This window comes from Camelus bactrianus, chromosome 25 (assembly GCF_048773025.1).
Source record: "Camelus bactrianus isolate YW-2024 breed Bactrian camel chromosome 25, ASM4877302v1, whole genome shotgun sequence".
Taxonomy (NCBI): Eukaryota; Metazoa; Chordata; class Mammalia; order Artiodactyla; family Camelidae; genus Camelus; species Camelus bactrianus.
Window position 1 is genome coordinate 10,649,302 of NC_133563.1, and position 1,086,620 is coordinate 11,735,921.

Consider the following 1,086,620-nt stretch of genomic DNA (forward strand, 5'->3'; position numbering starts at 1 on the left):
AGGTTGTATCACCCACCTTTTACAAGAAGGGGACATTACTGTGGCTGGCACAGAGTAAACCCTCATTGTATGTAGCTACTGTTTTAAATCATCGCTGTTACTTTTATGAAAAACTTCCATAGGAGATGGTCTGGACACTTTCAGACTGTTACTTGGGCCTTGGAAAACAGATTCAGTTGTGGCAGACAGAGACAGTGAGGAGGCAAAGAGCCGTCCTACATGAACCCAAGGCTCAGGGAAGGAAACTATAAGGGGTATGTGGGTAATGAGGAGTAAACTAGCTTGTCTGAATTGAAGAGTTTGTAAGAGGCATATTTGAAGCCATGCCTGAAAGGGCAACTTTGGGTCTAATTTTGGAGCCTTGCTAGACCAGGGAGTTTGGACACAAATATAAAGGCAGTGGGAACTCACTGAAGGTTTCTGACCAGAGAGGTGGTCTGGGGTATGTAGGAAGGCTTGGGGACAGGGCAGCTGGGAGCATGGAAGGGAGTGTGTTTTAGTGATATTGCAGCATTCCCGGTTTAAAGTGATAAAGTCAGAGCCTGAACCAGGGTGGAGGCTGTAAGAACAGAAAGGAAGGGGTATATGTGAGACAAGTTATGCAAGAGGATTTGTTAGGACTGGGAGCCAGGTGAAAATTATGAGGAAAATGGAGAAAATCCAAGAGGAACTCAAGGTATTCATCTTGATAGAATAATAGTTTCATTTTCAGAAAAAGAAGATGGTTTTCAGATGTAAATTGGTGGGTCTGACTTTGAACACATTGCTTTTGATTGGAGTGAAACATCTAGGTGAAACCGTCCACTAAGCAGTTGCAAGTGCGGGATGAGTAAATAGCTTCAACTCTAGTTGAATGGAAGAAACAGAGAATGGAGAGTTCATTCTTTGGAAAACCCACCCTTTGTGGGTAGAGGAAGATGGAGAGGGAGGGCAGGTTGGAAATGCAGGAAGAAAAGTGACATAAAAAGCAAGTGTCTGGTAAACCAAGAGAGGAGACAGGTTGAAGCAAGGGGGTGGGAGGTGGTCAAAAAGGGAGAGGACAGTGGTGACCACCAGACATTTGTGGGGGCCAGTCACCTTCTCCTGACCTTCTTGCTTCTGGATGGCACATAAGAAGGTTATTGGGGCCTAGGGAAAAGAGGGTAGATCCATGTAGTAGAGATGGTGGGTCTTGCATTTATATTTTTATTCACATCCCAACACATAAATCTCAATCATGGCCAGTAGCACCATCCTGGAATGCAGCAAGTCTATCATTTTGCTTTTTCATGTCATTGTCAACATCATCGTGAACTGACACTTACTGAGTATCAGGGAGGATGCTTTGGCAGCAAAGGAAACACAGATTCAAACCGGTATTAACAATAAATTAGAAGTCCTGAGACAGAGTGAACATTGCAGTTGGTTGATTAGCAGCTCAACAAAGTAATTAAGGACCTAGGTTTGTTTTTGTTTTTTTGTTTTTTTTCTTTTCCTGGCTGTCCCCAATGGGAGCTTCTTCCTCAGGGAAGTAACAAGAGGGCTGCAGCAGTTCCAGAGGTCACAACAGAAGTACATAGAACTATTTGGAGAAAAAGAGAGACTACCTTTTCCTGTTGCTTTCTCCCAAGAGTGAGGAAGAGAGGCCTTGCAGCAGACTTACCCTCATGCCTCGCTGGCCAGAATTAGGTCACCTGCAGATACGTGATGCAATCCCTGGGGAGGGAAATGGCATTGCCTTCAGAAGAATCAGACCCATTTCTCACAATATCCTTTGAAATATTTGGCTATACGGATGGGTCCCTAAACAAAATGACTCTGTTTGAAAGGAAGAAGGAGGAAATGGACCTGGGTGGCCACTCTTAAATGGAGGGTACATTATCAGCCCTCCAATGGAGGGTTATAAGAAATGTTTACTTGGGGTCCCTATCTGAATGGGCCTTTTAATCCAGTTGATGGTAGACACACCAAAAAAATGACTACAGAGTTTTTAGTACAGTGTTGGACATACAATAGGCACCTAAAAAATATTTTTTGGATAAATGAATAGGTACTGGCACACCTTAAATGCTCAATGAATAATATAGCCATGCCTTGGAGATTCAGAAGAAGGACTGCTAACAAGTTCTAGATCAATGATTTATCAAATTTCAGGTGGTTCTACTAAAATGCAGATACCAAGCCCACAACTCTGGAATTCAGATTCAATGTTTTTCATGGGCTCCAGTTACCTGCATTTTTAACAAGAATCCTAAGGGTTTCCAGCACAAGCTCCACTGGGTTTAGGGAGTGTAACTGGTTGAGGAAGGTAGATAAATTTTTTTTTAAGTCATTTAATGAATCATCAAATTAAAGAACTAGGTGTGGAGAGTATAGCTCAGAGGTAGAGCACATGCCTAGCATGCATGAGGTCCTGGGTTCAATCCCCAGCACTTTCATTAAAATAAATAAATAAACCTAATTCTCCCCCTGCCCCCCCACCAAAAGAACTGGCAATTTACCTTCTGATACTTCTGGTTGCTAGGATCTGTAGTCCTTATCAGAGAACCACATGTAAGAAAAAGAAACTCATTGCGCACCATTTCCCTTTGTTGACTGATGAAGGAGAGGTGAATTATGTCTTAATTAAACAGTGTTTCCAAGTTTGAATTTATTTATTTATTTCAGAATACGATCATGTAAAATTATCGGGTTGCTTTCTAATAATGAATGGAAAACCTCTGCCCATATTTATCCTTCCACAACACCAATTTTTCCACCCTGGATTTCTTTACGACTTATTGTCCCCAGCAAACGTATAGGTGTAGGGAGACTATTATATCCTCCTTGATCGTAAAATTTATGTTTATTGAAAAAAAGCCTTAGTTTTCTACAGCTCTTATTTAACTGTCTAAAGAAATTCCAACCAGCAAGTTCACTCACAGTTGCTTTCATGTTGCCAATGTCATTCTCATTTATATCACATTAGTGTTTATCTCCCTTTCTTAATTCTTCCTTTTACTTCTGGGTTGCAGTCGCTCCCATTGCTTGGGGTATGTATGTGTGTGTGTATGTATTTCATTTTCTCAATGAATGCACTAGTACTGATACACCACTTTAGACTGGATACATGTAAAGCCTACTTGGAGAGCTTATATAACAATCATAATGATAATAAAAATTATATAGCAAGTCTGACTTCAAAACACTCTCACTCTCATTATCTCAAACCTCAAAACTTATGAGATGCCACAATGAATATCACTCAGCAAGTTAGGAACTTGGTATCTTCCCTGGATCGTACAGCTGATGGAGTTGGGGGGATTTTTTTTTCCTTTGGTATCCCGTGGTGGATTTGATAGTATCATAGAAACTGGATTTAATTTTATAGGGTTTTTTAAACCTGAAAGATCACCTCATATGCCCTTATGCAATATTAGCTATATCTAGGTGCTCTGAAAGTGAATCGATACCGTGGGGGAATTATTAACATCAGGGACTGTTTTGGTGCAATCTTTGGCAATACTTTAACTTTTAAACGTGAAAGTTTAAAATTTTTTAAGTGTGTGTGTGTATTTGTGTCAGTACAAAATAGGTTATGATCATTCACTTGGTTCTTTAGGCACTGCTTCTGTTCAGCTTCTGTGACAGTTTTTTCCTGGAGTCTCAGGGCTCTGTTTCTGTCTATGAGACCAACCCATAGGGAGCAGAGATGCGAGGCCCTCCAGCTCACCACGCTGAGATTCATGACCACTAACCGGTTACCATTCTAGTAATTCGGCTATAGCCTTTTTGAGATCAATCCCCTTCCTTGTATTTCAATTCTATTCATAAAAGAGCATGATCATTGTAGCTAGCATTTTGTGGGGAGTCACTGGGAGCCAGATGCTTGCTTAAATGCATTATCTCATTTCATTCTCCTAATAAGCCCATTGTGGGGTTTATGGATGAGAAAACTGGGAATCAAACACAGTTGCAAGTGGCAGAGCCAGATTCAATTTACTCGTTGCTTCAAGTCCCTGTCTAATATCCTGTCCCTCTAAGAACATGATTTACAGCCTTCCCTTCCTCCAGCCCATGCTCACCCCTCATATCACAAAACTTTCATGGCCCCAGGGAATCAGTTATGCCAAGGATATTCCATCAGATATTAATTTATATTAAATGCATTATGTCTCCCCACCCCCAATAAAATGATATTATGATATTAATTATACTTTCCAAAGTTCATCCCCATGCTGTTGGAGGATTCCTACTTTGGAAACCAGGTCCCATATCATGCATTCCTTTGGGGACTGTATTTTCAGGACTAAAACTCCACTGCAGAACTCCAGGCCAAAGCAAGGGTCCTTCCAAAGGCTCATGGGCCTCATGGGATGTCTGCCGGGACTGCCTGTCATTGCTCTACTGAGGTGGCTTATTGCACGTTCCAGTCCTCCTTGTGCACCCTGGTGACCACATGGCAGTGATACCTGCCTCCTCCAGACACCAGGTTTCATCAATGGGCCTAGAATTCTCTCACACCTTGCAGGTGGCTCTTACCTGTCCAACTCTCCCCACACTCCCCTTTCTCTCCCCTTCACCCCAAGGATTGCTTTACCCCCATGGGCCTGTAGAGCGTGTTCCCTCCCCCTTCAATTAATAGGCAAAGACTGACTGATATGACCAAGTTCTCTGCAGATACCAGCCTGACCTCTTACGTCAAATTTATCCTCCACAATCATTAAAATAAATTATTAGCCCATTTCAGTTCAGTTCAATATATATTTATCAAACGGGAACTTGTCCCATGTCTTCAAGGTGTTGAATTGGTGGAGGGAGAGGGATTTTGTCAAAAATGTGAGGGGTTTGGCATTTTACCCATTTGCAAGCTAACAAGTTAGTCTGCCATATTTTAATGGATGCTCATATAAGACACAAATCTCATGGGTCAGTGAAAAAGGACTTTATGATTCCTCACATGGTAAGCAACATGAGCATAACCATATTTACATCAGGTCTCCTTGCCTCTGAGCCCCACAGGGTTGATGTGGACAGACCCAGCTGGATGCCTGGACACAGTGGCATCACAGGAGAGGATCCTGAACTTAGGGAACCCACGTCTTTCAGACTAGACCACACAGAAGCTCACCTAGACAAATGCACAGTACTAATACAAGATGATGACACTCGTGGAAACTCAGTGGAGGGATCCTGGGAATTCCCTGCTATCTTCACAACCTTTCTGTAAAACTAAAACTATTCCAAAATGAATATTTGGTTTTAAAAAAGTGCTTACTTGACTTTTGCTCTGGAGGGAGATACTATCCTTACCTTTCAACATTGTTTGTCATGTAAACATCCTTGAAAAGAGAATCCAGAACAACAGCAGAAATGCAAGAAACCCATGAAGCCTTGTCTCCCAGCAATAGCCACCCCTGGTTTCTACACTCTCTCACCTTCTGGTGAATTTCCCTGTAAATGTGCCACTCCAGGGGCTACTCTGATTAATCTAACTGACAGAGACTGGGGCCAAATCTGTTCAATTTGTTTCATACAGTAACTTACGAAGGCTATTCTGAACAGGACTCTAGCAGCAGGAGGAGGCCAGCCTGCAGCAAGGACCTCAGCTATGCCCCCCAGGGTCTCAGAATCAACCCACTGAGCAAATCCAGGGTCCAACGTAAGAAGAGTCCTGGGGCTCTCTCTTTAAGCTTCTCTATTGATCTTTCCCCTTAGCCTGAGGCATTAATGGAGGCCCAGCATGATTTATTAGCAATCCTACAGACTCTGCTTTGACCCACAAGGAAGAAGTTTAAACCAATTCTACCATCTATGATATCCCTGGCCAGTCATTTGAGGCTGACCTGAATGCTTTCCAGAGCCAAGGTGGTGTCCTTGATCACTTTAGCTAAGGTCAGGGACAAATTTTGTACTGTTTTGTTTGTTCTTTCTTTTTGATTGGACGGCTTCCATTGGAGCAATAACTGGCCGCAGATTATGCATAAATAATGAGTCAGTTATCCCTTGGGAAGCTCTTCCAGGTAATCAAAGGAAGCTTTATTTCAGGCCCATATTTGAGAGCTATGTGATCTACTAGTGGCATTTCATTAAACACTTGAAGGTCTCTTACAATCACCTGTAAGGTGCAGGTCACCATGTTTTAGGGAGTAAGTTGAGACAATGCTTGGCTACCATGTAAGCAGTACAGTCCTGGGAGCGCATGTGGTAGCCCCGGAAAGAAAGAGTTACAACTGCTGGCGCCTCTCAAGTGAGACCTGTGCTGTTCAAGAGTCACACGTGGGCAGTATCCACAACACGGCCTCTCCAGCAGACATTAAATCTCAGGGGTCTCAGGTTGCTTTGAATGAGCAAGTCTAGTCCTTGTTAATGGAGAAGCTGCCTGAGGGCAGTCAGACTAAACTCTCCTGTTTGTCCATGTAACGAGGCAGGTGGCATTTATCTATCCCAAGGAATGACTGAGCAAAGGCTGTAGGAATGGGGGTGGGAAGACATCCAGAGGTGTAGACAGGGCTTCTGTGTCAGAGGTGCAGGAGGTGGGGACGTCCCTTGCTATTTAAGAGTGACGTCTTGTTTAGGTTAAGGGGAATGGGGATCAAACCTCAAACCGTGCTCAGAGCCATCTGGCAGGGGATGGCAGACCCAGAGATGAGTTAAAACAAGATACATGCCACAGTATAGGAGAATCACGCTAAGATGCTTTCCTTCCTGAGGAAGGCTCCAGGGGTAATTCCGAAGGACAAAGGTCCTTAAGGTCCTTCCTTCCCGACCCCTGCTGAGGTCTAAGGCATTACCTGCTCAGGTGGTGGGTTGTTCTCCCTCTATCATCATGAATTCAGTGTTTCCCATTCCAGTAGCTATACCTTCACCTTTTCCCAACCATTCCCTACTCTCACCCAGACCTTTCCTCTGGAAGAGTCATGCACGAGAGACAAGGCATTTTATAAACTTACAGTGACTCATCATGTCCCCACTTTGGCCCACACAGGCCACTGTAGGGAGTCTTGGTGAGTCGAGTACTCAACCAAGTGGTTATTATCCTTGTGATCTCCATACCTGTTCTTTACCAGGCGGCAGGACCTTCTGCCTGCCCAGGACAAATATGAGTGCCGGTCATTATAAGGGGCAGGCTTGAGGCTGATTGCCAGAAAGGAGAGAGTTAGTAGCGTAGCAACTACAGCCTCATTTGGAGTTTTTAAGACTGCATAGCCTGCAACCGTCTCTCCAGTTTTCTTCATGAACAGGCAGTAAAGCGGAGGAACAACTGTTGCTCAGCTGACCGTTCACAATCTAGTCCACAGCTGACTCCCAGGGATCATACAATTTAGCTTACGATCAATTTCGGACTTCTTGCAAATTCCATTAAATGATCTATGAGATGCTCATCCTTTCTCTTCCAGAAAACTCTCTGACGTATCCTATCCTTGTCATCAACACTATCAGGGACTGGAAAGGGTTTAGATTTTACCCATCAAGTTAGCCTGGTCCATCACAGTTTCATAGATTCTGGTAGCAGACACAAGACCTCTGGGTCAGAGGCAGAAGACTTTTACTCACAGCACAGCAAGCAGCCTGAGCAGCAGCATCTCTGAGTCAATTCCCCTTTGCCCTATTCCCGCAGCAGGACCTGGATGGGCCCAGATGGAGGCAGGGACACAGTCTATTTCATTACTGGAGAATTACCTTGAGTTCAGGGAACCCACGTCTTTCATACTGCACAGTAAATGTGGCTGCCTAGTGCTACAGAAGGAGACATTTCTATCTTTCAATGAAGTTTGCTATACAAACATCTTTGAAAATGTAGTTTCTGGGTCTGGGAAAAAGGCAATCAGTGCCTTTACTCATAAGACATGCAGAAATGTGAGAGCAATCCATGAAGAATTGTTTCCCTACAGGAGTCACATAAATAAATACATTCAATAAAATTATAAAGGCTGAGATAGAAAGGTTCAAAGGGCACTTAACGTGTTCATTATTTCCATTGATAATTTTTTAAACATAGTCTCTCCTCAGTAAATCAGTCGCCCTATGTATTATTAACTATTTTGAAAGATATATGCTTGTAGATTGAGGAATTAGGTGTAAAAATAGACTAATGAGAAGATGTTTATAAATTATTAAATACATCAGTTTAGGGGGCATGTTTTTTGATTCTCCCTCCTTAATTGCTTGATTATAACTACTGAATACTAACTTCCTGTGCTGTTACTTTTAGGCTGATAGTATAAATTAAATGAAACTTAAATAGATTTAGTCCATAGGCAACTACTTAGTATAGAACAGTAGTTGTTCAAAATCTTTCCCATTTTGTTATTTAAAGCTGGATTGTGAAAATTAGAAAATAGTAAAAAAAAAAAAAAAAAAAAAAAAAAAAAAAAACCCAAAACAAAAAAGGAGCAAAATCTTGAAATGAAGATGAGAGGGCAGAACTACTTTAAAAAATAATTTATTTTCTTCCTCCCCTAACCATTTCCCACTCCCAAGAACGTTTCATAACATTTCCAAAGAGATAATGACAAAGATGATAATTTTATTAATTCAGGGATCAAGATTACAGGAAACAGACAAAAAGAACCAACAGGCTTAATTACTCAGATAACCTCTTCCCTTTCTCTCTGTCACATAATGTTTAAAAATCTGGCCTTCCCTTTAGTTGTTAAATCTATTTAGTTATCACCTATTGCATGCTTAATCTGCACAAGGCACATTTAAGACTCTTCAGTAAAATGTGGTCTTGGTAAAGTTGATAAAAGGTAAATGAAATTAGCTAAATGCTGTAAGGGTGCCATGGAAATTCAGAGCGCAAAAGGAGTGTGGGGAGGAGACAGTGCAAAGGGAGGCTTTATGCGGCAGAGGTTCAGAGCATGGACCCAGGAGCCACACAGCCTGAGTTCAGAACTCAGATCTGCCGCTTACTAACTGGTCAAGAATCACCCTGTGCCTCAGTTCCCTCATATGTCAAATGGGGATAATATAATACACATTTCAGAGATGGCTGTTGTGAGGATTAAATGTAAAGCACACGCACTCACACAGAACAGGGCTGGACTCAAAGCTACGTGCTGTTGAAGTCCAGCTGCTGTTGTTGTTATATATGATTCTGGGGGTCAGAAAGGCTTCGGAGATGGGGAGGCATTAGTGGTGGCCCTGCTCAACAGCAGGGGATGGCATGGAGACAGTGGAGACACCTCATAGCTGACAGCCCAACTGGGGGTCCAGGAGGACGGATGTTCTCGACTCCTGCTCTGGGGAAGTTAGACACAGATCCTCTCAACCTGCTGCCCTGAGCCTGTCACAGAAGTTGTATACACGCATGCATTTGAATAGAAATAGTTGGGGCGGGGGTAGGGTATAGCTCAAGTGGTAGAGCGCATGCTTAGTGTGCACAAAGTCCTTTCAATCCCCAGTACCTTCTCCAAAAAAACATAAACAAATAAGTAAAACCTAATTACCTCCCCCACAAAAAAATTTAAAAATTTGAATAGAAATACTATTTTTGGTTGTTTATTTGTTTGTTTGTTTTTGTTTTATGGTGATTGAATGCCAACCAAAGGCACCAAACTTTATTCTTGTTAAATTTAAATTTTTCAAGGAAATATTATTTTCTTTGTACAGTACGCTTTGAAAGCCATTATTTCCTTATTAGTAACCTAAGTCATATAAGCTAATTGAATGACACTTGCATGGTGTAATACAAAAAAAAAAGACAGGAGCAAAAACCATCTATAATCAAAAAATACTGTGTTATTTCAGTTTTTTTATAGGTACATATAGACATGCAGGCACAAGCATATATTTTAAAAAGAATTACATTGTATCTAGGGTTTTATGACCTTCTTTAATTCTCCTATAGCTTTAACATATTCCTTTACCTACAAGTGTTTTTGTGTCACATATTCAAGATAGGAATAGTATTTCATTGCATATTTTATTTTTTATTTTCCCATTCCTCCTGAATAGAATATTCTTGAAGGACATATCCAGGTGATTTTCCCTGAGTCATGAAATAGTGGATGATGTTTATTTTCTTCTTTCTGCTTATCCATGCTTTCTACTTATTAATTATAAATAATTAATATGTATTAATTGTTATAACAGGAATAAATGAAAACATGTTTTAAAAAGCTGTGATTCATTCAATACTTGGCATTTCTTGATAAAATATTTTTCCACTTCTATTCTTCCCAGGCAAGGAGCATGATACGTAGAAATATGTGATGGTGACAAGTCAGGAATTCACTATGAGGCTGGCATACAGGAGCCAATCTCTAAGCTAGTGAGTGAGCCTAGCTGACATCTTAAAGTAGCAGTGTGACCATAATTTATTACATAATTCCATATAATTCTTACAACAATAGAGGTAGATAATGTCTCAATTTCACAGATTAAAAAACTGACAGTATGCTATGTTGTTAATCAAGGACTGGGACTCAGAACATCACGAGTCCAGTAGTAGGTTTCTCAGCCTCAGCCCTATTGATATTTTGGATCAGATAATTCTTCGTTGTGGGGCTGTCCTGTGCATTACAGGATGTTTAGCAGCATTCCTGATTTCTACTCTGAATTCACTAGAGGCCAGTAGCATCTCTCTCCCCGCAGGTTGTGACAAGCAGAAATGTCTCCAGACATTGCCAAATATCCTCTGGTTGAGAACCACTGGTCTAGTGTATTCTATTCATTAACCCTGAACATTAAACTCTAAAAATTCCAGATAGAAACCTCAAATCACTTTCAACACTTCACCATCACAGGGTGCTTAGTTCTTCAACTAAACATTTAATATTGTTGATGAATGAAAACAGACATTATGATGTAATGAACATATTTTGCATAAATATTTTCCTGCCTTTTCCATTATTTCTACCCTAATGTGGAATGGATCAGAATGGAAGAGAATTTTAAGGCTTCTCATCCATACTGTCAAATTACTGACCATAAAAGTTGTACCAATTGACATTTCCAATAGCGATGTGAGAAACTATCTTATCACACCTTTACCAGCATTAGCTATGATGTATTTCTATCCTTGCTAATATGGGTTTTATTTTGTATATTATTTACATATTTTAATAAATATGTACATTTATGTTATCTTTTTTATATTTTTGAACATTAGTAAGAGTCAACATTTCCCCATATGTTTTGGCCAGTGGTATGTCTTTTTTTTCTGTTGTTTGTCCTTTTGGCTTATTTGTGTGTTGTGGTCTTAGTATTGTTCTTATTGTCTGTGCTCTTCATATAATGTAAACTGGAGAGCATATTTCTACCAAAAAGATAGCTCATATAAAGCATTTGAGTTCATTAAAGGTTTGGACAGACAGCAAAAGATTTACATCATAGCAATTGAGGCGATTTCAAACAGCGTTATAAACACTCTTTATCATATTGCTTTCTTTCCTTACTCTCTATGCCTGATGCTTCCTCAAATGCCTTCATCCCCTACACCCCTCCATTTTTTTGTTCCTTTCCAATCTCTATTGGAAGCTAGTTTAGTTATGTCTTTGGTTTCTTTGTCTCCATTTACCCAAGCTCTCAGTTTATCTTCCACTCCACTAGCTTATCAAAATATTTTCATAAACAAGGACATTTCTTTTTCTAAAGTACCAACTTTCTAAAGTACCAATATTTTTAATATTGAGGGGGTGAAACATGACTTTGATTCCTATTGTGCTATTGGTTTAAAAATTAAAACCGGATGAGAATTCAGCTACAGGGCCACACACAAGCATAAAGAAACCCAAAGGTTTCAAATGTAGACCCTAATATTGCACTGGCCAAAGCAGTTGTCCCTAGCCTTCTGTATTTACATTTTAATTAATTAAAGTGAAATAAATTTTAAAATTCAGTTCTTCAGTCACACTAGCCATATTTCGAGTTCTCAGTAGCCACATAACTCTAGTGGATACCATATGCACAACACAGAATAACATTTCCGCCACTGAAGAAAGTTTTATTGGACGGTACAGGTCTAACAAAATATTGCCTCTGGGCCAACTTCTGATGCCAGATAAAGCCTTTGGAATTCCTGACAGGTTTCCAAAACTGTGTTATGGAATTGGTTGCTGGAATTGCCTGAGCTTCATCCAAAATCGGTGAAAAGCAGCAGGTTGGGGATAGTTTGGTTGGTTGTTACTTTCTGTCTAATGTATTACTAAGGCTCTAAGAAATTCTGTGGTGAATTTCTGCAGAGACACAACAGCAGAAAAGGTATAACAGAGGTCTGAAAACCTGAATCCTATAATATATAGTAATAATGGCAGCCATTTACTGGCTGTTTCCTGTCTGCCAGGCCAGGCACTGTGCCAAATGTACATTTCATTAATCCTCACAATACCCCTATGAGGTATGTATTCTTACCATGCTTTTACAGGTGAAGAAGCTGAACTACTGAGCCGGGAGGTTACCCAGCTAGTCAGCAGTGGAGCCAAGATTTAAAACCAGGTATATACTTTCCCTTGTGCTAAGCAGTTCTGTGACTTATGGCTCTTCACCTTCCTCAAGTGTAAATCTAAAAGGACTGAATTAGAAACTCACAAAGTTCTCTACCGCTTCTAAAACTATACTACCTCTAGAATAAAACCATCTACCCTTCCAAGCCAATGAATTATGCAGGGCTCACAAGAACGGCTTGCTACCTTCCCCTCTCCCCGAAAGTATTTGCTGTCTCCTGTCCATGTCTTTGCCGTAAAACCGTCCGTGGTCCCATTATCTACTGTGATTTCAACTATATGTGATGTTTACCACACGCCCCACATACCCCTGAACTAGATAAGCTCTCTCGTGGCAAGGAGTGATTCACTCCGGTAGACGATCCTAAAAACATTATTAGCACAATGACGAGCGCACAGTAAATGCTCCATGAACACGTATGGAATTAACTTGAAATGGACAGGAAGGAAAATGTGTATCAGCGGCTGAAGCCAACTCTTAAGTAATATTACTCAGAAAACGGGGCTTTCCGAAGAAAGCCCGGAGTGAAGAAACCTGTTTAGGGGCTAGAGACAAAGATTCGGACCCGCAGAAACCTGAAATGGGGTAACCTTAGGGACTGTGGCAGTGAAATTCACAGGCGGCGGACAAGACTCCGCCAGGACGCCGGGAGCAGCGGAAGCCCCACCCACCCCGGAACAGCGGCCGCCTGCCCCGTCTCCCGGGTCTCCTTGGCTCCTCCGGAGCCTCCCAGCCCCGCCCCTCCTCGGCGAGCTTGCCGCGGCGGCTGCGCAGTGGCGCGCACGGAGGCGGAGCGGCGCGGGCCGCGGTCAGCTGACTGCTCCGGTGGGCACGTGACTCGCTCCGTGGGCGCTGGGGTCGAGGAAGCCGTGAGGCCGGAGCTTAGGTCGGGGAAAGATGGAGCGCTGAGCCGTTAACGTCTGCCAAGCTGTCCGCTTCCGTACCTGTTACTGCTGCCACTTCCTCGTTTGACATTTCCCTGGGTCAGTGAGCGATGGCTACCCCCATAGGGAGTCCCGGCCAGGCCGAAGCTTGCGCTGTGGTCGCCGCCTGGGAGGGATGGGGGCGGGCGCGGGGGCCGAGGCTGTGGCGTTGGAGCCGAGTGGGTGGCTATGTCTGGTTTCTCCGCTCCCGTTCGTCGCTACCTTAGGCCTAGGTTCTGTCTTGGGAGGAGGGAAAAGAAAGGGTCCTAAGGGAACTCTGGCAGAGGCAGAAAAAACACTGCGGGTCTAGGACATTTCTCCTTGGGTTGGGGTAGGGGGTCACAGCAAATCCCCGCTCCCTTGATTGAGGGGGATGAACGGTGACAAAGTGGCCCAGATGAGGATCTGGGGTGGTGGTGGGGTGTGTGTGTGTGAGGTCACAGCGAGCGCGAGGGCCTCTGCTGGGTGTACGCACTTGCGAGTGGAGGATGACAGTTTAATGGGTCGAGGAGCCCCTCACAGAGGACGCAGGGTCCTTGTGGGCAGGGGAAAAAAACAAGAATCCAGAGAGCTCAAACCATTTTTTATTACGATGGGGGAGTGTAGGCAAGAAATCTCTGAAAAGGAACTTGAGGGGAGAGTCACACGGACAAATTGAATCACCTGAGAAACAGAAGTAAGAAGCCTATATTCTTTTCAGAGGAAAAATCTGGTATGTTAAGAAAAAATCAAGTATTTCAGTGAGAGCTCAGTACCATAGGACTGCTCTGGGAGTGGAAGAGTCAGATGTAAAGAGTTGAGCCTTAGGAGTTCGGACAAATGTTGGGGAGATAAGCCACACACACGCGACACATTGCAGCACTAAGTTTGTGTGTGATTGTCAAAAAGAATACTAAGGGCTTCAGAACTGTGGAGCAGGGACAGATGTATGAACTGGCATTATAAAGAAATACCCTGGGAAACATAACTGGAGCTGGGTCTTGGCAAGCCGCTGGGATTTGAACAGGTGGGGAAAAGTGAGGGAGAACTTTCTAGGCAGGGAAGGCCACAGGATTGGAAGGCCTGAAGATGAGGGAAAAGAATGCGTCTAGTGGAGCCAAAAGTCCAGGTTTGCGGTGGTTTTTAATTGCAGAGAAGTGGGAAATAAAGTTGGGGTCATGTAATAAAGAGTTTTGAATGCTATTCATGTACTTATTCATTCAACTAATATATGTTGAGTTATACACCAGGTACAAGGTGCTAGGGTCTTTGCCCTCATAGAGTTTACAGTCAAGCAGAGGAGATGGATGTTAATAATCATGCAAGTGTGAAATGTACTTTGAAAGAATGATAGTGGTGTGAAAGAGTTGATAAAGGATATATGGTCCTTATAGAAGGTTCAAAGGTGGCTTTTTGGAAAATATGACTTTCCAGCTGACATCTGAAAAGAGGCTGAAAAAGATGTGAAGGTGTAAATGAAAACATTCCAGGCTGAGGGAACAACATATATCCATGTCCTGGGATGTGAAGAGGACTAAAGCTTTTGAGAAGTTGTGGGAGGATAGCATGGCTGAGTCGGAAGGGAGTGAGGGAGAGAGGCAGGTGGGGGAAGGCTGGGGTCAGGGCCAGCCGAGCTTTGATCCTGAAAGCAGAGGGAAGCCAGTGAAAATGATAGGCAGCAAAGGGAGTCAGATGCGGGTTTTGAAAAGAAATTTTTGCTGAGAATGTAGAGGGTGCAAAAGTGAATGAGGGGAAGACCACCTCAGGAGGACATTGTTGTAATCCCGCCAAGATCTGTCAAAGCAATGTAAACTTCCCTGTAAAAAGTGGGGAGCCACTGAAGGATTTGAAGGCAGGGTGCCTTATCTCTCCGCTGTGGAATTAAGGAGAATGTTGAACTGTACTCACCTTTAGAGGGGCTAAGGAGTTGGGGCAGGAAAGATTGATTAGATTCTGCTTGCACCATTCACTGAGGGTGGTTTTAACTATCTCCTGTGCAGTCCTGAAATTTGAGGGGAGGCTGGAGCATTTGGGGGTTGATGGGAGACTCCTTTACAAAAACCTGTTTTGGCCTTCCAGACTCACCCTTTGGTAATGTCATCTACTCCAGAATAATTTTTATTGAACAATAGACATAGGGGCTACCTTTCGTGTTTATTTTGTTCTCCCAGGTCTTTGAGAGAAAGTAGATAAAATGCCATTCGTTGTATCAGTAGGGACCTGTCTAGACCCTTGGACCTAGAGACAAAGTGATTTGTCCAAGTCTGGCGTAACTTCCACCATCTTCTGACTGCTGATTACCTGCCCAATGCGTAGCACAGTCCCAGCTAGAGAGAAGTGTGAGTTTCTCCTAGCGCACTGTAATCTTGGATTCAGCACTTCTGGTGAACTTTTTTGAGTAGGACAGCTCCAAAGGGATTTGGCAGTGGTGGTCAGTGCTTTAAAAACTGCTTTTCTGTTAGTCTGAGTGAAGCTGTTCCATTTACAGTTCAGCTGGAGGAGATAATGAGCTACAAGGTGGGCATAAAGCGCTGAGGGTGTCAATCACGGTTCTTTGGCAACAAGTACATCTCAAACTGTGCCTAAGACAAGCCTCAGGTTTGTGTCTCAGAACTCCCGAATCTTTTTCTCTTTTGGTGTATCTTGCAGAAACTAGATAAAATCTAAGGAAACAGTACTCGGGATCTGACAAAAGTAAATGCTGAGAGCTAGGTGGTTAGTGTAATTCTGCTTCTAAAACTGGGCAGGAAGTCCTCGTTTTCATTTTTTGGCATATTAGTCTTAGGAGCCACACTTACATTTGTTTTTATAATCTAAAAAGAAACCTTTGGGTTTCAAAAATCTGATTCTGTAATTATTTCCACAACTTGTGAAATAACTGCATCCACCAAAGAGCAAAACTGGAATGCCAACACAAGCCTTTGCCGAAGGGTCTCCTTGGGGTCCACCAGTCCGCAAGTGGACAGTCTTCCTTTTTTAAACTTGAGTCTGCTTGGGGCTAGCTATGGTTCTGACCAAGTACTTCCTAGTTAAATTTTGTGCTTGTACATACTCTGGTCTATCTGACCAAGTAAACCTTTTTAGATGTGAAATTTTATACCATTTTAATTACAAATTAATTCATGATTGGTTCTCATGTCATCAGTGTTTTTAAGACATAGTAGAAAACCACTAGCTTCATGCCCTTGGAAAGATAGCTCAGGCAATGAACCAGGGCAGTCTAAAATTTCTTGTTAACGTTAGTGATCCTTGGAAGTAGAAATTGCAAACTATATTCTTGATAACAAAGGAGAATTCTGTTTCACATGTGTAGTAAATCTGCTGTACATTTACTGAGTTCACTGCCAGGCAGGCAGTGAAGGAGAGGTGCTTTGGTTATATAGAATAGAAAATGGAGCATTAGCTCTGTATCTAAAATGAGGTGTGTGTTTATTTGAAAATAGAATTCTAGGTAAATGCAGAAATGTTTTTTTATAGAAAGAGATTGATATGTCTTGAGATGTTTTAAGCAAGCTATCAATGAATAGGAAGTTATTCATAAGTTAAGCTAGTTAACAGGTGGATTGACTTTACCGTGAAAGATTTTCTTTATGAACCAACCTGTAGTTCAGTGTTTCTCTCTGGGTGCTGTTGGCATTTTGGACAGGACTGTCCCTTGTTTGGCTCCCATTTGTTGAGTGCTGGTAGTGGCCTCCACACTGGAAATGCTGTAAAGCTCCCAGACATTTCCAAACTCCTCCTGGAGGAGAGAAGAGGTACCATTTGGTTGTAAAACACCCCATGTGGTGCCCATCCTTTATTTATTGTACACATACCTAAGGGCTTGTTAGCGGCAGGCCCACTCCTGGATGTTGGGGATATAGAGGTTAAGAGTAGTATTTTAATAAACTAGCATGTAAAATGTAGATAGTCCCTAGTTCTATGACCTTGGGGAAGTAATTTCATTACCTCGTCTCTTATCTGCAAGTGTGGGTGGCAGTAACATCTTTGAAGGAATCAAGTACCAAATTACTAGCACATTGAAGTGCTTATCACATAGCATGTTCAGTAAATGGTTGTCATTACCAGGAAACAGGATCTCATGCTTACTTGAGTGACGAATTGGGGAAAACGAACTTGTTTTAAAGTCTTTGGCTTGTTGAATTTCAGGCTAGAATACGCTGTGTTAGAGAGATCAGCACCTTCTACTGGACCGTGGTGTTGTGGTCCAGACACATAAAATACCAGAGGAAAAGGGAAGTAACCTTTCAGGAGCCATGAGTGTAGATTCAGGGGGTTCCCTGACATGGGATGAATTGTTTGCTCCTTGGGTCCGTGTTGGGTTGCCTGTGGCAGAGAGGAAGGGCCTGGGAGCTCAGAAAGTTCTGATGATTCCTCAGTAATAGGTGTACAGTGCCCTCCTGGCTGTGTCTGCCAGTTCAGCTAGTTTACCAGAAATTGCAAGAGATTAAGAAAAAAAAAACATATTATTATGTGTTGTTAACCTCCCTAACATGTTTCTGTTTTTATGATAGGCATCTGTGCAAAAGTAAGGCTTGGCTTTTACAAATTTATTTCTAGCCAACTGGAAAGTAAAAACAAGGCAGTTGTTTATAAAATGCATCCTTTTAAAGGTTAAGTTGTCTCATATTTAATTATGTTTATGGCTTGAAATTCAAGTAATCCTTAGTAGGGTTGTTGAGCACTTATACATACTGTTTCAGTTAAAAACAAAACAACACAAAAGTTAAGGTTTATTTAAATAAGTTATAGGTCCTGATCATTGTAAAATTTCATTCCGTGTGAATCACGAAAGTCTTCATTGAAAGGTAAAATCCCCCATTGTTATTGGAAACCTTTAAACAAGTTTCATTGTGAGCAAGCGCCTCTTACAATCCCCTTAATTAAGAGGCTGGTGTTTTGAAGGCTGGAATTTTAACAGTCAGAGAGGAAATTTACTTTTTATTTTGTGGGGTGTTAAACATTTCTAGGGGGAAGGATGTGGCAGCTTTTTAAGATGAATGGATTGTGGCAAATTTTTTTTTAACAGTACCGATCAGTTGTGTTAAAAGTTGGTGCGCCACAACTGGAAGGTTGTGTGGTGGTTCACGGATCTCTGAGGTGTGGCTTCTTGCACTTGTTGAAATGAGCCACTATAGTAAACAGCTTGGTATTCTCAGGGACTCAAAGGGAGGTTGTTTTGCATGTAGACTACTTTCAGTTTTCATTGTGAAATTTAATTTACTGTGAAAGGTGGTTGCATTTCAGAGGTCAAAGTATTGGTTTCTTGAAAGCATTAAAAGCCGATCAGTGCTGGAACTTCCTGGGGTGCTGTGCTCTTGTGTGGTTACCCCCCTCTTGGGTTAGGCTCATACCTCTATTCGCAAAAGAAATGCTAGTAGCTGTCTGTTTGGATTCATTATCCCCACCTCTTGTGTTTTTGTGGTAATTTTTGCTTTACTGTTTCTATTTTACATTCATATCACTTGTAGTGGGAAGATAATTCATAGTCTTCAAATTCGCAGGAGTGGGTGATACAGTAAATGAAACAAACAGCCTCAGAGCTTTGGATCCAGGATTTCCTTCTCTCCTTTCCTTCCTTCCATTTTGACCAAGAGTTGTTACTGCTTAAAAAAAAAAAAAAAAAAACTTACTGCAGTCAGATGAGATAGAAGTGTTTAAAATTTTGAATAAGTTTTTCTCTTACGCCTCCAGTCAAGTTCTGACTTGACTTTTTTGAATCTTGTCATGTGCATTGTTTCTCCCCCACCTCTTCCTGCACTTACAGACCTATCTGCTTACAGAGACCTGCACACACACACACAGTTGTAAGCTCCTTCAAGACAGGGAGTACATTTTATTTGTTTTTCTTCTCTACCACAGTTCTGGGAATTTAAGCACCAAAAACATTTGGTGAGATGAATGAGATGACCCTAAATTGAAAGCAATTACAGTCAAACCAGAGCTATATAGGGGGGAGGCTCATAAAATAGATGTCTGCATGAATGCAGTCAATTACATGGGTTTAAATGGACATACAGTTTGAGGGAGAAGTAGTCTGGGATTATATTGATGGATTTGGTGCATGGTTGGACTTAGTTGGGAAAATCTTTTTGTTATGGGAGGTTTGAGTTGGTTTAAATAGGAAGAGAAGTTGATTTGTGCAAAATGGCTTGTTGGAGCAGAGGCAAGTAGGAAAGAGAGGTGAAGGCAGGCCTGAGGTAAAGATGGATAAAGAGGTCCGAGAGATTGTGAGGATAAGGCAGAAAAACTCAGACAAAGGACAGTGGTAGTGATGACAGTGTAGAAAGGGAGATTTGAGTTTTATTTCCAAGAAAGAACCAGGACTAGGGGCATGTTTTTGTGAGTTACTCAGCCTTCTATCACCTAGAGCAGTTTTTTGAGAGCTGGAAAAATTTTTCAAGTTTTGGGAATGAATCAGGACTCTACACTGTGGTCACAAAACCACCTACTATTTGTATGTAGGGCATTTAAAATTCTCTATATTCTGTCCTTCATAAATGAAATAAAATTATTCGTTTCTTGAGCAAAGCAATAGTTTACCCAGATTTTGTTTTGTTCCGTACTTGATTTCATATATTATATTGCTTTTTACTTTTTAAGTTTGTAAACTGCCATAGAAAGGATGCAAAAACTTGCAGAAATCATTCCTGCATTATAGAACCAACAAGTGTGATTCTTGATAATGATGATATGACATCTGGCCATCTTATTAAAGAATATCTGCCATTTCTTGTAACATTTACCATATAACTCACTGTATAGTCACTGTGTAACTCACTGTATAATCATGGAAATGCCTGCTTTACTGCAGTGATTCTGAAACCTGACTTACTTGAGGGACTTAAGAAGAAAGAAGAAAAAACAAAAGTCCTGGGCCTTACCTAATATAGATTTATGGAATATAAGAGCTAAAAAGGATTCTGGATATGATAATCAAATCCTCTTTTTTTTTACAAATGAAGAAACTTACGCAGACAGTGGTGTGCGGAACTGGGATTGGGTTCCAGGTCCTCGCGTTCTCAGCGCAGCGTCTGGCCACTCACTGCACTGTGCTCCCTGAGGCTGGCGTTGGGGTTTTCTCTGGCTGTAGCTCCCAGTGAGAGGAAAAGGCTGTTTACTAACCTCGATCTCATGCTGCAGACACAGCTACGACTTACCAGCTTTGCCTTTCTCTTTTGTATTTATATCCAAGGTTCTTTGTTACCATGCCATTTAACTGTCTCTAAACTTCTCAATGTTTTAAAGTGTGAGGATACTGCCCTACTTTTTTATTTTTTCAGTATGTGTGGGTTTTGGGGGCATTTACATGTAGTAATTCATCATTAAAAATTCAGGAAACAGGAATATGTAGAAAGAATGAAAACATCTATAAGCCACTCCCAAGAGATGATAGTTCTCTAAAATAATTTAATGTTTATGCCTGTATCTTCTCTGAGTTGGAATAGCTGTGTCAAAGGGTGTGTCCATTTTCATGACTTTTGATAAATATTGACAAACTGCTTTCTAGAAATTGTCCCTTTTTTTAAAAAGTTACGAAACTCTTTTGGGTTCTGTGTGATATATAATTATTTTAGATTGAGGAAATATTAATGATGGCAAGTTGTTATATCTTTATTAATGCATTTAAATGAATTTGTATTTTATCAATTATGATAGCATGCTATACATTTTCAAATTAATGACACATACATGAATGTGTGGGACATTTATTCAAGCTACATCCCTCTTTTTTTTTTTTTAAACAAAAATGAGCATTTACCCCCTTATTACCAAAGCAAGTGTGCTCCATTCTTTACACACATAGTGTTACTACCGTTTTTCAGCCTGACTTGTTACATTTCTCATGTTCATTGTTGTTAGTCCTGTTTCCTATTAAATGTTAAAACATGGGGCTGAGCAAAGCTGGGAGGTTGTGGCGGAATCTCTCTACATAGAAACAAATAGAGCAATTAGATAGCAAAAGCAAAAACCCAGAAACAAGACATACAACAAAACTAGAGGAGACTTCAGTTTCTGGCCCCTGTGGAATAACTGGTACCATACTTGCTTTCCCACCATAAACAGCTAGAAAACTGGATGAAATGTATGAAAAAACTGCTTCCAGTTATGGGACAACAGAGGTAGCACAAGAACTGAGAGACAGTTCACAAATGAAGTGAGCTCTCCAGTCCCTCTGGGTTTCTGGTTTAGGAAGAGGAAACCAAGCAGAGCGGGTTGGTCTTGCTAAGTTGAGGAGACTGGAGTTGGGGAAGGCTTATCTGGCTAGATTTGCAGGTCAGATTGGCAGAGAGAATGGAGCTAGACAGAAGACCCACATCTGTGTAGGAAGGTCAGTAAAGAATGACTAGAGAGCTGTAATCTGAACAGTTGCCAAAGCTCATGGGGCTGGAAGGCATATGAATACCTTACTGAGTCCCCGGGCCATTCTGTAGACTCCCCAGAAGGCCAGATCTTAGCAGTAGAGCTAAATTAGCCCCAGAGTAAAGCTTTGTACCTAGCCTGACAAAGTATAAAAACAAGCCCTGAATGAAACATGCAGAACCTCAGGTAACTTAACTGACTGTCAGAACAGAACACAACATTCTTAAAAGCAAGCCAACAAAATCCAGTGATCAACAGTTGAACATTGTGAATCATAAGTATGCTCAGTGATTTAGCAGAAAACATGAACATAATGAGGAAAGAGAATTTTTCAAAGATGGAACTTATAAAGCTGAAAAATACATTTAAAGTGACAGATTCACTTCATGAAGTGGATAGCAGATTACCTTACAGAAAAGGTCAGTCAGAAGCTGTAGCAAGAAAGTATCCAAACTGAAGCACAGAGGAAAAAACAATTGAAAAAAAAACAAATGAATGGAAGCCCAGTGACCTGAGGGACAGTATCAGATGGTTTAACACACATGCCATTTTTATCTCAGAAAAATGGAGATAGACGCAGGAAAATTTTTGAAGAAAATGATGAATTTTTTCCAAATTTGTTGAATACTATAAACGCAAATTCAAGAAGCTCTGAACTCCAAGCCAGATAAATCCTTGTGACCCTGGGGTTAGGCACACTTTTCTTATGTTGCAGACAAATCACATAAAAGAAATAGATAAGTTGGACATCAGAATTGAAAACATCTATTCAAAAGCACCATTAAAAAAAAGTCAAGACACAGAAGATATGTTAAAAAATATATATATATACACACACACACACCTCAAATTGCATTAAGATCATACAAAAAATTCCTACAACTCCGTAAGGTCAGCTCAGTTTTTAAAAGGGCACAAGATCTGAATAAAAATTGTACAAAAGATTTGCATAGAAACTTCACAAAAGAAGATATACAAATGGCTGATAAGAACGTGAAAAGATCCTGAACTATGTTAGTCATGGAAAGTGAGAGACCTCTGCAATCCACTGGAATGGCAAAAATAAAAAGGTTGTCAGCATTAAGTGTTGGTGGAGACAGCTGGAACTCAAGTATCTTGCTAATGAGAATATAAAATATACTTACTTTGGAAAACAGTTCGGCAGCTTCTTTTTTTTTTTTTTTTCTTTTTTTCTTCTTTTTTTGGCAGCTTCTTATAAAGTTAAATATATGCTAATCATTCAACTCAGAAAGTCCACTTTTAGATGTTTATCTAAGAAATGAACATGTATTTTCACAAAAGCCTTGTAGAGGAATGTTCGTAGCACCTTTGTTGTTAATGGCCTCGAACCAGTAACAATTCAAATTTCCATCACCAGGTGAATGGATAAGCAAACCATAGTGCATTCATGTAGTGGAACACTAAGCAATAAAATAGAATGAACTGCTACTGATTCACACAACAGGGACAGATGTCAGAGACATGCTGGGCAAAAGTAGCCAGTTACAAAACAGTGCACGATGTATGCTTCCACATGAAATTGTAGATCAGGCCAAATTAATCCATAGTGTGACAGGAAGCAGAGCAGCCTCTGTCCAGGGCTGGCAGTGGTAGGGATGGACTGGGACTGGGTGTGAGGGAAGGCTCTGGGATGACAGAGATGTTCTTAATCTTGCTTTTGGTGGTATTTACATGGCTGTGTGTGTTTGTCAGAAACACATCAAACTTTACTCTTGTAATGGGTGCATTTTGTTGTATATAAATTATGTATCAATAGATTAATGTTTTAAAAAATACAGAAATGAAGGGAGCTAACTAATTATAAACCAGGTTCTTGAACTTTATTGTCTTATTTAAGTTAATTAATCCTCACATTTATTCATTCAAGAATATTCGACAGATATTTTTTGAGGTTTTACAGATGCCAGGTACTGAGGATACAGTTGTGAGCAAAAACTGTCACGGTTTCCATTTACCCTAGTGGGCAGTTTGTTTGGTAGAAAGATATAAATGAAAAGCGTTCCTCAGGGCAATACTGAAAAGAAGGTGCTATGAGAGCTTAGAAGACATTCATCCTTAGCATGTAATATATGTACTCATTTGATATATGACATGATACATATTATATGTGTCTCATGGAATATGTGAAGCATTTTCTGTGCCTTGGCCTCTTCGTTTGTAACTGCTGCCCATCTGATAGGGTTGTTTTGAAGTACTAAGTGAGTTAATACACGTGAAGTGTTTTGCCTGGTGCTGGTAGGTAGGAAGTGCCCGGTAAGTACTGGTTGCTGTCTTGATGCCATTTGACAATTCTCATTAGCACGGGGTGCTAACTGTGCTGACTCGGGGCACTGGAGTAGCACCAGTTATGGGGGGAGGGATTATGAGTTTGGAAATGTTGGGGTTTGTTTTGAGACATCCAGGTGGAGATGTCTTGTAGTCAGTTGTGGAGACTTGCTGGGTACAGCTCTAGAAGCGGCAGAGGGGCGCGGGCTGGAGATAAAATTTGAGAGGGGGTTTGGCATGTAGACTGGAATCTCCTTGAGTGCAAATAAGATCATCAAGAGAGAAACTATACACAGCGTCTAACAGAGGGGCTTAAACGTAGATCTGAGTCTTGAGGAATGACTTTTTAATAATTTTCTCTTTTGTTTAACACATGATTTGCCTATATTTATGCCTGACTTCCATATACAAGATGAAACAAAGGGAAGTAATTAGGAATAAAAACAAGTCAGTCGAAGCAGTTGGAGGAGGAGGTGGTGTCCAGACTCTTGGTGAGATAACCAGTGGACACCAATTTTCACTCTGTTTCTGTGCGGCTCATAGAGAAAGGGAAATGTGTTTAGCAACATGGATTTCATCTTTGACCAATAAAAGCATATATATTCACCTGCAAAGATAAATTTTGTTTGGAACTGAGCTTAAATTGTTCTTAAATTTAAAGGAGAAATTTTTTTATGTCAGTTATATAAGTGACAGGATAACAATGGAGATTGCTTAAATACAGAGCAAACAGGGATTTTGCAAAAAACTTATTGATGTTCTCCTCATGGGCGGTTCTCACATTTATCCTTAGATACTTAAAGAGCTTGTCTCTTCATCAGGCTCCTCGCATGGTTGGTTTGCTCTGACCAGAGGGTAGAAGAACAAAGGCCACGGCATCACCTGAAGTACGGGTGTGTTCTCCCTCAATCCCTCTCTTTTATATTTTTGATTATATTCACCCTTAAAATAACGAAAGACAAGGGCTTAGTAATCTGCAACTATACCAATTTTTAACTTACAAACTACTCTAAAATTAGGATTTGTTTTCTGAAAGACTCTAAATTAAAAAAAAAATTTTAAATCATGATTTAAATATTTTTCTTGTCCTTATTTTTTTCTCTTATCAGGCTTTTTGATTGGTTCAGAGTCACTGTTATATTTATCTTTCATTTATTCATAAAACAAGCACTTATTAAGTCCCTGCTGTTGGCAGGAATTATGTGTGCTGGTTTGTCAGGCATGGGAAAAGAAGATAAAATTCTGGCCCTTCAGGATTTCCCAGTCACGTGGAGAGGAAAACATGCTATGAAAAAAGGAGGGAGTAGTGTGATAGTACATAGGAATGACATTTACGGGGTATTAAGTAAATGGTAATTCCCATCTAGGATGCTGGGAACAGCCTTTGCGGGCAGGATGGGTTGGGGCAGCAGCTAATACGGTCATCCCCAGGAAGGGAGGCTGAACAAGGAGGAGAGGATATGGCTACATCATTTTGTTCATTCCTTCCAACAGCTCTGGGAGAGATGTATAGTGTTCCATTTTACAGATGAGGAAACTGGTAAGGGGGTTGAGTCTGGCTTTTAACTCGTTTGAGACTCCAGAGTTTGCACTCTTCCATCTGTGATCTCTAATGAATCTTTAAAAAATTTTGCTTTTCTATTTGGAGGAGTCGTTTTTCCTTCTAGGAGATATGATAGCTTGGGATGCTGGGTAATGCTATCTTAGAAATTGTCATGATCCAGGATGAAAAGAAAAGGAAAAGCAGCTTAGATCTCTTAATCTAGCAGAATTCACTGGGCCTACACGGTGTTCTGAGCCTGGAATAAACCTAGGGTGAAAGGGTTTAAGGTTCCACATGGCTCTCCCTCCAAATAGGAAAGCCGAGGTGGGCTCAGATATAGAACGGTTTCTTCTCCTAGTGTGACACAATGGAAAGGACATGGCCTTACAGTCAGGTAGCAAGCTTTCAGCAGCATCTGCCCATTGGTAGTGTAGTACCCACATTACTACCTCCCCGAGCATTCCTACCTAGCCACAGACTTCCGTGAGAACTAAGTAAGGGTGTATAGCACAGTACCAAAAGGGGAAAACACCTTTACCTTCTCATCCCTAAGCAGGCTCTAGAGAGGGCTCTAGGGAAAAGATGAAATTAGAGGATTTTCTATAATTTTCCTAGACATTTCTGGACTCCAGTTTTATTAAGAATTATGACATTCTTTCATCTGATCTGAATAAAACCTCCTTAAAGTAGGGTAGGGCAGGTATTTACGGATAAGAAAATGGGATCCTCTTTCTTATTTCCTGGAATCCTTTGGAAACCTGTTGGCTGAAAAAGATTTTCTAGAACTCTGAATGGTATGATAGTGACATCTACTGTAATAGCTCATATTACCACAGTCGTTGAAGAAGCTGCAGTTTCGATAATTGAACAATATTGCCAGGAAGACTTTAACAATTGATTTCATCACGTGCCACTTTGGGGGAGAGGAGGTGTAAAACTGTTATCAAATATGCTTTGTTTAATAGAACCACTTGTATAATTGTAATAAACCTCAATCCAAAAACTATCATCACTTAGAAGATCTAGGTTTTTTTTTTTAAACAATTGAAGTACAGTCAATTATAGTGTGTCAATCTCTGGTGTATAGCACAATGTCCCAGTCATGCATATGCATGTATTCATTTTCATATTTTTTTCCATTAGAGGTTATTGCAAGATATTGAACATAGTTCCCTGTGCTATATAGAAAAAACTTTTTTAAATCTGTTTTTATATATAGTGGCTAACATTGGTAAATCTCAAACTCCTAAAGATCTAGTTTATTAAAAGAGGTTCAAAGATGTTACTGGATTCTCTAATCAATTTAACTGAGACTTTAGTTCAAGGTAATCCTGTGATTGGTGTTTGGGTTAAAAAAGCTATATTTGATAAGTGCAAGAATATTAGATGGAGGAGACCAGAGATAGGGAGGCAGCCAAGGCCAAAGTGGCCAAAGGACAAAGGCAGGTGACAGGAACAGGGAATGACAGGAAAGCAGGAGACAGACCCACAACATTTCATCAGGAATTTAACTTAAAAAGCAAGTTCCTGAGATAGATTGTGGGGCTAGTGCAGATGTAGCCCAGGTTTTTAGCTTTGCAGTGTTACATGGTTAGAATTGTTGAATATGTTGACCCTAAAATACTTCTTTTAAAAAAAATTCCAAAACCTCAGAAAGGTTTGTGTTCAATATATTATGCTGGGTCATAAGAGGATATAAACAGATTAGACAGCATTTCTACTGAAGTTAACACAGAAAAGTTGTGCTTGGAGGATTAATTTGGTGGCTAGACTTCTATAATTCTCTGGATATTCCATTTGAAAGTTCACTAAAATACTTTTTACAAATTTACTGAGCGTTCTGCTTTAATTTATCATGAATTAATTACATTCTTATAACTGTTTTTAAAATATTTAATTTTGAAATATTTTAAGTATACAGAAAAAGTTCAGATATTTTAGATTAACAGATATCCATGTACCCACTACTCAGGTTTAATAGATATTAACATTTTGCCATATTTGTCCTGATAACTTTTTAAAGAAATAAAATTAATTGAAAAGAAATAAAATCACAGCAAAAACCCTACTCCTATACATTTTCCCCCCTGTAACTGTATGTGTACTTATGAACAGTGTATTTACCAGGATGTGAGAACTTAAATCAGAACTGCTTTGGAGAAAGTTCGGTAGTACTCAGTAGCATTAGCAACGGTCTTTGTCATTTATCTTATGACACATAACAAACCATCCCAAAATTTAGAGGCTTAAAACAGTGAGTTCTTATTTCTCCTGATTCTCTGGGTTGTCTCACCTGTGCTTATTGAGTGGCAGCATTCAGCTGGGGCGTTGGCTGGACAGGAAGTTTTAAGATGGCCTCACATGTTGGGCAGTTTATGCTGGTGGTCAGCTGCAGTGTTGTTGTTTCTCTGCCGTGTCGTCTCTTATCTTCCACTAGGTTAGACTGGCCTCCCTCCGTAGTGGTCTGAGGGCAGCCATCCAAGAATCAGAAGTGAAAGTTGCAAGGTCTTCTGAGGCCTGGACCCTGAACTTGAATAGTATGACTTCCACACATTTTGTTGGTCAAAGCAACTCACAAGGCCAGATTCACAGTGAGAGGAAATAGACTCCATGTTTTGATGGGAGGAGTGGCAGTCACATTGCCAAGAGCATGGAAAGACATGTTGCCTCCGAAGATAGTCTACCACATTGTCATACTTTTCAGTTCAGCGATCTTATTCCTCACTGTCCTGGAGAGACTCACAAAAACAGACATGTACAAAGTTGTTCACTGCAGAATTGTTTAAAACAGAAAAAAAAAAAAAAAAAAGTAAAGCAGTGTAACTATCCTTCCAGAGGAAAATGGTTAATAAATTTTAGTTCATTCATAAAATGCCGTATAACAAAATGAATGAACTACATCTATATAAATCACCATGAATAATTCTAAGAATAGGTTGAGTGAAAAAACCAGGTTGGAAAAAGAATATGGGTAGAAGGATATTTACATAAAAACTTTAACATTTGCAGTTTCTTAAGTAGGCTAGTGAGGATTTTGTTCTCAAATCAAAGATTATCTTTGGATGGCCTCCTTAGAACTTGATGCTCTGAATGTCTTATTGTCTGGGCTCACCATCATTAGCAAGCCTGGGTTTAGTTTGTTGGCCACTTGAGAGCGAGTAGCTCTCAATGCAACTTTATCAGTAATAACGAAAAAGTCATCTTAGAGTATAATTCTTGAGATACTTGTTTAGTATCAGCATCTATATTTATACCAGTTTAACCTGAGTTTGTTTTTTATCTGTAAATGGGGAGGAGGATATGTATCTCATTGGAGTGTTGGGAAGATGGATGGAGATGATAATGTATAAAACATTTAGAGCAGTACCTAATATCTGGTAGAAACAGAAACAGAAGTTAGGAAAAAATAACAAGTATATAGAATGACATCTATGTTCAGTTTACCTTCAATTGTGTAATGACTGGGTAGGATTGCTTTAATTACAATGGGCTTCTGAAATTATGAAAGTCCACTGTGACTAACTATAATACTTCAAAGGAAATTTAAATTTACAAAGTTCTTTCAGATTCATTATTTGATTTTATTATCAAGACAAATTTATAAGTTATCTTCTATCTAAGATAGACTCCAAGTTTAAGGAAGGGTTAGATTAGCAATGGTAGTAGAAAGTTTATGGTGGTTCTAATGAAAACATATTAGAGTGGAAATAATGATGCTGTAATATATTCATTTTTATGAATTCCTTTGTGTTTGTGTGCTTTACCTACTTAGATTCTGAATAGGTTTGACTTAGGACTTCTTTTCCCCACTTTGGTGTGTGTGTCAGAGAGGGAGGGAGGGAAAAGGGGAGAGGAGAAAAATTGTAGAAGAGGGTTGGTTGTGTCTTGATGGAGTTTGGGAAAGGGACACGCACAGCCTCTCTCTCTCTCAGGTCTAATAGTGTTGTATTATGCACCCCTCCCCTCAAAAATAAATGTCACATTTTTAATACAAAGCTTATTGACAAGATTTTTGGGGGGAGAGGTAAATGTATGTGTTTGATGGCTGCTGAGTATATGCTAGGGATTGAGGAGATTCCCTTAGATTGAATATGGATTAAAATTAACCACCAATTTGGCTAACCTTACAGGATTTGCTAAGCCTGATGTGACAAATTTATTTAGTGGCTACTATTCAATTAATTCTTTCTCAGAAGTAAGTTATGCGTGTTTTTTAATTTCCTGTTTTGGCTTTATGTTTTACAAACTTAAGATAAACATAAATTTGTGATTTCCTTTGTGGAATGAAACTATTGGTGGCTTGTATTTTGGGTAGTCTCACTTTTTTTTTAATTGAAGTAGTCAGTTTACAGTGTTGTGTCAATGTCTGGTGTACAGCACATTGCTTCAGTCATACAGGAACATGGCATATATTCAGTTTCATATTTTTCACCATCAGCTACTACAAGGTATTCAGTATAGTTCCCTGTGCTATACAGTTTCATTTCTTGAATAATTCCTGTTTTAGAATGTATTAGGTCTTTATCATCTCTTTTTACTAGTATCATAAATAAGTCGCCATTTATGTGGGTTTACTTCCAGGTAAGTAAACTCGACTTTGCTTGGGATCATATGTCAGTGTTGAATCAGTTTTGAAACAGGTTATACTTATCACTTATCCTGTGACTCTGAAATAATTTAGAAACAGATGATATTAAATACATTTTGTTTTACCTTTCAGAGTATTTCTTGATTTTGGAAGAAATATCTGATAACCAACATGACTGAGTTCTGGCTTATATCAGCTCCTGGGGAGAAAACATGTCAGCAAACGTGGGAGAAGTTGCATGCGGCAACTACAAAGAACAATAATCTTGCTGTTACCTCCAAGTTTAACATTCCTGACTTAAAGGTAAAACTGTACTGTGCAGAATAGTTCATCATGAAGGGGTGGATGATTGTCTCTGCTTACTTTTGGTGGAGATGATATGTCCAGGTTCCTTCAAAAGAAAACTCTCATCTCTTGACATTGGCATAATTTTAAATCTGTCTTGTTCTTTCTAATATTCAGATTTTAGATAATGAAGAAATAGAGATTTTAGAAGTGAAGTAACATTTTTCCTAAACTTTTGTGTTTCTGTAAATTATGATTTAAATTTTAATGAGATCTTATGAAAATAGTTGATATATTACTTTCACAAATATGGTTTTCAGAAGTAAAAAAATCTTAGGACTATATATTCCTAAATATCACAGTGAATCCATTTTTCTGTTATTAAATTTATGTAATACTGATGTTGTAAATGTTTTACCGTTGTACCTCTTTAATTATACTGGGCAAATCTAACCTAGTTATTTAATCTAGTTTATCCATTTAACTTTTATTAAACATCAGTAACCTGGCAGCCTCTAAGAGAAGCAGACTGCCGGTGATGAGTTGAGTGAACTTTTGTAAAGAATGGAAAAGAACATGATGTTTATATCCTGCTGGTTAACCAAATGAGTTGGTTATACATAGCACTTATTTAAGAAATACTTAGTTACTGGTTCTTAATATTTGGGGAATTATGAATTCTTTGATACACTGATATAGACTGTGGAACTTCTTCCAGAACTTGCTCATTTAGACACATATAGTTTTGCATGCAGACTCAATTACAGACCCTCTGATGCACGGTCACGGACCCCCGCTTTAAGAGCTGCTGTCATAAACCATGACTTCACATGGTCCACCATCACTGGGCAGCGCAAGCAGAGGCACAGACTTGTCATTGTGGAATCTTCACGTCTGAGTTGGTGGTTATGCCCATGAATTAGAGGATTATCTTGTACATATAAATAGCTTTGAAATGTCTAGCAGACATTTTTTAACCACATGCATATTATTAACGAAAATATGGAGAACTCTAGATCTGTGGGCCCTTCAAATCAAGATGTTGTAGTATCTTGTTTAATTTTTTTTTTAAAGGATGAAACTTAGGTAATAAAGTGTTGTATTTCCCTTTTAGGTTGGCACGCTAGATGTCTTGGTTGGCTTGTCAGATGAACTGGCTAAACTGGATGCATTTGTAGAAGGGTAATGTATTTATATGCATGGACTAGAGCAAACGAGAGTGTCGGGCTACCTGGACATTGGGTTTACTATCACATGAATACCCTGCTTATTGGCATGGTTTTAGAAAACAGTGGCTTTTTTTCTTTGTAAATCAACTTTATGAAGATACAATTTACATGCATACACCTGTTTGAAGTGTGAAAATGGTGATTCTTTTTAATATCATTTTTATTGAGAGATAATTTACATACCATTGCAATTCACCTACTTTAAGTGTACAGTTCAGTGATTTTACATATATTCACAGTTGTGCAGCCATCGCCACAATAAATTCTAGTACGTTTTCACCCCCTGCCCCATAACTACCCTGTTTCCATTAGCTGTTATTCCCTACCCCTCAGTGCCCACTAATCTACTTTCTGACACTATAGATTTGCTTATTCTGGACATTTCATATAAGTGGAATCATACAATATGTGGCCTCTCGTGACTGGCTTCTTTTCCTTAGCTTACTGTTTTTGAGGTTTATCTGTGTTAAAGCATATATCAACATTTAATTTCTTTTTATTACCGAGTAATACTACCTTGTGTAGATAAACCACATTTTATTAATTCATTCATCAGTTGATAGACATTTTGGTTATTTCTACTTTCTGGCTAATCTGAGTAATGCTGCTGTGGGTATTTGTGTACAGGCTTTTGTATACGCTTACGTTTTCATTTCTCTTGGGTATGTACCTAGGCATGGAATTGCTAGGTCATATGGTAACTGTATTTTTAACATTTTGTGGAACTGCCAGACTGTTTTCCAAAGTGGCTACATCATTTCACAGTCTCACCAACAGTGTGTGAAGGTTCTAATTTCTCCACATTCTTGACAACACTTAATTACTATCCATCTTTTTGATTACAGCCATCTTAGTGGATGTTAAGTAGTACTTCATTGTGTTTTTGATTTGCATTTCCCTGATGGATAATGTGTTAAGCATCTTTTCATGTGTTTGTTGGCCATTTGTGTTTCTTGGGACAAGTATATATTTGAATCCTTTGCCCATTTTTTAAATTCCCTTATTTATCTTTTGAGTATTGACTTGTAAGAGTTCTTTTTATATTCTAGGTAAAACTCCACTGTCAGATATGACTTGGAAACATTTTCTTCCATTCTGTGGGTTTTCTTCACTTTCTAGATAGTGTCCTTGAGGCACAAAATACTTGATTTTGATATCCAGTTTATCTATTTTTTGTTGCTTGTATTTTTGATATCATATCTAAGAAACTATCACCCAATTCAAGGTCACATGGTTTTATGTCTATATTCAAAGAGTTTTATAATTTTACATTTAGGTCTGTGATCCATTTTGACTTAATTTTTGTGTGTGGTATGAGGTAGGAAGTGCATCTTCATTCTTTTGCATGTTGATATCTAGTTTTCTAACATCATTTGTTGAAAAGACTATTCTTTCTCCATTGAGTTGTCCTGACACCCTTGCAAAAATTGGTTGAACATAAGTGTAAGGGTTTATTTCTGGACTCTCAGTTGTGTTCAGTATTCCTATCCTTATGCCAGTACCACATTGCCTTGCTTATTGTAGTTTTGTAATTAAGTTTTGGAATCAGGAAGTATGAGTTCTCCAACTGACTTTTTCTTTTTCAAGATTATTTTGGCTGTTCTGATTCCTTTTATTTCCATATGAATTTTAGGAACGTCATGTCAAATTTCTGCAGAAAGTCAGCTGGAATTTTGATAGGGATTGTATTGAATCTGTACATAATTTGGGGGAGTATTGCCATCTTAGCATAGTAAGTAAGTCTTAGCATAGTAAGTCATCCCATGAACATGGGATGTTACACCATTTATTTGCAGATGTATTTGGTGATGCTTTTGTCTTCAAAATTCAGTTATATTAGAAGAGTTTTTCTAAACTACAGGTTTAGTCACTTTTGAAATTCAGTTACTGTGTGTTTTAGCTGAAGATGGATATGGGATTCCTAATAACTTCCTGCATTTTGATTAACTGACAAAATCAGTCTACGATCCCTTTGAGTCTTGGAATACAGAGCTTTTTAAATACTTAGGGCTTAGATAAATAGGTGTAATTTGTAAAATACAGAATTTTGGAGAACCTTAGAAATGTACATTTGATTGAAGCTTTAAGGGAACACACTTGAATAGAGGGGAACTTACTCTTTCTTTTTTTTTTTTAAGTTTTTTTTTTTGAAGTATAGTTGGTTTATAATGTGTTAATTTCTGGTACACAGCATAGTGATTCAGTTATACATATATATATTCTTTTTCATATTTGTTTCCTTATAGGCTATTACAGAGTGAAACTTATTCTTGAAATCTGTGCAGATAGGTTTTCCTGTTTATGCTGTTACACTTTTCTGAACTATTAGAACCACCATGATGCTCTGGTAATAGAGGCTGATGTGTTGCAGAGAGATATTTTAACGTAATGACATGTAGTAAATAAATAGACCTAAAGATGTATTTATCAGGCAGAAAGGCCAGTTAGGAGCCAGTGTTACAGTAGATTAGGCAAGAGATATTAAAAATCTCAACTAAGGCCAGGTGCTAGGCAATAAAAATGGAAAAGAGAGGATGAAAGAAGAGGTAACAGATTGCTGTTAGGGTTAAGCATCCCATGCATTCATATAAAGCAGATATGAACACAATTATTGATACTCTCAAAAAACTGATGGTAAGAATTGTCTCTTGAGTTCTTGATTATAGCTTTTTAATTAAGAAAAGAATTTGAGGAAACTTTCCCTAGTTGCCATCCCCAAGGTGATTGCCTTCCCTGCAGTCCCACCTACCTCATTACAGTTTTAAGTCATGACAACGAAAGTGACATTGAGAAGGGAAGTTCCTGAAAATATAATTATTAACACTTGGATCCTTATTAATCACCTCAGTGGCTTTCTAGGTCTTTTCCTTAAATTGTCAATGGGATGTCCTGAATATAGTTTAAAGTTTGTGCACATTTTTTTTTAGGGAAGTAGTCTGAAAAATATTTAGGGCAAATGTACTTCATTTGGTCAGAAGAGTTGCAAGTTACCATGCAGTTTTTCCGCTATTTTGCACTGTTATGCAATCTTGTCTTTATCAGTCTTCCCGAAAGATATGAGGAATCTAAAAGCCACGTGGTTTTAAGGTCTTTAAGGTTAGACCTTGGTAGTAATGCTAGATGCTAGCTTACTGACTTAAATGTTTCAGTTTTTAAGTCTGAACATTGTGGTATGTGGAATAAAGTATAGTTTATACTTTTTCAGTAATCTAGTCGTTAAGAGTAGATTTTTTTTTTTAAGGTGACTTTGTGTCATAGCTACTTTTATAGAGATATGTAGGGAGATTGTCAAATTCTGAGTTATGCGATGTTAAGTTAATACATTTGGCACAGCCATTCTACACTCCAAACTGTTTCTGTGGAAACATGCCCATCTTTGAAGGTTCCTAGCAAATGGTTCTGTTTACAGGATGCTTGTCAAGTTATATGGGAATTATAGTTTGTCATATTTGAAGGAATGGGTGAATTTTGGAGACACAGCCAAGTGTGTGTACAAAGCCCAGGTTAAACATGTTGAAGACATAAGGCTTACATCATTTTTTCTGAATCTCTTCCACTTTCGTAGGTTTGAGGTCATTCAGCGTAGGATTGTCATTCAGATTTTGCCCTTTTGTTGCTTCTTTCTGGCCCTTGCTGTTTCATCTTGCAGAAGTTTCTTAATTTGTCTTCCAGTTTACACTCCCTGCCATTGAGTACAAAGTCATCAGAGTAATTGTCCCAAGTCCTGTTTTGACCATATAACACCTCTCCCCAAAGGCTGACATCAGAGACAGTCTGGCCCCCATCTGCCTTCCCAGCCCAACCTCCCTTTCCCCTCAGCACCACACTCCAGGCAGTCTGGACCCCTCATCGTTCTTTGCTCTTCTGCCTCTCCAGATCTTGACTCATATGATGCCCTCTGGCAAGAATATACTGTCTTCCCATCTCATCAGCCTTTTAAAACCATTCCTATCCTTCATTGCCCTGCTCATGACCCATTCTACTTCTTTGATTATAGTAGCTGCAAGTGATCTCTTTTTCCTTTATGCGTCTCTGGCTGTAACCGGGTCATCTCAGCTGGCACTTACTACAGATTGCTTTGTATTTAGTCATCTGTATTTTTTGGTATCTCTCCATTTCAGTTTTAAGCAATGTGAATCTAGAGAGTTTTCTCGTGTATGCTTTTGTATCCTACCCACAGCCTAGAGGCAGAAATGGGATGGGGGAAAGAACACCGCACTCCAAAGTCAAGACACCATGTTTCTAGTAACAGCTCTGCCATGAACTGGTTTTGTGACTTTTGTGACTAAGTCACTTATTCTCTCTATACCTGGCTGTCTTTATTTGTAAGGTGAAGGGCTTGACAAGGTGATATCCTGGTGCCTCAGTAGTTTTGATGCTGTGGCTTCCTCTCTGGTATTGTTCCTCTCAAATAGTAGATGCTCAGTAAATTGTTAAAGAGTAAATAATGTAGGAGCACATTCTTTATCACTCTGTTGCTTGTGTTCTGTTGCCTCTGGGATCCCCCCCTTCGTCCTGAGCAGACTGGTGACACGCATGTAACTAACGCCTGCTGCCCCCTTCGTTCTCAGCCCTTGCAGCACAGTCAGATCTGTTGCCCATTTTTCAGCTTATTCTCACTAATTTTCCGCTACTTTTTTTCTTTGTTTGTTTATAAAGTCTTATTGTAAGGAAATCCTATTAAAAAGTTCTAAACTTTCTTTTTTGCCATTAGAAACAATAGTGATAAAAAGTTTTAAAGCTCCTGTTTTTCAAACTCTGATCACAACATTTTGTGAAAAATTTCTAAGATTTGTTTTTTTTCTTCAACCATAGAGCCTACAATGGAATACTGACTAAAATTTTAATAGTCACAACTTTCCACTACTTTCTTTCCAAACTTAATAAACGTACTGCATGTAGTAGTCTCCTTAAAACTACAGTTGTTCAGTTGAGTTTTATATGTAACAAAATCTTGGTCCATTTTGTCCTTAAAATATTATTTTAGAAGTTAAGACCCATTTGTTCTTTATTATATAGATAGTGTAATAGGCACATAGAGTGAAATTCATGTCTTTGTGTAGTATAGTCATTGTATAGCATGGATTTTAGGTTGTTTTCCTGAAAATGATTGATTTTCTTTTTTTCTTCCAAGGGTGGTTAAGAAAGTGGCTCAGTATATGGCTGATGTATTGGAGGACAGTAAAGATAAAGTTCAGGAGAATCTGTTGGCCAATGGAGGTAAGCTAATGCTTTATGATTTGATGTTGACTTCTATAAAGTAAATGACTTTAAAAAGATCTGTAGATAAGGATATTAAATACAATTTAAAAAAACCATTAAAATATAATTATTACTGAATTTAGTGATACTGCTGGTTACAACCTGTTCCCTGAAACACAACCTCTCATAAGACAGTCCTACGTAATATAATACAGCTTATGATATGGATCCTTCCAAAAGCAGTATTATAAAGCTTTATCTTAGTTCTTTCTGAGATGTATTTGTCAGCTCGGATTTGCTTGTATGTTTCCAAGTTATATGTCTCAGCATTGTTCCAGTTGAACACTTGCTGTCTTCTCTAGGTTTTCGTATTTAATGCATCCAACTGCTAAAGCCTTAGAATAGAAATTATTTGTTTTATTGCAGAGTAATGCCTCCTTGTCTCCAGTTTGAATATGGCTCTTTTTTTTTTTTTTACTTTAATCCATAGAATAGCCTACTACTGAACTGTCTTAGAAACTAGTATTTGCGTAAAGTTTGCTCTGTGTAATAATGGCTTTATAAAGGTGGTTGCTACCTCATTGTCATTTGTACTTGGATTTGTTGTTTTCTTAGGAAATAGCACTTTAGCATTTGCTTCATTTTAAATTAGGCAGATCTTTATTGATATGTCACTATAATAAGAAACAACCCTTTCCTTTTTTGTCCTGGTAAAGGTGACTGATGTGACTTGGTTAAATGAACATTTGTTTAGTAGAGCCCTGGGGAGTCATGGGATGGTGAGCCAGGGTCAACAAAAGACCAAAAGGGAGAGTGAAGTAGGGAAGTTTATTACTCACGTGTCCTAGAGGAAGGGCGGGGGGCATGCGAGGAGGTCAAGGCAGGGAACAGGCAGAGGGAGCTGCGGGACCTGGGGCAGGTGCCTTTATTGGGGTCCATGGGTTGGGTGCTCTGGGGATCGCAAGCCAAGTCCAGATTGGTCGATTTGAACCCAAAAGCAGGGTTTTGGTAAACTTCGAGGGGGTCTTATCTAAAGGGTACACTAGAAAGAGGCCCTGGGTGGCAGGGAGAGTGCTTATCGCAGGGTCAGTATCAGGGAAGTCATGTCAGGAATTTACATTTACTTGTGACTTCAGGCTGTTATTGACGGCTGTTTACTAGAGTAATTTCTGGGCCCCTGCGGTCTACTTGACCACACAGAATGGGTGCCGAAGCAGCGGTATGGAGTAGCTAGTTTGGCTAAAGTCTTGGTGGTTACTGTATTTTAAATCTAGTGTTTCTCTAATCTCATTTCTTCTGCTTGCAAATAATAGATGCCAAATAAGTGCTCAGTAAAATTAAAAAAAACTTTAATAATTTATTTTTGCTCTTTGTTATAATAGTGATCCTGACCTGTTTACTGTTTCTGTTAATGAGTGTTTGGGGCAGAAGGACAGAAGTTAGATGTGCTCATTTTAGGTGCCATTACTGATCTCTAGGCACCTGATGAACTAGGGCAGTCAGTCTCGTAGGTGGAATGTGGGTTGACAGTCTAGGGGATGTTGCGTCCAACACTGCTTTTGGAAATACTATGTATGTTGTTGACTCATTGGTATTATGTAGGGAGAAGCTGAGGAGAGAAGATACTTTGTTGTGCATTACTTTGGCCGGTTAGCCATAACTGACATGTGATTTCCTGGATCTTGATCCCATCAGCCTTGCGTGATCTCGGCTACCAGACATTCAGGGAATTAGTTGTTGAGTGTCTCTTCGGCTCTGCATTTTTAATTTTTTTCATTTGAAAGTGAAAAGGTCTGTGTTTTGAAAATTATTGAAATACAGACTCCTAGAAACAATCATCATATGGTTTTAGCAGACAAGTTCATTTTCAGTTTGTTTGGCTAAGTGGCAAAGAAAGAACATATTTTTGTCAAATTCTGCTTTTTGAGGAGACAATTTGAGGTAGTTTCTTAATCTTTGTGTCTCTTCCTCCTACATAATGAGGTACCATGGGTATGTACATATTCCATTTATTAAGTCATCAAATTAGAAGGAGCATTTTAATGTATATTAAATTTTGAGTAAGGAGAAGAGATCCAATCAGAGTACAAGGTAGAAATTCTGATTAATCCATGTTACTTAGTATTGGTAACCAGAACTCTTCAGAAAGGATGACATCTTTATTGATTTTCTCAATGCCAATTTCGGGATTAAAATCTATTACTGTGTAGCATACTAAAAAATTCTATTGCTTCTCAGTAATTAATTTATTCCCTTATTTCAGTCGACTTGGTTACTTATATAACAAGGTTTCAGTGGGACATGGCTAAATATCCAATCAAGCAGTCCCTGAAAAACATTTCTGAAATAATTGCCAAGGTAAGATAAAAAATGACACAGGTAGGACTCATTGATTTATAATGTCTTTATTTATTTTAGAAGTATTTAGCTATGAAAAACTCTAATTTAGGCTTTGACAAAGCAACTTAATTATATATGACTGACAAAAACAGGAGGAGGTACCTTTACTATAATTTTACTAAAAAAGAAAGATGTCAGAGAAGAATAACACTTTTATGTGTACCTTATCCAAGTTGTGTAGTTTACTTATTTAGGAGGTTATGTTAAATGTTGCATTAACAATGTTTGCGTAAGAAAAGTAACTTTAGAATTCCATAATTATTTATATAAATTTTAAGGGTAACTGAGATAATATGTAGAAAATTGGAATCCATTAGAGATTTATGAATCATTCAGATATGTGATAATGGCCACTGAAGGATTTTAATGTACAGTATTAATCCAGATTAAAATTTATGGGTTCTCTGACACCTTTTGACATTCAGTATTGATCCTCTACCCAGAGAAAATCCCCGTATTCTTGTACCACTTGATTTTATGTGCAGTTTCAGGGAGTCCACAGGTGTTAAAACCTGTACGTGAACTCACTGAGTTAAGAGCTCCTTCTGTATTATATTGTGAAGTCTTTGAGCTTGAGAGAAAATGTAAAGGTCTGACCTGAAAGTATAATGAGGCAAGTAAACAAGGACTTATTAATTGTTTGCCAACATTTTTATGAGCTGACTGGGATCAAAAGTATCATTTAAATCATTTGGACAGACTTTCCTTGGCTCCCAGTGACTTTATTTGTACTTTGTGCTCTGTAGTTAAATGTAAGTGAATATAGACTATCAAGGATTTTAACTCAAGTCATTATAAAATTTAATGAAAATGAGTAGTTAGATAATATAAAGTGGTACTCTTACTATGACTGAGCCTTATTTTCTTTTGATCCTTATCAAGGACTTGGTCATCTTCTTGATACTTTTATATATGAGGGGAAACAGGCTCAGAGAGGTGAAGTGACTTACCCCAGTGTCACACAGCTAATAATGATAAAGATGAGTTGAAATTATTTCTTCAAATATTAAATCTACTGCTATGTGTTTTCTCCCTAAGTTGTTGGTAGTTTTAAACATCTTTTTGAAAAATCGGCTTTTGTAACATTTATAAATAAATTCAAATACAATTTTAATTTCATTGCAAAAATATTTTGTGTAAGAATAGTGGTGTTGTGAATAGCAAAACTTTATGTGATTTAGTTCCTTTTGGAAATTAATCCTTCAGATTTGTGAATCAAGGCCTTTTAATTAGTAATCTTTATACCCAGTGGCCTAGGTTCCGTTTACATGGTTTAAGAAGTAATATAGTAACAGTAATTAAGATACATGTTGACTAAAATATTATCTTTAGTAGAAAAGACTCATATGAAAATTACCATGGTTATTAAAAATGAAGTGGGTTGTTTTACATTTAATGAGGTTGTGCTTTTAAAATAATAGAATATTCTTACATTAGGAACTAGTGGTGGTTTTTTTTTTTTGATTTAATGTTTTAGTATAGCTACTTTAATTGTATTAGTAGAGACAGGTTTGGGAAAAATTTCCATATTTTTCTTCTTTTTCTTTGAAGGGAGTGACTCAGATTGACAATGACCTGAAGTCTCGAGCATCCGCATATAACAACCTGAAAGGGAATCTTCAGAATTTGGAACGAAAGAATGCGTAAGCATGTCAAGTACATGTAAATATTGAGAATTGGGGAAGCACTCTAGCATACACTGAATAGACTATTGTTGAGGGTTAGTAAGTTCCAGTTTTGTGCTGTTTCTATGATGAAAATGGTGTTTTTTTCACTTCATGCAGAAAAGCTCATTAATTCAGGCCATTCAAAACAAATGGTAGGCTGATTTATTATACTCATTTCATACATAATACTTGTGAGTTCGGTTCTGGTTTATCCCTTTGTCTGATTTTTCACTGATAAAATTATCTAAAATTAATTGTTTTAAATCAAATCATAGTTTAGTTACACAGCAATTATCTGCTGCTTAAAAGAATTCTATAGAGAAGAATCCTTTTATAATACTCACTCTTTAATTTGTTTGTTTTCCAAGTTTAGATTTCTTCCATATTGGGTTTTCTTAAAGCAGAACACTCTTGTTTTGGTCAATCTCGCTGCAGTGCGACTGCTGCAAGTGTAGCTTTAAGCGCTTAACTATTCAAGTTATGTGTTCATTTCCCAGAGGGAAAGTTGGTTGGGTACCATCAGTGGTGCAAACAAGGCGAGTCATTTTCGTTATGAAATGTGCTAGGAGACCAAATAAAGACTGCTTTGAAAGAGTTGATTATTGGGTTAACTAACCAAAATTGCTACCCAGGGGGAGAGGGAGGAAAAATCAAAGGTTGTGCTTAGATGATACGATTTCATAATTATGGTGAAGTAGACTTTAATTGATATCTAATGGGTAACACTTTCCCGGTCAAGATATTATACATGTAATCAAGAGTCGAGCTGAGTTACAATAATTAAAGCAAACACAAAGGGAGACACTAGAGGCAAATTTTGATAAATGTTGAAATTTCTTTGGTTTTCGGGGTGGGAAATATACAGCTGAATTTTGACTTCTTATAAAAATGTTAACTCAGACTAACCCTTCTCTTGAGATGTATATATAATATATGTGAATATAATTAGCCTGCTGTTTCTTTTCTTGTGTTGTGGAAGCACATAATTATTGGCCTAATGATTTTTTTCTAATTCCTCAGAGGAAGTTTGCTAACTAGAAGTCTAGCAGAAATCGTGAAGAAGGATGACTTTGTTCTTGATTCAGAGTATCTCGTCACATTACTGGTCGTAGTTCCCAAGTATGTCTTTTTATTGCAAAAGGTTACTTGTTAAAATACAAGAAAAAATGTTGGTTAGTGATACTATAACTTGAAGTATTCCATAAAAGCCAAGTGTAAAGGGAATATCACCTTGACATTCATTCTGTCAACCAGCATGTGGCACACACAGTAGAATTTAGCTCATAACCTGGTAATGGAGATATCAATTATAAACTGAGATTCTAAATCAAATTTAGCAGCTTAGTAGAGTTGGCCCATTAGAAAATTAAATAATGCTAAGTTATTGGAGTTTTTTAAAATACTGATGTTTAGATCTTTCAAAATAGGAAATTCTTTGTTTTTGTTTTTCTACAAAGTCTGATTGGTCAGGATGCATTTAGCCCTCTAAGAAGCAAAGAATGGATTAGATCAAAGGCAGGCGTATTTTTTCTGTTAAGGGATGGGTAGTAAGAACTTTACCCTTTGCAAGCCACATGGTCTCTGTTACAACTACTCAGCTCTGCCACGTCCACTTTGGTTGTAGCTGAAAGCAGCCATGCATAGTGTGGCTGTGAATGGATGTGGCTGTGTCTCAGCAAAGCTTTCTTTACAAAAACAAGTGTGGGCATAGTTTGCTGGATTAGATAACCCTTTGCAATCTCCTTTAGATTAGGCCTTCTGTCTTAATTAACATTTTAAAAGAATATTTAATATTTTTGGTGGTAATGGGGTAGTTAGGTTAATTAATTAATTACTTATGGAGGTACTAGGGATTGAACCCAGGACCTTGTGCACGTGAGGCATGCACTCTACCACTGAGCTACACCCTCCCCCCTTAATTAACATTTGATCATAGCTAATCTTGGTAAAATGAAATTTTTGGAAGATTGGAACTCTGTGTGTGTGTGTGTGTGTGTGTGTGTGTATGAAACACTATTAATGGTTTCACTTCTGAACACTGTCACTATCTCACTGTCAGGGAATCTTCGGGAGATCCAAACAGAGGTGGGAGATCTGGGGACTCTTGAGAGCTTTTTTCATGAAATCTTCCTCTGCTGTGCTCTCCTTTTTTTTTCTGGTTAGAAAACTGGAAATAACTGGAAAATGATGCCTCCTGAAAAGGGGCGGGAAAGCCCTTCCATTGGATTTACAGTGGCTGCAGTGTTATCTGACTTCTGCTTCCCCGCCCTCACTGCAGAGTAGTAGAACACTGATTATTTCTAGTAAATTTTTATGTATCTGTGTTCTTATACTATGCAAGAAAATAACCTTTGCCCAGATAAAAGATTGGTCTCATTCAGCGTTTATTTAAAGTTTGTGTTTCAGACTAGAAGTTCTCATAGTTTTCTGTACCCTGTAATTGAAACGTAAGACCTAGGATGCCTTGCATAATGAATTACTCAGTATCCTGGCTACAGATACCACAATTCTTTATTTTACATTGCAGCCATAATTCTCTCTCTCCACACCCCCAAAAGCCAGTGGTCTCTAGAGAAGGTTGTTGCACAACATGCTGTGGGAGCATGGTTTACTGTCTGTCACTTTGTGATGCAATACTTCCTAGTACTGTGTGCTTTGGGTAAATATGGTTTTATCCAGCCTTTCATAACGGCTGCTGAAGAAATGTTAGTGATTTCAGCATGGCTCCTCTCCCTCCCTCCCTCTCCCCCTCGCCCCTTCCCTCTCCTTCTCTCCCTGTCTCACCTTCTCCGTCTCCCCCCACTTCTCTCTCCACTGCCCCCTGCTTTCTCTCTCTCCCCCTTCTCTCTTTCTCTGTCTCCCCGCTTCTCTTTCTTTTCTCCTTTCTTCTATATCAACCCTAAAGTTTAACAGTAATTTGGAATCTACACTTTGTTTTACTTCCTTTCCAAAACTAAGTTCAAAGCTACGCCTCTGTTGCAAGAGTTAACTGAATGTAAGAGGGTGGTGAACTGTATTTCCTGCTTCACCACTCAGTGTATTTGAAATTCATTCTCAGAAGGAAACTTGAATTTTTTTGTTTAAATAGATTTGAGGTATACTTGCTATAGTTGAATTCCCTATTCATCTCATAATTTTTTTCTCTTTCTGAATTTGGCAGGAAGTAGGGCTAGTTTCTCTTTTCCAGGACTTAATTGTGTCTTTTCTGCAGGTTGAACCACAACGACTGGATTAAGCAGTATGAAACACTAGCTGAAATGGTAGTTCCAAGGTCTAGCAAGTAAGTAGGAGCCTTTTTAAGGCCCATTTCTTTCCTAGAATTCCTTTGATAGTTTGGATGTTGGATTAGGAAGTATCTTTATCTTTGCATTATGGTAAATTTACACTTTTAGAACCATCTTTTTCTCCTTATATGTAAGTGAGTTATAGTAACTCTGGTTATTATAATTTTAGACCTGGAAGGGACTTTGCACGGTCTGATTGACCCACTCATGTTTACAGATGTAGAAGTTTGAGGTCACAGAGGTAGTAAAGTGGTTTGCCCGGAGTCACACATCCATTAGTGGCAGAGCTAGAATTAGAGCCCAGGTCTCTGGTGTGATACTTTTTCTGCTGTCCTACCTTCTGAAAATTCTTCATTCAGTATTTATTGTATACCTACTGTGTGTCTATAATTCCTCATTTATCTTGCAAAGGAATTAAACCAAAAACGGCTGCTAGGGTACTGTGTTGATCTGCAGATATTTACTGTCCCTTTCCAATGAGCATAGATTCTACCTCATCTGTACTTGCCTTTAAAATATTTTTATTAAGCATTTTTAAACTTAGGAATTAATAGTAATTGTCTAAGTTGGTATCTACAACCGTTCTGTGAAGTAGTTTGGGTTGTTGAACTTATTCTCGTAGATGAAGAAGTAAAAATGCCGAAGAGTTGAATCATTGTCTAAAGCATACAGCTTGCAGAGTGTCCCCAGTGGCAAAGGTGGGACCAACACTCAGGTCTTTTTAACTCCTGCACTCTTGGCACTACATAGCACGTCACTTTTTCCTGTATTCTGCCATTCCATGTGAAGTGTTTTTTGGGAACATATGAAGTACAGTGTCTTTGCACCCCCAGAGAAGTTTTTTGTATGTATATCCCTCAAGAGGCAGTGACAGAAAGGTACAGGAGGTAGTAAAGAAGAGGTGCTAGTAAGGCCAGGCCCATGAAATATTTTCTTTTCCAGTTTCATTGTGTCATATGGGAGGTAGCTTAGTATAATGGAAAGAGTCCTGGACCCAGGGATCTGAGTTCTATTGCTGGTTCTGCTACCAACTTGCTGTGTGACCTGGGGTAAGTCTTTTAACTTCTCTGGGCCTCGTTTGCTTTGTAAAGTGAGCATCGCACCTTCCCTGTACACATTATGAGGTTCTTCTACGGCTTGATAAGATACATAAAATACAAAGTAATATGATTATTGTCATTTCACAGTGTTGATTTTTGAGAACTAAACCACAAACCTGTGGTCGTGATTTTTTTTCCCATTTGTGGGGAGTACCTTCCATCCACACCGGCCTTTCACGTGGCAAACTGAAGACTGAGGTTGTGTCCTGATACTGGCTGTCCACCGAAGCTGTTTATCTTGACAGATAGCACCTTCTTAGACATTTGTGCTCTGGAAGGAGTTAGAGCCACAGAGGTTGACTTTGTCTGGTGGCAGGGGGAGGAGGAGAGAAAGGCCCCGATGTGCACAGAATGTCCTTGGCTTGTGGGGCACCGAGCCTGAGTCCCGGGGAGCGGTGTGTAGGCTGAGAAAGTAGGCCCATGTTGATGCTGGAAGAAGGACTTTAGAAATGTTACTTCAGAGATTTACATCTTTTGAAAATCACTTCAGTAGTTTAAAGGAAAAAAAGTCAGGCCCTACAGTTGAGCACAGGCAGTACCTGTTTTCTGAATGACTCCTAAGTGCTCACTGACCACCTGAGAGCCCCCAGTCTCTCCTCACTCAGGGAAAACATCTGCTCACTTAGCTGTCAGTTCCAAAGACACCTGGAACCACTGACCTGAAAAGTTGTTTAAATATAGTCATTGAGAACAGAGCAGGAGCCCATCTGAAGAGGATGGTTCGTTCATGTGGGGCAGACAGGTTTTTGTGGGTTAGTCTGGAATTTTGTACACAGTTTGGGAAAGATCTCTGTGACTTGTTGCTGGATTTTTCACTTAGCACAATAACTGGCATTTTTGAGTGATTACCGTGTGCTAATCGTTACTCTAAGTGCTTTATTTTAAAGTCATTTATAAGTAGTAATACTGTCACCTGTTGCTTTTTGGCACAATGTTGAGTGGTTACTCTTGGAAGCAGTGAAGATGAATGTGGAATTTTGAGGTAGAAGAATAGATTGAAAAATGTCATTTCAAAACTGAAGGAAATAATTTCATTAAAAAGACGCAAAATCTGGCTGTTTGCAATGTATTCCACGTAAGTCTTGGAAGATTGGACGATGTGAAATACTGCCATCAGTGGGTGGTTAAGCGCAGGGGTGTGTGTAAACACCAGGTCAGAATTAACGGCCAAGGAAGTGCAGGCTGGGCTGCTGCTCCACTTCCGTGTTGGAAAAACTTGTACTTTTCACTTGTACTTTCAGAATATCACTTTGCTTTTTGTCTGTCTGCTTTTGTTTGAGATATTCTGATTGGGTAAGATTGGAAAAGTCTGGTTGACTTCCTCCTCTTCTCTGTTGTTGGAGACAGCACCACACTCACCGGTGCTGTCAGGCAGCAGAGGATCCTAGTGAGGAGGGCCTAGAAAAAAGACACTAGGCATTGTGCAGAGAAGAGTTTCTTTTGTGTTTTGAAGCAGGGGTTGCAAAGATAACTTTCATGAAGAAAAGCGGGGAAAGATGCCTTGGCAATGAAACAGGTTGGTGGACTGGGGAGCAGAGCAGACAGCAGGTCTGAGTCTTAGGAGAGACCTAAGAAGTCAGAGCAGCAGGAAGAACTGGAAAGCCCCAGAAGCACTGCCACTCACGTGGGTGACTGAAAATGCCAGGAGACATCTGAAAAACCTGGACTTTCAGTTTTTTCTCAGCCTGGTTACACCAGTGAGAAGACAGTGTTACTGCTTCTGCATAACAGTAGAACTAAATGAAGAAAGTGAGTTTGGGCCATTTATTTGAACCCAGTAGATCTTCTGCACATCAGGTTAAAGTAAACTAAGTTCGCTTTCAGGCTCAGTTCCTAGCCAGCATCATATCTGGGGAGAGTTCAAATCCATGTTGTTTCTTTACCTTGGTCTCATATGTCACTTAAGGTCACCGCTGGTTTTGCCTTGGCTTGAAATCCATCCAACTTTGGCTTCTCATCTCCCCCATACCTGCAGCTCAGAGACCATCACCTCCATTGGATTTCTGCTGGCTGTTCCTTTGGCCTCACCCTCGACCTCTAGATAAGGCTTTACTTCTGGAATCTTAAATCTGTAACCCAACTCTTAAACCAGAGCCTTCTTTCCATCTTTTTCACTGTCATGGAGCCTGCCCTTTGACCTTGTCCACATCTCTGGTCCCCACCCCTTTGTTTGCATGGACATTGTTGGTGCCTCCTCTTCTGCTGAGCAGGGGTCTAGTCAGCACTTGAGCCATTCTCTTACCAGTGCCATCGTCTCCGGACCCTGTGGCCTTCTGCACCTCGAATTAATCTTTGATGCAGTCTCTTGGCTTCCATGCTTGAATTGCTTGAGTAGATGTAGAGAATCTGGTAGCCCTGAATATTGGCCAGTCTGGATAAGGCTCTTCTGTCTCAGCAGGACAGTCCCTTCTTCTGTCATCACTGTTACAGCCACACTCATGGCTCTGACCTCTGCCTGGAGCTTTGGGACGCCTTAATCTCCGGTGCTTCAGACCCTCATGCCTGGGTTCCTCCTGGACCACTCGTGTGTCTGTGCCCCAGGTGACTACCAATATGGCACGATCGCCCCAGTCTCAGCCTCAGACTGCCCGTCCGCCTTGCGTATGGCGGCGGTATCTGCCCAGGGATGCAGACCGGAAGCGTGGGACTCTTACCTCTCCCTCATCCCTCCATCTAATCAGGCGTACCAGTTCTACTTTCCATAGGATTTTTGAACTATATGAAATTGCTACTTTGTAGGTCAAAAATGGTCAGGTAACAATTTCACATGGTTCAAACCTACTTAAAACGTGCCACACACATGCCTACTGCTGCTACTTCAATTTAGAACCCTGTCTGTTGTCTGGACCATTGTAATTGCCATTAGCTAGTCTTCAGTATTTTCTTCCTCTCATCAGTGCTCTGCATTGCTGCCATTTTCATCTTTGTGGTCTACGGAGCTTGTTACTGCCCCCCCCCAAGCCCTTGTACCCTGTGTTCCAGCTCCACTTACTAATGGCAGCTCCCCAGACGCACTGTGCTGTTCCACACCTGGGTGCATTTGCTTATGGGGTTCTGCTTGGAATCTTCTCTACTTTGCCTGTCTTTCAAAGTTCCACTGTGCTGGGACCTAAGTCTCTACATGACAGATAGGATGGGAGGGTAGGTTAGGTAGGCATTACATACTTACTGTCAAGCATCAAATGCTTTTGAAATGGCCTTCAAAACAGCAAAGTACTGTGTAAGTTTAAAAGATGAACATGATAGTGGTGGAGTATTGTTAGGGTCTGAGATAGCCTTTCAAGTTGGACTTGGCTTTGTTTTGATCCCAGTTTGCACACTGCTGAGTCAATCCTGGCAAACCTGAAGATCATTAAAGGTTTTTTATTAAGTTCTGTCCACTTGGTAGTTGCCTTGCTCTTGATCTGATAGGCACTGGGAGTAAGAGCTAAGAGTAGTAGTTTTGAGAGGGAACAAGTTGAAAGGAGGTTTTAAACATTCTGAGTCCAAAGTAGCTGCCTTTCTCTCTGTATCAGTAAGTATGTTGTCAGTGCTCCCACAGGCATCCTGGTCATACTGTGCAGAGGTCACCAGCCAAGAGCCAGGTGGCTCCAAACTGACTACACTTCAGTTTAGAAAAAAAAAGGCCAGGTGGCTTCAGTCCTCAAAGCCATTCTGCCACTATGCATTGTAGTTGCCTCCTGAATTTACTTAACTAACTAGGCATTTCTTAGGCTGCCTGGAAAAATTAAGCTTTTTTTTTTTTCTTCTCCGTATTTAGTAAAGGATCTTTGAATTCCACAAGCACTCCCTCAATTTTATTAAACTTATTTTTTTTTAATTTCAGAAGTACCACATTGTAAATAAAAACTAAACAGTAAAAGTAAATCCAACACATGAAAGATAGGAAGAAGAGACCCCACTCTGAGTGATGTCCTCCCACCCCAAGAGCATCATCACCACTGAACAACTCAGTGTGTAGCTGCGTAGACCTTGCATGTGGGATTCTACATAATAAGTAGCCAAATTAGGATTGTACTATATGTAAACTATACGATTTGCCTTTCCAAACAGTGGACTTTCCCCCAGGGTTTACCAGTTAATAATGACGGTTAAACTTTCCTGACAGTGCTGTCGGGAACGTCTATCCAGTGCCGTCCATGAAAGCCGGGACTGGGCAGAAGTTCTGACCTCACTGGGATCTTCTAAAGCCTGAAAGGAAGCCCTGAGATGCACAAAAATGTGTTGTCAGAGGCTGTTTAGACAATTGGTTTGTCACTTTTTGACTTAGGGTGTGATGGGAGAAAAGGGAAGATTAGAGGTGGGAGGTCCTGGCAATGCAGAGGTGGGGGCAGGACCCCCAGAGCTGGACTGGGGAGGGGAAGAGAGAATTGGGTTTCCAGAAGAGAAGAGGCCGCGTGGTGAGGAAACAAGGAGATTCTGGAAACCAACCAGCTACTGGACAGTTTTTCCTGCTGGCCTCGCGCTGATACAGATTGAAAAGTATGACTTTTAGAGTTTGGATACTTTACTTGAATTAATGTTTAATTTTGTAGGTTAGGAAGAAATACAGTAGGGAGCCATTAAGGCACTGTAAATAAAAAACATCAAGTGTCTTTGGGGTTTGCAGCAGTACCGATAAATAGCACTGAGGTGGTTTGGGAAGGGCTGTCCTACCCATTTGTTCCTCTCCGTCCCCCTCCCTTGTTTCAGATTTCTGCCTTCAGTATGAAAGAGAGCAGTAAATATAAAGCTTTAAAATGGACTTTGTGTGTTTTTCTGTAGTGTTCTCTCAGAGGACCAAGACAGTTACCTATGTAATGTCACCTTGTTTAGGAAGGCAGTTGATGACTTCAGACACAAAGCCAGGGAAAACAAGTAAGATTATTATTTTTTTTTTTTTAATTTATTAGAGCACCTGTACACAGTATGGACAATTTTGATTTTTCCCCCTCAAATTTAGATTCATCGTCCGTGACTTCCAGTATAATGAAGAGGAGATGAAGGCAGATAAAGAAGAAATGAACAGGCTTTCTACTGACAAAAAAAAGCAGTTTGTATGTATTCTTAATATTTAGTATTACCAATTTGAAGCAGAAGAAAAAGTGGTATTGCTTTTCTTTGATTCAAAAGAAAAACTTTTATGATTTCACTTTTAAGACATTTGATTTTAGTTATTTTTTTCTATTAAATAATCAAAATGAATTTTCTCTAAACAAGCTGAAAATTGTTATCTTAAAATACGTGCCGTAAAATTAATCCCTCTAAGTCCGTATCAGAAGTTAATTTGAAATGCAGTGCTTTGGTTAATGCCCCTGTAGTGAGGGGTCACTTTAGTTAAGTAGTAGTTCTCTCTTTTCATTAAAAATTTTCTTGAGGCAGATTTTTTTAATGCTGCAATCTTTTACTGGAGGAATTTGTATTAAACTTTTGGAGAATCAGAATGTTCCAGGCAAAATGGGGAACAAGGATGGAATTGTGAGTGAAAGATGGTGTTGACTTTGTGGCCACCTTCAAGTGCAGGATTATTGTGAAGAGTAGCAACCTGTGTGGAAGGGGAAGCATGACGAGTGAAAATGTATTTCTCTTGTAATGCGAGAAGAAATAAAGGCACGTTCCTTTTAAAATTATTTCCAAGTATTTTATAAACCATGTCATCTCAGTTGGGAGAAACTAACCCTAACCAAGTAATTTCCAGAAAGAGTTTTGGGAAGGTCCAAAAACTCTTTCCAAGAACAAATATTATAGCCAAAGACTTTCACTTTGTTGTCCTTTTTGCATAATTTGATTGTTACATCCAAATGAGCCCAGTATTGTTCTTCAAATTAGCTGAACTCATCATGTATATCTTTTAAGTATAGAGAGGACAGTAATAAGCTATTTGAAATTTCTTTACTTCTTTTTTTTTTTTTTTTTTTTTAATGGAAGAACTGGGGATTGAACCCAGGACCTTGTGCATGCATGCACTCCACCACTGAGCTATATACCCTCTACCCCGAAGTTTGTTTCTTTAAAGTATTTTTGTTTAGTGCTGGAAATCATACTGAAATATCATACTAATATTAATCATACTTAATATTTTAATTTCAAAAACATACTGTGTAATAGTCTCATTAGAAATATAGAATGTGATGAAGAGGTTTTAAGGGTCTAGATCAACCCCCTCATTTTACAGATGAGAAAACTAAGACCTTGGGTTGTTAAGTGACTTAGTACATGGTTATTTATCTTTGTTCCTGAGAAGTTGTTTGTAACTTGAATTCTGTTTTAACTGTATAAAACGTTTTACAGTATTGGATAGTAAATTTAGATTTTTATATTTTGGTTTTTCAAACTTACGGAAGGACACATCCATATTCTATATCAGTTTAAATGACTTTCATTAAAATATATGCCTTTTTCTGTGTAGTGGATAGATTCAATGGATTTTTGTGTCTACCAAGGTTACAGAGTAGTGGCTAATTAAAGGTAAAGCATCCAAGATCATGAAAAAAACGGAACATTTTTAAAGTGAATTATAATATGGTTTAATTCCCTTATAGGTTCTTACTGGATAGTCACTCTTAAAAATACTTGGTTTATCTAATTTCTGACTGCCATTTTCAAGACCAAATTTGTGGTGATCTTTCTTTCTGTAGGGACCACTTGTACGATGGCTGAAAGTGAATTTCAGTGAGGCGTTTATTGCGTGGATTCACGTGAAAGCATTGAGGGTTTTTGTCGAGTCTGTTTTGAGGTAAAAGAAGTTAATTGAGAAACTTGGAACTGAAGAATTCCTAGATCCCCTTACGTTGGACGTCTTTATTATAACTCATAGTCTAGTTAATAGGAAACTGATTTGGAGAAACCAAAGGGCCAGTCATGAGGGAGATTGTCAGCTCCATCCTGCTTACTACATGTGTGTTAGTCATGGGCCTTAATGTCTGGTTTGGAAAAGAGATCGTGCTGCTGTACCCTGATTCTTTTCCTATTATGTACTTAAGTTACACGTAGATTTTAAAAAATTGCCAGTGTTTGTTTAAAAGAAGATCTTTCAGATATTATACATGTAGTTTGATACATCATATACCAGTGCCTTATTTGAAGTCCTTGTTTCATATTAACCTAAAATATTTTATTATTTTGAGATACTTAAAATCTCAATTACCTTGTGATCCTATGTACATGTTGCTCATATTAGAAATAGTTCAAAATTCTTATCTGCAGCCATGCTTACTATTTATAGATTTCTTTGAATTTTCATAGTAGGTATGGGTAATCTCATGTTGTTTATTATGAAAACATCCATGGTCGGCCCTCCATATTCTCGGGTTCCGAATGAATCCGTGGATTCAACCAAACACAGAAAAATGTTAAAAAAAAAAAAGAAAGCAAAAATTTAATTTGCGCATTGACGACTATTTACATAGTATTTGCATTTTATTTACAAGTGGGTACATGGCGTTTACATTGTATTAGGTATTATAAGTAATCTAGAGGTGATTTAAAGCATATAGGAAGGTGTGTGTGTAAGTTATCTGCAAATACTACACCATTTTATATAAGAGACTTGAGCATCCATGGATTTTGGTATCCACAGAGGTCCTGGAAGCCAACTCCCTGCAGATACCAAGGGGCACTGTACTAAGCTTATGTATTATCACCGTCTGCTGAGGGTATTCATAGATTACCTTAAATACTGAAGAGTAATTAAAAGTAATTCCTAGTAAACAGTTGACTCTCATTTTAAGGAAAAATTTCTAATGGACAGTGAAGACCAGAGAAGGTTTGAGTTTCTATTGAACGTGTAAACATGGTTGTTAAAATGAGGTACCCTCTTCCCATTAACCATGATTAAAGAAGAATATGAGAAGATTTGCTTTAAAAAGAAGATCTGCATATGACGGCTTGTGTTGCAAACTGTATTTCTGCTTCCCTGTAAGGTATGGCTTGCCAGTGAACTTCCAAGCAATGCTTCTTCAGCCCAATAAGAAAACAATGAAGAAACTACGAGAAGTATTATATGAATTGTATAAACATCTGGACAGCAGTGCAGCGGCTATTATTGATGTGAGTGCTTGCTGGGCGGCCTGGCTGACTAGGGACTGGAATGAATTTCAGAAAAAATATTGGAAGAAGATAGATAAAAAAGGGATAGTAAATGTTACATTGTTTATCTTTTTGAAGTTACTTTGAGAGTCTCAATTTGTTAGTAATTAACTCTCCTGATAGCAGAGCAAGTGATTGACCTTGCTTACCCCTCGTTGTACTGTTGGGTAGAACAGTGCTTTGCTTCTTGGTGTTTCCGAAAGCCAGTCATCATCTTGCTGTGGATGAGATGTTTATAACTGCAGAAACACAGAAACAACCAGTGATACTAGTGGTTTACAAAAGTTATAAATTGCAGAGAGGGAGAGAAAATAAGTAGTTATTTTAACTTTATTTGGTGGAAGTATCGGCGTCATTAGATGAGCATTTTAAAGGGAACTATCATTTCTCTAAATGGTATGTGTTTATATCTTCTTTTTAAACAGAAAGGTATAAACAGTGTCTATGTGTTTTGTTGCTGCTGTTTTAAATCGTAGCAGGCTTTTATTTTATATGTTTGATTTCAAATATCTTGCTGATTTTTTTTTCCTCTTTAGTTGAGGCTGGCAGTATTTCACAGGTGCATTAGTTAGAACCCATGAAAACAGGTTTTTTTGGTAGAAGAAAATGCAGGAAATGGCTCTCCATTTTCATGGAATTGTTGATAGTATATGAAGTCTTAACTATTTGATGCATAATTTCCTACCAGGAAATTCTTATAACACGCATATATAATAAGTGATACAGTTAGCATCACACTTGGTTTATTTTTATCCAACATTTTATAAGCCAGGTGTCTCATAAACTCAAGACTCCAAGTCTGAGATTAAAGAAGCAGTTTTACACAGTATACATAAGAAAGGGTGGTGGGTCATGGTTGAACACATACAGGCTTTGAAGTCAGAGAGCACTTGAATCTGGCTCTACAGCTCACTCACTCATGTTTTCCTAGGGCAGGTCAGCCTTTCTGAGATTTTTCCTCATTTGCAAAATAGAAATAACAATGCCAGACTCAGATTAAGTTAGCATAACTGTATAAACTTAGCCCAGAGTAGGTGTTTGTTAGGGAGGTGCAGACGTGCCTCGTCTTACCATGCTTTTTGCTTTATTGCGCTTTGCAGATACTGCACTTCTTACAAATTGAAGGTTTGTGGCAACCTTGAGTTGTCACATGATGGTTTGCATTTTTTAGCAATAAAGTATTTTTTTATTAAGGGACGTACACTGTTCTTTAAGACATAATGCTATTGCACGCTTAGGCTGCAGTATGCTTGTAAACGTAACTTGTACATGCACTGGGGAACCAAAAAATTCATGGAACTCACCTCATGGCAACAAGTGCTTTATTGCGGTGGCCTGGAGCAGAACCCACGATACCTCCAAGCTTTGCCTGTAAATGGTAATGCTTTTTTTTTTCTCTTTCTTTCTTTTTTAAAATTTCTTTAAATACTTAGTTGAATAATCATCTGATTTTTCTACAGGCTCCTATGGATATTCCAGGCTTAAACTTGAGTCAGCAGGAATACTACCCCTATGTGTACTACAAGATCGATTGCAACTTGCTGGAATTCAAGTAAAATGAGCCCCCCAGACAGCCCTGCCCGCGTGTCGGTGTCCGTGTTTGCTACCCGACGTAGGCTGCAGTACGGCTGTACTTTTAACCCTCTCCCTTTTGCTTGCTTCTCACCCCCTTTCCCAGGCGCTTTCTCCCATAGTGGTCCATTTCTCAACGTTTTCTTTTTAAAGGAAACTATATGTCTTGTTTTCTTTTTATTGATCAGGTCTGTAAATGTGTACTGAAAAAAAAATCAGAGTTTATTTATAAACAGAATAGTTTATTTAAAGAAAAACTCTTTCCTCACTGACCTTGTGGTATGCATTAATTCCATTTGTTACTATCGTGACAAAAGCCTTGTTTACAAGGGAATGGTGTAAACAGTTATACCATTTTGTTCACTGTATTTAGTAGACATAACTGTTCAATAGTTATTGAATCGTGATGTAAAAAAAATGTGACAATATTCAGGTTATGTGCTTTCTGAATGTTTCAAACTACAATCTGTCAGCACTGTTGACACCCACAGGAGAGAATAAAATTACCTGTGCAAAAGGTGGATCATGGTGTGTGTAACTTCTGATGATCACAGTTGAGTTTAAGAGCTTAATAAATGGGATCGTAGCTACCTCCCTGTGCAGCTTTCAGGATGTTGTTACATACCGAGGGGTGACCGTCTGTGTCTGACTGGTGTGATAATTTAAGTGTGCTAGATTTGGGTCAGAGTACAAATGTGAAGATTATTTTTGAACATGTGATGGGTATTTACATTTGGACACTAGACTTTCAGTTCTCTCAATTAGGAAGTGGGACCAGTTTTGAATAAAATATAGTAGAACTCTGCAGTTTAGTCATTTGTTTTGTCTAAGTCTTTATTTTACATGTTTTCTTTTTAAGATTGTTGATTTTGCCTTCATCTTGACATTGATGTCATTTTTGATTGTAGTCTGTTTGTTTTTGGGTGGGGGGAGGACATTAGGTTTACTTACTTTTTTTAATGGAGGTACTGGGGATTGAACCCAGGACCTCATACATGCTGAGCACACACATTACCATGAGCTACACCCTACTCCCAATATAGTTTGAAAAGAGGCATTGCTAGCCTTAAAAATCTCTGAAATGACACTTAGTGTGGCATCCTGAGTGAGATTATTTTAAAAGAGGGTTTTGTGGCAGTGCTCCCCTTCCTGTGCCCTCACAGGCTTGTAAATGGGAGAAAGAACTTAACATTTTATTTTAAGAGCATTTCTAAAAAGTGTTCTATTCCATCTAGAAAATTAGCTCCCCAAATCCTTTTTATTATAAAATTATATATTGTTATTTCAAAAGTAATTGTTAACTTCAAACAAGTCCAGACTTCTATGACATAAAACATGGGAGACTCCCCCTCCTGCCCCCTGAATTTCTTCTTCACAAGGACGTTTACGTATTCTTTTAGGCCTGTCTGTACGTCCCTGCAACGTGTACATCATACACACAGTTCGCCTTTAAGTAAAAGAAGGGCCATACTACACATAATCGGTCACTTGCTTTTCTGCTCACTAGTGTAGCCGGGATGTCTTTTCACTGAATCTAGAGCTACCTCGTTCTTTAAACTAGCTGTGTGGTATTCCATCGTGTGTTTGTGCCGCAGTGTAGCTGACTGGATGGATAGTCAGCTTTTTTTAGTTCCCCCTCTCCCCCTAACCCCCTGCTCTTACAAGCCCTGGTACACATATCTTTGTTTACTTGTAGTAGGATTTCTGTAAGAGAGCTCCTGGAGTTAGGGTTGGTAGGTGGTAGGTCCTCAGGTATGTATATTTGAAATTTTGACACACAACTGCCAAGTTACCTGCCGTAATTCTAAATTCAAGACACGTTTGGAATGCAGATTTTATTTTCTGTTTCCCTTTGGATAAGAGGAAGCTGAAAAGTTTTGGTTTCGATGTTAGAAAACTCTGGTTCTGCCGCCTTTTTCAAGTGTTCTTTGAGTCTTAGTATTTGTGAAATGGGTATAAGCTCTGTCATGGGGGATGTGTGTGGATGATTAAAGTAAACGATTGGTAGGCCCAGATGATGACTTTAAGTTTGTCTTCGACTTTAGTCTTGTTCAGATACGAGCAGGTAGGGACTGTGTCAAGTTTAAAATCCCGGGGTATGTTTGAAACTGCAGGACTTCGTAGTTCCTCGCCCGGCTGCGCGGTGGCTGAGAGCCTAGCTGTGCAGCCAGCCGCCAGCCCTGCTACCCACTGGCCCTGAGCTCTGCGCCCGCGCCCTCCTTGGCGGGGTGGGCGTATGTAGAGCGACCCCCTCTGGTGGGCCGTTGTGCTGAGTGAACGCGACCCCACAGGTGCATCCAGTCCTCAGACTGGTGCCTGGTTATTGAGAGCCTGACTCGCGGATGTGCAGCCCTGGAAGAGCGTCTGGAGCTCCTCTTCCGCTTGTGTGCAACCTGGGAATCTCAAGATACGAGCCACTGTGGAGTCTGAAGGTTAGAAAGAAGCGGTGGGGTGAGGAGTAGTTTGTGTCTGCAGCGTGATGTTGAAGCCGCTTGAGCGCGCCTGAGCTGCCGTCCGCGTTGCAGGCGGCTGCCCTGCCCGGGAGGGGCTGTTCTGCCTGCCCGCCTCGCCCCGCCTGCTCAGGAGCCTGCTGGCTCTCATCTGGGACAGCGCTCTGGTGACTGGGGGCCATTAAACATCTACCCACTGTCTCTCACACCCCTTAGTCCTCCCTTCCCCGTGTTGTGGGTGCTGGGAGGACTGGCAGTAGAGGCGTAGGGTCAAAGAAGTTAAGTGATTTCTTTGCTAAAAATTCTTAAAGTCTGAGTCAGAGTTAGAATTTGAATCTAAGATTTCCAGATGCTGGGCTCTTTCCTTCCTGTCCTGCCCCCTGCCTCTGAGTATTGTACAAATGAACCAAACACACTTCTTAACCTCAGTCCAAGATGGACAGTGATACAGGAAAGGCATGAAGGGTCAGTCATCTGATGTTAAACTGTAATTGTGACGAGTGACTGTGTGTCTAGCTATCACGTGCTAATTTCTATAGCCTAACTTACTCAGCATGGAAGGCTTTCCTACCTGCTGAAATTGCTCTGAAGCAGACACTGTGTTCTAGGTGGAGCACATGCCATACAGCTTTTTGCATGAGCACGTATCAAGTAGTACCTTTAAAGTAATACTTTGTATGTAGCAAATACTCAGCAGATGTGAACTTCTTTTTGCTCCCACTTCAAGACCAGATAGTCCCAAATGTTGGAAATAAAATACAAGAAACTGACCTAGACATGAAGTCATTCTTCTTCATTCTTGGCTGCTTTTTTTGAAGAAGAGGAAGATGAAATCAAAGTAACATATGCACAAGGTTAAAAACCATATACACAAACACTGGAATAGCTTATAAAGAACACTTCACTGGCCTTTAGGAGAAAATGTGGTTATTGTTTTCTGTTAGCATCAGTAAAAGATGATTTGTCCTGGAAAGTCTGTAACAGTATTGTATTCTAGAGGAAACATGTTGAAAATTTTCCTAATTTAGTTCTTGTCTCTAAATTAAAGTTTACCCATTTCAGTAATGTAAACTTATTTATGGTTTTTATTTTTTCTAGCATAATACCCTTAGATTAATATATGAATGTAATTCTGGCTTTTTTAAAAAAAAAAAGGAATATGACATATCAGAATTATTTTATTTACCGGTACATGTACCCTTAGAATATTCTTAGATCCAAGCCCAGTGACTTCTGAGAGAAAAAGGAAAAAGAATGAAGCCATGAAAGTGTTAGCAGTAGACAATACCCCCTGGATTGTTTAGCTAGAGAAAAAAATGAAACTGAGGAGAAATAGGACAACACCCTTCGTATGAAGAATGGCCAAAATAACACAAAAAGAAAAACGTTTACAATGAAGCAGAAGGCGGTCAGCAAACACAGGACATTTCCTGAATTGAAATTGATTGTATCCACAGTGGTCCTTTACTTGCAGAATTTAATTAAAATGTAGATTCATTGCTAAACTCTGTAGAGATGTGGTTTACAGTCTTGAGTAGATCCAAGGAATGAATAATGTACAAAAACAAACACCCGAGAGGCTCAGGGGCTGGTGGCCAGCCAGCTGCAGTCTGAGACTGCCTTTTTAAAGACTCTTCTTCTGAACCCCCATATGGGTTGTTGACTTTGAGTTTGCAAGCTTTTTAAGGTCTCATTCAAATGGTGATTCTTTTCCATTTCACACTGGCCACACTTACTAGAATCATCATGGATAAATCAGCTTTTCCTACCCTGTTAACGCAGAGAAGCATTCTGCACTGTTAATCGGGAGGACCAGAAAGTTCTTCCTTGTTTGAAGCTATAAACAATGTAGGTGTTTTTCACCTTTGCAAGGCCATAGAGTATCAAGTTGAAATTTATAAAAACCTAAAATGATCCAGGTTACATTTTTCTTTTAATTGAAACCCACTTCGGGTATGATTGATCACTGCTTAGAAAGTGTGAAAGAACAACCAAAGCAGAGTTTCAAAGAATGGTTTGTATGAGGGGGGAAAAAAGATACTAAGATAAAAGTGAAAAAAGAAGTTGTATGCAGCAACGATTATTACTGATATTAGACCAAAGAGGGAACAAACTATATGTATACTACCTTGAACTTGAGAGTAGGTTTTTGGGTTTTGGGGGGTTTTTGTTTGTTTTCTTTTTTTGTTTTTAACCAGGGGATGAACAGAAACTCTCCAGAATATCAACTCCAGAGAGCAGTTCTCATGTATTTCACTCTTTCCTGGGTATGTAGATGACCTCATTGAATGGTTCTGTGACAAATCATTCTTAATTATCTTTTTCACCAACTCAACTTGCCAGATTTTATAATTAACTATAGAGATACATACTTAGGCTGATTCTCAGAGTAATTACAGGTCAGTACAGGTTTTAATGTGTTACAGAAGCATAAAGTAACTTGTTTTTTAAAATAAAAATTGTGACCACACAGTTACTTTATTTTACCACAAGAGGGCACTCTGGTGCCATTGAAAAGCAAACGGTTTCTTCCCCTCGTGCCCTCTCATGGTTGGTAACGAAGTAAACAATTTAAGAGAAGCCCATTCTGATTTGTAATATTTTGTTACAAATATTTAAATGTTTATTAATGTAAAGGTCTCAGAAATGTTAGACACTCTTTTGTGACTTAATCCAGTCTCATGTGCTCGTGTGTGTGTGTGTGTGTGTGTGTGTGTGTGTGTGTGTATGTAGAATCCAAACACCTTTCAGGTGACTGGCACCAACCAGTGACAAAAATTTTCACCAAAAATAAAATGAGAAAAGTAAGGATATGTGTATATCTATGCATATATGTCAGTGCATGCATAATCACTTATTCAGCAAGTAGTTATTGAGCAGATACTATGAACCAAGCATTGTTCTAGGTACTGGGGATATGATGCTGGGCAGGAAAAAGGCGCAGTGCCCGCCGTGATGGGCTTTTCAGTCTGGTAATCTGGGACAGCCTTACTTGACAAAATATAAACTTGGCATCCCGAGATTAGAAAAAGTATTTTACTGATCTGTGAAATCTGAAGTCTGAAAACATACCTAAGGGTATCTGTCCAGAAAAAAGCCATTAAGTCAATGGGTGCAGAATAGACCCACATTTTTCCAGATCTGACCACAGATGGTCTGATTCAGCACTGTCCAAGAGATTTTTCTGTGATGATGGGCATTCTGTATCTGTGCCGCCCAGTGTGTTAGGTAGCCCTTGCCACATGTGGCTGTAGGTCACTTGAAATTTGGCTCTTGTGACTTGAGGAGCTGCATTTTTAATCTCATTTAACTTTAATTAATGTGGATAGTGACCTGTGGCTACTATACTGAACAGTGTGGATCTGGTTGGTCACATTGGAGCAATGAGTTGTTTTGCCCTTGAGTTTCCAATATGCCCCATACCCTTTGGTTCCCTTTTGTTAACTCGAAGAGCCAGCCCAGCTTCTATTCACATTGTTTGCCAGGTTTCATTTCCCAGGAGAGGGCAGGATTGCTTTGTGAATCATTGTTGATGAGCTTCAGAAGCATTGCTACACATACCGCCTTCTCTTTGATCACAGAAGACAACTATGTATACTTTGTGCCTTTATGTGCATGAGGGTAAACTGGTTGCAATATTGAAAGACTGAAAGCTGTTTCTATTGGGAAATATTGAATCAGCAGAATTGAAAACAGAGCTGTGTGGTTCTAATGGGAATGTAATTTCTTCTGTCACTCAGTGCTCACTCAGTGTTCATTGTGTGCAGGACGGTCATCATGCCAGGCTCTGTAGGGAGACATCAAAGAGACGCTCAGCACATGTTCTTGAATGGCATTATTTGTCTCTATTGACTCTTTTAGGAATTTAAGAGGTTCATAAAATAGTGAACAGTTCAAGTCCCCAGCAAGAAGTCTAGCAGTTTACTGGGTGGCCTTGGAAAGAGGCAAGTTGTGGATCAAAGGTTTGGCGCCTTATGCTCAGGTGGTTTTCATCAGTGATGTGTTGGTATGGATCTTGCCTCTTTCTTAAGCCCAGGGGCACCACTTGGCCGGACAACTGGCCAAGGGAGGCAGGAATGCTATCCAAACCCAAGCTCTTCTCCCGCCTTGTGCTCCCACTTCTGCTCTCTGCTCCTTGTCTCTTTTACCCTGTGCTGGGAAACAAGCTGCTGGACAACAAGCAGCTAGAAAATAAGCCACTCCTAAATTTCCATGAGCTTATAATATTATATTCACACTTGCTTGCTTAAAATGCACATGCTTGATTTGTTTTAACGTTTTGCGCAGTAAATGACCTATAGCACGTATTATGCTAAAGAAAATTTGTGGTGAGCAGCCTGACATTGACCATAAGGGCACGAAGGAGAGCAGATATTTCCTTAGGGTGAAACAATGGACGGTGGAAAGCCAGATCATCCATTAACAGAACTTTGTTCTGGCATGAAAGCATGCTGTTGAACCCAGGGGAGGTACTTGCTATCTTGAGATGTCCCAGAGGCAAGGACAGGATAGACTCAGAAATTTTGCATACCCCCAGGAGGGTGATTGTTCCTGGAAGGGATGGGCCTGAAATTAATCAGTTAACCCGCAAGCAGAACTTAGTGCTTTATCCCGTGGAATATCTAAAGCCCCACCTCTCTGATCACATTTTTTTCTGAACTGTATACTTCTAATAAATATGATGTCGACCAGGCTTTTGGGGCTCTAGATCCAAGAGATCTTGAGTCCCCTGTCCCATCTTTGCTCTTTACTTTGTCTCTTTGTTTATTAAGTCTTGCGTTGCCCTTCGCCAGACACAATCCCGAGCTGTGCTGGACGCAGCAACCCTGTGCATCCAGGCACCCCAGCTTTCCAGAGCTTCTGCCCTGTCCCCAGCCCTGCTCACCCTCAGTTCACCCAATCACCGCTGCCAGAGGGCTGTCAGCTCACTGCTCACAGACCCTGAAGAAGAGGTCGCTTACCCACAGAATAACATCCCTTTGTGTAAATTGGGACTTTTCCCTTCTTTTTAATTTAGCTTCTCTGTGTTTTCGGAAAGCAGAATATTGTTTAATGTTTGTTTCTTAATTGGACCAGAGTCTCTTTGGTGGGGAATTTAGACGGTGGGTGCTGGGAGGAATGTTCCAGGGGTCTGCTGTCTCTGCTGGCCCCTCAGAGCTGCCCGCGTCTGCTACGTTCAGATCTGACTGTCTCCTCGCTTGATCTTGGGCAGCCTGACGTCCTGGGGTCTGAGGAAGAGGGATAATTATTATAACATTTTTGGATTATGGTGAGGATTAAACTTCATAGTATGTACCAATGTCCTAGCAAGATACATGACACAGAGGAGGGGTTCCATGTGTTAACTGCTACTTTTATTGTTGGTGTTATCCTTTTTCATACTACTTGGTTTTTGGTGGTTTTTTTTTTTTTTTTTTTTTTTTTTTTTTTTTTTTTTTTGCTTTTTGCCTTTTATATCTTATGTGAATTGAAATCAGTTTCTCTTTAGCCCACCATGATCATATGACCAGCAATTCCACTCCAACATACAAATCCAAGAGAATTGAAAACATACATCCTCACAGAAATGTGTACATGTGGGTTCATAGCAGCATTATTTCTAATAGCCAAAAAGTGGTCACAACCCAAGTACCCATCAACTTATGATGGATGAGTGGATAAACAAATTGTGTGTGTGTGTGTGTGTGTGTGTGTGTATTTTTATTCACCCAGGGGAATATTATTCAGCCATGAAAAGGAATGAAGATCCAATCCATGTCACAACATGAGTGAACTTTAAAAACATGTTAAGTGAAAGCCAGACACAAATGGTCATATATTCTTTGATTCCATTATTTGAAATGTCAGTTTTAGGCAAATCCAAAGATACAGAAAGATTCATGGTTGGCAGGGACTAGGGAGAGGGAGGGTTTGGGAGTAACTGCTGATGGGTAGAGTTACTTTTTGGGTGATGAAATGTTCTGAGATTAGATAATGGTGATGGATGTACAATTTTGTGAATACACCAAAAACTACTGAATTGTATGTTTTAAAACCATGAATTTGATGTATGTATTATTTCTCAATTTTAAAAACCTGCCAGGAATATCTCAAATTTTCTACAAATTCTCTCAGTTCTTTGCTCATATGTTTATATCAATGTAGTTTTAAAAAATTAATTTGAATTCCCTTTTATAAAAGATGTGGAGTGCTGCACTTTAGGGTTTCCCTCCTTTCAGTACTCTTGGGGTTTATTCCAAGATTTCATAGCTTCATTTTCTGTCAGTTTCTTTTTATCTCTTGTGTTTTCCTTTCTTCCACTGATCATCCCAGTTGGACTCAACTGCAGCTGCGTCAGACCCCTCCTCCACTTCCGGGGCTGCCTCACGTCTGTTTCCGGGAACTCCGATGTCACGGGTCATCATGTGAGCAGCCGCACCCCTTCCCAGCGGTCTCTCAGGACAAGATGCACTGTGGGAGGCTTTACTGGTCTGATGATCTCTCTCTGTTGCTTTAGTGTCTGTGTCACAGCTCGTCCGGGTAAGAGAATCCTCAGTTCATTCATTCACTCAACAGCCATTCACTGAGGGCGCCCAGTACGAGTTCCTTGAGGGGGGAATCCCTGTTCCCGGAGCAAGTATCATTAGTTGCTGAATACCTGGGTGCTGGGGCAAGAGCCGTTGAATGAGAAGAAGGACCTGCCAGCCTGGAGCTGACCTGCTAGTGGAGAGGCAACAGACATCAAAACAAGACCTTTCACCTCTGACCTGGAGGTGACAGAGGGACCTGGGCTGGCAAGGGGTGAGGAGAGCTGCTTGAGACGGGGTGGTGAGTTGCCCTAGAAGATGCCAGCCATGTGAAGGACCAGAGGAAGAACATTCCTGGCTGAAGAAACAGCAGATGCAAAGGCCCCGTGACAGGAAGCGAGCTCAGAGGGTTTGAATAGCAGAAGGTCAGCGTGGCTTCTAGCCAAGAGCTTAGCGGGTGAGGGGATGTAGAAAATGAAGCAACTGTACGTGAGGCAGGGTCTTACAGACCATGGTGGAGAACTTAGATTTGGATCTAGTAACAAACAGAACCCACTGTAGGGCTAATTCACATTTTTCACGAATCTCCCAGCAGTGGTCTTCCTCATGTGTTTGTACCTAATTTCTTACACCATGTTTGGCATATTCATAGTCAGCACTGGCTTCAGTGGATGGATTTATTGAGAACATTCTGTGCCAGGAAGTGCGCCAGGCCCTGCACCCGAAAGCTGTCTACCTTGCCCCTCTTTAAGAGGGCTCTGCAAACATGCTCATGCTCTCTGGCAAACGCCCGGAAAGATCCAGGCAGAACTTAGTCATTTGTAAACTCCATGACTAATTTCTCTTGTGGCTCCCATGATTTCTTCGAAATTCTAGTCATCTCGTGTTTATAAAATTAGTTGGCATTTTAATTCATATTTGAGACATAACCAGCTGACTCTGCAGCCCTTTGACAACACCAACATTGGACAACAGGGGCTTGGGGCCTGGTTTCCGTCTCATTTTCTCAATGTGTCTGTCTCTTCCACCTTCCTTACAGGGGACAGTTGTCTTTGTTTCTAGTTGTTACAGCCTTTTGCTGGGAGACAAGAGGCTATGATCTCTGCTCATTAACTTAATAGAAAAAGTATAAATCTATCCTATAAACCATTGATGCTCTAACCTCCCTCTTGCCTCTGCTTAAGTCATTTGGCTCAGCTGTATTAGTTCCTATCATTCTTTCAGGGGAAATACTGCAGCTTTGAGAGGTGTGACCATCAGAATCTATGAATTGATGGCTTGACATGTGTTAGTGCTGGAATGCGGCCTGACTAATTAGGTACTTAAGTTAAAAGGAAGTGTCAACTTTTCCACAAAGCTTTACAGATTTCCATTGGCTGCTAGCCCTTGCATCAGAATTTCTTTTCTAAAATAAATAATTTGGAAGGCTCTTATCTTTACAGTCAGACACACAGCTTCAGTTCCTCCTGCCTGGGAAAGTTAACTCTCCAGTTCAGTCTCCAAAAACTCATCAAACCCCTCATTAAGATTGTAAGGCCACAGTAACATTGATTAGATGCCTCTTTTTTTTTTTTTTTTTTTTTTAATGCCATTGTTTATCTTTCTTGCCTTATTTTGTTTGGTCACAATCCTTTAACATTCTGGTTCCCTTTTAGCTGTTTCACCTTGGTAATTCTTCTGTTTATTCTTTCTTCCTTTTTTTCTCACTTCATTTCAGAACTCCTTTCCAATGAACCTGCTTTTTCTCGTGTGAGGATTGCAGTTTGCAGGTTGAAAGGCTTTCTTGCCTGAAACTTTGTGATGCTCCGTGGTTATTTCAAATCCTCTCTGAAGCTGAGGGGAATGGGTGGTAAAATCATGCAGTTAGACAGTGGATTCATTGGGATTCTTCAGAGAAACAGAACTAATAGGACACACACACTATATGAGGAGATTTATTATAATGAATTGGCTCACACAATTATGGAGGCTGGAAAGTCCAAAATCTTCAGAGCTGATGTCCTAGTTTGATTCCAAAGGCCAGAAGCTGCTTTAGAATGAGGAAGAGCTCATGTCCCAGCTGGAATGCCATCAGGCGGGGGAATTCTCTTACTTGTGGGAGATCAGCCTTTCGTTTTCTTCAGGTCTTCAACTGATTGGATGAGGCCAACCCACATTGGGAGGGCAGTCTGCTTTACTCAGGTCCACCTATTTAAATTTAAACTCATCCAAATACGCCCTCACAGAAACACTCAGAATAATGTTTGACCAACTATCTGGGCACCCGGTGGTCCAGTCAAGATGACACACAAAATTAACCCATCATAGGCAGCTCTTGCTTTCTCAGTAACCACACAGTCCTGGGCTCAGGGTTATTTGTTGTTTGATATGTACAGAAGTTGAACCAAAATAAGAAGGACTGGAATCTCAGTTCAGAGCTAGGATCTTATTTGTAAGTTTTACACCCCTGGTTTCACAGCTTGGTTGTGTAACCTTCCCCATGTTTTGTTCATGCTCTTTTTACTGGCATCTGCCTCCCGTTCCCCACAGGAATTGTTCCATATCTTTCCATCTTCCAAGGTCCCTTCCCAGCTCCTGCCCCTTTGATTTCTGCTGAACATCTGGCCTCTTCTTCCACAGGTGGGAGAAACTGAGACTCAGAGTGTAGTAAATTTTGCCTAAGGCCACACAGCCATTGAGTGGTCAAACAGGGATTTAATTTGAAGCGATGGGGCTTGTTAGTCCTGAGAGCTTACTGGGTGCTAGGCACCCTCTGTTTTCCCAGCATCTCCAGTCTACGCTCTGCCTCTGTCCTTCCCATTTCTAGAAAGGTATGTCATGTTCCAGCCAGTGTTTCCGTGCCTCTCTCCACGCAACGCTGGCTCCCATCTCACCGTCTAGTCACAGGCCTTTGGCACTTATTTTCTCCTCTTTCTTGTTTATTTTTCCCCTTTATATTTGTGTTATAGAAACACAATTCTGTTCTTTCATCCTCAAAATGCTCCCTTGACTCTATGTTCCTCCAGATAGAGCTACTATAGATCCCTCATTTTCCTCCTCTTCTTCTTTTTTTTCTTTTTAACTCTAGATCTGCTCATCCATGAAAAAATTATTCTTGGCAAAGTCATGGAAAGCATCCTGTTTCATCAAACAGAGTGGCTGCTCTGCTTGATTCCATAGCATTTCTCACCACTGACCACTGCTTCCTCCAGGAACTCTTGTTTCTTTTCTTGCACTGCTTTCCTCCATTTTCTGTCCAACCCTTGCCTCAGTGGTTCCCATACTTGGCTGTGCATCTGAATCACTTGGAGGGCTTGTTAGATGGCAGGTTGTTGGCCCCACCCCAGAGCTTCTGACTCAGCAGGTCTAGGGTGGGGCCCAAGGTTTCACATCTGGTGGAAATCCAGGTGGTGCCAATGGGTTCCACTTAGTGATGGATTCCAGGTGATGCATGTGGTCTGCTGCAGGCACCACACTTTGACGCTGACATTGCTGGCTTTTCAGAATGTTCTCTTTTTGTGAGCTCTCCTTAGTGTCATTCTGTCTACCTCATGGATTCTGGTATCATCTATTTTCTGAAATTCTGCCTCTCATTTCCACACCTCTCCACTCTGTCAGGTGGATGTGCTTTGAGGTGGTTGTGTTTCTTGTAAGGGGCACGTTCAGCATTTGGGATGTAGCAGTTCTCTGTTGAGCCCTGTGCTTTGAAGGATGTTTGGTCCTGCCTAGCCACCAGAATAACCAAAGCAAACACCCCTGCCCCCTTATTTCCAAATGCCCGTGGGGTGTGTTGCTGTCCCTGGTTGAGAAGCACTAGATACCCCCCATCCTGCGCCTCCTGTATCCTAGCACCCACCTAGTCAGTCAGGCAGAGACCTCTCCCTTCTACCTCAACCCTCCTCACTTTTCATTGCTCACCAAATTTCACCCATTTATTTCCAAAATAGCACTTAATTCTGTTCCATCCTCTGCATTTCACATAGTGTAGTTAAAAGCACAGGTTTTGAAGTCTGGCACCTCTACAGGAGTTCAAATTAAAATTTCACTTTGACCGCTTAGTAGCTGTGTGACCTTAGGCAAGCTAACTAACCTCTCTGAGCCTCCATTTCTCTGATCTGTAGAAAGGTCACCCGCTCCTTCACAGGGTTATTCTGAAGATAAGCAGTGAGAAATGCTGAGTTCTTTTCTCTAACAGAGACCGGGCACTCAGCAAAAAACAGCTGTCTCTAATGGGCCTGATCATTTCTACCTCAGATCGCTGCAGCTGCTCCCTTCCTGCCTCCGATCTCCGTGCCCCAGCCTTTGCTTGTACTGCTGTGGAAGTAGCTCCTAAAAGGTTTTAAAACGCAGAGGTCACTCTCTGCACCTACAGTTAACCTCGACTCCAAAGCTCTTTGGAAATATGATTCCAACCTAATTTTCCAGCCCTCCTCGTGTCTGTCTGTCAACCCGCCAGCTCTGCTCACCCACCTCCCGCAGCCTGCCGGGGCCAGCGCATGCGCACAACACACAGGCTCTGCGGCGCTCTGTGAATCCACTGTCCCCACCCGCCTCACATCTCCCCTGCTCCCCGCTGCCCAGGAAGTGCCTGTCCTTCTGGGCCCGCTCCTGCCCCTTTCCCTCCCTCTTCGGAGTCTTTTCTGTATCTGCTTCCCTTCGCCTTGGGCTCCCACCGTGCGATGTGTGCGCCTCTGTTTTGGCTTGTGTGTTGTTTTCAGCGGATTTCCGCTTTCTCCTTCCTTCTCCGAGCGAAGTGGTGGAGAGGCCTCGGGCTCCGGGGTGACACACGTCCTGGGCTGCATCCCTCGACTCAGCCACTCCAGGCATGTGGTGTTGGCACGCAGCCCCTTTGTTCACTAGCTGCATGGGTTCTCCCATTCCCCTCCCTGACCAGCCAGATTCCATCATTAAAGCACCTGATAACAGTTCCCGGTAGAGACTAGGTTGGCAAAGCGCCACGGGGTGCTCTCCACCTCCCGCAGACATTTCCCCTTTGAGAGGCACTGGCCAGGCCATACCTATGAGTCTTCCGTTGCTGCCTAACCTGATTACCACAAACTCAGTGGCTTCGACAACTCGTTTATCGTCTTACAGTTTGGTAGGTCAGGGTCTGGCGCCAGTGAAATCAACGTGTCAGCAGGGCTGCGTTCCTTTCTGGAGGCTCTAGGGTACTATCTGTTTCCTTGCTCAATTGGGTTGTTGTCAGAATTTGGTTCTGTGGGGTTGTAAGACTCAGATCCCCAATTCCTTGCTGGCCGTTGGCTTGGGGCCATTCTTGGCAACTTGCAGGCTCTCTCTGGTCCTTGCACGTGACTCCCTAGAGCACAGAACCAGCCACGGGGACTCAAATCCTTCTCACCCTGCAGCTCTGATCCACCCTCTGCTCCCTCTTCCATTTACAAGGACCCTTGTGATTATATCGGAATCCAGGATAATCTTCCTACCTCAAGATCCATAACCTTAAGTACATCTGTAACATCCCTTTTGCTAGGTAAAGTAACATATTCTCAGGTTCCAGGCACTATGGTGTGGGTATCTTTGAGGAGCCCTTAATTCTACCTGCCACACCTGTCATTTCTCTAAGCTTTCTGAAATATCTCTATGAACATTATTCCCTTCCTTGACTAACTCATGGTCATTTTCTCCCAAAGAATCCTTTATTTCTGTAATACCAGACAGCTCTTGTGTGTGGTGAGTGAGGTGGTTATCGGTTGTTTTTGGCTGGTCCTCCTTCCTTGGGTGATGGCACCCTGACTTCCCTTGGGGGGAACTGTCTGGCCCTCATTCTCAGTGTAGTTTACGCGATGCTGACCCAGCTGGTCAGCTCAGGGGTGGGCCCTGACCCAGCCTTGAACAGCACAGCTTAAAAGTGATTGGGCCAAGGATGGGGACCTGACCCACGCCAGGCCAATGAGACACAGTCCTGGGATTTTTGCTGGCCTTTCCCCTTCCAATGGGACAGATAACTGGATAAAATGTCAGCCCAGAGGTGGAGGTGGTTATCTTGACATCACCAAGGTGGAAGAGGACCTGCCAGAGAATGAGGCCAACTCATATCAAAGTAGACCTCAGAAATGGAAACTAATAGTTTCCTCCTTACCTAGTTTGAGCCTCTGGATTCAGAACTGCCTGAGGCCTGGTGTGCACCGGGTGTTTTAAGTTCTATGAGCCAACAGATTCCCTTTTTTGCCTTAGCAGGGTTAAGTCAGGTTTGTGATGGCCATGTATCCTGACTAAAGCAGTGAGTGAAGGTGGAATTAAAGGACTTATATGTTCAGATGTTGTGGCTCTATCTTCCCCATGTCCGCCGAGATTTTGTTGAGTGACCTTATATTATTTGTGGTGCTTGTTCTTATTTCTCTGGAGTTTCTCTGAGGATCAACAGCTCCTACAACTTAGTGGAAGCACCTCTCTTTAGTTTCATCTGGTTTCAGTTGTAGGTCATTCATTTTAAAATTTTTTAATTAATAATTCTCTGCCAAGCTGCAGTAAGGGGATGTGTCTGCTTCAGCAAGACAATGAATGCTGGTACCCATGAAGCAGGGCAGAGTTCTGAGGGGCTACCCCACCCAGCAAGAAGGGAGAGGAGTCCTGCCCACTCCCCCTTCGGCCTGGTCCTGAGGCAGTCTGCCAACAGATGCAAGGACACGGGGTCCAAAGAGAAGTGTGCATCCGGGGAACCCCCCACGTTCGAGGAAAGCCAGCAGGGTGGACAGGAGGCACCAAACTCGACCAACAAAAAAACTGACGTGGGAGAAAACATGAACCAATAGATAAACAGAGCAAGACTTGTTAATAAATCTAAGAGGCCACCACCTCATACTTATAGGCAAAAGCTAGGTACCATGGGGACTGTTGAACATTAAGAAGTGATTGCTTTCTAAGAAATGATTTACTCCCAGTCTAATTTAACATTTCAACAAATGCTCCAAAACCATGCGAAAATAATGTGCTAAGCACGGTGGTCTGCACACTCTCAATAAATGTTAGTTGTTATTCAAAGCTATTATTCAAACAAAAAAAAAGCAAGTGGAAGAATGATATTATGACACGTGACTATATTATTAAAACAGAGAAACCTGACTTTCTTCCAACTTTCTATATAGACCTACGTGTGGGTAAATGCCTAGGAAGGGCCTAGAAAGAGAGGCCCAGGGTGGGGAGTGAGGAGGGGTCTGCAAGGATTTTCACTTCAGCTGTATGATGTATGATTTTTTACAGTTGACCATATTCAAGTCCAGTATTATTTACAGTTGACTATATTCAAGTGCAGTATTAGTCTTTTAATTAAAATTTGTTTAAGTAAATAAAATCCCACAAAAGCCTACTATTACAGGATAGTCTGTAATGGATTCAGTTTTATCCTCTCAGCACCAGTATAAGTGGCTTTTGAAACATCTTTTGTGTTAATCCTTGTTAATTTATAATTACCATGTAAGTCAGTGTTTTTAAGATGCAGGGTAAAATCCATGAGGGCTGTGAAACCAGTGTGGGGGGTTTCAATCAGCACTATGTTAAAAAGAAAAAAAGACGGAAAGAAAGGAGGGAAGGAAGGAGGGAAGGAAGGAGAGACAACAGCAGAGCAGAATAAAATAAAATATATAGAATAAAATAAAATAAATCTGTGTCCTTCACAAGTTGTAAGGATAAATGTTACTTTGTGAAGCTTTGTATGGCTTACTTGAGGAGGGGAGAAATTAGGCTTATTTATTTATTTAATGGAGGTTCTGGGAATTGAACCCAGGACCTCATGCATGCTGAGCACACACTCTACCACTGAGCTATACCCTCCACCCACTACTTTGTGAAACTTTGTGATGTGAAATGTATTTCTTGCTGTGGCTTATGACCCAAAAAATTTGAAAAAAGAAGAAAAAAAACAACACTAACTCATTTTCTTCCTGACTTTGTGAGGCTGCTCAACAAGACATTTTTTTTCTTTTGTGTATTTGCAATATATATTACCTTCAATAATTAAACATTGAAGGAAAAAAGCCAAACACTGCAAATTTATTCTTGCCATTTTCTTAATAAGTTCACGTTTCAAAAGCAGAACCAAAAGAGGTTGTAAGTATTGATGTAGGAATTTAGTCTGCTCCTCGTATGCGCTCATTAACACAGTCACAGAATCTCTCCAAGGAAGGTTCAGGAGGTTTCTTCTGGGTTCCAAAGTGCATCATTCCTTTGTAACTTAATGTGGGAACTAGCAGCAACTCAATGACCCGGCAAGAACTTCTTCTAGCCTGGATTTCCTATTGCAAAATATCAGAGAGAGTGACACTTAGAATCATGAGTATTTTAGATTTGTTAATAGGGGATCAAGAAGTCATACCATAGAGATGGGAAAATTCAGCAGGTGAACTTACTGAAGTCGTGTGCCCCAGATGGGCATACAATTTGCTGTGCAACACTGTAGTTACACTTACCTGTGTAAACCTCATAAATTGTATTAATCACGCAGAATGTGTTTGACGAGAGAGTTTCTGAGCTGAACACACATGACACACATTTAAACAAAGAGACTTAGCCGTCCCTTCTCTTGCTCTTCTCCTGCTCCCAGCCGGCCCTCATCCCTCATTTTCCCTCGAAGCTGAGAGCGGATGACGCGTCTGCTGCAGTGCAGGGCCCGTGGCTGGGCCCTGGATGAGCCCCAGTTTGAGGGAGTGAATGAGGCACTAACAAGATCTTGTTCCAGTAAGTCTGAAGCCGGATTTAGTTACCTGTCATCTCTGTTTTCCACAAAAGAGAACAGCTTAAATAATTTAAAATCCTAAGAAACTGTGTTATTTTTATAACACATGACACTGTGTGTGTACGTACTTGTGATTATTTTTTAATGTCCTGTTTGATACTGTTTTCACTCATTTTCTGCAGTCTTATTTAGTGTGCTTAATTATCTGTTCTTTGTCTTACTGCGAGTGTTTGGGCTATTTCCTTTTGATAGAAAAGGAACTGGAACTAAATATAGATGATCATGTTATTCAAACCTATTTTTACTCATGAAAGTGGAGCTCCTGTTGTTTGGCTTTTTTTTTTTTAACATTTTTTATTGATTTATAATCATTTTACAATGTTGTGTCAAATTCCAGTGTTCAGCACAATTTTTCAATCATTCATGGACATATACACACTCATTGGCACATTTTTTTCTCTGTGAGTTATCATAACATTTTGTGTATATTTCCCTGTGCTATACAGTGTAATCTTGTTTATCTATTCTACAATTTTGAAATCCCAGTCTATCCCTTCCCACCCTCCACCCCCCTGGTAACCACAAGTCTGTATTCTCTGTCTGTGAGTCTATTTCTGTCCTGTATTTACACTTTGTTTTTGTTTGTTTGTTTGTTTTTGTTTTTAGATTCCACATATGAGTGATCTCATATGGTATTTTTCTTTCTCTTTCTGGCTTACTTCACTTAGAATGACATTCTCCAGGAGCATCCATGTTGCTGCAAATGGCGTTATGTTGTCGGTTTTTATGGCTGAGTAGTATTCCATTGTATAAATATACCACATCTTCTTTATCCAGTCACCCATTGATGGACATTTAGGCTGTTTCCATGTTTTGGCTATTGTAAATAGTGCTGCTATGAACATTAGGGTGCAGGTGCCATCCTGAAGTAGATTTCCTTCTGGATACAAGCCCAGGAGTGGGATTCCTGGGTCATATGGTAAGTCTATTCCTAGTCTTTTGAGGAATCTCCACACTGTTTTCCATAGTGGCTGCACCAAACTGCATTCCCACCAGCAGTGTAGGAGGGTTCCCCTTTCTCCACAGCCTCTCCAGCATTTGTCATTTGTGTGTTTGGCTTTAAGAAACAGTAAGTCCTAACGAGAAAAGCCACAGCCAGTCCTGCCTTATTTACTACTGAAGTAAACCCCACCCACCAGCGTACTCAGAATCACGTTCTATTTCCCGTCCATTCCTTGGTGTAGTCTACTTTTGGGGAAAACCTCCATTTTGGGGTAAAGTGGACAAGCTACAGTCAATAGAATGAAACAAGATTATTTTCTCACACTACACACAAAAATAAATTCAGAATGGGTTAAAGGCTTAAATCTAAGACCTGAAGCCATAAAACCTCCAGAAGACACAGGCAGTACGCTCTTTGACAATGGTCCTAGTAATATTTTTTTAGATCTATCTCCTCAAGCAAAGGCAACAAAAGCAAAAATAAACAAATGGGACTACATCAAACTAACAAGCTTTTGCACAAAGAAGGAAACTATCAACAAAACGAAAAGGCAGCCTACTGAATGAGAGAAGATATTTGCAATAAGGGGTTAATATACAAAATACACAAAGAGCTCATACGACTCAATATCAACAAAACAAACAACCCAATTAAAAATGGGGAGGGGGGAGGTTGTAGCTCAAGTGGTAGAGCACATGCTTAGCATGCATGGGGTCCTGGGTTTAATCCCCAGTACCTCCTCTAAAAATAAAGAAATAAACCTAATTACCTCCCCCTAACAACAACAAAATTACAAAAAAAATGGGGAGAAGATCTTAATAGATATTTTTCGAAAGAAGACTTACAGATGGCCAACAGGCACCTGAAAAGATGCTCAACATCACTAATCATCAGGGAAATGCAAATGGAAAGCACAATGAGATACCATGTCGCACCTGTCAGAACAGCTACTATGAAAAAAGACAACACGTAAGTTTTAATGAGAAGGTGGAGAAAAGGAAACTCATGCCCTGTTGGTGGGAATGTAAACTGGTACAGCCAACATGGAACACAGTACAGGGATTTCTCAAAAAAATTAAAAATATAACTACTATATGATTCAGCAATCCAGCAATTCTACTCCTGGGTATTTATCCAAAGAAAACTAAACACTAATTAGAAAAGATATATGCACCACTGTGTTCATTGCAGCATAGCCAAGATATGGAAGCAACTTCAGTATCAATAGATGGATGGATTAAGAAGGTATGATTTATACACACATGCACACACACAATGGGATAGTACCCAGCCATAAAAAGAATGAAATCTTGCCATTTGTGACAACGTGGGCTGGACCTAGACAGTGTTATGCTGACTGAAATAAGTCAGGCAGAGAAAGACAAATTGTGTATGATCTCACCTACATATGGAATCTGAAAAACAAAACAAATGGAAAAACATAACAAAACAGAAACAGAGTCATAGATACAGAAAACAAACAGGTGGTTATCAGAGGGGAGGAGGAGGCGTGAAATAGATGAGGGACACTAAGAGGTACAAACTTCTAGTTGCAAAATAAAAATACTCAATTTTGGATTCACACTTCTCATGGTATTTTGCTGGTAATCATTCTTACGGCAGGGCCTGAAGTGGCTAAAAGCCTTTGATGTGCTGGTATGACTGGGGCTGGGGAAGCCCCTGTGTCCGGGCTTGAAGGGGTAGCAAGGAGTTGAATCCTGAGAAAATACTCCCCTTAGCCCTCAGGTACAAGTGTGGAACGTTCCCCTCCCCCAAGGCCATCACTTCTCTAGGTGTCTAGGGACCTCCTTTCCTTGAAGAGACTTTATACCTGTCCTGGGACATTAAAGTGTAAATCAGAAAGGGACCGAGTCTTGGGCACAGACAGGGGCCGCTTGTCTAATGGTGGGGTAGAGGATGGCTAATGGATGACAGCTGGTATTGAGAGTTTGTGGCTCACATTGTTGGCTGTCTCTCCACAGCGCAGTCCAGATTCCTTTTCCCTTCATACCCTGTTGGAAGGACTCATCTCCAACAAGAGAGACTGCATATACCAGATATCCCCAGCCTCCACAGCAGCTAGGGGAGGGAAGGAGATGTAAAGAGAAGACTGCTTAAACGTGTCTAGGAAAGAGTTTCCTCCCTGCTAAAAAGAAATATGCACAAGAAGAGCTCTTCTTCCCCATCTCCTTTCATTCTTCTTTGGATGCAGTTACGTGAGGATGTGATGTCTGGAGCCGTGGTAGCCATACTGCCTCCATGAGTCGACAATCCCAGTCCTCTGAGATGGCAGAAGAGACAACCTGGGTCCTTGATGACATTAAACTGCCAAACGAACCTTAAGGCTTCTTTATTAAGATGCCATATAAAACTATTAGGTGTCTCTGTTCTTAAGCTATTTTTAGACAGATGTGTTACTTGCAACTTAAAGTGCTATAACAAGAAGTCAGTGGGAGAACCCTTAGGCCCTGCTGGAGGTTGCTGCCCCCTGGGGTGGAGGCTGAGGATGCTGACTTAACTCCTGAGCCAGAGGCTCTCTCAGGTATAAGGCCCCTTATCTTGGGCTCTGCTGACTTCTCCCTGCCCCCACCCCATTCCTACTGTCCTCCTAGTCTCTGCCCTCAACAGCCTGAAAAATCTTTTTCTGGTCTGAAGGTATAAATATCTGATCCACATTCATCATGATTTTTCTGTGCTCTGAATTTTCTCAGGGCCTAGGCTTTTAAAACTAAAAACAGACTCCTTTTTATCTCCTTCTGCCATGTATTTTTTAATGTACAAAATAGCCTAGATGCTTAAATGGGGAGAAATCCAAGAGGATGTATATGTGTGGCAGTGGAGGGTAGAGGTGGGGTGGGGGAAGGCGGCCGCTTAGGTGAGGGACGCTGACTATGATCTAGAAAACTGAGGCTCAGAGAAGGCAAGTAGGACCTCAGGACCACTGTTGGGGACGGACACTAGGCATTGAAGGGGGAAAAATGTGGGGGATGCTGGAGTTCTGAAGTGGAAGACCAGCCTAATTGCTGTGAAACAGCAACATCTCAGAGCACATGGGGGGGTGGGGTTCAATTCCAGAGATGTTCCAGAAAAGAGAAAGCTCTCCTTTCCTTCCTCCTCTTACTTGGCATGCTTCCTTACAGGACCTGGAAGGATTTCAGACTCTGTCCATCCTGGGGCCTGAGACAGAACTGAAGAGTCATCATTGGTAATGTGCTTGGAACTGTGCCTGGTGCGGAGTGAGCGCTGTATACGTGTCTGTCTGCCTGCCTTTGTTAGGCTATTACCGTAGTTCCCCGATGACCACGCAGATGGCCCTGGGCTTTTCATCTGAGGAGCCGCTCGGCAGCAGTGGGAGTGCGGGTCTGAATTCTGTGCAGATGGTGCGTCTCCACTCCAGCCGCTGCCAACCTCACATGACTGGATCCCTGCGCTGCCTGTTGTAGAACTTACTTTCTAAACTGTAGGAGGCTGAGGCTCCCAGGCTCCAGCCCTTCCTCAGAGTAGGGCAGAGTGGGGACAATGAGGTGTCTGCCGTGGGTATCCCCACAGCAAAGAGCATCCAAGACCCCTCCTGGACAGAGGTGCAGAAGGAGGGTTTCGGCTCTTTGGGAAAAAGTGAGGAGGATGGAGGCTCTTATCTGGGGAGGAGGCTCTAGAATACTGAGGAAGCTTCAAGAAATCCCAGCTTACTGCACTTTTGGAGAGCACACCTGCCACTATGAAGAGGGCTGGTTTTCTCATGTTCCAGCTGTGTGGGACCTAGAACTCCTCCTAGAAGGTTCCTAGGAGTCTGAGTTAGGGCTTCCCTGACAGTAGGGGGCTCCAGTTACCCATATGATAAGTGTAAATTAAATGTTTCATTATAGGAGATTTGTTTTGGTAGCATTATTGGAAGTAGAGTTTAAGATATATGCTTAAGTATCTTTTACAAAGGATATCTTAAAGGATTGTCATTATAAAAAGTGCTTGGAAAAAAACAGCCACTACTTAGAAAAAAATAACCCCTACTTAGAGTATCCAGTATCTATCAGATATGCAGAATGAGATAATTATTGAACATTTATAATATCATTACTATCAATATTTATAGAAGGTTTAATAAATGTCTGTGCCTAGTGATTTACATTCATTATCTCATTCAATCTTCATAACAACCCTGTGATAATCATAACCGTAAGTAACTAGAGATGGAGTCATGGTCCCCTGCCCAAAGTCACACAGGGCTCTTCTCCAAGCCTGCCTTGGCCCCAGAGCTGTGTTCTTAGAACCATTAGAAATTACTATCAAGAATCATCCTTTTCCTTGTGAATAGTCAGTCACAAGTATTCTGGAAACCACTCAAGGCTGCTATGGGAAGTCTCTTGTTTTGGACTTGGAGGGGCCAGGAGAGAATATTTATCATAGTCTGGTGTAGAAAGAAAAACAGAGAATGATCTCATTTGTTTTGAAATCTAAAACCAAACTGTCAGGTGTTCGAATCATTTTAGCCAAAGCGGATTTTTGTCTCTGTTCATTTGGCCCCTGCAAGTGCATTTTGCGGTGTCCGTGTTTTCAGACCCAAAGATCCCTTTTCCTGCCTTGTTGATTCAGGATTAGACCAGGAGGTGGGAAACCTGGATTCCAGCCCAGGCTGCTCTCTGGCTCCTGGAATATTCGTTTTCCTGTGAGTTAAAGTCGGGGTATAGCATCACCCCATTCAGAGCTCAGGTTGGCACGTCAAGGGCTGCACAGACACGCAGCATCATTGTTGTCAGGAAGATGCAGAGGGGAAGTCTAGGCACTTGATAGAGAGTAGTTGTGCGCAAGATCCACGCAGCTTCCTTTTGAGGGGGACCAAGTGAGGGAACATGCATGCTTCTGAGCGTATAAAGCTCTGCAGAGGTATTATTTTTGAGACTGATGCAAAATCCCAGGCAGTGACGTTCTGGTGACTCAGCCCAGTGGGTGGAAGTGATTTTAAATAATGACAGTATCAGCCGTCTTCCTCCTCCCACGGTGTCACACGCAGCACCACAAACTCGCTGGCCCTGCACCCACTGAGTCACCTACTCTTGTCGGCCCCGACATGCACGAATGACACACGGAGGTCACAGTGCAGCCCTCTGAGCCAAGGGGGTAAAACCACACATCTGCCAAGCAGTGTCCTTCCTTCTCTTCCCCAGAAACCAAGCTCGGATAAACAAGGGTGAGAAAAGGTCACCTTGTACATCCCCCAACTTTAAATAGTCCTTTCAGAGTGAAGAGAGGTGTAATTATCACTGCCACCATCAGGGAAGAGGACACTTGAGTTAATTAGAAAGGGAAGCCGCCCAATTTCAGTTAAAAACATTTAGAAATGGGTAGCATTTTAGAGAGAAGGAAACTGCAGTGACTGGATCGGGCAGCTTACAGGTGTCTCTTTTCAGACAGAACAATAAGGAATCAGCTCAGGAAGAGGGTGCAGGCTGTGGCTGGGTTTGGAGCTAGTCAGTTTCTCTGTGACCAGCGCGGAGACTGACTCACGGAACCGGATCAGTGCCAGGTGAGTCCTGTGTCTCCTTTGCCCTTGGTGCCTCCAGAGCTGAGGGGCCAATCAGGGACTTTGCTGGGGCTTCTGAAGGACTGCAGGGACCCTTGAGGTAGGGTGGGAGGACAGAGGAGGGTAGTTTCTTAGAGGCAGTGACCTCAAGAATAAAAATAAATTGAAGCTGGGAAGGATGGTGTTGAAAGAGAATTGAACGCTGAACACAGAGGCCATGGCTGAGCCTTGGGTTCCATCCCTTGCCTTACTCATCCCAAACCCTGAGGCTCCAGACTGGGAGATGGGACCAAAATTGATTTATTTTATGTGCATGATTTTAAGGAACATCTGCTGTGTACTGTCAGTGTAAGCAAGCAGGACCCTGTGGGGCCTTCCTGGGAGAGACCCCCCCCAACCCACGTCCTCTGCTGTAGCTCCTCTCTGAAGCACCCAGATAAGGATCTTATGCATGTTTCCTGAGTTTTTCAGAGGCTAAAAAGCATCACCAAATGGAAGCAATTAACTACTTGATGACCATGAGCACGTAGCCCCCAGGCCTTCTGGCGCCTAAGGATTGATCACCATCAACCAATTAGAATTGTTCACAGCCGATCACTTATCTGGGCTGCCCCTCCCTCACCTGGCCTTTAAAAAGGCTCAGCTGAAACCCTTCAAGGAGTTCAGGGGCTTGAGGGCACGAGCTACCGCATTCTCCTTGCTTCCCCCTTGCAATAAATTTTTCTCAGCTCCAAACTCCCATGTTTTGGTTTGCTCAGCCTCACTGTGCGTCAGGCACATGAACTTGCGTTCGGTAACATCAGGACAAATGCAGATTAAAAACAAGAGGGTCAATCCTCCCTGTTGAAAATAAAGGAAGTTTTCTCTTTCCTCCTTTTCCTTCGAGCGCTGACTTGAGAAAACTTGTCATTGTAGGCACCTTCTCCCTTCTTTTGAAGACTAGCTTGGCATTTTTGTCTGTTTTATGACCCAGGAATGTATTCCTCAGGGACCTGGGAGCTATCTCTTTGAAATGTGAACACACAGGAGATGGGCCCTGGTCTACCAGCTTAGGTGGGAGACTAAGAGCTGATCTGTCAAGAAGCAGAAGTTAGTTTTTCCTCTGGATAAAGTCAATTACCTGACACAGCCACCCCAATTACCGCGTAGAGTTAGAATGAACTGTGTGTGACCAGTGGTGCATCAAGCCTCTTACTTGAGGACAAGTGAAGGTTTATCCTGAGAACATGTATGTCATGGTTGTCGCTGTGGCTCCGTAAAAGGCGGGGGTGGGGGTCCTTCTGTCTCTGTAATTCTTAGCGGATTCCCTGTGCTGTGCATCACATTCTGGTTTAATGCTTGTGCAATAACAAAACTGATTTTGTTCTCTACTCCCTTTGTGGAGAGAATTTGGGGTTGGGAGAAGATTTTGTTTTTAGTTATATTTCCCCAACAGTACCCACCACATATCTGTTCTGTGCCCGACAACCTGCACTCAGTCCATATTTGTAAGTACAGCATTCACCACCTTAGCTTTTTATAGCTAAACTTCTCTCAAAAGACCCAGACATTTTCCGATAAGTGATCTTAAAGTTCAGTGAAGTAAGGATCAGATATTTCTACTCTCATTTTGTGGTGGTTCCAGAAGGTACAGGGCTTGTCCAAGAGCATGCAGACTGGAGGAAAGCAAGGGACTGTTAAATCCCTGTGCTCCAGGACGCTCCGCACCTGCTGCCAGGTCACCCGTCCCACACAAACCCACATCACTGGGATTTTCACTGTATTACACTATTATAATTTCTTTTCTAATCACTTGCAATATTCAGATTTCCCCCAAATTCCTGGTTGTGGTCTGCTTTATCACATGTGATGAATTCTTAAAGATGCAGCTTGGTCCATTTCTAGGTATGTGTGTGAGAGAAATGAGCATATTTCCATGACATGACTTGTACATTAATGCTCATAGCAGGTTTATTCATAATTGCCAAAACGTGGAGACAACTCAAACACCTATCAACAGGTGAGCAGATAAACTAATTGTGATCTATCCATACAGAGGGTTGCTTCTCGGCCATTAGATGATATCAACTACTAACGCAATAACGTTAGTGAGTCTCAAAGACGTTGCACTGAGCTACAGAACCCGACATAAAAGAGTGGGCACTGCATGATTCCACTTAGATGAAGTTCTATAATAAGCCAAACTAATCTGTAGTGATGAACAGCAGCTGAGTGGTTACAGGGGGAGGGGGAGAGGTTGACTGCAAAGCATGAGGGGACTTTGGGGGCCGGGGTGGAAATGTTCTCTGTCTTGGTTAAGATGGAGATTGCACAGGTGTATCCATTTATGGAAACTCAGGCTGTATACATAAAATGGGTGTAGCTAATTGCATCTATTTTATACTTCAGTAAAGTTTATTCACAAAATCTTTTTTTTCTTTATGCACAAAATTTGAAACTAAAAAAGCAGTTTGCTTTCTCAGCCAAGGTGGCCTGGTTCCTATGATGATGAGAGTGTGGCTCTTCCGCAGAGCCCTGTGGGTACGTCACAGGCTCAGAAGGGCATTAAATTTACCCTAGTCCCCTCCTCATCTCTGAGAAGAAGTAAACAGGGGCCTGGCTCGTAATAACACGCAGCTGGGAGTGGTGTGTTCCAGCGTTTTTCTCTGGGGAAAGCCTGCCCTGTCAGAAGAATAAAGTGCGGCCCACAGCTGGCAGGGCTGGTGATGAATCATGATTTTATAGGCACGAAAGCTCTGTGATTCACACGTGTCAAAGTTGATACGAAGATTAAAGGCTCCCTTCGCCAAGGAGGGGGAATAGAAACCTCTCTCTTTAAACATTACACTTCTTTAAATTAAAGAAGTCACTTCAGCTCCTCCCCAATTATTCATTTGGGAGAAATACCTGTCAGGTTTTATATTTGGTTGAGCCAAATCCTTCCTCAGAACAAGGCAGTGTAGGGTGTAGGAAGATCGCCTAACTCTTGTCAGGGTTCACTTAATGTGGAGAGGAAATCCCCTTTCCATTGTCACGTGAGCCATGGCTCCTGCTGGGTGAGGGCAGGGACATGGCCCTTCTCTGACTGGGTACCACCCCCAGTTATGGGGCAGGCAGAGATGGGCCTGAATTGTAACTCAGTGTTTAAAACTAGACATCGTTAAGCCAGCAGAGGTCTGAATGGGATCCTAGAGAGATTTTTAGAGAAGCCTTTGTACATTCACCAGATTTCCATCTGTCTTTAGTGTGGGCTTCATGAAGGCGTGGGAGAAAGCGACAGAGCAGAGATTTGAGCGATGCGTCTGGAAGCCAAGGAACACCAAGGATTTCTGGCTGACACCAAGAGCCAGGAGGGAGGACCCTGAGCATCAGAACCAACCAACTCTGCCAGCACCTGACTGCAGACTCCTAGCCTCCAGAACTGTGGGAGAGTACATTTCAGCTGTTCTAGCATCAGTTTGTGGTCCTCAGTTCTGGTAGCCCTAGGAAGCCAATACAGCAGCCCTAGCAGCAAGCTCCCCAACACAGGAGCCTGGTGTGTCTGAAGAAAGGCTGGAAGGCCGATGCGGCTGGAGGTGCTGAGGGGGAGAGGGCCTCCACGGTGCCCTGTGGCTGGGCTGCGGGCTGCAGGGACCAGCGTGCCGGCGATGCCCCCAGCTAGCCGTGGGGGGATGCTTCCGGCCCCGTGCTGGCCTGTGCCACGGGAGGAGGGTTCACACTGCGTCCCGGGAGCTGGATTCAGCCTTCACTCCATCTGCTTGTGGCTGTGTAACTCACATTTCCACTTTCCTTGTCTGTAACACAGGAGGATGCTCATGGGAACAACTCTGGGGGTGCTAGCAAGGAGCAGAGGAAACTGAAAGCCTGCTACGAGGCCCATGTACCAGGGTGTTAGATGCAACAGAGTTTCAGCAGAGACCCCCCACCCCCCACCACTGAAGGGAAAGAAAAACAGCACGCTGCTTAGCTATGCAGGCCCCACCAAGAGATGATGAAATCAGTGTGGAGGACGCAGAGGTGAGCCCCTCACCTGCCTGGGGCTACATAAGACGAGGCTGGGGGACCCAGCAAGAGACAGGCAGAGAGGAGCAATGTAGAGCTGTGGGGGCATGAGGCAGCTGCTGCTCCACTCACCTGCCAACAGTCCCCACCCCCGTCCCCACAATGAGCCTAGTGAAACTCTGAGTCTTCATGACAGCCACAGAGAGCTCGACAGGTGCCCTCTGGAGTTGGAGGGACAAAGGAGCTGATACTCGAGCCACATTTCAAGCCATAAAGGCAGAGCCTACTTGGAGTGGCCTACGGTGGCAGGGCGAGGAGAGGGGTGCGTGGCAGTGAGGCGCCCTCAGGACCGCAGGGCCCAGGAGGGCCTCCCTATGGAGGCAGGAGGACCACAGAAGAGCTGGTGCTGAGTTATCTCGAAAGGGATTCTGTCCCGAAGTACCACCTGCAAGGGGCAATGTGACCCCAACAGACGCCAGGCTCAAGGTGGCGTGGACGCCAGAAGTCAGGGATGGGAGCCGTTATAAGTGGGCAGCTTGAGTAGCACCTGCTCTTATATTTCCACAGAGGGATCTGCAGAAGCTCCCTGGAGGAGAGAGTAAGCTTTTGGGCGGGCCACACCCAGGCACTGCTTCCAGAAACCTGCGCTGATCGGGGACTCTCCTGGAGTTCCCTGTGCTCCCTCCCTGCTCCAAGTCTGCAGGGGCCCAAAGAGGCTCTGAGCAAGGTGAGGAACTGGGGAGAAGTCCACCATGCTCCTCCTCCCTTACTGTGTTTCTTTGTCTGAGTCAGGCCTGAGTTGTAAAATTGGATGTAGGATTAGAGCTTTGAGGTGGACTGAACCGGACTCTCCAATACCCGAGAAAGGAGACTATTCATCAACAAATAGAATGATTGGAAAAGCTATGGGACTTTTCTTGGAATTCATCCAGGGACAGGGAACAACCACGTGACAGCAGCTGCTTAGAGAAGCAGTGATCAGAAAGAATCAAGATGTATTTCTGTTTGTACCATGCTGAGTCTTACTCTAAAAAAGAGCTTAGAGGAATGTTAACCTTAGCACCTCCTTTCCGGAAAATAAAATGATCAACAGAGCCCATTCTCTTTATTGTAGCCAAACATTCACATATGGGACATGTTTCAGACAATTATTAAATATGGGGTGCTAGAAACCATTGTTCTTTTTCATTAATTTTATTTAGATTAGACCCTGACTTAGGAATAGGAACAGCCCAGGGTCTCAGATTTCAAAGCCATGAATTTCAAGGACTAAGACTGGAAAACCTGGTCCCCAGGAGGTCTGCAGGGGTGAGCCAGTGGGGGTAGCACCTGAGGCCCCTCCTGGGTCTGGGGGCTAGAGAGGGGAGGGTCGCAGCTGCAGGTTTCCACAGCCCCCTTCCTCAACTGTCCCCCTCCTTTGAATTCCTTTGACAATACCCCAGTCACTGATTTGGCACTTATATCCTGTCACCTGTATGCGGTGCATTGATTTTTACTGTATAAATACTAACCATAAACTCCTTCAAGGTAGGAGTCTTGCTCTGAACATTTTGTCCCCATTTTATCAATTGCTCCAAATAAGGCGGGCCAGGTAAGGTGCTGGAGCTGGATATGGGAATAGGAGGCCTGGTCCACCTTCCAGGAGTTCACAGTTGGCCAGGAGAGGTCGGTAAGCCAACAGGAAATTCTGGCTGCATTTGCTCTGCGCTGTGCACTGAGGGTTTGGCGCCGTCTCGTGTCCATCCTCCCCCACATTTTCTCTTGGAAACCTTCCCGTACCTGATAGGCTGTCTCCTCTCAACTTCAGAGGTGGCACCTGTGGCCTGGGCCTCAGGGATTGGCAATCCTGCACTCATTTCCTCATTCACAGTGGGTGGACATGTGACCGTGGAGATGGCCAGCTGAGGGAGCCTTGTGCCTGCTTTCCTGCTGACCTTGAATGCAGGGCGGGTGCGGCAGGAGCTGCTACAGTCGGCTCGCCTCCAGCGCCCGGGTCTGTAAACTCCCCTCAGGTGCTAGTCTGGGCTGAGTTGTCTACCAGCCAATGGAAGATACAGAGGTCTCATGAGGGGTATGGTGGGATCACATATAATTACATGTCACAAGTGTGTGTGTGGGTGTGGGTGTGGGTGTGGGTGTGTGGTGTGTCTGATGGCTTCTAGGAGGATGGGACACCTAAGCCAAATCTTGAAGGACGAGCAGGAGTTAACCAGAGCTGCTCCAGGCAGAGAGTGGCAGGTCTGCACTTGCATCCTGACATCAAAGTAGGTGAAATTCCAGAAGCCTTTAGGATCTCTGCACTCCCTTCCACTGCTTCCCCAAACATCTGAGGGAAAACACTTCCAGGAGTTGCTACTACATAGATGTGCAGAGAGAAAACTGACTAAGATTCCTGAGGACAAAATCAATCCACTTTCTGCATTGCTGGTTTTTTTCCTGAGCCTTTACTATGTTATGGTGCATCCAACAACAATGCTTTTCCGCAGAGCACAAATTATACTCTCTCTTGAAAAGCTTTGTAAAGTTTATGAAGTGCACTTCTCCCCGAGGGTACTAAATCACTCGGCAACGCTCACATCCTGCCATCCTGGGTCTAACTGGCTACACTGTCATAAAACCCAAACTGTATGGTATCAAAGACAATATAAACACACTCTGTTGGGCAAATAATAGCATGATGGATTACTGCAGACTTATCAATAGTTCCTGCATATTTCAGCCTTCTCCGTTTGGCTCTCACCCAGTGATATTCTGTAGTTCACTGGACTACAGTACAGATGGCCTGGATCGGAGCAATGTGTGACGAGGGTGTATGCATGTTGGAAACCTCCAAGAGCTGAGGCCATTTTTATTAATGATGCCATGGGCATTTGCAAAGACCTGGATGGACAGGCAGTGGCAGGAACAGGGAACTGGGATTTCATCCTCAAGGTAATAGGAAGCCTCTGGAGGCTTTTAATCTGGGGGTGGGATGGGAGGCGCCGACTTTAACCAGGTATATTTTAGAAAGCTCATGCTCCGGAGAGAGGATTTGAAGTGAGGGTTGTTACCGGAGACAAACCAGTCAGGAAGCTATTTCAGTAAGGGGGGAGGAATCATTTAGGGTCTGAACTTTGGGAATGCAGCGGCCGTGGGAATGGAAGGAAGGTATGGAGAGAAACATTTAGGAGGTAGCACTGATGATGGACTTGGCTCTGCAGCAGCTGTGGGGGTGGGAAGCGGAAGCGGGGGGGTGAGAAGATGACGCATGACTTCTGGCCTATTCAACAGAGTGAACAGCTGTGGCCCTGCAGTTCCCAGACAGCTGCCCAGTGGGAGCCATGAGGAATAGAGCTCAGTTTGCATCCTGGCTGTCAACTGCTTAGTACAATGGCCTTGTGCAAGTAAGGTCACACCTTTGAGCCTTGGTTTCTTCACCAATGAAATGGAACGATACTGTCTTGCCAGTATAAAGTGACTGGCACATGACTGGTGCTTAGGAAGTGGGAGCGACTGCTACTGAGAGAGAGAACATGGGTGGAGAAGCCACTGGAGGAGAAAGACAGTGAGTTTCACTTTAGAAACGTAGCACTGGAGTTGACGTGGGCAGCTACGTGGGAGCATCCAGAAGGTGGTAGATACACAGGTATGGAGCTCAAGAGAGAGGTCTGGGTTGGAGAGAGAAATTGGGGAGCATCGAGCTTATGGAATTAGACCAAGGGAAGGAAGCAAATGAGAATAACCAGAGAGCATATGGAGGGGGAGAAATTGCCTGAGACCCTCGAAGTGAAGGGAAGGAGAGCCAGCAAAAAGCCTTGTGATGAGAAACCAGGAGGCAAACTGGAGTCAGAAGACCTGGGTTTGAGTCTCAGCTCCATTGTTTACTGGCTGTGTGATCCTGGGCAATCTATGTAAACTTTCTAAGCCTCAATTTTCTCATCTGTAAAATGGGAATGCTATTAATAATGCCTACTTCAGAAGACTTTGGTGAGTTAAGGTTTGTAAAATTGTTTTTTTGAGCTGAAAGTTTTCTATGTGATCATTTTGTAAGCAAGCAGGACCCTGTGGGGTCCTCCTGGGACAGACCCCTACCCCATACCTCTGCTGTAGCTCCTCTCTGAAGTACCCAGATAATAGTATCTCATGCATATTTCCTGAGTTTTTAGATGCTAAAACCACTACCAAATGGAAGCAATTAACTACTTGATGGCCATGAGCACATAACCCCCAGACCTTCTGGCGCCTAAGTATTGATCATCATCAACTAATCAGAATTGTGCACAGCTGATTGCATACCCTAGGATGCCCCTCCCTCACCTGGCCTTTAAAATACTCAGCTGAGATTCCTCAGGGAGTTTGGGTTTTTTTTGGGGGGGGGGCACAAGCCACACGTTTTCCTTACTTGGCTCTGCAATAAACATTTCTCTGCCCCAAACTCCCACATTTGGGGTTTTGTTTTGTTTTGTTTTGTTTTGTTTTTGGCCTCACTGTGCATTGGGCACATGAACTTGTATTTGGTAACAATTTTTTCCCCTGGCAGTCTGAGTGAACCTGGGCCTAAAAACAAGGTAACTTCAAGACAGACTCAGATGGACTCTGTGACTCTTGCCTCACCTGCTTGGTGAAATTGCAGCCCAACTTTGATTGGCTATTGTCGTCATGGCCAGTTTTCCCACATGGCGTTTTCCATTTGCTTGTTAGCCTCTCCCATATTCCTTAAGCTACACAACTTCAAAGCAGCACTTTTGTTTGCATTTTTGCTCTTTTTTTTTTGGGTCCAATACTCCCTAGGATAAGGGCCATGGCGAATTGGGCCAGGTAAATTAGAATCAGTCTCTGCTGTCCCCCAAAGTAGCTCTTCTATTTGAAATGGGCTCATGGTCTTTGGATCCAGCTTATGCCTGACTCTTCCTTGAAAGTGAGTTCTTCATGCTCCTCCTTGGTTCCCCCTGCAAAGAGTCTCCTGACAGCCCACCCCATGGGTTCCCTAAGCACTTCTAAGTTCCTGGTGAACACAGTCTACATTAAACTATGATGACATTAGTAATTACTATGACCCTCACTTCCCATCCTCTTCAATCACAGTATTTTGTGCGTTGTAGTCCCTGAAATGTGATCAGGATTCCAGCCCAGCAGTGTTTCCAGGGCTCAGGGGCTGGACAGACTAGGGCCGTGCTGTGTTCTGATGGGAGGCCGACAGCACCCAAGCCAAGTCGGTCCCTATGTCTTGCTGGCACTAGGGGGTGCTATCTTGTTTGGCTCTTTTGTCAGTTTTGCTTTAGCCTTTGAATGCGTGGGCCTGCTGCGTTCACATCTTGAGTGGACAAGAAAAGCGACATGAATACGATTGTGGAAGGGCAAGCCGGGTCTGTGTGACCAGCTGTCTGGTTTTCCCTCCGTGGGGAGCGTTAGTGCCGATTCCCAGGCTCAACCTCCAGAGCCCAGGCTGGAAGGCAACCGAGAACGTGCATTTTAGTAAGCACTCAGGTGACAGTGGTACAGTTGTTCCAAAAGCCAGACTTGGGGAAGCAACAAATAGATTTTTAAATCATCTTTTCTTTCAGATGTGTCTGCTGACGCTCACTCATGGTGGCGTTACTCCCCTGGGCCGCTGATCTCTGAGTGGGTGCTCACATTTGTTAGAGCTTCACCTGTGGAGATCTTCCAGGCTCAAACTGGGAGTGCACTCTTCAGGGAAGATTTGCATCTGCTTCTGCCAAGAGCCACGGGAACTTGGAACTTGGAACTTCCTAGACCTCTTCCAGGATTCTGGCTTAATGGAAGGGTTTAAGTTTCGGCTCCCCACTCCTTGCTGCTGGCCCAAGGGTTGGTGTCTGGATCGCCACACTGCTGCCATCATTTGCTCTCAGGCAGTTCTGTTCCTCTTGGCTTGAACTTCTGTTTATAGTTTACAACTTTCTGCATAAGCCACTGTCATCTCCTGCCTTGGCTATTGCAGCAGTGTCCAAACTGGTCTCCCTGCTTTTTCCTTGGCTCTCTAAAATCTGTCCCCAAAACAGGTAATCTTTTAAAGACCAAAGATTATTCTCTCTTCTGATAAAAATACTTTCCATTGCTCTTAAAATTAAATCTAAACTTGTTACCATGGTCTACAGCAGACACCACAACTTTTCTACTGGGCACCCTGGTTATTCCCTTGGGGGCCACCACTTCTGGGTACCAAGTATCCCGCCAGGACGTAGAGCCCTAGAGATGCCAAGGCACATGTATCTCCTATTTATGTGTGTGCCTAGGAGGAAACTTATGCCCTAACACCAAAATGTTTTGAGTGTCACTATTTTTCAGTCTCCTTTCTCTGGGATTTGGGCACAGGTTCACAGAGGAGAGGATTTTGGGAGACTGGGGGTATCAGTAGGGAAGGAGGTGTGTCTGAATAATAGCACTGCGCGGCACTGAGAACCATCCTTCTGACTGACAGCAGAGACCTCGCTTTTGAAGCAAGCTTGCTTTCCCCAAATCTTCCTCCCAAGAGGCTTCTCAATCTCTCAAGCAAATAGAGCCAACCTGATCCTATGTCCAGATAGGTTTAGATATATTTGAACAATCTGAGTTTTAACCTGTTCCCTGCTACTGTCACCTACTTTAAAAAAAATTCTATAATTAACCCTGCCCCCACCCCAATGTTTTCCCCCAAATTGTCTGCACACGTTTTCCAGGGACCAAAAGAGATACATTGTTCTTCCTGTATGGGGCTTATTAGTAGGTGCATTAAAAAAAAAAACAATCCTTAAGTTCTTTTCTTATTTGAGATGCTTTGGTAAGAATGAAACTACCTGCTCTCTGACGGGTGGGACAGCAGCAGTTCTCTGAGATTCGTAAGTGAGTTGCTTGCTGGTAGCCGAGAACCTGAAATTCACATCAGTTAATTCAACCTTATGAAAGAATCTATCAGGAGGTAAAATCAATAATGCAGATAATTCAAACGTTCTACCAGCCCACACGTAATTTTTACTAGCTTATTTCTCCCCAGCACTGCCTTTGCAACATAGATAATAAAATCAAATCCTGGCTCTCGTATTCATGGCTTGTTCCTGGATTTGGTCATATGGTTGTTTATGAGGGAGTTCTAAACTGGGGAGGGAGTATTTTTCACCCTCTTCCCAGCAACTGTTCTATTTTTCTCAGTTCTAAATAGGATTCCTCACAGCATAGATGCTGCTTGGAACTGGAAATCTTCTCTCAAGGCCTTTATTAATCTTCATTTTCCTCCCATGAACAATAGGAGAGCATGCTTATCTTTCCCGTAGAGGGTTTGCCCTTGGAGAAGCCCTCGTGGGCTCTCCCCCCAGGGCCACGACAGGTGCAGCTACTTAGACGTTTGCAGGTAGCCAGCCCAGGGGGACAGCTGTCAAATGGGAGATCAGCATTGCGATCAATGCGTGGACTTTGGTGTCATACGGACCTAGGTTTAAATCATGGCTTTGGTGTTAGGGTTGACACTGGATAAGTCACCTGCCCTCCCAAGGTCTCAGTGCTCTCATTATGACAATGGGGCTTTTAATGGCACCTACCTCTTAGTGTTACTGCGAGGAGTAAATGAGCTAATCCATGTTCAAAGTGCTGTTTGTACAGAGACTGGGACATGTAAGTGCTCGGTCAGTGTTGGCTATTATTAGTCCCAGGAGCTGGGTAGAGGGCTGCTGCCTCCCTGAGTGTGGCTGCTCCAGCATGCAAGCCGTCTGTGTGCACCAAAGGGCCATTTGATCCACTGTCTACCAGAAAGGTGTCCTTGCAGGGATGGACACGGTCCAGCGGGCCTGGTTGGTTCCATGGTCTACTCTGGGTGTGAAACACAGCTGCATCAGGGCAGAAACCTGGTCCTGTCTGTGAGCTGTCTGCCTCTCTGGCCAGAGGCAGAGACACAAAGGGAGAGGGGCCACTATACATCTGGAGCTCCACTGGGGGTTAACTTAGCTTGTCCCCATTCTTTGTCTTGCTCCGAGGATGCCAGGGCTTTAAAGACATTATGAGAGAGCAGGTGCGGGCAGCCCAGCAACGTCAGAAGCAGGACACAAAGAAGACTCAGCTGTCCCCATCAGTTAAGGAATAACAATGACAATAAAACATTTTTAAAGATTAAAATCATAGCTAGCATCTATTGACTTGCCATGTGCTAGGACTTGTGTTCAGAACTTTCCACGCACCATGCCCTCTTCCCAGCAACACTGTGAGCAGGTACCATGCTTATTTCCATGTCACAGATGAGACCGAGGCACAGAAAGGAGCCTATGGCTCAGAGTCAGTGTCAGAGCCAGGTTTGTTTGAGGGGGAAAATGCAAAAAACTTTCTAAATCCTTGGTTTAATTACCCCCAAATACAGGCAGAGTTGGATGAACCCGCCTTACCAGCAGTGTTCCCTGGGCTTCATGCATGTGGATAACTTCTGCCTTCAGAATGCTAGGAGTGGCGGTTTGGGGATGGGGGCTGCCTCGCCTTCTTTCCCATCAGCTTGTGAGCTGCCGGCTCTCTGGGGAAGCAGCACTTTGACCAGATTGTTACAAATGAAAGACCTGATTGTCTGCCCTGCTCTTTTTTTTTTTTTTTCCCTCTGTTCTATTTACTTTAATCAGGAAGTCATGTTTTTCATTTAGGAGAAGGCAATCACTTTTGTTGATGAAAGACTAGTGGAAAGCAAACTGACCCACATTAAGGTTAAGGGAACAGGATTGAGAGATGGCCTGGCTTGCCAGGGCCTCACCCCTCCCTTCTCTATCCATACTTAATCTGACGAAGGCATCAGTCACAACAGCAGCCACCAAAATGGCATTGACAGTGTAAGTGACTGTGGTCCTTTCCCCTCACCTGGGAAATGATGAGAGAAAGTCACCATCTTCTACTCAGCCATAAAAAATAATAAAATAATGTCATTTGCAGCCGCATGGGTAGACCTGGAGATCGTCATACTGAGTGAAGTAAGCCAGAAAGATATATAAACCCGTATTTACAGCTATACTTTGAGCAACTAGAAAAGAAACTAGTATTCAATGGATGTTCAATAAATGTTGAAAGAAAAATACCATATGATACCACTTATGTGGAATCTAAAAAATGATACAAATGAACTTATTTACAAAACAGAAACAGACTCACAGACAGAAAACAAACTTATGGTTACTGGGGGAGAATGGGAGTGGAGGGATTAATTGGGAGTTCGAGATTTGCAGATACAAACTACTGTATATAAAATAGATAAACAACAAGGTCCTACTGTTTAGCACAGGGAATTATATTCAATACCTTGTAATGGGCTATAATGAAAAAGAATATAAAAAGGAATATATATATATATATCTGAATCACTACACTGCACACCAGAAATTAACACAACATTGTAAATCGACTATATTTCAATAAAAAAATGCCGCCATCTGTTGCCCTGGGCTTGCTGTGCTGTGATCTAACTTTATACATAAGCCTAGTTAACAGCCTGCCCCAACCTAAGGAGCAGTATAACAGATACGAAAATCAATTTGTATTTTTATAGATGCCTGGGAGTCATGTTTATTTGCTTTGACTGAATAGGCAAGAATCTCTTCGCAAAGGGAAATGAGTAAGCTATACCACATCTCTTTAATCATTGGAAATCCAGGTTAACTGTCCTATAATTAAGCAAACAGCAAACGAAAATTGTCTGAGAGTGCTCTCTTCTCTCAGAGAAAGAATCTCAATTATCTGGCCTACATTGTGCTATGTGAACATTTCTGAGTACCTTCAAGAGCCCCAAGAAACAAGTTGCCTCCAATGCTCCAGGCCGTGGTCAGAGATGAGAACATTCTGCTCTACATCTTGAGCTTTTCCTTAGAAACCCAAGCCCCGTACTCTGGGCTCCTGGCATCGGGCACTAGCAACCTTTGGCCAGAAGCATCAGCCAAAATTTATTCCCTCTATTTCAGTTCTTCTCTTTTCATCAGATTATATTCTTACAGTGCCTGCCGCATCTCAAACCACTTCAGATTCACCTACTGTCAAAATCCTCATGGGTTCAAGGTGAAGGCACAATCAGAACTGATGCCCGGGAATGGGACCACTGGCCTTAATAACACAATGGAAGGCACTATCCAAACCCATAGAAAATCGCTCTTTCTCCAAACACAGGAAGAAGTTACAGTCTGTCCTTCCTTTGTTCTAAAGAGAAGTAAGACTCCATGTGTATGGATGGAATGATCCAGGCTCTAATTTTTCTCTTCCTGACATTTAGAGTAACCTTTGCAGATTACTCAACCTTTCCGCAGTCTAGGAGAAGAGGAAGTGCGGAGGACCGTATTGCTAACTCACCCCGTACAAGGCTTGAAGACAAAGATAACATGCCATAGGACATTAATCCATGCACTGAGATAGATTCTGAAGACCCTGAAAGAACTTGCTGAATTTCTTTAGAATTAACCCAAAGGAGCAGACCTCTCTTCTCATGAGAATTGTTTGATTTAAAGATTATTGGAGGGAGAATTTATAGTGTTTCATTTGTATTTAAATTTCATTTCCTATATAAATGTTTTGTGGTAGCATATTCATTTACTTTCTTTTCTTTCTTTTTTTTTTTCAAAATTTTCTCTCACTTTTTTTTTTTCTAACCTCTTCAACCAAGTCAAAAACTCATTTCTCCTTTCGCCATTTTAATATTTCAGTTTCCCTTTCTTGCTTCCACTCTGGTTGTCATGCTTACCCCATCTGTATGCATCACCTGGATGCCAAGGGCATCGTACATTTCTCCTGGGCATGGAGTCATTCTTCAAAGGCAAGAGATGCACAAATGCGCCCGTGTCAAAGGACACTTGCTGACTTTTTTACCCAGATGCCGGGAATGGAATCAGATTTTGTGCTTGGGGTTGCTAACCTTGAGCTCTCTTCCTTTATGACAAAAATTACAATTTGTAGAATAATAAGGACGTGTCAACTAGCCAAGACTGGGGACTGGGAGGGGGTGCTCAGTGGAAACTGCCTTAAAATCCTCCCGAGGGAGAGCATGAGGCTACAGTTCTGGTTTGCTCCACTGAATCCAGAGCAGTGGGGTAGTTGCAGAGGGTTGGCATTCAGGACAAAAGAGATTTACCTGGGGTCTGCACCCTGTTGGCCAGAAATAATTGCTGCTATTGCTCTTCATTGGTATTACTTTTTCACTTGGAAAATTGGAACTTATAACTTAGTGAATCTATCTTTACTCATTTTCAGATGACTGATCCTAGTGGTAGGTTTGGGGGCCCTGTGCTTCTATTCTGTCCTGGACACTGACTGCCTCACTGAAGGTCTCCTTTCCCCAGCTCACCATAGCTGGGCAGAACCCCTGCTATGCTGATAATAAGACCTGGAGGTGGAATGGCTTTGGGTTCAAGCACTGCTCTAGTTTCCATAGAAATGAGCCAGGGGTGGTACCCACTACAAGGGGTCTTAAAGCCACAGATACTTTAAGAATCCCACCATGTAACAAATACCACTCAGCAGTAGTTTTTAAAGGCATAATCGACTTTATTGCTTTGGATAGCTTTGGCTAAGGCTTTCCAATTTTCTACTGCAACCCTACCCCCTCTTTAAAATAATTCACTTTTTTGTTGTTGTTGCTTTTAAACTTGATGGAAAAAAATGACCAATTCATGCCAGTTGAGTTATAGATTCTGAGCAGATGGTTTACCATAATTTATTACAGTTGTAATACGTAAATATTTACATTTAATTTGTTACACTTATTCTTAAAGTTTTGGGAGAAAATTCAGTACTAACTAGAAAAGTGTAATTAAAAGAGCACAGAGCCAGTAGAGGCTCCGAGCTCACGTTGAAACTTCAGCTCTGCCAGAGATAGCACCTTCTTCTGTGACTTTGGGTGATTCCATAAACCTCTCTGAGATATGATTTCCTGGTTGGTAAAATCGAAGTACTGGATCAGCTGATCTCTGAGTTTTTCTGGGTTCAAAATTTCTCTGAATTTATGGTACTATGTAATAGCCAGAAAGAGTCCATGAAAAAATAGATTAGCTGCTCTGTCAATAATGATATGTAGGGATGATGTAAGTTTTATTTGCAAGAAGGTTGATAGTAGTCACATCATAAAGGAAGGAAAAGAAAACAGACTACCATTTACCAGATTTCTGTTATGTGCTAAGCAAATTCACAGGCATTCTCTCTCCTGAAAACCCATCATTTCAGAGATTTTCTCTTAAGGGAGACAGATGCCATTGTTGCCCCTTTTCCCTAAAGGCAGTGTTGGCTAATATTGATGGAGTGCTTTCTACATGCCAGGCACTCTGCCAAGCCTTGACACATACTCACGTAATTAATCATCCCCATTCAGATGAGGAAACTGTGGCACAGTAGGTACTAACTTGCCCAAGGCCATCCAGCTGGTAAGTGGCAGAATCAAGATCCACTCAGAGAGTTGGACTCTAGAATCTATATTCTTAACCACATCCCCATATTGCCCCTTGTCATTCATTTATTAAGAAGCTCTTTGATGAGCACTGCCTGTATGAAGGCATTGAATTGTTCCTTCTTAAAAAGTCCAAGCTAAATGAGACAATGTCCTGGTCCTGGAGAAGCTTAACAAATACATGGTAGATGTTCAGAAATGTGTGTGCAATGAGTGACTACACTCAACCCAAGCTATTCAGCCCACCAAAAAAATGATTAGAACTGATGAATGAATTCAGTAAAGTTGCAGGATATGAAATTAATATGCAAAAATCTGTTGCATTTCTGTTCATTAAAAATGAACTTTCAGAAAGAGAAATTAGGAAAACAATCCCATTTACAATTGCATCAAAGAGAACAAAATGCCTTGGAATGATTCTAACCAAAGAGGTAAAAGACTTGTACTTGGACAACTGTAAGACATTTATGAAAGACACTGAAGATGACACAAACAAATGGAAAGATATACCATGCTCATGGTTTCGAAAGAATTAGTATTGTTAAAATAATCATATTCCCCAAGGCAATCTACAGATTCAATGCAATCTCTATCAGAATATCAATGACATTTTTCACAGAACTAGAACAAATAATTCTAAAATTTGTATGGAAACACAAAAGACCCCAATACCAAAACAATCTTGAGAAAGAACAAAACTGGAAGTATCCAATGCCCTGATTTCAAACTATACTACAAAGCTACAGTCATCAAAACAGTATGGTACTAACACAAAACAGACACATAGAGCACTGGAATAGAATGGAGGGCACAGAAATAAACCCATGCACTTATGGTCAATCTATTACAAAGAAGCCAGGAATATACAATGAAGAAAAGACAGTCTCTTCAATAAACGGTATTGGGAAAACTGGACAGCTGCATGCAAAAGAATGAAACTAGACTAATTTCTTACACCATATACAAAAATAAACTCAAAATGGATTAAAGATTAAAGACACAGTTAAAAAAAAAAGATTAAAGACACAGTGAATGAAACTATCAACAAAATGAAAAAGCAACCTTCTGAATGGGAGAAGATATTTGCAAATGATTTATCCAATAAGGGGTTAATATACAAAAATGCAAAGAACTCATACAGCTTAACATAAAGAAGAAAATCCAATTTAAAAAATGGGCAGAGGACCTGCATAGACATTTTTCCGAAGAAGACACACAGATGGCTAAAAGACACATGAAAAGATGCTGAACATCACTAATTATCAGGGGAATGAAAATCAAAATCACCATGAGATATCACCTCACACCTGCCAGAATAGCTATCATCAAAAAGACAACAAATAGCAAGTGTTGATGAGGATGTGGAGAAAAGGGAACCCTCATGCACTGTTGATGGGAATGTAAAGTGGTGCAGCCACTATGGAAACCAGTATGGAGGTTTTTCAGGAAAAAATCAAAACTAGAACTACCATGTGATGCAGCAATTTCACTTCTGGGTGTTTACCCAAAGAAAACAGGAACACTAATTTGAAAAGATATACGCATGACAGTGTTCACTGCAGCATTATTTACAATAGCCATGATATAGAAGCAGTGTAAGTGTCCATTACAGATGAATGGATAAAGACAGTGTGGTACACAGTCAATGGAATATTACCCAACCATTAAAAAATGGAATCTTGCCATTTTGGACAACGTGGATGGATCTAGAGACTACTGGGATAAGAGAAATACGTCGAACAGAGTAAGACAAATACTGATTGATCTCACTTGTATAAAACCCAAAACAAACAAAACAAAACAAACAAAAAAACCAGACTCAGATGCAGAGAACAAAAGGTTGGTTGCCAGAGGGGAGGAAAGTGGGAAGGTGAGTGAGATAGGTGAAGGGGATTAAGAGTTACAAACCTTCAGTTATATAATAAATAAGCCACAGGGATGTAATATACAGCATAAGGAATATGGTCAATAATATTGTAATAACTTTGTATGGGGACAGATGGTTACTAGACTTACTGTGGTGATTATTTCATAATGTATGCCAATGCCAAATCACTATGAACTAGCATAATATTGTACACCATCTGTATTTCAATTATATACATCTATATGTGTTGAGTGAGTGGAAAAAATACTTATTCAACACCATGACATTCCGGCAGAACTTGGTCACAGAGGATTTATTTTCCCAACCCTTCTTTCTTAGCTGTCTCTTTAAGGCAGTTTCCTTTTTTTACCACATGTTCTGGCTCCTTTGGGACAAGTAAATTCGTTGCCTCACCCAAGTCTGAGCTCTAAGAGTTGAGTGTGCACCAGGGAATGAAATGCTGACAGCTGGATGGTGGACCCCGAGAATGTCAGGGCTGCCCTTGAGCTTGGAAGGAAGCCAGCCATGCCTCCCAGCCCCATCCATAGAGGATGTTCCAGGTGCTCTGCGGTTCCTTATCCTCGTTTGTTTTCTTGAGAACAGTTTGAAGTCACAGAACTGGAAAGGGTGTTAGTGACAGAGTATAGCCTCACTCTATTATGGCCCTACTCCCTGCTCCAACTAGGACAGGAACGGGCTCTGACTGCTCCCTGATTCTTAGCGGCAATACCTTATTCCCAGTTTCCAGGTTGTCACCAGGTCCACAGCTTTTGAAACAGGAGGCCAGAAAGCTTAGGATCCCTTCATAAGTCCCCAGGATGGATGAATGGAACGAAGGAGGAAGGCAGGATGGATGAAGAGATGAAATAAGGGGGCTGAAGGAGTAGATGGATGCGCAAGGGCCTGGGAGCGATGACCCTGGCCCTCGGGGTTGATCCCCTCGTGGGCCCCCGCCCTCCCCGCTCCCAGGCCGCTGCTCCTGCGCCCCTCGGCCGGCTGGGGCGAACCGAGGGAGGGTGCGGGGAGCGTTTGACTTGGGGCGGGGTAAGGGGAGCGGCGAAGGCGAGGGGAGGTGGGGAAGGAGATTGGGGAAGGGGAGGGCCTTGGAGGCGGAGAGGAGGGGCGCGTGGGGAGAGGGCGCGGCGGAAGGGGTGGCGGGCGCCGCGGGAGCTGGGCGCCTGGCCGCGGCGCGGGCGGCGGGCGCGGGGACGCGATGCCGCCGCTGCCGCCTCCTCGCCGGCCCGGGCTGCGCCGCCGCGGCTGAGCCGCCGCCGCCGCCGCCGGAGCTGCGAGCCGAGCGGCCGCCCCGCGCTCCCGCAGCGCGGGAGGATGGGCTGCGGCGGGAGCCGGGCGGATGCCATCGAGCCCCGCTACTACGAGAGCTGGACCCGGGAGACGGAGTCCACCTGGCTCACCTACACCGACTCGGATGCGCCGCCCAGCAACGCCGCCCCGGACAGCAGCCCCGAGGCGGGCGGCCTGCACGCGGGTGAGTGCGCCCGGCCCCGGCAGACCCCCGGCGCTGTGAGGCGGGGGCACAGGAGGGGGAAACGGGAGGGGCGCGGGACGCCAGGGGCAGCCCAGCCCCCCCAGAGAATTCGGTGCTGAATGGTCGGGGTCGGGGGAGGTGGAAGACAGGCAGACGGGACCTGCCTGCTGACGGACAGACGGACTGACGGACCCAGGCCCAGGGAGCGGGGCCAACCTGAGACCTTTACAGAAGGCTGAGCTAATCCCCGAGCCTCGGGGAAGCTCGCACCTCTTGGCCTCCCCCGGTGCCTGCTCACTGGTCAGGGACGCGTTGGGTGGGAGCACTGCCCGCCCGGCCCGCGCGCCTGTCCCGCAGCCCACCCACGCCTCCCGCCCGCTTGGAGTCGCCGCAGCCCGGTTTTGGCCCATTCCCTCTTCTGGCCGCCTGTGCACCCAGCCGGTCACTCCATCCACTGGCCACCTGGCTCCTCTCTCCCTTGATTTATAGACTGACCCAGATTGCCTGGGTGGAGTCTTCCTTCTCGCTCCCCCCTTTTCCTCGTCTCGGGCTTTGAAATCCATAATCCTAGTATTCAGGGCAAAATGTATGCCGGCCGCCTCATCCCTAGTTTTGCGTTTAAGCTTACTTTTCAAGCAGTTGCTTCTTAGTAGGGACTCCCCTCGCTACCCTATGATTCCTCGATGCTTTATACGAGGCAGGGCATGAAAGTGGATTACAACTACACATTAGATACTCTTACCATCCCCTCTCTGACAGAAATCTGATAGAAAAATATGCAAAGAACTTTCTGGTCCGTTTTCAGTTCAGTCACAAATTAGATTTTTTTTTTAAAAGCAGACACTAATAATTGTAGGGTAGAGATGAAACTAGACTGTTGCCACAGACTGACCTTTAATCATAAACGTGTTGGTGACGTAAAAAGGAAGAAAAAACTTCACTCCTTATTACATGGATGTTATCAAAGCCAGATCAATATTTGGGTAAGAATATTTTAACTGCTTCCTGACCTCTCTATGTTACTGGCATTTGAATACTGACATCTAAAATAGCAAATGAGGTTAATTTGAAGCATAACATATAAGGAGGGGAAAAGGAATGTCAACTACCTTAAAAGATCAGTCATCTGAAATCTGTGCTTCATAAGTAAGAGCTGCCACTTTAATCCTGAGACTCGGTCTCCATCTTTTAGGACCAAGCTGGCTCCTTTTTCACATGAACTGTGTGATTTTTTTTTAAAGTGAGAACTGTCAGTGAAACTGTGCAGGGCATAACACTACACTACATTTGTCTGATTTTTCTGACTTAAGATAGCAATCATAGTGGCTAATGGTATTGCTGATGCAACACCAGCGAGTTTCCAAAAGATGTGTTGGCTGAATTCAGTGTCAGAATGAGGATAAGACGTGAGCCTTCAAAAGCAACCTGGTAAATGTTAGATGAAACAGCATTTCCCGGGGAGGTGTGGTGCTTCTCAGTAGAGACTCAAAAGACCAGAGCTGTACTCCAAGGAAATAAGGTTAAAAAGGTCCAGTGTGAAAAAGAACAAAGTACAGCTTCAGAGAATGGTTGCCTTGGTGACTGGAAATGTATGTGTGTTTGTGTGTATGTGTGTGTGTGTGTATGGTGTGAGTTATTATGGGATGGCTACATATGTACATATTTGTTTCCAATGCTTATTCCTTTATTACTCTGCCATCCTGAGTCATTTCCCATCATGCATCATGAGATCTGGTTCCTGCAACAGGTGGGGTCTAGGACAAGCATGCTCACTCATGGGGCCCTGCCAGTCAGGTGGTCCTGAAGACCTGAATCACTCACAGGAAGGGCTCAGCTCCAGTCCTGGAACAGCACCCTAAAATTGGCAAGACTCTTAGGTGGGCAGGATCATTTCAGTTCCCTAGAGCCTTCCATTAGCCTCAGTGGAGAGGAACATTTCTGAAGATCAAGATGGAATCAAGCCTCCCCTGAAAGTGCATTGGCATTCCCTTTAGAGCCTTTAGAAAAATGGCTTGATTCCTGTGGATTTTTCAGACTAGCAACTGGTTGTCCTTAGTCAGAGTGGGTCATCTGTCAGAGCTACACATCTGGATTTCAGCTGCCCTGGGGGATTAGCCAGAGTTCTTTATTTTTCTTCTCCTCCCTGCTCCCCTGGCCTCATCCATCTTCTGTCAGTGCTCCACCTGTGAATTCAGTTCCAGGCTTCTGGGGGACACCCACCAGCCCACAGTGACTGTGTCATGGGAGGAAGCCAGAATGCCACTTTTCCTGTTTCCATCAGTCCTTTTCTGATGGGGGACAAAAGGGAAAGCTGGATTTTGGAGAATCCAGATTGTAAAACCAACAATAATGGCTTTGTCCCTAGAATTCTAGAGCTGGAGCAGGTCTCTGGAGGTCATCTGTCAGGGCCCATGGGATTCAAGTAAATTGCCCCAGTCTGCACCACACAGCCTCCCAAGCCCTTCAGTCTTACCTCCAGCTCCCTCCGGCCTCCAGAATCCCTTCTTTCTGGGCCCCTGGTCACTCTCCTTTAGTGTCAAATTGAAGCCACCCCAAATCAGGAGCTCTGAGGGCAGAGAGAGGACTAATTCATCTTCATATCTTTTGCTCAGCAGAGCGTGGAGCCTGCGGTTAGGATTTTAGGTTTTCTGAATGGGTAGGCACTCCAGCTAACCCTGCCCTCACCCTGTCAGCTCTTCCTCGATTCCCTGCCCCCCACCCCCCGTGCCCTGCCTTGCATCCCTTGCTGCTGACATTTTTCCCACTTGCATAAATTTAACCTAGATTCTTCCAAGTGCCTTTCTGATCCCACAGTTTTTTTTTAAAAGTGCCCCCAACTTTACCCTACCCTATTGAAACCCCAGCTCAAAGATTCCATTTCTTCTGTGGCCCCTCCAACCTCAACTCCACACCCATATCTACCAGAAAGCCCCATTTAAGCATGTCTGCTTGTAAATCTCATTTCCATTTCTTAGTCCAACCCAGAGTGACACCTCACAGATGTTCAGTAAGTGTTTATTGAATGAATTCTGCATTTCTCAGCAGGAAGGGGGCCAGTCCCATAAAGGGAAGACTTTCTTGCCTCCTTCTCCTTAAAGAGTGACTCCAAGCCTTTCATTGCTGTGCCTGGGGAGCCTCCACTTGCCAAAAGAATTCAATTAAGTTTTAGATTCAGCTATTAGGGAGGCTGGAATTAAAGACTTAACCAAAGCCACAGGATCTGATATCCATGGCTTCCCTGTGTCATTGAAGCCTGTCTTTCTGTCACAGGAGGAATTTTAATTCATCTGGCATGATTTAGTTCTTATAAAATCAGTTTGCTGGATTGATTGTTACCTCTGTTGTCTGAAGGAGGTCTCCCATGGAGAGAGGGGGTCTCTGAGGTTGCTATGCTCCAGCCAAGCTCAGCCATTCCATATATGAATCACTTCCCAACATCCCCTCAATTTAATCACAAGTCCCTTGAGTCAGATCCTTAAATATCCCTTTTTGGACTGTTAGTTTTTTCCTAATGTCTCTAGAGAATAAAACATTTTGAATTTCTCTAAAATGCTTCTACTTTATAGTTTTAAATCACTATAATAATTGCTTTAGTGAATGCGAGATGGCAGATTGCAGAATTAGACTTGCAGCAAAATGATTTATCTAAATCAATTGAAATAAGTCACATGAAATGAAGAGCACTTAATATTACCATTAGCTAACATATATTGATATCTTACCAAGGGCCAGGCGAAGTACTCAATGGCACTTGATGTAAATCATCTCGTTTAATCTTCAAGGGGGAATGAGGCAGACCGTCACCGCCCTCTTACAAGTGAGGGAGTGAGGCTTAGAGTGTGCAGTAACTTTTCCTAGTCTAAGACTAGAATCCAGTTCTTTCTGAATCCAAAGCCCCCACTCCTAAATCCTGCCTTCCTGATGAATGGGGGATCAACTATAGAGTCCCAGTTGATGGGACTCAAAGTCTGGTCTGATCTTTTGATAGTGTGGTGTGGTCTCAGCACAGTTTTTCTGTGCAGCATCCCTGAGGGTGGGAGATCTCGTCCCTAGGGAAGAAGTTCTCCCCATACCTTTGTGGAGCAGTTTTCCTTGTAAGAAACTCTACCTGCTGCCTTGTGATTTCCACCTGGCCTCGCACAGATGGTTCCTTCAGTGTCTGAGGACTGCCGTTGCATCTCCTCTCACCATTGGTCCCCTAGACCAGCACGTACAATTCCTGCCATCATTTCTCAGACATCTGTGGGCCTGACCGTACTCCTGCAAACACACCACTTGGTTTCTCGAAGTCCATCTTGATACAGGGGACCTATGATGACCTCCGAGCTGCTGATGTTAGCCGACCAGCATAGGAAATGTGAGGTCTGTTATGCTGTGGGCGCTGACCCTCTCTGGGCGCAGGTAAAACCAGGTGAGAATTTGTATTTTTTTTTGCTGTTGTTGTTGCCATATTACCTTGAGGACTCACATGACACTTGTGGTGACTTAAAACCCTTAGATCTTCCTTTCTAGTCACATTTAAGTCACATTCTGTGGCATCAGGGACATTGTCTGGATTTCAGCCTCTATACCCAGCATCTGAAACAGTGACTAGAATCTCGGTGGCATTCAATAAATGTTTGTGGAATGAGTGAGTCCTCATGAATCCTACATTTGTGCTATTGATTTCCATAACACGAGTGAGGGATTTTTGTATTTTTTTCTTGTTAAAACGAATCTTGGTTTCAGTTCAATATTTAAACTTGCTGACCCCGACTCATTTAGATAGTGCCGTGAAGACAGTAGTCTAGGCCTGTTTCCCGATGTCGACAGTCTAAAGATGAAGGACACTCGTTCACTCGTTTGTTCATTCAATACAGAGCCAGCATGAAGATGAGTAAGAGAGGTTCCTTGACCTCAAGAAGTTACTAATATAGGGGAGACAGGCATAAAGGTGGACACACTTCAGGTCAGCATGGTCCACCCTGGAACAGCATGAGGGAAAGGCGCCGGGGGAGGGCAGAGGACTGAGGAGTTCATTTTGCCTGGGGAGGGGCCGGTGTGTACAGACCCCTGCAGGAGGCCTCCCCGCAGGAAGGAGCCCTCACAGCCCCATTATCCTGACTCCCCCCGCTCAGAGAGTGAGGGCACCGTGGAGAGCCCACATGGGGCTTCCCGGTGGATAAGCCTCCCTCAGTCCCCCAGCTCCCTCTGTAGACCTGTTACCACTGATGGTTATATTTTGGCCTAACGCCCGCCCCCTCGGGACGACAGGCTCTGACAGTTAGGTCAGGGGTCACTCCCCTCGCCATTGAATCCCTGTGCCCAGTGCTGGGCCTGGCAACGGGAGGACCTCAGATAATGTCTTGTGAGTGAACACATCTCCTAAAACTTCCCTGTGTCCACTTCCTTCTTCCTCTAGTCCCCAGGGTGATGTTTTCTTTCCTCAAAAGTCCCAACTGCTCTTCCTTTTTGGGCTCTTGTCTACCTGATGGGAAACATCCCCACCCCTCTGTGTCTCCTTTGCCAAACACAAGCCCCTTTGTTATAAGGGTTATTTTGCAAAAATCGTGACCAAAAAAAGGGTGGCAATAAACCTAGGCAGTTCGTAAAGCTCTGGGAAGTCGCATGTTCCCATGGCCCTCATCCCCTGGGCACAGTCGCCCAGCCTGCCCCAGGCTCTCCAGGCACTTTGTCCAGCCCAGTGAGAGCACCGGCCAAACTGCGCTGCCGAGGCGTGGTCACGCCCGTCTCTCGGGTTAGCCTGACTGGCGTTTGCGTGCCTGGCATCTACCAGGCGGGTGTTGAATGACTGTAAAAATGCATGGATGGAGGAATGACCCTGCTGTGCAAGTGCAGCTTTGTCTGTCTGTCTCGTACCTGCTTTCCTGAGTCCTGTCTTAAGTGATACTGTCTTGGACTTCAGTCCAGTGAACTATGTCTTCATTGGACACTAGATAAAGTTCTTCTGACTCTGATCAGAGATGAATTTCAGGCCTCAGGCTTGGGCCCCAGTGGGAGAAAGATAGTCCCCTTTCAGTCAGCAAGGAGTCTTTTCCTGGCTTTTCCTGCGCTCACCAACCCGCAGCCCCTGGAGGTCCTGCCTTCTCCCTGGGATCTGTGCGCCTCTGAGCCCCAGCACCTTCCTGCAGGTAAGAACATTCTGTCCTAGTGAAGTGGGAGCCTGACCCGTTGTTCCTGGCCCGCAGTGCCCGGGCTTCCATCCCGGGAGCCCTTCAGTGTCAGGTCCATGGCTTCTAGCCCCTGTCAGAAGATCATTTGTCTCCTGTTGTAAAATCCTGTCCCTGCCAAGACTCCTTCAGAGGTTCTGTAGCCGGTCTGGGTGCCACCCTGGCTTCCATCTGTAGGGGAGCCTGGGGGGTGGGGGTGTGGTCTGAGCCACACTGTGATTTAGCCCCTTCCAGCTTAGCTACCAGCGGCCTTCCTTTCCTCATGTGCACCCCCTACCCTGCCCCTACCCAGTCACCTCCTTCTCTCCAGAGATAAAGCTCTTTCAGAATGTTGCTGTAGGCTGACCTGTGTCCTGCCATACTTGTCTGTTGAAGTCCTAACCCCCAGTACATCAGAATGTGACCTTCTTTGGAGATAGGGTCCTTGTAGAGGTGATCAAGTAAAATGAGGTCGTTATGGTTGGCTCTCATCCAGTGTGACTGCTGACTGGTATAGAAAGGAAATGTAAACACACAGACAGACAGACAGACACTCAGGGAGAATGCCATGTGATGATGATCGGAAGGCCAAGGAAGGCCAGAGATGACCAGGCAACCCTCAGAAGCTGGATTCTCCCTCCCAGCCCTCAGAAGGCTCCGACCCCACCAACACGTGGATCTCAGTCTTCTAGCCTCCAGAACAGGGAGGCAGTATATTTCTGTGAAGCCCTGCAGTTTGCAGTACTTTGTTACAGCAGGCATAGAAAACTAGTAAAAATGTATTTATGAGCATGAACACTGAAACAATGAGAGAGGATTTCCGTGGTCACCACCTCACACTTCCTTTTGAGATCAAGTCTATTTCCTTGTCATTTACGTTCAAGTAGCATTTATTGAGCACCTAGTAGAGGTGAGAATTTTTCTTTTGGACATTAGTTTACATAACTCTCTAAAATAACTTCATAAATCATTGCTATCACCGTTTACCGGATAAGGAAACTGAGGTCCAGTGAGATTAAGAGATTAAGCGGGGTCACCAAGCCAGGACGTGGAAGCACCTGGGGCAGCATTCAGGTCTGTTGTTTCTAAATCCAGGGCAGTGCTAATGTCTAAGCACAAATTTAGTGTCCTCCTCCACCCCATCTGCCTTTGGCTTTTTTGAAAATCTGAACCACTTGGAGTGGGAGCCTCCCGGCAGTGTTCTCAAGGCTGAGGACGTGAATCCTTGAGGAGACACCTGCAGCCCAGTGGCACTAACACCACCCCCTGCCTGTGCTGAGCGCCCCGAGCGGAGCTGCAGGGATGCTCAGATTACCTGCATCCCACTCACCTTGTGGCCTCATTAAAGATGAACAGTCTCTGGGCAGAATAATATTTTTCCCTGATTTCAGATGCAACAACTGTTCCTTAAAAAAATTTAGAAAGTGCAGAGAAGCACATGGAAGGAAACAATGCCTCTGTCACCTTTAGGTTCCATCCTTCAGGTCCTGTATCCGGGTGTATACGCTGCACGTTGCATCGTCTGTGGGAGCTGTGATTAAAGTTTTAGGGACGTGGAAAAAAATCCTTCAAATTGCATGGTAGCTCAAAGGCCAAGAAAAAAATTTTTTGTTTCTCTTTGTGTTCAGGGAACTATTTAGAGGTGGTGGCAGCCCCAGTCTAGTTTGAATGAGGGCAGAGCAGAGGGCAAAGGCCATGGCTAAGTGAAGGAGTTTTTCTCCCGTTTTTCCTTTCAATACTAAGCAAATGTGGTTGAATTCAGCAAAATTACGTACTCAGCTAATGCGTGTGAATCCATTGTGTGTGATGGTGCGTGGGACCCTCCATGTCCCCCTCCCACCTCTCTTCTAGTGCCCCCCCCGCCATTTGGCTCAGACTCAGGATTCTGTTTTATATTCTGCCCAGCCGTTTTTTGGGATTTACAGCCGCTTTATGAATGTAGAAACATGGTGTGTGTGTGGACTCGCTCTCTGTCTGAGTCTCAAATGCCCGTGAGGTTGTGCAGGTTGGTGGCCCCGTGTTCGGTTGGTTCCGCGCCACACACTGCCAGCCCAGGGTCCCTGGGTCAGGTGGGATAGGGAAACGGTGTCTGCCTTCATCCCGCCATGTGGCTTCTGTGTAATGAAGCAAAGCCAGAAGCCTGAGTAGATTTTCCTTTCCTTTTTTTAATTTCATCTATTTATTTATTTAGTTGCGGGGGGGTGGTAATTAGGTTTACTGATTGATTGATTTAAATGGAGGTACTGGGGATTGAACCCAGGACCTTGTGCGTGCTAAGCATGCGTTCTTCTGCCACTTGAGCTATACCGTCCTGCCGTGAGTAGATTTTTCTGAGTCTAGCTCCATCTGCTTTACAAACAGTGCCAATTTCTCCCAGGTTCTGGGATTAAGTTGTCTATTAGTCTTCACTCTGAGTAATGTTGTGATTCTTGGTCTTTTTCTGTCTTCGTGAGCATTTTAGTGGGCAGCTGGGCAGGGCTGAGTTCTCCCAGCCAGATGCCCTTCAGCCTGGAAGTTCAACCCAGAGCCCCTTTACCTTCTCCTCTAAGTCACTGCACCAGCCTGTGGGACACACCACACCCACGGAACCACCCCGCCAGATCTGGTCTCTGTTTACAATCTCCTTCTCCCGTGACCATGTCCTCCAGTGCCTGGACCTCTCTCTTCACCAACCTCATTGTCTTCCGTGCTATCTTGCTTGGAGACAGGACAGTTCAGTGGTTAAGGAATTGGACTTTAACAACAGACATTTCCCAGCTGTGTCACCTTGAGCACGTTTCTTAGCTCTTCTGGGTTTCAGTTTTCGACATTGTAGGATGGGAATTGTTGCAGAATTAATGTTCTCACAAATATAAAGGGTGTAGTGTTTCAATGCTTCCCCTCCAAGCACCCAGGATCCCCTCACCTCCTCCATCTTGTCCTGGGCCCATCTCAAACCCAGGGTCACTGCTCCCCTGTGCTCCTCACATCCCTGTTTCTGAGCTGCCTAGCATTGCTGTTGAGAGTCATGCGTGTGAGTGATTGCGCCCGATAGCCTAGGACCTCGTGCCTAGAACCTCAGTGTTCTTAGCACTTCTCGGCAGTTCTGTTAATCCCTTATTAATGTGCTGTGACAGTCCCCATGTGATACTCCCGACACTGTCCTATTCTTGCCCTCTGAATACGAAAAAATTTGAAGACTTGCTGTGAAGTCTCCCATCTCTCCCTCTAATCACCTGTTGTACATCCTTCTTGTCACCTCAGCATTTGAAAAAACATCTCTAGCCATTGGCTCTCCTCAGATCTGCCTGTTTGGAGTCTAGGTGCACTGAAGAGGTTGTTCTTTGTTGTAACTGTGGGCGAGGCCATCACAGACGGTTCCATTTATTTTCTGCACTTAACAAAAAGTCTGGAGGTCAGCAGCTGCACTGCTCAAGGCTGCTACCGGGAACCTGGGCTCTTTGAGTTTATTGCTTCGCCATCCTTGGTGTGTGGATTTCATCCTCACAGTGGCAAGATGCTGTAGGCATGTTACTTTAGACAGGAAGAAGTGGGAAGGGTAGAAAGAAGCATTCTACCTCTCTCTCTCTTTCTCTCTCTCTTTTTTTTAAATCTGTAAAATGATAGCTTTCCCAAAACCCATTAAGCTTTGCTTGAGTCTCATTGCACAGAACCATGGTACATGGCCATCCCTGTTACAAGAGCCTAGGAAATCAAGACTTTTAGTTGGGCTCATGACAGCCTAAAAGTAGTGAGTCCTTTTGGCAAAGAAAAAAAGGGGAGAACAGATATTGGGAAGGCTGCAAGCAGGTAACTGTACCTTTCATCCTAAGGCTGTGTCAGAGAAGCGGGAACATTAGCATGAGCCAGGGGGAAGCAGGAAAGGAGGTAGAGAGGTGAGGAGCGGAAGGTCAGCCAGAAACCAAGACAACGTAATTACTAGTATTAAGATTTTGCTACAATAATCATATATAATAGTAATTATTGTGTTTTTCACATTCCCCTGTGTCAAATGAATTCATAAAGGTGGATATTTGTTGAAAAAGTTACACGTGCCAATACTGAACTAATTTTAGAAATAAGGCAACAATAGCCCAAACTGAAATCTTTTAAAATGGCCTTCTGGCATCAGACATTGTTTTGTGTACACACAGTCCACACAGTCCACAGTGGTGGACATTCCTTTGTTTTCTGCTTCATTTTCCTGCAGAGCTAATGCCAGCCAGAAACTGATGTGCCTGTGATCTTCTGTGGCTCCAATTTCCGATTAGCGGGAACATTTGTGGAGGTCCCCGTGGGGTCCCACTCACGCTCAGACTGGGGGCTTCTGCTGGAGAAGCAGGAGACAGCCAGCTGGCTGATTGAAAGACTTGACATTATTTCCTGTGAAAGTTAAAAAAAAAAACCCAACAACAACACAGCCTGCTACTGTCTGTAGAGCTGGTGTACTTCAGGGCACGAGGAAATCGAAAGGACTTGTAGAAAACAGCAGGGCTGTTTGAGAAACCGGTCGTCATAACAACAGGGCACAGCGGCGACTGTGAGGGAAGCAGGGATGCCGCGCACCCTTCACAAGAGGGGGATTCAGGTTTAAACACCTCCATCAACAACAGTCCCATTTGACAATGAGGCTCCACCAAATTATTGCCTCCAGCAATCACTTTTCAAGGACAGGCTTCATAGCAGCCAGGCTCAGATTTGCTTGCTGGGGAGATAAGTGGAATGTGTGCAAACACAAACGAACCCATTCTCTGCCTCATGAGCGCAGCTTCTGTTATCTGCGTGTGTTCAGTACCCAATCCTCTTATCCCCATTTTACAGATTGGGATAGTCAGCAAGGTGGGGTGCCTTGCCCAAGTGCTGCACATCAGATTCTCTTGGGGAACCTAAAATGAAGTCCTCACCCTAACCCTGGGGCTTCAGATATGGTAGGGTGGGGTGGGGCCCGTGCTGAGTGGCATTCCCTTTGTCTGGAGTGGGGCAAAGATTCTGCATTTCTGACTAGCTCCCAAGTGGTGCTTGGACTCTCACAGAGAAAGGAGGTCTTTGATCAGAGGTTGGCAAACCTTTAATGGAAAGCACCAGATGGTAAACACATCAGGCTACATGGGCCACATGACCTCTGTTGCCACTACTCGACTTGGCTATGTTTAGCACCAAAGCAGCCACAGGAAAAGATACAGAGGTGAGCGGGTATGGCTGCGTGCTCACTCCTGTCCTAGGAGATTCTGAGGCTCAGCCAGGTTTAAGAGCCATTGTCTTTATCCCCAAGGCGGGGTGGAAGAGAGAAAGGGACAGGTTTGCTGTCACTAGTCCGAGCCCTCAAGCACACCTCTACCTAGCTCAGCACAAATGAGCCCTCAATGTCAGTGCAATGAACAAGTAAATAGGATTAGTGCATTTTTCACCTTGAAGGCAGTTTTTAAAGGTTATTAAGGTGTCTCTGATACCATTAGGTCATCAAGGCATTGTATATCTTACTATGCAAATCTTACTCCTGAGTTGAGTAGGGTTTGGGAAGAAACCTGTGTCATGGCATCACCCAGAGTAAGTTTGGGGCTCTGGGTCTCTCAGGTGCTCTCCCTGCCTAGGGCCCCCAGGAATGTCGGGATCCTCTGTCCCTTCATCACATCACGGGTCGCTGTTGATTCAAAGCCACGAGGCGGCTGCTGTGGCCTGGAATGCTTTTCCCAGCTGCACTCGGGCTCCCCCGCCTCCACGCCACCGCCCTGCACTTCTTCCATGGTGTGGAGCTGCAGGGAGGTGAGAGGAGTAATCAGGCATCTCCAGTGTCTCTCCGAGCTCTGTTCACCTTTCTTTAATGCCCAGTTACTGCCATGGGCTGTAAGGCCCGAGCTGGGGTGTTTCAAAAGTCGCCTCACGTCTGGTTGGCGGTGAGTCTGGGCAGCTGATGAATGGATTGCTGTTATGATGTTTACTTTTCTGAATCAGGTGTTCCTTTTAGAGACGGGGGCTTCGAGCCATGACGTAAGGCTTCAGAAAACATCCAGTGAACCTAGTTACAAAAGGCACCATTTAAATAGAAGCTGCCCCAAATGTTAACAAAGGGGCCCAGGGAGAGTGTGCCTGTGCCCTTAGTTTTTTTTCTTTTGCACATGAATTCGAAGTTCAAACACTGATTGTTCTTGGAATCCCCAAATCCCATAGCCATAAGCAAAAACTCAGTGGGAAATGTAATAAAAACACAAATGAGAAGGCAATTTAAACATGTTTGCGCGCACACACACACACACACACAAACACGCACACACCCCAGAGATTACATCTACAACTGGAGATACCAACTAGTTGCAACTGGGCAAAACAATTCTGGAACCCCTTCATTGTAGCCGCAGGCATTTTTAACATAGCATTTCAATTTTTATAAAAGTGTAAAACCTTAAGGTTAACTATACAAATGAACACACATTATTTCAAATATACATATATATACATTGGGGGAATGGTATCATGAACCCCTAGGTACCCATCATCCAGCTTCAACGATTATCTACACACAGCAGGACTTGTCTCATCTCTACATCCATCCGCCTTCACCCACTGGATTATTTTGAAGCAAGTTCCAGAAGTCATGTAACTTCATCCATAAATACTTTAGTGTGGATCGCTAAAAGCTAAGGACTCTTTTTAAAAAGATGTAAGATTGAATCACATGAAACTCATTTTTGTAGGTTGAAATGGTGTAATAGCAGCAATTCTGTATGTTTCAGCCTAACCAAAATACCATCAGTGTACCTCAAAGGTAATGAAAATTCCTCTCACATAACCAAAATTCAATCATTGTCCAAATTTCACCAATGGTCTCATGTTCTTTTCTGTGATTGGTTTGAATTAGGATACAATGTCCACACATTGTATGTGATTGATATTTATCTGGTTATCTCTCAATTTGGTGATACTAAGATTGGCTGAGACAATCCCATCATCCATTGTAATAATATTATCATCCTCATCAGATTTTAGTCATTGATAATCAATGTCGACATCAGTTATTTCATTAGGAATTGCAAAGTGGTGATATTCTAACATTTCTTCAAAATGTATTAGACATTCTATAAAGAATGACTATTCCTTATTGCCCATTTGGTTTCCCTGAAAAGGCAGAGTAAATGTTATCCCACTTCTTTCCCTTAATTATCAGCTTTCAGTTTGTATCCTCGTTGCCTCCAAAGGTGGAAATAACATTATTAGTGCCTGGATTTTAGAGTGTTTGATGAGTTTTAATTCTTTGCACTTACTGCAATTATTATTTTATGTGTGTGTACTTAAGCTGTCCCACCCTTGACAAGTGGGAGCCTCTCAGTTTGGTTTCTTTTTACACAACTTCAATCATCTTTGATAGCCCTTCCTTTCTGGTATTTGATTTTTTTTTTCTAGGTTTATCTTACATTTTTCTGTGCTAGACTTTGAATTAGCCATTCCCCTAAGGAGTCCTGGTTCCAGCGCCTGGGTGCTCATTGCTATTGGATTGGTTATTGTTTATAGACCTTTTCAGCAGACAGAGGTAGAAGTTATTTATTTTCTTTTTTAAAGCGACAGTATATTTGTGTTGATATTATAGATTTAGATTTTTCAATTGTAGGGCTTTCCCATAATTTTTTGATTTTATATTTGTTCATTTTTTAGAATCTGAAAATCTTGGTTCCTAACAACATTGTAAATGCTTATTTGCTTTTTATATATCTAACAATATGTTATTGAAACTATTTTCAGATTTTTATGGGGGTTTTTGTCCTTAGGGTATATCACAGTAGAAATGTACAGTTAGATTGCTGTTTTAAAGTCACTTGAAATAATTCCTTGGTGGATGGTTAAGCTATCAACTTGCTATATAGGTAGGTTCATTTGTTTCATTTTTGTGGCAAAACTGTTGTTTTTTAAAATTTCAGTGTAATTTTGTTTTATTATTTAGGTAAAAAATTTACAGAGGTCCAATGACAAATCTACAAAACAAGCTACATTTAAGAAGTCTAACTTTCATCTATTTCCTCTACTCTGTTCCCTTTGTCCTCCTGTAGTTTTGGTTATCTTTTCATTAAAAATTTTGTAAAATAAACACACATACCACACACACTTACACAATTCTCTCCATTTTAAAGATAAAAGATAGTGTACTGTACCTCTGTTATGTACCTTGGCCTTTTCGCTTAACAATATATTCCAGAGATCACTTCAAAGGAGTATAAAGGTAAATTTCTCATTCTTTTTTTTATAACTACGTAGTGCTCAATTGTGTGGGTAGGTCATAGTTTATTAAACCAGTCTCCCACTCACGGCCATTGGGTTGATACCAAACTTTTGCTGTACAAACAGTCTTGTCCATGTGTTTTGTCATTTTGCCAGTGTACCTTCAGGTAGATTCCTAAAAGTGGGACGGCAGGCTGCAGGCTGAATGCAAACAGGTATTGCCAAATTCCCCTCCCTAGGACGTGCACCGTTTTGCATTCCCACCAGCAGTGTTTGAGAGTGCCTGTTGTCCCCTAGCCTTGCCAACAGAGAATGTTGTCCAAATCAGGGAGTTTTGTCACTTTAATGGGTAAGAGATTGTCACCTAGTTTTAATGTGCCTCTCTGTGAGTGAGGTTGCTGTCTTTTCATATGATTATGGACAAATTGCCTTTTTGCCAGATGCATACAATCTGTTTATATCTCTAGGCCTATTCTTTTGACCATATTCAGTAGTAGCAAATCTAAAGTCTTCATCCTTTGAGGATGACGGAGGTACTCTGAAGAGCAAGAAGTCCCTGAAGTTATTTAGTAGATAAAATTGTGGGGGTTTTGCTGTCAGATGGAGCAGCTGGGGCTCGCTGGGCACCTCTCTGTCTTAGTGCAGGCCCGGGGCGTCTCCATATGCTCTTTCTGCATGGGCTAGCTTGGGCTTCCTCACAGCCTGGTGGCCTCGGGCAGTTGGACTGTTTATGTAACTACTGCCAGTTCCAGAACATGTCCCAGCTAAAAAGGCAGAAGCTGTATTACCTCTTGTGACCTAGCTTTGGAAGTCATGGTGTCACTTCTGCTTACAAGTGAGTCACGAGTCTGCCCAGGTTCAAAGGGAGGGAATTAGATTCCACCCCTTGATGAAAGAATGGCAGAGTTCTAGAAGACTGTGGCAGTTTTAAGAACTGCGAAGTGTCTGAGATTTTACCTGACAAGTTAGCCTGTGACAGTGTCTTGGACGCTGGAAAGACATGAGTCTCCTGGGTCAGAAACAAAGGACTTGGTCACGAGGGCACAGCAAGCCCCATGACAGTCAGCATTTGCATCAACTCCCCTTTTCCCCAAGTCTCACAGAGGTGACGCAGATGGGCCCAGGTGGGTTCCTGCACATGGGCTAGATTGGGTTACAGATTTCTGTGCCTGCTTTTCTCACCAAGGGTGGTATAAATGCACCGTCAATGCTCCTTGCCCTTGACCTCTCTGCAGCTTTCAGCACTGCGTTGTTCTGGCTAATCTCCTCTGCCCACGCCCTCCCCTACTTTGGAAATCAACCTTCTCCTTCAGTTGCACCGCTCCCACCACGGATGAATTTCTCTTCTACCTCTGATTACGTCTTCTCTGCCTCATTCTCCCTTTTGGCTCCTCTTTCCTGGTTCCCCGACCCCCACCCTGGGTGTGTGACTCTCCATGTCCTTCCCCAGCTCTCTTTCCTCACTCGGCATGCTCTCTCCTGCAGAAATCACCCACATTTCCAACTGCTAGCAAGACAGCCGGCTGCTGTCCCCCAGGTGCCTCAAATTCAGTTTCCCCCAAACCAGACTAACCTCTCCATCCACATACCTGTGCCTCCTAATGTGAGTTCCCTCTTGGTTCACCACAGTCATCCTCTGGTTGTCTGGGTGCTAGACTTTAATGTTATTTTTGTTTTACTCCTATCTTTCTTTCTGCACATTTAATGGGTAACCAAATCCCACAGACTGTCTTCTATAATGAATAGTTTTTCTCAGGTCTCAGGACCAGTGCCCAAGTTCAGGCCCCTCTCAGGCTCACCTGTGAATAGCCTCACGTCACCCTTCCTATGTGTCACATCTTGATGGCAAGACAGGTGTCCCTCTCCTCTCTCACTGCCCTGTGCTTGTCTTTCCCCAAAACCACTAGCTGGATTTCTCAGCTAGTGAACAACCTTATTCCTTCCCTCCCTTCCTTTCCACAAATGTGCTTCAGCACCCACTGTGGGCTGCCGGGAGGCACCGTGGTAGACACTGTAGCAGTGAATGAGACCAACAAGGCTCTGCTCTTGGAGCGGACGTTTGGGTTGGGGGTGATGGTGACAGGCAGAGAAATAAATAACCAAGGCAATTTCAGATATCTGTAATCACCATGAAAAACACCAAGGTAATGAAAGAGATGGAGATGGGGAGGGAGTGGGGGCCAAGAGATTGGGTGGTGAGGGAAGGTCTCTTAAGGAAGTGGTATGTGAGTTAGACTGTGAGTGGAAAGCAGGGCTGGCCTTGTGAACGTTAGGGACCAGACTGCTCCTGGAGAGCCACCAGAAAGTGCAAAAGCCCTCAGGTTGGAATGAGCCTGATGTGATGGAGGCACAGAATGAGGCCAAAGTGATTGGAGGGAACTGAGAGAGAGGAATGTAGCCAGAGAGGCTGTGTGTAGGGGATGGAATATGCATCGCCCTGTGAGTGATGGGCAGGAGTGTGGGCCTCGTTCCAGCAGCGGAGAGAAGCAGGGCTGGGATTAGCTGTCCCCATGGAGGCTCTGAGCCTCTCCTTCCTGACCTTCCCTTTCTTGAGTCATTCCTCACACTCCTGCCAGAGTCTTTCTGGAGCATGGATGTGGTTCTGTCACTAGGGCCCCAAAATGTTTCATGACCCCTGTTTCCTATGTGGTATATGATGAAAATTTCAACATGGCCTTCCAGACCCTTGGCCCTCGGCTTGAACCTTCTGCCCCTACCATCTCCACACTCTTGAGTCCTCACTGCTTCCTAGCCCTGCCCTCACCTTTCCTCTCTATGTGTTTAGTCTTGCTTCCTCAGATGGGACATTGTACCTTCACACTTGCTCATCACACAGATCTAACCCTGAAGCCATGCCCACTGCAGAACTCCCCTAGATTCTCCCCATGGAACCAACCTCTGTGGCCGCATTTCCCTATTCTACTTTTTTTCTTCTAACCATGATTTCCACTGCTCTCTGGTCAACCAACGGGATGCATGGGCACGGGTCCACCCTCCTGCAGGAATGAGGGCTCCCTGGGGGGCAGAAATTGTGTCCTGCTCATTGTCTGTCCCCTGTGAAGCCTTGCATGAAATAGAAGCCCCAGTAGTGTTTTCTGAGATTGACAAGATAGGCACACACCTGCTTCGTTATCCCATCTTGCATTTGAAGAAGATGATGGGCTGTTCCTTGGCTATCACACGGTGGGGTTTCGGGCCTGGCTCTGTGGGCATTTAGCTGTGTGGTTGCACAGTGACGTAACTGCGTGCTCCAATGACCAAATGACTGCTTTGCTGCATGACGACACTGCTGCATGGCTGACCATGTGGCTTCCCGGCCATGTGGTTCCATTGCTTTGACAAAAAAACTTCCCTTTACTTTTCTGTGAGTTGCATCAAGATTTCTACCAGCATTCTGAGGTTGGTTGTGTTTTCCATAAGGAAGCCATTCGCATTTGGGGTGGGGCTGCGGCATGCATTCATAAACATTAAGCAACCCTTGACCCTGCCACCAAACTGCAATGTGGCTCTTGTCATCAAGACAACCAAAAATGTCCCTGTGCCCTTCCGTACTCCCCTCCCCACCTGTTAAGATCCCTAGATCATGAGCACAGGGGAGTAAGGTGAAGGGAAAGTTACAAAGAAATTGTGCTCATCAGACGAAGCCAATAGCTGAAAAGGATCCAAATAATTGTCAAGTACAAACCCTGAAGTTTTCATGAGCTGATCAAGACCTGCGGGCTTAAGGGCCTGGGCTGAACTCCCACAGCTTGTCAGCCACAGAACCCACACTGGAATGCATTTTTAAAAAATCTGGGATCTGTAATATAGGGATTCACTTGTTTTTATATAACAAATACTTGTATATTTTATTTTGGGCCAGACACTGTTCTAGCCACATAACCAAACTCATTGAGTATTTGCAGCAACCCTGTGAGGTCAGGTTACAGCCACTTTGCAGATGTGGCCACACAGCACTTACTTTCTTTACGCCATGTAGTTGTTTTTTGTTTTTTGGGTTTTTTTCGATAGTACGGTGCAACCCCTGGAATGTTGTGGGGCAGATCAGATGGTGTTGAGGACTCAGCTCTCAGTCGTGCACAATACATGCTGGCCGTCGTTCATCGTGACTGTGACTGTGTCCCCATGCTCCTCCCAGTGTCCTTCCTTTCTTCTAGGTGGTTCAGCTCCTCCCAGATGTCCTAGGTCTGTCATCTGAGTTGTCTTTCCCTGACAGGACACACCTCATGGGCACAGGATACGGACCTGTCCTGGGAGAGGTCATCTTTGCACAGTTCCTCTAGGGACCTGGAATTGAAACTCTCGCCACTCTGGGTCCTGCTTAATTCTTAGAATCCACTTGCACCTGAAACTACAGAAGCGCTTATTTCTGTGTCTCTGCTCCAGGAACACTGTGGGGCTCCCCTGTGGTTGATTTTGTTCCCAAGACTGGGAGAACCGAGAGGGGAGGGAGGCAGATAAAAAAGGAGGCTGAAACTAAATATTCATCATTGAAGAGGGAGCCCTGCTTTCCCAGACTGCTTTTTTCAGGCCTCAGGAAAACTCTCTTTGTTGCCAGGGACTTCGTGAATCAGGGCTTTTTTGAGATGGAGACGTGTGGGTGGGGAAGGGGAGCCCCTGAAGGCAGACACTGAGTTTGGGATGGGCGAGGACACTAGTATGGGGATTCTCCCCTAGCCAGCATGTTGGGAGGGGGAGATAGTGATTTCCTGGTATCCAGAAAGACCTCGTTTTATTTTTTAAAACTTCAGAGTGGTTAAATAAATGTGTTTGAATGTGTCTCTGGGCTTTTGAATTTGTTCAAACCCAGTGAACACATTAACCATTAATGAGGTGCTTGTGCCTCTTTGAAAGCCTGGTAATAATCCCCTTAAAAGAAAATCATATCTATTTAATCTCTTTCTCTCTGTGTAATGCTAAATACAGCATCTAAACTGGATTTATACCCTACAATGCCCAGGGTGGCTTAGCTTGCCGAGGCCTCAGGACACGTTAGGATGCTTTAAATCCAAATGGACTCTGAAAATACATGTCTTACAGGTTAATTCTAATGATTGGTTCATAAGACAAATCAAGAATCTAATTCTGGATGGAATGTAATCCTTTTGCCTCTGTGAGCCACTTAACGCTGCTATTGGGCCTCAAATGATGCCATGAGTATTTATTAATTTTGTTACCTAAGTTTTAAATTTTTTTGGTGTGGGTTTTGCTATTGGAATGATAGAGAAATAGAAGTTCTTGAAGGGCTTGAGACTAAGGCAGACCAAATATTGAAATCTTCCCAGTCAACGAAGCGTCCACACTTTTTACCCTAAAAAATGAATGAATTTGTTTTTTCAGCAGTTACTTAGGGGAGCACTGACAGGGTGCTAGACACAGTCCTTGGCATTTAGGATGGACCTGTGAAGAGCCCTTGTGGAGTTTACATGATCCTTTGTATGAAATTTGTCATCCTTCTGCATCCCTCCCCTCCCCACCTTGCCCCCATCTCCTGCATGTCCGTTAGCTGAGTGGCAACATGCCAAGCTAAAAGCCAAGATTCTGTTACTAAGGCTAAAGCAGAGGGTTAACATTAGATGGCAGCTAGCAGTCTGGCCACAGTCCCCCCCCCCCAATTTTTTCAGATCATTTTGAAAATAGGGGAACCATTGCTGAAGGAGGCTCCCAACTTCCATCTCCATACATGGAATTATACAGGACGGAGCCTGTAGGATGTGGCAGACCCACTTTACCTTCCTCATTTACTCATCATACCCTCCTTCTCTTAAATAGTTAAACGCCCAGAGACTTTTCTTTCTCTTTGCTTTGGCTCAGCTGTGTCTTTCTCAAGGCTAAGCTGCAGAGACACCTTCCTCTGTCCTCACCTTCCCTCTGTTTCCACAACTCCCAGTTTACTCATTTTCCCTCTGTTATAACTTTCCAATAGTGTGAACTCCAACAAGAGGCAAGGTTGAGCATGAATGAAAGCAAAAATTTAAAAATTAAAAATGTATGCAGATCGAATGGCCACAAGACGATTTTTGTGTTCTCGCTTATTTATGTTCTAATTTCAGGATTGTTTTGTCATTTCTGAAGAATATCCTTTCGGCGGTGATTTCTGGCCTGATTCCTCTCTTTCCTAGTTACACTGGGGAAAGGAATTCATTCATCAATCTCTTAACTTATAAGGGTCTCATAAGTCACCCTTCCCAGGCAGATGGGCTTCAGCAACTTAAAAGTGGTACCTTGAAACCTTTCGATTTAATCATAGTTCTAGGAAGGGAGTTAAATACTGAGTTAAGGTTAGCTTCTTTGAATGCCAGGAGACTGCCTTTGGGTGGCCCTTGTCTGGCCTGGCCCCAGTTGTCAGCAGTGTATCTGGAGCAAAGAGAGCAAACCCAAGAGGCTTTTGAGATGAGGCATTGGTGGAGAAGGCCTGCTCTGCCACAGCCGAACTGCACTGGTGAGCATCACTTATTCACTGAAATAAACTTACTCTGTACCAGGTCCCTGCTTTACATATATCATCCTCTCAAATACTATTCTTGTTTTGTAGGTGAGGAAATCAAGGCTCAGAGTTCGAAAGGAGCTTCTCCAAGGTCCATGGCTGGTAGAGCCAGATTCAAACCAAGCTTTCCTTACTCCAGAACCCTTCCCTATGGCCATGGGGTCCTAAACTTTTAGAATTCATGGGCCAGTAACTTTGTTTAAATTTGTGTAAAATTAAAAAGAAAATAAGTGTGAGTGTGCATACATGCTAATACAGAGTTGCTAATTTTTTATTATGTCATCAGGGCATGAAAAAGGCCTGTCATTTATTATTACTACCATTTAATTGGATAGAATATTTCTGTCTCTCTCACACACACACACACACATGAAAAACCATTTCTAAATTAATTCAATGAGTATTTACTGAGCAGCTATTATGTGCCAGGCACTGTTCTAGGCACCAAAGAATATTATTGACAAAATAAAATTTCCACCCTCATGCTTAAATCCTGAGATTTGATGGATTAGAAAAATAATAAGGAAAGTGCATGGCATGTTAGAAATGAATGCTATAGGGAGAAAATAAGGCAGGAAAGAGGGATGTGAGTATGTGGGGGAGGAAGCCCCGGCTGAGGAAGGAGAGGGAACACACCCGTCTTGCTAAGAAGGGACGTGGACAGTCCCAGCACCCGCACACACCTGCTACACGACTGCATCTTTCTCATCGTACAGGACAGCGGGGAACTCGTCCCTGTGACCCAGCACTGGAAACCTCTGCCTGGTGTTAGCCTAGCTCTGTAGAAGTTGAGACAGGAGGGGCTGGTGAGGATGGTTCAGTCTCTGCTTTCCATTGGTTTCCTCTCAGCCTTTCCCCCCTGAGGGCTTTCAATTCCTAGGCTGCTGATTGGCTGGGGTTTTATCTGGCCCAAGCCACGATCCAGGAAGTTTTCATTATGCCTCAGTGTAAACCAGTATTTCAGAGGAAGCACTTGCTTTTTGAGGGTGAAGCTCTGGGGCCGTGCCCGCCTGCCTGCCCTGTACCCCCCCCCCTTGCTCGGCTTGCTGACTGAGTTTGGGGGGAGGAGCGCTGGTTTCTTTTCCCCATGTGTGTGCCAAGGAGTATATCGAAGTGTATTTCTCAAAATGTTAAAAGCTTAATTCTCATGCAAATGATGAGCAGGTCTCACTATCTATTTAACTCATTAATAAGGATCACAGCAGGGTGGTAAAGCCAGGCCAAAAGAGAATATGAGGGTGTGGTTATTAAAGGGGCTGCAGGAATCCTTGTGGTGTTGGAGCTGTTGTGTATCTGGACTGTGGTGATGGCTACAGGAACCTACGCGTGTGTGAAACCGGACAGGACTAAATACAAATACACAAAGGACAATAAGTAACGCTGGAGAAATTTCAGTAAGATGGATGGATCATGCTCATGTCAACACCCTGGATGGTAAGTAAGCAGTGGAAAGAAGGAAAGCAGAAATAACGTTACTAAATTAAATACAAAACTTGTTATATCCTATAGGGCAAAAAAGAAAAAAAAAGGTAGGATGTAGTTTGGGGGTTATTCTCTCTAGTAAATGGAAAAGAAACTCATCATACATTATCAGCTCCCAGAACTGTAAAATATTTGGGTCATAGCAAAATGTGTGAACAAAGTTGCAGACTCCAGAACAGGCCCTTCTGACCTCAGCACTATTGCTGTCCTGGGGCCTGGAACGTTCTTTGCTGCGAGAAGCCATCCCGGGCATTGTAGGATGTTTAGCAGCATCTCTGGCCTCCCCCGATTAGATGCCAGGAACCGTCTCCCTGTCAACAACCAGAAATGTCCCCAGATGTCTGTAGGGGGTGATGTCACCCGTTAAGGACCACTGTGCTAGGCTCTCGGGCCCACAGAGCCTGAAGACCTTAAGGTGAGCTTGCTGGGAAGTGCTCCTGGCATGATATGAATCGTCTCTTCCCAGCTTTCGGATAATTGTTCTTCACACATAAAACCACCAATTACAGGGTCACTGTGCTGGACACATGTGCACTGAGCTTTACCAGGAGTCACAGATGTTTAGCAGAACAGGCCCCTTAGACATTGCTTCGGCCTGGTCCAACCGCCTCATTTTCCAGCTGAGGGTTGTGAGGGGAGATGGTGTCTCTGAAGCAGACAGCTGGTTCCCGGCAGGGTGTGTCCGGTTAAGCGCTCTCTTGTTCTGAAATGGGTTTGAGGCAGTCAGTCTGGAGTCATTACAACTTTGTGAGCATCAGCTACATGCCAGGTACTGTGCTAGGCTCCAGGCTTTGACCGTGACCGACACTAGGTTCTGTTCTTGAGGTACTGAAGGTTTTAGTGGGTGGATGAGGCTGTGGGCAGATGACTACTGTGCGATGATTCAGTGGTGAGAGCTGGAAATGGTACGGAGGAGGTAATAGAAGGTCATGGTGGCCTTAGAATCTCAGGGCTTCGGGAAGTCGGATGAGGACTAGAATTCCCAGTTCCTGATCAAAGAGAGGTGGTTGTTCCCCCTGCACTAGCCCTAAGTTGTTGCTCCTAGCCAGAGGGGATGTGAGGCCCAGAAATGACTGCCCACAGGGCAGGCCCAGCCAGCTCCTGGGATTACTGGCAGCCCGGGAAATAATGATGCAGAAGTGGGGAGCTGTGAAGAACACAGGGGAGAAACGAGCAGATTTCTAGCTAAGAGATAAGGCCAAAGATAGGACAGGTGGGCCAGTGGGAGGAATGCAGTTCCCAGTTGGAAAACGGAAGACAGCTGGAGCCTAAGGAAGAGGAAGCAGCAGTGTTCAGAGCCCAGTGGTGTCAGTGGCTTCTTGTTACTAGTCATCACGGGTCCTCAGGGAGCTGACTGCACAGGAACCTGAATCTGGGTCTTCCAGGTTGGCTGGACCAGGGCTCCTGTGCTTGGTCACGGGGAGGAAATGACCTTTGGAACTGGAATTTGGATGCTAACCTCCAAAAAACTTGGCAGAGTCCACGCCAGGCTGGCACAGGAGCTGCTTCCAAGATATTTTAGATGCAGAGCGTCAACCTCACCCACAGTAGCAGTTCAAGGAAGGAGGCTTCCAACTTCAGCATCCTTCAAGCCCCTCCCCCTTCCTCGTGATTCACTGCAGGATCCAGGGAGACGTACACTGGAAAATACGGACCAGAGGGAGAGCCTCCCTGGCCTGGGTGTCAGGAGGCCTGTTTCCCTGCAGCAGGTGGACCATTCAGGCTTCAGGAGAGCTGCCCCAGAGTTGCTAGCAGTGGTCAGTTCTTTTCTCACACAGAGGCTGGGATGAGTAACTCACCAGCCCCATCACCCCTGCTCCATACAGACCCACTAACCTAGGCGTATAATTGCTCAGATTGGTCCCAGGCATAGAAGTCATGGTTGTGTCACTGGAATACCTAAATTTTCAGAGCACTATTAGGTACTAACTGAATTCCCATGCGTGGTCTCTGAAAGCGGGATGGGAAGAATCCCATGATGCCAAGTGTATTAGTTTCCTGTTGCTGATGTAACAAATCACCACAAATGTAGCGGCTTAAACAACACAATTTATTACCTTCCAGTCTGCAGCCTGAAACAGTGTCATTGGGCTAAAGCATGGGTGGCGCTCCTCCCTGGTTGCTGTAGGAGAGAATGAATTTCCTTGCCCTGTCCAGCTTCTAGAAGCTGCCACATTTCTTGATTTATGGCCTCTTCCTCCATATTCAAAGCTGGCCAGTGAAGTCTCATCTCGGGGCCTTCCTTCTGCAGCCACGTCACCTTTGATTCTTACTTTTCTCCCTCCCTCTTCTGCTTTTAAGGACTCCTGTGATTATACTGGATAATCCAGGATAATCTATTTTCAAGTCAGCTTAAAATAGCAACCTTGATTGGAATTAGCAACCTTACTTCCTTCTGCAGCCTTAATTCCCCTTTGCCATGTAACCTAACACAGTCACAGGTTCTGGGGATGAAGAGTAGACAGTTGTTGGGGGGCACATTATTTTGCCTGCCATACCATGTCCCCAGACATTATCTGGGTGGTCAAAACCTAGAGAGCCACAGAGGAAGGGATCTGCCATTGTTTGAGTGCCCGCTGTGTGCCAGGCAGTAAACCAGGTGCTTTAGAGCTGACCTCAGTCTCCCAACCTTCAAGCCGTAATTTACTAGTGAGAAAATGCTGGCTCCCAGAGGCTTAGTCACATCGCTGGTGACTGTGGAATTCTGTCTGTCTGTCCTCCAGTCCGTGCTGCCATCTGCTACCCTTTGCTCCTCCCAAATAGGCCTAGAGGCTTCAGCATGTATATGAGCATATGTCAGTATACGTGGGGGTGGGGGGACAAAAACACAGTAAGAGGTCACCTTCTGAACTTGAAGCCAAGGAGAATCGACTTAAAACAGATGAGAGCGGCAACCAGACGCGGTGACTCATCCAGTGAATTGTGACTGTTCAGCTGCTGACAGCAGGAGGCCAGCAGGGGGCAGGCTCGGGCGACCCATCCGGACTAAAGCACAGAGAGCTGTCATTACTCGGTTGATTTATAACTTGCCTGATGTAGGGCTACCTCTAGCATCCAATCAAAGCAGGATCTGAGTCATAAGAATGTCTCAGGTTTTTTTATCCAGCCCTCTGTAATGGGAGGGCACAGGTGTCATGAGAGAGTAATCTTCCTGTCCCAGGCTTCACCCCTCCAACGCCTGGCTGGAATAGCCTCGGAAACGTCTAATTCTTTGTGCTCTGATTCTGTACTCACCAAGCACTTCGGCCTGATTTGATCTTTTATAGCTGATTGGCTCTCCTGCAAAACCACGATTTAAATCGTCGGCCAGGCCCTGATTACTACTGCAAGTCGATCATTTGACTCCATCTCGGGTGGCCTCTTCTCTCATCCCTGTCATTAATCCCTCCAAACCTTCACCACCCCGCAGCCCCCGTGTCCGTCACAGGCGCCTGCCTCTCAGGGAAGCAGTGCACGTCGTACTTCTGCTGAGAAGTGGACCAGTGAAATTCTTCACATTGTCTTCTCCCAACTTTTCTGGTTTTTTTCCCTCTGTTTTCAGCTTCTGGGTTGTTGTTTTTCTCATTTCTGCTGTTTTCTCCCATTCTAGTTTGGAATTTTCACCTTCTCTTTCTGTTTCAGTAGTTATCCTAAAGCTGTAGCATACATACTTAATTTGTCAAAATCTGAAGTTTATCAATAACTTTCCTTGTTCCCATGTTAGCTTAATTCCTTCCTATAAAAAAAGACACTGGTGCTTGAGAGTGACACATGGGGTTCTGTCCCAGGCCTCAAAATTAAGTGATTCCTAGGAGACTGTGACCAAAGACACCTCCCTGAGAGATCTGGGGAGACTGGAGGGACCGGATTGTGAACTGGAGTCTGTTGATACTATGCATCTTTCCTCTCCCAAGCTGGGCCTTTGGAAATAAGATTCAGTCCCTGTCAGCACCTCTGATTTCTGCTAAGTCTTTGATCTCTTTGATTACTAAGTGTGTTAGTTTTCTGGGGCTGCTATAATGAAGTGCCATGGATTGGATGGCTTACAACAACAGGAACTGTATTGGCTCAGGTAACAGACAGGCTGAGGGTAGGACTGCCTTGGGGTGAGGCTGGGTTCAAGGTTCACATGATGTCAGGGACCTCATATCTCCCTTTCTATCTCTCAAGCCCCTTCTTCTGTGAGGGCTCTATTCACAGAGAGGGTCTGCCCTCGCAGTGGCCAGACCACTGCCACAGCCCCGCCTCACATCTCCCAGAATCATGTCCAATGGGAAAGAGAGAGCCTCTTTTCCAGGAGCTTCTGCAGGGGTCCCAAGAGTTACTGACTTGGGTCATGTGATGCCCCAAGCCAATCACATGGTCCTGGAGAATGCAGAGTGGTGACTGGCTCTGCTCTTGGTCACATGCTCTAACTCAGATCACCTGCTCTGAAAGTGGGAGGATGAGGTTACTCAGGAAAAGGTATTCCAATGGTGGGGGACAAGCCCGCTGCAGTGGTTTGGAATCTTAGGTTCTATCAAAGGGGCTGTGGGGTTATTAAATAGATCAGGGAGAGAATCTCTAATGAAGAATATATCCTTCAAAAATGAGAAAAGATCGATAATTTTATGCTTAAGCAAATCGGACTGCACAGTATGGGGAATATAGGTCTGGAAAGGTGCAAGGAGCTCTAAAGCAACCTCTGATAGAAAGCAAATATCGCCTGCATGTTCCTCCAGCTCTACCTCTATAGGCCCACAATCTGTGAACACTTTGTCAGATATTTGCTTGATAATATGCCAAGATATATTCAACTGTGATGAGCACTTATATTTTTCTATATCTTAATGTATTCACGTTTTAGATTTTTTCCCCTAAAATTGCTTGTGAAATCTCACATCTTTATTTTAATAGGCAGCTTTCTAAAACAACAATTAATGATTGTCTTTGAAAAGTCAAAATGTGGCAATTGAAGTACTTTTAATTTCCATTAGATTTTAAAGTGCATTTCTTCAATTTCATATCCAAGTGCCATTTTTAAACATGCTATTTATTTATTTATTTATTTATTTATTTTTTTTTTATTTATTGAGTTTCATGGTTTTATTAACACAAGTACAATGTTCATGAGCTGTCTATTCGTTTTCTTCACTGCACAGCCTGGCATTGGGATTGGTGACTCTAGGGGCCAGCTGGGCTGCTGTCTCCACAGTGGCTTTGCAGTTCTTGGAGGAGACACTGTGAGCAATCTCAGCACAGTAAGATTTGTTGCACATCAGCAGCACTTTGAGCTCCTTGACATTGTGGACCAGGAACTTGTGGAAGCTGCTGGGCAGCACGTGCTTTGTTTTCTTGATGCTCCCGTAGCCGATGCTGGGCATCAAGATCTGACCCTTGAACCTCCTGCGCACCCTGTGGTCAGTGCCTCTGGGTTTCCGCCACTTCCGCTTAATTTTGACATACTGGTCTGACTGGTGCCGGATGAGCTTCTTGGTCCTCTTTTTGACGATCCTGGGCTTCACGAGGGGTCTGAGGGCAGCCATGATGCCGACTAGGAGATGGCTGCCACCTCCGTACGTAGCACTGAGAAAGAGAGCTTTAAGCATGCCTTTTAAATGAAAATCAGTTTTTAAGAAAAAAGTGCCTTTGTACCTGACTCAGTATAGTAGGGAGGCTTAAAATAAAGCAAAGAGTTCAGTGCCTGACATGTAATGGGCTCTCTATAAACAGAAATACCCTTCTGCTACTTTTTAGGACCATTTGAAAACTCTGATGAAGAAAAGAAATGGAATATATCAACTATAGTTTGTAGAGATGATGATGTTTTCCAAAAGGTTATAAGACTTAAACCTAAGTTATAGTTTCACTTTAAATATAATATCTAATTTTTAAGACAGTATTTATTTATTTATTTGCAGTCAGTGATCACTGATTAATTTATCCATAAAGATCAATTTTTATTTTATTTGTTTCATTTTTGAAGGGGAGGATAAAATATATAATTTAATAATTAAAAATGAATTAGAGAACAAATTGCATGAGGATTTAAGAAAAACATAGTGTTTTTCTTAAAATGAGAGGGAAAATGTAAATGCCAAAGCTCCCTTGAGATCTTTCTTTTTCTTAGGTTAGGGGAGGTAGCTGGGCAATTTGAGAGACTTTGTTTCCCAGGGAACAGCGGAGAGAAAACCTCAGCAGTTGGAGTTAGCAGGGAATCACCTGGTGCAGAACTGTGGGAGGCTGACAGACAGACGTGGACGTTGTTGAGCAAGCCCTGGTCGGCGGCGCCCTCACCAGGCTGGAAAGGTGAAGGAGGAGGAAGAGCGCCGCAGGTAAGAGATCACCCTGAGCAGCATCACCGAGGTGGGCGTGAGCCTGGCACCTACGGAGAACACAGGGGAACATAAGGACATCCGCCTGCCTGGAGGGCGAGGCATGTGGTGAGAGCGAAGCCGCATAACGACAGCAAGCCCACACGACTGATCGCGCTCTTGAGCGCCAAGCAGAGGTGTCTGGGTCTGACGCCGTGTGGTGTGAGGAAGAACACCAGGCTTTAGGGAGATTCGTCTTCCTGTCATGATGTGGATGTTCCGGACAGAGGAGAGGGACTGGACTCGAGGAGGCCAGCTTTCAGCCACTGCAGTAATCTATAGAGGGGAGGTGAACAGGACCTCTCCACGGGGAGCATAAAAGGAGAGCCAAGAACTACTGGGGAAGACGTATAAAAGGAAGAAATGATAGAGCTTAGTGTCAGACTTGATTATAGGGAAAGAAGGAAAAGAGAAAGGAAATAACTCACAAGTTTTTAAGACGAGAAGCTAGAAAATTCATAGCACAGCTGACATACATGAGAGAGGCAGGAAGGGAACATGATAAGCTCCGTCTGGACAAGCTGAGTCTGACGTGACCTGAGGGACTTCCGTGTGGGAAGGCTGGGCTGCAGCTGGTCCTGCAGGACTGTGGGCATCTCTGCCTGAATCTCTCCCTCTCTTCTCCTCTATCTCTTAAATCCATCATGTTCAACCCACCCCACCCCCCTGTCAGAGCTGAGGTCCTCATGCCCTCTTGCCTCCAGAGAACATAACAGTCCTAACCAGTTTTCCTCCCTCTAGTCTCATCCTCTTTGATCTGTCATCTTTCATGTCTTTGAACTTTTCCTCATGTTTCCACTCTGCCCATCATTTTGTTTTCCAGATTACTAATTCAGTATATATATCTAGGGACATTATAAAGTGTTGCAGTGGCTTATGAATGGAACTCCCTTTGCTCATCTCTAAGAAAAGCAAGTAAAGGATTTAGATGACTTTCTAATAACTTATGAGTGTTGAATGTTCTTTCCTTCAGTCTAATGTTCATTCTGAGCCTGGGCCACAAAGATGACTGGATTTACAAGGACTGCAGTGATTTCTGTTTCTGACTCTCTCACTGAATGTGAGTACCTGTGGGGTGAAGACTGTAACTAGGTCCCTGAGAGTCCCCAGAGGCTGGTGAAATGTCTGGCATGCTAGTACTTGTTGGGATGAACTGATAAGAGCAGAGAGCTGGGATCAGATGTGAGTGAAATGAGTGAAGATGGATGTAGTCTCTGAGAGAGGAATATATTAGAGCAAAGAGTGGGGATTTTTAGAGTGATGTGTGAGCTACCCTCAGTGATCAGTGATGTGTGAGCCACCCTGTGCTAATTTTTTGGACAGAACCTACAAAGCCATCAGTCAGTGGTGTGGGGTCTAAGCAAGCCAGTGCCCATTCCATCTAAGTCCCTGCATGACCTTGGGTTCATGAAGTTTTCCACAGGGCCACCTACCTTCTTGTGTGTCCCTAAGGTTTGATCCAGATATTTTGAGTGGGAAACTTGAAGAAAAATCAGTTTTGCTATTGTTTCACAATGAAGAAAATCCCTAAAAGGGATTTTGATTTTTCTCAGGCTTTGTATTCCCTGGTTCTAACTCAGCAGAACCTGTTTCAAAACAGGATCCATGCATTGGGGATGGAATCAGGTCACACAAACAGCTTATGCACTTTACAGATAATGCTGTCCAAACTCTTCCATTGGAAAAGCCACCTCCTTCTGTAAATATCGAGAACGGTACTATGATTTAAAGCAAAGCCAGCTGCACCTTCTCCTGGAACCTTGCAGGAACTTGTTGAAGGTGGGGAGCTTGAACTTGGCTTCTCAGAAGAAAAAACTAAGCTTAAACCTGCTTTTAAAGCTATCCTGCTTGGAAAGCTCAGAGACAAGAACAGGGGATGTAAGAGCCAATTACGGCATTTCAGAAATGAAAAATCAAGTCAGCCCAACTGGAGTTATTTCAGCTTCTGATAGAAAATGCATGGTATCTCTGTCTCACGGGTTCGCTACAGAGGGATTCTGGATCTCATCAACTACTTCAACACTCAGAGTGAGCTGTGTAGTGAGTGGGCTGTCAGGCTTAATCAGTCCATTCCGACTGTATCCTTTTTGTCCTTTTGAAATCGTTACTGAAAACCTTCTCTAGATCGTGGTTACAGATGATTATCCTAATTAATTTACTATTGTTTTCATTTTCCCCCTCTTTCTATCTAAATATTCCATTGCACTTGTCAGGTGTGTCTTTTGGCAAAAGCTTACTTTCTAAAGTGGCGTAATTACCAGTCGCAGCCTTCCGTGAGTGGTTCCAATTTGGTGAGTCCAGCTGGGAAGATAATCATCTCAAAAATGCCTTCAGTGAGCTAAGGGAGACTCTAGAAGGAAGCAGAGCCCTGAGGCAAGGCTCTCCTTCTTGGACTCCCTGCCTCCAGGTTTGAGCCCTTCAGATGGCTCCTCCACACTGGCTCTGCTGCCCTCTGGACACCATCCAGACACCTTAACAGGGTACATGTGGCTGCCCATGACTTGGCCTCTGCCTCTCTTTGGCCTGTTTTGTACCTTTCCACCAACAAGGCCTCTTGGACAGCTTTTGTCCCTGCATCCCAAATATCTCTGCCAAAGGACAAGGAGTGAGTCTCTCCTCCACTGCTGCCTCCCCAGCCCTAGAGCAGAGCCTGGCACATGGGAGAAGTGCAGGAAATAGTCATGAACCACCGTCCCCTGGTCTGTTTTTCTCGGGCTCTGTTGGTTTCTCTTCAGTACAAGAAAGGCCCCCAGCTGGCCAAGCTCCTTCTGAAGAGGGTGAGGCCCAGTGAGGGCTGTGAATACTGTTTTATCCTTTATCCCTGTCACACGTGTTGCATATCAGATAAATGCAGTAAAGAGACCCTAATGTAACAGCCGTCTGCTCTGTAACCTGGGGCTCCTGCGTCAGCTCAGCCTTTGTCCCTTTGATGGGCCTCCGGGGTCCCTTAGTCTCTGGGTCTTCCGCCCTTTAGGGGTTGCTACGCCCTGACTGGATCTGGGACAGAGTCGTGGACTTGGCAGAGTTGGTCTTGATGATTCTCTCCTGTCCCCAGCTCTTTCCTGCATCTCTTTCACCCACCATTACCCCAGCAACTCTTCACTCTCAAGAAAGCATCTGTAGTCTGCATCTTGTGCCTGGGGCTGGGAAGTCGAGAAATCAGCCCTGACTGTGTGCCAGGCCCGGAGCCGGGCTCCCATACTCTTCTCCCTTCTGAGCACCCATCTTTGGTGCACATATCATCATTCCCATTCTTGACCCAAGGAAACCGAGGCCAGGGGATGCTGAGTAGTGGGCAACGACAGACAGTAGATGGGAACAAGGCATCCTTGGGGTCACAGATCTGAGTGCTGTCTTTGTTCCGCCATTGGCTGGTTGTCTTTGAGCAAGTTACTTGGCCTCTCTGAGGCAGCGTCCTGGTCTATAAAATGGGAGTAATCATATCAGAGAGTTTGATACTTGGTAGACTAACAAAAAAAAAAAAAAAAAAAGAGGTGAATGTTAAAATTGAGTCACTTCAGAATGGTCACACAGCTTGTAAGGGGCACAGCTGGGATTTGGACCCAGGCCTGACTGGTTGGAGAGGCAGTGCCACCCTACTGCGGCACGGTCCTCCTGGACACACAGCCAGCAGGCCGCTGGTGATGCTTGCTGAGTGAACAGGAATTGAAGTCATTCAGCTCACAGACACTTAGGCCCCAAGAGGTTCAGTCTCAAAATGGAGGCAGCTTCAGAGACATGGAATGAAGGGAAAAAAGCAGTTCAAATCCTGCTCTGTCTCAGAAAAGAAGTATCACAAAAGAAGAAATTTTTTATTTTTTCCAGCTTTACTGAGGTGTAATTTTAAATAAAATTGTAAGGTACTTAAAGTGTGAACATGACTTGATACATGTGTACATCGTGAAAGAATTCTCTCCATCAAATCAATTGACACACATCCATCCCTGGGCTTCTCCTCTCTTAGCAAGTTTCAGTTACGCAGTGTAGTGTTATCAGTCACAGTCATCGTTATCCATTAGATCCTCAGACCTTACTCATCTTACAACTCCAAGTTTGTACCCTTTAACCAACCTCTCCCGAGTTCCCCCACCCTCGGCCCCTGGCAACTACTTTTCTCCTCTCTATTCCCATGAGTTTAACTTTTTGTTGGTGTTGGTGTTGTTAAGATTCCACGTATGACTGAAACCATGCAGTATTTGTCTCTGGCTGGCCGGCTTATTTCACTTAGCGTGATGCCCTCAGATTCGTCCACGTTGTCTCAAATGGCAGGATTTTGGAAGGAGTTTACTCTTGATGCATAACAAAACCTCTCTGAAATCTTCTGACTCAGACTTTTTTACAAACCAGGCAGTAGCTCCCCATCTCCTAGTCTCTCTCCTTCTTCTTCCCATCCTTGACACCACTTTTCTGCTTCCTGCCCCTTCTCCACCTAAACTCTAATAAAAAGTCAGCGTAATGTCTCTCTGTTCTTTGACTTCCTTTCCACCAGTTAATTACCTGGATTTTTCAACTCAGAAGTAAGCCAGGAGGTCATTCTAGCATATATGAATCCTCTCTGCTTTTAAAAGATTGGGAAAGGTAGAGAGAGGTGAATTTAAGTTACCATGTTCTCTCTCCTGGAACTCGCTTAAACCTTACTGGTAATCGTAGTGTAAAATATACTGTCCCCCGGGGAAGGAATTGCAAGCATCAGTGGAAAAGAGGGAGGGCTTTGAAGGCTGGGGGTTCTTCTTCTACACAAAGTTAGCCCTGGAGACCTTCCAGCCTAGAATCAAAGGCCAGGGTCATGCCCTTGGCACCTTCCCAGGGCCCCACCATCTAAGCTCCCCTTCCTGGCAGCCGTCAGCCATCTGTAGAGAGAGGAAAGGAAAGCCCAGCATGACTCACCTCTCGCCTGTGCCGTTGCCAGCCCCTCGGTAGCACTGCCCAGCCCTGTCACCAGCCCTTCCTGGATTTGGGTACAGAGTGACCTTAATGAGCTAAGGTTGTTGGAGAACTGCTTTTGCCCGAGGGTGTGACATTCATGATGAGGGGAAGCCATCCTTCCTTCCTTCAGCAGGAGCCCCAGAGGGCAAATGGAATCTGGGGAGACCTACAAACTGCCTTTGCGTTTGCACTCAGCCCCAAATCCTGGAAAGATGTCAGCCTTGATTGGGAGCCCCCGGGAGTCACAGGAACCTGAAGTGTGGTGCGGGGTGTGTGGCCGGCAGGGCTGCTTACACTGTTTCTGTGAGCTCTTTCCTTCACTCCCTGATACCTCCAGTGATCGGAACAGCTGGTACGGTGCATGTTTGCACTTGCTTCCTTTGGAATTTCAGCTGCTTGGTACATCAAGGGAGAAAACACTGAACACATGGAGGTCTGTATGGCAGCTCCGTCCTGAACGATGATCCTAGCTCTGGCAACCTGCTCAGCGGCCCAAGACTCTTCCAACAAACACTTCTTGAATGCTGATATATGCCAGGCGTGGTAATGAACAAGACAGGCATGGTCCTTGGCTTCATGGAGCAGCCAGACTAGTAGGGCAGGCAGTCCCAGAACAGAAAATTCCAACAGTGATGAACGCTCCAAAGAAGTACAAGGTGCTGTGGGAGGGGACCAGGGGAACCTAACCCTGTGTGAGGGAGGAGTCTGGGAAGGCCCCCTATGGACGTCATGCTTAGGTTGACACAGAGAAATCAGCCAGGCCGAGGGAAGAGCTTTGTGGATAGATGGGACAGCGTGTACAGGCAGTGAGGTGCCTTTTACATCCAGTAAGACAAGAACATAGAGCAAAGAGCCTTGCGGGCATGCAGGGATCGGGGACTTTATCCTAAAGGCATTGAGAAGTCCACGAAGGGTGGGCCGGGATCAGATTCATAGCTCTAAAATATTGTTCTGCTCTATTTGGTACCTTGTAATAGCCTATAATGAAAATGAATATGAAAAGGGATATATATACATATATATCACTGTGCTGTACACTGGAAATTAACACATTGTAAACCAACTCTACTTCAATTAAAAACAAAGAATATAGATACACAGATGGATAGATGGATAGATAGTTCTGGCCGCCCAGTGGAGAATAGAATCTACAAGCCACCATGCCATCCCTTCTCCTCTTCGTTTGGCAGCCTCTCTCTGCCCCCTTGATTGGATCACTAGATGCCTGCAACATCCTGGCCTTGTGAGCATCCCTGGAATTATTTTCCATCCCAGAGAAAGTTGTCATGATCCTGCCTGGGGTAGAGATTGTCCAAGGCCAGCTGGCTGCACCCCTGAAACGGGAGCTGATGTGTGGCTTCTCAGTGTTGGGGAGAGAAGCTGAATCCTCGGTGGGAAACCCAGAGGGCTGAGCACCCAGCAGGACAGTCTTAGGGGTCCGAGGGGTAGGAAAGGCATGAAGCTAGTTTAATTAGATATACCCGTCTTCTCTCTGTCTGCGCTTCACTGTGACCTGCTTGATTCTGCTGCAAGTTACTTGGATTCCGAGGTATTCCAAAGACCTGCTCTTCCCTGAAGGAGTAAGACATTTGAGCTGTGGGTTACCTCCAAAACAACAAAAAGCCTTCCACTTATTTTGATGGCACCGTACATCTCCTTGCTGTTGCCTAGCCCTGAAAAGGGAGAACATGTTTCGCTGTCGATTTTTTTTAATGATGCGAGTAAACACAAATGCATGTGAAATCAAAGGTTTTAGAGTCTGACAGACGTAGGGTGGAAGCCTGGCTGTGGCACAGGCTGTAGGACCTCAGGCAGGTTACTTAACCTTCTTGAACTTCTGTTTCCTATTCTGAAAGAAAAAAAAAAAAAAAAAGAGGGAGGTTGTAACACCTACGTGGAAGGTTGATGTGACAATGAAGTGAGTTGGGAACCCAATTCCAACTCCATGCTCTTTGCTACCAGTCATTTCAGGAGCCTTTCCATCTTTATTTCTTTAGCTCTGAGTGTGGGGCTGGCACTCAGTGGGAGCCCACAAATGTGCTCATGTCATTTCTTCTGTTACCCTTCCTGCCAAAGCCACCCAGTCTTTCTTTTTAAACATTGCTCAGGAATCCTCTCCCCAGTGAGGACTAACCATGTCTGAACTCAGTCACATAAGTAATCCCCAGGTTCTTACCAACAGCTGTAATTTGCTCCATGCACATTTACTGTTAGGGTGCCTCAGTGAATTGTCTGGCTGCCTTCAGAGAGGCAGACGTTGCATCTTTTGATTTTAAAGTGGTTGCACTGTCTTTGTAGAATAGGCTAACAGCAATGCGGTAATTCCTGTGTGTCATGCTTGGTCTTGGTTGTATTTGGTTACTATAATCTAATAACTAAAAATTAAATAGCCAGATATTCTGGGTGGGGGGCAAAGCCATTACTAATGAGAAAAGGCAGAATATGACATAGCTCTATTGTTTAAAATTGTTTTTATTTCACAAGTAATAGATTTACAAAGTAGAAATGTTATAGATAAGACCCCATTAACCACCCTCTGATCATGGTCCCCTGTCTTTTCCCTAGGGACATTGTTATCAGTTTGTTGGGTGTATACGCACACACACACGTATACATATACATACATAAAGATATATATACACATACATATGTGTATCATTATGCAAAAAATACAGCAATAAAAATATAGTATATAATATAGTTTTTTCTTTCCTACACAAAAGCTATCATTCTTACACATTTATCTTCTGCTTGCTTTATTCCACTCATTATCATGTATTGAACCTCTATTTATATAAATCTTTCTACTTTTACATTATTGTATAGAATTCCATAATACAGTACAGGTAAAACAGTTAATTTAGCCAGCTGATGAATGGCTACGTTAATTTATTTTTCACTATTACAGGGATGCAAAGAATGCTGTCAACTGGCCTCTGGGCGATGGGGGGTGGTTTTCTACAGGAGATACTGGGGACTGAAATTGCTGTGTCATAATGTACACATGTTTTAAACTTGCATAGATTCTGCCAACTTTCCCAAAATAGATAGTTCTGTTTGCACCCCCACCAGCAATATACAAGAGAACCCATTCACTGAACCCCTTTCGACATTTAGGATTATCAGACTTCTTAACTTTTGCCACTCTGATGGGTCAGAAATGACACCTTGCTATTTAAATTTTGCACAGCTCTATTTTCCAGTAATTCTTAAATAAACGATTACGTTCCTAATTAAATTACAGAAGCAGGAAGGATTCAGTCAGGCAAGTGTTTTATATCCCCTAGTGACAGCCCAGTGCTAGTAGGCACAGGGGAGGCACTCACAGATGCTATGGGATTGACTGATGGCTTTGGATGATTCTAAATTTTCAAGAATTAAAACAATTCAGTTGACCTAAATCTCCAAATTCTGATTGGCCCCAGTATACTTCTTATATCTAGTAAGGATATGTCCCCTAATTTCTAATGTGCATCTGAGAACAATTTAGTACCAGCTACAGCTGGCCTGGAAAGAGCCTGCTGAAGAAGCTGGTTGCGCTAAACTCAGAAACTGTCCAGGAGCTTTAAAAAAAAAAACAGGAAACAAGCTGCCACTTCCTAAAAGAGTGAAGCACCCTGAAAGTGACTGAACCAAGGCAAAAAGAAGACAGGGAGAAGATTGCATTGGAAGACTGTTTCCCTGAGGTCCGATTTCACTGACTAAGCAAGAGTCAAGGGCAGGCCGTGAGACTAGCGTGGGGCTGGCACCTTTCAGCCGTGTGAGGCGTAACCCCTGGGGTGTTTCTAAATCCCTGGCTGATTAGATCTGCAGACTTTGTGGAAAGAAGCCAGGCCACAAGAAGGATATCTTGTCTGGACATATAAGGAAGTGGGGGAAGAATACAAGATCAAAGTAAGCCTTCCCAGTCAAGCTCACTTACCGAGAAATGGGGCCGTGATGGGCAGGGCCTTGGCCAAGGAAGGCCCCGGCCACCGGAGGGGCCTCCTCCTCCCACCCGACTCCTGGGGCTTTCTTCCCAGGGTCAGCATGTCACCTTCAGAGAGTATTCTGTGGTGAGGGCGCCGCTGGCCAGGGTGCCTGGGGCTGCTTAGGTAAACAATTTCCTGGAGAGGCAGTTTCAACCCCATTAAGAAGGTGGGAGCCAGACTGGGCCAGGGGATGAGGAAGAGGTATGATTTGTTGTCTTCCAAATGTCCTCTGCCTTGCCTCGCCCTCTGTCTCTCAGGGAGAATTGTGTTAACACTAGTTCAGGTTCTTATCTTCCTTCTCCCACCAGTGGGAATTCAACTTTTCCTCCATCTCCGCATCCTCTCTGGTGTGGAACTGGGGAGACTGGGAGAGGCAGGAAGAAAAGGAAGGTAGGTGGAGGGGAGGACTTAGCTGAGAGACTGCAACCCTACTAGAGTACAAGCACCCAGCATAGTGCCTGGCACATAGTAGGCAGTGAATAAATATTTTTCAAATGACTGGCTAATTGAAAGACTGATGATAAAAGCAATATTGCATACCTTAGAAATAGTAAGATTTTTTAAAATTAAAGTGTAGTCAGTTTACAATTTCTGGTGTACAGCATAACGTTTCAGTCATACATACACAGACATATATTCCTTTTCATATTCTTTTTTATTATAGCTTACTACAAAATATTGAATACAGTTTCCTATGCTATACAGTAGGATCTTGTTATTTATCTATTTTATATATAGTAGTGTGTATCTGCAAATCCCAAACTCCCAATTTATCCCTTCCCTCCCACAACCCCTGCTGGTGACCGGGTGAAGTTTGTTTTCTATGTCTGAGTCTGTTTTGAAACAGTAAGTTCTGTGATGGGAGAGAGCTAAGTTTTGATTACAGAGTCGAGGCAGCTGCACTGTGATTAGCCCAGAGATGAGGCATGAACCCGCCCTGGAGAACCTTCTGTGTGATGATCCCGGAGCAGAGGTGGAGGCTTCAAGGAAGGGAAGTGCCACGGAGGGGATGGAAGCAGGAGAGGGAAGGGTAACACTGACAGATTCTAAGGGAATCAGTAGGGAGAAGAAAAGGGAGATTTTGAGTTTTCCTTTTGGCTGCCTCCCAGTTCCTTGGCTAGTTTGTTGTCTCCTAGTGTCTCTGGGGAGAGAAGAATTCAGGCCTGATTTCACCAAGGACAGATGGGACTCTCCTAGCTTCTTCTCATGGTCCTTTCCATTCCAGCTGTTGCTCTCAGCCTCTTTCTTGCACGTGGCTGGGGACCGTGGGGAAGCCTTTTCTACCACCAACCCCCATGGCCAAGGGCAGATGTGACAGGCCTGTGACTCATCTCCAGTGCCCTCCTCGTCAGGACCCAGGGCCTTTGGGGACTGTGAGGCTAGGCCTGCAGTTGTCCTTAGAGACTTTAAGTCCCTTGGTCAGTCTCTCTCCTCGACTATTACTGTGCAAATCCAAATGTGCTTCATTTTCTCTAGACAATGGAACATTCCAAAATGTGTTGCTCACCATTTTTAAGATTACAGCTTTATTGAGCTATAATTCATGTACCATACAATTGACCTATCTAAAGTGTATAATTAAACAGTTTTTAGTATATTCTTAGAGTTGTGGAATCATCCCCACAATCAATTTTAGAACATTTTCATCATCTTAAAAAGAAACCCCACATCTATTGACAGTCACTCTTCATTCCCCAACCCCCGTGCACCCCAGCTCCAGGCAACCACTAATGTCCTTTTCTGTCTATGGATTAGCCTCTTTCTGAACATTTCATATAAATGGAATAATACAATATTTTACATGACCTTCTGTAACTGGCATTTTTCACTTAGTATAGTGTTTTCAGGGTTTACCAGTGTTGCAGCAGGCATCAGCATTTCACTTTGCTGCCAAGTAACAGTCTATTGTAGGTATATACTGTATTTTATTTATCCATCCATCAGTCAGTGGATATTTAGGATCCTTCTACTTTTTGGCTATTATGAACAATGCTGCTGTGAACATTCATGTACAAGTCTTTGTGTGGACATAGGTTTCCATTTCTCTTAGGTACATATGGAGGAGTGGAATTTCTGGGTCATATGGTAACTGTGTCTAACCTTTGGGGGATCTGCCAGACTGATTTCTAAAGTGGCTGCCCCATTTTACATTCCCACTGGCAGTGTATGGAGGGTTCCAAATTCTCCACATCTTTGTCAACTCTTGTTACCTGTCTCTTTTTATAGCCATTCTAGTGAATGAAAAGTGATAATCTCATTCTGGTTTTGATTTGTATTTTCCTAGTAGTGATGTTGAATACCTTTTTATTTACTTATTTACCATTTGCATATCTCTTGGGGAAAAATATCTATTCAGCTTCTTTGCCCAGGCTTTAATTGGGTTCTTTGTCTTTTTATTATTGAATTGTATGGGTTTTGGGGAATAAGAATCCCTTACTGGATGTATAATTTGCAAAGATGTTCTCCTGTTCTGTGAATTGTCTTCTCACTTTATTTATGGTGTCCTTTGAAGCACAAAAGTTTTAAATTTTGATGATCTGCAATTTACCTACTTTCTGTTCTTGTTGCTTGTGCTTTTGGCATCATTTTTAAGAAACCATTGCCTAATCCAAGGTTGTGAAGACTTAACACCTATGTTTTCTTTTCAGTGTTTTATAGTTTAAGCAATTACATTTAGATCTTTGATCCACTTTGGGTTAATTTTTGTATATGGTATGAGGTAGGGGTCCAATTTCATTCTTTGGCATGTAAATATCCAGTTGTCCCACATATTTGGAAAAAACAATTCTTTCTCCCATTGAAATATCTTGGCACCATTGCCCAAAATCAATTGACAGTAAATGTAAGGGTTACCATTTTTAAGGATTTTCTTACATTAGCCATCCCAAAGGTCACATTGTGTATTCAAAAATTACTCATCAGATTGAAGAAATGACAGACACCTTCCCATTCTAGCTCATTTTGAAAGATGAAGAAACAAATTCTCAGTAGGTGGCTGGGTAGTTGCAGTTTATTAAATTTATAACTCAGTTCAAACAAAATTATCATCAGCCATGTGTTCAGAACCTGAGCCCAGACAGTGCTTGATGAGCCAGAATCTTATCTGATGTGACTTTAAGAGATTCTTCCCAAACAGACTGCTAATGACTCCTACTTTGGTCTTCAGTCATTGAGGTCATTGGCTTGCAGGTGGCTTCAATGACTTTGAACAGACTCTGTGATCACCTTCACCAAGGGTTAAGGAGGAATTGCCCCTTGTCCTACTCTCCCCATGGCTTCTGGCTGTCATTTTTAACTTCCACGCTCTGCCCCTCTCCCAGCTCCATTTCCAAAATAGCAAGAAACTGGCAAGAAGGCATTGGTTGCAATTTATCATCAAGCTTTGGACTCAGCTGTTTCCCATCTTTTGGCAAAGTCAGTGATTGGCTTGTCTTCTGTGTGGAATGAAAATTTTCTGAAGGGTGTCCAAAAAAGACCTGCCCTAGGGGCACACAAATGTCCCTCAAGTTACTACTACAGAATTCACTATGGAAAGAAATAGACGGGCATTTTTCGGGCAACCTTCAAAATGAGTATGAGTGTCGGTCTCTGTGTTGGGAGCTTCAAAGTGTAGTCTTTAGAATTCCCTGTCTCAGAGTCCCTGGAGGTGGGGTGGGATGGAAAGAACTTGTTAAAATGCATATTCCTTGGCCCCTACTGAATCAGAAGTTCTGGGGATTGGGTATAAGGATCTGTATTTTAACAGGTGGGTCTTGTGCCCACTAAAATTTGAGAATTGCGTACTTGGGAGTTTTTCCTCAAAGGAAATGTGAATACTTGCTGAGACCACAGACTTTGGAAATACACAGAACATGGGTTCAACTTCAGTTTCTTCTCCTGTAAAATAAGTCTCTTACTCACGGCCCGGGCTTGAGAGGAGTTGCATGGAGTAGAGATGCAGATGGCGCTCAGGGTCTAGTACATGCAGCTTTCACAACAAAGTCCCGCCAGTCTGGAGCACTTGGCGCCCAGTAGGATTGCCAGATAAAATTCAGGACACCCAATTAAGCTTAAATTTCAGAAAAACAACAATAATTTTTTAGTATGGTGTGGCAGCAATGCTGAGGCGAGTTTCCAGGGTCCAGGGGTTGGTGGGTCAGGTTCCATAGAAGGATCTGGGGCATTGTTCCTTAATTGATAGCTTCTGTGCCTCAGCCTCCAGCCCTCCCAGATATTCTGTGAGCTTCTCAGATCATCTAAATGAATCACTTTTCTACTTTAATTCACTGGCGTCAATTTTTGTTGCTTGCAGCTATGAACTCTGACTGATACAGCATCGGTAACTCCCTACTCAACAACTTAACATCTGTTCTCTCTTCCCACCACTCCTCTGCACTCTCCTTGAAGTCATCAGAAACCTCTTGGTTCTGTACCCTTTTCTGGGGGAGGAGTGTAGAGAGGACACAGTGCACCCATGGCAACCCTGCTGGGAGGGAGCTAGAGAAATAAAGACCCGACCTCAGCATGCTACTGCAGAGCACCCCCCGGCAATAGCTAGTGATGCCCCTGGGCAAACCCAACTAGAGGCCAGTGGGCAAGGGAGTTGGTGGACATGGTGCGGCCAAGCCAGTGTCCTGGGACACAGAGTGGGGTGAAGAGAAGGGGAGAGTGAGCGTGGAGGGGCAGAAGGAATATCTCCAGCATGCAAGGAATATGCTGTCTTAGGTTTGGTTCTCTAGAAGCAGAGCCTGAATGGGGATTTTGTGCAGGTGACTCCTGGAGACACTCAGAGGAGGAGAATGGAGTGAGGGAAGCAGGATGGGCCAAGAGAAGGAGTTGGGCAGAGATGTAGTTTCAGGATCGGTCTAGCCCCAGCCTGATCTTGTGAGTTACTTTGGAGAAATGTTGCTTTGTAGACATTGTCCTGCTCCGAGGCAAGGGGTCAGGGCTGTTGTATACACACCCCTCTCCCACACCCCCCACCCTCCCACACTTTTAGTCAATCGTTGGCCATGGGCTGTACCTGGCCTCTCCCAGTGAGGGGACCTCCTTTGGCCAAGGGCAAGTCTTAGGAGAAGGGGACAATCATGAGCCATTAGCCACCAGCATCTACCACAATTAGGGGATGGATGGGTGTAGGGTCGGGTAGGTGGACCTGGGCAGGCACCAAGAGCATCTTCCAGAAAGATGTCACCTCCTTGTTAACCAGGGATATCTCTGCATGATGATATAAGAACTAGTTTTCCTCTGTGGTCCAGCAACGTCAGATTGCTGTAGACATTTCCAAATGCTTGTGTTCAGTTCTTATATTTATCCCACAGCAGACCAGTAACAGCAGTTTGGTCCCTGGACCACAAGGAGAAGCTCTGTTTTAGACTCTTCTGTGGGAGAAATTTAGGAGCTCTGTGTCATGAAGCGCAAGCAGATACCAAATGTTATAGCAGAAGATGCTGCTGTCACCCCTCTTACTCAGGGTTTTAGGAGCTCTGTGCCGGAAACTGGGGACAAAGACCAGATACATCTTTCTTTTTGTATCACCATGTCCTACCCTCACAGACTGCTCCACCGTTGCTGGCTGGCTTCAGCCGGTGGAGGAGTAGAATGACCAGCCTACCTGGCCGCCCCCGGCTTCCCCGTGGTTATCACAGAGCCTCTGCCGGCCTTTGTCTCCCACTTGGCACTCCCGTCGTGCTCCCCGGGCCACCTTTTACCTTCAGTCAGATACTCTTTATCCATGAACTCCTCGCTATAGTCTTCCTCTCGCTTTTCAATGAGGCCATATTTAAACTTCATTCTATCATTTCTTTGGTATTTGTTATGGGAGTAACACATGCTCAGTCCAACACCTTAAAATGGAATTATGTAAAAAACGATGTATAGCCTTCAAACCAGTAATCTCACTTCTAGGAATTTATCCTAAGGGAGTAATAAAGAATAAAGCTTTAACCCCAAGGGGCTTCATCACAGTAACATTTGTTATGAAAAAGTAACAAAGAACCAGTTGGAGGTGATTAGTTAAATAGATGGTGACACATCTATACAATGACAAAGTGTGTGAAAAGTAATATGGCAGAATATCTAATGGCATGGACAGTGTCACTGATGTATTAATAAGTAAAAATTTTAGGTTACAAAATTACTTTACAGTCTCATTTTTGTAAAAAACAAACAAACAAAAAACCAACCCATGCATGTTTGTATAGAAAACGGTAGCTCTGCATGGTGGGATTCTGGGTGACTTTTATTTCTTCTTTTTTGCTGTCTTTCCCTCACAGTCTTGGGGATTGTTTGCAGCAACTGCCACATGCAAGACTCTAGTGCCATCCTCTGCTTCCCTCCCCTAGGTGTGCTGGAAGATGGATTGTCCTCCAGTGGTGTGTCCCGATCTGCAGCCCCAGGTGGAATGCCTAACGCAGAGAAGAAGATGAGCTGTGGGACCCAGTGCCCGAATCCTCAGAGCCTCAGCTCAGGCCCCCTGACCCAGAAACAGAATGGCCTCCGGACCACCGAGGTAGGTCACAGAACAGACTTGGGATGGGAGAAAGGAGGAGAGGCTTGCTTCAGGGCAGAGCCAAGCTGAGACGGTACCCAGGGAAAGCACAGGGAAGGAGCCAGCTCACCTTGCCAAAGGAAGTCCTCCACCCACCCTGTGAAAAGTGTCGCAAAGAAAATAGCAAGACCCACCCCCCAACCCCCGCCTTGAGTGTTGCTGTGTTTTGTTGAATTAGCGGAAACAGGTCCTAGATATCTGCGCTGTAAAGGAAGCGTGTGTTTGTTTAAATACAGCTTTGTTCAAGGATCTGCTTTTCTGTTGCAGTTCTCATCTTGGTAGTGAGGACGATACTGGTTACAGGAACCAGGCTCTGGCCAGCAGTCGGCCAGGTCAGGGGTTGGCAGGGAAGGGGAGAGAAGGGCATATGTAGTACGCGTCCTACCTCACACCCTCCGACCGACCGTGGCTGTGGGAGGGTCCCCAGGAGGGCTCTGGTTGCAGAACGTGGTGACAGCATCACCCCTGCACCGTTGCTTTTGGAGATGAGGCAGGGCTGCGGAGCCCCTGGACCTTAGCTGGCAGCCCTCCCAGTTCTTCCTTCTCTCTCAGAGCTGTTGTTGGGAAGCGCTCCTCTTGCTGCCCTGGCTCCCCCCGTGGGGACATTCTTCCCTCTCACTTCCTCATTTTCCCCGTGCTTCCCACCCCTCCCCTCCCCCGCCCCTCCCCCTCTTCTCCCTCGCTTCCCCCTACCCCTACCATCAAAGCCCACTGCGGACCTGCTTACCAGCACTCCAAACCCATCTTTCCCCTCTCCTCTGTCAGTGTTTACTGGTCCCGTCCCTCAGGCCAACACTGTTTTCTGAAAATCCAACTGGGTTATCCAATGATGGAATTCTTCACCACATCAGTGAGTTACCTATCTAAGCTTTGGTCAGAAAACCTCTTGCAAATTCAGCTCTAATGCTCATGAACTAAGTGGCCTTGCAGGAATCACTCAATCTCTCAGAGTCTCGGGTTCCTTATCCACACAGTGGAAATAAGACCAAAATGAGAGAACAGTTGGTTCTTTGTAAACTGAGAAGTGCTGTGAGAAAGGCGGTGAGGATTCACAGGGGTGGGTAGGCACACGGCACCGTAACCCAAATAAAGGAAAAAGGTGGTTTTTCAGACACATAGAAGGTCACGCGTGGAAGGTAGATATGAGGGCAGTGGTGGCCTCCTGGGGTCCTGTATTGCCTGCTTTGTCTGTGCATAAGCTGTTAGCTCGGAGCCTTCGAGAGGCCTAAGCACCACTGCCATCTCCCAAGACAGCCTGGACCCCACAGAACTACGCTCAGAAGCTTGGTCACTGCTCTAGTGCAGGCCTGGACTTTTGTTCCCAGCCTCCTCCCCACACTTGTGTCCTGACCCTCTGAGTCAGGTTGTGCCATGGGAAGAGGGAAGCAGCTTTTCTTGGTGTGTGTGTACTTTCCCACCTCACTGCCATCATCCATCACTTTAAAATTGTGTTTTGCAATTTGCGGAGTGCTTTTAGGTGTACTGGCTCTTTCAGTTTTCCCAGGAGCATTGGAAAGTAAGCACCATTCCATTTTTATAGACAAGGAAACTGAGATTCACTTAACAGATGACCTGAACAGGTCATGTAAGTGCCAGAGTTGGGTGTTGGTAATTTTAATTTGAAACAGCTGACTATTAGAAAAGTGGTGCATAGAGACCTTAGAGAATGTTTTTGTTGACAAATGATGTATTAGTCAGCTATGGCCACAATAATGCTCCATAACAAAGCAAATCAACTTTCAGTGGCTTAAAACAACAATCTTTTTTTTTCTTACGATCAGCTGCAACTTGAATGGCTAGACCTGACTTTAGGCTCCAGCTCCAGGTCTAGCTCAGTCTGTTCCATGTATATTATTCTGAGAATCAGGCTAAAAGAGCAGTAGTAGCTCCCTGAGGTATATTCTCAGCTATGGCAGAAACCCAACAGTGCAAAACCAAACTTCTCAAATATATCTCATGCTTCTGCTCACACCATACTGTCCAACCTCTAACTGGCCAAAGGAAGTCCTGGACAAGTCTAACATCAACAGGGAAGAAAGTGTACTCTGTCCCCAGTGGGGAGACAGCAAAGGATTAGGGGCAATAGTGCAATCTACCACATATAACACACTTATAGAAAAGTGTACACGTCAGTTATAAGTTCAATTAATTTTTAAAAGGTGACACATCCACATAACCATCTTTCATGTGGAGACACAGGACATCATCACTATTCCAAAAATGCCCCCGTGCCCTTCACCGTGGTGCCTGGGATGTGTCAGTCATCATCCGCACCCTCTCCTGCCCACAACATTACCATTCTTCTGATATCTGGCGTCATAGACCAGCTTTGTTTATTTTTGACTTTTATGAATGGAATCTACAATTTGTGCTCTTTTGTGTCTGGCTCCTTCTGTGCAACAGTCTCCTAGTGAGAATCATCTGTGTTGTTGTGAGGTGCAGAAATGCCCTCATTTTCCTTGTTATGTATATTCCACTAAATGGAAACACCGCAATTTAACCATTGTACTGGAGGGAAATTTGGGTGGTTTCCAGTTTGGAGCTGTTGTGAACCACACAGCTGTTACCATTCTTGTGCATGCCCTTTGGTGGACATCCACCTCTTTGGGGTGTGTATCCAGGAGCAGAATTCCTGACTCATAGAATGGGGATGTATCTGACTCTAAGAGATAGTGACAAACAGTTTTCCAAAGTGGTTATATCACCTTACACGCTAACCAGCAGCAGTTGAGTTCCAGTTACGAACCTTAGGAATTTAAGGCCAGTGAGTTGTGCTTGGTCCTGTGTTTCTTAGACCCGTGAGAGCAGCCTTCTAGGTGTGGCAGAGGGTGCTAAGCACTTGGTTATCTTGCCTCACTTGACTCTCACAATGACTCCGCAAAGCTGGCACTGCGGTCTCCAGCTCACAGATGAGAATGGAGGCTCAGAGGCAGCTCAGGACAGCCCTGCCCACGCCACACACGCATGCGCTGCAGGAGCTCGTGTGGTAGTTCAGATAGGGCCAGGTGCTGCCAGCCCACCCGGCGCTCCAGCCGCAGAGAAAATTGTGTCACAGGGGAGTGAGGACCACACACTCCTGACCAGCACAGCCCCGGGGGCAGATGGCTCACACTGATAAGCTGTCCACACAACTTCTGTTTCACAATTCAATGAACAATAGCTGTATTGTCAGTATTTCCAAAATAAGATCAGGGAGCAGATAGCTTCAGTTTTTAGTGTTCAGGCAGTTGCCGAAGTGCATCAGTGTTCTTCGTGTCCCGAGACCTCACCAGCCACCAGGTGCTCTGACTTCCTCAAAGACTAAGGTTTTCTACCTAAGGGGTCTGCTTACAAGTCTACCTCTGATTGAAGCTCTGTTAGCGGAGCTATCTCAGACCAACACCGCTCTCAGCTGCCTAGGATCTGCCTAAAGAAAATAATTTTCTTTCTTTTCTGGCTCAGGCTGTATCCATTTGCCTCTTCCGGTCTTCCTTTGCTCCCCTAAGATGACCTATTCCCACTTCCCAGAGTTGTCCTGGACGTCATTGGGCCACTGGCTGATGATTCTTGGGCACTTTCGAAAAGTTTTCCTTCTCCAGAAGAACCCGTTCATGAAGCTCATGTCCTCATGCACGTGTCTACGCGGTGTTCCCATCAGATTTACAAACCAAGGTTGTGTGTTAAAGGCAGTCCTCGCTAGGCCTGGAAAGTTTCCTCATCAGTTCCTGTAAGCACTCTGTGGGTTCATTCATCTAATGTTCATTCACTGAGCCCCGTCTGGGTACCAGGCATGGGTGTGATGCCAACGATCCGGGAGTGGAAAAGGCACGCATGCCCTTTGCTCTGAAACAGCTGCCAATTTTAATGGCACTGCATGTGGGGGTTCCGATAATACAGAATAAACGAACAAGTCTTCTAGACTTGAAATGGTGCTGTGAAGGAAATAAAAGGCCACCAGTTGGGGATAGCAACTACTCTATTTAGCATAGGTGCGACCCCACAGTTCATCGCTTTCTGAAGAGCGATGAGGGGCCGCTGATGGTGTGGAAGCCTGTGAGCAACAGCATCTCGTGAGCTGATCCCTGCTCTGCTCCAGGGCCCACCGAGCAAACCACATCTTCCTTCTTTCAGTTCTCTCTGGCTCCTGTCTCATGCCAGGTGTTAATAGGTGCTAACTGGCAGAAAGAATGTGATAAAAATGATCTTTCACAAATTGGAACTGACTGTCTCGGTGGGGAGCTCTTCCTCTATTAAACCTCGATTTCTTCCAGTCGCTTGGGACCTGTCTGACTGCACAGCATCTGATAAATCATCTGCTGTCTCCTTCCCCTAGCCCCTTCCCTGAGCTCGACAGACAACGCGAGGGGAAGCTCTGTAGCTGCTGCTTCTCTCCTGCTGATTAATTGCTGAGGAACTCCGGGCCGCCTCCAGACACTTCCTCTCCAACCTGGAAGTGCCATTCCTTCAGGCTGAGGACCTTTGTTTTTCTCCCCCAGAAGTACCTCCTCAAGTATTCAGCTCAGGGAGAAGCATGGATGGGGCTGCAGCTCTGGGAGACAGAGCTGAGTCTGTGGCGGGCCTCCGGGTGAGCCTTCACATCTTCCAAAGCTGCATCTTTCCCAGTTGCTTTATTGTTCTTGGCAAAGTGGCTGTGCCAAAGAAATCAGCCAATACCTGGACTGATTCTCATCTAGGTAGCCTCCTCCTTCTGCTCTCGTTCCCCCCTCCCTGCTGTGTCTAGCTGTCGGCAAGGCTTAGTGCAGTCCAGGAGAGATAGGTGAAGCCTCAGAGGTGTGAAAATGGCCAGAGAGGGAGACCTGATCCCGAAAGGAGGATGGGACCAGCCCAGAATTTCTCCTGAATGGTGGTAATATCGAGATCCACGAAGAGAGTTTGGAAAGTCAATGTGAGTTTCTTCTAGAAGAACAAAAACATGACAATAAAAGGAAAGATAACAGGAGAAACCATTGGGGACAACCAGACAGGGAGGGCTGTTAGAAGGAGACTTTGATTCATATTCCAGTTTGAGCCGGGGTGGAGGTGGGGGTGGGAAGCAATGTAGCAGCACAGGGACGTGGAGAGAGAGAGAGAGAGAGAGAGAGAGTGTGTGTGTGTGTGTGTGTGTGTGTGTGGTGATTTCCACAGTGCATCGTACATCAGCTGCTACCTTATGTAGATGAAGAATTGCAAGACTCACTGTTCGTCTCAGGGTCTGCAGAAAGATCAATTCGATTAGAAGACTCTCAGGGTAGAGACTTCCTTCTTGTTCTTTATATTCTTCCCTTGCCCCCTGAGCCCACTTCAGGGATGGGCACCTGCTGTGTACTGACTAATCGTGGACTGAATGAGATCGCCAGGACTTCATCAAGATAAGAGTGGTTTCCCACGGCTCCACTCCCTGCTCTGTCCCCTGCTCCAGTGCACCTTCGTATGCTTAATGGCTGTTCTGTGGGAGCCCAGTTGCTTTTCTGAAGCAGGTTCTACTGCCCTCCCAGTGTCTGATCTTTCTGAGGTTTAAGCTGAAAAAGCAACAACTCCTTTTGACACCTGATACCTGATAAATAAAACCCCCTAGGCTGAGTTAGCACAGGGCTGTGGTCTGCACAGGATCTGCTTTAGGCCTGGGGAGCGCTTGGGAGTTTTGCTTGAGGCAGGGTCTGACCTCTTTCTTCGGAGGCTAGCATCCTGGCCCCTGGTGGAGATGCTAAGATCAGATGTTTCCTGGGTGACCTCTCTTTAATGCCAGTGAAGCAGCCGCAAATAAATTCATGGAATTTGGGAACAGCTAGAGGGTTGGTATTGTCTGCCTCCCTTTAATGGAACTTAACTGAATAGAGGAAAAGTGTCTTGAGTTGCAGCTGACAAGGCTCAGGCTTTCATCTTTTGGGAAGGAGGAGAGGAAGGAACTAACATTTTCAAAGCATCTGTTGTGAGCCAGACACACTGTATATATGGCATCGTCTTTAACCCTCACAACTCTAAGCGCTTAGTAGCATCATTCCCCACCTGGGAAGACAGGCCTGGGAAGGTTAGGTATTTGGCCAGGGTGGCACTGGGAGTAGTGATTTGGCCGTGCTGGAGTCTGAAGCCAGGTCTGTCGGCCTCTGAACCCCATGATCTTTCTCCCCATTACCTGAAACGAAATGGTGGAGAATTTAGAGTGAATGCTGGCAATTGCGGGAGGCTGGGTGTGAGATTAAAGCCTACATCCAGCCTCCCACCGTCTTTAGTTCAATTCACCGCCTATATTGACTTTGACCTTGGGCATATTGCTTTAGCCCAAGCAACTTCAGCTGCCTCATTGGGAAAAATGAACACAGCTACGTTCCAGGCCGTCCCTCGGGGGTGGTGCAAGAGCAATCAATACTGAACATAACTGAAATTCTGTAGGAAAGTTCTAGAACGTTTAGGCAGGGCAATGCAAGCAGGTTCTCTTCCCAGCGTTTTTGTTTTTCTCTTTCTTTCTGAAGATGTGTCTTCACACATGTGTTCCTCATCAAATTATTTGTCGGATGTCTATTATGTGATAGGCACTTGGCTAGACTCTGGGGATACTGTAGTGAATCCACCCACTGGGTCTCTACCTTCTTGAATCTTATAATCTGATAAGAATGCAAAAAAAAAAAAAAAGCTAGTTAACAAGCAAATAAACATATCATCTAAACCCCAGTTAAAGGCTAGGAAGTGCAGAGCGTGGGGGAGGGAATAAGATGGCCCCATGCTGGGTCTGCTTAGAAAGTCCCTACAATGCTCCTAAGAAGTGATTAGCCATGGTTACCTCTGGAGAGAGCACAGCGTGGCCAGAGCATGGGAGCAAGTGTCCACTTTTCACCGTTCCTCTCTCTCCTCTTTGAATTTCTTTTCCCATAATTATGGATCCTTTTTTATCGTTAAAAAATACTAGTTATACAGCAAATCGGTGTCTGATAAATCATGAACTTAGTAAGCCTTGTTTTCCTTCGTTGTCTGCAAGGAACCATGAAAAGGCTCATACAGCCCCATGAAAGGTGTATTTGTGGAGTCAAAGTCAAGCAGAGAACATCGCTGTTTCCATCTAGGGGGAAGTGAGAAAAGGCCAAGTAACCTTAGCAGCCCTCCTTCCGCAGGAATGAGCTGGGTCGTTGACTTCTAGACCTCGAGAGAAATGCATCCATCTGCCGGGAAGTTACCACAGTCAGCCTGGTTTCCCTGGAGAAATGGCAGACGGTACATTACTTTTAATTAAAGAGGCAAGTATCAAGAAGACTAAAATCTATGATTCTAAACCTGCAGAAATTAACACAAGGCAAGAGAAGAATAGAAAAGCTGTAAAACTGGGTGAGAAACAAGCATGTGGCTCATGAACAAGAGTCAGTGGTGATAAAATTCACAAAACAAGAATCTTGGAAGCGGAGGAAGGATGGAATCAGCAGGCATCTGTGAAAAGAAAAGGTGCCAATAGGTTTCTCTCATCATTGAGTCGGGAACCGTAAGATTTTTTTTTTTTGAAGCCAGTAATTGCAATAGGGACGTGTTTTCTTTTCCTGTCTTTAAACAAAGAGGGTTGGATGTCAAATCGAAAGGTTTGGCTGTATATATCTATGTATAACTGAACCACTATGCTGTACACTAGAAACTGACACAACGTTGTAAATCAACTATAATCCAATGTTAAAAAAAAAAAAAAAGCTTTAGCTGGCTGGAAACCATGTCAGAGGGAAAATAGCTATCTATGTTGTACAAAGTGTCACAATCCCAGAGGTACAGTGGTATAATTGTTCCGTGTATCTGTATAGCTCTTTTCTCATAGGCAGGCAAAGCTACTGTCTTTCTTTCTTTTTTTTTTTTTTTTTTGCCGAGGGGAGAGCAATCCTTTGTTACTGAGATTGAAATCTAGTGGCGTCTACAGTAACCAATGGATTGGTAAGGGCAAGTCAAAGAAGTTCTAAGAGAGGCAGCCCTCACTCTCCTGAGGGGCAGAGACAGGGCCAGTGGGTCAAGCTGCAGGAAGTGGGGGATGCCAGGTCGTGCGTGGTCAGGGGCTGGCTCCGGACCGGCTGCAGCATCTCTCAGCCTCGGGCCTGGCTGTGGGAGCCCCAGCTCCCCATGCTCTGAATCATGAGGAACAGCCACTGCCTCCCCTCCAAAGGTCTGATGACAAGGACACGCGTCAGGCTGGTGGCCGTGAACCCCGTCTTCAGCTCAGTGAAGGTCTGGCTGTGCGTCTCGATGCAGTGGAGGTCGGTGTCTAGGTGGCCAAAGATGAACTGCTCCTGCTCCTCTTCTGTGTAAAATTCTAAAGGAAAGTTAAAGTTTTCAGGAAAGACCCACCATGACTTGATCTCCATGTCCTGAACCCCTCCTGCCTGACGCTGAGCAGGGGCAAGTTCAAGCAACTTCTCAGAATAGGGCTTAGAAGAAATCCCAAAGCTACTTATTTCTTGAAACTTCTAGAAAAAATATCTGGCACTGTGGTTCTCTTTCTCATTTTCTTTCTCCCTCTCGGTTGAACTTCAAATCTGAGGTTTCCAAGTTGTACCTAGATTTCAGCGACGACTAACCGCGCCACTGTAAAAGGGGTGGGGACCTCTCTGATGTCGCAAGCTTCTCTTCTATAAAACGCTTCCGAGTCACTGCATGGTTGTTCTAGTTGTTTAAGTTGCCAAATTAAATATGGTGTGATTATTTGAAAGTGAATTTGTTTATGGCTAGGACCCTTCTGTGCCCATCATTAGGATACAGAGCTCCAGTTTGTTCTCTGTCCAAATGTGGAACTTAGAGTTATGGTTATTGTTGGTATTTAGAAATAATCATAGCAATCATTATAGTTTCATTAGAATAAGAGAGTTTTCATTTGAAATTTGATCTGTTTGACTGACATCATTCTGCAAATAGAATTAATGTCAAAATCTATATAATTGGGGTGAGTAGCTGTCCTGGTTTGCAGAGGCCTGAGGTGGTTCCCAGAATGTGGGACTTTCAGTTTGAAAATGGAAAGGTCGTGGGCCAACCAGGAGAAGCTGATCACCCTATTAATGCTCAGTGATGTGCTTGATTCTCTCCAAAAAAACCCACTAAGAATTAGGCGTTATTTTCCCCATTTCAGGTAAGGGAACCGAGATTCAGAGGCTGAAGCAATGTCCCGTAAAGCACTGTGGTGGGTCTAGGTCTGTCTGTTCCCAAAGCTTGTCCTCTGAACATCTCCACTGTCAGGCTTTTGATACACAGGTTTAAGAAATTGCCCCTCTGTACTTGAGATGCAAACCATACATATTCTGTGGCTATTCTGGGAATGACTATTTTGTGGCCTTTGATTCTTAAACAGGCTGGAAAATTAAGAATCATCCGACTATTGAAGGTTTGCTTAGATCTTTCAGCTTGGGAAGGCAGGCTGAAACATTGAGCAGAGCACTTTCTGTGTAGAATCTTTAATAACTTTTTGTGAAATCCTGCCAGTGACTCTAAAGAAAAGCAGTTACGCCATTGGGAACGTTTACGTTTCCATTCTGGAAAGCTCTCTTACTGCCCACCAGTTTGAGAGGAATGCTGCCCTCACCTTGGCTCATTTTAAATACAGCCTCTGTGTTACCATTCCATGTCTCAGTCCTCTAAGCTTTTCTGCAATAACACCTGAAATGGCAATCAAATGGATTTAGCCTCAAAATTGCCACACTTTTCTTTAGGAAACAGAATTGGTTGTGGGACTTTATGAATTCTCTGCTTTGAGGGGAAAGCAAACCCATAAAAGTCACTGCTAGCCCAGTGCCAGTTCCGGCTTGGAGGAGCTGAGTGTACGACTGAGTCCTCAGGCAGCACCGACTACTGATTGTTAAAGCAAGGATGCGCTCACACATGTGGTGTGCTTATTCGTTCATTCATCCATTTATTCAACGGAAGTTAAATTGAGGGCCCGCTATGTCTCAGACTGTGCTAGGCACTGGGAACTTGAAGAGGAAAACAATGAACTCCTGTCTCATGAAATCAATAGATAAGACTAAAGTTGCATACAATCAAAATGATCCTTAAGCATCAAATTACCCATTGAGTATTATCTGAGGTCAGGTTCCCTGGAAGCAGAGACTGAGATGAGGATTCTTGTGCAAGTAAGTGACTGAAAGAGTAGTCTTGGGAGGAACCTGTACAGTAGTAGGGGATGCAGGATTGGGCCAGAGGACTGAGTTCAGCAAATACGTGAGCTCAGCTGAACACTGTAGTGCAGCCTCAGCCTGACCCCACAGGGAGCTCTGGGATGTGCAGGGCATCATAGATTTACACCCCTGAAGGCAGAAGGGCCAGCCTTTTATATTCCCAACCATCGGCATTGGCTTTGGGCTGTCTCTAGGAAGTAGGGTGTGCCCGCTTTTGTATTTCTGGGTGAGATGGCTTCAGTCAGATGAGGGCAGTTCTCAAAAGAAGGGTGCAGCTGTGAGTGGTTAGCAGCCAAAACCCAAAGCAGCTAATGGATGGATGCACCAGCCAAGTAAAGAGAATCGGAGAGGGGCATCACCAGCAGCTACTACACAGGGTGTAGGTGACATGTTAGAAAATGCATATCATTTGTCAGTAAATACACCAGAGCAATTAATCTTTCTCCAGTGGTGCAACAGTCCAGCATTTCCTGGGATGCACTACTGACGAAGTAGATGGCTTGTGTTCAGGGACCATGTTGTATGAAAAATATGTATCTATCAACCCTAGACTCTCACCCAGCATGGGGAGATGCTCCCACAACTTGAGTGACTATTTTCCAGGAAGCAGTTGTCATTATATGGGATGTCATTATACGGGATGTTCATTGAGAAGTGCTCTGTCCACACTCGTGGGAGAGGGGCTGGAAGCAGGAGTGGGCAGAGGGAGAAGTGGAGCAACAGTGCAGGCCTGACCTCAGCCTGCGCTGCACCCACCCCAGGGGGAGCTCTGAAGCGTCATTTGGCAGCGCTTTACCAAGGCTTTCTATGCACTAGGTTGACGTTAGAGACTCAGCAGAGCAGCCTATGAGGAGTATATGGGCTTGGGTCTTTGTGGGTCATTCTTCTTGCTTCTGGGTGTGTGTGCATGTGCATGTAACAATCTCAAGAGATTACTGCAAATATGAGAGCCTTTGGGTTATTTCCTAGTAACTTGATTCACCGTGTTAAACTTTTTAACAGGCTAAAAGAGATACTAAGCGAACGTCTGCAAAGGAAGTCACCATTAATGTCCCAGACAGCATCCGACAGGTGGACCGAAGTCGAAGAATCACAAAGAACTGTGTCAACTAGCAGAGTGCAATTGAAAGGCAGATGGGCTTCGCTGGTGCCCTTCACATCCTGGATCCATCGAGGAACCTTGAAGAAGTGGGTGACCGTGGTCGCACTGGCCACTGCTGAGTGCCTTGGGAGACTCTCACCCGGCAGCCACCCGCTGCCAGAGCTGTTGGGATGTTCTCAGCCTCCTATCATGTAAATGTATAGGGTAGTAAACTGCAGATGTGCGTTCGTTAGGTTTGCCTCTTGCAACTCCTGCAGTGTGGTCTGATGGAAAGGTGGTGAGCTAAAGCCACAGGCCAGTTTAGGAAACAGGGAGGCAGAAGCGGTGGTTCCTGGCTGAAGGAGAGTCGGTTCTGAGCTCTCCCGGCTGCAGTGGTGTGCCCTGTCAGGAAGCTTATCCTTTCATTCTTCCTTTCAAATACCGCCATCAAAGCTTACCATGTTCACTTAAAAGCTGGCTCTCACCCAACTCTAAGCCCATACAAATGTTTCCTGTGTGAGAAGTCAAGAAACAGGAAAACTCTGTTATTCTTGTTTCCTTAGCTCAGTCTGAGACAGATTCAGATCCAATTTTACACAGACTAACCCCACCAACACCCAGGGCATGTCCCAGGGAGGCCTCTGTGATGCAGTCACACCATTTCTCATCTCCCTTCAGTGTCCCCCATGCAGGCACCCTCGTCAGCCTCTGAACCGTAATATCACAGTCATGCTCAGTGCGTCCCATCTCCAGGCTCAGCAGACATTGCATTTTTCCAGCTTTCCACTTCCCTCTGCTTGTGTTCATGAGCGGTTTTTCTCTCCAATCAGGTCATTTGCAATTGTTAGTCAGAAGCCAGACACTGCTCACAAGAGGGAGGAAATCCGAACACGTCAGCTTCCCTTGGCCTCTCAGCACACGGCCCCAGGACTGTGTCATTTTGGTATCTAAAAGGAATCATTTTAGAAAGTCAGTACCTGGTCGGTGTGTGGTCACACTGACTTTAGATCGACATGCTCTGTGTTAGAAATCAGGTAGCTGATACAACACTGTAAAATGATTATAAATCAATAAAAAATGTTTTTTTAAAAAAAGAAATCAGGTAGCTGAGGCAGAAAAAAAATTTTTTTGATAGAAATAAAATTTTCTAGCATTTCTTTAAACATGTTAAGTTGGAAGTATTTTCCTCCAAAGTAATGTAGCATGATTTTTAAAGGACTGTTAATATGCCTGGGACTGGGAAAGGTAGGACTAAAGTTGTACCAAATGACACCAATAAACTTCATGTTTAACAGAAATAGGCAGCCTGATGGTGTGTGTTTATCTAACATGGTCCAGAGAATTGACACCAGCGGGTTAAAGATTCAGATACTCAGCCTCCTTACCTGCCAACTCTGTTATTTCTCAGACACAAGTGGGCAATGTCCTTCCTTCCTTCCTTCCTTCCTTCCTTCCTTCCTTCCTTCCTTCCGTTGATTGTATATTTATTCATTAAACATTAAATGCCAACCCTGTGTCAGGTACCATGCGGATGCTGAGAGGTTTGGAGTCTGGCCAGTCATGACTGTATATCCTGACTCTGACAGTGAACTTCATAACCAGGAGAGTGGCTTAGATGCAGTGAGAATCGGTCTGCAATGTAATCTCACTTTTATATTCAGGATAGATTTCTTCCCCAAACTCCAGATCTGGGCATTCTCCTAATCACTGTACAAGCCTTTACCAACCACAAAACTACAGTTTTCTCAAACCTTTATCATTTTGTGATTCTCTGAGAAAGGGCTTTTCGGGAATTTCATGTTCCAAAACTTAAATAAAATAAAATAAAGCAAAGCCTGTGGCTCCCATGTCCCCTCTGGCATTACTCAGCAGGAGCCACCAACTGCCAAAGGCTGGCATTGATCCTGCAGGTTCAAGGGCTCGCTGTCCCAGGGCACGTGCACTGTGCTTTTGTGCTAGTGCTCCTTCACCAGTCACTGTGCTGCCAGCCACGGGCTAAGCCTCATTTCTCTTTACAACCTTGTGTTTGCGTCACTTAACCGCTGCACGTTGTTTGGAATTTATCAACTTGAGAGTGTGTCTCTGCTTTATATAGAAACAGTTTCTCACTTCTGGAGGAGAAGGGAATGCAGGGCATGTATGATCTTCCCCTCTCCAGAACAATCTGGATTTCACCAAGACCGGAAGTCAAACCGTGTTACTAGAAATTCACCTGGCAACTTTTTCATGTGTGTATGATACAGAAACTGATTCTTACTGTCCTCCTAGCGGAATGCTTCCTATTGCAAAGTTTGTGTCAATAAAGTCATGAATTTCAAACATATGGACAGTTACAGAGAATCTTTACTGGACCCTTAAATTTGTACGTAGAGCTGCTTAGATTTTTTTTTCTTTTTAAACAAAGGGCTTTTACATAATCCTCCAAAAGCCTTGTGAAATAGGCAAGAACACTATTAGCCCCCATTTACAGATTAAAAAGTAGTTATGGTCCATTCAACCAGTAAATGGCAGAGCAGGGACTCAAGCGAGGGAAGTTTACCTGCAAATCCAGTGCTTGTTGATCGTATCATGAGGCCTTTCCCAGCAGGAATGTCTAGCATGGCTGGGTGACTCATTTGAAGGGGAATTGTCACAGAGCTGAGATTAAGCTGATCCCAAGTCTAAGAGGGTGACAGCAGTGATAAGAGCTCCCCAAACAGGAGAGGGCTGGTGGGGTCCCGGGGAGTTTGGGTCTGGCCAAGATCCCTTATCCCTCCAGAGATGGTGACTGACCTAGTGTGAGAGGGCATCTTGGGAGAAGGAAAGAGGAGAGACTTCATGATTCAGAGAAAATTGAAATTGCACCCCCTCAGAAGAGCACCTAAAGGTGACAGAAGCCATGGCAGCCAATGCCTGAGCCCTCTCTGGGAGCACAGGCAAAGGACTGTACCTTCTCATCCATTCCCAGCTGCCACCTCCCCTGTGCTCCCACTGCCCCCTCACCCCTACCCGCCCAGGCCACCCGAACACACTCCTCACACTCCTTGTCTAAGCCCTGCTAACTGTGTATGACCCCCACTTACCCTACTCACTGGTTGCCCCACATGCCACAGAAATGTATCCCATCCACATTTGCTCCCCTAAGCAGGGTTTGCAAAACTGGCAGCTCTGCTGAACCAGATGGCAGGTGTGCTTTGTTTGGTTGTTATGGTGTTAAAACTTGAGAATTCCACAGAAAAAGTCAGCTCCGGCAGAGACTTCTAGGTTCAAACTCCAGTATCCATTCTCTTCTTCCTTAATTGGGTGCACCCCAACTCAGAATAAAGATTATAATTTCTAGCTTCCTTCAAAGTTAGGAGTAGCTACATGATTAAGTTCCGGCCAATAAAATGAATGAGTGAGGCATAGAAGCTTCCAGGAAATCTCTTTACAAAAGATCAGGCCCTTTCCCCCATTTTCTCCTCCTGCTTCCTGGAATGAGGAGGTAATGGCTAGAGTCACAGCAGTCCCCAGGGTCATGAGGCGAACTTGGGAATGGAAGACATGCTATACTGACAGCAAGTTAGAAGAAGCCTGGGTCCCTGATTCCATTGAGCCTCCATGAGCCCAGGACTGTACAGTCCAGACAACTTTGTGAGAGAGAGAAATATACTTGTACCTTTTTCAGGTCATTACTCACAGCCAAACTTAATTCTAATTGATACACAAACTTTCTAACTTCTTTCGAAAACTTGGAAGATCTTTCACCCCTGGGCCCTTGTTGTCACATACAGTCAGCTGGAGCTGATAAGGCTGTGTTAGCTGAAGCAGGGGAGTCTCTAGGCTGTGAGGGCCCCCACTACTCATTGTGGCTAACACATGGCAGCCTCACAGTTTGTGTTACCTGAGAAGCCCTGAGACATTTGTTTGCAACCCCTGCTCTAAATTGTGTTCCCAATATATTGTTTTCATGTTCTTTTCAGGAGTTATCAAAATATAGAAGGTCCTTTTAGTCCATCCCACCCTTCTGGGAAGTCAATCTCAGGAGAACGTTTTGAGTAGGCAAATTACAGACATGATTTAATGTTCAAAATTCTGTATTCACTTCTTTCATTTACTCTATATGGATTTCTCAAGAGGCTTCAATGTGTCAGAAGGTGGGATAGAATGAGGAATAAAATAGACTTGGCTCCTGCCCCCGTGGAACTGGCATTTTAGTGGAGGAAACAGACAATCACAACATGAAGAAATAAACTACCACGAGAGTTTAAGTTGGTAATGAATGCTGAAAAGAGTGTCAGCAGGAGAACAGGTTGGAGAGAGGCAGGAATGGAAGCAGGAGAGCATTTAGGAGGCCACTGCAGTTGCCCCGGGGAGAGATGTTAGTGGGAGCGAAGAGAGAAATGGTTGTGAAGATGGACGTAAGTGGGTGGATGCCGAGTACATTTTGGAAATAGAAACATTAAGATTTGCTCATGGATTGGTTGTAGGAAATGAAGGGAAGAGAGAAATCAGTGTGACTCCTAAGTTTTGGGTTTGATCACCGGAGCTCTTAGTAAGACATATAAGACCAGGTGAGAAAAGCTGTTTGGGTTTTTAGCGGGGCGGAGGCCGGGGTCGGGGACGAGCTGGGTGGTTTGCTCAGCTGGGCTGTATTTCCCAGTCTCCCTCACTGTGAGTTCCTAAACTACTTCAGCAATATTTAATTCTTCAGTGACTTCAGTTGTTCCCTAAAGCCACCACCCATGGAAGACCAGGAAAACCAGCCTCAGAAGGATGGGTCCTCCATCGTCTTGGGAAGATGGAACAATAAGAAGATTGTGACACAATCAGACAGTAGGTCACCCAGACTTTAACCTATCAGAGAGCTAAGTCTGGGCACTTACTGCCAACTTGAGCTTTGCAGTTTTAATTTCTTAGCTAGGCCTTCTTCAGGTAGAACATCCATGTTAAAAGGAAAAGGGGTAAATAATATTGCCCTTTCTGATCCAAAAAGCCTTTTCCAAAACATTGCCATGTGCCGGAGAGATGGCTAAAAATGTATTCGCCTTTTCAGATGGTAACCAAAGTCCATGGGAAGAAATAAAGAGCATAGGAGGTGGTAAACGTGGGGTAATATTAAAAACTCCTTAAATACAAAAAAAGAAAAGAAAAGAAAATGTGTTCGCCTTTTTTATTTTATTTCATTATTCAGAGAATATCTCCTTCTGTTCTAACAAATAAAGCAGCCACAGGGCTGCCTAGGGAACAAGGAGTTGCAGCCAGACAGCCAGGAAAAGCAGAGAATGTGCAACTGAGCAGGACCCTATGGGGCTTGCCTGGGACAGACCTGTCCCCGTTTCCTCTGCGGTAGCTCCTCTCTGAAGTACCCAGATAGAAGGATCTGATGCACGTTGCCTGAGTTGTTTTACAAATGCTAAGACCCCCAGCAAATGGAAGAAATTAAGTACTTGATGATCATGAGCATGTGGCACCCACCCCCTCCACTGGTGCCTAAGGATTGATAATGTTAACCCTTGTGACACCGTCCTGCTACCTCACCATCAACCAATCAGAGAATTGAGCATGAGCGGAAGATCACACACTCCAGGACACCCCTTCCTCACTTGGTATTTAGAAATGCTTTGCCAAAACTCATCTGGGAGTTCGGGTGTTTTAAGTGCTGGCTGTCCTGAGCTCCTGCGATAAACCCTGCACTTTCCTTCACCACAACCCAGTAACAGTAGATTGGCTTTCGTTTACTGCGCTCAGGCAAGGGGACCCAAGTTTGGTTCGGTAACAAACATAGGCTTCAGGTGCAAGGGACAGTTCCTAGCCTGGCATCCAACAGCTTTGTGCCCCGGGACAAATGGGGGAGCCTCACCTTTTTGAGGGTGTGTTGTGAGGATTAAGTGAGATAACAAATGTAGGTAACATGCTGTGTGCCACGTAATAATAGTGCTCGGCATTTCATGCACACAATTTGTAATCAATAAAGCAGTCCTGCCAGGTGAGCCTTGTCAGCCCCCTTCACAGATAAAAAGGGAGACGAGACGGCCAAAGGCCACATGGCTCCTAACAGCAGAGCTGCAATTTGAAACTGTGCCAGCCTGTCTATGAGAACTTGTGCTCTGTCCGCTGCACCACGAGTAAGTACTCAGGACATGTTAATTTCCTTCCTGTAATGACAGATGGTAAGTGACTTCACACTTCACCTTTTTATAGCAAAGGTGTCTCAGCACCTCCAAGTTGTCTGCACTTGCGCCAGGATCAATGACAGCACCCTAGATACAAATCTGCAAAATTTCCTGCTTGTTTCTTTTAACCTTTTTTCTTAGCAGTAGCCGTCTTTTGAGTTGTGCCACGATATTAAAATTCCTCTGAAGGTAATCCAAATACATTTGGGGGTCTTTCTAAAGCATTGCAAACCTAAGTAGCTCTATCATGGTAATCACTCCTTCTTCTTTGTTCCAGAATAGGAAAATGAGGGCCTGGGCTAGCTGAGTCCCCAAGAAGAAAGGACATGCCACTGAAGAGGGCAGCACTGTGCCTTGTAGAAAGGAATGAAATAGAATTATTTTCTATTTAAAACAAATATTTAGGAGGTAGAAAGAATTATGATTGCCTAGCACAATGATTTGAATATGGGTGCACATTGGCATCACTGGCGGAGGTTTGAGAATTATTCATGCTGGGTCCCGACCCCAGAGGTTCTGGTTTAATTGGTCTAGGGCGCAAACTGGTTATCAAGACAGTTCAAAACTCCCAGGAGGGCTCTGATGTGCAGCTAGGGTTGAGAACCACTGCCTTAAAGGATCACAGACAGAATTATTGTCTCCCAAACTCTGAGAGGGTCTTCAATCAGACTCCCTGGGTTTGGATCCCAGGTTTACCACTTCCTAGGTCTGTGACCTTGGGTAAGTCATTTACCCTCTTCATGTTCCTGTTTGCCTGATTATAAAATAGGGCTCAGAGCAGAGTATCTCACGGAAGAGGGAGGACTTAGTCAGGATGTCTATGAAGCCCTTAGCATAGTGCCTAGCACATGAGGATAAACACAAAGATGTTTATTGTTGAGCTGGGTTTTAGGAGCTCTGTGCCAGGAACAGGGATGAAAGACCAAATATATGTTGTTATGAGTCACAATATCACTTGTCAATACCTGACATTTAAATTCATGGGGCTGGATGAGCTCACGTAGGGAAGACAATGTACAAAGACAAGCCCTTCCCTTCATTTCAGGTATGAGAAACCTACGCTGGGAAAAGCTGTGTCCCATATTTTGACAGCCAATCAGCAATAGAATCAGGATTAGAATCTAAGTCGAATTCCCAGATTGGTTGACACTGAAGGATTCCAGGATGCAGGATTTTCAAGGCTAAAACCACAAGGTCGCAGGCAGCCCGGGACAAGGTGGTCCGCATATTCCTAGACCATGGATCTTCTGGAGAATTTCTCCCTTGGTGATGGCAGGTGAGACAGAAGTGATGGCAGTCGGCAACTTTGTTTATTCTTAACTTCAAAGGAAGATTGTTTTCATTCTGTTCATTTTTTTTTTAATGTCAGTGAAATATTCTGTCTATTTTGAAGATTTAGCTTCTCCTGAGAGGAAGTTAGAGAGACGTAATTACCATGCTTTCCTGCTCCTCCTGAATCTTTCTGATGGTACCACGTGGTGCCTCAAGACAAGGCTGAAATCTAAGCTGGTGAGAGAGGAACAAAGAGTAAACATCCCCACACAGAGCTCAGCCTCTCCCCAACTCTGTTGCTCCTCCTGACCGGCTACTGCTTTCGACTCTTCTGCTGAAACTGCTGTCACACATTCTCTCTCCCATCCTTTTGTCTTTCTCTTTCCCTTCCTCATACCACTTCCTACTTCCATAAATTTGTCCTCGTCAGTGTGCTGACCCTTCACCAAACTGCTGGAAACAAACTCTGGAGTCACTGTTGACAATTTCCTCTCCCTCTGTTATCGAATTCAGCTTCATATTCTTCCCAGCTCTCTCACCTCTGTCTTTTCTATTCAAGCCTCAGAGCCACCTCCTTAGCCCCAGGCCACCAAATCTGGATTTCTGCACAAATCTCCTTACCTCTCAGCCTCCCACTTTTCCACTAATCCTTGTCCACCCTGGTGACAAAATTATCTTTCAACACTGCAAATCTGATCATAGCACTTGCCCTCATGACTTAGACTCTGATAAGACTGGCTGACTAAATATTTGTTTCAACATCTGGCTCTTTGTATCATCTTCATTCAGATCAGAAAATCTTACTGCATTTTCTCACTGAGCAAGTGGGAGGTGAGCTTATGATTGAGATGCTTTATTTGTGGGAGTGACTCAGTGAATGAATATAGAGGACACACCCCTCATTTCCTCTCAGCTGGCATCCCCGGCTTCAGTCTCTCTCACTCCAGTCTGGCTTCCCTTGCTACCCAGAGCATGTCCCGAGGGAGTGGCTGGGGTGTGGTGGGAGGACCGAGCAGACCTTGGTAGAATTCCGCATCGGCCACTTTCAATCCATTTGACCGTGGGCAAGTCACTTAATCTGTCTGAGGCTCATTTGCCCTGCTCTAAGTTTTCAGTAGCTCTCATTGCCCAGCTGAAGAACCAGTTTCTCAGTCCGGCTGGTTTTCAGAGTCCTCCCTATCTCTGCAGCTCTGACCAACTTGCAGATTTTTTGTGCTTCCAACCTTTGCAGCCCTCTGAATGTCTATCACGCTTCTGCATTTGGCATAAATCCCTGGAGCATCCTCTCCGCTGCTGTTGGAATCTTATTCACCCTGTGAGGTTCAATTCCAGCGCTGCCTCATTTTTCAATGGAGAGGTCTTAATCCCCTTAAACAAATGTAATCTCTCCTTCCCCTCGAATGTCTCACCTTTATCTCTATAGCTTCTGGCACCAGTCTACCCATGTTATAAGATGTTCTTGTGCTTATCTGTGAAGTGATTCGAGTTCTTATTTTACTGTAAGGGACTTAGCTCCAGAGTATTCTATACATGGCACCATACTATAGGATCCATATTTTACATTTAATATCTAACAAAATTCTTCTGAGATGTTTTTAGACACCATAAATTATTTGGATCTTCTGTTCCATGTAATTTTAATTTGCTTGTTCTCCCATGGTGGCTGTCAGTAGGAAGTTTACAGGTTTAAAGAACAAAGCAATATTTGAAAATACCGAATGGAAGAAGAAAATGTTCATTCTTTCATTCTGGCAAATGGTAATTTATCCAAGATACTCCACTAGTCCCTATTCCTCTAAACTTCTTTTTTTTTTTTTTTCTTTTTTAATGGAGGTCCAGGGGATTGAACCCAGGACCTTGTGCATGCTAAGCACACACTCTACCCCTGAGCTATTTCCCTCCCCACTAAACTCCTTTTTTGTCCATGTAAGTGGAAATAGCCCTGAAATTGCTCACTAACTGTCTTGAAATGAAAGCTGTGAAGAGGAAGACGCTGCCACGCAGGCCATCAGGAAACAACAAAAGCCCTGCTGGCAAGAACATGACTCATGCTCCTTGTTACTTACATCTTTGAGGGCTCAATGTGACCTTCTCTGGCGATAAGCTCGAGATGCCGGAAAAACCCCTGGACAGGCAGAAGGCAGTAGGAACAAGGAATTCAAATGGCAGAGGAGTGGGGAACAATGGGTCTGGGGAAAGAAGTGGAAAGAAAGAGAATGATCCCATGCTTGAGATAAATCAGGTCAGTTTCCTCACCTGTGAAATGAGAATAATAATAGTGCAAATCTGTATCACAGATCTGATGTGAGGGTGAAATGCTGGTGCTGGACACTCCAAGTAAGCTATTGATGTTTAAAATGTGAGAAAAAAATGCATATTTAGAACTGATGACATATGGTCTGCAAAGGACTTAGAACAGTGTCTGGTGCATCGCATGTGCTGATTAAGCCTCAGCCATTATCAGTGTCATCGCCTTCCTCCTCTGCATCACACTGGCCTGGATTTCATGACCTATGACAGCGTTTAGTCCCAAATTAAGCTATTCTTGTGATACTTTTCCTTTTTTCCTCTCTAATTGCCAATGAATTTCTCCTAATATGTATTCTGTTTATCCCAATATTTCCCAAAATGACTCAAAAAAGTGTTCATCAGGTCACTGTGACCATGAGACAATATTGGACTCATGGTAAATACTCAATATATGTTTGTTGGCTAATATTTCAAAAGCTTTCCCTATATACAGTTACTGTATTTTTTGACCCAAAATTCAAGATTCATCATAGTATCCATGGTCTGACAATGAGAGAAATTTAGAATTGACATTTCCCCAAATCATCCTGACTACATACTGTGCAAGGGATATTTATTGGACTGGACCAAGCTTTGTCATCCAAATTGCTTCCTAATCAAATTCTGGCCTAGGAACCCCATAGCGTGCCTCTATTTAAAGATGGATGAGTCTCCTCTTGGAGGGAGCCCTGCCAGGTTCCTTGTTTGTACAACAGGATGCCAGCTTTCCTCCTGCTTGTCTACTTCCTAGAGCATCTGCTTTCAAACAGCATCTCTATCTGTTAGTATTCCAGAGCTTTATAGGAGTAGATGGTGTTGGTCTGATCTTATATTTTTAATTAAGTGCCCCTGAAAAAAGTGATGGTCACTGGTCACTTGGTTGGAAATGTGTTCTTCAGTCTTCTCAGTATTCTGATTGCTACAGTTGTATCACACTGAATCCAAGGCTATATATAAATATTAATAACTGATATTTATTGAGCACTAAATAGTGCCAAGAACTATGTAAGCACTCTACACTCATTATATCACAGAACTCTCAAAAGAATTCTTCGAGGGAGAGTCTCTTATTATTCCCCTCTGGCTGACACTGGATTGACTACTCAAAAGTAATTTACATCCCTTTCCTCCTTCATGACAGAAATGCTGATGTGAGGATGAGGGTACAGCAGCCATTTTGCAAGCATGAGGCAACAGGCATGAAGACAGAGGACTTCATGTTAAGGATGTCAAGGCAGAAAGACAGAGTGAGCCTGAACCCGGACATTTGTTAATAGTTTCACTGGCTCTTGGATAGCCCTATCCCGGACTTGTTGTATCAGAAAAATAAACCCCCAGTAACTCTGACAGATTTTTTTGTTCCTTTAGCCAAACATATCTCTAATTAATGCACTTCCTTTTATAAATGAGGAAACTAAAGCTCAGTCAGTTTGGGTAACTTTTTCAAAGTCATGCAACCACGAGCTGTCAACGACAGGATTTGTCCCCAGATCTGCCCAACACCAACGCACATGCTCTTAATCACACAAGCAGCTGCCCTTTCACCATTATACTTCCATCCGTTTACCATGCATGGCTCATTCTTTCCAATGTGTCACACAACTTGGAGATTATTCTCAGGTGAATCTCAGGAGAAAAGCTTCCATGGTAAAATAAGAGTCACTGCATTATGCAGGCTTTTTCTTTTTCTTTTTCTTTTTCTTTTTCTTTCCTTCTTTCTGTTTTTTCTCTTTCTTTCTTTCTTTTTTTTTTGAGAACCACATCTGTACATCAAAGTCCCCAAGAAATCCTGCAGCAAAGAAATCTGCTCGACTTTTGTTAACTCAGTGCTTCCCCAACTTATTTGAGCTTGGAACACATTTCTTTTTCTTTTAAGTGACACTCCTGTTAATATCCTCAAAACATTGGTTCCTAGCATACCAATTTGGGAGGTCATTCATGAAATTCTAATTCTTATTTCCTCAGCTTTGGCTTAAAATTAAAAAGTGAGTCGCAAACAATTTGCTACTTTGTGAATATTGTTCAGGATTTTGTTCACCATGCAACTCAGGGCCCCTTATAAAGTCCCAAAAGATAAATTTCTCTGAGAATTTGTCTCTAGGACAAAATATGCACCTCCTGAGGAAGCTGTCTGCTTCCTTTTTTCTAATAATGAGAATTATGTGACTTACTGCGCCTTCTCTTTTGCTTTGGCTCTCTGGAAGCTCAAAGACAAATGGGACAATTGCTGGTTCAGGGTCCTGGGTTTTATGTATTTATGTTTTCCTTTATCTGATTTTGATTTTCCTTTTTATTTCCCTTGGTCTTGATTCTGTATTTGAATCTTATTTGTATTATTGTATATGTCCTTGTGAGTGATGTCATATTCTTTGTGGAGTGGGGTGGAGTATAAAATAGTTAAACAAAAATAAAGACTGTCCTGAAAATATATGTCATACAGGCTTCCTTGTCCACATGGTCGTGCTGGTGGTGGCTGATCAAAGAATCAAGTTAATATATGTAAATTGATACTATAAAACTTGAAGTTATGTCTTATAAATACCTAATGAAAGGAGGGGGAGTAGATCTTCAAAGAGGGAATATATTCTTGGCTGTGAAACATAAATACCTTTCCTTTTATTTGATTAGGTTCTGATACAAATTGAATATTTATTGGAATTAATTCTACTTCTCTAGATTGCCGAGCTAAATCAATGTCCATTCCATCAACTTCAGTAACCAAATTAATCACTGCCTTGCACAGAAATGAAATTAGGAATGACAGGCATGCCCTGAGATACATATCTATTTCAGGAAACTTAATTTAGTTAACCATGGTTGAATAACCACTACTTCCTTAAGAAGGAATAGAATTTGCTCCAATGGTCAACACAGAGGAGCTGTAGTTTATTCATGAGGTTGATGACTTGCGCTGTTCATCAAAGGACCAACCTGACAAGCCTCAGATCAATAAGGAAACGTTACCTAAGGGCTTATTGTGAAATTCGGTAGGAGACACAAAGAAATATGATACAGATGTTGACTCCTCAATTGCTGAGGGGAGAACTCTCAGATGTTGAGTAACAGTTGGGAGTGATCATTCAGAATATGTTACCAATAGCCACTGTTTTCAGACAAACTCCTGAAGATCTGCTATCAGATATCGTCAAGTTTATTGGTGACTTTTCATTTCTCTGTATGGCTTCTCTCAGATCTGTAAAGCTCTCAATTCTAGGTTTTAATCTGAGACATGGTCACTGTTCGGATAAATTTCACGTGTTATGATAATAACATTATGAAATAGTAACGTTTGCTTTTTGCTCTCTTCTCCTTTGGGCTGCAAGACGTCCTCCTCATGGCTTTCAGAAAAGGGTCATCACAATATAAATGCAAAGAAACCAGAGGAGCTTTTGAGTTTCAATGGAGACCTTTGAAATGCATGACAGAGAAAAGGGTTTTCAAGAAGAAACACCAACCCTCTTGTTAGAGTTAGTTAAGCTGCATAACACAGAAAATGAAAAGGCTTAAATACTGAAGTTTCTTTCTTATAAAGGAAGTCTGTGAAGGTAGAGCTCGTATGGTCATCAGATCCTCAGACTTCATCTTCGTTTCAGCTCCCTCCTAGTCCTAGTTCCTTGCAGTTGCAAGATTACCTCCTGGTACAAGATGGTTGTTAAAGCTCCAACCATTATATCCACATCTGGGGAAACAGAAACTAGGGAAAGGGAAATAGGACCTAGAGAAAGGCAACTTCCCTAAGTAAGTGAGCTGACTTCCCACTGAGTCAGCTCCCTTACATAGCCATCTCAGTCCCACACACTTTTGCTTATATTTCATTTGTCAGAATTTAGTCACATGGCCATGCATAGCTGCAAGGGAGCCTGGAAATATAAACTTTCATAGGGCACAAAACTGACCTACATAAAATCAACACTGTTACTAAAGTAGAAAGGGAGAATGGATATAAGGTTATAAATAGCTGTTTCTGCCACTTTCCTGAAGAACTCAAGGTATAAAGTGGAAACCATAAATATAAACAGAGAATAGGCCTTGATTATGCAAGAGCAAGTTTTCTCACCCCAGATGAGCTAAAAATCCTTTGGACTGGGTGATGAGGGGAGGAGCAGAAAGGAAGTAAGGAGGAGAAAACAAAGGCTGTGGGTCCCTGAGCAGGTTCCCATACCCTAAGATGCATCACCAGATCCTCCAGGGAAAATTCAGATAGGTGGGGGGGTCCCAAAGCAGGGGTTCTGTGCCTTGCTCCCTGGTGAAGACCTGGGAGGTGACAAGTCTCACAGAATTGCCCCAGGCCTGAGTGGTGAGATGTCCATAACAGAAACAGCAGCCTGTCGTGTCTAGCAATGACACAGCTGTGTGAGATTGCCTATGACCCTAGAGGAGCATGGAAGAGCCTCCAAAATGTCAGTCCCCAAGCCTTTCCTATTCCATTATCAGGGGCTCAAAAGTAGCTGAGAGAGGCCCGCAGGCCTAATGATGCTTTGAGATTGAGATGGTAGGGATACAGGGTGACCTTCCTGGACCAGCTACCAGAGAACAGATGGAGAACCCAGATGTCCTAGCAATTTCCTGCAGTGATGATGTACATCTCTATAGATGCTGACAGGGACAGATGCCTCCCTCTCCTCCAACACTGTGGCTCTGTGAAAGCTCCCTGGAATTTACCATAATCCAGGGAATGGGATGGTGGGGAAAACGCTGAAATGACGGAGGGAAAAACCTGCTCTGAATGAGAAAACTCTGATTTGACTGCATTTTCTCTAAAATGACGAGGATTATATTCTGCTAAAACTTTGAAGTTCAGTTATAGAAAAAGAATTTATACAACTGAATGTAAGACTTGTGAAAATTTATCTGCAACACGTGCTGTCTCAGTTTTTGCCATATCTTCCTCTCGGAAGTCATTCAGCTCAGAATTTTGGCACCTTCTTTGTTCAATGGTGTATGAAAAGTAGTGACAAATGAGCCTTTTGCGGTTTCAACCAAAGTTATTTTGAGTGAGCAGAATCTCGCTGTCACATTGCTTCAATAACATTGTGCCTCGTATCTGTGATTTACAAACATCCTCCCCCTTCCCCACCTACACGCAGCTCCACAGACGGCCTGAGATGTGTTTCTCAAACCTGAGCTGCATCTAAGGTGACCAGTTTGTCCTGGCTTGCCCAGGGCTCTTCAAGTTTTAGCAATGGAAGCCCTGTATCCCAGGAATCCTTTCAACAGTCCCGGGCAAACCAGGACGGTTGGTCACCCTTGCATCAGCAGCACCTGGAGGACTTGTTAAGCAAGGTTCCTGGGCTACCCCAGAGCTTCTAATTCAGTAGGGATGGGGGTGGAGGCCCAAGATTTTGCATCTGTAACAAGCTTCCAGGGATCTGATGCCACAGGTCTGTGGACCATGTTGTATTACCTAAGAGACAGGTCAGTATTTCCCCATCGTTAACATAACAAAGAATTGCCATTGATTCATATATTTAATCAATGACAAATTCAAGGAAAAGCTTTGACCAACATCTTCACTTTTTCTCCTTTTCTTTTACAGCAGTTCCCTGACCAGGTCAGCTCTGAACTAGAGCTCATTGCTGAGAGCCTAGCCTAGAACCTGCCCCTCCAGCCCTTCAGAAGTTCTATAATCACCTAATGTTTTATTATAAGCACCTTATTTTTAATGTTAAATCCCTTTCTGCTAAAACCAGTGAAACAGTGTTCTGTTATTTGTAACTGAATTCTGACTGATAAATCCTAGGACACCAGATCACCGGGTTTGAGAAATAGTAACGGAAGAGGGGAAAGAAGTCTGTGTACATCTCAGGGACCGGGAGAAAAGGAAAAGCAGAGATTTCCCATGAGTGCAAAGGCCTGTCCAGGCAAAGATGTCCCTGCACACACTGACCATTAATGAGCAAAACACTTATAAACTCAGCTATAAAAAGCCATATCAATACATTCCTGAGTAATGACTACAGTCAGCAGAGAAATGACATCATCCTCCTCTCAGTCAGAATAAGAAGCCTGCCTCTGACTCTGCACACAACAAAAGCAAACCCCTTGATGCTCATGGTGATTTTTCTGTGGTCTAACCAGCCTCCCCCAGTACAATATCTTGCCCTAAAAGATTACAGATCTAAACACTAGCCATGGTACAATTACCCAAGCCCCGTGAATGTTGCTAGAAGCAGAGACCCAGGTCCTGCCATACTAAGACATTTAAGCACAATTAGAAGAAAGGCGTCTTCACATTCCCGTGTGTTGTCAAAGGAATTGACTCCAAAGCCATTCCTTTTGAATTTTTATTTAAGCCTTAAATAATTCATCATGCAAGAAAGAAAGGGAAAGAGATGGCCAATATCCTCTCAACTAGCAGGTCACTAATATGCCAAATCAAGCATGGAGGGAGGAAAGTAAACCATGAAATCTCAATGTAGACAGTCCTTGATATCAATTCCAACATGCCAATTAAATTCTTGAAATTGGATTATGCATGTGTGAGGAACCAGTGTTGGATATTAAAGTTATTGTTTCTCCTGATGAAGCAGCACTTGTGCTAAGACTCAGCAAGTTGGTCAGCACTCCCGGATAGCCCATCGGTCAGCAGTGGCACTGACACACACAGGGAAGTACTACACATTATTTTTTTTATTTTATTATTTTAAAATTTTATTTTATTTCCCAGCTTTATTGAGACATCATTGACATATAACATTATGTAAGTTTAAGGTGTACAACGTGATAATTTGATATATATTGCAAAGTGATTACCACAACAGGGTTAGTAAACATCTCCATCACCTCATGTAATTACCATTGTGTATGCGTGTGTGTGTGTGGTGAGAACATTGAAGATCTACTCTCATAGCAACTTTCAAGTTTATAATACAATATTGTTAACTCGAGGCACCATGCTGTACATTAGATCCTGGAAGCTACTTTCATTAGCCTGATTCTCATGCCATTTGTAAGCACCCGATACTGCCAGCTTCCAATCATTTTAAAAAATCTTTTCTGACTTGCAGAAAAAGTGCCATTTACCCTCTTTATGTAAACTTGATCACTATTCTGTAAGGTCCCATTCCTATAAGACCAAAGAATCAGCATAATCCTTTTTTAATCCTCTCAAAACTCGACTTCTTATCCCAAGAGAAACTTTTCACCCATAGGTCTATATACAAGGTATAAAATCATCATATGTTGCAGTTTTTACATGTTTACTTCAGCTTTTCTCTCCTTCTGTACTTCAATAAACTTCCTATAATATTATTTCTTAATAGAGGTGCTGGAAATTGAACCCAGGACCTCATGCATGCTAAGCATGTGCTCTACCACTGAGCTATTTCCTTCCCCAACTTCCTATAATAATTTTACCCATTCATTGGAAGGAACTTTATATACAACAACCCTTCGAGTTAAGGGGGAAGAGAAAAAGGGTGGTCAAGGATGTGATGACTTGTTTCTACTTTTGAACATCTCTGATCCGTCCTCAACACAGCAGCAGGGCCTTTGCAAAATTTAAAGCTGATCATGTCTCTCCCACTCAGAATCTCTCAGTGGTTTCCCATTGCACTCAATGAAAACAAACCCCTTTACGTGGCATATAACAGACCTCTTGTCTACAGTATGTAAGTTAACACAAAACTCTTACACTGTGCTGCCACAGAGCAAGTGCCCAGTACACCTTAGCTGTCCTTCCTGTTCCTCCTCACCCTCTGCCTCCTCCTCACTCTCACATGACAAGGCTTTCTGTGTTCTGTTCCTTGCCTCAGCCTTCACTCTCAGCTGCCTTCTCCCTCCTTCATATGCTCCAACCACATTGATCATCTTTCGGATCCTTGACCACATGGAGCTTTTTCCCATTTCAGAACCTTCCCCCAAACTGCTCTCTCTCTTTCTCCCAGGTGGTTCCTTCTAGTCGTTTAGGCTTAACTGGCTCCTCCTCAGAAAAGCTTCTTTTTCTGCTTGATCTCAATTGGCCCCCGTGTTATTCTCCCAGCGCACCAGGTTCTTTTCTTTCCTAATCACAATTTGTAATTGATTCTTACTTGTTTTAACATCTTTAGTGTCTCTCTCTCTCCCATTAGCCTTTAAACTCCGTTACAAAAGGCAACATCAGCTTTGTTCGTCATTATATGTAGCATATAATGTTTGGTACATAGAGGAAACTCAATTCATATTGAAGGAGAAAAAGAAACTGAGGCGCACCTTGCTCCAAATTGTTTTGAGTAACGGGGGAAGAGGTTGTGTGAAATGATGCGGCATAATGAACAGCTGGTTCTGCCTCATTTATGGCATGTAAATTCTTCCTGAGAGAGTCGTTTAGTTATCCTCTGGAATTTGAAACACTCATGAGACAATTTTGCTGACGTGTGATGAGTTTACCTTCAGTATACGCTGTATCTTTAATCAATAAATACTCAGCAATACTTCTGGGCTCGGGTATGCACTGTGTATTAACTGCACAACTTCAAAATACCCAACATGGTGCTTCCCCAAGGGCTGTATTTTCTCTCAGGTGCCTTTATGGCTCTGGGCTTGTTATCCATGTGAAATAGAAAGTGGTCCGTTTCCAAAACAGGAGGAGGTGTCCTCTGCAAAGCAAGCTCACCGGGAAGAAAGCAATTAAGTATTAAAGGGATAAGGGAAAATTATGGGGAAAAAAAAAATCTGTTGATTCCAAATCAGCTATTGTCAGTCTTAAAGTAAGTAACATCTTGTTATAGATTGTTTGTATCACTCCCCAAATTCATAGGTTGAAGCCCTAACTCCCAATGTGATGATATTTGGAGATGGGGGCCTTTGGGAAGTAAGTAAGGTTGTACAAGGTCATGAGGCTGGGGCCCTTCATGATGGGATTAGTGCCCTTATAACTTATAAGAGGAGACATGAGAGAGCTTCTTTTCTCTCTCACTTTCCCTCTCCAAGCACGTGCACTGGGAAAAGGCCATGGGAACACACAGTGAGAAGATGGCTGGCTGTAAGCCAGGAAGAGCCCTCTTAGCAGAAAGTGAATGAGTCAGCACCATGATCTTGAACTTCCCAGCCTCCAGACTGTGAGGTATGAACTTCTGTTGTTTACGCTACCTTGTCTATGGTATTGAGTTACAGCAGGCTGAGCTAACTAATACACATCTCAGGTTATAAGAGTAACTACCCACAGACCAAAGGCTCTTTGCTTAACTTATTTTATATCCCCAATAGTGGGAAATCCTTAAATACCAAATTGAGTTTTAACTTTTCTAAGTGTTTCCTTGGAATTTTCTAAGAGAAACTCAGGTCAATTGCAGTTTATGCATCACTGGATTTCTGTTAAGATTTATGACATATTAAGCCTGAGCTAATCAGGCTGGGAAGGGCAGCAGTGGGGCCCAGGAGGAAGCATGAGGAATGGGAAAGAAGGAGGGAAAAAGAACTCCTGTCTCTTCATCCACAAAATAATACTTGTTTGGCCCACATCACAGAGCTCTTGCAGGGATCAAAGGCTCTATGTCTAAGCAAGTGCTTTGTATTCACAGTACACCATATAAACGGAAAGAATCATTAATGTTTAATGAGCCAGGGGCACAGTTCACTAAATTATTAGTGGTCTGATTACTGTTCAGTTCAGTACATGTAAGATCATGCCCAACTTTTCCAAAGAAAATCTGGGTCTTTGAAAGATCGGTATGTCTTATAGATTAAAAATGCAGTCATTAACTGGCAGAAATTATCCTGCTACTGTAACTAAATGATATGTCAATAAAAATCTAAAGCACATAATAAAATTTTCTCAGTATGTTGACAGAATTTGAGACAGAATTGAGACTAGGATAAAAAAGCACTTTGTTAACTGGAAAATGTCACCTAGGTATTAGTTATTATTAATTGAACTAAAAGAGTTTTATTCATTTTGCTGTTTTTTTTTTTTAAGTTTGTGTTGAAAAATGTCAACCAATTTCCGGTTCAGTCCCATGACAGTATTTATTGGTGCCATCTGCTGGAAGTTCCTAAAAAACTGATGAGGTTAAGATAAACCAAATGATAAACAGCACAGTACATTTTAAGTACATGCATTCCTCACATATTAAAATTAATGTAGGTTAAGTTCCTGGCATGCATTTCCTGTTTTCAAATTTGCTATGGAGAATATTTTGATGTTGAGTAAATGAATACGTTTCATCAATTGTAGCACTGATTCACTGCTTCATTCGTTCAACCATTATTTTGAGCTCCAGCTGTCTGCCAGGCCCAGCGATAAGAACTAGGGATGCAGGGAGGTTTATGCAACTGCCCCTGTTCGCAAGGGGTGAGGTCCTCCGTTGAGTCAGGGGCATGACTGACCCACAGGCAACTGAATGTAACACCTGTGGATAACAAAGACTCCCTGGGGAAAGCTGAGGAGGGGCCCTCCCTAAGCCTGGAGGTGATGGCTTTTTCCACAGAAAATCCACTATCTTTGCATGGGTGGAAGAGAATGAAGAATTGCAGAACAAAAAATCAAACTGGAGAAAGTGAAGCCCTCAGGCAAGCAGAGGTAGAAATAAATAAAAACCCAAGCTTACTCCAAGCCTGTGACGCATCACAGGTGCCAAGTGGTCTCCATGAACGTTGAGTTCGATTTAAATTCGTCTAGCCTTTTGTTTATTAAATGCACCATGGATTTCAATGTAGAATGTATACACTTTGCAGACTAATTATCATAAAACCTCAGCATAATTTGCCCTACAATGAATTCAGACATAGCACAACTCTACGAGCTCTCATTCTCCTCAGCAGGCTCCCTCCAATCAGCTCATTACTCCCAAGAGAATGCAGTCCTGCAATTTAAATGACAAGTGTTTGGACCCCACTCATGGGACATTAGGGGGATTTACAGGTATGGGTAATAAAAGTTGTCTTTAGACCCGTGGTACTCATTCAGTGTGCATCAAAATCACCTACAAGGCTTCCTTTTTTTGTGTGTGTGAATTGTGGTTTTATTAAGTCAGTCTGCTATGACTGCTCCGTATCATGTTTGTCTGTGGGAGCCAATGCAGTTGTGTGTTCGGTTAAATTCCTTCTGTAATTTTTAAAAATTTTGGTTTTTTTACTGTAGTTGATTTACAATGTTGTGTTAGTTTCTGGTGTACAGCTAAGTGATTCAGTTATACATGTGTATTCTTATTCATATTCTTTCCCATTATGGCTTATTATGGGATACTGAATATAATTCCCTGGGCTATACAGTAGGTCCTTGTTGTTTATCCATTTTATACATATATGTTTGTATCTGCTAATCCCAAGCTCCTAATTTATCTCTCCCCCACCCCCTCCCCTTTTGATAACCGAAAATTTATTTTCTGTGTTTGAGAGTATGTTTCTGTTTTATAAATAAGTTCATCTGTATCATTTACTTAGACTTCACTTATAAGTGATATCAAACGATATTTGTCTTTCTCTGTCTGACTTCACTTAATATGATAATCTCTAGGTTCATCCATGTTGCTGCAAATGGCATTATTTCATTCTTTGTTATGGCTGAGTAGTATTCCATTGTATATATATACCACAACTTCTTTATCCAGTCATCTGTCGATAAACATTTAGGTGGCTTCCATGTCTTGGCGATTGTAAACAGTGCTGCTATGAACTTTAGGGTGCATGTATCTTTCTGAATTATAGTTTTCTCTGGATATATGTCCAGAAAGCGGGATTGGTGGATCATATGGCAACTCTATTTTTAGATTTTTAAGGAACCTCCATACTGTTTTCCATAGTGGCTGCACCAATTTACATTCTCGGGGGCTTCTTAAAACTCCGATTTGCTGGGCCCCACCCTCAGATCTTCTCCTTCAGGAGGTCCTGAGTGGGCATAACAATTTGCATTTCTAACAAGTTACCCATTGATGCTGATACTGCTGATCCAGGGACCGCTCTTTGAAAACTACTGCTTTAAGACTATGATACTATCAATTTAAAAGAAATGAAAGCAAAGCATTCATCAGGTTTTAAAAACATTTAAAAAGATAACGTGTAACAATTTGTTCTAATTTAAAAAGCAGAGCAGTGCACATTGAAAAAATTGAAAAATAGATAATTATAGAGAAGAAAATATAAATCACTTAAAATCTCAAACTCAGAAATAACCCCTGTAAACATTTGGTATCTTTCCTTCCATATTTCTTTTGATATGTGTGTGTATGTGCACACGTGCAAATGATTGAAACCATTCTTCAGATACAATGTTGTATCTGATTTTTTTCTTTTGATATTCTATTTGATCATTTTTCATATTATTTAAAAATTTGCTCACACAGGATATGTTCATTATCAGGTTATTTCTGTGAGCAACTGGGGAGTAAACCCACCAGTTATATCGCTATTTCACTGAGGAAATGGTCCACCAAGCTCCTTACTCCATTATTTTGGAAGTGCTGCCTCAACCTTTTTAGTTTTTTTGTCCCTGATCAACAGTTGGAGGGAGGGGGTAAGATGCAAGAAGTCTATGGAGAGATGGTAGTCCAATTTATCTCCTAATGTTTCTTTTAGCTATAACTCTGTGAATATATTAGCTGAACATTTCCCTTCTTTTCCATGTTATTCTTTGTCTCTTTGTCTAGGAAGAGATTTACTCTTTCTCATCTTCTTATAGTATATATAGATCGTTTGGTTTTTTTTACTTGATTGACTTAATTATCATATGCTATAGAAGTTCACAATTATGTCAAAATAATGTTTGTTGGACTTGACACAGTGATAGAAGTTTTCTTGCTTTTTACTGTTTTGTTCCCAGGGTGATTTTCTGGTGCCACCATGACATGTTCTGAGGCCATACCCATGACACCTTAGTACAACTGTGTGTTTATGTCTAACTTTTCCTTATCATAGTCTTAAAGATAAGAAAGATTTGTAAATTTTTTTAATAGTTCTAATGCAATGCTTAATTTATTACAAAATATATTATTTTGTGCCCAAACTAGCTCTCTTTCCCACAATCTCTTCTGTTCTTTTGGTGGATTGGATAAGCAGACTATCATCTGCATGCTTATTTTTTGCACAAAAGACATTGATATGGCCCGTATATTGTTGACTGCTTAGAGAACAGTATTCCAGTTGAGAATAACAGGAAGGTCACAAGACATAACCATCCTGGCAAGGGCACTGAAGAAGCATCTTATCTGGGTTCAAGTCAGAAACAGTGCTAATGGGAAACACCTGGGAGGGAAAAAAATTCTATCATGAAGGTAAAAAAAAAAAAAAAATTTTTTAAATATATACACACACACACACATATTTTTTCTCAGATACACTGTTAAAAATGGTACATTTCTTAGGTAACTTACAAGGGAGCCCTTTGAGTGTTGACCCCTAAATGGAACTTAACAACAGCAAGATTAGGCTGCGTGTGGGCTACTATTAATGTCACATGATGAGCACGTCCACATCACTTAAAACAGTTGAAGTCATGTATTGCTCTGAATTTTTCCTGTGGATACGCTCTTAACACTAGTGGGAGCTCTTTACATTAAGTAAAAAAAAAAAAAAAAAAAAAAAAAAATCCCAAGGCTCACAGTTCTGCCATCCTCTCCCTCTCAGCTCAGAGCTAGTCCTCATGTCTGGGAGAGTTATCCTGAAGGACATCATTTGCCAAGACGAGGATCGATTTTTTTTTTTTTTTAAAGCATTCTAAAGCGCTAGAACATGGAGGTCAATAATTTGCTACAATCTTGCTTTCTAACTCTGAACAGTATTTAAGCCAGTGATGGGAAATTAGCCCCACATCATTAGTTGGTGCTGTCTTTCAGGTTTATTTCCACATTGGTTATGCATACGAGGCTGTCACTTGAAGAAAGTCAGAAGAAAGCACAAGAAAAGATGCAATGAAAAGGCAAACAGTTGTTTTCTTACACTTTAGAGGACACAGAAAAGAAAATGGAAGAGAGCTTATTAAGCAATTACCTTGCTATTTACTGCTTTGCAAAACAGACTCTATCTAGTTGCCTGTCCCTTAAGTTTCAGCTGCTGCGATGCCCTGTATTTGATTTAGCACCATATGAAACTCCTGGCATGATGCCTGGACAAAAGAGGGCAATTTCTCTCTCTAACTTGGGCTTTCCAGACCATGATACTTGATTATCAACCACAGTGTGGCCTGGCACATTTGTGGGTGGCTGAAACTCACAATACAGAATTATTTAATCTTGGAAGAGCTCTGAATTTCCGTTCTCTTGCACTCTCTATAGTCATCCCAATACTCCTACATAATTCTGTTTCTGATAAACAGAGTAGGAGAACTTAGAGGAAGTGAAGCACAGGCAAGTAGAGCTGTAAGCTCTCCTGGGGGCCACAGAACCCATCCCCTCCCTTACATATTGAGGTGTAGACCCAAGAGCTAGAGTGACTTGACCCAAGTTTTCTTCTGATTCTTTCCAAGACACCTTGCTGCATGTCATGACAATACATTGAATAAAATTCATAGCTTCCATTTGGTGGAGAGTGGGCAGTGGAGGAACACCACACATCATGCTAAGGGTTTTACCTATATTCTCTCATATAATCCTCCTACTAAATCTATGAACTATTATTATTCTCATTCTGTAGACTATAAACTGAGGCTCTGACAGTTTAACAGATTAGTAAATGGCCAAGGCAGGATTTAAAGCCAGATATGTCTGACTGGGAGGGCCATTTATTCAAACTGCTTACACCATGTTCAATTTTCTGTGTAGAATATAACTCATTTTAAAGAAAGAAATTGCCAAGACCTGGAGAATAATTTGAGACTCCAGGAAACAGTGAGATCCCAGGAAACATATCCAGGGCTGGAAGCATCCCTTAATAATGTTAATAGCAATAGTCACAGCTACCATTAACCTACTGAAGGCCTGGCACGCCATCATATTTGTTATTGCATTTAATTATCACAGCCGCTTTGTGAGGTAGGGATATTATATACCCAAGTTTCAGATGAGGAAACAGAATTAGAGAAATTAAGTAACTTTTCCAAGTCACACAATTGGCAAGTGGTAAAACGAGATTTTGCGTTAAATATGAGTGCTTTGAAACACCATGCTCTTTCTCCTCTTAAGATGAGTGCCTGGCCCATGGAATCTGTTTAATAAATAACTGAATGCGTGAATAAATGAAGGGAAAAAAATGAATGAATGGGGACGGGAACGGAGTGTGTACCTGTTATATAATGCCCGAGTAGGCCTTGATTAGAATCTGTTGAAAATAAATGAGTAATAAATAATGCTTTGTTTTGCTCCAAAAGTTAGAACTGGGACAAACCAGTGGAAATTGCAGACTTCCTGCGGCTTCCTGTACAGGAATCTGGCTTCAGAAAGTTCACTGGCTGGATGACCTTCAATTCTATGATTCAAAGATTCTATGAGCGTCAGTGTCTCTGCTGAGACACAGTAATGAAGAACATTCCAGCAGTGAGAGCTGCCTGGTAGAGCAGTGACCTGCCCGTCTTTGAAGGTGTTCCAGCTACATGACCACCTGCTGGAAGTGCTATGGAAGAAATTATTAAATTGGGTCATATAGGAGATTATTTGCAAAAATGGCTGCAGTGACCCCTTCCCGTTTTCCATTCCCGTTTGCAAGATGACGCTGAAGCTCCTCTACCAAGAGCTGGCACCCAGCCCTTGAATCTGGGTTGGCCTCGTGACTCACTTTATCAAACAGAATGCAACAGAAGCAATGTCATGCCAGTTCTGATTCTAGATCTCAAAAGGTCTTGCGCAGTTTCACTCTCCTTTTAGAAATTTCTGAGACCCCTATGAACAAGCCCTAGCTGGACCAGCCTGCTGGAGAAAGCCAGAACACATGGAGAAGAGATGTACCACAGCAAATAGCCAGGCAACCTCAGGACCAGAGCCAGCTCGCTGACCTGTAGCTGAATACAGGTGCATGAGAGAGCTTAGCTGAGACCTGAACCTCCCAGCTAATCTGTAAATTTATAGGTAATAGTAAACTGTTGCGGTGTGATTCTCAGAAGCACCTCCTGAGATGAAGGGAGGAGACAGGGAATGCCTGATGTCCCAATCAGAACAGGTCGTGCCCCCATCATTCTCCCGTATTCTGGAAGTCCTCCAGGAACTTTCTTCACTGGACTTAGCAGCCAGCATTAATTAGGCATCTTACTACTTGCCAGGCAATAGTTCTAATGCTTTATGTAAATTAATTCTTAAGCCTCAAAGCAACTAGTAAGAAATGTAGTATTATTATTGGACTGGTTTGGCAGATACAGAAACCATGCCAGAGGACTGAAGGCACTTACTTAAGGTGCAGAGTTAGTAAACATCCAGCCCAGCTTTTGAACTCAAAGTCAAAAGGGACAACATTAGCTGTAGTCACACTACACTGCCTCTTGCTATCTGACGTAAAGGGGAAAATTGTCTGCAGGGACTACATATATCTTCACACAACCTGGTGGTTATAAATATTCCCCCAGTGCCTCTCACCAGGCTCTCTTTACAGAGCCTGGGATGTCACCAAATACCTCATTCATTTTCCAGGCTTCTTCCACTTCAGTTGTTTTGTTCTTCTCATTTCTAAAGAATTTTAACGTTATACTTAAAGTTTAGAACCATGATCAGGAGAAATGTTTAAGAAGACTCACTACCCAAAGCATGGGAGTGGTTAGAAAGAACGCTCCTTTTCTAAAAGAGAATTTTCCAGTATGAGAGTTTCCATTCTACTGAGAAATGAAAATGTACATAAATTAGGTTTAGAAAAATGCATGATATAGGCTTATGCAAAAGCCTTCCTTAAGCAGGAATCAAATGCTAAGCAAAATGATAAAAACAGACCTAATAATCATGCTTAATGTCTAAGATGTGTCAGGATTTTTCCTCCCTGATACAGTTCCCCTGCAGCTCATGATAGGTACAAAATGTCTCAGATCACTGTTTTTCTTGTTGAATATGGACTGCCAACATGTCAGCCTTAGGTAAAACAGTCCAACAGGAAAAAAGCCAAGGAATGTATCCATTCCAACATTTTCTGCAGTCTGGGAGTATATAGCTCTCTGGAAGAACTCCAATTGCCAAACTGGATAAAACATGACCAAAATACACTCCTTTCTAGAAATTTCCTCTGCCTTGTGTTAATAGAGCAAAAGGTATCATTCATTTCGTTCCCAGTGTGTGTGTGTTGTAGACACCTCTTGCAGGAGAGTGGGTATCCCCTACCACCTCCCATCCACTCCCGCTGCTGGGGGTTTGACCCTTTAGGCAGAGTAATGTGAATGCCTTTATACCTGCATGCAGACTTTCCTTTTATTTTACCCATTTGTCTAACTAATATATGTAACCTCAGCTCCTTCTTGCCTGTGGCTTTTTAAGGCCCAGAGAGAGACTCCTAACTTCACTAGCCCCTTTAGACTAATCATCACCAGGCTCTCAAAAGCAAGATGCCATTCTTCTGGAAAATGTTCATGTAACACTTTTTCTTTTCTTCTTTTTAATAGACTTTATATTTCAGAATGGCTTTAGGTTCATAGCAAAATAGAGGAGGAAGTACAGAAAGTTCCCATCTATTCCCTGCCCTCACATACCCGCAGCCTCCTTCACCACCAACATCCCTACCAGAGCGGTATAGTTTGTTGCAACTGATGACCCTACATTGACTTCATTATCACTCAGAGACCATGCTTTACCTTCGGGACCATTCTTGGCAGTGTACGTTCTATGAGTTTTGACAGATGTATAATGGTGTGTATCCACCATTACAGTATCATACAGAGTAGTTTCACTGCCCTAAAAACCCTCTGTGCTCTGTCTATTCATCCTTCCCTCCCCACTAATCCCTGGAAACCTCTGATCTTTTATTGTCTCCTTAGTTTTGCCTTTTCTGGAATGTCACATAGTTGGAATCATACTATAGTCTGTAGCTTTTTCAGATTGGCTTCTCCTCAGTTAGTAATATGTATTTAAGATTCCTCCATGTCTTTTCATGGCTTGATAGTTCATTTCTTTTTAGTACTGAATACTATTCCGTTGTCTGGATGTATCACAGTTTATTTGTCCATTCACCTACTGTCTCAGCTTCAGCTGCTATAACGAAACACCATAAACTTGATGGATTAAACAACAGACGTTTATTTCTCACAGTTCTGGAGGCTGAGAAGTGCAAGATCCAGGTGACAGTGGGCTCAGTTCTTCGTGAGGGCCCTCTTCCTGGCTTGCAAATAGCTGCCTTCTGGCTGTATCCTTACATGGTGGAAAAAGAAAGCTCTGCCGTCTCTTCCTTTTCTCATAAGGACACTAATTCCATCACGGGGGCTCTACCTTCATGTCTTCATCTAAATCTAATTTCCTCTCAAAGAACCCACCTCCTAGTAACATCACATTAGCGGTTAGGGCTTCAACATATGAATTTGATGGGAAGAGGGGGACACAAACATTCAGTCCATAACACTACGAAGGACATCTTGGTTGATTCCAAGCTTTGGCTATTACAAATAAGACTGCTATAAACATTGGACTGTAGGCTTTTGCATGTACATAATTTTTCAACTTATTTAAGTAAATAGGAGGGAGTATGACTGCTGAGTCGTAGGGTAGTACGGTAAGAATATGTATAGTTTTGTAATAAACTGCCCCGTTGTCTTCTGGAATAGCTGTACCATCTTGCATTCCCACTGGCAACTGAATGAGAATTCCTGTTGTTCCACATCCTTGCCAGCATTTGGTATTGTCAGTGTTTTAGATTTTGGCCATTCTAATAAATATATGGTGGTATCTCATCATTGTTTTCAGTATTGTGTTTTTATTTATTTTTTTCTCCTTTTCTGTTGTACATATACTACATTGCAAGGTTCTCTTATTTTCCTTCAAAATGTTTTTGTAAAAGTAATAAATGCTGTATAAAAATTCCCCTTTGCACATCAGCCTTTGCCTTAGACTCTCCTTATTCCAGCCAGCCACAAGGGACCCAAAATCAACAGTTTCTTATACCTCCTTGGAAATATCTCTTCTCTCCATCTCTATCCCTCCCACCATATCCTGGTCTCACCCAAGTCAAGATTAGACCTGGCAATTTGGTTTTGTTTTTAAACAATTAAATTTACTTAGGAAAACATTCTGTAACTTTCATGTTTATCTTATGATTACAGTAAGCCCAGAGAATTGTGTTTACAGTCTCTGCTGTCTCTGGTTGTTGAACAGCCCATGTAATTCTCTTATTGTCACTTTTGCTATAATAGATTTATTCATTAAATTTAAATACAGTATTTATTTAATCCAGAGTTTTTACTAAAATGGAAGTCTTTTATTCATGAAATTCCTGTTTAAATCATCTCTTTTTTAAATAAAATACTATCCTTAAGATCATAATCCATTACACTTGAGCAAAAGTAGTTATTTAAGTAAAAGTATGTTTTAAAATTAAAAATGAAAGTGATCATTCAAAACTGTATTTTAAAAGGGGTCGTAATCAACCCAAGTTTTTACTGTGGTTTTAGTTGTTCATAAGTAGGGTTATTTGGAGGCTGAGTCCAACTTGAGTGTGGATTCAACTTTCAGATAAGGCAGTGTGGGAAAGGAATCCAGCCAGGGGAGAGGAAAGTAAAGAAACCTCCCTGGATGGGAAGAAATTCTGCATCATTAATGGAGAAGGTGAAGGGTCAGGCCAAGCAACATTGGAGAAGAATTTCCTTTTCCCATGAACTGCCCCTTTGGCAGCAAGGGCCTCTAGACTAGACGGGTTTGAAGATTTCTGTGGCAAGAGTGGGCATGTCCGTGTACTGCTCGGTGCTCCATTTCCCCTCAAAGAAACAAATAAATAAATGTTTCAAGTGTTACCAAAGTTACACAAACAAAAGTTAAGCAATTCTACAAGGTTTACTACTAATAAGAACACAGGCTGGTAGCCTCACCTCCCATCATCCGCCCGCCCCCAGAGGAAATCAGCTTAACCCTTTTCGTTGTTATTACCTGCCTCAAAGTCCACAGAGTTACTCCATTTCCCTGTTCTCCACTAAACTCTTTTCCTTCCTTCAAAAGAAGTGAATTTTGACTAAGGTTCTGGACACTTACACAATTTTAGGGACTCTTTTTAAGAGAAAGAAGGTCAGATTTCAAATACAAAGTTAAATGGAGCTTTGGAAGGGTCCCCAAGGCTTAAGCATCATTAGCTCCATGGTAACCCTGCCTCTGCCTTGGAGTGAACACATACAAGCTCTATTGTGTTAAATTATCCTGTCTCCCAATCCACATACCATGTCTGGAACACCAAATAACTCAATCTTTTTACGTTCACATTGCTTCCAAAAGCCCACCTCTTCTATAAAAATCTTTCCTATTGAACAGCAAAAATCGTAGTATTTCTTTAACTCCACTTTCTCTAAAATTTAATTTCATATTTTTCTTCACTTATCACCCCATAACACATCCTTATGCCATTTGCTTTTAAGGCAACTCTAGAAAAATGACATATAGTCAGCAGCAGCCCATGGTGCATATTTAGGTATAAAGTTGGCCTTGCATATCAAAGGACATTAATTTAGTAATTATTTAAATCACTAAATTTGAGGCAGAACCCCTTTTCTAGGTGCTAAAAAGCTTTAGGGAAAATTCCATTTCTAATATTTGACTTAATATAGATGCTTTGCTAGATTAAGGGATAAAATATTAAATATTAAGGATGACCAGGGAGTAGGTAGTGAAGCCACTAAAAACAAATCCACGTAGGGTAAAGTCACAGGCACACAATGTAACTCAAAGCACTAGTAGAGCTGAAGCTGTTTTTCTTTAGCATTATGTGTCTCTCTGCTTGCAAATGACAATAGCAGAGCTCCACAGAGGCAATCTTATGCATCAAACTGTCATGAAAATATGTGGCTCTCTGCTGCAGTGTCATGTTACCACTGAAATTTTTATTTTCCAGTAATACTAGAGGTAGTAATTAGAAGGTGTATTATTTCTGGCCAGCCGTGTTGGACACAATCACAGCAAACGGTCAATCGTTGTGCTACAAATACTGCTGTGATTAGCTTTTAAAGCAGGGCGCGGCAGGCAACGCACTTCAAGTGAAAGCTTTTAAATAAAGGTTATCCTCAGTGTTGGTGTTGTGTTCGTAGACTCCCCTGAATTAAGTCCACCAGCCGTCAAATTCACACAAGTCACTTGGAAGGACTGGAGCCCTGGGGAGAGCTTTCAAGGGCAAGGCCAAGAAAAGTCTGGGAGGGAACCTCAGGAGGGGAGGAGCCCATGCAGCCCAAGTTCCCGTCTTCCTTTGTTCTCTTTTATTTATGCCTCTGCTCAGCCCAGACTCCTCCAGTGGGGGTCCCCCTCCTGCTGTTTGCTACCCAACCCCCTAATGCCTGGGCATCAGGTAAGTGGTCCCAAGCAGGCCTATCTACAAGTCTGCAGGCCCCAGGTAAGAGTACCAAGGAGGGCACCATCCTCTACACTTACATAGTTAAAAGTCATCAATCAGACTAACAAACTGTCAAGTAAAATATGTCCAGTCTTCCTACTTTATCCTAAGATAAAAAAAATTTTTTAATGTATAAAGCTATATTTTAACAAGTATGAGCAAACTATCAGTTTTTAAATAAAATTAAATAAAAATTTAATTATTATTGTGTGTGTGTGCATAGCCTGGTGATGGGCTGGAGATGTTTGGATAAGTAATAAAATAAAAACTCATACAACTTACTCCATGAAATGTCTTATCTCCCCTTTGTTTTGGCAAAAGCACTTAAGGATGTTGTTGTTTTTTTGTTACCTTTTTTTACTGAGTTATAGTCATTTTACAATGTTGTCTCAAGTTCCAGTGTAGAGCACAGTTTTTCAGTTATACATGAACTTACACATACTCATTGTCACATTTTTTTCTCTGTGAGCTACCACACGATCTTGTATATATTTCCCTGTGCTATACAGTATAATCTTGTTTATCTATTCTGCATACGCCTGTTAGTATCTACAAATTTTGAAATCCCAGTCTGCCCCTTCCCACCCCCAACCACAAGTTTATATTCTATGTCTATGAGTCTGTTTCTGTTTTGTATTTATGTTCCTTTTATTTATTTATTTATTTATTTTAGATTCCACATATGAGCGATCTCATATGGTATTTTTCTTTCTCTTTCCGGCTTACTTCAGTTAGAATGACATTCTCCAGGGACATCCATGTTGCTGCAAATGGCACTATGTTGTCGTTTTTATGGCTGAATAGTATTCCATTGTATAAATATACCACACCTTCTTTATCCAGTCATATGTTGATGAACATTTAGGCTGTTTCCATGTTTTGGCTATTGTAAATAGTGCTGCTATAAACATTGGGGTGCAGGTGTCTTTTTGAAGTAGGGAAAACTATAAACCATTGATGAAGGAAGTTAAAGAAGACTTTAAAAAAAAAAAAATGGAAAGATATCCCATGCTCCTGGATTGGAAGAATCAATATTGTTAAAGTGGTCATATTGCCCAAGGCAATCTATAGATTCAATGCAATTCCTATCAAATTACCCAGGACATACTTCACAGAGCTAGAACAAATTATAATAAAATTTACATGGAACCACAAAAGACTTAGAATTGCCAAAGCATTACTGAAGAAAAAGAAAGAGGCTGGAGGAACAACTCTCCCAGATTTCAGACAATATTATAGAGCTACAGTAATCAAGACAGCATGGTATTGGTACAAAAACAGACATATGGACCAAAGGAACAGAATAGAGAGCCCAGAAATGAACCCACAAACTTTTGGTCAACTAATCTTCGACAAAGGAGGCAAGAATATACAATGGAATAGACAGTCTCTTCAGCAAATGGTGTTGGGAAAACTGGACAGCAGCATGTAAATCAATGAAGCTAGACTACTCCCTTACACCATACACAAAAATAAACTCAAAATGGATCAAAGACTTAAACATAAGACAAGATACAATAAACCTCCTAGAGGAAAATATAGGCAAAACATTATCTGACATACATCTCAAAAATGTTCTCCTAGGGCAGTCTACCCAAGCAATAGAAATAAAAGCAAGAATAAACAAATGGGACCTAATGAAACTTACAAGCTTCTGCACAGCAAAAGAAACTATAAGTAAAACAAAAAGACAACCTACGGAATGGGAGAAAATTTTTGCAAACGATGAAACCTACAAAGGCTTGATCTCCAGAATATAAGCAGCTCATACGACTTAATAAGAAACAAACAAACCACCCAATCCAAAAATGGGCAGAAGACCTAAACAAGCAATTCTCCAAGGAAGAAATACACATGATCAATAGGCACATGAAAAAATGCTCAATATCACTAATTATCAGAGAAGCAAATCAAAAGTGTGATGAGGTATCACCTCACACCAGTTGGAATGGCCATCATTCAAAAGTCCACAAATGACAAATGCTGGAGAGGCTGTGGAGAAAAGGGAACCCTCCTACACTGCTGGTGGGTATGCAGTTTGGTGCAGTCACTGTGGAAAACAGTATGGAGATTCCTCAAAAGACTAGGAATAGACTTAGCATATGACCCAGTAATCCTGCTCCTGGGCATATATCCAGAAGGATGCTGTTATAATCAAGATTTTCATATAATCCATATTCTATTAACAATAATGTCAAATTACATAATTTGAGTTGTTGTAGCTCTTGGAATTTTTAAACTTAATTTCAACTTGGGGAAACTTTATTCTGCTACAGCAGTAGCAGCTGGAATTGTCAATCAAATTCTTAAAACAATACTTATTTTAGAAAACGAATTGGCGTTTCTGGTCTGGCATGTAAAGAGGATAGAAGCCATCACTCTGACCTAACAAGTAAAAGGCTGAACATAAACTGAAAATCAACAACTCTTCTTAGATCTGTCAGAAAATTGAGGTCACAAAGCAAAATCTGCTCCTCAAGTTAGAGAAACAAACATTCATAGAGAATCACACCTTACTGGAGTAGAAACCCATGAGCAGAAACCACCAGGGGAACCACTGTAGGGTATGAAAACCTGAAGTGTAATAGACAAAATACCAGAGACTTAGTGCAGACAACTCTGAGAGTTAAAAACTCCATGCGGACCAAGTCTTGGGGGGATCCCCACACTTTTGTGGGTTTTATCTCCTGAAGCCCTACCAGATTCTTACAGTGGCTATTGAAGAAAAATCCCCTTGTGATTCTTGAAGGGGGAAAAAAAAGGAACAATTTTGAAATATGCCTGAGTATTCTGTTCTTAACAAGGCCTGCCATCTAGAGAAATTATCTTACCAGAGCCTAACCTAGCAAAGCCTAATTGACCTGGGGAAGAGAAATACCTACCCCCAGCCCACTCCAGACACACTATCCCACCTAATGGGGATATAAACTGAGGAGGCTTGAAGTTCACAGCCCAAGGCTACACAGGCTCACTAAGAGACTGAGACCTAATCATACGTCTATAGGATGCTTCCCACCCCACCCCCATCTTAGCATCACATCAGTAAAGCCTCATTTACTGAAGTTTCTTTTACCTGGTATCATGTCTGGCTTTCAACAAAAAGTTACAAGGCATATTATAAAGCAGAAAACACAATTTGAAGAAACAGAGCAAGCATCAGAACCAAAGTTAGATATCGTAGGAATGCTGGAATTATCAGACCAGAAATTTAAATTAACTATGATTAATATGCTAAGGGCTCTAAATGAAAAAGTAGATAAACTGCAAGAACAGATGAGTAATGTAAGCAGATAAATGGGAATTCTACAAAAGAATTACAAAGAAATGCTAAAGATAAAAAGCAGTGTAACGGAAATGAGGACTGCCTTTGATGGGTTCATTAGTAGACTAGACACAATTGAGGAAAGAACCTCTGAGCTTAAGGACATGTCAGTGCAAAATTCCACAACTGAAAGGTAAAGAGAGACAAAAATGCAATAGAATTTCCAGGAACTCTGGGACAACTACAAAAGCTTAACATATGTGTAATGGGAATACCAGAGGACAACAAAGAGAGAAAGGAACAGAAGAAATATTTGAAGAAATAAAGACTGAGACTCTACCCCAAATTAATGTCAGACACCAAACCACAGATACAAGCAGCTCAGAGAACATTAAGTGGGGTAAATGCCAGGAAACCAGACCAAACAGAACAAAAACTATACCTGGGCATGTCAAATGTATACTGCAGAATCTTGAAAGAAGCCGGGTTGGGGAACTTACTTATGGAGGAGTAAAGACAAGAATTGTATTCTACTGCTCCTCAGAAATCATGCAAGCAAGAAGAGAGTGGAGTAAAATATTTTAAGTGTTAAAGAGAAAAATCCCATGAACTAGAATTCTGTATCCTGCAAAATTATCCTTCAAAACTTAAGGAAGAATAAGATTTCTCAGCCAAACACTGAGGGAATTTGCTACCTTGCAAGAAATGTCAAAATAAATTCTTCAGAGAAAAGAAAAATTATATAGGTCAGAAACTTGATGTAATAAAGAAAGGAAAAGGAACAAGTAAAGGCAAAACTAAAACTTTTATTTTTCTTATTCTCAATTGATCTAAGACATAACAGTTCATTCAAAACAGTAATAGCAACTGCATATTCGAAGATTATAGCTTATGTAAAAGTGAAATAGATAACAGTAATGATACAAAGGATGGGAGGGAGGAATTAAGAATGCTTTGTTATTATAAGGCACTTGCACAACTCCTGAAGTAGTATAGTGTTATTTGAAAGTATACTTGGATTCATTGTAAATATATATATTGCAAACTCTAGGGCAACTACTAAAAAAAAAAAAGTTAAAAAAAGAAGTATAATTGATATGCTAGGAAAGGAGAGGAAATAGAATCATACAAAATGCTCAATTAAAACCACAAAAGGCAAGCGGAAGACAAAAATAGCAACAAAGACCAAGGGCAATGAATAGAAAACAGTATTAAATGTAGTAGATATTAGTCTAAGTATGTCAATAATCACTTTAAACATCACTGGTACAAATAGAGTAGTCAAAAACTTACTTCCCCACAGAAACCTGCCCTTAGATGTTTATAACAGTTTAATTCATGATAGCTATAACTTGAAATCAGTCAAGATGTCCTTCAGTAGGTGAATAGATAAATAAACATGGTACATCCAGACAATGGAATATCATTTATCACTAAAAAGAAATCAGCCATCAAGCCATGAGAAGACATAGAGGAATATTACTAAGTGAGAGGCCCGTCTGAAAAGGCTACATACTTTGGGAAAGACAGTGCATGATATTCTGGAAAAGACGAAACTTGGCGACAGTAAAAAGAGCTGGTATTTGCCAAGCGTTAAGAGGAAGGAGGACTGAATAGGCAGAGCACCTGAGCTGTTGTGTGGCACAGCAGGTACTAAACTAGGTAGACTTCTAAAGCAGCTGAACTTTCTATTACGGTTCTGCATCAATAAAACCAGTAAAACCATAGGACCTGCCAGAGCTGGACTCCCATTGCCACCTGTGTGCCTCAGGTTGGTGATAAGACTCCTTGAATTAATAAAAAGGATTTTATCTTAGGACAGACACCCTGAAAGTTACCCACTTTCCAACTAAGGTCACTTGGGCAATTGACGTTACAGAGCAAACTGGCCCCGTTAGAAAAATTCTTGGCTCCTGAAATTCGAAATGAATTAGGTTCTTTTAAAGGAAGCTTTATTTGGGTATCAGCAAGAGCTTCAAAAAGTCCTTCTAGTTTGAACCCCGCTGGACGGCACGTGAGAGACGGCAAGGTGGAGCGGGCTTCCCCGCCCGACAGCCGGACCAGGCACGGCGACACCGTTCACCCCAGCCCGCCAGAGCCACGCCCGGCCGGCTCAGTGCGGGCGGGGCCGGGCGGAGAGCCAGGCCCGCCGCCGCGTCCGCCGCGGCCGCCGCCGCGCGAGCCGGGACCTGCCCGCCCCACCTGGCGGCGCAGTCTCGCGGGATTCCTCAGCTTCGCTCCCGTGCGGCCCCGGAGGTGGCTCGAGTCCGGGACTCTCCCCGGCGCCGTCTCCAGTCGCAGGGGTACGGTGGGCTGGACCGGGTCGGGGAGGAAGGGCTGCCTTCCACCGCCGCCCGAGGTGAGGCTCCTCGGGCCCCGGCTGGACGGGCGGCGCGGCCGGGCTGGCCCAGGGGCGAGCGGGCGGGCCTCGAGGGTCGCGGGGCGGGCGGGCGCGGGGCGCGCTCCCGGAGCCGCAGGTGCGGGGAAAGCGGCGGCGGGACGGTCCACATTCGCCAAAGTTTCCGCGGAAGTTGGGGCGAGTTCCTGAAAGGCGAGGCCGGGTTCTCGCGGGGCCAGGGGCGCTGCTGCCCGGCGCTGGGCCTGGGGCAGGTGCCCGGGGGTGGGGCGAGTCCCTCTGCCGGGCGCTGGAAGCCGCTCACCGGTGTGTGTTGCGGGGATGGAGTGGGGGCGGGGGGTGCAGTTCATTCGCGGCTTGGGGCCCACAGCCTTCCTCCCGGGACAACTTTGCTCCCTTTCCTTTTCGGTGGGATCACTACTCCCTCCAGCCCTTGAACACTAGTTTGGCTCCTCCGCAGTAGGAATCCCGACGTCTCCCTCTAGTTGGCCTTTCTAAAAACATGAAAGTAGATCCCTAGAAGTGTGCCACAAAAACTGGCCCTTTAGGGTCTTTAAAGAATTTAAGAACTCATTAGGTCTTAAGAAATTTCCTCGGGACTCGATTTTCTTAGGCATAATAAGATGCCCAACAGTGGCTCTCAGATTTTACGGTTTATTAATCCTTTTTAACTTGTTTCCACTCCCACCATTGCTTTTTTCTCTGTCTCACTCATTCAGTCCCCTCTTTTATCCTGTGTTCCTTACAGCACAGACCTCCTGTCATCCATTCCCTAGAGATGAGACTTCCTCAGCAAATGATAGATTCTGTGCCAGGGCAGGTGGAAGAATAGATAGGATGAAAGTCCGTCCTTTTTCCCGTGTTAGTTACCTCCGTGAAAATGTTAGCTCTGCACTTGGACGTCGCGTTTGAGTCTATGACAAATGTTGCTGATACACTCTTTTGTTTGTTTTTACAGTAATTGACCCAGAACTCATTTTCAGGAAAAGCGCTTCCTTCGGAATGGTAAAAATAATTAAATGAGGAATTTGAACGTTTATCTTTGGATGGAAATCGGTGAATGAAAAGAGTGATTAATTCAAGCCGTGTGGTAAATTAGGAATTTGAAGAAAATGGAAATGTTTACGTTTTTGTGGACATGTATTTTTCTACCCCTCGTAAGAGGGCACAGTCTTTTCACCTGTGAACCAATTACTGTTCCCAGATGTATGAAAATGGCCTACAACATGACATTTTTCCCTAATCTGATGGGTCATTATGATCAGAGAACTGCTGCTTTGGAAATGGAGGTGAGTTATTTTTCATACCTAATGGAAAAATAGTTTATGCTCTGATCTGGAACAAACTGTAAATGCAACTTTTTTTTTTTAACACAGTAAAGGATTTCTTCAAGTTGTGTACGAGTTCTCTTTTGAATAAATCCTTTTGAAAATTAATTCTCCTTACTAACTTATGTTTTGTGTATGTTTATCGCCCTGTTTAGTAGACTTGCTGAAGATTGGGTTCATTTTATATGAAGTATAGTTATGAATGATTTTGAAATATCTTGCACCTGGCAAATATTTTACTTTCCTGAGTCAATTATGGTAGTTCCCCTAGGTATGTGTGTTCTAAATTTTTCCTAATTCATTAAGTATATAATCTATATTGCCTGATCTAAAAGTGCTTGGACTACATATATTTTCATAAATAGTTTTTAATGTTCACTTGGCCCTGATTTTCTGAAGCAAATCAATGACGAAGATTTTGGGGCTGTAGATAGTGTTCTGCTAAAAAGTGACTTTTTTTTAAAGCTTAGTGCTTAAGTATTCTTTGTTTGAAAGAAACCACACATCAGGGGAGGAGCAGAGTGACACTAAAGATTGCCTCGGGTGCCTCAGTTACCTGCCTCTGGTTTAGAGATACGCAGATTGCTAGGGAGGTGTGGGAAGAGTTACCTGTAGAGACAGGAACCTATCCTCTCCTACAGATCTGTTAGGTTGATAAAAGTTCATGGAAGAAAGAAAACAAATGTTTTCGTAGTTTTTCTCCAGAAAAACTAAAGATGGCAAAGGCTTTTACTTCTGAGATTCTTGCTTAGAGTTGAAACCCCTGCAATTTTAATATAGACACTGCTTTAAAAACTGACCAGACTTGATTTTGCAGCTTCAAAAGTCTTCCACTGTTGTTTAGTTGAATACCTGTCCAGCTACCTCATTGTAGACTCATGTCTAAAATAGGAGGGCTTTTAAATATTAAGTAGAAGTACTTAAAAAAGATACTACAAATTATTATTGTAATCTTTCAGTGGTTTTGCAAACCAGTACAGGATAGCATTTTGAACACTGAGCAGATGATGCAGTGAGACTTCATTGGTTAATCAGAACCATTTTGATGGTTTAGTCTGATTAAATAAAGTATGTAGTAGGAGTAACTTCAAGGGATAATTATAACATTCACTCACATCTTCCCTGATGATATATGTTTTATAACTCATGTCTTATAGAGTTATTAAATTTAAAAAATCCAGGTTCCTTTGTGTATAGTGGCATACAATTTAAGTTTGAATACTAACATTGACCTTATAAATTCAGATTATGAGTTCCTTATCATGCAGTATCATTATAAAGACAGGGAGAGATCCATCCCTGCTGTTAAATACTGTAATTATAAGATGGTAAGAACTAGTTTTTATTCCATATGTCTTTTTAAAACCGGCTGTTTTTTTATCAAAAACAGATGTTTTTTACCTAGCTTCTTTCATAGGTAGTTTGGTCTCTGGATATTATCGAGAAGGCATTTTTGTTCTTTCCTCCTTTATTTGATTGCTTACATTACCAATCTCTTCATTATATAATCTTCCTTGTATGCTAAACTTAGTCTTTACTGTTACATTTTACTCTATGAATCACACATCAGTCGGGTTAAGGATATAAAAGAAAGCCTTCAAGCAGTCGTTTAATACCAGCATTAACCTAAGTCTACAAAAGAAGAGAGGAAATGGAAAGACAAAATAATATTAACCTAAGTCAGACTTTAAATCCCTATAGATTATTTTTTTGTCCATGGTATTATGCTTTTCCTTTGCCCCTTAGCCAGCGGCATTCTCTTTTAGTTCCTGTGTGGAATGTCCAAAATCCTATAGTTTGAGAGTTGTCAGAATAAGAGAATTTTAAAATTTAAATAAAACGAGTAAGATTAAAAAGGAAACCAATTTTATTGACATATACTACTATTTATAGCCCATGTTAAGAACTCTTGAATCTGTTACTATGTAGGTAAAGAAACTGACACGCAGTGAAGTTGTAATTTGTCCAAGATCTGAGCACTATAATCTGACATAGTAGTCTCTGTCAGCATGGACCACAATGTCATCTTTAACTGTTTTTGTGGGGTTTTTTCACACAGGACCTCACTGGATAAAAAAGAAAATTATTTCCTAAGATTAGAATGTGATGTGTTAATTTCAATATCTGCTACTTCGTAAACTTCATTTTGATAAAAATTAAACTGGGAGAGATTTTTTAACGTCAAATCAGCTCTTTCTCTTTCTCATCTGTGCCTTGAATACAAAGTCTTGTCAGAATTTTTAGATTAAAAAAAAAAGATTTCAAAAACCCCCAAAAACAATGAAAAAAATAATTTTTAGATCAGAAATAAAATCCTTTGGCTTCAGTCTCTCCCCTCTGGTGATGTCAAAGTGATTTTATTAAAATGCAAATCCATGCAGTCCACTTGGGGTTAAAATTCTTCACCATTTCCCTAAAGCTGGAAAAATAGAGACCTGACTAGAGTGACACCCAAGGGTCTTTATGAGACCCTGCTTCCTGTCCATCTCATCCCTTCCCATATTACACACTCTGCTTTGGCCAAAGTGACCTGTTTGTAGAACTCAAATCCATTTTACTCTCTCACTTCTGTGCCTTTGCACATTCTGTATCCACTGCCTCTTGGGCTCCGTCTACCCTTCACCTGCTCAGTTTCTTCAGGTCTCAGTTAAAGCAGTAACTCTGTGTAGTGAGGCCTTCCGTTCACCTTTCTCCCAAGCATATTTAGTCAGCTCACTCTCTGCACTCTGATCATACATGTATATACAACTGTTCTTATACCTCTCATGCCGTATTGCAGTTATTTGCATGGCTCTCTCACTGCTTTGCGAGCTTGTTGAGAGTATGGACGTGTGTTGATTTCTGTCTCTAATGCCTAGTACAGCACCTCTGAGCATGCTAGGTGTTCAATAAAGGCTAAATAAAGGAAAAGGAGGTGCTTCCTATTCTAATAAATCAGTAAGAGAATTTTCCCTCCAAATCTTTACTTTCTACCTCTATCTTCTTCAGGCTGTAAGTGAAAGACACTAGTATTTTTAGGTAATTTTCATTTTGTCTGCTTTTGATCTGCCTGAGCCTAGTTCTAATACAATATATCAGTGGACATCCTCTATGTTCTTCCCCAAATTAGCTTGACATATGTTTGTTTTGAATTTATTTAAAGAATTTGGTTTTTAACCATTTATATTTATTTATATGAAGTTAAAGGAATTAATCTTTTGATTGGACTATGGTATTATAAACTATCTGTGTCAGATTTCTTTTCAAACATTGTACTTTAGTACTTATGTCTATAGTCAGTCAAGTACTAAATTATAACTGATATACCTTGGCTTTAAATTTTTTAAAAAGTGTTTTATAGCTTCTATAAAGAACTGATTGCTATGTAAGTTTATTTTTTTTTAACTTTTTTTATTGAGTTATAGTCATTTTACAATGTTGTGTCAAGATTGCTATGTAAGTTTGAAAAGCTAAAGATCTAATCTGTTCTTAGAAACAATAGTACATATATGAAAACTAAAAAAAGCACAGTATACTGTTTATATGTATTTACATGCAATATAATGTGTATGTGCAGTCAAACTGTAATAATTCTACATAATAAAATTGGGGGGAAAAAAAGAACTGATTGAGTTTTACACCTCCAACTCAACTGCCTTTGGTTCCTGCTGCTCCCTGTTGAATTTCCAATATTCACTGTGAATTAATGCTAGGATGAGGGGCTGAAGAATTATGGATGATTATGGCTACCAACTGTGCCTTCCTAGCCACTAAGAATTCTGTGTAAGTCAAGGGATCCATCTCCCTCCTGTTTTATGCCTTTGTTTTCATTTTGTGTGATGGCTATCCTGTTTTATAGAATTTATACCATTTGTGGCCATTGCTGATCTGTGATTATATGAGATGGTTTGGAGCAGTGGTTCTTAAAGTTTAGTTCATAGAACAGCAGCTTTTTAGCTTGTTAGAAGTGCAGGTTCATGGACCCCCATCCCAACCTACTGAATCGTGATCTGTGAAAGCAGAGCCCACAAAACTTGGTTTAACAAGCTGTCCAGGTATTTCTAATGGGCATTCAGGTTTGAGACCCAATGATTTGGAGCAGGGAACACAAACTTTTTCTGTAAAGGGCTAAATAATAAGTATTTTTGGCTTTGCAAACCATACAGTCTCTGTCACAGCTATTCAGCTCTTCATTTGTAGCAAAAAAGCAGCCATAGACAATATGTGAACAAATGAGTGTGGATGTGTTTCAGTAAAACTTTACTTACAAAAGCAGTGCATCATTTTTAGCCCATTTTTGCCCCCTGGTTTAAAGTACTTGAAAGTGTTCTTAAGGATTACACACATACAGCATGTAATAAATAATCATTATTGTGCATTCTTATTAACATGTTACCTGTGTTATATGGTATTTACTTTCTACATAAAGTTTTTTCAGTCAGATTGATCACAAACCAGAGGATCTGACTGAAATCTCTTAGTCCTTTAGTTTTGTTTCAGAAATTGCTTGAAATAAGGGACTTTGAATTTTTCCTTATTTTATTATCTGCAGCTGAAGTCATTTGTGTTACAAAGAGTTAATTTACATTTCTGAATAGTAACTTGGCTTTGTAGTGAAAAGGATGTTGTACAATCTGACTCTCCCAAGTGGAAAAACAAATGGCTACTGGTTTTCCATTGTGTTGCTTTTTTGTTTCATATCTAAAGCATTGTTTCTCAAATTGTGAGGTTGATGTCCCTTGAGAGACTGATTTCATCCAGAAAGAGCTGCAACTCATCTAGGGAAAATGGAAACCGGAATACTGTATTTTTCTTTTTGAATTGCCTTCGTTAAGGTCTAGGCAAAAGCTAAGTCATGTATTGTGTTTGGAACAGCATGTGGTTGTTCCACTTTTGAACAGTCTAAAGGGAAGTAAGCCAAAAAAAAAAAAAAAACCTTTCCTTTCCACCTGTTCATATGCACTGCTGAAATGTCTCTATTCAATTAAAAATAAAGGGACGGATAAAAAACTATAAAAACAAACTTTTAAGAAAAATTTCTGTTTCTGTGGACAGTGGTTTTTAAACATATTCAACTGCTTTTATGTGAGTCTTGTAGACCCCTTCCATTCCTCCTTATTCTCTGCTCTTCTACCCCATACAGAAGGAAAAGAAATGTTTAGTGTGACTAACCGCTTTACTTTTTCAGGGAAGACTTTCTGAAAATAGGTGTAACTGTTCTGAAAGTAAGCTATTGAGTCATTTAAAATGAAATAGATATGGAAAAGTGTTCCAAATCAGTTGTGGTGTGTATAGTGGCTACTGTTGGGTTTTAAAGGTATAAATTTACCTTCCTTTCTGACATTGTACTGCAGGAGTAGGGGAAGTACTTTGTCTACTTCTGAGTCTGCAGGATCAGGGTTAGACCTGCATGTGAACAGAGGACAGTATTTTTCCTGGATGTCTCTGCTCATAGGCACAAGGTTCCTAGGGCCATTCCTTGATATTCCACAGACTAGGATATTATAGTTGTGCCTTCAGGAGAGCCTGTCCACAAAGGGACGTGGTTCTTTTAGATCATGAGGTGACTGTTGTTATGATTGTCTCCTTTCCTTGAGAATGTGGCATGTAGCTAATTAAATTTTATTCCTCTCTTTTGTATATTTGTCATGTATTCATTCATTAATGCTTGGTGAATGTGTACCTGAATGTGGGCTGTGTGAGCCCTTCTGTTGTGACGGGGCTGACTAGTTGGGCACCCTGATAGGTAGGGCTGGTCCCTGGCCCTGCTGGCTGCAAGTCCCTGCCTTGCATGGTGGCTGCCAGCAGTAGTGGTCAGCCCTGGCCACTAACAGGCTAGAGGGAAGACTCCAAAATGGCCCTTACCAGCACCAGTGTCCTCCCGGTAGAATGAGCTCCCCAAGATGGCTGCCACCAGTGTCTGTTTCCTCTGGGGGAGTCCCAGTTGCCTACTGCCTCTCTGGGAGGCTCTCCACGATCAGCAAGTGGGTCTGACCCAGTCAGATTACTGCCTCTGCACTGGGACTTGGAGCATGTGAAGCTTTGCACATTCCCATTAAGAGCAGAGTGTCTGTTTCCTGCAGCCTTCCAGCTCTGATCTTCAAAGCTACACATTCTGGGGGCTCTTCTTCCCAGAGCAGGACCCCCGGTGCTGGGGGCCTGATGTAGGGCCCTGACCCCCCACTCCTTGGGGAGGACCTCTGCAGTTGTGGTTAGCCTTCTGTTTGTGGTTTGCCCACCCTAGGGGATGAGTTTTGACTATACTGCATCACTTCTTCTCCTACCCATCTCATTGTGGTTCCTTCTTATTCCTCTAGTTGTGGAAAATCTTTTCTGCTAGTCTGCGGGTCATGTTCATCGACAGTTGCTCTGTAAATAGTTGTAATTTTGGTGTGCCTGTGGGGAGAGGTGAGCTCAGGTTCTTCCTACTCCACCATCTTGGCTGCACTCTCTAAGTTACAAGTTTTCAATTAAAAAATTGACTCTTCATTGGACTCTTCTTTTGCAGTGCCAACCACTTACTGCATATATTTGTCTAATTTCCAAGGGAAAGCTCTTTTGGAGAAATAGTTTAAAATTTGTAATGCTTGCCTGTAAGAACTGCTTAACAAATAACGAGTTTTCCACTATGAAAATAATGCAAATTCCTGTTTTTTATTCTCTTATATTCCAGGCTCTACTTTGCATTTTTTTTAAAGAAATTGACTTGCCTGAGATTGATCACATTCATGATAATAAGTGGCAAAGTTTGAGATTTACAAATGTTAGCCACTGTATATTAAAATAGATTTAAAAAAACCTTTCTTCTGTACAGCACGGGGAACTATGTTCAATATCTTGTAAAAACCTTTAATGGAAAAATATGAAAATGAATATATGTATGTATATACATGACTGAGATGTTGTGCCATACACCAGAGATTGACACATTGTAATTGACTGTACTTCAATTTAAAAAAGTAGAATTTACTCAAGACCCTTGTTACCACTTTGATAGCATTTGCTCTGTGACGTGTAAGCATTTAAGGACCCCTTTAGATCTTTAGTGAGTCTGTTGGCTAGCTAAGGTCCACCACTATTTTTTTTTCAGTTATTTTTAAACTTCTTCACTTTTGTTAGGTTTTCATTACTATCTTGTACGTACATTTCATTCTACCTCTAGAAGTTGGCATTCTTTTTGGTACCATTTTAAAGTAAGAAATAAAGCTCTTAGCACTTAGTGAGAGTTACTGTGTACCATGAGTAGGAAGTGCAGATCCCAAGCTGAGAGTCGGAGGTTTTACAGTCACGTGGCCTTGGTCACTAGTAAAGAGGCTTGCTTCCATGTACCAGGGGGATCCTGGTTCATGCTTCAGAAAAGTGACATGTGTTTATATAACCTGCATCTTTAGTCCTGAGGGAAGCAAGGTACAGACAAGACTGCCACAAGACCATTCTGCTTAGACTTAGCTTATCTATCTTTTAAAAATCAAAATATCTTTCTTCTTTTGATTCCTCTCTGTTGTAATTCTAACCTGGAGTTTCTCTTCAGAATCTTACAGCACCACCAACCCCAGGTGTGTGCTGTGGCTCCTTCCATTATCATGTCATTATAGCGTGGGGAGCTAGCTGGTGTGACTGAAGGAGAAGGTGTCATGCGGCAGAGGTAGGCATTCCGGGAGTGTGAGCAGTGTGCTGGTGCTGCCGTCCCATGCCTTTATGTTCTCCTCTGGCCACTTGAAGAGGCAATGCTGTTGGCTGCACCTGATGTCATAGGTAGGTGACTTAGATAATAGCCAGTTCATGGGAGGCCTCGGGTTGATTACCTCTAGATGTCCCATGGTTGTATCCAGTGTCTACCAGAAACCATTAGGGAAATCAAGGTGGAGGATCCCTTTTACTTACCCAGGGTTAATCTCCTCATTGGCATAGATCTGTGGCCTCCCAGCTTTATGCCCTAAATATGATGGGCCAGTGTGATGTCCTGTGAAACAGTGATATGCTTAGAGTCTCTGGTCAAATGGAATTGAGGCACAGCGCTGAACAGCTGATGTTACTCTAAGGCTTCTCGCCCTTTGGTGTGGTTCCAAATTGTCCGAAGGACTTATTAAAACACAGATCACTGACCCCACCTCCAGAATTCCTGAATCAGTAGGGCTAGGGTGGGATGGGGCATTTGCATTTCTAACAAGTCTCCAGGGGCTGCTGCTACTGCTGCTGCTGCTGCTCTGGGGACCTCTCTTGGAGAATGACTGCTCTGCAGCAAGTTGATGAAGATGTGTTGCCCTCCTTGCTAGGTGAAAGTGAATTCCTCTGGGGGTGTGGGGAGCACTGGCCAGATGAGAGCTGCACATGAGTTGCCAGGGCTGTACTGACTTGCTGCAGTAAAGAGACCACATCTGGAAAACTACCTTAGCCATTTGATTAAGGTTGCTTAAGACAGTGTATTAATAACATACCCAGTTGTATTGGAGAGTTAAAAATGGACAGGTGCTGAGAATTACTACCCTGAATATGTTTTTCAGTGGTGCCACTCATCTCTGAAAGTCCCATGCTCTGTAGTATTGCTTTTGCTCTTCTGTCATGGAAGAGGGAGACCTGTAATGTTTGGCCCCTTCTACCAGAAAAATGCTATCCAGGAAGCCAGTATGGTGATTGTGCTGTTGTGAAATAGAGCTACTTGAAGTACATACACATGGACTTGGGAAATCACAGTGGGTGGGTTTGAGGTCTGTTAGTTTGCATCCTCCTCTGGAGTTGCCCCAGTTTAATCTGAAACTGGCCTCCATCCCCAGGGCAGGGAGAGACCGAAGAAAGAGGCAGACCACTGCAGATTGGTAGGGAGCAGATTTAATAAGCAAAAATCTTACGTGCGAGGCTTGTCTTGGGTGGCCAGAAAATGAGTAGATCTCCACACCCACCCACCAGTATCTTAAAAGTTTATATTGAGGCCTTAACTGGGATCAGTCACACATACCGTCCAGATGGTCTCAGCACCATTTTACTAACTCAAGGCTGAGTCCTCGGGCAGCTTCTAGTGCTGGGAAGGCCAGTGGAACACACTATGCAAGGACAAGGGAGGGGATGACCCCAGTCAGGGTCCAGCTCATGGGCCAGCTGACGGTCACATCCTCTCAATTATTTCCTCCAACAGGGTCCCAGCAAGCCCCTGTCAAAAGCCCATTTGTCGTCTGATCTCCAAAAGCCCAGCCTCTGAAGCTGGCACGTTGAATCCAGAGTACATTCACATAAGTGTGTCTTAGCCCTGTGTAAAATTTCGTTCTTTCCTCCATAATCCAGCACCTTCAAGCCAATATAAGTGAATACAGTCTCACAAGTTATGTATAATCCTTTTTTTTTTTCTCAGATTTAATTTTGACTTGACCCTCCCAGGGCATGCTGGGGTAGAACTCTTATTTGTAGATTGAGCCATTGAAGAGTGGAGAGGATGGGGTGTGAGGCTGCTTACTTTCATTTTACAAAGTAAATATTTCAGATGCGTGCCTCAGTGGACAAGGGATGATGGTTGGCTCTGAGGGCTGTGGGTGCAGAGCCCTGTGTGTGGGGAGGATCTCCACTTCAGATCTCAGGGTCCCACTGCTTCCTTATCACAGATCACTAGATCTCTTATATGAAAGGAAAGCACCTTTAACTGATCTAATTTGGCAACCTGCAGGATCAAACTATGCATTTGATTTTCAACTTCTTAAGCCATAAATCCTTCTGTTTCACTCCACACCTTGAGCCAAGAATTCAGGGGTGCCAGTTTGTTACTCTCTTCCTAAGCCAAACAGTGCCACCGGAAGCACTCATTCAGCCCATGGTCCCTGAGTACATAGCACTCTTCTTCCCCTTCTCTGCTTCTCTGGCAGCCTCAGCCTTGTCTTCACTGCGCACGTCAGTCTGAGTTCTTTGAATCTAAGTGATTATAAAGATAACACAATTAGTTGTTTACTACTATATACCATGGGCTGCCAGATTTCCATCTTCAGATGCTGACAGAATGTTCACTTGCTTTTGGCCCCAATTAAGCTAGAAAACCTGTTGTAGAGTTCCTCTCACTTCACTGAGGTCACTTACAACCCACTCTTTATAATTGCTGTGCTGGTAGGTCTTCTTGGTTGCAAACAATAGAAACCAACTTTGACTAACTGTAGCAGAAAATGGATGGACATTGCATAGTTTATCGAATCACTGGAGAGGCTGGAGAACCAGGGAGGCGCAAAGGGAACCAGGATGCAGCTAAGATCATGCCACAAGATCAGTCTGTCACCTATGCCACCAGTATTAGACACTTCCTGAGTCATTGTCCCTGGACATTTATTTTGGCACTATGGGCATTATTCTTCCCACTGCAGTTGCCTCAGATAATCTGACTATTCTTTTATACAACCCTCTCCTTAAGAATCTCAATACCTGGAGCATCCAGTTGGCCAAGCTTAGATTATATGCCTGTGTTTTTGTTGTCAGGTTGCATCCCTGCATCCATCCTGAAGCTTCTGTAGCATCTCACCTACTTAGGGATTCCCCAAAATAGGACTACTGGGCAGATGGAAATGATAAATGTACACTCCAGAGCTCAGTGAGAGACAGAGTTAGTTACCTACCAAGGGGAAAACACCATTGTAGCAACCACAGTTGCTTTGGAATTTATGTCCAGCTCTGCTGTTCAAGTCTTTGTTACTCTTTTCATAAATTTTCGAGCCACAAAGTGTCCTTAGAGACCATCCAGTAGTTCATCATATTGATTTAACTGATGGATGCTCTGAGACTCAGAGACAGAAAATTATCTGCCGAAGGTGATACTGTAGTTAGTGGCAGAGCTGGAACCAGAATTACAACGCTGGCATTATTTCCAGCAAAGGATCATATACAATACTCCATGGATTTTGGTTCTCATTGTCTGTTTATCATAGTTTGGCTCTGGCTCAGAATGGACGTATGCTTTGCCTTCTTAATTGCCCTCTTCTTCCTCATCCCCACTGGTACTAATAGTAATGCCACAGGGTTCCTGCCGGGAACTGACCATTTTCTTAAAGGTGCCTACCTTTTATTTCTCTGAGTGTTAAAAGAATAAACAGCAGGACTATTTTAATTATTACTGAATGCTAGAATTTCAAAAGCAGTGTTGATATTTTATGCCATGGTTAGTTATTGGGTGAGTTTCTGAGCCTTCTTGAGAATGAAATCTGAAAAAGCGAAATTCATGCATGAAACCATGAAGGCTCTGGGTTACTGAGAGACTTGAGTGAAGGAGGTGTGTCACTCTGGGAGAGAAGGAACTGAAAGAAGAGCCTAGGAAATTTGAATCTTTGCTCAGTTCACGGGTTTACAGAGCACTTGCCATGCTAAGTATTAGTGTAATAATATGATGATATTCTGAGTATAAGATTAAGGACACATGAAATGTCACAATGAGTCAAGTTAGTAGTCTGTCCATCTCATGATTTGGTTTCTGAAAATGGTACCCAGGACATTGTGTGGAAGAACATAAAAGATTCCTATCAAGAATTTTATTTAAAAGATTAGGGAAATATGCTCATTCTGCTTTTTCAACTATTTGCAATGAGTTCAGTAACAGGCTGACTACCCAGTATTTAGAGTATTTGTCCTAAAATTACTTGTTCCAGAATTACCTGCCTCAGGGGGTACATATAACATCTGGAATGTGATAAACATAGTTTAAAGTCTTCTCGTCTTTGATTAATGTGTCCTGTGAACATTTGTTGAGTTTTATTTCAGGTAGAAGATTCCCAATCCTCTTTTGATAGCCTTTCCCCCCTTCATCCCTGTGGGCATTCTTGCCTGTTTTGTGCTTTGGGGAAGGGTAATTGTCAGGGAGAATTGCGTGGCAGCTTAGTGTCAGGGTTACAGAGGACATATCTGGAGTCCTGTGGGCCCAGGTTCCTATCCTGATTGCCACTTGCTACTTATGTGACCCTGTAAAAGGTGCTTTTAGAGCCTCAGTGTCCTTGCCTGCCAAGTGGAGATAACATCTCTCTTACAGGATTGTAGTAAAAAGAACTAGTATATGGAAAAAGCACAGTGCCTAGTTTATGTTAAGTGCTGAATAAATCAAAGCTCTCATCTATTGTCTGTAGCTATAGCATTGGTAAACATAGCATTAGCTCAGGAATAGGAACACTTAAATTCTAATTCAAACTAGATTTGGGGATTTCAATAACAATTTCAATAAGAATTTGGATTCCATTTTCTCACTTGTAATCTGAGGGTTTGGATTAGGTCAGTGGTTTTCAAACTGTGATCTCTGGAGGTGCTTTGAGGTCACTGGTGGGGAAGGGAAACAGTGAGAGGTGTCTCAGAGGGAGGGCTTCCTGTTCAGCCAGAGCGACTGTGCTTCTGTTTATTTGATATATCAGGATTCTTTGTAACCTTTTACTCAAAGAAGCTGTTCCTTGGCAGAACACACAAACACACACACACACACACACACACACACACTCACTCACTCACACATCCTTTTTTAAAATAACAGACTTAAAAGTCTACTCAGGTCCCATCCAAGTCTAAAATTCTTTATGTCTATTAGTTCACAATGGAACTTGAACATTAGTGGCCCACATGGATCTGAGCCGAAGACAGTTTGTCCTGTACATTAAAGTAGAAAAGTTGTAAATTTAGAGATTTCACATCCAAATCCAGATGCTATTTTCTTATGAGAAATTGAAATACCTAATGGCTCTGTGCTCGCATTCCCAAATCGCAGTCCACTAGTGTTGAGTAGCAGCCGCTTGCCAGCTACTGCCGCCTTGTACCCCTTTGCATGTACCTGCCTGGCCACTGAAGGTATTTGAGTTTTCAGCGTCTGATTTGCCCCTACAGATGGCATGAATATCAACATTATTGAATTAACCAAATGTTGGCACTCTAGAAGAATTAAAGAGAATGTGATTTACCATGTTTGGCCCATAAGAAAATTGTTTTAATATAGCAAAAAATTACCCTTCCCCAAAGCACAAGACAGGCAAGAATGCCCACTGGGATGAGGGGGGAAGAGGCTTTCAAAAGAGGATTGGGAATCGTCTACATGAAATATACATGGAATGTTGAGAGGCAGAGGCCAGGTTGGTGGCAGTGGAGAAAGAGAAAGAGTGGTAGGAAATGAAACTGGAGACATAGCAAAGGGCCAGGAAACTTAAGGCCTTATAGGACTTGGTAAGGAGACTGAAATTTTTTTCTATTGGGTTTTTTTTTTTTTTGAAGTGTAATCAGTTTACAATGTTGTGTAAATTTCTGGTGTATAGCACAATGTCCCAGTCATACATATACACACATATATTCCTTTTCATATTCTCTTTCATGGTAGGTTACTAGAAGACATTGAATATAGTTGCCTGTGCTATACAGTGTAAACTTGTTGTTTATTTCTATTGGGGTCTTTTGAATAAGGACAGACTTACATTTTAAAGAGTCACGGTGGTGGGAGTATGGATTGGTACGGAAAGTGACTGCAAGATTAGCAAGAGTGGTGAGTAGTGAGACCTGGTAGGAGCCGCTTTCACTAAGTCTAGGTGAAAGATGTACTGGCTTAGAAGCAATAACTTAGTAACAGTGGGAAATGGTCACATTTAAAACGTATTTTGAAGGGAGAGCCAATAGGATTTGCTGCTGGGCTGGATATAGGGTGAGAGAAAGAGAGGAGTAGAGGATGAATCTGTAGATTCTTGGCCCGGGTAACATGGTGAGTGGTGGCACCACCGTACTGAGATCTGGGACACTAAGGGAGTGTTTGGGGGACAGAGTGCAGTGGGTTTGAGTTGTGTTTTGCACATGTTGGGTTTGAGACACATGTTGACAGCCAAGTGGAGTTGTCCAAGAGACAGATGGTCATTCAAGTCTAGGGTTCATTGGAGAGAGGGAGGCCGGAAGTAAATTTGTGAGTCATTCACGTATAGTTGATATTTGTTTAATACCGTGGTTCTGGATGAGTTTCTCCTGAGGAGTGGGTGTATACATAAGAAGGTCTGAGGATTGAGCCTTGGAGCTCTTCAGTGTTTAGAATTGGGAAATGAAAGAAATCAGAAAAGGAACAGACAGTGAGATTGGTAGAAATTCGGGAAAATTCATATTCTAGAAGCCACCTGAAAAAAGCGTCTTAGGAAGAGGGCACGGTCCACTGTGTCGAATGTTGTCCAGAGTTGAGTAGGATGAGGACTTAGAATTGACCATTGGATTTGACAATGTGAAGTTTATTGGCAACTCTGATAAGCAGTTTCATTGAAGGGTGGAGACAAAACCTGATTGCTCAGTAAACTGAACAAAACCATCAACTGAGAAGATGAGGTGTGGAATTGGGGGTTTGAAAAAAGAGGAGAGTGTGAGAAAGATCTCTGCAAAAGAGAGCTAATTGACTGAAGTTTTTGCTCAGGACTGTTTTAGTAGCAGAATTGCAATATGCTGTTAACCTTTTCAGTTTGGAAACTAGCACCCTAGTTTTTGTTCTAAGAAATGTTGTTAATTTCTTTATTTGATTATCACCCCCACTCCCACCTCCCCAGTTTCTTTCTGGAAGTCCTTCAGTCAGGAGCTGGACTCTGGGACTGACCCTGTCCATCTCTTCCTTCAGCTTTATCTTCCTATCCTTCTATAGAGTTGTTTATTTTAGCTATCTTACTATTTTTAATTTTCCATAGAATCTTATTTTTTTAATGGATGCAGTAGCTTCTCATTTAAGTTATTAAAGTTTTTGTTCGTTTTGTGATTTGTTCTGATTTCTTCTATTTCCTGCATAGTCTGTTTTCTCCAAGTTTCCTTTCATCTGCTTGCTTATTTTGATCTCTGTCTTTCGTGATGCTTTCTTCAAATGCCCAGTGATCCTTGGCTGCCCATTTATATTTGCGTGGGACACTGAAAAGCTCTGTGTGCATGAATGGGGCTGGTGGGCTTCATAGTAAGGTGAGCTCAAGGTCAACTTGCTTTTTCATTGTCAACGAGTAGAGGTCTTTTCTCCAAGAATGTGGAGTTTTGTTCAGAGATTGGGGATGGTGGGTATATGCCTGTTTGCCAACCTTTTGAGAACAAAGCAGGGAAAGAAGGTGAGTGCTTCCTGTTTCTGTAGGTGGACTGTTTATTCAGCCTCCCTCTCTTCACTTTGCATTGTACTTCTGCCCTGCTCTGTGCTGATACGTAAGTGCAGAACATCTCTCCTGGAAACAAGCCTGGTAGAAAGAATACATGGTCATCTGACTGCCTGGGGTCGGGGTGGGGGGCTGACATAGTAAGGAACTAATTTGTAAACATTCCTCCAATTTTAGTTTTTTATGCCACTCGGTGCTTCAAAGAACTGAGACTCAGATTCTTTAAGGCAAATCAGCTCATTCTCAGGTGAACTGCTCTGCACCTACTTTGCCCTGTTAAGTCACTTATCACTCCTCTAATAGCTTTCTGTTGCTCAGTTTTAGCTTTCGTTTTTGTCATTTTGTTTCACTTGTTCTTTGGAAAACTCAGGTATGCAAATGTAGTCTCTCCTGTTCACTTACTGGTGGATTATTACCTTTTCCCCCTTTATTGTCATGTTAATAAGGAAGCAAAGAGGAAGGAAAGGAGATAAACTTATGTGGTCAACTACCCTGTTTTTCTGGAACCTATCCACACTCTATAAAGGGTAATCATCACAATAACTAACATTTATTGAGTACTTAGCTATGTGCCAGACACTGTTCAAAATGCTTTACATTTATTAACTTACCATTCATAATGATCTTGTGAGACAGGTACTTTTATTATTACCATTTTATGGATGAAAAAACTAAGACACCAAGAATTTAAGTAACTTGCGAGAGTTATAAAGCCAGTAAGTGTGGAGCTTGCATTCAGACTCAGCTGTCAGACTGTAGAGATACCTGCTTAAAATTCTCCCATAATAGCCCATTCCTTTTTTTGAGATCCAAGCAATTTAGCATATCATTCGTGCTCTCCATGATCAGGTCCAGTGAATCTCTCCAGTCTCATCTCTCTCCACTGTCCTTGACGTCACCTCTTGGACCTTACATTCTAGTCAGACTGAACTTCTTGCCCTAAATGCACCATGTTCTCATGATCCTCATGCCTTTATCATGCTGTTCCACCCCAGACATTCTTTTATTTCTCCAGAATGCTCAGGATAGTGTTATTTCAGCATATACTTATGAATTGACTATTTGTGTAACCTGTTTCACCTAGCAGTCAACTCATGCTTTTGATTTGACATAGCGCGCCTTCTTGAAAAATGCATAATTGAATAAAATAATATTCCATTGTATATGAACGGTTTTGGGGCTAACTGAACAAAATTATCTCCTCAAAATTTGTATTGAACATGATATTTAAAGATGCTTTTGGAGTATAAGTGAAAAAGTATACACTTCAAACAGTAAATGATTTCATTCATTTGTTATGTCAGAATGTTTTCTAACCTATCTTGCTGTTTTTCTTAATAGCTTTTTCTTCCTCTTGCAAATCTGGAATGTTCCCCAAATGTTGAAACTTTCCTTTGCAAAGCTTTTGTACCAACCTGCACAGACCAAATTGATGTGGTTCCACCCTGTCGTAAATTCTGTGAGAAAGTATATTCTGATTGCAAAAAATTAATGGATACTTTTGAGATCCAATGGCCTGAGGAACTTGAATGTGACAGGTAAATTATGTTTTCAACTGAAGCTACTATAATATTTTAATATTGATGTTAGTTTTCCAGAATGTTAATGACAGGCTTTCGTTATTTAATTCAATAGATGTTTATTGCTCACTTAATATACGTTAAGCACTTAATATAGATCAACACTGTATACAATGGTGAGCAAAACCAGACTTGGTTCTTGTTCTCAGGAAGCTTACAGTGGGGTGGAAGGAACAGAGAGTAATCAAATAGTCACAAAAATGAACGCAAAATTACTACCGTGCTAACACAACAAAAGAGAGCATGTAATTCTATGAGAATGTGTGATGGTACCTTTGCCTTAAACTGGGGGGAAATGGACCTTATTATCAATTCACTGACCTTTTTGCACATTAGTCTTAGTTAATTACTTTTATCTCCTATCCTTTAGGTGTTGGGAGCTTGTGACTTGAAATAGCCTACTGATATAATGATACCTCATATAATAAATCTGGGAAGGAAAGTGGCTTCCTTCTTGTTTTTTTGTCTGTAGACCTTTGTGGAACTCACACACTTTTGGTAGCTGCATAATCACTTTCCAGAACAACATAGAAATCACTTAAAATTATTAATTGATTAATTGTCTTCCAAGTAAGGAAGTTTTCATGTTCACTTGTCTGATATTTAATATGTATGTTAGTGTGTTGGGGCCTCATTAACAATTACAAGTTTTTAGTCAACTTCAAATCTTTCTACCTAAATCTAACCTGTCATCTGTTTAAGTTGTATGTCTTCCCATCAGTTATGAATGCATAACAAAATATTTTATAGTTGGAAAGCATAGCATTAAAATAGTGACTCAATAAAAATGTTGACTTTGTGTTTTTAATTTTTAAAATCTTTACAGATTACAATACTGTGATGAGACTGTTCCTGAGATTTTTGATCCACACACAGAGTTTCTTGATCCTCAGAAGGAAACAGAACAAGTCCAAAGAGACATTGGATTTTGGTGTCCAAGGCATCTTAAGACTTCTGGGGGACAAGGCTATAAGTTCCTGGGAATTGAGCAGTGTGCACCTCCATGCCCCAACATGTATTTTAAAAGTGATGAGCTAGAGTTTGCAAAAAGCTTTATTGGAATAGTTTCAATATTTTGTCTTTGTGCAACTCTGTTCACATTCCTTACTTTTTTAATTGATGTGAGAAGATTCAGATACCCAGAGAGACCAATTATATATTACTCCGTCTGTTACAGCATTGTATCTCTTATGTACTTCATAGGATTCCTCCTAGGCAACAGCACAGCCTGCAATAAGGCAGATGAGAAGCTAGAACTTGGTAACACAGTTGTTCTAGGCTCTCAAAATAAGGCTTGCACCATTTTGTTTATGTTTTTGTATTTTTTCACAATGGCTGGCACTGTGTGGTGGGTGATTCTTACCATTACTTGGTTCTTAGCTGCTGGGAGAAAATGGAGTTGTGAAGCCATTGAGCAAAAAGCAGTGTGGTTTCACGCTGTTGCGTGGGGAATACCAGGTTTTCTGACCATTATGCTTCTTGCCATGAACAAAGTTGAAGGGGACAATATCAGTGGAGTGTGCTTTGTCGGCCTTTATGACCTGGATGCTTCTCGCTACTTTGTGCTCTTGCCACTGTGTCTTTGTGTGTTTGTCGGGCTGTCTCTTCTTTTAGCTGGCATTATTTCTTTAAATCATGTTCGACAAGTTATACAACATGATGGCCGGAACCAAGAGAAACTAAAGAAATTTATGATTCGAATTGGAGTCTTTAGTGGCCTGTATCTTGTGCCATTGGTGACGCTTCTTGGATGTTACGTCTATGAGCAAGTGAACAGGATTACCTGGGAGATAACGTGGGTCTCTGACCATTGTCGTCAGTACCATATCCCATGTCCCTATCAGGTAAAATCTATCATTTGTATTATTTCACTATTTAATTTTAACAAAGAAAATGTTCCCTGGAATTATCTTTGAAATAGTCATGAACATGAAATCAGATTTCAATCAGAAAATCCGACAGTCAGAGGGAATTGTTCCCTGCGGTAGTTGAAACTGCTGGGGTAAGTGTCTCAAGAGTTCTTTCCTTGAGTTTTAGCTTCAGTTAAAATAGTAAAGTGCCTCCTTTAGCTATTCTTTCAAAAATTAAGTTGGATTGCAAAGGCTGATTAATAGTGATGAAAACAGGGTCAGAAGAACAGGTCTTGTCATAGGGAGAAAAAGAGAACTTCTGAGCTGGGAGTTGTTTTTAATTCGTTAGTAGGGGAAACCCTTATTTGAATACATTTAATCTGATCATATCATCTTTTGTTTTGCATGAATATGCTTATAAAAACAGAGCTTAGTTTTTGCCTAAACCATCCTGTCATTTCTTATGAAAAAAGCACAATTGAAACAAAAGATGTTTCATGTTTCTGATGCTTCTGATTGGATAAAGGTGGTAGTCTTAAGATTAAAAAAATAAATGTCTGAAAACAGAAAATCTCTTAAAGCATTTTTGCTGAGGTTTTTAAATAGATTTTATATGTTTTTCTTGAATATTTATGTATGATATTAACTAATTATATTGAATGTGAGTGCTGTCATCACGGTGTATCAAATCAAGCAATGTGTGAGCTGAGTTATTTTACATACTAATTTATATTCTAGAAAGTTACTACGTTATAACACAGTGGAATGTATTTTACATACTGATGTGTGGGGATAATGGTTTTACTTGCCTTACATCCTGTCCACAGTCCAATATCCATCGTCTGTTTTCACTATATACCTAATGAAGGAGCTGTCTTAAAGTAATCCTGCTATATAAATGTGTCCTAGATTCCTCAGTATTTTTGGCAAACTAGGGAGGAAAATCAACTATTATATACTGCTAAAAAGTTTAAGGTATGTGATTTTTTTAGGATTATGTTTCATATATAGAAAGAAACCATATTAGAAGATAAAATAAGGAAATTCTAATCTTAAAGTGGGGAAGGACTTTATGATATAAAATTCAGAAAGAAAAGAAAATATATAAAAGGAAAGTTGCTAAATCTGACATAGGAAAAGAAAATTTTTTTTTTCAGATTCTGCATGGCAAAAAATAACCCCACCATAAATAAATTCAGGAGACCAACTGGGAAAATTTATTAACATATCACATTATAGTTAAAGGGCTAATTTCCTTATTTATTTATAAAGAGTTCCTATAGATCAATAAGAAAAAAACCCCAACAATCTGATATAAAAATGAGAAAAGAATAATATGTAGAGGGGTCACAGAAAAGGAAATTAAAAAGCTACTCTTAAACATATGAAAAATGTTGTAAGAAATTACAAATTAAAATTATAATAAAGTTGTATTTCAGTTTATGACATGGCAAACATCTAAAAGTGTTATAACCACTGTATTGATGAAACTGACAAAATACATGTTCTATACTTTGCTGTTCAGTTAGTTCAACCTTTTGTAGAAAGCATTTTGATACTATCTATTATTTAAAATGCACATACTCTTTAATCCTCCCTTTCTGGTAATTTATCAACAGATCAGCTCACAGATGTGGGAAATTACATACACAAAGATAGTTGCTACAACGTTATTTGTAATGGCAATAGGTTGGAAATCACCTAAATATCTGTCAATAGAGGTAGCTGGATAAATTATGGTTCATCCACACAATGGAACAGCCTTTAAAAAGTATGAGGTGCTCTACTTATATTGATAAAGAATGGTGTCCAAGAAATATTAGTAAGTGCAAAAAGCAAGATATAGTGCAGAATATATAGTATTTTGACACTTGTCTGACATTTAAAAAATATTTGAAAGTTGATGCTTGAAAGAAAAGTATGATTTAAATTTTACAAAATTTCCACATTTTTACATTTTAGTGATACTTATTTTGCTCTAACCAAGGTTTTTTTTTGTATTTTTTTATTGAAGTATAATCAGTTTACAATGCTGTGTCAGTTTGTTTACAGCATTATATTTTAGTCATACATGAACATACATATATTTGTTTTCATATTCTTTTTCATCATAAGTGACTACAAGATTTTGAACATAGTTCCCTGTGTATACAGTATAAACTTGTTTATCTATTTTATATATATATTGATTAGTATCTGCAAATCTCAAACTCCCATTTTATCCCTTCCCACCCCCTTATCCAAGTTTTTATAACATAAACATCAGCAATGCATAAAGACTCTAAAATAGTATGTTGTTATAATAAATTTAAATGTATTTTTTGTAGATTATAGTGAAGGAAAATAGATAAATATTGAGAGGCAAATATTTTGGCAATTATAAGAGGCTGCTGTACTTAGAGGGAAAAAATGCCAGATATCAAGCCAAGATGTAAGACTTCCTTCCTAAATATATTTAATAAGTGTTTTTATTTCTAACTATATATTTTGATAAAAGTTCTTTGTTCGTAACTTCTGTAAAGAATGTATTACACTTAAAGCACTATTCATTATGTTACATCAAACATTTTACAATAAAACAGACTAAAGATTTATACTTTTTGTTCAGGTTTTACATTGACTGTATAGACCTCTCTCAACTTTAAATGTATCACTGACATTTTTATTATTTATTATTTTTAGGCAAAAACAGAAACTCGACCAGAATTGGCTTTGTTTATGATAAAATACCTGATGACATTAATTGTTGGCATCTCTGCCGTCTTCTGGGTTGGAAGCAAAAAGACGTGCACAGAGTGGGCTGGGTTTTTTAAACGAAATCGCAAGAAAGAGTAAGAATCTATTGAATTATCTGACATGGTTTTAAAATTAATAGATCAAATATCAAGAAACTATTCAAATCATTGTACTAGAGTTTCATTATGTCAGTTTCAAGTTTGGAAATCTTTTTCATCGAGAGAGATACTTTATTTTAGCATGTTATAATAGTCTGACATACACTATTCTATTGAAATACGAATGAAAGATTTGTAAAATGTGCATTTTGTTTCCATGGCCTATAACATATCCAATATGATTACTGGATTTATTGGATTTATTATTTTGGGTGCAGCATTTTTAATAATTTTATCCTTTTTTATCAATGATAAAGGATGAAATGGGTCAAATATATGTAAAGAAATCTATAGAGTGTGATTCAAATGTGATGTGTCATCATTATCTTTAAGTTTTAGCACATATAGTGCTGACTTTACATGTCACTATTTGCCCTAAGATAGTAAAAATCCAAACTCACGGAATATTCTGTAACAATATAGTAGATTTACATTGATGAATAAACAGTTTATTTTAGTTATTTATATCCATTATATATTGGGTACTATCAACAATGTATCATAGAATTTTTTAAAGTGTTCCCAGTTGGTTTGATTAATGAACTTTTTTGTGGTAAAAATTTTAGGACTATAGACCTTTTCACAAATAAGTTTTTGAAGTCAGAAGAATTGGACTTTAACTGGACTTTAATTTTTTGAACTATTAGTATATGTCTAGTCCATATTTATATACCCACACTAATTTCAGAATAACTTGTTACAACTTTAATGTTAGAAAGAAAACAAATTTGAACAAAGACCATTAATTATATTCTATGTTCTTTCTTTCTGATTTACTTTCATATTCGATATATTTATATGAGAAACATATAGATAGTCCCCTACTCTATGCTGGTTTGAATTTTCTTGCCCTCATCCTTTCATTTTGCCTATTTAATTTCTTACCGGTCTTTTATTTATCCTGACAAGAGCAGTTAACAGTGTATGCACAAAAGATTTCACTTCGTAGCAATCTACCTATATCTCATAGTATTTATAATTCCAGAATTTATAAACAATGTAAATTATATAGGATCTAACTTTAACATATAAGGATTTTTGGCACAAGACCTATGATATACTTTATAGATTCTGTTACAACACTCAACATTTATCAAGTAAATTCTCTTCTTGGATTTTCTTACAGTCCAATCAGTGAAAGTCGAAGAGTACTACAGGAGTCATGTGAGTTTTTCTTAAAGCACAATTCTAAAGTTAAACACAAAAAGAAGCACCACAAACCAAGTTCACATAAGCTGAAGGTCATTTCCAAATCCATGGGAACCAGCACGGGAGCTACAGCCAATCACGGCACTTCTGCAGTAGCAATCACTAACCATGACTACTTAGGACAAGAAACTTTGACAGAAATACAAACCTCACCAGAAACATCAGTGAGAGAGGTGAGAGCAGACGGAGCCAGCACCCCCAAATTAAGGGAACAGGACCGTGAGGAACCTGCCTCCCCTGCAGCATCCAGCTCCAGACCATGTGGGGAGCAGACCGACAGGAAGGGCCGGGCAGGCAACGTGAGCGATCAGAGCAGTGTGTCTGGAAGCGCGCGGAGTGAGGGAAGGTGAGCTGTGACTTTGTTACCTACGGTCGTGACTGTTTTGAATACTGCATTATACATTTTTAATTAAAGCATAACATATCTGGAAAAAAAGCATTCTTTGAGGTGACATGTCTGTTTACTTAATCCAGGCAAGTTTGGATTTAAGAAGTTTGGGTTCAGCCTATAAATGCTGTTTCCTAGTTTAAATCTTAGCTTTGAGAAGAGCCTTTAATGTATATTGTTCAAACAGACAAGTAATGTTCATTTCTATGGTAATTGTTAACAGTTGCATGTATATTTAGGTAAATGTTTGAGATTCATGTGAAATACAGGCTAGTAAGTTTCAATGAGTACTACGTTATAGTACTAAAAGGTATTTGTCATTTTATATGAAGATGATTTTATTTTCTGAACAGGAAAGGATATTGACATCATTTTAAATGAATTTTTCCGAATGGTCATGGGTGAGCCACACACAGGTAAACATCAAATTAGCCAGAATGTTGACCATTAACTACACTAAGGTCTCAAGCTTGTCTTACCTACCCTCCTGAGCTAGGCCAAATGTACCTTCTCTGTGTTCCTCCAGCAGCTTTTGCATACTGGATTATGTATGATTAGATACATGCCTTTATCCTCCACCAGATTTTTAAAACTCCTCAAAGGCAAAGCTGACGTCATTCTCATCTTTGTGTTTCCAACCTCTTATACAGACAGTGTCTGATCCATGGTGGGAAATCAATAAAAGATTTGCTAAACTGAGGGCAGGAATCCTGTCTTATTCCCCACGAGAGACCATGCTCAGCCCATACATGGGTGGTGCTTGATGAAGTTTCTAAAGTTAGCAAAAATTGTATTTGGAAATAAATTATTTGTAGTTTGAGATGTTAGTGTATACCTAAAGAGTTTCTGTTAATTATTTTCTAATAAAGGTGGCTACTGGTTGGGAGTAAAACTCATGGAAAGAGAATAGCAGTTATAAGGACGTCTGGTGTCATATTTGTGCTTTGGTGTATATGTCGCTCAGCTTTTGTTCTTTTACCTAGGCTAACTCCGAAGAGTCATGTCTTGGAAACTGGCCCGGTACAGAGCAACAGCTTGCAGGTCCCCAGCCCTTCAGAGCCGGGCAGTCTCAAAGGCTCCACGTCACTGCTTGTTCACTCAGCTTCAGGAGTTAGAAAAGAGCGGGGCACTGGCTGTCACTCAGATACCTGAAAACCAGGTTATCGCGTTACTAAGAAGCGGATTCGGGTTACACTGGAGGTGACAGTAAGTACACTGTCTTATAAGAATCACTGTTACATTCTTCTTTTGCATTTAAAGCCACGTTACCTACTGTTACACTGGAACAATAGATTCTGAGAATATGATTCATTTCACGTGAAGGTTAATGACAACACTGGACCCAAAGAACAGAAATGTGCAGGTTAATAATATTTTTTAAGTTGTGTGGAAGGAGGGAATATTAGAGGAATCTTCCTTTTCTATTTATGAAGATTCTACTCTTGTTAAAAGTATTTTAAGATCTTATGTACTATGCTATTTCACTTTTATGGTATAAAAAATCAAGATTTTTCTTTGCTGAAGTATTTAAAACTTATCTTTTATCTTTGTTATATATTTGAAAAGTTTATATACATTTGAACTTTTTTTTAGAAATCCTGGAATGTCTATTCAAGTATTTTTATTATGTTATTGCAATACCTTACTTTAGCACTATTTTGGTAGCTTTTACACTGAATCTCTATGAAAAAATAGTATTCTTTTAAAGTACAAAAAATAGTTGATACACCAAAAGGCATTATAATGGCAATTCATCTAAAAAAAAATCCACTGACTCTACCTTATCATCTTCAATGTTTGAATTTTATGAAGTCTAGTGTTTTAGGAATTTCACTGATTTATTATGCAACTGAAATAAGGTCCTTACTGAGTGTCTGATGTTGATGATATTGTGCTGCTTGTGGATCCTTCTGATTTTTTAAATAAAATGTCCTGAAGGATTAGTAGATGAAATGTTACTCTTTTATAAATTAAGCCAAGTGCAATTAATTTCCTTTTTTTAATATAGCGTGACCACCCAAGATTGTATTCGTACAACCATTTACAGTTGCTTATAGTTTTGTTTTAGCTGTTGGTGGTTAACATTTGGAACACTACAGACTTTGCATTTGTGCAGTGTCTTTCTCCGACATCATGTAGAATTCATTTCTGCAGTATCTTTCTCCGACATCGTGTAGAATTCATTTCTGTAGAATTCATTTCATAAATAGGATTTTGATGAACATTCAAAAGTGCATGAGCAGTGTTAGTGCCAAGCAAACGGGAAAAAAAATACAGTCCTGATAAACAGAATAAAATGTATTTCATAAACATACTTTGAAACATTAAAGAATTTTGTTAGTTTTGTTTCCAGTGAATATTATTCCTTGAACAAGGTTTTCTTACGCTTTTCATTTTTTCCCTACTTAGCATTCTGTTAAAGCATAAAAGGAAAATCATCATGTACTGTATGAAAAACATTGTAAATATGAACTTTTCCACATTGTTAAACTTTGTATACAAAAATTTTGTTTTGTGTGATCTTTTCAGTAATAAAAATTTTTTATGTATACAAGATTGTAGAGTATTCTGTGGTTACACACAGTGGTCCTGGCCCAGGAAGTGGTATAATTTTTCAGATCAGTAGCTCCATGACTAATAAGCCAGAAGCTTCTTTTTAACTGGAGAAGGAGAAGATGAGACTTGTGTTATTTTTCCTTTGTCACAATTTCTTCCCAAAGTATAAATTATAAAGCTATATTTGCCATCACTTTTTAAAGCCAATTGGAGACCTGGGATATTGGGTGAAGCAAAAGGAACCCAGGACCCTGCTTTTCCCCCTGACAGTGGGAAATTTTAAAAAATCATCCTCAGAATATTAGAAAAACCTAATACGATCATGTGAAATTGCCCCGTTAAGATCTGGGATAAGAGAAATCCACACTGCCAAGCCCAGCATTTGGAGCTGCTTTTGACCAGGGAGTATTTGATGATTTGGAAAAGCTGGCTGAGACGTTGAACCATGCTATTCACGGCCTCAAGGTCTGGAAGACAAGGGGAAGGCAGTCAGGCACATCACACTAAGAACTGTGACCTCAGAGGGATGTATCCTAGGAGTAAGATGAACTGCAAGGAAAGCAACCCTGCTTTGTTATCTGGATGGACTAGAAAAGTCTCTTAACACTGGAATTAGAATAAGGTAGTTCTGGCACCAGGCAGAAGCAAATGAAAATCTCTGGAGGAAGAAAATGTCATTTTACATACTCTATGAATACTTTTTCAAATGCAGTGTTCTATCATATAATCAAACATAGTCAGGTATGCAAAAAGACAATACATGAACAACAATCAGCACAAGCATCAGACCAGAGAAGAAGATCCAGAGAATGCCTGAAATACCAGGCATAGATTTATTAAACTTGTGTAACTTAAAAAGATCAACAAGGAAAACAATAATGAGATATCTCTCCACACCTGTTAGAATGGTTAAACTCCAAGAAGCCTACAATATCAATTTCTGGTGAGGATTTAGAGCAACAGAAACTCATTCATTGTTGATGGGAATGCAAAATGTTACAGCCACTTTGCATACAGTTGGGTGTTTTCTTACACAGCTAAATGTGGTCTTACCATATGATCTAGCAATCACACTCCTAGATATTTATCCAACTGACTAGATAGATAGACAGACAGGCCACCCTTGAGGCAGAGTGTGAAACTCTCCATCCTTCAGTCTGGACAGCACATAGTGACATCCTCCCAAAGAATACAGCATGGAACAGGCTGGGGAAAGAGTAACTGTTACAGTGGAGAAACTTAAACGCTATGTCTGCCTGGTGAAGGTCAACATCACATGATAAGTCATGTTGAGAGTATGTTTCCTTCATATGATGTGCTGAAAATGACACTTGACCTCTGTGATCTTCCTCCCCAAAATCTATAACTTAAGTCTAGTCATGACTTGTCCAGTCACACAAATCTCAACAGATGGACATTTTACAAAATGCCTGACCTGTCTTCTCAGAACTATCAAGATCATCAAAAACAAAGTCTGAGAAACAGTTACCGCCAAGAGGAGCCTAAGGAGACATGATAACTAAATGTAACATGGTGTCCCAAAAAAGAAAAATTACATTAGATAAAAACTAATGAAATCTGAATAAAGCATAGGTGGTAGTTTAGTCATTCAACTCAGTGGGATGTTCTTGCATTATGTATGTGACAAGTTCCTTCCTTCTGCTTGCTTTTTTTCACTGGAATTTCTTTTCATCAGATGCTGGACAACCAGGATAGATCCTCCAGTTTTCTTTTCTTCTTCTTGTGTTCATCTCTGAATTTTTGTTCTCTTTCTAAGAAAATTTCTCAAACTTACCTTCTAAATTTCTACTGAATTTTTATTTGGGCTATCACTTTTTAATTTCACAGATCATTTTTATCTCTGTTCTTTTTAAATACTATCTTCCTGTTTTTAATGACTCTTACATATATTGGAAGATACATAATTTACTTTTTTAAGGTCATGTAGAAAATATAGTATTGTTGAATATTTATTTTGTAACATGACTTTATTAAAGTCCCTTAGTCCCTAATAATTTTGTAGTTGATTCTTCCTGGATTCTCTAGGTGGATGATCTTTTTATCTCAAATGATAATTTCGTTTCTTGTCTATTAGCTAGAGCTTGAAGCCAGTAATTATTAGTAGTGGTAGCAGCAGGTGTTCTTGTCTTGTTTATTCTAATGACAGTGCCTATAGCACTCCATAACTAAGGACAATGTTGGCATGTGATATAAGATAGATATTTTTTTAATAAGTTAATAAAGAATTCTGTTCTATTTAACAAATTTTTTAAAAAAATTAGCAGTTGGTGTTTAATTTTATCAAATGCCTTTTTTCTCTCAGTGTTAGTCAAGGCGGGCTAACGCCTGGAGCAGACTGCCCTCAAAATCCTAGTAGCTTAAGAAAATGTAATCACTCACGCAGCAGATGCGGGTGTTCTTGAGGTGGCCTTCCAAGTGATGATTCGAGGACTCACCACTTCCATCTTGTGACCCTGCCATCTGTTAGGGCTTCAGATTCTTCCGCAGGCTTCTCTGTGCCCAGCCAGCAGGTGGAGGCAGAGAGAGAGAGAGAGAACTGAACTGAAAAAAAAAAAAAAGAGTCAAGAAGGAATTGGCTCACATCACTTCCAGCTACATTCCATTTGACAGAACTCAGGCCCAGATCCAGACCTAACTGCAGGGGAGGTTGAGAAATGTGGTCCAGGTGTGTGCCTGGGAGGGGGAAGAAACAGGCCTAGTGAGCAATGTGAGGGAGTCAGTACTTTTCCTAATATAATGTCATCCTTTCATTCTTTGAATAACTTGAACTGATCATGGTTTATCATTTAATTTACTCCTGGATTTGATTTGTTAGTGACTTATTTAGCATAAAAATTTTCATCTACATCCAGCTATATTCTAAATGAGGTGTCAACCATGGGCATAATATTTGTAATCAGTAAGCTTGGATTTTTTAAGTATTCATTTTTAATAGGAAACTTCAAAATCATCATCTAATTCGACAGAAAATAGTTTCTCTTTTTCATGGGAGCAGGGTCTTAGGTGCAAAAAGAGCCTGCTGTTTCAGAGGTGGTGACATTAATTTTTATAAGAATTTGCATAGTATTTTTTTAACCAAGAAAGTTGACCTAAATTACATAATATATTTACATTTACAATAACAAGGTTGGCATGAGCGACACACAGCTAAACTCAGCAGCAGCGAAGATGTGATAAAGCAGCACTTCACTTTGAAAGTCAGCCACAAATCCTCAGCAGAACTTTATGGAATGCCATCTTTCAAAAAGACTCACTACCCCATTGGGATCCATCACTGCTAGGCTATTCATGGTACTGAAGGAATCTTTCCTAGACTTTCCTCGAAAAAGTAGACCAAAAACAGCTTGTAATTGCCACCCATCATCAAAATCACAGTTTTAGTGCTTCCATACTTCTCAGAAGTGTACCACTGCTGGGCGTTTCCAGTTACTACTGCTGGAAAGTTTGAATATTGCCAAGGCAGTTAAACACTGGTACTCTCAGGAAATGAAAGATATAATTTTTAATAACCACAGGAGCCCTGCTGTTACTTTTCTGCATGGAAAGCATAATCTTCAATACCTTACTGCTCACAAGTCAAAGACAAAATTCCAGATGCTGAAGGTTTTAACAGTGGCCGCTGGGATCTATCACGTGCAGAAGAATTACGCTTTCACTAACTCACAGTGGCAATGAGTCAACAAAGAGCAAAGAGAAGAAAAGATTAAAAGGCTAATCCAAAATTGTCAAAAAGACACTGGGACTTAGGACTAAACGGTAGTCAAAGTGGCAAGTAAAGTTGTTACACACATAACCAGAGGAGCGGAAACCACCGGGAGCAATATGAGAGAAAGATGGTGAAAGGAGAAGGCAGGACCAGAAGTGGTGAACACTAGTTAGAAATGAAAATAAATGCAAAATGATTGCTAAAATGAATACATTTTAGCAGCCAGATCTGAGGTTTTTCTTTTCCATCCCAAGAAGAAAAAAAAAGGGGGGGAAACCAGGAAAGATTTCTAAGAATAGGTTTTCTAATTCTTCATCACAAAAGGAGGGGATGAGGAGGGTGAGTCTACTTAAGTTTTGATAGAAGCATCCTAGAGAATATTTTTCAAATAAACCATCTTTCAAATGCATGCCATAGTTCATTTTCATTTAGAGTGGTCCCATTTTAAATATGTTCTACTTATTTGGCTTCATTTTTGCTGGGTTTAACATAACTAAGAGCGAAGAGTCTATTAAACCTTACATTTAATACCTATGCTTATAAATACACCATTACCTATTATTACCTTTAGAATATGTTGAGAAAAGAGGCACAAAATCAACAGAGATTAAGAAAAACTTTTTCCTAAACTCAAAAGGAAAATACCTTAATATCTTCTGCATCTTATTTTTCAGAATGCAGACCAAAGCAAAACTGTCCAGTTTGTTTCCTTGGGGTTCTATTCTAGGATCTAATTACTTTCACGGTCAGAAAATATATGTCTGAAAATACAGACTCCAGACTTTATCTGGACAAAGTCACCAGTAAAGTACAAGGTCCCCTAGTGGTTCCAGTCCTTCCGAATGGCCAGTCCAGTACCCCCATTAAAACATTCATAAAACAGGAACCTCCTGAGCCTGTAAACCAAGCTGACCACTGGCAAAACCCCTTGCTGGTATTTTCAGCCTCTTAGCTGCCACCTCTGTTGGTGCAGAGTCCAAGTGGAGAAGAATGACACCTGTGTTTCTAGAGCTGACCTTCTTGGCAGGCTGTGGGCAAATAAAAAGTACAGTAAAACAAAACAGGAGGACTGTTGTTTCCTCGACTGACAGTCATCACTGCCTGTTTGTCGCTGGTTCTGAGACTCCAGGTAGGGCTTTCCAGGCCAGTCCTGCAGGTCCGAAGATTTTTATGAAAACGAAGAGCAGGAGAGGGGCGTGCAGCACATCCCAAACCGGAGGAGGTTGCCTCGGGGACCTGGGAGGCAGGGCAGGGTCTGGCTACACTGGACATCCTGAAGAGACTGAAGACCACAAAAAATCCTGTTCTCTCCACTCAGCAAGTGCACAGTGTGATGGGAGAGGCTGACTCCACATACGCAAGAGGTAAGTAAGAACATCTAAAGAATCAGCAGCTAAAAGGTATGAAATCTAAATGCACTGACATGGAAGCCTTCCAAAACATTGTTCAGCACTAAAAAGCAAGGGGTGAGTGCTCATTTCAGCAGCACATACTATTTTTAGTGGTAAAACTATACTTACAGGATAACACCATGTCTGTAAACAACCACTGCCCCACGGAACGGTCTATATGTTTCCTGCTGTTACATCAACATGTGCGTAAATACACGAGGGTACCAGGTATGTGAACAGCCGCCACCTCACAGAATAATGCTGTGCGTTTTCTCTAGTTACATAAGCAGGGACTCTGGAAAATGTAGTAATGTGGGTTATCTCTGTGGAAGGGATCGGCATTGTAGGCTACGATCAAAGCACACCTGAGCCTGATCTGTAATGTTTACATTTTTGTAGGGAGGATCTATGAATATATCACATGGTATAATTAAGAATCAAGTTTTTAATAGGAGATCTACTAGGCACATATCTAGGTAATGGTGACACAGTAGGTCCAACCACATCTGCCCACGAGAATCCTTGCGTCACTGATGGGCACACCTGCAGTCCAGGGAGGGGCATCCCACACCACTGAGACCCAGGAAGGATCATCCAGTTCAATCTCCCTTCCCTTCCTCCCTCGGTGCTTCTCTGTCCTCTGTCTCTTTAGTTGGCAGTCACCACATGGGCTTTGGGGACGTCCATGCTTCAGTCCTTTCCCCAAACTCTACTCCCACCCCCACAAATAAAGCCTAGGCAGGCTGACTTGATCCCCCGCTGGGAGACAGGGGATACCAGAGGGCCAGGCCCCGCAGGGTGTGATATGGGGGGACACAAGGAAAGGAAGAGAGGCTACAGGAGGCTGAACCCGGCCGAACACCCATGACAGCAAACCCTTCCTATCCACCCCCACCCAACTGCTGCCGCACACAGACCACCACCACCTCAAGTGCCCAGCAGCGGGTAATTCAACATACAATTTGCTTCTATCAGTTTCAGGTTGAGAAGCTGGTCAAAAGTGAATGCCTGACTGTGGGATCTGCGGGTCAGGGAGAGGCTAAAGGTTCCATGACTTTCTGAAGAAGGCAGACGCCCGCTCTTCTCCAGAGACTCCCCGCATGGATTCACCCATACCCCTTAGAGCCATGCAGTGGGCCCAGGCTCCTGAGTTCCAGGGCTGAGGGATCAGGGCCCATGGTTCTGGGAAGGAAGTGGGCTGTTTCTGGCTTGCTCTGTCCCAGCAGCCACAGCTGCGTCCTCTTGGGACCACTCAGTTCTGATCAGCAGTTCCCAACCGGCTGGGTAGTTCCAAACAGGCTGGGCTGTGAAGGGAATACGTTTCTCGTCTGCACCTGCCTGCCGCCCTAACTGCTAAGAGATTAGGTCTTAATTTTAGCAATTGACCTGGTCCTTTTGCCACAGACCAGGTGAGTTGACTTTTCCTCTTAACATGTTTGCCAGGTTCAAAAATAACATTCGTAATCCCCTGACACTTATACCAAAGTTATTTTCAATCAAGAGGACAAAATGTGCCAATAGGAATGCTATAGACATCAGCCAAAGATGAGGCCCAGCTGTGGCCTGGGAGACGCCCAGAGCCTCCCACTGCTGGACCTGCTCTAGAAAACAGCCAAGAGGAAAAAGTAAGTTTTTTTTTTTTTTTGCAAGATTACATACACACTTGCGACCTGAATTCAGGGATGCTCAATAGCTATTTTCTTTGTATATTTTGGGTCGGTTTTATGGTTTCTTCAGAATGGGAGGCTAGGGTCTGTGTTCAATTATGTCACCATCCGGGAGGTGGGGGTGAGGTCCCAAAGTCAGCCATTGTCTGTACCCTAGGCTGCAGGCAAGGTCTTCATGGGATGGAACTCGAAACACACAGGAATTAACATTATGTGTCTCACACAAAGAACAGGGGTCCGTGACATCAATACAACTTTATTTTTTGAAATATTTTTCTAAGACATTAATCCCAAATCACTTTGGATTTGGAAACAAACAGGGCCATTTCCTGGTTATAAAAGCCTATTTACAAAGGCAAACCAAAGGAAGCCCTTGGCATTTTACGTTTTAAAATTGATCAATTTTTAAAAATTGAAGCATAGTTGATTTACAATGTTGTGTTAGTTTCTGGTGTACAGCAAAGTGATTTGGTTATACATAAATATATTCTTTTTCATATTCTTTTCCATTATGGTTTATTACAGGGTATTGAATATAGTTTCCTGTGATGTACAGTAGGACCTTGCTGTTTATCTATTTTGTTTATAGTAGTTTGTATATGCTAATCCCAAACTTTATCCCTCCCCCTCTCTTTCCCCTTTGGTAACCGTAAGTTTGTTTTCTATGTCTGTGAGTCTGTTTCTGTTTTGTAAATAAGTTCATTTGTGTCATTTTTTTAAGATTCCACATATAAGTGATATCATATGATACTTGTCTTTGACTTCACTTAGTATGATAATGTGTACGTCCATCCATTTTGCTGCAAATGGCGTTATTTCATTCTTTTTATAGCTGAGTAGTATTCCGTTGTATAAATATACAACAACTTCTTTATTCACTCATCTGTCAGTGGACATTTAGGTTGCTTCTATGTCTTGGCTGTTGTAAATAGTGCTGCTATTTAAAGGGGTACATTGGGGTGCATGTATCTTTTCAAATTAGAGTCTTCTCTGGATATATGCCTAGGAGTGGGATTGCTGGATCATAAGGTAAGTCTATTTTTAGTTTTTTAAGGAACCCCCATACTGTTTTCCATAGCGGCTGCACCAATTTACATTCCCACAACGGTGTAGGAGGGTTCCCTTTTCCCCACACCGTCTCCAACATTTATTGTTTGTGGACTTTTGAATGATGGCCATTCTGACTGGTGTGAGGTGATACCTCACTGTAGTTTTGATTTACATTTCTCTGATAATTAGTGATATTAAGCATCCTTTCATTGGCCATCTGTATGTCTTCATTGGAGAAATGTTTGTTTAGGATTTCTGCCTTTTTTTTTAATTGGGTTGCTTTTTTGTTGTTGTTGTTATTAAGCTGTATGAGCTTTTGTATATTCTAGAAATTAAGCCCTTATCAGTTGCATCATTTGTGAATACTTTCTCCCAGTCCATAGGTTGTCTTTTCATTTTGTTTATGGTTTCCTTTGTTGTGCAAAACCTTCTAAGTTTAATTAGGTCCCATTTGTTTATTTTTGCTTTTATTTCTATTGCCATGGGAAACTGACCTAGGAAAACATTGCCACGATTTATGTCAGAGAATGTTTTGCCTATGTTCTCTTCTGGGAGAGTTATGGTGTCCTGTCTTATGTTTAAGTCTTTAAGCCACTTTGAATTTATTCTTGTGCATGGTGTGAGGGAGTGTTCCAACTCCATTGATTTACATGCAGCTGTCCAGCTTTCCCAACACCATTTGCTGAAGAGACTGTCTTTTTTCCATTGCATATTCTTGCCTTCTTTGTCAAAGATCAATTGATTGTTGGTGTGTGGGTTTATTTCTGGGCTCTCAATTCTGTTCCATTGATCCATGTCTGTTTTTGTGATAATACCATGCTGTTTTGATTACTATAGTTCTGTTGTATTGTCTGAAGTCAGGTAGAATTATGTCTCCAGCTTCATTCTTTTTCTTCAGTATTGCTTTGGCAATTCTGGGTCTTTTGTGCTTCCATGTAAATGTTAGGGTTATGTGTTCTAGTTCTGTGAAAAATGTCCTGGGTAATTAGATAAAGATTGCCTTAAATCTGTAGATTGCTTGGGTAGTATGGCCATTTTAACAATATTAATTCTTCCAATCCAAAAGCATGGGATATCTTTCCATTTCTTTAAATCATCTTTAATTTCCTTTATCAATGTTTTATAGTTCTCAGTGTATAAGTCTTTCACCTCCTTGGTTAGGTTTATTCCTACATATTTTATCTTTTTGATGTGATTTTAAAAGAGGTTTTTTTTTTTTTTTACTTTCCTTTTCTGATATTTCATAGCTAGTGTAAAGAAATGCAACAGATTTCTGTATGTTAATCTTATAACCTGCTAATTTGCTGTATTTGTTTATCAGCTCTGGTAGTTTTTTTGTGGAGTCTTTAGGGTTTTCTATATGTAGTGTCATGTCATCTGCATATAGTGACAATTTTACCTCTTCCCTTCCAATTTGAATCCCTTTTATTTCTTTTTCTTGTCTGATTGCTATGGCTGGGACTTTCAATACTATGGTGAATAGAAGTGGCGACAGTGGGCATCCTTATCTTGTTCTAGATTTTAGCAGGAAGGCTTTCAACTGTTCACTGTTGAGTGTTACTTTGGCTGTGGGTTTGTCATAAATAGCTTTTACCATATTGAGATATGTCTCCTCTATACCCACTTTGGAAAGAGTTTTTATCATGAATGGATGTTGAATTTTATCAAATGCTTTTTCTGCATCTGTTGAGATGATCATGTGGTTTTTGTCCTTTCTTGTGTTGATATGGTGTATCACGTAGGTTGATTTGCATATGTTGAACCATAAAATTGATAAACATTAAACATGTGTGGGGTTTTTGCAGAGGGCTGGGGGGAGTGGGTGTAAGGCTCTGGAACTCCACTTAGGAACCACTAAGAAAACCCCACATCAGGCGTCCATCATGCACACTCAGGCAAATGAGTCCATTTTGCAAGCTCCAGTTTTCCTTTGGGTGACCTGTTCTGAGGTCTACACTTTGGAGAATCAGGAGGCAAGGAGCACAGGCAAGCCCATGCAGCTCTCACAATAAGCCCCACACTCCAGTAGCAGGTTTAATGTCAACAAAAGTAAGGTTTTTATCTTCACCTGTCTGACTTCTGTGTCAATCTCTCAATTGCTTTCAGACATAAATGCCATTTATTAGAGACCCTCAAACACAAAAATTTAGCACACAGTCTCAAAAATTAGGAAGGTAAAACTTAACAGGGAATCACTCAGACAATCCATAGAGTTTTTGGTAAATCAAATGGAAAAAGATAGGTTTTGCTTTGTTGAAACCCTGTGTTGCTAAGCACAGCTGGTTGGGTAAAAGTAAAAATTGAAAAACTCACATACTTCAACAAATGGTGCTGGGACAGCTGGACGTCCACATCTTAAAAAAAAAAAAAAAAAAGAACTTACACCCTTCATAAAAATTAACTCAAAATGGATCATAGACCTAAATGTAAAAACACAAAATTATAAAAAGTCCTAGAAGATAACATAGGAGAAAACCTAGATGACCTTGGGTTTGGAGATAATTTCTTAGATATAACACTAAAGGCATGATCCGTGAAAGAAATAACTGATAAACTGGATATTATTACAATTCAAACCTTCAGCTCTGTGGAAGAGTCAAGAGAATCAGAAGACAAGCCACAGACTGGGAGAAAATATTTGCAAAAGATACGTCTAATAAAAGACTTCTCTGAAATCTACAAAGAACTCTTAAATTTGAAATAAGGAAATAAGTAAGCTGATTTTAAAATGGGCAAAAGACCTTAATAGACACCTCCCCAACCCTCCTACACTGCTGGTGGGAATGCAGTTTGGTGCAGCCACTATGGAAAACAGTGTGGAGATTCCTCAAAAGACTAGGAATAGACTTACCATATGACCCAGGAATCCCACTCCTGGGCTTGTATCCAGAAGGAAATCTACTTCAGGATGGCACCTGCACCCCAATGTTCATAGCAGCACTATTTACAATAGCCAAAACATGGAAACAGCCTAAATGTCCATCAACAGGTGACTGGATAAAGAAGATGTGGTATATTTATACAATGGAATACTACTCAGCTATAAAAACCGACAACATAACGCCATTTGCAGCAACATGGATGCTCCTGGAGAATGTCATTCTAAGTGAAGTAAGCCAGAAAGAGAAAGAAAAATACCATATGAGATCGCTTATATGTGGAATCTAAAAACAAAAACAAACAAAAACAAAGCGTAAATACAGGACAGAAATAGACTCACAGACAGAGAATACAGACTTGTGGTTACCAGGGGGGTGGAGGGTGGGAAGGGATAGACTGGGATTTCAAAATTGTAGAATAGATAAACAAGATTACACTGTATAGCACAGGGAAATATACACAAAATGTTATGATAACTCACAGAGAAAAAAATGTGACAATGAGTGTGTATATGTCCATGAATGACTGAAAAATTGTGCTGAACACTGGAATTTGACACAACATTGTAAAATGATTATAAATCAATAAAAAATGTTAAAAAAAAAAATAGACACCTCCCCAAAGAAGATACACAGATGGCAAGTGAGCCATCGGATTCTACCAAGAGCAAAAAGGTCTAGGGATGTGGCATGACTGACGGGTCCTGGCTCCTCACCCACCCCACGCAGTCAGATCAGCTGCAAAGAAGAAAGGAGCTGAAATTCCTGAGACCTGAACTGGTTCCTAATTTTCAGATGGGGAAGATTTGAAGGTTTTAAAGGAGCAAATCTTCAAAAGGGCATTGCTTAGGTAGGAAAGAGTTCTAAGTGGCTAAGTGAGGGGATGAGGCAGCACGAGGGCCAGAAGTAGCCACTTCACCACGAGCTCCCCTTGGCTCTCCTGCATCATGGGAGGGATCTAGAAATGTCCAAGTGCTCCCAGTAATAACAGCAAATAATATTAACTGTCCCGGGTGCTAGGGATATAATGAGGAACACGGGACAAGCCCCTGCTTTCATGGAGCCGGTATCCCAGGGGCTGTCAGACTATCAGCAAGTAACTGAATAAGCAAACAAGAGAAATTCAGACAGGGATAAGCACTATACTAGACTAATATTCAATGATATTAATCAAAGCTTCATTTATAACAGAAACTTAAGTGTCTGCAAATATGTGACTGGTTATATAATTTATTCCATTTAATGGAATGCTGTGAAAATATTATAAGGAACAAGGAGGAATTATAAATATTCATAGGGAAAGAGGTCCGGGAAGGATCATTAGTGAAAAAAGCAGGTTATAGAAAATATGTTCCAATGTATATGTTTTTTCAACACCACCAAGCAATTAATTCCATTCTGACACCATCTACCTGGAGATGGAAACAAGGGTTCATCCCAGAAGGCTGCCTCCCACCTTCAGATGCCAATCAGAAGTCCAGGTTGTCACCTGTGCTTCTGACCCACCGCCTATAGATTAGAGGTTTCCATAATCCCTTCCTCAGTTCCAACTGATTTGCCGAAATGGCTCAAAGAACTCAGATATACATTTACTTACATGTACAATAACATGAATGTAATCATTTATATTACTATAAAGGATATTATAAAGGATGCAGGTGGACAGCCAGGTGAAGAGGTACACAGGGCGAGTTAGGTGGGAAGGGGAGTAGAGCTTCCATACTTTCTGAGCAACCACTCTTCCAGCATCTCCATGTGTTCACCAACCCAGAAGCTCTCCAAACCCCATCCTTTTGGGTTTTTATGAAGGTTTCATTATGTAGTCACAAGTGATTAAATCATTGGCCATTGGCAACTGATTCACCTTCAGCCCCTCTCCCCTCCTCAGAGGTTGGTGGGTAGGACAGAAAGTTCCAACCCTCTAATCTTGTGGTTGGTTCTCTTGGCAACCTGCCCCCATCCTCCGGTGCTTTCTAAAAGTCACCTCACTAACATAAACTCATGTATGGTTGAAGGGGTTTGTTATGAATATCAAGACACATCTATTGCTCTTATCACTTTGGAAAATTCAAGGGTTTTGGGAGATCTGTGCCAGAAATGGGGACAAAGACCAAATATATTTCTAAGTCATAATATGTATGTATACAGTCCTCCTAGTAGTTTATATTCACATACTGTCGTGTGTGTATGTTTAATGACTAGTAGAAGTAGGGCAGCAGGTGGGACACCCCTGTGGGTAAGGGTGGGGGCTCTCTGACCACTCAGCCAGCCCCTCAGTCCACAAAGGTTTCCACACCTAAGGGCTCCTGGGAGCACTGGGACTGAGTGGAGAAAGGCCCGAGGTCTGCAGCAAGGTGCTGGCAGTGCTGGGCTGGCACGGAGGGCTGCCCCAGCCTCACGCTGGGTCCATCCCCGGCTCCCCGACTGCTTCCCCTACTGGGGTGCATCCCTGTTCTCCACTCCACACCCAGACTGGACATCCTGTGGTCACTACATCTGTCCCTCACACATGTGGCCCCTGCCCTGTGTCCACCCGAGACACCCACCGCAGAGCAAGGACTCAGCCAGAGCCATGACGAGGTCTCCAAGGTAGCTGGGATGGCAAACCCTACCCACCACCCAGACAGCAGCAGCTGTCACCCTGTGGTTGTAGAGAAGAAAAATACAATTATTATTTTAGAGGAGTGACGCTACGGTAAGGGCTAATAGCAGGGAAGCCTTTCACTTTCTGCTTTAGACCCTGTATTGTTTGATTTCACAATGAGCATATGCTCTTCCCCACCCACCTGCAAAAGCGAAGGGTGGAGGGGAGGACCAGCGCTCACAGAGTAAGAAGGTACAGCCTGTTTTGCTAACTTCTACTACTTGTTTAGTTTGTCATTTCAGGTAAATAAATGTATATTGCAGTTCAAGATGCATATCCATATGACGATAAGCAGCTTTATGAATCTTATTATCTTCATTATTCTAGAATGTTCAAAATTATTGCTCACCAAATAGTTCTTTTTTCAATTTTGTAAAAGACACAATATGCTCTGTCTACATGCGTAAAAATTTCCTACGTGACATGTAAATTTTCATTCATTCCACTTATAATATTAATGCATAAAATATATAGTTGGTTTTATTTCCTACCGTAACTTAGTTTGGAAATTGACTCTGATAAGTGATCTGTGTCTCTAGATAGAGAGCTTAGAAATAATTGACACATTTTAGTCCTATACTGAACTCCAAGTTAAATATTTCAAGATGGCTTTGGTCAGTCAAGCCTGACGCCTGGTATGCAGACATGAGCAAATCACTAAGAAAAACAATTAAAATCCTGACTTTGGAGATGCCGCTTGGAGACCGGCATATCTGTTGAATGTATTAGCAATGACTCATAACCACATGATTAAATATACTGAGGAATTAAATATTTAGCTCATAATTCTGGGTGTGCTGTGGTCTAGGATTACTGTAACGCCAACAGAAAATTGGAATTGAATTAGATCTACTGGACTTGACTCCTAACTTCAAGGCCAGGAGTTTGCTAATAAAGCACCCTGTTGGGCTGAGGCCGGAGGGGAAACTCCCTGTGCCTCTGCCTTCTGTTTTCCAGGACTCTGTCAGGCCGGAGGGGGAACTTTGCTTTGCAGCAGCCCATAGTGTAACTTGGAATCTTGCTCCTGATGCAAAATCCAAAAATCACAGAACAAAAGGAGTAGTGGTGACAGGTTATAAGGGGAGAGAAATTTGTCCTTTCTCATCTTCTTAAGGAATCCCCTGGAGTCCCATGGGCAGTCCAGCTTGCATTTGGACCCCTCCACCAGTAGAAGCAGCTCGCTGGCACACAGTCATCCTCTCTCAGCACATTCCTGGCCCTGGGAGTCACCCCTCTGCAGTGGGAGCACCCCAGAGCTCCAGCCCCCAGGCCAAACCCTGCTCTCTGGAAAAGAGCTGATACACTCACTCATCCTAAAGTGTAAATGCTGATGGGGTGTGATCATCTCTGATAAACGGATAAACAAACTATGGAGTTTTGCTAGGTGATAAAAAGAGACAAACTCCTGATATTCACAATCATAGATGGATCTCAAAAACATTATGCTGAGCAAGGCAGCCAGACCCACGAGTACACACAGAATACATCATCTGAGGGGGGTGGGTTTGAGGCTGGACTTGCTAAGGGGTCAAAGGTTGTACTACAGGCATTTCTAGCATCTCTCGGTAGAATGTGCAGGCATTATGTCCTCTACTCAGGCTTCATCCAAAGTTCTGAGGCAAAGGAAACAGGCATCTTTAACAACCTGTTATACATATCTGTGTCCTCAGCTGGAAGCTGTTGGTTACTCAACATTCATTCCTGCATCCAGTTTCATTATAGAACCCCGATTTACTTACATAGCCATTCTACTCTACATGGAGATTCTCTTTGATTTGCTGAAGTCTGTTGTGGTTATCACCTTCCCCTGGTTAAAGATTATTTCAGGGTTGAGTGTGTGACCCCCTTCTGGCCAATGAGATGTAAAAGGGCTGAGGGCTACCAGGAAAGGTTCTCTTCCTCCTAAAAAGGAGATCCCACAAGAGATGGCCCTCTTATTCCTCTAGACATTGTTGCATCCAGCAGGAACAGTTGGACCAGCTATCTCCCCAGGGGAGATGACGACATGAGGACAAAGCCAAAGCCCTAAGATTGGCAGGACAAAAAGATGGAAAAAATCTGAATCCTTGATGATGTGGTTGAGTCACATGGAACAACCCACAGCTCTGAACTTCATGTTAAGAGAAAAACATTTCCTTATTGTTTCAGCCACACAATTTTCTGTTACTTGCTGCTGAAAGCATCTTAACTGATACAAGAATCAGCTCCTTGGGGTGATAAATAGTCCCCAACAAAGAGTGTCTGTCACATGAAAGATGCTCAATAAATGTTTATTGAAATATTATAAGAATGTATATATCAGACCTCTGATGACCTCAACTAGAGTTACATCACTCCACCCGATAAGACTGAATTTGAGCTTGTTTATACTGCAAACTGCCTTGCAAAGTAAGAGGACATGATAGGGTTTAGGTGGACTGAGGACATCTGGGAATCAGTGATGGTCAGGAGTCAGCAGGGAATGCAACAGTAACCATCTGGCTGCGGAAGTGTCATTTATGCCTGAGGGGACTTCAGCCTTCAGTATGAAATCCTTGAAAATTCTGCTATAAACATGAGGGAATGATGTCAGAGCAGAAGAATAAATGAAAAGCTGAAAGCTTTTCCCAGTCTGAGTTCTGGTGAGGACAAATGAAACAGATACAAAGCCTTTAGAAGAAAGGTTTAAAACCTGTGGTTGTGCCCTGAGTTCATGTGCTTTTTCATACTTAGAAATGTCACTCCATACAAACCTGCTTTGCATATTGCTATAGCCAAAGTGATTTTTACAATGGGGGAAAAATGGCCATTCTAGGAAGTCTTTGTTCAAAACAATGACCCAGAGACATGACTTCATGAGGACCTGAGTCAACACTGTACTATTCTACCCAATTATACCCAACTTTTTTTAAAAAACAGACTTTTTAGAGCAGTTTTAAGTTCACAGCAAAGTTGAATGGAAGGTACAGAGGTTTCCCAGATGCCCACTGCCCCATACATGCATAGGCTTCCATTAACACCATCACTCACCAGAGTGGTACATTTGTCACAACTGATCAATGTCCTCCTCCATGTCATCCTCCATGTCTTGAAGGTTCCTCCATGTCCTCCCTATAAGTGGAGAAAACTTATCACAAGGACTCACACTTTCTTCTCTGGTGTGGAAATAAAGACCACATCAGTGGAAAAAAAGACTAGTGTGAAAACAACCAACCAGTGAGCTGAAGTTTAATCATGATTATTATAATGGAGGCATGATAGTGATCATTAATAGCAACTTGGAAACCAATGCCTAATAACTGAGTTTCTACTGGTGGACCAATCCTTCAGGAACCTGAAGACTATGATGAGCCTAGGGAAAAATATGAGCATCAGGAGAGAGTCTAAGTCTCATCTGAGGAATTATCCAGAGATAACAAAACGCCTGTGGAAGACTGGTTGACCAGAAAATCTTAGCTTGTCAGTGACATTGTCCAGACTTACACAGGCTCTTTGGAAAGTGGGGCCCTGCCAATGATCACCCTAGGAGGAAAAAGCACATTCCATTGAGATTAGAACTCCTGGGGCAGCAGGAAGCAACCATTACAGACAAGACACTGAGTAAGCAGAAAAATTTGTGCAAGCTTCTTGGACCTTGCATAAAACACTCATAAAAATGGATCATCTCAGGAACATTCCATGGCAACCACATTGAGATGGTGCTACTTCCCTAAAAATAGAGCTGGTTCTCTAATGAGCCTTTGTACACTGGAAAAATTACTGGTATAAGAAGAGAGTAGGTATCACGGAGTAATATCTACGAACAGAACTTGATGGTACATCCTTTGGATTTAGGGCTTTGCTTCCTCTGGTGCTTTATTCTAAGTCTCTCACCTGGAAATCTCCCATTTCCAAAAAAATCCAGAACTGAAATAACTGATGGTAGATGGGGTAAATAAACCAAGGACTTCCCTGAGGTTGACAGTAATGGGGAAATGGTAAGGCTATCACTGTGAGGATTTTATTATTTTTTTCTGTTCTATTCTACTTTATTTTGTGGCAGACATTCTCAGTCGCCTACCCAATAGTCAACCAACTATGCCTGCCACTTGCCCTCTTTCTGCCTTGCTAATAGAACCCAAGTGTCGCTCACTGTCCTCCAAGAAGCCTTGTCTCTCAGGGAAGGTGCAGTCTCCTTCTAGCCCCATGGAGCTAACATCTCTTGCCAAAGAGATGTGTTTTAGGCAATAAGCATGTGAGGTGATCCTGGCCACTGACACTGGAAGGAAGTCTGCAGGGAGGACTCAGAAAAGAATTCTCTCACTCTTGAAAGGGGACACACAACAGGGTCATGTCTCTTTTCTGTCCCTGGAAGAAAGCTAATCTATATTTATTTATTCAATTAATCAATTTTTATTGCCCAGCACGTGTCCTGAAATCCAAAGGCTACCTGCCTTTGAACTGGAAATGAATGGCTTTTCAAATGCAGGCGAGTTTCAAAAACACATCCTGATAAAGTCCTGTACTTTAAAAACAGGGTGGAAAAGTAAGGGAAATAGCAGACCAGAAGAAGTAAGGGCTGGGTCCCTGGCTAGACAGCTCTGAACGCCTGGTGGTGAGCTCAGGGAGGCAGGGGGGAGGAATGCACACTGTGGACAAAGGCTAAAGGCAAGGACATAGGAAGGAGAAGAACAGCACCAGGGTTCCAAGAAAATCAACCAACTCCAAAGCCCGGCGGTCACCAAAGACTCAGAGCAGGATGTAGTGCCACTGTCCTGGACGCCATCCAAGAATCTGGGAAGACCAACAGGTGCTTGAACCGAGTGAGACTTCTAATGCCACACTAAGAATGTCAGCTCTCTGCTGTGATTTTAACTTCCCCACTGCACAGGCATGTGTGTGCTTGCCCCTGTGCGGGCTTACAAGGGAGACTTGAGTCCGACCCTGCCGGGTGGGTCCTGATGACAGCACAGACAAGGTTCTGCTCCTCTTGCAGGGCCCTGTCCTCGAATGCCCCCTCATTCTCTGGCCTCTTCTTTCAGGCTCTTTCCTGCTTCTGCCCACCCCATAAATAATCTGTTCTCAAAGTGTGGTCCGGGAACCCTTGGGCATCCCTGAGACACTTTTAGAGAAAATGTGACATTAAAACTATTATTTTAGTTTTAGTTTATTAGTTTTAGTTTTAGTACATGTATCTGTATGTATATGTTTAACTGAATCACTATGCTATAACCAGAAAGTAACACAACATTGTAAATCAACTATACTTCACTTTTAAAGAGTGAAAAACTACTATTTTCATAATAACAATAAGAGATCATTTGCCTTTTTCACTCTCAATCTCTCACACATGCACAGTGTAGTTTTTAAGAGGCTGTATGGCATGTGATATGGCAACAGATTGAATTTAGAAGCAGATATGAGAATCCAGCTGCAAAATGATCTGGAAAAATGCAAAATAATGACACTCTCCTCATTAATTTTTTTTGGTTTTAGAAAATATAGCAATTATTAATTAAAATGTGTTATTTATTCTAATGTACAATGGGTTGATTATTGCTATTTTAAAATGAATTAATAAAAATATTTTTTTAAACGTTTCAAATTCAATATCTAACACGTGGTGCCTGGACCAGCAGCCTCAGAGCTTGTTAGAAATGCAGGTTCTCAGGCCCCTCCCCAGACCCACTGGCTCAGAATCTCTTGAGTCCAGTAGACCACGGCTCCTCTCCCCTTTTTGTGACAACCCTTCAGATTTTTGCATCTTGTTTCCTCTTAGCTGCCAAGCTCCAATTTTTCAACTGTTCGTTCTTTGTGAGGGTTTCTGAATCCCCTAACAATCATGCTCACTGCACCTAACATTCCTGTGCTGTATTTGCCAACGCGTCTCTTAAAACATGTTGCCTGGAAGAGAACACATATTCCAGCAAGTTCTTCACCATGCAAGACAGTGTATGTCTGTCAATGCATTTATTTCTTATAGTGGTAATGATGCCACTAAGATTACTTTGGATTATAGTAGCCACAGCATCCTGGCCTTGGTAATTGTGAGATAGGAAGCCACATAATTATAGTCAGAGCAGAAATGCAGGGCTTCGCCTTTGTCTACGTGCATGAATGTGGGCTGGGAAGTCAAGGTGACTAGGAAACAGCCCAGGAATCTAACGTTCCAAACATAACCTTGACATGTCATCAGCCATTTAAGAAAGGGTTACCAAGAAGCAGAAGCTCCTGGAGACACACTAAGCAGATGCTGAGGATGTGATCTCATTCTTAGAAGAATTCCACCTAAACAAAAGGGGAAGAAAGGACTAGGATACGAGGACAAATTTCCTGTGATGCCCAAGCAAGCAATCACTTAAAAATTAAGGTCCATTAAGTTACCTAATGAAGAGATTTCACAATGGAACCATGAAGGGTGGAGGGTCAAGCTCCAGGGTGTTTCTTATCATCCCTGGTATAGAAGTCACACACAACTAGTGGCAGCATCTAATCGAATTTAACATCCAAAAGAAAATTTGCATGTGGTTGGGGTCAGTAGATGTTTATATCTGTTTAATGAATAAGTGAGGCTTTTTATTTTCTCTCCTTATTCAATTTCAGGTGACTTTTTTTTTCTGTATAACAATTCTTTGGTTTTCATTTAAGAAGTGGTTAATTCAATATCTGCCCTGACCTCCCCCCCCATCACCCCCCAGACCTATCCTCCCTCATCTTTTTCTCAGAAACTGCTGCCAAGCAGACCATTCCCATCTGGCTTTGGTGCAGGCAGCTTGAGCTAGCTCTTCCAGCTTTGGGTCACCTACAAATTCCAAAGCATGCTTTCTATAGAATCCATAAATAAATTGGGCGGGTGGTGGGGACAGCATCCATAAAAACAGGAATTATTAATCTAGCCAAGAGTTAGAAGGAAAAGTGGTATGAAGATGTTTCTGATCATACTGATCATTCTGGTGATTCTGAGAATACTGCCAAAATATCTAACAGCATTGCCAAAGGGTTGTTTTTAAGTCATCACAAGGAAGGTGGGAAGGGAGTTTGCCGAGACTTAATTTTAATTTTCTATACAGTGGGTAGCAAGTCTTATAACTGGTAACTTCTATGCCATTATTGACAATGAATTATTAACTTCTGTTTTTCCTTTGGACACTTACCCACTTCATGTTTCGGATCCAAACCTCTTGATCTCTTTCTCTCTCCTGTCAAATCCCATTTTGTCACTGTTCAACATTCTCTATTGGACAGTTTGGGGAGAGGTAAAAATGCATTCAGCTTACTTTGTCATTTGATAAAAACTGATGGGTGAGGGAGGAGATTAATATTACCGGCTTGCTTCAATTTCAGTTGCAACGGTCTGACTTCATATCAACAAAGCAATCACATCTATAATTGTCACGGGGAACTGGAGAAAGAAATAACCAGAAACTATGGGTTAGCTCATGGGTTTGGAGATCTGTGGAGGGAGACAGGAGACCTGGATGTATTTTGTAAACCTAAATGTTTTAAAATGTAATTCCAAATATCCTGCTTACTTTGGCTTTCTTTTATCATAAAACAGGCAGTTCTTTGTGCCTTGAAAGAGACACACAGGCTGCAAGGAGTCATCTGAACTGCCCAGAAATGTCTTTAATCTTGACCATTTTCAACACAGATCTCCACAGTGAAGAATTTTCAGAGGAATTCTTACAATGCAGAGTCTGTTCCTAGAGGATGCTGATTTCAAAACCTCTGTACACAGGGCATACTGAGGAGAGGAAGAAAGTGCACAGCTTTGGGTTGCTTAAGAAAAAGGAGGAAAACTGACGGGAAATGAAAGACTACCCAAGTAGAAAGCACGTAGCAGGCTGTGACTCAGAATAAATGAAATGTACCTCTTTCCGGTCTAACCCAGACCAGTGCTTGCCCTCAAGCACTGCAAAGGATGCTAGCTCCCAGTTGTATAAATGTGCACAAATGAAACAGGACGCATGTAGAATGTCCTCACCACCATAGCAGGCAAGGGACTGTTACTAATCTTTCATCATTGATTTAGGTTCTATAATTTTCCATCAACTTTCATTCTTTTAGAACTATAAAAATTCCAATCACTCGTGAGCAGGTAAGGGTAACGGATGTTGAATGCCTAGCAGAGCAGGATATGGGTAGATTAACCATTTAATACCGGCCTGAACAGTCTGGTAATCTGGGAATTTAGGGATGCAGATGAAGCCACTACATTGTGGGATGTTACTGCTGACTGTGTGTGCTTGTGCGAACATGAGCCGTGGAAGGAGGAATTCGGCGCCCCCCTTTCGGGACTTACCACTGCTGTCTGCCCTCAGTGCCATTCTCCATGCTTCTCCTTGCCCTGCTCCATATCCCGGGAGGCTGACCTCTGCAGGCTGTTCCAGGCTCCTGTTTCCCAGGCTCTTATCATTAATACCACTCTTTTTTCTCTAACTGGATTTGGTCAATCAGAGATTGGAGGGTGGGTAGAAGCCAGGATATTGCTCATCTTCCTTCTCCAACCACGGCTTCATCTCTTTCTTAGCTCCAGCTTTCAGTGAACAAGCCCCACGTGATTCCAGCTTTGACAGGTCACCTATGTCTCTCCAGCTGTGGGGTGGTAGCTGCTTCCAGCTATGGCCAAACGGGTTGCTTTACTGTCCCCTGTTGAGCTTCTAGCCTTTGTGGTCAATTTGTTACACAGTAATACAACAATAATACAACCAGTGGGGAGGTGTAGATTCTATTTGCAATGGCAGCAAAATACATAATAGCCACAATGTAAGACCTATATAAAGAAAAATTTTACCTATGCATGAAAGACGATTTGGAAAATTGGGGAGCTATATTATGTATCTCAGTGGGAAGATTAAGTGTTTTATTTTTAAATCTTTTTTTGGGGAGAGGGATTAATTAGGTGTACTTATTTATTTATTTAAATGGCCATAGGGGGGATTGAACCCAGGACCTCATGTGTGCTAAGCACAAGCTCTACCACTGAGTTATATCCGCCCCCCCAAGATTAAATGTTTTAAAGATGTCACTCCTAAAGGAGTTTTTATAACAGATAAGAAATGCATTAATAGCTCATAGGAAAAAAAAGTTAAATATTTGAACAGAAAATATGTAACACATTTGGAAATCTTCAGGAAAGATCACTCTGGAAATAGCACTGAGGACTCCAAACTAATCTGTACTCCCCAACTGGAACTAAAATCTATAATGGTAGAATGGGTCTAAGTTTTAAACTGAGAAAACTCAAATTCCAGAGGCGGTAGGATAAATGACTGCAAACCCACAGAGGTGTAGCAGTAAGCAGAGAGACAGCCAAGTTAATCCAACCCTTGGAAGGAGTACTTTTACGGAAATGTTAGGATCTGGGAGACAGGGTATGTGAAAGCCCTCTGTGTGCTGTGAAGCACTTACACATTATTATATATTATCTTTCAAATGTAGATAATGATACCTAGTTTATTTATCTTACAGTGTAATTTAATTAGTTATGTGAATGTGTAGTTTAAAATACATGGATGTTGACACAGGATTAGCTAATTACTGAAACCCCAACCTGACCCCAGATTTAGAGAAAGGGGCCATCCGAAGTCACTGATGGGTGATATAGCAGCAGCAGTTACAGCAGCAGGAACTGTGTTTGGATAGAAGACAGACTGGCTGGTGGTGCCCCCCCCCCCAGCCTGTAGCCTGCTGCCACCACAGTGCTTTGGCTACATAAGGGCATCAGCTGGGACCTGGCTTAGCTCTACACAGGATGGGTTTTATGGATGAACAACTTGTGTGGCTGCACTTAGAAGGGTCCCACGCTTGATGTATTGCTTTGTTGACACTGTCTTGAAATTCTTAGTAATTTTTTAACAGAGGACCCTGCATTTTTATGCTGCAGTGGCATATTATGCAGCCAGTCCTGGCTTTAGAGCACACTTGGAGCTTTGCTTTTTCTGACAAACAGGAATGGAATTTACCTATGGTGAGGCACTGGCCCAGGAGTAAGGATTCCTAGAACTGTCCTGAACTGCTCCCCTGCCAGACTGTTCCTTCATTTTAATGTCCATCTGTTGGGCTCACTACAACTTCCCAGAACCAGGCCGATTGGTAAAGAGAACCCCGCTGAGCTGAATTTGACCTTAGCAGTATTGCCATTCTGTCAGCAACCTCCATGTTGTTTCAGAAGTGGCAAGACCTCTGTCCTGCCTGATTCCAGCCCGTGGTGTATAAAGGAGCTCCTGGTCCAACCTGACCCTAGCTGGTGAGTGGCCTGCGCCCCTGAGGGCACTTTCTTCCAGAATGGACAAAAGAGGACAGAGGGGGTTAGAAAAAGATAATTATCAGTCAGAGGTCAAGAGTTATTACTCAAAGGTGGACTTTTACCACTGAATATGGCTTAACCTCCCTGAGTCTCAGTTTCCCCGTCTGTGAATGGGGCAAGCAGAGGAGGTATCAATTTGCGTAGGATTACCGAGGGGACAGAGAGTATGCGTAAAAGACGGCTTGCTTCCTGGTCCTTTGTTAGCTCTCATTATGAAGCTTGGGTTCTTAATCATCTGGGTCACGGGCCCCTGGGAGAACCTGATGATATCTGTGGTTCCTTCCCATCCCCTTCTATCCCCTACAAAAAGTCATCTTCCAAAACACAGCTTGCCAACGGTGCCAGGGTTTGACCCAGGTGTGCCTGGACCCAGGTGAAGGCACGTGCCTCTACAATGTTCGCTTAGGCGGTGCGGTCTCCACTCCGTCCTTATAGCCTCCACCTGTGGTTTGCTGAGCATCGCCACCCGCGAGGCAGAGGATCCAAGAGGTCTGCCCGTTCCCGCGAGGGTCCCTGCGGGCAGAGCGGCGGCGCGGGAGGGGGCGGGCCCGGCCGTCGGCCCGCCCCACGTCCGGCTCGGGGTGGGGGCTCCGACCTATTACGGGATGGAAACCCCGGTGTTGGGGGGCGGGAGGGAGGGAAGCGCGCGGGTGAAAGGCGCATTGATGCAGCTTTCGGCGGCCTCGGAGGGCGGCGGGGCCAGACTCTGATCACGTCCCGGTTCCCTGGTCTCATTCTCCTCCTCTCCTGCTTCACGAGTCCCGGGGCCGCCGCGCGCCATGCGTCCCCAGGGCCCCGCCGCCGCCTCCCGACTGCGGCTCCTCGGCCTCCTGCTGCTCCTGCTGCTGCAGCCGCAGGCGCCGTCGAGCGCCTCCGAGACCCCGAAGGGGAAGCAAAAGGCGCTGCTGCGGCCGAGGGAGGTGGTGGACCTGGTGAGTTCGGGGGAGGGGACGAAGCCGCGGGCCACACCGGGACGGCGTCCGTCCAGCTGGTGCCTGGGGTAGGAGGGGTGAGGAATGGGGGTGGGAGGTGTCTGTACAGCTGGGTGTATGTCTTGCGTGCCTCTGGGGAGTCCTGCTTTGTCTGAGTCTACCGATTAGAAAGGACCTGGCCTCTGCATGGAGTGGAGTCCTGAAACTCGCAGAGGAGACTAAAATGAGACGGCCATCGTGGAGCAAAGAGGCGCCGGGGTTGGGTGGGATGCCCCGAAGTACAGGGAATCGCCTAATAATTTCTGGTCTCCCTCCCCCGCCCCACCTCGCCCCCGAGCATGGAGAGGGTTAGCGCGGCAATGAGTAGAATGAGGAGCTTAGGCTAGAACTTGAGCCTGGGAGCTGCCTGGGAGACCCTGGACTCGCTGATCCCCTGTGGGCCTGGGCCAGGGACGCGCAACGTGTCCTTTGTTGGGGCTGGTGGCCACGTCTGCCAGCAAGAGCGAATAACAACTCCCACCCAGCATCCGTCCAACTCTGTAACTTGAAGACTGTGAGTCATGTTGGGTCATCTTCCTAGGGAGCATGGGCTGCAATTTTCTTTGCTGGACGACCACAGCCGGGCCAGGAGCGGTTCAGAGGGTTTAGAACCAGAAGAGGAAATGAAGGGAGCCAGCACTAACCCACCAAGGACCCATTTCATTGTTCTATTTAGACAGACGGGCAGTCAGTCCTTCTGGACACCCCGAGTCTTCAGTCTGTGGTCACCAGGTAGGAACATCACAGCCAAACTAAGGGGGAAGACAGTTTCCAATAGAGCAAATAAATAGCCCAAGTGCTTTCTGAGGGGTTAATCTATGGGAAGTCTGTTTGCTTAAAGCTCTTTCCTTCTAAAAGTCAACAAACTCAGTGGAGGACAGAGCAGTTCTCTGCTGTGGCAAGAGTGATCCTTTCAAAACTACTGAATTCCTTGGCATATAATAAACTTCAATCCTTAAGCCAATCTTATTTGTAGACAAATAGGGGTTACAGGCATTGCAGGACATGGGGAGGGGGTATTTTTTGATTAAAAATTTGTTTCATGTTTGTTAAGCTTCTCTTGTAAACTGAGCTGATAAATCAAGCTCCCTGGCAGCTAGTTCTAAGCCAGATTCAAAAACTCTGGAAAAAAATTCCTGCAGTTTTACACTGTACTTTTTGGTGATGTGCTATGTAATTTCATTCCACATAGCAGACTATGTGTTCAGGGCTACAGTTCTATTTTGAGTGTCTAAATTGTTTAAAACTGTACCAAATGAATGTGGTTGATGTGCAGTCTGCATTTTATAAATCTGTAGTTATGCTACACAAAATACCCCTTTGCCCTATAAAGCTACCAATTTTTTCCTTTCCCTCCAAGGATTTACAGTACCTGTGGTTTCCCACAACTCTAGCCCGACTTGGAAAAGTTTATTGTGCAGCCAGGCTCAGGTGCATCCTGTAGATTGGATTTGGTTTTGCTGGGGGAAAAGAATCCACTCAGTCATTAAAGGTTTCAACAGATTCTATAAAGCAACTTCTTTGTACAGGATCTTTCAAAGCCATCCTTTCAAGCGCACAGCAAGCTCTGCCTCCTGGTGGCCAGTGAAAGAAACGGGTTCATTTCACAGCCGTTTATGAAACCTCCACCTGTCACTAATCATGTTAGCATTTTAAAGTGAAAGAAGACAGATGTGATACCTCTGGGACCAAATTCACTAAGATTATGTGAATAGCAGTTTTTAGATAAAGAGGTGAATAAGACTTCTCAGCCATGGCACTATTGACATTTGGGTCTAGATGATTCTTTGTTATGGGGACTGTGCTGTGCACCCCACCCCTCCAAGAAAAACAGAGAGAATCCTAGCACTTCAGAGTTTGATAGGTTATTGCCACCCTATTGAAGACTAATGGTCACCTGCAATGAGGTCATTTTCTCCTTCTCCTTGGCCGGGACAGATGGGTTGGGTTGGAAACTAGTGTTATCCTAATGACACTTCCTCCACATAAAAATGGGGAGGAGAAGCAGATGTGTGTATCTGACTTAGAGATATTGCCAGTGTAGGACCACTATTGACTGTTAAGGTTTTATTTTATAGTTATATCTCTAGGAATTTATCTTAGGGAAATAATTCAAAAGAAGAAAAAAGCTATATGGATAAGGATTTTCATTATAATAATATTCATAGTAGAAAAAAATAGAATTGACAATCCCCAAGTAGTGCAATGTTTGCATAATACTGTGAAAGTATGATGCTGAAGTCCACATCCTTTACAACATCTAGGGTTAGAAGAAAAAAGCCATATATCAAATTATGTCCACCTTGGAATACAGCCATTTAAAAGTTATATATGCTTTTAATGAGCAGTAGAAGAAAGCAGGCAAATGAAAAAAATTTTTTAATTGAAGTGTAGTTCATTTATAATGTGTTAGTCTTTGGTGTACAGCATAGTGATTCAGTTACACATACATATATATTCCTTTTCATATTGTTTTTCATTATAGACTATTATAAGGTATTGAATATAGTTCCCTATGCTGTACAGTATAAATTTGTTGTTTATCTATCCTACATATAGTCATTAGCATCTGCAGATCCCAAACTCTCAATTTATCCCTCCCCCCACCTTTCCCCCTATAACCATAAGATTGTTTGCTATGTCGGTGAGTAAATTTCTGTTTTGTAAATAAGTTTGTGCTATTTTTTTTAGATTCCACATATAAGTGATACCATATGGTATTTTTCTCTTTCTAACTTACTTCACTTAATATGATTATCTCTAGGTCCATCCATGTTGCTGCAAATGGCATTATTTCATTCTTTTTATGGCTGACTAGTATTCCATTATATATACATATGCACATCTTTCCAATCATCTGTTAATGGACATTTAAAGGTTAGAAAACATTATGTATTTGATGAGTGTGTATGTGTGTGTGTATGTGTGTAAAGTGTATAAAAAGTATAGGAAAGAAATATTTTAGAAATAACTTTAAAATCAGTTCTCTGTAATAACTCATCTAGAACATGGGCAAGTGGTCTGTAGGGATTCTTGAATCCAAGCACTCAAAATAAGTGTATTTCTAATCAGGCTGAGTCTTTGAATCTTAAGTGGTGAGAGTTTTTCCCCCTTTCTTTTTTCCTCTGCAGTATAATGGGATGTGCTTACAAGGGCCCGCAGGGGTGCCTGGGCGAGATGGAAGCCCTGGGGCCAACGGCATTCCTGGTACCCCTGGGATCCCAGGTCGGGATGGATTCAAAGGAGAAAAGGGGGAATGCCTGAGGGAAATCTTTGAGGAGTCCTGGACGCCTAACTACAAGCAGTGCTCATGGAGTTCACTGAATTATGGCATAGATCTTGGAAAAATTGCGGTAAGTAAAGTTCAAATTATTTTAAAGTTGAGGCAAACTTTAAGGGTTGAGGGGATAAGTGTTAATTTTAGGTGACGTTTTATTTTATTTTTACTGGAAGACTTAAAAAAATTAAGTGATGGGTACCATGTGACTTTTAACTTAGAATGAATGAAAAAAAATTGGTGATGTTTCAGAATTAATTTTATGAAGTTATTTCTAAGACAAATAAGTCACCATTTTATTTTAACCCTAATAATATTTAAAATAGTCAAATGCAAACAAGAAGAGCGAGCATAGGTATGTGTGTTAGACAGTAAGCAACTTTCCAATATTGTCCTAAAGTGAGTTTAAATTTAAATTAGTCTAAGAAATTCTGTTGTGGCTCCAGACATAAAAGTGGAAAGAAGTCTCCAAGAAACGACCACACGATAGGATAGAAATTATCTAGAAGTGGGAATTCCACCGGTATTTGTCCTTATTCTGAGTAGCAGGCACAGCTTGAAATTGCTAAGCTTAAGAGAAATAGAACGGACCAGAAATATACTACAGTGACCATTTAAAATTATTGCAGTTTTTAGGGAGAAGAATCATTCAAAATAGTCTGTCTGGCAATGCATTTGGATTGGTAATTCAGTCACTTTGATAAGTGTTTGGTTCCAGAGTAACTGGCAAGTCCATTGGGATGGCTGAGAGTTGAAGTTGGTGCTATTTCTAAGCCTCTTTCTCCTTTTGTTGACCAGCTCTATACATGGTTCCATTTCCACAGTATATCATTCCTTAATATTAACCACTACGACCACCAGGCAAATAGAAGATGTTTTATTTTCATAAAACTTAAGGTTCTAAGTAGCAATCTGTGTGTTATCCCTATTCCTCATCTCAGCTCTTAATGTCGGTTCTATTATCTACAAAAATGTTTGTGACAGTCTTGATTTGATTTCTATGTGATAGAATTTCCATATAGGCTCCATAGTTTGGTGACTGTGACCAGTTTTATTTTGATATGTGATTCCTTTTTTTTTTTTTTTTTTTTTTTTGATATGTGATTTCTTAGAATTCTGTTAAAATGTTGCCTCCTTTAAACACCATTAACAGACTGGCTGCTTATTTATAGTTCATCAAAAGTTGCTGAGTTCTACAAACTTTCCCTGTGGACTCTGAATTATTAATATGTTTTCAAGTTCCTCTTAGTAGTGGTCAGAATGGGTCTGGGAGCTTTCTGCAGGTAAAAGATAGTGGACCATGAGCCAAAAGACAGACAAACTTTGCAAAGACCAATTAGAGGGGAAAAAAAAAAAGGCTGAGTCTTAGCATTGTGTCACATAGGTAACGACTAAAAACCCCATCTACGCTTTATTCAGGATACTGTTTGCTTTTGCTTCAAAAGATACAAATCAGAGCAGGGGCAGAGGGCATGCCTAGCATGTGTGAGGTTCCCAGTACCTCCATTAAAATAAATAAATCTAATTACCCCCCCCAAATAAATTAAATTAAAAAAATTTAAACATACAAAAAAAAAAGATACGAGTCAGAGTAATCTATCTAGGTAGTGCTAGTCTAGACTGTAAGTTCCATGAGGGCAGGGATTCTGTTTTGTCTACTGCTGTATCTATAGCATTCAGCACATAGGAAATATTTTTGGAATTTAAAAAAAAAGTAAATATATAGATTGGTTTGGTCTAAAATACTGAAGACTGGCTGTTTTGGGTAAAACTGAAAGTTACCCTCAAGAGGTGAATAATTCTAAGAAAGCCGTAATTCCGTTTTCTTAAGAGTTTCTAATATCAGAGCCTCTTAACCCATCTTGCAGAGAACCGCTTTCCCTCTGTAAAAGCTAAGTTTTTTTTTTTTAATGCAGTTTGGGGAAAAGGATAGTTAAATAAAATTCACATTACAATTTGAAAGCACCTTTTTAATTAAAATTGAAAATGCTAATTAAGCCCTGCTTCTGTGTTTGTGATAGGAGTGTACATTCACAAAGATGCGTTCGAACAGTGCCCTAAGAGTTTTGTTCAGTGGCTCACTCCGGTTAAAATGCAGAAGTGCATGCTGTCAGCGTTGGTATTTCACGTTCAATGGAGCTGAATGTTCAGGACCTCTTCCTATTGAAGCCATAATTTATTTGGACCAAGGAAGCCCTGAAATGAATTCAACAATTAACATTCATCGTACTTCCTCTGGTACGTAGAAGAGTGACATTGCAGAATGTGCCTCATCTTTAGAAACTAAAGATGAGTTTCGAGTCCACTGTAATTTTGGGTCGTAGCAAGTTTTCTGTGCATAATTCTCCCTCTGGGTTGCACTTTAGAATTTCCTATAGACCTTTTTTAAAAATATATGGGTGCCTGGGTCTCAACTCCGACCAACTGAATCAGAATCTCTGATTAAGGGCTGTATTTTTTTTTTATCTCAAGGTTGAAAATCAGAGTTAGATGAAATGGCAGAATAGCTAATAATGCCACTGAACAGTGGTTTCCAATCTTGGCTATACCTCGTGTCCAACTGGGGAACTTTAAAAAAAAAATCGCCGTGTCTGTGTACCACTCCTCCACTGGCTGTGACTTAATGCATCTGCTTGCACCCTAGGCAGTGGGACTTCCAGTGTCTCTCCTGGTTATTCTAATATTCAGCCAAGGTTGAGAACCACTAGTTTAGATTGACAAGGAGGCTGATTTCTCTATCTTGTTCTTTAAAAAGGTAGATACAGTCTGGTGCATTTGTAAAAGAGAACATTTCTATATTGTTCCTGCATTCTCTGTTTGCTTCTACCTAGTCTGAGAAAACAGACATTCAGTTAAACCAATGGTCACTTAAGCTGTTTAAAAAAAAAAAACAAAACCCGAACTATTGTTTGTTTTGTTATAGTTTAAGTTTCATTTAAAAAGTTTAGAAACTACCAAAAAGTAGCAGGAGGGGAAAGTACCTATTACTGCCATCACCCAGACGCTGCTGTCAACATCTGACTCCCAGCCACTTTGCTTTCTTGAGTTGCTGTGGGTGGCACCCATGACAGCGTGTGCCAGGAGAATCAAAGGTGTATATATCACTAGCTTCGTTTCCCTGATTTCTCGAAGCAATTTCTCACTAATCTTGTACTTAAAAATGGCAGAAGAAAGAGATTCCCTCACTGCTAACCAGAAGTATTTCAGCATTCTTAGAGATCTAAGTCAGAAACTGATCCCAGAAATTAATATAGTACATTTACCCCTAAGGAATCAAGGGCATCCTGTCCATTTTCTTCCTCAAATCCCCACAATACCCTCAAGACATAAAGAAGATATTTTAACCCCCTCTCTTTGCACCAATTTACATTCCCACTGACAGTGTGGGAGGGTTCCCATTTCTCCACAGCCTCTCCAGCATTTGTCATTTGTAGACTTTTTGATGATGGCCATTCTGACTGGTGTGAGGTGATACCTTGTTGTAGTAGTTTTGATTTGCATAATCAATGACGTTGAGCATCTTTTTGTGTGCCTATTGGCCATCAGAGGATGAATTTAAGCCTAGGCTGTGCCTTTGGGAGTTTGACAGACATTTGAATGTCATCTTGTTACCTGGGTCTAGGAGGAAAACAGGTTGAGAACCCCTAATCTAACATATTTTAGGTGCTGAATAAGCTGCAAGACTACTCTATACCTGCAAAAATTTTCATTCATTCATTCAAAAAACATTATTTCATTTGTTAAAGGCTGTGAGGTGACCGTTGACTCTCCCCTTGTGAGGCTGATGCTAGACCCAAGCTTGTCCGACCTCCTGTGGAATGAAGTGACCACATTTCTAGGCCATGGATGTCAAGACCTTGGAGGAACACAAGGGTTTCCAGGCATTCTCACCTAGTGTTGTATTAAGAGTTCTAGATTAAATGATATTGTGGGCACACACTGCTTAGTTCTCCCAACTTTGGAAGGAGCCTGAACCAGAGACTGGTCCCTGGATTTGGAGGGATGTGCCTTCCATTCACTGATGTCACAGCTGGTGAAAGCAGATTGCTTCAGGCTTACATCCCTGGGCTCAGCTGGAATGCACTCACCTCAACCAGATAGGAAAACTAACCAGACCCATTTTCTTAAAGAATCTGCCAACCTGAGGTTCCTTTTCACCCTGATACAGATGCCAACGGGGTCATACCTTTTGCCTGTTAAAATGAACACCAGGGGAATTTTTTTTAATGTTGGAGAAGAGCCTTGATAAGACAGAATGCAAGTTTTATGTATTAGTATGTGAAAGTCCAGGACCTGTGAAAAGGCATGTATTTATGAAGCATAAAAACACAACGGAAAAACAGGATTTAGTTAGTTTTTTGTTTTTTCACCATGAGGAAATTCTGTGTAAAATAAGATTCCCAGATTGAAGGACTGGTATAATGGTTATGCTAGAATTACTATTTAATATTATGAAAGTCTTTTCTTCTACTTGAATACCATCAAGTATACAGGTAAGTGCTGGAAAGTGCCTTCTTTTAAAAAAAGACTTAAATATCACATCAATGTCTTGGCTTTTAAAAGTGTAGGCTTCCTTTGTTTAGTCAAATAAATTGCTTTTTTTGTTTTAGGTCATCTTTGTAAGTAAACCAATTCTGGCTTTATGGTTGAAACCTCTAAGAAAATTGCCTGTGAAGCTTATATCATAGAATGGATGTGTGTACATCTTTTAAAACTATTTGTGTGCTAAGAAGAAGAGAACTTATGAGTCTCTTATTAAGTAGTAGAATTTTAAATTCACTGTACATTAAATAAATTTAATCTAGCTTGCTAAAGTAATACATTTGAGTTTAAGGTTTTTGCTTTTTGTTCTAAAGAGAGATGTAACTTTTACCTTTGTTTTGCAGTGGAAGGACTTTGTGAAGGAATTGGTGCTGGGCTAGTGGATGTTGCTATCTGGGTTGGAACGTGTTCAGATTACCCGAAAGGAGATGCCTCTACTGGGTGGAATTCAGTGTCTCGCATCATTATCGAAGAACTACCAAAATAAATTCTTTCATTTTTATTCCCTACCTCTTTTTTATCATACCTTCAACTGGTTCATTTTAGCAACACCTTATGTAATTTGTAGGTGTACATCTGAATGAAAAAACAAATGAAACGTGTTTACAGACCAACGTGTGATTTCACACTGTTTATAGATCCAGTATTATTCATTTTCCTTCAATCAAGAATGGTTTCAGGATTTTGTAGTTGATTAGAATACTTTCTTCATATTCCCATCCCCTGAACTTATAATTTGGAATGTCATTGTGGTCTTCATTTTTTTTTTTCCTATTCTCATAGCATATAGCACTTTTTAAAATATGAAAGCTACCAGACGTTGTACAAGTTGTAAATGTTCAGAATTGTTTTATATCTGTGAAATAAAACTAATTTCAAACAACTTTAATATCTTTAACATAATTGCCTCTGAAATGAGAGTTTCTGGTCCTTTATATCTGAAAAGTTGAGCATAAACCTGATTTTGTATTTATTTCATAATCATATTTTAAATTTAGTACACATATAGTACTGTTCCATATCTTGAGGGATTCAAAGAGAAAAGGTGTTTATATGTCAGGAAATACACTAGCACTTTAGAAATTGTATCTTTTTTTAACAAAGAGTTAAAAAGACGTGAACACTGGCCTCAAATTGTTTACCATTCGGTAGGGAGGATAAGTATACACAGAAATAGCATAAATCAAAGATTAATACGTTGTTTGCAAAAAAAAAGTCATTGAAGGGAGGGTGTAATTCAAGGAAAGACCTGTCACTTCTGGCTGAGGTGATTAGAAAGAATTCATGATGAAGAAAGTACAGGTGTAAGGCTGATAAGTAAATCCTGGGCTTGAATTGAAGTGTCAGTATGAACTCATAAGTTACGTTATCTTAAATCAAGCCACAAAACAGTAACAACAGACTCTCCTAGCTTTGTTTACTGAAAAGACCTAGAAACAGTGACCAATTTATTAATGCCCAGATTGTGATGTCTGTATATCCTTTGCTACTAAAAGGAACTAAGGCTTCTTGAAGAAATGGGTGATTTCAGCTCTGGGGCAGGAAATGTACGCTATGACCCTGGAACATCTTGGCAACTATGAAAGACAACTCAACAGGATCCAAGAGCCAGCTTGAATTGGTTCCCGCTGGCAAAGGTGTTACAGTTTAAGCATCAATAAAGATAATAACTGGAATGGTTTGAAACATCAGATATGTTTAAATGCATGAATTCATAATAATATTAAAGCAAAATTCATTAGATTTGGGATTCATTAGATATGGGAGAATTCCCATACAGATTTGGGATTGCTGTGTTGTCATTTTCACTTGTCTCCAGGTATTTTCTTATTTCCACTTTGATTTCTTCAATGACCCATTGGTTATTTTGTAGCACATAGTTTAGCTTCCAGGTGTGTAGTTTTGGCAGTTTTTCCCTTGATTTCTAGTCTCATAGCGTTGTGGTCAGAAAAGATGCTTGATAGGATTTTTGGTTAGGCCATTCAAGATGGCTGTTCTGCTCAATGTACATCCCCTGCTCAACCAGTCCGTGCTTCACTCACATGACTACCCAATCCTCTTAATCATAGGGCTTAATTAGTAACTACCTACGTACTTGCCCCCGGTCCAGCTGCTGGTTTCCTGGGTAATTGATGAGCCAATCTGACGTCAATTCCCCCTATAAATAGTAGCCTCCTCCCCGCTCAGCAAAGACTGTTGCCGTGTCTGCCTCCTGGCTGCTGCGCATGGTGGGTATTGCTCCAGGACCTTGCTTCAGCTGTGCAATATCCCCTGTCCAATAAAACTTTGGCCTCTCTGGGCTCCTTCAGTCTTGAAGCTGGGCACCTATAAGGCTTACAGGCATGCGGGATGTAGCCCAATAAATGAGCCAGCCCAAGGCTGAGGAGACCCCCGGGAGCGCAGAGATGTGGGGAAATGAGGGGGGACAAAAGGTTGTGGGGGTGATCCTGAGGTGCTCGTCCATTAGAATTTGGGGGTCCCTGAGGCAGCTGTCTGCCATGAAAGGTGTCTTTCTCTTCCATTATGTTACCCTGTTAACTTCAGTGTCCTTCCAGCTTAAAAGTAGCAGCCCTGTGCTCCTGGCTCATCTGATTGCATGAGGATGGCTGGTGAATACAGACAAAATGCAAGGACCTGGATTATCTGCAAAATGCAAGCATACCCCCAGGCCACCACCACCCTGAACAATTACAGACACGGGCTTTAGGGGTCCTAACTCAGGGACAGGCTGGTGAATTGGACGTGGCCAGCTACCCAGAAGGATTTGGTTGGGGCCCATGGCAACAGCAAAATAATGAGTACCCTTGGGCTTCTGGTCCCAGCTATGGAAGGGGGCAAAGCAACGATGCAGTGTGATGAAACAGCAGCTCTAAGCGGTCTACAATGCATTACAACAGGTAAGGGACATCACAGAAGGCCTGCCCGAGTTGTCGAGCAAAGCAGAAAACCACTATTGGGGTCTAGAACAGCTGTGTGCCATGTAAAGACCCCCTCCCCCATAGACATCGATGGTGACCAAGGAGTCTACTTTATCAGTCACGAAGTTCAGGAATGAACCAATCAAAAATGACATATGTTGGCCCTTCACCTGCCTTGCAGCCCCACTGCTGCCGGGCTAGGAGTGGACCCCTTCACAATCGAGATGGAAAGCTCGTGCTCTCAACACATGGACGTATCCCAGGAGCAGTCGCCCCAGTGCCGACACCATGTTAACCCAGAGGCAGCTACTCAACACCCTCTGAGTTCAACTGCTAACCACCGAAGGACCATTGCCAACTACCGGTCAGGACACTAAGTCATCTTTGTCCTTGTCATAGGATCTGCCCCCAGAGGAACATATTATAAATAGCCCTGGGCCTGGCAGGTAAGTCCTCGGTGGTTTGGGTTTGCTGCCATGTGGGATACAGGATTAGAAAGGGACCTAGAAATTTCACCTGTCTTCTACCCGGCCCCACTTAAGACTGTTACTAATCCAGGCCCGCTGCTGGAGAAAGGCAGCATTGTATTAATCCTGCGGGCTGTTATACCTCTTCTCCCGTATTTGGCACCGGCTATGGGGACTGAGGATGGACAGGGGTCATGATGTTGCCGGCCAGGACAAAACCCACAGGTGGGGGTGGTATTATCTCAGAATGCTGTTACTGCTTGTTGCTGGATGGTCCTGATCTTGCTGCTATTGTGCCTGTGAAGTATCTTAGACTTCATCCCTAGTCTGAGCGAAGAGAATCTGTTCTCGGACTAAGCACCAACAGTGGCCTCACTGCGAAATGAGCTTGATTGCAGGGTCTATGGCGAAATGCCATTGTCACCCTCCTCTGGACTTCCATGAAAAATTTACTCAATAAGCACCTGGCTCCAAAGTTTGCCCACTTCTTGGACCCTTGCATTTGGTATTTGGTTGTAGTATGTCTCCATGCACCGTCCCGGGGGATATCACGGAAGAGGGGTGGGCCAAGACTAGAAGGGTCGCGCAGGGTATGTAGGGGTGGAGTGTAAGACTAGGCCATTCAAGATGGCCATTCTCGTGCTCTCTCTACTCAACCAGTCCCTGCTTCACTCACATGACTACCCAGTCCTCTTAATTATAGGGCTTAATTAGTAACTGCCTGCGGTGCTTGCCCCCTGGCCTAGCCGCTGGTTTCCCTGGTAACTGATGAGCCAACCTGACGTCAATTCTCCCTATAAATGGTAGCCTCCTTCTCTCCTGAGTAGCGAAGACTGCTGCCATGTCCTGCCTGCTGTTTGCCACATGCTGCTCCAGGACCTTGCTTCAGCTGTGTAAGATAACCTGTCCAATAAATTTCTGATGTCTCTGCAGCCGTCTCCAGGCCGTCCTCCATCCTGAGGCTGGGCAATTATGAGGCTTGCAGGCCTGCAGGGTGCAGCCCAACATGATTTCCATCTTCCACTTACTGAGACTTGTATTGTCTATCTCTGGAGAGTAGAACTTTTGCTTTTAAAAGACTTGCCTGATTAGGTTGGACCCACCCAGGATAATCTCCTTAGGTTGTAGTCAACTGACTAGAGACCCTAATTACACCTGCAAAATTCCTTTTGCCACATTGTTACATAATCATGGAGGTGATATCCAGTTGTATTTACAGGTTCCTACAAAGCTCAAAAGAAAATTATGCTAGGGGCTTCCACTGGAGGGCAGGATTCATGGAGGGGTCCATGTTAGAATTCTGCCCATCACAGAATGCCACCTGATCTTCTTGCACTTTTCACACCGCTGAACAAACAGATGGAAAACAGGAAGCTAACCTATTGGTGTAACGATCCCAATTACCAAAGGAAATTGGTTGCAGTTGTAATGGAATCAAGGAGGACTCTATCTGGAACCTAGGAGACTATCTGAGGTTCCTCTCAGTACTTCTGTGCCAACAGTAAAGAGTAATGGAAAGCTACAAGAACCAGAAAAGGGCAGGCCAACTGAGGATTCAGACCCTTTGGAAAGGAAAGATTGGATCACTCTACCAGGTAAAGAATCCAGAGCCGTGGGTTCTGGCTGTGGGCAAGGAAAATAGGGAATGGGTGGGTGAAGGTGAAAGCTACAGATATCAACTATGACCTCATGAAGAATTATGGAAACAGGACTGTTGTCGGTTTGCATATTTTGTTACATGCATATGTTTACTTATATATTCTAACCCTTTTCTTCTCTTTCACATTTCTATTTGATATAAAAGTCGGTGGGATTCAACTTTACAATGTAGACTTTAGTTAACAAAATATTCAGTGGGACCAATGCTGAATTTGAAGAGTCATTAATATAGCCAGCGACGGATTCAGTGACTGTTGGGGCTTTGTGCCTTCTCTGGGGGAAGGGCAAGAACTTACCAGAAGGCTAGCTGTTTCTCACTAGAATAAGATACCTTTCTTTGTTTTGCAGGCATTGAAATGTTTGTAGATTGGTGCATATGAAAGCTGTGTAGTCAAAGGCGTCGACTGAGACAGTTAATAATTTATTGCTTTCCAGTTCCAAATTCATCCTCCAGAGGCACACCCAGAATGCACAGTCCTTCCCCTGCCTTGTGGCCTCAGCCAAGCAGGCTCGGTGATCACCTTGCTGCAGTCTTGCAGGGACTCTGGGGAGAGGGACACCACATGCTCCTGGCCCCATGCTGTAGCTGTCTCTCCCTCCCTCCCTCCCCTTGTCCCCACACACATGCTTTTAAGCACGACCACCCACCAGTCTGACTCCCCTGCCCCTACAGGGTTGTTCCTGAGGTCTTTCAAAGGTGGACAGTGTCTGCTCTTGGCTTTGCACCTGCGGAAACATCCCAGCTTCCTCAGAAACCTGCTCACCAGCCCTGGCTGGCCTGTGTCCCAGGTGATCATTTCCTGTTGATCGGACGATTCTAAACCCAGTTCTGGCACAGGCAACCCAGCAAACTTTCTCACGCTCCAGTGGTGGCCAGCAACCACAGCTTCTCCAGCAAGGTATGAATGCTGAGGGGGCGCTGGGACCCTCCTCCAAGCTCACCTTTCCTCCAGTACTCTTCCCTCAGCCCTGGGGTACTGTTCAGAGTTCTCTTAAAATGCAGTCTTCCCTCAGTGTCAGCAAGGGATTGGTTTAAAGCCTCCTCTTGCCCCCGCCTCACCCCGCACCCCAACCTTGGCCTCCTTCGGATACCAAAACCCACAGATGCTGAAGTCTCTTATATAAAATGGGGTAGTGCATACAGTCTGCCCTCAGCACCCCCACATTCAGTACCTGACGATTCTGCATCTGAGGAGTCGACCCTCTGCAATTCGACTTGCGGTGGGTTGAATCTGGGGACGTGGAACCCGCAGATACAGAGGGCCAACTGTATTTATTTCACTCTATTATTATAGCTTAACAATTCTTTTAAGCTTCTCCTGGTTAAATTCCCATGTGTTCTGTCTCCTGGTTGGACCTACATTGATAGAGGTGTGATTGTGTAACAGCGTTTGGGCCTCGGACGAGCATGAGTAGCACTTTTCTCTTTGGGAATAAGCTGCTCACAGAAAGCACTCACTGAGCCCCGTTTCTCCCTGCAAGGAGATGCAGGTTGTACAAGGACAGGCTGTACAGCAGTCTTGGTCCAGCACTGTCTGTGGCTGGATGGGTGTGTCTGCGTGATTATATCTGTATGTTATGGGGCTTTTAAAGAAGCACTCTTTTACACAAATAGAATTCTCATTCTCTAATTTCAGCCACATTCCTAATCAAGATAATATTTCATGCTCTACTTAACTTATCTATTTATAGACAGACCTGGGTGGGAAAGATGTTAACATGAAGCCCTTAACAGAAGACGCTTGTTGCCTTTTCTTTTGATGTGTTGAATTGGTTTTGCCACTTTCTACGCTTGTTCTATTCAAGGCTAATGCCATAATTTATGTTGAAATTTTTATTAATTTAAACCAACAATCCTGCAATATTTAAGTTCTTCATACATTTTCTGACAACTTTCAAATCATCCAACTTTTATAGAGTTGGGCCTTCTAGTATAAGCAGATCTTATTTTTCTAAGTTTACTGGTTAATCTTCTATGCTTTTCATGATGAGTGGAATAACCCAAGTTATTTAATATTTATAAAAAAGTTTTTCTGTAAAACTAAACATTTTAAAGAAACTACACAACATATGTAAGGGTCCCACAGTGCTCACTGTTCATAAAGATGACACCAATGTCCATGGAAGAGTCCGCCAGCATCCTGGGCTGATGGGAGAGTAACAGGTAGGATTTGGGGTCTGTCACAGATTCTGTAAACTTCATACAGGAAGTTTTCAGATGCAGCAAGTAACAGAAAACCCAACTGACAATGGTTTAAATAGTGAACCAGTGAACTTCCTTTAAAACTACAGAGATACATGTTGCTAGGGGTCAGACTAGAATCTCACACAATGTGACTTAAGACCTAGTTTCTTTCTTTTAATCTTCTTATTGTCATCTCCTTGGTGTTGAGTCATTTTTGAACAAATTCACCCCTAATCCCATTCATGATCCTAATTGGGTTTGAGAAACTTGGAGAATTATGTTCCTTTTTTCTGACACAACACAGAATCCATGTCATATGTTCAGAAAAGTGTCTCAGAGTCACTCTGATGGAACCAGCTTACGTGACTATGCCAATTCCAAAACATTCACCATGAATGGAGACAGCACATTCAGACTGGCTCTGCTCATCAGGGCCTTCCTCTGGGGCAGGGGTGGCCCATTCTATCTAAATCACAAAGGTGGGAACGGAGGGGAGGAGTGGGCTTTGGAAGGAAATTCACATGCCAAGAAAATAGACGCTGGGCAGCCATGTAACAGTTATTCATCAGGTATTTCCAGAGTCTGTTTCCTTTAAATAACCCAAAACTTCACGTATTTTCTGCATGTTACCTAACATATTTTTAGAAAACAAATATAAAGGTTAAACGAATCATTTCATGTTATTTTACTTCTATAAGTAGTTTTATAATCACTGAAGAGACCTTGCTGTGAAAGTGGTAATAATTTTATCTAGAGGATTTTATATTTACTAAAGTGTCCACATTCAGGAGAAAATCCTCACTCTGATGCCTCATGAGCTCAGACTTTTGCTATCCGTTCTTTAGTGCGGTGCTTAAAAAAAACAAGGCTTTCTAAACTTGCCAGATCACAAGAGCACATACTAGAGCAGGACGGTCTTCTCAGAAAGCAGGGCTCCCTCCTCCCTCTGGGATCCCATTCTGCCATCCGTTCATTCTCTGGCTGGGGGCTCCCGCAAGCTTTTTCTTTTCTTCTTGGCCTGCATCTTATCTTCAAGGATGCTCCCTATAATCATGTTCTAATTCTCTCTTTGTCAACTTCCCTCACTCCCACTCCTTCCCAGACTGCCTGTACTCTTTTGCAGCTAAAGTTCCTTACCTTTCCTTTATCTGCTGAAATCCAAGACAGAGCCAATGGTGAAATGGATACTTGCAGTTTGCCCCTCCTGCTTAGCTGCTTATGGTCTTCGGCTTCTACAGTTTGTTTTTTGTACTTTTTTTAAATTGAAGTGTAGTCAGTTTACAATGCTGTGTCAACTTCTGGCGAACAGCACAGTGCTTCAGTCATACATGAACATACATATATTTGTTTTCATATTATTTTTCACCGTAAGCTATGGCCTCTACACTTTCAATCTGCCTGAAGTTCCCATAGCATTAATCTTCATCCTACTGACATATTTACATGGTTGATAGACTCCTCTTTTCCTTTAATCCTCGTATCTGATTGGTCTTCCACTTGTTACGGAAATGACAGGCCAGCCAAGAAACAAGCACCACTCGGAGGGTTGGAGTACTCAGATGTATTACGCCGGCGGGCTCAGAGGGGCTTCTGCTCCGAAGCTCTGAGCACTTCCAAGCGTGCGCATGAGGTTTTATAGGGTAAAGTATACAAGCTTGGGGTATTCAGCCAATAGGCATGGAACAGCTTTAGCAGCATCATTATCACAAAAGTGGGGGCAGGGAGGCAGCAAACCAACATTCCAAAGCCAGATATATCTCTTTGAAAATCCAGCTGGCTAGCAAAAAACATGAACAGCAAACCAACGCTAATTAACTTAGATTTACGAGTTAGTCCAGCAGAACTCAGACCAGTATTCCAATACTTAGATTTGTGAGTTATCTTGTTAGCCCAGCCCGGCTTTTCCTTCACACACTGTCACTCCTAAGATGTAGCCATGTCTTCTCCATTCTATTAATTTCTCTCACTGTTCTTTTATGCAACAAATAAAACCCAAACACATTTAGTCAGGTTCTGAAAGTCCTCATCTTGTTCCAATCTTTCAGCTTCTTCCATTATCACAATGACAACTCACTGCTCAAGACACTTCACCTGTGTTTTCTTTTTCCCATGGTTCCCTCAAGGTTCTCTTAGAAATCTCTTCCTTCCAGGCTCAGTTTGAATATTTTCTCTCCATGAACCCTGCTCTAGCTCCCTTCAAACTGTAAACGACCTCCAACTCCACTGACCGGGTCCATGCTCTATCACCAGCTCTTGACTAGACATTTGTCAAAGCTTTCTAACTAGTAACTCTGCTTCTTGCCCAAACGCTACTTGTTTCTCCAGGCAACCACTAGAATGATCTCTCATACAACCTTAACCCCTCACCATGGCCTATAAGATCTGACTGCTGCTAATAAGAACTTTACTTGAAATAATCCATTTAATCCTATGAAATACGTACTTTTAATGTCCTCATTTGCCATAGATGCTGGTGACCACCCACACAGATCCCTTTCACAGGGCTGGTGCACCCAGAGCCCAGCTGCTGCAGGTGTTGGCTAACAGCTCACAATTCCGCCTTACTTGGAGGACTGCCCTTGGCTGAGAAGAGGCACGCAGCCACCCCTCCAACACTCCTCCCCACACCACAGGTAGTCAATGACTGCCTGATATGCGGACATGATAGCCCATCCCTTCCCCTCCGGGCAGGACAGCCTCTGGGGTCCAATCACTACAGGTTGAGGCTGAACTTCCAAAACCTCTTCTTCCCCTGCCAAGCGGTGTTTTCTTTACTCCCTTACAGATTTCTCCTAAGAACACTTCCATAAATACTTGCCCAAGAATTCCCAGCTCAGGCCTGGCTACAAAGGAACTGATTGTACAGAGGAAACTTGAGCAAAGAGAGGTAGAGTGATTTGCCTAATGTCAGGCAGAAAAACGGGAAAGCTGAACTTTGAAGCCGGACAGTCTGGCTCCCCAGCCTGCACTCTTCCCCACCATAGTGTAAGGACCACTTCTCCAGCCTCCCTTCTGGCTACTCATCCTCTCTGGCCAAGTTAATTTCTGCCTCAGGGACTTTCAACTCCCTATTCTCTCTGCCTAGGAAGCATTTCCTCTGAAATAAAATTCGTATTTTATAGCAAGACAAGAAAAACGTGAACAAATATGTATTTTTCTCTGCCCTTTGGTCTCCTCTCTCCCTTTCTGTGCATTGTGTATCCACACCATGCACTAACTAAACTGCCCCCATCAGCAGGAAGACCTGCTCGCCCATAAAAAGCAACAATCTTGTAGCATCAACAAGATGACTCCTTCAAAGACAACACTTCTTTTTGATATAAGGGGCCTCAATGATGTTTAGATCTGAGTTGTGTAAACTGTCAATAATACATCATTTAACGTACAGCCCTCTGTCTCAAAACACTTATGTAACTATGCCTTGACTTCTAATGGGCGGAATAGTTCTCAGAGCTTTCTGAGATGCTCTTTCCGGGTTATAATCCTCAAATCTGGCTCAAATAAAATTTTCCATTTCTTTCTTAGATCGACTGATTAATTTTTCGTTGACATATGCTTGGTGTAGTCAGCAGGACATCAGAGACACCAGCCAGAGGACAGCGGGAGTCTACCTGGAACCAGCGCTCGGTACCAGCATGGGCCCATTGAACCCCACTGGCTTCTCAGTATTTCTCACGTGTTCCAGTGAGTTCTCCTGATACTGGATCTCATTGGGTGGTGATCTGAAAAATGTTATTCAAGCTGGTTTTCACACAAGACTTGGTGTTTTAAGGGGCATGAGTGCATTTCCTAGGCCAAGACCTAGGGGGTCTGGGCGAGAGGCCCAGGGAAACATAGGTGGCTGGGTTTTTGTTACATTTGGCTTGAATTAGAAAAAAAATAATAAATTGACATATGGTCTGAACAAAACTTTTGCTAGTGAAATGAAAGACAACTTCTCATCTCTGAAGAATAAAGGGACATATTGCTCTTTCGGGTACAAGTCATCCTCAACTGAGGACCTCACAGAAGTGTCTGAGGATCAGTCCCACAGAGGAACACACCACGACCATCAAGTAAGTACTGCTCGTCCAGGGAGCGCAACAGAGGCTGATCACCTAGCGCTCTGAGCACCCATGATGATTGTAGGCCGTCACGGGGAGAAACCAAGCCACGTAAAGGAAGTCAAACCGACCTAAGGGTAACTAACTCCTTGGGGAGCTAGACTCAGAAGCAGCACACGTGCAATCCACCACACTGTCTTCAGAAAGTTGTTCAGATCATCTTGTTGTGGACCACAACGGAGCGACTGGTTGGTGACATGGTGACTCGCGGATTGCTAAAAGACTTTACCAGAGTTTAAGTATGGGAATAGAAAGGAGTTTATCAGGGTGCTCTGTCATAGGCAACAGTGGGCCACACAGATGAGAGATGTGTCTGGGAGCTCCGAGGGCCGGTTGTTGGGCTGTTTCATAAGGTCAAGTCACAAAGTGCCTGATTGACTTGTGCACAAGTCTCTGATTGGTTGTAGGTGAGGTAAGAGGTTTAGGGTTGGTGAAGGGTGGTGGGGTTTGACTCTGTTAAGGTAGGCATTACCTGAGGCTATTAATTTGTTGGGGAAAACACGCCCAGTAAATAATGTCAGACATCTGAGAGCCCAGGAATGGGGGTCTTTGGACATCAGTTGGCCTAGTTGGCCCAACATATCTCATATCTGAATTAAGCAACAAAATTAATACTGGGAAATTGTGCCTCAAAGGCCAATCATCTCCCATGCAAACAGCCACCTATGGGAATACCAGCTGGGTTTATATATGCTTGCCAAGTACTCAATTGGGAACTAAGGGAAATCGGGCCCTGAAACGCAAGCTGGGGTTCTTTCAACACTCCAAAAAACTTTGAGCATGCAGTTAAAACCAGCAGTCTTCTGGATCTGTGCCTGCTGCGTTTACTGGAAACAACAGTGGTGTTTCTCTCTTAGAATTCTAAGATTAGATTAGTAGGGGAAAATATTTATAGGGCCAGCTCCATGGATCCTTTGGAGAAACATCTGAATTGTTAGAGAGCTCTCATCTTAAACTATTGTACCTATTTTAATTGGTATGCAGAAGCCCAAAAAGGCTTCAAAATTCCAAAATAGCCTCATTGAAAGATTTTCTGTAGGAGGCTAATGAAAGATTAATGCTATAAAAGGTACATAAAACTTATAACTACTACTCCCCTCTATCTTTCTTTGAGTACTCATTCTAGTAATTTTCTGAATTGCCTTTCTACTCTGAAGACAGTATTAGATGGTTACCTTTAGAAATGGGACCACTTAAAGCAAGTAGGCAAGCCTTTTCAGATCAAAGACTGAACTGATGGCTGTTAAAAAATTTCTTAAAACCCAGGGAAGACCCTCAAAAATATTCACAAATGGATTATCAAAATGGGAAGCCAAAGATCTGACTAAACTAACCATGACTGGTATTTGGAGCCTGATAGGAATTTTGCGGGGGCAGGGGGAGCCTCTCCCTTAAGCTAAATGAAGGAAAGTAAAACATTTTAATATAGGTGAATGGCTGTGTCAGTCCTTTGATTTCACTGAGGTGGCCACCTAATTCTTCGAGGAAAACACCTAGTTTTACAAATCTAATCTTTACAGGACCAGAGGTGTGGCGCCAGAAATAATCTGAAACCCACCAATCCTTTTATCGCTCACAAAACATCCCCTATTTATCTTAAGAGACTTATAAGTACTGAGGAAAAAAATACTGTTTTCTGGCCTTAAGGAGACAGTCATCCTAGGAAGAACCTGCCTTTCTCCTCCAATGTCTTTGTGATGCAAATATTCTACCTGGTTTTCCCAAAAAAGCTCCTTATCTCTGCCATCTTTTTAAAATGCAAATTTTGGGAAAGGGGGTAGCAGGTAGGTAATTTGGAACTTGTCAAGGACAAATAGAAGTCTTGTGTCTTTTCCATAAATATTAGTAGAAAGGGTTTAGCCATTTAGACAGGTGACCTTGATTTGTTCCATCTCCCAGAGACCTAATTTGAATCCAACTTCTTTTGTAACTGATGGATTCTCATTGTTGTACCTGATTCATGGCTGAAATTTTGAAATGGGAACTATGGGGTCTGAGTTTGTATTTGTACCTATGTGTGTTGTAGATGTGGCATTGCCAAAATTTTGTAGAAGAGCTCTATTTAATTGGCTTAAAGGAAGTTAAGCACTTATATAAACACTCAGAAATATGAAAGAAACTGGCCAGAATGAACTTCGGGTTCATGGGATCTGGGAAATGTAAAATAGTATTCGTATCTGGTTAGCTTAAGCTTGTTGGCTTGATTAATATAGACATGTCTTCAGAGTCATCAATATTAAGTATAATACTTTTATTTGTACCTAGGTTTACTAGAACTCATATACGACCTTATTGTTACTGCTACAAAATCTGTCAGCAAGAAAAATAACAATATGATGAAAGTTTTAAGTAAATAAAAGAGAGGTAAGTGAGATAAGTGCTTTGGGTAAACTCTTTAGAAATAACTGTGTTTTAGGAATGTCTGCTTTAAGCAGAGTCTCTCTAGATTTTGGTAACTTGATAAGTTAAATTACGAGAATTCCTTCACTGTCTGGGTCATTTTGATGCAGGAAAAATTAATGTGGGGCAAGAGGAGGGCCGTTTCCCAGGTCTTGGTCCCTGGGATGTGCCCCGCCAAGTGTAGGTCCTTGGCTTCATGCAGGAAAGAATTTAAGAGTGTGAGCCACAAGTGAGTAAAGGTAGATTTATTTAGAGAGATACACACTCCACAGAGTGCAGGCTGTTTCAGAAGGCAAGAGAAAGGCCACGAGGTGAGGGGGTTGGGTGCTCAGGTTAAAGTAAAAGTAGATACACACTCCATAGACAGAATGTGGGCCATCTCAGAAGGGAGAGAAGCCACAAGGTGTGTGGGTTGTTAGTTTTTATGGGCTCTGTAGCTTCATATGATAACAAGTGGGAGGATTATTCTAATTACTTTGGGGAAGGGACTGGGATTCCCAGGAATTGGGCCATTGCCCACTTTTTGACCTTTTATGGTTGGCCTAGAAGCTGTCATGGTACCTGTTGGAGTGTCACTTACCACGCTAATGTTACAATGAGCATTTAATGAAACTCAAGGTCTACTAGAAGTCAAACCTCTTGCCAAATTGAGCCTCAAGGCCTAATGGGAGTTGAACAATCTTTCACCATTTTGGTGTTAATTTCTGTCATTCCTTGAATGGCTGTGCCTTGCCCCTTTCCCTCCTGTCTCAATTTCAACTAAAATAAAATACTGGACCATTGCTGGGCAAGTCTAAGTTTACCTACTTTTGTAGTCTTATGAGAAACTAAAGGTGTTTGGGTTTATTAGACATGTATCTTGTACCACGTCAAGGAAAGAAATTCTATGAGAAGGTGTAGGTATCTAGAGGTTATAAAATACATTCATAAGTGCCAACCTGGAAATGCTGGCCTGACAGCTAACAAGTATTTGCTTCTTGGTTTTTGCTAGAGGTTAAGGTTTTAAGGTTAAGAATTGTAAGGGAAACGTTTCAATATGCAAGGAAAGTAGGATGGGCGTTTTCAGCAAAGAACATAAGAGGAATGGAAATGCATGTATTTTGTTAAAAAGCAGTGGCTTTGTCCTAGAGTTAGCTGTTTCTGAATTAATACATAAAGTTGTGGAAGGTTTGTGAAAAAGAAACAGAGTTTTGTGCACGGTCAGAACTGGCTAAGATTAAACTCAATTAAGAAAATAAATTTTAAAGGTAAAGTGGTACAAAACCTGAATTTGGTTCTCTAAGAGGGCAAAGTTTTCTTAAAATATTGAACTGCTTTTGGTAATAGATTGTGAGTTTCTTTGTGTTTAAGTGATCTGTTTAAAGCCAGTGAGATCTTTTTTCTGTCAAAACATTCATGATCAACAGGGGGAAACTGGGAAATAAAGTTCATATTTTATGACAACAATTTAAATATAAATTTTCCTCTGTCCTCTGGCCGCCTCTCTACCCGCTACTCTGGATTGTATATGAGATGTATACATATATAATATGTATATTATGCATTGACCAAACCTCCCCCATTGGCAGAATTCCTGTTCAGCCATAAAGAGCAACAATCTCCTAGCATCAACAAGACAGCTCCTTTTTAAAAGATAACAGACCTTCTTGATCTTGAAGGGGCCACGATGATGCTTAGATCTAGATTGTGTAAACTGTCAATAACATGTCACTTAATGTACAGCCCTCTGTAGCAAAACACTTATTACAATCCTCAAATCTGGCTCAAATAAAAATTTCCATTTCTTTCTTAGATTGGCTGATTAATTTTTCATCAACATATGCTTGGCGTAGTCAGCAGGACATCAGAGACACCAGCCAGAGGACACCTGGAGTCTACCTGGAACTGGCACTTGGAACCAGCATGGGCCCACTGAGCCCCACTGGCTTCTCAGGATTCCTCAGGTGCGATACCTCAGAGCGGCTCACTTCCTCACTTATGTCAATGTTTCAGATCCTACCTCTGCAAAGAGACGTTTCCTGACCCCTATGTCCTGACCTAACATAGCAACACTATTCTCCTCTCTGTAAGTTTATTTATAGCATTTAATACCTCAAATTATATTGTGTATATTTATATATTTTTTTCTGGCATACTAAAATGAGAATTCCGTTAGGGCAGGAATGTTGTCTGGCTCATTTCCTGCTACAGCCTCAGTGCTTGGTAACATACACGGCACAGAGCAGGAAGGAGCACTGTACATGCTCAATGAGTGGAATGAGTTCTCTCTCCCCTCTTCTCAGAACTCTTACAGGGCTTGTAGAAATCTTCTTGCATGCTCTTAATCTAGAACTATAGTTATTTCATGCCTATTCTGCAAGTCTGAGGGCAGGAATTATGCTTTACTAATTTGGGGGTACACAGGCATTCAAATAATGGCACTACCTCTAAAACTCCAAATATCAATTGCAGCTTGTCTTTCCATACAGCGACAACTATCAGGATTTCATATAAATCACAGTATGATCCAGCAGTAGGAAAAAAAACACATCACATTTAAAACGCATTACTCTGGGGCAGGATGTAGCTCAGTGGTAGAGTGCGTGCCTGGCATGCATGAGGTCCTGGGTTCAATCCCTAGCACTTCCATTATAATAAATAAATAATTACCCCCCCCCAAAACCCACGCATTCCTCTGCATGTTATAAGAGATACATTAAATACAATTAGGTACTTAATTCATCTTTATTTTTAAAACAAAGCCATTTTCAAAATATAAAAAATAGACCTCTTTTCAAAGAACCATTTAAATATGGCTTTGAAAACTATAATATTTTATTTATAACAAATAGATGGTAGTGCAAAAAGCATTCATAGATGTTTATGGTAAATAAAAATACTAGTATTCTGGCATCCTTTTGGGGCAGGCCTTTATAGTCATAGAAATTTACAATAACTGATAAATGTAAAATTGATAATGGCCTTTTAATTTGTATTTAAACCTGAATTTGAGCAACCAATGTGATTGGTCATTTATTTGGGATCTGGACCCATATATCTGAAATCTGAGTAAGAAGCTAAAGCTTCTCATTTCCATACAGTATGTCAACAAACATATCCCAATCATTCCAGTATCTGTATAAGGTGATCTATTAAGCAACTCCAGTAAGTTGATTTACAGCCAAATAAGCTAAATAAAAGCTGACACAGGCTGGCTCCTAGTTCAGATTTTATACATATAAAAGACACTAAGTACCCATGCCAAAAAATAATAATGGAACCCAGGATTACATTTTAAATTACAAAAGAGCCTCTGGGGAAAAAAATTAGTGGATGGAATAACAACAGATATCAGATATTTCTCAAATTAAGAGAAGTACATAACTTTTCAAATTTCTCTAGTTCATGCCAACTGAATGAACTAAAGCCTTTTATAATGGAGTTTTTTCTCACCAAAATTTCCAAATTCTAAAATGGTCAGGATTTGGGCAACATCTTTTTCAGCAAATCCTTAAAGTTTAATTTATCCTTGAATCAGCAATGACATCTTTAAGAAGCCATTTTCTTGCTATTGCACAGAGGTTGATTTTAAAGCCAATCCAGGCAAATGAGTTCAGAAAAAGCACATTCTTCTAATCCACTTAGCAAACGCTGCCAATCGGATTGTACTTGGACAGTGAAATGGAGAAAATTTGCGAAACTCTCCGCTTGGTGTCAGTTTCAACTGTTGTGTTGCTGGCAACCATTCCAGACAGAGGTAGCCAAGTCCCATGTGTACGGGGAAGGCAAGAGCAGAAAAACACTGAAGACTCAGCGGTTCTGTGACTGCTAATGATTATAAACCGAGTTCGATTACGAGCCATGTTGCTGTTGAGTATTCTTCTGAAGGTTTTATATCTCAAATACAAAAGAAGCATGTTGCTGTCTTGGGCAAATGTACTGGAATTATCTTCTTTTAGCTTACATTTTCTTTTCTCTAAGGCCAAGTAAAAAATGTGAGACATTTTCATATACCACAAAGGTAATACAGCAGGCTGGAGTCACTCTAATCAGATTGGGGGCAATCCCTTTGTAAAATCCACCGATGCTTTCTTTCCTTTAGAGGGAAAAAAAAAATAGATTTATACTTAATTTCCTACAGAGCTAGCCTGAAGACACAAAAATTTGACAGGGCATGGAGCCAGCATTCAAATCGCACTGGGAGTAAAGTCCATGTTTTCAATGTCTGGAAGTAATGTAGTTTATGAGCTATTTGTAGGGCTTAGTATATTCCTTTTGTGAACTGAGGAAGACACGGCAAGGACACCTCAAAACTGAACTGAAAAGTGCTTTAATCATAACCATCTTTCAAACGCCTGTAAATGGGTGAACAGGCAGGAATGTTAACTGATGCAGGCATTAAATAGCTCATCGCTTACATAAATGCCAGACAACACTAAATACATACTGGAATAAAATAAAAATAAAACTATTTCCTTAATGCCTAGAATTCAATATGGCCTTGAAACTTTTCACTGAGGTCCTCAAATATTTACTGAATTGAACTGAATTTAAAATTTTAAATATTCTGCTCTGACCTTTTAGAATTAAAAAGAAACATGGGGTTGTCTACCTGTAACAGTTCAAACATTCCCATGCTGAAGAACAAACATCTCTTCCACACAAGGAAAACAAAGTGTTTGCAAAAGTTATGGTGCCGGTAGCCGGTGTGGAGCCTTCTTAATTGTATTAAACTAGGTTTTAATGACTTCCTGTATTCAATGCCATTCAAATATTTTTTAACACCTAAATTTTAATTCATTTGTCAAAGCACTTTCACAGATGTCACCTGAATTTTATAACAACTCTGTCAACCTAGATATTCAAATTCTACAAATGAAGAAGTTAGTTCTTGTGGCTCTCCATGCAGTAAATGGGGAAAACGGGCCAACTCCATGCTTTCACCCCCGCACAGTGGTCTTTGCTAGAAGACTAAGGTCAACTGGACAGTTTAAGATGTGCAGAGTCCCCCCTAAGAGCCATTTTGCTGTGCCACATGCTCTTACCTCCACGTCTTTGTGATCACATCCAGGACCCCACTGTAAGACATGTGCTGATCCTGCAGGCGAGCCCTCACAACTTGGTATGGGTACGTTGCTGCCACAGCAAATATCTTGGAGAGTGCTGCAACTGATATATACTCCACTGTGCTCTAAAGGACAACACAGAACATTTGTTTTCCTTTAGAGAGGAGTTCTCTAAAAATATAGAAGTAAAAACTACACAGAAGTAAAAATTACACATGAAAACAAACACTTAAGTGGATCTGTAAGCGAAAAATACCGTTTCCTGTCTTAACACAAGCTCTGGCTAATTAAGAGGTTCTATTTTTAACATCTGTGTGTCATTAGCCTAGAAGATTGTTATAAATTAGTGGCAGAGTCAGTACTCATGATCCTAGCCACACTTATCAAAGTACATGTGACAAAATTTCCATCTACTAAATGCCCATAAATGTAAACGATACCATTTTTTTTCAAGAATCATCTTACCAGCTGAGCTTCTGGTAATCTATTGATATGTTGGTTGTATTTCAACTTCAACAGCTCATATGCCATAAACTGAAGGGCACCATGCGATGTTCCAAACAGTCCAGGAACAAATCCCTATAAAGGAACAATTGAAGAGGGAAAAAAAGGCTAAACCAAGCAAGTTCCCAAGGGACCAGAGCTTCCAGGGAGGTGAGTAAGGAATGGATGACCTCAATGTGTGACTTAGTGAAATGGTTACTCAACAAAGTTTTAGTCCTTCCCACACCCACCAGTGTATCACAATGATACCTCTCACCATAATGAGGATAAGAGTTTAAAGTATAATTTCAATACAGATTTCAGTTTTCATTAAATTGTTTCTTGCTTAAGTTTGGCTTCTTTCTAGGACTGACTATGGTTCATTCAAAACTAAGACAACAGAGCCAAGACAAAGTACAACTGTCAGCTATTAAAAGTATACTGAGAATAATTCATTACCTTATACAATCCACGCACACCTTCATACTTGTATATTTTCACAAGTGTATCAAACATTCCTTTATACTGCCGCTGGGAGGCGTTAACAACACCATCATACTGTAACATGAGGCGAGTTTTTGTTACCCATAATGGGTTGGTAATGCAGAGGGTCATGGCTCCTGAAATCAGATTTAAATATTACTCAGCATATAGGTACTTTCTCACTTCTGACAATATGAGTTAAGAACAGTGCACTCACACAAGAAATGGGGGTGCCCAACAGTGAGATGTGTTCACTGAGGCACAGATCTAGGGTTAACGGTGACAGTTTCTTGGTGGTCTTAAAAAGTTCCCCCTGAGGTTAGTGAAAAGTAAACTAAAAAGGAGATGGACCTCAAAGTGAGAACACCTTCCCTTTGAGGTGTGAGGACAGCAAAGGTGTCCTGGTTCCTACACAAAGTGACCTGCTGTGCAGAAGTCCTGACGCAGGCTCTGATAAGGAGACACAGACACTTAGGAGGACCCAGTACAACCCCAGAGGGGTTGAAGATTAGGGGAAAAGGACCAGGAATCCAGCACCTCGGTAACTGTGGCGTCTACATGTATATCCACCCCAACTTTATCACAATCTTCCTCAAATCCATTCAAAGTAGCCACTACACCTCAAAAATAGTATCTGCATTCTTTACAGGAAGTGGTGATTTTTGTAAAAACAAACAAAAAGCCATCTGAGTAAGTTTCTCATTTGCCGAGTCTCCTAAGTACTCCTTTTATTCAACAAATATTTATTAGGTCCTGCTGTGAGTCAGGTCTCTGCCAGCAGCAGGGTATTCAAAAATGAGTAAGATAATTCTTGCTTTAAAAAGCAATCAGCAAACATTTAGAAACCAAGGCAGAGCAAGGTATCAGAGTAGGAGCTATGAAGACTTATGAGCCCTACTTTTTTTTTTTTCTTCTGAATATTATACATACATAGGCAATTACACAAGGCTACTAAATTGCTTAATTCGAAAATGGAAATCATACTTTAATTGAAGAAATACTACACTGTATCATCTTAAAATTAGCAAGTCATAACTTTTCTAAATGTTACACCCTTTGTGATAAGTAAAACTCTTGAAATCCAAAATAATCCATCAGAATATCTGCTTTCTAAGAAATTTCATGTGATAACTGATTAATATAGTCAGATGAGCATATTTAAATTCTGGTATTCACAGAAAAAAGGCAAATAAAATTTTAAAAAAGGGAAAATCCAGTTGGAAGTTGATGTTTGACGTTTCACACTGCCTTACCAGCTTCAGCAGCGGAGATGAGGTATTCTGTGGCCTCTAACCGTTCAGCTCTTCCTTCTGTCTTATATGATTTGATGGCATTGTAACTAAAAGAATTAAACACGAGCAGCTGAGTAATTTTTGAACATGTGTCATAAAGTAGTAAAGTCTGCTTTAAAGTAACAACAACAATATCCCAAAAGTAGAAGTCAATGTATAATGCAACTACAAAATGAGACCTTTTTCAAATAATGGATTTGCTGGAAATTATTACTGCAAGAATATACCACCGCTCCCCACAAATGTATAAGGCTGGCAATACATATGTAAAATCACATGCTCAACCATTAATGAAAACAGCAGACAGAACAACTGGAAGGGGGAGGGTCTAGGGAAGGTGCAACAACTGAGCAGACAAGGCAGGAACAAAAAAGGGGCAGCCAACGAACACGGGCTGAGCACCTGTGTTCACGTACTGCGGGTGGCGATTCTGATAGTAAAATATTCCATGGATCCTTCCTAACAGATTAACAAGGATCACAGCGGTGCACAACATATAACAAAAGACAACACACAGTACCATAAGAGATTCAGGAGCTATTCCAGAGATCACAGAGGGCTTTGTGCAGGAGACAGCGTTGAGCTGGGAGTGGAGAGACAGGCGCAGTTTCAACAGGGAAATGTGAGAGTGAGCAGAAGTCACAGGGGTGGATGGGAACACAGGGCAAATTGAGTGAGCCACACGTGAGTGGCACACTGACATTTACACTTTACTTGGCATACTTGGCAGAAAATAGAGAGGCATAAAATGTTTCCGAATGAGGGAGTTAAATCAGCCTATTTTCTATAACTCTTAATTTCCACTTTCCTCTGAGAAGAAGACTTAAACTAAACAAATCTTTCCAAATGTTACTAATCTATTCTAACATAAAACAAGTGCACTGTTTTATTATAACTTCAAGACATAAACCTATATGGCTTGCCCTTAGAAACTCTCTTTAAAGAATCCACACAATTCTGAAACTATTAAATTTTATACATGCAGTTTCATCTAAGTATGTCTTAAAACTGAAAGTAGGAAAAATACTTAAATACTGAGGCTGATTTTTATTTTGCTTTCACTTAATATTTTAAGATTGGTCTGGACACTGGCATAAAATTATAAGCAATCAAGTAAAATATAGGACACCAGGTATTGATGTTTTCCTCAAAATGCCACGTTTCAAAAACAAAGTCTCCCCATTCACAGGTTCAGTTTGAAATCTCAGAGGCAAGCCCAGGACAGCACACGCTCCTCCACTGCTGTGCGGCGATGCTTTGTTTCCAGGCTCCCAGACACTCAGTGACTTGAATGTGGCTGCCATAGGTGCTTTCTGTGGCTTCAGCAAGTATGCAATAGTAGTTATTGCAGATGGTGAGGACACCTGACAGGTGAAGGAGTAAGGAAATGAACCAGCTAGGAAGGTGAAGGAGCAGGTCAGACACGAGGTAAGAAAGGAACATGCTTCAGACTCTCTCAGCCACGCGCTGGCTTTGGCTTTCCGTTCCCGCTAGGGAGCTCCCGGGTGCGTGTTCTTATGAGGACTCCAAGGTCTGTCCTCTTTTGCTTTTCCAACTTCATTATGAATCAAATGTATTTCTGTGAGATGAATTCAGCTCATCCGAGAAGTAGCTTCTGGAAGACTGTTTTTCCATCTCACCCTTTCACCTTCTTCCTATTAAGAACTTTTTTCCAGACCAAATGCCTCTGAAAATAGCTTACAGAGAATGAGACTAATAAGCCACTTTGCTCTTTCTGAAACCCTTCTAATTCAGAGAAAACTGAGTAAATGATTCATCTTGCTTCATCAACTGAGTTTTAAAAAATCATTGAAAATAAAAATTCCTTTTTATTTACTACTGTAAAATCTCCCAGATCTACTCACAAGAAAAAGTAGAGTCCCCAGGATAAACCTGCTCCCCACACATTTGGGGTTACTCCTTGGTAAAGTCCCCGTAGTCCATCAAGTTTCCAAATGGTAGTCAAGCAATGCAAAATTCCTTTGTATTTCGGTCTCAGTTCCAATCCGTCACTCACTGCGGTAAAGGATACACAGAGTTACATGGGAGCAAAATTCGAGCTCTGAATTACATATAAAATAGGTATCACACAGTCATATAAAGGAGGTAAATTCAGAAGAAAAAATCCTTTTTTGTAGATAAAATTATTTTCCAGGACGTAATATTTTTTAGTTAATACATTCATGAATTTATCCAAGTTTTAAGTGCTTAGTATGCCCTTGTAAAATCTTGGGACAAGATGTGAGAAGTGACAAGGAAGAAAATGTAGAGAATGGGATAAACTTTTTTCTGGAAATTCTCTTGCCAACATGCCCCCCAACACCCCCCAACCCCTAAATCAGAATAGAAAGTAGAAAAAGTATCCTTCCCATCCACTGTTCTGTTACTCTCACAGGTTCTAAATTTATTAAAACATGGCAGAGTAAGGCAAAAATAAGTGATACTATATACATTTTGTGTCTCTTAAACAAGGAGAATTCAAGTCTGTTTTGAAGCTTAAAAGATAATACTTATTTTAAGTAACTTCTATTTCATGAAAGACTCCTCCACAAACAAGAGATTGAAAAAAAATTTGTAGTATAGAGCTAATATATCTAATACACAAAAAGTATTCACAAACCCATAAGAAAATGACAATCCCTAAAAAACATTATGGGAAAGTTACATAAATGTCAATTCACAGGAAATTACACATAGTCCAATGGAACAGAACAGAGAGCCCAGAAATAAGCCCACCCACTTATGGTCGATTAATCTGCGACAAAGGAAGCAAGAACGTACAATGGAGAAAAGACAGTCTCTTCAACAACTGTGCTGGGAAAACTGGAGAGCTATGTGTAAAAGAATGAAATCAGAACATTCTCTAACACCAGATACAAAAATAAACCCAAAATGGATTAAAGGCCTAAATGTAAGACCAGATATCATAAAACTCCAAAAGGAAAACATAGGCAGAACACTCTGACATAAATAGTAGCAAAATTTTTTGAATCTATCTCCTAAAACAAAGGAAATAAAAGCAAAATAAACACGTGGGACCTAATGAAACTTAAAAGCTTCTGCACAGCAGAGGAAACCATTGACAAAACAGAGAGACAACTTACTGAATGGGAGACAATATTTGCAAATGATATAACCTATAGGGGGTTACTATCCAACATATATGAACAGCTACTACAAGTCAACATCCAAAAGCAAACAATCCATGCGTGGGGGCTGGGTGCTGAAATGTGGGCTTCAGCAGACAAACCCAGGGCAAGGACTGTGGTTGGCTGTGCAGAGACAGCCCAAAGGGACTGGAGTGTGGTCCTGGCCACAATCAAGGATGTGCGCAGGACGGAGCCTGGGCTTCTTAGCCCCATTGTTAATGTGCACCCAAAGGGAGGGGCGGGGCCTGGCCACAGAGGCCTCATTCTCAGTGGGTTCACAGCGGGCACGGCTCATCCTCTGGAGGGTCCATCAACAGAGGAAAGGATAAAGATGACATGATATATACAAAAGGAATGAAATTTTCCCATTTGCAGCAACATGGATGGACCTGGAAGGTATAATGCTAAGTGAAATAAGACAAATACTGTATGATATCACTTATATGTGGAATCTAAAAAATACAACGAACTAGTGAATGTAGTAAGACATAGACTCAAAGATATAGAGAACAAATTAGTGGTTACCAGTGAGGCGAGGGAAGGGGGGAGGAGCACCATAGGAGTAGGGGATTAAGAGGTACGAACTATCAGGTATAAAACAAGCTACAAGGATATATTATACAACATGGGGAAAATAGCAGATATTTTAAGTATAAACCTCTAAAAATTGTAAATCACTAGACTGTACATCTGTAATGTATAATATTGTATATTTAGTATACATGAATACATGAATAAAAAAAGAAGCATTGACAAGATCGGGAGCATTCAGGGTGGTATGGCCGTAGACCAAAAAAAGAAGCATTGAAAAGGTTTTCAACCTAACCAATAAAACACAAATTAGATTAAAAAAGCTTTTTTTTTTTTGGCTTCCAGACTGAAAACAATTTTAAGATTTGTTAATGCCCACTGTTGGTGAGGGTGCAGGGAAACAGGCACTTTCATGTCCTTTTTGAGAGCTGTTTAGTAAGAGTATCCAATAAAAATTTAAATGCAATTATTCTTTGACCTAGCAGTTCCATTTCTAAAAATATATCCTATGGAATTACTAGCCCAAATCTACAAAGATACACATAGAAGGATGTTCACTGTAGCATCCTGTGTGACAGCAAAAGTGAAAGTAAGAAATTTCAATATCCACCAATAGGAAAATATTTAAATAAATGATGAGACATCTATACTGTGGACTACTCAAAGTATTTAGAAAGATTGAGACAGGTAGCAAGATACCTGATTATGTTAAAATAATTAGCTTACTTAAAAACCACCCTTGTCAACTATACACATGTACTTTTACATGTGTTTAGGTATGGCTGTAAAAGGAACAGATGGGAACACTCATAAGGTTGATAGTAGCCATCTGCAGGGAACAAGACAAGACTGGCTGTGAACAGTTGTAGGGGGACAATGATAGAGACAATTCAACAATACAAATCAGATGATATAAAAAGTAAACAAAGATGCCATTGACCTTTTGTAATAAAATAAAACAAAGTAGCCCAAGGGAAAATTAAAGAAATTTTTTTCTCTGTCATCCTTCATTCAAGAACATTTTCAGATGCTTTATATCTGCAACTGAAATACAGTACTTTTAAAACCTTTTCCAAAAAAACCTTTTCCATGTAATAAATATTAAACTAGCATACAATCATTAAAAATGGCTTTTTAAAAAGCAAAACATGTATGCTGTAGAAAATTTACAAAACATAAAAAGGCATAAAAAATAAAAATCACTGTCAATGCCACCACTCAGAGATGACTACCCTATTGTGGTTATTTCCCCCCTTTCTTGTGGACGTAAATGCCAGTTCTCTTATCTCTAGACCAGATCTTTTTGCTGATCTTCAGATCTACATAGATAAATACAAGGAACAAAAGTTGCAGCTTGAACATATCCAAAACTGAACTAGTTTTCTCCAACCCTTTTGAAGCTGCTCTTACTCTACTGTTTGGTATGGCTCAATAAACAACACTCCCATCTACACAGATGCTCAAGTCGGAAACTTGGGGACCATCCATGAACACTCCTCCCTTCATAACCTCTTAACAAGGTTAAGAAGTCCTATTGATTCTGTATCACAAGTCTCTCTGGATCCATCCACATCTCTCAGTTCACAGTGCCATCACCTTCCTTCAGGACACCAACACTTCTCAACTAGTGACGGGAATTTAAATTAGCCTTCTTATCTCTAGTTCTGCTGCCCTGCCTCTGTTAACTGCACTAGAGGCTGAGTAACCTTTCTAGAAACAGGCATTTCAACAAGTCATTCATCTACTTAGAACAATTCTATACCCTAAACCATAAAGAAAGACCATATTCCTTAACATAGTACATGAGAGCCTTCAGCACTCTCTTCTGCCATGAGCCCCAGTCTCCTCTTTCTCTCCCCGAATTCTATGATGCTGCCTTATGGAACTTACTGCATAGTGCCTGGCTCACTGAAGTCTACACTTCAGAATATTTGATAAAAATTGCTAGAATGTTATACAATTTTCAGTTCTTACCTAGTCTCTGACCTTAGAACTTTGGCAGAGGCTATGCTGTCTGCTATGAACACTCCCCTTACCTATTCCTTCACACAGCTAACTTTGATTCTTTTTTCGGGTCTCAGTTTAATAATCATTTCCTTTGGGGATCCTTTCCTATCTTCTAGATGAGGTCAAGTTTCTCTGCTCCCTTGGCATACCATACTTCCCCTACCATAATAAAACATTCTTCACTGCAATTAGCAGATCCTTGTTCAATTATCCTGGCTTCCCAGTAGGAAAGATGCTCTGTGAGGGCAAAGACTACTACTTCTTCATTGCAGCATGTCTACTCCTGTCACAGTGCCTTGTACATTGGAGGCTCTCAATTTATATGTGTTCAATTAATATAGCCTGAATATTGTTTCCAGGTCTAGTGTCCTTTCCAGGTCTAGTGTCCACCCCTCTCTACCATGTTCTGCCCCAGAAGCCTGATCTTGCCTTCCAGCTTCTAGCTGAGTTGCGCTAGTGGGGAGCCCTGGCAGATCAGAGGGATGGAAGAGAGCAGATGCAGGTATTTATTCTTCCAAGGGTTGCCTTGGGCAGGCTGCATGCCTTTAGGAAGGTCACAGCTCCTTTCAAGGTGGCTCTCTCTCAGGGACTGTTTCCCCTTGTCCTTTCGCCCTTCAGGTTCAACAGCACAAACTGTTTCTAGCTCCAGAATACATTATTCCTTGTGGTTTTCCTATAATCTGCTCACATCTTTGTATACAGTCCTTTTAAGCAACCCCGTGCCCCAGAACTATCCTATTTTGAATATGCCTTCTGTATTCCACAGGGAAATGAACTGAAAGAGAATGCCAAATTTATAATCTAGATTTTTAAATAAAATTGATATATTATAAAATAAGATTTCCAAGATTCAAAAAAAATTACCAAAAACTTTGAATAAGATGGTTTTGCCTCTCAGAGAAATCCCATCATTTGTACTATTCCTCTAGTTGACATGTGAATTGTTTTTTCTTTTTCTTTTGCTATTATTAAAAGGTCTTTAAAGTTATTCTGTTCAACAATTTGTAGAAATTATATCTTTAGAAGGGGAATTAGATGGGGTCAAAGGGTATAAATTTAAGGTTACAAATACATACTGAAACTGCCCTCCAGAAAGTTTATACAAATTTACATACACAGGCACGCCCAGCTCACTGTCCCCTTGGCACCACCTTACTGTGCATACTGGTGCCTGGCAAAGAACAACTGACTTGTTTACTAATGCCTGGCAAAGGGGGAAAAGTCAATTTCTTTCATCATTAACCTGACAATGTTACACCACAAAATGAGATTAAAGTGCACGAGGCTTTCTTTGTTAGAAGACCTGGGTTTGGTAACTAACTTCCCTAAATAACTATTTGGTCTTTTCTTTCTGAGCTTTAGCAACCTCTCTTATCAAAAGCAAGTAGCAGAGTGGCTCTCAAGAAACGTTTTGCCCTGTACTTTGTAATCTTTCTGATGCTTTCCTTGGATTTTGTGTCTCTCATTCATCTGCATAAATTTCTTCTAGGTAAATTTTTCTTTCAATAATAAGTTCACAACACAAGTTCTCTCTTCAAGTTAAAAATCAGAACAAATCATAAAACACCACCTTTGCTCTGCATACGTATGAACCATTGATTTTTCAATTGTTTTGAGAAGTCACTTTATCCCAGGAGTATTAAGTGTCTCAGAAATAGGCAACAACATTCCATACCTTGTATTTCCTCAATACTATGATCTTACCTGCTTTATCATATAGTTTGGATCAAGTCTTTAATTTTGAAAAATATTCATTTGCTCACAGGTAAGTATTTTGTAAAATAAACAAATAAATAAATGATATATTGACTCCTTATCATTGCCAGGCAAAGTAGAAATATAAATATCAGTAGGAAACATACCCTGAACTTGAGGAAGATACAATCTTCAAAGCAAAAAGGACAGCAATCTCATTACAAAGTTATGAGCAATGTGGGAAATGTACGAAGTGCTGTGGGAATACAGAGGAAACACGACCACCGCTGGTAAAGGAGGAACTGGGAGGTGTGGTCAGGTGACAGAGAAAGAGAGGAGACACTAGGGTGGAGCCTTGAAGATTGATCAGAAGCTTGTCTTCAGAAAGATGAGAGAATGGTTTATCTCTGGACAAATGGAACAGCTGCTGCAAATACATGAAGCACCACAGCACCTGGCAGTGTTTGGGAGAACACTGGGGATGTGGTAGAGCTGAAGTGTATGGCTGGTAGAGGGAAGGGATGGTAAGATATTAGCCTATAAGGGGCAAGGGCTTGTAATGGACTGAATTTTGCCCCATCCCCCAACCCTGCCCAAATGCATAGGCTGAAGCCCTAACCCCCAATGTGACTGTATTTAGAGACAGGACCTTTAAGGAGGTAATTACAATTAAATGGGGTCATAAAGGTGGAGCTCTAATTCAATAGGACTGGCATCCTATTATAAACAGGAAGGAAGACAAACCAGGAGAGCACATGCAGAAGAAGGCCATGTGAGGACACTTCTGAGAAGGCAGTCATCTGTAAGCAAGGAGGAAGGCCTCTCCTAGAAACCAACCCTGCTGGTCCTTTGGACTTCCACCCCCAGAACTGTGAGAAAATCAACTTCTGTTGTTCAAGCCATGCTGTCTTTGGTATTTTGTTATGGTAGCCCTAGCAGACTAAGACAGACCTAATTGCAAAGGTTCTTGAAAAATCACAAATGAGAATTTGACTCTGACCTCAAAATTCCAATTTCTCAAACTTAGGCCTAAGTGTGCCTAAGATAATCAAATACGTGTTTATAAAGGATACCCTGGCAGCCCAAGGAGAATGAATGTTCAGGTGAAAAACCTGGAAGCAAGAAAACAAGTTAAGAGACCACTGCAAAGTTAGTGAGATGAAGAGAAGACATGGAAACAGCCTAAATGTCCATCAACAGGTGACTGGATAAAGAAGATGTGGTATATTTATACAATGGAATACTACTCAGCCATAAAAACCGACAACATAATGCCATTTGCAGCAACATGGATGCTCCTGGAGAATGTCATTCTAAGTGAAGTAAGCCAGAAAGAGAAAGAAAAATACCATATGAGACCGCTCATATGTGGAATCTAAAAAACAAAAACAAAAAGAAACAAACAAACAAAAACAAAGCGTAAATACAGGACAGAAATAGACTCACAGACAGAGAACACAGACTTGTGGTTACCAGGGGGGTGGAGGGTGGGAAGGGATAGACTGGGATTTCAAAATTGTAGAATAGATAAACAAGATTACACTGTATAGCACAGGGAAATATACACAAAATGTTACGATAACTCACAGAGAAAAAAATGTGCCAATGAGTGTGTATATGTCCATGAATGACTGAAAAATTGTGCTGAACACTGGAATTTGACACATTGTAAGATGATTATAAATCAATAAAAAATGTTAAAAAAAATTAAAAAAACAAAAAACAGATGCCTGGATAAAGAAGTTGTGGTATATTTATACAATGGAATACTATCCAGCCATTAAAAATGACAACATAATGCCATTTGCAGCAACATGGATGTCCCTGGGAAATGTCATTCTAAGTGAAGTAAGCCAGAAAGAGAAAGAAAAATGTCATATGATATTGCTCATATGTGGAATCTAAAAAAAAAAAAAAAAAAAAAAGACAACTTAAATGTAAAACAGAAACAGACTCATAGATATAAAATACAATCTTGTGGTTGCCAGGGGGGAGGAGGGTGGGAAGGGACAGGCTGGGAGTTCAAAATTTGTAGATACTGACAGGTATATACAGAATAGATAAACAAGTTTATACTATACAGCACAGGGAAATATATACAAGATCTTGTGGTAGCTCATGGTGAAAAAGAATTTGTCAATGAATATATGTGTGTTCATGTATGACTGAAAAATTGTGTTCTACACTGTAAATTGACAAAACATTGTAAATTGACTATAACTCAATAAAATAAAATTTTTTAAAAAAGAGAGAATCTGAACTAGGGCCTCCCTAATGTCAAATTAAAATTGCTGTATGAACAAAACACAGTGATATTTTTGACCTAAATGGCCTTAAAATTATCTTGAAAATACTTGCCACCAAAGAATTAGTATGTGTATCTAAGTATCCCCTGCATAACTGTTACAATGGCCTATGACAACTAAAAGATGCCAACAGACACAACTGGAAGATAGAAAAGTTTGGTGTGCATGAGGGAGCCGAGACAGGGGCACTAATTTTTATTTCATTTTTGAGGAAAGACAACAAAGACTTTACAAAATTAACATTACTACCCTATTACAACCTGTTTAATTGGTTTGGTATTAGTTTACCCCTCCTGTCCCATGTCACACTGAAGAGTTCGTCCTTCTTTATAAAACCAGTCCCCTCTACCTGTACTCTATGCCAGCATTTCTAAACCTGCAGATGGCTCAAGAAATTGACTCAACACATCATTAAAAAAAAAAAACAAAAAACCCAACAACAGATTGGAATAGAAGAAAACATAAATGACATCACAGGTAGTAAGGCTAAGCATTGCTGTAAGAAACTTGTTTCAGTAATATGTGTAGGTGCATGCTTGCACCAGATGGCAAAGATAAAATTTATTTTCTACTGAGGGTTGTGGTCAAAAAAGTTTGAGAGAGACAGCTCTAGATTCTGTTCTCTCAGAACTGCTTGGAAACCTCTCTCATTATCTTTCTGTCTCCATCTCCTATCTCTTCCTTGCCTTTACTTCTTTTCCATCAAAATATAAACACTCAAGTGTCTCCTGAGTGTCTCTCTCTGATCCCTGTGCCTCCCTGTCAGTTAAGCTTCTGGAAGAGTTAACTACAATCTCAGCAGGGGCTTTCTTACCCCCACTGCTTCCCAATCCACTGCAAGCTGGTTTGGGCCTCCACCTGTTCCTGCAGGTGCTTTAGTTAAAGCCCTCCACGCGCATTCTGAGATTCCCCTCTTCTAACCCATGAGCAGCACCTCACTTATTCACCTCCTAAAACACACGTCTTTGGGCTAGTTTCACTCCAGTCTCTTGATTTTCCTCTTACTTCTTTGGCCACTAAATTTCCTTTGCAGCCTCCTTCTCTTCTGCCCATCCTTTAAATGCTGATCTTTAGGCAGTCTTTCCACTCAACAAGGGTAGTTCTCTCAGTCACTGAGTAGCTTCAGTTTCCATCGCTGTGCTATGGTTTTTACATCTCTAGCCCTGATCTCATTCCTAATATCCAGATCTGGCTTCCATTTTTACACAGTATAAAAGAGGTGTCAGTCTGTAAGCTTAATTTTCTGGAATCATTTTCATTTCATTTCAACCTCTAACATTTTACCCTTTAGCTGTACCAAACTACCCAATTATGGTTTCAAACTAACAGCATATGCAATGGAATCAGACTTCCTGGGTTTGAATTCCTTATTCCAACATTTACTGTGTGACCCTGAGTAAGTTACTAGATTTTTCTGTGCCTGAGTTTTCTCATCCACAAAATGGGAAGAACAACAGAACCTACCTCTAAAAATTACACAGAATTAAGTGAGTTAATACAGATAAAGCTCTTAAAAGCATGCCTAGCACATAGCATGCACTTAGTATCAGTTTATTTATGCTACTGGGTCTTGCAATACCATATACATACAAAATTTGACAGTGCAATTCTTGTCACTGGGCTCTACCTTTTGGTTCCTTGATTAACTTACAGATTATTAGGATTTCAGGTTATTTTAGAAAATTACTATTTTTACACCCAATTCACATTCTTCTTTGCTGGGCCTCCCTCTCATCATTTTCGATGATTTAAAATGCTGCCTTTAAGTTAGAAGGGGCCTCAATGATCACCTCACTTGATGGTTCCACCCAATACAAGAGTATCTTCTATGTCATCCAACTGTTGAACCCCTGCCAGTCATTACCAGTTTCATTTCTGAGTGCCACCACTTTGCCAGACCAAAATCTGCCTCCCTGTAATTTCCACGATCCCTCAGTCTCTGTCTGCCCTTCAGATCACCCGCAACGAGGCAGCTCCCTTTCTCATACTGCAGTTCTTTAAATACCATAAGTGCTTCCCACCCACTAAGGTAAACTAGTTCCTCCAGTCATTTCTTACATTAAATGATTTCTAATCCTTCTACTACTTTGGACACCTCTGAGTTCCAATTTGCACCTGAACTCATTGAAATATTCCAGGTTTGGCTTAATGGTCAAGACTAATACCTCCATCACTAGGTTATTATAATTTTATTAAAAGGGTTTAATTTTATAAAAGCATAAAACTACAGCATTAGTGTGGTAGCTCACAGCGAAAAAAAAAACATGACAATGAATATGTTAGTGTATAACTTAAAAATTGTGCTCTACATTGGAATTTGACACAACATTGTAAAATGACTATAACTCGATAAAAAAAAGTTGAAAAAAAGAAACTACAGCATTAATGTTGGTGGTCGATTGACTATTTTGATTTCAGTTATTCATCTTCCTAAATTTTCTTCTCTTCCACCACCATTTCCCAGCCACACTGTGGGCTTTGGTATTACAAAGTCCTGCCTTCAACTACTAGATCTTTAATTTTGTCCTCTTATCCTATGTCGGTCACCTTATCCATCACTTCAGCCCTACTGGTCTCCCAATAGTCTCTCTGTTTCATCAATATTACCAATATTCTCAGGTCCAAAGAATTCCTTCTCCTCAGGCACAGTCAAACTCACTGGACCAACCACACTATTCCTCACTGATCATTTCAACTGTCACCTCTTCTGCTCCTACATAAAATGCTGCAGAAGAGAAGTACCAAGTCATACAGGCCTGCACCTGCAGCCCAAAATTCTTTTCACATTCAAGCCACAGTACACAGGAATTTCTCAAGGTACTGGGGTGAGTGGTTAAGTGCCAGAGGGTACTTCAGTTAGACTGCCTGGATTCAAATCCCAGATCTATCTTTAAAAACTTGTAACTTGGGCAAGTTAGTCAACTTCGATTAACCTCACCTATATAACGGGGAAAATAAATTCACAGGGTTGTTCAGAGCAGTAAATGATATAATGTAAGTTAAGTTCTCAGTTCACTGCCTTGTGCCTAATAAACGCTCAATGAATGTTCTTCGTTGTCATAATTATTTGTGCATGCACTATAAACTCCATGGAAATTATATGCCTTTGTGGGTTTTCTTCTAGGGAGAACACTCCACAATGCTCACTGATTTTCGATGGTTTCTTGCCTCCTCTCGACCTGTCAAAATTTTAGACCTTCTTTGGAGAATCTCAAGATGTAATGAAATTTTACACATACAGATATATATGGCCATCACCAATCTATTATTTTCTTAACAGTCTACTTCTACTCACATTTTGCTATTTGGATTTATTCCATTTGGTCCTTAATTTTAATGTTGTCTACAATACTCTTAATTTGACTAAGTCTCAAGCCTACAATTAAACTATTAAATTCCCTCAGGGCAAAAACTTCATTCAGGTGCTACTGAATCCCACACAGCAGCCGACAAATGTTAAAAGAATGTATCCTAGGTAAATAGAATAATCTAACTTAAGATAAGCCACTTCTGCAGATCTAATTGTCAAGGCAGAACTTGTAGAAATAAGAGAACTGAAATCCAAGAAAAGTTTCCAAATTAAGCTACTAAAGACCTTTGAAGCTATCTTATCCAGAATTTAACATAGAGTTTAACTTCTAAAGTACTTTATTAATTTCAATACACTTAATTCACATAACTCAACGCACTTAATTCAATAAAGCTAAATTAAAAAAACAATAGTGTTTGGATTCCAGCTACCTATTCCTTCACAGGACTTTGTACCACACTGTAAATGCCAAAAGCAAATTTTCAAAAGAATTCCATCCCAACCTCATTCCTAACCGTCTGCCGAGGATTATGCCCTACTCCAAGCACTTGCATTTTCCTCTCAGCCCTAAGGCCAAACAAGTGGCAACCTACCCTAAGATTTCAAAGTACAGGTTTCCACCGCTATCCGAAAGTAAAGCATGAAAGCTTTAGTAAGCCAAAACTGCATAAAGCGAAGAAGCAATTACCTTAGCACGCACCTTGCTAACGGATGCACAAAATAAATCCAGATAAAGCACAGATGCTCACAGACACAGTTCAAAGCTATGGCGGCTTGATGCTGAGATGCTGAGTGTAGTTCCCAGGAAAGGAGCTGGTGTTGCCACTCTCGCTGCTGGTGGTACATGCTGCCTCTACAAGGGCTTGCTGCAAAACAAATGCTGAAGCTATTTTCGCCTTTTTTTCCGTAATAGCGAAAACCCTCTTCGGATTTCTTTCGGATTTGGGGGTTAGCGGAGAACAGGTACTGATATGTCTTTCGTAAAAGCGAAGTGGTGTAAAGCGAACTTTCGAAAAGCGGGGGATACCTGTACCTCCAGGGCTGAATGATTTGCACGTGTTAGGGTTAAACCTTAAAACGTGATGACCCCCTTCTTATTGTATAACCCAAGCTTTGAGTCCCACATTCTACACCAATGAGGATTTTTCTCAGATTTTTCACCCTTGTTCCCTGACTCTTAGTATTGGGGAAAGAGGACAACGGCGGCCAGACCCCTTCACCAGACTTGCCTTCCTCAAATCTGGCCCCAGGTGAGCCCGGACAGACAGCATCTTCCTCAACCCTCGCCTCGCCTACAGTATGGAAGAGGCAGAGAAAACCAAGGCCTCCTTGTACGTTTGTATCACTCAGTTCTGGGGGACAACTACGAGAAGCCCAGGGATCTGAATGGTTTCTTACCGGCGAAGCGGATCTTTACGAGGTCGAGCGGGTGCAGCGCGAGGTTGGAAAGGACCCCGCCGCTCACGCCCGCCACCAGATTCTCGTACCGGACGTGGCGGAACATCGTGGTCCACGCCGACGACCCGGACGCCGGCTGGCCCTGGCCCGTCATAAGCTCAGGGCCGGCTGATGCCGCGGAGGTGGGACGAGATGCAGTTGCCGCCACCGTGGCGACGGTCGCCCACTTCCGGGACTCACGCGTGGACTCAGCTGCGGGGGCCACGGGAACGAAGGCTAGACCCTGGTGCAGACAAGATGTGAAAGGTGCGGTGCAAGCCCCGCCAGCAGAGAACGCGAAGGGTGCCGGGCCCCACCTCCAAGGTCCCGCCCCGTCCGGCCCGCCTCGCCTCCCCTCGCCCACCTCCACGGCTGGCTAAGGACGAAGGGCGCGGATAAGAGAGCACAGCTGAATCACCGCCCCCGGCCAACCTTTGTCCGAGAACTACGGAGCGCCGCAAGGCCCAAACAAACCCCCTGGTTTCCACTCCATTGAAGTCACATGACAGGAAGTAGTCTCCAAGAAGCGGAAGTAGTCTGGAAGAAGCGGAAGCGGAGGAGGCCGCGGTAACCAGTACCTGGAAGGAAAGGCTCGTGGAGTCGGGGAAGGCTAGCGGCAAGATGAAGGTGAAGATGCTAAGCCGGAACCCGGACAACTACGTCCGTGAAACCAAATTGGACTTACAGAGAGGTGAGACAAGTTAGTAGGGAGTCCGCCAGCCTTGGGTCTGGCTTTGGCTTCCACCGAGTAAAGCTGGTGGGAGACTGGCGTTCCAATTTCGTTCTTTTCCTGTTGCCTTTCTCCTAGTTACTTTATGCAGATAAAACGCTTTGGTACTGGGCAGCAGAAAACTTGTCTTCAAGTCCTTTTCTTAATAACTTTCTCTAGTGGTAAGTGGGAAAGTTAGTTATGTTGGGAAATGTTTCCGTCTCCCCTCTTCCAGCTGCGGCTCTCTGTTCTCAGGTTCCTGGTGGAGTAAAGTGAAACTTGAATGAGCCACATTTGTGTACGGAAGGATTTAACATTTAAGCAGACTTCTTTAAACCTTTCCTGCTGCTCTGAGTTTTCGCCGCTTTACTGCTTAAAATTACATGCTTCTGGTTGTAGTAAGAGACAAAGGTGGAATAAAGCCATCACTTTTCTCTTTAAAACTCTTGTGGAGAAGTTTGATGGGGAATGGCTAAAGTGAAATAGATGAGCTTTATTTATCTGTGCTGGTCTGTTCCCCCATGAACATGCTGACTACTTATGAATTATAGCTCATAATATCTAAATGACAAGGAGCCAACCACGTGTGAACATACTATTCTAAGTAAAGAGAATAGCAGGTGCAAAAGTTTTAAGACAGGAATAAACTTAAGGCGTAAGAGAAGGCCCATGTCTTCGGAGTTTGAGTAAGGGATGAGCCATAGAAGGTGAGGGTGGACCAATATTTCACTATGACTGAGTAGTAGAGGTTATCAGTATATATATATGAGCAGTGCTATAAAGTAAATATGTGGTCTCTGTTCACAAGATGTTTACAGGGTAAGTAACCAAACAGCAATGTTTTTAAAATGCAAATCAGGATATACCACTTGGATTTGACCTGATCCCTTGAACTTGGTTCAATTTTCCTCTCTAGTTTCACCAGTGACTACTTTTCCCAAAAGTAGCTTACATTTACTCTTGTTAATCTGAGTACATTTCAGACATTCTATTTCAGGCGTCCTGTGGCAAACACTCTTACCAAGTTTCTATCCTTTCTCTGGGAAGTTTTCTCTAAACAATAGTCTTTCCAAACTTATCCACTGCAGATCCTCCTCCCAGTCCTCCCCCTCCCCGTCCTGGTCTGGTACACATTTTTTTTAAATTTTGTTTTTTATTGAATTGTAGTTGATTTACAGTGTTAGTTTCAGGTGTACAGCAAAGCAATTCAGTTATAAATATACATACATACATATATATTTTTTCAGATTCTTTTCCACTATGTTATTAAAAGAAATTGAATATAGTTCCCTGTCCTATACAGTAGGTCCTTGTTGTTTATCTGTTTCATATATAGTAATGTGTATCTGTTAATCCCAAACTCATAATTTATCCCTCCCCTGCCCTTTCCCCTCTGGTAACCATAGTTTGTTGTCTATGTCTGTGAGTCTATTTTTGGTTTGTAGATAAGATTTGTATCATCTTTTTTTTTTTTAGATTCCACATAAAAGCGAAATCATATTTGTCTTTCTTTGTCTTACTTCACTTAATATAATAATCTTTAGGTCTGTCCTTGTTGCTGCTACTGGCATTATTTCATTCGTTTTTATGGCTGTGTAATTTTCCATTGTGTATATATACCACATCTTTATCCAGTCACTGGTAGACATTTAAGCACCCTCTTTCTATGCTTCTGTCACATATTTTTGTACAAATGTCGAATATCGGGGTGTTTATTACATTGTCTCATTATTGTGACTATCAGTCTTTGCCTTCAGATTGAGCTTGCAGAAAGTGGCCAAATCGTACTCGTTTCTCTATCTCCTGTGTTTGGACGGCATGTGGCACCTAGCCATTGCTTTAGTAGTGTCTGAATGAAGGACTGAGTGACTGGCTGGTGATAGAATCTCAAGGTTAGGAGGTTATTAGTAACCTGATATTCTTATTAAGGGGCTTATTTTCTATAACGTTTTTCTGTTTCTTTATACTTTCTGGATGGAAGTGTTAATGGATAGCAAAATGGAAAATAGAGGAATTGGAGCTCTGTGAAACCTAAAATAAGGAAGATGTTTCTCTTTCTTTATTCTTATCATCTTTCCTTGTAAATTTTGTACAGTTTTCAGATAATTATTTGAGTATTCTGACTCATTGTCGTCAGGTGGGCATCAGGGAATCTGTATTTTTAAAACTACTTTGGTAATACTGCTAAAGCTGGTTAACCTACAGATAAATGAGAATAACTTACATAAACACATGTCATGAGTTTATTAGCTATGGTATCCTCAGTGCTTGTAGCATGTGGTAGGTGTTCCATAGATATATTTATTGAATGTTTATTGTTGGCTGAATGTATGAATTTAGAGGTGGGCATGATCATGGTGATTTGAAAACTTTATAGAAGATAGGAGATTTTAGCTGAATATTTTTAAAGGATGTGTAGGGTTTAGAAAGATTAGTGTGAAAGTTGGAGTACATTCTTGGTGGAAGAAATGGCTTCTGCAAAGAACCAAGAGTAGGAAAGTGTGAGACAGCTTTAGGTGACAATGAATAAACCAGTTTGTCTGGAGCTGAGTTTTGGTAAGCACTTGAAGCCAACGAGGTGGGTTGGAATCAGAATGTGGAAGACTAGAGAGGAGCTTGCAGTTCATTCCATTGGTCCATGGTCTCTAACTAAAATGGATATACTGGGCTACCCGTTTTGGGATGGAAAAAAAGACTTCAGTTTCTGTTTCTTATATAAGAAAAGAAATTAATCTTTATTTACATAATACTTGCACTGACCCGGACATCCTCATTTCAGCTAATGTTGAATAGTCACATGCTGTATGTGGTACTTCAAGGATCCCAGGGAGAGACCGGCGGGTTGACAAAAGTTTGCTTGCTTCTGCACTCAGAATATTGTGGCGTATTACCATTTATATTTATTGGGAGATTATATTATTTTAAATAATAGAATCTTAATAATTACTTGTAAAGTGATGGGGAGGACCATGAAAATATTTTTCTCCTACAGAGGTTTTTTGGTTATATTATGGAAACCTCATAGAAGAGTTGTGGAACATAATGATGGATTAAACGTTTTTTTTTAATTTGCAGAGCTTTTCTATGGCTATGCATATGAAGTAGGAGTTTTTATTTATTTATTAAAAATAAACATACAACCTGCTACTTAAAGGTCCATTTTGTTGAGTGAGAAAGTGATTGCTTTTCAAAAAATCTCATGCAATGGAGAGATCATTTTGAAAATGCTATGTTTGGAAATGTTTCCATCATTTAAAAGATTTCACGCTGAAAATGACGACAGTATCTGTCACCTGTAAAAATTTATTTTTGCTTGCACAAGAAAATTGACAAAGAATGATCTACTTTGTTGAATTTTTTTGACTGTTAAAATTATTAAACTGCCTTAGTTGTAGGAACAGCTATTGACATCAGAGTAAATGGAAATTTTCTAGACATACTTAAGAAGTAACCTTTACAAAACTGGTGGTTGGGACTGAAAGTTAAACTTAACTAATTAAACGTAGCCAACTATGGACATCTTCTTTTTGAAACTGCTTGTCTTTGTGAAGTACAGGCAGTCTGTACTGCACCATCTTTACTGAACCAGTCTTCTCTTTGACAGGTTCACAAATTACTGAAGTCACATGTTACCAAAAAACTGGGCAGAGCAAAGAGTTGGTTCTGGATCCTATGGTCTCTGATAACATGGTACCATACAAAAGGGAGTTCTGCCTAATCATTTTCAACTGGGTAGCCACTAAAACCAAACTTTGAAAAAAACTGATGTTAAAGCCTTTGAATCACTCTATCGTAGTGTTAAATGGAAATTAAAAAAAAAAAAAACCCAGCATCTTTAATCATTTGCTTTCATTAAGTAAATATGTATGTTGAAGGCGGGGAGACTTTCTCTAAAACTCTGCTACTAATGGGACATACAATCAAAAGAGCTTGAAGACTACCACTATAGGGAGCCTTTGAAAGTTTTTGAGCGTGGGAATAACATGTAAAAAGCTGTGCTTTAGGATGATAAATCTCATTATAGTGTAAACTGCACCAAATAGAGTAAGGATGTTATGATCCCTGAGCCTAAGTATATAGTAATAAGGGCCCAAACTAAGTTACTGGAGGTAGGAAAAGAAAGGGAAGAATAAATAAGAAATACTTCAGAGAGAATATAAGTAGGACTTTTAGTTTGGTTATTGAGGAATGTGGAAAATGGAATACATAAAAATGGCCATCATTTGAACTTCATTGAATTTTGGGTGAAATACCATTAGTGGAGTCAGAAAAAGGAGATACATTTACTTTTTGAAATTAAAGGGTTTTTTAAGACACGTGGGTTTAGAATTATTTCCTAAGCATGACTATTAACTGAGACCACATGTTTGGCGGCATAACATCATAGACAAGAAAATGGATTCTGGAGCCAGAATGCCTTGGTTTCCTTCATAGCCCCATCATTTCATATGCACAGTGTGCCACTGTGCCTCGGTTTCCCCATCTGTAAAGTGGAAGATAGTAATAGAACTTAAGCCATAGGGTGTTATGGAGATTAAATGAGTTAATGTAAAGTGTTTGGAGCAGTTTCTGGTACATAGTAAACTGTTTTTTTTTAAGTTGTAAAATGGAAAGTGCTCAGTAAATAGTAACTAAAATCACAATCGCAACATTGTGTGCTGAGCAGTACAATAATTAGCACTGAAGATTAATAGCGTTCTCTGCCCAATAAGGAGCTTAGAGTTCAATAGGGCAAATATTTATCATGCACTTGTTTTGTGCCAGGCCCTGTGCTGGACATAAAGAGTACAATGAAGAACATGGGGGGAGTCCTGCCCACGAAATCTTACAGCTCAGTTGAAGAGTGTAGTAGGACATAAAAAAAAGGAAAAGTTGTGTGTGTGTGTATAGTGCTTAATTATTTTGCAGGGTGTATGCATTCCATGACTTTCTGATAATTTTGGAAAGGTTTCTGGGCAAAGGGTCTTCAGCTTGTGTATTCTTCACAGTGCTAGATGTAGACCAGTGTCCCTAATCAAGGCCTACTGAGTAACAAATTGAATGATTAGCTGAGGAAGACCATAGGAGATATTAAGTGTGAATTATTTTATTAAGAGGAGTCATTCTTATTTCAGTTCCAAGGAACTATGATCCTACCTTACACCCTTTTGAGGTCCCACGAGAATACGTGAGAGCTTTAAATGCTACCAAACTGGAACGGGTATTTGCAAAGCCATTCCTTGCTTCCCTGGATGGTCACCGAGATGGAGTCAATTGCTTGGCAAAGCATCCGAAGAGCCTGGCTACTGTCCTTTCTGGGGCTTGTGATGGAGAGGCAAGTGTCACTCTAAACATTGATATTTTAAACTAAAAATAGTTAAATATTACAAATGTTCTTCCTTTAGTTTTGAGTTACTGTGGGTTTTAATTGGTTTGATTTCATTTTTCTATGTGCTGTTTTCTTTTAATTTCAAGACTAAATTCTATCTGAATTGGAAACTTCAGTAGTTCTTATCCAAACCTAAGATATTAAAAATGTAATAGCTTAAGGCTCAATTTGACAGTGAGTAACAAGGCACATTTACAATAAAGATAATTTATGAGTTTTTCCCCACAGAGTATGTTATTAACGATTTACTACTTAATTTACTTCTTAAAATTTTTTAAAAATTACTTATTTCCCACTCTGACAAAGAAAGCTTTGAAACACTTTAAACTAGAATCAATAGTATTTAATAGTTTGAAGTTTCTGCTTGTTGATACATGTATCCATATGCATTGCACTATTTTAATTTAGAGGATTTTATTTTTAGCCGTCCAGTGGAATGATTTGTAGCCTTTTCAGTGTTGAATTTATTTTTCGTGGAATGTAATACTCCTGTGCCTGAACATTTTCTGTTTATAGTTCACCGAAATTTCCTGATATGCTTCATCATAGGTTAGAATTTGGAACTTGACTAAACGAAAATGTATTCGTACGATACAAGCGCATGAAGGTTTTGTACGAGGAATATGCACTCGCTTTTGTGGGACTTCCTTTTTTACTGTAAGTATGATACGATTGAGTCATTAACTCTTTTCAACATGTATAAGGCCAATCCAGTTGAATATTTTCTGAGTTGATTTATTTGGTCCAAGGCCATTTGGTGTTTCACAATGCAGCTGAACTTATTAAAGCCTATGAAAGTACTAGTTTTCTTTACGTAATCCAACCTTTCCCGTACTTTGTAATTTCTTTATACATAATTACTTAACGTATTATTGCACTAACTGAGAAGTGGCATTAAAACAAGATGAGGCTAGAAAGGTAGTTTGGTTTAATCTGGAGGATTTTCAGTGCTAGGAATGAGTAATTTGTAATTCGTTTGTTGTTAATAGTAAATCATTGAAGGATTTGTGGGTATATGTGTGGTAAAATATGCATAACATAAAATTTACCATTCTCACCATTTTTAAGTGTACATTTTAGTGGCATTAAGTACATTCACATCAGTGTGCAGCCATCACCGCTGTCCATCTCCAGAGCTTTTTCATCTTCCCAAACTGAAACTCTACTCTTCTCTCATCCCTATACCCCTGCCCCCACCCAGTGGTAATCACTGTCCTGCTTCTGTCTCTGTGTTTGACTATTTTAGGTACCTCATATAAGTGGGATCATAATATTTGCCCTTTTGTGTCTGGTTTATTTCACTTAGCATTATATTCTCAAGGCTCAACCATGTTGTAGCATGTGTCAGAATTTCCTTTTTAAGGTTGAATAACATTCTACTGTATGTATATACAACATTTTATTGATCTATTCATCCATCAGTGGACGTTTGGGTTGTTTCTACCTTTTGGCTTTTGTGACTAAAGCTACTATGAACATTGGTGAACAGAAATATCTGTTCAAGTTCATCGAAAGTTTTTTAATAGGGGATTGACAGAACCTAAGCTGTGCTTTGAGATGATAAATTTGACAGCACTAAGTGATCAGTTTGGAGGCTGTTAATAATCTGTATAAGCAATAAGAAGAGTCAGTGCTGAGGACTGAAAACAGCTGAAAGTAGTTGTTAGGCTAAGAAACATTTTAGAGATTTGACAGGCTTGGCAGCTGAGGAGTACCTGGGAAGATGGCGGTTTCTATTACAGAAATCGGGAAGTCAGGATTATCAGCAGGTTTAGCAGAGGGAGAGTGGAAATGGGAAGGATACAGTGTGATGAGCTGGACTGCCAACGGAGTGTTCAAGTGTAGATGCCTACCAGACCTTTACAGATGCAGATCTGGAGCTCACAAGGGAAGGCAGAGCTAAACTTGGCATCATCAGTACAGAAGTAATGATTGAAGCCGGTGTGGCATCGTAGGGGTGGAGGGGAGGAGAGAATGTAGAAATATACAGATGTCAGGAAACAGCCTTGGGAAATGCCCATCTATCAAGTGGGAAACTCAGGGAGCAGCTAGAGAATTAGAATAGCCTGTGAATGAGCTTAATGACCCAGGAGGAAAGGATAGGTGGTTGTATGAACAAAGGATGATGAAAATGAAGACAGCAAAATATTCTAGGAATGCAGACCTGTGAAAAATGGGAAGTTAAAGTCCTTTAATTCTCTTTCAGTTCTAACACTGTTAGCGGTTTGGTGTATATCTTTTCAAATGTTTTAACCTATATATACAACATTTGTGTACACATGCACACTAACCAACCATGTAAATCTTCCTTATTCTTTATTCAGTGGTTTTTTTTTTTTTTTTTAAAGAACAAATTGAGTAGCATGCTGGGTGCAAAAGCCAGATTGCAAGGGAATAATAAAGGGAAGAGATGACTTCTGGGAAATCTGATAGCTGCCTTTAAATATTTGAAAGGTTGTCCTGTGAAAGAGAAAATGGACTTACTTGTTGTTCCATATTGATACATGAGGAGTAGGTGTTAATGTTAAAAGATTTGGTTTCGATGCAGAGAAAAACTTAACTTGCTGTCAAAAGCCAAGAGAGACTACTTTGTGAGGTATTCCATTGTTTTTTGCTAGAGGGGTGCAGACAAGCTTCATGACCCTGTATGCTGTGTATTGTAGAAGAAAGTGGGTGGGAAGTTGGAGCAGACTGCATCTAAACTTCTTCCAGCTGGTTATTCTTCTGATTATATTGATTAGTTAAGTATCCTAGCCAGAGGATTAACTGTTTTGGGTCTTTTTTTTTTTTTTAATGCTGAAATGAATAAAGGCTGAAAATGTTTCAAATTTACTATTCATTTCTCCCTTCAGATATTTTTAAGTAATGCTTGCTTGGTTAGAGATGAGACACTTGTGGAAACTACTTGGCATAATTTCAGCACTTAATATTTCAAAAAATGTTTAATATACAACGTTGCAAAAGATAAAACTTTTATTACATAGATTTCATAGTATCTGCAGTAACCCAGTTTGTGGTACTGGCAGGTCCTTCTCCACCTTACTCAGCCTAGGGATGAGATGTTCTAGCCAGGCTCATATTCTAGTTTGGCTCCTCTTTTCTACAAAACTGTAAAATTTCTCAGAATTGATGGTCTGCTAAGGGTTGCATTCAATAGACTGTTTAGAGTAGCTTAGTCATTTACTGAACTTCCTAAGTTTAGTCTTGAGCTTGAAGACATAGTTTATCAGAAGCTTGATTGAAATAAACAGCCTTCAGGGAAGTCATGTTCAATGACAGTTCATCTTGTCTTCCATAAATGCTGAAATATTGCATTGGGTCAAAGATCAGCTGAGACTTCAGTACCTAGATCACATCTTCCTGGCTCCCAGTAGAATTGATTTTCCAGAATTGAGGTTTGGTATGATGCCAGTAGCTAAGATTCAGAGTTGTTAATAAGATATAGCCCTATTAAAGTACTTTCTATTATAAGGATATTGTTAATAAATGTTCCATTTATTAGTATCCTCCACAAAAGAAATTCTTGTCTGACTGTAGCACCTAAACTTCTCTCCCAATCCCTTACCTATTCTGATATCATGAGTATTGTGAATTATTTTGCAGGAAGGGTATCCCCTTTTTAAATTTGCTGTAAGAAAGAAGCTAAATTCACACTCATCCCATGGATGAATATATATCCTTGTTAATATTTTTATTTTAAAAGTAGGTGTATATTTGTATATAATACAGAGATGTAAAAACAGAAAATTAATGCACCCTGAAATTCTGCTTTCAATTAAAGCTAGCAGTTTGGTATATATACAGTTGTTCAGCAACACTATATGATTATTTTATGTTTTTAACACCAGACCAGGTTATATTATACATTTTGTTTTGCACCTTATTTTACCTAGTAAATCTTTTTCCTTCCAGCACTATATAAGTTTAAGGTGTACAGCATGGTGACTTGCCTTACATATATCATGATATAATTACCACAATAAGTTTAGTGAGCATCCATCATCTTGTATAGGTACAAAAGAAATAGAAAAAAAATTTTTTCCTTGCGATGAGAACTCTTAGGATTTACTTTTCTAACAACTTTCATGTGTAACATACAGCAATGTTAATTATATTTATCATGTACGTTATATCCCTAGTACTTATTCATCTTTGTACCTTTTTGCTGCCTTCACCCAGTTCTCCCTCCCCCAAACCCCTGCTTCTGGTAACCACAAATTTGAACTCTTTTTCTATGAGTTTGTTTTTGAGCTATAATTGACCTACAGCACCATGTTAATTCCTGTTGCACAGCATAGTGACTCCATATTTCTATGCATTTCAAAATAGCCACCACAATAAATCTAGTTAAGACATGTCACCATACAAAGATATTACATAATTATTGACTGTATTCCCCACAGTGTACATTTCATACCCATGACTCATTTATTTTGCAGCTGGAGGTTTGTACCTCTTAATCTCCCTCACCTATTTCTCATTCCCTCACCCACTCTCCTCTCTGGCAACCACATGTTTCTTCTCTGTATCTATAACTCTTTGTTTTTTTAATACCTGTTCATTTGTTGTTTTTTGTTTTTAGATTCTACATATAGGTGAAATCATACAGTATTTGTCTTTCTCTGTCTGAATTTTTCACTTAACATAATACCCCTTAGGTCCATCCATGTTGTTACAAATGGCAAGATTTCATTCTTTTTTGTGGCTGAGTAATAATTCCATTGTGTATATATACCACATTTTTAAGAAATCCATTCATCTATTGATGGGCACTTAGGCTGCTTCCATATCTTGGCTATTGTAAATAATGCTTCAGTGGACATAGGGGTGCATATATCTTTTCTAATTAGTGTTTCGTTTTCTTCAAATACCCAGAAATGGAATTGCTGAATCATATGGTAGTTGTATTTTGAATTTTTCGAGGACTCTCCATACTGTTTTCCATAGCAGCTGCACTGGTTTACATTCCCACCAATGAATGGTGCATGAGGGTTCTCCTTTCTCCACATCTTCACCAGCACTTGTTATTTGTTGACTTTTTTGATCATATCCATTCTGACAGATGTGAGGTGATAATCCTATTGTAGTTTTGATTTGCATTTCCCTGATGATTAGTGGTGTTGAACATCTTTTCATGTGCCTGATGGCCATCTGTGTGTCATCTTTGAAAAAATAATCTCTTCAGATCCTCTGCCCATTTTTAATTGGGTTGTTTGTTTTTTTGATGTTCAGTTATATGAGTTCTTTGTGTTTTTGAGATACTAATCCCTTATCCGATACATTGTTTGCAGATATCTTCTCCCATTCAGTAGGTGGCCTTTTCATTTTGTTGATAGTTTTTTTTGCTATGCAAAAGTTTTTTAGTTTTTTGTAGTCTCAGTTGTTTCCCTTGCCTGAGGAGACATATCCAAAAACGTATTACTAAAACCTATGTATACCCAATATCTTGAACGTATCTGCCACATACCCAGGTTGTTGCCTTGCCTTGATTTGGGCTAAGGTGTCAGCAGTTTTGCCCACCGTTGCTTTCACCACCTGTGTAACTGTCAGCTCAGTGAAAAGGCAAACAATGCCTTTACTAACATTATGAAAATAATTTTAACCTTGTGGACTCCTGAAAAATTCTCAGGATCCTTCAGAGGTCTGCAGTTTCACAGTTTGAAAACCCCTGACTTTATCGTTTCTGGAGTTTTGTATCATGCAAAGAAGGGCTTTATCCATGCAAAGATTATAAAAATACCTTCTCTCTAGTGTTTTTTTTGTTTCATTTTTTACATTTAAAATTATCTGGAATTTTGTTTTTATGTCAGGTGTCGGATTGGTTCATAGTTTTTGAATGACCAGTGTGATACCACAGTACCATTTTTGTAATTCATTTTTCTCCCTACTTTGAAATGCCATCTTTATTATTGTATGCATTTTTGCCATATTTATGACCTAACGTTTTTCCTACCCTTATTCTTCTTTCACTGTACTCATACTTTATTTTTAATTTTATTTACTTATGTATTTGTCATAAATCTTTAGTATAATAAGGTGGGATATAAATACATCTCTGAATTCGGTTCTGGAAGAAAATGGTATGTGTTATTTTTTAAACTGGAGATAATTTATAATTTGATGTATGTGTTGGCAAGTTTACAGTTTATAACTGTTGTTCATTATCATCTTCATCATAAATATTTCTAGGTTGGTGATGACAAAACTGTGAAGCAGTGGAAAATGGATGGACCAGGGTATGGAGAAGAGGATGAGCCATTGCATACAATATTAGGAAAGGTACAAAAATAAATTGACCCATATTTTTCCTATTAAAATTCTTCTCTTTTACTTAAAAGTATTTTATAATTTTAATTTCCAAAAGAAAGATATAAATAAGAAATCATAGACTTTAGGTTGCAATAATTGACCTATTTTAAGCAGTATTTAATACAACTAAGGTCCTCTACAGCTAAAGAATTTGAACAGTTCTTCAGTGTTCATTGTAGTAGGGTTTGATTTCTGTTTTTTGCTAGAGGATGCAATGAAAATTTCCTATAGGCCAGGGGAGGAAATCCATAAGGTAAAAGGTCAGGAAAAAAAAGGCATCAGCTTCTATTTGATTTATGTCATTATAGATCTTACACAAAGGTCAGAATTTCTTACTTGAAAGAATTGTTTAGGAAATGAAAAAATAGATGCTTTTTTGTATAAGTATTATTTACATTTCTTATAACATCATTCTACAAATCAGATGGTATGGTTATGTTGTAGCTTAAGTGATAGCTTAATAATTCAGATCACTAGGCCTACCCATGTTTTATAATGCTTACGTTTTGATACTAAGTGAAATTGTAAAATTAGAATTAACCTTTAAATATATGCATTTTTAAAATCACTTTGTCATTTTGGTATTATGGTTAGTATATATATAGGTTCTGTTTTTCAGGTTTCAGGAACTTCTAAATGTTCTTTTTTTTAAATGGGGTCCAGCCCATGATTGGGGCCTTGCTGAGTTCTATTGAGTTGACCTAAATGCTCTTAGAGGGACATGGGGAGTGGGATATGAGTATGAGATGGAAATAATTTACAGATGGTAAAAAACTAGTAAGTCCTAAAGCAAAATTGGTTTCATTCTTACAAAATGTCTTTTCTGTAGGAGTTCCAAAGATTTTTGAAATATTTATACCATCTCTGTGGTATTGGGGATTAATTCTTACTGTGGAGAAGTTTGTAGGACTTGCCTTCATGAATAGAAAGTAATTCAAAACCTACAGGTGCTGATAAGAGTTCTTAGAAGCTTTGAAGTATTGGCTAAATGGTTACCTTTAATTTGCTTTGCAAGTGTTTTCTACCATATAGCACAGAGGCAGGCTTTAATCTGACCCTGAAGAGATCAGTCACATAGTTTAAGTGAGTAATATCAAACTTACGGGGTTTTATTGTTTTTAATAATATTAGCATCCACGCTTGCCAATTTTATTTCCTCCTCTAAATTTTAATCCAGTTGTTAGTATCCATGTTTCTGTCCTGGGATCAGTACTTCATGTGTTAAATGTGGAACTAAGTGTTTTTAGAAACTACCTTTGTATTTGATTAGTTGGTTCCAAGATCCTTCAGTTCCCAGTGATGATTTTTTTTTCCAATGATGATTTAAAAATTACTTCATTGATATGTATTCATACTTAATTAAATAGATCTCATGTTAACATTTTTCTTTATCCCCAGAATGTGTGATAAGAAATGTCACTACTTATGGTAGTTTTCTTCTTTAAGGGCTTCAAAGAAATTTCTTTGTGAGCAGGAATTTTCTTAAACAAATGAGTGAAGGGAAATATATTTTAAATATTTTTCTGTAGATGTGAAGTATTAATGAAAAGACTCATCTAATAGCTTTAATAACCTCTTTGCTTTTAAAGACAGTATATACAGGAATTGATCATCACTGGAAGGAACCTGTTTTTGCCACATGTGGACAGCAAGTAGACATTTGGGATGAACAAAGAACTAATCCTATATGTTCAATGACCTGGGGATTTGACAGTATAAGCAGTGTTAAATTTAACCCAATCGAGGTAAAGTTCCTTTTCGAAATATGTTCTGTTTATTGTTTCCTTGTGATCTAATCATTTCATCTCTATTTAGGAAATTTTAAATGTGTGATACAAGAATTTTCTTAATTTTTATTGTGTTCTGGCATTTGGTCAATTCTCCAGATTATACCTGAATTCTGATACCTTCTTTGATCAGAACTTGACACGATTGCCTGCAGTTGACTCCCTGACAGCAGTGTAAGCACTTTAGAGGAGGGTGTGTGCGTGTGCTCGTGGGGTTAGAATCCAAGCACATACTGTCTGTGAAACTTCAGTTTCACTTGTGCCTTCAGCACTCATTTTCCACAGATTACATCTTTGCATCTTGAGGAAAATGGTAATTTTTCTTAACTTTCTAGGAGGTCTGAAGGAATGTTGACCATTGTTTTCACTAATTATTTGTAAGTGACAGGGCACCAGTACTTCATAATGATGTGCACGGTTATTACTGTACTACATGATAATTAGTTACAGTTACATTTTTCTTTGCTCCGAAGTCTGACTTGTGATTCCTAGTTCCTTCCAGGTCTAAAGGAAGAGTTGGAGATTAGCCTACTTGTTGTTTATTCAGGTCTGACTTTGGGAAAGGAGGCTTCCCTGAAAGCTAAGTTAGCCCTTGGACACCAGAGCGTTCCTCAACTTTTTCTGAATACATAACAGTTGAACTCACTGTCCAGAAGACTGGGTAGAGATGCCCTTTCCTGCAGAAAGAGAAGGAAATCACTGCATGTATATGCTGATTTTAGAAATTATCAGGGGATTATTTTGTTAGTGGGTATCAGAGAAAACTCTGATGTGCAAGGTTTACACTCTCAGAGACCCTGACTGATAAAAGAAGGGGAAAAACGTTAAGTCAAAGTAGTAGGCCATAAGACTGTATAATGTGTTAGAATGTGAAGTGCTGTAGTGGGAGGTGAACTTGGCCTTGAGGTCAGAGGATACTCTTCCTGCCCCAGCATACACCCATATACACAGTTCTGGGAGGGGCTTTAGGTCTAGAGCAGGAGTAGGCAAACTCGTCTGTGAACCCACTGCCTGTTTTGGTAAAAAAAAAAAAAAAAAAAAAAAAAAAAAAAAAAAAAAAATTTAAGCTTTACTGGAATACAGCCTCTTGCTTATACATTGTTTGTAACTGTGTTTGCACTGCAGAAACCGTATGGCCCACGGAGTTTAAAATACGTCCTCTCTGGCTCTTTACAGGAAAAGTTAGTGATCGCTGGTTCAGAGTATCCGTCCCTACTACGTCTTCCCCAGGCCCTCCTCTGTCTCCCTTTCCTGGAGTCCCCTTGGTGGTAGAAGTGAGACATGGCACGAAGGGGCAAGCCACCTTTGCTGAGCCAGGCCAGGGTGACGCTGGGCAGAAGCAGTCTACAAACACAAGCGATGTGTGGGAACATTTTGTGTCCTACTTGCTGTGGAGCTAAGCTGGGACTGTATTTTCTGCCAGTGTGCCTTTGTGTGACCTTATACAAGTCACAATGTTTCTCTTACGTGTTTCTTTATTTTTAAGATGAGATTAATTATATCTTCCAGTGCACTTCATAGGTTTGTTGTAAGTGTAAAATGTGCTAAATATGTGAATATTTTTAAAAGGTGCTACCCAAATTTAAGGTGGTGGTGTTACTACTGTTTTAAAAAAAATGAAGGAGCAGACATATTGATTCCTGTTTCTCTAAAGGGTAAACAGGATCTTTTACTTGTCTGTTCTGGTGAACACCTGTGTCAGAGGAGCTGACGGCCAATCCTAAAATCATAATAAATTATTAGTGATGACCTAGCAACCATGTTTTTCAGGTTTGCCTGCGTAAAAACTCTTGTTTGTTCAGCTGTATGTGTATGTGTGTGTGTTTTATTAACCTTATGAACTGGCTTAGTGGTAAAAGCAAATGGTGTGCATGTCTTTTATCCTATTTTATACTTAATGGAAAGGGTATGTTGCTGAGAACAAATGAAGTGTATTTGTCTCCTCTAATCATTAATAATTAATTTTCTGTTAAAATATTGAAGCCTAGAATTCTGATAAAGCCAAAAGTTTATGCTGAGCATTGGTACGTTTTACAGTAAAAAAGTCAATTTTCCGTCTAGATAGAATTTTTTGCTTTGTTCAAATTAAAGCCTTTACTTTCAGAAATAGAACCTGGTCAGACCTTGAAGTGACATAATGAGAAACCAAGGAAGGTTGAGAGGAGTCACTAACTAAAGGGGAAGTCTCAGGGAGGAAGTGGCTTAAAAGGGGGGGGGGGTTGTTTGGAGAGGACTGAGAAGAGATCATGATGGTAGCATTGGCCTTATGCGTTTTATTTGAACTATATACGCTCATGTGGTAGGAGTTAGCAGACCATACAGCTGTTTAGTAAATAACTCTTCTTGTTCCTCCTGCACTTGCAGTAGGAATAATAGTAGGCAGAAGCCAGGAGTTGTGAGTGTCAGGAGCCATGAGTGAGGAGGAAGGGCACTACAAGGGGTGGAATTTGTGGCTCTGCCGGTAGTTGAAGGGCTTATTTTCACTTAACGCCAAGGATTGTGTAAGCACTTTGCACACTTATAACTGACTAACAAATAAATATTTGAAATATCTTGAAACAGTTAGACAAAGGGCAGGCCTGGTTTATACAGAGAGTTAATAAACATAAGGAAATGTTTAACTGCTTAATAAAGCAATAATTTATACAGTTGGCCCTCCATATCTGCAGGTTTTACATCTGTGGATACAGAGGATCAACAGTAAGGGACTTGAGCATCCATGATTCTGGTATTCATGGGTGGTCTTGGAACCAATCCCCAACAGAAACCAGAAGATGACTATACATAGGAAATATTGGCATACAAATAATAACTTTTAAATGACACTACCCAGTGCTGCCTGGTTGCAGTAAAATTGATATATTTCCACATTGCAATGTATATTGGTACAACTTTTTGGGAAACAATTAGCCCTAAATGTCAAATGCCATAAAATTTTCATACTTTTTGATTCAGTAATGCCACTACTAAAATTGTATACTTAGAAAAAGAAGAGCTGAATGTACGAAAATGTTCATTGAAGTGTTATTTAGAATACTGAAGAGTAAGAAACAGATCTAAGTTGAAGAATGGACAAGTAAAGTACATTCTATTGTAAAATAGAGTACAGAATTATCTGTACACTATCATGGGCATCTAAAATACATTCATGAGGATTTAACAATGAAAATATTTGCTGTAGGTTACTGAGATTATGAGGGAGTCATTGTACCCTCTTAAAATGGACTTGTTATAACTTTGCATCTTAAATACAAACATTAAAGCTAAATAAATCATTTGTTCAGTGAATGGACATGGTTTGCTGCCAAGCCTGGCTTTTAACTGTTGATTGTTACACTTATTTTTAGACATTTCTCTTGGGAAGTTGTGCTTCTGACAGGAATATAGTACTGTATGATATGAGGCAGGCTACTCCTCTGGAAAAGGTGAGTTTCAAAATGTCTTCTGCTTTACCAAAATGTCAATGCATTCCCCTTAAATGGAGTGACTGAAATTATAGAGCAAATGTTTTTTCAGAAGTAAAAAGAAAATCTTTTTAATAGAGATGTTTTTAGAACCCAAAATGGTCATAATGGCATTCTCAATTCCCTGTTGCTTTTTAGAGATCCTTAAATTTCCACAAAGTACTGTTTCCTAGTCTTCTTTGTGTCTTCCATAATGCCAGCAAATTTTTGGCATCTAGTTCGTACTTACTGAATTGGAAATTCTTAAAGTATTGCATCAAAAAAAAAAAGTATTGCATCCTGTTTTATCAGACCTCGTGATTATCATATGACACAGACAGTATTTTATTCCAGAAAGTTTTGCAACTAGTTCACATAACCACCTTTGTTTAGTTACACACTGATGGGTACTGGTTTGACGTTTTATTTAGACAAGCTCTATCCTCTTCAAGGTGTCAGATTTCCCAACAGTTCTAAAGCAGTTATTCCAGGATTTAGATATCAAAGTGAAAACAACCTTATGCTGATTCTAAAGAGGGAGAGAAATATTGTTGGTAAAGAGAGGAGTGCTATCATAAGTAAAAGGATATAAACTTGATTTCAAGCGTTAGAATTGAGAGAACAAGAAAAGCTAGACATCATTTATGTACCATGGGTTTATTGTCATAGTCCACATGTCAAAGAAATGCTCTTAATAATTTTGTTGTTCCTAAATAATTTTAGAACATGTAATAAATTTAGAAATATTAGAAGTAGAGTATATTCATTGAAGTTTGAACTAAATAAATACGATAACCTTTCCAAAATACCACTCTAATCATTTCACTCATTCTTGTGATATATTGGGAGGATCCTACATGAACTTTGGTGTTATCCTTTAAGCAGGTGACTTAATCTGTGTTTCTCCTGTGAAATGATGATATTAATAACTACCCTGTAGCACAGTGGTGAGAATAAAACATGATACTGGAAGCATTGAGCAGAAGTACTGGTTTCATAAATGGTTTCTGCCCCCTTCAACCCTTCATTCTCAGTTGTTAATGACGCTTCATTACTGTAAGGTTGAAGAAAAGAACTGTAGCCTGGTTCTCAGGGGCCTCCAAAATCTGATCCAAAATTGTCTTCCATCTCTTCATTTGTTTCAGTCAGTAAGGGAACCTTTAAATAGGGTTTGTCACATGTGTCACCTTGATGGAGGCAGACATGCTATTTTCTATTACTTCTGTGTTCTAGCTGCTAGGCTATCGATGTTTCTTCATCTTTTCTCTCCTAAATGTAGTAGAGCTCAGACGGGGGTTGTACTCCTCTACCAAGTATAGTTTTAGCAGTGGGGGGTGGGGCATTTTAGAGACTGCTTCTAGCATGAAAGAGCAGGCCCCGAGAGGCTGAACATCCTGCAGTGGATAATCACACACAACAGATTACTCTGCCCAAAACGTTCCTGTTGAGAGACACTGTAGTATATGTATATGTGCTGCCGAGGTGAGCACGAGAGACACTACAATGCACTTGTCCTTCACAGGTCAGCTCAAATGATGCTTATCTTTTGAAACCTTTTTTCTCCACTTTAATCCTAAGTTCACCATTAATGTTGCCCCTGATTTGGTATTTAATCATTTACTGCTTCGTTGTTTATATTTTAACTTTTCTTGTGTATGTCTCATTTTCCTGACTAAACTTTTTGAGGTCAAGGGCCCATTTATTAAATGTTTTTATGTTTTTCAATATTTACCACTTTGCCTATGTATTCAGGAAACAATTATTGATTTTATTTCCCTATTATACTGAGTCAAGTACTGTGCACATAATAGGTGTTTACTAAAATATTTGCTTAAATCAGTGAAAAAAGAAGGAAAGAAAATGAGTTGGGAATTTATTCATTTTAGAGGGAAATAATTTCATAGTGATGGGTTAGTATATGCTTCCTTTCTCAGGTCATCTTAGATATGAGAACAAATACAATTTGCTGGAACCCTATGGAAGCTTTCATTTTTACTGCAGCAAATGAAGATTACAAGTAAGTTTCCCTTTGGTTAAAACTTACTTATTTCTATCAGAAATGACTCAATTGTTTAAGTCTTTTTATTGAAATACGTTTTCGTAGGTAGTATTCCTTCCTATACATCAGAAAATTGTTTTGCTGAAAAAGAATGTTTCCCAAATTGGAGAAGTGCTTCTTAAAAAGTTTCCTCAGTTTTCAAAATGATATAGACCAGGGACAGTAAACTATGATCTGTGGATCAAATCCTGTCTGCTGCTTGTTTTTGTAAAGTTATATTGGAATATAACCACATTTATTTATTGACTGTGGCTGCATTTGTGCTATAATGTTGAGTTGAGTGGTTGCAACAGAGACCATATGACTCACAAAGCCAAAAATGTGTATTATTTGGCCCTTTACGGAAAAAATTGACTGATCTCTGACGTAGACCATATAAATAATGACTGAATCATACGAATTTTAATAGAACTAAAAATATCTGTCTATAAAATGTGTAACTCTTCAGATAGTTGATAACTCAGTGTGGTTATGTTAGCAGCTACCAGTATTACTTCAGTGAGATGAAAGTTAAAGTATAGTTTCAATCTTTACCTTAATGTTTGTAGATACAGGATTCTGTGACTCCATGTAAAGGTGACTGAGCAGCCTTATGTTCTTGACCTAGATGGAATTTTATGATTTCTTATATATTGCCTTAAAACTTGTTGAAGCATTTCACATTAGCTCACTTATCTTCTCAGTGTTCCTATAGGATGGAAAGGACATGTAATCACCTTTTTACAGATGAGGCTATTAATGTAGGGAGTTTAATCTCCTAATGAGGAAAGGGATCTTATTCATCTTTTTTTTTTTTATCCAAACCATTTATTATAGTGCTATACATGTGATGGATTTTTTTTTTCATTTTTTAAAATTTTTACTCAAACTGCAAGTGGTTGTTAAAATGGGAAATGAAAAGAGAGAAATAGTCAAATGTAAATTATACTTTGAGTGTTTACCTGAGCAACATGTGATGGATTTTTAACATGTGTTTTTTGGAAAAGGTGGAAGTTTATCATTGGATTGAATTTTAGATCTTCTGTATTTAAGTTCTGTGTTCTTTCCACTATTGTTACTTATGAAAGCATAAATTAGCTCAGAAATAGGATTCATTACATGATGCTGTACTGGTACCAATAAAAACATCTGTTATGACTTTTCTGCACTAAAAAGTTCAGTTGGACTCTCATTAACTAAGAATAGTAAACCGCATTAATTGAAGCCCTTTTAGCCTTTATTGATATTTGAAATTAACTGACCGTGTCCCAGTTAATAGGCAATAAAAAATGTCCTGCCGACTAACCTTATTAAGGTTTCTAAAGTTTGTTCCAGTTAGCTATTTTGGCTAGATATCCTTTTTCAGAGTATCTTCGGCATTTCTCATTTTTTGCCTTAGGAGGAATCATACATGACACCTGAAACAAAAAGCACATCCCTTTAAGAAGTGACTGTTAGAGAACCATAATTGCTCTCACTTGAAATTGATCTTGCTCTAATGTTCTTTTTCTATTTTTTATTTCTTCTCTTGCCCTTTAAATAATCTAATCATTCTGCTTTAGAAACCTAAGTTCAAGTCTACACCTAACCAGTAACTGCTATAGACACTGGACAAGTCATGTAAACTAGGTCTATACCATGGTTTCATCATTGATAAGACAACAGGATTGGAATAGACTATTCCTGAAGTATCCTGTGACTTGAACTTTGTTTACATAAACATCTTGCATCCAAATGGGTTGATTAAGCTCTTAACCTTTTTCTCATGTAGAAATTTAAACAGTTTACTAAAAATCCCACAAAATTTGCTAAAACAAACCAAAGAAACAAACCTAGTTGAGAACCACTGCTCTAGATAGAGAATATAAAGCAGTTGTCAACTCAGTAATTTAACCGCAAGGATCAGTGTGACCTTAACTGGCAATCCTGTGTAATGTTGGAAGATTTTTCTGTTTTTAAATCATATCTTTTGAAACATTCAATTTTTAATTTTTTAATCTTATTACTTTTGGGGGGTTTGTGGTTTTTTGTGGGAGAGGGAGGTAATTAGGTTTATTTTTTAATTTATTTTAATGGAGGTACTGGGGATTGAACCCAAGTCTCCATGCGTGCTAAAGCACACACTGTACTACTGAGCTATACCCTCCCTCTGTTGGAAGATTTTAAAAAGAGAACAGTGACTTGTCTGTTGATAAGAATTTCATGGTGTTTGGGAATTTTTATCATTATCAATGACTTTTCATTGTAATGGTATTAAAAAAAAATACTCTTTTTGAAGTGTTAGGTTTTTAAAAAAATTTTTATTTTGAAATAATTTTAGGCTTACTGAAACTTTACAAAAATAGTACCTGTCAAGCCAGTTTCCCCTCATGTTAATGTTTTACATAACCATAGTTCAATTAGGAAAACCAGGAGATTAATATTGATACAATACCATTAACTAAACTACAGACTTTATCCCATCATAGTCTTAGCACTAATGTCCTTTTACTGTTCTAGGAGCCAACACAGGAACCCACATTGCATTTCATTGTCACGTTTCCTTGGTCTGCTCAATTTATGACTGTTCCTCAATCTTCCTTTGTTTTTCATGACCTTAGTACTTTTGAGAAGGACTTGGCAGTTATTTTGGAGACTGCCCTTAATTTGAGATTAACTGGTGTTCTCTCGTTATTAGATTGAGATTTTTGGCAAGAATACCACAAAATTGATGTGCCTTTCTTGGTGCATCAGATCAGGGGTGCATGATATCAACATGTCTTATTACTGGTGATATTAACCTTCATCCCTTAGTTAAAGTGGTGTCTGCCAGTTTTCTTCACTATAAAGTTACTATTTTTTCCTTTTGTAATTAATACATATCTTTGGCAAGATACTTAGAAATTATATGGGTATCCTCTTTCTCCTCAAACTTTTACTCACAAATCTTAGCATCAAGAAGTATTTTGATGTTAGGGATTTGGCCACAGTAATGCTGTAGTACTACTGTCCATTGTCCATGTTGGTTCATTTGGAGCACTATTCTTTTAGCTGTCCGTTAAGAGTTTTTAAACCTTGAAAACCATAGTCATTGTTTTTACCAGTGGTGCACAAAGTTAGTTTTTTAACTTAGGTATACCCTTTGAAAAGCCATGCTCACTCATGTATCACTGATAGGAATATAAATTAATGCAACTTTGTTGGACATGATTTGTCAACTCAAAAGCCTTGAAAATGCTCATGCCTTTGGATTTAATAAATCTACTTGTAGAAATCTGTTCATATTTAATTAAATCTGTCCCATTTGATTAAAGATTAAATGTCAAAATTAAAATATTGGAATTTTATTTAAGAATTACTTACAATAATAAAATACTGGAAGCTTTTTATTAATAAAGAAATTGATTTAAACAAACTAAATTATTTTAATTCATATTTGCATATGAAACCATTAAAATATTTTCAAAGATTATTTAATGGATTAAAATGCTCATATGCTACATGGAATACCAGAATACAGTTTTATACAGTACTATTTTTATTGAAAGTACATAATTAAATAGCATAGTGAAAAGATTAGAAATAATTACACTGTGTTAACTGATTTTCTCTAGGTAAGTTTTGTACTCTGTACTTTTTTGAAGTTTGCACATTTTCTACAATGAGATTTATGTTTATAAGGATGAAAGTGTGTACGTGTAATCTTAAGGAATAAATAAACTCTTGATATTTTTCACTGTCCCTTACCTGCTGTGTGAAGAACTGAGCTGTTTACTTAGATGTGCCTTATTTAGCTAACAGTCTTATTTTCTCTAATATCTCTTAGTGCTCCATATCCTTCTTTGTAGAAATTTGTTTCAAATAATTAAAAATCCTCTTACAGCCTCTATACTTTTGACATGCGTGCACTGGACACTCCTGTAATGGTCCACATGGATCACGTATCTGCGGTGCTTGATGTGGATTACTCCCCCACTGGGAAAGAGTTTGTGTCTGCTAGTTTTGATAAATCTATTCGAATCTTTCCTGTGGACAAAAGTAGAAGCAGGTATGTCACTACCAGTAAACATTTCTTTTTGTTTCATTTTTTTTTCCTCATCTTGGTCATCATTTATCTTTTTTTGAAAAGTTGTTTGATTGTGTGTATATGATGGGGCTCATACCCAGGTATTGTGACTTAGGGCACCAACTTCCTCTGCTTCATCTGTGGGTGAAACGTCAGCCTACTGGGCAGTTTCTTCATTGAATAGGATGTTATCTTTATGCTAGCAAATAATTGTCATCATCACTGTGTATGTGATTAAAAAGGTGCTTGAATTTGAATCAAAGCCATAATGACTTGAGTGTGCTAGTGACTTTGATTTTCATTCCATCATCTCTGTTGTAGAATTCCTGGGTTTGGTTCCTATATGGCTGTGGCAACTAACTTGATACTCTCCAGACTGTCAGGAATGGTTTGGTAGGATTGTTCAGTCAGGCCCAAGACAAGGCTCATAGTTTCCATTCTTCTCACCTCTCTGGAAAATATTAAGAATGAATAGGATGTGGCCCTTCTTCATTTCTTGGCACTGGCACCTCCAAAGGTAGTAAGTAGGACAGTTTTTTTCTAACATGATGCATAAGCAGACATAAAGAATGGGAAAAAAACAAAGAGTGAAAGGAATGGGTTTAGGCACCTGTGATCCCAAGGGCCCAGCAGCTAAGTTCAAGCTGCATTATTCAAAAGCCAATGTGGGCAATTAAATGCAAGTCTAGTTAAAAACTCAAACTGTTCCAAAATTTGTATGAAGTGAAAAGTTCTTATACCCCGTTTCCAGGGAATTGTCCCTTGATGTCATTTGGAGATTTTGTAATCACAGTCTTAATATGTGTTACTTCCTTTTGGGTTTAGATATAAATGATATTCCCTGACCTTTGCCTTCATCTGCATGAAAGCTGCTTCTAGTTTGTTTCTGTGGTCTGCTCTGGTTTCCTATCTTTACAAACATCAAGTAACACAGGCAGTGCTTTGAATGATCTGTATTATAAAATATTTCCTTTGAAAGACCTTGAAGTATTTAAAGTGTATTTTTAAAGTAAATTTTGAGTAGGTTTTCAAAAACTAGAGTTAAGTCAGTATTTGAAAGTACGCTTCTGTTGGGATTTCATTGAATATTTACTTAGCAAACAAGTAAATCAGTTGCATTCACATGGAACAATTCATTTATCTTGACTATGTATATGAAGAATTTTAAGTTTTTAAATGTATATGTCTCCAAATAGTATAGCTTATAATGAACTTTGTATATCTGTTATAAGTGCAAGCATACACATATCTAGAAGTTAAGAACTCTATGTAGTTTACCATTAAGGAGGATTCTAAGTTGATTAAATGACTAACCATTGGATTTGTCTGGTCTAATACATGAATAGGTTATTTTTAATGGTTACCAAAGCCTAATTAAGTACAAATGGCCAATAGGCACATGAAAAAATGATCAATATCACTAAATATCAGAGACATGCAAATCAAAACTATAATGAGGTATCATCTCACACCAGTCAGAATGGCCATCATTCAAAAGTGCACAAATGATAAATGCTGGAGAGGGTGTGAAGAAAAGGGAACCCTCCTGCACTGCTGGTGGGAATATAGTGCAGTGCAGCCATTATGGAAAACAGTATGGAGATTCTTCAAAAAACTAAAAATAGACTTAGCATATGATCTAGCATTCCCACTTCTGGGCATATCCAGAGGGAACTCTGATTCAAAAAGATACACACACCCCAGTGTTCATAGCAGCACTATATATGATAGTCAAGACATGGAAGCAACCTAAATGTCCATCTACAGATGACTGGATAAAGAAGTTGTGGTATATTTATACAGTGGAATACTACTCAGCCATAAAAAAGAATAAAATGCCATTCACCGCAACATGAATGGACCTAGATATTGTCATTCTAAGTGAAGTAAGCCAGAAAGAGAAAAAGAAAAAAAAAAAAAAAACAAGAACACTATGAACTCATCTACAGAACAGAATAAGACTGACAGACATAGTAAACGATCTTTTGGTTACCAGGGAAAGGGGGTAGGAAGGGATAAATTTGAGTTTGAGATTTACTAATGTTAGCCACTATATATAAAAATAGATTTTAAAAAAGTTTCTTTTGTGTAGCACAGGGAAGTATGTTCAATATCTTGTAATAACCTTTAATGAAAAAGACTATGAAATTGAATGTATGTATATATATGCATGACTGGGACATTGAGCTGTACACCAAAATTGACACATTGTAACTGACTGTTCTTCAATTTTAAAAAGAAAACCAAACCAAAAAATTACTTAATATTTAAATTCAGTTCACTTCTGTGTAAAAAAAAAGGCATCTTAAATAGGTAGAGATTGTAAGAATTGAGTCTTGTAAAAAGTAGAGCACTGAGAGAAGAAAATGCAGTCTGTCTCATCTGCTTTTCTTTTTAACAGGATGTTCTTTCTAACCATCCTCCCTGTTTTAGAAATGTTTATTTTGGTTTATCTACATGTTCATTCAAGAGCTCAAAATGTATCTGTTAGAAAGGAAGAAACAGACTAGTGAGTGTACTTCTGAGATATTTTTATAGATGGGAATTATTTGATTTCATCATCATGTATGGGTTTTCTTTTACTGTGCAGAGTTTACTGAGCATGTTTCCATTCTCTCAAGTAGTCTGCATTTTGAATCACTTAATCCAGATATGGAAATTTTACTTCTCTAGAAATGCCATCTTTTTATTTTTTCTGACCTTGTCTTTTACTTACTTTTTATTGCTCTACTTAACACTTCCTAATATAGTATCTTCTGTGAATTCACTTAGCATGTTTCCCAGCCTTTCCAAATAGGTGAGATTTGACATCCCCATTTTTTAAATGATTCTTACCTCAACTCATCAGACACTTCTGTAGCCCTCCCTTTCTTTTTGCATATGTAAATCATCAACTCTCACTTCAGTTAAGGTTTTTAATTTGACCAAAACAGAAATCAGACATTAGGATCAACATATAAGGATGTACTCTTTGAATGCCATTGCATTTATTTTCCAGTAAAATGAAACTTAAAAAAAAAGTGTGGTTGACCTGAATTGATTTGGGAGTGGTGGGGGGAGAGACTTATTAAAAGCAACCTGTCTTATTATTATAAAATTACTCCAGCTTCAGTATAATCTTACTTGTATTATATACCTTCAGTTATCTTGTGAACTTTTCTGGACATCTAGTTTTGCTTAGTTTGTTTATACTTATTTTTCTTATTGGATTATAACTTCTCTGAGGGCAGAAATTTTTTTTTTAATTCCCCAGCACTTAGCATAGAACCTTGTTAGTTTGGTTCAAAAAAATACATTTAAATGAGTTTTAATTTCTCTTTGGTCTCTTAGGACTCAGAAGTGTTAACCTGATACTTAATAGGCAGTGGTTAAAGAAAATTGATACCAAAATCCTAAGAATTTTAACTTAACCCCTCTTCTATAGGGAAGTCTATCACACAAAGAGAATGCAACATGTTATCTGTGTAAAATGGACTTCTGACAGCAAGTACATTATGTGTGGATCTGATGAAATGAACATTCGTCTGTGGAAAGCTAATGCTTCAGAAAAATTGGGTGTGGTAAGGGACCCCATTTTCATTCATTGTCATAAAGCTAGTTTCTAATTTTATTCAGTATCATATTTAAAGAGAATTTACTTGAAGTGCTTTAGTTGTGATTAAAAAAAAGCTAGCAACAAAACAGACAAGATTGTATTGAAATTTACTTTTTTCATGTCAAAGGCACCTTCAGAGGCCTTTGTTAATTCAGATGTTTGATCATATTCAAGCTTTCTTGTTTCTTTGTGTTTTTCTTTAGGTAGGGAGAGAAGATGTAGGGATTAGAAGCTTAGACCTTAGAACACCTGCTTCTTCTGTTAAAGGAATAGTAATCAGGCAAATCAAAGGCTGCAAGTCCCTGTGAGGTATTTTAATATCAAAGGCACAGTGAAACACTTAACTTTAAAAAGAATACATAGCTTCAGACTAAAAAAGTTTCAATGAAAATATAACAGATATTAATTGGCTAGCTAACTCTGTGTTGTGAATTATGGATAATTTTTTTTGTTCTTAATGTTTTTCTAAATGTCTCATGATTCTGATAAGAAACATAGAGTGTTTATATTTGAAACAATTTTAAGTTTAAGAAGGAAGAGTTAAGTGTGGGTTGTATTCTGTTTAGCCCTAGTAGAAAAGTCAAGGTATGATAAGTGGTAATTACAGATAACTTTATTTTAGGTTTAATAATCAGTAAGTATTGCACTGTGCCTAGGTTTCAGTTCATCATTAAATGTTCCCCTAAATCAGACCATCCTTAACAATTATTAAACAGAGACTGTTTATTACGGCATCAAACACTTTTTCTTTTTGTTTCAGTAGTTATTTTTACAGGAAAAAAAAATTCTGAGTGATTCATTTAGGTGCTTTTTCTCTATATTATTTATGCCTAGGGTAGGTCCACACTCAGTGGTCTACACAGCTCAACCCTCAGCACTGTTCTTTTTCACTTGGTGGCTCCCATCCACATTGTAGCCATGCAACCTAAAAGGAAATTCAGTGCTCACAGACCTGGTATCACTAACATAACCTTGTGAAGGGTACAGTTACGCTAGCAATTTTGGTTGCATGTCATAAAAGTTTAGTATTGAGGGAGAAAACTTTGCTTCCTAACTTTGCTATCCTGAAGCAAGACAAAGAAAACACCATTCATTAAACTATCAAAATGCATTTTCAGCTTACATCACGAGAAAAAGCAGCCACAGATTATAACCAGAAGTTAAAGGAGAAATTTCAGCATCATCCTCATATAAAACGTATCTCTCGTCACCGACATCTACCAAAATCTATCTACAGCCAGATTCAGGAACAGCGCATCATGAAAGAAGCTCGACGACGAAAGTACGTTTTGGAGCATTTGACTCTCTCTCAGTACCTTTTTCTAACTTTCCCCTGGTGTCTCACCGAAAACAAACAGAAAACCTGCCTTTCAAGGGAATAGTTTATGTTGTACATTGGAGGTGTTTTTGAATACTTCTCTGGTCTTTTTTCTTTTTCCTGATAAAAGGGGAGCGATGGTCATCTCACATGGTGAGAATTTTCATTACCTGTTTTTGACAATATGTTAAAAGGGCAAACAATGAAAATAACTTACATTAAATAAGAAAATGTTTCTGCTCATACTGATAAACATTAAGTGGGTAATATTTTTTTAATGAGTTCTAATGTAGCTGGAATTAAGAGGTATTATCTTTTTTCCAAGTTAAAAACTGCAAAGAACACCTCTTCTCATATGCTTTATCATAACATTTGGAATGTACCATTTTGGCACTGGGGCAGAGCTTTCCGTAACCACCTCTGTTTCCCCTGTGGAATATTCTTCTCTTTGCAGTCCTTAAATTTATGTAAAGTATTATAGAAATTCTAAGAGTTTTGTTTTTTTTTTTTTAGTTAGACTATACAAATTATTATTATTTTGTTGTGTTTGGGTAGATGTTGGAGTTGAGCCACTTTTAAATATTTTAATATCTACAGCAGGTTTTTAAACCTAGTAAAGAATACTGATATGTAAATAAGCAATTTAAAAAGTTAACAAAAGTTGATTTCTAGCTACTTTTTACCTAACCTCATTGTGAAAAGTTTTTTCAGTAGGTGGTTTTCCAGTGGAAAAAAATGCTTTTGTGATTTTTCTGAGTTAAGATGATTTGTCATAAACTTGCTTACACTTTGTATATTTTGTTTTATTTCTAGGGAACTGAATCGTATCAAACATAGCAAGCCCGGGTCTGTCCAGATTGTGTCAGAGAAGAAGAAGCACATAGTGGCCGTTGTGAAATAAGATTTGGTGTTCTGCCGATGCCGGTGTATAATTATTTGTTCTGTTTTGGTTTGTGAACTCTACAAGGAAAAGGACAGCTCTAGTGTGACAAGTCTAGTTGTGTGCATAGAGCGTGATCGTTGCGCATTTTCGCTGTCCTGAACACTGTGGCCTGGTTGATAAGACTATCCAACATCTTATTCGTGATCTTCTTCCTTGCATCATTGGAGGATACAGTATTTACAAACCAACTTATTTTTTGCTGTTAGAAATTGCAGGTATACTTTGGCTTTGATCTGTTATTTTAGATGCTCTACATTTGAATTTACATTTAAGACCAAACCTCTCTTTTGTTACCTTTAATATTACTTTGGATAATTATTGCAGTGATTCTTCCTAGGATTCCATAAAACATGTAGAAGAATTATGTCAACTTTTTTGATTGAATTTACTTTCTGTGCTTTATATTTGGCTTTTTGAGACTTTAAAGATGACCAGCCTACATTTATATACTTTATAAAGAGTAATAATTATAACTTATGGTCAGGTCAAGATAATAAAACACCCTTTTTTTCAGCCTTGTGACTTTGATCCAGTTCTGCTAAATAAATTCTCTTTAATCTCACTAAATCATAAATAGGACATAAGGTGGGTTTTTGTTTTTGTTTTTAATCATCAGCTATATGTACAAAAAAAGGAATACATACATTTGTAGTAAAAAGTATTAAAAATGCACAGGGATGATAAAGATCAAAATCTGGAGAGCAGGAGGAGGATACACTCAGGGTGGGATACACGGGAGATTTCAACTCTTTTGATAAGATTTATTTCTTAAGCTGTGTGTTCATTCTGTTATTTTTTTTTATGCTTTCTTGGTTATCTTAAATACTTCATCATATTTTTCTCAAGGCTGAGGAAAGATCAACCATCTACCCTTTAATCCTTATGATCTATTGTAGGCTTCAAGTTACTTGATTGACAAGGTGACCCAAGTTCTCTTGTGCATCTGTACTGTTACTAGTTTGGGTGCGGTTTCAAAGAAAATATGCAAACACTGATCCATAAACATGAGCTTCTGTGTCATTTTGATTCCATCAAGAAGCAGGTGCCTACAGATTAGATGTGTTGTAAGAGATTTATTGGAGGGAACTGTCTTTGAAGGATAAAGAGGAGGGAGCAGGAGGAGGCAGAGAGAGCCCTCTGTCTGGACTCTAGGCTTGACTCCTGTGGCAGGAGGGCGGGAAGGAAGGCAGACTGGGTTGGAAGAGCCTCAGACTGCAGTGGTGTTCCTAAAAAGGCTGGGCCAGGCAGATGGGGTGTCCTTGAGTCAAAGTTCTTTGTTGGAGGAGTCCCATATTGTGCAAGGACAGGCTGGCACTAGTACCCTGTGTTCAGTCAGTGGCAGAGAACAGCCCTGGGGAAGCCTGGCATTGCAGCAAAGGTGGCAGTGAGTCCAGAGGTGTGGTGGCGAGGACCCCTCAGCTGGGACTCAGCTGTGCTTCCTGCAGCCAGTTCTCTTGAAGGAATTCTGAACAGAGCTTTCTGTAGCTGCACCTCCTGCGCCGCACAGATCCACTTCTTGCAGGATCAGAGAGCAACTCCATGATTTCCGTGTACCTCTCTTAAGGAGTTGAATTAGATCATCAGTATCCCCTGTCACTGAAGGGCCACAACTAGTATTTGTCCTCTCTGTCTTCCATCATCCATTTTAAAAGTTCCTCATCCACAGCTATCATTTTAGCAGGTTTTTGGTGGCTTACCTAGTGCTGTGACCTGAACCTTTATTCTTAAAGGGTCCAAACCTTTGATGATCATATCTTTATCGGGCTGGGGTTGCTATACATATCCATTTACAGTTGCAGTGGAGCAAGGGAATACAAATAGGCACCAAATGGGTGGCTTGTGTTCTGCACTTATTTCTCCCATTCATCCACTCCTGCTGATCAAAGTCAGTAAACCCTGCCAGGAGGGTGACTGGTCTTCCAGCCTGCTGGTCCCTGGACATAAGTCCAAATTACCTTGGTGACAGTCATGGCATGTAGTTCAGTAGGACTTTTTCTGTGTACCCTAGTAAGAGTATGCCCCCTTTGGTAACCAACACTTCCAGCCCTGCAGAGCCCAGAGGTTTAGGAATGGAAAGCAGAGTCCTCCATTGGGTCACTGGAAGTGATGGTAGTTGAAGCCTCTCCTCTCTTCTTGCAATTCATTGCATATACTGCAGCCTGAAGGATGGTACCTCATCCTTTCAGCATCTTGCTTCTGAGTTGGTACTTACGCTGTGTCTTTAGTGGCCATTCCAGTGATCTGTAGGACTGCGTATGTATGGATTGCATTTATGTGGATCAGTGGATCCTACAGTTGGGCCCACTCACCTCCTTTGCTGAAGTAGGTCCCCTGGATGAAAACTGTTGAGTGGGATTCATGCCTGTGAATTAGGCATTGTTAATTGGGCATCTGTTAATGCCCAAATAGTGGTGCTGGCTCAGGTTTCGTAGTCGTGGTATCCGAGGATATCAGAATAGGTATCCCTGTGAAGATGAATTACTGGCCTTCCAAGTTGATACCAAGTGGCTTCTTGCTCTCTTAAAGAACTAGTGCCATATTGGGTGCGCAGCATTAGTCTCTGTTGCTGACAGGTTGGACAGTCAAACACAATAGCCACATCATCTTTGGTAATTGGGACTTCATCTGTTGGGCCATTCACAGCCTCTGTCTTTGCCACAAGCCATTATATACATGTGCTCATTGTGTCTCTTCCAGGCTGGCCAGTGTCAATTGATGGAATCATTTTATCTGCTTGGTTGTTCAGTGCCTCTTCTGTGGTAGATGTTTTCTGGTGGACTTTAACATGCTATATAAAAATATTTAATCTTTCTGCCCACTTCTTCATGCCCATCCACAGATCTATACCCCAAACCTTGTCTCTGATCTTCTAGCCCATATCCTTCCAGGAGAGCTAGCCATGCACCACTGCCCAGGAATCTCACCTAAGGCCATTTCTTTGTAAAATGATGACCAGGTACCTTGCTCTACCTGTTGGGAAGATCTACCTATTGGGAAGATTTTCCCTCACTACTGTTTTTCAAGGCCCGCCCCTTATATGTCTATAACGCAGCCATGGTCCATTTGTGTCTCACACCCATAATTCTGAGCCAGGCCAACCCATTGCTAAACTAATCTTCAGCATTATCCTTCTTCATCTGGTTGTACCTCACCTCCTGTACGGCTGTAGGTACATGGTGGGAAGAATGGCACTCATGCAACTGTGATTGGTGACACATAGGTCTGTGCTACCTACTCATACTTGGACCCTTTGGTCCTGCCTGGGCTCAATCACATGTGCCATTTTTGTCTTCTGACAGACTGCTGCTAAGTTCATACAACTTTTTGTCTTGGTGGGTCTGATTAAACTCATAATGGGCAGTTCTGGACACTTGGCTACTTGGTGCTTTTGGTCAAGCATGCTGAGTTTACCAGAACTCAGCTACGTTTTAGGAGCTATTTCTCGAAAGGTTTAATTGGCTGCTGATGGCATGGCTTTGCTCTAGAATCCTAGAGCCTTGTGTTGTGAGTCTCCCACTGGGGCTTGCCCTAAACTCCACACTGCATCTTTACCCACCAATGATGCTTCCTACACCAGAGGTCTAACTGGGTCTTGTGGCCCAAGTTTCAGGGCTGCTTGTGCCACAGCCTAGACCTGCTGCAGCACTATTTCCTGCTCTGGGCCCCACGCGAAGCTGGTAGCCTCCCATATTACCCAACTTATGAGCATAAATATTCCTAGATGTGGGATATGCACAACTCAAAGGGGTTTACCAGGCACAGCGCTTCCTTCCCATGCAATATTTTGGAAGCGATAAAGCATGGCATGCCCCTGATAGCTGGGCCTCTAAGAAGTCACTGATGTGGCAGCCTGCTGAAATTTCATAGGATTAACTTCTCACCCTCTTGACTGCATGTGTCTTACCAAGGCTTCCGGTGTACTAGCCACCTCCTGCTTGTCCTGTCCAGTCAGCAGGATGTCGTCAATGGAATGAGTAAATGTAATGTTCTATAGGATGTTTAGTCAGTTCAGAGCTCTTCGGAGTATGAGAGTGCAGGAGAGTTAACAGCCCAAGGGCAAAATTAAATGACTATTATTCATTCCATGAGAATGTGAACTGTTGCAGATCCTCTTTTTTAATGGGAATAGAAATGCATTTTCCAGATCAATAACTACATATCATGTACCTGAGGCCTAGCAACATGCCTGCTTTAGCAGCAATACTATGTCCAGCACGGCAGTTGTAATCAGGGCCACTGCTTTCGACTGCTTGCATGGACATGACAGTGGTTCTCCAGAATCCATCTGGTTTGTGCAGATGTCAGACGGCAAATTAAGCGGAGATATGAAAGAGACCACATCTGTTCCCCTCCGTCATCTTTTAGGTTCTTAATGGTGGCACTAACCTTCTCTATCCTACGCACCCCCAATGAAATACTGTTTTTGATTTACTATCTTGGTTGTGGGGATGAGGTAGGATTCAAGAAGTTTTTACTTGCTTTTTTTCCTCATTATCAGAGTTCTTATCCTACAGGTCAAGGATCCAATATGGTGGTTGCTCCAACTATATTATTCCCAATTATGCACTTGGGAACTGAGGAAACGACAACTGGGTAAGTCCATGGAACCAGTGGACCTACTGTAAGTTAGACTTTAGATAGATCTCCACTTATTAAATGGTCCCCATGAGCTGCCATTCTACCAGGGTTATGATGATTCTTCAGGTCTTTGGAAATCAGACCTGGGATCCCATAGTCCTTGCAATATTTGGGTATTCCCGTTTTCCCAGTCATAGTTACTTGAGTAAATGGCCATAGGTCCTTTCGAGGAACCATTGTTGCCTATTCTTGCTGTGGTTTTGCAAGGTCGTTCCTCCTAGGGACCCAGCCAGTGGTTCTTCAGTCAGTGGTTCCAGATGTGAAAATTGGCTCAGGTCTGGTAAAACAGCAAAAGCTTGTGCTTTTTATTGTGACTACACTTGGCCCTTTGCTCCTCCAGTCTTGCCTTATTCTAGTTATAGATGTCAAGGAGTACCCTCTTAGATGCCCATTTGTTTTGCCTCAGGGACACCATACTTAAACTGTTTTCACAACTCCCTGCAGATTAAGGCTGTTTGGGTGTCCCTCAACCTTGCTGATCATTATGGACTCCTGGCTTCTAATGGTGAAGCACCATCACCTGCCCTCCATTAGTGGTAAAATGTTTGTGGGTGAAGGCATGATCACCGTGGACTTTAGTGAGCACAGCTCTGGCCTGCAGAGAACCAGCACTGAAATTTGGGGTGAATGTGTTCTCCCACGAGCACATTCCTGTTGACCTCGGTGAATGGTGTGTCTTCTAGGCTTTCCCATGGAACATAATTGGGTCGTCTTCTGGCCTAATATAATATACCCATCCAGCAGGCCAACTTCCTTCAGCTCTTTATTTCTTCCTTTATAGGCTACCAAAGCAGCATAGGGGTTTCCATTTTGCTCAATATTGGCTATCACTTTCTCTAGGATCCTAAGAGCCAGCTTCGTTTGCCCCACCCTCTGGGTCCTTGCCAGAGTGCTAAATCCCATGAAGTAAGAAGGTGTCCCTTTTCTTCCTTTTTCAGTGCTACATTCCTGCCCCCTTGATCAAGCACCCTCAAAATCCAGTCCCAGCAGCACTCCCTGGACTCCTGCCAGTACACGCTATCTAATTCTCTCGGCTCCTCTGGGGTGTAATCTCTTCCCTCTCTTGTCAAGCCCAACATATCCTCAGTCTGGAAGTGCTGGAATTTAACTTCAGTTATTGGGCTGGCAGCCTGGAGTGTAGGTGTGGAGAGCTCCATACGTGTAGCCTTGCAGGGGAGAGGCCTCTGCGGTGTCTTCCCACGTGGGAGAAGCGCTAGCTTTTATGAGGAAGGTGGACCACCTCTCCAAGCTCTAGGGGCTCAGGGAGGTTGACATTGCCCAAAGCCTTGGAACATCCTTGGAGATCTCCCACCTCGTATTTCAGAATTCTGTGTTTTCCCTACCAGAGCCCTGTCCTCAGCATAACAGACCCACATTGGCTGAGTACTTACATGTCTCTCCAACTCTCATTATCAAATCCTACTTCTGCTCCTCGGCTTTGTCTGTACTTTCACTGCAGGAGCTGAGGGCCTCTTTGTAAGCTAGCAAAGAATCTGGTTTTCAGCTCTCACATTTAATTGTCAGTAGCCCTCGTTATTACTCTGCAGGGCACCCATTCAACTTAATAACCCGTGACTCTGCTATTTTTAGAGACTTTGTACCCCTCCTATCTTTCAGATGCTTGAATCATCACACCTGCAAGGGTAGTTTCCTCCATCAGGATATTTTTCTAGGTCATCACCACTGAAACCTTCAGCAATTGGGCCACTCAGGATAGTTTTTATCAGCCAGGCAGTGAGTGAGACTATTCCCAAACTCCATCTTACTGCCTGTTTTCTCTAACCACTCCCAGTACTGCCTGGGTCTGTTCAGGTTCTCAGAGAACAGACTCCAATAAGGGTTAGACAGGCAAGAGATTGATTGGAAGGAATTGTCTGTGAAGAGTAAGGGGGAGGGAGCAGGAGTAGGCAGCGAGAGCCTTCCACAGGCTGGACACCTGTGACGGGAGATGGAAAGGAGGACTGGGTAGGGAGAGAGTCAGACTGCAGTGCAGTTCTAGGAAAGCTTTAGCCAAGCCAGTGAGGAGTCTCTGAGCCCAAGTTGCCTGTTAGAGAAGTCCTGAGTGTCACAGGTGGGAACAGCTGAGGAAGGTGTAGGCTTGGGAGCCTGGTGATGGATCCTGGGAGTTTGCAGCTGGGGTTCTTAGCCATCTTTGCTCCCCACTGCCAGTTGTCTTGAAAGAGATCTGAATGGCACATTTCTGTGGCTGCCACGGCCACCCACTTTCATACTCATTGTCATTGTGATTTCATACCGATCTGTATTCCTGTATAGGAAATCTCAGATCATTTGTTAAGTGCATAGTAATTTTTTTAATTACTCTGAAATTAATGTTAGTGAAAGTGCAATTCATTTCAAAGTGCTATTTAAATATTGGTCTTAAGTGCCTTTCACATAAGTGATATTAACTTTTAATATTGGTCTTCAGTGATATTAACTGTCATGGGATTAGAATGCCCATGGGAGAGAAAGGAGCCATGCGCAACAACACTTAGCACTTGGCACACAGTGGGTACTTACTAAATGTTTGTTGACATAAAATAAAACCCAGACTTGTGTTCCCAGTGGAATATTTGCTGATGACTTAAGTTATATATTTTCATGACTTAACCCTTTCCCCCTAATTCCTTTGTCCTCCATAAATAAGCCTGGGAATGCAGAATGTCCCTATTTAAGGAGAATACTGCCTTGAAATGTATTTTGTCCTGAAATACTAAAAAATATATTGTCCACATGGATGAATAAAAAACATGTGGCTCAATTTTTCAATGATTCTAATATCAAAAAATGTATTATAATACATTAAAGGATACAATAAAAAGTTGATTAAATTCAAGCCATTGAACCATGCATCCTAACTAGTTAAATTCATTTTCATGAAAATAGTCAAGCTATTTCTTGTGGCCCATATGACACCTCAGTTTGAATAAGTTAATTGAAATAATTAAAAATATATCCACATTAAAAATGCAATCAAATATTTAAAGTTAGGCCAGACAGATGTTAACAAAATTCCTTTCTGATGTTACTGTTCTGTTGAAGAGTAGTCACTGTAACTGATACAGGACCCAGCCATGATTCTTGAGGGGTGGAGGATGAGAGTGCATGTATCATCAGGTCATGTAGCTAAGAAACAAAAGCCCCAGTTTTCCCCTTTGCTTGATTTCTTTTTAGCCATGATATATTTTTTCTTTAATTTTACAAAGCATAGAGGAGGACCATAGATCTTTTTGCTCCATTGAAAGGGGTAGGCAAGGGTTTTCAAAAGTGGAAAAATACTGGTACAGGGTTCTGGACTATTCACAAACCATCTGACCACTTCTGAAATTTTCCACATTAGCCATCATTCTTATTTTTACTGGAGGGGAGTGTAGAGGCAAATGAAGGAGGGTGAATGGTCACAGAGCTTATTCTCAAGGATGACAGAGTTCACAACTTGGCGTCAAGGAGAAATGTCAATAAAATGAGTTAGTTAAGTGTATTGCCAGCACTCAAGGCCTGGCAGGTTCACTCGGGATTGGGGCAGACGGAACACTCGCAGAGCCGTTGGTACCTCTGACGTGCCTTTATTACGGAGGAGCACACAGGTTTCAAAGGCGACGGCGACGGCGGCGGCGGCAAGTCCTGTCCGCCTTATATATCAAGGCAAACGAGGCCAGCAACCGGCCAACTATGACCTATGGGCTAACCTTTGCACTTGCGCGGTGCAAGTCATGCTTATATAAGGATACATGGGTACTGCGCATGCGGGATAATATAGCTGAGTCACTGGGCACCAGACGTCCGGCGAGGAAGCCTAACTCCATTTTCCCTACACTAGGATAAGCTTTAAAAACAAAAAGTATGAAATAATTATGTGTGTGTGTGTGTGTGTGTGTGTGTGTGTGTGTATTTCTTGGTACATATATTGCAATTAGGAAGGGTTAGAACTGAAATGAGTCATTCCTCTAGCACTGAAACAAGAGTTCAATTAAAAAAAAAACTTTTTTCCTCAAAAATGTTACGAGTCTGGATTCACAGCTCCCAGTTACCTGGGAGCAAGGCTTTTTACCTTTAGCCCTGTAATTCTCAACAGGGGGCAGCTGTGTTGCCCTGGGGACATTTGACAACATCTGGAGACATTTTTTATTGTTACAGTGGGGTAGTGGTGGTGAGTAGAAGCCTGTGGTGAGTAGAAGCCTGGGAGGCACACTGCTAACATCCCACAACACACAGGACAGCACCCCCACTGGGAAGAATTATCCTGTGCAAAATCTCAACAGTGCCTTTGTTGAGACACACTGCTTTAGTCAAATTCAGACAAGCTGCTACAAAAATTGCAACAGGGATCCTTCTTTTTTTTTTTAAAACCAAAATTCAAAACTGCAAATTTTTAACACTTTATAATTTATTAAGAAAACAAGAGGGTAGGTATACCTCAGTGGTAAAGCATGTGCTTAGCATGCATGAGGTCCTGGGTTCAATTCTCCATAAAAGAAAAAGAAAATAAAAGGAAGAGAAAAAAAAAAGATACTATGCAGGAAAGATGTTTCATCACCTAGCAATGTCTTATCCTTACAGACAAGAGTGAACTTAACAGGAAAGCGCATCCTTTACTTACAGCCGCCTCCGAGTAACCAGTTGCAGCCACTGAGGCCAACTTACAAGTGATTTACAAAGCTGAGTAGAATGGAAGTTTACTTAACTTTTTTTCCCCCTTTCTCTTTTACCAATTGACTCTGTTCTTTCTCTTTTACTATTTTTCCTGCTTATATTTTGGCTGATCTAAAATCTGGCTGCACCTTAGCCCAGTGAACATCGATGTATATACCACCTAAAAACACCCATAGTATGGTGTTTGCCCAGCATCTTGTCGGGGCACTGGGAACTACTGATTAGAAGAGAGGTACCACCTGCTGAGTCACTGGCAGGACCTCCTGCTCCAGCCGGTGGTTTCCATAGTGATGTCTCAGTGAATTGTGCTCAACAGTGCCAGACTCATTAAAGACCTGAGCAATTTCCTGTAATTCGAGCTTTTAACTAACCTAGAAATGGAAACATGACTTTGACCATTTTGAAATGTAACTTTACCAGTCAAAATCTTTTGGAATAAAATGCACAGATATGTTTAAAGAAGTGAAGTTATTATGGTAGAACTCTGAGGGAAATAATAAGAATGGTGGTGTTATGTAAGGGGTGCTTAAGGAGACAGAAATGTTAGTAAATACAAAGGATTTACAGTAGCTCCTCAGGAAAGAAAAGTTGCATCAAATGCCTTGTTGAGTCTTGCCACTTGGTCACTGCCAGGACACTTATCTCTGATAGAATCAGAGGAAGCAGATTGTTACTCAATTTTTTTTTTTTTTAATGATCCCCACTCATCTTATTTTCAAAAAAAAAAAAAAGGGAAAAGAATAATCAGTTTCTCCCACCTGCCACCTGTTTAGCGATGTGGACTGAGAACTGTCTTTTTGTTTTTTCCTTCTTTCCTTCCTTCTTCCTCTCTTCCACCTCCTCCTCCTTCTTCATTTCCTTCTCCATGTTTACAATTACAAGATAGATAGGGAGATTTTTTGTAACTGGTGTGACATCTACATACTAGGGAGACTTAAGGACTCGTCAGAGGCAAAAAGGGATGATCAGGAAATCTAGAGAACATTCATAGTCAGTTTGGTTGTTTGAGCAATGAATCCAAAATCGGTTGCTACCCAGTGAACATTGGTGATCATACAGGGCCTTAAAGCTCCATATTAAAAGGTACTAAATAAGGATTTGATTATTCGGTGAAGGAAATTCAAAAACGTATGATAGATCAGTGTTATCCAGGTGGTGGTGGTTTTGTTTTGTTTTGGGTATTATAACGTTCATAATAAACATTAAGTTTACTTTGATCCTGTCCCTTAAAGCTATTGAATAGCTAGGGTTAAACCAGGGCCAAGAACTCTTTGAATAAATGAATGAATGAACATTCTTTCATTTGGTAAACATTTAAGTCCCAGCAGTGGGAGTGTGTATGTTTAAGTTAGCCTCTGCTTGGGTCTCTTCACCAGCACTGAAGCTCTTGTCCCCAAGTGAACTCATTATTTTGTTCCAACTCCCAAATTTCATCTCCTTTTTTATCCCCTATTTGTGAATGAGAAATCACCCACGGAGATACCCCAGACAGGCAGTGAGGTGCAAGGAAGCAAATTTTATCGTTAATAATAATTATAATGGTAACAACAGCTGCTTGTGTTTACGGAACACTCACAACACTGCAAATGCTTTGCATGCACTTAATTTACTTTCAGTGCTCTTAAGAACCACAAAACGAAGGCCCTTTTATAATCCATGTTTAGTCTCTGTACTCTGCAGTCAATGTATAAAAGATTCTAAAGGGAGCTAAAAGGAGATGGACTTAAAAACAAGTCACTGCAGGACATTATGATGCCTTAGCAGGGTACTACGGAACTCGAGAGGAAAAGCCTAACTTACTGCTGGGGAGAGGAAGCCCTCCAGAGGTGAAGGACGCCTACCCAATGCTGCTGCCGGTTCCTGCGTGTTGCCTGGGTGAGGACAGAGACAGCAGGGCTGTTTTCAAAATCCATCTGTGATTCCTCAGTCAGGTATGTCTCAGTTAATGAAAGAAACTGTTATATGGATGATATATGACCTTGAACTGATTACCATTGGTCGAGTAATATATTTTGAGCTTACAATCTCCGGAGAGATAAGGAGTTTGGGGATAGGCATTTCACTAGGTACTAACGATTAAGGGATCAGAAAGCGTGCGTACACACACACACACACTCACTCACTATACGTATACATATAGGGGTCTTAGGGCATGGGGCAGAAAGGGGAAGTGGTGGTGTAGGGAAAAATGGAGTCACTCAGCTTCCCTCACTGGACATCCTGCCCAGCGACTCAGCTGGACTATCCCGCATGCACAGTACCCACGTACTGCTATATAAGCGTGACCTGCACCACGCAAGCGCACTGGTTAGCTCCCATCATAGTTGGCTAGATGCCCGCTTTGTTTGCTTTGATAGATAAGGCTGGCGGGACTTTCCGCTGCCCCTGCGCCATTAAGCCTGTGTACTCCTCCGCAATAAAGGCATGTTAGAGATACCTAGGGTGATCTTCCTTCTGCCGGAATCCGTGAGCCTGCCAGGCCTGGAGCGCTTGCAGTACAGGTAGGTAAAGATAAATGTAGGCGTGAGCAGCGGCGGCGCTGAGCCAGGGCAGGGCGTGCTGCAGGTCTCCATGACAAGGTCCCCCAGCAGCAACTGAACTGGGCTGCCAGCAGGTGTGTGTACACGTGACCACGTGTACATGCAGGAGCGGGAGAAGGCTGGCCCGCAGCAAAGAGGGAGGACATCTTTATGCCCGTAATTCACCCGAAGGAGGGAGTCCATTTTACTTCTAGGGCCAACTTTAAAATAGGCCTGAATGATTCTCCAGTTCCTCCTCTCCTGCTATATACAACATCTCTTTACTGCAAACTAAACACAAAGATTAAAAATACAGTGATTGGTTAATACATTGACTTAAACACACTGTAGTTTTGTTGAAGACTGAGGGTCATTTTGTTACAAGGAACAGGATTTTTCCCCAAGGCAGTTCAAGAAATTTGTGGGGAGGAATCTCACAGAAACCTGCAGACAGGAACCCCAGTACAGCTGACCCAGCATCCAGGGCTCTGGAGCTGGTCAGTGGAAACGAGACCTTCTGCATCTGCTCTGTGTGTTCTCTACCAGCTGCCTTCTTCTCACTTGTCATTTTTACTGTTCTGTACCTTCAGCGCTTCGTGCCCACAAATGGCTGCCCCAGCCTGACTCAGCATGGCTTTTCCGTTCAGGTAACCCATCAGTTGGCTCCTTACCTCTTTCAATTTCAGTTCCCGAGAGAGGAGAACCCCTTGGCTGGGACCACTTACTTGGGGGCAGAGTCCTTTGTGTCGGAGTCATGTCTGAAGCCCTGGTTAGCAGATCTGTCCTTGACCACTGGCATTGCATGGGCTAGAGGTGGGATGTCTTCAGAATGAGTTCTCAGTGTGCAAGCCCCTCACATGCTTAATATGGTTCATTTAATCATAAAAATAAACAGCAATCGGTATTTTACAATCATATCCGAATAAACCATATCAGTATTTTGATATGAATGGGGAGGTAAAGAAAATACTGTGGGTGTCCATAGTAGGGAACAGGTCACTCCTGAGCTGATAGAAGGGCACAGAAAGAAGGGACTGATGTCAACCCTAACTCGTTCTGACGGCCTCTGCTTTCCTAGCTCCTCAACTCCAGGTCTTCTGGTGCTTGCCCCAAATACATCCCAGGCCCAGTCTTGCCTCTCTTGCTACTAACCGAGGTAGAAAGTGTAAGGGGGCCTTGGAATTCAGTTAGACCCCCTAGAGCCTCCGTGTCTCCCTGGGTCTGGGTGTAGATCCCAATCCTGCTTTCTGCAAGTGGCTCCACCCCGAGCTCTGGTGGTGAGCAGTGCCATGGACCTCTAACTAGTTCCTATCAAACTGGCTTTCCCTGTGGCCAGATCCTGCTGGCTGGGCTCTGCTTACTGGTGTAATGGACACTTTGGTAGGTGTCTTGTCTGGCTCCTAAACCACCACTCAGAAACCCTCCCTCTGTGCTCTGACCCACTGCTGATGAGCCCCTGAATTCTTCTTGGGCTTGCTAAACCACAGCCCCTCTGAGAGCACCGCAGTAACCAGCAACAGCCCAGCTGACCGTCCTCCTCACGACTGAGGTGCCAGCATGCCTTGACCCAAGAAAAGCAAACTTTGCAGACTTCATCATTACCTCAAAGTGAATTTTGTCTTCACCTTAGCCAGGATTAAATAGAAACTCTACAGAGGTGTTGTCCTGCTAACACATTCAGAAAGTCTTGCTTTGCATGATTTATGAAGCTTTTTGTTGGCCTCAACACCTTGAACTTCCTCATGAAGAAATTTATAATCCCCAAGGATTCCTTAATCAAAACATCACAACGTTCGATTTGTGAAAAAGTTCCTTTGAACAATTAGAATTGGTAGGAAATTTAAGCCCAAATATTGACTGTGGAATGATGGTAATACATGTTCCTCAAAGCTGCTGTTCTCAATATCTGTAATTTTAATTAAAAAATTCATTTGGACTTACATGTATTATCATGTACATAGAATCCAAAATATGAAAATTTCAAGCTCAAATGTAACAACTAACTAGAACAAATATATTTGAGTCTAGTTTCAATTCTATAAGGAAATAGGTCAGAAATTAATTTATAAAAAGCAATCTTGTTAATTAGATTCTTTCCAGGTGAAATGTGAGGCTTTGAATACCATTATCCATTCTGATTTGTAATTAATGGACTCAATTTCTATTGTAACAAAGAAATTTCCTATTCATCCGTCAGGGACTTTCAAATCACTATCTTTCATTTTGTGAGGAAAAAAAATGAAGTATTTCCTAGAGGAAATATATATTTAAAAATAATTTTACTAATCATATGTTACTTAAATTGAAGTAAATAAGGTAGAGGAGATTAATTAACTTCAAATCTGTTTATATTTGATAATAACCACATAGGCCTATACATGTGATTATACTTATATAAACACTTAGCCTCTCTGAGACTCAGTCATGTCGTATGTAAAATGGGTATAGAAGATGGGTATCCTGACACCTTCACAGATCTGAGGGCTTCTAGTGAGATAGTGCCACACCTAGGCAAATGGCAATCTTGACAAAGATGTGTGTTTCAGGATCTAAGAATCAAAGTCAAAGGTAGACCTGGGTGGTGGTTGTTATTTGAGTCAGCCAATGGAGCTAACCCTTGGGCAGAGTTTCTTTGCTGCCCTTACAAATATTTTTGAAATTCCTGGCTGAAATTCTACCCTTTCATTAAAATAACACTTCAGTAAATGATCAGAAGCAGGGTGCAGTGGACATTTGTCCTCTTTATGGCTGCCCAGTATCTCCTTTGATGGAATCCACTCTGCGTGATTACTGGAAATGATGGAGCCAGGAGTTCTCTCTCCCCATTCCCTAATGGGAAAAGCCAATTGGATACTCCTGCCCGTACTTTGAATCTGGGAGTAGTGAAGCTGTTGTACAGGGGCAGTTTTGATCCATGCATGGAGGTGCGTGCGGCAGCAGCCGAGAGCAGAAATGCCCGTCATGTCTACTGAGACATCACAAGCGGACCATTCTTGCCGTGGGACTTTGGCCTGGTTCCTGCTCCCTCACCTTCCCTGGCTCCTATCAAATTTCCAGCCTTGGAGTCTAGCCTTCCTATCCAATCTGTGATTGATCCTCTATCTTTCCAACAAATTCCTTTTCTGCTGAAGTTAGCAATAGTCAGTTTCTGTTTGTTTTCATGAATAAGCATATAGCTCTTAGCCAATTCATTAAGAAATTACTTTCTGGTAGTTCCATTAGAACAGAATCTAATTTATTAGCTTTTCTTCAGTAAATTGTGCCTTTCAGAGAATTAATTTTCTTTAAAAAGCAGTTGAGTGGGAACCCTACAAAGAACGGTAAGCCCTGTGTTGATTTGGATGGCTTGCGTGTGAACAGCCTCTTCTTTTGGTTTCAGTGGGGACTTTTTTTCTCCTGTAGGGGTTATATCTTTCTCTTCCTCTTTTCCTTTGTGACTCTGTCTTGCTTTTTTCAAGACCATGTTTTCTCATCTCTCAATGCCTGCTCTACCCCTACATTCCTGCCATGGATCCACTGATTAGCCCAGTTGGTCAAGAGAGATTCCAGAGGGAGAAGGAGCACAAGGGAAGAAAATCTGTGGTCAGCATCTGGGAAGGGGAGGTGGGGCAGGAAGGAAAGCCCATCACATTTCTACTTTAATAAACTTCACTCTTCTACATCCCTGGGCAGTTTTGACTTTCCACTCTTCGGTAGAGAAATGAGAAAAGGCTAAGGGTAGAAGATGAAGGAAGACCGGGTTGCCACAACTCCTATCCTCAGCCTCTTATTTCCAACTCAATTGCCAGGACCTTTGTATTGTTTATTATTGGTTGATTTCTCAGCACATAAACAGAATCTATCCTATCACAAATGCTTGACTGAGTTTGTTGAGTAAATGTGATAGTGCTCTTCAACACGATTTAGACAGACTCTTATTCTAGCTATATTAAGGCTTAAAATAAATTTTTAAGAGTTGGTTTGGGAACTCATTCACAATTTGTAACTTGTTCTGTTAGAAAGTATATTCCAAGAGTCAGATAGTGGCCTTACAAATAAGCTTTTATAAGGCAATTTCAGGTAGACTAGAGACTGCCCTTCTGGTGCTAATGTTGGCAGTGATGACTTAGTAAGTGAAGAGACTTCAGCTCAAAGTTGACTTGTTGATAAAGAAAATATTAACAGGATCTCAGGACCTGAATTGGCTAATAGCTTTTCTCCATTTAAAAATACCTGCTCAAATTCTATCTTCATCAGTAAATCTGCACCAGATAGCTAAAGTGAATTTTAGCAAAATATTTAAGAAGTGTTTTTGAAAGTGCCAAAGAAACTCCAGGAGCCTCTCCACCCACGACCACCCACACTCCTCCTCCCACCGTCATCCTTCGCATCCAGTCCCTGCCTTCTCCTGCAGCTGCCATTCCATCAACCTGCGTCCAGCTTCCAGCTTCTTCTATCTGCCCTGCAACATACTAGCATTGCTCCACTAATTAGTTTGGTAATTACTCAGACACTAGGTTTCTACCTTTGGATGTCCTTGGCTCTTCCTTGTCTTTCCATTAGTGATTAAGTCCTAAATACCTTCTAATTATCTTTAAGCCTTCCTTCTATTCTTCATCCCCACTGTCAACAGCCCAACCCAGCCCTTCATCAAACTTCAAAGTACAGCAGTGTCTTCCTCGTAGGTCTTTTGACATAAATTTCTCCCTTTCTTAGTTTGTTCTCTACTGTTTGGCCAACATAATCTTTTTAAAAAGCAGATTTCACCATGACTCTCTCTGTTTCAAAGCCTTTCAATAGCTGACTATTGTCATTAGAATAGAGTCCAAGGTTCTCAGCATGGTCCACTCCTCAGCCAACATCACACCTCTCCATTTTGTGCCGCACTCCTCCTCCGTCTCCGCATTCAGCCAACTGGACTTCTCTCAGTGCTTTGATCACACCGTGCTTTCTCCTGCTTCAAGACATCTCCAAACTGTTCCTTCTGCCCTCAGAGCTTGTCCCAGATTCTTCAGATTTTCTCAAGCATCATTTTCTCAGAGAAAACTTTCTTGACCCCCAGGGCGAGAAGTTCCCTCTTTACATAATCCCTGACCGCTCCTCTGACTGAGAGCTCTAAGGGGACATGGACCATGCCTGTCTTACCCTCAGCTGCATTGTCAGCTCCTGACCTCTCTGCTTTGTCACATCCCTCAAAACCTCCCTTTTCCCTTTATCCTGAGTAGGTGTTCTTTCTTTCACTCTATTCTCATTTCAAACTCTCTCTTAGTAAAATGTATCCAACAGCTATTGACAGACCTGAGAGTCAGTGAAGGGAGGTCCCTAATCAGCCTGTTCCAGCAAGTGATTTTAGAGAGAAAGGATGGTCCAGGAGTCAGATTGGACCATCAAATCCTTACTTTGTCAATCACAAGGAGTATAAGCTTCGGTAAATCACTCAGCCTCAAGCCTTGACTGAGTTTCTTCATCTGTAAAGTGGTAGGGATGTTGTTACAAGAAATAAATGAAGTAACATCTGTCAGACAGTTGGTGCCTGGTATATAACACGTGCTATGCAAGTATTGGCTATTTAGCACTTCTTAAACACAGACTGGGCACTGCATTAGACTAACAGAGTTAACCCTGTGAGGTCAGGGTTAATGTTGGTCTTGTTTACTTTGGTTTGCCCAGTGACTAGCACAGGATCTAGCACTAAGCAGTTATCCATTAAATATTTATAGCAGGAAATTAAGGACGACCGAGTGAACGATTATCCTTTGTTAGACATCATCATAGTGGAGAATAGTAGAGAAGGTGCCAAACTTTTACTGAGCAAGTTCCACCAACCTCCTCTCCATGTCTGAAAATGGTGGTAATATCTCCGTCACAGGCCTGTTGTGAGACTTCAGTGACAATAAAGTATGTAAAATACTCAAACCAGGGCCCAGGACACTTGGCTTGCCAGTTATGGGCTAGCTTATTATTCTTCAAGTTTGGAAGCTCATAGGTCTCTTTGTTTCTCTGGGTTCCAATATTAGATTCTCACTTCCGCGTCTTTGGCTGTTCTTCATTGTGGCATTTGTGACAAGATGATTTTTTGTCTTCTCAACCTCTGATTGTTGTTATAAAATCTCTGTGAAAGGTCAGCAAACTCTTCTGCCTTCGGTGTTAGCCAGCTCTTTCCCTGTCTGGAGCTTTCTCCATCCTTACGGATATTGGGAAGATAAATGGAAATGATTAGGGTGTACTTTCCAAATATAAAACATTGTACTGTAGGAGTTTGCCAAAGGGAATTAATATAACCAGATATCTGTACAAGAACTTTATGAAGACCCTGTGTATCTCGCAGCCTTAATATCTAAGACTGGAGATACGATAGAGATCTGTAAATAGCATGTAAAAGCAAATTTATTAAAGTCTGGGACAACTGCATTAGCCAGCTGTACACAGCGTGTTCTTTCTTCAGATGCTAAGATAAGTGAAAAAAATAGTTGCCATAGAGATAGTTAAACTATGCCCTTTGGCTAGCAGATTAGAAGTCCATTTCAACCTAAGAGAAGAGAATGTATTTTGCCTTTAAGTGATATTTACAGATTACTTCCATCACAGTTGCAACCCAAGTTATCAAATCTCAAATGCTAAACCTATAAACATTGCACTTTATGAAGACTTTTGTTCTTTTGATAAAATTTATTTTAACATTTACGTGCAAATCTTAAAAACTGCTATCTTTTTGCCTTGGGAAATGTATTTTTAAATTTCCTCCCCCTAAGATATTATAAAAATCTTCCTTGAAATCTATCCTACCACACAGTTGGCTTCATTTTCGTTAAAGCTCATATTTATTTTTGATTTATTTGTCAGAGGCAATATGTAGGATCACAAAGGATGCACCAGCACAGGAAATGGTTATGAAACATTGAAAACCCACTTAATAATAACGCATAGTAATCACTTAGCAGAAAGATTTGTGGGTGGTAATATTCAGATCTTTATGGAGTCATTCAATCTGTTCTTCAGAATTAGGAAAGTAATTACAAATCCATAGCTGGGAAAATCTGTCAGTTGATGTAAGCATTTGCTGCAGGGAGAAAATTTGTGAAGGTTAAGCTTATTTTGCCTGGTTGGGTAAGATAGGTTCTGTGGATAACAAAGAGGAAGGTGGATTTTTTTTTTTCTAAGTTGAATGAATTTTATGTCCTTGTAAATCTGACCACTTTTCCCTGAAATGTTGCTGCATAAGTCCATTTTTTCAGGTATGATAACTTAAAAGAGATTTGTATTCCCTAGAGAAATAATCATTTCCCTCTTTTTCTGGCATTGGGTATTCAGTCACAACCTTCCTTTGCCCAGGCCAGGGTTTAGATAATTACTTCCTTCCCCTATGCTGGTGATGACTCTTCATAATCTGTGTGTGTGTGTGGTGTGTGTATGTAGGTGTATGTGTTTAATTGGGCATTTACAGAGAGGAAGAATAGTAGAGACAAAATACTTTGCTAAAATATCCTGAACGCCTGACCAGGACCCCTTAAAGTTCTAAATTTGGGTGAGTAAATTGTCATGTAGCTTGTTTCTCATCTTCTCCTCATCTCCAACCTCCATTGTCTTTCTCTTAAATGTAGGAAAACCAACGAAACAGAAACAGACTCACAGACATAGTAAATAATCTTATGGTTACTGGGGGAAAGGGGGTGGGAAGGGATAAATTTGGGAGCTTGAGATTTGCAAAGGTTAACCACTATATAAAAAATAGATTAAAAAAACCAAATTTCTTCTGTATAACAAATTTCTGTATATTCAATATCTTGTAGTAACCTTTTATGAAAAAATAAATGTAAATATATGCATGACTGGGACATTATGCTGTATACCAGAAATTGACACATTGTAACTGACTATACTTCAATTTTTAAAAAATGTAGGAAAGCCAAATGGGTCAGTATGCATGAAGATCTTTTAGGACTTGAGAAGGAAGGCCACAAGCCATTTGAGGTAGAATATCAGTTTTCTTTTTTTCTGAAATGAAGTGAAAACTTAAGCAACTTCATACTTCCTGGGCTAAGAAAGCTGAAAAAGGAGTCATTCATTGTCCATGTTTTTGTTTATTAGTCATAAAATCAGTTATTTTATTTCTCCATCTAAGAATCTCTTTAATATTATTCAAGGAAAAGTGTGGCCAGCAGTGAAATTTGAACAACTTAAAACCCATTCCCTATTCTCTTCTCCATTCCCAACCCTCCACTAGAGAGGTTAGAAATGCTAACTGTTTTCTTTCTGCCTGCCTGATGGTGACTAGCGGCCATATGCCCTGTTCTGGCCAATGTGCCATAAAAAAATGATGAAGTCCACCGTGAGGCTTCCAGGAAAGCTTTTCTTTCCTGATAAAGGGACAGTGGTGGTTGGTGCCACCATCTTCCTCCCTGCACCACCCCCACTTTCTTTTCGCCTCAAATATGAACGTGATACCCAGTACAGTGGTGGCCACACTGTGACCATGAATCCAGAGTATGAGGCCAAGTGTGATGGAATGGAAAGACGGAAAAGTCCAGGGTCTCTGATGACATCATTCTGCAAGAGATCCAACTTCCTGTCTTCTGTCTTCTAATTCTATGAGACAAATAAATCCCTACTGGCTTTTAAGCCACTGTTAGTTTGATTTTCTGAATACTTACAGCCAAGAAAGCATCCTAACTGATACAAGACGTGGTTTGAGTTTCAGTCTAATCACCCCTCACCCTACCCCAAACGATAAATTAATATTTTCCACTTTATTTCTTTTCTATTTTGGGAGAGTGTTCCATCTGTGATAATTGTTATAAGGTTTTTTTCAGTAAGTTAACTGGACTTTTCCAAAGATTGGAAGAGAAGTGGTAGTTTGGTGTTGTGAAAACATTAGTATGTTATCAAGATGTGCGTGTAATGCAGTCCAAGAATCATCCTTTTAACCAGTTTGGGAAATGAGGCCAGTTATAGGAAGGAGCAAATTTAAATTTAATCCCTCTTAATCAGAGGTGCAGGTGGCTCATACCAGGGCATTTTTTTTGTGTGTAAGTTAATGAAACTGTCTTCCATAGATTAGAAAGCACTTTTTCCCTGTAAGGATTTTTAGTTTTTCTGCCCCGATTCTGCATCCCTGGGAAGAGAACCTGCTCTCTTGGCAGACTCCTCTGTTGTTAGTAGAATGATGTACCACTCTCCTAAAGCACACTTCTCTTGTTGACTCGCCCGGTCCTAATTAGCACTGCATAGAATGGTAGGTGTACTTCTATAGTTTCTAAGCTGTCAGCTGCGATGCCACGTATCTGTCAGCTTCATCATCTAACACTATCAAGTTCCCAGGATCTCCTCACCACTTCAGATAGCCAGTCATGTTCAAATTAATGTCACTTGTTCTGAACCAGTTCTCCGTCAGTTATGGAGAAACAAAGCTAAATAATTTATACTGCTGTTTTAACTTTGAGCATACACACTCATAAAAAGGATTCCCCTGAAAAGATAGTCTTTTATGATTCTTTGGAAAATTATTTCAATTCAGTGGGCTATATACTTTATCAAAAATCATGGATATAGCGATGTTGCCTTCTGTTGATTCTGGCTTCAGATTTGCAAGTCAGATCATTAAGTAACAATTATCAACTGCTTTGTGTTAAATTGAGGTTATATTTGCATAACATAAAAGAAAACCGTTTGAAGTGTACAATTCAGTGGCATTTAGTATATTCACAATGTTACCACCACCACCTGTATCAAATTCCAAAATATTTTCATCACCCTGAGAGAAAACTCCATACCCTCTAAGCAGTCCACTCACTATTAGCTCCCTTCAGTCTGGGGCAAACACCAATCTGCTTTCTCCTTTATGGATTTACCTATTCTGGGCATTTCAAATAAATGGAATCATACAATATGTGACCTTTTGTGTCTGGCTTCTTTCATTTAGCATCATGTTTTTGGGGTTTATCTACATCATAGCATGTATCAATACTTTATTTCTTTTATGGCTGAATAACCTTTCATGGTATTCATATGCTACTTTTTTTTATCTTTTTATAAATTCATGAGCATGTGGGTTGTTTCCACCTTTGGACTATTGTGAATAGTACTACTGTCAACATTTATGTATGAATATTTGAGTACCTGTTTTGTTTTTTTGTTTTTTGTTTTTTGTTTTGATGGCTGCTTGGAGTTTATTTTCTACTTGGTGCAAGGCACAGGGTTATGAGGTGTCAGGAAGGCTCTCATGTGGCTTGGATAATAAAGAGTGGGGTTCTCTCAACTTTCTTTTTGGTGTTTTGCTGTTCTGATATTAAAGAACCCAACTGTTTCTGCTGGCTGTAGCCTGCTTAGTCTTGGAGAGGGGAGGGGAAGGGAGAGGGGGCTCTTATAAGCCTAGTGCCTTGGAAGAAAGCCTGGCAGCCGGCGGTGGCCACTCAGGACAGGGGCCTGGAGCTGGTTTTGCCAGGCTGGCCACCAGGCTGCTTCTTCCCCATGGTCACCAGGTCTCAGATGATTGTGCTGGTGGAGGTCTGGGGCAATTCCGAGGGCTCTGGGGTTAAGTACCTGTTTTAAATTCTTTTGACTACAGTGGATCTGCTTGGTCATATGATAATTTTATGTCAACCATTTTGAGGAACCACCACACTATTTTCCACAGCAGCTGCACCATTTTAGTTACCCACCAGATAGGTACAGGAGTTCCAATTTGTTCGTATCCTCACCAACACTTGTTTTCCTTTTTTTTTTTTTTTAATTATAGCCACGCTAGTGGATATAAAGTGTCATCTCATTGTGGTTTTGACTTGCATTTCCCTAATGATTTAATGATGTTAAGCATCTTTTCATGAGTTTATAGGCTATTTGCATATCTTCTTTGGAGAAAAGTCTATACAGATCTTCCTCGCCTTATGGTGGGGTTATTTCCCAATAAACTCATCATAAAGTGAAAATATCCTAAATCAAAAGTGTATTTAATATCCTAATCTACTGAGCTATAGCTTAGCCTAGCCTACCTTAAACACGCTCAGAACACTTATATTGACTTACGATTGGGCAAAATCATCTAACACAAACCCAATTTTATAATAAACCGTTAAATAGCTCATGTAACTTACTGAATACTGTACTGAAGGTGAAAAACAAAATAGTTTTATGGGTACAGAATGGTTGTAAGCTTATAGGTTGCTTATCCTCAAGATCTCGTGGTGGACTGGGAGCTGCCTAACACCATGAGAATATCTCACCGCATACTGCTAGCCCCATGGAAAAGCTTAAAATTCGAAATCTGAAGTATGGTTTCTGTTGAATGTGTATCATAAAGTTGAAACATCGTAACTCAATCATTGTAAGTCAGTGACCATCTGAACAAGCTCTTTGCCCATTTTTTAATTGGGTTATTTATTTTTCTGTTGTTGAGTCATTTATTTTTCTGTTGTTGAGTCTTTAGATATTCTGAGTACAAGCTCCCTTTTGGATATGTGATTTGCAAATTTTTTCTCCAGTTCTGTGGGTTGCCTTTTCAACTTTTTGACAAGGTCCTTTGGTGCACAAAAGTTTTAAATTTTGATAAGGTCCATCTTATTTATTTTTTCTTCTATTTCTCGTGCTTTTGGTGTCATACCTAAGAAGCCATTGCCAAGCCCAGGTCATGAAGATTTACCACTGTGTTTTCTTCTAAGACTTTTATAGCACTAACTACTTTTGTGAAGTTAACACAGCATGACTGCTGAAAAGAAAAGGAAAAAGAAATGAAGTTTATATACTAACATGCTCCAGACAGAGCTTATCTAACAATAAGGACTTTTTGTTTTCAGTGCTGTATAGTTAGAAATTGGCCCTGAATTCTGCTACCTAGTTACCTAGACATCACCTTGTCCTCTTAGCGTCTCATTAACAGAGGCTGCTGAGCTAAGTGAGAAAAAGGCAACTTAACAAGAAGGGCAGCATAGCCCATGGAAGACAAGAAGATGGTTTGGTGGCAAGAGGCCAAGCTTCTCACTAAATGGACGCTTAGAACACAAACCAATCTTCGCAATGTTTCAAAATACTCTACCTACCACATAAACTCATTTCATTTCTTAAAGTGCTCCATTAGTGAATATGTGCCTTTGACTATCAAGGCAGAGCCTCCACTAGTAAGATGTTAGACATAGCTCTGAGGTGAGTAGTGGGATCCCCTCCAAATGCTATCCAACAAGCAGAGTCAGCTTTTGGAAAACTAGACAAGAGATTAAGCTTGTCTTTGGTATCTGTTTACCTACTTCGGTTTCCAAGAAAGATAGGACAGCCTTCAGACCAACCTGGCCTCAAATATGAATGATTTCCTTAGTAGAGTCTCCATAGATGTTTAGTCTTGCAGGTGGAGAAAATTTTTTTTTTAACTGCTTAAAAAAATTGTTCCAATTTAGGGAGAACTCAGTCATTCTAATTTAACTCACAGGAGGCTGCTTTATAGGTTTGGATGCCAATTTCAGAATTTACAGAATTAATATCTACCCCGATGCCAACATTGGCTGTTTGCTTCAACTTCTCTCTCTTAGTGGTAAATCCAATTGGGAGACAAATTGTTGGTGCTACATTTTGGTAGAAACTCAAGAAGTGTGCAGTGCGTCTAGGTGATATGGCTCTTTACCTGCTCCTTGTAGTATGAGGGGACTTGCATATAAATGTTGGTTGATTTTCTCCAAAGAGGGTCTGTCTTTCAACAGATACACTGTATATTCCCATCTACAGCTTTTCTCTCTGGTGGATTGTAGCCTGAATAAAAGCATATTCAGAGTATCCATGAGCAATCACTCTATCTGCCACTCTCGTACTGCTCCTTCCATACCAGGGAAGAGGCTGCTCTTCTATTAATCTAAAGCCCTCTTACAAATGGCCACCCCTGGCTCACACGTGGAGGAATCCAGTGGTTTCAATAACTTAAAAAGTCTCTGAGCCACCCAAGTAGGAGGAAATTAATAATGCTTTTTCCTCCTTTTTTTTTTTTTTTTCTCTCAATAGGCAAAGAGCCTGAAGAAAAAGTCAATCCTAAGCGCAGTTAGCCTTTCCTTTCTTACACAACAGACCACATTACTATAGACAAACATCCTAGGGTTTCCCTGGATGGAATCTGTGTATCACCAGCAGTACACAGATTGATTTCAGCTATTACACAGATGAAGAACTTCTATTTTTAAGATTATACACTTATGGCAAAGTGGGTTAGAAAAAGATTAACTGGCTTATTGAACTCATGGGGTCATAGAAACTATCGCTTGGGATGAAGCTAAAGCATGAAAAATTTTTAATTAACTGTTTTAAATAATTATATTAAACAGAGTTTAAGTGGCATGAGGATATGGCAAACATGATGAACGCAATGCCCAAAGACCAAAATTTGGAGAACATTGCATTTATTTCTTATATTAAGTAACAAAGTTGTAGCAGCATTTATGCACTATGTCTTGATAGCTGATTTAATGTATCCAACTAATCATATGTTATTCCCTATCTTCTACTTTGGATATAAACGCTCACCCCTCAACTGCTTGACATTACAAAGTAAACTCCATTTGGAAAAAAAAAATGCTTACTATGGCAAGCTCTACATGGGACATTCTCTCCCAATTTCCCTCTTCATTCAGGCATTGAGATTCAGCAGTTATCTATAAATGCACTCCCTTGTGATTATGCCTCAGCCTAACTTTCTCTTATCAGCAGGTCAGCCTTGCTTTTCTCCTACTCTTTCTTTCTGTTCACCCTCTCCTGAGCTGCCTCTCTCTTGAAACTTCCATTTAGCAATTTATTTTCCTATCTGGCACTAAATGTACATTATTTTCCTTGTCCATGACATTCTTATCCACTCCTCTTCCTAGTCCTTTCTACCTCCTGCAAAACTGGGTGAAAATAATAACAGCAAAGATAGTTAGATGTAATTACTGGCTATTTTTATAAAATGCAGTGTAGCTTGCCCCTGCTCTAGTCTAGTATATTCTAACTAAGTAATTGACATTGGTCCTCTGAAGTCAAAGTGTCCTTCCATCTGGGGATGCTGGGTAAAACTAAATCAGCTTGCTCTCTGGCCTTCCTTTTCTTCGGTCTCAGGCAGACTTCCAATCCTCCTGTTATTCAGCACAACAAGAATATGAGGGATTTAACAATAACACTGAATAGGCTACAGCTTTTTTGAGAAACGCAGTGACTTTCTTAATTGGACTAAGAGACAATGGCTCCATTTGGGACATGTTTATAAACAACTGAAAGTGAGTCATTTTTGCAGTTACAGTCTTAATCCAATTTTTTTTTTTTTTTTTTTTTTTTTAGTTCAAATATCAGAAGCTAAACTTCCCTTGACCTCATCCCCAAATTTAGAATTTATGTTCTATCTGGAGCCTTACTGAATTACTACACTCTCCCAGGCGGTTCCTCAGCATCTCTGTATCAAGCTCCTAGTCTATGCCCTACGATAGGGCCTTCCTGTCTTCTTCAGCTGCCCGAATGTAAAGCAATCTTGGCTAACAAGGTTTTCAGTGATTAAATGCGAGACTGAAAACAGATTACCCTTCCCCAGTGAATGTGTGGATTTAAGGGAATAGTACTCTTGTGCATACGGAAGCAAGAACAACTGAAATGTAAATGGGCTTTATGTTGTGTCAAGAGGGATAGGATGAAAGTTCTGGAAGTCCTGGAGGTATAACTGTGAGAGGAAAAGATGGATAAAATGAAAGGTACAAGTTGCTTAAAGAGACACTTGGGGAAAGTTCCAGAAGTACGGGAAACTAGAGCAGGGATAGGATGCTGGGAGAGTCGGGTGGGAGAAATACATTAGCTTTATACAGATAAGTTATCTAGAAAAGGCTTGGAAAGAGGAAGCAGCAGTTTAAATCACTGCACCTGAACAGGCCGAAGGGCTCCTGAGATTAGAAACTAGATAAAGAGATTTAGGGCGGAATCTAAAGAGAACTGCTCAAGCGCGATCTGGAAGTTTCAGAGAGAAAGCTGTTTTCAACTGGGACCAAGGGCAGGACCTAGTGGCTAGAACTGAACTGAATCACCAACTGACCCAGCAGTGAATTCTAAGTAACAGTCTGTTAAAATTGGGTTTTGTGAGTTAAGAAGCATCAAACTGGTTTAAGTAGCCAGACTGTACCCCTGTCACTCTGGATAATTTGTATCCTGAAATCTTCTCACTGCAGAACAAAGACATGATGAAATCAAAGTGACTGCCTGGGCCGAGATAATAAGAACCAGAAAGAAGGAGAAATTAGAGTCCAAATAAATAAATAAGTAAAAGGAAAAGCCACAATCTGTATGACAAGTGGTGAGATGCAAATTTACCAGTCACAGGATTCTAGGAAGAAACTCTCTGGGGCTTATTCTGATATATATTTTGTCCCAAGATAGAGAAAGGATTATTTCGGGGTATGAGATCTTTCTAGTACCCTACAAATCATGCCGTGTCTAGTCCTGAGAATGAACTGAAGTGAGTCAAATATACTTTCCCCCCCAAAGCACACCGAAATCCAGTGTGTGTAACTGAAGCTTAAGTGAAAAACTTCTAGATATATTTTTCTTCAAATCAAATTTTCCTTATGTCTGAGGTTAAACCAAAGAAACATATGTCCCAATTCTTTATTCTCGATCTTTCTACCACAATTGCTCCATACTTCCCAGAGGTATGGTTCATGTTACCATTTAGGTTTGGTGAGTAACGGTATGTTTTTGATTGCCTGTGATTCAAGTTACTTTTAAATTGTTTTATTGGGGGTGTGATTAAACACTTTTCTTAGAGCTCATCTTCCCCAAAGACCAAGTCTATTTTAAAATAGGGTTTTTGTATGCTTGTTTTTAAAACAAAGCTGCGAATTGAATCCAATAGTTAATATAGGCAGCTCAAAATTTTGATTTTAGAATGTGGGAAAGATTTGGAAGTTTATTACAATGAAGTGACTTAGGTGGCTGAATCAGCTCTCTAAGCGAACAAAAGAAAACAGGGCACATGTCATGTGCTATCTCAGAAATGGGAGACCCGTACCCGTGTCAGGTGTCAGGAAAGGATGGCATCTGGCTCAGAGACAGTCATCGACCAGATAAGGCAAACCTGGGGATACTCTCCTGGGCTCTTATTCAGTGCCCTGCCCCCATGCACCTGCAGTGGGATAAAAGCCCAGGGAGCAGTCAGACAAGGGAGACAGAGGTGGTCCATATTACAGGTAATAAGATAAGAATTTCATAAACATACACTTGGCAAAAAAAGTGTAGGCAGAATTTGACCTTGGCACATATCAGCCTGAGGGAGCGGGAATCGAGGGTGGGTAAGGGTGATGGATAAGGCTTTTTTTGAGAACAGCCACATCCAAAACCTGCCATACTTTGTCTTTTGCCTCTACCGTTTCTCAGTCTGGAGCTCACACTGCTTCCTCTACATCCTCCCATCATGGTATTAACAACTGCCAAGTCTTTTGTTGGAAAAAGCCACACTATAGGTGGTGCTGAAAACCCTTCCTCGCCAAGGCAAACTGAGCATCCATGTGCTCCTCCTGCCTCCTCCAATTTCCTTCTCAGACACGAGCACACGTGTGTGCATGATATTCAAGTTGTTTGTAGTCCTCTGTGACTTTTTTCCCCACCAAGGTGTTGCTGATGTTCATCTGTCAGTGTTCCCTGTCCCTGTAGCCTGGCCCTGCACAGACAGTATGCACTCTCCACTAAGCGTGTATTGAGCCCCTAATATACAGTCAGTGGATATCCGTGGAGAAGAACCTGCCGGCGGGTGCTATCCTCCCCTGTGTCTGCAGCTTCCAAGAGTTCTGAACTCTCACTAGCCCACACTCACACTAGCAATTCATTAAAAAATTAGTTGTAGTCTTTTTACCTGCTTGTGTGGCACCTGGAGTTTCTTCCTCCTGAGCTCTGCCACAAGCAAGCCACGTTCACCTCCTCTCTCTTCCTGGAAGTTTCTTTTTTGGGTTTCAGTGTACTTTTTTGCCCTGTGATACCAGCTATTTGATGAGTTTAAGAAAAGGTATGATTATGTTGATTATCCTGTTTTTTCTGTTTATTCGGGTGCAAACAATATTCTTTCCAGCTCTGTCCATCCTAGATGGAAGTGGAATTATGTTTACTTTTAAATATAGTTGATTTGGGTGAATGGTAGCATAAGCATGCAGATATTTCTAAGAAGTAGTGAGACACAACACATGAAAATTCAGGGGTTACCTGTAGATGTGGTCATCAACACTGAGAGAATAGATGATATTTTAGGGAAAGAATAAACTAGGGGAAAAGAGAGCTAGTGGTTGAAGACACAGAATGAAATCATTGAACTTATGTAAAAAGGATAATGTTTGTGTGTGTGTGTTTGAGGGGCAGTGGATGGTTGAACAAAATAATAATTATAAATATAGTCTGTTGTCATTCCTGTTTTATATCTGATTTCCTGCTATCTGTGCCTTTTAGTTAAGCAGAACTGTTCCTAGAAAATCAACTGAAAGTTTTTCCTCTCTTCTTTCTCAGCTAATTAATATAGATACACCCTGGCTTTATCAGCGAAGAAAGAAATCACTATTTCTTTTATTTTTTTTCCTTCAAATTTCTTTAATTATTTAAAATGGTGCTGCTCCAAATAGCTAATGACTAACAAAAAAAACAAATGGTGATTCATTCATTTCCTCACCAGAGCCACATCTCAGCCTGAGGGCTCATGATGGCAACAGCATGAGGTTAATTCTGGAATCACAGGCTGCTTGCTCGAGAATTGTTAGTTTCACTGCTCATCGCTTCTGGGTGGGGAGCTCCCACTGATGGCATACACAGAATGACAGATGAGAATTAGGCCTTCCGTTTGGGAGTTAGGTATTTTGAACAAAATTAAGAATGATGTAGGTAGAGTGGATTAGCTTGAAATGATACCACCTGCCTCGACAAAGCCCTTAAAGTACACACACATACACACACACACCAGATAACAAAGCCAGTATCCACCCTCCAGAACAAGGTAAGTCACCAAACATCTGCAGTGTCCTACTAGTTTTCCAGCAATAGCAGCGTAGTATGGTAATTAAAGTAATTAAATCTCTGGACTCTGAATTTAAATATCTGCTGCACCACCCGCTAGCTCTGTAACCTTGAAAAGTTACTGGATCTCCCCAAGTTTCTGTTTCCTGTAATGTTATATAGGGGTTAATAAGCATACCAAACATGTGTCGAGTAGATGCTATGCACGGCATGTTTATTCCCTTACATATTTTTATTTTGGGCATGCATAGAATTCTTTATTTAGACAATAAAGTATATGGAAGTATTTATTTTTGATTTAACAAATTGGAAGAAGGGTCAGAAGAAAGTATTCAGACTGAAGCCTCAAAAGGGATGGAAAAGACAGAAAAGAGAGTAAAAGATAAATGGGACTCAGTGAATAGATTTAATGCATGAAGCTGGAGTCCCGGGAGATGAGACAGAGGAGGGAGAAGCTTATTATCGCCAGGCCCTGCTCTAAGCACTTTGCAGGTATAACTTCTCCAGACCTCATAAAAACTCGATGATTTAGTCCTCTTCCTGCCACATTCATTTTGCAGGTGAGAAAACCGAGGCACTAAATTAGGTAACTTGCCCAGGGCACTTTAGCTCCTAAGTAGTGGAGCTGAGATGTAGCCTAGCTTCCCAGTCCACCTTCTAAACCAGTCCAAATCTGAGGACATTGCACAGATTAACTCATGAAATGCTCACCAAGCCCCCTGTCAGATAAGGACTATCGTTATCCTCATTCTATGGGTAAGAGAGGTTAGGTAATCTGCCCAAGATACACAGTGGCTAATGACGGGGCCAGGATGCAATCCCAGGCAAGTCTAGCTCTAAAGTCCACAGTCAGAATCGTCATGTGGTATCTCTTCTCAGTAACAGTACCTAGGCCAAAACGTTCTTGTGAGAATTAAAGGGAATACGGTATTTTAAGCCCATTGCCTGGCACACACTCCGATCGTATGCCTACTACCAGTACTTCTTCTGCTTCTACTACTACTACTATTACTGGTTATCCTTTGATGGCTTGTAGCATGAGGGACAATTGCAGTGAGGCAGGAGTAGCAGGAATGTATAGGGCAGTACCTGAAATATGACCCCCTTGCTCTCTTGTCCTCTCTTCCTAAGCTCTTTTCTGGAGAATCTTTATATCCCTGTTCATTTACCTCCAGGGCCTATCTGCAAGATAGCAGGTGACTGAATACCAGAAAAGATGTAGGAAAAGAGAAAGGACCATAAATCTTTTTCTGGGGGTTTTAAAATTGGATAGAATTCCAGTGTGTCTTAATGGATGGCAAGCTAATGCGGAGTACCACATCTCACTTCCCAAGTGATGGCAAGGCATTTTAAACAGTAGGGGATTTTGTTTAATCTTTACTCTGTGCCAAGTACTTTTCTAAGTGCATGTAGGTTAATTTATATATTCCTCAGAAGAGCCTTGTGAGGTGAGTGCTACTATACAGTCCATTTTATGGGTGAGGAAACGGAGGCCCAGTTCCCAAGGCCACACAGCCAGAAAATGGTAGAGCTGGGATTCAAACTCAGTTTCGCCCCAGAATCCAAGCTCTTATGTTCTTCTCACATTGATACTAGATTTAACACTCTTCCCACATTATTGACTGCTGATATATCTTATAAAGGAGACAAAAGATTAAGTATATAATTTAAAATACAAAGTAGGCATTTTTTAATGAAGTTGTTTTGGAGTCTTCCCAAATTAAGGATGCCTCCTACCTCTCTGCATCAAATTGCACTTTGGTTCTTTTACCTGTAATGCTTTCAACCCTTCACCCAAGTGAGGTTCTTGATAAAATGTCCTGGATTCATTTGGTAGGGTTTGCTTGGCAATGGGGTAAACAAAGGTGTCTTCTTGTGTCCATAGCCAAGGCCTATGGAGATAGTTAATAGGAGGAGGTACTGGGTGTTGTTCCCTTCTGCCTTTTATTACTTTTCCTAGGGTAGAAATTGTTGACACTAGTAACCAGTGACAACCTCTTTTCACCTTATTTGGGCTCCTAAGAGATCAATTTCTCCTAATATATTTATAAAGAAATATGCAATGTAATACATATATTATATGTTGTTCTATGGATGTATATTCCATATGTAATATGTGATTATTTTGAATATAAAATATGTATCTATATTTATCTCAAAAGACCAAGCAAGCCAGCTTTGTAAACAAAGGAGATTTAGGGAATTTGTAGGTCTTACGTGTTTTCCTTCTCAGTGCAGAAATACAGCTTATTCTTTTTTTAGAAGGAGCACAGAAAAATGTATTGTACCTTGCTAAATAGCTGTAGACAATAGTCATGGTCTGATAATCCCATCTGCTTCCCATGAGAAGAACAAAGTTCCGTGAATGGCATTTGCCCCCTCCTGGAAGAGATTTTCCTGAGGGTTTTGCATAACCACATGTTTTGCTTGTTGACTGCTTGGTGGTATTGGATTGAACAATCTATGCTGATGTGTAACACACTGATTAATGTATTTTCCAAAGTCATGGTCAGCTTGGAATATTTCTATAGATTAGATCTTACTATATAATCTATAAATATAAATATTTATAATATTTTGTAGTATTTTTAGAGATAATTAGTGAAGGATTTGAAAAATTGAGACAGGAAGTATAATGTTAAAACTTTCTCTTTGGATAATTTATTACTAATGTGATTATTAATAATAATAATTATTACTAATTAGTAATGTGAATTATTACTAACAGGAATTTGTTAATACTACCCTGATGCTAACAGTAAATTCTTCGGTGGTAAGGTTTTTATTTGGTTTCCATAATGAGCCTAATATAGTAACTTAGATGTACTAGATACTTAATTTATATTTCTTGAACGTGTGACTGATTAAATAAATATAAAGATAGATAATAGATAGGTAGATCCTATTGGTTCTGTTTGTCTGGAGAACCCTGACTGATACATGCTGTGGGCAACAATGGTGGGCCAGTGACTCAGGTTGATAAAAGAATTTACCGGAGGCCAAGGAAAGTTTAAGAACAAAGAAAAAGTTTAATAGTTACGCTGCTACAGACAACAGGGGGCCACAAAGATGAGAAGTGCCTGCCTGAGCACCGAGGGTGGGCATGCAGGGTCTTTTACTGGGGGAAGGGACTCTGCACACGAGTAGGGGCTGCATGATCAATTTGTGCACAGGTACCTGATTGGTTGTAAGATCTGTCAGGGACTACTCTGAACAATAGGTTTTCCGACTTTAATGAAGGCAGGATGTGAGGCCTGTTGCCTAGGGTACTGTGAGACAGGCTATCTTCTGGGGCGATGAGCCCAGCAGAAATGCAGGTATGCAGTGGGGTCCTGCAGTAGGGAGTGGGGATGTCAGTAGGCTCCCGGCACACAGAGAGCCCAGGGATGGGGGTTTATGACTCTAAAGGGTGCCAGCTGGCTCCACAGTACAGACCCTCATCCTCAGAGTCTCAGGTGGCACCTGCATCTCAACAGCAGGAAGCAGGAAGGCCAGTAGGAAGAGGAGCCAAGAGCAAGCTCCAGTCTCTCTTAAGAGAAGTTCCCAGCAGCTGCCACAGAACGTTCCCACTTACATTCCATTAGCCAGAGCCTCACCACACAGGCCACATGAACTATAAATGGGGCTGGAAAATGTTGTCTTTGTCCTGGGTAGGGCTATATGCTTAGCTGAAAGTTCTAATACCAGTTAAGCAAGGAAAATGGATGTTGGGAACATCTAGCAATCTCTGCCAGTCTTGAAAACGGCACCTTCAAAGTCATTTCAATTAAAACATTCAATTAATTAAAATTTTTGTTTTCTATGATAATTTTGAAACTTAACTCTCATGTATGATGTAACTCAACTGTATAAAATAATTTGCTTAGAGTGGAAAACCACTTGGTAAACACATTTTCACCATTACATTACTTTAATTTTCTTCTACTATACAAGAATGAGAACCCTAACCATACCTTTTATTACAAAACTATCTTCCCTCCAAGCAATTTAAATAGAAGTACAAAATATTGTTTTTTTAAAAAATACAGTAAAAAATTTTCCCAGAATATAATCCAAAGTCACCAAATTATAACTTTAAGTCTCGTTTGTTTAACGCTGAAATTGTTTGAGAAATAGAATATGTTGCAAGTAGAATAGAAAAAAAAATCAAGTGAATTTTGTCAGCTGAAAAAATAAAAGCACAGGCTGCAGGTTGAGAATTATATTTTATTTGGAGGACTTGCTGAGGACATAAGTGGTCGAGGCAGCCTCTCAGGTAGCCCGGCAGGAAGGCTCTGAAGAGGTGAGGGCAGAGCCAGCATGTATTGGAGTTTTTGCAAAACAAAACAAAACAAAACAGGTAGTCGGAACATCAAAAGATTACTGTTAGTTAAAGAAAACCAGACATCTCAAGTTAATGAATTTAGTACTTTTCTATGTCTGGGAAAATGCAAGAGTCTGGGTTCACTGAAATCATTCCTTTGATATGCACCTTAAGTATCTAGGGCCAGGATCCTTTTTTTCTCCATCCTGAATCCCCTTGGGGTGCACAGTCAAGGTGGCTGAGTGGCTCATGGCTTAATGGCTGCAACATCCTTTGTTTACTGATAGGTCAGGTGACATTCTTCATCCACAATTTCACTTCCAAAAATTCATGATATTAGAAAGATAATACTGAACGAAAAAGACTGCAAACCGTATCAGTAAACAAAGAATGCTGAAGCCATCAAGTCATCAGCCGCTGCCACCAACCCCCAGTGAAGACAAGCCTGCAGCCCAGCCTCTGCAGCCACTCACAATGGTGCCCTCTGAGGGGACTCAGAATAAGAAAGGACAGGATACTGGCCCTAGATGGCTAGGTGCTTGTCAAAGGAATGAATTCAATGAGCCCAAATGTTTGCTTCCTCCCCTACATAGAAAAGCACTAAATGCTTTAATTTGAGATGCCTGTTTTTCTTTAGATAACAAGTAATCTTTAAAAGTACCAACTACCTGGTCTTTGTTGTAAAGCTCCTATATATCCTGGCTCCTCCTCTACCTCTTCAGAGCAGTCCTTCAGAGCGATCTGAGAGGCTGTCATCCCAGCTCCAGTCCTCTCGCCAAGTAAAACATAACTCAGTTTTTAGGTTGTGCATTTATTTTAGTTGACAATATGCATAGGGGTTAGAGGAAAGGGAGGGATAAATAGAGCTTAGAGAATTTTTAGGACAGTGAAACTATTCTGTGTGATATTATAATGATGGATACTTGTCATTATACATTTGTCAAAACCCATACAATGTACAACACCAAGAGAGAATCCTAATGTAAATGATAGACCTCGGGTGATAATGATGTGTCAGGGTAGGGTCATCAGCTATAAGAAATATACCACTCTTTGGGGTGTGGATAATGGGGGAGGTTATATGTGTGTGGGAACAAAGGGTATGATATGAGAAACTTCTGTACTTTCTGCCCAGTGTTGCTGTGAACCTAATACTCTTCTAAAAATAATTTCTATTTTTAAAAAGTTGTATATAGTGTCCAGTCAATTTTTGTGAGTCAAATAATATTTTTTCATTCATTTAACAAATATGTATTGCTCTCCTACTATGTCCTAATTATGGCAGAAGATACAAGCATCTTTGGGGACTTTTAGAAACACCTAGGAAAAATCTGTTGGAAGATGAGACTTCCCGGGATGAAGTAGATTGAAGACTCAGGTATTATGATCTAGAAACTGAAGGGACACACTAGTACTGGAAGATAGGAAAGATCAGGGTCATCTTTTATTTTAAAATATTTAAAAAATCAAAAAAATTTTTAAAGATGAAATTTGACTTCCATCAAAGTAATTTTAAAAAGCTAAATAATACTGAATTCATAGGTGAGAGGCTAAATTATTGTAACAAAGATAACCCTGAATACAATGATTCAGATAAAATATAAATTTATTTTCCTCTCATTTAATAGGCCAGGAGAGTGGGTGGCTTTGCGCCAAAGGGTCATCTAGGGACCCTTCTACCACGTTACTCCCAAATCTTCTAAGGTGTTTTTCTTTTCTGCCTGGTTGAAACGCTCACCATCAATAAACCCATGTTCCAGCCTAAAGGGAGAGGAAAAGCCGAAACGAAGACCAAGCAGCTTTCTTTTATGGACATAAATTGGAAGGAGGGACATCTCTTTCACGTCCCACTGGCCACTTTAGCTGAAAGGGGAGCTAGGAAGCAGTCTTTAACTGAACAGCCACATGCTCAGAAGAATTTCAGGAGGTTATATTGTTGCCGGAGATTCGGTTCTTGTCTCATGGCAGAAAGAATTCAGAGACCAAGAAAATCAAGTGAGGATTTATTAAACCATAGCTAGTATGTTCTCAAGGCAAGAGTTGGTAGGCGCAGGTGAGCAGCTGCGCTGTTTCCTTGGCAAGCTGGTTATATATAGTGTAAAAATGAATGTGTGGAATATTCACTGGAGAGGGAGGAGTTTGGGGTCGAATTCCCTGATTTTCATTCCGGCCCCACCTTCCTGAGGGGAGGAGGGATTTTTGTCCTTATTTAGTCTTAATTGGAAGTGCCATGGCATCAGTGCAGAATGGGTGCTTCTAATTTGCAAGACTAATTTTATTGTAATAAAGGCATAATGAGCGAAAGGTTGCATTTGGATGCTGGAGATTCCTGTTTTTCCCACTTTTCTTTGCCTGCCTCCAGGATGCTTGTCACCCCAAAATGTGTGATTTCTTTTCATTCCGGAGGTTCCTGCTTTTCTCTGTCTGCCCAAGGACCCCTGTTGTTCACAAGATGTATAGTTTCTTGCCATTTGGCCCATGCCCACCCCCTGTCCTTTCTCTGCTCACATCTAGCTCTCTGTTTACTCCAACACTGTAACCAAAAGAAAAAGGAGAAGAATGAATATTGGGGACAATTGTAGTCTCTGGCTCAGGTACTGGAGGCTTTCCTCCAAGGCCGATGATTCTTGGCTATCCATTCCCATTTAAGAGTGAGGCACTAAGGACCTGATTTGAAGATTGATTTGTGGTTGTGAGCAGTATTTGGGGGGAAATTAAGCTTCACTGTTGGGTCATTTGATGGAGAGTTTTTCCCTTGTATGTGTGAAATTCCTAAATGTCAGTATTTGCAGGGCTTTTCTCCGAGACTGTTCAGTGTTTCCAGAGAATAGTCTTTCAGTTCTGCCTAAGGACAGGTGTACTAGTTTCCTTAGGGCTGTGGAACAAACTAGCACAAACTGGGGACTTAAAACAATAGAAATCTGTTCTCTCACAGTTCGGGAGGCTGGATGTCTGAAATAAAGGTGTCATCAGGGCCATGCTTTGAAGGCTCTAGGGAAAACTCCTTCCTTGTCTCTTCTTGTTTTTAAATAAGCTTTTTTTCCCTATCAAAGTAATTTAAAAATCTAAATAGTACCGAATTAGTAGGACGAAGGCTAAACTGTTGTAACAAAGATACCCCTAAATACAATGGCTCAAGTATTAGCCGTTGTATTTGATGGTTGTCAGAGCAATCCTTGATTGCTTCTGATGGCTCCTGGCAATCCTTGGGGTTCTTTGGTTTGTAGCTGTGTCACTCCAGTCTCTACCTCCATCTTCATCTGGGCTTCTGTCCATGTGTCCTGGTGTGCCCCCTCCTCTTACAAGAACATGAATCATTGGATTTAGAGCCCAGTCTCTCCCAATATGGTGTCTTCTTAACTTAATTACTCTGCAAAGATCCTATTTCCAAATAAGCTCATGTTCCAAGGGTCTGGGCAGACAAAAATTTTTGGAGGATACTTTTCAATTAACTACAACAGGTATTTGGTGTCTGTTGTCCTAGAACTGTTGCCGGTAGATGCAACCGGTGTTCCAGGTTCTTGTCCCGTCCCAGAAAGAATTCAGAGACAAGACATAGTGGTTAAGAAAAGTAAAGTGGAGATCTATTAAAGGATGGATAGTACACTCAAGGGGAGAGCGGGCAGGCTTAGGTGAGGGGCTGCCCTGTGTTTCTTTGACAGGTTAGTTACACAGGGTGTAAAAATGAACGGGTAGACTGTTCATTGAGGAGGGAAGGGCTTTGGGTCATATTTTCTGATTATCATCCCAACTCCACCTTCCCAAAGGGAGGAGGGAATTTTGTCCTTATTTAGTCTGGATCAGAAGTGTCATGGCGTTGGTGCGTGATGGGTACTTCTGATCTGCAAGGCTAATTTTATTGAAATGAGGGCATAATGAGCAAAAGGTTACATTCGGACACTGGAAATTCCTGCCTTTTCTCACCTTTCTTTGTTGGTCTCCAGGCCAAAAGATCTGGCCCGTTATCAGCCCAAAGTTTCCTTCTTTTCTTTCTCTGCCCAGGGTCCCCTGGTGCTTACATGATGTATGTTTTCCTGCATTTGGCCTGTGCCCCTCCTTTCTGCCCAATTCCTGCCATTTGGTCTGTGTCCCCCTTTCTCTGCTCATATCTAGCTGTCTGCCTGCTCTAACAGAACCAGGGCAGGAGGTGGTGGTGGTGGTGGGGTGTCCCTTAGATTTGCTTAAACTCTCTGTCAGCCCTTTGTCTTCCTACTTGACCCTCAAGCCTGGACAAAAGTCAGAGCCTCTTTGATCCAGGGTCCCCATTAATGGCATCTTTATGAAAGTGTTTGGGAATATGGTCGGGGTGGAGGATAGGGGGTAGTGGGTGTGGAGTCATAAATTACATGGGGTTGGAAAGGGAACCGAGGGAGTGTCATCATTCTCTGTTCAGGTTTTTCAACCACTCCTTTCAGCCCCAAACCTTACCTCGCATTTGCTGTATCTTGGACCTTCAAGTTGGACACTTTCCGTGGTTCTAGGGTTGAATCTGCTTCATTCTCTTTAATATTCTTCCTTCTTACACCCCACCTGACACCCCACCCTCAGCAAACACTTGAATTTTGGCCTAATCCACTTTGCTTGGTCTGTTGCTACTTCTTCATCCTTCTCCATGATTAGGCAGATGTTCAAATTTTATCAAAAGGTACAAGAAAAATTGAGTTTGTGTGGGCTCCTGAGAATCACATGAGATACTGTGTCTGAAAGCACTAGGCATATAATTGTCATGTAGTAAGAATCTGAAAGTTATTACTTGAATCTGAATTTCCTAAAAAAGGGGTGTTTGCAGAGCAAATGATCATGCCATAATTTATCTTTTCTGTATATCTGTATATTCCTATGTTGAATTTGCATCAGGCAGGCTAATATTTAAAAATCCTCCTCTTTCATTTAGAAATACTCTCTTAAAAAAGATGTTTTAATGTGTGTTAAGGAATCTTCAATCTTGAATAATAGGGCCAAAAATCTTTTATATTTTTTATTTTTTTTAAAAGAAATGTTTATTTTTAATGTGACATTTGATAAATGTAACAAATTGGAAAAATATATTTCCTGGAGATTTTCATATGCAAATACAGCATTAAAAAGTTATTCAATATATTTAAGGTTCTTAAGGATTCAACAAATTTGTATGTCCAGTTAATATAGTTATATAAAATGTACTAATATTTTGAAGACAATAATACTTCAATTTAAAACTTTTATTTGAAAATGAATTAATTAAACTCTGAGACTATATTGTTTAAGAAAGAAATATTTTAATAGCAGTGTTTTTTTGAAACTTTCTCATCAAATTCTCAGCTTTACTGAAGATAATATGTTGGTATGTTATTAAAGAAAAAAATTGCTTCATATAAATGTCAGTTTGGTCTTTAATTAGGAAAACGTTGTTTATTTGGACACTTCTTTTTCCTCTATTGTACATAAGGATTTTAACATTTCTATTCACAATCTTTCTTTAAAGAGAAGTTTTAGAAGAAGTATTTGAGTTATGGAGTATAATTCTTCTCATTCCCACTCCCTCTCTCTGCTTCGGCCAGATAACACTCGTATTCAACCATATGATATAAATCTCTCTCAAACAACTTTGAGCTTTTATGGGTTCATTAATCCTATATATCGGGGCTGTGGGTTTCACCTGACGGCAGCAAGGACAGACTAGCAGTTGTAGGGGAATAGCTCCACTCTGGGGCTTGGCAACCTTGCCTGCATCCACAGGGGCCACATAGGCTAGATGGAACCTCAGCTGACCCGGCAGAAGGCTTGCGATTTTCCCAGAACGCGGGAGCATGAGGGGCTTGTGAGTTGTTGCTATGTGGACACTTCCTACTCGCCCCCCTACCTACCAGGGAGAGTGTGGTGAAACAGTTTCCCATCACCTCCTGGACTCTGATGAAGTACAAGGCTTTCTGCCTTGCCCCTCCCCCTATTTAGGGCACAGCTATGGCCTATAAAACTGCTTAACTGCAGGGTGGCATTGGCTTCTCAGCAACAGGGTGTCCCATCATTTGTGTGGCAGTCATCTGGCCTCTAATGTTCTGGTGTTGCGGTGAACAAGGTCCACAGGGAGCTGGCGCCTTAGGATGCTCTTCTTTTTGCTGTCTGTGTAAGTCATAAACTGTCTGAATCTCAAAAGGGACTTGTTTATTTTCTGTCGAAGTTAGTCAGATCTTGCCTTGTGCTCGACAATAATAAAATAGTTAATAGCAAAGTTCATTAGCGCACAAACACACACACACACACATATATACATCTTACATACGTCAGGGAAAGATGGATTATTCAATGAATCATTTTTGGGACAACTGGCTGTTTTGGAAAAAATATGTATCTTGACTTCATTTTTCATAATGCCTCCCTCCCCAGTTTAGATAGATAAAATAGTTAAGAAAGGAAGAAAACCATGATGATGCCAATGAGAATATGGATAAATTTTTGAAAATACTTTTGAAGATGAGAAGGCCTTAATTATGGTACAAAATGCAGACTTTACAGAGCAAAAGGATGATGAAAAAGTTGCCAACATAACAAACTGAAACATTAACATGAGAAAAATACACCATAAAAATGGTCAAAAGGAAAAAGGCAAACTGGAAAATATACTCTCAACACGAATGACAGCAAAAGTCCAATTCCCATCATATGCAAGAAAGTTTGGAAATTAGTAAGAAAAAGACAAAGAAGGAGAAGCAAAGACATTTTGCAGTAACTCTCCACAAATGGCCAATAAACATCTGTCATTTGTAATTAGAGAAATGAACATTAAAATAGCAGGAAGATACTATTTTTCATCTATCGGACTGGCAAAGATTAAAGAGGGCTGTTGTAACCAGTGCTGCAGAGGGAGCAGGGAAGCAAGCACTCCTGCACCGTTGGTGGGAGCATAAGTCTGTGGAAATTTTGTGAGTGGACAGCACTTGGCAATTATTTAAAAATTTAACATGTCTGCCGTTTGACCTAGAAATTTCTCTTCTAGGATATACTTTCAGGAGTACACAAAAATGTGCAAAAAGGATGTTTACTGTAGCATTGTTTGTAATAGCAAGAGAACTGGAAATAACTTTAACGCCCATCAATAGGGATTTATTCAATAAACTGTGGAGCTCTGATATAAATGGAAAACTATGCAAAATATCAAGAATGATGGACCCCTACAGTACTAATATGGAAAGGGCTCCAAAATATATCTTTAAATGAAAATGCAAGTTGGCAGGACGGTATGTAAATTATGATCTCATTTACCTTAAGTAGATATTGTATATGCACAGAAAATTTCTGAATGATTTTGGAAGAAACTATTAGTAATGGTTACCTCAACAGAGTGGCACTGGGGATAGGGTGGCTGGGGAGAAAGAGGAAAACTTCTGAATTATTTGTTGCCATGAGTATAATTAATTTTTAAGAACTATTTAATATAAATAGTAAAAACTTACACTATATAAATACTGTATAAATTTCTGAATTTGTACAAATTCCTAAAGATTTTTGCTAAATCATAATCTTTAAATTTAAATTTCAGTTTTTCTGTGACTCAAAGCATTAAGAATAAACAAAGTCTCAGATCGTTGTATACCCTATTGGAGAAAAAAAGGAGTTAAAAACATGGCCTGTGTCCTCAAGTAGCTTACAATCACTGAAAAAAGAAATATTTCTTTCTAAAAATTTTTTAAATTGAAGTATAGTCAATTTATAATGTGTTAATTTCTGAGGTATACAGCATGGTGATTCAGTTATAAGTATATATATTCCTTTTCATATTTTTTTCCTTATAGGACATTACAAGGTATTGAATATAGTTCCCTGTGCTACACAGTAGGACCTTGTTAAAGAGGTATTTCTTATTTGCACTAACTCTAAGGACAGAATCATTTCAAAAATAGGATGCATCTGTGTTGTAAGAGCTAGAGTAACTGAAAAAGCCGCATTCTGGCAGTGGGATTTGAACTGAATTTTGAAAATGAGACAATTTAGTGGAGAGGTCCGCAGCAAGGTCGTTTCAGCAATATACTGGCACTTGCACAGGCAGTAAAGCAGGGATGTGCTTGGCATTGTGGGGGAAGTGCCTGGATAGATGTCCCTGTCTGAGATGAGTCTACATTTTAGGCAGCACTGGGGAGTAAGATTTATACAAGTAGGGTGAATTTGGATTGTGGAGGGCTCTTATTTCTCAGAAAGAGAAGCTTGGCCTGGATACTCTAGGCAATGTAGATTCTTGAAAGGATGAGTAGAGACATGATGAAAATAATTATTAGGACTATTAATCTGCTAGCCTTATACCAGAAAGATTGCAGTAGGGTGAAGTGGCAGTGGAGAAGGAAAGAGAAAATTGAAACCAGGGAGAAGGGTATAGCTCAGTGGTAGAGCACAGGCTTAGTGTGCACGAGGTCCTGGGGTCAGTCCCCAAACCTTCATTAAAAAATAAATAAATAAACCTAATTACCCCCCAAAAAATTTTTTAAAAAGTGAAAGTAGAGAAAATGGTTAAAATAGAAGGATTTAGTGATAGCACAGATATAGGAGACTTAGTGGAGGAGTCAAAGGTAGTTCTCATTTTTTTGAGCCTACAAGCTTAGAAAAATTGATTAAAAAATGTTCAAGGTGACACTGTTAATTGACTGATGTAAGGAGAATCATATTTCTCCATCCTTTATGTACCTCCTGGGTAAGATCTCTGCCCTTCAAATTCAGAAACATTTCAAATATAAATATAAATATAAATATAAATATAAAATACATAATATATAACCAGGAACATTTAAAGGTTTTTCCTCACCTACTTCTGTCATTTTTTTCCATTTATATTTGGTGAAGACCCAACCTACAACTTCCCCGACCTCAATGCTATTTCTCTTTTATTTTTAACTCCTCTAAACTCAATTCCAACTGAATTTTTATATCTTTTTCAATCTCTCAGTATGATTTCAACTCTGTTAAATCTCATACTCCCAATTATTGAGTACTTGAAGCCATTTGGGGCTTATCTTTGTACCAGCCTAGCACAGCATCGTGTGGAATAGAGGTCATCATCAGGCGCCACGGGGATCTAGAGTTAAATGGATGATGATGGTTCTAGTCAAAGATGTCCTCATGTCTTTAGCCTTGTTTTGCTGAGATTTTCCTCACCATTTTTGCTACCTCCTTCCTTTAGGGAAATTACATGAGTTAACATTCTTAAGAATGATCTTATAAACTTTGTAAAAATATTATATGCTGTGTTATATGCAACACTCTTATAAAAGCTAAGACACAAAACCTGAAGTTCACTCAGGGACAATTCTGGAAGGAAAATCTCTAGAAGGAGAGGTCAAGTAAATGACCCTAATTATTTCACCTCCAAATTCTGGTCCAAATGTGAACAATATTCCCTTCCTTCATTCTTAGGGCAGAAGAAGTATGCAGTCATTTTGAAAACTTTCTTAAATATTAAGATAGAACAAAAAATTAAAGAAAATAGCCCCCAACATGCAGCCGAAGCATAAAAGATACATTTTTGATTATGATGTAATTATAACCATACAGCAACCTTAAAGGATTAGATCAATTTTGCAAGAAGAGTTTCCTTTCTTTTAATCTCTCTGTCACTATATGACAGGGTATCTCATCTACCATCACAAGAGAGCTGTTTTCCTGACATACTGATTCATTTTTGGACTAAGATTTAGGAGACTGGTTAAACCTCACATGGTTCAGGTTTCTAGCCTGAGGTATATATCTTATCTATAGTAGATTATAGAAATTATTGGAATTCACACAATATCTAAACCTTTCTGGCGAAGGTTTAGATCTGCCAACTTCTTGAGCATTCTGTGAGGAAGTAATCTAAAGGGTTGTCATCATCATTATCATCATAACAAAATGACTTTAATCATGTCACTATAATAGATACACAGTAACAAGAGTAGTCCCTTTATAAAAACACATGGGAATGACAAAGGAAAAAATGTTAGCAATCCTGTAGCAGAAAATTATGACTTCCTACACTCAGAGAAAAGAGTTTGATCATTTTTCTTCTTTTTCTAAAAAAAGTAAATTATTATTAAAAGGTAAATTAAAACTAAAATGAGGATGAGCTAGAATTGAAAATGTGAAGTGATGTTTCGTTACTAACAAGATATATTTAATTTTCTTTAATAATTATGTTAATAATAAAGGCTAAAAGCCAAAGGGGAAAAAATCCTCAGTATTTTAAATGAAGAAAATCACATTTCTGTGCTTAGATGGTTTTCTTTCAAGTGTCAGAGTTTTAGAGTTAAAACACTGCCTGTCAATTTTTGGTTTATTAGCAGGGCTTATTGATTTTTCACTAGATTCAGTAAATATTCAGTGGTATAGAAGGCACTATGCTAGAGGACAGGTGCATAAAAAGAATAAGGCCCTTCACATACCTTCGGGAATTCAAAATCCAGTGGGGAAGACAGATCAATTATTAGAACCATTACCTAAAAATGCATTTTTTTAAGGTTTGAGAAAGAGAAACTGCAGTAGTTATTTGCATTCTTACTGTTTATTGAAACTGTTTTTAGAAAAGAGCTTTTTCATAACATGTTAATAATTCTCACCTCTATACTTTGCTGTGTTGCTCTGGTGAATTTAACTGTATAAAGAGCCTTCATTTCACTTAGCATTATTAGGAATATATTTAATAGAGAGGAAGAAAGCATTAGGTGAGTGGTAATTATCTCAATTTATAAATAAAAGATTGCATCATAATTAGACAGCTAGATTTGCTTTCTTTTGAAGTGCAATGATTCATGGAGAATTTGCCTTAATATTTCAGATCAGTCATATTTAAATTAAAAATATGAATTAAAAATTAAAATGCCAAGCAACAGCAAATCTACAAGCAATGGTTGTATTGTGAAACCTTTATTATTAGAGTCATATTAGATACCCAAATTTCAAGTCATAACATTTCAGTAAAATACATAAGTGTGGTTTCCATTAAGAAAACATTTTGTATAGAAAGAGCAAAATATTTTTATACAAAGTAGTGAGTCTGTCATCACTTCCATTTGCAAAGGATAAAGGCTGTCAATAATAAGTCCTGTTTGCAAGAGAATCTTGGATTCTAATAGTTAGGGAAGCAATAAAGAGGTCAAGGGAACAGTTACAAAATAAATGAATAGAATATGTTTTCCCAGATGCCACGTGAGGAGAAACACTTTGCAAGACCCAAAGGAAATAAGAAGCTTAAATTGAGATTGTCAAGGCTAAGAAAGCCACTTGTGGAGGCATAAATATAATCATCAAACACAGCTATTAGAAAATCATATTGGCCTCAAATGTGAAAATAGAAATGGGATTCTGTGGGCTCCTATTTTGGGAAGTGAAACGGCCTGAATTTTTTCACCCAGGGATCCATTACTAAGTTGTTCCTCTCTCTCAAGAACAGTTCTAAGAGCTGCGATACTCTTTTCTACCCACCCCACTTCTTTCAACCACTTAGTTCCACTTTCCAAATATATAGCACTGAATCCACCTTTCAACTATTTTATTCTTCACTAAGTGCTCTCTGTATGTGTTTAGTGCTGAATAGGAATAAAATGTCCTTGACTTTAAGGAATTTATAATCTACTTAGGAAGGCAAGACATATACAGAGAACAAAGCAAGTCAAGACAGCGTTTTATAGAAACTAAAATGGTCAGAGACAGTTTTTTATTGGGCCTTAGGGATGGTGGAGAGGACATTCTTGGCTCTATAACCAATATTCATGATTGGTTTTTCCATTATTAACAGCATTCAGACTTTAACTTACAGTACAGTATAGTGATTCAGCTGTACATATATACTCTTTTTCATTATAGGTTATTACAAGCTATTGAATATAGTAGTTCCCTGTGCTATACAGTGGGACTTCGTTGTTTGTTTATTTTGTATATAGTAGTTAGTATCTGCTAATCCCAAACTCCTAATTTATCCTTCTACATCCCTCTTTCCCCTTTGGTAACCATAAGTTTGTTTTCAATGTCTGTGAGTCTGTTTCTGTTTTGTAAGTAAGTTCATTTGTGTCACTTTTTTAGATTCCACATATAAGTGATATCATATGATAGCTGTTTTTCTCTGCCTGACTACTTCACCTAGTATGATAATCTCTAGGTCCATCCGTGTTGCTGCAAATGATATTATTTCACTCTTCTTTATGACTGAGTAATCCAATTGTATATATATACCACAACTTCTTTACTCACCCATCTGTTGATGGACATTTAGGTTGTTTCCATGTCTTGGCTATTATAAATAGTGCTACTATGAATATTGATATGCATGAATCTTTTTGAATTAGAGTTTCCTCCAAATATATGCCCAGTATTGGGATTCCTGGATCATGTGATAAGTCAGTATTTAATTTTTTAAGAAATCTCAATACCATTTTCTGTAATGGCTGCACCAAACTACATGCCCACCAGTAGTGTAGGAGAGTTCCTTTTTCTCCATACCCTCTCTAGCATTTATTGCTTGTGCATGTTTTAATGATGGCCATTCTGACTACTATGAAGTGACACCTTATTGTAGTTTTAATTTGCATTTCTCAGCTAGTTAGCAATATGGAACATCTTTTCATGTGCCTATTGGCCATATGTATGTCTTCATTGGAGAAATGTCTGTTTAGGTCTTTTGCCCATTTTTTTTCTTTCTGTTATTGAGTTGTATGAGCTGTTTGTATATTCTGGAAATTAAGCCCTTGTCAGTTGCATGGTTTGCAAATATTTTCTCCCAATCTGTAGGTTGTCTTTTTGTTTTGTTTGTGGTTTCCTTTGTTGTGAAAAGGGAGATACAGTTTTAGATATTAGTTTCATTGAGATAGAGGTTGAAACTATAATTTTGTTGTTAAACATAAAGTGAGAGTAAAACAGTATGGGCAATATTATTATTATTTTTTGATCTCCTGCATCCATCTGGGGCCCTTTTAGTTACTTGAAAAAATTTTAGGAAAATAAACTTTCAGGTATTTTGAAAAAATCTTTTGAAATGCTTCTACGGGATTTGAATAAAAATCTTCCAATCAATAAGATAAGCAATAATATGCTTGAGGTTGTACCTTATCATGGTCATCAATTCAATACACATTTGTGTATTAGAAACTCTATTTATAAGGTAATTAATTTCTATGTGTATATATTTTAACAGTAGTGTGGCCAAAGTCCTTGTATTTTACTTTTGCTACTGCTTCCATTTTATGAAAGATTCTCATCTATAATTTTAAAGTCTGAATGTATATCCCAATCATCCTTATATCATCAATTCTTTTTGAGCTTATTTCCCCCCACTTTTTGTGGCTGCAGTAAAAAGAAAAAGTTACCTTCATGTCACCATTTTCTTCCTTACACTTTCTCTAATGTGATTTTTCTCTGTGAATCTGAACCATCATTTTCTTTAACATTTTACAGTATATTTTCTTTTCAAGAAAAAAAAATGACTTGGAATGTAAAGATTTTAGCATTAAGTTGAAATGAAGACTAAAGGATAGTGAACATTCTTTTTCTGCTGACAAGTAAATATTATGGTTATTTCCCCAACATCTATTTCAGCCTTCCCCTTTATGTGGCAACCATGTGGCTTGGGTGGGGTAAGGCTAGTGGGTAATCCCATCCTCTTGCTACAATGATGGATTTAAGTTAGTCAGATCTAAGTCATCAGAGGGTAGACTGCTCTGGCCACAGGGATGAATGGGAAGTGCTCTAATCAGTGCAGTTTTGAACGTCTGTTGAATGGTATGAGAGCAGACTAGCTCAGATATGGAAAGACCCTGATTGTTTCTGTCAGCCATATTATGTCAGTGAAAGTAATCATTGTTAAAATAAAGTCAGCACCATGGACAGTGAAGTACAGATCTAGAATGGAACTGAGTCCTTGATAAAACATAGCTAGACTGCTAGACTAATCAATTATGAAACCTTATCCACTTCTGGATTTTCTAGTAAAATGAGCCAATAAATTTCCTTATTGTTTGTCAGTTTGTGTTGATTTTTTTTGTGTGTGTACATCACTGACAGCATCCCAAGAGGTAAGGCATTCTTCCTCTATTGGTAAGTTTACTGTTGTTATGGGGAAAAGTCCTGTAATAGACTCTATCTTTAAACCTCTGTACTCAATGTTTTGTTCTTGACTAAACTACTCATAACAATTGCCCAAGGGTTTAAAATTGAGCCTTATTTATTCATTGCTTACGTATGGGGAATAATGTGTCTGTTGTCATTCTCACGGACTTACTTACTTACAAATGAGCTCATTTTCTCAAGGGTGTTATGATCTTGAGACGTCTTCTGGGATTTCCAAACCTTGGTGTTGTTTCTCAAAGGAAAATGATGTTTTTGAGTTAGCCAAGATCTCCTCATCTTCAGTATGGTTTTCATATGTTCTCATTTTTTGAAAGTTTTTTTTAAATTAAAGTATAGTCAATTGAAAATGTGTTAGTTTCCAGTATACAGCATAGTTGATTCAATTATACATATATGTATATGCCTTTTCATATTCTTTTTTATTATAGGTTATTACAAGATATTGAATATAGTTTCCTGTGCTAAAAGTAGGACCTTGTTGTTCAAACATTCTCATTTCTTAATTCCTTGTCTGATTAAAAAAAGTACTAAACTATCTTACAGGAAGGAAAGGATACATTCTAAAAGAAATAAACAAACAAACAAAAGACAATGGGATTTTTTTCATAATGTTGACTCCTTGCAATAAAGATGCCTAGCTGATCCTCTGTTAGTGCTGTCCAATAGAAATTTCTTCTAAGATGAAAATGTTGTATAACTGGAACTGTGCAAAATAATAGTAGCCATTAGCCACCTATAGCTATTGAACACTTGAAATGTGACTAATGTAACTGAGGACTTGAATTTTCAACATTACTTAATTTTAAGTAATATAATAATAAATCAAGTTAAATTTGAATAGTCATATGTGGCTATGTGGCCATGGCTAGTTGCTACCATATTGGACAACACAGGTCTAGATCAACCTTAGGCTATTATAGGGTTAACTAGAAAAATAGCAAAAGATTGTTGAAGGCAAACAAGTGTACTTTTACAGTCTTTTCTTATCTTTGAGATGCAGTTCAACATTGATTTAATGAGATTTTATTCATTTAAATCAAATTAAGTGAGACTACTGGATTCTCGTGTGGACTCTTCTCCCTCCCTCACCCATCACAGCTGATTGGTCACTAAGTCCTATTCTTTCTACATCTTAAGAATGTCTTAAAGATATGCCCTCCTTTCCATCTCCATTACCACTGTTCAGGTCCTATCTGACCTGTATTATTTTAATAGCATCCCAATTTTTCTCTTTACTACCACTCTTGCTTCTCTCCATTTCACTTCCTACCTGTTCATAGAGTAACCTTTCCTAAAAACAATCTCACCATATTAAGGGAGCAGGACCTTGGGGCCTCTCTAACCCCTACCTCTTGTTCATAGAAAAGCTGAAGTCTCCCAGGCCTCCTTGAGTCACAGAAGAGCAGGCTCAAGCAGCTGATGAGGACAAGCCTGCAGGCACTAGGGGGATGGCTGTGACTCTGACCACCTGTCTCAATGATTAACTGAGATTGTTCCTTCATTTCCCTTTAAAACTTTCATGACCAAACAAAATATCTGGAGATGTTTTTGCGGGGAGGGTGGAATGGATGCTGGGTCCATCAGATTTCAGCCACTCTAGTTAAAAGCAATTTTCCTTTTTGTTACCAAGGCTGTTGCCCCCAGGATCATACCTCTGCCCCTTCCTTAACTAGAAACCAATTACTTTTATCTAAGTCTCTGGAGGCAGCTGCAGAGAAGAAACAAGAACTGGTTAGAACCAAGAGAGTCCAAGATGATGGAAGATTTGACTTCCAGTGGACCTTGAGCCTCATTATACACTCACTGTAATATATTAACATGCTAAGCGCCATGACGGTTGATGATTGCCATGACAACAACTGGAAAAGCCCATAAGAGGATTGAAAAGCTCGAACAAAGACTGATTGGCTCCATCACACCCAGAAGGAGGACGTGATGGCAGAAACTGCCAATAAAAGTCCACATGGCCTTACCTGGCCTTACCTGTGGCCAGAGCTGTCTCTACTGGCCAGCTTGCTCTAGCGCCTTTGCCTTGCTGGAGTAGTTCTTCCCTTCTACCTGCTAGACCCCGTTCATTCTATTTCCCCTTATGAGCAATAAAACAGAGGTAAACTTCATCCCTCTGCCTCTGCTGGGCAAATTCTTTCACAGCTGGTGGCAAGGACCCACACTTTGGTGGGCTTCCTAATTTAGGGGTTCTTACATCCACTAGCAGTATCACTTCTCTGCTTTAGAGTACACTTCACGTTCAAAATGTAGTCCATGGGCCAGCAATGTAGGAGGCATCCCTTGGAGCTTATTAGAAATGCAGAATTTCAGTCTCCACCCCAAACTAATTGAATCAGAATCTGCATTTTAATAAAATCTACAAAGGTGATTTTATGCTCATTCAAGTTTGAGAAGCACGGTTGCAGGATGAAGTTCAAACTCCTCAGCATATCTTAGAGGTCCTGGTCCAGCTCAGTTTCCAGTGTCATCTCCAGCAACTAATTCCTTCCCAATCTCTTAAAACCCATATTCAAAGTAGTACAAATAAGTTGCAGTTCTGGGTATTCATCTTTGTTGCTCCGTCTAAAACAAAAAACCCTTTTTTTCATAGTCTTCAATATCCATTTGAAAATTTTCTTTCTATGGTTTCTCACAAGAGTTAGGTATATCTTCTTTGTACTCCACAGAATTTTATAGATAATCTTTTTACAGCATGTACCACAATGGGTTATGAGTTTTTGTGTGTCTCTCATACAACATTGTGAACTTTTTGAGGTAGATGTAATTTTTTATGCAGTTATGCTATTCTTGATGGTTCCCAATACATGCTTGCTGTTTGAATGATATATTTCAGAATTATTAGATAATGGTAGTATTTCATAGAATTCACTACGTTTGAAAGGTAGAAAGAATTTTATTGATCGCCTTCTAGAGGATTTTTATTTTACAAGAGGAAAACTGAGACCCCCAGACTTGAATGACTTTCCCCCAGTTATTGGCATGGTGATAATTTCTCTGTATATACTAGGTACCCCATAAAATATCCACTCAATAAATATCGAAACTTATTTTTCTCTCTCTGTGTTTCAGATGAACTAAATTTCCCTTGACTTAGTAAAGACTAATAAATTTGGATTATTCTCGATCTCTTCTGCTAATCTTTTTTCACCTTTCCCTTGTGGGAAATGACAGGGCTCTTTTCTATCTGCCTTTCAGTTTGGTGTTATATGACGCTAATCAGAAAGATAGTGAAGTAATTAGGGATGCAGTACCATCAGTACACAGCTGATAGTAAGCTTTGCATCTCCTTTCATCAGATCTAGGATGCGGTTTCTTGAATTTCACAGTGTCTGGCAGAGTAAAGGACATGGAGGAAAGCAGTTGGATCCGACACCATCTAGATAAGACCAAAGCACTCCTCGTAGGCAGAGGGAGACATTTGAAGTATACAGCAACCAGTTCATGTTGCGAAAGATAAACCCAGCCTTTGTCTCTGAAATCCACAATATTGTGGGAAATCTTGGGTTGCAGGCTATTCCTAAGTGATGAATTTTGGCCAGACTTCCTACATGCTTTCAAATAAAAACTATTATCTTCTCTTCTAGTTGGGAAGCTTCGTATAACTTTATCTCCTTGCACTGTATTTCAGCATGTTGATGACTCCTGCATGAATTATTATGCTTGTCTTACAAATCCTAGGCAGTTTGATTCATTTTGCCATGACTCCTTGTTAGAAGATGTGCTTTGCTTTCCTGGCATTCCTTTTAGCTATTTCTGGATTCTTGGTGGGGTAAAAATCCTATCCTTGGGGAGAATATAATCTAATCGGAGTGACTGACTTTTTAAAAAATTTACTCTATTTCAACCAAATTTATTAAATGTCTAGCATATAGTATGGTAATTGTAGGATGGTTATGCCATTTCCTCTTGGAAATACTGTTTGAATTTTATAGAAGTCTCTACACCCATTACATACTGTGCATCTGAGCCTAATTCATATTACACTAAATATAGCATGACCATAAAATTTGAGGTTCAAACTAGCATACTTTGAAAGGAGTTTCAGCTAATAATTACACTTGATCAACATATTAAACAAGGACTGTCCTGGGCAAACTGGAACATATGGTCACGTAAACTAAACATTAGTTCCTGTTATATACTTTTTTTTTTTTTTTTTTTGCATTTTAAGTATTACAGTTATTAGGGAGCAGGTTGGGTTAAATAAAACTTTTTATGATGCCTATTTTATGCCAGATACCATAATAAAGTATACTCAGATTTTAATCAGGGAAAGCGACTATATGCATATAACCACATTAAACAATTGTGTATAGTGGCAGGAATTCTGGACAGGGAGCCAGGAGATCTAGATTGAAAATTTGCCTTGAAATTCAATCTCTTCCTTTGGTCAAATCACTTAACATCTCAGGCTTTCTTACTTGTAAAATGGAATGATATTTATTCTTTGTAGGATGATGGTGTGAGAGGGTGGTAAAAAAAACATGTGAAAGCAGCTAACAGTATCGGTCAAATAATAAGTACTTGATAAAGGGTGATCTGATTTTGTTGATTTTCTAGTTTAATGAAAAGCAGCCAGAGTAGAAGTTAAAGACTCTTACTTTCTTTCTAAAAACTTTTATTGTGAAGAATTTTTTACTATCTTCCATGGCCAATTTTGCCCTGTTTATGCCCCCATCCATATTATTTTGAAGCAAATCTCAGATATCATATAATTTCATCTATAGCGATGTATATAGTGTGTATCTATAGGTATGTATTTATTGAGTATGTATCACTAAGGATTCTTTACTTTTTTTTTTTTTTTTTTTGTACCGGGAGTGGGGTAGGATTCTTTACGTTTTGATCATCATCACCATATCATTCATTATTAACCTAAAATAGCAAGTAATAATTCCCTATTATCATCAAGTAGCTAGTTACTGTCCAAATTTCCAGTTATCTTATAAAAGTTTTTTCTACTCTTTTTTTTTTTTTTTTTAAGTCAAGGTCCAAATGAAGTCCACGAAGCCTTGCACTTGGCTGATGTCTTTTAAATTTCATTTAAAGTATAGATACCCCTTCCATCTGTTTAAAATTTTTTCTTTACCACGTATTTGCTGAAAAAATTGGGTTTTGTTTTGGAGAATGTTCTGTAAGTGTTCCACAGATTGCAATCCTGTGATGCAGTTTAATCATGGAATAAATTTTATTTGGTTTTAATATAAGTCTTTTTCAAATGAGCTCTGTCATTAAATGCACCTTTGTATATCTTGTATGGTATCTCATGAATCGGGTCCACTTACAAGTTTCACAGATTACTATGGAGTTCCTACAATCCGCCTGAGTGGGATAGAAGCTCTGTGTTTAAGAGAGTAGAGTCTGGAATTGAGACAGACTCAATTGTAAATTCTGCTTCCACCACTCCCCAGTTGTCTAAAGTAAGCCTCACTTTTTAGATTTCTAAAATGGGGTTAATATCTCAGTGGGTCATTGTTAGGATTAGATTACCAAAATGTTTAGCGTGCTATCTGACATACAGGATGGCTCTTAAGTGTTATTAATATTTTTTACAATGACAGTAAAATTTGGTCATGAATTTACACTGAAGTTGGGGAAATGAGACAGACACAAAAAATTAAGTAAGTATAAATAAGTATAGTCAAAGTGCTCATGGAAAGTGAGACTTGAAATGGAACCCGATGGAGGAATAGCTCAGAGAAGGGATTCACTCACTTTTATTATATACCTGCCACTCCGCTTGATACTGTAAGCCCACTTGCTCAAACCTCACAACCACACGATGAGACATTTCTCACCAGGTCATGGGTGAGAAGAGTGAAGCTCCAAGGGGCTCACTATTTTGCTCCAGGTCAACAGTTAGTGGGGGAACTATGCTTCATTTTAATATATTCCTTGGTCCTCAGTATTTCCTATAAGTTGATAGGTAGAACTAGAAGTAGGACAAATTCATGTTGTAAATTCAGGTTCGATTTTTTTTTTTTTTTTTTGGCAAGACAACTTCACAGGTTGTATAGTTTTTCCATCAGGAAGCACATAATGCCTGGCTGGTTGTCTTCTATGTTAGCAGCTGTTGTTATTTAATTCATATTTAATGCTTAGATCTATTTGTTCATTAAGGGCTTTATATTTATTTCTGATCTCATAAAATTCACTTATTTTTTTTTACTTCGGTATCAGAATTGTAATTAGGATAGAGATGTAATTAATAAGATATTTATATCAGTTATGCCTGTATATCCCAGCCTCCAATATTGTCCTATTTCACTTTAAAGATATGCTCATTGATTGCTAGGCAGGAATGAAAATAGAAACAACTTTATAATGCTATAAATGAAAGATGATTAGAATATGATTCTCCTGGATCTTTTAAATATAAATGGCTTGCTCTATGGGTTTTATGACATAATAATTAAGAAATAACCTCCTATATTGCTAGATACACAAAAAGTAATTAATAAAGCTTATCTACACTAACATCCACTAAATTTTTCATTACATCTTGGTTTCAAATCCCAATAATTAAACTGTACTAATCTCCAGTTTCTTTTCTAGGAACAAACAATGTATTTTTTCTGTGATGCTGTGCTTATTTGTTATCACTGATACAATACTGCTATTTTGATTTAGAATGACAGCATGGTCCTATAGCCAAAACTAAGCACTTTGAGTTACTTTTCCAAATAATGCTGATTAACTTTTGATGAAGCAGTCATACTCTTCCACCCAGCTCCTAGTCAAGAAATAACATGTTGTCATCTGACAACTGGCAAAGATTAACAGTCAGCTGTGGCCACTGCACTAACTGACTCACCAGGGGATTTAAACCATGACTTTGGCCTCATTACCATGTTGTTATAATCTACTTGGCAAAATAGCCAGAAAAATAAATTCTGAAGGCCAGAAGTAAAAAATTCTGCTATTTGCATCCCCAAACCTAAACCATGGCACATCTGTGTCCTTTCAGTAATTCTACTAGCAGGGGTTTTGGATATGGATGAGGAACTAAAGGTAGGGTATTCTCCTGAAAATCAAAGCTGATCATGTCAGTTCTCTGGCTAAAGAAACCTCCACTGCCTGTCTAATGACTATAGGACAAGTTCAAATTCTTCAGCAGAGCAAATAAGGTTGTAGCATAATCTTGCCACAGCTTATTTTCCCAGCTTTATCTCTTGCTGCCACCCCCTGCCTCCCTGTCTTTATACTCTAGTAACAGTGATCTTTCTCATTATTTTGTGACTGTTCATGTAATTGTGCATGTATTTATTGAGCCTTTATAATATATGAGACAGTCTGATAGGCCCTGGGGAAACTGGAGTGAAAGACATATTCCTTGCCCTTTAAGAATTCATGGTTTAGTTGAGGAGACAGACAGGGAAATAAATAGCTCCAACACTGTGTGACAAATGCTATCTGAGAGCAAGGTCTGTACAGTGCTAAGAGAGCCTGGGGCAAACAGGTGGAAGAAGGAGAGAGGGATGAGCACAGGGTGGAGAAGACAAAGAAGTGAACTGATGGAGAGGAAGGTTATGGGAGAGGGAGTGGAGGGCTGTCCAAGCTGAGGGAATAGAAAGTCACAGAGCCAAGAAACTTTAGACATTCAGTAAAGTAAGGTCGGTTGTCATAGCTGAAGAGGGGTGTGTATAGGTAGGCTGAGTTGGAGATAAGGCTACAGAGGTAGGCAGGAGCTGAGTCCTAAAGGAAACTATTTATACCTTGACAAAGAGTTTAGATCTTCTCTGTACTTGTGTTTCCTTCTTTTGAGGCAGCTTTTTCCCTTTCTCTCATCCAGCTTAAACCAATGATGACAAATTCTCTCCCCAGAAATTCATTCAACAAGTATTGGTTGGAATACCTACTATGTGCCATGTACTGTTCTAGATGCTTGGGATACATTAGTAAAAATCCTGCTCTGTCCATGTGCTTATATTCTAGTGAGAGAAGCTGATGATTAATGATAAACATTCTAAGTTGGGATATTACTCAACTTGGAGTAAAAGTAAAGTTGTTAGAGCGCGGCAAGTGGTAAGGAAGAAAGAAAAAGCAGAGTAAAGTAAAGGAGATTGGAGTGACCGGGCAATGGGTGGGGAAGGCTGACATATTAAATAGGATGGGTAATGAAGCAGAAATTTGAAGGAGGAGTCAGCCAAGTGAATATCTTGGTGAACAGTGTTCTGGGCAGGAGCAGCTAAAGGAAAGCCTACAAGAAAGGTCAGAGGTCAGAGAGGTCATGTGGGACCTGGAGGCCATTTAAGGAGTTTAGCTCTGAGTCCAGTGGGGAGCCATCACAGGATTTTGACCAATGGAGTGAAAAGATCTGTTTTAGGAGCCTTTCTCTTTATGCTGCGTTGAGAAAAGACCGACCATAGAGCTACAAGGATAGAAACAGGGAGATCTGTTAGGAGAAACTGTAGAAGTGCTAACCATCTCTGTATGTTTGTGTGCAGCAGGACAGCTGCGATGATTCTCGGCTTTGCGAAGCAGCCAGATATCTTAGCAGAGTACTGAGTCCTCAGAAGATCCCAGTGATGTGATTCTTTTAGTCTTTGATTTTAGTTTAGATATGCCTCCTATAACTTTATTTAGTAGATTACAAGTAGTTAGCCCTTATGTGTAAAAATGAAAATCCACAGACTTACAGGCTTCACAGACTTATGTTCCTATAGGAGCTGAAGAAAGGACTTGCATTTTGGAGTTAGTCTGTGGCCTAGTAAGACCTTGAGAATTCAATCATGAACATGGCTAGTTACTTCTAAAGGTAAATAAGAACAATGCATTTTCAGCTCAACTTCAAATGTGTTCATTTATTTGAGGGACATTCCCAAGTAAAACATAATGCCACACAGGATATAGTGAGATGTGATAAACATTTTAGGTAAAATACTAAACCATAAATAACAAAACAGAACATTTCTAAGATCCATATTTGTAGTAAGATCAAAGGATAGAGATCTTTGGAAGGTATTTTTACTTTCAGTTCCCACATAGCAATCTTACCTTAAATTGGGTTTACTATTTTGCAAAGTAGCCCACTTCAAATTCTATATTCTCTAAGTTATTTAAATACTGTGACGGATTTTTATTTTGAAAAGGTATATGAATCAGGGTGGAAGATGATTTAAAGATACTTCCACTGCTAAGGATCCCCTTAATAGGAAGAACACATATAGTCGTTTATAGTAAAGAAATGTAAAAAGGCAATAGTAAACTCATTCACTTCTGCTTCATTCATTCCTGTAAGAAGTCAGGTGTCCCAGTGATACCAACTTATGCACACTGAATTTCATATGCTGGCACTGTCTCCAGGCAGGTGAGAGGTAGTGTGGGTGCTAGGAGACACAGCCACAGGCACCCAGTATGCTTTGTGACTGGCAGAAAATAGCGCGTGGCCCAGGGTATGACTCTACTGTAAAGGAAGCCCAAATTGTCCAATCTGGACAACCTCTTTGAAGTTCATATTTTTATGGACTCAAGACAACTAAACTATTTTAGCCTCAGGGAAGTTTGTTTCTGCTTGGATTTATGGTTGGCTGGGGACTGGAGGTGGAGCTACTTCTTCAAATCTGGCTTAGAAATAGTTGAATAAGGCAGAGTGTTCCACCCATTCTTTTTGTTTTTAGTTTGGCTCTTCTCTCTTTTAAAGGAGATTTTAGTGTATTTGAGTGGCAATTAGGGGGACCTAGGCTAAAGTCACAGATATATAACATATTTACTGGTACCTGTCATTGCATATGAGTGGAAAGGAAAGTGTGGATGTTAATTAAAAACTTAACATTTCAATTTTAGGTAAAAAAAAATTCAGTCTCTCTAGAAGTGTTCTTTTTGTTTTCCACTTCCCAGTTTCTCCTCCATTATCTTTTTTGTAATACACATTGTGTAGTTCCCAGCTTTCGCTATGTATTAGTCACTTGGGGGAATTTTCAAAATATACCCATGACCAGGGTCCTAACCCCGGAGACTGATTCATTTGGTCTACAGTTAGATTCAGGTGGTATTTTTAAAAAGTGATCCAGGTAATTTTAATGTGTAGCCGGGGTAAAAACCACCATCGTTTAAAATTGGAGTGAAAACATCTCGGTTCTATTGCAGTGCTGCCACTTACTAGCTGGCTGATGTCAGTCCTCTGTTTTCCAGAGGATGATGAGGTTGGATTAGAGACTTGTAAAAATTCCCTAACTCTGTAACAAAATTACATAAATTGAGAGTCATATCTCATCAAACTAGCTGCAAAGAGATGAAAACTGATTTATTTGGAGTGTGAGTTTGATTTGGAGCAGGTGAGTAATAAAAATAAATAAGTAAATAAATAAGAGCGCTTAAGTAAACCTTTCCCTCTTCCCAATTACAAGGCACAGGAGAAAAGAAACGTAAGAAATCAAAGCATAGAAATCACAAGAGACTTCAGGGCTGCTTTGTCTATCCCCAGCTCTCTTGAACTGGGAGCTAGTCAGATGGTACCTGGGGAACAGAGGGAGGAGGGAGAGAGTTTATTACACACCAAGAAGATAAATATAATACAAACCCCAAAGGACCTACACTACTCATCAGACCATAATCCGGCCTGTACTAAACAGAGCAAGTGTGGAAGGCGGGGTAGGGATGTGTACAAACATGTAGGTACACGAACACACTCACACACACACACACACACGCGCGCGCGCCCCAACTCTGCCATCCACTGCATTTGCAAGAGCATGCAGAAGAGGGGGTGATCCCCGGAGACCCGCCCCTTGGCCTCAACTCTATCCTTTTACTGCCGGCTCCCACCTAGAGGTTTATCAGGGTGAGGCTCAGCCCCACCAACAGCACAAGGCAGCAGACGGTGCCATGCTCCAGGAGTTGGTTTTCCATCCACCTTCGACCTCTTTTCTCTTACCCATACCTGTGCTTCGAAAACCGGACTCTGATACTAACCCAATCCCCTCGCTTCTCTGCAAGTTCTCTCTAGACTAAGCCCACCAAAAAGAACCTAATAGACGGAAGCCCTAAGTACAATCACCAGCTCATCCTCACTCTCCGGAAAATCCTTAGTCCTTTCACCCTCATCCTCACACCCTCTAGTCTCCTCCTCATCCTCACACCTCTCCCAGACAAACCCAAACTTCCCCAAGCTCAAGTCCCCACTCCTCCAGGCTCTCCCTCAGCTTATTGCCTCTCAGAGCATTCTTTGCTACCAGTCCTCAGTTTCCCTGAATTTTGTAATCCTCCTACCCAGCGCCGGTCCCAGGTCCTCGACATCACCTGTCTTCCCCACTTGCTCATACTTCCCTCTCCCTCCCCTCAGGTAACTCCTAGTTCCCACACCCCCAATCCAGGGGAACTCCCCCCCACCCCCACCACGTTTACGCGCTCTCTCCTTCCCAGACTCCGCCCACAACAGCTTCGGAGCCCCTCCACGCAGCTCAGTCTTTCACCTCCCGCCCGACACCCTGCGTACCCTCGCACACACTGTTCCCTCCTATCCAAAACTCTGGGAGCCCTCACTCCCCGAACACACCCGATCTCCGAACCTCTTCCCCGCCCACCCCCGCCTCCAGCCCCGGAGCTCCTAGTCCTTTACCTCCAGACTTGACCCCCATCTACCTCGGCTCATACTCTTCCCCCACTCCCGACTCCTAGGGCGCTCGCTCACACGCTCACATTCTCCATACCCCCGCCCTTGAAACTCTCCCCCCCGAGTCTGCCCGGCTCACACTCTTACCCCACCCTCTCCCTGCCCCGCTCTAGTCCACAGGTCGCGCACGGGAGGGGTGACCGCCGCCCGCGGGGCGTCCGCCGTGCCCCGGCCCCGGCGGCTGGGAGGTGACGCGGCCCCCGCGGGAGGAGCCCGGGAGGCGGAGGGGCGGAGGAGGCGCGGGCGGCGGCACCGAGCGTCGGCGGCAGCAGCAGCGGCGTAAGGAGCGGGCCTTTGGCGCCGACTCCACGGACCTAAGGGGCGGCGGCGGCTGAGAGACCCCGAGCGGGCGCGTGATGAGGGAGCACCCCTGCCCGACCCTGCTGCGCGTCAGAGCTCGACTGGATCCGGGCGTTGGCAGCTACGGGGCCCTGGCCCCGGGACTCACCGCCTCTAGCCCTAGTCATCGCTTCGCCGCTTTCGCTTCCCGGTTCTAGCCCGGAGGGGTCCCCTGCCCTGCGGCCCTCTCCCCGTCGTTTCTGGAGGGGGTCCTCCCTTCGCGGAGCCCGCAGCCCTGTGACGCGTCAGCCGGCGGGACGGCTGAGCTCCTTCTCTGGGAAATTAGCCCCTGCTTCCTCACTCCCCTCCCTGCTCCCGCCTCGGCGCCCCTCCGACTCGCGGGACGGTGCCTCGGCGCTCGGAGCCAGTTCCCGGGACTTCCCTGGGGGGCTGGGTCTCAGCCACCCCTTTCTTCCCCCGGGCGGCACGCGCGCCCCCCCGCCCCCCGCCGCGGTCGGACACACTGGCGCCCCGGCCCGCGCGCCGCCCTCCCGCCCGCTCCTTCCAGTCACCCCACCCTTAGCCGTCCCCGCCACCTTACTCTACCACCCTCCCCCGTGGCTTCGCGCACTCCGCGTCCCAGCCCAGCCTCCCGCTTCTCTCTCCCCCAAACCGCTCACTTGCCAGCCCTTTGCCCCCGGGAAGAAGAAACATTTCCCGGAGCGCACTCCTCAGCCCTCCCTTCCCCCCGCGCTCGCCCTCCCCTCCCCCTCGCTCTTTTTATCTTGGGGGAGGGGGGCTGTCGCCTCGGATTGAAGGCCATTGATTTGTATGTATTTGTCCCAGCGCCGGAGGCTGCCCCAGCTGCCCGCGCGGGTGCCTCCGCCGCCGCCGCCGCCAGTGGAGTTGCCTCCCTGCTTCACTAGGGTGGTTAGGCTCCACCAAACATGTCGGCTCCTGTCGGGCCGCGGGGCCGCCCGGCTCCCACCCCGGTGGCCTCTCAGCCGCCTCTGCAGCCAGAGATGCCCGACCTTAGCCACCTCACGGAGGAGGAGAGGAAAATCATCCTGGCCGTCATGGACCGGCAGAAGAAAGAAGAGGAGAAGGAGCAGTCGGTGCTCAAGTAAGAACCTGGCTCCATCTTCCCGCCTCCCTCCCTCCCTGTCCTCCGCCCCCTCGGCTGCTGTCCTACGGCCGCCTGCGCGCCTCGGATCGCCGCCCTCCCTCCCGGCGGCTGCGCCTGGGCCACGAGGGCTGCAGCCGGCGTGGGCCGCCGGGGCTGCTTTCCGGGTGTCAGAGCGCGGGGGTGTGTGTCGGGGAGGGAGGGTGCCGAGGCCGGCTGAGGTGAGGGTGACGAGCCTTTGGGCGTTGTAATTTTCCCGGGCGTCCTTCCGGCTTTCCCCGCGGGCCATTTCGGCTCCCGGGCCCTGGCGGGGCTGGGGCTGCACCCAGGCTCGGCGCGTTCCTTGTCCCTTCTCCCTTCCCGCCGCCCCCGTGCGGAGGCGGTGACTGGGGCAAGGAATCCAATATGGCCGTGCACAGGTGCTCCCCAGCCGGGACCGGGCAAAGGCGCGGCGGCCGGGAATGATGGCACCGCCGCGGGTCCCTGGTCCGCGCCTCCTCAGGGCGGCTCCGCCCCCACCGCTGAGAAGAGCAGAGATGCCCATGGTTGCCGCGGGCAGGAGGGCGGCGTGCGGGCTAAGGGCCTAAGCTCTATAGCATCTCGGGTGGGTGTGCGGCCGCCGCCATCTTCCAGCCCCTCCCCCTCGGAGTGTTCTAACACCCTGCACTCTGCTGCTCTTCCTGTTTGCAACTAGTAAATCCGTTTAATCCTTGAAGAGACTCCAGTCCCTCCTATTCAGTTTGGGATGCTTCCCACCTTGTGAGCGTATACTATTCGTGCTCATAGTCTAGGCAGCCAAAATTTTGCTCAGGGTGGGAGGGTGAAAGCAGCACCCAGGCGTCGGTTTAGCGGCTATGTAACTTCAGCACCAGGGAACTGTCCAGACAGATGTCTGTAGCTTTGACTCCTTTTCTTGTTAGTCTAGCAAAGAAATTTGTTTCTGCAGGTTTGCTTTTAAATGTTTTATGGTTATTTGATTGCTAAGTTACCATGTGAAAGGGATTGTGCAGAAGATGTGTAACCGTTTTAATGTTTTTCCAACTCAACTCTCCTTTTTGCTGAAAATGCATTATTCACTAAGAGATTAACTTGTTCAGTTTATATGCCAAAGGTGCTACAGATCTTTTGCAGGTTATCAAATATACTTTCCCCATATTCTCCACAGAAGCACACAATTGAAAGTGTAGAATTCCTCTAGGAATTAACTAACACACTGACCTCTAGTCATTTAAATTTTAAAAACAGGTTGTTGAATTCAGTACTCTTCAGCACTTTACAAAGAAACAATTCTCTGTCTATACATCCATATTTCCATATTTTAATGAAAAATACTACTTTAAATAATATGATAACAAACATATCAAATATCTTTACATATCCAAGAAAAATGCTAGTTCTAGAAAAATATTGAAGGACTAAGAGCAAATGTCTTCCTAACATATTCACTGAAATAAAGAATTACTTCTTCAAAGCTAATTTCTGGGTTTGAATACTTGTTTGGGAATGTGATTTATTAGTAGGCTTGGGAAATAAAAAAATGTTAAGAGATTTAAGTTGCTTATTTCAACTAATGGAAGAATAAAACATTATTTTTAAAAGCTTTTTGAGCATACTCCTGACTTTGCTTAACTTTACTATATATTACTAATAATGCCAAGCTTCTGATGACTTAGTTTACTATTTAGATATATGAATCTTTATTTTTTTACTATAATTGCTATAAAATAAGTATTACCAAAATGATGCTCAAATTAAATGTAGTTGTATTTCTTTTACCCACGTATTTAAATGTAGAATTTTTTTTTAATGGTATGCTAAATCATATTTATTGGCTAGTTCACTATTGTTCCATAGTACTTTAGAGTACTGAATTAAGAATTACTCAAAATGAACAGTATGTTATGTTTGGAAAATGTGAAAGGGTTTTTCAGGGAAGTACATGTGAATATATCACATTTCTCTGTAAACTTGCATACTCTGCAAATGCATATAATGCTTGTGCATTCATATTTGCACAGTGTAGGTATAAACAAACACTCTCTAAACATTTATTCATGTCTATGAAGTTACATTGATGAAAAATCTATTCATACTTATTTAAAATATATGTTTGCATTTTTACCTAACTTAATCTTGGAAGGGGTCATATCTCAAAATGGGTCCACATGGTTGCAGAATTATTTTTGTATTCATTTTAACAGGAAGTTATTTGGAGGTTAAAGCACAACATATTGAAACTTTAATTTTTAATGTTCTTTAAAAATGCATTTGGCCTTTGTAATAAAATAAGAGTAGGCAAGGAAAATGAAGAAAAAATAGACTTTATAATAGAATTATAATAATGAGACAAGTTGGTTTGAAGAATTTGACAATTTATTAAGTAATATAGTATCAATATTAGGTATTCAGTTAAAATGCTATGTATAAGAAAAAATGATAATATTCTTCAATGATTACTATTTCCTATTAAGTTTTAGGGGCTATTTACCTGATTATGACTATACTTTGTTTCTTTTCAGTGATGTCCATTTAATTGCATGTTAACATTTATTCTGAGAGAAGGTCACGGGCAGAGAGAAATAAACTGAAATTCAAATTCATACCTGCTGCCTTTTAACAACTATGTTAAAAAATAAGTTTGCTGTGTGAAAAATTGAAATTATTAGATGAAAATATTTTTGCATGATCTGTGAGTTTCAATATTCATAGTAAATATTCATACAAAGTGTAGTGTGCATACCCAAGAGCATCATAAAATGATGTATTGGAATACAGGAAGAAAATAAATAAAACTTACATTTACATTTATATTTTTACTTAAAAAAGAAATTAAGCTTTACTAATACTTAATATGTAGATTGACAATATAAAAATACACATAATTTATAAATAAATATTTATATTAAAAAGTTCATGCCTGAGATATTTTTAGTGAGAGAGGTAAGCAATAAAAATTGATGGAGACCACTACAGTAATCTCTCTTTTTAGGAGCCTGAATAATTAAAGAATTATTTATATTTATTCATTAGCAATTTTTTCATTTGATCATTAGCAATTTCTTCAAAGCCTAGCTGAATATCCACATACTCTGGAAGTCTTTGATCACCATCAAATAATACCATTTTACATGTGACTGAGATATTAGGATTTTGGAAGCATTTTTATATCTTGATAGATCCATCAGTAGATCAGTAATTACCTTTTTTATCCTTACATGAATTCCTTAAACAGTTTTACTTTGGATATCTCAATCTATCAGTAGTCTTTAATATCCTTTTACTGATTAATGTTTTTAAGCCTTGTCTTTCAAGACTAAACTTTTAGAGGGCTAGAATAAAAATGTACCCTTCTTTAGGTTTGTGTTTTGCAGCATCCTTAACAACCCAAACATAGTAGGTACCTAGTAAACAATGTTGATTTAATTTGTAGTAATGTTAATGAGGTTGTTTACCAATCTTGTTGGGAAAATGAAACATTTTTTGAAAAAAGTGCATGATTTATTAAAAGTTTATATTTTCCAGTGAGTTTTTGTTGTTTTTTGTTTGTTTTTGATGTGATGTTGTGAAAAAAATGTATGAGGAAAGTAAACCCATTGAGATCAATAGAAAAGCATTCATTCAGTAAATATTTATTGAATTTCTACTACTGCATATCATAGTCTTTTAGATGAGGTGGTTTCGCAACAAATTAGAAATTATGTGTTTCTTGACATGTAAATTATCTTTTCATTCTTAGTTTAGATTTTTATGTTAATATCAAAGGGATAATTTGCTCCCCCAGTAAAAGAACATGATAAGTAAAAATTTCCACGATAGATCAAGGTAATAGCTTATATTTGAAACATAGGTGTAATTTAGCTTATATTGAAAACATAGGTAAGCAGTTCTAATTTTTTAATAATTCAATTTTAAAGGTACTTTCCCAAATCAACTTATAAACTTCTTTAATAGGTAATATATATATATGGTACAAAATTTCTTAGTTACCTGTATGCCCTAGCTAGAGGCAACTGCTGTTGCCAGCTATTGTATACTCTTTCAGAAATAAGGGTAGTTATGTGTGTATATCAAATTTTGTGTGTCTGTGTATGTATGTATGTGTGTGCACACATATATGGGTGTATATATGTAAACATAAAAAACACAAATTTGTCCTGCAGTTTACTTTTTTTTTCCCAATAGAGATAAGTGTTTAATGATTTAAATGTCTAAAATGTTTTCATAATAATGTGCTACAACCTGTTATACTCCCTGCTGGTCAGATAATCCTGGCAACTGCAATTTACTTTTTAGGAGATCAGTTCCACACCTGTGAATATCTAACTGCTTAATTCATTTTAATGGCTGCATAATATCCCATTTTATGAATGTTCTGTACTTTAACTAGTACCATACTTTTTTAGGTATTTAAGTTGATTCTAATTATTTGCCATTAGAAATAATGCTGTGATAAATATCTTTGTACAGATATTATTTCCTACATGTGTGAATATATCTCTGAAATAAATTCCTAGAAATGGAATTGTTTGATCAAAAGGTCACAAAATGTACCTTTATATTTTTTATAACTATGTAAAATAAAAAGTTTAAATTTTAATAAATACTGCCACATTTACTTTCATAGAAAAAATATGCATTAAGTGACATGTACTAGGGAGATTTTCACACAACATCGCTAACTCAGTATGTGATAGTCTGCCAGAATTTTGGTGAAAAGTATACTACTCTAGATTTAATTGCAGTTTTCTTATTATCAGTGAGGTTTAGAGCCTTTTACATTTGTTTAGAGCCTTCTGTATTTCTTTTCTGTTGGTCATTTTTAGTGATTTGTAGAAGCTCTTTATTTCTCATCTGTTTTATGACTGTTTATGACTTTTTTTTTTTTTTACTAGTCAGGGTTAAAAAATACTAAAAATTTTAATTTTATTTTATGACTTTTGAGTTTGTGATATGCTCAGAATGATCTTCCTCATTGTAATATTTAAAAGACTACCATATTTTTTTCCTATAGCTAAGTGAAATTTTAAGAGTGTGGCATGTCAGATAAATGATGCAATTTAATCATGAAGACTTTTAAATAAAAATCATTATTATATGTGTAAATAATCACAGTCATTGTCAAAACTTGAAAATCTATAGGTTTTAGGGATTCAAAATGTATTCTAAAAAATTGGCATTTTATGAGAAAATACCAAATAAATTCTTTATATATATTCTATATTTTAAAGTAACTAAGACAGTTAAATAATATCTTCTTGTTGATAGTACATATTGATAAAAAATTTATTGTACAGTGTGATAAAGAGAGAGGTAGTGGAGGCAAGTGTGATGGGTCAGATGGATTTTGACTTGAAACCTCACTTTACTAATTAATAACTGTAAGGTCTTGCTTACATTATTAAGCTCTCTGAGCCAGTGTTTCCTCATCGGTATTATCTGAGTAATTAATACCTATCTTGAAGGATTGCTGTAATCAATATAGACTATTTAAGTGTCCTGGCACAAGTAGGTGTGCAATAAGTAGTTGTTATTAACTGATTATAGATAAGAGAAGAGTCTCCAGACCTTAATATTATAGCATTCATTGGTGAAATCTCCCCACCTTTTTTTTCTTTTTTAAGAGATTCTTTTTCCTGTCTACTGGGAAGTCAAAATACACCCAGAGGACTTTTGGGTGACTTCATTATTTGTCTAAAAGACCAGGGATGAGGAGAGGGAAAGTGACTAATTAGAAGCAGTTTCCTCAGAAAAAACCATTATTAGGGAGTCTGATAACTTAAGATACAGCAGTGAAGATAATACTGACACCATGTTATTGGTTATTGGCAAGATACTGATTGTCCTAGGTGAATGTGAGGGAACCAATTTGTGGAAATTACTTTGTGATTGTTCTTAAGTTTGCTTGAATCAATTTTTCACTCTATTAGTAAATTAATATATGAATTTACTTTTTTGTCTTATTCATGTTATATATGAGAACACAGAGAATCTTACCAGGTTAATCTAATTCTGAAGCATGGTTATTAGAGCTTAGAGTGCTTGTCTCCTTTTCTTTGCCTTTCAGATACACACAATTTTTGTATGCCTGCCTCTTTCTCATCCTTCTGGCCTTAGTTTCAAATTTGTCTCCTTAGAGCGCTCTTTCCTGACCATGCTTTCTTAAGTAGGTTCTCTCCTTTATTCTTTATCACATCTTTAATATTTCTCCAATTAAGCTTATGAAAATTTACAAGTTCTTTGTTTATAGGCTGTCTGCCCTGTTAGATTATAAACTCCCAGAGAGCAGACACCATGTTTGTCTTGTTTACCATTTCATCCTCAGCTTCTAATCTAACACAACGCCTTGTACATTGTAATACTCAAAAATATTAGCTGGGTGAAAGAATGAAACATTGGGAATTAAATACTCATTTAGAAATTAAATGTTCATTTAGATATTGCTTGCTTTCAAGGTAAAATTTGATAATCTGAAAGAAAAAGGTTTTAGGTAGCAGTGCCCATTTTTGGTAATTCAGGATAATTTCAAAATATACATCCAATTTTGCTTACTTTATTAGAAGCAAACTTGTAGTATTTTTGTATTATGGAAGCTCATCTTTCTTTTGGACTAAGAATATATCTTTTCTGACTAGAAACCAGAAGAATATTGTTATATATCATTTTTCCATCTAAGGAATATTACAAATTAAGGAACATTTTGCTTTAAAAATTATTACTTTACTTTTAAAGTATTTGCCAACTTCCAATATGTTTAACTGAGCTGAATGGTAAGGAATGTACAGAATGTGTTGGTTAGAAATAATTCATTTCCTCCAGGAGCAAGCAGTCTAAGGCCAACCATAATTACATGAATACATAAAAATGTAAAGTGTCATGAAAAAACACTGTAAAGGTGTTTTTAGTACATTATACCCATAGTAAAAATATGTTAAACTAATCTAATGAGTAGTTTACTGTCTTTTTGATATCATTTGAGGGTGTCAGATGGTTTATTCTTTCAAAATCTCTAGAAATTTCACTCCTAGACATTAAAGGTACTAGAGATTAGAGATACTTTTGTATTCTCTAGCCATTTAACGAAATGCAGGTATCTCTGGGTGTTAAAACACTTTTAACCATTATCAGCTAACTCTTAAGGAACTCACTAAAGAATCAGGGTAAACCACAATTAAAATACTGCACAATAAGTTCTGGGAGACCACTGCGCACAGTGTATCATGGATCTGTTCATACAAGAGGAGCATCTAGGCTGAGTCTCAAAGGCTTAGTAAATGTTAGCTGGGAGAGGTAGAGGAAGATACTTTGAACAAAAATACTAAAACTCCTACATGTCTCTCCCCTCAATCTTTGCCTTTCATATATGTAAAAGAGTCAGGGAATGTTCCAGAAATTTACTTGAAGTGGTGCAGAAGGTCTGGAGCATAAGATTCAAAAGGAAGTGAGTTGATAGAGGAGACTGGAGGGATGGCAAGGGTCAGAGTTTAAAGATTTTTTTGTCCTCTTCTTTCAATTTGGATTTAATCCTGAAGGCAGTAGGGAGTCCAAGAGGGATTTGAAGCTGTGCCGCAATATAATCAGACTTTTGTTGCAAAACAAAAACAAAAACAAAAACAAAAACACCCACTCTTACAAGTATAATGGGTTGATGAGAACATGTCATGCTAGAGACAAGGTTAGTAGTTGGGAGACTCTTACAGTAATCCAGGGGAAAAATGATGAAGATGTGAGATAAAGCAATTATGGTGAAGGTGAAGAGGCAGATAGATTTTGAAAAATTTAGGAGCCAAATGGTCAGGATTTGACAACTGTGTGTAAAGGGTAAAGTTATCTCTTATGATGCCTGGCTTGCAGCTGACTGCTATATATAATATATATTTGTCTATTGTATCTCCTCATCTCATTGATGGTCAGTGCTTTGAACCTGTCTAGTTTCAGGACCAGTGTTCTCTTGAGATGGTGATGGGAAGCGACTTTTACTGTTTTATTCTAAAGTGTTTTTACCATGAATATGAGTACTAGAAGTGAATGCAACTTGGAATATAGTGGGGATAGGATGGGAAATAATAGAGCAGTAATAAAAAAGGCAAAAAGGGAGGAAAAAAAGGTAAAGAAAAAGAGGAGAATGAGGTCAGGACTATTTGAATGCATTCATAATTGGAAGGAACCCTACTAAATATCTTAGCTTATAAAACTTTTTTCTATTAACACCATGTAATCTTTTCAAAACTCCAGATCTGTCTTTTATTGAATATTCCTTGCTCCCTTTGACAATTTAGTCTCAGTGAATTTCTCACCATCTGGTTTTTTTTTTTCCATTCTTTGGGTGTTTTTAACTATGACACAATCTTTATTGTGTATTTTAGATTTAACAGGACAAATTTCTTTCTTTCTTTTTTTTAATATGTATTCCCACATCACTTCTAAGGGAATTTTGGAAATGTGAGTGTATTTTAGGAAAATTTAGAGAGGAGATTAGCCATGGAAATGACACACTGCAGTTGATAAAGATTCTGTTCCTCTTTGTATGAAGTTACTGAATTATTGCAGAATTTCAAAAAGTGTTTTATTATAAAAGAGATAAATTTTGTTTGATTTTGTGATGGGAAGTTCTAGAAATAGGATTAGACGTTGGGTTATAGAAAGAGAAAATTATCAGGAAGTGTCTTTTCCGTCTGCTTGGTGACAATTGGGCTGTACGATTTGTTGTTGAAGGTTCATATTCTGTGTATTAACAGAGATAACTTGCTGTGGAAGCTGACATAGCATATAGACTTAACGATGAGACAGAAAAATTCACAATGCTAAGGATCCATTTCAGAACAAATTGAAACCTCAAGTTAAAAGTTTTTCAGGTTAAAGTCTGATGTTTAAACTTCATCTCCAAACTAAAGGTTAGAAAGATTTACAGAACTGGGAGGTAAGTTTTATAAGATCAGAGAGAGATATAATTGAATATTGTTGAATTTTATCACCACACATTACATATTTTTCCATTTACCCCTTCAGATCTACTCCATTTTTTCCCCACTTTGCTGTGTAATGTAGGAGGCTGACCTCTATGGATTGCACCAGGCTCCCTTATTCTCCGATCTCCATTTGGATTCTGTTGATGTGAGACATTGGCAGATTGGATGGAAGGAGAATGAGGCCAGATTTTATGTTCCCAGGCTTCCTCCATACCAGGCCTTTGCAGTAGCTGTGTCTTTCTGCTGAAATCAGCAGTTCCATCTGGTGGCCCTCCTAGTATAGCTATTTTATTCTGGTTCTGGAAATTGCTTTCCACTGTTGCTAGCCCCCATCCCTTTAATCCTGCCCACACCTTTATAAAACAGTCCTTTTATTAAGCTCTCCTTAGTTACTCAGTTTGAACATGTCATCTGTTTCCTGCCAGGACCCAGACTGACACACTGTAGATCAGTAAAAATTTATTGGGATTATGAGTGTGAATGGATCATGACTTCAGGTATTCACAACCACTTCCTTCTATATAACCATAGTAACCTTTTAATGAACCCCTCTATATGTCACATGCTTTAAGTCTTTGATTATGCACATGTTGTTACTCTTTCCGTGACATGCTATTTTGGGCCCTGCTCCATTGCTGCGAAGAGATACATCTCTTTGATGCATTTCCACCAGTTGGGTGTCTCTCCTTTCAATTTCTATAGCATTTTTTATATAATTATTTTATAATGTTTCTGATATTCAATCTTAGTTAACTAATCTCTATGTTCTTCTTAGTATAACTGGTTTCTTTGACGTCATAGACTAAGTTTTAATCATCTTTTTATGCCCAGGGCAGTATCAGGCACAGAGTTGTCAGTGAATAAACATTTGTTAATAAAACTTGGTAGTCATGGGAGTCATTCTAATTTCCTCCCTTTGCTCAGCCCTCAAATATAATCAGTTATTAAATCCTGTCATTATTATCTCCCAGGTATCTTTGAAATGTCTCTTTCTCTCCATCTTCATCATCATTGCATTGTTTCATGTCTTTATTACATTTTCCTTAATTATTCAGTTCTAAACAGAGATGTTTGCTTCAGGCTTACCTTCTCAAATCCAGCCTCTATAATATTACAGCACTGTAGCACACACATCTATTTTAGTGTGCTTAGTATTCAGTGCCTCCCCAGTGCATTTACAATACAGTCCAAACGTGTAGGTATGTCATAGGAGTCCCTTTGTGATGTTTTATCCCTTGTAATATCCTGCTAGTCTTTCATGAGCACTGCCTGTTTTGATTGTATCAAACTATTTGAAATGAGTTCTTTTTTTTTTTTTTTCCTTCCCATCTTCTGTCTGTAGTTTAGTGTATACTGTTCTCTTTTACCTAGAAAGCCCTAACCATGTTTCTCTGCCTAAGTCCTACTAGTTCTTAACTGAGATTCATCTCAGATTTCCAACCTTTTGGAAACTGCATTAGGTGACTCTCCTTTGTGCTCTCATAACTCTTACTATATACCTCTATTATAATTTTTACTGTGTTAATACATTAATATTGAATACTTACTGTGCTATTACTATGCTATCTTATATATGCATTATCTGATTCAGCCCCTACAACAACCTTATGAGGTAGTTATTATTTTTCCCAGTTTTATAAGTGAAAAGAATTAACTCAAGTTTCGTGCTCAAAGTTTTCAGCAGGGAACCAGGATTTAAACCCAAGCAGTTATATTCCAGAATTTGCACTCTTAATAACCACACTTTATTATGTTACAGTTGTTGACTTCTTCTTTTCTAACAGATTGTAGAGAAAGGACAGTGTTCCCAGTGGGTGGTCCATTGTAAGTGAAGATAAATGGCATGTTTGTTAAATAAATAAATTACCTAAAAGAGGAATGCATTGATAACTGTAGAGAACATCAATCCAGTTTATCTTTAATAAATACTTTTATGAATCCCCAGTATTTTAATACCTGTTGAAAGGGCATTGCTACTTTATTTAATGAAGTGAGACCCAGGTCTTCCAAGGTTATAAATAGTATCCCTTGTATTAGTTTTCTACTGCTAACGAACTTAGTAGCTTAAAACAACTCAAATTTATTATCTTAATGATTCTGTAGGTCAGAAGTCTGACATGGATCTCACTGGACTAAAATAAAAAGAACTGGCTGTTTCTTTCTGGAAGCTAGAGAGGGGATATTTTCTTGCTCATGATGGCATCTCCCTGCCCTACCTCTGTCACTGCATTTCTCTCTGCCCACAATTGGGAAAGATTTTTCTCTTTTAAGGATTCATATGATTAGATTGGGCCCACCCAGATATTCCAGAATAATCTTTCCATCTTAATCACATCTGTAAAATCCCTTTGACCAGGTAAGGATACATAATATTCATGTTCTTGGGATTAGAATGGGAACATCTTTAGGGGGCCATTATTCTCCCTACATTTCTTTAGTGAGCGCACTAGACATAAGTTTGGGTATATGTTTTTTATAAATTAGGCATTGAGCTACTTTTATTTTTAAAAATATATTTTGTATTCAGAGACACAAATTCTAGAATGACTTTTCTGAAATAATATTTTACAATGTACTTTTCCTTAGGTTTATAATACTTTATTGCCCTCAAATTGCTGCCAATATGCTCTTCACTTTTCATTTACTTAACAGTTTCTTCTTGAATTAAAATATTGTTCTAACTGGAAATGAGGTTGGGAGGTTGGGGGCAGACAGTGAGAACTGTTCTGAGCTCTGCACATAGAGAATACTTCAGTACTCTTCCTAAGTAGTCATTTTAGTTAATAATTGGATATATTTTTATAGATTGTGGAAAAATAATTTTGCCATATGGCTAACATAGTGAAGAGTTATTGAAACCTTTCTAAGTGCAGTATTTTCATTATCTGATGGTCATTTTTCAAAATGCAGTATAAACTTTATATTGTAGTATGAGTAAAGATTTGGATTTAATCTTTTGACAAGAATATAGTTTTTCTTGGCATGTTTGGTTGAAAAGCCATTTCTTACCCCACAATAAGTGTGCTTTCCTATATTATTTTTCTTAGCCAAGAAGTCTAATTTAATAAAAAGACATAGTATGTATTATGAGTTAAATTTTATGCCAGTGGTTAAAATATAATAAACTATTTTAACTTTGGTATGTAAAACATTAAAGAAGCTATGAAATATCTAGAAAAAGAAAACCAAGGTCGTCCTTCAAAACTACTAATACAAATTCATGTTGTGTTGTGTATAGTTTTATACATTGGAGTAGACTAGATCTCAGCGTCTAATCAGAGACAGAAACTACAATAGTAATTTGAACAGGGAAATTTTAATAAAAAGTGTTACCTGTAGCAGAAAGCGGCCATCTCTTTTAGGGCTGAGGCTGAGTACCCAAGGAAGGAACGAACTTGGAAGAGGCCCTTTCCCCCATGGCTAAGGCTGAAATTCAGCCCTTGTTGGAGGGTTTGGCAGTGTCCTGTTGAGCTGCCACAGGCTGGGGCAGGCAAGCAGGAACTCACTTTTGAGGGTGTCTGTGGGGCTTGCTGAGAGGCTGGCTGGAGTGCTCAGGAAACTCCCTGGGGAGCCCCCTATTGGGATGTCTGCGAGACTTGTTGGGATACTGCCTGCTGGGATGCTGTTGAAATTTCTGGAAAGATGCCTACTGGGGTGCTAGTGAAATGTGCTAGGAGGGTGAGTGCCACTGGGTATCCTGGCAGCCAAGCATCCCAGAGAAAACCACAAAACACCCAGAACCAGAAAGAGAAGACCCTTCTTGCTTTTGCTCCAGCTCCTTCTACTGATAAAGCTTAACATTGTGCCAACTGTTAAAGGAGAAATGGTTACAGAGTCCAGATCCAGTATCACCAAGCAGGACAGAGAGGGTGCATTTGGAGCTGAGAGGCAGTACATTTATAAATTTATAGTAGGCTATGCTATCCCCAAATATCAGTAGCTTAAAACAACATAGGTTTATTTCCTTCCCATGCTATGTCTTTTTTCTGGGTCACTTGGGATCTTTACTCCATGTCATCCTCATTCTGGAACATAGGCTGTTGGAGAAGCTGTCTGGAACTCTGAGAGCAGATGAAGAGAGAGACTGGTGAATCGAAGTTGTCTCTTGAAGTTTCCTCTCAGAAATACGTATATGACTTCTGCTTAGTTTTCATTGGCCATAGCAAGTTACATGATCATGCCTAACTCAGGATAGAAAAGAGCAGTCCTAACATGGATAGAGGGAGAATCAGAAATATTTATTGAAAAATAGCACTACCACAAGATTGACAGGGCTGGTACTAGAAAATTTGTCAATCCCTAGGATAATTATTTATAATTCTCTCTTTAAAAACTGTTTTGTTGGTTTGTGTTTTTTATGAATTTTAGTGAAAAGTAGTGTATCAACATAAAAATTGATGGTGCTCTTGACTTCTAGGTCAATGATCTCAAATCCAACAGTAAACTTTTTCATTTGTATAAAACAATGAGGCTGAAAATATTTAAGCAGCAGGAAATATGTATTTTTGAAGGTTAGATACAGATTTTAATTTTTAATTTTGCATTAAAAATTTTATATTAACTTATGCTTACATGATACTACATAAAATATAAAATGTCTTTATGCAGAAAAAGGTTTTTTCATTTATGGTCAGTCTTGGATAAGGGATAAAATCAAGATTTATGTATCCAGATTAGAGTCCTGGCTCTGTCATTTACAGGCTGTGTTATCTTTGAAGTCACTCAAACTCCCTAAACTCTGTAAATGGAGATTGAAAACAGATCCAAAATCCCTGAACTGAAACTCGTAGTGCCAGATGTGTTTTAGAATTCAGGTGTTTTGGATTTTAGAAATGTAAAGTGCATATACCATGTAAATATGTAACTCTTAGTGGAGTCAGGACAGCAGCCCCTAAGCAAACATATTTATATTTCTCCAGTGAAACTTATGAATATTTAAAAGTGTGTTAAATAAAGACAATATATAGCCTCATGCTAATTCAAATCAGGAATTGTGGCTTACAAAAAAGTTCTGTTTTCAGAGCTTTTGGATTTTGGAATCATGCGTAAAGAATTAGATGTCTGTGTTATCTTTGTGTAGGGTTAGTGACACTGTAAATGACAGTGCCTGTGAGCTGTAAAGTGCTGTAACATGTTAATTTCATAATCACAGTGGCCATTGATGTTATCATTATTACCAGCCATTTAAAATAATATTTAAAGGAAAGAATTGGAACTAGATTTTGCTGCTGTAAGCTCACTTAAATAGATTAATATGGGGATCTTTATTGATCCCAGATCACTTGAATTTTTATTTAAAGTGATTTAGATGGTATTGTTGCCAGAAAGAGCTTTATACCTGAAAAATATGATCACGTAACTCTTCTGCTTAAAATTTCGGTGTGTTCCCAATAGTGGCTGCATGTAGCCTTTAACTGGAGTTCCTTCTCTGAACCACTGAACACACAGAATGATGAGTAATTATTTTCTTACTTCTCCCTGGCATGGGTATGTAACTAGTGCCATTCTAGATGCATAAGACATAAGTTAATGTATTACATACAGTGGATACTTTAGGACTTTAGAGCTTAATTCTCTTCCAGATCTCTGGTTGACAAAGGCTGGTAAAAGTATACAATTCTTAGCATGGCAGACAAGGCTTATCGCGATCTATTCCTTGTTTTATTATTTGCAGTCTTGTTTTCTCTGCTTCTACTATGTGTATTTGCTAAATAGTTACACTCCTTTACTTAGTGCTTCCTAAGCTTTTTTCATGTCATGCCACACATAGAAAATGATAATAGAGGTGTCTGTCATATTGGGGCAAACTGGAAAAGAGATGTGGGGGAGTCTGTATGGGACTTTGTGAAAAAACAAATCACATTTTCTATTATACAATTATAAGTAAAACAAAATGCATGATATTATGGAAGACAGTACATGTTGAATTATAAAAACTTTCAGATAACATCTTTTCAAAATCTAAAATGAGAAACTTAGCTGGCTTTATGAACATAACTTTAAAAATCAAGTTTATTTACTTATTTTTGAAACAGATACACATAATTCCTAATCAAGACTGTTTAGTGATGATTTCTTCAAATTCTTATTGGCCACCATTGACAAGAAATTCTATACAAATAGTTGGTAGCAAATTGAAGGATGTAACTTCTTTCTTTTTCTTTGATTGATAGAAACTCCTTTTATGCTATTAGGCAGAATTTTGAGAGTTTATCCTCTTAAAATTTTTGATGGTGGTAACGTTCTTCAACTGCTCTTCCTTTCCTTTCATTGACAAATGTAGTATTGAAATTTCTTCTGATAGTGTGAATGGATTTCAAACCAAGTGAACTTATAAAAAATACCAAATATTTTAAAATGTTGACATTCTTGAAGCATATACAGTATTAACCTTGATTAGGACTCATTGTATAAAATTGACTATCACTGATGAGTCATTTTAGCATTTTTGTGAAGCTGAGCTATTGCTTTGAATCTATGAACTTTGTTATACTTACTATTATACTTTTGTACGGTTTGTGGAATTTTTGATTAAGTTCATTCAGAGGTTTGAAACTGTCAGTTAAGTTGGTCATTTTTTAATAAGCCATTTTTTGAAGCCAATTATCAACCTTCAACAAACCTGTAAAGCAAGAATCACAATGTCAATGCTTATTTTTAAGTCATAGTCTTTAAAATGAAAGCTTTTCCTTCGCATAGACAGCACACCTAGGTGTGGAACAGCAGAGTAGAATTTTGAACTCATTTCTCGTGTAAAGCCAAAAGTAGTTGGTATTGTAGCAGCTTGGGATTGATTAGATTCTTTATTTTGAAAACTTTATTTAACATAGAATTCATGTTTACCAGTTTTTCCATTCAAGAGCCTCTCTGGGAATAAAATATTGTGTTACTTGAACTTCAGGTTTTTCAGAATAAACCCTGGTTGTAGAACCTTTATACTTTCTTATCATTATAAATTTATACAGTATTTCTATAATATTATTTCAAAATCTTAATGTACAGATTTGAATATTTAATTTTTTGGCTTCTTTGTAGGACAGATAATTTATCTTTAGTCACTTTTCTTCAGGGACTGTAATGTCAGTTATTAACTAGATTACTGTGGATTCATTAATCTGTGATGAAAACTTTAGTTAATAATCTTTTTGATTACAGTTGTCTGTATCCTCTTACATGCCATCAATACAGTTACTAATCATATTGTTGAAAGTGTCAATTATTCTTTGTCTCTTTTTCCCCCCTTTTCTGGTTTATTGATTTAAAATATAGCTTTGGCACTTTCCAGGCAGATTGGGAAATAAACAGTTCTGCGGTTATGCTTTGCTTGTTATTTTTCACTTGCAGACACTTTAAAGGGTTAAAATCTTTTGTGGTAAAGTGCTGGCATTGTTTACTTTGGCCCCACTGCTTTGTGGAACTTTTTCATACAAATAGACATTTAGTTTATGAAAGTGAAGAATTACCAGGGCACTGGGATTTCAGATCCTTGTTATATTGCTTAACTAGTTATTTAAACTTTTACTTCTAAAATTAAATTTTTGAAAAATTCACAATTACATTCATGCTTGATTAAAAGTATTTTTTAAAAAATTCTGCAGTCCTCTTTGTTGAATTTATTTATGTTAAACTATTTTTATTTTTAAAATTAAAATAATGCACTATGAAATTGTCCTGAATGAGTCTCTTGCTAATTAACATCAAAAGCCAATAACAAAGAAAAAAAAGAAGAAGGAAAGAAGGAAGGACAAACACAAAAATTGACAAAATAATTTATGTTCTAATAGGGACATCTAATGTGAGAAAGTGGTGAGGCTGAGGAGGACAATGAAGCAGTCACACTTGCTTTATATGTTAGAAAAATGTGAAAATAAGAGCAAACTAAGTTTAAAAAAAAGTATTTTTAATGTGTTTATAAAATAAAGAACTTCACTGATAATAACTCCAACGTGGCTTGAGATGACCTAGTGGGAAAGCTGAGGGGAGGTGCTACATGGGGCTGCTTTTACAAAACCATGCATACTCTGTACTCCATAAAAGAATTTAGAAAATATAAGTATTCTCTTGTACATATATAAGTTTGCTTGTAAGATTTTTCACTATAATACACAGTATAGAAAACCAAAGATAAAGATTGTTTTGGGCTTGGGTACTGTTGACTGAAAAAAACTGCACAACCTAAAAGTTAAGAATTATGTTTTACTTGGCAGACTTACTTAGAACTCAAGCCTGGGAAGGCAGCTTCTCAGGTAGCTCTAAGGGACAGCTCCAAAGAAGTAAGGAAGGAGCCAGGATATATAGGAGCTTTTGTAACAAAAACCAGGTAGTCAGAACATCAAAAGATTACTGTTAATTAAAGAAAACCTGACATCTCTAGATAATGAATTTAGTACTTTTTTATGTATGGGAAGATGCAAGAGTTCTGGGCTCACTGAACTCATTCCTTTGATATGCACCTTACCTGTCTTTTCTCCATCCTGAATCCCCTCAGAGGGCACAGTCTGGGGTGGCTGCAGTGGCGGGTGGCTGCAGTGGCTAATGGCTTGATGGCTGCAACAGCCTTAGTTTACTGATATGGGAGGCAACATTTTTTTTTTCTCTTTTCACAGTATTTCTTCGTTCTTCTTTTAAATAAATGTGTTTTGAGTATCTGCCATATACCAACTACTTTACTCGTTTAAGAAACAGGAATAGGACAAGGTCAGCAGTAGAGTTCATGCTTAGCAGGCAGGAGATACTGGGTTCAGTCCCAGTACCTCCACTAAAAAGAACAAAAAGAAAAGAAAGGAATAGGACATATTCTGTACGCTTTAAGTGCTCCTAACCTAATCAGCCAGAGTCACATAAGTAATAAATAATTAAGAAACATGATAAATGCTTTAAAATAGTTATATGCTAATTGTTGAGCTAAATAAGAGAGAGGGATGAGTATATGAATATGGAGGATTTAGGGGGAAGACTTTATAACCACAGGTATATTCAAATTGGTTTTGTAGCCAAATTATAATTCAGTATGTGGAGAAGGGCATTCTAGATATGTGCAGAGTATGGATTGTGAAAGAACATAATATGTTTGGAGAATGGCTGGTATTCCTGTACTGGTAGGTGCATGGAAAATGGGATGGAGTGATGGAAGCTTGTTGGCAGGGGTCAATTGTAAGTAAGGGCCTTGTACGAAGGACTGGTATTCACCTGATATGCACCAGTTTAATAACAGAGATACTAGTTATTAAAATATTGAATCACTTTCATGCAGATTGGTAACTTTTGTTGAGAGAATGTTACCTAATGATTTTGTCCAGTGCAACCTGGATTACATGTCCTAGTAACCTTGTTGGTGTGGATTAATGTGGTCCTTGGAGGGCACGAAGTAGCTGGAGCTGGAGCATCAGTGCCTGACTGATACTTCAGAGTGTCCTGTCGTTGGAGCCAATGGAGCAGGCTGCAGTGCAGGTAGTTTCCTTGGCACCATTTTTTGGGGGATGTCATGAGACACTGGGGTTTCATGCATTGTGGGAAATGTTAGCATCTGTATGCTATGTGACAATGACATGCAGGCAGCATGCCCAGCTGCCTTACAGCTGTAACAGAGTGCTGCTGGGTACCAGGGACTAATGAATGTCATTTTAATGAGAAAGATGTTGGGAAAAGCTTGGTATAGTTGTAAATATTAAATCGTGGCCCCATTAAAGAGATTAAATTAACACTTTCTAAAGCTTAACAGATGATTTGGAAATTGTTAAAATGATTATATGTGTAGTTTATGCTACAACTATTAATACAGTAGTCAGTCTCCTTCTATCATCAGGGAATATGTTCCACAACCCCTGTGGATGCTTGAACCTGTGGATAGTACTGAGCCCTGTGTATACTATGTTTTTTCCTACGTATACATACCTATGATAGGGTTTAATTTATAAATTAGGCACAGTAAGAGATTAACAACGACTAATAATGAAATAGAACAGTTATAACAACATACTGTAATAAAAGTAACGTGAATGTGCTCTCTCTCAAAATATCTCATTGTACAAATTTAATGCTTCTATCTTGTCACGCTTAGTGGCCATAACTTTTGCAGTTTGAGATGCATTAGCAAAACTAGCACAAATTTCTTTCCTTCTTCACAATTTCACAGATAGAAAATTTGATCTTTTAGTAGATCTTAGTAACCTCAGCATATGATTTTTTTTTCTTTTATTATTAAGGTGAGAACTTTAACTTTTCACTTAAAGAAAGCATTTTATGGCTTCTTTTTGTCATCTCCGAATTACCAGGATCACTACTCTTGGGCTCTGGGGCCATTAGGTAAAACTAGGATTATCTGAACAGAAACACTGTGATACTGTGAGAGTTGATCTGATAACCAGGAAGGCTACTTAGTGACAAATAGGCAGGATACGCCGGGTAAAGGGATGATTCACCTCCCGGGCAGGACAGAGCAGGATAGTTTGAGATTTCATTACACAGTTCAGAATGACGTGAAATTTAAAATTTAGGAATTGTTTATTTCTGGAATAAACATTTTCCACTTAATATTTTCGGACTGCTGTTGACCGCATCTGCAATAAACAAAACCACGGATAAGGAGGGACTACTGTACACAGTCAACAGATTTCTTTATCTCTACATCTATAGTTTATTTGGAAAAAAGAAAGAAGTTTATTTTTGATGTTAATTTATGTATTGATTTGTGTATTAATTTTATATGGTTGTATCAGTTGTTAAATATTTAGAACCACCTGTGCTTTATGCCATGTTAAGAAATTTGAATTTATCTCACTCGCATGTTTGATTGCAGTGAAAGATTTTGAACTAAGAGCATGGTAAGGCCTGTATGTCCATACATTCCATTGATTTAGTGTCAGAAAGTCTAACTGTATAAAAATTCTCACTGGTGTATTTCCATCGATTTTTGCCACTGTCTTGTATTCTGGGATCTTGTGTTTCTATCCTGGATTTGTCCTCTATATAGCTTCAGAGTACCGTCTTAAAAATCAAATTTAAATCATTCATTTTCTAGTTTAAAAACCTCTTTAGGCTTCCTATTGCTTTGGATAAAATTCAGACTCCTTACTTTTGCATACAAGATCCTTCACAATCTCTCCCCAACCCATTTTTCCAGCTTCATTGTCACCTCTCCTGTTCATAGATCTTTTCTTTTAGTTGTAATGATTTTCACTGTTCCTGGAGCACTGAAGTAGGGAAAGGGGGGACCCTCTTATAAAGGAGATGTGTATAGAATAAATAATTTACTGACTTAATATATTATGTATACTATATATCTTGAATATTTGAGATTGGGACCAAATCAGTGGTGCTTTCATTTAAAAAGTTATTCTGAGATCATCTTTTGAAGAGACTCAGATTCTGTTAAGGGCATAAAACTCATTACTCATTTTCTTCAACTTCAATAGGAAATCTTATGGAATTGTTTTGGAACACACGCTTCCAATCTGCCACCAGATTTTGCAGCAGGAATTTACATAACCATGCCATAGCTCAAACTGTCTCACAATTTACCATATGTTTCAATATTTCCAATGTTTTCAAACACTCTCCTCTTTCCCACCCTTTCCAGTTCACATTTCTCAGCTCTGTCCTGGCTTTTACACCATAGTTCTTATTCATTTTTATTATTCATGAATAATCTCTGTTACAGCCTTTCAGTTTAGACTTACTTCTCTACTGGTTATCTTTCCTGGACCCTTTTCTAGACTTAATAGAAGCAGTGCTTTATTCTCAGTTTAGAACTCCTGATTCCTGGTCTAGGTTTGGCCGTCTAATCTTTGCTGCTTGTCTGTTTGGCTATGCTACTTGTCTTTGACCTCTGTTAAAGTAATTAGAGTCAGAAACATGATTTAGAGTTCGGCTGGTTCCTGTAACAGTGTAAGATAGGAGTTCTAGTACAATTTTCCCTCTTGTGAATCCTGTCTTTGGTGAGAATTTAGGGGAATTTATATAGTCTAAGTCAGTTCAGATAGCTGATATAAGTAGCTGGACCTTTATGATTACAAATGTTGATTTTTCTGCTTATTTTCCTCCTAATTCTGTTTCTTTAGTTGGCTTCAACGAGTCAAGACAGTGCAGTGTGTGTAAGCAGTGTAAAGGGAAGGCTTTGGCGTTCGTCGACTGGGTCGTATCCTAGTTTACCTGTTACTAGTTGCGTGACCTTGTGCAAGTTACTTAATCTCTTGGACTCTGTTGCTTTAAGTATAAACTGAGGACAGTAACACCTGTTTCATAGGGTTGTGGTGAGTTGCAGGTATAGTGCACCTGGCACGCAGAAGATTTGTGATAAATATTAACAGGAAAAATAGGCACTATGCATTTTAGGTTACTTTTTCTGCTGCTAGTCTTGTGCTTGCTCTCCCTATATGAAGTTAGGTTCACTTGTTTATATGAAGGTCAGACTTAAGGTTAGAAGATGAGACTAGAGTGAGAGGGAGTGAGAAAAACATAGGTGAAGTTTATCTGGGTATTTGTCCTTGATCATTTTCTTCATTAAAGGATTTTGTAGATTGTTGAATATAGAAAATTACTCTTGAGTCTGAAAGATGGTTTTTAAAAATTTTTTAAATAAACAACATGTTCACAATAGTTAATCAGAATCTCAGCTTTGCTCTACTCTTTGCCGTTAGTAACCTGACAATTGTATTTTAAAGTCTTTTTATAACTTTTAAACAGTTGTTAAACTATTTTTTTGTTAAACTATTTTAAATAATTGTTTTTTTAAGTCTGCAAATAGCTAAGCCCTGCTAATGAACTTAACATGTAGTTTGACAAGTGTGTATTTCAAGATTGTTCATAACTTTTTCAAATTGATCCAAATAGTAGTGTTCCTAAATTTGTATTGTCTTAGGTATTGAAATCACCATCTTTCAGATACATTCACCTAGAGAACTGATTATATTATATAGAAAGAAAAATTTAAAGATTTATTTTATCTCAATTTTTATTATAAAACATAATAGTAACAATAATAGACATTTAAAAAAAGACAAAATTCTGTACGTCCTCAGTACCCTACACAACTGTTCATTTTTACATATTCCTTTATAGCTTTTCAAAATCTATATGCATCGTATACTTTACATGTATGCAATTATGGTGTATGTACAGTTTTATATTCTGTTTAGTACTTTCTTATAAAATGCTTTTTACTTAATAGGATATCTTATGTGTTTCTTCCAGGAAACCGTCTACTTCACCACTTGTCACATGCCAGGCATATTCAATTAAATGGATTTCTCTCTTGTTGTTTTTAATACCTGCAGAACATTTCATTGCAATTACAACAAAAAAGTTCAATATTCCACTATTCATTTTTGCTGTATGCTTTCCCTTTATCTCTGCCTTAGTGTCAAGCCAAATGTAGGACACAACTCTATTTCCTGGATTCTAAAATTTTACTCGTATTAAGCAGCTGTGTTCATAGCTTTTTTTTCTGGAGATTTAGGGATACTGATGGTGAGGTTTCCACACAGTGGCTAATTCAAAGTTAAATTAGACTTTCCCATTCTTAAAACATCTCTGAGCCTTTCTACCTCTTTGGGTTCCGTTTTATGACCATACTGTTAGCTCTGCCTTCTTTTGCTTTCCCTTTCTTTTTTCCTCCATTCCTCCCCACTCTCCAATTTTCTATTAATTTTTATACATATCAGGTTAGCTTTGTTTTTGTTTTTTTCTTTCAACCTATTCCCTTAAAGTTCCCCTTCTATGGTGAAGTAGCATATCCAAGTATTTCCCTAAATGTACATAGCTTATTCGTAAAAAAAAAAAAAATCTCCAGTATCATTTGGCAAAATTAATTTTCTCTGTTCTGTTGCAAACTTTTTTTTAACATTTTTTATTGATTTATAATCATTTTACAATGTTGTGTCAAATTCCAGTGTAGAGCACAATTTTTCAGTTATACATGAACATACATATATTCATTGTCACATTTTTTTCTCTGTGAGCTACCATAAGATCTTGTATATATTTCCGTGTGCTATACAGTATAATCTTGTTTTTCTATTCTACATTTTGAAATCCCAGTCTATCCCTCCCCACCCCCCCACAAACATTTTTCCATAAATTGTTGTTCAGTTGTTTTTGGTTGGTCTTCAGGGGATTCCTTCAGACTATACGTTCACTTGGGCCTGAATAATATTAAAATGGGGGTAAAAGTTTTACTGCATTTAGTTAAGGGAACTTTAAGGAACACTAGGTGAATTATAATTAAATTTCACCAATATATTCCTTAGGTTTATGTGGAGCAGAGTGATAACTTTGATTAATATATCCTCTGAGGACATTGCTCCTTTATAACAGCCTTAGTAAAACAGAAAAAACAAAAACAAAAACAACAAAAAAAAAACACCACCTCGTTAGTCTTGTGAAACAAGATTGTTGTGATTCTGGTGGCCTGAAGACCATGTTTCTAATGACAGTGCAGTTTCTATTTATCTGGTGATAAATAGAAGTTTGATGATAAAGAGGACTGGGCTATGGTAAAATAGGGAACTTGTTGGAACTTATCTTGTGTTCTTCCTAATCTTCCCGTTTGATACTTTTCTCCCCTTTGCGTATGACTTTGGGCATCTACTGCTGCCTTACTCTTTCATCTTCTCAGTCTCTACCACTTAGAAAAAAAGTAGTCAATCATTTATATTTTCTCTAATGGCAAATAATAACAAAATAACCTTAAAATTTTGAAATGGCTAATAATAAAGATATAACTTTAAGCAGACATTTATTTATGGGTTAAGCCAGTTATTGATAAGTTATGTTTATGAGAAGACTGAGGGCAAGAATTGTGTATGGTGTATCGCTCTGTTCCTTTTTGAGATTAGCACAGTACCTGACACATAGTAAGTGTTCAGTAACAAGTCAATGAAGGAATTAAAGACACCTTGTTTAAAGAGTTTCAAGGTACTGATAGAAGATATGAAGGAGTACAGTGTCAGGGAATTTTAGAATAGTATTAGAAATACTCTAAAATCTGACCCTGAAGGTAAACCTGAATTATGTTTATGTAGCCAGAAATGAGAATGTGGGAGTGTGTGTGAGAGAGAGAGAAGAGAAAAGAGAGAGAGAGGCAGAGACAGAGACAGAGAGAGACTTACATGGATACGGGGGAAGCACATGAGAAATAGTTTACTCTTCACCATAGAGGAGTAAGTGTGTGTGTCTGGAATCTTCAGTTTCCATTCTGTGTTAATGGACTCCCTGCCAAACTGTGCGGGTTCTGTCTTTAATTTTGGATTGAGCATCAACTCGCTTACCACCTATTATTTGCCTAGAAAAGATGTGATGGATTTTGATTTTAGCCAGTTTTCTGACCAAAGAGGGAGGACAGGAGTCAAGAAAGTATGTGGGGAACATAGGGTGCATAGAAGGGTCTTGCCCAGTGACTGAAGGGGATTTTGTGCATGCATGTGTATGTGTGTATGATTAGGATTGGTTCATTCTGTGATCATTGGTTATTTTCCTTATCTCTGTGTTGAATAAGGAAACTAGATAAGTTAGCATGGATCAGTAGGAAAGAGCTAGATTAGGCAGAGATGACATGGCAATGAGTTCAGTTTTATTCTAAACAGAATGACAGTTTAAGTGGGCAGAGTTGAGTGGTATGATATGGGAGGAAGTGGTGGAGAGTGTTTTAGAGTGGGAAAGTGAAGTAGCAGGTTTCTCCCTCAAACAAGAGTTCAGTTTTGAACAAATGTGAAGTTTGGTTGTGATCCCAAGTGATTTTTTTTTTCAACTTTCCAGATGAGTTAAAATATCTTGACATTGTCTTACCGCTATCTTCTCAAATATGTGCTAGGTTTTTCTTGTTTATTATGCAATAATGATAATGCATTTGAAATGATACATGAACAATAACCTAAAGCTATGAATTATACTTTCTATTTTAATTAAAATTGTTACTTGCCTTGAGTCTTTTGGGCTAAGATGATGTTGCCACTCAAATGGTGAATTGTGGTGGTGTTTACAGAAAATATTTTCTAGGTATTGACAATTGTAATTATAATAATAATTTTAATAAAGTTATACTTTCTGAGGAAATTATTGTTTTTGTACTTGTATTGCTGATTATTTAAATTGAAAGTATTCCAACCTTTTGACCTGATTGCCATTATAAGAAATAATGACATAGGTACTATTGATTATACTTAAGAAATAAGTCAAGAAGAAAGAAAAAAGGAAAAGAAGAGACAGGATAGAGAAACAGAGTGAATGAACAAAAAAGAGGAAGAGTGGACAAAAGAAATTCAAAAAATGGAGAAATAGAAAAAGAAGAGGCCCATACCACTGAAAGTGGTGCAACTAGGAAAACAAAAGCCACTCTAAATATTTCAGGCGAAGTTTAATATAAGGGATTACCAAAAGTTTTGGTAGGGTTGAAGAAGCACAACGTGGATGATGAATTTACCAAAAGATCAGCAGCTGCAGGAAGCCAACACCATTCCTAGGGCTAGGAGAGAAAAACCAAAAGTGGTGTTAGAGCCCCATGTATGCTGTGGTGTTAGGATTGTTGGAATACCACTCTGCCCTTGGAGCTGCTGCAGCTTTGCAGGAATCCCAGGAACCTGTGCTTGTAATGATGCAGAAACCTGTATAGTCTTGTTGGTGATGCTGGACTCACCGCAGAGGATGCTGGAGCCTGCAGTCACTCACTGCTACCCCTGCCAGAACTGCATTTCTATTGCAGTAGCCAGTATTTGCATGATAGTTATCTGGTGCTTTTACTGCTGCTGGAGCCAGAGCCCATGACCAAACGTTGCTGAGAATCTTGGAATATTGCTGCTGCCTCTATGGGAATTAGAAACAGAAGGAAGAAAGTAAAATGGTTTATTTTCTCCTGCCATCTAGTTTTCATCTGTGTTTCCCAGTGGCAGAACTTAATTGGAAACCAGCTATCCAGGGAGTATGAGATATGTGGTCTACAGTCTTCTAGCCCCTTGAAGTATAGGGGGCATGGAAGTGCAGGAATGGAGCTGAGAGCCAAGAAAGAACCGGTACAGAAAGAAGTGATAAAATATGGATTCTTGAATCATAATAGAGAAAAGAAGCATTTTTGCAACTTTTCTGAGTAATGTCAAGACCCTTTCTGTATTTTTTCCTGGCTGAAAGAAATGATTAATTTATAGGGACTGATAGAAAACCTTTAAAAATAAAGTAGTTTTCCACTGAAGTATCAGTTAGGGCATTTTAGTTTTTCAAGAACAAAAAATGGACCGTGGTTAATTTAAGAAGAAAATAAATTTATTGTAAGGGTATAGACTACCCTTCAGAAAGGTGGCGTATCTTGTTCCTGCAAAAGAGAAATTGGAGTTGCTATGGATCTGGATAGAAACTAATGGATGGCTTGTTCAAGGTGCTACTTGCTGTTTGTATGGATCAGTTTCACCATTTTTTGCTTATGGTTCATATTGTCAGTAGAGAGGCAGTCTGGTCTACCTTTGTTTAGCTGTCCACCCTTGGTCAGAGGAGGATATTGTACCTTAATTGACAAGCTACATCAAGATTATTCAATAGCTGAGAACTAGTTTGTTAAAGGAATCTTGAGGTTTTAGAGGGGAATGGACACTAGGTAGGCAAAACCACAGGATACCTATTAACTGAGCCTTGTTTTGGATTAGTGGTAGGTGGCTCAAGAACATAGTCAAAAGTTAATATATAATAGGCACTCTAATCTCTTTTTATAATATATTTGAGGAAGTTGTCATTATTATCCTCATTTTACAGATGAGAGAAATTGAGAGGTGCACTTCTGGTGATGGTGGATTAGGCAATTTGGACTAACTCTCCCACTGAGAACATCTAGAAAAGCTGGATCAAATATAAAAAATCATCTGTTTGAAGGTATAAGAGAGCTAACACATCAGTGAAGACTATGGGGACAAGATCCTGGAGAAGAAGAAAATCCAAAGAGGTGAGCGGGGCATGTAAGGCTTTTTTCCCTTAGGAGAAACTTATGTTCCTAGTAGAGGTAGCTGAACATCTGAGAAGCTAAGAAGAGCTTTTGACACACTCATGGGGTGGAGCTAAGGGAGCAACAGTTGGAGTTTAGGGTCCATTAAGAGGGGAAATTTCCTGCTAAATCCTCCATGCTTTGATTTGGGACCCTCAGGGGCTATGCCTTAGGAGTAAAGGAGAAGTAGAACCATCCGTATCTTGATTAGATTAAGGATTCCCAGGATTGTTAATGACTGTAGCCACTTGTTAAAACAAAGTAAATCCTCTCTGGAGCAAGATAACATCATCCTAGGCCTCAAATAATTTCTGTAGTTTTTACAGAAAATGTTGTGCATGCACACAAAAATAACCAGGTACACAGGAGACAAGATCATATGTCTTAAACTAAAAGAAACAAAGACCATAGCAACAGACTCACAAGGGATTCAAATAATGGAGTTCTCAGACACTCAATAGATCAAGCAAAATTAGTAACAATATATAATATGTGAACAAAATGATTAATGTGCTATACCTTGTGATATATTAGAGCATTTTACCCAACAACTACAGAATACATACTCTTTTCAAGTACACATCAAATACCAATGTTAACTATATCCTGGATCATAAAGCAATTCCCAATAAAAATCAGACAATTGAAATAATATAAAGTATGTTCTCTGACTACAGTGCTGGAAGTCAACAACAAAAAAGATAATTAGAAAATACCTGTATATTTAGAAATCAATAAATCCACTTCCAAAGTCTCCAAAGATTAAAGAAGAAATCAAAGGAAACATTGAAAAATACTTCACCTGAATGATAATGAAAACACAACTTGTCAAAATTTGTATGATTCAGTGAAGGTCCTTTGAAGATAATTAATAGCTTTAAGGGCATATATCATAAAAGAAGAATGGGTAAACATTTATGATCTAAGCATTTATCTTAAAAAAGTAAGAATAGAATCCCTAGCAAATTAAGCCCAAGGAAAGCAGAATGAGGTAAATAATAAAGACAAGAGAGAAATTATTGAAAGGAAAGGTAAACCTAAATAGAAAAGATCAACAAAGATTAATGTAAGTGGTAAACACCTGATATCACTGTTAAAAGAAAGTAAAGAGAGAGAAGGCAGAACCGACTAATACCAGGAAGGAAAAAGAGTGCATCACTATGGACCCTACAGACATCAAGAAGTAATTAAAAGATATTATTATCAAGCTTATGACAGTACAGTTAAAATTAATTGATACGGACAAATTCCTAGAAAAATACAATTTAATGTAAAATTACTACAAGAAGAAATAGAAAACTTGAAGTATCCTGTAACTGTCTATGAAGTTGAATCTGTAATTTAAGGACTTTTTCACAAGGAAAACTTCAAGACCAGATGGCTTACTTGATGTATAAGAAGGGAATAATAACTTATCTTAAACTCAGAGAATAGAAAACATGAGAATAATTAAAAATTCATTTTATGAGGTCAGCAAAACTTTGATATCAAAACCTGACATTGTTATAAAGGAATATTACAGGTCAAAATTTTCTCAGGAATGTAGATGCAAAAATCATTAAAAAATAGAAATCTGTCAAGAAATATAAAAGATAATGGAATATGAATAAATTATGTATATTCTGGGAATGTAAAGTTGAAAATCAATATGATTCACAACATTAGCAGAATAAAGGAGAAAAACCTGTGATAATGTCATTAGATACAGAAAATATATTTGATAAAATAAATTATCCATCTTTGATAAAAAGTCTTAGCAAATTAGGAATTGACAGTAACATATAGGAACATTATTAATCTGATAAAAATATTACAAAGGCTGTACAGTAGATATCCTACTTATGTTAATATGTTGGAACATTGTCTTTGAGATAGGGAATGTAAAAAGGATGCCCACTCTCACCACTTCTGAGTCCTAACCAGTACAATAAGGTAAGAAAAAGAAATGCATTGTACTGGGACTGGGAAGGGAAAAAAAAAATTATTATTTGCAGATGTTGTTATGGAGAGAATTAAAAAAAAAAAACAGCTATAGGTATACTTTTAGAATTAATAAGGACTTTAGCAAGATTTCTGGATACAAAGATAATATACGGGAATCAAGTATACTTCTATATAAAAACAGCCCCAGAAGATAAATCTAAAATATGATTTATATTGAATAACTAGAAATAAATCCAAGGAAAGATAACGTAAGGCCTTCACTATGAAACATTCTTTAGAGAAATTAAATAAGATTAAATAATGTTGGTAGTTTGGAAGACTCAATGTTACTGAAATGTTAATCCTCTCCAAATTGATCTATTTTAGTGCAACCCCAAAGAAAATTACAGCAGTTTATTTTTAAAGTAAACTGATAGGCAAATTCTAAAATTTATATGGAAATGCCAAGGACCAAGAATAGTCAAAGACACTCTGTTAGAAGAACAAAGTGAAAGCAATTGCTCTACCAGATATTAAGAATTGTTATAATTCTACCATAAATAAGACTTTGAGTTAATGGTGCAAAGGTTTGAGAAGTATATCAATGTAATAAAATAGAGAATCCAGAAACAAAACCATAGATGTATGAACACTTGGATTTATGACTGAAAAGCACAGGAAAGCAGGGAGAGATTGTCTTTTCAATAAATGGCTCAATGTCAATTGTGACATGCTGGTGGAAAAAAATTTATATTTTCCTCCCACCTTATGCTATACCAAAATATCAATCACACATCTAAAAGTGAAAGCAAAATAATAAAGTTCTTAAAAGATAATTTAGGAAAATAATCTTCATAACTTTGGGATGGGGAAAGAATTCTTAATAGGAGAAAACAGTAACCATATAGCAAATGATGGGGTAAATTGTATTACATTGAAAAGAAAAAAACCTATGTATATGGGTGACTGAAACATTATGCAGTACACCAGAAAATGATGCAACATTGTAAACTGACTATACTTCAATTAAAGAAAAGAACCTCTATTCGTCAAAAAATACCACTGAGAGAATACAAAGCAAGTCCTAGAGCAGAAGGCATTTGAAAATTCGGGTGAAAAATCACAACATGACTGGAAATAGTCATCGTATCTTTTAAACGTAGATACAGTACACATTATATCAGATACTTTGTTTACTGACCTATTTCTTATATTCTTTAGTACAATTGCTCAAATGAGATCTTGGGAAATTATTTTTTGCTGGTAAAGGATCTAATTTATTTAAATATTATATTAAATAACAATATTTAGTCCAAGGGGACTGTGCGTTTTTCTGTTTTCTAATTATGACTCTACAATAAAATGATCTGTATGCGTCTGTCTCTTCACTAGACTCTGAGCTACTTAAGATACTTGCTCTGTTTTATTTACTAAATAGTTTGAACTCATTATTGTTTGATAGATAAATGAATAATACTGATTTAGGTTGGTAATGATACCACTAGTGGCAGACTATAATCATGATTATTATAATGTTACAAAAGAGAAATTCAGGGCCATTTCTGATTAGCGAAACTCAATATACTCATATACTGAGGTCAGTTTTTAAACTTTTATATAGAAATAGTGAAGAGTTTACACAATCTCCTTTGAGAATTATGATTGTAAATAAAGAATAGAAGTGAGCAGTGTGCTACAAATCAGGTCATCTGGGCTCTGGTCTTACCTCTTCTATCCATTAGTTCTGTGGCCTTTAAGTTTCATAACCTTCATTTGTAAGTTCAGATTTTTTTCTGTGGTTTTTTCCCCTTCACTTTTAATGTGCTATTCTATTATTAAAAATAATTGTTGCATTATGAAGCAAGTGAATTTTACTTTAGATTTTTCATGATTATTGAAATATAAAAATTTTAAGAGTTTGAAAAGTACATGTGCATTTTATGCTAATTATTGTAACATTCTCTGTTCTATGGTTATGGCTTTATAATTGTTCTCCACTACACAAGATAAATTTAGAATCAATACTTAATGCCATTTAAAATTATTTAAAATCTAAGCGAAAAAATTGGTCATGCTTTGAACAGAACATCTGCTATAATGTTGATTGGCTTTGTTGAATTCAGGTAAACAGGTTTTCGAAGCAAAACTGCTATGGAATATGTCTTCTGCCATCTATTAATTTGGCCTTTAATAAGTTATTTACCCTGAGGCACTGTAATTTAAGGTAATAGTATCTACCTAGGTCTGGGAGAATTAAGTGCTAAAACATATGAAGTGCCAAATACAGTGCATAGCCATAGTATTTGCAGTTAATAATTATTTGTTTTATCTTCTGTTTTCTCTTTAACAATGTCCCAGGAGCTCCTTACCTGAGGCCACATAAAGACAAGAGAAATATTTAGAATGACATACTATGCAATGTTTAATAATTAACTAAGGTTAATTTAGGCATAAATATATACAGTAGAGCACAGTAATATGCAGATATAAGTACTGTGTACTTCTAGTGTTAATTTCCAGTTATTCCTCATAAAGTTATGGTGAAATGTTCAGCCAGGTGAGGCTGACGGAAATTGCTCTGTTATGGTCCCAGTCAGATCATCTTTCTTCATTTTTTGGCTCTTTATTGTCCACAAATATGACTCTCTGTTTCATTCAAATTACATTATAGAATTATAACTCATTATGTCTAAAATGTGGTCCTAGGAGTGAAGGAAAAAGTTTTCTAGGGTGTTCTGATTTTTAAATCTCTCGCTCCATTGATGGGTTTTGGCTAAGGGTTAGCAAATTACTGCCTATCAGCCAAAACTGCTCCACTCTTACTTTGTATGACCTGTGAGTTAGGAATGGTTTTCACATTTTAAAGTGTTTTTTTAAGAAATCAAAAGAATATTTTATGATTTATGAAAATCGTATGGAATTCAAATTCCAGTGTATGTAAATGAAGTTCCATTGGACCACAGTGATACTCATTTGTCTGTCTTGTTTATGGCTGTTTTTTGCACTATAGTGTCAAAGTTAAGTAGTTTGGACAGTGACTGTGTCATGCTCTCTTTGCTTTGCTTGTTCCACTCCACACTGCAGTGATGCAGTTAAAACTCAACAGCATTTTGAGTGCCATATGTACTGGTGTACTGTGACATTCAGTTCACTGTTTTTTACCTACCAGTGAGTGCATATCCATCATGTCAAAATAAAAAGAGAAGAAAAAAGTGGACTTCAAATGCTGTACTTTTAAAGCATAGTATGGTGTGGATTATTTTGTCACCAAATTAGATGACAAAGCATTGTGTTTATTATATATTGGTGCTGTAGTTGTGCTAAAAGAATGGACTTCAAATGCTGTACTTTTAAAGCATAGTAGGGTGTGGATTATTTTGTCAACAAATTAGATGACAAAGCATTGTGTTTATTATATATTGGTGCTGTAGTTGTGCTATGAGAATACAATATATGTTGACATTACCATACTAAGAACCATCACAATATTCCCATCTAGGGAAAATGAATGAGTCTTCAATCAAAGATTAAATTTCTGAGTGGCTCATTTGTTAGCTAGTCCATTTACCATGGTGAGTTAACTAAATCACATTTGATTGCAGCAGCTGAAAAAAATGTGTCCAGGGAAAATAAACTTGTTTAACACTGTTAACCCTTCCCATGAGAACAGCTTCTCAAAGAGTTGAGGACCTTAGGAGCAACATCTCATGGTCAGTTAAAAAACAAGGCAAATGATTCTGAGTGGTTTTTCTTGGCTTTTGCCAAGTTGACAGGTGTTATTGATACTGCTCTGTTGTCTGTTTGAAAAGTTAGTACTGTTTGAAGTAACTGAAGAATAAGCCTATATGAATAGTCAATGTGGAAAAACAAGAGGCAAGAACATTTTCAAAGAATTTGAGAAAACACTAATATAGTATGACATGAACTGTAATCTGCTAAGATGTGTTAAAAATGATTATGATAAAAAAATACGTATAGTGTAGGAAAATGCTAAGTTAGACACATTTACAAAGACTCTGAAAATAAAAGATGTAGAAAGCCTGTGGTCATTTGTTGTGTTATTTATGAGTAGGTATTTTGCAGAAAATATTTGACCCATCATGGATTATTGAATCAGTAGTGTTAACAGTAAACTTCACTCCCTCTTGTGGACTTAACCATTAGTTCTGTGCGTTTTTGTCAGAAATGGAAACTGAATATTACAACTTGCTCTATCACATAGAGGTTTAATGGCTTAGAAGTGATAAAATTTTATTACAGTTGTTTTTTTTTTTTAGCTCAAGACTCATATTTGAACTGTTTCTGCATGAGAAAAACATCCTTAACCACTCTTACTGAACATTGAATGGCTTTGGAATTTTGCTTTTGCTGCAAAATTGAGAAAGTTTATGAGTTTAAACTATAATTACAAGGCAAAACTGTTTATATGTGAAACATATACTGTGGTAAAGTCATTTCAGTGACAGCTAATCTTTATCACAAATAATTTCAGCTGCTTTATATGCTTCTTATGCTGTCAGAAGTGAAAACAAATAGCATGCTCTCCATTCCCACACAAATTTTTGGTGAATCTATTTTCTCAGCTCAAACTGTGGTTCCAAAAGCATTTTTCAGACTTTGATGCAAGTGCAAAAAATTTACACATTTAAAGCTTCGTTTAACTATGCAACTGAAGAGCTACCACTCAGCCTTAATCTGCAATATAATGACATGCTAAATGGCAAATATCAGGAGACAAATCTAATTCAATTCTCTAAGTGTCCTCTTAGTGATGAATCTAGTCAATTAAAATCATATTTTCATGGATCGATATCAGTAGTTGATATTTCTTATCTGGGTGAAAAGACATTTTTAAGATAAAATATATAAAATTATATTATAGATCAGCATTACCAGAACATTTGCAGTTGATTTGGATGATTTGAAGTACTAACTTTGAATCCCAACTAAGTAAATTGTTATTCCCCCATCAAGGAATTTCATATATTCTCATTAATAGACCTAGATTATTGTGCCCACTTATTTGAATTTTGTCAATAAGAATTTTGCGGAAATATGTTTACTCTCTTGTTATATTAGTAGTACATAGTATCCCCAATTTTGCCTTTTGACCCCAAAGCCTAAAATATTTGCTATCTTGCCCCTTAAAGAAAAAGTTTGCTGATCTTTGATTTAGGCCAATAAATAACAGTAGGTATGAATCTAAAATCTGTACATTGTGCTGGCTTTCTTCTTTGAGTAATAAAGAGGAATCTTAGGCTTGAAATATCCAGTTTACTATTGCCTCTTTCCAGCTGAAAGGATTTTTTTGAGGAGCCTTTGAATATAAAGTGTTATTTACAACTTCAGAATATAATTATATATGGTTGGTCTCAACATTATCATGTCCTTTTTTTGCATCCTTTACAAAGTGTGAACTAGCCAGAAACAATTGTAAACGGTGGAAAGAACTAGAACAACTAACTTCATCATCATCTCTGAATTTCAGAGCTGCTTTCTCCCAGTGAAATTTTATCCTAGCGTTGTGAGAATTAGCTCTGTAGAGATTAGGCTAGTAGGAGTAGAGTAGGTGTGGAGGGGTAGGGGGCGTCTTCCTTCCTTGCTGTACAGCCTATCAATTCAGCCTTAATTACTTCTAAATAGTCTTATCAATGAGCTGGACTGCTGGAAAAGCCTTATCTACACCCATATTCTAAACTTTTGATATTAGAAACTACCAAGAGCCTTGTTCATAAATGTGATTATTCATTTCATAAGTGGCACATCAATTTTAAGTACATCTCCAGGATTTTAATATTATAATGTTGAACCCCATCACTGAGGTGATCACAGCCAAAAGAACTGCTTTGAATACCCGTGGAGCTTTGCCAGAATTCTGCATTAGCTTTTGACTAGCTTCCAGGAGCCAGTGGTGAACCTTGGCCATATGGTCTGCTTCTGCACTTTCAGTTCTTGCCAAATGGTGAGGCAAAAATTTGGTGCATTTTGATTGATGATAAGGTTAGCAAAGGGTGATGAGTTAGGCTTTTAGGTAGCCAAATGTGACAGTATGCGTAGGGTTCAACTTTGACAGTCTTCTGAATACTATAAGCTTAGAGGGAAGGAGAGAATGTGAAAAGGCATAAGGAGCAAAGTTCAGGAAGGGACTAAAATTTATAGAGCAGCAGACATTGTGCTGGTTGCTTTACATGTATTGTTTTATTAAATTACAGCAAAAAATCTGGGAGTAAGGTCCTACCGTGCTTATTTTATAGATGAAGCTCATACTGGGAGAGTCAGGACTTGATAAAAAATGTTAAAGGTCAGGTAAGCCGAAAAAAACTTCCCTAACAAATAGTATGGCATTTTTAGCATGGTTTCCTACTCTTCGTTTCATTGCAACCTTATAGTGTTCAGTTATAGTTTAGTTTTTGTGGGTAGGCCTAGGAACCTTAAGATAATTCTATGGGAATATGCATTCTAGGTTACAAACAGTTTAAGAAAGATAATTTTGGAGTATAATGTATTTGAAAGTTGGAGACAGTCTGCACAAAAGGAGTTCGGATCAGTGGTATAGGAAGTTCAAATCAAGATAAAAATCTTACCTTAAACTGTTGGTGAGAATAAAATGGAAAATAAATAAATAAATAAATAAATAAATAAATAAATAAATAAATAAATAAATAAATAAAGCAAGCAAGCAAGCAAGCAAGCAAGCAAGCAAGCACCTAATGTATTGCTTGCTTCAGTAATTGCTAGTAGATTCTGAAAAAATGATAGCTCCTTTCTCTCTTCCTTTCACCCATAATACTGATCCTTAATGATTACCACCGGTACTTACTATAATCTCCATTCTTGCCCCTGACTAGGACAGAACTACCTTATCTTAACACCAGGATGCTAGACTATGTTGTCAAGGGCCTTTCAAGGCTCTTAATTGCCAGCTTCAAATGATCCATTCACTTTGAATAGATTGTTAACTCATGATAGCATTATATCCTTGTCTTTCTTGGCATTTTGAGCAAAAGGTCCATGACTGTTCCTTCTGGTTTTTTATTCTTCTCCACCTTTAGGCAAAATAAAGAGTAAACATAGTTGTATATTGGTGTTAGACATTGTGATATTTTAAAATATCACGGTTTATATATCACTTAACAAATACTTATCACCTATTATGTTCTAGGCATTGTTCTAGAACTATGGGACACTGCAATGGATGAAATGATCAAATAAACCCATTGGTAATTTCTACCCTTATGGAGTTTACATTCTGTATTAGTGTTATTTCCTTAAGTAATGACTGTAACAGTCTTCTGACTCTATACAGTTTTGCTTTTTTCAACACTTCCAGTTATAATTCACATCTAACAGGCTGCAGTTTTGAAAGTGTACATAAATCAAGCACAACAAAATAGCTTTGTATGTGTTTTGTATTTATGTATTTTAGAAACAGTACTGACAGTGGATATTCTGTACTTTAGTTCTAACTCTTTTCTAACTAAATGTGTAGCTGGGGCAGGTTATATGAACTCCTCCAAACATGTGTACAGTTGTATTGTCTCTAAGATTCCTTTAATTCTAAAACGTTTCTGTGATTCTAAGGCTTTAAAAAAGGTATATAAAGGGTAATGAACTTCTCTTTAGAATATGTTACTGTCCTAATGATACTGTCATCTCATTGAAGATCCAGGATTCAAGCTTTACTCTTTATAAGTTGAAATTATGTCCCCTACACCAGCTACACTAAATGAGAAGCAAGGAGAATAGGCAAGAAGGCTACTGATAAACTAAAATTTTTCCACTTTTGTAGTTTCTATACCTCAGCATTTCTGCTCAAAATTTCCCATCCTGGTTATGGGTAAAGATTTACCCAAAAATATGATATGGGACATTCTCTTTTATGATAAATACCCAACAACATCAATATTGGTTAAGTAGATACAGTAAAAGCATGTAGAACAAAAGATGATTTTTGGTAGAAAAAGCGCAATTTTAAAATGACCCTGGATTCTTTAGCTTTTAAAGAAACCTTTAAAAGGTTTTGAGAAATCTTTCTCTTTTGCTGGCCATTATTGCATGTTTTCAAGAATAGATGAGGAGTGTGAATAGAAATTAAGAAAAACCAACCCTACATCACATAGCACAATGCTAAGTATGTACAAGATACTCGATGAATACTTGATGATATTGATTCATTAGGTTGTCAAGAACTGTGAAAGGTCTGAGATTTTACTCTACTTACAAGTTAGCCTGCCACAGTTTCATGGATGCTGGTAGAAGATATGAGACCCTGGGTCAGAGAGGGAGGACAGTTTATTATTTACAGCAATAGCAGTAGCCAGAGCATGATCATTTGTGCCAATCTCTAAACTCTTATTCCCACAGGGTGACATGAAATGGGCCAGATTATACCTGTACGTGCAGTGGATTGAATTATAGGAGAGGAATTCTGAGCCTAAAAATCTTTTATAATGTGCAGTAAGCATGTCTATCCTTTGCTCTGGAAGGAGATGTTGTCTTTTTCTTCCAAGGCTGTAACCATATCTGCCCTTGACTTTGGAGGCAGACCCTATCTTCCAGGTCTGATTTCTATGCAGCCTCCTTGAGAAGGTAGTACAAAAGAATAAGAAGTCATTGCCTCTGCTCATAGGACAGGATGAAATGGAGAATTGTCTCCCAGCATAGATTATTTACTGCAATTATTGTTCTATTAAAGGATGAAAAGGCAAGTTTAGATTTCATCTTCTCTATCCACTAAAATACTGAAAACTGATAAAAATGACTTTTGTATAAAAATCTTCAGAAAAGTGTACACTCTGAAAGTGGTATTTAAGTAAATTCTTTAATGTTGCTGAATACACAGATCAAACATTTGACTATATTTACTCTTTGAATCAAGGGACATGGGAAGGTAGCTTACATGATAATTCAAGTGGTTTACATGTAAACTAATGAGGCTGTCTAGGGATTTAGAGAGTGTTCAGAAATGCAAACGGTACAATGATGAAATTTAAGATGTTTTAAATTAAAAAAATAAGTTTACTTCAAGACTTTCACTCACTGTTTCAAATACTTTAATGAAGTGAAACCCCAGATACCATGTCCTTTTGAGGTTCTGTTAACAAATACAGATATACTCTTTAAGTAGGAATTGGTTAGCAACTTGACTAGTAATACTTGCAAACAAACCAATAAACAAACAACAATGACAAAAATCCCTGCACACCAAAGACCAATGAAAATAAACTAACAACCAAAAAATTACTATCTGTTTCTTTAAATTCTTAAATGTGCTTTGGAATTTGTTTGACAAAGTTAGGTTGGTTTTAAAATTTAGCACAGTGACTCAGTTGCAGCTGCTCCAAATAATTGGTCATGAGCTTTTTATACTATGTGGCTTAATTTAACAGAGTACAGCTTCCTGCCGTTTTCTTCCTTTCTGTGATCAAGGATCTGAAATATACACATCTTAAGGGATTGTATCAGTTGTTCATATTTAAGGAAAACAATCTAGTATAGACTTTAAGAGCAATTTTTATACTTTTTATTATAGATACTTTCATCTGGGTAGATAAAAATAATAGGAATTCCAAATGGTTATATATCTAAAAAATAAGAAACTCATGCTCATAGTATCAATTTAGAAAATTCAGGCATATAAAGAAATACTCCTTACACTTAGAGGTAGCCACTTAAATATTTGGAATATGACCCAATCACTATGTCTTGACACCTGATTTATTACTTTTATAATAATTAAAACTATTTATATTTATAAGGTGGAAGTCAAGAAACACACAAGCCCTGATCCATTGAGAACCATTTCCCTTTAAAAAAAAAATACACTTCCTTACTCACTTTAGTAACAACAACAATACAATCACAGCAATAAAACAAAAGGGTATGCCCCTAACATATCTTGACTTAATAAATATTAGCTACTTGACAACCATAGAAATGAATTAGCACCTATCTGACTGGGTTACTTAAGATCTTTGTATAGGCAAGTGTTTTTCCCTGGACTGTTTTTGTGTCCTCAAAGCTCAGTTTATACTGTGGCACTGCAATGTCTAAATCTGTTGCACATTCTTGGTCCTAGTTCTCCTGTATAGAGGGGGAACATAACATTTGTAACACATGCACTAAAGTTAATCTCTTTGTTCAGCTCTTATCTCATGTGTGTTTATTTGCAATATGATTATTGAACTATATATGAAATAGATAAACAACAAGGTCCTACTGTATAGCACGGGGAACAATATTCAATACCTTGTAATAGCCTATAATGAAACAGTACGAAAAAGAATTATATATATCTACAACTGAATCACTATGATGTACTCCGGAAATGAATACAACATGGTAAATTGACTATACTTCAATAAAGAAAGAAATATGACGATACGGAAAAGTGAATGACTTTTAATAAACAGATCAGATCCTCTACCTTTGAATGAATATTTCTATAAAGTAGTCACCTTGGGAGACTATGGGTTTATTCCAACTTTTCTGTCATTACTGTTTACATATTTAAGGGGTTAGACATGGCCATCTTTTGTAAGAGTGAAAACAAGAGAAAGAGTGAAAGAGATGAAAGAGCAAGAGTGACGGTGAGAGAGACCCAATGTTATTGACATAGTTTTATCTTCATATTTTCAGCTACTCCTTTAGAGAAACCTCATATTGGGGACTCTGGCTGGCTCCTATTTGTACTCTCAACTGAGACTTGAGGGACATAGAGGCTAAGTACATGTGTGTGTACAGAAGCTCACTATCTCTGACTAACATTTACACCTAGCATAAGAATGCGTAGCATCAGTGCACGGATTAGGGGCAGAATAATCTAGGTATATTTTCACAAAGCTACCTTCCAGCAACTTTTTAGTTCCAGTGGTTTTCTGGCAGGGAGGAGGTAATTAGGTTTATTTATTTGATTATTTTTAGAGGAGGTACTGGGGCTTGAACCCAGGACCTCATGCATGCCAAGCCTGAGCTCTACTGCTTGAGCTATCTCCCCCTAGTTCCAGTGGTTTTTGTTAGAATGTAGAGATGCTAAAGAGAAGGAGGGAGAAGGAAATCTTGGTTCTGATTTTGTGATGTTGTTTAGTTTTTCAGGAAATATTTTGACCCTATATAACTGTATTAATCTGATTGCTTAACTCTAAAAAACAGAAAATTGAGAAGACTGAAATGTAGAATTTTACTAAGGGTGAAAAAAGGTCAAGACTAGTGCTGTAGTCTTTTAGAGTGCTGGAAAGCAGAAAGAGGGCTCTCTCTCCCACTTCTTTCAGGGATACTCTCAAACTTCTATTACTCTCTTTAAACTTTCACCTCCTTTCTCATACTCTTCATTCTCAGTTGATGGCCTGACTTACTACTTCATTGGGAAAGTAGAGTCTGTAACATATGAACTCTCATTTTTATATGTTCTACTTAATACTTGCTTGTATGTATTTACCTGTATCTATATTTTGTAGTGAAAATTTGTCGGTTTCTTCCCCCGGGATTCATTCCTATTCCAACTTCTAACAGTATCCTATATTTCCTAGTCTTACAGTTTAGGTGGTAATTCCTCTGGAACAAGATATAGGCAATGTTCAACAGCAACGGTGATCTTGCTCTATGTCCTTTCCCATGTCCTTGTTCTATATGTTGTTTTCATTATTCCTACTTTATACTAACCCTTCATTTCTTGGCTAATTCTTACTCAGTTCTGTCTCTCTGCTTCTCCCTCTCCAGGTTTATTGAAATATAATTCACATATACAATTTAATTGTAATCACTTTCACATTTAATATTTTTTAGTATATTTGCAGGGTTGAGCCATTGCTATGATCTAATTGTAGAACATTTTTGTTCCTCTGTACCCATTAACACTTATTCATCCCTTCCCCCATCCTAAGCAATCATAATCTACTTCTTATCTCTGTGGATTTGCCTATTCTGGAATTTCATATAAATAGGATCATACAATATGTTGTCTTTGTGACTGGTTTATTTCACTTAGTATAGTATTTTCAATAGTCATCCATATTGTAACATGTATCAGTACATCTTTTTTAAAATTAGGGTAAGGTGCACATAACATAAAATTTACTGTTTTAATCATTTTAAAGTATACAATTCAGTGGCATGTAGTGCATTCACAATATTGTGCAACTGTCATGACTATCTAGTTTCAGAACATTTTCATCACCTAAAAAAGAAACTTGGTACCTATTAAAGTCACTTCCCATCACTTCCGCCTCCAGCCTCTAATTTGGCAGCCACTAATTTGGCAACTGCTAATCTGCTGTTTACCTCTTTGGGTTTGCCTGTTCTGGGTATTTCATATAAAATGAATCATACAATATGAAGTTTTTTGTGTTTGGTTTCTTTTATTTGGTAATGTTTTCAAGGTTTATCTATTCACAACATTTATATTACTTCATTTTTTTAAATGACAGAGTAATAGTTTAGTTAATGGATATACTAAATTTTGTTACCCATTTGCATTCTGTTGATTCTTATTTTGTGGTTGGTTTTATTCCTTTGATAACTATGTAAGTTTAAAAAGCTAGGGCTCTAATCTGTTCTTAGAAATAATGATCAGTACATACATGTAAACTAAAAAATGTGAATTACATTGTATATATGTGTTTACATGCAATATAATATGTATGTGCAGTCAAACTAATAATTCTACCTAATAAAACTGAGACAGGAAAAAAACACTGTAACAGGACATTAATAGAAATAGGTTATTAATTATAAGATTTGGCCAACATTCTATTTTTATTCATACTGTGATTTCTAGACATAAGATGTTATAATAGCCAGTACTTTTTTCTTTGAATTAAAGAACTTAAATTAGCTTCAGGAAAAAAAAATATTGGAAGTCCTGTAGGTTACTGGATCCAGGGGTTCAAAGGATGTCTTTAGGGCTCTTTTCTCCTCTATTGTCTTGGTTCTGCTTCTTTTTCTTTGTTGGCATCAAGAAATTTTTTTCTATCTCCTTCACAACTGACAAAGATAGGCTGCTGGCATATTTAGGCCACATTGTCCAAATTTAGCAATCTTACCATATATTTATAACACCGATAACAAAAGCAATAACAGTAATAATAGTAATGGTATTAATAGTTAGTATTAAAATTTATTTAATGCTTTTTATATTCCAGTTATTATGCTGAGTTCTTTATGTGTTTTATAGTATTTAATCTTCATAATAGCTCTGTGAGGGAGGGGTTATTAGTAGCTACATTTTAAAGATGAGGAAACTAAGAGATAGATGAATGCAGTAACTTGCTTAGTCATTCAGCTAGTTAGTGATAGAGCCATGAAATCCAGGCACACTCTGTGTGCTTACCACTATGTTTACCACAGTAGTCTGCCCAGTGTCAATTCAGGCAAGAACTCTTACTGTCTTTGCTTCTGTAACATGCCAATTCTCAGACCAGTTACTCTCTGCAAAGAAATAATGATCCCGTGTTTACTCAGATCTGAGTTACCTACCTGGCCTCATTGACAGCCTTACTAGAACCACATAGTATGGGAAAGAGTGATTCCCTAAGGAAAGTGATCTGGGGCATATAAAAAAACACATATGTCCACTAAACAAACATTTTATTAACCATGCTACTTAGCAACAGGGAGTTCCATATTGAATAAACATTGAAAGCTCAGTTGCAACAGTCAGAGGCCAACAGTATTGTCTGTTTTGATTAGACTTCTTAAATGTGTTGTGTTTTTTTAAGTGAGAACATTTGCTAGTAGTACATTGTTTGGCTAAATTATGGGAATCTTAGACTAGTGGACTTTTAAAAACTAATCACTTCACAATTTCAAAACACTTTAAAGCCATCTGTATTTTAAAAGAAATTTGATTTGTAATAACCTGAAGTTTTAGATGCAACAAAGGAAAATGAAGCAGATAAAATGACAAAAAAATGCTTTTCAAAATATTATTTATACTTCTTTAAAAAGTATTGAAATTCAGTCTGATAAAACCAAGCTTGTTAATGGGAATGAATAGAATAACCTTAGTGATTAAGGAAGAATTTGTCTTTTGCTTTTACACAGGTTTTTTTTTTTTTTTAGATATTTGTATTATTTTCAAGTGGTATGTCAATATTGTGTTTACTTGTTTCAGATTTCTGCATCTTTCCTATAATTTTCCTCAATGGGCCATTGATTTCAGTAAGCTGTTTTTTCCCCTTATCAAAATTTTTTTCTTCTGGCTAGATATGTTTATTTCACTTTTTTGTGAGGTTAACTGCTTACTCACACTGTAATCTATTCAGGACTATCTGAGAGACAGCACTTACTGGATGTTACTCAAAGAAAAATTGGATATCCTATTTGACCTGTGTCCCCAGTTTATTAAATATAAAGATATTTGGACAAAAGGTATTTCTTTTTAAAAAATATTTTAAATTGAAGTATAGTCAGTTACAGTTTGTCAATTTCTGGTATACAGCACAATTCCCAGTCATGCATATATATACATATATTTGTTTTCATATTATTTTTCATTAAAGATTATCACAAGATATTGAATATAGTTCCCTGTGCTATACAGAAGAAACTCGTTTTTGTTTTTTTAATCTATTTTTACATGTAGTGGCTAACATTTGCAAATCTGAAACTCCCAAATTTATCCCTCCCCACCCTCTTTCCCTGGTAACCATAGATTGTTTACTATGTCTGTGAGTCTATTTCTGTTTTGTAGATAAGTTCATGGTGTCCTTTTTTTTTTTTTTTCTTTCTTTCTTTCTTTCTTTTTTTTAGATTCCACATATGAGTGATATCATATGGTATTTTTCTTTCTCTTTCTGGCTTACTTCACTTAGAATGGCAGTCTCTGGGGCCATCCACGTTGCTGCAAATGGCATTGTTCTTTTTATGGCTAAATAGTATTCCACCGTATATATATACCACAACTTCTTTATCCAGTCATCTGTAGATGGACATTTGGGTTGCCATGTCTTGGCTATTGTATATAGTGCTGCTATGAACATTGGACTGCATGTATCTTTTCGAATTAGAGTTCCCTCTGGATATATACCCAGCAGTGGGATTGCTGGATCATATGGTAAATCTATTTTTAGTTTTTTGAGGAATCTCCATACTGTCTTCCATAATGGCTGCTCCAAACTACATTCTCACCAGCATTGTAGGAGGTTTCTCTTTTCTCTACACCCTCTCCAGCATTTGTCATTTGTGGACTTTTGAGTGATGGCCATTCTGACTGGTGTGAGGTGATACCTCATTGAAGTTTTGGTTGACAAAAGCTATTTCTAAAACCCAAAATAATTCTGGTGTGGAATGCTTTGTTATTCTTATAGGAGTGAACCTTCAGACCATACTTCCCTACACTAGTCTGTCCTTGTGTATTTTCCACTGAAACTTTGTCACATAAAAACAGGTATCTCTCAGCCTAATGTTCATAGACTTATCCTGAGCTCCTTGGCTCAGTTTATTATGGTTGACTTGTTCCTATTTCCAGAGATTCATTTCCCTTCTTATTTCTTCACCACACCTTTGATGGATAACTACTTTGATTATGTTATTAATGTTTGCATTCACTGAAATTTTATTCTCTCTTTATAAAATATCTTTGACTACCCTATAAAAATATGTTTCTTGGTCCTGTCTGGTTCCTGGGATTTCCTGGTATTTGGCCGGGTATACATTTGCTTGCGCTTTAGTAATTGGCTGGTTACCAGGAAGTCCTTACTTGGGAAGATAAATGAATTGTTTACCTTAGGGAACTCTTTTATTTAAATGTATACATAGTGTACACTAAGGTACACTTAATGCTTAGGATCTGCAGAGGATACAAAGGAGACTGGAGATATTTTTAGCCCCTGCTCTGAAGTACCTTTTAATTGAGACTTTCAGCCCTATTACATTGAATGCTCATGGTAACAAATCACAGTGTCAGCATTGTAGCTATAAGGAAGGATCCCCAGCAGAGCCAGGATCCTTTTTTACTCTCAAAAGGTCCTAATGTATGTGACAATGGACTCATCCAAAATATACAGACAACTCACAGAAATCAGCAAAACAACAAACCCCCCAATTCAAAAATGGGTAAGATAACTTGTGAAAGTAATAGATAAAAGAGATTATATAAATGGCCAATACACATGTGAAAAATTCTTACCATCTTTAGTCACAGTGGGAATCAGATTAAAACCACAACAAAACCTACTGCATACCCATCAGATTAGCTAAAATAATAATAAAAATATGACAATACCAAGTGTTGCAAGGATATTGAATAACAGCAATTCAGAGAACTGCTTTTGGAAGTTTAAATGGATTCAACGACTTTGGGAAAATGTCAATACCTACTAAAACTGGACAAATGACACCCTGTGATCCAGCGGTTCCATTCTTCAGTATATACCAAACAGAAATGAGTGCATGACTATACTAAAAGAAAAGGCAATATCCATAGCGGCATTATTTGTAATGTGCCTGTGTTAGTTTCCCATTGCTGCTGAAACAAATTATCACTAACTTAGTGGCTTAAAACAGCACAAATTTATGTTAGAGTTCTTGATGTCAGAAGTTCAGAATGGGTCTCACTGAGCTAAAATCAAGGTGTTGAAGCTGCTTCTTTTTGGAGGCTCTAGAGAAGGATTCCTTTCCATGCCTTTTCCAGCTTTTATAGGCTATCCTCATTCCTTGGTTTGTAGCCCCCTATTGCGTTACCTTTTCTCTTTTTCCTCCCATTGTCCCATGACTTTCTTGCATTTCTCTTATAAAGACCCTTGTGATTACATTTGGCCCACACAGATAGTCTAGGATTATGTTCTTATTCTAAGATCATTAACTTAATCAGTCACATCAGTATAAGATTACATATTCACACGTTCTGAGGATTAGGATGTGGACATCTTTGAAGGGTCATTATTTGGCCTATCACAATCCCCAAACTGGAAACAACCTAAGTGTTCATTGAGAATGGAATGGATAAATGCACAGTGGTATATTCATATAATTGAATAATAAGCAGTAATGCAAATGAAAGAACTAACAGTAAACCCAGAAATGTGGATAAATCTTTCACAAACATAATATTTACAAAAGAAGCCAGATACAAAAGAATACAATCTTTGTGATTCGCTTTATATGCGTTTCAAAAGCAGGCAGAATTAATCTGCAAGTATTGAAATCAGCAAATTAGTTAACTTTGGAAAGTGTTAATGAGCACTGTGTCTTGAGCACAAAGAGGCCTTTGGAGTGCTGGTATTTCTTGATTTTGGTTCTGATTACACAGGTGTACTCACTTTGTAAAACTTAATTAAGCTGTACACATACAATTTGTGTACTTTTCTATAAGTATATTATACTCTAATAAAGAAACTTTGACTATGACTTCAAACAACATCAAGAGTAAACCCTAATGTAAACTATGGAGTTTGGTTGATAATAATGTACTCATGTTGCTTCATCAGTTGTACCAAATTATGCCACACTGATGAGGGATGTTGAGGGTAGGGGAATATATATGTGTGGGTGGGGAGGGCTATGTGCGAACTCTGTTATTTTCTGCTCAATTCTGTTGTGAACCTGAAACAGCTCTAAAAGAATAAAGTCTATTAAAATTTTTTATAAATGTTTGATTTAGGGGTATTACCAAGTCTTTCCTAGTATAGTTTATGGAGTTAAATGCTACTGATGAGGGAGCGAGGGAAGTGAGTTACATAGAGTAGTGAAATGAAATTCTTTGAGAATGATGTTCAGGGAGAGAACATAGATATGGTTCAAGTAGAAAACCCAATTTTGATGGCATAGTGGCCGAATAACTAGAGGAGAGCAGTGAAAGAATGTCTTAGGTTGATTCACTGAGCAAGTAGATTCTGAGTTGGAGATTTGTCTGCAGGAAGTTTATTGGAGAGTGCCCTTGGTAATACCAGGGAGGGAGCGGAGGTAGCAGAGCTAAGGAGAGGGAGAATTTGAGCTGTGATGCAGTTGCTACAAAGGCTTTGGCCAACTCCAAAGGAAGTTCTGAAGGTGAGATGGCCCTTCAGGGTTGCCCTGACTCGAGGGCAGGTTGCTGGGCATTTGTATGTCCTTATCCCTGGATCATTGGACATGGGCTGCCCTTGGGAGGCTAATAAACTTGGATGAGGAAGTCTTCTTCAGCTGAGGGAAGTTTCCAGGGAGGCGTTCCATTGTAAGCTGTCCGCAGGCAATAGTCTTGAAAGTATTGAGGGATTGCATGCCTTTTTCCTTAAGGGACATCTGGACAGTGCACCACAGCATCCACTACTAATAAGGTAACAATAGATTTAAACTACACATTACACCAGATGGCCCTAACAGACATTTACAAAATGTTCCATCCAATAGCAGCAGAATACACAGTCTCCTCAAGAGCATGTGGAGTATTCTCCAGGTTAGATTATGTATGTTAGGCCACAAAACAAGTCTTAATAAATTTAAGGAGATTGAAGTCATATCAAGCATCTTTTCCAACCATGATAATTATGAAACTAAAATTAATTACAAGAAGAAAACTGGAAAACTTGTAAAATGTGGTGATTAAACAGTATGCTACTGAACAACCAATGGGTTAATGAAGAAATCAAAAGGGAAATAGAAAAATACCTTGAGACAAACAAAAATAGAAATACGACATACAAAAAAACTTATGGCATGCAGCAAAGGCAGCAAAGGCATCTAAGAGGGATGTTGACAGTGATAAATGCCTATCTCAAGAAACAAGAAAAGTCTCAGATAGGTAACCTAATGTTACACCTCAAGGAATTTTAGAAAAAGAGGAACAAATGAAGCCCAAATGTAGTAGGAGGAAGGAAATTACAAAGATCAGAGGAGAAACAAATAAAATAGAGACTAAACAACAGTGGAAAGGATCAAAAAAACTAAGAGTTTTTTTTTTAAGCTAAAAAATAGACAAATCTTTAGCTAGACTCACTGATTAAAAAAGAGAAAGGACTAAATAAATAAAATTAGAAATGAAACAGAAGATGTTACAACTAATACCACAGAAATACAAAGGATCATAAGAGGCTGCTATGAACAATTATATTGGTCAACTTAGAAGAAATGGAAAAGTTAACAAGAAATGGACAACTTTTCAAGAATGAATCATAAAGACATAGAAAAGGTGAATGTACTGATTACTACTAAGGAGATTGAATCAGTAGTCAAAAATTTAACAAATAACAGTTCAGGATGAGATGGCTTCACTGGTGAATTCTACCAAAAATTTAAGGAATTAATACCAATCCTTCTCAAATTCTTATAAAAATTGAGGAGACTTCCAAGTTGAAATACTTCCAAACTCATTTTATGTGGCCAGCATTACCCTGGTACCAAAACCAAATGAGAACACTATAGGAAAAGAAAAGTACAGGCTGATATCACTGATGAATATAGATGCAAAAATCCTCAACAAAATACTAGCACACCAAATTTAACAGTACACCTTGTTTTGTGGCACATTTGCCTAATGATGAACTAGTTTGAATAGGTTTTAGTGAATTTTTACTAGGTGGTGAATTAGCTCTTCTCATAAATCTAAATGTCTGACTGGTTCTGATAAATTTAAATCTGACCTTATTTTGAATTTTTCCTTAATTTGTTTCCTTAATTTGATTCTTGTTCTTTTCTAAAAAATAAAAAAAGATAGGACAGGGAACTATATTTAATATCTTGTAGTAAGCTATAACGAAAAAGAATGTGAAAAGGAATATATTGTATGTATATGTATGATGGAAACATGCTATACACCAGAAATTGACACAACATTGTAAACTGACTATACTTCAATAAAAACGAATGCAAATAAAAATAAAATAAATAAATTTTTTTAATCCAAAAAAAAGAGGAAAAAGCTATACAGTTATCTTTCAAAGACACAGCTTACATATTGCCAAATGGTGATAACTTTGTAGCAGCTGTGTCTCTAATTTATTGAATTCTCTTGCAAATAGTTTTTTTAAATTGGTAAAAACTAAGGAAAAGATAAATAAAAAAGTTAATTCTTTGTCGTATATTTCCACTTAAACAGCTTAGGTATTTCTCTGGCATAGTTGTATGCATGAAGTATTAAAGAAACTAGAAAACTGGGTCTGAAAATCATAAAGCAATGGCAGAAATTAAATTTGGTTCTAAATTCTGGCAGTCGAAAATCATCAAATAGATATAGGACATATGTTTATGTTTACTCAGTAGAGCATTTTAATTAAAATAGGTCAAAATTATTGGTAGGAAAGAAATACTAATTAATAGAGCATAATAAACCAAGACTGTATTTTTTTAACTACACTGAGTTTTAGCTGCATATAAAGGTCTAGTTCTCTGATAGCCTGAGAGAACGCACATAATAGCACAGTTCCATGCCTTTCTGCTCTCATGCACTGAGGCAGCCAAATGCCATCAGCCTTTTATCCTTTCTGGCAAATCACATTATTTTCTGTTGGCCTTGTTTCTGCTCATGTGCCTGTTTTTGCCTTCCTTTCTGGCTCTGGCTCCATTTAGCCTCCTGCTTCAGGTTCCACTTGTTTTCCTGGCTCTGGCGGTGTTTATCTTCCATTCTCTGCTTCCTTTGTCAGCCCGGTAGGTCTCACACCTCCTGCCTCTCTGCCTACTTAATGTTTATTTCCTTTTCTCTGTTCAGTGCTTATGCTTACCTTATGGCCCTAGTAAACCTTCCTCTTCTTACTTGATCTCCTTTGCACTTCTTTACACACAGAATTACAGTGACTTGAAACCTATAGGGAGACCCAACAACCTATCATATCGACATGTGTAGTAGGTGATTACAAAGACACCTCATGTTATTTGGCTGTTTTTAAGTCTTAGCCTGCTCTGCTAAACTCTTAAGAGTATTCATAAAGTCATGAGGAACTTAGAAGATGTGGATTTGTCCTGAGGTTGTAAGATATAATCTACATGTAGTTACTATAGAGAAGTGTTTTTCAAACTGTGGGTTATGAAATCATTGTAACAGAAGCACAGACATAGAAAACAAACTTATGGTTACCAGTGGGGAAAAGGGGTGGGAAGAGATAAATTAGGAGTTCAGGATTTGCAGATGTTAACTACTGTATATAAAATAGATAAACAACAAGTTTCTACTGTATAGCACAGGGAACTATATTCACTATCTTGTAGTAACCTATAATGAAAAAGAATATGAAAAGGAATATATATATGTATATGTATGACTGAAATATGCTGTATACCAGAAATTGACACAACATTGTAAAAAATTAGCAGAAGTACAACTAGCAATTAAAACAAATAGTAAATTGAAAAGAATAGACAATATCATTATGTATTGCACTTAGTAAGTATTGTTTCACAGAATTTTGTTATATGCATTTATATAAGTGTATATACTATATGTAAAATGTGTTTCTTACTCTGGGCCAAGTTTTAAAATGTTTGAATGTCATTGAGTAGAAAATTTACTTTTGGTCTGGCTGCTTTCAGATGATACTTATTCAAAGAGACCAATCCATATGGTTGTGATAAACTTTAGAAGAATATAGACATATACACAAAAACTTGAAAGAGTGGGTTTGAACGAAATTAGATTTATAGTAGAAGCCCTTGAATTCTATCACAACCTTTGCATGAGCCCCAGGACAATATTACTGTCTCTGAGATGCCTGGCTCAGCACTTAATTTGGTGGAGTTACTGTGGAAATTGGGATTCTAGAGTAATTCAGCAGCATGTGGGCATCTGAAGCTCTGTTGCAGCTCCTTGGTCCTAGGCTACATTTGAAAGTGACTAAGTTAAAAGAAATGTACTGAAAGATGTGCAGATATTGAAGTCCTTACTCATCTTCCTATTCATAGTCTTCCAAACATTGAATTTATTGAGATAATGATTTATTACTTTTTTGTCAGAGGAATATGTAGTAGGGGATTGTTTACTGTGTTAGGACTAGCCAAATTCCTGGTCCTAATACAGCAAACAATCTCCTGCTACACATTTTCCATCAAATCCTTATCCCTATGCTCTGTCCTGGTACCAGGACATTATTTGTCACCTCCCTGAATGGGGAGTGCTCTTTTTTTTTAAAAAATTTTTATTGAAGAGTAGTTTCAGGTGTACAGCAAAGTGATTCAGTTTTACATATACATACATATACATGTTTTCTTTTTAGATTCTTTTCCATTATATGTTTTTACAAGAAATTGACTATGGTTCCCTGTGCTATACAGTGGGTCCTTGTTCCTTACCTATTTTGTATATAGTAAGATGTGTCTGTTAATCCTCAGGAGAGTGTTCTTTCAACCTTATGCCATCACATGAACATGGTTTTCAGCAGTAAGTCCTACTCTCAAAGTATTTCAGACCAAGAGCATCTCTTCCATAGTTAAGGTACAGAAATCTGGGGTTTCAACTAAATTCTTGCTGAAAAACTTGAGATAGAGCTTTTGTTTGTTTGTTTATTTATTTATTTATTTATTTAAGTTCTGGCTTTGACCACAGGTAGTTCTATGACCTGGTTCTCTGCAAAAATAGGATGTCCAAGATAGGGTTATTTTTTTAAATGATACATTACTATCTTTACCATCTAAGTGTCTTGTCTAAAATGTATTGCTCTTCCAGTTAACATAGAAGACGTACTCTTAGCCATCATAGCCTTGAATATTTTGTTCCCCCCAGTTTTTGCCAAGAGCTAGGGAGAGACAGATGATACAGAGTTGTCTAAAAAAGCATATTAAAAATTTTCTTCTCCTGCTTCTCCTCTTGTTTTTTTCTTAAAGATAACAACAACAACAACAACTACTGCTGCTGCTGCTACTACCACCACCACCAATTGTTGAGCACTTAATATGTGAACCAGGACTAGTCTGTTTTGTCTGTATTTTATTCAATTGTCAACTTTCTGAAGTAGATATTGTCTTTACTCCCTGTTTTTAACAAATGAGGAAACTCAGGCTCAGAGAGAGAGGGGAATTGCCCAAGATGTCACAGGTTGCAGTGAAATCAGGATATAAAACTAGCATGTCTGACTCTAGAGCTTATATTCTTAAAATCATGGTGATTACAACTCCCTTTTCTTCTCAAGTTTCCATGATTGCTCCCTATAAGAAAGATCAGCAGAAAGCTATATACATATATAAAATATCTAAGTCTGTCTCTCTGCCACCTACAAAACTGATTCAATATTATGTTTTTGATAATTGCTGAAGTCCCTCAAAATGAACAGCTGTGTCATTTGTACACGTTTTGGGATATATTATTGAGGATGTTGTTTAATATTTTGGATTAAATGTTAAACCAAAATTAGATTCACTGCTCTTTATATGAAGACCCCTGTGTCAAATTCTTTTTTATTTTTTAACACTTAAAATAGATGCATTTAATTGTATGTAAAATTTCCCTCAACAAAGGTATTTAAAAATCTATGGTAAAGTCATCTCCCTATGACAAATTCTTAACAGAGGTTGGGAACTTTTGACTTTACTAGAGAATTGCACACCCCCCCCCCCTTTATTTTTCTTAGAACTATGTATCTCATTACATTTCTCTCTCATTTCCAACCACTAGTTAACTCTTGCCTTTTATGTTTTTATCTTTGTTTTGTTTATGTCTTCCTGGATAATAGCTGTCATAATAAAACTCTTGTGTGCTATATCCTAGGCACTGTGCTGAATACTTTTCATGCATTATTTAACTTAATTCTCACAGCAACCTCAGATAGTATTCCTGTTTTTAAGATGGTAAGATCCCTAAGTCTCACAGATGTTAAGTAACTTGCCCCAGTGACCTAGAAATGGCAGAGACTGCATTAGAATTTAGCTCTTTTCGACTCCTAATCCTGTGTTTTTGACACAATACTAGACTACTTACCATGTATTATTTTTATTCTTTGCAGCCACCTCGCAAGGGCAGTATTACTTATCTGCATTTGAAAGATGAAACAAGTTAACATTTTTCATACAGCTAGGAAGTGTTGGAAGTAGGCTTCTTTGTTAGAACTTAGTGACCCCAAAGCCTATACTCTTTCCATTAAATTTATTATAAAGCACTTCAAAGTACTTTTATGGTAAACCAATTCAATACCTTTCTGAGATGGTGGAGGCATAATTGTATACGTATAGATCAGACAAATGAGGTGTATATGGAAACATTTTCATGTGTTCTTAAAGAGGATTTGTTTGATTAATTGAAAAAGATACTACTGTTGATGAGTTTTTCTTTTGTGAAGTATAGAAGAGCATGAAGTGTGGCCAGGAGGTACTAGACATTTTGGTTTGCCTCCATTAAGCTGCTTTCCCTCTGAGTGTACGCATCATTAGATTTATTAACATTTTTAAAGTAATAACTTAAAATATTACTGTGGCACTTTGATGGTCCTAATACAGCTGATATGATAGACCCAGGCTTTTATCAGTATATCTGTTCTTTAAATTAGCTTACGATTTAGAGGTCTAGGGAGTGCTAATCTAATTTTACACTATTACCAACATGTCTGTGAATCAGAGGTCACTGGTAAAGTAAGCATCAGTCAGGGAGACGGCATACTGCTTAGCTGTCTCTGTTAGGCTTGGTCATGTGGTAGCCAAGAATCTTACTGCTTTTCAACTGATGTTAGAAGACTAGAATTACAGAATGAGTGGCTGAGATACACAGTTGCTCATGTGTCCTAATTTCTTCATTTCTTTCAATTTACATCAGGCACAATGGAAATTCTCATTTGTGTGTGTGTTCCTCAGTTGATCGGTACTCAAGAAATACAGAAGACTTGCTGTGTTGAGTCAGTCCCATCTCTGTTGAGCCTAAAACATTGTTTTTAACAACGATGTCCTTGGATGATTCATTGGCACTCAGACATATCCTTCATAATGCCAGTCTCAAAATATAAGGGATGTTATCCCCCTCTCGCCACTGCCCCATCACTAATATTTCTTTCTTACAGGGCCATTCTTGTTTTTGTATTTTCCATCATTATTTCGAACGAGGAGTACCTGTGTTTTGTGATGAGAAACTTATTCTCACTTGAAACCCCAAGATCTGTCCGTAATATGGAGAATCCTGCTAAAAAATCCTCATGCTGTGGGATATGGCTGTGACAGGGCAGTCAGTGCTGATTATTTGTTATTTTTAAACCTTCTAATATAATAATCTTTATGCTTATTCTCAATTTGTCTCCTTAAACTTGAATAGAAGTCCCTTGTCCTCTATTTACTATGCTCATGCTTTATTTAGATTTTAGTTCTGTATCCTTTCAACTTCACTTTTTTAGACTGAATTTTTAAAATCTGACCTCCAATTTCAACCCCATTCTCTCATAGATATCAATTGATCTTGCCTGGAATCTGTTATAGCTATATATAATATCTTTCCTGGGATAGAATGATTTAAAAAATATAAAATGTTGGTTTAAGTGCAGGAAAATAAAAGATACCATAATTCCCTTTAAGTGCAATGATGATACATGTCTTCCTGTGCTGATTCTGGCTGTAATAAAACATTGAGCTTTATCTGAATAGTAGAGACCTTAGATGTGGAAAGATTTAAATTCATCTATCTAGTATTATATTATATATAATATGTATGTAAATATGTTACATATATAAAATATGTTACATGTAATATAATATGTTACATGTAATATTTATGTTACATATAATATAGTAATTAATATAGCTAATATTACAGTTGAGTAATTTTTCTAGATTTTGCAATTCTTTAGGGACAATTTCTACTGATTGCTTTTTCCCTATGTGTGGGCCATACCTCCTTGTTTCTTTGCATGTCTCATAATTTTGTGAAGATAACTGAATATTTTAAATAATATATTGTGGCAGTTTTGGAAATCAGATTCCTCCCTTTCCCCAGGGTTTGTTTTTGCTGTTTATTGTTGTTTGATGACTTTTCTGAACGAATTCTATAAAGTCTATTTTCTTTGTCCTGGGTGATTACTGAAGTCCTTACTTGGTTAGCTTGGTGGTCAGCTAATGATTGGACAGAGACTTCTTTAAATGCCTGAAACATTAAATTTCCTAGTGTTCGCCAAGGTGGGCTCTATGTGGGTGTTGGGGGGTGCCTTCAGCATTCAGACAAGCAGTTGACAACTCTGCCTTTGGCTTCACTTCCTGCTTGTACAGAGTCCAAAAGGTCAGCCAAAGATGAGAACTTAGGGCCTTCTCCGGTCTTTCCTGAGCACTGGCACAGTCCTATGCATGTGTGTGGCCTTCTAGAGTCCTAGGAGTATGTTAGAGCTTTCAGACCCCTATGAATGTGTCATTCCTTTTAAACTTTTTGGTTTCTCTATTATTTGCTCCAGTTGTTATCTACTGCCTCTAATTGTTTTTGATGAAGTCCTCCAGGGAAAGGCCTTTTTTGCATTGGGCAAGCTCCAAATCAGGTAAAATAAAGACAGCCTTGCAGGGGGCCTCTTCCAGGATACCACCAGACTAGTCAAATAATGACACTTCTTTGAAAATGATGCTTTGAAGACCCTCCAACCCTATTCTGTCCCTTCTTCCTGTTTTTTATTTTAGTGTGTATTCAACCTGTTTAGGTTCAGTATGTGCATCCTGGCTCACTATTTTGGATTGTGCTAAAATGTTGGTTTAGCTTTTGAAGCCTTTCCAGTGTTCTCCTGGTTTGCCTTACTTATGTGTTATCCAGAGGCCAATCTGGAACCTGGTGGTATTCCACACTAGTTCTCAAAGCTTTTGCTGTGTTGATTTTGGTTAGCTTTATGCACTGGCTACATATAGATCTACCCAGGATGTCCTGTGCAGATTTAGAAAATCCCTTCCTGTAATCTCTTCCTCTTGATAACCTTCCCTCCACCCTCTAGTTGGGAGGGAATGGTGTTCTGCCTCGTGATTCCGTCATGGAGGTGGATGTCAGGGCTCTGACCACACCCTCTGCGGCTGCAGCACCCAGAGAGGGGGAGAAAAGGGTACCATCTCATGATTGCAGAGCAAAGGTGCAAGACAGGCTCTGTAGCTGGGGGGAAGGACCTGTTTATTACAGCATAGGATGGAAGACTGGGCTGTTCTAACAGTCCCCACAGCTGGGGAGCTGGTACCATCTTGTCATTCAGGGTGGAGATACTAGACAGGGCTCTTCTCGCAATCTCTGCAGCTGTAATCTGTAATGCTTAGTGGAGAGAGGTAATTTATCTTTTTTCATGCTGTTTGCCTGGAGCAGGGCTGGTACTTTAAATATTTGTTCTGCTGCATTGCCCTTTTCCTGGTCCTTTAACAAGAAATAGCAGGCTTGGATTTTTTTTTCTTTCTTCCTTTCTTTTCTTTTCTTTTTCTTTCCTTTTTCTTTTCTTTTCTTTTCTTTTCTTTTCTTTTCTTTTCTTTTCTTTTCTTTTTCCTTCCTTCCTTCCTTCCTTCCTTCCTTCGTTCTTTTCTTTCTTTCTTTCTTTCTTTCTTTCTTTCTTTCTTTCTTTCTTTCTTTCTTTCTTTCTTTCTCTCTCTCTCTTTCTCTCTTTCTCTCTTTCTTTCTCTCTCTCTCTCTTTCTTTCTTTCTTTCTCTCTCCCTCCCTCCCTCTCTCCCTCCCTCCCTCTCTCCCTCCCTCCCTCTCTCCCTCCCTCCCTCTCTCCCTCCCTCCCTCTCTCCCTCCCTCCCTCTCTCCCTCCCTCCCTTCCTTCCGTGGGGGCTGTGTCTCTTGATGTTTCTGGGTTGTGGATCTCTTTTAGTGCTCATGTTAGGACATACAGGACATGGTGGAAGAAAATAAGTCCTCAGGTATCTCATCCCCAGAGGTTTTCCCTTGAATGTCAAGATTCCTAGCCAGTCCACATTCTTTTCTTTGTCTTCTTGCTTTTTGAATTTTACTGAGAGTTTAAAAATTGTAACTAGTGGGAGAAATAAGATAGAGTATGTTTACTTCATTTTGTCTGGAATAAGACATTGTTTCTTTTTGTTCTCTTAATCTTTTATTTTCTCATGGTATTTGTTTTCCCCAGTGCATTTCCATTCCTTATTTAATTTGGCAGTAACATTGGATTAATTTCAAAGCAGTCACAGGTAATACTAGATTGTGACATTGTTGAATGGGTCTAGTTAGTATGTATCCAGTCTCTGTAACTTTGGAGAGCCAGTACCTATGAAAACAGTTGCAAATTAGGTACCTAGTTATATAAAAGAGCTGGTGCATTTAGATTTTTGAAAGATACTGGTGGATTAGCATAAATTTAAAGCATCCAAGGCATTCTTTATCTAAACTTAAAGCATAAAAAATATAAATGACTACTTTCAGCTCTGAGTAAAATGATCTTAACTGATTACTATTTTCTATTTTGAGTTGACAATCATTATCTTACAATAAGAGAAGTCAGTTGTTCTCCATTGTAAAATAGAACTTTTTTTTTTTGATGAAATGGTAAGAGACATCAATGTTTTTTATATTAGTATATTGATATATGCTTTGTTGAAAATCATTCAACTGTATCATTTTTATTTGAAGCAGCTGTTGGGAATGGTTTTAAACTTGTTTGTAGTTTTGTGTATTGTGTTCATACCACATAATTGTGATAATTCTTAGCTGATGCCCACCTTTTTGGATCCTTTATTTGCCTTTATTTATGGAGTACTTTGCTATTGTGTTATTATTATTATTATTTTCTTTCTTGGCTTCTGCTAGTGTATTACTTCTTTAATGACTGCCCTATTAAATTTTTATACAGGTCAAAGAAAAACTGGCAGGAGTGAATGATTGTAATCAGTTGGTGACAGAAGAGGGTGGCAGCTTTACAATCATGCTTTATTTATTTTTTAATTGAGTTATAGTCAGTTTACAATGTTGTGTCAGTTTCTGGTGTATAGGACAATTTTTCAGTTGTACATGAATATACATGTGTTCATTTTCATATTCTTTTTGACGTGAGCTACTACAAGATCTTGAATATATTTCCCTGTGCTATACAGTATAAACTTGTTTATCTATTCTATATATACCTGTCAGTATCTACAAATCTTGAACTCCCAGCCTGTCCCTTCCCACCCACCTTCCCCCTGGCAACCACAAGTTTGTATTCTATGTCTGAGTCTGTTTCTGTTTTATATTTAAGTTCATTTGTCTTCTTTTTTTTTTTAGATTCCACATATGAGTGATATCATATGGTATTTTTCTTTCTCTTCCTGGCTTACTTCACTTAGAATGAAATTCTCCAGGGACATCCATGTTGCTGCAAATGGCATTATGTTATCATTTTTTATGGCTGAATAGCATTCCATTGTATAAATATACCACAGCTTCTTTATGCAGTCATCTGTTGATTGATATTTAGGTTGTTTCCTTGTGTTAGCTGTTGTAAATAATGCTGATATCAATCATGCTTTATTATGAATTGATTATCTTCAATCTGTGTATTAAAATTCAGGTATTAAAATTTTAACAATTATCTTAATAGAATTGTCTCAAAGAGACATCTTCATAAGAGTTAACACATACATTTAAATCTATCCCCTATGTTTCTGATAATGTAACATCTAAAGTATTAAAATATAAGGAAATTTATAATTCACTCATTGGTTTCCCATTTATTTAACACTTAGTATATGACAGACATTGTATTAGGTTTTGGAGTCACAAAAATGAGTAAGACATGATCCTTGCTCTTAAGGAGTTCACAGCCTGGTGGGGAATATAAATATTTCAAGAAGAAACTCTAATAGTGTGTGTGTATGTGTGTGTGTGTGTGTGTGTGTGTGTGTGTGTGTGTGTGTATATATTATATATAGTTAAATATATATATTTATAAAATAATATATAATATGTAAAAAGAATATATACATATATACATGTAATAGAGTAACTATACAAGGCCATTAGTTATGCAATCTACATATTTTATCAATGTACAGCTATAACTATTAATTTCAAACCTGTGTACACGCAATGAATATTTGTTAAATCTTAACTGAATTGACATAGATAATACTTACTCATTTTGCTTTTTTTTTTTTTTAAATCATTAAACCCTGATCTTGAAGATATCATTTAAACTATATAAGCTTTAGGTCTCCATATGTTAAACTAGGCTTTTTTGAAATAATTCTGCCTTTGTATGTTGTTATAAGAATCAAACAAATCAATGCATGGGAGATCATTTTATCAATTTAAGGTACTATGTTAGTATAAAGAATCCTGTCTTTGACTTTTATGCTATTATATGAATACAAAGGCCAACAAAAGCAAAGTGTCCTGTTTTAAATCTGTTTGCTCATTCTGCCTTAGCATTGCTCTGGTCTAGAATAGCTCTTGGACTCGAATGTGACCACTTTGGGTAGCACCTACTCTAGTTCTAGGCAGTATGTAGTTCTAGGCAGTAACTAATTCCAAGCAGTAAGGATAGAGTAGTAATGAAGACAGAAAAAGACTCAGAATATCTGTCTTTATCTGATTTGGTTAATACTTTGCTCTGAGTCTTTATCTGTCATGGTAACTGCTCTATCCTTAATGCCTAGAACTATGCCTGATATAGTAGGTATTTAAAAAATATTTTTTGATGGACAGCTTTGTTTTTTGGTTGCAAGGTTTCATTATGCTCTGAAACAGACAAAACCCCTCAGCCCTTTACATACCTATCCTCTCCATTCCAAAAACATTGTGTATGTTAAAAGCAGAAGAACGTGAAAGGTAGCCAATGGAAGCAGGAAATGTATTAATTAGATAAAAAAGTGTGATAGAACATAAACTCAAGTTGAATTGAAATAAGTAAGAATATTGCCTTGAGGTATTACATTTGAATCCTATACTTTCCTTGACCTCTCCACATTCCTCCCCTAAAAAGGGCACAGTGTTTTTCTGTATAGCATTTTATTTATTTTTGTGTGCATATGTATGTATAAATGTGCACTGCTTAAAAATTAGAGAATACAGACAAGTGTAAAGATGAAAACCACTCATAGGACTCATCTTTAAAATGAGGATAATAATAGTACCTTAGAGTTAAGAGGATTAAATGAGTTAATATTTGTAAATTACTTAGAACAGTAGTTGTTTGAGTACTAAAACAGAATGAAGTCCCCTAAGTGAATGAAATCCACTATTTAGATTATACAACAGAGGTTAGATTAGTCTTTAAAGAGTTTTCACAATGACAGTAAGAAAAAGAAATTCTGATAATAAACCTTGTTGAACAATGAAGCAGAAACATCATCTTCCCCTTGTTATTCTGAGAGGAAACGGCATTAATCAGTATTCAAACATAATTGGATTTCCTTTCTTTTTCTTGTTGATTTGTAAGAACTCTTTGAATAGTCTAGACATTAATGCTTTTTTAATGTTGCGGGTATTTTTTCCCCAGGGTGTTACCTACTTGTTACGATAGGTGTCCTATGATATCCTTCATTAAACAGACATCTTTCATTTTAATGTAGTCAGATTTATAATTTTTTACTTCATTGTCATAGTAAGAAATCTTTATTCACTGTAAGATGCCAAAGAGATGTTTTTCTTTGTTATGTTAGTTTTATAGTTTTATCTTCCTCATTTAGTACTTTATTCCATTTTGAATTTTTTTTTCTTTTAATGGTGTGAAGCAGGGATCGTCAAACTACAGCCCACAGTCCAAATCTGGCCCAAATAAGGCTGAATTTTTGTACAGCTCATGAGCTAAGAATGGTTTTACATTTTTAAATGTTTAAAATGTCAGAGAATAATAATACTTTGTAATATGTAAAAATCATATGAAATTCAGTTTTTGGTATTTTGTAAGTAAAACTTCATTGGAACACAGCCATCTTCATTCATTTATATATTGTCTGCAGATGCTTTTGTGCTAAAATGTCCATGTTGAGTAGTTGCAGGACTGTATAGGCAGCAAAGAATAAACTGCTCTCTGGCCCTTTATAGAAATATTTGCTGACCCCTGGTGTAAAGGTATATACATAATTTCATTTTTCTTCTTACAATGAGTTAGTTTCTGTGATATCATCAACCAAAACATGCATTTATTTCTTCCAATCATTTGTGATGCTACTTATTCTACGAATTTTGTTTGCTTTGATCACTATGGCTTTGTAAGTGTTAGCCATTTTACACTGCAGGTGTCTTTAGAAGTGGGTTCCTTTTTACAGTCAGCATCAACTTCGTCTATTCTGGGTTTAATTGCTCATCATCTTCCTGTTTATGATCCTTTTCTCTTAGGCACTGAGAAAAAAGTACCTCTTACCACCTTGTGCTGAAAGTCATCAGATGATGTTTATTTAATGTGATAAACCTGCCTAGAGATAGAGGTCTGGACTTGGTGACCTTCTTTAGTCCCTTCCTTTTTTTTTTTTTAAGCTAAAAACCATTCTGGTTTAATTCTTATGCGTGTAACAAGGAAGTGAGTCAACATTTATTGAAGCTCATTATGTGCCACTCATTGTACTACATGTTTTTATAATATTCCAAACATACAGAAAAGTTTAGAGAGTAATAAACATGTGCCATGCATTTTCATCCATTATTTTATTTAATCTTAACTACCATTCTATGAGGTAGCTAGCTATTTAAGTTCCTATTTCTACAAATGATTGTAAAATGGTTAAGTAACTTGCCAGGTTGTGAACACTGGAGCCAGTATTCAAACCTCAGTCCGCTTGACTCCAAAGCCCATACTCTTCCATATAAAGACTGAGAAATTAAATTGGGAGATCATGTTGTTTCTTTGTGAACCTCCGATATCAAATGCCTTGTCATTCTCATGGTCTTTGAGAGTATCTTGTGGATGGGATCAGACATGTAATGTCTTTCTTTATTCCTTTTAAGTTTTTTCTGAAAAACCTCATTATTTTAAGTGCTCTCATATGTTGTGACAGCAGGTTCCTTTGTCAGCCATCCTGTTCAGAGTAAATAATCTGTGCTATGCCAGCGTGATTTATTGCTGCTACTTCCTTTCTTTATGTTTTGAGTAATTTTATCATAAAAGGATATAAAGTGTTTTAGACATGTGCAAATGCTGCTTGGCTGCCTGCCTGTGGACAGTGCTTCATTTGAAACGATAGGAGAAGAAATTAGGATTCTTAAACAGGACTGGTAATACTGAATCATATCACTGTATCTCCTCCTATGACCTCCACAGAGAATTTATAGAAGCTTTCAAAGCATCAGAGCACATATACATACAACTTATGTTTGTTCTCTGAGGAACTCTGAGTTACTGTGATGAGGGCAGAGAGATCTTCTTTAGCAAGTTCCCTTGCTGTACAGGTGGTGCTAATTGTAAATCCCTTTTCCTGGGTACTTTGAAAATAGATTTTACATAACTATGCGTGAGGTTGTTTAATCTTTAAACTGCCTCTGAGCGTAGAGTACACTAGATGGTTTCTTCTTTTTTAAACCAGGTGATACTATAAAAATACATATTTAATTATGAGAAAATAGAATTACATTAGAGAAAATTTGAAAAGTAGAGGCAGGAAGAGTAAAATCACCCACAATCTTACCACTCTAGTAAAAATATTTACAATATTTGATGTATTTCATGCCTTGTCTTTTAAAAAATCTTATACATTAAAAAACAAAAAAACTTAGAGCTAATTTTCCAAATAATATCTTAACATCTCTTTTGGATCCAAGGCTATATGATTTATAATGATGATTCCAAGGATTTTCAAAATTCATATGCTTGTGTCATGAACTAATTTGTTTCCTTGTCTACTCATTTATATTAATTATTGTAATTTACTATGGAAAAGTAATTTTTCATTCTTCATGATTTACTTGGTTTTCTTAGTTGTAAAAAGTAACAACCCTATTTGTGAGCAATTTTTAGATATTTGAGAAATGTATTTTTCTCTATAAATCTAAAAATCAATGATAGTTTTTTTAATGTTTGATGCTATGGCAAATCACCATATATTTTGGATTGTTTCTCTCTATGTAGACATTAAATGTATCACCTGGGGATCAATTATTTTTGGTTTACTCGATAGCACAGTTAATTAAGCTGTTGTACTCATATTCTATTATATAATTTTGGTAGCTGGAAGCTGTAGAGTCATTTTCAGTCTTATTTTTGCTAACACACATATATATGACCAAAATGTACATTGAGGTCTCAATCATGCATCCATTCTTCCTGATATTTTTGAATATTTACTATCTCAAAATTCTTGGGTCCCAAAGATAAGACATAATCCCTGCTTTCATAAAATCCCTGCCTTCACTTACATATATTATTAGGACTTTGTGTGCTACATTTAATATTTTTGAATATATTGGTTTACTATATTTAAGTTCTGTTCATTTATTTTCAATACATACACATAAAATGCAATATAATACAAATGTTTCAAAAATATGCAGTGAAAATTTTCTTTTTCAAAATGTTTTCCCATTCATCTATTGTTCTCCCCTTAGGAGACTATAGAAATGAAATGTAAATATTTTAAAGGCATGGGTAATTAAAAATTTTTGAATTGAGTTTTGAAAAGGAAATTTAGTTTTGAAAAGGATCTTTTAGTTTATTGAATAACCTCTATGTGCTGGACACTTTCCAAATATCTTATTTAATACTCTTAATATCCTTTATCTAGTATTATCACAATTTTATTAGTTAAAAACAGGTTCAGTGAAATAAAGTAAGTTGCTAATGATCACATGAATACCAAATAACATAGCTAAGAAATAGGAACTAGGTCTGTCTAAATTCTCCCGAGCCCATTCTCTTTGCTCATCAGCTATCTTATGTAAAATTAATGCTTTGGAATTTCAACTGAGTTTACATTAAAAGGTTGTTATGTTTTTCCCTCAGAAAATGGATTTTTACCCTAGACTGATAATGATAAACTTGAGTAACTAGTGAAAGAAATTTGGGAAAAGCTAGATGAATAAAAGATAGTTTTTAAATGATACACTCAATATTTATTTGCTTATGTTAATATCAGAGAAGAAATAAAAATCATTTTGTCTTGAATTTACATTCCAATATGGATTTATTGTCATGTGTATATTTAACTTAGACAAAATTTTAAGTTTGTATTCCCTGAACACATACTACCTGGCAGTGAAGGACCATTTTGGGTGTCAGGAGGAGAACAATTTGGCACTGAAAAGTTGTCACATGTATAATCCAGACTAATTATGTAACATTTGTTGACTGACTTTAATATGGAAAGGACTTCAGCATTCATTGACAACCACTTTATAGACTAGCAGTTTGATACATGTTCTCTTCCATTATTCATAAGAATAGTAGCTCATTCTTACAGGCAAACGTAGTGATAGTAATGTTCAGAAACAGTTTCTAAGACACTGATCTATTGGCTGTGAGTAAAATGCAAAAATCAGTCTATTTATAGGTGTATATAAATGTTAAAATATTTGGCAGCATACAGGAAATTATGTGGTTGTTAATGGAAATGTTTCTATTTTCCTCCCTGAGTATGTCCAGATAGTTACATAGATCTTGTGGCAGAAAGGTGCATGGCCCTTTTTAGGAACTGAAAGGAAACCAGAGTGACTGAAGCACAGATTAAATGGGGCTCTTGAATAGATATGGGCAGGTGGTAGTAGCAACTTCAAGTACTGATGATAAAGGTAGAAGCAGCAAGAAAGGTGTTGGTCTCCGTTCTGTCTTATTTCATTTATGTTTACATTTTTATTAGAGAGTAGAAGTCTTTCACTATGTGATCTCTTTTCTTTGCCTCTTCTCCCTTTTTCTGTAGTTATATTATACATGTTTGGTGGCTTAGTGTTATTTTCATAATATCCTTAGCCTCCTCTTTCTTTAGACACTGGTTCCCTACTAAGATCTGTGATATAGCTGGGCTGCTTTCCTTGGGCATATATTAAAACCACAGTGATTAATAAATGTTTTGGGCTAGATACTTTGAGGGTATGCAAATATCCTTTTTCTCCTTTGAGTTTTGACCACTGTCTTATATGCAGCACTGTGATATTCTAATGGTGATTTTTTATTTCCCTCATACCTTTTACATTTATTATTTGGAATTCTTCTGTAAGGAAAATATGTCCCTTCTCTGTTTATTTATATCAATATGAGTTCATGGATATTTATCTTTTGAAGGGATTATTATCAATACTATCATTTATTGTGTCTTCCAATTGTTCCAGCTTTGGCCATTGGGAGCTCTTTCAGGTTGGCTTCTGTCTTTTTGATATGCTCCATTTCCTCCCTTCCCTCCTTCCTTCCTTCCCTCCTTCCTTATACAATATAGTATAAACAAAACTTTTATATACACTAAGAAACCAAAAAAATTTTTTTGTAACTTGCTTTATTGTGATATTTCCTTCATTGTGGTGGTCTGGAATCAAACCTGAAATCTCTCTCTCTCTCTTGCTCTCTCTATCTGTGTCTCTACCTACCTATCACTTATCCTTTCTGTCTATAATATATAACTATGCATGACTTTAGGCTAATATCTCTGACTCTAAAACCAGCACTTCAGGCAGGGTTCATTCTATCCACCTCTCTTTGCTTATTTGTAACTTCTTTCTTTGACAGCAAGAAATCTGGGACTCGATATCTATAATTTATTTACTTACTGTTCAATTCTGATATACATGTACAGTAGTTTTAGAATTGCTAACCTGTGCAGTGTTAAACAATTTACCAATTAGACTAAAGTGTTTTTGTGTAATTCTTTTTTTGTCTTTAGCATTACAATTTTCTACTTAAACTATCCTTTCCTAATGTTACTTAGAATAGTAACTTTCCCCCCATCCCTGTCAGTGAGGTTATTCTACACATTTTGCATACAGAGATTCATTTGTCACACTCTGTAGTCCATCTTAGGATTCCCTTGTCCTTCTGGTTGACTTTTTGAAAATTTGTATACATTAAGGTTTACAGTTTGTAATGTCTTTTTGTGGGTTTTGTGTTTTTTTTCTGTGAGTTTCTACAAATACATATAGTCGTGTATGCAGCAACATAGTGTTGTAGAGAACAGTTTCAACACTCTAAAAATTCTCTTGTGTAACCTCTTCACTGTTAACTCCTCTCAGATGTTAAGGGGAAAGCTTTTAGTTTCTCATCATTCAGTATGATGTTAGCTGTAGGGTTTTTGCTTATCAAATTGGGGAAATTTCCTCAATTCCCTGTGTGTTGAGTTGTTTTTTTTTTTTATCATGAATCATTCTTGGATTTTGTCAAATGCCTTTTCTGCACCTGTTTATATAATCATAGGATTTTTCTTCTTTAGCCTGTTGATGTGATAGGTTACATGAACTGATTTTTGAATACTGAACCAGCATACCTGGGATAAATCCAGCCTAGTCATGGTGTACAATTGCTTTTATACATTGTTGGATTCAATTTGCTAGTATGTTGTTGAATATATTTGCATTTGTGTTCATAAGAGATATTTATCATAATTTTCATGTCTTTTAATGTTTTTGCCTAGTTTTCATATTAAGGTGATATTGCTCTAAGAGAATGAGTTGAACAGTGTTCCCTTGGCTTCCTTTTCTGGGAGAATGTAGAGGATTCGTATCATTTCCTCTTTAATGTTTGGTAGAATTACGAATGGAACCATCTGGAACTTGGTGCTTTCTGTTTTACAAGGTTACTATTGATTCAATTTCTTTAACAGATGTAGACCTATTCAGATCATCTGTTTCTCCTTGTGTGACTCTTGTACATTGTATCTTTCACGAAAATGATCAGTTTCAGCAAAGTTATTAAATTTCTGGCCATAGAATTGTTCTTAATATTTCTTCATTATCTTCTTAATGTCAAGGGATCAGTAGTGATGGACTGTCTTTCATTTCTGTCATTAGTAATTTTTATCTTTTCTCTTTTTCTTTACTAGTCTAGCTAGGTGTTTATCATTTTATTGGTCTTTACAAAGAAGCAGCTTTTGGTTTTGTTGATTTTTGTCTGTTGATCTATTTGAAATTTCACTGATTTCTGCTCTAATTCTTATTACTTATTTTCTTCTTCTTGCTTTACATTTAATTTGCTCCTTTTTTTTCTAGTTTCTTAAGGTTAAAGTTTATTTTATGGATTTTAGATTTTTTTTTCTAATATATGCATCCAATGCTAGAAATTTCCATCTGAGCACTTATTTGGCTGCATCTCACAAATTTTGATATTTTCATTTTCACTTAGTTCGAAATATTTTAACTTTCTCTTGAGACTTCTTTGATCAATGTGTTACTTCGAAGTGTATTGTTTAATCTCCAGGTATTTTTGGATTTCCCAGTACAGTTCTGTTATTGATTTCTAGTTTAATTTGATTGTGGACTCAGAGCACACTTGGTATGATTTGTATTCTTTTAAGTTTGTTGCAGAGTGTGTTAGGACTTTAGAATGTGGTCTGTCTTGGTGAATATTCCATATGAGCCTGAGAGTAACGTGTATTCTGCTTTTATTGGATGAAGTATAGAATGTCAACTAGATCCATTTTACTGATGATGCTAGTCAGTTCGGCTGTATCCTTACTGATTTTCTGCTGACAGGATCTGTTGATTGAAGTGTGAAATTTTTAGCTGTAGTTAATTTGTGTATTGTGGCAGGTCTATAAATTTTTGCCTCTGGTATTTTGACGTTGTTAGGCTTTGCGCATTAAGGATTACTATGCGTTCTTGGGAAATTCACCCTCTTTACCTTCCCTTCCCTTCCCTTCCCTCCCCTCCCCTCTCCTTTTTTTTTTTTTTTTAGCGGGCAGCCCCGCGGCCACTTCCGGGGACGCCCCGGGGTCTCGGGAGGGGGCGGTGCCGCCGCCATCTTTAAGAGGGCAGTGTGGGTCGCCTCGCTTGCGGTCCAGCTGTTCTTACTTGCACCCAAGCAGTGGGCGGCAGAGGTGGGTCAAACGAGTTAGTTGTCCCCGGAGGTCACAGAGTGAGGCGGGGTGGTGTCTGCGGGCCAGAGTCTGGACGAGGCTGCGTGTTGCCCGGAGGGTGCGGGGTCCAGCACCTGCTGTGTCCCATCGCAAACCCAGCGAACCTGCTCGCGGAGGCCCTGGTTGAGGTAAACTAACAAGTAAAACATGTTTGTGCCAGAGAGTGGTGAGCCCTGTGGACGTTTATAGGGGTGACCCTTGGGCGACCGAACGTGGGCTGGCGCCGCTCTCAGCGCGGGGTCCTAAGTTCCTCAACCCTTTATCATTCTGGAATGCTCCTCTCTAATCTTTGATACTTACTTTTCTTGGCTCTGAAGGTGACTTTGTCTGAAATTAACCTACAACAAAGTTGGCAAGAATATACAATGGGGAAAAGACAGCCTCTTCAATAGGTAGTCTTCAGAAAACTGGACAGCTAGCTACCTGCAAAAGAATCAAACTGGAGTACTTTCTCCAAATACGAAAATAAACTCAATATGGATTAAAGACTTAAATGTAAGATTTGAAACCATAAAACTTTTAGGAGAAAACATAGGCAGTATTCTCTTCTACACTGGTCTTAGCAATATTTTTTTTAGTTATAGCTTCTCAGGCCAGGGAAACAGAAGCATAAATACATAGGACTATGTCAAAATAAAAAGCTTCCCCAGAAGTTCAAGAGGAAGGAACACTTCCTAACACATTCTTTAAGACCACCAATCAACTGAATGAAAAATGAAAAGGCTATCTACTGAATGGGAAAAAGATACTCACAAAGATATATCTCATAAGGGTAAATACCTAGAATAGACACAGAACTCATACAGCTCAACATGCAAAAAGCAGCCAACCTTATTAAAAAATGGAGGATTTGAATAGACATTTTTTTTTTTTTTTTGAAGACGTCATATAGGTAGTCAACAGGCACAGGAAAGGATCCCCAGCATCACTAATCATCAGAGAAATGCAAATCAAAACCACGGTGGTATATCACTTCACACCTGTCAGAATGGCTATCATTAAAAGACAATGATTAACAAACATTGGCAATGATGTGGAGAAAACCCTTGTGCACTGTTGATGGAAATGTAAACTGTTGCAGCCACTATAGAAACAGTATGTAGGTTCCTCAAAAAATTAAAAACAGAACTATAATACCATCAGCATTTCCACTCCTGCATATTTACCGACGAAAATGAAAACACTAATTGAATGAATGGATAAAGAAGTTGTGGTTTATGTTGTTAACCAAGAATTCCAAGAATGGAGACCTGGTTGAGGCAAAACAAATGCTTTTAGTTGGGGTTTGTTAGGACTGCAGCCCACAAAGCACGAATTCAAGAAAGCACTTGAATTGTGTTGTCGTGGCCTACAAAATGAGGAAAGCTTATAAAGAAACCACAAGGGCACAGAAGTTGTTTGTCAAGAATTAGAATTGGAGCTGGCAAGAAATGAGTGCTTATTAAGCAACGATTGGTTGGGTTGAAATGATTATATAGTTGTGAGGGGAGGGGAACTTTGAAACTACAAGGTTGTAACTCTCAGCTATTAGCGTATATTGTTTTGAAAACAGCTGATGGTGTCCTTGAGTTTGATACAGTTCAGAAAGTTCAGATTCTCCGTGTTGCGGGGATGTTTCTGAGACCAAATCCTCAATGGCCACCTGAATCCATTTTTATACCCTTAAACTATGGTTACTCTATTATAATTTCAATTTGTCACCAATATATACAATGGAATATTACTCAGCCATAAAAAATAATGAAATATTGCCACTTGCAACAACATGGATAGATCTAGAGGGTATTATGCTAAGTGAAATAAGTCAGAGAAAGACAAATACCAGATGATATCACTTATATGCAGAACCTAAAAAGCAAGATGAATAAATATAACAAAACAGAAACAGAGTCATAGATACAAAGAACAAAGGGGGTTGTCAGAGGGGTAGGGGTTGGGGATGAGAGAAAAACGTGAGGGAGAGTAAGAGGTACAAAATTACATTTACAAAATAAATGACTCATATGAAATGTACAGCATGGGGAATATAGTTAATAATAATGGAATGTCTTTGTATGGTGATAGATGGTAACTAGACTTATTGTGGTGATCATTTTGTAATACACAGAAATGTCAAATCACTCTATTCTGCACCAGGAACTAACATAGTGTTGTGGATTAATTATGATTCGAAACAGACAAACAAACTCATATAAAGAGATTAGCAGTGGGTGTAGTTTCCAGAGGCAGGTGAGGTGAGGAGGTGGGGTGAGGTGAGGTAGGGTGGGGAGAGGGGGAATTGGATGAAGGTAATCAAAAAGTACAAACTTCCAGTTATAAGATGAATAAGTACTAGGGATGTAACGTACAATGTGATAAATATAATTAGCACTGCTGCATTTACATGCGAAAATTATGAAAATTAAGGGAGTAAATCCTAAGAGTTCTCATCATAAGGAAAATTTTTTTTCTTTTATTTTTTATTTATATGAGATGATGGATGTTTTCTAAACTTATTACGGTAATCATTTCATGATGTATGTAAGGCAAATCATTATGCTGGTACAATTAAATTTATACAGTGGTGTATATCAGTTATATCTTAATAAAACTGGAAAAAATAAAGCAATGTGTTCGAAACTTAAAAAAAAGATTCAAAATGTGCTACCATTATTACCATCCATGTCAAGAATGTTTTCCTGTTTTAAAACTGTGACTGTATACCTATTAAACATTAACTACCCATTTCCCACATCTGTCAGTACCTGGCAACCAGCCTTATGCTTTCTATTTCTCTAATTTTGACGAACCAACAATGTTGTGTACCCACCAACAGTGCACAGGGGCTCCTATTTCTCCACATCCCCATTAACGCTTTTTATTTTCCAGTTTTTGATAGTAGCCATGCTAATATGTGTGAGGTGATATTTCAGAGTAGTTTTGATTCGCATTTCCCTAATGATTAGTGAGGTTGAGCATGTTTTCATGAGCTTATGGGACATTTGTATATTTTCCTTGGAGAAGTGTCTATTCAAGTCCTTTGCCCATTTTTGAATTGGTGTGTTCTTTGTTTTAGAAGTTGTTTATTCTAGATATTAATCACTTATCAGATACATGATTTTTAAATATTTTCTCCCATTCTGTGGGTTGCCTTTTTTATTCTGTTTATAGTGTCTTTTGATACACAAAAGCAAAAATTTCTGTGAAGTCCAGTTTGTCTTTTTCCTTTTGTTGCCTGTACCTTTGGTGTCATATCCGGGAAATTATTGCCAAGTCCAGTGTAGTGCAGCTTTAGCCCCATACTGTTTTCTAAGAATTTTATAGTTTTAGGCATTACATTTAGGTCTTTGATTGATTTTGAGTTAATATTTGCATTTGGTGTTAAGTAAGGGTCCAGCTTCATCCTTTTGGTTGTGGATAACCAGTTTTTTCAGCACCATTGTTGAAAAGCCTGTCCTTTCCTCATGGAATGGTCTTGCCATCCTGTCAAACACCAGTTGATTGTATACGTGAGGGGTTTATTTCTGGGATGTCTGTTGTATTCCATTGGTCTGTGTCTAACAATGCCAGTACCATTCTGATTACTGTAGCTTTTAGTAAGTTTTGAAATCAGAAAGTGTGGTTCTTGTAGCTTTGTTCTTATTTCTCAAGATTATTTTGGCTATTCGGGGTCCCTTGAGATTCCATTTGAATTGAGGATGACTTTTATTTCTGTAAAAGCATTATTGAGATTTTGATATGAATTGCATTGAATCTGTAGATCACTGGGTAGTATTTAGATATTGATCTGTGGCTTTCTTTTTGTGTAATGTCTTTGTCTGGGTTTGGTATCATGTTATTGGTCTTAAAGAGTGTGTTAGGAAGTGTTCCTTCCTCTTGAATTTTTGGGAAGGTTACAGAAGAATTGGTATTAGTTCATCTTTAATTGTTTAGTAGCATTCAGCACTGAAGGCATCAAGTCTAGAACTTTTCTTTCTCAGGAGATTTTTGATTAACAATTCAATTTTACTGGTTAAAGGTCTATCAGATTTTCTATTTCTTTATGATTTCTTGGTAGGTTTTGTGTTTCTTGGCATTTGTTCATTTCGTCTAGGTATTCCAGTTTATTGGCGTACAACCATTTGTAGGACTCTCATATTCCTTTTTATTTCTGTAGAATAGTAGTAATGGTCTCACTTTCACTTATGATTTTAGTAGTTTGAGTCTTCTCTCCTTTTTCTTAGTCCATCTAACTAAAGTTTGTCAGTTTATATGTTTATCTTTTCAAAGAGCTAACTTTTAGTTTCATCGATTTTTTTTCTACTTTGTTTCAATTTCATTTATTTCTGCTGTAATTTTCATTCTTTCTTTCTGGTGGCTTTGGGTTAATTTGTGTTTCTCTAGTTTCCTGTGTTGTGAAATTAGGCTTTTGTTTTGAGATCTTTTTAAAAACTGTAATTGTTTATAGCTACAGATTACTTGCTTAGCACTGCTTTACCTGCATCCTATAAATTTTGGTACATTTGTTTATTTTTGTTTAGTTTTCCTTTGTCTCTGAGTATTTTCTAATTTCCCTTGTATTTTCTTTTTTTATCCCTTGTTTTTAAAGAGTGTGGTATTTAATTTTTACGAATTTGTGATTTCTCTAGTTTTCTTTTTTTCAATTTCTTACTTTACCCTGTTGTGTTTGTAGAAGATACTTTATATGATTTCTGTATTTTAAAGTCTCTATTGAGACTTAATTAGTGGCCTAACATAAAATGTCCATTTCCACTTGAGAAGAATATGTTTGCTGTTCTTGCTGGGTAAAATATTCTGTATATGTTTGTTTGATTTAGCTGGTTTATCATGTCTCAGTGTGGGTGTCTTCAATTTTGTTGACCTTCTTGAATGTTTATATTAATATCTTTCATCAAATTTGGGAAATTTTCAGCCATTATTTCTTCAAATATTTCCTCTTCCTCTTTCTCTTCTGGAAGTCTCACATCAAGCCTACTGTCTTTTCTTCAGTCGGTTTTCTTTCTCTTCCTCAGATTCAGTACTTCTCATTGTTCCATCTTCAGATTTGCTGATTATTTCTTCTCTCTCCTCAAATCTGCCTTTGCGTCCTTTTAGTGAATTTTTCATGTCAATTTTTATACTTTGTTGAGGAGGAGGAAATTTGCCTAGTCTAATAATTAAATTGACACAAGGCAGATTAATAGGAGAAAAAAAATTAATGCACAGAGGTTTCAAAGAAATGGAACTCCTGAGGTGACCAAGGCAAGCAGTTTATGTATCAATTTTAGACAAAGAAACAATTATTTTTGAAGATTTAATGAAGTGGCTTGTACTTGTAGTAGCAGACTAATGAAGAAGTCACACAGTGTTTTTATACAGCTTTCTTAGCCTTGAATTTCCTAACTCTTGATAAGGATGCTTTCAGTACTTTGGGTTGGGAGGGAGTTGATACTTTCACATTGCAGATTTCTTTCTTGCTTTCAAGGGGAAAGAGAAGGGTCAGAGTGTTGTTTTCTTTTAAGCATCAGATTTTCTCACTGATTGTTTCTCAAGTAATTTTATTTCAAAATAATCTATATGCCATTGTGGCATGTTACATTACATCAACAATGGCCACTTACTTCTTTGTATACACCTCTGAGATGAGAAGAAGTAATCAGTGATCAGAGCACAGGCCTTATATTTGGAGGACAGGATCCTTTTTATCTACCCTGGCTCCTGCAAACTGTGTGCAGGTTGCTCTATGAACACATAAATAGCTACCTTCCATGGAGCAGGGGGTACGGGATGGGTAGCTTCTACTATGCTGAGAGCACAGATTGACTGTCTGTACAGAGCAATGTACAGTCCAGACCTTCTTCTGAAGTTGAAAGCCTTCAGTAAACTCCAGATTTCCAAAATAGTGACATCAGATTGTCTGGGGGAAGTGGGGACATGGACAGATATCTGTTGTTTTCTATTCCATCATCTTCCAAAATCCTCTCTTCTGTTGTCTTTACTTTTGTCTTCTTTCTGTTTTGCATTTCCCTAGAGACTCCTTACAAGATAGTGTCTAAAGCTTGCAGTTCTTATAGTTGTAATCCTGTTATTATTCAAGAATGCTAATGATTTTGTGGTAGGGTGTTGCTACAGGACAGGCATTCAATAGTCTATAATTAGATCTTACTCTTTTAGTGAGCCTGAGTTAGATATTTCCCTTTCCCTTGTTGAAGGCTAGAGGGAGCTGTAGTTTGGTATTTTTCTTCTGCACATCCAGGGGTAGAGGGCGATAAAATAGGTATTTACCTTCCTCAGACTTGTTTGGTTTTGGTAAAACCCCAGTTGACTAAGCTCTGGTAAAATATTTTCCCTTGAGTTTAGAATTGTTAAAGAATGTAGAGAGCTATGGGAGTACTTCAAAATGCTATCTTTTTCCTCCTTCTGCTGAATGCAGGAGGAAATTCTTCTCTGATCTTCACAGTGAGCAACTGTTAGGGCTCTTGAAGGTAAAATTTATGAAAGTGTGGTGGTATGCCTAAGTCTCGGACTCCTTGGAATTTTAAACCCTCAATCTAGTCCACACTGAATCTCTAGCAATTGGTTGATTGGAGTTAGAAGTGTTCCAACAGATACTGGTCCCAGGTGTGGGCTTCTGTTCCTGGACTTGTACTCTTGGTAAACTGTGATAGTCTATATCCGTTTGCCTGTCTCTCTAATTTTCATGGGAGCAGTTTGCCTGCTCTATAACCTAAATTCTTTGATGACTAAGAAGAGTTGTTGATTTTTGGTTTGTTCAGCTTTTTTCTTGTTAAGGATGGGAGTGATTATTTCCAAGCCCTTAATGTGTCACACTGGAAACTGGAAGCCCCTCGTATACTTTCTAGAATGCAGGAATGTTCATTGTCAATAATGTTAATGTATTATCAAAGAAGTATATAATATAATTAATTTTTCATATACCAGTTCTTAAATTTTTATCTCAACATGAATTTTACTTATGGTCAGATACTTTGAGGTTTGATTTCATCTAGTATGTTGGAAAAAAGAAGAATAATTTTATGCTCTTGATTGTAATTAAAGACAAGACAAATATTTATACTGCCATATTTAGGATACATATTTTATGTGGGAAGTTGATGCAAAGCTTGTATATTTCATATACAGATATTTTACAAAGCCCAGGAATAACTCCTGAATTGGTAATTAAAATTTTTATGTCCATTAATTTTTTCAAGCGAAGATTTTGAAATTAGAAAGTGATTTATAAAAATGTGTTTATGATAAATACTTTTGTCACTAATTAAAAGCAAACATGATTCCTTGTAGAGAATCACTCAGGACTTCTTTAACAAATATCCTCTCATTTATATATTTATTTCAATATTTATTGTTTTTAACATATGTATTACTTGATGAAGGAAAATCTTGAAATGTTCTAGAGCTGATATGGTAATGTTTCTTTGTCATTATCCATATGGAACCTGTTTTGTTCTAAAATAAGAGATTTTTATGTTTTACTCTTAAAGAGGTACAATGAGTTTTCTAGGTAGAATCCAGTGTCACTACAGTTAGCTTGTATTTTATTTATATATGTGACGCTAAATATAGTCTTTTATTATTAATCCATTGTATGTCTCAATTTATGTACTAAATGATGTGGCTTTAGCTCTAGGCTAAAACTATTATAATTTTTGAAGTTTATGCAGAGAACACAGGGTATACTTTTTTGGTTAAATAAAGATAAATAATTACCAATTGTATTTATTCATTGGGACACAAAAATGTATACGGGCACACCTTTTTATTTATTGCTTATATCATTTAAAATAAGAACACAATGAAAAAATCAATTTAATCTAAAAAGAATTTAATTTATAGTGTTAATTTAATTCCCTAATGAAAGTTTTAGATTTTGGTGACCCATTTTAGTTACCAGTTCTTAGCCTTTCTTTGGAAAAGTAAAAGCTAATCATATGATCACTGAGTCATAGGTTTATCTTTCAGGACCAGTTCTAGGCAAACTGTGGGAAGCCACATTTCAGAGGCATCATTATCCTTGTGTCTGATCTTTCTCTACCTTTTCAATATCCAGTGCTATTTCAGTGAAGCACTGAGTTGATTATAGTTTAAATGCATTTTTAGTCTGTTATAGTTATATGAATAATTTATTTTAGCGTATGAATATTTAAATTTAATATGCATAATTATTTTAGTGGCTATTTTTAGGTTGTATATATAACCCCTAATTCTTCTATCTATTTCTTTATGAAGTAAATTAATTAATTTGTAACTTTTAAAATACATTTATAAAACCCTACATTTTACTTAAAATATTTATGCCTTTACTTCAATTTATATTTAGGAAGAAATTTTAAAAATAAAGAGGGAATATGTTTATCTTCAGTGGACCAAATGTAACTATGTTTAATGTAATTATTTACTTTAAAATAATTATTTAAAACATTTCAGTATCAGTATCAATAAAAATATGCTTGAGGACCAAATCATGGAATCATTAGAACAGCAGTAGAATTTTAATATCAGCCCTCTATTAAGACCAAATGATTCAACTTTTCCTTTTTGTGTCAGATTAATTCAAATGTATAATTCCAATATATTGCAAAGCACTAAGCTTTTCTATTTAACAAACCTCAGTTTTCATTTTTATGTGAGCACAGATCTGTAGATAGAAATTTCTTCCCAGTACAATGCACTCAGTTGTGCATACTTATTTTTTTAGGGTCAAAGAAGAACACAAACCACAACCGACACAGTAAGTAAATATATTAAGAGTTCGGTAGGCTTGACTTCTGTATCTTTGCCACATTCTGCTTTCTGCACCTTGGATGGTATTAGCTTACACTAATACTGGATAGGCTGCAGCTAGTGTGTCTTCTGCTTTCTGACTCTCTGGCTTGTAAGAGAGCTGCCTGCAGCTTCTTACTTCATCCACATACTGACTGGATGTAGTTTTTTGCTGCCTGCTTGTGAACTGGTTAAGTGTTGAAACTTAATTTCCCTATTTTCTGACTGCCTGGATGATAATTGGAGCTCATATTTCCATTGGCTGTAGCTTTTGTGCCTGTGTATTTTTATTAGTGCGGATAAGAAAAACATTTGACCTTCAATTGTTTTATTCATTTGGTTATTCAGTCACATTATTTGCTTATTTAAACAGGTGGTTTCCCTTTAGTGGGATCACTGAACTGGTAAATAACGTTCTTCAGCCCCAGCAAAAACAACAAAATGAAAAGGAGCCCCAGACGTAAGTAAGCTTATCTGTACAGACTAAATATTATCTCTGGTAGCATAACATACTGAAGAGTATGTGTTAAAATACTGCCCCTGCAATAGTGTTCCTCAGAGAAGAAAACTGTTAGGCTATGAGTTTGATACTTTCGCCTTTGATACTTCACATCCCATGGAAATATTAAACAAGGATAACTTATAGAGTAGTAAGAATGAAGAAGTAATTCTCCACCCAATTTTTGTATAAATACTATAAATGTATTTATCCAATAAAATATCTTTCTCCAATAATGCTATATATTCCAAAGTATGTTTCTTTCAAAAATAATTTCAGGTGACATTAAAAGGTACTTACCCCCTAATTCAGTCTTTGGTCCATTCGTTTTGGAAACGTCCTTTAAAAAGGATTAATCAGGTTTCTTTATTGTAATACTTCTGAGTGTCTAAATGTGCTCCAAAGTTATTAGAATATATAGTGTTTACTAAACTTACTTGACTACTGAATCCTGTTTTCACTGAACATTAGGTGATGAAACATAATTTGGGAAATGCAGCAGTTTATTCTCACATTGGCCTAAAAAATGAAATGAAAATGAAGTGAAAAAAATGTCAATTCCATTCATTTCAGTTGTTAGCAGAATGAAAAAGTCTTTAAAAAGTTGTTCACACTTGTGTCTTTTTAATTTTGTGCAAGAAATATTGTTTATGTTGTGAAGTGGAAGTTGGTCTGAGAATGTGAGAAAGATTGCACACATTTAAATTCCACTCTCCCCGCAATGACTGCCATCTGACTCAGAACTGCTTTTACCACTTAGCCTGTGTGCTTTTTAAAAGTAGGAATTATGTCTGTGGAGAAGATGGTTCAGTTGTAGGAATGGGCAGACTGAAAAGTGACACAAACTCTAGGAGAGTACGGGAATAACTACTAGGAGCCTAAGATGAAATACTCAGAAAACATTCACATTTAGCCTCCAATGCAAACTAGAAGGAAACATCTTTTTTGTTTTATTATTGGTGAGGATAATCTCTCATCCATCTTAGTTACCTTGTATGCATTTCATTCTAAATTTTGTCAGTGTTTCAGTTTTTTTTAAACATTTAGTGTTTCAGTTTTAACTGAAGTAAAGCTGTGTTGTGATATGCTCCTCCTAATAGTTGATAATGTAGTTCTGTGACTGGAACAGTTGCTGTATTTAAGCTAGTTGAAGTCAAGACCTGTGCTTGTCTTCTCTACTTTTTATCCTTGACATCTAACAGAATGCCTAATCTGTAGTAGAAACTCAATAAATATTTCTTTACAACTGATTTTACATGTTTTAGCCTTTTATGATCTAAGAATACTTGTCCCAAGAAATAGAAATAAATGTAGTAATGTCTTTCTCTAATCAGCAAAACTGCATTAAAATTGCATACAATGATATTGTTTTGCTGATTTTTTTCTCTAAGGCACCAAAACATAATAAAATAGTAAAATCAAGAGCAAGAAAAATTAGATACAACTTTGCCTCAATTTTAAAGGATGTCTGTTATGTATCTTGTTTATGTGTTTTAGAAAATAATCAAGATTAAGTTATATTATTTAGTAGATTACAGAGAGCATTAAATAAAATAGATATTTTGTTGGTAACTTTTAAAAAGTGATCTCTAATCATTGAAACAAAATGATATTTGATGGGCATAAACAAAGATCAAGGCAAATTTGAAAGGAAATAGCTTTATTTAAATAATACATAATACAATTTGCTTTGATTTTTGTCTAGGAATATTGTAGGATAAAAGACTAGTACTTTCTGATGTTTTAAAAATTAATTCTTGATTAATAAGTATTATTTCCATTAACGTTTCTTGGACAACTAACTCATTCTTCCTGTTCTGTGATTTATAGTTTTAAAAAATCAGAGCTAATAAGTTGTCTCAATAGTTACTTTCTTCATCTTACATTCTTGTTGTGCTGAAGATTTCTGATACATAATTTTCTAGGAGCTTTTCTTGTATCTTTCTGATCTACAGAACAGGGTTACTTCTGAATCTTCTCTTTAATTCATCTTCTCTTTGATCAGAGTCTAGAACTTCTTACTTCTGACTATCTCATTTGTTTCTCTCTTTTACTACCATTTGAGTGGGACAACTTCTTGTCTGCTTACTTTCTATTCACTCATCTATCAAATTATTTTGGAGAGCTGAATTTGAGGTATTCATTTTAATTTATAAATGTAAAAAATGGGACATGTTTTTCATATTCTGTATAACCATTTTCATAATGGAATAACTGAGTAAATATTCTTTCAGATAATATTTAAAATCTGATATTTCCTGAACACTAATTTTATTTTAATGAATTTCTGTAAATCCTATGTTGTGATTATTCAAAGCTTTCTACATTTAATAATGTAGGTGTTTTTGAGGTCTGTATTTTTGGAGCTTGTTTATCTAATAGTTAAAAAAAAAAAAAGTAACAGGAATGTAATTTTGAATTTTGAATATAATGTAATTTTGATTTGGGTAATTCTTGTGAAAATATAGGTATAAGCAGAACAATGTGTCCAGCCTTGACTTTCTATAAGTATTGAGGCATAGAAAATCAGTTGAGCCTTTTATTTGGCTCAATTCATTCAACCTTTGCAGAAATTGTTCAATATACAGATTAAATAATTTCAGTTTCCTTCCTGTCTTTCACTATTTTTTACATCGATACCAAAATGAGGGAAAATTGTCTATAAAGACAATATAATAAAGGTTTTATGTAGAGTGTAAAACGAGTCTTTGGATAATTTAAAATGGGAATATAGGAAAAAGTGATAAATGTTTTTAAATGCCACTGTTATTTTAATTTGGTGTTCCCAGTAGGTAGCATGATATCAAAGGTAAGTTAAGCTTTTAAATATAAATTAATTAAACTAATCAATTGGATTAGTTTGTTTTGAATTTTCATGCAGTAACATTTTTATTCATGTCGTGACACATTAAATAATAAATATACTTTTGAAATGTTAGGATCATCTACAATTTGAATCATTGGAATCAGAGACCACTTAATATAATAATCCTCTTTGATAATGAGGTATCTTAATAGGAAAAAATGCTGGGGGGAAGGAGTGTTTTAGTCATAGGGAACATTGTATGTGAAAGTCTTTAGGTAGCAAAGGGTTTGAGAGACACAGAAGACTAGTGTGGCTGTAATATAGTGGACAAGAGGGAATGTGGCAGGAGATGAAGTTCTAGAGGTGGGACTTAGGGACTTAGGGCAGTGTTTTTCTACACAGTGATAAGGAATTTGGATCTGAATCTCAGTATAAAGGGAAGATATTGAAAAATTTTAAACATGAGAATGACGTGATTTAATTTATATGTAAAAATCAGTCTGGCTATTCTATGAGCAGAGTGAGTGAAAGTGAAAGTTTTGTGAAGGGTGTGACTAGAGAGCACGATGACTTGGACCAGGTTGATTATACTGAAGATGGAGAGAAGTGGATTGGGGATATATTTGGAGGTTGAAATAACATGATTTGTTAGTGGAGTAGATTTAGAGGAAGTTAGTAAGGAAGATGACGAAACCAAAGAGGACTTCCAGATTTCTGATTGGAAGAATTCATTGGGTGGTGACACCATTAATTATGATCAAGAAGGAGAAAGGATGAACAGATTAGAAGTAGAAACTAAAACTGAAGTTTCAAACTTCTAAAGTTCACAAAGCTTATAAGTTAACCAACTTTGAAGGAGAGCTAAGGATTAGCTGGACATAGAACTTTCCGAGTTGCCATTGTGGCACATAAAGCTGGAAGAGTAGATAAGATCATCTAGAGAGAGAGCGTGTGATGAAGAGCAGATAAGAAGGTCCACGACTGAGCCCTGAAGAATTCTCACACTGTGCAGGGACTTAGGAGTCCAGAGATAAAAGGACTATGGTTCCTGCTCTCAAATATTTCACATTCAAGTGGAAAAAAGACATTCTGATAAGTAATTAAAAACCATATTGTAGAGACTTCTCGTTTTTTCTGTGACATATAAAGAGTTTGGGAGTTGTCAACAATAAGAAAAAAGCTGAACAAATTGAACAAATGGAAATTCAACAACTTTTCTTAGGTCCCTCAGAAAATTGAGGTCACAAGACAAATCAGTGCCCTGACAACTGAAGAGAGAGATGAATAAAGAGAATCACAGCTTACTGGGAGCAGCAGAAACCACTGGAGCTAGAGACTGGTAGGAGATTGATGAACTACTGAAGGCTGAGTGTGGGCTAACTTAAGAGTTCAAAATTCCTGGGAGCCCAATCTTAGGGGACCACCACCCCAGTTTTGTGAGTTTTACCTCCAGGAACTCTACCAAGTTCTGAAGGTAAAGATTAGTGAAAAAATTCCCTCATACTACCAGCAGTGGGGAGGGAAAAATTAACCATTTTGATGTATTCCTAGAGATTGTCATTCTCAAAGGAAGCTACTTTATCAGAGCCTAACCGATGTGAGAGCAGAGAAATATCCAATTACAGTCACCCTAACCTTCCTGTCTCACTGAAAGGGGAAAAGAATCTGAGAAGCACTTGTGACAGTCACAGCCCAGAGGCACAAGCCCGTGAAAAGGCTGACTTAATTATGGGATTATAGAATGCTTCTCTTCCAAGTGGCAATTTAGGAATATGGGCTGCTTCCGTCTGGTTGGTAATTGAATTAGAACACATAGCTAGCAGGGTTGCTGCATCAGAGGAAGAGCGAGAGAGAGCGGAGAACTCACACTTACTAACTATGTAAGGCAGAAAGTGATATAGGTCACTTTACTCACAGCTCATTGCCCAAAACTTGTCACAAGACTCTTAACTAACTATAAGGAAGTCTCGAAAGTCTTTCCATGTCCTCATGAGGAGAGGTGACTCTATATGGTGAGCACTAGTAATGTGTACTGTAGTTAGTTTATGTTTGATTCTCGTTTGTTGCAATGAGATGGAAATTTCAAGATGCCAAAACAAAGACTTGCCAAAAGAATGCTACTATAACAAGGATGACTTCAATGTGAGTCCCCACGCCTGGTACTGTTGGTTTTACTGAAACTGTTGCAATGACTGAAGATCAAGGTCTAATTTTTATACTACTGAAAGTAAAGATTAATAATTTTAAGAAAATTCATATGTAAGTGTATCTTCTCAAAGGAAGGAAATTTGTTGTATATAGTGTTTCAAGGAACACCTATTCAATTTTGTCAGTGGGATTACGGGGAGATTTTTTGCATTCTCTTAGGCGGCAGTTAAAGAAGATTAAAAATAGGTTAATAGTGAAAATATATGAGAGCATACTGAGAAATCTTTAGTTGAACATTAGAGATGCCAAAGTACAATAATAAATAAGATGAAGTATAAACAAAATAATTTTTAAAAGGAAGAGAGAGGTATCAGAAAATCATTCTTCTGTTCTTGATCCAAGACTCATTGGTTAGCTATTTCTCTCCAAAGACCACTTATTTCTTGGGGATTCCTAAGGCTCTATTTTTTTTTTTTTTTAAAGAGTCCTGATAGAGCATATTTCTAACAGTCTGGGCAAAACTGTGTCTTTTTAGTTGTGAAAAGGCTCTATTTTTTTTTTTTTTTAAAGAGTCCTGATAGAGCAGATTTCTAACAGTCTGGGCAAAACTGTGTCTTTTTAGTTGTGAAACATGAACCCAGGGATCAACATTTTGAGGCTTTTGCTGAAGTGCTACATTGACAATCTTCTCCATCACAACTCTGGGGCAGTTTTTCTCTCCTGTCTCTTCCAGAAGACAAAATCTGTAGGCTTTGGAAATCCTGCTTGTACCTGTCGATGATAAGACTGAGTGTTATCACTTGATTCCTTTGCTGTTCTTTTCTTTTTTACTTTTTTTTTTTAAATTGAAGTATAGTCAGTTTACAATGTTGTGTCAATTTCTGGTGTACAGCATAATGCTTTAGTCATCCTTTGCTGTTCTTAAGCATGTTTACTTGTGCTAGAGCTGAGTCTAGGATCAAAGGTAAAATTTCTAAATGCATAGACAGACTGTATTAACTCATAGGAAAAAGCCGATGGATTCCTCTCAGAGTTGATTTTTTTGTTTTGAAGGCTAATGGCAATAGAAATTGAAGGGCCATTAAGAATATTGTTAATTTAATTTTCCTTTAAAAATTCCACTTGTTCTTTCCACTTTTTTTGAAGATTGAGGAGGATATGGACAAAGATGTTTTTCTCGTAAGCTACATTCTTCTTATCGGTGCTTGACTGGTCAAAGCAATTGATACGGAGTTGTGAAATAGTGAAGGCAGTTTCTGCATAAGTATGTTTTCAGGTCCAACATAGATACTCTTTGACCTGAGTGGTCTAAAATTGACTGCATCTGTCATGTACCTTAGAACCACCTGAAATTCCTTTTGGCTCAAGACAGGGATCAATAAATAAAAATTATGATGACAGATTGCTTGTTCAGAAAATGCATTTAGAAAAATTGATAAAAGTGCCAGAATGCTTATTGCCAAGTAAAGTTTTTATTAAAACATATGTAGTGAAAAGTGCACAAATTAAAAATATACAGCTCATTGAGTTGTCAGACAGTGAATGTATCTGGAAACCATCACTGAGAGCAAGGAGCAGAACATACCAGCTCTCCCGAATCTCCTCCTCCTCCTTCCAGGAAGGACTGTCTCCCACCCCAAAGGGTAACTGTTATCTTGACGTTTGTCTAGCACCACAGATTATTTTTGCTTATTTATGTAGACTTTGTACAAATGGAATCATATGGTATATTGGGCCTTTATTATTTTGTTTAATGTGTGTGAGATCTAGCCATGTGCTTGTGTAAAGTTATGTTTCATTCATTTTCATGATTGTGTGGTACTACTATCTGAATACTACAATTTATGTACCTATTTTACTATTTCTATACATTGAGATTGTTTCGAATTTTGGCTATGAATATTGCTGATGCATTCTGATGTCATTTTTTCATATTACTTCGGAGAATTTTGAAGTTATTTGTGGAAGTGAAGTACTTCAGCTACTTAAAAATATTTTTAAGAGATAAAGCTAGTTACTGTGTTGGAGTCTCTAGTTTCCTGTTTGTTACTTGATAATTCTGTGGGTGCTGTTTCTTGAGCATGCCCTACTGTTTGATGTTTTGGTGCCTCTACATCTGGCCAAGAAAAAGAGAAAAGATATTCCAGGCAGAAGAACAGGATGATGTGGTCTAATTTGTATTTCAGAACAAACATGACAGTTGTAATAGTCACTTTGGGAGCTATTTAGAAGTTCAGATGAGAGACCTGCTACATGACTGGGATGGCCATCTATGTGGCATATGTTTATTCTTTTATGATAAAGGCACACTAGTCCTTTCTCTCAGCTGATTAATAAAGCAGTGGCTTTCATACTCTTTCTTTAACTTCCTTCCATAAAAAGAAATATGTTTGACACTATAACCCAGTATACACATGCCTACATACAAATATATATATATATGTAATAGAAAGAATATTTATATGAAATTTTGCTTGCATTCTTTCCAATGTTCTGATCTATTCTGTTTCATTAAAAAAATCACTGAACCCTGGCCAGCTAACTTGATTTGGTGTCCTAGTGTTGGGTTGCACTCTGCAGTTTGAAAAGCACTCCAAAATGTGTGTGACCACATTTAATGATTACATTCTATAACTGCATGCCATGAACTTGTAGAAAGCACAATTTCAAATTCATTATCTGATGAAAATTAGTGTTACAGGAATCATGAATGCACACCTGTAAGATGAATGGAAAAACAATGACAGCAACAAAAACCTGTGTGGCTTAGAGTAAAACTACCAGGAAGAGCAGGGTTACCAGGAACTAACAGATTGAAAAATTTGTTTTCTCAACTCAGAAGTGAAGAAATTTTACTTTGGGAAACACAGAGGTCAATGAGTTGCTTTGGTGAGGATGGAGACATTGATACAGAAAATACATATGAAAAGTTTGGATAAAATGGCTTTTGAAATAAGAAAAAATATCTAAATTTCTAGATATATTATTATATATATCTTTTAAATATTTATTTGTCATAAAATTTTTAAATGTGAATATATCTTTGACTCTCTTATCTATATCAGGGATCTGCAAAATATGGCCTGTGAGTCAAATCCTGCCTGCTGCCTGTTTCTTTAAATTATGTTTTATTGGAACATGGTCAAGCTCATTTGTTTGTGTATCTATGGCTACACTTGCATTCCATTGGCAAAGTTGAGTAGCTGTGGCAGAGACTCTGTGATTCACAGGGCCTAAGATATCTAATATCTGGCTCTTTACAGAAAAAATTTGTTGACTTGTGATTTATATCACTGGAAACATTTACATTTATACTTGTATTTATAAAATGTGAATATATAAGTTTATATATTTGAGATCTTTTAGACCTTTCATTGTATTTAGAATCTGATTCTGACAGTGTTGTTCTAGAGTAGGAACAGACCAAAAACCAATGAAATAGAATACAGAGTCCATAAATAGAGCTTTGCACATGTCGGAACTAAGTATATGATAGATTGCTATCACAAATCAGTGGAAGAAAGGATGGGCTATTTAATGGTGCTGGGAAAATAGAATCTCTGTATGGAAAAGATTGAAATTAAGTTCTTGCACATCACATCACATATAAAAATAAACTTTAGATCGATTAAAAGGCTAAATGTGAGAGGCAAAATTATAAAGCTATTAGGAGAAACTGTAGAATTTTTTTGTGACTAACTTAGAGCTAAGGATTTTTTATAGGCAGCCACCAAAACCACAAACCATAGGGAGAAACTGATATGTTAGACTACATTAACATTAAAGAATTCTACTGTATTAGATTGCATCAAAATTAAAGGATTCTGTTTAACAAAGGACCCAATGAATAGTCATTTGTCAGACTAGCATATTTGCTATGCTTAACTTATAAAGAATTAACATATAGGGTATATAGTGTTCTTCTGCAAATCAGCAAGAAAAATACAGGAAATCCAATAGAGTTTTGGTAAAGGATGGTGTGAACAGGCAGTTCGTAGTGGGGGGCAGTTCAACTGGCTGAACTTCATTAGAAGTCAGAAAAAATGTGAACTTAAAAAAAATAAAATATCATTTCATATCTACCCAAGCTCAAAATTTTAAAAGTTGAATAATAACACATCATGGCAGGGATAAGAGAAAACTGGGATCTTCATACCTTGTGTGCAGGTGTGCTAACTGGGTTAAGCCATTTAGGAGGGAAATTTAGAAATATTTGGTGAACTAGAGTATGTGTGTTATATTCTTGCATACATACCCTGGAGAAAGCCATATGTGTGTTTACAGATATGTCATTACAGAAATATTATAATTATTTGAAAATATTATGTAGTATAAGGGCCAACTTTAAAAAATAAAGGGATGAATAAAATGTAAACAGGAAACATTATACAGCCATTAAAATGTGTGAGCTTCTAGTGGTTAAGAGCATGGAATCTGCAGCAACACTGAATTTGGACCTGGCTTTAAACACTTACCAGCTGTGTGACTATAAGCAAAATAGCTTCTCTGTAAAATAGTAATAGTAATAGAATATTGGTAATAGTCCGTATCTACTTCTTATACAATAAGCACCCTATACATTAGCTATAATTTACCTATTTATATTTTACTATAAAAACATAAAGTTGAGTGATAAATACAAAAAGCAGAAAAAGAGGCACAGTGCCACGTATGTAAATATGGAAGACTGGTTCCTGAGGGAAGGGAAGTCTCACTGAAGAAGGGAGAATAATTAATTAAAATGGGAGCCAAGCATGGATCTGTGCAACCAAGCTTATGATCAGTTCTATTTTGGATACCTAAGGTTTAAAAAAAAGAAGGAAATTAAGAAAAAAAGGTGTGCATTGCAATCCATTCCAGGCTGAGGCAAGAGCATCTATAAATGCAAAGGCCCTGTAATGAGATGCACCATGGTGAGTCTAAAGGGCGAATGGCTTTAGCAGAAAGGGGAAAGTAACAATGCAAAAAATGAAGTTGAAGTGGTGAATGTGCACCAGAACATTCAAGGTTTTTATGTCTTCATAGAATTTTTTTTTCTTGTTCTTTAAAGCAATCAGAAGCCATTAAAGTATTTTAAGCAGCAAGATGACAAAGATAATTTTTCCATAGTGTACACATGGGGGTAAGTGTGGGTATGAGTAGCCTAGCCTGGAGACTAGGTGGGCATTGATGGTAACGAGACCTATGGACCAGTGGATTATGGAGACAAGTGGAAAGATTCAAGACACATGTAGGAAGTAGATTGAAAGGACTTAGTGATAAACTATGCATTTGAAGGAGAGAGATGTTTCCAGAATAATTCTAGATTTCAGGCCTGTATAATTGAATGGTGGTGCAGTTTACCGAAATAGGGAGCACTGGAGGGAATCTGGTTCAATAGGAAAATTAAAGAATTCAATTTTACACATACCGAATTTCATGTGGCGTTGAGACTTCCTAATAGAGATGTCAAGTAGGCAACTGAATACTGAAGCTCAGAGAAGTCTGAGCTGAGGATTTACAAGTAATTCATATATAGGTGGAAATTGCCATCTTAGGTTTGGGTAAGATTGCCTAAGAAGGCATTATAGAATGAAAAGAGAAGAGAAGCCTGAGTCTTGACCTTCAAAGGAAAAAGAAAATGAAAGACTTAAGGTACAGGAAGAAAACCAGGAGAGTGTAATGAAAGCCAAAGGGGCAGTGAACATAACTGATCATAATTTCAAGTGTTGTTGAGAACTCAGTAAGATGGAGACTAAAAAAAAATCATCCATTAATTTTAGGTGCAGGGAAGTCATTGGTAAACTTTGTGAGAATTAAGATGTAGACTGGAAACTAGATTAGATTGGTTGAAGAGTGACTGGGGTGAGGAAACAGAGATAGAATTTGGCTTATTTATAAATGGGAAGGGGAAAGGATGCTCTATGTAGCAAGGACATAATTTAGCTCCTGACTGCCTGTACACCACCACTTCTACATACGGTACTTTCTCATTTTATAGGACTGGAAGGATAAATATACAAAAATCTCTCTAGAAGTCCTCTCTTAACTACCTCAAACTGTTGTATTGCAGCTGCTCTCTCTTCCCCCTACAACTTTGAAGATTTGATCCCATCCTACCACCTTAATAATGCTGTAGTCTCTGGGATTACTACAGTTCTCATGTAGAGGGTTTTAAATAGTTCTAATTTGGCACTGTGGAATACGTAATTACTAACTTTGCTACTAATGTGACCAGCCTTGTCCCTGTGTGTGAAGTGGGGTTTCCACTTCCCTGGAGGCACTGTATTATAGCACAGTTCACTTAACTAGACTAATGCTTTTTGTTTCGGTGTGACTTGGTAATTTGCCTAGTACACCAGTGCCTCTAAAACTGAAACAAGGTATTGCTCTTTCTAATTTTCCTCTTCTTTCTCTTTCTCCCAGTAGGGTTCAGCCATTTACTGAGAGGTATGCCAAAGATCATGAGTGTATAAGCAGGTACACAGTAGAACTGTACAATATATCTCACGCATAGAAAGATAATTCTTCTGAGTGGTGGGAGAAGCTCTGATGCAGAGAGCACATTCAGTGGTCCACTTAAAATCATGCCTGTACAGGTCCATGTTTTATGGGCTTGAATCTCCTATCGTGGTGCTTGTTTGTGTTAGCAGAGTTTCACTTAGAGCTGGTCGGAGATCATCAGGGAAAAACAGCGTATTATCTGAAGTTACAGAAGTTAATAAAACTGGTGCAGCTATTTGAATTTATCGATAGTAGGTGTGAAAAAGGAAGTATGCTTTTGTGATTAAGTAGATAAAAAGGACTCACATAGCTCTATTTTTAATTTACCTACTGACTTTAGGTTAGCACTTTTGAAATTAACTTTTTTAAGAGTTGGGCTTATTTAAGCTGTAGTTCATTTTCAGTACAATTCACCCCTTTGAGACATATCCTTTAAAGAATTCTGGAAAACATACACAGTTAAATATGTACTACCATAATCAAGACATAGATGAATTCTTTCACCCCCAAATGTTCCTGGTGCCCATTTATAGTTAATCCCCTTGTAGTCCAGCCCCTACGAACTACTGATCTGATTTCTGCCCTTATAACTTTGCCTCTTTCAGAATGTTATATGAATGAAATCATGTAATATAAAAGTGGGCAAACTATGGCCCACAGGCCATATTTGGCCCACTGCCTGTTTTTATGAGTTATGAATGATTTTTACATTTTGAAAATGTTGAAAATTGTTTTTTAGTGATAATATTTTGATAGTATAAAAATGACATGAAATTCAAAATTCAGTGTCTATAATAATATTTTATTGCAACAGAGCCATGCTCATTCATTTATATGTTGCCAGTGGCTGCTTTCTGGTTCATGCTTTTTTCGATCCTGTTGAAGAAATGCTTGCCTAACCTATCTAAGAAATCTTTGTTTAACCCAAGGCCACAGTTTTCTTTAGTGTTTTCTTCCTGAAGATTTATAGTTTTAGTAATTTTATTTGGTTCTATAATCTGTTGTTTCCAGTTCTGTAATACATTTAGTTAATTTTTGTATAAGATGTAAAATATGGATTGAGAGTCATTTTTTTACACATGGATTTCTAGTTACTTTTTTACACATGAATTTTCCATTGCTTAAAAGACTATTTTTATCATTGAATTACCTTGGCACCTTAAACAAAATTAATGACCATTTTAGTATTGGACTATTCTGGACTCTATTCTGTTCCATTGTATGTGTGTTGATCCTTTTCCAATACCATATTAATTCATTACTTGATTACTTTCATAGCTTTTATAGTAAGTCTTGAAATCAGGGAATGTGGGTCCTTCAGTCTTCTTTTTCAAAATATTCTGCCTATTACAAGAGTTTTGCCTTTCAGACAAATTTCAGATTTAGCTTGTCAATTTTTAAAAATAGTCTTGCCAAGATTTTAATTGAGATGACATTGAATCAATGGATCAATTTGGAGACAGTTGATACCTGAGTAATATTGAGGCTTTGCACTGATAGATACAGTGTATTTCTCCTGTTATTTAGATCTCCTTTGGGTCTTTGTATTAGTGTTTTATAGTTTTAACCATAGAAAGCTTGTACTTATTTGGTTAGATTTTACCTTAGTCTTTCCCTTGTTTCTTTTTTTGATACCGTTACAGACTACTTTTTAAAATTTTGATTTCCCATTTTCTATTTCTAGTATTTTTCATATTGAGCTTGTATCTTGTGACTTTGCTAAACTCATTTATTTATTATAAATTTTAAATAGTTTCTTTGGGATTTCATACATAGACAATTTTGCCATCTGCACAGTTTTAACATTTTCCTTTCCAATCTCTATGGTTTTATTTTATTATTTTTTTTTTTTGCTTTTTCTTGCTTTAATGCATTAGCTAAAATTTCTAGTCCAGTGTCAATTAGGAATGGTGAAAGAAGACACCTGGCTTTGTTCCTGATTTTAGACAGCAAAGCGCTCGATCTTTCAAATACAGAATGATTTTTGCTGTAGACTTCTTTTGTGGATACCCTTACTACATTAAGGAAGTCTCTGTCTTTTCCTAGTGTACTGATTTAAGTGCTTTCTCAGCATATTTTGACAGAATCATGTTTCTTTCCCCTTAGTCTGTTAATATGGTAAATTATATTGCTTGGCTGTAGAATATGGAACCAACCTTGTGTTCCCTGGATAAACATCACGTATTTGTGATGTATTATTCTTTAACATATTTCTGGATTTTGCTTGCTAATGTTGTGTTGGGGTTTTTGCACTTTCTCGTGAGAAATATTGGTCTATAATTTTCTTGTTATATTTTTGTATGGTTTTGGTATCAGAATAATGCTGGCCTTTGGAAATTAGATAAGAAATGTTACTTTCCCTTATATTTTCTGGAAGAGATTATGTAGAATTGATATTATTTCTTACTTAAATATTTGATGGGATTCATCAATGGAGAACTGAAGTTTTTCTTTTGAAAGATTTTATAACTATAAATTAAATTTCATTAATAGATACAGGACTTGTCAGGCTATCTAGTTCTTCTTGAGTGAGGTATCTAATTTCTATCTTTCAAGGAAATTGTCTATTTTTTAAGTAAATTGTAGAATTTATGAGCATAGAGTTCTTGGTAGTTCTTTGTAGTATTCTTTTGTAATCTTTTATATTTAATTTTGTTTAGCTGTGGAGTCAGTAGTGATGTTGTCTATCATTTTTGTTGTAGGTAAATTTCATATTCTCTCTTTGTTTCTTCCTTGATCATTCTGGCTGGAGGTTTATCAATATAATTTTTTAAAAAAGAATTAGTATTTGGTTTCACTGATTTCTTCTATAATCTTTTAAATTTCCTTCCTTCTACTTTCTTTGGGTTTAACTTTCTCTTCTTTTTCTTTTTTGAAACTGATTTGAGAATTTTTTCTTTTTGATATAAGCATTGATTTCTATGCCTAGGTCCAGGCTTCCATGTGATACTTCCCAGGAGTATCAAGCTCCTTCTGCCTGGAGAAGTTACTTTAGATTCCTTGAAGTTAAGGTCTTTCAGCATTTCTGTGCCTGAAAATTTTTATTTTGTTTTCACTTTTTGAAGCATAATTTCACTGCATGTAGAATCTTGAGTTGACAGGTTTTTTTTCTGTCAGTACTTTACAAAGATGTCATTCCAAAGTTTTCTAGTTTGCATGGTTTTTGAAGAATAATCTTCTGTAACTCTTATCATTGGTTCTGTGTACATAATGTGTCATTTTCTCTGGCTGCTTTTATAGTTTTCTTTTTATCTTTAGTTTTTAGCAGTTTGACTCTGATGTGTGTAGAAGTGTGTGTGTGTGCGCACACGTGTGTGTGTGTTTAGTATTTGTTCTACAAAAGGATTCTCTGAGGTTTCTGTGTCTGTGATTTGGTGCCTTTTATTAGTTTTGGAATATTTAGACCATTATCCCTTCAAATATTTCCCCTGTTCTGTTCTCTCCCTTTTCATCTGCTGGGACTCTAGTTTTACATGTTAGATCAGTTTAGCTCTTGGATGCCCCCTCCCCTTAACTTTTTTTTTTTCTGTTTAGTTTTGATACTTTTCATTGACTTATTTTCAAGTTTACTATTCTTTACCTTCAACCTTTCCCTAGCCGCAGTGGATTTTGCCTTTGCTCTAGGGATGACAGGGTTTATTTACCTCCTTTTCCTGTGGCTTATAGCTTTGGCTTTTTTAGAAGAGATAGTCAGGAACTGTGCCTGTGCCCCAGCAGCCACGAGTCAGTCACCGCCATTATACCTGCACGTGTGCATCCCCAAAGAGTTCTTTTTGTTCTTGTGCTTTGCTCTCAATCTTCCTCATGAGTAACTAGTGGAGGTGTGTCAAAGGGTGCTTGTGAGTAAGTGTAAACTACCCTTGAGTTTGGGCCCCTAGCTATTCCAGACTGTCATGCTAGCCCACACTTGGTCTTTTACAGTTTGTTAAAGTTTTAATGACTTTCCTCTTACCTGACTGTATGGTGGCCACCTCTCTCTCCTGTGCTCTGCCAAAGGTGAAACAGTGTGACCCAGTGCTCTTTAGAGGGGCTCATTGTTCTTTGGAGCTCGGATTGTTTGCCCTATAACCTCAACTGTCTGATGAGCTCAAGAAAAGTAATGATTTTATAGATTATTTAGCCTTTTGTCCTTTTTAGGATGGGAATGACATTATTTACAGCTTTGTAAATCCTACGATTAGCTCTGCTTAGGAACTTTTAGAAATCAAAATTATAGCTTTAAATATTTATAATTCTTTATAAAGTGAATCACTATTTTCAAGTAGAATGAATAATGGTCTTACTTTTACTTGTACCAGCTTATTTGGTAGACTCCTAATAGTTCAGTGTTTTTGCAGCCAACCAATGTTCAGACTGTTGGACAGATTTAAACAGTTAGTGAGAACATTCATCCAATGTTTTCTCCTCTGTTTGGGTTTTTAAGATCACTCCAATAGAGGTTCTGTCTCAATGATTTGAAGTTCATAGGTTTTCATAGGTTTTGGCTTCACTGTGTAAGTCTAATAAGCTCAGTCTATTTCTGAAGCTAAACTTTTGAAAAATAAAATTGTAAATGTTTTATGGAGTATGATTCAAAATATATTGCAAATGGTAGGTAGAAACTTTACAATTACAATTCAAATAAATATCTTAATTGTATTCATTGATTGTTAAATTAGCCTGTAGTTCAGAAGGCAGAACTAGTTGCAACACTTATGATGTGATGTGCCATAAAAGATGTTATTCTATAATCAGAAAATTAAATTTTTATTCTTTATTTTTTGGACATAAAATTGTATCCACATAATAATGTAATCCACATTATTATTTTTCCTTTGAAGCCATCAGGAAACCAAGGTTTTCTTATCTGTGTTCTCTGCAGAAAACTTCATCAGCAGTTTGAAATGTATAAGGAGCAGGTGAAGAAGATGGGAGAAGAATCACAGCAGCAGCAAGAACAGAAGGGTGACGCCCCAACCTGTGGTATCTGCCACAAAACAAAATTTGCTGATGGATGTGGCCATAACTGTTCATATTGCCAAACGAAGTTCTGTGCTCGATGTGGAGGTCGAGTGTCATTACGCTCAAACAAGGTACAGAATGAAAATGACACATTGTGTTTCTCGTACTTAAGGTTCATGTGACTAAAATAGACACCTGAAATGAATACAGAGCTTAATCAATGAACAGAAACCTTCCCTAGTGTCTTCATTTCAGATAAAAGAAATTTAAAAAAATTTTCTCCGAATTAAAAAGATATTTGTCTCATTGTTTATGTTCTTTAGCTTATGATTTTATTTAGAATCGTAGGATTGTAGACTTTCAAAAATGAAGAGAATTTAGAGATTAATCTAACTCCTTATTTTTTAGGTGTAGAAAACTCAGATCCAGAGATGCTAAAGTTCATTCTTAAAGTCACACAACTGATTAATATTCAAGTTGTATCACAGCTTTTTCTATTACTTCACATAATTTTACAAACTTTGTAGATCTGCTCTTCCTTTGGCCCCTGTTTCTTTTTCTTTTTCTTTTTTTGAAAGAGACTCCTTCCAGCTTTGAGTTTCTGTTTCATAATTTCATAGCTTTCTGAAGTTATGTTACTCTTTATTTTTATTTTAACATAAATGAAATAAACATTAGAATATGGAATTTAAAGAAGATATGTTAAGGCGGTTTTTTCAACTATGCTAGATTTTTGTAGTTTATCCATCCCCTTTAGGAATATATTAATATTTCCCAAAGAATGTTGTGAATTAGTAAAAACAGTGTTTTAAATTGTTGTCTCACTAAGTTCTTCATAATTTGCATTTATCTTCTTCCTAATATTTTATCACTCAGTTCTTAGTTTAAAAATATGAAGCTGGTGTCTTTACATACACTACTTAGACATAATTATGGGAATTTGTTCCCCTTCGTGCTTTCATTTCTCCATTTTCCCACTGTTTCCCTTTTCTCATTGTTTTGTTTTGCTTAGAGTGAATAACTTTATTTTTCCTCATCTTTCTTCCAGGTTTATCTCATTATTTTTCTTTTCCTTGAGTAGTTGCATTGGCTAGAAACTGTAGCATAGCTCTGAATGGAAGTGGTGAGAGCAAACATCCCTGTTTTGTTTTTGATCTTGGGGAAAAGGCATTCAGTCTCTCACTATTAAGTATTATGCTAACTCTCAGCTCTTCATAGATGCTGTCTGTTCCTAATTTACTGAGAGTTTTTGTTTGTTTGTTTACCTCCAGAGTAGATACTTTTGCTCCATCTATTGAGACTGATTATATGTTTTTTCTTTCTGTTTGTTAATATGGTTGAACCACATTGATTGATTTTGAAATGTGAAACCAACTTTGTATTCCTGGAATAAAATCCATTTGGTTATGATGGATTATATCTTTTATATATTAATGGGTTTGATTAGATCAAATTTTGTTTCAATTTTTGCTTCTATGTTCATGAGGGTTAATGTTTGTAGCTTTCTTTTCTTGTAATGTCTGTTTTAAATTTTGGTATTAGAGTAATGCTGGCCTGATAGAATGAGTTGGGCAATATTTCCTCCTCACCATTATTTTCGGAGAATTTCTCTAGAATTGGTATAATTTATCCTTTAATATTTTGTAGATTTTACCAGTGAAGCCATCTGGGCATACAGTTTTATTTTGGTGCACATGTTTTTAAGTACAGTTTCAGTTTCTTTAATATAAGGTATTCAGGTTATCTTTTTTTTTTTTTCCTTGAATGAGCTTTGGTAATTTGTATCTTTCAAGGAGTTTGTTCAATTCTCATAAGTTGTTGAGTTTATTGGTATCAGCTGTTCACAGTATTCCATTATCATTCTTCTAATATCTGTAGAATCTGTGCTGATGCCATCTCTTTCATTCTTGATGTTGGTAATTTGCATCTTCTTTTTCCCTGCTCTGCCTAACAAATATTTATCAATTTTATTGGTCTTATCAAAGAACTAGTTTTTTATTCAATTGATTTTTAAAGTTGTTGATTTCATCTGATTTTTTATTATTTCTTTTCTTCTGCTTACTGTGAGCTTAATGTTCTCTTCTTTTGCTGGTTTCTTAAGGTAGAAGCTGAAGTCATTGCTTTGTGATTTCTCTTCTTTTTTAATATAAGGCATCATGTGCTGTCAGTTTCCTCTAAGTAGTGCTTCAGTGACATTCAGTGACACATTTTCATATGTGTCTTTTCATTTTCATTCAGTTAAAATACTTCTAATTTTCCTTTTCTTCTTTGGCTTATGAATACTTTGGAAATATGTTATTTATTTTTTAAGTATTGGGGGGTTTCCAGAGATTTTTCTGTTAATGACTTTCAATTTAATTCTGTTATAGTCCTAGATATATTTTATATGACTTGAGTCCTTTGAAGTGTATTGTTACTTATTTTATGGTCCAGAATATGGTTTATTTTGGCAAATGTTCTGTGTGTTCTTGAAAAGTGTGTATATTCTGCTGTTTTTTGACAGTGTTTATAAATGTCTGATAGGTCAAGTTGTTTAACAGAGTTGTTTAAGTTACTCTATCCTTTTTCATTTTCAGCCTATTTATTTTATCAATTATTAAGCGAGGGTTATTGGAGTATATAACTATACTTGGATTTGTTTGTTTCTTTTTACAGTTTTATCAGTTTTTAACTGTTTTATGTATTTTAAAGTTCTGTTTTTAGGTGCAAAAACATATAGGATTATTATGCCCTATTAAATAATTGAACCCTTTATAATTATTAAATGACTTTCTTTGTTACTGGTAATATTCTTTGCTCTGAAATCTATTTTGTCTATCTTGCTATAACCAATCCAACTTTCTATTGGTTATTATTAACATTGTTTGTGTTTTCTGTTCTACTTTAAACTAATTTTTGTCTTCGTATTTAAAGTACTTTTCTTATAGGCAGCATATAATTGAGTATTGCTTTGTTAGCCAGTCTGACAATCCCTGCCTTTTAACTGGGTGTTTAGACAATTTACATTTAATGTGATTATTGATATGGTTATGTTTGATTATATCATTTTTCTTTTTTTTCTACTTGGATCATGTGATCTTTGTTTCTTTTTTAGTCTCCTTTTGGATTCATTAAGTACATTTTATAATTTAGTTTTATCTCCTTTGTTGATTCACTAGCTTTGCTGACTCTTTGTTTTGTAGCTTTCTTGGCTCTTTGTTTTGTTATTTTATTGATTGCTTCAGAACTTGTAGTATACATCTTTAAGTTATCATAGTCAACCTTAACTTATTCCATTTGGTTTATAGTATAGTATAAAAACTTATAATAGTGTACTTCCATTTCTACCCTTCTGGATGTAAGTTATTAGCGTCATGTATTTTGCTTTTACCTATTTTATAAACCCCACAATACATTATTTTACTTTCTTTTGTTTAAAAGGTTTATCTTTTAAGGAGTTTTAAATAATAAAAGAAATATTATATATTTACTTGTTACTATTTCTAGTACTGTTCATTTCTTTTTGTAGATATATATTTCTCTCTGGTATCATATTGCATCTGCCTGGAAGATTTCCTTCAATATTTGCTGTAGTGTGAGTCTGCTAGTGATGAATGCTTTCAGTTTTTTATAGTGAAAATTTTGCCTGTGGTTCTTTTTTTTTTAATGATATTTTTGCTGGGTATAGAATTCTAGCTTAACAGTTATTTTCTTTCAATATTTTAAAGATTTTGCTTCACTGCCTTCTCCCTTTCACTGCTTCCAATTAGAAATGTCATAGTATTCTCATCTTTATTTCTTTATATAATGTGTCTTTTTCTGTTTGACCACTTTTAAGACATTCTTTTTATCACTGGTTATGTGTAATTTAATTATGATATTTCTTGGTTTATTTTCTTCATGTTTGTTGTGTTTGGAGTCTTTTTGAGCTTTTTGGATCTGTGTGTTTATAGCTTTCATAGGGTTTAGAGAATTTTGCTGATTTTTTCTTCAGATATTTTTACTGACCCCTCCTCTCTCTCTTCTCCTTCAGGAATTCCCATTACCCATACAGTAGGCTGTGAAGGTGTTCTATAGCTGACTCATGTTCTTCTTACTAAACCAAATTTGATTTTCTTCATTTTTCATTTTGTTTATGTTTTATTTCTATGCTTTTAAGTTTACTAATCTTTTCTTCTACAGTGTTAAATCTGCTGTTGATACCACTTCGTATATTTTTTCATTTCAGATATTATAGTTTTCATGTTTAGAATTTCAGTTTTAGATTTACATCCTCCACAATCTAACTTTTTGAACATGTAGAACACATACTCTGTAATAAATGTTTCAATGTTCTATGCTGATTTTAATATCTTTGTCAGGTTTTGGTTGTTTTTGATTGATTGTTGTCATTATGGTATGTGTTTTCCTGACTCTTTACATAGGTAATATCTTATGTTGGATACCAAGCATTGTAAATTTTACTTTGTCGGGTGCTAGATGGTTTTTGCATTCCTGTCACTCTTCTTTTTTTTTTTATTTTATTTTTTTAAACATTTTTTATTGATTTATAATCATTTTACAATGTTGTGTCAAATTCCAGTGTTCAGCACAATTTTTCAGTTATTCATGGACATATACACACTCATTGTCACATTTTTTTCTCTGTGAGTTATCATAACATTTTGTGTATATTTCCCTGTGCTATACAGTGTAGTCTATTCTACAATTTTGAAATCTCAGTCTATCCCTTCTTACCCTCCACCCCCCTGGTAACCACAAGTCTGTATTCTCTGTCTGCCTGTCACTCTTCTTGAGCTTTGTCCTGGAGTGCAGTTAAGTTATATGAAAACAGTTTAATCCTTCTGTATCTTGCTTTTGTGGTTTGTTGCATAGATCTGGACTAGTGCTCAGTTTAGCACTAATCTCTTCTGCTGAAGCAAGTCCTTCCTGAGTACTTTAACCAGTGCCCCGTGATTATAAATTTTTCCATCTGCCATTTTCTTTAATACTTCCTGAAGATTTTTTTCCCCACCCCTGGGTAGTCACATGCATGCTCATTGATCATAACTAAGCTAAATACTAAATGGATTTCTCTACAGATCTCTGGAGTTCTCTCTCTGTGCAGCTTTCTCTTCTCTGATAACTTGTCCAATGAAATCTAGTTGTGTTGGCCTTCCCAGGCTAAGTTTGTTCTCAATTTAAGATGTCGGCTAAACTGAGTTTCAGCTGCTTTGTCCTGCTCTGCTGCCTGGAAAGCTTCTCAAAGTAGTAAGCTGAGGCAATTATAGAGCTTATCTTGTTTGTTTTTCATATTTCAGCTATCTATTTTTGCCTGATATCCAGTGTGTTAAAAACCATTCCTTCGTATATTTTGTCTGTTTTTCACTTGTTTGTTTGTCTCAGGCAGGTGGAGAAATGTAGTCCTTGCTAACCCATTTAGGCCACAAGCAGAAGTCTGTAATGACATCTGAATATAGACTGCCTAGAAATATGTTTTCTAGTTTCTAACATATGGTCTCTTTATACTGAGTGAAGTTCTCAGTCAATAAATTAAGTACAGTGAAAAACTTGGAATGTCCCTGGAAAATCTCTTGTATTGTAATCAAGTATAAAACTCTGTATATTGTGGATTAGCCTGATGTGTATGATTTATGGAAGAAGGAAGGAACCATAAACAGTACTCTCCACTTTTCTCGTATTTTTTTCTTAGATTTGAGGAAAGTGTTAGGGGAATAAAGCACAAGAAAAAATAATCTAGATTTTCGCTCAAGGAAGATAGCCCTAGATTTTTTTTTATTAGTTTTTCTACAGTTTCACTTATAATTTACTTGGGAAAGCATTCTTTCATATAATATGTTTATAGCCTGCATTCTAAATGAAAAGAGTAGTGAACTTAATTTCTCTCTTCAAAATGGATCTTTCTATGTATACTTGATTACCTTATGTAATAGAAGGCTTTTGCTCATAATAGATGCTGAATACATTTTTTGATTTATCATAGCTCCAAAGGATTAAGCTCAGGGAAATTTGGTCAGACTGTCTTTATAAAGTAGAATAATGACATGCAAATATTTTATAGCTTAAAGTTTAATTATAAAGCTATTTAAAAATTATCTTAATACTCTCCTAAGAGAACAAGATAAAATAACCTTTTGTTTTAATTTTCAGGCTCTTTCATGTGGAGCCATCCTTAACAATTAATTAACTCTTTTGAGGTACATTCAAGAAAGGATACAGAGATAATAAATGAAATACACAATTATGGAACACCAATATAATAAGATTTTATGAAAATTTTGCTTTCATTTATTTTTTAGATGATACTCCTTAATAAGTTAAAGCTATATATTTAGTTAAACTTAAAAATAATGACTTTTTAAGTGAGAAATTATTTTGTAATCATGGAATAGTGACTCTAGTGGGAAAGACAGTAAAAGTAATTTATAATGAGGATTATTTTAAGCTTCAAAGTGTGGCAACATTAATTTTTTTGTTTCTTTTACTTTTTGGGAAAAATAGATTACCATCTGCTTAACAGGCAATCTAATTTTGAGAAAAACAAAGAATATACATTTTTTGAATTGTATTGTTTAATTTACACTGTGACAAATATGGATTCTTTCATTATGAATTATCAGACTTGAAGCAGAATGAATTATGCCTGTAGAATGGTTATAAAAGAAAATGATTTCCTAAGCAAATCCCTTAAAATATATTGATATATGTGTGTTCAGTGTATCAGATGGTAAGAATTTAATAATACAGACATTCCACTGTATAACTAAGTCATTAAGTATTGTTTATATGAGTGGTTTTAATAATTAGTATTTAAATTGTACACTGAGAGATAAAGATAATGATTATAGTATTTCTGCTATCCTCTGGGCAGTTTTTTTTTCTTTAATTTCAAGTCACTGTGATTACCTGCAAGTCTGTAGCTAGTATGCTAGTGCAATATGTAATCAGTTCCTGTATACCCAAAGCAAGGGTATCATATATGAATTTTCTTTTAGACTTTGTAGAATTACTGCATAACGGTATATTGGGAAAAATTTGACGTTCTCCAGGAACAGGATGACAAGTTGACACCATTAGGAGAACCAAGTTTTGTTCCTGCCCTCGTATTATGTGACTTTTGCTGATGTATCACTTCATGTCTTAGTGCTTCTGTTTTAAAATCTGTTAAATGAAAGCATCAATCTAGATGATTTCTAAGGTTTCTTTTGGGTTTTTACATTTTATGATTTTTAAGTTAACTATTAAATTAAATAAATCGAATGCTAGATTACTTATATAATTCTTGAGGTACCTGAAAAGGAATATAGCCAGATAATTCTATTGCTTAAATTATTTTTAAAAGGAATTGAGAAGCTTCATTAATTCTTTTATGTCACTATTTCTAGTATATTGTGTGTTGAGCTTTGGTTTCTATCTCATCCCTCATTTATAAAACATGGGGCTGCTGAGAGTACCACTATTTTAGAAATATTATTTAGAGGTGTTCATAAGGATTTGAGGAATAGGTAAAGCAGGCAAGCTTATCAGAATTATGTGATTTACAGGACCATCATTAAGGAAGTGATTACATCAGATGGATCCTCAATTTCAAGCCTTTAGGCTGAAAAACCTAGAATGTCTGAGAATATAATTAGAAAATAGTTGTAGAATTTAAAGGAAGAAAGAATTGTTTCCTCTCACTGATGTCAACCTCCCTAATGTTAAATGATTGCAAGAAACAGTTTAACTTGCAGAATCTCAGGACATTTTATACCTCCTAGCGCATATGAGCATTGTGGTAGGATGCAAAATAATATTTCAAACTAAACATAAAGGAAGGCTTTTTCACCAAAGTTCACATGAACTCACTCCCTCTCTATATTGTATCTTGTATTTAGTTTTCATCTGGTTCAGCTCCTACTCCCAACACTTGTGTAGCTTAATTCACTGTGGGTAATATTACTTAGAAGAGCATGTAAGTTTACAAATACCTGTTGTAGCTACCAGTTTGGAGTTGTTTTGTTTCTCTTTAAGGATCACTGCATGACTCCATAGGCTTTTTATACTCTGAGGTATATGGCAGTGATCTCAAAACTGTACCCCGCTGTGGAAGGAAGGTTTTCTGGAGAGTAGACTAGGGTGAATAACTTCAAAGGCATAGGTTTCCATATGTAGTCTTTACTTTTTTCTTAAAATTGATCTACCTGAGAGCACTTATCTGTTTCGTGAATTTATCTTTACAATTCACTTTTAGAAGTGAGTGCCTTCTATTCTTCAAAAGAAAAGCATGCTCTTCAAACCTACCTCATCTGAATCTATTCTTTATATAATATATTGCCTTGGGATGTAAAAATCTTTGGGGCACCTAACAAAGGGACAGTTGCGGAATGTGTTGGCCTTAGGGAAAGTTTCCTGAGGGCAAAGCAGTGAGAAGTTTTACAAGAAATGTGGAACAAGGAAACACCTTACTGCATTCGGGCAACAGACTCATGGAAAGGCCCTGGTGCCTCATATCTTTTTATTTATTTATTTGCTTGCTTGTTTGTTTGTTTATTTATTATAGTTCAATGATTTTTAATAAATTTATACAGTTGCACAAACATCACCCAGTCCAATTTTCAGAACATTTCTATCATCCAAAACACTCCTTTTGTGTCCATTTGCTATCAATCCTCACTTCAAACCTCAGCCCCAGGCAATCACTGATCCATTCCCTTCATTCCCTTTCTTACAGATTTGTGTTTTCTAGAAATTTCTGGTTTTTTCTTTTTTTAAAAATAAACATTTCTCATCTCTTTTTTAGAATTAGAATTTTGAGATAGTTTTCATGGTGACTCATAATAACACATTTATATGAATTCGAAAATGAAGTTGGACTTTTTTTGATATAAAGTTAGATTTATGATGGTTTGACAGTGTGGACTGGTTTGCCAAATAGGTTGTGTAGTAGACATTTTCCATATACTGAATAAGGTAAATCTGCAGCTCCAAGACTTGGTAAAAATATAATTAAAGCACACCTGCAATACACAGTGTATCTGAAAATGTGTCCTTTCTATTTAAACTTAAAATGTGAGTGCTGTCTTAAAAACGTGTGAGGTGGGGGGAGGGTATAGTTCAGTGGTAGAGTGTGTGCTTAGTATGGAAATCCTGGGTTTAATCCTCAGTTCCCCCATTAAAAACAAACAAACAAACCAAATTTACCACCCCCCCATATTAATAAAAATGTGTGAGGAGTACATGGTTTAAGAGATTCACTTGAGAGAAGAGAAAAAACATTTGTAGACTGCTGATATATACAGGTGCATGGTATGCGTGGTTGCTGGCATATATGCATTTGAAAGCTGTCTCTGTATCTGTTCACTTCCTTACCTCTTGGTTGCAAGGATACTGCTCAGTGTCTAATGTCCTCAGTAATAGATAAAATGAACTCTTTATCAGTAGATAAGATGAGCGTCAGGTCACATAGATTTTACGTAGCATGTATGGGGAAGATTAATAATAGCATCTGCACTGAATTCTAATCAAAATAGGAAACTGTATAGAATTTATTAAGTAAGGAATTCAGGATAGCACCAAAACTGCAGGATGGTAAAATGGACACTAGATAGGGGAGCACAAAGGAAATGGAATTGCAGGTAAGATGTGAGAGGAAGGGTAGACATAGTCATGAATTTCTATTTCTTTACCCTTTTAAAATGGAATGCCCAATAAATCAACTTTGTTTTTAAGCATCCCCAACAAAAATACTTAACTTCAAACTTAAGCAAAAAAAATGAATGAACTCCCACCTGAAACAGTTTAAGTTAAAAATAATTCTAGTTCATGAAAAGAATAGGACAAAAGGGGACTTAAGGAAAACTTTGGAGGTGACAGATATGTCTGTTACCTTGAGAATGGTGTTGGTTTCATGGATATAGGCAGATGTCAGACTGATCAAATTGTATATACAAATATATGCGGTTTTTGTTTCTCTAAGTAAATGAATAAATGACTCAGTTAAAAAAAGGAATGTAAGATTTTTCTTTTGAAGTCTTGTCTTTTTAACTCTCTTTATTCAATACCATTGAATCTCACTTAGGCCAACAGACTATGTATTTTCTGGTTTTGGAAAAAAGACCCAGATATACTTCTGTAGTTTTTAGCTTTTTGAATAAGACCACTACCTATTCTGTCACCTAAACTAGAAAGCCAGGAATCATCTCAGGTTTCTGCCCTTCATCACACTTTCCCTACAATTTTTATACTTTATCATTTCCTCTCTGTCTATGTGAACTACTAACTGCTGTCTTATTTAGCTCTCATCCTCCATCACTTGGACTAGTGTTAGTTTCCTAACTGGTCTCTCTGCTTCTCTCTGGATCCTCAGACATATCCTTGACATGCTGCTATTACTGATATTTGTAAGACACAAATCTAATTATTTTACTTTCTGCCTAAAAACTGTTTAAGGACTCCTCATCTCTTGAGTGAAGTCACTGATGCCATAAAGAGTTCCCTGTGGATTATTTCCTGCCTAACTCAAGGCATAAGCTTCACTCCATTCTGTATGCCCCAACTAAATTACACCATAGTCTTCCCTTGGTGTCCAGTGTGCTTTGGGGATTCGTTCTAGGGACCCCCCTCCCCGCAAAGGATACTAAAATATAAGGATACACAAGTTCCTTACGTAAAATGGCATAGTATTTGCATATAACTTATGCACATCCTCGCATATACTTTAAATCATCTTTAGATTACTTGTAATTCCTAATACAATATATAAATGCTATGTAAATAGTTGTAAATACATTGTAAATACTATGTGAATAGTCCCCAATGTGGCAAATTCAAGTTTTGCTTTTTGGAACTGTTGACACAAATAATCAATAAACAATCTGTAGTAGGAATAGAAAAGACTTTTATTTGAGCCAAACTGAGGACTATAGCCTGGGAGACACATATTGAAGAATGACTTGAATTGTGTTTGGCCAGACTAAAAAAATGGGGAAGGCTTACATAGGCAAAAACTGCAAAGTTATGTAAGTTATTTGTCAAGAATTAGAATTGGAGCTGACAAACTAAGGGTGCTTATCAAGCAAGGATTGATTGGAGTCTGAAGTGGTTACATAGTTGCAGGGGGAGACCTTGAGACCGTAAGGTTGAAGCTGGCAGCTGCTGAAAGATACTGTTTTGAGAATGGCTGGTGTTGTCCTTGAGTTTGAAACAGTTCAGAAAATTCAGGTTCACAGTGATCTATGAAATTGTCTGAAGCCACATCCACAATAGTCACCCAATTCCATTTTAAATGCCTGAACCACAGTTACTCCATTGTGATTTTTAAATATACTCTTTTCTTTAATGGCTAAAGCAGATGTACAATGCATGTTTGACAGGTCATAAGATAGGCTGTTATAGTTGGCATAAAGTTCAAGCCAAGTTATGTATAAGCCAGAATGACTTACCCATACTTCAATATGTGAAAATTCCTTCCATCAGAGCTTTTTTTCCTCCCAAATCTTTTCCGTCCATGGTTGGTTGAATCCAAGGGTACAGAAATCATGAATACAGAGGGCTGACTACACTTGTACTTCTCTTAAATTATCACTGCCTTTTATGTCTTTTGCTTTTGCCTACCCTACTACTGTAATCTGAAATATATCTCTGCTTCCCACTAGTCCCCACCTCCACCCGCAACCCTTACCCACTTGATGAACACTTACTAATTTTTCTGGATTTAAGCATCATCTGCATGATATCCTCTTTGGGTACCCCATGTGAATTAACCACTCACTTTTTTGTGCCTCAGTGAACCCTACAGACTTCTATTACTCATAACATTTTATTGTTAATTGATTACACTTGTCTAACTCCTCGTGTTTACTGTAGGTTTCTTTGTGTTTGGCACATAATAGGTCAGTATAAATACTTGTTGAGTGAATAAATGAAAGAAAGAAACTTGGTGTACTTACGGGCATGTTATTTTGGGATAAGCATTGTCTTGATCCAGCTCCTTGCTGCAGCTCACCACTGTGATAATGTTTCTTGAAGATGGCAGTTCAAACTTCTGTGGATGAGTAAAAAGATAAACTGTATAGGCAGCATGTAATTGTTGCAATTCTTGAAAAAAAGAGTCCAGGCTTCAGAAAAAAGATGGAGTAATACTGCAGTGGTGTGAAAGAGAAGTTGGTTTTGGACTCACTATAGAAGGTAGGCAGGAAGAGAGAGACAGGTGATGGCAGTTAAGCTATGGAGCGCATACAGCATTGATATATAGAGAGGGATGTATCTTTTTTGCACTAGAGAGGAGGAAGTAGCAGGACAAAGACTGCATATCTGGAGAAGGAATCTGAGGGGAACTGACATTATTTTCTTAGGTGACTGGGGAACTAGTGGAAACTTGCATGAAGGATAGTTGTTGGCAGATGAAATTGCCATATTTGGTCTGAAATGGTGCTATGACTATCAAGAGAAAATATCAGAGAGGAGAGAGAACAATAGAATCAATGATATAAGTGATAGTGAGAAGGTAGATTAATACTTAAAATACATTGATCTTGAGCAGAGGCATTGTGATTGGTTGTCAGCAGAAGTGATAAGGATGGCCATAGGGAGAGCTGATTATGAGGGAAAAAATGGTAAGTATAAAATTATTTTAGAATGTAAAATACAATAATTTTTTTAAATAACTGTTTGAAGGAAATTTTAAAAACACTTGAAATATTAAAATTTTAATAAATACTTTCGGAAATACCCCAAGTTACTATTAGAGTTTTCAAGTCTAGTAATTATGACCTAAAATCATTACTTGACCTGTTAAATTATGGAAAAGAGATATAAAGCCAGTGGAGGACACTGGCATTATATAGAGGCAGCACTGCATGGTGGCTTCAGCACAAGTCCGGAAGAGAGACTAAGCTTGAACCCCAGCTTTATCACTTACCAGTTGTATGACTGTCTAGATGATGCTTCATCTCTCTGCCTCGGTTTCTTCATCTGTGAATAGAAACAATAATAATACCTACCTTACAAGGCTGTTGTGAAGATAAAATCAGTTAATATTTGTGAAGCACTTAGACATATGACTGGCACACACTGAATGCTATAAAAATGTTTTGCAATAAAATTTTTATGCTCTTAAATATGTCAGATACCAAGTGAGATGCTTTCACATATGTTTTCTTATTCAATTAGAATATCATGTTTGTATATTGGGTTAGTATATTCCTTATTGCATACCTAAACTGAGTCTGCCATAATGAGTATGTATGTAAAAAATGTAACGTAGTTTTAATCTTCAGTCTTTGAATTGACCATTTAGTCTTTCTTTGTTTAAATACAGACTAAGTGTAAAGCTGAAGTAAACATCCAAATGATCCAGTTGAAGATTCACTTTTAATCGTTTTAAAATCCAAATTCTCCATATGGTTAAAACTAAACTGTTCCTCCATAGCAGGTTATTTTTTTACATTTCACATGCGGTTTTAATCAATATTTGTCGTAAGGTCCTTGATGATGTTTTATATTTATATATTACCTTTGTTTTTCAAGCAACTCAATTCCAGCTTGGTTATTGATGAGATTAAACTCAGTTTTGACAAATACTGTGAAACTTCTCACTTAATTGTATTACTAAAATCTGATTAGAAGATACTGCTAGTCCTTTTGTTTTGAACTTCTTTTCCTTGGAAGCTTGTTAGTTCAAAGAGAAGGAGCATTTTTAGGGGTCATCATCCTCATTTTTCCTTTTTCCTTTAACAATTTCCTTGGGAGATTTTATTCACTCCTATAGCTTCAAATACTGTATGTATGGTGATGATTTCCAGGTATGACTTCACTAGCTGGATTATTCTTTTGAGCATCAGATCCACCTGTATAGCTGCCTATTGAAAATCTCTTCTTGGATGTATAATAGGCACCTCAGATTCATTTTGTCTATACCTGAATTCATTTTTCCCCCCAAATCTGCTTCTCATGTGTTTTTTTTTCTTTCAAGACATTGTCTTCTTACCCCTTCACTTGCTCAAGCCAGATTCTGGGACTTCTTTTCTGCTTCTTCCTCTCATTCAATCAGATCTTAAGGGGCCTTACTTCTCCTGAATCAGTCTGCTTCCCTCCTTTCCTCTTGCTATGACTGTAGTTCATACCACTCTCACATTTGCTTCTTACCCAAAATATTGCCAGCGACTTCCAAATTGTTCTCTTGGCTTCCACACTTATATCTTCCAATCAGTCTGTACATTGTAGCAAAGTAAACACTTCCTAAATGGTAGCAAATAACATTATGCCTTATTTATAAATCATATGGTGGATTTTGTGTTTATTTTTATTCCTATGGAGATAGTAAAGATATGATGGCAGAGTAATATTTTATGTCTATGTTATAGCTAAGTTCTTCACATATGTGTCATAGCTAAAATTGAACTTGTTTTATCTGTTAGGAGGGATTAACTGTTAACAAATTCATCAGTTGTGACTTCATTTTCTTTCTTTTCTTACTTCTGCGAAATGAGTTATCCTGTGAAACTACTAGGCTTCTAAGCTTTTGCCAGATACTGGTATAGCCAACCATGGAGACTTTAGTTTAAACGTGTAGGTTATAATCTAGTCCTTCCCAGCTACTCGTATTCCAAATATGCCAGGCTTGTTTGTGCTTTTGTGCTTTTTGCATATTCCATGTTCTTTGCATAAGATGTTCTCCCTTACTGGTCTTGTCAATATTCTCTTTATTGCTTTCAAGACCCGCTTACATCTCAGAAACTTTCTCTTAATCTTTCTTTTTCCAAGTCCTGCTATCTCCTCAATCATTTTTATTTCCATAATGCTTTTTTATCCTTTTGCTTTCAGAACGTCTCTCTGTTCCACAGTGATTTTTCATTTCCCTCTCAATACGTTTAGTTCCTTGATGGCAGAAACTGTCTTACTCATTTTTTATGTCTCGGAAATCTAGTATAGTGGCAGATACATATATAATAAGTGCTCTATAAATTGTTTTTGTTGGACTAAGTAGTTGGCAGTAGTTGCCCTTGACTGTGTACAATAGCTTTTATATGATCTTTAGTCTTAACATTTGTAACAAATGAATCAATTAAGAACATAGTAATGTAAAAGATGCAATCCTATCCCTTCTACACAATATCCTATTTGAATCACCTGGAATATCAGATACAGAACTGTGGGTCAGGCACTATATGGAGATCTTTTCATGTTATTTTATTTAATTCTCAGAAAACCCTATAAATTAAATATTAATCTCCTATTTTGCAGATAAGGAAGTAAAGGCTTAAGAAAATTGCATAAGATATACAGCTAGAAATGTGATTTTTAAAAGGTGGAATTTTAAGATAGGTCTGTCTAATTGCAAAGTCCTTCTCTTAGTCATAAGTGTCATATACTGCCACTCATTTCGGAGAAACAGTATGCCAAAAATTAATTTTTACTTTATATAAGTTCCTCTAATACATTAGATCATTATTATTATAGTATAATATTATTTAATATTATTATTATTTTATACTTGAGTAAAGAAAAATGCAGTAATTTTTAACTTTAGCATATAAAAATATGTTCTCTTGACCAAATCTTGTATTTATGTGTTATTTTCAACATTTGTAATATTGGGAAACTATGACCCCAGTTAACAATTGTAATCAATAATATTTTATTGTTAATGATCTTTTCTACTTATTTTTTTCTTTTTAAAGTTTAGAAGACGTCTAAGTTAATGGGACAAAAAACTTTTAGAAGCAATATACATAATTCATATAAAATTACATTTGTCTGTTTTTAATAGTATATGTTGAAATTAAACATAAACAGTGATGCTGTGTTTTATTGTCTTTGCACATAAAACTTTTCCCCTTAACATTTTTCAGTTTCTCTATTTGAGCTAATATGAGTGTTTAAGTAGGATTTCATTTGTGGAAAAAGCATTCTCCTTTTTCTGATTTTGGATATTTACTTGCTTTTATAGAATTATTCTGCTTATTTTAATATATTCTAGTATATAGCATGCTCTTGCTAGAAATGTATGGAAAATTTTTCCTTTTAAAATAGTTATATTTCAGTCAAAATGTAATTTAGAGTTTTTCAGAACTTTAATTTTACTAACGAACTCTTAAAAAGTCTTACTTGTTTTAAGAATGGAATTAATTATTTCTTTTTTGTTTTGTCTTTTCTGTCCTTTCTAACTTGCTTTCGTGGATATTCACACCAGGAGGACAAAGTGGTTAGAGTCTTTTTTCTGTCTAATATTATTTTTTTCTTATTGTTATTATTGCTAACTTTAATTTTGTAGTTGTATTTAATTTACATACTTTTAAATGTTTTGTTACAGTTGTAGTGCATGATAATTGCTAAACATTAATATATATTTTAAGCATGCTATCTGAATTTACAGATAAACATTTACATTTTATTATATTATAGATGAAAATTTGGTTCTTAAAGAGGCTTGCCTTTTTAGAATTTAGTATTTTTTAAAAGGAGATCTTATAGCATTCCTCATTGTGATAAGAATTCCTTTAATCTTACTATGTTCCCTCATCACTATACTGTTCAGAGTTTTTAAAATAGGTTTCTGGGTTAGTATAAAGATTCAATTTTTGTAATAATGAGTCACAATAACATTGAACATGGATTTTCTCAAGTATATATTTACAGTTGATTTAAGTATTTAATACATTTTAATTTTTCTTAGTATGTTTTAGAGATTGGTAAAATGCCTTTCTTATATCCTTGTGTTGCATATTAGATATAATTATAATTTAAAAATACTCAGGAATATACAATTCAACTATATGCTAGATTATAATAATCTGCTAACGTCTGCCTTTAGAAGTCTGATTTGAATTTGGATCTCCTCTGGAGCCTGGTGACTTCCTGCAAACACAGATGAAATCTTTCTATTCTGATTCTTTTTGATGAATTAGACTAAAACTCTAGGTCTTTGGAAAGCTTTCCAAATTCAAATTGGCACATGCATCCAAAGAGAACATCCTTTAGCTGAGATCTTCTAAAACAGTGCCTTCTTTTATGTCAGTTGGAGCCTTTTCATTCTTTTCAGTCTTCAGTTACTAGGTTGGAGATAATGTAGGCTTTGGCAAATATTGATGTGGGTTTAGAATGAAATCTCTGAGCAGAAGAGAAGGTACTCTGCCTCCCTAGACTGTATGCATCGTCCTCAGCCTAGAGTAGGTTGTCTAGAAAACCTACTAGATTTCTACCAGCCAGCCTTCTTAGCTGACTCTCAGGTGGTACAGTTTAGGCAATTCAAAGCCTTTTAGAATCTCTAGTGCTACTTTTGTGTTAGGAGTTAATACAGGAGGCTTAATGGTTTGATTATTGTTTGTAGTTTTCATAATGACTTCTGACACCTATCCCAGCAATGAGACATTTAGTGATAGCTCAGGTGTAGAAGTGTCTTTCATGTAGTGGCATGGTTTCATAATGTAACAGTCTATAATTTAAGCCATGGGTTGGTAATAGATAAAGTGGTACTAATTTTACATGGATTTTGAACATTGCAGTTAAAATTTAACAGGCCTTTTAATGATACTCTTTATGCAAGGCTGTTCAATAGAACTTTTCCCAATGATGAAAATGTGTTGTATCTTCACCGTGTGATGCAGTAAGCTCTAAGCATAGGTAGCTACTGAACACTTGAAATGTAGCCAGTGTGACTGAGGAATTGAATTGAATTCAATTTTCAATTTTGTTAAATTTTAATTAAATTTAAATAGCCATACGTGGCTAGTGGCTAAAGAAAGCCCAAGCAAACATTCTATGACTATTCAACCTCTAAGGCTCTCATTGTAGAGTATGATGTGTATACTATCAGTGGAGATAAAACTGTACAGAACACAAGAAGGTACACTGTCAATGCCTCACTTACAGCCAGGGAGGATAATGGACAAGGGACATCCTCTCAAAGGGCCGAATTAGGGAATATGAATGACAGCAGTCAAGGAAGAACCTCCTAGGTAGCTGAATCAGGGACTGCCAGGTAGACTAACCAAGGAAATTAAGGTGTAGTTCATGTAGGGATTGCCATGTGCTATGGACAATTGGCCTTGGTATGTTTCTCATTCTTCCTGTTTTTGAATGAGAGTTTTTGTTACAGTGGTATCATTTTGTATTGGGTGTGTTGGGAACAGATAACTTGTCTTTAACTGTATAGGTTAGTAGTTTACAGTAATCTACACTTGACCATGATGGAAAGATTTACTCTACCTCACAGATCCTAGATTCAGAGCTAGATTTTATAACTAAATGAGTGTTGGGGATTATGTCCCTTAGGGAGGGGGGAATGTAAAATATGTATATGGAAATGTAGTAGCTGAGAGTAGACTGTTCCAGACCCTGTTCAGTCACTATCCTAACAGACATTTTCAGCTTTCTTCTCTCTTGCAATTCCTGACAGAGGGACTTGAAAAATACAAAATTGTTTAGCTTTCCTTGCAACTGGGAATGGCTGTGTAACACAGTTCTAGCAAATGAGTAATAAGAAAACTTATGAGGGCTTCTAGGAAGTCATGAAAAAAAGAAAGATGTAGCTGGCACTACCTTTTAATGCAAAAGTGATGTCTTGAGCTTCACCAGCAATTTGTGAAGATGAGGGAAAAGCCTCATTTGAGTCATTAGTTATGACATTGTTGAGCCACTCGTCCAACACTATCGGGCACTCTTCTTGAATCAGAGAAAAATACCCACCCTCAATTTGTTTCTGCACCAGTCGTCAGATTTTCTGCTGCTAATAGCCAAAAGCATTAGCATAAGGAAACATCAGTGGAGATACAGTATGCAGCAGGGAAACCATGTAAACATCTAGAGTTGTTCTTCAGAAATGCAGTAGGAGAATAAAGAAGTACATGTTGGTCATTGTCCAGATCTGTCTGCTTTTGCCTCTATAAATGTTTGAAGACTCAAGATCACTTAACACATCTGCTCAAATAGTAAATTACTTCAAGTTGTAAATAGTAAACTAGTCTGAATATTTAGATATTGAATATTTAATTAAATATAAATCTATTCTGTTTCATATAGAACCAAAGTAAAGGGGGTTGAATTTTTTAATAAATACAAACATATTTTAAAATATGATTTAGATGTTTCTCAGACTTTTTAGGATGTGTGAAAATAAACTTCCATGGGAATTATTTGCTGTAAATTAGAACATATATCTAACTGTTCATCTTTTAATAAACTTTGACCTACTCATGTTTAGTGAGAGCTTATGGTGAAATCAGAGTTTTGGGGACAAAGTGATGCTCATTTCACTGTCAAGAGAGAATACTATTTGTTTATATAAAGACCATTTTAATGAGAATTTAAATAATTCCTCTTTCTCTTTTTACAAATTAGTTCTCTTAAGATACCAGTATCTCTTGAGACATTTTTGACAGTTTTTTAAGCTTTATTGTAAAAAATAATGTTATTAATGGTATTGTTACTGAAATGAAGGCTATAGAAGGATGAGATATGACCTGTAGTATTTATCACATTTCAGAATCAAAAAGGTTATCTGTTGGGTTGCAGTTTCTTATTTCTCAATTTATTTTAGAATTATAAAGGAAATGTTTTAGTTCTTTTTTAAACTTATATTTATGTAGGAATATATTGATCTTATACAGCCACCTTTCTAAATCATATTGTTTTTTAGAGTTTGTCAGATGTTTTGTGTTTTAACAGTATGAAACCATATGACCTGAAAACAATAACTTTACCTCCTCATTTCTCTATTATTTCTTTTTAAATTACATTAATGAGAACCTTCAAAACAATCTGAATAAAAATATATTCACTTATGTAATTAGAATAATCTATATAACTTGTCATTTTGTTGTTTGTTAAAATTTGCAATTGTATAATTACTCTCAAGTTTTCCCCCTGCCTCCACTACTCCTGTGCAAACATGTTTTCCATTTCTGGTGCAAACTTATCTCAGTTTGTTTGTTTCTTGATATACTAATTTCCTACTTCATGGTCTTTAAGGGCTATAAACCATCCAACTCTCTTGTCTCTGGCTACCTTTTGGCCAGCTCCAATTCTAAGGGCAATCTCTGACATTTTAGTTATAAGAATTTTTGACCACTTAATGGGGAAGTAGTTAAGATAGGATTCGTGTATGGGGATAAAAAGGCAGATGATTTTTTTTTTAACCTGAAGTAAAATTCGTATAAAGACCAAGGAGAACATTGAAAAGAAATGATAAAATATTTTTCATATTGATTTTGTCTTTACTTAGGATTTTTTCCTTCATCTGTTGATATCATCAAATGATTGTTCTCCTTTATTCTGTTATGTGGTAAATCAAAGTCTTTGATTTTTGTAAGTACTTGCACATCCATGGGATAAAATTCACTTTGTTATGATACAATATTCTTTAAATATATATATCTATATTTGGATTTGATTTGCTAGTATTTTGTTAAGGATTTCTCCATCTATGTTCATGAAGAATTTTGGTGTGTAATTTTCTGTTCTATGTTCTTTTCTGGTTTTGGTTTTAAGGTTATGATGACTTCACAAAGTGAATGGTTTTATTCCTCCTCAATTTTTCTGAAAGAGTTTATATTATTTCTTCCTTTAGCATATGACAGAACTCATCGGTGAGGCCAGCTGAGTATAGAGAGCTCTGTGCGGATGTTCTCAAGTTGTGTGTTCAATTTTTAAAAGATATATGGAGCCATTTAGATTATTTCTTGTGTGTTTTTATTAAGTTTCATTTTTGAGGGAATTTGTCCATTTTATATAAGTTACTGAATTTATTGCCATTAATCTGTTCATTATATTCACTTGTTAACCCTTAATCTTGATATGATCTATAGAGATGTCCCTCTTTCATGCTTGACATTGATCATTTCTCTCTCTGTCTCCACTATCAGCCATGGCAGTGGTGAATCACTTTTGGTTTTACTTGTTTATTTTTGTTTTGTTTACTCTTTTTTCAGTTGTGTTCTATTCTTCATTATTTCCTTTATTCTACTTACCAGGTTTATTTTGTTTTCATTTCTAGAATCTTAAATTAGAAGCATACTTTATTAATTTTATACTGTTCTTTCTAATATAGGCATTTAAAACTGTAAATTTCTTACTAAGAACTGCTTTAGTACATACATTTTGATATGTGTGCCCACATTTTGTCATCAGGTTAAATATTAAAAAATGTTTTCCTTGCTGTTTTTTTTAACTTAATCATCATAGGTTATTTTAAAAACATGTTGCTTTATTTCCAGATATTTAGGTTTTTTAAGATATCTTACTGATTTCTAATTTAATACCATTGCAATCAGAGAACATATTTGTGTTTTTGTTCCTTTGGAATTAATTGAGACAGCATGAGGTCTCTCTTGGTGAATGTTCCATGTGTACTGGAGAAGAATGTGATTTCAAAGGACCTCAATCCCCAGGCATCTTTTGCAGCCATCGTTGACAGTGTATCTCTCAAGCAGTTTAAAGTATTTTCTTCCAAGTGTTTTTGTAAACTTTCTGTCTTGGTCTTAATTTTCTTGGTAATTTCTGGGTTTGTGTATTCCTAGATCATGCTGCAAATTACAAACCTATGTGAAATTCAGGATAATTTTTTGAATTCTAAGGGGAGAATTTTCAGTTAGTTCATTGTGTAAGAGGAGACATACTTCCTTGTGCTTTCCCTTGTTAGTAGGTGAAGTACTTCGAGTTTACCTTTTCACTGAAGGTACAGAGTTATCAGTGCCCTGGATTGTGCATCATCTTCAGCCTATGTAGGCTCGGGTTTTATTATTTTTTATCCTTGTGTTGTCCCTGCATAGAATTAAAAATTTAAACTACACAATGTCAGTTTTGAGCATACTGCACTGGTTGGTAAACCCATTGAGTTTTTTCTGGCACCTTGGCTTTTCCTACTTTGTGAGCTCAGCTTTGTATTTAAAATAATTTGTGTTTTTAAAAATACATTATAGTCTAGGCAGAATAATTTTCATATAATTTTAAAGTTCCATTGTACTTGTTTTAATAGGAGTTTTGACTTGTATTCCTTGTGGTGATTAGAGCATTTTCAGAGTTTTACTATTATATTGTAGTCAAGATGGAATTCTACAAAACAATGCATAATATCATTTTTTTAACATCAAAGACTTACTGCTCATCAAGCCACATTTAAGAGGCGAACAGTCTAAAACAAGTAGCTTATTGCATTTTGTCACTAGCTTGAACAGACCTCGCCAGAACAGACCTGGCTTTGAAATGATGCCTGTTGTGAGTCTATTCATCTAGAGAAGTGACTTACCCAAGTTCTTTAACAATGTAGTGAAACACAAAAGTATATCCTTGCATTGAAGAGAATGGGGCTTTGATTTCTTTTAGCCCTTACTTTGGGTTAATTTTGACTTTTTATGCATAACTATGAATTGGCTGGAATGAATCTGAGAAACCTATTTTTCTTTAGAGTCACATGACGTTTGGCTCAATTTTAGTTCTTGATTGATTTTAATTTGGGAATTGGTTTTTATGTGGAAACAACATTTTGGTATATTTTTGGGAGAGCTTAGTGGATTCTTAAAGCTTAATACTGTGGCCTCAAATTGACTTTTATCCCTCAAAAAAACTATGAAGGTTTTTTTCTTTTTCTTTTTCTTTATTTTATACTAGCAATGATATTTAGCTAGAATAGAATTTTATGGCCTTTGTGAACAGGAAAGTGTTATGAATTATTAGGATTTTTTTCCTTAGACCACCCCTCCATTTTACTTACAGGATCAACTGAATGTAAACCAAATTCAAGGTGAAGAGAGTGAAACAGAGGATACCCCAATGGCTTTAAATATCTATATAAACATCTTAGTCTATCCAGGTTGCTATAACAATACCATAGACTAGGTAGCTTATAAACTACAGAAATTTATTTTTCACAGTTCTGGAGGCTGGGAAGTTCAAGATCAAGGCGCTGGCAGATTCTATGTCTGATGAGGGCTCATTGTCTGGTCCATAGCTGGCGTCTTCTCACTGTATCCCACATAGTGGGAGAGGTGAGATGTCTCTCTGGGGCCTCTTTACAAGGGCATTAACCCCATTCCTGAGGGCTCTGCCCTCAAGATTTAGTTACCTCCCAAAGATCTCATCTCCTAACACCATCACTTCATGGATTTCAACGTACGAATTTTGGGGAGACACAGATATTCAGCTCATTATAACTAATGTTTTCTAAATGTATTTTCTAGTCCTGACCTGCATTCTAGAGTCATTTATCCAACTCTCTACTTGACATCTCTCCTTCAATATACAATAGGCATCTCAGACTTAGCAAATACCCTCAAAACACCACCATTGGATAGTCTGTTCCTTGAACCAAAAACCTAGACATAATCTTTAGTCTTTCTTTTTTCTTACTCATCAAATTGAATTTATCACCAAGTTCTGTTAGCTTCTCCCTCTAGAACATGTCGTTCCATTTCTGTTGCCATCATTTTGCTCTAAGCCACTATTACCTCTCACTTGGACTCCTGCAGTAGCTTCCTTATTAGGCTCTCTGCTTCCTTTCTCTAGCCCAGTCTCCATGTATCTTCTAGGGTGATCTTTTTCAAAATGCAGCCAGCTTTTGTCATTTTTCTGCTTAAATCCCTTAAGTGCTTTCTCACACAATTTCTTTCTGGGGCATACAGGGAAGGTGATACATGAATCTGGCTCCTGGCTGTTTCTTTAACATCATCTCATACTGTTTTCCCCCTCTTTGCTTTTTACTCCAGTTACTTCTGTTCCTGAAGCCACTGAGCCCTTTCCTACCTGTAGGCATTTACATATGTTGTTTCTTCTACTTGGAATGCATTTCACCAGCCTTTCACATGGAGGGCTCATTCTCATCTTTGGTGTCGGTTCTCCTGTTACCACTTCAGAGGGGCCTTCTCTGAACTACCGTTTGTAGGGTGTTACTCTCATTCAACACTACTTTCTATCATATCACTCCATTAATTGTCTCTAAAGCACACAGGTATGGTTATCTTGTTTGTATGTTTGTTTACTTGTTTATTGTCTGTCTCCCCCACTACACTGTAAACTCTACAAGAAAAGAACTTGTCTGTCTTCTTTATCACTGTATCTCTAGTAAGTAGCACAGGGCTTGGTACATAGTAGGAGATATTAAAAAATTGTGAATATATGAATAATTAAGTGATTGACTGAAATAGGTATTTCCTGATATCAGTAAATTTTCCCTGTCCCCAACCAAAAACGAGCAGATGAAATAATAAAAAAGACATAAAATGAGCTAATTATTTTATTACTTTTAAGAAATAACAGCATGAGAAAACCAGTGAAATGGAGAAATTTTAAATTTCAGTTACTTTGATTTAAGCTCCAATATTATTTAAAATTTCAAGATTTTTGGTTAAGCATATCAAGTGAGCTTAGATAAAACTAGCTGCATCAGGCTAGGTGATTTTTCTTCTATTAACATCAGTTTTCCAATTTTTGGTTCAGTCACTTGGTATTAAGAAAAATTAGAAAATAAAAGTGAACAGTTCAGTTAGACATTGTGACAGTCATCACTTTATTATGTGTATCTCACTCCTCAGTGCCATTCCAAGGGTTTTCTTTATCTATGTCCCAGGGACTGGTAGTCTCTAGGAACAAAATATAATACTTTCCTTAAGCCTAATTGAGTGCCTACTGGCTCAGAGTCCATCACAGATTAGGTTTTTAAATTCCATAATCATGTATCTTGGGGTCTGTTACACTTTTGAAGGTTGTTCTTAATATTGGATGGTGGAACTGGATTCAAATGGGCACAGATGAGAAAGGTATGCCCTGGTCTGGAACCCTCCAATCCTTCAATGCAAGAGACTCTCTGGATCCAGACTACCTGAGAGCCCACCAGAGTGTAATCAACCTGGGAGCTGACCAAATTTAATCTCTAAGAATAGCTCTGCATTAGCTCTAGACATCCACTGAGTAACTGAACTGGGCTTTCAGTGAATAGGTAGTGATTCCTCAGGGACTTGTGTCTGCCAGGGAGGATGTGCTTGGTAGCTGGCTTAACTTTTTGTCCAGAATTTATTTTTAGGTGTTTATCATAAGAGAATTGGCTGAGTTGTTTTTGTGTGCCTTTAAAAAATGCCAGACATTGTGCTTCTTGGAATTGAGGGTCTGCTTATTTAGTTGAAGATGGCACCAAGTGAGACTAGTGTTAACCTAATGGCATAGTATTAGAATTTATTGTGATGGTTAAAAAACAGAGACATGGCAAATTAAAAAGTAGATAATGTTCACTGGGAATGAACAGAAAGTAACCCATGCAAGAGCCAGATAGAGTCCATGGAAATCCAAGAATCACTGACTTGATTAAATATGTTTGATTTGGGGAGAGGACAGGGTAAAGACAAAGCTAAGCATTCCTACTGGGATTTAGTTACCATGGTGTATGAGACCATTTATCAACAGAATTTTTTCCCCATTCTGTCCCTGTTTTTAAACAATAATTTTTTATTGTGGCAAAATACACAAAATTTACCATCTTAAGAGTATAGTTCATAGTATTAAATACATTCATAATTTTGCACAACCATCAGCATCATTCATCTCCGTAACTCTTTTTACTTTGTAAAACTGTAACCTTGGATCCATCAGACAGTAACTCCCCCATTTCCTGTTCTCCTCCAGCCCTTGGCAACCACAATTCTACTTTCTGTCTCTTTGATTTTGACTACTCTATTACCTCATATAAGTGGAATCATACAGTATTTGTTTTTCTTTTTGTGACTGGCTTATTTCACTTAGTGTAATGTCATCAGAGTTCCTCCATGTCATAACATGTGTCAGAATTTCCTAACTTCTAAAGGCTGAATAATATTCCCTTGTATGAATATACCACATTTTGCTTATCCACTCATTTTTTGAATGGCCCTTGGGTTGTGTTTCCCATCTTAGCTATTGTGAATAATGCTGCTGTGAACATGGGTGTACACATATCTCTTCAAAGCCTTCATTTCAATTCTTTTGGGTATATGCCCAGAAGTGGAATTGCTGGGTCATGTGATAATTCTATTTTTAATTTTTTAAGGAACTGTCGTACTGTTTTTCACAGTGACTGTATCATTTTACATTTCCACCAACAGTGCACAAGTGTTCCAATTTCTCCACATCCCTGTCAACACTTGTCATTTTCTGTTTTTTCAATAGTAGCCATCCTAATGGATGTGAAGTGGTATCACACAGTAATTTTGATTTGTATTTCCCTAATGATTAGTGAAGTTGAGCATGTTTTCATTGGACATTTGTGTTTCTTCTTTGGAGAAATGTCTATTCAAGTCCTTAGCCCATTTTTGAATTGGGTTTTTTTTGTTGTTTTCACTGGGTTTTAGGAGTTCTCTCTACATTATGGATGTTAATAACTTAACAGGTATTGATTTGTGAACATTTTCTTCCATTCTGTGGGTTCTCTTTTTAACTGTTATTAGTGTCGTTTGATGGACAAAATTAAAAATTTTCATAAAGTCCCATTTGTCCTTTTTTTCTTTCATAGCTTATGTTTTGATGTCATAGCCAAGAATCATTGCCAAATCCAATGTTGTGCAGCTTTTGCTCTATGTTATCTTCTAAGAAGTTTATAGTTTTAGGTCTTAACATTTAGCTTTTGATTGATTTAGGTTAATTTTTGCATGTGGTGTTAAATAAGTGTCCAACTTCCCTCCTTTTGCATGTGGATATCCAGTTTTCTCAACCCCCCCTTTTTTTTTAAAAAGACTGTCCTTTCACCATGGAATGGTCTTGGCACCCTTGTCAAATATCATTTGACTGTATAAGTGAGGGCTTATTTGGGCTCTCTATGCTATGCCATTGGTCTGTGTCTGTCTTTGTGCCCATACTGTTTGACTACTGTGCTTTGTGGTGATTTCTGAAATCAGGAAGTACGAGTCTTCCATTTTAGTTCTTTTTCAAGATTGTTCTGGCTGGTCAGAATCCTATGAGACTTCATATGAATTTTTATAAGGGTTTTTGTATTTCTGCAAAAAATGTCATCAAGATTTTATTAGGAATTGCACTGACTCTGTAGATCTCTTTGGGTAGTATTAGGTTGTTTATCTATAGTTTTCTTTGTCTGGCTTTGGCATTATGGTATTGGTGGCCTTAAAGAGTGAGCTAGGAAGTGTTCTTTCTTCTTCTGTTTTTGAAGTTTGACATCTTAATAATATTAATTCTTCCAATACATGAATATGGGATGTGTTCCATTTATTTGTCTTCTTTAATTTCTTTCAACAACGTTTTGTAGTTTTCATTGTATGAGTCTTTCACATCATTGGTTAAGTTAATTCCTAATAACAAAATATTTTTTGAATAAAAATATTATAAATGAAATTGTTTTTGTTCATTATTCATTGTTCGTGCATAGAAATGCAACTGATTTTTGTGTGTTGACTTTGTATCCTGCTACTTTGCTGAAACCATTTATTAGTTCTCAGTTTTTTGGTGTAATCTTTAGGGTTTTCTACATAAAAGATCATATCAATGAACAGAGATAACTTTACTTTTTCCTTTCCAATTTGGTTGCTTTTTATTTCTCTTTCTTGCCTAACTACTCTGGATAGAACTTCCAGTACAGTGTTGAATAGAAGTAATGAAAGTGAACATTACTTGCCTTGTTCCTGATAGAGGAAAAGCTTTCAGTCTTTCACTATTGAGTATTATGTTCACTATGGATTTTTCACATATGGCTTTTATTATGTTGAGGTAATTCCCTTCTATTCCTTCTTTGCTGAGTGTTTTTTTTTTTATCATGAAAGGGTGTCAGCATTTTGTCAAATACTTTTTCTGCATCAATTGAGATGATCATGTGTTTTTTTTTCCTTCATTCTGCTAACATGGTGTATTGATTGATTTTTACATGGTGAACCATCCTTACATTCCATGAATAAACCCCACTTAATTATAGTGTATAATCCTTTTAGTGTCCTGCTGAACTAGCTTTGTTAGTATTTTGTTGAGGATTTCTTCATCAGTGTTCATAAGAGATACTGGTCTGTAGGTTTCTTTTCTTGTAATTTTGGTATCAGGATACTGTTGGCTTTATAAAGAGAGCTAGAAAGTATTTCCTCCTCTTTAATTTTTTTGGGAAAGTTTGAAAAGAATTAGTATTAGTTTTTTAAATATTTGATAGAATTCAGCATTGAAGCCATCTGCTCTAGGCCTTTTATTTGTTGTGATATTTTTGATTGCTGATTCAATCTCCTTAATAGTTATAGGTCTATTCAGATTTTCTAATTCATTGTGATTTCTTCATTTTGTTAGGTATATTTCTAGGAATTTGCCCATTGTCCAATTTGTTGACATACAGCTGTTCATATTACTCTCATAATCGTTTTTATTTGTATAGACTCAGTAGTATGTTCCTACCATCACTTATGATTTTAATAGTTTAAGCCTTCTCTCTTTTTAAAGAGATACAGATCTCTTTAATGCTTCTGTTCCTTTTTACACATTATTTTCTTTATCTTAGGTCCCCTTCTCTATTTTGCCTATTTAACCAAGTCACACAGATTCTTCCAAATCCAGCCTAGATATTTCTTCCTTCATAAACCCTAATAGGCTTTATCTGTCCTTGCTCAGTGTCTTCTGCATGTTGTTATTACTCTTCTTATCAGCTTGTACTATAATTTATTCATTTATCTGTATGTCTTGCCTGTTGGTTTCCTGAAGACAAAGATTGCATTTTATTAATTTCTTTATCATAAGCATTTAATATAATTACCAAGAGATAGAAAGTACTTACACAGTTGATATTAAATTATTTAGCAATCAGCAGGCCCTGGACACCAACCAATTAGAATGTATAACTGACTAATCCAGATGGACAATGGCTGTTATTCCATACTTTCATATACTGACAGCTATTAGTCTTAGGTGCTTAGTCGGTACCTGTAGAGTGAATGAATGGTGAATGGCAAGAGCTTTTTTCCTTTTTTCCCTTTTTAATGTAGTGATTGTGTATGATTGTTGGTTCTCCTGTATTAGTAAAAGATATTGTTACTCTTCCTTAATACTGTTCTAAACTTAATAGAAGGGAAGAAGCTGAGAGAAATAACTTTCTTTACTCTGTGGAAAACATTTAATTTCTCTTCGCATGTACTTAAATTACTGTGCTCTATAGGAGCTGTGAGGAAAAGAGGTTTAATGTTGCCCTCCTTATTTTGACTCAAACATGATTAAAGTCATCTTACACAATTAAAAAACAAAACAAACATATAACTGCCTCATCATGTCAGATGGCTGACTTTAGTAGTGAAAGCAGGACCTCATTTAGGCTTGAGACCTTTCTAAGGACTGGAAGATGTCAAGAATAAAAGGTAATGTGAGGAAACTTAAGTTATTTTCTGGTTTATCCATAAACTTCCCACTTTGTCTCTGCAGTAAATACTACTACCAGAATTCATTTCAAATGGATGCAGTTTGAATTTTTATGTATTTTTTATGGCCACAAATTCTTGCTTAGGAGAGGCAATTTAGAATTATTAATAAGAAATGAAAATTTGTTTGAGTATTCTATATTATGTTAAAAATAGTATTAATCAAATCCACTTTTTCAAATTGTATACCACAGGTACCTCTGAAAAGATAAAAAAGGATACGTATATTGAATCATTTTCCAGTGGTTTTCATTAAAAATGAAAGATGCATTTCCATTCTTAGTGTTCCTAAATATTGTAGCTGTTACAATCAATACTACCACAGCCCTTATGGTTGTGTTAGCACACAGACACATGGTTGCTGCATTCTTGTGCCAGATAAGCTTTGTTAGGTGAGAGCATCAGAGAAACACACTTTTTGTGATTGAGAACTTTATGCTATGTATTTAAAATGTATTCCATTAATTTTAAAATCCCAAACAACATGCAGATTTTCCTTAATAGGAAGAGTAGATATATTGAATTTACTTGTATTGAAGGATATCTAAATATGCAATTTGTCAACAACACTTATTTAGAAGCTTCTAATGACTGGGTATGTGTCCAGGGATTTTACAGCTGGGTAAGACAGTCTTTCTTCCTCATGAGCTCAATTATTTGCATTCTTTTTAAGTGTAGAAAATGGAGCCTCAAATAGATTAAATAATTTGCCCCAAATCACTCATCTAGTAAGTGTCAGATCTAGGATGATTTGTCTCAGGAATTCCCTAATGCTTCTATTTGGTTGGTTTTATGAGAATTATCTGGGGAAACGTAAAAAAAAAATCACACTTTTCCGTGCACATTAGATTGACTGAATCAGAATATCTAAGAGTGATGCAAAGGATGTTTATTTTTATATAATTAATCAGATGATTCTAATGCATACTCAGGATTAGACACCACTAATTTATCTGACTCTAAAGATCATGCAACTTGTAGCACTGCCTTTCGTTCAGAATTAACACACTCAGAAATAAGTATGTCATGAATCCTAGATTCCCAAAGATAGAATATGTGTAAAGAATAAAATTGGGTACAGATAGCCTGTGGCTTAAGCCTTTAAGCCAGCAAGGACTCGCAAATTCTGGGCTCGTTCCTAGCCCAGCGAGCCTGTCCGCTCTTTGTACCTTAATTCAGAATGGCTGGGAAATTACTGAGTTAGGTAGATACTGTTTTTTGTCAAAATGGCAAGTTAACCTAAGTTGATGTTCAGGAATATGTAGCTTTTCATCTCTTGTCATAATAATGACTACTATTCAGTTTGTGGAGCAGTGAAGGGAAGGAGGGGAAAGGTATATATTCTTTACATGCCGAGTTGGAACTCAAAATGTATTTTCTTGTAGAAACAGTTTTATAAGTGGTGATTAAAAATACTATTAGGTATTACTGCCTAAGCCATGCTGACTTAACCTAGATACCTACTGGCATGTTGGCAGTCAGCGGTGGGGAAGGGAATTTCTTCTTTCAGTAGGCAAGGCCTGGCTTATAAGGGCTTGTGGTAGGGGATGGTCATCCACAATCTACAGGACTCTGCTCAGAAAATATTGTGCACTTCAGTTCGATATAGGATGACTACAGATTGGAGAATTTGACTAATCTGAAGTTTGGGAGTGGAGGAGGCTGAATATTATAAGCAGTAGCTGAGACTGAATTCAGAAGTTGATCTTGGAATGTGTTTATTTCAAGTCCCTAAACTTCATTTTAAAAAACTTTTTACCTCATCACATATTCTTAAGATGACAGTTAACCTCTTCAATGTATGTTTAAATGGTTGCAGAGAGTACAATTCCTAGCATATACTGACAAAATACTGACATTTTACTGTATAACTGTTATAACTTCTTTAAATATATATAGAGTATTTTTGAAATAGTGTATCCGTTTGACAACTTCCATTATTCTTAAAAATCAATGACCAAACTCATTTTTAACAGTTGAAAGTTTTCCTTCCTTATTTTCCTTGAAACTGTATTTACATTCTATTTCCCTCACAGTATTTTGTCCTCATGTAATATGTTTTTCACTAGAAATCTTTCAAAAATCACATTTTTATGCTCTGTTCCAACAAAAAAGCATATATTAGATTAAATACTTAAAATACTTCAGTGACCATAAGGCTCAAAGTTTTGAAAAATAGAGTTTATGACAATTATTAATAGTAAGCTATCATAAAAAATTATTTTAAATTATGAATCAGCTGACCATTTATTTATGTCATTATTAATTTATAATTGGTAAATTGATTAAGATAATTAAATATAAGAAAATTTTACTGGGAATTTATTTCTTAATGAGATGGATGGAACTGGGTTTCTTTAAATTTTGTTCATAAATCCATGTGTGGTTATTACTTGTTACAAACTAGACAGAATTTAGCATCAATTTGATTTTTATTTATTTTATTTTTATAGATGTAAGTACTGAAGAAATTTGTTAACATTAATGACTAGAATACATGACTAGAAATTTGTTCGTATTAATATGAATAGGGGTTTGGTTATAACAATTCACTCAATTCTTTGAACTCTTTCCACATTTTATGACCAAAAAATACGGCAATCTAGCATAAAAAAATTATTTTAAGTTATATAACAGCTGACCATTCATTTAGGGTTTCCTTCAATTTGTTCAAAGCAAAGAATTGAAAGCATCAGGCTTGCAGAATAATTTGTTACCAAGTTAGTGATTCAGTCTATCAGTTTCTGGAAACTATACCAAAAAGGCTTTACCAAAACTTACCAATGATTATTTATTCATACTACTCTTTCATGTAGAGGCATCTTGTTTAAACCAATATACTAAAAAGAATTTGGAAAATGTTAATTTTAGCACCCCTGCCAATTACAGTTTATATTGATAAAATTATTTTGCCCTTTCACATGCTTTAAATTATTATTATAAATATCTTAGAACTGCATATTTAGCTCAGCTTATAGAAAATATGGAACGTATGGACTAACAGGTGAAGCTAGTCCTTGTCATCAAACCAGTTAGCCAAATAAAACTTTCTGAAAAAGTCTCACTTTATTTTTCAATTTAAATAAACATGTTAATACTCATCCTTTAATAATCTTACCTTAAATGTGACAAAAGATGTTTATGAATGAACCACATTTACACTTGAAAAAAAGTAATGCTATATATTAATATTGTAGTAATAATATTCCACATTTTAATGATAGCTTCTGGGGAACTCAAGTAAGGACTCAACTTTTTGGGAACAGTTTCCTTATGAATATGAGTGTTCTTAATGAAGGATTTAAAGTACAGAATCATCTGTAAGGCTATTTCTTGTGATTGATCACTCACTGAATCAACTCCATTCATGGAGATCCTTACGTACATTGTCAACTAAGCGTAAAACAACCTGAAAACCTTGGGTTTCACAGTTTTGAAATCCAGTTGATTCCTGGGCAAGTCTCTCTGTGTTATAATTTCATCAGTTATGATGGTTTTTGGAAAACTAGGAATGGTTGGAAATATCTATAGATTAATCAGTGTGTAAGTGATATCTTCTATTTAACCACTTTTTTGGGTCACAATCTGCTGAATAATGCCTCCTGAAATTGTATGATCCCTACAAAGTATGGTGGTATCTATAAAGATTTAATAAAATTGCACTGATGGACTTATCAGTTATTATCTTTCTAGGTATTCACCTGTGGAGCAGAATAACTTTTTTGGTCATAATGATCTCTTAGCTTTAGCTGTGAGCAGTATTAATTTGTGAAAGTTTTCTAAAGCCAGTCTTGATAACTCCTTGTAAATTGCTGATCTTCAATTTTCTCATCCATAAGCTGAGGTGTAGGTTAGTTAAATGAGATGACCAATGTACAAGAATTAGAAGAGTGCCTGGTACATAGTGAGAATTCAAAAAATGCTATGTTGTTATTGTGGTTAGTAGTGGTAGCAATGGTTGTGGTAGTGATTGTGATGGTGGTGTTAGTAGTAGTACTGGGATTTTGGCTAGAGCCTCGAGTTTTACTCACAATCCAGTCTGTGCAAAGTGTGGTCTGCAGACTAGCAGAAGCAGCATCACCTGGGAGACTGTTAAAATTCAGAATCCCTGCCTCTCTGCCTCAGACATAAGAATCAGAAGCATTTTAACAAGATCCCCTGGTGATTGGAATGCACATTACAGTTTGAGAAGCTCTGTACGTCAGTCTAATACATCATTTTGCCATTCTTAATTTATCCAACTCATATCAAGCAGTATCCGCAGCTTTATTTTTAATTTTTGTAACAGCTTTTTTTTAGGTATAATTGTTATACAAAAAATTGCACATATTTAACATGTAAAATTTGATGGCTTTGAACATATGCATACACCCATGAAAATCATCACCACGATCAAGGTTATAAACATATCCATCACCTCCAAAGTAAACAAACATAAAAACACATAATTCAGTTTGGTTCTCGACCTCCCTCCCCCCCAAAAAACCCTAGTAATATTCTAAAAGCAGTTGGGTTAGATCAAAAGTAGGACACTGATTGAACAAGTTTCAAAACCTCTGAGGTAAGCTATGTATATTTTACTTTTATTTAAATAGTTAAGCAATTTTAATACATATAAAATAATCTTAAGATACTTTGTTCATTTTTCAATAGAAAAAGATACTTTGTGCATTTTGACTTTTGATCAGGAAAAGTATATTTCATAATAATACTTGTATTTGGAAAGTTCTTAAGTGCTATTTTTTCTTAAAGACAGTTTCATGAGGTTCATGGTATTTGGAATATAGAAATTTGCTGGGCAAACAGATTTTAAAGAAAGAATGTATATATACTTATTGCTAATATAGTAATTCACTCATTCAATGAACATGTCTTGCTGTTTTCTCTGTATTTTGGGATATAGCAGTGAATGAAAAGAGACAAATATCTCTTACTTCTCTGGGGCATGTATTCTAATTAGGAGATGAACACAACAAATGAGATAAAGTATTAAAAGATGCAAGTGCCCTGGAGAAAATGAAAATCTAGATACTTAATTTTGGGTGATGTTGGAATTTTAATTTGGATAGCCTTAAGTGACAGTTGAAGGGGGAGGGTATAGCCAAATGGTAGTGCATGCTTAGCATGCATGAGGTCCTAGGTTCAATCCCCAGTACCTCCATTAAAAATAATAATAATAATTAAATAAATAAACCTAATTACCTCCCCTCCACCAAAAAAAAAAAAAAGTGACAGTTGAGTGGCAACTTGAAAGAGAGTGAGGGAGCTAGCATTGCAGGTAGTTAGGGGAAAAGCAGTCTAGATTGAGGTAAAGGCGAATACAAAGGTCCTGTGGCAGGGGCACGTGAGACACGTTGCAAGAATAGCAAGGGAGTCACTGTGGCTGGAGTAGAGCAAGTGGGTGAGAATAATGACACACAAAGTTAGAGAGTGAGATCCCAGGGGACCTTTTGGATCACTGTGAGGACTTTGACATTTATTCTGAGCAAATTGGGGAGTATGAAAAAATTCTGACCCAAAAAGTAATATGACATGACTTACACTTTAAAACATTTTAAAGGGTTTACTTTGACTGTTTTGTTAGGGTAGATTAGTGAGGAGAGTGAGAAAAGAATGGCATCTAGGAGACGAGTTATGAGGTTATTGCAGTATTTTAGGTAGGTGATGGTGGTGACTTAGATTAGGGTGCTTGTGGTGAGATGTCATCTCTGTAGATATATTTTAAAAGCAGAATCTGGTGGAATGTATGTGGGGTATGAGAGAAAAGATTATTCCGAGATTTTTGGCCCGAGGCAAACTGAGAGGATAAGGAATTACCACTAACTGCTATGAAGAAGACTGTGGATGAGCAGTTTGGGGGTGAAGGTCTGAAATTCAGTTTTGGCCTTGTTAGGTTTGAGATGAATCAAAATACAAATGCACTGAAGCTAGATCTAAGTCAGTGCTTTGACTTTGGTACTATGTTAGTGTTGTGATACAGTTTATCTTTCTTAGAATAGTGAATCTCCCTCGAGTGGGCCAAGTTGGACTTGCCTTACGCTGAACTCTGCTTTGAAGTAGGTCAGATGACAATATGACTAGTAATGTTACTGCCTTTTTTTTTTTTAATGAAGTGAGAATTTAATAAAAAATTTTCCTAACACTCAATCAATTTGTGCCTTTTAGCAGTTACAGCAGCAAGAAGCACAGTTTGCAAAAGGAAGCCCATGTAGTAGTGCACAGGTTCTGGAAATTTACTTGCAAGGATCTCAAATAGTTTTATCCATTAATCTACAAGTTTTAAAAAATGACTAGGGGGAATGTGAGAAACACGTAAATGAGGCTTTCAACTTTGAATGTTTTTTTCTCTGAATTAATACGTCTTCCTTAAATAAAACTTCTCTTCCCCAAGAGTGTTCTAGTGATTTACGTATTACCATATTTCATTAGTGTTTTGTTATTATTTCCTCTAGTTTTACATCTCCAGTTCTCTTCAATTTGGAGAACACCATTTTCTAACCTTCATATAACTGTGTTCCAGCCTCTTCTTTTATAAGATGTGCTCTTCAAAAATTGTCATGTTCTGTTCTCCATTTAAAATGAAACCTAGGTGAATATGCTTTCTATTTCAAGAGAAATTAAACTTGCTTTCCCCCAATTTGAACCATAGCTTTACTTTAAATTTATGGAAATGATTTTATAGTTCTGTAATTTATACAGCATAACTCTTAAGTTCTTCTAAATGTTGGAAAAGAAAACTTGTCAACCGATACTACATTGGTATTTATTCTGTTGAATCTTTGTGTAAGTTAACATGCAATGGAAAATAATTGTTCTGACTAATATTACATTTTGTAATAATGATACTCTTTCAACTCACTTTCTTATTTTTTTAAAGTTACTATATTTTTAACTGAAATTAAATTTATTTTTAGGGAAAAGGTATGTTAACAATGTAGTACAAATATGCAGCCAGTGAGTCCAGATAGAACAAAGTGCTATAGCACAGACTAGTGGGAAAACTTAGTAACTGCAGAAATGGTCACGGTCCTTAATCTTGTGGATATATCTACTGTTTTATGCGTTGTGTTTAAAAAATACTTAGAGAAATTAAAGCTTAAAATGCAATTCTGAATTAAAATAAGATTTAAAATTCAAATATTTATTATGAAGACAACAATGACTTATTCTGACAATACTCAGTATACAATTAAATTCTTCTCACTAATTTACTTTAATAACTTCCCTAGTTTTTTGATAAAATTTAATTTAGAGCAGAGAGTTTATAAAATGAACCACAAGAAAAATAAAAGCAATACTACAAAATACGTACAGCTAACTGGTTACCTTTTATATAATTGCTGACTCCTTTACTCATACCCCTCCCCCCCCCAAATTGAAAGTAAGCCATATTTTAAAAACTATATTTGTATGAAAATTCAGTAATTAGTTCTCAGTTAACTAATATATTTATGTTAAATACTCATTTACTTTTAGTGTGATTATGACTATCAGTAAATATTTTATCCAATTATTCCTTAATTGTTTACTAGTCTGACATTCCTAGTGATATAGTCCCATATCCGACTGCTGTTTTTTCTTTTTTCTTTTATTTTGAAATGTTTCAAACATGCTGAGAAGTTTAGAGAGTAGCAAGCAGTTATACAAATCTTAACATTTTGCCATATTTGTTTTGTATTTTTCTTTTTAACGAAATATACAGCAATTATCTTGAATACCTACTATTTCATACTGGGGTTTTTTTGTATAGTTTAACTTTATACACTGCTAAACCATATATAGTACTATATTGCAAGGTTCAAACATAATTTATATTATGAATCATACTGTGTATATTTTTCTGAAACTTGCTTTCTTTAACTCTATATATTGAAAGTTATCAAACTTTAGAGTCATCTAAATCTAATTCATTCATTTTGACTGCTGAATTCTTCTGCACGATATGCTACAGTTTATCCATTGTCATGTTGATTTAGATTTATCTAATTTTTTTCCTAATAGAAATAGTGCTCAATGAAGATCCCTGTTCATGTCTTCTTGTGCCTGCTTGAGAATTTCTCTAGGGTAGGAGTAACATTTCTGGGTCATAGAGTATATAAGTAGCCATTTTCAGTTTCACTAGATATTGGAGACTGGATCTCCAAACTGTTTGAAATAATTTACAACCCTGGGAGGAATGTTTCCGAGTAATGGTTCCTCTACTTCCTCTGCAATGCTTGGTATTGTCAGACTTTTAAAATGTTGCCAAACTAATGGAGTGAAATAGTAACTCATTGGTTTAAATTTGCATTTTTGACTGATGAGGTTAAATGCCTTTTTATTTGTTTATTGTCCAATTGGGTTTCTTTGTAGAATTGTGTATTAATTTCTTGACCTATTATTCTCCTGTGATGTTTATCTTTTTCTTATTGAACTGTGGAGGTTCTTCATATTTCTGAATGCATATTTTTAATCAACTGTATACATTGCAATAAAACCTCTCCCAGATTGTAGTTTCTCTTTTTACTTTATTTTATCCTATTATTTTACTATTCAAAAATGTTTAAACATTTTAATACAGTAAATTTTTTCTTTTCTTTTTTATAGTTTGTACTTTTTTAAGTTTTGTTTTATTCAGTTATAGTCAGTTTACAATGTTGTGTTGATTTCCAGTGTAGAACACAATTTTTCAGTTATACATGAACATACATATATTCATTGTTGCGTACTTTTTCACCGTGAACTACCACAAGATCTTACATACACTTCCCTGTGCTATACAGTATTATCTTGTTTATCTATTCTATATATACCTGTCAGTATCTTCAAATTTTGAACTCCCAGTCTGTTCCTTCTGCTGCCCCCACCCCCCAAGCCGCCGGCAAACACAAGTTTGTAGTCTATGTCTATGAGTCTTTCTCTGTTTTGTATTTATGTTCGTCTTTTTCTTTTCTTTTCTTTTCTTTTCCTTTCTTTCTCTCTTTCTCTCTTTCTCTCTTTCTCTCTCTCTTTCTCTCTTTCTCTCTTTCTCTCTTTCTCTCTTTCTTTCTTTCTTTCTTTCTTTCTTTCTTTCTTTCTTTCTTTCTTTCTTTCTTTCTTTCTTTCTTTCTTTCTTTCTTCTCCTTCTCCTTCTCCTTCTTCTCCTTCTCCTCCTCCTCCTCCTTCTCCTTCTTCTTCTTCCTTTTTTTTAGATTCCACATATGAACGATCTCATATGGTATTTTTCTTTCTCTTTCTGGCTTACCTCACTTAGAATGACATTTTCCAATGTTGCTGCAAATAGTGTTATCTTGTCATTTTAATGGCTGAATAGTATTCCATCATATAAATATACATCTTCTTTATCCAGTCATCTGTCAGTGGCCATTTAGGCTGTTTCCCTGTCTTGGCTATTGTAAATAGTGCTGCTATGAACATTGGGGTGCAAGTGTCTTTCTGAAGTAGGGTTCCTTCTGGATATATGCCCAGGAGTGGGATTACTGGGTCATATGCTAAATCTATTCCTAGTCTTTTGAGGAATCTCCATACTGTTTTCCACAGTGGCTGCACCAAACTGCATTCCCACCAGCAGTGTAGGAGGGTTCCCTTTTCTCCACAGCCTCTCCAGCATTTGTCATTTGTGGACTCTTGAATGATGGCCATTCTGACTGGTGTGAGGTGATACCTCATTGTAGTTTTGATTTGCATTTCTCTGATAATTAGTGATACTGAACATTTTTCATGTGCCTGTTGGCCATTTGCATGTCTTCCTTGGAGAATTGCCTGTTTAGGTCTTCTGCCCATTTTTGGATTGGGTTGTTTGTTTGTTTCTTATTAAGTCATGTGAGCTGCTTATATATTCTGGATATCAAGTCTTTGTCGGTTACATCGTTTGCAAAAATTTTCTCCCATTCCATAGGTTGTTTTGTTTTACTTCTGGTTTCCTTTGCTGTGCAGAAGCTTGTAAGTTTAATTAGGTCCCATTTGTTTATTCTTTTTTATTTTTTAAAGATTTATTTATTTATTTGAGGAGGGAAATAATTAGATTTATTTATTTATTTTTAGAGGAAGTACTGGGGATTTGAACCCAGGACCTCGTGCATGCTAAGCATGCACTCTACCACTTGAGCTATACCCTCCCCCCTCCCATTTGTTTATTCTTGCTTTTATTTCTATTGCTTGGGTAGACTGCCCTAGGAGAACATTTTTGAGATGTATGTGAGATAGTTTGTATTTTTTGTATCTGACTTAAGAAATGTTTTGTGTCTTGACATGTTTTCTTGACATTTGTTCTAAAAGTTTTGCCTTTCATGTTTCAGTGTTCAATCCTTTTGGAATGGATTTTTGTATATGGTGTGAGGTGCCAATCTATGTTTCCACCGTTATGTACAACCAGTTGTCTCAGCCGTATAAATTCAGCAGTGCATCCTTTCCCTGCTGCTTTGTAACATCAGCACTTACATGTGTGAGAGTCTGTTTCTGGAGCCTATATTATGCTCTATGTCCTACTTACCATCTCTCTACTAATAATACCACACTGCCTTAATTTTTGTCACTTTATATTAAGTAGAGCAACTCCACCTTAAATTGTTATTTATCTACAGAATTATCTTGATTTTTCTTATCTTTGACTCTTCCATATTCATTTTAGAATTAACTTGACAGATTCCTTGAAAAACATGGCAAGAGTTTGATTAAAATTGCATTGAACTTGATAGATTTAATTTGGGAGACAGACATCCTCGTGGTATTTGGTCTTCTCATCCCAATGGAGTACATCTTTCCACTTGTGTAAGTCTTCTTTTAGACTCTTGTACATTAATTTTCTTTGAAACAGATCTCCTTAAAATTTTTATTAAAGGTTTGTGATTGGTTATTAGGTGTACAGAATACTATTTATTTTGTTTTTTTCATTTTTTATCTAGGAAACTCAGGGAGCTCTCTTAATACTTTTAGTATGTTGTCTATATGCAGACTTTCTTAGATTTTCCTATCACAGTCAAATAGTATTCACAATCATATAGAGTTCAGATAAGGACAGTTTTATTTCATCCTTTTTCTTGTCTCATGTGTGGGTGAGTTAGTAATCAGCTAGTGCCTCCAGGACAGTGTTGAACAGAAGTGATACCTGGATCCTTAGCTCTTCCCTGACTTTAAGGGAAATACTCTTACTTTTCATTCTTAAGTGTAAAATAGAATGGAGTGTTTTTGTAGCCACTCTTTACTAGGCTTAAGCATTGCTTTTCTGTTTCGTGTTTGCTAGATTTTATTTTCACATGAATGAGTCTTATATTTTATGAATGCTGAGTGGTTTTTCTGTATCTATGGATATGGTCACTTTTTCCGTTTTACTCTATTACAGTGGTGAATTGCATTGGCATTCTAATGCAATTAATATTAAACTATTCTTGCGTTTTTGTTATATTTCTCCCTTTGTCGTGATAGATTCTTTTTGTTCATTTCTTTCTCATATATACTTGCTGTATGAAATTTAGGATTTGATTTATTAAGATTTTAAGATCAATGCACACACACACACACACACACACACTGATGTGAAAACGTAGCAGGGAGAGATCTGAAGATGCTGTCCCTGAAGACTGGATTGATCTGGCCACAAACCAAATAATGTGTGTAGCTCTCAGAAGCCATTTGCCAGAAGAGGCAAGGAACTGACTTCCTCTAGAGCCTCTTGAAGGAGCATGGCCCTGTTGATACTGAATTTGAATTCAGACTTCTGGTCTTTAGAACTGTTCAAGATTAAATTTCTGTTGTTTTAAATCACCAGTTGGCAGTAATTTGTTACAGTAGTCATAGGAAACTCATTTACTGATTTTGATTTTCTGATTTTGCCATTAAAATCTTTCTCGTTTTATAAATTGCATTGGGGAACTTACCTTTTCTTTCACCCTCCTATAATAGTTTGAATACGTTTGGCGTTATCTGGTTTTTCAGTGTTCGTTAGGAGTCAAATATAAACCCATCTAAATCCCAATTTTTTTTCAATGAGAGGATTTATTAAAAAGTTTTTTCACATTGTAGTTTTTTCTTCTCTTTATCCTTCTCTCCCCCGTCCTTCATCCTTTCGCCTCAGCTTGTCCTTCCTAATGAACAGTTTTGCGGTTGCCTTCATGTAGTGTCCGGACTCTTCAATTCAGAATCAGGTCTGCAGGAGTGAGCTGGGCTCTCGACTCCATCTTGATATTTAGTGATATTGCAAAGTAATACATTAATGATATTTTAAATTAATGATCTTGCAAATTCACATATACAAACCAAGGTCACAGTTGACTTTGTTCAGCATCTTGCTACAAGACTGTGTCCCACATGCCTGGGCCCGCAGCTCTTGTAATCTGTAGGTAGAGGCAGCTTTCTATAGCATTTTCCAGCTTTTTTATTAATGAAGAAGGCCCTAGGCGTCAGGAAGTGAAACTGACTCTAGGTTTTCATTTTACATGAAGCACATTTAGTTCTTTTATCCCCAAAGAGCTCTTCTCTCAGCCATTCGTTCCTGCTTTTTGGCTGGGGGCAGAGTGGACCTGAAGCTTCAGCTCTGCTCACCTCCTTTCATTTCTCTTCTGTTTTAATTTCACTTAGTTTATTTATTTCTATTTTTACTTCTAAGCTAAAAATCTGAGTGCAGAAACAAAAATCTTATTATACAGGCAATGTCTATTTTAACAGAAAAACGTTAAAAGTTAAGGTTTATGTCATGGCGTAAAACAAATATGTAGAGATCAAAGAGTTTAAGGAAAGTAGAAAGGGGGTAAAGGTTTAAGTTGAGGCAGAGTGGTAGAGGTTACTATAATTTTTAATTTTCTATAATTTGAGGTTTTAAGTGTAAGTTAAATTGCATTTTTTGCAATTGTGTTTCATTTTGATAAATAGAGAAGATGGTTAAAATTTTTCGTAGTATTGACTGCATGGCAGAACAGTAAAGGATTATATTTTCAAGTGAATTGTCTTTCATTCTCATTTTATTTCCTGTCTTTTAATATTTGGCATCTCAAATTGCCACAACATGGGAGGCAGACCCATTTTTATATGAGTATTATAAAGCCATCAAAATTGCTGCTCAATTATCTGACTGTCTCAGCTTTGTAATTTAACTGGTCATTTATTATAAAGTCATGGAAGTGAATACGCAGTGATCTAATCACATTTAATTGGTTAAAGCTGGTTTTAGTTTCACTTGATGACTCATGTTGGAGCACGCTCACAAAGTGAATTAACCCTTCGGTATTTATGATACTGCTGTCTATTTCTTTACAAAGGAAGCAGCCTACTGCTAACGTGCTGTGAGTAGCCTGTTGAGGTTCAACCATGGGCAGCAGTGTTTTGTTTTGTTTTGTTTTCTTCCCCCAGAAAGTACACAGTGTTCCTTTTGACTCTCCAAACTGACTCTCTTCTCTAGTTTCTGATATTTACCTCATGTCCTCTTATCTTTGATCTGTTGTGCTGTTTCTTTAGATTACTGACTTCAGTTAATTTCACTATATTCAAAACTTGGCACTTTTAAAATTATTTCTTTAAGTACCATCAACTTTAGATAGTAGAGGCTATTATCATATTCTTGAAAGACCTACCTTGCCTGCATGAGATCCTTTCTCTCCCATCCCACAACTCCTGCCCAGAGCAGAGGAATCAGCCATTGTATCCGAAACTTGAAGCTCCCAGTTCTTCTTTCTTTAGGTGAGGATCCCATACTTTGTACTTAGGTGAATATTAATCTCTGAACATCACTGACAGTATGCAAATCACAGTGTAATAGGTATAGTATATTTGAAGTGCCTTGCAGTTTAGATTATTTTATTGGTACGCTGGCTTCTTTTTCCCTTTTTGCTATTAAGGCAATGGAAGGGTTAAGGGAAGCTATGGGATGATGAAATGGGAAGCCTGAAGCTCAGTAGTCCAAGCCTGAGGGGACGTGGGGAAAGTGTTAGGTATACAGAGAAGGGCAGTCAAGGAAGACACTGCCCCTTCTATCCTTGTACACTGTGAGGAAGGAGAAGGAAGACAGAATTAAAGCTAGTAGGTGATCAGAGGTACGTTCTAGTCTCTTCTTTCTAGGCTTTGACTCGGGAGGAGGAGGCATATTGGTTAAGTCAAAGGGCAGCTTTTACCATTCTTAATATTTGAGATTCTTGGAAGAGGTCATCTTTGAGGGTGCCTTGGCACCCACCTGGGGCATAGGTGCTTCAGAGTGAGCTTGGCAGTGAGTCATGGTTAGGCCAAGAAAGGGCCAGCATTAGCTTTCCAGAACTATCTTGCTTCCAGTGTGACATGGAGGACACAGAAGCAGCTGTGTGTCCCTGTTATGACAACCCCCCCATGGTGAGGGCCAAGGGCTGAGGTCACTTTGTGGAAGAGACTGCAGAACAGATAGCCTGGGAGTGGAGGACTGTTCAGAGACTAAGAGGAGTCATTAGTGCCTTGGAAGCTGAATTGAGATCAAGTCAATAATGGAGCACAATCCTGTCTAAACAGAGAGGAACCAGACTAAGAATTAGATGAGCTGCAGATTTTAGCAGCAGAATCCCCATAGAACACTTAGACACTTTCTTGAAAAACAGCAGGCAAGGGGTAGAAATATCACAAATGGAGACTTTATCCACAGGAGCTATTTAGCAGACTAAAATATAGTGGGTAACTTTAATAGAAGTCTGGCTAGTATGCTGTTGAGGGAAATTAGATAAAAAATTATAGATGACACCATTGAAATTTTCTGCTTCAGCCTACAGATAGACTGTAGCTAGAGACGTGGTGCTTGCAGGTCATGGGGAATCTGAGAAAGTCTTGCTGCTTGTTTTGGGGTATTAGACGAAGGGGGTTTTCTGATACTGGTTTTGTAATTCAGAAGCCTATAATACAGAGATTATGGTGATGTTTTAATTGCTTAAGGAACACATTTGAAAACCTTTAACCCTTTAGGCCAAGTACTTCAACTTTCCAAATCCACCATGCACTAGCGGAGGGGCTTGTTGGCTAGTAGCCCAAAATACCACTGAATTCTGGCATTTGAGAGACAGAAACACCATAGACCTGATGATGGGAGCACTTGAGAGTAATGCTGGAGTTGAGCCTCTCTGGAGTTCCAGGCCTCTTAAAGATTTCTGTGTTCTTCTTTGCCCAACACAGCCTGGACCAGGTTGGAAAGGAAAACATCACGGAATTTGTGGTGTAACTGCATTCCTTTTGTAGCATTTATCATAAATTGTAACCCAAACAATATTTGTGCCATTATTTGCTTACTGTCTCCCTACTACACTTTAAAATCCACAGCAAAATCTATGTCTACTGAGCTGTTTTTACCAGCTTGTAGCATAGTGCCTGGCACATACTAGGCATTTAGTGAATATTGTATGAATGAATAAATAATTAATGAGTTAGTGTTAATAGTTATTTGCCCATCTATAAATAAATTAGAATTTTATGGTCTGAATTAATTTTATGGTAAATTACAGCTTCATCCAAGTTTCTCTTCTAGCACTAAATGTATTAATCTTTTAGGACACTGTAGTGGATACATTCTATTCAGTGGTGGGCTGCTGATTGCTAACAACAGGCTCTCTGTAAGAAAAAACCCTGACTTGTGGTATTTTCCAGTTTTTATAGTCTAAAAACATCCACTGTGGCTGCTTTCAGGTAACCCACCTTACTTCATCGAACATGGAGTTAGGAAGAAATGTGCACAAGCAGCTCTTAGGACTCAGTGCTTAGGCTCCAGAAGCACTGGAAGCACATTTACATGCCAGTGTTAGTCATGCCTTATTCTTCGCATACAAAGATTGTGCTGGTGACACACATTCAATAGAACGTACACTTTGAAAAGATTTTGAATTAGTTAAGGAAGTTCAAAAAATGTAAAAGAGAAACTCAAAAAGTTTCTGTAGCTCAACATAATAGTTTTTTTTTCTCATCTGTGTGAAATCCACCCTGGTGGTTAACAGAGGGCTCCCTTCCAAGTACTCATTGAGATTTCCAGGCTTCTTTTTTTGTGGTTCCTTTAATCCCCACGGTCTTGAATGAAGAGCATGACAGCAGCGTATGAGAGTTTTTAATGCTCATGGGGATGGCACACATCATTCCACTTATAATCCATTGCCCGGAACATAGTCATATGGCCATGGCCGTCTCTAACTAAAGAGGAGATTGGGAAATGTTTTCTAAGAGGAAAAGAAAGTAAGTTTAATAGCTAGCTAGCATCTTCCAGTTTTCTAGTCATGTGATAGCATTAAACTGATCAATTTACACTCTTTTCTTTTCTGACAGATGCACACATTTATAAGGCATTATAGATTAGCAGTAGAGTCTAGTCTGATTAGGGGTAGAATCTAGTAAATTCTTTCTTCTATGCAAAATTAGCTGGTCTTACGAACTTTGCCTGTGGTCTCAATAGCACCAGTCTCTAATCAGTCATCTTTCCTTCTCTGAATTAGTCTATTATTTATTATCCCTATTTAGATGAAAATCACAATTTTTTAGTGCTTTAAATTCCTTTAAGTTATTGTATGCACTTAACGTAACGTTCATTCAGTTTAGCGATTACATTTACCAACTTTATGGTTTTAAAGATGTAAACAAAAAATGCTGCAGACCATATCAGTAAACAAAGAATGCTGAAACCATCAAGTCATCAGTGTCTGCTGCCACCCCCCAGTGAAGACAAGCCTGCAGCCCAGGCTCTGCAGCCACTCACAGTGGTGCCCTCTGAGGGGACTCAGAATAAGAAAGGACAGGATACTGGCCCTAGATGGCTAGGTGCTTGTCAAAGGAATGAATTCAGTGAGCCCAAATGTTTGCTTCCTCCCTTACATAGAAAAGCGCAAAATTCTTTAACTTGAGATGCCTGGTTTTCTTTAGTTAACAAGTAATCTTTTAATGTTCCAACTACCTGGTCTTTGTTGTAAAACTCCTGTATATCCTAGCTCCTCCCCTAGCTCTTCGGAGCAGTCCCTCAGAGCGATCTGAGAGGCTGTCATCCCGGGCTCGAAGGGGTTCGAGTCCTCAGAAATGTCCACCAAATAAAACGTAACTCTCAACTTTTAGGCTGTGCATTTATTTCATTCGACAAAGAGGTATTTCTGTTTCCCTTAGGATTTTGTTTTTCACCCTTTTTAACCCCAACAAGGATGTTTGTGGAATGGAACATACGGCAATAAGTGACAAATTTGGGTCGTAGTATTCCATCTCTTACATTGCTGTATTGCTTTGAAAATTTTGGCATATTTAGAACTGAAAGCAGTAATACCTTATAACTTTGAATCCTCTGTGTCTTTGTATTCTCAGGGCTTAGATGTTTTTTGATATTTATGATCACCAGCAAAACTAATAGAGATTTAACCATGGAGATTCACAGGCATATGTATTTCTAAGATATTTTTAACAGTGTTCATCATAAGATATATTTGCTGGTTAACATAATTGGTTAAAAGTTTCCATTAACAAAAGTCCTACAGTTTTATTCCCAAATTAGTTAAAATTTTTTCCATGGACACAGAATTTGCCTCTAGTGTGAAGGAAAAGCCGGGCTGGTCTAACAGGATAACTCAGAAGTCTAGGAATGTGAAGGAGAGGCTGGTCTGGTCTAACAAGATAACTCACAAATCTAAGTATTGGAATACCGATCTGAGTTCTGCTGGACTAACTTGTGAATCTAAGTTAATTAGTGTTGGTTTGCTGTTCATGTTTTTTTGCTAGCCAGCTGGATTTTCAAAGATATATATCAGGCTTTGAAATGTTGGTTTGCTGCCTCCCTGCCTCCACTTTTGTGATAATGATGCTGCTAAAGCTGTTCCATGCCTATTGGCCGAATACCCCAAGTTTGTACTTTACCCTATAAAAACTCATGCACACGTCTTGGAGGTGCTCAGAGCTTCGGAGCAGAAGCCCCTCTGAGCCCGCCGGCGTAATACATCTGAGTACTCCAACCCTCCGAGTGGTGCTTGTTTCTTGGCTGGCCTGTCGTTTCCGTAACACTAGCAGACATGAGTTATTTCATAGCCAATTAGTGAAAAGTCATTTCATGGCATGTATGTGTGTATGTGCTTGTAAGGCAGAGTTCAGTTTCATCATTTATAAATTAAATTGCAGTGTGTGTGAAGGGCTTCAGGTGAAAATGTCAGTCCTTGTACTACTTTGAGTGGGTTTAGGTTTCCTAAGCTTTAAAGATTAATAATCTATTAATCCAAGAGTAGGAAGGGATAGTAAAAGAAAAAGGGTAACTGAGTGTTAAAATATGAGGATTACTAGAAGCCAGCAGTTTAGGAGGGAACATAGGATCAAGTCAGAAAAGGAGCAACCAATGTGGACAGCCCAGAGAGTATGGGAACAGTATTAATACACAGAGTCTTTACTAGGAATCAGACATCATCCTTCACACCTTACACTCATTTATCTTATATAAATATCCAGTGGGTGTTAACAGATGACAAAAACTAAGCCTATAGTGCTTTTAAGTCTTTTTCTCATTTTGTGCTACATGGAAATAATGCTATTACTACAATGATAAATTTAAATTTATAATTTAAATACAGTGTCATAAATGTACCTAGTTTACACTGAGGTAAATTGGCAAGGCTGGTCATGGCCTCCTTTGGTCTTACTTTACCACTCTGAGCAACACATACCTGTAGCTCATTCAGCATATTGAGTTGAGAATCTTTGCCCTAAGCGGTGGTCCTCCACCTTTATCACAATCACCGGTAGGATTCGGCACACAAACACACACAAAAAATCACAGATTTCTGGGTCCTGCCTCAGATTTCTGATTTAGTAGGTCTGGAGTGGAGCTTGAAAATCTGCACTTCTGGAGAGTTCCCAGGTGGTACTTGACGCTGCTGCCCTAGGGATATTCCTTAAGAATCTCTTCTCTAGGAGAGTTTAAGTAACCTGCTTACCTGTGACAAATAATGAAGCAGCAGTAGGTTGTTTCTGCAGATGATCATGACTGGATAATTGTCTGCCTCATAAACTTATTTGTTTCATTATCAATTACCGGGTATTCTTCAATTTTCTGAGCATGACTTATTCTAGATAAATTCATATCATAGAATCATGTAGATGTATTACTGTTGTAACATGACTATTAATTTATTTAAAATGAAGCAGAAAAGTTGAAATTCAAGTTTAATTTATTTTAACATGATTTTGTGGTTCAATATTTAGTGTGCGTTTTACTTTTAAAAAAGATCTGCAGTACCTCCACTTGTCACAAGATGGCGCTGAAAGGCTGAAGATTTTGGTTGCAATTTGATTTTTGAGACTATCGATGGGTTAGATCTATTTCTTGTGTTCAAATCAAAAGAAATTTGAAATATGATTTTTTTTAATTTGAAATTTTGGTATTTTCATATCAAAAATGCTTTCCTATTTATTTATACAAATAAGAGAGTCACAAAAATGGACATTATTGATGACTAGTTATTTTGGAAATGGATGAAACATAAATCTTAATATAAAATGTTTTATTATAATACATACCCCAGAAGGACTTCAAATGAATTCAAGTTAGTAAGCATTTAGAAAATTTTACTGTTCTATAATTTATAAGGTCTTATAGAAGATACAGACCTTGCCCCCAGTGAGTTTTGAATTTAGTTGGGGAAAAGAGAAATGTGTATACAATTTGAAGAGAGTACAAAATAATAAAAATGATAAAGTACAGTGTTGTATGAGATGGACCATACAAACGATATTGACTGGAATAATCGGCAATTAAGCAAAATTTTTAAATGGTATTTTACAAAGCCATCCTTGCATCAGCTGAAAATGCCATGTTGAATTTTTTAATGGTGATTACCTATATTATTATAATTTAAACTATGAGGAAATATTTAGCAATCTGGAGAGCTGTGTAAGATTCAGTACTTGACAGAAAATATCAAAAAAACCTTGAAATATGAACTCACCTTTTATTTCATGAATGTGTGATTTTTTTTCTCATTAATCAAAAAATGTTTTTCAGAAGAGGGTGAAGGTTTTCTGGTCACACAGATGTTAGTTTTAACAGTTTTAGATTTCTGGGGTCTGAAAAACATCTATTAAAAAATCAAGTGTAGAATGATGGTCACCAGAGGATGAGGGGAGAGAGAAAAGGGGATTTGCTGTTCAATGGATGTAGATTTTGAATTTTGCAAGGTGAACAAGTTTTGGAGATCTGTTTCACAATAATGTGAATATACTTAATACTACTGAACTGTGCATTTAAAAATGGTTAAAATGGTACATTTTATATAAAGTGTCCTATTAAAGTATGGGCAATTAATAGGTTTCTGTTAAAGATCAGCAATGATCCTAGCTTTATTTTAGCTATTAGGAGCTACTCAAAAGAAATAAAAGCCCCCTCAAGAAGGCTGTAATATAATTGGTGATAGAAGATTAACCTAGTATTAGTAGGTAATCCACTGAAAATCCAGCATATAGTGGGCACTGTGCTAGACATTTTACATAAATTATTTCAGTCCTTAAAACAATGTAGGAAAAACAGGTATTATCATCCCTATTCCTGTTTTATCACTGAGGGAATTAAGGGTCATGAAGTTTCAGCACCTCCTTGAAAGTTGCGGTTTGTAGTCTTGGAGTTCGTATTTAAACGCAAGTCTGTCTAACCTCAAAATCCATTTTCTGTATGTTATACTATGCCCATAATTTAAATAAAAAGTAAAGAATACAGATAAAAAACTCGTAATTTTACATTATAGTTTGGTATTTCTACTGCCAGTAAACATTGTCTATTTCATTATGACTATTCCGATGAAATTAAAAGAAAGGATGTGTGATATAATTAGTGGTAGCAGTTAATCTGTATTACATTTTAACTTCAGGAAGGATAACCATATATTTTGTTTGTTAGCTGGAATTGTCTCTCTTTTTATCTGTTCTTAACTTTTAGAATCACTAATTTCTTTTCCCTGTGTGTTCATGTGCAGGTTATGTGGGTATGTAATTTGTGCCGAAAACAACAAGAAATCCTCACTAAGTCAGGAGCATGGTTTTATAACAGTGGATCTAATACAGCACAGCAACCTGATCAAAAGGCTCTCCGAGGACTGCGGAATGAGGAGGCGCCTCAGGAGAAGAAAGCAAAACTCCATGAGCAGGCCCAGTTCCCAGGACCCTCAGGTGACTTATCTGTACCTGCAGTGGAGAAAAGTCGATCTCATGGGCTCACAAGACAGGATTCTATTAAAAATGGGTCAGGAGTGAAGCACCAAATTGCCAGTGACATAGCTTCAGACAGGTAAACATTTTGCTTAATCTTTAGGTAAACATTATTTTTAATCTTCATTCCAAACAGAAATAAAAATACATAAAATGTTTAGGCAACAAATGAGCTGTCTAAATATAATGGAAATGTCCATATGTTTTATATAAATGCTGAAAATGATGTTCAGGACTTGAGCTATTATACATTTGAACAGTCTTAGGTTTGATGAAGGAGTGTCAGGTTAACAGATTTTCCAGAATGAAGAGGTGGAATAAAATAGGGAACCTAGGTAGGAGGTTGTGGTCACAGAAAAGACAAACTGGAATGAGGGCAACAGGAATGAAGAAGAGATGGTTTTAAGACACTTTGGAGAGGTTGGATTGACGGGACTAACTGGAAGTGGACTTAAGAGAATGGAGAAGGTTAATGATGTTTCCACAGTTTCCACCTTGAGCTGAAGAATGAAGTGGTTTTTCCACGCAGGTAAGTATAGATGAAAGGGTTTCATGAGTTTGATGTTTCCATGGGCTAACTCTGTTATTTACTATTTTGGCTTAATTCTATGGGCTTCTCTATGATCAAAGTATTAGACTTTTAAAGATGACATTTATGGTTCTTATATTTCCTACTTTTGGAAGGGGGAGAATGGAAAATTTTCATAGGAAGTTTATTTTTCTATACCATATTCCTCTGTTTGAATAGAAAAAAATTTTAAAAATCTAGTTTATACTATGTTTATTATCCAGAAGTGACAGAAGACATTTCTGTGTGAACAAGCATTAAGTCATGCATTTGTGGAAAAATAAATCTAAATTGTAATCATAGGATGGTGAATTCTGAACTCTCAATTATAACAGATAAGGGAACTGGGAGTCACTTTAGAAGGTGCCTTAAGCCATCACCCCACAGTGTGTTGCTGTGTCTTGGAAGAATAATAAAATGATGGATGTTCCAGGTTTTTTTGAAAACAAGCAAAAGTGAAATGGGCAATGTAATCCTATCTTTGGACAAAACAGTGGTGATTTCATGGCTGGTGTACTATGAAAATGTCTCAGTGCAAAATCTCAGGAACCTAAGAATTTTAAGGTTAGAGGACCATTTTAGATTGAGGACCACTTTAAGCACACAGAGATTTGAGTGCAGGTGGTTTACATGGAAGGAAATTTCAGGTACTACCTATAGGGAAGTGGGAAGTGGTCCAGTTCAGAGAAAGAATACAATGCTGGATGCATTCAAGAGCAGGTTATCTCTTTTGGCAATAGTGTCTCAGTCTTACTGAGACTGCTGGACTGCAGAGTTATCCCACTTATGGGCAAGGAGGCAGGAGGTATTTATCTATAAGTTTCCTTTGCTGTTGGACTAGGGCTATTCCTGGGGGATGTTAACTCTGGGGAACTCATCAGTCAAACATGTTCCTGTGCAAAGAAAGTACTCAGGCAGATTATTACAACTACTGTAAGAAAACATAGCTATGTAGGGAACAGTTGAAGGATGAAGCAATGTGGGTTGAGACAGTAGCAGTGTCTGCTACACAAGGACTTTAGACATCAAGAAGGTCTGTAAAATGGCAACTATAATGGTCAAGGGATATGAGCTTGGATGATGAACAATGGAGGTAGGATTTTAAATGAACAAATGAATGAATGAATGAATGACTAAATAAAATGGATAATGGGAATATAGGCTCATTCTTCAAAAACTAGATAGCTGCATGAGATAGTTTCCCTTGGACTTTAGAAAGGAAGGTTTAGGAAAAATGAAAGGAGGTACTAAAACACTGGATCACATAATAAGATTATTAAGTTTTGGAGTGCATGTCATCAGGAGGTTGTGGGTGTTAAAAATAAATCCAACAAATTTATGAGTAGTTAATTCATCATTGTAGGGAAGCTAGAAGCATATTTCTAATCTTTGAAGAAGGTGGTAGTAAGAACAAGTCTCTTTCAATATTATCTCTTAATGCTTCTTTCATTGACAAAGTACTAGCCTGAGTAAACAGTAGAATCTGACCCATTATGAGGAAGTGAGATGTAGTTGTCCCTTTCTTTTTTCTTTTTTCTTTTGCCTGGTGCCTTTGACCGCTATTACTAGTAAATGCATACTTTAATGACTCCATGTATCCTGTAATTATATCCTTCCTTTCTGAACCTCATACAAGTCAAACCAATAGCTCCTTTTGTTTATAAGAATTACTTTTAGTCAGGGAAGAAGTTAGAATTTAACATCAGATTTGGTAGTTATGCCTAGAAAATGGAATTGGCTATAATTTGTATAAATTTTTATTTGTAAAATAGTTTCTCTTCAAGAATAATTTAATTCCCCTTATCATAAGCAAAAAAGAACATATTTTTGTTGTTTTCAAAATGCAGATTCTATATTAATTTATTAGGCCATGTATCTATGAACCTTTTGAATGCTTTCATCTGGAGCCAAGGGTCAGCAAACTGTCCCTGAGACCAAATCTGTGCCACCTGTCTTTTGTAAATAAAGTTTTATTGGAATACAGCCACATCTATCAGTTTACTTATTGTCTACGGCTGATTTCAGCCTCAACTCCAGAGCAGAGTAGTTACAAGAGAGCATATCATATTGCCCTTACAGCTCAAAATGTTTACTCTCTGATCCTTTACAGAAAAGGTTTGCCAATTCCTGTCCACCTCTTAGTGGTGTTGAAATTTCTCCTTTCTTTGCTCATTTTCTTTGTTATTATTTAAATTCCTTCAGTTAATCCCACTTTCTTGCTTCCCTTACCTCCGTCTCCTCCCCTCTCCCCAGTCTCTCTCCTTTCTTACCGGAACGGGTCTCCTAGTAGGATTTGACTTGGACCGTAAAATGGAGCTTCTCCGAAGGAATGTAACTCCAGCTTAAAGGATTATTAGCAATTTGTTCTTCAGTAGCATTCAGAAAACCAGTAGCCTCAAAAAAGAGAAGCTTTGGTTCAATGAAATTTAAATCTATAGACTGAGAACTATGTTTGAGAGAAAAGTATGTTACATTTACTTCCTTTAAGGAATTTAGTTTAATCTTTTTAACTGTATACTGCAGTGGTTTTGACCTGTTTTATGACTCGACTTCTCTCACAGATCTTAGCACAGTGTTTTACACATGAGGGAAGACGCAAAAATCAGTATTTCTAATGAGCTCTCAAGTGATGCCAATACTGCTAGTGGAGACAGAAGGAAAGCACAAAGTCATCTAAAGATATATAAGGGAGGGAAATACAAGTGCCTTTTAATAGCTCAGTAGCCATTGTCTTCTGTAGCTCTGTCACTAAGGCACATAACACTTAGTGAAACTTTGTGCTTCTTAGAGGCAGCGTCATTTCACGTTTGAGTATACTGTTCTGACACATTTATTGAGTGGGTCACAGGTTGACTACATTCATGTAGCTGTGTCTTACTCCTTTATTATGACATCTTGGGTTGTTGTGCCTGAGCATTTATTTAGTTAAATATATTTTATTTTTTATTAATCAGTTACTTCTTTTCCATGTATTATAGAGTTAGAAATATATATGTCTTGAAAATTATGTCAATTATTAGCACATTTTTACCTGGATTTCATTTGCAGGGTAGTAAAGGGGATATTACAAATAATTGTTTTACAAAGAGGCCTTGGGGTGGAAGAGGGTTGTGAAAACACTGTGTTTATGAGATCTAAGATGGTATCTAGAGGAGGCTGGGGGAAATAACCGTTTTTAAGGCTATATTTTTTGTTTTAAAAATTACAGAAAAACTAAAGTAAAACTGTTTAAATACTTTTAGTTGATGTTTTATACATTTGAAATTATTTAAAAGTTGGATGCTTCATAATTTTCATAGTTGAAAATCAGTGAAATTTAGGAAATAGCTGATTTTTTTCTTTTATGTAAAATTTTACTATTTATTTATTCAGAGCTTCCTAGAACATTGGGAGAAGTTAAAAAGTTAGAAATGTTTTGGCTACTTTGTATGGTGGAAAAGCTAGAAAAAGTAGAAGTTAGAATATGTAGATCCTGTTCTCACATCTTCCTTCTGTTATCATTTGTTGATGTATATCATTCCTCTGTGTTTCAATTTTCTCATCTCTAAAATAGGAAAGGCAGTCTCCAACAACTCGAAAAGACTTTCAGCTCTAAGGTTCTCTGTTACGTTATATTTTAAGGTCCTCTGCCATGATATAAACTTGGAAGCATTCACTTCCATTTTTTGTCCTATAATTGGTAGTATTGTGTTCAATTAGTAGAGAATTACATTCATTCACATTATAATAGCTCATTATTATAATTCATTTATTCAACAAATATTTATTGAATTTCAATATGGACATTACTTGTTACCACATGGCTCAGATAATTTCACCATGATTCATACTTAAAATTGAATATATTTGGAGTATTAGGTTAAATCTTCAAAAAGGACATTTTGACTGATCTTGTAATTATATTACTATGTAATGTTTCTAACTCTGTTTTCCTTACTTCCTTACAAAGGAAAACAAAAAAACAAACAAAATTTTAAAATGATAGGAAAAAGTAACATAGTTACTTGCTTCTAATGGACTATAAAGCATTTTGAGAAGCATAGCTACAAAGAAACAATATTTTATAGGCATTACAGATTCTTAAGTACTTATTTCTGTCTTTTACTGCTTAAATAAGACCTTTGATGAAAGTACTGAGAGATTACATTGTGATTTTGTCTGATATTTTAATGAGGCAAGAGTGGAAAACAAAAAAATTGTCATATTACTAAATTACGTCTTAATGTATTTTGTTAGATGGTGAAAAATGCTGCCAGGTGTTAAGTAACGGCAAGAGAGTAACAAAAACATAAGCGATTATCTTGGATCTAAAGTGTAAAGTTTTAAAACAAGGTAAAGCTGGCATAATGAGTATTTAACAGTTTGGTAATAACTATTATTTCTTCATTGTCACTCTTGAACTTTCAAGTATCTTTGTGACCATTTGATTATTTTAAAGTAAAAGTAATAATTAAAATGTATTAGGGCCTGGAGTTACCCTTCTGCCTGAAATATCTGAAAAAATAAACCAAGTATTTGAAACAGTGGTTTTAAGAAATCGGGCATTAGGCAACAAAGAATAATGCCCGAGAGATGGGAGATGGAGGGAGCCCGGTGTCTGCCCTGGCACACTGCTTTCCAGGGTGACGCGCAGGGGGAGGAAGACAGGCAGAGCCCAGAGGCCCTCCTGCACCGAGGGGGCAGTTCTGAGAGTTTGAGGAAACCAAGGCAGCTGGAGTTTGCTACACAGAGCACCAGAGAGGAGAAAGCTGAACAGTGAGATATTGTGGAGATTTGCAGACGGTTCTTCTGTGGATTCAGTGGAGTAATGATTGGCACATGCATGTGAAGAAACTACTCGAGGACAAGGAAGCATATATGTCTATATTCACAGTTTCAAAATACATGAAGGATAAACTGATAAAGCTACATGGAGAAATCAACAAATCCACAGTTATAATTGGAGGTATCAATACCTTTCCCTCAATAACTGATAGAACAAATAGGCAGAAAATTATCAATGACATAGTAGACTTGAACAACAGTATCAAACAACGTGACCTAATTGATATTTATATAACCATACCCTGAACAACAGCAGAATATTTATTCTTATTAGGGATACACAGAACAGTTACCAAGATAGACCATATTCTGGCCTTTACACAAGTCTCATTAAATTGAAAGGAATTCATGTAATAAAAAATATGTTCTCTGATCGCAATGAAATTACATTAGAAATCAGTAACAAAAGACCTCTGGAAAATTCCCTAGTATTTGGAAGCTAAACAACATACTTTTAAATGACCTATGGATCAAAGAAGAAATCAAAAGAGAACATAAGAAACCTTTTAAACTTTCATTAAAATGAAAACACAACATCAGAATTTGTGGGATGCCACTAAAGCAGTACTTAGGGCAGAGTTCATAGCACTAGACGCCTATGTTAGACAGTAAGAGGGTTCTCAAAGCATTGATCTCAGCTTTCACCTTAATAAACCTAGGAAGGAAAAGCAGATTAAACCCAAGTGAGCAGAGTAAAGAAACAATAATGATGAGAGCAGAAATCAGTGAAATAGAAAATGGAAACAATGAAGCCAAAAGCTGAGTCTTTCAGAAGATCAATAAAATTGTTAAACTTCTAGACAGACTAGGAAAAGAAGAAAGACAATGCAAATTACCTTTATTTTGAACAGAAGAGATGACATAACCCCTGCCTAATGATATTAAAATGCTAACAAGGAAATATTTTTTAAAATGTTATTCCTGTAATATCGACAAGTTAGAAGAACTGGACAAATTCCTTGAAAGACAAATTCCAAACCTCACTCAAGAAGAAATGAACACCTTGAATAGCGTTGTGTGTACTAAAGAAATTGTATTTGTAGTTGTATTAGTGGTTACACTAGCACCAAAAAATGGAAGTACTTAAGGTATAAATCTAACAAAATAAGCACAGGATCTGTACATTGAAAACAATGAAACACCAATGAAAAAGTTAAAAAGTTCTGAATAAATGGAGAAATAAACTGTGTTCATGGATTGAAAGAGTCAATATTGTTAAGGTGTAATTTCTCCCAAGTTTGATTCATATGTACAGGTAAAGTCTAAAATTCGTATAGAAATGTTAGAATTACCAAAACAGCTTTTTTAAAAGAACTAAGTTAGGGGCCTAATACTACTTGATTTAAAGACATTGTAAATTTACAATCATTAAAACAGTATGGTATTGGCATAAAGGAAGACAAACGGATCAAGGAAACAAAATGGAGATGGACCCACTCATTTATTGACAACTAATTTTTGACAAAGGTGCAAAGGCAATTCAAGAGAGGAAGGATAGAAAGGGGGAAACTCTCAGCAGGTGGTACTGGAACAAATTAATATCCACGTGAAAAACTGAAATTTGAAGTTTGCTTCATCGGCCTGTTCAAAGCATATATCTGGTTTCAAAAAACCATTTTATTCTCTAAATAATCCAAACTGTTTGTGAATGAAAGCAAGAAACATTGTAATATGAACTTAATGATACCCTTAATTTCATAGCTATTCAACTGTCCTGGTATATATATTGGATTATGCAATGAGTGAATTATGAGGAAGTGGGAAAGTCTGGAGAGTTATGTTTTACCAATATTATTTCTTCCAGTTATATTGTTTGAATGTAATAGTGGCCAGAGTTAAAAATGAGAAGAAAAATAGCAGTTGTGATAGAAATGAGGAATGAAAGATCCTTTCCCTGGAATATATTGCTGGAAATGCCATTTATAAGCCAAATTGCAAATAAGGGATCATTTCAGCTTTTGAGTGATTAGAAATAAACCTGTATTTATAATTTTTGCCACTAGATGGCGAAGGTACATCTCATAAGCAAAACGATTTAATTCTGTGATTATTCTACCTGAACTAGTTACAGAGACGGTTATAGACTAATAACTGGATTAAGCTGGCACTTGAGATTGTGAGATACAGGACTTCTTGTGTATGTATCATTGACTTTCATATTGGAATATGATATTTATTCCCAAAATGTTTGTCTCTAGTTCTGAGGTCTTCATGTGCCAGACTTGTATTTTCAACTGCAGGTTATTCAGTCTTAAGCTTTTGTTCTACAAATACTTCAATATCAAAGGGTTCTGCATGTAAGTGTCCGTTCCCTCCCAAAGTAGCAGCTTCTGTGTCATTCCTGAGCCCTGCCGGCTGCACCACCAGTCAGCCTGCTGCCCAAGTTAAGATCTTAGGTATTATTTTCTAATCCTCTTCATCTTAATTTTCATAGTCAGTGAATATTTATAAAGTTTTTGGTCAGTTCCATCTCTATTACGTCTCTGATATTCAACCCTTCCTTTCAAATAAGGATATTGTCACTGCCCTGTTTAGGCATAAACTGTGTCTTGCTTTCTTTCTGGCTTCCTGCTTCTAAATTTATTTGCTTTTCTACATATTCTCGTTTCCAAAATTGTGCTTTTTAAGTATAGATATGATGAAGTCATTCATTTGCTCACTTTTGATGCCTTCCCATTTTGTACTTAAAGTTCAAATCCTTAGTTTTCTAAGGGAAACTAACATTTATTGAATACCTACTGTGTTCTAGGCTCTGTGAAAAAATTTAAGCCATTAAATTTTACTTACCATAATGATGTAAGTTGGGGTTTAAGAGACCCCTTTTTATACTGAAATGATTTCTCAAGATTTCAAAATGAGAGGTAGAATTCAACTGAAACAGGTTTTCTGACTCAAAATCCTGTCATTCTACTTTTTGAGGCCATCATCTGTCTTTCTGACCTCATCTCTCACCACTTTTCCCTCCCCCCATACAACTGACAGTCTAGCCACAGCAGATGACTGATGAATTTTAAAAAAATCTTCCATTCTTAAATTTTTAAGTATTTGCTTATGCTATTCCTCTTATCTAGATTATTCTGTTCTCGCTGGGCTTATGCAACAAATATTTACTGAGTGTTGATTGTGTGAGAAACAGATCTCTAGGTGCTGAAGGTATAGCAATGAATAAAATAGACAAAGTCTGTCACAGAGATCGCTTTTCAACTGGGGAAGACAAAGGCATAAAAAATAACTAGGACATTGGATAGCAATACCTGTTCGACTTCACAGGCTGTGCAGAGCAGGACACCAGAGGGCGCCATTCACCTAGATGTGAGTGGCACAACCTGTAGCTGGCACCTCCCAGCGCCTGGCGACAAGTGCTACCGAGAAAGATCATCCCGGGAGGAGGAAAGGGGATTTTGAGGGGAGCAGTTAACAATGTTTAATTAAAGGTTAGGGAAATTCTTAATATTGAGTTCAGATTTGAGGGAGTGAAGAAGTAAATGTTGAAGGTTATACAGTCTTACCTTTTGTTCCACAGATACTTCAAAATCAAAGGGTTCTGAATCTCAGTGTCTGTTCCCTCCCAAAGCAGCAGCTTCTTTGTCGTTCCTGAGCCCTGCTGGTTGCATCATCAATCAGCCTGCTGCCCAAGTTAAGATACTTAGGTATTATTTTCTAATCCCCTTCTGGGGGAAGAACACTCCAGGCAGAGAAATAGCAAGTGCCAAGATCCTTAGGTAAGGGGGTCCCTGCTTACATGAAGCCTTCTGTTATTTTTTCAGTAAGAATTGTATTTTTTGCTTTTAAAGGGTACCTTTACATATGTGTGTATACATATACACCACACACATATATGCAGACACACATATATATATAATCTATAATTTATTTATATTTATATGTTTTAGCACTTACTACTGTCTGACCTTCAGTGCACTTGTTGTCAGTGTTTCTTTCCCTCTTAGTAAATTTTGAACAACTTAAGCACATACTTTCTTTTATATCTTTGTGTCCATATATGCCTAGTTTAGGTTCTAGAAATAGGCACTCATCGAATATTAATTGAATTGGAATGAAGTGAAATAAACTGAATCACTGAAAAGACAAGTAGTTATCTTTTCCATCCCTTTTACCTGTTACAATTATCCTGTGTTTACAAAAATTATATTTACTTACGGAATCCAGTACTGTATTTTTCTCTGTCTCTTAGACTCATTTTTTTTTTCTTTTGGTAATGTCTTTGTAAAAATACATTAACCTAAATAAGAGGACTAACTACTAGTTGTTACATGAAAGATCAATCTCTAGAAGTCTGTTGTTTCTTAGATACCTGCAGTGGTGACGGGGAATTTTAAGTGTTTTAACTTATTTTAAAAGAAATTCTATGTCTGTTTGCTTTGACCTGTCACATTTTAGCTTCACTTTAAAGAATTTGATTTAGTGTATTGCTGTTTTCCATGTTCTTCAGTCTGTTTTTGAGTAGGGTGACCTACGTCCCAGTTTGCCAGGGCCTGTCCTCACTTACACTTTTTGTTACACCATAATTATTAACAGCACCCATTTCATAGCTCAAAGGCTTAAACGTAAGACAAGACACTATAAACTTCCTAGAAGAAAACACAGGCAAAACATTCTCTGACATAAATCTTGGCAGTGTTCTTCCAGGGCAGTCTACCCAGGCAATAGGAATAAAAAATAAATAAATAAACAAATGGGACCTAATTAAACTTACAAGGTTTTGCATAGCAAAGGAAACTATAATCAAAACAAAAGATAACCAGCCTGTGGAATGGGAGAATATATTTGCAAAGATGCAACTGACAAGGGCTTAATTTTCAGAATATACAAACAGCTCATACAGCTTATTAACAAACAGCCAAACAACCCAATCCAAAAATGGGCAGAAAACCTAAATAAGCAATTTTGCAATGAAGACATACAAGTGACCAATGGGCACATGAAAAGTGCTCAATATTGCTATTATCAGAGAAATGCAAATGAAAACTACAACATGGTACCACCTCACACCAGTTAGAATAGCCACCACTAAGAAGTCCACAAATGATAAATGCTGAAGAGAGTGTGGAGAAAAGGGAACTTTTCTACACTGTTGGTAGGAATGTAGTTTAGTGCAGCCATTATGGAAAACAGTATGGAGATTCCAGAAAAAAACTAAAAATAGACTTACCCCTTTGATCCAGCAATCCCAGTTCTGGTCACATATCTGGGGGGAACTCTAATTTAAAATGATACATGCACCCTAGTGTTCATAGCAGCACTATTTACAATAGCCAAGACATGGAAGCAACCTAAATGTCTCTCAAAAGATAACTGAATAAAGAAGTTGAAATACTACTCAGCCATAAAGAAGAATAAAATAATGCCATTTGCAGCAACATGGATGGACTTGGAGATCGTTATTCTAAGTGAAGTAAGGCAGAAAGAGAAAGAAAAATACCATATGATATACTTATATGTAGAATCTTAAAAAAAAGACAAATGAACTTATTTATAAAACAGAAAAAGACTCACAGACATAGAAAACAAACTTATGATTACTGACGGAAAGCAGAGGTTGGAAGGGATAAATTGGGAGTTGGATATGTGCAGGTACTAACTACTATATATAAAATAGATAAATAACAAGTTTATACTGTATAGCACAGGGAACTATATTCAATATCTTGTAATGAATATCTTGTAACTTACAATTGTCACGATACCATGTACACATACACACCATATGCAGAGAGAGCTGATGGCTACTCTGAAGCTTTATTAAGTTGTACAGTCTTATATAGCAAAGAAGAATGACAAGGGAAATGGTTAACAGGCAGCATCTGGCTCAAGGTCAGAAGACCCTTTATGTTTTGGTAAATCACGTTCGTGTTGGCACCAGTGAGCCTTACAGCTTATCAGGGCGGAGTGTATGAGAAACGGCTGCTTTACAACATTCTTCTTGGACTCAGGTGGCTGTGCCTGTCTTAGGTTGCCCCCCTCTGGGGATCTTACCCGTCCTTGGCTAACCAGGCTTCTCACCTCTGAGTCTGCAGCTTTTTATAACTTGTTTACCGTTCTGGCCCAAGTCTCGTTCCTTGGTTCCTACAGTCGGGAGCCAACAATAATGAAAAGGAATATGAAAAGAAATATATGAATGTATATGTATGAGTGAAACATTATGTTGTACACCAGAAATTGACGCAACATTGTAAACTGACTATACTTCAATAAAAAAAAGAGAGAGAGAGAGAGAAATGAGCACCTATTTCACTCTCAAAAGTGTACTCTTGTGGAGGATGAATTACATGAGCTCCTGATTCTCCTTGGAGGGTTTCTGTGTGATACTTAATGAAAACACTGCATTGTGTTTAGACTTATGGAAAGTTCCCCATGGAACTATATTGTAGCAAATACCACTTCAGTTACTTAGCCTAAAATATTCATTGAGTATATGTTTTACTTATAACACTAGTTTATATGGAGAAATACAAGACAGTAGAAGATGCACTGTGCCTGAAAAACTGAATTCTGCTAACAACCCGAATGAGCAAAAATGGATTCTTTTCTAGAGCTTCCAAAAAGGAGCTCAGCCAGCAGCTTGATTTCAGACCAGTGAGGCATCATCTACCAGACTTCTGACCTACAGAACTGTAAGACAATAAACCGGTGTTGTTTTAAACTACTATATTTGTGGTAATTTGTTATGGCAGCAATAGAAAACTGATACATATTCCCCAGTGTGAATCTGCCATCTTTCATTTGACATTCTATTAGTGATGGACAATCTAGGCTATGTGAAAACTCCTTATTACTACGATGAATCAGTGACCATCCTTGTAATAAGTCTCCTTATGGACCTATGCTAGACTTTCTCTGCAGTGTGTATATCTAGATGTAGAATTAATGAGACATAGGGTATGTATATTTTATTTTCTGGTTCTGTTCTCAAGAATGGTTCTGCCCCTACTTCTACCTGCAGTGCTTGAAGGTTTGTGATTCCCCATATCATTACTAATATTTAATACTATTCAGACTTTTGCATTGACATTACTATGAATTATTTATTTATATCATTGATCCATTTGAAAAAAATTTGCTTCCCATCATTTTTGTCTATGGTATCTTTGTTGAACAGACATTCCTTTTTTTTTTTTTTTTTTTTTTTACTTTGTTGTTATTTTTTTGAGGGGGGGGTTACGTTTATTTATTTATTTTTGGAGAAGGTACTGGGGATGGAACCCAGGACCTCATGCATGCTTAACATGCTCTCTACCACTTGAGCTATCCCCTCTCTCGAGAATTCTTATCTTGATGTAGTAAAATGTACTACTTAAAAAAAAAAACTTATAGTTTCTCATCTTCTGGTCACAATAAAAAAGTAAGACCTCACTCATTTGATACCCTATAAATACACTTTTTTTTTTACACTTTCTACTATTAGCTTTTAGTTCTACCTTTCTCATATACATCTTTAATTAACCTGGAGTTCACTTGTGGATATGGTGAAGTATGAATTCAAGTTTATTTTCCCCATATAATGAGTCAGTGTTCTCAGTGGCAGATATTATGCAATCCATTCGTACACCACTGGTTTTTGGTGCCTCTTCTGTTTCTAAAGTGTTCCTAAATATAGTTGGAATATTTTTGAGTTCTCTATTCTGTCCTATTGGTCTGTTTATCTATCCTATGACAGTACCACACTGTATTTTTTAAAACATTCTTTGACATTTTTTACATGGATGATTATGTCACCTGTGAAAAAAACAGCTTTATTTCTTACTTTTCAATTTGAAGCCATTTATTTCCATCTTTTGTACCATTTGGCTAGTGCCTTCACTATAATATTAAATAGAGGGGGTCAGAATGACATCTTTGTCTTATTGTCAGTCTTAAGGTGAATGTTTTGAGTTTTTCACAATCAAATGTGTTGTTAATTGTAGGTATTTCATAGATGTCCTTTATGGAGTTGAGGAAATTCTATTACTAGTTTACTAAGAATTTTTAAAAAATTATGAATGGCTGTGGAATTTTGTCAGTTGCTTTTTTCTTGCCTCTGTGAGATAATAATATGATTTTTCTTCTTTGGCCTGTTTGTAGAATGAAATAACACTGATTGTTTTCAAATGTTGTACCAACCTTGCATTCCTGGAATACTCCGTTTGGTCATAATGATTATTATTCTATTTATATATTGCTGGCTTGATTTACTGATATTTTGTTAGAGAATTTTTAATTATATTCATGAAGTTTATTGGTGTGTTGTGTTCTTGGTTTTGGTATCAGGGGAACACTGGCCTCATAAGATGAGTTAAGAAGTGCTTTTCTATCTTCAGTTTTCTGTAAGTTTGTATAGAAAGAACTTTGTGTAGAGTTTGTGTAGAATTGTCATTATTTCTTTAAATGTTTGGTAGAATTTGTCTCTGACGCAAGACCCTGGAGTTTTCTTGTGGCTAAGGTTTTAAAACTATGAATTCAGTATCTGCAGTAAGTATAGAACTGTTCAGGTTCTATTTATTCTTGAGCGTGTGGATAGTTTTACAGTTTGGTTTTACAAGCCATGGAAGCTGTATTCATTATGGGATTGTCTCACTAATCATTTGAGTCATTCTATCTTCTTTTAAAATACTGTAGACAGAATTAAGACATTTTGATAGGATACTCCATTCCAATTTAACTTTTCCGTGTTCCATACTGGTCTGTTCCTTAGAACTGTGTTTTATTCCAATTTCAGCTCACCTTTATATCTGCTGGTATCTTTGGGCTAATTTCAGTGACCACTCCTTTGTGTCTGTGGCTGGATTTGGTGACTTTACTTTTTGTGTAGTGACACTCAATCATAATTACTTTCCCTTATAGAAGTTTTGCCTTTTCTTTTTCTGTTTTCTTGTTTTGTTCTTATTTGAAGTCTAGGGAAGTTATTACTCCTTCCTTTCGAGTATGACTTGACTATATTAGTCTCTTTTGAAGCAGGAGCTTTTCAGTCATACTTCAAATATTATAAGCCAGTATCCATTCTAATCAGACTCTACTTATTACTTACTATTTCTTGAAAGTATCTATAGATTCATTTTAAACAAGTTTCTTTTGAGTGCCTTTTATTCACTTGTAAAATATAGTTGTATTTTGGTTTCAATAATTATATCAAGGATAGTGCTTTAGTAGTAAAGTTAGAAGGAAAGGAAAGCCAGAAAGACATTAAGATGGGGTAATTTGTTAGCCAATGGTGGTGGTTTTGTTAGCCAGCAGCATTTTTTTCTGAGCTGTTATGAGAAAATGATTGGTTAACACCAAAATGACCATTTTTGAGACTTTTCTTTATTCCAACAATAATGTGTATCTTAGATGTCTCAAGTCATTCATACATTAAATACATAAAATTGAATAAATTTTAAAAATTTTAAATTAATATTAGCATAAATGTTCATAATAATCCCTTTTCATAGTTTTTTTAAACAGCTATGTTGGCAGTAGAAGTGTGAGTCTGCACAGTGAACTATGAGAGTATATTGCTGCTAGTGTGGCTCTTATGGCAAGATTAATGTTACATATTTACTTCTCAGGGCTCTCACAGCCTCTCCCCTTTTTGGCTCTCCTCATAGACATCAAGTGAATCTGTTCTGATATTGGTCATGGATATAATAGATAGGGGGTTCAAAAGTGGGCTGCCATATTGAGGTGGGCAAGAATGAGGGTTGCTGAGTGCAGAAGTGTTTTTTAGATCTTTTAATAAAGTGCCTAAAGTGGTAATCAATGAACCTGCTTTGAGGTAAATGCCTACTTCCATTTTTTCACTATATATTTTCATCTCTTATAGCTGATGTGATAAGATAGACCTGAGATAAAACAGTCGCAAAGTACCCTTGGGCAGATCAAAGGGGAAGAAGGGTGAGACTAAGGAGCCAGCCATTAGATTTGTCCTAAGGCGCATATAAAGTCTAGCATGCCTCACTAGAGTTAAGAAATAGGGAGTTGGAGTCAAAGCTTTAAATAAAGATAAAGATCCATTTTCCTATTTGATATCTGTAATTGTTCAAAGATTCAGGCATCTAAATTTATCAATCCATAATAGTATGAATAAGAGTAGTCAGCATCATGGTGGAGTGCTTGAATTCTTTTATACTCATTTACACCGAAACGTTCATATTTTCTGCCTTCCTGCATTTCACTCAAACAATTCCTGTTCTAGTTAGTTATACGTAGGGCCTACCTATTTTTACCTACTCAAGAAGATTGCTCCTGCGATTCCCTGAAACTGAAAAGTGTGGGATTGGATGGGGAATATTTAAACATTTATAAAAATAAGTGATTATGGTTCAAATTTTCAAGCTGAATGAAAATGGAAAGGTGAATAACTTGAATCACTTCTGCAATTTAAAATTTTATTTTATATTAGGAGCATGACTACTGCTTATTTGTTTTAAAATAGAAATACTGCTTGCAGAAAGTAAATTTTCTTGTCTTTTATTATGTGTCTATTATAAGAGGCAGCTTAGATTAGAGCAGTGGTTCTCAAAGTTTTGGTCTTAGGATCTCTTACCAATCTTAAAAATGATTGAAGATCTCAAAGAGCTTTTGTTTTGTTTTGGTTTGATTTTGGGGGGTGGGGTGGTAATTAGATTTATTTATTTATTTACTCTTTGAGGAGATAGTGGGGATTGAACCCAGGACCTCCTGCATGATAAACATGCACTCTACCAGCTAAGCTATACCCTCCCCAAAGAGCTTTTGTTTATATGGAATATCTTTATTGATATTTCTCACATTAGAAATAAAAACTGAGAAAAAATTTAAAATATATCTTTGTTAATTAATTTAAAAATAATAATAAACCCATTGCATGTTAAGTAGCCATATGGAGTAGACAGAATTCTGAGTTGACCTGTAATGAATTTTACCCATCCTTTGGGAATGGATGAAACTTGTGACTTGCTTCTAGCTAATAGAGTATGGCAAAGATAATAGAATTGTCACTTCTGTGATTACGTTACATTATGTGAGACTATGTCTTACACTGAAGTAAGAGATTCTTCTGCTGGCTTTCAAGAAGTAAGCCACCATGTTGTGAAAGGTCTTCGAAGGGGTCACTTGGCAGGGATCTGTGGAGGAGTATGTAGGAGCTAAGAGCATCCCTTGGCTGACAGCTAGCAAGAAAATGGACCTCATTCTTAGAGCCACAAGAAACTGAATTCTGCCAACAATCATGTGAGCTTGGAAACAGACCCTGAGCTTCAGAAAGAAACATGGCTGGCTAACACCTTGCTTCCACCTGTTAAACCTTGCTTGAACTCCTGACCTATAGAAACTGTAAGATAATAAATGTTTTGTTAAGCCACCACCAAGATTGTGGTGATGCCTGTTGTAGCAGAAAACAAATATTTTAATATTTTAAATAAAAATTTAAATAAAAACTAATATTTCAAAAAGAAAAATTTAGTGAGAAAATTGGCATTATTTTTTATTTTTGCAAATCCCTTTAATGTCTAATTTGGTGGAAGATGGCTAGGTTCTTTTATTTCCTTGTGTACTTATTATCTTGAGATGTCACACAAAATGTAGCCTCTGAAAAACTCTGCTGTACATCCATGAGAGAATGAAGTCCAAGAGGCAAATAACATTTTATTATATTATTATGAATAGAGTTTGACCCTGCAGATTCTCCTTAAGAGTCTTGGGAACCCATCAGAGGTCAGTGGACTATACTTTTGAAAACTGCTAGGTTAGAGATTGAATTTTTAGTAGTCTCCTGCTTCATCACCAGTAGAGTATTTAATTGTATATAGACAAGATTATATAAGATAACCTAAACTGTACGAAAAATCATGTAGAGAATCAAAATTGTTATTTCCTATAATCACCTATTTTTATTTCTGTGATATATACCCGAGAGATGCTTGTTTGTATTGTTTGACACAGTTGGAAGTTTTGATGTATGATTTGGAGCTCTTGTCTGGGAAGGTCTTTCAAGGTTGGTTTGAAGGTTATCGGTGGAACAGCTCTCACTGTGCTTACCTAATTACACAGTGCTTGAACTGGAAAATTAAACTTAAGGGTGACCTCCCCCTCTCTACTGATTCAGCCCCCTTCCATTTTTTTCTTTTCAATTCTTCTTTCTTTTATTATATTTCCTCCTGAGCATTTTTTTGTTTGTCTATTTCTTAGATATTAGTTCTCAACTTATTTTTTCTCAGTAATATTTTCAAATTCTTATTGAGTTTTCTATTTATCAGATCTTTAAATCTACTTTAGTCTTCCTTTTCTCTGTGTGAGAATTGATTTGTGTTGATAAAGCAGTATTGACAAATTTTAGTTACATCTCCCAGAAAAAGTTTATATTTTTTTCATACAAACAGGGCTGCAAGACTATAGAATATATGGACTCAAAATTGTTGTGTTGTAAAATAGCCTTTTCACTTCTGTAGTATATATCTGAAATTTATTTATATATAAATTATTTGACATGGTTGAAAGTTTTGAGGTTGACTTAAAATCCCTGCCTGGAAAGTGGTAAGAAACCTAGTTCTTCTGGGTGACTTTGCTTAATAAGAATTAGAGTCATGTATGTGGGGAGGATTATGAAAAGTTGTTTTTTTATTGCAATATTTCACCCTTCTGCCTAAGTATATTTGGATCTAGTGCTTCAGTGCATCTTTGTGTTTTATTATCACGCAAAATGTCAGATTTGTGAGTTATGTTTACGTTCAAGGCCTACATTGTTCTTTTTTTGTGTGTGTGTTTTCAGATCCTTTCTTTTCACATTCTGGGAACACTGATAAACTGTAAAACTAGCTTACATTTGAAATAAGAGCATCCATGAGGAGTTTCTGAATGACGAAGACATGGTGGTACTTTACAGAGCACTGGACTGTAATATGTGGATGCTCATTCTAACTTTGTCACCAACCACTTGGATGAAAAAAATGCATCTTTCTTTCTGTAAAACGAGGGAGTTCAGGATTCTATTTTAAATGTGATACAGTATCATTGTAGGGTTTAAACTTGGAAGTAACATGATATTATTTATGTTTTCGTATGATCATTATGTGATGTGAAGAATGGTTTGTAGGGGACAAGAATGATGCAGAGAATAGTTAGGAGGCTGTTGAAGTAGTCTAGGAGAGGAGGTGGTGGCTTGAACTAGAATTATAGAAACAAGATGGAAGTGTTGATGAGTTTGTGTTCTGTTTTGAAGATTGAATTGACAGAACCTACTATTGATAGATTGAATAGAATATATGTGGTGGAGTGTGAGAGAGAGCGAGATCAAGGATAACGCCTAGACAAGCCATGGTGTTGTTTCAAGATAGGAAAAAGTGAGGAATTATGTTTGGCCCCCATTATGTTTGAGATGACCCTTTGACTTCTATTTAGGAATGTCAAGTTGACGGACATATGAGTCTGGAGTTCTAGGACATGAGTTTGAAGTTCTAGGGAAAGATAAGAGCAAAGGTATCACATAGAAAAGCCATGGGATCTAAGTCATTTAGGAAGAGCATGCAGATTAAAGATCAGAAGAGACCTACAACATAGCCACAGTAGAGCCTTGGACATTACCAACATCTAAAGATCAAGAAGAGGAGTCAGAGCCAGCAAAAGACACTGAGCAAGAGGAAAATCAGGAGAATATGTCTCAGAAACAAAGTGTGAAGGTTGTTTACGAGCCGTGTACAGCATAGCAGCAGTGTCAAAAGTTAGAGGGAAGTTGTGTTAAGAAAAGAGAATTATCTTTGAACTTGGCAACAAGGAAGTTACTGGTGAGAGCACTCTCAATGGATATTAGAGATGGAAACTCTATTGTTACAGACTGAGAAGATAATGTGAAATGAGGAGGTAAATATAGCAACTACAGACAACTTCAAAAAATTTTGCTGTGAAGAGGGCCATTAAAATGGGAAAGTACCTAGAAGGGAATATGGGATTAAGCGAGCTTCTTTTAGGATAGGAAATAATACAGTAATCAAATCAGTGGTGACTTGACTCACACATAAAATAAATGTTTTATTATTTATGTAATGATAAATTATCATTTATCATTACAAATATCATTAAAACCATGAGTCTTCTAAAATAAAATCAATAATGAATAAACTACTATAGGAAGGAACTAGTAGGAAAAAGGGAAGCTAGATCGAAAATTGCTAAAATAGGTCTTATTTACATTATACTTGCCTTTTTGTTCTACTTTCAAATTCGGTGCTTCATCACCTTCATTCGTAAGCAGCTCTGGGTTCTCTGACTAATCTTGATCTCTGTCTGTTTCTAAGGGCCAGGCATGTCTAGCTGGACTTTTTAGTTGGTAGAATTGTATCAAAATACATGTGGATTTGCATTTATTTGCATAAGGTCTCCTGCTTCGGCTGAACCAAGACTAAATTTTCTTTGCTTATCTTTCACCAAGGGAGGAAAGGGGTTTTATGAGGGGCTTAAAGGATGTCTGCTCCCAATCCATTTCCATAGGTTAGGTCTGGGTCCTGTAGAGTGAGAGACTTCCGGTAAATGAGTGGTTTTCAGTAGAATTGTTTTGAAGCACATGGTCACAAATGGCAAATCTTCAAATTCCAGATGACAGAATATATAATACAGAGTTGACCATACCATTCTTCTTAAAACATTGTCTTTTATTGGCTTAGAGGCCACCCCACTCTCCTGATTTCCTCCTTCCTCTGTGGCTTCTCCTCTTCATTAAGCTGCTGCTTTATCTGATGACGACGTGGAGCTTAGTTCCCTGGTGCACTGTCTTAGACCTTTTTTTCTTTTCCCTTTTGAACTTTCTGGGTGATCTCATCTACTCGCTTGGTGGAAATCATTACTAACATGCTGATGCTTCCTGAATTTATATCTTCAGCTGAGAACTCTTTTCTGAACCCCAGAGTGACACATCCAGTTGCTTACGTATCTGTCTTTCTAGCTATCTTACGTGCTCTTTAAATTCAACAACTCATCATCTTCCCCTTCCTTTTCCCTCAGTCTGCTCCTCCTTTGGCATTCTCTTTCTCAGCAAATTTTAAGACTGTCTGCTTAGAAATCTGAGAGTCATTTTTGACCTTTGAAGGTCTCATGACCTTCATACACCACCTCCCACCCCTGTGGCAAATCAGTCATTGTGTCCTTTGATTCAACATCTCCCTTTTTAGTCTTTCTCTGTCTCCATTTTACTGTGATCATTTTAATCCAAGCCAGCTAATATCTTGCTTTGACTACTGTATCAGCTTTCTAATCTATCTCCTTGCATCCACATGTGGTGAGATAATATTTTGGTGTATTTATGATGTCTGTACTCCCCACTTGCTCATGATGTAATGAGTAGAAATAAATTGCATGAGAGAAGGAAATTGTGGATGGGAACTCTTGGAAGCCAGTATTATTGCATAGTATCATTTCTTCCCATATTTTGCTAAAACACATTTATAGTTGTGTCAATGACTATCATTTTTAATGTTCATACAATGACAATGTGCAGTCAGTGCTTCTTTCCTGAAGAATCTGTGGATACTTGGAATTTACTAAGTATCAGCAATGCCTTGTGGAGGCAGTTTGCAAACTTAGGTTGAGTGCTTGGAGTCTCAAGGCTATAAACATTCCTTCTACTGTGGCTCCCAGTCAGTGTAGTTGTTAGAGATAGAGTTGGAGCTTATTCATATGGGTACAGCTCCCTGAAATTGTAGTATTGCTTCCAGTTGTTCTCTTGATGATTATCAAGGGATATATACTCGGAACTAGCATTTCTAACACTGAAGGGATTTACCAGATTGTGTTTTCAGAGATCTTGGTTCTCTTTCCTCTAACAGATAAAATCTCTAGGTGTCAGAGCAGATAATCACTCTGGATATTTTCCTTCTGGAGTTTAAATCTAGGATTGGTTCTCTACAGCCTGACTCCTGAATCCGATAGGAAAGATATTCCTGCTGCTGCCAGCTTGTAGGTATGTGGACTGCTCTGGTAAGAGCTGCTCTGGCACTGGACTACTGAAGCAACCCTGTAATACTTGATAATGCAGCTTGATTCAAAGCACAGTGCGATTAGCCCTCATATATCTGGCCCTGAAAGAGGAGGCAGGGAGATGATAATGATGGTGGAGTTTTATACATTTGTGGAGGCTTTTACTGTGTTTCTCCTTTCCTTTCTGAATAAGATGGTAGAAACTGTTGAGTCTCTTCTGCAGCAATGGTCAAAGCCAGGGAGATAGATACAGAGTTAAAGCCCCAGAAAATACTACAGAATTTTTTTGTACATCGAAAAACAGCTGAGGACCAACACTTTCAAAAAACTTATTATGAAAACTGCTGTAGGTATTTTGAACTAAGCTGCTTTCCATTTTGATCTGAAATCTTTAGATTTGTAGTGTACTTATTTAGATCTGGGCTGTTCTTCCTCTCTTTCGTCCCTGATGTACTGTATGGTCCATTCTAAGTTGGAGCACAGGCCAATTTACATTTATTGCATGTCTTTCCTCTCCTTTTGTTAGAACTTTCATCATCTGCCTTTTATTTCTTTGCTTATTTGTTATTCCTGAGGTGAATGGTTTTATGGTCTTGCCTCAGGGACATATTTACAACGCAAGACTTTAATTTGCAAAACATATGAATACACTTTGTTCTCTGGACCTTCTTTCTTATAAGCCTTAGATTTTTATGAGATGCTTCAGGAAGTCAATGGAACAAGAATAATGCAATAGAAGAGATAGTGCAGTTGTTTTAATTATGTAGATAGAACTACAGATCTATATTTTAAAATGAAAAATTCCTTTAGCATTTCAGGGATTTTTTTGTTATGGATTATATATATTATATAACATATGGTTTCACTTAATGACTAGCAAAGTTTGGATGTTTGCATGTGTAGAGCATTTTAATAGAAACACTTTGGTGCTCTTAAAAATTCAAAATAAACCCGACATCTTTAAAACTGTAAAATTTAAATATGCCATGAATGAATGTTCCTTAAGTAAGACACTTGTGTTGTTATTAATTTAGAGGAATGTAATTCCCTAGTTTTTATTCTTTCATTAAATTTTTGAGTTTGTATTAAATTTCCTAAGATATTTAGCTTATAGCCACTAGGCATTTGCAAACCAAGATTCTTAAACAACTTTAAGACTTAATATTTCAAATGTTTTTGAGGATGATGTGAAGAAGTTAGTGCCAAGTTTTGTTTTCGCACCTCATTTGGAGGTTTCATACTACTAGTTAAACGATTTGGATTATTAGAGAAATTTAGGGGCTTATTGATAAAGAAGAGGACAGATACCATTGCTAATGGGTATAGCCAATCCTGTGAAAACTAATAATCTAGTATTTGATTTACTTGAGCATTGCTAAGCAAAAGTTTATGGGCTAACATCATACTTAATATATTACAGTTAATGATTTCATTGTAATTGTAGACTTCTCCACATTGCATTATGTAGATTAAATTTTGGGCTGTTCTAGTGGATAGTGTACCAAAAAGTATAAAGGAGAAAAGATTTTGTAACGTTTTCAGCCAGAGATAATCAATATCGACATTTTAGTGTTAATTCTCCTAGTGCTCTCTCAGAGTTTGAACATTTTAAAGGTTTTTGCTACATATTACTAAATATTTCTCAGAAAGGTTCTACCAGTGTGCACTCCCGCCAATAAGTATGGTTTAAGAGTGCCCATTCTCTGACCTTCTGGCCAATACTTTGCCAATTTAGAAGGCAAAATAAATTGTTATCATTTTTACTTGAGATTTTTGATAACTTTTAGGTTGAACTTTTTCAAGTTTTCAAGCTAAAAAGTTTGACTTTTTAGCTATCATTTTTAATGAAATTGCCTTTGCTGCTTAAGTTTCTTACCATCTTCTGTGGGAACTCTAGTTAGCATTGTCATTTCCAGTGAAGAACTAAAGATTCTAATGGAATGGCCATAGTAGAGAAACAGTTACTACCAGCCACACCATTTGTGAGAGTTAATGCTCTCTGCAGGCCCCAGTGTAAGTCTGGAGCTGACCTTACTTGAAGGACATTCTGAATTTATCTGATTTTCTCAGAAAGGGGTAAGCATAAAAACATTGCATCCCTTCAGCATCTAGCAAACAGAGGTATAGAACCTTGCACAAAGAAATTCTAAAAATATTTTTGCGTGAATAATTATGATAAATAAAAGATACTTAACATTATTGTTAGAATCTTGGTTCCAGTAATTTGATTCCTTAGATAGGTCATAGTGAAGTTACGTCCAAGTACAATGTACTTTAGAGTTTATAAATACATTTATATATACATTACATGTTTTAATATAATAATTACCATATGAAGTAAGTGATGTAGCTTATTTTACATTTGAAGAAACCATAACTCAGATATATAAAGTAAACATCCTGAAGTTTTTATGGCTAGTTAGGGTTGGAGTCAGTACTTAAATCTAGGCCGTTTGACTCCAAATGCCATGTTCTTTCTGTCTTCATCTAAGCCTCTGATATCTATGTTACTTGTGAGCCTTCCATATATAGAAAATTTAAAACAACTAAGAGCTATAGACGTTCTTTATAATATTTAGGATATTTATTACAAATTACAAAGTCCATTCAAAGTACAATGTTTGATTATAATTATTGGTTCTTCTTATATTTATGAACCTTATAACATGATGTGGTAGGCTAAAACAAACACGGAAACCAAGAACTGAATTAAGCCCTGAGCAGTCTCCTATCCTAGTTATGAGATATGATTACTTTCTACTAGGCACTGTGGTAGACAAAACAAGTGTGGGCCTTAATCTCATGAAACTGAGGGTGAAAGACATAAACATTTTTTTCAAGTAAATATATAGCTATATTTTTATCAAATGCTGTGAAGAAAAAGTACAGGGTACAGTGAGAGTGCATAAGAGGGGACCTAATCCAGGTCAAAGAAAGTCGTCTTGAGAAAGTGGCATTTGAGCCCCTACAGATGAGTAGGAGCAGGAGAGGTGATAATGGGGTGGAAAAGTGGACGAAATCTCTTCTGGGATATGGAGGGAACCGGGAGAAAGCCGACCAATAGTGTGTGTTGTATTGTGACAGCTGGAAAAGAAGGCTCTGAGGAAGGCGTTGCTATATTGTTTACTTCGAAGGCGCCACTTTAAGGCTCATTCCAATAGTGTGTCTATTGCTTAGACCATTTTTGAAACTCTTCCTGTGACCTTGCCTTCAGATCCAACTTTGAAACACGAAAGAAACTTTTTTTTAACCACAGAGAGTGTTTTGCAGTGTAATCACCTTCTTATTTAATAGACTTGCTTTAAAATGGCTTTTGATTATTTAGAAAATTGAATCCACCCACAAGAGGGAATATATATATATATATTATATTATTTAATGTCTAGAGTTAGGAACATGATGAACAATATATGAATAATGCAGATTAGACTTAGCATTACATTTTGCATAGCATGAGGAAATACTTAAAAATGTAAAAATATATGTTTCCACTTAATAGAAATTGACCTTTCATAGATATGAAAATCAGCTTGTAAACAGAGGCTCAAAAATTTGAAGTACCTCAGTTTGCTTCTGTTTGAGTTAAATGGAAGAAACCCATTGAAAGTTACTTGTGAATTAAAAGATCTGAGATGTTTGCTCCACTGAAGTATACTTGATTGGATCACTGGCAGGTAGTTTTCCTATTCATCCGTAGAGACGGATCTATCTACAAATAGATGTGCATGTTTGTGTGTGCGTATGGTGCCCACGTGTGCACATATGCAGAAGATAGAATGATAGGGAAGGAGCCTGTGAAATGAAGTCCAAAGCAAAGACCTTTTTTCAAATACCATATCTTTTACAAGCTATGTGACCTTTAATCCCTTAATACCTCAATTTCTTTTTATCTATAAAACAATAGCACTTACTCACAATGTTTTCTGGATATTAAAAAAATTAATTTAGAAGTACTTTATAAACCCAAAATACTTTATGATTATTATGTGTATATGTATGTTTCATACATAGATTAATGTGTACCTTTAAAAATCTAAAATAATAAATAATAAGCAAAATAGGAGTGCTCTTAGTTGAGGACAAAGCCGTAATTGACGATCATAGTTTATAAAAGAAAGAAATCAGTTGTTTAAAGGTTTATATTATTGCATGTTTACTTTGTATCATTTAAAAGTTTATATTTTTACATCTTTCTTTTGTGTTGTTATTTTGTGACATTCATGTCAAAAAAATTCACCAGTTCTAAGAAAATTTTTTAGTATATTTAAGTGACTATTTATTGATAGTGGTGTGTGTGTGGAAGGAGGGGATATGAGAGGGTTAGGGCTAAAAGTTGAGAGAAGAACGGCTAAAAGGGGTCTGTTAAGAACTGTCTTGATTTAGGAGCAATTAAAGATCAATAAATATATTAGTCATCTCCATAAGTGAGTTAATTTTTAAAATCTGATTTACATACTACTTTTAGAGCATCTTTTGTAGAAAGATGGGTGTCCCTGGACATAGAATATCCTAACATTTTATCTAAACCAGAATTAGTTGTTGAGAATGGATGATGATCTGGGGTACTCTAAAACCCTTGGCGCCTTTAGAAAGTGTCCACCTGAGAAATGCTATGACAACTGTTATTGGAATAAATTAATAATAGTTGAAAAAGCCTCCCTGGCTTTAGTTGTGGTTTTTTAATTTGTGGTAACGTTCATATTTTATGTGTGTTGTTCAAGTGAATTTTAATTGATAAGGTATGACTTTTTCCTAACATTACATAAATAATCATGTAGTCACTATGCACGGCCTTTAGAAAGGGCCCAGACTGAACATGACTCACTTTTCTTTAAAAATAAATAAATGAAGACATTTTAAAATTAAATAAGAGATTAAGACAACTAAGTACATGTTTCCCAGATGTCTCTTTAGCAGCATGACATTACAAATGCAGGCAGTGAAAGCCCTATTGTCTGTCACACTTTGACTGCTTCATGATATCAAAAGAAGGATGTATCACTTATTTTTTTGAGTCTTCTGGTCCTATGCAGCAGCCTGTACACTGAAGAGAACTATATACTCTGTTGCTGGAGTTTTTCATTTTTCAGGCAAGGAGAAAAGGGTTGGGAAACGTATAATTTCTCTCCCTCTTACCCAGTGGTAACATTGAGAAGATACCTTGTCTCATTTTTATTACTTGTGAGATTTTATTGCTGGCAGCCAGATGTGCTGAAACTCCTGACGACAGCATCTATTCATTGCGTGTTTTTAATAGGCTTAGAGAAATATGAGTAGAGTACATGAAAGCAGCTCAGCTTCACACTTCAGCTGGGAATGCCCAAAAAGCTTGCTGCTGTTTAGAATTCTTGCTACAGTCAGGAGAAAGCCGAAAGCCGCACGGGTACTGAATCTTCTACGACTGAATTAGAAGAATAATGACTGTACAATTAACTATCAACCTCTGCTCGTTTAAGCACAGTTTTTACAGAGCTCAGGAGAAATATGGAACTTGATTGGCATGTTTTTATTTGATGGTGCCTGCAAATAGATGACTTTAAAGACAGGTGGTAAGGAAAAATAAGAGAGGAAAAAAAAAAAAAAAAAAAGAAAGAAAATGCAATTTGAGACATTGCGCCAGGTCTGCAATTCTGTTTTATCTCATTTTCATGGGGTTTTTTCATCCCCACCAAATATTTTACAAAATGAGCTTTTTGGACAAACGCTGAACAATGTAAGGTGAGTAAAGCTAAACTATATTTTCTTTTAGTATTGATATTTGCAGAATAATAATCTTACATGTCTGTAAAATTGTTCTGTATTGAAATTAGTATTATAAGGGTGTTGTCTTTTTTTATCATAAATACCAAATTTTATGTAGTATTCTTAATTGATTTTAAGAAGACAAATAAGCTTACTTCAAAGCACAAAAAGCATCTTAAATTTAACTAGCTTGACCTCTGAAACATAATACAGGCTGCTTCATGATTTCATTTTCTAATAAATAAAACTATTAACTTAAAATGATAGATTTTTTTCTTTGTGATCATGGCAGTGATTACATTGCATATATAAGGATGGGGCTGTGTAATCATGTGTGATTCGTTGGAAAATGTGAATTAGCAATCATGCATGCTCTTTGTAAAACATGCGGAAGATGTTTTCTAGGTCTAAGATATTTCTCTATGCAGGGTAGAGAAGTAATCACTTTAAAACAAGCTATATTATGGAACTACTAAAAATGCTTTGTATTAGACTGGCTAGTTTAGAAAGATGCTTTGTTATAAATTCCTATTGCTTTTTCAGCCTGATTTTGTGTGTGTGTGTGTTGAAGGTTGTTAAATTACGGACATATGTTTTAGATGGTTTCTCTGGCTTACACGAAAAGAGATAGCCTATTAAAGAAGGCTTTTAAAATGCAGTTTTATCTGCTAGTTCTTCTCTCATTTAAGTTGTTTGCCTTTTGAGAATTCCTAATGTTAGATCCGTAGTATAGAGAAGACCCCAAAGCTAAATATATGTGGAGAAAGACTGAGAAAGAAATTCTGTGAACATGATATTGCACTGAAACCTTCTGGAAATTGAGAGAGGACTAAGAGTGCATAGAATATTGAATGGTTTTTGCTGGTCTCTTCCTTTTAGGATCTCTGAACAATGTGAGGCAGCCTGTTTTAGAGATTACAAGAATACCGATTACACAGTACGTGTTTTAATGTAGCAAATGAAAAGAAGGCTTTTACAATTTGTTGACATTTAAAATGTTTACTGATGATAAATCTATGACCTTTTCATGGAATATGGAGTAACGTATCTTTTTTTTTTAATAAAAATTCACTTCTTTCCTCATTCAGTTCTATTCAATTAACTAATTTGATTTTTTTACATTTAGTTTTTGGACTAATTTAAAATATGTAACAGTTATGAAATCTATATTTTGAGATATTGGGCTTTTTTAGCTTAGTAATATATCATTTGAGTGTCTATAATTTATGGTAAAAATATCTGTATTGCATTTTACATTTTTAAAAAAGAGGCAATATGGCTTTCTTAAAATTTCTGTGTCCTGAAGCTGTCAGACTTCTAGGATTTGTACTCATCCTTTATACATCTTTTCCTTGTTTCCTTGTTTTTATACATCTTTTCCTTGATTTGTTTCTTTTTTTATACCAAGAACTTATGTGTCTAAAAATATTAATATTAGGACTGGGTGTACATTCACTTTAGCAGTTGTGCTGTTAACAGCATGGTATGGAATTAGTTTTAAAGTAAACATTACTAGTTTTAAAATATGAGACTATTTTTTGAAGGAATTGTGTGCATCCCTACTACTATTCTTTTGCTTGGGTTCAAGTTTCTTTTATTGTTGTCATGCTTAAAATTGCAATGCTCCCAATTATTAAAAACCTGGAATTTTATGTTGCTGCAGTTAAACATTGTGAAGTTTCTAACGCTTCTGTGAGACCAGTCTTATTTAACTTATTTTGATTTTTTTAATCTAAAATTAATGGAAACTACGAATTAACCAATAAAAAATTTATTCTGCTTTAGCAGGAAAAAATCCCCTGCCTTTATATATTTTTGACTTCTTAATCTTCAAAAAACATGACAATTTTTTCACAGGTAGATCTATTATCTTCATAAATATAAACTACTTGATTTACTTTAAAAATCAATCAAAACCAGTTACACAAATAGTTATTTTTTTTAAAGTATGAGAGGTGAAAATAAGTTTATATGAACTTGCAATTAATATCTCCACATATTTTAATGTCTTGAGATTTTATCATTGTTACTTTGTGTTCAGATCAGATACAGTGGTCTTTTAAAATTCATATTCTGCTTACGCATTGAATCAGAAAGTAAGATGTAGACTAAAAAATCATTTTTAAAGAAAACATTATGGAACAAGGATGACCTGAGTATGTCATCAGAAGATGTGCTCTTACAACAGCTTTAAAAATCTTTCTAAATGATTGGGCTTTCAACTTTGTGGACCGGACATCAGTGGTCTTGAGAGTTGAAGCATCAATTATATAACTAACACTCTTGAAAGAACAGTTTTGGTTGCTATGACATGAATAGTAATTGTTTAAGTGGATTAGTTGAAATGGAATATTCAGTTACTGTATTGTGACGTTAAGTATGATCTTTAAAGTGGCAGAAAAATAACATCATAGATATGGACAATTATATTTTATTCTGAATTGCTTTCTTGGAGGAATTACTAGACTAGTACAATGCATCAGTCATAGACAATATACTGTTAAAAGGGGACTATTTCAAATAGTTTTCTTGAGAGTTTTTCTAGGTAACTAATCTTATCCTTAAATCTGCAGCTCAACTTTTGTCAGGTTTTCAGGTGGTAGGGCAGTTTACTTCTATGACATATAAGCAATGAAATGTAAAGAAATAAAATCTCCCATAATAATTCTCTAAAAACATTTCCAGGTTCAACTTGTCAAAAAAGTAAAGATTTTCAATACAACAATAATATTTTATGTATCACAAATCACTTAACTGGAGATAAATATAGCTTATTAAAGTATTTTATTATCTAGTGAATAATTGAAATTTACATAGGAGTGAAAAGCATCAACATTTTAGATGGATATTTTGTTGGAAACCATATAGTGCGATCCTTATGTTCCAAACTGAAAGTTCTTAGTTGATTCTCTTATCATTGTGGTTCTTGAGTATCCTTTTCGTGCATAAAGGAGGTGGCAGGATATCCTGTGTTCTTTTACAGCTAAAATAAATCAACTAAAGGTCTAGCAAGAAAAAAAAAAAATCGATGTCTGCTTCCAAGGTAAATCCACTTGATAGATTTTGATGAAATGCCACTTTAGATTCTTAGTATCAAGTTTTCTTACTGTAAACTCATTTTCCCCCAAATTAAGTTAATCAAGATACAAACATAATTGCTTTTGTCACCAGCAAAAAAGTCCTCAAGTATTATGAAATCTAAATTTTGTGATCTTATCTTTGGAAGCAAACAAAAATACTGAGATGCTAGATGGTATTTAACAGTGTGCACTGCACTGAGGTAATCAGCTGCCTTGAGCAGTATTCAGATGAACATGATAATGATGATTATCTTTTGTGATAAAATTTGTGGGAAAATGTACTTAATATTCTCTAAATTTTTCTCTTTTCTCAGTTTTAGTAATCTTTCTTGTACAATAAAGAAATCTGTATTTTCCTCCAAACCTTTAATTATTTCTTTGTTACTAAATGTATGACAGTGAATTTGCTATGCAGGCTGGCCACACAGGGGCATAATAGGACTGGAATTTATTCAGAATAGATATTAAAGACAGTCTTCCTTTCCTTTCCATTTTCATGTAATGAGATAGGCAGGCTTTAATATTTAACAGTAAGATTTAAAAGACCTAGGAGAGCAAAGAAGATTTGGATTTGTTGGTGTTTTCAGTTACAAATAAGCTAACCATATGATCTGATTTGCCTGGACTGGTCCCAGTTTATGCCTGCTGTCCCCCACTAATTATTATTAGTACTGCTTTTCTGTCTCAAAAGTGTTATTATTTGACAATAAATTACAGAGCCACTCTTATTGTAAAATTAAAATGTAAATCTGAATTCATAGTGTAAATGGGTTCTTTTCCACTAAAACATTTCTACAGTCTAAAACATTAATATTATTTTAAATACAACTTGATTTTGCAAAATAAATGTTTATTTCATCTGGTAGTGTTTTTGGTCAGAAGTATTGAGTCTTTTACATAGCATTTACTATTGCTTTGGTTTATAATGAAGCCATCAATTTGTGCTCAGGATTTTTGGCACAGACACCTGTTATTCATCATGGCACATTAACGACTACTTTGACATTGAAAGAACAGCATGCTTACTTTTCATAGTTCTGAGAGTGCAGTCGGTGCAGTGTGCAGTGTTTGGAGTTGGTATGATCACAGCACAATGGATTTTTCATGATAAGAACACACTTCATGAGCAGTCTGTATTCTGAAATATAAAGAACCCAATAGGCTGATATGAACGCATGTACACACACGTGCATATGTTTATGTATATATAAACTCTCCTAAATGTATAATAATAATTATTATAGACATAAAATTTATCTTAACAATTATCTCTTTATATTTCTAATCAGAATGACTTTTGATTCATAGATGTCTATCATTAATATTTCTACCAGAATATTTACTGTAGATCTTAGCTCTGTACCACAGTATCAGTATAGATACTTAATGATAAGGAGATATAGTCTTTAAGCACTGTTTTCTGTATTCAGAGAACTTTTTATAAAGTTATTGCTTTCATCGATGACTGACAGGTAAAAGTTAACTATGTATTTTAAAATTAACAGCTTTCGTATGACCATATAAAATCTTAAAAAACTCAAAGAAGAAAATTACTGGCAAACTTTTGTTTAATTCTAGCACTATTCACTGAATAGTAAAATGAATTCATTTCATATATGCTATGGGCTCTCTTCATATCCGTTTATGAATTAGTCACAAAGATTCATGTACCCAAGAAAAGAATTCGGAGGACTGATCTAGGAATTTTGCTTCTGAATTTGAGAAGTTTTAAGTATCTCAGAAATGTGTGTGAGCACTTCCTTTGGGGCAAAATGAAAAAAGTCACTGCACATTAAAACTGTGATATTGTAAAACATGACAGCTCCTTATTGTGCCTAGTGTTTTTCAAACCATGCTTCTTGTTTGTCTTTTGATTTTAGCAGAGAACACTTCCTTTAAAATCTAACTCAATATGTAAGACAGATAAAAGTGGAACAGCTCTGGTTTAGAAAGTGGGACATGGGGCCCAAATTAGGCTCTAAGAAACACAAATTTCAGCTGCTTATTTAAATCAAAACTCAGTACTTCTGAGTTAAATTCTTTTAAACTTTCCATTTCGTTGCATGACCTTTGGAATGTTGGAGATAGAGATAATGGAAGGTGGCAAGAAGAGCTGCCGTGTTTAGTCAGCAGTTGATTTGTGCCTGACTTTTCTACAAATATTGTGGTAGCTTTACGTCGTGTAATGTTGAACACAGGAATTGTGTTCATACTTGGGTCTCCTACTTCCTGGCTATGTGATACTGGTAAAGGCACTATATATACTGTGAGCCTCTTGAGTTAGGGACTATATATTTATTAACCTCTGAATTTCCACACATTATATCCTTCATGATTCTTTATTGTCAGTACTGGCTTCCCTCAGGCTCCAGAACCAAATATTGTTCTGATTTTTTTTTTTTTTTAGTATAGATTAGCTTTGTCTGTTCTAGAACATCATGTAATTGAAACCAAGTAGATGATACGCTTTTGTAGAAGACTTTCAGCCCACATAATGTACCAAATTCATCCGTGTTGCTGCATGTATGAGTAGTTTTTCCCTTCCCTGTGAGTAGTATTCCATTTTATGAACAGACTACACTCACTACTCTCCTTTTGGACATATATTTTTATTTCTCTTGGATGAATACCTAGAAGAGAAACTCCTGGGTGCTAGGGTAGGTGCATATTTCATTTTTTAAATGCCAGATCATTTTTTTTAAAGGTTATATATTTTAAACTCCCACCAAATACATTTGAGGGTTTTGGTGGTTCCACACACTTTTCAACATTTGATGATATGTGTCTTTTTAATTTTTGTCACTTTCGTGAGTTTATAATGGCATCTCCTTTTGATATTATTTTGTATTTGCCTGATGACTAGCAATGTCAAGCACTTTTTCATATGCTCATTGACCATTTGTATATCTTCCTTTGTGAAGTGTCTGCTCAAAATTTAAAAAAAAATTCTTTTGTGAAATGTCTGTTCCGTTTTTTAAAAAGTAGGTTTTTATTTTGATTAATGAGTTATAGAAGTTCTTTGTCTATTCTGGATATCAGTCATTTGTTAGATAAATCCTTTGTGAATATTTCTTCCAGTCTGTGGTTTTCCTGTTTATTTTCTTAATAATTCCTTTAGATGAGCAGACGTTTTACTTTTGATGAAACCTAACGTATCAATTTTTTGTGTGTTTTTGTGTCCTGTGTGCTGTCTAACAATTCTTTGCCAACCCCTATGCTTTGAAGCTATCCTACTATATATCTTGCAGAAGCTTTAGAGTTTTAGCTTTTCACTTTAGGTATACAATCAACCTCACATTAACTTTTGCATGTATAGTGTGAGGTAGGGGTCAAGATTCATATTTTTCCAGGTGGATAGCTAGTGTTTCGTCACGATTTGCTAAAAAGATTTAGAGACTTTCTACTCTTTATTGCATTGCTTTGTCATCTTTGTAGAATTAAATACTTGTATAAGTGTGATTCAATTTCTGGGCTGTCTATTCTGTTCCATGATCTATTTGCCTATCTTTTGAAGTATCCTAATGTCTTACCTTTATAGTAATCTTGAAGTCGGGTATTGTAAGTTCTCCACCTTTTTTCTTCTTCAAGATAGGCTGGATATGCTAGGTCCTTTGCATTATTCATGTATATTTTATCATCAGTTTGTTAATTTTGATTTAAAAGTGCTAGGATTAAGTCAGGGATTGTGTTGTATTTCTGTACATTGATTTGGGGAGAATTAACATCTAACAACAATGATTTTCCCCCCCTTTGAAGATCTCTTCATTTATTTTAGGTCATCTTTAATTTATCTAAGAATGTTTAATATTTTTAAGGGTAGAGATCTTGAATGAATTAATTTTTTCATAAGTATATTAAGTATTTGATCTCATTATAAGTGGTATTATTTTTAAAATTTCAGTTTCTAGTTGTTTCTGCTTTTATGTAAATAATTTATTTTCAGTGTTAACCTTGTATCTTTTGACCTTGCCAAATTTACTTATTAGTTGTAAAAATTTTCTTATAGATTTGTTATGATAGTCTATGTAAACATTCATCTCATCTGTAAGTAGAGACACTTCTACTTCTTTTCCAATTTTATGCTTTTTGTTTCTTTTTCTTGTCTTATTAGGACAAGCAGTACAATGTTAAACAAATTTTGATAGTCCTTTAGTTTTTTAACAGTTAAAATGTTATGAATTCCATGATTTTTCTTTATTATCTCCTTAATATCTGTGGAATTTGTGATGATAATCCTTCTTTTATTTTTGATATTGGTATTTTGTAATTCATGAACTTTCTTTTGTTTGCTTGTTCAGTTCATTTTTTCTTTAGCTCTGTTGATTTTCTCTCTTGTTTGTCTGTTTCACTGATTACCTTTCTTAACTCTCTTTTCACTTGATTTTCCAATTATTTGTATTTTAGGCCATTTAGAAATTATCCCAGATATTCTGTAAGTTAAAAAAAAAAGGCAAAAAACTCTTCTTCAGATTGTGTAATTTTCAGGTTTATTGGATCTTTCTTTCATAATCTTCTATCAAATGAAAAACTTATCTAGTGAGTTAATTTCAGAAATTTTATTTTTTGTTTAAAATTTACATTTGTTTTTTTATAGTCGTTGTTTCTCTGTTGAGATTTTCTTTCTTTTCACTCACTATGAGCATATTATCTTTACTTCCTTTAACATAGTTACAGTAGCTTTAAAATAATTTCCTGCTAATTTTAACATCTAGGTTATCTCTCAGTCAGTCTCCATTGATTGTTTTTTCTCTTGATTATAAATCATGATTTTCTGTTTTTTAATATATCAAGTAAATTTTAATTGTATCTTGGACATGGTTAACAATACTTTATAGCGATTCTGAAATCTGTTCTGACGAGTGCTGATTATTTTTAAAGCAGGAGGTTAACTTGGCAGAGCTTAAGCTACAGACTTTGTTTCCCCGGAGGTACAGCAGCTGAAATTTTGTTTTAATTATTTTAATTATAGCTGAGCTCCTTGGATTCTTCCTGTGCATGTGTGAGATTTGGGCAGTGTTTATTATACACAGAATTTAATTTTCTTTCTGTAGCTTTCTTTTTGTCATTCTCTAACTCACTTTGTACCTCTGTATTTGCTTGAGCTCGTTCCTCTGGTTTTTCAAGCTAGTAAGACTGAGTTTTCTAACATAGATTTAGCCTTTTGGCATTGATTAGATTTAGCCGGGGTCATTATCTTCTTTAAAAAGTCATTTGCACCCCAGTGTCTGCTTTTTGTTACTCTCTAGGGCCTTCAGATAGTTGTTTGTTTATATTTCATCCAGAACTTACTATCTTTAGGATGGTTAGGTTGATGGGAGCTATTAGGCCATTATCAAAAGAGGAGTCTGTTCTTTAACATTTTAAGTTGTATTTTGTTAAATGCTTTGCTGGCAGAAATTATATCCACGGCTTCTTTTATAATCTCATCTTCATTCTCTGTAATTTGTTGTGCTTTTCCAAATATCATTGGATAGTGACCGATTAGGAACCTCAAGTCTTAATTAAATTATCATTGTATCATCAGAATATATAGAGAATACATAACTTTTAAATATTCTTTCTTTACTAATGTACTTCATCCATATTCTAGTAACTATTGCTAATGGTGAAATATGAGCAACGTATGCACAGGCTTTCTTCACAGAAAACATAAGATTGATATAACTGATCTAACTATAAGAGAAAATGTCTGGTCGGATACAATGAAGATACAAAAGCTGTCGTATTTATTCTTCACCTTTTAGTTGGATGAGCATCCATTCCTTTCAAAGATAATTTCCACAGGGAATTTTTAAAGGAAATTTGATGATGTATGTAATGACAGTGAGTAGGCTAAAGATGAAGTTCCTTTTCGTGAGAGTAGTCACCAATTGATTCTTCAACTGGTGTCAGTCACAATAGGAGAAATTAAAACTGTGTGGTGAAAAATTGATAATTATTTGTAATATGGCCCATCTTTTAAATTAATAAATTTTCCAATGTCACAATATCTTTTTTGCAATTAATTTCTGAACATTACTTCTTTGGGTCCTGTTGTGAGTTATACTTAATTTTGAAACAAAAGTTTATGAACATGAAAATGGGATACAGCATCTTTTCTCAAGAAATTGAACAGCTTTTTATAAAACTATTTACACAAAATGTAAATCTGAAGATGAAAATACACTTAGAGCAATGTGTGTTTCAAAGAATATTATCGTATTTCACATGAAACCCACAGAGCTAAGAATATGCTCATTATATCTTTTACCATTGGGATTGCGACAAATATATAGAAGAGCAATTTTAATAAAAATGGTACCCCAATTTGATAGTTCTGTCCAAAAAGTCTATAGAATTCTTCACCTGTATGAGCATATGAATCTTTTAATTGTCTTGTTTTAGTTATTTTTGTTCATGTTGGCTTATGTAAAGAAGAGTCATTACTTTATAAAAGTCTTAATATGAGTATCAGTTTTATACTACCTACCACAAGCTTAGTGGGTTAAAACAATACCCATTTATTATTTGTAGTTCTATAGGTTGGAAATCCAGTTGGGCTCCGACTTCTTTACTTACACGAGGCTAACTCAAGGTGTTGGCTACCCTTGGCTTTTATCTGGAAGACCGTGGGAAGAACCCACTTCCAAGTTTGTTAAGATTGTTGGCAGAGCCCAGTTCTTTGCGGTTGTGGACTGAAGTCCTTGTTTCCTTGCTGGCTGTCAGCTGGGAGTTGCTCTCAGCTTATCAAGGTTTATTGCATTCCTTTGATTCATGGTTCTGTACATTTTGATTTTTATTATTTAATAATAAGTCTTTAAAAATTTAGATACAATTGACACGTAATATTGTATTGGTGATAAGTATACAACACAATGATCTTATATATTTTTATATTGCAAAATGATTACCAAAGTAAGTTTAATTAACATCCATCACCACACAGTTGCAACTATTTTTTTATCTTGTGTTGAGAACTTTTCAGGTTTACTCTCTTAGCAACTCTCAAATACAAAACACAGTATAGTTAACTATAGTCTCCACGCTGTACATCTCCAGGACTTAATTATCTGTAGCTGGAAGTTTGTATCTTTTGACTGCTTTCCATTCTCTCTTCCCACTCACCCCTGACCCCAACAATACCCACTTGTTTCTTCTCATATCTATGAGTTCATTTCTGTTATTTGGATTCCACATGTAAATGAGATCCTACAGTATTTGTGTTTCTCTGTCTGACTTATTTCACTTAGCATAATGCCCCTCAAGGTCCATCCATGTTGTTGCAAATGGCTAAATAATAGTTCATTGTGTATATATAGCACATTTTTCTTACCTATCCATTCATGGACACAAGTTATTTCCATGTCTTGGCTGTTGTAAATAATGCTGCAGTTAACTTGGTGGTGCATAAATCCTTTCAAGTTAGTGTTTGCATTTACTTTACCTAAGTACTCAGAAGTGGAGTTGATGATTCACATGATAGTTCTATTTTTTAATTTTTTGTGGCACCTCTGTACTGTTTTCTATAGTGGCTGAACCAATTTATGTTCTCACCAGCAGCACACAAGATTCCTTTTTTCCCCACATCCATGCCAATGCTTATTATTTCTTACCTTTTTAAAATTTAGTTTTATTAAAAAATCTTTTTGGTCATTTTGATAATAGCCATTCTAACAGGTGTGAGATGATATCTTATTGTGGTTTTGATTTGCATTTGCATGATGATTAGTGATGTTAAGCACCTTTTCATGGGCCTGTTGGCCATTGTTGTCATCTTTGGAAAATGTCTGTTCATGTTGCCTGCCCTTTTTTTTTTTAATTGAAGTATAGTCAGTTTACAATGCTGTGTCAATTTCTGGTGCACAGCATAATATTTCAGGTTAAACATTATGTACATATATATTCCTTTTCATATTCTTTTTTATTATAGGTTACTACAAGATGTTAAATATAGTTCCCTGTGCTATACAGTATAAACTTATTGTTTCTCTGTTTTGTACATAGTAATTAATATCTGCAAATCTCAAACTCCCATTTTATCCCTTCCCACCCTTTCCCCCTCTGGTAACCATGAGTTTGTTTTCTATGTCTGTGAGTCTGTTTCTGTAAGTTCATTTGTGTCTTTTTTTTTTTTTTTTTTAAGATTCCACATATAAGTGATACCATATGGCATTTTTCTTTCTCTTTCTGGCTTACTTCACTTAGAATGATGATTTCTATGTCCATCCATATTGCTGCAAATCTCTTCCCATTTTTTAATTGGATTTTTTTTTCCATTGAGCTCTATGAATTCTTTGTATAATTTGGATGTTAACCCTTTTTCAGACATATAGTTTGCAAATACTTTTTCCCACTCCATAGGGTACCTTTTCATTTTGTTGATGGTTTCCTTTGCTCTACAAAAGCTTTTAAGTTTGATGTAGTCCCACATGTTTATTTTTGCCTTTTTTGCCTTTGCTTTTGCTGTCAGATTAAAAAAAAAATCATTCCAAAGACCGATGTCAAGGAACTTACCCACTGTGGTTTTTTTCTGGAAGATTTATGGTTTCATGTCTTACATTCAAGTCTTCAGTCCATTTTGAGTTGATTTTTGTGTAAGATAGTGGTCCAGTTTAATTCTTTTGCATGTGGCTGTCTAGTCTTTCCTGTACCATTTATTGAAGAGACTATCATTTCATCATTGTATATCATGACTCCTTTGTCATAAATTAATTGACCACAGATGTGTGTGTTTATTTCTGGGCTTTCTATTCTGTTCCTTTGATCTACGTGTCTGATTTTATGCCGGTACCATACTGTTTTGATTACTATAAATAGCTTTATAATATAGTTTGAAATCAAGAAGTGGGACACCTCCAGCTTTGTTCTTTCTAAAGGTTATGTTGACATTTGGGGTCTTTTGTGGTTCCATACACATTTTAGGATTGTTTACTCTTGTTCAGTGAGAAATGCCTTTGGAATTTGATAGGGATTGAATTGAATCTATAGATTGCTTTAGGTAGTACATTTTAGCAATATTAATTCTTCCATTCCTTGAACATGGAATATCTTTCCACTTATTTGTGTTTGCTTCAGTTTCTTTCATTAGTGTTTTATAGTTTTCAGATACAAGTGTTTCACCTCCTTGGTGAAATTTACTCCTAGGTATTTTATTCTTTTTGATGCTATTGTAAATGGGATTGTTTTCTTAATTTCTCTTCCTGAGTATATAGAAATGCAACTGATTTTTGTATATTGATTTTCTTTCCTGCAACTTTACTGAACTTGGTTATTAGTTCTAACTTCTTTCAGCCTTTGTAGGTTAAAAAAAATCTTTATTCTTGCCTTCATTTGGGGGAACGATATTTAATTACAGAGTAGATATAGATTTAGGTGAACGTTTTCTTTCTTAAGATGTGTAATTCTTTAGATTGTCATATGACATATCTTAAGACATGTCATTCAGTTGCCTTCTGGCTTTCTGTTCATGGAGAGGAGTCAGTTGTGATTTTTACTATTTTTTTCCTGTGGATAGTGTGTTCTTTTTCTCTGGTTGTTTTTAAGATAGCTTTTTGTCTTTTGTTTTCAGCAGTTTGAATTAGAAGTATTTAGGTGTGATTTTCTTTATAATTTTTTTGTGTGGTTCACTGAGCTGCTTGGATGTATGGGGTAGTTTCAGTCATCAGTTTTTTAAAATGTTGGTAATTATCTCTTTAAATATTTCTTCTGCCACATCTGTTTCCTCTTTCCCTCTATGACTACAGTTCTGTATGAGTTTGACTGTTTGATACTGCCCCACTGGTCTCACATGCTTTTCTGTTTTCTTCATTTTTTTTTCTCTTCCTGTGCTCAGTCTTTATTTTCTAATAATTTGTTTTGAGTTCACTCTTTGCTGTTTTTAGTCCATTCTTCTATTAAGCAGGTATAATATATTCTATACTCCTCTTAGTGCATGTTTCAGTTCTAGAATTGACACTTTTTTTTTTTCAAGCTTCCATCAATCTGCTGAAACTCCCCGTTTCCCTGATGTATCCACCTCTCCACTAAATTTTTTGACGTATTCATTCTAGTTATTTTGATGTTCTTGTCTGCTAATTGCAACATCCTGGCCATGTTTATGACTTCCTGTTGACTTTTTGTTCTCTTAATTATGGATTCATCTTCTTGCCTTTTTGCAAGTCTCTTAATACCTCATTGTATGCTGAACATTGTAAATGATGCATTGTAGAGATTCTATATTATGTTTTCCTCTAAAGAATGCTTTTTATTTACTTCTAGGATATGATTTCTTTTTAATACCTGAATTTTCTGATGTTTCAACTGGATGCCTTGGGTTTTTCACAAATACAATCTTCAAGCATGCTTGGTTAGTGACTTCTGAAATTACTCCTCATCTCTCAGCCCTTAATCGATGTGGTGTACCAGGCTCCATAAAGCCTGCATTTGTACACTTCAGGATTAAGGCAGAAACCTGAGTAAGAACTCTGTTTCTAGAGATTATTTTCTTAGCTCCCTACTCTCTAGGAACTTTCATCACAAATTCCCACTGCATTAGCAAGTCTGAGATCTCTGTTTTTAACACCAGATTGTTTCATATGCTGAGTAAACCCTGTGCTCACTGTCTGGGCTTCAGTTCTTCATGCTGTAGTTGTGAAATTGTTTCCATCAGAAAGCTAGTGTGAAGCTTACCTTAAGTGCTTTTCCTTTTTTAGGAATTTCAAACCATGTCATGTCTAATGCCCTAAAATGACTGTTTCATCTATTCTACCCAGTTTTACAGTTGTCTGTAGCAAGAAGGAAAACCTTATACTAGCTACTCAGGAATCTATTAATTATTTTATAATAATTTGTAAAGCACCAGTGAACGAACCATCTCAAACAAGAGCTGGATCCTTGGCAAGAATTTACATGTAACCATTTCTTTTACCTCATCCCATTCCTGGCTCCTTCAGTTGGTGGCAGTTATTGTACTGAACCCATGTTCATCATTCCTTAGATTTCTTTTTTTATATAGGTTTCATATCTATCTATCTATCTATCTATCTATCTATCTATCTATCTATCTATCTAAATATGTATGTATTTTTAAAAAGCATTAGTGTTTTTAATCTTTATGAAATGTTATTGTTCTGTTTTTTCCACATAATTTTACATTGCATCATACTGATGTGTTGTGGCAGTTCATTTATTTGACTGCTATATAATATTCCATAGTGTTACTATATCACAATTTTTAATCCACTCTCCCACTGATGGGCATTTGGATTGTTTCTGAATTCTTGCTACTGTAAAAATGCTGCTGTGAACATCTCTTGTTTTCATGTATATAAGAGTTTCTCTTAGATATATTCCATTCACATGTTCAACTTTAAGAAATAATGCCAAAGTGTTTTACAACAAGTTTTTTAGGCAATGGCAGTTCAGTGCATTCATAAGTGACAATGAAATGATTTAAGAGTAAAATCTTAATAAGAAAAGTTGAACAGTTTTAACCATAGCTGCCACCAGGAAGTACACTTGTTAATTTGAGAAAAACAATCATAGAATACATTTATTTCAAATGAGTATGCTCGTACTAGAAGTTCCCTTCCTTCCTTCCTCCTTTTCCTCCCTCCCCTCCCTTCTCTCTTTTCTTTTCTTCTTTGTCTTTTTTTTTTTCCCTACCAAAGTAAGATATGAAACTTTCCTACATCAGTGAAGGGAAACCTTTGAAATAAGAAAAAGTAGTTGGTGTAGGGCAGGCCTTAAAGAACGCAGGGTCTAGCATTTTTATGGATAAAGTCTCCAGATTGCTGACAAAAACTGTGTTTTCTGTGGTGATACTAAATTAGGCTATCTGGGTTCATCTAGGGCCTTAATGCCGTTGCTTGGGAATTATTTTATTTATTTATTCTCAATTAATTAGTTATCACAATTTCCCACTCCTCTATACACACCTCTATCAGGAAGTGAATTTCTTCTTGATTTTTGTCTTTATCCAAAACAATGCTAAATCTCTAAAATTTGTTTGCACATCTGAAATTGTTGCCTTCTTTCTTATTACCTCTGAAGAATTCTTCTTTTTTTACTTTTTTTCTCTTGATAATGTTTATTTATGAATTGTCTTTTTATTTGGATATTTTATTGTTAAAAAACACTGAAAAAACTTGTCAATTTTCCATTCTACTGTCAATTTTCTCTCATCAGTTTTCTCTTGGTGTAAAGCTACATTATCAGCAATAAGATGCATACAAGTGAACCAGAGTAAAATTTTTCAGTTCTCACAGCCTGGTGGTCCTCTGTCTCATCACTTCTAGTGCAGAAGTGCAGGTGAGCCTTGTTAACCTAGTCAGCTGGATATCTTCCTCCATCAGATCTTACAGATGGTTTGGATGTTTTAGAAGTCTCTGAGCATCTGTTTAAAATTCTCAAACTGCTTTCAACAAATTTGTTTGAATCCTATTTGTGGTTACACTTGATTATACATCTGTAGACATTTGAGGATTGGCATTAAGAAACAGCTTTATGTCTTATGCTTATTTGATACTAACAGTACTTCTAGTGCAGCTATAATTAAAGTGGAAAATAAACAAAACCAAAGCCAAAATATATGAGATTAGAGTATTCAAAGAAATGGAGCTTAACTTTGTTTTATGTGAGTTCATAAAATCTTGTACATAAAGCAAAATCCTAGTTTTCTATTGACTTCTTTATACTTTCAGTGATTTAATTATGCTTTTTTGACTTCTTCGCACATGTCAAGTTAGAAAAAGAACATAGATGTGGCTTTGGTTTTTGTTTTACAATAAGAAAATAAGCATAGGAAAAAGAAATGAAGAAAATACACCAAAGTATTTACACCAAATGCTTTGGGTTTTATAATTTAAAATATAAGTAAAAAATAAGCAAGGTGAGAATGAATTTTATGAAAATTAAATGAGCTTAAGTATGAAAAGCATTTAGAACATGACCTGGCAAATAATAAACACTAGGTGGTTAATAATGATAATGATAATAATAATAATAATAATTATTATTATTTTTAAAAATTTTTTTGAAGTATAATCAGTTACAGTGTGTCAATTTCTAGTACACTGCATAATGTCCCAGTCATGTGTGTGTGTATATATATATATATATATATATATATGCACACATATGTATATTCATTTCATATTCTTTTTCATTAAAGGTTATTACAGGATATTGAATACAATTCCCTGTGCTGTACAGAAGAAATTTTTTTTTTTATCTATAGTGGTTAACCTTTGCAAATCTCAGACTCCTAAATTTATTGCCCCCCACCACCATTTCCTCTGGGAACTATAAAATTGTTTACTATGTCTGCGAGCCTGTTTCTGTTTTGTAGGTGAGTTCATTGGTGTCCTCTTTTTTCTTTTTCTTTTTCTTTCTTTTTTTTTTTTCAGATTCCACATATGAGTGATATCATACGGTATTTTTATTTCTCTTTCTGGCTTACTTCACTTCTTAGAATGATGGTCTCCAGGTCCATTCATCTTGCTGTAAATGGCGTTATTTTATTTTTTATGGCTAAGTAGTATTCCACTGTATAAATTTACCACAGCTTCTTTATCCAGTCATTTGTTGATGGACATTTAGGTTGCTTCCATGTCTTGGCTGTTGTATATAGTGCTGCTACGAACACTGGGGTGCATGTATCTTTTTGAATTAGAGTTCCCTGCCAGGGTATATGCCCAGGAGTGGGATTGCTGGATCATGTGGTAGATCTATTTTTAGTTTTTTGGAAGAATCTCCATACTGTTTTCCATAATGGCTGCACCAAACTATATTCCCACCAGCAGTATAGGAGGGTTCCCTTTTCCCCATACCCTCTCTAGCATTTATTGTTCATTGGCTTTTTAATGATAGCAATTCTGACTGGTGTGGGGTGATACCTCATTGTAGTTTTGATTTGCATTTCTCTGATAATTAGCAATATTGAGCATTTTTTCATGTGCCTATTGGCCATTTGTATGCCTTCATTGGAGAATTGCTTGTTTAGGTCTTCTGCCCATTTTTGGATTGGTTTGTTTGTTTGTTTATTAAGTTGTATGAGCTGTTTATATATTCTAGAAATTAAACCCTCGTCAGTCTCATCTTTTGGAAATATTTTCTCTCATTCTGTAGGTTGTCTTTTGTTTTGCTTATGGTTTCCTTTGCTACTCAAAAGCTTATAAGTTTAATTAGATCCTTTTTGTTTATTTTTGCTTTTATTTTTATTGCTTGGGTAAATTGCCCTAGTAGAACACTGCTGAGATTTATGTTAGATAATGTTTGCCTATGTTTTCTTCTAAGAAGTTTATAGTGTCTAATCTCATTGTTAAGTTTTTAAGCCATTTTGAGTTTATTTTTGTAGATGGTGTGAGGGAGTGTTCTAACTTCATTGATTTACATGCTGCTGTCCAGTTTTCCCAACATCATTTGCTGAAGAGACTGTCTTTAGTCCACTGTATATTCTTGCCTCCTTTGTCAAAGATTAATTGACCAAAAATTTGTGGGTTTATTTCTGGGCCCTGTTTTCTGTTCCATTGATCCATATGTCTGATTTTGAACAAAATACCATGCTGTTTTGATTACTGTAGCTCTGTAGTATTGTCTGAAGTCAGAGAGGGTTATTCCTCCAGCTTCATCTTTCAGTGCCTCTTTTGTAGCAGATGTTCTCTGGTACAGGTAATGTGTAATAGAAAGGTCTACACACCTTCAGCCCACTCTCATGGTTCCATCCACATACCTCTTTACTGGAATTCCTTGCCTGTCATCTTTTAATCTTGCTTTTATCCTGACACCTGATCAATCAGGTAAGCTATTCACTACATCCATCAATCCCATTTATGTTCTCTTCACACAAAGTGAATAAGTTATGCTTATTGAGAGGATTTCCCCTCATCACTGCTTTTTGGGTCCAACCTTGAATCGGGCTGAGGTCCAGCAGCACTCCATTTTTAGCTTACACTCACATACTGAGCTGGCCCATTTGTTACCCAAGCTCAGCCTTTTTCTTTCCTCTTAAGCTGACTGTAAGTGGCTAGGAACTTCAGAGGAAGCACTGCTGCAATAGTGTAAGTGACTTGGTAGCCTGGGTCACCTGTTAGGGCAACTTACTTGTGCCCTCTGGACCAGCTCAACCCTAATCCTAGATGAACTGATTTTGTTTTATTATGGGATGCTTCTGATCCTGCCTGACCTTATGATTTGGTGGCCCCATGAACTTTTGTGGATGTATGGTCACTTGATGCCCCAAGGTCAGATGTCCCATCTCTTCCAGGACCCAGTAACATGGCAGAAGCAGTTTTCTGAATGTTCTCTGCTTTGATAGCATGGCCTTGTTCCAGAATCCTATGGGTTTGTGTTGCAGTTCTCCTGTTAGGACTTTGCAGAGACTCCACATGGCTTCTTTTTCTACCACAGATATCTCTCTACCGTGGGTTCTGTGGGATTGCATAGCAGCCTGAATCCACGGCAGATCTCTTTTTTTGCTCTGGGTCCTACTTATGACAAGCAGCCCCCCCCCTTTTCTCTGCCAAATTCTATCAGAGCACTACTCTGAATTATGGTATATGTAATTGAGTACCTTCAAAATCCAAAGAGTCCTAACAAATTTTAGACTTCTCTCAGTATTTGGTGGTAAAAGGTGCAGTCAGCATTCCTTTATGTTGGAGATGTTCTGGCATGTTCTGTATCTTTGGAATTCTAAAAACTTAAATTTTTGACGTTTCTCTCTCACTTCATTTTCTCAAATACATGTACCTTACCCTTAGGTTGTTGTTTTGGTCCAGTTAACATGCTGTTATCAAAATAGTTGGCCAAAGGGATGTTCTGTGGAACATTTAGTTAGTAAGTTTCCTTCTGAATATTATGTCAGAGAGCATTAGAATTAACATATCCCTGGGTAAGTCTGTGAATATGTACAGTTATTTGGCCTATGTGTAAACTGTAAACTGCTTCTAATCTTCCTTTCTGATGGTAGAATAATCCTTTCACCAAATGAATAACAACACATCGCTTGTTCAATACTGTGTTCATCAGTTCTAGTAAAGATACCATGTTCGGCCCAGCAGTTGCGTCTGGGACTACTGCTTGGTTTTGTTTACAGTGGTGTATCATCATCTTCTGTGGTCCCATTGGGTTAGCAAAGGCCAGTCTGGTGAATTAAATGGGCATGTTACAGGGACCACCAGTGTGGCGCCACTGAAGTCCTTAAGAGTGGCGCTAGTCACTGACATTTCCCTCAGAGTGCAAATTGTTTTTCACTATCTTTTTTTTTTAATCTTTTTTTTAATTTGAAGTATAGTTGATTTATAATGTTGTTTTAGTTTCTGGTGTACAGCATAGTGATTTCAGTTAAACATATATATATTTTTTTTCTTTATAGGTTATCACAGGTTATTCAATACAGTTCCCTGTGGTATACAGTGGAACCTTGTTGTTTCACTTACTATCTTGATGATGGTGGTGAGGTGACAGCTACTGACCAGTTAAGAAACCAATGCTATAGTTCTGCTGATTGCTGAGTGTGTCCATTCTGATTATACATTTGGGAATAGGAGATAGACATGGGCTGGGACTCCATGTATTGTCTAGCACTACCTGCCCTTACTCTCGTTGGTAGTTGTGGGGGTGGTTATGATGGCACTTTAGGTCCCTGGATGTTAGTGTCCACTTGGATCATGTGTCTACCCCTCAAAAGGTCTGGACATTCCCCATTCCTATCATCCCTGTTGATTCCAGGGAGGCCAGTTTTCTAATAGCATCTTCTCCTGCTAGCCTGGGCTGCAGAGGACAACCACCACTAGCTCTTCAGCTATGCTCATGCCCCCCTCACTAGGGTGTTTTTGTACCAACCTAGTAAATGGAATGTCCTCTGAGTTCTCCTGAGGAACAGTCAGCCAGTGTATTTTCCCATTACACAGCAGAACTATTCCAGCATACACACTTCACTGACTTTTTTGATCCCTCCCTCAGCAGTTTTCCAGGGCAGTACTGGGGTCTCTACTTCAGTTAATGTAGACCATTACTTTTAAGCTTTCAGGAGCTGTCTAGTTGCATATTAATACCATCTGCTGTGGCCACTGCCAGAGTTAAAATCCTGTCTTATCCAAATTCTCTCATCCAGCTTTATATTTTGCCCTTTTTGACCCTTTTCACTTTTAGCACTCACTGCCAGTCCTGCTCTCCCAGTTCCTAGTGGTATGTGTTTACCAGGTTCTGTTTGGGGGTATAATCTCTTTTTATCCTTAGCAAAGCCAGTGCTGACTTTCTCAGTTGGGTTATATTAAGATTTGACCCTTTTTGATAAGGCAGCAGATCCGGAAGGTAACCAGCATGGTATTGGAAGACACCTACTTCATCTGAGTCTTCTGTGTAGTCTTGAATCAAGGGGATCCTTGTCTTCCAATACGTGGAGGTGGGGAGGGTGGGTCACTCCCATAGGCCTAGAGGATTCAGGGGAATCTGAGTTTAAGGACCTTTTGTGTACCTACGTAGGGAATCCCATCTCAAGTCTCATGTTCCTATTGCTGCTCTGTTAGTACCCTTACTTTGATGCAGAAAATCTGCCTAGGCTGAGACTTTAGCCTTTTCCGTAATTCTTTCACTCTTATAGTTAAATTCTAGTCTTCAGCTCTGTCTTCCTTCTGCCTTTAAAGGAAGAGGACCCTTTAAAGGAGGCCAGGGAAGCCCTTTGACTCTCACACATTATTAGTGACTGGCTGCCTTGAGCTTGTCATTTTTTATTTTCCGTGCATCTGTCTGGCTTTTGGCAACAGCTATCCAGTTTCAGTCCTTACATTTACTGTTTCTGCCGTACCCCTCAGATGACAGATACTGCATGAGTCAGTGTATCCCTTTCTACCTATAGTCCATTTCAGTTCACCGCAGGTGAAAATCTTCATGACTGCGTGTCAGAGACCATTGATATTCCACTCACACCAATAATAGGTTATTCATTTCTGGTTGGCCAGTGAGTGATCCAGCTCCAGAATCTTTTTAGAGTCTGTCTCCTAGGCTCACTCCTGGTATTAATTGTCTTAGGTCAAGTTCGTTAGAAGCAGAGTCTGAGACAGGGATTTCTGTGTGCATGATTTACTAAGAGACTGTTTACTGTTCTTGAGGAAAATCGGACGTGGTGATGGAAGCAGGAGAGGGAAGGGGAAAGAGCTGAAGAGAGATGTGCTATTAGGTAAAGCCTAGCCTTGGTCTAGCCTCGCCTAGCCAGGGTATGTGTCTATATGGGGAGGTGTATGTTTCGGGGCTTGGATCTTGAATTTTAATTGCAAGACAGTGTTTCCTCCTTGAAGGCAAGAGTGTCAGACTTTGATATCCCCATATCAGTAGGGCATTGGCTCTGGGCCATACCTGGGAGGGAATAGCAGTGCTGCTTTCCAGCGCAGATGAGTCCTGCCAGTTGAGGAGGGCAGTTTGCTGAAGGGGGGATGTGATGTCATTGCAGCAGCCAGCATTCACAGCAGCTGGCGGAAGGCTTCATCAGCCTGGCAGAGGGGACCTGGGGAGGACACTAACAGTGTCTGCCATAAGGAGAAAGAAAAATTATGTGTACTTCTTGGAATAAAGAGACTTAGGGACTGATTTCAGTGTTTTACTGCTTCATATAGAATTAGCTGTTCTGGCTAAAGAAGGAGGACTCTATATATTTCATAGAGTAGTTAGTGAGAAAAAGTATTGAAAAGAAAAGTGATCTAAATATGTGTTTACATGTAACTTTGGTAAAGAGGATGACTGTAGAAAAAGACAAGTATTGAATGGATTCCGTATTGCAAAGACAGCAATAGTTTAATATTGGGAAAAAAATTTAATATCCTATCTAATAAAGTATTAACACGTTTTTTCTTTTCACTCCCTTTTCCAGAGATTTTTCCTTATACTTGAAGATAACGTATACTGGTGGAGTGCTCACTGTTTAAATGTAGTTATTTAATCACATGAGTACATATGAAAAATTTCCAAGATTTGCACCGGTATCTTGGTTGTAGAGCAAGAGAATAAAATACTAACCCATTTTTAAGAAAACATTTTCATGAATTGGCGATTTAATTTTAAACCATAATGTAAGTTTAGTAATGATAATAAATTGTCAGTCAAATTCTCATGCCATCACACTCGGTGTCCCTAAGTCATTGACAGCTTAGTAATTTCCTCTGGTTCTTGTGCCATTTGGAGTCCTGTTACAGAGGCTGCCAAGTACACTATCTTGGAAGAAGGATCATCTTCCAGTGTAGCTCCCTGGTGCCTGTTTAGTTCTCCGGCAAATGCCAAAGACCAGATGCTTTGGTTTTGGGTTGAGAGTGAAGAAACCAGAGGCACCCTCGTTCTGATCTTTTCATCTTTTGTAGCCACCTATTCTTTCTGCATGACTATGACTTTCTGACTTTACTTTGCACTTGTATTTCCTGTTAACAGCTCTAAGGAAGCAGAGCTAAGAAAGTAGGCCTGGGGTTTAGTAGGTAAGTCATATATTTTTAATGTGAATGATTGAAATATATTGGATCTGCCCTGATGCACATGATCTTCTTATCTGGAAGTATATTTAGAATCCTGTATTTTTCCTTATCCAATATCTACTACTGGATAAGACAGCTGATTCTTGAGTATAAAGTATATTAATCATGTAATTTCTATATTAAATCTATGATGTCTTTGAGTGGGGCAAGCTTTGGTTAACTTTTAGATAAATATTAAAGGACATCCCAGTTATTCACTTTGTCAGGGTTTTGGAAAATTAATTTTAAACTCTCATTATTCTTTATAGTTTTACACACCTGATGTGAATTTTTACTGTTTACTGTAGCACCTGATGTGAATTTTTACATTCAGGCACGAAAGGAAAAGTGTTTAGAAAATACCTCTTTTAATATTCATTTAAAGTTTTCTTCTTTATGAAGTATTATGGTGGATCAAAAGAGGAATAAAAAGTGCATAGTTACAATGCAATAGTTACGTATCAATTTTCTTATTGATATTTTTTAGAACCAGGGACATTGTTAAGATGGTTGTGAATTTTCTCTTGGTACATTTTTGATGAGAATTATGGGCTATTTGTTATTATGTTTTACTAGTTATCAGTAAAGTTACCGTGTAATTTAAAAATTTGATAATGTTATAGGGAAGATTTCTTGAAATAAGTAGAATAAATAATCTAAGAAAAATAATGTAAATGAACAAAATGTATTCTGCAGTGAGCTTTCAAATATGTGACTGATAGTTGTGTATTTTTTTTTCTTTTTCTTCAAGCTCAGAAAATAGTTTGACTTCAGTATTCTTATATTGCTAGTGCAGGCCAGTTGTGTGTGCATGTATATATGCCTGTTTGTATCTGATGTATATGTACACACACACACACACACGTGCCCGTGCATGTGTGCAACCCAAAAGCTGAAGATTAAAAAAATGACATGGTTTGATTTTAAAGAAATAAAGCCAAAGAAATTATTTATAGTAATGTCAAAAGATGGGGCTTAATCCAAATGTTAAAATTTCACTTTCTGCTTATATTATTGATTGTACTGTAACAGCAATAAAACATGAAAATGTAATTGCACCTTTAGGAAAATCATTAATTGTTTTATGATTCAGCACTGCAAAGAGCTGTGAAAAGATCAGAGACGTCTGAATTGTAGCTCCCTATCCTCTCCTGTGTAGATTCTGCAAGTGATATTTAGGCAGATTTAAAGCAGTCTTCCTCTGCGGTTCCTATGTCCTCTCTCCTTATTCTAAGATAGGATAGACACTAATGACTTTTTTTCTCCCGGAACCTTATACTAACTAGAGAGTGAAAAGGCTACTTTGACAGTAAGACTGTGGTTGCAATTTCTAGCAAGACTTGTTTTCTTCCTTATGGCAGAGCAGCTGGTTTGCATGAGGGGAATCAACACTAATAGAACTAAGAAACACAGCGGGTGACAAACAGAAAATAGTATGAATGTAATAGCAAATAGACGCATGTAGGGAATTGGGAACTAATTTTAGCAGTTTAAATATCAATGAGTTAAGCACACAAGAAGTTTTTCCTTATTTGAATTTTGAAAGAAGGTCATAGGTAGTATTATAGTAGTAATATTTAAATTTTGCAGTTTGCAAAACGTTTTTACATACATTTTAACTTACTAACATGGCACATGGTAATATAAAACTATATTTTATCTGTGACTTTTGTATCGGAAGGGCATTCCAAAACATTTTTATTCAGAAGTTGTTGTGTCTGTTTCATGGTAATTTTCATGATAATTTTTTGTAACTGAGTAATTTATTAAGAACAAGTTCACCTGGCAATTTGAAAAGAAGGGATAGAAGAGGGCACAAGAAAAGGAGAAAGTGGAAGACCTTTTTACAGTTTTCAGGATATGTCTAAAAACATTTATTTTTAAACAACCAAAACACTGATTCTACTTATGATAAATATAGCATATATCTAATACTAGCTACAAAAAACATTAATTAAATATTTCCATTACTAGTTTGTTTGATTTGCCACCTTTGGGTTGATGGCATACTATAGATAACTCAGGTCTCTGTAAAAGCTTCCTAAAGAAGTTTAAGCTGAATTTTTTCCCCCTCTAGATATTTATATAATAGATAGAGACATTCAATATCATTACATGATACTTTGAATTTTTTCCCCTCCAAAGCTGCACTCTCGTCTTAGAAATTTGATGATAGCTAACAGAGTACTTAATACTTTTGTATAAAATTTTACTCACGGAAATTCATGCGTATTGATTCTTTTACCAAAGTTGATAAATAAGAAATCAGGTAAGGAGTCATTTATTAATGTATAAATCCAAGCTTACACATACATGCTGGATTTAATGAAGACTGTGAGGACATGGCTAGTGCCTCAGAATCTTTCATTGAGACATTTTCTTACAGTGAAATGGAGAAGATAGGAAACTTCTGATATGTTGAAATGCTTCTTCAAATCAATTGTGTATAACCAAGCTCACTTCTTTTCATATTTGTCATTACCCTTAAGCAACTTCTTGCTCATATGTGGCATAATAAAATTGTTTCTCAACATTTAACTCAATTTTAAATGTAACACTTACCTTAAAGATCATCTGTCAGTTTTTTTGAGCCATGAAACTTAAGTTGTGCTTTAGGATATATTGGTTTTTTTTAAGAAGTATGTTTATATGAGATTGTGTATTTTGGCCTTTAGTTTCATCTCACAGTGTTTGATGATCATCAGTTTCCCACCTAGATATCTGAATATTTAATATTTATTTTTAATTTTACTATAAAATTATTATTATACTCTATTCAAGTCATTATTTTTACAATTGCACTGAATTGGGAAAAGAAAATAATAGTCAACAGGTCATGAGTGTGTAGATACTGTCTTGTGATGTCATTAAGTGTGCAGTGTAATTTTTGTTACTCTGTTCCTCTATTATGGTTTCTTTACTACTACAGAGCCTGCAAAATGCAAAGCTCATCTTTTCATTGTAGCTTCCGGCGGCCTTGGTTCAGTTCTAGACAAGGAGAACTTGGTGTACTAGAGCAGCCTCTCTGGCTTTTCCCTATGTTGCTCCTGGCACATGCAAGAAATTGCTGAGCTGCAGTATCCAAAGTCCAGGATTGTAGAGCAATACGTTAGAGAGTCAAGTGCCTTGTCGGCCTCTGTTAGTGCTGTACCAGCCCTGGCTGACTTCTTGTTGTGCCAGACAAATAAAATATCTCTCCTGTTAAAAGTGCTATTTGATGGGTTTTCTGGGACTTGCAGCCAAATGCAGCCTTAGCTGATTATTAGATTAGCTTTCAGAGATGAGCCTCAAAAACATTTGTACGTTACTGCTAAAACAGGCTTGAGACATTGTCCTCGCTGGGCCTGTGTAACCTTCTTATGTAGATCCTCAGAAAACATTGAAATACAGTGAATACTATTTTATTAACATTTTAAATTCCAGTTGTGTTTAGTATAAGGCTTTGCAGCAGTAATAAGATTAAGTATAAAGGAATAAAAAATTGAGTGAAACAGTATATAAATTGGATACTGCTTATAATAAATTTTATTAGTATTTTATTTCTCATTTTAATTCTTACTGTTAAGAACATATTTTCCTTTATAATTTTTATTCAGATTAGATTCTACACTACTTTTTTTGAATCAATTATTTTATACACTAAAAGAATTAGTGTTAAGGAAATAAGTTTATAGGCTTGCTAATTAAATTACTAAAATAGTCCTACTGTAAGATAGGTAGTTTACTTTATTGCATTACTGTTTTATCAGAAGGATTACAACTGACAGTTTTCAATGTTTGTTGAAAAAGAAGTTTCTGTTGAATGATTAATTCTGCTTTAATTCTAATGTTCTCTGCATTCCCAGTAAGAAGAAACATCCAAAAACAATGCCTTTCATCACTGAGCACTTACTGTGTGCCAGGCATTGTGTTAAGCACGGAATATATGTTATCTCATTTAATTTTTATTACATTTCTTGTTCCCATCAATAGATCAGGAAACTGCTAATCACAGAGCTAGGTATACAACTGACTCTGCCTATTATTTTGTTAAAGTGTGGTCAGATTTTTATTCTTTATAAGCAGTTATATAGTACAGTTCTATTGTGGAATAAGACATAAAAAATTGTAACTTTTATAAAATCCTATGCATCACCATTATTAATTAGGCATATAGGTTAACTGCAAATGCTTATTTTTTAATCAAATCCATTATTTTTTAGATTCTTTTTAACATTTTTTAAATTGAGTTATAGTCATTGTACAATGTTGTGTCAAATTCCAGTGTAGAGCACAAATTTTCAGTTACACATGAACATACATACATTCATTGTCACATTCAGATTTTCTTTTTTATTTGTTAGTTTTCCCACCCATTCAGTTGTCTTTGAAATTAACAGTGTCCCTGATACCATGTGCCTTTCATGTATGAGGAGTGTTCGCATAGAGCATGGTGTTTAAAGGAGAAGCCCTGGAGCCTGAAGAGCTAGTGTTGTCCGCTAGCCAAAGACAACCAGGAACACGTCTCTTGTCAAACAAAGTTGGGCCTTATTATTTGCTGCAGCAAGGAAGGCCATGTGCCTTGTCAAATTGTGAGGTATATTAACTAGAAGGGGTTATGGGAAGCTTGTTACAGAATTCGGGCTTGTATTAGGTGCTTTGAGAGAGGATTCAAAGAAATGGGGGTCTGTGCTGAATTTGGATGCTTGTTAAAAAGCGGGGGCAGTTTGAGTATCAGTTTTTGTCTGGGAGGTTGGAGACACAGAATAGTGTTAGCACTGCTTTTGGAGAAGAAGCAACAATCCCTTTGCAGCTGGGGAAGGGGAGTGCTTGCTCATTTTGATTACACAGTGTCTCTGCTTTTACCTCCCTTCAGACCTGATGTATGGAGGGGTATTGTTTTTGCCTTGTTCTGAAAGAGTCACAGAAAGCCCTTGTCTGATGCTGATATTCTGTGCAGTTGTTTACGTTAACCAGGGGCATAACAGAGCCTAACCAGTAGCAATTCAGCTGGCTCCAAGCAAGGGCAGCTTTTTCTCTTCCTGGTTTTAAATTCCTCCTCTGCCATTTCCCAGCTGTGTGATTTTAGTCAAGGTAAATCACTTTGTGTTTAGTTTTACATATCAGAAAAATGGGGATGATGATAATAGCACCTTCTTCATAGGATTATGTTGAAAGATGAGTGAGTGGATACATGTAAAATGCCCAGAGCATTACCTGGTACACACTCAGGGCTCAGTTTAGCTAAACAACCGCCATCACCACTAAAGTAACAGTAAAAACAATAATTTATGGTACTCTTCATCACGCACATTAAGTATGGCATAACATACTAAAGCACTCATACTATAAAAATACCATCTACCAAGTAGACAGAAACGCTCATGTTGGCAAGTTAAGATATCTTCTCTTTGTTTAAGAATGGGGGCGCACTGCCAGATTTTTACTGTGCAGTGTCATTTATGAACTACATTTATTCACTGGACAATAGAGCATATATTTTTCCCACAAACTTTTTCCTTTTCTTCTGCTCTAAATCTTGTTTATTCAGTCCCTCAAGAAATAAAATTCATAGTCAGCTTTTGTTTCTCTCTTTTTCCTTACTTCCCAAATTGAATCTGTCCGAAAAGTTTCACAGATTTAACCTTCTAAATATATTTTGTTTCGTTCCCTTTCACTTCCTTAGTTAAGGGCCTCTTAATTTCTTACCAGAACCATTGGAATAATCCAGTTAGTTGATCTTCCTACCACTGGACTTGCTCCTGTCCTTTGGCTTAACCAGAACATGTCATGAGTTAACTTCCTAGCACAAAACATCTGATGACCTCCCCTTTGTCTACAGGATAAAAGCCACAAGATACTTACTTAGCTGAGCCTTCTGAATCTTCACCTGAAGCCTTCCTTTCTGGCCTCTCTTGCTAATCCTGAGTTTGATCCAGATTTCCTGTTTCTACTTAACTGTTTTCTGTATTTTATTTTTTGTGCCATTTCAAATTATTTGTGCAAAGATGAATAATTCCAATAAATAAAATAATGTAAAGGAATTTTGCATAATATAAAAATCTAGAAAAATGAAAAAATGAGATTAGTTCTTTATTGTGGATATCTCAAGATGTAGATTCAGTTGTATAATACAGTGTCATTCAGTGGTAATAGGTGACAGTTTTCTCTTTATAACTCAGAGGAATTTTAAATGCACTTTGACACCCTGTTTCCCTGCCTACTGTCATTACACTAACCATTGGATCTTTGGAAATCATACTTATTAAGGTTTTTTTTTTTAAGGTATAACATGTTCTGATTTTATAAATACGTTTAAACTCTGTCACAACATGCAACTCAAGCAAGAGACTGTAGGATCAAGGCGGAATGCCATATTCAAAGAATTGCAGAGATTTTCAGGTATCATTAAAATCTGAGGAGTTAATTTTCTTATTGTTAGCACTGTTGAAAAGTGAAATTAACTGTAATTCTCAATGACTGAGAAAGAGTTTTCTCACTCTCCCTTACTCTCTTCCTTTCTCCCACAGTGGCCGAGCTGCCAAATGTCAGGCTCTCTGTTAGGGATTCTTTGCACTAAAGAGTCTCCGATGAATAGTGATGGCTCATTGGCTAACCACTGTTTTTTTTTTTTTTTCTAGGCTCTTGTTTATTTGAACAGTGGGATATAACTAGTGGTGTGCTGGTAAATATTTGACAATCAGCTCTCCAAAGAGGGGGGAAAAACCCCTGATTTGTAGCATTTGCCAGTTTTCATAATGTAAATATTGCCAATGTGGCTAATTTTAAGCTGCCAGCATGACATCGCTGAACACAGAGTTGGGAGGAGATGTTTACAATGGCTCTTGGCGCCAGTGCACCACTGGATAAGAAATTAAGATCTGCCCTGCACTGTTCTGCCTCTTTCATTTGAAATCACTCTCCCCTTGGCTTATATTCATTATATAACCAGCACGGCATTTTCTTTTCCTAGACCTTTTTACCTATGTAGCCTCTTGTTTACTTGTTTTCTACTGAAATAGCAGTCAGGTTGCTCATGACTCCAGATGCCCGAGACTTCGCCCTACAGACAGATCTCTCTCTGGCCTCTGTTAGTGTTGTGTTTAGCTATATGTAACACAAATCTTATAACTACAGTGCTTAAATAAAGAAGGAGCTTATGTTTCTCTCTTGTAAAAACAAGTCAGGAGATAGACTGCTCAAGGAAATCAACAGAGACCCACATTCTTTTTTTTTTTTTCCCTTATTTATCTCACAGTGTGTGGCTTTCAGACTTATGATGAAAAGAGGGCTATTAAGTTATAGGGATCAGAACCGCATGTCAGTCAAAAAATGAGGAAGGGCAGAGAGTATAGAAGATGTATGCTAGTTGGGCCTATCTCCTATTTACGAATGACTAGCTTTGTAGAAGCTAGTCTATACTTAGCAAACATCTAACTAAATATTATTGGCCTGAACTATGTCCCATGACCACCCATAGCCACAAGAGAGCCTGGAAAATAATTTTTTTAGACTAAGTACAGTGTTGATCTGAATAAAATTATGATTCTATTTGTAAGAAGGAAAAGACACAACATGTCTGCCACATTATCTTTTGCCTTTGGTTCTCATTCACCCCTAAGAACCCTATAAAGTGTTCCTTATTACAGTCTCATCAACTTACAGTTTAAGCAAAGTGTATTTTGAATCTTAAATCATGAAGCCCCGTGTTCAGTAGAGCTGCTTTAACTTAACACAATTCTTTTCATGTGGAGAATGCTGCACTAGAATAATATTCCTGGCTTCCCTCCACTCTCTTTTCTCCTCTGCCCTTGGAGATGAGGAAGTGAGGGTAAGGAGCACTTATTCTTTCCTCATTCTCTTGGTAACAGGCTGCTCACAGCATGTGTTCTCTTCTGTTCCTGCCTTAGGTTTTATAGGGACAGGCTGTAACATAAGTAGTCTCAGACCAGGTTGTCTGAGCATAAACAGGTGTGCTTATATGATACTGAGGCTTGGTGTAGGAAAATCACCTTTATATAGATATAGGTCAATTTTCCAATTTCAGTTTTGTCAGTAATAGAAGTTATATTTCATTTGCTGCTACCTCTTTTATATATTTCTGAATTAGCTTAGAAGTTGGTGAGGGATAATTGAATGTGAATTAGTTTTTTAAAAAAAAGCTTGTTGCTGTTGCTTGGGACATGCTAAGTGTGATTTGTTTTTATTGCTTTCTCGCCTTAGAATCAGTCTATTGTCATAATTATCATATGAAATTTAATATTAAACATCCAATCTTACGATTTTTGATCTCCGTAAAGATTTTGATCTCATTAAATGACTGGTTTTAGAGTAAAACTACTTCAAAGAAACCACATGACTACAAGATACATATGGGTCCCAGTGTGCTTGCTTTTCACAAAGGAAAAACCAACTTCCATAGAAACGGATTTCATAAGCATCATGACAGCTGATGAGGAAGTAATACACAGACTTTAGAGTCTGTTTCAGAGATTGTGTGCCAGCCAAGAAGATTTCAGTTGCAAGTAATAGAAAACTCAACAGACTGGCTTAAAAAAATAAAGGGAATTTATTGATTTACCTAAATCAAAGCTCCAGAGGTACGTATTGCTTCAGGTGAGGACTGATCCTGAATCTCATATAATGTAACTCAGAATGTAATTTCTTTCTTTCCATTTATTTTTATTTTTTCTTCTAGTTTTATTGAGATATAATTGACATATAACATTGTATGAGTTTAGGTGTATAGCATACTGATTTGACTTCTATACGTTGTGAAATGATTATCTTAGGAAATCTAGTGAACATTCATAATCTTATATAGATATAAAATTAAAGAAATAGAAAATATATTTTTCCTTGTGATGAGAACTCTTAGGATTTACTTTCTTAACAACTTTCACATATCACATATAGCAGTGTTAATTGTCTTTATCATATTATGCATTATATCCCTAGAGCTTGTTTATAACTGGAAGTTTGTAACTTTTTTTAAGCACATAACTCATTGTTTATTATTAAAAATGTTTTTTTTAAGTACCTACACAAAGTATGAATACATCTACAAGTCTCTGTGATCTTTCTTTTTTAAAATTTTTTTATTGAAGTATAGTCAGTTTACAATGATGTTTCAATTTTTGGTGTACAGTATAGTGTTTCAGTCATACATATACATAAAAATATTTGTTTTCATATTCTTTTTCATTAAAAGTTACTACAAGATATTGAATATAGTTTCCTGTAGCACCTACTAATTGTTTTAAACCGTTTTAAAATTTACATATATGTACTATTCATTGTTCCTAAGAACAGTTTAGAGCTTTAGGTTTTTAAATTTAAATAATTATCAAAAGAATAAAGCCAACCACAAAATAAGAATCAACAAAATGCAGTAATCCAATCATAAAGGACAGTCAAATGTGGTTACACATATTCAAGAAATCAATCATCTACGTTATAAATAATAAGTAGTTCATTTGTATCCTTTTGTTAGATTCCACATATAAGCAATATCATATGGCATTTTTCTTTCTCTCTCTGACTTCGCTTAGAATGACAGTCTCTGGTTCCATCCATGTTGCTGCAGATGGCATCATTTTATTCTTTTTTATGGCTGAGTAGTATTCGTGTATGTGTGTGTGTGTGTGTGTGTGTGTGTGTGTGTGTGTGTGTGTGTGTGTATCTCACATCTTCTTTATCCAGTCGTCTGTTGATGGACATTTGGGTTGTTTCCATGTCTTGGCTATTGTAAATAGTGCTGCTAAATCTCTGTGATCGTTCATTACTACCAAAAGCAGGTCCAGATATGTGGGGCCTGAAACTTACTGAATTTGTGTGACCCTTTTGAAGAAAAGACAGCAAACTCACAAATCCAAAATTAGGTACAAAAGTCAGTTTTTATTTAGAAAGAGAAAATAAATAACAGAAATCACAGACTTGGATGGCTGACAAATACCACATCATATGTGGACATCATAAAATCCAGAAAAAATAGCACAGTATTTTAATTAAGTAACTGCTTGACATATTCTTTAATCATGGAAGTTTGTAACTTTTGACTGCCTTCATCCAGTTCCACATCTCCCATTCCCAACCTCTGGTAACCACAAATCTGATCTCTTTTTCTATGTTTGTTTGTTTGTTTTTGATGTATAATTGACCTGCAACACTATGTTAGTTGTTTCTTTCTATTTTTAACTGTCACTGAGTGGATATTGACTCCATTTTAGGAAGACTCCCCCCAAATCATGACCCAAAGTTGACTTCAGTAGCTCTGAGAGTTAAATGAATTCTCAACCATAGAACTGGAAATCTGTATCAGCACTGTTAGGCAAATGTCCTTAAAAATCATTATGATTGGTCCAGCTTAGGTCATTGCACTGGGCATTATGAACAGGACGCTGTACATCAGGGAATGAATGGTACTCTGCTAATCATGGCTCATCCCTAGGGCAAGTGAGGCCAATTCAATCCAAACTACAAAGCTGAGAATGGAGGAGACATTCCTTGCTTTCCAAGAAAGAGAGAAACAGATGACAGAAGTTCATTACAGTGACAGATATTCATTACAGTTGTTTCCAGAGCATATTTCCAATTTTCTTCATTTAGAAGAGTTTAAGTGACCTAAAAATTCACCTATTTTTAGCTTGTTACCTAACACATTTTTAGAGAGTAGGCATAAATTAAAAGTTAAGCAAGTAATTCCACTGTGTAGTATTATTTTCTATCAGTTACTTTTAAAATTGCCAGAGAAACTTTGCTATAAAAGTGGTAAAGTGCATGATTCATCTGGAGGAATTTGTATTATAAACATGACTGCATTCAAAAGAAAGTCCTAACTTTCAGTGTCTAACCTGGTGACTCATCATCCTCGTGATTTCAGACATGCCACTTAGTTGATAGCCCTCTTTTAATGTGGTATTTAAAAATGCAAATCAAAACCACTGTGAAGTATCATCTCACACCAGTCAGAATGACCCTCATTCAAAAGTCCACAAATGATAAATGCTGGAGAGGCTGTGGAGAAAAGGGAACCCTCCCACACGGGGGGTGGGAATGTAGTTTGGTGCAGCCATTATGGAAAACAGTATGGAGATTCCTTAGAAAACTAAAAATATATTTTATCATATGGTCAAGCAATCCCACTCCTGGGTATAGTATATTCCAGAGGGAACCTTAATTCCAAAAGACACATGCACCCCAGTGTTCATAACAGCACTATTTACAATAGCTAAGAAATGGAAATAGCCTAAATATCCATCAACAGATGAATGGATAAAGAAGTTGTGGCGTGTGTGTGTGTAATACTACTCAATGATAAAGTAATGCCATTTGCAGCAACATGGATGGACCTGGAGATTTTCATTCTAAGTGAAGTAAGCCAGAAAGAGAAATACCATATGATATCACTTATATGTGGAATCTAAAAAATAGACACAAATGAACTTACTTACAAAACAGAAACAGACTCACAGACATAGAAAACAAACTTATGGTTACCAGAGGGGAAAGAGAGTAGGAAGGGCTAAATTGGGAGTTTGAGATTTACAGATACTAACGGCTATATATAAAATGGATAAACAACAAGTTTATACTGTATAGCATGGGGAACTATATTCAGTATCTTACAGTAACCTATAATGAAAAAAGAATATGAAAAGTAATGTATGTACATGTATGACTGAAACATTATGCTGTATACCAGAAATTGACAACATTGTAAACTAACTATATTTCAACCAAAAAAGAAGAACATCATATTTTAAATATTATCAAACCACAGAAAAACATTTGTTGAAATTTAACAGCCTTACTTCACAAAGCTCAGCCCCACCAGTGGCTTCCATCACATTGCATTTCATTTTCTCAGTGACCTAGCTCCAGCAAGCATCACACTTTTTTTTCCCTGGCTGTAATATATATCAGTGACAGAGGAAATTTATAGGGGAATGTGGGAGACAAGCTGATAAGAGGCTGAGAGAGCTTTATCGAAGGGAAAATTACTTCAAGGAAAGAGCAGAATTATTAAAAAGAGGATATTTTATGGAAGTTTGCTCTGTTGGGTGCAATACTATCGTCCTCATCTCAGCAGACATTCCTTTAATTTCTTACCATGTTTTAATGTTAAACCATGTAAATATATGGGTTCTGGGCACACTTTCTGAGACTGGGAATGGAGTGAAAAACAGTGGTGCCCAAAATAAAATTGTATATTACTTTCAACCACTTTTGAAGACAACCTGCTAATGATTCCACTTGAAAGTCTTTTACTGGTCTAGAGGAAGTAAGGAATCAAGAGTAGCTGTCTTCCAGAGAATGCACTGCATATATAAACAGTGGGGCTGATTGATGCATAATTTGAAGCAATGCAATATTTGGTATAGATTAACTAAGGAACACCAGCATATCATGCCACATGCAGATGTTTGATGCTGTTTTCTGTTTCAGAAAGTACATTCTGTTAACTAGAAGGTAAATCTGATTTCTGTAATTAACCTATTTGAGTCTGATCTGAATGTGCAGATCATGTAGAGATACTTTGTGTTAGTTCCTTCAGCTTTGTATCAAGATATGTAACATGCTATGTGGATATTTATTGGTACATAAAAATACAGAAATTATACAGGAAGAATTCTGTTACCTCAAATACTGGTATAATGAAATTTCTCACATTTAAACAGATATATTTTGCTTGTTGGTTTTTGTTTTGTCATGGCAGTTGCTCCAAAGTGTACTGCATAGATTTGGTTATCATGTATTTTCTTCCAAGAAAAATCTTGTTTAGAAAGTGCTTTCACTGTACCTGTCACCTTTTAAAATAATTGGAGTGGTATTCTCATGCAGATTAGTGTCAGGCTAATTGACAGAATTAGCTCTATTTTCAAATATTCCTTCTGTAATGTTATCAAGAAATAGCTTTTATTTAACGCCTCACCTCTCCCTATCTCAGCAATGCAGTTTTCTCCACATTTCTGAAAAAGTCACTTAAATTCTAAAATAATTCTTAAAAATCAAAATCTCACAAAAAGGATTCAATAGCTGGAGGAGTGAAGAGGCCAGTATTCTCAAAACTCACGCACAAAGGCACATCTTTTGCTTGTTTACTTGAGGGTAGTATTTTGAGTAATTTGCCAGTTTCTTTTTCAAGGTAAAATACAAAAAAGGAAAACAAGTGGTGTGAATTTGGGCTAATCCCGTGAAGTTTCTATTGTAGACAGGTTGGACATGTTGGACAGATGGACATTTATTTTTATCACAGTGTAAAAAGTACCTGCTTGTATAGCTTTATTTACTTATTCGATAAATGTTCATCGAGTACCAGCTGTGTGCCAGGTATTTGGGAATAAAGTTCCCGCTTGTAAAACTTACAAATGAAGAAGCAGACAGTAAACATGACAAATAAAAAATATATCATAATTAGAAGATGGTAAATGTTATGAAAAAGATAAAAAAGTAAATCAGGCTAAGGGGTTGGGATTGGGAGGCAGAAGGTGTAGAAGTATTAAATAGTGGGGGAAGGTAGGCCTCCTCGAGACCACAGTTCACCTTGAGGAAGTGAGATAGGAGGGGAGAACTGAAGAAAGTCTCTCCTGACTAGAAGACAAAGGATATCTCTGCTGATACCTGGAGGAGCAGCAATCCAGGCAGAGGGAACTGCCTGAGCCATGGTCTCAAGTGCAAATGTTCAGGGAAGCCAGCTTGGCGGGTCTGAGTGAGCCAGGGGGGAGCAGCTGGTGTGGGGGGCTCGAGAGTGATGGGGGCAACATCCTCTACAGGCCTTGTAAGCAAAGTGGGGAGCTGCTGGAGGGTTTCAAGCATATTAATGGTATGATCTGACTTAACATTATTGCTGCAGTGTTGAGACTGAGCTGAAGGGGGATAGAGTAGAAGCAGGGAGACCAGTGTAATTCACATGAGAACTAATGGTGACTTCACCAGGCTTGTACTAGTGGAGGTGGTGAATAGTGTTTGGATTCTGGATACATCCTGAAGGTAGATCTAGCAGAATTTCCTTATGGATTGAATAAGTAACTGGAAGGAAATAATTACCAGTAACTGAGATGGAAAATGCCACTTCTGCTTAAACCCACTTATCTGTATTTTTCCATACTTTAAAACACTGTATGATTCTTTTTCTCAATAAGGAGATAAACACTTAAGATGAAAATTTATTATGCACATGATTGATTTGCAGATAAGCAGCATTTATTTTTAAATTTGGTATATATTTCTACATATATTTGTTTCGTTTTATAAGAAAATATTTCTCTTCTCTGAATAAATGTAGTTGTAGCCCCTAACCAAAAATCTGTTGTCTCTTTGGAGCAAATAGAAAAAGGAGGAAAAAATGGAATAAGTGTATGGAACCAGTAATTGGAGTTCAATAAAAGGACCGTAATATTAAAAGAACATAAAGTTTTCAGTGGAGAGTAGAATAAAATAACTCTTTCTGAGGGCTTTCTCTGATGATTATGGAAGGTAGTTGTTGGCTAAACTTATATATACTTTTTTTCCTCTTCTGTCTCTCCTGTCTTGCTCATCATACTTCGTTGTATTGATTCCAATGAGTCTTTCTTTATTGTAGGATTCTTTCTAAGGCTGCCATAGACTTAGAAAGACCACCTTAAAGAAGGGAAATAAGATCACTACAGGTTTAAATTATCCTCTGTTATACAATGGTTCCTCGTCTTTGTGTCCTTTTTTGGCATGGCAGTGTTGGGAGGGATTGTGGGAGGAGGGGAGTGGCCCAGTGTGTTACTGTAAGGGAGCATCATTTGTGCACCCCCCCCCCTTATTTTTTTAGAGATTTGCATATACAAGGTCTTCGTCTTTCAAATGTAAGTTGAAAACATTGTCATAAATAAAATAAAATTAATTTAGGCTGGTATCTCATTCATAGAACCTTTTTGCTATTTGGTACTTCTGAAGTGGTCAATGGATACTAAAACTATAATATTCTCATGAAAAATTTTTAAATCCCAAATTGGGTCTTCATAAATTTGAATGCATGAAAAGTACTTACCGAGGGAATGTCTGAAAAAAAAATGTCAAAGTAAAGAGTGAAAAATGAGGAAAGTAGTCCTAAAAGGACAGTATAACTCTCAAAGGGAAGAAGAAATCAGAGACCTAGAGAGGTCTGTAAAAGCGCAAAGGAAAGCAGCAGCGGCGTGAGAAATGATACCCATGACAGTCCGAGGTGGACAAAGAAAGAGGAACTAGAAACAGAGTTAGTGGTAGAGGAGAGGATTGGCAGCAGAATGTGCATCACAGCTGGGAAAACGCTGCCAAGAGCTCACTGAGGTACAAAAAGTGAATGGAAGGAAAAGTAAAGAAGATGGTTTGCTATCATAGCGTCACGTTGTTCCTGAAATCTTCTGGACTTCTCAGCTTGGAAGAATCAAAATATGTGGATTTTTTTTTTCCAGTTTGATATGAACCGTGACATCTAAATAGTTGAATTTTATTATTTGTTAATAGTCCTGTAAAAATGAGTTAACTTGAATTTTTATTCCATTTGTGTTTGAATAATCTACAAGTCTTTATGAAGACTGTCAGAGGGTAAAAATGACTTTATCTGCTTCCCCCACCCCACCCAGTGTCTTCAGGATCTGTACTTCATTTTAGGAGAGAATTCTGTAGATGAATACTGCTTAAGTAGTTGAATGGTGCTACAACATATTCCTAGATCCTCATTTAAACTTGAGATTCGGGAGACCAAAACACAGCACACTACTTCTGCAGCTCTCTCTACTCTCTGAACAGTGGCTCTTTGTCAGTTTTATATGTTTCTTTGGGACCACTTAAATGTAATTCTCGGAAGTATAATATTAACATCTGGGTGATTGCCTTTTGGTAGAATCAAATCCATAGTATTAATCTTTTTTCTATTTTTTAGTGTTTTGAATGACTGAATAGACACATTGACGGGTTAGGTGATAAAGTGAGCAAGAGCTTGATTTAAACTCAGTATCTAACTGAATTCTTAGTTCATGGAGCACATTTTTTATTAAGTTTCTGCAGAAACTGCTAATTCTTGTTTCATTACACCTTTAGGGAAGCATTCTCTTTTTAGTAAAGATTAAGAAATTTCTTATTGAATAATTGAAAAGGAATGATAGAATAGACCTGTTAAACCATAACCCTATGTTTTACTCTACTCTCCACTCTCTCTCTATATTTTATAGTGAAAGCAGTGCAGTAGAGTTATCAATAACAAATACAATGATCCTGTTTTTTAGAAGTACTGTAATTCATATACAGAGTGTGGCTTACACATTTTTGAATCTGCCTGTTTTAAGTATAGTGCACAGAAGTGCCTTGGACGTAGGATGCATTTGGTGTTCAGTATTGTGAGGCACTAATCAGCTAAGTACTGTAATCCTCCTTACAGGGTACATTCTTACTTGACCTGAGCTATATACAGCCACATAGTAACGGCATTAAGGAATAACCTTTTTCTTAACAGACCCATCACTAGAGGATTTTATGACTCTATCCTTGAATGAATTTTGTATAATGTGTAACTTTTTAGTAATTGAGTTTTGAAATAAAATTATTGTAAACAAGAAGAGAGTTTCAAATCATCTGATTAAGGATGGCTCCTATGATTTTGCTGGAGCTAGAAGGATTAAATGAAAGCACTGCCTGGCACAGTGTTGATGTATTTTTGTCAACATGATGCTTCATGCTGGACAGATGTGCACTGGTTGAGCGAAAGGTAAAACTACAAAAATGTGGTAAATACCGTGAAATGTAAAAAATGACTGATCTTTTTCATGTTTTATGATGACTGTAAATTGATTTGTTAAAAGCTTTTTGTAGGAATTATAGGAATGGAACCTATATATTTTATGTTTTACAGGACTGTATCCTTCTGTTAAATCCTTGATTTAATGTATCTTAACAGCTTCAAATTTCAGAATTTGATTGCAATGTTATGTTTAAGCTATATGGTTAGCATTGTGTAATTGAAGTAATAAAGTATTTCAGTTAGCAATACCATGCTTTATTAAGCTTTTAAAAAGAGGTCTTTTTTCAGATTACTGATTCTTCAAATGTCATTTCTATTTTATTTATAAAATGACAATAATAATCTCTACTAATGAACATTATGAATAAGAGATTTTCATATAGATAGTGCTTAATAACATATTTGAATTTACAGAAATTAGTAATCTTCAAATTCTTCATTCTACTTTCGGTGTCATGATTCTTAAAAATTGCGTAGCTCTTAATGAGAGTTAAAATATATGAATATTAAAATATTAAAACTTAAGTTTCCATGTAACCTTTTACTATCTTTGTAAATGTTTTCAAATGTTTACTGGATTATGTTTTCAGAAACTTGATTATTTTATAGTATATGTGGTCAGAATGTAGGTAGTATAATAACACAAACCACATAGGGCGTTAGAGGTTGTAAATATTAAAATAAAAACTTATGTAAAAACATCATGAATTAATGTACAGTATATAAATTGAGACTGCCTTTGGGAAATTGTTGAAAGTGGCTTTAATTGAGAAAGAATCTTTTTTATTTGGAGTTTGCCTATCAGTCAATATGATTTTTAGACTTGGAATTTTAAAGAGACTAACTGGTAGAGTTTCTTGCTCAAACAATTATGCGTAATCAGAATAACATTTATTATGGAGTATCAGGTGTGGATATATAGCTAGAATATTTAGAAATAGATTGATAATTAGTCCAAATGACAAAAAGTTATAAGCAATGAACAAGAAATGCTATTGATTAAAGTAGATTTAGGGTATTTCTGTCCATGATTTTCTATAACTAGTTCTGGTTAAGACCACCATAATATGTGAACCAGAAAATAATTGTAGCAGCTTAGGTTTCAATATAAAGAGAAGTAAGATGAACAGATACTAGGTAAATACAAAGTGAATATAAATATACACTGATATTGTTACATATTAGAAATAGAGATTAATTGATGCATAGAAGTAAAAATTAAGGTACTACATAATATCACAAATACATTCTATTCTTAAAAAAAGGCATAATTCTGGATTCTGCCTCTTAGCTTCTCAGGGTCTTTGAAGGACTAAGAGAAATATAGCATCTTAGATGAATTACTCCATTCTTCTGAATTAAAATTTATGGGTTAAGTATTGTTAAATGCTTTATGATTGTTTAGAGAAGCGTACAAGTTATATTCTATTACCTGTTAAATGTTTTCCATCTGATAATAATTAATGCTAAGGCTTGCTTATAAAGGCAGTAGTGAAGATAGAGATTAGAGATTAGAGGTAAAGTACTTACATTTTCATGAATTTTCTTCAGGTCCTGAAAAAAATACAGTGTCTAAGAAATATAGCAGCTTTAATGTAAAGAAAAAATATGTGAAATAACTAACGATATAATTGGTAGAAATTGTTTTGACACAGTATTTGAATATTTTGGAATAATTGATAGCAGATTCTTCATTGTTTGGCAAGAGTGTTCTTAGAATGAAATCTTGCTTTGCTTCTAGCGTGGCTTTCGTGTACTACCAGATACACTACCTGAAAGTGTATTTTTAAAAACCCAATTCCATGTTAAGTAACAGTGACAATAGTCATCCCAATTTCAGAAATCATGACCACTGTTCTATTTTTACTGAAATCCAGTACAAATCAGCATCTACAGTATGATTCACATGCTTTAGGCAAATTTCATAATCTCTAGAACAAAGTGATTCCTGGATTTAATATTGAATTCGGTTTCCTAAAGTATGATTTTTAAAAAGCACTTAAATGGCTTGCTAAGGACTAATTAGTAATAAACTTTATTTGGAACTGAATTCTATAATAAATATTCTTATTTATCAATACAATGGAAGATATATTTCCTGTGTTATAAAGGCCCACTGTATTCACTTTATACCCTACTTACTTTCAAACATTTATGTTAATTCCTCAGGGAATGTAGTGTTCCTTTTTTCTCCCTGTCTCTGTCCTATAGTACTCAGCATGATGTTAATATATTACTAGAAATCCCTAATTTGCAAAGAGATTTTGTTTTAAATGTTTAGTTCTAAAGTGATTGACATTTTTGCCAAAGAAGTCATTTTATAAACAATACCCTGAAGTCCAACAACAACAAAAAGCCAAACTAACATATACTAGAGTATCTATATTATACTCACAGAGTATAATATAAATTATACTACTAGTAAATGTAGTTTCTTCATTTCACTTAAGGTGCTGTAACTGCCATGGAGTAGTAGAGGAAAGAGAAGACTATTTTAGCAAATCAATGGGTTTGAGTACAGACAGCCATGAAACGTAGACATAATCTTAGGCAGAAGTAATCAATCAGTTATTTAATTCGGCAGATTGAGCACCCACTATGTGCCAGCCTCCTTAGATCCAGGTTGCCTGTCCTCTTGAAACTTAACACTTTAAGGAGTATTATAGACAGAAATGGGTAAGATTACATAGGGAAGAAGTACAGTGAGGAAGAGGCCATCATTAAGTTGACCTTCCTCCAAAACATCCAATTTTCCCTCAACATTTTGTGAAATTTTTTCCTTTCTTGTATGGCCTTAAATTCCATGTTTAGAGATTAATTTGTATTAATAATCTTAGGCTTGCATTTTTGATCATATTATAAAACCAGTATCCATTCATTCTGATTTAGTCTGCTTGTTTTTCTTTTAACTTTCAACTGAGATTAAATATAATGAGGTATTTACCAAATATGGCAAATTCCAATTTACCCAGTTTGGGGGCATGAAATATTTTCACAGGGGGAAGTATGTGAAAAGGTTTAGTGGGCTGCATTTCAGGGGGTTCTAGAGAGAAACTTCCTTGGAAAATCCTTGATTTAGTAAAGCAACAATTAAGAGTTCAGTAAATTTATATTTTATAAAACAGCTTTGAGTAAAAAAGAAAGAAAGAAAGAAAAGAAAAGAAAAGAAAAGAAAAGAAAAGAAAAGAAAAGCCACTTAGAATACCCAAAACATTTCCAGCAAAGTTGTCTGTTTTATATAAATAATCTTCATATGTTCAACTATGTTATTCAGATCTTAGTTCAAATGCACTTTTTTAGGAGAGAACTTCCTTACTGAAAGTAGCTTCCTTCAGTCCGTTTTTGTGGTTTTACCCTGTTTCAGTTTTCTTCTGTAGGACTTAGGGCTATATGAATTACCTTAACTTGTTTGTATGCTTACGGTCTGTCTTCCCTACTAGAAAGAAAGCTTCCTGGGGGCAGGGACCTTGTGTGTCTTTTCTCTGTCGTATTCCCAGCAACCAGAATCATACCTGGCACATAGTAAGCACTAAATAAGTATTTGCTGAGTGATTGAATAAATACTGGAGGTACAAAGGTATGTCAGACACAGTCCTTTTTGGTTCAAAATGTAAAGTCTAGTGGATAGTACAGAACACCAGTTAGGTAACTAAATAGGATGAGAAGTATTATGCTGGAGAAACACAGAGGCACAAAAGTGAGCTCCAGGTGATGAGCTGATTTACTGGTCTATTGTAATGAAGTCATACTGCTTTCACTTGACATACTACATTTTACTTCCTTTCTTATGTTTCCAAAATTTATATACTTATATATAGCTATAGAAGGTCCTATTCAGTCCACACTGAATTTTAAAGAAATTAGAATTTAATTAAGCAATCTCTAAATGAAAGTTGAAAATTTCTTTTCTTATATGCCATATAAATCTGAGAAAAACTACAATCTTACTTGTGGAACAGTATTAATTTCTTTACATTAAATTAGGTTTATGAATAATATATTTTTAGAGACAAATATATTTATTAACTTAGAATGGAAAAAAGCTATGTTATTTTAAATATACTGAAATGTATTTGAATTCCTAACATGAAGTCTGCATCTAATGCAGGTTAGATGGTCAGTTTGAGAAGGACCTGGTTTAATTGTTTATTCTTTAGCATTCCCTAGAGTAATTTTCATTTATCTCAGTTATATATATATATATTCTTTGTATAGTAAGTAGTTAAGTAGCTAGTTAATGAGATGTGAGTATTCTGAAAATTCGTACCAGTCAGTTAATTACATCTTGATAAGACTATCATTATTTTTTTGCAATGCTTTAAGCCGTCATTTAGGCACGTTAACTTGATGAAGTTGTGGTATCAATATTATAAGATCGTAGTCTCTAAGAAATGGAAGAGGGTTTTAGAATCGTTCAGCTTCTTATAATCAAGGGTCATCTCTTAATCATTTCTGTGTCTCTAATTTGTATTATAGTGTGTGGCATTTAGTACTTACCTAATACATATTTGTTAAAATAATATCTGAGTTAATGTGTATCATCTGTATCTCTCACTTTAAAGCACAGACTTTCAAAGATTAAATGGCTGTACAGAGTCAGGTCACTGGCTAATAGCAGAAGTAGGAGTAGGAAGCCCAGATTCTGTAACTCTAGTGTTCTTGTCATGATACATTGCTACATACTAGGGAATTTTTTCTTTATTCATAGGTATAAAAATAATGACAAAAAAGAAAAATGAAATATGCATAACAGACACATAAATAGGATGTTATGTAGGTTAATACTGTATGATTTTTTTTGAGTGCTCTGTTTTGATTGTATATTTTTAACTGTAGGAGTCTGTGGTGTTATGTAACAATTGTAACCTAAAAGATTTATAATTAAGTCCTAAATGTTTTATATGTAAATGTAAGAATGAAAATGTAAAAATAAAAAAGCACATATACTTGTTTAATCATAAAACATTTAAGGGAACAGACCAGTTTCTTCATTTAATGAAATACATTTCCCTTTATGATTCTAGGTTAGAGTCCACCCTAGCCATGCAGTTGTGTGAGCTTTGGAAGGTAGAAGAGTTACGGAAACCATTATTGTCGAGCAGAGTTGTTGGTAGGCGGATGGACATATGTCAAAGTCTTGGTGGTTTCTGGGTTAAACTTCTGTTAATTGACCTCCGTAATGCTGTAGGCAGCTCAGATAATTGGTGGCAAATTGCCTAAGAATCCTGGGATCATAGCACCTTCTTAATGACCATTTTGAGAACTTGTGTCTCTGGTTCCCCAGGCCAAGAACAGCATTAACTTCTCTGGCCTTCATTCCTTCATTGGTTCAACAGTTGTGTAGTTTTGATTTCTATATTAAAACCCTCAGTACCTGGAAAACCTAGAGTGACTTTTGCTTTTGTTAATGAACCTAACTGATGCATTGGCAGACTGCATTCCAGGTATATGGGAAAGGAGTTCAGGGACCCAAAAGAGACCCATTTAGAGGAGAATGATGATGTTGCTGGGTTGTGTCGTTCCACGTGTATCCTTTCTCTGTTTGGGTTAAAAAAAAAATCTAAGAAATTCTCAACTGAGCGGTCTAATCTTGGTCATCTTTAACTTCAACTGACTCCACTACTTAATGTGTCCTGGCAAAATCGTTGTAACAGTTTAAACCTTTTCTGTCATCTTCAGGATTCTAGTCCCATTGCTTTTCATGGCTAATGAGGACAGCATGACTATTTTGTTGACTAAGAGAACTATGTGTGATTGCAAGGTCTACCAGTTTGGACTGGTGTTAGAGGGACTGGTGTTAGAGGTACAGGTTGAAATCTTAGTATACACTCTCTTCCTCTGAGATTGTAAGGAAATATTAGTGATCAGATGTGAAGGCAGAGGAGTGTAATGGAGCTGGCTTTAAGCTGAATGAAGATGGAATAAAAACAGCAGATCTTTCTGACTTCTAGAAAGACTTCCTCTTTTTTTTTTTTTGAAATGAATAAATCGTTTTGTCAGTATTTATTTGTTGCTTATCTCAGGTTAGAGCAGTAAAGAAGGGTTGGAGATACAATGATAAGATGAAGATTTAGTTGAACCAATACTAAGAGTGATCTAGATAGAAGATGAATGAAAAATAATTTTTAAGAGCCAACTCTTAGTTTTAGTTGGAAGCATTCAGTTCTTGAACTGAATCAGTTTGGCTTCATTATGTTTTCAAGTAGCTATGAAATCAAGGTCTCAGGAATAGAGAGAAAAGAAGGTGGAATTTTTCTAGGCTTCTGAATAACAGTTGGGAAATAGCTTATGTGTATTGAGCCAAGCAAAGAATTTAGAATAAAGGCTATTTTGCAGCAGCAGAATGTGATGTTGCTTGACTAATTGCAGGGTGTAAGTATATTCCATATGTAGTGTATCAGGCATTTAAGAACTATATTAAAAGTACCTTATAAATTTCCTATTTGAACTGAATAAAATGAATATTAATAAAACTTTTGTTATGGCATGATTTTAAAATGAAATTGAAGAAAAAAGAAGCAAAAGAACTATTTAAATTTATCCATCCACCCACCAATGAATCAGTAAAATGTGAAATTGCGTGAATGCTGCTCCTTTCATCATTGTTTTTCTTCGATTACTTAGGAAAAGAAGTCCATCAGTGTCCAGAGATCAGAACAGAAGATACGACCAAAGGGAAGAAAGAGAGGAGTACCCGCAGTATGCTACTCCGGACAGCACAATGCCTAGATCTCCATCAGATTATGCTGATAGGAGGTCTCAACGTGAACCTCAGTTTTATGAAGAGCCTGATCATATAAATTACAGGGACTCCAACAGGAGAAGTCATCGGCATTCCAAAGAATATGTTGTAGATGATGAGGATGTGGAGAGCAGGGATGAATATGAGAGACAAAGGAGAGAGGAGGAATACCAGGCACGCTACCGAAGTGACCCGAATTTGGCCCGTTATCCAGTAAAGCCACAGCCCTATGAAGAACAAATGCGTATTCATGCTGAAGTGTCACGAGCCAGGCATGAGAGAAGGCACAGTGATGTCTCTTTGGCAAATGCTGAACTGGAAGACTCCAGGATTTCTATGCTAAGGATGGAACGACCATCAAGGCAAAGATCTATATCTGAACGTAGAGCTGCCATGGAAAGTCAGCGCTCTTATTCAATGGAAAGAACTCGAGAGGCTCAGGGACCAAGTTCTTATCCACAAAGGACCACAAACCATAGTCCTCCTACCCCCCGGAGGAGTCCAATACCCATTGATAGACCAGACATGAGACGTACTGACTCACTAAGGAAACAACACCACTTAGATCCTAGCTCCGCTGTAAGGAAAACGAAACGGGAAAAAATGGAAACAATGTTAAGGAATGATTCTCTCAGTTCTGACCAGTCAGAGTCAGTGAGACCTCCACCACCAAAGCCTCATAAATCAAAGAAAGGAGGTAAAATGCGCCAGGTTTCATTGAGCAGTTCAGAGGAGGAATTAGCTTCGACACCTGAATATACAAGTTGTGATGATGTTGAGATTGAAAGTGAGAGTGTAAGTGAAAAAGGTAAGCACTGTATTCTAATCACACATTTCCCTGTAATTGGTTAGATAATGGTTTGCTTTTTAGGTTGTATTTCTGACTGAATATTTAATTGTTAGGTATTACTACCTTTATTTTTAAGTTTTTTAATGGTGCTGGTTATGTGAAGAAAATTTCAAGTTATAAAAGTATCTCCTGTAATTTATGTAGAAAAAATATTGATTTTTTAAAAAATTGGTTTTTTGCTATGTTTCTAAAAATTTTCTTGCAGCACTTGATGGCATATTTCAAAATACCTATTAGCTGTAGTTGTAAAATAACATTTTTTGTGCTTTCTTTCAAAAGGAGCAATATGTTTACCATAGAACATCTGAAAAATCGCTCAGTGTAAAGAATGAAATGCAAGCTATCCACAGTCCTTTCCCCCAAATTTAACCATTGCTAACATTTTGTTGTATTTTCTTCCCTTTGTCTGATGCATGTGTATATTACATACTTACAAAGTTGGTATAATACTATATAATTTTGTTTTCTGATTATTTCCAGTTGATATCATATCATTAGCTTCTCTCTGCGCCTTTAGACGTTCTTCAGAAATGTTTTAAATGGCTGCACTACTGTTTTATCATAAGGATGTACCACAAACTAACTATTCATTTATTTGGGGTCATTGCAGTTGCTTCCATTTGCTACTGTAAATGATATTATAATGGTTCTCTTTATATGCAATTTTTTGCCTATATCTCTGAGTATTTCACAAATACATATTCATGCTTTGATTCTTTTAAGTTTTTAGTTCAGATTACCAACCTGCTCTCCAGAAAGATGATAATACTCCATCCTCCTGTCAGATGTGCTTGAGTTTTCAGTCTTGATGCACCAAATTTTTGCCAGTTGAATAGACCACCAAAAAATGCTTTTTCTTTGTTGTTTTAATTAGAATTTGATTGTGAAGATGAATGTTATGTTTACTGGTGTTTGATATATTCTTCTATGAATTGTCTCTTCATTCCTTTTATTTCCTTTTATTTTATTTATTTCTTCATTCTTTTTATTGCATATTTGGTGATTTTTTTTCCCATTCCTTTTAACCATAGAAACTTTTTATTATCCTCAAATCAGTTAAATATTTAACTGTATATTTTCTCATGTTTTTATTATTTATTTCTTTAACCTTTAACTTTTTAATCTTTCTGTAATTTATTTTGGTGTGTGTCAAAATATATAGGATAATCTCTAACATGAATCCCTTGTACCAACCTGTTCCCCCCTGCAATACACATGGTTTTCTGACACCATTTGATCAGTAATCAATTTCTTCATAAGAATCAATAGGAATCAGTAAAGGAATTCAAGAAGGCAGCTAGATATGAAATTAATTTAGAAATTAATACAGAATTCTTTTTTACTGTACCAAAATAATTAGTTAGAAAACACAGATGAAAGGCAGTTCCCATTCTGATCTAAAAACAGAAAATGTGATTTTAAAATAACTAATAAGAAATGAGGGAGGCCTCCATGAAGAAAGCTATGAGACTTCACTGAGTAACATAAAGGAAGTGAGTAGAGATTCATTTTATATTCCAAATTGAGAAGGCTAAATACTATAAAGATACATGTTCTTTCTAAACAATTTTTTGGGGTTAATAACATTCTGTCACAGTCCTAATTGACTTCTTGGAGAATCATATTTCTAAAGTCAATCTACAGTTGTAGGGGAGAAAAACTTAGCTCTTTATTTCTTTTCTTTTTTTATTGACAGATAGTCAGTTTACAATGTTGTGTTAATTTCTGGTGTACAGCATAGTGATTTAGTTATACATACATATATATATTCCTTTTTGTATTCTTTTTCATTATAGCCTCTTACAAGGTTTTGAATATAATTCCCTTTTAACTTTTTTTTTCCTCTATGCATCTTAGTTTCCCTGTCTGGGGCCCTGTAAATTAGATTGACAAAAGATAGATTAACAAGATAAAAACAAACAGAAGTTTATTACCATGTGCATTGGGTATATATGTGCACAGTCAGCTATGAGCAACTCAAATGGGTGGGTAGAATTTAGAATCTTAACAGAAGAACAGTGCATTTTTAGAGAGATGACAAAACAAAGGCAACGGATTTGAGTTTCTAAGACTGCAAATTATGGGAAGGTAAATTTATAGGGATCTAATGGAAAATAAGGGCTAGCTAGTAAAGTTTGTTGTGCACACTCCTCTGGAACTATTTCTGGGCTGATAAGGAGTAATTAACTTTTGTCCTTTCTGGTAGAGTGTGCGTAGGGGACACCTTTGCAAATTTATGTCCATCTTAGGCAAATATGGGGAAGGTAGGGAGCTTTCCCTGCATCTGCTTCTTCTCAGTTGCCTTCAGCTCAAAATAATCCTTATGCAAAGTTGGCATATTACAATAAATAAATGATAAAAACATAGAAAGCACTACAAACCAAGGGGGAAGAGATAAATTTTTCAACAAATGGGCTTGAGGAAAATGAATATACAGTAAAAATTAGAACCTCATTTCATACAAGTTGCAATTAAATTATAGATAATAAGAAAATTGTGTTTATTAAGATATCAAAGTCTATAAAGAGAAACTGTAGATCTTAATCTTATCATGGATCATATAGAAAATTTATTCCCAGAAGCTGTAATACTTCCTTAAGTATATTTAATAATCTTTAGTTTGGTCATTTTCCATATTTGCCTGAACGTATCTATCATAATACATAAGAAAGAAATCGTTTTGTTATCTATAGTGTTTTGGTTTAGATTCTGTTACGCACTTCTGTTATCCTTTGCTAAAGCAATGCCTTTACTTTTACCACATAAAGATGTAAAAAACCAAACAACTGCATCAATCCAGGGCTTGAAAGCTTTTTATATGTAGTATTCTTCTAAGAGCTTATACTTCGTTTCAGGGTTTTGAAGTTACATTATAAAAATCTCCCATAAATAAAAAGCTATATATGAGTTAAAATCCCAGGTAATGCTATTTAAAAATGGAAAGAAACTACACATTTACATCTGTCTTCTCCCCTAACTTGAACTCCTAGTGGACACCGTTAGAGACAGTCCTCCTTCTCATCTACCTAATAATTTATTTCACAGACTATGGCTTCTGCCATATTATATCAGTCGTAATTTAATTCAGTTTTGGAGAAGGACATCTAAATAAAGTAACCTTTTCCTGTTTGGTATTACCCACAATGTGAGGAGAAGTTGTAGCTGTTGAGAAACTGGAATAATACGGGAAAGAGATTAAATTGTGTCGTATCATCATTAGAGTAGCATTTTTGATTATTTGTGGGAAAAATGTCAATCTGATTTGAGAATAAGCTACTTTTAAAGATATCTAACATTGAGATTCATATTCATCCTTAATAGTTAACTAATGTTTGAAAAATTTTCCTAATAATTAAAATAGTTTTGTTAGTGGCATTTTTTTCCTATGTGATTATATGTAGATACATCATTCTGATGAGGATCAACCAACTTTTAAAAGATAGTCATCCCTTTGCTTTATTATCCCCTAGGCTAAATAACTCCAAAGAATGTACTTTACAACTGAGACATATTTTTCATTGTCTTAACTTTTCTGTCCCTTTTCATTCTTGTGCACCTTTCCAAAATATATAGAGTAAATTTGGATTAAGTAATCTAAAGCATTAACCAACACTGCATAGATAGCACCAAGCAACATTACCACAGCAGAAGGGTTCTATGCAGGCTCTTGTATGTCATATTATAGCTTCTACTACAAGGCAGGCTTTTTCCTGATCTTTAAATAATAAAAATTCCGTTGATAATCCACACAGCAAGTTTATAGTTTATTTAAAGTTTTTTTATTTCTCTGCTGTCCTGTTGGCTAACTTTGTGCTGCTGTTTAATCTTCAGCTTTATTGGTGCTTTGGTGGCTTTAGCTTTTCTCTTATTCATTTGTCACTTTGGATAGATGTCATTATTTTAATATACAGAATTTCATCCAAATTTTGAGTAGATGTCATTTCACTCACTAGGTTCTTTCAGTGATGCTGATAATTACAGTCTATGAGTGACCAGATCATTATTTGTGTAACAATAATAGGGTGGTTTTATGGAAAAAAGCATGAGTTTTAGAGTTAAAGAGGAGCTCAAATCCTGGCTGGATCATTCACTAACTGCTTGATCTTTTCCTGTGTATTTAACCACTGCAGGTCTGTTTCCTTACCTATAAATACAATGGTATGTCCATTGTTTGGCAGTTGTAGGGATATTTATCTATATATCTCAGTCTAACCATTTATCTATCATCAACAGATAATATATATAAATATTTTAATATATAAATTTATATAATATATAAACAGTAAGTATTAACATTTTTAGATTATTTATTGTCCTGTGATAGTCAAAGATAGTCAAGATTTCTACAAGACAACTTTCAAGAGTTTTGAACGAAATTATAATCATGGTCACGTGGATTGTGGACATTTACGTTGGTTTCACTTCTTCCAGGATCTGCCTCCTGTTGAACTAGGCTTGTATTTCCAGGCTGAGAAGAATATACTTTTTAATTTGTAACTTTTTTAGAGCCTGTTATTTGCAGGGTGTTGAGTTGGATCTAATGGAAAATATAGAGGAGATGAATGATATTCTTTCTATCTTCAACAAATTGAAAGTAAAATAACTCGCAATATAAGCCCATTGTACTATGGGTGCTATGGAACTTCAAAAGAGAGAAGCATTGGTCATTTCCACTGATTTTACATGATTTGTTTGTTTTATAACACTTATCTCGCAGCTCAGTATGAACAGTTTGCTTTTCATAATGCTATATTGATTGCTTCTCCATATTTTGTGTTGGGTTAGAAAATTGCAATGTTTTTGTCTTTGAATTATGGAGGTAGAGAAGTCTTAGATTGCTAATGTCATAGTATCTCTGAATTTAAATGTTGGACATTTCTCTCAAAGTTTAAAATGTATTTTTTTCATAAACTTTAAAACTGTTGACTTTCCAAATTTATTTAGGATTTCCCTGTTAAAGAAACTAGAGCAGAATTCTCAGTCTTATCAGCAGTGATGCCTTGTTTGTTTTGTGGGGCTGTCTTAATGTCCTGTGAGGTATTTAGCAGCATCCTTGACCTCTATCCACTAGATACTAGTAGTTCCCACCCCCAGCTGTGACAACCCAGAGTATCTCCAGACATTGCCAGATACTTCTTGTGGGGCAAAGGCCCCATCACTACCCCCAGCCCTCCATCCCTGGCCCCTCCCCTTATTCTCCTTCCCTCTTTACTTTCAGAACCAATTGAGAGAGTCATGACTGGTATTTTAAAAAATGGGAGACTGATATAGGATAGAGTAGAAAATATCAAAGTGAATTGCACAGAGTAAAGGTAATTGATGTGTAAAACATTTTAGTGTTGCATGTGTGTTATTTAGGCTCACAATGTAAAATTTATGTTTCATCCTGGGGATCATGGCCAAACATGTTTTAAAGCCACCCCCTTATATCATGACTCATCTGATACTGGTTTTTCCTGCTTCCCCCATCTCCTCTACCTGACCTACCTGAAAAAGTTTCTAAAGATGATATTCAGTGGCTAATTGATGTATGTATTGTAGACATGGTATGTTTTCTGATTTAATATATTTTAATCTTAATATTATAATGCAACATAAAATGTTTAATTACATGAGTATATTGTCAGTCATTTATCCAACTGTAGAAAAGACATCCAGTTTCATCTTTTTTAAGCACTGAGATCGATTGTGGAGACTTTAATTTCCATTGTCTTCCAGATCCTAACCTGACTGATTTTATTTAATTCTTAGGTCTCTTTTTTTTCTTGTAAAATCTTGAGAGACTGGGGTAGTAAGTGGAAGAATACATGTGTATGACAGTCTCCTAAGCGATAAATTGTGAAATGGTTGATGTAATTATTAGACTCTTTAGAGTAGCACAACTCCTTCCTTTTCCTTTTTTTGGGGAGGAAGGTATAGGTAGATATGAAGGTGGGGCAATTTGGTGAACAGACCAGAATAGAAAGAAGGGAAGACAGACTGCAAACCTTCAGGTAGAAGCATGGGTCTTAAAATATTAAACACAAATCCTAAAAGATAGCAGCTTTATACATCTGAGTTTAGGTGTAAATGGTGAAATTTATCTCCTTGTATAATCTCAAGTTTCTTGCAATTTTAAAGTAATTAATCTACTGTGTATGTTTATAATAATAGACTATTGAATTGACAATATACATTAGAAATTTGAGAAAGATTTTGATTTATGATATTTGAGACTAATTAAACATGTGTGGAATTCTGAACCATATGGACTAAAACTATTTTAGAATAAATTATAATAATGGGAAAATTTTTAAAAACTTTACTTACTTACTTTATTACTAAGACTTTCACAGGTAAAATTTTTTAGTTTTATTGCTTTCCTGTATATTCACTTTGTAGGTAAAATAATTTCATGCTAAATGGTTATTCCAATTGCAACATGAGTCAGAGCTTCACTATGGAATTAAAAAAGCTGAAACACATCAAAGTCGCATGTATATAATTAATGACTGTTGTATTATTATGCAACATTATGAAATTGTTTCATCGTGTCTTTTCTAAAAAAAAGTACACTTTTTATGAGGTAATAAATCAAGTTGGAAATACATATTATGAAGCTGATTTCAGACTTGAAATTACATAACATAAATGTAAGCAGATTGAGAAGCTAAACTAACTTGAAGTTAATTTGTAAAATGCATAGCCAGAAGGTAGATTTACAAATGGGAATAAAGGAGAGGTTTTTGTTTCTTGATAAATTGCAACATATAAAATGTTTAAGATGGTAATTCCTTCTAGTTGCAAAAATATTTCCTTGTTAATTATGGATAAAACACTGTGTTAATATTTGCCTAGAGAAAAAAGATTAAAAGATTATTTTTAATGGAAACTAGTACCACCCCCCAAAATACCAAGTATGTACTAAGAAAAAAAATCTTACAGATTTCGTTTTGCAGGAGATTTGAAAAGGTGCTTAGCTAGTTGAATGAAAATTAAAAGCAGAATTAAAATATGGACTAATTGTTTAAGTTAGTTTGGAAAATAGGAAATGTCAAAGCCTCTGTTAAATTGAATTAGAATATAGTAGATGATGCCTAGATACAAGTATTTAATAGAGCTTTAAAAATGTAATGATGAAATTGGTTCAATGAATAGAAAAATACAAAGCTTTGTGAAGGACATGCTGCTGTTAACTGCTAAGAGGCATATCAGAGCAAATACCCTAATGGTGTTACAAATGCTGTAATAGCCAGTTAGCTTTGGCTTAAAAAAGTATTGAAGTATCAGAGAAGTTGGGTCTAAGACCATTTCAATATTTTGAGAAATATACAGTAGACTCATTCATTCATTCATTCTTTATTTCATTCAACTAAAATATATTAAATGTCAATAATTGATAGTACTAGAGTATGAAACATGAAGTATAAAAGCATTTTCTGTCACCCTAGAATTGCAGCTTTTTGCAGCAGGAGTAAGAATTTGCTATGAATTTGACTGCATTAATGAAGGCTAACTCATCCAAGAAAATTGTACGTGGGATGGGCTTTTGTTTTTGTTAGCTTGTGCTTCAAGCTGTCTGTTTTTCTTTCTAAAATGTAACCATAAGAAGGGCTTCTTGAGGAAGTATTTGGGGTATGGGGAGGTATGTTTCAAAGCAAAAAGGCAGCCCAAATTATTGCCACCCTTAATCCCATTTTCCCTGGTGCTGCTTATCTGTCTCTTTTTTTGTAGGTAGCTTGGTTGTTGCTCTTTCGGGAGCAAATAAGTGAGCCTGATGTAGTAAGCATGGAATCCTACAGTAAAAGAATGCTGTTAATTCTTTCAACAGAAAAGCTAATAAAATACAAGCAAACGTTTCATTTCGTAGGAATCTAAGATGCTCCTGATACTTCTCTTTTGTCCAAGTCTTGAAATATATAATTTATATTAAGGGATGGATTGTTGAATAAAATAGTATTGAAAATTGTGAACTTTAATGATCAAGATGATATGAACAAGTTAGGCTATATGTAAGATGAAGGACATCAAAAAAAGAAAACTAAAAGAGAATAAGAAGATGTTAAAATTCTGAGTTTAGAATAAAAGGGGTATGAATGGAATACACTGCAGTCTCTTCAAATGAAACAAATTTTAGATATGATTATATTTTACAAAATAGCACACATACTCAGAATTGTGTGTGTGCGCTTGACTGTGCACACAATGTTGAAGGGTCAAGAGTTGGACTGAGTTTAATTTTTTTTTTCTTACAGATTATTGTAAAAGCCACTTTATTTCAGCATATCCTACTCTATACATATTAGGGATTTTTAAAAGAAAAAATGTATTTCCCATGGGATTACTGACCTTTGCTTTGTAATTAAGGAAACCTCGGTTTTGGGGTGGGGGGCGTAGCTCAGCGGTAGAGCACGTTCTTTTTATGCATGAGGTCCCCAGTGCCTCTGTCAAGAAGAGAAAGGGATACTTAGGTTTTGATTAATCTATAATTTGAGCCTCATATCCTGTTCTTGAGATAGTAGAAGAGGGCAACTCTTCAAATTTTACTGAGGAAACAAGAAATACCTGCTTCTAATTTTAAACTTGATGCATTTTCCCAAAGAAATAATGTTATAAGTGACAATACATTCTATTTTTTTCTTCATTTAAATTTAAGGAGTCAGTTCTAGCAACTAAGCTAGGTATTCAGATCCTCTGGAGTAGAAGACATATGTCTGTTTTTGTTTTGTTTTAATCTGGGAAATTTTCTTAAATTTCACCTTTACTTTTGGAGGATAACTTCTTTGGATATAGAATTCTTGGTTGACAGAGTTTTTCCCCCTCTCTCATTACTTTGTATACGTCGTACCATTTTTTTCTAGTGATAAGAGTCTCACCTTCCTATGGGTCGCTCCTGTGTCTGCAGAGCCTAGTTATCAGCCAGAGATTTGGGCAGAAATTGTGCTAAAATATTTTCAGCTTTTAATCAACCTCTGCTAATCAATCTTTGTGCAGTGTGGGGGACACGTTCAGAGTTCAGCCAGTTTTCAAGTCACTTGCTGGAGTTTCACTTTCTCCCAGACTCTCCTGGGATCTTCCCTGAATAGGGTATAATTTCCCAGTCAATCTGACATGTGTGGAGAGTTTACTGAGCTTTTTCCTGTGGGTCTCTCATTTCCAAGATTTCCCTGTCAAATTTCTGGCTGCTCTACCATTCACCCTATGTGGTACTGCAATCTTAGGCTAGGAAACCTGCTAGTTTTCTTTGTTTCCTATCGGGTTTGCTTCTTCACCCCACCCCAAACCAATAACAAGGTGGCTGGTTTTCCCAGACAGCCCTGCACTGCTGAAACTGTACCAGAAGGGGGTTGTAGGAGCAAGCCCAGGTAAGAAAGTAGCAGACTTCTGTTGTTATTATCTAAAACTCAAGCATTTCCCTCAGGTTTTTATGTGCCTTTGTTTAATTTCCTCAGCCACGCAATTGTCATTGTTGACAATTTCATCCAGGCTTCTACTTGGTTTTTGTGAAGAGACCTAATTGGCACTTCAAGCCACTAAGCCCGAAGTCCCTCCTTTATTATGATTTTATGAGTCTGGAATGCAGAAAAATCTGTGATTTTTCTTCTCCATGGGGGTTATTGAAGTTAACTAGTGCAGTTTAACTCCTCCTTCCCATGGGTAGATTCTCAAGCTTCTGCCCAGTTAGTCAAACCATTTGCCCAAGCCTGTATGTCCACATGTATTCTTACCCATGTCATTTCTCTTTCTACACAAAGTGGACACCCAGGTACACCATCTAAAGCCCTGCCTATTGAGAGGTTTTCTTCACTAATGTCTTTCAGGACCATCCCTGAAAGTCTTCTTTTGGCTGGTGCACACCTGTTGAGCTGATGCATCTGGCCTTTGTCCTCTTTTGCAGGGGAGAAATAATGACCCCTTTTGTGGCCAAAGATGTCAGCTAAGGGAGAGACGCTGGTGCAGTTATAGTAGATGATGTGAAAGTTGGGTCTGCCTGCACATTCAGTTTACTTATATATCATCTGGCCCTGCTTAGACTCAAACATGAGTGCACCACATCTGCCTTATAATGGATGGTTGTTTGGCTTGTCCAGCTGTTTGGTTGGTTTAGCCTAACAGAAAATTTAGCTTATGTTGGGCACTTCTGGCTATTTGGTCACTTGATGACTTACGCTCAGATATTTGTCCCTACCAAAGCTGGTAGCATACTTGAAGCAGTTTTTCAAATAGTATATAGTTCTCCTCTGTAGACTGCATGGCTTTCATCCAGAAACCTAGGAGTGTACATTGTGATTCCCCTACTGAGGCTTGCCATAAATTTCTCATGGCATCTTTTCCCCACCGCCGATGCATCTAATACTGTGCAGTCTGTTGCATCATATGGCCAACGTGACAGGGCTGCTTGCTTTGCAGACTGCACTTGATCTAGAGCTTCATTTTGCTCTGGGTTCCTTTTGAAGCTTGACAACCTTCTGGAGTTCTTGGTGAAGGAGTATTTACCAAGCAGTATTCCCCATGGTGGAATATGTTGCCTTAAGAAACCAGAGGCTGCCTACCAGCCATTGTGCTTCTTTCTTATTGATGATAGGTTCAAGGTGTAATAATTTGTTCTTTGCTTTGGAGGGATGGTTTTTCATGACCTTAAAAATTTCTCTGATATTACAGGCCCCTGAATCTTTGTAGGATTTATCTGCTACCCTCTGTAGAGCATGTTTCTAAACAAGGCCTCTAATATAATTGCTACTTTTTTCTCATTCATATAGTGAACCAGTAAAATGTTCTTTGGAATGTCCCTGTTGTCTTTTGGGACTGTATTACGATAGAGGCAGGAGGGTTAACATAATCCTGGGGAAGACTGTCAGTATGTTCTCTTTTCCAGCCCAGGAGTATGTGAATGATTTCAGTCCTTGACAGGGGTGGGGAAAATGCATTTTGACAGTTCAGTGTCTGTATATCATATACTTGGGTCCATATTGTTTCTAGGAAGGATACCACATTGGCATAACAACTTCAAGAGAGACTGCTACTTGGTTGAGTTTACAGTAGTCCACTACCATTTTCCAGGATGCATCAGATGCATCTTTTTTTTTTTTTTTTTGAGGCCAGACTGGTATAGTAAAAGGGATATACAGTGTGGTATGTGCCTACTCCAGCTCCAGCTGTCCTGCCAGGGGCCCTGGTACAGCACACCCTGGTGTCCCCTGGCCCATGCTCCCTCTAGCTCCAGCCACCCTGCCAAAGTGAGCCCAGCTCAGTATGCCCTGGAAGCCCCTGGCCCAGGCCTGCTCCAGCTTCAGCTGCGAGGAAGCCCCAATGCAGAGTGTCCTGGGATGGCCCTGGGCCATGCACACTCCAGCTCCAGCAGGCATGCCAAAGCTGCCTGGCACATACAGTCTACATAGGAAACCCTCCTACATGGGGCCACGCTGTCAAGACTGGAAGAGGTGGCTGTTTCACCTAATTCATGGAAACAAACACAGAAAGTCAAACCAAATGAGAAGACATGGGAATATGTTCCAAATGAAAGAACAAGAACACAATGAGAATGTCAGCTTGTCAGCAAACAAATAGAAACTTAGAAAATACAAGAGAGAACCAATTAGAGCTGAAGAATACGATAACTGAAATGAAAAATACACTGGAGGGAATCAACAGCAGATTAAATGATACAGAAAACTGGATCAGCAATCTGGAAGGCAGAAGACTGGAAATCACCCAGTCAGAGAGCAAAAAGAAAAAAGAAAATTTTCAATGAGAATAAGGAGTCTCCGGAACATCGGGTGTGCTGACATTCACATTACAGGGGTCTCAAATGGAGAAGAGAGAGGGAAAGGGGAAGAAAACTTATTTGAAGAAATATTGGCTGAAAAATTCCCTAACCTGGGGAAATAAATAAATATCCGGATCCAGAAAGCGTAGAGTCCCAAACAAGGTGAATCTAAAAAGAGCCACACGTCCTGGCCCCTGCCTCCATTAGGTAACCTCTGAAGATCCACACCAGCTTCAAACTCCTGTGGGTTTGGTTGAGGCAACTGTTTACAATTTAACCTCTCTCTCTCTTCTAAGTCTTCCTTGGAGCCAGGAGGGCTCCATATGGCTGCACCCTGGGGAGAGAGCATAACTTCTTGGATAAAGGACTCGGCTAGGAGCGGTGAGCTTGCAGCACTTTGGGCAGCTTGAGGAATGAGTGCAGTTCTGAGGGGGTTGTATGGGTGGTATAAAACAACAGCCACTCAGATTGTGTTGTCAGTGTTGTCCTCTTATTTCTACAAGACGGATGTAACAATATTAAGCATTCTGTACTCATATACTCTTTTGAAACTGAGGGAAACTTTTCTAGAAACCTCCTCTCTATAGTTCTTCATGTGTTTTTTGGCCATAACTGTTATTCATGGCAGGTCCTAACTAGTCACTGACAATAGAGTTAGAATTATCAAGATTGGCTTAGAGTTCAATTGTTGTAAGGGGATGGGAAGTAGAGAATGAATTGTGCCTGCCAAAAGATAGGCATTGAAAGGGTTATAATAGTCCCAAAGCGGGGGGGGGGGGGGGAAACCCTCAAATGTCTAAAAATCGTATGCTAGAGCTGGTTTGTACCAACTTGTGAGAACCACTTGTGTGCCTCTCTTCCCAACGCCACATTCAGTGACATAGTGTTGGTAGGTCGAAATTGGCTTAGCGGAAGTATTTGCACCATGGAAATACATAAATGTTACAAAACAGGATCCATTTTCTCTCCTAGAAAACATGTTATTAACCGTGAATCACCAGATTCAGTGATAACTGAAATCTGTTTGAAACTTTGATGACTATGGAGATTATGGTAATAAGGAAAATTATCCAGGCTGTAATGTAAAGTTATTTAAGAAGCTGAACTGAAAGTTACATCTGCTATGTTCAAATGACATGTGCATATAGAACTGGAAAGAAATAAGGATAAATTAGAAGCTTTCGAGACACTAATTTGTAAAAAAAAATTAATGTAGAATTTCATTAGTGTGGCTATAATGTTTACATAATAACAATGAAAAAAGGAAACTATTGATTTAGTTGTCTTACTGTATTCCATTTTTAGTGATCATCCCTGGACCCCCCATGCACTCTCAGAGTACAGATAAAAAAATTTATAAATATAATCTTATGCATTAGATAGGTCATGCTTAATGCCTAAAAAAATGTAAGAAACCCTTTATTTGCTTTATAACAACACTCATTTCCGCATAACATTTTCTTCACAACTCCATCAAATTTTCTAGGGTGTTGAATTTTTTATACTTTATGCTTCATCTTTATATTTGCATTAAAATTCAAATAAAATTAAATTAGTCGTTCATTTACTATCTCCTTTTGATATGCATGGCTTACCCAGATCATATAGCTTCCCAGGATCTTTTATACAAGTTAGCAATAAGCATTTAATGCATGTAACAGTCCTTTCAGAAAATTCCAAGACTAATATTTTTAAGGAAACTAATAGGGCAATATTTCATTCCTTGAGATAACTTTTGACAGGTTACTTCAGTGCTTACCATATCCAATAGGTGCAAAAGATTGTTTTAAAATGTTGATATCAAAGTGTAACAAGCAGTCTCCTAGTTGATTTGTATTTTCTGCCATATGCGGTGCCACTTCCCCCAAAAGAGGGATTTCATTATAGTGTAAAATTAGCACAAAATAAAATTTTCAAAATAAAACTGTTCATCTCCAAAAGATCAGTAACAATAATGAATTGAGATTTCTGATTCAAATATTAGTTTGCAAATGTTATATAAAATAATAAATGCTTTTTTAGGTATGCTGAATACAAATTTCCCCTTTTCTGCTTATTTTTTAAAAATTGAAATGAATGCATTTGTGATATTGGTATTACCAAACTATTATATTGGAATACATTTATTTGCAGTGAAAATGTGTACCATTTTAAAATAAGATAACTTTAATTTTGAATCACAGGCCAGGCGAGTATATCCAAACATAGATAGAATGTTCTGACCATTGTTTAATTTCTGTCTCATAATTGAAAAGGTTGACAGTTTTAGTTGAATGAAACAGTGAACAAAAATAAACTAAATGCAGATGAATTAGTCTTCACCTAGTTTATTTTCAGACAACTGGAATTGTTTCTGTGATCTGTTATGCTTAGCTATATTCAGAAAAATTTCTTGTCATTGAACTTGGCTTCTTCTATCACTCTTTTACTGAATTGGTTCAGAAATTGTGGTTTTCGGATGCCCCCACAATACACTCTCTGTCTCCCTTTCTGTTCTTTCTCTCTTTCTCTGTATCTCTCTGCCTTCTACCGAGGCCTTCCTGTTTCCCCTCTTTTCTGCTTATCGGTTGCCTGTCCCCATTGGGCACTTTTGTGTGGTGCCTTCTGTCAAGATGTATTGTATTTCAGGTATGCTAGTAAATGTGTTTCCTTTTGTTTTAATCCAACCCTCCCTTTAAAATATTAAGCTCTTCTGTATAAATCACATATTGAGGAACAGATTCTATTAATTAAATACTTTTAATGCTAGAGAATAGAAGGGCTAGTGTAGGTACTTTTTGTTTAATACTAGGCTACCTTGAGAACCATAGAGAAAAGGAAAATATGTTATACAACCAGATACCTAGTCCCCTCCACCCTCGCCTGTGTAGATTCCCTTTTGGTTGACTTTATATGAAATTAAGATTGTATTTAAGTGAATTTCCCTATGATGCAAGGCATTCTATATCAGCTTCATTAACTCACGTCATTTTAATTAAGTAACTAGTAATTGGAAGTACAATAATGCTACCTTTCTATGTTTGAATTTACATGTTATTAATTAATTATAGCCTTGACTGCATTAGTTGGAAAAGCTTTTAAATTTGTTTAGCAAAAAGTATAACAACTATTTAGTTTTATGAATTATAGCTGATAGAGGCCATTAAAATTCATTGTCCTATTATGAAAATATATTGATTTAGGAAACCATCCTTAACATTTGCTAATATTTTTTCTTATACAAGGTTTTTGATTTTTATTCTATTTTGTAATGGTTTCCAGTAGTTAAAATTATATAAATATGATATTTAAAATATTTGTAAGAGTGAAGACCCCAAAGGATTGATATTTCAAATTGTAAATGCCAAGTAAACATTAGCAGAAGAGAAAGGGAAATTAAAATTAATCAGTAATGCAAGAAGTCATTAAAGAGAAGTAACTGTTAGGTTTCAGATATGATGAGTTGGATAAGAATATAGTTGATAAAATGTATGGTTGATGCTGAAAGAAAGCATATTTCTGCTTAGCCTGCCGTAAAACAGAGATTATAAAACCAATATTTCCTCAAACCTCACTCTCAAATTCTTCTAAATACAGCTTAATTTAATTCAAAAAGAAAAAGTGTATTTCAGGCCTAGTGTGTACCTGATGCCTTGCTAAGTGCTACGTGTAAGGTGAACACAGCATGGTCTCTGCTTGGGAGATAAGCATGAGAGCAAGCCAGAGGCATACAGTATGATGGATATGAAGTAGTTCAGTCTGAGACACAGACGTGATTCAGAGAAGGCAGAGGCCGTTCTGCCTTGATTTATCATGGAGGACTTTACAGAGGAGTTGCTGTGTGCACTGAGTTTTGAAGGTTGAGTAGAATTTTCCAGGGGAACAGGGCAGGTATCGGATGGGAATAGGTGGTCTTTCTACATTTTGAAATCTAACCATTATGTCAGTGAGAACAGGTTTTTTTGGAGTACTTACCATTTGCCAGACACTGCTTGACATTGGAGGGGGGCAAAGATGAAGAAAGACACACTTCCTTTCCTGAAGAAATTCACAAGCTCTTGAGGAGCAAGTGTGGTTGATAGGTTTGTTAATTATCCTTTTTTATAGAGAAGCAGTGTGGTATATTAGAGCAATGGATTGAAAACACATACACCAGGCTCTATTCTAGGTTTTGCTAGTGATCCTGTTGTAATCTTAGGAAGATTATTTAATTTTCTGGTCTTTAATTTCCTCTCAAAAATAAAGAAAATAGATGTAGTATTTTAAACACTGTGCCAAATGGAGCACCAGATTTTAGCAGTAATGTTCCAGGAACTGCTGAAGAGGGTAAGGGGGCGTATCCACATGGGTGAACATCTGAATCTTCCACTTTGTTTCAACCAAACTTTGCTCTTAACCACTTTTATTTGGGGGTTCTGTTAGAAAAGAGACTCTACTGCATCACTGCATAAAGAAGTGTGAAAATGAGTAGGCTTGATATTTTAATCATCAGCTAATTTATTCAGTTAACTTTTATGTTCCAGGTGCTTCTATGTGTGCCAGAGGCTGCAACAGTTAAACAAACAAACAAACAAAAAATAGGCAAATTTCCTGACATCAAAGAAGTGGCAAGAGGCCAGAATGCATAGGGCTTTTTAAGTCATTGCGAAAATTTTGGCTTTCATTCCAAGTGAGGTTAGAAGCCATTTGGTGGTTCTAAATAACAAGTGGCTTGATCTGATTTACCCTTTGAGGATTACTCTTGATGCTGTGTTGAAAACAGACTTGAGAAGGGCAAAGAGGGATTCAGGGAGGCCAGCTAGGTGGCTGGCTAATCCAATACTTAATGAGAGATAATGGTTGTTCGCACCAAGTTGGTGGTAGTACAAGTGAAGAGAGGTAGTCAGATTTTGGGTATATTTTGAAAGTACAGCCAACAGAATTTTCTGATGATTTAGAGGTGGGTGTGAGAGTAAGAAAGGAATAAGTGAAGGATTCCTTCAAAGATTTTTGCCTAAGCAGGTTGAAGGCAGGAGTTGCCAATACTTAACATAAGGAAATTGTGGCAGACAGATTTTTTCAACGAGGGGGCAGGGAGGATCAGTGGTCCAGTTTTGTACATACTGGGTTTAATTTTCCTCTTAGACATCTAGTGGAGATGGTGAGTAAACTATTAGACATACTAATCTGGAGCTCACTGGAATGGTTAGGTTTGGATACATACGTTTGGAAGTCGTCAATGTACATATGATACTTAAAGCCATGCAGCAGAAGAGATTACTGAGTATGAGGAACTGGAGTATGTTTCTAGGAAAAAGCAGCGATTGCCGGATTAAGCTGGAGAATACTTCTGCAACTAGAGAGGATGAGGAAAAACCAGCCAAAGAAATTGAGAATAACTGGCCAGTGAAATAGGGGGAAACCCAGGAGGAAAGTGTTACCCCTTAATCCAACTGAGGAAAGGATTTCAAGAAGTATTGATTGTGTCAGTTGATGCTCAGGAGTCAAATCAGGTGAGGATTGATTGCTCTTTAACCACTGAGGTTAGCGATGCAGGAACAGATTGCTGGTGTTGGTGACCTTGACGAGAGCACTTTTAGTATGGTTGATGGGGTTAGAATTCTGAAGTGGGCTCAAGAAAAAATGGAAAGGAAGGAATTGGAAACAGTGAGCACAGACAGCTCTTGGGGGGAGTTTTGCTGCAGAGGGGAGCAGCAACAACAAAAAAGGAATTGATAGCTAGAGAGAGGGATTTTTTTTTTAAAGGTAGGAGACAAGACAGCCTATCTGTTCTCATAGGAATGATAGCAAGAGAAAATTTGTTGATGCTGGAAGGGGAGGACAGTCGTTTCAGCCTTATCCTTAAGTCAGGAAAGAAGATGGGATTTAGTACTTTGGTAGGGGGATGACTTGTTAAAGAGGTAGGAACAGTTTGTTTATAGAAGGAAGGCAGAAAATATGAAAACAGATGCATGTATGGTTTGTTCTGAAAGTGTAGAATGTCTCATCTAGTTTTTTATCCCCCCTGAAAGTGGTAAAGGTAGCAGGACCATTACCTGAGGGTCCTGGAGGGAGGCATGGAGGGAGGAAGTTAAAGTTCAATGGATAGAGAAAATGGGAAATGCTGATCTAGGAGAATGGAGGAGACAATGAACTAATGAAATGTAGCACAGTTACCTGGAAGCAGTAAGAACTGTCTTGATTATAAATTTACAATTTTTGATGGAGACTAATTAGTGTGATTTTGTGTTTTTCCCTAGAAAAATGTATGTCTTACATATGGATTCACAGCTCCCAAGGCACATGTCCAGAGAGAGTCAGGAGGAAACCATGCTATCCTTTTAAAACTAGCGTCAGAAGACAGAAGTGTTACTTCTACCACATTCTGTCGGTCCTAGATCTCCCTAGAGTCAAGGGGAGGTTGTATAGACACTACCTTCTCAATAGAGGGGTATCAGTCATTGTCACATTGCAAGAGGAACATGTGAAATAGGGTGTGGAATGGTGTAGCCACCTTCGGAAAATAAATCCACCCCATTGTTTACCCCAATCCCTGGTACAGAATAAGCACTCAATAAGTGTTATGATTATTATTAAATAAAACCTGAAATGAGGCCTCAATTCTGGATAATTACCTTAGGGTGGCAGTGACATAATAGCAGGTTATAATGTATAGGTATTCAGTCAATCTTTTATTCACTAATCACTCTGTGTTAGAAGGGGAAGGATCTTTGCAAAATGATTTGCTTTGTAAAATGATTGGCTTAAGGTCATAATCCAGTTCATGGCCAGAGTGAATTCTGATTCTTGTCTTCTGCTTCGCAGTTCTCTTTGAGTAGCTCCCAGGTATAAAGTACAGTATTTCATCAAATCTACACATTTTCCCAGCTTTATCATCTCTGAAAGTAGGACAGAATTGGCAGCATTTTATTTGTTTTCTCTTGGTAATACATGAAACAATCAATGTTGTCTCCCATCTGATGAACTTAGTTATGTGAAGTGGTAATAAAGATCAACAATTCCCAAACATTTGTTACAGTATAATACATAATTCATACTCAGGTCAGAAACCTTTCCTAGTGATATGGGCAGTTTCAGATTTCTTTTGGTAGCTTGACTCTTCTCCTTTCCCTCTCATTTAAGACATTAAATGAGATTTACATTAATATAGATGCAAAATTGAAATTACTTTAATTTAAACTTTACTCTATTTTAACATAGTTTATAAACTATGTTACTTTATCCATAGTAGCATTACTTGTAACAGCACAGTGATTGGGAACTGCTGATCTAGACCATGAGATAATATCCAATTACAGGTCTAGGAAAAGGTTATTTGTTAATATACTACCTGCCATTTTCCAAACATATTATATACATTCATATCGGTAGCAGTAGTTTGGTGTTTTCTCTCTTCTCTGCCAGGATTACACCTGTTGTTTTCCTCTAAGACAGTAGAATCCTCCAATAAGTAAAATCTTACTGCATCTTTCAAGGTGCAGTTTAAATACCACCTCTGTAGTAAAGCATTTCCTAAGTTTTAGAGTCTCTCCCCTTTCTGAATAGTCAACATTTTTCATGAAATTCCATAATTTCTTATCCTCAGAAGAAAATTTTTTCACATTACAACATTTTAAAAACATAAATTCTTTTTGCCATCAAATGCTTGTCATTGTTTACTGGCAGCATTTTTCCTCTCTAGTGATATCTGATATAATTTATATAAAATAATTGTGCATGTTATAGTTGATAGCAACTTAGCTGTAATGAAATAGAATATCATGGATAGATATTATATTATGTTACACTAAGCTATGCTGTTATGTACTTTACATGTGTCTACCTTTCTAGAATGTGAGTTTCTTGGGGTCTTATTTGCACCCACAGACCCTAAACAGTTTCACACTGTGTAGTCATTAAAATGAATTCTAATTTGTGTAATATATATAATCATTCAATCAATCACATGTTATTAAAGATGAATACATTGGTATACCAAAAGAGCAAGATTTTTAAAATAAGCTAATTATGGAGAATGCTTTACCGTCCTATTTTAAATATTGTGCTTTGGCTAGCCTTACTTACGTTTTGGAGTCTGAGACTTGATTGAAGCGTATCTGGCCTATTAGACTGACTGACTTTTATGGTTTGGTCCCTGTCTTTAAAATCTGCAGCTATCAGAGCTGGTAGTGCATTAGGAGCAAATTACCACAAACTCAGTGGCTTAAAACAACACACATTTACCACCTTACAATTTCTGTTGTTCAGGTCTCAGCATGGCTTCACTGGGTGCTCTGCAGTCAGGCTGGGCTGTGTTCCTGGAGTCTTGATGGGGGAAGAATCTGATTTCAAGTTGAATGAGATTGTTGGCAGAATTAATTTCTTTCTGACCAGGTGCCCCTTGAAGTTCCTAGATGGTACCCAGGGTTCCTAAAGACAGCCTGCTCTTCCCTGCCACGCGGGCTTCCCTCATGGCTGCCTACTTCATTGGGCTAGTAAGGGGAGTCTCAGACTAAGCTGACTAGCTGGGCAGAGTCTTGTTAACAGTATAATGAGAGTGACACTCCACCACTTTGCCATCCCCCCACCTTGATGAGGAGCAAGTCACGGATCCTGCACAAAAGCATGAGCACGATGATGTGGGGATTATGGGAACCACCTTAGAGTCAGTTCTCTCCACACAGTTGTCTCTGAAGCAACTCCATGGAACATAGTTCGAAAACCGTTGCCTCAGATAATATTCCCAAGGTATAACTTTTTTTTAACTTGGGCTTTTAGTCTCCCTCAATTCCGAAGGGAGCTATTAGCCTTATTACCCTTGGAGGACTTAGACTTACTGTCAGCTTTAATGGTTGTCTTAGGAAAAGTGACTCTCCTGGAAGGATTTAGCATTGTGTATCAAAATACAGTTCCTGGAACACTTACTCTGGGAGAAAAGTTAGTGTTCCAATTAAGTTGGTGGAAACTGTATGTTATATACTTCTTATAAAAAAGCGTCTTGCCATTACCATAGGAAAAATTCTGCACTCAAGAAATCTAATTACATTTAACCCAGAGTTTTCCAAGCTTATTTGACTTGAGGACCTTTATACTACTTAAGCCTATTCACATTGCAGAACCAGGGTTTCCTGCTGGGAAATGTGGACCCATGTAATGCCTGACAAGCTGAGGAGGAACGAAATACCAAGGAATAAAATACCGAAAAGAGGAATGAGAGGAAAAATAAAAGGGCCAGAGATGAATTCTCCCTGTCTGTTTAGAATTAAAGTTACAATTATTGTACTTTTAATAATGATGAAGATGATGGTGATACCATCCACTTTGGGATGACTATAACTTGTCAAGCACTTTTATGACTATTATCTTACTTAAACCTCTCAACAACCTGTGAGATATCATGATTAACCTGTTTTTATACAGATGAGTAAATGAGGCCTAATGTATTATCTGACTTGCCCAAGTCATAAAATTAATTAGGAGTGGAACCAATACTTTAACATAAGTTTTGTGGCTCCAGCTATAAAAGTCTTTCTGTTGCAACATACTCTGTGACTTTATTAACACGATTAAAATGAAGATGTTGAAAAGTACCTTTGTATATATGTGTATGTATGTGATTTAATTGAAAACATTTGTGAACCAAAACTAATGAAAAACTAGGACATAAAACAGTTAAATTCTTATCTTCACTTAAGGACTGTAGAAAAATTTCATGTTATAAGTAGAATATCTGAACTTTTTTTCTTTGTGCATGAAATACACAACATAAACACCTGTACTATTGGGTTAGTTTATATTTTGCATTAGAGATAAGTGAAGGAGAAAATCTTAGCCTAAGATGTGAATCTTTTGATTTTTTTAAACAAAGTTTTATATTTAAGTGAGTGTAATTCGAACTAAGAGAATCACTGAATATCAGAATTTGATAGAATTTAGTGGGCTTTTAATACAACTTTCTGAAGCATGGATTCTTCTCTACATCATACTGACAAGTGGTACTCCAGCTTTTCTTTGAACACTTCCAGTGATGGGATTATCAATGCCTATGAAGGCAGCAACATACTATTTTTAATTTTTAATTTTGAAATAATTATAGATTTGCAGGAAGTTGTAAAGATAGTACAGAGAGATCCCATGTGCCCTTCACCTAGTTTGCCCCAATGTGTACACCTCGTATACCTGTAGGGCAGTATCCCAAAACCAGGAAACTGACAGTGGAACAATGTGTTTGTATATGGATTCACATATATGAATTCATGTAAGCACCACTATAGTAAAGATACAGAGATACTATACCATTTCAGAGGTCTTCCTTATGCTGCCCCATTGTAGTAACCCCTTCCTCCCCATCCCTAACCTCTACTAACCACTAATTTATTCTCCATTTCTATAATTTCTTATTTAGAGAATGTTATATAGATGAAATCACATGGTATGTGATATTTTGTGATTTTTTTTCCCATTCAGCATATTGCCTTTCAGGTCCATCTATGTTGTATGTATCAATAGTTTTTTTTCCCTTTTTATTACTGAGTAGTATTCCAAAAACTGTATATGCCACGGTTTGTTTAGCCATTTGCCTATTAAAGGACATTTTGCTTGTTTCCACTTTTTGGCTATTACAAAAAAAGATACCCTTTTTTGTGAAATTTCTCTTCATATAAAGCATTCAGCCTTTTGCCATTAAGTGTGATCTTAGCTGCAGGTTTTTGATTGGTGTCCTTTATTTGAGCAAATTCTCCTCATTCCTTCTTTTGAGAGTTTTTTTTTTTAATCACGAATTTTTTTCTGTATTAATGAATAGGATCATGTTATTTTTCTTTTTTAACTTGTGAATATTATAGCTTAAATTGATTTTTTTTTTTATATTCAACCAGTCTTGCATTCTAGCAATAAATCCCATTTGGTCTTAGAGTGTCTAATTCTTTTTATATATTGCTGAATTATATTTGCTAATATTCTGTTAAGGATTTATGTGTCTATATTCATGAGGGATTTTGGTCTGCATTTTTCTTGTTTGCCATTTTGTTTTTTTGTTTTCTGTTTGTTCCTTCTGGTTTTTATTTTTCTGTTTTCTTTTTCTTGCCTTTCTGTAGATTATTTGAACATTTTTTAAGAATTGCATTTTGATTCATCTGTAGTATTTTTGAGTGTATTCCTTTGCAAAGTTTTTTTTAGTGTTTGCTCTAGGTACTGAATTACATATGTACAACTTATCACATCCTACTAGTATTGACACTAGTTATTTTACTAGTTAGATTGACACTAGTTAGTTTTATTAGTTAGAGTGAAGTGTAGAAAGTTTATATACTTTAAGTTCTTTTACCTTTCCCTGTTTATAATGTAATTATCTTAAATATTTCTTCTATGTTGAAAGCCACATCAGACAATGTATACATTTTGCTTCAAACATCAACCTAATTTAGAAAACTAAAGAGGAGAAGGAAGGTGTATTGTATTTACCCATATTTTTACTTACCATGTTCTTTATTCCTTCTCTGTATTTCCAGGTCCTTTCTTTTTTATTTCTTTTTTGTTTCCAGAACTTCCTTTAGCCATTCTTTTAGGGTAAGTTTGCTGGTGACACATTCTAGTTTTCTTTTGTCTGGGAATGTCTTTATTTCTCATTCATTCCTGAAAGATTATTTCACCATATTTAGAGTTCAAGGTTGACATTCTCTCATTTTAGCAATTGAAAAATGTTGTGCCACTTCTTTCTGGCCTCCAAGGTTTTTGATGAGAAATCTTACCACTGTCATTGGAATTGTTTTTCCCCTTCAAATAAGGTGTTTTTTCTTTCTTGCTGCTTTTAAGACAGTTTGTCTCTAGTTTTTAGTTTGATTGTGATGTGTCTCATCACAGATTGCTCTGCATATTTCCTGTTTGGGGGCTTATATAGTTTCTTGAATCAGTGGGCTTACATGTTTTGCATACTTGGGAAATTCTTCAGTCATTATTTCTTCAAACACTTTTTCAGCCCTACCTTTCTCCTCTCCTGGAACTACAATGATACGGATGTTTTATTATTATCCTTCAGGTCCTTGAGGCTCTATTTTATTTTTTAGTCTGTTTTCTCTCTGTTTCTCAGATTGGGCAATTTCTGTTGTTCCCTTTTCAAGTTCATTGTTGTCCTTCTGTCCTCTCCATTCTGCTGTTGAATGCATTCATTTGCTTTTTAAATTTCAGGGTTTTTTTCAGAAAGTTCTAAAATTTCCACTTGGTTCTTTTTGTCTTCTATTTCTTGTTCTAGAACTGGAAAGTTCAGTAGTACATTTTTGTCCTGCTACTGAAGGAAAGATATTTTATTATCTTATTTCTGCACTTTGAAGCTATACAAAATAGGAATATTAAGTGATAAGTATTATCTAAATAGTCCTAGTAGTTTAGGACTATTTTCTGTATGTTTTACATTGATTATTTAATCCTTATAGTAACACTAATATTCACTCATTTAAGAAATGTTTACTGAGGACCAAACATATGTAACACTTTTTTTTTGTCAGATATTTTCACTTTAGCTTCAAATGATTAAATTGCTAATCTATTTACAGAGGGAAAAACTACATTTCTGCATTTTTGATGGTTTGTAGGCATAAGAGAAGAGGAGATATTGGAAGCTCAATTCTCACATCTTCACATAAACCAACCAAGAATTTTCATTTATAGTCTCTGTATTTAATCCAGTTCAGAGATTTATCAATGCTTTGTTGTGGAGCAGTATAGATATTTGTAGATACAGTTATGCTGAGGTTTTTGGGCAGCCGCAAAATCTTTATTGTCTATTTGTGCCGTGAAAAAGGATTGAGAAGCACTTTTCTAGTTCACAGTTGAAGAATGTGTTTTTTCCACCTACACATTGAATTTTTCATGTGTTAGCACAGTTTCATCATCCTTCACAAACTTCTCAAAAGAATTGTCTCCAGTGGTTCTCAAACAGTGAGATCATCATCACCTGGTGGGCTTGTTAAAACCCAGAGTGCTAAGCCTCACCTGCAGAATTTCTGATTAAGTCTAAGTGGTACTTAAGAATTTGCAGTTCTAACAAGTTCCCAGGTGATGGTAATTATGCTACTTTATGGATTTGTGGCCCATTCATCTACAATTTTTCTTCTTCCTTATCTCCCTTTGACTCTTCAGTGACTTCCATCCGATTTTAATTTCATCATTCTTTTCTAGAGTGCTTTTTCTAACATCCGTCCTGATTTTCATGTTGCCAAATTAAATGCAGTCTTTTCAGTTCCTTGTCTTACCTGTTGTATAGAAATCATTCTGTAGTTGATTTTTCCTCTGGTTTAGGAAACTCTGTATTTGGTCTGGAGTCCTCCATCTTCCTCTGTCCTTCTTTTCTGTCTATTCATGCTCTTTCTCAAGTCTCTCTTTTTTTGATCTCAAATCAAACTGTTAGAATTCAGTCTGGGACCACCTCATATCTTACTTTACCCTGTTCCTAAATGATCCCTTACTCCTATCTGTATGCTAATAATTCCCAGTTTATGTCTCCAGTTCAGACCTTCCTTTTAAGTTTTATTATAATTTAACCAACTGATTTCTTATATAACCACTTGAATAACTTACAGGTATTTGGAATAATATTTCCAAAATTAATCACCATGTTTAATAAATTCTAAGATGCATATTTTAATTGTTTTAATATCTATGAATCTTACAGTCAGTGATATCTTAGATTCCGTGAAATAAAGTAACTCTTTTCTCCCCCTTCCCTAATTAAAAGTGCTTCTTCCTCTTATGAATGGTCTTTCTTTCTATTCAGTTGTTAATCCCAGAACCTGGGAGTTATTTTTGACTCTTCAATCTTTCTTAACACTCTTATTTCTACCTCTAAAACATCGCTCAGTTCCTTTTTCTTACCATGTCTGTTGCCATCACCTGCGTTCAAGCCCTAATCAGCTATCCCATGAATGATTATAATTGTCTTTTTACCTCTGGTGCCTGCCAACCCAATCTCTATTTAGTACTTTTCATTCATCTTTTAAAAATGTAAATCAGATCATGTCACCATCTTGCTTAAAATTCTTAAATGAATGAAATTCATGATCTTCAATGGCATAAAAAAGGCCTCCTTAAGCTGGTCCGCGTTGCCTCAGCGGCCTCATTTAGCACTATATTCTCCCTCATTCTTTTTGGTTCAGACGCACTGGTGTTCCATCAGTCCTTTACCATCTTGTTACTTCTTCCAGCAATGTTCTTTCCTCCACTTTCCATCTTTATCTGTCCTCTAGGTCACATGTTTCAGTTCTTATCTTCAATATCACTTCTTTAGAGGTGTTTGCTGACCCCCAAATCTAATTAGATGTTATTTCACTCTTTCAGTGCTTTGTACTCCCCTGTATGACACTGATGATTTATTTGTTGTGTTTATCTCCACTCTGTTGACGTCTCTTTGTTTTACCCCTTCCACTAGACTTAGCACAATGCCTAGCATATGGAAGGTGTTTAGTAAATATGTTTAAATAAATGAAAGTACAAGTTGAAGTGAAAAAGATAGATATCCCCTTGTAGACTAAAAAAATTCTTTTTCATAAAGGACACAAATGAACTACTTATTATTTATAGCTTGGATGACTGATTTCATGAATATGTGTAAGCACATTTGGTTGTCCTTTATGATTGGATTATTTACTGCATTCTGTTGATTCTTATTTTGTGGTTGGCTTTATTCCTTTGATAACTATGTAAGTTTAAAAAGCTAAAGCTCTAAACTGTTCTTAGAAACAATGAACAGTACATATATGTCAATTTAAAAATATATGCAGAAAAATTAAATAAATGAATAAAAATACATAGCAAAAAATTCTTTTTTCAAATGTAAGGCAGATGAGCACAGAAGTTTGGGAGATGGAGATTCATTCTTAGTTGCCAATTACATAAATCGTCTTACAATTATTCTAAAGGAAAATTTACTTTTTTATGAGAACATAATTTCTGAAAAAACTTGAAAAATCATTTCAAAGTAATATTAAGTAATTCATGATATTTAAGTAAATAAAAGAAAAGATACTCCCTTTATTTTTACTAGGAGAAATTGAACCTGTTTTGTCACTTTCATGCAAAGTTAATCTTTTATGTAACCAATTCTTTTTTTTAAATCACTTAACATTTTTTAGGTTTCAGCATTATAAAGAATATCATACAACATTCCAGAAACAACATTTGATTATTTCACTTTTCATTGTAGTGGTTATTAGCAAAGCACTGTTTAATTTTTAAAATGTTCCGTAATCTTTGGAAAACAAACTCACATCTATAGATCAGCATGAAAAAAAAATTGCATGAGTAACAGACATAGCTGATCATCTTTTGTTTTTTTCAGAATATATAATTTTTTCATTTCTATTCCTGTTTATTATTAGCTTTTTCTCTCCTTGCAGCACTTTTGTTCTATAGGGTCTGTCTAGAGTACATAAACTATATATTCTGTGTTGTGTAAATTTTACTCATTTGAAATCTTAGCTTTCTCTTGGTGTATATAGTGAGTGCTACAGACAAAGTTCTTGAAACCAGAGAGTATCACACAGTTTAAAATGTTTATAATGTCTTTGTCTGTCTTCCCTTTCACCGTCTCCTTTACTTCACTCTTTTGTCTGTCTGACTCTCACAGGAGACATGGATTACAACTGGTTGGACCATACGTCTTGGCATAGCAGTGAGGCATCCCCAATGTCTTTGGTGAGACATGTGGAGCCTTACTATTTGATTTCCGTTATCATTTCACTTTTCCTTTTTTATTTACACCTTTGCATGTTTTCTTTTTTGTATTTTTTTTTTTATCCCACACCTGTAGGGGACAGTCAAAAGGGAAAAAGAAAAACTAGTGAGCAGGCAGTTTTGTCGGACTCTAACACCAGGTCTGAGAGACAAAAGAAAATGATGTACTTTGGTGGCCACTCTTTGGAAGAGGACTTGGAATGGTCTGAGCCTCAGATTAAGGACTCTGGGGTAGATACGTGTAGTAGCACAACCCTTAACGAGGAGCATAGCCATAGTGATAAGGTACTGAGATCGTGGAGCCTGCCTTTTAACCTGCTCATTTGGTCTTCGTTTGCTCTCTGTCACTCATTCAATCGAAACATAATAAAAGGACAGGGCATCTCAAGGGTCAATGTAGCATTTCTTAAGGTGCAGAAAAGAAAAACAAAACTAAAACAAACAAACCAAAATACTTCTTGCTTGCTTTGCTATTTTTGTTGTTGGACGGCATACTAAAAAAATAAGTAAATGAAAATAAAAATTAGGAACCAAGGAATATCTTGTTTATGGTCTCGTGAAAGAATTTTGTAATGTTATTATCTACCACAAATACAAAGAATTTTTTTGGATTGGCTTATTTAATTGCTTGCATATATTTCCCTTGGGATGAAAATTAAATTATTAATAGTTTGAATCCCAGGCAAAAGGGAGATAATTGGGTCTGTTTGCACAGAAAAAGTTGTTTTTCTTTTTTCCCTTTCACTGTCATTTTGCTCTTTTGTTTTATTGTCATAGCATTTTAATGTAGTATTAATTAGTATTAGAACCACTGCCATCTGCTTTGGTATTTATTATTTTTGCTTTTAGTATAGTGAGACTTTTGAAATCTTTTTGCCATATAGATGTGATTTACTGGAACTTGTCTTTTGCCTGCTAAATCTTGCATGAAGATGTGCATGTTATTTTTAGATAGCAATGAAACTGTGATTACACAAATCATTTACCTTGTTATTTGACATATAATTCATAATGGAATGGTATCATAATTTATAAAAGGCTTGGTTCTGCCCCGAGAGAAGCTACTAATATTTTCAAGGTTGTTTAACAATGGATACTGTTGAATTATCTAATAAAATTAATTTACTAAACAGATCAGAGACCTGAAAGAATCAAGGGACCTCCAAAAGTGAGAAATGTAATCTATCCTCACCTTTGAAATAGGCCTATTTCTCCCATGCACATTCACTTGGAAATTTACTGGCGCTTGCGTATTTTTTTTATAATTTAATCTATAAACCTCATCATAAGTTCAAATTTCATGTTTTAATAGAGTTTGAACTTTTAATTTTTACTACTGTAAAGTCCTTCAAAAGTCTTCCAAAAGTGTTTGAAGATTAAATTCTCCTTTTGAAATGAGTTCATTTACATAGAATTGCAGTCTCTTTTCTGCCTGTGAACCTTTCATGTTTAGTGTGTAGATAATTAAATTAGAGTTTGCATTTATTTTCAAGATTTCTCAGATTTTATAGAACTATATAACTTCAGTATTATGTCAGAGCATTGTCAGAATTTGAAATAACTGGATTTTTAAAAACTTGAGATTATTAACATGAGATTATAATCATAATCTAGTAAGCTGTTTTGATCAGTGTTTTGAATGCAAACTGGTTTGTGTAATCATAACACATTGGAAGTCTGACGTTTAGAGAGATTGTACAATAAGGGGTCACTTGTCATAACAGGACATTAATTTTTATGTTTGTTGATGCAATGTGTCAGCACCCTGTGACGTGGCAGCCGTCTAAAGATGGAGATCGTTTAATTGGTCGCATTTTATTAAATAAGCGTTTAAAAGATGGAAGTGTACCTCGAGATTCAGGAGCAATGCTTGGCTTGAAGGTATGTAATGAAATATGTGAGATTTTGGCTTTATAATCCTTTACAGATTTATCAGAAAAGTGAAAGATTTAATAACTATTTATACCAATTTAGTGGAGTTTTTTTTTCCATTTTCAATAATTCCTAAATATTTGCACTCATTATCTAAAACCTTTTCATTTTCCAAGTATTATTTAAGAAGTTGCCATTATTCTACAATTACACATGCATACACACATACATATATATAATTTTGGAAAATAAAACGAGTTACATACTTGAATTCTAAATACAGTGCTCAAACTTATTTTATGTAGTTTATCCTTTAAGTCTATATCTGTGTTTATAGTCTATTAAAATGATAGATTTATTTAATTATTAAATATGCAAACTTGGGAAATATATGTGTTACATAGAAATATATAATTTTTGTATTAGTGTAGCAAAATGTGTGTTTGTGTGTATGTGTGAGATAGAGAGAGGGAGAATACTGTTTGAAGTCTGGAAACTCAAAAATACTTACGTTAAGAGATTTAATATAAATATTGGTTTATATTTTACTGTAAAATACCAGACAGTTATTTGGTAAGTACACCAAAGAAAGCTCTGTTTATTTTTTGTGCATCTGTAAAGAGAATTAAAAACTGAAATGCGAAGAGAGTCAATGTTTTAGTTAAGCCATTGGACAGAAGTAGTCCTATAGAAACTAGGATGTGATTGATATTTGAAAACTTCAGGTTTAAATAAATTGGACAACATTTATTGGGTGGTTGCCATGTGGCTGTCACTCATCTGAGCACTTTACATCTATCATTTTGTTAACACTCACAATAGATAAGAAATAGGCTTAGAGAGGTGTCGTAACTTGCCCACAGTCACAGAGATGGTGATAAAGGTGGGAATTAAATCCAGATCTGCCCAGTATCGTGTTAGACCAGTGGAGTATAGAGGTTGGGAAGTTTTGGCTTGAGTTCTAGTGATAGCAGTTACTAACTATATGACATTAGGCAGCTAAACTTCTCTTAGCCTCAGATTCCTCATCTGTACAATGGAGATAATACTGACTGAATTATTATTGAATAAGATTAGATAAAGCAATATACAAACATTTAGTACAGTGCCTGGTACTCAATAGTTATAGTCAGTATAATTAATTATTATTATTAAAGTTTATCAAGCCAAGAAACTTTTTAAAATATTAACACAGGGATTTCAGCCCATAATATCTATACATATAATTTTCAGAACCAAAAATAGGAATAATTAGATAATATTAACTGAGCTGCAACTGAGTGTAATTCACTGCGATTTGGGAATAAATACATGGATTAAGATAAATCAATGACTTTTGAATTTTGTATTATTTAGTCAACTTAGAAGAGGAAAAAAACACATCAGTGATGTTAGTTACTATTATTTGCTTAACTTGCTATAAAGTTGATATATTGGTTGAATGGCAGTTGATGAGAATCAGCATTAAGTTTTAAGAGGCCAGTCTTACAGGTACACATTTGACTCCACAGCATTATTGCTCACATTTGTTTTTTCTTTTTCTGAAAGGTATGTATGAATACAAACATAAAGATAGAAAAATTGGGAGGCAGATGGTCTAAAGTTTACATTAATTCTGATGAGATTAAGTAAATTTTGTAATTTTCTCAGTCAAAATCCATCCTCATCATCATGTACATTATCACTGTGCCCAAAAGATTACCAACTAATAAAATTTTTAGAAGATATAATTATAGTAAAAGTAATAAAATATATATTATGATACTTGACATCTATAACTTGAAATGTTAATATAATTTTGTAGTGCTATAATAACATGTTTTTAGAAATGGCAAAAGTCAGAATTCTGTAATAAAGGCAAAAATTATAAATTGTTACATTGTTTCTAAGTTATGCAACACTTACAACAAATAATGGATTAAATTGTAAAACATTTGAAATATGTAAAGAGTCTACTCTTGGGACATGTACTCAGTTCCTAATAATAACACTATATTATTTAAAAATTATTTTTAGCATGTTAAATTATAGTTTTAAAAGCCACAAATTGTCTAGTTATTTTTTACTTGAATCTTCAACTGTGTTCATTTGAACAATATGCCTGTTATAACATTTTCTTCTGTTAAACAGGTTGTAGGAGGAAAGATGACTGAATCAGGTCGGCTCTGTGCATTTATTACCAAAGTTAAAAAAGGAAGTTTAGCTGATACTGTAGGACATCTTAGACCAGGTAGGTTTCTCTCTTTGAGTATTTGCACTTAAACTGTTAAAACTTGAGTAGTTATGAAAAAGTTATCCTCATTTAGAAGTGAATTCACTGGTAAAAAAAAAAAGTTCATTTAACTTAAATATTAATCTTTATTCATTAATGGAAAGTTGTAACTATTAGTTCTTGAGTGACCTTAGATAAAAAGATTTTTGTATTTACTGACCTTACGTTTTTGCTGATGGATATTCCTTGTCTGTATCTAGGATTTACCTGTTTTGTTTCCCATAAGCCTTCTTGTTTCTTTTTTTTTTTTTAAGTTTTTAAAAAATTTTTCAAAATATTTATTTTTTATTCAAAAAGTGCAAATAATTACGAAACAAACGTGTACTTATCAACAAGAATTAAGAAATAATAACATTTTCCATTTTCATGTCAGTTTTTCATAATATAAGAAATGAATATGAATATATGTATGTTCAAGTATGACTGAAACATTATGCTGTACACCAGAAATTGACACAACATTGTAAACTGACTATACTTCAATAAAAATATATATTGAATACAGAGGTAACAGTTTATAAAATCTTCAAAGAGGCAACTGATCTTTATCGCTTCTGGAACTGGAATTTCTATTAAGAAATGACAGAGACAGGAGTGATGTCATCAAGTCGGAGGCATAGGTTATTCCCAACTTGCTTCCCCTCACAAGAAAAACAACTATTCAGGGACAAGACAGAACTGAAAAAATCCTAGAAATCAGAGTGATAACTTTTTGTAATTTTTCCTCTGGACCCTTGTCCTTTTGGTTGAAATATACTACTCACCCTGGTCATCAAATTTTATGCCACTGGAAACTGTTCTAGTATGTTTCTTATTCTGTAATGGTGATTTTATTCTATGAAATTCATTGCAGTTTAAGATTGCTTTCGCTTCAGGTACCTTTTATGGGATCAGTTTTTCTAAGATTATCATTACTCACACACACTACAGGTGATGAAGTATTAGAATGGAATGGAAGGCTATTGCAAGGAGCCACATTTGAAGAAGTATATAACATCATTCTGGAATCCAAACCTGAACCACAAGTCGAGCTTGTTGTTTCAAGGCCTATTGGGTGAGTTGGTTGGAGTACTTTATACATGTATAAAGTTGACTACTGTTAAACAGTTTGTAATATACAATACAACAATGTCTGATTACTTTATAAAAATAAATTATTTTGGGGACAATACTTTTGTTTTCCTCTTTACTAAAAATACCTCACCCAAAATCATGACATCTCTTTATCTGATCATATACTTAATTACAAAAGGAGAAGAAATATTTAAGTGTTTATTATTTTTATTATCTTACTAGCTTAGTAGATGGCTAAAGACATTAGCAGAAGGGGACTATAGTCACAGTTTCAAAAGAAGTTTCATGAACTACGTATGGTTCAGTATATTGAAAACTCAGAATCAACTATATTCTATGAATTTTACACATTTTTTTTCAAAATGGAGATTTCAATATAAGAAAGAGAGGTCTTAAAGTCATACTATTTCTAGATAGAGGCAACTATTTAAAGAAAAAGAACATCGTTTAAGGTAACAGACAAAAAATAAGCAAATGTCAATTACTCTTTGACTTTTGTCAGTTGGCAATAAATATAATCCTTTGTACATGTATTGTGAGAATTACCCATGAAATACCACAGCAGTGTTTCTTTTATAGAAGCTTGTATTCTAAGCCAATGTAAAAGATACACCTGTAACTAAAAAAGCAGTAGAAAAATATATAAACTGACAGTGAATTATTAAATGCATGTTCGGGGTTAAGAGCATTCCAGGGTGGAATCTGTGGAAATCCTTCTTTCTTGTAGAATACTGATGCCCAGTTTTGACTCATTTAGGAAATGATTGCACTATATTATTTTGGCCTCTTTTCATGATAAAGAAAATGACTTCAGTTTGAAGTGTTCCTTTCAAAATGTTGAAATGTTCCTTTCAAAAATAATGAATCTGTCACATGAAATTGTATCTATTTTCCACTTCATCTTTTCATCATTTTGTAATATGGTAAAACTGCTGTATCAGCTAGTGTATTAACCAAATATATTTCCTGGTATTAAAGGATCCTCTAATCATATTTTTGTTTACTATCTGAAATATTTTTGATGTAATTTCTGAATGATCTTAACCATTAATACATACCCCTTCTGGCAAATCTCAAACAAAAATGTACATATTTTTGGTGTAAATGCAGTTACAAGGTAATTTTGTTAAGTCTCAGTAAGAAATATGTTTACATTTTTCTCAGTGGAGTTTTTACATTTAAAATTTTTCAGTCACAATCAATATTTTACTTTTTGTTTTGGTGATATTTTATTTGAATTTCAGTGTTACTGATTTGAACAGCAGCATGGAAAAGTAAAGAGTAGAATGTAATTAAAATATGTCTATAAAAACTTGTCATGTTGAATACAGACATTTTTTAGAGTGGGTAATTATGTATTGAAGCACGTAGAAAATAAAGTATATGTTTTTATAAATCTGCCATAAATACATATGTATTTTAATTCCTTTTAAGTAGTAGGAGTTAGTTCAGAATACTTTTATTAGCAATAAAGTACTGTGACTTGTTTTTTCTTATTTAATGCTGGTATAATACACAATTTTTTTCATTTTACATTGCCCTGTTATAGATTGATAATGATCAAAATAGCAGTTGCTATTATTTGTTGAAATCATTTCTTATTTTCTTTCTATATCATTTCAGAGATATACCTAGAATACCTGACAGCACACATGCACAACTGGAGTCCAGTAAGTTTCATTTATTTTAGAAAAAATGTTATTAATAAAGTATTCATCAGGGGTCAAATGAAATATTTTATCTATTAATATAAAATAAGGAATATAATATTTTTATCAAGTACATAGTCTCATAAAGATGGAAAATTATGTACTATTTCATGTCATTGTGGAAAAAAGTACAAAAGTCTATAATAGTTTAGGATTTTTAAAAATCATACTGTCTTAACTACTATATATATATTTTAAAAGCATATACATTTATTTGAATAGAAATTTTTTATTTTGGGGAGGGGCAGGGAGCTAATTAGGTTTATTTATTTTTTAGTGGCGGTATTGGGGACTGAACCCAGGATCTTGTGCATTCTAAGCATGCGCTACCACTGAGCTATACCCTCCCCCAACTACTATATATTTTTAGATGGCTCTAGTAAGGTATACTAGTGTAGCTGAACATATTTAAAATGCACAGTTAGAGAATTTTTGACATACATGTGAAACCATCATTGCCAATAAAAAATAATGAACATACCATCACTCCCAAAAGTTTTACCTCTCCCCCGCCAAAGTTCATCTAATTTTAAAATTTGCAATTTTGCGACCTAATCTTCAGTAAATGGGGGGGATCTTGGGCATAATTACATATATTCTAATTTATATTTCTTAAAGGTGGGAGAATAGTTCTGATTTAACAGAGTAGTTATGGAACAATACACATTATTATACAATATGTTAAAATAACATTAAGTACATAAATACTTTTTATTACATATGTTTGAGTGCTATTTCAGATGTTAAACAAATGAGTTTTTTCCAATGAACTAAGTTTCTTGATTGATTGAGAGTAAGGAATGTTCTGAAAGAAGAGTGGAGGAAGGTTGCAGTTTGAAATATGTTGATCAGGATAGACTATGCTGAGAAGGAAGGATTGGAGCAAGATTTGAAAGAGCGGCAATCTGAGGCAAAAGTTCTCCAGGGACAGGGCCCAGAAGTGCAACGGCTCTATGGCAAGAAAGCCTGAGATGCATTTAAGAAAAAGCAAAAAGGGTATCATGGTTGCCATAGTGAGCAAGGGGAGGAATGGTAGGAAGGACGAGTGGGAAGTCACAGGCAGCCAAACTGCATAGACTTCATAAAGCGCTGTAAGGACTCGGCTTTTACCTGGAGGGAAATCAAGCGCTACATAGGATGTTTCTGAGGAGAGGCTTATGTTTTAAAATCTGGCTACTACGTTGCAAATGTATTAAATGGAGTGACATTAGAGAGACCAGTGAGTCAGTATCTTGAGCAGTGAGATGATGGTAACTTTGACCATGGTGTTTCAATGAAGGTGGTGAGAAGTGGTTGGATTCTCTATACACACAGCAAATGAGAATATACTATTAAAATAGGTGGGGCTTTTTACTTTTAGAATACAATTAGGAGTATAAATTTCTTTAAAATCTTTACCAGAGAGGTGAAATCCTTTTGGAATGGCATAGATCTAAACTTTAAATTATGATCTTATGACCCATTTGATTTAGTACGTTTAGCTAGTTGCTAAATTATGTTATCCAAAATAATATAGTGATCATATAGAACTGCAGCATAATAAGTTCTAATATAAAATAACAATGATTATTATATATAATAATATTATCATCATGATCATCACTCCCATTTTGAGTCCCTGGAACTGTGCAGGATGTTGTACCTACACCATCACACTTAGTTTTCACAGCGATCTATGAAGTAGGTAAATTTTTATTCATTTGTATTACGTCACTCAGATATCACGTGAGCACTGTGGAGCCCTTACCTTCTTAGGGCTATTTGAAAACCCCCAGGCTACAATTCCAAAGTTGTTCCTGTGAGGACAGAGGTTCTTTCTCAAATTAGATTCAATCCTTTATTCTTTAAATGTTAAGAATACCTTTCTCCAAGGCCCAATTCTTAACCCCCTATTTTCAGTTCCTCAATAAATTCTTCTCTTCATGTGGTCTTAATTGCCATACGGCTCCTAAGTTTACATTTATCAAAATGATCTGTCATTGTCCCTGCATCCCTGGATGTTGAAGAAATATGTTCTAAGGGTCTTCCTGTTACTTGAAGCTTAGTGTATAGAAAACTTAGCTTGTTTCTTAGTATAAAGTCAGCATTCTTCCCACTTCTATCTGCCATAAATGTATCACCATTACTTCTGATCCCAAGGCTTGCAGTTTCCCCCTTCATTTTATACTCTATTCTCTCTAGAAGAGAATTTTATCCACTTGGGCCTTCAATTAGGGAGACACCAAAGTTTAATTTTTAACACTAATACCCACTTGACATTCAGTCCCATCCGTATATCCATTACCCAGTTTACATTTCCCCTTTCATGTCTCTGAGGTGTCACAGGGTCACTGTGTTCCTAATTAACTTCTCCATCCATTCCCTTAAACGCAGGACTTCTCCATTGTTCTGCATCCCTGGGAATATCAGCACTGTCCTGTGCAGAGAACAAGGCAGACACTTAGAGGATTTTCTTGATTCCGTATCTGGTTATAGGACTTGAAATCTTAATGTTTCCCCCCTTTCTCCTTATCTCTCGTATCTAATTAGTTTTTGAGTTCCTCGTTTTTTAATTTTGTGATGTTGCCTCTTCTTTCTTTTCATTCCATTTTCCAGCCTCTCCTATTGTTTTTTTTTAATTCCACTTGTTCTTAACTGTTTTCCATCTCACTCAGTTCAACCTCCACTTTAAATAAATGATAAAGATATCTTCCTCAAATGCAGTTTTTATTACCTTACTCATAAGAACTTAGCATGGATATTTTATTAGCGCCAAAATTTGTGCCCAGAATTCCAGGCATTTAATTCTGCCAGTATCTCATTACCCCCATTTTTATTCTTTTTCCAATTTGTTCCTTCCCCTCCATACAAGTAAATTTATACATAACTTCTGGGTACTGAGGTTCTCCTTTTTCTGCTACACTGTATCTTTTTCTTAGTAGCCCCTCAATTCCTTTCTGCCCATCTAATTTATTATTATCCTTCCAGATATGGTTAAAAATCACTTCTTAAAAACTTTTCACAATTAACATTCTAGTACTTATGTTTTTGGTATTACAAGTTTAGGCCGTCTTCAAGTTGCCTTATTGACTTAGGTTTTCCTTTTTTCCTCCCTAAGTTTCTATTTTAAAATTTTCTTAGTATGTTATTGTAAGATATGAGTTTAGTGCACATAACAGATGAAGTAACTAAGTTCTGAGGTAGAGGTCTGTCTCTACTACATTTGGCACAGAAAATGGTTCATCCTTGGTCTTAAGAGAATCCTTAAGCTGCACTTATGCTTTAAAAAAAAAGAAAAACCTCTCTAAATATATTTGGAACAGTGTAGCTAAGAAAATGGTCTATATAATGGCATTTTGTGGAGATTAAAAATAACTTAAAAGTTATTTGGAGAAGATTATTAAATACTAACGAGGAGCCATTGTTACTATTCTTTATGTATAATTACTATTTCAGGTTCTAGCTCATTCGAATCTCAAAAAATGGATCGTCCTTCTATTTCCGTTACCTCTCCCATGAGTCCTGGCATGCTGAGGGATGTTCCACAGTTCTTATCTGGACAACTTTCAGTATGTAATCACTAGATTAATTTCTTTTTTTTGGAAAATCAAGTAGTGTTTTTACTATATGATGTTAGTTTTCTGTAAACCAAGTTTTGTTTAGGATATAATTGTGCTTTTAACCATCAGTTTTCTCACTATTAATAAGTTTAATTAATTTAAATTCAATTTTAATTATTTAGCATATGTTTTCTTGATTCAAGCTGGTTTCTCTGGAATTTAATGAATTTAATGAGAATTAGAGTTTGTGATGCTTCCTAAAACTTTTCTCGCCTTAGTCACATTATTCCAAAATTTAAGGTCATGATTTCTGTTCAGTACCTTAAAATGAGTATAACTTATCATAGACTTTTAAGAGAAAGAAAAATGCTGCACTATATAAAGATGATATATTTAAGATAAAAGTGAATATTTATAAGTCCTCTTCAACATTAAGAAAATTTGAGGTGAATTTCACGGTAACCATTGGGGTATGAATATTGCTCTGAAATGTAATGACACTTGAGATGCTTTTGTCAACAGACAAAACTAAGTAAATGGAGAAATATATAATAGATTATTGAGCACACCAGCCAGATTTCATATTAAGTGATCTCTAATTTGAACATTTTATGATAAAAGTTAAAAATTTAGTTATGTATCTTATACCCATATTAGAAGAGCTTTATCAATTCAGGCCCTCACTTTTTATTAATTTCTTCAGTTGTAATTCCCTTTTAGACCTTTAAAAATATTAAAATATTAAAATGTATCCAGTTATATTTTGGTAACAGGTTAATACTGACTCTAATTCTGATGAATTACTAAACTTAAATTTTTGTGAGTATTAAGAACTATTTAGGTTCTCAAAATTAAGACACTGAATTTTGGATAAAAAATGTTACAGATTAAAAACTAAAGTATTCTTTAACTGATATTTTAAGATAATTTCTAGCTTTTTGTTCAGTCAGCTACAAAATTTGTTTTATTTTGTAGAGAAGGAGAAGTGTTTGATTTTTCTAAAGAATTTTTATTAATTAGTTGGATATATAGGACATAAAATCAGAAATAACATAGTAAAAGCTATTGAAAAAGTCATTAGATATGTCTGTTCTGGGACTACTTTGATTACAAAAGTGATAATAACAGAAAAGCTATGTAAGAAAGATGAGAGACACTATTAGGAGATTGTAAATGTCTTACTAAAATGAATTTCTTCTCTTTATTATTTTCTTTTCCTTTCTCTTTCATAAGCAGAGTGAACTTTTTCATTTGAGGACAGTGGTATTTTTTTCCATTTTCCACAATAAGTAGCATCTTTCTGCTTATTTTCTTACGTATTTTGACAGCACAGATGTTGTCATTTATGGTTACAAATATATATTTATTTCCTTCCATCATTTTAGGAAGTGCTAATGAATATTAGCTTTTTAATTTTTAAATTATGGCTTCCTTTTACTAGTCCATCTATACATAATGCTCTGGGTGGCTGATGATGTCAGTACATAAGTGTGTGTGTGTGTGCGTGTGTGTGTCTGTGTTGTATAGAGTTGGCTTCAGTAGGTGGAGGAGGGAGCGGAAGTTAGATTTCCATAATGAGTAAGTATTACTTTGTTACCTCTTTTGAAATCCCAAGGCTATATTAGAATTTGGGCTAGGAGGGGAGGGTGAGTAGCACAGTGCAGGCATTTAGACAGATTTCAAATTCATTTCATTGTTCGAAGTGAATATGGTAGAAAGGTAAGACTGTTAAATATTTGGAGGGAAAATAAACTTAAAAGTATATAGCATTTGGATTTATGAATGATGTTGGTTTAAAATCCATATAGTCATAATTTAAAATGTGTACCATTTTATCATTTTATTATGACTTAGAAGAAGTATGTTCCAGCAATATAATGTTTATAAATATAGTACATATTTGTTGTGGTAAGTCTAGAAAGCATAGATAAATAAATAAATAGAAATCACCTGTAATCTTGCCACTAGAATATAATCATTCACATTCATATAAATTTTTAAACAAAACTGTGATAAATCTGTGTATATTATTTTGAAACTTGCTTTTTCACTTAGTAATATATTGTGTACTTTTTCCTTTAAATGTTTTTCTTTAAAAAATTCCTCCTACAGCGATTTTAATGGCTATTTAGTACTCCATTTAATTTAATTTGCTACTATAGGACATCTTGCTTGTCTCTAATTTATAGTATTATAAATAATGATGCCATGGAAATCCTTGACTATAAGTCTTGCATATTTTGTTACAACAAAATTCTTTGGTTGGCATAACTTTCAGGATGTAAACTTACAATATGAAAGAAAAAAATGAAAGATTCTTGATATTTGTTGCCAAAATTTTTCCCTAAAATATTTTTACCAAATTAAACTACAATCGTCTGTTCAAGTAATATATGTTAAGTTCTAATCCCTTGGTCAGTCGTAATATTAGTAGCTGAGAATACAACACTGAACAAGATAGACGTGGATTTTACCTTCATGAAACTTAATTTTATATTCATTCTTTGCATGCAGGAAAACACAAGCAGGATACCCTCTGGATAGAGTATTTTCCTCTATATTTAACCCAATTTCTGCCAACTGGAGACAATTTTGGTTTGCTCTAATGATGTAAAATAAGTGTCCACACATATCATCCTTTGGGGGAACTCCTAGGAAGTCATAAGGCAACATTACAATTCCTATATCCTTCTATTTTTACTTTTGGCTAGTTTTGGTTTTAGTGGGATCTTACCTGGGCCCATAACTCACTTGCAGAATCATGACATTGCTAATGCCTGACAACAAAGATGATTTGTATATTATGTGAGCTGACTTTCTTAATATATTTATGTCAGTTCATGGACTGATGTTTTCTCAAATATATAATACATGTATAATGCAAATTGTTAGTTAAACGTTCAAGCACAAGTCTGTTGATTTTTTTTTAATTATTCAATTTATTTCTTCTCTATGCTTGAATTGTGCTGCTACTTGTTATTATGCTAAGGCATAACTATGGAAGTGCCATTTGTATTAGGTGAGAAAATTAGTATGAGCTCAGGTTTATGACAGCTGGACTCTATGTTAGCCCTTTCACTGTCAACACTCCCTTATTTTTGATTCTTTTTAAACTTTATATTCTTCCAGAATTCAGCAGTTTCCTTCTTTAGAGGATTACAATTGTAATTCTCTCAATATTTTAAAATTAATCTGCAGCCTTTGGCTAAAGTTTTGATAGAGTATTAAAATAAAATATAGCCTTTAACTCTTTTGAAAGCGAGAAATTGCTCACAATTCTTTTTTTCGATAGGAATACGTAAATTCTTATTGACAGTCATTTTATTTTACTTCAGGGTCTGTGGCTGATTAATACTTGCAATTTTTCCTTAAGTTACTGTGTTTTAATATTCTTCTGACTCCATTTTTAGTGATGAGCTTGTATATATTGTACATATCCATTTTATATGCCCATTTAAAGGGAATAAGTAACTGAAGAATAGGTATGTATCCTTTATATTTACTTAGAAACTTGATAACCTTTTTAAGACCTTCCATAAATGAAAGTATTTTCTTTGAGCTTTTATCTTTTATATCTCATTGTTACAACCTTGTTATTTTAGAAGCATTGCATAAAAGGAATGTCCTAAAGTTAATAGTGCAGTAAAAGTAGGAAGTAATATTAAAAATACAAAATAAATTGTGGTGTACAAATTCAAATTCTTCATTTGCATAAGGCTGAATTTTTATAGATAATATCAGATATTTTGCACTTAAATGAATTAATATTAATTACAAATTGTAATAAGATACATAATACTTTACCTTTTCTTTATGAGATATGTATAACCCATAGAGATAGAAAGCACCTTAGTAGTTGCCAGAAATTGAGTCAGTGGGGAAGTAGGGAGCAATTACTTAATAGGTACAGGGTATTCTTCTGGTGTGAAGAAAAAGTTTTAAAACTGGAGGGAGGTAGTGGTAGCACAACATTGTGGATGCACTAAATGCCACTGAATTATACATTTTTAAATGGTTAATTGCATGTTATTTTAATTTCACCTCAATTTTTAAAAAGCTAACAGAACAAAATACGTTTATATAGCCAAGTTTAATGTGTAAGCTTATAGGAAAAGATTAGGTTTAAATTGACATGGATTTTAGACGGTTGATTTCAAATATCTGTGAGTTGCTCACTTAAGATCATTTTAGAAAATGGAAAAATGTTTAAAGGATTACTTTATTTCAAAGTACTTTTTTTAAAGTAAATCTTTTAGTTTATGAAGTAATATTTACTTGCAAAAATCTTTCATTACATTGATATTTTTGGTCTAAAACAGGTAGAAAGGTGAGAAGGCAAGAAAAAGAAATTCTATTTCCAAATTGAGTGCCTTGTTACTCCTTTTTTTCAGCATGCCTCATTAATCTCTGTGAATCTCATACCCATCTCTTACCCACTGGCCAGAGAATTATCCATTTAGGATTTTGCAGACTGATAATGAGTAGCTCACTCCATATCTAAACATTCCTTTCTTCCTTCGGAAATGTCTCCCCACAAAAGAGAAGGCAGCTTAGATTTGAAGCTGTCTTTGTTTTTGAAGAGAGAAAAAGATGACTCATGATTGAATGACAATCTGCTCTTCAGGTCTGCTTGCCTTTGGGTTTTAAATTTATGTCTTAAACAGTGTCTGCCTGGTGATGGTTGAATTGGACAACAGTCCTCCTAGTACCTATTATCTGTTTCTGTAGAGCAGTGGAAAAGTCTGAAGCCTTTAACTATTTGCAGCTGTTAATTAGACAAGCTAGACATCCATGAGAAATGTGAGCAAATGGGATGGAATCTTGGTAAAAGGACAAAAATTAAATGCCTTGAAATCCATTCCCAGACCCAGAGACATGCATCTGATTTTGTTCCTGCTTTAACTGTTGGCATTCCTTAATAAAGGCAGAAAATTCTGATGATTGTGATATCTTTGGGAGACTTGTTTCAAAATGAAAACAAAATAAGTTAGAAGAGGAAAGAAATTTGTCTTTAAGAATTTGAAATGGAGTGATTTAATCAGAACCGGGCTCTATTACACTATCTTATTTTTTTTGTTTCAGTGTGGGTGAGTGTATTTAGCCTTTTCTTATGTCTCTGTTTCCTCATCTACCTGTTAGAAATAACAGCAGCCACCTCCTAGCATTGTTGGAGGCAATAAATTTGCAACAAACTGTCAGTAAAGGCTTGAAAAATATAAAGAACTGTATAAATAAAAAGAAATGAGATATTATTGTCATCAATAAGTATAATTAGCTCTAAATCGTATAATTTCACGTGGTACACAATAAATATCTGAAAATGGTATTTAAATACTAGAACCTGGTATAGATTCTTAAAGTATGAATCAACTAATTAATCCAGTTTGCTCCAGTATACATTAATCTTTCTGTGTTTATTCTTTTAAGGAATGCTAAAGCCAACTTGGCTAGTGTATTTTAGACTTTTGTTAGACATATAATTTTGGAAAAGTTACATAATTTCTTCTACAGATGACTTATCACTAATAATTCTATAGTGTATTTTCATCTAATTAATTCTTGTACTATGATTTTTTTCGATGTGGTGTGTTTAAGGGTGAAACCTGGAATATCTTGACTCTCGTATTATGTTTACACTCATTCTTTCAGAATATATAAACCCGAATATATTATTTTACATTCAGTCCTAATTCCTGTTATGTTGCTTACATTTAAAAATCTGATTTAAAAATTATAAGATTTTGTATAGCTTTTATATTCATTTTAGCATTTTGGGAAAATTAACTTATTCATTGCATTGAACTACTTAATTTACATATATATTGCCATGGAAAAATGTATTTAAGGGATAGTTGTATGTGTTTTTTACTTTTGGTCTTTTAGTTCCAGCGTGTTGTCCTTTTGGTTTTGTTTTATTGCTTTTTTCTTTAATTTTGCTTACCAGAGCCAAAGCCTTAGTAGAAGAACAACGCCTTTTGTTCCTAGGGTTCAGGTAAAGGCCTTGTCTGCCTGATAGAAGCTAAAGTTGTGTTTTAACCCTTATTTGTATGTTTTTGGAAAATGCGTAGTAGGAAAACTTTTTTTGGTATGTTGCTCCGAACCATATTACTGACTTTCAAATCATTTTATGAGCTAGCTTGTAAAATTCTGCATGGAGATTAAAATACAATAAAAATTTAAAGAGACAATCTTTGTTAGTGATTTTATATGATGAGAATACTAAAACTCCTAGGTTTCAGGTTGGCATTTAATGTAGATGCCACTTATATTTGTAACATTGACAGAAATAGCTGACTTTGTACTGTTGATACGTTCCTTTATTACTCTAAGGTTGCTGTCTCTTTAAATCACTCATTATGTCACTTAACATCTACATTCTCTTGCATTTTCCAAGCAAAAACTCCTTGAGGAGATCGGCAAATAAATTTGTACCTTATCTAAAATATGAATTTTATGCATATTATATATAAGGTTCAACTTTTGAAAAGTATATTACTTTAAAAGAACAAAATCACAATCCAGATGAAATGTGTTGGGTTTATTTTGTTTACATTTTGTAATTGTGATTCCATTTAATTTTATTGTAATTCTTGGGTACAAGTTGTTTGCCTCTTTTCATTAGGAAACCCTTATATGGTAAAGTAATGTCAATATAGTTTTCTTAAAAAAGTAGTATTATGCTTTTCCTTGCTTTGCTGCATGGTTTTGTTTTTTGGTTGTTGTCAGTTTTCAATAATACTAATTTAGTTTAAATTTAAAAAAATAAAGCTCTCCTAGTTAATACCATGTACTGTAAAATATTTACTTATACAACTCAGGTTCTGCTTGGTTAATTTAAAATGGTTACCTGGTAAATAAAGCTGGAATGATAATTGTATTAAACCAATTAAAGTGATATCAATATTTTTATTAATGAAATTGAGGTAAAATAAGAAGTATGTCATATCTACAATTGTGGAAATACATTTGTTATATTTGGGGGAATCAACAGATATTTTCTAACCATTCACTGAAAAAGCACAGAGAAGATATTTTGGAATGTGATAAATAATCTAGCAAATAAAATAATTCTGTTTTCATAGTATGAACTGGATATCTATTAAAAACTTCAATGCAAGTCCTATAGTACAAAATGAAACTTAGGGTTATTGATCAAATGCCCAATTCGACAGTTTATTAAAAAGTATAATTTTAATTTAAAAAATCAGTAAAATTAAAATGTGCCTGTTTTATATATCTATTATTTTAATATTTATAAAGTATAATTTTATAAGCTGGAAAGTAATAATGTAAAAATATAAAAGCCTAATATCTGTTTATATGAGAATGAATGAGAAATGAATATAATTAATATGTGATATTTTGGGTTTCCCATGGCATAAGAAAATCTAAAAATAATACTATCTATCAGACATTTGAAATATATATCTTAAATGTTTGGCTGTGATGATTTTTAAAGGAGCAAAAATATTGCCTGTGGAGACAGCAATAAAGGCTTAGTCTCAGTCCCTTAAAAAACTCATAGAAATCACTGATTTGTTCCAATAATTACGAGCTTAGTCTAATAATAATAATAGTAATTTTTTCTTTGTTTCTTAAGTGTCTGGCTTATTGGAAAACAAATTTTTTAGCCTTTCAGAAGTTTTTTCTCTTTGAAGTGCCTAATATTCATATTGTGATCCTCAGAGAGGAATTTTTTAATATCATGGAAAAATGAAAACCATAAGCTTTTTTATTACTATAGAAAACAAAGAATATCAGAAATTGATGTGGTTTTGGTCACAAAATTTAGAGGAACCATGATGCTCCCTGACATCTCCTTTTCATCTCATATGTGAGACTTTCCCCCCCTCCTCATGTCTTTTGCCAGAATGGTCTCTTTTTCCCCACCTGTCTTATCTGCATCTTTGTTCTAATATTGTCTGGCAAGCAAATATTTGAACTTTTTTTTCCATTTAAATGTTAGAGGCTTTTTTTTCAGGTCGTTGGTCACCTAGTCTGAATTAGTGGTTCTCAAGCTTTAATGGCAATGAGAATCGCCTGGAGGAGTTGTTAAAATGCAAATTCTCTGGGCCTCATTCCGATTCAATAATGAGAGGTGGGCCACAGGAATTTGTAACCTTTAAGCAAATAAGCCAGATTAATACTGTTGCAGTTTTGTGAACCACAGTTTAGAAAAAACTTTGTCTAGAGTCTGTACTTAGCAACTCCACTCAGAAAACTCTGTTACACAGCCTCAGGGTAATACCTGCATTAATCATAAGGACTTAAAGAGTAGTCATAATCATTTTTAAAATTTACATATGTCTTGTAATTATTTTTATAAGAGGGCTAATTCCACTTGACCAAAAAGAACAGCATATAAATAATTTTATATACTCTTCCGGGCCTTTAGTCGTCTGACTCTAATGTCTTACTCAGCCTCTCGTTCTCTAAGATATAAAGTGACGGACTCAACAAAGCCATGTTACAATTGGAACTGAACTACCAATATATCATATATATATTTGTATGTTTTTTTGTATATGGTAAATATTTATTTATATATCCCAGAGTCTGACCCAGAGCTGTCTGCTTTAGAGACAATAGGAAAAGACTGACATGAAATGTATATTTAGATTTTTTCAACTGCTGCAAACATTGTACATCCAAATTAAAGGAAAAAAATCAAAGCATTGGAAATATACATATACGTATAATATATATTACATAAATATAACTTTTCCCAAATTTCCAATTCAATTTCAGTTTTAAGATAGTGGTCAGAGATGTGCTGAGTTTTGAACCAAATGTGGATCAGAGTCATAGTCATCACAGATATTGACATGTTAGACTCAGCAAGCCAGGTGTGGGAGTATGAGGTATGTGTGTGGGAGGTGACAGTTGTTAAATGAATTTAGCAGTAGAATGTGAAGTTCTAATCCTTAATTATGGCTTAGACAAATTATTCTAATTTTGTCATCTCAAATTATAAAATATACCCTTATTATTCTAAGGGTAAATACATTTGCTTCACAAATGAAAAAGAGACTATGTCTGTGTAAGAAATTTTAAAAGATGAATTTATTACAGTTTTAAATACAAACTAGTCTATTGACTAAACATACTAATAATTCCCAATTGCTTATAATCTTTGCTGTTATACAACATTTGCTTAAAAATTCCCTATGAATGCCTTATAAAGAAGTTATCTATTCAATTAATTTGAGCACTTATTCTGAACTCACTATTTAGGGGAACCTACAAAATGAACTATAGGGGTTCTTGCATAAAGGCAGAGACAGAGCAATCCTATTTAAAGTCCTTAGTTATGGTAGTGTAATTATTATGTGCATGTTAATATCTAATTAGATAACAAAAAGCCTAAGTGATTTATCAGTCAAATTAAAATATCTGAATTACTTTTTTCTATTCATTGAAGTTATTATAGCATATCCTTTTATCTTAACTGCAATTTACTAAGTGACGTTATATTCTGTGCTAATATTAGTGTAAGAGAATGGGTCAAAGATTGGGAATGTAAGCATTATACTAAAGTAGTAAATGTTTAAACTGATAAATGAATATTTTTGCTTTTCAGATAAAACTATGGTTTGACAAGGTTGGTCACCAATTAATAGTTACAATTTTGGGAGCAAAGGATCTCCCTTCCAGGGAAGATGGGAGGCCAAGGAATCCTTATGTTAAAATTTACTTTCTTCCAGACAGAAGGTAGGGATATGAAACAAAAATAAATATTCTTGAAAATAAATGAGAAATGTTAATAGCAGTGGTATTTTGATTCTATATCATTTATTTTTAAATATCATACCAGTAAGATATTTATGAAGTTTAACATAAGCATAATGATTCTTAAGAATCAAAATAATAATGGTAAATACTTTTGAGATTTTTTTAAAGCCTATATCAAATGTTTGTAATATAGATTATTTTATTAAATATTTATTTTAGGTTGTGCAGATTACATCTTAAATAATGTATATTTTTATTTATCAAACTCATTAAAAATTATTTTCCTTTAAATCAAATGCATTTTTAACACAAACTACAGAGGTAAAAAGCTGGAAATTGTACTAAAGGGTATTCATCATGTTCCTCTACAATTTCTGTCTCCTCTTACTAAGATATTATTTCTCTATATTCTGTAAAATTAATGAATGTGCTTTGTATTTCATCACCCATGTCACCAAGGAATCTTTACCACTAGACCAAGAATCAGCTTCCTAAAGTGTCATTTGCTTTGTGTCCATGATCATCAACACACCTGATATTGATAATCCTGAGTTAAATAGAGGAATCAGGATAGGAGAAATAGCTTATCCCCAAATCATCTAATCATTCTTAATTTTAGGCACATACCAAATAAAGGAGATTATTCAATACGCATCATGAAAAGAGAAAGAAGTAATGCACCAATTACCCTTTCCCCAGCTCTTCTGCATCCCTTGCTTCCAGGGCTGGTCTGGTTACTTTTCTTAGGTTGTAAAAAGCTGGGCACAGATGTGAACTTAATCATAGTTATACATTTTTTAATCATCTTTTACTTAGTTCAGGTTGAAAGTCATCAGTGTTGAGTTGAGTGCCAAAGCATCATCTGAAGAACAATCTCAACAAAGAAAAGGACAAAAGAAAGGAATAGGCAATTAACAAAGGCCTTACATTTTCTTTGATACATATTTTGAAGTGAAATTTGTAAAACAAATTCCTTAAAAACTATGTCCAAGTGTCACATCTAAAGCTATTAGAAACTGTTCGCCATAAAATTTTATCTTATGAAGTGTACTTGAAGAAGGTTGTTTTCTAACAACTTAGGTTGTATTTTGGAGAGGGATACACTAGATACAGGAGAATGTGGAGCGAGAGGATGGCCGTATCCCAGGTCTCATTGAGTTCTTGGGACGCTCCCCACCCCAGGTGAGTGTTCTTGGCTTCAAACAGTAAAGAATTCAACAGCAAGCCACATTTGAGTAAAAGTAGATTTATTCAGAGAGCTACATACTCCATAGACAGAGTGTAGGTCATCTCAGAAGTCTAGAGAGGCCACAAGGCGTGGGGAGTGGAGAGGTAGGGGAGAGGTTAAAGTAAAAGTAGATATACACTCCATTGACAGAGCGCAAAGTAAAAATAGATATACACTCTATTGACAGACTGCAGTCCTTCTCACTCAGAAGGGAGAGCAGCCACAAAGTGTGGGGGTTGTTAGTTTTTATGGACTTCATATGCTAATGAGTGGAGAATTATTCCAACTGCTTTGGGAAAGGGGTGAGGATTCCCAGGAATTGGGCTATCACCCACTTTTTGAACTTTTATGGTTAGCCTGAGAACTGTCATGGCGCCTGTGGGAGTGCCATTTACCATGTTGACATATTACAATGAGCGTATAATGAAGCTTAATGTCTACTGGAAGTCAAATCTCTTACCATCTTGGGCCTCAAGGTCTGTTGGGAGTTGACTTTTCTGCCATCTTGGTGTTAATTGCTGTGTCATTCCTTCAGTGGCTGTGCCCTGCCCCCTTCCTTCCTGTCCCACTTTGAACTGCAAGAGAAGAAGAGGATATCCAATAACTGAATGTTAAATCTAGCTTAAACTTCAATTGGATGACAGATGTCAGAGCCATATTAACCTACCATCCTGGATGCAGGCCAAGGCGCTTGCCTTCTCAGAGCACACCTAGTTTACTTGTGTAAGCATCCTTAGAATGCAGTCATAGAAACCTGCAGGAAATGCTGCATTCCAATCTATGCTTTTATGCACACATACAACTTGTTTCTATTTATTCAAACTTTTGAAGAAAAATGCTTGCTTTTTACGATGATAGAAGTCTCTTAAATTATCATTTTTTTTTTGCTATTTTTGTTTAGTTTTATTTTATTTTACATACCCCTGTCCTTCCCCCACTTTCTGAGCAGACAGAGCTAAAATGAAAGAGAAAGTCCCTTTAATGACTCCTTTATATTACAGATGTAGGGTTTTTATCTTTTCTCAACGTGAAAGAATATGAGAAACATTTAAATACTTTTTTCTCATATTATTTCTCAGCTGAGTTTCCTTGTCAGTTATCAAGAATTTGAGGACTATTTAGGCAAATTTAAGCTTATTTTATCAATAGATTTGTGTCAGGGTTTTACCCTTAATGGAGAAATAACTCTCTGGTTAACTCGAATAGCTGTATTAGCACTACATATCATCTCAACTTTTTTTTTTCTGTTAACACAAGTTTTTATACATGAATAAAGGACTATTTGTGGTTTTGGTATGAATTATTTATTTTTCCTTGACAATTTTTCCGGGAGAAAGACTATAGTCATTGGTTGGTGTCTACAGAGGATTAGTCTCAGGGTGTCTGGTCTCAGGATTGGTCTGCGGATGCCGAAATCTTCAATGCTCAGGTCCCTTATATAAACTGGCATAGTTGTGCATCTGCAGGTACAGAGGGCCAACTGTACTTTCTTAAACAAGGAAAACAATTGATGCCTTTTTGTTGGTAAGATTTTCTGAAGGGGGAAGTGAGGCCACATTGAAGAGATTTAGTCCAGAATGTCAGTATGTCAGTTAAGCCATTCAAAACATTATTTTCCATATAATGTACTAGGTGCTCTAAAAAGTAGCTGGGCATGCTTTAACACTTTCTTATATCTTGAGTTAGAGTTGGTTACCAATCAAAATATATTTCTCTCTTTCATTTTTGAGTGGAAATACCAAGGCACAGCCTCCCCAGTTGAGGGACACTCTATACCTTCTCAGTTCTCCCTGCTTCCTGTTTTCCGGCTCTCCTAGGACTGTGCTGTGCTGAGGGAATTTTTAGCAGTTAATTCAGTTCCACTTGGAGTTCACTGTCACCTCTCACTTCTCTTTTGATAGCTTAAATTTACCTTCCTAGATGATTTTCTTTATTCCCATTCAGCCAGTGGTCCTCTCTAATAAACTAGAGTAGTGATCTCCAAAAAGAATGGATGTACCTAAGAGATGCATTAGATAATTCATTAGTTCAGAAAGAAATATTTGAATTTTTATTTCTACCTATTTTTAATTTTTATTTTTGTATATTTACCAATGAACATAGTATATTAGTACAACAATATAGTAATACCTGCATATAATTTATAAATATATGTATATATAAAGGGATGTGTAATCAAAAACATTCACTTGATACAAATATGTAGTCAAAACAGTATAAAAGCCTCTGAGCTGGAAGTTCTGTCTATCAGGATGGCCAGTTTGCATTTCTAGCCCAGATTATAGTGACTTCCTCCCACAGAAATAATTTTACTGTTTTTAAAGAACTGATAAATGTCAAATGGACTAGTATGTATTTCTTGTATGTAAGAAAGTAATTGATAAGATGTAATTACAATTGCTCATTAGCTAAACTATGGATGTGAAATTGTGAACATCACAACTTGCTAGACTTATTATATAATAAGACTTCTGTAGTTTAAGTGAATAGTGTATGCAGTTACTACCTGTTAGTTACAAATACTATGTATAGTATTTGCATATGTACAAATACTAAAAATAATAGTATATGTAACCAATAGTTTAATTGCCATTTTGAAGGTTTCCAATAGGGCAATGTGTTTTTAAAAAAATTAGAGTTAAGATTCTTCAATCTGGTTTTACTTAGATTTTGAGAAAGATTAAGTTTTAAATTATCTATCATGGAAATTTTCCAGATTTATTGAAATATTGCTATCCTTAAGTCATAAAGTGGTATAATTATATGCCTTATAAATTTTAATAGTAATTTTAAAGATTATAATATTTTTAATGTGTGATACATTTGTGGGAAAACTTGACTTCTTTGCTGAGAAATTTTAAATGAATTATTTTTAGGGCAAAAGTTAAAATATTTATGTAAGTTCATATATTCTTATCTTTTTCATAGTGATAAAAACAAGAGAAGAACTAAAACAGTAAAGAAAACATTGGAACCCAAATGGAACCAAACATTCATTTACTCTCCAGTCCACCGAAGGGAATTTCGAGAGCGAATGCTGGAGATTACCCTCTGGGATCAAGCTCGAGTTCGCGAGGAAGAGAGTGAATTCTTAGGAGAGGTATCTAGAACTATATTAAAGCTTAGACTATTCATGTCATCCTCAATACTTCTGTTTATATGACTAAAATTTTATAAAATTTCATAATTTTGTATTTTATCAGTAAAATTTTATATTTTGAATATCTGAAAAAAATCTGTTTTGAATATTTGAAAAAAAAAACAATTTCTTTAACAGAATGAATTTAGCTGCTGCTTTAAGACAAAACTTATTGATGTCTTTATAGTATGTGTATATCATTTTAGTTTACCAAAGAGATTGTACCAATAGTAATTGAATGATTTATTCATGGATATTTTTAAACCTAGTACTGTATCTATAATGCGCTAAGGACTGAGTCTTCAAAGGTGAATAAGGCATATACCTTTATTTAAGGAATTTACAATCCAGTGGGGATATACACAAGTGAGGGAACAGTTAAACGTAGTGTGGCAGATGCTCTTCCAGGGAAAGTGCAATAGGAATACGTAATTGCTGTGCAGGAGAGGGGAAGTGGTCCAAGGAAGGCTCCACAGAGAAAGTGGAATTTAGCAGTCAAGGGGAGTTACGTTCCTGCACCGGGAATAACAAGATACTAGGGTTGCGGAGGTCTTGGACAGCTGCACTGAAATTGGAAGAGAAAGTGATAAGAAATGAGACTTGAGAGGTAAACTGACATCAGATTATGTCCCTTAATATATCATAATTAAGAGTTTGGATTTAATTCTGTGGATAATGAGAACAAATGACAGGTTTTAAAAAGAGAATGATTTGATTGCATTTGTACTTGAAAAAATTATTTCCAGCTAGAATGTGGGGAATGATTTGGAGAGGGCAAGCGGAGAGGCAGTTCTCCCACCATTAACGTACCAAGATGATTGCTTTCAGTCTTTTTTCAGTGTGGTTAGTTTTCCTGAGTAAGTTAAATGGTAATATCACAGGAAAAACAACAATCTATAAAAATACTGAACTGAGTGTTATTAGTTAAGGAGTCAAAGAGTGGTAAACCAGTTGGGAAGGTTAACATGGTTACTAGGAGCAGAGATTGGCTCTAGCTGCCTGGTTCTGCATTCTTGACACTGCTGCTCCGAGGCCTTAGTCCTTGAGCAAATTATTTAATATATTTGTGCTTTAGTTTCCTCTTCAATCAAGTGGGACTGATAGAAGTATGCAACTCAGGGCTAGAATGTGTATTAAGTATGTGTGTGTGCATCTCTATGTGTGTGTAGACATTTAGAACGCAGCGCTCACAATTTTGAAAATGACTAGGTAAAATTTAGGAAGGATGAAGAGTAACTTGGTTATTTTGCTCCTCTACCGCCCGTGGCTAAATAGTGGTTTATCATTATGTAACAGTTCCCATCTGCATTGACACAGACACTGTCATACTTGTACATGACTTTAAAAGAAAATAAAAAGAATCACTTTATTTCTATAGACAATTTCCTTTGTAAATTTATTAAATAGTCATATTGTAAAATCCAATCATAATATGGTTCATATTAAAAATCTATTTTTTTTTCTTTCTTGGTTTTAATCCTTAGCAGCTTGGTATGTTAAACACAGAGTTTTAAGTAAGATAGACTTTGATTCATATTACACCTCTTTCACTTACCAGTGGTGTGAACTTAAAGCAAGTTTTTAAACCTTGTTTAGCCTTGGTATCCTTATCTGTGAAAGCTGAATAATAAGACCAAACTAGTAGTTTTTTTCTGAGAATTGAGATAACATATGACATAGTTCTTAACACACAGTAAGCACTTCTAATTTGTTTTTATCTGCCCATTTAAGAGTTTGTAAAGGTTAAATGGATGTAAACGAAAATCCTTTTTAAACTATGATAGTATACATATATTAGTTATTGTTATGGATTTTCAGTAATAAGTGTTATTTATGTAAAGGCATATTTAACAGCCTCTAGTAGATAGTTGGTCAAGGGTCTACAAAATAAATGTCTAAGATATTTAAAGCTATTAAATCAATAAGAAGTTATAAATATTTATCTTTTATTTAGTTATCATCAAACACATGGGCAATTTGGCAGCATAACCTTGCTTTTGACCTAACAGCATGACTATTTTAATTATTATTATTACAATGAAGCCATTGAAGAGAACTTCTGTATTATTGTTGTAAAACAGTCCTTTGTCTCTTGCCTTTGTAGATTTTAATTGAATTAGAAACAGCACTATTAGATGATGAGCCACATTGGTACAAACTTCAGACCCATGATGTTTCTTCATTGCCACTCCCCCACCCTTCTCCATACATGTCACGACGACAGCTCCACGGAGAGAGCCCGACACGGAGGTTGCAAAGTAAGTTCCCAGTAAAATTTATCATACATTTATTGAATTATCTTGGGTGGTGTATATGACATAGAATTTGAAGATACCACTACAAGTATTAACAGGCATCTGTTAGTATTTGAATAGCTATTATTGAAGCTTTAAAATTGCTTGATACACTAAACTGTGTGCTTGTAGTATTCACTCATCATAGTATAACCAAAATGAAGCACAGTTAGCTCTTAGAATCTTAAATATAGGAATCAGACAGCTAATACAGTAGAATTTGGTCATATAGCTGTAGATATCTGAATATGTAGCATAGTGGTTAAACCCATGACCATGAATATTACTGAGACAAATCCAACTTTAAATTTTAATTCTCTCACTTAAGAGTTCTATGACTTGAGATAGGTCATCTCTCTGTTTCACTCTCCTCATTTAGAAAGTGGAAATAATAATACTTACATTATAGGATGGTTCTAAGAGTTAATCTCAGGAATATAAACTGTTGTTGTTGTTGTTAACATCATCATCAGTGTTTGCATTTTACCCTGAATTATGCATAGTCCAAACTACAAACTAGATCAATCCAGAGAATCTTGAGGGAAACTCAGAAATGTTTTCCACACTGAAAAGTGGCATTGATCGTTCGTTTGTTGTTCCTACAACTTTTTCCTGATGAAAAAGGTGTTATTGAAAGGTGAAGTGGGTACTTTTTGCTTTGGACCCAGTATTCATGGGATAGTTTTAACTTCGTGGAGCCATTATGTGTCAAGTTTAGCAACATTTTTGTTGAGTAATGGAGAACTGATTGACCTTAGCGAAATTTCAGAAATGTAAATTTATAAGATTGAATGCCATGTTATCATGGCATCAATCATGAAAAGTATACCTGGCCACATAACAAATGACTCTTGTCTAAATGGATCACACCCTTCTGCTGAATAGAGGGCTAAGTTACACATCAGAAGGCTGTTTGTCGAATAGAGAATTAGAGCAAAGCCTTGGTCTTAAGGAATAGTTAGGCACAGGAAAGCCTAGAGAATTATCTTCACTCCTTTTTAAAAAATGATCTCTCTATTGACTGATTTTTTATTTTATTAGATACAGTCTCTTACACATGGAGGGCATCTAGTTTTTCAGCTTCCCCACAGAGTAAACACCCACCCACCCTTATCTGCAGTTGCCAGTACAACAGCCTTTGTCGTAATTACACTACCGTGAACTTTCTGTGGAGTAAATTAGAGTGGCTGCTCTCTCTGGCCACTGTAATCTACTCAATACATTCTCTAATTACAGTACAGGATACTGGGTTACTACATGAAGGTTCCTAGTATAATTCATTTTCTATTAATTTTTAATAGTTTGTTTATTCAAGTAAAGCTACTAATGTTAGCTACTTTCTTAAAGGATTGACCTCTTCTCTGTTTACTTCTGTTGTTACTGCAATAAGGAGTGGGTTGGATTACTCTCAATATCTGAAACTCTTAAATCTGTGATTTGCATTATTTTTTCCTCCCTAGCTAAGAAGAGTACATGTGAAGAACAATGAGAATAGAGTACTTTCTAGGTAGCTGTATAAATCATGGATTTTCATGCAGTTAATTTAGTTTAATCAGTTTTGCAGCTTTTATATTTTCCATTCTCTTCTGTTACTTAATCATTAATAATATTAAATTTACCCAGGGGAAATATAATAGCTCCATGTTGTACTGTGTGAGTCTAGTCACTAACTACCAATTAACCTCTAATAAAATTACAGTGTTCAAATATATGACTAAATTTGGTGTTTTAACCTAAAATGTTACCACAATTTATTAGCAATGTATAGGCCTAAAGATAGGTAAAAACATGTACACATGCATAAAAGACTAGGAAGTAACACTCAGGAATAATCAGAAAGTTCAAGACATTACCATTGACTAAGTATATGTTGCTCGTCAATGATAGGTTCAAGTTAGGGTATTAGCAAAGTATGTGTATTAATGATTTTAGAGTTTTATTGATGACAAGAACCTTTTTTGGGGGTTTTCTCCATGGAGAAGTAAATATTGCATTTATTTATAAGTATGTTTAAATTGTCAAAGATCATGATGATTAACATGATGCAACATATATGTATGAATAGTTAGCCATCAAAAATGTGTGATATTAAATATTCTTATTTATTCCCTACAGCCACATAATATAATAAGATGTTTTGGTAATTCAATCTCTGAGGCTTATGAATAGCATTCTGAGGCTATGAACTAATTAACTGTACATGGACATTTACTGATACATAAAATGAGTAAATGATAATGTTAGGATTCTGTTCTTTCCACTGATGATTTCCTGTTTTAAATTTGTAGATTCAAATGATTCAAAGCAGTACTTCATTAAACAGATATAAGTAACGTCATTTATTAATGTATAAAAACCATTCTAAAAATAATTGTTTCATGTATCTGTGGTTAGTTAAATACTCTGAAAAAATCTTTTTGAGATGGAGTCCAGACAACTTTGATTACTATAACCTTTGAATGATTTCCCAAATTAAGACACTGGTAGAAGTATTTGAAATAGATGTCCTCTTATACCACTATTCCTGCACATGGCAAAATAAGGAGGCTGTATGTATAAAAAATCTATAGCAATGATTACATGCTCATTGCTCAAAAGTCTGAAAGAAATTAAGCTATGTGAATTCAAGATTTTAGTGAGGAAGTATCAACATTTCCTACAACATTTTTTCTTCAGGCTGCTCTTGCCCAGTCCCTTCATAGACATTGCTGTTTTGATATCACCAAAGGAAGTAGCGCAATGGGAAGAGCAGTGCATATTTCAAAGAGTGATTGATTAAGCATTTTTGAAAATGTGTCAGCAAGACTGAAGCTATGAATTCAAATAATTAAAATGCATCAATCGAGAAGTGAGGTTGCTTTTTTAGATGGCAAAATATCTCACATATTCACATAATTTAATTTTTGATTCATTGATGAGAAACTATTCATTACTTTCCCAGAATATAAAGAGATTGTTTTGGAAAGTATATTTTAATATTTACACTTTTATTGTTATATTCTTATCTGTTATTCAGTTAAAGTTTTACAGTATCTCAAGGTAAAACTCTTCCTTTTCATATTTATTTATTCCTTGATATCTGTTAACAGTTCTTGTCATAATTTGAACCATAAAGATCCAGTCAGAGTTCTCTTTAATTTGATGCTACATTTTTTTCTCTCACATCATCCAGACTTATCTCAAACAAATATTAATTCTTAGTGAAGAATAATATTATCACCCCTTTCACTTTTTAAAATAGAAAACATTATATCTACAATACTTTAATTCAGCCCCATGACCACAAGTCTTCAAAGAAAAGTGAATGGAAACAAATCATGAGACAAAACTAAAATGATGCTGTTGAAAGGTATATGATAAAAGAGACATGATTTCATAATTACAGTTTCTCAGGATTTAAACTGTTTTCTATAATGTGGAGATTTGGAGCTAATATTTCTTCCAATTCTTTGCACTGTTGTGTTACCCATCTCCTTCTTGGATGGCAGTTACATGTATAAAGACCTCTTGACATTTTTCCACAGGTTATTGAGTCTGGTTTTTTTTTTTTTAATATTTTTTTCTCTTTTCTTCAGTTTTGATTATTTTTATTCACCTGTCTTCCAGTTGACTGATACTTTTCCTCTACAGTGTCCAATTTTCTGCAAAAACCATACTATGAATTGTCTTATTAAATATATAGTGGTTTTCATTTTAAGCTTTACATGTAGTTTTCTTAGAAGTTTCTGTGTCTTACCTGAAATTCCCCTTGCTTTATTATATGTGTGTATGTGTATATAAATATGTGTAGGTATATGTAGATACATTAAATAATTTATAGGATTATACATACACCTATATGTGGTTATAAATATTTATGTCTGCATACATAGTATCTATTTATAATATAATAATATATATTTATACTCATATATAAGCCTATAAATTCTTTAATATATCTATTATATTTACTTATTTCATTTATTTATTTAATTGAAGTATAGTCATTTACAACACATCAATTTCTGGTAAACAGCATAATGTCCCAGTTATGCATATATATATATATATGTGTATATATATAGCATATATATATACACACACACACACATATGCTTGTTTTCAGATTCTTTTTCATTAAAGTTTATTTCAAGATATTGAATATAGTTCCCTGTGCTATACAGAAGAAATTTATTTTTTATCTATTTATATAGAGTGGTTAACATTCACAAATCTCAAAGTTTCTAATTCCATCTTAAGTCTCCTGTGGGCTTACTAATATTTCTCTCTTTTCCTTTGATTATGGATCACCTTCTATGTATTTATCTACTAATGTTCTTGTGTACTGGACATTGTGTTTAACACATTATAGAGACTCCGGATTTTGAAGAATATTGCATTTCATTTTAGCAGACAGTGAAATTACTGAAGGATCACCCAAAACCAATGGAAGACGTGTTAGGTTGTTTTTATTTTGGTTCCCTTTTGGTTCTTTTCATAGTTCTAAGATATAGTTCTTAGTTTAGTTTGTGGTTGCTTTGTATAAGGTTTGAACTATAAACAAAGTTCAAGATATTGCTTAAAACCTATGATATAATGGGACTCAAACTCCAGACTGTATCCTGAACATCAGGAGCCTGCTAAAGTCTCCTTGCTGCTCTTTTAGCCTTTCAGCTGTGGCTTTCTGCTCGGTTTCTTGCTTTTCTCTCTGCATTTTACAATTCAGGCAAGGATTTGAGGGACTGTTGAGTGTAAATTTTGGGTTTCCTCCTTCTCTGGCTCCCTCCTTTCCAGGATTTCCCCCTGTGAGAGCTGCTTTCACAACTCTGAATTCTGAGTTTTGAATTCTGACCTCTGACCTTGTAAGACTGAAGTTTTTGTTTTTTGAGTGTAATTCCTCTGCAGTGAACCAAATTGGGATGACCCTTAGGGGAAAACTGGTTGGTTTAATAGGTATTTTTCTTATTTCCAGGGTCATATTACCAATTTCCACCTTCATTTGCTCTCTGGTGTCTTTAAACAGTTTTTTTGTTGTTGTTGTTAAAATTTTTTCCCAGAATTTAGAATTATTAAAAGCAGGAGAGTTAGCCCAATATAAGCTACTCTGCCATTCTCAGAGGCTGAACTCTACATTTTAAAGTAAACTTTTTAGTGAAGTATAGAATTCACACAGAAATGTATGTAAATCCTAGATATACTGCCGGGTAAATTTTGATGAAGCACCACACTGTGTTACTAGCACCCACATCAAGAAATAAAATATCACTAGCATCCTACCAGCCTCTCTGTTGCTCTCTTCCAGTAATTACTTCCCCTGTCAAGTAACAACCGTGCTGGCTTCAAAAACCATAGAATACTTTTGCTTGTTTTTAACTTCATAAAAGTGGAATACTTACACATATATGAATTTTATAGAAATGAGATTACACAATATTACGCTTTAACATCTGGCTTTTTTTCTTACCACTAGTTGTGAGAGTCATCAATATTGTTGCATATAACTGTAGTTTATTTTCATTGCTACATAATAGTTTTTTTCTATAAATATACACCAATATATCCAATTTTTAGATTGGTTATGAAAGCTATTTGTCTTAAGTGAATTCTTATGCCTTGGTCAGAGGTAATAACTTGACAATGGAGTTGCTTATCTTGGCTTTAAAGTCTGATTTAAACTATATACAAGTTTTGACAGTGTTATTTATTAGTAGCCTTCTAAGAAGGTTCTGATGTATATGTGTTTAGCCAAAATCACTAGCTTCGGGAATCAAATTATTTCCTTAAATAAGAAAATCTACAATTGATAACTTGCTTTCAGATTTCAGTTATTCCTAGGAGTGCTTATATGAACATTCTTGTACATGCCTTTTGGTAATCATGTGTTCATTTTTGCTATGGACATACCTAGTAATAGATGGGGAAATAGTCTATACATACATTCACTTGCAGTAGGTACTGTTAAATAGTTTCTCAAAACTGTACAGATTTTTACTTCCTACAGCAGTGACTGAGAGTTTGAGTTTCTCTACATACTTACTTCATTTTTGGTATTTTTGGTGCTTTTTACCCACCCATTCAAGTGGGTGTGCATTATTATCTCATTGTGGCTTTAATTTATGTTTTTCTAATAACCTTTTCTTAGGTTAATTGACCATTTAGATACCTATTTTATAGAGCCTAGTCAAATTTCCTGCCCATTTTTCTTTCAAATTCTTTCTTTTATTATTGATTTATAAATGTTTTGTTTTCTAAATTACACGTTTGAATTATTTATTGGATATATGTATTCCAACTGTATTCCACTCTGTGGCTTGCCTTTCCACTCTTTGATGGGATCTTTTGAGCAACAAAAATTTGAAATGTTAATGTATTTTAACTTTCAATTTTTTCTTCAGGAGTAGTGCTTTTTTCAGTGTGACTTATATTTAAAAAATCTTTTCTTCAAGATCATAGTGATACATTCCTATGTTTTCTTCTAGAATAGTGCTTTGCTCTTCTCATTAAATCTACAGTTTATCTGGAATTAATTTTTTACATATGTAAGGTAGAGATCAAAACTCATTCTTAATCCTATACGTATTCACTTGATCCAGCACATTTGAAAAGGCCACATACATGTGGTTAAATTTCTGATCTCTATTCCTTTCAGTTAGGCACTTTTTCTATTCTTGTGCTAATACCAAATTATCTTGATTACTATAGCTATAAAATAATTGTGATATCTGGTATTATAATTAACCCAGCTTTGTTCTTCATCTTCAAGATTGTTGATACTATTTTTAACCTTTTGCACTAACAAATAGATTGAGTATCAAATGATCTTTTTCCACTAATACCCTTTTCAGATTTTGATGCAAATTACATTGATCAGTTTGGGGAGAAGTGAAATCTCTTCATGGGGTGGGGAGAATTCCACTGTGTGAATCTGATATTTTTCTGAATGATACTTCAATGGGTTTTAGAGAAGAGGTTTTGTTTATTAGATCTGTAACTAGGAATTTGATTTCACTGATGCTGGTATACATAAATAAAATTTATTATTCTTTTTAAATGAATCCTAATAACTTTTCCTTACATTATTTTGAATTTTGATTTAACAACATGTGTCATTTATGAATAATGACAATTTTTTGTCTTTTAAAATTGTTGTACTTTTCTTTTTCTTACTTAATACTTTGACAAAATTCTACAATAAAATACCGAGTGGAAGTGATATTTTTGAGTAGAAGTTGGCATCCATGTTCAGTTTCCCATTCCTTGGGAAAAGCTTTAAATATTTCCCCATTATATTTGATATTTGCTGTAAGATTTTAATGAGATTCAAGAAGGTCTATGTTTCTTCCTAGTTTGATGAAATTTTAAAATCATGAATGGATGTTGAGTTGTATCAGTTTTTTGTTCTGTACACATGGATTTAACCATATGATATTTCTCTTTTATTCTACTAATGTGGTAAATTGTATTGATTTTAAATGTTAAAATTATCTTACATTCCTTTAATAAACTCAGCTATCATGATGCATTATCATTTTAACTATCTCTGGATTCAGTTTGTTAAATGTGTAGAATTTTTGCATCTATATTCATGAGAGAAAGAAAGAGTGTCTTTTTTTGTTTTTGTAACGTTTTTATTTGCTTTTGTTATTAGTGTTTTGCTGGCTTCATAAAAAGTGTTAGGAAATGTTTCTCTTTTTCTATTTGATGTTTTTTATTTTCCCTTTTTGTGATATCTTTGTCAAGCTTGATTTCAGTGTTTTTCTGGCCTCATAAAATGTGTTTGGAAGTATACCCTCATTTTCTGTTGTTTGAAAGAATATGTACATTATTGGTATTCCTTTTTCTGTACGTGTATAGAACTGTTCACATTTGTGTCATCAGGGTTGGCAGTTCCTCTGTGTGTAGGTTTTGAATTACAATTTCTGTTTCTCTACTAGATTTAGAACTATTCCAAATTTATTTCTTGTGTCAGTTTTGTTAAATTGGATTTTTCTTGGAATTTGAACATGTCTCCTAATTTAAAAATATTTGTATCAAATTGTTCATAATAGCATCTTTTATTTATTTAATGTTTTTTGAATGTGTAGTGATGTTGTCTTTTCCTTGATTTGGGTAATTTGTTCCTTCTCTTTTTTTGTTTTTGGTCAGACTTGCTAATGAGCTATCAATTTTACTAGTATTTCAAACAGTAAACATTTTTTTTTGTTTACTTTCTAGGCTGTATGTTTGCTTTTCTTTTCCATTAATTTTTCTCCTTATTCTTATTGTTTCTCTCCTTTACATTCCTTAAGTTTATTTTGTTTGTTTCTCCTCATTTGTTCAGAAGAATATGTAGATAATTTTTAATGTGGCATGATAATATTGTTGTACTTCCATTTACCTGTGGATTATTTAGGTATATATTGTTAGATTTCCAAACTCTAGGGATTTTCTAGGTTTTTTTTTTAATATTGACATCTAGCATAATTACCCTCTTGTCGGAGTATATTTTCTGAATAATTTGGAATCTTTAAAATTAGTTGTTTTGGGGGGAGGGTGTAGCTCAGTGGTAGAGTGCATGGTCTTCTGGTCTTAATCCCTGGTACCTCCATTAAATAAATAAATGAGCCTAATTATCTCCCCTGCCCACCCCCAACCAAAAAAATTAGTTGTTTACTTTGTGGTGCTGCATGTAATCAGTTTTGTTAGATGTTCTTGGAAGGAATATTTAATTTGTCATAGTTTGGTACATGCTCTACATTTGTCAAGTTTATCAGGTTTATTAGTTTTGTTGTTCAAATTTTCTGATTTTTCATCTGATTATTCCATCAGTTACTGAGAGAGGTATGTTAAAATCTCCATCTGTGATTGTGGACTTCTCTCCTTTTAATTGTGTCACTGTTTGCTTTATATATTTTGAAGTTATGTTATTAGGTGCTAAATCTAAAACTGTTATATTTTTCCTAAGAGACTGATAATTTTGTCATTACATAGTGTTTCTTTATCTAGGAATGTTTTTTCCTAAGACCTGCTTTGTCTGATGTTACTATTGCTGCATCTGCTTTTTTATATTGTTAATGTTTTTGTATGGTATATATTTCTCAATCTTTTTATTTTCCACCTCTCTGTGTCCTTATATTTAAGATTTGTCTTTTAAAAACAATGTAAATTTGCTCTTAAATCCATTCTGACAAGATTTATCTTTTAATGGGATAATTTATACACTTACATTTAATGTAATTTCTTGTAAATTTTGCTTAATATTTGACTCATTATTTATTTTTGGTTTTCTTTTTTTCTCCCTTTCTTCCTTTCTTTTGAAATCTACAGTATTTTAATTGCATCAACAGATAATTAGTTACCTGTTATATTTATGATACTTGATATTGTGATTGATCCAAAGATACATTATACTTAGGTAGCAAGCAAAACTCTTAGTAACAAATTTGTATGTGAAGTACACTTTTTTAAAAAAAATTCTACTTAATCTGACTCTTAGGTACCTATGTTCCTAGTCAAATATCTGTCATTATTATTTTTTCCTTACCTACTCCCAGGTCTCAACAGGGGTTCTAAAATGGGGCAACATTCAGGAAAGACCCACTAATTTTCACTCCTTATTGAGCTTCACTGACGTGTCCCAGTGCACAATGGTTACTCACGTGCCAAATTTCTGTGTGTAACAATTATTTCTTACATTTCATAGTATGTTATATGGCCCCATAGTGTAAAATAGAATTGATAACCATTAGTATGCAGGGCAGGCCTTATTAATTTTTGATTTTATGTACTTTTTCTTACTAATTTGTGCTTCTCTCTTAGCCTATAATTGTTTCATTTAATCAAAATTTCTACTAACATTTATAATTTGAATTTTTACTAATTCAGATATGATATGTCTTCCCTATTATTTTATTCTGAATTAGTATGGCCTTTTAAAGTTTTAAATGAAAATGTTAAAGTACAGTCTGTAATGCAAAGCAGAAATTAGATTTTAATATCACTTTTGCATATAAAGATTTTATTTAATTTTTTTGACATGTTAACATTTTTTTTTCCAGATAAAGGCTTATGTTCATATAATTCAGGTAAATTTTAGCATGCACAGTGTTTACTGCATGTATTCATATGCACAGTTTAATTGGTTTGTTGTTTTGTGCTTTGTCTGGCTACTGTGCATACGTCAAACTGCTAAACAAAGTGTCACTAACTTATTTTTTCTACCTATAGAGCTTTTCCAGTATCTCCATGTTGACATTTTTCTTATTTTGGTATTAAAAACCATTTGTTAAAATATAGTGATTAATGATCTCAGTGTCTAATCTTGTCTCCTTTGGTATAGTATTATTTCATCAATAAAGTGTTTTAGTATGTATTGTATTATCACATGCAGTGTTTCAGAACTTTTGAATTTATATGGATACAATTCTTAATTTTTTGACTTATGGAGGGATAGTGTTAAAAATTCTAAGTGTGTTGAATTAAATAATTAAAACTGCCATGTTTGCTGTAGTTTCCATCAATTTACCATTTTGTCATCTCTTCCAAGGAAAACTAAATAGATTCAGTTTTATTTCTCCAATGTATTATGATCTTTAAATTCACACATGCCAGGGGTATATGTCAAGATATTTAAACTGATTTTGAGTTTTTTAACTCACTGGACTTTCCTTGGTTTTAACAATGTTAGTAAGGACAATATTTTAAAATATATTTCTTCTAATGAACTTTTACGTTTTAAAAAATTACCTTCTTGAATAAAATTAGAAAGAAATTATTAAAAAATCTCAGGACTAGCACGGTGAAGTTTCACCCCCACTGAGGAAGGCTTCCACAGCCATGGTGGAGTAAAAGGGACTGGACTTTCCTTCCTACTTTAAACAACAATGAAAATGGACAAATTTATGAAACAGTTGTTTGAATAACACTGGATATCAGGCAGCTAAGGACAGTAATTACTAAGAGAAGGGAAACAAATGAGTTGAACACTAAAATTGCCTTTGCCTACCCCTCTTTAAGAGGCTTTCCTGCATACAGCATAGGGGGGAGAAACTCAAATGGAACCTACGGACTTCCCTAACACGGAATTAGGGACATGGAGCTGAATTCAGGAAGACTGAAGGCTAGAGTTCACAGAATGGACTACTGGAAAGGAGAGAACTGTGCAGAGAGAGAATTCAAAGATCTGCAGAGGGTCCCTCTCAAGGCTTCAGCTGAGTATTGATCAGTGAGTGTGGAATCTACTCAAGGCTGGGGAAAGAATCATCTAAAAGGATTAGAGGTAATATTACCTGAGAATAGTGTCTGTTTTTTCTAGTGAGTCGAGAAACATCAGATTTCACAGGACATTGTGCTGAATATGTAGAAGTGTCTGGCCTCAGTAATGGAGAATATTTACCCCTAAACACTGTATCACATTAAAAAAAATTTTTTTAAGCAAGAACTGAACAGATTAAAATGTTTCTAAGTAAGCAACTCCATGCAGGAGAAAACTTAAGAATATTTATAGGAATAAAAATTCACAATGGCTGGCATCTGATTAAAAATTACCAGGCATGCAGGGAAGAAAAAAAAAATGACCCATAAAAAGGACATAAATCACTCTAAACAAGAATTGATATAGATGTTATAATTAGTAGACAAGGATATTAGACAGTTACAGAAGTGTATTCCATATGTTCAAAATGTTAAGTAGAGACATGGAAGATATAAATGGATCCAAATCAAACATCTAGAAATGAAAAACTACAACATGTGAAATGAAAGTATACTAAATGACATTAATGACAAACATTCAGAGAATAACATTAGTGAGCTTGAAGATTAACAATAGACACTATCCAAAGTATAGCATAAATAGAAAAGAGAATTTAAAAAAATAATGGAATATCTGTGATGTATGGGCAACTTGAAACTGCCTAATACACAGGTAATTTAAGTCGCTGCAGGAGAAGAGAGGGGGAAAAGACACAAATATTGAAGAAATAATGGCTGAAAATTGTTCAGATTTGATGAAAACCATAAACTCACATAGCCAGGAAGTTCACTGAACTCTAAGCACAAGAAACATGACTAACATACCAAGGCATATTAGAATTAAATTCTTTAAAAATTAATAGAAAATTTTACAGCATCCAGAGAAAGCAAACTCAATACATAACTGAGGAATAAAGGTAAAGATGACTATAGATTTTTTTATTGGAGACAGTGCAATTACACAAAGAAAAAGATGTCAGTCTAGAATCTATAGCCATTCATATTTCTTTCAAAAATGAAGGCAAAATAAAGACTTTCAAACATTCACCCACTAAAAGGTCTCATTAACAGAAGACATGCACTACAACAAATGTTAAAGAAGGGCCTTCGAGCAGAAGAATAAGGATACCAGATAGAGATAAAAAATATGGGTATATATAAAAGAATAAGGAATACCAGAAATGGTAACTTCATTGGTAAATATATGTTTTTTTATTGTTTAAATCCCTTTAAATATAATTGACTGTTAAAACAAGTAGCAATATAGTATAGGGTTTGCAATGTATGTTAAATTGAAATATATGACATCAGCAGCACAAAGATTAAGAGAGGAAAAATAGAAGTTTATGACTTGTGTTTTTTACATGAATACTATATGATAAGTTTTATATGAATTGAAAGGAGACTGTTAATAAGTTAAATAAGTATACTCTAAGCCCTGAAACCACAAAGAGTTTTAGCCTAAAAGCCAACAGAATAGAAAAAAATATACATTTCATCCAAAAGAATACAGAACAAGAGGAAAAATGGAACAAAGAACAGATGGGACAAGTAGAAAATAAATAACAAGTTGATAGGTATGACCCAACCAAATCAATTATCACATTAAATTTAAATAGTCAAAATACCCCCAGTTAAAAGCCATACATTGTCAAATAGGATATTTTTAAAAGTCAAAAATCAGCTATAGACTGCCTACAAGAAATCCATTTTAAATATAAAAATACAAAGAGATTTAATGGAAAAGGATGGAAGAGATATAACACATTGATACCAATTAATAGACATGTGGATTACCTATATTTGTATCAGACAAATTAAATTTTAGAGCAGAGTATTACCAGTGATAAAGGTCATTTTATAATTACAAAGGGATAAATAGAACAAGAGAACATACCAATCCTCAACGTTTAAACATGTAATAATTAGGTTTCAAATTACATGGAGAAAAATTCTAGAGATTGTTACACTGTATTAATTTTTTAAAACACAACAACAAAACAAAAATAAAACCAACTATGGTGTTTTGAAAAGCTCAACAAAATTTACCAAGAGAAAAGAGACAAAATTGACCAAGACAGAAAAGACAAGAAAATTACTGAAATGCATTTGAAATCATTACCAATTTAACAGAAATTAAAAGGATTACTATGGGAATACTTTGGGGAATCACATAGGAATATAATGGACACCTTTATACCATGAAGTTAAACAACATGGATGAAATGGGCAAATTTCTAGAAAGTCATAAATTACAGAAACTGATCCAAAAAATCTGAATAAATGGAAGCTGAATCAGTAATGAAAATCTTCCCACAAAGAAACGCCTAGGCTCAGTGGCTTCTCTGATGATGAATTCAGTGAATTATATGAAATGTATTGAAAAAAAAAAACAACCAACCAATCCTTCTCAAATTCTGTGAGGAAAAAAAAGAGAAGGAAGTATACTCCAGTTGATTCCATAAGGCCAATATTATCCTGATACCAAAGCCAGAGAAACATAACATCTTTTTTTTCAGTGATAAAATAAATTGTTTTAATGGGAGGTTTTCTGAAAGAGCAGCTTTTTCTTGTCCTATCCAACAGCCAGCTTCCCTTCTAGGGTTTTTGGGGGTGTCTTGGCTGAGGCCCCAACCCCATCAGAAGCTAGGACGTTATATTCACCCCATATTCAGCCCTTGCATGGGTCCAGATGTGTGTCTTTACATCAGGAGGTTGGAGTTAGCTGGCAGTCAGTCCAAAAGAGACAGTCCCTGTGTATGTCCAGGCCTGAGGAAGGGGGCAAGGGCTTCACTGCTGCCTTAGATATTTCTTGCTGGGGGAAGAGAGAGGGAGCAAATCAGAAAAACTGCAGACCAATATCCATGAATATAAACACAAAAATGCTCAATGAATTATTAGTAAATCAAATCCAGCAAAATGTAAAAAAGATCATACACTAATAACCGAGAAGGATTTATCCTATTAATGTAAAGTTGGTTTAACGAACTAAAAATAATGAATGTAATTCAGCATATTACTAGAGAAAAGAACCAAAGCCATGTGATCGTATGAAGAGATGAAAAAGCTATGACAAAATCCAACACTGATTCACAATAAAAGTCAACAAGGTTGGAATTGAGGGAACTTCCTCAACCAGATAAAGAGACCCTACAAAAACCTACAGCTGGCACCATTTTCAGTTGTAAAAGAATGAAAGCCTTTCCCTTAATTGGGAACTAGCCAAGAATGTCTGCTCTTAGCATTTCTATTCAGCAGTGCCCTGGGGACTCTAGTTAAAATAGTCCAGCAAGAAAAATAAATAAAAGGCATTTAGATGGAATGGAAGAAGTGAAACTTTTTATACACAGATGACATGATTCTATATGAAGAAAATTATAAAGAATCCGCAGAAAACTACTAAAGCTAATAAATAATATCAGCAAGGTTCCAAGATACAAGAACAATATACAAAGTCAATTGTCTTTTATATGCTAGCCACTAACATTTTGAAAAGGAAATTTAAAATATTATCAGTTGTAAAAGAGTAAAAACATTTTAAATACTCGTGAATAAATTTCAAAAATAAGTGCAAACTTGCATACTAAAGAAATCATAAAAAATTGCTGAACAAAATTAATGGACAGTTTATATAAGTTGAGAGATATTCCACAATCATGGATTGGAAGACTCAAAATTATTAAGATGGCAGTTCTCTGACAAATTGGTCTACAGAGTCAATACAGTCCATATTAAAATCAAAGCAGGATTTTTTGGTGAAATTAATAAGCTGATCTTGAAATTTATATGGAAATGCATAGGATTCAGAACAGCCAAAAAAAAAATTTGGAAGTCTTATACCTCCTAATTTCAAAACCAAAAAGCTACAGTCAGCACGATATTGTCGTGATGGCATAATGATAAACCTACAAATAAATGGAACCTAATTTAAAATTCAAAAATAAACCCTTACATTTATGGTAAGTTGATTTTCAACAAAGGTGCCAAGGCACTCCGGTGAGGGAAGAATCATCATTTTAACCGATAGTGCAGGGACAATTGAATATCCACATGCTAAAAGATTATTTTAGAACTTATTTCACACCATCCACAAAAGTTAACTAGAGTGGCTAAAATGAAAAAGACTGTCTATATTACGTGTTGAGGATGATCAGAAGTGACTAAAACTCTCAGACATTGTTTGTGGAAATGTAAAATGTTACAGCCTCTTTGGAAAATACTTTGGCAGTTTCTAAAAAAGTTAAACATACATCTTCCATATAACACAGCCATTCCACTTCTAGGTATTTACCAAAGTGAAAGCATATATCTGTACAACTTTTACATGAATGTTTTTTGTAGTTTCATTTGTAATAGCCAAACAACCCAAATGCCACTCAACTGGAAAATGGAAAAACAAACTGTAGTATAGAAATTAAGTGAGATATTACTCATCAAGAGAAAAGAATGGACTATTGATATCCATTATAACATAGATGAATCTCAGAATAATTATACTGAGTGAAAGACAACAGACAAAAGGAATACGTACTGTATAAGTCCATTTATATACAGTTCTAAGAAATCAAGGTCATGAATGAAATAGAAAACTAACAAAAGAAAAAAACTGCATAGATAATATTCTGAAAACTTATATCAAGAACAGATTTGGCACAAATAGTGTAAAAAAAGAGATAGCTTCAGATAAAGTTGGTATTATAATAAGTTCAATTAGGTTAATAAAACTCCATCTATAAGCATATGCCAATAACTTTGAAAATATGACATAATATGGACATTCTTAGATAAAGAATATTTATTAAAACTGACTTAGTGAGAAACAAAAATTTGAACATTCCTATAACCACAAATGTTATTAATATGTTGAAAGTTAAGGTAAAGTTCTTTTTACTTTACAAGGAAAACAGATTTTTAACAAGTTATGTATACTAAATTTTAACAGGTTATCTTAATCTAATAAAACTCTAGCATATAATATACATAAAGTAAGAGTATTTCTGAACTCATTTACAAGATGAACATAACTTTTGTACCTTAAGTCTACAAAGCCATTCCAAGAAAGATTTATAGGTCCATTTCACTCCTAAATATAGATGACCAAAAAGGTTATACAAACAGCAAATCAATTCCAAAAGTTTTATAAAATCTATTAATGTGATCAAACACATTTATAGATTAAAGAAAAAAAACTTGCTTATTTTCAATAATGAATAAAAAACATTTGAAAGAATTCAGCATAAATTCATAATCATATCTATTAGGAAATTATGAATTAGAAAAGAACTTCTGCAACTTGATAGAATATCTATTAAATATCTACAAGAGCTCTCACCTTAAATGGCCAATGATAGAATTATTTTTTTAAAAACCCACACAAGAGAATGTAGTGGAGGTCTTAGTGCAATAAGGTAAGAATTTAAAAACATTAAGGATTTAAAGAAAGAAATAAAATTATTATTTGCAAATGATATGATTGTTTACCTCAAACTTCGGAAAGAATCTGTAGACAAATTATGTTTTATCAAGAAAACAGTACATAAGATTAATATATACATCAATTACGTTTCTGTATACTAGTATCAAACAGAATGACTTTTAAAAGATGTAATTTACAATAGTAACAAAGAATATAAAATACCTAGGAATAAATACAACAAAAGTTGTGTGAAATAACCATATGAAAAAGTTTACAACTTTTTTAGAGAAACATTAAAAACACCTAAATAAATGTATATATGCCATAACCATTGATTGGAAGACTCAACATTATTGTCAATTTCCCCTATTTGTCTTTTAGATTCAATTCAGTTCCAGTTGTATCAGGTATCTTTATGGAAACTGATGGGCAGATTCTAACTGTATAAAGAACTAAAGGGCCAAGAAGAGCTAGAAAGCTTCTTATAAGAGTAAGGAGGAGGGAATTCTTTTATTAGATATCAGCATTTAATATATTTGACACTGTATGCAACTGGTATGAAAATACATCAATCAGTAGAATAGGTAGAGAGCCCAAAAGTAGAGTCTCTTATGAGACTGTCTTAGATAAGGATTCAAAATAACATGTCAGACGAAGAGTGGAAAATAGGCAATTTAATTAGAGAGCTGGAGAAAAAAAACTATTATCCATAAAAGAAAATAGATTAAATTAAATCCAGTCTTGCAACATCTATAAGAAAACTAACTCTCGATAGATTAAGAATTTAAATACTATGCAAGTTAAGGTTCAGTCAGGAAGCTGAAGCACTATTAGAGGTGGGATAAGAGATTTATTATAAAGATTAAACTTGACAAAATTACGGGATAAGCTAGGATTTCTTTGTAAGAAATTTTGTAAGAGTATGATTGAAGAATCTGAGGAAGTCACTTGCCAGAGGCAACAGAGGGGAGCTAGTGAAAAGTCTGGAAGACTGTTCATCCAGTATTGGTCCTGAAGTCACTGTCTGTCATGGGTCAGCTTGGGAAGGAAAAAAATGCATGAAAACTAGGAAAATCAAGGAAAACTAGAGCCCATGAGGACAAACTAGAACTTGTGTCCGTCTCTTACTCCCTCTAACCCTGATTCTGTGGGTGATCTGCAGACGAAGCTGGTGTCCTTTGCATGCATCTGCCAGTGTGCTTGGTGAAGGCCTGGAAGAAGCTGCAGGAGGAGAACCAGCAAGAGCCAGAGGTGCATCGAAAATCCTAGACTTGGTTATATCATACCTATTTTTAAAACCAAAAACGATTGAAAAGAGAAATTTTAAAGCCACAGTCACAGTAATAATCTCCCAGAAATTTGAACTACACAGTTGACCAATTTGAATTAACAGAACATATTCCCAGGGGACTGGAAGCTCCAGGGCCAAGTACTGCCCGCGCACCCTGCAGACCCCGGGTCCCGAGTCCTTCAACTGTAAGGTTCCATCCAGTCTGTCTCCGCTTAGGGCAGCCTACGTGCAGTGACGCCGCCTCCAGGGCCAAGAAACATAAGAAGAAGAAAAACCGGAATGGGGCCTCTGTGGCGAATGTAGGCGGGAAGGCCTCAGAGAAGCCCGCTGCAGAGGAAGCCCCGCTAAGCGCTGAGGCCCAGGCAGAGCAGCTGGCCCGGGAACTGGCCTGGTGCGTGGAGCAGCTGGAGTTGTGGCTGAAGACGCAGAGACCCAACCCTAAGCAGAAAGAGCAAGCTCTCGGGGCAATCCGAACCCTGAGCAGCCAAAGAACCCCCCTGCCCTGGAAGAGGCAGCTGATGGCGCTCCTTGTTTGGAGACTACAGGGCTCAGATGGAAGCTGAGTGGCGCGAGGCCCTGCGGGCTCTCAGGACCGCAGACCACTCGGCCCAGGTGCAGCCTGTAGGTGAGGCCACCAGAAGGAAGAGCCGAAAGGTCTGCAGGCCTCATCTAGCAAGGGGAGCCAAGGATATCCTAGACACTCCTCATGAAGAGTTCAGGTTCAACTTCTTTTAGCCTCTTCCCCATCCAGGACAGTCCCCCTTCGCAGGTGGTAGAGGGGTTTGTCTTGAGTGCAGAGCTTTTCCAGGGATGCTTTGTCAGACAGATGTGGGATTGGTCTGTCCCTGGCTGGTCACTGAATCTTGTGTTGACCCAATTCACTTGGAGACTCCAACTATACTGGAGGGTCGAAGTAAAGGGGCAGGGGCAGGGGGTGAAGGGGTCTGGCCAGGATGTGGTGGGTGGAAATTGTAAAGAGTGGGAGGAATATTCTTGTCTTAACAGGGATGTGGTTGGACCTGGCACTGATGCAACTCCTTTTCAGTCCTTGTATGGGAGTTTTGGGTTGTTGTCATGGGAATTGTCAACCAGGCATGATTCTGTTGGGTGTGTCGTTTAGCATGCTAATACATTACAATGAACGTGTACTAAGGCTCAAGGTGGGCTGGAAGACATATATTCTGCAGTCTTGGACCCTAGTCTGTTCTAATCAGTTTTTGTGCTTTTCTCTATGCAGCTTCCTCTTGAAACTTAGATAAGAGTAACTGGGTTCCACTCAAGGGAGGAGCAGGGGTATGAACTCGGGGCAACAGAGTCTGATATTTCAACATTTTGATGTATCTTGTGTCTTCTGTTGTATGAAAAATTCAGAATTCTGTTTTGTGAAAAAATTCAGAATTGCTTGTGTTTGCAAATTGAAAGTTGACAGTCTATAGTCTTTAAGAATATTCAGCTAGCTACTTAGAACGCTTTATTTGATATGAGTGGGTCTTTTTAATGAGATTTTTGTCTGACTGCATTGTGTGATGTCCGCTGAGGCACCACATTGATATTTCTGCTGTCTTAACAAAGGATTTTCCAGTCACATATGTTTTCCTGACCATGCCCTGCATTTTATCTTTGTTTAGAATACTTTTTCTTGGGGAGGCAATAAAGTTTATTTTGGGAGATACTGTTAAACAAAATTAAAGTTGTGTACGTTAGCAACTGTCGAATGAAATAAATGCACAGCCTAAAAAAAAAAATAGAACATACTCCCAGCAAACAGAGAATATGAATGCTTTTTATTTACAGATGAAATGTGTAAAAGTTTTGCTACTAATTTTAAATTAAGTAATATATTTACATGGTATAAATTTAAGGTGTATATAGTTAAAAAAAATCTTTTACCCCCCACCACAGTTTTCAAACATCTAGTTCTCCTTCCTCGAATGAACCACTGATAGTAGTTTCTATATTTTTGCAGAGATATTCTATACATACACAAACAAATGCATGTAGATAAATTATTTTTTCTAACATATTCTGTGCACTCCGCTTTTTATTTTTATCTCTATTCTTTTAGTAGTTACTATTGAAATTATAACTTGCACCCTTAACAAAGTAATATTAACATCTCTACCTTTTTCCCCAAACCATAAATAAGTTTAAAAATCTGATTTACAACCTCTCCTCTACCACTTAACATATTACTGCCAGAATTTTGCCTCTGCTTCCAAGTTAGTAATTATTATATTTATTGTCATTTTGTTCATTCATTGTTTGTTTAGATTTATCTCAATTTTTACAACTCTCTTTGCTCTATTTTTTTTTTTCATCCCTTTGTTCTGGGATAAATTTCTCTATTTTGAAGTACTTTTTTAAGAAGTTCTTTCAGTGAAGAACTGGAAACGGGCTTTGATTTTTCTGAGTATATTTTTATTTCTTCATTTCTGATGGATAGCTTAGCTATAAAATTCTAGAGTGACTTTTATATTTTCTTAGCATCCTGAGAATGTTATAATATTTTCTGGCTTCCAACTTTGCAGAAACATTTTCTCCATTTATTTAAAATTTCTCTAATTTTCAGCAGTTTTTATGAGTTGAATTGCGTCCCCCCCAAAAAAATATATGTTGGAATATTAATCAGTATGTGACTTTATATGGAAGTAGAGTCATTACAGAGGTATTCAAGTTTTCATTTTTGAGGCCATAAGGATAGGGCCTAATCCAATATGGCTGGTGACCTTATTAAAAGGGGAAATTTGGACACAGAGATAGACATTCACAGAGGGAAGACAGTCTGAAGACATTCAAGGAGAAGATGACTATGTGAATGTAGTGATGCACCTACAAGTGAAAGAATGCCAAAGATTGCGGGCAAACACCAGAAGCCAGAAGAAACAAGGAAGCATTCTTCCCTAGGGACGTCAGAATGAGCATGGCACTGCTGGCCCCCTGTTGGTGGACTTCTACCCTCCAGAACTGTGAGACAATACATTTCTGTTGTTTTAAGCTACACAGTGTTGGTGGTACTTTGTTACAGCCGCCATAGGAAACTAATACAGTGGTGTTTTGTTGTTTGGGACATTCATGTTTTGCACACTTTTTGTTAAATGTATTCCTAAGTATTTTGTGTGTTTGGATATTCTTGTAAATGACAGTGGTTTTGAGAATAATTTTAGTTGTTCATTGTTATCCTCTAGAATTACAGTTCCTTTTTGTATGTTGACTATGTATCCTGGAATCTTGCTAAATTCACTGGTTAGTCTTAATAAGTTTTTTTATAGCTTCCTTGAGATTGTTAATTTACATAATCATGTTATGTCTTGCTTTCTAATCTGTATGCCTTTCATTTATTTCCCTTGCTGTATTTTATCGTCATGCAAGTTCAGTGTTGAATAGAAGGGGTGGGAGTGAACATCGTTGACTTATTCTTTCTGCCAAGGGGAATGTATTCTATAATTCATACTTAAGTTATGTTAGCTGTAGGTTTTCTGTAGATGCTTATTATCAGTTTGAGGAAGGCTTCTTACTAGTTTGCTGAGACAGTTTATCATGAATGTGAGTTAAACTTTCTCAAATGATTTTTTACATCTGTTGAAATAATTTTATACTTGCATATATAAATAAATAACTTCAATAAGCATTGAAGTAAAACTAGAGAGAAAATTCAACAAATTTACCACTATTGTAGGAGACCCCAATATAATTTTCTGTCGATCATTTATTGGTCAAGCAAACAAAAATTTAGGGAAGATACAAAGTAACCAAATAACACAATTAATAAATTTAATCTCAGAGTCAAATAAAGAATTCTGAACATAACAATTAGTGAATTCATATTTCTCTCATATCCATAAAACATAAGAATTATTAATGTACTATTTAATAATTTCATTTTTTGACAAATTTAAAAACATTGATGTGATGTAGGCTGTTTTCTTCAACTAGTGTTGCTGTGTCAATTTTTTAAAAAGAGATAAATTATACCATACATTTGACAAATTTAAAAAATAGACATATATTCTCATAAACATATTTTCAAGATCTATTATCTCTGCAATTGTCAGGGATTATTCAGTCAGTAGTAGCTTAGATTTAATGAAGTATGGTAAATATCTTATAGACCCAAGAATAAAATACCAAGAACTGAACTTTAATGAATATGCTACCTACAAATATTTGTGTATTGCAAAGAAATCCTCAAAGAGGGGATGCTTATGTTAATAAAATATTTAAAGGCTTAAAATTACAATGTACTCATCCAGTTTGAGTTTAGGGAAAGAATAGTGAAATAAAAGTAGAAGGAAAGAAATCCTAAAAACAAGAACAAAATTAATAAAATAAGAAACAAATTTCTAATTGATAGGATTATGGAGCCCAAAAGTCAGTCCTTTAGATGAATAACAAAATAAACCTGTAGTGAAATTTATTGATAGGATAAAAAGAAAGTATAGTTAGTATTCAAATGGAGACATAATCGGTATATCAGAAAATAGATTATAAATTAAAATTTACAACACTGTAGCAAACAATGTTTTGGAAACTTAAAGTGAACAAATTCCTATAAAAAATATAATTTACTAGACCTTGAATCAATAACTCATTCTACAGCTACTGAAAAGGGGAATTAGTAATGTAAAATATTTCCACAAGGGAAACACCAGACTATGATAATTTCATAGATGAGTTCTAAAACTGAAAATGTCACAGAACAGATTTTTTTTTGTAACCTTACACAAATTCTTAACATGTCAAAATCAATTGTAAGTAAAACTGCAAAACTCCTTAATGAAATACCACAGAAATTATGAGACCTTTCTCAATCTGATAAAATGTAAATTCATCAGATATTTTTAATAGGGAAAGATTAGAAAATTTCTATTCAAAATCATAATTTAAAAACAAATGTAAAATTTCTTGACTCCTTTCCAGCATTATGCTTATCAGCATAGAAAGACAAGAGAAAGAGAAAAAAGGCATTAGGATTGGGAAGAAAGATTGTCTACATAGGCAAATACAAATTAAACCATAATAAAATTATTAGAAGTAAAAGGAAAAGAAAGACTTTAATAAGGTGGTTTGTTAACATTATTTTACAATAAAACTGCATTTCTTTTTATGAGCAACTAGGTTTAGGAAACATAATTTTAACAATATTTCTAATAACAATAGAAATGATAAGATACAAATGATAAATCTAACAAATGTAGAAAATTTGAGTGGCCACAGTTAAAAATTTCATAGAAAGATCTTAAAGAAAATGTAAATGGAGAGAATGCCATGTTCATGGCTAATAAAACGATGTGATAGTTCTCCCCAAATTGATGTATTGATTCAGTGCATTTCAAACCAAATCCCAATAGGATGTTTTTACACAGTTTTATAACCTGAATCTAAAATTTAAAAGGCAAAGCAAAGAAGAAAGGTCTAAGATATGAATAATTAGGTGAAGGATTTGCTTTTCAGTATATAACATTATAATAAACAAAGACTGATTTATTGGTTTACAGATAGGCAGCCTGTACAAGGGGAAAAAAAGGACACCAAGCAAATCCCAGCAGATAGGATATATTTATCTATGACAGAGGTGACATTGCAGATCATTGGGGAAAGGTAGAATGATAAAATAAACAATGCTGAGATGTGTTATCCTTTTGGAAAAAGGAAATTATATCCATATCTCATCCCGTACACAAACTCGATTTACAATGCACAAGGATGTAAACGCACAAACCAAAATTTTTAAACTTTCAGAAGAAAATATGAGTATATCTTTGTGCTTGTAAACTCAAGAAATTTCTTAAACAAGATGCTGAATACACTAATTTTAAGAGAAGATTGATACATTCAGTGACATTAAACTTAAGTAGTTGAATTCATCAGAATGTTGAAATGACACAATCCACCTAGAGAGAACATAACTGCAAGGTATTTACTATCTGTAGGATTCATATCAGAATAGGTGGAGACTTCCATCAGGAAAGTAATCAAGATATGGAAGGAAGTAACATTTACAAAGCACATATGTACCTTATCCACCCCCGCACAAGACCACTGACAAAGGCTGATAAAATTAATTTCATCTTTTGCTGGTGTCGTTCTTGTCTTGCATCAGAGGCACATCTGATCCTTGACCAATACAAAAAGCATGTGGTCTTTATGCTCTGTAGTGTATGTGGCCCATCAAACTAATCATCGCTCTGTCTTTGAGCATTTACAAGGTGAAACATTACTACAAGCCGAGTAGCAGTTCTTAAATCTCTCATCTGTAGCCTCATCTGTGTTATCCCTCCTTTCTCCCAAGGTCATTTAGAATGTATGTCCTAATTTTATAAAACTTTTGCGGCAGTTCTGTTGGGATGTTGTCAGATAATTGTAGTTTCCATACTGGTTGGGACTATAAGAGCCTCAAATTGGGGCTAAAGCTTTATGACATATGAATTTGTAAGGAAAATAGTAGTGAGTTCATTCAGTGGAACCATGTGATCAAAAAAGATAGGTGTCTTCTACCTAACCATGAAAAGGGGAAAAACAAGAACTGCAGTTCCTGGCAAAAAAAAAAAAAGACTTTCCCTCTCCCAAGAGGGCAAGGATTAAAACAGATAAAAAAAAGGAAAAGAGAATGTATAGTGTATTTCTAACAGGATGTTGCAACAATGGAGGGAATTTCTGGAACGTTTTAATTATTGCTATTTTACACACCTTAGACAACATGGGCTTTCAGTGTTTTATAAATCGTATAGGCAAGCATTTATTTTCTCACAAAGTTTAGTCTCTTTAATGAATTATGTGTAGGATAAGTAAACAGATTAAAAACAAGTCCTCTTTTGAAAGAGCAACACTGTCTTCATTTATTGTTAAATATTCTCTGATACTAAGGAAGAGAAAAATGCATTAATCATTCTTTTGTGTCAGGTGTGCCTATTCCTGAGGCACATGTGGGAGGAACCATATATTAAAAACCAAACTGCAACATGTTTATGTATGTACGTGATATATTTCATAATTAAATGTGTACACTTAATCTGCTTTAGCCATCAAAGCTCTATTTAATTCAATTTAATGCTATTTTTGCCATAGCATGATTAACATTTTAAAGTTTTGTTTTAGCTTTGTTTTGTAAACAAAATACACAGCTCTTGAATTATAATAATAATTACTGCTCTGTCTTAGACTATTTCTTAGAAAACATAGCAGTTCATAATGGAGATGTGTTAGTCAGTTTTGTGGAGGATTTATTTCTCATTTTTTTCTCAGAGCAACAGAGAAACCACTAAAGTAATAGTAAAAGAAGAATGTTTAAGATATCAAATTATGCTTCCTCTCCATGAGTGTGGAAAATAAGAAATTGGGTATATTAAATTTATTGGTCACGCATATTAGAAAAAGACACATGAATGCCTTTGAATATAATGTTTGTATTTTGAAATTTACCTAGATTCAAGTGCCTTTATCAAAAAGCATCTAACATTGACCTGACTTAGCTATTTTTGATGCAGCTTTTTGTCCAATAGATTTTATCAATCAGCATCAAATCACTTACATATATTATTTAGTATTATTTCAAGCTTTAAGCTGTTTAGGAACTTTGTCTTATACATTTCAAGAGTAGTATTCTCACATAATGAAATATATGTGGAAACAAGTGTTTGTGAGTTCATAATGAGTTTTCTTCTCTCTATTTTTTATTCTCAAGTGTTCCATTTAAAATCCTTTCATTTGTTTTTCAGGTTGTTGAGGGGTTTTTTTTCCCTGTAACTGATCAGCAATTTTAATTATTGCTATTGTTTATTGTTTGCATCATAGGGTCAAAGAGAATAAGTGATAGTGAAGTCTCTGACTATGACTGTGATGATGGAATTGGTGTAGTATCAGGTAAGAATTTCAGAATTATTTTATAGTATTAAGAAGGAAGTGAAACTCATCATTAATTACCAATAAATAAGTAGATAGATAGGTAGATGGATAGATAGGTAGATGGATGGATGGATAGATAGGTAGATAGATAGATAGATAGATAGATAGATAGATAGATAGATAGGTAGGTAGATAGATAGGTAGGTAGATAGGTAGATAGATAGAGAAAGAACTTGCCTCTTTATCCCCCCAAAACAGCCTTTTGGCAGTTTAAATTGAATAATTCTAGTTGCTGGAATACCTGTACCAATTGTTAGATTAAATGTTCTTATTGAAAGATGTCAGATAAGTAAACACCAATTTTCTATTTTTAAATTACTACATAATAAGGATCTCAGTATAAATTATATAACTGAAATTTCTTTATACTTCACTAACAATGTGGGGGAAAAATACAGTCTTTTTGACATCACTACATACTCAAAGATGTCAAATATTTGAATGAATTTTTTGAACTGTTTTTATTGTTGTTATGTTAAGTATCGGGTTCAGCTACATTTTGAACTTATGATATTGTAGTTTAAAATATTGCCTCATTTATGGTTGGAAATTTATTTGATAATTTAATATTTTAGGTAAGTAGCTACTTTTTAATAAATTCTGGAAAAATATTTATATATATTATATTCCAAATATTATAGAAATATTTGAATCTCTTCTTGGAGGTTAGCCTAACAAACAACATAAGCATAGCTTATTTTGCCCTGAACAAAATGTCCTATTGAATATAAGACATGTTGCTTTTGGATCACTGACTGATCATTTCTGTTGGACAATTTTTGTTAGAGTATGAGCCCATTTGCATGCTATTAGTGTATTACTTTTTAAAAACTCAGTAACTATCTTTTAGCCTTTATTTTTTGCACTAAGGGTGAATGATGTATTAATTCACTAAGACTGAAAAAATAGTTTTCACGTTTTATGTTTTGTGAATTAAACCTCAATAAAGTCATATTTCTCATGACCTCTTGCTTGGAGATCGTTAGTATGTTTCCTTCTTGTACTCTAGCCCTTTGTTAATTGACTTTTCAGCTTCTTCTCCTTATTGGCTATCTAGCCACATCAGATTGTCTTCATCCAAATTATTTTCCTTCATGTCATTAAAGCTCTTTACGTTGATGTGACTTGGGGCGCATTATCAATTCTTCTATTTTCTATTTCTAAGATGACAAGAAAAAGATCATTTTATTATTTTTCTCTGTTAAAGGAAATGTATCTTTAAAAACTTTTCAGGAATCATTTGTTATTCGGGATAATACCTTCTGAAATAATTTTTGCTATTACAGAATAGTATTCAGAAAACCGACACAATTAAATGTGTTTACCCTGGGTTCATTTTTTTTTTACCATCATAAAACATCATCTTTTCTTGTGTCAACATTATTATAAATTCTTTTTATATATAATGAATCGTTTAATAATCCACTGAGGAGAAAAGACTGCTGTGTAATATCCTATGTTTTCCTATTTTGAATCCAGTATAATTTTTGAGACATAGTTTTCTCATCATATACTTTAATAATGCATTTAAAAATAACTTGTCAAAAGCTACAATACTGTAATCCTGATTCTGATATTTTCAAAGATACGGTGATGACTTCGAATCCTTGGAACCTCTCAGAGTTTATATATTTACTTAAAGAGGTATTCAGAGTGCTTTCTAATATTGCTCAACTATAGAAATTAGAAACTTTTGTGAAGTTAATCATTTTATTTATAATTGTTGAGAACCATTTGAAGCTCTTCTAAGTCACTGAAGAGATGAAAATGTTTTTAGGATAAACTTGAGTCTTTTATTGAAGATTACTAACTGCATAAAAAAGTTTTACTCTACCTAGCATAGTGCCTTGGACATAGTAGCTATCTAAATATTTGAATATTTGTCATTTCTTTCCAGTTTAAGTGTTTATAAAATATTACTTTATCTTAGTATTATGCTTTAGTCATTATGCTCTACATTTCATATATTCAGAGCCTTTCAACTTTACCAGCATTTTATGTTTTTCAGTAAAGTACAAAATGCAAAAGATCTTACTGTGTAGATAACTATAATCTTACTGTTTCCACCTTTAGATTATCGACACAATGGCCGAGATCTTCAAAGCTCGACATTGTCAGTGCCAGAACAAGTAATGTCATCAAACCATTGTTCACCATCAGGGTCTCCTCACCGAGTAGATGTTATAGGAAGGACTAGGTCATGGTCACCCAGTGTCCCTCCCCCACAAAGGTAAGATTGTATACATATTTTATTTGTAGGATGATGTTACAAGCCTATTTATCATAAAGTATTATTACAAATTTCTACAGATAATAAGTTTTTGTAGAAAAAAATTGCATAAGGAAAAACATACTATTTAATAGCCTATATAATAAGAGTAATATGAAATATGGGCTTCTTTGTAACTTTGGGTGACATTTTATTGTAAATTCATAATTATAAAGAAGATCCAACTTTCAGCTTCATATAAATAAATATTAAGCAGATCTAGTTAAACCCAACTAATTACACTCATGAATGATATACATATTGATAATTTAAGGAAAAGGAAAAAAATAAACATTTAATAGTGCCTTAAAATTAAGAACAATCATGCAAAGACTATAAGGGAATGCACAGGCAGAGGGAAGAATTGCTTGGAAAACCTGCAACTCCAGGTCTTAGCATAGTGGAAAACTGATCAATCCAGTTAGGTACAGAAACACTTAATGGAGTAAGAATCATGGAAATAATGTTTCCTAGCAGGAAATATGTGCATAATTTCACATTTTATATACTTGCAATGTTTAAAGAAATTTGAAATCTTAGAATTACAGCCTTGTATCACTTACTTTAAATGAGTAATTGAGTTAGTTTCAGACTTTTAGACTTAGAATTTTTAATTGTAGTCTTAATTTTATATGTGGTATTGGACTATCTAAGAGAACAAAATTTATTATATTTATAAATTTAACTTTATAAGGATATTAAGTACTTTAAAAGTGTTTACTTAATTTAGACAACTAAAGTAATTAAAAAGAAAATCTAATGTATTACATTTTTAAACAGAGTTTAAAATGTTTGCAGATGTTGAATTAACTAAGTTTTTTTGTAAATGGGACAAAAATTATTAAAAAGTCTTCTGAAAAGTAATTGCTTAAATGTGGCAGACCTATCAGTAGATTAATAAAATTTGTAATCTGAAATTTAAAGTGCAAGAAGGAACGAGATTTTGAATTTGTAGCTTTAATAAATTAAGCCCTTCCTCACTGGGAAAACAAAAAAGAATGCTTGACTTTTACCAAGGAGAGAATATTTGAACATGCCAATAGAAAATCAGCATGGGTTTCAGATTCGATTCAACTGTACTTAATAGAAGGACCATAATAACAGGAGCTTGTGTAAAAGGTTTATTGTATCATGAAAAAGAAGTATGTAAGTAGACAATCCAAGTCAAGGATGGTAGTTTACAAAAACAGTCATTGATTAATTGTAAAGACTTCAGTTTAGATTTAAAAAATACAAATAGCAATCCGTATCCCTAAAGTAAGGTCCTCCAATATATTGTGTATAAGCAACATGCTGAATTCATTTTCTCCACACAAATCTGTTCTTCCCTCTGTACTTCGTGTATCATTGCCATCACTAACACCTGGGAATCATCCCTTAATAGGTTTAATAATCCTATCTGTATCTCCATTGATATTAGCTTAATTTTATGTCGTACTTCTGTTATAGCAACAATCTCCTAACTTCATTGTCAGCCTTCTGTTGAAATTTATACCTTTAGCCAGAGGTGCAATTGGTTAAAACAAAACAAAAAACTTGGACTTGACATTACACTGATTTTTGTCTTTTCCTACTATCTTTATTAATACACTTAATTTCTTAGTGTAGTATATGATTATGGTTTATTAAGATATTTAATGGAATGTGCTATTTCAGTCGGAATGTGGAACAGGGACTTCGAGGGACACGCTCTACTATGGGACATTATAATACAATCAGCCGAATGGATAGACATCGTGTCATGGACGACCATTATTCTCCAGATAGAGACAGGTAAATATGATGAAATACTGTTAGACCTTATTATAATTGCTGCCTTCAGGAAGAAGGCATTACCATAAAATGTTTTCATCCTGAACTTGGGTATTTCTTATCTCAGTTTCTAAAACAATATGCTTCCTTTACAATGCCTACACTGATTCTTATGACTGCCACATCATTAAGAAAAATTAAAGAAAGAAAAACAACCTTTTCTTTAGTAAGAAAAAAAGTTTAGTTTACTCTTGCAATTTTGGTACTTTGTTAAATCAAACCAATTAGTGAATTTGCACATGAGGTTATGATGCTAATCATAATGAAAAGAAGATGTTTTATTATTTTTACCTTATCATAACCAATTATTATATAGAAAAATACTTTCATGAGACAATAGACTTAAAGTCTTTTACACTCATCAGGGAAATCATTGTGACTTCTTACATATAAAAATGTTGAGACAAGTCTGGTTTGTTAGGAAACAGACACAAAAACTGATTCATGAAGAGGTTTTTCCTCATGGCTTTCAGTAAACCTTTTAAGCATTTTAAAGAATTAGGCTTGTTGACTGCTGCATTTGGAAGAATGCTCTGAATTTGTTCAATTAAATGTGACATACTTAGAAGTAATATGGTATGTTTCAATACATGCATTAATTACTATTTTTTTAAGTTAAGTAAATTGATTAACCCTCTATATTGGTTTGGTTATATATAAAATGAAAAATGCTGTGATATTTCCCCCAAACTATCAAATGGGTTTAAGATAAGGATTAGGAAAGAAAACTTAATTTACTATTCAGAGAATATTGTTATAAAATAACAAGGGAACTCAGAAATCTCTTTGTATGTATCCTAAACTAATTTTAGTAAAAACCTTCGGGGGGGTTTAAATCAACTGCTAGGAAAATTTGTTCTCGGTATTTACAAATTTCATTGTTTTGTCTAAATCTAGAGTTATTTATACTCAATTTGTGCTTATAATTTCATTGTGTTCAAATACACATTTCCAAAAGATAAGACGGGGTATCTTCAATCGTGTCAAACAAGTATTGGGTTTTGTGTCTGAGATCTAAGAAGAAATAGGAAGTTACTAAATTAACATCTTTATTAGTGTTGAATGAAAGTTAATGTTTTTTTCTTTTTAATTTATTTGACTTTTTCATAGTGATCTTTAGGAGTAATTATAGGTATGCTACCTATAGAAATTGATGCTTATGAAGTACAGTAGTGAAAGAAAGGTGACTATACTGGTATTATTAGGCATTGGAAGGAGTCATATTAGGGTGAGTGAATGAGTTTTTTTGTTACCTAATAGAACTTCAATGAGTTTGACAATTTCAGGAAATTATTTATATGGTGATTTATTGACTCCTTGTTCACTGAAGTTTTATAAAGGAAATGATGACGGAGAGAAGTCTGAAATGACTTTAAATCTTTCAGGCTTTTGTCAAATGGACTATATTTTTTCTGAGGACAGTATGGTCTAAATCTTGCAGAGAAGAATATAATAAAATTAACCTCTAAAATTATACTTACACACAAAAATGGTCACTACATATCAAACACATTATTTTATCAATATTTTAAAGAAAAAAATTGCTATTAAATCCTTGGTGACTAATCCTTGGTATTAGTTAATATTTGAATTAGTCATAATTGAAATGTTATATTTTTCTCATTTATAACTTTATGAATCTTTTAGTTTAGCAAAAATATTCAAGTAATTCAGAAGTTTTGGGGGAAATTGATCTGTGTGGCTTTATTATTAGAGTGCTATAGATTACCAGATTATAATTATTCTTAGTTGTGAACTGTTTTAGGTCACATTAAACAAGGAGTTCTTAGTTTCTGTTTTATCCGAATATTCTAAAAACTGTACAATAATAGAATGCATGTGAAGGCATTGTAATTATTACGTACTGGCTAGAAGGCAAGAATGCTCTAGAATTCTTACAGTGAATTCTCATGAACAGCATTTTATAGAATCCGTCAATAATACTGTTGATTTAAAAGCCTAAAATAATTTCCTTTGAGATCATAAGTGAAATTTAGTTACTTTTGGTAGTGCGTTACTTTTGTCAGTAAGAATCGACCCACTGGATCATAATAGTATTGCATGGAAGGTACACCTTTCCATAGGATTTGAAATTAAATGGCACTGGATTTGAATTTAGTCTTTTTATCACTTGCCAGCTGTGTGTATGTGTGTGCTAACCTCTTTGGCACTCAATTTCCTTATCTATAAAACTAGAAAATTTATACCAATTTTATAGGGTTATTGCGTAGATTGGGTGACACAGGACTTCCAGTTGCATGGTATGTATGTACTCAAAAAATGTGCTTTACTCTTAACATTTTAAAAGGATCTTTTGGTTTACAAATAATTTACATTTTAATGTTCTTATCAATTAAGCAGAGAAAAGAGAAATCAGTAATTCAAGTGTTTTTAAGAGGTTTGTAGAGAATGTAGGACGTGAGTTGGACCTCGAAAATGGGCATATTTATTCAGGCGAGGACAGGAGCAAAGATGCAGAGGCAGAATGCATATGTACATCCATGTACCCAGTACAAAGGATATGGGACTTGGGGACATATTGGAAGTTGTGAATGAAGATAATGGCTTTTTACATTGGTTATACTGGAGGAGATGATGCCATTTGACATTAACTCACGGTACCTGGTTAAAGTTAAGTGGCATAAGAACGAAATACAGTATTCATATCCTTTTCTTATAGGTAATGTAAAAAGAATTATATTTAGAAATTTGATTGGATCTTTATTTCTTGGCATATCTCACTTTATAATCATTAGTCAAAATCCTATTCTGTTTTGAAAATAAAGTAGGTTCATTACAAGTAATTGAGAAACTTGGATATAGGGATATTAGTCAAAAATGGTTAGTTGTAATGGACATCTTTCATCTTCCTCTCCATCCCCCCTACTTTTTGGTTTTCTCTAATTTCTCTGGTAAATCTTGGTAACTACTACAATTACGAACATCATTTTCCCAGGGCAAACTATATGGCTTTAGTATTAGAAATCACTTCAAGAGCTTATTTGTTTACATGAGTTACTTTACTATTTGAATAAGTATAGAGTACTAGGTACTATTTCTGTACATGTCAGAGATATCCTGCAGTCCACATTTTTATGTCTATCCAAGAGGCCAAAATATATTAGATGCATTTAATTACATGGAGTATATTTTTAGCATAATAATAAAAATATATAATTAACACTGGCAGAAGATACATTATTCCATAAACTTTTTTGTGCATTCAGTTAATGCATTTATATTCTAAAAAGAAAAATGTCCTATTATATGGATTTCTGAAGTACCTCACACACTTAGGCTATTTCTCTACTCTTTATCAGGCAACCAGCTACCAGAAAGTGACAAACATACCCATAACTATTTATAGTTTTTTTGGTTCTTTCAGTTATCAACTATGAGAGAAATACATCTCTGAAAGTTTGAAAATATAGAGAAAGTAAGTGAAAAAAGAGAATTTACCTTACAAAAATAATATGACTTTTTATTTATCATATTTCAGTAATACATTTTAACATAGTTAAATCATAGTATATTTTAGGATCTATAAAGGAGTAAGACATTAACAATATTAAAGACACTGAGTGGAAAGTTTTGTATTAAGTTGAGATTGTTGGAAACTTAGCTTTCAAAACTATAGGTTACTTAAGAATAAGATATTTCATCTCCTCCTTTTGCAGTCCTTTTTGTATATGTGGTAGTTCCTAAAAGGGGACATTCAGGCTAATTAAATACAACAGAAGGATGATTCATTATAAATATGATTTTTTTTGTCTTCAAAGATTATATTTTTTTGTAAGAATCAAAGTGTATCAAGAAATTTGATCAGTAATCTTGTTCAGTTCTTTGAATAGTGATATTTTTATCATAATTTGACAATCTGTAACTTCATTTTTTGTCTTTTCAAAATTTAATCATTCTTTTAGTTTTTCTATTTTATTCTTTTACAATGAATTACTACTCTGCTCAATTTTTTTTAATTTGTATTAAATGCAGTTTTTATTATAACTGTTATTTCTTTAATGCATTATATTTATTCAAGACAGTATTTATAGCTAAGATTTCAAAGTCCATTAATTTGGGGAGAAAAGTAAGCACAGTTTAATGGAGAAGTGTAAATAAAATGTTTTTAAGTTGTACCAAGTGTGTGCGACGAAGGACTTTGCGTACATCTCTGTATCTTAGGTAGATTTTAGGAGGCTTACCAAAGCAGTATGTTTAATTTTATGTAATATACATAGATGCATTCTTTTATTTTCCACTCAGTCTCAAGGGAGATTATGACTAGATTAGGTTAAGAGGTATAATATGTCTATAGAAAAGCATATAGTCACAGTTCTCCAAAGAAACAGAACTAATAGAATAGATGGGTACATACATACATACATACATACATACATACATACATACATAGTGAGAAATTGGCTCTCATGATTGTGCAGGGTAAAAAGTTCTACTATCTGCTGTCTGCAACCTTGAGACCCATGAAATTGTGGTGTAATTTAGTCTGAGTCCATAGACCTGAGAAGCAGGGGAGCCTATGTTATAAATGTCAGTCAGAGGACCAGAGAGTTATGAGATAATTAGCTCAAAAGTGAGGAGGAAAAAAAGGCCACAAAACCAGACATAGGGATCTATGGATCAGAATAGAGAGCCCCGAAATAAAACCACACACCTAAGGTCAATTAATGTTAATTGACAAAGGAGGTAAAAATATACAACGGAGAAAAGATAGCCTCTTCAGGAAGTGACTTTGGGAAGGTTGGACAGCCACTTGTAAATCAATGAAGTTAGAACTTTCCCTCACACCATACACAAAAATAAACTCAAAATGGCTTAAAAGACTGAAAACATAAGATAAGACACTATAAACTTCCTAGAAGAAAACATAGGCAAAACATTCTCTGACATAATCTTAGCAGTGTTCTCCTAGGGCAGTCTATAAAGGCAATAGAAATAAAAGCAAGAATAAACAAATGGGACCTACTTAAACTTAGAAGCTTTTGCACAGCAAAGGAAACCATAAACAAAATGAAAGGACAACCTATGGACTGGGAGAAAATATTTGCAAATGATGCAACTGACAAGGGCTTAATTTCCAGAATATATAAACAGCTCATACAACTCAATAACAAAAAAGATGAACAACCCAATCAAAAAATGGACAGAAGACCTAAACAAACAATACTCCAAATGAACACATAAAATTGGCCAATAGGTACATGAAAAAAAATGCTTATTATTGCTAACCATTAGAGAAAAGCAAATCAAAACTACAGTGAGTTATCACCTCACACCAGTCAGAATGGCCATCATTAAAAAGTCCACAAACAATAAATGCTGGAGAGGGTGTGGAGAAAAGGGAACCCTCCTGCATGTTGATTGGAGAGTAATTTTGTGCAGCCATTATAGAAAACAGTATGGAGATTCCTTAAAAAACTAAAAATAGAGTAACATATGATCCAGCAATCCCTTTCCTGGGCATATATCCAGAGGAAACTCTAATTCTAAAAGATACACTCCAGTGTTCATAGCAGCACTATTTATAATAGTCAAGACATGGAAGCAACCTAAATGTCCATTGACAAATGATGGATAAAAGAGATATGGTATATATACACAACAGAATACTACTCAGCCATAAAAAAGAATGAAATAATGCCATTTTCAGCAATGTGGATGGACCTGGAGATTGTTATACTAAGTGAAGTAAGCCAGAAAGAGAAAGAAAAATGTCATATGGTATCACTTATATGTGGAATCTAAAAAAATGAGAAATGTTATTTACCAAACAGAAACAGACTTACAGACATAGAAAACAAACTTGTGGTTACCAGGGGGCAACAGGGATGGTGGGTAGAGGGATAAATTGGGAGTTTGAGATTTGAAGACACTAAGTTCTATAGATAAACAGCAATGTCCCTGTAGAGCACAGGGAACTATATTCAATACCTTGTAATAACCTATAATGAAAAAGAATATGAGAAGGAAGACTCAAATGAGAATCTCATCTGGATACAACCTCACAGACACACCCAGAATTACTGGTTAATGTGGGTACCCCTTGGCCAGTTAAACTGACACATAAAATTAACCACCACAAAAAGAGAAACAAAATAAACTGCTGCTCTATGAAGGTTATTCTTGTTTAATGTTTTCTTTGGCTTATAGGGGCAAAATTAACTATAAGTTTCCTCAAGGAAAATATTAGAAGTTGGATGACAATATATAAGTTCTATGAATATTAAAAATTTTAACAAGCTTTGAATTTTACACATTTTTGTTACACTTAAGTAAGTTTTAGAGGCAGTCTTTTCCTTTTAAATACAATAAATCCCAGCCTCACTACTGTTGGGTATTCTTTCTACTCTTTGTAAAGCTAGGAATATCTCTTTTTGATACTATTTTCCTTATTTTCTTTTACTACATTGGTTTGTAATCTTCTGTTTACATTTCTAGAATGTTTCTATGATCACATGAACCACTATTCTCTTTGGAGAGTAGGTTCACCATGAAAACAACATAATTCTGTTTTTACTTTTTATTTCAACCCAAAGTATATTTATTGAATGGGTCAGCTACTGTGCACAAAGATTTAGAATAGACATTATCTTGGTCTAGCTCAATGGATTATTCAACTGATCATGCCAATTAATTTATACCAACTAATTATAAAATGTAGAAGACGTGAGGTCTAAGCATAATAGTATTGGAACAGATTGGAGAGAAAATTACTTGCTTGGATGTATTGGGAAAAGCTTCAAGAAGAATTTGGACTTCAAAGATGAGTAGAAGTTTGAAAGGCAATGAAGTGGAAACAGAGAAGGACAGATGGAATTCTTGGGAAAGTGATAAGCATGAACAAAGTCTTGGAGTTAGAAAGTATGGGATTTATTTAGAGAATCTTAGGTAGTCTGGTGGACCCAGATAAAAAGTTGTGTGGGAAAAGGGAAGTAATTGGAGAAGATTGAAAGTAGCTTAGAACTTAATTTGTATGCCATTTTAAGGAATATATACTTTTTTACTTTTTTTTTTTTTTTTTTTTGATATGGGAAGTCACTGAAGGATTTGGAGCAAGCTACCTACATGATCTGAAGCGTAATTTGTAAATACACTTCCATAGGTAGGGTGGAGAATGGATTAGATCAGGAGAGGGCTGGGTTCTAAAAGGAGGCCTAATAGAAGGTTATTTCAATGGACGTGGTAAGCCTGATGTAAGGTATTTTCAGGAGAAAAGGAAAAGACGGGACAAATTTGAGTTATTGGACATTAGACCTAGCAATGTTCATAAATCAACTGAATGTGGAAAATAAGGAAAGTGGAGGAGTTAAATTTTGAGATTTTGAAGCTTGATTTATTAAGTAAATATTTAAATCCTTAGTTAAAACTGAGATTACAAGAAAAGGAATAGCTGAAGTATTAAGTTCCAGGGGGAATTAAAGAATTGTATTTGAAACTAGAAAGGCCTTTAGAGATTGTAGGGTCCGAGGTTCTAAAGAGGCACCTGAAGGACTGCTGCTGTACGCAAGGTTGAAGCCAAACGGGTAAGATTTAGGCTTCTCACTCCCTCTGCAGCACAGAGCCATTCTGATTTTATCAGATTCTTAAATTTTGCTTTTACATAAAATTTTGTTTGAAGAAAACAAGTGGTCTTCTCAATAAAAAAGTTGGTAAACTACTGCTCCAGCACCCTTATTTCACAAATGCAGCACCAGATGTCCAAATAGGCAGATGTCTTGCTCAAGTCTTACAATTAACATGTGCTTTTCTGAAATGCCTACATAACCCTCTAGCAGCCATGTGGAGAGCCCAGGAAGCCGCTGGAAAGGTGAAACCCAGAGGAAAACCAAGGCTAAACCAAAGTGAGAGTTTACACTATAAAAACAAATAGTATCATCCAGAAAGAATGTGTTGGAATATAAAGGTTGAGAAACAAATCTTGGGAAACCACTACCTCTAAGGAATACAAAGTAAGGGAATCAGTAAGTGAAATGGATAAAGAAGCAGTTAGATAGATGGGCCACCAGGACAAAGTGTACATGTTAAAAGCCTGAATTTTGGCTTAAGAAAAACCCTGAGTTTGAAACTCAGTCTTTCTACTAAACTATATGGCTGTGCGTAAGCACTCAGCCTGTTTCTCTGTCTTGGGAATACTAGAACCTATCTCAGAGTTGTTAGGAGAAGGAGAGGTAAAAGAGATAACACAGACAAAGCTTTAGCAGAGTACTTGGCACATAGTTACATGTTAAATATTATTTTTAGTAGCTAGAGAGGATAGTGTTTCAGAAACCGAGAGAGTGTGTCAAGAAATAGAGGTTGAAAATCAATGTCTAAAATTATAGATAAGTGTAGTGTGATGAAGATCAAGAGGAAATTAAATGTTTTTTAGGATTTCACAGGTAAAATTCACAAGATAGCTTCAAGAGAACGGAAGAGGCAGAAGTCAAATTACAGTAAGCTTTGAGAAGTATGAAAGTGAATTGTAGAAGAAAGTAAGCAAGAATTGTAGATATGTCTAAGATGTTTTGTGATGAAAGCAAAGTCAGAGGAAAGAAAGGTTAGTGAAGATTTTATTTGTAGGATTAAGTGCAGTTGTGGAAGGGAAAGCATGAGACAAAAATGAATGAAGCAAGGTCATGAGAAAAGTAGGATTACAAGTAGAGGAATTTCTTCCTTTGTTGCAGAAGAAAAGGACGAGTGAAGATATAAATATATTCTATATTTAGAGGTAGAAGTGTGGAAATTGAGAGTGCAAGGTTGGTTTCCATCTTTTACTGAAACATAATGATCATCTGCGAAAATTGTGTTTTGACATGAAAGGTTTAAAAAAAATAGAAAAATTTGAATTAGTGCTATAGAAAGAAGAGAATCAGCTCCTGAGGGGGGAAAAAGGTCAATGTGCTACTTTCCAGTAGTCATGAGGCATGAAGTGCAGCAGAGCCAGTAAACACGTAGTAAACATAGTGAATGGAAAAATGAATATCATCCAATACATTTAGAAAATAAAATTAATAATCAAGTAAAGATATTTTGAATCAATTTGTTCCTCACTTAATGGAATTTTATAAGCCCTTTTGGTTATTTTTAATTATTAATGATTGAAGAAGAAATAATTGCCTTATAAAATCTAAGTATAAGTGTTAGAAATTACTTTTATTGTTTTCTTCTTAAACTTTCTGGTTATTTTATTATTTTTCTCTTCCTACTTTTCCTCTTAAAAAATGAGAAAGCATCTGTACTGTATAACATTTTATAGTTGGTGCTGAAGATGTTTGAGTGATAATTGATAAAATTTTATTTTGAAATATTGTTTAAATCTCAATTTGTTACATTTTGTTGTGTTTTGTTTTAGAGTCCTTAGAATAGTTTAACCTTTAGCACTGCCATGTTACAATGCACATTGGGAGGAAGGAGCAAGCTTTCCAGTGACAATTTTCATTTGCTTTGCTTACTATCTGCTTATCTTTTTTGAATCTCACTTTAAAAAATTAAACTCTACCTTCTCATTTCTTTCCTGAGTCTCATTTATATTCTTGTTTCTGCCATGCTTGCAGTCATTTTCTTACTCTACCTCGCTCCAGATATAATCAGACCATTGAACATCATCACAGGGACGGCAGGTATATTTTTCTTACAATTGAGTCTGTCCGTAGAATTGCATGTGCCTGTCTATTGGTGTGATATAATTCACTTCTATTTCTGTTTTTTGTATATACATAGTGGTTATAGATGAAATATATAAATATTATCCTTATAAAATAGTAGGAAATAAAGCATATATAAACACTTCAATTGTGGTCGAATGTCAAAAATAGACCTTCCCCTACTGGACTGGATCATCTCTTCGATGATTCTAAAAATTTAGTTCATCAGGAATTACATTTGACTCTTATTACCTAGAAAGGTAGAATAATAGTATTATTAAAAATTAATAGCAATTAATAGCTCATCTTTCTCTGCAGAGTTCATAATTAGACATTTAAACAGCGTTAGTTGATTGGTATATGATCTTAACAACCAACTTCCCCCAGCTCCCTCCACAATTGAGTCAGTCCTTGAAAGTACTTAGCTTGAGCTGAAGTTTATGAGGCTAAACTTAGGTTTACGGTTATCTTATCAAAGGCTATGGTCTACTTATTGGTCATAGCAGATGGTCCTGGATCTGTGGAGAATACTGAGTCTGTGGCAAAATCTTTGTTCATTTCTAATCTACCACCATTCTTCTTGTATTGAATGAAAATGTCAATTACCTGACATTTAACAAAAAGGGAGATTAACTTTCTAGTTAATCCTAGAAGGAAATCTAGCAGGGAAAGAAGGTCTCCAAAGTTTGCGGTTTCTCAGGGCTAAATGGAGCTTTAGGGATTTGAGTCAGTTCAGTGACATTTTGAGGTCCTATAGGCAGAGACAAGAATGGCAATGATGCAGCTGGTTGTGGGCTCAGCTGTATAGATAAGCAATTATGTGCTGTACTCACTCTGACTATTGTTTCAAAGTGGTTTAGGTTATGTTTAGACCACTTTTATCCTATCAGTTAAGTTAACTAAGAGTTGATAATGATATGCAATATAATGTATATGTGCAGTCAAACTATAATAATTCTACCTATAAAACTGAAAAAGAAAAAAAAGAGTTGATAATGATAGAGCTTAGAAAAAATAATTGAAAATAATGGGTAAATTCCTAAGGACTGAATTCGCTCAGACAAATGTGGAAGGGAACACAAGAAATAACATCAACACTAAATCCTAATAATTCAAGTTTTGTGATGTCTTTCAGTAAACATAATTTAAATTAAGTACCTTCCAGTTTATTGCATGATAGTGGTTATTGCTATATTTTATTTTCTTTTACGTTTCTCAGTCTCTTTCCTGTTATTTTGCTTCAGTACTAAGTAGTTCTTTTTTGTTGTTAATGTCTTTTATTTTTACTATTGCTGTATATTACATTCATACTATTTTTTTGGTTGCAATGATTATACACTTACCTTACAAATATTGAAAAAGTTGTATAACTATCCTTATAATTAGCCAAGACCTTTTTTAAGGTGGGTGGCATGAATGAGACATTACTGATTATAAGATTATTCTTCTTATGCTGGTATCTTTTCATTTAAATGTAAATTAAAATTATGCATCCCATGAGTTGTTTATATTCTGCATTTTTCTTACTTATCAATAAGTAAATTGTCTACTTTGTATTATTTATTCTTTCAATAAATCAACATAGATGGAATCAGTTCTTGATCAGCTCTAAGCTGATTATCAATTTCATATACTTACTCAACTCTTAACCTCAGCCTACCTGGTCTGTTTCGAAAGGTACATTTCTGAATTGTCTTCTGTGCCATGATTTAATTTGTGGTCAGGAAACACAATATCGTTCATGTTTATATTAAAGCAAAACACAGTTGGGAAAATCAGTTTTAGAAATCAAGTTATCAAATAACTTACTGAAAGGTTTACTGTCATTTAAATGATTTAAATTTGTGAGTCTTAAGTATGCCTACTGCGGAAAAATTGGATAGATTTTGTAAGAATGAGCCTCTTTAAGGTTGCTTTTAAAAATACTATGTTTTATCGTTATTAATTTGATACATACAAGAGAAAGTATTCTCATTTCAAAGCATGATAATAAAATAAACATCCATGAATCTTCTACCCAAATTGAGAACCAGAATATATGGTTATATTTCTTGCATCTACCCATAGTTCCTTTCCTATTGCATTTGTGTGTCTCTTTCACAGAAATAGTAAATGCTATACTGAATTTTCAGTTTGACATTTCCTTCCTTTGTTTTTTAAAAGTGACTTTGATCACTTATTTCACTCTGCTAATTTTCTGAGTTACTTAGTCCCTCTGACAAACATTTCAATCCACTCTGAGATTCTGGCGATTGTTGAAGATGTAAAAGCTCATCTAGTCACCTACCCCTTCTCCTTTATTTATTACCATGACGTCTGTGCTTCTTGTTTAACCCTTGTATGTGATGCAGCTGAGCACAACCATCTACTACCCTCACACATTGATGTCGTCGGTTGACCCTTTGATTATGCCATTTTGTTCACTGAAGAGGATTTTAGCACCTGGATTTAGTCTTCCTCTTTATCACAATTACTGCCATCAACCTGAGTGATGTTAGCATTCACCTGAATGATCTGTTCGGCACCCAGTCACTTCCTTGACTATCTCAAATTGGAGGTAGAGAACTTTACGCCCAAATCTATTTCATTCACTCCCCTAACCATGCTCTGAATCTTATAATTTGAAACTGTTCTACCTTTGAAAACTTTAAAATTTTTATACAACTTTTAAAGGTTACTTTACATTTACAGTTATTACAAAATACTTTACTCTTGGATAAGAACTACACATGGTTCTTTCTTATTCTCTCATTGAGTTACTTTGAATGTACTAGTTCTTTTATCTCAGTAGAAGACTCTAGTCTCTTTACCCCTTTACCTTTCCCAGTTATTCTCCACTTTTCTTTACTTGCTTACATACCAAGAGGTTGAATCTATTCTCAGAAATATCCTCAGTCCCTTTACTACATTGTTATTCTTTTACCTATTTGATAAAGTCCAAATCTGGATCTGTCTCTTTCTCTTGCTGAATGATTTTTTGATCTGAATGACCCAAGTTCTCCCTAACTACCTACTTGAGAAAAAAATGACTGAACACTTAAAGGAAAAGTGACCTTTTTATTGAACGTTGTGAAAAGAATAGAAAGAAATTGGCACCTCCTGAGTATCTGGTTTCCCAGTCTAGATCTCAAGGTTCCATTTACTGTCTTGTTGTGGGAATTCCCTTTCTGTAAATAAATATGTGTTAATAGTTCTGAGTGAACTGTAGTTTGGGTATATGAACTCTGGAATTTTCTGAATGGGATAAGTGCAAGAAACTGAACATGGCATCCCCAGTATGTGATGAATCAGAACCATTGGTCTCTCTACCCCAAGTTTGTAAAATGAAAAATTATGAGTGCTGTCTCTTCCAAACAGATGAATAGAAGCTTAAATAATGTTTGCTAAACTTCTTTTATATTACTTCAGGAAACAAATATTAATTAACATTAGGAATCAAAACTTTTTTTCTTCTGGCCAGGTTGTGCTGACCAGTACAAAATTATCTCTTGATTCATTGTGTATTTTAAAACACAGTCAACATTTAAACAAATATATTTAGAATGAATATCACGTTATTTTTAATTAATATCCCTTTGAGAGCTATCTTTTATTTTAATAAATGTATTTTTTATATTTTAAAATTTACCTCATATCCTAATTTTTTTCCTCGTATTTATCTGTACTTAAAGCTATAAAGCTTAATTATTTCTCTACTTAAAGCATATTAAGACATCATTGACACTGATGGTGGACAACATGGCAACTTTTATGTAAAGATGTGATGGAGGAGACAATAACTAGGCTATATCTTAAAGGAAGATTTAGAATTATTTAGATTTATATGGAGGTAGGGTAGGATGTTGGTAGAATTTTAAAGAAATGTATGAGCAGAGTTACTGAAGTAGTAAAAACCATGTTTTAGCACTGTTAGAGTGTGCTACAAGGCGGGGAATAGCAAGAAATGAATCTGGACTGACAGAGATGGTCCCGATTATTAATAACCTTGTATGCTCTGTTAAGAAACTTAGATCTAAGATTGTAAGTGACAGAGGTAGTTTGAAGAATTTCAGTTTGAGGATGGCTATAATATATTTATTCACTCCAGAGTAATTACTGTAGAGACTATGTGGATGGTTAATTTGAGAGAAAAGGATATGAAAAAGAGGTACTTATTGAGGTGTTTGCCTTGGTCTAGGACAGTAGAAACTAATGGCCCGAACTAAGTAAGGTAGTGGATGGAGAAAGAAGATGAGAGTTAATTAAAATCAATAATACGTAGTAAATAATATGGGATCTGAATGTTGAGGGGGAGCGAAGTGTGAAGAAGCACTCCTGGTCTTAGAACCTGGGTAACTGGGTGCGTGTGGTGCCTTAACGAAGACGGTGGGGATTGCTAGGAGAGGAATCAGTCTAGGTGAGAGACAAGTTCAGTTTTGGAATTACTGAGATAGCTAAGGAGAAACCTCTAGCAAGGAGTAAAATAAATAATTTCAAAGCTTAAAGTTTAGGCTACGAAGAGCAGTTTGGGAGCAAATTTGCTAGTGGTGGGAAGTAGACACAAAAATGAAAGTGAAATCAGCCAGAGAGACAGCCCATGTGGTGAGGGCCAAGGAGTTTCCCTCTGCCATGGGAAACATTAACATTTAGTGGCAGACAGGACATAGTGAAGGAAGAAATGAGAAAAGTAAGAATAGCGAGGGCTAAAAGAATAGTTTTAAGAAGGAAGAAATAATGTCAACAGTAAAAATAATAAATGAAAAATGCGCATTAACGCTGTCAAGGGAGATGTCATTGGTGACTTTCATTAGGGTGATTTTGGAAGGGTGGTGAGGCTAAAAAGGCAGATTGCAGTGGCCTGGGCTGTGAGTGGGAGTTAAGAAAATAAATACATCAAGAGGGTGTGGAGGAGAAATGCTGGGTAGGGGTATGTGATGTCAGAGTAGGTTTCTTTCTTTTAGAATAAGAAATACATCGTGTGTTTATAGGCTTGGAGGAAAGGATTTTTTAGGAACAAAAGATAAGTTGAAAACACGGAAAAAAGGATGGCTAGAAGAAAGGTCTTAGGGCAGTGGGTAGGACCAATCACACAGATGGAGTTTGTAAACATAAAGAAGTTCTTATTTACTGTTGAGACAGAAGGAAAATAGTTGGAACTAAGTAAGTTTTTAAAGGATGTTAAGTTGAAGGTAATTACGTTTGATAACCTCAATTTTGTTGTTGCTGTAATTGAGATTACATGGTTGTGTTTTGAGACAAATTCCTGGGGGTAGATTCCTAGACGCTGAATATGATGTTTGATTGAAAATAAGATAGCTTAAAATAGTTGTCGGGTACAAAGTGATGGGAACTGATTAAATATAAGTAAAAAGATTTTTAGTGATACCACCATAGCAGATGTTGGAAACCATGAATTTGCAATGTGCCAACATGTATGAATGTATGCTTTGCTTAAGCAGTGCCAAGTTGCCTAGATGTAGAGAAATCAGATTATGGCAATGAATCACTTTTAGGGTTCTGATGAATTTTGGAAGATTTGGGTTAGAAGGGAATCTGAGTGTTGGTATAGGAGTGGTTCAGATTATCAGTCATAGAGTCTAGGATGGGTAAGGAAGGAAGAAAAGCAAAGAGAGTGATATACATTGACCAGAATTGGAGGGACCAAGGAACCAAAAGTATCAAATGGAGATCAAGTAAAGTGGGGGTGAGATTGTAAAACACCTGACAATTATCATACTCAGTTTGAGATATTGGTGATTAGTATTTCTGAGTTTGAATAATTTCATTGGATTCTAAGATCCACAGTATTTCCCCAGGAAGGGGTGTTGATGCAGGAAAAAAGGTGAGGATTATTGAACTTTTGAAGATCCAAGAGTTGTGGTTCAAGATTATTGAACAGTTTTCTGCATGTACATTGAAATCTTCTAGAATTACCATAGGAATTAGGGTAAAGAAGATGGCTGACAACCAGTTCCCAAAATTATCAATGACTAAGACATAGTGATTGGAAGTTGAATAGATATTAGGAACCTGAATTAATAATGGATGCTACAGCTAAGTGGCATGCTTAACAAAAATAAGGACATGTACATTACAGTGGGAGAGTATGACCAGAGTGTTTCTAGGGAGCCAGTCTCTCCTGAATCCATGGACTATGAAATGTGAGAGAACAAGTAGCTTCTGCAGATGAGAGTTATATTGGAAGGAGAGTCTACAAGGTTGAACTAAATGCTATTTAAGATAGAGATATGCAGAAACCATTCTGCAGAAAGGTTGATAACATAAGGAAGTGAGTTAGCAATGGATAAAGATTCTTGAAAATACAGCTGAGAGAATTAGAGAAGATTAAAATGGTACAGAAGAGAGTGCAGGAGATGAAGAAATTAGAGAGAAGATATCGGGGGTTAATTGGGCTTGCTCTTTTACTTAATATAAGAATTATAGAGATAAGATGCTCAAGTAGAAGTGATTTACCTCAAATATCCTAAATTTATCCTACACTGTTTTGGTGCCAGAACTGGGAGTTATTTTAGTGCCAGAACTGAGTAAGGTCCTCTCAGGGTCTGACCTGGGACTGGAGTGGTGCTGAGGGCTGCTGCTGTGAGTTTGAAGAGAGGCAGTGAAGGGTCTTTTCTTAAGGTATTTGGGGCCATGACTAGGACTCTAATTAGAGGAAAGATTCTGACAAAACTAGTGGAGTCAGTGGAGGATGAGGTTCCTGTGTGGGACGTAGAATGTTTTCCTGTAGATGGTCTCTCCGAGAAGACCCCTCAGTAAATGTGATCAAATCCAGAAGTAGCTCACACTTCTGAGCTACCCACCTTTTTGCCTTAATTTCTTTGCATTGTTACCAACCTTCTCCTTTCCTCTTAGCATTTTCTTCTCCAGCACAACTGATCTTCTATTAGTGTTTCTGACTGTAACCTTTCTTAATTTCCCTGGAATTCTCCACTAGTTATTTCTTGTTTCTCTTGCATTTCAATCGCTCTTACTTTAGTGATTTTGCTTTTCCTCAAATTGTTGTCGAGGAGATTGCTGAAGTCTCTTAATAATACTTTCTTTCTATTCTGCCATACCTTCAAACTCCCTTGAGAATGATCAGTTTCCCTCTCTTACTTAGGTCATGTTTCTTGCTTATGTATTTTTCATATACTTTCTCCCACTTCCTCATTGGCTACTAAGCTTTAACCCTCTACAGTTGATTTTCTCTGTGGTTATTATTTGCTGTATCTTTTTCTGCCTCATTGCATCTGCTATTATTAATTGCTTCTCTTTTCAGCCTTTCTAATGCAGTTACTCTCCTGATTCTCATTATACCCCTTGCTCTTATCTCCTTCACTTCTTTCCCATTTCTTATGTCCTCAACTTCTTGTCCATGTGTTATCCTATATTCTGTCATCTGTATGGCTTTGGCCAAAACTTCTAATATCTAGTAGAGTGCCTGGCACATAATATGAATGCAGTAATAGTATTGAAAAGAATGAATGAGTCAGTGAATAGTGAAATGTTAATACAATACAGTGACTTCTCAGACTTACCTGATAGATCCATCTAATTGACATTTGTACAAGAATATTCTTGCAACACTTAACAAACTTAAGTCCAAACTGAAGTTACTCTCATTCTTCCTAAGAATTCTTCTCTTTCTGTTAATAGATCATCATTTCATTTTGAAGGCTGGAAATTTCAGGCGTTTTCTTTGTTTTATTCATTTATTTCCTTTAATTCATATGTTGATTTGCCAAACATTATAGAGGGAAAAAACCCCCAGCTCTGCTGTCAAAGAAGTTAACAGGCTTTAAAATCAAGGAAGCTCAATTTAAGTTACAGCTAAAAAAAAAATATCTAAATATGTGACTTTGACCAAGTTTCTGGGAGCCTTAGTTTGCTAATTTCTAAAATGAGAGACTGGATTATGTAATTTCTGAGATTCCTTCTAACCTTAAAATTCTGTCTGTATAATTCTGTATATTTTGTACATTGTGGTTTATGTTTGTCATCCATACCTTCTCCTCTGTTTCCAATCTTCTACTACAAGTCAGCCTTTTTCTAGTCTAATTCATTCCATATACTACTGCTGAATTCACCTTCTTAACTCATTAGTTAAAAATTACCTTTGTTCAGAACTTTTTGGTCATTCTCATTGAAAATTATCCCCTTAACTATGCATTTAAGATCTCTATAAAATGACTCCAAGGTAGTTTTCTAACTTTTGCCACATTCTACCTTTTGTTGTTTCTAACATTTCCATTTGACTCTTTTTTTTCCCTCCAACCAGACTTACCGTAACAAAATTCTGTGTACAAAGTGACCTAGACCTGCTGCTTTAAAGCATGATCCTCTCTTACTAATATTTTGATAGGTCATACCATACAGTCTCAAAAAGTCCTTACTCTAAAACTAATAGAAAAATGCCCAATGCACATTAAATGAATGGACTAACTACTGGAACTTTAATAACTCTTTATAGACTCTAGTCTATATGATAGGCTGCTGGAGAACTGATACAAGATGTCAAGAGGCCATTTTGTGCAATGCCACTGTGACACCATGTTTCTGGATAATAATATTCCCATTGTCTGATTCTAGACACACTATAGGAATAACATTGGGGTCAGAGGTTAGCTTAGCTGCTTTCTGGGCTAGAACATATGTCACCCCAGTATGCTCATCTGACTGGGTCCCACAGCAGCCCGGAATAAGTCCTGGTGAATCTGTAACAGGGCTCTGTCAATAGATGGATTCTTCATTGTGTCCTCCAAGTGCTACTCTAAAGTCACCTTCATCCTGCCCGCTGCCTGCAGGGAATTTGCACTATACCCTTTCCACTATCCATATAAAGCTAGCAAAACAAAAGGAATGCTAGTTCACTGTTCAAAGTTGTCCAGTGAAACTGTTAAACATGGCACTCAGATATTCTAGAGGAAGGACCATGCCTCATCACGTTTACTCATATCATACAAGAACAATACATAATTTGGTACTTTAGAGGTACATCTTTAAGATGTTTGTTATCTTGTGGAATCTTTGAGGACCTAGGAAGGGAAAACATAGGGCCCAATACCTTTGTGAAGTAACTTGAAGTTCTTACAATTGATACAGTGTTATTATACTTCAACATCCACTGCAAATGGAAACAAGATAGTAAAATAAGAATTTTATAGATTAAAGGTGGGAATTATATTATCTTGGGATTTTGAAAATACATATTTTAAAGATGTATTAAGTTGCTGCATGTTAATTGTTGCTGAGTAAATAATCCTGCTTGTTTGTGGTTTTGTTTGTTTTATTTTTTGAAGTAAAAATTAAGTAACAATGAGAATTATAACTACTTAATAAAATGCTCAAAATATCCTCAAGACATTAACATTTTACATGTTTCTGTGTGTGCATATTTTATAATACAATGTATCTTTATTGTTTAGTGTTGTATTTGTCCCTAATTTTCTTGAGAAAATTGGGATAATCTTTTCTTCTTGCTTTTTCCAATGATGACTATTTTTGAGAAAATACTTCTATAAATATGGCAACAGCTTACTTCTCTTTTTCATGATAAAATAAGGTTATGAGAAATAGGAACGTGTTTTTCTACATTAAAGGTGTCTTGTTTTCTCTTATCAATATAGGTATCTACTACCATTTTCACATGTTAGGTTGTTATTAACTTGGCTGACTCTAGACTGCTGTTATTTTAGAATAACCTCATTTACTTTTAACTAAAATACAGAGTTTAACTGAAGAGAAATGTTCTGCTGAAAAAAATACTGTCATGCTCAAGGAAAATTAATCTATCTTCCACCAAAATAACAAAATATTCCTATTTGTACATAATATTTATTTACTCATTTATTATGGTTTTTATGGCAAGTAATTTGTGTCTTGCAACTTCAGAAGCAGTGCTAAAATAATATAAATCAGAGTTTTTAAAAGTTAACTTATACCTTGCACAATATGGTGAACATGAAAATTATAGAGTTGAATCACAGTTACTTAAAATTACTTGATACGTTATGCAAATATATAACGTTTTATATTAATTACCCTAAAATATCTCATTTTAAAATCCCATTGTGTATTTATTTCTTCAATTATGCAGCTAATGCTTAGAAAAATCTCTACACATTCAAGATATTTTACCAAAAAGTGTAACGCTTCTGCTGTAAATCAGCTTACTCTATTACATAATACAGACATAGGGAAGTCATTTCTTGCCCCAAACCTGAGTTTGTACTTCCTGTCCTTTGAAATTTTTTTAAAATTTCAGCTTTATAAAGAAATAGTTTGTTTATATAAAAAAGAATAGTTCCTAAATAACTTTACTTTTTATAAGTTATTTATTAAAAAAACGATTACTTATGGTATCTTTACAATGTAAATGTGAACTAAGTCTGTCTGATTGAACATAGTCTTTAAGGTGTAAGTTACATTCTAGGACTATTTTCACTGATAACTGAATATTACTTTGAAGAGTTTGAAGCATGAGCTGGCTGTTTTTCCTTTTTCTCAGTATTCTTAGTGTTCTTCTATCATATTTAGAGAGCTAGTCTACATTGAGCTTATGTTGATCTGGAGTTGTATCATTGTGATGGTTGAATATAAGTGAAAGAAAACAAAATGCTCACTGGCCCATTTTTTCCTGTGATACTGCATAACTCCCTGGTACTCTGAGGTGAGGAGACGTAAGTAGCTAAGGTGATGAAATAAGTAGGAAGCTGTGCCAGATACTTGAAAATTTAAAACATCTTTTAAGAACAACCGTATGAGAGGAAAAAAGACTGAAAATGGACAACATTACTAGATGAGTATAAAGTTATATTTCCTTTAGAAATTCTCATCAAAATCTACAAGTGCTATTAACTACTTTTAAAGCTGAGTTGTTCCAATACTGACTTTTGTTCCAATACTGTCAGTCGCTGTGAATTAGCTCCGTGGAACATCCCCTGCAGCGTTTGCAGTTGGAAATAGCAGCCCCTTAATAAGCAGGTCTGTGTCCTTCCAGGTAAATGACACATGCAAACTCTGAACTACGTTAAACATATATATCAGAAAATATAAACTATTTTTTTAACAAAAAGAATTATGACACATATTAAATCACTTTTAAAAGAGCCAAATTATTTACCTAAGAAAGGTTTAAATTTACAGGTGAGTGTTTCCTAACCTTTTATATGGCTTGCTTTTTGGCAGTCTTTAAAACCTCTGTCCACCCTGTTTAGAGTATTATTTTTAAATGTGTAAAGTAAAACAAAGTAAATAGTAGGTTTACAAAGGAAATGATTTATATTGAAATACAGATGCCAAGTTCAGAAACCCAGGTAGGTAGGCACTAAAATATTTCATGCCTTGCAAATGGTTATCTGTTATTTCCCATATTTCAGTTGTTATAATTCAAAATTACTTGTAAGTTTTTTTCTTAAAATTAAAACTCACCAAGAATTTAGGTGGAAATTGTCAAGTTTTATATCTCAATCCCTTGAAGAGCCTGCTATGAGACTTATGAGACTTAGGCATTGCTGCTTTAACTTTTCTCAGCAGTAATCTTAGTTCTCACCTAGTAACACCTATTCTTACCCAGTTATGGGAGCAGGAGCCTGTCTTGACCTTCTACTGTGTTATCAAAGTTTAAAATATGTTATAGCTCTCCCTTCCCTTAACTGTAGTGGAACATCTCAGTAAATTTCTACCTTCTATTGTGATTCTTCTCATGTTTCACTTATTAATCAATTTCATTTCACACTATGGAAATTATATAATTCATTTTATTTATGAATATGGAGATAAAAATATAAGTAAAATTTAAAACATGAGTATAGTCTTCAAAGAACTTTTTCACAAAAGAGATTTTTTTTTTAAAAGATATTTCCCAAAGGGTGACCTGTTTACTTAAACAATGATTGTTCCTTTTAAGGACATGGAACATAAAAACACATATGAAATAATTCTCTGGATTTCACACACACTTTTATATTTCAATTACTAAAAATACAGTGTGAAAGAAGCAAAAGAGTATATCCTCGTATTTCACTTTCCACTTGGAAGAATTACTTGATGGAATCAGAACAAATCAAATTTTGCATAAATAAGTGAAATACTAGCATAATTTTCTGTTGGGATAGTCATAGATATTCTAGAAAGTTTTGCTACTGCACGTTATATAATAAGTTTATTATTAGAGATAACCGGAAATATGAAAATAATGTAAAGACTGATACTCTGCAAAAATAGATTTTAAGGAATCTAAGATACATATATATATATATATATATATATATATATATATATCCCTTTAATTCTGGTTATTTCTTGTGTTGAAGATATACCAAGATGTATACACTGAAAACATTTAACAAACTTTTTTGCATATGTATTCCTAAAGAGAAGTGTTCTCTCTGAGATAGTTTTTCAAGAACAAAAATAGAATTATGATTTCCTACACTCTCAGGTTGCCTTTTCGTTTCTCTCTTTGATAAGTAATTGCATATTGTATATGTATTTACATTTAATCTCAGCTTTTTGACATATTCTGGATATACTTTTATAAAAATACTAAATTTACCTTAAGAAATCAATCATATTATGGTACATGGATTTTAAAATAGTTTTTAAATTATTTGACTTGTATGTTACCCTATGAATTTAAAGCAGGATAAACACAAGATATATTGTAGAGTAAATCCAGTATTCAGTTCCCAAAGTCATCTAGTCTAATGCCTACTGGTCCAAAATTGTATGCCATATGCTTGATTACATTTGGGAAATCTTTTCTTATTTTTCTTTAATTGCTTGCATTTTTTGTTATCAAAAATAAGATTGAGAGAAATTACAGGTAAAGTGGAAATCCTTAATATATTAGTCCTGAGGGAAACTAATGCTTTCTTTACTATCTATAATATATAAGCATTTCCATTACTGTGGTTACAACTACGTGGGTAGGTAATAGTTTCATTTGAAGTATACTTTGGAATATGTATCACTTTGGAGTTCCAGAGCCAAAGCTAATGTTTTTTGGGTTGTCCCATAGATAGTGGGGGATGCTAGAAAACATTTACTGATTACATGTTAGCTATAAAAAAGTATTAATGCTAGACTACAGGGATACAAAAATCAATAGTGATAGGTGACTTAAATTTAAGTATACTTCTTTTAACAAGGATTAGGTTTTGCTATTGGATTTATTTGTTATAAAAGAAATCACATTGTTTCAAAATGATTATTACTTCAATCAATTAATCCCCATTTTGAATTGTGTTAGTTGGTATCACGAAACTGCACTGAACTAGATGGCATAGATTGGCTGATTAACCAGTTTTCTATGCAGTGATTTTTCTTATGCACCATATTTAAATATGGCTACAGACAGCAAAGTTGCACTATTTTCTCATAACATTTTGATTCTAACGTTTGAATGTTAGGTATATCAATATACTATGATTGTGTCTTTTTGTATCTTAGTTGATAGACTAATAAATAGCCTTAGGGACTTGAGAATTGTACTTCATGGTTTTCTTTACTCTTTTAAAAATGGTAGGAAAAGTCATTGAATTCTTTTAAAATAGAATTCTTCACATATTTCACATGTTCTATTTAGGGAATTCATTTTGGAAAGCAGGCAGTCTTGTTTTGATTATAACTGAGCAACTCCTATTGTCTTCAGTGGGAATTGCTATTAAAGACAAATGTTGGTTCCTTACAAATTCTTACGAACTTTAGTGAGAATTTGCTCAGAATGTGTTGGGGAAGAGAACTTTTTTTTTCCATACTCAGTAATTTTTAAACAATTACCTTTTTCAAAATCAATTTGATGCATCATAGCAAAATAGCAGAAGGGCACTAAAGATCAACTGAGCTGCTTTTTGACTAACGTTTCAGGGATTGTGAAGCAGCAGATAGACAGCCATATCACAGATCCAGATCAACAGAACAGCGGCCTCTCCTAGAGCGGACCACCACCCGCTCCAGATCCACTGAACGTCCTGATACAAACCTCATGAGGTCGATGCCTTCATTAATGACTGGAAGATCTGCCCCTCCTTCACCTGCCTTATCGAGGTGAAAGATAAATCAATCAGACTAACTTCCCCTTTGCCCCACCAGCACACCATTTTATTTTCCAGCAGCTCAATGGTCTCTTCTATCATCCTTGGCTGATCACTAATAACAATCAACACTAACCTTTTCAGTGTAAGCACACTATTTATATTCAGTGGATATAATAGTGTGTGGCTACCATTGTAATTTGTTTATTGAGTGTCCTGACTGCATTTGTTTTGTGATTTCTCATTTATCAGGAGTCTTGGGTAAATCCCCACATAATGCACCTCATAACTATCATGTTCTTCTCCTACAGAATGAGAAATTGTTTGTGTCCATTAGACATCACTTTTGGAATAATCATCATAATAACAATGAACAAAACTAGATTTTTAGTTTCTTTCTATCAATACTAATATCATGTATTAACCAATATCTTCTTTAGCTGAAATTTTAATTTTCCAGGGTTTTATTTGTAGTTTCATGAGATCATTTCTAATTAAGGGGTATCTCATATAAGCCTGAGTAAAAATCTCTTTGGATCAAGGGAGAAAAGTTAGTGTTAAGAGTTTGAAATCTGGTAGAAAGAAATGTAAAGCATTACCTTTTATTTTTCGAGCTGCAGAATTCTCCTTTTGCTTTCATATGGATGGAATACTAATTGACATTAATAATTCCATGGATTTTACTGTAGGATTTTGTGTGCATGTATCTGTGTATGTAAGCATATTACACAAACGTATAAACATCTTTTGCTATTTAGATAATCATTCAAATATCCATATTTTGTCCTACTTTCCTAACCTTTTAATCAGCAGCTAAACTTCTTTTAAAATTACACTATACAGCTATCATATGAACCAAATGTATTGAAAGTATCTAACTCATTCTATTGAAAATGAATATTAATGGCGTATCTTGTAGGTCTCATCCTCGTACTGGGTCTGTCCAAACAAGCCCATCAAGTACTCCAGTGGCAGGACGAAGGGGCCGACAACTCCCACAACTTCCACCAAAGGGAACATTGGAGAGAAGTAAGTTTTATTTCTAATTATGTCATATAGGAAATACACATGGAAGCTAAGGTGAACCAAGATTTTTTTCTACTACCTTTGTGTTAGCTTTCTTCTGTTGTTAATTGAATGCCTTAGCTGCCTTTGCTGATATTCATATTTATAAATATATTTCTAAATATTACACATTTTGCATTTAAAACTTGTAATATTTGGAGGTAAAATAACGTATTGTTGCTCTTTCACATTTTTCAAATTTGAATAAATGCTCTTTAAAAAGTAAACTTAATGCTCTTAAATAAGCAGTTGGATGATTTTCTTTGCTACGACTAAGTTTATGTAATTGTTGATAGTTACATAAAGTTTATTAGTAACTAGCCAAATCAATTTTCACACACTGCAAAGGACTGGTTAGCTGATGCACAACAATGGTGATCCTTCTCAAAACTGGAGTACCAGAAAAAGGTAATCATGAATATACAAAGAAAGATGCATGTTGTACTGATATTTTTAATACCTTCAAATTTTTGCATAAGAAGCACTATTTGCTTACACACAGATGAACATACTCCCCAAACATTTATAAATTCTTGGATAAAGGACCTTTAAAAGCATGGATGATAGAGTATAATAAGTTTTAATGTCATTTTTTTAAATGGTCCCTTTATTTGGTAACTGGATGTGCTTTACCGGAAACAAACAAACAAACATACTTAAATCACCTTTTAACTTTTCTTTAATAGATAATGCATTCTGTGCCTTTGGAAATTTCTGTTGTTTTTAACCCCTGTGCTTTGGTTCCCTTTTTTGTTTTGTTTTATTTTGTTTTTCCTAGACAATGGAGTCAAGGAGATAGAACCATATGAAGGTCTGTACATAAAGGAGGGTTTGTTTTGTGCTGACAGCCTTTTTGGGGGGCTATGTGAGCAAAAATAAACCCAACTGCAATTGATGTCCCTCCAGTGTGTAGACTTTCATATACAGTAAAATTATTTTCTTTTATGGTTCTGGTAAAGTAGTTGACTTTTGTTTTACTTAGAAAATATACGAAAGAGCTAAGTTTCTTTGATTCAATCAAATAAGAATGCAAAGAATTTAACTGACAAGGTAAATTTTTCTCTTTTTAAACATTTGCTTTTTGTGCAGAATACTATGTTTTGGGCAAGACTTTAACCAACGATATCAATTGCAGTCTGTGTTTATGTCATTGAGGATGTACACCTAGTCTAGTTATATTTATCATCATATATTTCATTTTGTATTTATGATGATCTTTTAACTATTAAATTTGGCTTTCTAGAAAAGAAAGTTGTTGAATTAGAAAGTGATTGTGCTTTTTACTTCCTGCATCATTTTTCATGTTGTAGCAAGAACGCTTATAGTGTATCAGTTACATATGTACAGTTTTATTATCAACACTACATTGTGACTCAAGAGAAAATACCGAGTCATGATATGTGGAGTGTCATACATTTACCAGGACAATAAAATTTTCTCTGCTGATTATAGACTTCTTTTCGAAACTGACTTTGTAAGTTTAAAGAATTATTGACTGTTTTTATTTACCGATGAATCTCCAGCACATAGAATAATGCCTGGCACATTATAGGCCTTCAGTAAATATTTGTTGAATGAATGCGTGAAATATTTATTTTCAAATTGAAAAACTACTTTAAATAGTGTAAAAAAGTACCATTAAAATAATCTTGTAATTCTCTGTATGTTTATAGTAAAATCCGTGTTTCTATCACCTATTTGTAACATATGTTTAAGTGCCTTGATTTGGGCAGCAATACTGTTATTGCCTTCAGAACAAGTTGTGTTCTTGTTGGTTGTAGTTGAACGGTTTATCAACTCTTATTTTGTGGTCTTTTTATTTACTATGTACTGTGATTTTGAGTAACTAAGCACTGTTGTGACTAACGGTCTGTTATGCTGCCCGATAAAAAGACTTCAGCAGCATTTCTACAGTTCTCAGTTATTTACATAAAAATGAGAGTATATAATTTTAAAAGTACTTTCCACAAGGAAAGTTACATAAACCATATGGAATTTTTGATCTCCTCTCCCCACAATTTTTAACAATAGAGTTTTGACATCATCTGTTGGCATATGAAGTCAGAAACAGTTTACACCGTAATTTTTTTAAAATTAATTTGAATATCTTCTATAGCAGTAGTCTGTCGAGATGCGAGTTGCTCCATTCTTTGTAATAGTAAAAATGCCAGAAAACTGACAGAGAGCTAATACTAAAAGTCGGAGTTGAGGAAATTTTTAAGGGGCTTGTCAACAGATGTTCTATTTACCCTGTATTTTTTGCCCTACAGAATCTATTAAAACCACAGTTTTCCTTTAATGTTTCTAACTGTGACTTTTCCATTTTTACAAATAAAAGGGAAGAGGGTCAAAACTTCTCTTATCCTTTCCAGTATGAAATAAAAGGGTTTTTTTTGGTTTTTGTTTGCTTTGCTTCAAAGTATGGATGATTTTAGCAGTGCTTTCATAAATGTTGATATGAGGACTCCAGTAAATACATAAGTGTTTCATTTTCTTTAGCTTTAAAGGAGATATATAAGGTGCATAACTCAAAATTGACTATCAATTAATGGTCTAAGTCAAATTATGTTTGGATTATTTCTTAAAAAGTTGTCAGATGTTGTAATTAAGTGACATTTTAGAATCAAAGTTATGATGTGTTTATCTTCTGATCCTGTTTAAAAGCGGAAAAAATTCCTTTTGACTTGGGATATATTTTAGTCTATTAATTAAATTAATTTAAAACTTTGTATATATTGGTTTTGACAGTGGTACAGTATTAGTCATCTTCTCTTTGAGAATCAAAGAAAATAGGAGCAATATAATGAAAGTACCATGTACTAAACAACTGTAAGGCATTATTATTATTTTTTATTTTTCCCTAACTTTGATGTACTGGCATTTTATAAAAATAAAAGCGAGTTTATAATACCATTTTTTGTTTGTCCAGAAGAATAGTTGTATAGTATTATTTTTCTAAGAATATATCAAGTTTGTAGACAAAGTATTTTGCCTACTTTAAAGTTATTACATATTATAAATATTTATGGGCTATAGTTTCTCTTTTATAAATCAAAGTTATCAGAAAAGGAGACTGTGATAATTTATTAATAGTACACTATTTGCTTCCACAGTATGTTGAAAACGTATTAAAAATAATATAGTCGTTTCTCCTTATAATCACTCCTTATATCATGAATAATTAAAAATTTTTTGTTTTGTTTTACTTAAGAGTAACAAATGTCCACCTTGGATCTTACTTTTTTCTTTACTTTTACTTGTGCAATTGCAGAAATTAATGAAGAAACTGGGCATGTGGACGAACAGGGGGGAGAAAAGCAGGGTGAAGAGGTCAAGGCAGGTCTGTCTGTGTGTCTAAAATAAATAATCGAAGTGTTTTAGAAATACAACTTTTCTGTTTCATGGAAGACTCTAGGCTTCAAGTTTATAAATATACAGTAAAGAATGGATTGTTTTTCGGTACTAATTTTAAAATAATTACTTAATTTTGTTAATGGAGAGAGATTATATAAGCTGTCTAGGAAATTTACCAGAATATTTAACTTCCGCATTTGAGCATTCTCCTTACTATATAAATCAAACTGAAATTATTCAACAATGTCTCTGACCAAGATTTATACTAATCCTTTACCCCAGCTTTACATTCATTTCCGATATTTACTCAAAAATGTTTATTGAAGATCTACTAAAAAGCTATTTTACCACGTGTTACACTGAGTACAGGAACATCGAAGTCCTAGCCTCTTCTCTCAACAATTTTTATTTTTTAGAGGCAAATTACAAGAAAATGTAGAGCAGAATAGAAATTCCCAAAGTTTAATTCTTGACATTTTTAGAAACTATTATAATTTATCCATGAAACTTTTTCTAAGGTAACAATTAACTGTAGGTTCCTCTTCATCCCAGCTCAGTATTGCTCTAATATTTATTGACAATTATAATTTCTCCCCAAAGAGTCCTCCTCCTAAATGGTATGGCTTCCGCAATAAAGTCATTGTTTAGGATATCATTAGTTTGGGGAATTCAGCAGTAGTTACTATCACTTTTATTTACTTTTAACTTCATTAAGATAAAGAAGCTCATTAATTGAGCCAGTTTGTCACCTATGCTTGACTCTCAAAATTAACTTAATTAGTAAATTACATTAGTTCTTAGAATCAAACCATAGCTATAATATTTCTAACTTACTATAAGATGACTTGTTATTCCCCATTTTATTTTTGTTTTTATTACTTTTCTTTTGGATAGGAAGAGTATACTTTACTCTTGTGTTCATTAGTGTGAGGTGTTATGTCTAGTGCATGGATTTGCTTCCCTAGCGTGTGATGCTATTTTTTGTGGTGTGCTTGGTTTTTATTTGGGTTGTTAATGACCTTAATTATTAATCACTATTGTCTGTTTTCAATGTTATAAAGACCATGAGGGAGAAACACCAAGCCCACCTAATAATGGGAAAAAAGGCAAGTCTAATATGAAGTTAACAGTGCCTTTCTATACATTAGACACGGTATTGACATTTGTCATGTGCATGAGTATGCTTTCTTAAATAAGTATAAATACAAGTACAGTCTAAATTTAAGTTACCCAACATTTAAAGTGTCTGCTCTTTTTAAAATGCATTTTTGAATATGGAATTTGTTTATGAAGTACTTACCTTATTATTGGATCCTGATACAACCCTATTCTATTGAAATGTATAGCATTAAAGTAAAAAGTTTTGCTTTGTTGGTCACATTAAGGAGTACATTCTGAGGAAAATAGTGACAGTCATGTTACCATGCATTTAAAAAACACAGTGTGCCTATTTTTCAGTCCAAAAGTTATTTTAAAATTAAACCATTTAAAAAATATTTTTGAGTAAAAATAAACTTAGTTATGAGTTCAACAATATTAAACAAACATTTATAGTATTTGTAGATTTTTCATTGTCTAAACAGTCACTGTATTGCCTAGGTAAGTAAAAAGATGGTTGATTATAATACTTAGATTTAATTTTCCTTTAATTATTAGTGATTTAATTCCATAACCTACCACAACTAAATTATGTCAAAAAAAAAGTAGGACTGTTTTTAAAGCCAGCTAAAATGTACATTTACATTGTACATGTAAAATGTTACATTACATAAAATGCCCTGTGTATGCAGTTTGACCCAACTTTTTGTTTCCAAAAGATTAAAGCTCTTTAAAAAAAACAAAAACAAAAACCAGTAGGATTGTATATGTTTTGCAGTAATTGATAATCAAATGTAGCTACACATGTTGATTTAGAATGTCAGCATTTTAATTTTTTTTTCAATTTTTTATTTGTTTTTAGAATGTCAGCATTTTTAAATGGTTACATTGAGAAAAAATCAGCTTGCTAAAATTCTATTGTATCATAACAATTTCCCTTGTTATTGAGCCAAATTAAGAAATGAATAGTATTGTGCTTCAGTAATTTAGTTGAAATTTCCTTTAATCTTGAATATATTCTTTCTTCCCTGTCTTCATCTTTTATAAATAATGTCTATAATGTTACGTGTAAAATTGAATTAGCACTAAAATAATTTCACAATTTTTCTTACTGTGGAGTGTTAATTACTCATTAATACCCCTCCAAGCATAAAATTCTTAAAATTACAAAGGTTATTGTAAAAAGGTGAAAATAGTATAACAAAATTAATTATATCAAGTATTGTAGAATATTATTATTCTCTATAAAACGACAAAAATTTAAATAAGCCCTCAGTGACAAAAATTTGCATATTTGTCATTTTTATCTATTTCTTGACATCCACGGTTTTTTCTTAGTATTTACGAAAGGATATGTTCATATGTACTTAAACATATGTCAGCGATCTGAAAGAGTAAATAAATCTTACGTGTTCCATCAATTATTAGGATGCAACAAGTTTTAAGAACGTTTAATGCCATTTTGTACTTAAGTTCATTTAAGTGTATCAGGATAGTATCTGCTTCACATGAAGTGACTAAGTTACTAAAGAGTTTAACTGAGGAAGTACTCTCGGCAGGTTGTTTTGGTTTCTGGACCTCTAGTTGGTCCTGAATACTGTTAAATCTCTCACCTCTGGGCTGTTCCACTTTCTTGTTATTGACTTTGATCTTACATGTAAAGTTTCTATTGACAGCGATTATTGGGATCTCAGTCACTCACACTCATTATTAATTTTTTTAATCATTTCCACTGCAGAACATCACATTGTTGTGTAGCCCAATCCTATGTATGATAGAGTTGGATCTAGAAAAAAGTTAATGAATAAAAATTTGAAGATGAGAACTCTGTATATTTTGCTTAACACTAACTCTCATCTTTTAGCTTAATCTTTTGATGGGCTTCCTATAATTCAGGTCTAGGTGTTTAATATATCTTATTGCTGTTTCTTTTGGGAGAGACAAATTTACTCTTTATTTTGAATCTCATAGTGAAGTTCATGAGTAAGATTAAGGTGTGAGGTTGTTTTTTCATTGGTTAAAACATATTTGTAAAACAGAGAAAATGCTACTTTGTTCCTTCTTCTACTTTATTCCTTCTTCTACTTATATAATCAGACAGAAAGAAAAAGATGACAGTGAATTTTAGCTATAACTATGTATAAGAAATGACCAAGCATTGAGTTATTCAGTGGTGGCCTTATCGCTACCCTCTCTTCTGATTTATTATGGAAAGGAAGGGAATAATGAAGATAGCTTTATTCTACATCTTGATGAAGTGTCTGCCTATCATTTTTGAATAGACGTGGTATACGTTGCCCTTCAAATACTGAGATACGTTATCAGTCAGCCAGAGCTTCTCCATTAACCCTGTATTAAAGTCAGATTCTTTGGCATATGGAATCAGTTTCAGTTTCCTCAAATGACTATTTTCTGAAGCTCATCCTTTTTAATACATTGGCTCTTCGTACCTCTGATGAGCTAAAATGAGACTGCTGATTCCTTAACATTGCACTATAAATTAAAACTCAAAGAAGAGCATAATTGGTGAGTTTCTAGCTACTTATAATTTTTTCATTCATTCTATAAATATTTTTAATTTATTCATTCTTTCTAAAAATAATAATATTCCAGTCTCTGTTTTGGGTGCTGGAGATATACTAATGTACATATCAAACAGTGTCCCTGCCTTCACAGTCTTTTTATTTATTAGGGGAGGCAAATGATAAAAGAATGTAGCATAATTTCAGATACTAACAATTACAAAGAAGAAAAATAAATCAGGATAGTGGGATAGGTAGCATTCGAGAGAATAGGGCAAATGATTCTTGAAGTGTATTCTGAGAAGTATCCCCACCTAGGTAATATTTGAGCAGAGACTTCAAGTGACAGAATTACCACATGAAGGTCTGGAAAAGAAAAGTGTTCCTGACAGAAGGAACAGCAAATGTGAAGGCTCTTTATTGGGAGCCACGTTTGACTTGTATAAGAAACAGTAAAGAGGTCAGCTGAATGCTACAGAATGAGAAAGGTGGAGAATGGCAGTAGGTGTGGTCAGAAAGGGGCTGGAGGGGTGACCCATATATGACCTATAGATCAGTGTTAGGACTTTGTTTTTTACTGAGTGAAATAGGAAGATTTTGATTACAGTGACCCAATACCATTTCTTCTTTTAAAAGATCAGTTTGATTCCTACATTGAAAATAAGCTGAAAGAATCAAGAGTGGAAATATGGAGAACTACTGGGAGGCATTCCCAATAACCCAGGAAAGAGGTGATGGTGGCTTAGACCAGAGTGACAGGAGTAGTTGGACTTTGGATAGCTGTTAAACATAGAACCAGCAAAATTACCTGACAGGGTAAGAGAGATGCAATGAGAACATCCAAGTCTTGGGTCTGAGTAATTGGAAAAACATGGAGTTTCTATTCATTGATATAGGGAAAAACTTGAGAAAAGTAGAATTGGTGGGGGTATCGGGTGCTCAGTTTGGGATATAAGTTAGAGATGCTGTTAGACACCTAAGATATGATGTCAAAGGCAGTTTGAAATATGTTTTGGATTCCAGGTTAGAGATCTGGACTGTAGTTAGAGGTATGAGAGTCATTCTTATAAGGAGAGATTTAAAACCACAAGGGCCATTGAGATTACAGGTGTAGATAGCTAAAAGAAGAGGTTCAAGGAGAATGAACTGAACTATTCTAATATTTAGAAGCTGAAAAGATGAAGCAGCAAGAGACTGAGAAAGAGTAGGAGGAGAAACAGTAGGGAAATCATGGGTTATAGTGTCTTTGAGTACAATTAAAGAAAACACGTGAAGTAGAAGAGGATTATCAAGAGTGTAAAATGATCACTGGATTTGGCAAGCAGGAAGTCATTGTGTTAACCTTTGTAAAGAGCAGGTTTGGTGGAGTTGTAGAGGGTAAAAGTTCAATTTGGATTTAAAAGAGGAGAGAAATGAAGGCAGTATAGTCACCTTTTAAAGAGTTTGGCTTAAAGAGAAGAAAAGAAATAAAAATCTAGAGCTAAGGGGAGAGGTCAGGGGAACAAGCACACATGAAGGATATGTGGGAAACTTTGTGTTCATTCTTTGGCTTTTAAATCTAGATCTACCAATTTGTTCTGTAGAACCGTCTGGTCCTGAGCCATCTGCCTATAGTTTACCAAGATATTTATGAGTGTTCTGTAGCTTTTCTCCTAGATTTAGAATCAAGAGTTTTAGATTTGGAAGGAGCCTTAGAAATCTTTAAATAAAACAGCTATTCTTTATTGTTAAAAAAGCAGAATTCTAAAGGGTAATTAGCTTTCTTCAATCCGCATAGTAGCAGATCTCTCGTTTTGACTCCCAGCCTTGGGCATTCATGTACCATGCCTTTTCAAGTGAATGGCATTCTCATTGCACGAGTTTCAGCCATTTGTTTTGTTTTAGATATTAGCCAACAGTTCAGCTCAATTCAACCAGTATCTGCTCTTTTCAGTGTTGTTGTATTAGGTAATCATTGAGGATGTAATGATCAGTAAGATATATTCCCTGCTTTGGGGAGCTTCAAAGAAAAAAACAAATGATATAATCATAACAACAAATGAAACATAGTTGGTAGAGTTATTTTATAGCATGTTACTTACATAAAGTCTTTTAAGATTGTAATACATATAGAGGAGGTAAGTTTTGACGTGTTCTGGGCATGTTTTCTGCCCCAAATATTTCTCCCACTACTGTGATAATACTTCATATTCTGATATTCTTTAATGTCTTAATTATTTTAATAATATAAAGCTTTTAGGCCTTCCAGAGCATTGACCTGAAGTGTTACCACATACAGATTTTCACAGGAAGCAAGTGAGAGCCTGTGAATGGAGAAAGTCAGGTGTGGAGAGAGAGATGCTAAAAAATGTAGTAGAGCACTGGGTACCTTGGGAGGGTGATCATGGTAAATTCTGCCTCAAACTAGCCCCAAATGTACTCTAAATAACAGTATTTGCTATGTAGATATGGTATAAATTAACTTTCTTAAATAGTTTGGTATATTTAAATTGCTTATAACAATACTTGTCACATAGTAAATACTAGTATTTCTTGCTGTAATTTTGTATTTTCAGCATACAATCTGAAAACTTTGGATTTAAAAGTAAAACTAAACCTGATTATGCCCATCATTCTGAACCAATTATTCAATACATATTATTTAGTAGTTCTGAGGAAAATAGTAACCTCGATGTGGTTCTTGATCACATAGTTTGCACACGGAACAATAGGAGGAAAGAAATCGACTGGATTGCAGTATGACTTATTGCATAAGATGCAATATTTGTATGTTTCAATCCACATGTAAAACTCAGCATGCATATATTTAGCATACTCTAAGTTTAAACCATTAGGACTTTTCAAGTTTTGTAATGTTTGTAGAACTCCATTGGAAGTAAATAAATTGGTTCTTAACCTCAGTTCTACTCCTAAGCACGTGATCTCTGGCAAGGCTTTTAATTTCTCTGAACCTGTTTCCTCTTCTGTAAAAATAGTGTCCTGTAAGGATTTTTAACAAAAACTAAGGTTTTGGAGATGTGGCTTATAGACAGTAAAATCTCAAGTAGTTTTGTTTCCAGTTTATTGTTTGTGTTGTTATTGTTTGGTTTCTGGGAACTTAACAAATACAACCTGCTAATTGATGTTAGTGAGTATATAAATTTTCTTTCCTGGGAAAAGGAAGAGAGGGAAGAACAGGTTATAAAGGAACTAAAAAGCAGTAAAAGAATTCTGACAGTCTTCATTATGGATGCTTGCTTCTGTAAGCATTCTAGGGATTGGATAGCGTTTAGGGTGACAGAGTGGACAGGCTTTGTTTCCCTGCCCCACTGTATTCTGGTGAATGCCTCTAGGGCGAGGAGAGTACCAGTACCCATGTCTGAACTTCCAAATTTGATTAATATCTAAAGAGGAATGGATTTTATAGTGGCATTGGTGGATATTTCCTAAATACAGTATTCTCTGCCCAATGAGATGAATGACCATTTGACCATAATTGAAATAGGAGAGATTCAGGGATACTTTAAAATAGTAAGGAATTTATCATATATTTTATTCAATTACATCTATTTTATGGAATAGTAACTGGATGACAGTGAGCAAGGGGGATTTGAAAGAAGGAGACTTGGGGCATAGGACTGTTTAGGCCATTTCAGTAGTCAACTGTATGCTCGCTTACATTACTTAACTGTAAACCAGTATTTTCTGATTTCTTTTCCTAACCTTTCCTTTTCTTCCTGAAGGCCATTCCTCCTTATTTTGCACTTCTTTTCCTTTTGCTCATTTCATTTCTTCTATTCAAAAGCTTCAATTGACTAATCAGATTTAGTAGAGAGCCCCCTCCACCTTGTATCTTTCTAACTTAAGCAGTTCTTCAAAACATGGCATGCTTGTATGGCTTGTATGGCTACAAGCAATCCTAAAGCCATCTTCTGTTTGATGTTGAAAATAACATAATCTTAGGAAGATGGTATGGTGCTAGAGAAAGAGCACAGGTTTTGGAACCTTGGCTTTTTATTCCCCAAATGCTATTTAGAGAATCAAATGAGGTAATGTGTGTGAAATTGTTTGTAAACTAGGATAACTATTAAGTTCTTAGCCTTATTAATCAGCTCTGTTTACTTACCTATAGAAACCACCTGATAGAAAGTCCTTTCTGTGTTTTATAGGATCAAATATGATGCTATATGTGAAAGCACATTAAAACATATAGTATACAAATATAATCTGCTAATATAGGCGTTTGTGCTCTTTAAATTGTTGTCTTGATATAGGAGTAGCTGTATGGTGTGATGAAAACTGGAATATAGTTATTTTGCAGACATATGGTTTTTTAAAATGTCATTTAAAAACATCTCATAGTTAAGTCATAATGAGTAAATCATTCTTAAAATTATCTAATAGTTATTAAGTCAATCTTTAAACTTGCCCCCACTACAAATAAAATTCACAACTGAATATTTACTTGATGCAATTACCACAACAAATTCTTTTCTGTCCTTTAATGGATTCCAAGTTTGCATCTGAGCAATGTGATGTATATTTTTCAAAGTCATACTTTCCAATTAAATTACACTATGTATCTTTGATTTTCACTTTTACTCTTTGGTAGTAGATAACATAATATCATGGGCAGCCACTTTGCACTTAAATTTCAATTTGAATATCTTTATTATTTAATGTTAAGAAGACTGTTTTTTTAACTTAATCAAAATAGTCCTTTAATAGAAAAGGCTGTTGCACATTAAGTGCTTTTTTTTTTTTTTTGCTATCTTTCATTAATATAACTAAAACAGTTTGCAAACAATTTGAACATTTTCCTGACATAAGATGACTTTGATTTAATTACTTGAAATCTTTCTTTTTAATTTTGTAACCTATAAATTCAAAGAGGGCTAGGTGTGGGTAGTTCTTTGCATTATTTGGGGGACAGGGAATTAATGAATCGGTAGTCAGTTCTATTCTTTTAATGACTTTAATTCTGTTTTAAAGTAGGCACTTGGGTTTCAGCAGAGGGTTTGATAATAACCACATTTAGAACATTTAGAAAATTTTGTAGACTCAGTGGCTTAATGTTATCGTCTCTGGAATAAGTGGAAAATCAGACTAATCAGTGATAAGAAGCAAGAGCAACTCTAATTTTAGAGCTGGAAGTTACCTTTGAAATTTCAAGAGGAGTTTTTTTTTTTTTTTTTTTTTTAATTTCGAATGTAACAGATTGGAGGCAGATAGGCTTATGAAACTTGTCTAAGGTTAATGGCAGAAATGTTGCTAAGAGTCTCCACCTTGATTTCTGGCTTAGCTCAGTAACGTATCTGTTAACCTCTCGTATCAATCACTGATTGCCTTGATTTAGGTCTTGTTTCATTGTTGTGTTGGCTGATATTTATAAATGGATGGTTATGAGGCTTTTTTTGTTACTTTCATATAATAGATTTTCTTCAAGTAAAATGTTTGTAGACTCAGAGAAAGTGTTTAAAAATTAACCACCATTAAGGTTTTTAGCTCCGCACTTCAGAAGATACTTTCTACCAACATATAGAAAGGCATTTTCAAAACAAGCCATTTCTACTTCTACACATTCAACCTTACTTCAAAAGATAGTGTGTCTTCCTTTTTTGGATCATCTCAGATTTTATCAAATGGTGAAAGGTGAAAGAACTTTTTAAGGGACAAATGATTTTAGAAAATTTGATTTTAGGTACAACTCTGTATTGCTTGTAAAACTTTAAATGTTGTATATTGGTAGATAACCAAAAGTACAGGTCATTCAAAGTTCAGAAATACTGTATTATTGATGAGTTTCTTTTCCCCATCATGGGGGAATTAGTCTGTTGTTTTTGTATTACTACAGACTAACTTTGGTTAAGGAACAGATGATTCCTTTGTTCTTTTTAACAAACAAGGGCTTAATTAGAGTCTCAAAATCTATTAGAATATTTCTGTATTCTTTAAAGGTTTTCAGGCTTCTCTTTCCACTAGCAGTTGATTCAAATATATCGTCTTTATCCAGATTGTGACTATTTGGGAATTCTATATTGCATCTTTATCAGATTATTTACTGATTAGGAAATCAGGGGGCCAACTACACACCCAATTGTAAATTTAATACTCCCAAAACAAGAAGTGTGTTTCCTTGTGGGAGCTGACTTAAGTTAGACCAGAATAAAATGTCCATTATTAATAGCATTTACTTCAGATCCAGGAACTGGAAAACCCTTATACTTAATGCAGTCAATTCTAGCAGTAATCAAAGATGATAGCGTTTCCAAGATCACCTTTATTTGATGTTGCAATATAGCATTTTTTTTCATTTTTGACAGTGATTTTATCTTCCTAGTTATGTTTTGCTTAGCTTAATATTATAAAATCAGTTAGTATTCTACTATTTATGGCCAAAGGTGGATAAGTACCAGAGAGTCATTTATGGCATGGTAAAACTTCATGGGGACAAAAATGTACGCAAGTGGTCACGGTAGCGTTATAAACATGCAAATAAAAAGAGGCAGGTGAATACTTAAGTGTTTATGAATAATACTAAGAGATGAAATGATGACCAATGAGTCTTTTGATACATGACCTACAGGGCCCTACATGAGCTGTACTTCATCCACTTCCCAAACCATTACCTCTTCAACCTCATCTTCTATGACGTTCCCTTTCGATCACTCTGCTCCAGCCACAGAGACCTCCATGCTCCTACCTCAAGACACTTGCCTGTGGTATTCTTCTGCCTGTAATGCCCTCCCTAAATAACAATATGGGTAACCCCCTTACTTCCTTAAGTTCTTTACTCAAAACTTGCCTTCTTAATGAGGATTTCCATGACTACTCTATTCAGACTTTCATCACATCCTGGACATTTCATTTACTTCTTACCTACTTCATGTTTGTCTTAGCACTATCAATATCTAAGTCACAAAATATTTTACTCATTTATCTTATTTGTAACTTAATTCTCCCACTAGAATATGAACTTTATGAGAGCATGGATTTTTGTCAATTTTTGCTTTTGCTATTATATCCTCAGTGCCTAGGCATGGCTAGATTATAGTAGGTGCTGAAAAAATATTTGTTGAATGAATGAATGTTAAATCACACTGCAAATAATTTTAAATGATCTTAGGTAAGTTAGGTAACTCATATTCAGTGATACCAAACTGTTGCTAATTTTTATTGACATAATATCACATAGTACATACCTTTTTCTGTCATTTAATGAAAATACTAAATATGGTAGTAAAATAAATAACCATTTTATCTTACCATGTATTAAAATGTGTTATGGATTTTCTCTTGATATATATGAAAATCTCTGCATTTTAGTTCCATATAAACATTTCATTTTATCACACTAAAATAATGTGTAGCAAAATGTTTACTTCTGAAATAAATCAGTATTATTTAAGAACACATTTTTTTCAAATTATTTAAATTATCATTTTCTTCATACCTTCAATTATCTTTTATTGAAAATAGACTTTGGAATTTCTGGGAAGTAAACGTAAGTGCTTTGGATTTTGAAATCCAAGAAAAAAATTTAAATGTCATATTCCTATATGTAAAACATTAACTATGTACTACTGGAAGTTTATGGAAGAATTTAGGGGGAAAATATTTTTTAAAAATTAGACCATGAAGTATTTTAGGTTCTTATTACACAAATTATCTCATGTTTCTGACAAGCTCTGATTAATTTTTTTGATTTATACTAGAAGTTACATGGGAAGACCAGCAGAAAAAGGTGAATGGTACATTAAGTGATGACAAACCATTGCCAACAAAGAAACATCACTCTGAGCCAGGTTTGTCAGGAGTTGGAAAACCACTGAAAGCATGAGGCGATAAGCATTGCAGTTCATGCTTTTTAAACATGTGTGTGCTTGTTGTACCTCAACCTTTTCACTGTGGTGTGAACATTATAGTGTATAGAGTCCACTTGCAGTGGTGAAAACTTAATTTCAAAATTTGTTTAGAAAACTAATTACACATATTTTGGAGGAAAAGAGTAATTACTTCTTAGATTGTTTCTTTAGGGAAAAAATGACAAACTTATGCACAAATGATAACTTATATATTTGGCTGTTTTGACCCAAATTAAAATACCTTAATGAGAGGTGCTTACCTCCATAAAAAGCACTATAGAAAGCTCAACATAGTTTTTTAAAGTTTGTCTTTGTCGGTCATTCCTTATTTTTAATTGCAAATGCTATCGAGGTATTATACCAATTGGTAATGATTTATTTACAACTTTTTGAGCTAAAATATTGCAACACAAAATGTAGCATGTTATGTGAATTGAATAATCTCTTCAAACCATTAATTCTACCAATAATTTGAAATGAAGTGATTTTATTTTCCTCTCTCTTTCTTCTCTTTTTTGGGGGAGATATGATTAACTAAGTAGAAGACAAAACTTGAACCAGAAGTAAAAAGAAGAGAAGCAAAGTCTAGAGATAATCAATCAACTGAATAATCAGTACTACTTTTAATCAGTAATTGGATGAAAGTACATTAAAAATTTTATTCAAAATTTTATAATGCAGATGGATTTTTATAATAACATCATCATTAAAATGGCTGTTTCTGTAGTTACTGGGTTGATGTATTTTCATGTGGTGACTCAATTCATGTTAAATCTCTGAAACGTATAGTTTAAAATATGTCAATATATAAGTTAAACTAACTTACTAACAAGTATTCATGGCTATCCTGTTGTATGCCAGGCATTATGGTTGGCACTGAGTTACTGAAATAGACAAAAGAGAGATGCAGCAATTGCCCTCACAGAGCTTACATTCTGGCAAAAATACATAAATTAAAAAGTTACACTACTAATCTATTATATTTGTGATAGTGCTATTAAGGAGAATTGGGTGTTTTGAGAAAAAGTATTGTTACGTAAGTCTAGAGAGCAAGGAAAAATGCCACACTGCCAATGACTTAATCTGTGAATTCTCTTTTAGTGAAATGGATACATACTGAAAATTTTAAAAAATAAACTAGAATTCACATTGGGAATTTAAATATACTCTAGAAGTTGTAAGAAAAATGTGTTTTTTTGTTTCAGATCTTCAATTAAGAGTCAGTTTATTTGGAAAATAATAATGAGCTTAATGTGTTCAGGGGATTTTAAAAAGTAAATGAAGTAAATATAAAATTGATTTTTTGTTATGATTTATGTAACAAAAACTATTACTGTAAAAATATCTCCTTGCTGTGGTGTGTGATATGGGTTATCCTTGGTCGTAAACTATTGTTTATTTGTCTTGTTTGCCATCATGACTGCTTACATAAATATGTTTGTGGCTATATATATCTATGTAAATAAGTTACATTGTATATTAAAATCATGAAAGAATGCAGTATTTCCTGAAATATTTTTAAATCTCACAAATTTTAAACATCTCCTTTAAATATTATTAATTTGTGTATTCTCATATATTGCATTTTTTAATCACTTAAGCCTTCTAGCTGAATATGTGTGCAGTAGAGGAAAATTAATATTATTAGAGTGCCTTGATGTCGTGCTTAAAGTTTTTATAGATTTTTCTGTTTTGGCAATTGTGCATTTTTCTATGTAGTGGAAAATTCCTGGCAATTCAAACTATAGATGTTGTGAGTAAGTATGCAATATGCTAAGGCAGTAAATTTTGGTGCTCATAAATATTTTTGCTTGTTTCTAAAAGAATGGTGGGATATGTTGAGAACATTTTTAATTATTGAAACTTTGGAGTGATAGAACGGGAGGAAAATAGAGGGATACCAGGTGGGGCTAATTACACCTCATCATGTTTAGAAGTCTGGACTTTACAGAAGATGTGCTTGGATTCATTCTTTATTTTATATTTAACTATATATACCATATTAATAATCTAGTAACTATAATCAGTGTTTATTAATACATAATCTTTATTCACTAAAATCTAAGAGATCATCTTCCATTAATTGTCAGATATTCTTCATCAGAAGATTATTGTAGTAAACTTGTGGTATTAGAAAAAGTTTGTGAGGACTTGAACTCAAACCTGAGATGCATAGTTGGCTATGTCTCAATAGCATATATTGTTATCTATTTCTGTTGCTGTTTTATGAAAATCTATGCAAGAATACCCCTGGGGATTTTGCCATTTTTAGGATGTATACTAACAGTTAAAACATCACTTTAAATTTTTATTTTGAATATAAGACTGTAGAACTGGAGGACTACATGGCATTATGTAGTCTAGAAAATGGATCAGCAAATACTTGGATGAACCTTAAGTATCATGGATTCATATCTGCTTCTTTTAAGAAAAGTTTTGACATCTTTGAAGTAGACTGTGCTGAGAGAATGGGTGATTTATTTTCAGTATTTCTAACTTAACTGACAGCAATATAGATAAAAATCCCTGGAAAATATAATGATGTTTATCATATTAGCATCTTTGATGTGATCATTAAGATAAGAATTCTACAAATGATTTTAAAGCACAGGTTTTATGGGTAATGTTCAGAGTAAATCACTAAATGTCTTCCTCATGTAGAATGTGGGTTAGATTTTGTTCAGGCCGTAAAGTTAACAAAACATTCTTAATGCAAATCAAGGACATATGAGCAGAGAAAATCTGTTGTTTGTTTTTTCAATGAACAGTCTGATTCTAGACTAGAATACTATGGCCTATAATAATGTAATGTTATTAAACATTGAAAACAAGGTTTAATCTGTTGAAATTTATTATTTTCACTTAATGAATTTATCTGTTCTGATAGTAATTAGAGTGGTATCTGGGAAGAGAGCATATTTTTACCTAAAATATTTTATCTTATATATTACTTAAACTCAGTCCACAAAAAAGTCTGGTGAGAAAGCTAACTTAAATTATCAGCTAAATGAATGTTTTAGAACTGATAAAGTTTTTCAGTTTCTCCAAAATGAGGAACTCTTGAGTTAAATAGTTCAGACTCTGCTTTGAGATATAATTATAAATGATTTCTGATATGTTTGAGGATTAATTGATACTATTCACAAAAGGATTGTCCACCTTGATTTGTCATTTTCCAAGTGGAACATACACTTTATCTAGAAAAATCTTGAATTGACGTAGCTACCCTTTCTGCAGTTACCCTGAAACGTGACAGTGCTACTTACCTTGAGGTATCTTATCTGGAGGATAAATCCTTCTGGAAGAGTGACGGCAATGAAACACTTTGCTCGGTTACTGTATGAATATACAGTATTTTGTAAATTGAAAACATTCAAAGTAACAAGTTGTGTTTTACAAGTTGTGTGTGCTTACTTCCCCAGTTTGGGCATTGTAAGATTTAGTTAATATATTAAGCTTTAATTTTTTTCTACCATGGACGTTTCCATATTGTATTCTTTAAGAATCTGTAACTATGGATAAGGTAGGGATTGTTTTTTTTTTAACTTAGCTCAACCTCTGGAATTGTGTTTTATAAAATTTATCCTAAGGTAAGAGGAAAAGTAAATATTCAAAATTTTATTTTTTAGTGAATTTTGTACTTCAGTGTTTTTTCTTGACTATTTGGATGTTATGGACTTTTGTTTCCTTTCATTCTCGAATAGTTTGACATTCTCTAACAGAAACAATTTATTTCAGTCTAAGTCAATATTCTAATCTAGTCTTCTAAGTAGATGCTAGTCTAATCCATCTAATCTGGAAAAAAGCATCGAGGTTGTGTTCTTGGTCAGTATTAGCAGATTGGTAATTTCTGATTATTTCTGGATTATAGAGTCAATGTACTTTATTTTTGGCAGAAAAAAGTAATAAACTAAGTTAAATATTTTTTGTAGAACACAAATCAACTGATGGAAGTTTGGAATTAAGTACTACTGACACCTTCATATGTAAATACAGTGTTATTTGTTAACAAGCATGTTCTTCTGTGAATAAAGTGAGATTTCATGGACTTATGAATTTAGTTGCTCATTTAAGTTGACTGAGTTTCCTATGAACATACAGATAAGGCCAAGCCTGTACTTCAGTGACTTTCTTTTTTATAACAAATAGTATGCTGTAGTTTGGAAATCAATTATTTTAAACTCCTTCAATAAGTACTCTAAGTATGTTTTTCTTCTGCATTTAAAATTGCCTTACATGTCAGACTTTAAGGATAGAATCAGAAAAAAATGACACAGCTACAGATAGGAAAAAGACATTTAAAAGATAAACATTTTTGTTACTGTTTTTAAAAGCTTAATATTTTTAAAGATTGTACTTTGCTTATTTCAGTAGGCAGGTAGAATTTGTAAATATTCAATAATTTTATGGTTGTTGGCGAAATTATAGAAAGTAATAATTAGTTTAGAAAATAAATTCAATTCACTTAGACTGGGGAATTTTTCAACAACATTTTTGTCACAGTAGAGAAGTTCTAGTTTGAAATCGGTAAGCTTGGTACACATTTTGTTTTTATATTCTAGGTCTGTCCTCATCTTTGTATTGTTGAGGCGCTTACTAAGTAGACGCTTATTTAGGCTTCGTTTTGAAAGGTGTTGTTCCTCCCCTTGAAGGAAACATTCTTAAGGCTCTTGTGACCTTTAAAAAGCCCTCATGATATGATTAACTTTTAGTTATCTGCAAGTTCTAATATACACTTAGGCTTGAGGTTTCTGTTTCATCATCAGGAATCTTTTTAAGAGAATACTTACTCCCATAGGACCTATATTAACTCAAGTACAGTTAAATCTGATAATAGGACCAATAGCATGTCTGTTGTTAGCCAGACATCAGATTTTCAAATAGATATCTTATGCCCTTGTTAAAAACTGCATTTATGGATAAACAAGCCTCATGTCTATGTCTTTTTAAATTAAGTTGATTACAGGTTATTATTTCTGTTTGAACTTGAGATGTATTCAGTTGAAATATAATGCTTGTTAATATATTATATTGGCAAGAAGAATTTTGCTTTGCACACAATTTTACATAAAAGCTGATATTATATTCAGTCTCATAAACTTACTTTTTTACCATATAGCCAAATGAAAATTATTATTTTATATATCTGTTTATCTTCAGTAGGTTTTTGTAATTTTAAGAATCAATACAGGCAGCTTTAGTGTGTGTGTGTGTATATATATATGTTGTATTATTTTACTTAACTAAAAACCCCATTCTTTTTATAGTTTGCACCTTGATGGTACCTTAAATTTTAAAATTTTTTTCCATAATAATTACTATAAATGATGTTTATGAGTTATTCATTATGTTTTATAAATATATTTCAGTATAATATATGAAAATACTTTCTCTTTTGTTAGCTCGTCTGATGGAATGAACCCCTCCCAAAATACTGTGTATTTTTATTACAAAGTCTTTATATTTTCTGAGTCTGAAACTAAGATGCAGCCATAGTTGTGATAGTAACAGACACCTAACAGAGAGTATACTTTTACTGTTCTTAATCACTCTAAGTGGTTATTGGCTAAATAAAATGTTGGAAAGACTTCTTAATCAAAGTACCATTAACAGCATTGAAAGTAAAATGTTTGTGGCAAAGTAATGATTAAAGGAAAAGCGGGGAGATGGGAAGAGTGAAGGGGATACTCAGCTTCTTCAAGGTTCCCTGAAGTCTGCAAATCATTACAATAATATTTGTGAAATGAGTTTTTATAGTTTCTTGCCACTTAAATAAGACATAGCTGTTTAAATGGTATTGTTGACTATAAGTTTCTCTTTTTAAATGTGGCTGTTTTAATACAAATAATATATAATAAAAACTGTAACCACAGAGAAGACAAGAAAGCCAAACATTTAAAAAATAAATATTTGGTATAACTGAAAGTTAGACATTGAGATTTTATGATTTAAGTGAGTGTTCTGTCTGCTCATTAAAGTTGTGAGTTTTTATGTAAGGTTAGTTTTGATCTATTAATGGATCATACTCACACAAGTGATAGAAAAATGACTTACTGGGCACTTTAGTTAGATTGTGAAACTCTTCTATTTTCATCCTTTTCTATAATGTAACTGTTGTATTATTTTCTAAAAACAATTAAATTTTTGGTGCTAAGTGTTACTATATTCCTCCCAAGAGTAAAAAGCATTGGTGAATTATTTGCTTAGTTGTACCATGGTACTTCTTTTTAAACCTGTTCTAAACAGTACTATATATTAAAGTATCAAGTCCAAGTGTCACCATGAAAAGGTTTTTTCCCTTGTTTGACTTTTATTTTCACATGTTTTTATTGGGTCATATAGCATCTAGTAGAAAGAAAATTGACCTGGTAATCAGGAGACCTCTGTTCTGTTTCTGGTTCTGCCATTGAACTTGTTTTGTGACCTTGGGTAAGTCACTTGGACTCTATTCAGTTATTCTCTATAATAAATTAATGAATGGGTTGAGAAGAATTTTGAATGTTTTGAATCCATATAAGATGAAAAACATCGCCTCAATACCATTATAAAATGCTCAAGATACAGGAAAATACTAGGTAGAGAAAGAAGCTCCATTTATTTATGTTGTTACTGTGTTTTCTGCAAAAAAAAATCTTTGAGATGGAATATACTTAAGCAGTTATTTCATCCAATTCACACCAAATTCATTTTAACATGTGTGGAAACTGCTTTAGTAGTGTGGTAAATACGTATGTAGGGAAATTTGCATGTTAAAAATAATGCAAAATATACCATTCAGCATTAACCTATGATACTAATATATCGAAGAGTTTTCTATTTTATCTTCTGTGAGAAATGGGTGGACTGGGGATGTGAAAGAAAATATGGCATCTAGCACGTTAATGTATGAATACATTTCAGGAAGGTAATACTTTTCTAGTGGTCTATCCTATTAGCAAAGTCTAGTTTGTTACATAACTGTGATGAGATTTAGTGTCTAATTTTGAATAAGTCAAAGATGTGCTCACATTACAATCAAAATGATATTGTTAAGTTTCAAAATATGTCATTTCTTTTTCAGTTCTCTATAATTCATGCTAGTATTTCTCTTTTTTCTTAGAAAAAGAAGTTTTGGTTATCTCAGCACTTATTTCCTAGTGGAAAATTTTTGTTTTCTCATTATTCAGGAAAAGAGATAAATTTGTTATAGGAAAGATTTCTCTCGAGTTATAATTTCAATATATCAATATTCCAAAGGTATTTTTATATAACATGTTTTTCTGTAAATCACTCAAAAATTATGATACAGGTATTGCAGAAATGAATGTGGTGTTTTAGTTTAAGAATTTAGTAATACCAGATTTGAAGCTAAGAAGGTAATTAAAATAGGACGTTCTGGTTTTGTGTTATGTTGTTCATCTGTATCAGTCATACTAATACTAACTCACTAATACCTTTAGAAAAATTTTTTCTTAGAATGCTCAGTTTAGTAGAGATTTCCTGGTTAATGGCTGTATAAAATATCTTCCCAAATTATGTGCTGAAGTGTTCCCAAATTATGTGCTGTGTCTGTTATAGTAGATATTAGATTTGGATGGGCAAATTTAAATGGAACAGTCAGTGATCTGTTATGGCTGTCTGTAAGAACTTTCTGAATAAACAAGCCTTATCAGGGAATATGATCGAAGAAAATTTGTCTAAATTGAAGACTAACTTGAATTTTTAATATTTAAATATAGCCATATATTTCAGATACTCTTTTTATAATGAGTTTTATTATATTTGTTACTCTCTGTAATATTTTCCTGACAATATATTGCTGTACTGAAGTAATTCAGTGACTTACTGGTCTGATGGCCATACTTATTTTCATGTGTGCCCTGATCATTTTAGGAAACTTAAAAGGCATAGAAATCTGCTGGAACTATTATTGTTGCTCTTTTTGAAGATGATTTAATTAAATTCTTTTCTTGAGATGATATCTAAAATTTCTGTAAGTATTTTCACAGATCTTAAATGGATACAGTAATGTCTTAAACAATATGATCATACAAGTAACCTTGTTTTTACTAATGGTATCTTTTTTCAGCATCAGTGTTCAGGATTGGCTGTCCATAAATAATTGTAAACTTTTAAATCCTCTTTATCTCTACACTAACTTTATTTTTCTGATTCTGCTAACCCATAGTAGCTTAACCAGTTCACCATCAGTTCTTCTGTATTCTTTTTTTTTCTTTTAATATGGTATGTATTTGATTATATCTTCCCTACAACTATGCACAGGAGCCTTTCTCAAAGTGATCTGAGGCCCTTTCCTTCAGTGTCACTTTTTACCTTTTGAGTACATCCACTCACACCCATCTCCTTTGTCTATGTCTGTCCATTACACGATGTGATCACAGAAGAAGTGGACACCACAAGGAGAAGACATGCAGGTCTGTCTCTTCTACTGCTTTTCTTTATTATTTTTTTCATTTATCTAACTTGTCTTAGAAATTTTTTTACTATTTTTTTATTTGCTTTATAATTTTTCTTTCTCTTCTAATATTAACAAAATGTTAAATCTTCAGGCATTTTTATTTTAGGTAGTTGTATATTCAGGTTTTAACAGCTCTGCTCCAATTAGATGGAATAAAAATAAAATGATTAATTTTATGTTATATGTGTATATATGTATTTTTCCAATACTGGGTAACTAACTCCAGATTCAAATATGTGTATATTAATATAGAGTCAACTAGATTAAGTTAATAAATTATAACTTGTTCAAGTTATTTTAGGCTTAAAACTTGTTTTCAACTTTTTTATACATAATTCTAAAAGTAGTTTATTTTTATCTTGAGTTCAGCAATGTGCTAGATTATGGAAAATACTAAAGACCTAATACGTGCCCTAAACAAGCTATAAATATCACAGAGGAGTTAAAACATGCTATGTTTATGTGCCAGTATGGACGAGTCTAACAATATGTTCTACAAAGTTATAAAGTCAGATAAAATTTCTTTCAAACAGATGGCCTAAAAAGGGTTCATGAAACAAGTAACACTGGTACTAAAACTTGAACGTTCATTCAACACTCATTTATTAAGCACATGCTGTATAGTACTGTTCTAGGTGCTGGAAATAACAAGACACATAAAATAGCCCCCTATTCTTGTGGGTTTTTCCTAGTGTGAATCTAACAGGTAAACTCAGTAATATTATAGGTACTATGGGGTATCTATATCTAGATGGATGGATGGATGGATAGATAGATAATTAGGTAGGTAGGTAGGTAGGTAGGTAGGTAGATAGATAGATAGATAGATAGATAAACATACAGTGGAATCACAAAAGATGGTGTGATTATTTCCACCATGAATATTAGTTCAAGAAAGACGTTACAGAAGAGATGACCCTTGAGTTGAATGTTAAAAACTAGAAATATGTTGACCTGATGTGTAGAGAACATTTCAGGCAGAGAAAAAAATATGACAAAACGACTTCAAACAAATTTAAGCAAAAGTAGGCAGGGGAGGGTTCCTGAAATAACTGTGTAAGTTATTGAAGCATGTAAGGCAAGAGAGGGACACAATCAGATATTTGTATCAAAAAAGACTACTTTGAAAGCTGGGTAAAGATTGGACTCGAGCTGTATAAACAGAAAGGTCGTTTATGAGGACATTGCATGGATCAGTTAAAGAGATGACAATGGGCTGGGTTGAGGTATCCAGAGAGGTAGTTGATACATGAGAAATTATTTTAAAATGTAGAATCTATAAGACTTAGTTACCAATTGGATATTATTGATGCAGGGAAAAGAAGGAACAAGATAATCTCAGGTGACTGAAATGTTTGGATGGATGGTATAGTTTATCTATACAGGAAATACAAGTTGGACAAATTTTAGGGGCAAAATAAAGAGTTCAGTTTGAGGATGGGTTAGTTTGAGGCCCTTTTGGAATATTCAGGTATAAATATCAAATAGGCGAGATTGGAAGTATGGGTCTGGAACTCTGGAGAGAAGTCTGGACTAGAGATGTAGAGTATCAGCATTTAACGGATTCCACTGGAATGAGTGGAATTGTTAGAAGCATACGAAGAATAAGAAATCAAAATTCTGGGATCTGCATTTATTTACATTTAAGTGGATGAAAAAACAAGAGCCAGAAAACTACATTGAAAAGAGCCGTGTAAAGACAGTAGGATATCTAGAAAAGAACAAAATTCAGAAAGGAAGGTGTTTCAGGAAGGGTATACTCAACAGAGAAAAATTCCAGGGAAAGACAAATATGTTGTTAAATCATAAAACAATCAATAATGATTTTTGCCTGATTAGCCTCAGTGAAATTGTGGAGGGTGGAGAACAGACTGAAGAGAAAGGAAGGGAGATCTAAAAGAACAGAAGTGAAGATGAATGTAGACAAGGCTTCCTGAAGTCTTGGGGAACTTATCAAATTAAGAGTAGCTACAGTGGGGGATTGGAGAAGGAGCTCACGGAACACAAATAGAATGGTTGATAGTTTAAGTGAAGGCTTAAACTTGCGATGGCATTGATTCTCCAAGATCGTGTGATTGGCTCATTACCACACTTCAGATGTAATCATTAGAATCTCAGGTTGAAGGTTTGTAGGCAGTTATAATAGGAAGAAAAATAGGATGAGGATATTGAGGGTGGCTGGCAAGGAAAATGGTTGACGTGGTGTCCAAGAGAGATTTGGGAAGATGCTGATCATGTTAAATCATGTTGTCTTGTTAAGTCATGTTTAGATACAGTGTTTTCCATGAACTGGAAGAGAAGGGATTCAATAAAAGAATTGGATTTTGTGGTGCTATTGAAGGCTAATGGAAGCAAATGGAGGATGTTATTTTCAGAGTTTGATTTAATAATGTTTAGAATTTTCAGATACTAGACAATTTCACATAATGTAAAGTTACAAGATTTGGTCCTGGGAGTAGGTTTCTGAGATAAAGCATGGATTACAGTTTGGGAAGGCAAGGAAAGCACCAAACCTTGATGCTAGGATTTTTGATGCTAGGGTTTATATAGGCATTGATGTCACTGAAGACCTAAGGTTGATAGAAAATGAATAAAAATTGCCTGGGAAGTAGATGATAATGCAGAAAGGATATTATGAATATAAAAGGAGTAGATTTTACATGAAATTAGAAGCTAGCAATACAGACCTTGAAGAATGCTGATACCACTTCCAGGCTTCTGTAGTATTTAAGGTATAGAATTTTCAGCAGTTTCTCCTCAAAGTGTTTCTGAGGGAGGTAGTATTCTTGTTAAAATATCAACTAACTTTCTATTAAGGCTAAGAAGTGGAATGAGCATTCTGTGATAATGCTGAGGGTGTATAAGATTTAAGTAAAAGGAACTGGGTTTCAGAATCCACAGTGGTCAAGATGAGGATGTCTCTAAGCAATGGGAAAGAATTAGAGAAAGAAGCCCAGGATAGGTACAGTTGCCGGTACCTATTGGAAAATATTAAGAAAGGAACAGATGCTAGGACAAAGGAAGAAATGAACTATTTAATTTGGTAGGGGAGAAGACAGGGAGAAATATAAGGAATTTAAGCTAAACTGGGGGGAATTCAACACATCGAACATGATATACAAGAAGCAAAGAAAGGGCTTAATTGAGAGAGTTGGAAGATTAGGAAGAGGAGAAAAATAATGGAAGCACCCTTTCTTAAGAAATAAATGGCACCTGGGACATGTGGAATTGACAGAGGGAAGAGAATTTTACTGTATTCAGATATTAGGTACTAAATTACTTTTAATTGTTAACAAAACATATCGAAGTCTTTCTCATAAATTAAAACTACAGTTGTAGCTATAGACCTGAAACACTTCCTTTCCTCCTGGTGTGAAGAAGCTGAAGAGTGAGCTTTCTCTGTTCTAGATGTAGATCCCTTATACTAAAAGTGGGGGCTTGGTCTGTATCAACTAGCACTAAGTTTGAGATTCCACAAACTCTCCTAAACCTAGGGATAAATGAAGAGTGGCGCATTTTGTCCCAAAGGAAGTAAGAGTAAAGAAGGAATGGTAGAGAAGCTAATAAGAAGAGCTTCAGAGAAAAAGGAAATACTTTTAGAAGAGAAAGCAGTAAATTGTGTAACAAGCAGTTCAGAATGGATTTCATTTGTTTTTAATAAAAGTTAGATAAAGTTAATGCTTTTCAAAAATTGCCTGGAGTTTATGACCAATAAAATATGGTGTCTTTATTAACCTGTAACTCACATTCCTAATGAATACGTAAGATTTTTCTCTACCAACACCACTTGTTACTACTTCAACCCCAAATTTGATAGTGAAACATTTGATAAAGCTAATCATTTCCTTGAAGTATTAGATTGAAGTATATGTTTTATGTTTTACATCACAATCACAGGGCCTTCATTTATGTTAATAAATCTAATTATAGTCACAGCAACTTAATTCTACACCGTGAATGAAGGAATGGAGTTGATCACATATTTTGAAGCAGCAAAAAAATCACTGATTTTAGCCCTTACAAATCATAATCAAGTTTCTTTTAAGTGAGAAGTAGTGAGCTTTATTAGGGTTTACACTTTTTTCTTCTTAGTCTTATGAAATTTCATATGATAATCTTATTTTTTTTAGATAATTGTAAACAAGTCTTAGCGACCATTTGAAAGAGCTAATGATACAAAAGAGATTTTTAAACTACTGTTTGGTAACAGGATCCATAAAGCAACATCTACTCGTGTTTTTAAGTTCAAGTTTCAGCTACACAAATTTTCAGAATTATTTCCAGATTTGGTCTAGAGCATCTGACAGTCGTATTGCTTATATAATACATTAGTTTTATTCATAAGGAAATCTCAAAAGATATTTTGAAAGCTGTTTTTCTTACCAATTGCTTAGGTAAATTATTATTATATTATATTACCGAATATAATATTATATTAACTAATTATTACATTATTGTTATAGTTGCTTCTGTGCTATATCAAGTTTTAGAAGAATATTTTTAAAAATTATTATTTCACATTGGTCCATTAGTCTGCCAGCTACTTATGTTAATTTGAAATGCTTAACAATTCAAGTTGAATAGAGCTTAAATCATTCTTAATAAAAATGTAATTAGGAATAAGTGACTTTGTAATTATAATTTTTAGTTAAAAATTTTTAAAAATTCTTTTAACATTTTTTCCAGCTTTCTTGAGATATAATTAACATGTAACATTGTATTAAAGGTGTACAACATAATAATTTGCATATACATATATTGCAAAATGATTACCACAATAAATCTAGTTAATGCCCTATAATTTTTAGTAAAATTATTTCTTCATATCCGGTTAGGGTTAGCTAAGGGAAATTTTTCAAAATTATTACAATTATAGTATTCTTTTTTTAAATTACCTTTTAGGTTTCTTTTTTGGCAGGGGTGGTATTAGGTTCATTTACTTATTTATTTTTTAACGGAGGTACTGGGGATTGAACCCAGAACCTCATGCATGTTAGGCATGCACTCTACCACTGAGCTATACCCTCTCCCCTATAGTATTCTTTTTAGCATGAAAACAGTTCCTCCTTTTTGTTTTGTTTCTCTAATTATTCTGAATATTGTCCATGGTTATGTATTATTTCAAACTTGTGCTTCAAATCGTATATTTCTTTGTCATATATACCATGTTTTGAGTACTGTGAGCTTTCATTTGACATTTTTTTTTCTACTTGTGTTATGTCCTAAAAGGTAAAGAGAAGTAATATTCATTGTAGAGGAAATTTAACTTAAGTGTATCTGTGTGTGTGTGTATATATATATATTTATATTTATATATATATTATATTATATTTTTATATGTATATAAATATAAAAGCGCTTATAAACTGTTGTTGAAATTTTCCCGAATCTTTCCATTATTGATTTATTACCAATCTAATCATTACACATTTTATTCCATTTTATAGATATTCTCTGTGCTTGATTACATCCTATTTCTAATAGACTTACTATTTTTTTTAAATTGAAGTATAGCCAGTTTGCAATGTTTTGTCAATTTCTGGTGTACAACACATTGCTTCAGTCATACATGAATATACATATATTCATTTTCATATTCTTTTCACCATAAGCTGCTACAAGATATTGAATATAGTTCCCTGTGGTGTACAGTATAAACTTGTTTATCTATTTTATATATACCAATCAGTATCTGCAAATCTTGAACTCCCAATTTACCCTTCCCAACCCCTTCCCCACTGGTAACCACAAGTTTGTTTTCTATGTTTGTGAGTCTGTTTCTGTTTTATATATAAGTTCATTTGTCTTTTTTTTCCCTTAGATTCTACATATGAGTGATATCATATGGTATTTTTCTTTCTCCTTCTGGCTTACTTCACTTAGAATGACATTCTCCAGGGCCATGCATGTTGCTGCAAATGGCATTATTTTATTATTTTTTATGGCTGAGTAGTATTCCATTGTATAAATATACCACAACTTCTTTATCCAGTCATCTGTTGATGGACATTTAGGCTGTTTCCATGCCTTAGAGCTATTGTAAATAGTGCTGCTATGAACATTGGGATGCAGGTTAAACTTAATATTAATGACAGAAGTCTAAGATGCAGGTACTCGAGATTGCTCAGTCATGAAAACCATAACCCTAGTACACTGAAATCTTATCAGAAAATGTAAATCACTCAGTTCATAAGCAGACATGTGGTGTCAACTCTATGTTCACTGCTGTGCTAAATAGCTTAGATGTTACAAGAGACACAGTGGCTTAGAGAAATATTTTGTATAAGTCTAAGCTTAACATTTTATTAAGTAATATTGTAGTATTTCAACCAAGAAAGTCTCAAGTGTAATATGTATATGTATATGTGTGTGTGTGTGTGTGTGTGTGTATATATATATGTGTGTGTGTGTGTGTGTATGTACATATATATATATATAAACATACTACATCATGTATGAAAGTTACTGTTGATAAAGAATAGGAAGAAACCAGCTATGATTCGGAGCCAGGAGGTATATATGTAATAAAGAGCCATAAACAGAAGATGAAGTAAGGGCATTAAAGTTCAGAAGAGAATTATTTTTGCTATAAAACTTTTTTTCTGAAAAGGCATTTAAGTGTCAGTGGCAGATGAAAGAATTTTAAATAAGATTTGCAGGCAGAGGAATGAATAAAGTGTAGCTCTGGATGATAGGTAAGTTATGATTAAATTATATTTTAAAAATTATTTCAGTTGAAAGAAAAGAGTACATATTATTAAGTCAAAGTTAGTTAGCAAGTTAGTAAGTATTAACGTATATACAGTACTTAACTAAATATTCAAAAATCATGGTAAAAATGAGTCAGGATTGTTTTCAGATCACTTTCTTCCTCTGCTTTTTAAAGATCTTTATTTTAATATCTGTAAAAATATTATAAAAGAGTTGGCATGAAAAATAAATAGGTTTCATATAAAAGAGGGTAAGTTGAAATGAATATATTGGAGATAATTTTCTAGGGAATTTAAAATTAGGTTATAATTTAACTGAAGATAAAGATGTTACTTGACAGACGATAGTTTCTTTTTATCAAACTGAATGAAGGCCTGAGGGGATGGGGGATGGGATGCGAGGGTAGGGATGAGGAAGAGAACTAATAGTGGGAAAGGCAAAGTTTAATGAAAAGCAAAATGATAATAAGTAGAAGTAATTGGATTAATTAATTACATGACACAACTAATGGGGAGAACCCAGTCATAGATTGAAAGGTCATACAGAGTGTGAAGGAGCTTGATAGGCCAATTCAAAGTATAGGAATGAGAATCAGAAGGCGTCTCTAAAGAGATTACAGATGAAAAATAACTATCGCAGTCTAGGCTGGGCTCTTAGGGAAATAAAGAATCACTACCAACAACAACAAAAAAAAGGCCAAAGAGATGATGCTGTTGGAAAAGAAAAAGGAAGAGGTGTTAAAAGAGAGAACGTTGGGAAAAGGAAAAGAATAAACAGGTGTTGAGAGTGGTGTGTGTGAGGGAGAGAGTCACTTCGTGATTCTAAATATTTCGGACCATAAATTTTAGGGAACAGATCAGTGTAAGCCACCTAGTAGTTGCATGACCTTGTAGAAATTTTCTAATAAGTAAAATTAAGAAAATAAGTCCTATCACAAATAACTATACTGATTGAGTAACATTATTATAACACATGCAAAGCTCTTCACGCAATTCCTGTCATATAACAAGTATCACTATTATTGTTAACATTTAATTGTGCCAGAACATTAATATCATTAGTATTGAGCTCTAGAAGACAAGATTTTAACTGTATATTTTTAAACACTTTTGCTACATTTCATTTTCTGTGATCTCCTTGATCAAGTAAAATTTTAGTCTAAAAACATTATTGAAAAAAATTAAAAGCTAGACCGAAATCTGACTAGTGGTTACCTGGGCTGGCAGCGAGAGGGTTGACAAAAAAGCAGGGAACTTTTTAGGACGACAGAAATACTCTATAGCTTGATTGTGGCAAGGTTGCCTGACTATATATGTTTATCAAATGTTACAGACTTTCGTACCTAAATAGTGCGAATTTTAATTTTTGTAAACTATGCCTCAATAAATCTGACGTTAAAAGTTATTGGAAATTCACAAAATTAAAATGAATTTTAAAATATTACCCAAATAGTACTAAGGGTATGCTAATAGAAAAATTTACTTAGTCTAACACATCTCAAACAATCAAGAGCCGAGTCCCCTCCCAAAATAGGGCTGGATAACGGATAGGGCTGGCCTACAGCTTCAGCGAGAAGAGATGAACAAGAAAACGAAGAAAGGACCAAAGCTTTGAGTCTCAAGTAGGGGTCAGTTAACCAGGAAAGATCAAGAACAAGCAAGGCAGTTAGCAAAGAAGTCGATTCTGAATGTTTTGGATATTCATCAAAAACTGAAGGAAGAACAAACATTAGAAGTAATTTCAATTTGTTTTGGACAAGCTGAGTTTTAGGTGCTGATGGCATCTCCATTTGGGGGTGGCTAGGAGGCAACTAGAAATGTGAGTCAAGCTTACAGGAAAGGTAGGAGCCTTCATCACTGGAGTGACAGTTGAAGCTATGGACTTAGGAAAAATCACTCAGGGATAGTATAAAAAAGAAAGTAATGATAACACTTTAGGAAATGCAGATATTTGAAAGATGGGCTGAGAAAGATGAGCCAACAAAATATCTGGAAAAAAGTGAACTGAAAGTCAGAGAAGTGTGAGGCCAAACACTTGAAGGAGAAACTATCAAAGATAGTGTAATTGTGTCAGATGCTGCAGTGAGGACCAGGAGAATGTTGTTGAGGAATGAGCGCTGGATTTGGCAAATATGACATTTTGGGGAACCTTTGAGACATAAGTTTCACAATATCAGACTTAGTTTTAGTACTCAGTGATGAAATCTTCCTTTGAGTAAAGTCACCATGAAATAAGAGGGAAGCAGCAGTAAACAAGTAACGTTTTGCATTTGACTCAGCATTGGAGATATAGTAAGAGGCTCTCTGCATTTGAGTATTCTAACTTTATTGCTCACTATGTAAGGGTCACTTGTACAAGCACATATGCTCACGTCAGGTAAAACTCCATTGTTTTCATATTAGACACGGTGGGTCTCACTTACCAAACTTGGAATGGTGATGAATAATTGATGACTAAGATGTTAATTCCAGGTATCATAGATTTTACTCTTGGGGGACCCAGTATAAGAACTAATTCAGACAAAGGGATTGAGAAGATTTTGGTTTGGAATAGTTGTAGAAGAGGTAGGACTCAGTGATCAAAACCAATTTTAACTTTGCATTTCCTCAATCAGAGATTTCTTTGGGTTAATAAATCCTTCTAAAATGCAGTCAACATTTTGGATAATTAAGTCACTGTGGTATAAATTATTTTAATCCAAAAGTGAATTTTGCACCATTTGAAGGTACCATTTTTATTTCTAGTTTACTAATTGAAAAAAAAATTCAGCTAGAGATCAGCTAAATAACTTACTCTAGTCATGTGAAGCTGGAATTTGAACTGAAGCAATGGGGTTTGGTGTCAGAATCCATGCCCTTAACCTCAGGAAATGGGAGCTTTACCCATGACCTGGTGGAGGGGGTAGGGGAGGCATTGTGAAGAGAACAACGTGAAAGAACAATACTCGAGGTCTAGGAAGAGGAGAGCAGGAAGAGAGGAATTCAGAAAGAGAAATGTAAAGTCAATGGAGACCAACTCCATCTAGTTTGCAGTTTTGTTTAGGATCCTCAGAGCAACTCGTATTACCACGTGAGTATTTGGAAAGTTGAATGAAATTCAGTTCAGTCCCTAGCTTAGGCTAGTCTCTCCTGATGCCTCTTCATCTAATCCTCATCCTTCTTTCTCTGAGAGTGATCTCATCTAACTTCCTCTTCTCAGTATTGAACAGGAACATTTCATAAAATGTCCCTATTTATGAACCATTTAGGATGCATTCCTTTGAATTATGAAGAGTGCTATACTATGTGACATTAGTTACTCTATATAGTCATTCTTGTACCCTTTACCAATAATAATCATTAGCATCTTTGGAGAAAGAAATACAGCTTGATGTCCAGCATGAGTACTATTTAAAATCCATGTGTCTAAATATTTCAGTCAAGGGCATATATACATTTAGTTATTATTAATTTCCATACTAATATACATGAGAAAAATCATATGGGTCCCTTTCCAGCATAGGTCGTGTCTCAGTTTTAATATTGATGGGTATTTTTATTTTTAATGATTTTTCAATTAACAGTGTCAACATTTGTAAGTATATTTAAATTTCTATGTATGTTTCTCAACAAAGAAATGTAACAATGCATTTAAATTTCTTTATCATGCTCCCTTCAAAACTTCTAGGCAACCTTTTGAAATGTGTAAAGGGGCTGTAGTTGAAGTATACCTGGTGGGTATGTTCATAAGGCCGCAGTTGTGGGACACAGTGTCATGCCGAGACAGAATAAGATGGAGACAGGACATACACAGGGTAGTAATATGTGCTACTCTGTAAATTATCTCTTCCTGAATGTAGATTTTAGCCATCAGTAAAAAGTCAGAACATTCCAAAGTGCTTAACACATACGAGGAATAGTTTATTACTGTGATGCATCTGACTCATGTTTATATCTTTTATCAATGGTTGTTGCACTTTTTCTTAGAACCAATTGTAATAATAACCATTGCATTCCTTCTCTGAGGGACTTTCATTTTAAAATTTAGTTTATCCTCTAAAATATACCTTATTTTTTCAAAGATACAGGAACAATGATTAACAAGTTTTAAATAACTCAATTATTAGAAAGTTACTAATATTTTCTCCGAAACTCCATGTCACTATACACTGGGGGGAAAATGTATATGGGTGAAACAGTTACTCTTTAGCTAGTCTGGAAGATGTTTCTGGATTACATTGCTCTTAGGATTTTTTTGCCTTGGTGAAATTCCTGGTTTAATGAACTTTTCAGTTCTCTCTCTTTTTCTCTTTCCCTCCCACCCTCCCTCCCTCCTTCTTTGTCCTTCTTCTTCCCTCCTTTCTTCCTTCATCCCATTCCTCTGTATACACACACACACACACACACACACACACACACACACACACTTTCAGTAAAGGAAATTTTAATGAACGCAATACCAGGGCAAACAGAGTAAGAATTTCTAGAACATTTTACATTATCTATATTGATGAATTAAGTATTACAATATAAAAGAACAAACACTTAAACATCATTTGGCTTCAAAATTAACCAACCAGAGAGTTACACAGCAGAAGGAATCAGAGTATCTGGTTCAAAATCATTCATTTTTACAGATGATGAATTTTATGCCCAAAAGGGTGAAATGAAGTGTTTACAGTTGTAGAGCTTATGAAATTAAGACTCAAATCCAAATCTTGCCTCTTACCTTGAAACCAGTGCTGTTTTTAAGATTTTCTTCAATCCTATGTATTATTAATATACTCATTACCCTAAATTTGGGCAGTTCCATAGCCCTATCAAGTCTGTGATGATTACCTCCATTGCACTCTCCATGGTCAAAACCCTGATCTTCTACTGTGGTCCCAAGTACATGCTGATTTTACATGTTGAGACCAAAATGGTGCTAAAATCCAAATCCTCTGAATAATAAAGCCCCAGTAGTCTTTTTCACTGAATTTAGATGTGAAAAATAGACGTACTCTATTTCCTGAAATCACTAGAACCCTCTTTATAGTTTATGTCCTAAAGTATTAGAATATCAGTTTCTTTTGACTGTAGTGAAAGGAGTATGAAATTTGTCTATAGCATCTCCTTTGAAGTACTATTTAATGAATATGGTAAGGAGTTAATAAGGAAACAGCATACTGATACACAGCATAACGGGCGACCTAAATATCTAAAATAGATCATTAAGGTTAAGAAGATAATTTGAAAGACTATTTAGCCCATTAACTATGAGCCTTGAAGTAGGACAACAGTTTCATACATTTCTAGAGCACTTACGTTTCGTTTAATTCCACATTTCACTTAGGCATCTATGAAGTTCAGTTTTCCTACATTACTGGGAGCAAAGATCATTTTATAAGCAAACTCATTATAAGCAAAATCAAATTATATTTCCTTTCACTCCAAATGTGTTATTTCCAAGTGACCACAGTAGAAAAATCCTCAAAATTAATTGATTTGGAAATAATTATTTCTCAAAACTCATGTATCTTACTTGCACAGTTAAGACTAAGTTGGTTTACACTTTAAAAGAAAATGCTTCTATTTGCTCCAGTACTAATACAAAATAACTTGTTATGTGATTTACAATTTTTTCACAGTACTTATTTTCATACCTTTTTTCAATTTAATTTGTTCCAATATTTGCTATTCTCTACGTTACATTTATTTTAACAAATAATTTAGCTAACAAAAGTGTATTTTTGTGGGGAGGGTATAGCTTAGAGTGTGTGCTTAGCAAGCACGAGGTCCTGGGTTCAATCCTCAGTACCTCCATTAATAGGAAAATAATAATCAATCAATCAATAAAATAAAACAAAATCTAATTACTCCCCCCCCCCCAAAAGAGGATAAAATACTGGGCTTTAAAAAGAAAAAAAATAGAGAAAAAAAAGAAAAAGAAAACTTAAAAAATAAAATGACAATATAGATTATCAAATAAAAAAAATTTTTTTAAATTACTTTTTTGCAAGGTCCTAGTGTATAACAAAGTTTTAGTCTAAAATATGAGAAAACTCATTATGGGCAAGTGATTGTGAAGAAAGCATTTTAAAGTAACTTCTAAAAGTTTTGTGCACAATTTCTTAAGTCCTACACTTGAGAAAACTAATGTGGGAAATTTTAAAGCATGACAGATCACTTTTTATATTAATATTCACAAAAATTGGAAAGATCTGCACTTTATTGCATTTGGAAGTATTTCTTATTATGTACCATTTTTAATCATTACATCCACATAAATATATGTCCCTGAAATAAATTAAATAATGAGCGATTTGCATTTAAATTTGCATTTTAAAAATAATTTAACATTTATTTTCAAAGCATTTTTATCCACTCATGGGAAGAACATAGGGTTTTCAAACTGGATAATTTGTCCTTGTTCACATAAACGTTATAGTTTGTGTTTTTTAATAACATTTTTTTCTGTATAATGTATGGTCATTGTGGACATTTTATGAACTATGTATTAACCCAAATAAGAAACCAAAAGCACTTATACTAACTTCTAATAACCAGTGATAACTGCTCTGGTGTGTAAATCTTAAATCTTTTTCACTCCATCTCTTTGTCTTTTGTTTCAATTATGTGCATTTATATTTTTATGAATTTACTTGGTGTTTTAAATTACAAACTATACTACCATATCTATCATTTAATATTTTATAATCACTAATTGTGGTATCTTTATTTTATATAATTTACATATGTGAATGCACATGCACACCATTCTCATTTCTCCTGGATACGTAATTATCTGTAGATATATTGTAAGTGCAGTTAACTAATCCCCTGTCTTGGACATATGGAGTTTCTTTCCCTGGCCTTTCTTTTCCCTAGACTTTATAATTATCAAACAATAGCGCCATGAGTATGTATGTATGTCTTTGCACATTGATTTATTTCTTTAGGAAAGATCCTGGGAAGTGAAATTTCACGTTAAAAAATATGACCATTGTAAAGCCTTTTTATACACAGTACCAAATATGTTTTATTTTTTTAAGTAATTTGCTTTTTGTCTTTGTACATCAGGTACTTCAGAAAACATTTATATAAATGACCATTAATTTTTTGTTAATGAAATTGTTAGTATATTACTGTCAATCTGAAAAATAAGTTTTTTCACAGTTATCAGATTATCGAAAGAACTGTTAAAATATTCAGTAAAATCAGAGACAGTATTTTCTTTTTGAATTGCACTGCCTTTGAAAATAATATTATAACATGACAAAGTATTACATATTCTTATTTATCTCATGAGTCATTCTAACAATTTCTACTCTTATTCCTCTGACTACTGAAAGACATCAATAAGTTGTTTTTATAGACTTTTCTACTGCACCTGGAAAATAAATACAAATATCCATACATTTTCTTGTGTGATTGTTACATCAGAGTGAGCAAACAGCTGCATACACTGATTATACGTTTTTCTTTATTGCATTTAATTTGGTATATACTTAAATGGTGATTGTAGCATTTAGAGACTACATGAATTTGGCCTTTTTAACTTTAATCACTTGGAATGTTATTTCTGTCACTGTCATCATTATTGTCTGTAATCTTCTTTTGTTTTGTTGTGCCTCTTCCACACTGTGTTTTCTTAGAAGAAAAGTTTGTAAACCAGGATTTCATAGGATAGATATCACAAGTAATTTTTTCCTCTCCTTGATGATTTGGCAAAATATAGTTAATTTTTAAAAATGATTCTAATATGTAAGTAATATACTTCTTTAGCTTCACTCAGAAAAAGGCCTCAGATAATATTTTGATTTATGTTCAGTTTACATTTATTCTATCTCTGTATTTTATACAAATACACTTTATCCACATTGACTTCAATTATTTGGATAGTTTCAACAGGGAATAGTTTGTGTTGGAAGTCTTTCACTACTAATTAAAATTTGATATTACACAAATGTCTTTAATTCTCAAATTTAACTGGAAAGTAAATCTAGCGTGTACCTTTTATAAGGATAAAATTTAGAATAAATCCAGTCATAAGATGTAAATATTTAATGATCAGCCCACAAGTTCTTGATGTATTATTTTTGTTAAAAATATGAACAGTATAAATTTGTTTTCTAACCTTAGATTATTTAAAGGCACATCTTAGTTTTGTGAAGACATAATAATTAAAGAAAAAGGAACTAAAGATGTGAATATTTTCATCAGAAACCCTCATGAAACAGATAGCCACTTAGTGAAACTTTTTAATCTCAATTAAAGGAAGACCTTTTTTTAACCTGAAGCCAAATATTTATATATAGGCAGAGGAAAAGGATGGGTCAAGGAGGAGGGAGAATGTTTAAAAGTTATTAAATTAGCCTCAAGAATCTGGGGTGCTAAACAATATAGCTTGTAGATTTAGATAAGATTGATAATCTTAGGCTCCCATGATGCTGTAATCGTAGGTTCTCCAATGTTTTTCCCTGAATTTTGGTGTTCTTTCTTTGAGCTTTGCTATTGGGCTTAAGAGTTTTCCCTCTTAAGATCCCCAGACCTGAGCATTTTGTTTAAGATCACAAGATGTGTCACCAAGTCGGCAGTCCTTCAATTTTCTGTTTACTGTTTATATTCATTGTGAAGTGCATTACTGCCAAGCCTGTGTTCCTACTTCAAAGAAGTTTGGTTTGTAAAGCTGCTTTGGGACTCCAGTAGCGTGTGTGCGTGTGTTTGCGTGTTTGTGCACGTGTGTGTGTGTGTGTTTGTGTTTGGAAAAGCAAATATAAAGCCATTGCTGTTTGACATGCACTATAGAAATCACTGAAAGTATACTGATGATCTTTGTATTGCAAATGCAGAAACCCAAGCAACCACTGTCTTGCTGCCTGTTAATCTGGCCGTTTTCAACTACATCTCTGATTACAAAATCCACCTATAACTTAACTTTTTTAAACTTGATTGCCATGCCAACATTATAAATATGGTTTTTTAAATTTTTAGACACTTTAAGTAGTCTTTTTTTAAGTTCAAAATAACCACAACACTTAGTTTGTTGGTTTACGAACTAAGTTTGTTGGTTTAAGAACACGTTAACCTCTTATGTTATTAAGATATTAATGAAATAAGAAATCATATTTTCTTAGTTTAGTTAATAATTGACCTTATACCAGAAAGAATTTGAGACAATTTGAATATTACAGTTTAATACACTTAAACAGATTACCTTTCCAATAAATAGATATAAATATATGCAATCTTTTGTTGTATTGGGTTTGTCCATGAAGTCTGATTGTCCCATTAACCTCTTAATCTATTTTTGTTATAATTTGAAAATGCTTTGATATTAGATTTGATTTTGAACACATAATGACTGTGTTTTCAGTGTACTCAAATTACAAAAGCATATTAAACCTCTAGGATGTCTTCTGTAATAAGCACAGTGTCATTACATATAAGCAGTATGACTCATAGAGATTCCTAGGTAAATTTACCTTCTGAACCTATGAGCCAGTGTTTCCCAGAATGTGTTTTTAAAACTAGTTCAGCAAGATACTACCTGGTAAATAGGTGGAAGGAGAGATGCTATCTGTGATCAAATAATTATTATTTATTACAGAATTTTCAGGACCTTTTATATGCAAATTTGTAGATTTACGTAAATTTGAAAGAGGAGATTGAACAAAAACTTGCCTCCTTAACACGTTAACTTATTTTCCTTTTGTAGAGTGCAGCATTGGACATCAGAGTTGAAAGTTCAGGAAAATACATATTCCATTCCCCAACCAGATAGTGAACAACCCTTCTACTTGCATTGATTCCTCCAAATTGTGTTTTATTCCTTGGGGGAAAAGAAACAATACTGAGTTTGGTTGAAACCAAAATAATGTTATTGAAAATATTATTTCTGGGTTATTTTCCTTAGAGAAAATGATTAACAAAGAAAAATCAACTCGCTGGTGAAGAATCTCTCATGGTGGGTCTCTTTATAAATAGGATACTTTCCTCTCTGAGGATATTATTGTTTGTGGAGTGTTTTGTTTATGAGAATAGACTGATTAAAATGTAGAAAAAGAATGGAAGACTTCATATGAGCCAAATAATTTTGGAGAGAGGCCTGTCTGGTTACTGTTTGTCCTAAGGATTGGACTCCTAGGAGAAGTTAAAGTTACAAGTTAAAAGTATGGTTACCCAAGTTTGTTTATTGGATAGTCACTAAGGTGATTGCCTTAAGATTTCATTGGTTAAGATTCTAACAAAAAATTTTTCCAATGAAGGACCATCTATAGATGATGATTGAGTCTGGAGATGAGAGATGCGTTTGAGATTAAATTTAGTTGATAACATATTTAAATGGTTATATTACTCTCTCTATTTGCCTGTATGTTTACTTTTAGCAGATACACATTAATATTCATCTTAGATCCCCCAGTGATCTGTTAAATATAAATGATGATCCATAAACTTGATTTTGCAAAATTTTTAAACCATTACTAAGGAGAAATACTCTTTCCATAGCAGTATTATCAATATGCTTTAATGCAAGGGTCAGCAAACTCTGCCCCTAAGCCAAATCCAGGCTGTTGCCTATTTTGTAAATACAGTTTTATTGGACTACAGCCACACATATTTGTGTATTCATTGTCTGTAGCTGCCTTCATATTACAATGGCAGAATTGCATACTTTGCAAAATCTAAGATATTTACTGTTGGGTCCTTTACAGAAAATGTTTCCTGTCTCCTGCCAGTATGTATCCCATTACTATCTAATATTTAGAAAGATTTTTTTTAAAAAAAGAAAGAATTTAATATAAGTCATAAGAGGTTGATGTCCAGGAAATAGTCTAAATATTAGAAAATGCATATATATGTATGTATGTGTATATATCTCTATGTATGTATATATATATCTATATATGTATATAATGTGTTTAAACTTTGTCTATTGGTGCTATTTATGTTTAAAATATGATTTTGCTACTATGATATTAAAATGAAACTTTTTAAAAGAAACTTCCCAAACACTTAACTTAGCTAATATTCTTTCAGTACACATAATTTTTTGAAGTTGGGATGGCTTTTTTTCCCCTACCCTCAGAGAAAATAAACATATTTACCAGAGAATCTCTCTTGAGGTACAAACAATTCCAATATTGTATTTTACTAGACTAACAGGCATTTATACTTGGCTATATTTTGCATTTATATCATGGAGGCACTCACTTGATTTTATGTATCATTCAACTTACATTAACATATTTCTATTCCCATTTTATAATTTGGCACAGAATCAGTTAATCAAATCATTATTCAAATTTGACTCAAACAAATTGCTTAATTGATTTAAATTGCTCTTTTACTTAGAGGTCATAAAATCTAAACTCTGTACATTCTTTGAGTCAAAGTTTTCTTACTCCTTTTTGAAGCTTTTTCTTCCCCTCATGTCTTATTTTAATTTTCAATTTTTACTTAAATTTTTTACTAACAGGAATTATCAAACACACTGAAGATTTTTTCAGGATGAGTATTAACATACCTATTTTTGAATAGGCACACTTTTGTCTAAATGTCTTTACTGCAGTTTTAAATATGATCTTAAGCAAGGGGTATGTGTGTGTGTATGTTTACACTCTTACATTTAGTGTTTCTGAATTTACGTGACAATATTTTATTATAGATACCCACTTGAGCTTACTAAGATACGATTATTTTTCCCAGTTTGTAGATTGGTAACATACAATTGAGATTTTGTTTTTCCATTATTTATGAGAAATGGAATTTTTCTATAAAATCTCTTTAGTAAAAATCATAAATACCATTTTAAAGCACTTCATGTTTGCTAAGATTTTCTAGTTGAATTTAGTTCTTATTCTAACCAAAGTTTTTAAAGATCCTTTGATATCTGTAATTGATGTGTTTTGAGGAAGCACCTGTTATAAACAGCATTAATCTCATTTTGTCTCATTTTTCCTTATTATCTCGTTTCTCACCTCCTTACATTTTTTTTTCTCAAATGATTTCAGTAATACTTTATGCCTTTACTGGCATGGTATGTTTTCAGGAGTATTATTCCAAGTGCCTCTGTCTTGATCCAAGTTCTAGAAAATTCAAGGTCAAAAAATCTTGATAACTGCATCCACTTGTATGCTGCAGCAACCTGCTTTAGTTTAACACATGGGGTGATTTTCTGATAATTCTAAATGCAGTTGTAAAATTGTATTTGAAACCAATTAGACTTACAACCTTTTTCCAGTAAATAAATCAAATCTTGATGAATTAATTACAAGCCACAATTCTTATCATATTACTATTGTCATATTTATGTGCTGACAAATATATTCTCCTAAACATACATGTACCAGAAAATGTTTTCTGTTTAATGAAGATTTGTTGTCTCTGTTTAAATTCACTTACATTTTATTCAGATTTAAATTATTTTACAGATTTAATAACCATGATTTTATTCACCAAATTGCATTCTTAAAATAAATCTAGAAAATAATATGATATTTAATTTGTACGTACTACCTTGAATGAAAGTAATCTTTCAGCCTAGCATTTCTTTTTTTTTTATACATCCTGTAAGTAGGGCTCAGAAATAAGAACTGAACATTAATTTTATGGATTTTTTTTCTACTCGATAGGTGCTATGGATATAGAGGAGAGAAATCGCCAAATGAAAATTAACAAATACAAACAGGTAGCCGGATCAGATCCCAGACTGGAACAAGATTACCATTCAAAGGCAAGACATTTTTCTTTTTAAAAGTTGTGAAATAATCAATTAGTCATATGAAACCGTTAGCGTCTCATAAGCTGCTAAATGCAGATTAGTCAAACATAAACATATGATCCAATGGCCCCATGATATTATTAAATGCTAAAATTTTTATGTGTTTATATACCAACTTCTAGGTATAGATTTGTGTTAATGTAAAAGAATTATTATATATTATAAGAGATTAAGGAAATAAAACTAATAAATGATGTGAAGAGCAAATTTTTTAGAATTTTTTGTTTTATAAAACCTGTAAAGGCCCCAGCACCCTCAAAAAATGCTTAAGAAAAACCTCGATTATCATCGCACGGTTTTCCTACATATAGAATTTTTTATTTTATAGTATTTTAATTCAATCTAGTTTATTAATAAGTTATTGGAACAAAATACATACTCTTGAGGCGTTGTAAGGCGTTTGAAAGTTTTTTAGTGAGAATCTTTGAACCACTTTCTGGTAGTAAATTAAGGTGTGAAGTCTACTAGTGTAGAAAAAACTATTTCATTGTTCTTGCCCTTCATTGCCTTTGTATTTTCAAAACATTTTAGGTTCATCATATTATTCATGGCCAAAGTCGTGAAAAGACTTCGTTATGCTGTGCCTATTTAAGATTTAACAAAAGAATGAAAATAATAAAACTTATTCATAACATTTAGTTAATATGTGTCTAATCATTGCAATCATGTAATATTTGTAGTCCCTGTACCTATAAATTAGAGTAAAGCAGTTACAATTTTTATATACTCAGGTCTATTTTATCCTTACCTTGTAAACCTCCAATTTCTCTCAGTTATGCCCCATTCTTCAGTAAAGACAAGACGTATAAGTAAAGCGTAACTGGCTACACTGGATAGGCGTATGCAGTAGGCAGCGTAGGTTTTTAGTTTCTCCATTATATGACCTAGAGGAGGCAGAGATTCTTATATCAGCATTCTCTTTCAAACCACCAGTCTCTTCCCCAAATTACATGAATCCTGCCTGATGTGGTGAATACAGGATTGTTCATCACAGGGTTCTGCTGTCCTGGAACTGGCCCAGGCTGAAAGCCAAGAGAAAGGTAAATTTAAGACAAATAAAAAATAGCCTTGCCTTCATGTAGCAGGTTCTAAACTTCTAGAAATTTTTCTCTAAAGTGAAAATATGAATAGCTTCAAATAGGTTCAGTGACTTTCACAGAAAATAGATTTGGAATGATACAGTATTTCGGATACATCTCTAATCTTTTGAGCTTGATGTCAGGAATGAGACCTGTGCCTTCCCAGGTACTGTTTTGATGTTTCTGCCTAAGGCTGAGTAGAGAGACCTGATCTTTTGTGGCATCTGCTATGCTCTAATCTCTCATGTATTCATTTTATATATCCAAAGACCAAGGCACGAAGTCCTAATAGAATAGGATATGAAAGCTCCTATAAACTAACACAAATTTATTTTATGTCCCACTATACTTCAGGGAGGAATGTAGATGACTCTTTAAAATACATATAATATTCTCACTAATACTGTCAATGAAGAAATGAGTATCAAGGGAAAATGAAGTCAAGACAAAACAGGATAATGCTAGAAGCAAAGTTTGTGAATAAAACGCATAGTGTGAGTCTTACACACCTGCTACAGGTGGAGCATATATTTTGACCATAAGCTTCCTAACAAACAGCACAGGCAGAAAGGGAAACGGGGTCACCTGTATGATTTACATTGTTCATGCAATAAAAACAAGTTCCTTAGAAGCAATACTAATGAGTCTTGTTACGGATGCCTGGCAGAAATTTACTAAAGGAATACTATAGGCATGGCTCAGTTTTTTTTTTAAGAAAAATAAGTTTTGATTACATTCCAATTCATAAATTAAAGAATGCTTGAGTATTCAAAGTTTCGTATCTGACTCCAATTATTTTAGGTTAGAAAAAAATTTAAGTCTTGGCAATGGACTAGTTATGCTAAGCAGTATGATTTCCTAGGTATTCTAAGGCAGCAATTTTCAAAGTGTAGCCCCAGACCATTACCTGAGGACTTGTGGAAGTGCAATTCTCTGGCCCCTTCCAGGCCTATTTAATTGAAACTCTAGGAGTGAGGTCCCTGTGTTTTAACAAGCCTCCCAGGTGCTTCTGGTGTGGACTGCAGTTTGAGAACTACTGGTCCAAGGTGAGCTGCATGTACAGTTTGCTTCTAGGCAACTGAAAGAGTTGACTTTCTCTATTAGGAAGCCAGTGATGAATGATGTCACTTAACAATGGAGACTTTCTTTTGAGAGTAAGTCATCTGACTCCTTGACAAGGCCTCTCGTAGTTTCTAACAAATCCTGTCTCTTATAATTGCATTTTCTATTCCTGGAGTTATGCACTCAACCTAACCAAGGATGCGATCCAGTCATTAAGTACAACTTTTTAAAAAGGTCTAAAACCCAACTCTGTTTTGTTCCACGGCAAATTTCCTGATGTGGAACTATCTTTGCTGGGTCATGTATCTGCTTGTCATCCCTACTTTGATTTTCCTCTCTCATGGATCAAAAAGAAAATTACAGAGTATTCTTTTTCAGTCAAAGGCATATATAGATTTAGTCATTATTAATTTCCATACTAACAATTCTTTAGATTAAAATTTTCAACAGCATTCATCTCTTTAATTTGGGATATTTACCTTACATTTCCATTCTTTTCTTGTTTGATAGTAAGTGCCAATTAAAGACTCGCTATTGAGCTATGTGCTTTAGTACATTAGGTCTAATTCTTAAAAAAAAAACCATTTACTAGGTGAGGGCACTAAGAAACATAGAAACATAGAAAGGTTAGGTGATCTCCCCAAGTTCACATTAAATCATGGAAAATATTATTCGTAGCTAATCTGGCTTTCAATTTTGAGATAACTGTGATTAAATCCAAAGCCTCAAACAATGGGGCATATGCTGTACTTCTGAGCTGTATTCCTGAAATTATAGTGATGCTATTAAGAAGCTTTGGCAGAATCTAATTGTCAGTGAACTTCTTTTTTAAACTACACATTCCACATTTTAAAGGGTATTGCCTCCTTGAATTTCTCAAGCGTTCTGCTCTGATAGTTGTAAACAATTCTTACTAATTTTTAAAATATCTCCTTAGTAACTCGCTTTGAAAGTATCTGTAGAGCAATGCCTATTAAGTTACTGTCTTTCTAAAGATATTTTAAATATATTAGGAAATTTTTAAGCAGACAGTCTATATTTAATAAAAGCATCAAAAACTATGAGCAGATAGGATTCTTCTTTAATCAGGCAATGATTTCTTGGGGGTTTTCCCTCAAAATAGAATTTAACTATGTAGCCAGTGCACCCTTTCATGCTTAATGCATTTTTTTTATCCCAGCTTAAATGTGATTCATCTATTCTACCTGCAGCAGAAATTTAAGGATCAACTTAAAACCAATGTTCTCTGCTCCGCATTGGTTCAGAAAAATGTGATTTGTCTGTTAAATTTAACAATGTGAATTATAACTCAGCATAGGCCAGCTACCCTTCCATGAGTTATATAATTACAATAATTAGCAATAATTGATAAACAATGTATATACTTTATGAAAATGAATATGGAGAATTTGATAATATTTACTTAAATAAATGGTGTTTGTTTTTAAAATTAACCATATTTAATGTTTTTAAATGAACCCAGAGGCTATTTTTCAAAAGATTTCAACAGAGAAGCTACACAGTTTATTGATACAATATTTGTTTGGAACTCAAAGCTTATTTCTCTGTAGAAAAATGTTCTTTTTGGGTGGTAATGTTCCCACAAAAATATCTTACCCCTGTTATAGCATTTGTATTATAATCTATTTTCTTATTTTTCTCTCTAGAATTAAATAATATAGCCTGTAAATTGCCTAGAATTTTTCAAATTTGAACCAGAAATTCATGTTAAGCCACTTAACCTGTCATCTAATAGACTGAGTTAGTGTTCTGGGGGCAGAGAACAATGCAACACAAGAAAGGAAAAGAAAGTTTTCTTCCATCCTTTGTGCATACCTGAGCCTAGGTACTTGTCACCTTTCCTACCAAGCTTCTTGTCTTTTAAGGATCATTCACTGATTTCAAAGAGACATATTAAGAGGAAAACAATCCAACTAAAGTAGTTTACATTATAATATGAACTGTATGACACAGAGATAGTTTCATTTTTAGAAAAATAAGCTCTGTAAATACAAACAAAGTTCACACGTTGGCGTTGTAGACAATATCAATGTAAGAAAATTCAGATAGTTAAAGACAAAGTATTTTTGGCAAGTAGATCACCATTGCTGACTAAGCTCTTCCCTTTACTCGAACTTTTCTTAACAAGAAGAATACACATTCAAAGCTGGCCCTTTGAAACACAATCAACCAAGTGTTTTTGGTTGATTTTCGAGACAGGCAGCAGGGACACCAGAAGAGGGGAGACAGGTTGGGGCTGGTTAGGAGTGGCAGAAATGGGCTGTTTATAAGTTTGATGTTTGTAAGTCAGGAGTGCTTTCAGACTCTAATCACCAACGCGTGGCAGCAGTACTTGAGTTTAGTGCAGGAGATGAGAACGCAGCCTGGAGCCAGGCAAACTCTACTGGGGTGACTTTGGGTAGCTTAACCTCATAGTCTCAGTTTCTTTATTTTACTGAACAGGGTTTTGAGATCTATTTCATATGGTGATGAGTAAGAGAAAATGAGATAATGTAAAATGCTTACTAAATGTTGCAGATAACATTTATTATTATTTTTATAGTAACAGCGAATGCGTCTATAAGAACCAGAAATGAGTATGACAAGGTTGAAAAGAAATGGTAAAGAAATAATTGAGCTAATGAAAGGAATTTTAGTGTAACTCAGCTATTATTGAGTGTTCCCTTTATTCTCAGATAAAGAGATTGAAGCAGCAGAGGTCCAAAAGGAAAAATCAAATTTAGGGGGAAAGAATTTATGAATCTTCAAAAGATATGGAGATAAAAAAATAAAGAGAGCCTAGAACATAACAGATGATAAGAAATTACAAACTAAATTACTGAAATGAAAAAATGATGTTATCAGAGTTGACACTGAATGCACCTGGCCCTTGGAAAGTTTATTAACAGGTACATATATGGGTATGCATATTTAAAAAGAAATATTCTTTAAGAGCAGTGACATAAATGGATCTGAAAACTGAAAAACTAAATTTATAAGAAGCAAATTTTAAATGTCGATTAGATGACTTTGTACAAATCATTAAGATGATAGATGCAAATACATGTGTTTATTCAGAGTGAAGAAATGAAAGATATGATTTTATAGCAATGATTGAAATAAGGTTCTAGGAGAAAAATTTCTTTGCATAAGCAGAAAAGTTGAGTTTCTGGTAGCATATAACATAGCCAAGTAACAGTACAGTTGAGCTGGACCTTATGCCCACTGGAGGAAGAATTGCTGATCATCAGTTCTCAAGCTACCCAGAGAACCTGGTATTCACATAAAACAGACACCATTGTGCCAGTGTAGATGGAGTCATCTGATACATAGAGCGTTAGAAGTCTAATAGGAATAATCTCAGTAACACAATCTCTACCTTGTAAGGTCCTCAAGGGGTAAGTTAGGATGTCCTATAGGAAGTAATGAAACATCCTTTCTTGGAATAAGCAGTCAACTATTTTGTGAACGAGGGAGGATTCAGATTCAAAAAATTCCTGCTAGGCTTAATCTAGCCTGATATCCAGCAAAATTGTTTCATTTTTTAAAAATCAGAGTTAAGATCACCTACTCATAGTTTCCAGCCCAAATCAGGTCAAGAATTCTTATCACTTATTGATGAATATAGCAGGGAAAATGCCAGTGGCTGCACCTGGATTTCTTCACTGAAACAAGATTTCTCTAAACTTCTGCTTTGTCGAATGTTTCTATTGCATTCTTTTCTACATAACCTTGCAATCAGATAGCTTCATGTTTTTAGCCAAATCTCAAAGAAAACTTCTGTAAGTCAGTGAAATTGCTGTTATGGGAGCATCAGGAGAAATAAAGATAAATCACATTACCTGGAAGCATTCTTTCTGCCACGCTGAGCCTACAAGGCTCTGAGAAGTTGTGCTGAGTCCTGGGTGCTGTTGCCACTTCCTACATGTCTTCCACCAGCCAAGGACATGTTTTGACGAAGTATAGTGCACTTTAGATTGTTTCCTGGCCCCAAACCAGGCCACACCCTTCCAGACTGTCAGGCCACTTATCCAAACCAGCCAGCTCTAAGCCTTTAATTAGTCACTTGCTTTTTTACTTCACTGTATGGTTGTTACTTTACCAAGTATATTTATGAAGAGAAATAAAACTAGAGTTTAAAAATCTAGATTATTAAACTGGCAAGTAAGAGCAACAGTATACGTAGTATGGCCCTAGAAGTACAAGAGATGTTAATGGTAATCTTATCAAGGCCTGATAAAAAAAATTAGTCCCACCTACAAAATCAACAAATGTCTGAATAGCCTAATTTAAAGAGTTGTAGATGGAAATAAAAAAGAAACTAGATAAAATCATATTTTAAAAGCTTTTTTATCCTGTTTTCTCTCTTCTGTGGTTTCTTCTTAGCATGTTTGTGAGGGTAGATTTCTAGTTTATATTACATGAAACATCCACCAAACTAGTATTTAAAAGTAATGGAAAATTGTCTATATGTATTTACATAATTTATTCTTTTATCTTTGACATAAATAATGATCAATATATCAAGGAAGAAGGAACCATTGGAAGTATATCTTCCTGCTATTAGTGTGCACTGTCAGTAATCCCAGTAGTAACCATATTCGCAGCACAACTTCTGAAGTCTTGATTATAATAATAGAGATCTATAGGCAGTTTTATTAATCACTCTTCAATTGTTTTCAGGGATTATGTTTAAATACGGACTACAGAGTAATATTACAAGTGTGGACTCCAGCGAGGAGAGTGTAGCTCAAATGGTAGAGCACATGCTCAGCATGCTTGAGATCCTGGGTTCAATCTGCAGTACCTCCTCTAAACAAACAAACAAACAAACAAACCTAATTACCTCCCCCCCAAAATTTAAAAAAAAAATGTGGACTCCAGAACAAACTGCCTGTGTTCAAATCCTACCTCTGGCACTATTTTTATCACTTGGGCAAGTTAATTAACATCCTTGTGCCTAGATTTCTTATTCTGTAAGATGTGCTCATATTAGTACCTACCTCATAGGACTATTTTCAAGATTAAATGTATTTGCATGTATGTATAACTCGTAAACAGAATTTGGACTATAATAAGGAGTAGGTAACTGTTAGCTGTAGTATGATGGTGGTGGTGTTGGTGGTGATGATGATGATGATGATGATGATGATGATGAAAGAGAGAAAGAAGAATCATTTTCAGCAGATACCTTGCTCTTACCAGGTTTATATTTGTTGCCATCAACAATCTACTAGATATAGATTAGTAAATCTTTAAGATAATCCTAAAAATATGTGAGGGGAAAGGGAGGAAAAGTGTAAAAATTAATGATAATCTAAAAGGTCTTAAAAGTTATTTAGGTTATCTTTTTTTTTTTACCAGGTTAGTCAAATTTTTTTCTACCTCAAGTTATTATTCTTGCCATTTCTACTTCCTGATCAGCTGGAATATACTTCAACTGTAAACAGAGAGAGAGAGAGAAAATCATTTTTACACATAATTTATCTATATCTATGCCTATACACACACATCCTAAAGCTCTGAACCAGAGGAGAATCTCTCTCCTCCATCTTTTAGCTGATGGAAGCAACAACTGCTTATTTTTTCCTTGTCTCACAAGTACAAATAGACCTCGCTTTATGTAACAGATGTACAGTTGAAAACTTAATAGTAAATAATTTTAAGGGAATTTTAGAATTTTTTAATTTTTATTTGTGACTACTCTATGAATTTAAAAATTTCTAACTTTAGGGTTTTTTTCCTTTACACCTTGACTTAGTTTGCTAGGGCTGCCATAAAAAAAAGCCACAGAGTAGGTTGCTTAAACAACAGGAATTAATTTTCTCACAGCCTGGAGACTAGAAGTCCAAGATCAAAGCGTTGGCAGGTTTGGTTTATTCCAAGACCTCTCTCATTGGCTTGCAGATGACCACCTTCTTGCTGTGTCTTCACATGGTCATCCCTCTGTGTGTGTCTGTGTTCAGATTTCCTCTTATAGGGACACATGCCATATTGGATTAAGGCCCACCCAGCGTGACCTCATTTTACCTTAAGTACTTCTTTAAAGGCCCTATCTCCAAAACTGAGGTACTAAGAGTTAGGACTATAAGGTGAATTTGGGGGATATACCATTCAGCCATAACATCTCTCTACAAAGTAATTAATAGTAATTAATTTACCACCTTAATGCATTATGAAAGCTCATTTGATTATAATAAGAAATACGGATCTTTAGGCAACTAACTGTAGCTATTTGTTTCAAATTTTTTATTTCTTAAAATTTTGACTACTTTTCTCTATTTTCCAACTACCTTCTTAGATTCCAGGAGATGAAACATTTTTTATTTTCAAGATTATTTTTAAAATTATTTTTCTTAGTTATAAAACCGCATTTAAATTTAAATATGTTTTTCTTAGCTATAATATCATGCAGACATTCAAGCGTGTGTCCTTTTTTTTACATTATATTTGTCAATTGCTGCCTCCTACTATATAATATAACCACATGTCATGCTAGGAAAACCACATGTCAGGCCAAGAAATATTAAAAAAGATATTTTTCAGATACGAAGTCATTTGAGATGACTAAGACAGCAACTTATATGTTATAGAACACTAAAAAATTACAGAAGAAATTGTAATTTTCCCCTTTTTAGTAAATATGATGTTGCTAAACAGTAACAAAAGAATTTTAAATACATTGCATCCAGCTGCTTGCTGGTAAAAGAGTCAATCTATGGACAATAGCTGCTATTGCCAAGGGCATAATTTCTTCCTGTATATTACCTAACACACAGGGGAAACATTTTTTCTTTTACCTCCAGCAAAAAAAGAAATTTATGCATTCATCTTTGCTTTCATCAAGCTTCCAGAGTTGCTGGCTTGCTAACAATTAGAACACCCCACGGGGGGATATAAGGGATGGGTCACTGAGGGGTGAGAGATCTTTCTTTATAGAATCAAGGAGGATTTGGGAAATAAGGAAGAAAATGTGATAAATAGGGCAGAAATATTCTTTCCAACTCACATTTCGTATAATTTTCAAGGATTAAATACAGATGTATAAAAATTACAAATATAAGAATATTCAAAACAATAGAGATGTGAAAACATTTAAACCTTCTGAACCAACCAACCAAGCTATTTACCACCTCCTAAAAGACATACATTCTGTCTTATACGGTGTTTATTTGCTCATTTCTTATCTTTTTATTAAACTATACACTTCTTGAGAATGAGGATATAGTTTATTCATCTTCGTAGTCTCTCTAGTGTCAAGAACAAGATACGAATTTCAAGAGAAGGTATGAAAGGTTATTGGCTAAGAGTCAAAAACCAATTTTCTAATGGGCATATGATTATTGGTTTCTGCCTAGAGTTAATCATAGTAGAAAGAATACTCAGAAAGAATTGGAAGATTTAGGTTCTAATTTTGATTGTACTACTTATGTGATAAGATTTTGGGTAAATTGCCCCATGGTTCTTCATTACCCAGCTTTTTTCTGCATGCATGCAAATTGAAGGAACATTGTAATCTATAAAGTACTACACAAATATACGATACTTTGGTGGCCAAATTGACAAAAATCACTGTGTAATAACACTTGGGTTTTAAGCAAACTCATCATTAATTAAGGAAATCATTTTATCTCATAGCTTAATCTTTAAAACTATGTTTGAACTAGATCTTCTATATTTCATTTCCTCTATCTAGTGTTGTTTCATTTATTGATTCAGTAGTCTCAGAGCAGTGTCAGAATTCGATGTATTCTCACAAATGATGGAATCTATAGATTTTCAAATTAACTTATGCATAATAATTATGATTTAGAGAATAAATTTATGTGTATAATGTTTTTGCCTCATACTTCAAATGGAATAATTATTGGAATAATGGAATAATTATTCAAATGGAATAATAATTGAATTGAGACTTAAGTCAAAACCTTTAGTCAGTTAAAGCAATCAGTCAACTAGGACAGCATGTCGCCCACATCTATAATTTCAATTTAATTTGGCTAATTATAATTTGAACATAGCTAGAGTTGTATTATGTAATAGCTTTGTTCATGAGCACAAAAATTAGCTGTAATTTTTCTTCAGTTGGAAGGATTACAGATATTATTTATTAACAAAATTAATTTACTGTTTTCCTAAATGTGGGATTTTGATTATTTCTATTTTATCAGTTTTGAAGATTGTAAAATAGTACTCTAGTCTGGAAATAATATAGCTAATCTTGGTAAGAACATGTTACTTCATAAGCCCATTTTCATTTTCTGTCCCCAAAAAAATCACCTGAATTTTAAATGGAATGTTAAGGTGTTATTTCAATATGGCATAAAACATCTTTTTATTCAGGTTAGTCTGTATGATTTTTTAAAATTATTTAAAAGCTTTACTTGTTTAAAATTAATCCAAGTACAGTTATAAGTAGTGTTGTAGTGTTATTTCCACGCTAGTTTTATATTCTCATTATGCATATTATTTTATATAGTTTTCAAAGTTTCAGAAAAGGAAGAAAATCTTTATTTTAAGGTATCGACTTAAAGGAGTAAACAATATGTGAATATTTTAAAAAGAAGCAGCTTGGGTTCTAAATATGCTTGCCTAGTACCCCATTAAATGTGACATTGTAGCTCACAAAGATTTTTTTTTTAATGAAAAGAAATAGAAAGACTTTAATACTAACAAGTTGTATAAGCTTAGTCAGTTCGTTTAACTGCTCTGTCTCTACATTTTCTCATTTACAAAATTAAAAGGGTGGATTACATTCTCTCTGAGATCACTCTCAGTTTTAAAATATTGTGTGTTGTTTTTTTTTTTTTAAATGACTCAGTGATGAGTGAATAACTAAAAGTATGTTTCAGCACCAAATAACTTTCCTGGGCTTTTTGCTTAAACAAAAGGTGGTTATAGGAGTCTTCTTTTTTATATCTGAATGTATTATAATCTCAAGGGACATTTAGTAAGTTTCTCTTTCCTGCTACTCAGAACTGCATTACCTGGGGAGTTTCTGAAGCTGATCAGCTCTAAATCTGGATTCTGCTTCTGCAACATTAAAAGAAAAAAATTGCCAGAGAAACTATCAAGTAAATAAAAATAAAATGGAGGACTGAATGAATGAGGAAGGAACAAAGGAAGGAAAGGATAAAGGGAGGGAGAAATGGAAAAAAGAAGAGAGAGAAAATGAAAGAAAAGGAAGGAAGAAAGGAGGAGGCAGGTAGGCATAATCCTTCCAACCTCAGGGTTCATAATCAAATTAAGGAAACAAATGGACGTAAGTAGTGCTCATACAAAGTAGGCTATGTTATGTAATATAGTAAAAGTAAGCCATGCAAAGGAAGAATTAAAAGAGAAATATTCGTTTGGCTTAAAGAAATCTGGGAATACACTTGAATAATACACGAGGTGAAGAACATGTCAGGCAGAGGGAACATTTAAGCAAAGGTATAAAAGCATAAAAGCAGCACAAGCTATGTTTAAGGAACAGCCAGTAGTTCTTTAAAATAGAAATGTTCAGCAAACTAGGATACACATTAGGAGGTAAGAAGTAGAAACGTCTAGGACCAGATTGTGGAGAGCTTTAAATCACTCAGCTAAAAATCTAGAAGGTTCCCCTTTACAATCATGGTCTTTGAAGACATTTTAAGAAGTTACCGGTATGAACAAATTTGTGCTTTTAGAAGATAGCTCCAATGGCATAGTGAGGCTGGATTTGGAAAGAATATTAAAAGACAAGGAGTCCCATTTAGAAGCTATTGCTACAGTCCAAGCAAGACCTAACAATTATTCCTTGCCATGTGTGACTGTTGGCTCCATTTCAAGTGGTCTTAATGCAAACCCACTGATCGTTCCCTGTTTTCTCACACAAGGAATAAGGGTGGTGGGCCTCTTCAGGTTTTCAACAGAATGTAATTTTACCTGCCCTATGCCTGCATTTGATGAGTCAGGCCCTTTTAGGTTTTTCAATATTATTTGGTTATTTAGGCTGTTTTTACCTCTGATTCTCTTCGATGCAACTACCTTGAGTTACTCTATTACTTTGTAAGGATCTAGTATTTGAAAGAGAGCCCTGCTTCGTATCCTCAATCCATTGATGTTTCTTGTGTTTCTGCCTGCTGCAGATTCGCAGGACCATGACCCTACTGCTATGTTGTTAGTGTATTATTTCTGTTGCAACTTTGGGGATGCTAGCTTGCTACTTAGTATCTCCAGCCTATGTCCTAGCAAACTATATAAATATTCTCTAAAATATATATATAAATTGTATAATAATCCATGTAATATTTAAAGATATTTACAAAGGATCAAGTATTAGGAATTCTTATGGCTGAGGAGAGTTTCTTTATGATATATCTTAATTCTAGCTAGATCTTACAAGTTTCTAATCTGAGGGCTTGGAGAAGCATTTAGTCATAATAAGGGTATAATTGCTTTAATAGTGACTCTTCTCTTCTGGAAAAATAGTTTGGACTAGCATCAGGCATTCTGTTCTGCTCTCTCTGGACTTGGATGTAAATGAAATGTTACATATATAAGAATGAGATATTGTTATTAATGTATTTAAGGGCCTAGGAAGAACAGACGTCTTGATTGAGGCAGAAATTTCAGATGACATTTGTTTGAGATATTACTGGATAATAATGGCATAAAAATAAATCTAAGACCCACTAAAGCTGTTGAAAAAGAAAACAGTTACCTTATGTGGATACATCTAAATAAATGGCTAAGTATTAATACATATTATCTATAAGCTTAAAAGTAATAGCTGTCTTAGATATTGAGAAAAATAAAATGACATATAAAATAAAAATTGGAAAGTAGTAAACCATCAAAACTCTTCAAATTTTAGTAATTATTAATGTTGTGGTCATGGATTGTTATGTTCCTTGGCTTAACTTTCCTTGATACCAAGTATAAACATAATTATAAAAACTAACCCAGGTTAACAGTTTCAAGAATGTAGAAATACGGATTCCCAGGTCAGGTTTGATGTAACCCTACCTACTTAAATAAGCCAATCTGGTGTCAAAGGACAATGCCTTATTTTTTTTTTTTAATGAGATATGGAATTAAGGAAGTTATAAAGTTTCCGTAGCTATTTTCAGGCCAAAATAAAATGTTTGAGAACATAGCCGAATGATGATTAAAACCGAGTATCACAATCTAGAACTTCTGTAGTTTCATTATGGAAATATATTACTACGTATAATGAACACTTGTAATTATATGTCTATCATCATGACAAATATTTATTTATGTCATCATCATGATGACAAATGTTTATTATGTGCCAAGACTTGTAATATCATTTAAAGCTCACATCAGGGTCAAAGAAGTTAAGAGGTTTGCCCAAAGTCACCTAGCTGCCAGTAAGTGGGAGAGCAGTTACACATTCTTACTTCCAACGCTATGTCCCATGGTCATTATGATATACTGCCTCTTATCATTAAACTTAGATGACTACCTTATAGTTTTTATCCATATTATTGGTTAAAATAAAGAGTGTATCTTTTTACCATGAGGTCAGAAAATATTTTTCTGGCACAGAATATTCAGATGTTCATAACAGAAAAACTGACAAAATTATCTGAGTAAGTAAGTTTTTGTTTTTTTTGTTTTTTGTTTTTTTTTTCATAAACAAGGACTCCAAGCAGTAGCCCTGGTTTAGTAATACTGTTAAAGAAGCCAAGGTCTTTGTTCTTAGAGCTTGTCTTCCTGCTCCCCATTCTTACAGTAAGACATTCATCCCCATTGTCACGAAGTGGCTTCTCACTTAGGCTCATGTTTAAACTCCAATCAAAAAGAAAGGTGAAGTGGGAAAGGCAGACATCTTAATGTCTGAGCTAGCCCGTTGTAATCAGGAAAGTAATAGTTCTCTCCATACCCTGCTCCCTAAATTTCTGCTTATACTCCAGAGGCCAGATTCAAGTCAAATGATCACCGTAGCTACAAGACAACTTGAAAAATGAAGTTCTTTTATTATTGTTGTTGTTAGACCACCCAGATAAATCTGATTCTTTTAGTAAAGAACAAAAAGGGAGAGAGAATATTGGTAGGCAGTCAGCAGCAAATATAACAAGTAAGTAGGTATAACAGACTCTAATTATCAGTATGAAAGACCAAGGACCCATTCATAAGTCCCAAGTAACTAATATTGAGATATTTGTTTGCATAAAATGAGTGTTATTTCTTGAATGATTAGGATGGAGGATATTGGAGAAAGAGAAGTCAAAGATAACTCACAAGTCTTCTAGGTTTCAGTTAGAATATTGAACCTAAAATAGTGCAGGGAATAAAGGTAATACAAAAACAGCTGGTTTGGAGTGAAAGAGAATAATTTGGTTTTTGGCCACACTGAATTTGATGTACCAACATAACAACATATGGGAAATGTCCTCTTAGCATCTGGAAAGATAGTTCCGAAGCTTGGGAGAAAAGTGAGGCAAAAGATAAGGATTGATTAGTCATTACCTGAGTAGGAGATGGATTAGATCATTCTGTGGGAACACGTATAGTGAAAAGGAAAGCAGGCTCAGGACTGAAAGTTGGAAAAATAGAATTTAAGATCAGGTTAGAGAAAGCGAAGCCATCAAAGGAGATTAAGAAGGAATAGTCAGAGAGATGGGGAGAAACCATGAGTGACTATCTGGGAAGTCGTTACGGAAAAGTTTCAGGAAGAGAGAGGACTTCGACAACATTAGAAGTAATAGCAAAAGCAAGAAAGAAGAAAACTAGAAAGATACTACTGGCTGGTATTAGGACATTATTGGTGTTTTCTGTTTGTTTTTGTGAACAGTTCCCATGAATGGTAGATTAGAATGGGTAAAGAGTTAAGGATCATGAGAAGGAAAATGGTAAATGCATTTGTTAAAGGCAAAAGCACAAACTCTGCAGCTTCCTGAGATTTCATTGCAGAATTGGCATTTCTGTCTCTGAAAAATATGAGGAATCAATGGAAGTAAATAAAGGGTGATGTTTCTCAAGGAACAGCTGATTACTAAGAGACTTAGCATTCCCACATAGTCAAGCCTTTGGGAAAGTCATAATTGACTACTAGCAATAATTCCACCTCTACAAATTCTCCAGGAAAAATTTTTAACCTTACAAATTTCCTTCAGACCGAGAGACAGGAGCTCTTCAGTAAATTTTGGCCTTGGGCTAATGACTACTGTTTGTACAATTGTGCTTTTTTAAAATTTTAAGCTGTTCTTGTTATTCCATCTTTCACAAGATTTCCCTTGATGAGTAATTTACAGATATGATATGTGATTGGCCCTTAACACCTGACGAGTCTTTGTGAGTCCTACAAACAGTGCATGTATTTCAAAACCCCCACCCTGGTGGTGTGCTCTCACTCTGCATTCGGTGACACTTGGTAACTTGAAGTTAGCCTCAGTGGGAGTATTTATTCCTGAGAAAACAACAAACTCTGTAAATCAGAGCTTTTTCCTTTTGGATAGCTGGTTGTTGAACACATATCAGCACACGACTTCCCATCACAGAGAATGAAAGGATTAGGTGACTAAACTCTATTCAGCTACCATCACAGTTGTTGACAAAGTAGTTTGATGCTTCATGCTGGAGATGATACATATAAAATGCTGACAACTTTCCTTACAGCAGAGATCTGATGATATGCTGTTACTTTCCACTTACGTTAGATAAATAGGGAGAACATTAACTTTTCCAGGCCACTTAGAACTCTTTAGAGTCTAGAACGTCCTGGAAAATAATAATTTCCTGTAAATTTTTCTAGTTCATGATCTGCGTAATAGTAATGTGCAAAACATCAAAACGTTGTCGGGAAAAGCTTCCTCTCTGTCGTCCAAGATTTTAATGATCTCCAATCAGAGCAGAGTTTCAGCTGAGCTCCTGTAATTCTATGCAGTAAACCTTTTTCTGTTTTTGTTCCATTACAGAGAATGATGAGCACATCATTCATTGTTCATCTGTCAGCTGTAAACTAATATATGCTAATTGTTTAAAGCATCATTTATTGTATAGTGCCAAACAGCACCAACCATTTCCTAAATAAATGAACTTATTCAAATTCATAGCTCATTACCTTGGTATAATAATAATTTAGCTGCTTCTATCTCACTGTTAAATTATATAGCTTTTGTTGATCATACTTTAGGAAAAGCAAAAAAGAATGAATAGTTTTAAAAGTAAACTCCCATAGTAGGTCATTTATTACTTTGATTTGGGTTTTTTTCTGTGAATTGTATATGTGAAGATGTTATATTCTAAATGTGTTGAAAATATGTTCTTTTAATATAATTTTATTTCTTTTAATATAATCTCTTTCCACATTTCTCATTCTGTTTATCACGTGTCTATTTGTAATGCAAACCTCAGCTAAATCCCAAAGGTAAACATGCTCAGTTGCATGGAAATAGAGAAATGTATTTGGTACAAGCCTTGAGTAGACAGCAGAATCATCATCAAACTAGAGCTTTTAGCTAACTTGTAGTCTTTCTTTATTTAGACTGTTCCATTCAGTGGCTTTTTATTTACGGCTTGCTGCTTTAGGTGCTGGAAATGAGCAGCTGGTAGGTGCTAACTAAGCATGCTATTGGGTATTTTGAATATATTATTTCTCTTACTACTCACAAGAATCCTTAAAATGGGACTTATCCTTATCATACTGGTACAAAAGCAAAATCTTAGAGTTTAAATTAAATTAAATATTTGACTCTTAGGTGCTAAGAGAGTTACAAAGATAAGGAACATATTGTTCTGGCTTTTCAGGGCTTATATTCTAATAGAGGGTTTGAAAATTAACTATGACCACACTTAGACACACACCTATAACAAGAGATAGCATGTGATGAATTATATAAAGGCATAAAATTATAGTATGTGGAATCACCTTTCCTTAAATTTTGCATATCCAAAATTTTAGTTCAGCAAACTTTATCAGCTGAGAGGTTTTAGTCAAAGATATGTGTAATGTACATCATGTGTGTCTAAAAAAAAAATTCTTAAGCCTTAGGCTAGCCTTTATGCACCTGTGAATCATAGCAACAGGATCAAAAGTCATGACAGCCTAAAAAGATGAAGGCCAGAATATGCAAAGTCAGAATCCTAACTACCGAAGTGCAAAAGTCAAATATGCAGTTAGGATTCAGAAATGAAGGCAAAGAAAAGCAGACAAGACCAATCAGGGAGACATGGGATACACAAATACCAGGTGGCTTTGGATTTTAAGGTAAAATACCAGAGACAGACATTAAAAATGAGGCATCTTCTATGTCTGCCTAGAGGTGTCATGTATTTCCTGCTGAGTTAAAGATATTCCTTATCCTGCAGTTGAGAATCAGTAGTTCCCTGTGAGGTGATGGGACATGAGTGAACCTCCCAAATGGGGAAGGTGAGGCCTGAGGACATACTAGGAGTCAGTGGGAAAGTTTGGTTTAATATTTTATTTTGCTTTATAAACATATTTTTCTGGAATGAATTTCTTGGATATATGTAGAAACAGTTATATTTTTATTATAGCTTAGAGCAGCCCTAAAATAATAAATTTATTGTTGGATAATCTGCCTATTATTTCTTTTGTTAAATAAATATATTCCTGGAATTGATACTAAGCCAGTATTCAGTTACTATCTAATCATCATCATCGTCATCATCACCATTTGTCACTTATTAAACACTTCTTATGTGTCCAATATTGTGCCAAGTGCTGTACGTACATTATCTTATTTAATCCTTGCAGCAAACCTAGGAGATGGGTACGACTGTTGTCCACATTTTAACAGATAAAAAACTGGGACTCAGAAGCAATTAGCCCAAGATCACAAACCTAATAATTTATGTAGCCAGGATTCATACCAATGATTCAGTCTTCCTCCAGAACCATGTGCTTTGAATAAGTACATTTACCTTTACTACCTCCTACAGTCAAAACTTAGGACTTTTCATTTGAATTTAGATGATATGATAATCCCATGAGCAAAAGCAAAGAAAAATATAATACCTAAACTGCTTTTCTATCCAATAATAAATTGCTTTTAAAGATATAGATAGCAACATGCTTCCCTTTTTTATTAAAAGTTATAAGAATGCGAAAGGTAAAGTTCCCCCAATACAGTATAGTATCTATGGAACAATTTAATAATTTTGAAAAATTTCTTGAAACATCCATTTTTCAAGAAATGTCCCAAAGATACATAAGTAAAATGAAAGACTTCCATTTGTGTTTCAACTTGAGATCAAATTTACTTTTAATAAATTCTGTGGAAAAAAGTAAATATATATATCCAACATTGTCTATGTTAGCCAGTATTTACTGGCTATATATGTGTGTGTATATATATATATATATATATATATATATATATGTATTTTTTTTAATATACTGATTAGCACAGATAATGTTGGCTCCATCCATTGAAATGCTATTCTAGGCAATGGACGAAGACATTGTCATTTAAAGTAAATTGGTTTTGATATTTTTAAATGACAGTAGTTTGAAAAAGAATACCATGGGTTAAAGGTTTTCCAAATAAATCCACTGTAAATAAATAATCTTCCTCTAAAATCAAACATAAGGGTTCTATTTACATGGCTATTTCCGGAGGGGGGGGAGAGGCAATGATTTTTTGAGGGAATTTAACTGTATTCTTTTTGATAATTAAGAATTTATCTAACAGAGTCAAAAGTTAGAGTGGAGTAAGAAAGACCATATCTCACCTAGTTTAAATATATATTTCTAGATTAAGGATATAGTTATTAAAATTTTATGGAGCCCTCAAAATAATTCTTCTATTTTACACTTGAAGAAAAGGATCGGTTATTAGCTCAAAAATATATAACAAGGTACTGGGAGATCCTGGAGAAAAAACAAACGGTCATTTGAATCTGACCTAATGTTTATGCTACACCCTATTGCCATTCAACTTATTTTACCAAAATGTTTGTATCGATCTAATGTTTTCAGTGAATTGTTATTCATAAAGGGCTATTTATTAGGTAATGATCATTCAAGTCATGGTAACTGGTTTTATATAAAATAATCATCTTTCTAATGCTTTGTGAAATATGCCAGTATCTATGATTTAAAAGATCTCCATTGTAAAACTGACCAAATAAGGATTTTTCAGCCTTACATTTAAGTGCATATTAACAAGAAAAATCTATTAGCAGATAGTCTCTTAACACAGCAATAGCCATCAGGTAGTAATGATATAGTAATAACACTGGCTACATTATTTTACATTATGCCAGATACCAGACATCTGTTATCTCTAAATTTCAGAACAGCCCTGCAGAGAAGATACTGTTTTCCTTATTATTTTATAAACAGAGTATTAAAGGTGAAATAATTTGCTCAAGATCACCCAGCTAGTATGAGTTTTCCTTACTCCAGGTTTTTCAGACTTCAAAGTCTATTCCTTTTTATGTCCCACATGTCATTAACATAAAGCATTTATGATGATTTTCAATTTACCAGAATATTTGAACACCCAGAACACTCTGCACCCTGGCTGTGTCAGATAACCATCTGATTATTTCAATTCCAGGAAGTTTGTACTCTTGTAAATAATAATGACTTTTTTTAGTATTTCTAGGAGTCATCAAAATTCCAGCAACTACTCAGAAATTAAACTTTCTCTTTTCTCTTGGATTTTCTTTTTTAAAAAGTTAGTGTTTTAATGAGTAGATTTTGTATTATCTCTAGGTTATCAGTGAGGCATCATGGATTAAAGAGAAAATTGATGCTATTAAAATTGGTTTTTATAAGTTACAATGGCAACTTCATCATACTTTTTTTTTCAAACTTTATTCAGAAATAAAAAAATTCTGCTCCCTAATATTAAGCCAAATGTTTGTTTCCCAGATTTTACCTAAATGCTCTTCCCTGAGGCCATTGCTGTTGTGAAACTGTTTTAATGGCCTTCATTGGGGTGTGGTGAAAATGCTCTAATTGCCTTTGCTGAAAACAAAGGTTTCACATAAATTGAATTTTTCTTTTAGGATAATTGCCATTCACTTTTGTTTCAAATGCAACTGAGTGGGGTTTTGCAGTATCCTCTGTGGACAATTAAAGTGCTGAAATAGGAGAAGCGAATAATTGCTTTGTGTGGTAATACTGACAACTTCTGCGTGTTTGTCAATCTGTGTTAACAGTATCGATCAGGATGGGATCCTCATAGAGGGGCAGATAATATTTCCACTAAATCTTCGGACAGTGATGTAAGTGATATATCTGCGGTTTCAAGGACTAGTAGTGCTTCTCGTTTCAGCAGCACAAGCTACATGTCTGTCCAATCAGAACGGCCAAGAGGAAACAAGAAAATCAGGTGAGTAAGGGGATTTTAGCAGGAAATTTTTCTGAATGTATTTTAGAAGATCTTTATTTTTCTTTGGATAAATATGAAATCCTTTATATTATCCTCTAAAAGGGTAATATATGTCATTAATGCAGTTAGAACTTACTTTTTGTTATATTTTGGTCTATATTTCAAACTTCTTGCCCAGAAAAGTTTTATAGAACTTAAAATAATTTTCTTGCTAGATTATTTGAAATAATATCATTAGTTTTTTGTGTGTGTGTTATTTAAAAAGTATTTTCTATTATTATATCTTTACTGAAATTAAAGTGTTGGATAATGAAAACTTATATTTCTAATGTTCTAAGGAATATGAAAAATCATACTTTAGAGGGTTTTTTTCCCCTAGTTGAATAATTTCAGTGATTCAGAAAACATAAGAACATTATTTTTTTAGTGGGATACTGTCCCATCCTCCTGAAACTTCTATAAATGCCTGGGAAAAGTAAACATTTTCTCAAGAAAATTTATAAATGTATGTTAGTATTAATTTCATTATCACCTGACCTATAGATTTTTATGGGTATCTGAACTAAATTTTTTTTTATTCCTATTGGATCAAAAAAAATCTGTAAGGGAGGGCCCACAACCTTTTTCATGCAACTTTGTAACAGGAAAATATGACTTAAAAGCAATTATGATTAAGTGTTGCTTACACAGTGCTTCTCTGGTATACAGTGGGAAAAAGTTTTCAGTGCTTAAAAGATACAATTTTTATTTATGCTTTAGTAGTTTTCATTACTTTTCTAATTAATTTTGTGTGCTTTTTTTTTTTTTAACTCTTTCTTTTTTTGTGTTTATTTGCATGCCTTCAATTTGTATTGCTTTCAAAAGGCCAAAGGGAATAGAAGAGGGAGGGAAAGAAGGGGATAAGCATGAAGAGATAGTTCATGAGGAGGAAGAGGTAAAGGAAGAAAGAATTAATGAGAACGAGAAAGGGAAAGAGATCACAAAAACATGTAATAAGGAGAAAAACAGAGAATCAGAAGACGAGGGAAAAACACAAGATATACCTAAGCAAGGGAAAGAAAAAGAACAGTGGAATAAAGAGGATTTGCAAAAGCAATTCTCACAAGATGACGACAGGTAAAATTTGCTTATTTTTGTAGACATTTCCCATTAGTAACATTGTCCTTTTTCCTACTCCTAAAAACTATTTTGCCATTTACATTTGGTTTATTTTCTTGTGTTTTATCTATTTAGCTTCTAACACAACTAATTCATATGTTGGCAAATTATTATCAGGTTGATTTGTTAAACAGTCTTCAGTTTGTATAGACTAGTTCTGAAGTCTGATTTATTGGGTTTTCAAGTTCTTTTTGACTAGGTAAATCAAAGATAAATTTCCCTTCAGTTCTTTTAGCATGAATTACTATACATTTTCCCCATTTGTAGACTCAAAACCTTTAAAATGAGATTTTGGAAGGGGCTGAAAAAATTTAGCCTGCTTTCTGAGAAATATTATATACTGGAAATGAACTTTAAAATGAGTGGCAAAATAGATAGCAAAAAAAAACAGGCTTTATTCAGTCTCTGAATAAAGAAAAAGGGCAAGTCCCTTGCCTCGTTGTGGTTTTCTGGTGGATTCTAGTGCAGTTTTGTAAGGAGGACTGTGAAGGAGAAACAGTGCTCTCTGAAAAGAAAAGATAGATGCCCCACAGCTTATTAGAACACAAACATGCTGAGTTAGGCCCCTCTGGAGATTCATTTAGCTACAGAAACTGCCAAAGAAGGAACTTTAAACAGGGGAGAAAGGGAAAAAAACATAAGCAGCAAGGCATGGAACCAACTAAGTTTTCATTTTCATAACACAATGCACGAAGTAAGTATGAAGCCATCGTTACAGTGCTGTACTGAAAGTCAAGTCAGCACAGGTACGCAGTAGATTTCACCTTTCTGTCTGAGGAGATGAGATTTCTCTATTTGCATTTATTTGAGACTGAGAATTGCCAATTGTGTACATGTAGGAGGAATTTGGTTTTCTAGTAGTCAATCTAGAATTTGATTTTGTGTTAGAATGAACTTGGTATATAGTAAATACATCCTATTATAAGCCAAATACTGCTTTATTATACCTAAATCCAATCATTATGTGTGCTTTACTCAAAATCAGTGAGAAAGTAATTGGGATAAATGTTTACCCCTTGGGTATACAGTTCAGTGGTTTAATTCTATGACACTTCCCTTTTTGTCTCAGATTGGTATATTTATATCTGTGATCTATGAAGGTTTCTATGTAACAGACATGAAATCCAAAAGTGAATATTAACTTAGATATATTTGGTGATTTCAGTCTAAACTAGTAATTTCAAGTCTGTTTGTTGTTTATCTTGATAATTATATTGGTTTATTAATGAAGGCCATTTTTCTGATTTATTGACATAAGGTCATTTCATCATTAATTCACAGAGAAAGCTTTCTAAGGTTTCTTTGGAAAGAGACATAGAGCTTCCTTTTTTCCAAAAGCAGAGCAAAATGGGAGCTTCTAATGTGTTTTCTTTTTTATAAACTGTGTAGAGAACACAGGAGCCCCTTGGTGTTTGCCTGGAGCCAAAAGCCTACGTTAGCATACCTAGCGTGGAGAGGAGAAGTTTGGAGATGATTATAACCTTAAGTTCTTGATTTTTAATATTACTTTCTTTACCATTTTCTTCTTGAAAACAGCACATTATTCTACACAGAAAAGGGAAAGATGATTCACTTCTAGCAATGAGTCATCAGGGCGCTGTGCTCTGCTTTCAGTAACTATATAATACCTCCAGAACTGTAAACCCCAGGGGGCCAGGCTAATGACTCTAGGGAAATACGTTCCATAAGATGGCAAAAAATATCAACTACAATTATTTGTGAGAAAATGTTTGTGTTGCTAATTAATTATTTCAAGATAGGATCTTGAATTTACTTTCATTTCTCAAAATAAAATGAACTATCTTTATTCTGAGGGAAAGTATGTCTAAGTGCTGCCAATAACATTTTGTTTTGGTAGTTGATGAACACAATCACAGATTGTTTAAATGCTGAGAACAAATTATATGCTTGTACAATAGTATTGGAAATAATCTTATTCTATAAATACACCACTGATGTTTACTTGTAATCCAAATTTTGTAAAGGAAAGAAATTTCTGACTTCAGAATTTGAGTGTTTATAGCAATGCTAGTATACTTAAAATTAACAAAGTGACTACTACAATGAACTAAAGCCATTTTAGTTGCTATTTTTGTTACAATAATTAGCTCTCATTGCCTGATGCAGAATTTTATTGTTTGTATTATAGTAAGCCTATTAAAGTAAGTCTTCTCAGTGTACAAGTGGGAAATGAATAGCAAAAAGTAAATTCAAAAAAAGTGCATTAAATATTCAAATATAATATTTTCAAAGTTGATTAATAAATAATACATTCATATTTAGCTATTTATATTTACACACATGTATATTAGCTTGGTTAAATGCTCCTATACCATTAATGATTATTTGATAATAATTTCTAGAAAATCCAAAATCACAATTACCATTTGAAATATTTTTTTCTCACTCTGTGAATATGGATATGCTTTAAATTTTATATCTATGTTTGCTGATTATATACCAGAGATATGTAGTAAGCTGGCTCAGAAAAAAAGTGTTTAGAGGTAAGGAACAATTATTCATTCAGCCAGTATTTATTTTAAAAATTTCTCAGTCAATGTACTATGAACTGGGGATAGAAATGAAATTAAGCATGTCTAAACCTCTGATCCTGAGGGTGAAGCAGTTTCTTAGCCTTATGTGGATGGGTGTTTAAGAATAGCTCCATATCCAAAAAATGTCGTCAAGCTGTCTAAGCAAATTCATAAGGATATATTTGATGAATGAATTTGGTACACAAGATGCGATCTTAAGTAAATCTGCAGCGGAAGATAGAAAAACAAATATTGAAAAGTATAGCATTGTCAAAGTCAACAACAGTGGTAGCTTTGTGCTCAAATTACTCATCCGTTCCCCGAGCTTCTGTTCTGGGCATATAAGACAAAAGAAAAAAAAATTCAGGAAACTAGTTATCTATAAATTTTTAGTTCTCAGACATGCCTATAAATGGTATGGAATTATATTTTCTCTTTTTAAAAGAAATGTTTTTGAGATAGGGAAATTTTTTAAAGGAAAGAGATGGCATCACTTCAAGTATTAATGAATAGCTGTTTTTAAAAGACTTAAGTCATCTAAATTAGTAGCAAAAAGTTCTTATAGTCTGTAGAAGGGCAAGAAGAATAATTGTTAATCAAATATTTATTACTGCTAACACAGGAATCAGAGTTACAGATCATAGTTAAAATGTGATAACACTTTTTCCTGGCTGTATAATAAAACTTGATGTGTACCGCATATTTACACCTGTGTTATATAGATCTTTAAAAGGGAAGCGGTATATCCCGTGCAAATAATTAAGGATTCGGAACCTAAAATAACTGGATTCTCGTTCTGACTCTGTCACGTGTCCCTACCCACTTTGGCTGGGGTGTTTTTGCTTGTCACATAGAGGAATGGATGGTTTACACTCTTTTTCATAGTTTAGATGAATGTAGTACACAGGCAAACAGGAAAGTAAGCATCTTTCTGTTACGTGGAAGATTTGTCTTTATTATCATGAACTCAAAGAAATAATCGGGACTGTGACTAACCACCAGTAGGACAAACAGCTCAACATGTTTCTGTCATTTGGCAGATGTTTCCAAAATTTAGATGACCATTTGTAATGTTTTACTGACCACTGAGTTTCTTTTGTTTTGTTTTTTGGAAGTATGTCTCAGTGCTGACCCATCCCCAGGGCATTATGCTGTTCCTACTGCTGTATTACTGATGGCTCATGTCTCCCCTTTCTCCTTGAAGCTATCTTCTGGTTAATACCACTGAAAATCTTACAAGCTCAAGTAACGTCTCTTTTGTTTTATGGTTTTGCATAAAAAGGGAACTTTTTAAAAACACTTGAATATCACTCTTAGAATTTTGATACTGTGAGGGCCCAGGAATTTGCATTTTTAAAACAAACACCCCCTCCCCCTGCACCAAGTGGTTATGATACTATCTTTGTTCTCTTTTGGGTTGCTTATGTTCCTAGTGAATTCTAAAATCAGCTTGTCAATTTGGGAGGAAAAAGGCAGCTGGGATTTTGATCGGTATTATGTTTAATTAGATCAATTTGGGAGTAATGCCATTTTAGAAAATATTATCTTCCAATCCATGAGCACAAGATGTTCCCTTTTTAAAGCTTACCGTTCTTTCAGTGGTGCTTCATGGATTTCATTGTACACATTTTGTGCTTCTTTTATTAAATTTATTCTTTGTATTTTTTGATGCTATTGTAGATGGAATTGTTCTATTCATTTCATTAATTTACTTTTATGTATTGGTCTTGAAACCTACAACCTTCCTATATTCATTTATTAGCTCTATAAGTTTTTAGTTGATTCCTTAGGATATTCTGTATAAGAGATGACATCATCTGTGACATGTGAATAAAGGTAGTTTTACTTCCTCCTTCCCAATCTGAATGCCTTATATTTCTTTTTCTTGTCTGGCCAAAATGATCACTACAGTGTTAAATAGAAATGCTCATGGAAACTTCTTAAAAGAAACAGCCAAAGAGAACTACTTTGCATTAGCTCTAAAAAGCATTTTTGGGGATATTGTCTCCAATATCACTTATCCATTTTAGAATAGTCTGTGTAAAACTTTCTTTTAAAATTTTATGAGTAGCTCTTTTTAAGAATTGATGTGTCTGCTTCACTGAAAACAAAACAGTGTAGCCCATTATGTGTTCTCCTTATCAAGTCTATCAGGAAATTCAAGTTCATAGCCAAAGACGTGATAGTTCCATTCATTTTCTTGAACTACATTGTATTAAAAATCATTATATTATATATAATAATCGACATTTTTCCTTTTGTCTCCTTAATGAGGCTTTGCGTCTTTACTCCCATTTTATTACAATTGTGTTATGTAACTTTTCTTTAAAAACTGCCTCAAATTATATACACTGCTAAATCTTAACAGTTTTCATATTTTATCATGCCAACCTTTAGAATTCAACCCCATTACATTCTCTTCTTGAAATGCTTTTTTTATCTCAGCTCTTGTTATTGTACACTCCTTTAGTTCTCTATCCATCTCTCTTGCCACCTATGTCTTCTCTGTGAGTTTTCTATCCGCCCCTCCCATGTTGATATTTTCCAGAATCCCATCCTAGGCCCTCTTTTCTCTTCATGTTCTATCTTGATAGTACTTTCTCCCATGGCTTCCAATACACCTGTAGATTGATGACTTCCAGTTCTGTATTTCCAGCCCAGATCACATCCTTAATCATCTGCCAGATCTATCTAATCCTGTTCTGGCCATCTTCTTGTCTGTCCTGGGGACGTACCAAGCTCAGCATGTAAAAATTAAGTTCATCATGCCCCTTATAGAACAGTCAACCAAATTTAATAACCTCCTTCTCCTTTTGTGCTCTCTTTCTCAGTGAGTGGTACCAGCATCCTCATACGTGCCCAAATCAGGAACATGGTCTTGACTCTACTAGTCCCTCTGCACTGAGCACAATTCCCTCCCTCTAATCTCCAAATCTTATTGATTCTGAGGCTTAATTACCTCTGAAATATGTCCATTCCTCCCTAACCCTATTTCTACTTCCATAATTTAAGCTATTATCTCTTATGGAGATTAGTTTAGTAGGAAAATCCTATCTTTTAAAAATAATAGCCAATAAATCTGAGCTCGTTGTGCTAATAGCATAAAAAATGAGTGGTCAGTTTCTCTGAAGTAGTTCATTTATAAATTGTATACTTTTAAAAGATGAACTTTATACTGTATGAATTATATCTTATAAAATGCTCAAAAGGTCTCTGCAGAACCAAAGAAATCTATATTCTATGTTGCTCCTTCAGTAAGTGTTATGAGTATAGTAGTGATAAAATGCAGATGATAGTCTGTTTAGGGTTAAGTTTGTCAAGCATTTTTTTTCTATTCCAATACTCCTTAAGCGCCATCTTTCTCTAAAATGTTCTTTCTCTTTTTTAAAACTCTTGCATGCATTTTTAACATCACCAGGGTGCTGAAGATGAATAAAACACAGATCTTATCCTCAAGAAGAGGTGATGATTTTCATTTCCCTTTTATGTGAAAAAGATAAATTTCCCCACATTTATCTTTTTCACATAAATATAATTGTTGGCCTAAAACTGTGATCTGTGTGTGTGTGTGTTATAGAAATAAGCTATTCTCATAAAAATTTAGGAAAACTACTGGGTTAAATGTTCAGTCTCCATTGTATTATTTTCCCTGTGTGGTAAATTTGAGTGTGCTGTGACTTCACGGTCTCCATATTGGATCAATGAAAGTGAGACATTTGAGATTTGATCATGTATATGGTCTGCAGAGAAAGAGCGTTTGAAGATAGAAGTACTGAAAAGGCACAGCTACTAGAATAAGAAGCTGGACATGGAGGAGGGGTTTGGGTCAGAAGCACAGGTGGATGGATTGGCTCAAACCAGAAGAGAGACAGGTAATAAAATAGATCAGTTATTAGACAGGGAGTTGGGAAGTTGGTTGTGACTGCCTGATGGCCCTAATGTTCTCAGTCACATAGAAATAAGAATATAAAGGTTTGGAAGCTGAATTTCAGATTTGATTTGAAGATTTGGAATAATCACTGAAGAGAATATGGAAAAGTCGCTGACCAAAGACAAATTAAAAAGTTGATAAATAGTTCTGCAGATCTGACTGATGATAGGAGACCAGCCATTTCAAGAGACACCTACATGAGAGAGTAGTGCGATCTTTTCTAGCAGCACTGAGCCCATCCAAGCATAGAAACGGAAGTCAGATTGTAGCATTTGTGGAGGAGTGGGAGTTTTGATGGGGTTGTTGGGAAAATAGCAGTGGAAAGCAATTGAGGATGCTTGTGTAACTGTCAGTGTTAAGACAAGAAGGAGGAAATGTTCAAACGGTAACTGATAGACTAGAAGAATACAGAGAAAATCCAAGAGTTGGAAAACTAATCATGTCTTAAAAAAACAAGTTTAGGGTACTGGGAGGGTAAGAGATTTTTTAGTTAGAGTATATCATACTTAAGATTTTGTAGTGGGGCTATTTTCATTAGTTGACAAATTCTAAGACAAGCATCGGAGTAAGGAGAAAAGTGGATGAAGAATAAATACGGAGGTAACTGGAGATAAATGAGTTTTGAAATTATGAGGCATTTGGTTGGGTCTTCTTGATGAACACTTATGTTTCATAGAATTATGAGAATTGGGGAATTGAAAAGACTAAGCCAGTTCCTAAAGGCTTCGTGAATGAGCCAGTGGCCATGAGGTCATCAGACGATAGGGAGAAAGTTTAAAAAAGGATTGTTATATATTGGCATAGCCAGAAGTCATGAACTGCAAAAATAATTTAAACTTTTTTAAAAAGTAGAAGAGAAATATATATATATATTTTAAAGAGCCAGTAATTAGAAATATGACAACCTATAAAAAAAGGTTTTGTTACTGGAAAGGACTTCAAGGGAAGCAGTGTCTTAACTCAACTAGGTTTTAGTTAAGACAGTAGTAAAAAGGGTTACGAATGAGTAGGAAGCATGGAGCTTTGTAACAGCGCCACCTGGCTTTCGCTTTGCTTCTGGTGTCGCCACATTTTCAGCATGGTTGTCATATACTTACACTTTATTACTACATCTCTTTTCTTTGATATGAAATGGGAGTCAGCGTTAATTAAAGTTTACTCTCACATCTTACACAAATTTTAAGAGACATACAGTTTAATTGACTTTGTAATGTAATCATTATTAGCAATTTCTGTTAATTTGTTTTTCTGTGGAGACTGGTTATTCTATCCTGTTATTACACAGAAAATCTTACTCAGAGTTTCCTACCCAGATTCATTTTTAATGATGACTTAATTTAATTGTGGTTAGAATAGCAATTGAGGATTATATCCCTTTAAAATGTCCACTAGTGTTTATTTATATATTAAATTTTTGTTTTCTGGCATCACCAGTATTGATTAATCTATACGTAAATAATGTTTCTATAGACTTATCTAAAATGGGTACAGTTTATTTTTATGCTCTTTTTTACATTTATTTCTAACATTTTCCTTACTGGCTGTATGTTAGAGAGTAATATAAATTTAGTGTGAAAGTAAGAAATAATTAAATTGTAATGACTTCTACCATACAAAATAATAGCAGTAGAAAAAACTGCTGCAGTAGCTTCCATCATATTCAATATTTATTTTTACAAGTCAAAAAGGACAGTTAGCCTACCACTTATTCTAAACTAAATGCAATATTCTGACCTGTGGCTCCTAATAGAACAAGTACCCTTCAGAATGAACAAACTTAACCTATAGAAGTTTGATTTTTATAGAAATAATAAAAATAAGATCAAGTTTGAAGTCAAAGAATTTCCATGCATGAGTATTGCTGTGTTAGATGCCAGTATATCAGTACAGTGTGGTATTATATAGTATAGCTTCATTTTCAAATTCTGATTCTCCATATAGAAAAGGAAGTAAAAGTCAAAAAAAGAAAATCCACAAACACCTGGCCTGAGATTTTAGAACCTTAATGACACAATTCAAGGCTTTAATTTTTAGCCTTGACGCCAGCCTTTCACACTTACTGACCCTTCTCCTTACGGGCTCTTGCTTTTGTTCCTTTGTGTGTTTGCTCACATCGATTCTCGTGTCTAACATGTGGTTTCCTGCTTTCTCTTTGTGCATAAAGTACCTGCCCATATTTTAATACCCAACTCAAATACCAGTTCACCCAGAGATCTCTTCTCTTCCTTCACAATTTATTTAATATTCTGTTACAGTAACAGTTTTTTTTGTGTCCCTCACTTTCCTCCCCTGTGATACCATTAATTATGTATACATTTAATCTACCATGGTTGACCATTAGCTAGCCTTTTGAGGATACAGTATATCTATCATTTTTTTGTTGTTGTTTTGCTTCCTAATATCTACAGTATTTCACACATAGTAAGTAAGCACTCAGTAACAGTTTGTATGTGAATGTATGAATGAGAGAGATCCTAAGAAAGCAGTGAGTTTCGAGGTGTGGAGAGCTTGTAACACAGTGCCTCGGGCACAGTGCAGTACCCAGCGTGCTCATCTCAATCTTCTTTGACAAAAGTCTTTAAATAGGCCAAGAGATCTTTTTTCCCCCCAATGAAAAGAAACCTATTTCAGAAGTCAGTGAAATTTACTTCAGAGGAATTTGTTTTATGACACACATGTATTCCGTTTAGGAAAGATTTAGTTGGTTGGTTGGTTTACTGATTTGATTGGTTGGTTTATTCATTTGATATATGATGAATGATAATCATTATTTTATAGGTAAAAATCCTGTATGAAGTCTAACAAAAATGGGAGAAAAACATACAAGAAGAGATAACAAAAGTGTTCATTAGACAGTATTTAAAGATTAGACAAACTCATACCAATCTAATGTGCCTCAAAAGAATAGTGTAAAATGAATTCTCAAATCCTGTTGAAAGGTGCAAAGATGAGAGAAATGATAATCCTTTGGGGATGGCAAAAATAAGAAACTTTGTAAATTAGTCTTCTGAGACTTTCTATCAAAATATTTTGAATAGGTTATGTGTAGCACTTAATACTAAAGTTATCTGAAGACAACTGCATATTTTCAGGTCACTAAGAATAAATCAACTTTAATTTACTATTTCTGTCTATCATGGACCATGAATTACTACCTTACATGGTGCACCTGTCACGTGCAGAGACTTAGCCTTCCAGTCTGGCACGTTGGGGATTCAGCCGGCTTGCAAAGTTGTGAATAAGAACTTGATGCCATGTTACACTGACTCACAGTAAGCATGATATCACTTATCATCATCCAAAATTTATTTTTAGTATTATAATAAGTAATACCTAAGTCCTCCGAAAATATACATGAGAGACAATATAGCACGATGGTTAAAACTTAGCTCTGGATTCAGAAAGAGCAGGATTGAATCGTGGTTCTAACGATATCAACTTGGGCAAATAAAAACCACCTTCTTCACCTGGATATTGGGGGTAATAATAGCAATTTTCTTGGAGGGTTGCCATCAAAATTAAGTGAGATTATATCCTTATCGATCTTAACATCATTCCTGACACATGATAAGCATTTGATGTACAATAGAGACTGATAAAGAAAGAAACAGAAAGGAGACAGAAAATAAATTTATAAAATTCTCACTTTTTTTTTAGCTTTTTAGAACTGCATATGTCATAGAAACTTCTCTATAACACTTTGCCAGATGACAATTAGAATAAGATAGATCCTTCTTACATTTTGTACAAGAGAAAATAATATCTGAAATATAAAAAGATTTCATTGTAAGATGATTTCAAAAAGTATTATGGTAGAGATTCTGGAAAATGTTTATGAGATTTGTTTCATAGTTTGAAATGATTGACCTTTAATGGTCTTGGAATTAAAAGGATTTTGTTCCTTAAATTGCCTTCGTTTATTCAGCAAATATTTTTTAACATCTTCTCTGTGCCACATCCTGTGCTAAAATACTGGATAACAAGACCAAATCCCTCCCCTCAAAGAGCTTGAAGTCTAGAGAGGAGATAGAGAAGTAAATAAATGATTACAAAATAGAGTAAAATTGTAAAAAGTGATTTTAATATGTGATTTGATAATACTTCCCTTTAGTAAAACATTTTAATAAACCACTTAATTATCTCATTTAAAGCTCTCTACTAACTTTGAAGTGCAGGTGTGTGGAAAATTGAAGTTATAGACTATCTAAATTGCCCATTATTAAATAATTTAAGTGTCAAGGTAGCAATAGAAAACATACCTTTCGACAACAAAATCCAGTGTTCCTCCTACCTCACCTGTACAGTGCTTTTAGAATAAATGAACTGAGGCAAGAAGAGACAGGTGACTCAGCATTACCTAAGATAAGAAAACAATCTCAGAGGAAAATCGACAATTTCTTATAAGCCTCTAACCATTTGAAGAGTCCTTCTGAATTAATAGCTTAAGAACATATTTGAAGAGCTTTGTTAAACAGTTGTCTTAGCTCTGATGCAAACCGAGCATAAGGCTTTTAAAAATTTAAAAAGTAATTAAAATTAAAACATTATTTTACACTTGAGTCTCCTAGGTCCTCCTACTTAGTCTTTTTAAAAAAATCTTCCTACTGTATAAATCTGAAAGGGTCTCCAGCGAAAATCAGTCAGCAATGTAAGAATGTGAAGTGTGAATACTTAGAAATATAAAAAGTCTTTTAAATCAGTGTTTTCCAAGTGTATTTTTTTTTTATGTAGAAAGGGTGCTGTACACACTCAGAGAAACTTCTCTAGTAACGAACTATAGAAATGATCCCTGAAAGTAGAGTCTTTCCAAGTGTATTTTCAGAAATTGATACCATGAGCTAATGCTTAAAAATAAATGGTTTTAAGATCAATAAGTTTGTTCTACATATGCTGCCCTTATCTTCTCACAGTATAATCAGCACTCCGAGAAGGTCTGTATTAAAGTTGTGTTTAAACCGGTGTTCCCCAAACTTTATGATGGACTCTTTTAATGTAATGCTTCCAAAATTTGACAAACTTTAATTTTCCATTTCTAACTTTGGCTTCCATTATCTCCGTGAAATAAATACTTTTACTGTTGCTGACTTACACATAAATTATGCTACCAAATTTGAGGTTGCCCAGAAGAACTCCTTAGAGCTGAGAAAACTTACTATAGGGATTGATCCTGTCCCTAAAGAAGCAGACTGGTGAGACTAGGAAAAGAATTGTAAAATCAGGTAGGAATTAGCAAATCCAACAAAGAGGGAAAAGTATTCTCCAAGGAATATGAGATAAGATTTGGCTTTCAAGTAATGACACTGTTACATAATACATTATAGCTTATATAGTTTAACAAATATCATGAACATTCATCATTTTTGCTGACTTTATACATATACTTTAAAGTTTAATTCACTGTCTATTATTTAGGGAATCAGTTATCCTCTCTGCGCTTCAAATAACACATTTGCTTGGGACCATTAGTTGCAGAAATTAAAGGAGGTTACAGGTGTAGGGCTCCACTTATGTCATGTATACATATGTGTATGTACTTTGTGTGTGTGTGTGTGTGTGTGCGTGTGTGTGCATGTGTGTGTCTATGCCATACTCTAATCTAGCACATGCTTGGTAGAAATCTCCACTTCCCAATTTCCCCCTTCATGAATTGTTCCATCTTACTCTTCACTTAATGACTTCTTATTTCTAATTTTTTAGACTCCCAGAGTTGGTTTTACATTATTATTTAATGGTTATGTAGTCCGTGACTCCCATATCTAGTATCTTAACACATCATTAAACTTTACTATTTCAGCATTCATTGGAATATACTCCTCTTCATTAAAAGAATTACGTCTATATAGGAGAAGCAAGAAAATTCTTTGATGTTTAAGGATATATAAAATATTCATCAAGGTCTATCAATATGGTGATGAGTGAATATTATAAGGGAAATATTTATATATTCTTTTGTTAATATAGAGCTACTTTGTCCTGTTATACAAAGTCTTCACTTTATTGTAATCATTTTTAGTAAGTGATAATGTTAGTATCATATTTGAAGTGATTTATTGGTTAAAATTTTATTTTGTGTAACATACATACATACAAATATACTATATATGCTAATATACATATATTCATACATTATACATATGTATATATTATGAGATTTTAACAGTAAACTTGAGAGATTGACAGAACAGGTTTTATTATTTACATTTTGAGATAAGGATTCTCCTTGTTTAATATTCTGATGCTTCTCTAATGAAGTGAATTTGGAATTTAGGATGAATCTGTATAAGTGGTTATCACTGCAAAAATGGAAGGATCCTGTGATTTAGGCACGCTTTTCTCAGGGAACAGTGATACTTAGGGAGGATTGAAGGTTTAGCTTCATGGAAGCAGAGTCTTCACCTGTTCTGGCACTGCTGTGTTCCCAGTCCCCAACGCAGTGTAGGCCTGCAACAAATATTGTGGAAGAATGAATGGATGAATGACTGCCTAACTATTTCAGTAATTTTTTGCAGGTGTTTTTTCTTTGAAACAGCTGAATTTAGACAAGGGATTAGAAAGGTAATTCTAAAAGATAAAGTTTTTAAAATACAAAGTAATTAGATAAAATTGAGTGCTTTTTCTCACTAATCTTTTAACTGCTATGAAGTATTGTAATCATCGTATTCCCTCTTCTTGACTGCAATTTTACTTATTAACGACTCACAAAATCTTAATGTAGAGCTTCTCTTTCATAGCTAGACTCTTATACATGAAAAGCCACAAACCATTATTGGCAGATACTTTAGAAGTTACTTGGTACTCTGAATGAAAGTAGGACTCCCCCATATCAGTGGTCCCCAAACCACGTTCACAAACATATCACTAGGGGAACTTTTTAAAAACATTAATTCTGTGCCCTTGACGTGAGAATCCTATTCCAGTATCTCTAGATGTGATTATCATCTGAAAAGTAAACCAAGTTATATTTAAACCAGTTTATGTATATATATATATATATATATATATATATATATATATATACACACACACACACATATATATGTATATATATATGTATTCATATATCACAGACACTGTAATACATATTTTAAACACAACATAGTAATTATTATTATTTGTAAAGATAGATAGGAATTCTTTTTTAAAAAAAAACTCCTTTTTCTATTGGTCTAACAAGTGTAAATAGTAGTAGTAATACACTTTACCGATATATTTTTTAAACAATAAAGACCTTTTCTTATTATCACTCTAAGTATAATAAAACATTGTGTGGGTTTGGAATAATACTGTGTGCAGTGAGTAACATCAATGACTAAGCTTTGGGAATCTGCTCACAGCCTTGCCTTCATTTTTTTTGATCTAGTAACTCAGAAATTTATTTGTACAAGTTTAATTCAGCTTTGTCCAAAATTCATCACACTGTTCATAATAATATTTAAGTTACATAAATGATATATATGAGCATACAGTGTGTATATTGGCATATTTTCTGTATTTCATGGTTATCTTATAATTTAATGCACTCAAACAGGTTTACAGCTTTAGGGTAGTGGGACTTTAAATTTGTGTAGGAATATATTCTTTTGAAAGAAAATTTATCTTTGAGAATTTCCAGAGAATGTAATTATGAGCGAAATAATCTTGGCATTTTCTATTGATTGGTTTTTGTGGAGTATTGTCTTCTGCTTTAATCAGCAAAACTCAATATCTTAAGTATTTGGGAAACTTTGTCTTATCTCTTATACTGAATTCTGAGATATTTACATAGCTTTATCAAATCTCTAGTTGCCCTCAGGCTGCCCAATATGTATATACACTTACATATCTTACTGTATAATTTAAGGGAATTCTTAAGTCATTGAGTTGATTTTTACTAGGACAATTATATTATGATTACAAAGGCTGTTTAATTTCAATAGAAATGGACAGCAGTTCTGGACAGAATATGCCATGAACTTCTGTTGGCATGGGCTACTGAAGATTTCAGCAGAAGAAATAAGTTACGAGAAAAAAATAAAAATACGTCTAATGACTAAGAGAGTTACCTCAATGATAGAGAACTTTCCTTTTTTTAGTTCTATTTTATCTGTTTATTATGGTAGATAAAAAAATTTTAATTTTAAAATTCTTTATGTAGTGGGAGAGATAACTTATTACTATAAAGGAAGAACTTTATAAGAAGGAGTTTATGAGAATTTCATAGGAAAAAACTTGATAAGTATATTCACTCTATTTCCAGTTGATAGTCATAAATTCTTAGGTTAAAGTTTCATGGTTAGTGTACATAAAACATTTTTTTAAATTATTGTATAGAACCAAAATTTTTACGTGCCTATAGTGCTTTAGGCATGCTTTAAATCTAGATTTTAATCTATATATATTTGGCAGTTAAAGAAAAATGCTTGGCAAAATATACTTTGCCCTTAAGTTTGAACAGCAAAATTTCCAAGTAAGTTCAAAATGTCCTAGTATTCATTTATTCATTAGAGTAAGGTTGTCTAAATGTTAATTTTAAAAGATTAGTTTTAAGTTAAAAATTATGGTATATTATCCATTTTTGTTTACTTCTAAATTTGATTTCTCGGTGTTCTCTCTGAAACAAAATTTATGGTACAAATAAAGCACGTCTGTTCCGGCAGTCAGCTTCTACTTAACATGTGTCTGTATCCTAGGTTGGTGTTGAGTAAGGGCAGTTTAACCATTCTTGCCTGTCATATTGCTGCAGTCTTGCTCAAAAAAAAAACCGATGGTGACTGAAAAACTGCAGTGTCCTAGAGCCAGCAAAAATGGCACACCCTTATCTGTTACTTGAACAGCAAAAGCAAATGCATTTATGGATAGAAATTTTGATTGAGGTTAATATTCTGTCATGTTTAATAAAACAATTATTTCAGAACTCTATTTCTACTTAAACATAGTAGAGCTCATATATTTTTTGACAAATGTAGAGCACATTGTAATAAGTAGAGTTAATGTTCAATAATTTTCCTAGCATATTTCCATGTCATAGTAGAAACAGCATTCAACTGAATAGGTTCTAATTCCATCTGGTGATGAGCAAGCACTCTGTGAGACCTGGGGCAAGTGTTTTCATTTCTCAGTTTTCTCACTCCTGTGGAGAACAAACCAGGTGATGCCCAAGTCTCTTTCAGCAGTTCGACTCAGATTTGTCATCATAATTTTAACATTTAAGTAACATTTAATGTAAGCATTAAAAATTTAATCTAAACCACAAAGAATATGAGCTAGGTCTTAATTTATGTTTGAAAAATGAATGCTTAATAGTTTTTGCTTTTACCCAATAATATAAAGCATATTTATATTATCATTTGAATGAGCCATTTAATTCCTCTAGTTAGTTATTGATAATTTCTTGAAAAAATACCTAGCAACTTTTTCATCTGTATTTTCTACCTCCATTGGATAATTGTGAGATGTGTTTCTAGGCTGAAGACAATATATTAGTCTTTTCTGTATTGAGAAACCAAAAATAATCATTTGTTCTCAATGAGAAATATTGTCTTAGATTAAATAAATAACTCATTAACTAAGAAAGTTAAGGGCTATTGTTATGCACGCTTTTGGTTCATTTTATAACACGGTGTGTAATCAAATTAAACAATGATTTTTATTTACAACTTTTTAAACAAGTTTTCTAGGAAAAAATACTGGGCTGGTAGTCTTAGGCAGGTCAAAGCTAGTGGAGGACCTGGACATTTAAATAATTATAACACAGTATTATAACTACTATTATAAAGATATATTCAATAATTGAAAATTTCTTAGTTACATATACTGAATGTTACAAAGTTAGACAAATAATCAATGATTCTTCATTTTCCTCATATAAAGAAATAAGTGTAAAGGGGAGAGTCTTGGGAGATACCAGTCAAGTTTTAAAGCACAAATGCACATTCCCAGTTGCGCCATATTCCAGCATATGATGCATTAATTCAGCATATTACTATTCCAATTAATCTGAAAAGTAAGTTACTTTAGTTTGGTTTTAATAAGGTGATGGACTGGAGAGATAGCAAGAGGGGACAAGAGAAGGAAAAATCCAGGAGTATTACAAAGAATGAATCAACAGGGTTTGCTTTGATTGAGTTACTTTGTTCATTTATTCAACGACCATGTATTGAGTGCTTGTTAAGTGCCAGGCCCTATTCTGTGTGCTTGGGGTACAACAATGAACTCACAAACTTACTGCCGTCATGGAGCTTGCATTCTGATGGAGGAGACTGACAAGGAAGAAAATATATTGGGTGTGAGATGAGGAGAGGAGAGCAGGATGACAGTGCGCGCTAGAATAGAAGGAGACGGAAACGCTGCCTCACTGCCTGGAGAGCAGGTGCAGATATAATTCCAGGAAGTCAGTGCAGGTTTAAGAATTGTGAGCTTTGTGTGGAGTCTGAAATTAACAAGAGTGAAGGGAATAGATGGTGAGATTAGTCCTGATAACGGAGATGAGGCTGTGTTTGCTGGAGCTGGGGTTTCTAACCAGGAGCACACAGAGGTTCCTTAGGGCTGTGGTGACTGAGGGGTGATCTTACAAGGAGCCACTGATGCTCAAGGGTTTCCTCTTGACCTGATGTAGGGAGCAAGGGGAAAGGAAGAGTTGGAAACCTCAGTGTTCATATTTTTGGTAGCTATGACTGTTGACAGAAAAATTGAGAAATTAAAAGGATTAGGAGTTTTGAGCAGATGAAGAGTAAAAAATTTTTAAATTTTTTAAAGTAAGGCATGAATTTGGTCTGAAGCAGATTAGAGTGGATCTGCGTCTTTCTGTTTAGATTCACACGTGTAATCTGTTTAAAAGGAAGCAAGAAACAATCCATGTAATTGTTACTAAAATAGATATTATCTTCATGTTTAACTTTAGTTTTTAAAGCTATGGAAATAAAAATAAGGCATTAGTTATACCACCTTCAGATTATTTTAAAGTATTTTCCCTGCAGACATTTAAATTTACTGTTACCCTATCTACTTTCTGAATAGAGTACTTGACAATCAACGAATTACTCTTTTCCTTTCAGAATCCCAAGAAACATGAATCTAAAGAAAGTTTCTTGTATTACTGACTAAATAAGGGAGACAATATAGATTTACCAAATGGCACTATATATTGGTGTCTTAATTTTCAATTTGCTAGGGTCTTTGCATTGTTCTCATGTTATTTTTGTATGATTATAACCTCACAAAAATATTCAGTAAATTAGAGTGAAGTGGAATGACATTTTTAAGCAAAAAAAAATTGCATTTGAATATGGGAGAGCCTAGATTTTTGCCATCTGAAAAAATATATTTAATTACCTTTCATATAATGTTTATTTTATAATGCTGTCTTTCATTTGATTTGTGTATTTCTTGATTTTGCTTTATGTAGGATCATAGGAAATGAAGAGGTCTTATGATGTTTCAACAACTCTAAAAAGCTTTTATTCTACTTAATATAAGCAATAATTCTGAAAAGTCTGGGTCACAGAAAAGTCACCTGTATCATTCATTTTAGTATGGAATGCCCCAGATCATTCTACTTAGGCAATATTTCTCCCATTTAAAAAATAAAATCTTCTAAGAATAAAACTTTACACTAGTTGCAAAATAGTGCTAAGAATTGACAAGTATGACAAATATTGTTTACACTAAATTTTTATTATGTGAACGAAGGGCGGACAGTAGGCTGAGGCATAATAGTAGATGATTTTTTTTTAAATAACAGATTTAATATGCAAAGTAGGTCTTCCTGTTATTTCTTAAATACATTCCGTGTAAGAATAGGATATGGCCAAACGTAGAACACTGGTGGATTACAAAAAAAATTGTAAATGATGGTTAACATGTATTTTTTAACCAATTTTAATATGTAGGTCCAAGGGCTCAATCTTAGAGAACTAGTAAAAATATTATTATAATACATGATGGCCAACTTCCACCATGATACATATCAGTAAATCACGTAGCTCCAGTTTGAAAATGAGTAAGAATTGACTCTCTTTTCTTAAATGTATGTTCATCTTGGCATACGAATATTATAATTCTGAGCCTTTCACAACTCTAAAAATGCAAGATAAATCTTTTATTTCGGGGAGGGGAAAGCATTCACAGCTCCAAAATATTTGATGAATAAATGAATAGCTATTGGTCCTGAGGGTCTCTTCCAGCTTTGTGAGAAGTGAAACTGTAATAGGCTCATCTTTGCTGAGCTTCTTTGTATTAAAACGTTTCTCCTCAGAAAGCAAGGTTTAGTGTTGGCTGAAATAGGTATTCCTGTGCTTCAAATTAGGAAGTAGGTTAGTAAAATTTACAGTGAAATTTATTTTAGTGCTGTTAACACTAGTATTTTCCTAATAAAGAACAACTTTTGTATACTCCTAATCCCCCGGACCGCAGAGGCTCCTTCCTCTCTAGGAGGGAAAAATTGGAATTTTGGTCAATTTTTCATTCTTTTCCTTATGGCTTTCTACGGTTGGTAAAAAGCAAGTCCACTCTAACTTTATTTACTTATTGAAAAGTGATGGAAGTATGGTGCTGAGAAGTTACTGTCAAAAAGCAAAATAAAAGGTTGACCAAACAAACAAAAAAAGTAAGCTAATGCATAAATGGAAAATAATGTTTTACTGGTTCTTACTACTTTTTTGCAATTTCAGTGAGACATAATTTCCAAACTCACTTGAGGGTAACAAAACTCTTTGGTGGCTAGATAACAAATAGTGACCGTGAAATCGAGCGATGAGTACAAACTGATTTGAGAAAGAACCTATTAGTTTCCTTGGCAGGTACGTCAGACCTGCAAACAGAGCACAGTGCTCAAGCCAGTGGTCTCTGGAACCCGGTAAACTTGGGTTTAAATTAAAACTGCTCATCAGCTTGTGAGTTTCAGCAAGCTACCTCCCAAATAATCAAGTTTCTTTATCAGCAAGATGGGGGTAATTACCTACTGTGAAGTTTGCTATAAATGTGAGATAAGATAAGATGTATGTGAGGTTGCTTAACACAATGGCTAGCCTGGGGTAAGCTTTCAATACATGTTAGACAACGTTAGGAGCTCTTGTTTTCAAAACAGTGTGAGAAAGATATTTTGAATGGAACTGAAAATCCAAAGCACACTGATGACATTAGTGAAAATATGATTTTTTTTAAAGGCAAGAAATACCCTTTGATAAAGCTGCTTTGGTCTCTATTTTGTATAGCTGTCCTGGCCTCCAGAGGTAAGGAATCAAAGAGGAAGTACAAGTTTTCAAGCCTGTTTTCATCATGGTCACTCTGAAGCTAGTGTGCATTCAGCCCTAAGTTCTAAATTACCTGAAACTCAGAATAATAAATGATACTTATAATTATTATCCTAGTCATCAAAAAAAGTGAAATTATTTCAGTGGTTTTTGTAAAAGGTAGGAAAATATATCATATATATTAAATTTTAGTTGTGTTAACTCTCTAGAACAGTCACTTATTTCAGGTTAATTGTTTTCCATAAATATGTCTGCTTCTGGTTATTCTAAAGTATTACCTCTTAAGGTGGTATTAGTTTTAATTTAAATTATAATTACCTCAGAAGTGACCTAAGGATTCACAAAGTAGAATAAAGTTGAAGTAAAACCATTAATTCAACAAACATCTGAGTATCTTACTCAGTGCCCAACGCCAATGTTCAGCCCAGAGCTGTGTATATAAGTGCTCACTAAATGTTGAAAAGAATGGGTGAATGAGTAAATGAATGAAAGAATAACATGTGTAGAATATAGCATTATATTTAAGAGTGAAGGCTCTGGAACTGGTCAGGTGGGTGTGAATCCTGGCTCTTCTACTTGGTATCTTGTATGTGTGTAGACCTTGGACAAATTACTTCGCCTCTCAGTGCCTGGTTTTCTCATCTGTAAAATTGTGATGATAATAAGCATTTCTTCATTGGATAGTTTGAGGATTAAGTAAAGGAAAATTGACAAAGCATTTATAACAGTGACACAAAGTAAGCACTGGTAATTATTTGCTAAAATCAACAGGATAAAAAAGAAATACTAACTGTAGCTTTAAAGGTAAAACTTAACATGTGAAATGCCAACAGCTAGAAGTCATGTTCTACTAATTTAAAATTTCTAGGAATGAAGATTGGCTTTGTAACTCAGCTGTAGCCAGCTGCTACTGACTGCCCATATCTCTCGTATGCAGACCTTTCCTTCACAGGTTGGTGACTTGGGAAAAGAGGAAGGGTGTCTGAATCCAGTCTACAGTAACTTTCACACATTGCTACGTCAGATCACATCTTAGCCCATCTAGCCCAGGATTCTATAAGCAACAATAAATATTCTCTGTTATAAATTGAAGAGATATTTAGCCACCCTATTTAAAACAGGTGAAACAGGGTGGGTCTTCTGAGTTTAGTGAAATGACAACTCATTGGTGGTACCTGGGGAAACCCCCAGGTGTACTAGTTTTAGGCGTAGGACTGATCTTGCACGAAATTTATATTCTCCCCAGTTACCATCTGATCAGCAGGATCATGTAAACACGGTCAAGAATGTGTTATCCAGTTTTGTGGAGGGTGTTTAGAAGTTCCTCTGTGCTGGTGAGTTGGGTATTTGAGTATCAAACAATTTCCAAGGGCATTTCTAAGAGCAGTGGCTTTTCAAAATGTTCCCAAAATACTACATTTTAAATACTCAAATAGTAAGTCATTTTATCTTCTAATCTTTGAGGAATTAAGATATAAAAATAATCTTTCTGTTTAGTCATCTGTGCCCTGTTTCATTAAAATTTTTATTTCTTTGATATGTTAGACTAAATGTAAATGTAGTTTCACCTGTTTTATGTAGAGGGGCTAAATGTCTTCAATTTGTAAGAGAAAAAAACTGTATTTGTTGTTTATAGAATCTGGGGCTACGTGGGCTAGAATGTGATCCAATGTAGCAATTCCTGAATATTACTCCATACTAGATCAGAATATAATTTTTTCCTTAAGTTATGCCTTAAAAAAGCAACTGAGCAGCAAAGTGATACATTCTAGACTAGCTTGTTTTTATGTAGGGACAGAACTGAGACTTAAGGATAAGATTTTAAAACAAGTCAGTGGAAGTATTTGCTGACTATCTGCACATTGTGGAAGATGTAACCTAAATATAATGGAAGATAGAAGGATTAGCTCAGATGGAAGAAAGGAGGAAGCTGCTCCAAAATAGGGCAGTGCTTTCAGTATCAGCAGAGAAGCAAAAGTGAGTGCAGCATCGGGTAACCGCATGGTCTACACGGGATGGAGGGCTGTTGTGAAGTGTGTAGATGGACAGAGGTCAGTAGCATTGCTTAACTTATTATCTTAAATTATTACTTGATATCTTTAGCATTTACTTGCCACCACGTTTTGCCTAGAGTTGTCTTTATGCTTCATTTAGCAAATTGGGCTATAAGTGGTTTTAGAACAAATGCCATGTCTTATATTTCTTTATAATTGGCAGAGAACTGACTCCAGAGTCTTGTACATAGTAGATAAACAAATAAATATTTGTTAATTAATTGACATCTATCTATTTCTAAAACATTTATTGGGAAGTTTTGTTTTCTTTATCATCAGCAAATATTCATTGAGCACCAAATGATTTATGAAACTTACTAGATGCAGCTTAAACATTGGTATGTAATTATGCCTACATTACTAGGAGCATTCATTCATATAATGAATTTATTGAATTCATTTGTTCAGTGAATTCTTTCTTTAGATCTATTTAGTGCCAAGTGTCAGGTACTAGGCTGCTGAAGTACACTGACAAGATGAACTCTCCAAGTTCCATGAGAAGAGAACAATTATAATTTATATAATAGATAATAAGCCCTGAGAAAACACAGTAAGTGGCAACCAAAAGTTCATGATGTCAAATGTAATGTTGCTGTATTGTTAGGTTCATTAAATGATCTAGGTTAGCCTGTGCATCTCATAGCTTCGCTGTAAGAGCCCCACTGCCCAGATTCCAGTTGCAGTTTTGTGTCACCTGGTGGCAGTTGTCTACTGTAGTGAAAGTACTAAAACTGAAGTTGATAATGAATCCTGTGGCTGATTGAGACGTTCAGTAGAGTGTCAGAGTCCCAGTATCTCCCTGCTGGTTTTTCCAGCCCATGGCAGAAGATTAGGAGACCTGCCTTACATCTCCCTGCTCCTCAAAAGGGGCTTGAGAGTCTTGCCATCCCCACTGCATACCCCTCCCAGAACATAAGAATTTCAACCCACTCCTGTTTGCCAACAGGTGGTAGCCAGGAGATGGGAGCAAATTGGCAATCATATCATATCTAATTTCACATTATTATACAATATGTTATTGCAAGGTTTTACTGCATTTACAGTTGACATGACGGAAAGCACATCAAAGCTTGTGGGACAGGAGATCAGGCAAGTCTTCACAGAGTTACTCTTATTCAAGCAGAGACTTAGAAGAAATACAGTGGCTTGTCAAGTGGTGGTGTGGCAGAAGGATGTTCATGAGAAAGAAGAATAGATGTAAAGGCACAGAAAACTAAGAGTATATAGCTATTTCATGGAACTACGTGTAGGTGTGTATTTCTCCAACATAAAGTTTGAGAGCAAAGGGAGAAGGAGATGAAGTTGGAATGTTAGGCATGGGCCCCCGGCACTACTCATCACCCAGGCCATGGAACAGTTTGAAGGATCCATTTTAGAAATTACAGGAATTTTATTTGTAGAAGATCACTATAAAACTCAGTTTTCTCATCTGTAAAATAGAGATAATAGTACTTAATTCATTGGATTGTGTGAGCTAGAGAGAAAATATGTGAAGTATTTTGCATAGAGATCAGTGCAAAGGACATTAGATAAGTGGTAGCTATTAATATTATTACGTTAGTAATAATGTTACTATAGTTAATTATTGGAGGGGGCAAGGCCAAGCCTTGTAGCTTAATAGTCTTATAAATTCATAACAATCAAATCCACATATACATTCAAGTAATTGTAAAAGCTATTCAGTTTCCTTTTCTGTTTTGAATGTTAACATATTTAGAGCTAAGACTGTTACTGAGAGGAGGGAAAAGATACCTTGTTTTTTTGTCACCCCCCCCAAAAATGGATTTTTAACAAGAGACTGAAAGTGTGATATAAACAGAAGATTTTATTTCTAAAGTAAAAAGCTAGTAAAATAGAGTACACACCCGAGAATTGGGGGTGGGCCAACCGAAGAAAGGAAAAATGACGCCACCTGTTTGTTTTTTCTGCCTTATACCTTGGCTTAGGGGGCGTTTTAGTGATTGACTGATTGATTGATTGATTGAAGACTCCTGTTCCTTGTACTCAGGCACGCTCATCTCTTGTGCGCATGTTCTTACCCATGATGCACACAGGAAAACCTACGAGAAGGGGCTCAAACTGCAATGTTAATGACATAAAGAGTAGTGGATCAAGTTAAGTCGGGTCTCTCTACTGCGCAGCCACAGCATTCAGATTCTAGCTGGCTTCTTCGCTGGCCCTCATTTAGAGAAGGTAAAAATTTTTGGAGCCCCTTATCCCAAGTGCAGGCGTACTGGTTTTTTTCTGGGTTGCACCCTCCCCCTTCGTACCCTCTTGTCCGGTTATTTCTAACTGCCTAACAAGATAACTGCATTTTAGTGTATTTATTATTTTCTTAGATGGAATATTCTTGTTCTATATTACTCTAAGCTTATTAGCCTTACTAAAAAATTCTACTTTGCACGCTCTCTCTTTGGAGTCATTTTAGAATTTGTCTTTTGTAACAGAATTATATTACATTCCAAAATATCCATTCTTTTAAGTTTACAATCGAAGGACTGAGGCCAGAGAGGTCAAATCATTTTGTCTAAAGGATATGTTAGCTAATTCTAAAGCCAGAACTCCAGTCTTATGAGCCTACACTCTTTCTTATTAACCTAATTTTGCTAATAATTTTAAAGCATAGAACTACCGTCTAAATTCAAATACTTAAATTTTCATCCTTATAGAAGGACAGGAAAGCAAAAATGTTGACTGGGTAGGCGGAGAGGAAGTAAGTCTGATTGCGGGGCTGGAAAAATCCCTAAGGCATACGGAAGATCCGCAGGGTTCCTACCCTGCTGTATAATGCCTGGAAGGTGAAGGAGAGTAGCACTGCTTGTAGGTAGGTAGTAAATGCAAGTCAGAAAGAATTGAGCAAAACAAAAGGAATGGCCTGAATGTTGTTTACTAAACAGCGAGTTAAGATGTACCGTCTTTCACGTGGGATATAGTCGTACTATGTGAGTCTTAGCCAGAGATTCTCAAAATATGATTGCCGGATCTGCAGCATCATAACCACCTGAGAGCTTGTGAGAAATGCAAATTCTCGGCTATCACCCCAGATCAAAATCTCTGGGATAGAACACTCTGGGAATGAGGAAGAGTAATCAGTGTTTTAGCAAGCCCTTCAGATTATTCTGATGGGGGCCAAAGTTTGGCAACCTTGCTCTAAGCTAAGTAGAACTTGTTTTCATCTTCTTGCAGTAAAGTGTGTTGGCTAAGGGTATGAGTTCTAGAATCAGACGGCTGAGTTCAAATACCAGCTTCACGACTTACTACCGATGAGACCTTGGGCAAACTTCGTAACTTTCCTGTTTCATGTTCTTCTGTGCCTATAATAGTTTCCATTTCATAAGATTATTCTGAGGGGTATTTCAAGCAGGATTCAATATATGAAAGTCTTGAGGTGGAAAAATGCTAGACAATTTTCAGAAATTTAAAAGAGGCTACTGTGGCTGAAAAGTAGTTTATAGAGAAAAGCGAAATGAAGTGAAACCATGCAACGTTTTATAGGACCTTTGGTGGAAGAGGGTGGGATCCCGAGCTCCTGGGGAGGACTTGGTATTTGCAAGGAGCAGGGACTTCGTTGTTGTTGTTAGCCAGGAGCGAAAAAGAATAGTTTGCAGAAGCAGTTTGGTTTATAGACTGATAGTTGAAAGATAAGGGAATTTTCTTCTGGTAGTTTCTACTTTATGGATTTTGGGTTTTTTCCCAAGTGCAATGAGAAGACATTGAAGAATTCTAGCAGAAGAGTGACATAAATTATGTTTTAGAAAAAAAATCACTCTGGCCGCTATGTGGAAAGTGGAACACGAGCAGCTAGGATGCTGTTGCAGCCGAGTAGACAAGAGTGGCATGCAATTGACTGGTGAAAGTCAGTATGGAGAGAGTAGAAGGATACGACGATATCTTAGGCGTAGGATCTTTAAGAACTAGTGGTAGATTAGGTGTGAGGATAAATTGGATTACCTCTTGGATTTCCAACTCAAGCAACTTGGTGAATAGCTATGCTCTTTACTGAAACCGAGTATTTTTTGTTCAAGATTAAGAATCATTGCCTTAACAGAGTTGAAATATATATGTCCAAGGAAGTATCAAAATAGAAAAACAGCTTATTTATTTTAGAGCATGTGCCCACCTCACTTTGTGATATTTATTTGCTAAGTATTCCCTTTACTGCTTTATATTTTCAGTACTTATTTTGAGTGTCAATTGTATTATAGTTATTTTCACTACTCAGCTTAATATTTTGTCAATAATATCATTTGATTGCCTTTATAAGGTTTTTACATTAGTCCAACTTTTTCACAGAGCAGTAATTTCATAATTAATATCAAAGGGAAATGATAATTTGTGTAGGAAAATACATTTTATATCAAATATTTTTGCTGGAATCTATGCCATTATAAGCCAGTTATCTAAAGAAGCAGCATCTAATAAAAATATAATGTGAACTAAATTTGTAAGTTTAAATACTTGAATAGGTACATTAAATTAAAAGGAATAGGTTAAATTAATATAATAGTATCTTTTATTTAACCCAGTATATCCAAAATATTCTCATTTCAAAACTTAATCTATATAAAAAGATTGATACATTTTATTATTTGGGGAGGTATATGAAGACTTCTAAACTTCATGTATATTACAGTGTATATCTAAGCAGTGTATACGTGATACAGTGCATCTCAATTTGGAGGAAACACATTTCAAGTGTTCACAAACTGGTGCCTATAGTACTGTGCAATGAGATCTAGAGCCTTCATAAAGCATAATTCAACAGAATAAAATAAACAAAGTCATACTCTTTGCCTGTGTCTTCTGAGAGAAGCATGGTTTAAGAAATCTTGGTTAGGAAAGATACATATTTGTTGGAAAGAAGAAAGAAAGAATAGGGTTTGGTTTTGTTTTTAGTAGACTGTTGAATGCTGCAAAGTTCTGGTCTCTTAGTACAATAATTTTATTGGTAAGTTCTATCTTTTAAATCCAGATTTTCTTATTAAACTTTTTATATGTGCCTACTTGCAAAACATATATATATGGCATAATTGTGTATATTTATATAAATTTGACTCTAAATGACTAATGATAAATCTTGGGCAATTTAATAGTTTCATTGTGTGTTAATCTATAATATAATCATTCAAAAGTGAGGATTTATAATTTTTATTTTTGGAACATAAGAATTTTTAAATGTAAAGATTTAATTGTGTAGAATGTAATAAATGTTGCATTTTAAATTTACATTTTTACATTTAAAATATAGGGTCACCATTTAATGTCAATTAGCAACATTATTGGTTTCAACATTTAAAATTAAAATCCTATTGTAAAATAAAACATAAAGCATAATATAAACACATCTGCTTTTTATATGCTTATAATTGAATCCTGTAAGAAATGTCAAGGTATTGGGTGTATCATTTCATTTAGTGACCAAAGTGTATAACTTCATTCAGTACCAACCACAGTATCTGACATTTTATAGACACTCAATAAATGTCTGTTAAATTGAGTTTACTTGTATATGCATTAAGTATTAATCATCTGTGTAACAAGATTACCTTATAAATATTTCCACTGAAATACATCTTTTAAAGTTTGAAAGGACTGAAGATATGGGAGTTATTTATCTAAATGAAGTCTGAGGGACCATTTCTTGGAGGCCACAGAACCTCTGTTTATGTAAAATGGCTGCTTCAAATAAATCTAGCAAGTTTTAGTTTCTGTTCTTAGTAAAGCCTCAGTATTCCCATGTAATTGCAGACATACATAATAATTAAAGCTAACTATCTTAACTGTATTCTAGAACTTGTGCTAAATGCTATACATACATTACTTCATTTAATTCCCTTCACAACCTTGTGCGAGGGTTATTGCTTTTGTTAGATTACTTTATTTATTCAACAAATATTTACTGGACGCATACCATGTGGCAGGTGTTATTTTAAAACCTTTAAAATAGCAGTGAGGGCTGTAGCAGTGAGGAAAAGAGATAAAAGTTCTTGCCCCATGCAGCTTCAAGTGGAAAAGTGTATAATAAAAAATGAGAAAAGAAAAGCTCAGTACAAGTTAAGAAATATGCTCAAGGTCATGAACTGTTAAATGATAGAAATAGGGTAGGAACCCATGTCTCAGTGAATTTGAACCTAAACTTACATTTTCCCTCTTGATAAAATTACGAGATTTTGTCACCTTGAATAAATCATATTGTTGAACTACATATCTACCTAAGAATTGAACATAAAACTTTTTCTGTGAGATACCATGCATAAGAGATTCTGAAAAGTAGAACTACTTCATTACCCCAATAGGAGGAATTTGGCCCAATTCAAATCTAATTTCCTTTTCTTTGAAGCATGTTGAAAAGTAACTCTCTTAAAATACCTTGTTTTTGGCAAACAAAATGTAAAGAATCATTTTGTTGATTACTTCAACCAAGAAAAATTTATAAAATATTGATACTTAGAGAAGTGTAGCTGTATTCTTGACATTCTCACTGTATATTTTGCTTTGTTTGCTTAATGAGGCCAAAGATGCAATACTTAATGCCTCACATTTGTGTTGGAAATTATAAATATTAAGAAAAGCATACTTTAGCTCAGAAACATTTGGCAGTGCTTCTTGTTTTAATATACTACATGCTTTTATCAGGTTATTCTTTGTCCTTCAGATTTATAATAATAATAGGAAAACTCCCAAAACCTAGACTGAAAAATGGTTCACCTGACTTCCCTATGTTAGCTCCAATTCCAGTGGATTTTCTAACCTTAAGAGACTAGCATTGTGTGTACCGAGGTACCATTCTAGAAAAAAATTCACAATCTTTGTAGAACTGATTGACTTGGAATCTAAGAAGGAAAAAAATGTTTTTTTCTAACAAGCTGAAGCCTTCCTCTAAATGGTTCCAAGGAAGATTCAGGATATATGACCAAGGACATCTTGTCAAAATATTACTGTCATTATAATCATTGAAGGAGATTATAATCTTTCTGCCCATGGTGACATTTGAGTGACATGTAAAACAAGTATATACATGGGTAATGACTGTAACATTGTCTGCTTGCATAGATACAAGCTAAGCAAATATGCTGAATTAAATCCTGTATTTGCACATTTTTACATGAAAGAATAACAACAGTTTCCTTAGGGTAAACAAAAGGATAACCTTGGGAATTTTAAGATACTGGATTTATTAACACTGCATTTAATCAAAGAGAAATTACCAGTATTCATCCAACGAGGCAAGGAAAGTATATTTTAACAAAAAATAAGGGATTACCAGTTATAAAAAATATTTTGTTTTCCACATGACGTGCCTAAATTTGATTTAAAATATGCAAGTTTAAGTCTTAACCTAGATACCATTCTATACTTACAAAGTTAATTTACACATTAAAGCTTCCTGGGGGCTTTGCTTCGTATCCCCTGTAATTTATTATTTTGTTTTTCTAAAATAATAGTCCTTGATAAGAAGCACAGTTACTTATAAGTATGCACATACATGCTGTTCTGTGTGATAGTTGGTCAGGTATGGCCAAAAGAGGGGACACAGGAGGGACTCAGGAGAACAAGTTTATGATGAACTTTGAGGAAACAGGAGGCATGCCACCCCACGCAGAGCCACATGGGAAGGCAACAGGGTAGGTCAGGAGGCAGAAGGGCAGCAAAGAGAGAAAAGTCAAGGCCAGAACTTTGACTGGGGGCTGGAAAGACAAGATAGCTCAGAGCAAGCAATTAAAGATTGGCTAGTTTGAATAATTTCTGCAGGCTGGGCTTTGGGTTATAGGGATGGGCTCTCCTTGCCTTAAGAGGCCCTGGGATGGTTTAGGGCAGAGAAATACTGTTTTGGTATAAATGGGCCAGATAGAAGGGTGTAAATCCAGGTTTGGCTCTGGATTGGGCTAATTTGCATATCAAAGACATGCTCCAGGCTGAGCCCCTAACTGTCTCGAAGGAAGAATAGGCTTGCCTCAGAAAGGGCATCTCTCCCCAGCCAGGAAGGCTTTTTAACTGGCAAAACATCGTAATATATTGAAAGTTTAAAATACAAAAAGTACACATTTGCATGCACGCACACACTGTCTTCAGATGTTAATTTTTCAATACTCACTAAAATTGAATTAAAAAATATAAAAAATTTTCCTTGGAGTGTTGTTTTGATATTTTTAAATATCTACAATCATTGGTCTGTCGATAAATGTTATTGTTGGAAAGATCCCTTGGTTTTTATTTCTAAGCCAAGAACCCTAATTTTCTCCTCAGCAAACAAGGGACCTGATAACTGATAACAACACTGTCCCAGAAAACACAGTATGCTCCTCTTCACTGACATTTCCACGTCCCATGGCCCAGGATCTTGAGCCCTACTATCTGTGAAAGAGGATAGATGGTAAAAGTGGCTATCTTTTTTCATAAACCTTTTTTTTTTTTTGTAGTAAAGAGCCATTATTGCTTTACTAGAGTAATAATTCGAAGCTCACCTAGAAGAATAATGTGAGTCATGTGACATGATGCCACAAATTCTAGGAACTTGAACAGTGGGAACTATTTCTGATGCTGTACAGATCATTTTCTCTGACTCCCACAGATGCTAAGAAAGATAAAAGGGAAGATATGACTTCTCTTTGCTCAGTGATTGTCAGGCAAGTATAAGGAAAACATAGACAAATTCAATAAAGCATCCTTGTTTCCAAATATAAAGGAACAATGTATGGGTAGTTTGTATTTGGCTTCTTAAAATTCTAGAAGAGTTTTTGGTTCTTTTAATCCCTTGGGGCTCTAGAAGTTCTGGTAGATTCTTCTATATGAATTTGCATGATTGATTTTAATTAGATATGAGAGTTGTATAGATAATAATAAGATTTCATCAGGATATATAAATTTAAAGTATGTTCTCAGTCTCAAGTGATGCAATGTGATTGCACAAAGTAGAGGTTTTTTAAATTTGGATTTGATTTATAATCAAGTTTTCAAAAAAATCAGTATCCACTACTTTTCAAAATATGGGACTAGTGTATTTTGTACTTTGGAGTCTAAGGAATTAATATCCTTAATTTATACCTATCTTACATTTTTATATTTTGTTTCTTATATTGTTTATATATGAAACAACATCTAGTGAGTTTATATAGTTTAAAGTTATAGTCCAAGAATATTTTTATATTATGTGATTTTATATGGTAAAGTGATGGTCTGAGAATATTTTCATATTATGGGTTAGCTTTCAGCATTATTTTTAGCATATTGTGAATTTTTATGTAATATAATTATTTCAGTTGTGCAGAATATTCATTATTTGTTAAATACTCTACAGAACTTGTTGTACTGATTATGGAGCTGATGCTTAGCAAGAATACATCAAAGTTCTCAGTTTTTTTTTCCCCTACAAAATTTTAACTATTAGTGTTCCTTTGATAGTGGTAAGAATGGTGAAAAATGTAAATTGATCCTTGAAGTTACAAGCCAGTAAGCATACTTTCTGATAACTTGTCATGAACTTTTTCATGTTATTGGCTGTTCTGTGTAATCACGTGGTAAAATCAGAAAAACATCTGTAACGAAAATGAGTTAGAGGGAAGTCTGTTTCTGCCTAAAATATTTATGTATAGAAATAGTCAGGTTTGGCTGAAAAGTACAGGTGAAATAATAGAAAAATTTAAGGGGATTATACACACATTGAATTGGTGGGTTAGGATTATGGGATTTATGCTGGAAACTTGTGAAGGGAGGCATGTTACTGCTTAAAGTACATATGTCAAGGAAAATTGTGAGTAACAATAGGTAAAGCTGAATTAAAGGGAAAGGGAAAAGGAATCATGAAAATTTTAAAGGAATTAATTTTAAAAAGATTAGCAGAAACACTATAGTCATAAAAATTTGGAGCTAAAAGTACCTTAACAACAATCTCTAACCTCTTCATTTGCTAAGTTAGGAAAAGGAGGACCAATGAGTAAAAGAAACTTCTGGTGAACCATCAGCCATGCAGTTTTGGATCTAGAAATTGTGATAAGATGGTTTTATTGAACAGATAATGTACATGAGTTCCTTCTATTTCCCTTTAATAAAATCCCTCATAGCATAAAGGTTTAATGTTTTCAATCAAACTCTCTCACCTAAGTTTTTAAACTCATGTATTTCTACATCTTGAAGGAATGTCTCTATTTCAATAGCTGCTTTCTTAAAGGACAAAAGTACCCTCTAAACCTACAAATCCATAGCTTTTCTTTTTTTTTTCTTTTTTTTTACATTTTTTTATTGAGTAATAGTCATTTTACAATGTTGTGTCAAATTCTAGTATAGAGCACAATTTTTCAGTTATACATGAACATATATATATATTCATTGTCACATTTTTTTTTTCGCTATGAGCTAACGCAAGATCTTGCATATGTTTCACTGTGCTACACAGTATAATCTTGTTTATCTATTCTGCATTTTAAAATCCCAGTCTGTCTCTTCCCACCCCCCGCCCCCTTGGCAACCACAAGTTTGTATTCTATGTCTATGAGTCTGTTTCTGTTTTGTATTTATGTTTTGTTTTTTTTAAAACCATAGCTTTTCTTAAACGTTCCTGCTAATTAACTTTTTGCATCATTTAACCACAACTTTCTTGAACCTCTTTCTCTTGTCTCCTGTGGAGTTGAACGCTATTCTGTTGTTCTTGTTTCTGAGAATATATCTCTCTGTTCCCCTCAGTCAGTCTTCTTTTTCCTAATCTTTAAATATCAGTATTCTTTGGGGTATTTTCTCAGCCTTTTTCATTTGTCTCTCTTTACGCTCTTGGCTTGCACACTTAGGCCATCCCAACCTCACCTGTCCTCTCCTGCTCAACAAATTATTGATTCCATCTTTTTAGCCCTGACTGTTCCCTTAGCACTTGGCCTAAGTGTTCAGCTTCCTCCTATTGAACCTCTCCATCAGGAAATTCCACTGGTTCCAGTGCTGGTCATTTCCTAAACCAGTACCACTTGGGCAAATGCTGGACTCTCAGGGCCTCAGTTTTCTCTTGTTTAAAAGTTGTTGTGAGGATCACATGAGTCAGTTCATATAAAGCACTTTGGCCATTTGGAATATAGTAAGTGCTTACTAATTTGCGCTATGTTTATATCTTATTTCCAGGTCCAGATACTAGGCTGAATAGATGGTTCCTTCCAGATAACTTCTACATTAATCTTTGCTTTCCATTAGCAATAGCAGTGCAGTCGCCTTGCTTCTTATTTCCTTCCCCCGGATTATTGTTGTAAACTCCTAATTGAATTTTCTGTAGCCAGTCGCTCCTGACTTTGTTAGTCAAGGCATATTAGATTGTGCTGCTGTGATAAACAACCCTGCATTCCTAGTGGTATAACCAGCAAGTTTATTTCTGTCCCTTGCAGTCACTCAGGGGCTCAGTCTGATAGAGGCCCTGTCTTTCACAGTCCCAGTGGCAGAGGGAAACAGAAGCTGGACTTGAACACCACCAATTAAATGGTTCTCCCAAGCAATGGTATGACTCATTTCCACTAACATTTCATTTGTCAAAACAAGTCAAAAAGCCACTTCTAACCTCAAGGGGGTGAGGAAGTGTGAACCGCGCATGCACCTGCCAGAACAGAGCGCTGTAAACAGCCGGATGATGGCCCCACCTGTCTACACAGCCTTCCTTATTTATCATTTTTATGTTATTCCCCAGCTCTGTCAGCTTTAGTGACTCCTTTTGCAAGTCTCCACATAGCAACATGGGTCTGATCTGCTTTTTTGGATTTACCTTTAACTCTTAGCCTGTGATACCTTACAATTTAGCTGAACTGCACCACTCACCTTAAAACCATGACATATTCTTTCTTATCTCTGGATTTTATGCGTAATATTCTTTATTTTAATATTTTTCTTTCTCTCTACATGTGATAGTTTTTACCCATCATTCAAGACCCAGATTCATAAAACTTTCCTGTTCTCAGCTTTTTCCTCTCCCTTCAGTGAAATCTCATAGTCCCATGTTTGCATCCCTTTTCTCCAATACTTACATTTTTTTTTGCTCATTTGTATAAATATGTCTACTCTTATATTTGCATTCTTAAACTATATGCTACTTAAACAATGATTGTCTCATTTCATTGTTTTTAGTGGCCACAGGGCCAAAGCTACACTAGCCTAAGTGGAAACTTTGCACAAGCCGGAAAAATGTTTTCCTCTGGATAGATGATTAGAAATGGACACTCGCTTTGAAAAAACCAATTAAAGAAAATTCCCCTTTTGTGTGCAGAAAAAAATGTATTCTTCCCATCAGTTTTGGCCCCTCAGAGCAAGAGCAGGGAGCCCAGGCACTGTTTCAGCCCCACCGGCTCCCTTGGGCCCTGCCACCAGGTCGGTACACGGTAGATGTTAGCTAAAGGAATCTGTTAATTAGTGATGAGAGCGTTTGCTATAGTTTAAATTAGCTGAATGAAAAATATTTGCAGGCCTAAAAATTCAAGGAGAAAAAGAACACAAAATAGAAGTTAGATTTCCTCCCCTCCAATAAATAAATAAATAATTAGATAAATAGAAAGGAAAGAAGGAAGAAATTAGATCTTGTCTCTAAGGATTGTTTAAAAAGAGGTAACTGAAGTCAAAGAAATACAGTTTTCCAAAGAAAACGTTTTAAAATTACAGTTCTTACATAAATTTTTTCTCTAAATTTTTATCTTAAATTAACAGTGAAAGCGAGTGACATGGAAATATGTACATTTGAAGTGTAGATTTTGCATTTAACTTTTTGAGCAAGACAGAACACAGCTAGAGGGAATCCAGGGAAGTACAGCTAACATAGTAAAAGACATTGCAAAAGGCTCATATGAAAATGGACAAAATAAGTGATTAGAAATCATGTTTACTGTGTTATAGGCAGAGAGAGAAACAAACTTTTTTTTTCTTTTTTTTTTTGTTGGCTTAAACAACAAAAATTCATTTTCTCACAGTTCTGGACCCTACAAGCGCGAGATCAAGGTGGCAGCAGATTTTGTTTCTTCTGAGGCTTTCTCGTTGGCTTGTAGATGACTGCCTTCTTGCCGGGTCTCCGTGTAGTCTTTCCTCTGTGCTTGTCTGTGTCCTAATCTTCTCATTTTATAAGCACACCAGTCAGGTTGGGCGAGGGCCTACCCTAGGCGTCTCCCTTTAAATGGATCACCTCTCTAAGGGCCCGAGCTCCAATACACTCACATTCTGCGGGGATTAGGGCTTCATTATTTGAGTTTTGGGGGTCTGGCAACCACAATCCACCCCACAACCCCATGGTCACATAAGCAGTGTTGAATCTGGCAGCTAGGGCTTTTCTCCGGAAGCATATACTTTTGATTTATAAAATAATGTTTAAAAATTTTCCTTAAAGTAGATTTCTTCAAACCCATCATGGGGGGAGGGGGAAATCTGTTATTCAATAATTTGATGGGGAATTTATAAATTCAAGGGATAGTAAATAGGGAGAGGGTATAGCTCAGTGATAGAGCGTGTGCTCAGCATGCCTGAAGCCTGGGTTCAATCCCCAGTACCTACATTAAATAAACAAACAAACCTGATTACCTCCCCCCTCCAAAAAGAGACAGTGAAGGATTAATATATAGATAGACTTAAGAGTTTATATCAATTTATGAATGTTCAATAATAAACGAATCCTCCTAATTCCTTTAATGATCTAGCCTTTATAGACCTGTCACTGTTTAAAGAAGGTAATTACGTTGTTTCTAAAATGCCCATTAATGTTATATTTAGATTTAAAATATTGGGCTAGATCTCAGGCCTCTTGGTGCAACCCCCTATGCCGGGTGTGTTCTCACAGCCCGAGGGCAGCTCTGATGTGGAATAGGCGGTGAGATAAGGGTAAGTAGCTCAGGACATGTATTCATTCCAGCACATCCAGGCCTCATCCTCTCCCAACCTCCCCTTATGTTAGTATCTTCGCCTTCACCTCCTTCCGTTAACACTGGTTTTATCAGTTGCCTCCAACAGCCAAGTTTGTTTCTACCTCTTGGTTGCATTTACTCCCCTTTCAGTTTAGAGAACCCTCTTCTTCGGCGTGACTGGCTTCGTCATTCAATACTCAGCTTGCTTGTCAAGGGGCCTTACTTGACCACCTGTTTAATGTTGCCCCTTCCCCAACCTTCCAGTCCCTTGTTACCACTTTATTCTGTCTTATTTCTTCAGATCACTTATCACGATCTGAAATTAGTGTGTATTCACTTATTTATTGTCTTTCTCCAGGACGATATGAATAAAAGGTCCATGAATACAGGGACATTCTCTCTCTCTCTCTTTTTTTTTTTTTTTAACTCTACTGCACCTCTGAATCCAAGAACAGTGCTGGCCACATAATAGGTACACAGTAAATATCTTTTAAATGAATGATTAAATGCTGGGAGCAGTGACATGTTAAAAGGAAGCAAAACAAGAAATGAATCTTTTTTCTTCCTTAAAGAAATCTTCCATATCCTGGCATTTTAGGCAGTAACAAGCTGTTGGGAAAGGAGTTTTGGAGATGGCAGGCCTTCCTGGTGCTCCGAAACTCTCCTAAGTGAGCAGTGACCTGCTCTGTGACCACCAAGGCCTGCTTCCTGTCAAGAGACCCAAGACTTAAGAACATTAAACATAGCTTCATTGCTAATAACTGTAATCAAGGCAGATGTTTTTAACTAAACATACTTTGTTGATTAGCTAAATATTCCTCCCTAACTCTGGACATCAGCTTTGTAGAATAAACACCTACACACACCCCTTCTATTACATTTAGATATTATACTAATAATACATTATAGCATATTAATAGGGTGCATTTACATATATAGTACCTGAAGGAATGTTAAAAAATACTAAATTTTGAATTCCTGTCATCTCTAGGAATCAAAGAATTAGCACAAGAAACTCAGTTTTTACATACTCTTCAGAGACATGTTTTCTTGAATGTTTAACTTAATTAAGGTTTCTTGATTTTAGAGCTGGTGTTTGGAATTTCAGTTATAAACTAAGATCATATTCTTATGCAGCCATATTTGCATTTTACATGCTGATGTATTTGCCAGTAAATTAATTACAAGAGACTATATAATACACCGTTTTTGTATCCCTATGTTTGTGGGAATATATGTTCAATAAACATTGTTTGAATAAATGGTTATTACTTTACTAGCCTAAAATTGTAGGTGGTCTTTTGAGTAAGTGAAATAAAGTTTATTAAATTGTCATGTAGGATCATCATAATTTCAAGTTTCACCTTTTAGGAAAGAAATAATATTTAATATAGAGAAATATTTAATGAGGTGAACTTTAGACAGGAACAGGGTTTGTTACCCTCCCTTCTCTCCCTCCCCCAAACTCCACCACAAGGAATATGCCAGAATTCAACAAATGGCTCTCAAAAGCTAGGCATCCGTTGACAGGCAACAGTTGAAATCAGGTGTGAGTTATCAGAGTGATAGGTATTCGACTAGCTCTTGGCACCTGCCTCCAGGAATGCAGCAATGGGAAGGAAAAGGAATTAAACCTTTCAAGGTGACATAATGTTTGGGAACTTGGCCAGTCTCATGGGTTTCTTTCTACTCTGTCACTATTACTGCTGTCTTCTAACTTTTGAGTCCTGCAGGCCCTCTCTAGCACCACTTACTAGCCCAAGGTGTTATGAATAGCTCCCCTCCCTTCTGTTCCTGTGCTGCGTTTCTCAGACTCCACAGTAGGAGCGGCTGGCCCTCTCTGCTTCCTCCCACACATTCTGAGCCATTCTCATCTCTGATGTTCAGTCTCTAAGTTCTTGGGCAAGTACTCTCCTAGCCACCTTCCCAGCTCTCCATATGGTGAAATATTTTTACTTGACTCTAGATTTTATTTACATTGTTATTCTTATGCCCGTACTCACAAACTCAGAATTTGTCGTTGTCCTGTGTTTGCTGTTTATCTTAACAGCGAAACTACTTAGTTCTGTTCATTCAAACCTATTAATGCTTACTTTTGGCCTGGAAACTTCTTTTAGTTTAATAACACAACTCCCATAATCCCTAAGGTATGCATTTAAGCCTTTGGGGAATATTTACAAATATCTCACCTGCCTTTCATTACCTTTCTCCTAATGATAGACAATACTAGATCTGTTCTTTAAAATCTTTCAGGATACAACTCTCAACGACTGCAGGTATGTCATAAAAGAAATCACTTGCATTGGCAATTTTACGTATTTTGAGAATACTAAATACATACAGTTTTTCATTGTTTTCCCAATGCCAAAGATTAGAAAACACACATAAAACAGTAAGTGGAAGTGTGGAAGTGCTGTGTTTCTTTCTGGAACTGAGCATCCTGTATCAATGCCCGATATTGTGCAGGAATCTCAGAGTTAGCTCGAAAGCCGTGCTGTACCTTTAGCCCATGTAATGAACTGTGCAGGTTGAATTATTTCACCTGTTTTGGTCCTTGATTGCTCTTTTCATTTGTCTGTTTAATTTTTTTTTCATGTTGCCAATACCTTTTATATTCAGTTTGGAAAAAGCAAAATAGAGACAGAAAGAACATTTTTTAAAAAGCATAACTACCAATTTAAGGAAATTAAAACTACTTTTAGCACACTGTTCACGGTGTAGCCTTTAGATCTTTTGCCATGTACATTTGTACTTTTTCCCAAAGAACAGAAACATTCTGAACATATAATTTTATTTTTCTTCATATTCCCTTTATTTCCCTCTTGTGCAGGTAACTGGTAGATCATCTATGAATCCAGGTTTCCTGAACTACCCAGTTTAGCAAGAGATGTTTATTTCTTTTTGTATAGATTTCTTTCTTTCTTTTTTTTTTTTTTTCTGTTTGTGACACTGTGTCACTCTGGGGCCTGAATTTGCCTGCGTACCCTAGTAGTAGCATAAATCCTTATTTGGTGTGTGTACCAGCCAAAGTTAAGCTGTAGATATCTGCTTCCTCAAGCCCTTTCCTCCATATCAAGACTATATATATTTATGTCAATAAATATTTATTTACAACAGCATTTTCAATGGTACATTCTATTTTACTGATGAACATAACTTATTTAAACACCCTCTACTGTTGGACATTTATGGGTTTTACCTTGTGTATGTGTGTTTTACTATTATAATCAGTTCTGCAATAAATATCATTCTTACTAAATCTGTGAACATTGCTGTTTTCCCCTTAGGATAGGTCCTAAAAGTAGAATTGATAGGTTAAAAGGTAGGCTTTTTTTTTTTTCCAAAGCTTTTGATACATATCACCCTATTACCTTTCAGAAATCTGTCACTGATACCCCCAGCAACAATATTGGAAATGTACCATATTACCAGACCCTTACATATTTTCTCTTAAAGTAATTGATAATGTAATGAATGAATGGGTCTTTGCTTTCTTAACCACACTAAGCATTCCAAATAATTACCCATGTTTACAGATTCTTTACTACAAAGTACTCTGTAAATACAGAGTCAAAAAACTTTTATTTTCGGTTGGTAGCTTGTTTGCTTGCAGCATTGTTTGCTTATAGTTTTAAGTGATGGCCAGGTGAGGAAAATAAAGGAAACCAGTAATGACACTTTAGCTTCAGTCTCCCTCCCCTCAAAACACAGCACCGGAGGGCAACTACTCATAAGCTCATCCCTGGTGATCTCTGAGTTTCAAGGAGATGAGAATTAGATCCATCTCACAGAACTTTTAGTAACTCTTTTTGTAGATCATGCGTGATCAAAGTTGTCAAATTGAAGAGAAGTGTACTGCTGTGAAACCAAATGGGCGCTGCGCTACTTATCAGTTAGTGTTTTATTATATCTTGCTTGTTTCTGGCCAAGTTCCTTGTGGCCTTTACATTCAACCATGAAAATTACAATTCAAAAATCACAAGGTACAGTATTTTGAGAGTCTATCTCTGACTTCTTTGGTGGGTAGTAGATTAGGTGGTTCTTTTGGAAAAGTATGTGATTAGGGTAAAAAATCCACGTAACAGGAGTACCAGTTACTGTGACTATGGGACATATGTTTTTATCTTGAAAGTCTTAGTCTCAACTAAACTTTGACTTTTCTAGGCTATGCCATGCCTGTTATGATGATAGCGTATTGTAAAAGTCCTATGTTGCATTTCTGTGTTTATTTGCCCAGAATCCATGAAACAAGAGATGCCTGGGGAGCAAAGCATTTCTCAGTTAAAGGGAACCTTACAGATATTGCAGTTCAACATGTTTAATGGATGATGATGGGGGTGGTGGTGATAATAATAATAAGGAGAAGGAGGAAGAGAGTAATTTTTGGAGCTCTTATGTGCCTTTCATTCTGCTTAGTGCTTCACTTAAGTTTTTTTCATTTATTGAAGGTGGAAAGTAAGTTCCAGACAGGGAAACAACTCTCCTAAGATCACTCAGTGAAGCCAAAAATCTAACTCAGATTTCCTGACTCTCAGTGTTGGCCACTCTCCATTACATAATGCTGGCTATATGAAAACCATTTTAGACATTTTAAACTCAGAAGTTTTAAATTTTATAATTATGAATAGCATTTCTATGGATGCTAAGTATTTACATATATAATACATGTTGAAGGACTTTAACCTTATTTTATCATCTGTATTCATAATAATAATTGTTATAATTTCCATTTATTAAGTTTTTACTTTAGACATATTATCTCTATTCTTTAAAATAAGAAAGTAAAATAAAATATTCTATAAATAAGGAACCCGAGACTCAGAGAGGAGCAATTACCTTTTCTAAAGGAAGTCAGTTAAGTAGGAGCAAAGCTGGAATTTAAGCCCCTATCTCTTGCTTCCAAAACTCTTTCTACTTTATTCTATAGTTGCTTATTCAAGAATAGCAAAATCAAGCAAGCTTGAAAATGGTTGATTTGGGGTACTGTAGAAGTATATACATTGTTTTCTTTCTCTTTCGGTCTGTTTATGCCTCATTTCTTCTTAAAACTTATGTGAGGGATAAAATAGTTCACTTTACTGTACTTCTAAAAAATTTCACACTGGGTCTTTTCCCTCTTAAATACTTGGAGGAAATGGACATAGGTTAATAAAGTTAACATGTGGTCCTAGACTTTTAGTAGATTTTATTCTAAGACAAGAGAAAACAATTGTTTAAGGAAGACTGATAAATGAATTAGAGATAAGAGCTCACCTCAGTAGGTCAGATTGTCCTCATCCTTCAGCTGATGTATATAGATTCTACTAATGTTTCTTGATTTTTATTCTTTTCTTTTGTTTTTATAATTGAATGTTACACACTCAGACTGTCAGAACCAAATTAAAGCAGAAACTATGACTTTCTAATACCGAGTCAAAAATTGATGATGTGTAAATGAATCTTCCCATTCCTCAAAGCAGGCTGCTTCCTTCACATTCTCCCAGGTGTGGGACCAGCTGGATGGCCTGTTTTCAGATGCTTCACCCTCTACTCGTGCCTCTACCCCAGTCAACATAGAAGAATCCAAGCTTCTCTCTTTAATTATTCCCAATGGTAGTGTTAGTCTAGCAAGTAGATCCTCAATCAGCTCACTCACTGATGGCCTTCTGACCATATTGTCTAGAAAAATGATAACGATTTTTCTTTCTTTCAAATGAATGCAAGAGGAAAATCTTTTCTTCATTTTTGGAATATAGACATATCAATAAATATGAAATTGTGTAGAGTGAAATAAATTATTTTTAATTCAAAATGACCAAAAACATCAATCCCTTTTAGAAAATTTAACAATTATTAGCTAACTCTTAAAGATGAAATGAAAAAACTTAATTAAAGGGCTACCCTTAGCAATGGATGCTGTCATTTTTGCCATTTTTTGTAAAATTCCCTCACTCACTGAATTTCTTTTTGATGACTAGGGTAAGGCAAATTGGAGAAGAATGCTTTGGAAACTTCCTTCTTATGTTATATGGCTGCCTCAAAGCACATTGCTCTTGCAGGACAGCATATTCTCTTAAATGAGCCCACTGATTTTTCATGAATTTTTATTTTCCTGTAGCCATGCAAACCAGTGCCTTCTTTAAAAGCAGAGATGAAATCGTAAATCTGATTTTTGATAGTAATGTTAAGGTCGGCGCTGAATAGTAAAACCCGTTCAAGACCATGGTATTTGAAAATTTTTAAATCCTAGAAGTATGTCCCACAAAAGGTAGAATTGATTTGTGCTCCAGATACTTCATCTAAAATACCTTTTCTGTCTTTTCCTTTTCACTCTTGCCTTCACTTTTAACGATCCATCGGCCTACAGTGTCTTTACAACCAAAATGCAAAGCAGACAAATGGGCATCTCGGGGAAGAACATGACTAAAAGCACCAGCATCAGCGGAGACATGTGCTCGCTGGAGAAGAACGATGGCAGCCAGTCTGACACTGCGGTGGGCGCCCTGGGCACCGGCGGCAAAAAGCGGCGCTCTAGCATTGGGGCCAAAATGGTAGCTATTGTTGGTCTCTCCCGGAAAAGCCGCAGTGCTTCTCAGCTCAGCCAGACGGGTAGGCATTTTTATGTTACTTTTGACTTCGTATTTGAGTTGTCATTAAAATACATGTTCTTTTCTCTTACTCATTCTATTGCAGTAATGTGTGGATGATGACATGTACCAGAAGGAAAGGGGCATTCTAAACTAGTTAACCTTTCTGAAAAGACAATAACTTTATTTTTCAGTGATCAGTGAACCTGCTTCAGAGTGCACCTTGGGTACTGTTCTTGAAATGCAGTTAGTGTCTTTTCTCCTCAGGGAGGAGTTAAGCTGTGGTCCCCCTGATTGTCAGCTGCTGATCCTTTGTAAAGGTCCTCTGATCTTTGAGATATTTGCTTTTCTTTAGGTTCCTCGAGTTGGAACCAGCCAAATTAATTTTCATTCCTAGCAAGTTACCACGATGAAGATGATACCACATATTTTGTGTGGATAATATGCTTCTTTTATTGCTGACAACCGAACTTCTTTTCCAGTTTGTAAGCAGCATTTACCAGTTGTATGAGTTTTCTCACTGCAGTTTTTATTTCCCTGTTAAAACTTCAAGCAGCAATATTCTCCAGCAGCAGGGATGGAGGAATTTTCTGCTGACAGCGAAGATATTCAAAGCTTTGCTATATTAAAATTCAGTTTCTAAATCACATCTGCAGAAATAAATTAGATACAACACTCCTCCTCAGAAAAGCCACTGTTAGCAATTAAGAAATTTGTGAGTCAAAGCCATGTCTTCTTGCAAATGGGTGTTGATAATTAAACATTAAGTCCCTGGTGTCTTGGAAATAATAGCATATCTTCTACTTAACAAACAAACAAAAGCATATAATATGGTGTTTCTTTTACAGCAAATAAATTATAGGCCAATGGATTTAATCTCATTTATGCTTGAATACCAGGGTTCTGGTACGTAGAAGTCAGGGCATCTATCTGCAACACAAAAGAATTTAAGATTACGTTAATTCCTGGACCCGGCTAATCTTGGTTTTGCAAGCTATAACGATTCTGGAATTTGAGCCTTATATAATAATATTGCATTGAAATAATTATTTGATGTTATTCCTTATATGTTGGTTGTAACTTACTGTGTTTAAGGTGATTATTGTTAAAGGAATTTTTAATTTGATGTTTTAAAATGTTATTTTGCAATTTAATGTAAAATTAGAAATTCAGTTTATGGACATGGAGATCTTGTCTAAATGATTTTCAAATTGCTAATGTTTGTCATAATTAACTGTGTTGTGCTAATATGATAGATGTTGGCTTTTTGAAATTGAGGGGTTGTTTTCCTCTAGCAGTTAGATCATTATGACATTTTGCTCTTTAAAACCTACAAACTTTTGTAAACCTGAAACTGCTCTAAAAAATAAAGTCTATTAGTTTTTTAAAAATCAAGAACCTAAAACAGACACTAATAAGACTACAAGTTAGAGAATTTGTGGTGTTAAACTAAATAATTAATTTCATTCCTTCAAGAGTTTTTGGTAAATATTGAGCACTTAATGTATGCTAGGCACATAGAGAACAAAGATAAGTAAAAGGTCATTTATAACCTGAGTTGCTTATAATCTAGTAGAAGACAGAAACTTAAAGAGATTGCTTCAAGCTCATGTGTCAGTGGTAAACCAAGAATTACATAGAAAGTATGCTGAATGCTCAGGAGATCACTTGACCCAACCTAGAATTCCAGGAGTGAATCCCCAGAGGAGATGATGTCTGATCCAAGGCCTGAAAAAAAAGAATGACTGCTAACCAGGTAAAGAAAAATTAGAAAGATGTTCTAGGTAGAAACCATAATGACAAAGGCACGGAGGCATGACATGGGCAGGATGATAGGCAGTGGGTGTAATTTTAACAAAATGTTGGACTGAATATGGCCCGAGATGAGGCCGGTAGGTCAGCAGAGACAAGGTCATGGAGAGTCCTGTAGATCCTATGAATTTGTTGGTGATAAGAAGTTTTAAAGGATTTTCAGTAGAGAATTGATATGGTCAGATTTGAATCATATGTATTCTGTTGGCCATTCAGGCTGCCATTTATTTATCTAACAATTTTTTTGAGCATCTACCATATGCTATATCCTAAAGAAAACACGAATGAGACAAGAGACCCTTCTCTTCGAGCTTATATTCTAGTGGGGCTGCGATAAAGAATTAAGCTTAACTAAGCATCTGGTTTTAGGATGAATTAGCAGAGTATTACAATATTTTAGATAAGACCCTGAACTAAGTCAGTTGTCTGTTGTAATAAAGATAGAGCAGGGGTGATAAATTCAGGTGATTTTTAAAGAGTAAAATTATTCAGTCATCTGATTCCATGATGGGTTGGATTTGCAGAGGTGAAGGAGAGAAGATACTAAGATAATCCGCATATTTCTGGCTTGCATCACTGGATGGGTGGTTTTAGTGCTGTTAGTAGATATTGGAAGTGTGAAAGAAGGAGTAGGTTGGGAGGAGGAGAGGAACGAGTCCTTCAATTCAGGGCATGTTCAACCTGAGACATCTATAGGACACCCAAGGAGAAATATCTAGAACATACTTAATTAAATATTGTTAAAGCTGTTGTCAGAACCAGAGACATAAATCTGGGGGTTCTAAAGTTTAGATGATGCTTGAAACTATGAACATGGCTGAGGTTGCCCCAGAAGAACACTACAGATAAAAGAGCAGTAGGTGAAGACAATACTCTGTGGAAGACTTAACATTTTAGAATTGGGCAGAGAAGCCAATGAAGACCAAGAAGAAATGATCATGAAGAAAGGGCAAACACTGTGGGAGAGTGGTGTCACAGATGGTAAGGGTGTAAAGGATTTCAAACAGAGAATAGTCAGCACTTCTCAGTGATCAATTTCGTGTCTTCATAGTTTTGGCATTAATATCCCGTATATCTTTCTTTGACAATATTTTTATTTAAAAATAGAGATCTATTGACCATACAATGATTTGGTTTTTATCTTCAAAAACATTGTGATGTTGGCAGATTTAAGAAATGCAGCCTTGTTCCTTATTATACCATATAGCCCCTTCCTATATGTATATAGCATAGCAGAAAATAACCTGTTCCTTTTTATTATTGTCTTCATTTATATTCAATGACATTATAATGGTTAAAAATTTTTCTCATTCTTAAAATGTGTAATTATTTCTACCTACACACTTTATAAGTTGAAACTATATTGACATTAGAATTCAGAATCTCTCTCAATTTGAAGCCTGAGTTTAACTGTAGAATAGCCAACAGAGTTTATTTTGCAATTAATTGGATTCTAACCTTTCAGTGTGTTTCTAAATTCTGTATTTATGTGTATAAATGTACATGTTTCAAGTAAGGTTTTTATGTTCTTTAAAAATGCAGTCACAAGCTCTAACAATATTTAAAACTGAAATCTTCAAATTTAATACTTAAACTCTTTGATCATATGATACCGTTATCTAAAACAATGAAATGGTTTTATGATGTTGGAGCTACAATAGATCCTTTGTTTAGACATAAATATCTAAGTTGTATTGAGTGACTTGCCTAAAACCAAGAAATACATTTTCAACTATTATGTTTGCATTTTCAAAAATTCAGTTAGTAATCCCTTGATTTTCCTGGTCTCTATATGGAGATCTGCATGTAATTAAGTTATAAGAATTATCATTTAATGAATGATATACCATAATGTTTTCCATTTCTAAAAAATGTTATTTATCATTGTAAAAAATAAGCATCATTACACCAGTATGAATTTCAAGGTCAGATAAAAACTGCTCACTTGCCTCCTAAAGAGTAGAAAACTCAGCAAAATGGTATCTTTCTGAAGAATGGTCAAATTATTCTGGATTATATCCGTAAGCATACATGAACAATCATTGGCGAAGGGGAAACCATTTATAAAAATATGTTCGTTAATACACATAGTTGCTAAGTCACGTCTCTCTTCTTTTGCCATGCTATTTTGTATCCTTCTTTGCCTGTTAAGTGGAAATTCACCATTTTTAAAGCTTAAATATATTTTGCTAAACATCACAACCTCTTAGAAAGCACATAGACTGAATAAGGAGACTTGGGTGCTATTGCTTACTCTGGGTTATATAAGATATCCAATATGGCCTCTTAAAAAACCTACCCAACATATCTGAGTCACAGAATATTCATCTGACAGATGGAATTAGCACCTGCTGTCCTAACAGGGTTTTTATAAAGATAATATTTTTAAATCTATAAGAAAATGCTTTTGGAACTTAAAAATCACTTTGTAGATGAAAGCTAGCAGTAGCAAATTCACCTTCAGGGGGAATCAGGAATTCTGTTTTAGACATGTTGATTTTGAGATGCCCATTAGACATCTAAGAGCAGTTATTATATTGGCTGGACATATGTCTAGAACTTAGTAGTATGTAACTTGGGAGTAATCAGCAGGTAGTATTTAAGCCCACGGCACCAGGTAATACTGCTTAGTGTAACTTGAATCAAAAAGAAAACTGAGGACAGTGCCCTGGTATATGCCAACCTTTAAAAGTCAGGAAGAGAATTCATTAAAGGAAAAATAAGAGAGAGCAATCATTAAAGAAAAAGAAAAAGAAGATGGTATCTTAGAAGTCAAATGAAGAAAATATTTTAAGAATGATGGTCAGTTGTGACAAGTGCTTCAGGTAGTTCAAGTAAGATGAAGACTGAGAACTGGCCGTTGTATTTGGCAAGATGGAAAAATTTGGTGAACCTTGACAAACTTGGCAGTGGTGGACAGAGCCCGACTGGAGGAGTTAAGGAAAATGGGAGGTGAGGTAGAGTCAGCATAATTTCAAGAATAAAAATTAGAACACCTAATACTTTTTGAGCACTTCTATTTTGAGCACTTTACATGTAAGTCATTTAAACCTCACAACAATGTTATGAAGCAAGAATTAAATACTTTTACCCTCATTTTACAGATGAGGAAACCAAAGTAGGCAGAGGGGGAATAACTTCCCTAAGTTTACCTAACTAATAAGGGTAGAAGTTGGGATTTAAATCCAGGTAGTTTAGACCTGGAAGCTTCATTCTTAATTATTTTGTTGTAGTCTAACTAGCACTGTCCAATAGAACTTTCAGCAATGTCAGCAGGCTTCTGTGTCTGCGCTACCCAATACAATATGGTAGCCAGCATGTGGCCACCATACACCCGGCATGTGGCAGCTGAGCCCTTGAAATGTGGCTCGTGTGACTGAGTAACTGAATTTTTAATTTTTTAACATTTTTAATGTATATAATTTTAATTTAAATAGGCACATATGACTAGTGACTACTCTGTTAGTGCAGATAAAAACAATTTCTAGGATTTTTGATAAAAAAGGAAATAAATGTGACTATAGCATAGAAGAAACAGAGTCACAGAAGAGTTTTTGTTTTTGCTTTTTTTTTAATAAGAGAGGGGATACTTGTGGGAACAACTGAGTAGGTAAGAGAGCTTCAGATCCAGCACTTAAGTGGAGGTCAGCTATTACAACCTTTGGCCATTCAATAATCTCTGTTCTTTTCAGCTTGTCGTGATTTCTAAGCTCACATAATACTTTACGTTTCCTCTAATTATAACCCTTAGTAACTGTAATCATTTATTTATTTGTTTCTCTCTTGGCTAGACTGTTTTTTCTTATTTTGTACATCCTTCTCAGTGTCTGATGTAGTATCAAATACAGTGATGTCCTGTGAAAAGGCCCATGTACTCCTTCGGGGTGCATGATGAAGTTCTCTGGTGAATGGAATAAAAATGGTATAAATTATTTTTGTCTTTCCACCTAAAAGACAAAGAAATTAAGCACTACCATATTTAATATATGGCTTTGTCCTCATTTTCTCGGTCGGTCTGGATGTCAGATAGTCGTGTTGTTGCGTGCCTTTCTGGAGGTGTTAGTTTCATTAACCACCAGAAAGTGGGCAAGTGGCTTACAAAGATTCCTTCGGTGAAACTGGATTGAGTGTAACACTAACACTGCAACTACACGAAAAAAGGTAGACCTGAAATTCCTGCTCCTAGTCAAGCTTTTCATTAGCCACTGATGAAGGAAATACAGTGACAAGATCTGATAAGAAGCCACTAAAAAATTCTTAAGTTCTCAGGAAAACTAATAAAATACAGATTTACATCCACCACGTCTAACAGTGAACTTTGCCCTACATTTAATACTTCATATGATCTATGGTGTGTGTCTTTGTGAAGTTTCTTTTTCAACTATGACATTATTAAAACTAAGTATGAAGAAACTGAATTTGGACACAGACCTTTGAATTGCTCTATTTCTTGGCTAATGTAATGCCAGCTGCTATAAAATATAAACCTTGAAAACTTAACACAGTAGAAGTTTATTCATTGAGCAAATACCAGTCCAGCAGTTATTCCCAGTGGGCCAGTGGCCTGCCCTGTGGTTATTCAGAGTTTGAGGCTCTTTTCATCTTGAGGCTCCTCCCTCTTCTAGGGCCTTGGAGCCCTCTGAATTCAGCCAACACATGGGAAACTTTTATGGGCAAGAATTGGAAATAGGAAAGTCATTTCTTCTTATGTTTCTTTAGCAAAAACTCAGTCACAAGGCTGATGCTGGAAAATGGGAGGTTGAGAAATGTAGTCTAAGAAGTGCTCAGGAAAAAGAGAAAGCAAGTTTGTCACCAAACCAGTATTTTTAAAAAGTATAATATACGTTACATCAAACATCTTTGCCGAGAGCACAAAGTCTTATTTTACCATTTGAAATAATGATTTGCAAATAGCTACTGTATTTTAATCTTTTTAAATATTTATTTGGTGTTTGGGTGGGTTTGTTTGTTTATTTTTAGATTCCACTTGTATGTGAGACATATGATATTTGTCTTTCTCTGCCTGAGTTCTTTTACTTGGCACAATGCCCTCAATGTCCATCCATGTTCTCACAAATGGCAAGGTTTCGTTCTTTTTTATGGCTGAATAATATTCCTGTGTGTGTGTGTGTGTGTGTGTCACATTTTCTTTATCCATTCATTCATCTATAGACACTTAGGTTGTTTCCCTATCTTGGCTATAATAAATAATGCTGCAGTGAGCATGGGGTACAAATATCTTTTTAAGTTAGTGTTTCATTTTCTTCAGATAAACACCTGGAAATGGAATTGCTGGATTATTATACAGTAGCTCTATTTTAAATTTATTGACCAGACATACTGTTTTTCATAGGGGCTGCACCAATTTACATTCCCACCAACAATGCCCAGAGATTTTCTTTCCTCTACATTCTCACCAAAACTTGTTATTTCTTATTTTTTTCATACTGCCCATATGTGAGGTGATATTGTCATTGTGGTTTTGATTTGCATTTCCCTAATAATTAGTGATGTTGAGCATATTTCCATGTACCTGTTGGCCATCTGTATGTCCTTTTGGAAAAATGTCTATTCAGATCTTCTTCCTGTTTTTAAATTGAATTGTTTGGAGTTTTTTGCTACTAAGTTGCATGAGTTCTTTGTATATTTTGGATATTAACCCCTTATCAGATATATGATTTGCAAATATTTCCTCCCTTCTAATTGGTTGCTTTTTCATTTTGTTGATGGTTTCCTTTGCTGGGCAGAAGCTTTTTAGTTTGATGTACTCCCACTTGTTTATTTTTTGCTTCTTTTGCCTTTGCTTTTGGTGTCAAATCCAAAAACTCATTGCCAATATGGATGCCAAGGAGCTTACTGTCTGTTTTCTTCTAGGAGTTTTGTGGTTTTGAATCTTGCATTCAAGTCTTTAATCCATTTTGAGTTAATTATTGTGTATGGTATAAGATGGTTGGTTTCATTCTTTTGAATGTGGCTGTCCAATTTTCCCAATGCCATTTCTTGAAGAGGCTGTCCTTTCCCCATTGTATATTCTTGGCGCATTTGTTGTAAATTAATTGACGAAAAATGCACAGGTTTGTTTCTCGGCTCTGTTCTCTTCCGCTGAGCTATGTGTCTGTCTCTGTGCCAGTATTATACTGTTTTGATTACTATAGCTTTGTAAAATAATCTGAAATCAGGGAGTGTGATGTCTCCAGCTTTATTCTTCTTTCTCAAGCTTGTTTTGGCTATTTGAGTGTCTTTTGTGGTTCCATACACATTTTAGGATTGGTGGTTCTATTTCTGTGAAAACTGCCATCAGAATTTTGGTAGAGATTGCATTGACTCTGTAGATTGCTTTGGGTAGTATGGACATTTTAACAATATGTATTCTAACAATCCAAGAGCACAGAATATCTTTCCATCTGTTTGTGTCTTCCCCAATCTTTTTCACCAGTATCTTCTAGTTTCAGTCCCCAGACCTTGTCCAACCCATGTCAGTGTTGCTTCCACCTGTTTCTCACCAGTGACCACCACCTTGTAAACCACTGCCTTCTCTCTGCAAGAGCCTCCTCACTGGACCCCTTGCTGCCTCCCAGTGTCTGTTCACATGGAGCTGGGAAGCCATTAAAAAGGCAAACCAAGGTCTCGCCACTCCCCTCCAGAGAAGCTGCCAGCAGCCTTGCCACTTCTGGCAGGATAGGGATTAAACTCCCAGCCCCAGCTCACCTCCCTCACCCCAGGCTGTTCCTCCTCACACTTTCTGCCACCAGCCAGCGATACTGGCCTTTCAGGTCCCTAGAGTGTTCTGTTCCCCCTGGAGCTTCTGCTAAAGATAGCTCTGAAATTTCTCTATCCTGGCTCCTTCCTCAGGGAACATTCCTCAGCCTTTGGGTTGGACACCTCCCCAACCTGTTCTGATTAAAAACAAAAAGCAAAAAAAAAAAAAAAAAAAAAAAAAAATGAAATGTATAGATCTTTCACCTCCTTTGTTAAATTTATGCCTGGGTAATTTATTCTTTTTGATGAAGTTATGAATGAGATTGTTTTCTTAATTTCTCTTCCTGATAGTTCATAATTAGTATATAGAAACCATTTTCTAATTGAATTTTTTGTTATTGAGTTGAAAAATACTTTTTATGATAGAAAAAAATATAAGCCTGTTTTTTAGATTCTTCTGAGTCATTTTTGTATTAATAACATTTTGTAATATAACTTACTTATATTTGCCTGAATCCCACTGTATTATAAATCCTTGAAGGAAGGAATTCTATCTCATTCATTTTTGACAGTTTTTCTTTTTTCTTTTCTTTTCTTTTTCTTTTCTGGTGTGGAGGAGGTAATTAGGTTTATTTACTTCTTTATTCTTAGAGGAGATACTGGGGATTGAACCCAGAACCTCATACTAAGCATGCACTCTACTGCTTGAACTACACCCTCCACCCTCATTCATTTATATAACTCTGGTAACTAAGATAAGAGTTGATATCTAAAAACTCAGTTATTTGTTTGAATGAATGAACAAACAATTCAGTGCATCTTTGTTATAGGCAAGATAACTTAAAACTGTGTCCTGCAAGATGTTAAAGTAGAACAGTGAAGTTTTAAAAACTATAAATGATCATATAAATATATGTTAACTACTTTTTATTTCTCATCTCATATTCTTGGGTTTTGTTACTATTATTTATGGAAAGAATGACAGAGCTCTTGAAAGATATTGTTAAGGAACTATCCATTTATAGCTACAGATACAAATTATCTTGCATTATCCCTTCCTAAACATAAATATTACACTCGTAATCAAATTATTAAAAACTTGCTACTTAATTCTTACTCTAATAATTTCCGTGAAGCACAGACATTACCATAGTTTATTCATCTCATTAAGTAAACTTTTTTTTTTTTTTTTGGAACCACACTTGTTATTTTATTTTTGTAATTAAAAAAATTTAATGAGGTGTAATTTGCATAGAGGAAGATGCACAGTAGTAGTAGTCATAGTTATGTGATGGAATCCATCTTTAGGTGAATAACTAGGTAAGTAAACATTGTTATCGCTCTATGCAAGGAAGTCATCTCGGTTGGTGTTACGGAAGCCAAAACTTAACAAAACAGAGTTCCCACTCTCTTATAGCTTTTTTACTTGATCTTAAAATCTACTGGAAGAAATGAGTTGTAGGCTTGAGTAAACATAAAATAAATTGGAACATGATGAGGACAACCATGGGGTACAAAGAATATTCTGTAAAAGTGTAGCAGAATGGAGAAAACAGATTTTAGAGTTTTAGTTATTAGATCCCATCTCTGCTACATGGTCATGTTACTTAACCTCACTAAATCTCCATTTCCTCAGCTGTATAAATCATGGGCTCTAGGCTCTATCTTCCTACTTGATGAGGTTGTTATGACCTCTTACGAAAGCACTTATAACAGTATCTGACAAGTTCTCAATAAATGGCAGCTGCCACTGTGTTAATGTTAACATTAGTTTAGCTGTTATTGTTAGCATTATTATATTATCATTTGTGTAGCAGTGGAAATGCTTACTTCCAACACTGATGCCAGGGTAACAGTTTATCTGAGCCTTGAATTATGGATGTTGTTTAAACTTGTGAAGATGCTGAAAACAGGCATGGACATTTCAGACATGGACAGTCTTAGGCCCAGAGATATGGAAATTCAGTTTACATGTGAGCAGTGCAGAGAGTGTTTGACGCTTAGTGGGAGATGACACTAGCAGTATAGGTTGTGGCCAGATTACAAATAACATCCGGCCAAAGAGTTAGAACCACTGAGTTGGCAGGATGTGGAGCAGGATCATGACACTCAGAGCTAGAAAGGTTTTGTTGGTAAAGACTAGAGAGCAAGAACAAGAGACAGTTCTATCAGTTTAGAGCAGAGATGATGAGGGCCTCGTCACTGGTGTATTAGTTTTCTATTGCTGCCATAGGAAATTACCACAAACTTAGCAACCTACGACAGTAGAAATTTACCGTTCTGTCAGAAGTCTAGGTGAGCTTCTCTGGTTCTTCTGCTCTGTGTCTTATAAGCCAAACTCAAGGCGTCATCACGACTATTCAAAGGCTCAAGAGAAGACTTGATGAGATAACTTAAAACTATGTTCAGGTTCATTCAGGTTGGTGGCAGAGTTCAGCTTTCCTTTGTAGGACTGAGATTGCATTTTCTTTGAAACATGACCCTCTTTGTCTTCAAGCTGACAATGCCACATTGACTCTATTTTGTGCTTCTGATCTCTCCAAGTACCCATTCTGCTGCATCTCTCCAGCCAGAGAATAAATTCTCTGCTTTTAAGGGTTCATGTAATTCGATTGGGACCACTTAGGTGATCCAAGGTATCTCTCTATTTTAAGCTCCTTAACCTTAATTATGTCTGCAAAGTGCCTTTTGCAATGTAATGTAACATTTCCAGATTCCAGAAAATAGTGCGTGTTCATCTTTAGGGATGACTCTGCTTACCACAAATGATAATAGTGAATGGAGACGGGAAAGTGAGGAGATTCAAGAAATAATGTAGATATATTTTTTAAAATTATTATTTACGTATATTATGCTTCCTGGAAGTCAACGCAAAATGGAAATAAAAGTTAACTTTCACAATTTGAACTATCTGACCAAAAACATACCAGTTATTAAAATAAAGCTTTTTTCTGACATAAAATTAAGAAAATAATTTGTCAGTCATTAAAAAACATAATTAGCAATAGCATGAGTTCGTTCAGTTTAATTTTCACAACCTGAGCTGTATAATTTTTCATTCTCATTTCACATATTAGAAAACTGAGACTTAGAAGTTGCGTGGTGGACAGACACGCTCCAAAGCTGGTACTCTTTATTCCCCGCCCCCCCCACTGCTACAGAATGTTTTTATAATTCGTTCTTTTCATGTCACAAGGAGAAAAGAACATTCTCTTCAAAATGAAAGTTTCCCAGGGAACTACTTTTAATTTAACATAGGTTTTATTTAGTGTAATTGGATGTAATTTTTAAGATGTAAATAGCCAGAAGACTAGACCATACATTCTAGCAATCAGTGAAGGCCTAGTAACTGTAAATAACTAAACCATAAAGAGTTTAATTGTAAGCTGAGCAGCACATACTACGGAAAAGAAGCCTTTTAATTTTATTAAAATTAAATGCCTTAAGGATTTTGAGCATCGAAGTCTAAACAGTATAAAATGTAATTCGGTGAAGGAAATTTTTAATGAAATTTCCGTACACCCTGAATAGGTATACAGAGCTACTAGAGGCTTTTTCGTCAATGAGTCATGTTCCTATTATCTACTAGGGGGACTTCTAAAGAGGCAGTTGCAGGTATTTGTTGGAAATTTTATAAAGTTGTAGCTAAGTAATGTAAAGTTCTACCAGGAGTAATGATAATTTGTTCTTCCAACATATAGAAAAAGGTAGGAGTGTTGACTCATTGTCTCCTTGGGCTTTGAAAGCCATCTGGTATCACAGACTTTGTAGAATGAAAAACACTGAGACAGAATCCATCTTTTCTCTCTGATACTGCTCCAAGTAGACAAATCCTTCTAACTTCTTATTGCATGAAGTTTCTTTTTTTTAACTGACACTCTTATTTACTACCTTATAACATCTTAACACAACATACTGTTATTCAATAAATATTTATTGAATTTCTAGCCGGTGGCAGACACCATGGTATGTATTGATTGTGATCCTCCTCATATGGTATTTATGCTGCAGTGGAAGTGACAGGCCTTAACAAATAAATAAAATAATAGTCAAAATTACTAAGTTTACCTTGATGAAAAAGTACCATGTAGCATGAAAGTGTATCACAGGACGTACGTAGTCTGGCTTATGTTTTCATCCTCCCCAGTTCTTCTCAGATACTTTGCACATAGTAGGGTTTCAACAAATGCCTAGTGAATGACGTAAAATGTTGCACATGATGTGCTGTGCCCTTCTGTCTTTGTGGCTGGTTTATTTAGCAGTCTCTGCATTTATGAATATGGTCCACAAATAATCTCCCTGTGACACCTGTGTGTGTGCATTTGTGTGTTTCTCTTAAAAACAGTTGAAAGCCAAATGATTTTTTGAAAAGGGGTTTAAATTAAACTCTTCATGATCTGAGTTTGTGTACCATGTGTACTCTGAGGGAGAGAGGCAATAGATTCTAGTTCAGCCTAGACATATGCTTGGAGTTGAAACAGCGGGAAAGTGGGTCCAATATACTTCTCTTAGGTGTTGAAGTTTGGTACTGACATAAGAATGTCATTTCTGTAGCTTTTAGTCCAAAGAGTGGCTTGGTTTGGTTTTGGTTTTGATTTTGTTCTGGTATGTGAGGAATTCGTTGAATTTTACTTTTACTTCATGATTGCTTAGAAAATGAGAGTGGGGCAGTAGCTGATAGAGAAGTGTGAGATGAAGTGGGGAAATATTCTGTTGAGGAAATTGATGGTGAGGCAGCATGGAATGCAGAAGAAAGAAAGAACAGAGATGTGGAGAGACAGGGAAATAATTACAGAAAACCACGGAGAACCTGCAGGGGGCGGTGCTCATTATTGAGGCATTTCTACTTCAACACCTTTCATCCAGACCCTCCTTTCCGAAGGAAATGCAGTAGCAAAAGATAGAACAGCGGCCACCAGCCTCTTCTGTCTTCCTCCTTCCTTTGCCAGCAGTCTTTTATCCTGAAATTAGAACCATCTGTGTCAAAGGGAAGATGTATGACCAAAGGTTTCTAACTTGCCATCAACCAAGCTAAGTTCTTCATTTAACCGGTCAGTTGTAAAATTATTTTACTGGAAACAATAATTTGATAGTTCTACTTCAATATGTTAAATTAGATTTCTTTAAAAAAAAATACAAAGACTTTTCAAGAATCTGTTTTCATTTGAATTCTTTCATTTTGAAAGTTTTCCCCCAGAAATAGACAATAAAAATTGTTATGCACAAATGAAAATATCTGTGTTTTAAAAACCAGATAGTAAATGTAATGAACAATGAGGAAGATGGCATACCACGTAACGACATGCATGTCACTCTGTGTTTAAAAGTCCACTTCTTATTTCCAAGTGAAATGGAAAACTGAAGTTTATTTCCTTCCTCAAGGAAGTATAATATTTCTTCTTCCAAATCATACAGCACATTGCACAATTTTAAGGCTACATGGGGTCCTCTCTTTGAATCATGTTTTGCTTTGTTTTATACTTTATAGTGATGAAGGCCAAGTTGTTCACATTCTCTGTATATTTGAATAATATTTCATATATTTAGATAAATGAAATTAGCCTTCTTATTCTGAGTTACACAATCTCAACTTCAATAAAATTTCCTCACAGACTTTGCATAATGGATTATTCTTTTTAATCCTTTCAATCATTTAGGATTCCCTGGATGTGTAATTATTTTACATTTGTCTTAGTGAATAGAATCTTAAACTAGAAAAACAATGCAGGTTTTATATAAATATACTCTTTTTTGGCTTTTTCATGAAATATTTGTATGTCAGTAAAATCTTATGGTGGCTCCCTGCTTCCTTTTGAATAAGAAAACTGTATGAGTTCATTTAGTTTTAATCTGTTTTATCTTTTTGTTCTTTTATGGTTGCTCATCTTTCTTTATCTATTCTTGTTGTAATTTGCTTTTTGTTCTTAAAAGCGTCCCCATTAAGTTTCATTCTATTTTCCAAAGAGACATTTTAATATACTAAGGTCAGTTAAAATTCCACTGCATTTAAATATTGCTTGAAATTTTTAAGACGGTCAAGCTAGCACTAAACTTTGATTTTTAAAAAGTTTTACACATTTAAAATAGTCAATCAATACGATTAACTGTGCTTCTAATAAAGTAAAAGTGTTGTGCAGGTACTATGGACTATTAAAAATTTTTACAAATTATATAAATTGCAGACACATCCTCAAAAAGCCTAAAATCTATTAGGGAAGATGTGTTAGGTAGCATATCAGTAGCAGAAGATACTGTAGGGTTTCAGAAAGATCACTTCTGCCTGGAATGACATTTTAGATGACTCCTTAGAAAGTTTATGATTTGAGCCAGAATTTGAAGATTAAGATTAATGAAATGAATAGGAGTGCATGTCAGGCATAGGAAACTTCTGCAGTACAGGGTAAGCTCAGGAAAACATGGAATATGCATCAGAGAATGATCAGTGATCTAATTTGACTAAGGTATCAAACTTTTTTCTAAGCAATTGGAGCCCTTTTAACATTAGGAAGAGTCAGACAATGCAATCTGTAAGGTTGTTCAGAGAGGAGTGTGGCTTGCTCAAGGAATTAAGCCATCCGTGTTTGTAGTGCTCGAAGCATACAGTCCAAGAGAGAGAGTTGAGACATTAGGATGGAGAGTTGGGGAGAGGACAGATCATGGAATATCCTAAAAGTCATGTTCAAGAAATTGAATTTTATCCCAAAACTATTTAAAGTTTTGCTAAAGGGAGATTAGAGGCAGGGAGAAGCTATTAGAGAGCTTTGGAGTAATTTTTCAAGAGAAATGCTGGCCTGGACCACGAGGTAGTAAAGGGGAGGGAGGATGTGAATGGATGTAATAGAATTAATAGGGCTGGGTGGTAGGTAGAGGTGAGGGAGTGAGAGGAGTCAAAGCTGCTGTCTGGCTTGAGCAACTGGGTAGACAGTTGTTTTGCTATTTATTGAGATAGGCGAACCGAGTGAGGAGCAATGAGACCATCAGGTTACTTTGGTGAATATAAATATGTATTGGTACTTACTGTTTGCCAGCACTGTGCTGAGAGCTTCATACACCCATCTTCAGTGCATTATCTATTTGTCATCTTTAATGCATCACCTAATTTAATTCTCAGTAAATATTAGCTTTTAAGATGGGAAGAGAGCCGGATCATCAGGGCTTTCAGGAAGAAATGGGTGATAGAATTTGGAGGTACCAACTATAAAGAAGCAAAAGAGAAAAAGCTTTTGTTTAGGGGCTGGCAAACTGGGCCACAGGTCATATTCAACCATGCTGCTTTTTCCTTGATAAATAATTTTTTCATTTAATAAAGTTTTATTGGAACACAACCAAGTTCAATTTGTTTACACGTTGTCTGTGGTTACTTTTGTGCTGTGGCGGCTCAGCTGAGTGCTCGTCAGAGAAAATCATCTGACCCAAAAGCCTATAATGTTTACCGTCTGGCCCTTTACAGAAAAAGTTTACCAAGCCCTAGTCTAGTTTGTCGCAGGTGGGGATCCAGACACAATTTTACCGTCCAAGATGAGGAAAATCTTTTTTATGTTTGGACATAAAGGGAAGGGAGTACTTGAAGATATAAGTGAGGAAATGACTAAGTGTGGAAGTAGACTCCCAAACATTTTATTGGATATTTTTAAAATCTTAAATGTAAGAAAGGACTTTAAATGTCACCTAGTCCAACCAGCTTTCTATCCCCTGCTTCATTTTCAATTCTTTCAAAGTCCGAAAGGAGTTCCCTACTGTAGCAGAGCTGATCACATCAGGATTATCCAGTCAAGAAGCTTTGCTTCACTGTTGTCAGAGAGTGAGGTTCTCCACTAAAATAGCCTTGAAATTTTATCAGTGTCTGTACATTAGCCACCTGGGACATTTCTTGTACTCTATGCATAAAATGACAGCTGTTCTGTTCTCTAGGTCTGCTTCTGGTTTCCTGAACAGTGGTTCCTCTCACTTTCGGTCTTCTCATTTTGTTTTTGTTCATTATCATTTCTCCACTTTATCCAGAATTCTGTTGGAAGATCCTTGTTTCTTCCCCTGTAACCTACAATTATTCTGGATTTTGGCAGTCACTGAGAAAAATGACATGGTCATAGCAGTTAAGCTATGTCTCTTCTACATATGTGCAGTTCGGGAAGTTCTGTTCTTTGTGGATAATTGTAGATTAACGTTGTCTGCTATTGTTTATTTTAATGAACATCAGATTATGTTAGTGAAATAAAATTCAGTGTGTTTTACTATGGGTTTGGTAGTGAGTTTCTACATTGTTATGAAACAAAGTTCTGTTTTCTACAGAAGGAAAAAGTACGAGCTATTGCTTTCTTAAAATCTTTACTGCCCTAGCGTTTCTGATTTTTTTAATTGAATCAGATCTAGGACTCGTAAATTATGCATTATCTGTTACAGATAATGGGTAACATCAAAGGAACATTTTTAGCAATTACTAAAAATGTTTGACAAAAAGGAACAGAATAAGTGAAATTTAAAGCAGGCCCTGGTGATAGCTGATAATAGGTTTCTGAAATCTTTTTGTGAGAATGAAGGTTAAGTGGCAAGTTGAAAGAGTCTAGTCTTAAAAAGGCACATAGGGCTAAAACAAAAGAAAAGGTCAGGAGTAATGTTAATCTGTCATCCTCTTGATATCCATTTATTTGCTGTCAAATTCATTTGAGAAGAAAATGCTTTTCTTTTTAAGCCAAATGAAACAGAGACAGGAGATGCCACAAGAGAGAGAAGGACATTTACTGGAGCACCAGCTATATTCTCATTTACTAACTCTTTTGATCCCCATATTTTCTCTTTGAAGTAGGGATTATAATCTCCACTTTTCATTTTTTATGTAAGGAAACTGAAAGAAGCAATAGAAAGAATGGCGATTGTGGCAGGGGTGGGGGGGGGGTGAAGAAAAGAAAACAATGCTTTGAGCAAGTCCTACTCAAAATTGTGAAGCAGGAGAATTTTCGCTGGTGGACTGTACTTCCTGTTTTCTTTGAATGGACTTCCTTCCTTCCTACAGCTGATCCCCCTTAAGTATTTCCAGATTCTTTCACCTTTTTCTTTTTTCAGGAAATAATCGACTACTCATTCCCATTAAGATACAGATTAATAGTTGGAAATGATTAAAAACCCTCTATAAGTATTTGTATATTCAGAATTGGAAAGTCTTAAACCAAAATAGTGAAGCTAATGGTGAGATTTCAGACAAGTGGAGAGAAAAGTTTGGAAAGGCAGAGAGTCTCCCTGTATTTTTTAAATCACCCACGTGATGATTTTATAATCTCCTTTCTTTTCCATACAAAGTACACCCTTGAAGAGCTGCCATTTTGTTAAGCCAAGAGGTGTGTTACCTGTGGAAATATTACTGTTTTAGCATAATGACTTTTCAGTAACTTTTTAAGTTGTAGTAACAAACTCAGAAACTTCTCTTCACATTATTAGAAATTGACTCTCTCCAAGATGCAATAAACTTACTATTTCTAAATGTGGATTTTGAAGAACAGAGGTACACAGAGAAAAAACAAGTAAAAAACAAGAGTGCACCATCATTAGTCACATAAGACTTTCACACCTTGGAGGAGTTCTTTCTGTGAAGCTTGCAGAAATAGCAACATCTAAAGCATCACTGGGCAGACCCAGTCGTCTCTCTAGATCCAGGTTGTGGCACAGTTTCTAGAGGTGACCGGTCACTGATGCATGTTCTCTTCTTTCACTCGTCTTTCCCCTAAAGAGGAAGAGGAACTGAGCCAAGCTACGTACTCCTCTTTATCCCAGTTACAGGCATAAAATCCATAGCTATGTTTCATAACCAGTCCGGCTTCTCAGGATGCAGATTCATTCTCTCATATTGTTCTGTCTACAGTTCTGTCTGAGGCAGGAAATATATCGGTGCCGGGAACCCTTGGCCCCACTGTTCCATATGTTATTCGAACTTGCTTGCAGCTGTGCTGTCCCGCGTGGACACCCTTGCGACGTGGGCTCCCTCGCTTCTGGCTTCTTGGCCTGTACTGACTCATGGCCTTACCTATGGCCCCAGCTCTCCAACTCTGGCTTCTTTTCCTGTCTAACATTATAAACTCATCCAAAGAATTAAGGTAATAGGTAGATTTCTTAAGCATTTCTCTACATATAATAACAATGCTAAATCAGGAACAATCTAGAAACTTTCTCTAATTGCACTATAACAGTGACCACCTTCCACCATTACTCCCACTACTAACGTCTTCATACTTGCCAGTCTATTCCATTACACCCAGGCTGGCCTGGCTGCATAACATAATGGGCATTTAATTCTGGCTTCGGTTCTGCTGCTTTAAGCTATTGGCTTCTTTATTCTTTCTTCTTTGACATAAAATTACAGAAACTGTTTCCATAGTAAAAGTAATACCATCATCAAAGCTATAGAGAGGGAAGGTGAGGCTTTCCATAATGAAGGGAAGACACATAGACAGGATATGACAATTTTCTTTGTAAACTAAAAATGTAACAGAAATTATTAGATGATAGTCATATTACTCATACCTGGCTTTCTCAATATTTCTGAATTGTATAGACGTTATATATATATATGTGTGTGTGTGTGTGTGTATGTATATATATACTTTTAAACTTACAACTGAAGAGCAGAAACAGCGTATGGTTTTATGTAATGCTCTTATTTTGTCATTAGCAACCTTTACAAACATTTACTTAACTACAAGCAATATGGCTATTTGACATATATAAGAAATGTCACAAATTCAGTGAGTGAATTTCTCTTGAAGTATGAAAGACCAGTATGCACATGTGCATAGAACAATTCTTTAATATGAGTTAGTCAACTGTAACATGTTTAAATATTGGTGAGATCTTTTTGCGAATGTGAAACTAACGCAGAAAATGTTAAGTGACTCAGGGTCTCATAATAATATTAGTAGCAAAGCAAAGGTAAAAACTAGTTCTTTGTTTAATAATATGATTGTGCTGCCTTTGTTCTAGGAAAGTTTCTATTTAAATTCATTGCTGCAGTCTATACAGCAGCTATTTTCAGAGAGAGTACATCAAGATGGCACATTTATATAACATGTAATGTCTTTACTTTCTTCAGAACTAAATTGGCACCTTGCTTAATAAGATCTTACAAATTTGTGCCCAATTTATAGCTTTTATATGCCAGTCAAGATGAAGTGCTTCTAAACATTTTTCCTAACATAAGTGATTATAAAGGTAAAATAATTTTAAATGCTTAAAGGTGATCCCTTCAAGTTAGTCACACAGGCAAAGAACCACACATTGAATACATATATAAGGTTGTAATAGACCGAGGCAAAGTGATGTTCGGTAATAGTGTCTCCATAATCTATTTCTCTCTGGGCCTTGCTTTCTTGGTTCTAGACTTGAAGATACTGAAGCTGCAGATAAGGAGCCCAAATGATGGGTGGATGTCTACCACGTAGAAGTAGGCGAGAAACTAAGATGGGCTAGAGTCTGGGAGATTATATTAGTTTTTTATTGCTACTGTAACAAATTACCATGAATTTAGAGTCTTAAAACAACACAAATGTATTATCTAACACTTTCTGAAGGTAAAAGTCCAGGCACAGTGTGGCTCTGCTGACTCCCTGCTTAGTCTCACAAGACCAGAATTAAGATGTTGGCAGGACTATGTTCCTTTCTGGTGGCTCTGGGGATGAATCCTCTTTCAATGTCATTTCTTTCAAGCTCATTTAGTTGCTGGCAGGATTTCATTTCATGCAATTATGGGACCCACATCCCCACTTCTTTGCTAGCTGTCAGACGGGGATCATTCTCAGCTTCTAGAGGCAGCCTGTGTTCCTTGGTTGGTGGATACTTTCTTCCATGTCCAAAGCCAGCAACAGCTGGTCAAGTCTGTCTCAGGCGTCCAGTCTCTCTGACCTCTCCTTCTGCCTTACTGCTCCTCCACTTCCCTCTTCCAGTGCAACTATATACACGACTCTTTCGCCTTCCTCTTCTGCTATTAAAGGCTCACTTAATTACAATGGGCTCCTGTGGATAACCCAAAACAATCTCCTGATTTCAGCAACAGCACCTAGATTAGTGTTTGAATAACTACAGGATAGGAATCTGAGCGGAACGTCTTTAGAATTCTGCCTGTCACAGAACCCGAGAAACAGTAAGCTGTATTTTATAAATGAGATGATCTAGTTTTATATTAAAATCTGCGTTTAGTTGTTGTTGCTATTACAAGCATTTGTGAAGTCATATTTAACTGTTCTAATCATCTCTCTACTATTCCTCAGGGAATTAAGAAAAAAGTTGGACGCTTAGCCATACATACTTAAAACAGAGTTGGAGGAGAATCAGTGTGGTGTTGGCAACAGCAGTCAGCAGAAAAATCTCAAAGATTTTCTTGACTAATAAGAGAAACTGTGCTCAAAATGTACCTCTCCATGCAGAAATTCTTATAATATTTCCTGGCTTGGGAAAATAAGGATTTTATTTTATTAAGGATGTGAGTGTCTTTGCAGTTACTAAGAAATACCAAGATAAATAGTGGTTATTAGACATTTAATTGAATTGTCTTTCCTGACTGTTGAACCATAGTCCTGATTTGACTAGTGGCCTTTATTTTTTGCTGATATGTTATTAGACACAGGGAGGCTGGGAATAACAAGAATAGCTCAGGTTAATCTGCAAAAACCCAAAGTAGGTATCTCCTACTAATGAAGAATCAGTATCTTCTTGGTTATCTTCTTATTTCAAGGACAACAAATGTGCATTTTAATAGTTTGGTAATAGTGACTGTGTATGAAATACCAGCGCAATGAGATCATTGGATTTCTACAATAATAAGCTTCTGGTAATCACGGTCCTTCATGCTCCGGTTTATTATTTTGTTGAAGTAGATTCTAAGATGTTTTCTGTATCTGTACTGAAAAATTTGACTTCTATACTCTGAGTAGCCTTTATTAATAATAATGCACAGAAGAGTCCATTTTCACTTCATAAAATAAGATACGATATTTTATGCAGAATTTTATGTAACCACTACTTACTTCACAAAACTTTCTCCTTTGGAATTTATATAATATCTATTTTATTGTTAAGTAAACTGAGCCACTGAAGTAAGTGGACTGGCTAGGAAAATGTCATAAAATAATAGCAAATTATTTTCAAATTATGAATCTCTGATGAATATACATCTACTAGGTATAATAATCACCTTGTCTGTCCAGGAAAACATACATCAAAAATATTTGCTTTCCCATGTTTCCATTTTATAAAATCCACATCTGCTTCTCTTTTTTAATATAAACACCTATAATGGAATATAAAAGTTTCTTCTTCACTCACCCCCCTCCTCCCCTTTGATCTCATCTCCCAGAGATAACCTCTGGTACCACATTTTGTTACATAATCTAATCATCCCAACTTTCATCTAGGCAGATTTCAGTATACACTCTCCACATGTTCTATTGCAATTTGGTTTTTCACTTAAAAATGTGTTTTAGAATCTTTATATGTCAGCATATGTACATTTATCTCATCTTTCAGGGAATTCTGTTGAACAGTCTTTTACCTCATAGATTTAACATAATGCTCTATTGAAGGACATTTAGGCTTTTTCTGCACAGAGCTACAGTGAACATCTTTATACTGATCTTAGTGTATGTATGACTTACCTGTAGATTAATTCCTGCAAGCAGAATAACTAGCTAAAAGGATGTGCTCATTTGTAATTTTGAAAAATATTGCAGATTACTCTCCAGAAGCATTGTAACATTTACATTCTCTCCAAGAGAATATGAAAGAGCTAATTTTTGCCCATTCTTGGCCATACTTAGTGTTATTTTTTATCTTTGCCAGTTTAGCACAAATTTTCATTTTCATTTTATTCAGTCACTTACTGAATGCATTCTTTGATTATTGGTGAGGTAGCAAATATTTCAATGTACTTATTGGTTTATTAACTATTTTTACTTATATTTTCCTGTGAAATACTTGTTCATAGTTTTTGCCCATTTTTCTGGTTTCTGTGCTATTATCATCAGTAAACCCTTTTCTTCTGCACTACTATAAAATATTATTATATTTTATTCTCATATGTGAGTATAAAGTCTTTATGAGTTTAGATCTTTGATGCATCTGAAATTTCTTTTATAGATGGTGAAAATTAGAGATCTGAATTTATTTTTTTCCAAATAGATGTTGGACCTAGGTAATTCATTCAATAAACCCAACTTTATCTATTTCTGTAAAATCTCATCCTTTATATGTATTAAATTGTCCTTATTTTGGGTTGTTCCTGGATTTTCTATTCTATTCTATCAATTTTTGGGGTTAAAATAGTACCACAATGTTTTAAATACTAATCTAGCTTTATAATTCATTTTACTAACTTGCAGGGCAAGACTACCCTTATTAGTCATATTCAGAATTCTCTTGGCTAAACTCTCATGTTTTCTTTTCTTGGTAAACTGTAAAGTTAAAATTGCATTAAAATATAGACTAACATGGGAGAATTGGCATACTTATAATGTTGCTTTTTCCTATTTAAATTCATAGTATGTCCTTCCATTGATTCAGGCCTTCTTTTAAGTCCTTTAATTTTGTATTTTTCATCATTTATCTTCTAGACATAACTTGTTAATTTTATTCCTAGGTATTTTGTAACTTATATTACTATTGTAAATACCATAATGTTTTTTTCTATTACATTTTATAACTTATATTTTTGTATTTATCTATTAAAATTACTGATTTAAATAGTGTTTTAAGTCTTATATCAGGCCACCTTACTGAATTCTGATTAATTGTAATTTTTTTTTCATGTACTTAATTCTACTAGTTTTTTCTTTAGATTTTCTAAATACAGCCTCAGGTCTTCTGAAAATAGTTTTCTCTTTCTCCAAGTGTACTTTCAGGGTGCACGTGCTCAGACCTATCACAGATTAATTGAAGCACTGACTTTTAAGATATGTTCAGAAATGATATTGCATTTGTTCCCTGCTACTCTAGAAAATGGATCAATAGGACTCTCTGCTTTTTAAAAATGGAAGGAATAGAAAAAGCAATATTTTTTTCCTTCCCAACCCCAAATCTGCATTATGTAAGTCGTCAAAAAATAAAGCAACTAACGCAACATTATAAATCAACTATACTTCAATTTAAAAAAAGAAAGCAAGATTAAGTTTTTATTTGAACTGTATCCTGTGAAGTTCTTTGAAGCATAAACTTTTATCTGTGATTCATTGCTTTTTAAGGTCATCACACTGTTTAATGCATTGATATGACATTGGGTCTTTTGCAAACCTAAGATCTATTTCCAGCTAGCAATATTTTCAAAGGCATAAAAAGTAAATTTTTTTAAATGAATTAACAAAGTGACAGGAACAAGGGCAAATAATCAGAAGCGTATGTAATAAAGGCCTCCACGCCTGTGGCATTCTCATTTTTCTTATTTAAATGTGTTACTGGTTTAAAATGGACACTATCAAGCGTGAAAATGGAAGTTTTTTCCCCTGAAGTAGCATTTCCCTGAAGTATATACCACAGAACAATAGGTCTTTGGATGCCAGCAGACTTTAAGCAGAAAAATAAGGCTTTGTGGCCAAATAAGTATAGAAAATGTAGATTAAACAGTTTCAATATTTTTTTTTTAATTGTAGAACTTCATAAGGTCCTTTGCTATATTTATGTGCTTTGTGATTTTTTCAAAAGAATGTGTAGCTTCTCCTGACTCACTTTGACCAACCCTTTGTCTCTGAAGCATATCTTGGAATTAATATTCCTTAGAATACTTTGGAAAACATCTAAACATCCTCAAATTTAAATTGCAGTATGTGTGCTTTTAAGAAAACAGAGTTAGAAGCAGACAACAAACTTTTCTTTGATTATCTAGCTCATATCTCTCACTACATTTCTCATTGAATGGATTGAGTAAAGCTAAAAAGACCTTCTTAGCTGTTTTATGTATCTCTGTTCCATTTTTTAACTGAATCCGTGAAGACACCATTCAGAACTAGCTCCATTGGTAATACGTGAGATGAGTGGTGTAGTAGGAACATGAGTTGAGACTGATCTACAACCTTTGAAAAGTACTGCGTTTAGGGAAACTTCTAGTTTGTATGTGTGTACATACATATTATGGTAAGAAGTCAGATTCTAGCAAAAGTTTATAATACAGAAGAAAAAAAGGGAAAACTCATGGTCTGTGAAGTCGTTTTGTGTGTTACTTCTGCTGCTTTGCATATGCCAGTAGTACTAGGTAGCATCTCTTCTGACTGGTGAGTTGTTCAGTATTTTCAGCGTTAACTCTGGTTTGTGTGAAGCATAATTGCCTTGATTATTTCTTTTTATGCATATGAAGAAATGAAAATGTGTTTACATTTCTCCAGTTAACACTTACATTTCACCCCAGGAACTTAATTTTAACTCAAGCAGCCTCTGAGAATAAAATGCAATATCTTGCGTAAGCCAGTAATTAATTTCATAGTAAACAAAAATGATTCATTAAACTTTTATGTTTTTCCTTCCTGGTGATAGTGGGTTATATATAAATTTTTAAGTATCCCTGATCTCTGTAACCTTTCAAAACTGTCATTTTAAGTCTCCATTTATTTTCTGATTAGAATGAAGAGACATTCAACATATCTAAATAATACATTGGTGTTAGTTCCAAAGGGCCAAAAGCCATTTATACTTTCTAGTTTGCCTGGATTAGTGTTATCTGAGCCCAGAATCCTGACCGAATGCACTTAGGCAAGTCGTAAACATTATACTTAAAGAGAGCATTCTGCTAAGAGATAGAAATAGATATTAAAGAGATTTGTCATTGAAACAACTCCAAATGACGGAATCAACATCTAAAGGTTAAACACAAGTTCATTATTTTCTCCCTCACTGAAGATCTCCATTATATTCCTGCCACTCTTTACTCTCTGGGATCTGGTTCCAGCATTGTCAGGGTAGAGAGTAGCGGATACAGAAAAAGCTGGGGAGAATGAGTAGTTCTCTTTGTCTGTAGGGCTGAGCACCAATGTACTCCATTCTCAGAACTCCAGGGGCTCTTCATGGCCCTTCATGGCCCTTCATGTTAACTCTCTGTGTTAATGCCTCCCACAGGCTGCATCCTTTTGTTCTGATATAGGACTCGCCTACTCATAGATTGCTGAGTTGCAGTGCAGAAAGTTTCTCCACATAAGGCCAGATTTTTTTCTTGTCTGTATTAGGTAATATTTGATTATCTATCTCCTTGTCCTTTTACTTATTCCAGGACCAAGTCAGGATCCAAAAAAAGCTCTTGCAGCCTGAAAAAGCCATACCCCTAGCATGATTCCGGCAATCAGCTGGTTTTCCCAAAGTACAGGAAAGGATATGATTCAAAGAAAAATGTATCTTGAAGGAAAATAGAGGAAAAAACTATCTTCACAGGAAGAAAAAAAAAATGGGAAGGATGGGAATGACAGACTGAGAAATGAAACAAAGCCATAGTGTTAGTCTCAAATCTCAAGTTACGTGATTTTAATATGCTTTCTCTTACAAGAAGTCAAATGGTTGCTTTTGGAGAAAAGATAATCTATGCAAAAGTTGTTGTATGACTATTGCCTTTTCCTTCATAGATTTCATGAAGCCAACTCTTTGCAGAAATGTAAGTGTGGAAAATACATGTTCTTGTAAATTCTGAAAGAATTCAGTGCAGGTGGATGGTTCTGGTGGTTTGTTGTTTGGGATTAGTTCCTCTTCACTTTGAGAATTTCTATTCAGTGCTTATAATATGAGGAATATAAGACAGTAATCTATAGCATATTTAAGAATAAATCCCGAGGAATGTAGTGATGTGACAGGCAAATAGTTTCCTGCTGCTAGTGAAATATCAGTGCAGAGTTCAAAAAGCCTTAGAAAATAAATGTGTAGGTGAAACTGAAACATTTCCAAGCTGGAGTCTTTTGTTCTATCACTATGTTCAGATCTAGCATAGAAATGTAACTTTATTTTTATTTAGATATGTAGCTACTTGAAAACTAGATCTCTTGCTTTCAACCTTAAAAGCAACACATTGTGTGCTTCTTTAAGTTTTATTTGGAGGCATGATGTTCATTTTGTTTGGCTGAAGGTTTTTTTCTTTTATTCTTGTATTTTTATTGAATTATTTTAAAATAATTTTATGAGTAATTAAGGAAGTAAACTATAATCATATTTTGGGTATACTATTTACTACTTAGAAATCATGAGATTTTGTAGAAGTAAGACCAGCCAGATTCTAAGACTTCACTTTGATAAAGTTTATCAGGCTTGAATCCAGCATGCTTCTCTTAACAGTGAATACCTTCCAACATCACACACTCTTCTTTGTCAGAAATTCTTACTATGAGAGGTTGAAATGATACAGAGGGTTTTTAATAATTTTTTTTATTGTGACCTCACAGAAGGTTGCAAAAATAATACATAGTGTCTCATGTATCCTTCATCCAGTTTCCCGTGGTGGTAATATCTTCAGTACATATAGTATAATATTACAACCAGAAAAAATGCTAACTAAACAACAGACATTAGATATGATAAGTGAATATGGAGGGAATCTAGAAAGTTTTCCATATGTGAGATTATGACAGATTTAGTGGCTGTGGTGGTCTACTCAGGCTGCCGTAACAATACTACAGAATGGGTGGCTTAAACAAGAGAAATTTGTTTCTCACAATTCTGGAGGCTAAGTCCAAAGTCAGGGTGCCAGCGAATTTAGTTCTCTAGGGAAGGCACTTCCTGGCTTGCAGACAGCTACCATCTTACTATGTCCTCTGATGCCTCGGGGAGAGAGAAGGCAAGCCTTCTGGTGTCTTTTCTTATAAGGGCACTACTTCCATGGGGAGGGCCCCACTCTTATCTAAACCTAATTACCTCCTAAAGGCCCTGTCTCCAAATACCATCACATTGGGGGGCTGGTGCTTCAACATATGAATCTAAGAGAGGGACTCAATTTAGTCCATGGTAATGGTAGAAGCATTTATCACAGTAAGGAATGCAGGTAAGGAGAGAAAAACTATTTCTATCTTGGGAATGATAAGTTTTGAAATGGCTATGGAAAAATCTAGGAGGCAGCTGATAAACGAGGCTGAAGTTGGAGCATTGGGTTATGCTGCATATATAGTATGAGAGATGTGGGAGTCATCAAAAATCGTAGTTAGTAAGATGGGAACTGATGGAGCCTAACATCTTATTAAACATGTGTTCAATAGGACAGTGCTTACTGGTTGGTAATGAAAGTTACAGAAAGAGGAGTTCAGCTTGGGAACCATTTGTCAGGGAAGTTTTATTAAAGTAGAATCCTTTAAGTTGTTTAAATAGAGAGGGTGTGTCGGTGTGAGTGTGGGGGGGGTGTGTGTTGTTAAATTATGAAGCAAGCCAAATTTAATCTGAATCTCTGAAGACAAAAAACTCATTCATTGCTTTGCTTCAGACATCACAGAATGCCAGAAATGGAAGGGACCATCTAATCCAACTATCCATTGGTTGCTTGAATCTTCTCATACCACCTCCCAGGGTTACTGTCCTGTGCTAATAAACACCTCCAGTGACAGGGAATTTGCTACTTAAAGAAAAGGATACTTACTTCATCTTTCCAAGAGCTTTGATTATGATTTGTTTCTGACTTGCTGTGACTTCCATCCGTTGGTCTAGTTCTATTCTTTGGACTTACGTCACTGTTACACGACAGCTTTACATTTTTCCAAAGAAAGTTCTGATGTCCTGCCTGAGGTTTGGTTTTTTTTTTTTTTTTTCCTAGTCTTTACCCTTTTTGTCTTTACTATTCAAGTCTCCAAATACTTCGATTCTACCCCTCCAAATGTATTCAAGCTTGCATATATTTCTCCTTAAGATTAGCACTGAAGACTGAGTGAGGTTCTGAGTGTACAGTGATTACACTGATGCAGAATGGATGGTCATCTCCTTTCCTATAGTTTTGAGAGTATGCATCAGTTTTGACAGCCTGTGAGCACACTGACTTTTGGGGTAACTAGTTAACAGCCCTACCATTTCATAGATAATTTCAAACCATCAAAAGTAAGAAAAATGCAGTTGCTGCTGTCAGGTTTTGAGTCGTTGTAGAGGGTTGCAACAATTTTAAAAGCCGATTCCTCCAGTATCTTGCTTTGTCAAACATTTGAGGAATGTTATATTTAATCTTTCTTTTTTCTGTTTGTGAATGTGTTTTAGTCTCTTTCTCTTCTGGGATGGGAAAGAGTAGGGAAAGGTTGTGATAGATAGGATCAAGTGAAAACATGCAGTCATTTCTTCATGACCATTTAAGAAATGCAGTGATTTCTTAATGAACGTTTCTTAAGACCAGAGGAGGTAAAGAGTTTGTCACCAAAAATGTCCTGCTTTTTTTGGAGTCTCTCTTTTAGCGGGATCTAATTTTCATTATTTGCTTCTGAAAAAATAACTTGATCCGTAAAGTGAAACGTAGTCTGTATCCCTGGGGGGTTTATGGTGGGACTTATCTCAAGATAGTGATAATCAAGCCTGTCATTGCAAGTCTTATTTTTGTGAAGATTGTGCCGTGGCTTCTGCCTATGAAATGAATAGGTTCCTGCAAAAAAAAATACAGCTGTCTGTAAATTACCATTGTTATTTATCATCATACTCTACCTAATAGGTATTTTTGTGGTGGAATAAATCTTCTACTTACCTGTTTCATACTATATGTCTCAAGACTCTGGTTTTCAGATCAGTAAAATGTGACCTAAAATGAGGCACTGTGCAAACTAGAGTAAGTTCTGTGTTTTTCCAAGAAACAGTTGAGCTTAAGACCAAAATACAGGAAGGTTTGGAAGGAAGTATATTGAAAGCAACACGTGGCTTAAAAGCCAAAAAGCGATTGTTTAGAAGCTGTAGCAGTTTCAAAGAAACTATTCTCTACAGGCAAAGTATCTTACACCAATTAGTACTTAACCCTGTAAATATTTGACTACTTCTAATCTGTTAATAATAAGCAATCAAATGGTGCAAAGTAGACTTGTTAGTTTAGATCATATCAGCATAGCCCTGTGGCAGAACTTTAAGTAAATTATCCTTTGCCTGGAAAATAAATTCATTTCCCACGAAGAGCAGTTATCCTAGAAAAGTGTCTGTCCCCAGAAGAATTAAACCTAATGAAATTTTATACTATTAATATATATGAACCAAAAAAATGTAGTTTTAGTGTAAAAGAGAAGCTAGGGTGCTGATACAGTTAAAAGATTTGGGGGGGCAAGTTTATTCATAAGTAAGAGGTCTTTCAATTGCAGGCAGTAGTGAATGGGCGTTTATGAATTCTGGTGAAAAATCAAGGAGCAACAATATCTGTATTGAAAGGATAGGGTCATTTGTTCGGTACAATATAATACCTCTTTGGCAGTACATTATTTGGTTCTAAGTGAAATATGCTGTAAATGCCTACTTTGTGAAACTGTAGGTCAAGTGCTAGTCTGAATCATTTTGTAATGTTACATTACAGGCAGAAGGAAAACTCACTGAGAGCATTTATGACTAAGGAATTTCACTATAAGAGAGCATAAAAATCCTATTTTGATAGGAAAATTATAATATGCATGCTTTAAATTTTAAAAGAGAAAAACATTTCTTGCTATTGAAACACTAGTATCTCTTTATCTTGCCGATACCAAAAAAGCTGAAGGTAAAAATATTTATTCTCTCCATTTTAAATGTATTACATAATGCAAAAGTGGCTCAGCTAGTGCCACATACAAGTACCACTGAAAACAAAACTGCTGCTCTATCTGCTTCACTTGAATGAAATCCAAGAACTTATCTTTCTTGAGATGAAACCTGGAATTTAACACTGAGAAGATCCATGTGAACATTTTTTCCAAGATCTTAAGTTGAACTTTTGGTTTTCTTTCTGTTAGCATGAGTCCACCAGTGAAAAATGGTGATTTCATTCATTCCTTCAACAAATATTCCTTGAATACCCACTGTGTGCAAGCACAGTACCAGGTACTGAGGATACAGCAGGGAAATGAGACAGACATGTGGTATCCATCATTGTGTGGATCAGGACTGGCAGAGACATTTAACAGATAATCACACTGGGGAGTGGTTGAAAGGAGGTAGTACCAGGAAACAGGGTGGAAAGGGGTCACCCGGGTCCACACTGAGAGAAGAGTTTGTCTCTCTCCCTTCCTCTCTCTCTGTCTCTCCCCTTTAATCCCTATTTTTCTCCCCGCATCTGTTAGACTGGTAATCTTAATATGTTTAACGTGTACCTTCAGTGTATATATGTTATTGTGCATTATTGTTCATATACACATTTATGTGTTTATGCATTTTTAATTTACATTCCCTTTTTACTCTTCTAACTGAGCATAATGGTTTTCAGAGCATCTGTGTGTATGATAAGTCCTCTATTTTTAATCGCTATGTAGTACTCCCTGGCATGCACTTACATTTTTCCTCTCTATTCTTCCAATGCAGGACATCCAGATATACTCCAACTCCACCACCACAAATAACACTGAGATGAATATCCTCCTTTATGTCTCCTTATGAGCCTGAATAAGAATTTCTTTTACATATGTCTATATATACCCAGAACTACATTTATCGAGTTGTTTGGTGTGTGTTTAATTAATTTGGCCAGGTTCTGCCAACTTCTTCACCAGCTCTCCTGCTCTAGTCCACTTTCCAACCAGCAGTGCCTAACAGTCTCTGTATCCCAACCTCCCTGCCAACAATTGGCATTACTTCCTAATTTTTATACACTAATACAAGTATTTCTTACACTAGCATGAGTGGTGATTAGCATGATTGATATTAACAATGAGTGATTTCTCATTGTTGTATTAACTTGTATTTCTTTAATAACCAATGAGTTTGAATATCTGTTTCTAGCCATCAGTCTTTCTGTTTGCTCTAATGTGAATTGCCTGTTTCTAACTCTTGCTCATCTTTTTGTTGGGGTTGCTATCTTTACCTTTTTGGTATTCAAGACCTTCTGATATTAATCCCTTCCTTGGTTTGAGATACTACAAAAATTTTCTCCAAATCTATTACCTGGAAGATTTCTTTTCATTATGAATGTGATGGGGTAAAATCTGGAAGAATCCAGAACCCCTCAAAGCAAGACTTACCCACTAGGCAGTGCAGGCATGATGCCTAGAACCTGGGAGGATCTTTAAATGGCCCTTTTCACAGTAGCTGCAGTATTTTCTAGACTGCTTAAAATAAATTCCCATAGCAAATATCAATATTATGAGAGTTTTCCCTTTTTCCGTATTACTAAAATGTTTCTGTATTCCAATTTTGTATTTGATTCTCTGTTGCATATGATTCCTTTGTAAGGAATCATCTTCAGATATGCTGGCTCCAAAATTCATGTTTTAGAGCAAGCAAGCTTTCTGCAAAGAGTTTACCAAAATTGGGACCAGTTAAGCTTTTAGAGTTTACAAACATTATTGTGCATTATTTATACTGTATGATCATACAGTTTTTCAAAATCTTCATGGTGTTTTGATAATTTTTTTCTCAAAAACACGTTTATGTCAGACTGAATGTGAAAACAAATCAAAGTGTTTTGAGCTATCACTACATATAAAATACTATGTTAGACATAGAGTGGGGACAAGAGGGTGAATCAAAATAAATTCAAATAAATAAAACATAATAGTGTTCCTCTTAATGTTCAGTTGGGTGTATTCACTCATTCATTAGCAAAAATTACTATTGAATATCTATTATATGACACAAAAAATGTCTGACCCATTAAAGGTATTCAGTAAGTACTTGAATGAATGAATGAATGAATGGACATAATTATAACATAACTTTTAATATTGTGTAGTAGAGACAGACTCCAGATACTACGGAATCTCAGAGAAGGACCATTTATTCAAATTCCCAAGGCCTGCCACAATGATCGGGGGGGATGTAGGTGGGAATTTTAAATTGCTAGGTAGATCAGTGCATCCTAACACTAATTTAGTAACAACTCTTGGGTTTTTATATTCTTTCAGAGCTGTCACAAAATTTTCAAAATATTCTCAAATAAACTTTAACTCACTTTAATTTGATATATGTCATTAATGATGTCTAGGAGAAGGAGATGGTCATGAAGGCAAATGAACAACTCAGGGATATAAAGGATTCAATATTACAGGTTTAAATGATGATATTGGATAAAGACATTTTAGAGATACAAGATTTTACATTTCTATTATATTTAATTAAGTAGGTAGAAAATGACTCAGTTAATTTTTAATGTATTCAGTGCTTAAAAAATTAGCTTGGCTTCTAGTACTGAGCACTTTAGATGATGAAAGTAAGAAACTTATGTTCACTTTTGATTTGTTTCCTAATAAGTGGAGGTAGTAAAACATGCGTTCAGGGCATCCTGTTTACTCTGGAGAATTGGATAAGTTATAATTGCATTCGGTAGAGCTTTTTTAAATATCAAAATATAATTGGGAAGTAACGATTTGGAATTCTAATGAAGAAAAATCAATTTCAAGAGCCATGTCCACAGTAAGAGTAGTCAGATGATTCATTCACATTCACCACAGAAGCTGGTATTAGCAGTTTTCATTTTAACCCTTTAACAGAATAAAGAAATAAGAATCAGAGTATTCCTGTTGTTCTTAAACTGCTCCTTTATTAGAATTTATTTTGATAAAACAGTGTCCTCAGAAGCAGATCAGTGAGCTGGGCCCTGATCATTGTGGTGAGCCCTGAGAATTCGAATAACATCATCAATAATGTACAGTTTCTGCCCTTAAGGAACTTAGTGTCTTATGTCTTACGTCTTAAAGTCTTGTATAAAACTGTAGTGACAAGTGTGGTTTTTTTCCTTGACACGTGTGTTTTTCTAAGAGACTATGTAAATAATTTACCTTTGTTTAAACTGAAAGTGTAATATCCATCATTAGTAAGGAAACACCGATTGTTAAAACAGCCGAAGTATTTAGAAAATACCATTTGATTTATGGAAATTCACTTTACAGCTAAACTTTTATGATACAAAGAGACCTGGTTGATTGGGACATCAAAATTGTACTAGGTGTTTTAAAAAAAATTAGAATAGATCTAAATAATGGCTAGATAAACTTCTTAAATCCTTAGGGGAAAAATGAAAGCTGTTGAAAGCACTGTAAAGCTAAAGATGACAGGGGACTATCTCAAAGGATATTATATTACTTTGCTAGAGCTGCCTTAACAAAATCCTGTGGATTGCATGGCTTAAACAACAGACAGTTATTTGCTCGTAGCTCTGGAGGCTGGAACTCCTTTCTCCTTGACTTGTCGGTGGCACCTCTTGCTGCCTATTTATACGGTCTTTTCTCTGGACACACGCATTCCTGGTGTCAATTTGTGTGTCCAAATTTCTCATAAGAACATCAGTCATGTTGGATTAGGTGTGAACACTTCATACAGCCTCCCTTTAACTTAATCACCTCTTTCAAATCCTTATTTCCAAATGCAAAAAAAAAAAAAACCCCCAAAAAACTAGGGGTTGGGACTTCAACACAGGAGTTTTGAAGGAACACAATTCAGCCGTAACACCTATGAAGTGGTATTATATATAAGAGATGTGAATCACAATACATTTTCTTCAATTTACTAGGAACAAGGATGGGATGAAATGTAAGGGATAGTGTCTACACCTTAAGACTTCCATAACCTGGAAGTACTGGAGATTGAGAAGTATCTTTCCCAAATATTTAGAAGTATAACTAACTGAATGCCTTCATGTAAAGCTGTTCTTATAGACAGAAATACTGGTACCTTCTCAAGATGTTTTCAGATCTTAAAGATATTGTCATTTTTCCCAGTCTCTCAAATATAAAATGATTTATCAGGCCTAGAAGCTACAAAACATTTATAATAGTAACACCTTTAATAGAATTATCCAGTTCTTTTACCAGAAACAAATTAATTTTGAGATTAGAAAGTTACCTGCAATTTTTAATGCCAAAAAATTTCATTGTGTAAGATATGGCTATCATTATATTCAAAAAAGAATTATATTAGAAAAGATTGTGTGAAGGGGATTTTTAAATAGTAAATTTCTAAAAGTTATTTATATCATGTCTGATAAATATATTATGACCCAAGTACAGAGACCTATTTTAAATGATCAAAAGGGTTCTAAGTTAAGCAAGCAACTTAGGACCACGCAAAAGCAACTGAATTTTCAACGTAAGTTTTGAAAATTATTTTTCATGCAACGAGAAGCTGTACTTTGTGTTTTAATTACAAGATTAAGTGAAATTATTGAAACAGTTCGTCCATTAGAAGCTGCTTCTGAAGCATTCAGTTCAGACTTCATGCTTTTGCTTTGGTGATTTATATGGAGAATGGCTGTAGCTACTTCTCACTGAGTAAGGGAAGAGACAACCAACAGTGTGAATGTTTTAAACTGAGACGTCCCACGTGTGCAGAGCTGTTCCGCAGTCAGCACGGCAGAAGTAGTCGGCGCAGCAAGACCCTCAGCCTTCCACTCCACCCACAGGAAAACGCTAGATGAAACCCAGTGAAATGATTTTGGAACATACATTTATCCAGAATCCATCTGGCCACTTGAATACAGTAAAATCTGTGAGCAGTTATTCACATATGGACTTACACTAAAATATAAATAAGTGTACTATACAGTATCCTATGTCGTGAATCTGTATACATGTACAATGTTAGGGGAAATTTCTGAACTTTTGTAAATACATCTGACATTCTAATAATCTTTGTGATGTTCACATCAGAGTCACAGAGTAATGCAAACTACATGTTAAACTTATCTTCTGATGGTGGAATTAATCCACTTAGATGTCCGCTTTGCCAGGCTTCATTTAGTCAAGAACCTGTTTTGTCTGACATAATGGTATTATGTTCATGTGTAACATCTGTGTGTGGGGTCCTCCCTCTGCCCCAGAGTGTTTCACAGAGGCTGGTATTAAATTTCTTGGATAGTTAATGAAGTTTGAATAATTAAATATATACGCACAGATGGTTCTTTAACATACAAATGCCTGTCTGAAAAACTGGCCTCAACCCTTCAACCTCCACCTCTAGAACACCTGATTTAAAAAAAAAAGAGAGAGAGAATTATTTGGCCTTTTTAGCAAATTTGTGTTGAGTTTTAGAGGAAGGAGAAAAGCTATAAAATACAGCAAGTACACAGGACCAGCAAGCCTAGAGAAGAATCTTAGGAGAGCCTAGTTTATATGTGAGAAAATGTACCAGCTCCTGCTAATTTTGCCTAGGTATTTTTAAAAATCACCTTTAACAGTGCCTGAAATTTCACCAGTTAGTTAAGGATATTGTTTGAAAATGAAAATATCTCTGAAAGATGAATTCATTGCACCAGTTCATTTTAATCTTAAAGCCAACCCGAAGGTAGCAGTGCTTCAAGAGTTGAGGTCTTGTAAGAGGGAGAACCTGGAGCTGATGATTTGGAATTTCTGAGCTTCAGACAGAGAAAGATGCAGACAACTATGAAGAGAAGTGGTAAAGAAATCTAAATATAATACCAGGAAGACTAAAAGTGCAAATTACCTGAAAATGTTTAGTATAGGTAGAGGCACAAAGAGAAAAAGACAGAGGGAGAGAGACCAGATTAGGAAAACAGAAGTCTATGGAAGAAAGTAGTAACTGTCTTTTAAATATTACAGAAGGCACCACTAGAACCACTTTCTGGAGGCTGTTTTTGACATCACAGTAAAAATAATCGTTATTATTTATTTATTTATTTTTATTGACATATAGTTGATTTGTAATGTGTTAGTTTCTGGTGTATAGCATAGTGATTCAGTTATATATATGTAATTTTCATATTCTTTTTCATTATAGGTTATTACAAGCTATTGACTATAGTTCCCTGTGCTATACAGTCAGACCTTGTTTATTTTATATAGTACTTTGTATCTACTAATCCCAAACTCCTAATCTATTCCTCCCCAACCCCTTTCCCCTTTGGTAACCCTAGTTTGTTTTCTGTGTCTGTGAGTCTGTTTCCATTTTGTAAATAAGTTCATTTGTATCATTTTTTAGATTCCACATATAAGTTATATATTTGTCTTTGTCCAATTTGCTTCACTTACTCTGATAATCTCTAGGTCCATCCATGTCGCTACAAAGGGCATTATTTCATTCTTTTCTGTGGCTGAGTAGTATTCCATTGTGTATATATATTTACCCCACCTTCTTTATCCATTCATCTGCCAGTGGACATTTAGGTTGCTTCCACGTCTTGGCTATTATAAATAGTGCTACACAAACATTGGGGTGCAGGTGCCTTTTCGAATTAGAGTTTTCTTTGTATGTATGCCCAGGAGTAGGATTGCTGGATCATATGGTAACTCTATTTTTAGTTATTTAAGGAGCCTCCATACTGTCCTCCATAGAACATTGCCCCAAATTACATTCTCACCAACAGTGTAAGAGGGTTCCCTTTTCTCCACACCCTCTCCAGCATTCATCATTTGTGGACTTTTTATTGATGGCCATTCTGACTGGTGTGTAGTCTTGATTTGCGTTTCTCTGATAATTATAATTAGCAATGTTGAGCATCTTTTCATGTGCCTGTTGGCCATCTGTGTGTCTTTGGAGAAATATCTGTTTATGTCTTCTGCCCATTTTTTGATTAGGTTGTTTGTTTTTTTGTTATTGAGTTATATGAGCTGTTTATATATTCTGGAAATTAAGCCCTTGTCAGTCTCATCATTTGCAAATATTTTCTCCCAGTATATAGGTTGTCTTTTCGTTTTGTTTATGGTTTCCTTTGCTGTGCAAAAGCTTATAAGTTAGATTAGGACCCATTTGTTTATATTTGCTATTATTTCTATTGCCTTGGGAGAGTGACTTAGGAAAACATTGCTACAGTTTATATCAAGGAATGTTTTGTCTATGTTCTCTTCTAGGAGTTTTATGGTGTCCTGTCTTATATAATTTAAGTCATTTTGAGTTTAGTAAAAATAATTATTTAGTAATTAAAACTGTAGTTCTCCATCACTGGACGTTTTCAAAGAAGAGTGTGCAGGTATAAATCCTGCACTGCATCAAACATTAAATTGTATCTGTCACCTCCACTGTACCTTGGAATTTCACAGAGCCTTTGCTTGGAATGAAGGTTCTATACTTTGAGTGAGAGTGCTCTGGAGGAAAATTAAAGGGGGTTCTTTTAAACTGAAAAAGGTATTTTTGCAAAGGATTTATTCCTCTCCTGATCCCCATGTACACATACCTCTTTTTTTTCTTTAATATCATGGGAATCGTCATAAAATTCAGAATGCCCGCATTTGCCCGTGGGAATGCAGCACACAGGCCTTCCCATCTGACTCCGCACGGTGGCAGGCTGCTTCCTGCTTTCTTCTCCTCTCCAAGTTATACTCCTTTCACTACAATTGACCTTTCAAGGCCAGTGACAATTGATACAACTTGAAGCAGTACGTAGCAATATTTTAAATAACTTGTTAAGGAGCTGTCTTATATGTGGACAAAAGGCAGCTATGACATAAACATTCTTTGGATCTGGAGTAAATTGACTTTGCAATCACATGTCTGTTGAAAGAAAACTTCCATTAGAGGCTTTAGAACAAGGAATCCTTCCTCTGGATGTTTGACATTATGCTACTTAAAATGAAGAGCTAGGTTTTAAAACTGGAGGCTCACAGCAAAATTCTGTTTTATTATATTAACTTAACAGTCTCACATGTCTCCTACGTATTAGGTACTGGTTAGGGAGAGTGTGCAGTAGGGAATAAAGCAGATAATCTTTGTTTTGTTAGAAGATACAGTTGAGTAGGGAGAGAATGAAATATAAACAAATACATTTATAAATTTGCCTTTGGGATAACGTTATGAAGAAAAAGAAAAGGGTGTCACGCGAGCGGATGAAAACGCCCTCCTAGTCTCGACTGGATGGCCTGGAGAGGCGTTTCAGGCTGAGTCCTAAGAAATGAGAAGTCAGTCATGAGAAAAGACCACGGGGCAGAATTTAGCCTGTAGGAGGGACGTACCAGTGTTGTTTCAGCCTGGTGATCGGTGAAGAGTGTGGTTTGTGATAAAGTTAGAGACACGCAGGCCCTTCGAGGTCATGCTGTGTGTTTGTATTTTATGTAATTGCAGTAAGAAGATATTGAAGTGTTTCTAGGAGGGTAATGACATGACCCAACATATATTTTTAAAAGATAATCCTGGCTGCTTTATGAATAATGTCTTGAGGGTAAAAGTGAAAGTGGCTTGAAATAGGATTAGAGAAGTTGATAGTTATGAGATCTATTTAGAGGTAGAATCAATAGAATTTGACGATGATTTGGATGACAGGAGGCATCTCATCTCTTGGTTTATTCTTTCTGAGTCATTTTGTGCCTCTATAATTTAATAATTAGTGTGTATGCATGATAACCATACTGTACGGGAAAGTAAGGAATACAAGAGGATGTCCAGATTTCTGGTTTGAGCAACTAATTGGCTGATGATGTCATTTATTAAGAGAGGGAGGTAAGAAAAGGGGCAGATTTCTGGGGGAAAGAAATCCAGAGTAGAGTTTGAGAGGTCTGTGAGGTATTCTAGTGGTGATGTCAAGTAGATGGTTATCAGCTCCGAAATGCAAATGAGAGGTCTGCACTCAAAAATAAGTTTGAGTGAATGCATGAGGGTTTTAAAACTGGAAACGGAATTGATCATCTAGAGGGAAAGTGTAATGAGAGAAGGGGGCCCAGGTACAAATGGTAAAGATGTTAAAGGTACAAAATTGATAGAAGAGGTGAAGTCAGCCCACCAGGATTGATGAGGAGATGCCAGAGAAATGGGAGGATAAGTATAAGGACAGGATGTGATGGAACTCAAGATAATGCTTTCAGATTGAAAGAGTGGTCATCTCTGTAGAATGTTGCTCAGAGAGCCAGTAAGATGAGGTCTTGAAAGTCCCACTGGATGTGACAACATGGTAGTCACTTTGGACCTTCTAAAGAGCAGATTTGTCTTCAACTTATATTTCTGTTGGTTTATTCTTTCTGAGTCATTTTGTGCCTCTGTAATCTCATAAATTGTGTGTGTATGCATGGTAACCAAAGTAATTTATTTTTTAGATTTCCCCTTTAGTTCTGCTTTCCTGTTGAGTACTGTGCTTTTCCACAATTGTATTTTAGAAGGTGATAATCCTACAATTAAAAAAAATTAATGTCCTGTGGTCTTGAAAGTGTGGCATTATTATGGTCAAAACAGGAGCACTTAGGCTGTCTTGGTTTTGCTTCGGTGCTCCTATCTTGAATGCCTTTGCACTGCATACACGTGTTCCAGATACATTCTGGTCCATTATAATCTCTATTTTTCATTACATAGCATTAATTGATCTGTTAGCTTTTCTATACTTATCTGTTCAAATAACAATGAGTGAAAGTAATAGGTTTAATCAATGACGAGTTAATTCGTAAATGATAGTGTCTGCTACTTCTACTACCTAGCACTTTTGCATGGACATGGTGGCATTCAATAAATATTTAATATTGTTTAATGATGAATGGTTGAATGGTCAGTTAGTTCTACTAGGCTAACAATCAGTTGTCTTTGTTAAACTTTTTCAATAGATTACCTTTTGATGAGAATATATATTCATTGACCCTTTACATATAGTTTTGTAAACAATTATTCAATGTACAGAAATGTAAAAAGGTTTTAAACCCACGTTTAACTGTCTAGGCTTCACCAGATCCAACCACTAATGGATGTGTAACTTTTTATCTTATACTTCAGCACATAAGAAATGGGGACTAGTACTGACAGTTTACATAGATATGTTTTAGAGATGGATGTATAAATTTTTAAAAAATCCTTGAGAGAAAGTCATTGTATAAAACAAAGTATTATGCAGTGACAGACATAATAAGTAAAAAAAAAAATGGGAAAAACTAAATCACGGGAAATGCCTGTTATAGGAGCCAGAAAAGTTTTTATAGGGATTCTTATAATATTGTTGACACAACTGTCAATAATTGCTTCATTGGCATTAATTTTTAAAAAAAATTTAAACTGACACACACACGGAACATTATAGAAAACATAATTTGAAGAATTTTTCTTATAGTTACTGTGATCATTATAGTAAGAAACACATGTTGATTGTAGATTCTCATAGAGTTAGTCTCCAAAGTTGTTTTACATTTGTCTTAATGGAATCCACTATGGAAAAAAATATGATCTTTCTCATTCCCAAAAACTTGTATTAAAAGGAATACCTTATTGTGTGGAAGCAAAGAACTTCAATTATAGGGGCACATTTCTCTCCCATTGTTTATGTCAGAAGTTCATCCACAGAGAGATGGAAGCGAAGGAGACACGATGGTTTGATAAGTCCTGGGTAATCAGAGTAGTAATTAATGTAAGGCTGAGAGTAAAGTTGGGACAAGACTATGGGTAGAGGTGTGGGACTCAGATCGAAGAGTGAGGAGTGAGTGGAGCTCTGGTTCTGCACGGGACGGGGGCAAACTGTGTCTTAAAAGGTGGACAAGTGGCTGTTCCCCTCATGCTATGACTTTGTATTTACTTCCGAGTGCCAGGGTTCTATGACAAGCACCTGCTAAGTGCCTATAGGAGGCAGAGAACTTACCCTTCATCAGCTGATCTTAACCCATAATCTGAAGTTGAGAGTAAAAATGAATCATTTGTAATAAAGAAATTAGAAATAGTGCCAAAATTTTTATATTGTTTTAAATTGCAGTTACCTTAAATGTGATTTATGTAATTGCTACATATTACATGTTTTAAGATCACTGTCCTTAAAGTATCTTTCAGTGTTTATTCAGATACAATGAAAAATTCATGAAGATATAAAGTTTTTATTTTTGCCTTGCCCAGGGAACCTGTAAGATGCTGCCTTCATAGTGTGAAATACAGTATTGTTTGAAATGAAATTGATAGCTTGTAACAGTGAATTATGAAACAATGACTTTTTTCTAGATGTTAGATCAATGCCAGATAGTCACAAAAAAATACTGCAGAACAGAAAATAAAGGAATCAAATTCTACACCACAGTTTTTCTGCGCCCAAATGCTGGTGAATGGTGGCTGGACTAAATAAACATTTTTGGAAAAACTTTTTGAATGATATTGCCAAATTAAATATTTTTTTTCATATTTGATTATTTCTTGGGCTGTAACTCATGCATCAAGACTTCTGGCTCCTCCCCAGATATCTTTTCACAATTTGGTGTCAGATACGGGAAAAGAGCTTGGGATTTGAAATGCTGCTCCATTAGGTTGAGTTGCAGAGGGAGTTGTCAAGAAGAATCCAAGTTATAAAGCAGTGGTCAAGGAGAAGCATTATAGAATTTCCCTTAACTAGAACACATATTGATTTGCCTCTTTATCATTACTTATATTTCTTAGACAGTTTCTGTGTGACACCCCGAATGTACCTCTTTCTGAGACTGTTTCCTCTGGGAAGTAGTCCTCGGTCTTGTTAGATCTGAGCTTCTCACCTTATTGTGGGAGTGTAAATAAAGTATATTAGGTAGAACCATTTTGAATTGAATTTTAGGAGAGAAACATGTTTAATCTGTATTGTTACTTCCTTTTATGAAGTTTCATATCAACGAGACAAACACTTACTTAAAGGCATCTTTAACTGACTGCCTTAAGTGGGAATCAGCTGGTGATGAGTTGCGCAGTTCGGTTTGAGTTGGCTGCTTTGCACAGTCTTGACTGTTTATCAAACGTACTGAGCTACGAATAGAACTACCTTCAGGCAGGAGTTCACTTATGCCCAATCTAGATGATGTTTGACCTGGATCTGTAGAACATGAATATTTTTCATGGGTAATTTTTTTTTTTGGCAATATACTATTTAAAATCCTGTGATTTTTTTTAATGTTTTGACAGAATCATCATTATTCTCTACTGCCTTTGATTTTTAACAACTTTAAATAACTTTTTTATAAATTTTATGCCTTGACATAAAATGAAAAATAATAAGGTGCCCACAGTTTAAAAGTCAACTGGATAATGAAGCCAAATTTCTGTGAACATTTTAAAATTTTCTATTTTTACGTCCATATGGTATCAAGCAGTTTCAACAATGTATAAGCATTTATATATAACGAACATGTGATTCAGTTAAAGAAAATGGTAATCAGGAGAAGTCTTTTCTCCTACGTATGTTGAAGTGAATATATGAAGCTTTAGCCGGTAAAGAAGAAGAAGGACTATGAACAAGGAGGAATTAGACCTAATTGTGATCAGGAGAATCCCTCTATTTTCCATGCATCCCTGATATTATTCCCATCACGCTGTGGTGTAAGGAATGAATGAGTGGTGAGTAAAGGAATAGGGAATGAATAAATTAATATTGAATGAATACAGCAGTTTAAATGCATATACTTTGTGTAAATACTGTGTCATTGTTGGCACTGGTACCTGAAACGTACATAAAGTTGCTACATATTTGTGCAGAATGTTAATCTTGATGCTGTTGATCTCCTAATGATAGGAGAAGTTGCTGGGTCATGTTCATTTAGGGTCCCATGGGAATTACAGTAGAAGAAATGTTTCTTCTTTTCTCTCAAATGTTTGAGAATGTTACCATGAAGCCAGTATAAATTTATCACAAAGCCAGAGCATTGGTTGAAATAGTGGAAGAGAACACTGGAGCAGGAAGTTTCTCAGACTTGGAAACCATCCTTGCCACAACGACTATTCTAAGGGACTGGAAAAAGAGAGGCTCTCATAAGGAGCCCTAACACATACCCATTTCCTGGGATCCCAAAGAGGCACATACAGTATAGTTATTATGGTCAGGGAGAGCGACTTCAGTTTTCAGTTTCATTCACCCCTATTTTCTGCTTACCAAACAGCCTTCAAGATGCAGCTCAGGGTATCTCTTCCTCTGTAAGGTCTTCTTTGGCCCATCTAAGTAGAGTTGGTCACTCCCTATTTTATGTCACCAGAGTGCCTAGAAGCTATGACAAATACACTATTTATTCCACTGTATTACATTGATTTGCTTCCTTGTCTGCTATCCTCCTTATTCCCTACCACCAGACTCGGCTTCTTAAGAGCCAAACCCATCTTTTGTGTGTGTTTTACCCAAAGATCCTAGGGAAGGGCCTGAGGTATGGTGCTCAGTAAGTATCAGAATGAATGAGGAAACACAGTGTGAAGGCCATCATTCATTAGAAAGAAACCTATCTGAATGATTGAAACATAATGGTATTTCATACACCTCTTTTGCCTGGTTCTAAACAAATTTCTCTTTCTTCTCTGCCTTTGATCTTTAACTTATCATCAGAATATGCTTAATCTTATCAGTGAAGTAAAACGTTTTCTTTTTTATGAATATTTTTATTTTTATTTGAAAATCGTTATTTCACATGATTGTTTTAAAACTTTTATACAAGGTATGAACATTCCTTTTCTAAATTTTGCTATTTATCCAAAATGTTTGGCTTAATGATTGACTCCATTTCATTTGGGGAAATAAACTTTCAAGGATGGACCAAATACCAGTAAATTAGAAATCTCATGAATGTGTATTTCCTATTTTCTCTGGAGGCTTGAGTTCTTGTGATTCTGTCTGAAGTCATACCTGTACACTGACTCCTAAAACTTCTTTGAGGACATTTAGCTAGAGTTTTGGATTCCTGCTGATAGCTAAAGGAAGATTTTCATAGACATGTCATGTAATAAAACAACTACCATGCTGAAAGTTCCTTGTGACAGATAGAAAAACAGTTCTTCCTAACTGCTGATATTAATGGGTTCTCTTAAGCAGTGTCACTTAGCAGTTAAAAGTATGGATTATACCGTCAGAAGGCCTGGATTCATTGGCACTGGACAAATAATACTGTGCATCAAACTTCATGGGCTTAAATCCTGGTTTCATTTCTTAACCTATGTGACCTTGGCAGGAGACCTACCCTCAATGTGCCTCGTCTATAAGATAAAGATATTAATAATAACATCTCTCTCATCAGGCTGTGTTTAGTAAATGAGTTGATGTGCTGGTATGTAAAACTGTTTAGTAAAAGGCCTGGCATCTAGTAAGTGGGATGTAAGTGTTCGCTTATTCACCCTGGAGAGTGAACTCCATGAGAGTAGAGATCTCTGTCTGTTTTTGTTTAATACTGTATTCCTAGTGACTAGAATGCTCCCAGACACTCAACATATTGCATTTATTGAATGAATATGCATCACTCTTCTTGTCTGTGAGAATAATGAGACTGGCTACCTTATGGAGTGTTTGTGAAGATTAAATGAGCCAATGTGTTATGAACAGCATAACAATAGCTGTTATCACCATCATTATTATTTTACATAAAGGGCCATAATTAATATTAGAACTCAAACATTTGTTCTTTCCCTGTATTGTCTAGCAATTCTGCTTCTAAGACTCATGACTTTGACCTCTAGAGTTTTTTCCCTTCGTTCCTCAGCCAAATTTTATCACAATTTTTTAGCCTAATCAATAAACTAGTTTACTTCCATGGACATTTTCTATTATAAGATCAAAGCAAAATATTATAAAAAATATCATTTCAGAAAGTGTGAAAATGCTAATCCTTTCATCTTTCTTTTTTATCTTTTCATACCCTAAACATCTTTGACTTCATCAACCTTTGTGAAAGTTTTGGTTTGACCAGTTGCTGAAGTATAACATCTGCTATTGACCTTTGAAATCTACTGGGTAAACATCAAAAATACTTCTGAAAACTGAAATCACAAAAGCTTACAATTTACTTGTGTCATATTGACATGAGGCTTGGGATGGGAGAAAAGATTGTATATTTTGGATTTCATATTCAAGTCAAGGGTAATTTCCCAAGTCTGTTAAATACTTTTAGCAATTTGAAGTCAGTATAAAAATTCTTGACTATGTGGATTTTATCTCTCAGGACTTAAATGCAAAGATATTTTTATAGCTATATATATATTACATATATATATATTTATATAAGGACTCTGAGAGTTGGTTTTGAATAAAACAAACCAAAATAAATCCATAAGTATTTCTATTTATAAAAGTTATTTGCTGTATAGGGGAATGGTCCAAAGTGGCAAAGGTAAATTGGCATCAATTGTGAAGACTGAGATGAATTCTGGTATCACCAAGAGCAAATGTGTATCAAGAAAAAAGAAGGTAGTTTACTCTCCAGCATGGCTCTATAACCTATCCTGAGCAATTCCTGTCTCTTCTAGCAACCAACCATTTCTGGGTTGACTAGAAACACTAAATAGTGACCAGAGTAACAGTAAGAGTCCTTTTTCTATTTCTTGTTAGCATACCCACTTCTGGGCCTTACTGCTTGCTTTTCCCACTGTTTCCCGGGGGACTTACTTCCTCCTGCCTTCCCTTTATTAGTAGTTTGCATTCTCATCATCATCACCAACATCATTTCTAGCACCGCAAAGGGGAAGGCTGCCAAGGCACAACTGTGTTCCCAGTTGAACTAATCCTTGGTCTAGACACTATGTAACTACTTCACATAATAATCTTTTTATGCATTTGCTTAAATGACCTAGCCTCAACTTCAGGAATAAATATCATTTAACGTATTTTAAATTTTTGATGATTTTTTTGGAGAAACTATTACAAAAACTATACATAAATTATATGTAACTTTCTAGCCCTGTTAGAACTGATGAACTGAAATACATATATGGCTGTGTAATATTGATACGTTTTGATTAAAAGGGCAAACATAGATTTAACATTGGTGTATAGTTAGAATAAACATTATGGCTATTTAAATACATTTTTTCAACATTTATTTTATCATGAACCAAATAATGTAGTATACAGTTCATATTATATCTCTCATCTCTGCTTTGTGTATGTTTCATCCATGTCTATGTATATGGTATGAGACACCTGTCATATAGTGTACAGGGCACTGCACCAGAAATCAGAAAATCTGAATTTAACTTTTGCTCTGCCACTTTCTAATTAAGCAAGTCATCTAATATTATTGTCTTTATTAGCTTATCTATAAAGAAGAAATAATGATGACACTCTGAGGATTGATGTAAGAATGAAGTGGCATAATTGGTGTGATGTGCTTTATATTCATCAAATAGAATGCTATATTATATGCAAGCTGTATTAATAAGTCTATATATCTTTTCTTCAAAAATATGATTTTATATTTAATGGTAGAACCTTTTCAAGGCCATAATTTGCTTTTAGAAAGCAATTAATTACATATGTTTGTGACTCACTTTTTCTCTGATTATTTTTGGATGAGCAAGGAAGTTATAGAAACAATTTGAATACTGGATTATAATGATTCTGGAATTACACTTAGCTTTGTATAAGGAAACTATATAGTGGCCCATCATTTGATAACTATATTCAAAGCCTTTTGAATGTACATTCTGGTATGGAGGAAATGACATTTCCAATCTTTTATCAGTAGTTTATTTTTTATATAAATTTTTAAATTCCTTTGGGGTTGGTAGTACATTTATCAGAATTGGATAAGGAATAATACATCAACTTTTTTAAAAAAACCACATAAGCCAGAAATATTATTTATATAAGATTTATTATACATAGAAAAATAGTGTAGCATAGGACCCAGAACAGTAGAATTGTAAATTTCCTCAGTAAGTTCAGTATACTCCACAAGTTCTCATTCAAGACTAGAGGTCTCTGGCCGTTACTATAGGTTGTCTCTCTGATATCTGTTCTTACTCTTTTTCCTTGAAGCTTTCTTCCCTGAAATAAGGTGATTTTCTTCTCTAGTACTTCCTATTTCTCTTTGTGCCATTCTGCTATAACTTACCGATATCTCTAAGATCCAAACTATAGGAAAAATTACCAAAAAGCTTCCCAGGACAACTTTGTTCTGCAACTGGAAGACATAAGTGATGCTTATGAAGAAATAGATGCCGCAAGGCTATTCCAGACTAACCTCTTGGTGCATAAAGCCAGGTTATTAACATAGAGACGGCAGGACCCAAGGAACATGGTATGACTACTGATCCAGTTCTTAGATTCTCTGTCCCCATGCAGTCATTAGTAGAAACCCAAGATAATTCCCTTCCAAAGTGGCTTTCGTCATTATGATGTCCTTGGATGCCAAAAAAAAACTTTTCTACCGTTGGCCAATTAATTTTTCTAGGATTTTCCTACTTAGTCCTTCTTCCTTGATATTTTCTTTTTGGTCACAACTCAGTGCACACATGTGAACACACACACAACACAGATGCATAGATATTCATGAAACAGTACTGCAATTGATAACAGTAACTACACAGACTACACTTTGATTTTTTATTTCATTTTATTTTTCAGAATGCTGATCAAAACCTAATAAGTTATTTTCATACTCACTAAAGATTTGGGGCCCTCAGTTAAAAAAAAATTAGGTGACTTTCAGTAGTCCTTCCATTTTTCAAAATTTTATGATTCTCTTTATTCTTCTAGTGAAAATTTCATTTAATGAAAAAGTTCCTACTTTCTGAATAAAAACAGTGTTATGAAAAAGTGCCCATGGAGTTCTTGATTTTATCAGTGTTGTATTGAAATGCTGGTATTTTAGGGAGGCAAATAATAAATAGGAAATTGTACTAAGAGAGAGTTGTCGGATTAATGGAAAAGGACAAAAGCCTATCAGAAAAACAGAACCAAGAAACCTGGATGATCCTAAGTCTAAGCAACCAAAAGTTATTATGTAATAGCATTCGTATTTGCACTGGAAGTGTCCTGATTTTTAGAAAGCTTTGAGAGGACTGTTAGTTGAGTGCTTTTTTTTTTTTTTTTTTTTGTGGGGGGGGGATACTTTCTCAATTGTGATGTGCTACAGCCAAGTGTTAACATACCTAGAAGGCCCTGTCTGATCTGTCTCCTTCTCTGCTTCTTGTCTCTCTGACCTCCTTTCCTTCCTACTCACTTCACTTCCGCTACCCTGGCCTCTGCTGTTCCACAGACACACCAGGACAGCACATTTGAGGCCCTTTGCCCTGGAGGGCCTCAAACTAACTCTCTTCCTCGCATATCTGAATGGCTTATTTCCTCCACTTCTTCAAACCTCTGTTCAAATATTATCTTGTCAGTGATGCCCATCCTGATAGCCGTTTTTTAATTGCAGTCTGTCCCATACCCCTTAACTTTATTTTTTGACATTTCCATCCCCCTTTTAACACTGTATAATTTACTGATTTATTGTGTCTGTCTCTCCCACTAATAGAATGTAAGCTTCGTGAAAGCAGGAATGTTTATCTGCTTTGATCACTGTGTGTCCTAAGTGTTTACAAAGGTACCTGGCGTACACTAGGAGCTCAATTCATATTAACTGAATGAGTGTATCTCCCAGTACATCAAGCAAAGAACTCGTATACTACTCAGGAAATATTTATCATATGAAAGAACCATTTTAGATTGTATAATTTACATTTTACAAAACACTTCTGAAGTCCTCTCACATAGCCAACAAGCAAGCTGTGACATGGTTAAGACTGCCATCATTGTACCCTACCTTCCCCCGCACTACCCCCCCCCGCCCCAGGTAGGGAGACTGGGAGGTCAGGTGGCTTGTCTAAGGATATGAAAAGTAGGACAGTCTTCTGACTCCTGCTAAAATGGAATTGCAATTGCTTTATGTTCTGGGATAGAGATTTGCAGTTTGTAGAATGTGACGTTATTTCACATATAAACTGTTTTGTTTCTAGTATGTGTTGCTTCCAAATTTACATTAAAAGAATGTTACCTTTTATTTAGATGCTAAAGCCTGCCTATTGTCATTCTCAACAATAGGTAACAGATTAATTTGGTGAAAGAATGCATTAAAAAGTCCTAAAATTAAAGCCAAATGGATAAACATCAGAGTACTTTTTTTTAGTGTTGGTGCTTTCTCAGGCTCTTGATTTTTTTTTTTAACCTTTTTACCCTATGTTGACTTTTTATCTAACAAAGAAAGAAGGTAAAAGAGAAAGCTTTAATTCTAGGCTCTCGTGGAACCTGTTTAAAAATTTGGGAACCTTTATTTTATGACTTGGAGAAAATTTCAATATTTTCTTTTGATGCTTTAAGGGCGTTAACAAATTTTAAGGGAAACTAAAGAAAGAGAAAGTGACTACCAACAGTTTGCCTGATAATAGAATCCACCTGCGATGCCTAACGTATTGCATCTAATTAATGATCATTCTCTGGTGTTACCCATGCGAGGGGAGGAAGGAGAAACTGCAGGAGCTACTCCCGGGTCAGAGGTGCCCAGAACCTGAGGTGCGCGCTCAGGAGCGGCCAGCCCACCGAGGTGCTGCAGCCGCCGCCGCCTCCCCCTCCGGCAGCTGATTGGCGGGGGCCTCGGCATCAGCGGCATCTCCCCGCGAAGGGAGGGCGGCAAGACCGACTCGCAGCCACAGCCTCTCGGAACCTCGGCTCCCTCCTGGCGAGACCCCGGATTTTCACCGCCAGCAGCCGCGTCCCTGCTCGCCACCGCCTGGATCCCCTCCCCGAAAAAGTGGAAGTCCCGGCCGCCAGGAAAGCCACGTCTGGTCCGGACCGGGTCAGGGAGGCGGGGGCCAGTACCCCCAGAGTCCCGCAGCACCTTCCCGGCCCCCAAAGCGCTGCGGTCGCCGCGCCCCAGCCGCCAAGACGCCTCGTATCTTGTACCGCGGGAAGAGCGGGTCTTCGTCCAAGATGGGCCGCCAGGGCTTGGGGGGCGCCGGCGCCGCGGGGCGCTCCATGCAGCGCTCCCAGAGCCGGAGCAGCCTCTCCGCCTCCTTCGAGGCGCTGGCCGGCTACTTCCCCTGCATGAACTCCCTGGAGGAGGAAGATGGAGGTGAGACTGTCTGTAGTTAGTGTTCTGTGTACATCTCGCATTTCGGAAAGTCGGTGGTTGGAGGGCTGGCAGGGGAGACCGAACTCCAGGTACACTCCGCTCTCGGGGACTGAGCTGGGGCCGAGACCCCCGGAGCGCCAGCTGAACCGAGAAGTTCAGTTGATTGGTTGTTTAAGAAGCTCCACAGGCGCTGGCTCGGGAAACCGCTTTCCTAGAGAAGTTGAATTACCCAGTCCTCGGGAGCGGGATGAGGATGCAGACTGGCGGGAAGCAAGGCAGCCCTGTTGGATGCTCTGTGTTCGTTTACTCTCGTCTCGGTGTTAGTATTTGGCTTTGAGGACAGAAATAACCAAGGATGAAAGGGAAAAGCAACAGCAAAACTTTGAAACAGGAGTCTCAGCCTGTGAAAACTTAAGATCCGAATGAGGGGAAGGGCTGATAGTACTAAAGGCTGGTTTGTGCTGTGGACACTTGGAACGTGGTCTGCAGAGCACAGTCCTGTGAATCTGACCGTTGATTGTCCATCTCTGGTGTTTGAGTGATGCCCTTATAATTAAGCTAATAAGAAAAACGCGGAAAGGAACTCCCTTTTAAACTTTTCACAGGTGATTTCAAGTCCTTCATAAGGTTTTAAATAACGCAATATACATTTTCTTCATGAAGAATTTTCCTTTAAGATTCAACAACTAATACTAAAAACATAATTTGTAAATCAAAGTAAGAATTGACTTTTAAATAATAGCACCCCAACATTTGAAGTGATAAACTAGTTGCAAACTGTGTTCCTCTTTGCACGTATATCCAGAGTAGGTTAGTTATCATTATGCTACCTCTGTGGTTATATATATCATGTATGTAATAGGATTTATTTTGCTTTTATTCTGTGACAGTCAATTACCTCCTGCTAGGAAATCTATAGTGAGCCCTGATGTAGGAGAAACGAACTACCTGCTCTGATATCAGGCAGAAATCTTTTTTTTTCCTCCTATTTTTCCGAGCGGAAGGCAGAGAGGTGGAAGCTGGACGATTAATATGTCTGGAAAGTGGTCTTCAAAATCATTTGCTAGTTAGAGGCTATCCAGGTTTTGCCTAACTTACTATTGCAATATCAGTTTGTACTAGATCAACACAGAGTTACTGGTAGGGTACTTCCCCATAGAAATATGGCTTTTAATGTTTATACTAATCCTTTGCTGTTCTTGTTTGTACATTTATGTTTTACTTGTTTTCTATAATTAAATGTTTAACATTTCAGGAAATGTAAGCAAGTCAGGAAGTTAGAATATCAAATTGGGTAAATTAATGATCATAATTGTAGCTAAGATTTTCAGTATTTGTTATTAGCCAAGCACGATTCTAAGAACCTGACAGGCCCACAGCAACCTTATGGGGCAGTGCTTTTATTATTCCCAGATAACACATGAGGAAATTGAGGCAGAGAGAGGTTCGGAAATATGCCCAAGGTCACCCAGATATTAGTAAGTAGAGTTAGTATATGAACCCAGGCAGTCAACAACACAACCAGTACACTCAGTCCAAGCTTCACCTGATTATTATTTGCATATACTTGGCCACAATCACATACATAGTAAGTGGTTAAACTAGAACTCAAACTCAGGTGTGCCTGAAAATGTATATTTAGATAAAACACAATATTATATATTCATCTCTCAATTTTTAATTTTTTTTTTTTTACTTTTTTTTATTGAAGTATAGTTGGTTACAGTGTGTCAATTTCTGGTGTATAGCATAATATCCCAGTCATATAAATAAACACATATATTTGTTTTCATATTCTTTTTCATTAAAGGTTATTATAAGGTATTGAATATAGTTCCCTGTGCTATACAGAAGAAATTTTATTTTTCTTTATTTTAATATATAGTGATTAATATTTACAAATCTTGAACTCCCAAATTTATCCCTTCCCATCCCCTTTCCCCCTAGTAACCATAAGATTGTTTACTATGTCTGCAAATCTGTTTCTGTTTTGTAGATGAGTTCATTAGTGTCCTTTTTTTTTTTTTTTTTTTAGATTCCACATGTAAGTGATATTATATGGTATTTGTCTTTCTCTTTCTGGCTTACTTCACTTAAAATGACGATCTCCAGGTCCATCCATGCTTCTGCAAATGGCATTATTTTATTTTTTATGGCTGAGTAGTAATCCATTGTATAAATATACCACAATTTCTTTATCCAGTAATCTGTCAATGGACATTGAGGTTGCTTCCATGTCTTCGCTATTCTGTATAGTGCTGCTTGAACATTGGGGTGCAAATGTCCTTTTGAATTAGAGTTCCCTCCAGATATATGTCGAGGAGTGGGGTTGCTGGATCATAGGGCAAGTCTACTTTTAGTTTTTTGAGGAATCTCCATACTGTTTTCCATAATGGCTGTACCAAACTACATTCCCACCAACAGTGTAAGAGAGTCTCAATTTTTAATTTTTACACCAAGTCTTCAGTCTTGACTTTGCTTCAGGTAAACTATCATCATTCTTTCTTAGCTTGTAGCTAGACTTATTGGATTTGCAAAATAGCATCCTAAAAGTCTTGAGACAAGAAAAACTTGCATAAATATGAAAGTTTTTCACAATTTGAAGTACACTGATTTAACTTTGACTCATACAGACTAATCCCAAAGGAATTCCTACATCTACACATGGGAAATTGGAACAGGCTTCTGTCCCATAATACAGTTTCTTGAGGTACCAAGACAAAATGTTCCGTAAAGTAGCTAGCATTTTTAAAAAGAAAGACATAGGTCTCTACAAGCAACTAGAGCGGAGGCTTTCCCCATAAACTAGAGGTCCTTCCACTGGGTTATAGTCATTTTACAGCCAAGAGAAGAATCCTAAATTTCTTTTTTGATTTCGCTATACTCCTTCCACCCATGGAAGTCCTGAGATATTTGAGAGTGTTTCAACATACCCTGCAGAGGTATAAAAGTTAGAAATCCACTGGCCTGGAGCAGTGCTGCTCTGCAGTGTTTTTCTCTTCGATACCCACACAAGACACATAAAGTTCATGTGGATAACATACTGTTATAAGCTTACTCAGGAATATGCTATAGTCATAACTGCGAAACCCATTCTAATTTATAAAGAAAAGTAAATCCATCATAACAAATTATTTTCACACTGGTTGAGAACAACTTTTCTAAGAGAGCAGTGGTCTACCAACCAGTATAATTTAACTGAACTAACTGACCGGTTCAGTAAACCAGTCTGATTTTAAAGCGAGTCTCTTTCAGTTTTTTTTTTTTTTGTCTTTTCTGAAATAGTGCAATAGCTAAATAATCTTTAATGTACTCTGCCTTCCAGTTCCATATTCTCATTTCATTCTTGTACAGCACATCAAGGCTTTACCATTCTACACAAGAAGTGCCAAGAAGTTTACTAGAGAGACCATCTTCTTTTCACTCATTCATTCAAAAATATTTATTGAGGGTATGAGATGTGTTAGCAGCTGTTAGGTGGATATGCTCCCTACTTTCTTAGAACTCACAGTCTCAGGGAAATAGATATTAATAGGAATAACTGTCATTAAAACTGTGACAAGTCTTAGGAAGGTGAAGTACACAGTGCAATAAAAGATAAGAAAACCTAATTGAGGAGTTAGAGAAGGGTGTCGTGAGAAAGTGAGGGTTAAGCATGGATTCAGGTGTCAAGACAGCTCTCTATTTTTCACTGCCAGTATCAGGGCCTCCCACACACCTTTGAAAGCAATTTGCCCAGAGTCCACAGCTGGTAAGTGATGGAACTAAGATCTTAATCCATAATCTGGCTCTGGAGTTTATAATCCCAACTACTCTGTGTATTGTTTCTCCATTGTTACACTGCATTTTCTTATAATATGCTGTGTTTTGAAAATCAAGTTCAGTAACAATGGTTACCGTTTATTGAGCACCTTCTTGGTATCGTATTTCTTTGATTTCATGATAATTCTTCAAGGAAGTTATTATTTTCATCATTTTATACATGTGAAAGCTGAGTTTTAGAGAAGTTTAACATCTTGGCCACAGATTATAAAGCTCAAAATCCAGAAAGGAATGGTGAATACTCAGTCCTAGCTAATTGATGCCAAATTGAATATCAGCCCAGGGTTGGCAAATTTAGTCTTCTCTTTTCCCTAAGAGAAGCTATAAATGTGAATGTTTACTTAAAGCCTTTAAATTTTTTTTTTCTTTTTTTTAAAATCTACATTTTTTTTTTAAATTGAAGTCCAGTCAGTTACAATGTGTCAATTTCTGGTCTACAGCACAATGTCCCAGTCATGCATATACATACATATATTCATTTTCATATTTTCTCATTGAAGGTTATTACAAGATATGGAACATAGTTCCCTGTGCTATACAGAAGAAACTTTTTAAAAAATCTACTTTTACGTACAGTGGCTAACATTTGTAAATCTCAAACTCCCAAATTTACCCCTTCCCACTCCCTTTCTCCAGTAAAACCATAAGATTGTTTGGTATGTCTGCAAGTCTGTTTCTGTTTCATAGATAGTTCATAGTGTCCTTTTTTCCTTTTTCCTTTTTTTTTAAGATTCCATGTATGAGTAATATCATATGGTATTTTTCTTTCTCTCTCTTGCTTATTTCACTTAGAATGACGATCTATAGGTCCATGCGTGTTGCTGCAAGTGGCATTGTTTTATTCTTTTTTATGGCTGAGTAGTATTCCGTTGCATAAATATACCACAACTTTATCCAGTCATCTGTTGATGGACATTATTTAGGTTGCTTCCATGTCTTGGCTAAGGTGTATAGTGCTGCTATGAACATTGGGGTACATGTTATCTTTTCGAATTAGAGTTCCCTCTGGATATATACCCAGAACTGGGATTGCTGGATCATTTGGTAAGTCTATTTTTGTTTTTTTGAGGCATCTCCATACTGTTTTTCATAATGGCTGTACCAAACTACATTCCCACCAGCAGTGTAGGAGGGGTCCCTTTTCTCCTCACCCTCTCCAGCATTTATCATTCATGGACTTTTGAATAATGGCCACTCTGACTGGTGTGAGGTGATACCTCATTATAGTTTTCATTTGCATTTCTTTGATAGTTAGTGATATTGAGCATTTTTTCATGTGCCTATTGGCCATTTGTATGTCTTCATTGGAGAATTGCTTGCTTAGGTCTTCTGCCCATTTTTTGGATTGAGTTGGGTTTTTTTTGTTACTAAGTTGTATGAGCTGTTTATATATTCTGGAGATTAAGCCTTTGTTAGTTGCATCATTTGCAAATATTTTCTCCAATTCTGTAGGTTGTCATTTTGTTTTGTTAATGATTTCCTTTGCTGTGCAAAAGCTTGTAAGTTTAATTAGGCCCCATTTGTTTATTTTTGCTCTTATTTCTATTTGCCTGGGTAGACTGCCCTGGAAGAACATTGCTAAGATTTATGTCAGAAATTGTTCTGCCTATGTTTTCTTCTAGGAGATTTATGGTATCTTGTCTTATATTTAATTCTTTAAGCCATTTTGAGTTTATTTTTGTGTATGGTGTGAGGGAGTGTTCTAACTTAATTGATTTACATGCTGCTATCCAGTTTTCCCCACACCACTTGCTGAAGAGACTGTCTGTTCTCCATTGTATATTCTTGCTTCCTTTGTGGAAGATTAATTGACCATAGGTCTGTGGATTTACTTCTGGGCTCTCTGTTCTGCTCCATTGATCCATATGTCTGTTTTTATGCTAATACCATGCTGTTGTGATTACTGTAGCTCTGTAGTATTGTCTGAAGTCTGGGAGGTTTATTCCTCCAGCTTCATTCTTTTTCTTCAATATTGCTTTGGCAATTCTGGGTCTTTTGTTTAAATTTTAGGATTGTTTGTTCCAATTTTGTAAAAAAAAAAAAAAATGTCCTGGATAATTTGATAGGGATCTCATTAAATTTGTAGATTGCTTTGGACAGTATGGCCATTTTAACAATATTGATTCTTCCAATCCAAGAGCATGGGCTATCTTTCCATTTCTTTAAATCATCTTTAATTTCCTTAATAACTGTTTTGTAGTTCTCCATGTGTAAGTCTTTCACCTCCTTGGTCAGATTTATTCCTAAGTATTTTATTGTTTTGGATGCAATTTTAAAAGGGATTGTTTCTTTAGTTTCTTTTCCTGATAATTCATTGTTAGTGTAAAGAAATACAACTGACTTTTTTGTATGTTAATCATGTATCCTGCTACCTTGCTGAATTCTTTTATCAGCTGTAATCGTTTCTGTGAGGTGCTTTTAGGGTTTCCTATATATAGTATCATGTCATCCACTTACAGTGACAATTTTACCTCTTCTTTTCTATTTTGGATCCTTTTATTTCTTTTTCTTGCCTGATTGCTGTGGATTTCTAAGACTGTGTTGAATAGAAGTGGCAAAAATGGGCATCCTTGTCTTATTCCAGATTTTAGTGGGAAGGTTTTCACTTTTTCACCATTGAGTACCATGCTGGCTGTAGGTTTGTCATAAACAGCTTTTATTATATTAAGATATGTTCCCTCTACCCACTTTGGTAAAGAGATTTTATCATAAATCGGTACTGAATTTTATCAAAGCTTTTAAATTTTAAAATGTTAGCACCCAAATGAAAAAATTAAACATTAATTGAACCAAACAAAACATACCTGCTGACCAAATGTGGCCCAAATGTGTGCCACTAGTTGGCAATTTCTGCCAAGAAAATGCTTGCTTCCCAAATGTTTTCAGTTCTCTTTCTTCCTTCACATTCTCATTGTCACCTTAATAGTTTAGGACTGTATTAGTTCACCTTTGAAATCATCCCACTCTCCCAACCTGCTCACTCTACCTTCTTGATCTCCCCATTCCAGAGTAACTTCATTTCCCCTGTATCAGTTTTCTTAAACATCATCTTGAGCTTGACACTACTCTTTCTCCAAAAGCTTAAGTAGATTCCCAGCTCTTACTAAATAAAGCCTTTAGCCTGACATTCAGTGTCTTTTTAACTATCTGGTTCCTACATACAGTTTGGCTCTTCTGCCTTTCAAGCCTCTTTAGGAGCCCAGTGATTCAGTAAAACTAAGCCTTTTTGCTCTTTGTCTCCAAATTCAGTAGCTTCAGGTTCAAAGGTTGGGGCAATGCTGTCTGATCAGCAGAATGTCAGCCATATGCTCATGCCCTAGTTGCCAGGCAGGTTGGAAAAATGGCACCTGACAATTTTAGCTTATATAATTGAAGGATGTGTTATTTCTCATACATTGGAAGAGGGTTCAAATGCTAGTGGGCCAAAAACATTAACAAATATCCACTTAATATAATTACCAGTGGGGGAAAAACCATTAAGCACAGCTTAATTACCTATTTTCAAGTTTTAAGATACTAGTTTGCTATTTGGTAATTGTCTTCTTTACTCAGTAAGCATAAGCAGACAAAGGGAAAAGAAATCTATGGAAGAAACCTAAGGTAAAAAAATACAGCTCTCTTAGTTTTAACTTTTCCTGCCGATTTGGCCACTTGAATATCTGTGGACATTCTTAGTTTGCATATAGAACAGAGTCAGTCTCTCCCTCAGAAAGATAACCTTATAATATCATCCATTTACTCCATGCAGATTGAAATCTAGGATCTCTGAGTGGTGTATAGTCCTCTCCCTCATAGTCAGAGGTGGCTTTTCATATTATTGGGACCTAGTAAGCGTAAAGACATGTTGTCTGCCTCCAATACATCCAATTTAAATGGCACAGTAGCAGCAGGCTAACCAAAATAAAAAATTTCATTTCAAGAGGAGAAATAGGAAACACAAATCAATCAGTCATCCACAGGAATTATCAAGTCCCACTCGGAGGGAATGGCAAAGATTGAGAGTAGAATACATTTCTTGGTTTACTCATCTGGCACCCCTGGTTCTGTTTTCTGGAAAGTGTTGCAATGCCCTTTATTCTTCATGGCCACAAAGGTTTGCATTGAAGAGGAAGTGTCATAGCTTTTATAGCCCACTTGTTAGTGCAGATTAGGAAACTACTTACTTAGGGGTTGAGCAGACTTTTGTAAGTAAGCTAGTAATTTTTCTTTTCTGTATAGATCCTTCAAAAATTCAGGAGATTGTTTGATTCCAGTTTCAGGTATGAGTAACTCCAACCAAACATCTCATTGGACAAAGATTTTAAGCCTCAAGATTCTGTTCTTTTAGTTTCTAGCCTCTGTGCCCTGCCCACTTCCTTTGTTCTCAACTCAGTGGCATCCACCTTGATATCATCTGAAAACAGTGGGTGTGCATGGGAAGGCAACCCCATAATCCAATTCAGCCAGCAGGCTCTCTCCATTTCTATGACAAGGCCCCACTTATTTATGTATAGTTTTCTTCCTGAAAGTTTAGAATAATTTCACATTATTCCAGTCATTTTTCAAATAAGGGCTTGTATAACATAGAATTTTACTTTTTCACATAGACTACAGTATTCAATCCTTTTTTGTCACTAGTCATTAAATACCACTACATTCCATATATTCTGTGACATAGGCTAAGTATGATCTCAGGTTTGCACAAAAGAACTCTGAGCTTCAGACAGGAAGTTACTGCCCAGAGTTTGCAAATGATCAAATAAAAACTTGAACTCATATCATCTGATTCTAAAATGGCATTCTCTTCTCACCACAAAATGCTGCCTGAAAATAGCTAACTTGAGAGTTAAGGAGAGTTGGTGATATTTCATGTCCATTCTTGAGAGAAAAACAGGCATGAATATCAGTGGACTGATGCATGACCAAGGATAGATCTGTCAGTTAAAAAAAAAAAAAAAGCCAAAAACCAGGGAGCAATTTTCTAAATATTTTAACTTTGCCATAATAGCAACATCAGATAATAGGAACAAGAGAGTACCATAAAAATGACAACTCCCAAAAGAATAACAATGAGGGCAATAATTTCTTATATTTAAATGTGTTAAGATACCAGAAATATAAACCTCAACTTTCATGTTAAAAAAAAAAGTATGATTTTACTGCAAAAGAGTCATAAGCTTGATTTTATTTCTTATTAAAATCAGGATTAATAATTATTAACAATATTAACAAATAATAATAGAAGCAGGGTGTTCTGATTCTCTAGGGTAGCCTCTTTGTTTTACGTAAAACCACCAAACTATTTTCCAAAGTTGCTATACCAGTTTGCATTAAATGAAAAGTTCTTGTTCCTCCACATCCTCATCAGCATTTGATGTTGTCAGCATTCCGAATTTTGGTCATTCTGATAGGTGTTTACTGGTATCCCCATTGTTGTTTTAATCTGCATTTCCCTGATGACACGATGAGCATCTTTTCATATGATTACTTGCTATCTATTTACTAGCTTCTTTGGTGAGGTGTCTGTAGGGGTGTTTGGCCCATCTTCTAATCAGATTGTCTCCTTATTGTTGAGTTTTAAAAGTTTTTTGTGTATTTTGCATAATAGTTCATTATTGGGTATGTCTTTTGCAGATACTTTCTTCCCGCCTGTGGCTTATCTTCTCATTCTTCTGGCAGAGTTTTGTTGTTGTTGTTTTGTGGCTTTTTTTTTTTAAGAGCAGAACTTTTTAATGAAGTCCAGCTTATTAATCCTTTCTTTCATGGATCATGCTGTTGGTGTAGTATCTAAAGTTAACCTGGTGATGTGGATATGGTATTCAAGGTCATCTAGGTTCTCTCCTATGTTGTCTTCTAGGAATTTTATAGTTTTGCATTTCTACATGTAGGTCTGTGATTCATTTTGAGTTAATTTTTGTGAAGGTTTTAAGGTCTGTGTCTAGATTTTCTTTCTTTCCTTTTTTTTTTTTTTTTTTTGACATGTGGATGTCCAGTTGTTCCAGCACCATTTGCTGAAGAGACCATGTCTGCTCCACTGTATTGCCTGTGCTCCTTTGTCAAATATCAGTTATTGTATTTATTCTGGTCTATTTCTGGGCTCTATATTCTGTTTCATTGATCTGTTTATCTATTTCACCAATACCACATTGTCCTGATTACTGTAGTAAGTCTTTATAGTAAGTCTTGAAGTTATAGTAAGTCTTGAAGTTGGGGAGAGTCAGTCTTCCAACCTTTTCCTTCAATATTGTGTTGGTAACTTTAGGTCTTTTGCCTCTCCATATAAACTTTATAGTCAGTTTGTCAATACATACAAAATAACTTGCTGGGATATTCATTGGGATTGCATTGAATCTGCAGATCTGGTCGGCAAGAACTGACATCTGGACAATATTGAGTCTCCCTATTCATGAATATGGAGTATCTCTCCATTATTTAGTTCTTCTTTGATTTTATTCATCAAAGTTCAGTAGTTTTCCTCATAAAGATCTTGTACCTATTTTGTTAGATTTATACCGAAGTATTTCATTTTGGGGGTGCTAATGTCAATAATATTGTGGTTTTAATGTCAAATCCCACTTGTTCACTGCTGGTATATAGGAAAACAATTGACTTTTGTACATTAACCTTGTCCTTGGCAACCTTGCCATAATCACTTATTAGTTCCAGAAGTTTTTATGTCAGATCTTTCAGATTTTCTACATAGACAATCAGGCCACCTGTAAACAAAGACACTTTTATTTTTTCTTTCTCCATCTGTATACCTTTTCTTATTGCATTAGCTAGAACTTGCAGTATGATGTTGAAAGGACTGGTAAGAAGGAAGATTGTTGCTTTATATCAGATCTTGGTGGGAACACTTCAAGTTTCTCATTATTAAGTATGATGTTAGCTGTAAGGTTTTTTTTGCAGATAATCTTTATCAAGTTGTGGAAACTCTCCTCTATTCCTAGTTTACTGAGAGTTTTTATGATGACTAGGTGTTGGGTTTTGTTGAATGCTTTTTCTGCACCTGCTGATATGATCATGTGATTTTACTTTTTTAGCTTGTTGATGTGATGGAATATGTTAATTGATCCTTTTGAACCAGCATTGCATAACTGGGTAAATCCCACTTCATTGTGGTGTGTAATTCTTTTTATACGTTGTTGGATTTGAAGCGTCTACCCTGAAGTTACACAGGCCAGTTTTGTTCACATTTCATTGGCCAAGAAAGTCACATGACCACACCAAACTTCGTAAGTGGAGAATGTGAATATATTTAAACAGTCCTGATGTCTACCATAACTGTGACCTCTACATCTAGCTCACTGTACTGTAGCTATTAACTACTTAACTTTCATAATATTTCTGGCAAAACTGTTGGAATGGATGGATTTGTGTTAAACTCTAAATTTTGGAAATCAACTGTTAATTTTTATCAATTTCTATTTATTTCAGTTGTTAATGCAAATTCTAGATTAGCCTCAAAGAAATTGTCAGGTATTTGTCCCTATTTTGCTTAGACTTGCAGAGATTTGAATTGCTGTTTATTATGGTGAGAAGCTCTGACAAACATTAATATAAGTGCACAAGCTTTTATACACAACTACAGTAATCTCATGAATGTCCCCTTATTGATACCTCGCAGGACCAAATAGGTAAATAAATCAGTTTCGTTCACGTCTTGATATAATATCTGCTGATGGGAAGTTATATCCATAGTGGCCACCATGGAGGCTGGGGAGAGTACTGGGGGCAATTCTTATACTTGAAATTTTGAGAAATTAGAGGAGTTAGAAGACAGCTTAAGTGCAATCTGAAATTATTACTGGTTTTTAAAGATGAAAATCTACTGAAGGAGGGACTAGCCACTCTGGACCTCAGCTTGCTCATTGCTACAATAAGGGAGTACATAAAATGCAAGGACACACTGGATTCCATCTAAGATAGCCTCTGAAATTCTATGAATCAATAATTTTAGAGATTCTCATTTTAATGTGTTTTAAAAATTCTCTAAATGTAATCCAAGTTTGAATTAAATGCACAAATAGGGCTTATTAACTCAAAGCACATAAAGTGTAGTCAAAACTAAAAAATTAAAGTCACTTTTCAGAATCAACCAACCTGTCTTCAACCTGTTTTCATAAGTTATTCCCCATATTAATGTCAAGAAAATCCTGACTCTAAAGTAAGACTGTCTTCAGTAGGGGATGAGTCTTTCCCAGTGAGAACAAGCAGGAATGGGTTCTGTGGATACAAGATTTGCAAGGACGTCACCCTGACATTAAATTAGGCATTTGATTGTAAGCCTCATCTTGAGGCTTAGGAGAGTTTCCAAGTCAGAAGCAGAGAGGACTTTTTGATTTTTTATTGTCAAGTCACTCAAAAGGTTTCCTGGTTTTCAGCTATTTTTAGGGGAAATTGACACTTTGATCATTTATTTAATCAAATGTCTTTCTTTGAATACAGAGAGTGCCAACTAAATGAGTCATCAGACTAAGCAGAGCAGAATAACAAGGACACCCCCCGTGTTGCTTTCTGCTTGTGGTATTTTGTAATTTAAGAACTTGATTTTTAGCTGCAGCACCTTCTCCAGAGACACTCTGGCTTAAAATACCTAACACCAGAGGGAGTGGTTTAAGGGCTCTGCAATAGCATGATCTGGGCCTTAGCTCTGTAGTTACTTTTTCTTAACCATGGTTGTTGAGTTCTCACAGATAACTTCAGTTGGTCTACTTCTGTGGTCACAAGAGGTTATTTTTATAGACCTCCCATTTAAAAAAGAATTTCTAAAGAATTACCTATTGCTGCTCAACAGTTATCACAAATTTAGCAGCTTAAAACAACACCCACTAATTAGTTCACAGTTCTGTAGGTCACACATCTGGCATGGCTTGGCTGTGTTTTTGCTTAGGGTATCACATGGCTGAAACCAAGGTGTTGGCTGGGCTGAGCTCTTATCTGGAGGCTCTGGGGGAAAGTCTGCCTCCAGGATCATTCAAGTTGTTGGCAGAATCCAGTTCCTTGCAGTTCTTGGCCTGAAGTCCCCATCTTCTTGCTGCCTGTCAGCTAAGCATTGCTGAAGGCTGCTCTCATGTTCTTCCCACATGGTGCCCCCATCTTCAAGCCAACAGAGGTACACTGAATCCTTCTTACTTTTTAGATCTCCTTGACTGACTCTTCTGGAACCAACCAGAAAAAGCAATCTGCTTTTAAAGGGTTCATGTGGATATGTTAAGCCCACTGAGATAATCTCCCTATCTTGGGGTGAACTGACTAGTAACCTTAATTACATGTGCAGCATCCCTTTTGCCATGTGAAATATCATAATCATGGGGGCCATCTTAGGATTCTGCCCACTACACTTTCTTTATGCAGACATTCTCTGTATATAGATTCAGTTTTTAGGTTGAATAACATGACAAAGCTTTTGAAACATTAAATGTGAATCAGTACAATGAGTCATGCTTAGGCTAAATTACTTTTATTGTGAATGTGATACAAAGGATTTGTGATACTGAAAAATACATTTACTTTAAAAATAAGTTTATAAATGTATCAGATAAAAGTACATTTAAAAAGCATATTTTAAGAAGCTATTATGAATGTTCAGCGTATGCTTAGAATTCCTTGATACCATCAAAAGCCAATGAGTAGCCTTATCTCCTCAATGTATGCTGTTACTCATGGCTTTTGTCATACATTAATGACACAAACTCTTAGACTTCAGCGCTAAAAGAGATCAGAGATCATCTGTCACCCTCCCCCTCCTGTGTTTTCTTCATAAATGAGAAACCAGAGACTCAGGGAAGGGATATGATTCAGAGAAGGCCACAGAGCCAGCTAGCCAGGGGGAGAGCCTGGCCTAGAAGACATGCTTTCTGATTTCCTGTCTGGTAGAAACAGTAGTTAACAGTAACATTAATTGGAGATTTTCTATACAGCAGGCCCTATCCTATGCACTTTAAATATATTGCTTTCCTTAACCCTCACAAAAATTCTATATGGTGTTGCCATTTCACAGTTTGAATAAAACTAGATCACAGAGAAGGTAACTTGCTTCACATCACCCACCTAGTATATAATGGAGCAGGGATTCAAAGAGAAATAGTTTGACACTGTTGCCGAAAAACCAGCCTCTGTACCGATAGCCAAAGTGAGACTCGGAGGCAGAGCTACGGGAGAACTGGAAAAGAACAGTTTTATTGCTTTGCCAGGCAAAGGGAGTCACAACAGGCTAATGCCTCAGAGACTGTGACTCCATCATGGGGTTGGTATCCTGAGGTTTTATAGAAAAACCAGATGGAACAGAAAGGCAACAACAACTAGAGTGTTTTCCAGGGTGCTGTATTCTTCTTAATCTTGATGAATCCACCTGCCATCATAGAGAAACTCCAGAGGGTCTGTTCATTCTTCTGAGGCTATCAGCCCATGACCACCTTCCTAGAATACAGCCTCTGGGTCAAAGGATAAGCTATTCTGGGTAAAGAAGGTATAGGGAGTGGAGAGTGTAATGGAAAGGTTAGGGGCTGTTGAGCACAAAAGTAGTTGAACAAGTAAAGCAGAGATTGGGGGGAGGGGTTGTCAGAGGAAAGAGAAAAACAGTTTGCAGGAATTTTAAGTGAGAATGAATCAGCAAACAGCTTTAGCATCAGGGAAGCCATTTTGTTAGTTTCCTACCCTGTCAGCCCCAGGCCTGACCTCTTCACTGTGCTCTGCTCTCTCCACCCCACCAGCCACTTCTAGCAGGGTCTTCCCCATGCACTCACAGAGTTAACTTGGTATCATCTCCATGGACGGCTGCACAAGCTACCCTTCGGTTATATTCCGACAACAAGTCAGTGACTAGCAGAGAATTTGGAGTCAGGGAACCGTGTATAAACTCTGATGCTGTCACTGTCTACATGGCCTCAGGGAGTTGTGTAACTGCTGGGGCCCTTGGATACTGTATCTGTGAAATGGGGATTGTCCGAGTTCTAAAGAGGACACAAGGAAACAATCTGTAAACAAAAGGATTACATGCTCACTGTATTGTTATTCTTTAACAAGTGGTGGCTAGTTCTCATCATCCTGTAACAGCAGATTTTCAAGTCACTTTTGCTATGACAGAGTCAGACATTAAATGAAAAACAGTAGATGTTTGATATTGTAAAGTCTGGGTCCTGAGACCTTTAGGAATTTCATTTAGTTTGAAAGTCGTTTCCTGTACATATGCTCATTCTGCATTTTCAGATGTCACTGAGGTTGTATGTCTCACTTGGTGGTGATTTTTCACACAGACATTCTTCACAGGAGGGGAATAGTAAAGCTGTGTGGACAGGCCAGGACCCAGCCGTCGGCCTGGCTCCCCCACACCAGCCCAGCACCTTTCGTGATTCCAGTTCTCACACCTGGACAAAATTTTACTGCTTTATGTTGTGGCCATTTGGGGATCACTGTCAAAGTCATAAATATTAAATTTATGGCTATCAAGGTCTACTCTTCATCCCCATCCTTTTTGTTATTGTTAACATTTCATCCCTTGTTTTATGTGTATGTGTAGTTTTTGCTAGACCATTTGAAAGTAAGTTGCAGACAGTATAGCATTTTAGATCTGAATACTTCAGCAAGTATCTCCTAATGATAAGGAAATCTTTTAAAATACATGCCATTATCTACCTAGGAAAAAATTAACAATTTTCTTATCCCATCTAATATCCAATTCATAGGCACACTTTCCCTACTTGTCCTAAAATTGCTTTTAATGTTTTGCTTTTAGGATTTATTTTTGTTTGTTTTTTCCTTAAAAAGAAACCAAAGTACACTCATAGCATTTAATGGTTACATCCCTGTGATGTTTTTAAATCTGCAACAGTTCCCCCACCTTGTTTGTTTGTTTTCATGGTACTGACTTTAAGAGACGAGGTCAATTCTCTTGGACAAAACTCCACGTTCTGGTTTACCTGATTTTGTGTGTATCATTTATCTTGTTATTCTGTCTTCTCTATTTTTGAAAACTTAGAATTTGGTTCCAAAGACCTGATTAGAAACAGGTTGTATATTTTTGTCCAGAACAACTTGATAGGTGCTACTGTGATTGCCACTATTAATGGTGCTAAGTTTGCTCACTTGATGAAGACGGTGATGGCCAGGACTCCCAGTATTAAAGTACACGTTTTCCTGTAATAAGTAGAACTAATTTGTGGAGTGATTTTTTGGCTCATATGAATATCCTTTTATTTAATGGTGTTTGCATCCATTGATGTGCCTTACTGGAATTATTTATTCCACTGGAGGTTGCAAATTGGTAGTTTTTAAATTTTATTTTCTATACATATTATCTAACATTTCTCGGTAAATAAGAGCTTTCTCATCAATGGGAGATGTTTTATCTTGTCTTATACTTCATATCAGTACAACATGTCTTCCTATCAGTTATCTAAAATATCAGTCTTAGTTTGTGGAACTAAGTTGTAGATCATAATTTATATTTTATATATAGTTTTTAAAGCATTTTGGTGTACATTAAAGTTGGAAGTGGAGAACAGATGAAATTTAAAGCAGTGTTTCAAAATGGTGAGTCAATATTATAATAAGGGGCTTGGTGAAAAGGATTTCAACAGGTCACTGGCAATATCACCAAATATTTATTGATCTAAGATGAAATGATTAACACCAGACACTAAAAGAGCTTACCATATCCCGAAATACTAATGATATGCATGGTCAATGTGGATAAATATTTATGGCCAATAGGAAGGAAATTAGTGCAAATGATTTCGACCATCCCCCTGTTGCTCCAGCTTTGTCATCTCTCAACTCCACATGCCAACTTGTAAGGCCTTTGATAATTTGGGCTCAGTTTCTTGGATCTCAATCTACCCATTTTTCAAGCCCAGCTCAAATCCCACTCCCTCTGGGAAGCCCCCTCGTCCCCGTCCTCTGCGAACAGCACTTTGTACCCCTGCCACACGTGTGGCCCTTGACTCAGTTTCCTGTTTGGTCTTCTAATTGGCTTCTGTAAGTAAACCTCACAGCCAGACTGTTGAAGATCCTTAAGTCCATGACTAGCCATGACCAAAATTTAAAAGCTCTTTTTTTCACATGGCAGTGCTGGGTTTTCCATTCCCTAGGAGCATCTCTGTGAAAGTCACCAACAGATGTGAAACTGTTACCAAGCAAGGCTAGCTCCTTAGTGTAGCTTTCTTTGCTTTCTAATACTGATCACCAGACAAAAACAGGTTTTCGTGTGGAAGTTAAAGCTAGAATTGAGAATTACTCACCACCTGTTCTTTGGAAATAATGTGACAGCTTTTTACTATGATGAAGAAAGACAGGGAAAAGAAAAGGGCATAAATTAACCTTCCATTTAACTATTACAATGAAAACACAGCTTATTTTATTTTATACAGTTTGAACCTTTTTGTCCCTTTTGTTACCATTTTGAACACTGTTTTAAATGGAAATAAAACAATGGTATTTTGTGTTTCTTAAAAGATTTTTTAGAAAATTCCCATCCCACTCAACAAGACATTGTTTGAAATACCTGTTTCTCTCTGTCTCCCTAATAAGAGCGCTTTGTATTTATGCAGTTCTTTTCATCTGAGGACCTCAGAGCACTGGCTGACATTTTTTTGTTATCAGATGGTGATGACAGGACTGTCATGCTTTTGTTTTCTGTCTGGGCAGAAGCCGGAGGTAAGAAGCTACGGAGCACCGTCCAGAGAAGTACAGAGACAGGCTTGGCTGTGGAGATGAGGAACTGGATGACCCGGCAGGCAAGCCGAGAATCGACAGATGGCAGCATGAACAGCTACAGCTCGGAAGGAAAGTGAGTAAGCTGGCCGCGATGTGGTCTCTGCCACACCTTGCCAGGGCCCCGCTGCACTGTCGCACTCTCCGTGCTGCCACAAAAGCTAACTCACGTGCTCTCGCGCGCCGTTTGAACTCTCACTAACTTGCTGTAGAGAAAACTTGCTCGCCTGCTGCTGAGAAATGTGACCTCTCTGGCTTTTTATATCAAGGAAGATAGGTTTGGGGATAAAGTGTTTCACTTTAGTGGCAAGATGCTGAAATGTGGCTGTCACAGTATGTGCAAATAGAAGTTTGCCCTACCTTGAAATAATACATAAAGGCACAAATAATAAGCACTGGTGCCCACACCACGTGAACTAGGTGGATTAAAGAAATCTTTTGCTCTAAGAGCTATTCCCAAAAAATAGAGAATACTGACACATACGTAGTTCTGTTCAGTAACAAGCAGCTCAGATAAATGTTAACAGCCAGAAAGAAACACTGCAAAGAAAGTTGGTGAGCCTTCCCTGTCGGTGGTTATCATGTAGTTCCCCTTGAGGTCACTGCATCTGAGAGATTTTTAAAGCATCTGTAAAGACGGCGCAGCCCTGTCGCCAACAAGTTAGCAGTAATTAGCAGCTGCAGAGCCCGTAGGTGGACGTGGAGAGGACACTAATAAAGGAGAGTGGGGTTTACTGACCCCCGTCTGTCATCCCCATGGAAGCATCGGATGTTGAGGCCACATACATGTAGTCAGTTCACAGATGTGAGGCCATAGGAGCTGCTGGCAGAGCACTGACGATATGCCCCAGGGAACGTTTATCTAGCACAATTATATAAATACAAGAGAAGTGTGTGGTTTCCATGTGTTTATAAATAAGGTTATATGGGATACTTATGGAAGCATTAAATGTGTATTTGGGAATTAAGGTTGGGGGAAGTAGATTTGACATTAACCAAGGAAGTCTTAGATGGAGAGTCAAGTTTTAAAATGTGCACTGAGCACTTGTCACTGCAGAGCGCTATGTCAGGCACTGTTAGGGATATAAAAATCTTTAAACTGTGACCCCTGCACGCCAATATTTATCATCTTATTGGAGCAATGGGATGAATATTTATAAATTCATTCAACAGATATTCTCATACCTTCTCGTGTTCCAGGCACTTTGTTCTGCGGTGCGGATATAAGTCATATGAGGGAGCAAAAATCAGTTGGTGGTTAGACCACGGGCTTCAGAATCATATGGACTCAAATTCTAATTGGTTTTTTGGTGCTATAGAAACTTGGGCAAGTCATGTCATTTTTTAAAGATTCATTTTAATCAACTGATTGAGTTTAACAAGTGTTTAGAATATCCCGGGCGTGGTTCTAGTGCTGGATATCTGTCCGTGAACAAAGGAAAAAAAAAAAAAAACAACCCTACCCTCACCAAACTCACAGTCTAACAGGACAGACGATAAACAAGGGAAGTTGTTAAAGTGTATCTGCAAGAAAAATAAGTGGCATGTGGTAGGTTAGGTGGTGTAAGTGCTAAGGAGAAAAAGGAAGGGGGAGACATGACAGAGGGCGAGGGTGGGGTTTGATGTAGGGGAACAGGGAAGTCAGTGAGCGCGTGGATATCTGAAGGAAGAGCCTTTCAGGCTGAAGCAGTGCGGAGGCCGGAGCTTGCCCGGCTGAAGCAGTGGGAAGGGCGGCTTGTATTGACTTCACACGTCATTGCGAGGACTTTGCTTTTACTCAGAGGGATGAGAAACCAGTGGGGATTGTGAGCAGAGGTCTGGCTTCAGTTTGAGTGGGTCACTCTGCTGTGGGAGTGGAGAGAAAAGGCGGCAACAGGGTATCATTCAGGGCTGCTGCCGCGGGACAGAAAGAGAAAATGGTGGCTTGGACCTGAGTGGTAGCATTAATGAGGTCAGATTCAGGATGTATTTTGACAGTAAAGCCAGTAAGGTTCAATGATGCATTTGATATGAATATGAGAGAGAGTGTATTCGTTTGCTAAGGCAGCCATAACAAAATACCCGACAGGGTGGCTTAAACAACAGAAATGTATCTTCTCGTAGTTCTGGAGACTAGAAGTCCCAGATCAGGGTGTCAGCAAGTCTGGTTCTCCTGAGGCCTCTCTCCTTGGCTTGCAGATGGTCACCTGTCCTCACATGGTCTCTCCTCTCTGCAGGTACACCCCTGCGGTTTCTTCTCATAAGGACACCAGTCCTGTTAGCTTAGGGCCTAACTCTAATGACCTCATTTAATCGTTAAACCTCTTTAAAGGTTCTATCTCCAAGAACAGTTGTCCTGGGGATTCCAGGTTTAACATATGAAGGGGCGGGGGCACAGTTCAAGCCAGAAGAAAGACAGCTCCAAGGCTGAGCAATTGAAAGAATGTAGCTGCCATTTAAGATGGGAATCCTCAGAGAGGAACAGAGATTGGTTTTTTGTTTGAGGATTGGGAGTCAGTTCGGAACACATTAAGTTTCAGTTACCTCTTAGACATTCCAACAGGTAAGTAAGTAGTCGAAGCAGTTAGAATATCATCTGTGGCCCAAGGGAGAGGCCCAAGCTGGACATGTCAGTCTAGGCAGTGTCAGGATAGGTGGTGATGGAAACCTTGAGACTATCTGAGATGCCAAGGGACTCGGGACATACAGAGAAGAGGTCACAGGATCACGCTCCTATGTTTAGTGGCAAAATTAGCAAAGGAGACTGAGGAAGAAGAGCCAAGGAGGAAAACCAGGCAGCTAGAGGGTGCAGGAAGCAGAGTAGAGAACGTGTGTCAAGGAAGAGACTGTCTCAGTTGTGTCACGTGGGGCTAATATGTTCAGTCAGATGAGTACTGAATATTAACAGTCGGGTTTACCACCGTGGCTATTGGGTAACCTTGATCAGAGGAATTTTGGTAGGGTGGGGAAAAACCAAGGAAGAGAGCAGGGAAAAACTGATCAGAATTTCAAGGGAGGATGAGGGGAAAGAAACTGAAGATAGCACAGAGACAGCTCTTTTAAGGGATTTCAGGAGAGAAATGGGGGTGGTAGCTGGAGAGGGAAGTGGGGTTAGGAAAGGGAGTTTTTTTAAGGTGGAAGAAATAAGTTTATGTGTGTTGATGGGAATGATCTGAAGACTTCCTTCAGCAATAAAATGGGTTAAATAGACTCTCTCAAAGTGCAGCTAAGAGGGTTCAGGGGGTGATGCCTGTTGTGGAATAAGTGCTCAGCGTGCACTGACGCTGTTGATAGAAATCACAGCTCATGCCCTTCAGAAGAGAGAAGGACGTACACAGGAGCCTGCAATGCAGCACAAGGGCTTCTGGTGACGTACGTGGGCTGCTGGAGGACAAGGCGGGGAGAGCTGAGGAGGTGCAGTGCGACTGGGATCCAGCTAATACAAGTGGCAAAATAGTGGTACCCACTGCTGCTGCCACAGGAAGAGGCCTAGATGAAAACAGGAGTTGAGGGTTTAATCCTGTGTATTATTTTGCTTTTAGTCTGATTTTCCCTGGTGTCCGCTTGGCCTCTGATAGCCAATTCAGCGACTTTCTGGATGGCCTTGGCCCAGCCCAGCTAGTGGGGCGCCAGACTCTGGCCACACCTGCAATGGGTAAGGATTTCCATCACGTGGGTTCATTGTTTTTCTTTTAGATTATTGGAAATCACATTCTCGAATTTCATAGGATTTTTAACAGTATTAGGAATGAGTATCTTCGATTTTAACAATAAAAAACTTCGACTAATTTTTTTCCATTTTAATTTATATGCTTTTTAAAGTAAGCTATCATTGATGAATTTTTAAATATATTTAAATTTAGGAAAATATGGAAATAATGAAATGTTAAAACCAAAGTCTTTGGCACAAGCGTTTTTCTCACTGCGTTTATATGTTAAGGTCTGTTTGTTTCTTCCTCACACGCCGTTAGGCGACATTCAGGTAGGAATGATGGACAAAAAGGGACAGTTGGAGGTGGAAATCATTCGGGCCCGTGGCCTTGTTGTAAAACCAGGTTCCAAGACACTGCCAGGTAAGAACAGAAGAGATTCTTCTCTTATTGTTCATAATCTGCACTTATCAATTAAGAGACTTTATTAGATGCTGAAAACTTTGTTTTTAGATAACTAACATTAGATGCACGGTTATCTGTGGTTGTTTGTGTGTTTATCCTGTGTGAGACTCAGTGAGGGTGGTCTGGTGGGCTAAGTTGTTAGAAAGCACGTGTGTATGTGGTAGAACCCTCTGCACAATCAAAGCTACCACACTTAGATAATTCATTTTGTAGAATGTGTACGTAAGTTCTTGTTGGCTGGTGTTTTGTGTTCTTTAGTTTATCTGGAGTTTCCGAATTCTGGAATTAAAACAGATACAGGCCCCCAAAGTAGCACAAGTCTATGTACACAGGACATTCTGATTATGATTTTTACTTCCTATAGTGTATAGAGAGGCACCATTATAAATTTTTATTGTGATGTCACAGATTTGGTACTGAAATGTCATAATCTAAGGTGCTTACAGCCATGGGAAATGCCAGATTCCAGATGCATTGTGCAGAGACGTGTAGAACAGCGGATCTGATGTACAGAACAGTTCTGAAACTTGGGTCTCACCTCAGCATCTCCACTGACTGAACTGTAATTCTGCATTTCATTACTTTCCTATCCTTGCAGAAATTGCCATGTATATTACCTGTCCTACAACGTTGCAGTGGTGATTAAGACCACTGTATTTATAAAGGTCGTGGAGCTTAGTTGCTGACTACCAGAGAGAATACCACAATTTGTTCATGCATGACAATGCTTTTTTGAAAAGTCTTCTCAGAAAAATTTCATCCCCACGGTATTCATAATTCGTTGCCTCTTCCCAGCTAATTGAAACATATCATCAAACCCCACCCCTGTCTTGTACCCACAGCACCATCAGTAAATAAACCCTTTTGAGTGATAAATGATTTGTGGCAATGGGTGAGTAAAAACTTTTAAGCATGTTTAATTAAAGTATTGACAAATGAAAAACTGAGTAAGACATTCTTCTTGAATATGGTTAGGGGACTGGAAGCATTTCACCTTTTTTCAATGCAGAGTTCAAATCTGTATAACCAGCTGATGCCAAAGTAGTAATCCACCGAGAGGCTAGGTTAACATTGTGTGAAACTCCCTGAACGGCTGCTAGTGACCTGTTGTTTTATGACTGTGACATAACGTGGAAAAGGCCAGTGATGTGACTGCCAGCTCTTTCAGCCTAAGACTAAGCTGTTGCAGGTGTCACTTTGCCCGTAAGTTGGGGGTGTCATGACAGTAGCTCATCACTTATGTCTCCTGTTTTCTCTCCCAAGCACCCTATGTAAAGGTGTATCTATTAGATAATGGAGTCTGCATCGCCAAAAAGAAAACAAAAGTGGCAAGAAAGACGCTGGAACCCCTTTACCAGCAGCTGTTATCTTTTGAAGAAAGTCCCCAAGGAAAGGTTTTACAGGTATTTTACTGAAATATATATTCCTCACCTAAGGAAGTGCTTTGGTGGAGTCAAACTTCTATTCCCCACATCTTGTCTTCTCACATTCCTTTCCATTCCGAACAGCTGCAATTCTTGGGAAGCTGCAAAGCAGTGGCCAGTACTGTAAACGTTGTTGTTTCCTTTAAAGTGAACTATAGACATGTAAACCACCATCACACAAACTCCAATCTTCCGTGACTGCTTATGAGTTCTTCTAGTGTACTTTTTTTTAATGGAGGTACTGGGGATTGAACCCAGGACCTTGTGCATGTTAAGCACGCACTCTACTACCAAGCTATATGTACTATACCCTCCCCCACTGGAGCACCATCCCAGTAATTAAATACAACTATTTATTTACTGCATCTATTGTATAACTGAATGTATTTTAGTTTACAAGCTTTTATGTATCTGGTTATACTGACCTTACTCTCCTTATTTTGCCAACAGATCATTGTCTGGGGAGATTATGGCCGCATGGATCACAAATCCTTCATGGGAGTGGCCCAGATACTTTTAGATGAACTGGAGCTATCCAATATGGTGATTGGGTGGTTCAAACTTTTTCCTCCTTCCTCCCTAGTAGATCCAACCTTGGCCCCTCTGACAAGAAGAGCCTCCCAATCCTCTCTGGAAAGTTCAACTGGACCTTCTTACTCTCGTTCATAGCACCTGTAAGACTGTTGTCATAGCAACCAGCGTTACAAAAAAAAAAAATCACAGGTCGCAAACCCTGGTAACACTGCATGCTTAATGTTGTGTCTTCTGAGCCTGTTTCTAGGGATACAAAGCGATCCTGTGTTCTCAGAGGAAGTCGCACACATTGTGCCCTAAAGAATGCCCTCAGGTGAAAGAGCAGAGCCGTGACGAACTATCAGGCTTGGAGTTCAGGCACACTCGAGTTTTGTCCAATCTGAAGCCATGGATTAATCTCAAAGAATCAGTCAGTTTCATGCAGCAAAAGCCCTTTTCAATGGCACCTTTATATTTTTATCGTTCCTTTTTCATTTCTCTGACCCCAAAGCCCTGTGATGCCACAGAAATGGAGCTATCCAGCCATTAAGCCATCTTACAAGTCAAGGAGTGAAGTCCTCAGAAGCATCAGGTGAAAAGCAAGAGACCAAAGATGTGGTCCAGGATAAAACATCAGCCCTCCTCTGGACGGGGGACAGGAGCAGCCAGTCCAACGTGACGACGTAGACGGTGGCAGACTTCGGAGCTCCAGCAGGCATGTCACTCCCTCATGCAAAGATGTGTTGGACTCTGAAAAAAACAATTCTGTGGCTATACTGTACTAAATGAAATTAAACTTTTTTTGCATGGACACAGATTAGCTGAATCCTTAAATTATTTTCTTGGAGCTGCAACTTGCAAAAAAGTAAAAATCAGCCATTTTCAACAATTTATATTATTTTTAAAGATAAATTTCACTAGTGCATGGTTTTAAAAAAGGGAGCGAATGCAACAGGGTGATACAAAGACACACCATGTTTATTCTTTAATCATAGTCTGTGTTTTGGCAGACATTACAGAAAAAAATACTTTCTAGAAGATGCTTAAAATTCTCTTTATGTGACAAATAAGCATAATATATTCAATTTATTTCCATGTTAAATACACAGATCTTACGAAGTTCAAAATGTGCAAATTGTTCACATCTTTCTTCCTCTTTTAATCTTTTATTTTCTTTCTCCCTACCAGAGTGAACATTATGCTAAAAAATTACAAGTTTTTGATCTGATACTCTTACACCCTATATTTGATTCAGAGCTGTAGATGCTGCTGAATTTCTCAAGGGGACAAAAAAAGCTTTATTTCAAGCATGTTGAAAGGATTTTGCAACATGACTTGGGAGTACATTAAAAGTAAGTCAGCATGTATTTGATAAAGAAGATATTTGAACTTTTGCAATTTATTGTACAGTGCATGGTAGTTTTATTTTCACCTTCAAAGTTCAGTTTACAGAAAAATCCTAAAATCATGTGGCCGTTGTAATGTCTAATTTGTTTTTCACACCAGCATTATTCATACAGGGGTTAAAGTATTATTTCTAGAAGGTCTTAGGTTTTGTTTTTTAATTCAAGCAATTTCTTTAGCCAATTTCCATTTACTATGTGAATAAAAACACTTAAAAATTTGGAACCCTGAAACATAGGGGCTGTTTATTAATTCATTTTTCTGTAGTAAAATTCAGTTTTTCACGAAATATATTTCTAAAGAAATATAGTAAACATAAATTTGCAACAAATAATTTTAAGACTCTATGAAAGTCAGTCTATTAACAGTTCTCTTATGCCATCACCAAAAGTCTACACACAAACCCCCTAAAGTCAAACCCCTGCCTTTGGTTTTACAGACAGTTATTACCATTGGGTGGTGCTGCAAGGTCAAATTTCTCCAAAGTTCCCTGACTTAGAGGAAAAGTCACTGGTTAATGTAGTAAACCACCCATACTTTCTTTCTGTAGACTTTGAAAACACATTCTTATAGGTTCATTTTAATTTCTTACAACAACTTTTGAAATCCAGATACATACCATTTGTTCAAGTTGAGGCCATGCACAAAAATTGCTTTTCTTTCCCTGTTTAAATTCAGTGCTGACCATTAAAAACTATCATGCTTGATATGGTGCAAAAGTTAAAATGAGTATCACTAAAAATGCCTTGTCCTTATGTGGTGCAATACGAAATACACCGAGACTGTGTCTTGACATTCTGAGACCTGCGATGGACCCAGGTAACGTTGAAAGAATGAATAAAACTTTATTGAAATGATTTAGACACTTGTGTACCAGCAACAATTGATTTAATAGACCTCTAGTGTCTATACTTTCCCTTAGAATAAACGTTTACCATTTTCCTGATACTAAGATGCAGTCACATAATCTTTTGTGCGTATTCCTATATAAATTATTTCTAATTTTAATAAGAAGGACTGGACTGTGTGGAATATTTGTACATACTTGTCATTATGCAGTATTTATTTTAAAATTGGTGTTTTTTTTTTAATTTTCACATGTCTGCACCTCGACTTGTGGTTTAGTCATGTAAATAGCACTATTCCAGTGACCGTTGCTGCCCTGTACATAGTATGTTTTAAAAGCAAAGGGAATTCCAGTTGGAAAAAAAAAAAAAAGGGCAGATTAGTCCTGTAATGAACATAACTAATGTAAAACTCAAATTCATTCTGGTGATGGGATTTAAACACTTTAAATAAAACATTTTCTTTACAGACGTCGTATGCCTAGTCTTCTCTGACTTCGCCTCCCCACGCGTGCCTCAGCCCGCAGCTCGTCCCCTGAACTCACACCCCATTTAAAGTCAGAGATAATCTCTTTCCCCATCTCCGTAACAGAAGCAGACCACTGGTCTCAGCAGTTGGCCCTCAGCAGAGAAGTGCCACAGGACTTCAACTCACATCATTAAAAGTTGCTTTTTTAAAAGGTGGTTATTCTAGATTGAAGTGCTTTCTGATGCAGTGACTCAGAAGCTCCCAGACTGTGTGTGTGAAATGAGTGAGATTTGAGTCAGTGTGGCCTCTGCTGACAGCAGAGTCAGAATCACACACAGGCTTTGCCATTCCCTGGGTGGAGATAGTGAGGGTGACAGTTGGCTCTATGCTGTGTGTCTCCACTGACGTGTCATTTCAACTTTTTGGGGGATGTGGGTGCATTTTCACCTGGGGAGACGTGTGGTAACCTGACATACAGCAACTGACATAATCTGTTTTGTAACAACCTGTCCAGAGACTGGCTTCTATCATGTAAGCATGACTAGAGGAGAGGGTTTCTCCATCTTCTAGGGCATTTCCTCAAATTGCAAAAAAGAACCTCAGCAGGATTCCAATGGAAGTCTTCCCCAGCTCTAAATTTAAGAGCTACTTTATCCTGAAAAAACTAAAAACAGACTTATCATATGATGCAGCAATCCCACTCTTGGGCATATGTCTGGAGAAAACCAACTCAGATAGATACATGTACCCCAATGTTCACAGAAGCACTATTTACAACAGCCAAGACAAGGAAGCAACCTAAATGTCCATGAACAGATGACTGGAAAAAGATATATGGTATATATATTCCATGGAATACTATTCAACCATAAAAAAGAATGACGTAATGCCATTTGCATCAACATGGATGGACCTAGAGATTATCATACTAAGTGAAGTCAGACAGAGAAAGACATCATATGGTAACACTTGTATGTGAAATCTAAGAAAAATGATACAAATGATCTTATTTACAAAATGGAGACAGGCATAGAATAATTTATGGTTACCAAAGGGGGAAAGGGGAGATGGGAGGGGATAAACTGCCTGTCTGGGATTAGCAAACTACCATATACATAATAGATAAACAAGGTCCTACTGTATAGCACAGGGAACTATATTCAGTAACTTGTAATAACCTATAATGAAAAAAAAAAAATATATATATATATATATATATATATATATATAACTGAATCACTATGCTGTATACCAAAAACTAATACATTTTAAATCTATACTTAAATTTAAAAAAAAAAAAAGAGCTAGTTTGATTAATTAGAAATCCAGCTGAGATCCAGACCTAGTTCCCTCCACTTCTTGAAACGGCCATTTCTTGCCTTTCCAAGGACTCAGTTCCAGCCCAGTCCCCCATACTATCCCACATCATCCTTCACTATTTAGCATACACACCCTGCTCTGGTGAGCTATTTCCTGTTCACACATTCCTATTCTCAAATGCCCTTTGCCATTTTTAAATGTCCTCTCCTGAAAAGCCTTTCTACTTCCTCAAAAGTGATCCATTAGTCCCTTCCTGCAACTCCGGGCTCAGGACTGAGCTCTCAGGTAGCAGTTCCTGACTAAACCCTAACAACATGGCTGCTGTCAATACCAGCACCTTCACTTCCCCCGTAATTTTGTAAGCCAAGGGTCCACAAGCAACAATAAAGGACACGATGGTCACAATCATAGAAGCTTTAGGAGAATGGCCAAGAAATCACCAAAGCTGTCTGCCTGTACTGACTAACCTTTAACATAAAATCATATTGTCTGCATGCTTGTCTCCTCTCACTCAGCTCATAATGCCTCAACATCCTCTAGCCTTCATGGACTGAATGAAGTACACACACCAACCTTTGGTTTGTGAAATGTGTATTGAGAAGCAGTGTGTAAGAGGGAATAAAAAACCAAAAACAACAATCTGTGCCACTCAAATTCTTCATATGACTTGACTCAAGTCACTTGGTTTCTCTGGCAATTTCTTCATCTGGGAAACAATGAGTCTGAGTCAGACATTCTCCCAACGTTAAATCAACACTAACTAACATATGCTTCTTGAAGGAAGGAACCATATTTGTCTTTTCCTTTCCCTTTTTTGTATCCTCAATGCCAAGAACAATGCTGGACACAGATGTTTCATAAATATCTGCCAAATTAATACTTAGTCCTTGCTATTTTAAGACACTTTAAGGTATTGTAGTGAACAGAACAAGTATGGCCCTATCCTCATGGAACTTTCATCCTACTAAAAAGATGCAAGATTAAAGATAAGGAGATGATTTTAAAGGTAGTAAGAGAAAAACAGAGTTAGATACAAGGGAACCTCAACAAGGCTATCAGCTAATTTTTCTACTGAAACACTGCAGGCCAGAAGGGAGTGACAAGATATATTCAAAGTCCTGAAAGAGAAAAACCTGTTCCATGGGCTACTCTACTCAGCAAGATCATTTAGAATAGGAGAAGAGAAAAGAATTTCTCAGACAGGCAAAAACTAAAAGAATACAGCAATACTAAAAACTATCCTAAAAGAAATACTGAAAGGTCTTTTCTAAAAAAGAAAAGCAAGAATCTATAGAAAAAAGAAAATCACAATTGGAAATGTGATAACTACAAAACAGCAAAAGAATAAACATGAAGTAAACATGAAGATGTGTAAGACAACATCAAAATCATAACGTGGAGGAGGGGCTAAGAAAATATAGATGTTTTCCTTTCTTTTTTTTTTTGAAACGTGTTTGAGCCTATATGATTACCAGTATAAAGTAAGTACATACAGTAAGGCATTAACACTTGAAAAACAGGGTAACCACAAATCAAAAACAGAGTCACAAAAATGAAAATAAGCATAATACAAAGGGAAATCATCAAATTACAAAAGGAAAAAGAAATAAGCACAGAAGAAATAAAAAATCAACTTGAAAACAAGGTTTAAAATGTCAATAAATAGGGAAATCTCGTCAAGATGGCAGAGCCGAAGGACCTTAAGTTCACTTCATCTCAAGGACACAACAAATCACAGCTGACTGCTGAACAATCATCAGATAAAAAGACTGGAACCTACCAAAAAAAACCTACAACAGGAGACATAGAGGGAACCACAGTGGGACGGTAGGAGGGGCACACTTGCAATACAATCAGATCCCATACCCTACGGGTGGGCAACCCACAAGCTGGAGAATAATTATATTGCAGAAGTTCTCCCATGGGAGTGAAAGTTCCAACCCCCCACATCAGGTGCCCCAGCCCAGGGATTCAGCATCGGGAGGAGGAGCCCTGAGAGTACTTGGCTTTGAAGGCCAGTGGGGCTTGACTGCAGGAGTTCCACAGGATTAGGGAAAACAGATTTCATTTTTAAAAGAACATGCAAAACCTTATGTGCATGGGGACCAGTGGCTGAAGCAGTGATTTCATAGAAGCCGGTGCCAGGCCTGCCCGCTGGTCTTCAAGGGTCTCCTGGGGAGGTGGGGGACAGCTGAGGCTCATTGTGGGGACATAAAAGCTTGTGGAAGATATACCAGGAGTATTCATCTGCATAAACTCTCCTGGAGGCTGACATCTCGCTTGGGTCAGTAGCACCAAGACCTGGACCCATCCAATAGTATATAGGCTCCAGTGCTGGGCTGCCTCATGCCAAACAGCTAATTTGGTGGGAACACAGCCCAGCACCACCAGCAGACAGGCTACCTAAGACCTCCTGAGCCCACAGCTGCCTCTAGGCACACCCATAGACAGCCCTGCCCACCAAAGGGCCAGGACCCAGCTCCACCCACCAGTGAGTGGACACTGGCCCCTCCCACCAGGAAGCCTGCACCAACCTCTAGGCCAGCCCCACCCACCAGGGGACAGACACCAGAAGCAAGAAAACTATGACCTAACCACCTACAGAACCAACTCTGCAAATGCAGGCCAGATCACTACCCTGGGGCCAGCCAGCTCATGGCCCTTGGGGGGGGCAAAAGGGGAGTGTACTGCTGGGACACGTAGGATGTCCCCTACAGAGGCACCTCTCCAAGGGCAAGAAACATAAATAACCCACCACATAATAAAAATACAAATAGAAATTTAGACAAAATGAGGTGCCAGAGGAGTATATTCCAGATGAAAGAACAAGATACAACAAAAGAACTAAGTGATGTGGAGACAGGCAATCTGCACAAGAAAGAGTTCAGAGTAATGATCATGAAGATAATCCTAGAACTTGAGAGAAAAATGGATGCACAAACTGAGAAGTCAGTTTTTAAGAAAGAGTTAAAAAAATATATAAAGAACAACCAAACAGTGTTGAAGACTACAATAACTGAAATGAAAAATACACTAGAAGAATCAACAGTAGAGTAAATGAGGCAGAAGAACTGATCAGTGAGCTTGAAGATAGAGTAATGGAGATCACTGTTGCAGAAGAGAAAAAAGAATGAAAAGAAATGAGAACAGTTTAAGAGATCTCTGGGAGCAATATCAAGTGTACTAACATTTGCATACTAGGGGTCCCAGAAGGAGAAGAGAGAGAAAGGACCTGGGAAAATATTTGAAGAGATAATTGCTGAAAACTTCCCTAACATGGGAAAGAAAATAGTCACCCAAGTCCAGAAAGTGCAGAAAGTCCTATACAGGATTAACCCAAAGAGGAGTACACCAAGGCACACAGTAATCAAATTGACAAAGATTAAAGATAATGAGAAAATAATAAAAGCAAAAAAAGAAAATCAACAAATAACGTACAAGGGAGCTCCCATAAGGTTATAAGCTGATTTTTCAACAGAAACTCTACAGGCCAGAAGGGAGTGGCACAATACATTTAAATCAATGAAATGGAAAAATCCACAACCAAGAATATTCTACCCAGCAAGGCTCTCATTCAGATTTGACATAAAAATCAAAAGCTTTACAGACAAGCAAAAGCTAAAAGCACCACAAAACCAGCTTTACAACAAATGCTAAAGGAACTTCTCTAGGTGGAAAAGAAAAGGGCAAAACTAGAAACAAAAAAAAAAATTATAAAATGGAAAAGTTCACCGGTAAAAGCAAACATACAGTTAAGATCAGGAAATCATCCACACACTAATAAGGAAGTTAAAAGACAAAAGTACTAAAATCAACTTTATCCACAATGAGCAATTAAAGGATACATAAAACAATTAAATGTAAAATAGGATATCAAAACCAGTAATTGTGAGGGGAGGAGAGTACAGATGCATTTGAAATTAAGAGATCAGCATCTTAAAACAATCGTGTGTGTGTGTGTGTGTGTGTGTGTGTGTGTGTGTGTGTATTTCTATATCAAAACCTCATGGTAACTGAAAACCAAAAATCTCTAATAGGTATACATACACACACACACACACAAAGGAATCCAAACATAATGCTAAAGATAGTCATCAAATCACAAGAGAACAAATGAAGTGAAAAAAAAGACCTACAAAAACAAATCCAAAACAATTAACAAAATAGCAACAAGAACATCTGAATCAATAATTACCTTAAATGTAAATACTTTAAATGCTCCAACCAAAAGACAGACTGGCTGAATGGATACAAAAACAAGATCTGTATATATACTGTTTACAAGAGAACCACTTCAGATATAGACACATACAGACAGAAAATGAAGGGATGGAAAAACGTATTCCATGCAAATGGAAACCGAAAGAAAAGTTAGAGTAGCAATACTTAATATCAGACAAAATAGACTTTAAAATGAAGACTATTACAAGAGACAAAGAAGGACAGTACATAATGATCAAGGGATCAATTCAAGAAGATGTAACAATTGTTAATATTTATGCACCCAAATAGGAGCACCTCAATATATAAGGCAAATGTTAACAGGCGTAAAAGGAGAAATTGACATTAATACATTAATAGTAGAGGAACTTAACACCCCATCTACATCAATTAACAGATCACCTGGACAGAAAATCGATAAGGAAATACAGGTCTTAAATGATGCATTAGACTAGATGGGCTTACTTGATATTTACAGATCATTCCATCTGAAAGCAGAATACACATTCTTCTCAAGTGCACATGGAACATTCTCTAGAGCACATGCTGGGCCACAAAGCCAGGCTTGGTTAAACTTAAGAAAATTGAAATTAGGTCAAGCATCTTTTCCAACCACAATCCTATGAGATTAGAAACCAACTACAAGAAAAAAACTGCACTGCAAACGTGGAGGATAAGCAATATGCTACTAAACAACCAATAGATCACTGAGGAAATAAAAAAAAATGCCTAAAGACAAATCAAAATGAAAACACGATGATCCAAAACCTATGGGACGCAGCAAAAGCAGTCCTAAGAGGAATTTTATAGTGATACAAGCTTATCTCAGGAAACAAAAATCTTAAGACAACCTAAATTTACACCTAAAGCAACTAGAGAGAGAAGAACAAACAAAACCCAATGTTAGCAGAAGCAAAGAAATCATAAAATGAGAACAGAAATACATGAAATAGACACTAAAAAAAAAAAAAAAATAGAAAAGATCAATGAAAGTAAAGCTGGTTCTTTGAAAGGATAAACAAAACTGATAAACCTTTAGCCAGACACATCAAAAAAAAAAGGGGGAGAGGGCCCAAATCAATAAAATCAGAAACAAAAAAAGGAGAAATTACAACTGATACCACAGAAATACAAAGGACCATAAGACACTATCATGAGGAACTATCTGCCTATAAAATGGACAACCTAGAAGAAATGGACAGATTCTTAGATACAATCTCCCAAGACTAAACCAGAAGAAATAGAAAATATCAACAGACCCAATGATCAGTTCTGAAATAAAACCAGTACTTTAAAAATTCCCTAAAACCAAAAGTCCAGGACCAGATGAGAAGAGTTAACATTTATCTGAAACTATTCCAAAAAACTGCAGAAGAAGGAATACTTCCAAACTCATTCTATGTGGCCACCATCACCCTGATACCAAAACCAGAAAAAGATATCACACACACACACACACACACACACAAAGACAACTACACTCAGTATCACTGATGAATATAGATGTAAAAATCCTGAACTAATTATTAGCAAATTGGCTCCAACAATACATTAAAAGATCACACAACATAATCAAGTGGGATTTATCTTAGGGATGCAAGGATTTTTCAATATGTGCAAATCAATCAATGTGATACACCACATTAACAACTGAAGAATAAAAACCATATGATCATCTCAATAGATACAGAAAAAGCTTTTGATAAAATTCAACACATATTCATGATAAAAACTCTCCAGAATGTGGGCATAGAGGGACCATACCTCAACATAACATAAGACATATAAGACAAACCTATAGCTAACATACTCAATGGTGAAAAGCTGGAAACATTTCCTCTAAGATCAGGACAAGGATGTCCACTCTCACCACTTTTATTCAACACAGTTTTGGGAGTCCCCATCACAGCAATCAGAGAAGAAAAAAATAAAAGGAATCCAAATGGGAAAAGAAGTAAAATGTCACTGTTTCCAGATGACATGATACTATACATAGAAAATCCTAAAGATGCTACCAGAAAACTACTAGAGGTCTTAATGAACTTGGTAAAGTTGCAGGACACGAAATTAATATACAGAAATCTGTTGCATTTCCGTACACTAACAGCAAAATATTACAAAGTGAAATTAAAGAAACAATCCCATTTACCACTGCATCAAAAAGAATAAAATACCTAGGAATAAACCTACCTCAGGAGGCAAAGGACCTGTACTCCAAAAACTGTAAGACACTGTTGAAAGAAATTGAAGACGATATAAACAGATGGAAAAATACACCATGTTCTTGAATTGGAAGAATCACTATTATTAAAATAGCCATACACCCAAGGCAATCTACAGATTCAGTGCAAACCCTATCAAATTACTAATGGCATTTTTCACAGAGCTGGAACAAAACTTTTTTGAATTTGTATGCAAACATAAAAGACCCCAAATAGCCAAAACGGTCTTGAGAAAGAAGAATGGAGCAGAGGAGTCACTATCCTTGACTTCAAACTATACTACAAAGCTATAGTAATTTAAACAGTATGGTACTGGTACAAAATCAGACATACAGATCACTAGGACAGGAAAGTCCAAAAACAAGCCACGTACTTATGGTCAATTACTCTATGACAAAGGAGACAAGAATATATGATGAAGAAGAGACAGTCTTCAATAAGTGGCGCTGGAAGAATTGGACAGTTACATGTAAAAGAATAAAATTTAAAAATTCTCTAGCACCATATACAAAAATAAACTCAAAATGGATTAAAGACCTAAATGTAAGATCTGATACCATAAAACTCCCAGAGGAAAACATAGGCCAAGCACTCTTTGACATAAATCACAGCAATCACAATAATATTTTTTGATCCATCTCCTACAGTAATGGAAATAAAAGCCAAAATAAGCAAATGGGACCTGATTAAACTGAAAATCTTTTGCACAGCAAAGAAAACCATAAACAAAATGAAAAGACAATTTACAAAATGGGAGAAAGTATTTGCAAATGATGTAACCAACAAGAGATTAATTTCCAAAATATACCAGCAGCTCACAGAGCTCAATATCAAAAACCCCCCAAAAACCCAGAATATATAAACAGCTCATGCAGCTTTACAAAAAAACAAACAACCCAATCAAAAAACAGGCATAAGACCTAAATATACATTTCTCTATAAAGAAGACATACAGATGGCCAACAAGCTCATGAAAAGATAGTCAATATCACTAATTATTCAAGGAATGCAAGTCAAAACTACAATGAGGTTATCATCTCACACTGGCCAGAGTAACTATCATCAAAAAGTCCACAAATAATAAGTGCTGGAGAGTGTGTGGAGAAAAGGGAATCCTCTGCACTTAGTGGGAATGTAAACTGGTGTAGCCAATATGCAGAACAGTAATAGAGGTTCCTTAAAAAACTAAAATTAACATGTGATCCAGCATACCACTCCTGGGCATATATCCAAAGAAAACTCTAATTCGAAAAGATACATGCACCCCGATGTTCATGCAGCACTATTTACAATAGCTAAGATATAGAAGTAAACTAAAGGTCCATGGACAGATGACTGCATAAAGAAGATGTGGTATATTTACACAATGGAATACTACACAGCTATTAAAAATGAAATAATGTCATCTGCAGCAAAATGGATGGACCTAGAGATTATCATACTAAGTGGTGTCAGACAAAGACAAATATCATATAGTAACACTTATATATGGAATCTAAAAATTAAAGACAAATGAATTTATTTATAAAACAGACTCACAGACATAGAAAACAAACTTATGGTTACCAGAGGGGAAAAGGGAGACAAAGGAATAAACTGGGAGTCTGGGACTGGCAGATACAAACTACTATGTGCAGAATAAACAACAAAGTCCTACTATATAGTACAAGGAACAATATTCAATGGTTTGTAGTAATCTGTAATGAAAAAGAATATTAAAAAGAATACATATATATAATACACACACAACTGAATCAATAGGCTATACACCATGAAAGTAATACAACATTGTAAGTCAACTATACTTCAATAAAAAGAAGTTTTTAAAAATGGCAATAAATACCTATCATTAATTACTTTAAATGTCAACAGACTAAATGCTCCAATCAAAAGACACAGAGCGGCAGGCTGAATAATAAAACAAGAGTCTACCGTATGCTGCCTACAAGAGACGCACCTTAAGGCAAAGGACACACATAAATTAAAAGTGAGGGGATTGAAAAAATGTATTTCATGCAAGTGGAAATGACAAGAAAGCAGAGGTAGCAATACTTATATCAGACAAAACAGACTTTAAAACAAAGGCCATAAAGAAAGACAAAGAAGGGCACTATATAATGATAAAAGGATCAACATAAGAAGAGGATATTGCACTCACTAACAATATGGATCCAATATAGGAGCACCTAAATACATAAAACAAATACTAACAGACATAAAGGGAGGAAATGATGGAATACAGTGATAGTAGTCTTTAACGCCCCACTAACATCGTTGGACAGATCTTCCAGAGAGAAAAATCAATAAAGCAACAGAGATCCTAAATGACATAACAGAACAGTTAGACTTAATTGACATTTTCAAGACATAGCATCCAAAAAAAAAACCACCAATATATATTCCTTTCAAGTGCACACTGAACATTCTCTAGAGTAGACCACATAATTGGACACAAAACGAGTCTCAAATTATTTCAAACATCTTTTCTGACCACAATGACATGAAACTAGAAATCAACCACAGAAAGAAATAAGGAAAAAACAACTACATGGAGACTAAACAACATGCTACTAAAAAAACTAACGGGTCAATGATGGAATCAAAACAAAAATTACAAAATACTTTGAGACAAATGACAATGAAAACACAACCACACAAAACCTATGGGGTATAGCAAAAGCAGTCCTAAAAGGAAAGTTCAAAGTAACACAGGCCTTCCTCAAAAAACAAGAACAATCTCAAATAAATAATCTAACCTACCACCTAGAACAATTAGCAAAAGAAGAACAAACAAAACCTAAAGTTGGCAGAAGGAAAGAAATAAGATCAGGGAGGAAATAAAATAGAGTTTAAAAAAAAAAAAGAATAGAAAAAAAAAATCAGTAAGATCTAGAACTGGTTTTTGGAAGAGTAAATAAAATCAACACACCTCTGGCCAGGCTCACCAAGAAAAGAGAGAGGACAAACAAGATAAGAAATGAAAGAGGAGAAATTTCAACCAAAAGCACAGAAATACAAATAAAAACCTTAAGTGGAAATTATGAACAATTATATGCCAACAAACTGGAAAACCTAGAAAAAATGGACAAGTTCCTAGAAACATAGTACACCAAAATTGAATCAAGAAGAAATAGACAATTAAACAAACCAATCACTGGAAATGAAATTGAATCTATTAAAAAACAAACAAACAAAAACCTCCCTGCAAAAAAAAGTCCAAGACCTGATGGCTTCACTAGGGAATTCTACCAAACATACAAAGAAGAACTTATACCAATCCTTCTCAAACTCTTCCAAAAGATTGGAGGAAAGAGGGAACACACCCAAACTCATTCTGTGAAGCCACAATCACCCTGATACCAAAACCAAAGTTACTACCAATAAAAAAAATACATAAATAAATAAGCCAGCGTCCTTGATAAATATAGATGCAAATTTTTTCATGAAATTATTAGCAAACTGATAAATTCTTAACAAAGTTTTAGCAAACTGTTGCTAAAATATTAACACGTAAAAAGATCATGTGCTACAATCAAGTTGGATTTATCCCAGGGACACAAGGATGGTTCAACATATACAAATCAATCAATATGATACATCACATTAAAAAAGAAAGGACAAAAACCATATGATCATCTCAATTGATGCAGAAGCAACATTTGATAAAATTCAACATCTATTTATGATTAAAAAAATCTTACCAAAGTGGGTATAGAGGGAACATATCTCAACATAATAAAAGATACTTATAACAAACCCACAGCCAACATAATACTTAACTGTGAAAAGTTGAAAGCCTTCCTCCTAAAATCTGGAACAAGACAAGGATGCCCACTGTCACCACTTCCATTCAACCTAGTATTGAAAGCCCCAGCCACAGCAAACAGACAAGAAAAATAAAAGGGATTCAAATTGGAAGAAAAGAGGTAAAAGTGTCACTATATGCAGATGACATGATACTATATATAGAAAACCCTAAAGACCACACAAACACTAGAGCTGATAAGCAAATTCAGCAAGTAGCAGGATACAAGATTAACATACAGAAATCTATTGCATTTCTTTACACTAAAAATTAAGTATCAGAAAAGGAAAGTAAAAAAAATCCCCTTTAAAATCACATCAAAAAATAAAATACTTAGGAACAAACCTGATGAAGGAGGTGAAAGACTTATACACAGAGAACTAAAAAACATTAAGGAAATTAAAGATGTCTAAATTGAAAGGCCATGCTCTTGGATTAGAAGAATTAATATTGTTAAAATGGCAATATGACCCAAAGCAATCTACAGATTTAATATATTTCCTATCAAATTACCCAGAACATTCATCACAGTAGTAGAACAAGTAATCCTAAAATTTATATGAAACCACAGAAGACCCAGAATTGCCAAAGCAATGCTAAAGAAAAAGAACAAAGCTGGAGGCATAACCCTCCCAGACTTCAGACAATACTAGAAAAGCTGCAGTGTGGTTTAGAGTGGGACTGCTGGATCATACAGTAATTCTATTTTTAGTTTCTTAAGGAATCTCTATACTGTCCTTCATAGCGGCTGCACCAAATTACATTCCCACCAACAGTGTAGTTGGGCTCCTTTTCTACACAGAAAAGTGTATGTGTGTATAACTGAATCAATATGCTTTACACCAGAGACTAATACAACATTGTAAATTGACTACAATTTAATTTAAAAAAAAAGATGCACATTGGGTAAAAAGTTACAAGTACAGTAACTTTCCAAAGGGGGAGCCCCCAGGATGCTATGGGAATATACAGCAGTGTTTCACCCTAGTTGAGAGAGTGGAAGAAAGCTAATGTATCTATAAAATAATGGACAGGAGCTGAATACAAGGAGTTAATGGCAATGGGAGATGGAAGTGAAGTGAAGAATGTTCCAGGCAGAGAGAACAGCAGTTAAGAAACTGAGGGAAGGGAACTGTGACCACCACTTTTATTATTCTACATATTATGTCTAAAACGATGGTGGGTCCATAACAAGTGCCTGTGAGTGAACAAATGAGTTAACAAGTGGATACAGATATCTGCAGCCTGGGGTATTTCTGAACCACTGTGTTTCATGAAGATAGTTTTAACTTGGACTTGATGTGAGAACTATTTGTAAATGAGATCATCAATGAGGGTTAGTCCTCTAGTTATACTTAAAATGGTTCTCAGAATGCTACTCAGTCCTTAATCCCATTTAATTGTTAGGTCATTGAACATATAGGAACCATGGCTTATGGTTCTTCTGTAGCCAGCAAAGCACCTAGCTCAGCACTAAGCACATTACAGGTGCCAAATACTCAGCCTTAACAGTGAATATCCCTTTCAAATGTTCTCAGAAACATTGCTGTTATCAATATGAAAGATTCCTGAGTCCTAAAAGTTATGATCATAGTTTGCATATGGTTGAGTCAAAAAGATTTTAAACACGTGATGTTCTTAATACCTTTTTTTAATATCCTAGTTTTTTAAAGTTTATGTATCATTCTATTTTATTTTATTTTATTTTATTTTATTTTATTTTATTTTATTTTTAATTGAAGTATAGTCAGTTACAATGTGTTTTGAGTATCAGCTTCCCATCATTTTGCTTTGGGGTAGGGGACCATTTTCTTTAGTATGCTTTCTTTTCTGATCCATCCATAGTGTTCCCAAGAGACCTGCTATTTTCTAACTAATCCCGTTCTTCTGGCCCCAACTGGTGGTGGTATAAAGGGTGCAAACTCCCAAAATGGGTCAGTCTGTACCCTTGCCTGTGAAGAGTTGTTATTTTTTGTTTTGTTTTCCTTGATACCAAAAAAGCAGTTCATCTCCAGTGACAGAAACTATTAGAAAAGAAGGCCAGTAGCTGTCAGCAGCTCTATTTTCTGATATATGATGGAAACTGGATTGAGATGAGAGAGAATGGATTGAGATGAAAGAGAAGAAAGTCAACAAAGCCCAGTGGGGCCAAGAATTGAAGAGAGAGTCCTGCAGGTTTTATGTTCCTGGTTCTGTTACGACTGAGGATCAGCCGCATCTTTGCTCTTCCAAGAGAACCCATAGATTTTAGCTGTAGTTAGGTGGGTTCCTGCCTTGAATCACAAGTCCTAATTAACACACTTGGTCAAGGACAAGGATAACAGAATCTCAGAACCTTTAAGGAGTCTTTGAGGTTACCAAGGACAGTCTCATAGCATTAAGAGAAATCCTATGAGATGGCCGCCCAACTTCTGCTTAGTGAGTAGCTAGAGAGAAACTCAGCAATGCAGCCCATTCCAGTCTCTAACAGACTCTCCTTTGTAACACCTAGCCTAAATCTCCCGTCTAGAATAGAACACTTCCTGGGCTTAGCTCTACTTTCTAGAAATCGTTAAAAGGGCTAATCTTCCCACACAATAGTCCTTCAGCTATTTTAAGTTGGCTCTCGTACTTTCCCCAACTCTTGGAAAGCAGCATAGCAAGCTGGCTACAAGTAGCTGTTCTAGATAAGAACACTCAAATTCATGTTCCTCATTTACTAGCTACAGAACCTTAAGCAAGCCACCTATTCTAAGTCTGCTTTATCACCTATAGAACAGAGAAGCGGGGATAACAATGGCGCCCACCTCACAAGGCTTTTGAGAGGATTAAATGAGATAACAGATATTAATTCTAGACATGTAAGTACTCAATAAACCTTAACCATTGCTGTGGTGATGGTGATTGTAATTATTACTACCACTATCTCTTCTTCTGTCTCCCAGTTACTTCTAATCCCTTCAACCATTTGTCATTTACTGGGAACCTGATCAACTTGCTTGTCCTTTATGTGTTGTCGCCAGAATTAAACACAGGACCCCAAATGGGTAGTGGCCCAAGAGGTGTACTATACTATGGCTTCTACATGCATAAACACAACCTGTAATTCTGCTGCTTTTTTCTGCAGCCACCTGACACAGCTCTTCCAGACTGGGCTGGAGGGTGACCCAACCTCCCAGACCCTCCTTCATGTGAACAGTTTCCTCATCTTGTTCTTGTGCAATTTTATTTTCAGCCAAGCACATATACAAGTTCATTCATGCTATTTTTTCTTCTTTTTGGTTTCGTCAAATATTCCAGCCTGCCAAAGTCATCATGACTACCCTAACTCTATCATAAACTCTAAATTATTAAGACTCAAAGTTATCAGCTTTCACTGTCAGCTCTGTCACCTGCAAATCTGATAAAGGTGTTTCCTCTCCTTCATCCATGTCTTTGATAAAATGTTAACTGAAATAGGGTCAAGATTAAAGCATTGTAACACTCTACTGGTAATATTGGTTGACATCAATAGTTATTGTTATGTAATACATTATAGTTTGTAAAATGACTTAAACATACATAATCTGTTAGTCCTTATGAAGTAAATAGTATTATCTTTATTTTGCAGATAAGAAAAGTATAGTTCAGAGATTTTAAATAATGTGAGCAAAGTCCCCCGTCTGATAAGTGGCATGTTCAGATGTAAACCAGGGTCCTCTGACAATCTGGGTTGTTTAATCAACTATAAAACCATTTCACCTTATGATCATCCACCATACATTTTCCCACTTGATCCTCAGAGAATCCATAGGGCCTTTCTCAAATGACTTGCTGAAATATCGATTTGCCACCTTGATTTTTTCCCTCCTACTGCAATCTAAGTGCTAACAAAGCACAGAGGTTTGAGGGGTGAGATGTGAGGGAGAAAGGAGTTGCTGGTTATAACAACACCTACTTCTCTGAGTCATTACTGAGATTTGACTAGAACATGAATATGGGCTTGGCGTAAAATGGGTACTTACCAATGGCCGGTCTTTTCCTTATCATGGGCACCTATTCCCTAGGTTTTGTTGTTCTGCCATTTCCAGTTGAAGACTCTTCTCTCAGCTACAGATAAGAGAAACAGCAGATAATCAGAAAGTGTTTTAACATTTCTTTTACCATGACCCCTGAGCAGTGGGTCTGCCTCTTCCTTTGACAACTCTTTGACCCCAAAAGACCTATAAGAGCCATTTTTATTACCTTTGGTATTTTTCTAGCCTCACTGTATTCTAACCTTCAGCCTCCTGCCACTCTTCCCATAGGTACATGCCAAGCTGCCCTCACTTATGGGCCCCCGCCTCCTTTTCTCATAGGAGCTCATCAGTGGAGCCTCTTTGGAATTAGACTGTTTTTAATTAATGTGTTACATAATTTGTTTTGTTTGCCTTTCCCTTTTTTCTTGTTGGAATACTAGAATGATTCGTTTTCCCTAGATTTGTGCATGCCTTTTTGGCCATTACTACTCCTGCCGGGGAATCATCCTTATAGCCTCTGAATTTTTCAGTATACTGCTCAAAGTTTTAACATAATTGGCAACTGCTATGCCTTTTAGAGTGGTTATAGATTTTCCCTTCCTGGGCAAACACCTGGAATGGCCTACCATGTAATACTTCAAAGGGGCTTAATTTAAGTTTGTTTCTGTCTTTCTAAGGCAGGGTACAAGGGCTTTGAGCCCTATCCCTCTCTGATCTGTAGCAGGGCGACTGACCAGGTCTTATCCCACTTTAAATTAGTCTCTTGTTGACAAATTTTAGCAATACTCTTCAAGTATGATTCACTTTCTCAGTTTTTCCAGTTAATTGTGGCCTCCAGGGTGAATGCAGTTTCAACACCTTAAACCAGAACAGGGGATAATTTCCTTAAAGGAGGGTTTTAACCACTTCAGAGGCTTTTTGTCCAGGTGGGATGTTCGTCCACCCATCCTGAAAAAGTGTCCATGTCTGCGGCATTGAGTAAAGTCATTGATTGCCAGTCCTCAGTAGGGCATACTCCCTTATGCTGAGTCCCCATCTGGGCAGGTCAGACAGCAATCTCTGGGTTGCTTTTAGCCCTAGAGCTTGAATTAATACCAAGGCGTATGCTTTGTCTTTCATGGACATATAATTTGAAAGGTTTCTTTAATGTGTTAATCCCAAAGCTGAGGCTGAGACTCTGTTTTTATTGTTTCAAAAGCTGTTTGGCACTTTTTAGTCCAAGTAAGAGGCTCAAGATCATGTTCCTTTATTTTTATTGAAGTATAGTTGATTTACAATGTTTTGTTAATTTCTGGTGTACAGCATAATGATTCAGTTGTACATATATATTCCTTTTCATACTTTTTCTTTGTAGGACATTACACGGTATTGAATATAGTTCCTTGTGCTATACAGTAGGGCCTTGTTGTTTACTTTATATATAGTAGTGTGTATCTGCATAGCCCCAACTCCCAGTTTATTTCTCCCTATCTTCTTCCCCTATTGGTAACCATAAGTTTGTTTTCTATGTCTATGAGCCTCTGTTTTATAAATAAGTTCATTTGTGTCTTTTTTTTAGACGCCACATATAAGTGATATCATATGGTATTTTTCTGACTTCACTTTGACAACCTCCAGGTCCATCCATGTTACTGCACATGGCATTATTTTGTTCTTTTTCATGGCTGAGTAGTATCCATTGTATAAATATACCACATCTTTATCCAGTCATCTGCTGATGGACATTTAGGTTGCTTCCATGTCTTGGCTATTGTAAACAGATCACGTCTTAAAAACCCCATAGCACAGGGAACTATATTCAGTATCTTGTAGTAACTTATAATGAAAAAGAATATGGAAAAGGAATATATGTATGTACAAGTATGACTGAAACATGCTGTATACCAGAAATGGACACAACATTTCAATTTAAAAGAAAATGGAGAAAAAAAGAAAACTTTATGGAGGTGCTTGACTATGAGCTCACAGTTCAGGATCCAAATCCAATAGAACCCTGCCATTCCCAGAAACCCCTTCAGGTGTCTGAAGGTCTTAGGTGTTCAAGTCTGCAGCTGCCCATTTTCTGTCAGGCAAAAGATCCCACTGTCCTTGGGAGAGGGCAAAGCCCACACACCTGATCTGCTGCTTACATATCTGGGCCCTTTTCTGGGAGACAATTGGCCACATGGTTCAGGGTTCTGATGGTATTTTGTAGACATTTACCCTATGTAGGGCTTGCTATGAGCAAATCACCTATGTATTGGAGTAAAAGTCCTTCATCCAATATTAAGTTTGTAAAGTCTCTAGCCAGCATTTCCCCGACCAGGTAGGAGAACGCTTAAATCCTTGAGGGAGAACTGTCCAACAACACTGGACTACTGTGTTTCTGGGTCCTGCCATTCAAAAGCAAATAGCTGCTGTGATTCTTCTGCAATAGGAATACAAAAAAAAAAAAAAAAAAAAAGCATCTTTCAAATCCACAACTGAGAACCTGCCGTATTCTCCCAAATAGTTGTGAGCAGAGTGTATAGATTAGGCACTATGGGGTGCAAGTCTTCGCCTGCCTCAGTATCCCTCAGGGCTTAGACAAAGCAATACACTGAGTGTGGCTGGCTTTTTTGGAGAAGAGGGGTGTTGTATGGAGAACTGCTGGGTTTAATCAGTCCTGTTTTCACAGTTTGAGTTGGCTGAATTCCCTCTTGGGCTTCTTGCCTCAGGATGCTGTTTTAGATTAGGTGTCCCAGCATTCCTTTTTAATGGGATCTGTCCTGCCAGTGCATATTTGGCCTTCCATGGGGTGCCATCAGCCCACACTCCTAGCCTTACCTTTTCATAGACCTTGAAGGGGGAAGAGCTCGTCTCCTTTTCTGGAGTTTCCATGAGCGTCGTCTGGACACTTAAAGCATGTTCTGGTGGGACTCTGATGTCAAGTTGTTCTGGTGGGACTCTGACATCAAGCTGTTCTGGTGAAAAAGTTACTTGAGCATTTAATTTACAAAGGAGATCTTAGCCCAAAAGCAGGACTGGAGACTCTGACATATCTAAGAAACTTGGTTTCAGGGTGAAGTCTATCAGAAAGTTAATCAGCTCATTCCCTACTGTCAATTTTATCAGGTGCTGCTGTGGGGAAATTGGAATTGGGCACCTCAAGTCCACGGGAGCCTCTGGGGATCTTCATTCAGAGTGTTCCTCTCTCTCTACCACACGAGAGGCTCCCATCTTTCTTTTATTATTTTCCTTCTTATGTTTTAGCCCAGGGTAACCTGCTTTCCAATGCCCTTCCTGCTTACGGTAGGCGCATTGTTCCTTCCCCATTGGTGGCTTACCTCCCTTCAGCAATCGCCTTCTGGGAATCCAACGCTGCTGCCGGAGAAGTCCTGTTTCATTTTGTATCTTCTTTCATGATTCGCTGTCGTTGAACACTTTAAAACCAACCGCCTACCAACTGATAAGGATTCAATCCAAAGGCACCATCTAATTTTTGCAACTTTCTCCTGATATGTGAGGCACTGCCCCCCACCAAAAAAGGTCTAACTTACCATTCTAATAGTTTCAGGGACCTCAGAATCTGCGTTAGTATAACATCTATAGGCCTGATAAATCCTTTCCAAAATTCAGAGGGATTTTTTCTTTAATTGAAGTATTTGCTGAATTTCTTAAATTTTATTCGAACTCTTTCGCTTTGGTTCCCCTTTCAAAGCCCTGCCAAGATGCACAAATAAGTACTGTTCTAATAAGGGCATTCCTCCTTCCATGGGGTCTCGATTTGGTTCAGCTGTGGGTGCTGCCAAGTGGGCTTCAGGTGTAGAGGATCCTCTCTATAAGGATTGTGATCCAGTTAAACAAGTCTGAGAAACACAGCTGGCTGGTTGTTCGCATTTAGCCCCTACACGCATCAACAGTGATGGAAATTGCCCTGCCCCAGGAGTGGCTCCTGGGCCAAATTAGGTGCCCTGTCATGTCTTAGATGGCATTATCAGACCAGGTCCTCGTGCCCCAGGAACTAACACAGGATTTTCTAACTGATCCCTATAAGGAGGGGAAATTCTGAGCCCCAGTGTCAGGAACTGGGGCTGGATGGGAGCAGGAGGTGGTGGAAGGGATGGATATATTGGCCTCATGGCCAGAGTGGCTGGGACAGCTAGCTCAGGTGGAGTTAGGCTTGAAGCAACATATCCTCACTCTCGTTCCTTTCCTTTTATTTTCTCTGATATAACAGCACAAACACTTGCACATAAAGGATTTCATCATTCTTCCCTGTTTCTTCACAGAATAGCTACAGAGCCATTTGAAAGCCACCGTAAAACCATAAATAGCAATTGATCATCTCTAAGCACTAAAAGGATGCCTTTTGCCTTGGCATCAACCAACCGTGCTGAATTCCGTGATGAGGCTTTCGGTGATTTAAGGAACCAAGTGGACTCTTTCCCTTCGCCCTGGGAATGTTCCCCTCTTGGATAAGAACAGACAGGTTTCTGTTTGTTTGTTTCCGTTCCTTTCCTCCATGTGAATCAGTAACATTTTAAGCATGTCATTTGGCTGTAAATGGAGAAACAGTACCAAAACAAATGAAAGAAAAAACCCAAAGGGAAAACAGAAAACCCTAAATAAACCCTCAAGTTTGGTCTTGGAGTTTTACGTTTAACAACCACCCAGGAGACCACCAACGACGTAATTAACACAGCAAAGGTGGGAGTACGTGGTTCACGGGGTCCCAGGAAAGCCCTGCCTAAACCCCTATGGAGCCCCTAATAGGTGCTGCGGCCACACAATGTCGCCGTAAAATACCATCTTCCTGTCAGTCCTGGGCTCCTAGCTGTAACAGACTACTCATCCAACGTGTGCTTCAGAGGACTCTGTTAAGGAATAGCGGAAACATTCTCTACTTTTTAAAGACAGAAATACAAAACACAAACGGCGCATACAAATGCCAGCATCCGAGGAAAGGAACCGGTTCATAAATCAGGTAAAAGTCCAGAAACTAATTCCTCTTTCCAACAGGGTATGCCACTCAAATACAAAACAAATTGGCTTATTCTGGAGGAAAAAGCCCCAAACAGAGAGGAAATAACGTTTCTGGCTGTACACACCAGAGTGACTTACCTACTGTACTGAGCTCATCAGGTCCCTGACGTTGACTTCCTCGCTCCAACTGCCAAGCGCTGGAGCAGCAGGTGCCGCTTCAGGGAATTTTGAAGGGCAGATCATCAGGACACGTGGTCCCGGTAGCTGCTAGGGCCTTACCTGAAAATTCCCCAGTTGGGGCCAGGTGTCCCCGAGAAACAAAGCTCCTAACTGGCTTTACCAAAATTTGTTAACGAGTACTAAACGTGTTCTACTTGCCACAAGGCAGACCAACAAACAAGTTGTTGGGGCAAGAAACAGCAACTTTATTTGGAAAGCCAGCTCACCAAGGCGCCGGTGGACTAGTATCCCAGGGAACCATCTTGCCTGAGTTGGAATTCAGGCTTCTTTTATACTAAAAGGGGAGGGAGTAAAGTCAAACACTTCCTGCTTCCGGTCAGCCTCCGGAGGGGAGGGGACGTGTTAATTTCTTCTTGCCTGAAGTCATTCACAGGTGAGCCTGGTCAGGATGTTTCCCGTGAGCTAAACAAAGATATTTTAACTTAACACTCATTACCTGGGAGGCTGGGTTTCCAGAGATGGGCCATTATGTATGATTTAAGCTTATAGGCAACACCCCTTTAGTGATTAACTTGGAGAAAAAGCAATGGAATACAAAAGTTAAAAATACAAGAAACAGATCCAATCTGGAGTCAGATTTGTTCTCCCCCATTACACCTTCTTTCTTCACTATCATAACTATAAAATGAAATGGTGACTTACTCCCAAGAGTGTAAATGACTAACTTCTACGTAACAAACAAGTTTGGGTTTTTGTTTGTTTGTTTGTTTTAGAATTATACTCTACTCACTGGTTTCTGGTTCTGCCACTTAGTGTTCAGCCTCGACAATATGATGTATATTCTCTGAGTCTCACTACCCACAGCTGCAAAATAGAAATTCATCGAGTTGTCATAAGTATTAAATAAGATAACGTATGTAGAACACAGAGCACTATGAGGGTATAAAATAAGCTCACAAATGCCAACTATTATGAGAAAACAACTGATCAGAATGTCTTGAAAACGATTTACCCTTTGCTAATCTGTCTCCTCAAAGGTACAAGCTCTCCTAAGGAAACAAATAATTTTGTCTGGACATTCAGGGCCAAGCTGGGGAACCAGCTGCTGGATTTGAAGGTAGTTCTGCTGAGCTCCCTAGTAGCAGACCTTGTCTAGCACCCCCAGTGGTGGGGAGGGTAATAGCTCTGTGGTAGAGTGGGAGCTTTGCATGCACGAGGTCCTGGGTTCTATCCCTAGTACCTCAAAAAAAATTTTTAAATACTGTATGATACCATTTATATATGGAATCAAAAAAAAAAAACACAAATGAACTTACTTACAAAACAGAGACAGACTCAAAGACATAGAAAACAAACTTATGGTTAATTGCGAGTTCAAGATTTGCAGATACTATTATATATAAAGCAGATAAACAACAAGGTCCTACTGTCTAGCACAGGGATTTGTCTTCAGTATCTTGTAATGGCCTATAATGAAAAAGAATACAAAAAGGAATATATGTACACATATATGTAAATGAATCACTATGCTGTACACCAGAAATCAACACAACATTGTAAATCAACTATACTTCCATAAAAAAAGAAAGGACCCCCAATGGATTCAGCAGTCCACTGTCAGGGCTGCATAAAAGGAAGACCCCAGTGAGGAATCTCAAGCAGTCAGGCAGCTCAGGGCCTTCTCAGAAGGGAGCAGCTGGGCAGGCAGAGCTGGGCAGTCATCCAAAAGCTAGGACTCTGAAAACACCCTAGGAGAGTTCATCCATATGGGCTGGCTCTGTGTGTCCTGGAGCGTCAGCAGTGGGAGGGTAAGTTCCAACCCCTGGAAGATAACTCAAGATGGGAGCAGGGCGACCTCAGAATCCTCAGAGGCAGACCTTGCATTCCTGATCACTCAGCTTCCCCAGGTGTTTCCTAAGCAAGAAGTAGGCCAGGCTTTTTCCTGGGTCTCATCTCCAGCATCTGGGCTCCTCTCTGTCGTAGGTCTGGCTGGTGGGCTGCAGGGACAACAGGCTTCGTGTGTGCCCACCCAAGGACAGCAGGGTCCTTGAAGACTCCAGTGGGGCCCTGATGACACACTGGGGTACCCAGACCCAGACCCACTGATGACTCGGACCCTATCTGGGAGAGGTGAACAGCATGGTAGCAAGAAACTATTAGGCAATCATAAGCTTTTATGAGCAAATTTCAAGCTCTTGCTGCAGAAATACTGGAACTTGTGGGAAAAGACGGCTGTTGCCTAGTTCATTCTTGATTTATTATAGCCAAGAACTTTGTGTGCTAATAGCCATGAAGCTTATATAAGTTGCTTGTGGCATAATAAACAAAACTAACCAAACAAAACTCAAAACGGCCCCAAAAGCCGCCAATGCTTTGGTGGTATGGGAGAGTGGAGTGGAGCAGATAGGGGATCGACTGATCCTGAATATTCCGAGTTCTGAATGAGCACTCAATGTTGACCATCTAGTCAACCTTTAGGTGCAAACTTGGTGCCTCAAGACCATTAGAGAAATAATCCCAACTCACAAAAACAAAAATCTAGTTCTGCAGGAGGTGCAAAGGGCACCCATCAGGTGGAGAACTACATGTATACCCCACTATATACCACTTCACTATTAGGAAGGACCTAAATTAGGACTGTTTTCCTAACTGAAAGAAATCCAAAGAAGATTTTCACTCTTACGAAAAAAGGCGAAAGCAGAAACTGTTCAGCATCTGTTCTGCAGTGAGCCCTTACAGAGCAAAAGTGGCACTGCCAAGCTCCTTCCCCAGGAACTACACTCAGCATCTCAGAATCAAGCCACCATAGCTTTGAACTGTGTCTGTGAGCATCTTCCTTTATCTCAATTTATTTTGTGCACCCATTAGCAAGATGTGTCCTAAGGTAATTGCTTCTTTGCTTTAAGTCATTTCAGCTTATGAAGGTTCCACAGGAATGCTCTACTCTGTGATAGCAAGGGAAATCTGTATCTTTGAAACTTTCCTGGAAGTCCTGCCCAAGACTTCTAGTCTTACAGAGGAAGTGTTCAATATTTAACCGTTAAGCATTATGTTATCTGTAGGATTATTACAGATGCTCCTTATCATATTGAGGAAATTCCCTTTTATTCTTAATTTGCTAAAAGCTTTTGTCATAAAGTGGGGTTAACTATTTATAACAACCAAGACATGGAAGCAACCTAAGTGTCCATCGACAGATAACCAGATAAAGAAGATGTGGAATATATACACAATGGAATACTACAAAGCCATAAAAAAGAATGAAATAATGCCATCTGCAGCAACATGGATAGACCTGGAGGTGATTATATCAAGTGAAGTAAGTCAGAAAGAGAAAGACAAATACCATATGATATCACTTATATGTGGACTCTAAAAAAAAGACACAAATTAACTTATTAACAAAATAGAAACAGACTCAGTGTTTTGGGGTATTTTTCCTCCTCTTGCAGAACTTTAAGGTGTCAGTCCATTGCCTTCTGGCCTCCATTATTTGTGATAAGTCACTCATTATTCATACTTTTTTCCCCTTTTAAAAAATATATATTTTGTATATATATATATATATATATATATATTATTGACGTAGTCAGTTTACAATGTTATGCCAATTTCAATAATACTTCAGTCATACATGAACATACATATATTCATTCTTATATTCTTATTTTTTTAACATTCTTATATTCTTTTTCAACACAAGTTACTACAAGATATTGAATATAGTTCCCTGTGTAAACATGCATTTTTTTAAATATGACTGCTTTAAGATTTTCTTTTCATCTTTGGTTTTCAGCAGTTTGATTACCCTGTACCTAGGTGTGTGTCTCTTTGTATTTAAATTACTATTAAGTGATTGGTGGAGTCTTTTAGTCCTGTCAGACTTGTTAGGGCAGGTCTATTTCAGTTTTGAACCCAGTCTTAGAGCATGGCTCTCATTCAAAGGGCACAGTCTTTCTGGAGTAACAACTGAACATGTGAAGTATTCAGCAAGGTGTTTCCACTCTAGCTGGTCTAAAATTCCAACATCTCCCAGCATCATCTTTCAGCTAAAAGCCTCAAAATACTTGATCTCTAAAGTCTAGCCTTTTCCTACATTGTCTGGTCTTCAGCCAAGGAATTGAGGTGAATTATCATGCCGACTTTTAAGGTCACCTCTTGGTACAGCTCCCTTTTCTCAGGTACTCTGTCCAAAACTTCCAGCTGCTTCAGCAGCCCAGAACTCATCTCCCTGACTCCCTAGCTCAGCAGGATGATAACTCTGCTTGGTTTGCACCTCCTTATGCTGAGCCAGGAAAGTGTCCCCAGATAGAAAGCTAGAATGCCCCTGGGCTCACTTCCTGAGTTTCCTCCTTTCAAGTTCACAGTCCTACACTGAGTGTTGTTTCATACCTGAAAATAGTGGCTTCATATATCTTGTTCAGTTTTATCATTGTTTTTGGAAGGAAGGTAAGTCCCACACTTACTTTTATGGCTAGAAGCCAATCTTCTGACAAAAAAGTTATTTATTTATTTTATTAGTAGTCCTACTAACTAGTAACACAATAACATCAACTCTTGTGTGTTTTATAAAAAATAAATGTTTAAAATATTTTAATTTTTAAATTAAAAACATATAAAGAATTACATTACCAGGTTGAACCTTTCTCTTAACTCCTCCTTGTACCTCCAAAGGCAACTACTTTCCTGTATTTATACTTACTACTTTTACATATGTCTTTATAATTTTCCTATTTATGAACATATCCTCAGACAGGAGAATGGATAAGTGACTGGAATACTTAAACACTGGAACAGAGGTGCTTTAGAGAGAGCATAGAAGTTGTATTAAGAGAAAGATTCTAGACACAGCAAGATGAGTTAGAAGGTTGTTGAAATGGTCCGTGTGAATGTTGGCGAGGCGGGGGTTAGGGCAAGAGAAACAGACAAGGAGAATCAAAGGCCATTTATATAAGAAAGGAACAATATATTTAATTTGATTTATAGCTTGAATTTTAAGTATATTTATGGGTATTATTTAAATATCTAGAAATACAGTTTTCCAAAATACGTCCTGTTAAACATTAAATGAGTTTCAACTATGTGCCAGGCACTGTGCTGAGCTCTGTGGTTATGATACTGAGCCCAACCCTGCCCCACTCCCAGTTTCTATTTATATGGATCTTTTTACTCTAACCAAAGTCCATTCTAAAGAGACAAATCCACACAGCCATTTTTCAGCCTGATATTCAGCGGGTACGCACTGCTACAGCCATATCAGATGTGTTCGGTCAGTGCCCATTCTAACTGGTTGGCACCCCATTCTAACAGATTGATTCTTCATTCTGATGAGCTGATGTCTGTGTGGTTAAGTACTTGACTTTCACCAAAAATGACCAATAATGTGGCACCAAAAAGGTAAGTCAGCCCCATCATACTCTTTCTTTCAAAAGAAAGACATTGAAATAATTAGCCCTGCAACCCCAAACTGTGGAGCATAAGAAACATGATTAAACAGAGGACATTAACTGACAGTAGGGGAAAAAACAAAAAAACCCAAACATACAAGGCTGTAATTGCATCACAATCATGGTGCAGAATTATAGCTCTGTGAGGATGCTTGGACCAGTCTTGAATTCAGAACCATCCATCAGCTAGACTATGTGAGGCCCCATCCTATTGAAGATCACCTCTTCTTAGATATCCAAGAGATTTCCCTATTTACCACGCCCGATTCCTCACATTAACCTCCCTCACCCTTATTTAAGCTATTTTGAATAAGTCTATTTAACCCAAGACAAGCTAAAACTGTAACATAATGTATAATTCAGAGTATTTGTTAAGCTGTAACATTAATATTTTCATCAAAAATGTTCGTACCAATACTTGCATTAAACACACACATACAACAAAAAACTGCATCAATGCAGAAATAGGCCTAATTTACTGAGAACAGATTTGCAGTCTAAAACCCAGTGACATCTCCTGGCCATCCTGGGTATTGAAATCTACTCAATTCTCTTGACTTTAGGTCTTAACAAACAATAGAGAGCGTGCTTCTCAAACGTGAGTGCCTATCAGAATTACCAAGACGACCTTGTTGAAATGCAAGTATCTAGGCCCCATTGCCAGAGTTTCTGATTTGGTAGGTCTGAGAAAGGGCTCAAGAACTTGCCTTTCCAACAAGTGTCCAGGTGCTGCTGGTGCCAGTGATCTGGGGACTACACTTTAAGAACCACTGATAGGGAGAATTCTCAGAGCAAGTTCATGTTTGTCTCTATTAATGTTTCCCATCTCTAGGGAGTCATCAGCACTGTGGTCACTCATTTTCTTTATAACACTGTATCATCTGTATCTCCAGAGTTAGATGGGTGTACTGGGGAGCTGATACCCAAAAGCAGGGAGTGGACTATAAAGGAGCCATTTCAGTAATAATTACTTTTTTCCCCTGGAAAAAAAAATGACAGCAGGGAGATTTGAGAGTTTCCAGTTACTTCTCCAGTACTTGCTATGCTATAAATAAACAACCTTAAGTATACAGTTGGGGTCTGAGAGTATTTCTTTAATAAACTATACTGGGAGAAGCTAATGATGGTGAGCGACAGATGCTTCCAATATTTAGGTGGTTATCACCAGCAGTACATCTCTAATTCACATAAAATGAAATCTCATAACCCAACGATGGCGGCCCATTTTTTATATGATGCAAAACCAAAAAACAGTAACACTAATTATTGCGTAGACTTGATACAGCTTTCTGCTTTGTCTGCTTGTGAATTCACTTCACTTAGTCACACAACTTTTCTGTGAATTGAGGCCATGTCCTGGTGCTTCTTCCCTCCACTAATGTTTATGGAAAAACAACAAAAGTTAGGGACTGTGCTCTGTTGGGGAGACCAAAGGTGTTCAGGATAATGGTGACTTCAAGGAGAAAGCTTACTGTAGGGGAAAAGAGACTTCTGCAGGAATTACTGTGACAGTAAGAAGCAGAGCAGAGCAAGCAGCCAAGGGCTCAGGAGAGAGTGGGGTCACTTTTGGTTGGCATGATCAGAGAAGGTCCTATGAAGAAAATGGCATCCCAGCAGGATTTCAAAAGTGGACTTGGGTTTTGACAGGCATGTGGGAAGAAAAGCAAGGACAGGGAATTAATTCTAAGCACACCAGAGGCAAACTAGCTCAGCATATATCCCATGAATAGTGAATTCCATAGTTTATTGCTCACCTAAGGTCCATGCAAAGGAGTAGTAGAGGAGGAGACGAGAGGTGGGAAAAAAGAGAGCCTAAATGCCAGATCAAGGATTGAGTTATTCAGTAGACAATGGGGACACACTGAAGTTTTTGAGCAAAGGAACCATATGATCTAGACATTTATCTTCATCACATTCATGAATGGCCAATGACAAAGGAAGAAGAGTTGATCATAAAGTGAAGGGAATGGAAGCAGTGAGATGACTCAAGAGGTGTACCAGTCTAGGGCTGACTCAGGAGCGTACTAGTCAAGGCTAAACCCAGGGGGCACTCATGGGAACAGCAAAGCAGGGTGAAAAGAAAGAAGGGACAAAATGTGGTAACTGATTATATACAAAGTTTAGGTTTTGAGAAGAGTATGGGTGCCATTAACCAAAATAGAAAAGTCAGGGGGAGTGGTATGTTTGAGTTGTGGAAGAAAATGATGAGTATAGTAAGTACAGATATGTTGTGCTTCTAAATAAAGCGAGATAGAAATCTCGAAGGCAGTTGGAGAAGCAGAGATTGAGTTGTCGTATCAGTCAGGATAGGCCAGGTTATGTGGCCATAACGAGCAGCACTAAAATCCCAGCGGCTTGAAACAGTGGTGCTTATTTATGACTCACACTCCATGGCCGTCACAATTCAGCAAGGAGCCTCTGTTCATCCTAATAACTCAGGGATGCAGTTTCATGGAGGCTGCATCTTGATGTACTCTCAGTAATCATGGAGACTGGGTGAAGGGAACACGGCCAACCAAGCACCAGTCCATAAAACTGCTGCCATAAAACATGTGCCTTTCTCCCCTCACATTTCATTGGCAAAAGCAAGTCACATAATCATCCCTGAGCTCAGGAGAATGCAGTAAAATAATTCTGCATGTGCCTAGGGCAAAAGAACTGCCATTTGTGAACTGCTGTTCTGACTCTCATGTGTATCATCCAAGATGGAAACCTAAGATGAGGAATGAGCAACAGATAAAATGATGGACAGAGGAGAATGAAAAAGCAAAGCTGTAAGGACAGAATTTTAAGGAACCCGTAGGAAGACTATACACTTAAGGAGGCAAAATAAATACACATAGAAAAGCAAAGTTTACGGGGGTCACATCCATGAGAAACATCTCAGGAAGTTTCCTCAGCACCAAACCTGGAGATAAGTCAAAGAAACTGAGGCCAAGGAAATGCCACTGAGTCTGACCTTGAAGGAGACAGAGTTGACCTTCAAGTGACCTGCTTTAAGGAGGTGATGGGGCCAGATATGAAGTCAGACTGAGGGAAGAGTGATCAAAAATGAAGGCAGAACACTGGATGTGGAAATAAGGAAGGGAAATAAGATGGTTGCTTGAGGTAGCAGCAAAATCAAAGCTGCTCTGCTAAATGAAATCTGACAGGTTTTCATTTGTTCATTCAGCAAATGTTTATTGAACGTTCACTCTTGCCAAACAGTGGTTTAGGAACTGGGGAGAGAGTGAGCAAGATTAAGTTTTCTGTTCCCATGGAGCTTATCTTCTCAGAGAGACAGACATACAATAAACAAGCGAGCAAGGGAATGAATGAGTGAAAGAGATAATTTCCAATTATATTTAGTTCTGCTTAAACTAAATAAATTATATTTAGCTCTTCCTTTCCTACTGAAAGGAAGTCACGGCGGGGGTGGGGTGGGGTGGGGGTGGTGAAGGGTATATCCTAGACCAGTCAAGTCTGGCTTCTCAGGAGGGGGTGACATATAAGTTGACTCTCAAAGGACAATAAACATTGGCCAAGCAGGGAATTGGAGCTGGAGTGTTTCATGGCAAGCAGAATCTCTGAAGGGAAGATTAAGTTCCCATAAAAATTAGGGATTAGAAGAAACACTTTCAGTGGCTGGGTGTGCGTGTGCGTGTGAGTAAATATCTACAGCAAATGAAGGCCTAGAAGGCATCTGTTCCTCAGTGCACAGGATTCATTCGTGGAGAAGCATATGCGTTCTCCTTCAGGTAGCTCGCCCCAGAACCAGCCTCAGTGCCTGGGGAAAGCTACCACAGGGCGGAGGTCCGCTGAGGTGGATTCTTTCTCTCGGTGTTTTATGTTGTGCAGGCTGGCTCTTTTTAAAGTTTCTGAACCAGTTTTTACTGGCTTCCCATGAAATGCCTTTTATCCTTGGCATTTTCTCTGGTTTCAGATTTGCAGAACGTAGTCAAACATTTGTATGAGGTCAACCTTCTCCACATGTGACTGTGGGCACTGGGCAGATTTTCCGAGGCCTGCTCCTCTGCTTATGCAGGGTTTTTTGTTTTTTGCTTTTTGCTTTTTTTTTTTTTTTTTTTAAATATAAGCTTCTACAAATCTCTGCAGAATTCTATGACCAGCCCCAATGGCCTTAGAGAGTAGTCATCATGGCCATTCTGGTCTGAATTAAATTAAATCACCACTGGGAAAAAGTACATATATATTTTTAATCTGGCATATGCCAGTGTGGTGGGATCATCTGCTATCAGATTATTTTGTGTTAGCTCACTTCTGTTTATTCATAATACTGGTTTACTGTCCCCACTGCCCTCCCCAGCTAAAACATAAGCTCCAAGAGGGCTGAAATACACCTACTTTGTGCACTGATGTTTCCCCAGTTTCTAGGTAGTGCCTGACACAGGGGAGGTGCTAAGTGCTGAACGAATTCATGTTTCTTCTGTTCATTGTGGGACCCTGCAGGAAAGAACAAGGCTTTTCTTGGGCTGGTGCTGGAAGGTGGCCAAGTTCCTGTGTGAGCTATGAATGCTGGTCTGAGGACTTAAGACTTTGCTCTGTCCAGCTGAAAAGCCCTACTCCTCACATCCAGAGAAAAGCCCGCACTGAGAGAAGCAGGGACAGAGGTGTGGACACAGAGTTGTGGGGACAGAGATCAGACCGTCCCCAAGTCTTTGAGCACCAGGGATAGAGGGGTGTGTCTTGCAGGATGCCAAGGAGGAGGAGGAGAAGCCTCTATTGTATTCTGCTTCTGATTTACATCAATTCACAACTTCCAAAAAATATCTTAAAGGCCAAAATGGGATGATAAGGTGGGGAATGTGACCACATCCCACATGCAATTTTTCCATACATTCTACGTGTCGGGCAGAGCATAAATGCTTTCCAGGCATTCTGTCACCTAGGTCTCCAAACCACCCCGGGGGCAGGGATGAGTACAACTCCACTTTATAGACAGGTGACTGCAGTTCAGAGGATGGTTTAATCTGGAGTTGGATGTGGCTAGGGTGGCCTGGAGAGGAAACGCTAGGGCCACTGCTGTCAAGGACCCACAGAAGGGTTATAAGCAAGCTCTCAGAGCTGCGGAGACTCAGCCAGCAGACAGGTTGTCCCTGATCACGAAGGCGAAAGGCAGGGGGCGTGGCTTAGAGACTGAGGAGGAACAGGTGAGCTTGACTGAGGCCTTGGATCCCCCGCTTGGTGTTTCACACGGTAGCTTTGTTTTAATACACCAGCAGTTTGGGGAAATCTTGGTCGAGGAGGTTTCAGAAGACAACTTCTGCTTTCAGTACATGTGTCGGCAGAGGGAAGCTGGCTCCTAGCAGAGCTCAGCCAGGGCAGCAGGCACAGGTCGGAGAGTCCCAGCCCTCTGCACAGCCAGGCCTAGATCACGACCCCCATTCAGCCCCATATTTCCAAAAAGAGAGAAGGAAAACAGAAGAGAGTACGTGATTGCCAAAAGCTGCTCCGCTAAATCTAATTTAAAACAGAAAACTCAGAATGGTCATTTTGGAAACAAGACTCTTTCCCTGCAGAGCAGGGTGGGCTTAAAAGCACACTTCAACATTTTTCACAGAATTAGAACAAACAATCCTAAAATGTAAATGGAATCACAAAAGACTCAGAATTGCCAAAGCAATATTGAAGAAAAAGAATGAAGCTGGAGGAATAACCCTCCCAGACTTCAGACAATACTACAGAGCTACAGTAATCACAACAGCATGGCATTGGCATAAAAACAGACATATGGCTCAATGGAGCAGAACAGAGAGCCCAGGAGTAAATCCACAGACCTATGGTCAATTAATCTTCCACAAAGGAGGCAAGAATAAACAATGGAGAAAAGACAGTCTCTTCAGCAAGTGGTGCTGGGAAAACTGGATAGCAGCATGTAAATCAATTAAGTTAGAACACTCCCTCACACCATACACAAAAATAAACTCAAAATGGCTTAAAGACTTAAATATAAGACAAGACACAATAAATCTCCTAGAAGAAAACATAGGCAAAACATTCTTTGACATAAATTTCAGCAATGTTCTAGCACAGTCTACCCAGGCAATAGAAACAAGAGCGAAAATAAACAAATGGAACCTAATTAAACTTATAAGCTTTTACACAGCAAAGGGAACCATAAGCAAAACAAAATGACAACCTACAGAATGGGAGAAAATAATTTTGAAATTAGACGACTGACAAAGGCTTAATTTCCAGAGTATATAAACAGCTCATATAACTTAATAACAAAACAAACAACCTAATCCAAAAATGGGCAGAAGACCTAAACAAGCAATTCTCCAATGAAGACATACAAATGGCCAATAGGCACATGAAAAAACGCTCAGTATCACTAACTATCAAAGAAATGCAAATCAAAACTATAATGAGGTATCACCTCACACCAGTCAGAGTGGCCATTATTCAAAAGTCCATGAATGATAAATGCTGGAGAGGGTGAGGAGAAAAGGGACCCCTCCTACACTGCTGGTGGGAATGCAGTTTGATACAGCCATTATGAAAAACAGTATGGAGATTCCTCAAAAAACCAAAAATAGACTTACCAAATGATCCAGCAATCCCACTTCTGGGTATATATCCAGAGGGAACTCTAATTTGAAAAGATAACATGTACCCCAATGTTCATAGCAGCACTATATACAATAGCCAAGACATGGAAGCAACCTAAATGTCCATCGACAGATGACTGGATAAAGAAGCCGTGGTATATTTATACAATGGAATACTACTCAGCCACAAAAAGAATAAAATAATGCCATTTGCAGTAACATGGATGGACCTAGAGATCATCATTCTAAGTGAAGTAAGCCAGAAAGAGAAAGACAAATACCATATAATATCACTTGTATATGGAATCTAAAAAAAAAAAAAGACTAATGAACTCATCTACAAAATAGAAACAGACTTACAGACATAGTAAACAATCCTATGGTTACCAGGGAAAGGGGATGGGGAGGGGTAAATTTGGGAGCCTGAGATTTGCAAATGTTAGCCACTATATATATATATAAACAGATTTTTTAAAGAAGTTTCTTCTGTATAGCACAGGGAACTATGTTCAGCATCTTGTAATAACCTTCAATGAAAAAGAATATGAAAATGAATATATATATACATACGTACATGCACGACTGGGACATTGTGCTGTACACCAGAAACTGACACACTGTAACTGACTGTACTTCAACTGAAAAAATAGTAATAATTTAAAAAGCACCCTTCAAGAGAGGAAAGCTTTTTTCCTACGCATCCTCTCACGCCTGGGAGGCAAGGAAGGTGTCTGATTTTTCCACCTTTCTGCTCCCACAGGCTGGGTGTAGGGTCCTCTTTAGCAGAGAATGAGGCAGAACAGCCTGGTCTACCCAGATCTTTATTCTCCCCACCTATGCCACAGTCATCCTCCTCCTTGTCCCAGTGCCTCCATGTCCCAGGAAGTGTGTCAGGCAAATACAGGGGACTCTGACTTAGGATGTGGACTTGGGTCTATTTTTTTGTCTTCAGCATCTTTTCTTCATCCCCTGCAGGGCTGACTTGAAGGCTCAGTATCTTAAGGGCCAGCTGTGTCACTCGTGCTGCTGTTTGGTGACTGACACTAGAGCTGGCTCTGAGAGGAGAGGTCAGACTCAGCCTTGTGCTGAGACGCCCCAGGGTGTTTTGTATCTTCTGCAGGGTGAGCACGGTGTGTATTCACAGCGCTAATGCCCTGTGACAGATGGATTCCTGCGCGCGCCTCATGCTCGGCTGCTCACTCCCACAGAGACGAGAGTCAGCGGGGAAGTTGCTCCCAGAAAATTTATTTCCACGGATTTGAAGAGCTACGGGGCCCTGGGAGCATTTGATGATTGAGGGAGATCAACATCGTGTTCTCAGCTTTCCAGTGCCCTCCCAGACAACCTAAGCTACTATGTGAGAGCAGAGAAAATTGGTTCCAAGAGAGACAATGCTCAGGGTCAGATGAACCCGGCGGCCCCTCCCTCCTCTTTTCCATCTCTGCAAGTCCAGCACAATGTCGCCTCTAGGAAACATCCCTGACCATTACTAACTATGAAGACTTCTCTATTCTCCCAGTTCCGATGCTACCTGCTATTTCAATTCTATTCAACTAACATTCACCAATCTACTTTGTTCCAGGCAAATGAAAATGACAATGACACTATCCTACCCTCTTGGGGACTTGGAGGGGGGGACTTGGAGGAGAGACTGGAATTCACTAGAGCACTCCCAGTGTATTAATATATACTGCCTTACAATGTTTATTATACCTCATTTGCCTATGTGTATCTTTATATTATCTATAGATAGCTATTGATACTGGCATATAACTGAGTTTTCCATAAAACTGTAAGCATTTGAGCATAGAGCATTTTCATAAAACTGTAAGCATTTTGAGCATATAGATATTGATACTGATATATAATTGGCTTTTCCATAAAACTATAAGCAATTTGAGCATAAAACTATAAACTGTACCTTGTTCGATCAGTCCCAGGGTTCAGGGTATAAAAGCAAATGTATAAAAATTCCTTTTGAAATTGAAAGGAAATGAACTTGAGGTAGTAGAGTCCTATGGTCAGAGCATCCCCTGGAAGAAAAAGAGCAAGTTATTCATGTTTATTACAAATAAGCACTCATGACTGGTTTCACTTGCACTTTTTCCACTTAAAAATAACCCCACGACTTTTGCAGCTAGAACAGAACAGAATCCTACTGCTGATCTCAGGAATACACTGTAGGCTGATCATTTCCAGGCTTATCTTTTCAAGGCAGCCAAACAGGCCAGTAAGGAGCAATGAGGGATATTCATAAAGGGGGAAAAAATCAAGTTGGATCCTTATCTCTTACACACAAAAAAGTTCCAGATGGATTAAAGATCAAGATGTACAAAGAAAACCTAATTAGAATATCTCTTTGTAATCTTGAAATACAAGGGCCTTCCTAAAGAAGATGAAACAAAACTAAAAAAACAAAAACAAAAACAAAAACAAAACCCAGGAGGCATAAAGAAAAAGATTGACAGATTTGAGCTTACAAAATTTAAAACTTCTCCAGTAAAGAAAGAAAAAGTTATTTTTAAGCCACCAAGTTGGAGAATATTATTGATATAGATGGAGATTAGTTAAGAAAGGTGAATTGTTTTAAAAGGTAATCTAAAAGAAAAAAAAAAGGATTTAAAAAATGGCATAAACAGAAAATTTACAGAAGAATACAAACAGCCAATAAGGGATATGTTTACTTTTGTCTCTTAAGATAAATCTGTTTTTATTGCTGTTGTCTGTTTTTGTCTCCATCGTAGCAAAAGTCATTTTATAATATGATTTCGCAAAATATGGCACCATCCTCTGATTAAAATCTTTTAGAAAGAAGTAAAGAATTTTATCCTTTGAAGATATTTTACCTCTTTGCAGTCATCTAGAATCCAGGTTTCCTCTTTATGACCTAGAATCGAGAGGGAAAGTTCACCAAGGCTGCAGCTTTGAGAAGTCATCGGTGGAAGATAGAAGTCACAGATCCTCATCACCATGGCAGAGCCTCCCAGTCATTTTCAACAGGAAGCCTCTTTGATGGTCACAGGGATCCAGCATTCTCAACAGTGATGAGCTCAATGTGTGTTCTTTGGTGGCTCAGAGTAAACAGTTCATTTCAGCATCAATGATGGTTCAGACCTGTCTCACTCAAAGGCAAGCTGACTTCAGATCACACATAAAGATACGATGACAATGTGTCCCCAGGTATTAGACACCTAAACACACTCACGTGCCCTGCTAGCAGCTTTCTCCTACCCTGACCCCGTATCAGGGACAGTCACTTTTATAGCCGTGTGCTGTCTTGGTCACCAGGCACACAGATCCAAGGAAGAATTAAGAGACATACATTTATATATCTATGAAAAGGGCTGTTAGGAGAGCTGGGAAGAGAGATTGGGAGAACTGGAGAGTGAGGCTGAGAGGAACAAGAACAATGGTAACTCAGATAACTAGCTATAAAGGTCAAAGTGCACCTTCTCTCAAGTGTGATTGCAAAGAAAGCAAAGAAGTGGATTAAGGCATGTTGGGGATGCTTGTCAGTCACGTGCCTGAGATCGCCAACATCAGCTTTTTGTTAACTCCCTGCCAGGGTTCAAGTGCTGCCAAAGTCAAGAGCACAGGGAAGCTGCCCTCTCAGCCTTTCTCTTTCCTCCCTTGGGTGGAAACCGGAGCATCCAAACATTATTGCTGGCGTGTTTGGAATTCTTAAAGCTTTCTCTTCTTATTTACCTTAACAAGGTGTCCAATGCCAAAACAGGTCTCCCACTCATGCTCCTACCTCATTAGTGTAAATATATCGGACAAATCATTTTCTCTCTTATCTTGCTGTTGCTGCCCTAGTAGGAGTAATCCTCACCCTTCTTTCCTTCTCCTCCCATACCCTTGTCAGCTTGACATTAGTAACTGCTCGATTGTGTATATTCATAAACATGCATATGATACACATTATTTAAATATGTGCAGATAGTATGATTACATATTTTAGGGGATGTTTTGTAACAAATATAAAACATATACATTATGTATGGTACAGAGAGCACTGTGCTGGGGGCTAGGGCCAACACAGCTGCAGGAATCCAGGAAGGAAGTCAGCACAGCACAGAAGCAAAGAAAATCTGGAGCCACTGTGTGCATCTCCCTGGGCTAGAACATCAGTGCCCAGAGGGATGGGCTCAACGTGGGGAGGCCAATCCGAGGCCACCACAAGTATTTCTAGGTTTTAAAAAGAGTTACACCCACAGAGGAAGGGGAAATTTAGAAAAACAAAAACCATCACAGCACCCAGAGACAGACAACAGGGACAACTGTCTGTCTGGGACTTGGATAAGTAACCCTCCCTCCCAACCCAAGTATTTTCTTTTAGGGTGACTCTTGTCTGCAGTTTCCCCCATTTGGCATAAGCAAACACTAGTTACACCCTTAACCTTAAAAGCCTCAATTTCCACTGATAGAGTTGCAGCAAGTATGCATTTACAAAGAAAAACAAATTCACACACAAAACAGAAAATGAAACAGTATTTCATGAATAAGAGTCAGGATGAAATATGAAAACACCAGAACTACAAAGACTTCAGATGCTAGGATTATCAAATACAGAATACAACATGTTTAAAGAAACATGGGAATTAAAAACACTAGGAAGGAGCAGCAGACTATCAAGGCTGAAAAACACCCAACGTAACTTGTAGAAACAAAGTTTATAAATGAAACGTAAAATACTAATCAGTGGGTTAAACAGAAGTTTGGACACAGCTGAAGAGAGGATTGGTGAAGAAGGTAGGTCTCAATAAATTACATGGAAGGACAGGGATCAAAAGAGATGGAAAATAGGAAAGAATGGTTAAGAAACATTTAAGACACACTAAAAAATGTCAAAATACATCTAATGAGAGTTACAGAGGAAGAGGACAAATTGGTGAGAAGCAGAGTTTTAAAATAAATGAGAACGTACCCTACTAATGTAAACCATTAATAACAGGGGAAATTGGGTGTGGTGTGTATGTACTACCTTCTACCTTTACACTATCTTTGTGCTTCTGTAAACCTAAAATTGTTTTAAAATGAAAAGTTTATTAGCACATTTCCTCCCCCGCAGAGACAGAAAGTTTTCCAAATATTGCGAAAGATACAAACCCTCAGATTCAGGAAGTCATATGACTTCCAAGCAGAATAACTAAAAAGTAAAACAAAAGAAGGTACTTAGACACATTATAGCAAAAGTGCAGAAATCAGAGGCAAAGACATTTTTAAGACAGCCAGTGAGAAAGGAAAGATAACCACAAACAAGTGATAATTAGACTGACAGCTGACATAGCAGTAACAATGGAAGTGAGAAAATAGTTAAGAATGTATCTCCAAGATGCTGAGATAAGATAGCTGTCAAGCTAGATACCCTTAGCAGAACTACTTCTCAAGATCAAAGGCAAAAATACATTTTCAGATGAACACTGAGGAACTTGACCACCAAACTCTTACTGATGGAAATTCTAAATGCTGTACTATAAAGGAGGAAAGGAAAAAAAAAAAAAAAAAAGATTCCAGAAGATTGGTTTGAAATACAAGAAAGAAGGGTAAGTACATTTTTTTAAAAAATTCTAAATTTGGAAAAATCTAACATTGACATTATAAAAAAAAATTATCTAAATTATGAGGTCAAAAAACTGAGCTAATGCTCCCTCTTAAAACTGCAGGGGAATCCTTCCTTGCACTTCCCAGCTTCTGGTAGTTTCCTGGCAATCTTTGGCATTCCTGGTCTGTGGATCCATCCCGCCAACCCTCCGTGTTCACATCATCTGTGTGTCCCTCTGTGTACCCATTTCCCCTTTATAAGGACATTAGTCACACCGTAATAACTTCGTTTTTATTTGATTACCTGTGTAAAGACTCTGTGTCCAAAGAGGGTCACATTCTAGGGTATCAGAGGAAAGGGTTTCAGCATATTTGGGGGCGGGGAAGGGGAGCCCAATTCAACCTGTAACACAATCCCAATTCTTTTTTTTTTTCCCCAAATGGAGGTCCTAAAGGGACTGAACCCAGGACCTCATGCATGCTAAGCACACGATCTGCCTCTGAGCTACACCCTCTCCCCAACAATCCCAGTTCTAGCAGGTGATTTTAAACTCCAGGCCTCACCCTTGGTTCTAATTGCTACTGCATCTTTCTTTCCACCTCCCATCCTTTCAAACCTCCAAAGCCAGTGGTGCCCATGGTTCCATGCTCCTACACTGCTTATTATGAGCTGAACTGTGTCCTCCTCAAATTCATTTGTTGAGCCCTATCCCTCAGTACTTCTGAATTATCACTGTATTTGAAGACAGAGCCTTTAAAGAGGTGATTAAGTTAAAATGAGGCCAATGGGATGGGCTAAAACCCAATATGCCTGATGTCCTTACAAAACGAGGAAACTTGGACCTACAGAGAAGCACCAGTGATGTGCACACACAGTGAGAAGCTGGCCATCTGCAAGCCAAGGAGGGAGACCTCAGAAGAAACCAAACCTGATGGCACCTTGATCTTGGACTTCGAACCCCAGAACTGTAAGAAGTAAATTTCTGTTGTCCAAGCCACGGAGCCTGTGGCATTTTGTTGTGCAGCCTGAGCAGACCAAGCCCCCTTGCAAGGCCCCTCCCAGCTGCATCTGGCAGTGCTGCTGAGCTCTGTCCCCAGACCTCACTCCCTCTGTCCCTCTGTGGGCTCATTGTTGATTTTCGTCTCTGAAAGTCAGGGTGTGAAGCCGTGTAGCCATCTTCTCAGCTTAGGTACATAGGCACGGCCATCCACAGAGTGTTATGCTCCCAGCACTGCCTGGTGTGGCCTTTGATGCCACAGCGCCCACGGCTGTGATGAGGGATGCTGGGAACAGAAGGAAGGATGGATTCCAGACACTGGTTTGAGACTGGTCACGGGCGCAGAGAACACAAAAGAGGATCATGGGAGTATCAGGCCAGTCAAGGAAGGAAAAGCTTGACTGAGAAGCTCAGCTGAGACCTGAAACTCTTGTTTATCTCTGTAGGTCCAGCAGCGGAGAAAGGAAGAAGCTCCTAACCTGTCCTAGTTGTGGTCGGACTTTGGATTTTTCCCTTCTTGGATTTCTCCTGGAAATAGCTTCCTTTACTTGCTGGATATCCAGATGTCCCCCTACCCCATGGGGCTTTCCTTCCTCTTCTGGTTCTCCACTGGTTGCCCAGCCTCTCCGACCTCACAGGAGTTAAGGCAGCAAAAAGCCTTGAGGGTTGAACAACTCACTGGACACGGCAGTGGTCAAGGCTGACGTCCAGAGTTTACATTTCTGTGCTCTGGAGACAAACAAACAAGAAAACCATCAGGGAGTAACGTGCTGAGAATTAAGATGGAGAGATGAGATCGCCATTGATCAGAGACAGCTTTGGATTGGGTGGCCTTTGGTGCCGCTCTTGGGATCAGGGAGCAACGGACAATTTATGATTGACAACACTATTAATCAGCTGTGAAAGCACCAGAGTTCTTCCATCTCGGCTCTCAGTGACAAAGGAGTAAATAAGTTTGCTTATCTATAGCAGACAGAGGGTGTAACCACACCTGGTTAGAAAATGAATAAAAAGTGCTCCCAGATCTCATTTCCTTTAAAGAGGATTTGTAGCCTTCTTATCAAGCCTTTGATAAGGAAAAGGGATGTTTTGAAAGGTTGTTACCTAGGAACACAAAACCAGAAGGTACCTATTTCACCTACCATGGGACCTTCTTGAATTCCCAGCCGTGCAGGGACATGCGAAAGTGACCTGGGATCCCGAAGCCAGGCCCTGTCCCTTAGGCCCCAGCACCAAGTCCAGGGAAGCCCTTTCAGACCGGGTACACCTTTGCCAAGGGACCAAGGGCAAGCGGTGCAGCAGTCCTGGTCTCGGAGGTGTGCCTGGGGGCTCTGTGGCAGCACCTGTGGGAGGGGTGCAGGGAGGGGGCTGGGGGCGAGATGGGGAGCAGAGGCGGTGTCGGGAGCAGTGAGAGCCTCACGGCCTCCCCACACACCCCCCAAAAGTGGCAGGAGAGACGGTTCGGCTCTCATCCTTGATGCTGATTCCAGGGCCAACACACTGACCTTCGGCTCAGGAAGTGACTTCTCAGCCAGCTGCTGCTTTGAAGGGACCTGTCAGGATTTGAAACGCAGCAGCAGTTCTTATAACATCCAGCCATAAATCTACATTTTTTTTAACTGAAGCAAAATAGTGAGATAACTTGACATTTTACATGCTTAAATTTAGAACAGATCACAGAAATTGAATATCCACATCATAAGCTGCTTCATTTAAGCACAACACACATACCCAGGCTCAGTTTCATGTGATGTGAATCTCCAGAGTGCTTCCTCTTTTGCCAACAATTTTAAATCTTAAGGTGGCTAGTGAATTTCAGCCTGAGAATGAGGCCTCCTGATGTCCAGGCCTGGCCCTCACTTGGCTGAGCAAAGGTGCCCCTCTGGGCCTCAGCCTCTGAGATCTCACAGTATGGTGTGCACGCACTGTGGTATACAATGCCCAGCTCTTATGCTCAAATCCCGGATGACCACAGACAGTATTTGGGATGATGTGAGTAGGGAGACCTATGAGATTACCTTATGAATCTATGCCTAGTAATAGCTATTAATACTAGATGCCACTCACCGAGTACTTCCTACGTGCTGGGTACTGTTGGAAGCATGCTTTGTTTGTCTTAATTCTCCTAATTCTCTTTACAACCATTTTACCAATGAGGAAACCCAGAGAGGTTAAGTAACTTGCCCAAGCTCACACAGCTCTAAGTGGGGAGCCAGGATACAAACCTAGGCATCGCAGTGCAGCCCTTGCCTTCCAGCCTTTGGGTATCAGCCCTGAGATCTCCAAACCATCACTGACACAGAGGGATGAGAATCGGAGGGAGCAAGAGAGTGACGTGGACCCAAAGATGGTTTTTCATGGGGGTGGTTGTCTCTGGGCCTGTCCCAGAGCTGGGGAGAGAGAAGAGATGTGTCTGGAGGCAGGAGGGATGGATATTCAATTTAATGGTTGATTCAATTAAAAAAAAAAAAAATCATTGCCCTATGACCACAAGCAAGGTGCAGTGTTTTAAAAAGTTACCTTTTGAGAAAATTGCTATAGACCTTAGAAAAAATGAATCTAATAGAAGAAAAAAAGAAAGGCAAAGGGAGCCAGTGATTTGAGTGTGAATATTCAGGTTTAAAACATTTTCTCCCTTTCAGTGCAACCTCTTACTCACCTTGGTGGAAAGTTCTGTTACTTCAGGTTTGTCTCAACTCTCGCTCCAAAGGCTGGCTGGGCTTCCCAGGCAGGGCCATCTGTGCCAGCAAGAGGTTTCTTCCAAAGACCTGATTCGGGTTTTCTAGGAGCTATACCTGACAGGAACGTCTTCACTTCTGCTTGCTGTCTCCCTTCCCACTAAACAAGCGCTTGCCTGTTACTCTACAGGCAGGACAGTGGGAGGAGGGTTATTGGGTTATTGGATAAACCATTTCTTGTCCATAGAACACAGCTGCAGAACTCAGGAAGCTCAGAGATTCAGCCAGAAATGTTTTGCTGGCTTTGCCTGAGGACAGCACATCCAGACCAAAGTGAAATATTTAGTCAAAGTCAGTGGGTCTATTCTTTCAAACCATTTGTTTTCTCTACTCAAAAATTGGTAGAATGGACTCACCTTGCTTTTGGTGGGTTTTCTTGTGGGTATTTGTTTGGGCTGACTGCATTTATACACATTCTTGTCAGTAGTTTCAACCCTTCTGTCACCTAATTTAGGTCCAATTGATAAATACATACAAGGCAGGTGCCGTGAGATGAGGAAAGGGGAGAGGGTGGGTTTCAAAGAAAATTATGAGAGCCCCTGACTCCAGAGACTTCCATTCAAATGAAGTCACCATTTAACGTTTAAATAGATCCATTTAAATAAATGCATAAAGTACAAGAAGGTCATCCCTGTTGTTGGAGCTGGATAATTAAATAAGACTGAATTAGAGATATGATTACTGATAATAACATTAAATGACACCATTTATTGAGCATCTATCATGTGCTTGGTCAACATTACCATGTGGGAGATACTATCTCCATTTGGTCTTTTTTAAAAAAATTAATTTTTTTTAAATGGAGGTACTGGGGATTGAACCCAGGACCTCGTGCATGCTAAGCATGTGCTCTACCACTGAGCTATTACCCTCCCCCACTATCTCCATTTGGATGACAAGCACCAAAGTCAAAGTCATAGAGCGAGTGGTGGCAGAGCTGCACGTCTGAGCCCAGAATCTGTGCTCATGTGGCCCCAGGTGAAGAAAGGCACGATTGGTGACATGACTTACCCACACACGGGTGCAAACCTGCTAATGGCAAAATAAAAGGAGCTGCTCCGAGGACCTGGGCTTGAGCCCTTTCTGCAATTTCCTAACTTAAGACTTTAGGAACATTATGTAATAATTCTTTGCACCTATGTTTGCTCATTTCTTCCCATTTTCATGTTACCAACCAACTCATGTGAGTGTTGGATGGTAAAATATATGTAGAAGGTCTTCACTAGCTCTTCCTAGTTGGTATAAATACCACACAAACAAATGATGTCTATTTCAACTGCTAGTAAAGCAAGACCTATTATAACTACTTGCGAGTTGAGAAATAATGCTTCTAGGAGGTGGCAGAAAATAGCATCAGATTTAACCTTTGCATCCTGCAAACAAAATCTGCATCTTGTTTCCCGGACTGGTGGCCCCTTGGGTCCTCCTATGCCCTGTCCTGGCAGGAAGAGTGAGCCCATGAACCCCTAGCAGAAGTCACTTCACTAAGCCCCAGGAATGAAGCTGCTATTTCTAAGTGGAGCAAAGCTCTGTGTTCCCCCAGCATTTCCTCCCTTAAATCACAGGGAACAGCAGTGAGATTTACCTGACCCATAGAACAAAGCTCACCTGTGTGTGCAGGGAAATCCACGGATAAATCATTTTGCCTGCCTGCCTCTCTGCACCAGCAACAGCCCCAGACCACAGCAGGACAATTCATAAAACGAGTTGCTGGTGCCTCAGAGCCAGCGTGGCTGCCAGTGACCCCCAACATCCTCAGCCCCACTTCCCAGGCCAGCAAGGGCCCCTGAGGGCAGGGCTGGCCTGACCACCTGTGTCCAGTCCTCTCCTCTTAATTGGCCCACAGCTGTAGCTGAGCCCCAGGGCCTGTGATGGTGTTTCATCTCGTAAAACAGATACCTTGTCAAAGAATTCCAAAGAAATCTCTCAGCTGTCTTTCCGAAGAGTTATATTAAGCACCTCTGTGCCCCAAGCCATGCAAATCATAGCCCGGCAGTCCTGATTAATGTTCCAGGGGTAAAAGCCGTGATTGTGCGTTGAGTACTTCCTCTGCACCTGGCTCTGTGCTCAGGGCTTTTCCAACCACTTCTCCTGTACTCCCAGGTAACCAGCAGCAAAGGCTTGATCCTTATCCCACAGGTAAAAAAAAAAAAAAAAAAAAAAATTCAGGCTCAAAGAGGTAAAGCGCAGGCCAATGGGACAGAGCTGGGATTCAAACCCAGGCCTACTCTTCCTGTTAATGAATGCAAGTTTGTGTGCCCAAAGCACAGTGAGGCCAAACACACAGAAACATCTGATTTTGGAGCAGAGAAAGGTTACTGCAGAGCTAAGCAAGGAGAAGGGGTGGCTTATGTCCCCCCAAACCTCTGAACTCCCCGGAGGGTTAGACTAAGGCTTTTTAAAGGCCAGCTGAGGGAGGGTATGTGATCAGCTGTGCACATTTCTGATTGGTTGACGGTGGTAATTCATTAGGCACCAGAAGGTCAAGGGGCTGCACACTCACAATCATCAAATAGTTAACTGCTTCCATTTGGTGGCGGTTTTTAGCATCTGAAAAATTCAGGAAACATGCACAAGACCCTACTATCTGGGTACCTCAGAGAGGAGCTACAGCAGAGGGTATGGGGGAAGGCCCTCTGCTGGGAAGGCCCATAGGGTCCTGCTCAGTTACAATTCCCCTCCTTTTCTTTGATACTCCTCAATCTTGAGGAGAACGGGTGTTGGACAAGATGGGGAATACTCTGAACAGAGAGGTTAACCATAAACTCAGAAGAACTTGGTTTCTAACTCCAATCCTGTTTCATCCTTCCCAAATCTTTCAGAGAATGGGGTGAGGACCATTCTGGCTACTTCCTGCTGAAATGGGGCATGGTCCTATCTCGATTTGGGGAATGGACACTGAGTTGGAATTATTTATGAGTTCCAAGTCCTGGATCCAAGTCTTGTCTGATTAAGATCTCATTCCTTGAGGGTCAGGAGAATAAGCCTGAAGACCAGCCTGGACCTGGCACTTCAGTGGAGACTGACAGCCAGGTAGCCAGTTATCTACTTTTATCTCAGTAGGTTTTAACCTCTGATGTGGTATTAACATAGATAAAACAAGAGCTATTGGCCACTACACATCACCTTTTTTCTGTTAACATCTGATCTAAAGCAATTTTATTGTCTAAAAATTTAATAGTTATAAAGAGGAGACCTTGAGGTCATAAGGTTGCAGCTGCCAGTTGCCAGCAGACACTGCTTTGAGAATGGTTGGTGGCATCCTGAGTCTGACACAGTTCAGAAAATTCAGGTTCTCAACAATACAGGAACATGTCTGAAATCACATCCACAATGGCCACCCAATTTTACCTTGGATGTCTGAACCACAGCTACTCCATTTAGACTTTCAAATGCATTCCCTTCTTCGAAGCCCAAGCAGATGTACAATGCATGTCCAAAAGGCCATAAGCAGGCTGCTTTGGTCAGTCAAGTTTAAGTTAAACCATGTATAATCCAGAATGACTTCCCCATGCCTCAATATGTGCAGATTGTCTCATTTTTTCCCCCTTTTGATTGCAAATCTTTCAATAGAAAGCACTGATGATCAAAATATCCATTCCCCAGTGCTGGGGTGGTGGCCTCTGCCCCAGGTTCAAATCATGTCCATCAGTGCTAGGCCTCCTTTATACTTGCCTATCCATGTTGGGGGTTGGGGTGGAAAATGAATCAGACACTGTGAACAGGCTCAGAGGTATGTGAAGGGGGAACACTTTATAGGCCATACATTGTATCACTTATACCCAATTGTTACACAAGCACTGAACATGTGCTTTCAGCAACAGACTTAAAGCAAGCAGTGTTATACATCATGAGTAGTTACACTCTGTGACAACTCCGTTAGAGAATTCTCTTTATATCCTAAACATAGGGGCAACAGTGTGGTTGGAAGTAAAATAATAACTTTCAATACTGATAGGGAGACAAACATTTGGTAAACAGTTCAATTTAAAAAACATAGATTAGCAGCTGCTGGGGCCCTAACCCCCACTCAAAGCTGGTCCCCCATCGCTCCCACCCCTCTGTGGGCCCCAAGAAGCCTTGGATGCCCGCTGGGCTGGCTGGTAGAGGCAGCAGAGTGGGGGGCTCCGGGCCAGTGAGGAAAACCTGACAAACTGCAGACTGGGTGGGTAAGCAAAGTTTGGAGAAAAGGAATTTTCTGTTAGTGAGGAAAAGACTTGTACAAGGCAACACTCGTTTTCTGACTTAAAAAGAGTGTGTCCACCATAGGAGAAGGTTTTCTGACATCACTGCAAAAGAGCTGGGGTTGGTGGAGGTGCCACTTTTGAGGTTCCTTTGACGGTTTTTCCTTAATCTCCCTCCAGACTCACTTTTCTTTTTTCCTTCACCAATATCGGGCTTTCATATTAGCGACTAGTAATGCTTTATGTGCACCTCATCTTTTGTTTTTACTGTTTTGTCTTATAATGCCTGAATCTAAAAGTTATTATTTCAGGTTTGAAAAAGAGAAGACAGAGTCACAAAGCCTGGGTAACTTGCCAAGGTCGTTCAGTTAGTAACAAAAAGCATCAAGACTGCCAAAGTTTCTTGGTTCCAATTTCCCATTGCAGCCTTTACCTGGCTCCCGGTCAAAAAGGGTGTCAATTGCAGAACTAGAGTAAATAAAGAATGTCTAACAGAAATTTCTGGTTTTCAACCAGGGTTTGTTGTTGTTTTTTTTTTTAATGTAGTACCCAATTTTCTGATTTAATTTCAAAATGAATCATAAGCCAGTTGAGGTAGGAATAAGGTCATAGTCATCTTTATCCCAAGTTGGCAAAATCTGAAGGATCTTATTTTGTGGAGACAAAATGTTTGAAATGGCAATTCATACCATGAAACCACAATTTGGCAATAATGGCACACCATGTGTAATCTGAGCCAAAAACCTAAAAGGCAGTTAAACGGATTCAAGAAGCACATCATCAACAGCAAAGCAGTATACGAGAGTGTAAAGTAAGAGTGGGACCTCAATATATTTTTGTTGAATTACTAATCCCACAACGGTGATGACTGTCAGCCTCAGTTTATGGATCATCAGGAACGAGGGAGGGCAGCTCTCCTATACTCTTATTGCTAATTCTAACCTTTCTAGACAAGAGACTAATTCTTTTGACGTTTCTGACATTGCAGTGCTTTGAAATCAGTTTCAGGGGTGCCTCCCCAGCCCACAGCGTTTTTCACCATTCATGTGGTGCAAACTGGTCAATTTCAAGTTACCAAGTATCTGACTCCTGTAGCCAGATTTGTTCTGCAGCCCTTTTGAATGTGAGAGGGGGACAAAGAGCAGCAAACAAAGCTGAACTACAGAGAGAAAGAAAAAACATTTAAAAAAATAAATTTTAAAAAAATAAACATAGATTAAAAGCCAGTAATATTTCAGACAAAACCAAAAAAGTATAGCCATACAAAAGACTTATTAAGAAGGCAAGGTTAAAAATGTGGTTACAATGTTTTTGACAAAGAAGCTTAAGTTGCTGTGACATACAACATTTTAAGATAACAACCAGAATTATGACTGATAGCATGCCGGGATTTATCTAAACTTCAGAAACTTAATATAATTTCTAGAATACCCATATTAATAACATTTTTCCATTTACCTAATTAAATTTAATCTAATCTCAGCCCAACCATGCACAAAACTCCTTTTTCAGGGCTCTTGTTCTACAAACCCTTCACAACTTTCTGTACTTATGTTAGTTTGTCATTTTTTTTTTCCATCTAGAAACAACCAGCTTTAGGACAAAATCATTTTTTTCTTAACAAAACGCAATTCCATTCCTCATACCTTCTCTTAGTCAAAACATATGTCCTATTTTTCTCCTGTATACTGAAATGTTTTCTTCACTATTTTTAGCAGCTTTAATTACATATTTAAATTAGAATCCTCAAGTCTTAAAAACCTTAATTTCTAGTGAAAAATCAAGAAGTAAGCAATTATGATCTGCCTTTTACATTAACATTCATAAATATGTGCTTTTTATAAGAAAATATCTCAGGGTGGCACCAAAACATATTCACCAGTAGCTCTAAATACCTGTAATTTCTCTGTAAAGGGAAACCAATGTTCAGTAATTAATGTTTCAGTATCTTATTCTGCTTGGGAATGACCTAGCTATTCAATAAGCTTCCATCATTTATTTGGCACAACTCTAAAATTTCAACTTAGCAAGTATATGGAGAGATCATTTTTAAGTAGACAGTCCTAAAACATAGTTATTTCAAAAGAGTTCACCTAAAAGCTCTTATGTCATTTGTATTTAATTTACACGTAAGAATTTTATCATACCGAGTTAATTTTTCTGTCTGCTGACAGACTGCAACAGGAACAACATAAACCCACTGACCTTCAGTAAACCTAGGTGCAATAAAAGACTTGTTTGTATTGATTATACCAACAAGCTTAAGCTAGCTTTAATATCAGATATTAATACTGAATATTTCCTAGATCATGTGAATCTGAAATTTTGTGTCTAGCTTCTTTTTTATACTCATAAGTATTTAATTTGTAAGTGCTTACTTTTAAGTCAACTGAATAGAATTCACAAAGTAGTTTTTACGTAAAGGCAGACAGGACCAGAGATCTCAGTTTTTTTGCAAACCTTTTTCCTTGAGACCCCAGGTAAATCGTTTATCACTTAAATCTCAAAAAGCACAGGAAGAGTAATGCAAATTCCTCCTCTAACTGCCTTTACAAAACCCAACCATCTTAGTTATTTTCAGGGATTTTTTTCCAGTTCCCAAATACACACTTTAGTTTAAAGAAGTAACAGTAATAGAAAATAACATATGTATATATGTGTGTGTACATTATACTTACATATATTATACACACCATTCATTCACATTCCATGTCTTTCAGAAAACCATGAAGAGAGAGCAGAGAATTTGGACTCAGGTACTGAGACACTCACATACGCACACACACCCCTAAGATAAAAGCCAAAGCAACTGCAAAAGGTCCACTTTGATATAATAGCAGAGCCATTAGGTCCCAATGTTCTCCAGATCTCAGGGAGTACTGAGGCCACACAATTTTACAATTAAAAATACCATTTTCTTTCATTTGTGAGAGCACAGCTAAAGATCTCCTAATTTTGCAAAAATACCTCAGGGGACTATAAGGTGGAACGAAGTTCTGAATACCCATAACTATTCGTGGCTGGTGTTGTCAAATAGCAAGCAAACAAATGCAATGCAAAACGGTCTCTCAGGGTCACAGTTCCCTAGCCCCCAGAAGGGAGATTTATAACCAATACCCTGTCCTTCCAAAAGGGGAGAACCCCAACCAACGCCTCATAAAAGATGAAGCTGAATGAAAGGCCAAGGACAGAAATAGAAAACTCCAGACAACACTCTACCACACCTCGAAGCCAATGCAACAGGGAAGGCTACCTGGTAGCATCACACGCAAGCCCGTTACTCAGCAGAGACATTGCAGCCGGCCCCGGTAAGTACCAACACACACACACATACGAACAATAAACACGAGCCACAAGCAAAAGACTGGACACAGTGTAGCCCCAGAAGTCCACTTCCACCCGCAAATGGAGGCTTCCAGAGTGGCCCAGCTCCTGAAGTAGAATGGACCCAGAGCGGCTCACTCCCTGAAAGGGAAGGAGCCCAGGTGGAGCAGGTAGAATTTTCCCATCCTGCACAAGCTGGAGGGGCTCACCCCAAAAGGATACACATAAAAACACAAACAACAAATAAGCTAGGGTTCACAGACAGACAATCAGAGGAGGTGTAGTCTAAAGATGCCCCTCCCGGACAGAGGCCTCCAAACAGATGAGCCCAGCTCTTGAAAGAAAATGGACCCAGAGTGGCTCCCAGTGAGCCCAGAGCAGCTCACTTCCCTCAAGGGAATGAGCCAGACGGAGTGGAGAGAATTCCCAGCTTGTGTAAGCTGGAGCGACTCACCCCCAGGCGACACCGAATATGGACCACAGCTCCGGATGTTTCTCAGCTCCAAACAACCTCGGGCCGTGGGTTGGCCTGCAGCGGTCAGGGAGGGTCCCTCCTGGTTTCCCAGAGCGAAGAGAGCTCTGGCAGCTGCTGGGAACCCAGAGAAGTGGCTGCCCCTGGCTGGGGTCGACCTGCCACAGGCCCAGACTCTTAGGCTAGCCTTGTCAGAATTGTTACCAAACAAAAGTTCGTATGCCAGACGCAGAGTGAGGCCAAACAAATTGAAATATTGGCGTTTAGAGAACTCAAGCCCAAAAAATCCCCAAACTCCAGGAAGGTGTTTCACCTGAGCCATTTTAAAGGCCAAGAGAGGGAGGAGCGTACCAGAGTATCTGATCAACTGCGCACAATTCTCTGATTGGTTGATGGTGATCAATCCTCAGGCACCAGAAGATCTGAGGGCTACATGCTCATGATCATCCAGGAATTAATTCCTTCCATTTGGTGGTTTTTAGCCTCTGAAAAACACAGGAAATATGCATGAGATCCTGTTATCTGAGTACTTCCAAGACGAGCTACAGCAGATGACATGGAGACGGGGGTCTGTCCCTAGAAGGCCCCACAGGGTCCTGCTCGGTTACATTTCTGCTGAACTTTGTTTCAGCTCAGCAAGGCCAAGACTGGGATGAATCAACCACCTTGCAACTTTGTTAGGAAAGGCCAACAGCAGCTGGCCCTGACATCACTGCACCAATGGACCAACCTGATCAGCTACCTCGCCAAAGACTTCTTGGTATATGCAACAAATGTATTCCTTTGTGTTTAAACCTCTGTAAGTCTGGTTTTCTGTCCCTTGCAGCCCACCGTACTCTTGACTGATGCAGGACCTTGTAGGCAAGAATGAAGCAGTAGCCTGCCTTGTGATGTTCTGGTTATACTGCATCTGCCTAAGAACCAAATATGAATTTGTGTGTTCACCAGGAATAAAGCTCTTGGATGTGATTATGAAACTCTTGGAATGACTACTAGACTCATATAAATATGGTATTTCATTTCCCAAACTAAAATGTGTGAAGGGCAGATCAATGGCCAAACACAGAAGAGGAACTAAAATTGATGGACCTTCAGGAAGGATAGGTATCAGGGGCTGTTCTTCCTCACTGTGACCCCTTTCAGGCCCATCAAACCCTCATGAAAATCTTCCTGAGAAAAGTGGCAAGGAGAGAAGTTAAAGAGGGCAGAAACCAAAGCTGAAGATCCCGAGAGATATTTCTCAGGGAGTGCCAAGGGACATGGCGTGCCAAGGGACGTGGTGATATTGGTGACTCTGCCTCACCCCCCCTTGCTTCTCCACTCTCCATCATGTGGGTGTATAACTGGCAATTTAATGTAGGAGGTAAGAGTGTGGGCTTCAGATTGTCTGGGTTCAAACCTCAGTTATGAATACAATTCCAATCATGAAATTTACTCACCATATGACACTGGATAAGTTACTTAAACTCTCTGAGCCTCTACTTCTTCATCTCCAAAATGGGCTAATAATGCTTAATTCACAGCACTGTCATGAGGCTTATATATATCGTGTTATGTGCTTAAGTCAGGACCTGGCATGTGGTATATAATTGATCATGTTGATTACTGTCCGGGTCCTCGGCAAGAGCAGGGGCTATTTGTCCATGGTGCTTCTCTTGACCTTTTACCACTGTGCCTCTAACTCCACTGTCCCTGTAGGAGTCCTGCTGTGTCAGCCATTATGCTCTTATACTGTTAACTCCTCTTGAGGTCAGAGAAGCAGGTGGCTGGGGATGGAAGGCAGTCAGAACCTTGGCCAACACGCCAGTTGAAGGTCCTGGCCAATGGCCTTGACTTTGCCGGTGCTAATCTTTTCATACCTGACAAGGCAAACTACCACATGTCGGGTCAAGAGAAGAACAGGGGTGCAAGGAGAGAGCCAGCCCATGAGAGAGGAACAGGGCTAGGCCAGAGGCCCTCTGGGGGTCCCTCTCAGCCCTGCGATTTGACATTGCCATACAACTGAATGCAATAAATTTAACTCTCAGTGAGACAATGTGGATTCCTGCCCCCAACCAGACCTAAGTCTGGGCAATTTTCCTGTTAGTCAAGAGAACAAGCCATAAATCTCCCTGTGGACATGAGTGCCGGGCACACAATACACTCCGCTGTCTCCCCTGTTTCCAGAAAGGGTTGATGGATCCTTCCCCTCACATTTATTTCAGCCATTAACGTGGCACAGTAGAATTTCAACAAGACAGAAATAGAAGACAGAAAGGTTGGTCCTGTCAAAAGCTCTTAATATAATTATGAGAGTCCAACCTCCGCAGGCACCCCCCCCAACCCCAGGAATAATTAGGGTGCAAGAGGCCGGGAACTGAACTGAGGAGGGAAGGAGAGGGACACCAGGCTGAGGACATCGTGATTCGTGTCATGGCTGCTGCTTCTCGGCAGGAGGACCCTGTGACGCTGCAGCCCTGCGGGCTCCCTGGGAATTCTGTAGGTTCATAAAAGCCCCAGTTAGAGCTTGGATCATCCCAGGGAGCAATTAGTGGCTCTAATAGCTTCAGCTGATGTCTTACAGCTGTCCTCACCCTCCCTTCCCTTTGCTGAAGGTTAGTTACGCAGAAATAGGCCCTGATCACCCCCCACACCCAGGGTGTCTGCAGAAGGTGGCCAGGACGTAGAGGCCATGGCACCAGGCTTCAGGACTGATGGGGACGTCAGGGGCAGGCCCAGCCCCGAGCATCTGGGCTACCGGTGGGAAAGCAGAGTCCCTCTTCCCTTGAACATTTGCTTTATGTGTTGTGTTTAATTTTCTCTCTGAAAGGCAATCTTACGGAATGACAAAACAAAAACAAAAACAAAAACCAGTCCCCAAAGTCCAATCGAGCTGTCTCTTCTCCAACTTAATTTCCATTCTAATGTTTATGTAGTTCCCACTGCGGAGTCAGGCACTCGTTACTCTGATTCTGCTACTGTTCTCCCCAGGGTTTGCTGTTTTGTTAGGGGCCTGTGCTGTTCCATTTCAGGGTCTGGAGCACAATCACAGAGCTCAATGTTGATGGAGGGGGCGCAGGAGGGGCCCAACACCAGGGACTGAGCTCTCCACGGTTGCTTTCCTCCCAGCCCCAGAGGTCGGCTGTCCATTAGCTCTGCTGGCTGCCACCTGGGCTCCAGAGCGTCCATTCTGCACTGGTGGACGAGTGACACAGCCCTGTGCTCTGAACATGGAACAGACTTGGGTCCCCAAAACCTGCTCCACGGTGATTCTGCACTTGGCCTCTGTTGACAGCGGTGCTGACTGTATCTTTAAGAGGTACTTCAGTTTAGTCCTTAAAAGCACTCTCTCAAGCCAAGCTGGATTAATTTGGTTTGAATTTCAGAACTGCCACTTACCAGCTGTGTGATCTTGGACAAGTTCTTTAACTTCTCTGTGCCTCGGTTTCCTCATCTATATATTGGTTACCAACAGTACAAGGCAGTTGTTAGCATTTATGAGTTTATAATAGGTGTTAATTGCCTGCAAGAGTGCTGGGCACAGTCAGCATCAGCAGGTGGTGGCTATAATCATTATTACTGTACTCCTGGGGCTGACCTGGATGCAGACCTGGAGCTGCACTTCCCAGAGTGCCCAGCAGGGTGTGCCCTGCACCTCAGCTGCACAGTGTGTGAAGAAGTGGCCGTCCCTGATGGGTCCACCAGATGCCAAATGGTTGGTACTCACATACTGGACTGGATTCTGCTGGAATAGTGGGTGCTTCCAGCCCTTCACAGGCTCCAAACTTATCTCTCCAACCCACCTGGCCTGGTGACTCCTGGAATATGACTTACATGAGGAGGGCAGGCAGGCAGGGAGGAAATTCTGATTCTCATCCTCAGGGGAGTTTCCGTTCCCAGGCCAAGGCCACTCAACTAGCAAATGGCACTGCAGGGGCTCACACATACCCTGGCTTGACTCTCAAGTGCACATTTGCCTACAAGGCCCCTTGGGGTGACGACCCCTCTGCCAAGGGCTACTCTGTGCCACTCCAGGCTGTATAGTGGTGAGTGGTGTGGATGATTCCACCAATGAATCTCTGAAAACAGAAGTGAAGCTGTTTCATAACTGCCAAAGGTTGGAGATGCTCCAGGAGAGGGAAGCTGGCCTACTTTAAAGGCCTCAGAGAAAGAAGTGCCCAACCTCTCCAGACAGGGGATGAGCTGCCACCTTCAGGCCAAGTGTGGATGACAGAGTCTCTTCCCAAAATGCCCAGCCATCAGTTCCACCTTTATGGGTCCAAACACCCCACCACTCTGTGCTCCGGCCCCACCAGCAAAAGCCGCCAATATCAAACCAGAGATTGTGCCCTGCTGACAGCCCAAGCAGCCTTGCTTCTGGGCACGTGTGAATAAACCCTCTGCCCACACCAAATGAGGTCCCAGGCAGGAGGACGTGCAGCTGTCTCCGTCAGCCGCCCCTCTGCATCTTCCTAACTTGTTTTGTGCACATTGCCAGCTGTGTAAGTTGGCTGCTCCACAGTGTAGAAATGCCAATGGGAAGTCTACGGGCACATCAGTGCTCCAGGCTGCACTTGGCTTCCAGCAAGCTGGGCAGGGTCCGGGGACCCCCAGGAATATGGATCTCCTGAGGGCTGGGCTTGACCGTGGAGTGGTCCAAACTCCACCTCTGCGACCTGCCCCCCAACCCCACCCAGGGCCTTCCGGGCCCTGGACTCCCCCATCAAAGAGGCCAGGCTCTTTGCATGGCCCTGATTCTCTCTCTGTTCAAGCTCTGGTTACATCGCCTGGCTGTTTTAGGCTGTACTTCCCTAGATCAAGAGGACAGCAGCATTGTTCTCAGCAGACCAGGAGGCCCCAGATTGATCTGAGAAGCAGAGTCTTTGGTGACCGTCACTTCCCAGCCACAGCCTCCTCAGGTCCTGGCTTTTCTGCAGTCCCTATCTGCCATTATCAGCAAAGGTCAAGGACTAGCCTCTAAATCATTCCCCTCTATTCTAGAGCCTTCACTGCCCCTGTTAAGAGATCCATCTTCCTGAGTCCCCTGCAGGAGAGGAGGGGGGAGGTGTCGAGGACAGAGCCTGGCTTTGGGTCCAGATCTGGGCTCCAGAACTTGGATGCTGTGCAGCCCTGGGCAGAATGCTCCCTACACCGCAGGGAGAGTGGTAGCTCCACTAACCGCGATTATGTGAGTGAGTGACGACACAGGGGGCCTGCAGCTCCCTGCGCAGACTCAGATGCGTGTTAAATTATTTGCCAGTAAGCCCATGACGCCCAGGCTGCTGGCAAGCTTGGGCTCCTGCTGAAAGGAGGCTGGGCTTGTTTGAATCTGGGAGAAACGGAAGGGAGCAGCCTTGAGCCTAGATGCCACCTGAAAAAGACAGCAACAAAATCCAGAGCTCCCCCAGCAGAAAAGGGAGGCACTGAAGGTCATTTGCAAAAGAAAGTGTAGAGGAGATGGCCAGGGCGCCACAGGCAACTTGCCTGTTTTGCCTTTTTGCCCAAAAATGGCTCATCCTCAGAATCAAATTCCAGACTCTGGAGTTTCCTGCCCAGAAGCCCTCCACAGCCCTGGCCCCTCACTTTCAGCTCACGCCTGTCCCACTGCCTCATGGCCCTGCTCTGTGCAGGGACAGCTGATTCCCCGTGCTGGTCCCTGAGACAGCAAACACTTCTCTGTATTGGGAGGATGGTTGGCAGAAAGATGTGGTCTGCTCAAGGCATTCTGGGGGTCCTACTAAAGATTGGGAATTCAGTGGGGAGGGTATAGCTCAGTGGCAGAATGCATGCTTAGCATGCATGAGGTCCTGGATTCAATCCCCAGTACCTCCATTAAAAAAATAATAATAATAAAAATAAATAAATAAACCTAACTACTCCCCCTCCAAAAAAAAAAAAAGATAAGAAAAAAAACTAAAAATAAAAAGGTAGAATTTGGAATAAAAACCAGGTTTATATAAAAAATTGAGGGGAAAAAAAGATTGGGAATTCTATAAAATGTGGGGTGGGGACGGGCAGGACTTTCAGCTAACAAGGCTCCCGGGGCACCTTGGAACCCCACCACAGGCCTCTGTTAGCACAGCTGACAACCAGGAAAAAAGTGAGAAGGTGGACAGAGATGAGTGTGACTGAAAGATCAGGCTGCTGGATGCATAGGTTCATCCTCTTGGATCTTGGGAGGTGTGCTGGCTGGAAGAGAGGATAGTCCCATGGAAGAGTCTGATGCATCAAGTGTCCGTCTAGCCGTGGGGCCCATCCTCCCGCCCCAGGGCTGCATACAGAAAGACAGGGAAGACTCAAGGAACAAGATGCATGAGCTGGGAATTCAGGGTGGAGGGAACAGCTGCGGCGGGCAGAGCCACAGTGGAGGCTGAGGCAGCTGCATGCCCGGGCTCCTTCCTGTCTTGGGGAAGCCTCGTAAGAAGGAATCAGCACCCCCTACCCCATTTCTGCCCCATGAGAGTATCACAGACAAAATCATAGGAGAGGTACTTGGTACATTTTCAATGCTACAGACATAAATTAGGCAATTTCTCTGATACCTGAATTCCCCCACATGATATTTGATTTAATTATTCATAACCACCATCAATAACTACTGCTCTTCAAGGCAGTGAATGAAGCTGTCCAAGGTTCTGCCAAAGAAGGTGAACGGCCACGTGCTGCCCCAGCCAGGGACATTCTGAGCCGTCAGGCCACTTCTCCCCTTAGTCCTCAAGTCCCTCCCATCAGTTATTTCTGGCCTTACCTAATGGGTCCTTTTAATAGCAGGCAGTAACAATTTATTAGCAATTTTCCAGACTTTGCCTCCTGGCTAGATCTTTTTCCATCTTGAGAGCTGAAGTAATATTTTTTCTAAAGCTAGCTCTCTTCAAGGCACTAAGGCAGGCCAGTCTGAGTGAGCCGGTGACACCTACAGGGAAGGAAGAATTAAATTAAGAAATTTCCATTTCCCTATTGCTTATTTATAAACAATTTGTGGTTTCAATTGAACAACTGTTAGGTGGGGGGGGACTACAGAGACCAGATGAAAAAACAAGTCATCTTTGATTTCCCTTTACAGAATTTTGGGTTTTTTTTTGGTTTGTTGGGAGGAGGCAATTAGGTTTATTTATTTTAATGGAGGTACTGGGGATTGAACCCAGGATCTCCTGCTTAGCGCGCACTCTACCACTAAGCTATACCCTCCCCCGCCATTTTTATTTATTTTTATTATTTTTATTTTTACACAATTTGGAAGATTACTTTCCATTTATAGTTATTACAAAATATTGGCTATATTCCTCATGTTGTACAATACATCCTTGAGCCTGCCTTACACCCAATAGATTGTACCTCCCACTCCTCCACTCCCATCTTGCCCCTCTCACCTATCCCACCGGTAACCACTAGTTTATTCTCTGTATCTGTGAGAAGAATTTGTTTTTTTAAAGTAGGTTAGGAGGCGAAAGGGTAGCGGGGATAGAGCGGGGCGGGGAGTTCCCACAGCCCAGCCTCCCTGCCCTGCTTTTGTGACTCACTCTTTTGGTGCCTCAGTTTTACCCACGACCAAAGCTAGGGGAAGGAGAAACCACTTCCCTGTCTCATGACCCCCGAATTGACTCATGACCCCTCTCCTTCCTCGGAATGAAGAACTGAGGGAGGCGCCGGCGGCCCCCGCGCCCGCAGGAAGCGCCTGACTGTGGGAAGGAGGAGAAATTCAGCCGTGGGGAAGGGGCCCGGGCAGCCCTTCTGGCTTCTCAATCGCCCGCCCGAGCCAGGAAGCCATCAGGGAGTCGGCCGGGGCAGTCGTCTGGGGCCTGTAAATTCAAAGTGTTTACCCTGATTATGGCCAAAAGGAAAGAGGCCAAGATGAGGCCAGGGACTAAGTCCCACCCTGGGACCAACGCCTCAGGCTTTCAGGCCAAAGCTGCCTTTGGAGCCAGAACGACTGCTTTCCAGGGAAGGGATGTGTCGTGTCCCAGGGACGCTTTACTTGTCCCAGGAAGGCCCTGCTCTGTTACCCTTTGGTCCTCTGCCCATTTTGCCCAGACGGTGGGTCCCAGAGCCGATACACACCCTAGCCACCTGCTCCCCGCGCGTGTGCAGTGCCAGCTCTTACGCTCACTACCAACCTCTCGTTTAATTTGCTCGATAATAGACGTCACTGTGCTCAGAGCAAAACTGAGGCTCAGAAGGGTTAGTGACTTGTCCAAGACCAGACAGCTAATAACTGGCTTCAAATGCAGTTCCATCTGCTTTATTGTTTACTTATTTTTCCAATATTAACATTCTAGTAAGTTATTGACATATTTATTTATATATATTCATATAATTAACATCAAACTTTAATATATTTGTAAAATTGTATAATATATTAAATGGTTTTATAGTTAATGACTATTATTATATTGAGGTTTTGTGTTACTTATTTTTCAAATAGACAGTCATACATGCAATTCAAAATTCAAATTATATTAAAGGAATGCAGTGAAAAGTCCTTCACCTCAACCTTTGTTCTTCAGCCACCCAGGTCCCTCCTTAAGAGCAACCACAGTTAATTTGTTCCTTGTGTATCTTTTCAGAGACAGTGGAATACATAAAAATAGTATGTCTATTCTTTTTACCCCTTTGTATACAAATGGTGCACACAGGCTGTATCATTCTGCTCCTCATTTTTTTTCTCCAATCAGTATTTTTTGGAGATCACTCCACTTCAGTATATAAAGAGCTGACTCGCTTTTATTTATGGATCCATGATATGAAGACAACATATTAGACTTTGTTTTAATCTCAAGAGGCAAATGCTTCCCCACTCTCCTGTTTTATGTATTTATTTTAAAAGTTCCTCTTCTATGTAACTGAACTCAGATCTTCAGGTCTGGAGTGGATTTCCAGTGCTGGGGAACAAGTTGGTTCTTGCTGGAGAATAACCAGCAATGAGGTGATAGATACCGGGGTTGACCCCACACGAGCTGCTGTCTGGCAGAGTCTCTGCCCAGCCTCAGTCTGACCTGCTACAAACTGTAGTCCTGACCTTCTACAGCGAAGTCTCCTCAGCTCATACCGTGGGATTGGGTTTACTGCTGTCTCCATCTGTGATTAAGAAGCATTTTGGGGATTATTCTGCCATATGCAGAACCCATATTTTCAGGAATCAATGAGGTTCAAGATCACAAGTCTTATGAGTTTAGGGAAACGATATTGGGAAATAACTATAACTTTTGATGTCACTCAGAGCCATACATTTCATGATTTTTCAGTAATAGGGGTTATGGAATAATAAGATTTTTTAAAAATAGTTTTTATTTTCTAGAACAGTTTTAGGTTTGCAGCAGAACTGAATGGATAGTGCAGAGAGTTCCCATATATCCCTTGCCTTCACATATGCACAGCCTCCCCCACTAACAACATCCTCTACCAGAGTAGAAAATTTGTTATAATCAATGAACCTACATTCATACATCATAATCACCCAAAGTCTATAGTTTCTTTTACAAATTACTCTTGGTGTTGTATGTTCAGTGGGTTTGGACAAAGATATACTGCAAAGTGTCCATCATTACCATGTCACACAGAATAGTTTCATTGCCCTAAAAATCCTCTATGCTCCACCTATTCGTGCTTCCCTCCTCTCTAACCCCTGACAATCATTGATCTTTTACTGTCTCCATAGTTTTGCCTTTTCCAGAATGTCATATAGTTGGGATTATATAATATGCAACCTTTTCAGAGTGGCTTCTTTCACTTAGTCTTATGTACTTAAGATTCCTTCATGTCTTTTCATGACTAAATAACTCTTTTCTTTTTAGCATTGAATATTCCATTATCTGGATGTGCCACAGTTTATTTATTCATTCACCTAATGAAGGACATCTTGGTTGCTTCCAGGTTTTGGCAATTATGAATTAAGCTGCTACAAACATCCATGTGCAGGTGTTTGCATGGACTTAGGTTTTCAACACCTTTGAGTAAATACCAAGGAGAGTGGTTGCTGGATTGTATGTTAAGAGTATATTTAGTTTTCTAAGAAACTGTCAAACTGTCTTCCAATGTAGCTGTACCATTTTGCATTCCCACCAGCAATAAATGAGAATTGGTATAATAGGATTCCAAAGCTGGAAATGACCTTAGAGGTCACCTGGTTTACCCTGCTATATTGCAAAGGAAAAACAGAAGCACAGAGCTGTTAAGTGTCTTGCTTGACAGTGAGCGGCAGAGGTATCTGTAATGACTAGAAAACTGATTATAGCATTTCCTACCCTGGCTGCTGGGTGTTATGCCACTAGGCAGCTTTTGTGGCTGAGGAGGAAAATACCAGCCTCTCAACGTGAGCTCAGGGTACTTCTAGTGATTTTACCAATGACCACTGTATGATAGTATCATTACAGTCAAAGGCTGGTTAGAATACTCTACAACTTTGACAGATTCTGCTATTTGATAAAATAAATAACATGGTGGCTCTTAATAAATGCTAACATAATGGAAACATCAAGAAAAGTAAATAAGCATGCAACTCTGGTGGGTGAGCTGAAACATGCCTCCGTCATGGCAGCCCTCTCTGTACTAAAATTCTCATTTCACATGTTTGACTTCTCCACCAGATTGGGAATGCCTCAGAGTCAAAGATGCTGGCTTATTCCTTCTTTAGCCTTAGAGACTAGTTTGGTACATCTTTTGTTCTCATCAAATGTTTGTTGAGCTGAAACTTTGAAGCATCAAAATATAGCTCATTATTCTTCACAGAGTGTGAGGTGGCTGGCGTCCTATCTTACACATCTCGTGGATCTTGTATTTTCACTTTGGTGTCCCTTTGGAAGGTGGTACTCTTACACAGTTGTGTCACCTGCAGGTCAGACAGGTCCCTATGTTGCTAGACTCCTCTGGCTGTGGCTGGAGCCCAGCAGGCCTGCCAGGCATGGTAGGTAATGAGGCTGAGAAGAGGGGCAGAAGAGGATCTCAGAGGTCTCAAGAGTAATGGAAAGGAGTCTGAACTGTGACATGTAGCAATGCGGACCAGGAGTGCATGCTAGAAAATGTGTTCTGTTAACCAGAGGAACAAAATATAAAGTTCTGAAATAAATACACATCTCATATAAATTTCTTATGTGATGAAGCTGACACTTCCAATCAAGAGAGAAACTATGGATTGTTTATTTAATACATAATATTGGGCCAATTGGATAAAAAGCAACAGTACATCCTATAATGGACAGAATAATGCCCCACCCCCACCCCAGAGGCCCATGTCCTAATCCCTGGAAGCTGGTAATGTGCTACTTTACAGTGGCAAACAGGTGTGATTAAATTATGGATTTTGAGATTGGAAAATTATACTGGTTTAACCAGGAGGGGCCAATGTAGTCACAAGGTTGTAAGAGGGAGGTAGGGGGCTCAGATTCAAAGAAGCAGATGTGACAATGGAAGCAGTGTTTGGCATGATATGATTGCTGGCTTTGAAGTTCAAGGGGGACACTGGCCAAAGAATGTGGGCAACCTCTAAAAGCTGCAAAAAACAAGGTTACAGATTCTTCTCTACAGCCTCCAGAAAGAAAAAAAAAACTGTTGATACCTTGATTACAACCCTGTAAGATCCATTTCAGACTTCTAAACTCCAGGATGTAAGGGAATAAACTTGTGTTGTTTTAAGCCATGAGGTTTGTGACAATGTGTTAACAGCATCTATAGGAAATTAATACAGATTCCTAGTTTATAGCTTATTAAATAAGTATTAGATAGATTAGAGATTTAAATGGGACTATGACACATAAAAAACCCAACAAAACTTGTAGTGAGAGTAGAATTTTATAAGTATGGCTTCAAAGACAAAAAGAGATAGTGTATTAAAAAACCTGCAAATAAAAAAAAAATCCTGAGTCAAATTAACATGCAAATTACAAACTGGAAAAATATTTGAAATATATAAACTGGACAGAGAATTATCTTTGAACAGTAAGGTTAATGAATGTGCATTATTTTTTATAAAGAAGATACATATTTTAACAGAGAGAAATTCTGTTACTAAGATAGTTGTATTAAATATGAATTAGAGATAGGGTTTGGGCATTTCACCAAAGAAAATATAGGTATGGCAAATAAGCACACGAAAAGATGCTCCACATCATTAGTCACCAGACAAATGCAAATGAAAGCTACAATGATACATCACTGCACACATATTAGAGTGGGTTAAATTTAAAAGACTGACTATACTAAGTGTTGTCAAGGATATGAAGCAACTAGAACTCTCTCACACTCTGCTGGAGAGAATGTAAAATGGTACCACATCAGAAAACTTAAAAGTTAAACATACACCTCCTGTATGATCCAGCCATTCCACTCTTAGGTATTTTCCCAAAAGAAATCAAAGCATGTGCCCGTACAAAGACTTATATTCAAATGTTCATCATAGTTTTCTTTTTAATAGTCCCAAAGTGGAAACAACCCAAATGTCCATCAACAGGTTTATAGATAAACAAAGTGTAGTATGTCCATACGATGGAACACTACTCAGCAATAAAAAGGAATGAACTATTGATAACTGCAACAACACGGAGCAATCTCAGAGTAATTACACTGCATGAAAAAAGATGAAAAAAGGGAGTACATACTGTGTGGTTTAACCTATAAAATTCTAGAAAATACAAACTAATCTATAGTGGCAGAAAGCAGATTAGTGGTGGCTTAAGGATAGGTTGGAGTTGGGAGGGGAAAGTAGGAGGGGGCTCAATGGTACACCAGAAAACTTCAGAGGGGAGGGCTATGTTCACTGTCTTGATTGTGATGATGGAGTCACAGGCACACACATACATTGAAACTCATCTAATTACACATTTTAAATATGTGCAGTTTGCTGTATGTCAACTCTACTTTAATAAAGTGGCTAGACCTTAGAAAGAGATGGAAGAAACAGGTACATATTACTAAGTAAAAGAAGCCAATCTGAAAAGGTGATGCATACTGTATGAGTTCAACTACATGACATTCTGGAAAAGGCAAAACTATGGAGACAGTAAAAAGATCAGATGTTACAAAAGGTTAGGGGAGAGAGAGGGATCTATAGGCAGAGCACAGAGGATTTTTTGGGCAGTGAAACTATTCTGTATGACTGAGTATCCACTATAATGGTGGACATGAGGCATTGTACATTCGTCCAAACCCGCTGAATACACAACAAGAGTGACTGGTAAGACAACCTATGGACTTTGGGTGGTTATGATGTGTCAGTGTAGATTCACCAATTGTAACAAATTGTAACAAATCCTTCACTCTGCCCTGGGATGTTGATAGCGGGGGAGGTTGTGCATGTGTGGGACAGGGTGTATATGAGAAATCTCTGTACCTTCTGCTCAGTTTTGCTCTGAACCTAGAACTGCTTTAAAAAGTAAAATTTATTTTTAAAAAGTAGCTTGAATAATTGGGATATGTGTTGTCTCTCACGTCAGGGCTCTGGGCACAGAGGGGAGGGAGGTTTGTTAAAGGGCTACGGATGCTGCTGAGGACCAGATGCTCCCCATCTTTGGGCTCCGTCTCCACTCGTGTTATAAAAATGGAGGCAGCTTTTCAAGAGGTCATGGAGGCACAGCCACATCTAATAAAGATGAACTTATTTCTTTGTATACACAAAAACTCTCCTGTGAGCTCCTCATGGACATCCCCTCGGGTCTCCCTGGCCAAGGCTGAGTCGCATATCCATGGTTCAACTGTAAGCAAGTCAGGGAAATGGAAGGGAGGATTTCTCGGTAAGCACCAACCATGGCTACACGGGCACCTCCGGCGCTCTGGGGCTCTGCTTTTCCCCTCCCACTTTGTCCAACCGCCGACCTCCGCCTCATCCTCTTCTCTCTGACTCTCCCTTCCTGCACCCTCTACCCCTGAGAGGGTTCAGGGGTGCTCACTGGGGCTCCCACGGGCCTTTCTATTTAACATAACTGTTCCTCCGTCTAGTCTGCCTTGTGTGGGCATCTGTCTCAACAGCCAGACATGAGCTTCTAGAATCACATGCCTCTTTCATGAGGGGAGTCCTGGGACCAAGCCCAGTTATGCTTGGAAAAGTAAACTTGAATAGGAGAAAAAGCCAATGGAGCTAGAAAAGGTCCGAGACAGGACAAAAAGGCATCGATGGGATTGGGGGATGGGGGGGTGAGAAGCAGCTTCAGTACAGGAGCGGGTATAAAACACTGGAAGACTTCGGTATTGAAAAAGCAGAGACAATCAAGATCTGTAATTGTAAAAGACTCCACTCAGATGATCTCAGGAGAACAGACCTGGGACTATCACTCTGACATTAAAAGGGGAGAGTTTTAGAGCAGAGATGGCACAACTGGACTCATGGGACAGCGTCCTCTGATCGTTCATTCAATATGTAGAACCTGTTACCTCTAGTAGGTTGTCCAGGAAAGACAACAACAACTTTTAAGGGGCTAAAAGCTACTAAATGAACAAAATGACTACCTTGTCTACGCCAGGCCTTGCAGCCTCACAAAACACCCCCTCCCCAGCTCAGGTCCCCAGAGGAAATCCTGGGCTGGATGAATCGTGGGTCTGAAGTGAGCCTCGGATTAGCCATGCTTCATGACTCATCAGATCGAAAATCCCCTCTGTGAGACAGAGATTCCTGACGGCAGGAGAAAGAATGGAAGATGCTCCTGACCCCAGGATGGTACAGTCATATTGGCAGTGAGTGACTGTTCCTTGCGGCCACCTGTGCAAAATCCTAGAGACGCCCAGGAAATTCAGGCCCCGGCACTGGAATCAGGATGGAGAGATCAGGTGCTCTCCACCATCTCTCTTCTGAAGCCATTTATCTGAGGAGGACAGACACTCCCAAGGAGTCCAGCTCACTAATTGCAGACTCGAAGTCATTAAGGAACATTTGAGCTGAATCAGGTTACTAGTCCCAGCTGAGCATAGCTCTTCTATTCTCTAAATTCAATGGAGGTACAGGAAGGAAATCTTGCAGCAACAGCTGAATCTCACTGGCTGGCATCCCAGCCCTTCAGCCTTAAACTGCACCCACTCTTGGGTGTCCCCAGGGTCTAAGCTGAACTGGCCATTTCCTCCCTCTCCCAGTTTGGACGTTGCTAGGCAGCTCCCCAAACCATGCTCAGGGGCTCCCCGGGATGGCCTCTGGGGGCCAGGGGTCCTCTCCCCCTCCTCCCAGCACTGCACCCAGATTTGTGCTCCACCAGCCAGCAACCTGTCTCCCTCCCCTCTCTTTGAGCAGAAGACCCCCTCTTCTCCTTCCCTGAGAGGGCTGAGACCACCCTCATCAGCTGTCTTCCTTTTCTCCTAATCACATCTCCTTTAGGGGGTTGCTATGCTAAATTTTCTCTGTTCTTCGAAAAACCACAATCATTGCTTGTCTACTACTGCCTTCCCCTCTCCGTTTCCATCCTTAACACAACTGCACAGTAGCCATGGCTTGCTCCCCGCTCCTCCTCTCTGGTTCCTGCCCCCACCCCTCTACTGAAATGGAAATGGCTCCTCCAAGAGCATCAGTGGCCTTCTAGTCACCAAAGTCGTGTTTCTGGGGCCTCATTCTTCTTCCCGCCCTCACCGTCCCCAGCCTGCTTCTGATTCTTCTTCCCTGACTCTTCCCTGTCTTGGGGTCCCCACCATCGCTTCCGGATGCTTCCAGTCAAGCATCTGCACTGCAGTCTGGACCTTCTTGTTCCAATGAAAACATCTTGCTTCAACAGCTCTTGTCCCTTCAGGACTGAGTGGGAGCCCTGACATGAGGGACTGTCAAGGATGTGGCCCTGGCAGGCTTCCCTGCATCATTTGTGACCGTTGTCCCTAGCGCCTTATACTCCAGGCACATCCAGATTTCTGCAGCTCTCTCATTGGTCTCCATGTGCTTGCAGGTGCTCTTTCTCTGTCTGGAATGCCTCCCTTCCCACCAGCACTCGCCTCTCCACCTTGCTGGAGGCAGCCAAGCTCCTGAAGCTTTCCCCGAACATACTCCATGAGCTCGGCAGCAGCCCCGGCCCTTTGAGTAGCAGCAGGGTACCCTGCAGCCCCGCACATGACAGACAGAGATCCTCACTCTTCTGATTCCACACTGGCTGCCTCTGAAAATCCATTCGATCTCATAGTTTCAACTTGCAGCTCAAGTCAACAGAAATGCCTGGATGCTCTCCAGGAAGCGCGTGTCTGGCTAGCTCTCAGCTCTCTGTCTTTACCTGTGTCTTCTAAGCCCAGGTCCTTGCTTCTGCCTGTTCACAGGGCGGACATTTCCATCCAGACATCTGTCTGGGGCCTTGTCTCTCCAGCCACTCTCCCTAGGAACCAGTGCCTTCATGCTCTTCCTGGTTCAGGTGGAAAGTTCCGATCATCACTGATTCCTTTATTTTCTCTCCCCTAGTGACTAAATTCTGTCCATTCACTCCTCACAGCCTAAGCAAACAAACAAAGCCTTGTGTTTTGTTTTTCCATTACCCATTCTGGTTGTGATGGTTCACTTCCTGTGTCAATTTCTGGCTAGGCCACAGTACCCAGATATTCGGTCAAACATGAATCTAGATGTTACTGTGAAGGTATTTTTAAGATAAGACCAGCATTTAAATCAGCAGGCGATGAGTTAAGCAGATGACCCTCTCAAATGTGTAGGGGGGAGGCCTTGTCCAATCAGTCGAAGGCCTTAAGAAAAAAAAAAGACTTAGGTCCCCCAAGGAAGAGGCCTTCTGCCTGCCATCCACCTTTGGACTCCAGCTGCAGCATTAACTCTGCCCTGGGTCTCCAGCCTGCTGGCCCATCCTACAGATTTTAGACTTCAGCTCCACAACCATGTGAGTCAGTTCCTTAGAATAAACCTCCTTCTCTCTCCACACACACACCCTATTGGTTCTGTTTTTCTGGAGAACTCTGACTAATACACTGGTCCTACCTCCTACCTCAGCTCCCTGCCCCTTACTCACTCCCCTCCAACCCACTCCAGTGATGCTCACTGGGTTTTTTTTGTAATGTTAATTTGCTCACAAAATTTCCTGGACCCCTCTGGTTTATTGATGGACAGTTGTGTCTCCCAAACATCAACTGTTTGTGTATCTTCACCATATTTGACATGAGTTTTCAGTGTCCCATTTATGCAGTTACTTATTTAGACTTTTCTTTACATCGACCTTTCCCAGGGATATTTGCATTCTGGCAGGAATGCATGAATTTTAAGATGAAAGTTTTTGCAGTTATATTATAAGCCTCAAACAAAAGGTGAAGAGTAGTTTTGAGGAAGCGTTTCGAGGCTTTCCTAATTCCTTGCAACCACACAAGCTGATCCTCTTGATGTGTAAGCTAAATTTCTAAGACAGAAAGTCCCAGCAAGATGGAGATACCTGACACAGATTATTACACCTGTCTTGGGTCATCAAAGCAGAGGTAGCTCCTTCACGCAATCTGCCGCTTCGACTGCAGATGGGAGTGGGGAGGGTGAATGTTTGTCTCGGTCCCACAGTCCCACTGCAGGGTGGGAGGGTGGGGGTGGAGAGCATGAATGAGAGAAGGAGAAGAAAGAGGGTGAGAGACCATCCAAGTTTTCAAAACTCACTTTCTTGTGTTTCAAAATATCCTGTTTCATTATTTTCTAGAACTGATTTCTGCAACATGTATTCCAAGGAAAATTCTAGAAAGAAATATGTCGTTCCTTTGCATCAATTATCCCCTTTGTCAATAGTAAATGACTTAGTCACTTCTCCAGGGAAATTAAGGTTGATTCATGGCGATGTGACCCGCCTGTCACTTCTGGTTCCTTTTTTCCTTTTCTATATCAAGACTCAGAGCCCTTGGGAAGGGCATTTTTGCACTCAGAGAAGAACCTGAGAGAAACCTGTAAGTAAACTTTCAAAATAATCTTGTTTTTGAAATTGCTTTTTTTATAAGGAAAAATTAAGTATTGGTAAACTGGAATAAACAGTTGAGACCGGAGGAAACTTTAAGCCCCCTCCTCTACCCTCAACAGTTTATCCGTGTACAGAAATATCAGAAGGAGAGTCTGTCACTGTTGGCCTTAGGGGTCTGAATCCCCTCACCTCAGGGAGGCCAGCAGCTTGAGCATCTTCTTAACAGAACAGCTGTGTGGACCTGCGCCATCCCTGGCTTTTAAAGAGTTGATCAGTTAGCGAAGCCTCAGGTGGGGAGAGGAGCAGGGCGGGCTCACAGACAGCGCCGAGCCCCTGGCCAGACTGAAGTGTGCTGCAAGCGCTCCTCTGTTTACCCGGTAGCTCTCATTAATCTTTCCTTTCTTGTGTGAAGGCTGCTTTCAGAGAGGAAGGCATTTGCTGGCTTTCCCAAGGCAAGAACGATTAAAACAAAGTTATAAGGATTTCATTCCGCCTCTCTGCACGGCTTGAGCTATTTTGGCAGGCTCAGAGAACAGTGTGTTCTGAACCAATTTACAAGTTTTCAAGAGGAGAAAGAAAGAGACAGAGAGAGAAAGAAAGAAGGAAAGAAAGAGAAAGAAAGAAAGAGAAAAGACAAGAGATTCTCTATTCTTTTGTCTGCCTTATGGATGCTGGGTGGCTGCAAAATGCCAAAGCCCTGAGCTGCCTCTGCTGCTCTCCTTTGCCTTTATTTCCAAGACTGTGGGCTGGCAGGACCTTTAGAACTGGGTTAGCCCAAGGGAGCTGAGCTGAGCGGTCCCGAGAGATGATGTGACCTATCCAAGGTCACACGCAGGCCAGACCACAGATCTCCTGTCTCCTCGCCCTGTGCTCTTTTTCTGTTTCACTTGCCCTCTGTCCAAATTTCCTTTAAAATGAGATTGCCATCAAGTCCTGCAGTCAGAGAGGCTGACGGGTTCAGACTAGGTCCCCGCAGGGGCTTAGCAGAGCAGGTTGGAGGCGCGGAGAAGGAACAGCGGCATTGGCAGTCGGCTTTATTTCTCCCCAGGGTGTCTGCAGATGGGATCTGGGCTTGAGCATAAGCCACTGGCTTCTGCGTGGGAAGCAGGGTCGGAAGGCACTGGTCTCACTTACTGGAAATCTTGGGATGTCAGACAAGGCAAGTGCTCCCCAAGCAGGGAAGGAAGGGATAGAACAGCACCCAAGGTCCTCGTCCTCCAGTCCTGCATTGCTTTCTCCTGCACTTGCAAAAGGAGTGAACCTGTGGGTGTCTGTCTGTCAGCCCCGGAGCGGCTCTGGTGATGTGCTTCTTCAGTATCCCTCCAATCTAGAAGGCTCCAGGGTGAGCCATTTTGGAGGCTCTAATTATCACTGTCATGGCTGCTGGCTGGGTCTTGTATCTGAAGCAAGGATGCATTCTTTGTACCTTGAGAGTTGCGCAAAAGAATCGCAGAACAACACAGGAATACTGGTCTACCTGATTCCCCAACAAAGTGGGCGAACAGGGCTCTGGGGGTGGGGGTGGGGGTGAGGGCCGGGAGCCTGTGCCCTCCACGCCAGGGCTTTTACTGCTGCCCTTGATGTTTAACATCCCACAGGGGAAACAATTGAATCCACTGTGTATGCACCTTGCAGCCGGTGTCTGCTGGCCTGTGCAGGTTGACGGAGAAGCCTGGTCGCTTCTGTTTCCCATGGCAACAGCTCAGCTCTGCTTGAAAGCAGGTAAGTGTGGGCTCAGGCTGGATACACAGGCTGCACAGTTCTGTACGGCTCCCGGCTGGGGCCAGGAGCTCCTCACCATTGCCCTGTTCCTTAACTTCTTCCCTTCTACCCAGCCACACAAAACTTGCTTTCATCCCATGAAAGAGAGATGCGTCCTCAGTGATATTCTCCTGTGGTTTCTTCCCCCCCCCCCCCCCGGGTGAGGCACAAACCGTAGTTTAGGGATAAAGGCAGAAAAGTGGTGCTTATTCTTGGGATATTGCTGTTGATAAAAGCAAAAAGCAGGTACATGTTCCTGCAGAGACACCAGTGTTGAGTCTGGAGATAAATGTTACTGATAATGGAGACATAATAAAGAGAAACTGCAGGTTAAAGGGATCAGGTTAGCCTTTTAGGAGCTGCTGGAAGAAGCGATGGAGAGTTGGGGGAGGGACTCCATCCAGTAGCACAAATGAGAGGAATAAAATAGAGTTAGAGATCTCTGGGCAAAAATAAATATTCCCAAGGCATAGAGAACAACCTTTATGCATGAGACCTGAAACTGGCCTACAGCATGATTTTAAAACGTCCCAGGGGATAAAAAGAGGGAAAGGTAATCAGATGAGTGAAGGACAAGGTGAGGAGGGAGACAGCAGAGGGAAGAGGAAGAAGTCATGTGAGGATTCCCCATAGACCAAGGGTTGCAAACCGACAACCAGTGGCCAAAGTCATTGTCAGACTGTTTAAAAATAATTTGAGCCAATTTTTTTTTTAATACGGAGATGCCATCCAAAGCAAATTAGATCTCTGGCTTCTCTTGAAGAAAGTCAGAAACCCTGGCAACACTGGGTCTGCTTACAGACTCGAAGAAAACCTGCTGGGCTGGGGCTGCTGCTCCTGCAACTTCACTGGGGCCATGGGCTCACCGGGCCCCTCAAGACCCAATTTCTGTCACCCTTTACATTGTCTGCCTGACCCCTGCAGGCATTTGAAATGCTCAGTGCTGCCCACACTGGCCTAATTGTCCAACATGGGGGAAACCCCGACTCTGACCCCTAGTTCAACAGAGAAGGTAGTGATCAACACTGAGTGCAGCTCTCATCCCCCCACCCTGGGAGAGATGGTTCAGTTGGGAACGAGTGCCTTGCAGCCTGGACCTCAGACCAGGATGGGCCTGACCCCAGGATGGAGATCTGTAGTCAGCTCTGGATGGTTCAGTAAAGCTGTGCTGACTGAGGAGATGGAGGGTGCCACTTGCGGATGGCAATGCAAGGGGAGCTTACATCAGCACTGTTTCAGGAGGTGCACGTGACTGGCATTCTGAGAATGTGTTTCAACCAAATGTAAAAGCTACTCTTTGAAGATCATGTTCCAAGAAATTTGCCTATCCTGAACCCTCAACTGCCACTTAAATATGGGTTAGAATCCTGGCTTTTCCACTTTCTCACTGTATGACCTTGGGCAAGTTATTTAACCTCTCTGAGCTTCAGTCTCCTCATCTAAAATGTATGGATATAATAGCACAGAATTGCTATGAAGATTAGCAATAATGTGTATCCAATGCCATAACAGAGGCAGTTGGTACCAATTTGATAACTATTATCTATTACTATTACTATTTTACTAATTCTTGGATGGAGGCAAAGGTTATAGTTTGTCCACTTCTCTGATTATTTTTGTGGTGCCTGAAGGCAAATTTGGTAGGTGAGACATTTTAACTCTGTTACTTAGGACCTTTGGTAGGGATTTTAGAACGGGGTTCATGAAAAGTCAGAGATGAGATGTTGATGTGATGAGAAACGTATCACATTGTGGTGGAAAACTGGGATTTCCCTCCCATCTCTACCTCCAGTGCCAGGGTGGCCTTGGTAAGTCCAGTAGCCTCTCTGGACTTTCATTTCCTTATCTGTGGAAATGAGCCAGCCAGGTGTCAGCCATCTAGACCTGTGCTGTTCAGTATATAGACACCAGCCACGAATGACTATTTAAATTTAAATTAATTAAAACGAAATAAAGTTGAAATAATGCCATTTGCAGCAACATGGATGGACCTAGAGATTATCATACTAAGTAAAGTAAGTCAGACTGAGAGAGACAACTAGCTATATGATATCAATTATAGTGGAATCTAAAAAAAAAAGAAATTATACAAATGAACTTACTTACAAAACAGAAATAGACTCACAGAGAGAAAACAATCTATGGTTACCAAAAGGGAAAATGGCAGGGAAGGATAAATTAGGAGTTTGGGATTAACATATACACACTTCTGTATATGAAATTGATAAACAACAAGGATCTAATATATAGCAAAGGGAACTATTATAATATCTTGTAATAACTTATAATGGAAAGTAATCTGAAAAAGAATGTGCATATATATATGTATAACTGAATCACTTTGCTGTACACCTGAAACTAACACAACACTGTAAATCAACTATACTTCAATTAAAAAAACAGCTTACCCACACAGCCTCAGTCAGAACTGGAATTGTAGGTCTATCCATAGGGAAAGAGCCCACAGAGCTAAACAAGCAAGTCATATGACAGCCTTATAGCCATCAGCTGTTAAAGGAGGCAGTGTGTTTACCCAGTTCTTTCTAACAAATCCACCACTCAAGAAGGAGGGAGGAGCAGAGAAAGGGCAGTCTTCTTGATAAAATGCCCTTCCTCTCAGTAAGGTGAAGCCTTGGGGGAGGAAATTCCCATTCAACAATCCTGAATAAAAGAGGATCTTTTAATGCAAAAAAAAAAAAAAAAACCCTAACTAAAATAAAGTTAAAAATTCAACTTTCCAGTTGCTCCAGCCCTAATTCAAGGGCTCAACTGTCACCTATGGCAAGTGCTGGCCATGCAGATAGTAGACTATTTCTATCATCGTTGAAAGCGCTATCAGACAATCCTGAGTTCTAGAGATTGCTACCCAATGTCTGGTCCTCAGATGAGCAGCATCAGCACCACCTGGGACTTGTTAAGAAGGCAAACTCTCAGGTGCCACTCTAGACCTTCAGAATGAAAATCTACAGTTTAACAAGGAGGCCCCACCAACACCCAGTGATTACGGACTCAAGTTTAAGAAGCTCTGATCTACAAGATTTCTTTCAGCTCTAAAGATAAAATTTAAGAATCTGGGTATCCACTTGACAAAGTCTTTGAGAAAGAAATAAGCAACCAGCTTTTCTGAATCCTGATTCCCTGATTTATTTGAAAGGAAAGAATTGGGGCCATCTGAAGAAAGATCAGCAAGCAGAATGACTATACCTCTGCAGGAAAGAAATGAACAGACATCTAAAGGCAACATGTAAAACATCACTGCTCGGAAGGTGGCGCAATCCAGCTCCTGCCTCTGAGCCTCCCATCATTGAGGCACTCAGTCCTTGCCTAAAGATCTTCAGAGAAGGGAAGTTCTCGGTTTTTTGTGGCAGCAAAAGAAACAAGAAGAAATGGGTTGCATTTACTGGGTGCCTTATCCCCAGGGCATCTAACGTGCTTGCCAAAGCTCCCCTACTTAAACCTCTGCAGGAAGGACCTCAGGCAGGTCTTTTATTCAAGTAGAGAAAATGAGGAACAGAGATTGGTGAAATCGAGGTCACATTAACCAGTGACGGGACAGACAGAATGGAACACCAGCCCTGGGCTCTTGGTCCAAAGCCCTCCTCTGTGGCTTGAGCTATAAAATAGGAGAGAAGGCATTCAGTCCTTTTGCTGCAGAAAGTTTTGGAGTCTTTTGGTGACGTGCTGTTTTTAGCACAAAAACAAAGAGGAACAATATTAGATCTGTTGCTTGTTAAGAAAACATGTGCCTCTTACAGGACAAAATTGCAGTCATGTATCTTATTTAATTGTTATTAGATTTTATTGCCAAATGTTAAAATTTTAATGTATCCATAAATCTATTTCTCAGTTTCAGAGAAACATCTTTATTAAGAACACACTATACAAGGATGAAGGGGGAAAATGAATCTAAAATATGCATTATTAATTTTTTAGGAAGCAAGCAACATGGTACCTCATAGAGGATATTAGAAAAAACAAAATAGCTGGGATTTCTGATTTGCTTTAGAGAAAAATCTGCTGACTTGAGAAACATGCTTATAGGGTCAACTATTTTGATGCAAAAAAAAGATGAGAGAGAGAGCAGATAGAAATGGGCTTGTGATATACAAATCAGCCCTTAAACAGTCACTGGCAGAAAGTGTGATGTGTTTCCAGCAGATACAATGAGCTGAACATTCTGTCATATAACCCAGAGCCCTGGAATCTGGACAGGGTGCAGGGGCCAAGCAGATCTGGTCTGAATCCCACTGTTCCACCTACTCTGGGTGATCGCTGACACATTTCAGCAAGCACTCTGAGCCTCAATTTCCATTGTGTGAAATGCAAAGAGCATCTGTCTCCAGAGGCTTCAGGGAGGATGCAGGGAGATGCTATATGTAAAGTACTCCTCAGACATAATAGGCAATTAATACCTATTAGTGTCCCAATTAGTCAGATAATGGCTTGAGGTCAAATCCATAGCCATGACAAAGAAAGCAAATGGGGACACATCAGGAGGAGATCTGCTTGAGTACTGGCTGTTCTGCCCACTGTTCGCCTGCTCCCACTGACTGACCCGGTCCTGCCCAGGCAGTGAAGCAGGTCTGACTCACATTGGCAATGCTGGGAAGGGTCAGGAGCACAGGGCCCATCAGTGATTTCTGGGGGTCAGAGAGGCGTGGGAGTGGAGTCGGTGCACGGGAGCGCTGCCAACCTTCAAACCAACCTCCAATTCTGGAAGGAAGCAAGTCTGCAGGAGAAAAGAACTATGTTCTTTTGCTGATCCCCATTCTAATGACCAGTTATTCCATTTCCCCTTCCTCCTGCTGGAGTAAGAACATCCTCTTATGGAGGGTCCTGAATCTCCAATCAGGCCAGTCCCACATGGTAGTGACCCTTCTTCAACACAATTTCTCTCTGTATCCCTTTTCTGAGCTGAACTTTCCCATTTAGATTATGTGCCAGGAACAGCAAGTCTTCTATACTATTGCTGGAGAAATATCCACAGGTTTGCTCCTAACCTGCCTACTTCCCCACCTCATTTCTCCCCTTCATTAACCTCATTCAGGCTGAACCCAGAAAGAGAATTGGGTTGCTCAGTTCACGCCCTCTAGCCAATGTATGGACACCTGTCTCACGTTACGAGTGTAATTCACTGGCCTGAACAGTATTAAGCTACTCCACAAATCCAGCCCCAAAACACCTGATGTGAGAAGGGATTTATTTGAGAGTATTTAAAAATTGACTAATGTCTTCATTAAAATTAAAATTCCATACATACAGTACAATACTCATCAGATATTTTCATGTCAATCAAGATCTCTCAAATTCATTTCATATGGTTCCAAATGAACCCAAGTCTCTCTGAGTGCATCCCAGACCTAAATCTCCATGACTGACAGGGCGGAGCAGCCCCAGAGCAGCTTTATTTTAGTTATCCCAGAGCTGGGAAAAGAGAAAAGATGATTAACTCAGTGACAAAATATTCTCGTTTTCCTCTTAAGACTCTCAGGAGAGAACTGCCCTCAGAGGGTAGGAGCAAGGGAGGGAAGGCACAGTGGTTAGAGCTGAGATACAACGGCCTCAGTCTGGAGCCCCATTTAAGATTTGCTTTCTTGTCTGTAAAGTTAGAGCACAAGAAAATAGATGACTATCAAAAAGTGATCTTACATAATGTGGTTTATCAAAATTTGAGCCTGTCCATCAACTGTAGGTTGGTTTCAATTAATAAGACCCACGACATAGCATTGCTGCTTTTCTCAATGAACAATCACGGCCTAACAAAGCAGCACAGAATTCAGGAGCTTAAAGTAATCAATATTTCTTATTGCTCAAGTGTCTGTAATCAGCTGGTGACTGGGGACTGGCGCGTCTAGGATGCCCTCCTTCACACATCTGACAGTTGCTTGGCAATTGGCTGAGATAATGGAATAGACTGGTCATGTGCCTCAGCAACCCAACCTGGTACGGCAGGCTGAATAACCTGCCGAGCCCCACTCAAAGATGTCCATGTCCTAATGCCCAGAACCTCTGACCATGTTATCTCTCATGGAAAAAGGGACTCTACATGTGTGCTTGAGTTAAGTCTCTTGAGATGGAGCGATTATCCTGGATTACCTGGGTGGCCCTAATATAGTCACAAGGTCCTTGTCAGAGGGAGGCAGGAGGATTGCAGTCATGAAAGATGTCAGAGAGAGGCCAGAGAGAAAAGGAGCTGCAACACTGCTAGCTTTGAGATGGAGGAGAGTCCATGAGCCAAGGAATACAGGTGGCCTCTAGAAGCTGGAAAAGGCAAGCAAAAGGCTCTTCCCCTGGAACCCCCAGAAGGAATGCAGCCCTCTGGATCCATTTTATTGACTTTTTTTTTTTCTTTACATTTTCTAGCTGATTTTATTTATGTATTTATTTTAGGGTTTTTGTTGGGGGGGTGGTAATTAAGTTTATTTATTTATTTTGGGGGGCGGTACTGGGGACTGAACCCAGGACTTTGTGCATGCTAAGCATGTGCTCTACCACTTGAGCTATACCCTCCCTCCTTGGACCCATTTTAGACTTCTGACTTCCAGAACTGTGAGAGAATAAATACATGTTTCTATAAGTCACTATGTTTGTGGAAATTTGTTACAACAGCAATAGAGGCTAATACACCTGGACTTGGCAAAAAAAAAGTTAGTAATGGGATTCCAAGAGAGAGGCAGGTGGGAATCATAGACTCTGGATAGGCATAGTGTCACTTCTGCCACATTCTATTGGCCAACGATGTCTTAGGCATCTTGAATTCAAGGGTTGTAGAGATAAACCCTGCCACTTGACAGATTCTATTTCTCTCACTTCTCGATGGGAGAAGCTGTGAAGTCACATCGTAAGAAGGTGTTGAAACTGAGCAGGACCCTGCAGGGCCATCCCAGGGACAGATCCCCCAGGTCCTCCATCTCTTCTCTGTAGAAACGCTTTAGTCTCCTAGGCCTTCCCCGAGTACCAAGGAGCAAATTTAATCAGAGAGGCGAGAAAATGCAGAAACAAAGGAAACCAGTCAAGCAAGAAACAAGAGTAACAGTTTAGCCATAAAACAAAGTCAAGGACCTTTAGTTCCTCCTCAAGGGCTGTAGATAATATCCTGAGACATATCCTTGAACTGTTTGGCAGATATTAAAACCACCACCAGGTAGAAGAAGTTAACTGCTTGCTGACCACCACAACATAGACCACAGACTTGTTGGAACCAGAAAGTTGACAACGTCAACCCCCAAAACATCACCCTGTTACCTCACCATCAACGAGTCGGAAGGATGGACACTAGCTGATCAGGCACCTGCAACCCTCTCCCTCATCTTGCCTTTAAAACCCTCCCCCGAAAGCCACTGGGGAGTTTGGGTCTTTTGAGCATGAGCTGCCCATTCTCCTTGCTTGGCCTCATGTTGGGCGCCTTGCAGTAAACTCTGTGCTTTCCTTCACCACAATCCGGCATCAGTGGATTGGCTCTACTGTGTTTGGGTGAGCAGACCCACGTTTGGTTTGCTAACAGTGTGGAGACTGAGAATGGTAAAGAATTATGGCCATTTTTTGCAATCAATCTGCCATCATGTCCTTTCCAAAGTGACAGAAGACATTCAAAGGCAGCATCTCAACCTGGTTTCTTTTTCATTTCCAGGGACACAGGGAGCATGGGTGTCTGGAAGTCAGGCACCAACATCTTCTTAAGTCTTTGGGGGATTTATGTGTCTCCAAGAAGCCCTGGATGGATAGGCTTTACTCAACATTTGGGAGTTTGCTGTTTTGTTGCCTTCACTTCCGTAGGCCTCCTCTCTGTGGCCTTCTACTGGCTTCCATCCTCACTGATAGCCTTCATCGCCTCCTGGATGGTCATGTGGGCTCTGCTGTGTTGCTCCAGACACGCGCGATGTTTCCTTCTGCTCTTCTTCCTCTCATGTGGCCTGCGTGAGGGCAGGAACGCTCTGATTGCTGCTGGCACAGGGATAGTAATCTTTGGACATGTGGAAAACATTTTTCACAACTTTAAAAGTCTCCTGGACAGTATGACTTGCAACCTAAGGGCAAAGAGCTTTTCCATTCATTTCCCACTTTTGAAAAAATATATTGAAGCAATTCAGTGGATATATGGCCTTGCTACTCACCTAAGTCTATTTGATGACCTTGTTTCTTGGAACCAGACCCTGGCGGTCTCTCTTTTCAGTCCCAGCCAAGCCCTGGAAACACAGCTCAATGACACTACAGACAAAGCCCTGGGTGTCTTGTACCAGATGGTGACGGCAACAGAGGTGGTGTCCTCTGTGGGCCGGCAGCTACTTGCCTTCACAGGGCTTCTGCTGATGCTGCTCGGCACTGGCCTCTTCATGAAGCGGTTTTTGGACCCTCGTGGTGCAAAGTTTGAGAATGTCTACATCACCAGACAGTTTGTTGAGTTTGATGAAAGGGAGAGGCATGAGCAAAGGCCCTGTGTCCTCCCGCTGAATAAGAAGGAAAGAAAGAAGTACACTGTCATCCCATCTTTCTGGCTGACTCCGAAAGACAGGAAAAACCTGGGGCTGTTTTTCCTCCCAGTACTTACCCATCTCTACATCTGGGTGCTGTTTGCAGCCATAGATTATCTGCTGTATCAGCTCATTTTCTCCATGGGCAAACATTTCCAAAGCTTGCCAGGGCTCGAGTTTCACTTGAAGCTGCACAGAGAGGTATGCGCTGCCAGGCCCTTCTCACCATGTGTCCTGGCTGTCTGCTGGTCTGTTTGCAAAAGATCGTGAACCTCCCAAGGCAGGGCAGTGTCTTACTCACCTCTGGATTCCCGGTGCCTGGCATGTAGGAAGAGCCCAAAAACGTTGGTTAAACTGAGTTGAAATCCCCATGTTAGAGTGTGATTAACATTCTGAACATCTTTGGTCACCGTATTAGCTTCCTGTGGCAGCCATGTTCCAACAGAGAAGACTTTTTGCTCATCCCATTTTTTTCTCTTTTCCATTTTGCCCTGTGGAAAGGTATGATTCTGTGGACATTCCAGAGGATCTGGATATGGTCAGATACTCATCTTAGTTTTTTTTTTAAACCCAGACATTGTGAAGCTGAGCTAGGTGGTACATGTGTGTGTGGCATGTGTGTCTGTGTGCATGGAGTGTGTGTAGTTGTGTGCGTGTGCATGTGCGAGTCTGCGTGTGTGTGTGTGTGAACATGCTGGGTGGGGTGCACCAGCCTGGGCTGGTGAAAGTGCCATCCTCTATTTTCAAGTGTCTGATTCTTCTCCTCTTTATGCAGCTACAATAGGTAGCTGCTGGGGAAATCTTAGAGCGGAAGGGCAGAAAGGGAAACCCTCCCTGGAAACCCCACTCACCCCACTTCCCCCCCCCCCCCCCCGCTGCATCCACCCCCTCCCTCCCCTTCTCTCCTGGCTCAGCAGGTGCTGCCCGGCCCTGCCCCTCCTAGTCCTGGGCTGCTCTCAGAGTTGATTACTTTGAGCACGCCGCTTTCCTGAAGACTTCAGTTAATTACAAGAACCCCGTTGCTCTAGATACTGGAGCAGGGTGGATAATGGAAGCAGTGCTTCAAATGAAAGCCAAACAAGATTTTCAGACCGGCTTGCTCCTGGGGGAGTCGCTAGTAAAAGGGCTGCTCTCCTCCCCTCCCCCATAGCCCACCCTCCTCCTGTATTCCCCCTTTTGATCTTTCCCTCAGTTCTTCCTCTCCTTCTTTCTCTTTTAGCTCCTTTCTCATTTATTTCTCTCAGCCAATCCCCTTGCCTGTTTTGTGAATTCTCACTGTTTAAGACAGAAGAGGGGAAAAAAGCAAGCTCTGCCTTCCAAAAAAAGGCACAGAAGCTTTCCAATGACAGTGTCCTGACAAATACACGTTTGGGTGTTGCGGGGTCCGGAGGACATAGAGATGCCTAGCCCATGAGGGCTGTCATCAGGGGGCTCACGTCCGGGCGGGGGAGGCCGCCATGCACACTCGCAGTGACAGCAGGGCAGTGGGCGCCGGAACAGATGTGAGTGCCAGACTGTGGGAGCGCGTCTCAAACTCTCTCCTGCCGAGCCCGGGAGGCTGTGCCACCAGCAGCCGGCTTCTGCGTGACTGGCAGTGCCCTGCCCTGATCCCAGGGTGCCCTTGGAGGTTCCTGGTCTCTCCTGTAGATTTGCAAAGGAGAAGTCAAGCAAGAGAAGAAACACTGGCTCAAAGTTTTGCCAATATTTTTCTCCCACTTCCATACGATTTTAAAAAAAAGAAGAAAGATAGAAAACGACCCAAAAAGAGCTGGCCGGATAGGTGGGCATTGTAAGGAAAAATAGCTATAGTTGCTACTTACTGAGCACCTACTATGTGCCCAGGGTTAGTCTGCGTTAACCTTTTCAGGACCATCTGATACCACAGCGAGTCTTCCTGCCATTAATCAATGACGTCTTGGCAAATTGTTTACTTAAGAGAGGTAAACACATTTTAATACACCAGGGTCTATTTAGTATATTGTTCGGTATTTTTGAGAGAGTTTATTTATCTTCCATACTCCCCTTCACCAAGCCCGTACAAAAGTGTGGACCCAAACTTTGTAAAGCCCTGACTCCTGACTGCAAAATGCCCAATCAGATTCCTAGGCTAAGTAACTCCCCACCCCACCCCCAGGCCCCCTGCGACTGGATTCCCGCTGCTTTCTTATTGCAGGATTTCTCATCACTGACTCAATCGATGTGTTTGTTTCTTCAACAGTATTAAAAAGAGTGCATGCCTGTGCTCTGGGGACTGAAATCTATTTAATCGTAGGCAAACTGTCTTTTTAATAAGACAAGGAGAGGCCACACAAATGCCTTCTACTGCTTTAGCCACAGTGCTGGAGAAACTGCAGATTTGACTTGGTATTTGCATAGACGTCCCAGGTTTGGGGTTTCTGGATTTTTTTTCACAGGTACTGGAGTAGATCCAAGATGTGTGGTATTCTCTGGGTGTGCCTGGGTCCTTTTCAGAAGTCATTTACCTCTTCCCGGCCCCAGGGCTCTGGGGTACTGGGGTGATAATAACTTACTAAGTACTCCAGTCTATAAGGTTAATGCTCCATCCCCAAGGTGCTTAATTTACACTGGGAGCAGTTTATTCCTGGGCAGGATCTGGTCCATTAATTCCTGTTTTACCAAATTGGAAAACAAATCCACCGAGAGAGACTGTATGACTTTCTCAGGTCAGGGGAAATGAAAGAGCTGAATCAGCACATGTTTCTCCTGCTGGTGCCTTGTCTGGGTGGCTCTAGGTCACCTGCCCTCTGGGTCAGTTTGATGAGGGCAGCTGGTTTATTCTCTTGCCTTCAAGTGGAAAAGGAATGCACCCCTCTTAGCATCCAAGAGGAGTGAGGCAATGTCCGCTTTTGAGATCTCTGTAGATAGGATGTTAGAGCCGCTTTCAGTAAATACACTATTCCTGGTATTCTTCCACCAAGAACAGTTCTTCCTCCTCCCCCACACCACCCCAAGCTCTAGGCTGATTCAGAACATAATTTAATGTCTCCACATCTTGAGGACCTTGTGGTCTGCTGACCAGGTGTTTTGTTACGATGGGGAGGAAATGACTGGGTCTTGAGGGGCTCTGTTCCAAAAAAACTTCTCCCCGAGTCGAGCTAAAACCATCTTTCATTAGTCCCACATGCTCTGAAGTGTAGAAACAAGGGTTCCATAAAAATGGGTTATATGGTCAACATTATTAGGAGAACTGTTGGCTGAAGTTAAACGGATTCTCTGCCTTCTTCTATGAGTCTTCAACAGTCTCCTGGGCATTGTGCCGCTCTAAAGAAAGGACAGAGCAGACAACCTTGTCTGATATCCTTCTCTCAAAGAAATCTACAAACCCACTTTGGAAAACACTGCAATGGCGACAAACAAAACTCATCCCTTCACCTTTATTCCGATCATAGCACATAAAAGGAGCTGTGATAGCTCCTTCAGCCAAAGCTCCCTGCGTATTTTAAGATAAATGCTATATGCTGCAGGGCGGTATTGAGGAAGATAAGGACAGACTACAAAAATGGCATGGATCTTGATGATTTTATTCTTTCATTTTAGGAACAAGGAACTCAAGACATCATCCATGATTCTTCCTTTAATATATCTCTGTTTGAACCCAAGTGCATCCCTAAACCAAAGCTCCTTCTGTCTGAGACCTGGATTCCCCTCAGTATTATTCTTGTGATACTAGTGATGCTAGGACTGTTGTCCTCCATCCTGATGCAACTTAAAATCCTGGTGTCTGCATCCTTCTACCCAAACGTGCAGAGGGAGCGCATCCGATACCTACATGCAAAGCTACTAAAGAAAAGATCTAAGCAGCCGGTGGGAGAAGTAAAAAGGAAACTGAGTCTGTACTTCACAAAGGTAAAGCCAAGATGGGGGTACAACCTATAATTAGGGAAATTTTGAGTTTGAAGGACAAATGGAATTTCAAAGCAGTCTTCAACTTTACAGTAGGGCTCATATCCCCAGTGATAGGTGAGACACTGGTGGGGGTGGGAGTGTGCAATCAACAGACGTACATGGCTAAGTTCAAAAGATTCTACAATAGTGCTGGCCCAGAAGATCCTACAAGATACCCTTCAAAATGTTGATTTCAAGTGACTTTGTTCAGTTATATCATAGAGAGGCTACTGGAAAGACCCTTTGTAATTAATAGCTGTTAAAGGATGATGCCCAATAGAGTTACTTTACCAGGATGAGTAAATAACAGAAGGGAAGTATCTACTATGGCTAGGTAAACTCTGAAGAATTTGCTCATTCTCCAGTATTAAACAATGTATATGATAATGTATGGATATTTATACATATATATAACATGACTTTAATATACATATAAATAAACACTTGTCAAAGATTTTATTCAAATTATTAATTAAGAGGGAAGAGTAAGAAATTCCAACCAATTCAAAGAACAATTTAAAGTGCACACATATATACAGCCCATCAGAAATACCAGAATGAATTTGCTTAATGGATTCAAAACTGGCTTCTGCACAAGGGTGGATGGGAGGGTCAACTGTACACTACAGGGTGAATTCATTTGCATGTCCATGGACAAGAATCACGTGCATCGGTGCCATCAGCTATCTACAACTTACAGAATCGGAAAATGGTTCACGGACAATGAAAGACTAAACTAACCCACAAGGATAAGCTTTTCTGGACATTTCAAAGTTTATGTCAGAGGCATTTAAAATGACTGCAGTGCTCATTCATCTACCCTTGTGTTCCTGCAGATTCATTTCTGGCTTCCAGTCCTGAAAATGATTGGGAAAAAACAGTCGGACATTGCAAGTGAAGACAATCTGTGAGAGGCCCCACACCGCTCCTCCGCACACCGGCAACTCCCCTCAGGTCTACTGGTGGTGGTCGTCCCTCGTGCCCAGCAACAGGGAACTAACTACACCGCACGGTCCTTCGGGGCTGTGAGTTTGCAGGGCCAAACCACTTTTTCCCATAAGGCCAAGGGGCCACCAGGTAAATGGTTACGTCGTCTGTCTTGCAAAAAAGGCACATGATCTGTACTGTGTCACAAGATAACAGGACTATAACCTGGATCTCCGAGGGTAAGTCTCAGCATAGAGCAATATTCAAAGGAAAATAAATTAGAAAAAAAAAAAATCAAAATCTCTACTGCAGCCTCACAGGCAAGTATCAAGGAAGACATAAACATATAATGTCCGGACAACATCTTTAAATGTGTCTGTCCCTTCTCTGCCGTCCTCAGGACCTTCAGCGCTATTTCTTACCCCCACAACTGTCTGCCCGCCACCGACCCCTTATTCAAGAACTCCTTCCAAAACCCGTCTCCAGCAGCTCCTAATTCCTTCTCACCACCTCCTCTGCTCCTACCCTCTGCTTTCCAGGATCTCTTTTGTTTTTCCTCCTCCACCAGATTCTCTAGCCACATTTATTTAGCGAACACATTTATTCAAATCACACGAAAGGCTTGCTGAAATGTGCATCTTGAGCCTCTTTTTCACTATACTTAATATACATTACACTGTACGGGGGCCTATTTCCCCTGTACTCAAACTATGTTAGAGGGAGAAACACTGATTCTATTGTCTCCAAAGTGCCAGAATGAGAAAGAAGTAAAGAAACACTAAATTTGTTTTAATTTTTCATTTTTCAAATTTTTCAAACTTACAGAAAAGTTGCAAAATAGTGCAGCATTTCATTCCTCCATCACCCCTCATCCCCAAATGTTGACATCTTACATAACCAGAGCACAACTGTCAAAACCAGGTAAATAACATTGAAAAATGCATCACCTACAGAACTTATTAGATTTTCACCACTTGTCCCACAATATCCCTTTTCTGGTCCTTGATGCAAGTGAGGCTCATGCATCACATTTGGTTGTCATGGTTCCTTAATCTCATCTGATCAAGGACAGTTCCTTAGTCTGTCTTTTTTTTTCTTTCATGACCTTGACACTTTTGAGGAGTACTAGCTAGTTATTTTGTAAAATATCCTTTGATTTAGGCTTGCCTATGTTTCCTCGTAGGTAAACCCAGATAATGTATTTTTTGGCGAGAATACTACAGGAGCTTCAATGGGCTCCTCCCAGTGCACGAGATCAGGGTGTGTGATGTTGATACACCTTAATTATTGGTGAGGTTATCTTTCTTCACTTAGTTAAGATGGGGTCCGCAGATTCTTCCACTGCTGAAGTTACCGCTTCCCCTTTGTAAATTAATAAGTATATTGTGGGGAAATACTATGAGACTATGCAAACATCTTGTTTCTCTTTACACATCTACCTTCTAATTTTAGCATCTATGAATGCAAAACCGTGGCAGCCAAACAGTGATTTTCTATTTTCATAATATCGTCTACATTTTGAAATTGAAATTCTACCCTCTCCCCAGAAAGAAACATTTCTTTTCAAAGACCAAATTTTGTTTCAGGCACCAGAGAAAGCATTTTACACACACGATCTCATTTGTCACAGGACAACCCTGTGAGGTAGGCAGTATTACTTCCATTGCATAGATCAGAAGACTCACCCTCAGAGACCCTGACTTCACTGGCCTGGGCTGGGGACTAGGCGCTGGCATATTTAGAGCTCCCAGCCAATTCGAATGGTCAGCCAGCACTGAGAACCACCATTCCCGGAAGTTTTTACAGAATTGCAGGTCGTTCAATACAGGTCTTCAATGGTGAAATGTGTCTAACAGAAGAAGCCTGCATCAGAATGTGTCTGAGTCAGCATACTTCCCAAAGTGTGTTCCTCAGACCACCAATCCCTTAGTTTTCCCATAAGAAGAGTTACATGAAGTTAGTAAATCCATACCATCTGCCTTCCAATCCTGAAGCTTCATAAAGCATGTTGGCATACTGTTAAAACTTTGAGAAACTCTATAATAAAGAAATCTCTTTTAACCTTATTTTACCCCAAATTCCCTGAAATTATTAAACCATGGAACAATTTTAACTGTAATAACTATTAACAGCAAACAAGACCAGTTCTACAGTCCATACTCTGGTAAATGCTGATTTAATTGGCCTAACTTTCGACCAAAAAAGATCTGAGAAGGTGAAGATGAATTTTCAGTATTGGCTTATGTAAACAGTCTGATGATTTTATGCTTTGTTTTCTAAACAAACAGATGTCTATATAAATAAACTGATACTATACACACACACACACATATATATATGTTTTTTTACTGATTTTGCATTTATTCCTCCTACAGAGAAGGGATCTGCCTCACATTAACTAAGACAAAGAATCAACTGCTCAATTTTTAGAGAAAATTGGATCCTTTGGCCTTTCTAAATTCTATTAATTAACTAACTTACTTATCTACTTAGCAACATCACTAGCATTTACAGCAAACATTTGAACAGGGCTCACAGAAGGTGCTAGTGATGCCCAGACAGCTCGCCCTGGTCCCTGCCTTTGGGATGCTTTCAGTCTAGTTGGGAAGAGAGACAATGTTTACACAATAAATAGTATGTGGTAGCTCTTGGTAAGTGCCAAGGGCGTGGGGCAGGCAGTGCTTTTAAAGAACCACGAGTAGATTCTCTTCTCTCGTCTATCACGAATGCCCACTTTACCCCTCTTCTCTAGGAGAAGGGCACTAAAGGGGTTGGTAAAGGAGTCTTAATTTCCTTGAAACCAAACTGCCTTTCTGAAATAGCATAATCTCTGTTGTTTCCAACAGACCATGACTTTGAACAGTTCACAAGACTTCTGGAGAGTGTCCTGCTGTCTTTTACCTGTTAGGCATGCTTGCCCCTACTCTGAAGTGCTTGTCCCTGTTGGAAGGACAGGCTGGTAAAGAGGTGCTGTCACAAAAGGCAATTCTGATCTTGAAAACAAGATTTAGACGTGCTCCTTAGGGCCAGTCTACCCTAGGACAGAAAATGCAATTATATGATCGCAGCTTATCCACTTTGGATTTAAATGAATGGTTAGTTAAATTTCTTGAGACATCTATTGTGAAGTGTGCTCTGTTAATGTTGTAGAGGCAGAAAGATACTGCCCCAAGTAATTTAATAGAGCTTCCTTTTTCACCTCTAATTTTAATGGCTTATAAAAGTATATTGCATTATAGTCTAAGTCACTATTTCTCATCTAATGAATCCCAACTTGGTGGCCATATTTTGTCATAAGTGTCATTCCAATGTCCTGACTCCCTATTTGTTGTCAGTTACATTCCTCTTTGACAGTAAGACACAGTAATTCTAAACAGATTCATAGTAATAAATGTTTTATTGTTCTACTCAGGATGTTAAATGTTGTCTCTTCTCTTAGATCCTGTATCTGCTGCTTTCTCTGTTAGAACCTAGTGAATCCTAATTCTAATATGGGATATGCTGACATCTTTACACATCATACATTTTTGTCATAATTCACCTAAGAGAAAGAAAGAAAAATACCTCATCCTAAGGGAGTAGTAACTAGCTTTTTTACCAAAAGTCAGTGATAGTGACAAACGCCATTGAGATCAATTTTTTTTTTAATTTATACTATAGAAGAGAGAGGAACTGAAAAAAATGATGTGGGTTGAGTGTGGTTATATATGTATATTTACAAGCCTGTTATATTAGGATAATATAAACCCTGAAAGGTGAAGAAAGATTTAAATTAATGGGTGGCTGAGACCACCAAACTTTCAAAGTTCAAAGCCCCTTTAGTTTTAGTTGCTAATGGTTGCAGTGACATTTTTAAAAGTGGGAAAAGACAGGGAGATGAATAACAGGGTACAGGGGATAGCCTTTTATGATCTAAATCCTAGGTGTCTATGAACCTCGCTTTTGTACAGAAAGCAGAAGGAGTCAGAGTTGGATTTGTCATTTGAGGAATTTTTGCAAATGCAAAGGAAAGCCAAAAAAAAAAAAAAAAAAGCAATGATAGGAATAAAAGCACAACTAACCAGAGCAACTACAATTAAGGCAGAAAGTGTTTGCACTGCTGTATTGGACTCTGAGGAAATACACAGAGTGGTGCAGGAGGTGCCCCCTCCCCCAGCCTCATTCAGCAAAGACAAAGAACAATGTGCCCACTGACCACTGCAAGGGACTCACGGAGAGGACAGGTTGAAAGACGTAAGGGAAGACCAGGAAGGACTGAGACAAAGATTCAGACATCCAATCCCTCATTCCTAGGATTCCATCAGTCCTAGAGTAGTGGAGCTGGCTGATCATCAGAATTACCTTCAGAGGTTACAAAATGATGTAAAATTATGGATTGCCAAAACTAAACCCAGATATACTGAATAGAGAGGCCTTGGAGTGGCCTGGGAATCTGTCTTCTAAGGGTCTTCATGGGAAATTCAGATGATTAGGCAAATTTGGTTGACACTGCTTTAGAGAACTGTAGCAAACTTTGGAGAGGAGGGGTTGTTGATTAAATAAAAACACATCTATGTGATGTCTATGTGATTAGTTGTATGGACATACACACAAGACGTCCATTCTGCAAGTCGCTGAAGGAGCTATTAACCCATTTAAGTTTCTCCAATAATTCAAAACACTAATTGTCAAAAAATGTACTGTTCTCCTCCTCTGCAGTCCAACTCCCCCACTTGTGTAACTGAGTACCCAAAGGGAAATGAAACCCATGATGGCACCATGAATTAGACAGTTATAATCAGTATTTAACTATTTATCAAACATGATTTGGCAGACGATCCAGCAACCCCACTCCTGGGCATCTTTCCAGAAAAGACAAAAACTCTAATTCAAAAAGATACACGCACCCCAGTGTTCATAGCAGCACCATTTACAGTAGCCAAGACATGGAAGCAACCTAAATGTGCATCAAGAAATGAATGGACAAAGAAAATGTGATACATATACACCACAATGGAATACTACTTAGCCAAAGAAAAGAATGAAATAATGCCATTTGCAGCAACATGGATGGACTTAGAGATTATCATGCTAAATGAACTAAGTCAGACAGAAAAAGATAATTTATCATTTATACATGGAATCTAAAAAAAGGATACAAATGAACTTATCTATAAAATAGAAATAGACTCACAAACATAGAAAGCAAACTTATAGTTACCAAAGGGGATGTGGGGAGAGATAAATTGGGAATTTGAGATTAAAAGAGACACACCACTATATATAAAACAGGTAACAACCTACTGTATAGCACAGAGAACTATATATTCAATATTTTGTAATAACCTATAATGGAAAAGAGATATATGTATCTATATATATAGATATATATATATAAATAAAAACTGAATCACTTGCTATACACTTGAAACATTGTAAATCAACTATACTTCAATAAAAATAACTAAATATTTTTAAAATGTATTATTTGGTATTCAATATTATTTTTTAATTAAACAACATCCATTTAAGGGATGATATATCACATTTCACAAAATAGAGGGTAACCCTGACTATGACAAACATATGGTACAGAAGAAAGAACAGAGATTTTTAGAATGGGAAAGGCTGAATTCAAATCCCAGTTCTGCTAATTATTTGTGACATAAACTTAAGCAACTTAGCTCTTATCTCTCTCAGCCTCAGTTTTCTTATTTATAAACTGGGGCTTAAAATAGCAATCTGATAACATCTTTTTGAGAATTAAATGGAATGACACATATAAAGTCTCCCCCAGTGAGGTAAGTAAGTGTCAGCTCTTTCCTCTCACTTTCTTCTTTCTCATCCTTCCCTGCCTATGCCCACTCTCTTCAACTGTTGTCATACAACTGATACAAAAAGAATAAAAACAAAAACCAGAATTTCAACCAGGCTTGATTTATAATGGGGACTGGCAAACCTTTTTTGTGAAGGGACAGTAAATATTTTAGACTTTGTAGCCATGTGGGTCTGCTGCAACTCCTCACCTCTGCCACTGTAGTGAGAAAGCAGCCACAGACAATCCGTAAACGAATGAAAATGGCTGTGTGTTTTAATAAAACTTTATTTACATTAACAAGCAGCAAACTGGACCTGGCCTGTCCAGTAATGCAGGAAGACTTTTTCAGAAACCCATGAGTTGATGTGGAACACGATGCAATGGGGCCTCAAAGTCCGAAAAACTCAATGGGATCAAAATCTCTCTTTTCTACCAACTTGCTGGATGACTCTGCAAGTCGTTTCATCTTTCTGAATTGAATTTTCTCATCTATAAAGATGGAGGAGCAGGGCTACAGAATCTCTGAGGAAGCTGCCATCTCTTAAAGCCTATGACTCTGGGAGACTGCAGTCTCCTGGAGAGAATCAGCAATAAACTGCCACCCAGGTTTCAGCATTTGATTTGTTTGTTCTTTCATGGTTGATCAATGAATCATGAAGAACAACAGACGCGCTTGGGTCATAAGTATGATTCATTTGATGAACAAGAGAAAAGATAACATTTGGTCAAAATTAACGTTGTTTTCTCCACACACACAAAGAAGCAGTCATCTTATTCTAAATGTCATACGTAACTTCAAAGGATTTAAAGTCACTCTGTGATGTCAGCTGGCTGAAGACCTTTTTCAAAGCGAGCACTGCACTCACGCTGAACGTGATACATTAATTAGAGAGTGAAAGAAATCGATCAAAATTGTTTTTCCAAAAGGAAATCATTGTAGAACTGTGATTATATCAAAGAATAAGAGTGCTATGTCTTGCAAGTTGGAATGCTGATGCATAGCAACAAATAAATAATCTGTTGTTTTAAAATATGATACAATGAAAGAAAAAGAATGATGAATTAGAAATTATAAGAACTGACTTCTAATTCAGGCTCAGCTACTAACTAGTTCAGCCAAGACACTTCCCTCTCTTGAGTGAATTCAGTCCGAGCCGATGCCCCCGGCAGTGTCCCTGTCTCTGCTGCGCACAAAACCTGGAGGGGAACTTGGACAAGATACAGACGCCCAGGCCCCGCCTGCAAGGAACTGGGTCAGGGCCTCCCACGGGGCCCAGAGGGGACATCCTCCTGCCTTGGCCTCCTGCTGCGCTGTCTTCCCCAAGCCCCTTGCACACACGGCGGCTTCATGTCTCACGTTCTGTCCTGAGTCTCAATGCCTTTCACCACAAATGCCCTGGAATTGGAGCAAACGGAGGACTGTGTTGCCCATCTCTGGTCCACAGTCCACGTGCCTGCTGCGTCCCAGGGGCTCTGCATCAGAAGGACTTGTGGGAGATGTTGGAGCAGAGGCTCTTCTGCTTCCACAGGAAACTGAGGGGCCTCAAACCTCACCCAGCACACCCGGTGTTCTATTTGTCCACACATCACTCGGGTTTTATCGAGACCACTTCAAAACTAAGAAGGCTTATATATGGCCTTCGCGAAAGTGGGTCATCATAACCAAAAATGTGCTGTCCTCACGTTAGTTAAATTGGCAAAACTGTGCCTTCACTGTCCATGCTTGCCCTTAGGATTTGATTAGACTCATGATGTCTAACTTTCTTACAGTGTTATATATATTTATAAGTATATTGTAGGGACAGGGTGTGTGTATATATATACATTATATCTGTATTTGAATGTTGTTCTACCTGGAAAAGTGTGAAATCAAGTGCCCCACTAATATAGTCAGCATATAATGGGTTGTCCTAACTTGAACAGTTTCTGATTGAAAGGGGACCGGCAGTCACATGCAGGCTCACACAAGCAATGCCAGAGTGTCCAGGGCCCCTGGGACCACGCTCACTCTTGCTGTTTGTGACCCAGAGTCACGAAGTGGGGCTGAGGGCAGGGGTCAGCTGGCCTTCACCCCAGGCAGGCAGTGTCCTTCTTGCCTTGCTCAGGTCGCGGGACGGAGTCCCCTCTGGTGGCAGGAGGGGATGGATGGGAGGAAGCAGGGAAGTGAGGTTAGAGGAGGGATGGTCTCTAGGGTGACAGGGACCCAGGGAACGGGAGGGGCTGGTTTGCCATGGAGCAGAGACTCAGAGAAAACAGGGAGTTTGAAGGATCATCTCTGGACCGGGGGACAGGTCGGATGCATGGGCTGAAGGACAGGGATGGGTCAGGAAGGCACCTCGGGTTCTGGGCTGAGCGAGCAGGTGGACCATCTGCTACGCCAGGCCCTTCAAGCATCTAGGCTGTGCCCGGGCTGAGCCCAGGACAGACCTGTCCCTGCCCCTTTGACATCCCCAACTCCCACCCCAGGATCATCTAATGATCCTTGTAATTCCGCCTGTTCCTGACTTGGGCATCACCACCGGGACCAGTGAGGGTCAGACCAGCCAAGAACCTGGGAGTCAGGATCTACTTTGTAGCAAGTTCTCCAGGGGACTCCTGTGCCTCTTAGTGGGTGAAGAGCACTGGTGGGCACTCCTACCTCTCCCTCTGTGCTCAGCTCAGGGCCACCTTCTCCACGGTGCCCTCCCTCACCTCCCGCCCACCCCAGTCTGCTGCAGGGAAAAATGGAAAGCCGGGCAGGACCCAGCAGGGAGTGTCCAGGCCATGCTCACAGGCACCTGCGTCCCTAAGTCTATCCCTTCCATGGATGTGCACTTTCTGGAGGAAACCTAGTTCATCTCCTGTCCCCATGGGGAGCCTCCTAGCGGCTTTGCTCAGGGGGCAAGTGTGTCACACTCGGGAATACTCACCCTGTACCCCAGCCCCTTCCCCCTGCCCAGGGAGTCCCTGCTTGGGGAGCAGCTAGGAGGTGAGACCCTAAGATTCAGGTGGGGGAACTACGTGGAGTCCAGATAGGCACGTCAGACTTCACACTTGGCTCCACAGAGAAGCGGCTTTCCGGGGGGTCACCCTCCTGCTCCTGGAGACTTCCCAGGGCTCTCCTGCAGAGATGTTACTGCAGTTAACTCACTGCCTGAAGGCAGCAGGGTTACTACAAGGTTCTGAGTCTTCTCAATCCTCTTCCCTGACCCCACAGCTGCCGAACACAGCCCCTCCGTCCTCCTCCTCCATCTTTCTAATGACCTCCTGGGCCAGAGCCCAGGGCTCCAAGCAGACCCCCGAGAGGCTCCTCCCCGGCTCAGAGGACACCACTCCCCTCTTCTCGCCAGGCCCCAGGTAGGGGTGGGGACAGCGTCCCTGTTGCAGCCCCTGGAGCCCCAGCCTCTGTCTTCCCCTCCCTCATGCCCGCTTGCAGGACACAACCTTCATCCTAGGTTCTCCATCTGCATCACCTGCAGGAGGGTGTCTAGTTGAAATCTGGGCTGAGCCTAAGGGACCTCTCCCTTTCTGTATGTTGGATTTAGGAAATGTATATCTCTATAAAATGATATGCCCATAATTGTTTCTATTCAATCACCTTTAGTTTAAAACATTTTTAGAAATTTGCAACTCTCTTACATTTTTGAGGTATATGAAACAACTAAAATTGTCTAGTATCTGCCTTCTGTGTGAGTGTTTGGCATCAAAAGAAAACGTTTTTATTTTGACTGCATATATTTAAATGCTAAATGACAAACACTATCTTAAACAAAACAAGGAAGGTGAAGAAGAAATTACAAGACATGAAATAGTGGTTGCAAAATCTCAAAATTTTCTAATCTATGAATTTAGTACCTAACTACTCTTATGAATTTAGGACAAACTATAAATTGAGACTAAGCTAACAGAAGTAAGATGTAGCTTGAATGGGGCTGTCTTGCTTAAGTTTTTCTTTTTGTTCAGTTTTTTTTTCCTTTTTTGTATTTTTATTTATGTATTTATTTATTTAATTTATTTATTTAATCTTAGGTTTTTAAACCAACCAAAATTTATCCAGCTCAATATCCAGCAGTTACCTCTACATTGTAAATAGTAGCCTATTGTACAGAGAATTCTCATTGCCTCAATCATCTCTACCAGGACAAACTCAGAGGATGCTTTAGGTCATAGTAAGCATTTAATTTCAACTAAAATACAACACTATAGACTACATTCCTAAAGGTTTGAATGGGGAAAGTGGGCAATTACGAGAATACATTAAGGAAGCCCTGTTTAAATACTGCTACCGTCGAGTTATAATGCTATACTAGCAGGAGTCACTGTGGCATTGATGTGGAACCAGGACAAACTAGGGAGAGCTGGATGGACATGTCCTCCCCAGACACACATGTGGCCGTGGTGCAGTCGCTGTGGGGGTCAGACCTGGGCACTGGGAGCTGAGTCACCCTTGCAGGTGACCCTGGAGCCCCGAGGGGGAGACCCGCCTCCTTGCTGAGGGCCAGATGCCTGGGGCCCTCCACCTCTGGGCCCCTGGGGGTGGTGGGCGGGGCAGCAGGAGCACCAGGGCTTTGAGGGAAGGGCCAGGGGTCACCCTGGACCCGCAGTGCTTGCCTGTGGCGCTGGCTGTCTTCCCTGAGCTCCTTTAGCTTTCTCTCCATCCCCACGGCCTACATCCAGCTCTCTTGGGCTCTCTTCTCAAAGAACAGGATCTCCTTCCAATGATGGGCAAGGTTTTCCTCCAGGTGCTGGCCTAGGGCCTCGGCCATCTGCCTGTAGACGCTGCAGATTTGCTGCATGAAGGTCACCTGTCCACTCGCGGCGGCCAGCTCCCTCTCCAGCTCTGAGCAGGGCACTTCCTCCTGGTGCCACTTCTCCTGAAGCTGCGTAACATGATCCACTTGGACTCTGGGCAGAATCTGGAGCCTCTGGCGCAGCTGCAGGAAGTCGCAGTCGAGCTGGGCGTTCTCCCACCACACACCCGTCTCCTGTGCCTGCAGACTGGCTATTTGTCCTGCCACCTCTTCATTCATCTGCTTTTCTTCCCCCACTTGTCTGGCTCTTCCTTGAGGCTCCAGCCCAGGACCTGATGGGACACTCTGATGTCACCCTGGACCTGCCTCAGGTCACCTTCTGCCTGAGGGACAGATGGGGGGCCCTGTGCTGCCCCCGGCAGCCCGCTGGCCTCTGGTGCTGCCATCCACCCCACTGACTCCCAGGGGCCCAGGATTTTTTTTCTCTAATAATATATCTGTTCCTTCTGCAGGGATAATTACACAACTGATAATAGTTTTGTTTAAAAATCAGCATAATTCACCATGTAATTACTGAAAACCAGTCATCACTATACTTTGGAGTGCAAAAACGTCATGGGATCATTAATTCAGCTTAAATAAATGCATGGTTTCTCTTTGAATGTCTGCATCATTCAGCCGTGAAATCCTAGACAACTTCCAGAAAGCTGTGGCCCAGAACACCTCGATCCCACTCAGAAGACTATTTATAAGGATGCCCCGCGTGCAGTAGTCTTTACAGGTTTTTTTTTCCCTTCTTCTTCTCAAATGTTCTCTAGCCTGTGTAGATGGCATTTATGCAATTCAGAGAAAGGCGTCTCAACGGGATTAGTCAGCAGCAAGTCCTCTGACGCAGCTTCTGTGATCTAGTTAAAAATAGGAAAGAGGATGTTTTGCCCAAGTCATCACCATTGTGCAGTATGGGAGAAGTGACCACTTTTTTTGGTTTCCACATCCTGTTACTTTATCTAAAAATAGATGAGAAGTCTGTCCCTCAATTTTTGGACAAGACCTTAGCTTCTGTGACCTAGGCTCTCAGGTCCTTCTTGTCCTTAGGTTCCTTCGCCCCTGCCATTAACAATCCCAACTGCCAGCCTCGGACTCAGGGCCTCTGCCTTTCTTCCTCCTCTCATGGGTTGCAGACTCCGGAGCCTGCAGGGACCAGGTGAGAATATAAGTTCCTAAAACCGGCCAGGTGGACTGGGCACCAGCCTGTGTCTGCCTCATCTAAGCAGAGGGCAGCTGGTTCTCCTTCCTCACACATCAGCTGACTGTCCCCAGAACAGCCGGACACTGAGTTTTAGGGGAGCTCGCCTACTCTTTAAATGTTAGTAATCAATTCAAGTATTAATTTTACAAAAACAGCATTGAGGTCAGTCCACGAGCTTGTGGTTTGTGGCCTCCGCTCATACCTTCTCCTTTGGGAATCGTGTGTAGTTACCAGCTATAAAGTAGGGTTCTACAAAATCTACGTGCTTCTGCCTGAAACCTCCTGCTTTTTCCAGTTCTTAATCTCTAATGTGGAATGAGTACAGGAGGATGCTATGAGTCTGGGATTCTGTTCTCAGCTCTATCTGCCACTAGCCACAGGACTGTGGTTGGGTGACTTCCCCACTCTGGGCCTCAGGGTGGCACCTGGAGTCAAGGACTTTGACAGCCTTACAAGTCCTCTCAGCCTGTGTGCCTGATAGTCCTCACCCTCACCCCTTCAATCTCAGAGATCAATTCCTTACCACCATCAGTGACCCAAATATTTTCTAGGTTTTCTTGGCTCAGGAGCCAGCTTTATTTGTAACTCTGCTTCCATCCAACACCCAACCATTTCTAAGCTCCACATCCCTCAACCTCTTTTTTTTTCCCCCAGTATTAATCGCCACCATCATTCCCTTACCAAATCACTATATTTGCTTTCATCCCTACTCCAGCTTCCCCATCATCCCTCAGCTCTGGAACTCTTTCTCCTAAAACAAGAAATAATTTAAAAAGCACTTTGTGCAGAGCTCATCCTTGGACAAGAATTTACAGTGTACGATCCCCATTACTTATCACATCCAACCCCTACGTTGCCTGCTGCCCCTGAAGGTTAAGGAGTCAACTCAACCAGTCAGGTTTCATTCACCAGCTGGGCCTGGAGGGAGGGTCCAAAGGGGCGCACCACGGTGAGGGTGGCTCTCAAGTAGTCCTAACAGGATATCAGGCGTTCACACAACAGGAGGCGCTGTAAATACTCAGGCAGTATCTCAGACACAGTGTTCTCCTGCACTCCGGCCAACAGTGTCTCCAATGACAGGCGAAGAAGAATGCTCTCTATTTTTTTTCTCGTATCCAAGAAACAAACTGGACAAGTTCCCATTTATCTTTGGGGCAGCTGAACCGTGGAGGCAGGACAAGATTCCTGAGATTCAAACTTCTCACCTTTATCTAATTTTCCGGTAGTGAATGTGTTCGTTTCCTGGGGCTGCTGTTACAAATTCTCCCCAACTGGGTGCCTTAAGACAGGAAAAACATTCGCTCTCACAGGTCTGCAGGCTGGAAGCGGAACTCAAGGAGGTGGCAGGGCCGTGTATTCTCCAAGGTCTCTAGGGGACAATCTTTCCTTCTCCCTCTACCCTCTGGTGGTTACTAGCAGGTCTTCACATTCTTTGCCTTATGGCAGCGTGAGTCCAATTTCTGCCTCTGTCTTCACATGATGGCTTCCTTCTGTGTCCAATACTTTCTCTTCTTACAGGAACAGCAGTCACTGGATTAGGACCTAACCTGATCCAGGATAAGCTTATCTTAATTTGACTATATTTGCAAAAACTCGATTTTCAAATAAGGTCACATTCACAGGTAATGGAGATTAGGACATGAACATGTTTTTGTAGGGGACACAATTCAACCCAGCACAGTCAACAACCATCAAAGACTTTCCCCTACGAGAACTACCTCCATGTATGGTATGCAGAGCTAACTCTTCAGAAAATTCCGTTTACTTGGGTCATAGCATAGATGCACAGTTAGGATGAACTGTACACGTCCTCGGGTGCACTCCAGCTCTAAACGCAGGCACGAAAAGGGAAGGAGAAATCAGAATTGAGTTTTTGATGCACTGCCAGAGGAAAGCTGTTCTACAGAACTTATAATTATACCTTAGCCACAATAAATGGTCTGCTATGTAGAGGCTCACTGAGCACCGAGGAAAGGATCTCTAGATGAAGGATCCCAGCAATACACTGAACTGAGCCACGGAGGACCTTGTAAGTGAGAGACACCAAATGTGAGAATCCGTATGATGCTTTATGGGAAGGCAAGGAATGGTGAAAGGCCCAAGTGAGGAACAAGACTTGCTGCTGGGCCAAGAACAAGTCTACCCACCCTGGCTACAAGTGCAAGTGTATGGCAGACAGTTCTTCCAGCAGATGTGAAAATCCACCTTGAAAAGAAAAGACGAGGTGACCCTGAGCCAACATTAGTGGGCCCCATCTGAGTGTTTCTTAGAAGTCTTCCAAGCTGACATCGGAGGGAGAGACTACAGTCAAGGCATACTCTGTGAGTGGACCAAGATGGACCCCAACAATGGATTAGCTAGTTCCTTTTTCATTAAACTGATGAAAACCATGTCAAGAGCCTTAAGACATGAATGGACTGGTTTAATAAACATGACACAATAAAATGAAATTAAATGTGCACCGTGTCTCTTGTGCCTACATTTTCTTGGGATGGTGGTCAGATCTTCTTCAGTACTAAGGCTGAGTTTGCTGGTGCTCTGATCACAACAGTGACCAGCCAAGGGTAGAGTCCACAGATGAAGGCGCAAGTCTGAGAGCCAGACATTACTTTGGGAGCCAAATGCTTTTCCTGGAGACTCTTTCCGGGGCTGGCTTACAATATGTGTGGAGAAAAAAGTTTTGCAAAGGGTCAATGAAAATGGCTGACAAGGAAACTTGTTTTTTGGAAGGGAAGTTGTAGAGAAAATTTATATTTCTAGTTGAAAAAAAATCATGCCATAATGTGTTTAAATGCAATTTTTAAAGTTAATTTCTGAGAAGACAATGTTCCCTTAATGTAAGACATTCTATATCAGGACAGGATGTAAACAGGACTGGGAACTGCCATGGTTAGAAATCCGAATAAGACACAGTGATGCCTGGTAATGAGAGGCAGGTTGAGTGTGGCATAATGAAGAAGCAAGTTGCCATGGAAACAAGCCACTAAATGGAATGAGGCCATCTTGAGCGCATACACCACATAAAGAGAAGGGAAGATTCCCGTGCTGGATGCCCAGGAGTTCTCAACACGGAGCACGAGGGTCATATTCACATTAACTATCTGGCACTGGAAAGAAAGCCAAAGGCTGTCAAAAGCCCCCAAAAGGGGGAATAAAACTCAAAACTTGTTGGGTATTTTGAACTTGGCCTTATTCATTTATCATTCGTTGGTTCATTCCAGCGAATACTGAGTGCCCTCTGAACCCCAGGCACTATGCTAGGTAGTAAGCTTACAGAGAGGAATGAGACGGAGCCTGCTGTCCCTAACTTCTCTCTGGAGGAGCGAGGCCTAAACACAGTTCTTGTGTCCCACTCTTGGGAATCAAGCCTCCCTTTGTCCAGCCTGCAGCTCTGGTCCTAATCCAGGGTACCTGCCAGCTTTCCTTCCTGACCAAGTAGCACCCTTGCCACCCTGCCTAGGATTCCAGCTCTTTCTGAACTGGTCTTGGCTTCCAATCCCATGCCCGTGGCAGGACCTCACACCTCCTGACAGCCTTGTCTGCCTAGATATCCACGTGCTCATTCTGACCTCCTCCCACAGCCTCCTGCTGGGCTTTCTCAGAACCTGCCCAGAGTGTCCAACTCAGTTCACTGTCCCCATCCTCCCAGCCCAGTGCATCTTCTCCACGTTCTCGAGTGCAGTCCTAACCTCCCCTTGGGATGCCTGTTCCTGGCTCTGGCTTTCAGCTGTGACACTCAATATGGATGATACAGTGACTCACAGAAAATGCTCACATTATAAGCTGTTTCCCAGCCCCATCCCTCTGCATATCAGGGAAAGAAACCTCCAGTCCCCTCCAGTAGGATGCAGCGACACCTCCTCCTGCTCCGTGGCCGTGGTGAAACTTCTTGTTCAATTCTCAGTTATTTTCCCCTTTTCTTGGCACCCTCCCCTCAAAAGTGCCCTTCTGTCATTACAGTAGTCTCATCAACCTACTTTTCAATCTCCCATGGCCTTTACAATCTCTCTTACTCTGATTTTTGTTTTTAACTACAAACCAACTTTCCAGTGTAACTGGCTTTTTGAGCCTGACATTGATATTATATTAATTTATTAATTAATCATATTATACTCATTACACTCATATTGTTTCATTGTCCACAAACTTCATTTGGTTTAATGCAGTAAAGTAAGCAGGGCAAGTATTATCATTTCCATTTCATGGATCAAGAAATTGAGGTTCAGAGAGGTTAACTGACTTTCCCCAGGCCACTCGCTGAGATGTGATGAAAGCTGTCTTCTCACTCCAACTCCTGGACTCCCTGCCAACGTCCTGTGTCCTCTGGCGCATGAGGTGCTGGCTTTTGGGGCTCTTCGTCTTTGCCCACATCACCACCTCCTCATCTTATTCTAAAAGTCCTTCCTTCTTAGTGTCAAGCCATTGCCCTCCAAAGAATTTCAATAAACAGAAACACCGACTCATGCCTTCAGTTTCTCCTCTTTCATTAGATTCATGGCATAAAGGTAGGTTCTAGAATCCTACAACTAAGATTCAGAAATCTCCATTTTTCCTTCATTGCCTATGAGGAGGAGGAGGTGAAGAATATGAAAGAAAAAAAACCACAAAAACCACAAGAAAATCCTTTTTCCAGGAACTCCCTTGAAATCCCAGCACTGCCTGCTTAGTGTCCATGCCCACAGTCCTAAGACTCCTAGTAATTTTTTGACTTCCCTCCCTGTATATACAACATTTTTACTGTAAGTTCCCCGAGGCCTGTGTCTACATCTTCTTCATGCACCATAAACCTCTCTCCCCCTCCGCAGACCGACAGCCAGTAACTATCAATTGGAGGGGGTGGGCACTGTTCTTTTGGAAAAGAGAAAGCAAGCCGTGTTGTTACTAGAATTCCCAAGACAAGAGAATTCTTCACGGTGAGTTGGCCGTAAGGTGAAAAGCAGCTCAGAGTATTGTAAAGCACTTAAGGAAAGCACACAGGCCTTGGGAGGAGGGGGAGTGGAGAACGAATTGCTCCCAAACAGCTGTCTGCAGAGCTGCGAGTCGGGACAGCTCTGGTGCGGACGGAGGAGACGGGCGGCAGTCGGGGGCGCTCCCCCAGCCCGGGGCCCTGCGGGGGGCTGCGTCCGCGCGGGAGGAGGAGGTGAGCGGCCCCGTCGGAATCTCGCTGGGTGAAGAGCTGGACGGGCACTGACAGGGGGTGTTGGGGAGGTTCTGCTGACCGGCTTTCTTTCCTGCGGTCCCTTTCCGGGGGCCTGCAGTGACTCAGGGAAACGCAGGCTGGAAAATTTGCCGTCGCCCTCATCACCTGTGCTCACTCCCTTCCAGCTCGGCACCGTCTCGATGAATCCTCACCACCCACCTCTGTCGCCAGTGCTACTGCCCCCATTTACTGAGGAGGAACCCGAGGCTCAGAGTGGCTAAGTGACTTGTCCCTGGTCTCCCAGCTGGTGAACGCTGATTCGACTCCAAAATCTGTGCGGTTGAACCTACTCTAACAATGTGCTCTTACCTGTGCCTGGCATCTGATAGGTCTCAAAGCAATTTCACAGACTTTTTCTCATGAGTCCCTCACAGCAACCCTGTGACAGAGACAGGGTAAATGTTATCACCTCCAGTTGTAACTGAAGCTCAGAGAGGTTGAGTGACTTGCCTGAGGCCACACAGCTGGAAAGGGGCGGACAGTGGAGAGCACCAGCCCTCAGACACTGATCTCAGACGCCCATTCACCACAAAGCTAATTCTGTGGTCATGTCTCATGACCATGAGCAAAGTCACTTCTCTGGGGCCACATCCCACAGGGCTTCGGTGTGAGGAGTGGGCAGTGTGTACCTTTAAGTGGGTGACTGCAGAGGCAGTGAGGACAGAGTAGAGGTGATCCAGAGGTTCTTGTTGAATTACCAGATGAATCTGATCCAGGAAAATCTCAGTTACAATTACCTTGGCAAACTATTTCCATAACCAACTCTCGTTCCAGTAGTATTTTCACAGTGACTACTGCAGCCACAGTCCTCATCTCTGACCATTTCACAGTCCCTCTCTGACCATCTGGGAGGATTTGATTTTTTAACTCTGGGAAGAGAGCTGAGGGACTTTGCACCCAGGCTCCTTGAAGTGTGTTATTGTCAGTAGGACACCTTCACTTTCAACTCCCCTCTCTCCAGCCTTCCAACTTTCTAACCACTTAAACTCCCAAATCCCTCTTGTACATTAATTAGCTTCCTTTCAAATGCTTATGTGTGTCTGTTCTCCCTTTCTAGTCCCCTATTGTGATAAATCACAACATATAAAATTTACCACTGTCACCATTTTAAAGTGTACAATTCAGTAGCTTTTTGTACATTCACAATGTATGCAACCAACACCACTCTCTACTTTCAGAATATTTCTTTCAACATCCCAAAAGAAATCCCATACCCATCAAGCAGTCACTCCCCATCCCTTCCTTGTTCCAGCCGCTAGCAACTACTAGTCTCCTTTCTGTCTCTGTGGACTTGCCTCTTACAGACATTGCACATAAACAGAATCATACATTAGGTGGCCTTTTGTGTCTGACTTCTTTTACTTGACATGTCTTGAAGGTTCATCCATGCCGTAGCACGTATCAGTACTTCAGTACTTTCCTATATGGGTTGTCTCCACCTTTCGGTTATTATGAATAATGCTGCTACAAACACGTGTGTACAAATTTTTGTTTCGGCACCTATTTTCAATTATTTGGGGGTATACACCTAGGAGTGGAATTACTAGGTCATATAATAATTTTTTTGTTTAAGGAACTGCCAAACTGTTTTCCACCCGTGTGCCTGTTCTTGGCCTGGCCTCATACTAGAGACTGGAGCTGCAAAGATGAATAAGACGTGGTCCCTGTCTGGAGGAATTCATAGCCCAGTTGGGGTGACTGGTGCATGGTAGGGACAATAACAGGAGTGTGTAACTGGTGACTTTGTTCAAACTCAGTCCTTTCAGTAGCTCTGTCAAGGCAAGGACTCTGATGGAGACAGTTCTATGGGATATTAGACTTTAAAACTCTCCCAGATTATCTGTGGCTGATAGTTATCAGAACTATATACTATATGCCTTAGAAGCTTAGAGAACAGATGGGGAAAATCAAGAATTGCTTTAAGGCTTGGAACAGACCCACAAACAGGGGGAAAAGGTAACACTTTCCATTGATTCATTGCCACACCCACTCCCCAAACACATATACCATCTTTCCATCTCAAAAAGCACAAGACATAAAAGGAACCACAATCTCAGAGAGGGAAGGGTTGATTCTATCCTCAAGGGGTCTCAAAAGAGTCTGTTAATTACACTAGTTCTATTTCATTATGATCCATTGTTGACATGTGTTTATTCAACACTTTGTCTGACTTTCTACTATGTGCCAGGTACTGTGTTAGACAGTTGGTAATAGTGATGAATTTACCCATTAAGGTGCTGGTTGTGATGAGGGATAAAAAGAAAGCAAAAGATCAGGTTCTTGGCAATGAGGAGATTCTCTTGAGAAGACAATCCCAGCAGGTACAGAATAATCACTGTGACAAATACAAGGGTCCTTTCTGGGTGTGGGGCTAACTATAACTGCAACGATTAAGACAAGATTTGCAGGAGCCGGAGGGAGCTTCAGGAGGGAGGGCAGAGGGAGAGAGATGGGCAAAGAGGATGGAGAAGGGGCTGCAGGAGTTATAGGAGGACCTTTGGTGTCCTCCCTCTGCTCCCACAGCACCCTGCCACAGCCACAGTCCTTCCCACATTGTACTGGAACCACTGGTTTCCTTGTCTGACTAGTCTCAGGGACTTTGAGCTGGCCCTTCATGGGTCTATCCCTGGTACCGAGTTCAGCGCCTGGCACACACCATCAAAGACACCGAACCTTTCTGCAGCAAGGGGACTGAAGGCCTTCTCTTCTATTTATAGCTCAAGCCACAGAGCAGAGCTTTGAACCATGAGTCCGGAGGCTGCTCCCTGACCTGCCCCTTGCTGTTGAATGTGCCCTTGATTTCTTTTCCAATCTCTATTCCTCATTTCCCCTACTTGAATAAAAGATCTGCCCAAGCTTCTTCTTGGTGAGATCTTAAAAAGGGAACCTTAGCAAGTACCGTAAGTAACTCCCTGTGCCTCTGTTTCACCATGTACAATACGGGGTAATCACTGTCCCCACCTCGTGCTGTGGTTGGAAGGAAGACGTGAACTAACACTTGTAAGGAATGTAGGGCCTTAGCAGGTAAGCTCTTAATGACTCTTAGCTGCCGTGATTTTTCTTCTGAGCTCTAGTGATGTTCAGGCAAATGGACCCATTCAGGAATGGGTTCTTTCAAAAATCCTCACCAAAGAATACGCTAGAGTGGTCAAGTGCAGTCAAATGGAGCAGAATGCATTGTCACCCGCTGACCAGCTGTGTACCTTTGAGAAAGTTCTTAACTTTTCTCAGCCTGTGTTTTCTCTTATGTTTGATCAGAATAATAACAGTATCTATTTCACAGGGCTGCAGAGAGCATTAAATGATAGTGTCTATACAGAGCTCAGCACTGATCTGGACACCTAATAAGGGCCCAATAAATGTTATATTAATTATCTATTATCACTTATATGTGGAATCTAAAATAGGATACACATGAACTTAGTCACAAAACAGAAACAGACTTACAGACACAGAAAACAAACTTACAGTTACCAAAGGGGAAGGTTCGGGGCAGGAATGGATAAATTAGGAGTTTGGGATTAGCAGATACAAACTACTGTATAGAAAATAGGTAAACAACAAGGTATAACACAGGGAACTACAGTCAATATCTTGTAAAAACCAACAGTGAAAAAGAATATGAAAAATATATGTAACTAAATCACTTTGCTGTACACCAGAAACTAACACAACATTGTACACCAACTAGACTTAAAAAAAAATCTATTGAGCACATTTATAGAAATCATGAAAGAAAATGCCAAAGGTTCTGTACTCTTGTGGCAATTATATCCTATTCTAGGGCAAAAAGCAATGCTTGAAAAAGCCCTATAAGGGCTTCCTGACTCCAACAGCTTGTCCTGGAGACCTTACTGGCCCGCAGAGCCACAGCAGCCCGTCCCCAGGGACCCTCCGTGGCTGACGGCCCTGGCTGGGCCGACCTGTGCTTTTGCTGTGCTGTTCCTTCTCCTAGAATGGGCTTCCTCCTCTCCTCTGCCAGGGGTGACTATCTTCACCAAATGGATTTTACATCCTTTTCCTTCAGAAAGCCTTTTCAAATTCAGACATTTTCCTTGAAACCCCTTCAGCCATGATAAATTAACTTCAACTCACCAAGCCTATGGTGAAGGTCTAGACTGAGTAAATCATTGTGCTGGTGTGTTTGGGGCACAAGCTGTTAAGAAGCTGTCCCTGCCCTCAAGGAACTTACAGTCAAAATTCAGTTGCACATATTTTGCACAATATCTACAACATAGTTATCTTATCATGTTAGATTCTTGTACAGGCCAAGTTAAAACATGGGCAAATATATTTCACAACTGGCCACTTGTCTTTGTACAAACTCCCCTGACACACTATGCATAGCTTCCAAGATAAATGCCGTCATGACCCCTGAACACAAATAATGATTTGCCATAGTGTTCATTTTCATTGGTGAATTATTTTTCTCATCTTCCATCACCATCATCGTCTTCTTTTCCCCCAGATAAATTCATTGAGCACTTCCTTGTGCCCCTCACTATCCACATGAGGGACAGTGGCAGCCAAAACTCAGGGGTTTGGTTTATGCTCTACAAATAGTAGGTATTTAATAAATGAGAGATCCAGTGCTTTTTTTTTTTTAATTTGGCCATAGATATTCCCCAAAAAGGAGGAAAGAGTGGGTTTGACACAAAGAAAACTAATTAATCTATTTGTGCCCTCAGGGGGCTTGATGTAGGTAAACGAGAAAGAAGCGGGGGAAAAAAAAGAGTAAAAGCTGGTGGGGGGGGGGCAGTAAGAAGAGGATGAATCTAACCTTCCACATCATCTTAATGAATACTTTCAACTCTCCTGTGCCAAGGAAGTATTATTAATTGCTCATACATTACCAATGAGGAATCTGAGGCTCAGGAAGGTCAAGTAAATTAATTATCTGGTTGTAATCCTGCTTTGGGACTTTAACGCCGGTGACAGGGCCACGATCTTTCCCCCACAGCATGGCGCTTCCTCAATGGTGGGCAGGAAAAGGGGAGAGAGAACGCTGAGAGAAGAGGCTCAGGTGTAGCTGATAAATACAGACATTGGGGCCAGCTGGACCTGCAGGCGTCACTGGAGAGCCAGGCTCCGCCCATCCCCCAACGAGCCGCTTGGGCCCCTGCTCTCCAGGCCCCAGGGCCACTCTGTCCCCTGACCTCGGAGCCCTCTCCAGGCCCGTGCTGTTCCCCTCACCCCGTGCCCGTCACTCCACCCTTCTAGTCTTGGCTTCCATGCTTCTCTACTACCAAGCCGGGAGAGCTTCCCCCACAGGAAGAGAACAGTCAAGACTCTGGCAGTCTCTGCAGAGCACACCGTTACTAATTCACCATGTCACCATCAGCACAGTGGTCCTGGCTACCAAGCGCTGAGCGCACAGTATGGGCTTGTAACCCTCACGGCATCCTCGTGTTAGGAAGGTACTATTATTCTCACCTTATAAATAAAGAAACCGAGGCTTAGTAAGATCAATGAAACTACATAATAAAAAGGAGCTCGACCTCATTAGCAGTCAAGAAAGTGCAAATTAAAACTCCAGTGAGATAACTTTGACATGAATCAGACTGGCATATTTGTTAGGCTGGACAACATGGAATGTTGGTGAGAATGTACAGCAACAGAAACTCTTAACACTGTTACCCAGGGCATAACTTTCCACTTGGGAGAATTTGCCAGCGTCTACCTAAGGGGAGAATGCACCCACCTTAGGACCCCTCAGTCCCAGTCCCCTCACTGAAGACACGTACGCCATAGAAACGCTCAGTGAACACAAGGAAACCAGCGCAAAAACGCTTACAGCAGTGCTGTTCGTGATAGCAAGAAAATGGGAACCACCTAAACGTCTGTCAACAAGCAGCGATAAATACATCGTGGTGTGGTTACACAATGAAATACTGTAGAGCGATAAAATGGGTAACTAGAGCTAGACCTAGCTAAACAAATAGCTCCCAAACGTCGACTGAGAAAAAGCAGAAACCAAACAGTATGTATTGAAAAACCTGACACAGGCAGCTCCGGTCAAGATGGCGGCGGAGCACGACCACGAGCTCGCCTCCTCGCGCGAACACAACCAATAAAAAAGACTGGCACCTACCAAAAAAGATCTTCCCCTGGAGACACAGAGGGAGCCACAGCAGGACGGCAGGAGGGATGCGTTCGCGGTGTGAGCAGGTCCCACACCTCCCAGGCGGGCGGCCCGCAAGCTGGAGCAAAGTTACACCGCAGAGGCTCACCCACGGGGGTGAGGTTCTGAGCGCCACGTCGGGCTCCGCAGCCTGGGGTCCAGCATGGAGAGGTGGAGCGCCCGGAGCCCTCGGCTTTGGAGGCCAGCGGGGCTTAACTGCAGGAGCTCCACGGACTGGCGGAAGCAGAGACCTGACTCTGAAGGCGCAGGCACAGAATCTGCCGTGCACGGGGACCAAGGGCGGAAGTAGCGATTTCACAGGAGTCTGGGCCAGACCTGCCTGCTGGTCTTGGAGGGTCTCCCAGGGAAGTAGGGGGACGGCTGTGGCTCACCCAGGGACATAAAAGCTGTTGGCGGACATCCGGGAGTATTCAGCCACAAGAACCTTAATGGAGGCTGACACCTTGCTTGGGTCATTAGCACCAAGACCTGACCCCACTGTAACCTTAAGTGCTGGGATGCCTCGGCCCAGACAACTAATGGGGTGGGAACACAGTCCCACCCATCAGCTGACAGGCTGCCTAAGGAGTTCCTGACCCCGCCCAGCCGCCTCTAGACAAGACCCCCCCGTAGACACGCCTCTGACCGCCAGAGGGCCAGGACTCAGCTCCGCCTACCAGTGAGCAGGCACTGGCCCCTCCTGCCAGGAAACCTGCACAAGCTTCTAGTCCAGCTTCATCACCAAGGCGCTGGCACCAGAAGCAAGAAAACAACAATCCTACAGCCTGTGGAACGAGTCCACAAACATAGGCCAGACTCTTCCCTGGGCCCAGCTGTACCCCTGCTCTTGGGTGACGAGAGGGGAGTGCACTGCTGGGACACACAGGATGTCACCTACAGAGGGCCACTTCTCCAAGTCGAGAAATATAACTAAACTATCACATACATCAAAATACAAACAGAAATTTAGACAAAATGAGGTGGCAGAGGCATATATTCCAGGCAAAGGAACAAGATAAAATCCTACAAGAACTAAGTGATGAGGTGAGAGGCAATCTACCTGAGAAAGAGTTTGGAGTAATGATCATGAAGATGATTAGAGAACTTGGGAGGAGAATGGATGCAGAGAGCGAGAAGTTAGAAGTTTTTAGCAAAGAGTTAGAAAATATAAAGAACAACCAAACATAAACAAAACAAAGGAAAAAACCAATACATACTATATAATGCTTTTATAAGATTTAACTAAGTACAAAATAATGCTTAGAGCTATGCACATATAAAGCAAAGACATAAAAGATGTACGTGGGAATAAAACACCAGATTCAGGACACTGGTTACCCTGGGGGAAGAAGGGGAAATGAACAGAGGCACACAGGACACTGCAGCTGTTTTGGTAAAATTTTATTTCTTAAACAGGATAGTAGGTACACAGGTCTGATTATGTTAACTTTTTGGGTTTTTTTGTTTTGATAAATTCATAATATATTTTAATTTCAAAAACTGCTTAATGCCTCATAGGTAGGAAATAGAAGTTTAGAGCCCACACTTTTTGCTTCCCAATACATCATGCTGCCTGTGGGAGGAAACAGACAATGGAAGGTGAATGTAAAAAATGCTACTCATTCCATCTAGTCTTTGGACAATCCTTGAGAATGCAATTGTTTAGTGACAAAGGGACCTTATTTTGTATACCAGAGGCAATCCTGAAAAACATGGTATTAAATATTAATAGCTTGAATCATGTTTTTCATTGTCTTATTTTATTATTTGGAACTATGTTCCTACGAAAATTTTCACAACAAAGCCGAATGAAAGCAACAAAGGGATCCCCATATGCATTTCAAATGACTTTGTTGATGCATTCTCCCAAAGAGATGCAGCAAATATTAGTCAATGAATCTGTGGTCTTCATTTAAAGCACTCCTATACTAAAATGCTCCACAAAATTTATCTTTATTTTGTTGAGAGTTCTCACTAATTTCACTGGCATCAATTTAGGAACTTAGCAGGAACTCCTTCATGTCTGTTATTTAAAAATTAATGACTATCCATTGATAGCCATCATTTGGCACTCTGGTGGAGAAGTAACAGTGGACCAGGCAGTTCTGCCCTCACTGAGCTTTCAGTTTCCTGGAGGAGGCCGACTAGTAAAGCAGGCAGTCACAATGCAGTGGGTGTGGTGCTGGGATGGGGTGTACGGTGGTCCTGGTATGGAGGAACAGAAAAGTGGGATTTAACCCTATCATGTTGGATCTGGGGAAGCCTCCAGGGGGGTTCTATTTAAGTTGAATTCTAAAGGATGAGTGGGCATTGGCTTCTAGATAAGAAAGCAATTTAATTCTTCCTTTTCAGAGGATTCAGTCATCTTAACTGTTGAGTTTTTATTGTCAACCAAAGTTGAGGAGAAAAGTAATAAGATATTTTAAGGTATCTCTTACCTGAGAAAAAAGAATTGTGATTTTTCTCTAGATGTAGTTCATTATCCTTTTTACTGGGTTCAAAATGAATTACAGTTGCATAAACTGGGTTCCTACTACTGTCCATCAAAAGCATGAATACACCCCAGATCTAAGTGAGTGAGTCAGGGGCAGATGTACCTGCAGTGAGAACATAATTGCCCTGATTTTACTTCATGTTTTTAAAATCCCTCTTGGCCTAGTTACCCAGGAGAAGAAACTATAAGCTCAGCTTCTTTGCACACAGAAGGATCCCAGGACAGACCAGGATGCGGAGGAGAGGAGGGTATCACGGTAGCACCTTTCAGCCTCGCTGATTCCATTTAATTCCGTCAAATCCTGTGTTCATCAGTGTGGTTGGATAATTTGCCTTGGAGTTATTCTAAGGTTGAGGATCCAGTTTGATTACATGGGGTTTGCTGAGGGACCTGATTTCCAGGAGTTGCGGAAGCAGATGTCTCTCAGGAAGTTATGCTTTTGAATCAAAACCAACCTCCCAGAGTCCCAATCCCACTAGTTAAAAGAAGGCACACATAACTCAGATAACAGGATATAAAATGAAGATCTAAATGCTTACTAATTACAATGAAAATCTAAATATTTATGAATCACAATAGAATGCAAAATCACAGTTAGCTATTTTAAACACTTTCAACAAGAAAGTGATTTCTAAAAATTCAAAGTAAGAAATCTAGTACAAGCAAAGATGACATTTTAAAGTGTCATCAATGAATTTTCACACAGACTTTCCATCACAATAATATTCATTTCTACCTTCAATCTTACACAGCAACAAAGTCACAGTGAGAAAGACAGCAATTGCTTCTGAAAGGAAATCAAAGAGGTCTCGAGTGATTATTTTCTCAAAAGGATCTTGGGGAGTTGAAATAAGGCCTGCTTCTCCACCGGCTGACAACATTTAGCTGTGATGGGAACAGCAGCATCCTTTTCTCTGATTTTACCTTTGAACAGAATGAAAGGAATTCAGTGTAACATTCTCCCTCCCAAGGAGATGAAGAACCCAAGCCCTAACCCCCAAGAAATGCTATAATCAAAGTAAATGCTAATCCTGCTCTAACAAATGCTGGGAATAGCATGTTACAGCATTCAATAGAATTTCTTTCTCTCGCTCTTCATCCTCTGAATTTTTAAACACAACCTTCCTGGATTGGAAGAATAATTCCAACAGTCAGGAAATGACAACAAAGCTGGAACTATTGGCCGTATAGCACTGTTAAAGACTTAACAACGTTCAACAGTGAAAGAAAACACAGCCAGGAGTCACAGGACCCCATTATACAAGTCTCTCGGGTTGATGGAGGGAAGCATAGGTTATAATGTGAAAACCTGCAACGCCTAACTGGGTTTGTATAAACTGAGTCCTTTGAGAGTATCCCTAATTAATGCAAACATCTCTCCTTGTCCATCATGCCAGCCTCTTCTGCAATCCTTTGCTGATTGCTATGTGTTGAAACATCTGAAAATGTATCACAAATTAAAAAGAAAAAAAACAAACAGAGGCCAGTGAAATTGCAAGACTGGCAAAACACATTGATTTCATAAAGACAGTAGAAGTGATGTTAGAGAAATGTTTACATCACAGCAAAGCCACAGCCAAACAGGCACCTGGCAGAGCAGAGTCAGAAAACAACTGGGAAAAAAAAAAAGAAAAAGAAAAAGAAAACTGATGGATGATAATAATAGGTGCTTCAAAAAGAAAGATTTGAATGTCAAAAGACTAAAAGAAAAATGATGAAGCACTCAAATATTTTCTAAATGACCATGTCTATAATATTATTCTAAAACTCAGTATGAAATAAAGTCCATCAAATACTATCAAATAATTTTCCTGAAAAATTATACCCTCAAAGCAACCTTTGATTCACTTTTCATTCAATATTCTAGAACATAGTTGCCTTGGAAGATTCATTTTTTTCCAGACGAAGTCCTAATCAAACAGTTTCTAAATCTTGACTATAAAATTATACCGTTTTAAGTAGGGCCAGCTTTCCTCAATAACAGGTCCTCCTATGTTACCAGCCTCTTGCTCATATTTGATCCCCCAGGCCTCTGTGGACAGTTTCCTACCATCTCAGAGAAGAAATCTCTCGCTAGCCCAAGGCTTTCTTCAACCTGGGAGGCTCATCCAAGTGTTCTGCGTCAAGAGGTCTCTTATCAGTCTTCCCTTTGGCTAAACTATCCTTGAGTCTTATGTCACTTTGAAGCCTCTGACCTTGGCCTTGGACTCCCCAAACACTTACAAAGGGAGAGAGAGATGCTAATTACACAGGCTGTCAGGCAGGAAAACTTTCTTTGCCCACCTTCCCTTACTGACGGCACCCAGCTCAGGGGTGGGCCAGTTTCCTGGTCCCATCTGCGGAGTCGCCTTCTGTCCCACTAGATTGCAGTGTGACGACTTCTCCCTTATAGGGTTCACGCTCCACAGGGGTAGGTGTGCAGGTCTGAAAGAGAACATTTCATTTTTCTCTTATGGTTTATTGGCTTCTTGAATTCAGCCCCCTTAACGAACTGTGAGGCCAAAGATGAACCTTTGTGAATTTACCATGTGCCTCCCACCCCTGTCCTTTCACAGAAATTTCCAGCAATTTCACATGCCTGCATTACCCCACTATTTCGCTCGGGTTAACCCGCATCACACAAAAGTGCAGGGAACACTCTCTAACAACCAGTCTTTCCACCACCACTTTCACTGGGGCCTCTGGCATGTCCTCACACACTGTTCTATGACCGCCTCACAGGCTTCTCAAACATTCTACCCTTCCTTGCAGTTTCAATCCTAGATGTCTGTATTCCCAGAGTGCTCTGTGGCACCTCTCCTAAGACTTTCAGCACTTTGCTTCAGATTCTAGCAGTTGGTGTGTATGTTTTCTCATTTTCCTGATTGTCTCTGCATGGAACAAGCCTTCCACAGAATCTCCCCTCTGGAGCTACACCTCTTCGGTGGCCAACGGTGCAGTGGAACCCTCGGCTGGATTCAGCTAGAGTTAACTCAGTGCTTGAGGAGAGTTTTGAAATCGGGACTTTATAAGCTGTGAAATAAAATTCATATTTTATGGTAGACAAGACAAGTTTAAACATAAAAATTTTTTCTCTGCCCTTTGGTCTCCTCTCCCACCCCCGCACTGTGCACTGCGTATCTGTATTATGCATCGACCAAACCTCCCCATGGGCAGAAATGCCTGCTTAACCATAAAGAGCAACAATCTCCTAGCATCAACAAGACAGCTCCTTAAAAGACAACATTCTTTCCTGATCTTGTAAGGGGTCACATGACCCACCAGGATGACACTTAGGTCTGGATTATGTAAACTGTCAATAATACATCATTTAATGTACAGCCCTGTTTCAGAAAACTTATATAACTGTGCCTTGACTTCCAAAGGATGGAACAGTTCTCAGAGAGTTCTGAGATGCTCTTTCAAGGTTATAATCCTCAAATGTGGCTCAAATAAAGTTTTCAATTTCTTTCTTAGATCGACTGATTAATTTTTCGTTGATAAAACAAAGGGAGTCACCAGAAATAACTAAATCATACTGTTTGTCAACGTGGACACAAATTCACTGACAAGTCAAAAGGCAGCAAACCACAGCGATTAAGGGCGTGGGTTCTGGAGCCAGACTGCCTGGGCACGTTGCTGAACGCTGTGCTGCAGCTCCCCCGGCTGTAAACTGGGGATCGTGACGGCACCTAATTTATAGGGTGCTTGTGGGGATTAAATGCTGAGAGGATGAGGTACATGTAAAGCATTCAGAATAATGCCTAGCAAATAATAAGCTCTTAACAAATAAATATGTGTGCATACATTTGTCTTATCTTGACCACCAAAACTAATACATTGTAGTGATCAGCAACTTGGGCTTTGGAGAAAGGTAGATCTAAGCTTGAATTCATTCTAGCTTTGCCGTTTACTAGTTGTAGGAAACTGGCAAGTTCATGAGCCCCTCAGAGCCTACTCACTCATCTATGAAGTGGAGGGAATAAAACCCACCTCCCAGGCACATGAGATTTCCCAGATACAAAGCATTTCCTTCATTCAATAGATACTTACTGAGCACACACATGACCCAGATAGTTTACCAGGCACAGAGGATAAAGTACAGAAAAAGACAGAGACCATCCCTGCAGCTGTGGAATCTGAAGCAGTGTCGGGCGCACACTGGTGGCTCAGTTAGTGGGAAGACCCCTGCCCTCTGCGCACAAGTCTGAGCCTCTGTCCGCTTTCTGTGTCAGGCTTGAGGCTTTGCTGGACTTTCATATGACTCAGTACCAAAATTCAGTCCTTCCCTTCACCCCGGATCCTGTCATCACCTCGACCATAGACACAGGGAAATGGAGCCACCAGCCCCCGGACATTGTGGCTGCCTGCAGTCCATCCACACCTGAAACTTTAAACTCATTTAATACCCCACTCTCTGACCACATCTTCCTTTTCAGGCCTTTGGTCTCTGTGTTCTTCCTTCTGGTTTACTTTCCAAGCCCGACTGTGTGATATATTACTTAAGCCTAGAGTGACCGTTTAATTTATCATCCAAACAGGCCTTCTGAGAGTGTAAAGGGTACTGAACATAATTAACAGGCATAATCAAGGACCACCCAAGCAAGCCAAGATTTGTTTCCACCTTCCTTCAACCTCTTGCTGACAATCTAGAGTCTTATCTTTCTCTCTTTTCCTTTTGGCATTTGCACTCGGCAAAACTTGTGGCATATTTCAGTTCAATCGTCAGCCTTTTCTGCAGCCCCTGGAGAGAATGACATCACTGGGCAGGTATTTGTGTCGCCTGCCTTCGTGCTGTGTCCAGCATCAGGTCCCAAACCATCTCCCTTTCCCCTCAGTGGTTCCTATGAAAGCTCACTGTTTGTGGTTTTCAGCTGTACCTTTTTGTCTCTCCTGGACTCCTTCCTGGGGACTGATGACCAACCCCAGTGATTTAAGCAGGGCCTCCAATCCAGTTCCCACCCTCCTCATTCAGGTGTGGGCTTGCTCCACAAGCCGGCCAGCCCATCGGAGGATCACTTCCCTGAGCCCAGCTGCAGGCTCAGGGGTGACTTGCACCAGGTGAATCATGTCCTCCCTAGCATCATTCTGCCGGAGCCTTGACTTCACCCATCCTGGCACGCCCGCCCTCCTTTTCACCTGCATGTCTCCAACGGGTCTTCAGTGACTCAGCCCAGGCAATCGTCAGCCCGGGGAGCTTCAGCCCTCCCTGCCACCTCCACTATCTTGCTTACCGTTTTCTGTAATTTCTGATTACCTGTCAGTCTCCTCCAGCAGACTCGGGGCCAGTGTCCTGCTCTGTTTCTCCATTATCAGTACTCAATAAATTGTTGACAAATTCCTACCAAGGGTGGAAGGGTGTTGGTGGGGAGGAGATCCCCATCTGAGCTTTCTGTCCTCTTTGTTGGGCTATCTTGCCCGGAGTGGACTCAGTTTCCCTTGTCCTCCTTTGCTGTGCTTGGCCAGGAATCTGTTCCCCAGGCTGCACGTGCCCTTTGGCTGGTGGCCTCCTGCAGGCAGGTCTCGGTCCCCTGGTTGTCTCAGACCCCTGCCGGCTGCTCAGTCACTACACTAGCAACATCACGAGGCTCCTCGTTAGCCTGGCTGGTCACTCTGGTCACACTGATCATCAAATGGCTCTGACCTGGACTAGCCAGGTCAAACCTGCACACAGCCTCCCTCTTTATCTGCTGCTGAGGCTTGGGCCAGGTAGGGAGCAGTTTTCCGGCAGAATGGCCAAGGGCCGTTAACCGCTCCTGCCCATACCACCACCTCGGACACAAACTGACCCTCTCTGGGGAGGCTTTTGCTGTCCCACACTTCAGACTCTTCCCCTTTGACAGGAATCAAAGACAATTTGAGCTCTGATCTCAAGCCTTCCAGCGCTTTCAACCTTTTAATCTTTTCTTATCCTCAGTGGTGGTTACATAAGGTCTTTAATGCTAGACCCAGGCTTGTTCATCTCTGTACTGTCTCTTGCCCCTGGTGTTGTGCTCTATGTAGATTTTAGAACCTCAATAGATGTTCACTGTGACAAAAAGGAAAAGTGATGGCACTCTTTTGGCAGAATTTTAAGCCGTCCCTGTGTTATTCAGTTCAGCTGCACATTTATTTTCTAAGTAGACTTACCCTCCAACTCAGGAAAAGTAGTCCCATCACATCTTTCTAGTGACAACGGCAAATCTCCACCTCAGAGGTGAAGTGCTCAGTCCTGACACGGGCGCCAGCATCTGGAGTGACCAGTGTGTGATGCCCAGAGGTTATCCGAGTGCTTGGGTCCTAAATAAAGTGGGCTTCTTTCCCTCGTGTCCCAGATGAGTACAGTGAGGACGGGGACTCCACCCTGAGTCTCCCGACTAAATGCGGACCTATTACTTAGAGAACATTAATGCAGCATAAAACTCACAGAGAGACCAGGATGGAGCATCAGAGGGCTCGGGGCTGAACCACGCAAGCAGGTCTTGTCTCTTCTCTGTGATCTCTTGGTTTTCTTCCGACCTCATGGGTAGGCTTTCTCCGGCCCCTTTGCTGTCTCTCCCCACCCACCCCCACCTTCCGCCTCTGAAGGTTGGCAGCCCCAGAGCTCCCTCTCTCAAGCCCCCTTTATTCTCTGTCTACACAGTCTCTCTGTTGGCTTCAGGCTCGTGGTTTTAAATCTATATGCCACAATTCCCAAATTTTATGTCCAGCCCCAATCTCTCCAATCTCCAGACTCCTTTATCCAAGTGGCTAGCTGCCCCCATCACAACAGCATCTCAAACAGGACTGGAACTTAAGCATCACAAACCTCAGTTGAACAGAAGTAGGATTTAAGCTCTTTTGAGACCAGGGACTGCTGTCTTGTTCCCACTTCTAACCCCAGCACCTAGGATGTGAACTTGTACCTGGTGCTTAACAAACATTTGTTAAATGAAAGATTTTTTGACTGTAGGACTTTTTAGAACTTTTTATATGATATTGGGCAACCAAATCACCTGAGGGTAGCATTTTCTAAAATCACTTGACAGCTTTCTTAAGGAGCGCCTAAGGAGACAAGTAACCTGAGCACACCCCTTTAGAAGACTGATCTGGGTGGTGGCACCTTTCTCCCCAGTACAGGCTGGTCAAAACTAGACAATCACACCCCACCAACAGTGCTTCCCATCTTGATGGGTTCACAAGCAAACAGAATGGCTTGAGGGTAAAACAGTGTGAGAGGCTATCCTAAGTGATGTAGGAAACACAGACAGCACCTCACCTGGCAGGGTGCTGGTGGTTTACTTTGGAAGATGAGAGTTCAATTTGAGTTCATAGTACTTAATGACGACTGTCACTGTGATGAGTTAATAGAAAGACAAAAGTGAGAATTATATCACAATATGCAGTGCTATGAATAAATTAATTGCAATCTTATGCCTGCAGAATTGCAGAAATGCTTTTTGGTTAGCAGATCAGGGGAAAGAGGAAGCTGACAGAGAATTTAACTGTATTGTCTGCAGAGAGTAGAGAGCTAGGATGCTAGAGTTTCTGAGCCCTTAGAGAAGAAACCTGGATCCCAAGGAGGCTAAGATACTACAGTAGCGATGAAGACAACAGAACTTCCAAATTCCAAACAGCAGACACTAACCTAACACCAAACAGTCCAAATGAACAGCGATGCCCTGAGAATGAAATCCGTGCATGGTTGGTGAATTCAGAGGTCGGTACTCAGCACCTGGTGAACTAAGAGGTTCTCAGAGGTCCTCACTGGACTGAGCTCTCCAGGGGACTGTGAGTCACTAGAACATAAATGACCCCGAGGTTCAGTAGAGATGACCTATAACAATGAAAATTTGCATTTTGGTAATGTTTTGCAATCCATCGAACGTTTCCATTTAATCCTCAAAATACCCTGTGAGTTATTTCCAGGACAATGTGAACATGTAATTGGTCATCGACAAATATTTACTGAATGAATGCTGAATGTTTAGATAAAACGAAGACAGTATTCAGGAAGTCCCTGTATGCAGTGATGTGCTGGTAAACGCTGGCAACCTGCCTCCCTTCTTCCTCATCACCCCAAAGCCCTGACTTACAGCACTTGCCTATTGCTGTCATGTAAGTGCTCCCACCATTGCTGACGTCAAGCTACCAAACTGGTATCACTGAATGAGGACTTGGGACGAGATATATACAAGTGTTTCTCACGAGCCAAAATGAGCTGGCTCCAACACACGGATCACTTTTTATAATTATCAGCAATCAATCTGAGGAAATTGGAATTACATGGCAATTGATGATATACTTAAATCATTTTCTCTGAGAAAGACATTGATAAACTGTTATTTCAGAAATGAAGAACACCTATTTTAAGGACTAGATCAGCCAACCACTCACTTCGTCTAATCTAAATGGCAAATTATGCTTCTCGTTGCAAAGGTGCAAGACAGGTTAAAAGCCCTGGCAGCAGTGTTCTGAAACCACACGTTACTCTGGGAGGCTATTCGTGCTTCTCTAGAAAGTGCAGCAGGACCTTTATTTTCCAAAGGAGATTGAGTTGCTTATGACTGAAAAAAGAGAAAAAGGGATGATTTAAAGAATGTTTGTACTTCCAAATTTGGGTAAAAATTGTAATACTCTAAACACACAAAAATTCTAGAAATAATAAATCATTTAAGTTTAAAGAGCATTTTTTTAATAAAGAATTAATAGTATGTTAAGTTGATTTTGTCCTTTCAAAATGTACTTGACCATCAAGTTGCTGTTAACCATGGCCCTCCATATCCACAGTTGGTTGAATCCAATAATAAAGAGGGCGGACTATATTAGGCCATTTTTTTTATAAGGGACTTGAGCATCTGCAGAGTTTCGTATCTAAGGGTATCGAGGGACGAGGTCCTTTTTTTTCTTCCTGTTTTACTTTTTCTTTCCTGAATCCCCCAACAGTCTTCCTAAAGTGAGTTTTTATGTTGAATTGAAATATGTATTTTATGTTTTATTTACCAAATAAAGTTTGATGTTTCATCTTCAGATTTAAATTTTTTTCCTGTAAGGATATGCTGTTTAAATGTTAAAATAAAGTAACAATTCCCTGAAGCTGTCAAATTGGATAAAAAAGTCATTTCTTTCCTTTGAAATTCCTCACAATATCTGTTAACAGTGATAGCTGCATGGCATGACACTAAGTTTTACTAAGCAATAAAATCAAGAGCAAGACTCAATCTCACAGATAACCCTACTGTTTGGGTCGAGACAGGGGACAATCTTCCATGCAAATTTATTCAAATTCCTTTCTATGATCTCTGAAACTGGTCTTTGCTCCTTTCATTTGCAACTGGTTTATTTCTCAAATGCCTACTGTATGCCAAGTACTGGGCATAAAAAAACAAGTTCCTCAAAGGACTAACATTCTAGCCAGGAGACCAGGCAAGTTCCGGGACTGACAAACACTGGTGTGTCTCTACAAATGTGCTTTGGGAGTCCAGGAGGGTAAGTGATTAATTTTCTTGGGAAAGATAACAGATGCACAGAAGAAATGGGATAGACCATTCTTGCTTGCCTTCAAACTCTTATCTTCACTCACAAAGAAATCTGAATATTTTAAATGAAAACCAAGTAAGAGCTCTAATAACCTCACGTGATTTTAAAACATAGGATTCCTAACAATACTTTTCCTTAACCTTTGTGTGATATTTTTCTTCTATAAAATAATCTTTGCCTAATGGAGAGAAAAAGGGTCTGAAACATCTCCATATAATCCCCAAAGTTCATTTTACCCATTTTATTTGGTACTTTTCCCACATCAACACATTTTAAAATAATGCATTCCCCATGATTTGAGTTTCACAATGATCTTCTTCCCTTTTCTTGTTCTACTGAGGTCCCCTAGCACAGTGGGAATCAGAAAAGTCTTACCACAAACCCTGGCTCTTATGTTTACTTACTGCTTAGCCCAGGGAAAGTTACTTAATTGTGCTGAGAATCACAATGGGGGTGTAAAATGGGGGTGATAATATCTCCCAGATGGCTTGTTGTGCAGATTAAGTAAAATAATAAAAATAAATTACAAGATAGTAAGTGCTCAGAACAACATATCATAGTAACAACTATTACTTACTGTAAAAACTATAATACACCTAGAACACCTAAAAAGTTGGTATCAGAAGAAAGTACTGAGAAACAAAAATAACTCACAAAATGATAGTGAATTCTTTAAAAATGATGTTGACATTAATTTTGCCAACAAAATACCAAACAACAATCCGAAAAGAAGAATTGATGAAGCCAGTCAGTTACCCAGTGATCTCAGCAGCTTCAAACATTTGCCCTACAAGAGGAAGCCTTAGGCAAAGTCAGTCATTTAAGTAGCCTATCAGGTCTTCCCAGTTAGTCTAGCATCCCTGCTGGTGAGCAATTGGTACTGACAGCCAGGAGTGGCCCCACCCTGAATTCACTTCAAGTGTCACATAATTTATCACCCAGCTCTGTTGGTTCCATCTCTTCGTGATTTCCTAAGTCCACGCCTTTCTGTCCATCTCTTGGATTCTACTACAAGCATCAGGAATGAACTCGCTGCCATCAATGCTTCCGATTTAGATCATTTTTTCCCCCAAATTTACTACAGAATAGTTTATCTCCCATTAACTCATTTACCTCAGTCTTTATGGTTTACAGTATATGGTTATTGCTTAAGTATATAGTTTTTGAAGTCAGATAAGCAGAGTTTATGTTTTGTTCCTGCCATACACTAGCTATGTGACTTGACCAACTTTCTTTATTTCCTGAAGCTTCAGTTTCCCAATATTTAAAGTGGGGAAAATAAAACTCTCTCCTTCTATGAGGTTGTTATAGTGACGGAGCCCCCAGCATCGTGCCTTGCTTTCAGTAAGCGCTCCGTAAATGTTATTATTGTTGTTACTTATCATGTAAATGTTTAGAAATACACGGGAATCTTATAGTCACTACCTACCTGTCACCTGTCCATGTCAACATGTACAAAATAACCCCCAGCAAAATAAACTGCAGCCTTAAATATTTTGACTGAAATACAGTATATGAAGAATTGTAGCATCCTACCATTTAAAGCATTCTAGAGCACATTACTTAATCAGAGCTTTAGGAAGTGGTTAAAAAAACAAAAACCAAAAAAGGATGAATCTTATGTAACGGACTCTGAGACTCCACAAGTAAAAACTGTTCTCAAGACATGAGAGGAGAAATCAAAGAGGCTACAAGACCCAAATGAAATGAATTGGAAAACAGCCAGAGAACTTCGGGAAAAGAGAGGTATATTTTAAAATAAAAAAGAAGACACAGAAGCCTTAGAACTAATCCAAGGGTTACAAACTCTAATGTCTACGTGGCCAGGCTGGGAACATTAATGAGTGAAGCCTGCGGTGAGAATCAGAAAGGCAACCTCTGCAGAGCTGGGCCATCCAGCTCTGGCCTTTCCTTACCGGGTGGGACAGAGGCACAGGCTGCCTCCCCTCATTCCCAAATCCAGCTATGTAGATGCTTTTAAACTGAAAATTTCTGATATGTTAGTGTATTTAGTGAAGTGAATTTTTAGAACTGTTTGAAACACTATGTGAGCTAAACTTGCAAAAGTCCAAGATATATTGAAAGAATAAATAGCTCCTTTATAACAACAGGGCTGTTACAAAGACTTGGAGGCCTTTATGATAAATTCAGTCAACAAAAGGGGAAAGCAAAGAAATGGAACTGACATTTACTGACCTCTTACAATGTGCCTTATATTTTAAAATCTCATTTGAGTCTTACAATCTGTTAGGGAGAAAACACTGTTGTCATTTTCTGAATGAGGAAACTGAGCCCAAGGATGACAGAGAAACTTGCTCTTGGCCACAGAGCTAGGGAACAGAAGGTCAGGGTAGGATTCGTATTTACCTGGACCCCAAACTCCACCATAGCTCTGGTGGTTATTAGAATGCGCCTTGCGGATCCTCAGATACAGGGGCATGATTTTTACAAGGGACGGTTGCTGAGTCTGAACTCCACCCTATTGTTCACATGGAGGCCAGGCCTCTCACTGCTGCTCCAGCAAACGACAGCGCACCATGTGCCGGGAGACTTGGCTCGAGAGCTGCGTGTAAGCTTTGCTCAGCTTTTCTTAGTCAATACAGTAGTCTAGGATGCTTCCACCCCTTTTTTTCTCCCTCTTTCCTTCACTGGAGCCAGACTTGAATTGCATTCTGAGGGCTCGCCCAGCCCATTTTCTCCCTCAGGTCTTTCCTCTAATAAAAAGTCGCACCTGTATCCACCTGGGTTTCTGCTTCTCAGAGGAACTTGACTAACCCAACTGCCAAAAGGCTCACAGGGGCCCTGACTTTGCCTGGGAAAACCAAACTTGGTCCATTAGGAAACCCTGAATAGACACCAGTTGGCAAGGGAAGATGCATCCACCCAGTAATGATTTTTTTCTTTGAAAACTGTATTTGTGCCCTCTCCTGACACCCCGCAAATATGTTAACCGATTGCACGTGACAAGACCACCACCAATATCCAGGAGTGGGTGACAGTCTAGTCCGTGGTAACAGCACACTTAACCCCAACTCACCTGGTCCCGCTGCTTGATCCGTTTGTAAATGTATTCCGCAAAGGGTTGACGAGGGATAAACCTCCCGTGTCCTGCTGTGACACTGAACACTCCATCTTCATACACCACTTTGCCTCTTGAAATAGTCACAAGGGGCACGCCATGGCAAACCATGCCCTCGAAGATGTTGAAGTTAACAGCCTGATGATGTGTTTTTGCTGAAATGGTCCTGTTTGTGAAAACAAAAGGGGCTCCAGGTCATCGTCAGCTTATTTGACAAACATGAAATATTAAAAGAATGACCTAGAAGAAAATTTAGCAACTCTATTCAGCCGCAGCTTCATCACTGGAACAAGTGACTTTAAGAATAGAACATAACATTAACATTTCATTACCAAGTAATTACATTTTCTGAGAGAAAAACCCAATAGATCACTCTTTACGGTGATTAGTGGGGATAGGGTGGGTGGAGGAAGGACACTGTCTCTCGCGGTTACATTTTAAAATGGTTTTTATGTGTATATTTAAAGGACAAAATATTAATTATAAAACATTTCAAACACAGATGCAATGACCCAATACCCCACTCTACAGAATGTTAACATTTTGCAGACACAGCTGAAGCCTCCTCACTACCTCTCCCCATATTGCCTCTCCCTTCCCAGAGGCAATCATTAATTGGTAGTTATCAAGGAACATTATATCTTGAATTTCTTCCCCTGGTCTGTGGCAAAACTGGAAATTTGAGGATAATAAAAATAAAAAAATATGTTAGAATATAATCTCTTAGCATATTGTCATGTATTTGCATATTCATCATGACTCTCAGTAGTTATTAATACTTTTCAATCTTACCACAGTATGATTGATGACTGCTAGGCTGGATATTTGGAAATGTTAGGTATCTCCTTTCCCTAAATCTCATTAAATGGAAAAGGAAAAAAAAATCTGGCAGCAATGGATCATACAAGCATAATCTGAAGTACTTTGTGCAAGCGCCTGCTCTCAGGAATGGATTAAGAACTTTGCCCCAAATCCCAAGTTTAGGTCAAAGGAAAAGCAGCTAAAAGCTCCCCCTCTGCAACCCTAATCTGGAAGCAAGGAGCTGGGAGACTCCCAACGCCACCTCCAGCTGCTGGGTGCAGGAAGACGTGGACATGAACAAGCCAGCACTGGCGTGGTCCTGGGTTCCAGAATCCTGCACCCAACTACATACTCGGTTTTCCACTCCTAACATGTCCAAACAGAATTTTTGATTTTCCATGATGACTACAACCCACCCACTCGAGTTTGCTCCTCGAGTTTCTCATCTCAGTAAATGACACCCTCAGCCACCTTTCTTCACTCTTCAAACCATCATCAAGCCTGCTGGTTCTACCTCCAAAAACATAAATCCCAAACCTGCCCACTCCTCTCCACCTCCGTTGCTCCCACAGAGCCCACACCACCATCATCTCTCATCTGGACAAACCCAACACCTCTTACTAGCCTCTGTGTTTCCACTCTTATCCTCCTACACTCCTCATCACTCTCCACAAAGCTGCTCAAATCATCTTCTAAAAATGAAAATCAGACCAGGTGACTTTTCTATTTGAAAACCTCAATGGCTCCAGTCTGTTCTCCAAGAGTCAAATAACTATTTAAAAAAGTACAGATGATAATGAAATAGAATTTGCTCCCATTGAGAAGTATCAGCATGGAAAAGAAAGGGAGGAGTTTCCTGTATGTCATGTAGATACTTTACAACATTCTATTTCATCTTTACAACACCTCTTCAAGGTAGAGAGTATTTTCCACACTCGGCAGGTAAGTAAATTGAGATTTAGAGAGGTTAAATAACTCGTCAAAGGACCTATGATGACTTTGATGAAACTGGAATCTTTTCATTTTATTTTATGTTTTGTCTGTTCTCTATCATATTGTTGTCTCTTTTCAAGAATGTCACATAGATAGAATCACAGAGTATGTAACGTTTTGAGGGTGGCTTCTTTTTATTTGGCATAACTATTTTGAGATTTATCCAAGTTGTTGTGTGTATCAATAGTTCGTTCCTTTTTAATTGCTGAGTAGGATCCCATTGTATGGACGCACCATACAGTGTTCATCCATTCACCCATGAAGGACATCTGGGTTGTTTCCAGTTTTTGATGACTGTGAATGCAGATGTTATAAACACTCATGTACGTGTTTGGTGTGAATGAGTGGCATCGCTGGTCACATGGCCAGTGTGTGCTGCAACAAAATGAGCGTTCAGTATCCTTAGGGACCAGCTGACTGATAACAGAGAAACATTGAAAAGATCACTAATGAATTGGAGGTAGGCACAAATACAACAATAACTTCAAACACTAAGGAGGAAGGAAGAGAACTGATCAAATAGTAAGTAATGTCACTAAAGTAGGAAAGTGGATAAAAGAGTTAAAGGGTTACCAGGTATAAAACGAGTTATGATGAGTTATGAGTTGGTGACGAAAGATACAAACTTAAAGAAAGTAGATCTAGGAAACAGTACAGCGAAGCTTTAGACCTTCAAGTGAAAATGACTTTTTATGACCATCATAATCTCTCTGCGATATTTCCAGTCTAGGCTGCTGCTTTCCGGTATACCACAGTTACACTGATGGCAGAAACTCTCGGGTTTATATTGCAGAGTGTTACATAAACATGTCGGGACTGATGCTTTAGTAAGGCTGCTATATAGAGAAAGTAAAATGCATAACAATTCATGCTGAGATGGTCATTGACATACAAGAATGGGAGGCAAAAAGGAGAACACCTTAAATCATAAAACTCGATTTTTCCAAACAGGAAGTTAAGAGTTAATAGATGCTGTTAGGAATATAATCTAACAGAAAAAAATAAATTCTATACACAAAAATTGCCATTACAATTTCTAAACTATTGAAAAACCAAACCATAATAATTTTCCAATGATTACTCAATGGAATATTGGGCATATATGAAAGACTAGAATTAAGAATACACTGGGGAAGCAAGGAAAATGATAATTATACAATATTAAATGGAAAAAGTTAGAGAAAGTATGGGAAAATACATATGTATGTGAACAAATGCAAAAGGAAATATACAAAGTCAAGTGCTTGTGTGAGCTAGGAAAAAACAAGTATGAAAAAAAGCAAATATGAAAGCAAAAGGTTGGTGACAGCAAAATATCAAATCAGATTCCTCTGCCTCAGCCAAAATAAAGGTCTTTTTTTTTTTTTTTTTGCTTTCCCAGACTTGGGGTTAGCAAGAGAAAGAAGACAATTGGGCAACAGCTAAGTGATTCTCTGTGATAAGGTATTATGTAAATGAGGTCAAATTAACACAAAAAAATGTAAATTCTCAGCATCATTACCAGCAGCAAAGAGAATGTGCTTCCACTTTCACATTCGAAGGTGTCTGACAGGGTGTCATTCCTCACCCAACTTTTTCTTCCAGCTGGAGCTGCAAGTCTCTAATTCTTTAGGAGCGTTCCCACAGCTCAGTCTTCTCTTTCCCCGGGTGCCCTTCTCCCTGCTCCCGTGTGCCCCTCCCTCCCCCATGACTCTGCTCCAAACTCCTGGTTCCATGTCAATTATATGTCAGTAAAGCCGGAAAAGAAAGGAAAGTAAAGGAAGAGGAGAGGAGAGGGGAGGGGAGGGGAGAAGGGGAGGGGAGGGGAGAGGAGGGAGAGAAGAGAAAGAGAAGGGAAGGGAAGGGAAGGGAAAGGAAGGGAAGGGAAGGGAAGGGAAGAGAAGAGAAGAGAAATCCTGGTCCCTAGACGCTTACCCTGACGACCCAGGGCAAAACTGAGCATTTTCCTCTGTGGTCTAGCATTATCTGAATCAATTGTAAATGATATGATCTCTCAGTCAGTCCCACTTCTTCTACTCGGTGCACACTTTAAGACAGGGACTTTGTTGTTTTATCCCCAGCACACAGCAGGTGCTTAATAAATATGTATGAAATGAACAAAAAAAGAATCGCACAATTTCCCTCCTTTAGGTTGTATCTCCTGCCTTCACCGTTCTCTGGGAGATGACTGTGTTTTGGAAATAGAACACTGAATTAAACGGGATGGAAGCATCGAACCCTAAGGTTCTGTTGTGTACTTAACATTTCTGGTGAGCTGTGCAAATTCATTAGTCATAAATAAATCAATAAAGTAACACTGTTATAATAATCATTCCTGGTTGTATCTTACCCGGTTATATGAAACACTTGTTCATCGACACCTAGCAATACTTAGCAATACCAATATTATCAACACTAATAGGTCCTCAGCTAAGCAGCAGTAGCCCATGTCCTGGGTGGTGATGCTGAAATACTGCTGGGTAAGAGCTTGCCCACGGTTCCCACAGTTTGATTCTGAACCTCTGAGAGGTTGGAATCACTTCCACTTTCTGAGAATACTGGGGTATCTGTAACCCTGCCATAGAAAGGCTAAGAAAATGTGGTACATTTTCAGTATTTGTTTTAAACAAAAAATAGAATGCAATATCATCACAAGAGTTATAAAATTATTATAAAATGTATTTAAAATCTATTCATTACGAGTGCATTATGGGAGATGTGGTCCATTACCAGAATGAACACAAGTTCAAAGTCACATAACTGCCTTTGTAAGGATGCCTGTTGTTCCTCTCAACATGCTTCCTCTGTTCCAAGGCAGAAGCCAGGAACCTGCCCTCCCAGCCTCCTTTGCAGCTGGGGCCCAGTCATGTGACCTGGCCTCCTCCAAAAGGATGTCCTCGCACCAGAATTTGCTTGGCAAGCTGGTGGCTCAGGAAGCAGGGGCCACAGAACCCATGTGGGTGAAGATAGAGATGGATAAATCCTGTTTCTCGGGTCAGCTGTGACAGAGGTTTAGCATCAGGGTCCAAGCCCTGCCTCAGTGATGCGATCCATGGTAACTATGCTCAGGGATGGCACTGGGGCTCTCTGTTGTCCTGTGCTAGGCCTGGGGCATTGGTCCTGGCTACACAGCCTCTCAGCCTGCTCTCCCGACCCTCATGAAGATTCTCTGAGCCACCCAATCCTTTCAATACATTCCCCTTTTGTAGAACCATCTAGAATAGATTTCTCTTGGTGACAGCTAAGGACCCTGCCTGATACATCCTTTTTTCCCCCTTCAATATTTCTAGTGTGCCTCTGGGACTTTTAGAAAAATACCCTTTTGTGATTATCTCAAAAGCATAAATGTGAGGCCTTTCTTGAGCACAAAGCCTGAATCCAATTGCCCTTTAGGCCTCATCCCTATGCTAAGTCTTGGACAGAGGTGAGCATTAAGCACCATTCCTTCACTCCCCATCCAGGGCCACTGTTACATAAAACACAGGAGCAGACCCATCCTTCTCAGAACTTTCTGGAAAAGCAATGAAACATCCTCCAGGTTTTCGTAAGTTGTGCAAAGGGGTTCCCTCAGATGCAGTAGGTGAAGGCCAAAGTCAGACGCATAAAACTTCCCCTGCAGAGCTGGTGGGCCTCATGTCATCTGGGGAGTAGGCAGTGCCTTCAGCACCGGCGAACATCTTGGAAGAAAGCAAGAACACACATGCCCAGGCTCTGACCACAGTGCAGAGTCAGTCAGTGGGCTCACAGGTCATCGTCACAAGGTTCAGCAACACTGTGAGATAAGCTGGAGCAGGTGACATGGGGCTGCTCAATGTGTTTCGGCCACACACGATCCCATCCTGAGAAATGCAGGGTGGCAAGCACTGCAGTCCTGTCCCTTGGCATTCAGTCACCCTTCCTCTGGTGTTGGCACCCCAATTTTTCTTTAAGAAACTTCTCTCCCTTGTTGGAGATAATCTGGCAAGAAGGTTAGGCCTGGCGCCCTATTCTTCCCCAGACAAGAGATGGGAAACTGCATCGTTTCCCAGGAATTTGAATCTTTGGCAGAATGACAAAAAATTTTTTTTAGTGATTGGAGGGTGCATCCTTGAACACAGACCAACTCCTGCTGCAGGCTGCCCAGGGCTGCCTTGGGCTCTGCTCTTTCAAAGCCTGGAGCATTGACTATTCCTTCGTTCTGTGAGCTTCCCAGGGCCTTCCCATAGTGTGTCCCTGCTTACCTGAGGGTAAGTTAGTTGCTATGGTTGGCAGCCAAAGACCCCGACTGAGAAAGCCCTTGTCCTTGGGAGAGTGATTCCCGTAATGAAGAACCCATGGGTGTCTCCGAGGCACAGTTCAAGAGGTCTGTGACTCAAAAAGAAACTAGCAGCGATTTTCCACCAGATCTGTCTGCAGAACAGATGAGAATGTGGGGCAATGCTCTGATTCCATTCACAAGTAAAACCACAGAGCTGTGAGATTCATCAGCAAATATTTTTCAAATTTAACAATATGCTCAGGAGAACAGTATTCATGAGAAACACCTTCTCTCTAATTACTGACTGGCTAGCTAGGCTGCTGGCCTGTCCCGGTGATGACAGCAAGGACAGGTCTGATTAAAGCCTTCCCATCTGCAAAGTGAGGCTGGGGCTCCTGGGCCATTGACTCTTCATTAGCAGAGTCACAGGAAGGGTGTTCTCCAGGGTCACTCTGCCCCCAGGGAAAAGCTGCTCTTTGTCAAACTTGCTCTGAGCCTGAATCAAACAGGCAAGTCCGTCTCTCTGCAAAAGGATGACAAGGCTGTCTTACTGAGTCCCAATTATACACATCTCCAAGGCTCAAGCCGACGGGAAAGCAGAAGCCCTGAAGATAACATTAAGCTATTTTTCAACTTAGCCAATAACTTTGATACCACTCACATCACAGCTGCAGAAAAACATTCTGTCCCTTTGCAAACAGCTTTCTATCAAAGAGCTGCGTGCTCCTATAGATGAGAAAAATCACTGAAGCAAAGCCTGTGGGAGATGGGCACACCGCCCGGTGCGTTCAGAGAGAACACTGTGGAGAGGAAGAGAGTTTCTTAGAACAACGTGGGTCTTCCTGACCCCAGAGAAATGGCTTGTTTAGGTATTTTGTTGTATTTTCTCCGACTCAGCTTTTCATCCATGGCATGAATGGATTCTTACCAGGTTGCCATGAGAACCAAGAAAAAAAGTTAAAAGAATCACGCCAGGCCTGCTTCTTTAAAAGCATATCTCATCTTTTTCCACAGTGTTATAGGACATCTTGTATATTCAACATGAAGGAACAGTAACCATTTAAATCTTCCCAACAACACTATGGGGTAAGTACTATTATTACTCCCATGCAAGAGACAAAGATGCTGAGACACAAAAAGGTGAATAACTCACCCCATGATACAGGCTTAGTAAGCTCCTGGAGCTCAGGTGAGATAAAAGGCTAACGCTGCCCCTTGAAAGCTCTTGGAGAAGCTACTCGGAAAGCAATGAATCAATGACAACACCTTTCGTCCACCAGAAAACAAATGGGAAGCAGCTCGGTCCATACTTCCTGATGTTTCTTACTCTGTTTTCTGTTTAGCAGCAAGAGATTTAGGATGTTATTAAAAATTCCTTAACTGAAACTGGTCACTCCCCATGTGATCACGATGGAAGATATTTTTATGACGTGTGTTCCAACTGTCTATTTCAAACTACTTCTTCTGTCAATTTCCTGGATGTGACAAGTTATGTAAATGGGGAGCAAAGCAACCACATCTCTGGAAATGCTAAATGGTGCTACTTCAAGTACATTGTCATTATTAAGCAAAGTTGCTGCTCACTGCACCCATCAATCTTCCACCCTCTGTTCAGACTTCTGCACCGCCTCCCACTAAAGAGAAAATGGGAATTGCTTCAGCCACGTTATTAAGTCTAAATTGGATAATAACTTGGAACTCTGTTGGTGCTCCGGACGACAATATATTTAATGCAGATTCATAAAAATGCTGCCCACTGACTTAAATAAATAAACTAATCAGGAGAGCCTGCTATTTTGTCCTTGGAGTTATGTCATACAGGTCATGGGTGGTGGTGTAGACCATGGCTAGGTAAACTGGATTTAGACTCTAGAAAGTTGGCTTTGGAAGTAGGTACGACATCTTTCACCGCCTGTGCCTCACACAGCACTGAGCAAATAGAAGGCATTTTATTATACATATTTGTTTATCTGAAAATAAGTTATTAGCAAATTTCGACATTACTACTTAACATAAATATTTCATGTTCTATATACTAGTTTTCAGAAAGTGGGGAACTAAAAATAATTTAGCGTCTTGAAGGAACAGGAGCTGAATGTGAATCAGCAAAAAGCTAGCACAACCCTAGGATGTGGGTCCTATGAATATCAAACAGGTAAGCTGCTCACAGGTGAGGCATGATTATTAGCTTTTGGAAGGCAAGGTTGTTGGCCTAACGTATTGGAAGAGTTAGAAGCAACTTTCTGGGGTAGGGTGTGGACTTGGTCTTATAATTACAACGTAACCCTTCCTGGGAAGCCGCCTTGCTCTGGGCAAGATGACGACGTTTGACACTATCTATGAGCACAACTTGGGCAGAAAAAGATGTGTGTTTTCTACACAGGAATACATTGGGTACAGTTCACACCGTATCCTTCCTGCAGAGTAGGCCAAGTACTTATCATCATGTTCAGCTCTAACACCGTATTTTAGGAAGAAAAAAGACTTACTGGACTATGAACAGAAGACAGTAGGGTTCTCAGCTAAAGGGATGGAAAGAGCAGGCTGGAGAACAGAATGTCTGGGAGACTAAAACTTCACTCTTTTTTGAAAGGATGAAGATGACCTATTTTCCCTCCATCCCTACTGAGGGGAATAAAAAGATGTAGTAAGCATAAACGCTGGCAGATGAAATGTAGTTTGACACTGGAAAATAACTTCCTGACAGTCAGGAGGTGTGTTAGTGAAAAAGAAGAGGAAAGTCTGTGGCCAGGGAAGAGATGGGTGAACGCAGACTGCCAGAGAATTGTATGAATCCCCAAAGGCCAGCTGCCACACCCCGTCAGAGGTTGGCAAGAATTTCCAGCTCTGCTGCCCTAAGAAGGGAGCCCTGGCCTCCACGTTCATGAGAAAGTGATGAGGCAAATGGAAAAGCACGTGATCCTAATTCCAAGTTGCTTCAATTCGAATCCCTCAGCAAGTCCAAAATTGTCATTTTCTTACAATAACCATAACAAATACTTATGGTTTACTCTGTCATGGGCATTGAAAGCATTATCTCATGTAATCCTCACAGTAAGCCTAGGATAGCATATTACCATCATCCCCATTTTATGGATGAGAAGAGTGAGGCTCAAAGAAGTTAAATTCTCCAGAACACAGCTAGCATGTGGCAAAGCTAGGCCTTGAACTTAGGTTTGTGAAGTAAGAAGCTTCCCTTTAATGATGAAAAATGGCTCATTTTAATGGCAGTGCAGGCTCTACACGCTTTTATGGAAGTGACCTGAGACCATCGGTTGATAACTATCCAAAGTGCATGGTACCAAATGCTATGCTTCTGCATTTCTGCCATAGCTGGCAAGTTTTCCCTAATTCTGACTGCTCGAAAACCATCAGTCAGTTTTGAATTGACGGAGCTACTGATGATCCAACCATCCAAATGGAATTTCTTTAGAATTTTCTAGACTTGAATGGGTATTCAATTGTGAGTAGCAAAGTAATCTTTTCCAATCACTTCGTGATTCACCATCTAAAGGCTGTGCTGTGGAACAATGCCAACCAAGAGCCACCCAGACACCAAAGTCTTCCTCAGTGTCACGCTGTGAACTGGAGACCCAGGAGGCCACATGAGGCGCTGACCTTGGATGTCAAAGGAGAAGAGTCTATCATCTCCAAAACCCTAAATCAGGGGTTGGAAAGCTTGAAGGTCAAATCAGGCCCACAATTCGTTTCTGTAAATAAAGTTTTACTGGCACACAGCCATGTTCATTCATTTATGTATTCTCTACAGTTGCTTTTGGACTACAACAGCAGAGTTGAATAGCAGCAACAGAGATTCTATGGCCCATAAAACCTAAAATATTTACTCTCTGGCCCTTTACAAAACAAGTTTGCTGACCCTTGCTCTAAATGCATCTGGGGGCCAAAAAAAAAAAAAAGAGGGGGGAGACTTACAACTTTCATAAGGGAGAGAGACACAGAAAGAAAAAATGAAAGGCCAGGAGAGAGAAAGAAAGAGGAGTAAAGAAAAAAAATAAGAATAAAATGCTCAAAGGAGGACAAAAAAGTGACCAAAAACTTGTGAGGCAGAGGGGACACCAGTGACCATCCCAGCAAGTTCCAGGTGTGGCCATGTCCATCGCCCGCATTGCCTCACCTGCTCTCCCAACAACTCACATTATCATCTCCACGTGACAGATGAGGAAATGGAGACTGGGAGAAGTTGAGAACTTGTCCGAGTTACACAGGAAGTAGGTGGCAGGGCTGGAAATAAAACACAGGCAGGCTGACCCCCCACTCCACCCTCCTTCCACCAGACCCCACCATCCCTGAGCACCCCCTGCTCAAAGGATGAAAGCACTACATTCTTCACTCATTAAAAAGACTACCAGAATGCCTGGACTTTTAACAGTGAGTATCTGCTCTCCATCTGGGGAAGAACTCGGTGACAGCTAATCATCTATTTCCGTCCTGGTGCACTGGAGTGTTTCATCGACCCTCCGAAAATAGAGCATTTAGGAGGCTCTGTCAGAGTTAGAAGCACAGCTCCAAAGTCCCAATTAGCAATAGAGTTGTCTAGTTCAAACTCAACCGGACCTACAGGCAGCGGCTTCGAGGAAGCACTGTCGGGTCACAGAAGCAGGCGCCGGGACTAATGCAGTCACTGCAGCATCACCTCTGTCTGCCTGGAGCAGGCACGAGGCTCAGAATCCAAGGTGGTGATGCCAAAAAGCTGCAGAACCACAGCCTGTGAAACTGACTTAACTTCAGCACCGAGCATGCCTCGGGGCAGCTCATTCATAATGAAGCAGGGAAAGGGAGCGACACCCAAGGAGGGCTGACGAGTTCTCTGCCTCTGCAGAGAGACATGCAGAAACCTGCTGACTCAAGCAAACTAGGGGAACAACTGCCAACATTCACAGGGTGCTTACAGCCCTGGGCATGGCTGCAAAGAACTCCCATGTATTAATTCCCCGACTCAACGGACAGCCTTTGACATGGGGACTAGAATCATGCCCATTTGACAGATGTGGAAATTGAAGCAAACCAAGGTTAAGTAACTCACCCCAGGTTACACGTCTGGAGGTGGGAAGTCCTGGGTTCATGATCCCAGGAGGTCTGACTCCGGAGACCAGGTCTTCACCTCTGTACTGAAGGTGCCCCTTCCCTCTCAGCCCTTTTGGGAGGCTGTAACTTTGCAGTGTTTAAGAGATTAGACACGAGTCAACAAAGCCTGGCCAGAATCCCAGCTCTGCCCTTTCCAGCTGTGTGTCTGAAGCAAATGAATGACTTCTCTGAACCTCTCAGTGTCTCCACCTTAAAACAGACACCCACATTGATAATGGCATCTCTGCCTCAGAGGGTTCAAGTGAAGCAGCAACCAATTTGCAGCTTAAATTACCTGCAGGCTCATCTCCTGGTGTGAGGAGCCACTGGGGCTGCACCTGCTCCGCCTTCCTCTGGATCCTCCATCAGCCCCTCTGACTCCTGGGCCAGGTGTGTGTGCGGCCCCAAGACCAAAGGCAGACACCAGCGCCACACCACCAAGGGCAGGGGCAACAGGGACAGGCGCTGGTGTCACTCTGGTCCTCGTGCTTGTGGTTCCACCTTGGCCGTGCTCTTCCCACTTCTCCTCCTTCCTCCCTTCCCAATGGCCTGCCTGCTGGACTTCAAGCTCCAGCATCAAGCAGCCTTGTGGTCACTGCTTGTACAGCTCCTACAACTGTGGAAAGTCTGCGCATATACACATACATGTATGTGTACGTGTATATGTATATACATGTGTGCGTGTGTGTACGTTCGTGTGTCTGTATCTGTATCTGTATCTCCACATGGCTACTTCTCATTTGAACCCTGACTGATCATGTCCTGGATGGGTTATTTTTGGGATCTCTCTCTCGCTCTCTCCTTGTCTTCTGCTACCCAAAAGCATTCGCCTTTGACATTTTCACTTGCTTTTCTTACATTTGCTAATAGCACCTCAGTGGCTGAGAGCCATGGCCGAGTCATCTAGGATGGTGATAAATAATAGCATTCAGCTGAAGCTTCCATTTACTGCTAGCTTATACATCAAGTCCCAAGCCAGCATCTTTTCATGCCTTATTTTATGTAATCCTCTTTACCATCCAATGGAAGCACAGTTTTTAAAATACCTATTTCATAAATGAAGAAATTGCAGCTCAGAGAAGCTGAGTAACTCAACTAAGTACATAAATAAGAATTTATGTGACTCAAATACAAAGCACTTAACCACTATGCATTCCCTTCCACAGGAAGTGACGCATCCTGAACACAAGTCCGGAGCAAAAGGCACATTTATATGAAGTTTTACCCCCTCTTCTTCCAGAAATACTAAAGCACCTTAAAAGGAAGACATAATGTGAAGTAGGATAATTAGAGACAAAAACAGAACAGAGAACTTTAGAAAAGAAGATGGTAGCAGGCACCTGTGGGTAGTTGAATTTAGGTCTATACAGGAGATTAAACTCATTAGCATAAATTTCTATGCAGAACCTTTCTCCAAAAATAGGCAACCAAAGAATGAATCAATTTTAAGGCATACTGTCATGTTTTCTTTTAGACCTTGTGTACAATTTATTCTCATAATTGCCAGAAAACAAGTGAGGCACGAAAGAGTAGGAAGTTTGTCATCTATCTGGGAATTAGAAATGCTCTTATATAAAAACAAAACAACGTGTTCTATCATATTGCTGAAAGCCATGCTCAGATCATTAAACTCTTCTTGTCTCTGGTTCGTCACTTATATAAATGAGGTAGAATTACTAATTAGGCTTAAAATGCTACCGTAAAGAAAGTTAGATTCTAAGAAATGAGTTTCCTAAGTCCAGAATAAGACCACTATGTCACAGCTCTGACCTACCAGCTATATACAACTCTATTCGCTTCCAGCTTGAGGCAAAGAAGAAAATGAGATGAAGAAGCCATCTTAGTGGAACATTGTAGAAAATCCCTAGCCATCTATGTGTTTATCTCACACTCATTCATTTAATATACATTTATTGATCACTCCTCCATGCCACGCACTGTTCTAGGCACTGCAGGTGCAGCACTGAATAAAACAGATAAACATTCCGACCTCAGTTAAGCTCACACTCTAGTCATGCCTAGTTCTGAATTTCAAGGATCTCTGTGTGATAAACATGACTTTAACATATGAACAAGGTCGATTTTTTCAATAATATAAAGCTTTTCTGTTTATACAAAACACTTTCCTGTAACTGCAGCATGTATTTCTCAAGGTTCTCAAAGAACCTTGGGGAGTTTGCAAGAAGTAAGACAGACCCTTTAAATGAAGAGGCAAATCATAACATGTTACCAAATGAACAATGAATAAAGTGCATGAACAGATACTTCTTTATGAGGAAAAAAACCCCAACGACTAACAAACATAAAAAAATTCAACTTCCTTAGTGCTCAAATATATGCAACTTTAGGTGAAAGGTAACAATTTTTACCTGCCAAAGTAATAAAAATCAAAAGAAAAACGACGATTGCACCTCGAGCTGGTGAGGAACAATGAAGTGGTAACCACACATGCAGAGAACCCTTACTGCATATACCCTTTGATACAGTAATTCTGCCTTTAATTCATCCAATGGAAATAATCAGAAATTTGGACTTAAAATAGCAAAAAAAAAATAAATTTAAAACCTGTAAAAGTAATCTAAGTTAAATGAAAATTAGATGAAGGGCCTCACGTAAAGAAATCATACAGAGAGCCTTCTCTGGAGAAGTGTCCCACACTGTCAGACAGCCAACACTGTTTAATGGCCTGTGCAATGGGACACCTAAGGGGCATTTTAAGTAAACTGCAGGTACAATTTCACCCCACGGACACGCCAACCACGAACTAAATGTGCGGAAGATGCAATGCATAAACAGGAGTGAAACTACGGCTGACAATCTGGAATTCTGGAACTGTTGTTGATTCATCTAAGCTTTCTTTTCTTTACCAGGATCTCACGTTATAAAAGTCATTTACTTTGATACTTCCCTGCTAGTTAATAAATCTCTCGTGTCTTATCACTTTGTATGTGATAATTATATTAATGTTACTTCAAGTGTTACTATATGCCATGCACCATGTTGAAGGTATGCTCTCCTTCCAACAAGCCCAAGAGCTTGGCACTGTGATTAGCATATCTGTATTTGCATATCTGAGAGGAAACTGAGATTGAAGAGGTGAGTAACTTGTCCAAGGTCATGCAGCTAGTATTTGGGATTTGAATTCAGTGACCCAGTTCTAACTCTAAAATCCCATGTCCCTTAACCACTGGGCCACACATCCTGACCTTTTACCTTATATTATAGTTATCTGAAGAGTTTTGTTTTTTGTTTTTTTTTTAATCTGTCCAGTAAGGTCCTAAGTTACATTAGGGGAAGACATTTCTCACTCAACTTTGAGCACAATGTCTTGCACCCAGCTGGCACTCAGTAAATGCTTGGGTCGTAAATGAACAAAGCTGCAACTGATTTGAGGTCAATTCTGACTCCTCTACCTCATCCAATTTCCAATCTTTCTCCAGGTTTTCAGGGAGGATTTTTCCTCCAGGGGGAAAAATAACTTAAATCAATTCCTTTTTTCCCATTTCCCTTGTCATTATCTTGTCTGAGGCCTTATCCCCTCAAGCCGGACTCCATCAATAGCCTCCTAGTCCTTCTCCCAGACTCCAACCCAGCCTGCACACTCGTCACCCTAAAATACTACTTAGTCAAGGTCTCCCAGCTGATGAGCCCAGACAGGAGACTGAAATTCTGAGATCCCAGGGTGGCCAGGTGTGGACAGAGCTCCTAGGCCAGTCACCTTTGACCGAAAGCACCCTCCCAGGTGATGAGCAGTCCTGGTGCAGGCTTAGGCTGAGGATTTGTCTGGACATGGGACTCTCAGGGCTGTGGGAAAACTGGGAATGTTACAGGCAAACCAGGACAAGTTGGTTTTGCTGTATTCTCTTCCCAGTCTCCAGTCCCCTTCTCTTTATTGCCATGTACTCTACAAATAACCATTTTCTACTTACGCCATGTAAAAATAGGGAAGTACAGATTTAGATCAATTCAAATCCCCACACAAAGACATTCAATAGCTCGGGCTGCCTAAGAGAAAATATTCTGTACGTAAACTACCATTCAACGTCCTTGGCAGTCTGGCCAGGATTAATCTTGCCTCCAGCTGCCTGCCATCCTGACCCCCCTGCTCAGCCTCTTGGATCTCTTGATTGCTCATTGAATTATCTTTTCCATTTTTCCTTGTTTACTTCTGACTTTTCCATCTGGAGGGCTTTACTGCCCTCTGTCTACATCTCCCGAGCTGTCCCCAAGGCTTTAACTAATTCAAAGCCCTTTCTCAAACTCACACCAGTCTTCTGGGAAGGCTCGATGACCTCTGCTCAGGACAATTGCCTGGACCACTCATTAGGAGTCAAGCACATGAGAGCCTCACCACTTCCTGAACTGATGTGTTGAGTGATCATAATTTTCCTCTTTCCAGGGTTATCTTACCCTTGCCCGTGTTTATATCTTGTCTGTCCAACCAGAATGCAGCCCCTTTGATGGCAGGTGTTACACTTTATATTTAGGTCCCCCATAGCAGTTAGCAATGCCATATCTTATACAGAGTGAGCATGCAATAACATGTTTATAGATAACTGACTAATCCTGTCTTTCTCCCCCAACCACCTGAGGAATTCAGCAACTCTTCTGCATAGAAAAAACGCTCTAATTTTTTGTGTGTGGGTAAACTGCCTTCTCACTTTTCTGCCTCCAGACTCTTAGCTTTCCTTAAAAGCCTGGTAGGAGAATAGAATCAAGAGCAAAGTATAAACATTTCCCTCCCTGGTGATTAAAAAAGGGGAGGGGGGTGCATAATCACAGTGTGGGGAGGGCTGGGGGAAGACAGGAAGAAAATATTATAACACAAGTATCAAGAAACCACCTTTAAGAAATTCCGGAGAAATGGAGAGCATTCCAAATGAAGAGAAAGAGACAGAGAAAGGAAGGGAGCAAAGGGCTTCATGGAAAAGAAAAAAACAAAAGGAAGCTGTCTGTTAGAGTCTGGCCAAAGAAACGTGCAGAAAGGCCTGGCACAGATGCCAAGCTCTGCCTTGGCGGGGGGCAGCCTGTGCGACCCCCTCCAGAAGGCCGCCCCAGTGGGTCCACACAGATGGCAGGCCCCCCGCTGCCCAGCCAGCACGCAGCCCCCGGGGCAGGACTGAAGGCCAGCACAGTGAACCGCTGGAAAATTTCCTTCAGGCAACATAATCTCGGCACAAAAAACAATATTGATCTATCTGCCTTCCAGCCAAAGAGAAATCAAGTTAGACAAAGGAAATTTAGGCAATAGGTTTAATGTGACTCCAACTGCAGCTGCAAAATGAACCTAATGTACCAACTCTCCTGCCCAAGCTCTCTGGTTTGCACCGGCTGCTCTTCTGGAAGGGTGCTCAGCAGGTGTTCCACCGGCATAGATACTTTAAATGGAAAAAGTCAGCTGCCCTCTGGTGTCCAAAGAATCCCACAGCCAGCAGGATGTGCTGGGAAGGGACGGCCAGGAGCACTGGCAGATTTGCAGGCACCCAGGCCACTCGCAGGCCAAGTGCCCGTGTGTCCCCGAGGGCAGAGCATGCAGTCTGCTGCCCTGCAGCCCAGCGAGGAAGCTCTGGCCTTGGATTCAGGGGCAGCCCACTCAGCACCCCCAGCTCATGGCTCTGCACGAACCCATATATGTACGTGTAAACTTAACCTCAGTTTATATGTGGTAAGAGTGGGGACATTAGGGCCAATATTTGTGCAAAATACATGTGGCTGTAACTGGAGGCCCTGATGTCTGTGTGCATGTGTCTTGGGTGAATGCCGATAGTCTATGCTTCAAGGATTAGGTGTGCAGTTAGCATAACAGAATAGGTACAGAGCCAGATCTAAAGGTGCGGATACTTGCTGTATACCCTCAGGGGATGGGAAGGGATCCTGAGCCCAAGTTGTGTAACTCCACCTGTCTCCCCTACCCCACATCCCCAGCTCCACATTCTACCCTACTCGGCTAGTGAGAGCTAAAACCTGGAACGTGGGACTCGCAGCTCAGAAAACAATGACTGCAGCAGAAGGCAAAAGCCACCACCTCTCCACTAGCCCTGCCCTTGCCACGCCCAGTAAGGAGCTGGATTATGTCTTCCTCACTTTTGTCTTCAGCTTCCTGCTGTGGTCCTTGTGACACGGCAGGGGTCCAATACACGGCTTTTAATGACTGGGTAAATGAATGTGGGAGGAGATAAACTGTAATCCAGACAAATGGAAAGTTCTGCATTTACTTACGAAGAATCAAGCAATTTTCTTTTTATCTTTCTACTGACAAAAATTTGACAGCATTTGATGTAAAAGAGACCAGGGACTAGATGGATGGTCTAGGGAAACGCTCACACAGGTATACAAGGATGTACACAGTGTCTGAAATAGTGAAAGACTGGAAACAACCTAAATGTCCATCAGCACAAGAATACATAATCAACAATCAATCAAATCATGCTATATTCATAAAACAGAACACATGCTACATTCAGACACACTATATTCATAAACTAGAATACAGTGGAAATGAATGAAACACCTACACATTCCAATACGGATAAGTGCTACAAACATACCATTGAGAAAGCTGAACAGTAATATATATGGTACAACACAACTCATATAAAGCTAAAAGGACACACACTATATATGTTGTGTGTATACTGTGCTTAGGGAGGCACCTGCACATACAGTACAAGGAGAAAGGAACGCATGGGAGTAATAAATATCAAATCCAGGAACTAAGGCAGTTACTGGGGGAAGGAAGGAGATGGACTTGGGAAGGTTAATACACAAGTGTTAACGGCATTATTCTTTGTAACTTTGGTTTATCTTAAATATTGCATCTTTTAAAAATGATGGACACTGTAAATTACTATCTGCTCAAGTGGACTTAAAAGAGTGATACAGAAAAACAACCATTTAGTATAATCCCAGTCATCGTAACAAACAGCAGAGAAGACCTACCTTACTGACTGAATAAATGTGATGATATGAGAACTTCACTCAGTTACTCACAGGTGGTCACTGTTTTTAACCTACAAGCAGCAATCTCATAAGGTATAGCCTAGAAAAGGTAAGAAAGGAAGTGCAAAGGGCTGCATTTAGTTATAAACCCAATCAGCCTCGCCTATTCCTGCTCTGGTGGTATTATGAGCAGAATCGGATCCAGTTCTGGGACTTGCATCTTTGCAGGATGTGGACAAATGTGTGCCAAGAGAAGAGGGAGCAGAAGCGTGGTCAGGATGTTGAGATTCTGCTAATCATGGAGATAAGGATCCATTGAGAGATGATCTGAGAACGCTTATCTGGTGATGAGATGGCTTATTGTGGCCAATGACTTTCTTCAGATGTTTGAGCAAATGATTGAAAGGATACACAGACTGTTCTATGAGAGTGAAGATACACTCTGCATAGCTCCGGGGGCCAAAATGCTAGGAGCTGGAAGGAGGTAATTTTTAACGCTACCAAAGTCAGAACATCCTAACAATTACAACCATCCCAGAAAGGACTGAACAGTTTGGTTAGGTAGTAAGTCCCCTTAAACCAGAGTAGTAAACAAGCAAGGCCAGAGAGAACTCTGCTTGGGGAGTTAACTGGACTTCATGAGCTCCAAAGTCTTCTCTCACACCACGAGAACCAGTGATTCTCAAACACGGGTGTGCATCAGAATCCCCTGGAGGGTTTGTGAAAACAGGCTGCTGGGCTTCACCCGCAGAGTTTCTGCGAAGGCACAGAATTTGTGTTTCTAAGAAACTCCCAGAGGATGCTGATGCTGCTGGCCCAGGGACCATACTTTGAGAACCTCTGCTTTAAAAAAAAAAAAAAAAAAAAAAGGTAAACAGCTTACACTGAGGTTTTGAGTTTGTTTTTCTAATTCTGTTCAGGCCATTAAAAAAAGACTGCACTTCCCTAAATTACCTACTGCCTCCAAAGAGACTTCCACTGTGACCCTCTTCTGAAGGGAATAGTGCGTTTTCACAGGTACCTTCTCCAAAGGTCTTTGTAGGAAGCCACGGCTCTTCGCTATGCTTTAAGAATATAAGGACCCTGGGATTCTTTTCTGGTACTGATACTAAATTTCCTTTGATCCACTTTTGCTCCACCTTCTGTTCCCTCCATAAGCAAGAGCCCATGTTTTTAAGGTAACTTGCCAGAATCAGGAGTGAGTCTGGGATCAAAAAGCAGAGTTGTTTAACCCACAAAAGGATCCAATCTGGCTTAAGCTACATTCACGGCCAGGTCTGGCACGGCTACTGGCCAGTGACTCTGGAATGCATCTTTGTCGAGCACTGTTCTGGGGAAAAAGAAAGCAGAAGTGTCCAGAATTCTTTTTTTTTTTTTTAATTTTAAATTCAGACGGGAAAATGTAAAATCTGGATCTTGAACCTGTTTCAGAAGCAAGTAAACAAAGCCCAACCAAAATTTTAAAATCACACATTTTTTCACTGGCCCAAGACAATTAGTATCTGGTCTACTCACTCGACAAATAATTACTGAGCTGCTATATATATTCCTGGCACAGTTTTGGGACCTAGGGATACAGCTGTATATAAGACAGGCAAATGCCAAAGACAGAAGCATTTATAATATATGCTGGGTAGAAAAAAAAATACAGAAGGTGCTTAGTTAGAAAAGGCTATGCCTTTCACACAACCACCTCCCCTTGGTGCTTATTTTTTTGCCCAAATCCTAATGCTTAAAATAAACTTGTTTACTCTGGCAAAGGCAAATCATCAATGATAGAATGGGTTACCATGACCTGTTCCTAAGCTGCTTGTCGTTTATAATTTGACCAAAAAAATTGCAGCTAATAATAGTGAAGTCCCTGGAAATCATTTCTAGTTCACTTGAAAGGTTCAGTTGCATAAGAACATGTTTAAATAAACAACCTGAAATCAATAGTGGTTAAAATTTTACCCTCATGTAATCAGCAAACTAGCTTTTTTTCATGCATAGTCCAAACCTTTTTTTTTTTTTTTTAAGCAAATGTCTCCTGAAGGTCACAAAATGGATCTTAGGTGGTTTGTTGAAACAGTTTCACTGCAAATAATTTTTCAAAGGAGTCAGCTCCGGAGGCATGTAAGAGTTCTGATTTAATGAGGTTATCTCAGCCAAAGGATCTATTGAAGCTTCTTAATTTTAGACATTCTTGGTGCAAATTGCAGGTGTGTAAGAAGCACAAGAGAGGGAGCTTTTCTATGAAACATAATTTTAGTAACTTTAAGTCATTACTGCAAGGACTTCTGAATCACAACTATGATTAATAATAGCTCTCACTTATTCGATCAGTTGACCACTGACTGTCACTGACTGGCTACTACTACTCAGCACCTACTGGACGCCAAGCACTACTGAACATTAGTTACATAGCAAGGCTGTCAGTTATTTTGTTTTTTACTTCATTTATTATTCCAAGCATTTTATCTACACTATCTTAAACACAACAATGCTATAATATAATGAAATAAACATCATTCCTATTTTTACAAATAAAAAGACTGAAATTCAGAAAAATTAAATAATATTACCAAGGTCACATCCAGTTAGGATGTGGCAGACACAGGGGGAATTTAACCTCAAAGTCTTTTGCTTTACACTGGGGTTCTGCTCCTGCCCTCAGCAGCTGAAATAGTGGGCTGAATCTTGTGTGGATTAGCAAAAGTCATTTATTCCTCAAGATGCTTTGCTATCGTTTGCCACAGAATTGTCATCATTACTGTAGAAACGTATGGGGACTACTATGCGATGGGTGCGCAGGAGCAGAACCTGGCCGAGCTTCACCTGACACCAAGCCACCTCCGCGAACACATGCAAGACAACACAGTGGAAAACCCTCCCATGAATCGTCTTTGTTTCCACCCACGCACCTGGTACGAGGTCTAGGTCTCCTTCCCCTCCTCCCACACAATGTGCACAGTGATGGTGTGGGCTTGGGGATTGGGAGAGGAGTGAGTTACAAACTCTCTTAGAAACAGGCATCAGAAGCAGAGTCTTCAAGCTGACCAGCGTGGACACGTAAAGACACGGCTGCGGTGCTGATGTGCCTGCGTGAGCGTGCGCTAGTACGTGTGCACACAGATGCTTCTTCCTTTGAGAGGGAGGATCATTGTGTACAAATTACTCATATGATACACGATGTGCAACTTCAAGGGAAAATGCCTGGTAGCCTCTGTGAAATAGTCACTGATAACCTACCTATTATAATAAGCCACAGTCATTGCTCTTTGCCAAAACTCACCCCACTCCTTATCTCTTCCTTTTCCCCATGTCCCACAATCCCCACCACCCAAAGATGAAACAGTCATTCTTCCCCTGCTTTGTTTCATACACAAGGCCCCCTCTAGAGTCCAGAGGGGCACTTTCGTAAGTGCAAGTCATTACTCTTCTCTGAATATAGTTAAATTCATTTCTATCGTCAATGAAAAAGGGAAGGAAATTAAGCAGGAAAGACGGCACAATGCTTTCATGAATGGTGTTTTCAAGGTCAAAGCCAGCTATAATTGAGTCAAAAGAATAATAAACGAAAATAACTGTGAGTGAAGTATGCCTGCTTTGCAAAATACAGTCCAGCCCAGAAGTCTTCATTAAATGTTCCAGTGCACACAATTTGTTAGCTGTGTGTTTGTGTGCTGGAGATTCTGTGAGGTACCCTGCAGCTCATAAATACTGAAAAGGGACAGTTGCCATAGTAACTAAGTGCTATTTAATGAATACAGGAAAATGGAAGCTCATAGGATAGTTTTAAATTGCCAGAACATGAGTTACTGCTGCTGCTATGGGCTTGCAAGTAACTTACATGCCATCTTCTCAAATAAGATTTTTAACAAGTTGCCCGATTTGACTGGTCTCTGTCTTGACCACGTGACACAAGATTCTGTCTAGATACCACATGAAAATCATACTCCTGATTTCGTCCCCCTGACCCTAAGTACCAAGATATCCTACAGAAATGGGCCAAACATTTAGCTAGGCAATGTGTCCTTAAATTTGAAGCATAGACCCAAGTAGTGACATAAGAACACACACCTCTGTCACAAGCAATAGACCCTGGCTCAATGGGCTGTCACGCTGAATACAGCCGTCTCTTTTTACTTCCAAAAGAGATGAATGCACCATATGCGCCAAATGCAGTTTGTTTTTATTGTGCAATGGCACAGAAGAGCTACTGCAGTTGATTTTTGCAGGAACTTTATACAGGCTGGTAACGTCTTAGGTATTCTTTCATCAAGATGTCCAAACCTTCTCTGTAGACTCCCTCTCCCAATTCTCTCTCGTCATCCATCACCACTTGTCAGATTCCTCACTCTGGAATCATCTGGCTTTTTAAAGGTTTAAAAGAAAAAACAAAAAAAAGCATCGCTGCACTGGCTTTTCTTTGCCCTGATCTCCCATTTTTAAGGTTACAGATTGTGTTGCGAGCATACTTACTTCTACATGCCATTAATAGGTAATGAGAATTTAAAAAAAAGGGAGGGGGGACATCTATGTACCATGGGGCCAAAAATCATTAGCAAATACATCCATCCTCCAGAGGATGGCTTGCTCTTGCATAACCAGCAGCTAGAATGGCCGGGTTCGGCCCCCTAGCTCAGTACGGGCCGTGGGCGCCCCCTGCAGGCTCTGGGGTGAAATGCACATTGCTCTCATTTGAGATACCAACTAGTCATTCTGGCAACTGCTTCTGCTAAAACCTTTCAGGAAATCTCGAAGGAAAATTCTGTCCAACCTCTCTCTATTTGTGTGGTCAGCCAGAAAGGCTTCACATTACCAGACCTGAGCTAATATTAACATCAGATAGGTAAAAAAAAAATCAGGTAGGTAAAATAAAAAGGAGTATCTTGCAAGGAAAAAAAAAACAAACCCTGTAGACATATCTACTTGTTCATTTGATTAAACAATGCTTCTCCACTAGATGAGCTCTGCTTAAAACTGCCTCTGTCCGTGATAAACAAAATTAAAACTGGAGAGAGGCAGCCCACGACCTCGTCATCCTCCCACTCCCTCCCACAGCCGAGCTGGTTCTCTCTGCCTCGTAATCCCTGACCTTAACTGCCTCCACCCAGACCCTTCCACCAATGCCTCCTGCGGGTTATCTCACCTCCACGTTTAACCTTGACTCTCAGCGCCAGAGTCTCATTTCCTCTCCTCTCTAATGTGTCCTAGGTCCTATGCCAACGGCTGTGCTGATACAACAAAGCTCTTTATTCTTTGAACTTCAATGGCATCTTGTTTCTGCCTCACGTGTGATATTCTTAACACATTCCTTCTGAGACTGAGACCATTTGACTTTATGATCTTATCTCCTCCCCATAGACTGTCAGCTTCCCAAAGGCAGGGCCTGACTCTTGTACAACCTTGCCCCTCGTGCCCAGCTCTCAGTGGGGCTCCTCGCTGAGTGAATGCCTGAGTGAAAGAACCAGGAAGCTAGCTCTCTGTGAACTTTATTTTCTCTCTTATCATAGGAGCTGCTTATAAAGCTAATATCAACCTCAAAAATGAACGGGACACGAGGAAAAGAAGACCCATGAAGGAGTTCTTCCTCGTCTCCTTGGGAAATCCTTTCTCCTTTGTTCATCTTCATTTATTTATTCTTTCAACAGTTATTTACTGATAACTTGCAAATACGTTAAAAGCGTGAAGGAAATGCTATTCTTCCTACTTTTCTTCTCACTGTAATTGTTGCCGAATAAAATCTTTCCAGTTTCCTTTACGCCATTTCTTTATTTTTCCCTAGCTTTCTGGAGATCTAATTGACGTACAGCATTGTGTAGGTTCAAGGTGTTGATTTGATACATTTACTATTGCAAGAGGATTACCACCATAGCGCCTCCATCACGTCACATAATTACCTTTTTTTTTTTTTTTTTTTTTTTTTGTGGTGAGAACATTTAAGATCTACTCTCTTAGCGACTTTCAACTACACGATACAGTTTAGGCCAAGTCTTAACCACATCAATCTTCCATGCAGTGTGGAAGCCTGTATTCTTCTCACCCCTTCAGCATTCATTGTGCTTCCATTCTATGCTGAACTGGGCTAGGCTCTGGGGATGTTGAATCAATTAAAACAGAAAACCAGAGCGTAATTTCCCACTCCTTAAGTGTGGGCTGTGAGGTGACTTCCTTCTAAAAAGCACAATATGAAAAGGGGAAGAAATGAGCAGTCGTTCAGTGAAGAAACCAGACACAGCTCAGCCAAGTCAGTAACAGTGAGAAGTCGTGTTAACAGCAGGCACCCCTGAAAGGATGTGATGAAAATAGTACTTGGCCTCTGTGGTCTTCCTCCCCAAACCCACAATCCCCAGGCTAGTAATGAGAGAAACATCAAATAATAATAATAATAATTAATAATAATAATAATAATAATAATAATAATAATAATAAAATGAGACATTCTACAAAATACCTGACCAGTACCCCTCAAAACTGTCAAGGTCATCAAAAAAAAAAGTCAGAGAAATTCTCACAGACCAAAGGAGTCTCAGGAAACATGATCACTACATGTAACGCGGGATCCCAGAATGGAAAAAGAATATCAGGCAAAAACTAAGAAGTCTCAATAAAGTACGGACTCTAGCTAATGAAAGCATATCAATACTGGTTCATTCGTTGTAACAAACATACCAGAGCAAAGCAAGACAATCATAACAGAAACCCAGTGTGGCGCATCCGGGAACTCTCTGTGCTCTCTCTGCAGCTTTTCTCTAAATCTAAAACTACTCTGAAATAAAATGTATATTTGAAAAAAATAGAATTAGACTTCAAGAATGTTAATGAGGGAGAGAAACAGAGAATAAAGACCGGCACACAGTGTGGTTAGCGGGTGTGCAGCATTCAGGAGAACCAGTCTGCAAGGCGAGGGGAGCGGACTGTCCCGGAGGTCAGGCAGTGGCTGAGGACAGTGGGAAGCGATGGATGATGTATGGACAGTTAGCGAAGGCTAAAAATATTGTCGCGCACCAGAAAGGTCCTCTTTGAGGTCATTGGCATCAATTTTGGTCAGAACAGCCAGCCCAGATGAGCAACTTTCTCATAACAGGCAGGCAAGAAGAGGAAAAAGCTGGTGCTATGATCGACCTAAAGTATAAGGTATCAGCATCCCGTTTCTATAAAATTCTCTCTTTTGATGTGAACCGTGGTAAACGCACTTTCTCCTTGTTCGAATATGTACTCCTTTTCAAAGGTGAGGGAGAAACAAAAACACTTCCCTGAGTGACGACCATCCGGTCTGATTCCTGGCAGTGTGGAGAGCCAAGGGAAGGCCATTCCCTGTGGCTCTTCTTTCTAACCCTACACCCGGGCATCCCAGCGGTACCCAGTCTTATGAGTCTCCCCGGCTTTTGTAATGTCTGAGGACGACACCAGCTCAGGTGTAAAGCATTGTCTTCCCTAGACAACTGGACAAAGAAAAATGACCTGAACTCAAGGTCGTGAATAATTCACTTCCTGTATTTACCACACATATTGTTGCTTGGAGGATATTTATAGGCTGTGATTATGTCTCTTTGAGTCATGTTCTTAGACTATGCAAATTTAGACCACTCTCTCACAAGTGTTAGCTACTGATCTCTGTACCATTCTTCGTCCTTCCTTTCCTAGTCAGTTGTTTAAGAATAGCCCATAAAGATCCAGATGTTTAGTTCTTATTTTTTCCTAAGATCTATATATTACCTGCTTAATTTCCCTTATCTGCAGTCTAAGAATAACCAACTTAAGGTCAAGCTGAAAAGCCTCTGTGCTTTTAAGTTTCCTTCTATCCCTTTCTCTCATTAGTTCTCTAGCATTTCTTATATAATACTTACCCTTTACTTTATAACAGTAATGATAATAGGAAATTAAATATTTGCACGTTTATATATTTGTCCTTTGGGGTAAAGATACATATTGGCATTGAATGATCAGTGCTAAGTCTTCTCTATCGATGTCTGCTTATTATGTACAGCTAAGCGCTAAGCATAATGAAGACCAGCACAGCCTGAGAGCCTGCAGGTCCAGGCCCAGCTCATCAAAGCCCAGCAGAAGGACCCAGGAATGTCATTTAATGTCTCTGTCCACTCGTTCATATGTCAAATGAGATACTAACAATTTTTATGCCTACTTCATAAGGGTTTGATTAGAATCACAAGAGAACTGTGAGGACGTGTTACATGAAGACAGGGTATGTATCATGATGGTTAGTTTATGTTTTTCCAGTTTAGCTGGTCTCATTCTTTGCAGTCCATTTTCATTTTTAGGTGTGCTCAGCTCTTTTGCCTGTGTAACCAGGGAGGCAGAGGAACTATACAGTTCTAATTCTCTGACCTTCAGATTCTTTTAAAAAACTGGAAGCTTTTTTTTTGTTTTGTTTTCCATTTCTTTTTTTAATGTCCTTTTGAAACATGGAGAAATGTTATCTCAACTTGGCAGGATACAGTGAAATGATCTAGCCAGCCCCCTTTGGGTTTCTTTGACTTATCTACATTTTGCTTCTCCAATTGTTTAAGAATTTTGTCTATGCCACCGTCAGAATTTTTTGCAGTATCATTACTCATCTTTCTCAGTGTGAAAACTGCAGAATGTGAGGAACAAGAGAGAAGAGGCGGCTGGAGAGGAGGCTTCAGAGAAGAATGAATCTGGAAGAATACAGGCAAACCTCGGAGACACTGCAGGTTGGGTGTCAGAACACATCAAGAAAGTGAGTATCACAATAAACCAAGTCACGTGAATTCTTTGGTTTCCCAAAGTATATAAAAGTTATGTTTACACTATACCGTTGTTTATTAAGTGTGCAACAGTGCTATGTCTAAAAACAATGTACATATCTTAATTTAAAATTACTTTATTGCTAAAAAATGCCAACCATCATCTGAGCCTTTAGCAAAGCCTTAATTGTTTTTGCTGATGGACAGTCTAGCCTCGATCATCATGGCTGCTGACTGATCATGGTGGTGGTTGCTGAAGGCTAGGGTGGCAGTTTCTTAAAATAAGATGACAATTAAGTTTGCCGTATTGATTGACTCTTCTTTTCGCAGTTTCTCTGTAGCATGCAATGCTGTTTGATAACATTTTACCCATAGTAGAACTTTAAAAATTGGAGTCAATCCTCTGAAACCCTGCCTCTGTCACATCAACTAAGTGTATGTCATATTCTAAATCCTTTGTTGTCATTTCAACAATCTTCATAGCATCTTCACCAGGAGCAGATTTCATCTCAAGAAACCATTTACTTTTTTTTTTAATTTAACTTTATTTTAATTACTTTTTAAAAACTGAAGTACAGTTGATTTACAATGTTATGTTAGTTTCAGGTGTACAGCACAGTGATTCAATTATACACACACATACATACGTATGTATATTCTTTTTCAGATTCTTTTCCATTATAGTTTATTATAAGATATTGAATATAGTTCTCTGTGCTATACAGTAGGTCCTTGTGTTTATCTATTTAATATATAGTACTTTGTACCTGCTAATCCCAAACTCCTAATTTATCCCTCTCCACCCTTTCCCTTTGGTAACCATAACTTTGTTTTCTATGTCTGTAAGTCTGTTTCTGTTTTGTAAATAGGTTCATTTGTATTATTTTTTAGATTCCACATATAAGTGATATCATATGATATTTGTCTTTGTCTGACTTACTTCACTTGTATGATAATCCCTAGGTCCACCCATGTTGCTGCAAATGGCATTAGTCCATTCTTTTTTATGGCTGAGTAGTATTCCATTGTATAAATATACCACAACTTCTTTATCCAGTCACCTGTTGATGGACATTTAGGTTGTTTCCATGTCTTGGCTATTGTATATAGTGCTACTGTGAACATTGGGGTGAATGTGTGTTTTTGAATTAGTGTTTTCTCTGGATATATGCCCAGGAGTGGGATTGCTGGATAATATGGTAATTCTATTTTTAGTTTTTGAAGGAACCTCCATACTATTTTCCACAGTGGCTGCACCAATTTACATTCCCACCAACAGTGCTCCACACCCTCTCCAGAATTTATTATTAGTAGACTTTTTTAATGATGACCATACTGACTAGTGTGAGGGAGGTGATACCTGTAGTTTTTATTTGCATTTATCTAACGATTAGTGATGCTGAGCATCTTTTCATGTGTCTGTTGCCCATCTGTGGAGAAATGTCTACTTAGGTCTTCTGTCCATTTTTTCATTGGGCTGTTTGATTTTGTTAATGAGGTGTATGAGCTGTTTGTATGTTTTAGAAATTAAGCCCTTGTCAGTCATATCATTGGCAAATATTTTCTCCCAGTCTGTAGGTTGTCTTTTCATTTTGTTTGTGGAAGAAACCACTTTCTTTGCTCATCCATAAGAAGCAACTTCTCATCCATGAAAGTTTTCTCATGAGATTGCAACAATTCATTTGCATCTTCAGGCTCCATTTCTAGTTCTCGTGCTATTTCCACCACATCTGCAGTTACATCCTCCACTGAGAAACTGAACCCCTCAAAGTCATCCATCAGGGTTGGAATCAACTTTTTCCAAACTTCTGTCAATATTGATATTTTGACTTCTTCCTGTGAATCACCAATGTTCTTAATGGCATCAAGAATGGTGAATCCTTCCCAAGAGGTTTTCAATTTACCTTGCCCAGATCCATCAGAGGAATCACAACCTATGGCAGCGACAGCCTTACGAAATGTATTTCTTAAATAATAAAACTTGAAGGTCAAAATGACTCTTTGATCAAATGATCTCTGATGGCCTGCAGAATGGATGTTGTGCGAGCAGCATGAAAACAACATGATGTCACTGTCTGTCTCCATTGGAGCTCACGGGTGACCAGGTACAGTCAGTGAGCAGTCATATTTTGAAAGGAATATTTTTTTTTCTGAGAAATAGGTCTCAACAGTGGGCTGAAAATGTTCAGTAAACAGATGTGCTGCCATCCAGTCTTTGTTGTTCCAGTTGTAGAGTAGAGGCAGAGTAGATTTAGCATAATTCTTCAGGGCCCTAGGATTATTGGAATGGTAAATGAACTTTGTCTTCAACTTAAAGTCACCAGCTGGATTAGCCCCTAACAAGAGAGTCAGCCTGTCCTTTGATGTTTTGAAGCCAGGCATTGACTTCTCCTCTCTTAACTATGAAAGTCCTAGATGGCATCTTCTTCCAATAGGTGTTCTGTCTACATTGAAAATCTCTTGTTTGGTGTAGCCTCCTTCATGAATGATCTGAGCCAGATCTTCTGCATGACTTGCAGCAGCTTCTATATCAGCATTTGCTGCTGCACCTTGCATTTGATGTCATGGAGACGACTTCCCTCTTGAAACCTCATGCACCAACCTCTGCTAGCTCCAAACTTTTCTTCTGCAGCTTCCTCACCTTCTCCACCTTCAGCTGGCTAGAGTCCTGCTCTGGATAAGGCTTTGGCTTAAGGGAATGCTGTGGCTGATTTGACCTTCTATTTAGACTACTCAAACTCTCTTCATATCAGCAATACCAACAGTTTTGCTTCATACCAGCAAAACTTTCTCATCGTGCTTGTGCTCACTGGAGTAGCACTTTTAATTTCCTTCAAGAACTTTTTTTTTGTACTCACAACTTGGCTAACTGTCTGGTGCAAGAGGCCTAGCTTTCAGCCTGTCTTGCCTTCTAACTGCCTTCCTCACCGAGCTTAATCATTTCTAGTTTTTGATTTAAAGTGAGAGACATGTGACTCTTCCTTTCACTTGAACACTTAGAGGCCACTGTAGAGCTATTAATTGGCCTAATTTCAATACTGTTGTGTCTCAGGGAATAGGGAGGCCTGAAGAGAGGGAGAGAGATGGGGGAACGACTGTTTGGTGGAGCAGTCAGAACACGCGCAACATTTATCGATTAAGTTCACCGTCTTACATGGGCATGGTTCATGGTGCCCCAAAACAATTACAATAGTAACATCAAAGGTCACTAATCACCAGAGCCAACGTAATAATAATGAAAAGGTTTGGGACACTGCAAGAATTACCAAAATATGACACAGAGTAAGCAAATACTGTTGGAAAAAAAGGCGCTGAAAGACTTGCTCCACGCAGGATTGCCGCAAACCCTCAATTTGTTACAAACACAGAATCTGCGAAGTGCAATAAAACAAGGAAGGTATGCCTGTGTAGACTTTTACTTACTACAATAAAAAACCTAATAGACTCTGAATTAATGCCTATTCAATGAAGGTAGAAGGTCTTATTGTATCCCTGTTTACACACATACATGTGCATGCACACACACGCACACACACAAATGTTAAAGTGTGTGGGATTCTCTCCATTACAACTGCAGAGTTTATGAGAAACACAAATCAGGATGCAGGTGTTGTCCATGCCAGCATCCTAGGAGGGGAAATTAACAAAGCTTCAGCCTCTACTGAATGCTTTTCTAAGTTGGCGGAATTGGCCAAACCTGCAATATTAACATAGAATTATGGAAATTGGAAACAAAAAGCTGGAGTCTGCTGGGAATGACAGGCTCAGGATGAACTCAGCTGGAAAATCTGGGTAACTAAAAGTGACATTCTTTGTGCTGGAATTTTTCTCTCTGAAAGCTTTCAAAAGGCTGTAATTATTTCGAGTTCTCAATGCAGCCCTTTTCAAACTAAGCCTTTCTTTTTCTTCATTGCCCTGTATCTTTCCTCCATCTGAACACAGATGTTTGCCAGGCACGGAAGTGGGAAATTCATATTGGTTTTATACATATATGCATTTCCAGGGAATGGTAAACAACACAATTTTTGCATCTTCTATGCCAAGGAAAACAAAAGAACGTTTGTACATCCAGGCTTTATCTTGTGCACAGGCTCAAAATACCTGAGCACAACTAAATAAATCACCTAATAAGAAATGGCTGATCAAGGCCAATGATAATTTCTTTGCAGGCTAGTGCTTCTTCTCCATGGGAAAACCATGGATACAAAAACTTAGACTTACCTTGTGGCTTTTGGGTCCCAGATCACAATGTCAGCATCTGACCCTACAGCAATTCTTCCTTTTCTTGGGTAGAGATTAAAGATTTTAGCCGCATTTGTGCTGGTAACTGCTACAAATCGGTTCTCATCCATTTTGCCACTGTGCTGTAAAACAAGTCAAGGGAGAAAATGCATTTATTTTAATGGTAAAATACTAAAAAACTTCCATCAATAAAAGTATGAGATTGTCTCTCTTAGAACCAAATACAACCACACCTAATTTCTTAAATTGTGGAGCCAAACACATCTGTGGAGACTGGTGAGTCTTAATCATAATGATAATGATGGAGATAATGGGGTAATATATGGAAGCCTGAAGATAACTTTTCAAAAACCTGTCAGCTTAAAAAAAACCCGTCATTGATTTTTCCCATTCTTCCCAGAATCATACAAACAACTGTTAAATGCTGGTAACAATATTTCCAATTCTTGTTGAAATTTTACCACCATCACCTACAACATTTATGATCTGGCTTATTTATTTGCAGAGCTTAGATTTAAGAGATGATCATGTAGACATCAGATGGAATATTACAGAATTAAAATAAGACAGACCTTTAAATCAGGTGACAATGCTTTTAGAAAGAGGAAAAATCAACTAAGAGGTTCAACTTTCTGCTACTGAAATTTACATGAACCAACAGTCATGGACAATCTATTATTGCAAGAGATTTTAATATGGACAAATTGTGGAGGCATGTGATGCCTCTAAAATGATTTTTTTAATGTTGGGAGTTTATCCCTATGTACATTTAAATAGCAAGAGCATCCTAAAGATTTATTTATTTATCAAAGGGTCCCTGTTCCAAAAAAGCATTGAGAACCATGTCCTAAAAGTAATATTCCCATTAATAAACCATTTAATGTTTCAGAAAATAACACGGTTTCCTATAAGTTATTAAGAAGTATTTGATCACCTTAAAGCCATTTATACACTTTATATATTATGAAAATCTGCTGTAATGAAGTTATTTGTAATAACACAAGTTCAAAGGGAAAGGCTGAACCATTAAAGTCTCAGCAAAGAGAAAGAGGAAGTCTTCTGCGATAATTAGAATTAGGGTAGAAGTAAAAGGGGGTGAAAAGGACAGTTACCAGAAGATAGAGCTATAGTGGTGTTTTGAATATCCTTTTATGTAAATTAATTGTTCCAACATCATCTTACAAGTAATGGAGAAAATTAAAGGGTTTTAGAGAGGAAAGTAGCATGAACAGATCTTCATTTCTGAAAGTCAACTCTGATACTGGAGTATAGAATAGATTGTAGTAAGCCAGAGAGCGGAGGCAGGGGCCCCAGCTGGGAGACTACTGCAAGAGTCTAAACAAGAGATGGGCCTCAAGCTAGAGTGGTAGACACAAAGGTGGAAACAAGGAGGCATTTTGGAAATAAAATTGACAAGACTTGGTAAATAGAGTTAGAAGTAAGTGATATGTGCAGGGGATTCTGAGGTGGGAGATGGGATTCATGTGTCATCTGGGGGAGGGGGCTCTGCAAGATGGGTGAGGACAGCACGACAGTGGGGACTGCAGATCTAACTGGGCAGGTCTCCCCTGCTGTCTTTACAGCTACACCTGGCAGCTGGCTGGACAGGTTCACATATGAACATTTAGCTACTTGATTCTTCTCCATCCTCAGGGAGAAATTTTTTTTATTGAAGTACAGTCAGTTTACAATGTTGTGTCAATTTCTGGTGTACAGCATAATCAGGGAGAAATTTTTAAATCATGGAAATGTTTTTAAAAAATCTCTTTTTCTAGACTTTGGATTATTATTATATGACCTCATACACCAGTTTTTAAAACTTGATATTCAAAAGTTCTCAAAAAGGGACATCTACATTTTTGTATGAAATGGAGTTATGAACATAATAAAAATCCTTCATGTATTTTCAATCTTTCCAAGTATTTATACCAGTGACACATGAGTAACTGGGATTCAAAAATATGAGAAATCAAGCAGAACGGCTGTTACATTTCCAAGAGTTCAAGAATAATCCTTTTGGTACCCGATCTAAATTTATCCCCTAATGTCTGCATCCTGGTCCAATGCATCCTCTAAGCTGAACCACGCAGAGAAGAAAATTATTTCTTATCATCATCTTGAGGGATAGCGTGGTGGTGGTGGTGCTGTTGTAGCCCCAGTCTCTGCTCGAGTGAAAACAGTCAAAATGCTTCTTTATGAAGGTTTTTTGGTGCTCTAGTCCTAAAATGGGCCAGATCCTAGCTGAAAGATTAAGTAAAACAGTCTGGATCCTGTGACACTCACCACGCCTTTTTCCCATATTACTGACATCCGGTCCTCGACACCATTTACTCCATTGGGAATCTTGGTAAAATCATCCTTCCCGAGAGCTTTCTGGCAGGTGTTGAAAGTGCAGTGGTCAGTCCCAGCTGTGGTCAGGTCATCACTGTAAGAGAAACGCATGAGAGCAATGGTGGTGAGGAGACAGAATACGTCAGGAGGCAACCACCCTCACCTCCCCTGATCTCCTGACACTGTTCTCCACTGAAAGTCAGAAGACGGCAGTGGACAAGGAGCAGCTTTTCCAAGTACCTATTTCACACAAGCTTGTTGCTATTCTAGGAAACGCTTTGCAAAATAATACTCTTCCAAGAAGAATGAAGTGGGATCATACTTAGGTCAGAAAGAGTGGGTTCTAGGCTCCATCAGTGACTGTTTCTGTGATTATGAGTTTGTCCCATGCTCAGTTTCTCAACTAGAAGTTGGTAATTATATATACTTGAAGACAGTTATTCAGGATCACTGGCAATAACGTAAGTGAAAATTTCTTGTGAGTGCAGTCCTACACAAAGATGAACCACGCTGATCTGCAGGGACAGAGGCAGCCCCTGGCCAAATGGCAAAGCTGTGATGAGCAGAGGTGAGCCTGGCTGGGGACGCTGATGTCACCAGGGACAGGAATCCTGCTTTGACTTGTGTATAATCCCGGGGACAGACAAGTCTGAAGGAGAAGAGAAGCTGAAAGGAAATGGCAAATAAACTCCTGTGCAGGCTGCTGTGAAAAGCTCTTTGTAACTTGGATCTGAGTATCAGTGAATGGGGAATGACGGGGTGCCCATGAGCAGTGTCTTTCTATTTCTTAAGAAGAGTTATTACAAAGTCCCAGAAAGTTGCATTTCTGAAGTGAGTCTGGATGACCTGTCATAAGGGTAACCTCCTTGAGGGCAGGATTTTGCCTTTCACCCCTGCAGTGGCTCAGCCCTAGATCACGACCTACTGCTCCTATACAGCAGGCACACTGGTTCCTGGGTTATGTCAGCACAGAAAAACATTCAAGAATATTCTGAATGATGAAATAATAAGGCCTAATGAAGAGACCTGGCTCTAGGCAACAAGAGATGGAAAAGACAATGAAAAAAATCAGAAGAGAGTAAAATTTCATTAAAGGGATCTGATTTCCCTGTGGCCAGGAGAGATTTTTGACACATCATAACATAATTAGCTAATGCTTTTGGGGCTCCAGATGAGGGAGTCCCCAGGACTTGTCAGGTCAAGTAGAACAGAATACTGGGAGGTCAGTGGAAGGTCCAGACAGCAGGACAGGCTCTTCTACACTCAAACCTGAGATTCATACAGCATCATTATTTTGCCAAAACACTTCACCATCATCTGCCAAGTGATTACTTAGCCAAGAGATTCATGAGGAAGTCAGGCGTGGAAGGGTCGGGTCGCAGGGGTGGACCCATGACGTGGTGGGCTGCGTGGTGCCATTCTCTACTCCAGTAGTGCGTGCCATCAGTGCCCAGGCTCGCTGCTATGGGCTCTCCATAGACCACCTTCCCTGGAAAGTTCAAAGGAACCATTCAGCACCTCAATTTGCCTTTAAGGGAGCCGTTTGACAAACACATAAATATTAGTCTTCTCTCTTCAAGCAAAGGATAATGGGAATCCTAGACTATAATTTATGCTTGTGAACAGGATTTAAAAATAAAAACGATGGAGCATTTATTATGTTCCAGTCAATGTGCACTGCATGTTGTGGTAGATGGTCATACCCACCTGCTGCTATCAGGCTCGGCCACATGGCTTACTTTGGCCAATTAAATAAGAATAGAAGTGACACGTGCTCCTTCCACGCAGAAGCTGTTAAAGCCACAGTGAGTCTTCCCTCTGTTGTGAGACCCACAGAAGCCACTTCTTCAGTTGTGTCTCCCAATGAAGAGAATATGGAGCAGAGGCAGAGCCAATCCATGATGGGCATGAGTGTGAATCAGAGATACATCTCTGCAGTTGTGAGCCACTGAGATTCTAGATTCATTTGTTACTGCAGCATGGCCTAGCGAAAGCTGACTGATACATGTGCCAGTCTAATGGAATCTTCTCAAAATCCCTATCTGGGAAATGCTATTATTACCTCCATTAAAAGATGAGGATAAGGCTTATAGGGCTAAATAATTTCTGTACAGTTACATCACATGCACTCAACATAGATGGAGTGGAGGAGTTGGATTTGAATCCAGGCACTTTGACTCCAGTGGTCTTAACTTCTATGCTGTACTCTGATGACAATGATCATATGGCTGTATGGAGTTTGACCACACTATAACTCTGTTACAAATAGATTGATAATCTTTTCACACCCTCAAGGAAAAAAACCTCCTCCAAAAACGTGTGTTAAATAAAAGAACACTCAGATAATAAAATTGTAGCCAGAAATGCATATTTATAAAATCATGCAAATGAGGCCATCAAAAGCACACAATGTTAGAAAAGTTAATAGCGCATAGTGAATTTGAATTTAAAATCAGAATCCTATCTCTGATTAGCATTTGTCAGCGTAAGAGATGCACTGGCATCAACCTGATCATAGCCAGGTAGTCATGAAGGAGAGTGCACAGAAAAGGGTACCAAATTAGTTCACTCTGGTCAACCAGATGCCCAATTTTAGTTAAAATCCTGACATACAACTGAAAAAAACTGATTTCCTCAGAGAGCACTGACAGTGGATGGCCACCAGCTGCCTGAGTCATATTAAATTGGAATGTAGCGCCTTACCATCTCACAGACCATTACTCCCCCAAATCAGCCACCTTCCTCCAGCTAGCCAAGGAGCTGAAAAACCATGAAAGCAGGGCTGCGCGAAGCCTCACAAACTTTGCCTTCCAAGTATCAAACTATGGTCAATAAAAGTTATGCTCCCAGAACTTAGCCACTGCTAAGATCCTTCACTCTCACGATATACACACAACTAGGCAAATCCCACCCACTCTGTCCTGTTCCCAGAAAAGAGGAAATGCCATTAGAATCTCCTTCTAGTGTAGAGAACAAGAAGCAATCACTTTTAACGTGAACTAAGAGGTCATGTACTATTTCCTGGAGAGAGAACAGGACAGACACGGTATTTTATTTGCAGGCACGAAGAGACCTTCTTGTTCTGGGAGAACTTCTTACAGGTGCTTGAACAACAAGAAACTCAGATCGCTTTACAAGTTGCCAACTCAGGATGTTTCGTGGCGCTTCATCACAGAGGAAAGATTCTTATCACAAGTTCTGTTCAGTCATTGGGCCCATCAAGGTGGTATGGGAATACGGTTCCAAAAGTTCTCCAAATTTAATATCTCTCCAGAAAAATAAGAAGTGTCAGAATCTACCAGCAGTCTGCCAGGACTGTTCTGAAGCCAAAGGACAGATCATTTCCTTGGGAGGGCTTAGCACCTTTAAAGTGTGACAGGTCACTTTTTGGGTATAGACAGCAAGCTCTTTCTGGGCTGTTTTTCAGCTGTCTCCTCATTAAGCAACTGTAAATATTTAAAAAATGAAAAAGCAAGAATTCATAACTATTCTTCCTCGTATTGCACAATGGTTCTAAAGTATTTTCAAAGGACAAAACAGCACGTAGAAGGTAAAAAGGGGACAGAAAACGAGGTGCCTGGATAATTCACACACTGAAGAATCAAACTGGATGATTCAGCATAATGGTGGTTTCTATTAGACTTGTGCCAAAAATAAAGTAATAATAAATATAGCTAACATATGTATAGCCACTCTAGAGTTGGCAAATACAGTGCGAAGGTCATGTATCTTATTTGACCTTCATGGCAACCAGTATACTGGTTTGACAGATAAGAAACTGACACTCAATGAGACTAATTTGTCCATCACGCAGGGATAGTTTAAGTGGTACATCAGAATTAGAATCCTACTATACTGATATCATGTCATACATATGCACTAAGTTACCAGGAAAAGTGTCATTCTTCATTTCTTGGTAAAGAGCATGTATTTTAAAAAGTCAACTATAAGCTATTTGCAGACGCGGCTAAGGAATTTTCCAAATTCACTTACGGTTTCATTTACTACCCTTAGAGGTTGGTAACGAAAAGTGCCGTACCTGTCCTAGTCTGATGCTGTCCTGATCACACTTGAGATCAGACGGTTTCAACAACTCTTGGGAGATAGTACTTCTTCACTACTAATCTCCTCCCACTGTCTCAGTGAGTGTCACAATTCGTTGTAACCTGTCTCCTCATACATTTTCTCTCCTTCTTTTTCCATCCTTTGGCTCAAAACCAAAAAAGAATCTGCATTATGAGGCAATCTCCCACTTAGAGGAGTTCTGCCCTCTAAGAGATGCTAAAGATCTCCAACTAAAGAAACAAGTCAGACCAACCCAAACTCCTCTCCAACCACCGACCAGACAACCCATCGTTTGTTAAATGAAAGTGATAGAGCAGGTGTTAATATCTAGTCTGGATTTGGGAGTAGCATTTAATCAAGTCATGGAATCTGTTAGAAAAGGCTGAAAGATGCAGAGAGTATGCCCAGGAGTAGAAGTACTGGCTGCCAAACAGAAAGCCAAATACTTGCATAAAAGTAATTTTCCCCAGCTAGAAGGAGAGAGTAGAACCTTCCCGGGCTTTGTTTAGATTAAAAATATTACATCTACAAAGAAAGAAAATAACGGAGGAGGAAAATACATAGAAGCAGTATAATAAAGTAGATCACACAGATTTAGGTTCAAATCCTGATTTTGCTACTTTTTAGTTGGTGACTTTCTGCAAGATGAGTCATTGCTCCCAGTCTCAGTTTTTCTCATCTATGCAATGGGATCATAATGTCCCTTTAGTGCAGCAATTTTGTGAGGCTTAACTACACTAATGTATATAAAAGTACTTCTTAGCATCTTTCTGGGACCCTGGAGTCACTTTATGTTATGGGCTGAATTGTGTCCCTCGTCAAAATTCAAATGTTAAAGTACTAACCCCCAGTATCTCAGAATATGACTGTATTTGGAGATACGGCACTTTAAAGAGGTAATTAAGTTAAAATGAGGTGTTAGGGTAAGCTTTAATTCAGCATAACTGGGGTCCTTAAAGAAGAGGAAATTTGGACATAGACACACATAGAGGGAAGACAATGTGAAGACACAGGGAAGAGACAGTCATTACAAACCACCGAGAAGGATCTAGAACACATCCTTCCCTCAGTGCCCACAGAAATAACCAATGGCACCAACACTTAGGTTTAGAACTTCTAGTCTCCAGAACTATAATAAAATTAAGTTGTTCTGTGATCCTCTGATATAGCACAGCAAACAAATACATTCCACAAATATTTGTTTCCTTATGGGTACACAATTTTTTTTAACGTTTTAAAATGGGCAGTTTTAAACTGCTTTGCAATTGGACATAAGGTAAGTCATCTTGCTCTGAATTTAAAGGACAAGGGGTGCTCAGATGTTCATGTGCAAGAAAGAAAAGGAAAAGGCTGAGATTCAACTGCACCTTGACTTAGCGCACATTCATCCTTTCTTAGGAACAGGACTGGTTACCAAGCATCGGCTCAGCGAACCTATGTAAGTGAGATTCGGTTTACTCTTAGCACTAACAAGTAGTGGTCAGCGCAAACACACGGGCAGAGACTGGCCTCTGTGTGGACCTTTCTCCCCTTTGTCCCCAAACACAAGAGGAGTATGTAGGAAGCAGAGTTTAAATAAAATGGAAAACAGGACATCTAAATCCCTCTGTAAGAGAAATTTGTATTTTACAGTAAGAAACCTAGACAGCAAAGCTTTCTACAATAAGGAAAACTAAAACGAAAAAACCAAATCAAATCAAACCAAAACAAATCAAACAAACAAACAATTTAAACCACAATGTAGACCAACTCACTGCAAGCTACTTGAGAACCAAAATTATCTTAATCATCTTTGCAAATCCAACGCCAAGAGAACAGTGCCTAACATGTATCTGGTGTCCAATAACAGGAAACTTAAAAAAAAAAAAACACTGAAAATTTCAGTCATTAATTGGCAAACAAATTAAAACAGATATATGCCGAGCAGAGTATCAAGTAACTTGCTGAGAGAAATCTCCACTATTCTAAGTAAAGCACCAGAAAAATAGTAAAGCCATGTGTGTCCAAGTTCTATTGGGAGGTGGGAAGGAGAGGTGAACCATATGGTTTTTAAAATGCTATTAATAATTCCATATGTTAATATGTGGCAGAAAAGGAACACATATAAGCAAAGCTACTCAAACCAAAATAAAAAGTATCTCTGTCACTGAAGCAAATGACACACACTGACACATATACCATTTGGACAAAGACTGGAGTACAGTGAGTGAAAGAGATCCAAGAGTGGGCAGACGAGAACTTCTATATGAGATACAATTACAGCTGGTTTGTCCAAATTTATACTTGGGGTGAGGAGCAAGGGAGGCAGATTCGGCTTCTGGAAGAAAAAGATAACACTCTAGCCTTCTGATTCCCCTCCCTCATTTTTGCAGAAGTGGCCTCTCACAGGAAGGATGGGAACTAACCTAGTTCTAGTTACTCAACTTAGATTAACCAAGACTTGAAATAAGCATGAAATTGAAATTCCTTGCCAACTGTCAAAGGCAGCTCAGCTTTCAGTGGCTTGCACGTGAGAGTTTCATTCTTTCTCTTGTAACCTGCTTTTCACCCTTTATTGCGGGCGCTGAACGCTAAAAGGAAACATCAAGGTATGAACAAAGGGACACTGCAGGCTTTGAATTAAAGTTCACGGACTGTCTGCATTCCTGTCTTTTCCTTCCCAGTTCACATCAAAACCCTGGGGAAGATGTACAAAAGATCAACAAAATCCAAATCTGTGCTCGGAAGGAAAGTGGAACCATGGCTGGGCAGACGTTTGGACAGGTTGCAGGAAGACAGAAAGCACATGGGACGGCAATGCTTACAAAGCAAAGCAGAGGCAGCTACAGCCTGGACTCAAAGGAGTAGAGGGTCATGAGAAACATTCTTCAGGGGTGGGAAGGGCAGTTAAAGTGAGGGGCAGGGGGTGAGTTGGGGCACTTAGCACCTATTTGTTCCCACCTCTGCCTGGGGAAACAGAGCTTTCTGTGGCAGCATTGATGCTACAGAGTGAAGCTCTCACACCTAAAACTGAAGCTCACCAGTGACCACGTCCACTTACATTCACAAAGCTCGTGGTCTGTGCTCTCTTTTGGGGACAGGGCCTACTCAGGAAACAGATCTCCACAGCAGCAGAGGAAATCCACACCCGCTCCCTGCTCTAACCACGTGGACTGTCCAGTCATGAATAGGGACAGCCTAGGTTCACCGGACACTTGGAAAAAAGACAAATAATATAAAATAAGGGCCAAGATGTTAAAAAAAAAATGAAAATTTGACTCAGTAAGAAATAGAGGTAATCCAGGAAACAGAATACTGTTTGAAAAAAATCTCCATTAGTATTCTAATGGGATCAAAAAGATAATGCATCCATTGAAAGAAAAAAATTAAAAAGTAAGCAACTGTGGGGGAAAAAAGGGCTATCAGAGAACAAGTGTTTTCTTGGAGATAAAAATATGATTACCAAAACAAAAGTTTATTAGAACGGCAGAAGAAGTAAACAAAACACTTTCCTAAAATGTAGAGCAAAATTCAAAGTTTTTCTTTTAAAGGTGAAAACAGTTAAAAGACATGGAGGATTAATTCAAGAGATCTCACAGGGGAGTCCCAAGAGAGGAACAGAGAAAATTAATATGAAAGAAATAACAGAAGAAAAATATTCAGAACCAGAGATCAGTCTTCAGATCGAAACAGGCCTGAACAGGAAGGTGAATTTTTAAAAAGCCTACCGCTAAACATAATCTTGTAACACGTCTGGGCTTCTAACACGAACAGAAAATACAGAAATCTTGCAGATGGTGAAAAAGTGACAAAAGGCTATGAATTCTGTTGGCATTTGCCTATTCATCAGTAACATTAGATGCCAGAAGAGAACGAAATGGTGCCCTTATAACTCAGAGGGAAGTAATTCTGAACCTAGAATTCTATGCCCATTCAAGTTGCAAACAAGCTTGAGGACAAGACATCAGAAAATTCACCTTCCAATACTTTTCAAAAATTACATGAGAATCTTCAAAGTAATTCAAGAAAAGCAGGGAGATGGGAACCAAGAAACAGTATATCCAACCTAGGATGCCTTGAAAAGAAATCTGTGGATGACATTCTCTACAGCTTGGAAAGTATACAAATAAAGCAGAAAGTCAAAAGATTCTCCTCCTTTAAAAAAAAAAAAATCTCTGCAAGAAGAGCTGATTCAATTCAATAAAAGCTAATTCCATTCAATAGACGGTATGAGGCAGAAGCTGGAAAATCTTCACGATATGGTAGACAGCACACGTTTCTTTTCTGAACCTATTTTAAAAAGAGCTAATTGGAAAAATTCCAAGCCAAAAAAAAAACACAAAAACCCAACTTTACAAGATGATAATGGTCTAAATATGTATTGAACTAAAATAAGGCATTCTTTTAATCTCATAGGAGCATAGGAAACCCACTTCACCTTGACACTTGGCAACTGCTTCTCCAAGAGTTCTTTTGAATAACATTAGCTTTCACTCCCAAGTTAGTGATGTAAATTTCTCTGAGGTTCTCTTCTCATGAACTGTTTCTACCAAGAAGAACAGTTCCTCAGTCTTACATTGCAACAGTTCTAAATTTTAGACTTAACCCATAGACAAAGCATGGAAGACCTAATTACAGTTATAGAGCCAGCCGAAAATGCTGTAGTCCCTGTCCACATAAAGGCAGCAATAGCACAGCTGACAGAACTCAGGAGGAGGCAGAGAGGGTAAATTCCTTTTCAACTTACTAGAGAATAAAGAGACCCCACAAAGAAAGAAAATAGCCAAAACACATAAATGGCACTTCAAGTAAATTATCTAAAGTGACATTTATTATTAACTAAACTCAGGAGGTAAGAGGTAAGATTTATGTAAGCTGGATTGCTCTTTTTCAATGCTCAGAGTCAAGAGATACTGTAGAAAATTTGTAAGTCATTACTTACAGATTTATGGCTTAGAATTTTGGAGGAAACCACCAAAAAAACTAAAAATAGATGTGGTTAAACACTGCCCATTCCAAGGACTGGGCTAAGGGAGATAGAGCATGTTTACTTTTCATTTAATACATTCTTAATCATTTCCATTTCTGGCATTTTTTTTATAACAATGATTAAAAATAACAAAATGATGATAATATTTTAAATAAATGTTTTAAAATGTAAGGCCAATAAACAAAACCAATTAAATATAAACTTGATATCTGCATTTCCCAGCTCTGGAAACTGATTTCTTCTTGAACAGAGTGGAGAGTAATAAAAAAAAAAAAAAAAGTGGGCTTTGAGGTTAGATAGACTTGAATTCCAGGTTTAGCACTTACTTGTAAAGTGATCTGGGGCTTAATTTACCAAACTTTCCCAAGCCTCAATTTCATCAGTCACAAAACACTGGTAAAATTTAGCTTGAAGCATTGTTATGACAATTTAAAAAGATAATGTATATTACAATGCATTGAAGAGATAACACATAATAAAACTTGAAATGAGATAAGATATATTAAAATATGTGCCGAGTACATATGAAGCACTCAACAAAGTTGGTTGTTATAATCATTAACCCTCAAGTTGCTATCTTCTGGGTACATACTTGGCAATTCGACAATAAAATGTAATAATAGCATTGCATTTCTAGGCAACTACAACAGAGACAATGAATAAATGGACATCTTTTGTGCCTCCTGAGGCAGTGGTTCTCACACTATAACGTGCAGTTCTAGTTATAAGGGCACGTTCTCTTTCAGTGCCACTGGGATGGCGCCCAAGGGTCTACATTTCTAACGAGCTCTCAGGGGATGTTGATGCTGTAGTCCAGGGACCACACTCTGAGTGACAAGGTCCTGGATGACGGAGTGGGCTGGTAGAGGTATTTACAGACAAAAAATGTTCACATTCTACATCTGTGAGGCTGAACTGTTTCTTACTTAAACAAGATAACAACGAATAGATGTGTATTGCTCTTTTACGTTCACGAATTATGTCAGATAATAAAGGAGTGCCGGGCAGCTGGATATTCTGTGAAATGTCACAGTGCCCACCAGCTCCTCACGTACTCCAGGACTCCCCACCGACCTGCCCCTGGACTGGATGATGCAGCCACTGTGTGACTAGTTTGACACGGCTTATGTCCAGCCCTCCCTCTGCTCCCTTCAGGTTCCTGTTCAGGTTCCTCAGGCAGGAGGTCACACGCCAGCAGCAGGAAACCCCCTGGTGCTAATTTATTCCAGACCTCTGCTGCCTCTGGCCATTGTGCATTAGAGTCTTTTCACAAATGTTATTATAGTAATTCTGACTCAACTAGAACATTCGGATTGACATTTTAAATATTTCATATTTATAGCCCCTTTACAAAGGGATTTAGCAATGTCCAAAAGGCATATAGGCACTTACACTTTGAACCAGCAGTCCCACCCAGGAGGACTCTTCCCTGAGGCTACCCATCTGTGGTAGACAGCATAATGGTGCCCCAGAGATGTCCATGTCTTAATCCCCATAACCTGTGAATATGGTACCCTACATGGCAAAAGGGACTTCACCGTTGTGACTAAATTGAGGTTACCCTGGGTTAATTAGGAGGTTTCAAGGTAATGATCCAAGGGTCCTTAAAGTAGAAGAGAGATCAGAATAATGCAATGTTCTCCACCCACCATCGCTGGCTGTGAAGATGGAGGAAGGGGTACAGGAACCAAGGAAAGTCGGTGTCTCTAGAAGCTGGAAAAGGCAAGGAAGGGAGCTCCCCCTGGAGCCTCCACAAGGAACACAGCCCTGCTGATGCCTCGGTTTCAGACCAGTGTGACCTGTTTTAGACTTCTGACCTCCAGAACTATAAGATAATAAATCTGTGTTGCTGTAAGCCACTAAGTTTGTGGTACTTTGTCAGAGCAGCAACAGAAGACAAATACACCTTCCACCAGTATGAGACAGCACATGCATCAGGCCATCACTGTGGTTTTATATGTAAAAACTGAAGACTGGAAACAGCCTAAACATCCATCATTAGGAACCAGCTGAACAGATACAGTGGAAGGCTCTCCAGCTGTGAAAAAGAATAAGGAAACTCTCTATACTTAGCAGGACATAATTTCAAGTAGGAAAAAGCAAGATACAGAACACTATGTGTAGTATTTTCAAGTAGGAAGGAAAGAGAAATAAGAATACACATACATTCTTTTTTGTAAAGAGAAACACTATAAGGATAGGCCAGAAATAAAGTAATTAAAATAATTACTTAAGGGTTGTGGGATGAAAAAGCTAGGGAGAGAAGTAGTATGTCTCTGAGAATACATTATTTTAATATATCATTTTGATTTGGGGGCCAAGTAAATGTTTTACATACTCCAAATATAAAATTAACATCTTAATACAAATTAAAATAAAATGAAAATATTCCTACTTTTAATTTCAATAGTTTTCTGCCTATAGTTTACATTCTGAAACCATTCCTAGACTTAACTCTGCTCCTAATGGAATTCTATCCCCATGCAAAATACTCAAGATCAAGAAACTGTTTCCTGACAGAACTGTCAAAATCATAGCTTTCTGGTGGGTTAAGACTGACCTTTTCTGCTGATTTTGCTGTTTCTTAAATCATTACTGACATTATGGACCTGACTGACAGGCTAGAGGACATGGTACACGACTTACAGAGCAAATTAGAGAAAACCAATTTCACAGCGCTAGCAATAGCGCCATCTAGTGGCGAAACCTAAGGCTATGACTTCAAAATTGCAGTACAGATTCTTTTTGAAGTGTTGCACTGCACTCTTATACTGAATTATACTATATATGAGGGGAAAAGCAACTAGAAATGGTTGGTAGTAAGACCTTATCAACGCCTGTGTGAAACAGGTGTTACTCTTAGTACAAGATACTGATATACTGTATTCAAAAATGCATTTAGCTTGCACAAAATCTTTATTGAATCTTCAAGCAAAAAGAAATAATCTTGAAAAAATTTATCTTTAGTGTCAATTACAGACATGCCAAATCTATTGTCTTATTTTTTAAATCCATATTATAAAATGCAGCCAGTTTCAGTTTACACAAACAAACAAACGTCCAGGATGGTTTATAAGATTATTTCTGATTATCCGAGTTCCTGAGAGTGGACTGATGGAAACCATTTGCACATCCCAGCGGGGAGGGGTGGGGGTTGAATCACCGAATGAAATTCACCTTATTTCTTTTTCATCCTTTTTTCCAGTACTGGCCAATGAATGAAATTATTTCCTTGCTCAATTCTTATAAAAAAACAGGAGAAAAAGAAACATCTTTTCTTTTAAAATGACGATTTACATATTAAATTAAAGTGAGGCAATTAAGCAATTTGGAGTAGAAATAAATTTGCTTCTAAAATCTTAAAATAATTGTCATACAAGTACTAGTTGGATAATTGCTTCAATTGTGCCAGCACCCAAGTTGCTCTGAGACAAATCAGTTAGATTCAAAAGAAATTTGTTGAGCACCTTCTATGTGCCCTGCACAAGCCTGACTGGGGTATTGAGAGGACTAGTGGAGGTGCCTAAGACACAGGGAAGCTTCTTAAAAGTTCTCTGGAGAGTTTGCAATTAGTGGTATGAAGGGCAGAGCCATGGCTGCAGGAGGGCAAAAACAGACAGGTGTGCAAAAGCCTGGGAGGAAAACAGAAAGGATACTGATAAAAGAAGGAGGAAGAAAAGTTGTGGAAATTCACGGGCAACTCTTCCCTAAGCAAAAGCAGAGGATGCAGGTATTTTATCTTACGAGTACTGAGCCAGAAGTGAGGGCACCGCTCAGGAATTACCGTCTCTCCTGGCGTCTGCGATCACCTTTGCCGCGGACTTGCTCATCACGTGCACGACGTAGAGGGGGCAGTTCACGGCGCTGGCTATGGTGATGGCTCTCAGCGTGGCTTCCGCCTCCACTGCTTCTGGGCGGCACAGCTCGTGGCCCTCGGGACCTGTGATCCCCAGTGCCAGCATCTTCTTCACTCCCTAAACAGGCAACAGCAACATACACCCGTGTGAGAAAGGTTTACTAATGACAAACCTCATAATTCTGTTGTGAAATGAATACACTGTCAGGCTTTTATTTCAGGTCTGATAGGTAGAGGTGTGTGTGTGTGAACATGTGTGTATACACAGTGTATGTATTTGGTAAAAATAATTTAATGCCCTGATAGCATATGTTAATTTTTCATACACAGATTTCACAATAAAGTTATTTTGACTGAAACGGTGAAAAAGATAGGAGGTCTGTTCTAATCACATTCTTTGAAGAGCAGTGCCCACAATTAAGACTTATTATTGGTTCATAACAAACAAAGGAAGGCAGAAGATTCTAGTCCCCCATATTAGATCTTTGTTGAAGTGACTCATGGTATCACGTAGTTAGTTCTACTTTTTACTGATTCATACTCTTCACTGCCCTCTCCCCCAACCCACGGAATGATATTAGACCGGTTATTTCCCCTCTCCAAAAATGTTATTTCTTCCTTACAAAAAGGAAAGTCAAGACTCAGAGGGTCAGAATGACTTGCCGAGTGTCACCCAGCTGGGAAGTGGAGGAGTCCAGTTTAAACCCCAGTCTGTCCAGTTTACAGCTCATGCTGTCCTACTATGACCCCCACCCCCACCCCACCGTGGCCTCCTGGCCACGGGGCCTCCATCTCACTGACTGTAATGGGAACTGAGCCCAGGGAGAGAGAAAGATCAGCTAATACACAAGGTAAGAGACAGCTCTCTAAATCTTGCAGGGCTGTACCCTTTGGGCATTAATTATGGAGCTAACATGAGAGATAAATATTATCTAGGTTCCTCCAGAGCACCTTTTAATACCCAGTGTCTGAAAAGAGTGAGGCTTTAAGCAGCTACCTAATGTACTGCTTAAGTCATCAGACTATACTAATGTCTACACTTGGGCATTCTGAACCAGTAGCTCGAGCTACTTAAATTTAAATTAAAAAGGGGGGCTGCTGGGGACACACACACAAAATTGTGTTTTTAGAATAAATCTTGTTTGAGATCTAATAGCTAGTTTGAAAAAGGGAACTCCTCATTCAAAGGCACACAACCACCGAAAAAAAACAGAGCAGGGAAGCAGGTCATTTGAGTCAAACGTTTCCAAGCCATGGAAAATCAGTTTCTGAATTTCCATTCTTCCAATCCGTTACATGAATTTATCTACTTGGGGTCAATCATCTTCACCTTAAGTTATGGCCATTGTCACTTCTGCGGAAGCTCTGCAAGGCAACTGCTTACCTCTGCAATTAGGTCTCCATTTTCTGCGTGAACTTGAGCGATTGCGCCAATTTCCTTGCACCGAGAGAAGGCCGCGTACAGCTCCATATCTCTCACCATGTACAGATCTTTGTAGGCCATAAACATCTTGAAAGAGTTCACACCTTTATCTTGGGTAAGGATTTTCATTTCTTCTTTAACCTAAAAGGGCACAGGAACCACAACAAAATGTCACTCTTTAAAGACAGTATCAGCATTCTCCAAGATGTTGCACTCAGAAGAAAACTAAGTAAAATAGGGACATCAGTTGAAGTCCAGAAGAATGTCATTAAGGCCACGATCTTTCCCCTAGGTTAGACCTCAGATGAACTGCTGTTGCTACGATACTTTTAAATCATGAAAGAGTTAGTAGTTTCCCCCGCCAAATACTTCATTTCTATACTGAGATAGGAAATTCTCAGCATCTCTCTCTAGAGGGGAAGAAATTATTCTAGAACATGAAAACAAAGCCATTTGGCAGCAACAGAAGCAATCACGTCTCTAAAAGGAATCAAAGTTTTTGTGAAGTAAGGGTTTGGGCTCAAATCTGAAACCCACAGGAAGAGTCTGGAGACAGAGGAAGAAGAAGATGTAGACTGACCCACTGGCAGCTCCTGGGAAGTGAGAGACTTGGACCAGTCAGAATCCTCAGGAGCCGTCTGGGTTGCAACTAAAAGGTTCTGATAATAATTCCAATGTGTGGGTGACTGGAGGGTGCAGGGGTGGTTCCCCTACACCGCAAGGCAGTACTCCTGACACCAGCCAGGTGTCCTAAAATGCAACTCGAGTTTGACACTGTCTCCCAGGAGACTGCACCAGGTTCCACAGGTTAAGGGTTCAGTCCTGTGGGGCGTCCAGGTTGTCACCAAAATCAGTGGTTCCCACAACCCCTTTCTCAGGTTCCATTAATTTGCTAGGGCAGCTCATAGAACTCAGAGAAGCATTTTACTTCCTGGATTACTGGTTTATAAAAGGATATAATAAAGGATACAGACAAACATCCGGATGGAAGAGATGAGTCATAGGGTATGGAGAAAGGGCACGAAGTTTCAGTGCCCTTACTGAGAGCACCACCCTCCCCCAAATTTCCACTCAGTCACCATCCTGGATGCCCTCCAAATCCTACTCTTTTAGGTTTTTGTGGAGGCTTCATTACACAGCCATGGGCAATTGATCCAACCTCCAGCCCCTCTTCCCTCCCTGGAGGTCAGTTGGGTAGGACTGAAATTTTCAACCCTCTAATCACACAGTTGGCTCCTGGGTCAACCAGCTCCCATCCTTAGGGTCCAAAAGTCACCTCTTTAACATAATAAAAGACACCATTGTTGCTCTCATCACTCAGGAAATTCTGAGGGTTTTAGGAGCTCTGTGCCAGAAATGGGGACAAAGACCAAACATACATTTCTTATTATAATTCATAATATCACACCAGTGGTAAGGGCAAGTTAAGATGAAGACCAGCTTAGTAATTGCCCTTGAGGTCCAATTCTAGGTCTAAACAACGACTACCAACTTCAATGGAAAAGCCAGAGGATTTGACCAAATAAAAAACTGCTTGAATTTCTACATGTTAAATACACACACAAATTAAAAAAACATATAAATATAAAATAAAATATAAAACAAAAATATATAACAAAACATAAAATATATAACCAGCATAGGAGTATTGCTCTTAGTTATAAAACATGAATGAGTTATTGCTGTTTTATCTTGAAAAGAAAAACCCTAACATTCCAAGTAAAAATGTTACTTATAGTTCAGACAGTAAATACAAATGACTAATACACATGGGAAAAAATGTTAACCTTCCTGCTGATTAATAAGGGCAAAATAAAACAACGAGATTTCTCCTACTGAATCAGCAAAGTTTAAAAATGACACTATCACATGCTAAGTTACTCGCTTCCGTCACTATTTATTTCCTTATTAATTCTCCTTACTTTTCTCCATGGTGCCTTATCACCTGGCATGTAACATATTTACCTATTGATGGTTTGCCTGCCCAGTAGACTTTCAGCCCCATGGGAGCAGGGGATTTGTCCTAGAACGGTACCTGGTGCGTCGTGGCCCCTCAATAACTATTTGTTGAATGAATAAATGAATGAATGAATATATATAGGAAAAGGAACAGAAAAAAACATCAAAATGTTGAGAATGGTCATTACTGAAATGATGGAGTTAGTGCCAAGATAACGCTGGGTCACAACAGCAAGGGTAGAACTTGGTATACTGCGCCTCGTTTCTTTAAACTTCTCTGTAAGTTCAGATTTTCTACCGTGAGCCTATTATTTTTATCGTCAGAAAAAATGCTTCAAACATGGTTAGACTATTCACATGATGGGATTCCCAACGTGAATTCTGATCTGCGTTGCTCCGATGAAACACCTGTTGCTGCCTGAGTAGAAGATCCTTTCTGAAGGTGGCCTCATGAAACACCCCTGTCACCCACATCCTTACGCACGGTAAGTCCCACTAGCCTCCTCTCGGGCGAAGTAGGTTAAGCCTTGCTGTTTCGAAAGTGCGGGAGCTGAACCAGAACGTCAGCATCACCCGGGAGCTGGCTAGAGATGCAGAACCTCAAGCCCTGCCCCAGACGGTGTGCCCCCCAAATTCATATGTCGAAGTCCTAAACCCCAGTATGAAATGGGACCTTATTTGTGTAAAAAGTAATAATAAACAGAACCTCAAGCAAGTCGAGTCGGGAGACCAGCAGGGGGAGCTCTCACACCCTGCATCCACAGCCCCGCCCAAGAGGAAGAAGAGACTCCTCTCCTTTCCTGGCAAGGACTGTCAGTAAGAAATCATGGACTCGGTTTACTACAGCCCTCCCAACTTCCCTTCCCCTCTACGCAAGCATTCTCCTTCCCTTGCTGTGTGGGAACTTGCACATGGCTCACCATGGTTGCAGACCCTGAACTGCAATTCTCTGCTGGTCCCGAATAAACCCATCTTTGCTGGAGAAATATTTGGCAGTCTATTTGTTTCAGGTCAATATTTGGAAACAGGGGCACTGCAGATGTAATTAATTAAGATGAGGTCATTAGCATGGACTAGAATTCAGTATGACTGGTGTCTTTATAAAAGGGGGAGATTTGGACACAGACATACACACAGGAGAACACCCCGTGAAGATGGAAGGAGAGATTGGGGTGATGCTTCCACAAATCAAGGAACACCAGAGGCTATCAGCAAACCACCAGCATCTGTGAGAGGCCTAACAGGTATTTCTCCTCCACTCTGTCAGCAGGAGCCAGCACCCTGACCTCAGATTTTTAGCTTCCAGAACTGTGAGATGACACATTTCTATTGTTTAAGCCCCACCCCCGAGTCTGTAGTTCTTTGTTACAGCAGCCCTAGCAAACAGATACACTTCCTGAACATAATCTGTATTTTAACAATACTCACCAGGCCATCATTTGCATATTAAAGTGTGAGAAACACTGGTAAGGGCAGTATCTTCACCTCTGCTCTTTTTATAGAATAAGCAAGGGAGGAAGGGAGGAAGGAAAGAAGGGAGAGAGAGAGGAAGGATGGGAGGGAGGGAAGAAGGCAGGCAGGAAGCCCCTAGAAGAGATCAGAGGCCTCATTTAGAATGACATTTTTGGAGAAAAGTTAACTTTTTCTGTGGACTATGAACCTTGCTATTACATTTGCTGAATTATCTGTTAAAGACTGATTACTTGTTTTATATTAACTTGGTGTCCAAAGCCCAATTTTTAGGGGGAAGCAGGGACACAAGTTACATGGTAAATTCCAATAAAGTCACTCCTGTGAGCCCTTTCTGGCAAAAAAAAAAATTCTGAATTAGGTTCAATGTGGAAAAACATGTTATTTAAATCACAAGTAAAAATTTCTTCCAAAGTACACATATGTGTTTTCATGGGAAGAAATAAACATATTTAAACATCTCTCAAAACTCTCTTCTATCCGCATCATGTTATCATTTCTGCCGTGGCCTAAATACTCAGAGATCTGGAAGGCTGCCGAAGCTCTGTTCTGGAATGACTCGCCCAGGTGTTGCTCTCAGCAGAGCAGTGCTGGAAGCCCTCGGGGTTAGCACACAGCTGGGAGAAGGCCTTGAAAACATGCCTGGTCTGTCCCTTCTTGGTTTTTCTCCAGATATTAAAAATATTTCTAACTGAAGTTCTAATCGGTGGGAAAAGACTGCTTAAAAGTGTCTGGAGATGTTGAAGTTGAGAAGTTCAGTACTTTTAAAAATTACATTGAAAGGGGTGGAAACAGCTCAGTGGCAGAGTGCATGCTCAGCATGCACAAGGTCCTGGGTTCAATCCCCAGTGCGTCCATTAAAAAAAAATTTAATAAATAAACCTAATTACCTCACCCCCCCCCAAATTTTTTAATTACATTGAAAGTATTTACAACCCATGAATTAAATATTAAGAAAGGCTATTGTTAATGAGTAGAACCTACCATCTTTATATGCTTATTTATCTATTTTTTTTTAGTTTTCTAAATTGATAATACTTCACTGGATTCAAAATTCACACGGGACAAAAGGATATGCACCAGAAAGTCTTTCCTCCAATTCCGACTTTCAGGAAGCCATCAACATCACCAATTTCTTGTGTTTTGACATTGATTGTTTCTTGATCTTGCACAGAGCAAGGGCTAAGGGACTAAATGGAAGAAACTGGACCCCCCGGTGATTCACCTGTTCACTCCACCATGTCACCGCCACATGAAGGCTGTAGTCACAGCAGACTTTGGGATCCGCCCAGCCTCGCCAGGTCTCGAAGGCCTCGAGGAGGGAGTGGCCTTTGTGAGGAATGGCAAAGTCGATGATCATGGTGGTGCCTCCTGCCAGGGCAGCCTGGAATCACAAGAGGGTTTCAACAGGTTAGGCATCAGTTTTCTGGTTAAGTCATTTATCTCCTTGAATGATAACCATTTGTAAGTACTTGGGCACCACTTGGACTTGATGGGTCCGGGAAATTGCACCAAAATGCTGCCTGTCCAAAAGATCTAGAGAGACATGAACAGACTTTCCATCAATTAAAGTTTGATGTATTAGAAATGCTGGAATTGCTTCTGTAAAAAGAATGGCATGTCTCATGAAATAAAAAGGGCTCTGACCCAAAGGAAACAGTGAGGGCTGTAAAGGAAAACCAAAACAGAAAAATGGAGAAAATTCAAAAATGTTTCTTCTCAAGAAAACTATATTCATCATTGTAAACTTCATTTCATTAGAATCAGTCATGGTCAATTGTATCTCTACCTACCCTGTGTTCCACGCAGACTCCTGGGAGACAGATTCCCACGATTTCCCACCTCACCTTCATGCCCACAACCAACTGGTGACACTTTAATCTATTCTTGATTCTCAACTGTCCTAACCCATCTCCAATGCTCTGGTCTTGGAGTGTCAACCTTATCTAGATCTTTATGTCCCCAGTTTTGTTCCTACTTTGTTCAATACAAACCCCTTACTGCAACTACAAGGATGTTTCCAAGCACAAATGTGACCCCTTGGCTCCAAGACTTAAAACTGAATGCTTCTCACTGACTCTGGAATAGCGTTTAATCCTCTTCACATGGTCTACAAGGCCCTGCAAGATCTGCCTTGATCCTTCTATCTTCCTTGGCATATTACACTGTTATATTATGACTGAATTAAAAACTAAGTTATTAAATCAAATGTCTTTGACTAATTATTGAAATTGATTTTATTTAAACTAAGATTATGAGATGGTTAAGTATATTTTTAAAAAAAAATTTTTTTTTTTTTGCAAGGGGGAGGTAATTAGGTTTATTTATTTATTTGTTTGTTTTTTCTTTTCCAATGGAGGTAACTGGGGATTGAACCCAGGACCTCCTGCATGCAAAGCGTGTGCTCTATCACTTGAGCTATACCCTCCCCCCGATTAAGTGTATTTTTAACTGCTATATTCAAACAATGTAGGTAAAGAAAAAACAAAGGCAGAGGTATATTAGTGCACTGGTTAAAGGCACCAACCAAAGAGGCGTATTGGTTCCAGGCACAACTCAGATTCGGCCCTTATCAGCTATGGTATTCTGAGCAATTCCTTAATTCCTTCCTTCCTTCCCTCCTCCCTCCCTTCCTCCCTCCCTCCCTTCCTTCTATCCTTCCTTCTCTTCTTCCTTCTCTCCTTCCTTCCATTTTAATTCGTTTGTTCATTCCTTCTTTGTACAGTATTGTTAACTCTACTCATTCTGTATTAAACTCCTAGAACATACACACAGAACATCTTACAACTGGAAGTCTGTGTCCTTTGATCAGCAACTCCCCCTTCCCCAGGCCCTGGCAACCACCATTCTACTCTTGGTTTCTTTGAGTTCAGTTTTTAGATTCCACATATAAGTGAGATTATATCATATTTGGGTTTCTCTGTCTGACTTTTTTCACTTAGCATCATGTCCTCAAGGTCCATCCATGTTCTCACCAATGGCAGGATTTCCCTCTTTCTGAATAATATTCCATTGTGTATATGCACCACATTTCCTTCATCCAGTCATTCATAGGTGGACACGTTACTCATTTTCATATCTTGACTAATGTGGATAATCCTGCAATGAACATGGGAGCGCAGACAGCAATTTCTTCACCTCTGTGTGCATTTGATTTCTTACCTGTAAACTCAGGACAGTAACGGAACCTAAACTATAGGGTGGTTAGGAGGATTAAACTGAGGTCATGTATATAAAGTGCTTAATACCATGTCTGACTCATAGTAAGTGCTTATAAGGTTCACCTCATAATATGTGATGAGCTTTTGTATCACTGCTTTAGAATTAGGCATTTTCCCACTTTTCATAGGGAAGCTCATCTCACCACCAAAACGTGGTCATGTTACAACAAGGAAGGGAGTGCCACCAGCTTCTCCGCCAGGTCTGTGCCCCCACCCCCTCCCCTCACTGCCCCCCAGACACACCGAGGGCTCCCAGGTCCCCCCTGCTACACTAGCGCTATTCTCTCTCCTTGTTCTTGCTTATTTTTCCTAAAGTCACTTGCTCCAGTTCAACACTTTTTGCTCTCAAAAATCTCATTTTTTATACTGGATCGCTATCTTTAGATAACAGTTGCCTTATTCATGCTAAAACAGTACATATTTGCATCTCTTAAGAAATCCCTGTTGGTATAATGACAACACCAGAAAAAATTCCTCTGGCTCCATATTTTTATTTGAACGCAGATTAATCTTTCCACCTTCTTCCTTCTAAACCGTCTTCCTACGGATATCCCTTGAGGATGAAGGGTATTGTTCTAATAGAAAGTGCTGTTAATTTAAGTGTTAGAAGAAAGTCCTTTTTTTAGTGTCTACTGAACCAGAAAATCAAGCTTAAAGAGCAATTCTCTCCATATTAAAAGTTTATCGCATGCAGGATGTGGGGAAGCTAGATACTGCTGATGGAAATATAAATCAAGTGGTGCAGCCACTTGGGAAAATAGTTGGCAGTTCCTCCAAGAGTTACCATATGACTCAGCAATCCCCCTCCTGGGTGGACACCCAGGGGAAATGAAAACATGTCCACACAAAGACGTGTGCACAAATATCCAGAGCAGCATCTTCCATAATGATCAAGAAGCGGCAGCAACCCAAATGTCCATCTACGGATGAATGGATAAAAAAATGTGTTGCAGTCATACAATGGGATATCATTTGGCCAAAACAAGTAATTAAGTTCTGATACATGCTACAACTTGGATGAACCTTGAAAACATGACAAGAAGTGAAAGAAGCCAATCACAAAAAAATCACATATTATGTGGTCCCACTATATGAAAGGTCCAGAAGAGACAAATCCATGGAGACAGCAAGTGGAACAGTGGTTGTGGGGCTGGGGCGGGGTGGTGCTGGGGAAATTTGGGGTGATAGCTAAAGGGTATGGGGCTTTTTTTCGGGGATAGAAAAATATTCCAGAATTGATTGCAGGGATGGTTGCACAACTCTGGGAATATACTAAAAAACCATTGAGCTGTACATTTTAAATAGATGAATGGTACTGCATGTGAATTACATCTTAACATAATTATTACCAAAAAAGTCTACCACATATAAGCCATTACATGGAGTGAGTGGGGTGGAAGGACACACAAAAAATCAGACAAAGATTCTGCGCTTGAGGTGTTTATAGTCTAGGGGGAAGACAGAAAGGTGCACCAACGATTATACTCAGTAAAATACTCAGTGTAATAACAAGAAGCAAGTATATTTCCATAGTTAATATAGTATAGAAATTGCTAAAGGGAAGTAAAAATTGCTGTGCTCCCTAGAAGAGGTGCAGGGAGAAGACTCCTGGGAATTCAGAGGAGGGAAACAGATCAGAGGAGGCTGGGATTTGAATCAGCATTAGGACGTCCACGTGAAGTTGCTAAAGGATAATTACACCTAGCTTTCAGTACGTGCTTATTCTGTGCCAGGAACTATTCTGACATTCTAAGTGTTTTAACCCCCTCACCGGCTCTGCGGCAGGTAGTATTGTTACTTCCATTTTAGAGTCGAGGAAACTGAGAACAGCACCATTAAATAGCCCCCAAACCTCACAGCCAGCGAACAGCAAGGGTAGGGCTGGAACCAGGCCCTCAGGCTGCACGGCCTGTGCTTTCAGGGACAGCCAACAACAGGGGGAAGCGCAGAAAAAGGCCCGGGAGGAAGAATCAGCAGAAAAGTGGGAAAGAGCAGAATGTATATGCAGAACAGGAACAGACTCACAGAGAGAAGAAACTTGCGGTTACCAAAGGAGAGAAGGAAGGGGGAGGGACAAATTAGGGGTACAGGATGAAGAGATACAAACTACTAGGTATAAAATAGATAACCTAGAAGGATATGCTGTAGAGCACAGGAAATTATAGCCACTATCTTGCAATAACCTATAATGGAGTTAATTTGCAAAAATACTGAATCACTATGCTGTACACCTGAAACTAATGTAGTACTGTAAATCAACTACACTTCAGTTAAAACAGAAAAGATGACTTGGGACATGTGGAATGATGGTTCCCAGAGGAAGGCAGGGCAGTGGCTGTCTGCAGGGTGACAGGAGAGCGTGGGGTGACACAGAGGGTGGCAGACGAGGGGACGGAGGGTGGGCAGCAGATCTGGCGTTCAGAGGGGCATGATCTCTGTGCAGAGCGCCCTGAGTGTGAGGTGCTTGGGCACACGTCCACGTTGGGTATTTGCAGATGGAGAGAAATGCAGCCCTGAGGCTAAAGAGTGCTCAAGGGCAGGAGAAAGACATGGCAGTCAGCTTGGAGAGGATGCCAGAGGGGTCCTGAGGTCACTGGAAATGACTACAGAGAGAGACGTAAGACTTGATAACACGAACCACAGTAACACATTCTGGAACATTCCAACATTCAGCAAGGAAACAAAACTACTGAGCCAGGATGGAACATTTACAGTGGCTGTTTCTGGGAGGCGTGCTTACAGGTCGTTTTAATTTTCCTCTAGTTAAATTTTATTTTTCAGTTATTGCTAAATTTTCTTTTCTTTTTAAAAAAATGTTTTATTTATTTATCTTATTATTGTATTTTTTAATTTTGGTGGGGCGAGTAGGAAGGGAGATAATTAAGTTTAGTTTTAGAGGAGGTCCCAAGGATTGAATACAGGATCTCATGCATGCTAAGCATGCGCTCTACCACTTGAGTTATACCTTCCCCTCCATTGCTAAATTTTCTATAACAAAGCGTAACCTTTATAAGAGGGAAAAAATAAAAATTTTACGTATTATATGACACAAATATATATACGTATGTATATATATACATATATATGATATAAATCAATGTATGCCATATAAATTAATAGATGGACTTTGATGGGCTTCTTATGAGACAGAAGATGTGATGGTCAAATGAGCACTTTTTTTTTTAAACTACAGCAAATTGAAATTCCTGGGACTACAATTTGAAAGCTCATGAATAAGGACGCATCACAAATGCTCCACCTCCCTGATGAACCAGGGGCAGGAAAGGAGCAGCCACCTGACTTTTTTGATTCTTCTAGTTCTGTTTCTCCTCCCTGCTCTTCCTCCTTCTCCTCGCCCTCAAAATGGGAACAAATCTAGCAAAACCGTAGTGCCTGGGAGAGGACAGCTGGGGCTAGAGTGGGTGGTGGATGAAAAAACGGAACCTGCCTTTTCCGAAATCATCGGGGTGTCGTTATCCATCCACTTGCCTCAGGGATCCTGGCTGCTACCCTGGGCCCTGGCGAACAGCGGCCAGACATGACCTGTGCCCCAGCCTCCTGTGAACCCTTCTTTCTCCTGCCTCTTCGGTTCTCTCTGGTCACCCAGGGTCCTTTGGCTGCCCAAGTTATCTCAAATCCCTGAATTTTATTCCAAGGTCTGAAACGTTCCCTTCTTTCCACTGGATCCAGGGAGCCCTGTGCCAGGGCTGCAGTTCTGCAATCCCAGTTAGAGCAGATCCCCCTCCTCCGGGTGTGAAGGAGACCAGCCCCTCCCAGGAAGTATCTGCCTCTTGAAGGAAGAGCTTGTTCAAATGCCCAGCCTGGGGCTAAGCATCTTATACACATTAGCTCATTGAATGAAGTCTTGCGACAGCCCTGAGAGGTAGAAATTGCTTTTCTTATTTTATACTTGAGGATACTGAGGCTCAGAGACTCAAATGACTGTCCAGGGGCACACAGCAGGTAAATTCTCATTGGTCACTTGGAGGAGAATACAACTTTAAGCAGGTCTTATATTCAGCCTATTCTGGGCCTCAGTCCCATGCAGGCCATTTCCGCTTATCCCATCTTCCATTTAGGGTGACTTGATTTCCAGCCTGTTGTCCCAGGTCCTCAGTGAATCACTACTTGGAGAAATGCATAGGTTGATAAAATGAATCAAGAACTTAAGAAACCCAAAGCCATACAAAACAAAACAAATCCCATCAAACTATGAATTGTAAATTCAGAAATGAAACACAATCTTATTAAGCTCACGTGATGTTCATCACTGCGACAACTGCCACTGAAATAACGTGACCTAAAAAGAGTTACAAGGAAGGGCCCTGTGTTAGTGCTTCTTCGCCTGCACACACCTATCATCCATGGGATAATTAACATGCAGCAAACCAGCTCATCAGAACATCACTTTCCTAGTTTACCCTGGATATTTTCAGCATCCACTGAACTGTTTTTAACATCGCATGCTTCTGGATTCACTTCACAAAATGTACACCAGGATCAACACTTGAAGAATGAAGAGAGGTTAAGGGAGGCAGAACCAGTAAAGGGTGAAAGGTTCTTTCACATTTTTATACCAAACCTAACTGCTTCCTTTGTGTTTACTGCTGATGGAGTTCACTCCACTTTTATTTGTCAGTTAGCCAAACAAAATGCATTTACCTTCTCTAATCTTGGCTCATAAATCAATCCTTTCAACTCCTAATTACCTTAGCTGTTCTCCCTTGAAAACCTTCCAATTTATCTAAAATCTTCTTTTGAGGGGAGGAGAGGATGTGCTGTCTCAGGTGCAAATGTGACAGAACATAAATCGGGATAAACTCTAACCAACAGTGGGGGTCATAATATCACATAACACAAGATTGTATTGAAGAATGTATTAGGTTGCAAATCGTCAGTGAAAGCACCTAAGGGGAGGGGAGGTTCTAACTCAGTGGTAGAATGCCTGCTTGGAATGCACAAGGTGCCAGGTTCAATCTCCAGGACCTCCATTAAATAAATTAAAAATAAATAAATAAATAAACCTAATTACCTCTCCCTAAAAAGAAAAAAATTAAAAAAAAAAAAGAAATCATCCCAAGCATTTTCTTCCTTTTTATGGGGTCACGGAATTTTCATTTCTAAGCTCATCCTGGAAAAAGTGACTTTGTTTCACTAAAGTGTATCACAGGACCTGCTCAACCCAAACAAAACAAAAAGAAATCCAATGATACATTGGAGCCTTAGGGAGAAAAACACTTGGCTGAATTTTCAGCTTTCTCATAGTCACTAAGACTTATGAAAACAAACTTCATGATCCCAATTTATGTTCCAACTCCAGAAGCAAATCCAGTTTTGTAAAGATGTCCTCCACAAGGCCTCTGCACACTGGTCTCCTCGCCTCCCCAAGTGTGAAATATTAATCATACCATCACCCATCCGACTGGGCAAACCACAGACTCGAGAGCCACCCTTGACGTCTACCTCTCTTCCCGACATCACCAAATCCAATCCATCAGCAACAAGTCCCCTGTGCTCTCTGCCAGGCAGCCTCCTACGTACTCCGTGAGTCTCCACACTTCCTGCCCCTGCACCTGCACTGCCCAGTGCCACCTTCATCTTCCGACTGCGCTAGAGCAGGTAGCCTCTTCATTGTCACCTCACCCCCAGCCATGCTGGCCACTTCTAATCTTCTGTTGATTTCCCTCTGCTTTTAGGATAAAGGAAAAACAATGATTATACAGCCCATGAAGACCTACATGATCTGAGTTCCTTTCCATCTCAGAGAGATGTATCACCCACGTTCTCTCCCAGTCCCCTCCTCTACCAAGTCCAGTGACTCTTGGCCCTCGCTGCACGCTGGCATGGCCAAGGGAACTTCCATCCCGTCCTCCAGAGATTCTGATTCAGTTAATGTAGTTTCATCCCCAAATGCCCTGTGCCTGTTACAGTGCCTGATACCTACATATTCTTTCATGTTTAAGGGATAAAGGAGGAGAGACCAATGGATTTCCCCCAGAAATTAAGAGATGAAATAATTAGGATGGTTCACTTTTCCAATAGCAAAGTGGGAAAGCTGGGCATATTCATGTGAGATTTCATTTCTCAAAAATATAGCCAGTTCTGGCCACGTGGTTTCTGAGATCCTTCTATGAAAATGTTCATGGAATACAGACTCTGACCACATTTGAAAGCTGAATGCTCCGTTCTGTCCCAAGCACGTTACCCAATCAGTGTTAATTAGGACTTTTAACAAAACAGAATTATAGTCCATTTCTCTATCTGTGCCTCCAATAATGTCCTGTTTTAAAAAGTGATTACAGTTTGTTTTATTTTAAGCTTTTAAGTGTGAACAGATCCTCAGGGCTCAGGAACTCATGACTATCACTGTAACATGCAATTTCTGTTAGATGCAACGAAATGTAAATGAAAAGTTAAAGTGTCCTCCCTCAGTTGTTACTTGACACGTGAAAAGAATTAGCGCACAGCGGTGTTGAGTAGCAGGCTCTGGGCAGTTGCTGAAGCCCACTTACCAGAAACACAGCCCAGTGATGCCAGCAATTATGACTGGTTACTTAGCACAAGGGAAAATGCCAGATTGCAAGTGTTCATTCTGAAACAGTCACAAAGGGTCAAGTCTACAAGTCCAAAAGTCCGTGGTACATACTTTATTATTAAAGCAAGATAAATTAGAGCCCATATACCTGTAGTCTGTGTGCCCTTGAGAACAAAGACCATGGTTTTCATCTCAAAAACCCCAGCTAGCGTGCCTGGCACTTAGTGGGTTTCCAAGAACTATTTGCTGACTGAATTAATGGAACCTAACCATCAGCTTGAAAATCCCTTAGCTTAGGGTTATTCCATATTAGAGGGCAGTGATGGGCTCCAGCATATGTTTTTATGGCATAAAAATCATTTTGCACTGAAGGCATTTGAGAATAAGCTTTTTATCCCCCCTCCCCGAATTCCCTTGTCTGCCTGAGAGCAGAGCCTCTCAAAAGAATTCAATTGTCATAAATCCCCTTCCAGGAAGATGATTCTTACCACCTGAGACTAGAAGCCCGCACCACACCTAAATAGACTTTGTCATCAAACCCCATCATCGTCTATTCTCCTAAGAGCCCATTGGTCTTTCCTAAAAGTCATTTGTTTTCCCATAAGTGTCCTTTCCATCCGCTTCCCCCACACCAGCTTCTCCTATTAAGAAGTCATTTATTTTCCCATTAGTGCCCTTCTCTCCCTCCTTTTCCCTTGTTAAGGTGGTACAGAAGCCCCAGATTCTTTTTTTATTGAAGTATAGCTGATTTACCACGTTGTGTTAGTTTCTGGTGCACAGCATAGTGATTTAGTTATACATAGATATATATTCTTTTTCATTATAGGTCATTTGTAAGGCATTGAATACAGTTCCCTGTGCTGTACAATAGAATCATGTTGTTTATCTATTTTACATACAATAGTTTGTATCTAGAAGTCCAAAACTCTAACTGCCTCCTTAAATCACGTTTTTCTGTGAACTTGTGCTGAATGTACATGAATTTTAAAAATCTATCTTTAAAAAATTTATTAAAGGTTATTACAAGATATGGAACATAGTTCCCTGTGCTATACAGAAGAAACTTAAAAAAAATCTATTTTTATATATATATATAGGCTAACATTTGTAAATCTCAAACTCCCAAATCTATCCCTTCCCACCCCCTTTCTCCAGTAACCATAAAATTGTTTACTATGTCTGCGAGTCTGTTTCTGTTTTGTAGATGAGTTGATAGTTTTGGTTTTTTTTTAAATTAAAATCCATTAAAAAGGAGGTGGGAGGGATATGTCTCAGCGGTAGAGCGCGGGTGCTTAGCATGCACGAGGCTCTGGGTTCAATCCCCAGTACCTCCATTAAAAAAAAATCTATCTTTTCTCTTGCTAATCTGTCTTTTGTCATTTTAATTTTTAGGTCCCCAAACACTAAACCTAAGAGGTTAGAGGAAAAGTTCTTCCTTCCTGACAGCAACGGCAAGGAAACCTTAATTCCTGACCACCTCCATCAGATGCTGAAAACACTCAATCCAGGTAAATGAGGGAGGAAACAGCAGTGGAAGGGAGAAGCACAGAGCACTCAAGTATGAAAACTAACAGAAGGAAGGCAAGCCCCAGATTCTGCACAGTTGAGTGAAAGGGTTCCTAACACATAATACACCCTCAATAGGGCCAAAGCCCTATTAAATAGCAAGTGGTTTCAAATTAATCTTTGAGATGGTTTTATTTTCTCCCTCTGATTAGTCCAAAAATAAACTCTGTAATCAGTAAACAGCCACTGAAGGAAATCATCGAATTATATGCTCTCACAGCTGGAACATGCAGGCTATTAACCCAAGAACGTTCAAAGCTCAGACTCACAAGCAATTAAAGAAATTCTCGTTTAAAAACATTAAGAAATTCTATGTTTTTCCTATTAAATTGCCATAGATTTTTTTTTAAGTCGATATCCACAATCAGCTAGGATGCAGTGAGATGGAAATTAGAATGTATTGCTGGTGGAAGCACAACCTGAAGCACAATCTGGATGTATGTGTTAAACTTCTTTAAGATGTAGCTAACACTCACTGGCTCAGGCCGGAGGGGTGATTTCTTGGTCAGTCATCAAGAATCTGAGTGTGATTTACATCCCAGCTTTGTTATGCACAAGCAAAAAAAAAAGCTAGAAACCACCAAAATGTCCAACATGAACAAAATGAGAAACAGGATGAAAAATGGGTGGAGGGCTTGCAGGGAAGGATAAACTTGGGCACCTGAAGCCTGAGGTGCCTTAGGGACATCCAAGTTGAGGATGTGCGGGACATCCGCAGAGAGGCAGAAATGGAAGCCTGATGCGGAAGAGATACCAAGACCAGAGAGAATGATCTGGAACTCAGCCTTGGAGAGAACAAGAGGCCACGGAAATCACGTTCTCTGACAGCAGTGAACGTCGTGCAGAAAGATTCAAAGAACAAGGCTGATTCCAAAGGGCATGCACAATTTAGTAGAAGGAAAAATGTGTGTATGTGCCCCGCAAAAAGAAAAAAAATCTGACAGTGCTAAAGGCAAAATGTTGAAATTATAGGTCATTTAGGTATTATTTTTCTTCATACTCTTCCATATTTTCCTTTTTTTAAAAAGAAAGCAGTTTCTTCAACTAATACATGTTAAGCGACTACACTGCTCTAGCATTTTCTTGAATGATGAATATGTACATATTTTTTCATTACTTTAAAACATATCTTTTAATCGAAGTTGTTCTATCGCCTTGCTTAACAGATAAGGAAATGCCGACAATCCCAAGAGAAGAACTGACTTGCCCAAGGTCACACAGTCGGCCCACCACAGCTTCTGAAACCCATCCTGGAGCTCTGGCAAACAACAGAGAAAGGGACTTGGTCTGCAACCAAGTTTTCTGAATCTTAGCTCTTCTACAAGGTGAGGAAGGGCTATAAATACAACCACAAATGTGTACTTAATCATACACCTTCCAGTGCCTTATTATAGGTAATCACCTCAATGGCATTTCACCAAAAAGTTTCAGAGCAAAGTATAATTTTCTTTCTTGATAATTTTGAGGACTTTTTGTCCTTTACAGAAAAAAATGTTCCACATTTTCCCAGTTTTTAAAAAGTAATCCTTTTGCCAGCTACTGATGCTGCCAGGTTTCTAACGTTGAGTGCACCCCCTCCAAGCTACATATATGTCTGAATACAAATATATATATTTGAAAACTGGCCGAGCTTTTGTAATTCACCCTCTTATCACAGGATGTACTAAAAGCAAAGTCATAATTCCTTCAAGTTTATCTAATTTGCAATACCAATTTGAATAAAAAAAATCCCATTGTCTTTCCTCTCAGATATTGAATTATTGGAAGACCACTGTATATCTAGCATAGACCAACAAAATGAAATATGATTCTTTAAAGCAGAATGTTATTTCCATTAGTTACATCAGATGGAAAGCTTTTACCTGTAATTAAGTAAATCAATTCTAATATTTAAACCAACCTCTGGCATGAGTTCGATTTCCAAAATATGTAACCTTTGGTTGACCTATATTTCATTTTTTTAAATTGGGCTCTATCACAACCTAGTGATCAATACACACAATACCACAAACATTATCCCTTCTATTTGTCAGATATTATACACGATCAGCCTGGTGCCTGCAGAAAGTATACAGCTATTGGTCTAACCTTTTGGGCCCATCTCCTGAAAGCATGATATATCATTCTTACTCCATGGCTTTCTGTACTTAAGGTACCCATTTCTGCACCCTTAGAGATGATGTGGCTATAAATGCATGCACAAATGTCTCACAAACCTACTCCCTGTGATGAGTGTTTACTTTGACAATCTTAACTGCCTCCAGCGTTGGGAAGGTGAGGGGCTACTGTATTTCTTAAGGATGCTTTTGCTCTGCCTTTGAGAAAAGACATTGCACAGTAACATGGACTTTACTTACACAACTTTCTCATCCACCTACTGCCACGCTGACAAATCTAAACATTAGATGCTTTTTTCAATAGTCATTTCAGAAGGGAAAACGATCAAGTAGGTAAGAGCTCTAGGGATGTCAGGTAGTCCTGAATTTGAAGAGCCACCCTGCCACTTACTAGGTGTGCACCTTTGGGCAAGTGACTTATATTTCAGTTTCCTCAATTGCAAAGAGCAGGTAACAGTACCTGGGATGGTTGGAAGCCAATGCACAGCTTAGCACAGCGCCTAGTATACAGAAGGGACTTGACCAAGTAAATGTTAGTTAACAGCATTCATAAGATGTTTTTCAAATTTAGTCATATAATATGACCAACATTTGCACAAGACTTCTTTGTCCCTGTTTCCCCAAATCAGAAACTCTACCAGCACTGCCTTGGGAATTACTGGGAAGACTCTGGAAAAGGAGGCAAAATAACTCCATAATACCCGTCCTTCACAACTCAGGCCAATACTTTAATACTCAGGTTTATCTGTATTTACTTGTCTGGTTCCCTTTTATGGTGCCTCATCTGTTTAGGGGATAGGGGAGATCAAGTGGGTATCTCCTGGGATCCAACCAACCAATTTTGAAGTAGACTTTTGCAATTTAGCCCTTTTGCAAGTACTGTTTAATTTTCAACCTGAACTTAGTCTTTGCTAAATCTTTGACCTTATCTCTAAGCATATCATTTTCTGCGTGTGATCCTAAGCTCATGAAAAACATGTTTTTGTTAAATGTTTGACAACTTAAGTATAGAAATGCCTAGAGATTCAACCTGTGAATAAGTTCTTCCAAATGCTGACAACATTATATGCTACAAAAACTTGCCTTCTAAGTATGGAATTGTGAGTCTCTCCACACTGGAATCCCAGAATGGAACAAGAACAGATAGAAAACTAAGAACCACCTGCCAGGGTCTTGGGGTATGCACAGATAATCTTAAGAAAGAGAAGGAATGTCCCTTCCCCCAACATTCCAACCCTTCTTATTGAGTGCTTCATCTGGAACCCTGATGAGAGAAAGGGAAATAATGAAGGAGAAATGCTGCTGGTGAGCCTGGCGACTCACCGTAGCAATAGCAGCTCCCTACTTGCTGAATGCAGGTGTCAGTGCAATGCCCTGTCATCAGCAATGCACTCAGTTAATGATGAGTCTATGATAATAGAAAGTGCAAGTACTATAACTGAATACAACACGTTACAAAATATCACATACAAGTACACACACTCAGACACACATGTGCAGTGCAACCTCAATGTAAAATAAAGCATATTAAAACCATAACAATACACCAAAACACTGGTTGTCATTAAGTGGGAGATTATAGGTAACACTTTTCCTTCTGCTTTCCTATTATTTTTTCTAATTTTCTATAATCATGTATTGCTTGATAGCTAATAAATGTATTTAAAATGTCAAAATAAATGCATTAACATTTAGCAAATTTCACATTTTAGCAAAAGAGAAAAATGAATGCTCTTCAAAACAGCTCTTTGCTACAAAAGACTTTGACCATTGCCCTGATGATAAAGGTTGATAATTAGTAACTAGGAGGAAACTTAGCAAATGTTGGCGTGAGCAGCCTACCCCAGGTCCATCTGTCTGCATCAAATTGTTCTTTTTTCCCATTAAACTTTGTGGTCAATCAGAGAGGATTGGGGAATGTGGAGCAGCAGAGGTGTAGGGAGAGGAAAACTGTTAGAAATCAGTAGGCTAAACAATGTATCGTAAAAACTGCTCTGAAAGTTTGCACAGTCCGTACCGGAACTAAATAGCCTGATTTGTTCACACGCATCAAGGTGTGGCCCGCTAGGAAAAACCCGCATATCCCTGAGTAAGAGCTTAGACCTTGAAGATCTCAATACTTGCACTTTGGAAGGAGCCGTTTCTCTCACCGAAGTCCAAACGCAAGTCTCAAGGAGAGTGCGGGTTTGGCTTCACCAGAAGAGCTATGTGAAGTTTTAACTTTATGTTCCTGTAAGGCTGCCCTGTTCATCTTCTATCTTGTTTTCTGGAGCTTTGGAGATACATTTAAGGTTATTCTCATAGACTGAGCCTCCAGGCCTTTATGTCTAGAGAAACCCAAGCCTGCCTCACCTGACCATCTGTGATCTGATCTTCCTACGCCATCAGGGTTTTTGTTTTCTTTTTTCCTGTTGGCCGGTGGAAGTAAACATTGTGGACATGGTGCGCTCATCCCCATCACCCACCGTGCACTGCTAATTTCTGAGTCAAGGCAGTAACGACTAGGTGAATGGATTTCTCATTTGGTTTTGGCTGGGGATGGAAGATGAGGAGAAATGGCTGTTAGTGCCGGCTTAACCAAGAGTCTATAGGCAGGGGGATAAATTGGGAGTTCGAGATTTGTAGATACTAAGTACTATATATAAAATAAACAAGTTTCTACTGTATAGCACAGGGAACTATATTCAATATCTTGTAGTAATCTATAATGAGAAAGACTATGAAAACAAATATATGCATGTACAAGTATGGCTGAAACATTATGCTGTGCACCAGAAATTGAGGCAACATTATAAACTGACTACACTTCAATTTGTTTAAAAGTCTACAGTTATTTTGGAAGACTTGTGAACTTCCACAGAACACCAATGAAAATGTCGGGGAGGGGATTGGCGGGGACTGTACAGAAATGAAGGTAAGGGAATAATAGGTTGCCTTAAACTTGTCAAATTATCCAAGGAGGGGATAGGGGGCGTCTTGGCCAAAGCCGGGCTGATGTCGCCGAGGAGGGGCACCTGGAGGAAGGGAGCTCGGCGTGGGGCCTCAGTCCCGCTCGGGTCCCTGCGGCTCCCGCCCTCTCAGCCCTTCTCCGCGCGGCGCAGACGCGAGCTGGCCTGACCGGCCCCCGACCCCCGACCCGCGGGGCAGCCGGCGAGGGCGGTACCTTGGTGCCCTGGTAGAAGTCGTCGATGGACCGCGAGCCCATGAAGGGGAACTGCATGTGCGTGTGCGTGTCGATGCCGCCGGGCAGGACCAGCTTGCCGGCTGCGTCGAGGACCCGCAGCCCCGAGGGCGCGCCCCCGGGCGGCAGCAGGTCGCGCCCGAGCGCCCGTACCACGCCGTCCTCCACCAGGACGTCCGCCACCTGCGAGAAGTCGTCGTTGACCACGCGCCCCCCGCGGATCAGGAGCCGCGACGGCGCCGCCATGGCGAGGGGAGCAGGCGCTGCGGGCGGCGCGCGGGGCCGGACGGGGCAAGCGGGGTCGCGCTCCCTCAAGCTGCCCGGGGACCGCCCACAGGGTCCGGCTCGGGGATTATCAAGCGGCCGCGGGGTGGCGGCTCCACCCCCCCAGGGCGGGGCCTGCGCCGAGAGGCGGGGGCAGAGCCGGAGGTCAGCGCGCTTCAGACCCCAAAAGTTCTGCCGCCCTGAATCCAGGTACATCCAGGTCGTAGTCATTGGAAGGGGAAAATCTTAGAGCTTTAAAGGTGAGGGACGTTTGTCTTCCTTTAAGAAAGGGAACAGAAATCCACCTCATCTCTTCCCTTTATAAAGACTGTCTCTACCAAAATGCAGAGAGTCCGAGAGAGAGAGAAAAAGGAAAGGAGGGAGAGACAGAGAGACACCACCAGCAACAATTAAAATGCCCACGCCAGGGAGAACCCACTTAAGCTGGATTTCCTTTTAAATATTCTTAACTATGTGAGGAGCAGGTCATCACACGATACCAGTAACGGCAGACACAGAACAGGAAAATTCGCAGTGAAATAGTTAATCAATTTTTAAACTCAAATGATTGGGTATCAACTACTCTCCAGGTTTCAGTAATACAATACATACAAGCAAGTTTTTCTTGGAAATAGCAGGAAATTCTAGGGATCTAGGATTTTGCTCCCAAGCTTTTCCACAAAACCAGCTTAGAGGTCTTCAGTTAAACTTTTATCTTCTCGGTTCCTCAGTTTTCTCATATATACAACTGAGACAGTGCTTGTTCTTCCCTTCCAGATTTGCTCTGATGGATGTGAATACACTTTAATAAAATAGGAAGTTCCATACAAATTTATTCAACGAACACTAGCTTTGTAAGGACTGACCATCTGGGGGATTGGATAAAGGGACAAGTGATAAAGAAAAATGACATTCTGGCCCTCAAGGAGCTAAGAGCCAACAGTGACCCATGTACATATTTCAGTATATAACTATATAAAACAGAAAATTCTACCTTTGAGAGAGGATAAAGATACGAGTTTAAAGGAAAAGGAGCGTTTCTTTTTTTTATTGAAGAATAGTTGATTTACGCTGTTGTGTTAGTTTCCGGTGTACAGCAAAGTGATTCAGTTATATTTCTTTTCAGATTCTTTCCCATTATGGATTATTACAAGATATTGAATATAGTTCCCAATGTTATATAGTAGGTCCCTGTTGCTCATCTATTTTATGTATAGTAGTGTGTATCTGTTAATCCCAAACTCCTAATTTATCCCTCCCCAACCCCTTTCCTCTTTAGTAGCCATAAGTTTGTTTTCTATGTCTGTGAGTCTATTTCTGATTTGTAAATAAGTTCATTTGTATCATTTTTTTTAAAATTCCACATATAAGCGATATCATATATTTGTCTTTCTCTGTCTGACTTCACTTAATATGATAATCTCTAGGTCCATCCATGTTGCTGCAAATGGTATTATTTCATTCTTTTTTATGGCCGAATAATATTCCATTGTGTGTGTACGCATTTTTTTTATCCATTCATCTATTGATAGACATTTAGGTTGTTTCCATGTCTTGGCCATTGTAAATAGTGCTACTATGAACATTGGGGTGTATGTATCTTTTTGAATTAAAGTTTTTGTCTTTTCCAGATATATGTCCAGAAGTGGGATTGCTGGATCATATGGTAAGTCTATTTTTAGTTTTTTTAAGGAGTCTCCATACTGTCCTCCATAGTGGCTGCACCAATTTACATTTCCACCTACAGTGTAGGAGGGTTCCTTTTTCTCCACACCTAAGAAGAGTTTGTTTCTGCCCTGAAGAAAATTAGATATGGAAGATTCACAAAGAGGTGTTTGAACTGGGACATGGAGGACATGAACATGGAGAGATGAGGGGTGGGAAGAGGGATGGTGTTCTAGGTGAGGGAACAGGCTGGGGAAGGGCACAGAGGCAAGTTGAGTCTCAAGTCCATGTGGTTAAATTAAGAGGATAGGATTGGACAGCTGTGCACCACCCCTTTCCTCACAGGGGAGGAGGAGGAGAAGGAGACAGGGGAGGAGCAGTCAGAGAGAAAGGGAGTGAGGGGAGACAGTAATACAGAATTTCAAGGGCATCAAGACTGAATGCCATACAAAGTGGGGCAAATGTGGTGGACACGTGCGGTTCCCGCATCTATTCTTGTCCTCATTCTGCCAACAGTTACTGGGGTTTCTTTGGCAGGAAATCCTCCACGTGCATTCTCAGAACAAATTGCTTGGGTAGAACTGATGGGACCTCTAGTTCTGAGACTGATCTGCTTATCTAAGCTCAGCCAGTCACAGCAGGAAGTCCTCACAGCCACAGTGATGTGTTCAGGGATAACACTGCCAAGCAGACTAACTGTGTCCAATGAGGGCAGATCCTAAGACTTCTGTTAGGTTGATCAGACAAGAAGCTTTTTCTTTCCTGCTGGACTTGAATCCTGGAGGGAATAGTCCTGTGAATAGAGCCAACACAGACAGCAGGAGGGAGAGATGGAGAGGGACTGGGCTCTTATGACATCGTTAGAGCTCCTGAAACTAGCCATGCCTGAAGTCCCTTTCAGACTTTCCAATGTTTGCTTCAGCCAGTTTACTTTGGGTCTTTTGTCATTTTCAAGCATCAACTGACAGAAAATGGGAAGATACTTCGAGTTTGAGGACTATGTAGTCACATGTAACCTCGGAGATGGCATTTTTAATAGTGGAATGCAAGATATTATTATTACCAAATTTCCTTAAGCCTCAGATTACACACAAACCTCAAAATGATTAAAAATTAGGAAACATCAATAAAGTCTCATAGATTTGGCTGTCAAGCCAGGAACAAGAAACCCAAGAAGGTTATGCAATTATTGTCAAAAGACCATTGTGTAAAGGTGAAAAGAGTAATTGTAAATGTAATGAAACTCCACCAAGCTACCCACGTAACAACACTCTAGGAAAACAAGACTGGGTGTCAGAGGTTGTCACATCCCTTCTGAAACTGCTCAGATGAGTGATTTCAAAGGTTTCTTTATCTCAGACATTTTAGATCATGAAATGCCCTGCAACACAACACAATGCAAACTTTCCACTTTTAATTAACTCAAACTTGTATCAGAAAAGGAGGTTTGTAGAATGTCACTGAAGCAGGAGGAAATGGCTCACTGAGATTCACTGACCGCACAGAAGAGAGTGGGGCGTAAGTTTGAGGAGAATGGCCAGCTTGCAGGAGGGGTCGTCCCCGTTTCTGGCCACCACTGTCCAGATGCCGGGTGTGTCCAGAGGCTGGACATCATCCAGCAGCTTGCCGCATGTCGGGGGGCACTCTGAGCAAACGTGCTCAGAGCAGAAGCCTGTCCTCAGAAACCCCTCACCTCCCCCTTCTCTGCCCTACTCAGCCACCTCCTCACCCGGACACTCCGCCCTCTGTCAGGGAGCACGGAGTCCCAGACACAGTGTTGGCGCCGGAGGCGCTCGTTTTAAAGGAGGATTACAAAGATCGCGAACGCTTAACCCACAGAGACATACCTACTTTGAAGTGTAGGTGAGAGCAGTTCGAAAGAAAGGCCTTTCCTGCCCTGACTGATAGTCCTAAGGGACAGAAAGGCAGAGCAGCAAACGGTGACTTCCTTCACTGAGTAGCTCAGGGTTTTTGGGAAACAGACCCGCCGAGCCCAGTTGCATATAAGTCCCGAGTCTCCGAGTTTTCTTTCCCTGTCCTCCTAACCCATCCCCACCCCTGCTCTCGGCCCCTGTGGCCATGAGGGGGTTTCAGACTGTTGTTTCCACCTAGAGGGAAAGCTGTCCATGGGGCAGAAAGAGGGGACAGTGAGGGTGTGTGAGCAAGACTGCACAAGGAGGGAGCTGCCGTCTCCAGTATGTGAGAGCTAGGCTCTGTGGGCAGGCGCAGTCCCCTGGCCCTCGCTGGGATGGAAGTCTCCTGGCAGAGTAGTGAGTTTATACCTGAATCAGCGATAGAAGAGGTGGGTAGGCAGCCTGGAAGGGAATTAGGAGCTTGATCCCTGCTCTGATGCCAATTTCTGGTGTGAGCCTGGGCAGGTCACTTACTCTCAGGGCCTCTGTCTCCTCGACTGAACAAGGAGGAGCTCAGTGGGCAAGAACTTGTAAGATCACCCTTTGTGCTTTTACAGTGCTGTGGTTCTGTGAGCGGGGACAAGACACCCATCCAGAGGGTGCCTGGCATAGTCCTAGAGTTGAATTCTTCTTGGGTCAAGATAAGTAGCTTGGAGACCATGTAGGACTTGCCTTCTAGATCAGGACTATTTTATGTCTGGTCCTTCTGCTGAGGCAGAGGCGATCTGCTTGGAATGGGTGCCTCATACAGAGTGTAAGCCATCGGGCGATGATGCTTGGTGGGACTGGTCTTGAAGTCTTTTCTCGGGTGAGCAAGGACAGCACCTTTCTGCTCAGCAATAACATGCATGCCAGTGGGAGTGGCCCTCTGACTCTGCGGAGCCACTGCACAACTCCAGAGGGCACTCTTCCCTGAAGCACCAGTCCCGGGCAGAAGGAGGAAATGATAGCCCTGAATGACAGTACCAGCAATGGGAGCTAAGATTTACTGAGTACTCGCCCCAAGTCAGTCCTGGGCCACGTTCTTCACGTGCGTTATTCTACTTCATCCTACACAACAACTCTTTGATTTCAGTACTATTTTCCCCCTTTAACAGATGAGACTTTTGAGGTCAAATGAGCTTCTCAAGGTTGTAGAACAGTAAATGCTAGAGTTAAGTCTGTCACTCTGGAACCTGTAATTTACTCGTTATGAGAGTCCAAACTCTAAAGCCAAGTTCAGATCGTAGCTACCCTTGGGCCTCAGGTAATGCAAATGGATGAACATGATCCCAGAAGGAAATCCTGCATCCATCATTCTGTCATCTCCAGCACTTCTGACATGGGGCTTCAAAGCTACTTCAGACAGTCATCTAATATTGGGTAGCCATTCTATGTTTTTTGCTCAGATAACTAATGTTATGAGTGTTAAAAAAAAAAAAAAGTGGTCCTTTCTGTAACCAACTGAAAAACTGGTGGGACCAGAGCCAACACACCAATACTGACCTGCCCTGGGGGAAATTTTTCAGCACATGGCACCTAGATAATTCAGGATAATCTCTCCATTTCAATAAATCCTTAACTTCGTCATATCTGCAAAGTCCCTTTTTCCATGTAAGGCAACATTCACTGGTTTCAGGGACTGGAAAGGTATCCAGGTACCTTTGGGGCCTATAATTCAGCCTGTGACAGTGCCTGTCACTGGTCCTGTCAAACAAAAAGACGCCGCCTTCTCAAGCGAGGGCGTAGGAGCACCAGGCTCGGCTCCAAGGTTCCTTCTGCCCATTTTGCCTGCAGCACTAATACTGCTTCCAGAAACTCTCCTGCTCCTCCACCTCACTCATACTGTGCCATGGTTTCCAAGTTATTTGGAGCTTTCTTAGCAAAATGTATTCCAGCAACATAATCATACTTAAGGAAACAGTGAAAGCACTCCCTTGATTAGAAAGAATCTAGTAAGGTGAAAGAAAGAAGCTTCGAGCCAAACTGATCTAGTTGTGAGTTCCGGCTGTATCACCCACCATCTGCGGATTCTTGGCTAAGTTCCCTATAGGTTCTAAGCCTCTTGTTTATTTGTTTGTTTGTTTTTTAAATAGTGGTGTGAACCCATAATGGGCGATACATTTTCATTGAGATAACTCATGTAAACCCCATAGCATAGTGTTTGTTAGATATTCTTTTCAGCAAAACCAATGGTTTTATTTCTCTAGTCTAGCATTTTGTTCTTATTAATAGTTTCCCTTTCTAAATGTGAGATCCACAATCTTATGAAATTATTTTACTGGTCCTGGGAAGGCTTTTTGCAGCTTTACTGAGATATAATTGACATTGTGTAAGTTTAAGGTGTACACGTAATGATTTGAGATATGTATATTTTGCAAAATGTTTACCACGAAAAGGTGAGTTAACACATCCATTACCTCACACATAGTTACAACTTTGTGTATGTTTGTGTGTGGTGAGAACTTCTAAAATTTACTCTCTCAGCAACTTTCAGGTACACAATATGGTATTAAGTATAGTCACCATGCTGTATAGTAAGTCCCCAGAACTGATTCATCTTATAACTGGAAGTTTGCACTGTTAGACCACCTTCACTCATTTATAACCCTGCCCATGGCCACCACCAATCTATTCTCTGTTTCTGCGTTCAGTTTTGTTGGAGTCCACATACAAGTGAGATCATGTAGTACTCATCTGACTTATTTCACTTAGCATGATACCCTCACAGTCCATCCATGTTGTTGCAAATAGCAGGATTTCCTTCTTTTTTATGGCTGAATAATATTCCATTTGTTGGCCCAAAACAAACAGACTGCCAGATATTTCTCCAGCAGAGTTGGTTTATTTGCAAAGAATTGCAGTTCAGGATCTGCCACCATTGTGAGCCATGTGCAAGTCCATGCAGGGCAAAGGAAGGAGAACTTGTTAGTGGCGGGAAAAAGGAAGATGGGAGGGCTGTAGTAAACAGAGTCCATGGCTTTTCATTGGCTGAGTCCTTGCCAGGAATGAAGGGGAGTCTTTATTCCTGTTGGGCTCTGTACAGGTTGTGAGAGTTCCCCTTCTGGCCTTCTAAATCTATTTGATTGACCTTTCTGTTTCTTGATTTTTTACACACTGTGTGTATGTGTGTGTACATATATATATATAAAACTTTTTTATCCATTCACGTGTTGACAGACACTTCTATGTCTTGGTTATTATAAATAATGCTGCAATGAACATTAGTGTGAAGAAATCACTCTTTGAGATTTCATTTTGAGAAAGTTTTTTTTTTTTTAAGAAGCAAGAGTAAATCATTAAAAAAAATTACTTGGACTTTTGCTACATAAGCCAAATAGAGTTTGAATATTGCATTTTATATATTTATTTTTTAAATAAAAATTAAGTAAAATACATAGATTAAATCCTTCTTTTTAAGTGTACAGTACTATGAATTCTGACAGAGACATGCAGTTTCAAGTAACCACCAGCACAATCAAGATAGAGATTATTTCCATCACCCCCCAAAGTTTCCTCGTACCCCTTTGTAGTCCACCTTCTCCCCTCAACCCTGGCCCCTGGCAACCACTGATCTCCTTTCTGCCCTTTGTATTTTGTTGACGAGACTTGGATACAAAGTCAGCTGCAGGGTATCTTCAGGAGGGTTTACCTACTTTGGGTCTGCAACTTAGAAAACCTATGCCCTGCATCTAAAGCAAAACCCCTTGATGCTGTCAAGGTCTAAAGCTAAAAAGATTCAGAGGCAGATCTTACTAGGATTTACTTCAACTTTTCCAGGAATCCTGGGAAGTCCTGGGCCAGACCACTGTTGGGGCTGAAGCAGGGACAGCAGGTGCTGTTCTGGAGACCTCATTACGCTGTTTTAAGTTATGTAGTCATGACAGTGTCAGACTGACGCTCCAGATGTTGGAGCATGAGCATGAGACACAGAGAGACGGTAGTCAAGGTGTGGCCCCCTTTACATGCACCTGTCCCACCTCCTCTGATGTAGGACCTTTCTATCTCTGCACTGTGAGGGCCATCTCAGTTTACACTTTTATTTCTCTAATATAACTGGAAGGTAATAGAGTTTATATCTTCCTCCTTTTTTAAAACCTTTATTCATCTTAAACAAATATGTCTTGAGAGAAAATTGCTGTTTTGCTGTGAGAGGTTTTTAGTACCAAACAAGGTAAACACAGTGAAAATGTGGTTTAAGGTCAAGGATAATACCAACTACCCATCTGTTGTGTAACTGTGTACTTAAGGGCACTAATCTGTGAGCTTCTGGGAAGTAAAACTGCATCATGTGTATTTATCTTTGTATTCAGAGACCCATCACAGACCACAGCCGTGCATAAGAAGAGCTCACTAACTCCATCTTCACCTTGTCAACGTCAGGCACGGGACTCTGTGGAGGGGCTTTTTAGTGCTTGGCTCATGTTAATAAGAATCCAGTTAAAGCCTGACTTGAGTATTTTGAAAACCAAGTATTGAACTATGTGTTGCAAAATAAATAACTGTAATGCTGAAATCAACCACTAGATGGCTTCTTGAAAAGACCAACTATTCCTTTGGTTTTCTCAGCAATTTGCTGTAAATATACAGTAAGCCACCCCTGGTGACCTTTTATCTCTATTGATATATAGCTGTTATTTTTCCTTTAAAGTTGGAAAAGAAAACAGCTTGTTTATTTATTCTCTTGAATATGACGAATGCATCCTTTGTGGACATCTGTAATGTACAATTTCATATTGTGAAACTATGACTTTCTGGATTTATCAAATATATTTTTCACATTAAACAAAATCTTCACATTATGATTTAAAGAGCATATAGATTGAGCATGATTACTGAGCATATATTAGTCCCTCCATAAATCTTTAAGGAATAATTAGTTGTTGAATTTGAATATGCTGGGCACTGGGCTAAGGCCCTTACATATGTCATCCCATCTCCACAGGAATTCTATGAGGTAGGAAATATTAATTCCATTTTACAGATGTAAAAACCATGGCTCAGAGAGGTTAACTGCCAAAGTAACATAGCTGATCAGATTTCAAGGCCAGTGGTGCCCACAATCACTGCATTATACTGCTAGGTAGATGAAGACAGTATTTTCTGTCTTTAATTCAGTAAAACAACTACTTTTCTCCTGCAGAATAAGCAAGATTATTTGTAGAGGAGTAGCTTAGACAGAACCAATTCTAAAGGCAAACAGAAAAAAATGAATATTATTTGTTTTTGTTCTCTAATCTCTAATAGCTTTATTGAGATACAATTTATATATCACAGAGTTTGCCCATTTGAAGTATTCAGTGGTTTTTAGTATATCTACAAAGCTTTGTAGTGTTCACCTAATCTAATTTCAGAATATTTTTATAAACCCCCAAATTAACTTGTACCCGTTAGTTATCACCAATCCTAATACTCCTCACCTGCAACCTCCGTTCCCTAAATGTAGGCAACTAGCAATCTACTTTCTGTCTCTATAGATTTGCCCATTCAGGACATGTCACACAAAATAGGATCATATCACTTGTGGGCTTTTGTGACTGGCTTCTTTCACTTAGCATAATGTTTTCAAAGTTCATTAATGTTGTAGTATGTTTTAACACTTCATTCTTTCTTATTGTCAAATATATGTCATTGGATGGCTATATTGCGCTTTGTTTATCCATTTATCAAATGATGTATATTTGGGCTATTTCTACTTTTTGGTTATTATGAATAATGCTACTATAAACATCGATGTACAAATTTTCTTTTGGGTATATATCTAGGAGTGGAATTTCTGGGTCTCTATGTATGGGAAATGGTAAGTCTGTTTAACTTTTGAGGCACTGCTCAACTGCTTTCCACCGTAACTGCATCATTTCATTCCCACCACCAATGTGTGAGAGTTTCAATTTCTCCACGTCCTTGCCGCCTTATGAAAACTTAATACAGTAAAGAGTTATACTGCTTCCAGTCCCAAAGAGAAAGGCACCTATTGATGCTTCTGCTGATGTTTGAGAGGCTAATGTCTGTCACACAGGTCTGTTCTGAGGAGTGGGAATGAAGTACATAGGCATCCGGTACTATGGGTGCTACTCAGGAGGCACTCAATACGTGGATACTTCTTTTCATTTCACATCTAGATGAAGGTTACAAAGCACTGCTTTGTGCACTTGGCTAACATCTCTAATAACTCATGAGCTAGACAAATGTGAATTATGTTGTACGGTGATAACTCCATCGAAAACAGCAATGCAAAATCTAACCCAAGGAAAGTAAAGGGAACATTCAATGAAGTTGACCTTCACACAATGCACAATAACAAATACAAAGTCAATATTTAAGTCAGACTTTGAAAAACTAAATCTAAAAGCCAAATTAGATAAGGAATTTCTATGTTCCTTGAAATCAGAGCTCAGAGTATAAGAGAGAAATATACGAATATTCAGGTAAAATTTGATCCTATTGTAGTGAAATTGAGAAAAGTTTTTGAATATTGTTTATATGTCACCATAATTTCTGAATAGAGTAAATTGTTTGTATTTCTTTTATTTATATTTGCTCAATATATGTTATTAGGTCCGTAGCATGTAGCCAGCCACATCTTTCATGGTCTGGAGCTCTACGGAAGCTCAGCATTTTGGGGCCTTTTTAGAAGAAAATAAAGAAGTCTGTGTCAAGACGCCACTTTACCTTTGTTTAGTGAATCTACGTCTCATTGAGATACAACCATAAGTTGCCCTGTAATCAAGAAAATACGACAGTGATTACTATAAGAAACATGCTTTTAAAGACAGTTCTACTAATATACAAAATTCATGACACTCACGGAGGGGAGCTTGACAAAAGATTATTTAATTTGAAAAATGAGTATAATGAATGACAGTAAAATGTGTTCCACCCTCTTATTTTTTTCTCTAGTTTAATCCTTACAATAACCTTTAAGCATAGGTGTTACCCCATTTTCCAGATGACACAACAGGGCTTAGTGAGATCAACTGATTTATTCAGTTATAAACGTTCTAAAGTAGCAGAGCCAGGATTCAAACTGTGGTGGGTCTGACTCCAAAGCCCAGGCTTTTCCACCTCACTCTATTATTTCTCCTCAGTAAAGCTTACATGTCCCTTTTTGGAAGAATATTAAGTTCTTGTCCGTGAAAAGACAAGCCTCCCTTCAGCACGTGGGAAAATCCACTCAAATCGACATCTCCATATCTTGACTTGAAATCACTCAGTAAATTCTTTTCAAGATATTTCATGATCAGTAAACCATATGTGCTCTAGATTAGCATAGGGCATTTCAGCCTTGCAATGTTCCAGCACTGGTTTCCAAATTTTAACTCTCAAAACCCTTTGTTCAACTGAAATCTCATAGGAAAGTCCAAGACACACAGATGCTGCTGGAAGAAGGCAGGGTCACAGCGACCGTCAGCTGTGACCACGGTATCATCTATCCAGCACTCACACTGCACTTAATTGTCACTATTCTACCTAGTTTTTATATATATGGTCTCATTTGTCCTTCAAACCACTGCTGTTATTCCCAATTTAAGAACCCGCCGATGAGTTAGGCATGCATTACTCTGTGGGTGACTGAGAAGCCTACTACACTTGGTTCATGGAACCAGAAGTTGAGGAACAGCACCAGGCCTAGGCTGGTGCAGTTGCTCAGAGACTTTGGGCTTTTTTTTATCTTCTTTCCTTCGAATCCTTAAAATGAGGCTTCTCTCCCTCTGGATGTTGAGAATGCAGTGTGTGCTACCATGAAGGAACTAAGTGATCTGAAAAATGACTAGGTTCAAAGAGCACGAAAACCTGTCTCCAGGTTCAGCCACTATGGTGATTTCCTCAGGCCCCAAGCTCAGCAGGCTTCTGTCTCCTGGGTCTTGGAACTCCCTTCAGCTCATCCCAAGTGGGCTGCTACTGTCTCTTCTCCCTTTTCTTGCTCCCACTGGGACTTCTATTCTGGCTGCCAGTTCCCTGCTGTGATCCCAGGGTAAGTGGCTTCCCAGAAGCACTTGGAAAGCACACCTTCCTGAGCTTCGGAAACCACGACTCTTTTCAGACTTTTCAGAGACAAGATCTCGCTTACTTGCTTTGTTTTTTGGGGGGAGGTGTTTAGGTTTTATTTATTTAACGGAGGAACTGAGGATTGAACCCAGGACCTCGTGCATGCTAGGCACACACCCTAGCACTGAGCTATACCCTCCCCACAAGATCTCATTTAATTCAAGCTTCAGAGATGTTCTGTTTAATATTCAGACAATGACAATAATAGCAAACACATAGTCCTTACAATGAACCACGCACTGCTCCAGAAGCTTTCTATGTTTGAATTTATTTGCTCTTCCAGGAGCCCTTAGTTATCCCCATTTATAGATGAAGAACTAAAGTAGAGTGATTTGCTGAAGATCACAGGACAGGAAGGAGCAGGACAGGCAATGTGGCTCCAGATTTTTGCTCATGATGTTGCCTCTAATAAATTTAAAAATATTTTACAGGTTATGATAACATATATTGAAATAAACTTAAATGAAAAATAACTAATTGTTAACATTCACCAACTGCCTAAATATGCTTATCTAAATTTGTATCAATGCTCTGATTTCTCATTCAAATATGCTAAGGCAAATTGCTATGCCGTTGTATTTCTAATAAACAAATATAAGATATGCACAATTAATGTACCTGACAT

The 1,086,620-nt window shown here is 38.2% G+C and overlaps 10 protein-coding genes, 3 long non-coding RNA genes, 2 other non-coding genes and 3 pseudogenes across 34 annotated transcripts; 8 read left to right on the top strand and 10 right to left on the bottom strand.

Annotated features, from left to right (window-relative positions):
* Positions 1-13,214: 13,214 nt before the first annotated feature.
* On the top strand, positions 13,215-55,709 carry ATP6V1C1 (ATPase H+ transporting V1 subunit C1). Its single transcript, XM_010955791.3, has 13 exons — positions 13,215-13,391; positions 30,224-30,394; positions 31,491-31,558; positions 36,740-36,825; positions 39,071-39,165; positions 40,759-40,850; positions 41,895-41,993; positions 44,086-44,154; positions 50,023-50,115; positions 50,201-50,294; positions 51,876-51,973; positions 53,160-53,286; positions 54,786-55,709. The coding sequence occupies exons 2-13, from the start codon at positions 30,263-30,265 to the stop codon at positions 54,879-54,881; spliced, it is 1,149 nt and encodes a 382-aa protein (XP_010954093.2). The 5' UTR covers positions 13,215-13,391; positions 30,224-30,262; the 3' UTR covers positions 54,882-55,709.
* On the bottom strand, positions 42,713-42,785 carry TRNAV-CAC (transfer RNA valine (anticodon CAC)). Its single transcript has one exon. It is a non-coding gene; the product is annotated as a tRNA-Val (tRNA).
* A 42,700-nt stretch (positions 55,710-98,409) lies between the features above and the next one.
* BAALC (BAALC binder of MAP3K1 and KLF4) lies at positions 98,410-156,285 on the top strand. 2 transcript variants are annotated; one of them, XM_074352627.1, is made up of 3 exons: positions 98,410-98,740; positions 142,598-142,764; positions 149,889-153,893. In XM_074352627.1, exons 1-3 carry the CDS (start codon positions 98,581-98,583, stop codon positions 149,892-149,894), a joined length of 333 nt encoding a protein of 110 aa, XP_074208728.1. In that variant the 5' UTR covers positions 98,410-98,580; the 3' UTR covers positions 149,895-153,893. The 2 variants fall into 2 exon arrangements, with proteins under 2 accessions (XP_074208728.1, XP_074208727.1); XM_074352626.1 differs by lacking the exon at positions 149,889-153,893 and adding an exon at positions 153,912-156,285 and having other exon boundaries at positions 98,426-98,740.
* LOC123617077 (large ribosomal subunit protein eL32-like) lies at positions 125,349-127,155 on the bottom strand. Its single transcript, XM_074352625.1, has one exon. The coding sequence runs from the start codon at positions 126,610-126,612 to the stop codon at positions 126,142-126,144; it is 471 nt and encodes a 156-aa protein (XP_074208726.1). The 5' UTR covers positions 126,613-127,155; the 3' UTR covers positions 125,349-126,141.
* Positions 156,286-190,426: 34,141 nt separating the features above from the next.
* On the top strand, positions 190,427-217,492 carry FZD6 (frizzled class receptor 6). Of its 2 annotated transcripts, none has more exons than XM_074352604.1 (7): positions 190,427-190,580; positions 191,592-191,922; positions 208,359-208,555; positions 209,424-210,441; positions 213,130-213,278; positions 214,468-214,896; positions 215,922-217,492. In XM_074352604.1, exons 2-7 carry the CDS (start codon positions 191,746-191,748, stop codon positions 216,088-216,090), a joined length of 2,139 nt encoding a protein of 712 aa, XP_074208705.1. In that variant the 5' UTR covers positions 190,427-190,580; positions 191,592-191,745; the 3' UTR covers positions 216,091-217,492. The 2 variants fall into 2 exon arrangements, with proteins under 2 accessions (XP_074208705.1, XP_074208704.1); XM_074352603.1 differs by having other exon boundaries at positions 190,431-190,636.
* Positions 217,493-241,752: 24,260 nt separating this feature from the next.
* CTHRC1 (collagen triple helix repeat containing 1) lies at positions 241,753-250,792 on the top strand. The gene is made up of 4 exons (XM_010955794.3): positions 241,753-242,051; positions 245,222-245,443; positions 247,389-247,605; positions 250,254-250,792. The coding sequence occupies exons 1-4, from the start codon at positions 241,899-241,901 to the stop codon at positions 250,394-250,396; spliced, it is 735 nt and encodes a 244-aa protein (XP_010954096.3). The 5' UTR covers positions 241,753-241,898; the 3' UTR covers positions 250,397-250,792.
* A 15,554-nt stretch (positions 250,793-266,346) lies between these two features.
* On the bottom strand, positions 266,347-285,942 carry SLC25A32 (solute carrier family 25 member 32). 3 transcript variants are annotated; one of them, XM_045517244.2, is made up of 8 exons: positions 285,812-285,942; positions 285,341-285,623; positions 272,810-272,960; positions 270,906-270,991; positions 269,629-269,789; positions 269,152-269,265; positions 268,666-268,811; positions 266,347-267,716 (listed from the first exon to the last, which is right to left on the bottom strand). In XM_045517244.2, the coding sequence occupies exons 2-8, from the start codon at positions 285,492-285,494 to the stop codon at positions 267,581-267,583; spliced, it is 948 nt and encodes a 315-aa protein (XP_045373200.1). In that variant the 5' UTR covers positions 285,495-285,623; positions 285,812-285,942; the 3' UTR covers positions 266,347-267,580. The 3 variants fall into 3 exon arrangements, with proteins under 3 accessions (XP_045373200.1, XP_010954098.1, XP_074209328.1); XM_010955796.3 differs by having other exon boundaries at positions 285,744-285,872; XM_074353227.1 differs by lacking the exon at positions 285,812-285,942 and having other exon boundaries at positions 285,341-285,737.
* DCAF13 (DDB1 and CUL4 associated factor 13) lies at positions 285,906-315,447 on the top strand. Its single transcript, XM_010955798.3, has 11 exons — positions 285,906-286,070; positions 291,203-291,402; positions 292,006-292,113; positions 297,646-297,735; positions 299,355-299,510; positions 302,900-302,977; positions 304,930-305,012; positions 308,896-309,060; positions 312,503-312,638; positions 313,792-313,955; positions 314,805-315,447. Exons 1-11 carry the CDS (start codon positions 286,001-286,003, stop codon positions 314,890-314,892), a joined length of 1,338 nt encoding a protein of 445 aa, XP_010954100.3. The 5' UTR covers positions 285,906-286,000; the 3' UTR covers positions 314,893-315,447.
* Positions 315,448-375,901: 60,454 nt separating this feature from the next.
* Positions 375,902-885,508, top strand: RIMS2 (regulating synaptic membrane exocytosis 2). Of its 13 annotated transcripts, XM_074352612.1 has the most exons (27): positions 375,902-376,085; positions 452,342-452,374; positions 452,780-452,866; positions 469,204-469,414; positions 519,481-519,791; positions 592,655-593,580; positions 621,129-621,337; positions 622,814-622,933; positions 625,055-625,154; positions 626,127-626,250; positions 627,894-627,940; positions 631,415-631,527; positions 641,099-641,229; positions 645,407-645,578; positions 647,722-647,875; positions 673,621-673,689; positions 675,805-675,961; positions 677,657-677,773; positions 702,388-702,497; positions 745,116-745,216; positions 765,529-765,701; positions 808,798-809,039; positions 876,694-876,835; positions 880,281-880,393; positions 880,710-880,811; positions 882,117-882,256; positions 882,728-885,508. In XM_074352612.1, the coding sequence occupies exons 1-27, from the start codon at positions 375,910-375,912 to the stop codon at positions 882,944-882,946; spliced, it is 4,599 nt and encodes a 1,532-aa protein (XP_074208713.1). In that variant the 5' UTR covers positions 375,902-375,909; the 3' UTR covers positions 882,947-885,508. The 13 variants fall into 13 exon arrangements, with proteins under 13 accessions (XP_074208713.1, XP_045373208.1, XP_045373202.2 ...); XM_045517252.2 differs by lacking the exons at positions 452,342-452,374; positions 452,780-452,866 and adding an exon at positions 701,302-701,481; XM_045517246.2 differs by lacking the exons at positions 745,116-745,216; positions 765,529-765,701; positions 808,798-809,039 and adding an exon at positions 701,302-701,481.
* LOC105069668 (UPF0488 protein C8orf33 homolog pseudogene) lies at positions 665,461-666,741 on the top strand (annotated as a pseudogene).
* On the bottom strand, positions 695,947-696,218 carry LOC123617082 (ragulator complex protein LAMTOR5-like; annotated as a pseudogene).
* TRNAV-AAC (transfer RNA valine (anticodon AAC)) lies at positions 730,765-730,839 on the bottom strand. Its single transcript has one exon. It is a non-coding gene; the product is annotated as a tRNA-Val (tRNA).
* On the bottom strand, positions 778,057-778,129 carry LOC123617091 (small nucleolar RNA U3; annotated as a pseudogene).
* Positions 881,751-882,885, bottom strand: LOC141574968 (uncharacterized). Its single transcript, XR_012502141.1, has 2 exons — positions 882,703-882,885; positions 881,751-882,378 (listed from the first exon to the last, which is right to left on the bottom strand). It is a non-coding gene; the product is annotated as an uncharacterized LOC141574968 (long non-coding RNA).
* Positions 883,402-915,031, bottom strand: LOC123617083 (uncharacterized). Of its 2 annotated transcripts, XR_006725156.2 has the most exons (4): positions 904,359-915,031; positions 903,859-903,995; positions 901,060-901,144; positions 883,402-883,540 (listed from the first exon to the last, which is right to left on the bottom strand). It is a non-coding gene; the product is annotated as an uncharacterized LOC123617083 (long non-coding RNA). The 2 variants fall into 2 exon arrangements; XR_012502140.1 differs by having other exon boundaries at positions 903,859-915,024.
* A 2,878-nt stretch (positions 915,032-917,909) lies between these two features.
* Positions 917,910-931,456, bottom strand: LOC141575006 (uncharacterized). Its single transcript, XR_012502212.1, has 7 exons — positions 927,377-931,456; positions 926,943-927,107; positions 926,223-926,270; positions 925,860-926,085; positions 925,197-925,446; positions 921,022-921,062; positions 917,910-920,208 (listed from the first exon to the last, which is right to left on the bottom strand). It is a non-coding gene; the product is annotated as an uncharacterized LOC141575006 (long non-coding RNA).
* A 21,770-nt stretch (positions 931,457-953,226) lies between these two features.
* Positions 953,227-970,361, top strand: DCSTAMP (dendrocyte expressed seven transmembrane protein). Of its 2 annotated transcripts, XM_010955817.3 has the most exons (3): positions 962,624-963,663; positions 967,021-967,329; positions 968,205-970,361. In XM_010955817.3, the coding sequence occupies exons 1-3, from the start codon at positions 962,635-962,637 to the stop codon at positions 968,277-968,279; spliced, it is 1,413 nt and encodes a 470-aa protein (XP_010954119.2). In that variant the 5' UTR covers positions 962,624-962,634; the 3' UTR covers positions 968,280-970,361. The 2 variants fall into 2 exon arrangements, 1 of the variants encoding a protein (XP_010954119.2); XR_012502146.1 differs by lacking the exons at positions 962,624-963,663; positions 968,205-970,361 and adding an exon at positions 953,227-954,952 and having other exon boundaries at positions 967,021-967,149.
* Positions 970,362-992,778: 22,417 nt separating this feature from the next.
* Positions 992,779-1,074,467, bottom strand: DPYS (dihydropyrimidinase). 2 transcript variants are annotated; one of them, XM_074353225.1, is made up of 10 exons: positions 1,074,108-1,074,467; positions 1,058,731-1,058,889; positions 1,054,038-1,054,217; positions 1,052,582-1,052,771; positions 1,041,096-1,041,252; positions 1,039,716-1,039,857; positions 1,037,412-1,037,554; positions 1,006,401-1,006,608; positions 996,170-996,310; positions 992,779-994,810 (listed from the first exon to the last, which is right to left on the bottom strand). In XM_074353225.1, the coding sequence occupies exons 1-9, from the start codon at positions 1,074,369-1,074,371 to the stop codon at positions 996,194-996,196; spliced, it is 1,560 nt and encodes a 519-aa protein (XP_074209326.1). In that variant the 5' UTR covers positions 1,074,372-1,074,467; the 3' UTR covers positions 992,779-994,810; positions 996,170-996,193. The 2 variants fall into 2 exon arrangements, with proteins under 2 accessions (XP_074209326.1, XP_074209327.1); XM_074353226.1 differs by lacking the exon at positions 996,170-996,310.
* Between the last annotated feature and the right edge of the window lie 12,153 nt (positions 1,074,468-1,086,620).

Excerpts from the sequence above, each read along its gene's own strand:
- DPYS (XM_074353225.1), bottom strand. The coding sequence starts at position 1,074,371 with ATGGCGGCGCCGTCGCGGCTCCTGATCCGCGGGGGGCGCGTGGTCAAC. Across the intron at positions 1,058,890-1,074,107 it reads ACTTCTACCAGGGCACCAAG|GCTGCCCTGGCAGGAGGCAC; the intron begins GTACCGCCCTCG and ends TTGTGATTCCAG. Across the intron at positions 996,311-1,006,400 it reads GGATCAAGCAGCGGGACCAG|ACCTGCACACCTACCCCTGT; the intron begins GTGAGTTGGGGT and ends GTTCTCTTTCAG.
- BAALC (XM_074352626.1), top strand. The coding sequence starts at position 98,581 with ATGGGCTGCGGCGGGAGCCGGGCGGATGCCATCGAGCCCCGCTACTAC. Across the intron at positions 98,741-142,597 it reads GGCGGGCGGCCTGCACGCGG|GTGTGCTGGAAGATGGATTG; the intron begins GTGAGTGCGCCC and ends TCCCTCCCCTAG. Across the intron at positions 142,765-153,911 it reads ATGGCCTCCGGACCACCGAG|GCTAAAAGAGATACTAAGCG; the intron begins GTAGGTCACAGA and ends ACTTTTTAACAG.
- RIMS2 (XM_045517252.2), top strand. The coding sequence starts at position 375,910 with ATGTCGGCTCCTGTCGGGCCGCGGGGCCGCCCGGCTCCCACCCCGGTG. Across the intron at positions 701,482-702,387 it reads CCTTCACCTGCCTTATCGAG|GTCTCATCCTCGTACTGGGT; the intron begins GTGAAAGATAAA and ends CGTATCTTGTAG. Across the intron at positions 809,040-876,693 it reads TTCTCAGCTCAGCCAGACGG|AAGCCGGAGGTAAGAAGCTA; the intron begins GTAGGCATTTTT and ends CTGTCTGGGCAG.
- LOC123617077 (XM_074352625.1), bottom strand. The coding sequence starts at position 126,612 with ATGCTTAAAGCTCTCTTTCTCAGTGCTACGTACGGAGGTGGCAGCCAT.
- ATP6V1C1 (XM_010955791.3), top strand. The coding sequence starts at position 30,263 with ATGACTGAGTTCTGGCTTATATCAGCTCCTGGGGAGAAAACATGTCAG. Across the intron at positions 41,994-44,085 it reads TTACTGGTCGTAGTTCCCAA|GTTGAACCACAACGACTGGA; the intron begins GTATGTCTTTTT and ends TCTTTTCTGCAG. Across the intron at positions 53,287-54,785 it reads GTGCAGCGGCTATTATTGAT|GCTCCTATGGATATTCCAGG; the intron begins GTGAGTGCTTGC and ends ATTTTTCTACAG.
- FZD6 (XM_074352604.1), top strand. The coding sequence starts at position 191,746 with ATGGAAATGTTTACGTTTTTGTGGACATGTATTTTTCTACCCCTCGTA. Across the intron at positions 213,279-214,467 it reads AAACGAAATCGCAAGAAAGA|TCCAATCAGTGAAAGTCGAA; the intron begins GTAAGAATCTAT and ends ATTTTCTTACAG. Across the intron at positions 214,897-215,921 it reads AGCGCGCGGAGTGAGGGAAG|GCTAACTCCGAAGAGTCATG; the intron begins GTGAGCTGTGAC and ends TCTTTTACCTAG.
- DCSTAMP (XM_010955817.3), top strand. The coding sequence starts at position 962,635 with ATGGGTGTCTGGAAGTCAGGCACCAACATCTTCTTAAGTCTTTGGGGG. Across the intron at positions 963,664-967,020 it reads ACTTGAAGCTGCACAGAGAG|GAACAAGGAACTCAAGACAT; the intron begins GTATGCGCTGCC and ends CTTTCATTTTAG. Across the intron at positions 967,330-968,204 it reads TGAGTCTGTACTTCACAAAG|ATTCATTTCTGGCTTCCAGT; the intron begins GTAAAGCCAAGA and ends GTGTTCCTGCAG.
- DCAF13 (XM_010955798.3), top strand. The coding sequence starts at position 286,001 with ATGAAGGTGAAGATGCTAAGCCGGAACCCGGACAACTACGTCCGTGAA. Across the intron at positions 309,061-312,502 it reads GTGGACAAAAGTAGAAGCAG|GGAAGTCTATCACACAAAGA; the intron begins GTATGTCACTAC and ends CCTCTTCTATAG. Across the intron at positions 313,956-314,804 it reads AAAGAAGCTCGACGACGAAA|GGAACTGAATCGTATCAAAC; the intron begins GTACGTTTTGGA and ends TTTTATTTCTAG.
- CTHRC1 (XM_010955794.3), top strand. The coding sequence starts at position 241,899 with ATGCGTCCCCAGGGCCCCGCCGCCGCCTCCCGACTGCGGCTCCTCGGC. Across the intron at positions 242,052-245,221 it reads CGAGGGAGGTGGTGGACCTG|TATAATGGGATGTGCTTACA; the intron begins GTGAGTTCGGGG and ends TTTCCTCTGCAG. Across the intron at positions 245,444-247,388 it reads TAGATCTTGGAAAAATTGCG|GAGTGTACATTCACAAAGAT; the intron begins GTAAGTAAAGTT and ends TGTTTGTGATAG.
- SLC25A32 (XM_045517244.2), bottom strand. The coding sequence starts at position 285,494 with ATGACGGGCCAGGGCCAGCCGGCGTCCGGGTCGTCGGCGTGGACCACG. Across the intron at positions 269,266-269,628 it reads GTGTGCGTGGATTGTATAAG|GGATTTGTTCCTGGACTGTT; the intron begins GTAATGAATTAT and ends GTTCCTTTATAG. Across the intron at positions 268,812-269,151 it reads GATTACCAGAAGCTCAGCTG|AGCACAGTGGAGTATATATC; the intron begins GTAAGATGATTC and ends GTTGTCCTTTAG.